Here is an 893,837-nt window from a genome sequence, read left to right as displayed (position 1 = left end):
CTAGTACAAAATAAATGATCTTGTTGGTTTACATTTTGCCCTGTCTCACTGCAGTCCATCTTCTGGAAGACAGGAGGAATGCACTTGAAGAATTATAGTACACAGTATACACAATGAGGGATTTCATTGTTGGATCACATTATTGTATGATTAGATATTGGGCAGTAAAGATAAACTCCTGATCATGGGGTTGCAGAGCCCCCTTATGGGAGAGACAAATGACAAATGACAAATCCAAGAGAATATCGAACGCAAACCCAAAACTTGCAACATTTTTGAAATGGATCCTGTTGTATCTATGCTTTAATACGTTCAATCAAGCATGTAGATACGTCGAATTAAATCAGAGTCAGGCACACAGGCTTCTAACTGTGATCTTTACTTTATTGGTAAAATGGCTGACTGCCGCTTTCCCGGGTAATTCCCATAATGCAATGCACATTACATTACCGTATTAACTGGTGTTAAACTCGCACATTACATTACCGTATTAACTGGTGTTAAACTCGCACATTACATTACCATATTGACTGGTGTCAAACTCGCAATCAATACACGACATCCCCTTTTCCTTGGAAACAAACATGCAGTTTACAAACAGTTGCTTACAATAACACTGCATAACTTATTTGATTCATAAACTTTTTACAAACTTGTGTCTTACCACGCAACTAAATAATTCCCAGGTTTAAACATTTGACATCACCCATGCAGTTCTCGCACAGTTTATGATGTGACATAATCAGACAGTCTTTGGGGTTTTCTTTTAACCCGTTGAGGTCTGGCTGTATTGGGTATGTCTGACATGTTGGTGTCAGTGGGTATTGCCTGTGTCACAGTGGTATGCGTGTCAGGCTCTACTATACTGTCCTCAGTCCCTTGTGTTTCCTCCTGTTCATGGAGTGTCTCCTTTGGTCCATTGGTTCTGTATTTCTTCACAAACGTAGTGTTTCTCGAGTAGCGTGCTCCATCTGGCGATTCTACTACTACCTGACTCCCTGTTTTACTCAAAACTTTGTGTGGTGTGGCATTAAAAGGAGTGGTGAACTTGTCCTCTTTGTTCTGCCGTACCAGCACCGTGTCGCCAACTTCCACCTCTGAGTATTGTGTTCTCCCCTCTTCATCTGCGTATAGTTTGGACTTGCCTTTTTGTTCTGCGTCCCGGTCACGTACTTCCATTTCTGCGCGCGACTCTGTGATGTCTGGCAGCTTTCCTCTCATTTTCCGTTTAAAGAGCAGCTCTGCCGGGCTCTTTCCTGTCGTGGCATGGTCAATGCTGCTGTACACAGTCACATATTTTCTAAGTTCACGTTTCCAATCCAGTCCTTCTGACTGAGCAATTCTGATTCTCTTCATCAGCAATGCATTCTGGCGCTCAACTTCTCCGTTAGCCTGAGCCCATTTTGCTGTCGTTTTCAGGTGTTTGATCCTGTTGTTTTCACAGTATTCTTTGAATAATTCATATCTGAATTGGGGACCATTATCAGATTTGCAGGTGATTGGCAAACCATGACGGCTGAAGATTGACTCTAAACTATCAATAACCTTCCCTGTTGTTGTGGAGGTCATGATGTCGTATTCATAGTAGCGACTATAATAATCAACTACCACAAGAATGGAGTGGTTGGATGGCAAGGGTCCCAGTAAGTCTATAGCTACATCTTGCTAGGGGCCCTCCGGTAATGGTGTTGGTCTCAACGGTTCAGGTGGGTCGTCGGGTCTGGCTACTATCTGACAGCCGTGGCACGCTTTACAGTGTTTTTCAGCTGCCTTGTCCATGCCAGGCCACCAAACCTTGGTTCTGAGATGTTGCTTTGTTCCAACTATTCCCAAGTGTCCTTCATGTGCTAACACCAGGGCTCGTGCATGTAACATTGTGGGTAGCACGATGCGTGTTCCCCGAAGAACTAGATATCCCACTACGCACAGCTCGTTTGCAATTGCTGCATAAGCTTTACAGTTCTCAAAATGTCCGTTTGTGATTGCCTTCCGTACCTCAATCAGCTCTGGGTCAGTAGCAGAGGCTTCCTCCACCTCTCTAGTAGTGAGTGCTTTTGGTGTCGCACTCACAGCTACAAATCTCACATATTCATCTGAGCCATGAGAATGTCTCCCCTGTTTTGCTGTCTCCCCCAGCAATCGTGACAGTGGGTCTGCAATGTTTTGCTTGCCTGGAATGTGTATCACCTTAAAATCATACGGCTGTAATCTAAGTACCCATCTCTCTATACGGGCACAAGGTTTAGAGTGTGGGCCGTATATCACTTGTAATGGCTTATCGTCAGTTACCAAGTTAAATTTTCAGCCATACACATATGGATGCAGCCTCTCACAAGCCCATACAAGAGCTAAGGCCTCTCTCTCTGTTTGAGAGTATTTCCTCTCACAGTCTGTTAAACTACGACTTACATAGCATATTGGCACCTCTTGTCCCTGTTGGTCCTGAACTAGTACTGCGCCTAAACCTACAGGACTGGCATCTGCTATCACCTTGGTTGGTGCGTCCTTATCAAAATATGTTAAAGTGCCGGCTCTGGCCAACTCTTCCTTGAGTGCACTGAATGACTGTCTCTGTTGTGATCCAAATTTAAATGGTGTGTCTTTTCTCGTCAGGCGTCGCAGTGGCTCTGATAGCGTTGCAAACTGCGGGATGAATCTGCTACTGTACCCAACGAGTCCCAAGAAACTCCTCACCTCTGTAGCATTCTCTGGTTCCCGAGCTTCTGCCACCATTCACACTGTCTCTGCTGTTGGTCCGATGCCCTTTTCAGACAACAGGATTCCCATGAAAATCAATCGGTCCATGTTGAATTGGCACTTCTCTGAGTTTAGTGTCAGTCCACTTTCCATTAGTCTGGTCATGACAGCGTGCAGGCGTCTGTTGTGCGTTTCCTGGTCGTGTGCATGCACGATAATGTCGTCTGAGATGTTTTCAACACCCTCTATTCCAGCTAAGGCATTAGCTATCTCGTGCTGATATTGCTCACTAGCTGAAGATACACCGAATATCAGCCTCTTGTACCTGTATACTCCGTTATGTACTGCAAACGTTGTGATTTCTCGTGACTCAGGGGTCAGTTCCAGCTGGTGATAACCCCATTTCAGGTCTGGCTTACTAAACACCGTCGAGCCATTCATACCTTGGAGTATCTCATCAACGGTGGGGATTGGATATCATTCCCTCACTATTGCCTGGTTTGCTCGCCTCATGTCTAGGCATAACCTTACATCCTTATCCGCTTTTGGTGCAATAACCCCAGGATTTACCCATGGGGTGGGACCAGTTACAGGTTCGATAATGTCCATGTCCCTCAATTGTTTTATTTTGGCCTCTACTGCCCCCCTTAAATTAAATGGTATACGCCTGATTGGCTGGGCCACAGGCTTCACTTGTGGGTCAATTGACAAACTGATCTGTTTTGTGTTCAGCCTTCCTACTCCCTGGAACACCTTTGGATACCGCTGTTCTAGTAGCTGTCTTACATCTACCACAGCTGAGACATCTGCGCCTATTTTTAAAACTCCCAGTTTCATGGCTGTCTCCCTTCCTAGCAACGGTTCTCCATGGCCTTTAACCACAATGAAGTCCGCCTGCTCAGTTCTCTTACCTATTGTAATCCCACATGTGAATACACCTTTAACTGACAGTGGTCGGCTAGAAGCATAAGAGAATAACTTTCTCCCTGTCTTAGGGACATATGACTGACACTTAATGTATTCTGACTTTAATCCTTCCCATGTATTCTCATCTATCACATTATTAGTTGCCCCCGAATCAATTAACATTCTCAGGTTTACACCCCCCACACAAAAGGTAAGTCTCTCTGTCACGTTATTTCCAGTAACAGCAAATGCGAAGTCATTTTGTTCCTCTACATTGTTCACACTGTGTTTCTTTATACCCTTTGTGCGGCATACTTTGGAGAAATGATCCTTTCCCTTGCACTTATGACACGTTTGTCCGCGTGCTGGGCATTTCGGACCTCTGCCCATGTGGTCTGTGTGTCCACATCTGTAACATTTCCTTTCGTTCCTATCGCCATTTCCCTTTGGTTTCTCTGTCGAGCTTTTTGCATAATACCCTCTTTTCTGTGTAACACGACGAACAGTATCTGTCTCCGCTTTCTCTGTACATGACATGGCTGACATCTGCTCCTCGACGTTTTCACATTGTGAGGCCAATTGTAACGTACGGGCGAGCGTTAGACCATGCCCTTCCTCCAGCAATTTCCTCCGCACATAGGTTGACGTGCCCCTACTCAGGATAGCGTCTCTTATTTGATTATCCGCAACCCCCCCAAAAGCACAGTCTTTAGCAGCCTGCCGCAAGCGAGTAGCAAATTGTTGCACAGTCTCACCTGTCTTCTGGGACAACTTATGAAAAGTCTGTCTAGCAAATGCTGCGTTGACCTGGGGCACAAAGTGGTGATTCAAAGCACTAACCGCCGCCATGTAGTCTGCCGGCTCTCCTATGTCCGGTAGAGTCGAAAAGATATCCTGGACATCTGGTCCTGCTAAGTGTAGAAGTAGAGCTCTTCTCCTCTGCTTTGTGGCACCTGTAGAGGTATCATCGATAATGAGTCCTTTGCCGTCAGCATAAAGCTCAAAAGATGTTAACCACCTCGTCCATCTTGGACCCAACGTGGCTGGCTCGGCGAAACATGCAAAATTTTGAATGTCGGTCTTCTCCATCCTAGCTAACTAAAATTTGGGCAACTACTTAACTAAAATGATTCCTGTTCATTATCCTCGTCGCCAATGTTGTATCTATGCTTTAAGATGTTCAATCAAGCATGTAGATACGTCGAATTAAATCAGAGTCAGGCACACAGGCTTCTAACTGTGATCTTTACTTTATTGGTAAAATGGCTGACTGCCGCTTTCCCGGGTAATTCCCATAATGCAATGCACATTACATTACCGTATTAACTGGTGTTAAACTCGCACATTACATTACTGTATTGACTGGTGTCAAACTCGCAATCAATACACGACAGATCCGGCTACTGGAACAAAATGAAGGACACGCATTGCAGTATTTCCTTTAACTAAAAGTGCTCAGTAGGCTGGAGGGGTCATTGGGTCACGCATGGGGATACCAACCCTCCAGGATTGCCCTGGAATCGCCAGGAATTAACCATTAATCTCCTGGACAATGCTGCGAGCAACCCAGGAGAAAAATCATAGGGGCATTCGAAAAAAATAGTGTGCTTCTTTTCATTATCTTTGAACATTTTTTGTTATTAGCTGCAAAAATATTGGAGATGGGAAAAAAGGCTGTTTGAGTGGTCGGGGCAGTGGGAGGTGGGAGGTCATGTGACAAAAAACCTCGAAGGATACATCCAACCAGAGTTGGCAATACTGGTTACGCCTGTTGCTTCACCTCCAGGACCAGGGTTCAAATCTGGAAGAGGCAAATGGGACTTCAGTTTAACATCTTGTCTTAAGAATGTAGTTTACATCAATGCAGCACCTCCTCAGTACTGCATGTGGCAGAATTTTAACATCAAAGATTGAGTAGATTTGGGAGCAGGTGGCTAGTAAAAAGCGCTGAAATTGACAGCGAGTTGGGTAGCCAGCTCCAAACCGCTGACTTCCACATTTCACTGGAGCGCATTCAGGAATTAAGAGGTACTTATGAGGTAGTTAACAGGTTTTGTAATGGCGGGGTGGGAGGGTTTCAACTTTAACTGTGGGTGCACAGGTTTCCCGGGCTTCCACGACCTCGGCAGTGAAAGCAAGGTGAGAGCACAGCGGCAATTGACCAGGCAAAAAATCCCAGAAATACTGAGACCTCACACCTGCTTCCATGCCTAAGTGAAAGGCTTTTGCTCACAGCACTTGCTCTGAGAGTTTGCTTTCAGTACTTTGCAGGTGATTTCTACAACTTTGGAGATGATTTCTACTACCTTGGAGGTCACTCTCACTACTTTGGAGGTTTGTGAGTCTGATCTCCACTTTAAATCTGTCATATATCCAAAGATGTGCGCGGTTAGGTTGATTGGCTATGATAAATTGACCCTTAGTGTTAGGGGGATTAAATACGTGGGGTTACAGGGATAGGGTGGGATATGTGTTGGTGTAGGGGTTACGGGGATTGGGTGAGATATGTGTCGGTGCAGGCTCGATGGGCCGAAATGGCCTCTATCTGCACTGTGGGGTTTCTGTGATTCTGTGATATATCAGGTCAGCATGGGTGCCACTTACACTGTTTCACATTGGAATTCAGACGAGGACCAAGATGAGCACCAGCATCAACAGCACCAGCAGCAGCGCACATTGCTGCCCGGGATGGATTGATCATGACAAGATTGAATTAGGTTGCTCCTCTGTACCCATCTGGCAGCCACCCCACCCCACCCCGCTCCCCCAGTGTAAAACAGTCCTGCAATCAACAAAGCATCCCTTTCACAGACACCCATTGCTCAGATTTAAATCTTGTCTTACCATTCATCAGAACCGAGAAGGCCAGTTGGCAGGCTGCAGACAAAAATGGGCAAGACTGGAAAGTGGTGCAAAGAAATAATTTTATATGTGGATCAAAACTTATACATTAACTTATCATTGTGACATGTCTAACACACCCATGTGCATACCTTGGTGCAATTACTAATCTTTCATCTTCCTTTTCCTGTAACTCCTACAAGGTGCAACCCCTGTGGCTTCAGCAGAGGTAGAGGCAGGCTGCTCACATCCCTGCTCTGACTGCTCAGATGCTCTTGGCTGATGTCCTCTGTGTGTTTAGAGCCCGTGAGGGCCCCGCCAAAGATTGCTCCACCTGTGAGGCAGCAGGTGGGGCACTGACTGGGGGGCGGGGGGAGGGTGCGTGACAATGGGTGAGAAATGGGAGCGCTTTTAGCAGAGTTCCCACCTCCATGTCCCATTTCCCCATCATCCCTCTCATGGAGCTGGAGAGCACTTTGCTGCACAGCAGTGGGGCGCTGAACGGCCAAGGCTAGGTTTTGACCCATTCTTGTTAAGGTGGTATTCAGAGTGTGCAAGCTGTTGGTGAGGGCAAGCACGCACTCGTTTGACTGCTGCGTTTGATGCTCCATGCAGGTGACCATTCTTTCCATGGACGAACACATCATAGCTAAGGCCTGCGACATCATGCCAGTCATGTTTGAGACAGACTCCTCCATTCTCTCTGCAAATGTGCACATCGCAGCTAGAAATCCTGCCAGAGTCTCACACATTTTTTGCTGCTCCTCCAGAATAATCCTCTTTGTCGACGGCCCCAGAGGTTCAGCATCTGCGTCCAGCTGTGCAGAGCTTGGAGCGTCCTGCTTCCTCCGACGAGGACTCTCCACTGCTGTCCCTGTCGCCACCATCTACTCTTGCTCACTTGTGATCTGTGAGACACCAGGTGACAACACAACTATCATCTTGATGGTCCCAGCATGTGTGTGTAGCTGAGCTGATGCATGGGGTGTGCATGCGTCCTGTGATGGTGCACCCTCAGAGTTAGCGACCTCCTCTAAGGAGTCAACTTCCTCCTCTGGCTCCACCGCCTCTGGGACACTTGATGGGCCTGGGGGAGATTAAAGACATGTATTAGCACTGTCATAGGAAGAATGTTTTAAGTTAACATCACGCACATGATCATATTTGACTGGTTGCTGACATCAAGTCAACTTGAGGGTCTGTTGTATGCCATGTGGCTGTGTGATATTTTAATTTTGTCACCAAGTAGCTGGGAGCTCCCCATCTCTCCATCTCCCACTGCCAGGCACGCCGCTTATATCAAGTGCTCCTCCTCTGCAACTGTGAGCGTGGCAATGACTGGAGGGCCACCTCCAGTTCTCTGCCTCTCCCTGGTGCTCTGTGGTCTCTTCTCCTGCAAGGAGGGAAACAAGAGAACTTTGAGTGAGAGTCATGGAATGTGTGGAACGGATGGATCGACAACATCTGTTGACAATGACTATGAGGGAGAGGTGTAACATTACATTAAAAAGAGGGTGAGTGTCAGTGGTGGATGGACAGATGGGGATGTGAGGAAGTGCACAGACAGAGAGGGATGGATGCACCTGCAAGGCACGTTGGTGTGTGGAGTGATGTGCAGGAGTAGGCTTGGGAAGGCAGAGTGAGAGGGATTGGGGTGACCTGCACATCAGGATGTAGTTGAAAGTGTCTTTGTGCTCATGTTCCCTGCCCTCATGAGGTCATTAAATCTCTTCCTGCATTGAATCCAGGACCTCACTGTAGTGTATGTGCCTTTAAGTCAGAACTACTTTTACAGCTCCTGTATACTGTAGTACCGGCAGTGACCACACCGGTATATAAGCTTTGCGCATGCCTCTGTACCCCCAGTCTAGAGACTACCCTCCTCCAGCAAAGACCTGTTATTTGTTAATATACAGCATCCGTGTGATTATTTAATAATAGCATATCCACTGAACAACGGATCCAACAGTGGCGACGAGTGTCGATTCGAATCTACCTGCAACATTAAAAAAAAAGTCGAGGCCAGAAACACGGGCATCGACCACGAGCAACCGCCCAGCAGTCAGGCAGAGATCCAGCTTCGCAGGGGAGGCTGTGGAGAGTCGGGCTTGGTTCCCCAGCCACAATGAGCAGTAAGAGACCGACGACAGGTCCAGTGCAGACCCTTCCCGAGCAGCGGCGGCTGGAGCCGACCGACGGCGGAGAGAAAGCCGAGCAGCGTCGATGGGGTAAGACAGAGGGTGAAGAGTGCAGGGCGCAGCCGGGGGTTGAACACCGAGCGGCGTCGAAAAATATAAAAAGAAGAACGCGCAGAGCACAGCCAGGGCTCACGGGCTGAACAGGGTCTGCGGGGCGAAGAAAGGGGAGACGCCATTGAGCCGTGGAGAAGAAGGAAGAGCGCGGGAGGCGCCATTTTTAAAAGCCGCAGTGGAGAAGAACAGCGAACGCGGGAAGGAAGGAAAGCACGGGAGACGCCATTTTGTGCCAGCGGAGAAGAAGGGGAAGCGCGGGAGGCACCATTTGTGATAGTTAACTCACACCCAAGGATGCTGAAGAGTGGCAGTATCTCTACGTTCGACAATGAAGTCGAAGATTGGGCGACATATGTGGAACGTATTGAGGTGTACTGCAGGGCGAATGAAGTGCCAGATGCTAATAAAGCACTGGTTCTGTTAAATTCCATGGGTGCAAAAACTTATGGGTTACTGCGAAATCTAATAACACCAGAGAGGCCGGTAAACAAGAATTTTGAAAGCATAGTAGAAATCCTACAGGACCACTTAAACCCCACACTGCTGCTGATAGCAGAATGATTTACGTTCCATAAAAGGAACCAACACAAAGACGAAAGCAATGCTGAGTACTTAACGGAACTGCGCAAGCTATCGAAACACTGCCAGTTTGGAACGGGACTAGCAGATACTTTAAGGGACAAGTTTGTGTGTGGGCTTCAAAGTGAAGGAACCCAGAAACGGCTTCTGTCAGAAAAGGATCTTACGCTGGACAAGGCTTTCAGCATGGCAGTATCACACGAAGCAGCCACACGGGGCGCTGCAGAGATACAATGGAGACCACAAGAATATGGCACAAATGAAATGTCATATGGAGCAGTGAAGTGTTATCGCTGCGGCAGAACAACACACGACCATAATGATTGTTGGTTCAAGGACCAAGTGTGCAGACAGTGTGGAAAAGTAGAATGCATAGCAAGAGTCTGCAGGTCGGGAAAGAAAACCAGCAGCAAGAAATCTCCACAGGAGAAGTACAAAAAGGTACATAAGGTGACGGAGAGTAGTTCAGACGAACAGAAAAGTGATACAGACTCCGGAAGCAAGGAGCTGGGTTGTCTGAAATTACATAATGTAATCAAAATGGAGGATCACCAAACTATCTGGGTCACGCTCAAGATAGACGGAGTCCAAGTGAAAATGGAATTGGACACAGGATCAGCCCTAACAGTCATAAACCGAAGGGACTACAAGCGGCTATTTTCACACATGCCCTTGAAAGCTACAGAGATTGTCTTGAAGACGTATACGGGGCAAAAAGTCTACCCCAAAGGAAAAATAAGGGTGAAAGTGACATATAAAGGCCAGGAAATACCTAAAATGGATATATATGTATTGCCAAATGGAGGACCACCACTACTAGGACGTGAATGGATCCGGAAGATACAATTAGATTGGCATTCCATACAGGCACTGAAGGTTGAGGCCAAAAAGGATGACGACGTCACACCTGGACGACTGTCAAAAATGCTAACTGAGGCAAAAGAAGTGTTCCAGGAGGGACTAGGAACACTAAAAGGAATACCAGCAACGATTAAAATAGAGGAAAATGCAAGCCCAAAGTTTCTGAAAGCCAGACCAGTGCCTTATGCGATCAGACCAGCTGTTGAAGCAGAGCTGGAAGGGTTGGAACGTTCAGGAGTACTGTCCAAAGTGGACTGGAGCGAGTGGGCTACACCCATCGTTCCTGTAATGAAGAGGTCGTTGAGTAATACGCCTGGGGAACCAAAGAAGGTCCACATCTGTGGGGATTTTAAGGTGACAGTGAACCCAGTCCTTCACACGGTGCAATATCCGCTTCCACGAATTGAGGATATTTTTGCCTCACTATCTGGAGGTAAACACTTCACCAAAATTGATCTAGCCCAGGCGTACTTGCAAATGGAGGTAGAAGAAGCTTTGAAACATTACCTACCGATCAACACTCATAAAGGTCTCTATCAATACAACCGGCTGGTGTTTGGAGTAGCCTCGGCTCCGGCTATCTGGCAAAGGGCGATGGCTCAGGTCCTGCAAGGGATTCCAGGGACCCAGTGTTATTTGGACGGTATCTTGGTCACGGGCGAAAATGACGGTGATCACCTCGCCAACTTGGAGAAGGTGCTCACCAGATTAAAGGAGTATGGGCTACGAGCTAATCGCCACAAGTGCGAGTTTTTCCAGAAACAGATCTCGTATTGTGGCCACGTCATCGATGAAGAGGGGTTACATAAGTCCCCTGACAAGATTGAGGCAGTAGTCAAGGCTCCAGCACCGGAAAATGTGTCACAACTGAGGTCGTTCCTCGGGCTGGTAAACTACTACAACAAGTTCTTACCAAATTTGTCTACGGTATTACACCCGCTGAACACCCTACTGCAAACAGGGGTACCATGGAAGTGGGATGATGAACGTAGACGAGCTTTCCAGAAGTGTAAAGAATTGATCACATCAAAAGAGGTGTTGGCCCATTTCAACCCAGCACTACCAATTCATTTGGCATGTGATGCATCACCCTACGATATTGGAGCGGTGCTGTCGCACAAATTCCCAGACGGGTTGGAGAGGCCAGTAGCCTTTGCGTCTCGGTCCCTAACCTCAGCCGAGCGCAACTATGCCCAGATTGACAGGGAGGCCCTCAGCCAATATGGGGAGTAAAAAAATTCAACCACTATCTGCATGGGCAGAAGTTCACCTTGCTGACTGACCACCAATCACTTGTCTCCATCTTTAATCCTAAGAAGGGCGTTCCAGTGATGACTGCACAGTGGTTACAAAGATGGTCCCTGTTTCTAGGGGCGAATCAATATGAAATAGAATATAAAGGCACGAAACAGCATGGGAACGCTGATGGGCTATCACGCCTGCCACTGCCTACTGTGGAGGAAGCACCGGCAGTGGACCCTATCGAGATATTTTATTCGTCAATAATTGAACGATTGCCAGTAACAAACGCGGATATAGAGAAGGAGACCCGCAATGATCCGACGCTGTCTCGGGTATATGATTTGACGGTGAGGGGATGGCCAACACATGGCGACTCACTGTTGCCAGCATTCTCATCCAGAAGAGAACAGCTGTCAGTATGCCAGGGGACAGTGATGTGTGGATCCAGAGTGGTGATTCCACCCAAGTTAAGGGAGAGAGTGCTAAATGAGCTACATGAAGGTCATCTGGGGGGAGTGAAAATGAAAAGCCTTGCTAGGGCTTATGTGTGGTGGCCGGGAATCGATCAACAAATCGAAGACCTAACTAAGAGCTGCTTAGGATGCCAGAAGGTCCAAAATGCACCACCACATGCCCCTCTACACCCATGGGAGTGGCCCTCCTCTCCATGGCAACGGGTGCATATTGATTTCGCTGGTCCATTCATGGACTCAATGTTCTTAATAGCAGTGGATGCTCATTCAAAGTGGCCTGAGGTGATAAAAATGTCTTCAACCACTACAGAGAAAACGATTGCAGTCCTACGGACCATATTTGCCAGAAACGGTTTGCCAGAGCAGATTTGCTCTGATAATGGACCACAGTTTGTGTCCGGCGAGTTCCAAAAATTCATGAAAAGGAATGGGGTAAGGCATTACACATCCGCCCCGTATCATCCAGCAACAAATGGATTGGCTGAGAGGTTCGTACAAACCTTTAAGAAGGCGATAAAGGCCATGTGCGATGAGGAAATTCCACTACAGCATAAGATGGACAATTTCTTATTAGCCTACCGAAACGTGACACATGCAGTTACCAACCAGACCCCGGCCATGATGTTCTTTAACCGAAGGTTGAGATCTCGTCTGGACTTGCTCAGACCAAATGTGCGAAGAAATGTTGAGGACAAACAATTCCAGCACATCAATGAGAAGCCGACAAGGAGCTTCAATGTAGGGCAACCAGTCTTGGCCCATGACTATCGAACAGAGAAATCGCAACCCGGAACGATATGTACAAGGCAGGGGCCATTAATGTACACAGTGGATGTCGGGGAGAACATTGTGAGACGTCACGTCGATCAGATCTTAGCATCACAGGAACGCGTCAACCCCATGTCTCGAGTACCTGGGGGTGAACCCGACATACCGGTAGCATCTACTTCAGACCCAGTAGCAGTGGAACCCGATGAACTACCTGATGAAAAGGGGTCAGAATCGCCTCTGCACCAAGAACAAGAACTTCCGGAAAGGCGCTATCCCGAAAGGGTCAGGAAGCCGCCCCAACGACTGAATCTATAAATGGACTTTTGTTGTTTAATGTACATGTTGAAATGTTAATTGTTATTTGAATATTAGGGGTATTACTAATCTAAAAGGGGAGGAATTGTAGTGTATGTGCCTTTAAGTCAGAACTACTTTTACAGCTCCTGTATACTGTTGTACCGGCAGTGACCACACCGGTATATAAGCTTTGCGCATGCCTCTGTACCCCCAGTCTAGAGACTACCCTCCTCCAGTAAAGACCTGTTATTTGTTAATATACAGCATCCATGTGATTATTTAATAATAGCATATCCACTGAACCACGGATCCAACACTCACCACCACACTGCTGCTGCTCACCTCTACCGCAATCTCCAGCCATGCCTTCTTCATCTCTGAGGCTGACTTCTTCCTCCCTTCAGCAAGGAATTAAACCTCTCTGCGAGCCCTTACACCTCGCAGCATGAGGTCCAGGGAGGCATCACTAAAGCGGGAGGCAGCTTTGGAACATTGAGACTCCATTGTATACAGCTAGCTATCTTTCTCCCACCTCCACAATCCTTCAACTGTCATCTTTGCTGTGTTCCTTTAAATACCTCAGCTGAAATAGACCCATGCGTGTTGTCATCATGTTAACTGGTCGGGAAACCAGGAAGTCAGTGACAGACACGCTGCAGCTACTTCCGGGTTTCCAGCGCGCTATCGGGACCGCACCCCCGTCCCCCCCACCCCCGCTCCCAGCGCATTGCCAGGTAAATATTCCGGCCAACGACAGAGTAGCCAGAGAGAGAGAGCGAATACACAGAGCAAGTGAGGATAGACAAATAGAGGTAGACAGTGGACAGACTGAGAAAGCATACAGATAAAGTGAGTAGACAGCGAGATAGAAAACTGACAGCATGAGAAAATGTACATCAGGGTGAGAGAGAGTGACACAGACAGAGCAATACAATCCACTCTTGATTATTCAAAGTTCTTTTTTGCACATTTTTAAATGATCTAATAATTTGAATTAAGCAATGTAAATAACACAGCAAAACTGGAATTTAATGCTAAAAAAAAGTCAGGTTATCAGATAATTTGAACGAAGTGACTTTAAATTAAGATGAGTAGACTGTAGTGAACAAGTGAGACAGTGAGGAGAGAGATACACAGGAGAGAGCAATGTTCTCGTTAAGCTGCGTGGCCACTCACCGGCTCTTAAATGGAAAAATCGCGCATGCGTGGCAATTTGAATGGGCTGCACAGCCCCTAAAAGGGGCTCTGCTCCCCAAACAAATTAGAGGGAACATTGGAAGGGAGATGTAGCAAGAAAGAGAGGGACACGTACATATTTTGATGCAGTGAGAAAGATAGAGCTACATACAGAGAGAGAGGAACATCAGTTTAACATCACTAACAAAACTGGAGAATAGTGCACAAAAGGTCACCTCGAACAGCAGTCAGGGTCGAGAAATGATTCAATTTGCTTAAAAGCTTTGCTTGATTTTTTCCCCACTCAGAATGGAAGAGGAATGTCGGCCAGCTTTAGGAATATTAAAGCTGGATGATTTTTCAATAAAAATTCAGTCTCTTGAAGCTTTCTGTAAGTGCTAATGGTGAGTAGTGAATGAAGAATGTATTGGAACAGAACAAGACTTATCTTTGGACAGCATAATTGCTAAAAGCAATTAAAATGTTGGCATTATGAAGATTCATGGGATATTGTGAAATAGTTGACATCGCCAAACACAGCATTTAGAAAATCAATAGATTTCTGATTGCACAAATGCTTTTTAAATGATTATTCATTGCTAATGCCCGCTTCAGTATTTTTATACAAAATGGCCCATCATTTATTGAGCTTGTTGGAACCTGTCCCAATCATTATTCTTGCATTACAAATCAAAAGTTAAATTAAATTACACTGAATTCCTTTTAATTTTAGTCAATAAGTTCAGCAGAAGAGCCAAGATGCCGTTCAGCAGCCTTCACATTGTGATGGTTGCCAACAGGACTTTGTTGCATATCCCTCCTTAACCCTTAGAAGTGAGTCTTAAAAGCAGTGAGGCCCAGGCCTTTCACCAACCTTAACAATCTTAACTACAGACCCTCACTAGTGAGGTGAGGAGGGGGGTCCCTTTGTCCAACTGATGCCATTAATAGCCTGAGGCCACAGATCTTTTATCAAGAGAAACTTGCTTTGTTAATAATAGTTCTCTAATAATCGTTATAGCCAGCAAGTCTCATAGAAATGGGTCTTGTGGTTTTTCAGTTCTCTATGAATAGCCACTTTAGTTGTAAAAAGAGAATGAACCCAAATTAAAACATGGATGGCCAGTTTCTTGCAATGGCTGTGTTTTTACGGCTTTTAGTTGTTTGCTTCAGTGTGAATTACATAGAATTACACAGAATGTACAGCACAGAAACAGGCCATTCGACCCAACTGCTCTGTGCCAATGTTTATGCTCCACATGAGTCTCCTCCCACCTTACTTCATCTCAATCCATCAGCATATCCTTCTGTTCTTTTCTCCATCATATACTTAGCTAGCTTCTTATTAAATGCATCTATGCTATTCGCCTCAACTACTCCTTGTGGGAGCGAGTTCCACATTCGAACCACTCTCTGGGTAAAGAAGTTTCTCCAGAAGCAATGCCTTGTGTTGGAGGTGGACGCATGACTAAAAAAGAACAAGATTTCCCCAGTACTGACAGCTCTGTTTACTTATGAGGGATGCCTTTCAGTGGTGTTTTGTTTCATAACACTCTTGTGAAGTGCCTTGGGACGTTTTACTACGTTAAAGGTGCTATATGGCATAGAATTACATTACCTAGAACATACAGCGTCGAAACAGGCCATTTGGCCCAACCAGCCTGTGCTGGTGTCTTTAGGCCACACGAGTCTCCTCCCATTCCACCTGCCTCATCTCAGCCTTTCAGTATATCTTTCTATTCTCTTTTCTCTCATGTACTCATCTAGTTTCCTTTAGAGAGCATCTAAGCGATTTGCCTCACTCACTTCCTGTGGCAGCATGTTCCACATTCTAACCACTCTCTGAGTAAAGAAATGTCTCCGTATTTCCCGATTGGATTTATTAGTAACTACCTTGTATTTATGACCCCAAGTGTTGCTTTCTCCCACAAGTGGAAACACTGGGCTCGAGCTGGGAGCGAGTGGGGCCGGGGGGGCGGATGCGGTGGCGATAGCGCATGGGAAACCCAGAAGTAAGTGCAGCGCATCTGTCAGTGGTTTTTTAACTCAGCCACCATCCAATTAGCATCAGTGGGCATGATGACAATGTGCATGTGTCAGGGGGCCGTGCATTCACGGGGCCGTTTTGGTAGTGGTGGACCCAAGTGCAGGAAGCCTATCCGAGGACTCGAGACCAGGTAAAACTTGAAAGATGCTTCCTTGAGACTCGAGAACATAGAAACAGGGTAACACTCAAAAGGAGATTCCTTGAACCTCAAAAACACAGAAAGACTCAAGAGAGCTGCTACCTGCAGGCAGGCAAACCCAGGACTGAGCAAAGAGAACAGGAAACAGGAAGCTTAAATACAGGCCAGAGTGGTCACGTGACATAATTAATCAAATGAGACAGGAGACAAATACTACTGGAGTGCATAATTAATCTGGACGACCAAATTTTAATTTGATTGGTGGAGGGCTGGTTAAAAGGGTTATTGGGTATTTGTGAACTTGTTTTTTGTTTTTGGTCGAATGAAAAGAGAGGAGACAAATACTTTAACAACACACAGGTGAGGCCAGAGGCAAAACAGGGACAACTTTATTAACTAGCCTGATTGCTCTGATGAGATCAATTACTCGAGAAACAGGTGAGGAGAGGGGCCCAGAAGGCACGGCAGCAGTGCACCGAAGCCTGACCTCATTCTGTTCCAGCTCTGAGAGGAGCAGGTTGTGCTTTTGAGCTGCTCCTGCTGCTGAGAGAGTGTGGTTGCCTTGGCCTGGGTGTGGAAGGAGGGAGTGACCCCAGGCCGCCACCACTACAACCAACATCATCTACAGAGGTGCCTGGAGAGGGAGGAGGAGAGGGCAGAGGAGGAGGCCAGCTTCCAGTTTTCACAGAGGCCTTTACGTCACTGCCTCCAACTTGGCCCCCAGCCTGGGAGAGGGAGAGAGGATACAACTAAACAGCTCCACTTGGAAGGAGGGGAGGAGCTGCAACTTGACTAACTGCAGGTGGGTGTCTCTGTGTACTCCTCTAAAGACTTTACATTCTAGGCGGGGGGGGGAAAGAAGACGGGCCGAAAGCCTGGCCTGGGTTGGCTGGAGCCTGCCCAGGTGAAGCTTGTTCCCCTACATTAAGAAGACCTGGTGTGGGCTGAGCCTGGGCTTTTTCCAGCCTGCCCAGGTGAAGACATCTTCTCCCCCTGCCCGAAGAACATCTTAAGACTTTGTTATACCATCGGGGGAGTACACCCTGCCGACACCCACCCACCGAACAACACCCTGAGTGGGGACCCTGCCTTTTCGGCTCCCCCCTCCTTCCCGTCCCCCTCTCTCTCTCTCTCTCTTTGTCCTCTCTCTGCCTCTCCGATAGGCACCTCCCTTCATCTTATTTATTATTTTCCAATTGAGCAGAGGGAAGAAAGGGCCCCCTCCCAATTCATACCATCAAGGGGAGAGGTGGCCCAGTACATTTACGCTCCCTCTGCTCAGGGAAGATCTTATTATCGTACCGAGGCCATTTTTGACACCTTCGGGCCTGTGACTTTTGGGGTGTGTGTAGCTCTTTTTTGAGATCCACCCCACTATGGCATCTACATCTGCGGCGGCGACGGGGCTGGCGAGAACTTATGCGGCAGTGGCGGCCAAAGCTGCGGCCGCTTCCGCTGCTGCCCCGTCGCCGTTCCGCCTGCTGACCGAAAAACTTGGGGTGAAGAGCTACACCCACCCCAACATGACAATCGAGGCGTGCGTTAAGGCTATGGCCGGGGTTGTCGGCCCTCCGGCCATAGTCGCCGCCTCGAAAATGTACGGGAAGGCTGTCTTTTTCCTGGAGTCCGAGCGGGCGGTGGCCCTGGCCATCGCCCAGGGGCTCACCGTGGGCGGCACCTTTCTGCCGGTGGACCCGCTGGAGGCCACCGCGCAGAGGGTGGTCTTGTCCAACGTCCCACCCTATATCACTGGTGAGCTCCTCCTCCCCCACCTACGTCAACTCGGGGAGGTGAGGTCGGGGATTTCCCCGATCCCGCTCGGACTCCGGGAAAGCAGCCTTCGCCATGTCTTCTCCTTCCGGCGCCAGGCTTTTGTCCAGCTGGCGCGGGAGGGGGAGACGGACGGGGCTTTCACGGTCCTCCACGGGGGGACCCCGCACCGCGTCTTCTGGACGTCGGATGGCGTGCGGTGCCATGCCTGTAGGGAGGTGGGGCACGTGCGCAAAAACTGCCCCGCCTCCAAGGCCGCCAAGTCATCTGGCATGGCCAAGGCTGGCACCGCCGCCGCTCCTCCTTCCGGCTCTAGCCGCGCCCCCGCTCAATCCAATGCTACCGGGGCGCGGTCGTCGTCGGAGGTCGATGCCATCCTGGCCTCCGGCGGGGGGGAGGAGGGAGGTCCGGTCAGAAAGAAGGCGCGGGACAAGACACGAAACCGTAGGGTGGGTCCCCCCGCGGAGGGCGTCCCCCTGAATTTGGAGGCCCTGACGCCCGAGCGCGTAATCGCGATAATCGCGGAGTGCGGAGGTGGGGGGGACCTCGTGCCCGAGCCTGTGGCCGCGACCGCCGAGGCGGTCACGCCAGAACCTGCGGCCGGGCTCGGGCCCGGGGGACCCAAAGAACTCGCTCCACCAGAGGGAGCAGGGGAGGCCCCTGAAGAAATGGAGGCCTCCCTTTACCCCTCCGCGCTCAAAAGAAGGCGCGACTCCCTGGACGAGGAGGAGGACCGGGAGGTGGAAGGTCCCTCCGGTCGGGGGGAGTCGTCGCCCGCCGCGGGCGCTGCGCCCCACCCCACCGCTAACACCATCGGCGAACGGCAGGGGTCGCCTGTCCCTGGAGAGGCTGAGGCAGAAGCGTCTGCCCAGCTCGTGCCTCCCGGGGATGGGGACGAGACCCTGCCCGTGGGGGGGGTCGCGGAACAACCCGCGGCGGTTATAGAGCCATTGCTGGTGGCATTGCCCCTCGACGGGTCGGGCGGCCAGGGGACCGGGTCGGGCGAGTCGTCTGAGGACGAGCGCGCCCAGAACGACCCGGATTTTTCTCAGGTGCTGCTCGACCTCGTCGAGGTATGTAAAAATTTCACCCCGTCTGCTGGGTCGGAGGCCGGTGGTGTCGCAGAGGAGGGCCCTCGGTCTGTGTCTCCGGCGCCGGGCGACTTGGAGGAGGCCCGGTTTTCGTATTCTCCGGTCTCTCCGGCCTCTCCGGTCGTTCCGGCGCCTGGGGCGGAGGGGGTCTCCGAACCGCCGCCGTCTTCTGGCCCGGCCCCCCTAGAGGAGCCCAGGGAGAAATCCTCCGCTACCGATCCTGGGGGTGGGATCCAGGCGGAGGCGGGGCCGGCCGTCACGGCCGAGCCGCCCGATGCGCACTGCGTGGCGGACGGTTTGGCCGACGGTGGCGACCCCCCGGAGGAGGACGGGGACTCGGTGGTAGGGGCGGAGGAGGATCTGGATGCCGTCGCCGAGGAGGCGATGGATGACCTCGCGCCCCTCGCCGGGACCCCCCTCGATCTCATTCCCGTCAGGGACCTCCGGGACTTTGTGGGCACGTGCCAGGGTCGCCGCACCACCCGGCGGGCCCTCGACAGATGGTCGGAGCTGGCGCTGCTCATCGGGTCGGCCCGCATCGCCTACAGGACTATGGGCGAGGACGCTGGCGCGGACCCGCTCGAGCTGCGTCGGTTCCGGCTGTTTCTCACTGGGCTGCTGAGGAAGTGGCGGTCGACTAGCGGCCGCCCTTCCTTACCCCGTTCGTCATAAGTAGGGGTTGGTTGTGCTTCTGAAATGAAGATAACCATAGCCAGCCTCAACGTCAACGGCAGCAGGGAAGCTAGCCGCAGGTTTAATAACTTTTCGGTCCTTCGGGACGGGAAGTATGCGGTGTGCTTCCTGCAAGAAACCCACACCGTTCCGGGAGACGAGGCCACGTGGCTCCTGGAGTGGCAAGGAGGGGTCAACATGAGTCACCTCTCCAGTGTTTCCAGTGGGGTGGCTATCTTGTTGGCCCCGCATTTTCAGCCGGAGATCTTGGGGGTCAAGGAGCTCGTGCCGGGCCGCTTGCTCCAGGTCACTGTTCGCCTGGAGGGCGTGCCGTTCCATCTAGTGAACGTGTACGCCCCTCAGGCTGGTGCGCAGCAAGCGCGCTTCTTTGAAGAAGTGTCCACTCTTTTGGGCTCCATCGACGCGGGCGAGTGCGTCATCCTCGGGGGGGATTTTAATTGTACCCTCGAGGCGAGGGACCGCACGGGTGCCCAGCCGTGCCCGGCGGCGATGGGGAAGCTGAGGGACCTGGTCGGGTCCCTCGACTTGGTGGACGTCTGGCGTAATCTCCATCCCGACTCCAGCGCCTTCACTTTTGTGAGGTCTGGGGGAGGAGCGTCCAGGATCGACCGCCTCTACATTTCCCGGGCATACGTCTCCTGCGTTCCGACGGCTTCCGTGCGGCCGGTGCCGTGCACGGACCACCACCTGGTGTGGGCGGAGCTCGTGCCGCTGCGCGCCTGGGGGGGGTCCGCGTACTGGCACTTTAACAACCTGCTGCTGGAGGACGCGCGGTTCCGGGATTCGTTCGGTCGGTTCTGGGCCGGCTGGAGAAGGAAGCAGGGGGGCTTCCCCTCCTTGAGGCTATGGTGGGATGTGGGCAAGGCTCACATCCGTCTCTTCTGTCAGGAGTACGCGAAGGGGTCGACCAAGAGGCGGGAGGCCCGGGTCGGGCAGTTGGAGAAGGAGGTGCTCGACCTGGAGTCCCGTCTCGGTCAAGTCGCCGAGGACCCGGCCCTGCGGCTGGCGTACGAAGAGAAGAAGGGCGCGCTGAAGGACCTGCAGCTCGTCGGGTCCCGAGGCGCGTACGTGAGGTCGCGGATCCAGTTCCTGCGGGACCTGGACCGCGGCTTCCCCTTCTTCTACTCGCTGGAAGAAAGACGGGGGGTCCGTAAGCAGCTTTTGGAGCTGCTGGCCGACGACGGATCTCCGGTCTCGGATCCGGAGGGAATCCGCGCGGAGACCCGCGCCTATTACGGGGCTCTGTTCTCTCCGGATCCGTCCAGCGAGGAAGCGCGCAGAGTTTTGTGGGAGGACCTGCCGAAGGTCGGCCTGGAGGGCGCCGAAAAATTGGACGCTCCTCTGAGTTTGGAGGAGCTGTCCGGCGCCCTCCGCCAGCTCTCTAGGGGGAAGTCCCCGGGGCTGGACGGGCTGACCGTGGAGTTCCACAGGGCGTTCTGGGGCGTCCTGGGGGGCGACTACGTGCGGGTCCTGGGGGAATGTTTGGCGACCGGGGAGATGCCCCTCTCGTGGCGCAGGGCGGTGATCGTCCTGCTGCCTAAGAGGGGTGATCTCCGCCTCCTTAAGAACTGGCGCCCGGTCTCCCTCCTCAGCACGGATTACAAAATTTTTGCCAGGGCCATGTCCGTTCGCCTTGGCACCGTGCTGGCCCACATGATCCATCCCGACCAGTCCTACACGGTCCCGGGCCGGACCATTCACGATAACATCCATCTGGTCCGGGACCTGGTCCACCATTCCCAGAGGGCTGGTCTGTCGGTCGCCTTCCTTTCCCTGGATCAGGAGAAGGCGTTCGACAGGGTGGATCACGAGTATCTTTTCGGGACTCTGCGCGCATTCGGGTTCGGGACGCATTTCGTCGCCCGGATCCGACTTCTGTACGCTGCCGCGGAGTGTCTGATTAAAGTTAACGGGTCCTTGACGGCGCCCCTTCGCTTCGGGAGGGGGGTGCGTCAGGGATGCCCCATGTCCGGCCAGTTATATGCCATTTGCGTGGAGCCTTTCCTGCGCCTCTTGCGGAAGAGGTTGGCGGGATTGGCTCTGCAAGGGCCGGGCGTGGAGGTGGTCCTCTCGGCTTACGCCGATGACGTGCTCCTCATGGTCACGGATCCCGTTGACTTGCGGAGGATGCGGGAATGCCAGCAGATTTACTCGGACGCATCCTCCGCCAGGATCAACTGGGGGAAATGTTCTGGACTCCTGGTGGGTCAGTGGCAGGTGGACTCTCTGCCGGAGGAGTTCAGGCCCTTCGCCTGGAGTACGACGCACCTCCTCTACTTGGGAGTCTACCTCAGCCCGGCCGAGGACGCCTGGCCGGCGAACTGGCACGAGCTGGAGGCCAAAGTCACCGCTCGCTTAGGACGCTGGACAGGATTGCTCCGAGTGTTGTCCTACAGGGGTCGGGCGTTGGTCATAAACCAACTGGTGGCCGCCATGTTGTGGTACCGGTTGGTTACTCTGATCCCCCCCCCCCGCGTTTGTCGCCAAGATACAGAAGAAGCTCGTCGACTTCTTCTGGAACAACAGGATACACTGGGTCGCTGCCGCGGTTCTGAGTCTCCCGCTTAGGGAGGGCGGTCAGGCGCTGGTGTGCCTTCGCACCCAGGCTGCGACTTTCCGTCTTCAGACGCTGCAGAGTAACCTGTACGTCGAGAATCCTCCCAGATGGTGTGCGCTGGCGACGTATTTCTTCCGCCAGCTGCACGGCCTCAATTACGACATGCAGCTCCTGTTTCTGGAAGTGGGCAGCAGGCGTGCCAGCCTGCAGGAGCTGCCTGTCTTTTACCAGGAACTGCTATGGGTTTGGAACTCCGTCGCCTCCAGGCGGAGCTCTCCCCCGTCAGGAATGGCGGCTGTCCTTCGAGAGCCGCTGTTCAGGAATCCGCACCTCCGCGTCCGTGAGTTCGGGTGGCTGGCGGAGTGGAGGGCTGTGCCTGGCAGGGTGACTAGAGTCGGGGACCTACTCGATGGCGGAGGAGCGGGCTGGATGGCGCCGGAGGAGTTGGCGCGGCGTATGTCGTGGGGCAACGTCCGGCTCGCGGTCGATGCCATCGAGGCGGTGAAGGCGAGGTTGCGACCCGGCGCCACGAGGTGTATCGAGGCGGCTCAAGCGCGTGGGGCGATCCCGCCCGGGCTTACTCCCGTTCGGACGGAATTCCTTATCGGCGGCCTGCCCCAAAGCTCCCCTAGGGGTTTGGTGCCTCACAACTTGAGCCGTCTCGAGGAGATGCCCTCCGTGCCTTTCCATTCTGCGCGGAGGGGTTTCCTGTACGGGCTGCTCTTGCACACCTTCCACTTTGCCATCTTCGCCTGCCGTCCGGACACGCCGTGGCGTGCCGTTTTACCTTGAGGCGGAGGTCCCCAATGGGGGGCTCTCTATGCGGGAGTCTTCCCTTGTTCTATTGGGGACTTGGCCTGGAGGGTGTTGCACAGAGCAGTCCCGTGCAATAGGTTTTTAAGTAGGTTCACGGACTCCCGGGCCGCCTGCTTGTTCTGCGGTCTGGAGGAGTCCGTGTTCCATGTTTATGTCGAGTGTGGGAGGTTGCAGCCCCTCTTTCACTATTTGAAGGGGCTGCTCCTCAAATTTTGGTTGCACTTCAGTCCCACGCTCTTGATCTACGGTCACCCGGTGCGGAGGGGAGCGGGCAGGTCGGAGGACCTCCTCGTGGGCCTGCTCCTGGGCCTGGCCAAGAAAGCCATTAATTGGTCCAGGCAGCGGGCGGCCGAGGGGGCCGTCCGGCCGGATTGCCTCCCTCTCTTCCGCGGCCATGTTCGCGGCCGGGTGGCCCTGGAGATGGAGCACGCGGTGTCCGCCGGCGAGCTCGAGCTCTTTCGTGACCGGTGGGCGCCACGGGGACTGGAGTGCATAATCGATTTAAGGGGTCAAATTTTAATTTGATTTATCGGGTTTATTTAAAGGGTTTATTTGTTTAAGGGTTTTTTTTTTGGGTCTAAAAAAAAAGAGGACAACTTTATTAACTAGCCTGATTGCTCTGATGAGATCAATTACTCGAGAAACAGGTGAGGAGAGGGGCCCAGAAGGCACAGCAGCAGCGCACCGAGGCCTCAAAAACCACCCTCAGGCGGCGAGCAGAGGGAAGTGCCGCTGCAGCCGTTGCAGCATGACGCGATTTCAACTCTAGTATTTAAAGGGACACGCCAAACATGCAAGTTGAAGGAGCTTGGAGTTGTCATGGAGAGCCACAGGTCTCTTGAGTCAGTGGGTTGTGGGTTCAAGTCCCACTCCAGAGACTTGAGCACAAAAATCTAGGCTGATACTCCAGTGTAGTACTGAGGGAGTGCTGCGCTGTCGGAGGTGCCATCTTTCAGATGAGATGTGAAAACGAGAGCCCATCTGCCCTCTCAGGTGGACGGAAAAGATCCTATGGCACTACACTGAAGAAGAGCAGGGGAGTTATCCCCAGTGTCCGAGCCAATATTTATCCCTCAATCAACACCAGTAACAGATTATCTGGTCATTGGCACGTTGCTGTTTGTGGGAGCTTGCTGTGCGCAAATTGGCTGCCGCGTTGCCTACATTACAACAGTGACTACACTTCAAAAAGTACTTCATTGACTGTAAAGCACTTTGGGACATCCAGTAGTTGTTAAAGGCACTATATAAATGCAAGTCTTTCTTTCTTGCTATGGAGTCGAAACAGGCAAAGGCTGCGCACTGCTTCAGTGACACCTCCCTGGATGTGCTGTTGGGGGTGTAAGGTCCTGGAGGGAGATATTCTTCACTAGTGATGGAAGGAAGAAGCCTGCTGCTGACACAGAGAGGGGGCAGTACTGGACCTGATTCTAGGGAATGTAGCCGGGCAAGTGGTAGATGTGTCAGTAGGAGAGCATTTTGGTGACATTGACCATAATTCGGTGAGATTTAAGGTAGTCATGGAAAAGGACAAAGATGGACCGGAAGTAAAGGTTCTAAATTGGGGGAAGGCCGATTTTAATATGATAATACAGGATCTGGCCAAAGTGGACTGGATCAGCTACTTATAGGAAAATCCACATCAGAGCAATGGAAGTCTTTCAGAAAGGACATAGAGAGAGTACAGCGCCAACATTTTCCCGTAAAGGTCAAGGTTGGACCAACAAGCCCAGGGAATGCTGGATATCAAGGGATATACAAGAATGGATTAGGAAAAAATGGGAGGCTTTTGGCAGATACAAAGGACTAAAAACAGTGGAAGCCCTAGAGGAGTATAGAAAGTGCAGGGGGGTTCTTAAAAAAAGAAATTAAGAGAGCAAAGAGGGGGCATGAAAAAACATTGGCGGGCAAAATAAAGGAAAATCCCAAGGTGTTTTATAAGTATATTAAGGGGAAGAAGATAACCAGGGAAAGAGTAGGACCCATTAGGGACCAAAGTGGCAATCTGTGTGTAGAGCCGGAAGATGTAGGTGAGGTTTTAAATGAATATTTTGCATCTGTGTTCACTATGGAGAAGGACGATGTAGGCATAGAAATCAGGCAGGGGGATTGTGATATACTTGAACAAATTACTATTGAGAGGGAGGAGGTACTAACGGTTTTAGTGGGCATACAAGTGGATAAATCCCCAGGCCCAGACGAGATGTATCCCAGGCTGCTGTGTGAGGCAAGGGAGGAGATTGCAGGGGCTCTGACACAAATTTTCAGAACCTCTCTGGCCACAGGGGAGGTGCCAGAGGACTGGAGGGCAGCTAACGTAGTACCATTATTCAAGAAGGGTAGTAGGGATAAACCAGGGAATTACAGGCCAGTGAGCCTAACATCAGTGGTAGGGAAATTATTGCAAAAAATTCTGCGGGACAGAATTAGTCCCCACTTGGAGAGGCAAGGATTAATCAAGAATAGTCAGCATGGCTTTGTCAGGGGGAGATCATGTCTAACCAATTTGATTGAATTTTTCGAGGGGGTGACTAGGTGTGTGGATGAGGGTTGTGCAGTTAATGTAGTCTACATGGACTTCAGTAAGGCTTTTGACAAAGTCCCGCATGGGAGACTGGTCAAGAAGGTAAGAGCCCATGGGATCCAGGGCAATTTGGCACATTGGATCCAAAATTGGCTTAGTGGCAGGAGGCAGAGGGTGATGGTCAAAGCTTGTTTTTGTGAATGGAAGCCTGTGTCCAGTGGTGTACCGCAGGGATCGGTGCTGGGCCCTTTGCTGTTTGTAGTGTACATTAAAGGACATTTCAGCAAAGTCTGCAGAGGGAACCCCGCCTCCAACTTCGCCACCGCCGCGTGTGCGCCGTGGGGGCGGCCATCTTGGACGCCATCTGGTGGCCTCGATCACAGTGGATCAATCCAGGCCGCATCTGTTGTCTAGATCGATGATGGACATAGAGGTAAACGGGAACAAGGTTAAATGCTTGATTGACTGCGGGAGCACCGAAAGCTTTATTCATCCTAGCCTGGTAAAACGACTTTCACTAACGATAGTCCCCACACAGGGCAAAAGCGCCATGGCTGATAAGACTCATACCTCAAAAATTACAGGTTTCTGCGCGGTTATGTTGTCGGTAAAAGGCACTGATTACAGAGATTTTAAACTATTGATAATGCCAGATCTCTGTGTGAGCGTGATCTTGGGTCTGGACTTCCAGTAACACCACCAAAGTATCACGCTTACCTACGGTGGGTCCCAGCCGCCCCTCACAGTGTGCGGTCTGGCTACCCTGAAGGTCAAGCCGCCCTCTCTGTTCGCCAACCTCGCACCCAACTGTCGACCCATAGCGACCAAGAGTAGGCAGTACAGCTGGGAGGCCAGACGGTTCATTGCGTCGGAAGTAGAAAGACTCAAGCGGGAGGGTATCATCGAATGCAGTACCAGCCCGTGGCGCACCCAGGTAGTAGTAGTTAAGGGTAGCGAAAAGAAGCGGATGGTGATAGATTATAGCCAGACGGTTAATCTATACACCCAGCTAGACGCCTACCCTCTGCCCCACATAGCGGATATGGTTAACCAAATTGCACAATACCAGGTGTTTTCCACCATCGACCTAAAATCGGCATACCACCAGCTCCCCATTAGGCCAGAGGACCGTCCATACACCGCCTTCGAGGCGAACGGATGCCTCTACCACTTCCTCAGAGTCCCCTTTGGGGTAACGAATGGGGTCTCGGTCTTCCAGCGGGAGATGGACCGCATGGTCGATGAGAACCAGTTAACAGCCACCTACCCATACCTAGACAACGTCACCATCTACGGCCACGACCAGCAAGACCATGACTCGAACCTCGCGAGATTTCTGAAAACCACCCTCAGACTCAATCTCACCTACAACAAGGATAAGTGTGTCTTTAGCACCACGTGCCTCTGTATCCTGGGCTGCGTGGTGGAAAACAGGGAAATCGGTCCGGACCCCGACCAATTGCGCCCCCTACGAGAGCTACCCCTACCAAACACTCCCAAGGCCCTGAAAAGGTGCCTGGGGTTCTTCTCCTATTACGCCCAATGGGTCCCCAATTATTCCGACAAGGCCCGTCCCCTCCTGAAATCAACGTCCTTCCTGCTCACGGCCGAGGCCCACGCCACCTTCAACAGCATTAAACACGACATTGAGAAGGCCGCGCTGCAGGCAGTGGACAAAAACATCCCTTTCCAGGTTGAAAGCGATGCGTCCGACTTCGCTTTAGCAGCCACCCTCAACCAGGATGGGCGGCCCGTAGCCTTTTTCTCAAGAACCCTCCAAGGGCCCGAGATCAGGCATTCCTTGGTAGAGAAGGAGGCCCAGGCCATAGTGGAGGCAGTGCGGCACTGGAGGCACTACCTAGCCGGCAAACGCTTCACCCTGCTTACCGACCAGCGGTCGGTAGCCTTCATGTTTAACAACAAACAGATGGGGAAGATCAAGAACGACAAAATTCTCAGGTGGCGGATCGAACTCTCCACGTTTGAGTACGACATAATATATAGGCCAGGGGCCCTCAACGAATCCCCCGACGCCCTATCACGAGGGATGTGTGCCAGCATCCAGGGGGACAGGCTACAGGGCCTCCACAATGGCCTCTGCCACCCGGGGGTCACCCGGCTATTTCACTTTATAAAATCCCGTAACCTCCCCTATTCCATCGAGGAGGTCCGGTCGATGACCAGGGACTGCCGCACCTGTGCGGAATGCAAGCCCCGTTTTTTCAGGCCCGACCGAGCCCACCTGATCAAAGCTACACGGCCATTCGAGTGCCTGAGCTTAGATTTCAAGGGACCACTCCCCCCCACCGACCGCAATGTGTACTTTCTCAACATTGTGGACGAGTACTCCCGCTTCCCATTCGCCTACCCCTGCCCAGACATGACCAGTGCCACAGTCATCAAGTGCCTCGGCAGCCTGTTTTGCACATTCGGCATGCCTAACTACATCCACACTGACAGGGGGGCGTCGTTCATGAGCGACGAACTGCGCCAATACCTGCTGTCGAAGGGGATAGCCACAAGTCGGACCACTAGTTATAACCCCCGGGGTAATGGGCAAGTGGAGAGGGAGAACGCGACAGTGTGGAAGGCAGTCACCTTAGCACCAAGGTCTAAAGGCCTCCCCACCTCCCGCTGGCAGGAGGTCCTCCCAGACGTACTCCACTCGATAAGGTTGCTACTGTGTACTGCTACTAACGCCACTCCTCACGAGAAGATGTTTGTTTTTCCCCACAAATCAACCTCAGGAGTGTCCCTACCCTCGTGGCTCTCCACCCCAGGGACAGTCCTATTACGGAAGCATGTGAGGGGCCACAAAACGGATCCCCTCGTGGAGGCAGTACACCTACTCCACGCAAACCCACAGTACGCGTACGTCAAGCACGCCGACGGGCGTGAGGACACCGTGTCCATAAAGGACCTCGCCTTGGCAGGAAGCGACGATGACCCATCACCACCACCCCAGAAGAACCTCCACCATCCCCAGGCTCACCACCCCCAGAAGTACCTGCAACACCCCCAATACATGGGTATGCCCAGGAGAGCACCACGGACTCCCGGTCGGAACCCGAGGTACTGTTGCGACATTCAGGAAGGACTATCACACCCCCAGACAGACTAAATCTGTAGAAGGGGTGAATGTGATGAAATATATGCCTTCATCAGCGCCTGTGTTTTACCTGCTTTGTATTGTGTGTACCGCCCCCTTTTTCCTATTGTGTGTATTGGCTACGCCCCTGTCTTTTGTCATATAAAGGTCTCAAGAGCTGTATGAGTCATTCTATCAGACGAACCCGATGTGGAAAGACCTGCAATGTTCTTAGTGATTAAAAGCCTTCAGTTGAATCCTTTAAACTCCTTGTCTTTGAGTTATTGATGGCACATCAATATGAATGTAGGATGTATGATCAGTAAGTTCACAGATGACACAAAAATTCGTTGAGTGGTAAATAGCGAGGAGGGAAGTCTCAGGCTACAGGACGATATAGATGGGTTGGTTGGATGGGCAGAACAGTGGCAAATGGAATTTAACCCTGAAAAGTGTGAGCTGATGCATTTTGGGAGGACTAACAAGGCAAGGGAATACACAATGAATGGTAGGACCCTAGGAAGGACAGAGGATCAGAGGGACCTTGGTGTGCATGTACATAGTTCCTTGAAGGCAGCAAGACAGTTAGATAAGGTGGTTAAAAAGGCATATGGGATACTTGCCTTCATTAGCTGAGGCATAGAATTTAAGAGCAGGGAGGTTATAATGGAGCTCTACAAAATGCTAGTTAGGCCACAGTTGGAACACTGTGTGCAGTTCTGGTCGCCACACGATAGGAGGGATGTGATTGCATTGGAGAGGGTGCAGAGGAGATTCACCAGGATGTTACCTGGGCTGGAGCGCTTCAGCTATGAAGAGAGACTGGACAGGCTGGGGTTGTTTTCCTTAGAGCAGAGAAGGCTGAGGGGGGACCTGATTGAGGTGTGCAAAATTATGAGGGGCATAGATAGGGTAGATAGAAAGGAACTTTTCCCCTTAGTAGAGGGGTCAATAACCAGGGGGCATAGTTTCAAGGTAAGGGGCATGAGGTTTAGCGGGGATTTGAGGAGAAACATTTTCACCCAGAGAGTGGTTGGAATCTGGAACTCACTGCCTGAAAGGGTGGTAGAGGCAGGAACCCTCACAACATTCAAGAAGCATTTAGATGAGCACTTGAAACGCCATAGCATACAAGGCTACGGACCAAGTGCTGGAAAATGGGATTAGAATAGACAGGGCTTGATGGCCGGCGTGGACACGATGGGCCGAAGGGCCTCTTTCTGTGCTGTATAACTCGATGACCCTATGACTCTATGACAAAGAAGATATGGTTGGGGATCACTGGGGAGGTCAGCAGGAGGAGTGTGGTGCCACGCTCCTGGAGCCAATGCAGGAAGCGATTCAATTACCTCAGCAGGGCAGGAAAGGTGAGAGCAATGGTGCATTGCCCCACATCCGTGCGTATCACCCTAACTCCCTCACTCTGCCTTCTCAAGCCTACTCCAGCACATCACTCCTCACACCAACTTACCTTGCAGGTGCACCCACCCCTCTCTGTCTATGCACTTACTCACATCCCCATCTACCCATCCACCACTGACACTCACACTCATCCTTATGTAATGTCATGCTTCTCCCTCATAGTCACTCTCAACAAATGCACTCCATCCATCTGGTGAACAAATCCCATTACTCTTACTCATAGGACACTTCTTTCCTTACTTGCAGGAGAAGAGAGCACAGAACACCAGGGAATATTGCTCTAATTGAGCGATTAACATATCCCAATTGACATCCCGCCTCTCCCAAGGGGCTTGCGCGTATGCAGCCTAATGCGCTGGAGTGAAATGTGGAAGTCGGCGGGTTAGAGCTGGCTTCCTGATGTCCTCATATTTTTGCCGGATTTAACCCCCCACCTGCACCCAACCCCATGTGCTCCTCCAGGTTAAAATTCCCCCATTGTTTCCACATCTACCTTGTCTAACCCTTTCATAATTTTAAAGACCTCTATCAGGTGACCTCGAAGTTTTCGCTATTCTAAAGAAAAAAGTCCCAATCTGTCCAATCTTTCCCGTTACCTGTAATCTCCCAGTTCTGGTATCATCCTTGTAAATCTTTTTTACACTTTCTCTAGTGCTTCTATGTCCCTGTTATAGTAAGAAGACCAGAACTGTGCACAGTACTCCAAGTCCAGCCTAACCAGGGCCCTATACAAGTTTTACTTCACTACTTTTTAATTCTATACCCCTAGAAATAAATCCCAGTGCTTTGTTAGCATTTTCAATTGCTTTGCTGCCCTGTGATGTTGCTTTTAATGGTTTGTTCACCTGTATCCCTAGATCCCTTTATTCTTCTAGCCCATTCAATTTTTTTATTTTCTAAGGTATAAGATGTTTCTATTTTTCCTACCAAAGTGCAGAACCTCACATTTATATATAAGAACATAAGAATTAGGAGCAGGAGTAGGCCATACGGCCCCTCGAGCCTGCTCCACCATTCAATAAGATCATGGTTGATCTTCGACCTCAACTCCACTTTCCCACCCGATCTCCATATCCCTTGATTTCGCTGGAGTCCAAAAATGTATCTATCTCAGCCTTGAATATATTCAAGCACTTTGGGGCAGAGAATTCCAAAGATTCCCAACCCTCTGAGTGAAGAAATTCTTCCTCATCTCAGTCTCAAAAGGCCGTCCCCTTATCCTGAGACTATGCCGCCTAGTTCTAGAATCTCCAGCTAGGGGAAACAATCTCCCAGCATTTATCCTGCCAATCCCCCTCAGAATCTCTCAATCTTCTAAACTCCAGAGAGTAGAGGCCCAATCTACAAAATCACTCTTCATAGGGCAATCCTCTCATCCCAGGGATCAATCTAGTGATCAATCTGTTAAAGTTAATTTGTCACTTCACTGCCCAGTCTGCAAGTTTTCTAATGTCTTCTTGTATTATGTTGTATTCTTCCTCAGTGTTAGCTGTACCCCCCAGTTTGGTATCATCCACAAATTTTGACATTGAGTTACTTGTTCCCAAGTTAAAATCATTAATGTAAATTATGAATAACAGTGGTCCCAGCACTGATCCTTGTGGACACCTCTTTCTACCTTTCGTCAATCTGAACAACTAACCTTTACTCCTACTCTCTGCTTTCTATTTTTTAGTCAATTTGCTATCCATTCACCTATTTGTACCCTGACTCCACATGCCCTAACCTTTGTCATGAGCCTATCATGTGGTATCTTATCAAAGGTTTTTTGAAAATCATAGTATATGGCATCTACAGCATGACTCTTGTCTACTCTTTCTGTTACCGCTTCAAAGAATGTTATTAGGCTAGTTAAGCATAACTCAGCCTTTTGGAATCTTTGACTACTTTTTATTATATTTTCTGTCTCTAGATTCTCTTCGATCACTTCTTTTAGTCTAGATTCCAGTATCTTTCCTATCACTGATGTTAAGCTGACTGGTCTATAGGTCCCAGATATTGTTCTAGCTCCCTTTTTGTATATTATATATATATATGAACAACATTAGCTGTCTGCCAGTCCTCTGGAACTATCCCCTCTTCTATGGAACTTTTATATATATAAAAACTAGCGCCTCTGCTATCTCCTCCCTATATCCCTTGAGTATGTATGGGGTTTTATCCTCTTTTAGTTTTGCTAGTTTGTCAATTATTTTCTCCCTTTCTATCCCAACTGTATTAATATTCTTTTTAAGCTCATCCTCCAGTGAAGTGTCTAATCCATTATCTTCTTTTGTAAAAACGGAGGTGAAGTGGTTATTCAACACTTCTGCCATTTCTCTGCCATTACCTGTGAGTTTATCTTGCTCATCCTTTAGTGGTGCTATCCCTAATTTAATTTTCCTTTTGTTATTTATGTGCTTATAGAACTCTTTATTATTTCTTTTTAGATTCCTTGATAATTTGATTTTGTAATTTCTCTTTGCCTTCCTGATAGATATTTTAAATTTCTCTTCCAAGTTTCTTATACTCCCTTTTGTCCTCCTGCCCTTTAGTATCTAAGTACTTCTTATATGTCTTTTTCTTTCATTCAATTTTCCCTTTAGTTCTTTATTCATCCACATGCTTATAAATGTACGTTGTTGTTGTTGTAGTATTACAAGGCCAAAATTATTAAATGTGACACTCTGGGATTAATTCAAAAAACATTTTCTTGTAGGTAGTTTACTTTTTCTTTCGATTTTTGGTCACCTTTTTAAAAGTTAATTCTCAGAACTGTAGGAGTCGCTGGCAAGTCTAGCATTTATTGCCCATTCCTAGTTGTCCTGAGAAGATGGGGGATGGTCCTTCTTGAACCGCTGCAGTCCGTGTGGTGAAGGTGCTCCCACAATGCCGTTAGGGAGGGAGTTCCAGGATTTTGACACAGCGACGATGAAGGAGCGGCGATATACAGGAAACTCTCGATTTACTGGCACCTAAATAACCAGAAATCTCTGTTAACCGGCAAAATTCAGGAGTAGGTTCAGGTAAGTTTTACTTCATATTAGTGGCCTGTTCCTGGATCTGTGGCTGGGTTCCTGCACCTGTTGCTAAGCAACAGGGATGCTTGGATCTTGTGGTCGGGTTCCTGCACCAGTTGCTAAGCAACAGGGACACTTGGATCTTGTGGTCGGAGTTCCTGCACCTATTGCTAAGCAACAGGGACGCTTGGATCTTGTGGTCGGAGTTCCTGCACCTGTTGCTAAGCAATAGGGAAGCCTGGATTTGTTGCTGTGTACGGAGCTCTCGTATCTTTACTACACCTCTCTGTAATCCGGACTTTTTGATAAACCGGCACCATGCCGGTCCCGTTGGTGCCGGATAAAAAAGAGTTTCCTGTATGTCCAAGTCAGGATGGTGTGTGACTTGGAGAGGAACTTGGAGGTGATGGTGATCCCATGCATCTGTTGCCCTTGTCCCTCTCGGTGGTGGAGGTACTGTCGTACCTACCTACTGTAGATAGTAAACACTGCAGCCTCGGTACATTGGTGCTGGAGAGGGTGGATGTCTCGGCTAGTGGATAAAGTGCTGATCTAGTGGCTGGCTTTGTCCTGGATGGTGTTGAGTTCCTTGAGTATTGTTGCAGCTGCACCCATCACACCCCTGACTCGTGCCTTGTAGGTGGTGGAGAGGCTTTGGGGAGACAAGAATTGCGCCTTTTGCCACAAAATACCCAGCCTCTGACCTGCTCATGTGATTGGTCCAGTTGAGTTTCTGGTCAATGGCAACTCCCAGGATGTTGTTGTGGGGGACTCGTTAATGGTAATGCCATTGAATATCAAGGGAAAGTGGTTAGGCTCTCTCTTGCAGGAGATGGTCATCACTGGGCCCTTGTGTGGTGCGAATGTTACTTGCTACTTACCAGCTCAAGCCTTTACGTTGTCCAGATCTTGTTGTATGCGGGCATGGATTGCTTCATTATCTGTGAACTAAACACTAAGCAATCTTTAGTGAACAGCCTCACTTCTGACCTTATGATGGAGCCATGGTCACTAATGAAGCAGCTGTAGATGGTTGGGCCTAGGACACTGCCCTGAGGACCTTCTGCAGCAACATCCGTGGGCTGAGATGATCGGCCTCCAACAACCACAAGCACCTTCCTTTGTATCAGGTATGACAAGCTACTGGAGAGTTTTCACCCTGATCCTCATTCACTTCAGTTTTACTAGGGCATTTGGTGCCACACTCAGTTGAATGCTGCCTTGGTGTCAACGCAGTCACTTTCACCTCACCTCTGGAATTCAGGTCTTGTGTTCATGTTTGGGCCAAGGCTGTAATGAGGTCTGGAGCCGAGTGGTCCTGGTGGAACCTAAACCGAGCATCGGTGAGCAAGTTATTGGGAGTGGGACTAGCTGAAGGGCTCTCACAGAGTGCCGGCACGAGCATGACGGGCTGAATGGCCTTCTTCCATGCTGTAACCTTTCTATGATTCAAAGTGCCACTAGATAGCGCTGTTGCCAACTCCTTCCATCACTTTTCTGATGATTGAGAGTAGGCTGATGGGGCAGAATTGGCCGGGTTGGATTTGACCTGCTTTTTGCGGACAGGGCATACTTGAGCAATTTTCAAGTATAGATGGTAGATGGTAGTGTTGTAGCTGTACTGGAATAGCTTAGCTAGGGCTGTGTCTAGTTCCTGTTACAACATCCCTTTCTGATTCATCAATAGAATTGTGTCATAAAAGTGTCAATGCGCGTTATTCTGATCTTGATGCATGTGATGCCATAAACGTGTAACTGCTATGGTAATGCTTAGCTGTTCAAGCAATGGTTAAGGAGAGCGCTAATGCAGTTTGTAACCCAAAGTAATGACGTGTTCTCTTTAAGTGTCAGATTGACAACAAACCCTTGTATTTACAACAAGCAAAGAAACTTTTAGATCACGATTGAAAGGTGGTTACGAAATACAGGGTATGCATGTTTTCAGTGCATCAGCACAAGGCCTGCGCAAATATCTAGGAAACAGACAAATCAAGCTGGTGGAATATTCTAACTTACAGGGGAATATCTCACCCTGTCCCACCATAGAATCATAGAAACGTGGAAGATAGGAGCAGGAGCAGGTCATTCAGCCCCTCAAGCCTGCTCTGCCATTCAATGAGATCATGGCTGATCATCCAAATTCAGTACCCTGTTCCTGCCTTCTCTCCATATCCCTTGATCCCTTTAGCCTTAAGAAATATAGCCAACTCCTTCTTGAATATATTTAATGAATTGACCTCTACTGCCTTCTTTGGTAGAGAATTCCACAGGTTCACCACTCTCTGGGTGAAGAAATTCCTCCTCATCTCTGTCCTAAATGGCTTACCCCTTATCCTTAGACTGTGACCCCTGGTTCTGGACTCCCCAACCATTGGGAACATCCTTCCAGCATCTAGTCTGTCTAGTCCTGTTAGAATTTTATAAGTTTCGATGCGATCCCCTCTCATTCTTCTAAACTCCAGCGAGTATAAGCCCAATCGGCCCAATCTCTCCTCGTACGTCATTCCTGCCATCCCAGGTATCAGCCTGGTGAATCTTCGCTGCACTCCTTCCATGGCAAGAACATCCTTCCTCAGATAAGGTGACCAAAACTGCACACAATACTCAAGATGTGGTCTCACCAAGACCCTGTACAACTGCAGCAAGACACCCTTGTTCCTGTACTCAAACCCTCTCGCTACAAAGGCCAACATACCATTTGCCTTCTTAACCGCCTGCTGCACTTGCATGCTTACTTTCAGCGACTGGTGCACAAGGACGCCCAGGTCTCGTTGCACTTCCCCTTCTCCCAATCTATTGCCATTCAGATAATACTCTGCCTGCCTGTTTTTGACATCAAAGTGGATAACCTCGCATTTATCCACGTTATATTGCATCTGCCATGCTTCTGCCCAATCACCCAACCTGTCCAAATCATACATGATCTCCTTGCTCTTGTCCTGAATTTCACAGGTGCTCTGATTAGAGTTGGAGGCAATGAAGTATTCATGAGCTCAACCCCATCCAAAAAGTGTTTGATATACAGCAACTTGTACTTTATAACACCCCTCATTTTGGGATGACACTGAGTGGGGGCAGTAAAGATTAAGAGGAAAGGACTGACGGTACAGTTAGAGAGATAGGTTTTTAAGAATCTTTTGCTGGAAGGGAGTGAGGAAGTGAGGTGAGAGCCAAAGAGTAGGGTTGTAGTGAGTCAAGGTACATCCTTTTATTTAGAGCAGTGGAGGCCAAGCAGTAACCAAGAGTTGAAGGATATGAAGCTGGAGAAGATCACTCAGATAGGTTAGAAAGAGAGACCATGGAAGGAATTGAATAAAGAGGACAACAATCATTAAGTCAATGTAACATAGTCAGTAATAACACTTTACTAGCACCTATCCCAAAATGAGAATAAAATGTAAAAATAAATAATGTATGAAAATATTTCAGAAGTTTTAAATGTGTAATCCTGTAATAATTCAAAAGTGCTATAAAATATAATTAGCACATTTGTTTTGTACTTCTGTACCTCAACTGAGAGTATGAATATATCCATAAATAGGACACATTTTAAGCACATAAATGTTAAAATATTTGTAGGGCCCTTTTTATCAAAATCACACCACCTAGTGGTAAAGATGTTACAGACATAGAACGCTGTGTGTAAAATCCAGGTACTTATTTCGGCAGAACTTTTAATAAAGGTTAGACATTCTCAGACACTAGTTGTGAGTCTGGATGGCCTGTATGCAATCTGTGGCTGCATGTATTATTGTAATACTGCAGCGAGCCTCTAATGTTGTTGATTGGGTAATGCTAACCAAAAAGTAACTTTGTCTTTCCTGCACTTCCAATGGGGAGCTGTGCATGAACGAAGCATTGGTTGGAGAATCAGCCATACAATGATGGAGCCCTATCTTCAAACCATGCTCCTTTCAATTGTGGCTCTCTTTGGGAACGTGCGATTGGTGAACTCACCCTCATATGATAACCAGGACCAATCAGATTTCAACAGGTTTCAGTCATCATGAAAGTTCCCTATTTCCCCCATTATTAGCACACTGCCCTGGTCATCTGACTCACACTCTGCTCCCTTCCAGGCCCAGATTGAGCATTCTGGCTCTGCTCCATCCCTCCCAGCCATGCAAGATCCCAGTGTTCCAGCTTATATCCATTCCTTCCCACTCTTGCTCACAGTAATTTTAGGAGAGAAAGTGCACGACAGCCTTGCAGACGAAACCAAGAGTGAAAGAAAAACAGAAAGAATTGGAGAATGTGAAAAATACAGAGACAAGTTATAGAACGAGCTGCTTAACTTTTATTTTTATTTTTGTCTATAAGCAACATCTTAGGAGATCAACTAGTACAAAATAAAAATGACTGATAAGTGCGTGCCACTGCCCCTTTAAACAAAGCACACATAGCAGAGGATGTTGGGATACAGAGTGCATTATTACAGAAAAAAAATCAACCTAATCTCTTGATGCAAAGAGGCCCATAATGACACATTTTTACCACAAACCGACATCCATTCTACTTATAAGTTATATAAAATAATGACTTCAAAAAACTGAAAGCTAATATGCTGAATTTAATTTGTGGCTGTATGAATGGTAAACCAATCTTGGAATACGAACAAAAGGCACTGCCCACTAAACGCTTAATTCCACTGTCCAGGGGATCGCACTGACTTTCCTTCCACAGTGAGTGCACAGCCAGCCAAAGCTCAGCATCTAAGACCTGCTCACTTTACGTCTTCTCTCCTGTCACACCGTCATCGGCATCTTGCGTATTATTGTGCCCTCCTTACCCCAATGGATAAGCAGCAATTGTCACCACTTCAATAAGTAACACAAGAAAAAGATGTGCTTCCGTGATGGGGAGGAATAAAAGACCAAGTGATGTATAATAGAGGGGCTGTAGCAAGACAGCTGGCTCACTTCCATGCATTTCTCTGCAGCAAGTTAACAATTTAACAGGAAATAATTAGAGGGGCCATTTCATTCAGAAAAAGAAATCCGAGGAATGTATTGGGACGCTTGGGCACATTATAGGGAAAGAGGGTGGATATTTACTTATTGGAACACAATAAAGCAAGCTATTTAAAAAAAAGAACATTACATCAGTAAGGGAGAATAATGTCTTAAGAATAATGCATTGTTCTATCCCTGTGGTTTCAATGTCTAGGGCAACAATAATAATTAGCAGAAGCCCCAATGAAAAATAACCGGCCAACCAATTTTTTTGCATCGCAGATGTTGCAGTGTGGGGAAATCTGCTCCTAATTTAAAGGGAAGCTTTTAATGTGTACCAGACGTAAAATGGCAGCAATCGACAGCAAGCCCTTCAGGCTGAACCTACAGTGCATTTAACATGCAAGCAAACGGGGAAATGTGCAATCATAATCTTAGACAAGAAGGATAAATACTCTGTTAAATATATTTAATTTAACATGTCTACTTTTCGAAGGGACTGAAGCTTGCTTGCCAGCCTGAGCACTTTAAAAGATTCCATGTGTTTCTTTAGTGAGCAATTGAGGAGCAGCTTACATCAGGGTTGCTGTCCATACGCATGCAACTCAACGCTAATGAGGCTGAACTTCAACGAAGTGTTACACTAAATCACTGCAGATCATTTTCTTCCCCTGAAAACTTTAAAGTTAAGAATATTTTCAATTTAACACTTTGTGATGGTTCGCCACCTTATTTTCCTCTCTTCTCTGGAGGTGCTGGCTCCTGCTGGGGTACTGGTTCCATGGGTGCTGGCAGCTCTTCACATCCTTATTCATTCCTCCTTTCAGAAAAGGACAAAAGAAGACATAAGGGAAAAGAGGATAAGGGAGAGGAGAAACAATATCTCAATGCTATGTTAATACTACATGAAAGTATAGAATAATGTGTCCAGTTTTAGACACACTGCTTTATCAAGGATGTCAAGGCCAGGAAGAGGTTCACTAAGTTGATCCCAGGGATAGGCTTTAGTTATGAGGAGACAATAGAGTAACTAGGGCTCTTTTCATTAGAGTAGAAAAGGTTAAGTGGAGCTCTCATTGAGGTGTTCAAAATGATAAGGTAATTATCAACTATTTCCATTTGTTGATGAGTTGATAACTGGAGGGCATAAATTTAAGATTATCACCAGAACAATAAAGGGAGAGGTTAGGCGAATATTTTTAAGGAGAAGGTTGTTCAAATATGGAATGCTCGACCAGAAACAGTGGTGGAAGCAGAATCTTTAGAAGCTTTTAAATAGGAGGTAGATAAATATATGAAAAATAAAAATAAAAAAGGGCATGGAGAATGGGACTAAGTGGAGAGCTCTTTCAGAGAGCTGGCACAGGCACAGTGGGCCAAATGGTCTCCTTCTGTGCTTTTTAATTCCATCATAATATCTTGTTTCTATTTCATAGTGGTGCAAGAAGAGCCATGTTTTATTGCCTACTCATATTGTGAGGTTGGGGAGGATAATGATCCAATGTGTGGCACCCAATCGCAGGCAGGTGTCTCCTCACCAGCCTCCCATTTGCAACGTCATTGTTGATGAAACTGACAAGTCAATATGTTCTTTTTTAGCTATTAAATTGTGAATGATGTTGGGCAAGCTACTAGAGTTTGTTTTAACTTTAAAAGCTTACCTTTTCTTCACTGGATATTGCATACTTTTATACGCCAGTCAGTGCCCAACATTCCCTGCATGAGATCTCCTCTCTCTGGTGATTTCTGTCCGGTCAGCCGATCAGTTGCTAAAATCTATGGAGGAACATCGGCCCTAAAAGGACAGTGAGCTCAGATGAAAGGATGATTTACTGCTACAAGCTGTTTAATGGATCCAGCTTGCTGCTTTTAGCTATGTTTGCTTTGGCCATGATGCAATGCCTCAGGCATGATGCTGACTCACACATGAAAATCTCACAACTAGGATTTGCTCAGTGTTGACAGTCTGGCTTTATGATGCTAAATTTGATGAGGGACTGTTCAGTGCTTCCATGTGCTGATCAGATGGTCACTAGATAAATACAGTGATTATCTGATCAGCGCGTGGAATATACTACACTCAATAAATATTGGTCCATTTTAGCTCATCTGTCCAGAGGAACAGGCCTACATTCCTCCCATCATGTCATCTGTTTATAAAATGATACCAGTGGTGCAAGAAATGGGCTGAAATTTGTGCTAATTGGCATCTCCAAAATGATTGGTCTTCACAGTCCATTACTGCTGGGTTAACAGCAGTTTCCAGGCTTTAATCTCCTGAGCAAGATGGATAACTCACCAGTAAAACATGCAAGAAGTTAATGCTTTGAGAAATCTCTCTGACTCCTGAAGGTAAAATTAATGAAATTCCAGGACATTGATCCACCCTTACAGTCTAATCTATTCAAATCCAACTGCCTGCTTCTGACATGACATCCTCATGGCCTCATTAGGACTGGAATTACAGTATGCCTCAGTGAATCTTATCATTTGTGACTGTACTTAAACCTTGGGGTGTTTGAGAAGGAGAAGCACTTCTAATACTAAGGCAGTTGAAGCCTTGAAAGAGTCTTGGGTGGTGCAGGACCCTGGTCCCCACAGTGCACACAGGTATCAGAACTTTTAGCACATAACCAATGACCACACACCGAACACTGTCTCAATTGGCAGATGGAACCAGGTGAGGGCAGCAAGCAGTGAAGCCGATGAGTGTGGATACCCACCCTTCAGACATGAAGACAAAGTGCGGCAGAGAAGTTCTCCAGTTGGTCAGTGGTAGCAAAGTTGGAGACAGTGAAGTGGCACATAGGGGCATGACTTTGGTGTGAAGTAGCTTGCAGCTGACTAAAGCAGAAGCATTTTAAGGGAACCTGGCATGCGTATTTCCTCTGTAAACCAGAGCATTTAGAGTGCACTGGTCACTAACCTCCAGAGCGGAGAAGCAAATAGAGAGAGGGAGAGAGGTGGGGTGGATCTATCCCCTAGAACTTTGTTCTTAGCTAGATATTCATCCAGCTACTTTAAGGAGTTAATCAATGCAACACTAAATGGACTGATTCACATAGCCATTGCTCGGTGGGGGTGGGGAACTCTTCTGATCTGTAGCCTGGCTTGAGGCTTGCCAATTTTGTACTGGTGTTTTCCAGCTCTGCGATTACAGTTTAAGTTAAATAACTTGCTTCCGTCTACATCAGCATTTAGTGACCTGGCAATTGTTTATAATCCAGTGGAAGCAAACTCAATTCTGCGAGGCTCCCCTGATTAAACGTCATTCCCAATCCTTTTCTCTGAGCTGTGTCCAATGTATTAAGATCCCTTTGAAAGTGGGGTAGCTAATATGCACACAGTCTAATGTGGCCATGTAAATAAATTAAACAAGGTTAAAATAACATGCTTCAACTCAAAGTAAATGCTGATGAGGTACAATTGATTACTGTTGTAGATAAAGGTCTCATAGTTGGTTAGAATTTCCTCTCTGTGCAAAATCTATATAGGTAAAAGTTTTCAGTCTGTCCGTTACACTTTCGACTTCACACATCAAATGGTCATAAGTATTAAAAAACATTTTTTTTAAAAGCTAATCATTTCATGCTGGTTTCTTCTGACCTGTAGCCAGAAATTTACAAGCACCTATTAATTTGCAAAACTTCCTCATCAACACCAATTAATCCAAAATGTACCAAAGGATGTTTACAACAATGAGACTTTGTGATCTTAAATGGACAGGCAAGATGAAATACAGCTCCACCTTATAATAGAGTCATAGGCCTAGAAATTGGGTATAGCCCCCGCTTGGGGCGTTAGAATTGGCGGAGCGCAAATTTTATAGCCAGGCGCAACTTATCGACACCTCGTGCGATATTGGGTTGCAGTGCCCCAAAGGTGATTGAGGCGCGAAATCAGGCGCTACACAGGGCACCTAAGGCGCTAACATGCCGGCGCAACCCAATATCGGGGCGTCCAGCCACAGCGCAGGTGCTCTCAATTACCGATGACCACGAGATTTCCCGGCGCCGGCCAGCTCTTAAAGGGATGGGTCAGGCAGCTCCAGCAAATCGGCGCAGGCCCTTCTCTGGTGCAACAAACTTGGATCCTATGGAGAGGGTGAGGCAGAGAGCAGAGCGCTTCAGCACTGAGTCTCTGGAGGAATTGGTGTCCGCAGTGGAGCGCCGGCGAGATGTCCTCTACCCAGACAATGGCAGGAGGCCTAATCATAAGGACTACCGACGAGCTTGGAGGGATGTTTCTCTGAGGGTCAACTCCAGCAGCATGGCGACCAAGAGCCCTGTCCAGTGCCGGAAGAAATTCAACGACCTCACTCGGGTCGTCAGGGTGAGTGGAGTTAATGTAAACTTATGCATCCCTCCATGAGCACCTGACTTTATGGCTACAGGGTGCGCGATACCCCAGTGGCCATCTGTCAGCAAGCACCCATGGCCCTTTCTGGTCACACACATCCACATTTGACTCAGGGCATCATGTAAGGGCTCTTCCACCATGGGGGGCATGAGAACATCACTCAGGGCATCATGTAAGGGCTCTTCCACCATGGGGGGCATGAGAACATCACTCAGGGCATCATGTAAGGGCTCTTCCACCATGGGGGGCATGAGAACATCACTCAGGGCATCATGTAACATCACTTCCCGTCCTTTGCCCTGGCGCGGAATCGAAAGGAGCAGCTTCGCACCGGAGGAGGCCGCCCTCAAGTGGAGCCTCTGACGGATCTCGAGGAGAGGGTCCACCAGATTGTGGGAGGACGTCTGAGTGGTCCCGTCACCACTGCAGCTGCCGACCCCATTGTCCACAGTGATGGTAAGTTTCTCAACTATTACAGCTCTCACCTTTCAGTTGTTTCCCCCGCCAGCATGCTTTCTCAATGTGGACCCATGTCATAGCATTGCCGCACTGTTGCATCCCTTGCTGCCAAACTGTCCTTTTGCTAAAGCCACTCTTCAACCTCCCTGCTTTCAGATGCTGCATCACCAGCTCAGGAGCCGGCCCCTCAAGCTGCCAGTGCAATTGCCTCCGGAGGCGACGACCAGGAGGAAGCCGGACCATCCGTGCCAGCCTCAGGGGAGCCACCGCATGTGGAGACTGGGGATAGTAGTTCCCTTGAGGGGAGGGGGGGGGCTCTGATGAGCCAGTTGCAGGAACCAGCGGCCTGCAGCAACGCGCGGGGGGTAGGGACGCTCGGGGGCCATCTCCCCAGAGGGCGAGGCAGGCCACCATGACTGCTGCACAGAGTGCAGAGGAGGTGCGTAGCCTTGCGGAAATTAGCGCCCAGGCCCGGCTCAGGCACACTGAGCTTATGGCTGCAGTGGGGAGGATGCCTGAGTCCATCGACACTCTGGCAAAGAGTGTGGTGGACTTTGGGGCAGCAATGGAAAGGACTGTCCAGGGCTTCGGGGCAGCAATGGAAAGGTCTGTCCAGGGCTTCGGGGCAGCAATGGAAAGGTCTGTCCAGGGCTTGTCCGAAGCAGTGGAAAGGACTGTTCCGGCCTTGTCCGAAGCAGTGGAAAGGACTGTTCCAGCCTTGTCCGAAGCAGTGGAAAGGACTGTTCATGGCTTCTCCGAAGCACTGGCACCTGCCATGCAGGTCCTCACTGCTGCCACGCAGTCACTTGCTGGCCTCGTCCACACGCAGATTGAGGCCACGCGAACACTCACTGCTGCCACCGTAGCTGCATCAGGCAGGATCACCCCAGGCCCTTGCAGCACCACAGCAGGCCATGAATCCGTGGAGCATTCGATAGCGGCGGATGATCCGGTGCGGCACCGTCAGAGTGCCAGTGTGTCGGCCGACCACGGTGCAGGTGTCCTCTCTCTGCATGTGACCAGTCCTGATGCCAACGCTGGCACGTCAGCAGAGCAGCTGCCACCACCTGCGCGGCACACTGCTAGCAGACATGCCCAGTTGGAGCAGCCCGCTTGCGGGACCTCCAAGCCCAGAGGTCGGCCAGGCCGTCCCTCAGGGGCTTCAGTGCCTCCAGACACTCAGCAGGCGTCCCCCAGCCTTGACCCAGCCACTGGGGTACAATTACGGAGGAGTTGCAGGGAGGGAGGGAAGGGGCCAACCTCGTAAGAGGAGTCGGTCTCCATCAAGGGGTCACCAGTAGAGGGAGGTGCTAAGACGTCTCTTTTTCCGGTTTTAAGGCAGTCCACACCTGTTGTGTTTGTTTGTTATGGTTTGGTTAGTTTCGCTGGGTTGCCACACAGTTATCTGTTAGTTTGTTAGTTATGATTTCTGTTGCCATTACGTTGTCATGCTGGAAGGAAGCACTTGTTTGAAAATAAAGAAAACTTTTTATTTACAATCGAGCTGTACACTATTTACAATCATCGATGCCTTCATAGGCTTACAGCAAACCAGAGGGCGCTGTTCGATTCACAGCCACCATTCCGTCCGAGGGGCCTAGAACCGAGTCCTTATGAGCCTCTGACGAACGGCCCTTCCAGTTTCTGGAGCCCTCCCATCTTCCTCCTCCTCCTCCTCCTCCTGATCCTCCTCACCCGCATGCTCCTCCTCCTCCACCTCCTCGTCCGCCTGCTCTGCTGGACCTTGACAGTCGGCTGGCATTGGCTGGGTGCGCCGAAGGGCCAGGTTGTGGAGCATGCAGCAGACAACAACGATGCACGCCACACGCTCCGGCGAGTACTGTAGGGCGCCCCCCGAATGGTCTAGACAGCGGAAACGCTGCTTCAGCACACCAATTGTGTGCTCCACAATGTTCCTGGTGGCCTGATGGCTGCTGTTGTAATGCTCTTCTGCCGGGGTGGTGGGAAAACGGAGCGGGGTCATGAGCCATGGGCAGAGAGGATAGCCCTTGTCGCCCAGAAGCCAGCCTCGTGGGTGATCCAGGGCCTCAATAAGGTCAGCCACTGAGGTCTGCCGCAGGATGAAGGCATCATGGCTGCTACCAGGGAATTGTGCGTTCACCGCCATGATCATCTGCCGGTGATCACAGACCAGCTGCACATTAAGGGAGTGGAAGCCCTTTCGGTTACGGAACTCCTCCGGATTCTGCAATGGCGCCCGCAAAGCCACGTGTGTACAATCAATGGCCCCCTGCACCATGGGGAAGTCTGCAATAGCCGCGAAGCCCTATGCGCGCTCCCCCTGCTTCTCCAGGGTCACAGGGAAGGTGATGAAATCGCACCTCCTTTTGTAGAGGGCAGCTGTAACTTGCCGGATGCAGCAATGCACCGCAAATTGAGAGATATTTGATATGTCCCCAGCTGCTGCCTGAAACGATCCGCTGGCGTAAAAGTTGAGCGCAACAGTCACTTTCACGGCCACCGACAGAGAGGTCCTGCACCATATCCACGGCTGCAAATCCCCAGCAAGCAGGTGGCACAGCTCAGAGACAACATCCTTACCAAATTTCAGGCGTCGCAGACACTGCTCCTCCGACATGGCAAGGTAGGAGACCTGCTGCCTGAAAACCCTGGCAGCGTATGGTCAGATTTGGCGACATCCATTGGCCCTCCTCCTCCTGGCCAATCCCGGCCCTCTCTCCCTCCGTCTCTGTGCCCCTGTCAGCTGTTCAGCAAGGATAACGTGTCCCTCCAAAGCAGCTCCCATTATTCTGTCCGACGAATAAGACGCAGTCAGCTTCTGGATCCAACTGCTCTGAACAGGGCTGAAGGTCCCAAGGCTCCTCTGGCTCAATAACAACAAGTCCTTGCCACTGAAGGTCTGCAACTCTCTCTAGCAGCGAGCAGAATGGCCAGGCCAAATGGCTGCCGGTTTTATAGTAGTGCTGTCCCCTTTAAAGAGCGCCCCCCGAGTTCGAGATGGACCTGGTAACGTTCCATCCAACTGTCACTAATAGCGCCAGGCGAAATGGAGGGGGGCGCCACTGAATTTCCGGTACGGGGCGCCAAAAAGGCGTTGCACAATGAAATGACGTCATGATCTGGCTGCGCCCGCGAGCAGGCGCAAAGACTTAGCGCTGGCGCGAACAGGTTACTCAATATGGCCGGATGCGCTAGGATCACTGCGCACGTCCGAAAATTGGGTAACGCCCCAAATCTCGGGCTCTTTAGGAGCTAATCGCTGGCGCAACCAACCGAATTTCTAGGCCATAGAGTCATACGGCACAGAAGGAGGCCATTCGGCCCATCGAGTCCATGCCAGCTCTCTATCGAGCAATCCAGTCAGTCCCATTCCCCCGCTCTATCCCGTTGGCCTGCAAGTTTATTCCCCTCAAGTGCCTATCCAGTCTCCCCTTGAAAACATTGAGTGTCGCCGCTTCCACCACTTCCGTCGGCAGTGAGTTCCAGGTCCTCACCACTCGCTGCGTAAAAATGCTTTTCCTCACGGACCCCCTGTATCTCTTGCCCAAAACCTTAAATCTGTGTCCCCTAGTCCTTGTACCATCAACTAGTGGGAACAGCTTTTCCCCGTCTAGCCTATCCAAACCCGTCGTAATCTTGTACACCTCTATCAAATCACCCCTCAACCTCCTTTGCTCTAATGAAAACAAGTCCAGCTTCTCCAACCTGTCCTTGTAGCTAAGATCCCCCATCCTAGGAACCATTCTGGTAAATCTCCTCTGCACCCTCTCAAGTGCCTTCACATCCTTCCTAAAGTATGATGACCAGAACTGGATGCAATACTCCAGTTGTGGCCTAACTAGCGCTTTATAAAGGTTCAGCATAACTTCTCTGCTTTTGTACTCAATACCTCTATTTATGAAACCCAAGATCCCATATGCTTTGCTAACCACTCTCTCAATATGTCCTGCCACCTTCAGGGATCTATGCACATTAACTCCCAGGTCCCTCTGTCCCTGCACACTCTTTAAAACTGTGCCATTAAGTGTATATTGCCTCTCCCCGATTCTTCTGCCAAAATGCATCACCTCACACTTCTCTGTATTAAATTCCATCTGCCACTGGTCTGCCCATTCTGCTAGCCTTTCTATGTCCTGTTGCAGTCGATTGGTATCATCCTCACTGTTTGCCACACCCCCAAGTTTGGTGTCATTGGCAAATTTAGAAATTCTACTCTGTATTCCAATATCCAGGTCATTTATTTATATCAAAAAAAGCAGTGGCCCCAGCACTGACCCTTGGGGAACACCACTGTCTACCATCCTCCAGTCTGAAAAAAAGCCACAACTCGCTGCTTCCTGTCCTTAAGCCAATTCCTATCCAAGCTGCCACTGATCCACCTATTCCATGAGCCTTAATTTTGTTAACCAGCCTTCAATGTGGTACTTTGTCAAACGCTTTCCGAAAATCCATGTAGACAACATCCATTGCATTCCCTTCATCAATCCTCTCTGTTACTTCATCAAAAAATTCAATTAGATTAGTCAAACACGCTCTGCCTTTTACAAATCCGTGTTGGCTCTCCTTAATTAACTTAAACCTCTCCAAGTGCCCGTTAATTTTTTCCTTGACTTTTGTTTCTAAAACTTTACCTACCACTGATGTTAAACTGACCGGCCTGTAGTTACTAGGATTGTCCTTACACTTTTTCTTGAACAATGGTGTCACATTTACCACTTTCCAATCCTCAGGCACCTCCCCCGCATCACCAGATCAATAATGCCTTGTGCATTACGTAGTGTAACTTACTATCGTTATAAAATGTATATCTTACTGTGAGCAATACCTTGGGAGATTTGCTAATTTAGATAAGCAGTGGGTTACTTTTGATGTCCACGAGCTACATCCTGTAATGCATTATTTTCTACTCAGGGATTCGAGGGAGTTTGAAAGTGCTATAAAGGATGCGCGCAACTGAATGGCCTAATGTTGCGCCTGCAGGAATATTCCTGAGCCACTTGTTAAGCTGTTAATGATGCATTTAATGAGCTGAAGTCTGCAAACTTTGCTAATGCTGCTGTGCATTGCTGCTTTTTCGTTTCATTGGTTTAGCTGAATGTGTGGGAAACCCAGTGTGGTGAATTTTTCTGGTTTAGCTCTGCCAGCACGGCGCTTCGTGTGATAATGAGAATTCCAGTGCACAGGTCAGTGCATCCTATTTGCGGCCTGCTATTTTCTGTCCATTTTTCACCTGAGAATTTCCTGTACTTTAAACTTCACTTTGCCTAAAAGTCATAGTTACCCACGGGTGGGACTTTAATGCAATTGACTGAATACTTTCTGTGAATGCTAAATAATCATGTCTAAATGCTATTTCTGTTCCATCTTCCAATGTAGACCATTCTGCCTGTTAATTTAATAGTGTCACTGCTATAAGGGGTGGGGGCGAACTTGATTGTGCCCTTTTGAGCTAGGCTTGCTTGTCCCTGCACTTAAATTGACCTACTTCAAAATAGGACTTCAATGTATGCCATCCCTCCCTGGAATTTTAGTGGTGTTGGTCTCTTAAAGGGAGTGATTTGATAGTGTCCCAGTGGGGTTAAACTCTTACCTGGCCCTGCATTTAAACTAGACTATCACAAAATAGGAGCCTTCCAATATAAGCCACCCCTCCCTGTAATTCTAGTGCTGTTGCCCCTTAGGGATGGCATCTGATGAATCGCAGTGGGGTTGGGCTTCACATGATTCCACAGTCCCACCGGCATAACTAAAATAGAGCCCTTCCGATGTACACATGTTTCATGTTTCCTGTACCAATGTGCATTACATTACATTTATGTCTACATTAAGTTCCATCTGCCACTCCTTAACCCATCCACTTAATCTGTCCAGAACTCTTTGAATTTTATCAATTTGCCTATCATACTGTTTGTGAATAAAATAGGTAGCAGAGGACTTGATACAGAGCCCTGTGGGGCTCCACTGCTTACTGCTCCCCAAATGCAGTCTGGTCCACTTTTCATCACCTTCTGTTTTCTACCGGCAAGCTAATTTGTCATTAATTCTATGAGACTTTTACTTCTTCTAAAAATCCAAGTAAATTATAATCATTGGGTATTGCTATTCCACTCTTCAAAGAATTCCAGTAAGTTTGAAGCATAAACTATTGTTTTTAAAGAATGCTGACTATTCTGTATGGTCTATGGATAAAGGCATACATTAAAGCAGTGGTTCTCAAACTTTTTTGGCTGAAGGACCCCTTTTCGAATGGATTAGTAATCACCGACCCCCTCCCATCTAAATTGTAACACTATATAATACTCATATGAAAGTGCTGCATCTAAAGGATGTTTTAATAATGCTTTTAAGAAAACATGTATTTACTTACATGCAAGTAAGATGAGTGAGATGAGTATGCCTGCTTCTCACTGCAGAGCCTGTCTATCCTTGGTTTGATGTTTGACAATGACCCACTTCCAGATGGGACCTGTACTTTGTCTTCATTGCTGCCATAGCAGAAAATGATGTTTCACAAATGTTGGGAAAGGTAGCAACACTTTCATTGCTTCTTTTACGAATTCTGGGAACTCTGCAGCAATAGATGGCCAAAACTGGGAAGGTGTTTATTCCTGAAACTTAATTTTCAGCGAGCGGACCCAGGACAGTGCCACCAGCTCCACAGTATTTTGCTTATAAACTCCCCACTCTTGAACAAGACTGAACTCGCCTGGTGCCCACCACCAGCCTTGGTAACTGCAGACCTACTGCCGATCTTCATGCCATTCTCAGCGCTCCTCCATGCACACTCCCCTCCTATGTGAGACAGCCAGCCCACTCTGCACTACACATGTGGCAGCCACACACTGCTCCCGCCTCCCGCCTCCCGGCTCCCACCAAGCCTGCCTCTAGCCGCCACTCACATTATTTTGCGGACCCCTGGAAAGTCTCTACAGACCCCCAGTGGTCCGTGGAGCCCAGTTTGAGAATCACTGAATTAAAGTATCTCAGAACTACTTTCACTTTGTATTTTCCAACAATAGGATTCATGCTTTCAATAATTTTACAAATCATGATTTTCAAATAGCAGTACTTATAATATTAAGGGATATTTGATATTCAGATCTCCCTCACCATACATCTTCTATGTTGGTACATCTGCCCCCACCCCATTTCCCTCCTGATCATACAACAGCCTACTCTCACATGTGTTCCATTGGCATTCTGTAACTGGCCAGAGATTGTGTAAGAAAATGGAGTGAGAATTCCTCTAGGTTGCCATGTATTGCAACATCATAAGTTAATTTGTGAAGATCTTCTCCATCCTTTTAGAAAATGTTTATGATTTTGCTACAAATACTGAACAAAAGAAATCTTCACAAACATATTTACAGCGTCATTACACAATGACTATTGTGGGTTGGCTTGTTCTTTGACATATTATTCAATTTGCTGACGCCCTCCATCGATTGCAGCATAAGGAATCGCTCCCCTTCTATTTCCCATCACTGGCCAGAAGTACAGTTTTTCTGGCTTCTGATTTGGAGTTGGACCACTGAAGTTTAAAGGAAGTCTTAATCCAGTCCAGTATAAAATCCAAGGGTTCATCTGTATTGTTCCATATGGCAAATGACTCCAAACCTTTACATCTTTTATTCTGAACAGCCTACATGGAGGGCTAGTCTTAACAGTCTGGTAAAAATCAACTGAAGCCTCACTGATATTTCTGCCAGAATTTCACTATGTACACCAGAAAGTGAAAAAGACAAATATGCTATTGTCTTGTCGAACAGTTCTTAAAAACAGCTTTGCAGGAAATTAGTTTTGCCCAGTAAAATTTTTTTTTTTAAACATTTCAGAAATGGTAATACTCACCAACAATACAGAAAGCTCCAACAGTAATCTGCAGGAATGCTGCCTGAGGGGGACCAAGTTCTAAAGGAAAATTGTCTATGTTTCCTTCTTTAAGCCTCAACAGACTGAGGCTCTTGAAATTTCATTCTACTGGTTTGTTTTCAGCAGAGCTATGTGATGTGTTACTGCTTAGAATCATGTTTGTCAGTACTGTTATTGAGCATAATGTAAGAACATATGAAATAGGAGCAGGAGTAGGCCATGTAGCCCCTTGAGCCTGCTCCACCATTCAATAAGATCATGGCTAAACTCCTACATCAACTCTCCTTTCCCGCCCTATCCCCATATCCTTTGATCCCCTTAGTGCCCAAACACCTATTGATCTCAGTATTGAATATACTCATCAACTGAGCATCCACAGCCCTCTGGGGTGTAGAATTCCAAAGATTCACAACCCTCTGAATGAAGAAATCTTTCCTCATCACAGTCCTAAATGGCCAACAATTTATCCTGAGACTATGGGCTGGATTTTGATACTGGAGGCGTGTAGGGTTCCTTTCATGGTTGTAGTCCCGCCTCCATCGAGTTGTGGCCAACCCACGCGATTTTCACTTGATTGACCTTGTAGAGCCCGCCCAGTGGGCTCAGCAGGCCAATTAAGGGCCACCCAGCAACAGGTGATGCCACAGATTGACATTTCATCTGTCAAGCGCTTTTGACAGATGAAATATCAGCATTTGACAGCTCTTTGAAACTGTCAAACACTGACAATCTGTACTCTAAGTTAATTCCTTCCTCTCAGGCTGATTTAGAGATCTCTCCAGAACAGAAAGCAGAATGCTGCAACTTTTGACAGCTCGTGGCCATTCTGCTTTCTGTGCCGGTGAGATGAGAGACTCCCGAGACCTGAAGGAAGGAAGGCTGTAAAGGTAAGTAAAGGTATGTAAAACTTCTTTAAACACTTTACACACACCACACTTACCTCTGCACTCATGCACCCATCACTCACCTGAACACCGGTCATCTCGATACCTCCAAGCCCTTCAGCCCGACGGTCCGCCTCGTTAACTTGGCATGGTTTGGAGCCATCGGGAATCCCACACTTCAGGAATAAAAATAGGGATTAGGCTAAAAACTGCCCGTTAACTACCTGTTAGCAGGCAGTTAATTGGCACTAATCCCCTTCCTGCCTCGGGGAGGCGGCTCCCAGCACAGGTCAGGTATCCGCCTCCTTTGAAACTGGCATGGAGGTGGGTTGGGGGCGGGATGGGTTTGTGCCCCCCAATTTCGAGATTTTAACCCCCCACACGCCTCCAATCCCGCCTCCACGGCCCAATGAAAATCCTGCCCTCTGACCCCTAATTCTAGACTCCCCAGCCAGGGGAAACAGCCTCTCAGCATCTACCCTCTCAAGTCTTCTAAGAATTCTATACATTTCAATGAGATCACCTCTCAGTCTTCTAAACTCCAGAGAATATAGGTCCATTTTACTCAATCTCTCCTCATAGGACAACCCTCTCATCCCGGGAATCAATCTAGTGAAGGTTCATTGCACCCCCTCTAAGGCAAGTATATCCTTCCTTAGGTAAGATCAAAACTGTACCCAGTACTCCAGGTGTGGTCTCACCAAAGCCCTATATAATTGCAGCAAGACTTCCTCACTCTTGTACTCCAACCCCTTTGCAATAAAGGCTAACATACCATTTGCCTTCCTAATTGCTTGCTGTACCTGCAGGTTAACTTTCTGTGATTTGTGTACAAGGGCACCCAGGTCCCTCTGACCACCAACATAACCAATGACCTAACCAGAGTTAACAACCAAAACCTCACAACTAGATGTATTTTCATTATGCTTGATCTTTGGCTGTTATACAGGGGTTCCCACCTATTCATTTCTTCCCTAGGGACTGCATATTGATGTGATGGGAAGGCTTTCTTGCTCCTATGACTGTGTGAGTGTTGCTGGTGGGAGTATAACTCCTTGTAGAGCCACCCAAACCAGACAGATCAAAAGGCAGGAGCCAGACTAAAGGCCAGCCCACCAATCCTCCTGGTTGGGGTTGTGAGACGGGCTAATGACCTATCCGTGTAAAAATGGTTTTCATTACAGAAACAAACGAGAGATGAGATGAGTTTGTCACTGACTTGCAAATGTAAATATCAACTGTGGACACCCACAATCTGCTGGATGAAAGGCAAGATGATACTCTGATCAGAGTCAAATATCTTGCTCTGAACAGACAGCGGTGGGAAAAATGGGTTGCCTCATGTGCTGCTAGACACAGGAAACTCCAACTAACTAACCTACCCATTGATCTCTGTCTGTTATACAGGATTCCACTTACTCATTACATAGGGTTCCCATCTGCTTATGGATCTCTGTCTATTATATAGGGGTTTGCACCAACTCATTGATCACAGTCCAATTCATAGGATTTCACATTTATTCATTAATCCATTACAGTGTCCCACTTTCACTTAAATATCCTTTTAAATCATAGATCATTAAATTTTACAACTCTTTCCCCATACCCTTGTATTCTTTTTCTTTTTTCAAATATTTATCCACTACCCTCCCATTAGACATATTAAGGGAAGCATTTTTATTTGAATCTTCATGGGTCATCTGCAGATGATGGCTTCCCTTCCATATCCAGCAATGAACAATGGTCCCCTCATGCTTTTGCCAATATTCCTGGCTGTTCTTGATGATTACTCTTGATAACTGGAGTCAAGTAGAGTGGCCAAGTGGCACAGTGCATTGATGGTTTCCACTGAGTGACAGGATGCTAGCTGGAGCCGATGATTTTCTGCCACTTGTGGTGAGTTCCTGATCGACTGGGAGAGGTGTCAAGGTACAAATGCAGCTGGTCACTGAGCATCACGGTTTGTCTGCCTGCCCTTTGGGTTCTGGAAATGCTGTCCCACAAAGGCAGAAATAAAGAGGGCTAGAAAGGAGAATGGCAAAGATAATGAAGGGGTCAATTCAGCTGGATAATTGCACCAGAATATTTGTGTTTACTAAGTTTATATCTGTATTTTGATAAAAGAATCCCAATAATTCGTGTTTCTTTTCTCAGTTTTTTCCCAATAATTCGTGTTTCCTTTCCTAGTTTTTTCCCAATAATTCGTGTTTCCTTTCCTAGTTTTTTTCCCCTTACCTCTCTTCTCCTGAGGGCATTGCCTCTTGCTGGGGTATAGTTCCATGGATGCCGAGATCCCTATAGGACCTCACCCAAGTAACAATGTTTTTTGTGAATAGGTGCAGTGAGTTAATCAGTGAGATAGTCAATGACAGAAAAGGGCATCATATGCAAGCCTGACCCTATCCTCCTCTGATGGCCATCTGGACACACTTTCTAGCGGTGGGAAACCGTTATCAGCGGGAAGGTCGGCCAGTTTTTCTGCTATCCAGCCCAGGGAGCACTGAGGGTAATGGCAGTGGACCTAGTTTCACCAACCTGGCAGAAATTGGATAACTCAGCACAGACCAGGGGCCGGACCAGAGCCCTTCCTGGATTTATATGTCTCAGCCTCAGACAGCGCTGACACAACTCTCTCAGTCCGGCACAAACCCTCGAAATTGCTCCTGCGGAACGAAGTCTCAATCTGAATGAAAACAAATGCTGTGGCTGGGAGGAAGTCGCAGGGGTGAGTCCAGCAGGGGGCAATGCAGTTGTGGTGGAGTTGAAGATGACACTTCGGTGCAGAAAATTCCAAACAGAAGAAAGGAAACAAAGCATTGCCTGATTTCTCCCTCTCCCACCTTGCATACCTTTCCTTTGTTGAAAGCCAGTCAGACATCGCGACTGTTATTTGCAGAGGTATTTGTTTTAATCCACGTCAAATTAAATAGCATCTGTGCAGAAGTCATGGGGGAAATCCTCACTTCATCATTTAGCCATTATAATAATAGGAAAGCTTAACATGTCGCACACAAGTTGGACTGGGGGACAGATGAATGTAACATGGAGCTTTATCAAATCAATAAACTGACAGTAGACAGATTTTTAAATGAATTGGAAAATCTGCACGTGTCTTTATATGCGCCCCCCCCCCCCGCAGATTTTCTGTCTACCTGGGGTAGGCTTGGAGCAATTCCAGCATCCTCCCCTCCCTCCCTGATACCTCGCTATTCCTCCCCTCCCTCCCTGATACCTCGCTATTTATTTCCAGCAGCGGTCTCTGCATAGATGTCTGGAGCGGGAATCCCAGCGGATTTTTCCCTTTCCCCAATCCCAGGGGCGCTTAGACAAACACATTGCACCCTGCCTGGGACCTCCCGGTCTGTACCATTTAGCTCGACACCAGCCAAGCATCCTTTCATTAAAGTGAGTGAGCATTTCTGTTTGAGTGTTTCCTCCATAGCCCCTATCATGTGGGAACTCTTATCAATAGTTCCTCACACTGTGGAATCATGTGAGAGGGAAAGAAGGTTCGGTGGAAAACCTGCGCAGTTCTCCAGAGAGAGTATTTAAAGGGGGGAAATATCCTGTCCGTTTATCTGGATTCTTGTTCTATTGCATACATTATAGCCATGTAAATCAATATTTTATTAGAAAATCGCAAGTTTCAATCGACATAAAGCCAGCTCACATTAGGGGGAAGATTTCCCCCAGTTTCTGTACATTAACACCATCATAAACATGGCGTAAAGATTTCTTACGTTGGATATTTTTTAGCAAAATCAGGTAGGGTAGTGCAGTGGTTATGTTACTGGACTAGTAATCCAAAGACATGAACTAATATTCCAGAAAACGTGAATTCAAATCCCCAATGAGAATTTAAATTCCGTTTTTAAAAATATCTGAAGATAAAACGCTAATGTCAGTGAAACTGACCATGAAGCTGTGGCTTGTGGTAAAAATCCAACTGGTTCACTAATGACCTTTAGGGAAGGAAACCTGTCAACCTTAGCCGGTCTGGCCTGTGTGTGACTCCAGTCCCACACTGATGTGATTAACTCTTAACTGCCCCCTTAAGTGGCCTAGCAAGCCTCTCAGTTCTATCAAAACCACGACAATGGTTGAAGAAGGTGGCTCACCACCAACTTCTCAGGAAAACTAGGGATGGGCAATAAATGCCGGCCTTGCCAGCGATGTCCACATCATAGGAATTCATTAAAAAACATAAGCATCTCAAAGAATGTATTTACAATTTTGCAAGAAACAGGGATCTGGTGAAATAACAACAGAAAATGCTGGAAAAACTCAGCAGGTCAGGCAACATCCGTGGAGAGAAATTTGAGTTGACGTTTCGGGTCGAACCCTTCTTCAAAACTGGAAAGAAAAGAAACTAGATCGAAGGCAGGGCTGCGATCGGACAAAAGAATAAAAGAAACAAAAGCAGTAAAAGAGATTAGAAGCTAGACGAGATGGTAATAGGCTGAGATTAGGTTTATTGTGTCCCGAAACACATAGCGGGAATCTCTCCGCAACCCATTTCTTATTTTGAGTATTGCTTTGTCAAATTCTTTTTCACAGTTATATTTAAAGAAGCTGCTGTCATCATTAGTGGAAAGGGAGCTCAGCAGCATCAGTTGCACGGCACTTCCTCTGTGAAGGCATCACATACAGCTCAGTGGTGATCCTGTGATACCGTGGCTAGCCAATCAAGATGGTGCTGCTTTAAATTGGGACAGCCAGGGTTTTACATACAGGATAAAAACCCTTCAATAAGCTTTAATGAAAATTCTTCTTGTAATTGAAATGACTACCTATACACCTTATATATAAATATCATTAAATCCAATGCATGGAGTTAGTGGATGTGGTTTCCTGCCTCACTTAGAATGTCTCCCATTCTCAAACCACATCTTCCTACTGAGCTTCAGAAACAAGGGGCAACTCAGAGTCGATCCTCCCTAAACAGGGCTGTTTAACAGAATGAGATTAGGGGAGGTGTGGGAGATCAGCCCAGGCCTCCCGCTCAACAGGAGTGACGAGAAGTGGTTGGCATGGGAGACCACGAGAGAGGAAGGGAATTTTTCTTTAAAAGACTCAAAAGAAATGTCTCTCTTTGCCGCAACAGTTTACAGCATTCCACTGGACAATTCCGTCTGCATTCCACGGCTGTACCGAGGGAGCGCTGCACTATTGGAAATACCATCTTTCAGATGAGACGTTAAACCGAGACTCCCACCTTCCTGTTCAGGTGGAGGTAAATGATTCCATGGTACTCTACCATGTACTGTTCCCACATTATAACAGTGACTCCACTTCAAAGAGGACTTCATTGGCTGTAAAGTGCTTTGAGATGTCTGGTGGTCATGAAAGGCGCTATATAAATGCAAGTCTTTCTTTCTTTACTACTGGAAGAGCAGAAAGAAGAGTTCTCCTAGTCACCCAATATTTATCCCTCAACCAGCACCACCAAAAACAAAATAACCGGTCATTATCTTACTTTGTGGGATCCTGCTGTGTGCAAATTGGCTGGCGCATTTGTCTACATTACAACAGTAGTTCTTCAAAAGTACTTCATTGGTTGTGAAGCCCTTTGGGATGCCCTGAGGTTGTGAAAGGTGCTAATTAAATACACATTTTTTCTTTATAAAGAACCTACAAGCTTCTAATTTTAAGTAAAAAAGTACTTTTGTTTCTTTCTATATATATAATATATAAATTAGAGATAGTGTGAGAGGAGGAGAGAGTGTGTAAGAGTGTGTATAACTGTATGTAAGAAAAAGAGAGACAATGAATGATGGAGATTATGGGGTTGAATATCCTCAGGAATTCTCCCGATCATCCACCATAACTGGGACAAACCCTGGAGCAACGTCGTTAACACAGAAATTCAACCCCAAGATATGAGAGAGGAGGAGTGTGTATATGAGAGAGTATGTCATCTGTGTGTACCGATAGAGAGAGAAGGACTGGGAGTGATTGGTGTGTATGTGTGTGAGAGGTGAGTTTATACATGTGCATATTTGAAATGGTGTGTATGAGAGAGAGAGAACGACAGGCAATGAGAGAGAGTATGTGAATGATAGAGAAGACAGTGGGGCCAAAAATCCCAATCCCAGCAGTTACGTTAGGATCACGCCACCTGGTGCCGTCCAGTTCTGGCCCTGCCAGAGTTATGGGGTCAGTGTGAAGCCACCTTATTAGTATGGGACAGATGGACACAAGTCCCACTATGGGCGCATCTGTGACACCATGGCAGTCAGAAGGTCTGGTGCCCACCCATCCTTAGAGGGAGGGATTTCCAAGGCCCGTCCGCTCCTCCAGCCATGGTCCCTTCAGCGCTCCGGTAAGAGAGCCGATCTGTCAAAAGATTTTTAAAAAGTTGTCTTCTTTAGGGGTCCGACCTTCTTCCTTGGCCTAGCCCCTACTGGTGGGGCTCACATCTGCCTTGTGGAGGCTGGGATACCTCACTTATTGTATCCGCCTCCAAGTTAGATCCCAACTGAAGCTGAGGAACAGAAATTCCCCCTGCCCTGGCACTGCCCTCTTGCTGTCATTTGCCTTGTAAAGAGCGCTATATGGAGAAGTTCTACCAATCTCCTACCAAAGTTACAGCAGGAGACGGACAGAATCCCTGAGGAATTTCAGGGCTGCTTTGAATAAGTGTGCATATGTGAGTGTATGTATGGGTGACAGAGAGAGAGCATAATAGAGTGTGAGAGGGACAGTATGTATGTCAGTGTGTGTGTGTGTGAGAGAGAGAGACAGACAAAGTAATAGCGAGATTGAGAGGACAGAATATGCCAAAACGTGTGTATGCATTTGTGAAAATATGCATGTGTGTATGAGAGTGAGGGAGTAATAGAGAGAGGAGAGTATGCTTGTGCATGTGTGAGAGAGAATATGGAAGTGTGTACGAGAGAGGGGGTAAGAGAGAGAGAGAGGAGTAATAGAGTTGGAGAGGAGAGAGTGTGCTTATATGTGTGAGTGTGTGTGTGTGTGAGAGGAGTGGGAGAGTGTGCCTATAAGTGTGTGTGTGTGAGTGACAGAGAAAGAAGAGTAATAGAGAGTGTGAGAGAACAGAGTGTGCCTACCTGTGTACATGTGTGTGTGTGTGAGAGAGGAGTAATAGTGTGAGAGGAGAGAGTGTGTTTATAAGTGTGTGCATGTGTGTGTGTGTGAGAGAGAGAACTCTTTCATTCTAACATGTTGGGTGACATCAGCAAGGAGGGAACCAGTAGAAACTTCAGCTGGGAATTTAGGGCGAGGATAAGAGAACTTCTATCGCAACTAAAAACACACACACTCCAGAGTGCAGAGCTGGGAAATGAAAGGAGCAACTCCAGGATTTTACAACAATCACATCCACAGCAACATCAGGAATGAGAACAATTTGTGAGAGGCTTTAGCATAGGCAAGAGAAAACAAAACAAAGATCCAAGCAGAGGCAGGCCACCCACTAAAGTGTGTGGATAAAGAATTTGTGCAGAAATCTGTGCGAGTTGGAGGTATTGATCACCTAGGATTTGGTGACAGGAGTGTGGGATTTGTGCTGAGCGATTTGATGAATGTTTAGCCCATCAGGAGAGGCTGCTCTGGCTTTGCCTGGAGCTCTTGGTCGTTTTTTTTTCCCTCTTCTAATCAAGAGTTGTTTTTTTAAAGGCTGAGGAGAGAGATCAGGAATACTGCTCAGTAAGAAAAAGCCTGCCAGCTGGAGTTTTTTCCCTCCTGCTTTTCTGAAGGATCTATAAGTGCACGCTGTTCTGAGTCTCCTCTCTCTGAAAGTCAGGAGTTTTAAAGTGAAAGAAAGTTGGGGGGGAAATATTGAGGATTGTAGGCTGGAATCTGTCGTGACATTAGTTTGCAGGATAAATTGGAGTTTCAGAATATAGGCTAGCAAGAGACTGGTGATTCCGCTGTGTAACAGAGTCTCCTTTAAATTGGATGTTTGAGGAATAAGATCTATCTCACCGGGGGCCAGCAGAGCTGAGGGCTGTGAGCTGTACCGACTGCCTGAGCTTGTGGAAAACTTTTTAAGCTGATTAGCGGAGAGGAAGCTGAACTCTGTCGGAGCTGTTCCTGTCCCCCAGTCTTTGAACTCTCGTGCTCTCTCTCTCTCTCTCCCCCTCTCTCTTTCAATCATTTCTTCTTTCTTCACCCTCCTTAATGGCTAGATTTAAAGGCAATTTTCCAGGATTTGTCCTGCTCACTCTGGTATTTTGTGGAGTTTGCATCCATGCATGTCCCAGTCGTTGTATCTGCTCTGGATCCAATGTGGATTGCCATCATTTGGGATTAAAGGCTGTTCCGAGGGGAATACCCAGGAATACAGAGAGACTGTAAGTAAAGCCGAATTATAATACGTAATGACATATATTTCATTTATATTAATGCAGTTTAAGTCCCAACATGAAACTTAAATGTACTTCAACAAATCTGTTTAAAAAATGATTTTTATTACCATCATTTTTATTACCATCTCCATTTTAAATGGAAAGCGTCGGGTTTTCAATCACAGCGAAGCCCATGCTTTAAACTTGCGGTATCATTTGCCTTGCTGGGAGGATAACAAGGTGAATTGATGTAATTACAGTTCCGGCCATCTAAGCGTTTGCCATCAGCAACGCGTCCACTTAGTGGTGTTGGACAGAGTGATGGGACAGCGACCCCACTGTAGCCAGTTCAATAACACGGCTCCTTAGAGGACGGGACAGGGAGGAAGGTTGGTGTTTCAGTGATGGTCAGAGCCCAGCAGATCGGCGCATGGCACAGTGACATCATGTGCAAGTGGTGCCGTGATGGATATTGTCATCTGTTTGGGTATTGACAAGCGAAATAAAATGGCACACAGAGCATGCTGTCGGAGAATGTCCCTTTTCACGGAGTACTTTACGTTTTCAGTATTGAAGTCGCTTTTTATAAAAATAACCAGGGGTTGAATATAAGGCTTTAGTCTTATCAAAGAGGGTTCAAGCTGCATCATAAAGTTCAAGAATGAAGCGTGAATGGTTTATTACGTGCACTGGATACCCAAGCTGCTTGAATCACAGCCATATAACGTTACATTTTAGTACTAGAAACATACTGTGGTTTATTCTGGGGGTGCTTTGAATCCCACTGCCTTGCAGCATTGAGCAAGTGCGCTCTCTGCAGTAAATGCCTCATGACACCCATACAGAAGAATTGACGATTACAGTGTAACCAAAAAAAGTTTATTGAGTGATATCCGCAGCTAATTGTGGGTGGGGTGGGGGCGCGGGGGGGGAATATCGTGTCTATACGTATCATACTCTTTTGGACTTGACATAACCGATAATTTCATGGTCTACTCGAAGTCTGTCACCATCTTTGCATGGGCCCTAATTATTTTATAGCCAGGAGTTTCTGGGTTTGCGGACCAAGGATTCACTGAGTAGATGTGTTGAGCAGGGACAGTGAGGTACCCGAGTCCTCCATGAGTGCAGAAAGAAAGTCGCTTAAATTCAGTGTTGTAATTGAGATTGTTTCTCCAGCTTTCTCTCCTCCTGTGCTGAAGGTGCCGGGCGATGATTCCGCGAACACCAACAGTTTTCCAACACCTCAGCCAAGCAGCTATTCTCCATGAATAAGCCTGGACAGTCAGTATTGGTAGGCTAGTTGATCTTTAGTATGTTACAGCTAAACCCAATTCTGCCCCCATCAAAAACAGCTACATGCATTGACCTTCCAGCAGGGGTCAGTGAATAGTGATCAGCAGCAGCAACTGTAGCAAGCCCACTCATACCCCAGCTAACTTAACCCAAACTAGGGGCTGAACCTGGTCTGTATGATCCAGTTGCACAACATGCAGTGCATTTAAACACTGGAAATTTGATATGAGTAAAAGATCGCTGCAATACCAGCATGTTTTATCCGTACTAGAATCCTCCCGGTACTTCCACAGAAGGTCACACAAATAAGGTTACTCCATTTGTTTTACATTGTTGTGAATTATTAGTGTGTGTTGTGGGTTACTTTACATTGTTAAGAAAGATAAATAAAGTGCTTTGAAGTGTAGTCACTTGTTGTAATGTATGAAACGCGGCAGCCAATTTGCGCTCAGCAAGGTCCCACAAACAGCAATGAGATACTGACCAGATAATCTGTTTTAGTGATGTTGGTTGAAAGATAAATATGGGCCAGGACACTGGGGAGAACTCCCCTGCTCATCTTTGAAATAGTGCCTCAGCACCGCACTGTAGTGTCAGCCTGTGGAGTGAGGCTTAAATCAACAACTTTCTGACTCAGCAGCAAGAGTGCTACCATTGGCACATCAGAAAGGCAAGGCTGGGATGTGAGCCTTCAGAGGTACCTTTGCCTCGGCTTTGTCAGTTTTTGAGTGTGCTGAGGGAACAGCCCCATGTGCACCTCTGCATGGGTAGGGCGGAGGCTGATTTCCCTCACGCAAGGCTACAAATATAACACCTGTGAGGCAGAAGCACACCAGGAGTCTGTGTTAATTCTGATTTCAACATTAGGATGTTGTGACTGATTAATGCAGCATTGCACCAATTAAATCCTGTTTGACATTCAAGGTTGATTAGTTGCTAACGACGCCACAAGTAAGAGAATAGAAACTCTAGCCCCCTGTGTGTAGGGTGGTGTGGTATTAGAACAGAAGTGTAGAAATTCCAATTGGCACACTTCACTTAGAAATGCTTACTGTACTTGTACTACGTGCCTATCTGCGCTGTTTTTATGTGAACATTAAAACATTTATTCTAAACAGGTCAATGCCTGCATAAAAATAATACACACAGGAAAGTAGTACAAGTGCGTTAAGCATCTGTTCATGAGGTTTGCCAATTGGAATTTCTACCCTATGGTATTTAAATAAGAAACCCTGAATGGCAGCAACATGTCACAGAACAGTATAAACAGGTAAATCAGCTCGCGACTGGAAATCCTTTTAATGAACTGCTGGGACATACCTTGGTGTGACAAAGCATTTTTGTCTGTGATCGATTATTTATTGGTCTCTTGCTTGCTGGTCTCAGCGCACACAGGGTTAAAGTTGGACACTGCTAACAGTTTCTGCAAGCTTTGCAAATTATATATTACAGTCCAGCTGATATTTTCACCTCAGGATGAGGCACAGGCAGGTATAGTCAGGGAAGGCCTTATTCTGCGAGGTTTGATTGCTGCCATTGAGGACCCTCAGATGAGTGAGTGGGGCCATTCAATTCAATTCAAACATTTGCATAAATGATAATTGTGAATCGCTGACCACTTAAAGTATCTATGAGATATGCAGTATTTAATCTCCTTTGTTCTGATGCATCTTTAAAAAGGTTTTGAATGGTATATCTGAGGCTGAACTTCTCACAGTCAGCATACTCCACCATGGATGGTCCGACTAGTGTTATATCCATTACGGGGTATAAAACTACTCAAAGGCTGCATAGCAGCGCTTCTGCAGGTAAGAAGTGAGCAACAGAGTTTCAAGGATCAGTTGTATGTTGAGAGAAGCACCTTCGTTGTTTTGTCATTTTGGGGTAGATTAGTAAAGTTTGTAATTATTGGAAGCATACTAGGGAGGAATTTCTGCTGGAGTTACACTTCTTTGACCAAGCTTTTGGTCAGTCATTCTTTTATCACCTTCTTTGGTGTTGTGCCATTTTTTTCCCCTTACGTCACTGTGAAGCATCTTGGGACACTTCTCTATTTTAAAGACGTGATGTGGCGGATCGCCACCTAAACGGGCGCAATCCACTTTTCCGTCTGTGGACAATAAATCGGGCACCTTGCCTTTAAGAAGCATGCTACCTTTAAGGCATGACAAAGGAGCGGGCGTCGCCCTCAGTGTGTACTCAAAAGCACGGGTGTCGCCCTCAGTCTGTTTTCGGGTTTAGCAGAGAGAGGAGCTGGGGCAGCCACCTCTCAAGAGAATGTAATAAAAGCCATGTGTTCCTCAGATCGGTTCGGCCTCCATTCGTGTTCCGCGGCAGCCGCAACATTGGTGACCCCAACGCTCAGAACGTATTCCGAGCACTGCAATGGCGGACACGAACGCAGTTTCCGTGAAACTGCCGGAGTTTTGGGAAAACCAGCCCGAAGCCTGGTTCCTCCAAGCGGAGTCTCGATTCCGGCTGCGACACATCACCACAGATGGGACGAAGTATGACTACCTCGTCGCATCACTCGGTAGCTCCACAGTCACGAAGGTCTGGATAGCGCTGCAGAACTCACCAGAGGAGGGCAAGTATGCACATCTTAAGGCCGCGCTCCTTAAAAAATTTACGACCTCGACATACCAGCGAAACTGCCGCCTCCTCGACCTTCCAGGCCTCGGTGACGCCTCACCGTCAGACCTCCTCTCCCACATGCTCTCACTCACCGACGAGAGCCCAACCTGTTCCCTCTTCCGCACGCTGTTCATCCGCCAGCTACCTCCCAGCATCCGCCCAGCGATCGTGGCGTCCAGCCTCACGGACCTAGAAGCCCTGGCCGACGAGGCCGACAAGCTGCTGTCCGCTCACTCCAGCCGCGACGTCGCTCCGGACCTGGCAGCCACAGCCTGGGTGCGCCCCTCACCGGCCACCACGCGGCCACAAGGCCCAGCCACGGGGCCCACGGGGCCTTCGTGCCCCACAAACCCGGGCTACTGTTACTACCACGCGCGGTTCGGCGCCAGGGCACAACGGTGCACACCTCCCTGCTCCTTCAAGTCCGCCCCCGTACCAGCCCCCACGATGGCCGTGGGCCACGCGGGCTCCCTGCTGTACGTCACGGATGACAAAACCGGCCGCCGGTTCCTGTGCGACACTGGAGCTCAGCACAGCATCATCCCGGCCTCCGCCCTCGACATCCAAAAGGGCGAACGAGGACAGGCGCTGGCTGCCGCTAACGGCTCGGACATCCGGACGTACGGCACCCGCACAGTCACCCTCGACCTCGCTGGTCGCCGCTACCGATGGGAGTTCATCACTGCCAAGGTACTCTCCCCTCTCATCGGCGCAGACTTCCTGTGCGCCCACGGCCTACTGGTAGACATCCCTCGACACCGCCTCGTGGACATGAACACCATGTCCCCCATCCTGGGCGCCATGGCCCCCCGTCAACCCGCCGACATGGCGTCACAGTGCCACGCCCGGGCCACGGATGACTACTCGGCAATCCTGGCCGAATTCCCGGCCCTCACCAACCCGACCTTCTCCGCGGAGGTCGCCAAACACGGGGTGGAACACTTCATCCCCACCACAGGCCCCCCAGTGTACGCCCACGCCCGCAGGCTGGACCCGGCCAAACTGGAGATCGCGCGGACCGAGTTTGCCACTATGGAACAGCTCGGCATCATCCGCCGCTCCAACAGTCCCTGGGCCTCCCCACTCCACATCGCCCCCAAACCAGGTGGGGGTTGGCGCCCCTGCGGGGATTACCGCCGCCTCAACGATGCCACCACCCCTGATCGGTACCCCGTGCCGCACATTCAGGACGTCTCGGCTAGACTGGCCGGCCGCTCAGTCTTTTCCAAAGTCGACCTGGTGCGCGGCTACCACCAAGTCCCCGTCCACCCCGCGGACATCCCCAAGACGGCCGTAATCACCCCCTTCGGGCTTTTCGAGTTCCTGCGGATGCCCTTCGGCCTCAAAAATGCGGCCCAGGCATTCCAACGGCTCATGGACTCGGTCCTTCGGGACCTGAAGTTCCTGTTCGTCTACCTGGATGAAATCCTGGTAGCCAGTTCCTCCAAGCAGGAACACCTCGAACACCTTCGCATCCTGTTCAGGCGCCTCAGCAACCACGGGCTCATCCTCAGCCCAGCCAAGTGCCAGTTCGGCCTGGACAAGATCGACTTCCTCGGCCACCACATCACCCATGCTGGGGCCATTCCCCTGCCCACCAAGGTGCAGGCCGTCCAGCAATTTCCCCACCCCACCACCATCAAAGGACTCCAGGAGTTCCTCGGGATGGTGAATTTCTACAACCACTTCATCCCCAAAGCGGCGTCCCTCATGAGGCCCCTGTATGAAGCCCTCCGGGGCAGGAGCGGCAAGATGGCGGTCGAATGGACGGCAGACGTATCAGCCGCCTTCAACTCCACCAAGACCGCGCTCGCCGACGCCACCCTGCTTGCGCACCCACGGCCCAATGCCAGAGTAGCGCTCACCACGGACGCCTCCGACCACGCGGTCGGCGCCGTGTACGAGCAGTGGGTCGACGGCACCTGGCAACCACTTGCCTTCTTCAGCCGCCAACTACGCCCCCCGGAGATCAAGTACAGCACCTTCGACCGCGAGCTCCTCGCGCTGTACCTGGCGGTCCGCCATTTTTGGTTTTTGCTGGAGGGCCACCCCTTCACTGCGTTTGTCGACCACAAACCCCTGACATTCGCAATGGCAAAGGCACCCGACCCCTGGTCCGCCAGGCAGCAGCGCCAGCTCGCGGCAGTGTCCGAGTTCACCACGGACATCCAACACGTCTCCGGCCGAGACAACGTGGTAGCCGACTGCCTCTCCCGCCCCGCCATCCACGCCGCACACCTGGCAGTCGACTACGCTCAACTCGCAGCAGACCAGCTCACGGACCCTGATCTGCTCTCCGCACCTACCAACCTACCAGGGCTACGCCTGGCCGACGTCGCCTGCGGCCCGACCGCAGTCACGGTCAAGTGCGACATATCCCTATCTCAACCTCGGCCCATCGTCCCAGCGTCCTGGCGCCGCCGGGTATTCGAGATTCTCCACAACCTCTCCCACCCCGGCGCCCGCGCATCCATCAAATTGGTAGCCAACCGCTTTGTCTGGCGCGGCCTTCGCAAGGATGTGCGTACTTGGGCCAACTCCTGCCTAGCCTGCCAACGGGCCAAGGTGCAGCAACACACGAAAGCACCCCTCGAGGAGTTCACCATCCCTTCACGTAGATTCGACCACATCCACGTGGACATCGTCGGGCCCCTGCCGCCGTCGCAAGGCCACACGCACTTGCTGACGATCGTCGACCGCACCACGCGCTGGCCCGAGGCAATTCCACTGACCTCTACCACCACCACCGACATCGCCAGAGCCTTCGTCAGCACCTGGGTCGCACGGTTCGGCGTCCCCTCCGACATGACATTGGACAGAAGTCCGCAATTTACCTCTGAACTCTGGACCGCCATCGCACGCAATCTCGGGGTGGCCATTCACCGCACCACAGCGTACCACCCCCAAGCCAACGGACTGTGTGAGCGGTTCCACAGATCCTTGAAGGCATCTCTTCGAGCCAGCCTCCAGGACGGCGCCTGGACCGACCGACTCCCGTGGGTCCTCCTCGGCCTGCGCTCCGCGGTTAAAGAAGACCTCCACGCATCGGCAGCAGAGCTCGTGTACGGCCAGCCGCTGCGCATAACCCGGCGAGTTCCTGCCCACCGCCACGACACCCTGGTCAGCCGACCAGCAACGCCACGACTTCGCCTCACCGGCGCTACAGTTCGCCCCAGTGCCCATTGCCCGGCACGGCGAATCCACCTCACACGTCCCGCTAAGCCTGCACCAGGCATGGTTCATTTTCGTCCGGCACAATGCCCACCGCGGACCCCTTCAACCCCCGTACGACGGGCCCTACAAAGTGCTACAGGCTGGGGACAAATTTTTCGACCTACAAGTGGGCGACAGGACTGAAAAAGTGTCGGTTGACCGACTCAAGCCAGCACACTCGGAGCCCGGTGAGCAGGTCCCAGTAGCTCGTCCACCGCCACGCAGCCGACCTGCCCTCAAGCCAGTACACCCGGCTGCTCCACGCCCGGCCGTTCCACATCCACCGGCGTCCTACAAGAGCCGCTCCGGCCGGCCCATCAGACCGCCGCACCGTCTCGTCCACACCTCCTAAGCGGATTCTGGGGGGAGCTGTGTGGCGGATCGCCACCTAAACGGGCGCAATCCACTTTTCCGTCCGTGGACAATAAATCAGGCACCTTGCCTTTAAGAAGCATGCTGCCTTTAAGGCATGACAAAGGAGCGGGCGTCGCCCTCAGTGTGTACTCAAAAGCGCGGGTGTCGCCCTCAGTCTGTTTTCGGGTTTGGCAGAGAGGGGAGCTGGGGCAGCCACCTCTCAAGAGAATGTAATAAAAGCCATGTGTTCCTCAGATCGGTTCGGCCTCCATTCGTGTTCCGCGGCAGCCGCAACAGTGATATAAATACGAGTTGCTGTTAAGTCACACAATGTATTTTCTGTCATTCGTGCCCTAGGAACACGGGTCGCTAGGAACTCTGGTACATACCTGATGTCTAAAGTTGCTATCAATCGATCCTTTGAAACATTTTTTAAATTGAAAGGGTGCTGCAGTCCATGCAATCAATTGATTTAATGCCTGAGCCAGGGTCTGATTAGGGTTACCAATCTTCCCAGATTTCCCGGGAGTCTCCCGGAATTGGGCACGGATCTGCCGGGCTCTGTTGCCCGCAGCCCAGGAGATTTTCGCCCTTTAAAATTCCTGCCACAGCAACGCCCCCACCCCACCTTCCGCTCCATGACGCCACTGACTGCCGCTCAGAGAAGCCTCTGGCTCAGTGATGTCACAACCTGTTGCCGCAGAGAGCCGGGACTGTCTGGTGTGCCGGAAACAGTCAGATGTCGGTGAGGAGAAGGGGTCGGAGTCAGGAGGTGAAGTCGGAAGCTGAGGGGGAGGGGGGAGTTGGCAACCCTAGGTCTGACAGAATACATATTGGTCAATCTTCTAAAATTCAGGGAGATCATGTGGTAGCCTGTGATACTTTGTAGTAAGATGGAGTAGAGTAACGTGGGTTCTCTGTTTGACCCCTGGGTCTTTCTACATTTACCTAAATATTGGGTGAGTGAAGGCACACTCCTGGTCATAGGAGACATGAGGTCTGCTTATAAAGTGGCTTGTGACACTGAACCCAAGGAAATATCTGATGTAATTCCCCAACACTTAGCATTTATTTAATATTGATTTGCACAGACACCATGAAAAAGACAGTTGTCTTTTTTTTAAACAAATTCATGCATTTTTAGAAACATACATTGTTTTCACTTTCTGAGGATCCTGTAGCTCCTAAAAAATACAGTGAAAAATTTCATATAATAATTAGCTGATCATCTGTGGAGTTGCTCATGGGTAGTCTGAGGTCTGGGGCGTAGTTAGTTAGCAGCCTGCCCATTTAAGGCTACTCCTTAAGTATTCTGTGTGGTCTAAGCAGGTCCTGAGATTAATCAAAGTTTATTTGCTGTTTGGTGAGGGATATTTGCAGTTCACTAAGTGCTTGTAAGTTTCTGGCTGCAGATCAGCATGTCTTATTTTTTTAATACTTTGGGCACTTTAAAGTGTGATGTCTGGAGTGTTTGGATGTACTCCTGTAATGTTACTCATGGGTATAGGCTCTGGAACATGTTAGCAATATTCTATCTACCAACCTGACCTGTCCCTTTAAGGTTAGCGCTCAGGTACTCCCTGTGGGAATCTAGGGAATTGTAGCTACTTAAAAAAAAATTCTTGCAGTCAGTTAGAGGTCAGAAAATTGCTTGTTAAATTTCAGGCTCCAAGTCAGAAGAGCCAGAAAGAAATGACGAGCTTCCTTTGTACTTCTGCGACAAAGTGTGACATCTGCTGTAAGACATTTATGAATGTGATAGACGTACACCAAACGTGAGACGTGAGACATGTTTGGCATTTATATATGGATGGGTACTTGACATTTCAATTACTATGCGGCAGCAGATTTACCTTTCTCTTGTTGTATGTTCTGAATTTCACATCATAAGGCTGTGATGGTTTATTTTCCATAAAGCACTGGAAACTGTCTGTTTACAACTACTCTGTCCCATCCCTTCATAATTTTAAACACCTCATCAAATCACCCCTTAATTTCCCCTTATTTGAATCAGAACAGCCCCATTATTTTTTCCAGGATTGAAAGTGAGGTTGAGGATTTTGAAATGGATTCCCATTCAGACACAGGCAGCCTTTTAGAGCTTGCATCTAACCATTGCGATACCTGACCTGAAAGTGGTCATTGCCAAAAGTGAAAAGAAAGCAGGTTCCATTCCTTGGTAGTATCATCCATCAAGCACAGAATTAAACAAACAAAAACATCTGAACTGCAAGGTTGAAATCATTCCAGGGGTGAGGCAGTGAGCAAGAGCAGAGAAATGCAGGTGGACTGAGTCCATTGGCAGGGGCTGAGGTTTGGACTGGCCAGAAGCCAGTCCTCAGGCTGTAATGGAACATTTCATGACAGGTTCATTCCATTATTAATTCAACAGGGGCCAGGGATCAAGCTTGGGCACTTCCTGGTCCATCTGGTTCAGTACTGCACTGGGCATTGCATTTACCAATTGAGTCATCAGGAACATGCTTAATATGTTCATGAAAAGTTACTGTACTTGTGTGTTTTGTAAAAGATAATCATGAAATGAGAAGTTTGCAAGAAATATGTAACTTTGCAACATTCCGAGGAGAATAAATTCTTCTGGTATTCAAGCCCATGTTCAAAAGTTCAAATCTTCAAGTTCAGATCGGAGGCACAACTGGGAAAATAACAGAAAAATTGAGGCATTAGTGAAGGAATTACACATTGGTGCTTTAATGAGTTATGCAACAGTGTGGTCAGAGATGGGTTCACAATTTGTCAGTTCCCACGGGGAAATTCCCAATCTCAGCCGTGCTGTCAAGAGGAGATGCTAAGTAAATGCCAGACACTTCCCCCATAGGGAGTATAAATCAGATGCTGAATGTCTTTGTGACTGCTCTCAACCTAACTTGGGTTTGATCCCCAGTCTGTGTTGAGTTAACAACTGGCTTCGGTGCTTGTAGATTAGGGAAGGGAAAAGCCAGGTCAGTTACTGCTTCTGATTGTGATCCAGTGATCACTGTTGAAAAGTGGGACAGATATGGACATCGGGTGAAGATAGGCCTGGACTCACATATAATGCCCCCATTATTGAATGACCTCCCATACTCACAGTTAAAGCTCACACATGTAGAATGGTCACTTGAGTGAGATACTGGAGGTTTACTGGCAACTATAGAGCGTTATCACTGAAGGAAGGGGAGCAGCTGAGTGCCTGCTCTAACGAATGGAAAATATCGGGTTAAAAAAATATTCAAATAAATTCAGATGTTATTGTTTGAAACTGGCCTAATTTCAGGGTTCAAAATGCCAATGAAATAGGATTTTTCATCTAGGCCTAACCTGACTGAAACCTCCTGGGTCCAACCCAGGTTTTATTCATACCTGTTGAAAGTCAATGGGCCAAGGGGCAGCTTTGTTCCAACTGAGCCAAATAACCAAACTCTGTCAACTCAGGTTTTCAGTGAGCCAGACGCCAAAGTCCCTACTTTCTTATGAGAGGCTTGCACTCTCTTTTTGGAGCCTGTATCTGGGAGGTTTAAGCAGCTCCAATCTGTGGGTTTGGCCGAGACCCAAGTCAGAGGAGTACATATTTCAAAAGTGTAATTGTATATGTTAGGCACATCACAACTTGAGTTTGTTAATGTACTAGATCCTGCTTTTATAAGCTAGCCTGATAGACCACAACATCTGATATAACAAACATTGCTTATGGCTTTCTCATTAATAGACATTATAAAATAAAATACCCCAGAGACAAACCTTCAAGTTTGTTCAGAGCTTGGACTGGGTTCAGCTTCAAGCCAGCCAATGTTTGAATTGTCCTAATCTAAATTCCAAATAAATAAATAAACTGAGCGAGACTTCACTCTGTCACCAATAAGGTCGGTAGTGAATCATGTGGATAACTGGTCTTCACTGGTAATTATACCCTATTAGATCACCAGCTAGGATAACTAGTTCTTCACTGCTAACTATACACCCCACTAGATTGGCAGTGAATTATGTGGAGAACCACTACTACACTGCCTGGGTGCTCAACCCATACCGATCGCCAAACTGCCCTCACAATCCTAATATTCCAAATTGAATTTGTATTCCGATTTTAACAACTAATTGGATTTTTATCAGCTTGTTGACTTTGACATCGTATTTACTTCTCATTTTGAAAACTTCCTAGTTAACATATTTCAGTACAACACTCTCTCCCTCTGGTATTTAACATGCATGTCAATGTAACATTCACGTCCCTCTGGTATTTAACACATGCCTCAATATACCATTCCCCCTCTCTGGTATTTAACACGTGTCCTACTATAACATTCCCCCCTCTCAGGTATTTAACACACATCTCAATATAATATTCCCCCGCCTACCCGGTATTTAATGCATGCCTCACTATATCACACACACTCTCGTCACATTTTGTACAGTTCCCATTCTATTACCTCCCATTTTTAAACTGTTTTTCTTAATTTTTAATTTCTAATCAATGCAGCTCCCGAGTCAGCCACATTGAAGTGCTCAAGAGTGACCCACTGTAACCTGTTCTCTGATTTCTCACCCTTACTTTGAGTAACTGCCTGGCCCTTGCTCTAGGTGCCTGGATGGCACAGTTGAGATGAGGGACTCACATGTTTTCCTTTTTACATTTATTTTAGTTTGCATAGGTTCAGCTCAAAGAATAAATTACATTTGTGTAGTGCCTTATCACTTCTCTCAGGAATATCTCAATGCGGTTCACATACAATGAACTACTTTGAATTGTTGTCACTATGTAGGCCGTAGGTTTTCAAGCTGATATTCCAGGACCCTAGAAGATCATCGAGGGGATTCCACAGGGTCCAAGAAGTCATCATATTTCTATATTTTTCTACATTTGTTGACTTAACACATTATTTCTGTTATTATTCACTAATAAAAAAACATTTTCTGCAATGATAACGCCATTTCCCTTTGGGTAACTGATATGGTTTGTGGGAAGCTAGAGGGAATGCCTCCAGGAAGTTGTCAGGGGCTCTGCCATACAGAAAAAATTGAAACTTATTAAGATAAGCAAATGAGACAGCCATCTTCTGCACAGCAAGATTCCATAAGCAATGAGATGAGTGACCAGTTAACCTATTTTTGGCAGTGTTGGTGAAAGAAGGAATGTTGGCAAGGACACGCTGGTTTATATGTTGATTTAGCTGTTGTACATTTTCCTGAAACGGGATTTAACAGGAATGTGCATTGATGCAATGAGTCTGTCGACACAGTTGTACATATTGATATAGTGTTACAGTGTTACATGCTTCAGTATCAGGGTGGCCATGGAATGGGGGAGAGTAGCTAGCCATAGATAGATGGGCGGGATTGCATACTGACTAATCTGCCTTGTCTAGGGGTGCCATGGGCTATGTAATGAAGAATAATGGGAATATTGGGTAGATGGCACAAGAGAATAGAGATGCCAGGTGAGTGACAGTATTAGCCATAAGGGCAACATGAGGAATCGTGAGCAGTCGCCTTATTGATGGTCAAACCAGTCCTTTCCCAAATCCCTTTTCCTTCCTAAAGGAATGCATTAGGGGGTTGACTTGTCCTTCTGATGCACTGCTCACCAAAGTCAAAAAGACTAAATGAAACAGAGCTTTCTCACAAGAGCAATTTTTGATTATGTTCATACAAGTCATTGCTAGCTAACTGAAACTATTAGTAAGCAGTGAGCCACCTAATTTCATTTTTGATATATAGCCAGTTAGATAGCTGTTTAAGGACGTCACCAAGCAGTCTAATGTCTATAGCTGTAGCGTGGGAAAGAGCCAGTGGCGATTACTTTGAGATTTAAAGGGAATTGTGTTCCCATATGCTAGAGCATTCAGGCTGGCTCAATTCTTGGGGAAAGTACAAAAACCCATTAAGCAACAATTTCATAAAATAATTTGCGGCTGGAGACACTTTGGGTGACATCAACCAACGCAAGCCATTGGTAAGACTTCTAGGTAGAACAAGGATCTCATTTTCTTTGTCTCAAAGAGATAGATCGGGGATCAAGTTTTACCAATGTGTTTATTATAGCCACTAAAAGGATTGCGCTGTCTGACCACAAGCTATTTTGTGAAATAGTTAGCCAATGGGTTTTGTGAACCTCTTGCAAGAACTGAGGCAGCATGAAAGCTCCTGGATTTGGGATTTGCCAATCAAGACTTTGACAAGGGTGTTTTGGTGCTGTGAGAAGGGCAGAAGCTTAACAGAACAAGAGTCCCATATTTCTGACATGAACTTGTTCTAGTAACAATGCAGCTTTTCTACTGTCAGTGCGGACTTTGTTTTTAAATAGAGGGCACCATTTTCATTAAAGAGTTTGGGCTGCTTCAAACCAGATCCTGGTGACACAACACAAAACTACACCTAATTTGGAACTAATTGGCACTAAATTATCAATATCACTCTGAGAGGGAAATGGAAAAAATGTGACATTGGTGTGTTGTAAGGTTGAGGCAGCTCACCATTTTATAGTTAACCTGGGAATGTCTGATGCTGGTACCAGGTGCTCAAAGTGTCCCATTTCCACCACGAACATTCTTTGTATTGCTGAGCACAAATTCATATAAAGAGAAGTGTTTGAGATCCTCTGACAGCTCAGTTGATAAAGCAAAAGCGTAACTGGGCCATGTAGACCAGAAAGTTCCAGGTTTCATTCCTGGAATGGAAAGGGAACTGTCATCTTACTACCCCTTTCTCAGAATACACCACAGTCAGCCCTGAGCAGAAAGAAACCCAGATGAGTAAACACAGGACAGGGACAGAAAGGAGCAGACTGTGGCCTGTACTGTGTGTGTGAGTGTGTGTGTCCGAATATAGCAAGATACAGGAATATACCATGAGCACTCCTGTAGGAGTAGGGATGAAGTAAATGTCAAGGATTATTTCACAACAGCATTCTATGTATTATTGGATTGCCTCCTATTGTTACTTGTTCTGTACCAGGACCTTAAAACTATGGAACTATTCACTTCCCCCAGTCCTTCTTTCCTGCTATAATCTGCAACCTTTTAAAATGCAAGCTTGACCTCGCGTAATCACTACTTCTTGATTTATTTATTTAGTCTTCTCTCCAGCTGCTTTTAACCTTGGTGGCATCTTACACTATGGGCCTCGGCCATTCACCTAAGCATCTCTGGGATTCTGCGTACTCCCTTGAAGCCGAAATGCCCAAGGACTGGCACACCTTAACTGCCATCATTGGCAGAGGCGATGCACTCTGAGATTTCCCTCTCAGAACCCCTTAGTCTTTCCACATCTCGTTTGACCGTCAAAAGTCTCCTCAAAAGCGAACATTTTTGTTGTGTCTTCAATTATGCCCCCAACCTTCCTCCCATAGTCCTCTTCTTAGTAAAACGCCTTGGGATAGTTTGCTACATTAAAGTGCTACATAAGTGCAAGTTGTTGCTTAAAAATCTTAAATTTCCTGTGTGGAGGAGGGTTGATGAACTCCTAGAACAAACCTTATACAATTATATTGCAAGTCTGGCAGCATTTCTCCACTTTATGAGAGGGTTGGCATGGGTATTTGCATATAAATAAAAGGGCCTGAGGCAACTGGAAAATATATTGAAGTTTATTTCTTTTGCATAGATTATCATAAATGCTGATCTCTTTGAAGGCTGAGGGTTTTTTTGAGGCTAAAATTACTGTAGATGGGCTGTGTTTCACAGTTGAAAATAATACCTTTGCAATGGCTTTTCATCTTTGTTGTCACTAATATGATGTCTAAAAGCAAAACCCACACAAATGCCCCAGAACATGTGTATTAGACGTTAGATACAATGCCTGTCACATCAGTGAGAGGTTAATGACCAAAAAAGAATGGATTATGCAAAGCTTAGCAGACCTGGTAAAAACTGAACCAGATGGCTGCGTTATTTCTTTTTAGTCCATTCCTTCATTCTTGTTTATTGTATTATACTTCCTCACAGAGAAGAGGAGGAGCAGTTTTTTCATGCTTACTGCTTGTTGGCATGCTCTGGGGAAATTGGGTGTTTTTCAAAGATTTTAATAAACCACTTTGTGTGTCTTTCAACATGTGAAGAACAAGCTGGAACCCACACTAATCACTGCAGAACATGTCATAACGTAACTGAGTGAAAGAAGGGGCTTTTTTTGGGGACTCCCAAATTAATGACAGTGAGATTTGCTTCAGGTCAATTAAAATCAGACCAAACATCAAGTCATTTTTTTATTCACTGATGTTATGGATGAGTTTATGGGTGAACATTCAGCGAGAGAGCAGAGCACAGACTGAAAAAGGTTTTGTGCACTGCTCCAAGACTTGTTTTTTTATATTTGCCCTTGGGTTGTGGGCAATACTGGAAAGGCAGCATTCATTGCCCAAACCTATTTGCCCTGAGGAGCACTAAGGGTCAACCACCTGGAGTTATCAGGTAGGGGTGACACGTTCCCTTCCCTAAAGGACATTAGGATTTTTTTAAAGAAAGCAATTCAGCAGCTTTCATTGTTCTTCCTGGGTATAGCCCACAATTTACCAGATTGAGTGAATTCAGTTCCACAACTTGCCATGGTAGGATTGGAACTTGTGAACTTGGGGTTGCTAGTCCAGTACCACTACACTATCGTACCCATAATGATCTGAGCTAAGGAAAGGCTGTGGGGTCTCCTAACGTTGAAGAGTAAATCGAGCGGAAAGTTGTGACTGGGTCGTGTCGGGTGCCTCCTCGTAGCCCGCAATAGGGCACCGGGACCACATCATGGGCTCCTTCTTGGCTCCAGGAAGCCCCCTCAAAAATTGGGATAAAAGTAGAAAAAAGGGGAAAATACTGTATCTCAAAAGCCTCCATTAAAAAATAGAGTTTAAAAATGTAATGGATCAATTGAATATGCACAGGTTCATCCTAAATGATCCAATCTGGGCTCCTGCAGATCAGAAAATTCAGTTCAGCATTCCTTCTGATTGTGTTGCAGTCCACAGGATGTGGATTTGGTGAATATTGAATTGAAATCTCGATTTGTATTTGGATCCATTATCAAAATATCAAAATTCAGCATTTTCAGATCCGATGTTTGGTTTCTGATTTGTTGAAGACCGAGTTTCACCATCAGGATTACTCTATTAAAGACAAAGGGGGTGAAATTCAACTTTGGAGGGAGGGGGTACAAAACGGGCAGTAGCAGATTGGCCACTTGTTATATACATCAATGGAAAGGAAAATCAGGCAGGTTGTATAATGAGTAGCCGATCTGTTGCCGCCCGCTTTGTGTCCCTGCCGGAGTTGAATTTCACCTTTTTGCCCCCAATTTTTACCCCTCCTGTGTTTGCAGGTGCTGAGTTTTCTTGAGGTATGGGTTCACAGGTACTGGTAGCCCCTCCACTACGTCATTTAAGTGCTCACTCTTTATTTTGTGAACCTAGACAGTGAGGGGGGGATTTTAACTGAACCGCTCATCGGGAAACTAACAGGATTGGGTGAAGCACTGGTTTTATACCACACCCGAGTCAATAGAGAGTAATAGTGGGTGGGGTGTACAACACCTGACCCCGTGGACCTGACCCCGTGGGTGGGTTTCCCTCCCCAGCAAGTTAGGCTAAAATTATCCCCGACTCGATGCCGAGGCCAATGTTAGTGCCCAACTGCCACCCAGGGCAAGAACAGCGAATCTGTTTCCGACCAGTATTTGAACCTGGGAATGTCATTGTCTGTGTGGTACCAAGTGGCAAATTGACCCCAATTGAGATCTTTTTAAATAACTAGGTGTCAATTTTCAGAGTGATGGTGGGAAACATTGCCTGCTGACAAGGCGTATCATGGGCAAGGTGCCCTCAATTTTCCGATTGCTGGCAGACAAGTGTCCTTGGCACCGGCACGCATTTCAAACTATATTTATTAGTCTCAACTCAAGGACCCTTTTTTTGTTAAAGGGGAGGGATTTCACCAGAATGACCTCTTATATAGCAATTCCACCAGAACCCTTTCCAAAACAGACATTCTTACAAAGAGTTTTGGCTAATGTCTACATTATCTTGTTTATGGCCTGTGTAATTCTGAAGATTTTTTTTAAATGAAAGCTTTTGTTTTAAACGGTGAAAGTTAAATAATATCTTTCATGGAACTGAGTGCAAAGAATATCTCAGCAACAGTATGACGAGGGTGGGGGCGGTGAATTGTAACTCACGGCCAAAATGCCATGCTCATAAAGTTTATAACCATGCAATGGAGTGTTCTACCTACTGTAACATCACTACCTTTTTAAATTTGAATGGCAGGACGGGTATTCTGTTGTTAACCCTACTACATACTCACACTTTGCATGTCAAACACTGGTGTAATGTATCTGTGCACAATGACTAAAACACTAATTAATCCAATTCCTTAAGGATGGTCCTTTCTAAAGTAAACCAAGCACTAGGTTTTGTGCATCAGATACCAACACTATTCCATTTGGTGAGGGCCCCACACTACAAGCAGATCCTCACCCTCTCTGGGTGCCGGTAGTTAAATCAGGTCCCCGATTCACGACATGCCTGATTCTACAACCCAGAATCTGGGTCCAGATGTATTCTGAATACAGCCCAGTCAATCCTCTTGTATTCTCAGCCCAATGCCTGTGTGTTGAGCCAATGGTGGTGACATTGGTGGAGAGAGAGCAGGTTAAAGGCCAGATTCCATTTAACATGTCACAGACATGGATGAGTAAAGCTTACTGTCTCTTTCTCTTTGTACAAGTGACCTCTTAGAAATATGCAAGTCCAATATAAACTTTTTGTAGGCTGAATTTTACACCACAGTAATAATAATTGGGCACACTAGACTGTTTGGGAGCTGCTCAAGTAGGCTTTTTAATGGGGGAGGTTGAGTTTTTTAATTATTTAGGGAGGTTTTATGTGCCATTTATTAGTTAGTGTTGCTGGAAAGTTTTGTTCCCTTCCTTCCGCCAGTACTTGTATTCACCATTCTTGAGTAGCATTTACTTTGACATTGCACCATTCCTTTGGGGGTTTCAGACACACTGAATACTTGAAATGAGGAAGAGGAGTTGATGAAGATGTAATAAATGAGATGTAGCAACCCCAGGACCTGTATCTGAAAAAGTCGGGGAGGTCTGTCTTCACTGGCTCCACTTCATAAGACCAGCTGCCATGTAGCTGTACCGCCTGCTGCACAGTGATCTGTGGACAGCGTCAGGACCAAGGTTTGGCTCTTCCCATAGAAGTGAAGGTTACCACAGCATGACGTTACAAGCCACCATAGTGGTGCCCACACATCTCCTTTGTGATATTGTGAACAATTAGACAACTTTTCTGTTACCACTGCAAGTTACATAGGAACATCGGGATTGCTAGATGACAAAAGATGAAGATCCGTCTAGTTCACCTTCTACCATCCTGGCAGTCGCATGATACAAGATAATATAGCTGTTGGCTAATCATAGCAATCAATCTCGATCGATTAGTCTACAACAGACCCAGACATGATGCACAGAAATGGTGGAGAGCTTTGGGAGTCATAGGTCCAAAGTCACCTGTTCCTCCCAAACATGCTACACTTACCATATGTCATGTCCCAAATTACTCCTTTACTGTCTCCCAAAATGTTATTTTCTGAAAGAAATCTATCGAATTTGCATTTGATTGAATCAATGCCAACTGCTTCCATAGTCTCCCTAGGGAGCCTGTTCCATAGATTGACCATTCGTTCACTGAATTAATAGGGGCAATTTTAATTTCACCCAACCGTCGGGAAACCCATGGGATGGGATCCAGCGCTAGTTTTACACCTTGCTCGATTTTACTCTCCATTGAAGTTACCCGATCCTGGAGGTTTCCTGAGTTAGGTTAAAATAATCTCAAATTTTTCCGGAGAGTATTTTTGAATTTTGAAGCAGAGACCGTGTCCTGTGGTCCTACTGTTCTGGACCAGGTGAAAGAGCTTGTCGTGGTTTATATTACCTAGTCCCTTTAGAATCCTAAAAACAGCAACCGTATCACCTCTCAACCTTCTCTTTTCCAGTGAGAATCTGCCCAATTCACGTAATTGCTCCTCATTCAACCCCTCCATCATTCAGGTTGCTCTCTTCTATATTCATTCAATAGCTGTAATATCCTTTTTGTACTGTGCCAACCAGAACATCCCCTTTTATGGCGAGCAGCAGCCATTTAGCTGCCAATTCTTCTCTGGATTTTGTGATCCCCAGTTAAGTGTGCCACAGACTAAGCTCTCTGGGCAAACTGTTCCTGTGCCTGTAGCAGTGGGGTTGAGGGCTTATTTTGAAAATTCAGCATGGCACTCCCCCTAAGTTATGCCTGGTAACTGGGCCAGCGCAGATGGACTTTTTCCAAATGCCACAACAGCATGAGTCAACATTGAAGTAGGATTAAGTACAATGGGCAGAGAGATTCCATCAATTTTATTAGTGTATAGTAGCAATATATTCTCTTTGTACAATGTTCCCTTTGCCCTATAGCAATGCTAGAACAGAGGAAGAAGTCAGAGAATTTGGAGGATGAGGTATCTTTCTGTCAGAAGAATTTATGGGCAAAGAACCAACTATGTGTCAGTGTTTGCATTGCTTTTATACAGCAGAGTCCTGTACTCTGCCATGTGCAATTAGATACCTGTCTGCTGCTGTATTACCAATAGCTGCGAAAATCATTATGGTGCTGAACTTCGGGTTCACATCCTTCTTCCCAGCTCCAGGGCAATGATGAGCATCATGCAGTCAATCGTATCCAACTGTATCCAGGAGGTCTGAGAAAATCGAAAAAAGATTACCCCATTGCATTAATTGTTATTGCATTTTTGCCATCACATTATCTCTATATGTGTCGAGATTTATATAGAAATAAAAATGAGTTTATGTGAAAGTCATGCTAAATGAGTGTATCTAGATTCATACATTTCCCAAAATTGAGGAGCAGCAGGAAGCTACTTAACAAAGGTTTTATGCAGTAGCTGGACTTTGAAATCTACTGGGTATATGTACATCTACTTAGGATGTTCCCAGGTAAAGAGAAAATTGTTTTATTCAGTGAATATGCAAGTGGTTTGTAAAGTGAAGATTGTTATAATACACGTTAATGGTGACTAGCCAGGATCAGCACTGCTGATTTGCCCAGTACATTTGAAAGAGATAACAAATTCTACATTTGGCTTGTGGGAGATGATGGACGTGACATTAAGTCAGAACTGATGACTCCATTACACAGTTCATAAATTCCTGCAGTTCACAGATACAGTGAACCATGAGGTCAGTGATTGAAAGAATGTTTGACATGTCCTTCGATCTGGAGTAATGGGGAGATGGTGTGTAGTGTGTCCCATAAAAGTCTGCTAAACCTTTCTGATGTGCTGCCTCTTGCATGATTTAGCCAGTCTTCAATTCTTCCTGAAGAAAAAAATACAGAGGAATGCTGAGCTACAGTCAGCTTTGCATGCAGTTGATGCACTTGTAGCAGACCAGGAAATGAGGAAATCTGGCTAGTATTGGAGTGGGGAGTTATCACAGCTGAGTCGAGCCTGGTCCAGTTTTCCCGTGACCTCCACTTTCCAGTAGCGCTAAATGGATAGACATCCGAAGTAGGAACCTGGCAGTTTTTTTTAATCCCCTCTCTAGCCCAGGGGTGCTGAGGCCAATTATAGCACTTGTATGGCGACCCTTTTCAGAGACCGTCCAGTTCATTACAGGCCATGGGCATAGGCAAGGGGGGGTGGGTGGTGTTCAAGGTGTTCAAAGACCCCCCCAGAAATATATACAATTTATTTAATTGGACCACTCCTTCTTTTGAACAAACATGTCTTCGATCACTTGAAACAATGGATGTTCTTCCAGAGCTAGTCAGTTCTGCAATTCGACCAGTGAAAAACGATTAGTTGGGCTTGCTCTTCTAAATGTTTACTGGGATATTGTAGCTAATAGTAGCGGTTATTGATAGACTAGCAACACATAACTGGCACTTTGACTTCGTGCTTTAGAGTTTATATCCACCAAGACTGTTTTTCTTTTTACTTGAATTGTTAGTTTAATGGAAGTCATAATATTTCTACTTGAACCTAATTGTGAAATTCCTATTTGAAAAATAAACTTTTTGAAGTAGTTTTGTTTGGTCTGGCAAGCTCATATCCACAAACAGCCCAGAAACAAATCCCACCTGCACCACTGGCACTTGCCAAAAATCAAACCCAAGACCCTCTTGATCTGTATGCTTCAGTACCATGACTGGTGGAGCATTTGCCCAGGTATAGAGGTGAATTTCCATGTGGATTCTCCCGCTCATCCACTGTAACTTCACCCAATTTTTCCAGGGTATCTGTGGCTCTTCTGCCAAAGTTACGGTGGACCAGTGGAAGGACCCATGTGGAAATTCACCCCCTTTCCCCCATGTTTATTGACAAACATTGTGTGTGAGCCGTTCAGTGCTTCCCCTCTGTGAGATCCATGCACTGTTGAGTAAGTACACAGTTGGTATCTTTGCATCTCTCATGGCAGAGACTCAAAGTTAACAAATGGGGAGCAAAAAATTGTTTCCCCAGAAAGTAGTGGTTATGTGGAATGAAAGTGATTGATGCTCTGTCAGCAATTCTCACAAAAATAACTGGATGAATACCGCATTAGGGAACAGGATTGAAGCTTGTTTTGGATCGGTATAGACTAAGATGCTCAAACCTTATTTGGAATGTGATTGTTCCTATGTTGTGGAGGCTGGGGAGAGGGTTCTGTGGTATCTAGAAACCAGCATTCAATAGTAGGGATTGGTAGATATAATGGTAATTCGCCATAGCTCTTGGAGTTGAAGGAGCATCCATGCAGAATCTTCCCATAGATGGACAGAGTCCATTTTAGGGTAGATTTTACAAGAGGATTGATGGGCTAAATGATCTTTCCCATCCTATGCATCTTCTCAGGGTAGGTTTTACAAATTAGTGTTCCTGACACAGAGCTTCACATGCCTGGATCACAGATCAGTAATCTGGACAGGAAGGTCAGCATTTCCCACAGGGTTTTCCATCCATTAATTTTAATTGATGGAGCATCCTGCAGTGCCCACTGATTTCCCCACCTTAATTCTTGGTGTCTACTCCTGGCGTCTGAAGTTCTATGCTGGGGGCGAGAGCGCGTAAAATCTAAAGAAAGAATGAAATTGCATTTATATAACGCCTTTCACCACCAGTACGTTCGAAATGCAGCCACTGTTGCAATATAGAGAAATGTGGCAGCCAATTTGTGCACAGCACGGTCTCACAGACAGCAATGAGGTAAATGACCAGATAATCTATTTTAGTGATGTTGTTTGAGGGGCAAATGTTGGCCAGGACACTTTCACATGAGAAGGCAGACAGGGCCTTAGTTTAACATCTTATCTGAAAGGCGACACCTCCAACAGTGCAGCACTCCCTCAGTCAGCCTAGATTATGTGCTCAAATCTCTGGAGTGGGGCTTGAATTTACTCAATATTCTTATACCAATTGCTGCCTTTGTTAATGTAGCTCCCTTGCCTGGTCAGGTTCAGAAACCTATTCAAGCCCATGTCCCTTTTGCACTCTCAGCACTCACTGTCAAGCAAAATATTCAAAATTAATTTTTCCACAGGAATTTTTGTGTTAACAGTCTGAGGCTAGATGTACACTGTGTCCTTTGGGAATTGAAATAGCTTTGGGGGAAGGGTCTCACTCCTCAGGACTTTAGACTGCTTGGTAGTCTTCTGGGTTATTCTGTTACTTTAGTCTTGGTGCCCACAGAAAACCACTTTGGAACAATGTAAAAATGGTAGGAGAAAGCAGCCTGAGCCTGCATGGGAGCTGGATTAATATCAGTAGAGATATAGCTCCTGACGAAGTTCAGTCCAGAATGGTTAAGAAGTGTAGTGTGCTGATTGGACACAACCTTTGCGGTCAGATTATTTCCATAATTATTTACAGATCCCAATGCAGCTTTGGCCTTATGGAGGGATCTAATGGGGAGTGAGCGAAAGGCCTGAGAAAATTGAAATGTAGGTAAAATTTAAAGCAATGTGACCACTTGAAAGTAAGTGGCCATATAGGGAGCAAAAAGTCCTGCATCAGGTCTTGAATACATAATCTAGGCTGACACTTCAGTCAGAGATATCAGCTCCGATATTTACGGGGAGGGAGTTGTGGGGGGGTGGGGGGTGCAGTTTAGCGGTCAGGAAATCCAGAAGTACGGGTTTCCCTCATATCTTGCCAAATTTAACGGCAGGACCTGATTACCATTTTTGGAATCCATTTCCTGGTCGCAACCAGCCAGATTGAGAGGCTGGCTGGCTGGCTGTCGGGCGGGTAGGCCCACGGCACCGAGCTGCAGCCAGGGAGCAGAGAGAAGGGAGGGAGAGATTGGGGTTGATGTGGGCGGAACATTGGTGGGAGGCCTGGAGAGATCGTGGGCTGGGGTGGGGTTGGGGCATTGATGGGGAGACCTGGAGTGATCGTGGGTTGGGGGTGGCATTGGTGTGAGGGGTGGGGGGTGCCTGGAGAGATGTAGCAGAGGGGAGAAGATTGCCAGAGGGGGGGCCATGGAGAACATCATGGGGTGAGTGGGTGGGGGAGGGGGGGTGATGCTGTGGGAAGATCGTAGGCCTGGGAGGACATGGCGGGATCCGGGAAGGAGATCGCAAGCTGGGGTTGACATCAAGAGGGCACCGGATTGCAGCGGGGAAAGGGGGGATCTGATCCCTGGGGAGGTTAACAAGGTAGTTGGTGGGCCGGGGGGAAGCACTCCTGCTCTTACTGGCCCACAAGTAGTGTTCCATCCAGCAGTCCTCGCCTCCCGGGTTTGAAATTTTAACTTCCCATCCGACCCAAACCCACCTGTTTTTTGGGAGTTAAAATTACCCCCAATGTCGTTTAGTGAGACTGATCAGGTGCATGCTAAAGGTTCTATGGCACTATTGAAAGTTCTCTCAGTGTCTTGGTCAAAATTCTTTCCTCAACCAACACTGTTAAAAACAGATTAACTGGTCATTCGTCTCATTGCCGTCTGTGGGATGTTGTGGTACAGGAGGATTGCCAAATTGAGCTCTAGTGTAAAACACCACCGACTGCACTTCGATCGTAATTAATTGTATGAAGTGCTTTGAGCCATTTTGACACAGAAAGGTGCTGTATAATTAATCTCCCTGTTGTCTGTATTCACTGTCCAAACAGAGCAAATGTAAACAGAAACAAAATTCATAAATGCTAACCATATTTATTTTTGTAAGCTTGATTTTTTTATGAGAGTTGTGAGGTTGAGATTCCCTCATTAACAATATAACCTTCAATGGGCCGTGTGCCCAGACACCATAAGGCACACTGTTCCTGTGTGAGACATGCATGTTCCTTTCACTGTTTTCCTTACTGTACATACCCAATGGAACATCTCCCTCCTGCTATGAGCTAGCACATGTACCAGCATCTCCTCTGAGCTTGCATGCCACAACACTTGATGATATACCCATTATTGGCCCGTATTTTCCAATGCCTACGGGTGCGAATGAGCTGTGTACACACCCATAGGAACATCGGAAATGCCGGTTTCAGGCATGCGAAGTGCATGCGCTGAAAACCAGCATTTCCAATCTGTCAAGAATGCTCTTGACAGATCGCATGCCTGCCCTGGAGAAGGGCCTCTGCGGATGGAGAGTTCCGCTTTCTGCAGAACCTCCACCTGCTGAAAACTCCATGAAATCTTACGCCTGGTAAAAGCAGGCATAAGGCCGGCTTTCACCAGCATAAGAGTTTAAAAAAGTTTAAAAAAAAATTTTTTTAATTCACTCATTTACAATTTAAAATACTTTTAAAAAAGGTAAGTTTATTTTTAGCCCTGTAAAAAACTAATTATTTTTTTCAAAAAATTAAATTTTTCTTTAAAATATTAAATTTAATGTAATTTTAACTCATTTTAAAAACGTGATGGTTTTTTAAAAATGTATTTAATGTTTTGATGTATTTTATCAGTGATCCCCATTCATACTTTTGACAGGTCTATCTGTCAAAAGTATGAAGGGAGATTCCCTTCTCCCATTGGCTGGCCTGGCCCACGTGATCCCAGGGACGCTTGCGAACCGCATGTGCCCCTGGGATACCTGGGCCCTGCAAGTTTCGTCTTGGGGAGGCCCAGGAGCAAAGATGGCTGGGCCTCGGGAGCCCTCAGGTAAGGACATAGATTTTTTCCCGATAGGAGGCATCCGCACACAGGAAATTACGGGTCATTATTAACTTTCAGTGATGGACATTAGGGCCAGATTTTCTGCCCATTCAAATCTAATGGATGAAGATGTTAAGTCCGTGAATGATTGAGACACGGACCAGCAGGAGTGAAAACAAACAAGTCTTTACTGGTGGAAGTCAGCAGTGAAAACTAATAAACAGAGGCTCTCTAGCGCCTTTTATACAGGGGTGGTCACTGCCGGTACTGCAGTCTGAGACCAGTTATTCTCTTAAAGGTACATATACAACAATTCCTCCCCTTTTAGATAAACAGTACATAACATTCATTTAACAACTAAATGATAACGAATTACAATCACAATTACTGTTGCTAGATACATTGGTTAAGTTTAAGCAATTATAAGTTCAGTCTTTGAGGAGGCTTCCTGATTCTGTCTGGATAACGCCTCTTTGGGGTATCAGGTTCTTCTGGCAATGTTGCGTCGGGATCAATGTCTTTGTTTGGTTCATCTGCTTCCAATATTACCGGTTCTGCGGTAGCTGCAATTAGAACGTCAATTTCATTACCAGGTGTATCAAATCGTGGTGTGGAGTTGACGTTTTCCAGTGACTCTAGAATCTGGTCAGCATGGCGTCTTACAATGCTCTCCCCAACATCCATGGTATACATGAGAGGTCCTTGTCGTGTACAAATCGTTCCTGGCTGCCATTTCTCAGTGCGGTAGTCCCGGGCCAAAACTGGTTGACCTATCTTAAAACTCCTGGTCGGCCTTTCATTCATATTCTGAAACTGCCTGTTCTCCACATCGCTTCGGACGCTTGGCTTAACCAAATCCAAGCGGCATCGTAGTCTTCGATTGAAGAACATCATGGCTGGAGTTTGGTTGGTAACCGCATGTGTCGCATTCCGGTAGGCAAACAAGAAGTTGTCCACCTTGTGTTGTAGGGGTATATCTTCATTACACATTGCCTTGATAGCCTTCTTGAATGTTTGGACAAACCTCTCGGCCAATCCATTAGTGGCTGGATGATATGGGGCAGATGTGTAATGCTTAACGCCATTGTTCTTTAAGAACCTCCGGAACTCTTCAGACACAAACTGTGGTCCATTGTCAGAGCAAATCTGTTCAGGCAGCCCATTCCTGGCGAATATGGTTCGCAAAACTGTGATAGTTTTTTCCGTGGTGGTTGAGGACATTTTTATTACCTCTGGCCACTTTGAATGTGCATCCACCGCAATTAAAAACATCGAGTCCATGAAGGGACCAGCAAAATCAATGTGCACCCGTTGCCATGGAGATGAGGGCCACTCCCATGGATGCAGAGGAGCTTGTGGTGGGGCGTTTTGGACCTTCTGGCATCCTGCACAGTTCTTGGTCATCTCTTCGATTTCTCTATCGATTCCCGACCACCACACAAACGCTCTGGCTAAGTTCTTCATTTTTACCCCACCCAGATGACCCTCGTGAAGCTCATTGAGTACTCTATCCATCAACTTAGGTGGAATTACTACTCTGGATCCACACATCAAGGTTCCTCTGCACACTGACAGCTGTTCTCTTCTCGGCGAGAATGCTGGCAGCAGTGGTTCGCCATGTGCTGGCCATCCCTTCACCGTTAAATCATAGACCCGTGATAGTGTCGGGTCATTCCGTGTTTCCTTTTCTATGTTTGCATTCGTCACAGGGAGACATTCGGCTATGGTCGAGTGGAATAACTCCATTGGATCCACTGCAAGGTCGTCTTCTTCCACCGTCGGCAACGGTAGGCGTGACAATCCATCAGCATTTCCATGCTGTTTAGTTCCTTTGTACTCGATGTCATATTGGTGTGCCCCTAGGAAAAGGGACCATCTCTGCAGCCGTTGTGCTGTCATTATCGGTACACCCTTCTGAGGGTTGAAAATGGAGACAGGAGGTTGGTGATCGGTTAGTAGAGTAAATTTTTGACCGTGCAGATAGTGATTGAACTTCTTCACCCCCCACACTAGGCTGAGGGCCTCTCTCTCAATCTGGGCGTAGTTACGCTCGGCAGAAGTTAACGAGCGTGACGCAAAAGCTATTGGCCTCTCTAAACCATCAAGGAATTTATGTGACAGTACCGCCCCAATGCCGTAGGGAGACGCATCACACGCCAGCCTGATTGGCAGTGCTGGGTTGTAGTGAGCCAATACTTCCCTTGAAGTGATTAAGTCCTTACTCTTCTGAAAAGCACGCTTACAATCATCGTTCCATTTCCATGCTACCCCCGTTCGTAGCAGGGCGTTCAGTGGGTGCAGAATTGTCGACAAATTCGGCAAAAACTTATTGTGATAAAAATAATAACTTCCGGGAAGTTATGCCATCACTTCCTGTGAACTGTGAACTGTGAACTATGAACTATGAACTGTGTACATACCTCACTTCCTGTCATGTGTCACTTCCTGTTGGACTGGTATAAATACTGGTCTGTTCAGTATTGTAAGAGGCTTCTACCAGAGGCATGGTAAAGACCTCTCTTGTATATAGTGTGTTTATAAGTTACTTAAAGCTTACTTTAAAGTTACTTGATGGTAAGCCTCCTTTTTCTTACATCAATTTAAGTAACTTAGTATTTACACTCACGAATACTAGACCTTCGGACAAACTCGGAATTAAGGATCCAGGGAACCACCCATCATGGAGAAAATCCTTAGACCTATTCGTCTGGACTTGGACCCGAATGCACCAGCAGCTGGCAGGGTATGGAAGCATTGGTACCGTACTTTTGAGAATTTTCTGGATGAATGTGAAGCGGATGCTCCTGCTAGATTGAAGATACTTATCAATTATGTGACCCCAAAAGTGTTCGAATATGTTGATGAATGGGATAATTACGATGAGGTGATTCGGGCACTTAAGAAACTGTATGCCAAGACCCCAAATGAGGTCTATGCTAGACATCTACTGGCCACAGCCCGACAAGGGCCAGGGGAATCAATTGACGAATTCCTGCAAGAACTTCGCAGGCTCAGCGTAGATTGTAACTTTCAGGCAGCCTCAGCTGAGCTGTACCGCCAAGAAATGATTCGTGATGCTTTCATCTGCGGGATTGCCTCTCCATTTATACGCCAGCGTCTACTAGAAAGTAAAACACTTGAGCTACAAAAAGCTTTTGACCTAGCTTGTTCACTGGATTTGGCAAAGAGAAATGCAGACCTCTATCAGCTGCCCAGATCTCGATCTGCTGCTGTAGCTGCAACCAGACAATTCAAGCGGTCTCAGGTGAACCCTATCATGGGGGAATCTAATTCTGATAATTCTGATGAAGAAGAGGAGGACGACCCCACTTTAGCAGCCTCTTGGCAATCTAGGAAGGAATGCTTCTTTTGTGGAGATGCTTTTCACCCTAGGAAAACCTGCCCTGCTCGCAATGCAATCTGCAGTTATTGCGGGAAAAAAGGACACTTTGCTAAAGTTTGCCTATCAAGGGCCTCTACGAGGGCCAATCCAGCTAAGGCCTACCGAACTGCCCCAATTAGGGCCTATCAAGATGCTCCAGCTAGGACCTATCAAGCTTCCTCTCGAGCTCTCTCCCGAAGAAGCACACCGAGAGTTTTAGCCACTCTCTGTGCAACGACACCAATTACAGCTGCTTGCCCACAGAACCTGTCTCATGCTGCCACAAAAATTTCAATTAAAGGGCATACCTTAGATGCCTTAATTGACTCAGGAAGTACTGATAGTTTCATTAAGGAACAGATTGTTGCGAAATTGAAACTACATGTCTTCCCATCGGACCAGGCAATTGCGATGGCCCAGTCATCACTTAATACCAGAATCTCCGGCTTTTGTGTTGTTGATATGACACTTCATGGTCGTATGTATCCCTCCACCCGACTTTCGGTGCTCAAGGACTTATGTAGTGATCTCCTCTTAGGACTGGACTTCCAAAAACAGCATAAGAAACTCACCATTGAGTTTGGTGGATCCAAACCCGGACTTACTATTTCTAATATACCGTCTAAATTACCATTTTGTGCATTATCAGCAGCTTCACTTGATGAACCCTCATTATTTGCCAGTATTCCGCCTCAATGCCAACCGATAATAACGAAATCGCGGCGCTTTAATCAGGAAGACCAATCTTTTATTGCGGCTGAAATCTCTCGACTTCTAGCAGAGGATATCATTGAACCATGTTCGTCGCCCTGGCGGGCTCAAGTCGTCATTGTCAAGAACCCTCTAAAACCTCACAAACAGCGACTATGCATCGATTATTCGCAAACCATCAATCAATATACCGACTTGGACGCCTACCCATTGCCACGCATTGATGATATGGTTAATAAACTGGCCGAATACAAAGTGTTCTCAACTTACGATTTAAAAAAGTGCCTATCATCAGTTACCCTTGAAGGTCTCAGATAAGCAGTGCACAGCCTTTGAGGCTAATGGACGGCTGTACCAATTTCGTCGCCTCCCATTCGGGGTTACTAATGGAGTGGCTGTCTTTCAACGGGCAATGGATGGCCTGGTTAAGCAGGAAAACCTAAGGGACACTTTTCCCTATCTTGATAACATTACCATTGCAGGTCACGATCAACAGGAACACGACTCCAACCTCCAAAAATTTCGGGATGCCCTCCATCGCCGTAATTTGACCCTGAATGAATCCAAATCTGTTGAGTCGCAACCGACCATCAACATCCTTGGCTACTGCGTAGGCAATGGTATCATTAAGCCAGACCCAGAAAGACTTCGCCCGCTCCAAGAGCTCCCGTCACCTAAGAATCCGGCTTCTTTACGTCGGGCTCTCGGTCTGTTTGCATACTACGCTAAATGGATTCCTCATTTTTCGGACAAAATCCAACCCTTGCTGCATGCTAGATCATTTCCACTGGGAACAGCGGCTGTTGCAGCCTTTAACCTTCTCAAAAAACAGTTGGAGAAAGCGGCTCTTCACTCCATTGATGAGAATCTCCCTTTCGTGGTTGAATGTGATGCCTCGGAGGTGGCGATCTCGGCTACTCCGAATCAGGAAGGTCGTCCTGTAGCATTTATGTCCAGGACCTTACAAGGTGCCGAGCTACATTATCCTCCGGTTGAGAAAGAAGCCACAGCCATCATAGAGGCAGTACGGAAGTGGAACCATTTTCTAGCTCGCCAGCACTTTACATTGATCACGGACCAACGATCAGTCGCCTTCATGCTCGATAATCGAAAACGAACCAAAATTAAGAATAATAAAATACAACTTTGGAGGATGGAACTGGCCTCTTTTGGTTATACCATTCTCTATCGGCCTGGCAAGGAGAATGTGGCCCCGGACACCCTCACACGGGCATTCTGCTCCACTCTGTCATCCTCCACCCTCATGGATGTCCACAATGGTTTGTGCCATCCTGGCGTTACGCGCATGCTACATTTCGTACGATCACGGAATCTCCCTTTTTCCACTGGAGATGTAAAGAAAATATGCTCAGAATGCCGGCTTTGTGCGGAATTAAAACCTCAGTTCTTCCGCCCCTCAGATGGTATACTCATACATGCAACCCAACCGATGCAACGACTTAGCATCGATTTTAAGGGCCCAGTGCCCTCTTCAACTCAGAACACATATTTGCTCGCCATGATCGACGAATATTCACGTTTTCCGTTTGCCTTCCCCTGCTCCAATATGCTGGCGTCCACAGTAATCTGCTGCCTTGAGCAGGTATTTTCTCTCTGTGGCATGCCGGCTTATATTCACTCAGATCGGGGTCCATCCTTTATGTCGAGGGAACTCAAGGACTACCTCTCAGAACGGGGAATTGCTACAAGCAAAACAACACCATACCATCCCATCGGAAATGGGCAGGTAGAGAGGTATAATGGTATCATCTGGAATTCCGTACATCTCGCTTTAAGATCTCGGGGCCTACCAGACCAGCAATGGGAAACGGTGCTTCCGGATGCATTGCACTCTATACGGTCCCTGCTTTCTACAGCCACAAATACTACACCTCATGAGCGGTTCTTTGGATTCCAGCGTCGCTCATCTCATGGGACATCACTCCCGTCATGGCTAACTACTCCTGGACCTGTATTACTCCGAAGATACGTTCGGACGTCTAAAAATGACCCTCTTGTAGACGAGGTCGAACTAACCGATGCCAACCCCACCTATGCAAACATACGATATTCCGACGGCCGAGAATCTACCGTATCATTACGGGATCTGGCTCCCTGCCCACCAGGACCTAGTGGGACATCGGGTGATGGCATTTCACCAGGAAACTCTTGGGACCTATCGGGTACCCCTCTCCAGGATCCTGATCGGACACCAACTAGCTTGGTGCCGGTAGAACCCCGTGCTCAAGGTTGCGACCCTCCCAGTACCACGCATGAAAGTACTGGTCTGCCACAGACCAGCTCTGCACCTCCCTCTGAACAGAGGCAGCCTGACTTTGAACCTATTGGGGCTCGTACTCGAAGCCATGATCTCCCCGACCCTTCACAGGGCAATCCAGGCCACACGGACTCTGGCCAATGGCCAACCGCATGTAAGCGGACCAGCGACCCTCTACGATGGGAATCCAAACGGGTGCGACTCTTCCTTGTTCGGCGGCTGCGGACCAAAAGGTAGACCACAGCCTCCTAAACCTGCAGGAGGGAAGAATGTGATAAAAATAATAACTTCCGGGAAGTTATGTCATCACTTCCTGTGAACTGTGAACTATGAACTATGAACTGTGTACATACCTCACTTCCTGTCATGTGTCACTTCCTGTTGGACTGGTATAAATACTGGTCTGTTCAGTATTGTAAGAGGCTTCTACCAGAGGCATGGTAAAGACCTCTCTTGTATATAGTGTGTTTATAAGTTACTTAAAGCTTACTTTAAAGTTACTTGATGGTAAGCCTCCTTTTTCTTACATCACTTATGATAGTAATTCACCAACCCGAGGAATGACCTCAGTTGCGACACATTTTCAGGCGCTGGGGCCTTAACAACCACTTCAATTTTGTCAGGGGACTTATGTAACCCCTCTTCATCAATCACGTGGCCACAATACGATATCTGTTTCTTAAAAAATTCGCACTTGTGGCGGTTGGCTCGCAGCCCATGTTCCCGTAGTCTAGTGAGCACCTGTTCTAGGTTGTTAAGGTGTTCACTGTCATCTTCACCTGTTACAAGGATGTCGTCCAAGTAACACTGAGTCCCCGGAATCCCTTGCAGGACTTGTTCCATCGCTCTTTGCCATATCGCCGGAGCCGATGCTACTCCGAATACCAATCGATGATACTGGTAAAGACCTTTGTGAGTGTTTATCGTGAGATACTTCCTAGAGGACTCTTCAACCTCCATCTGCAAATATGCTTGTGCTTGGTCAATTTTTGTAAAACGCTTCCCTCCAGACAGTGAGGCGAAGATGTCTTCTATCCTTGGAAGAGGATATTGTACTGTGTGAAGGACAGGGTTCACTGTCACCTTGAAATCCCCACAGATGCGAATCTTCCTTGGCTCTCCGGACTTATTGCTTAACATTTTCTTCATGACAGGAACGATGAATGTCGCCCACTCGCTCCAGTCGACCTTAGACAACACGCCCGCCTTCTCCAGATTCTCCAGCTCTGCCTCGACGGCTGGGCGAATTGCATATGGTACCGGTCTTGCTTTGAAAAACTTGGGAACTGCATTCTCTTCTATTTTTATCGAGGCGGTTACGCCTTTAAGCGTGCCCAGTTCTTGTTGAAATACCTCTTTGGCGTTAGCTAAGATTGTTGACAATCGTCCAGGAGTGACGTCTTCATCTTTTTTACCGTCCACCGTCATTGCATGAATGGAATGCCAATCTAAGTTTATCTTCCTGATCCATTCCCGTCCCAATAACGGTGGTCCACCATTTGGCAGTATGTAGAGATACAATTTCCGTATTTTCTTGCCATTGTATTCGACAGGCACCCTTATTTTTCCTCTGGGGTATACTTTTTGCCCCGTATATGTCGTCAAGACGATGGATGTCTCTCTCAAGGGTATGTGTGAAAATAGCCGCTCGTAGTCTCGTCGATTCATGACGGTTAGCGCTGATCCTGTATCCAATTCCATTTTAACTTGGGACCCTGCTATCGTGAGGGTGACCCAAATGGTTTGGTGATCCTCTTTTGCGATTACATTGTGAAGTTTGAGACAGCTTAGTCTCCTGTTTCCGGATTCACTATCGCTCATCTGGTCTTCGGAACTACTGTCCGTCATCTTTTGTACTTTCTTGTATGGTTCCTTAGTAGCCTTTTTGTTGTCGCTGGTCTTCTTCCCAGACCTGCAAACTCGTGCAATGTGTCCAATCTTCCCGCATTGTCTGCATATTTTGTCTTTGGACCAGCAGTCCTTCTGGTCATGGTTAGTTCTGCCACAGCGATAACATTTTGCAAATCCCCGTGTCATTTCGTGGGTGCCGTATTCCTGTGGTTTTTGTTGAATTTCTGCAGCTCCCCTGGCTGCTGCTTCATACGATACTGCCACGCTGAAAGCCTTATCTAGCGTCAGCTCTTTTTCTGAGAGTAACTTCTGTGTTCCTTCACTCAGGAGTCCACAGACAAATTTGTCCCGTAGGGTATCTGCCAGTCCTGCTCCGAACTGGCAGTGCTTTGATAGCTTGCGTAGTTCCGTAAGATACTCAGCATTGCTCTCATCTTTGTGCTGAGTTCTCCTGTGGAATTTAAATCTTTCTGCTATCAACAGCGGTGCAGGGTTTAAGTGTTCCTGTAGGACAGCAACAATTTCGTTAAAACTCTTCGCCTTTGGTTTGGCTGGAGTAATCAGGTCCCGCAATAGGCCGTACGTTCTAGCGCCCATTAAGTTTAGCAATATCGATGCCTTTTTCCCCTCCGCTATTTCGTTTGCCTCGAAATATACCTCGACTCTTTCCACATACGTGGTCCAGTCCTCTAATGTATTATCAAAAGCAGTGATACAGCCAGTCTTCGGCATCTTGCAAATCTAAAATGGCGCCTCCTGCGCTTTGCCTTCTTCCCCGATTTAACAAAATGTCGCCTCCCGCGCTTTGCCTTCTTCCCCGCTGTTGTTAGCGCTGCTTTCCACGGTTTCTTGCACGTTAAATATTGATTCTTTTTCTTTTATTATTTTCCCGTCGTGGAGCGGACCCTCTGGGACACTTCCCTCCCTCTTCTTAGGTCCGAACGCTGCCCGGCTTCGAAGCACCGGCCGCGCCCTGTGTGCTCCACCCTCTCTCCCTCTCTTTGCTTCCCGACTCGCTGCCCGGCCCCGTTGAAAAGCCACCCGATCGAGCTTCAGCCCGCCGCAGCCCAGGAAGGATCAGAGCACTACCTGCCACCAGCCCGATTAGCTGGGAAACCACAGACCGAGGAACCCAGCCTGGCTCTCGAAAGTCTCTCCTGCAAGTTTTCAAACCGATGATTGACGGTCGACGCCCGTTTCTCGAGTTTCTTTGGAATCTATTTTTTTTTCTCTTTCTTCTGGCTCCGACCTTCAACAAAGTCGTCTGAGGTGCTGCCGAGTTGCAGGTAAGTTCGTTTCTTACTCGTCGCCAGTGTTAAGTCCGTGAATGATTGAGACACGGACCAGCAGGAGTGAAAACAAATAAGTCTTTACTGGTGGAAGTCAATAGTGAAAACTAACAAACAGAGGCTCTCTAGCGCCTTTTATACAGGGGTGGTCACTGCCGGTACTGCAGTCTGAGACCAGTTATTCTCTTAAAGGTACATACACAACAGAAGAGTCTAACTCTATTGATATAAAGGTGCCTCACATCTCGCTGGGTGGTGTGGAAGAAGAGAAGGACAACACAACGATGTTATTTCTCCATGATAGGGGACTACCTGAATGCATTAGGACTTTAGTTTATGTTTCTGATAATTGTGATTTTTTTTATCTTGGAGTAATGTTGATTTTTTTGAAGTAATATATTGGCTCAGAGATTAGGGTCCAGATGCTCCTTCATTTTTATCCCCTTCCGGTTTCGGGGAGGAAGGGAGTGGAAATTGTGGCGGGGCAGCTGGCATCTTCTGCCACTTCTGGCAGCTTAAATTGGAAAGGATGCCTAGCTCAGTGCAATTGATCACACAGCGATCAATCTCAGTCGGCGTATATTTGGAGCAAAAACTTATTTTTACATGGCAGCTCTCAGGACTGCCAGACACAGCAGCCACAGCAAGTTCTGTCCCCCCTTCCCACTGTCCCTCCATCCGGATCCCCTAGCAACACAGCAGGACCAGAAGTACCACCACGAATCTGCCACCAAAATTCAATGAAGGCTTGATAGTGGAAGATCTACTGGGGTCAGGACAGTGGGAGACAGGCAAAGATGGCAATGTCACCGATCCCGTTGGATCAGAAAATCCACATCACAGTGTTTTTCTCCGAACCATACATATCAGGGAGAGTATCAGGCATGATTTCCCCAACTGTGCTGAGTTAGCTGATCTCAGTCAGAAGCAGCGCCCCAGCGCAGAGTAGCGAAATCCAGGCCAGTGTTATTGCTCCTGATCGCTAGATGGCGCTTGCCCGCCTGGATGTTTATGTGCCTGGACACCTGCTGAGGACAGGGATTAGGTGCAGGTGTGATGCCCTCCACAGCTCAAAAGCTTATCAGCACTGGCTATCATGTGAATTGTGACCAATTGAGTGAGGTGATGGAGGGTGACCAGCAGCTGTGGACTTGCACCCCAACAAGAGATTCAATGCCTAGAGGAGGCAACTGAAGAAAATTGGGAAAATATTTACGGGGTGAATTTCCACGGGGGTTCCTCCTGCTCCTGAACCGTAACCTTGGTGAACGAGGCGCGGAATCACTGTAAAAAAAGCGACATTTAAGGTGATTTCCCAGGGTTTCCACAGCTCTTCTGCCAAGGTTAGGGTGCATGAGTGGGAGAGCTCACTGTGGAAATCCACCCCATTAAAACTTAAAACATGTTATGGCTGTCGCTGTGATGTGACACAGTAGAACCCCTTTGTTCGAGTGTGATGATGGAGTTATTGGCAATGGCCGAACCTGGAAATGGGTGGTCATAGCAGTGCCCTGTTTCAGGCAGACGCCTCATTAACGTATGCAAATCAGGGGTCCTATCACATATGTAGGACCCTGACACGGTTTACAGGTATCAAAAGAGCACAGCGTGCAACATCCATGTTCCAGCCATTGGTACTAGGTGTGGGCAGACTAACCAGCGGTCCTTAAAAGGGACTGCTGCAGGGCACTGCCGAGCCAAGTTTTCAGAATCATTTTTGTGGGGCCAGGAGGGGCATGAAAGAGTTAATAGATGTTTGCACATGTTATGTCAAGCAGAAATAGAGAGTGCCACACAATACCAATAATCCTTAATCGAAGATGTCATAGAAAAATATTTAGAAACTGAAAATATAAGTAAGAGTAGTCAGCACGGATTCCAAAAGGGAAGGCCATGCTTCACCAAACTTATTGAATTCTTTGAAGAAGTAACAGAAAGGGTAGATAAAGGTAATGCAATAGATGTAATATATTTGGATTTCCAAAAAGCCTTTGATAAGGTACTGCATAGTAGATTCATGACTAAGGTCAGAACATGTGGAGCAAGCTGGCTACAAAACAGAAAACAGAGAGTAGGGGTTAAGGGTAATTACTCAGATTGGCAAATGGTGGGAAGTGGTGTTCCACAAGGATTGGTGCTGGGACCATTGTTTACATTCACCATTTACATGTACGATTTGGACTCGGGAATCGGAAGGACAATTTCAAAATTTGTGGATGACACCAAATTGTGGGGTGTAGTTAATACAAAATACAGGAAGACTATGGCCCAGAAACTAGGTTCGGGGGCTTGCCGCGCGTGCAAGCCCCCGATGTGCACTTACCCGGCACGCCGACAGCTGAAGCCTGGGCCTGCTTGGAATTCCTGTCACTGGCCCGGTTCAGCTGTCGGCGCGCTGTGCTTGCCTGATCCAGCGGCATAGTTAGTTCGATGTGCCAGCTGGGATCAGGTGAGCACTGGGCAGCCAATCAGGGGAGGGAAAACTTCATTCATGAGTTTGATAGTAAGAACTGTCAAACTCATGAAAACTACGGGCGCCCAAAACACTACTTAAACTTTAAATAAAATTTTAAAAAACATCCCACTAATTAAACGAACTATAAATAACTTTAAAAAACTATTTTAAACAATTAATCAAATTTTTGGAAAAATAACTTTTTAAGAAATTGGGTCTAAAAATACACTTACCTTACTGTAAAGTCCTTAAAAACAATAAAGCTGTGGGAAAAATCTTATAATTTTAAATAATAGACCACTTACCTTAAAGAATCAAGTCCTTATGTCTCCTTTTTACATTTCTAAAAAGTTGAGGCCCTTACACACGGGCAAACCTGTCAAAAAGAAGGAAGTTCAACGCGTGCGCGCAGAGTCCTGCGCGCACGCGTTGGACCTCTGAACCCCTTGGAGGAAATGTCGGTTTCCCGCGCATGCGCTGTGCATGCTGAAATCCGGCACTTCCAACGGGCCCACACGTGAGTACTCGGTCCGTACTCACGCGTTGGGACCGGAATTACTGGCCCATTAATAAACTTGCAGAATGGGTGTGTAATTGGCAAATTAACATCAATGTAGATAAGTGCGAGGTAAAGATTAAGGAGGCCACATACGCCTTGGAAAATAAGTGAATAAATGGGGTAGAGGAAATGGGGGGATCTGGGGGTACAGATACACAGATCACTAAAAGTAGCGACACAGGTTAATAAAACTACTAAAAAAGCAAACAAAGCACTGGGGTTCATTTCTAGAGCAATAGAATTGAAAAGCAGAGAAGTTATGTTAAACTTGTATAGAACCTTGGTTAGACCACACTTGGAGTGCTGTGAATGGTTCTAGTCTGCATATTATAAAAAGGATATAGAGGCACTGGAGAATGTACAAAAAAGATTTACAGGAATGATGCCAGAACTGAGAGGTTATTCCTATTGGGAAAGTTTGAACTGGCTGGGGCTCTTTTCTCTAGAAAAGGGAAGACTGAGGGGTGACCTGATCGAGGTCTTCAAGATTATGAAAGGGTTTGATAGGGTAGACATAGAGAAGATGTTTCTAGTTGCGGACGAGACCAGAACTAGGAGCCATAAATATAAGATAGTCATGAATAAGTCCAATAGGGAATTCAGGACAAACTTCTTTACCCAGAGAGTAGTTAGAATGTGGAACTCACTACCACAGAAGTAGTTGAGGTGAATAGCATAGATGCATTTACAGGGAAACTGGATAAGCACATGAGGGAGAAAGGAATAGAAGGATATGTTGGTTGGGTTATATGAAGAGGCTCGTGTGGAGCATAAACACCGGCATGGACCTGTTGGGCCTAATGGCCTGTTTCTGTGCTGTAAATACTTTGTAATACCTTGTAATAATTAAGTTGGAAGGAAAGCCAAAAATATAAAGTTTTGGGCCATATTTAATTGGCTCTGATCTTACAGAAAGGGCTGCTTTTTAGGATGTGTCAGTCTTGGTACAGCCAGGAATCATGTGGTTTGAAAATGTTTCGAAACCACTGCCAAATTTTATGGTTTATACAGATGTTATATTTGAGGCTGTGGAAACATCTGTGATGGTGGTAATAGTTATTTGTTCCCATTTTTCATGAAGAGTGCAATGAGTGATATATCACTGATCACAGGCCTTTTTACAAACTGAGCAAAGTGCCTTGCAAGTGTGCTTTAAGTTGTTTGTGTGACAACAACAATTAGCATTTATATAGCACCTTTAACATAGAAAAACGTTCCAAGATGGTTTACGGAGGCATAAGGAAAATGGATGCTGAGCCAAAGAAGGAGAAATTAGATGGGATGGCCAAAAGCTTGGGAAAAGAGTTGGGTTTTAAGGAGGCTTTAAAGGAGAAAAGGGAGATGGGGAGGCAGAGAGGTTTAGGGATGGAATTCCAGAGAGTGAAACCTAGGCAGCTGAAGACATGGACACCAATGGTCAAAGTCAGAAGAACAGAGGTATTGGGTTGGAGTTGTTGTAGAAGTCGAAGAGGTTACAGAGATAGGGATGGGCGAAGCCATGGAGGGATTTAAACACAAAGGTAAGAATTTTAAATTTCAATAGTTATGACTCCAGAAGCCAATGTAGATCAGCGAGGATGGGAGTGATGGGTGAATGGGACTTGGTACAGGTAAAATATGGGTTATGAACAGCAAAGTTTTGAATCAGTTGAAGTTTACTGAGGGTGGAGAATGGGAGGCTGGCCAGAAAAGCATTGGAGTAATTGCGTCTGGAGGTGGCAAGTAGGCTGTCTTTGCCATATAGAGGATATGAGGTTGGAAGCTCAATTTGGGGTTGAATAGGATGCTGAAATTGCAAACAGTCTGGTCCAGCCTGAGACAATGGTTGAGGAGGGGGATAGAATCAGAGGCAAGATTACATAATTTGATGGAGGCTGAGGTGGGGACTGGGGAAGAGGATGACTTCGGTCTTCCAAATGCTTTAAATTGGTTGGATTTGGATCTTGTGACAAACATTGAGTGTTTCTGCTCCACAGTATCATGCTTTCAAGCTTGTCAATGCCTCCAATGGCTGAGCAGCTGGTGGAGACTTACTGTCTGAGCTCACATGTGAACAATGACTCCTTGGACGAGATAGAGAGAGCAACAGCAACAACAACAACAACTTGTATTTATATTGTGCCGTTAACATAGTAAAACGTCACAAGGCTCTGCACAGGAGTATTTTAAGACAACAAATTTGACACCGATCTACATAAGGATAAATTAGGGCAGGTGACCAAAAGCTTGGTCAAAGAGTTAGGTTTTAAGGAGTGTCTTAAAGGAGGAAAGAGAGGCAGAGAGGTTTAGGGAGTGAATTCCAGAGCTTAGGGCCTAGGCAACAGAAGGCACGACCACAAAAGGTTGAACAATTATAATCAGGGATGCTCAAGAGGGCAGAATTAGAGGAGCGCAGATATCTCGGGGGGGGGTGGGGGTTATGGGGCTGAAGGAGATTACAGAGATGTGGGAGGGCTGTCAAAACTTTGGTTAGGAACAAGATTGCTAGCTAGAAGTTTGGATAGAGATGACCAATACGCCATGATTACTGTGCTGCTCCGTAATATCACCCACTTTCGCTGCTGCCCCTGCCCATCTGCTGCTGAAACTCTCATTGATGCCTTTGTCACTTCCAGATCCAACTATTCCAATGCACTCCTGGCTGGCCTCCCATCCTCCACACTCTGTAAACTTCAGCTCATCCAAAGCTCTGCTGCCTGAATCCTATCCCGCACCAAAGCCCGCTCACTCCTCACTCCTGTCCTTGCTGATCCATATTGGCTCCTGGTCCCCCAACTCTTCCAATTTAAAATTATCATCCTCTTGTTTAAATCCTTTAATGGTCTAGCCTTATCTCTGTAACCTCCTTCACCCTAAAATCCCCCCAATAATTCTCTATCCCTCCAATTCTAGCTTCTTGTGTACCCTTCTCGGTTACCATTGGTGGCCGTGTCGTCAGCTGTCTAAGCCCCATGCCCTGGAATTCCCTCCCTAAATCTCACAGCCTCTTCACCTCCCTCTCCTCCTTTAAGTCTCTCTTTAAAGTCCCACCTCTTCGATCAAACTTTTGGTCACTTCTCTTAATATCCTCCTTCTTTGGCTTGGTGTCCACTTTTAAAATCTGATTATGCCACAGTGAAGCACTTTGGGACATTCTTCTTTGTGAAAGGCGCTATATAAATGCAAGTTGTTGTTGCAGTTGTTAATATTAGCAGTGAAGCCAGACTTGGGAATGTGTCTAATTCTTTTCACTGTAATTACAGGAATACAAGGTGGTTCTTGGCCTAAATCACTGAGCCAGAAAGACGGACTTAGGAGACACAAAATTATCTCGACAGGGGAACAAAGCAATTAGAGGAGGAAAGACACAGTCTGAGTCTTAAAATCATGACTAACTCCACAACACAGTTCAGAGCAATTGGCAAATGATTGTTCTTATGGTCTAACCACCGAAATTATGATTATTATTATGGTCTATTGAAACAGGATGAAGTGCCTCTTTAAATTAAATTATAGGGTGGCAACACCAGACTGGATTAACATTTGCAATTCCCATTATTTTTTTTTAAATTGCAAATGGTTGAACATAATTCAGCTAATGGGTTTACTCAATCCAAGATGGGTGGACCCAGGTATTTTCTCTCTGTCTTTTGGCATGCCGCATATATTAAATCCCTTACCCCATCTCTTTTGAAGATTGAGACTCTGGCTAGGATATATTTCAATGGGGTCAGCGGCTCCTCCCCCACCTTGCCCAGGTTTCCATTTTACGTGTGTGCCTGGGCTTTGAGCATTGGTCAACTATTCCACTGCCGAGACATTACAGCCGAGTCTGTGTCTCTCCCCGTTAGATGTTGATACTTACAGAAGAAGTTGCTGGGTAGTGAGCGGGAGCAGGAAACTTAAGCTGATTCATTTTTTTTCCTCCTAGCTAGGGAACATTGACTCCAATTCTAACGTCTCTGCCACTGCTCTGGCAGAGAGCTGCCAACTTAGTATTGACTAGGAATTGAACCTTGGAGCTCCTTATCTCTGTGCCTCAGTATCATGCTGCACACTGAATTTAGCAATATTGGATTCCTTACGTGAGAAACTAGGTGTGTAGAGATTTCCATGGATCTTTATCCATGTGCAGTCTTGAAGTAAAAGGATTGTTTTCTTTGTTTATCGCTAACCTATAATTTTCCTTTTGTTGAGCTTATGCTGTTTCGGAGGTTTTGTTAGGTCACTTGTTGTCTTATTTTCTTTTAAAGTATTTTCAGTAGTCATCAAACTCTCGGGCAAGTCTTAACAACGATGGAGTTAGGGACAGCGTCTTCCCACTGGGATGTTGACTAATCCTAGTTCATAACATCAGATTGGAATGGCAAGTTGTTACCCATGGCAACAAAACAAGATGGCAGTAATTTGAAGAGTTTTAAAAAGAGAGGGAAAATCATGATTAGCACTTTTTGTTAAGTTTGAACTTTTTGGTGTTCATTAATGTAAGGGAGTCGTGCGGGGGAGGGGAATGATATTCTACTTTTTGCATTTGGTTAACAGCATCAAGTATTCCTGGGTCAAGTATAGAATGGGTTACGTACAGGGAAAGTGACCTCTACCCAGCAGTGTGCTTCAATGATTCATTTTCGGGAAAAAATAATAAAGCCTCAAATCCGTGGGCTACAATTTCAGCTACAAATGACAAATAAAACCCCAATCTTCTCAGATTCTGGCTGCTACGAGTTACTTTAACCACAGTGCTTCGTTGCTGCAGCTGAACTTAATTCAGGATAATTCTAGCCTGATCATGTCCATCTGCCTTCTTGGCCTGTGGATACCAGGAAGAGCAGTTTGGAAGATATGTTAACAGTAAGAACATTTCACTGAGCGATCTTATACACACACACACGCACAAAGAGCCGAGTGAAACATGATGAATACTTGAGATGTGAACCATCCCGACCAAAGTGCAGCAAGGCCACTTTCCTCCCCATCCTGAGGAATCAACACGATGGTGATTTAGAAATACATTTTCTAAAAATTTTTTTTAGGATCCTTTGTAGTGCATCTCGTGTGTTTACCCAAGAAAGGGTTGACCTGTGCCCAGGAGATGGAGCAATTCATGTAATTACACTGATCACTGCGGTTAATCAGGAATGCCAGATTTCAAACGCTTCATTCTGCATGACTGAAGTTTCAAAGTGCTGCCTGCCCATCTGTTTAAACACTCTGGAGGTTCAGAGTTGCTCGGACATTGGTGGGGAGGGGCACGTGGCCGTGTGAAGCCGTGCCCTGGGATCCACTTAAACGATTCTCTACTGCTCCACAAAGTGCACAGAATCCTTGCTACAACAGAGAATTTTGTCTACTTAGAAACAACCAGCAAGAAAAAAAGAACTTGCATTTCTACAGCACCGATCATGACCTCAGGTCGTCCTAAAGCGCTTTACAGCCAATTAAGTATTTTTGAAGTGTTGTAATGCAGGAAGCATAGCAGCTAAGTTGCACACAGCAAGGTCCCATAGACAGCAATGTGATAATGACCAGATAATCTGTTTTAGTGATGTTGTTTGAGGGAAAGATGTTGGCCAGGACATCGGGGTGAAGTCCCAGCTCTTCTTCGAATAGTGCCATGAGATCTTTTTACGTCTACTTGAGAGGACAGATGGGGCCTCAGTTTAACATCCCATCTGAAAGGTGGCACCTCTGACAGTGCAGCACTCCCTCATTACTGTACTGAAGTGTCAGCCTAATTTATATGCTCAAGTCTCTGGGGTTGGACTTGAACCCACAACCATCTGACTCAGAGATGAGAGCGCTGCCACTGAGCCAAGGCAGTTAAAGCAAGATCTGCTAAAAGAATCCGTTTATGATTCATTTTGGAAAAAGAATAATAAGGCCTAAAATCCGTGGGCCACGATGCTGACATTTAAGCTGGTACCCCCCCCCCCGGCAGTGCCCTCCAGTGCTGACCCCTACAGGAGGGCACCTCATTTGCACGGGGCTGGTGAGTGCCTGTTCCACTGTGCATGCGCCTCAGGTGCCTGCCATCTGAGGAATTCCTCTGTGTGAAACTTTTTCCTGCCTCCTTAGGCCCTTTTACCAAGAGGATCGATAGACAATTTTAAAAAATCCTCTTTTTTGGGGGTACAGGCTGCTTTCTTAAATATTGAGTTCCCAATCCCAGCCTTGCCAAGGTGGGGAAGCATCAGCATCCTTCCTACAATGGTGTGGGGGATGGAGGGGAGGGTGGTGTGGAGTGAAAAACATGAGGATTTTACCTTTGGGAATCATGGATGTAAACACAAAGGAGCTGCATAGTAATAGGAGCAAGAGATCACTAAAATGACATGGCAATAGCAGCACACTTTAATCAGCTCGACCTTCTTCATTCCAGATCGAACCCGCACTCCCTACGTTGCTACCATTACTTGCAGGATAATAGATGGCTGGTAACGAGTTGCCAGGCAGTAATTGAACTCTGCAATTCATAACCTGAGAGCAAAGCTTGATTGCTGTATGGACAGCAACTGAGCTTCAGGATTGATTATACTGTCATAAGCACGTTTGCCAGTTGTTCGTTCTTTGTAATATGCAGCACATTGAACACTTTAAATATGTTGTTACTGTTACGTTGAGTCTGGTAGAGGTGGAATGATACAGGTACAGATGCAATAGGGGTTCATGTCATTACCTGGAGGTATACTATTAAAAACCATTTGAAGGGTCAAAGACTTTATGAAAAATGTCAGGCAAACCTTCTATTGTTTGGCAAAGGGAGAAGCACTATATGGCATATTTGTCATGGCTCAATGATGCATTTTGATGTGATTTATATCATCCGTGGCCCTGTAAGAAAGCATGCCCCATTTCTTATAAACCCGTCTGTCTTTTTTTGCAGTGATCTGGACAAGAACAACATCACACGGATCTCCAAGACCGACTTTGTTGGGCTGAAGAACCTTAGAGTTTTGTAAGTGAAATCCAGCTCAGGTTTGACCCCCCCCCCCCCCCCCCACAAAACAAAAACCTGTTTTCTTTCCTGTCTTTTTTTTCCAAAGATGTGTGTGCTGACTAATGGTGCTCCCAGGAGCTGTGCTATGAAGGCTGAAACTTATATCACTTCGTATCTTTATCAGTCATCAAAGAGAGGCCTTTGTATCTTCTGTCTGGGCTGGTTAGAAGCCAAGGTCCCAGAGATGAATGAACAGCATGGCAACCTACTGTACTACCAAGTCTCTGTCAGAGAGACCCCAACACCGCTTCTTCCTTTGATCCTAGAGGCAAGCATAACAACTGGGGAGCAATGTGCTGTGACTCCTGGAAGAATGGTGGAGTTTTTTTTCAGTACAGTTTCTCAATACACCCGAATTGATCAATCCAAACCAGCTGGACCCCCCAGCATGCCTTATGTATATCATTATTTCATCATGCCACATATCAGTTTGTGTGCTGAATTAATATTATTTAATAGAGTACAATCTTTGGAAATCATTTGCAATGAGCTATCTGAATTTTTCACTTATTACAACCTGCATTTCCCAAACAGTTTGGCTTAAAGGCATCCCAGTGTCTACTTAAACTGTGAACAATACCTGACAAAGTAGCACTGTAGTTGCAACATGTTCACACTTTTTTCCAGTCTGCATTTAGTTTGCTTTAAAGTGTACAGCAAAAACAAAGAGGAAAGAATTAGGTAAAGGATGTCCTTGAACTGGTGGCCCTGGATTTCTGACCCACTTTAGTGCCAAGCATCACAGGCACTTAAGATAATGAGGTCAAACTACATATGCAGTCGGATGAGTGTGAGTGAGGTATAGAGCTGGGAGCTGCACTACTACACCACGGCTCCAGCTACTTCTGTACATTGTAGTGGAGGTGGCTTTTCTCTCCTTCCGAGGCAACGAATAAACCTTGCTAAACTTAATTTTTGTCCTTCAATTGTGTCCTTCCCAATTTTAATCAGCATTTTCCGATCGGATTCTGCGAAGTCCCTTGGATCACTTTATTATGTTAAGGGCTGTTGTTTTGTTCTTACCCAACAACCATGCGAGCACAATTTCCAGCAGAAGTCGGTGGATAGAATTTTGGAACGGGAACTCTGCTAATTCTGCTCCTCCCTCACACAAGGACACAGAAGCTAATTGTAGTGCCCTACCTCTCATAAAAGATAAGTTAAACAAGAATACATCATATACAACATCACTGTGGCAGCAGCTATGCCCAGAAGCTCTATAATGGCTAGTACCATATATACATTAATAGGTGCAGGTCACGGCTCAGCCTATACATCAGATGGTGCTGTTCCCGGAATGTATTACTAAGCCAGCTTTTACCTGCTTCAGCGCAGCAACATCCCTTCAAACCTAGACCAGCTAACTCAGCGCAGAGCAGGAATCAAACCTGTGACCTTCTGATCTGTATGGCTTGATGCTCCTCCATGCAATGCCATTAAGGCTATCAAATGAACATTGTCAAGAGTTAAAAAAAATAGTTTTAAACATGTAAGTCAAAATCAAGCTGTGTTAATGATGGTTACTCCCATTGTAAAAAGAAACGAGGCCACCTTAAGTCAGTGCTGCCGCTTACATCAGTATCGCACCAGACGGGCAGCTCGGCACTGTGCTTCTGGCATTGATACACTAAGAACGTGTGACACACGCATTAAAAATATTGGACAAGTTATTCCTTTCAAAATAGCCATTAAGGTTAGGATTTGGCATTTGTCTGAGAGGACGGGGTGGTGGAATGGTTTCGAATATTGTCCTTTAAGTTCTGGTTGTTGAATACAGCCCATACTAATAGGATGAATGTCTCATGTCCCTGCTAATCCCGCATGGAATGAATTTGACAGTCTCAGCGATGTCCGTATCAATTTAATTGCATTTGTACTACTGTTTTAATATACATATAATTGCAGAGATAGAAGGGAGAGAGGGAGTTAATTTTTCTCTCTCTCCTGTCCTTTGAATCGCAAGCGTTATAAATTCCTGAATGTTAGCAACACTGCAGTCTTAATTCAGCTCCTGGTAGCCATTGGGCCCCTGGCACAATTCAGCACAAACTTGCACCAACTTGACAGTGAGGTTACAAGTTGGAGTTAAAACACAGTCTGTGCTGTACCTGACGTGTCAGCGTTTGATGTCAATACCAGGAGCAGAAAAAGGAAAATGTACCTCTGTCCAGCACTCTTCACATCAGAATAAAAAAAATCTTTCTTACAACACGAGTATAATCTCTCAGTATTTTCGTCAAAATACTGTCCAGAGTTGCACATGTAAAAGTCTGATATAACTGGAATTTACCTTCTTGGAAGCAAATAACTCCTTGTGGTTACCAAAGATGTTAATTGGGTTGTTGGAAGATGGCAATGGAAATACAGGTTTGGCCTCAACAACATTTTTGAGTGCCATTGAAAAGGTTTCCCATGAAGATCAAAACTGTTTTTTGTTTAAAGGGTTGTGGCATGGTCATATCAGTATTGCTGCCATTTTTGATTAGAACATGCTGAGTCCAGTGGAAATGGTTATGGTAGGGCTGTTATACTAGAGGCATTGCCCTGTCACACCACGATGACATAGATTACTTAAATAGTGAATCATTTCATCCTTACTTTGGGGACAAGAGCAGAAAGAGAAAAAAAATCCAAATTCTGATTGTTTCATTTATTTTGTTGCAGGCACCTTGAGGAGAACCAAATCATCGTAATAGAAAGAGGAGCCTTTCAGGATCTGAAGCAATTAGAAAGACTGTGAGTTACTTTGCACACCCTCACTGATGAATTACGCTTGTGGCGTACTCCATGGCTTGCATCCCTCATTCCTCTATATGTTCACTGAGTTACATCAAACTTTGCAGCTTCTTGAATGTTCTAGAGCATTCTTTTCTTGTATAGGGAAGGTGCCATGAGAAGCTGTGGCGAGCCTGGGGAATGAAGTGCGAGCTAGAGGATGCAACTAGACTAAGATCCTCCCATGTCATGACACTCTCAGAACCACCATTGACCTGCCCCATTCTCTGCTATCTGTTTGGTTCTTCTTGTGTGATTGACATTGTGCTTATTGCCTACTCCACAGCACAGTGTGAATCTTCACTCTTTTCCTGTATCCTCCTGATATGGTAGGCATTCTGTTTGACACCTCTCCCTGTCCTTTTGGCACTATCTTACCAAATAGTCCACTTCTTCCTCTTGACCATTTCACTGATTGATTTTCAGTTGTCTGTTACCAACATTTTCTTGTAAGGTTTGTTATCAAATATACTCAGAAGCTTTAGGTTAGGTGCGAAATTGGTCTTAAAGTGGAAGTTCAGCTGTGTCTCTGGTGAAGATTCCACTTTCTTTGATCTCCTGCTGATAATCAGATCTGTGTATCACTTAAATGATAAACAGATCTGATTATCAGAAAGGAATCTCTTCTCTTTCACTTCTCTTTGTTTCTCATGGAGCATTGGCAACAGAAGTCATGAAGAGTTCCAAGATTACAAGTGATTAGTGCCATCACAATGTCTTTTCTTCATTGGGTGAAGTGAACAATGGGTCTGGGCACAAAAGTGAAAGAGAGAAACTCATGACTGCATTCTTGAACGAAACTGGTCTGCTTTTGGTGCCTGAGATTGAAGCTTCGATCGATTGCTGTACTTGGTAAGCTTTCTCCTGTGCAGCAGTATGCTCAGGATTTCTCACTGGAAATGACTCACTTCTTTCCAGAATGAAGTTCCAACACCACATTAATGAGCCATTGAGTTCCAGTGACCTCATCTAATGTCAGAACAGCCATTAACGGGGCAGCGGAAGAGACCAATTTACTGCTTAATAGTTACGCCACTATCACTCTGCTAATGGTGATGATGAGTAATCCAGTGTTTTTTTTGCTGGAATACAGGACCTTTGGTTGATTAAAACACTTCTGTTTCCAGTCCTCAATGCAAAATCAAACAAGTTGGCATGTCCATTGTAATCAGATCACATTAAGTGAAAGCCTCACTCATGTTTTGTATGGAACAGCTTGTTCATGTTGCAATGTCAACCATTGTGCATCTAGAATGTGTGGTAAAATGGGAAAACCTATGTGCCCATCAAAGCAGAGCCGGGAGTGATTACGAGCTGTGCTGATGACGAACAGAACTGGCATTCTTTTATCGTCTCCGCTAAGTTACTGCTGCCAACCATATAAATGGTGCACATTTTCTACAAATGGTGTATGTCTCTGGTAAATATGGGGGTGAAAAGTTCTGCTTGTGCACCCGCCAGCCCATGATGTCCCACCCATTCTCTTTAATGCATGCAGTTGTGGATTGGCAAGTGCCAAAGTGGAATTCTTTCCCCGTGGTGTACAATGACTATACAAAGTATTTACAGCACAAAAACAGGTCATTCGGTCCAACATGTCCATGCCAGTGTTTATGCTCCACACAAGCCTCCTCCACCTTACTTCATCTAACCCTATCAACATATTCTTTTGACCCTTTTGTGCTATCTAGCTTCCCCTTAAATGCATCTATGCTATCTGCCTCAACTACTCCCTGTGGTAGCGAGTTCCACATTCTCACCACTCTCTAGGTAAAGATGTTTCTCCCGAATTCCCTGTTGGATATTTTAGTAACTAACTTATATTTATGGCCCCTAGTTCTGGTCTGCCTGCAAGTGAAAACATCTTCTCTACGTCTACCCTATCAAACCCTTTCATAATCTTAAAGATCCCTATTAGGTCACCCCTTAATCGTTTCTTTTCTACAGAAAAGAGCCCCAGCAAGCATGATATAAACTTAGCAGCATTGCTGTGTGAGCTCTGTGTCCTTTACACCACTGTATCGTTGCTCTGTCACTCAGATACAAAGATGTTAAGGAATCTAGGAATAGTTTGGAGCCTTGGAGAGTTGGGCCTTAGAGAGGGTGCAGAGGAGATTTACTAGAATGATACCAGCGATGCGGGACTTCAGTTATGTGCAGAGACTAGCTGGGATGGTTCTCTTTAGAGCAGAGAAGGTTGATGGGAGATTTAATAGAGGTGCTCAAAATTCTGAGGGGTTTTGATAAGGAGAAACTGTTTCCACTGGTAAGAGGGCCGATAACCTGAGGACACAGATTTAAGGTAATTGGTAAAGGGACCAGAGGGAAGAGGAGGATAATTTTTTTTTACACAGTGAGTTGTTATGATCTGGAATGCACTGCCTGAAAGGGTGGTGGAGCAGATTCAGTAACAAATTTCAAAAGGGAATTGGATAAATACTTGAAGTGGAAAAAATTGCCGGGCTATGGGGAAAAAGCAGGAGAGGATAATTGGATAGCTCTTTCAAAGGGCTGGCGGGCACGATGGGCCGAATAACCTTCTGTGCCGTATCATTCTATGATTCTAGTTTTTGAAAGTAATCTTTTTTTTAAAATTACATCTTCAAAATGAGACAGGTTTGGGGGAGATTCTGACAGCACTGTGAAGATTTGCTGATTAATTCAAGAATGGATTCTTATATTTGTGTCAGACTGGATAAATAGTTTTACAGACTGAATAGTGTTTCCTGCATCTCCCAGTCCTACTGACCAAAATTAAATACAGGATAATAGGCAGCTGGTGGGAGATTATGTGGCAGTAATGCAATGTAACCGATTGAATCACTCCCAGCCATTTGTTATCAATTCTAATATATAATGTCAATTTAACAGGGGAACCTCTATTATCTGCCATAATGGAACAGGCCGCCTCCTGATGGATCATGTAAATTGGCAGATAATTGAGTCCCCTATACTTAGCCTGACACGGTGAGTTTTTTAGTTTCTAATTGTTCCGTTTAGAATACTTAATCAAGTTCTCAGTATCGTTTTCCATTTTAAAAATTCTTGGGGAAGAGAAGTACTGGCAATCCAAGTCCCCTCGGTCTCCCAGACCCGAGGCCAGGACTCCCGCTGGTCTCTTGACTTAACACCAGATATCAGAGGTGCAAGGTTAATAAATTCTATCAAGTACTGGACATCCAGATAGCAACTTCTTATCCCGTGGGATCAAGAACCCAGAGTCTGTGAAAATCAATTCAAAACGCTCAATTGCAAAACTAAGCCCGGACTCCGACTAGTCTCACAACTCCCACTGAAACCCTTGCAGATAATTGAAAGTGTGGATAATTGAAGTTCCACTGCCCTTATTTCCTTAATATGCACTTGATTTCATAATGTGCTTTCTTTCCTTCTATCTAGCGGGCATGCCAGAGATGGAAGGATATAAGTAATAGGATAATAAATATTAATATTAGCAGAGAAGCTGAAGGTGTATGGCAAAATTTCATCAGCACTAGAGTCATTTAGGAGAATCGCAGAATACTGTAGATGATAATCAAGATTATAATTATACTATATTGTAATATACTGCACATTGTGCACAATGTATTATATATGATACATGTTAACATACAGATTATGGGATAATCTATGCTATACAGCATAGTACAAACAGAAGGTGCTACTTACTAAGTACATGCTTTAAGGTATCCCAGTCTGTGACACACAGATTTAAATGTCCTGAATTATTGGAATATGCTATTGTACGTAAATCAAGCATTATTAAATTACCAAATTTCTATAAAACCCTGTATACAATTTAAACTATTTTCCCTTTATTGACTTTGTTAACATTCAAATTATTCCAAACAATTCTACAATACAACCAATTACCCTCTAATTCCCCACAAGGTGTGGTTATTTACTATAATTGACCTTGTCTCCTTAAAAAGACAGACCAAGTTACACACATCACAGACCAATCACATGCACACATTGGCCCAGTAATTCCGGTCCCAACGCGTGAGTACGGACGGGGCACTCACGCGTGGGCCCGTTGGAAGTGCCGGATTTCAGCATGCGCTGCGCATGCACGGAAAACCGTCATTTCCTCTCCTCTGAACCAAGAGGTTAAGAGGCGGTTCCCCAGCGACGTTTGAGGCAGCACGTACGCGTTGAACTTCGGTTTTTTTGACAGGTTTGTCCGTGCGTGAAGGCCTCCACTTTTTACGAATGTAAAAAGCAGACGTAAGGACTTAGTTTTATAAGGTAAGTGGTCTAATAATTAAAGTTAGACATTTTTTTCCACAGGTTTATTATTTTTAAAGAATTTACAGTAAGGTAAGTGTATTTTTGGACCCGATTTCTTGAAAAAGATTTTTTGGCAGAAATTTGAATAATTGTTTAAATTAGTTTTTTAAAGTTATTAATAGTTAATTTAATTATTGGAATGTTTTTTTAACTTTTATTTAAAGTTTAAGTAGTGTTTTGGGCACCCGTACTTTTCATGAGTTTGACAGGTCTTATGTCTAACTCATGAATGGACTTTTGTAAACTCCCATTGGTTGCCCAGTGCTCGCGTGATCCCAGCCGGCTCATCGCACTAAGTACGCCGCTGGATCACGCACGCACAGCACGCTGGGAGCTGAACCGGGCCACAGACTGGAAATCCAAGCAGGCCCAGTCTTCAAATGTCAGCGCGATATGTAAGTGTAGGTCGGGGGCTTGCACCCGCGGGAAGCCCCCGACCCGAATTTCTGGGCCATTGTTTTTAAAGTGCAGCAGTTGCAAAGTGAACTTTTCTGTCCCGTTTTCACTGATTAAAACTGACTGCCACACCCAGAAACTGGACTGCCCAGTTCAAAACCGGGCCATTGATCACCCTAGTTTGGAAACTCGCATAAGTGCACAATCATGCATGTACTTTTCACTGAGCAGCCCTGGGGTTCTGTTTATTTAATGATGGTAACTCTCTCTGTCTCTCTGTCTCTGTCTCTGTGGGGCTGGAATTTCACAGCTTCTAACTCCACCCCACATGCTCATTCATTCTTCCTCACTGTTTATACAAAGCATTCAGCAGATTGATCTGGAAGTGTAAACTGTCACCGCTGAGCCTGCTGGAGCAGCAGACCTGCCTGGCTGTGTTAAACTCTGAATTAGTCAGGCCGTAACGTAGTGCTAGGGCTGGAACTTTCTGCACATTGTTTATAGGAATCTTATCTGGTAAAAATGAAAAGAGATGCCATTGTGGCTGTATGTCGGCCGTGGCCTCACATTGAAAATGTTCAAAATCCAATTCCTTTTGGAAAAGACACATTTATTTTAATTAAAACCACCGATTGTTGTCCAGATCCTGCCTGAGCATTCAAGGTTAAAATGCAAAGGCCCCACGTTCAAACCTCATTCTCAAATAAGGCGGCAGTTTGGGGCATTACAATCAGTGCCCCTGGGTTAAGGAGGGGATAAATCAGCCAACGTTTCAGTACCTGATTGCCATCCAGTGTCCTTGCTGGAGGGTATGTGTACCCATTGACCTTGAGTCAGGATAATTCGTGACACCCCCTCCCATGACTGCTTGCTGTTCTTCCTCTCCATTTTAGATGACTCAGTGTTTTTATACCTCCATCTCCGAACTCTCATCATTTCTTGGCCTGCCTTTCCGTTTCATTTTATTGTACAATCTGGTGTATAACTTGCATCTTCTGGTGTGTTTTTATATCCTAATACAGGTGAACATTTATGAATTGAGTCTACAACTTGGTGTGGGTAGATATATCAATGTAGAAAGGAATATTACGCACATTAAAATGAGATTAATGCCAGGTCCCCTGATAGTTCTGTGTAAAAGTGCACTATGTGGTTTAGAACTGAACCATACAGACAAGGAAAGCTTTAACTTCTGCCCCTGTACAGTGCTGAGTTAGCTGATCTCAGCTGAGAGAGTTGGGGGGTGGGGGGCAGCGGGGGTGGAGGCTGAGTATCATCTAACGAAAGACGATGAAATTCAGTTGAGAGTTCCTGCTCCTGATTGTCATTTAGTACAATGAGGGTGGATGTGAGGTGAAGACAGGATTGGGCTCAGCCTTGAAGCCCCTGCGATCAAATAGCATGTTGATTTTCTAGGTTCCCCCACAATAATGGCTACTTGGACTGCTAGCACCTGTGCAACTGTACCTTAGTATGAGCCAGTGCATTCAAGGAGGGGGAGAAATTGCAAAAACCACAGGAGTGGGAACAGGGCAGGGAATTTATTGTCAGTTAGGAAGGTGGGATGATTTAAGAATCTCATTGCAGCCCTTTTCCTGCCATAAGCCAGGAAAATAGAAAAATATGGGCCACTGATCACAACCCATCTTTTCTAACTTGCCAACTTTATATGGACAATAGAGGGACAGTGACAGTGGTCAAACTAGAACTCACACCCCTTGGATAGAGGAGGACATGCAGATCAACAGTTTCCTGGTGGGGAATACAGGGGAAATAGAAGTAAGCAAATAGATATCACCATGTGTTCTTAGCCTTGAGATAGTACAGAAGCAAGTAATAAAGATGAATTTGGGTATGAGAAAAATATATTCTGAGGGAAGATTAAGAAAGCTAGGCTTGTTTTCTCTGGAAAAGAAGACTTAGATGTGATCTAAGATTTTGAAGAGAGTTGATAAACTGATCCAGGCTATAACAAAAATAAACTCCACCATGTCAGTGATGCATATTCTATATATAAATTGTGGTAATCTCAAAATTGAGTCCAAATGCTTGCTTGGAAAACTGAAAAGGCTGATAGGAGACAATTTTCTAGAGACACCAGTAAGCTTTGATCCAGAATCAATCAAATTACAAAAGGTAATTTATATGTTAATTCTATGATCATCCACACAGATTAAGTTATAATTTCTTGTTATAATTAGGTGAGAGACCCAGTCTCGGGGAATGAGTGAAGGAAGTCAACAATCTCAAGCTATTACCATTTTGTCAAGATATAAAGGTCACCCTGATAATCCAGATACCTGTCGGTCTTCAGTTCCCTATTCATCTTACTGCTAATATTAGCCAGAAGGAGCTTTGTGAGGAATCATCCCATGTAATTTGCCATTAGAGACTGGAGTTTCAAAGAATTGGTAAAGAAAAACTGCAATGATTTTGCACACTGTCCTTTTATTATTTTAATCAGTCAGAGCAGTTCATATATTATGTAAGCTTGGTTATTGTATTAAAACAGAAAATGCTGGAGAAACTCAGCGGGTCAGGCAGCATCTGTGAAGAGAGAAACAGAGTTAACGTTTCAAGTCGATGACCTTTCGTCAGAACTGGAAAAAAGCAGGAAATGGAACAGATTTTTAAGCAAGTGAAGAGACTGGGAAAGGGGGAGAGGCTGTTCTTTCATCCCCTCCCCCCTTTCCCAGCTCCTACACTTGCTTAAAAATCTGTTCCATTTCCTGCTTTTTTCCAGTTATGACAAAAGGTCATTGACCTGAAACGTTAACTCTGTTTCTCTCTTCACAGATGCTGCCTGACCTGCTGAGTTTCTCCAGCATTTTCTGTTTTTATTTCAGATTTCCAGCATCTGCAGTACTTTCTTTTTGGTTATTGTATTACTTCATCTGCAAATAAATTTGACCCAACTCATTCAGCCTGTAGCCTTGTGTTATTTGTCCACCTTCTGTGTGACAGGAGAAAGTGGTGGACATCTCACTTAGCCTCTAGTCGTGATTTACTGCTGTTCAAGGTTAATTGCTAAATGTGGGCATGCTAACCCATACATGGCAGAGAATAATTACAGAAGTTTTGGTTCACAAGGGACTCGTTTCTGTAGTCTAACTGTGAACACAAGAAAAATGTTGGGGAAAAGCCCGAAATGTAACAGTTAAGTAATCTAAGATTATGAAGGCATTTCAAAAAGCTGATAGGAACATAGAAATTACCAGATGAAAAAAGACCAAAGTCCTGGATTATTGTCCCCATGTGAAGCACTTTGCAGTTCTTTACATTGAATTTCATCTGGCACCTATCTGCCCAATTCCCAAATGCATTCAAATCCAAGTGTAGCTTACCTTGTTCAGGTTTGGTGTCTACCACTTTCATTGGCTTTGTATCATCTGTAAATTTAGCCATTGTGCTTGTGACTCCTAGCTCCAGATCATTTGTAAAGGCTTTAAACAAAAGAGGTCCCAAACAGACCCCTTTGGGACCCCACTGGTAACAATCTCCCAGGCTGATGGCACTCCCTGTACCATTCCCTTCTGGGTTCTATCAGTCAACCAATCACATAATCCATTGTAAAATATTTCCACTGATCCTGGCAACCAGTTGACTATGGGTGAAAGGTTTGATTTCCAGGGGACATAAGTTAACATATAAGAAGTAAAAAGGGAAGTCTAGCAGAACTTTTTCACTTATGAAGTATCGGAGTTATGGAATAAATCGGATTGGAACGCCATTGTCACTGACATTACATGCAGATTTATGAGGCAATTAGGTGTGTTTCTGGAGATAGAAGAGGTGACATGGTGGGTAGGTAGGGTCGATCTATCAAATAAAATTGGGTTTGTTGAGCCTAAAATTTCTTCTGCTGAAACATTCAAGGTGTTGTGGAGTATTTTAAACCAACACTCAACACAAGGTTTTAGATCGATAGTCAAGTTGTCTTTATTGCACCGGTGGGGAAACAGTCTGCTCTGTCTTAGCCAGACCTTTCCAAATTGGTACAGCAAACACTACATTTTTATACATTACAATACACATGTCAAAATTCATTCCTGCCACCTGATTGGACCTTGGCCCGTATGCATCTTCAATGATTGGTTGCCTATGCCGTGTTACATTAAAGTACCGCCTTTATTATCGGCTCAAGCCGTTGTTGCACCTATGACCTCTGTTTATGCCAAATGGGTCTCATCAACATTGTACTTCTGGTTCATTGTCCTCCTTTCCTGCCCCTCTAGGCCTCTTTTACCTCCAACTCATTGTTTTACTTTCCTGCTAGAACAGAACTTACATCCTCTTAGGCCTCTTATGGTTCCATGTCCGGCTATGTTATCTCCACTGCCAATTCAGCAACTTAGAAAAAGATGGTCTTTATTACACCATTCAGTGAAACTGCCAGCAATGTCAGTTTAACTCTTTCCCCACTGCAATCCCCCCTTTTGGTACTTGGCCCTTGCCCAAGTTAAACCACATGTATAAGCATCGCTGTGCCTCCTGCCCCGTGCAGTAATCAGGCGCTGGTTCGGGAGGCCCTGCATACCCATTATGTTTAGAGCAAACTTGTGTTTTCCAACACTTTCCGACTCGTTTTAGCTCTTTGTTTGGTCCGTTTCTTTTTACAAGCGGTGCATGCTGCTATTCACCATCCTATAGCCATGACTAACTGTACTATCACTAATATATGTGAGAAATTATGTGGATCCATGGGTGTATGTTGACATTCATTTCCCAATCCCACAGCTTCTCATACCACAGGACTTCCTGTAGCTCTACCTCTAATTCCCCAAGATTCCTTTGCAACACTATGTATTGTTTCACCATCTTACATAAATCCTCTTTCATTTCTTGCAGATCCTCTTGCAGGCGGGGTATTGGGGCCCCTACCGGATCTTCATAATTAACCAACTCGTCCTTTAGATTATCTGGCACATTTAGTTTTATCTCTTCCCTTGAATGTACATACACCAATCTGGTGTGTCCAATTGTCACAGGGATCTTTGGCGTAAAGCAGAAGTTAGGCATTGTGATTACACATACAAGGTTACTATATTGGTACTCAGTCTCTGTGGTGGCTATACAATACTCCCCTTCGCCTCTATATCCTGAGCAGGTGTGATGATGATCAACATGTGATAATTCCAACATGCACCCCTCTGTCTTATTATAGCCGCACTCATCCTTAGGGCCTTCTCCTACCGGATGTGGACATATTGTAAGCGTGCCTTTCCTGTGGCATCCGTTTAGGGAGACTCCTCTCATAGTACCATTCTTCCTGATGGCATAGGTATCAATTGGATAGTATTGGAGGTATGTCTCACCCCTCACTATGCCTATGTTTGTTACCTGGTACTGTGGGTATGGAGTCATGTCTAGTCCCACCACTGGTATCAGGAGTACCATACCTATCATTGCTGTCACTTCTGTTTTACATTTTTGTATCACTGGATATACTCTGGTCATCCCTTTGAGGGTACAAGCACTCAGAGGGCCTGGATTATGGCTCAGGCCATAGAGCTGTGTGCTGTTAATCCAGTCTGATACCTCGCCTTGCTGTATCTGTGCCAGATTATGTTTTAACTGTCCGGTGATCCATAGGCATGACTCAAGCCTCTCTCTACCCCATCTTTTGCCTGTTCCTCATCTCTATGGTTTAGTTTGTTGATAATGCTAGCATGGTCCTCGATAACCTTGATTCCCTCGAGTAATTTCCTTATCATATGTCTTCCCAACTCTGATCCTTGCCGAACCAAACCAGTTTCCTTCTCTAAAATCTGTTGTATTACCCTTTGTAGTCGTTCCACACTACTTTGGACTCCTTGTATATCTAGGGCATTAATGAATGATGTCCCCATGTTTATTCCCATGAGTATATCGGTTCCTAAGCTCCTCTTAATCCTTTGGTGGAATGCAGCATGTCCCCTAAAATTAGTAGCCCCTGTCACATCAGCAGCTTGGTTAATTACATTCTTTATCATATATGCATACAATTCTCTAGTTTTAGTAAACCTTTCACAATATCCTGGCCATTGTAACATGGTTAAGTTCATTAGTACTGGTACAATTTCGTGTCTCATGTTATCATACAATTGTTCTCCCTTGGTAAATAATATTAGTCCATTCATGGGTTCAGGTTTCATATCTGGACATTGTAGCATCCTCGGTTCGCTTGTCGCTTCTTTCTGTGTATTGGGAGCCGTGGATGAGACTCCGAATGTGATTGTTCCATTAAAACATGGTGCTTCTTCATGTACTTGTCGTGTAATGTGGGATGTCCCTTTGCTTATTTCGTGCCCCAGCAGTAATCCCACCTTCATGGTGAAGTTTCCCTGTAAATTAAGCAGAAGCCTGGTTGTCACCAGAGGTTAGTTTATCTCCGGTGTTTATTCCATTGTTCCTGTGGGATTTAAGATCAGATGGGTTATTGCTACATTGTTTTAATTGAGTCCAATGTTTCCATCTACCCTTTCCCCTCATACCTATACATGCGCATGTATCGCTGGTCATGATAACCTGAAATGGTCCGGTCCATCAAGGTGAAAATCCCAATCTCTCTGGCAATATTTTAACAAATACCTGCTCGCCCACCTTGGGTAGGGGCTTTTGTGTATTTTTTATCTCTGATGTCTTGTTGTGCTTTAACTTCTTGTTTGAGCTCTTTGAATTGATTATCCAATGTTTGTACGTATTTCCTAATTTTATCTTTTAAGGGTCCTAGTCCCTCGCTACCAGATGCTACTCCTTCCGGCAGACACATTGCTCCTCCAGTCATGAGTTCATATGGTGTCAGTCCGATCACCCTGTTTGGGGTGGCTCTCGGCCTCATCAGGATACACGGAAGGACATCCACCTATCCATGTCTATGGCCTTGCTTAAGGCTGTTTTCAGGGTTCTGTTCATTCGCTCTACCATGCTTGAGCTTTGCGGGTGATATGGAATATGAAACTTCTGTCTTACTCCCAGTAACTTACAAGCTTCTTTCATTACCTTTCCCATAAAGTGGGTACCTTGATCTGAATCTATTTGCAACGGGACCCCCCATCTTGGTATCACGTCGTATGCAAATATTCGGGCCATAGTCTGAACAGTATTTCTTCCCTCTGCTGTTATTCTACCTACTGCTATTGGTGTAGGCATCTCTGTGTCTGCTGCTGCTCTTGCTGCCTGATCAGCTAGCATATTTCCTTTTTGTTGCTCGCTCACTATCTTGCGGTGTGCCTTTATTTTAATCACTGCTATCTCTTCTGCTCCTTTTACCGCTTCTACTAGGTCTCTCACTACCTCCTCATGCTGTATTTGTCCTCCTCCGGAAGTTACATATCCTCTCCTATTCCATGCTATCCATATCTCCTATTCCATATAATCATGCACTACCCCAAATGCATATCTACTGTCTGTATATACTGTATATTTACTCGTATTCCCGTTGCCAATTTCAATGCTTCTGTGAGAGCCACTAATTCTGCTACCTTCGCTGATGTTGTGTCCGTCAGTAGTAAGACACAGACTGCAGGAGAACGGTACAACAGGTGTTTACTCAATGTGGCTCACTCTGGAACTGCCTGTACAGATTACTACTCAGTGCTATATACAGGTGTGGTCACTGCCGGTACTACAGTACACATGAGCTGTAAAAAGTAGTTCCTCCCCTTTTAGATTAACAGTACCATAACACTCATTTAACAATTAAATATCAAACTAATTACAATTAACACTTTTAACATACAACGTTAGCTGAAAATAGTCCATTTATATATTCAGGCCTAGAAATTCACTAGCCTTAGCGCCGCTTTTGAGGCGCTAGAGGGACTAGCGCCAGAGTTATGGCCAGTTTAAAAATTCCCTGGGGCCCTAAATCGGCGTTGCACCGGTAGCGCTGCGCCGGCACCGATGACGTCATCGGTGTGCGCAGCGTCCCGGTTGCCGTGGTAACCCGCCCGAACTCCGAAATTGAGTTGCGGCCGCCTCGCCCGTGGCAGCCGCAAGCAACGTTCTGGCAGAGGTGCCTTACTCCAGTTTGCGCCGGCGCATTAAAGGCCCCGCGGCGGCCGGCCACTTTCCCGCCGGCCGCCTGCCCGCAGCTCCCTCCCCGGACTTCTCCCCCACCCCCCCCGGAACAGATGCAAGCCCGGCACTTGTCCGAGGTGCCGGGCTCATTTTTAAGCTGATTTGCGCGGGCCGCGGCCGGGTGCAGGCAGCTCCTCCTTAATGGGAGGAGGAGGCCTGCACGTCCCCAGCCTGCCGCACCACATCGGGTGCCGCAGCGCCGGAATTGCGGCGCGAAACGGCAGTTAGCGCCGATGTACCGCCGCAAAGACCCTTCAGTAGCGCCGGCAGCCGTTTGGGCGCGGCGCCACTGAATTTTTGGCGCGCGCAGGGGACTTAGCGCCGGCACTAACTTCCGGCGCTAAAGCCCTGGCTAAGCCAAAACCCAATTTCTAGGCCTCAGTCTTTGGGGAGGCTTCCTGATCCTTTCTGGATAGCGCCTTTCCCGAGTGTCTCGCTCTTGGTGCGGAGGCGATTCTGGCATCCTGTCGTCAGTTGGGTCATCAGCTTCCGATGCTACTGTTTCTGGGGTAGATACATAGATACATAGAAGATAGGAGCAGGAGTAGGCCATTCAGCCCTTCGAGCCTGCTCCGCCATTCAATGAGATCATGGCTGATCATCCAAATTCAGTACCCGGTCCCTGCCTTCTCCCCATATCCCTTGATCCCTTTAGCCTTAAGAAATATATCCAACTCTTTCTTGAATATACTTAATGAACTGGCCTCCACCGCCCTCTGTGGCAGAGAATTCCACAGGTTCACCACTCTCTGGGTGAAGAAATTCCTCCTCATTTCAGTCCTAAATGGCTTACCCCTTATCCTTAGACTATGACCCCTGGTTCTGGACTCCCCGGCCATCAGAAACATTCTTCCTGCATCTAGTCTGTTCAGGCCTGACAGAATTTTATAGGTTTCGATGAGATCCCCTCTCAATCTTCTAAACTCTAGTGAGTATAAGCCCAATCAACACAATCTCTCCTCATACGTCATTCCTGCCATCCCAGGTACCAGCCTGGTGAATCTTCGCTGCACTCTTTCCATGGCAAGAACGCCCTTCCTCGGGTAAGGCGACCAAAACTGCACACAATACTCAAGGTGTGGTCTCACCAAGGCCCTGTACAACTGCAGCAAGACATCCTTGTTCTTGTACTCGAACCCTCTTGCTACGAAGGCCAACATACCATTTGCCTTCTTAACCGCCTGCTGCACCTGCATGCTTACCTTCAGCGACTGGTGTACAAGAACACCCAGGTCTCTTTGCACTTCCCCTTCTCCCAATCTATTACCATTCAAATAATAATCTGCGACCTGTACGTCGGGTTCCTCACCAGGTACGTATGGGCGAGGCATGGGGTTGACTTGTTCCTGTGACTCTAGGATCTGATCAGCATGGCGTCTCACGATGTTCTCCCCAACGTCCACTGTGTACATTAGTGGGCCCTGCCGTGTGCATATCGTTCCTGGCTGCCATTTTTCTGTTCGGTAGTCGCGGGCCAAGACTGGTTGCCCTACATTGAAGCTCCTTGTTGGCTTCTCATGGATGTGCTGGAATTGCTTACTCTCAACATCTCTTCGTACGTTTGGTCTGAGCAAATCCAGGCGAGATCTTAACCTTTGGTTAAAGAACATCATGGCCGGGGCCTGGTTGGTGACTGCATGTGTCGCATTCCGGTAGGCGAACAGGAAATTGTCCACCTTATGCTGCAGCGGAATGTTGTCATTGTACATAGCCTTTATTGCCTTCTTAAAGGTTTGTACGAACCTCTCAGCCAATCCATTTATGGCTGGATGATACAGGGCGGATGTGTAATGCCTTACCCCATTCTTCTGCATAAACCTCCGGAACTCTTCGGACACAAACTGTGGTCCGTTATCGGAGCAAATCTGTTCTGGCAAGCCGTTCCTGGCAAAAATGGTCCGTAGGACTGCAATAGTTTTCTCCGTGGTGGTGGAGGACATTTTGACGACCTCAGGCCATTTCGAGTGCGCAGCCACAGCTATTAAAAACATTGAGTCCATGAATGGACCAGCAAAATCAATATGCACCCGTTGCCATGGAGATGAGGGCCACTCCCATGGGTGTAGAGGGGCATGTGGTGGTGCATTTTGGACTTTCTGACATCCTGAGCAGCTCTTGGTCAGGTCCTCGATTTCTTTATCGATTCCCGGCCACCACACATAAGCCCTGGCAAGGCTTTTCATTTTTACCCCTCCCAGATGACCCTCATGAAGCTCATTGAGCACTCTATCCCTTAACTTGGGTGGAATTACCACTCGGGATCCACACATCAAGGTCCCCTGGCATACTGACAGCTGTTCTCTTCTTGTCAAGAATGCTGGCAACAGTGAGTCGCCATGTGCTGGCCATCCCTTCACCGTCAAATCATATACCCGAGACAGTGTCGGGTCATTTCGGGTCTCCTTTTCTATACGAGCGTTAGTTACCGGTAGGTATTCAACTGTGGTCGAATGAAATATTTCGACAGGATCCACTGCTGGTGCTTCCTCCGCAGTAGGCAGTGGCAGGCGTGATAGCCCATCAGCGTTTCCATGCTGTTTCGTGCCCTTATATTCAATCTCATATTGGTGCGCCCCTAGAAAGAGTGACCATCTTTGTAGTCGTTGCGCAGTCATCACCGGAACGCCCTTCTTCGGATTAAAGATGGAGACAAGAGGCTGGTGGTCAGTCAGCAAGGTGAATTTCTGCCCGTGCAGATAGTGATTGAACTTTTTCACTCCCCACACTAGGCTGAGGGCCTCCCTGTCAATCTGGGCGTAGTTACGCTCAGCTGAGGTTAGTGATCGTGACGCAAAGGCTATTGGCCTCTCTGAACCATCCGAGAATTTGTGCGACAGCACCGCTCCAATGCCGTAGGGTGACGCATCACATGCCAACCGAATTGGTAGTGCTGGGTTGAAATGGGCCAATACCTCTTTCGATGCGATTAGTGTTTTGCTCTTCTGGAAAGCTCATTAACATTCATCACTCCACTTCCATGGCACTCCAGTTTGCAGTAGGGTGTTCAGTGGGTGTAGTATTGTAGACAAATTTGGCAAGAACTTATGGTAGTAGTTTACCAGCCCGAGAAACGACCTCAGTTGTGACACGTTTTCCAGTGCTGGAGCCTTGACTACTGCCTCAATCTTTTCTAAGAAATCACACAACACCAGGTTATAGTCCAACAGCTTTATTTGAAATCGCAAGCTTTCGGAGTGCTGCTCCTTCGTCAGGTGGAGAGATGCATAAAAACACAGCTTATATAGTCAGAGAATAATGTCAGATGCTTACAGGTAATCTTTCTAGTGTTCCGAGTCCTTGCTGGAACACTTCTTGCGCATCAGTTAGGATCTTTGACAGTCGCCCAGGTGTGATGTCGTCATTCTTTTTGGCAGCCACAGTCAGTGCTTGTATGGAATGCCAATCCAGCTGTATTTTCCGGATCCATTCACGTCCCAGTAATGGTGGTCCTCCATCTTGCAATACATACAGGTCTAGTTTTGGTGTTTCCTTACCGTTATATATAACGGTCACCCTTATTTTTCCTTTGGGATAGACTTTTTGCCCCGTGTACATCTTCAAAATAATTTTTGTGTCTCTCAGGGGTATGTGTGAGAATAGCCGCTCGTAGTCCCGTCGGTTTATGACTGTTAGGGCTGATCCTGTGTCCAATTCCATTTTTACCTGGACTCCTGCTATCTTGAGAGTGACCCAAATGGTTCAGTGATCCTCCGTTTTTATCTCATTATGTAGTTTCAGACAACTCAGCTCCCTGTTTTCAGAGTCGGTATCACTCTTTTGTTCATCTGAACTATTCTCCGTCACCTTATGTACCTTGTTGTACTTTTCTTTTGGAGATTTCTTATTGCTGGTTTTCTTTCCCGACCTGCAGACTCGTGCTATGTATCCTACTTTTCCACAGTGTCTGCACACTTTGTCTTTGAACCAGCAATCATTGTGGTCGTGTGTTGTTCTGCCGCAGCGATAGCACTTCTCTGTTCTGTATGACATTTCGTTTGTGCCATATTCTTGCGGTCTCTGTTGTATCTCTGCAGCGCCCTGTGCTGCTGCTTCATATGATACCGCAATGCTGAAAGCCTTGTCCAGCATAAGGTCCTTTTCAGATAAAAGCCGTTTCTGGGTTCCTTCACTTTGAAGCCCACACACAAACTTGTCCCTTAAGGTATCTGCCAGTCCCGTTCCAAACTGGCAGTGTTTTGATAGTTTGCGCAGTTCTGTTAAATATTCAGCATTGCTTTCATCCTTATGCTGGTTCCGTTTGTGAAACTTGAATCTTTCTGCTATCAGCAGCGGTGTGGGGTTTAAATGTTCCTTTAGTATTGTCACTATGTCTCCAAAACTCTCTTCCACTGGCTTCGCTGGGGCTACTAGATTTCGTAATAAGCCATACGTCTTTGCACCCATTAAATTTAACAATACCGGCGCTTTCTTTTTATCTGACACCTCATTTGCCTTGCAGTATACCTCTATTCGTTCGACATATGTAGTCCAATCTTCGACTTCATTGTCAAATGCGGTGATACTGCCACTCTTCGGCATTTTGGGTGTGGTTTACAATGGCTTAAAATGGCATCTCCCGCGCTTTCCTTCCTCCCCCGCTGCTGCCAACGCCGCTCTCGGCGGTCCTCGTGGCAATGGCGGTGCCCTGTAGGTTTCGCGCGCTTCTCCTGCGCTGCTGCCAACGCCGCTCTCGGCGGTCCTCGTGGCAATGGCGGCGCCTCGCGGGTTTCTGTGCGTCTCTCTCCCTCTCCTCAACGCTGCTCGGCCCCTGAACACCGGCTGCGCCCTGTGCGCTCTGCCCTCTCTCTCTCCCGTCGACGCTGCTCGGCCCTTTGCTGTGCCGCTCGGTCGGGCTCTAGCCCGCCGCTGTCCGGGAAGGGTCTGCGCACTGCCTGTTGCCAGCCCGTTTCGCTGGACCACCGCGACTGGAAAGCCAAGCCTGGCTCTCAACAGCCTCCCCCGCAATTCTCAAGTCTCTGCTGGATGACTGGACGGTTGCCCGTGGTCGACTCCCATGTCTCTGGCCTTGACCTCCAATCTACTGGTCTCCAGGAACGAATCCCTGGGAGGTGATGCAGAGTTGCAGGTAGGATCGAATTTGCCTCGTCGCCAATGTTGTGTCCGTCAGTAGTAAGACACAGACTGCAGGAGAACGGTACAACAGGTGCTTACTCAACGTGGCTCACTCTGGAGCTGCCTGTACAGATTACTACTCAGTGCTATATACAGGTGTGGTCACTGCCGGTACTACAGTATATATGAGCTGTAAAAAGTAGTTCCTCCCCTTTTAGATTAACAGTACCATAACACTCATTTAACAATTAAATATCAAACTAAGTACAATTAACACTTTTAACATACAACGTTAGCTGAAAATAGTCCATTTATATATTCAGTCTTTGGGGAGGCTTCCTGATCCTTTCTGGATAGCGCCTTTCCCAAGTGTCTCGCTCTTGGTGCGGAGGCGATTCTGGCACCCTGTCGTCGGTTGGGTCTTCAGCTTCCGATGCTACTGTTTCTGGGGTAGATGCGACCTGTACATCGGGTTCCTTACCAGGTACGTATGGGCGAGGCATGGGGTTGACTTGTTCCTGTGACTCTAGGATCTGATCAGCATGGCGTCTCACGATGTGCTCCCCAACGTCCACTGTGTACATTAGTGGGCCCTGACGTGTGCATATCGTTCCTGGCTGCCATTTTTCTGTTCGGTAGTTGCGGGCCAAGACTGGTTGCCCTACATTGAAGCTCCTTGTTGGCTTCTCATGGATGTGCTGGAATTGCTTACTCTCAACATCTCTTCGTACGTTTGGTCTGAACAAATCCAGGCGAGATCTTAACCTTCAGTTAAAGAACATCATGGCCGGGGCCTGGTTGGTGACTGCATGTGTCGCATTCCGGTAGGCGAACAGGAAATTGTCCACCTTATGCTGCAGCGGAATGTTGTCATTGTACATAGCCTTTATTGCCTTCTTAAAGGTTTGTACGAACCTCTCAGCCAATCCATTTGTGGCTGGATGATACGGGGCGGATGTGTAATGCCTTACCCCATTCTTCTGCATAAACCTTCGGGATTTTCAAGGGGCGATTCTGATACGGTTCCTCTGACCCCTTCTTCGATTACTAACTGACACTCGTGTGCCTCGCCCTCTGATAGCATTCCCTCTGCGGGGTTGACTCTACGTTCCCTTATAATCTGGACTGATCTGTCCTTGGATATCAATACTGCTTCCCAAGCTGCCCTCCTTTTGTCTGATACAACCTTCATTTTGCCTGTGTTTAGCAGGTCCACACTGTGTTTTGCGTGTGTAATATCAGCTGTCCTGACATAGTGTTGGGCTCGCATATCCACACCGCCCATGCGGCACAGTCGAGGGCTGCCACGCATCTTGCCATTCCTTTAGCCACGGGGGTTTGTTGGGTGGAGTAATAGTCAATTGGCCTCATATCTCCCCCGTACTCTTGGGTGACTACAGCATTATAGAAGTTCCCATCTATACTATAGTGTATGTGGAATGGTTTGACTATATTTGGCAATCCTAGTGCAGGTGCGGACGTCAGAGCTGCTTTTAATTTTGCATAAGCCTCGTCCTGCTCCGATTCCCATTCTATCTTATCCGTGGCGGGTCTCCCCCCTTCAACTAACCGTTGAATCGGCTCTGCTTTTCCTGCATAGTTTGATATAAAATTCCTGCAGTAGTTAAATAGTCCCAACACTTTCCTCACTCCCCGGATGGTCACTGGCCTTGACATATCTTTTATGGCTGCTTTTCGTTCCTGTGGGAGTGCCTTATACCCCTGGCTAATTTCATGCCCTAGATACTTTACTTTGGACAGTCCAACCTGTGCCTTTTTGGAGTTCAATTTAAAGCCAGCCTTCTTAAGTGTCTGGAGGGTGGCTAGTACTGCTCCCATGTGTCCTTTGGCATCCTCTGATGCAATCATTATGTCATCGATATATTGGAGTAGGGCGCTCTGGTACTTTGATAGGTCTAACTCATCTAAGGCTTGGCTCAGTACACGGTGGAATATATTTGGACTATTGTGGAACCCCTGTGGGACCCTGGTCCATGTATACTGTCTATCCCCAACAGTAAAGGCGAATTTCCCTTGTGATTCCTCTGCCAATGGTATGGACCAGAACCCGTTCGCTATATCCAAGACTACATATTTTAAAGTCTGGTTTCAGACCACCAAATATCTTATTCAACGCGGTCTACACAAATTTACACCAACCAGAATTTCACCGTGGCCACAATAAAAGTCTGGTTTTAATAGGTTAATTAACCTCATAACTCCAATCCAATCCAGATCAATTTTTTTTTAACTAACCAGTATCACTTTGAAAAAGAAAGAAACTATAGCTTCATTTTCTTCCAGGCACATTGGCAACTGTGACTTCAAGACTGAAGCTTATCTTTTGTAAAACAATTAACAAACTTAAAACGACACACGCTTGTCCATCATTCAAGACAAGTCTTCAAAGGATTAAACAGCTTTTAGCTCTCTGTACAAAAGAGTGGGTGGAGCTAAAGCAAACACAGCAGACATTTTCTTTCAAAGACATTTTCTTTTCAAAGACAGAAAACTTCCACACTTTTAACACACACATTCCCACAAACTGAGATTCCAGCAATCCTTTTAAGATTCCTTTTACTCAGCAAATCCTGGATTTTACTTGTTTTGGACAGAAACTTATATCATCTGTGTCGATAAAACTTCAATTTTTTCCTTATTCCCTTTCTTAAATTATTGGTACTCGGGTACAATTTTGGCACCCGTTTTTGGCCCAAATTCGAGTACGTCTACTCAACTCATAATATGCGCGAGCCACTAAAATGATGGCCTTTTCTTCCTTTAATTTTGTTTCTTTAGCCCACCATTCTCTTTGCTTGGCCGGTGGGTCATTCGGTTGCCAATCGTTTTTAACAATTTTATCAATTAATCTTTTATTTTTGTCTGCTAAATAGTGTATCAGACCCCACTCGAGTTTTTCACTTCCCATGGTTAATTGTTGTCAGCGGTACATCCCTTACTTTACTCTCGCAGAGTGAGACGGTACTTGTAACCGCAGTTGTCAGCGGTACGTCCCTTACTTTACTCTCGCAGAGTGAGACGGTACTTGTAACCGCAGTTGTCAGCGGTACGTCCCTTACTTTACTCTCGCAGAGTGAGATGGTACTTGTAACCACAGTTGTCAGCGGTACGTCCCTTACTTTACTCTCGCAGAGTGAGACCGTACTTGCAACAATTTTGTTCTGGTGAATTGTTGTCAGCGGTATGCTTAGCACTACTTGCAACTTCGAATTGTCAGAGGTATGCTTTAGACTTTTTCTCCAAAGTTAATGCACTACTTGCAACTCATACCCCACCTGTACTTCCGCGCGTTTCATCCTAACCCCAAGACCGCTTGACTTATTGATTCAAACCTTTTAGTTCTTTGATTCCAAAGGGGGCGGTGGACATGAGAAGGTGTTGCCTTGTCCTAACTGTACGTGGTATTTAAAAGTACTCATGTTTTTGGCTCAGTTTCACTCGCCCGTGCCTCCCATCCATGTGGATCCTGTTCGTGACGCCAATTGTTGTGGAGTATTTTAAACCAACACTCGACACAAGGTTTTAGATCGATAGTCAAGTTGTCTTTATTGCACCGGTGGGGAAACAGTCTGCTCTGTCTTAGCCAGACCTTTCCAAATTGGTACAGCAAACACTACATTTTTATACATTACAATACACATGTCAAAATTCATTCCGGCCACCTGATTGGACCTTGGCCTGCATGCATCTTCACTGATTGGTTGCCTATGCCGCGTTACATTAAAGTACCGCCTTTATTATTGGCTCAAGCTGTTGTTGCACCTATGACCTCTGTTTATGCCAAATGGGGGTCATCAACATTGTACTTCTGGTTCATTGTCCTCCTTTCCTGCCCCTCTAGGCCTCTTTTACTTCCAACTCATTGTTTTACTTTCCTGCCAGAACAGAACTTATACCCTCTTAAGCCTCTTATGGTTCCATGTCCGGCTATGTTATCTCCACTGCCAATTCAGCAACTTAGAAAAAGACGGTCTTTATTACACCATTCAGTGAAACTGCCAGCAATGTCAGTTTAACTCTTTTCCCACTGCAAAGGAAAGTTCCAAGAACATAGTGCTATGCTATATGGAAGATACTCAATCCAGTTAGTTCATGTTCTTGAAATCCTTTAGAAAGTAATGAAGAGTGGCACACTTAATTGCAGGTTTGATTGTATTGACCAACAGTAGACAGTAGAATTAGTGGGGAGGTTGAGAACAATTTTGAGATGTAGTTTGATTTAATTACACCATAGAAAAAGTTAAGTATGGGAAGGACTCCAGTTACAATAAAAGTAGCACATTGTGCAGTACAACTAAATGGCTTTAGAGAGAATGCAAATGGAACTATTCTGGCTTTTAACAAAATCATTATTTACTGATGGTTGTACTTCAGGGCAGCAGAATCCTGTTCATTGCAGTTCAACATAAGATAGTGTGGGAGGGGAAGTTGCTGAATCTTCCAAAGATCAAAGAATTATTTCTTCCAAAGGTTTCATGGGTAGGTTATATTTTCCTTTGTTTTCTAGTTTTAGCAAAAAAAGATGCAAGTAAAAAGCGGGATTTCTGAATACTTTTATTCAGGAAGACAGGATCATCTCTTAGAAACATAGAAACATAGAAAAATAGGAGCTGGAGTCGGCCATTCAGCCCTTCGAGCCTGCTCCGCCATTCAATATGATCATGACTGATCCTCTATCTCAATACCATATTCCCGCTCTCTCCCCATACCCCTTAATGCCTTTTGTGTCTAGAAATCTATCTATCATCTTCTTAAATATACTCAGTGACTTGGCCTCCACAGCCTTCTGTGGTAGAGAATTCCACAGGTTCACCACCCTCTGAGTGAAGAGCTTTCTCCTCATCTCAGTCCTAAATGTTCTGCCCCGTATCCTGAGACTGTGACCCCTCGTTCTTGGCCCCCCAGCCAGGGGAAACATCCTCCCTGTGTTTCTATGTTTTGCTCTTCAGGCTCACACATCCACTGCAATGACATACTGGAAAGCTACTTCTGCTCAGGGCAGCGGGGATGGTGCATGTGGAGAAAATTGAGGGAGGAGGGTGGATGAAATAGCAATGACACCAGTCGAAGGGAAATAAATCTGTCAACATTGGTCCGGAATAAAATGTGCAAGCCATGTAATTTTACAGTAATCTAACCAGGGGTGTGGATGGTGTGGGAGATCTGCTCTTATTATTGTAGAAAGCATCGATAGGACCTCTGCGCAGCATCGACAGACATGTCACACTTCACCTCTCGGAGCACATGCCCTGTAAGACGGATTTCCAATAACTGGAACAAATCGAATATGGAGCCAGCCTTTTAGGGGAGAGGGAGCAGGGAGACAAGCATGGTTACAAAGCTGTAAGAAAGTCAAATGATTTAGATGGCATTACACACCATGAGAGTTACTTACACGTGAGAGTTTTCTTAAAGTTACACAAATCCTGAGATTGCATTATAGACGGGCAACACATTCCAGGTTTTCACGTGACTTCCATATTACATTGGCATAAGTATTTTAGAAAATATTCATTGAATGGGATGTTATTTTTAACAAAAAGTATTTTTCTTTCTCATTCTTCCTTGGCATCCCTCTGTCACACACTGACCATGACAGACAAGAGTAGTAGGTCTGAGTCATGGCCTTTGGCAATACTGTATATTCTAAAATTTAAATAAATGGAATGCCATTTCTCCCAGGTTAGACTGCTAGGGCTGTTGGAGCTTCTAAGAGGTGCATTTATTTATTTGCTGTTTGCGTTACCTTGCTCTGCACAAATTGGCTGCTGCGTTTCCTACATTACAATAGTAAGCAGTGGCTAGCTTTTAAAGAAATATTTCATAATTCTCAACAAAAATACATTCCATTGAGAAACAAAAACTCCACGGGAAAAGTGATCCAACCGTGGCTAACTAAAGAAGTTAAGGATAGCATTAGATTGAAAGAAGAAGCTTATAATGTTGTAAAGAATAATAGTAAGCCTGAGGATTGGGAGAGTTTCAGAAACCAGGAAAGGTTGACCAAAAATTTGATAAAAAGGGAAAAAATAGAATATGAGAGAAAACTAGCAAGAAATATAAAAGCAGATTGTAAGAGCTTCTACAAGTATGTAAAAAGGAAGAGAGTAGCAAAAGTAAACGTTGGTCCCTTAGAGGCTGAGACAGGAGAAATTATGGGGAATAAGGAAATGGCAGAAATGTTAAACAAATATTTTGTATCTGTCTTCACAGTAGAAGACACAAAAAGCATACCAAAAATAGTGGGGAACCAAGGGTCTAATGAGGATGAGGAACTTAACGTAATTAATATAAGTAGAGAAAAAGTACTAGCGAAACTAATGGGACTAAAAGCTGACAAATCCCCTGGATCTGATGGCTTACATCCTCGGGTTCTGAAAGAGGTGGCTGAAGAGATAGTGGATGCATTGGTTTTGATCTTCCAAAATTCCCTAGATTCTAGAATGGTCCCAGTGGATTGGAAGGTCACAAATGTAACACCGCTATTCAAGAAAGGAGGGAAAGAAAAAACAGGGAACTACAGGCCAATTAGCCTGACATCAGTCATTGGGAAAGTGCTGGAATCCATTTTAAGGAAGTGGTATTAGGGCACTTAGAAAATCATAACATGATTAGGCAAAGTCAACATGGTTTTATGAAAGGGAAATCGTGTTTGACAAATTTATTAGAGTTTTTTGATGATGTAACTAGCAGGATAGATAAAGGGGAACCAGTGGATTTCCAAAAGGCATTCAAAAAGGTGCCACATAAAAGATTATTACACAAGATTAGGGCTCACGGGGTTCGGGGTAATATAGTAGCATGGATAGAGGATTGGTTAACAGACAGAAAACAGAGAGTAGGGATAAACCGATCTTTTTCAGGTTGGCAGGCTGTAACTAGTGTGGTGCCGCAAGGATCACTGATGGGGCCTCAGTTTTTTACAATCTATACTAATGACCTAGGTGAAGGGACTGAGTGTAATGTATCCGAGTTTGCTGGTGATACAAAGCTAGGTGGGACAGTAAGCTGTGAGGAGAACATGAAGTATCTGCAAAGGGATACAGATAGACTAAATGAGTGGGCAGTAAGGTGGCAGATGGAGTATAATGTAGGGAAATGTGAGGTAATTCACTTTGGTAGGAAGAATAGAAAAACAATATTTTTTAAATGGTGAGAAAGTATCAAATGTTGCTGTTCAGAGAGATTTGGGTGTCCTCGTGTAAGAAACACAGAAAGCTAGCATGCAGGTACAGCAAGCAATAAGGAAGGCAAAAGGCATGTTGGCCTTTATTGCAAGGGGGTTGGAGTATAAGAGTAAGGAAGTCTTGCTACAATTGTACAGGGCCTTGGTGAGACCACACCTGGAGTACAGTGCACAGTGTTGGTCTCCTTATCTAAGGAAGGATATACTTGCCTTGGAGGTGGTGCAACGAAGGTTCACTAGATTGATTCCTGGGCTGAGAGGGCTGTCCTATGATGAGAGATTGTGTAGAATGGGCCGATACTCTGGAGTTTAGAAGAATGAGAGGTGATCTCATTGAAACATACAAGATTCTGAAGGGGATTGACAGGGTAGATGCTGAGAGGTTGTTTCGCCTGGCTGGAGTATCTAGAACTAGGGGGTATAGTCTCAGGATAAGGGGTAGGCCATTTAAGACTGAGATGAGGAGGAATTTCTTCACTCAGAGAGTTGTGAATCTTTGGAATTCTCTGCCCCAGAGGGCTGTGAATGCTGAGTCTTTGAGTATATTCAAAGCTGAGATAGATGGATTTTTGGACTCTAGGGGAATCAAGGGGTATGGAGATCGGGCGGGAAAGTGGAGTTCAGGTCGATGATCATCCATGATCTTATTTAATGGCAGAGCAGGCTTGAGGGGCCGTATGGCCTACTCCTGCTCTTATTTCTTATGTTCTTATGTTCTTAACAGTGACTTTTTTTATTCGTTCTTTGGCTGTGGGCGTCACTGGCAAGGCCAGCATTTATTGCCCATCCCTAATAGAAACATAGAAACATAGAAGATAGGAACAGGAGTAGGCCATTCGGCCCCTCGAGCCTGCTCCGCCATTCGATGAGATCATGGCTGATCATCCAAACTCAGTACCCCGTACCTGCCTTCTCCCCATATCCCTTGATACCTTTAGCTCTAAGAAATATATCTAACTCCTTCTTGAATATATTTAAAGACTTGGCCTCAACCGCCTTCTGTGGTAGAGAATTCCACAGGTTCACCACTCTCTGGGTGAAGAAATTCTTCCTAATCTCTGTCCTAAATGGCTTACCCCTTATCCTTAGACTATGACCCCTGGTTCTGGACTCTCCAACCATCGGGAACATTCTACCTGCATCTAGTCTGTCCAGACCTGTCAGAATTTTATAAGTTTTGATGAGATCCCCTCTCATTCTTCTAAACTCCAGCGAGTATAAGCCCAATCGACCCAATCTCTCCTCATACGTCATTCCTGCCATCCCAGGGATCAGCCTTGTGAATCTTCGCTGAACTCCTTCCATGGCAAGAACATCCTTCCTCAGATAAGGCGACCAAAACTGCACACAGTACTCAAGGTGTGGTCTCACCAAGGCCCTGTACAACTGCAGCAGGACATCCTTGCTCCTGTACTCAAACCCTTTCGCTATGAAGGCCAACATACCATTTGCCTTCTTCACCGTCTGCTGCACCTGCATGCTTACCTTCAACGACTGGTGCACAAGGACACCCAGGTCTCGTTGCACTTCCCCTTCTCCCAATCTATTGCCATTCAGATAATAGTCTGTGTTGTGTCGGTACCTTTCTACCTAGACACAATTTAGGACTCCGAACTCAGAGATTCAAACATGAAGTGCTTTATTGGAAGGAAAGGAAGTTCTGGAAAGTTCCGAACAAAGAGAGCTAAACTTAACAGAGAACACCCAACCATTTATCTCCTGTGACAGCGCCACCACAGGTGGGAGGAGAACACACAATAGAACACACAATACATAACATTTCCTCCCCTCTTAAATGGAAGGTCCACATTATTCCTCAACAGGTAAGTTACTTTCAATGCACTCAACGAACTTAGGGTAGAGGTAGACTGCCTCAACCCCTGACTTTACCCTGGGGTTTATTCTGCCCCAGTCTTGTGGGTAAGTCACTAAGCCCAAGCATCTTGGAGGCCGCCGCTCACTGACAGGATACCGGCGGTCATCGCTGGCTTCCACAACAGTAGGCATTGACACAGGCCTGGAAGGAGAAGGTGCCTGTGTCAGTCGAAAGTCAGGAGTTTGCACAGGTGGAACAGTCTCTTTGACTTCCTGTGTTGGAGAAGAGCACTGTGGCAAAGGATGCTGGTTTGCGGTATCATCCGGAAACAGTTCAGGCCAACCAGCCGTTGGAGCCTCTGTGGCTGTCTCTGCTCCTAGCAACAGTTGATCTGTGTGTCTTCTCCAGACGACGCCCTCAGCAGTCTCAACCGTGTAAAACACAGGGCCCGTCTGCGCGATCACCGTAGCAGGAACCCATTTCGGCCCAGTGTTGTAGTTTCGAGCTAGGACGTGCTCTCCCGGATGAAACCGTCTCTCCTTGGCTCTTTTCTCTCTCTTTTCAACTTGAGCTTGTTGTTGACGATGGACAACCTGTTCTGCCCTTGTAGGTTTGAGTAAGTCAAAACTTGTCCGCAACTGCCTCTTCATCATGAGCGAAGCGGGGGAAGTTTTGGTTGTGGCATGCGGCTCGTTCCTGTAGGACAACAGGAAGCTGTTCAGACGCTGGTGGATTGAGCCCTGACCTTGCGATGCCTTCAAGGCGTGCTTCAAAGTTTGCACAAACCTTTCTGCCTGGCCATTAGTAGAGGGATGATAGGGCGCAGACCTGATGTGTTGGACACCATTCACATGCAGGAAGGTTGCAAACTCCTGTGATACAAATTGTGGACCATTGTCACTTACGAGTTGTTCCGGTGAGCCATAACAGCTGAACATCTCACCAAGTTCCTCAATTGTTTTCTCTGCCATGGTAGACCTCATCACAGCGACCTCCGGCCACTTGCTACGAGCGTCTACAACCACCATAAACATCTTCTCTTCGAAAGGACCGGCGAAGTCCACATGTACTCGCTGCCACACTTCTGCAGGCCAATCCCAGGGGTGTAGGGTTGCCAGCTGTGGAACATTCCGGACCCTTTGACATGGGGAACATGTTTTGGCTTTCTCCTCAATATTCCCATCGAGACCTGGCCACCAGAAGTAGCTTCTTGCCATTTCCTTCATCCGAACCATCCCACTGTGGCCTGTATGAAATTGTTGCAGTATAGGTTCCCTCAGAGGTGGCGGAATGATGACACGGCATCCCCAAAGAAGACAACCTGCCTGGACGGAGAGCTCATTTCTTTTTGAAACGTAAGGTTTCAAACTAGGAGAATCTCCTATAGCTCTCCCTCGAATGACATCGTCCATTACCTCAGACAGGACTGGATCGTTGCGGGTGTACCTTCGCACCTGAACTGCAGTGACAGGTGCTCCCTCCACTTGTCTAAAGTAGAAGATGTCTATCTGACGAGGCTCTGGGGGAGTAATAGGCAAGGGTAACCTCGAGAGACCGTCTGCGTTGCCGTGCAAGTCTGATTTGCGATATTTGATGTCGTATGTGTGTCCTGACAACAGTAAAGCCCACCTTTGCATCCTGCTTGCAGCGAGAGACGGAATTCCGGTGTGGGGCCCGAAGATTGAAGTCAATGGACGGAGGTCCGTCAGGAGTGTGAACCTTCTCCCAAAGAAGTACTGATGAAATTTTCGAATTCCAAAAACGATTCCCAAGGCCTCGCGCTCGATCTGCGCATAGTTACTCTCGGCCTTGTTCAAGGTGCGTGATGCGAGGTCGATAGGTTTCTCTTCACCCGAAGGCATGATGTGGGATATGACTGCTCCCACACCATATGGTAATGCATCACATGCTAGCTGTACGGGTAGCTTTGGGTCGAAGTGTGTCAGGGCCTCCGATTTCAGCAATGCTTTCTTTGCTTGGGCGAAAGCTTCGTTGCACAGTTCAGTCCATTTCCATGTTTTGCCTTGACATAGCAACTGATGTAACGGCTTCAGCAATGTTGCTAAGTCTGGAATAAACTTCCCATAGTAGTTAAGTAGCCCCAGAAATGAACGTAACTGGCTCACATTCTGGGGTGCTGGGGCCTCCACGATCGCCTTGACCTTTGACGGCGCCTTATGCAGGCCAGTAGCGTCAATCACATGCCCCAGGTACTCAACTGAAGACTGAAATAATTCACATTTGTCTTTACGAACTCTGAGTCCGTACTCTTTCAGTCGTTGTAGTGTTGCATCCAAGTTCAGAAGATGATCCAACTCATTTGTCCCAGTGACAAGGATGTCATCCAGGTAGCACTGGACTCCTGGCAGTCCACTCAAAATCTGATCCATTGCCCTTTGGAATAGAACAGGGGCCGACGTAATTCCAAACGGATGGCGGCAGTACCTGTATAGCCCCTTGTGTGTCACAATTGTCAGCAGCTCCTTTGATTTGTCATCGACATGCATTTGTAGGTAAGCCTGGCATAAGTCTATTTTGCTGAACTTTTGCCCTCCGGCCAGGCCCGTAAAAAGATCATCAATGAGGGGAAGAGGGTACTGTTCCGCAGACAGCACCGGGTTAATAGTCACTTTAAAATCCCCGCAGATTTGAACAGATCCGTCCTTTTTCAGGATAGGAACAATGGGTGTGGCCCATTTGATCATGCTGACAGGCTCCAGGACTCCATTCTCGACTAAGGCCTCCAAGTTAGCCTCAACTTTTAGCCTAATTGCATAGGGTACAGGTCGGGCTTTGTGAAACTTCGGCTTGCTGTCAGGTTTAATGTCCAGTCTCACGCTGATCTTTTTCATGCTCCCAAGTTCCCCATTGAAGAGTTCTGCATGTTTGTTTAACACTGCAGTCAGACCTGACTCCCCTTTTGACATCATGCGGACTGCAGGCCAGTCCAGCGTGATTTTCTCTAGCCACGCACGTCCCAGTAGCGATGGGTAATTTCCCTTTACCACAATAAGTGGCAGTTTTGCAGTCTGTCCATTCAATTTAACGGTCACCTCAATGACGCCTCTCATGGCCACAGGTTCGCCGGTATACGTCTTTAGCACAATGCTTGTTGGCTGAAGGGTAAGATGCTTTAGCATTTTGTTGTAGACAGTGTCTGAAACAAGGGACACAGCCGCGCCTGTGTCCACCTCCATCCGCACTGATTGTCCCTCCACCAGTGGTGACACCCAGTAGCCATTTGAATCACCTGCAACCGTCAGTATGTGCACCTCTTCCTCCTCAGAGGTGTCGCTCCCCTCTGTTTTGCTTGTTCCATCATACTGCACTGAATGAACACTCTTTTTCCTCTCTTGTCCAAATACAGACATTTTGCTTCCATGCTTCCCAGCTCTGTCTGTTCTTTTTTTACCTCTACAGACGCGTTCAATGTGACCCTTTTTGTCACAATTTCGGCATTCCAGCTCCGTACACCAGCAGTCATTAGCGTGATGGCCCGTTTTCCCACAACGGTAACATGTGCCGTTCCGCGCACCTTTAGGCTCAGACGACACCTTGTGAGCTCTCCCTGTTGAACTCAACTGGTGAGCCTCCTTTTCCGCCATCTCCATGGAGACACTAACTTCAATGGCCTTTTCAAGAGTAAGGTTGTCCTCAGTAAGAAGGCACTTCTGTGTGGCTGCATTTTGCAGACCACACACAAGTCTGTCTCTAATGGTGTCCTTCAGCACCTCCTTGAACTGGCAGTGTTCCGACAACCTTTTTAAAGCAGCAATAAACATCGTCACTGATTCCCCTTCCTCTTGATTCCGTTTGTGAAATCTAAATCTCTCAGCAATAACCAGAGGTTTTGGTGAAAAATGTGCTCCAAGAATTTCCACTAGTTGCTTATATGTTTTAGTTCCTGGCTTATCTGGCTGCACGAGGCTGCGAAGTAAATTCAATGTCTTCGGCCCGATTACACTCAAAAAGGTAGGCACGACCTTTTCATTTGCCATCGTATTCGCCAATACAAAATAGTCAAAACGTTCCGTATATGCGCTCCATTGCTGCACATTTTCATCAAAATCACCGATGTTTCCTAATATAGTAGCCATCTCACGTTTCAAATTAAAATTTCTGTTTACTCACTGCACCCGTAATGTACGCAGATTCATCCGCTCCTCGTTGCCACTTGTGTTGGTACCTTTCTACCTAGACACAATTTAGGACTCCGAACTCAGAGATTCAAACATGAAGTGCTTTATTGGAAGGAAAGGAAGTTCTGGAAAGTTCCGAACAAAGAGAGCTAAACTTAACAGAGAACACCCAACCATTTATCTCCTGTGACAGCGCCACCACAGGTGGGAGGAGAACACACAATAGAACACACAATACATAACAGTCTGCCTTTCTGTTTTTGACACCAAAGTGGATAACCTCGCATTTATCCACGTTATATTGCATTTGCCACGCTTCTGCCCAATCACCCAATTGCCCTTGAAAGGTGGTGGTGAGCTGCCTTCTTGAACCGCTGCAGTCCGCATGGGGAAGGTACTCCCAAAGTACTGTTAGGGAGGGAGTTCCAGGATTTTGACCCAGCAACTATGATGGAACGGTGATATATTTCCAGATCTGGATGGTGTGTGACTTGTCGGGGACCTTGGAGGTGATGGTTTTCCCATGTGCCTGCTGCCCTTGTCTTTCTAGGTGTTAGAGGTGGGTTTGGGAGGTGCTGTCGAAGAAGCCTTGATGAGTTGCTGCAGTGTATCTTGTAGATGGTACACACTGCAGCCACGGTGCACCGGTGGTGGAGGGAGTGAATGTTTAAGGTGGTGGATGGGGTGCCAATCAAGCGGGATGCTTTGTCCTGGATGGTATGGAGCTTCTTGAGTTTTGTTGGAGTTGCACTCATCCAGGACTACACTTCAAAGGTACTGTCAAGCACTTTGGAGCATCGTGAGGTCGTGAAAGGAGCAATATAAATGCAAATTATTTGTTTCTTGCTTCATTAAGAGTGGCCCTAGTGATGACTATCCCATTCCTTTTTTACCCCCTTTCTCTCCGTGAGAGGCACCTGGCTTCTTCCTGGTATGATTGCGTGACTGAGATTGGTAACCTTATATGTGGGTGATCTTGGGCACAAGCTGGCATCCCACCACGCCAATGCACACCACAGCAGTGGACCAGGGTGGTGCAATACCAAGAAACTCAGGTGAGCTAAGTTTTAAAACATTCAGATAAGTAGAGAGAATTTTATTTAAACTCCATCTCTGAAGCTTTGCCAATGGCTTAGTGGGTAAATGCATTAACGTAAGAAAACTACTAGGCACTTGGCCTAAGCGTTAAACAAAGCTTTAATCAACTGTTTTACAACATGGAGGTCTAGTTGTGTCCTTCACTAGTTCCTGTTAAGAATGTCCTGCGCAAGCTGGGCCCGTTCCCGAGTATTTATACTCTCCCTGGACAGCGCCACCCGCAGGCCACGCAGTTGATTCATGTCATGCATTACATTTAAGACCAAGTAATTTAAATCGGGCCGAAGGCCCCAGATTCATTTCCCGGTCTGTGTGAGTTAGCCAATTCCAGCTAAAGCTCTGGAGGGGTAGAGAAACTTGTATTAGTGCCACTGTGGTAGGGAGAGGAAAGTGCAGTTAAGCATCCCACACCTGATTGCTATCAAGTGAACCTGCTGGAAAGTATGCAGACGAAAGGTGATGGCTGGCGAGGTGCAGTACTGCGAGGCCTGTGATGACCTAACACCATGCTGACACTTGTGGTCAAGGATAAAGCATAAGAGTGGCCAACAGGCTACGGAAATACAGAACTTGCATTTATGTAGCATCTGAGCACGTCTCTCCAAAAAGTCGCAATGCTTCAGATGCCATTGAAGGCAAACTTGGCAGCCATTTTGTACACAGCAGAATCCCACAAACAGCCATAAGATGAATGCCTGGTTAATCCGTCTTTGGTGGTGCTGGTTGAAGCAAAAATATTGGCCAGGGCACCGGGAGAAAAATCAGTTCCTTTGGAGGAAGAAAAGAAAAAACTGGGGACTTAAAAAAAAAAATCCAATCCACATAGCTCAAAGCTGATAACTAAATCTGACAGAGCACCCCAAAGCCCAGAGTCATGTCTCCATTTCAGAGAGCTAGTATAAGGTGAGCATGAATTTTTATTTTTGCCCTGATTATTCCCTGCTGTGCAGTAGCTGTTCCATTCCAGTCCATGGCTGCTGTCATTGCAAATTCCCTATGCTGTGTGTAGATGAATGCATTTAGTGCCAGCGCCTTGGGAATGTGCAGTAATGAAAGCGTGTCTGATCACATTACTGTACTGTGTCTGTGTCCAATCGTGCCTGTCTGTACCTCTCCTTTAATCAGCTGCCTGGGTGGACATTCCTTTGCAGTCTGATGTGGTGCAGTGGAACTAAACCAAGAGCCGATAGTGGGAAGCAGTGGGGATACTCTATGTTTCACTAATGAGAAATACCTTGTATCTCACACATGCCAAGGACAGGGCAGAGTTCTGCCACTTCTTATAGGTGGAATCAAGTCAGTTGGTACTATTCTCCATTGTGCAATTTCCTTCAATTACATTAAAAATTGTAAATGTGGACAGTGCAGCAGTAACCTTATGAAGGACATCTCCCTTCCCCGAGAACAATCAATATTTCCCCATTTATCTGACTATTTCTGTTAAGTTAAATGTAATAAGAATATGAGTTGTTTCAAAATGTGCTCCAAATTGTAGAATGGAGATATACCTGTGATTCCCTCCCCTTTTTCTTGGCCATGTACTGGAGAGGAGGTGAAGAAATGCAAACCAACACCCAAATCCTTCTGCTCATGGAGGGAGAGAAAGCGAATAATCTCGTTTACAAGTTTACCCCCCATCCCACCCTGCTCCCAAATGGCTCACCCCTACCACCACCCACCCCCCATGCTCTGCAACATTCTCCAGCCCTATATCCCAGCATAAGCTCTACCCTTTTCTGACTCTGGCCACCTTTGCATCCCCCTGACTTCCACCTGAAACCAGTGGAAATGACGACATCGCCAGTGGACAGGAGTCAAAATCTGTCACGGAGGGGTCAGGCTGCTGACGTGACATGAACTGTCCCCGGCAAGGTAAGTAAGGATTTGGGCTGGGGTTTGAAAGCCTGTGATCAGGGGAATGGGGGAGTTCCCGGGTAGGGGAGGCCCAAGGCCCTGTGGGACAAGGAACCTTTAAAAAAGTTAAAGACTCACTTACTTATCTGGGCCTCCTTTGGCCAGTACCTTGCTGCCTCTTGCTTCTGCTTGCAGGTTTGAGAAAATGTGGATCTTAGCCAGGCCCACGGTTAAAATGGCATGCGCACCGCGATGACATAATTGGGACGCAATTTTCCCTTTGAAATACCTTGTATCTCACACTTTGAAATACCTTGTATCGCTCCTCTGGGGCGAGTGATTTTTCCGTTCCTGAATTCAGGAAAGTTAAAGGTTAAGGGGGGGCGGGGGGGGGGGGGAGGTGCGTGGGGAAGTCCCCTTGCCATCTTAACCATTCTCCGACCAGCACTTTTCCCACCGGGCAGCTTGGGTTAAATTGACATTTGTATGATAGGAAGCACTCCTGATATATATAATATATATATCAATGATGATCTTGGCTTGAATATAGGGGGTATGATTAAGAAGTTTGCAGATGATATTAAAATCGGCTGTGTGGTTGATACTGAAGAAGGAAGCTGTAGACTGCAGGAAGGTATCAATAAATTGGTCAGGTGGGCAGAACAGTGGCAAATGGAATTCAATCTGGAGCAGTGTAAGGTAATGCATTTGGGGAGGGCTAAAAAGGAAAGGGAAGACACATTAAATGGTAGGACACTGAGTAGTGTAGAGGAACAAAGGGACCTTGGAGTGCATGTCCACAGATCCCTGAAGGTAGGAGGCCAAGTAGATAAGGTGGTTAAGAAGGCATACGGAATGCTTGCCTTTATGAGCCGTGGCATAGAATACAAGAGCAGGGGGGTTATGCTTTAACTGTATAAAACCCTAGTTAGGCCTCAGCTAGAGTACTGCGTGCAGTTCTGGTCACCACATTACAGGAAAGATGTGATAGCACTAGAGAGGCTACAGAGGAGATTTACAAGGATGTTGCCGGGAGTAGAGAATCTTAGCTATGAGGAAAGACTGGATAGGCTGGGTCTGTTTTCCTTGGAACAGAGGAGGCTGAGGGGAGACCTTATTGAGGTGTATAAAATTATGAGGGGCATAGATAAAGTGGATACAGAGGATCTATTTCCCTTAGCAGAGGAGTCAAAAACCAGGGGGCACAGAATTAAAGTAATTGGGGGAAGGTTTAGAGGGGATTTGAGGGGAAATTTCTTCACCCAGAGGGTTGTGGGGGTCTGGAACTCACTGCCTGAAAGGGTGGTAGAGGCAGGAACCCTAACCACATTTAAAAAGTACTTGGATGTGCACTTGGGATGCTCTAACCTGCAGGGCTACGGACCAAGAGCTGGGAAGTGGGATTAGGCTGGATAGCTCTTTGTTGGCCGGCGTGGACACGATGGGCCGAAATGGCCTCCTTCCGTGCTGTAACTTTCTATGATTCTATGATTCCCAATCAGTACCCTGTATTACTGACTATCTCTACTGATGCTAATCCAGCTCCCTCACACTGTCAGATTCAATAGTTCCTCCCAGCCTAGCATTTTGTGTTACTGACTCTATCTCTACTGATGTTAATCCATTTTTGACAGGCGCAGTAACTCTACTCAGCTAATTTCCCCCAATGATGTCATCAGCACTGGTTGTTTAACTAGAAAAGCCTCAACAGCAATTAAAAAAATAATGTTCGTCGTAATTCTTAATTGTTTTTGAGAGCAGAGGTAATGGTGAGTCTCTATTTTTCAGGTCAGGCCTTTACGCTTGATATATATCCGACATAAAACAGGACCAGTTTAAAACATGGCCTACTGAAAAGACACCAAAGAAATGTTGAGACATTTATTTTTGTTCACAACGTTTCTGGTATCTCAACAGAGGCTGAAAGGTCAGTTCATACTCCCTTTGAAAACACTGAGAGCATTAATTGACTCTTTCTCTGTGTTTGTCAGATGATCCTGTGTTTTCTTTGTATAAAGATGTGTAGATTACTGCGAGTGATGCTTGATTTATCTCTGTTAGCGAGTAATTTTGACAGTCTAGTGACCTCCCTCCTCTTCCCTCCCCCTTCCCCCAATTAAAGACCATCAAAGGCTGGTCCGAATTGATATTGGTTTGCTGCCTTTAGCTTCTGAAGAAAGTCTTTGCCTCTCTGACTTGTCAATTCCTGGCTCCATTTCCCATGCCTTGCACATTATGCAGGGAAGATCAACACTCCAAGCAAGCCACTGGATCACAGTGAATGTGATGTTTGGTGTAGATTTTATCTTCTGCTTTAGCTCAGGAGACGTAAAGCTGCTTCAACACATATGTGGTGTCTTGTGTGTGTTGTAATGGCACTAATCTGGAGTGTTTGTCCCCACCCATCTAGTCTGTACTGCAATCACATTAGGCTGCCAGTGATCTCATTTGGGTTTGTGTTGTATAGACTTCCTGGAGTCTGCACAGGGACCAGAAAGCATAACACTTTCACTCAGGGAAGAGAAGCTTCTTGTCAAAATTACTTGTGGCTGTTTCTGGCATCTGGTTCTTGCTCTTTAGACTTTCTGGAGTCTATGTGATGCAAAATAAAAACACAGATGCCATGGACAGCCACAAGTATTTTTTTATATTAGTTTTGCTTGTTTACTTCCTATTTATCCTCCTCCCATGTTATTCCCCATCGAGCGAGTCTGGTCTATATTACTGCAATTAATGCCATTGCTAATCTATACTTTGTGGTGGGAGATGGGGTGAATTTCCATGTGCTCAAGATCATAGCCCTTGCCTCTGACCTGGTGGACACATTACTGCAAGGTGCATTCGACTTAGTTATATAATATTTACGAGTTTTCGCGAGAATTAATAAAGCAAAACTTACCTGATCACATCTCTCAGAAACATCGCAAAGTACCTCATGTAAAGTAAATTACATTAAAAGTGCAAAATCTTTTGTTATGTAGACAAGGAAGAGCATTGACCAGGACACCGAGATTATTCCTTGCTCTTTAATAGTGCCAAGAGATCTTTAAAGTGCATTTGATCCACCAGAATGGACAAATGGGGCCTGAGTTTAATGTCTGATCCAAAGAATGATCCAAAAATCTCCAACAATGCAGTACCTCCTCAATATTGCCCTTGAGTGGCAGATTAGGTTAGATAGAGCTCAAACCCCTGCTGTGGGGCTCTGAAGCAGAACGTTACCAGCTGAACCAAGCTACTACTATCAGTTGATTGGAAAATTCTTTGCAATGCTATTCCACATGAGGTAAACTGAGTCAGGTAGAGTCCATGATCGAGCCTTCGAAGGATTGGGCAGGACTTTCTCAAGGTCCATAGATTGCTATGGTCTTATTCCTGGACCTTAACTGAGCAGACAGAGCTGAACAGTGCAGAATAGGTCATTCACATTGAGCACTGGAGCCAATCCTTCCTTAAGAACTGGGTGAATGAAAGCTTAAATTGTTTTAAAGTACTGGTAATTTCCTCTCCCCTGCCCCCAAAGTTCCACCTAGATGTGGCATTTCATACTTTCCTGATAAGCATTTCCTGACATCCCCTTTAACTATAGGGAAGTTTGTGTACCTGCATAATCCAGAAACAATAGACCTGTCATCACCTCGTCCAGCTCTATACAAAGCTGGCACAGAATCTCTGCTTACTGCAGGCTTTAGACATTATCAGCTCTGACCTTTTAAACCTTGTTCTGACTGGAGCTTTACACAGAGATTCCAGTGTGCTCTGCACAGAACCATTGGAGCCAGGATCTCCTGCAAAATAATTCAAGGCTAAACAGAGCAGGCAGGGCCAGATTGGAATTCATCTGTGAAGTTGATTTTAATTGGTTTTAAAATGCGTTTAGGATGGGTGGGTGGCTTTCATTATCCCACTTGGAGAGGCGAGCATTCAGTTTATTGGATGAACTAAGCTTTATTTACAATTCTCCATGCATCCGGTGCCATCTTTATGTGTGTGTACTTCCTGTCTAGTGCATTCTCTTTTAATTTTAAAAACCCTGTTTATGTCCCATTTTTTTTGACCGGCCCCAGAAACAAATGGCTGCAAGGGAAGTGAGAAGTGGCCAGGGCAGTCACTTCCTTCCTGTAGCTGTCACTCACTGCACAAGCACAATTAGGCTAGGTTTTCTCCTCTCTTATGTGAATAGAAAACCTGTGTTTGCACCCATTATTTTCCATGGAAGCTCCGTAATGCCCACTGCCTTTTACGGAGGGAGAATTGGGAGGTTGGCACTGAGCGCTGAAATATCAGCATCGATTTTCCGCTTGGGTCCTCTCGCTTTGCAGGCAAAAATTGGGAGGACTCGATTGGAAAATTAGATGGAGTTCTGCGATGTTGGATCTCTGCCGACCTTTTCGCCCCACACCATTATTTCCAGCAGTTGTAGCAAGCGCCCACCTATCTCATTTTCTGCCATTTCCTCCCCATTTGCCTTCCCCCCCCCTTTGCCCGTGTAAACCGGATGCCCAAGGTTGTTTGTCACTCGGCAGCAATGTTCCCGTTAAGCTGCGTGGCCACCTGGAGGTCCCGCACAGGCCGATCACCAGCTTTTGTACGGAAAAGCCGCGCAGGAGTGAAAATTTGAATGAGGCGCGCAGCCCGTTAAAGGGGCCGCGCACCCAAAAATAAATTGGAGGGACCATTGCTTAGCAGATGGCAGAAAAGAATGTAAAGAACCCAGCATCAAAGTCGTAGCTTCAGTTCCAAGCTGTGGATTTCTGGCTCATATTTGTTCTGCTGCGACCAGTTACTTTGGGATCTGCCTCTGTGCCAGTTTCGGTGGGGCTGCAGGGTCAGCGCTCGTGATGTCGGGTGGACATAGTTTTAGCTCGGCCCAACTTTTGGTTAGGATCTGGGCTGCCATGTCTTATTGTCCAATCTTGGAAGCTGCATGAAAATCTGCAACCAAGAAAGTGTAGGCAGGCTTTGAACATGCTCCCATACCTCCACCATGCTCCCATACCTAATTCATGCTAACATAAAAAGGAATCCAAAAGTCTCCCATAGGCATATAAATAGCCAGCGGGTAGTAAGAGGGTGGGTGGAGCCGATTAGGGACCAAAAAGGAGACCTACGCATGGGGGCAGAGGGCATGGCTGAGGTACTAAATGACTACTTTGCATCTGTCTTTACCAAGGAAGAAGATGCTGCCAAAGTCATAGTGAAAGAAGAGGTAGTGGAGATACTGGATGAGATAAAAATTGATAAAGAGGAGGTACTAGAAAGGCTGTCTGTACTTAAAGTTGATAAGTCATCAGGACTGGATGAGATGCATCCTAGGATGCGGAGGGAAGTTAAGGAGGAAATCGTAGAGGTACTGACCATAATCTTCCAATCCTCCTTAGATATGGGGGTGGTGCTAGAGGACTGGAGAATTGCACATGTTACACCCTTGTTCAAAAAAGGGTGTAAGGATAAACCCAGCAACTACACGCCAGTCAGTTTAACCTTGGTAGTGGGGAAACTTTTGGAGATGATAATCAGGGACAAAGTTAACAGTCACTTGGACAAGTATGGGTTAATTAAGGAAAGCCAGCATGGCTTTGTTAAAGGCAAATCGTGTTTCATTAACTTGATTGAATTATGATTGAGTAACAGAGAGGGTTGATGAAGGTAATGCGGTTGACGTGGTGTACATGGACTTCCAAAAGGCGTTTGATAAAGTGCCACATAATAGGCTTGCCAGCAAAATTGAAGCCCATGGAATAAATTGGACAGTGGCAGCATGCATACGAAATTGACTAAGTGACAGGAAACAGAGAGTAGTGGTGAACTGTTGTTTTTCAGACTGGAGGAAGGTACACAGTGGTGTTCCCCAGGGGTCGGTACTAGGACTGTAATGATATCAGCAAATAGAGATGGTATTTGCCTGTTCGATTATGATGCCTTAGCAGCATGATTGCAGGTATTGATTGCTTGTGCCTGACCAGCAGAGGTCATGTGACCGAGACAAGCAAGGCAGTGGAGTTTAGTTTCAGTTTCGTTCTAGATGCATCACAGCATCGTGTCTCCTGTAAAAGCTGTATAAAAGAGTTGAACAGACTTTAGATTAAAACTCATTCTCTTTCATAAATGTCTCGTCATTGAACCCACAAAGAAATCAATACATGGTGTCAGAAGTGGCTGAAAGAGATGAAGAGAAAAATTCTGAAGTTAAATCAGCTCTCCACAGATTAGCAAGCCAAAAGAGAACATCGTTGCTTACCATTAGAGAATAGCTAACGAAGTGAAAAAATGGAAGGTTTACACCCACCGGCAATGCTTCAGTTAACAGGTAATGTGGCTGAAAATTGGAGGAGATTCAAACAACGTGTGGGGTTGTATTTATCAGCAATCGGAGCTGACGAGAAAAGTAATGAAAGGAAATCGTCACTGTTCTTACATGTCGTGGGTGATGAAGCGCTGGAGGTGTATAATAATTTCACATTCGCTGTTGATGGAGACAAAATGAAACTAGATAAAATAATGGAACAGTTTGAGGCCTACTGCATACCTAAACGTAATGTGATGTTTGAGAGGCACAGATTTTTCACATGTGTACAGAAAATGGGTGATACTATTGATCAGTATGTGACTGAACTGAGAAACAGAAGCAAATCGTGTGAATTTGGGGGACTGACAGACTCGCTGATAAAAGACAGACTGGTGTGTGGTATTCCAGATAATGGTCTAAGGGAAAGACTGCTAAGAGAGCAAGATCTAGACCTGGGAAAAGCCATAGCACTGTGTAGGGCTACAGAGACTGTGAAGTTGCAGGCAAAGGAGCTGTTCAGTGACAGTAGCTGCAACATGGATGCAGTGAGTAAGAACGGACACAAACCGTTTAACAAAAAGAGCGCCAATGTGAAAAAAGAGGCGTGGCCAGCGAACGAAAATGAAAGGGACAATCGAAAGACATGTAGTCGATGCGGTACACAGCATACACCAAAAAAGTGTCCAGCATATGGTAAAACATGCAATAGTTGCAACAAAAACAACCATTATGCCCGTTGCTGTAAGAACCAAGTGCAACAAAGCAAGGTCCATACAGTAGATGAAAGCGAGATAGAGGAGTTCTATGTAGATGTTGTGTCTGAAAACAAAAAAGAAGATAGAGACTGGATGTTGACACTAAAGTGAATGACATACATATTCCATTTAAATTGGATACTGGAGCACAAGTTAATGTGATATCAGAGACTGATTTTAAGAAAATTAGACCCAGACCAAAGATACATGGAATAAAAGTGAAAGTGACAGGATACTCAGGATACTCAGGAAGATGCATTGTCAAAGTAACACACAAGGACAGAGAGCACATGCTAGCATTAATCGTGGTGCCAAAGGATGTGCAAGCCATACTAGGTTTAAAAGCCTGTGAGAGACTGAACCTGGTAAAGAGAGTCCTCATTGTGGAAAGCGAAGGAGAGACAGTCTATGATGAACTGAATGTTGCGTACACACCGGGTAAGCTGATGTATACAGCAGACACGTTGTCCAGAGCTGTTGACCCAGGAGAGCCCGCAAACACAGTGAAAAGACTGAAGTACAAGGCAAAAGACAGTGGAACTGACTTCTACCAGAGCATGCTTGTATACCGCACAACGCCGCTCGAGTGTGGTAAGTCACCAGCCCAACTCCTGATGGGACGTCGGCTAAGGTCAAACCTACCCATCCCGGAGAACCTCCTGAAAACAAAAGAGGGGGAGAAAGTGAGGAAGTTCAAAGAGCAGCAGAAAGAAAAGCAAAAGTACTACTATGATAGAGGAACACAAAACCTACCTGAACTCTACACTGGTGACCAAGTAAGGTTGAAAGACAAAACAAACACATGGACTCAGAAGGGAACTGTCCTGAGTGAAGTTCAACCAAGATGATACACCATTCAGACAGATGAGGGTGCTGTTCTGAGAAGAAATCATCGAGATCTTCTCATGGGACCAGCCACAGCAGGTCAAGAGACTGATACTGTTGAACAACCTGATCACACAGCTGAGAACCAATCATCTGAGGCAACAACTCAGATTCAAGGACAGTCAATCAGAAAATCCTCAAGACACGTGAAGCCTCCTGAGAGACTCATTGAGCAAATTTAAGGACTATTGTTATAGAAGGAAGTAATGTTATCTTATTCTTTCTTCAAGTTCTAGTGTATTGACATATTTCATGTGAACACACAAAGCAAGATTAATAAACCTTGATCATGATAATGATAATGTAAGTTCATTAAGTGTTACAGTTAAAATGCAGATTAATACAAAGTAAACATGTTGTTAGTTAAAAGTAAAATACTTTTGTTTTAAGGAAAGGTGATGTAATGATATCAGCAAATAGAGATGGTATTTGCCTGTTCGATTATGATGCCTTAGCAGCATGATTGCAGGTATTGATTGCTTGTGCCTGACCAGCAGAGGTCATGTGACCGAGACAAGCAAGGCAGTGGAGTTTAGTTTCAGTTTCGTTCTAGATGCATCACAGCACTGTGTCTCCTGTAAAAGCTGTATAAAAGAGTTGAACAGACTTTAGATTAAAACTCATTCTCTTTCATAAATGTCTCGTCATTGAACCCACAAAGAAATCAATACAAGGACTACTGCTTTTCTTGGCATATATTAATGACTCGGACTTGGGTGTACAGGGCACAATTTCAAAATTTGCAGATGACACAAAACTTGGAAGTATAGTGAACAATGAGGAGCAGAGTGATAGACTTCAAGAGGACATAGACAGGCTGGTGAAATGGGCAGACACGTGGCAGATGAAATTTAATGCAGAAAAGTGTGAAGTGATATATTGTGTAGGAAGAATGAGGAGAGAAAATATGAACTAAAGGGTACACTCCTAAAGGGGGTGCATGAACAGAGAGACCTGGGGGTATATGTACACAAATTGTTGAAGGTGGCAGGGCAGGTTGAGAAAGCGGTTAAAAAAGCATACGGGATCCTGGGCTGCATAAATAGAGGCATAGAGTGCAAAAACAAGGAAGTTATGATGAACTTTTATAAAACACTGGTTCGGCCTCATCTGGAGTATTGTGTCCAATTCTGGGCACTGCACTTTAAGAAGGATATGAAGGCCTTAGCGAGGGTGCAGAATGATTCCAGGGAGGAGGGACTTCAGTTATGTGGATGGACTGGAGAAGCTGGGGTTGTTCTCCTTAGAGCAGAGAAGGTTGAGAGGAGATTTGATAGAGGTGTTCAAAATCATGGGAGGCCTAGACAGAGTAGATCGAGAGAAACTGTTCCCATTGGTGGAAGGGTTGAGAACCAGAGGACACAGATTTAAGGTGATTGACCAAAGAACCAAAGGCGACATGAGGAAAACTTTTTTACGCAGTGAGTGGTTAGGATCTGGAATGCAGTACCTGAAAGGGTGGTGGAAGGATAAAAATTTGCAGAGGTTTTGGGGAAAGGGCGGGTGAGTGGGACTAGCTGAAGTTCTCTTGCAGAGAGCCGACACAGGCTCAATGGGCCGAATGGCCTCCTTCTGTGCTGTAATCATTCTATGATTCTACCATTGGCACACTGGAAGGCACGTCAGAGTGACCCTGGAATCACTTTTGCCTTGCTTGTGGGGAAATGTATGGCTTCCTAGGTTTGATTCCTGGTCTGTTGATCTCTGCTGGGACAACAATTGGATTCCTATATTTGGCCTTGGGTGGGGGAGGAATCAACCTGGATTCCTGCTCCTAATCACAATTTAGTGACCGCTGCTTGGAACTGCATGTGGCAGAATGTTAGGTGAAGACAAGGTTGAGGTTGGCTATGATACTCTCCTAAGGTTCACACATAAAGAAATGCCACTTGGCTGAAGTAGCAGAGGGAGCTTGTCTATACTCGAGATGGAGCTGGTACCTACAAGAGCGGAGGAAATGAGGTGATTCATATTTGTGAAATAAACCCAGTCATACAGCCCTGGTAGTGCAATATCCTTAATTTCAATGATGAACAGTGATTAGAAACTCTTCCAAACCTGCTCTGGGATAGTAATGGCATTGTAGGTCCTTCCTCATCAATATAGCTTCCTACCCATATGGGCCCACCTCTGCGGGGCAGTTTTAGTCTGGTCTAATCCTGTTAACATCATTGCATCAACTGCCCTTAATTCCAAACAGCTACAAATTCACAACAACTGCGTATGTACGTACAGCTGTAGTAGTACACTGCACTGCGAATGAAAGGGCTTTGAAATGCTCCTGCATTGCCTGCAGTCACTGAGATCTGGGGCATACTGCAGCAGAGAAAACAACATTCTAATAGGTAATTCTTCATGTAAATACTAACACTCCAGTGCTTGTTATGGGGGTTGGGCAGGGTGGGGACTGTGGATTTGTACTAATCACTGAAATTACATTAACGTCAGCAAAATGAGGTACGCATAAGGCAATTGGGTAGACTCTTTGATGGGCTCAGAAGGTCCACTGCTGTGCAGCTGTGTTGATACATGGCTAGGCCTGGATGCTATGTGTGATTTGTCTTTGATCTTGTGTTTGTATTCAAAAGAGAAACAGAGCTTCCATCACCTCGTGCCTCCCAGCACCAGAACCCGTCAACCCCTTAAAGACCTAGCGGGGACCACATTACATAGCGTGTGACCAAAATATGTGGCAACAATTGTTCATGACGCATGTGGTGTCCAACTTCATTATGAGGATAATGTTAATGAAATAAAGTTACTGCGTCTCTTGGTGAGCCTCATTGCCAAGTGATGACAGGAAGAATGATAGAAAGCAGTGATTGTGCTGTCTGAGTTCACTGCTTTCTTTAAAAAAAATCAAGTTTATAAATAAGCTGATGATAGAGATTCAATCCAAGAACCACCATTTTAGGATAAAAAATGTGGTTGACAAGAGACAGTGTTGAAGATTCAGGGAATGATGGGGCAGGGGATAAACTCAAGAGCTGGAGATATGCAGCACTGTGTAAAACATGAGAAGCAGATGCCCTCGCCCCATGTGTCATCTGAATCAGCAAGCGAAACTTCAGTGCAAATGATAGTTCAGTCCTGCCTCCTTCAGTAATCCACTGGGTTTCCTAATGAGTCCATAAAAGCAGAGGTTACGATCTTGTATCGTCTGAATTTGAACTTATCCAAATTCTTATGTTTAGCCTCTTGCTCTTGTGGATGCTCCTTCTCTGATGGTGGGAGCACAGGAACAGGAGCAGGCTATTTAACCTTCGAGTCTGCTCCACTATTCAATTAGATCATGGCTAACTTGTACCTCAACTCCATTTCCTGCCTTTGCTCCATATCCCTTGTTAGCCTTTCCAAAGAAAATCTATCGATCTCAGTCTTGAAAGCTCCAACTGACCCCCAGCATCCATGGCCTTTTTTGGGGAGAGAGTTCCAGATTTCTACTACCCTTTCTGTGAAAAGGTACTTCCTAATTTCACTCCTGAATGACCTAGCTCTAATTTTAAGATTGTGTCCCTTTGTTTTTGGTACCCCTCCATCAGAGGAAATAGTTTCTCCGTATCTACCCTGTCAAATCCTTTTAACATTTTAAACCCTCGAACAGATCACCCCTCAATCTCCTATACTCAAGGGAATAAAAGGCAAGTTTATGCGAGCTGTCCTCATAATTGAACTCTCTAAGCCCCTGATGTGTTCTGATTTGGCATGGTGCGCCAACTGCTTCCTCCACCTACGTTTCCCTCACTGAAATATCTTTTTGGTTATTTCATGGGCCTGTTTAGGCCAACGTGCACCATTCATCCGGCTGGGGGGGGTGGGGAGCGAAGGTTAACAAGCAGTTGTTTGCCCACAGGGCTCTCCTTGGCCAACAGCTCAAGACTTGCACTAGAATGGCATGGGATGGCTCATGTTTTTTTAATTATAAACCATATTTTCCTGCCCCATCTTGTCCCTCCGCAGTGGCTCAGATGGTTAAGGCAGCAAAACGTTGAGCCATAAAAAACTGGGAAAGCCCCAGTTCGGTGATCTCAGTCAGATAGGAGGGATCAATTGAGGGGCAACAATTGGCTTCAGTGCCCCGGGTTAAAAAATGCCCGAGTTCCCAATTTAGATTGCTGTCCAGCAACCCACACCAGCTGTGTGCTTAGTGACGATGGGATGAGACTTAGCTGAGATGGCACCCAAGTTGAATAGCCTGACAACACTTACTGCCGAGGTCCCCATATGAAAGATGGCCACTTGGGGTGAGATCCTAGAGCCCCAATTTTAACTTAACCCACCCGGCAAGAACCCAGTGGATTCCATGGGCAGCTCTCTGATACCTCACCATCTGGACTTTCTTCACTTGTGAGCCTGGACAGTGACTATCTGCTGGCTGCTGACCCGGGCAGAGTGGGGAGGGGGGTGGTGCGCCTCACAGTTGAGCCTGATCCTGCCCTCACCTGATGTTCATAACTGTGCATTTTCCAGCAGATGATCACTGGATCGCAATCGAGAGCAGGTACCTTGCTTAATTTTTTCCCCCACCTCAGTAGCGCAGGGACACTGAAACCAATTGTAGTGCTCCCGCTCCCACCCTAGCTGGAGCTGCGAAACCAGTACAGGCTAAGGATTACACCTGCGACCTTTCTCTGTGTTTCAAAACCACAACGACCATAGAATCATAGAATGGTTACAGCACAGAAGGAGGCCATTTGGCCTGTCGAGCCCATGCCGGTTCAATGCAAGAGCACTTCAGCTAGTCCCACTCCCCCAGCCTTTCCCCATAGCCCTGCAAAATATTTTCCTTCAGGTACTTATCCAATTCCTTTTTGAAAGCCATGATTGAGTCTGCCTCCACCACCCTTTCCGGCAGTGCATTCCAGATCCTAACCACTCGCTGCGTAAAAAAGTTTTTCCTCATGTCGCCTTCGGTTCTTTTGCCAATCACCTTAAATCTGTGTCCTCTGGTTCTCGACCCTTCTGCCAATGGGAACAGTTTCTCTCTATCTACTCTTTCTAGACCCCTCTTGATTTTGAACACCTCTATCAAATCTCCTCTCAACCTTCTCTGCTCTAAGGAGAACAATCCCAGCTTCTCCAATCTATTCAGGTAACTGAAGTCTCTCATCCCTGGAATCATTCTTGTAAATCTTTTCTGCACCCTCTCTAAGGCTTTCACATCCTTCCTAAAGTGCAGTGCCCAGAATTGGATACAATATTCCAGTTGAGGCCGAACCAGTGTTTTATAAAGGTTCATCATAACTTCCTTGCTTTTGCACTCTATGCCTCTATTTATGAAGCCCAGGATCCCGTATGCTTTTTTAACCGCTTTCTCAACCTACCCTGCCACCTTCAACGATTGGTGCACATATACCCTCAGGTCTCTCTGTTCATGCACCCCCTTTGGGATTGTACCCTTTAGCTTATATTGCCTCTCCTTGTTCTTCCTACCAAAATGTATCACTTAGCACATTTCTGCGTAAAATTTCATCTGCCACGTGTCCGTCCATTTCACCAGCCTGTCTATGTCCTCTTGAAGTCTATCACTATCCGCCTCACTGTTCACTATACTTCAAAGTTTTGTGTCATCTGCAAATTTTGAAATTGTGGCCTGTACTCCCAAGTCCGAGTCATTAATATATATCAAGAAAAGCAGTGGTCCTGGTACCAACCCCTGGGGAACACCACTTCCTCCAGTCCGAAATCAACCGTTCACCACTACTCTCTGTTTCCTGTCACTTAGCCAATTTCATATCCATGCTACCACTGTCCCTTTTATTCCATGGGCTTCAACTTTGCTGGCAAGCCTATTATGTGGCACTTTATCAAACGCCTTTTGGAAGTTCATATACACGTCAACCGCATTGCCCTCATCAACCCTCTGTTACCTCATCAAAAAACTTGATCAAGTTAGTTAAACACGATTTGCCTTTAAGAAATCCGTGCTAGCTTTCCTTAATTAATCCACACTTGTCCAAGTGACTATTAACTTTGTCCCTGATTATCATTTCCAAAAGCTTCCCCATTACTGAGGTTTATCCTTACACCCTTTTTTAAACAAGGGTGTAACATTTGCAATTCTCCAGTACTCTGGCACCAGCCCTGTATCTAAGGAGGATTGGAAGATTATGGCGAGTACCTCCGTGATTTCCTCCTTCACCTCCCTCAGCATCCTAGGATGCAGCCCATCTGGTGACTTCTCAACTTTAAGTTCAGCCAGCCTTTCTATCAACCTCCTCGTTATCAATTTTTATCTCATCCAGTATCTCCACCACCTCCTCTTTCACTATGACTTTGGCAGCATCTTCTTCCTTGGTGAAGACAGATGCAAAGTACTCATTTAGTACCTCAGCCAAGCCCTCTGCCTCCATGCATGGGCCTCCTTTTTGGTTCCTAATCGGCCCCACCCCTTCTCCTACTAACCATTTATTATTTATATGCCTATAGAAGACTTTTGCATTCCCTTTTATGTTAGCTGCCAATCTATTCTCATACTCTCTCTTTGCCCCTCTTATTTTCTTTTTCACTTCCCCTCTGAACTTTCTATATTCATCCTGATTCTCACTTGTATTCTCAACCTGACATCTGTCATACATGCTCTTTTTCTCCTTCATCTTACTCTCTATCTCTTTTGTCATCCAGGGAGCTCTAGCTTTGGTTGCCCTACCTTTCCCCCTTGTGGGAATATACCTCAACTGTACCCAAACCATCTCCTCTTTAAAGGAAGCTGATTGTTCGATTACAGTTTTGCCTACCAATCTTTGATTCCAATTTACCCGGGCCAGATCCGTTCTCAACTCACTGAAATTTGCCTTCCTCCAATTAAGTATTTTTACTCTAGATTTCTCCCTGTCCTTTTCCATAGCCAATCTAAACCTTATAATTCTATGATCACTGTTCCCTAAATGTTCCCCTACTGACACTTGCTCCACGTGACCCACCTCATTCCCCAGAACCAGATCCAGCAGTGCCTCCTTCCTTGTTGGGCCAGAAACGTACTGATAAAGAAAGTTCTCCTGAACACACTTCAGAAATTCTTCCCCATCTCTGCCCTTTACACTATTATTACCCCAGTCTATATTAAGATAATTGAAGTCCCCCATTATCAGTACTCTATAGTTCTTGCACCTTTCTGTAATTTCCCTGCAAATTTGCTCCTCTATATCTTTCCCAGTAGCTGGTGGCTTATAGAATACACCTAGTAGTATAATGGCACCTCTTTTTTTTTAATTGAACCAAATAGCTTCTGTCCTTTACCCCTCCAGGACATCCTCTCTCTCCAGCACTGTACCATTCTCGTTAATTAATACTGCCACCCCACCTCCGTTCTTTCCTTCCCTATCTTTCCTGAACACCTTGGGGGAAAAATTCAGTTGTTTGCGCCTCCCGTTGGTGCCTTAAGAGGGCACTAATGGGGCAATGTTTGCGCTGCTCGCGAAATTAACTAGACATTTTGCGGCGGCGCAAAACACTGCCACCATGATCTCTTGCGCCGGCAGATCATGACGTCAGTCGAGTGCGCAACGCCCCGGTAGCGTCCTGGACCGGATATTGAGTGGCGCCCCCTGCCTTACTGCCTACCACTAGCAACGACAGGTTGAGGGGAGCGTTTTGCAGTCAGAAAGGGACTGGGGGAGCGCTATTTAAAGGCAACCGCTTCCTGCCTTTTTTTGTTGGTGACATTTGTGCACCACGCATTCTGAGAGAGAGAGAGAGAGACTTCTGGAGAGATTCAACACTGTGTGAAGGAGTTTTGCATACTGAGCAGCACTTTGCAGGTTCATTTTGATTTGCCCTTCCTTGTATCGATTGAGAAGAGACTGTGGGGGCTGCACTCGGAACTCTTTCCCTGGGCCTCTCCATTGTTCTTTCCAGCAGATTTGATGTACAAGTCTCTCCAGGCTGAGATTCAGGCCGAGATTCAAGGCTGCAATGAGCAGGATGTGGATGGAGAGCAAGATCAACCCTCCCCTTTAAGATAAAAACAGAAAATGCTGGAGAAACTCAGCAGGTCAAGCAGCATCTGTGAAGAGAGAAACAGAGTTAACGTTTCAGGTCGATGACCATTCGTCAGATCTCCCCTTTAAGAATTGGCCGGCGCCAGTGTGCCTGTGTTCCATTGCTGACTGACATCACATGAGCTTCGCCAGCGCTGTGAGGTAGCGCCTCGCTCCTTGGCCTTTGCGCCTTAAGACAGATGTGAAGCGCCTGATTTAGCACTCCAATCACCTCCAGGGGCAATAAAAGCCAAGTTTGCTGTCGGAGGCGATAATTAGCGCCAGGCGCTAAACTTTGCGCACGGCTGATAATGGCGCCCCAAACAGGGCGATACCGAATTTTTCCCCCCTTATATCCAGGAATATTTACAACCAATCCTGCCCTTTTTGAGCCAGGTCTCCATTATTGCCATGACATCATATTCCCATGTGGCTATTTGCGCCTGCAGCTCACCAACCTTATTTACCACGCTTCGTGCATTTACATACATGGGCTGAAAACCTGTCTTAGACCTTCTTGTATTCTCTCTTAATCTGACCCCACCTAATATCTTACTATTTCTTACTCTAGTGCGATCTGTTGCTCCCCATCCTTTGTGCACTTTGTTTCTCCTTTCTAATGCTACATCCTGGTGCCCATCTCCCAGCCAAATTAGTTTAAACCCTCCCCAACAGCACTAGCAACCGCCTCCCTGTGAGGAGATTGTTTCCGGCTCTGTTGAGGTGCAACCCGTCCGGCCTTTACAGGTCCCACCTCCCCCGGAACTGGTCCCAATGCCCCAGGAATCTAAAGCCCTCCCTCCTGCACCATCTCTCCAGCCACACATTCATCTGCTCTATCTTCCTATTTCTATACTCACTAGCTCATGGCACAGGGAGTAATCCGGAGATTACTACCTTTGAGGTCCTGCTTTTTAATCTCCTTCCGAGCTCCCTAAAATCTGCCTGGAAGACCTCATCCCTTTTTCTACCTATGTCGTTGATACTGATATGGACCACGACCTCTGGCTGTTCACCCTCCCCCCTCAGAATGTTCTGCAGCCGCTCAGTGACATCTTTGACCCTGGCACCAGGGAGGCAACATACCATCCTGGAATCACATCTGCAGCTGCAGAAACGCTTGTCTGCTCCCCTAACTATCGAATCCCCTATCACTATTGCCTTCCCGATCTCCCTCTTCCCCCCCTGTACAGCTGAACTATTTGTGGTGCCACGGACTTGGCTCTGGCTGTACTTCCCAAAGGAACCATTGCCCTCACCAGAATACTGGTTGGAGAGAGAGATGCACTCAGGGGACTCCTGCACTACCTGCCTGGTCCTCCTTGTCTGTCTGACGGTCACCCATTCCCTCTCTGCCTGCACACTCTTACGGTGCGGGGCGACCTGTAAAGGTCAAGGGTGGGACCAACAAGCAAAGGGAACCTTGGATGACAAGGGATATACAAAAATGCATTCGGAATAAAAGGGGGGCTTTTGGCAGTTACAAAAGACTAAAGACGGAAGAAGCCCTAGAGGAGTATAAAAAGTGCAGGGGCGTACTTAAAAAAGAAATTAGGAGGGCGAGGAGGGGCCATGAAATAACACTGGCGAGCAAAATAAAGGAAAATCCTAAGATGTTTTATAAGTATATTAAGGGCAAGAGGATAACCAGGGAAAGGGTAGGGCCCATTAGGGACCAAAGTGGCAATCTGTGTGTAGAGCCAGGTGAGGTAGGCGGAGTTTTAAATGAATTTTTTGCATCTGTGTTCACTATGGAGAAAGACGATGCAGACATAGAAATCGGGCAAGGGGACTGTGACATACTTGAACATATTAGCATCGAGAGGGAGGAGGTGCTAGCGGTTTTAGCAGGCCAAAAAGTGGATAAATCCCCAGGCCCGGACGAGATGTATCCCAGGCTGCTGTGGGAGGCAAAGGAGGAGATTGCAGGGGCTCTGACACAAATTTTCAGAACCTCTCTGGCCACAGGGGATGTACCAGAGGACTGGAGAACAGTTAACGTAGTACCATTATTCAAGAAGGGTAGCAGGGATGAACCAGGGAATTACAGGCCAGTGAGCCTAACATCTGTGGTAGGGAAATTATTGGAAAAAATTCTGAGGGACAAAATTAGTCTCCACTTGGAGAGGCAAGGATTAATCGGGGATAGTCAGCATGGCTTTGTCAAGGGTAAATCATGTCTGACAAATCTGATTGAATTTTTTGAGGGGGTGACTAGGGGGGTGGATGAGGGAAATGCTGTGGATGTGGTTTACATGGACTTCAGTAAAGCTTTTGACAAAGTCCCGCATAGGAGACTGGTCAAGAAGGTAAGAGCCCATGGGATCCAGGGTGCCTTGGCGCGTTGGATCCTAAACTGGCTGAGTGGCAGGAGGCAGAGGGTGATGGTCGAAGGTTGCTTTTGTGACTGGAAGCCTGTGTCCAGTGGGGTACCTCAGGGATCGGTGCTGGGTCCCTTGTTGTTTGTGATCTACATAAATGATTTGGATGAGAATGTAAAAGGTATGATCAGTAAGTTCGCAGATGACACGAAAATTGGTGGGGTGGTAAATTGCGAGGAGGAAAGCCTCAGGCTACAGGACGATATAAACGGGTTGGTCAGATGGGCGGAAAAGTGGCAAATGGAATTTAACCCTGAAAAGTGCGAGGTGATACATTTTGGACGGACAAATAAGGCAAGGGAATACACGAGTGGTAGGACCCTAGGAAGTACAGAGGGTCAGAGGGACCTTGGTGTACATGTACATAGATCCCTGAAGGCAGCGGAACAGGTAGATAAGGTGGTTAAAAAGGCATATGGGATACTTGCCTTCATTAGCCGAGGCATAGAATATAAGAGCAGGGAGGTTATGTTGGAGCTGTACAAAACGCTGGTGAGGCCACAGCTGGAGTACTGTGTGCAGTTCTGGTCGCCTCACTATAGGAAGGATGTGATTGCTTTGGAGAGGGTGCAGAGAAGATTCACCAGGATGTTACCTGGGATGGAGCACCTCAGCTATGAAGAGAGGCTGGACAGGCTGGGGTTGTTTTCCTTGGAGCAAAGAAGGCTGAGGGGGGACCTGATTGAGGCGTACAAAATGATGAGGGGCATAGATAGGGTAGATAAAGAGGAACTTTTCCCCTTAGTAGGGGGGTCAATAACAAGGGGGCATAGATTCAGGGTAAGGGGCAGGAGATTTAGAGGGGATTTGAGGAGGAACTTCTTCACCCAGAGGGTGGTTGGAATGTGGAACTCAATGCCTGAAAGGGTGGTAGAGGCAGGAACCCTCACAACATTCAAGAAGCATTTGGATGAGCACTTGAAATGCCATTGCATACAAGGCTATGGACCAAATGCTGGAAAATGGGATTAGACTGGACAGGGATGGATGGGCGGCGCGGACACGATGAGCCGAAGGGCCTCTTTCTGTGCTGTAAAACTCTATGACTCTATGACCACCTCATGAAACGTGCTATCTACATAGCTCTCAGCCTCGCGGATGCACCGCAGTGATGCCAGCTACTGCTCAAGCTCCGAAACACAGAGCTTGAGCTCCTCCAGCCGATGACACTTCCTGCACATGTGGTTGTCCAGGACACGGGAAGCGTCCTGGATTTCCCACATGGCACAGGATGTGACCAACGTACTTACCAATCTGACCCGCTTTTTACACTAAAAATTACGCTTAATCATTCTCTCCTTGTATGGACCAGCACTTATTCTCAGCACAACTGTGTGGAGTCCCATCAAACAATAAGTTGGATAGCAAAATACTGCAGATGTTGGAAATCCGAAATAACAACAGAAAATGCTAGAAAAACTCAGCAAGTCAGGCAACATCCGTGGAGAGAAATTTGAGTTGACGTTTCGGGTTTGACCCTTCTTCAAAACAATAAGTTGGTATTGAATCACCTTGCTTGAAAAGAAATTTGGACTGAACACCACCAATCTCGTAGACCAGGGATACAACTTTTAGGAATTCCGAACAATGTTTTTTTAAATGAGGAGCGAAATTGAAAGAGCTGCTGTTGCCTTTTGAAGCTTGCTAATCAACTTGCAGAGAAAAGATAAAGGGGCCAGTTTTCCACTGGGGGACATTAAAAGGACCAGATAGAAGTTAACTCCAATGTTGACCTTGAGCTAAGTCAGCGGATGAGCAGCTGAAGCCTTTCGCAGGTTGTGTGTCCAATGAGCATTTTGTTACAGTAACTGGTTCAGTGTTATTGATTGATTGAACTATAATTTTCAATTTAAGCTACACCTGCAAACAACTTTTAAAACGTGAATTGTAATTAATCATATGATGGTGAATAGGTTAGTTCAGATGCCATAGATCCACAAATCAGTCTTGGGCTGCGTCAGTGAGCTGGCCTGTAGAGATAGGTGGCTTTGCCTAATTTCCTGCAGTTTCCCACTCTCTGGAAATAGATTAACATCCTTGGCTGTTATTTGAAATGAGCAGGTGGGTCCCGATTGGCCAGGCTTCTGCTGGTATGGCCAACAAAATTCAACACAACAAACTCACCCAATGGAAAAACTAAAATCAGAGGTGCAGGCAGCAAATTTATAATTGTACCCACTTTCCCCTGGCCCCCATGGCTATCAGTGCTCTTCATTAGCCACATCTTTCTCCCTCTCTCGCCTCCTTCAGTTCACATCAACCCTCTCCTCCCCCTTCCAGCTCATATTGGCACTATTCCCCATCAGTTGACTTTGGTACCCCTCTCTTTTTATGCTGGCACCTTTCAACCTCTCATTTCCACCTGGAACACCCCTTCCCCCTCCTCAGTTCCACCTGGAACACCCCTTCCCTCTCCTCAGTTCCACCTGGAACACCCCTTCCCCCTCCTCAGTTCCACCTGGAACACCCCTTCCCTCTCCTCAGTTCCACCTGGAACACCCCTTCCCTCTCCTCAGTTCCACCTGGAACACCCCTTCCCTCTCCTCAGTTCCACCTGGAACACCCCTTCCCTCTCCTCAGTTCCACCTGGAACACCCCTTCCCTCTCCTCAGTTCCACCTGGAACACCCCTTCCCCCTCCTCAGTGCCACCTGGAACACCCCTTCCCTCTCCTCAGTTCCACCTGGAACACCCCTTCCCTCTCCTCAGTTCCACCTGGAACACCCCTTCCCTCTCCTCAGTTCCACCTGGAACACCCCTTCCCTCTCCTCAGTTCCACCTGGAACACTCCTTCCCTCTCCTCAATTCCACCTGGAACACCCCTTCCCTCTCCTCAGTTCCACCTGGAACACCCCTTCCCTCTCCTCAGTTCCACCTGGAACACCCCTTCCCTCTCCTCAGTTCCACCTGGAACACTCCTTCCCTCTCCTCAGTTCCACCTGGAACACCCCTTCCCTCTCCTCAGTTCCACCTGGAACACTCCTTCCCTCTCCTCAGTTCCACCTGGAACACCCCTTCCCTCTCCTCAGTTCCACCTGGAACACCCCTTCCCTCTCCTCAGTTCCACCTGGAACACTCCTTCCCTCTCCTCAGTTCCACCTGGAACACCCCTTCCCTCTCCTCAGTTCCACCTGGAACACCCCTTCCCTCTCCTCAGTTCCACCTGGAACACCCCTTCCCTCTCCTCAGTTCCACCTGGAACACTCCTTCCCTCTCCTCAGTTCCACCTGGAACACCCCTTCCCTCTCCTCCGTTCCACCTGGAACACCCCTTCCCCCTCCTCAGTTCCACCTGGAACACCCCTTCCCTCTCCTCAGTTCCACCTGGAACACCCCTTCCCACCCTTCAGTTCCACCTGGAACACCCCTTCCCTCTCCTCAGTTCCACCTGGAACACCCCTTCCCTCTCCTCAGCTCCACCTGGAACACCCCTTCCCTCTCCTCAGTTCCACCTGGAACACTCCTTCCCTCTCCTCAGTTCCACCTGGAACACCCCTTCCCTCTCCTCAGTTCCACCTGGAACACCCCTTCCCTCTCCTCAGTTCCACCTGGAACACCCCTTCCCTCTCCTCAGTTCCACCTGGAACACCCCTTCCCTCTCCTCAGTTCCACCTGGAACACTCCTTCCCTCTCCTCAGTTCCACCTGGAACACCCCTTCCCTCTCCTCAGTTCCACCTGGAACACCCCTTCCCTCTCCTCAGTTCCACCTGGAACACCCCTTCCCTCTCCTCAGTTCCACCTGGAACACTCCTTCCCTCTCCTCAGTTCCACCTGGAACACCCCTTCCCACCCTTCAGTTCCACCTGGAACACCCCTTCCCTCTCCTCAGTTCCACCTGGAACACCCCTTCCCTCTCCTCAGTTCCACCTGGAACACCCCTTCCCTCTCCTCAGTTCCACCTGGAACACCCCTTCCCTCTCCTCAGTTCCACCTGGAACACCCCTTCCCCCTCCTCAGTTCCACCTGGAACACCCCTTCCCTCTCCTCAGTTCCACCTGGAACACCCCTTCCCTCTCCTCAGTTCCACCTGGAACACCCCTTCCCTCTCCTCAGCTCCACCTGGAACACCCCTTCCCTCTCCTCAGTTCCACCTGGAACACTCCTTCCCTCTCCTCAGTTCCACCTGGAACACCCCTTCCCTCTCCTCAGTTCCACCTGGAACACCCCTTCCCTCTCCTCAGTTCCACCTGGAACACCCCTTCCCTCTCCTCAGTTCCACCTGGAACACCCCTTCCCTCTCCTCAGTTCCACCTGGAACACCCCTTCCCTCTCCTCAGTTCCACCTGGAATACCCCTTCCCTCTCCTCAGTTCCACCTGGAACACCCCTTCCCTCTCCTCAGTTCCACCTGGAACACTCCTTCCCTTTCCTCAGTTCCACCTGGAACACCCCTTCCCACCCTTCAGTTCCACCTGGAACACCCCTTCCCTCTCCTCAGTTCCACCCGGAACACCCCTTCCCTCTCCTCAGTTCCACCTGGAACACTCCTTCCCTCTCCTCAGTTCCACCCGGAACATCCCTTCCCTCTCCTCAGTTCCACCTGGAACACCCCTTCCCTCTCCTCAGTTCCACCTGGAACACCCCTTCCCTCTCCTCAGTTCCACCTGGAACACCCCTTCCCTCTCCTCAGTTCCACCTGGAACACCCCTTCCCTCTCCTCAGTTCCACCTGGAACACCCCTTCCCACTCCTCAGTTCCACCTGGAACACTCCTTCCCTCTCCTCAGTTCCACCTGGAACACTCCTTCCCTCTCCTCAGTTCCACCTGGAACACCCCTTCCCTCTCCTCAGTTCCACCTGGAACACTCCTTCCCTCTCCTCAGTTCCACCCGGAACATCCCTTCCCTCTCCTCAGTTCCACCTGGAACACCCCTTCCCTCTCCTCAGTTCCACCTGGAACACCCCTTCCCTCTCCTCAGTTCCACCTGGAACACCCCTTCCCTCTCCTCAGTTCCACCTGGAACACCCCTTCCCTCTCCTCAGTTCCACCTGGAACACCCCTTCCCTCTCCTCAGTTCCACCTGGAACACTCCTTCCCTCTCCTCAGTTCCACCTGGAACACTCCTTCCCTCTCCTCAGTTCCACCTGGAACACCCCTTCCCTCTCCTCAGTTCCACCTGGAACACTCCTTCCCTCTCCTCAGCTCCACCTGGAACACTCCTTCCCTCTCCTCAGCTCCACCTGGAACACTCCTTCCCTCTCCTCAGTTCCACCTGGAACACCCCTTCCCTCTCCTCAGTTCCACCTGTAAGAAGTCACACAACACCAGGTTATAGTCCAACAGCTTTATTTGAAATCACAAGCTTTCGGAGCGCTGCTCCTTCTTCAGGTGAAGTGGAGAAATGCATAAAGACACAGCTTATATAGTCAGAGATATTCCTTCAACATTAGAGTTCCACCTGGCATGCTGTTTTCCCCCTTTGCCCCAATCTCACAATATTATTGCAGGAAATTTTGACCACAGCAGTGTTTCATTGCACAGACTAACAGGAGGGCCAGGGCCACTGCCATTAATTTCACAGCTCCGTGTGTGCACCACCTGACTGAAGTAATTACCATTTCTATTCGGTGCTGTTGAAAAACGAAATGATGATATTATCACATTTGTTTTCAAAAAGTGGAAAATGTCTCTCAAGAAAGTAATTAATGTTTGGGTAAACAGAGTAACTGGAGAATGTTCAACAGAATATACAAACATTTCCATTTCATTCTATTAAATATGTTACAGAGAAAGGCAAATTTAACCGAATTGAAGGATTTATCACATGGATCGTTTATAACTCAGTGACAAGTGCCAATAAAATTAACTGGGAAAATTTTAACTTTTGGATATTATGCTCTAATATTGAAGGAATATTCTGGACTTTGGATGGAGGATGGAGGGGGAGGAAGCGGGGAGGTGTATGCTGGAGTGTCAACAGGTGCCATAGAGTTGAGGTTGAATGGCTGAATTCATAGCCTCGGTCTTGAGGAGGTGGCAAGTGGGCAGCCGGAATCTCCATGAAAGGGGAAGGGAAAATTGGAGAGCCAATCATCTCAAGCCACTTTTGTCCAACTTTCTAACAGCTGGTGAAAGAAAGGCATTGGTGAAGGTCCAGGAGCAGACTGGATGAGCAGACAGCTCATTCTCTTGTCCACTTTTGATGTGTGCCCGAGTGAGACCTAAGCAGAGTGGGAGAAAAAATAAACTTTTTAAGCTATAGAGATGTACGTAGCCTTAGCAAGGAGAAAGAAAAGTTGCAGATCCCCATGATATATGAAGGCATTAATGAGTGTACTGTAATGTAGCCATTCCTTTAATTAAAGGTAAATGTTCCTTCAGCTGACGTCAGAGATGATGGCTTGGTCTTCTGCAGACGCAGGGAAGCAGACTGGATTCAATTCTGTGTAATTACGTGTCACCTCATTAGTGCACAGAAGCCTGAAGCAAAAACAAATCTATTCTCTGCCCAGGTCTCAAAGGGGCTCTTGTCTTTGTGCAAATATACTCAGTAACCTTTCACAGTGATGAGAGAAGGCATGCACATGAAGCAGTATTGCACTCTGAGTTGAAAGCAGTTTGGGGCATCGTAAGATGTGTTAACAAATAAGTAGAAAAAGATTTCCCAGAGACTACATGAGAGGATAGTAACTCTTTGATATGTTAAGGACATTGTTTAACACTGATTTTATCAGGGACAGCGTTAGAAGAGAAATTCTTTCTGCAGCTCAGCTTCCAATAACAAAGTATGTGTCTAATATAAACATCAACTGACTGGAATTCATTTGGATGGAATTATGATTGGAAACCACAGAAAATGAACCCAACTGTGCTCAATTTTTAAAAAAAAGTTAGGGAGAGCAAACCCCCAGGAATTGGAGGAACTCAAAATATTTTCCAATCCAATTATTTTTAAATATGTGGTTCTTATCAATGCAGTCTGCAACTTCAGAAGCACAGTCTGTGGTGATTCATTTACAGGGTTGTCACTATTAGCATCCCTTTTAAGAGTTGCAAAGAACTATCACTGCAACTGTTATCTTTTCTGTCAAATGGTTGAATATTTTTCCTCAAATGGTAATGTTGACATCATTGGGAAGAGTTTTGGGTCTGTTATTGGGCCTGACAGTGTGAGGGAGCTGGATTAACATCATTAGAGATGCAGTCAGAAACACACTGCTGTGTGGTTTGGTTTCTGCTGCTGATAATAATCCAGCTGCCTCACACTGTCAGGCTCAGTTACTCCTCCCTGTCAGCACCCTGTGCTACTGACTGTATTCCTACTGATGTTAATCCAGCTATAGTGTGAACATGTATGTTCAGTGTATTTTATGGTACAGAATATGCTATACTGCGACCTTGTGGGAGTTCAACGTGTCAGCTAGGATCGGTAAGTAGCACTCACACCATTGCAGCTAAGATTGTGGTTCCAAGCCTCGCACAGTGACACCGTTTAAGCCATTGGTGGGCAAGATATGGCCCACGGGCTGTACCCAGCCTGTTGGAGCTCCAGCTGCACAGTCATCTGAGTCTTGTGAGGGGGGGCCCGAGGAGAGCTTGTACAGGGTTACTGCGGCCTGGGGGTAGGCTACGATCCTGAACCGGGGCAATTAAAATAAAATATATGTCTGAGGCAGATCTGCTTCTCTTTTGTGTCTCGCAGCCGGCCTAACGTTTGTCTGTGCCTCTCTCCTGCTCTGGCTCCGTGAACCACTTTTCTATAACTCGCCGAATCCGCCGCTCATCGCTGGCTGGTGGGGGTGTTGCTGCATGTGCTCACTGGAAGCTCCTCCTCCGTTGAGTCAAGGCTGCTCAGCCCGATGACTCTTAGCTTTTCCGAAGATAGACACTGATGCTGCATCTTTCCTCGACCGGAACGCAGCCCACTCACCTCTAACTCCGAGCTCTGAACTCACCCCACACTCCGAGCCCTGAACTCACCCCACACTACGAGCCCTGAACTCACCACACACTCCAAGCCCTGAACTCACCCCACACTCCCAGACCTGAACTCACCTCACACTCCAAGCCCTGAACTCACCCCACACTCCAAGCCCTGAACTCACCCCACACTCCCAGACCTGAACTCACCCCACACTCCAAGCCCTGAACTCACCCCACACTCCGAGCCCTGGACTCACCTCACACTCCGAGCCCTGAACACACCCCACACTCCGAGCCCTGAACTCACACCAGACTCCGAGCCCTGAATCCTTCCCTCACTCCGAGCGCTGAACTCACCTCACTCCAGACTCCGAGCCCTGAACTCAACCCACATTATTAGCTCTGAACTCACCCCTCACTCCGAGCGATGAATTCACCCCACACTCCGAGCCCTGAACTCAACCCACACTCCCAGCCCTGAACTCACCCCACATTATAAGCTCTGAACTCACCCCAGACTCCGAGCGATGAATTCACCCCTCACTCCGAGCCCTCAACTCACGCCACACTCCGGGCACTGAATTCAACCCACACTTCGAGCGCAGAACTCACCTCACACTCCGAGCCCTCAACTCACCCCTCACTCCCAGCTCTGAACTCACCACAGACTCTGAGCGATGAATTCACCCCTCACTTCGAGACCTGAACTCACCCCTCACTTCGAGACCTGAACTCACCCCACACTCCGAGCCCTGAACTCATCCCACACTCCAAGCCCTGAACTCACCCCTCACACCGAGCCCTGAACTCACCCCTCACTCCGAGCCCTGAACTCATCCCACAATCCGAGCCCTGAACTCACCCCACACTTTGATCTCAGAACTCACTCCACACTCCAAGCCATGAACTCACCCCACACTCCGAGCCTTGAACTCACCCCACACCCTGAACCCTGAACTCTGAACTCACCTCACAGTCCCAGCCCTGAACTCACCCCACACACCCCAAACTCCGAGCCCCGAATTCACCCCACACTCCAAGCCCTGAACTCACCCCAGACTCCTAGCCCTGAACTCACCCCACACTCCGAGCACTGAACTCACCTCACACTCCAAGCCATGAATTCACCCCACACTCCGAGCCCTAAACTCATCCCACAATCCGAGCCCTGAACTCACCCCACACTTTGACCTCAGAACTCACCCCACACTCCAAGCCATGAACTCACCCCACACTCCGAGCCTTGAACTCACCCCACACCCTGAACCCACCTCACAGTCCCAGCCCTGAACTCACCCCACACACCCCAAACTCCGAGCCCCGAATTCACCCCACACTCCGAGCCCTGAACTCACCCCAGACTCCTAGCCCTGAACTCACCCCACCCTCCGAGCCTTGAACTCACCTCACACTCCGAGCCCTGAACTCACCCCAGACTCCTAGCCCTGAACTCACCCCACACTCCGAGCCGTGAACTCACCCCACACTCCGAGGCCTGAACTCACCCCACACTCCGAGCCCTGAACTCACCCCAGACTCCTAGCCCTGAACTCACCCCACACTCCAAGCCATGAACTCACCCCACACTCCGAGCCCTGAACTCACCCCTCACTCCAAGCGCTGAACTCACCCCACACTCCAAGCCATGAACTCACCCCACACTCCGAGCCCTAAACTCATCCCACAATCCGAGCCCTGAACTAACCCCACACTTCCGGCCCTGAACTCACGACACTCTCCCCGCCCTGAACTCACCCCAGACTCCGAGCACTGAACTCACCCCACACTCCGAGCCCTGAACTCACCCCAGACTCCTAGCCCTGAACTCACCCAACCCTCCGAGCCTTGAACTCACCTCACACTCCGAGCCCTGAACTCACCCCACACTCCGAGCCCTGAACTCATCCCAGACTCCGAGCCCTGAACTCACCTCACACTCCGAGCCCTGAACTCATCCCACACTCCGAGCCCTCAACTCACCTCACACTCCGAACCCTGAACTCACCCCAGACTCCGAGCCCTGAACTCACCTCACACTCCGAGCCCTGAACTCACCCCACACTCCCAGCCCTGAACTGACCCCACACTCCCAGCCCTGAACTCACCCCACACTCCGAGCCCACAGCTCACCCCACACTCCGAGCCCTGAACTCACCCCACACTCCGAGCCCTGAACTCACCCCACACTCCGAGCCCAGAGCTCACCCCACACTCCGAGCCCTGAACTCACCCCAGACTCCGAGCCCTGAACTCACCCCACACTCCAGCCCTGAACTCACACTACACTCCGAGCCCTGAACTCATCCCACTCTCCCAGCCCTGATCCCACCGCACATTCCGAGCCCTGAACTTACCCCGCAACCTGAGCTCTGACCTCACCCCACACTATGAGACCTGAACTCACCCCACACTCCAAGCCTTGAACTCACCCCACACCCTGAGCTCTGAACTCACCTCACACTCCCAGTCCTGAACTCACCTCACACACCCAATCCTGACCTCACCTCACACTCCCAGCCCTGAACACACACTACACTCCGAGCCCTGAACTCATCCCACACTCCCAGCCCTGATCCCACCCCTCACTCCGAGCCCTGAACTCACTCCAACCTCCCAGCTCTGACCTCACTCCAGACACCGAGCCCTGAACTCACCCCACAATCCAAGCCCTGAGATCACACCGGACCCCGAGCCCTGAAGTCACCCCACATTCTGAGCTCTGAACTCAACCCACACTCCGAGCCCTGAACTCACCCCACACTCCGAACCCTGAACTCACCTCACACTCCGAGCCCGAACTCTCCCCACACTCCGAACCCTGAACTCACCACACACTCTCAGCCCTGACCTCACCTCACACTCCGAGCCCTGAACTCACCTCACACTCCGAGCCCTGAACTCACCTCACACTCCGAGCCCTGAACTCACCCCAGACTCCGAGCCCTGAACACACGCCACACTCCGAGCCCTGAACTCACCCCACATTTCGAGCCCTGAACTCGCCCCTCACTCCCAGCGCTGAACTCACCCCACACTCCGAGGCCTGAACTCACCTCACACTCCGAGCCCTGAACTCACTCCAGACTCCGAGCCCAGAACTCACCCCACACTCCGAGCCCTGAAATCACCCAACACTCCGAGACCTGAACTCACTCCACACTCCAGCCCTGAACTCACCACACACTCCGAGACCTGAACTCACCCCACACTCCGAGCACTGAACTCACCCCGCACTCCCAGCCCTGAACTCACCCCACATTCAGAGCCCTGAAATCACCCCTCACTCCCAGCCCTGACCTCCACCCACACTCCGAGCCCTGACCTCACTCCAGACTCCGAGCCCTGAACTCACCCCACACTCCCAGCCCTGAACTCTCCCCACACTCCCAGCCCTGAACTCACCCCACACTCGAGCCCTGATCTCACCCCACACTCCGATCCCTGAACTCACCCCTCACTCCGAGCCCTGAACTCACCCCACACTCCCAGCCCTGAACGCACCCCACACTCGAGCCCCGAACTCGTCCCACACTCCCAGCCCTGAACTCACCCACACTCACAGCCCTGAACTCAACCCACACTCCCAGCCCTGAACTCACCCCAGACTCCGAGCCCTGAACTCACCTCACACTCCGAGCCCTGAACTCATCCCACACTCCGAGCCCTCAACTCACCCCACACTCCGAGCCTTGAACTCATCCCACAATCCGAGCCCTGAACTCACCCCACACTACGAGGCCTGAACTCACCCCACACTCCGAGCCTTGAACTCACCCCACACCGTGAGCTCTGAATTCACCTCACACTCCCAGTCCTGAACTCACCTCACACTCCCAGCCCTCAACTAACCCCACACTTCCGGCCCTGAACTCACGACACTCTCCCCACCCTGAACTCACCCCAGACTCCGAGCACTGAACTCACCTCACACTCCCAGCCCTGACCTCACTCCAGACTCTGAGCCCTGAACTCACCCCTTACTCCGAGCTCTGAATTCACCCCGGACTCCGAGCCCTGAACTCACCCCACACTCCGAGCCCTGGACTCACCTCGCACTCCGAGCCCTGAACTCACCCAACAATCCCAGCCCTGAACTGACCCCACACTTCCAGCCCTGAACTCACCCCACACTCCGAGCCCAGAGCTCACCCCACAATCCGAGCCCTGAACTTACCCCACACTCCGAGCCCTGGACTCACCTCGCACTCCGAGCCCTGAACTCACCCAACAATCCCAGCCCTGAACTGACCCCACACTTCCAGCCCTGAACTCACCCCACACTCCGAGCCCAGAGCTCACCCCACAATCCGAGCCCTGAACTTACCCCACACTCCGAGCCCTGAACTCAACCCACACTCCGAGCCCTGAACTCACCCCACACTCCCAGCCCTGAACTCACACTACACTCCGAGCCCTGAACTCATCCCACACTCCGAGCCCTGACCTCACTCCAGACTCTGAGCCCTGAACTCACCCCTTACTCCGAGCTCTGAATTCACCCCGGACTCCGAGCCCTGAACTCACCCCACACTCCGAGCCCTGGACTCACCTCGCACTCCGAGCCCTGAACTCACCCAACAATCCCAGCCCTGAACTGACCCCACACTTCCAGCCCTGAACTCACCCCACACTCCCAGCCCTGAACTCACCCCAGACTCCGCGCCCTGAACTCACCCCACACTCGGAGCACTGAACTCACCTCACACTCCGAGCCCTGAACTCATCCCACAATCCGAGCCCTGAACTCACCCCACACTCCCAGCCCTGAACTCACACTACACTCCGAGCCCTGAACTCATCCCACACTCCCAGCCCTGATCCCACCGCACATTCCGAGCCCTGAACTCACCCCGCACCCTGAGCTCTGACCTCACCCCACACTGAGACCTGAACTCACCCCACACTCCAAGCCTTGAACTCACCCCACACCCTGAGCTCTGAACTCACCTCACACTCCCAGTCCTGAACTCACCTCACACACCCAATCCTGAACTCACCTCACACTCCCAGCCCTGAACTCACTCCAACCTCCCAGCCCTGACCTCACCTCACACTCCGAGCCCTGAACTCACCTCACACTCCGAGCTCTGAACTCACCCCACACTCCCAGCCCTGAACTCGCCCCACACTCGCAGCCCTGAACTCACCCCACACTCCGAGCCCTCACCTCACTCCAGACTCCGAGCCCTCACCTCACTCCAGACTCCAAGCCCTGAACTCACTCCAGACTCCGAGCCCTGAACTCACCCCACACTCCCAGCCCTGAACTCACCCCACACTCCCAGCCCTGAACTCACCCCACACTCCCAGCCCTGAACTAACCCCACACTCCGAGCACTGACCTCTCCCCAGTCTCCGAGCCCTGAACTCACCCCACACCCCGAGCCTGGAACTCACCCCACAGTCCGAGCCCTGACGTCACCCCGCACTCCTGAACTAACCCCTCACTCCGAGCCCTGACCTCACTCTGTACTCCGAAGTCACCCCACGCTCCGAGTCCTGAATTCAGCCCACACTCCCAGCCCTGAACTCATCCCTCACTCCGAGCCCTGAGCTCTCCGCACACTCTGAGCCCTGAATTCACCCCTCACTCCGAGCCCTGAAAGCACCCCACACTCCCAGCCCTGAAATCACCCCACACTCGCAGCTCTGAACTCACACCAGACTCCGAGCCTTGAACTCACCTCACACTCCGAGCCCTGAACTCACCCCAGATTCCGAGGCCTGAACACAACCCACACTTCGAGCACTGACCTCACCCCACACTATCAGCCCTGAATTCACCCCACACTCCCAGCCCTGAACTCACCCAACAATCCCAGACCTGAACTGACCCCACACTCCCAGCCCTGAACTCACCCCACACTCCGAGCCCAGAGCTCACCCCACACTCCGAGCCCTGAACTCACCCCACACTTCGACCCCTGAACTCAACCCACACTCCGAGCCCAGAGCTCACCCCACACTCCGAGCCCTGAACTCACACTACACTCCGAGCCCTGAACTCATCCCATACTCCCAGCCCTGATCCCACCGCACATTCCGATCCCTGAACTCACCCCGCACCCTGAGCTCTGACCTCACCCCACACTATGAGACCTGAACTCACCCCACACTCCAAGCCTTGAACTCACCCCACACCCTGAGCTCTGAACTCACCTCACACTCCCAGCCTTGAACTCACTCCAACCTCCCAGCCCTGACCTCACCTCACACTCCGAGCCCTGACCTCACCTCACACTCCGAGCCCTGAACTCACATCACACTCCGAGCTCTGAACTCACCCCACACTCCCAGCCTTGAACTCACTCCACACTCGCAGCCCTGAACTCACCCCACACTCCCAGCCCTGAACTCACCCCACACTCCCAGCCCTCACCTCACTACAGACTCCGAGCCCTCACCTCACTCCAGACTCCGAGCCCTGAACTCACTCCAGACTCCGAGCCCTGAACTCACCCCACACTCCCAGCCCTGAACTCACCCCACACTCCCAGCCCTGAACTCACCCCACACTCCCAGCCCTGAACTCACCCCACACTCCCAGCCCTGAACTCACCCCACATTCAGAGCCCTGAACTCACCCCACACTCCCAGCCCTGAACTCTCCCCACACTCCCAGCCCTGAACTCTCCCCACACTCCCAGCCCTGAACTCTCCCCACACTCCCAGCCCTGAACTCACCCCACACTCGAGCCCTGATCTCACCCCACACTCCGATCCCTGAACTCGTCCCACACTCCCAGCCCTGAACTCACCCACACTCACAGCCCTGAACTCACCCCACACTCCCAGCCCTGAACTCACCCCACACTCCCAGCCCTGAACTCAACCCACACTCCCAGCCCTGAACTCACCCCAGCCTCCGAGCCCTGAACTCACCTCACACTCCGAGCCCTGAACTCATCCCACACTCTGAGCCCTGAACTCACCCCACACTCTGAGCCTTGAACTCATCCCACAATCCGAGCCCTGAACTCACCCCACACTACGAGGCCTGAACTCACCCCACTCTCCGAGCCTTGAACTCACTCCACACCCTGAGCTCTGAATTCACCTCACACTCCCAGTCCTGAACTCACCTCACACTCCCTGCCCTGAACTAACCCCACACTTCCGGCCCTGAACTCACGACACTCTCCCCGCCCTGAACTCACCCCAGACTCCGAGCACTGAGCTCACCTCACACTCCCAGCCCTGACCTCACTCCAGACTCTGAGCCCTGAACTCACCCCTTACTCAGAGCTCTGAATTCACCCCGGACTCCGAGCCCTGAACTCACCCAACAATCCTAGCCCTGAACTGACCCCACACTTCCAGCCCTGAACTCACCCCACACTCCGAGCCCAGAGCTCACCCCACACTCCGAGCCCTGAACTCAACCCACACTCCGAGCCCTGAACTCACCCCACACTCCCAGCCCTGAACTCACCCCACACTCCGAGCCCAGAGCTCACCCCACACTCCCAGCCCTGAACTCACACTACACTCCGAGCCCTGAACTCATCCCACACTCCCAGCCCTGATCCCACCGCACATTCCGAGCCCTGAACTCACCCCGCACCCTGAGCTCTGACCTCACCCCACACTATGAGACCTGAACTCACCCCACACTCCCAGCCCTGAACTCACCCAACAATCCCAGCCCTGGACTGACCCCACACTCCCAGCCCTGAACTCACCCCACACTCCGAGCCCAGAGCTCACCCCACACTCCGAGCCCTGAACTCACCCCACACTCCGAGCCCTGAACTCACCCCACACTCCCAGCCCTGAACTCACACTACACTCCCAGCCCTGATCCCACCGCACATTCCGAGCCCTGAACTCACCCCGCACCCTGAGCTCTGACCTCACCCCACACTATGAGACCTGAACTCACCCCACACTCCAAGCCTTGAACTCACCCCACACCCTGAGCTCTGAACTCACCTCACACTCCCAGTCCTGAACTCACCTCACACACCCAATCCTGAACTCACCTCACACTCCCAGCCCTGAACTCACCCCTCACTCCGAGCCCTGAACTCACCCCAACCGCCCAGCCCTGACCTCACCTCACACTCCGAGCCCTGAACTCACCTCACACTCCGAGCTCTGAACTCACCCCGCACCCTGAGCTCTGACCTCACCCCACACTATGAGACCTGAACTCACCCCACACTCCCAGCCCTGAACTCACCCAACAATCCCAGCCCTGGACTGACCCCACACTCCCAGCCCTGAACTCACCCCACACTCCGAGCCCAGAGCTCACCCCACACTCCGAGCCCTGAACTCACCCCACACTCCGAGCCCTGAACTCACCCCACACTCCCAGCCCTGAACTCACACTACACTCCCAGCCCTGATCCCACCGCACATTCCGAGCCCTGAACTCACCCCGCACCCTGAGCTCTGACCTCACCCCACACTATGAGACCTGAACTCACCCCACACTCCAAGCCTTGAACTCACCCCACACCCTGAGCTCTGAACTCACCTCACACTCCCAGTCCTGAACTCACCTCACACACCCAATCCTGAACTCACCTCACACTCCCAGCCCTGAACTCACCCCTCACTCCGAGCCCTGAACTCACCCCAACCGCCCAGCCCTGACCTCACCTCACACTCCGAGCCCTGAACTCACCTCACACTCCGAGCTCTGAACTCACCCCACACTCCCAGCCCTGAACTCACCCCACACTCCGAGCCCTCACCTCACTCCAGACTCCGAGCCCTCACCTCACTCCAGACTCCAAGCCCTGAACTCACTCCAGACTCCGAGCCCTGAACTCACCCCACACTCCCAGCCCTGAACTCAACCCACACTCCCAGCCCTGAACTCACCCCACACTCCCAGCCCTGAACTCACCCCACACTCCCAGCCCTGAACTCACCCCACACTCCCAGCCCTGAACTCACCCCACACTGCGAGCACTGACCTCTCCCCAGTCTCCGAGCCCTGAACTCACCCCACACTCCCAGCCCTGAACTCACCCCACACCCCGAGCCTGGAACTCACCCCACAGTCCGAGCCCTGACGTCACCCCGCACTCCTGAACTAACCCCTCACTCCGAGCCCTGACCTCACTCCGTACTCCGAAGTCACCCCACACTCCGAGTCCTGAATTCAGCCCACACTCCCAGCCCTGAACTCATCCCTCACTCCGAGCCCTGAGCTCTCCGCACACTCTGAGCCCTGAATTCACCCCTCACTCCGAGCCTTGAAAGCACCCCACACTCCCAGCCCTGAAATCACCCCACACTCGCAGCTCTGAACTCACACCAGACTCCGAGCCCTAAATTCACACCTCACTTCGAGTCCTGAACTCACCTCACACTCCGAGCCCCGAACTCACCCCACACTCCGAGCCCTGAACTCACCCCAGACTCCTAGCCCTGAACTCACCCCACACTCCGAGCCTTGAACTCACCTCACACTCCGAGCCCTGAACTCACCCCACATTCCGAAGCCTGAACACAACCCACACTTCGAGCACTGACCTCACCCCACACTATCAGCCCTGAATTCACCCCACACTCCCAGCCCTGAACTCACCCCAGACTCCGCGCCCTGAACTCACCCCACACTCCGAGCCCTGAACTCATCCCACAATCCGAGCCCTGAACTCACCCCTCACTCCAAGCCATGAACTCACCCCACTCTCCGAGTTTGAACTCACCCCACACCCTGAGCTCTGAACTCACCTCACACTCCCAGTCCTGAACTAACCCCACGCTCCCGGCCCTGAACTCATGACACACTCCCTGCCCTGAACTCAACCCTGACTCCGAGCTCTGAATTCACCCCGGACTCCGAGCCCTGAACTCACCCCACACTCCGAGCCCTGGACTCACCTCACACTCCAAGCCCTGAACACACCCCACACTCCGAGCCCTGAACTCACACCAGACTCCGAGCCCTGAACTCAACCCACATGATTAGCTCTGAACTCACCCCTCACTCCGAGCGATGAATTCACCCCACACTCCGAGCCCTGAACTCAACCCACACTCCCAGCCCTGAACTCACCCCACATTATGAGCTCTGAACTCACCCCAGACTCCGAGCGACGAATTCACCCCTCACTCCGAGCCCTCAACTCACGCCACACTCCGAGCACTGAATTCAACCCACACTTCGAGCGCTGAACTCACCTCACACTCCGAGCCCTCAACTCACCCCTCACTCCCAGCTCTGAACTCACCACAGACTCTGAGCGATGAATTCACCTCTCACTTCGAGACCTGAACTCACCCCTCACACCGAGCCCTGAACTCACCCCACACTCCAAGCCCTGAACTCACCCCTCACACCGAGCCCTGAACTCACCCCTCACTCCGAGCCCTGAACTCATCCCACAATCCGAGCCCTGAACTCACCCCACACTTTGACCTCAGAACTCACCCCACACTCCAAGCCATGAACTCACCCCACACTCCGAGCCTTGAACTCACCCCACACCCTGAACCCACCTCACAGTCCCAGCCCTGAACTCACCCCACACACCCCAAACTCCGAGCCCCGAATTCACCCCACACTCCGAGCCCTGAACTCACCCCAGACTCCTAGCCCTGAACTCACCCCACCCTCCGAGCCTTGAACTCACCTCACACTCCGAGCCCTGAACTCACCCCAGACTCCTAGCCCTGAACTCACCCCACCCTCCGAGCCTTGAACTCACCTCACACTCCGAGCCCTGAACTCACCCCAGACTCCTAGCCCTGAACTCACCCCACCCTCCGAGCCCTGAACTCACCCCACACTCCGAGGCCTGAACTCACCCCACACTCCGAGCCCTGGACTCACCCCACACTCCGAGCCCTGGACTCACCTCACACTCCGAGCCCTGAACTCACCCAACAATCCCAGTCCTGAACTGACCCCACACTTCCAGCCCTGAACTCACCCCACACTCCGAGCCCAGAGCTCACCCCACACTCCGAGCCCAGAGCTCACCCCACACTCCGAGCCCAGAGCTCACCCCACACTCCGAGCCCAGAGCTCACCCCACACTCCGAGCCCTGAACTCACCCCACACTCCGAGCCCTGAACTCACCCCACACTCCCAGCCCTGAACTCACACTACACTCCGAGCCCTGAACTCATCCCACACTCCCAGCCCTGATCCCACCGCACATTCCGAGCCCTGAACTCACCCCGCACCCTGAGCTCTGACCTCACCCCACACTATGAGACCTGAACTCACCCCACACTCCAAGCCTTGAACTCACCCCACACCCTAAGCTCTGAACTCACCTCACACTCCCAGTCCTGAACTCACCTCACACACCCAATCCTGAACTCACCTCACACTCCCAGCCCTGAACTCACCCCAACCTCCCAGCCCTGACCTGACCTCACACTCCGAGCCCTGACCTCACCTCACACTCCGAGCCCTGAACTCACCTCACACTCCGAGCTCTGAACTCACCCCACACTCCCAGCCCTGAACTCACCCCACACTCCCAGCCCTGAACTCACCCCACATTCCGAGCCCTCACCTCACTCCAGACTCCGAGCCCTCACCTCACTCCAGACTCCGAGCCCTGAACTCACTCCAGACTCCGAGCCCTGAACTCACTCCACACTCCCAGCCGTGAACTCACCCCACACTCCCAGCCCTGAACTCACTCCAGACTCCGAGCCCTGAACTCACCCCACACTCCCAGCCCTGAACTCACCCCACACTCCCAGCCCTGAACTCACCCCACACTCCCAGCCCTGAACTCACCCCACACTCCCAGCCCTGAACTCACCCCACACTCCCAGCCCTGAACTCACCCCACACTCCCAGCCCTGAACTCACCCCACACTCCGAGCACTGAACTCACTCCAGACTCCGAGCCCTGAACTCACCCCACACTCCCAGCCCTGAACTCACTCCACACTCCCAGCCGTGAACTCACCCCACACTCCCAGCCCTGAACTCACTCCAGACTCCGAGCCCTGAACTCACCCCACACTCCCAGCCCTGAACTCACCCCACACTCCCAGCCCTGAACTCACCCCACACTCCCAGCCCTGAACTCACCCCACACTCCCAGCCCTGAACTCACCCCACACTCCCAGCCCTGAACTCACCCCACACTCCCAGCCCTGAACTCACCCCACACTCCGAGCACTGACCTCTCCCCAGTCTCCAAGCCCTGAACTCACCCCACACTCCCAGCCCTGAACTCACCCCACACTCCGAGCACTGACCTCTCCCCAGTCTCCAAGCCCTGAACTCACCCCACACTCCCAGCCCTGAACTCACCCCACACTCCGAGCACTGACCTCTCCCCAGTCTCCAAGCCCTGAACTCACCCCACACTCCCAGCCCTGAACTCACCCCACACCCCGAGCCTGGAACTCACCCCACAGTCCGAGCCCTGACATCACCCCGCATTCCTGAACTAACCCCTCACTCCGAGCCCTGACCTCACTCCGTACTCCGAAGTCACCCCACACTCCGAGTCCTGAATTCAGCCCACACTCCCAGCCCTGACCTCACTCCATACTCCGAGCCCTGAACTGACCCCACACTCCGAGCCCTGAACTCATCCCACACTCCGAGCCCTGAACTCACCCCACACTCCGAGCCCTGAACTCACCACACACTCCCAGACCTGAACTCTCCCCACACTCCCAGCCCTGAACTCACCCCACACTCCCAGACCTGAACTCTCCCCACACTCCCAGCCCTGAACTCACCCCACACTCCCAGACCTGAACTCTCCCCACACTCCCAGCCCTGAACTCACCCCAGACTCTGAGCTCTGAACTCCCCCCTCACTCCGAGCACTGAACTCACCCCACACTCCGAGCCCTGAACTCACCCCACACTCCGAGCCCTAAACTCACCCCACATTCCGTGCCCTGAACTCACCCCACACCCAGAGCCCTGAACTCACCCCACACTCCCAGCCATGAACAAACCCAACCCCAGACCCTGACGACTGTTATCTATATCGAAGTAAGAGACTGACGCTGCACAGTGTATGCATACTGCAGTGTATAGCACACTACAGCTTGTGTAGTTCTGTGTGTTAAACGATATATGGTGAGCCTGTCTGGGGTGATTGTATTACATTGTACATAATGCACTAGTAAGCTTGTGTGTGTTTGGTGTAGTGTACTGTGTACACCACATGTTGATCTGTTGGTACAATACGGGCTACACTAAAGCACTGGATTAGTACAAGTCAGATCTGGATACCCAACAGCATTAATGGAGGAGGTTGGGAAGTTCAGTATTTTAAATACAAAGCAATGAAGGGATTAGGAGTTGTCTCTGGTACTCTCTCTCTTAGGCAGTCCCTCGGGACTGAGGATGACTTGCTTCCACATTAAAAATGAGCTCGCAGGTGACTGATTAGTCCAAAGCGGGTCACAGGTGGGCAGACGGTGGTTGAAGGGGTGGGTGGGTGGGGTGCTTGGGTTGACGTGCGCTCCTTGCGCTGCTTGCGCTTGGCTTCTGCTTGCTCCCGGCCAAGAGACTCAAGGTGTTCGGCACCTTCCCGGATGCTTCTCCTCCACTTTGTGCGGTCTTGGGCCAGGGATTCCCAGGTGTCGATGGGGATGTTACACTTTTTCAAGGAGGCTTTGAGGGTGTCCTTGAAGCGTTTCCTCTGCCCACCTGGGGCTCTCATGCTGTGCCGGAGCTCCGAGTAGAGTGCTTGTTTTGGGAGTCTCGTATCGGGCATGCGGACAATGTGACCCGTCCATCAGAGCTGATTGAGCGTGGTCAGAGCTTCGATGCTGGGGATGTTGGCCTGAACAAGAACACTGACGTTGGTGCGCCTATCCTGCCAATGGATTTGCAGGATCCTGCGGAGGCAGCGTTGGTGGTACCTCTGCAGTGCTTTGAGGTGCCTGCTGTACATGGTCCATGTCTCTGAGGCATACAGCAAGGCAGGTATCACTGCTGCCCTGTAGACCATGAGCTTAGTGCCGGGTTTGAGGTCCTGGTCTTCAAACATTCTCTTCCTCAGGCGACCGAAGGCTGCACTGGCACACTGAAGGCAGTGTTGGACTTCGTCGTCGACGTCTGCCCTTGTTGACAGTAGGCTCCCGAGGTATGGAAAGTGGTCCACGTTGTCCAAGGTCTTGTCATGGATTTTGATAATCTGGGGGCAGCAGTGTATGGCGGGGGCAGGTTGGTAGAGGACCTTTGTCTTATGGATGTTTAGTGTAAGGCCCGTGCTCTCGTATGCTTCGGTGAAGGTGTTTATGATGGTTTGGAGTTCGACCTCCGAGTGAGCGCAGACGCAAGCATCGTCTGCATACTGTAATTCGACGACAGAGGATGGGACGACCTTGGATCAGGACTACACCAGGTCTACATACACCTACATAGGAGGGGTGACCACAAGCTTGGTCGAACAGGTTTAGGATTTTTTTAGAAATACTGAATGTGCACAAGAAATCTAAAGAGAAAGGTCAAGGCAATAGAGCAGTGTAGCGATTTGGAGAAAAATAAGCAGAGTGTGACAGAAAGGGACAGAAAGTTTAATATTAGCAGTGCAGCAGAGAATAAGGTCAAAGCAGGGAATAATGGTAAAGCATTTAAATTAAAGGTTCTTTATCTGAATGCATGAAGCATTCGTAACAAGATAGACAAACTAGTGGCACAAATAGAGATAAATGGGTTTGATCTAATAGCCATTACAGATATGTGGTTGCGAGGTGACCAAGGTTGGGAACTAAATGTTCCAGTGTACTTGACATTTCGAAAAGACAGGCAGAATGGAAAAGGAGGGTGGGGTGAGTAGCCCTGATAATAAAGGATGACATAAGGACAGTAGAGAGGAAGGATCTCGGCTCGGAAGATCAGGGAGTAGAATCAGTATGGGCATAACAAGGGGCAGCAATCATTGGTGGGGGTAGTATATAGGTCCCCTAACAGTAGCTATACCGTTGGACAGAATATTAATCAAGAAGTAGTAGGAGCTTGTAACAAAGGTAATGCAATAATCATGGGGGACTTTAATTTTCATAAAGACTGGACAAATCAAATTGGCAAAGGTAGTCTGGAGGACGAGTTCATGGAATGCATTCGGGGCATTTTCCTAGAACAATACATCATGGAACCAACCAGGGAACAGGTTATTTTAGATCTTGTATTGTGTAATGAGACAGGGTTAATTAGCAATCTGATAGTAAAGGATCCTCTGGGGCAGATTGATCATAATATGATAGAATTTCACATTAAGTTTGGGATGACTTACCTAAGTCCGAAACTAGAGTCTTAAACTTAAATAAGGCCAATTACATAGGTATGAGGGGCGAGTTGGCTAAGGTAGATTGGAAAAATAGATTAAAAGGTATGGCGATAGATAAGCAGTGGCTAGCATTTAAAGAAATATTTCATAATTCTCAACAAAAATACATTCCATTGAGAACCAAAACCTCCACAGGAAAAGTGATCCATCCGTGGCTAACTAAAGAAGTTAAGGATAGCATTAGATTGAAAGAAGATGCTTATAATGCTGCGAAGAATAGTAGTAAGCCTGAGGATTGGGAGAGTTTCAGAAACCAGCAAAGGATGACCAAAAATTGATAAAAGGGGAAAAAATAGAATATGAGAGAAAACTAGCAAGAAATATAAAAATGGATTGTAAGAGATTCTACAAGTATGTAAAAAGGAAGAGAGTAGCAAAAGTAAACGTTGGTCCCTTAGAAGCTGAGACAGGAGAAATTATTATGGGGGTAAGGAAATGGCAGAAACATTAAACAAATATTTTGTATCTGTCTTCACAGTAGAAGACACAAAAAGCATACCAAAAATGGTGGGGAACCAAGGGTCTAATGAGGGTGAGGAATTTAACGTAATTAATATAAGTAGAGAAAAAGTACTAGAGAAAGTAATGGGACTAAAAGCCGATAAATCCCCTGGATCTGATGGTCTACATCTTTGGGTTCTAAAAGAGGTGGCTGCAGAAATAGTGAATGCATTGGTTTTGATCTTCCAAAATTCCCTAGATTCTAGAATGGTCCCAGCGGATTGGAAGGTAGCAAATGTAACACCGCTATTCAAGAAAGGAGCGAGAGAGAAAACAGGGAACTACAGGGCAGTTAGTTTGACATCAGCCATTGGGAAAATGCTGGAATTCATTGTTAAGGAAGTGGTATCATGGCACTTAGAAAATCATAACATGATTAGGCAGAGTCAACATGGTTTTATGAAAGGGAAATCATGCTTGACAAATTTATTACAGTTTCTTGAGGATGTAACTAGCAGGGTAGTTAAAGGGGAACCAGTGGATGTAGTATATTTGGATTTCCAAAAGGCAATTGATAAGGTGCCACATAAAAGGTTATTACACAAGATAAGGGCTCATGCGATTGGGGTACTATAGTAGCAAGGATAAAGGATTAGTTAATGGACAGAAAGCAGAGAGTAGGGATAAACGTTTTTTTTTCAGGTTGGCAGGCTGTGACTAGTGGGGTGCCGCAAGGATCAGTGTTGGGGCCTCAGCTATTTGCAATCTATATTAATGACCTAGATGAAGGGACTGAGTGTAATGTATCCAAGTTTGCTGATGATATAAAGCTAGGTGGGACAGTAAACTGTGAGGAGAACACACAGGGCTGGATTTTACCTTAGATCCGGAGGTCGAGGCGGGACTGCTGGTTTTCGGGTATCAGTCCCGCCACAAGCGACGTCTGATGAACAGACGCTATTTTCCCTTGATTGGCCTTGTTAAACCCGCCCTGTGGGCTTGCCAGCCAATTAAGAGAAATCCGGTGTCAGATGATGTCAGTGCATGACACTTCATCTGCTGGGTTTGTTAAAGTGACAGGCACCATCATTTTTTGACAGATGAATTATCAGTGTTTGACAGCATTGAGGTGCTGTCAAACACTGACAATCACTGTTCAAAGGTGAGTGCTTGCACCTAGGCTCTCCAATGACTCTCTCCTTAGGATGAAACAGATGGCAGCTGCATGTGAGATTGCAGAAGTCATCTGTCACTTCTCCCGATGAGATAAGACTGCACAAACACATCACAGCTTGTCACCTGCAGAAGCATCAAACCAGAGTAAAAAAAATGTCCCCAACATTCTCTCACCTGTCATACTTACCAGTGTCCCATTGCAGCCTTCACACTACCTCTGCAGCTGTCATTTCTACAGTTACAGTACAACAGAGCCACAGCTCATCTCACCGCATGCAACAAGACCTGGATGACATTCAGGCTGATAAGTGGCAGGTAACATTCGTGCCACAGAAGTGCCAGGCAATGACTATCTCCAACAAGCGAGAGTTTAACCACCTCTCCTTGACATTCAATGGCATTACCATCGCCAAATCCCCCACTATCAACATCCTGGGGGTCACCATTAACCAGAAACTTAACTGGACCAGCCACATAAATATTGTGGCAACAAGAGCAGGTCAGAGGCTAGGTATTCTGCGGCGAGTGTCTCACCTCCTGACTCCCCAAAGCCTTTCTACCATCTACAAGGCACAAGTAAGGAGTGTGATGGAATACTCTCCACTTGCCTGGCTGAATGCAGATCCAACAACACTCAAGAAGCTCGACACCATCCAGGACAACGCAGCCCGCTTGATTGACACCCATTCACCACCTTAAACATTCACTCCCTCCACCACCGGCGCACCGTGGCTGCAGTGTGTACCATCTACAAGGTGCACTGCAGGAACTCACCAAGGCTTCTTCGGCAGCAGCTCCCAAACCCGCGACCTCTTCCACCTAGAAGGACAAGGGCATCAGGTGCATGGGAGCACCACCACCTCCAAGTTCCCCTCCAAGTCACACACCATCCTGACTTAGAAGTATATCGCCGATCCTTCATCGTCGCTGGCTCAAAATCCTGGAACTCCCTCCCTAACAACACTGTGGGAGTACCTTCACCACATGGAGTGCAGCGGTTCAAGAAGGCGGCTCACCACCACCTTCTCAATGGCAACTAGGGATGGACAATAAATACTGGCATTGCCAGCGACGCCCTGATCCCATAAACAAATTTTAAAAAACTTACCCCGGCGGGGTTTCCAGACATCGGGAAGCCCGCAGCAGTAGATGCAAAATGGGAAAAAGCCTCTTAACTGCCTGTTAACTAGCTGCTAACAGGCAGTTAATTGGCTCTAATCCCCTTGCCGCTGCTAGGAGACGGTTACCTGCGCGAATCGAGGACCCGCCTCCCGGGAAGATCATTCGGAGATGGGTTGGGAGCGGGTTTGGGACCCGCTCCCATTTTTTACCATTTTGCCACCGGTCCCACCTCCAAACCCGCCCCCTGAGCGCTGGCAAAATTACCCCCCCCCCCCCCAAAGAGTTTGCAAAGGGATATAGATAGACTAGGTGAGTGGGCAGTAAGGTGGCAGATGGAGTATAATCTAGGGAAATGTGAGGTTATTCACTTTGTTAGGAAGAATAGAAAAACAGAGTATTCTTTAAATGATGAGAAACTTTTAAATGTTGGTGTTCAGAGAGTTTTGGGTGTCCTCGTGCAAGAAACACAGAAAGCTAGCATGCAGGTACAGCAAGCAATAAGGAAGGCAAATAGCATGTTGGCCTTTATTACAAGGGGGTTGGAGTATAAGAGTAAGGAAGCCTTGCTACAATTGTACAGGGCCTTGGTGGGACCATACCTGGAGTACAGTGCACAGTTTTGGTCTTCTTATCTAAGGAAGGATATACTTACCTTGGAGGCGGTGCAACGTAGGTTCACTAGATTGATTTCTGGGCTGAGAGGGCTGTCCTATGATGAGAGATTGTGTAGAATGGGTCTATACTCTCTGGAATTTAGAAGAATGAGAGGTGATCTCATTGAAACATACAAGATTCTGAAGGGGATTGACAGGGTAGATGCTGAGAGGTTGTTTCCCCTGGCTGGAGTGTCTAGGACTAGGGCATAGTCTTAGGATAAGGGGTAGGCCATTTAAGACTGAGAGGAGGAGGAATCTCTTCACTCAGAGGGTTGTGAATCTTTGGAATTCTCTGCCCCAGATGGCTGTGGATGCTGAGTCTTTGAGTATATTCAAGGCTGAGATAGATAGATTTTTGGACTCTAGGGGAATCAAGGGATATAGAGATCGGGCGGGAAAGTGGAGTTGAGGTGAACGATCAGCCATGATCTTATTGAATGGCGGAGCAGGCTCGAGGGGCTGTATGGCCTACTCCTGCTCCTATTTCTTATGTTCTTTATGTTCTTAACACATTTACCATGTTGTTACACCATGTTTGATTGCTTTGATTCTCCATTTTCTTATCAGGCGACTCAACAAGAATAAACTTCAGGTCCTTCCTGAGCTGCTCTTCCAGGGTACCCCGAAGCTCTCCCGACTGTGAGTAACCGAAAGATTATGTTTCCCTATGTCTTTTCCCTCCACTTTTAAAGCGAATTGTCTTTTTGAGGCAACTTAACTTACAAAATGGATGTGTGGTGGGGAAAAAAATGTTTTCGCTCAACTGATCAATCAATGTCTTGTTTGTTTGAGTTGGTTGGTCCGCCAGCTAATTAGAAAAGTGCTTACTCAAGTTGTTTGAATCATTGGCCAATCAAGAAATAGCTTGTGTGAGCTATTGAGCCGACCAGGATGTTTCAGAAAAGTAACTTAGATATTTTTTTTATCAGAAGCTTACGTTCGGTCTTTTTCTATGCTGAGTGTAAGGGTGTATTAGTATTATAAATACAAAATCAACCATCCTCTCAAACAGTGCCCTGCTGCATGCTGGGAGTGAGCATTTTGTGAGTAATTAAGATGTGTTTCCGTGAACTAGGCTAAACAACCCTTTCTCCTTCACCCCTATGTACAATAATGTTTCACAGATTTATTATTTTCTGTCTTTGTTCTTTACTAATTTAAGTCTTTTTAACTCAAAGCTGCAATAATTACGAGTGCCTATTTTAGGATCATTGTTCAGCAAGTGACAATCATTTGGCTCAGAAGTTTTTTGGTTGAATAACTGCAGTTTTCCTATAAGAAAATATATGTGTATAAGCCCTCAGGAGGCCCATGAGTGGCTCTTTGTTTTATTTGGATTTTTGTTTTTTTACTGATTTATATACTAATGTAGATTACAGCCGCTACATGTGGAGAGAGCTTTTACTAGCTGGCGTGTTGTCAATGGTTTTACTTCTTGGCAGAGTCCCATTGGTTGGACTGGACAATGTGCGGTACCAGGACTGCTGTTTGGTTGCTGTTTTCTGTAACTACCTTTAAAATGGATCGACCTTTCATTGTCATGGGGATGTTAAAAGCTTTACCTGATCAGCAGCTTGATGCAAATTCCTTTTTACAAATTCTCTCATGCGCTGATATTATTGTAGAATGACCTAGCCAAGCCTTTAAAAAAAAAAATCCATTTAATTTACTCTGTAATATTCATTCCCTCGGTGTCCGTGATTTTCCTGATTGAGTGGCCAGGTCAGGTGATCTGGCATGAAAGTTTACAATCCTTGACAGTACCTTGAGGTGAGGTACAGTCACATCATCACTGATTGCGTTATTGTGCGCATATTCTGTTTTTAAAATTGGTTAACTGACACTGATGGGTTAAGCGGAAAAGAAAATATTTTTTAATAAGGTGTTAATATGGAAAGGGCGGGAGAGTGGGACTAGCTGAAGTGCTCTTGCAGAGAGTCGACACGGGCTCGACGGGCTGAATGGCCTCCGACTGTGCTGTAATCATTCTATGATTCTATGTGTAGCAACATGATAAATGTGTGGTGAACGTTCAGTATTTCTAAAAAAAATTCCTAAACCTGTTCGACCAAGCTTGTGGTCACCCCTCCTAATATCTCCTCTTTTAACTTGGCGCCCAAAGATCTGATTACGCTCCTGTGAAGCGCCTTGGGACATTTTTCGACATTAAAGGTGCTGTTTAAATGCAAGTTGCTGTTGAAAAGAAATGCTGAACAGAGAAATTCTTTACAACTGTATTGCAATGTCACTATCATTAGTGGCTAGATTATTTGTATTGCCCATTAGAGCGGAAAGCTGTGGCAACAGCATGTCGGTCAACGCCTGCAATTTTCCCCTCTCTTGATTTTGATCGTGCTGCTTGCTGTGGAGAGGTGGCAAGGTGCCGAGCGGAGGCCCAAGTTTCTCCATAGGAGAGGAAATAAAAATTAGAGCGTGAGTTACTACCTGGCCCCTCTTGCAAGCCTCCTGGTAGTTGGTGGAAGAGTGGTGCTGGCAGAAGTCTGTCAGGCCACCCATGTGTCTACTTGGCTGAAGTTGCTACTTGATCCAGGGATTACAGGGAAAAATAAAGGGGAGGGGAGACAATAACTCAAAGGAGCGAATTCATACACTTCCAATTAGTCTATTTTCTGACTGAACAATCTGTAATGGTTCTGGCATTTTATTACACTGTAAATCCAAGAAGTTTTGCCCGAATACAAAATTCTTTTATTTTGAATCTGCTCAAAGCAAGACTTAATCTGGGTCTGAATATTTTCTCCCATTGTGGATGTTCTGGGCTTGAAACAACTGAGAAAATGGAGACCGTGTGTTTTTAGAAACACTCCTGGCCTACATCCAAATTGTTGTGATTGATCTCTGGGACTGATCAGAGGGAAGCATTGAAGGGAAACTCCCTGACAGGAAGAGGGGGAAGTTCAGACACCCCGACCTGCTCTCTCCCAACTCCCTGTGGCTGGATACATGCTGACATTGGTAGAGGCCTGGCAATACGTTGCTTGACTGACCTCTTGGCCCAGGAATGGTAGGAGAGTTTACTACTTGTTCGTTTTTGAGGGTGCTGTTAACAAATTTGCTAAAATGTAAATGTCTTCCTTTTTCTGCACCGGAGGATTCCCCTCTACCGTGGTTGACACGGCCCTCGACCGTGTCCATTCTATCTCCCGCACTTCTGCCCTCACCCCTGCCCCTCCCTCCCGGAACCACGATAGGGTTCCCCTTGTCCTCACCTTTCACCCCACCAGCCTCCACATTCAATGGATCATCCTCCGACATTTCCGCTACCTCCAAAGTGATCCCACCACCAAACGCATCTTCCCCTCCCCTTTCAGCATTCCGTAGGGACCACTCCCTCCGAGACACCCTAGTCCACTCCTCTATCACCCCCAACAGCCCTTCCCCTTCGCCTGGCACCTTCCCGTGCAAGCGCAGGAGATGTAACACCTGCCCCTATACCTCCCCCCTTCCCACTGTCCAGGGCCCCAAACACCCCTTCCAGGTGAAACAGCGATTTACTTGTACTTCTCGCAATCTAGTATACTGTATTCGCTGCTCACGATGCGGTCTCCTCTACATTGGGGAGACCAAACGCAGATTGGGTGACCGCTTTGCGGAACACCTCTGTTCAGTCCATAAGGGTGACCCCGAGCTTCCGGTCGCCTGTCATTTTAATTCACCACTCCATTCCCACTCAGACCTCACCATCTGCGGCCTCTTGCATTGTTCCACGGAAGCTCAACGTAAACTTGAGGAACAGCACCTCATCTTCCGATTAGGCACTTTGCAGCCTTCCGGACTCAATATTGAGTTCAACAATTTCAGATCATAACCTCGGCCCCTATTACATTTTTACTTATATTTTTTTCCACCCCTTTGTTTTGGGTCTTCCCTCCTCCCCCCCTTTCCTTTTTTTTCTCTCTCCCACATGGCAGCTGTCTCTTATCCTGCCAGTACACTTCACACCTAATCTCAGCCGTCTTTTGTCTCCACTGTCCTATTACCATCTCGTCTGGTTTTGAATACCTCTTAATGTCTCTTTTACTTCTTTTGTTCTATCGCAGCCCTGCCTTCGATCTATTTTATTTCCTTTCCAGTTTTGAAGAAGGATTTCGACCCGAAACGTCGACTCTAATTTCTCTCCACGGATGTTGCCTGGCCTGCTGAGTTTTTCCAGCATTTTCTGTTGTTATTATTGATAAAATATAAACTGTTCATCAAAACAAAAAAAAGCCAATTTGTTCCCATTATTTTTGTGCCTTATAATGTGGAGCATTAGACATCAATGTTTTGGCTTCCAATGATTTTTAAAAATCAAAACCTAACATCAGAACTCAAGCACTCTGTTCCACCCAAGCTTGCTCTCAGTTTTGACAAATGCTATCAACCCAGAAGGGTGTCCTAGTCATCAATATTTATAATCCACTACATAAAAGTTTTGATGTCCTGTCTCTGCAGTTTATTACTGGGTGAAATGTTTTAGAGAGGTAGTCGTGTTGGTTAGTTGCAGTGATGTAGGAGCCCCTCTGATCTCGGTGTGCATTGAGGGAACTGCAGGCAATTCTACTACTGAAGTGGGATATAGAGAGCACTTCACTGCACCTGAAGGGCATGTGGATCACATACTTCCTAAGATCAGAAGTTAGGTTACTTTCTCGCACCCCACCACTTTCTATTTATGCCATGTGTTAATAAAACATAGTGGAATGTCATCTTGAGGTATCAACATTATTTCCAGTTACAAAATGCCCAACTGCAAATATCTGGCCATCTCTTAGTCCCCATGTTGTTTAGAAATCAGCAATGTATATAATCCAAGCTGAAAACCATAGGGGTAGATTTTATAAATTGGCACAAGGCTTCACACAGTGGGAACACATAATGGGAATTCTTGAACAGAAGGCAGTGCACCCAACACGATTCCCCATCCATTTATTTTGATGGGCAGAAAGACATGTGGGGCCCAGAGATCTCTGCCCAAATTCCCGACCCATGTTCCCGTCACTTGAAGCTCTGCACTAGGACCACTAATTCATAAAATAGGTGCAGTAGGGGTGCTCCCCTAAGGTTGAAGGTTAAATTATGTAAGAGCAGGGTAAAGGGAATTACGCTGGCAATGCTTGATGTTGATATATAGGGTACATTTCCCAATTTGTGAAATTCATGCAGGAGCATTTAACGCTCTCATACTATTTCCCTCTCTGCACTATTGTTAGACAAGAGTTAACACCCGCCTGGAAATGGTGAACAGAGGATTGTATGAAGAGTACATTAAGCGATTATATGGGTACCTCGCCAAGCAGAATATATACCACTGAGTGTAAAAACTGGGGGAAAAAAGATATCTCCCATCTTGAAAAGTATAAAAATAATCCAAAGATTTGGTGGTTATAATTATCCTACAGAAGGTGTGACAGCATCAAATGCAGGTAATACTTGTACAGCACATCAGTGACACTGTTTGAAGGTGTAGCGTTCTCAATGGAACAAGGCCAACTTAGCACCTCTTGTCAGATGTCATGCCATGTGTTTCTGCATCACACCCTTATGAAATTATGACTTGCTTCATCCCATAAATAGTAATGGTTTTTGTTCCCCCCCACCCCCACCCCCATCATTTGTTACTACACAGAATCACAGAATCACAGAAACCCCACAGTGCAGATAGAGGCCATTTCGGCCCATCGAGCCTGCACCGACACATATCCCACCCGATCCCCGTAACCCCTACACCAACACATATCCCACCCTATCCCTGTAACCCCACGTATTTAATCCCCCTAACACTAAGGGTCAATTTATCATAGCCAATCAACCTAACCCGCACATTTTTGGAGTGTGGGAGGAAACCGGAGCACCCGGAGAAAACCCACGCAAACACGGGGAGAATGTGCAAACTCCACACAGACAGTCGCCCGAGGCCGGATTCGAACCCGGGTCCCTGGTGCTGTGAGGCAACAGTGCTAACCACTATGCCACAGTGTGTGCTTTTTAAAAATTCTTCAGTAAAGAACTTCAAAAGAATTTTACAAAGTTGATAGATTGAAAAAACACCTCCCAAAAGGAGGCCGTGGTAACCTCAAGTTGCAACTCCATCTTTCATCCTGAGGTGTACTTGTCAACATAGTGATTGAAAACAAAGCTGCGTGGTTGTCGGCAACAATCTGCTTCTGATCTGAACTCAGGCATATCTTTGCTCATTTCAGAACCTATTTTTCCTCCTTTTGTTTTTAATGAAAAAACGAAGCCTCTAAAGGATCGGATTGTCCAATCATCTTTTACCATCTGGATCTGTTAAAAATTAGAGATTGCTGAACCTCATCTATATCCGTGTGTCAGAATAATTTCAATTGATAGGCCGCTCTTGGAATCTCATCTCTTGGGTATTGAATCCCTGGATATCATTACCCTTTCACTGGATAATTTACTCTAACCAGGGCTCTAGGCCTTCATTTGATTAATCACCTTCAATGTAAGTTCAGTGATTGCTTAGAAACCTGGAATAGTTATGGGCTTGTTGATGAGACAGCATTTGGTTTGCATTCTGACATCTACTTCCTTTTACAGTCTTTTCATGGTTCAGGAGATGAGAGCGGTTATTTTACTTTCAGAAATGCAGGGCCTGATTTATTTATTTATTTATTACAAGGTTGCTGACAAACCCTTGGATTGCAGCGTACATGGCAGCCAAATTTGGTCAGTCAGAGTTTCTATTACTGTTTCTTTTCTCGAGAGGCTGCGTTAAGCGTCGCATACTTGCAGTACCTGCAGGGAGTCATTTGTTGAGGTCTTTCCCAATCATTGACTGCGCAAAGATTGACACAAAGTCAAAACAAAGATTATGAGAAGAAGGCTTAGCTGAGTGGTTTCATTCACTATTTATTGATCAAGACTAAGCAATTTGTTGAGAAGTTTCCCAATCTAGTAGCCAAGTTGTTGTCATTTAAAAAAAAATCTCTCCTTGTGTTTTGATCATGTTGATTAAATTAGTTTCTGAATTGAACAAGTGATGAGTCAGTGGTTAAAGCTTGACTACAGGCTTTCTAGCTTTGTCGACAGGCTCGACTTTAACCCTGCCTGCCCGGGGAGGAAGGGGACGGCTGAACCATCGGCAGCATTTTACCTTCCGGGTTTTCAGCAGCATTGAGGCCACCCACCGCAGGCAGATGGGGCTTTATTAATATATAAATGTCAGTACAATCTAAACTGCTGATCGCGGCAGTGACTGCCAGTGCCTGGCCCACCAGTGAAACCTGGCGACTGGCAGGCATGCTCCCACGGACCCCACAAAGAAACCTTGGGCCGCCCATGCCCTTGGTCTGCCTTCTCCTTCCCCTGACCGCAATCTCCCCATCCTCTTACACACTTACCTTATGTCGAGACCTCGCCCTTTGACCTCCGGAAGTGGTCTCTTGCCACCCAACTTCCTTGCCATTCCCGCCGGGCTTGGGCGGGAGTCAGACTTGCAGCATTTTTTTTTATTCGTTCATGGGATGTGGGCATTGCTGGCAAGGCCAGCATTTATTGCTCATCCCTAGTTGCCCTTGAGAAGGTGGTGGTGAGCAGCTTTCTTGAACCACTGCAGTCCTTGTGGTGAAGGTACTCCCACAGTACTGTTAGGGAGGGAGTTCCAGGATTTTGATCCAGCGACAATGAAGGATCGGCGATATACTTCCAAGTCAGGATGGTGTGTGCGGGTTTGGGCGGTGCTGCTGAAGAAGCCTTGGCAAGTTACTGCAGTGCATCTTGTAGATGGTACACACTGCAGCCACAGTATGCCGGTGGTGGAGGGAGTGAATGTTTAAGGTGGTGGATGGGTGCCAATCAAGCAGGCTTCTTTGGATTGGATGGAGTCGAGTTTAAATAGGGTCGGGGTGTAAAATGGCATAGGCCTCGTGCCAAAAGCAACATAGGGGCTTCCCGCCCACCCATCCCTCGCACACTCGATTCACCTCCCGCGTTAAAGTCAAGGGTTGTGTCACATGCTCTCTAAAGTAGACACTACCCTGACATTTGTTGCGCTGAGAAATCCAATGTCATGGTGCAAATATTAGATTTATGTAAACGGGTAATATGGGCTTATTTTATAAGTCCCTGCCAAAGAATCCTTATTAATGGAGTAGGCTGGAGAGGGCAAGATTATTTTCAGCCTAAATACTCTCCCCTCTCCCATAGCAAGAATGATGTAAAATCCTTAAACTTCTGTAGATAATGTTCGAACATATCGCACTAAGGCAACTCCGGGGCACAAACCGTCAGTCCTGGTAGGTTGCTCAGCAACGAATGATGTTTCTGGATTCGGGAGGCTTCGGCTCACTATTCAGGCTGATCCCGAGTGTTGATTTTTGGGTCACTCTGTGAAGCTGCTCCTTGATGCATCTATAATCTCAAAGAGGCTCCCTAACACCAGGGGATGCTGAGATTGGCAGGTCTCCATTCAATATTGAAAATTAGCTACATTACAGAAGGTGGGAGATGAACATTTTGGTATTGCATCGATGGAGGGAGTACTTCATACTAAAAATATCCTCTTAGCTGTCCTCCTCCTTTAACGTGCTTGGCGTGGGGGAGAAAAAGAAGAGGCCCACAATGAGCGAGCTGAAGAACAGAGTTTAGGCAGGGTCACATTTGAAGGAATGATAGAGGAGCAGAATTACAGCAGTATCAGCCAATTGGAGGAAACTTCATTTCAAGACCAGCAGCTGTTTATTTTTCTTTAGACGCGACTGCTGCCAACGAACTGTGTAGATGTGTTCTGCGCATGCACGCTTCCGGCTCCTTACGGGAGCAGGCTCGTTAAAAAACATTTTTAAATTTCCGCAGTGGTGGGGTGGCAGCTGGTTGGAGTGGGCTCTGGGGAGAAAAAAACCAAACATCATGCTCCCAGATCCAGATTAATGTGCAGTACGCTTCTGTACAGCTTCCGGTCGTTGGCAGCAGTCACTTTGTTTTGCTTTAAGTGCACAGCTCACGAGACAGCAGTGCGACACAACAGTATCAGCAGGTGTCCAGTCCGTACTCTAATATGTGCATGCCTTGGGGAAAATTAACCCCCCCCCCCACCAAAAATGACAGGCAGGAGAAGATGGGGGGTGGGGGTTGGGTGTTAAATCGGCAAATATGTGAAACCAGACTTCAACCCGTCCCAAACTTCTGGTTTAGTGTTAGCCATGGCTCAGTGGGTAGCACTCTCACCTCTGAGTCAGAAGGTTGTGAGTTCAAGTCCTACTCCAGATGCTTGAGCACAGAAACCTAGGCAGACACTCCAGTGAAATACTCAGGGAATGCTGCACTGTCGGAGGTGCCGTTTTTCAGATGAGACATTAAACCGAGGCCCTGTCTGCTCTCTCAGGTGGTAAATGATCCCATGGCACTATTCCGAAGAAGAGCAGGGGAGTTGTCCTCTGTGTCCTGGCCAATATTTATCCCTCAACCAACATCGCTAAAACAGATTACCTGGTCATTATCACATTGCTGTTTGTGGGAGTTTACTGTGCGCAAATTGGCCGCTGACGCATTTCCTACATTACAACAGTGACTACACTTCAAAAAGTACTTCATTGTCTGAAAAGTGCTTTGGAACTTCCTGAGGTCATGAAAGGCGAGATATAAATGCAAGCCTTTCTTTCTTGTTTTTATACTCGGCGGGTTTGGGGGCATCCAAGTAACCCGCTCCGGAGAGGCGGCCCCTGATTATAATAGGTAAATGAGGCTCTGTTCCGCAGCCGTTTGAATTTAATGCTCGCCGGCCACGTTTCCCAGGGCATGGGAAACCCGGCAGCTAAAATGGAATGGAAGATTGCCTCTGTGAACTTAGAGGGGAGCATGAGAGGAAGAAAGGGAGGGAAATTCCTGTTAGCGCCTGGCGGGGCCACTAATGGGGTGTTAAGGGGTTAGCACCTGAGCGTGGTGAATGCAGCGATGTCTGTGAACTTCAGTGCCAATTTAGCGCCTAGGCCTCTTGGGCCTCGCAGATCATGATGTCATAAAGTGCACAGCGTCCCGTTATCGCCCAGGATGGAAAATTGACTCTCGCCCCCTGCTTTATCGCCTCGCGCCAACAACGTCAGCAAGAGGAGGCGTTGTGAATTCGGCTGGCTGCCCTAAGAGAAGCGTTTAGCGTGTGATTTAGCGCTCCACTTCCCTCTTGGAGGGCTAAAACTGAATTTCGCAGGGTGCAAGAATGATTAGCGCCTGGTGCTAATTTTTCAACTTGTAAAGTTTAAGCGTCCCAAACAGGGCTAAACCGAATTTCTATCTCTTTGCAGGGGATGATATCTCGGAGTAGGTAAGAGTGCCTCTGTGAAATGGCATGGGGCTGGGGCGGCGGGTGGGGAAACTAACTGCACAGGCAGCTTTTGGAGAAATGTTTGTCTGGCTGGTCAATTGAATATGGAAGATTCCAAATATCATTTATTTTTCCTATAACTCTCTTTTTAGATTCAAAATCTTATAAAGTGTGAAGTCAGAAAGGCATCTTAAAATTAACCAGAATACACCATTTGAATATATAAGTTAAAAATGCGGCAGAGAAGCATGCCAGACCGTCCTGGAATTGCCTGTACCAGTGGGCGGAGGAGGGCTGGAGGTAGTGTTTTCGAGGAGTGCGAGAAATGTTAAATTTGCCTCCTACACCCTTGACATGACCTAAGGGAACTGGGACAAAAGAGAAGAAAAATGGAGCCTCCCTGAGGGAGCCGGCAGGCATGTGTGTCGTGTTAATGGGGAATCATGGTTCCATGACTGATGTGAGGCCCCTGTGCTACAAGGCTGGCCATTTGTGGTCAGTGACTTTTCATCTGACACTGTTTGAGGAGAACTGTGGGTTTGGCTTCAAGAGCATTTGCAAGAAATAGCAGCAGCTATGCATCAGCACGTAGCCTGCAGCCTCCATACCCTCTTTATTGTGGCTTCACCACCAAGAATGTGTGAGCTAAAAAGACATCATGCACACTGGAGATGGCTAATCTGGGGGCTGCTGCATACTGTCCAGCAATTTGGAGTGCAGATGGGGTGAGGTAGGGGGAGGGGGAACTCACTGGGACTGTTAAATGTTAAGAAATCAACCCTTTTGAAAACCATAGCAATCAACTTGTGTTTTTGGAAGTTGTGAGGTTGGATTTTGGAAATACAGTCCTGACCCTTGGTACTGCATGCCACTTGGGACTCAGCCAAGTAATGCGGTATAACAAGCTTCTATTAACAGCACGGCGCACACTGTAGGATCACTGTGCAGCCTGTGTCAGCACCTACTGAAGCTTCGAGTCTGCTTCCACTTTTCTTCAAGATGTTTGAATTACATTACTTCCTTCTCTCCAGAAACAAGTCAATCTTTGCACAAAGTTGCTTGTTCTAAAGTATTGGATTCCCGTATGGAGAGACCCTTGTTCACGTCGGGGGTGAGGGTGGGGTGGGGGGGGGGGTGGTGTGGGTGGCAGTGCAGGGGCGGAGGGAGAGGGAAAGGAATGCTTTCAAGATCTCACGTGGACCAGGGAAGCTCCTATCCTACTCTGTAGTATTGGCAACAAGCTTTGGAAAGACCTGGGCTTTTTTTCTCCCCTCCCCTCTACTGGAGGCATCTGCTTCTTGTTAGGGTATAGTTCAATGGTCATAGGTTCCTCTGTTTTTCTATCCGATTGTAGGGAGCAGCAGAGCATAGCTGGATTCTGCCCTCGCCTGACAACCACACAATAACTTCCAGTGGGGGGGGGGCGGGGGGGGTGGGGGGAGTGCGGGGACGTTCAGGGATGGGAGTTCCAGCTGATTTTCCTCTCTGTAACCCAGAGTGTCTGAGATCAATTATATCAGCCCTAATGCTGCCCCAACTGAGATCAGTTAACTTAGCACAGACTAGGGATGGAAAAGAAAGGAGTTGTATTTATATAGCGTCTTTCATGACCTCAGGTCACCCCAATGTGCTTTACAGCCAAAGAAATACTTTTTGAAGTGTAGTCACTGTTGTAATGTAGGAAACGTGGCAGCCAATTTGCACACAGTAAGGTTCCACAACAGTAACATGATAATGCCCAGATAATCTGTTTCAGTGATGTTGGTTGGGAGATTAAAAATTGGCCAGGACACCAGGGAGAACTCCACTGCTCTTCTTCGAGCAGTACCATGGGATCTTTCACATCCACTTGAGAGGCCAAACGGGGCCTCCATAAGATGGCACCTCTGACAATGCAGCACGCCCTCAGTACTGCACTGGAGCGTTAGTCTGGATTATGTGCTCAAGTCTCTGGCGTGGGACTTGAACCAACAACCTTCTGGCTCCAAGGTGAGAATCCTACTAACTGAGGCTGACGCCATGGAGCCTGCGACCTTCCTGACCTGTATGACTCAGCCACTCACTGGATGATCTCACTGGGGGTGGGGATGAAGTTCAACTGTGGCGGGGACATAAAACGGGCGGGAGTAGATCAGCCACCCATTGTGCATCCCACCCGATTTTCTTTGCCATCGAATCGGGCGAAGTGTGTAACGGGTGACCGATCCGCTCCCGCCTATTTTGCATCCGTGCCGAAGTTAAATTTCATCCCCACTGTGTCGCTGAGGGAGTCCATTACCTAAATTTCCAAAAGGGCTCAGTAGGTGCAGACTGATGAAACGTGAAGGGACACCATTCAGACGTAATGGGGAGATGGTTCCAGTGGACTCCAGGTTTCATACAGTTTTAGTGGCCTGATTTTAAAGTCAATAACCTCCCAAATTTCCAAACCCTATCAATCCACCCTCCCATTATCCAACAAATAAGCTTTCCTTCACAAACAGCTGTGTGGAGAGCATTTCCCAACCCTCTGTTACTGTTGTATTCCATTGGTAAAACTCCAGGGTTCAATCTGCCGCTGTTCTTATTACCTGAATTTCTGCTACCTCAGGCTCAGTGAAACATAGAAACATAGAAGATAGGAGCAGGAGTAGGCCATTCGGCCCCTCGAGCCTACTCCGCCATTCAATGAGATCATGGCTGATCATCCAAATTCAGTACCTGTCCCTGCTTTCTCCCCATAACCCTTGATCCCTTTAGCCTAAAGAAATATATCCAACTCCTTCTTGAATATATTTAATGAATTGGCCTCTACTGCCTTCTGTGGTAGAGAATTCCACAGGTTCACCACTCTCTGGGTGAAGAAATTCCTCCTCATCTCTGTCCTAAATGGCTTAGCCCTTATCCTTAGACTGTGACCCCTGGTTCTGGACTCCCCGACCATCGGGAACATCCTTCCTGCATCTAGTCTGTCCAGTCCTGTCAGAATTTTATAAGTTTCAATGAGATCCCCTCTCATTCTTCTAAACTCCAGCGAGTATAAGCCCAATCGACCCAAGATTCCCCAAGACTCTCGGCAGCCATTCTTGTAGTGTCCGTGGCCATTGATTGACCTTGTCAGTTGGTCAGTCTAGGGATTCCTTGTCATGACTCCATGTTCCCGTCCTGTTTTTAATTTTTTTTAAAAAGGAATCTCAATGAGGACGTAAGCAGAATGAAGTGGAAATGAGTGCTGGCCAGCCGCTTGTCTGACCCAGCCTGCGATCTTGTTCCTTATCAGCCAAGGTTGCCTCGACACCCTAATGTAGTATGCGTGCTACCACGCCATTGTTGAGATTGCGCCAGTAGCAGTAGGAAACGGAGGGCAGTTACATATCTGAGTGTATCAGGGTTTCTTTTGAGTTGGTTCTATGTTAAATGCAAGCCGCTTTGTATGTTTTTTTTAATCCTTTTCCCAGTCCGCACATTTTCCACTCGTTCCATTGCTGACAAAATGCTGCAACAAGGCCAAAAACTGACAAGTAAATTGTTGGCAAAGGTTTCTCAGAGGTTTTAATCCCAGAAAGCAAATTATCAGATCTGTGCTGTCTTGCATCTTGCAGTGCGGAGATAAACGAGCGAGGGAGGGAAGGAAAAAAAGCCCCATTTATTTGTTTGGCTGTGCTGTCTCCTCGTGAAGTCTGGAGTTGGCAGAATTAATCTTGGTTCAAAGTGTGTGAATGTAATTGCTGTGTGTGTGCTGTAGAACAACTTATCAGACAATCCTTGTTACACGCTTGTCTGGTAATTGAAAAGTTTTAGTGCTGGGTTAAAGCACTGAGAATCTCAAGCACACAGCCTTGCACTGGGTTGATGGAAGTTGTTCTTCTCCGACTAATTATAGAGGAATTGTTGTAATTATTTTTGCGCATTTTTGTTTTCTTTTCCTCCTTGTTTTTTTTAATTTGTGAGATGCTACCTGCCAGCAGGGCGCTGTGCAATGGGTTGCTCGGAGAATCTGTTATAAATCATGCAGCGTGTTAAATGGACTCTGAAGTCTGATTGCTGATCACTGAGATACACCCGCACTGGTTAATTTCCACATCAGTCAGTAAGGCTTTCTGTCTTGATCGTTATGTTTTGGACAAGAGAAGGCCATTGGTCAATCTAGCTGACTCTCCCAAATGTCCCATCAGGTTCCTTACTGTGACTGTAGAACTAATGGCCCTATCTCCCCTTTACTAACTGGAAATCTTTCAGTCCGATTTTAAGACCTGCTATGGTTTTCTTTCCCACCAGCCTCACTGGTAATTTATTTCATGGTTATGTCACCACCTTAGCCAAAAGAATATTTGTCTTTTTCTTTAAACCTGTGCCCAACAGAACTTTCCTGGATCCAAATCTTAAAGTCATGTATCAAGAACCTCCTCCTCTTCAGAGACTAAACTACCAGGGTAGACAATCTTTCCGGCACAGGCACGATTGGCTGAATGGCCTCCTTCTGTGCTGTATCATTCTATGATTCTATAACTCATCATAGATTCAGTATCAGAAATAATGTTGTTGCACAATAGCAAAATACTGCAGATGCTGGAATCTGAAATAAAAACAGAAAATGCTGGAAATACTCAGCAGGTCAGGCAGCATCTGTGAAGAAAGAAACAGAGTTAACGTTTCAGGTCAATGACCTTGCGTCAGAACTGGAAACAATTAGAGATGTAACAGGTTTTAAGCAGGTGCAGAGGCAGGGAAAGGGGGAGGGGAGGAAAGAACAAACGGGACGGTCTGTGATAGGGTGGAAGGCAGGAGTGGTTACATGTCACAAATGGGGATGGCAGAATCATCAACAGTTGCCGCCTGAAAAAATAGGGGTAGGGGTTATAGTCTGAAATTGTTGAACTCAATGTTGAGTCCAGAAGGCTGTGAAGTGCCTAATCGAAAGATGAGGTGTTCCTTGAGCTTCCGTTTAGCTTCGTTGGAACAGTGTAAGAGGCCAAAGACAGAGGTCAGACTGGGAGTGGAGTAGAAAATTAAAGTGACAGGCGACCAGAAGCTCGGGGTCACTCTTACGGACTGAACGGAGGTGTTCCGCAAAGCGGTCACCCAATCTGCTTTGATCTTCCCAATGTAGAGGAGACCACATCATGAGCAAATGGTTTGTTGAGAATTTCCATTGCCCATTTCTCCCCACCTCCTCCTCGTGTTAAGATGCTAATTTTGCTGGACTATAGGAGTCAGCTCCCCTTTTATGCTTCAGCCAGGTGCCCATTCTTCACGTGTGGGCACGGGTGGTGACTGTCACCAGGCCCTTCGCCCATGGAGATGAGCATTACAGCTGAGCCCAGTCCTGTCCTTGCCCTACTTCCGTACAAGCACATTTACCTGCAGGGGTCATTGTACAATCATCAGGGATAGGATCGTTAGCTGATTTCCCCCTCACTTAATCTGAGATGCTGAGTCCAATTATTAGCACCCCTGGTGCTGCTTTGCTGAGATCACCTAACTCTGCATAGACCAGAGATTAAACCTGGGCCTTGCTGGTCTGGATTGGATCAAATTTACAACATATCGCTCCCGACACAGAGCTTCATGTGTCAGGAGTGCAGATCGGGAATTTGGTGTGGAGGTCAGCGAGCCTTGCCATCCATTAAAATTAAACCCTGTGCTGGGGGCACTAAATGGTAATATTTACACCCTTGGCTCAGTTATTCATTGACTCAGTCACTCAACAGGACCCGTCCCCTATTTTGAGTTAGTTCTCTCTCTTATGGGGATACAATTGTTTGAAGGTCCCCACCACTGGTACTCTAAGTGTCAGCATGGAGGTGTGTGACAGAAACCGGGCGGCTCCCACTCTGGTTTTCTCATCACTTTCAAGAACATTGCCTGGCATGGTTGAGATGGGTGATTCTGGGTGCATGTCTTGCTATTTATTCTACTAATGCTTCCTTGTACTTTGGAACTCCAACCCCCAAGTCCTTTGGCCTTGCCATCTCTTAACTGTCTTCTGTCTCTACTACTATGCATTTAAGGGGTGGCTGGACAAGCATATGAGGGAGAATGGAATAGAGGGTTACGCTGATAGATTTAGATGAGGAAAGACGGGAGGAGGCTCAAGTGGAGTATAAACCCCGGCATAGACTGGTTAGGCTGAATGGCCTGTTTCTGTGCCATATAGCCTATGTAATCCTATGTAATCTTGCTACTCCATGAGAAATTGTGTCAGTGCTCCAGGCACCCTACATATCCATTCCCCTCTCCCCTTCTCTTGCTGTTTCTGTAACTTATTCTCAGGAAGTGAGCAGTGTTGGCAAGGCCACATTTATTGCCTGTCCTTAGGTAGGCCTGCTTCCTCAGAGCAATTGTTTTGACAATTTTAACAATTCAGAGGGCATTGAGAGTCAACCACTTAGTGTGGGGATGAGGTCATGTATAGGCCAGACCAGGTAGGGGTAGCAGGTTCCCTTCTTTGTAGGAACCCTGTTGGGTTGTTTTTTTGGTGGCAGCCCACAAATGACCAAATTGCACCTGTAATCGCTGCCTGGCAGCCCATCTCTTTACTGGTGTATTTTTTTTTACAGCAATGTATCTGGGAAAGCATGAATCTACTGGTGAATATGGAACTTATCCACAATGCAATAACTCATGTTCTCACATGCACTCCATTAACCCTGCTCTTTTCAAACTCCATTGCCTCCCTGTGCTAATTATTTTAAGTTCCTTGTTCTTGCTTTCAAATGCCTCATGACCTTGCCCTATCCTAGCTCCGCAATCTCCTCCAGCCATGCTTCCTCATCTGCACCCTTCACTCCTCCAATACCCACCTGCTGCTCATCCTGTTTCCTCCACTCCACCATCAGCAGCTATTTATTCTACGAATGCTTCCTTGTACTTTGGAACTCCAACCCCAAGTCCTTTGGCCTTGCCATCTCCTCCCTGCCTTAAAAAAAAAACCTCCTCTTTGATGTCCCTTTCAGGTTCCTGTTTTTCCCTCTCTCCCTTCTGCATAGCATCCCCTCTGTATCTTTCTGTACATGACGAGCACTATAAAAATGTAAATTGAATACCTGGAGTTGCACCAGGAGTCTATGGAATAGATATTCAATTCCATATTCAGCCAGACATTTATCCATAGAGGTTGGGGAAGGGCCTCATACCTTCAACTGGCCATTCTAGATATTTGAGGACTGAACAGCTTGCTCTTTCAATGTAAATTCCTCTAAAACTAAGATCCCAATTGTTACATCCATGATTCTGAGGGTATGCTGTTATTGAATAACCACACGGATGCTGTAACTTAACAACAAACAGGTATTTACTGGAGGAGGGTAGTCTCAAGACTGGGGGTACAGAGGCATGCGCAAAGCTTATATACAGGTGTGGTCACAGCCGGTACTACAGTATACAGGAGCTGTAAAAGTAGTTCTGTCTTAAAGGCACATACACTACAATTCCTCCCCTTTTAGATTAGTAGTACCCCTAATATTCAAATAACAATTAACACTTTAACATGTACATTAAACAACAATAGTCCATTTATAGATTCAGTCTTTGGGGCGGCTTCCTGACCCTTTCGGGATAGCGCCTTTCTGGAGGTTCTTGTTCTTGGTGCAGAGGCGATTCTGACCCCTTTTCATCGGGTAGTTCATCGGGTTCCACTGCTACTGGTTCTGAGGCAGATGCTACCGGTATGTCGGGTTCATCCCCAGGTACTCGAGACATGGGGTTGACGCGTTCCTGTGACGCTAAGATCTGATCGACGTGGCGTCTCACAATGTTCTCCCCGACATCCACTGTGTACATTAATGGCCCCTGCCTTGTGCATATCGTTCCGGGTTGCCATTTCTCTGTTCGATAGTCACGGGCCAAAACTGGTTGCCCTACATTGAAGCTCCTTGTCGGCTTCTCATTGATGTGCTGGAATTGTTTGTCCTCAACATTTCTTCGCACATTTGGTCTGAGCAAGTCCAGACGAGATCTCAACCTTCTGTTAAAGAACATCATGGCCGGGGTCTGGTTGGTAACTGCATGTGTCACGTTTCGGTAGGCTAATAAGAAATTGTCCATCTTATGCTGTAGTGGAATTTCATCGTCGCCCATGGCCTTTATCACCTTCTTAAAGGTTTGTACGAACCTCTCAGCCAATCCATTTGTGGCTGGATGATACGGGGCGGATGTGGAATGCCTTACCCCATTCCTTCTCATAAATTTTTGAAACTCGTCGGACACAAACTGTGGTCCATTATCAGAGCAAATCTGCTCTGGCAAACCGTTTCTGGCAAATATGGTCCGTAGGACTGCAATCGTTTTCTCTGTAGTGGTTGAAGACATTTTTATCACCTCAGGCCACTTTGAATGAGCATCCACTGCTATTAAGAACATTGAGTCCATGAATGGACCAGCGAAATCAATATGCACCCGTTGCCATGGAGAGGAGGGCCACTCCCATGGGTGTAGAGGGGCATGTGGTGGTGCATTTTGGACCTTCTGGCATCCTAAGCAGCTCTTAGTTAGGTCTTCGATTTGTTGATCGATTCCCGGCCACCACACATAAGCCCTAGCAAGGCTTTTCATTTTCACTCCCCCCAGATGACCTTCATGTAGCTCATTTAGCACTCTCTCCCTTAACTTGGGTGGAATCACCACTCTGGATCCACACATCACTGTCCCCTGGCATACTGACAGCTGTTCTCTTCTGGATGAGAATGCTGGCAACAGTGAGTCGCCATGTGTTGGCCATCCCCTCACCGTCAAATCATATACCCGAGACAGCGTCGGATCATTGCGGGTCTCCTTCTCTATATCCGCGTTTGTTACTGGCAATCGTTCAATTATTGACGAATAAAATATCTCGATAGGGTCCACTGCTGGTGCTTCCTCCACAGTAGGCAGTGGCAGGCGCGATAGCCCATCAGCGTTCCCATGCTGTTTCGTGCCTTTATATTCTATTTCATATTGATTCGCCCCTAGAAACAGGGACCATCTTTGTAACCGTTGTGCAGTCATCACTGGAACGCCCTTCTTAGGATTAAAGATGGAGACAAGTGGTTGGTGGTCAGTCAGCAAGGTGAACTTCTGTCCATGCAGATAGTGGTTGAATTTTTTTACTCCCCATACTAGGCTGAGGGCCTCCCTGCCAATCTGGGCGTAGTTGCGCTCGGCTGAGGTTAGTGACCAGGACGCAAAGGCTACTGGCCTCTCCAACCCGTCTGGGAATTTGTGCGACAGCACCGCTCCAATACCATAGGGTGATGCATCACATGCCAAACGAATTGGTAGTGCTGGGTTGAAATGGGCCAACACCTCTTTTGATGTGATCAATTCTTTACACTTCTGGAAAGCTCGTCTACGTTCGTCATCCCACTTCCATGGTACCCCTGTTTGCAGTAGGGTGTTCAGTGGGTGTAATACCGTGGACAAATTTGGTAAGAACTTGTGGTAGTAGTTTACCAGCCCGAGGAACGACCTCAGTTGTGACACATTTTCCGGTGCTGGAGCCTTGACTACTGCCTCAATCTTGTCAGGGGACTTATGTAACCCCTCTTCATCGATGACGTGGCCACAGTACGAGATCTGTTTCTGGAAAAACTCGCACTTGTGGCAATTAGCTCGTAGCCCATACTCCTTTAATCTGGTGAGCGCCTTCTCCAAGTTAGCGAGGCGATCACTGTCATTTTCGCCCGTGACCAAGATGTCGTCCAAATAACACTGGGTCCCTGGAATCCCTTGCAGGACCTGATCCATCGCCCTTTGCTAGATAGCCGGAGCCGAGGCTACTCCGAACACCAGCCGGTTGTATTGATAGAGACCTTTATGAGTGTTAATCGTAAGGTATTGTTTCGAAGCTTCTTCTGCCTCCATTTACAAGTACGCCTGAGCTAGATCAATTTTGGTGAAGTGTTTACTTCCAGATAGCGAGGCGAAAATATCCTCAATTCGTGGAAGCGGATATTGTACCGTGTGAAGGACTGGGTTCACTGTCACCTTAAAATCCCCACAGATGCGGACCTTCTTTGGTTCCCCAGGCGTATTACTCAACGACCTCTTCATTACAGGAACGATGGGTGTAGCCCACTCGCTCCAGTCTCCTTTGGACAGTACTCCTGAACGTTCCAACCCTTCCAGCTCTGCTTCAACAGCTGGTCTGATCGCATAAGGCACTGGTCTGGCCTTAAGAAACTTTGGGCTTGCATTTTCCTCTATTTTAATCGTTGCTGTTATGCCTTTCAGTGTTCCTAGTCCCTCCTGGAACACTTCTTTTGCGTCAGTTAGCATTTTTGACAGTCGTCCAGGTGTGACGTCGTCATCCTTTTTGGACTCAACCTTCAGTGCCTGTATGGAATGCCAATCTAATTGTATCTTCCGGATCCATTCACGTCCTAGCAGTGGTGGTCCTCCATCTGGCAATACATATATATCCATTTTAGGTATTTCCTGGCCTTTATATATCACTTTCACCCTTATTTTTCCTTTGGGGTAGACGTTTTGCCCCGTATACGTCTTCAAGACAATCTCTGTAGCTTTCAAGGGTATATGTGAAAATAGCCGCTTGTAGTCCCTTTGATTTATGACTGTTAGGGCTGATCCTGTGTCCAATTCCATTTTCACTTGGACTCCGTCTATCTTGAGTGTAACCCAGATAGTCTGGTGATCCTCCATTTCGGTTACCTTATGTAGTTTCAGACAACCCAGCTCCTTGCTTCCGGAGTCTGTGTCACTTTTCTGTTCGTCTGAACCACTGTCCATCACCTGGTGTACCTTGTTGCACTTCTCCTGTGGAGATTTCTTACTGTTGGTTTTCTTCCCAGACCTGCAGAATCTTGCTATGTGTCCTGCTTTCCCACACTGTCTGCACACTTGGTCCTTGAATCAACAGTCCTTCTGGTCATGTGTTGTTCTGCCGCAGCGATAGCACTTCCCTGTTCCATAGGACATTTCATTGGTGCCATATTCTTGCGGTCTCCGTTGTATCTCTGCAGCGCCCCTTGCGGCTGCTTCGTGTGATACTGCCATACTGAAAGCTTTGTCCAGCGTAAGATCCTTTTCTGATAGAAGCCGTTTCTGGGTTCCTTCACTTTGTAGCCCACACACAAACTTGTCCCTTAACGCATCTGCTAGTCCCGCTCCAAACTGGCAGTGTTTCGATAGCTTGCGCAGTTCCGTTAGGTACTCAGCATTGCTTTCATCTTTGTGTTGGTTCCTTTTATGGAACTTAAATCATTCTGCTATCAGCAGCGGTGTGGAGTTTAAGTGGTCCTGTAGGATTTCTACTATGCTTTCGAAATTCTTGTTCACCGGCTTCTCTGGGGTTATTAGATTTCGCAGTAACCCATAAGTTTTTGCACCCATGGAATTTAACAAAACCAGTGCTTTATTAGCATCTGGCACTTCATTCGCCCTGCAGTACACCTCAATACGTTCCACATATGTCGCCCAATCTTTGACTTCATTGTCGAACGTAGAGATACTGCCACTCTTCGGCATCCCTGGGTGTGAGTTAACTGTCAAAATTGGCGTCTCCCGCACTTCCCCTTCTTCTTCGCTGGCACAAAATGGCGTCTCCCGCGCTTTCCTTCCTTCCCGCGCTCGCCCTTCTTCTCCGCTGTGGCTTCTAAAAATGGCGTCTCCCGCGCTCTTCCTTCTTCTCCGCGGCTCAATGGCGTCTCCCATGCTCTCCCTTCTTCTCCCCATGGATCCTGTTCAGCCCGTGAGCCCTGGCTGTGCCCTGCGCGTTCTTTTTTTTTATTCGACGCCGCTCGGTCTTGAACCCGGCTGTTTCTTTACCCTCTCTCTCTCCGGTTTGTTTTCTTTTTCTCGACGCTGCTCGTTGTGCAACCCCCGGCTGCGCCCTGTGCGCTTCACCCTCTGTCTTACCCCGCCGACGCTGCTCGGCTTTCCGCCATTGGTCGGCTCCAACCGCCGCTGTCTGAGAAGGGTCTGCGCTGGACCTGTCGTCAGTCTCTTGCTGATCGTCGTGGCTGGGGAACCAAGCCCGGCTCTCCACAGCCTCCCCTGCGATGTTCACTCTCTGCCTGATGGCTGGGCGGTTGCTCGTGGTCGACGCCCGTGTTCCTGGCCGCGACTTTTTTTTTCTCTTTTTTTACAGGTAGATTCGAATCGACACTCGTCGCCACTGTTAGATCCGTGATTCTGAGGGTATGCTGTTACTGAATAACCACACGGATGCTGTAACTTAACAACAAACAGGTATTTACTGGAGGAGGGTAGTCTCAAGACTGGGGGTACAGAGGCATGCGCAAAGCTTATATACAGGTGTGGTCACTGCCGGTACTACAGTATACAGGAGCTGTAAAAGTAGTTCTGTCTTAAAGGCACATACACTACACCAATAATGAAATGATTTTGTTGGAAGCAGGTTATTGACTTGACAGGAAGGAAGTTGGTTAGTAATTGCCAATGCTTGAAGCCAGACTCCACCTGCATCTGAAGCATAAACGGAAGGCAATTCTTTCACCAAATCGGTCGACCAGGCCCACCAACCTCTCGTGTGAGATGTCCTCCTCCAAGTGGATCATCAGTTCACACTTGCATGTGTCAGTAGGTCAAGGTAGTTCTCTCGTTTCCTTTCACTGGACAGTGAGGAAAAGCCAAAGATTACTATGGAAGTGGGGCTATCCCAACATCCACAACAGTAGTGAAAATCCTCTGCTAAAACTGCAAGGTCTAGTAGGGAGGAAAAGGAATGACGTATAACCTGTGTGAAAATGTGTATCTTGATGTGGTCATATACGTTTTATATCACCCTGTTGTGTGTTTGTTTATAAGGGAATGACAGGTTTGCCCAAATCCTTTTCTGTGAAGGGGATGCCCCTTTAATTTACTTTGAATTCTGCTCTTCAATTTTTATTTAATTGATTTAATTAGGAATGATTTTCTTCTTTTCTCTGGATCAATCCGGTGAAATTTGTATTTGGCCAAATCCCAGGAAACGCCAGGGAGTTTGAATTTATTTTGTCTTGCCTGTGGCAGCTTTTAACACACTGGCATCAGCATAGAGAGGACCTTATTTTTTCCAGTCCTATATCCACATTTCCCGAAGGTGCTGACTTTTCTTGGGGTGCAGTTCCATTAGCTCTGGCTCCCCAACAGTACCTCAGCCAAGTGGCCGTTCTTTGTCTATGGGGCTGGACAGTGACTGTCGGTAGCCTATTAAATCAGAGAAGGCATCACAATCAAGTCCAATCCTGTCATCACCCATTCCCCACACATGCCTTTCCCACCAGGGATTACTGGATAATTATCATAGAAAAATAGAATCTTACAGCACCGAAGGAAACCATTCAGCCCATCGTGCCTTAGGTTGCTCTTTTTCAATTAGTCCCGCACCCCCACTCTTTCTCCATAGCCCTGCAAATGTTTCCAATTCTCTTTTAAAAGTTATTATTTAATCTGCTTCCACCAGCCTTTCAGGCAGTGCATTCCAAATCGCAACAACTCGCTACGTAAAAAAAAATTCTCCTCATTTCTTCGCTTGTTCTTTTGCCAATGATCTTAAATCCATGTCCTCTGGTTACCGACTCTCTCGCCAGTGGAAACAGTTTCTCCTTATTTACTTTATCAAAACTCTTACCTTCAACCTTTCAATCAGGAATGGAAGCCTTGGACGATTTCCATTGCTGCCCCCCCCCCCCCCCCGCCTAGCCCAAGGGCACTAAGGCCAATTATTATGCCCCAACTGCTGCCCGAGCTGAAACTGGCTAACTTAGCACAGGCCAAGAGCTCAAACCTGGGACCTTCTGGTCTGCGTGCCTCAGTTACTCAGCACATGATGTCTTTACCCACTAATCTATTCAGGGAGCACTCAGATCTTTTTTTAGAAGTTGAATTGATGAGGCTTCTCTCTGCAGACTTGCTGCTCTGACACATCTGGTGAGTTTGTTAATTAGTGCATGTGAGTGTTCTTGAGGAACGTGACATGTACCTCGGGTGAATGTGAATCCCCAGATCCTAACTGGAATGCTGACAGAAAGAAACCAGGATGAACCAATAGGGAAAATGTCGTGCCTTTGGGAATTATATACGTGATCATTGGAAGCTGTGCCTCCAGCTGTCTAGGCCCCATGCTCTGGAGATCCCTCCCTAAAGCCCTCCGCCTCTGCACTCTGCTCTCCTCCTTTAAGACCTTCCTTAAAACTCACCCCTTTGACCAAGCTTTTGCTCATTCCTCATAATATCACCTTTGATTCAGCATCCATTTTTTGGGTTACATCTCTGTGAAGTGTCTTGGGACTTTTTTCAACGTTAAAGGCACTATATGAATACAAGTATTTGTTGGATTCCATGTCAGCATGACACCATGGCAACCAGCCTATTTGAAATTGGCCAGCGATTGCGCTGCTATGGGAGGAGCTGGGATCCGTTCTTTCTGTCCACGATTTTTCTTGCACTATCCATTTTTCTCCCTCCTTGTGCTAACCTTTCTGTAACTTGCCAATCGGCTGGTAAATTTGTGCTGGCTGTCCGTACTATTGGGACTAGCCCCTTCTCACCCTGAGCATTTAAAGAATTGTTGGTATTTTCAGTGACGAGTCACAGCTCTATGTGCTGCTTTGGCTTATGAAGCTTGTATGTACACAACTGTTTTCCACTTGTAATTAAACGAATGGTCTATCAGTGCAGCGCAAGCTGTGTGTGGGTATGGTATCGGGGAAGGGGGAGGTATGTGCGTGTATCAGGAGAAGTATATGGGCTTGGGCGAAGGGTAGGTATCTGTGGGTATCAGGAGAAATACGTGGGTATGGGGACTGGGGATGTGTGTGGGTATTGGGGCAGCGCAAGGCATGGCGGGAGAAGAAATGGAACAGGGAGAGTCGTATAGGAACAGTATTATATGGGACATGTTGGGTGAGGAGGGTGATGGGTGTGGCAGGGGCCAAAGCAGAGGGACCGTGAATCGAAGAGGGTAAAGGTATGTCACATGCGATGATATAGGAGGGCAGGGCAAGCCACATAATGGTGGTATCAGGAAATTTTAAGCAGTATCAGGAGAGTGAGCACCCTGGGGTGGCATAGAGGGTGGGTGTGGGTTGAGCCACGTGGGGTGGGAATCGGAAGTGGGCAAGCGTTTGGGGGCGGTATACTGTGTGGGTATTGCTACAGTGGTTTAATGTGCTGGATCCATTCCCATCCTGTGTTGAGTGAGCTCCAATGTATTAATTGCTGCATTTCAGTCTTTTGCTTTTGTCTAAATAAACAGATCCGCTTAAGGTTGGCAAACGCCCAATTACTTATATAATCATTGGCAATCAGATTTGTTTCTCTTTCTCTTTCCTGAGGACAGGAATAGAAAATCCAACAAGCCTGGAGTGAGATTCGAGATTTGAATATTCCTGCTCTTCTTGCCAGGTGTGCAGAGTTGTAAATGATCAAAATAAACCATCAGAATCATTTAATGATGCCGGGCAATAATAGCTCTACCCAACATTGGGACTCCAGTGCTGTGGGGATCACCCACAGACAGATTAACTGGGCATTCAATTCATTGCTGTTTGTGGGATCTTGCTGTGCGCAACATGGTCGCTTCATTTACCTACGCAATAATAGTCACTACACTTCAAAGTAACTCGTTGTACATGAAGCACTTTGAGGCATTTCTAAGAGATGTAGTAAGACGTTGTATAAACAAAAATAGTTTTTTTTCTCTCCCCCTCGCTCATTCCCTCCCTCGGTCTCTACTCTTTCCCCTTCAAACAACTTTGCATACGGCAGCATTTAGTCGCTCGCTGTTGGATTACAAATTCCATCTTGCAGACTAATTTCTCCAGTCTGGATTTCGCTGCTTGCTTAAATTATAACATTGGTGCTGTAGAATCATAGAAACTGTAGCCTAAAGTAGACCATTTGGCTCATCATACCTGTGCTGGTGCTAGCCCTTGAATTGGACCATCTACTCCAATCCCCTTTTCCTGCCTTTTCCACATATCCTTTATATTCACCCTTTTTGGATACTTATCCAATTTCCTTTATAAATTAAGTTATAGTCTGCTTCAATAGCCACTTTTGATAAAGTATTCCATGTTCTAATAACCCTAAGCATGAACAAAAGTCTTCTAACATCTCCTTCATTCTTCCAGAGATTATCCTCAGTCTATGCCCTTTTGTTACTGATTCACCAACCACTGGAAACACCCTTCCCCTACATACCCTGTTAAAGGCTTTCATTGGGAACGTCCATTGGATGCTCCCTTAACTGTGTCTGTTCCAGTGAATAATACCCCATTTTTTAGTCTTTCTTGTGTCATTATAGGGAATCATTACTGTACCTTTTCCATGGCACTTGTATCTTCCTGTAATGAGGTGCCCAGAACTGTGTGCCATACTCCCAACTGGCCTAACCAATGTCTTGTACAAATTCAATATCACTTAGTTGTTTTTATATTCAATGCCCCAATGTATAAAACCCAGAATCTGTTTTGCCTTTGGATGTTTTTTTTGTATCTGCACTCTCACCATTAAAGATCTACAGGCCTAGATCTCCCTCTTCCTCCACTCTTTTGGGCTAGGCTTCCTGTTGCTGTTTTTTCCCCCAGATTATACTGCAGCACATTTCTCCGCTGCCTCTACTCCCTATCAGCCAAGATTCCTGTTCCTAATTGCTATCAAGCTACCCCAGCTGGAACATGCTGAGAGTGGGTGGTGGGTGAAGACAGAATCAGCCTCGGCTGTGAATCCATTTTTGACAAAAAGTCTTCAGACACTCGCTGCCAAGACTCCACACGTGAGGAACGGCCACTTGATTGAGATAATGAAGTGTCACCTATGCACTTGCAGCAAAACCCAGTAAGAATTAGCGGCTTCAGGAGAGGAGAAAAATGAAAAAAATAATGATTAATAGGTAAAAAATCTTTTGTTGCATTGTGGACCTTCCTGGAGGCCACGACTGAATCTCCAAACTGGGGTTCATAGTCACCCCAGAAACAAAATGAGCTCCAAAACATTTCTAGAAGGGTGAACATTGTTCTTAAATTCTATATCATATTTTGTTTTAAATTGTATGCTTTTTTTCAATCCTACCCCCTCCAACTCCCAGTCTGTTGCCCACAGGAATTTCCAGAAAACCTAAGATTTAGACCTCTCTCTGGTCCAAAACTGCAAAGCTCCTAGCAGAATGTATGATTTAAGCCTGCCTGACTGGGCAGGGACGGAATGCAACAGTGTGAACACTCAAAGATCCACTGTAATTCATGCAGGAGTCTTCTACCGTGGGTGAGTGAGATCAAGCTTCCGCTTCCTGGTCAAGATGATAAGCTCAACACAATTTATGCCGCCCGGATTAACCATAGACTCCACGGTCTGAGAACAGGGGGAAATGTTATCAAAGTAAAGGGGTGGGTGCGGCGGGGGTTGGGGGGTTGGGGCGGGGTGGGTGGTGGAGAAGAGTCAGTGACCTCTGAACTCCTGTTCTGGCTGGAATTTTAAACAACCTTACTCCCACTTTATTTACTGCTACCATCAGATTGCAAATGAACAGCTCGTCAGGTCTGTTTTTTTCCACTTTGAAATTCTGCAACTCTGAAATCTGAATTCTACGTCTAATTGCTAATTGATTCCACATGTTCACCCCTCACCCCCTCACCCCCGCCCCGATTCTCATCGTGTGGGCGAGGAAAGCATATGGGCTTTTTATGCTTTCCCAAGAGTATGCAGCACATTCAGAACTGCGTGCTACTCATTGGGTGCACCTTGTCTAGTGCGCCGTGTACTGCTATATTGGGGGATGATTAATCTCTAGATCGGAAAGCTATGTATTTTAAAGAAGGGCACTTTCCTGACGCTCGCCTATGAGTTGTATAGACCAGTAGGTCCCAGGTTCAATCCCTGGTATGTACTGAGATAGTTGATAACAGCCCTGGCAGCATTTGGGGACTTTCCTCTTGGGAAGGAAAAAAATCAGCCAGGGTTCCAGCTCCTAATTGCCATGTAATGATTCCTACTGAAAGTGTATATGTTGGGTGAGAGTAGGATTGGCCTTGACTGTGCTGCCCTCTGTTCCCTAGCTACCGACACCCCTGATCACTGTCTGAGGCTGAACCAGATCATTTGCAACCTTGGCTTCCTATTTGACCCCGAGATGAGCTTCCACCTCCGTAATAACGTCCGTCTCCGCCACTGCCTCAGCTCATCTGCTGCTGAAACCTCATCCATGCCTTTGTTACCTCTAGATTTAACTATTCTAATGTTCCTCTGGCCAGCCTCCTATCTCCCACCCTTCAACTTGAACTCATCCAAAACTCTGCTGCCCGTTTCTTAACTCGTACCAAGTCCCGTTCATCCATCACCCCTGTGCTCGCTGACCTACATTGGCTCCTGATCCGGCAACACCTCTATTTTAAAATTCTCATCCTTGTTTTCAATTCCCTTTATGGCCTCGCTGCTCTCTATCTCTGTAACATCCTCCAGCCCTACAACCCTCAGAGATCTCTGCACGCTTCCAATTCTGGCCTCTTGTGCATTCCCGATTTAAATCAGTCCACCATTGGCAGCCGTGCCTTCAGCTGCCTAGGCCCTAAGCTCATGAATTCCCTCCGTACAGCTCTCCGCTTCTCTACCTCTCCTCCTTTAAGATGCTGCTTAAAACCTACCTCTTTGACCAAGCTTTTGGTCACCTGTCCTAATATCTCCTTATGTGGCTCGGTGTCCAATTTTGTTTGATAACGCTCCTCTGAAGCGCCTGGGGATGTTTTACTAAATTAAAGGCATTATACAAATGCAAGTTGTTGTTGAATATCCTGATGATGTTCACTGTCTCAGCTGACCTATGAAGAATGGCCAAGTGGGTGAGATATCAGAGGGCTGCTGGCACCCATGGAATCAATACCTCAGCAAGAGTCAGTACCTTCAGAGAGGAGAGGAGGAAATTGGAAAATTATTAAAGAAAAATGCTCATATGAAGTTGATTAAAATTAGACTGATTAACATTGCATATGGACATGAGCAAAGCACTGGAAAGATTTTATAACCTTTCACTGACTAGTCACTTGGATGTACTTTCTGAACAGCACAGTGTAGCGGTTGTCTGGTTACCCACTCCAGAGACTTGAGCACATCATTCAGTCTGACACTTCAGCACAGTGCTGAAGGAATCTCTCAGATGAGACGTTAAACCGAGGCTCCATCCGCCCTCTCAGGTGGATGTAAAAGATCCCATGGCGCTATTTTGAAGAAGAACAGGGAAGTTCTCTCTGGTGTCCTGGCCAATACTTATACCTCAATCAACACCACCAAAAAACACGATCCGGTTATTAATATCATCGCTGTTTTGGGACCTTGCTGTGAGCAAATTCACTGCCGCATTTCCTATGTTATGACAGTGGCTACACTTCAAAAATACTTAATTGGCTGTAAAGCGCTTTGGGACGTCCTGAGGTTGTGAAAGGCACTATATAAATGCAAGTCTTTCTTTCTTATCACTGAGTGTTTTGTTAATCAGAAACTGTCAGTAAGCTTTCTCTTTGAGCTGCAGTCTATATTGATATATATAAATGACCTGGATATTGAAATACAGAGTAGAATTTCTAAATTTGCCGATGACACCAAACCTGGGGGTGTGGCAAACAGTGAGGATGATACCAATTGACTGCAACAGGACATAGAAAGGCTAGCAGAATGGGCAGACAAGTGGCAGATGGAATTTAATACAGAGAAGAGTGAGGTGATGCATTTTGGCAGAAGGAACAGGGAGAGGCAATATACACTTAATGGCACAGTTTTAAAGAGTGTGCAGGGACAGAGGGACCTGGGAGTTAATGTACATAGGTCCCTGAAGGTGGCAGGACATATTGAGAGAGTGGTTAGCAAAGCATATGGGATCTTGGGCTTCATAAATAGAGGTATTGGACAGGATTTTCATTCAGGAGTCGGGTTGGAGGCGGGACTACAACTTTTGGGGTTGTAGTCCCGCCTCCATCGAGATGCGGCCAATCCACGTGATTTTAACTTGATTGACCTTGTTGAGCCCGCCCAGCGGGCTCAGCAGGCCAATTAAGGGCCAGCCGGCAACAGGTGACGACACAGATTGAAATTTCATCTGTCAGGAGGTTTTGACTGATGAAATATCAGTGTTTGAAAGCTGTTTGAAGCTGTCAAACACTGACAGTCTTACTTCTAAACCGAGTCCTTCTCCACAGACTCAGTTAGAAATCTCTCCTGCACAGTAAGCTGAAGGCTGTCACTTTTGACAGTTCACAGCCATTCTGCTTTCTGTGCCGGTAAGATGAGGGACTCCCGGGACCTAAAGGAAGGAAGGCTAAAAAGGTCATTTAAACTTCTTTAATCACTTTAGACACACCAAACACACTTACCTTTGCACTCATGCACACATCACTCACCTGAACACCGACATCTTGACCCCTCCAAGCCCTTCAAACCGACAGCCCGCCTCCTCTAACTTGGCATGGTTTGGAGCCGTCGGGAATCCCACACTTCAACCTTAAAAATAGGGATTAGACTAAAAACTGCCTGTTAACTACCTGTTAACTGGCAGTTAATTGGCACTAATCCCTTCCCGCCTCGGGTAGGCGGGTCCCAGTGCGGGGCGGGTACCCGCCTCCTTTGAAACTGGCATGGAGGCAGGTTTGGGTACGGGATGGGGTCAGGACCCCTGATTTCGGGATTTTAACCCCCCACACGCCTCCAATCCCGACTCCATGGCCCAATGAAAATCCTGCCCATTGAGTACAAAAGTAGAGAAGATATGCTGAACCTTTATAAAGCGCTGGTTAGGCAACAACTGCAGTATTGCATCCAGTTCCGGTCACCACTGTTAGATCCGTGTATCTTGATGTTGTGTGTCCTTCAATAACTAGACAAGAGACTGCAGGGAACAATCAACACGTGTTTACTGGATGAGGGTTACTCTAAAACTATCTGTACAGATCCCTACTCAGGGTTTATATACAGGTGTGGTCACTGCCGGTACTGCAGTATACAGGAGCTGTAAAAAATAGTTCTCCCCTTAAAGGTACATACACTACAATTCCTCCCCTTTTAGATTAACAGTACCATAACATTCATTTAACAATTAAATATCAACTAATTACAATTAACACTTTTAACATGCAACATTAACTGAAAATAGTCTATTTATAAATTCAGTCTTTGGGGCGGCTTCCTGATCCTTTCTGGATAGCGCCTTTCCTGAGTGTCTTGCTCTTGGTGCGAAGGCGATTCTGGCCCCCTGTCGTCGGTTGGTTCATCAGCTTCCGATGCTACTGTTTCTGGGGTAGATGCTATCTGTATGTCGGGTTCATCACCAGGTACGTATGGGCGAGACATGGGGTTGACTCGTTCCTGTGACTCTAGGATCTGGTCAACATGGCGTCTCACAATGTTTTCCCCAACATCCACTGTGTACATTAGTGGCCCCAGCCGTGTGCATATCGTTCCTGGTTGCCATTTCTCTGTTCGGTAGTCGCGGGCCAAGACTGGTTGCCCTACATTGAAGCTCCTTGTCGGCTTCTCATTGATGTGCTGGAATTGCTTATTCTCAACATCTCTTCGTACATTTGGTCTGAGCAAATTCATACGAGATCTCAACCTTCGGTTAAAGAACATCATGGCCGGGGTCTGGTTGGTGACTGCATGTGTCGCATTTCTGTAGGCTAACAGGAAATTGTCCACCTTATGCTGCAGTGGAATGTCGTCATCGCACATGGCCCTTACTGCTTTTTTAAAGGTTTGTACGAACCTCTCAGCCAATCCATTTGTGGCTGGGTGATACGGGGCGGATGTGTAATGCCTTACCCCATTCCTTTTCATAAATCTTCGAAACTCCTCGGACACAAACTGTGGTCCGTTATCAGAGCAAATCTGCTCTGGCAAGCCGTTCCTGGCAAATATGGTCCGTAGGACTGCAATAGTTTTCTCCGTGGTGGTGGAGGACATTTTGATCACCTCAGGCCATTTCGAGTGCGCATCCACGGCTATTAGAAACATTGAGTCCATGAATGGACCAGCAAAATCAATATGCACCCGTTGCCATGGAGATGAGGGCCACTCCCATGGGTGTACAGGGGCATGTGGTAGTGCATTTTGGACCTTCTGGCATCCTGAGCAGCTCTTTGTCAGGCCCTCGATTTGCTGATCGATCCCTGGCCACCACACATAAGCCCTAGCAAGGCTTTTCATTTTCACCCCTCCCAGATGGCCTTCGTGAAGCTCATTGAGCACTCTCTCCCTTAACTTGGGTGGAATTACCACTCGGGATCCACACATCAAGGTCCCCTGGCATACTGACAGCTGTTCTCTTCTGGATGAGAATGCTGGCAACAGTGAGTCGCCATGTGTTGGCCATCCCTTCACCGTCAAGTCATATACCTGAGACAGTGTCGGGTCATTTCGGGTCTCCTTCTCTATATCAGCGTTAGTTACTGGCAAGCGTTCAATTATAGTCGAATGAAATATTTCGACAGGGTCCACTGCTGGTGCTTCCTCCGCAGTAGGCAGTGGCAGGCGTGATAGCCCATCAGCGTTTCCATGCTGTTTCGTGCCCTTATACTCGATTTCTTATTGGTTCGCCCCTAGAAAAAGGGACCATCTTTGTAGCCATTGCGCAGTCATCACCGGAACGCCCTTCTTTGGATTAAAGATGGAGACAAGTGGTTGCTGGTCAGTCAGCAAGGTGAACTTCTGCCCGTGCAGATAGTGGTTGAACTTTTTCACTCCCCACACTAGGCTGAGGGCCTCCCTGTCAATCTGGGCATAGTTACGCTCGGCTGAGGTTAGTGATCGTGACGCAAAGTCTATTGGCCTCTCCGAGCCGCCCGGGAATTTGTGCGACAGCACCGCTCCAATGCCATAGGGTGATGCATCACACGCCAACCGAATTGGTAGTGCTGGGTTGAAATGAGCCAACACCTCTTTTGATGTGATCAATTCTTTGCTCTTCTGGAAAGCTCATTTACATTCGTCATTCCACTTCCATGGTACCCCCGGTAGGGTGTTCAGTGGGTGTAGTACGGTAGACAAATTCGGCAAGAACTTATGGTAGTAGCTCACCAGCCCGAGGAACAACCTCAGTTGTGACACATTTTCCGGTGCTGGAGCCTTGACTACTGCCTCAATCTTCTCAGGGGACTTATGTAACCCCTCTTCATCAATAACGTGGCCACAATACGAGATCTGCTTCTGGAAAAACTCGCATTTGTGGCGATTAGCTCGGAGCCCATATTCCTTCAATCTAGTGAGCACCTGCTCCAGGTTGGCGAGGTGATCACTGTTATTTTCGCCCGTGACCAGGATGTCATCCAAATAACACTGGGTCCCTGGAATCCCTTGCAGGACTTGATCCATTGCCCTTTGCCAAATAGCCGGAGCTGATGCTACCCCGAACACCAACCGGTTGTATTGGTAGAGACCTTTATGAGTGTTGATCGTGAGGTACTGTTTCGAGGCTTCTTCTACCTCCATTTGCAGGTACGCCTGGGCCAGATCAATCTTAGTGAAGCGTTTCCCTCCAGATAGCGAGGCAAAAATATCTTCAATCCGCGGAAGCGGATATTGTACAGTGTGAAGGACTGGGTTCACTGTCACCTTAAAGTCCCCACAGATGCGAACCTTCTTTGGTTTCCCAGGCGTATTACTCAACGACCTCTTCATTACAGGAACGATGGGTGTAGCCCACTTGCTCCAGTCCACTTTGGACAGTAATCCTGAACGTTCCAAACCTTCCAGCTCTGCTTCGACGGCTGGGCGGATCGCATAAGGTCTGGCCTTAAAAAACTTTGGGCTTGCATTTTCCTCTATTTTGATCATCGCTGTTATGCCTTTTAGTGGTCCGAGTTCCTCCTGGAACACTTCTTGTGCGTCAGTTAGCATTTTTGACAGTCGTCCAGGTGTGACGTCGTCATCCTTTTTGCATCTACGGTCAGTGCTTGTATGGAATGCCAATCTAGCTGTATCTTCCGGATCCATTCACGTCGTAGTAGTGGTGGTCCTCCCTCTGGCAATACATATAGGTCCATTTTTGGTGTTTCCTTGCCGTTATATATAACGTTCACCCTTATTTTTCCTTTGGGGTAGACTTTTTGCCCCGTGTACGTCTTCAAGACGATCTCTGTATCTCTCAAGGGTATATGTGAGAATAGCCGCTTGTAGTCCCTTCGGTTTATGACTGTTAGGGCTGATCCTGTGTCCAATTCCATTTTCACTTGGACTCCAGCTATCTTGAGCGTGACCCAGATAGTTTGGTGATCCTCCGTTTTGATCACATTATATAGTTTCAGACAACCCAGCTCCTTGCTTCCGGAGTCTGTATCACTTTTCTGTTCATCTGAACTACTCTCCGTCACCTTATGTACCTTCTTGTACTTCTCCTGTGGAGATTTCTTGCTGCCGGTTTTCTTTTCCGACCTGCAGACTCTTGCTATGTGTCCTACTTTTCTACACTGTCTGCACACTTGGTCCTTGAACCAGCAATCATTATGGTCGTGTGTTGTTCTGCCGCAGCGATAGCACTTCACTGTTCCGTATGACATTTCCTTTGTGCCATATTCTTGCGGTTTCTGTTGTATCTCTGCCACGCCCCGTGCTGCTGCTTCGTGTGATACTGCCATGCTGAAAGCCTTGTCCAGCGTAAGATCCTTTTCTGATAGAAGCCGTTTCTGTGTTCCTTCACTTTGAAGCCCACACACAAACTTGTCCCTTAAAGTATCTGCTAGTCCCGTTCCAAACTGGCAGTGCTTCGATAGCTTGCGCAGTTCCGTTAAATACTCAGCATTACTTTCATCTTTATGCTGGTTCCTTTTGTGAAACTTAAATCTTTCTGCTATCAGCAGTGGTGTGGGGTTTAAGTGGTCCTGTAGGATTGACACTATGTTTTCAAAATCCTTTTCCACTGGCTTCTCTGGGGTTTCTAGGTTTCGCAGTAAGCCATACGTTTTTGCACCCATTGAATTCAACAATACCAGCACTTTCCTGCCATCTGGCACTTCATTCGCCTTGCAGTACACCTCTATGCGTTCGACATATGTCGTCCAATCTTCGACTTCATTGTCGAACGCTGTGATACTGCCACTCTTCGGCATTTTTGGGTGTGGTTAGACTGGCTCAAAATGGCATCTCCCGCGCTCTCCCTTCTTCTCCGCTGCGGCTCAAAATGGCGTCACCCGCGCTCTCCCTTCTTCCCCGCTGACGCTGTTCGGCCCTTGAACACCGGCTGCGCTCTGCGCGTTTTCCTGCGCGCCTCTCTCTCTCTCGTTGACGCTGCTCGGCCCTTGAACACCGGCTGCGCTCTGCTCTCTCTCGTTGACGCTGCTCGGTCCTGAACACCGGCTGCGCCCTGTGCGCTCTACCCTCTCTCTTCTCCCGTCGACGCCGCTCGGTCCTGAACACCGGCTGCGCCCTGTGCGCTCTACCCTCTCTCTTCTCCCATCGACGCTGCTTGGCCTTTTTCTGTGCCGTCGGTCGGCTCTAGCCGCCGCTGTCCGGGGAGGGTCTGCGCCGTACCTGTTGCCAGCCCGTTTCGCTGGACCACCGTGACTGGAGAATCAAGCCCAGCTCTCAACAGCCTCCCCTGCGATGCTCAAGTCTCCGCTGGATGGTCGACGCCCGTGCTTCTGGACTCGGCCTTCTTCTTTCACTGTTCTCCAGGAGCGAATCCCTGGGAGGTGATGCAGAGTTGCAGGTAGGTTTGAATCTTCTCGTCGCCAATGTTAGATCCGTGTATCTTGATGTTGTGTGTCCTTCAATAACTAGACAAGAGACTGCAGGGAACAATCAACAGGTGTTTACTGGATGAGGGTTACTCTAAAACTAACGGTACAGATCCCTACTCAGCGTTTATATACAGGTGTGGTCACTGCCGGTACTACAGTATACATGAGCTGTAAAAAGTAGTTCTCCCCTTAAAGGTACATACACTACAACCACACCTTAGGAAGGATATGAAGGGCCCTTGAGAGGGTACAGAGGAGGTTTACCAGAATGGTTCTGGGGATGGGGGATCTTAGCTACAAGGACAGGTTGGAGAAGCTGGATTTATTTTCATTAGAGCAAAGGAGGTTGAGGGGTGATTTGATAGAGGTGTACAAGATTATGATGGATTTGTATAGGCTAGATGGGGAAAGGCTGTTCCCACTAGTTGATGGTACAAGGACTAGGGGACACAGATTTAAGGTTTTTGGCAAGAGATACAGGGGGGACTTTTTACGCAGCGAGTGGTGAGGACCTGGAATTCGCTGCCGACAGGAGTGGTGGAAGCAGACACACTCAATGTTTTCAAGGGGAGACTGGATAGGCACTTAAGGGAAATAAACTTGCAGGGCTACGGGGATAGAGCGGGGGAATGGGACTGACTGGATTGCTCTACAGAGAACCGGCACGGACTAGATGGGCCGAATGGCCTCCTTCTGTGCCGTATGACTCTATGGCTATGACTCATGACTCATGACTCTATGAATCTCACCTGCTTTACCAAAGAATGCCACTTAGTTGTGAAATGTTGTCATTGAAAGGGAGATGGAAATTGGAAAGTGCATTAACAGCTTCCTAAACCTGTTCTGTTTAAAATATATCGATTTGTGTTGATTAAGCTATTACCAGAAGGACATTATTGTGAGGGGAATTGAATACAAAAGTAGGGAGGTTATGCTTCAGTTATACAGGGCATTGGTGAGACCACATCTGGAGTACTGTGTGCAGTATTGGTCTCCTTATTTAAGGAAAGATGTAAATGCATTGGAAGCAGTTCAGAGAAGGTTTACTAGACTAATACCTGGAATGGGCAGGTTGTCTTATGAGGAAAGGTTTATTTGTGAGTGGTGTCACCATGGCGAAGATGGCAGTGCCCCTATGAAACTGGACACTCAATATGGTTTATGTTAAGGACACTGGTTTCCAATTATTGCGGCAAAATAGACAGAATCGCAAATTAGAATCCCAAAAAGCCGGTTTAAAAAAATCGCAGAACCCTATGTAATAACAATGGGAGTTTGATTAGTGGCCCTGTTTATACAGAATAGCAACAGTATTCTATATTATACACAAGGTCACTGGTTTTCGTGATGGTATTGTGTGGATGATATTTCAGAATGTGATTCCCAAAACACTGGTAAAAATATTAGCATCCTTAACAATAAAAATGGAATTTGATTAATTCAGTCATCATCAGTCAGTGTCTCGGCTTAAGCATAACCTCATGATGTGTCTGGAAAGTCACGCAATCATTTCTTCCTTTCCTCCCTCCACCCGCCCGATTTGTGATCGTTCCTTTGTTTCTCACTCTACTGTGAGTGTTGGGATCTTGCTCAATCCCACGACAGTTGTGTTCTCCACAGCTGCATTCATCGCAAGCGAATGTGGTGTAGGGGCTGAGGCCCTGGAGACAGAAAATGGCTTCAGTATGGCCTGGTAACTTGAGGAGTTTAAAGGATCGGGGCGGGGGAGAGGATTTCAGCAGTGTCATGGGAACTGGTCAGACCAAGGAGGTTGATTAGAGGGAGACTGGGTCAGTGCCAGAGTTCAAGAGAACATAAGATTATCAGCACACAGCGGGCTTGGCAGTATTTCACTCCTAAAGAGTCATTTCCTCCTGTGCCAGCCTACCCTGACCCTGGTCCTGGTCCTGGCTCCAGCTCAGTCTTTGAAAGATGTTCTGTGCCAATTTATTTTTCAGTCAGATTTAGTTTTCAGATAATTTCACAGTAGAGCGTAAAGACTTATCATTAAATGCAAAGGAAAACATGTTAGCACTAAATCACCCGAGGAAAGTTATGGGAACTCACACTGCCCAGATCAGGGAAGCACAATCTTTTTTTTATTTTTGAAGATTTTCTATTTTTTTTCTCCTCCTCTACATTTCCCCCCTCTCCTCTGTTGAAGGTACTGGTTCCATAGGTCCTGTAAGCCAGCTGATACTTTGCCCAAGTGGTCATTTTTCAGACGTAGGCCACAGAAGGTTGAATTTCAATGAACTATTCAACCATGAGGGCATTACAGTCAAGCTCAATTCAGCCACACACTTTCCATTTTAAAATTTTCTCTCCAGTTTTCCCTCTCTCACCTCTTCCATTTCCTACTCGAGCCATCCTGTGGCCTCTTGCAGTGAGATTGCTAATTTAGTGCTAAATTCAACAGCTCCTCCCTTCCTGTGCTACCTCAGTTGCTGAGAAGGACAAGGGCAGCAGGTGAAAGCCAGCAACATCAACTCCAAGTTCCCCTCCCAGTTGCTCCCCATCTTGAATTGGACACATATCGCTGCCGTTGCTTCATTGTCGCTGGTTCAGTATCCTGGAATTCCCTACCTAGCACCATTGTGGGAGTACCATCACCACAAGGACTGCAGTGGTTCAAAGAGAAAACCCACCACCACCTTCTCAGGGCAATTAAGGATGGGTAATATGGCCTTGTCAGCGCCACCCACAACCAGAGAATAAATTTAAAAGGGGGTGAGTTTTGTTCTGTGGGCCCTGGGTTGAGACTGGGTAAATACGTTTCACATAGGATCGGCAGACAGGGAAGAGTTGTACTTCTCCACAACCATCTACTGTGGACTGAGTATGTAGTATGCTGTCTCGCATTTCATCCCTTTAAAATCTGGTTGATCTGGTGTCACAGGAATTAGACTGCACGGCATAGCAATTTAGAATTGAAGAGAGTAACCTGCAGAATGATGGGTCTGTTCCAGTCCTCTAGGTTCCAGTGCAGACTCCAGTGAACAGTGATTGAACCTTTTTGATCCCTCACAACCTCGGTTGGAGAAGGAATGAAACAACTGGGATGTACAAAACTGGGGAAACTAACCAGCTGCTCTCCATTTACATTGGACATGGTGAGTTCCAGAAGACAGCCATGCCATCAGAGGGACAGTGATGAATGAAGCCCATATGTTTCCCTTAGCTATGCTCATGCACCCCATTCTAATGGGCAGCGATACAGCCCCTGGAAAAGACCAAAGAACTGGTGTCCTGCCCACCCACGTAACTCCCTTCGCACCGGAGACTTCAGAGGAGAACTGAGAGAAAACAAGTTTTGATTTCCTTTTTACGTGGACTTTCACACGTTTGACAAATGGGTTCTTTTGGAACAAAAGAAAGAATTGCAGCAAGGTTCTACTTCCATCGTAGCCATGTGGAGTGTCCAGTGAAGACATGCTGCCTTGTGAGAGTGAGAATGAAAAATGGAGTGAGGTCATTATTTTACTTAGAAAGAGGGAAAATGAACTGGGGAGAAAGAGATCAGGGCAGGAAATTGGGTAACTGGAGAGAGAGAGAGCAGTTTTAAGCTCCTTATTGAACAGAAATTGCAGACTAATGGATAAAATGGACCATTTATGTGTGAGGGAATAAAAAGAGTCTGGTTTTGTTTAAATGAAAAACCCTCAAGTTATTTCAGTAATTGTGGCCTGTGTCTGCTATACCTCTCCTACCCCCTCCCACATTCCTAGGAGATCTTTTCTTGTTTTAATTCCATTCTTACCGATCCCACATGTGGGGATTGATTTTTGCATTGCAGAATAGAACACATATCCCATTTTTTAAATACTTCTCTCTTCTTGAAGAACCTGAGAGAAGGCTGATTGGGTACAGTTGTTCAGTCAGTGTCCATTGTTTCCTGTTTGGGGCACAGAGAGCTTGGCCTAGAAATTCACTTTGGGCCCGCCAGCTGGCGTGCGCCCAAAAGTTAGCGCTGAGCGCGGAGCCAGTTGCGAACGTCAGATATTCAGTTTTTGCGCCCCAAGTCGGAACCGGGCGCTATTCCAGGGTGTGCCCGCCCCCGCTTGGGGCGCTGAAACTGAATTTCAGCGCTCTAGGCGCCGCTGCGCCACCCGCTGCGGAGCGGCAGGCTGCGGTACTGCAGGCCTCCTCCTTCTCTTAAGGGGGAGGTGCCTGCAACGGGGAGATCGCCGCTGGATAGTGCCGGCAAATGAGCCCGGCACCACGGAGAAGTGCCGGGTTCGCGGAAGGCAGCCGGCAATGCCGCGGGGGGGGGGTGGAGGAGGCCGGGGAAGGAGGTGCGGGCAGGCGGCCGCCGAAAAAGCGGCCGGCCGCACCTCCACCTTAAAGCGCCCCACTAAGGCTACAGTACGGCCCCGTTTTCTGATCGCTGTTTGCGGCCGCTGCGGAAGAGGCGGCCGCAACTCAATATGGGGGTCGGGCCGGTAGCGGGCGGTAGCGGGGCACTGCGCACACCGATGACGTCATCGGTGCCGGCGCAGCGCTAACGGCTACCGCCGCCATTACCGCTGCGCTGAATATCAGCGCAAACTCCTCTATTGGCGCAGAAGCCCTCTTTGGGCGGTAACTGGCCGCAAAGCTGGCAGCGCCTTACTGAATTTCTAGGCCCTTGTTTCTAGCCCTGGAGCATTCTATGAATCTGCCTGAATCTAGCAGCACTCCATTTTTAGCCTGCATCCTCACCATTCTTTTACACACTAGTGCAAACTGCTTTCGAGTGCAGGGAATGTTTGGAATATTGGCACATCCTGGTGGCATCATGAATGTACTGCCCTGTTGCCCTGTTGCCTGTGACATCCTACTTTGTGCAGGGTGTTAAGAGGTGACCTCAGATAAGATGGGGGGGAAGTATCTGTGATCTCTAGTCTCTGAGTATTTGCAATTCAGCAAACAGCATAGGCAGTTTTTTTCTGGATCATTTTATTTAGATTCTGAGTACAGTTTCCATTAGTTTGTGGCCAACCACTGCCAAAGATGTGGTTGTCTGGGCAGCCATTTTAATAACTTTTCCTTCAAGTGATCATTTTGTATATAGCTCAATCCTCATTACTAAAGAAACATATGGGATCAAACTGGAGATGGCCCAACTCCAATCCAACAGTTGGGCTGGCAGTTCAAGGTCCTGTTACTTTGTCTGGTAATCTGCAATGTCTTTTTGGCAATGTTGTGTTTTTAAAAAAATATTTTCTAGTGTGTTGCTGCTATTACAGGCTTGGAACTATTTACTGGATGTTATAAATCTCATCATTCATTAAGAAACTCCTCGTGAAATAACGCTGGACGGCCAGCTGGGGGCACTGTCCAAGGAGTATAAATACTCGGGCGTCGGCCCCAGCATGCCAGGGACATTTTGTAAGACAAGGAACTAGTGAAGTACAACTAGACCTCCATGTTCTGAAACAAGTTGATTAAAGCCTTGCTTTATGCTCAAACCAAGTGCGTAGTGAGTTTTATTACGTCACTGGGTATAGCAAATTTGAAAGCATTGAGTTTAGTTTGTATCCTGAAGTAATTAGAGCCTAGCCCATTCTGGAGCTGTGGTGGTGACTATCCCATTGCTGGTATCTTAAATGTCCAGTTCCCATCAGTTGCATCCAAACCACGGAATGGTGGAGCGAGGAATGTATTTTGGAGATCTTGAGGAAGCCAGGTGCATTATTATTGCTGATGGTCCAATCAGTTTTATGTTGAGTCAGAAGAGCCTCTTAGCTCAGGTGTCAATCTTGGCTCCGGGTTGGAATCTTGCCCCTGAGTCAGAAGGTTGTGCATTCAAACCTCACTGCAGGACTTGAGCACATAATCTAGGCTGACATGTGAACAGGGGACTTCTCCTAGTGTCCTGGCCAACATTTATCCCTCATTTAACATCGCTGAACCAGATTATCTGGTCATTTATCTCATTGCCGTTCGTGAGACCTCGCTGCGTAAAAATCAGCTGCCACGTTTCCCTACACAGCAGGTGTGACTACACTTCAAAAGTAGTTGATTGGCTGTGAAGTGCTTTGAGACATCCTGAAGTTGTGAAAGGTGCTATATAAATTTTTTCTTACCCATGTGTCACGGTGGAATTGATGAACCACGTGTGACTCCTATCCATTCTCCTGGAGGATTGCTGGCATCTGCTGGAGACTGAGGGCAGGATTTTCATTGGGCCATGGAGGTGGGATTGGAGGCATGTGGGGGGTTAAAATCCCGAAATCGGGGGGCACGAACCCATCCCGCACCCAACCCACCTCCATGCCAGTTTCAAAGGAGGCGGGTACCCGACCCGCACTGGGACCCGCCTCCCTGAGGCGGGAAGGGGATTAGTGCCAATTTACTGCCTGTTATCAGGTAGTTAACAGGCAGTTTTTAGCCTAATCCCTATTTTTAATGTTGAAGTGTGGGATTCCCGATGGCTCCAAACCACGGCAAGTTAAAGGAGGCGGGATGAAGGGCTTGGAGGGGTCGAGATGGGTGCACGAGTGCAAAGTTAAGTGTGTTTGGTGTGTGTAAACTGTTTAAATAAGTTTTACATACCTTTACTTGCCTTTACAGCCTTCCTTCCTTCAGGTCTCGGGAGTCCCTCATCTCACCGGCACGGAAAGCAGAATGACTGCGAGCTGTCAAAAATTGCAGCATTCAGCTTTCTGTTCTGGGGAGAGCTCTAAATCATCCTGACAGGAAGGAATTAACTTGGAGTACAGATTGTCAGTGTTTGACAGCTTCAAACAGCTGTGAAACACTGATATTTCATCTGTCAAATGGTCTTGATAGATGAAATATCAATCTGTGACGTCACCTGTTGCTGGGTGGCCCTTAATTGGCCTGCTGAGCCCGCTGGGCGGGCTCAACAAGGTCAATCAAGTCAAAATTGTGTTGGTTGGCTAGAACTCGATGGAGGTGGGACTACAACCCCGAAAGTTGTAGTCCCGCCTCCTACCCGACTCCTCAATGATAATCCAACCCTGAGTCTCCGTTTAGTGAAATAGCTTTTTACACATTCACTGAAATGCAGAGGCAAAGAATAATGGCCCAGAAATTCGGGTCGGGGGCTTCCCGCGGTTGCAAGCCCCCGACCTGCACTTACCTAATGCGCCGGCCATTGAGCTGTGGGCCCGCGTGGGATCCCGATCCTGGGCCTCCTCCAACTGCCGGCGCACAGTGCTTGTGTATCCCAGGGGCGCAGTTCGTTCGATGCGTCCCCTGGGATCACATGGGCCATGGAGAGCCAATGGTAGCAGGGAATGCTTCATTCATAAGTTTGACAGGAAGAGCTGTCAAACCTATAAATGCTATAAGCCCCAAAACATCACTAAAACTTCAAATAAATTTTTTTTTAAATCACATTTTTAAAATAACTATAAATTACAGGAAACTTTGTGCTATCCGGCACCGACGGGACCGAGCTGTTGCCGTTCCCTCAAAACTGCCGGACAAACCAGCGCTAATGTTGAAAGATACGGAAGCTTTTGAGCTCCGTATCTGTCAACAAACCCTGTTGCTTAGCAACAGCTTCTAAACAGTCCAAGAGTCTCTGTAGCGTCTCTGTAGCTTAGCAACAGCTTCAGCAGACCTTGCAGAGCTTGACTGTTGAGAAAAAAGCAACGAGAAGAAAAAAGAACTAACGAAAACGGCTCCTGATTTTTGCCGGTGGCTCGAGCATTCCGGACAGTTAGCCTCCGGATAACACAAAGTTTCCTGTACATGAAATAACTATTTCAAACAATAATTAAAATTTTTTTTAAAATTAATTACATTTTCTAACAGGGCTAAAAATAAACTTACCTTTCTTTAAAGTATTTAAAAATAATAAACCTGTGGAAAAAATGTTTTAATTTTAATTAATTCACCACTTACCTTGTTAAAAGCAGGCCTTGCGCCTGCTTTTTAAAAGTGTAACTGCTGGAGACATACCCTCCCGGAGAAACCAGCAAAAAAAATGTAAGTTCGATGCGCACGCGCCGCCGCTCTGGCGCATGCGTCCACCTCTCAACCCCTTCTTTCAGGGGAACGGAAGTGCCGGTTTCCCGCGCATGCGCAGTGCATGCACGAAACCGGCACTTTCGTTGGGCCTACGGGTGAGTACCCCATGCGTACTCACACGTTGGGACCCGAATTTCTGGGCCAATATAAATGTGGGAAAGCAGCACACGGATGGTAGTATGGTGCCACTCTCCCGCAACCAGAGCAAACTATAAAAGGGCCTCGACTGTTCCCAGCAATTCGTTTTATAGTTCTTTCCTGATGGTAGGACAATTGACTGCTCTTTAGCTCTGGATCCCAGATGTAAAGAGACAATATCAAAAGGCAGCTTTGAATGTGAAATGAATAACTTCAGGCAAGTTTTAATAACAATAAGTTAATGGAGTGTTTCGAATCACTGAACACTGTGTCGGTTTCCATTGATTTGCATTTTAGATGGATTGTAAATCACAGGACTCTTTCCATTGTCTATAATTGTAGCTCTTCTAATTATTGCACTGTTTCACAGAGTAGCAATTCATTTTGTAATTCTTGGTTGGTAATATGCTAATTACAGCCTTGAAACAGAAAGCTGAGATTTTGTTTAAACACACCAAGCCCAGTCGAAAATCTGTCTTTGACTGTTCTCATAGACTTAGCGCAGTGTAGAACTCTGAATTCTGTTTGTATAGCAGTAATTGTAGGGTTTCTCAAAGTGCCTGAAGTGGTTTTAGGCTGGTTTTAAAAACTAGTTTCTTAAAGAGACCCCCCCCCCGCCCCCCCCTCCCCCCCCAGGAGCGTAGTGGAGGGTAAATTGAGTATATCCATTTAGGCTAAGGCCCTGCCTTCCAACAGTACTAGATGGAAAATGACTCTCGGTCAAGGTGAGATGGACAGCCATCTTCCGATGAAGCTCATAGGGCTTTGTAGCAGTCATTGTAATGAGCTATATTTTATGCACTACTATTATGCAAACATCTGAGCAATGACGGACAGGAAAAGGCCCTCTGGTCCATCCAGCCTGCCCCACACAACTGCAACAATTCATTTTGAGACCAAACCCTAGAAATTATTAAATAAAAAATAACAACCGAAAATGCTGGAAATACTCAGCAGGCCAGGCAGCATCCATGGAGAGAGAAACAGAGTTAACGTTTCAGGTCCGTGACCATTCGTCAGAACTGGAAAAAGTTAGAGATGCAACAGGTTTTATGCAGGTGCAGAGGCAGGGAAAGGCGGGAGGGGAGGAAACAACAAAAGGGACGGTCTATGATAGGGTGGAAGGCAGGAGTGGTTACATGCTGCAAATGGGGACGGCAGAATCATCAACAGCTGCCGTCTGAAAGAGTAGGGGCCGAGGTTATGGTCTGAAATTGTTGAACTCAATGTTGAGACCAGAAGGCTGTAAAGTGCCTAATCGAAAGATAAGGTGCTGTTCCTCAAGCTTACGTTGAGCTTCATTGGAACAGTGTAAGAGGCCGAGGACGGTGAGGTCTGAGTGGGAGTAGAGCGGAGAATTAAAGTGACAGGCGACCGGAAGCTCAGGGTCCCCCTTACGGACTGAACGGAGGTGTTCTGCAAAGCGGTCACCCAATCTGCGTTTGGTCTCCCCAATGTAGAGGAGACCGCATCATGAGCAGCGAATACAGTATACTAAATTGTAAGAAGTACAAGTCAGTCGCTGTTTCACCTGGAAGGGGTGTTTGGGGCCCTGAACAGTGGGAAGGGAGGAGATAAAAGGGCAGGTGTTGCATCTTCTGCGCTTGCACGGGAAGGTACCGTGGGGAGGGGAAGGGCTTTTGGGGGTGATAGAGGAGTGGACCAGGGTGTTGCGGAGGGAGCGGTCCCTTCAGAAAGCTGAAAGGGGAGGTGAGGGGAAGGTGTGTTTGGTGGTGGGATCACGCTGGAGGTGGCGGAAATGGCGGAGGATGATCCGTTGAATGTGGAGGCTGGTGGGGTGAAAGGCGAGGACAAGGGGAACCCTATCGTGGTTCTGGGAGGGAGGGGAAGGGGTGAGAGCAGAAGTGCGGGAAATGGAATGGACACAGTCGAGGGCCACAGTGGAGGGGAATCCTCGGTTGAGGGAAAAGGAAGACATATCGGAAGCACTAGTGTGGAAGGTGACATCGTCAGAACAGATGCGGCGGAGACGGAGAAACTGGGAGAATGGAATAGATCCTTACAGGAAGCAGGGTTGGAGGAAGTGTAGTCCAGGTAGCTGTGGGTGTCAGTGGGCTTATAGTGGATGTCTGTTAATAGCCTATCCCCAGAAATGGAGTCAGAGAAATTATTGGCCCAGAACTTGGTGTCGGGGGCTTGCCGCGCGTGCAAGCCCCCGATGTGCACTTACCCGGCGCGCCGACATCTGAAACCTGGCCCGCAGTGGATTTCCTTTCAGTGGCCCGGTTCTGATGTCGGCGCGCTGTGCTAACCTGACCCAGTGGCGTAGTTAGTGTGATGTGCCGGCTGGGATCAGGTGAGCACTGTGCAGCCAATCAGGGGAGGGGAAACTTCATTCATAAGTTTGAGAGTAAGAACTGTCAAACCCATGAAAAGTACTGCACCCCAAAACACTACTTAAACTTTAAATAACATTTTAAAAAAATCCCAATCATTAAATTAAGTATAAATAAGTTTAAAAAAATAATTTAAACAATAATTTTTTTTTTTGTTGAAAAAAATAAATTTTTAATAAAAAGGGTCTAAAACTAAACTTACCTTATTGTAGATACTTTAAAATAATAAACCTGTGGGAAAAAAAATTCTAAATTGCACTAAAACACCACTTACCTGTAAAAAATAAATATTTACGTGTGCTTTTTACAAGCGTAAAGACCGGAGGCCTTTGCACATGCGCAAATCCCCCAAAACAGAGGAAATCCAAGACGCACGCGCTGCCCCCTACAGTGCACGCGCTAGCCTCTTCACCTCTTGGGTTAGAGGAGAGGAAATGCCGGTTTTCAGCGCATGCGCTGTGCATGCTGAAAACCGGCATTTCCTCCAGCCAGACGCGTGAGTACCCCTTCCGTACTGCCCCATTGTCACTCTGTCAGCAGATTCCATGCCTATTATGTTCTGAGTTGACTCACATTGGCCAATATCTACTTGTACAATAGCAGAGCCCAGGGGCTGTAAAGTTGCATGTTCCTCCGCATGCATTTCTCCAATTTTTCGACAGGTGGAACTGATGAAATCTCTGGTAAGATGAGGTAGATGACAAATCAAGACGCTGGTTTATTTTGCGAAATACATATGACTGAACAAAATCAGCAATTCCAGACTTTTTAACACTTCTCCAACAAATGCCTCCCATAGCAACACAAAACAGCAAAAGCAGGTTACATTATCCCAAATAATAGATGGAATATTCACTTTTTGTTTAATTTCCTTTCAGACCAGCTTCTAGCTGGGGAATTCAACTTAATTCCCAGCTCAGACCAAGTCCTGCCTTCTTCCAGTCTTTGTTACACCTGACTAACCCTGAACATGAGTTTTTCTCTCTTTGTTAATTCTTATCCCAGGAAGTAGAATCTCACCAGACAATCCTTGAGCCTGCTGACCTCAAACGATTGAGTCGTCACAACCAGAGGTGCAAACAATTGCAGAAATGTTCAAACTAACTTTCATAGTCTGAAGCATGTTGGCTTCGAAGCCCTGTGTGAAATCTAATCTATATCTTCCAGCCCTGCTGTGGCATGAATTTAACTTCTTGGGAGCTCTGTTTAACTCAATAGTAGCATTTTTAACACATGTAGAAAGAAAGAATGTGCATTTATACATTACTTTTGAAATGTCGTCACTAATATAATGTGGGCAAATGTGGCAGCAAATTTGCACACAGCAAGGTCCCACAAACATCATTGACATAATCTATTTCAGTGATGTTGGTTGAGGGATAAATGTTGGCCAGGACTAGGAGAAGCTAGCTCCATGCTCTGCTTCCAATAGTGACATGGGATCTTTTCTGTCCACCAGTTTAACATCTCAGCTGAAAGACAGCACTTCCAACGGTCCTGCACTCCCTCAGTACTGCCCTGGAGTGCCAGAATAGATTATGTGCTCAAATCTTTGGAGTAGGACTTGAACCCACGACCTATCTGACTCAGAGGCGAGAGTGCTACCACTGAGCCAAGGCTGATACCTTAGAAACATAGAAACATAGAAAAATAGGAGCAGGAGTAGGCCATTCGGCCCTTCGAACCTGCTCCGCCATTCAATATGATCATGGCTGATCCTCTATCTCAATACCATATTCCTGCTCTCTCCCCATACCCCTTGATGCCTTTTGTGTCTAGAAATCTATCGACAGTATCTCCTTCTTAAATATATTCAGTGACTTGGCCTCCACAGCCTTCGGTGGTAGAGAATTCCACAGGTTCACCACCCTCTGAGTGAAGAAATTTCTCCTCATCTCAGTCCTAAATGTCCTACCCCGTATCCTGAGACTGTGACTCCTCGTTCTAGACCCCCCAGCCAGAGGAAACATCCTCCCTGCATCCAGTCTGTCTAGCCCTGTCAGAATTTTATACGTTGCAATGAGATCCCCTCTCATTCTTCTAAACTCTCGTGAATAAAGGTCTAGTCGACCCAATTTCTCCTCATATCACAGTCCAGCCATCCGAGAAATCAGTCTGGTGAACCTTCGCTGCACTCCCTCTATGGCAAGTACATATCCTTTCTTAGGTAAGGAGACCAAAACTGAACACAGTACTCCAGGTGTGGTCTCACCAAGGCTCTTAAATTACCCTAAGGCCCCCTGTGGCAGCATAGTCAGTAATCCCCAAACGTGACGCATTCGTATAACAGTCCTTTGCTCGTTATTTTAACTGAGGTGTTCACCCATTTTAAAAAGATGGGATAACACCTGTGTTAAAACAGCAGTTCGAGGATTACCGAATTACTAATATCGCCAAAGGTCATTCCTAGGCTGAAAAAGTAAAGTGGGATAGCAAGAATCAGAGTCAAGAAACAAATAGATTATTTTGTAACAATAGATGACCACAGCGTACATGATTCAGTATTATAGTTTTCAGTACACCTCGGTGGGTATATATTGTCATGAATTTGTAAAGGCATCAAAAAACATTTACATCTATATAAAAAGTCTACTCCAAAATTCTGGAATCCATACTGAATACCGGAAACTCTTTTTTATCCGGCACCGACGGGACCGGCGTGTTGCCAGTTTATCAAAATTTCCGGATGACGGAGAGGGTTATCTACCGAGGCTATTTTTAACAAAGAAAAATAAAAAAATCAAGAAAGGTGCAGTATACAGTAATTGGGTACTCACCTACAGAATGCTGTGTTAAATGGATGGTGGAAGATGCTTGATTAAGTACAGTACTGCCTGTTGAAGGTAATCCATAACTCTTTAATTACTTAACAGTAAAATAAAACTTATAAATGACTGTACAGTACAGTATAAAGTACTGTGGTTGACTGTACACTTATTCCAAGTCAACTGGTTCATCAGGAATATCCATGTCAGCTGGGTCATCAGGATCATGCACTTCAACAGATTCTTCAGGCACTTCCACTGCTTCAACTCTTTTGGAAGCTTTCTTAAACATGTCCCGGATGTCTGCTTGCTTAGTGGACTCTTGCCTTTTTTGTAGAAAGGTGGAATGCAGAATATGGAGGTGCATAACTTCTTGGGCAGAATAGCAAGAATGGCTTTTAGCAAATTTGAGGAATGAAGCAAAATCTTCTGCAGCTTTAGCCCAAGAAATCTTCTTCTCTTCAGAAATCTCATCCTCTTCACTTTCCATCTCACTTTCCCTTTTTTTCTTTGGATTCAAAACATTCTCCATTATTTCATCATCACTTAACATATGCACAACAGCAACTTCTCTATCTGCATCAACCCACTGCTCAATATCACTTTCACTGAGGTGATGTAGAGGGTTTGCTGGGCCTACATTTTTCACCATGCCAGCCATTTCCATTATTGTACTCCTCTTGGGACGGACATTGAACCCATGAAATTCCTCCTCTGAAGAAGAACCTTCAGCAAACATTACAGAAGGCCACAATTTGCACCAGGCTTGTCTCAAAGTGTGACCTTTCACCAAGTTCCAGGAACATGCAACATTAAAGATGGCATCTTTAAGATTGTATTCCTTCTGAAATGCGTGAACATTGTCATCTTGGCTTATCAGTTTATGTAGGAAGTCTTTCTTGTAATGACACTTGAGATTTTGGATAACGCCCTGGTCCATGGGTTGTATGAGAGAAGTTACATTTGGTGGCAAATAAATGATGAAAATATTTCCCGAAACCAACTCGAATTCATGCGGATAGGCTCCACAATTATCAAGCAATAAAATGCATTTGCTATCTTCAGGTTTCCCTATTCTACGGAAATGTTCCCTCACAGATGGAACAAAAATATGATGGAACCAATTCGAAAAGATTTCCTTATCCATCCAAGCATTTCTTTGAGCTTTGTACTCAACAGGTAAGTGCCTCACATTTTTAAATGCATGGGGATTTTTATACTTCCCAATGACAAGAAGTTTAACCCGGTGTGATCCAGCAGCATTCGCACATGTTAACATGGTTACACGATCTTTATTTTTCTTGTAACCTGAAGCATTAGCCTCACTAGCCCCAGCAAGTGTTGATTCTGGCAAAAATCTCCAAAATAAGCCAGTTTCATCGGCATTGTATAGCTGTGCTGGCGACAAATCATGTTGCTGCACAATCCGATTGAAATAATCGCAGTATTCTTCTGCAGCGTCGTGATCAGCTGATTTCTTCTCCCCGGAAATATCAAGTCGTCGTATCCTGTGCCATACCTTGAAACACGTTAGCCATCCCTCGGAGAAAGCACACTTGTCAGTGAGCTCCATCTTTGCGTAGAAATCCTTCACTTTTTTGATTAGCATGGGTCCGGAAATCGGAACACCCTCTGAACGCTTAAGAGAAAACCACTCATAAAGCACGGTATCCAGCTCTTCAAGCTTAGGCTTATGAAGCGTACGCCGTTTCTCTACACTCTTAGATGTGTCCGAGCTTGAATAAAACTTGAGCAGCTTATCCTTCTGCGATTTGATGTCGTAGATTGTTGACGAACCGATTTTGAATTCATTCATAATGTTGATATGCTTCTCTCCCCTTTCTAATCGTTAGCATTTGCCGATTTTCTGTTTTAAAGTTAACACCACTCTCTTCCTTTTGCTTGGACCAACTTTTGGGATTTCCATAATGCAATGCAATGACTACCAGCATTGGAGACACACAGTACCCCTGTAAAATGGCGGATCATAAGAGACTACCGGCAGCGCAGGAGAGTTAGACTCCTGTTACAGGGGTTTTGAGGTGTTCCGACTTCTGACAGCGCCAAGAAGCCGAGTAGTGGCAGTTTGGAGAACTACCCCCACTGACTAACTTGACCACCGCTGGAGACTCGGACTTGGCAACATTGCCGGTTATTGAGGTGTTGTTTTCAGAGCGAGAATTTTGCCGGTTAATAGAGATTTCTGGATAGTTAGGTACCATTTAAACGAGAGTTTCCTGTAGTGTCAAAAATCAAAAGGTTCTGGAGGCATCTTAAAAAATAAACACTGTATATGATGTATAATGACCTCACTTTCAAAATCGCCACTCTGCCAGTTGTGACCCCTAAGGGGGTGGTGGGGGGGAGCTGTAGTGGAGCTATACATTGTAGCACCAATTGTTGGTGCCAAACTGGGTGTGTTCGGGTCTTTATATGCCTCTGAGGTGTTGATCTCAGCTGTACTGCTACATTGATTAGTGGGGGAAAATCATCTAGTCCATTTTTACACACCTACTGGCTCAGCGTAACAATGGTGGAGGCTTGACTCCAACAGTGAGGGACAGCTGAGTTTATATCAGGAGAGTTACTGTTATTAAACCATGCAGAGGTGGGAGCTGATGTTCATTCTGGTCACTCGTATTCTTTGAGTGTATAGCAACTCCTCCAGATAGGTTCCGCTGTAGTGAATTAAGCACTTACTGTTTAAGGAACTCGATGCACTGGTCTGACATTGTTCATCGAATCTGCAGTATTACAATCTGTACATATCTACTTGGTGCTTTGTTGATTAAATCTCCCACTTGAGAGGAGAAAGCCCAACTTTTCCAAGTGAGTAACTTGTCTGCTGGAGACCCAACCACTAACTATAGGCATCGGGAACACCAGGATTGTCAACCACAACCATAAAGTCTCTCAATACCCACTTGATATAATGAGAGTCAGGTCCTTAAAATTCCTATTACATGATCTGGCAAACCTTCTCTCAATTGTCTAAATCCATTGAAGAATGGATTTTATGTACACAATGCAATCAAATAAAACATTCCACAGTAATTGGTTAGTTGAATCTTCTACAGGAAGTGTCTATAAGAACTTCCTGTTCATTATTAAATCATCATCTCTTCAAGAAAAATTGCATGTGAGCCTTGACCTAACACACAAAAGCCCAGCCGGGATTGCAAGTACTGCAGTCTCTTGCATGAATAATGTTGCTCATTAGGACTGAGTGCCAGAAGCAGAATGCAATCTTTCAATTCACTCAGAAGGGGTAATTTTGCGCTGCAAGCAGAGCCTCCCAAAACTACCCCTATAATTCAAACTTCTGTTGTGTTGTCCACTGGACGGTAAGTTCAAACTTACAGGGTTCCTCCAGATGGTAGATAATTTGTGCTGAAAAGAAAAACACTAAGAGCTGCTCTCTGGGAATCTTGACAGCCCTAACAGTTTGTTTATAGACTTTCTCTGGCCCGCGCTTCATTTATTTTCGCAACTCCCTCCCCTGTCCCAAGGTCTGTGGCTACAAACAGCTTTTAGTTTATCTAGTAAGTGATTGGCAGCTACTGGGTCCAGTTCGGTAGTCCAGTCCATTTCATACTGATATTTGACTTCAAAGTAAACCCATCCATGTTCCTGTTGGGTGAGATTCTTGTTTGGTTGGGCCATTTTCCTTATGCATATATTTCTTAGTTTGTAATGATATCAGCAAATAGTGATGATATTTGTCTGTGTTTGATTACTTATGCCTTACAGCATATTTGTCTGTGTTTTTGATTACTTGTGCCTGACCAGCAGAGGTCATGTGAGAGACAAGCAGTCCAGAGGAGTTTTACTTTCAGTTTCATTCTAGATGCATCACAGCATAGTGTGTTCTGTAAAAAGCTGTAGAAAGTCTTGAACAAGACTTTAGATTAAACAACATTCTCTTTCAGAAATGAGTCTTTATTGAACCCAAAAAGAAATCAACACATGGTGTCAGAAGTGGCTGAAAGAGAAAAAATCTGAAGTTAGCAACTTGATGGGACAGTGAAAGCAGTTGTGGCAAGTAAGCGAAATCAGCTCTCCACATATTAGCAAGCCAGAAGAGAACATCGTTGCTTACCATTAGAGAATAGCTAACGAAGTGAAAAAAGGGAAGGTTTACTCCCACCGGCGACGCTTCAATTAACAGGTAAGGCTGAAAATTGGAGAAGGTTCAAACAACGTTTAGAGTTGTATTTAGCGGCAATCGGAGCTGACAAGAAAAGTAATAAACAGAAATCGTCACTGTTCTTGCATGTCGTGGGTGATGAAGCGCTGGAGGTGTATAATAACTTCACATTCGCTGTTGATGGAGACAAAATGAAGCTAGATAAAATAATGGAACAGTTTGAGGCCTACTGCATACCTAAACGCAACGTGACCTTTGAGAGGCACAAATTTTTCACCTGTGTACAGAAAATCGGTGAGACTATTGATCAGTATGTGACTGAACTGAGAAACCGGAGCAAATCGTGTGAATTTGGGGGACTCACAGACTCGCTGATAAAAGACAGACTGGTGTGTGGTATTCGAGATAATGGTCTAAGGGAAAGACTGCTAAGAGAGCAAGATCTAGACCTGGGAAAAGCCATAGCACTGTGTAGGGTTACAGAGACTGTGAAGTTGCAGGCAAAGGAGCTGTTCAGTGACAGTAGCTGCAGCGTGGATGCAGTGAGAAAGAACGGATACAAACCGTTTAACAAAGAGAGCGCCAATGTGAAAAAAGAGACGTGGCCAGCAAACGAAAATGAAAGAGACAATCGGAAGTCATGTAGTCGATGCGGTACACAGCATCCACCAAGAAAGTGTCCAGCATATGGTAAAACATGCAATAGATGCAACAAAAACAACCATTATGCCCATTGCTGTAAGAACCAAGCGCAACAAAGCAAGGTCCATACAGTAGATGAAAGCGAGATAGAGGAATTCTATGTAGATGTGGTGTCTGAAAACAAAAAAGAAAGAGACTGGATGTTGACACTAAAAGTGAATGACATACACATTCCATTTAAATTGGATACTGGAGCACAAGTTAATGTGATATCAGAGACCGATTTTAAGAGAATTAGACCCAGACCAAAGTTACATGGAATACAAGTGAAAATGACCGGATACTCAGGTACTGATATACCAGTGAAAGGAAAATGCATTGTCAAAGTAACACACAAGGACAGAGAGCACACGCTAGCATTAATCGTGGTGCCAAAGGATGTGCAAGCCATACTAGGTTTAAAAGCCTGTGAGAGACTGAACCTGGTAAAGAGAGTCCTCGTTGTGGAAAGCGAAGGAGAGACAGTCTATGATGAACTCATGAAAGAGTACAAAGACCTATTTAGGGGTCTAGGCTGCATTCCAGGAGAACACACGATCAGAGTAGATAAAAGTATGACACCGATCATACATCCATGCAGAAAAGTTCCGTTTGCTCTTCAAAAGCAACTGAAGGCAGAGTTGGACAGGATGGAAAGCCTGAACGTGATTCAGAAGATAGATGAGCCAACTGAGTGGATGAGTTCCCTCGTCGTAGTGGACAAAAAGAATGGAAAGCTCAGAATTTGCCTGGATCCAAGAGATCTAAACAGAGCAATAAAGAGAGAGCACTTCAAGCTTCCTACACGTGAGGAAATCATGGCACAGTTTGCAAATGCAAAATATTTCAGCAAGTTAGATGCGTCCTCAGGATTTTGGCAGATGAAGCTGGACGAAGCAAGTTCAAGACTGTGCACGTTCAACACTCCATTTGGCAGATACAGATTCCTAAGGTTACCATTTGGCATTGCCTCAGCTCCTGAAGTGTATCACAAGACTATCCATATGATCTATGAGCACCTGGAGGGAGTTGATACATCAATGGATGACATCATAGTATGGGGAACCACGAGAACTGAGCATGACGAGAGACTGAAAAAAGTGCTGGAAGCAACAAGGAAAACAAACCTGAAGCTGAATAGAGAGAAATGCCAGCTCGGGGTGACAGAACTGACATTCGTGGGAGATATCCTTAGCAGTGAGGGCATCAGACCAGATCCCAGAAAGATGTCCGCCATTGAGAATATGCCAAGGCCACAATGCAAAAAGGACGTGCAGAGGTTTAATGGAATGATCAACTACATGGGTAAATTCATATCCAACCTCTCAGAAAAAATAGCGCCACTGAGAAGACTAACTGAAAAGAACATAGAATGGGAATGGAATCATGAGCATGAGAAGTCATGGCGCGATCTAAAGAAACTGCTCACAGAGGAACCAGTTCTGAGGTTTTATGACCCAGCGAGACCCATCAAGATATCATCAGATGCATCACGGAGTGGGCTCGGTGCCGTTCTTCTGCAACAATATGACTACTGGCAACCTATTGCATATGCATCGCGCTCAATGACAGACGCGGAGACGCGATATGCTCAAATAGAAAAGGAGCTGCTCAGCATCACATACGCCTGTGAAAGATTTCACCAGTTTGTGGCAGGACAAGCAATCAGTGTAGAGACTGACCATAAGCCCTTGATTGCATTGTTCCAAAAGCCACTGAATAGCTGTCCGCTTAGAATACAAAGAATGATGATCAGGCTGCAACGCTATACACTGAATGTTGCGTACACACCGGGTAAGCTGATGTATACAGCAGACACGTTGTCCAGAGCTGTTGACCCAAGTGAGCCCGCAAACACCACAATGGATGAAAAAGTGAACGCCTACGTGGACATGATCACAAGTGCACTGCCCATAGCAGATGCAAAAATGGAGCTCATAAAGACTGAGACAAACAAAGATGAAACAATGAGACGACTGAGAAAAAGCATCTTGGATGGATGGCCCAACATGAAGCAAGACTGCTCACCTGATATAGCAGAGTACTGGAACTGCAGGGCGGAACTATCAGTGGTCGAAGACATCATCTACAAAGGAAGTAAAATAGTTATCCCAAAGAGTCTGAGAAGAGAGATGCTAAAAAAGATCCATGGAGGACATCTGGGAATCGAAAAGTGTAAGAAAAGAGCACGAGAGGTGATGTACTGGCCACGAATCAACCAAGATGTGACAAATGAGGTGTCAAACTGCACAATATGCCTGAAATATCGAGCAAGCAATCCGGTAGAACCACTAAAGCCACACCCAACACCAGACAGACCTTACCAGAAGGTAGGCGCTGACCTATTCGTATGTCAAGGGAAGGACTATCTTGTCGTCACAGACTATTACTCCCTGTATCCAGAGGTTTGTAGACTGTACACCACCACTGCAGAAGCTGTGATAAGAAGTATGAAAGCCATATTCTCCAGACATGGCGTGGCAAGCGAGGTCTTCACAGACAACGGACCCCAGTTTAACAATGCAAATTTCCGACACTTTGCCAAAGAGTGGGACTTTGTCCACACAACGTCAAGTCCTCACTATCCACAGTCCAATGGACTAGTGGAAAAATCGGTCCAGACAGTGAAAAGACTGATGTACAAGGCAAAAGACAGTGGAACTGACTTCTACCAAAGCATGCTTGTATACCGCACAACGCCGCTCGAGTGTGGTATGTCACCAGCCCAACTCCTGATGGGACGTCGGCTAAGGTCAAACCTACCCATCCCGGAGAACCTCCTGAAAACAAAAGAGGGGGAGAAAGTGAGGAAGTTCAAAGAGCAACAGAAAGAAAAGCAAAAGTACTACTATGACAGAGGAACACAAAACCTACCTGAACTCCACACTGGTGACCAAGTAAGGTTGAAAGACAAAACAAACACATGGACTCAGAAGGGAACTGTCCTGAGTGAAGTTCAACCAAGATCATACACCATTCAGACAGATGAGGGTGCTGTTCTGAGAAGAAATCGTCGAGATCTTCTCATGGGACCAGCCACAGCAGGTCAAGAGACTGATACTGGTGAACAACCTGATCACACAGCTGAGAACCAATCATCTGAGGCAACAACTCAGATTCAAGGACAATCAATCAGAAAATCCTCAAGACACGTGAAGACTCCTGAGAGACTCATTGAGCAAATTTAAGGACTATTGTTAAAGAAGGAAGTAATGTTATCTTATTCTTTCTTCAAGTTCTAGTGTATTGACATATTTCATGTGAACACACAAAGCAAGGGTAAAAAACCTTGATCATGATAATGATAATGTAAGTTCATTAAATGTTGTTAGTTAAAAGTAAAATACTTTTGTTTTAAGAAAGGGAGATGTAATGATATCAGCAAATAGTGATGATATTTGTCTGTGTTTGATTACTTATGCCTTACAGCATATTTGTCTGTGTTTTTGATTACTTGTGCCTGACCAGCAGAGGTCATGTGAGAGACAAGCAGTCCAGAGGAGTTTTACTTTCAGTTTCATTCTAGATGCATCACAGCATAGTGTGTTCTGTAAAAAGCTGTAGAAAGTCTTGAACAAGACTTTAGATTAAACAACATTCTCTTTCAGAAATGAGTCTTTATTGAACCCAAAAAGAAATCAACACATAGTTGACTGGATTATTTTCCAATTACATGGGTTTCACAGCAAGCTATTTCATTTTTGTGCTGGATGGCCGTCTTGGTAAATATTGAGACTACAGGTGTACATAGATGTAGTCAACTGCCATTTGAAGTTGTAATAATTGATCCTTCTCTGTGTATCTGATGTCCTTTGCATTTGTTTCACCTGAGTACAGTGGGATGGAATGGAATTGACATACCTTTTTCTAACCCTTGAACATACTCCCTTGTTACAAAAACAGGGTAATTTACACTGGATTGTGTGTTTGTGTAGGTTTGCCTAGTCCTCTGTGCGACGGACTCCCTTGCAACTCCCCTCTTGCTTGCTCCCAGCTCTCTCTGTCGCGCTGCAATGTGCCACTAGTTGGTTTCTCCCATTACAGACTCTTGACTCCACCAGGTATGTGAGGAAGGATGTTCTTGCCATGGAAGGAGTTCAGCGAAGATTCACCAGGCTGATACCTGGGATGGCAGGAATGACGTATGAGGAGAGATTGGGTCGATTGGGCTTATACTCGCTGGAGTTTAGAAGAATAAGAGGGGATCTCATTGAAACTTATAAAATTCTGACAGGACTGGGCAGACTAGATGCAGGAAGGATGTTCCCGATGGTCGGGGAGTCCAGAACCAGGGGTCACAGTCTAAGGATAAGGGCTAAGCCATTTAGGACAGAAATGAGGAGGAATTTCTTCACCCAGAGAGTGGTGAACCTGTGGAATTCTCTGCCACAGAAGGCAGTAGAGGGCAATTCATTAAATATATTCAAGAAGGAGTTGGATATATTTCTTAAGGCTAAAGGGATCAAGGGGTATGGGGAGAAAGCAGGGACAGGGTACTGAGTTTGGATAATCAGCCATGATCACATTGAATGGTGGAGCAGGCTCGAGGGGCCGAATGGCCTACTCCTGCTCCTATCTTCTATGTTTCTATGTTACTACATGTATTTATACAGTGCTGCTCATGTATAAATAGCCTAAAACAATGGATTACTTTCTGAAGTGCAGTGACTGCTCTCATGAAGATGTCCTGGGAGAATGAATGTGCGATCTTTGGGCTTTGATGTTGATCTTAACGCCTAGAAATTACTGTTGGCCATCACAGTGGATGGATGGATGCTTAATGCTTTGGATAACATTCCTCTGTCCACTATTTTAACATGCTTATTTTAAATGGGTTAATATCTCCATTAAAATAGAGTTGGAGGCATGTCACACAGAATCACAGAATCACAGAAACCCCACAGTGCAGATAGAGGCCATTTCGGCCCATCGAGCCTGCACCGACACATATCCCACCCGATCCCCGTAACCCCTACACCAACACATATCCCACCCTATCCTTGTAACCCCACGTATTTAATCCCCCTAACACTAAGGGTCAATTTATCATAGCCAATCAACCTAACCCGCACATCTTTGGACTTTGTCATATAATTCAGTTCAGTATTTGCTCAATAATATTGTCAGCGGTTATGCCTAGGCTCATAATTGTTCAGTAACAAATGTCCACATGCTGACCTGACCATCCCATCAGCGCGTATATCAATTTATACACACGTTCAGTCAGTGTAGATAAATACCCCAAAGCATATACATGTGTATGTGAGAACAAAGACAAAAATAGAAACAAAAATCAAATAGAAATACTTGGTTTTATTTATAACACCTTATCGCATCAACATAATGGGGCGTAATTTACGTACGAGGTGTGTACGCGCCCATAAGGGCCGCGCAAATTCCGGGTTTAGGCATACGCTGCGCATGCGCTAAAACCCGGAACTTGCGATCAATCAAGAATTTTCTTGACAGATGATCCGCATCCCCGGGAAAAGGGCCTCCGCTGGCGGAGAGTTGGGCTATCTGCCAAACTTCTGCCCAGCAAATGCCTGTGAAATTATTATGCCTGGTAATAGCAGGCGTAAGGCCTGCTTTTGCCAGCGTAAAAGGTTTAAAAACAGAAAAATAAAATTTTATCAATAATTTATACATTTAAAAACCTGTGAAATAAGATAAGTTTATTTTTAGCCCCTTTAAAACATGTAAATTTATTTTTCAAAAAATTACATTTTTGTTTTAAATATTTAATTAAATGCCATTTTAATTCATTTTAAATATGTGATTTTTGTTTACATAGAAACATAGAAACATAGAAGATAGGAGCAGGAGTAGGCCATTCGGCCCTTCGAGCCTGCTCCGCCATTCAATGAGATCATGGCTGATCATCCAAATTCAGTACCCTGTCCCTGCCTTCTCCCCATATCCCTTGATCCCTTTAGCCTTAAGAAATATATCCAGCTCGCTCTTGAATATATTTAATGAACTGGCCTCCACTGCCCTCTGTGGCAGAGAATTCCACAGGTTCACCACTCTCTGGGTGAAGAAATTCCTCCTCGTTTCAGTCCTAAATGGCTTACCCCTTATCCTTAGACTATGACCCCTGGTTCTGGACTCCCCGGCCATCAGAAACATCCTTCCTGCATCTAGTCTGTCCAGGCCTGACAGAATTTTATAGGTTTCGATGAGATCCCCTCTCAATCTTCTATACTCCAGTGAGTATAAGCCCAATCGACACAATCTCTCCTCATACGTCATTCCTGCAATCCCAGGTATCAGCCTGGTAAATCTTCGCTGCACTCCTTCCATGGCAAGTACATCCTTCCTCAGGTAAGGCGACCAAAACTGCACACAATACTCAAGGTGTGGTCCCACCAAGGCCCTGTACAACTGTAGCAAGACATCCTTGTTCCTGTACTCGAACCCTCTTGCTACGAAGGTCAACATACCATTTGCCTTCTTAACCGCCTGCTGCACCTGCATGCTTACCTTCAGCGACTGGTGCACAAGAACACCCAGGTCTCTTTGCACTTCCCCTTCTCCCAATCTATTGCCATTCAAATAATAATCTGCCTTCCTGTTTTTGCCACCAAAGTGGATAACCTCACATTTATCCACATTATAGTGCATTTGCCATGTTTCTGCCCAATCACCCAACCTGTCCAAATCGTACTGGAGTTTCATGGCATCCTCCTCACAGCATACCCTCCCACCCAGCTTTGTGTCGTCTGCAAATTTGGAGATATTACATCCAATTCCCTCGTCCAGATCATTAATATATATTGTGAACAGCTGGGGTCCTAGGACCAATCCCTGCGGTACACAATAGTCACTGCCTGCCACTCGGAAAATGACCGGTTTATTCCAACTCTTTGCTTTCTGTCTGCCAACCAGTTCTCTATCCAAGTCAATACCTTGCCCCCAATCCCATGTGCCTTAATTTTGCATGCTAATCTCTTATGCGGGACCTTATCGAAAGCCTTCTGAAAGTCCAAATACACCACATCCACTGGTTCTCCCTTATCTATTTTACCAATTACATCCTCAAAAAATTCCAGTAGATTAGTCAAGCACGATTTACCTTTTGTAAATCCATGTTGACTTTGTCCGATCCTGTCACTGCTTTCCAAGTGCTCTGCAATTACATCTTTTATAATGGACTCGAGCATTTTCCCCACTACCGATGTCAGGCTTACCGGTCTATAATTCCCCGCTTTTTCTCTACCACCTTTTTTGAATAGTGGGGTAACATTAGCTACCCTCCAATGGGTACTGTTCCAGAGTCTATCGAGTTCTGAATTGTAGAGGTATTTTTGGTGGTATTCCCATTCATGCTTATGGGATTTTCGGACATATGGGGCTCGATTTTCATTGTGCTGTGAAGTCGGGATTGGAGGCGTGCGGGGGGTTAAAATCCCGAAATCGGGGGTCCCGACCCCATCCCGCCCCCAACCTGCCTCCATGCCAGTTTCAAAGGAGGCGGGTACCCGCCCCGCACTGGGACCCACCTACCCGAGGTGGGAAGGGATTAGTGCCAAATAACTGCCTGTTAACAGGAAGTTAACAGGCAGTTTTTAGCCTAATCCCTATTTTTAAGGTTGAAGTGTGGGATTCCCGACGGCTCCAAACCACGCCAAGTTAGAGGAGTCGGGCCGTCGGGTTGAAGGGCTTGGAGTGGTCAAGATGTCGGTGTTCAGGTGAGTGATGTGTGCATGAGTGCAAAGGTAAGTGTGTTTGGTGTGTCTAAAGTGATTAAAGAAGTGTAAATTACCTTTTCTTACCTTTTCGGCCTTCCTTCCTTTAGGTTCCGGGAGTCACTCATCTCACCGGCACAGAAAGCAGAATGGCTGCGAACTGTCAAAAGTGATAGCCTGCAGCTTTCTGCGCAGGAGAGATTTCTAACTGAATCTGTGGAGAAGGACTCAGGTTAGAAGTTAGACTGTCAGTGTTTGACAGTTTCAAGCAGCTTTCAAACATTGATATTTCTTCTGTCAAAACCTCTTGACAGATGAAATTTCAGTCTGTGACGTCACCTGTTGCCAGGTGACCCTTAATTGGCCTGCTGAGCCCGCTGGATGGACTCAACAAGGTCAATCAAGTTAAAATCACGTGGATTAGCCGCATCTCGATGGAGGCGGGACTACAACCCCGAAAGTTGTAGTCCCACCTCCAACCCGACTCCTGAATGAAAATCCTGCCCATGGAATCCCCATAAGTATGAATGGGGATTTCCTTTTGTCATTCATTGGGCCGATCCATGTGATCCCAGGGGTGCTTGTGAACTGCCTGCGTCCCTGAGATACATGGGCCTCTTTCCACGGGTACCCGGAGAGTCCCAGGACTGCGAGTCTCCGTACCTCCCAGACAACCAGGTAGGTTTATTTGCGGATCGGATGCATTTCCCCGCGGGAAGCCTCCGACCGCAAATTCTGGGCCCTTGATTCAATGCACTTCACACGATGAATACCTGTCAGCATGTAATGACTTATTACGCCTGCAAACTTGGCAGTAATTCTACACCAGCAATGGCTCACACACAGTACTGAATGACCAGCTAATTTTATTTGGTGGTGTTAGCTGAGGGAGACATATTTGCCAGGACAACCTCTGACCCAGAGGCTGGTAAGTTGAGCCAAGCTGACAAAATGAATCCCAATCCATACGTATCTGTGTCTACACACACCAAATACACACAAATAACCCATCATCCGTACAAATGCACACACACTAACACCAACATATTTGCACACTAAATACAAATACCCCAATGTGTACACATGTACACAGAAATATACCAATGCACACTAACATGCACAAAACACACCAACTCCTAGATGTATTTATACTTGGCTCCTCAAGTGACACATTCTACTGTTGGAGTATATTGCCAAGTTGCCTGTACAACGATAGGCAAATTTCTCATGGGAATCTGCACAATTTATCCTGGGGCTGCTGTGGGTCCATGAGATTAGAGTGCCAGATTCAGCCTGGTTGTTGTAGTTTGTTTAAGAAAACACACAACGTGCCTCTGCCACCTGTCTCCTTTAGTGGATCCTTCAAGTGTTGCCACGACGTCCATGTGTGGAGATGTCACCTTAAGAGATGACTACAGATACAGTTAACAACAGAAAGCAAAGAAAAATATTAAAGAATGAAGCTCATGTCTGAAGCATTTGAAAAATTCCCTTTCGGAAATGTGGGTACTCTTGAAGGAAAGGAGTCCCATTTTGTAATGTGAGTGCGTTTATTTTAATATCTGTTTCCTGCTGTGCTTCTTGATTGTGGCTTGAAGCGTTTGTTGAGTAAGAGTAATTTGCTGCAGGCTTTGATGTTTGTGTTTTTTATTCCCTTCAACTTTTCCCTGGAGTTTACTTTTTATAAATGTTAGCAATCTGAAGCATTGGTAGGACGTCTCTGTGACTGAGGATGAATTTGAAAAAGGAAAGGGTAATTCTCAAAATGTGAGATATTTGTAGCTGTGCAAAGTCCAAAAGTGCTGCTCCAGTCCTCAAAAGGTTTTGAAAGAAATTTTGCCAACCTCTATCAATTGCGTTGAATGTAGAAATATACACATTGGGGGCTTCCTTGATTGTTCGAGCATGCTCGTTTGCCCAGTGTGGTTTTGAGCTGTACAGACCAGTCTTTGGCCATGCTGAGTTAACTGATATGTCTGGGTGGCTATAATTGGCCACAGCATCCCCTGGTCTAGACAAGGGGAAAAAAATAAGGATTTGTGTGCGTTTGTGAGACTTTGGGTGAGAAAAACAATTGGGCTTAGCTAGGATGCATAGTCATATAGCTTTATGACACCCACTGCCATGGCTCATACATGAAGAATGCCACTTGCGTAAGGCATTGGAGGACAAGTTACGCAAGTGAACAAGAGCAAAGTTGACCATGGGAGTATTACAGCTGTGTCTAATCCTGTCCTCACCTCACATTTCATTACAACTTCCTTCCTATATTTAGTTGAGTAGAATCTCTCACATTCATAACTCTGTAAAAAGTTGAAAGAATGCTAATAAAGTTTATTGATTGACAGGATGAGGCCTGGAGATTATCCTTTGGATTTAATTGTTTCATCAGCTGCCTGAGCACTGTAGGCCTTTTAGACACCTCCCAATCAGCATGCTCGTTTGCTCTGTCAATCAGGAAAAGCATCCTGGCCCTTCAGTGACTCCCAAGAGCACCGATGCTTCAAAAGCCGAGCTGTTAATCCTCAAATCCATTAGTTAATGGTGCCTAGAAAAACTATCTCTGGGGTTTTCTATGGCAGCAGCTGGGTGTTGTTTAGGAACAGAATACCTCACACTAGACTCGATCCATTTAGTACATGGAGAAGAGATAAGAGACATGGAGCTACTTCCCACAGTTGGAGGAGTTCATAATCAAAGTCTTCGCTACAGGACAAAACTGATTCATATGGTAACGGTCGGGGTAAACATTGCTCTCTACAGGGTTATTGCCTGATAATAAACTACATTCCCTTTTTTAATTATATTAAAGGGGCATTCAGCTATGTTCCCCTCTGTAAGGGTTCAGAGGGATACTGCTGCCTCCTGGGTAAGATTTGAGGCAATGCATGACAGTGAGCTTGACCATTCAGCCGCATGAACTTTTCTGATACAGTTAGGCCTCGAAATTCGCCTCGGGCAGTGGCGTAAAGCGGGCGGTATCGGATCGGCCGCCTGTTATACACAGCGCCTGATATACTATTTTTTGCATCACCGCCCGAGATGAATTTCTAGGCCCTACTGTTTTAAGTAAAAACAAATTGGCCCTTTACACGAGTTCGGTTATCTATGTAAGGCAGACAGTCAAATGGTAAATATTTTAATTAATAGTCAGAATTATGTTTTGCACTGAATTGTTAGTGGCACTGTTGTATTTTAACCACTAATCATTCCACTTTGGCATCTGCCTAAGGCTTCCTCATTCCACTTGTCACGGTTACAGTGAAATGCCAATTTATAGCAACAATGCCAATCAATGAACAAACTTTGCTTGATGTGCATGATCATGATCCTGGCAATTACAAGCAAGCTGTATTGAATCACCAATTGACTGGAGAGCTAATATGGAGACAGATAGATCTGCAGTAAGAGTGGCCTCCCAGCAAAGAGAGCCATTGTGCCTTTGGGACTGGACTTTGAGGAAGTACCGCAAGGAAGTCATTAAGATGTGTGCTGTCGATACTTAGATCAAAGAGATTCTCCCTTTCGTTCTGCTCTGATTTAGAAACTGCTGTAGAAGTGGAAGAATTCTGGAAATGTCCTTTCTCTCTTACTGGACAGAGATGAGAATGTCAGGCGTGTCCACTCATCAGCATGTTCTCTCCAGATTCCATGCCGACTATTCCTGCCCATTTGGCTAAAGTGGGGATACGTCTCTTTGAAAAGCTGAGTGGCCTGAAAGCCTGTTGGGAATTCTTTCAGACATTGTTGAAGCAGCATTCCTTTGTACATGGATCACAGATAAAAAAGGAAGAACTTGCGTTTTTATATCTCGATAATCAAACTGTGAGGCATTAATACCTTTTAAAGGCATGATCAGCGTGAAGAAATGTTGGCTTAATCCCACAGACTCACCAGCCCCCACCCCCTCCCCAACACTGCCAAGCCGCTCATTTCAGGATGTGCTGCTATGGAGGGCCACTGATTAGATGTTGTTCCCCAAAGGGACAGAGGGAAAATCAGAGGGAGAGTCTGGCTGCTCTGCTGACCATGCAGCATCTGGTTTCGGAGGGCATTGATGGAGGCTGGGAATAGAAGGCATACTGTCTCTCTGGGTTGAACATGGTGTTTGGCAGGGGAGGGTCCATGCAACTATTACAATAGCAGTATGGCAGCCACTCCAGCAGAACCCAACAGCTTCCATCTTTCTGTAACAGCTAACACATTTGCAACAATGCAAGAATCACGTTGCCTGACCTCCTTTGGAGCAAGTCAGTACAGAGTCAGGGGCAGCTTGCCCAATGCATTGCCCACACAATGTACATCATCATCACTTACATCAGGCTTAATAACAGTCTAATAAAATGGTGAATTTGCCTACTCGCTGAATCTTTCTCATCAGCTAAACGCCCAGATGTCCACACAGTGGCTTTTACAGAGCCTGCTCTGTGGGGAATATTGTGTAGCATTTAATTATTATTTGTCGTCCTTGACAGAACCATGAGGAAATATTTCTCTTTATATTCCCAAAATACTCATTCATCCCTTCAGCAGTACACCTTGTCTCCTCCTGGAAAAAAGCTCCCTCATTACTGTTGTGTATGTAATATGTGTGCTACTTTGAACCTATGGACAGGACTGCACTACTTGTTGGGCGTAGTGATACGCAGTACCACTCCTGGCCATAGGGGTATAAATAGTACTGTGGGTACTGATTCCCCTCAGTTCCCGCCTGTGGGCATGAAGTAAAGACCTATGTATAGTCCCTACCTCCAACCAGTAAAGACCTGTTTGAGTTATACGTTTAAGTCTTTGTGTTAATTGTTCAATACAATACACATACTTAACACTGGCGACGAGTCAGGCTCTTACCCTGCGGCAGTTATTCCAGGCGGCTTCGTCCAAAGACAGGACGTTGAAGAGAGGTTTCAATCCTCAACACCCCACTCAAAACTGAAGGGCAGCAGAAAACCTGACAGCTTCCAGCGACTGGAAGTGACAGGCATTAGGACCCTGAAGCCTCCATCAGCTTGTGAACCGGAGTAAAGACAGGACTGGGGAAGAGAGAGAGGTAGGGCGATAGCGATCGGCAGATAAGGGCCGGGCCGCTTTGAAGTGAGGGGCGCAGCCGGGCCAGCGATCGGGACCAAAGATAAAAGCCGCACTCGGACTGAAAGGCGCGGCGGCTGCAGAAGCTCAAGGTGCGAGAGTCGCGGTGCACAGCGCGGGCTATCGATCGCGGCGAAGATAAGGGCCGCACTCGAGGGCTGAAGGGAGACGGCGTCGGGGGACGGGTGAAGACCGCCAAGCGCGGGAAAACCGCCATTTTGTGGGCGGAGGACGACGGCAAGAGCGGGAAGCCGCCATCTTTGATAACAAGTAAAGAAAATAAAATCTGAGAAATTGCAAATCTACAATGCCTAAACACGGGAATATTAGCACCTTTGATAGTGACCTCGAAGATTGGGCCATATATGTTGAAAGAGTAAAAAATTATTGTAAGGCCAATAAAATTCGTGACCAAGATAAAGCTCTAACATTATTAAATTTAATGGGTGCGAAGACGTACGGGCAATTGAAACACCTGTTATCACCAGATGAACCGGCGGATAAGACGTTCGATGAGATTGTTACTGTCCTGAAAGATCATCTAAACCCCACGCCGCTGATGCTAGCGGAACGATTTAAATTTTACGACAGAAGGCAGCTACAGCATGAAAGCAATGCTGAATATTTGCTGGAATTGCGTAAATTAGCGAAATATTGCCAGTTTGGAACGGGATTGACAGATGCACTACGAGACAAATTTGTGTGTGGTTTATTTAAACAGGATACACAAAAGCGACTGCTCGAGGAGAATGAGCTGACGCTTGAGAAGGCGGTCACTATGGCAGCAGCACACGAAGCCGCAGCGAGAGGCACGGCAGTAATGCAGCTACGGTCACCGGAGCTCAGTGCACACAAATTGGGTGTGAGTTCTGGCAAATGTTATCGTTGTGGAAAGACAACGCATGATCAGAACCAGTGTTGGTTTAAAAACCAAGAATGTAGAACTTGTGGTAGGCTTGGACATATAGCTAGAGTATGCAGGTCAGGGAAGAAGACCAGCAGCAAGAAGTCACCGCAAGGAAAATACGCAAAGGTACACAAGGTGACCGAACAGGAGTCCGATTCAGACGCTAGCAGTAATGAACTGGCTAGCTTAAGCTGTAATGAACTGGCTAGCTTAAGAGTACTCAACGCTGGTAAGGGTGCAGACCTCCAGACAATTTGGGTCACTCTTCAGATAGAAGGAGTCCAAGTAAAACTGGAATTGGACACTGGATCGGCATTGACGGTCATAAATAAGAAAGATTACGGAAAGTTATTCCAACATATTCCCCTACAGGATACGGGGATTATATTGAAAACATACACGGGGCAAAGAGTGTACCCCATCGGGAAAATAGAGGTTGCAGTGGCCCACAAGGGCGAAGACAGTCAAATAATGGACTTATATGTGATATCTGAAGGAGGTCCTCCACTACTAGGACGGGAGTGGATTAGGAAAATGAATATGGACTGGCATTTCCTACAAACAATAACGAGTGAGAACTCGGTGAAGATAGTCGGCCCAGACTCTGGAACGGATGATGGTAAGCCCAACTCAGGTGCAAAAGACAAAGTTTCAGCACAGAATTCCACTGAGCAACAACAACATAGTTTAACTGTGGATTCTGAGTCTGGCAAGTCTACTGATGTGCCCATTTCTGAGGGACACCGGGCTCGAACTCAACTCCATTTCAAACTACAACAGCAATTAGAACAAATGCTTCGCCGTTTTGAGCAAGAGTTGAATGCAACGAAAGAGTTCTTTGATATAGAGTTGGAGAATCTGGAAAGACAACAGAAGCAGCTGATGGAGAAAATGGAGCAGGAGCACACAAAACGTCTGATGTCAGAGGAGTTAACGGTCAGCCAACTCCTGCATATGCTGAAGGACAGGACTCTGAAATGGGAAAAACTTGAACATGAACTTCAATATTCAAACGAAAGGGGTTCGGAGCTCTCAAAGGTTATTGGAAGAGCTGAGGTGGCAACACAGACTGAGATGACTGCAACAGAGCAGCCCTTGGATGCCAAAAGTACGCTGACTCACGTCAACGTAGAACAACAGACCGCTGAAACAGCTGCTCCGGTAGAGGGATTGCATAGTCCGATCAATCAATCTCCAAAGGAAGTTGAAGTATTAAAATCACAAATGAGGTCACTAGTAAACGACTTGCTGAAAGCCCAGAAAAAGCTGGATGCAGAGGTACACATGAAGAAGTCTCTTCAGGAAAGATGTCTGGATTTGGAACAAGAGCTGGCTAACGTCCAGCTAGGTATGGAGGAAATAGACGACCCTCTCACTGGTCTAGCTCAGGACGACACCGAATATTACGATGTCCTGTCCTGCCCAGCTTGTAACTTCGACTCCCAAAGTGCAGAAATCATGGAGGAGCACCAAAAGTCTACGGAACATCGGGAGAAGCTGGCTCTACGACGGAAACAGGAGGAAGAGAAGGAGGAACTGCGCATGCAGCTGGCAGCTGTGGCAGCTGACAATGGAGCCCAGAGAGTCTCCAAGAAGCAGAAAAGGAAAAGTAAAAACAGAAGATGACCCATCTGAACCATTATCACCTCTACCAGATCACACACGTGGTCCCTCCGAACGGAGCCAATTCAGTTCGGAAGTTCAAACTGTTAAATCCATGGAAGGACTATTGAATGAGTCACTCTAGCAACGTGAACCGACTACACCACAGAGATTGAATCTGTGAACTGTTTTCCGCAGAGACTGAATCTGTGATCTGTTTTTGACATGAAGTTATCTATGTATCTATGTTATTCTGTTATGTAAACCTGAAGTTATATATGTATATATGTTATTACGTTATGTTAAATGGGGAGATGACTGTAAAGCTAGGAAGGGAGGAATGTTGTGTATGTAATATGTGTGCTACTTTGAACCTATGGACAGGACTGCACTACTTGTTGGGCGTAGTGATACGCAGTACCACTCCTGGCCATAGGGGTATAAATAGTACTGTGGGTACTGATTCCCCTCAGTTCCCGCCTGTGGGCATGAAGTAAAGACCTATGTATAGTCCCTACCTCCAACCAGTAAAGACCTGTTTGAGTTATACGTTTAAGTCTTTGTGTTAATTGTTCAATACAATACACATACTTAACAATTACAGCCCAGAATTAATGTGAAATCCCTGACAGTTGGAATATAATTTATATGTTTTGCAAACTGCAGTACACCAGAGGATACATGTTGTGGATGTATTATGACAGGCCTGCTCATTGGATAATCGTCAACGGATCCTGTCACTTTTAAACTATATCTTTATTTACTTAAGTAAAATGTTAACCTTTGCAGGATGTGGATACAGATGATGTGACAATCAATGACATCATGGCGTTATAGTCTATATGCCGCTAAAGGACACACCAGATGTACACTACTCCATCAAGCACTCCCATCACATTATCTCAGCATGAATGCTGAGTACAGCTATCTGTGCACTGTTCCATCCGGCACTCCCAGATCAGGTATATCATAGGCTGAATGCTGAGTACAACTATCTGTACACTGTTCCATCCAGCACTCCCAGATCAGATATTGCACAGGACTGATGCAGATAGAGGTTCCTGTAAGTTGGCCAAGTAGTCAGCCTATACCCCAACTTCAGTCCGTAAGGGGGACCCCGAGCTCCCGGTGGCCTGTCACTTTAATTCACCGCTCCATTGCCACTCAGACCTCACCTTCCTCGGCCTCTTGCATTGTTCCACAGAAGCTCAGCGTAAGCTCAAGAAACAGCACCTCATCTTTCGATTAGGCACTCTACAGCCCTCTGGACTCAACATACAGTTCAACAATTTCAGATCATAACCTCGGCCTCTATCGCATATATATACATTTTTTATTTTTTTATCCACAAATTTGTTTGGCCTTTTTTCTTCCCTCCCACATGGCAGCTGTCCTTCATTCTGCCAGCGCAATTCACACCTCAACTACAGCCATCCTTTGTTCCTTAAGCTGTCCCATTACCACCTCCACTTGCCTTGAATACCTCTTAGGGCTCAAATTTCACAGGGCCGTGGAGGCAGGAATGGAGGCGTGTGGGGTGTTAAAATTGCAAAAATTGGTGAGCGCGCCCAACCCCGCCTCCATCCCGCCTCCAAGCAATTTTCAAGAAATCGTGTTTACTGTTCCCGTCTCCATCCTGCCTCCAAGAGGTGGGATAGGCCCTTAAGGCCCTTAACAAGCACTAAATTGCCTCTATTATCCCATTTTGAAAGGCCTTGGTGATTTTAACCCTTTTCCGACGTGAAGCACGCCTACTCTGAAACACGACGTGAAACCTGGCGGGAGCACAATTGGATTGCTGACTATCAGCTGCAGGTCAACCATTAAAGAGGAGATTTGATCAGCCATCATTTGCAGGTGGCAGGACTTTGTTGTCTCAGGTCTGGGGGAACTTTTAGAAGGCATAACCACAGCTGTGGAAGTTTGGAGCCTGATATCCATCTCCAGTGTGACCTCCTGGGAAACCCCTCTCGCCACCTTCACTGGGCGCTTCCTCAACTGAGGCATATACCAAGTAACCCTAAGCCCTCAATGTGGAAGTCCCATTAGTGAAATGACACACGCCACAACTGCAGCAGTAGCCATCAGATTTCTATTTACAGTAGCCACCTGATGGCTTTTTAATATTAAGCATCAAATTTCACCCAAGTGACAACCCTTGTGACTATTTGTGCAGTATCTTTCTCTTACACGTGCTCCTACGTGGTGCTTCCCCTGTGACTTCAGCAGATGTGGAGGCCCCTTGCTCAGTTTCTTGCTGTTCCTGTCTCGACACCTTTGGCGGGCATCCTCTGGGGTTGCGAGCCTGTGAGGGCTCACCAACAGTCTGCTGCTCCTGCGGCTGTGCAGGGGTTGAGACGCCGATCTCAGTTGGGTGTGGACTCTGGTGGGGCTTTGACCGAGGGCTCTGCAGTGGCATGGAAGTGTGAGCGCTTGGAGAGGAGCCCCCACTTCCTTGATGTCTGCCACCAACTTCTCTCTCATGGGTCAGGTCCCCCTCAGCGCTTGCAAGTGGCTTGAGAGCACCTTGCTGCACATCAGGGGGGCCATGGGGACCCGTATCTGCACTGGCAGTCCTACTCAGAAGGACTTCCATGAAGGTCTGGTTTCTCTGTTCACTAGCTGACCATCGCTTCTCCAGAGATGTCATTCTATTCAGAACACTCACCATGTTTTCTGCACTCTGGCGACTTATCACCTCCATGGAGGTTGCCATCCTTTCCATGGTGATGCGTTCATGCACCAATGACTCCACAAAGGCTCTGCTCATGTTCGCAATGGACTCCTCCATTCGCTCCACACTCGCAGCGACCCTGGAGACAAAACCTGCCAGAAACTCCTGCATCTGTTCCTGGAGTTCCAGCACCGCTGATCTTGTGGAGTCAGAGATGTGATGCCAAGGTTACATGCACATTGCATATTGCATAAGTCCATCTGTTAGAGCTTCAGAATCATTATCAGTGACTCATGCAATGTCAATGAGAGAGATGAAAAACTATTCTGTCACCAGCTTGCTGTGATGCGCCCGTCTGTCCGTCCCCCACTTGCGCATCGTCCTCCACTCCCACAATCTCCAGGACCGCCTCCTCCCAGGGGGTGAGCTGGGCTACTGAGGGTGGCCCTCCTCCTGTCCTCGCTCTTTCCCTCTTATTGTGAGCTCTCTTTTCCTGCAATGAGGGAGACAAGTGGAGTTTGAGTGAGAATGAAGGAGTGAGTGTAGAGAATCCATAGCATAGATGCTTAGAAGGAAACAAAGATGGAGTGAGGTGGCAAGACCAAGGGCCCTCCCTGTGTTTTGTAACTTGTTTTCATAGCATCACAGTGATAGGGAGTGTGAGGGCTGCATAGTCGAATAGTTAGGTGAATGTGACCATAGAGAGAGAGAGGGAATGGGTAAGGGTGCATGGATGCCAGTGTCAAGTGGGATGTGGAGGAAGAGATTGCTAAAGCTGAGTGCTGGTGAGGAGAGGCAATGGGGATCAGATTGAGGGTGATGGGAAAGTGATACTCACTTTTCCAGTGCGCAGAAGATCATGAAACCTCTTCCTGCACTGAAGCCATGTTCTGCAGGTTACCGACAAAGAGTTGACCTCCTGGGCCACCTGGACCCACACAGCCTTGGTTTGCTGGGGAGGCTTCTTCCTCCCTGAAAAAAGGAAGAGCACCTCCTTACTAGCTCTTGCTCTCTCCACCAAAGCTTGCAGGGCAACGTCATCAAACCTGGGAGCAGACCTAGGTCTCCCGCTGGTCATTCTGCCTCCAGGTCCCTCTAACATGAAAGGCCAAAAGGTTGGCAGTCTGCAGAAGAAGCAAGGCTTGTTGCAGACCTTAAATGCAGCAGCAATGATGACATCATCGGAGGCGAGTTTCAGACTGAAAAAACTAATTGGGCCATGGGTTCCCACACGCTGGAACTCAATTGCCCACTTACGTTAAAATCGCATCATTCTCCCACATCGATTTAGAATCGGGTGGCTAACACAAAAAGCGGATTACACGACCCCAGCCCGCCCCAGTAACAAAATCGAGCCCTTAATGTCTCAATGTCTCTTAATCTCTCCTGCTTTCTATCCTATCACTGACCTTCCCTTTTGTTCTTTCATCCCCTCCCCCTTTTCCCAGCCCCTAATTTGCTTCACAATCTGTTCCTTTTCCTGCTTTTTTCCAGTTCTGACAAAAGGTCATCGACCTGAAACGTTGGCCCCGATTTTCGGGCAGCCGTTGGGCGGCTTTTCATGCGGCCGTGGTCCGAAAATCGCGGAAAAGATGGGTCGGGACCCCCCGCCTGATTCCCCGCCCCGTCCGACTTTCGGACTGCCGTTTTCACGCGCCCCGCTTCAGTCCCGCCCGCCGCTGGCCGTCAGAGCACTAACAAGCAATTATCTGCTTGTTGAAGTGGATTTTCCCGTGCCGTTGCGACTTTGGGGCTTTCCCCACCTGAAACCCGCCTGCGGAGAACCCCGCCGATGAGAGCTGGCGTGAAAACAGCTGGCTTGCTTGCTTGCAGCAGCAGGTCGCTGAGGGCTGAAGATATTTAAAGAGGCAGCATTTGCAGGCTGCAGGACCTTGTTGATCAAGGCTTGGGGGAACTTTTTGCAGCCTTAGGAGCAGCTGCAGAAAGTTGGAGCCTCACACACTTCTCCAGTGTGAGCTCCTGGGAAGCCCCTCTCACCACCCTAACTCAGGACCTCCTCAACCGAGGCATCTGCTAGAAGCATGGGAGACCTTTGGCACCTTCCCTTCCTGGCATTAGAGGATCTCCAACAGCAGAGGTGGCAGCAGCAGAACCAGGAACAGCAGGATGATTACCAGGAGCACCAGGCTGCTGCTCACTCACCTGAAGCTGCACAAGCCAGAAGGGGCCAGCGCTTGGAAGTGGCTTGAGAGCACCTTGCTGCGCTTTAGGGGGCCAGTGGAACCCGTTTCTGCACTGGCAGTCCTACTCAGAAGGACTTCCATGAAGATCTGGTTTCTGTGTTCAACAGATGGCCAACGCTCCTCAAGAGATGTCATTCTCTTATGAGCACTCACCATGTTTTCCGTACCCTGGCGAGTTATCTCCTCCATGGAGGTTGCCAACCTTTCCATGGTGCTGCGTTCATGCACCAATGACTCCACAAAGGCTCTGCTCATGGTCGCTATGGACGACTCCATTCGCTCCACACTCGCAGCGACCCTGGAGACAAAACCTGCCAGAGACTCCTGCATCTGTGCATGGAGATCCATCACCTCTTCTCTTGCGGATGGACCCAGAGGCAGAGGGTCGAGATGCAGCGCAGCTGAGCTGAGCTGGCAGAGCCCTGCGCCCTCCGACGAGGACTCTCCACTGCTGTCCCTGTCTCCAGAATCTGCTGAGGCTCACTTGTCAGCTGTGAAACACCAGGTGACAACGCTACTCTATGTCCCAAAGTTCCCCCCGAGGTGTGAGTGTCTGCGCTGGTGCTGGGTGCGCTTACTTCTGCTGACGCTGTGCCCTCAGAGGTTGGAGCTTCCTCTGAGGAGTCTGGCTGCACAGCCTCTTCCTCCTCCACAGTGAGGACGGGGGCTCTGGATGGTACTGTGGGGGAGTAAAGGAAGGAGATAGAGATGTAATGCCAAGGTTCTTCTGGTGACTCCCAGCGAGTTGGCATCTGCTGACACCTGCATCCATGCAGCCTTGGTCTCAGTGGGAGGCCTCTTCCTGCCTGACCTAGGGAAGAGGACCTCCCTGTGGGCCCTAACCCCATCCAATAATGCCTGCAGTGAAGCTTTGTCGAATTTGAAGGCAGCTCGGGGTCTGGCACTGGCCACAGCTGCTGCAGGCTCCTCTGCCATCCTGTATGGTTCGTTTGGAAGCCTTCAGAGGATGCAGTGCTTGCTATGGACTTTGAAAGCACAATGAATGATGACATCATACTGTGGGGATTTCTGACTCGATTTAGACAATTAGCAAGGCTTCCCACATGCTGGGAATTAATTGGCCAATTGAGGGAAAATTGCGTGGGGCTGGCTGACACTTTTTTATGTGTGTCAGAAACCCCACATTCGGGGAAATCCGACCATTTCCCACACAAGCCGAAAATCGGGGCCGTTAACTCTGTTTCCCTCTCCACGGATGCTGCCCTGGCCTGCTGAGTTTTTCCAGTGTTTTCTATTGTTATTTCAGAAGTTCAGCACCTGTTGCACCAGTGTGGGATTTTCAGTTCCTACACCAGCCATTCTTGTGAATGTTCTCAATAAGACTACTAATGCTGTCTCAATTTGTGTTTTCCTGCCCCTCACTCTTGCCCTCATCTTACCTCCTCCCACTTCCCGCTGCACCCTTCCCTGGCCATCTCCTCCCACTTCAGATTGCACCCTTCCCTGGCCATCTCCTCCCACTTCAGATTGCACCCTTCCCTGGCCATCTCCTCCCACTTCCCGCTGCACCCTTCCCTGGCCATCTCCTCCCACTTCAGATTGCACCCTTCCCTGGCCATCTCCTCCCACACCCCACCTGTGGGCCACAGCTCAAAAGGCATCAACAACTTACTGGCCGGCACCACTAGCTAGATGGCTCCCTCTGTCAGCCCCCACTACAAAATGCTGCTTTCCCTCTAACCAACCACCCCACACCCAACTAGACAGAGAGACAGAAAACCTGAGAAAGACATACAGAACAGAAAAATGACAAAGAAAGGAAAGAGCAGAGAGAACCAGAAGAGAAAGGGCAAGAGGACCAGAAGAGGAAGGGAAAGAGAACCAATAGAGAGACAGAACCAGAAAACCAGAGACATGGGGTGTAATTTTAACTTCACCCACCCGGTGAGAAACTGATGGGATCAGGTCGGCCGCACATTTTACACCATGCCTGATTTTATTCTCCATAAAGTCAACAGAGAGTGAAATCGGGCGGGGTGTAAATAGGGCGGCCGACCCAAGCTTCCCGCCAGGTGGATTGGGTTAAAATGACCCCTCACACAATCAGAATAGAGGACAAGAGAAGCTGCAATACATAGACATGTCAGAGAGAGAAAGTGCACCCTTTGACTTACCACAAGCAATTCCACATGAGATCCACCTTCACTGACATTTGGACATGAGTGAGTAGTGCTCCATACAAGTCTTTGCGCACAATTGTGTGGGACTCTATCTTTCCCAGCTTCATAGTGACAGAAACAGGCAGAGGGTTTGAGTACAGGAACAAGGATGCAGTTGTACAGGGCCTTGGTGAGACCACATCTTGAGTATTGTGTGCAGTTGTGGTCGCCTTATCTGAGGAAGGATGTTCTTGCCATGGAAGGAGTTCAGCGAAGATTCACCAGGCTGATACCTGGGATGGCAGGAATGATGTATGAGGAGAGATTGGGTCAATTGGGCTTGTACTCGCTGGAGTTTAGAAGAATGAGAGGGGATCTCATTGAAACTTATTAAATTCTGACAGGACTGGACAGACTAGATGCAGGAAGGATGTTCCCGATGGCCGGGGAGTCCAGAACCAGGGGTCACAGTCTAAGGATAAGGGGTAGGCCATTTAGGACAGAAATTAGGAGGAATTTCTTCACCCAGAGAGTGGTGAACCTGTGGAATTCTCTACCACAGAAGGCAGTAGAGGCCAATTCATTAAATATATTCAAGAAGGAGCTGGATATATTTCTTAAGGCTAAAGGGATCAAGGGGTATGGGGAGAAAGCAGGGACAGGTACTGAATTTGGATGATCAGCCATGATCGCATTGAATGGCGGAGCAGGCTCAAGGGGCCGAATGGCCTACTCCTGCTCCTATCTTCTATGTTTCTATGTTTCTATAAAATGAGCTACCTGCTCACATTATTGAAGGGTAAAAGGGGCGTATCCGATTATTGTCTGCAGACTCTGGTGACACTAGTTGGGGTGAGGAGAGATGACTCTTGCTGTAGAAAAAGAGCCATTACTTTGAAGTAAATAACCCCTGCCATAGTTATTAGGCCACCTAAATTGTGTACAAAGTTTGTAAAAATTCCTTGCTTGGAATGACTCACAATTAGGACAGGGACTGATAGAAAGAGTTCAAATCGAGAGTTCGTCAAGAATTTATGCCGATGGAGCCAGCCAGGAGTCTATAAAATGATTATAGCCTCTAGATCTTCTTTCTACTGAACTTGTTAAGTGAGATTAAAACAACCTTACTGACAAACAGATGAATCAATTGCCTTGAGGCAATGTGTGCAGTAAATGGTTAAGTGTTTACTGTCCAGGAGATGTGGAGTTGCTTGGTCAGCAAGTCACTGGTGCCAATTGCTGCATTCCTTCCAAGAGCTGAGCAGGCCTCTTTTTTCTGAATGATGCAGGGAAATAGCTGGAAGCTATTGTGAAGCTCTGCTAATGACATGTTCCGGTGCTGCACTAGAAAACAAAGCCACTAATGAGCCACTTAATCCAACAGAACCTTTAATTTAATTCAAAGCAACCCAGGGTGCAAAACGTGTATTTAAACATTTAATTGAAAGAAGCTGGAAGATGACGGCTGGAACCGTTGTCATCTTGCTCTCTGTCGAGAGAGCTCGAAGAGTCAGTTGCCATGTTGCTGGTTTGATGATGTTGGGTGCTGCTGACTTGCTTCTGGTCGCTGGTCTGGTGTGAATCTACTCTTCTGGCTGAACCACCAGTGAGTTTAACTGAGTTATTGCTGGCCCTAGAAATAATAGATGCATTGCTGGTCATCTTCCAAAATTCTATAGACTCTGGCACAGTTCCCATGGATTGGAGGGTAGCTAATGTAACCCCACTATTTAAAAAAAGTGGTAGAGAGAAAATGGGGAATTATAGACTGGTAAGCCTGACATCAGTAGTGGGGAAAATGCTAGAGTCCATTATAAAAGATGTAATAGCAGAGCACTTGGAAATCAGTGACAGGATCGGACAAAGTCAACATGGATTTACAAAAGGTAAATCGTGCTTGACTATTCTACTGGAATTTTTTGAGGATGTAACTGGTAGAATAGATAAGGGAGAACCAGTGGATGTGGTGTATTTGGACTTTCAGAAGGCTTTCGATAAGGTCCCACATAAGAGATTAGCGTGTAAAGTTAAAGCACATGGGATTGGGGTTAAGGTACTGACTTGGATAGAGAACTGGTTGGCAGACAGGAAGCAAAGAGTTGGAATAAACGGGTCTTTTTCCGAGTGGCAGGCAGTGACTAGTGGGATACCGCAGGGATCGGTGCTAGGACCCCAGCTATTCACAATATATTAATGATCTGGACGAGGAAGCTAGATGTAATATCTCCAAGTTTGCAGACAACACAAAGCTGGGTGGGCATGTGTGCTGTGAGGAGGATGCCGAGAAACTCCAGTATGATTTGGACAGGTTGGGTGATTGGGCAGATGCATGGCAGATGCAGTATAATGTGGATAAATGCAAGGTTATCCACTTTGGTGGCAGAAACAGGAAGGCAGATTATTATCTGAACGGCAATAGATTGGGAGAAGGGGAAGTGCAACGAGACCTGGGTGTCCTTGTGCACCAGTCGCTGAAGGTAAGCATGCAGATGCAGCAGGCGGTTAAGAAGGCAAATGGTATGTTGGCCTTCATAGCGAGAAGATTCAAGTACAGGAGCAAGTATGTCTTGCTGCAGTTGTACAGGGCCTTGGTGAGACCACACCTTGAGTATTGTGTGCAGTTTTGGTCGCCTTATCTGAGGAAGGATGTTCTTGCCATGGAGGGAGTGCAACGAAGATTCACCAGACTGACACCTTGGATGGCAGGAATGACGTATGAGGAGAGGTTGGATCTCATTGAAACTTATAAAATTCTAACAGGACTAGACAGACTAGATGCAGGAAGAATGTTCCCAATGGTCGGGGAGTCCAGAACCAAGAGTCACAGTCTAAAGATAAGGGGTAAGCCATTTAGGACAGAGATGAGGAGGAATTTCTTCACCCAGAGAGTGGTGAACCTGTGGAATTCTCTACCACAAAAGGCAGTTTAGGCCAATTCATTAAATATATTCAAGAAGGAGTTAGATATATTTCTTAAGGCTAAAGGGATCAAGGGATATGGGGAGAAAGCAGGGACAGGGTACTGAGTTTGGATGATCAGCCATGATCTCATTAAATGGCGGAGCAGGCTCAAGGGGCCGAATGGCCTACTCTTGCTCCTATCTTCTATGTTTCTATGCCTCAATCCAGCTCTGGTTTCTGGATTGTAACGGCAGTAATGGTCAGGCAGAGAACTGTGATTGATTTGCGCAAAGCCATGTCTCATTTTCTGCCACCTTTTTTGTGACTAGGTTGACGAGCCCAGTCTCTGGTGGTGACGAAGTTGCTAATGTTTCATATCCAAGGGAGATTTTCAACTCTGAGAACTTGCAGTGAAGGGCACTCTTTATCCTTTTTTCATTGGGTTTCCACATTGAAACAAACTACAACACCAAGCACTCTTAGCTACGGTTCAGTAGGAGTTTAGTCTGTTACTACATTGTCCTGACAATCCAGTTGGTATAAACCCAGAGAAATCTACATTGCCATGGCATTTTCATATTTGTGTGTGTGTGTGTTTTAGCCATTTATCTCTTCAAACACCCATTTCCAAACACACCCTTCCCATTTATAAGTTATTTTGACCTATGTCATTAGGCCTCAGGCTCACACGCGGCACTTTGCTGTTTCCCAGGCCTCTGTATATGCTGCTGAAACCTCCCTCTGCTTAATTTACTCATTTTATTTCTGCTATTTCTCTTTGGGGAATTATATTACTATGCTGGAGCCATCAGAGTTGGAGGGACATGAATGGAACAAAAATGAGTAAGTCTTACTCCAGATAAGTGAGGCATGACAAGCCTGTCCTGTTCCTATGTCACCCAAGCAATCCAGCTGGGCCAGGGAATTCATCACTTTATGAGCCATGGCACATAACTGGTGTCCAACGCACTTCCCCCAACAAGTCACTGTTGTGCCACTGAGTCACCCTATAAATTACTTTGAAGTCTATGTGAGGTGTTCTTGCCTTCTGATGGAAGTTGCAGAGAGCAATGTGTTAAACACAAGTGCCTGGCCAGGAAACGCCTGCTGGCAAGTTAACTGCGGCGACATTTCAGTCTAATGCAGTCACATAGAACATCAACAGCAAACTGGTGCATTGTAATAATGGGCATTCAATTATGTTGCTTCTGAAATCTTTTCGCTTCTGTGCCAAACTGAGTTAGCAGTATTGATCTTTAAGAACCCTTCTGACTAATTGCATCTCAAAAAAAGCATTTAGAAACTGCGTTAATTGCTGATTTGAATCTAGAATGATTGCTTTGCCATTTCAGCTACTGTTGATGACAATAAAGAATTGGCCGTCTGGAGAATGTACCTTGCGATGTAGCACAGTTGGCGCTCCTCAGAAAAATGAAACTTTTTTCCCTTGAGCAGAAGAGAAATTGTTTCTGAAATAGCATGCTTGCCTATCGACGTAGCAAGAGAGCAGTTTGTAAGATAAACCTGACATGGTGGCAGGCATATATATTCAGCTTTTTAAAATAATGGGTTTTACAGAAAAGCATTCAATTAATTCATGAAACATGATGAACAACCTTGCCTTCTCCATGAACATGCGTGCATATGCAAACGAGCAAACACACATGTAAACAAGCACACGTCAATGTTCAAATGTGTCCACGCATGCACATACGTGTTCTCAAGATACAAACCCAGAGGAATGAAACTGCTCAGTGAATTTTATTAAGTGGATTCACTTATGGCAAGAAGGATGAGTAACACGGGCTGCCAATTAACTGTGTGATCAGAGCCCATGTGAGCTGCGACATGATAGTGTGTGTGTGTGTGTGTGATTCAGGCTGGATGATATAGGTTTTTAGAATACTGAAAGGAATGGATAATGTAAATCAAGGGTATCTAACTTCAGCTGTGAGCGCAGCACTAGCATGCATGGATCCAAAATTAATGAGCCCTGAGCAATATTTCAGATTAAATGGAATTATTTTGCCCAGAGAATAATTCATGTGTGGAGTAGACTCCCAACTAAAGCAGTTATTTCTGTCAATTAACACAATTTTAAAAGAAAAAATTGGATGAATATTTAGAAACGGGAATGAGGGACTTGTACAGATAGAAATAGTTAGATGCTTTGTACAACATGATGGCTACTGAGCTACTGGGGTCTTGTAAATGTCAAAACAAGAAAGGCAACTAGTCAAAAATGTGTAGTGTAGGATGTAAGGTTTAAAAGAAACTCTGGAGCTGTGCCTGATTCATGTTTGAGGGACAAGGATCTTTTTTTATTGGGATTCAACAGAGTGGGTAAGGTCAGTGGTGGGACAAGTGATAGCTATGGGGTTTATGGGCCAGTTGGTCATCTTTTATGATCGAATTGTGGTCATATCACAAGAGGCCTAGCTGTTGCCTCCAAATGTTATCATTAAACTAGTATCTGTCACAATAATCTATGTATTTCTTATGCTGTGGTAACCTAATGCCTGAGGAAAGGTTGCAGTATATTTCATATCCCAGCATAGTTTTGTCATTCGATTGGATGATTGATTCAATCCCTCTTAGTATTGGTACTTGAAGTGTCTCTCAGTTTATTTCAACTGATTCAGTTTTGATCTATATAAATTGAAAATTATTGACACGTGGACTTGGTGTTGGTAGCGAACAAAAGGTGCACAGTGGGGTGATTTTTATGAATTGGCTTCACGCAACAGAAGCACATCTCTGGAAGCTGGTGTGAGGGCATGGTGAGCTCCACACACGAACTTCCATTCTGTGCTCCCATCTCACGAAGCTCTCCTCTAGGAGGTGTAATCCTTTAAATCTACTCCACAATCTAGTCAGACTGCACCTGAGCTGGGATTCCTCCGTGCTGCTCTTTTGGGTGCAAAGGGGAGGAAAGATATATTTCATTCTCTGTGAAGACCATCTTTCAAAGCATGTATTTCATTTTGAAGTAAATATTTAATATATATTCAGCTTTTTAAAATAATGGGTTTTACAGAAAAGCATTCAATTAATTCATGAAACATGATGAACAACCTTGCCTTCTCCATGAACATGCATGCATATGCAAACGAGCAAACACACATGTAAACAAGCACACGCCAATGTTCAAATGTGTCCACGCATGCACGTACGTGTTCTCAAGACACAAACCATGAAAGCTCCATTTAAAAAAAAATTCCATCTCCATCACTGATCCATGCTTTCATCTAAGAAGTGAAGCACAATCAGTCACACATTCCTGATCTAACATTCTTGGTTGCTACGCACTGGCGTTCCTGTACTTGACCCTTGACCTCAAGGGGGGCAGCGGAGTGGGTCCACCTGCATAGTGATGCAGGTGTGCTGCTTTTTTCTCTCCATGCTTGACTGAAATGCTGTCATCAAGAAGAGATCCCGATCGAACAAATTCCTTCCGTCTCTGCACAAAGGCTGTGTCTGTTTGAGGCTGCAATCCTGTGCATTTGCTGAGAGTATTGGTTACTGTCGAGTGTGCCTTGTTAATGACGGTGCTAACAGCAGGGGTCAAGAAAGCTGGAGAACATGAAGAAGGGTAGGAAAGGACAAAGGAAGAAAATGAAGAGCGAAACAAAAAGATGAGGGATAGTGAGGCAGTATGTTACTGGGAAGACTAAGAAAGAGACAAATGGCAGCTAAGGAGATGGATTATTACCACTAAATCACCTATCTGGCTTTTGATTCTTTCTGTGCTCCTCTTTACACCACCCCCACCAACCCGCCCCGCATCACAGTAAACATCAAATCTTAGTTGTCAGACAGTTCCAATAGCTGTCACTCAGCAACAAAAACAAACACTAATGTGGTGCCAGTTGATGGTCTGGTTGAGAAACTGCAGCCGCCATAAGCAGGAGCCTCCTCTGAGAAACCTCAAACCAAGGCCTGACAAAAATCTCACTGCATATAGACTTTGAAGTCTCATATTAGCACAAAGACCACTGAAGTTCAATAGACGGGGGGCTCAAAATTAATGAGTGAAAGGTTTGAGGCAGTGTCAAGTAGGCAATAGGAGCTTAGGCATGACTGTGATGTTCGTATACGAATATTTAATTCCTTTCTATGACATTCCTCTGCCCGCTGGTTTAACAGCGATATTAAATCATGTAAAACAAGCAGGCCAATAATACCTCTTATAATGATGCCAAGAGAAATGTCATGTGAATGCATTAAGCAGCTGTTCACTAAAGTCACACAGTAATTTCTAGGCTATGATTAGCGAATACATTTTGAATGCAAAAATCTAGCATTTGCTGTATTGTATTTAAATTCACTTCTGAAACTAGAGTCATTAGTAAACAGAACTAACAAGTCCAAAGGACAGCTTTGTGCCAACCCTGTCTCAAAATGTCGATTGTGAGAAGTACTTACAACTTATTTGGGGACAGCTTACAATTACCCCCTCATCCTCTCACAGCCTGACCACTTCTCAACTGCCTGCACTTACAGATTGAAAATAACTTGAGCATTGACCAGAGAATGGCCTCTATAAAACCCCTTGCACATGAACTGCTCTTCTCTTCCCCTCCATTAATCCTGACGGCGGCCCATTAGAGCAGACAGCTCCAGATACCAGGCACTTCACATGGAGCTCGTCACATGACCACAGAGATGGAAACAAAGGTTTTTTTTGCCTGCTGTAGTCTCCAGCCAGTTTTGGGCTACCCAGAATGTGTGTTTGGGCCTGGCAGTCTCCAGAGATAAGAATGGCGAAAGAAAGCAAGGAGTTATAAGATATCGGCCACTTTTATTTTGCTTGTTAGATGCCGGGCTCCGGTAGCGTGGGTCGTCCGCAGCGAGCGGTTGCAGCCTGCTGGATTTGTATAGATGAGCAGTGTGGGCAGTGAGGGCCTGTTTTTTCAGTTGGTTTTCCTGGTCGCCACCAGTCTTTCTGGGGCTAATAAAACCTTCTGCTGTCTGTGTGGCAATACATTTTAGTGGTGAGACCCTGATGTGTGTCACACTATCATCTCGATGAACTTTGACGTTATCTTTGCAGTGACAGCATGAAGCAACACCTCGGCCAACCCTACACAGAACAGGGCTCCCATAGTGCTGCCAGTTTACAGGAAAATCATCTTCACAACACAAAAGGCCTTCAATAAGGTACCCCATAATAGACTGATGAACAAGGTCAGAGAATGTGGAGTCAAGGGACAAGTAGCAGAATGGATAGCTGGCTGGCTTCAAGACAGAATGCAGAGAGTAGGGGTAAAAGGTAGCTATTCACAGTGGCAGAAGGTGGGTAGTGGTGTTCCACAAGGATCAGTGCTGGGACCACTGTTGTTCACAATTTATATTACCGATTTAGACTTTGGAATCAAAAACACAATTTCTAAATTTGTGGATGACACCAAATTGGGGGGGATAGTCAATTCTGAGGAGGAATGCAACAAATTACAGGAGGACATTAATAAACTTGCATTATGGGCATATAATTGGCAAATAAAGTTCAACACAGATAAATGTGAGGTATTACATTTTGGTAGGAATAATAGGGAGGTCACTTATTACTTGGAGGGTGCGAGTCTAGGTGGGGTAGAGGAACAAAGGAATCTCAGAGTACAAATACACAAATCACTAAAAGTTGCGACACAGATTAGCAAGGCCATAAAAAAGCAAACCAAGCACTAAGGTATATTTCTAGAGGTATAGAATTGAAAAGTAGGGAAGTTATGCTAAACCTGTATCGAACCTTGGTTAGACCACACTTAGAGTACTGCGAACAGTTCTGCTCGCCATATTATAAAAAGGATATAGAGGCACTGGAGAGGGTGCAGAGAAGACTTACAAGGATGATACTAGAAATGCGAGGGTATACATATCAGGAAAGGATGAACAGGCTGGGTCTCTATTCTCCTGAAAAAATAAGGCTGAGAGGTGACCTAATGGTCTTTGGAAAAAGCGCCATTGCCCCATAAAAGGCAGCCAGACCCTCTCCTGCATGTTTGTAAATGTGCAATGTGATGACATCATTGTGGTGCAATGATGCTATTTGCCTGCAGAAACATTGCCACATCTCACTTCAAAATCATAGAATAGTACAGCACAGAAGGAGGCCATCGAGTCTGCGCCGGCTCTTTCGAAGAGCAATCCAGTTCCACTCCCCTGCTCTTTCACCGTAGCCCTGCAAAAATGGCAGCAATCTCCTTTCATGGACACATCAAAAGGGAAAGAAAATGGATAAACCTTTCTCTTTCAGGGAGAAGAGCCAGGAAATATTTTTCTCATGTTGTGATGCTCAAGTGAATAACTGCATTTTAATAGAGTTTATTTCATTGTAGATTTATGAAAAATTTACCAACATGAAGATAGTGCCCCTTTTATAAAAGAAATTCAGTGATCCAGACTAGTGCGGAGAAGCGGGGATGAATTTTATATTGTGTGCTTTGACTTTGAGTTGTAATAAGAATATATAGTGCACAATGGGGACAAAGAGACTTTCAAAACCTAAGGGAAATACACAGATCAGTTCAGTTATTACAACACCTCCATATTTTTTTTAAATGGGCGACTTTTCAGTTAGCTGAGTGTTGTTGAAATGTGCTGTTGAAGCATTATGTTAAAACCAATAAAGAATAGCTAAGGAGATTTATGGAGTGCTAGGTCTCTGCCTTTGGTAGTTAACACTCAGATTGCTGAAGCCTCTGTTTTGCATGATACCCCTAGACCAGCATGTTTGTGTCTGCCACAGGGCTGCCTCAACACTCCCATTATAAACACTTTGAACGTCTACTTCTGAACGTTACTGCTTTTTGATGCTAGTCTTTATCTGTATGGGAATCTTATTACTGTTGGAATTTGTACAACACTGCTGTGACTCAGGGGGTCAGAGAATGAAGTTGGCTTCTACTGCAGTCAGAAATGGTTGCTTTCTGCACTGCTGCCTCATTGTTGGTTCTGGAGTCTTGGGTGTCACGTTTGCAAACATAACAGCTGTTATTATACTTCAAAGTTATTCAATCTACATGACATGCTTTAAGATGTTTATGAGAGATGTAATAAGGTGCTATATAAACTTTATTTTCCATTATTTTTTTGCCCAGAAATAATCTAGGAATTATGGAATAATAAAGCTCATCTTCATTTGCTCATGCCTAACGTCTTTTTCTTTTTAGCCTATCACAATGAAATTTATTAGGTTCTGGTATGAGTGTGGCAAGTCAGGTTGCACTGACATTGTTTAACTGATCCGCAAAGGTGGGAGTTGCTCAGAATACTGTTGATCATGTCCAGGTTGTATGTTTTATGTAAACAGATGACTTGAATTAAATTCAGAGGAGTTGATGTAATAAAATAATAATGGACAATATGCTGAACCAGGCATTTGAGGATAATTTGACGGGTGACTGCAGAGGTAAAGCCCCTCAATCACGATCTCTTCAATTTTCTGGTACAGTCCAGGTGAAGTATCCACTGTTAACTGTTCATTTTGGAAAAACAAGCTCCCCAATTTTCTCCCTTCCCTCTCTAAGGGTGCTGACTGCTGCTGGGTTACAACTTGATGGGTGCCAGCTGCCCTCTGGTACCTTGCTGAAAGGGCTATTCTTCACAGTGAGTGCTGCCAGGCTTAAGGGATGAATGGTTGATGGCCCATCATGTTTTAGGATTGCATTCATTGGACTTGCATGTCCCCATTCGAGTTTGAAGATCTACGGGCTAAGTGCCCTACCAGTGTAGATCCTTGCCTGCTGGGAAATCATTGGCGCACTCCCCAGGAATTTCTCAATGTGCACTACTGTAGAGTGAGGCTCCCTACTGGGAGCACACATACAGAAAAGCAGTGTTAAGCCTATTGTTTTCAAACTCTGTGATTGAATATTCCTATGTCTCCAGCCCTACTTGTCGTGTGATAAGACATACTTGGTGGTGGTTGTTAGGGCTTTGTTCCTACACCCTTTTCTTTGTTTGATAAGCCTGAGTCTCATCTAAACCAAAACCTGCATCTTTATTTTCTGCCGTAAATGGGTTTAACATTGATCCTGATTATAGTAAATCGCTCATGTAAAAATACGTGAGATTCCCATCATCATCTCCTATCACCTCTGAAGGCAGTAGATAACTGTATACAGGCTAAAAGTACTGTCCAGTGTTATTGAAAGATAACATAATACGCAGAAGCAGGAACATAGACAAGGTACTTTACAGCACAACAATTTAACTTACACCACACAGAAGCTTGAATCATTGTTTTAAACAACCCCTTTCATTTATAGAAATGTAGTGAGTAGAAAATGATAAAGAAGAACATTTCTGGTCCTAAAAGGGTATTTTTTTCCTTTAAAGTTCAAAACTTTTCTTTGTAGCAATCAATCAATATGTTAACAATTTTTTACTCCAAGTTAACATCTTAGTCAACAATGGGAGAATGTGTTCCATCAGTTGTATTTCATATAGATTGCATTCATGCATCAAGCTTAACAGAAATTACATCTCCACCTGGCAAGCTGCACACATTTAAACCTGCGGCCCCGGCCATTGGGGAAATCCTTTTATCAGCTATCTGTCTCTCACAGAGTACGTGGCTCAGTCGGCCATTTTGTATGACTGAAGAGAGAGCAGCTTCCATTTTAACTCTTTAAACTATATAAAATAAGACAAATTCCCATTTTCGACACTATGGCCTAGAAATTCAGTTGGGCCCCGTTTGGGGCGCCAAGCTCGCCTGGGCGCCGGAATTACCGCTGCGAGCGGAGCCACTAGCGCCATCCCGATATTCAGTTTCAGCGCCCCAAACGGAAGCGGGCCGCTAATCGATGCTCCCCGCATCCCGCTTGGGGCGCTGAAACTGATTATCACAGCGCCACACGCTGCGGCACGGCACGCTGCGGTACTGCAGGCCTTGCTCCCACTGTTAAGGGGGAGGTGCCTGCAACAGCGCGAGCCCCGCTCGCGAGTGCCGGCAAATGAGCCCGGCACCAAGGAGAAGTGCCGGGCTCTCGGGAAACAGCCGGCAATGCCGTGGGGGGGGGGGGGGTTTAGGAGGCCGGGGACGGAGGTGCTGGCAGGCGGCCGCCGAAAAAGCGGCCGCCCCGCACCGCCACCTTAATTTGCGCCACTACCGCCACAGGTAGGCCCTGTGAATCGGTCGCGATTTGCGACCGGCGTTAAAGAGGCGGGCGCGACCAAATATGGTGATCGGTGCGGGAGCGGGGCGCTGCACGCACCGATGACGTCATCGGTGGCGGCACAGCGCTACAGGCTAACGCCGCCATTAGCGCCCCGCTAAATATCGCGGGAGGTGTGGCCAGTGGCGCTAAAGCCACTGAGTGCCCTCTTTGGGCGCTAACTGGTGGCGCAGCCCACTGAATTTCTAGGCCTATGGGTTTGTAACAACCTCTGTTGGACAACCTTAAATGCTGTTGTGTGATGTAACCATTGCCACCCTTAGAAGACTTTAACGGAGGAGAACAGTGGACCCCACAGGTTCAGTAAACTCTCCAGTACTTTATTCACTCCTGATTACAAAATAATGTAGTCAATTTATAGTATAGTCATATTGGGGTGGATTACAGGTACATCACCGTTGAGAGGTTTAGACTGTGCTCTTAAACCGATCTCACTGTTTCGCTGTGGTTTCATTCTGGCAGGTTTCTTTTGGGTGTGTACTGGTCATCGATGTTGAATACAGTAGAGGAAATATGTACCCGCCAAACCTAAACTAATAGGCACTCTTCATGAGGTTTCAATTCATCTGATGGCTGTAACGGAACTTGTGCTGTGAATGGGGCGGAGGGAGCTGGTTATAATGGGAGGGTTGCAGTGAGACTCTGTGCACAGATGCACCATGTGCTGCAGTACTGTGCAATACAGACCAGTGAGGTTCCGGTTCAATCCTCAGCTTATGGTCAGCAGCCCAATCTCATTCAGGCCAGCAGTGGGGAACTAAAATTAAAATCAGCACCCCAGTCTATGGAGGGGGAAAATCAGTTTCATTTCTGCTCATATAAAAATAATTGTCACTTAGGGCAAATTACCAGAGGGCTGCCCTTGGAACTGTAGCCCAACGCGCGTCACTGCTTTCAGGAGACAGGAGGTCGGAGGAATAGAAGTTTCTAATAACGTGTTCACTATGGATAACCTGCCTGCAACCTAAGGTTCCTATAGGATTCAAAATTAATTATCAATTTGTTCCATAGAAGACACAGCTGCATATATGAAACAGTCTTGCCTGTAATAAAACTGGCATCATATGAAGTTCATGCAGAGTAAATCTTTCCAGTTATCTCTTTGCTAAAACAAAGAGACAATTGTATGTAGTCAACCAAAGTCTAAATTGGTGTAAAATTTGGGTGACCCATGGGGCAAATTCAGAGCGTCTTTGCACAGTTAGTTCCCAGGATTTTTGAAGGAAATGTTTCTACTCTGTACATTGTGTGCTGCGGCCTACCCAGGATTCTTCCAATAGATGGCTGTGCCCTGTCTGTAACTGGAATGTCTCTCCTTGTTGCTGACTGTTTTAGTGAAATTTGAGTCTGTAGATCAGTGATAAATTATAATGCTGCCTTTGGGCCATTTTCATCCTCACCCCGCTTTAACTGGGAGACATTCTGTTCCATGTGTCTTTGGGCCTACATTCATGGTTACGGAATGATGCCTGAGCTGGGATTTCTTGCTCTCCAATAAAGGTGGGACAGTCAGGGAATAATTTTAAAAAGCAGGTTAATCCCAGTTTTCACATAATAAGTGAAAGGGCTGGCCACCATTTGGAAACAATGGGGAATTATTGAAATTACTGTGTCAGAAATTGCAGGTACAGACCTGCATCCTGTAATTTCATAGTGCAGCACGTTGCTGAATTCCTGAGAGTGCCCCTCAAGCAAGACTATGGATGGGATTGTGGCTTTCAACAAGAGGTTAGTAAGTAACACTACTGTAGATTGACTCCTACTGTTCAGTTGGGGCCTACATCTATCTGTATGAAGATACTAAGGCTTGATGTGGTTTCACAGGCACAGCACCCTTGTGTATGAACCAAGATCGTGAGTATTAGCTGACTATTTGATTGTAGGCGATATCACACTTGAATCCGATCCTGTCCTCGCCCAGTGTTGATAAATCCAGTTATCAACAGGGGACACTGAATAGCAATCGAGAGTGGCAACCATGGCCTGGCACAGGGCAGCTGAGGCCAATTGTTGCACCCCAACGTGTTGGGCTGAGTTCAGCAGATTTAACAATTCTTTAACTCTTTGAGCTAATGAAGTTTTCTGCTGTGGGTCATAATTGGCCCTGTGAATGGCATTGGTTTGGTTACCTCAGTGCACTCTTAAAATCTGTCTGTACTACATAACAAATTGTAACCTAACCCGCCCCACAGGATCAGATTGGCTGCCTAATTTTACACCCCACCCATTGACGTCAAAGGAAAGTGAAATTGGGCAGCAGATCCAAACCCACCAGTCTCCCGCCAAATGGGTTAGATTAAATGACCCCCCTTGAGTCACAGCCTGAACATTCCTCTTATCAACTAAACACTCAGGCTGCTCTTTCAGTGATTAGGAGAGCTTTATTTTTGCCCTTTTTGTGGGACCCGCGATGGCCAGACTAGAGTAGGCCTGTTTGAATGAGACGTGTCCCTTTTGCCTGGAGTTAGAAGCTGGGTTTCTGTATTACAATGCGGCTTGCCATCCTTACCCCACAGCATGCAGCCACACTTCAGGCCCTTCTAGCATTGCCTGAAGTCCTTCTGGCCAATCGGCTGTGAGTGCATCTATCACTGAAACACAACCAGACCTGCAGATTTCACTCTCTCTCTATCTGAGTTTGTCTCTCCCTCAATTTATAGAGTTACTTGTTGCTATTGGATTCAGGATAAGAAGTAATCTTTTGAACATAGTACTTTACATGGATGGGATAATTAATGTACCCATAAAAAAGGGCGTATAATTGTTCTACTCATAAAAGTTTTATGTTCAAGACACGCTGTCAATTTTAAGCACTACATAAATCACTTTTATGTCTATAACCTCGTTCCCACCTAAATGTTCTGATGTGAGCTATTTTAATATTTCATGTACGTAACATTGATACAAAATCTTAGGCACTATCAGAGTCTGAAATTATTGTGATGTCCCATTAGATGCCTTTCATTAACTGTCACGAGGGATGAGTCACCGACTTTGGCTAAATGGAACTGGCCCAGTTCTGTGAAGTCCAATTCATAAATTCCAGTGAGACCAGTTGAAACCCAATTGGGCTAGTCTGATACACTCAGATCGTACTCAAACTGAGTGTCGGCAAGCAGGTTATTGGTGAGTAGGTGTCACTTGCCAACACTATTGCTGATACTCAATTTGAGTGGTCAGAGCCATATGGATCCAAACCTCATCACAGTCTCAATCCAGAAATGGAGACAAGAACCTGAATCTCAGAGGACATGTGAGGGTGGCTACCCGCGACATCAAGGTTACATTCGACCAATTATACATATGTTGTGTCTGTGGGAGGCCAATGATCACAGTCCCAGGATATTATTACAGGAGTTCCTCAGGGCAGAGTCCTGGGCCAATCCATCTTTAGCTGTTTCATCAATGAAAGGTTATATTTACAAAGACAGGCTTGAAATATTGTGTGACTTTTTTCCACTGTAACAGAGAAGCTTAAGGGGGGATCTAATCGAGATTTTCAAAATTATGAATGGTTTTGCAAGAGTAAATTTTGAAAGATAATTTTCACTGGTTGGCAAACCAATAACAAGGGAGCAGAGATTCCGGATTATCAATAGAAGAATGAAGGGGAAGTTCGATTTTTTTTCATACAGAAGGTTATTAGAGTATGGAATGGTTTGTTAAAAGTAGCTATCGTGACAGTGACTATATAATTTAAAATTGAATTGGATAAATATTGATGAAGTCAAATGTAAAAAGAAATATAATGTAAAACTGATGTAATTGTTTCTTTTCATGCTGTTTATATCATTGAGTCATGCCTTTGTCAACCATGGATTCCTAAGCATTCCTTCGTAATGACAGTGTCCCTTTAAATCTCAGCACCTCAAACATTCTTAAAAGCTAAATTAATATATGACACCTAGAAATTAAGTATTTATTATTGGTGCCTGGCTTTTGTCCTTTTCCTTTTTATATATTTTTTCTTTTTTTCTCTCCTTTTCTCTTTCTGTCTCTTTTTCTCTTTCTTTCTTTCTCTCTTTTGCTTTTTTCTCTCTCAATAACAACAACAACTTGTATTTATATAGCGCCTTTAACGTAGTAAAACATCCCAAGGCGCTGCACAGGAGTGTAATAAGACAAAGAATTTGACACCGAGCCACATAAGGAGAAATTAGGGCAGGTGACCAAAAGCCTGGTCAAAGAGGTAGGTTGTAAAGAGCGTCTTAAAGGAGGAAAGACAGGTAGCGAGGCGGACAAGTTTACGGAGGGAATTCCAGAGCTTAGGGCCTCGGCAACAGAAGGCACGGCCACCAATGGTTGAGCAATTATAATCAGGGATGCTCAAGAGGGCAGAATTGGAGGAGCGCAGATATCTCAGGGGGCTGTGGGGCTGGAGGAGATTACAGAGATTGCTTTTTTCACAATCAGATGACCTGTGATGACTTCCTATCACCGTTTGTGTTGGCCCAGCGCAAACACAAAATCTTGCAGATTGTGGTGTGCTCATTTGAAAGTTGAAAATAAATCAGCAGCTGTGGCTCGGTGCCAGACTTGGACATGGGAATACTTCTACTGGCTTCATTAAGGAACTATTTGGAAAAATCCACAATGGTATTGGATCTCACGATATAACTATACGTCACAGACTGTAGCGAGTCTCAGCTGGGTAATGGAGAAGGGGCGTTTAGTTCAGGATGGTTTGGTTGCTCACTGAATGTGTAGGTCAATACAGCCTTTTCTCCTCCTCCACTGAACAGAGCCCTCCTATCCACCAGTTCCACTCTTCCCCCAGTGTCCTCTCAATCACTGCTGTGGACAGAGCACTCGCCCCATTGATACAATCCTCCCTCCCAACCTTGGCGAGAAGCCTCGGTGGGTAAATGCACTGTGTTACATGGCACCGGAGCATCTAGACCAGGAAGATTCCAGCTTCAGTCCTTGGGTCTGTGAGTTAGAAAATCTCAGTCAAGGCAACAGTGAGGGACCTGCAATGGGATCCAGTGTATGTGGACTAGTGAACATGATCCATGCTGAAATGTTCACTTGTGCGGGTTTTGGGTAAGGACCTGAATAGATTGAGCCGTTGTGATTTTCCTCATCCCTCGCCCCTGACATTGTTGAACAGCCTGCCAGCAAAAACTAACTGGGCTCATATTAGAGGACTGACCACTTGGGTGAAGTATTGGAGGGTGGACGGAGGTCACTGAATTCTATTTCAACGCAAGTCACCACCTTGATGAGAGCAGACGATTGGGGAAGGAGAGAACCAAGGCATGTGCACACAGACACACTGCACTCTTGCATTTACACTCACACACACTCACTCCCCTCCTCCCTCTCCCTTTCCCTCTCTTTAAAATCAAGCAGAATTTTTACCCCCACGTTGTTTCCTTGTTACTTTCGTGCCAGCATCCATCACTTACACACTGTCCTGGCTGGATATGTAAGCAATAGCAATTCAATTTGTCTATATTGATGAATGAATTCAAAGGCGGTATCGATAGAAAGGTTATAATATTGCAACAGTATGACACACAGACTTATTTGGAGAGTGTATTGAATGTAATGTCTGCATTTCAGTATTGGATGAACAGCTTATTCTCTCAGTTAGTGATTTCCCCCCTGGAGAGTCCTGTCACTATTTGTTTTAGATACTTTCAATGAAGCATGTACAACACAGTAAATAAACAAGTCTCTCACTGATGACCTATAACCTTATAATCCCTACCCCTAGTCACGTGATTAATATCATCCAGGTTCAGAGCTTCAAGTCTGTTAAGTATGTGTATTGTATTGAACAATTAACACAAAGACTTAAACGTATAACTCAAACAGGTCTTTACTGGTTGGAGGTAGGGACTATACATAGGTCTTTACTTCATGCCCACAGGCGGGAACTGAGGGGGATCAGTACCCACAGTACTATTTATACCCCTATGGCCAGGAGTGGTACTGCGTATCACTACGCCCAACAAGTAGTGCAGTCCTGTCCATAGGTTCAAAGTAGCACACATATTACATACACAACATTCCTCCCTTCCTAGCTTTACAGTCATCTCCCCATTTAACATAACGTAATAACATATATACATATATAACTTCAGGTTTACATAACAGAATAACATAGATACATAGATAACTTCATGTCAAAACAGATCACAGATTCAGTCTCTGCGGAAAACAGTTCACAGATTCAATCTCTGTGGCGGAGTCGGTTCACGTTGCTGGAGTGACTCATTCAATAGTCCTTCCATGGATTTAACAGTTTGAACTTCCGAACTGAATTGGCTCCGTTCGGAGGGACCACGTGTGTGATCTGGTAGAGGTAATAATGGTTCAGATGGGTCATCTTCTGTTTCGACTTTTCCTTTTCTGCTTCTTGGAGACTCTCTGGGCTCCACTGTCAGCTGCCAGCTGCATGCGCAGTTCCTCCTTCTCTCCCTCCTTTTTCCGTAGTAGAGCCACCTTCTCCCGATGTTCCGTAGACTTTCGGTGCTCCTCCATGATTTCTGTATGGTGGGAGTCGAAGTTACAAGTTGGGCAGGACAGGACATAGTAATATTCGGTGTCGTCCTGATCTAGGCCAGCGAGAGGGTCTTCTATTTCCTCCATACCCAGCTGGGCGTTAGCCAGCTTTTGTTCCAAGTCCAGACATCTTTCCTGAAGAGACTTCTTCATGCGTACCTCTTCATCCAGCTTTTTCTGGGCTTTCAGCAAGTCGTTTACTAATGACCTCATTTGAGATTTTACTACTTCAACTTCTTTTGGAGATTGATTGATCGGACTATTCAATCCCTCTACCGGAGCAGCTGTTTCAGCGGTCTGTTGTTCTACGTTGACGTGAGTCAGCGTACTTTTGGCATCCAAGGGCTGCTCTGTTGCAGTCATCTCAGTCTGTGTTGCCACCTCAGCTCTTCCAATAACCTTTGAGAGCTCCGAACCCCTTTCGTTTGAATATTGAAGTTCGTGTTCAAGTTTTTCCCATTTCAGAGTCCTGTCCTTCAGCATATGCAGGAGTTGGCTGACCGTTAACTCCTCTGACATCAGACGTTTTGTGTGCTCCTGCTCCATTTTCTCCATCAGCTGCTTCTGTTGTCTTTCCAGATTCTCCAACTCTATATCAAAGAACTCTTTCGTTGCATTCAACTCTTGCTCACAACGGCGAAGCATTTGTTCTAATTGCTGTTGTAGTTTGAAATGGAGTTGAGTTCGAGCCCGGTGTCCCTCAGAAATGGGCACATCAGTAGACTTGCCAGACTCAGAATCCACAGTTAAACTATGTTGTTGTTGCTCAGTGGAATTCTGTGCTGAAACTTTGTCTTTTGCACCTGAGTTGGGCTTACCATCATCCGTTCCAGAGTCTGGGCCGACTATCTTCACCGAGTTCTCACTCGTTATTGTTTGTAGGAAATGCCAGTCCATATTCATTTTCCTAATCCACTCCCGTCCTAGTAGTGGAGAACCTCCTTCAGATATCACATATAAGTCCATTATTTGACTGTCTTCGCCCTTGTGGACCACTGCAACCTCTATTTTCCCGATGGGGTACACTCTTTGCCCCGTGTATGTTTTCAATATAATCCCCGTATCCTGTAGGGGAATATGTTGGAATAACTTTCCGTAATCTTTCTTATTTATGACCGTCAATGCCGATCCAGTGTCCAATTCCAGTTTTACTTGAACTCCTTCTATCTGAAGAGTGACCCAAATTGTCTGGAGGTCTGCACCCTTACCAGCGTTGAGTACTCTTAAGCTAGCCAGTTCATTACAGCTTAAGCTAGCCAGTTCATTACTGCTAGCGTCTGAATCGGACTCCTGTTCGGTCACCTTGTGTACCTTTGCGTATTTTCCTTGCGGTGACTTCTTGTTGCTGGTCTTCTTCCCTGACCTGCATACTCTAGCTATATGTCCAAGCCTACCACAAGTTCTACATTCTTGGTTTTTAAACCAACACTGGTTCTGATCATGCGTTGTCTTTCCACAACGATAACATTTGCCAGAACTCACACCCAATTTGTGTGCACTGAGCTCCGGTGACCGTAGCTGCATTACTGCCGTGCCTCTCGCTGCGGCTTCGTGTGCTGCTGCCATAGTGACCGCCTTCTCAAGCGTCAGCTCATTCTCCTCGAGCAGTCGCTTTTGTGTATCCTGTTTAAATAAACCACACACAAATTTGTCTCGAAGTGCCTCTGTCAGTCCCGTTCCAAACTGGCAATATTTCGCTAATTTACGCAATTCCAGCAAATAATCAGCATTGCTTTCATGCTGTAGCTGCCTTCTGTCGTAAAATTTAAATCGTTCCGCTAGCATCAGCGGCGTGGGGTTTAGATGATCTTTCAGGACAGTAACAATCTCATCGAACGTCTTATCCACCGGTTCATCTGGTGATAACAGGTGTTTCAATTGCCCGTATGTCTTCGCACCCATTAAATTTAATAATGTTAGAGCTTTATCTTGGTCATGAATTTTATTGGCCTTACAATAATTTTTTACTCTTTCAACATATATGGCCCAATCTTCGAGGTCACTATCAAAGGTGCTAATATTCCCGTGTTTAGGCATTGTAGATTTGCAATTTCTCAGATTTTATTTTGTTTACTTGTTATCAAAGATGGCGGCTTCCCGCTCTTGCCGTCGTCCTCCGCCGACAAAATGGCGGTTTTCCCGCACTTGGCGGTCTTCACCCGTCCCCCGACGCCGTCTCCCTTCAGCCCCCGAGTGCGGCCCTTATCTTTGGTTCCGATCGCTGGCCCGCGCTGCGCCTCGCACTTGAAGCGGCTCCCGGCCTCTGGCTCACCCGCTCGCGCGGCTCACCGCGGCTCTTATCAGGGATTGCGATCGCCCTTATCTTCTCCAACTTCCCCAGCCCTGTCTTTGCAGCCAACACTGCACGGCTTACCCCACCACCTAGGTTGAACAAGGAAACTGCAGAAAGACTTCTGTCAGTCGCTGGAAGCTGTCAGGATGTTTGCTGCACTCCAGTGCTCAGTCGCTGATGGAGGCTTCAGAGTCCTAAAGCCTGTCGCTTCTAGTGGGGTGGTGATGTTTGAAACCTCTCTTCAACTGCCGCAGGGTAAGAACCTGACTCGTCGCCAGTGTTAAGTATGTGTATTGTATTGAACAATTAACACAAAGACTTAAACGTATAACTCAAACAGGTCTTTACTGGTTGGAGGTAAGGACTATACATAGGTCTTTACTTCATGCCCACAGGCGGGAACTGAGGGGGATCAGTACCCACAGTACTATTTATACCCCTATGGCCAGGAGTGGTACTGCGTATCACTACGCCCAACAAGTAGTGCAGTCCTGTCCATAGGTTCAAAGTAGCACACATATTACATACACAACAAAGTCCTATATATAGTTGACTCCAGATAAGCACACAATTCCAATGAACCAAAGCACTTTCCATCCACTTGCATTGCAGCAGAATGCTTGATCCAAACACAACACTCGAGCACTAACTCCTGATCCAGGCATATGATGTTCCCCAATTTTCCAGCTATATATAAGGCTCTTTATAGTGAATGCATCCACTGCCAAGTTTTATTCACACATGACAGGCATACTAGTCACTCTTGTGTAAAACCAGTATTCAGTGTTTCATATCCTGATTGAAGTGCTGGTTAACCACTAACTCACCTGTGGGAAAAGGATTTGCCAATTTTTAATGTTGATCTGCAGTTACATAGAGCAGCAGCCCTGTTCCTATATTTAGAAACCCTATTACACTTACAGTTAAAGCCTGTACTGACAGACTTATCATTCGCAGTCACTTTGGCCTGAAGATGTCACCCATGTTGACATGCTTCATTTTTAGAAATAAGCACAAATTGTGTGTTTAAGTGGCGCCTATCTCATTCTTTTTGACCATAAATCTAATCCTAATATTTCCCTGATGGGCCGCTCTCCCCTTTTGTTGTTAACGGGAGGGACATATTCCCCTTCCTCACCCCTGAGCCCAAGATATATAATTTCACAATATTCATTAAAAGTGTGGTGTGAGTTCTGTGTTTTCCATTCCACCTGCTGACACTGATAAAGCCTTGCCACTAGTGGCTCCGCCATCTCCATGACTAGCGGTCTACAATTTCTTCGATATTACTAGAAGCAGTATTACATCTAGCTGTCTGTTGAAGTGCTCAGTGGATAATTGGATGTCCCAACCATCGAAAGAGCCAACATTGGGCATTGCATTAGTATCCAATACTGTTCTGACAAATCAAAAAAGCGTGACGGGGAAAGTGTTACGAGAGTAAGTATGACACCCGCAGGAAGTGCATGCTTGTCCAAGACTTGATATATTAATTGATAGATTGCATTGCTCACCTAGAGGAGGAGTAATGTCACTGAGCCAGCTTCTTCTTCACTTTTGACACCTGAACCTTGATGTGGAATTCTTCGGACGTTGGCCATTGGGACACTCAATGGACTTCTTGTTTCAGAGTCCTAAGCATATTGGTGAGTAGAGGTGTCATTTTCATAGAATTATAGAAATTTATGGCACAGAGGAAACCCATTCGACCCATCGTGCCTGTGTAATATAAAATAAAATGATATATTATTGTGTATGAGTCTAGTTCTACATCAGTCTCTGTAATGTAAAGTTTTTTCCCCTTGTATCCATAATTTTCTCTCTCTCCATCCCACCCAGGTCTTCACAGCAGTAAAGTTTCTTGGAAATCATTCGGCCATCCAGTTGGCCAAGTGGTCATCTTTTTATTCATGTAGAGCTTTAACTATGAGTTTCAACAGGCTATTCAGCCATGGGGAATATTGCAGCCAAGTTTGATCCTGTCCTCATTCCAATGTTCACACATGCAAATTTCCAGCAGGGTTTGCTAGATAACAATCAGGAGTTGGGAATCCTGGCCAAATTCCCTCTCCCTAGATCAGGGCGACTAAGACTGATTGTAGCACTCCAATCACCGGCTCAGCTGAGATCTGCTAATTCAGTACAGACAGGATATTGTGTTCTTAGGCCATTGGGGGAGAGGTAGTACAATTCATTTTACTTTGTCTTCACTAAGTATCTGTCTGGTAGTGAGCGTGTTCTTAATTTATGGCCTCACATTTATGTTCACACTGTTGCAGCAATCTTTCCCTTGGCAGGCAAATTGTACTCTTAATGGGTAATATTTTATTGGCTGAGTATGAAATTCACATAGAAGGAGCTTTTGAACCCCTTCCACTGGGGATTTGTGGTGTATGTAATAGAGCCACCTGGTGGACTACTGATATATATAATAATAAAGCCATATGCAGTACAGTTCTTACCGGAAGCCATGTTGTGCTGTTGTGTATATATATGCTGTGTCTAAAGATATGACAGAATTGGCGATGAGCATGCGATTGTGGATTCCCTAGCTGAAATTTTTGTTGGAGGATAATCCTGCTAACCGATGGAGCGACTGTTAGAGGTTCTTCGTTTTGCAGAAAAACTTAAAAATCCGAGGTAAATTTCAAACACACGTGGCTGAATTGTCATTGCCAGAGTCCAGATGGCCGCACCTATGGGAATAACAGAGCACTTGGGTGAGTTCCATCGCAACCGAGAGCGTATGTGGAGCAGCTAGAAATGTTTTTCACCGCAAATAGTATCGTCGAAGTCCCCGATGATGTAAACTGTAACATCGCGGTTTTAGGAATGAACCAGACTATTTTTTTGACTGAAGCAGGCCCTGAGGTATATGAAACTCTGAAAAATTTGCTTGTTCCCGCAAAGCCGAAGGACATGCCATTGAAGGAGATCTTAACCAAGTTAGAACAGCACTACAGTCCTGAGCCCCTGGAAATTGCTGAAAGTTATCGTTTTGAAACACGTGATCAATTAAATGACAAGGGTATCAGTGAGTACATTGAAGCTTTAAAAAAGCTATCCATTAACTGTCATTTCGGAAACTTTCAGGACCGAGCTTTGCATGACCGCTTTGCTTGTGGGTTGAAAAATGAACATATCAGAAGTAAATTGCTGACAACCCCTAACTTGACTTATGACTTAGCTTGTCAGACAGCTATGTCGATGGATATGGCCGACCGATACTCCAGAGAGTTCCGCGCCATTTCCAGTCATCGGGACAACCGAGGTGAATCAGCTGCAGGCTAAAAGTAAAAGGCAGTTGAACCCCAAGGCCTCAGCAACTGGCCAAGGTAACAGTGCATTGAAGTCGTGCTATTGGTGCCTGGGACAACACATCGCTCAAAGCTGTCCATATGTGAAGGCAGAGTGTTTCTACTGCAAGAAAACTGGGCATTATGCGAAGGCGTTCTGACAGAAGAGTAAACCGACTGGTAATGCTAGAAGTAGAAATCAGCAGACACTACATACTGTTGAAGAGCAGCAGCAGGAGGAGTTGTTTCTGGAGATTCACGTCATCAGGAGCACGAAAGTATCTAACAGCAATTCGCGAGGTATTGTCATCCAAGTAGATGTCGCAGGAACCAGGATACCCATGGAAATCGACACTGGTGCATCCGTGAGTGTAGTACCGGAATCACTATATCGCAACAAGTTGTGTGATTATCGACTAGAGAAATCGAAGGTAGAGCTATGAGGCTACTCAGGAGAGCAAATCCCTGTAGTAGGAAGTGTCACCATACCAGTGAAATACAAGGATTAGTGTCAGAGCTTGCCTCTCATAGTAATGGCAGGAGACAAGCCTGTCTTGATAGGTAGAAATTGGTTGGAATCACTGAAGCTGGACTGGAATGAGATTTTTCGTGTGGAAGCGAAATTTGCATCGACAGATGATGTCACCAAGCAGTATCCGAAGGTGTTCAGAGAAATGGGCAGCCCGATCCAAGACTTCAAGGCAAGTGTCAGAGTGCAGAAGGCCACAAGACCAGTTTACTGCAAGCCACGCCCGTACCATACAAGGAGAAAGTTGAGCAAGAACTCAAAAGACTAGAAACTGAGAACTTTATCTCTAAGGTAGATCTGAGTAATTGGGCTACACCCATTGTTGATGTACCTAAGTCAGATGGTAAGGTAAGGTTGTGTGGTGATTATAAGGTAGCCGTAAACCAGGTTCTAGAGTGTAATCTACCCAATAGGTTGCCAAATGCGGAAGATTTGTTCACAATGCTGACAGGTGGCCAGATCTTTTCGAAGTTAAATCTAACAAACGCCTATCTACAACTTGAATTAGATGAAGAGTCCAAGTCCTGCTTGACTATAAATACTCACCAAGGTCTATATCAGTTCAATAGGCTACCATTTGGAGTGTCTTCTGCCCCCGACATATTCCAGGGGGTGATGAACGAAATTTTGCAAGGGATTAAAGGGGTAGTGTATTATTTGGATGGCATACTCATTTCAGCTCCATACAGGCAAATCCATGATGAGGTGTTGAATGAAGTGCTCAAACGGCTAGAGAAGCACGGAGTACGAGTGACAGCTCACAAGTGTGAGTTATTTCAAAACTCAGTGGAGTACTTAGGGCACAGAGTAGACAAAGATGGTTTACATCCAACCAAGGGAAAGCTGGATGCAATCAGAAATGCACCCACTCCCAAGAATATCTCTGAACTTCGATCATTTTTGGGTCTTTTGAATTATTACGGAAAGTTCCTCTCAAATTTGGCTACATTGTTACATCCACTGAGTGAGCTGTTGAGAAAACAGGTTCCTTGGAAGTGTTCAAAAGAATGCGACACAGCATTCAAAGAGTGTAAAAGCCAGTTAGTAGAGAGTACCATGTTAGTTCACTATGATGTATCTAAGGAGATCAAGCTAGTGTGTGACGCCTCTCCTTATGGAGTTGGGGCAGTGATCTCTCATGTACTAGATAGTGGGGAGGAGAGACCAATTGCTTTTGCTTCACGCACTCTCAGTGCCAATGAGCGGAATTATACGCAGATTGAAAGGGAAGCTTTGTCATTGATTTTTGGGGTCAAGAACTTTCACAAATACTTATTTGGTCATAAGTTTACCACAGTTACTGACCATAAACCCCTGACAGCAATCCTCCATCCAAAGTCCCCAGTTCTAACCTTAGCTGCAGCCCGAATGCAGAGATGGGCTTTAATTTTGTCAGCGTATACATATGACATTGAGTACAGACGATCAGCTGATCACAGTACTGCTGATGCTACGTCCAGGTTGCCACCCCATCACAAGTTACACCCAATAAGGAAGAAGTGTTCTATTTCTCATACATTGATGAGCTGCCAGTCACAGCTGAAGAGATTGGTAGGGCAACCAAACGTGACCCAATTATGTCAAAGGTGTATGATTACATAGCAATTGGATGGCCAAACCAGGTAGTAGAGGAAGATATCCATCTATACTTCGTTCGTAGGAATGAATTGTCAGTGGATAAAGATTGTATAATGTGGGGAGCAAGAGTGGTTATCCCAAATAGGTTCAAGTCTAAATTGTTAGGAGATCTTCATGACCAGCACCTGGGAATGTGCTTGACCAAGAGCTTTGCACGCAGTTACTTATGGTGGCCAGGTTTAGATAAAGAGATCGAGTACATAGTCAGTCAGTGTACAACATGTCAATCGGCGAGTATGAAACCACCATCAGTACCATTACAGCCATGGAAATGGCCTCCCAGGGTGTGGCAAAGGTTGCATGTAGATTTTGCTGCGCTAGAAGGACAGTAATTGTCCATAGTGATAGATAGTCACTCGAAGTGGGTAAAGGTGTTTCCGATGCAGATAATAACAACAAGCAAAACACTAGACAATTTGCGAAGATTGTTTTCTTCATACGGCCTCCCAGAAGAAATTGGCCTCGATTTTCATTGAGCCGTGGAGTCGGGATTGGAGGTAGTTAACAGGCAGTTTTTAGCCTAATCCCTATTTTTAAGCTTGAACTGTGGGAATCCCGACGGCTCCAAACCACGCCAAGTTGGAGGAGTCGGGCCGTCGGGTTGAAGGGCTTGGAGGGGTCGAGATGTTGGTGTTCAGGTGAGTGATGTGTGCATGAGTGCAAAGGTAAGTGTGTTTGGTGTGTCTAAAGTGATTAAATAAGTTTTACATACATTTTCTTACCTTTTCAGCCTTCCTTCCTTTAGGTTCGGGGAGTCCCTCATCTCACCGGTACAGAAAGCAGAATGGCTGCGAACTGTCAAAAGTGACAGCCTTCAGCTTTCTGTGCAGGAAAGATTTCTAACTGAGTCTGTGGAGAAGGACTCATGTTAGAAGTAAGACTGTCAGTGTTTGACAGCTTCAAACAGCTGTGAAACACTGATATTTCATCTGTCAAAAACTCTTGACAGATGAAATTTCAGTCTGTGATGTCACCTGTTGCTGGGTGGCCCTTTATTGGCCTGCTGAGCCCGCTGGGCGGGCTCAACAAGGTCAATCAAGTTAAAATCGCGTGGATTGGCCGCATCTCGATGGTGGCGGGACTACAACCCCGAAAGTTATAGTCCCGCCTCCTTCCCGACTTCTGAATGAAAATCACCCCCATTGTGTCTGATAATGGGCCGCAATTTTGTTCAGAAGAGTTCACACAGTTCATGAGCAGAAACGGTGTGAAACATACCAAAGTTACACCGTACCACCCTGCTTCAAATGGTGCAGCACAACGCACAGTATAAATTGTCAAACGTGCCCTCATCAAGCAAATGTTGGCTCCAAATCCAAAGAAACGTCAGTTGTCGTTGGACAACAAAACTGACAAATTTTCTGATTACCTATCAGAATACTCCTTATAAGTGTAGAGAGTCTAAATGTAGATCAAGGTCAGCCTTTGGAGAAAAATTCTCTGCAGGCTCAACCTGGAATGAGTCAAAATCCTATAACAAGATCTGAATGTTCTGTCCAAGAAAGAAGGTATCCTCTTTGAAACAGAAAACCAGTGGTTAAATTTAATCAGTAAATATGAAAAATAAATTCATATCTTTTGTTTCTGTTACAAAATTCTATAGAAGAATTTGGAAACATAAAATGGGTTCCATTTGGGAAATGTATATCAAGAGTTGTGTATATCATGCAAGTCACGTACAATGATTATTTGCTATGATTAACTTCTTCAATTAGGAGGGGGAAGTGTAATAGAGCCACCTGGACTACTGATGTATATAATAATAAAGCCATATGCGGTACAGTTCTTACCGGAAGCCATGTTGTGCTGTTGTGTATATATATATATGCTGTGTCTCAAGATATCACAGTGTAAGACTGTAATTATAACCAAGCTTTTGCTCAAAGATGTTTTTGAGAGGTCAGATCATGGCACAGAGGGAAAAACTGCATCACATTGAAAATCATTAGATATTCAGAGCACCAAACATTTCTCCATTTTGTTTTTCATTCTCCTCTCCATCTGTCTCCTTAGATACAAGGAGACTCGGGCACAGGTACAATCCCTCTTAAAGGGCCATAACCATAGAGAATGGAATGGCTAAGCAGTAATTCACAACTCGTATTTGAGTATCATCACTCCACTGGCACTCCTAATGGTTAATAATGCACTTTAGACTAAAATAGAGTTTCTGGACTCTCCACTGTCATGCCTGGTTTAATCAGCTTCCAGTCCATTGTTGCTCCTATAAAACCCGCTCAGTCAAAAATGATAGTCTCGTGGGCAAGTCAGCCTGAAAAAAAAAGTACTTTAGGCCGAGAAGTAAATTTTAAAGCTTTGATTTTTATCTTCCACAAAATGAGTTTTCTCACTTGAATGAGACTTGGTGGCTGTACAACCCAGTGTGGATGATGGCAATTCTCAATTCAGCATAAAAGAAAAAACGTGAATTTATAGAAGTTTTACAGCTGCACAAGGAATTAATTCTTCCAGTTCAACCAACTGGATATTTTTTACCTAGACGCTTCAGCAGTTTGTAATGTGTTAATTAACACAGCCCATAAAATAACTGACTTGTTTCAACTCACAGATGGGAATCAGAATTTTTAAATGAAACACCTTGTTATTTGGAGTGGGAAAAAATTACTTGCTCCAAACTGTTACATAGGATTACATAGTATATACGGCACAGAAACAGGCCATTCGGCCCCATCAGTCCATGCCGGCGTTTATGCTCCACTCGAGCCTCCTCCCATCCTTACTCATCTAAATCTATCAGCATAACCCTCTATTCCCTTCTCCCTCATATGCTTATCTAGCTTCCCCTTAAATGCATCTATACTATTCACCTCAACTACTCCCTGTGGTAGCGAGTTCCACATTCTCACCACTCTCTGAGTAAAGGAGATTCTTCTGAGTTCCTTATTTGATTTCTTGGTGACCATCTTATACTGGTGGCCTTAGTTTTGCTCTTCCCCACAAGTGGAAACATTCTCTCTGTGTCTTCTCTATCAAAACATTTCATAGTTTTAAAGACCTCTATTAGGTCACCCCTCAGCCTTCTCTTTTCAAGAGAAAAGAGACCCAGCCTGTTCATCCTTTCCTAATAGGTTTAACCTCACAGTTCTGGTATCATCCTTGTAAATCCTTTGTGCACCCTCTCCAGTGCCTCTATATCCTTTTTATAATACGGCGACCAGAACTGTACATAATACTCCAAATGTGGTGTAATAATGGTTCACTACAAGTTTAGCGTAACTTCTCTATTTTTCAATTCTATCCCTCTAGAAATAAACCCCAGTACTTTGTTTAATTTTTTATGGCTTTTTTTTGTTGGAACACTGAATTAGATGGTGGAGAAAGAAAGTGTTTGTATTTATATAGCACCTTTCACATCCTTGGGACATCCCAAAGTGCTTCACAACCTATAAATTACTTTTAAAGTGTAGTCACTGTTGTCATATAGGCACATGTGGCAGTCAATGTGCAAACAGCAGTGAGATAAATGACCATTTCACCTATTTTTGGTGGGGTTGGTTAAAGGATAAATGCAATGTTCTAAAGTTGATATTTAATATACTGTGGCCTAGAAATTGAGTGCCCTTAGCGCCGATTTTGCGGCGCTAGAGGGCCTAGCGCTGCAATTGGCGCCGGCGCCGAAATTGCCTGGGGCCCTTCCGCCGCGGTAGACCGGTAGCGCTGCGCCGGCACCGATGACGTCATCGGTGTGCGCAGCGTCCCGGTTGCCATGCCGACGGGCCCCAGCGCCGAAATTCAGTTGCGGCCGCCTCGCCCGTGGCAGCCGCAACTAAGACTCTGGCAACAGAGTCTTACAAGTCTTTGCGCCGGCGCATTAAAGGCCCCGCGGCGGCCGGCCGCTTTCCCGCCGGCCGCCTGGCCGCAGCTCCCTCCCCGGACTTCCCCCCCCCCCCCCGGAACAGAAGCAAGCCCGGCACTTGTCCGAGGTGCCGGGCTCATTTTTAAAAAGATTTTCGCGGGCCGCGGCCGGGTGCAGGCAGCTCCTCCTTAAGGGAAGGAGGAGGCCTGCACTTCCCGAGCCTGCCGCACCGCATCGGGTGCCGCAGCGCCGGAATTGCGGCGCGAAACGGCAGTTAGCGCCGATTTACCGCCGCAAAGACCCTTCAGTAGCGCCGGCAGCCGTTTGGGCGCGGCCCTGCTGAATTTTTGGCGCGCGCAGGGGGACTTAGCGCCGGCACTAACTTCCGGCGCTAAAGCCCTGGCTAAGCCAAAACTCAATTTCTAGGCCTGTATACTTTAATTCTGTTGGAGGATAAGGGGGCTACTTTCAAAATATTCTCTCATCTCTCATTTCATGCTGCTTATCAATTGGTGATCAGCCAACGATTTTCAACGGCCCTTCCAGATATGTCCCTAACCCAGTCCAAAGCACTGGTTCCTGTTGAAATCAGGGAGCTTCTACAGAGGACCTGTGAGGATCCCTAGTATCACCAGAGTAACTCAGAAAATCTGAAATAGGTTTCCAGGAGACAGAAAGTACAAAAATGAGGATGTATAAAAAGATTATTTTTATAGAGAGGCAGAGATAGAGAGCTCTTTCCTTCTCCTTGGCCCTTTATTTCTATCCCTCCCACCTCTTAGTTGACTATTCCATTAATAATGTGATATGCCTCTTGCAGTGCCTCGTCAGCCTATAACATCATCCAGTGGAACAGTTTGCTGGTTGAGAGGGAGACATCACAACGAGTAAGGCAATTCAGTATTTTTAACTTTATAACTTTTTTTTAAGTCGTGGTTTGAAAATAGTCTTGGGGTATAGCAGAACACTGGCGATAGGGAATCGGCAGCCCGTTTTACACTCCGCCCCAGGATGTATAACGGGCTGCTGATTCACTATCGCCTGCTTTGCACGAGCGATCAAGACGACTTTCACCCCGGAGACCTGTTAGTTGTCAGGATGCACAAAATGTGGTGTTCACATTCTCCTTCAATTCCCCCTCACCTGCTGCATCACTTCGGTGTCTGGTGGGTTTCCGAAGGGAGGGCTGTCACTTTTCCCGTAACACTTTATGCTGTTTGCTCTTTTATCTTACTATTGGGTGTCACATTGACCAATCCTTTGTTCCTCCGGTTTTCTGTTTTTTAAATCACTTTATATGTGTACGTTTGTTCTTTCCTGCAATCCATATTCTGTTGCTTGAGTACTGTGTTGCTAATTTTTTAAATATAGTTTAAAAATAGAGATTGTCTAATTATGAACGACAATTGTGCTGATGAATGGACTGAAGCAGTAACCCTACTGAGGGGCATCAATAGAGCTGAAAAAAACATGTTTACGCTAACCAGGAGGGCTCAGTTCCCATGGAGAAAGTTATTAACTGACTTGAAAGCTTTCCTTTTCCCTCAGCGGTGTAGAGCAAATGTTAACGTTCTGTTGCGATTAATCTATGTGGCCTGTTGATTTTTAACAGTGGAATCTTGTTTCACGGTGTGTTCTGGTGCCATGTGGTGACACACATGCCTTTTTGTATCTGTTTCGTTTTCATTTCCTCCAGTCATAGCCCGTTTTACATCACCTTTTCTCTAACTCCACGAATGCCAAGGCCATCCGATCTCTCGCCCGGGAACTGTCACGTGCACGTTCAGGTAGCGAGCGCCAGTGGGCTGTTTGACCACGGAGAGTGTCACAACAAGCCCGATCCTGCCATCTGTTAACATCCACCACACACACATGTGTTTTCCAGCATTGGTCAGCCACTGGCTAGTGATTAAGAGCAGGGATTAGCTGGATGTTTTTCCTCTGTTCCCCAGCCTGGAGACACAGAAGTCAATGTTGTTTCACCACTGCTGTCCCACCTTCAATGTGCTAACTCAGCACAAAGCTGGTTCATTTGCTTACTGAGTCACTAAGGAAGCCCTGTCAGCCTGTGTTAGTTATGCTAAGATTTGAGTGAAGTTGTCTCTAAGATGTGAGATCTTAATTGCTGCACCTTGTAGATTTCCAGTTCTTCACTATATTGGACCCTTTGACCTTTGATTTTCTCCTATTTTCGGAATCTTGACCACCAGAAGAGTACGGTAGCATTGGGGGAAGTCTTGATCTGTAGAAATTTGATCACCATCAAGGCTGCTAATAGATGATGAGGTGCAATTGAAGGCAGGATGTCAATAGAAGAAGTGGGAATGAGGTTAGACTAATACTCAAATCGGAATTGGAGCGGCCTAAATTTGAAGTTATTTGCAATTTGTACTGGTGACAGGGAAGTTGTACATTCATGGTGTGTGTAACCCAGTATACAGGGGTAAGAAGAACCTGTGTCTACACGAATGTCTGATTGGATATGGATGTCTACAGGGGACAAGCATGCAGTTACAGGAATTTCGTTTTAAAGAGCACCTTCTTTATGCAGAACCATTTCGGCAGACCTTTTTTATTGGTTTTTAAAAAGCACAATGGAAAGACATACCACTATTGTCAAAACACATCACTTGCATCATTGGGTGTAATTCCATTGTGAGTGAAATGATGTTGGGCTTTGCTGATGATTCTCGCTCAGAGTTTGCTGAATATGTTTTCACAAAGCACCCTTTAAATTGATTATTTTATCAGGCAAACAAAATAAAATAATGCACAACAGTTAAAGGGGCTCGCAAAAAAAAAAGGTTTGGGAAGGGAAATAACCATAAGAGTTGATATCATTTTCAGTGCAATGATGTCACGTGCAAGTGACATGGGATTTACCTCACCATGATACGTATGGATGATAGTTAAAATAAAGTTTGCTCGACACCTCCCCTTTAAATTGAACTGCATTTTAATTTTTTTTTGCTCAGATTTATTTTGCCTGCAGCTATATCTTGTAACAAATGTATAACGTCTGAAAACCAGCAGGAAAACGCTTTCGGCATCCGAAATCCATAAAAATATGAACTTTGATATTAATTTTCTGTGTGAGTGATGGACACACACAGATGTGTGCTGTTTGAAGTTGTCTCTTGATTTATCAGAGTATTGATGGGTCGACCGCAGACTTGCTCAGTGACTCTTGCTGTCTCTTCATTGCTGTGTTTTGACTGGTGCTCCTTGCTGAGGGCGCTGGTACTTGTCAGCGCTGTAGTCAGCTCCATGCTAGAGAGGCTGTGGATTAGGAATTAAATGAAATTAAACGCATCAAGCCTCATTAAGCTCCCTTCTCCTGGGCTGTGGGGAAAATTTGGTCTTTTTAACTGTGCAAATCCCTTGTAAGTAGTGCATGGGTTTTAGCTTCTGTAAGTAATTGGACTTGAGCTGACAGAGCTGTACGGTGCTCCTGTTAACCCCAGGTGTACTGGAAGACTTTCTGAATTTTACAAATCTGAATCTCTTTTTGCTCTGATGTAACCCCTGCACAAACTATTTGCTGTATTTCTTATGATGATAACATAAAGTAGAATTAAATAGGGGTCAGAGGGAGAATATAGGCACCTGGGGATTGGGGGGAAGAGCAAAATTCACCTTTGGCAGGGGAGCAAAACAGGAGGGAACGGATCGGCAGCCCCATTATGCGCCCCACCTGATATTCCTTCTCATTCATGTTTGGGGGTGTAGCAGTCTATATTAGAGATCAACACGCATCAACTGTGGATAGGATAGGGTTTGATAGGCTGAACAGTCATTTCTCATTCTAAGCTTTCTTAAGCTTTTGTAGTGGAACTGACTGCTCAGTAGATTTACCTTGGAGGTGTGGGTGGAAATCTAACTCAGGCTGACAGGATAGAAGTCTCCTCTCCCAGCTGGCTGCGGGGGCCCTGTAATGAAACCAGTTTGGCCAGACTGCACCCAAGCGGTCGTGGGCCAAAAGTACCAAAAATACCGATAAATTGGCAGTCTCACTCAGAGAAGCCGTGAAGGTGGCCGGTGTGATCAGTGGTCTGAAATTGAGGTTCAGGCCCATTGGGCCATCTTATCAGTTCTTGAGTCTGTTTAATAGTGAATGAGAAACAAATTTTTACTCTGATAATGCTAAGTGAGGACGTGGACAAACGTAGATAGAATTTTTTTAAATAGGACTTACTGAGAAAAAAGAGGAATTAAAGAGGTTTGGGAAATGAACTGACTTGAATCATTATTGTTTGCATTTCCCTTCATCAAATTCCTAATCCATTATCAGATTCCTGTTTTTCCTTGTACTTCAGAGCATTACCTCATTAAGGATCATTAATGTTGTTTATTATTGGTGATTTAAAGACCTGTGCTTTCTAGATTCTGTATTTGGTGTCAAAAACTGGGAGAAAATGTGGGTGAAAAAGTAGATCCCAAAAAACTTGGGTAAATTCTGAGAAAATCAGCAAAAAACAGTTTTTATTCAGAATATTATATAATGGAAGAAAACAAACAAGGGGCATCTCATGTAAAAGAGGCTGCCGATTCACTATCACCCGTTTTACACTATCGCACAAAGTCAAAATTACCCCCAGTTAATTTAGACGACAACCCAGAATCATTTTCACAAAGACCAGTTGTGGAGCTGACTGGCAGTTCTGGCATACTGACACCAAGACCTAGAGATAGATGTAGCTGTAACATTGAAAGCCTACTCAGCTGTATATATTTCAGAATCAAGCGGTCAGTAACCATGAATCTTAAAGATGTGGTTTATTTCATAACAGGATAAAATATGCCTGACATTCGCAGTTGACCTAAAGCAGAAAAAACAGAGAAAACCAGGGCTGCACACTGTGATTTGTGCATCTGATCAGTATAATGGTGGCAAATACAAGTAGAGTAGAAAATACATAGGTAATTGAGACTATCAGTCATGGACTGAATCGACCCTCTTATATACTTACCGCCTGTTTTGTCATGTCATGAACAGGCTGGTGCTCTTTTCTCTGGAAAAGAGAAGACAAAGAAGATACATGATCAAGGTCTTTAAAATTATGAAGAGGTTCAATAAGGTGGGCGTGGAGAAAATATGTCCACTTGAGGGTGAATCCAGAATAAAGGGGCATAACTATATACGATAGCCACTAAGAGATCAAATAAAGAATTTAGGAGGAATTTCTTTACACAGGGAATGGTGAGAATGCAGCTCTCACTGCTACATGGGGCGATTGAGGCAGATAGCACTGATGCATTTAAGGAGAGGCGTGCATGAGGGAGAATGGGATAGAGGGATACAGGGGCCGGGTGGAAAGAGGTCATTAGAGTGGGAGGAGGCTCATGTGGAGTATAAACACTGGCATAGACCAGTTGGGCCAAATGGCCTGTTTCTGTGCTGTAGATGCAGTGCAATGGGTGCAATGTATGTGCATTGCTGGATTAGGAAGCCAAACAATGGGAAATTTCAGGGATGGTGGGGTTAGCCAAATCCAGGAGGAAATGCTTTACTGCTCCAGCACCCCTGAAAACAGGGAATTTTTAATGGTCCTGATTCATCATTCATGTTGCAAAGTATTTCAGTCACTCTCTTGCTCTGTCACACCCCCACAAGAATAATGTAAAAGAAAAGGTCTGTTTTCGTTGGGTAATCCAAAGTCAAGCAACAACCACTTGGTGACTTTAATGGATTACTAGGAACTTTGTAGTGTCTTGGTACCACCGGAGTAATCATCAAACATTTATAAAAGGAACATACACTTTATTTTTCAACCTCAACACACACAGCAATCACACGGAACAACTAACATGGTGGAACTGGCCATAAACTTTTACACATCACTACTTCTTTTCCCAGAACCCCCACCCAACTCATACTCATTAAGTAAGGTTCCCTATAGTACTCCACAGACTTAAACAGGGTAATTGCCCACATACCATGTGTGCGAGAGTCAGTCCCAGCTTTCCACGCTTAGTTCTCTTGAGCCCAAATTTCCACTACTTGGCAAAAGGATGTCAATGATTGGGAGGGGGTAATAACTGCGGTTGGATGTTTGAAGTGTCCATTTTCAATTCTGGAAACATTTAGTAATCTGGTCGAAAACAACAGAATATCAAAGCCCTGTTATATTGGTTTTAGGTTGTTTTCAGCTCAGACATTTTTTTTCTCTCTCTCTGCAAATAGCCAGGGAAGTGCATAGATGTTAGTATATTGCACATACACCTAAGGCTAACTTATTGAATGCTCGATAACTCATCAACTCAGTTTGTGGTCTGGCAAATAAATGGAAACAAAACTTTGACAGGTGTTCACTTAAGTAGGTGGTAGTGCCTAATAGCACCTTTTAGTGGCATTCTGCTAACCACACATCTGGCCCCAGGGAGAAACGGCTGTTGTAACCTCCCAAACCTTTCCAGTTTGACAAACCAACTGAACGTTTACAGTACGGAGCCCTCTGAGAGTTTCTTACTAGTCTGTGCTTGTTCTGATGAGAAATCAAACATCTGAGAAGCAGGTGTGCAACATGGGTTTGTGTGAGCTTTTTTTTATTCGCTTATGAGATCTGGGCTTCGCTGGCAAGGCCAGCAGTTATTGCCCATTCCTAGTTGCCCTTGAGAAGGTGGTGGTGAGCTGCCTTCTTGAAATGCTGCAGTCCGTGTGGTGAAGGTACTCCCACAGTGCTGTTAGGGAGGGAGTTCCAGGATTTTGACCCAGCGACGATGAAGGATCAGCGATATACTTCTAAGTCAGGATGGTGTGTGAATTGGAGGGGAACTTGGAGGTGGTGGTGTTCCCATGCACCTGCTGCCCAAACGGGGCGATACCGAATTTCTCCCCCTAGGTATTCTGCAGCGAGTGTCTCACCTCCTGACTCCCCAAAGCCTTTCCACCATCTACAAGGCACATGTAAGGAGTGTGATGGAATACTCTCCACTTGCCTGGATGAGTGCAGCTGCAATAACACTCAAGAAGCTCGACACCATCCAGGACAAAGCAGCCCATTTGATTGGCACCCCATCCACCACCTTAAACATTCACTCCCTCCACCACCGGCGTACTGTGGCTGCAGTGTGTACCATCTACAAGATGCACTGCAGCAACTCGCCAAGGCTTCTTCGGCAGCACCTCCCAAACCCGTGACCTCTGCCACCTAATTTTAGCGCCCTGAAAAAGTTAGCTCCCCTATCCCGTAAATTCAGTAGTAGCGCCCCAAGAAGGAGGGAGGCACTGCTACTCAATGTCGCGGTGCTACGTGCCATCGCACCACGCGCGGCAACACATAGCGTCGCAACATTGCAGGCCTCCTCCCCTGATTAAAGGGGAGTGGCCTAGCACAGCGTGCACTGGGGCCCTGTCGGTCAACCGGGGAGCAGGGCACGTGGAAATAGCCCGGCACGCCTCTTGAACGATCATGGCCGGCACCCCTCATACAAATGTGAAAGGGGGCAGGTGCTGGCAGTCAGCCAAAATAAAAATGGCCGCCCGACACCTGCCCTTTAAATTGCGCCGCTGCCCGCTACCTCCGCTGCAAAACTGCCCCAGATCCTGTCGCACATATCGCCTAGTGATAGGACAGGGGGCGCAAGGGAATTTTGTGGCCGGGTCGCAAACGGGGCGCTGCTCACAGTGATGATGTCATAATCGCCGGCACAGCGGAGCGGGGCGCTACCGACTACTGCTGCCGCTAACCTCCCACTGAATTTTGCGAGAGGTGTTAGCGGCGCCCAGGCATTAGGGCATTTGCGCCCAGTTAGCGCCCCGGGGGCTAACGAGAGGCGAAAATGCAATTCAATTTCTCGCCCATAGATCTTTAAAGGTAGAAAAAAACAAATGTGATTCTGCGTTTATACATTGGCATACTAAATATAATAGCAAGGAGGTCATGCTGCATTTGTATCAAATGTTATTTAAGCTACAATTGGAGTATTGCTTGCAGTTATGGGCACCCAATTATGCAAAGGATATTAGTCATGGAAAGGGTAAAGCAAATATTCACCGGAATGACTCTAGGAAGTTACCGCTATGAAAGGCGACTAAAATAACTGGGGCTTTTCTGATTGGAACAGAGAGAATTAAATAGGTGTCTAATAAATTAGCTGTTGTTGAAGAGCTAGCAGCAACATGGAAGAATTAGGCCAGATAGCCTCCCCATCTGCTGTAATTTCTATAATTGCTGTAGCCAGTGGTATAAAGATATTGTCCAGGTGACTATGTTTGGTAAGAAGATGGCCTGACTGATAAGCAACAGATAGAGAGGAATTACTGATTTGTGACGGTAACCTTTAGATTTGGGTGATAGAATGTTTGGAACAACGCTCTAAGGTAGAGTGAAAAAGATGGAAAGTGGCTCTTTGGCAATTTCTTTTCCTTCGCTCACTCCAAGATACTGTAGTTGGGAGATTGAGCTCTAACTGTCCCACATCATTGATCAAGATTATGAAAGGTTGACAGAAGATGGAGAGATTTTCACATTGTGCTGAGAATTCCAAACTTGCTACAGTATCTGGACTGCCAAGCAACTGCTTTAGCTATATCACAATTATGATTCTGGAGAACATTCGGCCTTTCTGTCCTAATTTGTTTCATGCATTTCCAAAATAATCACACAAGATCAGCTCAATGTTCGAGCCCTTATTACTCTTGCTCTTAAACTCTGAATTCATGGAGTCAACCCTTGGATCCCTTGACGTTTCAATCAGTCACTCATAACAATGATGGCGGCAACAAGATTGGCATTGGTGATAGTAATGGGCTACCCCACCCCTAATTATTCACATTTGTTGTCCTCCTTACATTTTAACTTGTGTTTTTTCTCATCCTGCTTAAGAAAGAAAGAATTTGAATGTATATATCACCTTTAACGACCTCAGGATGTCCCAAAGCGCTTCACTGCAGAAATGCAGTCACTTTTGTAATGTAGGGAGATGCAGCAGCCCATTTGTACACAGCAAGGTCCCACATTCAGCATCGAGATAAATGGCCAGTTAATCTGTTTTAGTGATGTTGATTGAGGGATAAATGTTGGAACTCGCATGCTCTTCTTTGAAAAGTGCCTTGGGATCTTTTAAGTCAATTTGAGACGGCAGACGGGGCCTCAGTTTAACGTCGCATCTAAAAGATGGAAGTTTTTGAAGTCAAAGCAAGTTATTTTAACCTTGCTGACCACATTGATAAGGTCATATTTGGAATATCAGAGTAAATTCACCAACCCTGCACACTCAACGGGGCACCACACCCAATGGGAGCTAGGGTCAGAGATGAGGTTACAATACTGTCGTGCTTATTCTGCAGCTGACAACTCCCCACTGGGAGTGTGGGATTAGTGAATATATACTACCTTCAAAAGCAAATTGATGATTTGGAGAGTTCAGAGAAGAGCAACTGGGTTGATTCAGATCTTAAACTTTCAAATTATGAACGGAGTCTCACAGAACTGAATTTGTTTTCATTGGAAGTTAGATGAATTAGAGGGGACATGATCCAGATCTTTCAAGTGTTGAGAGACACAGTTACTGCAGATATAAACAAGCTATTTAACTTGGACTGCAATAACAGAATTAGAGGGCAGGAGTATAACATTAATGAGACTCAAATGAGTCGAGGGATTCTTAAGTTTTTTAAAAATCTCCCACAGGGCTGTGGAACTGTGGAACAGACCCCCATCAAGTGTAATTAATGCTGTGTTGATTATGCAGCTCTTTTTAAATATCTGGATAGGAATGGAATTGAATGTTCTAGGAATGTGTAGATACAGATGATCAAATACTATGGAATGTGCAGCTGGTCCCATGGGAACGTCATCTGCAGATTGCAACTGGGCAGGCTTCAATAATGTAATGTTAAATTGAGATCCTAGCATTTTGCTAATTACCTTTATGAGGGTCAGGAAAAAATCTTCATTTTACCTGTGCTTGCTTACTTACCTCCCTTAGGGCAATAAGTAAGTTGAGTAGAATCTATGATGGTGCCGATTATAGAGGGTCTGAAGGAGCTGGGCCCAAAAGGTGTTCTTATGTTCTTTACATACTCTTTCATAATCTTTTCTTTTTGGCTAATTTCCTACTCTTACTTTTGTGTCATTCTGTTTCCTTTCATTCCATTCCACATTTTTTCATTCTGTCCATTTTCCTTATTTTCTATTTCTAGTTTTGCTTTTAATTTTTATTTTGCCCCGATTCCCTCCATTTCAATCCTTATCTTGTCTCCTCTACGTTCCTTACGCAGGGCAATGGCCCAGAGTCCAGTTTTAGATTTGAGTAAACCGCACTTAATTGGAGGAGTGTGCCAAATCGTCCATGGGATTGGTTCTACGTAAGAGGTATGCCCAACTAAAGTGCAGAGCAATATTGGCAGAATCCAACTTTCCACCTTTTCCCTCCTACCCTCCGACACTGGATCTGTGGAATAGGCCGGTGACACAGGAATGACAGAGGGACAATGGGAAATGGGCGGCCTATAGGAGGGAGAAATTACTTGAAAATGAGGAAACATTTTATTTTCTCCCCACCCAATTGGGTACAACAGGAGACGGAATTAATAAAATCACATATTACTTTCATCTAGCCCGTCCCTCGGGATTGTCTAACGCATTACTTTCTGAGTCGGTGCCCTGGCACACCTAGGTAACCTACATTATCACAGGGCTACCTGAAGGAAGGCAATTCCCAAGATGCCAGATCATCACGGGAGGGAACTTCATTCATAAAGATATCTCCTGTGGGAGATTCTCACCCTTTATCCTTCAAAGTGACATAGAGGGGAGAAGTACTTTATATTGAAAGTTCCCCCGTCTTCTCTCTCCAGGCGTTGCTTTAAGTATTTGTCAGTGTCAATAAGTCATGGCCCTTTGTTCCAATAGAATATTTAAAAATCTGTAGTTAATTTCTCATTGGCCTTGCCTGGTCCTGTATCCTATTGATTACTGGGTGAATCATGAATGGTAATAGTTTATTGCTGGTGTGGACATATTTTGTTGTGTTATTGGGGATGGGGAGAGGGTGGAAGCCCGGTGATACCACTGATCATTCCCAATTCACTGCTTTAAAAACTTACAACTAGTAAAGAGTAAGAAACAAATCACCAACCAGCATAATAAGCACTTTTTAAACAATGTTCTGTGACAGCCGAACCCATTTCTGGAATAGTCTGGGACTATCTTCGAGTGAAGTGACAATAATTAAAAAGCAACTAAAATATAACTGCACTTGACCCACGCTGAACTGCTGAGCCAGATGTTCCATTGTTATGTCGCTGCTGAAGTTGTTCCAGAACTAAAAGTCTGCTAAACTGCAGCTGCGAAAAATGTTAATATTAAGGTAAGTTTTGAACAATTGCATATAAAAGAGGAAGAAATCGTTTTCCCAATGTTTCTAGTAGACTTGTAAAGATCTTGTGAAAGATTTAGCTTAACAGAGGAAACCATCACAAACACATTTACAATGCCACTTACACACACAGGAACTTGAACTCCCTGCAAAGCGCTGAACCGATGGGGAGATCTTGCACACTACAGGTTTTATTTTGTGTTGGGGGTGAACTTTCTACAAATGTTCAAGTTGAAGATTTATTACCAATGAAGCTTTTGAGGACGAAAACCTTGCTGACCCATTGCTTGCAAAAATCGGAAGTTTAGACCTGAAACTTGATGAAAAATGCTGTTACATATTCTATTGGGGATGCAGTTTTGCTTTGGTAGCATTGGGATGATGGACGCATCCTCGAGTGGTCTCTTTTATCTCTTAACTATTGGTGAGGGTGCGAGCAGGGAGAGACACCAAGGCTGCGGAATGGTTTCTCATGTTTCTCTTCCTGGATGGGGTTAACTGTTCTCAGCAGGAAACTTGACAGAAATTTCCTCTCTCGAAGGACACCACTGACATTTGAAGAATCCTACTGTGTCTAACCAGCCTTGACAGGCACATTCTGTGAACCCTGAGGCAACACAACAAGCAATTGCAATGCAACACAACTGGCCGGGCCTGGGGTGTGTTAAACATATTGACGATCAAACAGGAAGATTAAAGATTTTACTTTAACTCATTGTTTGACCCTTGGCCTTTCCCTTCCTTCCCCTCCCTCCTTTAGGGCAAAGGATGAATACATTTACTTCTGTGATGTGTCAGGGAGATATTTATGCCAGTTGTGTTTGAGTCTGCAAATTGAAGGAGTGATCTCTGGGCTTTGTAGAGCTCATTTGCAAATGTCGGAATTAACTCCTCGCACCCAACCCCCCAACTAAATATCTAATAGATTGTCTTTATAAGAATTACAAAAATGTAGCCTCAAGGCTTTGAAAATAGCACTGCTTTAAGTTGGTATTTATCATGAACTAAAGGCTTTCTTTATTGGGCTTGGAGTTACATAAACTGTGCAACTCTAATGAAATTTAGATCATCAAATTTTATGCAAATTTGACAAAGGTAGTTTCAAAATACTGCATATAGATTAACAGATACCTGAGTGATTTGCGTACTGGAATCTAATCAAAGAGTTCAGATGGTTTATTTATACTGAATAATGGATATCTGGGACTTAGTTACACAAGGGATTCAGATGGTTTATGTGTTGGATAAAATCAAAATCAATTTCTGTCCATATTTATCTCTACAACCTTTAATCCTCTTCCTAACCAGATATTTATCCACATGTTTAAAGTGGAGTTAATCAGCTCATCATTGACTGTGTTTTCTGGGTGATATACTCGTATGGAGGAGGAAGGGGAATTCTGCTCATATCTCAAGTCTTGTTAATTTTGTACTAATTTTGCACTTGTGTTGCTTAGCTCGACACTCAGTTCAAGTCACATAACCTGCTTATAACGGGCACTATATAGATATGTAATCATTTCAAAGAGTTGGTTCATGGCCCTCCTCATTCCCTTTTCTTCAAGGAAAAGTTAAGCTGTGTGAGTCTTCATCAGTTAGAGCCCAAAATCCTGCTTGTAACTCCATGAACTATCTCTAATGGATCAATGTCCTTTTTGTGAAGGCCAGAACCACAAACATATTCCAAACAATGCCTTACTGATGGTCTATACAGTCAGAGTAATTTTTTGACTTGCAGCCAAGTGCCCTCAGGATGCATCCCATCACAGGTTCACTGCAGCGCTACAGACTGTCAAACTTTGAAAGTAAACTTTCAGTGAATGATCATTTTTCAAACCTGAATCAATTTCTTTTCTACCTTTGTTGAGGGGCCGTTCTTTACCACATGCACGTGTTTCATGTTTCCTGTTTCATTACACATTGCCTGACATTGCCATCATTAAAATCCATCTGTCATCCCTTAGCTCATTCACTGAATTCTTTGGAAGTGTCACTATTCCCTATCAGAACAATTTCCCTCTTCATGAATCAGTCACTTCGATACTACTTTTCAGATTACATAATACCAAGTCTTATCCAATTTATAATGTGCATTCTCACAGTAATACTCTCCTATATACCAGGCCTTACAATGCAACCCATCACTATAACATTCCCTGACATGCCCAACCTTCAGTATAACATGTATTATGGTTCCCTCAGTGATGAATCTTTTTTCTTCAATGGAATGTCTCTTCGGATGTCCCGAAGCACCTTTCAGCCAATGGATTTATTTTTTGAAGTGCAGTTACTGTTGTTATGTGGGTAAATGTGGCAGTCAATTTGTGCACAGCAAGATTCTACAAAGAGCAAATGAGATAAACGTCCAACTAATCTGATTTTTTGGTGGTGTTGGTTGAGGGAGGAATGTTAACCAGGACACTAAGAGAATTTTTGCTGTTGTTCAAATGGTGCCATGGAATCTTGTATTTCCACTGGGACAGGCAGATGAGGCCTCAGTTTAATGTTTCATCTGAAGAAATCTCTTGTAGAGTGGGCAGGGGCCTTTGGGGGGTAGAGGTGATACTTCTGCCCATCCCATGGACAGGCCCATGCCCCCATCCCAAATCTTGATGCCAGGTGTATTGCCATATTTTAGGCAGGTACCCACGCCATTTCCAGCACCTGCCTCAGCGAGGGAGAGGGGTATAGCTGTGCCACCGTACTGCTGTGTTCTTGGAGCTGCTGTACTGACCTGGAAGATTAGCAATGGTGAGCTATCTCTGAATTGAAGATTGAAAAGGCTGGGTTGCCTAATATCCGTGGAATGCTTGTTCTGCTGACTTGCAGCTATTCTGTCTCTTCGGAGTGGAAAATAAGGGGGATGGGGAGGCAAGAATATGAAGAAGCAATTTATCAAAATAATCACTTTCAATTGACACATTTCATGAATGGTTAGAAAATCATAAATGGGGTGGGGGGGTGGTGGTGGAGGTGGAGGTGGGGGGGTTGGTGTCGTGAGGGTGCAGGGCCTCAGGGCCCAGCATGTTGCACCACCAAGCAAAGAGCGGCTTCCACGCATTGCTGAGTTTCTGATGCTCATGGAGGTAGCCAGCAGAAGCTATTCACTTCTTTATAGAGATGGGAGGAAGGAAAATTGGCACGCGCTTGCTCACCTCAAGCTGACTGCTCAATAACAGTTCTGGCAAAGGCTTTGGAACTGCCCACAGGCTCCTCCTGTCTGCCCTACTAGTAATAGTTGGCACATGCTTGGGAGACCTTTTGAGCTGGGAGCAAATGACTTGAGGAACATGCAGGACTGCCTTGCCTTCCAAAAAAAACCCAATGCAGATATCCTGAGTTATTGAGGAATGAGTTCTCATTAGTTTGTCTGGAACAGTTTTTCAAAACCCAACATTTCCAGTGCTGGTCTGGGCTCATTGGTCTGCCCCTGGTTACCACATACACAGAAGGCAGCCAAACCGACGCAGGATATGCCAAGATACTTTCTTCAAAAGTTCATGACTAAGTCAAACCACAAGCTTGCTGTTTGAAAAGAAAATCAACTACACACATAATTTCAGCAGAATGAGGGTGATGGTTTTTGAAATTACTTTTTAATAAAAGCCATTTCTATTGCATCATGGTTTTTCCATCTTTCTCTCCCCTTTGGGCATCAGGCACAATATTCAGGTGTATCTTATGGGGAGGAGGAGAGGGTGTTGCTGAGTTGTATGGATTAATTTTCCGAAGCTTTACCGCAAAGCGGATATTCAGTTGCTGCCCCAGAGGGTTGTTCCCCACCCATACCTCGCAGTAAACTACTGCTTTTACCCCAGAGTCAGTCTAATCCAATCATTTCCATATAGTATAATGGAGGGAGTTATAAAACAGGAGCACAGCTATGCAATTTAAGTGATATTTTACATGACTTGTACCTATGTAATCAAGTAACCAAAACCTGACTCGAACATGTTCATGTGCTTAACTCCATCCAACCTCAATGTCTTTCTATAGTCACTATTTCCCCTCTTTTAGGCTAGAAGTTTCTGTACCTGGGCGCTGGGCGGGTCAGGTGCGGGCGGTCGCCGTGGCGGGTTGCGACCCCGCTCCTCATTCCATCCCGCTCCTGAGATCGACTTTCCATTAATGGCACCTATTAAGGCAGCCCTGCCCGTTACCCGGCCCTCTTAAATGGTGCGGGTCTGGTGGCGTCATCGATGATGCATTTTTAGCTGGGATATATAAAGGAGCCATGGCTACATTGCATTTGAAGGTTCATCTGGGATTGTGCAGGCATTGTACTGCACCATTGGAGTGCTCCAAACACTTGGAAACATGACCTCACAGAGGCAGAGGGCTGCACCCAGGTTCCCAGATGACTCCCTCCATATGCTTGTGGAGCGAGTGAGAGCACGCAGGGAGGTCCTCTTCCCTTCAGATGGGCAGGAAAAACCTCCCCAGCAGACCAAAGGAGACTGGTTGGAGATTACAGAGGAGGTCAACTGCTGGAATGTGATGAGGCGGACCTGGGTGCGGTGCCAGAAGCGCTTCAATGATCTTATTAGATCAGGAAAGGTGAGTGCAAAGCCACACTCAACTTCATCCTGCTGTGCCTCTCATCACACCCCCATCACGCTGCCTTCCCAACCCTACTCCTGCACATCCTTATTCACACTAACATACCTTGCACCTCCACCCATCCCTCTCTCTCTATCTACATTATCACATCCCCGTCTGACTAGCCACCCCTCACACTCACCCTCATCGTAATGCAATCATACCAACTAACCACACACAAGGCCACTTGACATTGCCACCCCACTCCATCATAGTCACCCTCTAAAGATGTAACCCATCCATTCCTTACACTCATTCCATCACTCTCACTCAACCTTCTCTTCTTTCCCTCCATGTAGGAGAGCCCACAATAAGAAGGAGAGGGAGAGAACTGGAGATGGTCCTCCATCATTGGCCACCTTAACTGCAGCAGTGGAGGTCGCCCAGGAAGTCTCAGGAGTCGCAGAGCAGTTGGAGGTGGGAGACGGAGAGAGGGGATCATCTCAGAATTACATCTGATACAACCACATGACATACAGCAGACACTCATATGGGACTGATGTCAGCAGCCAGTGAATGTTCATCATGTGCATAATGGTATTGTTACCCAATCTTGACATGACACTTCTAACTCCTTTACTCTCCCACAGGTCCATCAAGCGCACCCCCCCACTGGCCAGGAGGAAGAGGAAGACAACTCCTCAGAGGAGCCTCCAGCCTCTGAGGGTGCATCATCACCAGACATAAGTGCACCCAGCACCAGCGCAGATACGCACAACTCGGTGGGTGCCATGTGAGATAGAGTAGTGTTGTCACCTGGTGTCTCACAAGTCACAAGTGATGGTGGAGACAACAGTGGAGACTCCTTGCCGGAGGGCACAGGATGCTCCCAGCTCTGCTCAGTTGCATGCAGACGCTGAACCTCGGGGGCCATCCAGAAAGAGGGCAATCCTGGAGGTGCAGCAAGAAGTGCAGGAGGCTTTGACAAGTTTTGCGACTGCGATGTCTGCAAATGTGCAGAGAATAGAGGAGTCCATCTCCAACATGAGCAGCACTGTGTCGCAGACGATGGCGACCGTATGCTCTTCCATGGAAAGGATGGCCACCTGCATGGAGCAGCTAATGCGTCACTCACAGGAGCACATGATCTCTATGGAAAATAGATGGCTATCTATGGAGAATAGATGGCAGATGCTCATAGACCTCCTCTCTAGGAGGGATGAAAACGTAGACTTGGGTCCTCATGGCCCCACTGCTGTGCAGCAAGGTGCTCTCCACCTCCTTGCTAGCAGGGAAGTGCAGGTGGCCCATGAGAGGGATGATGGTGAGAGGGGACATGGAAGTGGGGGCTCCTCTCAAAGCACTCACACTTCTCCCCTGTTGCCACCTCCTCAGTCAGAGCCCCACATGCCTCCTGCGATCGCGATGGCCGAGTCTGCCCCTGCACAGTTGGTGGAGGAGCAGACACAGGCTCCAAGACCCAGAAGACATCCACCAAAGTGTCTATGCAGCCGCAGCAGGGAAATGAGCAGGCTGCCTCTATCTCTGCTGAAGCCACCTCGTAGAAGCACGCGTAAGAGAAAGATTAAACACAAGTAGATGCACAAGGGTAAGCACTTGGGTGTTTTAATAACTGTGTGAAGTTTCAATTAATCTGATGTAACAGATAAAAATTATTATTTTCATCACTCTCCGGTCATAGCCAATTCTGTCTGCAACTTTGGAAGTGCTTTAGTGAGTTGGAGCAAATGATGAGACATAACGTTACCTTCAGCATTGGTGGTCAGTGTAAAAGGAATGGCTTGGTCATTGTAGCTAAGCTTTATGGTGTTGCTGTGGGGTGGTGCCATCCTGGCACAGCATGTAGCAGCCATATGGGTGTATTGTGTTTAGTTAAGTAAATTTGGCCATGATGATGCCATATTGATATTGTACCTGTTGATCTCCCATGATATTGCACATGGGGAGTTGAAACCAAGTCTAGTCTTCAGTTGTAGTGGGGTTAGAGGCTGGGGATATTTAGGCAGGGCATGCAGACATAATTAAATCCTCATTTTAAAATCATGGGGGTTATTTTGGTGAAAGGGTGAAAACAGGTGCTAATAGGGTGCTGTGCTAATAAGCCAGGCCAGTTTGAAAGTCTCGTTTTAGCACAACATTTTGGTCCTAATTGCTGATTTCCATCATTTGAACATGCCTGGAGGTGGTAAAACAGAGACGCCTGCAGGTTTAGCACTCAAGCGCTGGTTAGATGCAATTTTCATGGAGCAGTATATGTGGGCTCCTCGCACCCACTTCCACTGAAGGTGTGGAGTGGGCTTGTTGACACACAGTGGCATGTTGCAGCCTGGCTCAGCGACTGAGTGAGAGGGTGCACAGGTTCTCGGACGTGCCACTGGTGGAGGAGGTCCAAAGGAGGAGGGATATACTGTACCCTCAGGGGGGGAAGGAGTCCACCTCACCTTCCTGTCCTTCGTATCCCTCTAGCCTGCTCAACTTCCTCCCCCTGCTCTTCCGCCTCCTCCTCTTGTGACTCCTAAGCTTTACTCGCTGGCACAATTGCTGGTAGGAATGGCTGGTCTCTCATGATTGCCAGATTGTGGAGTATGCAGCGAGTCACCACGAATCTGGAGACCTTCTCGCCCTTCTGTCCCTTTCTCCTCCAGCAGCTGGTGCTGGTCTGCCTGGCCTCATCTCCTCCTCCCATTCTTCCTCCAGACCAAAGGGGACCCCCTAACAAGATGCCGATGACCAAGCAGTCCCTTTCTCCTGGTGACTCCTATAAGGTGTGGAATAAGGTGGAGTAGCACAGCACTTACTCTTTTTAGGTGCAGTCCTCAGAGCACTTCCACAGAGAAATAAATGTTGATAGAGTGTTGGTGACATCTTGACAAAGTGTCCCGATGTGTTTCAGAAGTTCTCTTCAAACCTCCAGCAGCAAGTGAACAGTAAAACATGTTAGACCTTTAAGTAGTGCTCAAAATCCTCTGCAATGACTAGTTTACTCCCAATCAGCTGGTCACTGTTAGAAGAGGGCGTTAGGTCAAGCTCTAGCCACCAAAATGCCATGCAGCCTCATTAATGAATGTTAGCAGGCAAGTTAAGTGGCAATCAGCCCTTAACAATCCTCCAGGCGGCCGGTCCTAGCGCAAGCTTCAACTCCTTTACCAAGATGGCATCTTGCGCTAAACGTGGGCTAATCTGACGTTTTAGCGTAAGATCTTGGCCACCTTGGAGAGGCTCTTTAGCACCTAAAGTATCCGGGGAAAATTGCCCCCCCCCCTTATATTCTATCCTTATTTTTATATTTCCATTTATAAATTCCTATGTCCACATTTATAATAGAAATTTCCTATGTAAAGTTGTTATGCTATCAGTATGCCGTTCCATCAGTGGGGACACTGTTCCCTCATTCTCTCCTCCCTCCCAACTCTGTTTGACCGGACCGCTACACTTGGCTCACACTCCCCATGTGCAATGGCACAGGAGATCAGCTAGTACTATTGTTGTTTCTAAAGCTTTCACATGCTAGATGTCTCAAAAATGTTTTAAATTAATGAAGACAAAACAGTGGACCCCAAGCAGAAGGGAAAAATAGAGAGGGTGGGGCAGGGGACTGAAGGCACGTGAATATCAGGGTAGATTTTATGAGTTAGTGCCCCCAGTGCAGAGCTTTGATTGACGGGAGTGCATATCGAAAATGCAGACACAGAGGAGGCACGCCCAAATTTGCCCCATCAGTTTTCCTTCTGACTTGCATACAAACTCAATACAGAATAGAATATTGGAGTCAAAGTCTTCCCACTTCAGTGTTGAATCTGAGAGACACAATTTAAAATCTAAACAGAAATAACAAGGTTTTGAATACTCGTATACAAACTGTTAGCAGAGGCATATTTCAAGGGTGTTCAGAAACTTGTGTGATGGTTTCCACATTGCTGTGGAACTTCTGTTTTTTCTCATTGACTATAAGTGCGATTCAGGTCAGGCAGTGCCTTGTCCTCTGAGATTTTTAATACGACATTGTCATGTTTCTCTGTGTACATCAATAAAACCTGTCCCGTTGGGGAATCGAAGGGAAATTGATTGAGAGGCAGCTGGGAGCCAGATGTAGCAGCGCCTGTGAAATATTGGCAGAATTGGACTCTTGTTTTACTCGCACCAGCTTGCCCGCCCTGTGTTGAGAGAGAATGAATGTGCACGGAAATGAATCTGTCAGTCAGAGTCTCATGTGTACCTATAAACAGGGCTGTAGAATATTGAAGGTTAAGGGTCACAAGGGGTCAGACATACTTGACCTATGACATGCAAGTATGAAAGATTCAGGGGTTTGGACTAATTTCTGAGGAATTTCACAGCATTCTTGAAGGCTTTGCCACTGATTGCAACATGTTTCCTAATTCAGGTTTAAAGGAGTGCTGGTCCCTACCTGGGGCTCATTCAACCAACAGAAAGGGATTAGCTTGAACATATAACGAGTTGGATGTTATAAGTCCTTCTTTGCAATGTTGGTAACAGTGTCTTTCCCTCTTTCTCCCCAGCCTTCCGTAGCATAAGAGATCTCTGATAGCACAGGGAAGCTGAAGTAATATCAGTAGAGATTCAGTCAGTCATTCAGTTGTCAGTGCTTCAGCTCCATCTGTGGATATTACTGCTACTCCCTAGCACTATAGGCTCAGCGGGAGTGAAATCTGACTTGGGCGGGAGCACAAAATGGGCAGTAGCGCATCGACATCCCATTTTACCTTCCACCCGATTTCCTTTTCCATTTAAGTTACTGCCCAAAATAAATTTCACCCATAGCAGCTCCTGCCAACTGGTTCCACTAGTGATGTTTGTAGTGTATGTGCCTTTAAGAGCCCCATGTGTACTGTAATGCCGGTAATGGCCACTCGGGCTATATAAGCCTGTATATTGTGTTGTATCAGTTAGTTCCCCTCCAGACTTTGTTTAGTAAACACCTATGAAACCAACTCCTGTCTTCAGTGTCTCTATCAACACACAGACACAACAGTGGCGACGAATTGGAAACGGACTTACCTGCAATTCGACAGCACCTCAAGGACATCGATTCCTCTGGCGTCCAAAGTTGAAGAAAAATCAAGAAAAAGAAAAAGCTGTGGTTTCACCAGCTAGCCAAGCTGGTGGCAGGTACTGCAATAATCCTTCCTGGGCATCGGGCTGGGGCTCCAGCGGCTGGCTCTACAGCTAGGCCAAGCAGCGAAAGCGGAGGCAAGCAGTAACAGACGGGGAGGGAGCACTCGGGAGACGGCCGGCGCTGCAAGCAGGTCGGCGTTCAGACCTAGAGAGAGAGTCCAGCGGGAACGAGTCTCCAACTGTAAATAAATAAATTAAAAGAACGGAAACCGCGGGAAACAGCGTTGTCATCGGCAGCAGCGGCGGGGAAGCGCGGGAAGCGCCATATCTTTTCTGCAGAAAAGAAAGAAAAGCGCGGGAAGCGCCATTTTATTTCTAGGATGCCTAAGTCTGGCAATATTGATGCTTTTGATAACGAGATAGAGGATTGGACCACATATGTGGAAAGAGTGGAGGTATATTGCACCGCAAATGGAATAGAAGATGAAAAAAAAGCTTCAGTACTGCTAAATCTAATGGGCGCAAACACATACGGGCTGTTACGAAATTTAATCACTCCAGCCAAACCAAAGGACAAGAATTTTAAAGAAATTGTTGATACCCTACAGGAGCACTTAAACCCAACACCGCTGCTAATAGCGGAACGATTCAAATTCTTCAAGAGAAATCAACACAAGAATGAAAGTAACGCTGATTACCTCACCGAATTAAGAAAGCTATCAAAACACTGCCAATTCGGGGCAGGACTAGCAGATTATCTTCGAGACAAATTTGTCTGCGGTCTCTGAAGTGAAGGAACACAAAAAAGGCTGCTTTCTGAAAAAGATTTAACACTGGACAAGGCTTTCAGTATGGCTGTATCATACGAAGCAGCCGCAAGAGGAGCTGCAGAGATACAACAAAAGACACAGGACTTCAGCACCCATGAAATGACACAGGGTTTCGAGAGATGTTATCGCTGCGGCAGATCCACCCATGACCAGAGGGACTGCTGGTTCAAGGACAAAGCATGCAGGCAATGCGGAAAGATTGGACACATTGCACGGGTATGCCGCTCTGGACAAAAAAAATCCACAGACAGGAAAAAAAAAATCAATAAAGAAAAGTACAGAAAGGTACAAATGATGACGGACAGTAGCTCCGAAGACCAGAAGAGCGATAGCGACTCCGAAAACAAGAGACTAAGCTGTCTCAAATTACATAATGTAATTGCCAAAGATGATTACCAGACCATTTGGGTTACCCTCACGATAGCAGGGTCCCCAGTTAAAATGGAGCTAGATACAGGATCAGCTCTGACCGTCATAAATCAACGGGATTACGAGCGGCTATTTCCGCATATACCTTTAAAAGACACATCCATTATCTTGAAAACATATACGGGGCAGAAAGTATACCCCAAAGGAAAAATAAGAGTGCCTGTTGTATACAACGGCAAGGAAATAGAAAAGTTGTATTTATACATTCTACAAGATGGTGGTCCACTGCTGTTGGGACGTGAATGGATCAGGAAAATACGTTTAGACTGGCACTCCATTCAGGCACTGACGGTGACCAGTAAGAAAAAAAACGATGATAACGTCATACCTGAACGATTAAAAGACATCTTGGCCAACGCCAAAGAAGTGTTTCAAGAGAAACTAGGAACCTTGAAAGGCATCACCGCCTCAATAAAAGTGGAAGATGCAGCAATTCCCAAGTTTTTTAAGGCAAGACCGGTGCCATACGCAATTCGTCCAGCAGTCGAGGCAGAGCTGGAGAATTTGGAAAAGGCAGGCGTATTATCCAAAATAGATTGGAGCGAGTGGGCAACACCCATCGTTCCAGTCATCAAAAAAGCATTGAATAATGATAAATCTGAAGAACAGAGAAAAATTTGCATCTGTGGAGACTTCAAGGTGACTGTAAACCCGGTCCTTCACACGGTACAGTATCCTCTTCTGAGGATAGAAGATATTTTCGCCTCACTATCTGGAGGGAAACGTTTCACCAAAATTGACTTGGCACAGGCATATCTACAGATGGAGGTTGAAGAGGCCTCTAAAAAATATCTCACAATAAATACACACAAAGGTCTGTACCAGTACAATCAACTGGTTTTCGGAGTAGCATCCGCTCCAGCTATCTGGCAAAGAGTTATGGAGCAAGTCCTCCAAGGGATTCCGGGTACTCAATGGCACCTAGACAACATCCTTGTAACAGGAGAAAACGACAACGAGCACCTTGCCAATTTGGAGCAGGTGCTCACTAGGCTGAGAGAACGGGGCCTACGAGCAAATCGCCCAAGTGCGAATTTTTCCAAAATCAAATATCATATTGTGGCCACATAATTAATAAGGAAGGGTTGCATAAGTCACCTGAAAAAATTGAAGCGGTCATAAAAGCCCCAGCACCTGAAAATGTTTCACAATTAAGGTCGTTCCTGGGATTAATAAATTACTATCATAAATTTTTACCGAACTTATCAACTCTTCTACACCCTCTTAATGAACTGCTACAAACAGGAGTAATTTGGAAATGGAGCGAAGACTGTAAACGTGCCTTCCATAAATGCAAAGACTTAACCACATCCAAAGAAGTTTTGGCTCATTACAACCCATCACTGCCAATCAGACTGGCGTGCGATGCATCCTCTTACGGCGTGGGAGCAGTATTATCGCATAAATTCCCTGATGGCTCGGAACGGCCGATAGCTTTTGCGCCACGCTCATTGAACTCAGCTGAGTGTAACTATGCCCAAATCGACAGGGAAGCACTCAGCCTGGTATGGGGAGTGAAGAAATTCAACCATTACCTACATGGACAAAAATTTACCTTGTTGACTGACCATCAACCCCTCATCTCCATATTCAACCCTAAAAAGGGTGTTCCCATTATGACAGCGCAAAGGCTACAGAGGTGGTCCCTTTTTCTAGGGGCACACCAATACAACATAGAATACAAAGGATCAAAACAGCATGGGAATGCTGACGGGTTATCGCGCCTACCATTGCCAACGGTAGAAGAAGCACCTACCGTAGACCCAGTGGAGATTTTCCACTCTACCATAGTGGAATGTCTACCAGTAACAAATTCTGCCATTGAAAGGGAAACTAGAAATGACCCGACTCTCTCACGAGTCTACGATTTAACAGTGAAGGGATGGCCAGCACATGGCGAACCACTGTTGCCAGCATTCTCGCAAAGAAGAGAACAGCTGTCAGTGTGCCGAGGAACCTTGATGTGTGGATCCAGAGTGGTGATTCCACCCAAACTCCATGATAAAGTTCTAAAGGAGCTTCACGAGGGGCATCTGGGTGGAGTGAAAATGAAGAACCTAGCCAGGGCATTTGTATGGTGGCCAGGTATCGATGGAGACATCGAAGAAATGACCAAGAGCTGCCTAGGATGCCAGAAGGTCCAAAACGCTCCACCCCAAGCCCCTCTACATCCATGGGAGTGGCCCTCATCTCCCTGGCAAAGGGTACACATCGACTTTGCTGGTCCATTTATGGACTCAATGTTCTTAATCGCGGTTGATGCACACTCCAAGTGGCCGGAGGTAATAAAGATGTCCTCCACCACCACGGAAAAAAACATCACAGTATTAAGGACCATATTTGCCAGGAATGGGCTGCTGGAACAGATCTGTTCTGATAATGGACCGCAATTCGTGTCCGAAGAATTCAGGAAGTTCTTAAAAAACAATGGGGTTAAGCACTACACGTCTGTCCCATACCATTCCGCCACCAATGGATTGGCTAAAAGGTTTGTCCAGACCTTCAAGAAGGCCATAAAGGCCATGGATAATGAAGACATAAAACTTCAGCACAAGGTGGATAACTTCTTGTTGGCATACAGGAATGCAATACATATGGTTACAAACCAAACTCCCGCCATGATGTTCTTCAATAGAAGCCTAAGATGTCGGCTGGATTTGATCAAGCCCAACATCAGAAGGGACGTGGAGAACCGGCAATTTCAAGGCATGAATGAAAGGCCAACTAGAACCTTCCAGATAGGTCAACAAGTTTTGGCCCGGGACTACCGTACCGAGAAATGGCAGCCTGGAACTATCTGCACACGACTAGGACCGCTGATGTATACCGTGGACATCGGAGAAAGCATAATAAGGCGCCATGCTGACCAAATCATAGAGTCATCCAAAAAGGGACAACCTACACCACAACTCTATACGCCTAATGATGAAGTAGAGATACCCATATCTACCTCCGATCCAGGGATACTGGAACCCGATGAACCCGACACTGGCATTCAAGCCGAATCAGCCTTGCCAAAAGAACCTACTACACCACCAGAAACTACTACACCACCGAGGCGTTATCCGGACCGAGTCAGGAAGCCTCCAGAGAGACTGACTTATAATTAATTAACTGCAGCAATGTGTAGATTATTTTTCTTGTAACATGTAATTAATAATTACTTAAAATATTATGTACTGGTTGGCTAAAAGGGGAGGAATTGTAGTGTATGTGCCTTTAAGAGCCCCATGTGTACTGTAATGCCCGTAATGGCCACTCGGGCTATATAAGCCTGTATATTGTGTTGTATCAGTTAGTTCCCCTCCAGACTTTGTTTAGTAAACACCTATGAAACCAACTCCTGTCTTCAGTGTCTCTATCAACACACAGACACAACAATGTTGTAGGTATTCGGGTTCACCAATTGTAGGTGTTGGACGAATGCCTAGCAATATAATCGAGGTCGACTCCAGGAGAACAATCAAATAGTTCTTTAATGCAAGAATAATCGAATTCCAACAGCTGGCTGAGATCAGTACAGGAGAGCCATTAAGTAGGTCTTAACCAGACGGAGACGCCACAAGGACTGACTAGTCAGTCCCGGGGATTGCGTCATCGCGTTTTCCCGTGCTTGGGGCAGTCACGTGATGTGCGGCGTGATGTCATCGCGTTTGCCCGCGCTTGGGGCGGTCACATGATGTGCGACGTGACGTCATCGCGTTTGCCCACATCATCGCGTTTACCCGCGTCATCGCGTTCACCCGCGCTCCCAAAGGGGGAACGCCCCGCACAGGCAAACCGCATATTTACATCGTTACGTTAAAGGGAATTATGTACGGTAAGTAGTGGACACTCGGTGGTACCGCTACAATGTCATAATTGTCTAACATTTATCCCAATAAGCCAGATGTAAAAAAAACCCTGCATATTAATGTTCATGGCCCTTTGTAACTGTTTACAAATGACTGATAGTGAGTCCCTTGTTTCAAGGTAATTGTTGCCATCATAATGCATCTCACACAAAGGAGGGTAGAATGATCATTTTATTGGCATGCACATTTGGTAGAAATCATTTTTATCGAAGCATTAATAATAACTCAAGCCTACATTAAAAATGGTTGCATTGTCTCAGGTATGATGCCTGCTACAATGCTCGCTTGATGCAGCTCAGTACCTGAGTTACCAAATGACTTGCTCCCTGCATGGTTTCTGGCTAAAATCTCCCATTCTATGATGGTGTTACAAATTTTGGGTCTGCATTAGATATTCTCTCAGTTCAGCATCACTGGTCACACCTATAAGTGGACTCAGTGTCCCCTAAAATCAGGAGTATACTTTAATATCTAGTTAATATGTAATATCTAGTTAAATAATAGCAGATTTTGGGCAATATAACATTAAGGCCTAGAAATTCAGTTGTTTGCGCCAGCCGCTAGCGCCTTAGGAGGAGGAGATGTGGGGCGCTAAGCGGCTAGCGCCCGGGCGCAGCGCGATCTGCGCGTCTCGCCAACTTCAGTTAAGATTTAGCGGCGGCGCAAAGCCTTTGCGCGCGCTCAGCTGCGCGCGCAGATCCTGACGTCATTTCATCGTGCAACGCCCTTTGTGCGCCCCAAACCGGAAATTCAGTGGCGCCGGCCTATTGTGCGCCTGGCACCCCTAGCGACTGGTAGAGGGGAACGGTTCCCAGTCGCTGCGGGGGGCGCAAATTAAAGGGCACCCCTCCTGCAGTAGAAATGGCAGCCATTTTGCAACACTCCTTCTTTGAGAGAGACGGATCTTTGGAGAGAGACAAAGGTAGAGAGCTTTCTGGTTTGGCTCAACACTCGCACAGGTACTTGTAGCTTCAGGCCACAGCTTTGCACTTGTCTTTAACTTCAGAGCCATAGCATTGATTGGAAACATATAATGGGGGCTGCAATGGGTGGAAACGTTGGGCTTCTCCATTGCATTCAAAGGGCTCAGAGGCGCCGTGAGAGAGTGCCAGTCATGGCCAGATGGAGAAGGGGCAACAGGCGTCGGCAAAGGAGGCCTTACCCACCCAGGGTATACCGCCAGCAGTTCTCATATCTGAACATGTCTGATGAGCAGTGTGTTCGGAGGCTGCGATTCCGAAGGGCGGTGGTCACTGAGATCTGCCACCTGCTTCGCGGAGATCTGCAGCCGCAGCTGAGGAGCAGGGCGTCTCTGTCGGTGGCAGTGAAGGTGACGGTGTCATTCAACTTCTATGCCACCGGCTCCTTCCAATCCGCTACTGGGGACATTTCCAACATCTCCCAGTTTGCGGTACATTGCTGCATCCGCCAGGTGACCAATGCCCTTTTCAGAAGGAGACGTCAGTTCATCTCCTTCTCCATGGCCGTTGACAAGCAGCAACAGCGTGCAATGGGCTTTGCAGCAATAGCGGGCTTCCCCATGGTGCAGGGCGCCATTGACTGCATGCATGTGGCTTTGCGGGCACCTCTAGAGAATGCCGAGGATTACCGCAACCGGAAGGGCTACCATTCGCTCAACGTGCAGTTGGTGTGTGACCACAGGCAGCTAATCCTAGCTGTCAATGCCCGCTTTCCAGGCAGCAGCCACGATGCCTTCATCCTGCGCCAGACTTCTGTGGCAGACATGTTCCAGGCCCAGCCTCACCCACGAGGATGGCTTCTCGGGGACAAAGGCTATCCTTTGTGCACCTGGCTGATGACCCCGCTCCGTGCGCCCAGCACCCCTGCTGAAGAGGGATACAATGACAGCCATCAAGCAACCAGGAACATCATTGAGCAAACAGTCGGCGTCCTGAAGCAACGGTTCCGCTGTCTGGATCGTTCCGGAGCAGCCCTACAGTACTCGCCTGAGCGAGTCTCCCATTTCGTTGTTGTGTGCTGCATGTTGCACAACCTGGCTATCCGCAGGACTCAGCCACTGCCACCAGACATTGGAGGACCACCAGAGGAGGAGGAGGAGGAGGACCAGCACAGGAGGGAGGCAGAAAGTGCAAGGGCCGCCCGTTGGCGGCTTATTGCACGTCGGTTCTAGGCCCCCTCTCAGGGAATGGCTTGTGCCAATGGAACAAGATGAATGTAGCCGCTCCACAAGCCCTCAGCCGAGCAGGGCAACCAGGACTTCCAAAAGAAAGCATGGACAGTGCGATTTAAGAACATTTATTACTTTGATACCTCTGTGCCCTTCCCACATAACAAACTAATGGAGAGAAGCCCCCCCCAAAAACACAAATAGACCAGTCTCGGCCTTTACAGAAACACAAATACACCAGTATCGGCCTTTCCAAAAAAACAAATACACCAGAATCGGCCTTTACTAGTGAAACAAAACATTTGGCCACACCTTCTACTTTTTCCCCTGCGAGGGTGATGCGTTTCGCATCCGTGACTAGCCCCTGCCCGCCCTGCAGCTCCTCCTCAATGGGACCCCAGTGGCTGCAGCAAGGCTGGGGGAAGGCTGCTGAGGGTCAGATGGCGAGACGGCAGATGTCCTTGGGGGTCGGCCTGGACCAGCTCTGGGCCTGGAGGGGCCGGCTGCTGACTACTCCAACTCTGCTTGGGCGGCAGCAGTCTGTCCAGCGGCTGGTGGCAGCTGCAATGGAGGAGTGGCAGTTTCGGCTGCAGGAATGCTGCCAACCTGACAGATCGCAGCTACTCCCTGGTCGCCTGAGACATTGGCACTCGCACGGGCCAGCACTGCAGCATGCGCAGCAATCTGCTGAAGCACAGACTGCTGGGCTGCTGCGGCGCGGCGAGTGCCCTGGCGATGCCTGGCCGATCCAGCGAGGGTGGCAGCAGTTAGTGCCCATGTGGCCCTGGTCTGTGTCCGCATGACACCAGCCAGTGAATGCACGGCACGACTGAGCACTTGGCTAGAAGCCGCCTGTGCTGCCGCGAAGTCCTGTCCTGTGCTGCACTGAATTGTTGCAGACTCCTGGCCTGTGCTGCCCCGAATTCCTGCACACTCCTTGCCAGTGACTCTATGGAGTCATGCATCCTTGCCACTGCAGCCATGAGCTCAGTGTGCCTGCGCTCAGCCTGGGCGGCCATTTCCGCTAGGAGCCGCACCTCCTCTGCGCTCACCGTAGCAGGACTGGAGGCCGCACTCACCCTCCGGGGAGAAGGCCGCCGAGCTTCCCCACCCCTCCCGCGTTGCTGCAGCCCGCTGGGCCCCGGAGCTTCACTCTCCTCCGACCCTTCCCCCCTGCTCCCCTCCAGGGAAGACGTGTCCCCATCATCGCCATGGGCTGCCTTGGCTGAGGGTGGCACTGATGGTCCGGCTTCCTCTTCCTCTTCCTCCTCCTCGCCCTCCGATTCACTCACAGTGCCAGCTTGAGGGCCCGCCTCCTCACCTGGCGATTCACCATCTGAAAGCAGGGAGGCACAAGAGTTGCTTTAGAGTGAGGACAGGGCGGCAGCGAGGGAGGCATGAGTGCTGCTATGCACTGCATTGGTCCGACAGTGGCAAAGGATGCTATTCTGAGGCGCAAGTGGAAAGAGAGAGGTCAAAAAGGTGATGCCCTTACCATTGGGGCCCACAACAGGGTCGGCATCTCCACTGGCGACGGGGCCAATCAGCCGGCCTGACATAATGCGCTCCACACGCTGCTCCAGGTCGGAGAGCTGTTTGAGGTCAGGATGGCCTCCCCCGGTCTCACGCTGCTGCCTTCGGTTGTGCGCCACCTTGCCCTGCAAGAGAAAGGACGGCCTCTAAGTACAGTGTGGAGCCCTGATCTTGTCTGCACTGCCTCCCATGGTGGAATAGCCCTGACAGTGTGAAGCCCTGATCTTGTCTGCACTGCCTCCCATGGTGGAATAGCCCTGACAGTGTGAAGCCCTGATCTTGTCTGCACTGCCTCCCATGGTGGAATAGCCCTGACAGTGTGTAAAGTCCTGAATGTGCAAGTGATTTTCATGACAGTCCCATAGCTGCTGGATGAGGGCTGGGCATTAGGGCTTTCAGGTCCCTTTGCCCATAAACTGAGGTGCACATGCAGGGATGAGGAGGACACTGGAAAGGGTACTCACCCTGACAACCCGAGTGAGGTCGTTGAACTTTTTCCGGCATTGCACAGCCTGGCAACCACGCTGTTGGAGGTCACCCTGTTTGACACCTCCCTCCAGGCTTTCCAATAGGCGCTGGGCAGCGGCCTCCTGCCACCTTCAGGGAACAGAACATGGCGCCTGCGTTCCACTGCGCCAACCAGCACCCTCAGGTCACCGTCGCTGAAGCGCTGCGCTCTCTCCCTGGCCTTCTCCATTGTCCTGGGCGTTGTACAGATCAAGCAGCAGTGGTCAGGCCTTGCTTCAGGGCTGCAGTGTGCAGGGCATGGCAGCCAAACAAATCCACCCTCCCCCTTTAAGAGCTCACCGGCGCCAGAGTGTCTGCCTTCAATCAGCAACTCGCCGCACCTGCACTGCGCCCGCCCTCGGGGGTATCGCCCCGGGCCGCCGGCTTAGCGCCTAATGATAGTCGTGCATCGCCTGTTTTAGCGCAGCAGCAACCTTTTGGGGCGATGCAACTGAATATCAGCAAAGGTGGCGCTGAGTTGCGCCGGGCGCAAACTTTAGCGGCCGCCCGGCTGTAGCGCCCCAAACGTGGCTATACTGAATTTCTAGGCCTAAGACCCCACATATACTGAATACCTTGATCTCTCACATGCCCTCATGTATGTTTCTCATCTCTTTTGGAAGGTGGACTGACAGGTGTTCCAGTGAAATGAAGTAAATTTGTAAACTAACGAACTAGTTTATTTTACACAAAATACATGAATGAAGAGTGTCTTACCTATTTTCTATTGTTCCTCGCAACATCAAAAATAATAATTTATACAAATGTTTCCCTTGATATGGACCTACTTCACTTTACAAGTCTGTAATGCTACACTGAATGACACTTGGGAAATGAGACTTCGCTGCCTTTCTCTGTATGCCTGTTGGGACTGACTTGCCAAGTTGTTGATCAAAACTACCACCTTGAATGAGGTCCCCCCCCTTCCCCTCAGTGTGGAAACTGCATTGTATGTTTAGCTAAGCCTCCTGCTGTACTAAGTGAATGAAATCAATCAGTAATAGATGTGAGCCTGTTTGGAATGTGCTAACCATCCTGCATATTGTCTCAGACTGATATGGTATTGTGAGTATACATAGATCTGTTAATTACTTTGCTTAGTACTCCAGCTAATGGACTTAATCAACAGCCTGGATAACTTATGTGTTTCTAGCAATGTCATAATATAAACATGTTCCAAAAATCCCTTCTAGGCCAGATAGGTAATTATCTATAAATCTGGAAGATGTCCTCGGGCCTTTAACCTATCTAATAATTAATGTAACAGTGTACGAGCATTCTGTAAGATAGATGATGATCCCACCTCCTTGTTGAATATCAGTGGGAGCTGATCTATTTTTTTCTGGTTCTCTCTCCTCACATTTTAGGTGTTTTTAAAGATGATATTTTAAATTGAGGAAGATATTTGTTCTTAAAAATGAAAAGATTTGTTGGACACGGCACTTCAGAGCAGTGTAGGCCTCAATCAGGGACACTGATTGACATGCTGCACTTAAACCATGGTGCAATGCTTCATAGATGAAAGGGGCTCGGAGGGTATTAGCACATGACTCCACAGTGTCTCATTCCACCTACAAGAAAGTGAGTTTCTCAACCATGTCAATTGTATAAATGACATTGTTAAAATACCTTCATGACTGGTGAGTGTTCTGACATGCTGCTTTTCTCTTCTATGCTCGGATCCCTGCTTTCTGTCGAACATCATTATCTACCTTGTTGACCTCCATTTCAGTACTCTTGGGTTTTCTTTCCACAGTTGAACATTACTGCATCAGCTCCTTCGATGGCTTAGTGGGTGAATGCAACATCTGGTGCCGTGCACAGACCAAGATAATCCAGGTTCAGACCCCAGATTGTGCTGAATTAACTGATCTTAGCTGAGCACCAGTAGGGCATGATATCTGGCATCAGTGTCCCTGGGCTAGGGAGTACAAAAAAAACAGCCAGCTTTCTGGCTCCTGATCTCTATTCTCTAAACACCACTGCAAAAATGTGCACGTGCGAACATTGCGTGTGGACAGAATCTGGGTCTTTGTTGCTCTTTTCACTATTCAAGCAGCCAGCTGACCATCACTGTTTAGACTCACACATGAAGAATGGGCAGTTACAGGAGGTACTGGAGGTCAGCCACTGCCCATGGACCCATACCCCAGCAAGGCTACGCAGCTTTGGATGGAGGAGGAAAGATAACACAAAACCTGAGCATAGTCCAATTGAGCAAAGATTTGTTGACAATTTCCAGAGATCCAAGAGTTTCCAGTGGCAAAACTATGTCTCCTTCTTATTATTTGGAGGTTTTGCAGTGGGGCTTGCTATGCTAATTGTGAAACAGTGAGTTGGTGATACATCATTAATACTTATTAATCAGTTTTAGATTCTTTTATTGTGGTTCATCAACAAACATCTACACATAATAATTAAACCATCACACGCCTCTGTGTGACACTTCAGGACATGTATGGTCGGGGTTCTTTTTCTGTTTTTAGGTTCACTGCCAAGAGATTGTAACAGACAGATCACAAGGCGGTGGAATGATATTACTGTAAAGTACAGTACTGGTTTTATTGTCTATCTTTTAATACACTCATGAATGCTAACGTCATCACAGGTAAGCTTAGAATTAATAATCTAAGCATGTGGCAGAACCATTTAATTTTGATTAAAATCAAAACATTTCTAAAGCTGAAATTCATCATAAACAGTTTTTGTGACTTTCAATATGAAGGCTAGGGTGTTGCAAATGTTAGCTGGTAGTTCAGACAAATGGGCAGTGCCAGCTTGGAGCACAATCTTCTGGCGGCTTGTTTTGATGCCTGCTGAGGTGATTGTCTCCACGTCTCTTTGTCGCTTATCAGGCTGTTAGTGATGTGGGCTCCATGTCCTCGGCCTGCTCACAGCTCACTGCTCACACACCGCAGGGCCTGTTGGTGATGTGGGCTCCATGTCCTCGGCCTGCTCACAGCTCACTGCTCACACACCGCAGGGCCTGTTAGTGATGTGGGCTCCATGTCCTCGGCCTGCTCACAGCTCACTGCTCACACACCGCAGGGCCTGTTAGTGATGTGGGCTCCATGTCCTCGGCCTGCTCACAGCTCACTGCTCACACACCGCAGGGCCTGTTAGTGATGTGGGCTCCATGTCCTCGGCCTGCTCACAGCTCACTGCTCACACACCACAGGGCCTGTTAGTGATGTGGGCTCCATGTCCTCGGCCTGCTCACAGCTCACTGCTCACACACCGCAGGGCCTGTTAGTGATGTGGGCTCCATGTCCTCGGCCTGCTCACAGCTCACTGCTCACACACCGCAAGGCCTGTTAGTGATGTGGGCTCCATGTCCTCGGCCTGCTCACAGCTCACTGCTCACACACCGCAGGGCCTGTTAGTGATGTGGGCTCCATGTCCTCGGCCTGCTCACAGCTCACTGCTCACACACCGCAGGGCCTGTTAGTGATGTGGGCTCCATGTCCTCGGCCTGCTCACAGCTCACTGCTCACACACCGCAGGGCCTGTTAGTGATGTGGGCTCCATGTCCTCGGCCTGCTCACAGCTCACTGCTCACACACCGCAGGGCCTGTTGGTGATGTGGGCTCCATGTCCTCGGCCTGCTCATAGCTCACTGCTCACACACCGCAGGGCCTGTTAGTGATGTGGGCTCCATGTCCTCGGCCTGCTCACAGCTCACTGCTCACACACCACAGGGCCTGTTAGTGATGTGGGCTCCATGTCCTCGGCCTGCTCACAGCTCACTGCTCACACACCACAGGGCCTGTTAGTGATGTGGGCTCCATGTCCTCGGCCTGCTCACAGCTCACTGCTCACACACCGCAAGGCCTGTTGGTGATGTGGGCTCCATGTCCTCGGCCTGCTCACAGCTCACTGCTCACACACCGCAAGGCCTGTTGGTGATGTGGGCTCCATGTCCTCGGCCTGCTCACAGCTCACTGCTCACACACCGTAGGGCCTGTTAGTGATGTGGGCTCCATGTCCTCAGCCTGCTCACAGCTCACTGCTCACACACCGCAGGGCCTGTTAGTGATGTGGGCTCCATGTCCTCGGCCTGCTCACAGCTCACTGCTCACACACCGCAGGGCCTGTTAGTGATGTGGGCTCCATGTCCTCGGCCTGCTCACAGCTCACTGCTCACACACCGCAAGGCCTGTTGGTGATGTGGGCTCCATGTCCTCGGCCTGCTCACAGCTCACTGCTCACACACCGCAGGGCCTGTTAGTGATGTGGGCTCCATGTCCTCGGCCTGCTCATAGCTCACTGCTCACACACCGTAGGGCCTGTTAGTGAAACATCAAGAGGCTGCTGTCTGTGTAACTCAATCCTCAAAGCTGGCTGTAGATTACTCAACAGCTATGGCAAAATCTTTGAAAGCTGAGTCTGCAGGTCATGGCCAGGGGAGGTCAGGTCATGCTCCATTGCTTCGTTCTACTCAGGAGTTGGCCCCTACACATGTTCAGCCTGTGGTAATTAAATTAAAGACTGTCTGCTGTCCCATGGGAGAGTGGGAGGAAGCAAAGTTGCGGGCGACCACTTTGAAAGCCTTAAAAGTCTCACCATAAAACTCAGCACAAAGGTGGCAGCTGAAGCTCTCAGAGTCCCCCGCTGGTCATTACCTCATTGCTGTTTGTGGGACCTTGCTGTGTGCAAATTGGCTGCTGCATTTCCTACGTTACCACATTGACTGCACTTCAAAAAGTACTTCATTGGATGTGGAGTCCTTTGGGACGCCCTGAAGTCGTGAAAGGCACTATATAAATACAAGTTCTTTCTTTCTTTCGAAAACTAGGGGTCTCCCAATTTGGAACTTTTTTCCCCTCTGCCCCATAAATAGCCTGGAATCTCGCAGAGAACATGAGCATGTCTCTCCGTGGGCAGACTTGCCAACCTAGAAAATTAGCAAAAGCTCATAAGTGGCTTAAAAAAAGTTGGCAATTCTGAAAATTATCCTATGACCAGGGCCACAGGTTTGCAGTAATTGTCATTTAAAAAAAATTTTATTACGAGATTCCAGGATTTATGCTGCTTGTTTTCAGAATTGCAATCCAAGATTCCGTACGTCCATGAAAACGAAAAGACATTTGTTAATTAAGCAGCAAATATCCCCAACGTTCAATCGCTTGTGTTAGAGTCTACTCCTTTTATTTCAAAGCCACTCAATTCAAATTATTGCATAATTCCATTTTATAATGCAACAAGTGACTGAACTAGCAGGAATAGACTGTATTACAAAGTACTTACAGCACAGAAACAGGCCATTCAGCCCAACAAGTCCATGCCGGTGTTTATACTCCACATGAGCCTCCTCCCACCCCTCTTCAGCTAACCCTGTCAAATTACAGCAGGTAGTAAACGAGTGGATTTTTGCAGTGGTGGGTTTAGAAATCCCTGTGGGGAGGGGCGATGTCAATACTGAAGGGTTGCATTTATTTTAAGGAGACCTGGGGATAAGCCTCTAACCTCCTTCCATCCCCAAAAGTTTGGATGTTTGACACTCTGGTGCATTTTGGAGTTTCTGCATTTCAAGCCAGAAACAACTTATCCCTGGACAGGATCCAAAAATGTTTAAATATTAAAAAGTAAATCATTGTACAGAATTCAATACAATTTTAATGGATCCAGTTCCTTGCAAGGGTAACTGAACCCATACATGGCAACTGTTTGCATTTTACATTTTGGACCCAGTGTGTGCTCTGGTTTAAAACTCAGCAAGATTTAAACTTCACACGGTCCTCCAAGGTTGCCCCATACAGGACATTCAAAAAGTTAAAGGAGTTAAAAACAAATGAACAGTGAACAACTAAATCGAAACCTGTTTCTATCCCCCTGAAGTGTGAATGACAGCATGGGAAGGACAGTGGTGTCTTAAGAAGTGGAAGGACAGAACCGTATGGGACAGATGGGATAGGCTGGCATGAGCTGGGACAATATAGGACTCTGGCACAATGTAACAATGCTGGGGGAAGAATCTAACGGTTGTATACAAGGGGAAACTATAAGATTTGAGATACTGGAACTATTTCCAATGCAGCTAAGAGGAGACTTAATAGAGGTTTTTATGAAGGGTTTTGATCAAGTGAATAAGGAAAGACTATGGGGAAGAAATTGATTATTGCCGCATTTGGGGCGATAACCTTAGCGGTAACAAAAAAGTAGCGCCGGGCGATACGCCAGTGAATCCGACGTGAACTTCGTGTTTAGTGCTCCAGGAAGGAAGTGGAGCGCTAAATCAAGCGCTACCACTTCCCTTGGAACGTTAAAGTTCGGCAAGAGGGGTGGTAGCGGTGCAGCGCTGCCCAATGTTGAGGGCAGCGCTGCCGGGAACGGAGGCTCCTTCCCTCCCTTAAAGGGGTGGGCCATTGCTGCAGTCTGTGCATTAAATCGATGTCCCTCATTGCCGATGGCAGCCACGATCCGCAACAAGCAGCCTCAAGCACTCTAACAGAGTGCAGGGCTGATCATTCGCGGCACAGGAAACAGTTGATAAAACAACCTAAGGGGTGAAAACAAATTTTTCATTGACACAAGCGGCCTTACCTTTAAATGCCACTCCCCAAGTGGCCGGCCTCTCTAACAACGCCTCCTGCAGCTGTCGGTGTTGTCGCCTGGTGATGCTTCAGGGGGCGGAACTGAAGTTCGGTTCCAGGGCGCTACGCCGCCGGATGACATCACGATCTCCGGGCGCAGGAGATCGTGGCGCTAGTGGTTCCCGCCGCCGCAAACCTCCACCTCAATTTCACGGGCGTCAGTACTATCGCCGCGCCCGGTTGCAAAGCCGGTAACGCCCCATTAACGCCCCCCCGAGGCGCTAACGGGAGGTGCAAAGGAGGCCAATTTCTCCCCCACTATTTCTTCTGGTTGGGGAGTCAATGAGCGGTCATCAATTTAAAATTGTCACCTAGAGGGTAAAGAGAGAGGTGAGCAGAAATGCCCTTGTGCATTTAAGCATGGAAAGCTTTGCCATGGGGAATAGTTGAGCTAGAGACCACTGCACCTTTTTAAGAACCACATGCATAAATATTTGAAGCAGAGGAAGATACGGGGCTATACGGAGAGAACGGAGCAGTGAGATTAATTTTGGAGTAAAGATCTAGTTAAGATCCAGGTACAGACATGATGGGACGAATGGCCTCCTTCTGTGTTGCAAACTCTTGCAAGAAAAAGACTGGCAAAAGGCATAAGAGACAATATTTTAATTTAGAAAAAATTCAATTCAGATCCAGCAGAGGATGAATGATCCAAACTGCTGGGAAGCCAGCAGTCCACCTTCCCAGACCCTGCAACACCCTCTCCTGTGTACTGATTATTACTTCTTAAAATGCTGCTCAGGACAGGAATCCCATCAATCACAGAAACTGGGCTAGCATGCCTGTCACACACACCATTTAATCATGTGATGTTGAGTGAGAGTGAAAAATAACTGAGTATCACAATAAAATAATAATCCCTTGTGTTTCAACCCACTCCTGAGATTGCAGCATCCCACTGCAACATTTTATATTTTATTTTTGCAAAACTTGAAGGCGCGTAAAAGACGATTATCCATTCCTGAGCTACCCTCGCCCGAAGGATCTATGAGTGTCCGAAGTTGGAGATGACCTGGATTGGGTACTGCATTGGTTTTTATCTTACTAATTGATTTCCATGGTGCGGAGTGATGATCACTCTTTCTCTCATGCACACACGCACAAGCACTTCCTGAGTCCCCAACCACTGATCTATCCCATCAAAAATGGGAAAACCAGTACAGCCCCCACCAAGCACAACAACAATAACTTGCCGTTATATAGCACCTTTAAAGTAGTAAAATGTCCCAAGGCGCTTCACAGGAGCATAATCAAACAAAAATTTGACACCGAGCCACATAAGGAGATATTAGGGGAGCAAAAGCTTGTTCAAAGAGGTAGATTTTAAGGAGTGTATTAAAGGAGGAGAGGTGGAGAGGTTTGGGCAGGGAATTCTAGAGCTTAGGGCCTCAGTAGCTAAAGGCATGGCCGCCAATGGTGGAGCAATGAAAATTGGATGCGCAAAAGGCAGATATCTCAGAGGGTTGTAGGACTGGAGGAGGTTACAGAGATAGGGAAGGGTGAGGCCATGGAGGGATTTGAAAACAAGAATGAGAATTTTAAAACTGAGGTGTTACTGGACTGGGAACCAGTCAGAGAGCACAGGGGTGATGGGTGATGGGTGAACGGGGCTTGGTGCGAGTTAGAATATGGGCAGCAGAGTTTTGGATAAGCTCAAGTTTATGGAGAGTGCGAGGTGGGAGGCTGGCCAGAGAGAGCATTGGAATAGTCGAGTCTAAAGGTAGCAAAGGCATGGATGAGGGTTTTAGCAGCAAATGAGCTGAGGCAGGGGTGGAGACAGGTGATATTATGGAGCTGGATGTAGGCGGTCTTGGTGATGGAGAGGATATGGGATCGCAATCTCAGCTCAGAGTCAGATAGCTCCAGTGGAGGAGCAAGTCCCAATACTGGCTCGATAGATTGCACGGCCTCCTTATATGGCTTCTTTCATTCCACGGTTAAAGAACAGATTTGTTCATGGAACACATTTTGTTTTGTTACGATAGCAGACATAAAATGACCACTTTTAATAGGGGTAGTCGCTTATGTCGGCCAAAAAGCAATAACCCTTAGCCATTTGCATTAGTGTCAATTTCAAAGTTGCTGGTATAGCACCTTAAGCACCCTTGCTGTCCCCTAAAAAATGTTCCGGCCCACTGCCGGTCCCTGGGATTGCCTCCCCACTCCCTCAGGTCTGCAGGAGCTGGCCGATTTCCTGCCATCCTCGTTCGGCGAGCTGTTTAGGAGCGCTCATGCTAATGAGGCCTGAACACCAAGTTGGTTTGGGCGGGCAGCACAATCGCAACTCCCGATTACTGCAGCAGAACCAAAATCGTCTGCCTCTAATCTGGGGCTATCATAACTAAACAAAACATATTCTATGAGGAAACTTGAGGGGGAAAGATTCGGTACCTTAGCGCCTCCCGTTAGCACCAGCAGATGGTGCTAACGGGGTGCCAGAACATTATCGCCGGGGCGAGGCGAATCCAACACTGCATGCCAAATCCCATCCCTCGCAGCGCCACCACTAGCACTTATCACCGAGAGCCTCAACGCCAAGTGGATCATGACGTCAGTGAGTGTGCAATGCTCACTGAGCGCCTGATCTGCGAAACTGATTGTCGTCACCTACCTTAGCGCCTGGAGTAAACAGCAACAGGGAGAGCTGGCATGAAGCAGCAGGAAGCCGGCTCCAGAGATGTTATTTAAAGGGGTCATCAGTAATGACACACAGCTGTCAGGTTAGTGGAGTTTCAGTGGTTTCTCGTCAGTTTCACATAGTGCAACAGTTTAATTCAGTAATTTCAAAGTTATTTTGTATGAAGAGTGTTCTGACAACTAAAAAGTAGTTACATTTATTCTTTAAAAAATGAAGCTGCTACACTTGATTACATTAATGGGGGCAGTACAGGCAGTCGACCTCACCCTCCAGGATCTACGGCAGAGGGTAGAGGCAACGAGAAAGACTGGAACATGTGCCCAGAGGGAGGAGGAGGGCCATCAGGGCTCTCAGCAGGAGGCCTTACCCTCCAAGGGTATTCCGAGAGCACTTCTCCTACCTACAATTAAGCGAGGAGCACTGTATTAGAAGGCTGCGCTTCACCAAGGAGGTGGTCACAGAACTCTGCCACCTCCTGCAACCAGGCCTCCAGCCTCAGATCAGGGTGACCACGGCTCTCACAGTAGCAGTCAAGGTCACTGTCAGCCTCAATTTCTTTGCCAGCTGATCCTTCCAGTCTGCAACAGGAGACATAGCTAACATCTCGCAGTTCACCGTCCATCACTGCATCCGCGAGGTCACAGAGGCTCTCTACAGTAGGAAAAGGGACTACATTTCCTTTCCCATCACCAGAGAGAAGCAGGATGAGCGTGCCTGTGGTTTTGCCAGGATAGTGGAATTCCCCATGGCGCAGAGCGCCATTGACTTCACCTACGTGGCTTTGCAGGTACCGCAAAACAATCCTGAGAACTTACATAACCGCAAAGGCTACCACTCAATTAATGTGCAGTTAGTGTGCAACCACAGACAGTGAAATCTCAATGTCAATGCCCGCTATCCTGGCAGCAGCCACGATGCCTTCACCCAGTACCAGACTGGTGTACCAACACTCTTCCAGCCACCACATCAAGTTTACAGCTGGCTGGTCATAGACAAGGGCTATCCACTCTCCACCTGGCTCATGACTCCCCTCTGCAACCCCAGCACTCTTGCTCAGCACTCATATAATGAGAGCCATGCTGCCACCAGGAACATCATCGAGCAGACTGCTCGGGAGGAGCCCTCCAGTACTCGGCTGAGCGGGTGTCCCATTTAGTGGTGGTCTGCTGCATGCTCCACAACTTGGCCATCATGAGGGCCCTGCCCTTGTCACCAGGGATTGCAGGACCACCTCAGGAGGAGGAAGAGAGAAAGGAGGAGGACGAGGAGGAAGAGGAAGATGAGGAGGATGAGGAGGAGGAATAGGAGCGAGGGAAGAGGCAGCCACTCAATCGGCCTTCCAGAAGAGTGGTCCATGATCGCCTCATCAGACTGCAGTTTGAATGAATTAAACCCCAGATCCCTGTTGATCACCACATCCCCATCATTCCATCCCTGTCACAGGCCATATCATAGCGCAAAGCAGAAATGAGGCACACCACAAAAGAATCCAAACTGAATTAATAAATTTATCAAAAAACAGTGAACACATATTTACAACAAAAATATTAACTATTCACCCTTGTGCAATCCCTTAGTGCCCCTCGTTACTATGCCTTTGCTTACTCTAGTGCTCCTACGAAGTGTTGGCCCAATGGCTGCAGCACAGCTGGTGGAAGGCTGCTGAGTGTCCGTGAAGGAGACTTCAGATGTCCTTGCAGGACCGCCCCCAACCAGCTGTGAGCCTGGAAGGCCCGGCTGTAGACTGCACCACCTCAGCATGTGCGGCAGTAGTCTGGGCTGGCTGGATGATAGGCAGCGACAAGGGCAATGGTGGAGTGGCAGTGATGGGAGCAGGAATGCTGTCATCCTGAGAAAGGACAGCAGCTTCCTGCTTCACTGACCCACTGCCACTCCCCCGGGGCAGCACCTCAGCACCCCTAGCAACATGTTGGAGCACAGATGGTTGGCCTGCTGCGACACCGCGAAAGCCCCGGTCGATGGTGGTAGACCCAGCCACAATGGCAGCAGTCAGAGCTTGCGTGGCATCAAGCTGAGACTGCATGAGAGCAGACTGAGATTGGATGCCACCAAGCATAGACTGCATTACAGCACTAAGGCGTTGCGTGCTTCTGCATGTGCTGCAATGGAAGCTGCCAGATCGCCCATCACATGCAGCATCAATTCTGGGTCGCCATGGTCTCTCTGAGAGTCAACCATCCTTTGCAGACTGGAAATGATGGGCTCCATGGTGTGCACAGAGCCTTGTGCAATGTTGGAGGTGGACTCCTTCCACGCTCCTTACCATTGCCGAGAGACTCTCGGGCACCCTTGCCATTACACCTATCATCTCCGTGTGTATGCCCATCACCCTTCTTCTAAAGGCCTCCCCATCAAGGTCCTCATCTGGGTCTTGTGCAGCAGAACTCACGCGTGAACTTGCCCTCAGGGGAACTGGCTCCTGAGCTACCCTTTCCCCTGGCCTTGCTGCAGCCCACTCGATCCCGGTGCCTCACCCTGTGTAGATCCCGCTACTATACTAGCCTCTAAAGAACACGTAGTGCCAGTATCTGAACTGGTGCCCGCAGGTGAGACGTGCAGTGATGTGATGTGTTCTTTCTCCTCTTCTCCCACCTCACTCTCTATGGTGCCCTCATGGACAGGCTGCTCAGGTGCTTGCTGATTGTCTGAAAGCATAAAGGCACAAGAGTCAGGTTAAGGTGAGGGGAGGGGGACAGGAAGGGAGAAATGCTGCACACGGCATGATTAGCTGAAAATGTGAAACACTTGTGGGGTGAGGGGGAAGTGGGATGTGAGGAGTAGGGATGAACATACTGTTGTTGTCCTCAAGGGGGTCAATGTTGCTGGTGGCCACGGAGCCCACCACCTGGTGCCCAATAATCTGCAGCACTCGATTCTCCAGCACAGACAGTGGTTGGGTGTTGGCTTGTCCACCGCCTGTGTGCTCCTGATCCCTCCTGAGTGAGCCACCTTGGCCTGCAAAAGAAAGGAATGTGTGTGAGTGAGTGTGGAGCAATGTGTTTGAGTGATGTGCCTGCCATAGTTGAATAGCTGTCACTGTGTTCAAGGTGCGAGACGTAGGTGTGAATGTTGGTAGGTAGAGATTGTTGGTGCGTGTGTGCTGGGGGTGTGGTGCTTTGGGCACTGTGTGAAGATTGTGGTACAGATGGTGGTATGTAGCATTTGTTGAAGCATTCACTCACCCTGACCACCCGAGTGAGGTCGCTAAATGTCTTCCTGCGCTGTGTGTGGGTCCTGGGGACCACAATGCTGCCCGAGACATGCTGCGCTACCTCCCTCCACATGGTTCAGAAGACTTGCGGCGAGGGTCTCCTGCCACTTGTCAGGTAGAGCACTGCCCTCCGTCTCTCTACAGCGAACACCAACGCCTCCAATGCCTTCAATGCAGAATCTGCAGGCTCTCTCCCTGGGGCGTGGATCTGCCATGAGTACAGCGGCTTCAGTCCTCCGGCTCCTTCTTCTTGTCCCGCTTCTGCTTTCTGAGGCAGCTGCACAGCCAGCAATGCTGAGAATGAGATGCTGCAGCATCAATGAACCTCCCCTTTAAGTAGTGAAAAAAGCCTGTGGCAATCATGACTTGCGATTAGATTGCCCCCAATATTGGTCCCCCCTTTGGGTGTAACGCCAATGAGCTTGGGCTTTAAGACTTGAATTAGACTCCAATCATTTCTTTGAGCAGTGAGCATGTATTTTGCGTGGAGTCTAAAGCATTAGCGCCTGGCGCTAGTTCTCCAACTTTTCTAATGATACCGCCCATTCCTGGGTTATAATGAATTTCTAGCCCTTGGTCTTTAATCCCCATATGTAGCATGGAAAGAAAGAAGTCCCGTAAGGAGGCCAGGCAATCTATTGTTCCTGTGTTGGCGCTTGCTACCCCACTAGAGCTGTCTCATCTAATCCTATTTCCTTGCTCTTTCCCTGTACCCTTTAGTAACTTTCTTCTTCAAGTGTTTATCTGGTTCCCTTTTAAATGCTGTGATTAACTTTGCTTCAATAGCCACTTGGCGTAATGCATTCCGTATCGTAATAACTCTTTGTGTGAAAAAATTCCTTCTCACCTCTTTTATGCTTCCAGCACTAATCCTGAATTTCTGCCACTTTGTTACCAATCCTCTCAAAACTCTTTGCACTCTTCCCGAAGCCTTTCACTAAATATAGAAAGTTTTATTATGGAGCCAAAACTTGGGTGTGAATTGAGATACGTCAGTATTGTAAGGTCTCTATTCAAAGCTTCTGTCACAGGCCACAGTGTAAAATAATTGCTGCAGCCCCTATCAATGAATAGGATTCTCAATCTTGTAGGACATGTTAAAAATATCCTATGTGGGGCTGAATCAGGAGAATTTAAAACAAATCTGATCCCTGTCTGCTACTGATGACTGGCCAGTACAGCAACAACACTTCCTATAAAGTTACGGTGGCACAACCAAAACCCACCAGGCTGTAGACCAGTGCAACAGAGTACCCTAACACCAACAACAGCCCCCTCACCCCCAGAGACTGTCTTTAAGCTAATCCGCAGGCTGGGCCACACTGCAGAGCTTGCTGACTGACTCTCGCACTGTATCATGTATGCTGAGCTTTATATGCTGTGCATTATTAATGTAACAGCATAATATAGGGCAACGTATTATAACCAGAGAACAACTGCGTTAATAAAAATGGTTAAATGATATTAATCGTAACTAACTCTTAAGAAATCCTAGACCAGGATAGCACTCTCTCTCAAGTGTCTTGCAACACTCCATTCTTAGACAGAATTTTCAGTTTAGATTGTTTATATTAGCCTCTGTGTGCAGTTCACTGCTGTACAAGATTTATTGGACTTTAGTAAACCAAAAAGCACTGGGGTTACCAGTAAAAAATGTCAGTCTGTTGCCTGGTACGGTGCAGCTTGTGTCCATAGCCGTGAGTGCAAGCCAAGTTTAAAAAAACAGCAGGTTATTCCCATCTGTAGCTGTGGGGTTCATGCTTGTGTCAAGTGTCTGTTTTAAGCCAAAACTTAACAAACTGCTACTTAGAACAATCTCTATTTCTGGGTAATTTTCCATGTTCAACAAGGACACTTTTCCACTTTTGGCACAAACTGGGCACTTCAGTCTCTGTCAAGTCAGGTATAGCACAGGTTAGATGTGGAGTAGAGCTCCCTCTGCACTGACCCGTCAAGCACTGTCCCAGGTTCAGGTACAGCACCAGTTAGATTCAAGGTAAAGCCCCTCCTTTTCTGCTCGAATTGGCTGAGAATTTTCTCGGCTCTCCGCCGCATTTCTGGTGAAGCCACAGCGCCGAGGAAGTTCCTAGCCAGTATGCCTGAACTGTAAACTTGAGCGCATCCAAAACTCTGCTGCCTGTGTCCTAACACGCACCAAGTCACGTTTACCCATTGCCCCTATGCTCACTGACCCACATTGGCTCCCAGTTCAGCAAAGCTTTGATTTTAAAATTCTCATCCTTGTTTTCAAATCCAACCCTGGCCTCGCCCCTCCCAATCTCTGTAATCTCCTCCAACCCCACAACCCTCCGAGATATCTGCACTGCTCCATTTCTGGCCTCTTGCGTATCCCCGATTTTCATTGCCCCATCAGCCTTCAGCTGCCTAAGCTCTAGAATTCCTTCCCTAAACCTCCCCGCCTCTCTACCCCTCTCTCCTCCTTTTAAGGCACTCCTATGGACACCTATCTCTTTAACCAAGTTTTTGGTCACCTGCCCTAATAGCTCCTTACATATCTCATTGTCAAATTCTGTTTGATAATACTCCAGTGAAGCGCCTTGGGACATTTAATTACATTAAAAATGCTATATAAATGCACGTTCAATAAACCGGAACGTCAATGGAGCACCCCCTACTGTATTAGTGTGACATTTCGGGGGAGCTGGTATTGATATGTCCACCCACCTCTTGCACAGCAAGAGCGCTCCTGTACGGCTGCAGGTAACTCATGGGATGTGAAGTGCTTGGGATGTTTCCGAGAGAGACATGTCAAGGTGCTATCTAAATAGAGTTCTTTTGTTCTGCTTATAGCTGTCATGCTTCCATGCCCAGTGATAAGGTATAATTTACAATTTCCGAACAGTTAGCTGGTAAGAGATTTGACAAACAATGAAGACTGTGTTTGTCTGACAAGGTGATCATTATTATATATAGAAACCAACAAGCCTGTTGAAATGGGAGCCAGACCATGTGGCGCTGATATATTTGCGAGTAGGTTCCACTAAAAACTTAAAATGAGTTTGTTTTAATCGTTGCGAATGAGATCTATATTTCTATGATGGTTATTTTATAAAATAAAGGGGTCGAAGGCAATTTTGTTTCAGTTGCAGTAAGTAACCTGTTGCTATCTGCCTCACTCTTTGTACTCGTATCTCTTGCCAGGTGAGTCGCTGCAGTATTCCAAAGAGTAGAATGGAGTCAAGCCTATCAACATGTGACATAAAAGGCAATGTGCACAGGCTGGAGCAAGTGACATGTAAGGCAATGGCTCCAGGCTGGAGCATGTGATATTTATGAAGTTGCTTGGAGGCTTGGAGCGGGTGGGGTACAGAGCAATGCACAAGAGTTGGACGTGTGGCAAATAGGGGAGTGCATGCAGGCTGCAGGGTGTAATGCACCGGGCGACATCTCAGGACTGGAGTGCATGCAATTCAGGGTAACACACGCAGATTGAAGCGTGTGATGTACCGGGCAATGTGTGCAGACTGAGCAAATGATGATTAGGGTAACGTATGCAATCTTAGAATATGTGATGAAAAAAGGGTGTTGTATTCAAGCTTGCAATGGGTAAAGTGGAGAGCAATGTGAGGGCTGCCTCATAAAACATACGGAGCAATGAGCACAACTTGAGTGGGGTGATTTGATAGTGGTGTTTAAAAGTATGAAGGGATGCGATAGAGTGGATAGTGATTGAGGGGACATATTCGTCCTTGAGCCATTTACATTAGGGAAGAGTAGCTAAGGTGACTTCCTGTTGTCTTCCTCATGGCTTTTATTTTCAATGCACCTTCTTCTAGGTATGCAGCAACCAAGGCTGAAGAGCCCTGTAATGTATGTACCTTTAAGGGGAGAACTACTTTTTACAGCTCCTGTATACTGTAGTACCGGCAGTGACCACACCTGTATATAAACCCTGAGTAGTGATCTGTACAGTTAGTTCTAGAGTAACCCTCATTTAGTAAACACCTGTTGATCGTTCTCTGCAGTCTCCTGTCTAATTATTGAAGGACACAACATCAAGATAGACGGATCTAACATTGGCGACGAGCAGATTCAAACCTACCTGCAACTCTGCATCACCTCCCAGGGATTCGCTCCTGGAGAACAGTGGAAGAAGGCCGAGTCCAGAAGCATGGGTGTCGACCACGGGAAACCCCCCAGTCATCCAGCGGAGATTTGAGCATCGCAGGGGAGGCTGTCGAGAGCCAGGCTTGGCTTTCCAGTCACGGTGGTCCAGCGAAACGGGCTGGCAACAGGTACTGCGCAGACCCTTCCCGGACAGCGGCGGCTAGAGCCGACCGACGGCACAGAAAAAGGCCGAGCAGCGTCGACGGGGGAGAGAGAGAGGGTAGAGCGCACAGGGCGCAGCCGGTGTTCAGTACCGAGCGGCGTCAACGGGGGAGAGAGGCGAGAGAGAGCAGAGCGCAGCCGGTGTTCAAGGGCCGAGCAGCGTCAACGGGGGAGAGAGGCGCGCAGGAAAACGCGCAGAGCGCAGCCGGTGTTCAAGGGACGAGCAGCGTCAGCGGTGAAGAAAGGAAAGCGCGGGAGACGCCATTTTAAGCCGCAGCGGGGAAGAAAGGAAAGCGCGAGAGACGCCATTATAAGCCAGTCTAACCACACCCAAAAATGCCGAAGAGTGGCAGTATCACAGCGTTCGACAATGAAGTCGAAGATTGGACGACATATGTCGAACGCATAGAAGTATACTGCAAGGCGAATGAAGTGCCAGATGACAAGAAAGCGCTGGTATTGTTGAATTCAATCGGTGCAAAAACGTATGGCTTACTACGAAACCTAGTAACCCCAGAGAAGCCAGTAAAAAAGGATTTTGAAAACAGTGTCAATCCTACAGGACCACTTAAACTCCACACCGCTGCTGATAGCAGAAAGATTTAAGTTTCACAAAAGGAACCAGCATAAAGATGAAAGTAATGCTGAGTATTTAACGGAACTGCGCAAGCTATCGAAACACTGCCAGTTTGGAATGGGACTAGCAGATACTTTAAGGGACAAGTTTGTGTGTGGGCTTCAAAGTGAAGGAACCCAGAAACGGCTTGTATCAGAAAAGGATCTTACGCTGGACAAGGCTTTCAGCATTGCAGTATCACACGAAGCAGCAGCACGGGGCGCGGCAGAGATACAACGGAGACCGCAAGAATATGGCACAAATGAAATGTCATACGGAACAGTGAAGTGCTATCGCTGCGGCAGAACAACACATGACCATAATGATTGCTGGTTCAAGGACAAAGTGTGCAGACAGTGTGGAAAAGTAGGACACATAGCACGAGTCTGCAGGTCGGGAAAGAAAATCAGCAGCAAGAAATCTCCACAGGAGAAGTACAAGAAGGTACATAAGGTGACGGAGAGTAGTTCAGATGAACAGAAAAGTGATATAGACTCCGGAAGCAAGGAGCTGGGTTGTCTGAAACTACATAATGTGATCAAAATGGGGGATCACCAAACTATCTGGGTCACACTCAAGATAGCAGGGGTCCAAGTGAAAATCGAATTGGACACAGGATCAGCCCTAACAGTCATAAACCGAAGGGACTACAAGCGGCTATTCTCACATATACCCCTGAGAGATACAAAGATTGTCTTGAAGACGTACACGGGGCAAAAAGTCTACCCCAAAGGAAAAATAAGGGTGAACGTTCTATATAACGGCAAGGAAACACCAAAAATGGACCTATATGTATTGCCAGATGGAGGAGCACCACTACTAGGACGTGAATGGATCCGGAAGATACAGCTAGATTGGCATTCCATACAAGCACTGACTGTAGATGCCAAAAAGGATGACGACGTCACACCTGGACGACTGTCAAATATGCTAACTGACGCACAAGAAGTGTTCCAGCAGGGACTCGGAACACTAAAAGGCATAACAGCGACGATCAAAATAGAGGAAAATGCAAGCCCAAAGTTTTTTAAGGCCAGACCGGTACCTTATGCGATACGCCCAGCCGTCGATGCAGAGATGGAAGGTTTGGAACGTTCAGGAGTACTGTCCAAAGTGGACTGGAGCGAGTGGGCTACACCCATCGTTCCTGTAATGAAGAGGTCGTTGAGTAATACGCCTGGGGAACCAAAGAAGGTTCGCATCTGTGGGGACTTTAAGGTGACAGTGAACCCAGTCCTTCACACTATACAATATCTGCTTCCGCGGATTGAAGATATTTTCGCCTCGCTATCTGGAGGGAAACGCTTCACTAAGATTGATCTGGCCCAGGCGTACCTGCAAATGGAGGTAGAAGAAGCCTCGAAACAGTACCTCACGATCAACACTCATAAAGGTCTCTACCAATACAACCGGCTGGTGTTCGGGGTAGCATCAGCTCCGGCTATTTGGCAAAGGGCAATGGAACAAGTCCTGCAAGGGATTCCAGGGACCCAGTGTTATTTGGACGACATCCTGGTCACGGGCAAAAATGACAGTGATCACCTCGCCAACCTGGAGCAGGTGCTCACTAGATTGAAGGAATATGGGCTCCGAGCTAATCGCCACAAATGTGAGTTTTTCCAGAAGCAGATCTCGTATTGTGGCCACGTTATTGATAAAGAGGGGTTACATAAGTCCCCTGAAAAGATTGAGGCAGTCGTCAAGGCTCCAGCACCGGAAAATGTGTCACAACTGAGGTCGTTCCTCGGGCTGGTGAACTACTACCATAAGTTCTTGCCAAATTTGTCTACAGTACTACACCCACTGAACACCCTACTGCAAACGGGGGTACCATGGAAGTGGAGTGACGAATGTAAACGAGCTTTCCAGAAGAGCAAAGCATTGATTACATCAAAAGAGGTGTTGGCTCATTTCAACCCAGCACTACCAATTCGGTTGGCGTGTGATGCATCACCCTATGGCATTGGAGCGGTACTGTCGCACAAATTCCTGGACGGCTCGGAGAGGCCAGTAGCCTTTGCGTCTCGGTCACTAACCTCAGCCGAGCATAACTACGCCCAGATTGACAGGGAGGCCCTCAGCCTAGTGTGGGGAGTGAAAAAGTTCAATCACTATCTGCACGGGCAGAAGTTCACCTTGCTGACTGACCACCAACCACTTGTCTCCATCTTTAATCCAAAGAAGGGCGTTCCGGTGATGACTGCGCAACGGCTACAAAGATGGTCCCTTTTTCTAGGGGCGCACCAATATGAAATCGAGTATAAGGGCACGAAACAGCATGGAAACGCTGATGGGCTATCACGCCTGCCACTGCCTACTGCGGAGGAAGCACCAGCAGTGGATCCTGTCGAAATATTTCATTCGACTGTAATTGAATGCTTGCCAGTAACTAACGCTGGTATAGAGAAGGAGACCCGAAATGACCCGACACTGTCTCGGGTATATGATTTGACGGTGAAGGGATGGCCAGCACATGGCGACTCACTGTTGCCAGCATTCTCATCCAGAAGAGAACAGCTGTCAGTATGCCAGGGGATCTTGATGTGTGGATCCCGAGTAATAATTCCACCCAAGTTAAGGGAGAGAGTGCTCAATGAGCTTCACGAAGGTCATCTGGGAGGGGTGAAAATGAAAAGCCTTGCTCGGGCTTATGTGTGGTGGCCGGGGATCGATCAGCAAATCGAGGACCTGACAAAGAGCTGCTCAGGATGCCAGAAGGTCCAAAATGCACCACCACATGCCCCTCTACACCCATGGGCGTGGACCTCATCTCCATGGCAACGGGTGCATATTGATTTTGCCGTGCCATTCATGGACTCAATGTTTTTAATAGCCGTGGATGCGCACTCGAAATGGCCTGAGGTGATCAAAATGTCCTCCACCACCATGGAGAAAACTATTGCAGTCCTACGGACCATTTTTGCCAGGAACGGCTTGCCAGAGCAGATTTGCTCTGATAACGGACCACAGTTTGTGTCCGAAGAGTTTCGAAGATTTATGAAAAGGAATGGGGTAAGGCATTACACATCCGCCCCGTATCATCCAGCCACAAATGGATTGGCTGAGAGGTTCGTACAAACCTTTAAAAAAGCAGTAAGGGCCATGTGCGATGACGACATTCCACTGGAGCATAAGGTGGACAATTTCCTGTTGGACTACAGAAATGCGACACATGCAGTCACCAACCAGGCCCCGGCCATGATGTTCTTTAACCGAAGGTTGAGATCTCGTCTGAATTTGCTCAGACAAATGTACGAAGAGATGTTGAGAATAAGCAATTCCAGCGCATCAATGAGAAGCCGACAAGGAGCTTCAATGTAGGGCAACCAGTCTTGGCCTGCGACTACTGAACAGAGAAATGGCAACCAGGAACGATATGCACACGGCAGGGGCCACTAATGTACACAGTGGATGTTGGGGAGAACATTGTGAGACGCCATGCTGACCAGATCCTAGAGTCACAGGAACGGGTCAACCCCATGTCTCGCCCATACGTACCTGGTGATGAACCCGACGTACAGGTAGCATCTACCCCAGAAACAGTAGCATCGGAAGCGGATGAACCAACCGACGACAGGGGGCCAGAATCGCCTCGGCACCAAGAGCAAGACACTCGGGAAAGGCGCTATCCAGAAAGGATCAGGAAGCTTCCCCAAAGACTGAATTTATAAATAGACTATTTTCAGCTAATGTTGCATGTTAAAAGTGTTAATTGTAATTAGTTTGATATTTAATTTTTAAATGAGTGCTATGGTACTGTTAATCTCAAAGGGGTGGAATTGTAATGTATGTACCTTTAAGGGGAGAACTACTTTTTATAGCTCCTGTATACTGTAGTACCGGCAGTGACCACACCTGTATATAAACCCTGAGTAGTGATCTGTAAAGTTAGTTCTAGAGTAACCCTCATTCAGTAAACACCTGTTGATCGTTCCCTGCAGTCTCTTGTCTAATTATTGAAGGACGCAACATCAAGATACACGGATCTAACAAGCCCCACCTACTCTTAAAGATGGGGGGCGGTGGTGGCTACCCATCCCATCAGATGCTGGACGTCAATCAGTATTCTGAACCAGTGCTCATAAGGGCTGTCTGGAGTGGGGTCTGAACCCAATTTTTCTGACTCACTAAGCTCACTCCCAATGGGACATAGATATAATATGTAAGAGATTTAATACGGGGAGCAGAGGAAACTTTGTTACACAGCAGATTGTGAGACTGTGGAATGCACGACCCGCGTTACCTCAGAGTCCTACCTGTCAGTCACTTACATTGCTCCCAGCCCGGAGGGCTGTTCCTGCATCCCTGTGGTCGGCAGGAATTACTGTAGGACTCCTGGGTGAACAGAAATCAGTTTGTACCAGATAAACACATTCACATCTTAGTGATTGAAGCAGAGACCATGTCAATATTTAAGAATAGGTTAGATAGATGGTTGAAGGAAAGGGGAATAAAGAGATATGGAACAGGGCAGGCACATGGAATTAGGACCACTGCTTATGTGGCGGATAAATGCCTGCAATTGCTGATAGGACCAAACACCCTGTTTCTGTGTCATAATTTCTATGTAAATCAATGTAACTTAAGTGCAGTATATAATTGGTTGGTTAAGACTGATGATACTGACTTGAATTTGACAAGCAGATACTTATGGACAGGATGGCCCAGCTGAAGAGGGGTTTCCTGATTACTTCAGTGGAATTGCAACTGAATTGAGTTCAGTTTTCGCTCGTAACAAACAGGTGTTTTGATTTTGATTTCAAGAGAAAGGCGCCAACATGGGCTGAATAACCTTCCTCCTCTAAGTATCTGGTAATACAGACCAGAAGATCACAAGTTCAGTTTCTAACCCATGCTCAGTTAGATGTTTTCAGGCTGAGGTGGGGGTGGGGCGAAGGGCAGGGGGAGCAGGAGGCGGAAGGGGGATGGATCAGGTGGGCTGGTCGGATTGACCTCAGTACCGCTGGCCTGGAAGGGGATAAATGACCCCGAGCTCCTGATGCTGATTGCTGTCTGGTGGGTGCCACTGAGAAGAAAGCGTGTGAGGATGTCCGGTGAGGAAAGATCTCCAGGGTTGCAACTCCTCCTGTTACTGCATGCAGCGATTTCGCAAACGGGATCGCATTTGGGTAGCAGGGTATCTTTGGGGGAGGGGGGGGGCATGCAGCCAGCGCACTTCAGAAAATTTACTGCTTGCAGAATAGTTGTTCAAAGAGCTCAAGCACAGCCAGCAGCTCCGGGCCAACAAACCATCTCTCTCTGCTCCTTAACTTAAAACACACACTTCATTTCCATTCCATACTGGGGGGAGAAACAAACATTCCGCTCAGTCAGTTTTATTGATGCAAAAACTCCTAAATTAGTGTTGTCGGCCCCATAATTCCCCAGCTGTGTGTCATATGTTTAAGTAAACAAAGCTCCAACGTTGTGTTTTCCACATTAGTCTGTCTGCAATGTTTAAACTTTCCTTTTCTTGAAGTGCTAATTTACAATAATTAGCAGGCCCCTGCAATGAGAAGTAATTACGATGAGTCCATGTGTTGAATCAGCATCTTGCTTCTTAAAAGAAACAGTTTCTCTTTGCCATTCTTTATTTCAAACATTTTGCTCTTCTCTTAAAGGGGCTGATCCCTATTTTTTGAAGGTGATGACTGCTGAGGTCTGTCTTGCATGTCCTCTCATAGTGTTCCTGCTCTCAGTTGAAAACCTGTTTCACTGATTTGTCACATATTTGAAATACAATTCCTCCACTTTGGCATGAATCTGTCTAGATACAGTTAGCTGCAGTCTCCAGTCTCAACATCAATCACCCTCACGTCAGGTACAGCAGAAGTCAGATGCCGAATAACATTCTCTCAGCACTGCCCAGCAAGCACTTCCAGGTCCGGTCTAGCACAGATTAGAGGCAGCGTTGAACCCTGCCCCCTACCTTCAGCATTGTCCCATCAAATACTTCAATGCAGTTTAAAGCACCTTGTACACTGCTCCATCATGCGCTTCCTGATCAGGTAAGCAAGGTAGTATAGAGGAAGCTTCGCCCTGCAATACCTTGGAGTCCTTGATGATGTAGAGTAGAGGAAGTTTTGCTCCCCATCTGACTTGCGCTGTACCTGATGTGGGAGTACTTGGTGTTACAGCATCTGATCCGCGCTGTTGCTGACCCGGGAGCGTTAGACGCCGACACCGATAACCCAAGTCTAACCGTGTTCCTTTCCCCCACCACTGAAATTGATCAGAAATAGTGTCCTACTTCTGGCAACCCGCTGACTCCAGTGGTCTGAGACTCCGACCGAGCTTGCATTTGCCTGACACAAGCCCAACGTGTGTGACCAGAAAGCACTGTCTGTGGCTGGAGCAGTGATCTGCGCTACAGACATGAGCAGGATTCAGAGGGCCAGCTGGGAGAAATGTTGGCAGGACACTGAACTGTTTCCTCCTCTTTTCTTTTTTTTTAAAAAACCCTCAGGTTTAAGCCCTGTTTGTACAGCTGGTTTGATGTCTTTTATTTTTCTTCACGATTTTCTCTCAAAGCATGTCAGCGGGTGAAGAAACACAGACAATTTCTTCTCAAACTAATTCAATCCATCAGCTTGCCTTTGTTTGTCTTTTCTGTTATTAGCCGTCTGCGGTGATTCAACATTACCCTAACCATCGCTCAGTGGGCCTCGGCCCATTGCTTCAACTGACAATCACATGATCAATCAATTCTGAACAGGACACTGGAGGGATTTGACAGTGAATCCAGCCCTCAGTGTAATGTTCCGACATCCCTCAACTTCCAGCGCTGTGTGTGTGGCTCTTTCACCTGCAAAGCCCCCTTTCTATAGGGAGACTGATGCGCTATCAATTACTCAAAAGACTGAGGTTAAGCGAGTAACTAACAGGCTTTTATTAACAAGAGAATGAAGGTGTGCCTCGAGTGGTCAACCAGTCCAGAATACAGAGGGACTGTGGAGCAGTCACCTTTATACCTGGACTCGTGGGAGGAGTCAGCCGAGGCATGTACAGACATGTACACAGTGGAATACAAACACCCACACAGGCAGGTATAACAGTGGTTTACCACATTCACCCCTTGTTTAAAAATGAGTCCGGCGGGGTGAAGTGTATTAAAAGTTTGTGTATTGGAGTCTCTCCGGAGGTCTTGTCTGCCGCTGTGATCGACGTGGCGACGGCAGGGGTAGTGAAGCTTCCGGCGTCGAGTCCCGCGTAGGCTGGGGCACTGGTGTGTAGTCCTCGTGGGTGTCGAGCGGGTCGCGGGGCCCAGGCGTGCCGTCTGCTAGGGTTGGATATTGGATTGTGGGGTGGGGTGGTAGTGGGTAGTGGGTTACTGGGGCCCCCGAGGGTGCGAGGTCTCGTATGGAGACTGTGTCCTCCCGCCCGTCCGGGTACGCAATGTAAGCATACTGGGGGTTGGCGTGGAGGAGGTCGACCCTCTCGTTTTATGGGTCCTCACGTGTCTTCTCAGTAGGACCGGCCCTGGGGACGTCAGCCATGGCGGTAGCGATGTCCCCGATGTGGACTTCCTTGGGAAGACAAACATTTTCTCATGAGGGGTGGCATTAGTGGCAGTGCAGAGCAGTGACCGAATAGAGTGGAGCGCATTGGGGAGCACATCCTGCCAGCGGGAGGTCGGAAGGCCCCTAGACTTTAAGGCTAGCAGGGCGGCCTTCCAAACTGTCGCATTCTCTCTTTCCACCTGTCCGTTCCCCCGGGGGTTGTAACTGGTGGTCCTGCTTGTGGCAATACCCCTAGCGAGCAGGTATTGGCGGAGTTCATCGCTCATAAACGATGAGCCCCGGTCGCTATGGATATAGCTGGGGAAACCGAATAGGGTGAAGAGGTCGTTCAGACATTTAATGACCGTGGCACTGGTCATGTCCGGGCAGGGGATGGCGAACGGGAAACGAGAGTACTCATCAATAATGTTGAGGAAGTGCACATTGCGGTCGGAGGAGGGGAGAGGCCCTTTAAAATCAACGCTCAGGCGCTCGAAGGGGCGAGTGGCTTTTATCAGGTGAGCCCTGTCTGGTCAATAAAAGTGCGGTTTGCACTCAGCGCAGACTTGGCCATGGTCCTGACTCCTCAATGGAGTAAGGCAGGTTGCGGGCCTTGATGAAGTGGAAGAACCTGGTGACCCCCGGGTGGCAGAGGTCATTGTGGAGGGCCCGCAGTCTATCGATCTGCGTGCTGGCGCAGGTGCCACGCGATAGAGCATCCGGGGGTTCATTGAGCTTCCCAGGCCGGTACAAGATCTCGTAATTGTAGGTGGAAAGTTCGATTCTCCACCTCAAGATCTTGTCGTTTTTGATTTTGCCCCTCTGCTTGTTGTTAAACATAAAAGCAACTGAACGCTGGTCAGTGAGCAGGGTAAATCGTTTTCCGGCCAGGTAGTGCCTCCAATGACGCACAGCCTCCACAATAGCCTGGGCCTCCTTCTCAACAGCGGAGTGTCTGGTCTCCGGGCCCTGGAGGGTTCGTGAAAAGAAGGCCACGGGTCTCCCCGCCTGATTAAGGGTAGCGGCCAGGGCAAAGTCGGACGCGTCGCTTTCCACCTGGAAGGGGATGGATTCGTCCACTGCGTGCATGGTGGCTTTGGCAATGTCTTCCTTGATACGGTGGAAGGCTAAGCGGGCCTCTGCCGTCAAGGGAAAAGAGGTGGACTTGATCAGCGGACGGGCCTTGTCCGCATAGTAGGGGACCCACTGGGCATAATAGGAGAAAAACCCTAGGCACCTCTTCAGGGCCTTGAGGCAGTGGGGCAGTGGGAGTTCCATAAGGGGACGCATCCGGTCGGGGTCGGGACCGATAACTCCGTGTTCCACAACACAGCCAAGGATGGCGAGGCGGGTTGTGCGGAATATGCACTTCTCCTTGTTATACGTCAGGTTCAGGAGTTGGGCGGTGCAGAGGAATTTTTCGAGGTTTGCGTCATGGTCCTGCAAGTCATGGCCGCAGATGGTCACATTGTCCAGATATGGGAAAGTGGCCTGCAACGCATTTTGTTCGACCATCCGGTCCATCTCCCTTTGGAAGACGGAGACCCCGTTGGTGACGCCAAAGGGAACCCTAAAGAAGTGATAGAGGCGGCCGTTTGCCTCAAAGGCAGTATACTGGCGGTCCTCAGGGCGGATAGGGAGCTGGTGGTACGCTGATTTCAGGTCAATGGTCGAGAAGACGCGGTACTGCGCGATCTGGTTGACCATATCAGCTATGCGGGGGAGTGGGTAAGCGTCCAGCAGGGTGTAGCGATTTATTGTCTGGCTGTAGTCGATGACCAGGCGCTGCTTCTCGCCGGTCTTAACGACCACAACCTGGGCTCGCCAGGGGCTGGTGCTGCCCTCAATAATCCCCTCCTTCGGGAGCCGCTCCACTTCGGTTTTAATGAAAACCCCGTCCCCGGCACTGTATCGCCTGCTCTTTGTGGCGATGGGCTTACAGTCGGGGGTGAGGTTAGCAAACAGTGGGGGGGGGGGTGACTCTGAGTGTGGAGAGGGTGCACCTGGTGCGCGGCGGGCAGTTTGGAAGCTGCTGGCTGCGGACTGTGAGTGGGGGGAGGGGTCCACCGTACGCCATCGTAACACTTTTAAGGTGGCACTGAAAATCTAACCCCAGTAGAACGGCAGCGCAGAGGTGGGGCAGGACCAGAAGTTTAAAATTATCGTACACAGTCCCGTCTACTAAGAGTGTCACCACGCAGTAGCCTCCAATGTCCGCCGACTGGGACTCGGAGGCCATAGAAATCCGCTGGTGCGCAGGCAGGACTGGGAGAGAGCAACGCCGCACCGTGTCGGGGTGGATGAAGCTCTCCGTGCTCCCAGAGTCAAAAAGGCAGGTTGTTTCGTGACCATTTACCTTAATGTCCATTGTGGACCGGGCCAGTTGGTGCGGTCTCGCTTGGTCCAGCGTAACGGAGGCCAGCGTAGGGGTCGGTGTGTCGCTGCGGGTATCAGATGAGGCGGTGTTGGGGGCCTGCTGCATCCCGGCTGGCATCCAAGATGGCGGCGTCCATGATCCCCATGTGGCTGGAGGCGTCCAAAATGGCTGCTGTTCCGGTGGTTTGCACATGGCTGGGGAGGCCCAAGATGGCGGCCCGCACGGCCCACATGCGGCGCTGCTGGGGTTCGGGGTGGCTTTGGCCCTGCAGACGCTGGCGTAGTGTCCCTTCTTCCCGCAGCCCGAGCAGATCACATTTTTCGCCGGGCAGCGCGCTCTGGGGTGTTTGGCCTGGCCACAGAAGTAGCATTTCTGGCCTTGGGACACTGCTGCGGTAGTTGGGCCATTGCTGGGATGTGGCTGGGGTGGCACGGCGCTATGAGACGGTCCTACCGTGTCCCAGGCTGTCGTTCCCCACGGCGTCCACGGTGCAGAGGAGTAGGCATCCATGCCCCGGTAGGCTGCGCCCAATGATAGTGCGAGTTCAGAGGCCTTGTTGAGGTCGAGGTCACTCTGCTCCAACAGTCGCTGTCGGGTGTAATTGGACCTGTGGCCCGCTACAAAAGCATCCCGGATAAGTTCCTCTGTGTACACGGCGGCCTTTACATCCTTACAACCACAGGCCCGGCCAAGCACAGACAGTGCCTGAAGGTATTCCTCGGTCGATTCCCCAGGTTGTTGTTTACGACTCCCCAGGAGGTGCCTGGCGTACACCTCGTTCACTGGGCGCGTGTACTGGTCCTTGAGGAGCTTGAGAGCAGCCGTGTACGAGGTCGCGTCCTGGATGACCGAGTACGCTCGGTGGTTCACTTTGGAGGTCAGGACATCCAATTTGTCCTCATCCGATTTGACCGTTGCAGCGGAGGCGATCAGGAATCTTTCAAAGCACCTAAGCCAGTGAGCAAACTTGGTGGATGCGTCCGCCTCCCGATGGTCTAAGTCCAGGCATGCTGGTGTGAGGATCTTCTCCATTATAAAAAAATCTTGTTAATAAAATTGATGCGCTATCAATTACTCAAAAGACTGAGGTTAAGCGAGTAACTAACAGGCTTTTATTAACAAGAGAATGAAGGTGTGCCTCGAGTGGTCGACCAGTCCAGAATACAGAGGGACTGTGGAGCAGTCACCTTTATACCTGGACTCGTGGGAGGAGTCAGCCGAGGCATGTACAGACATGTACACAGTGGAATACAAACACCCACACAGGCAGGTATAACAGTGGTTTACCACAGAGACCTGCTTTATAACACTGCCTAATAAACCACAACCTGTTCTGTGATACAACTTGCTTAAAACTCCCTTATCAGTAACCTATATCAGATACTCTGTAACCCAAGTTCCCCCTCCCCTTTATTGTAACAGTCTTGTAACATTGTATTGCCTCTGAGTCAGATGGTTGTGGGTTCAAGTCCCACTCCAGAGACATGCACAAACACTGGGGCTGACACTCCAGTGCTGCACTGACGGAGTGCTGCACTGCTGGAGGTGCCATCTTTCGGATGAGACGTTAAACTCTCTCAGGTGGATGTAAAAGATCCCAAGGCACTATTTCGAAGCAGAGCAGGGGTGTTCTTCTTGGTGCTCTGGCCAATATTTATTCCTCAACCAACACCCCTAAAGCAGATTCTCTGGTCATTATCACATTGCTGTTTGTGGGAGCTTGCTGTGCTTAAATTGGCTGCTGCATTTCCTACATTACAGTGTCCACAATTCAAAAAGTATTTCATTAGCCGTAGAGTGCTTTGGGACATCCTGAGGCCATGGAAGACACCATATAAATACAAATCTTTCCGTTTTACCCAACACATCTCACTGTATCAGTGTCCATTTTAAAGAAGGCAGCATCCAGATAAGAGAGTTCTATACACAAGGTAGCAGAGCAGGTTGGATAGTACTATATACAAGGTAACACAGACTGGAGAGTGCTGCACACAGGGTAAGAGGGCTATACACAGACTAAAGCACAGGTTGGGGAGGGCTATACACAGACTAAAGCGCAGGTTGGAGAGGGCTATACACAGACTAAAGCGCAGGATGGCGAGGACTACACACAGACTAATGCGCAGGTTGGAGAGGGCTATACACAGGCTAAAGCGCAGGTTGGAAAGGGCTATACACAGACTAAAGCACAGGTTGGAAAGGGCTATACACAGACTAAAGCACAAGTTGGAGACGGCTATACACAGACTAAAGCACAGGTTGGAGAGAGCTATACACAGACTAAAGCGCAGGTTGGAGAGGGCTACACACAGACTAAAGCGCAGGATGGAGAGGGCTACACACAGACTAAAGCACAGGTTAGAGAGGGCTATACACAGACTAAAGCGCAGGTTGGAGAAGGCTAAACACAGACTAAAGCACAGGTTGGAGAGGGCTATACACAGACTAAAGCACAGGTTGGAGAGAGCTACACACAGACTAAAGCGCAGGATGGCGAGGACTACACACAGACTAAAGCGCAGGTTGGATAGGGCTACATACAGACTAAAGCGCAGGTTGGAGAGGGCTATACACAGACTAAAGCGCAGGTTGGAAACGGCTATACACAGACGAAAGCACAGTTGGAAAGGGCTATATACAGACTGAAGCACAGGTTGGCGAGGGCTACACACAGACTAAAGCGCAGGTTGGGGAGGGCTATACACAGATTAAAGCACAGGTTGGGGAGGGCTACACACAGACCACAGACTAAAGCACAGGTTGGAGAGGGCTATACACAGACTAAAGCGCAGGTTGGAGAGGGCTACACACAGACTAAAGCGCAGGTTGAGGAGGGCTGTACACAGACTAAAGCACAGGTTGGGGAGGGCTATACACAAACTAAAGCGCAGGTTGGGGAGGGCTATACACAACTAAAGCGCAGGTTGGGGAGGGCTATACACAGACTAAAGCACAAGTTGGGGAGGGCTATACACAGACTAAAGCACAGGTTGGAGAGGGCTATACACAGACTAAAGCGCAGGTTGGAGAGTGCTACACACAGACTAAAGCACAGGTTGGAGAGGGCTACACACAGACTAAAGCACAGGTTGGAGAGGGCTACACACAGACAAAAGCACAGGTTGGAGAGGGCTATACACAGACTAAAGCACAGGTTGGGGAGGGCTATACACAGACTAAAGCACAGGTTGGAGAGGGCTATACACAGACTAAGGCACAGGTTGGAGAGGGCGAAACACAGACTAAAGCACAGGTTGGAGAGGGCTATACACAGACTAAAGCACAGGTTGGAGAGGGCTATACACAGACTAAAGCACAGGTTGGAGAGGGCTATACACAGACTAAAGCACAGGTTGGAGAGGGCTATACACAGACTAAAGCACAGGTTGGAGAGGGCTACACACAGACTAAAGCGCAGGTTGGGGAGGGCTATACACAGACTAAAGCACAGGTTGGAGAGGGCTATACACAGACAAAAGCACAGGTTGGAGAGGGCTATACACAGACTAAAGCACAGGTTGGAGAGGGCTACACAGAGACTAAAGCGCAGGTTGGAGAGGGCTATACACAGACTAAAGCGCAGGATGGAGTGGGCTACACACAGACTAAAGCGCAGGTTGGAGAGGGCTATACACAGACTAAAGCGCAGGTTGGAGAGGGCTACACACAGACTAAAGCACAGGTTGGAGAGGGCTATACACAGACTAAAGTGCAGGTTGGAGAGGTCTATACACAGACTAAAGCACAGGTTGGAGAGGGCTACACACAGACTAAAGCGCAGGTTGGAGAGGGCTATACACAGACTAAAGCGCAGGTTGGAGAGGGCAATACACAGACTAAAGCGCAGGTTGGAGAGGGCTACACACAGACTAAAGCGCAGGTTGGAGAGGGCTATACACAGACTAAAGCGCAGGTTGGGGAGGGCTATACACAGACTAAAGCGCAGGTTGGGGAGGGCTATACACAGACTAAAGCACAGGTTGGAGAGGGCTATACACAGACTAAAGCGCAGGATGGCGAGGACTACACACAGACTAAAGCGCAGGCTGGATAGGGCGACATACAGACTAAAGCGCAGGTTGGAGAGGGCTATACACAGACTAAAGCGCAGGTTGGAAACGGCTATACACAGACTAAAGCACAGTTGGAAAGGGCTATATACAACCGGAAGCACAGGTTGGCGAGGGCTACACACAGACGAAAGCGCAGGTTGGGGAGGGCTATACACAGACTAAAGCACAGGTTGGGGAGGGCTGCACACAGACCACAGACTAAAGCACAGGTTGGCGAGTGCTACACACAGACTAAAGCGCAGGTTGAGGAGGGCTATACACAGACTAAAGCACAGGTTGGGGAGGGCTATACACAAACTAAAGCGCAGGTTGGGGAGGGCTATACACAACTAAAGCGCAGGTTGGGGAGCGCTATACACAGACTAAAGCACAGGTTGGGGAGGGCTATACACAGACTAAAGCACAGGTTGGCGAGTGCTACACACAGATTAAAGCACAGGTTGGAGAGGGCTACACACAGACTAAAGCGCAGGTTGGAGAGGGCTACACACAGACTAAAGCGGAGGTTGGAGAGGGCTATACACAGACCAAAGCGCAGGTTGGAGAGGGCTACACACAGACTAAAGCACAGGTTGGAGAGAGCTACACACAGACTAAAGCACAGGTTGGGGAGGGCTATACACAGACTAAAGCACAGGTTGGGGAGGGCTATACACAGACTAAAGCACAGGTTGGAGAGGGCTATACACAGACTAAAGCACATGTTGGAGAGGGCTATACACAGACTAAAGCACAGGTTGGGGAGGGCTATACACAGACTAAAGCACAGGTTGGAGAGAGCTATACACAGACTAAAGCACAGGTTGGAGAGGGCTATACACAGACTAAAGCACAGGTTGGAGAGGGCAATACACAGACTAAAGCACAGGTTGGAGAGGGCTACACACAGACTAAAGCGCAGGTTGGGGAGGGCTATACACAGACTAAAGCACAGGTTGGAGAGGGCTATACACAGACTAAAGCACAGGTTGGAGAGGGCTATACACAGACTAAAGCACAGGTTGGAGAGGGCTACACACAGACTAAAGCACAGGTTGGAGAGGGCTATACACAGGCTAAATTACAGGTTGGAGAGGGCTACACACAGACTAAAGCACAGGTTGGAGAGGGCTATACACAGACTAAAGCACAGGTTGGAGAGGGCTACACACAGACTAACGCGCAGGTTGGAGAGGGCTATACACAGACTAAAGTGCAGGTTGGAGAGGGCTATACACAGACTAAAGCACAGGTTGGAGAGGGCTATACACAGACTAAAGCGCAGGTTGGAGAGGGCTATACACAGACTAAAGTGCAGGTTGGAGAGGGCTATACACAGACTAAAGCACAGGTTGGAGAGGGCTATACACAGACTAAAGCGCAGGTTGGAGAGGGCTATACACAGACTAAAGCACAGGTTGGAGAGGGCTATACACAGACTAAGGCACAGGTTGGAGAGGGCTATACACAGACTAAAGCGCAGGTTGGAGAGGGCTATACACAGACTAAAGCGCAGGTTGGAGAGGGCTATACACAGACCAAAGCATAGGTTGGAGAGGGCTATACATAGACTAATGCGCAGGTTGGAGAGGGCTACAAACAGACTAAAGCACAGGTTGGAGAGGGCTATACACAGACTAAAGCGCAGGTTGGAGAGGGCTACACACAGACTAAAGCGCAGGTTGGAGAGGGCTATACACAGACTAAAGCGCAGGTTGGAGAGGGCTACACACAGACTAAAGCGCAGGTTGGAGAGGGCTATACACAGACTAAAGCACAGGTTGGAGAGAGCTACACACAGACTAAAGCGCAGGTTGGAGTGGGCTATACACAGACTAAAGCGCAGGTTGGAGAGGGCTATACACAGACTAAAGCGCAGGTTGGAGAGGGCTATACACAGACTAAAGCGCAGGTTGGAGAGGGCTATACACAGACTAAAGCGCAGGTTGGAGTGGGCTATACACAGACTAAAGCGCAGGTTGGAGAGGGCTATACACAGACTAAAGCACAGGTTGGGGAGGGCTACACACAGACTAAAGCGCAGGTTGGAGAGGGCTATACACAGACTAAAGCACAGGTTGGAGAGGGCTATACACAGACTAAAGCACAGGTTGGAGAGGGCTATACAGAGACTAAAGCGCAGGTTGGAGAGGGCTATACACAGACTAAAGCGCAGGTTGGGGACAGCTATTCACAGACTAAAGTGCAGGTTGGAGAGGGCTATACACAGACTGAAGCACAGGTTGGAGAGGGCTATACAGAGACTAAAGCGCAGGTTGGGGAGGGCTACAAACAGACTAAAGCACAGGTTGGAGAGGGCTATACACAGAATAAAGTGCAGGTTGGAGAGGGCTATACACAGACTAAAGCGCAGGTTGGAGAGGGCTATACACAGACTAAAGCACAGGTTGGAGAGAGCTACCCACAGACTAAAGCGCAGGTTGGAGTGGGTTATACACAGACTAAAGCACTGGTTGGAGAGGGCTATACAGAGACTAAAGCGCAGGTTGGAGAGGGCTACACACAGACTAAAGCGCAGGTTGGAGAGGGCTATACACAGACTAAAGCGCAGGTTGGAGAGGGCTATACACAGACTAAAGCACAGGTTGGAGAGAGCTACACACAGACTAAAGCGCAGGTTGGAGTGGGTTATACACAGACTAAAGCACTGGTTGGAGAGGGCTATACAGAGACTAAAGCGCAGGTTGGAGAGGGCTATACACAGACTAAAGCGCAGGTTGGGGACAGCTATACACAGACTAAAGCACAGGTTGGAGAGGGCTATACAGAGACTAAAGCGCAGGTTGGGGATGGCTACAAACAGACTAAAGCACAGGTTGGAGAGGGCTATACACAGACTAAAGCGCAGGTTGGAGAGGGCTATACACAAACTAAAGCGCAGGTTGGAGAGGGCTATACACAGACTAAAGCGCAGGTTGGAGAGGGCTATACACAAACTAAAGCGCAGGTTGGAGAGGGCTATACACAGAATAAAGTGCAGGTTGGAGAGGGCTATACACAGACTAAAGCACAGGTTGGAGAGGGCTACACACAGGCTATATGTCACAAAGCGCTAACACATGGAGGAGAAAGGCTGCGATGAACCACAAATGTTACGCTGTGTGGTATGAACAGCAATACATGTTCCTCTCCCTATCCACTCCTACATATGTATTTTAAGTCGAAATTGAAGTCACTCTTCCAGAAAAATTTGTAGCACCGTTTGAAATGGGTCACAGGCTCCCACAACTGCAACACAGAGTTCAGGCTGCTGTGCGGTGGAGTTGTGTTTTACCTGCGGTTGCAGAGTAATTACATATTTATAAAATATATCTCAAAGATTGTTATCTGAACCTGTAACTATGACGTTAGAATTGTGTGCGTGTTTGGCTTTTTCACAGCTGAGCAAACTTGTATGGTTCAGGATTTGATCACTGTTGATTCAGGTCTGTTTTGTTTGGCTTGACACTGAAGGCCTGGACTGAGTGCAGAACTGGATCGAAGTTTGGGGAGGGGGCGGACAATGTTTAATTTTATTTAAAGACTCTTCTGGTTTGATGTCCTCCTCCATTTTGGAAAAATTGTATTGAAACTGGAGCTACAGGTTGGATACAAGTGACTGATTCTCAAAGCCTGTTGATCGTGAGGGGCAAGAGGGTACTGGAGGGGAGGAGATGGGGCGGGGAGGGAGCCATCTTATACTCAGGCTATATCGTCCTCAGATTTCCCTCATTGTAGAGCAATTCCTCCAAAGTTGATAAGCCCAGCAGCACCATTCCTGCCAGCTGTTTCTCCAACACTATGATGTTTAAGTGGCAACTTTTCCCCTCTGATATCAACGCAGGCTCCCGCTGCAGGGTTTACATTGGAGACAGCCCATCAGGATAGACACAGGGACAGGAGATTTAAAATTCGCAGTGGAAGCTGGCCCTACAGTTGGAGAGGGAGAGTTTAAATAGTACAGCAGTGGAGTGGTGGAGTCACTGTGGATGGAAATGTGCTTTTTAAGTGAGGAAGAACAAAGGTAAATGTGGACATAGGTGGACATGAAAGTGAGAAAGAACCTCCGTAATCTTGAACCTCATCTAATAAGTGAGTTGTTTGGAAAGTAAGGAGGGGGGCGGTTAATTTTATACCTGCTCGTCAGTAACTAGACTGAGATTGTTTTAGGTGCCTTCACACTGCAGCGACCAGTATCCCATTCATACTGACTGAAATTCTCCCAACCTTGAGAAGGTTTTGTACAGCGAAGGCTTGCAGGTGTACGCAGGCCTGCCTTCCATGTTTTGAGAGTGTGGCTGGATCCCTTGAGCCTTTTTTCCACCAGGTTTAACTCTGCACTGAAGTTGTACTCCATGTGGTGACAAACCCAAATGGATTTACAACAACAAGAAGCTGCATTTATATAGCACCTTTATCATAGTAAAAAGTCCCAGGGCACTTCACAGGAGCGTAATCAGACAAAAATTGAAACGAGCCACAAAGAAGGAGACATTGGGACAGGTGACCAAAAGCTTGGTCAAATAGGTAGGTTTTAAGGAGGAGTTTAAAGGAGGAGAGAGAGATGGAGAGGTGGAGAGGTTTAGGAAGCAAATTCCAGAGCCTAGAGCCTAAGCACCTGAAGGCACGGCTACCAATTGTGGGGTGAAGAATGTGGGCTATTGGATAAGAAGCCAAAGTTGGAGGAACGCAGAGTTCTTGGAGAGTTGTAGGGCTGGTGGAGATTACAGAGATAGGGAGGGGTGAGGCCACGGAGGGATTTGAACATGAGGATGTAAATTTTAAAATCAAGGCATTGCTGGACCGGGAGCCAATGTAGGGCAGCGAGCACAGGGGTGATGGGCGAACGGGACTAGGTGTGAATTAGAGCAGCAGACTATCTCCTCCAGGGGGTCTCTCAGACTTCACTCTGGAGTCAGGCTGGGACCCACACTGAAATTATACTGCAACTTTAGTACCTCTGCAAAGTGGAAATCACTTCAGAGCAACAGTAAAGTTGAGGTATAAATTGACCCTTATAGCTTCATGCTGGGTGCCCAATAACATAAAAACATAAGAACATAAGAAGTAGGAACAGGAGTAGACCATACGGCCCCTCGAGCCTGCTCCGCCATTCAGTAAGATCATGGCTGATCTTTGACCTCAACTCCACTTTCCCGCCCAATCCCCATATCCCTTGGTTCCCTATTAGTCCAAAAATCTATCTATCTCAGCCTTAAATGTACTCAACGACTCAGCATCCACAGCCCTTTGGGTTAGAGAATTCCAAAGATTCACAATCCTCTGAGTGAAGAAATTCCTCCTCATCTCAGTGTTAAAAGGCCGACCCCTTATCCTCAGACTATGCCCCTTAGTTCTAGACTGTCCAGCCAGGGGAAACAAGCTCTCAGCATCTAGCCTGTCAATCCCCTTCAGAATCTTATATGTTTCAATGAGATCACCTCTCATTCTTCTAAACTCCAGAGAGTACCGGCCTATTCTAAGCAATTTCTCATCATAGGACAGCCCTCTCATCCCAGAGATCAATCTAGTGAACCTTCGTTGCACCACCTCTAAGGCATGTATGTCCTTTCTCAGATAAGGAGACCAAAACTGCACACTTAACTTGCCTGTCAAATCCAATATTATTTCAAACAACCAGATTAACGTCGGGTTTTATCTGAAGATTTGTTTCCCGGAATAGCTCAACCTGCAGCAATAGTACAAGAGCAAGTGAAGAGGAGTCACTAGCGTGTGGGGGTGGGGGAGGTGTGACAGTTACTAGGAAAATTTACTTTTGCAGTTTATGACATGATCAGAATGATTTGATTGAGTGACCACCTTGTAACTTACTGCAGGCCGTTATAATTACCTTATTTGTTTTGGCAAAAGGAGCCCAGATTCTTGTGGAAATCAATTCTCCCTTTGCTGCTCTAAATGATCCAACCTCTGTTTGTGATTGCTGCACTTTCGCCTCCTGAGTCTGAAGGTTGTGGGTTCAAGCCTCACCCCAGGATCTGCATACATAATCCAGGCTGACCCTCTGCAGTGTAGTTCTGAGTGCTGCATTGTTGAAGGTATCGCCCTTCAGAAGAGACTTTAAACTAAGACCCCATCTGCCTGTCGCAGTGGTTCATTGCACATAGAATTGTAGCATCATAGAATTCAGCCCATTTCATCATTGGTTCCGCTCCCCTGACCTTTCCTCATACGCTTTTTAATTTTTTTTCCTCAAATATTTATCGGCTTTCCCATTTAAAAGCTATTATGGATTCTGCTTCCATCACTATTTCTGGTAGGACATTCCAGTGGCGATTTTCAACTGCCAGCCACCCATTTCTTGCCTCAAAATCGGGGGTGTGGGAGGGTGGTGTGGGGGGAATTATTCGGAAGGGCACTTCCGCCACTCCAGTGACACCTTGTAAATGAAAGAGCAGTACACCCTCCTGTTTCCAGCTTCAGTATGCAAATCGGGGTCCTACACTGATTGCAGGACCCCGATTTTCAATTTTCAGGTACACAATCCATTAAGCAGCCTTGCCAGCAGTCCTTAAAGGCCGAAGGAATATTTCAGTTTTATTTTGCGCTGCCACTGTTAACTTCTCCATCCATTCTTCTGGTGATAATTTTAACTAGTGGAAATGATTCTTCCCTATTTACCTTGTCACCGCCCCTTATAATTTTGAACACCTTTAGTGGTTCTTACATAATTTTCAACACATTTACCAATTCTTACGTCTAATAACATAGAAATGACAGCGCAGGCCATTTGGCCTAAAGCAGCCTGTATTGGCGTTTATCTTCTGATTGAGCAGTAGTCCTTATCCCATGTGTCCATTCTGTTCCCAGATCCCTTTATCCGCCTTTCCTTCAACCACCTATCCCACTTATTTGGAAATGTTGACATGGTCTCTGCTTCAATCACTAACATCAGTAGTAAATTCCACAGCCTCACAGCCATCTGGGCTAGAAATTCGTCTCGGGCGGTGGCCCAAAACGGCGGTATCGGATCGGCCGCCCGTTATACGCAATGCCTGACATTCAGTTCCATCGAAGGCCAGTTTTGATAATGTGGCTCCTATGTGAATTGGTGATTCACCGCATCGGTGTTTGTGGGATCTTGCTGTGCCACAGTTGCCTACCTAACAACAGCCACTGCTTTTCAAAGTAATTCATTGTACTTGAAGCACTTTGAGGCATTTCTGAGTGACATGATGAGATGTTATATAAATGCAAGGTGTTTTTTTTTCTTTTAGATGCACAATGGGAAAGAGGGACTAGGTGTAGTAGATCATCCTGGGCCCCATTTGGATTAATTCCAGTTCCATCCAACGTAAACTGCCTGTCCTCCTGCCACCACTCTCGTGTCCTGTGCTGACTTACTATAATTAACATAAAAGCACTTAAAAAAAAACTCTGCACATACGGACCGAACTGTATATGTGTGTGTGTTATAGCAAGGCAGAAACAAGACAGACAATTTGGTAGGATCCTGCACAGAAATTTATGGCATTCAATTGATTAAAGTTCCTAGAGTGAGGCCGGGCTCTGTGTTGCTGGTGCTGGTTGGATAAGATCAGAAGTGGCCCAGTTTATATTACAGTGCAGCAGCTTCCAGTGCCGATAAGACTGTGGGTGACCCTCAGGAAGGAGGAAGATGCTTTCATTAGGAACAGCATGTCATTACCATGGTAACAGCTAGGTCACTGGAATACCAATATTGGCTTCAAACATTGTGAAGCGCCAGTACTCCATAATTATTAAAACATTAAATTCTCAGCGAATTCCAGGGTCTGCTTAAATGAGTGCAATGTTTTCTTTAAAAAAATGTGGTTAAGAATGCCAGTATTAAAAGAGCAAAAGAAGTTAACGTGCGGCACTTTTAATTTCCTTAACAGTTTCATTACCCGTTTAGGAACGGGATGGTTGGATTAAATGAACTTTCAAGTAGGCAGCAAGTGGCGGATTTTGCAAGGTTGATGCAGACCGTGAAATCATGGAGTGAGGTGGCGCGTCCGATTCGCTGAACGTCCAAGAAACCGCACATTCCCTCCACTCAAACAGAACTGACATGTTCCAGCCCTGTCCCAGCACTTATAGCCATTCCACCGCCCCATCCAATGAGCAATGATCATCCAAATGGGGAATATATATATATATAAATAAATAATAGTGTTGTAATCTGTGATTCCCTTTAGTGACTGGATGTGGTTTATTTGTTGTTCTTACTCTCAGGCTGTGTCCTGGTGCTTCCCGACGGAAGGTGCCACTGTGGTGCAGAGAGAGGTTGGGTGCTGCGTGCCTCTTGGGTTGGTTCTGCTCGTCATCTTCTATGTTCGGAGGCAACAGCTTGAACGACCTGCGGTAACGCTTTGGCCGCCGGCGCTTGCCCGCTCTCGGGTGACACTTGCTCAGTTCTTTGCGGGGGGCCTTTCTGAAGCAGGAGGATGTGAGGTCACTTTGAGAGGACAGGACATCACCTCACTGCACTTTACGGCAGCCAGTGTGTTGCATGAGAGCAATCTGTAAGGGGCTTCTAGTGTGGGTACAGCCTGCCATCACTGATCTTGTCCAACAATTCCCCAGTATTTCCACGAGGGTCATGTAAGTAGGTGCCCATGGTCACACCATTTGGGGCAACTGCTGCAGCCTACTCACGGTGTACATGGATACAACAAATGCCTGTGCTCCTGGATTAACCGCTGTCTGAAGGCAGGACTAGTTTGATATTAATTCCCTGCCCGCAGAGTACACAAGCAGCAGGGTCTGCCCATATCTTTTTTTCTTCTTCTTCTGCCAGCCCCACATGCCCCTCCTCACTTGTGAGTTGTGCTTCATCCCGTGCCCTTTCCTCTGACTCACTAACTACATGCTGTTATGTGTGCTGCTGCAAGGGGCAGGGGCAGTGCTTGACGCAATGGACTGTGATGTGTGATATCACTGTGCTGTCACTTGGTCCGGCCCCATCATTTTGGGAGGAATCTACAGCTGGAAAAAAGAGACGTCATTTACAATGCATCCCCAAGACGATGCCTTCAAAGAGAAGTTAGATCATAAGGCATTTCATGCATCTTATGCTTTTGTAACCCTAGAGAAGGAGGAAAACAGAGTATGAGAAAAGGATCGTAATAAATGGAGGTTAATTTCTGGACGATGGCACCATGCCTCCAAAGTCAGCTTGCCAATTTCTTCGATAGCAAAATACTGTGGATGCTGGAAATCCGAAATAACAACAGAAAATGCTGTAAAAACTCAGCAGGCCAGGCAACATCCGTAGAGAGAAATTAGAGTCAACATTTCGGGTCGAAACCCTTCTACAGAACTGAGAGAAAAGGCAGGAAATGAAACAAAAGGCAGTTTGGGGGCTGGGAAATGGGGGAGGGGATGAAAGAAGAGACATTAAGAGATATTCAAGGTGAGACGAGATAGTAATAGGACAGGTAAAGAAACAGACAATGGTTCTAGATGAAGTGTGAAATGCGCTGGCAGAGTGAAAGACAGCTGCCATGTGGGAGAGAAAAAAAAACAAGGAAAAGGCACAAACCAAAAATATGGGTAAAAAATATAATAGGGGCCGAGGTTATGATGTGAAGTTGTTGAACTCGATATTGAGTCCGGAAGGCTGTAAAGTGCCTAATCGGAAGATGAGGTGCTGTTCCTCAAGTTTATGGTGAGCTTCCATGGAACAATGCAAGAGGCCGCAGACGGTGAGGTCCGAGTGGGAATGGGGCGGTGAATTGAAATGACAGGCGACTGGAAGCTCGGGGTCACCCTTACGGACTGAACGGAGGTGTTCCGCAAAGCGGTCACCCAATTTGTGTTTGGTCTCCCCAATGTAGAGGAGACCACATCGTGAGCAGCGAATACAGTATACTAGATTGCAAGAAGTACAAGTAAATCGCTGTTTCACCTGGAAGGGGTGTTTGGGGCCCTGGACAGTGGGAAGGGGGGAGGTATATGGGCAGGTGTTGCATCTCCTGCGCTTGCATGGGAAGGTGCCGGGCGAAGGGGAAGGGGTGCTGGGGGTGATAGAGGAGTGGACTAGGGTGTCTCGGAGGGAGAGGTCCCTACGGAATGCTGAAAGGGGAGGGGAGGGGAAGATGCATTTGGTGGTGGGATCACGTTGGAGGTAGCGGAAATGGCGGAGGATGATCCGTTGAATGTGGAGGCTGGTGGGGTGAAAGGTGAGGACAAGGGGAACCCTATCGTGGTTCCGGGAGGGAGGGGCAGGGGTGAGGGCTGAAGTGCGGGAGATAGAACGGACCCGGTCGAGGGCCATGTCAACCACTGTACAGGGGAATACCTGTCCTATTACTATCTCGTCTCACCTTGAATATCTCTTAATGTCTCTTCTTTCATCCTCTCCCCCATTTCCCAGCCCCCAAACTGCCTTTTGTTTCATTTCTTGCCTTTTCTCTCAGTTCTGTAGAAGGGTTTCGACTGGAAACGTTGACTCTATTTCTCTCTCCACGGATGTTGCCTGGCCTGCTGAGTTTTTACAGCATTTTCTGTTGTTATTGCCAATTCCTTCTATAGTTTATAACCCTGGCAATTGGATGAGACATTCTCCTCATGTGGTGTCAGATGTATTAGGATTCCTGTCCTTTCCCACTCCCTGCATTTGCACCCTGTCTTGGCCTGCAAGAATACAGTAAAGAAAATTGTAGGAACTCCCTGAGCACCTGAAACAGTACATTCCTGTGACCAAAGTACCTTCTGTTGTGTATGTACCTTTAAGGGAATAACTGGTCTTAGACTGCAGTACCGGCAGTGACCACCCCTGTATAAAAGGCCCTAGCAGGCTTCTGTAGTTTCAGTTTCAAGCTGCCTCTTGTTCAGTAAAGTAGCTGTTAAACTGTTCTCCCGAAGTCCATGTATTATTGAGGCGCGGACTTTGCAGTGGCGACGAGTAAGTTCGAACTCACCTGCAGTGTGGCATCATCTCACGGGGATCTCGCCTGAAAGGAAGGTCCTGGAAGGTCGTAGTCTGAGCAACGGGCGTCGACCGAGGGCAACCGCCTGAAGAATCCATCGGTGTTTGGAGAATTGCGGGAGAGACTGTGGTTCCAGCGAATCGTGCTGGTAGCAGGTAGCGCGCTGACCCTTCCGGACTGCGGCGGGCTCAAGCTCGATTGAGCGGCTCTACAAATCGGGCCGCGCAGCGTCGCCGGGAAAAGAAAACAAGAAAGAGAGGGTGGAGCGCACAGGGCGCGGTCGGTGCTCGAGAACAGGACAGCAGAGAGAAACTAAACGGGGGGGAAGGCAAGCGAGACGCGCCGAAGCTGTGGGTCGCCGCCATTACCCCATAGAACGCTAGGAGCAGCGTGGCAGTAAGGGGAAGAAGCAAAAGCGTGGGAGGCGCCATTTTATCCCGTTGGGGAAGAAGCAAAAGCGCGGGAGGTGCCATTTTATTCCATTGGGGAAGAAGCAAAAGCGCGGGAGGCGCCATTTTAAATCGCCCAAGATGCCGAAAAGTGGCAGTATCACTGCTTTCGACAACGAGGTAGAAGACTGGACCACGTATGTGGAAATAATTTAAGTGTACTGCAAGGCAAATGAGGTGGCTGATGGAAAGAGGGCGTCGGTATTATTAAATCTGATGGGTGCGAGTACGTACGGCCTATTGCGGAATTTAATTACCCCAGCTAAACCAATGGAGAAAAGTTTTGAGATTGTTCATATCTTACTGGAACATCTAAGCCCTACACCACTGCTGATAGCAGAAAGATTCAAGTTCCATAAAAGAAACCAGCACAAAGATGAGAGCAATGCTGACTATCTTACGGAACTACGCAAGTTATCGAAGCACTGCCAGTTTGGAGCAGGACTGGCAGACACCTTACGGGATAAGTTTGTCTGCGGGCTCCAGAGTGAGGGAACCCAGAAATGACTACTTTCAAAAAAGGACCTGACGCTAGAACAGGCTTTCAGCGTGGCAGTATCCTACGAAGCAGCAGCACGGGGAGCTGCGGAAATACAACAGAAACCACAAGAATACAGCACTAACGAAATGGCATATGGAGCCGAAAAGTGCTATCGCTGCGGCAGAACAACCCATGAGCAGAAGGACTGCTGGTTTAAAGACAAAATATGCAGGCAATGCGGGAAAATGGGACATATAGCAAGAGTCTGCAGGTCGGGAAAGAAGACCAACACGACAAGAACTACTAAGGAACAGTACAGGAAAGTAAAGAAACTGACAGATAGTAGGTCAGAAGATCAGGAGAGTGATAAGGACTCCGGGAGCAGGCGACTAAGTTGTTTAAAGTTACACAACGTGATCGCAAAGGAAGATCACCGAACCATTTGGGTCACCCTCATGATAGCAGGGTCCCCAGTGAAGATGGAATTGGACACAGGATCAGCCCTAACTGACATGAATCGACGAGACTATGAGCGGCTATTCTCACACATACCCTTAAAGGACACGTCCATTGTATTGAAGACATACACGGGGCAAAAGGTCTACCCCAGAGGAAAAATAAGGGTGTCAGTTGAATATAACGGAAAGGAAACACAGAAGCTATACATGTATATACTACGAGATGGAGGACCACCATTATTGGGACGTGAATGGATCCGAAGACTACAATTGGATTGGCATTCCATTCTGGCACTAACTGTGACTGACAAAAAAGATGATGACGTCGTACCTGGACGTCTGTCACAAATTCTATCTGACGCGGAAGAGGTGTTCCAACAAGGACTTGGGACTCTAAAAGGAGTAAAGGCAACCATAAAGATTGAGGATAATGCAACCCCAAAATTTTTCAAGGCCAGACTGGTGCCATACGCGATACGCCCAGCTGTGGAAGCTGGTCTGGAGCGTTCGGGGGTGCTGTCTAAGGTGGACTGGAGCGAGTGGGCCACACCCATCGTTCCTGTAATGAAGAAAGCATTGAGCAGCACGCCTGGGGAGCCAAGGAAGGTTCGCATCTGTGGGGACTTCAAGGTGACTGTGAACCCAGTCCTGCACACAGTACAGTATCCGCTTCCGCGGATAGAAGATATTTTCGCCTCACTATCTGGAGGGAAACGTTTTACAAAGATTGACCTGGCTCAAGCGTATCTACAAATGGAGGTGGAAGAAGCATCTCGGAAATACCTCACGATAAACACTCACAAAGGCCTTTACCAGTACAATCAACTGGTATTTGGGGTAGCATCATAAGAACATAAGAACATAAGAAACAGGAGCAGGAGTAGGCCAATCGGCCCCTCGAGCCTGCTCCGCCATTCAATAAGATCGTGGCTGATCTGATCCTAACCGCCAATCTACTATCACAGAACCATCTCCTGAATCTAACAGAATTAGACACACGAAATAGGAGCAGGATCAGGCTACACGGCCCCTGGGCCCGCTCCGCTACCCACAGGGCCATGACCGATCCGAACCTAGACTCATGTGCAAATTCCTGCCCGCTCCCCGTAACCCTTAATTCCCTTTACTTCTAGGAAACTGTCTATTTCTGTTTTAAATTTATGTAATGATGTAGCTTCTACAGCTTTTTGGGGCAGCATATTCCATGGACCTACCACCCTCTGAGTGAAGTAGTTCCTCCTCATCTCAGTTTTGAAAGAGCAGCCCCTTATTCTAAGACTATGCCCCCTAGTTCTAGTTTCACCCATCATTGGGAACATTCTCCCCGCATCCACCCGATCCAACCCCATCACAATCTTATATGTTTCAATAAGATCGCCTCTCATTCTTCTGAACTCCAATGAGTAGAGTCCCAATCTACTCAACCTCTCCTCATATGTCCATCCCCTCATCCCCGGGATTAACCGAGTGAACCTTCTTTGTACTGACTCGAGAGCAAGTATGTCTTTTCTTAAGTATGGACACCAAAACTGTATGCAATATTCCAGGTGCGGTCTCACCAATACCTTGTACAACTGAAGCAATACCTCCCTATTTTTATATTCTATCCCCCTAGCAATGAAAGCCAACATTCCATTGGCCTTCTTAATCACTTGCTGCACCTGCATACTAACCTTTTGAGTTTCGTGCACCAGGACCCCCAGATCCCTTTGTACTTCAGTACTTTCCAGTTTCTTGCCATTAAGATAATAACTTGCTCTACGATTTTTCCTGCCAAAGTGCATAACATCACACTTTCCAGTATTGTATTCCATCTGCCAAATCTCTGCCCACTTACTTAGCCTGTCTATGTCCCCTTGCAGGTTTTTTATGTCCTCCTCACTCACTACTTTCCCCCCCCATCTTAGTATCATCTGCAAACTTTGATATGTTACACTCGGTCCCCTCCTCCAAATCGTTAATACAGATTGTAAAGAGTTGGGGACCCAGAACCGACCCCTGCGGAACACCACTAGTTACTGATTGCCAGTCTGAGAATGAACCATTTATCCCAACTCTCTGCCTTCTGTTAGATAGCCAATCCTCTATCCATGCCAGAATATTACCCCCAATCCCGTGATTTTTTTTATCTTAAGCAATAATCTTTTGTGTAGCACCTTGTCAAATGCCTTTTGGAAATCTAAATACACTACATCCACTGGTTCCCCTTTATCCACCCTATATGTTACTTCCTCAAAGAACTCCAGCAAATTTGTCAAACATGACTTCCCCTTCATAAAACCATGCTGACTTTGTCCTATTAAATTATGATTATCCAAATGTCCTGTTACTGTCTCCTTCATAATGGACTCCAAAATTTTACCTACCACAGATGTTAGGCTAACCGGTCTATAGTTTCCAGCCTTCTGTCTACTGCCCTTTTTAAATAAGGGTGTTACATTAGCAGTTTTCCAGTCTGCCGGGACCTTTGCCGAGTCCAGGGAGTTTTGGAAAATTATTGCCAATGCATCCAAAATCCCTACCGCCACTTCCCTCAAGACCCTAGGATGTAAGCCATCCGGTCCAGGTGATTTATCCGCCTTGAGTCCCATTATTTTACCGAGTACCACTTCCTTAGTGATTTTGATCGTGTTTAGCTCCTCCCCCCCATAGCCCCCTGTTTGTCCAGTGTTGGGATATTCTTAGTGTCCTCTACTGTAAAGACTGATACAAAATATTCATTCAGTGTTTTTGCCATCTCCATATTTCCCACCATTAATTTCCCGGTCTCATCCTCTAAGGGACCAACATTTACTTTAGCCACCCTTTTTCTTTTTATATAACTATAAAAACTCTTACTATCTGTTTTTATATTTTTTGCTAATTTACTTTCATAATCTATCTTCCCTTTCTTAATTAATCTTTTTGTTATTTTTTGCTGTCTTTTAAAGTTTTCCCAATCCTCTATCCTCCCACTAGATTTGGCTACCTTATATGCCCTTGTTTTTAGTCGAATACTATCCTTAATTTCTTTACTTAGCCACGGATGGCTGTCTTTTCTTTTACACCCTTTTCTTCTCAGTGGAATATATATTTTTTGGAAGTTGTAAAATAGCTCCTTAAATGTACACCACTGATCATGTATCGTCTTGCCCTTTAATCTATTTTCCCAATCCATTCTACTCAATTCCGCTCTCATACCTTCATAGTCTCCTTTATTCAAGCTTAGCACGCTTGTTTGAGATCCAACCTTCTCACCCTCTAATTGAATATGGAATTCAACCATGTTATGGTCACTCACTCCAAGGGGATCCTTTACTAAGACATTTTTAATTAATCCTGTCTCGTTACACAGGACCAGATCTAAGGTTGCTTGCCCCCTGGTCGGTTCAGTTACATACTGCTCAAGAAACCCATCCCTAATACACTCAATGAACTCATCCTCAAGGCAGCCCTGCCCAATTTGATTTGTCCAATTAATATGATAGTTAAAATCCCCCATAATTATAGATGTTCCCTTATTACAAGCCTCAACTATTTCCTGATTGATACTCCGTCCAACAGAGTTGCAACTGTTCGGAGGCCTATAGTCTACGCCCACTAGTGTTTTTTTCCCCTTATATTCCTTATCTCCACCCAAACTGTTTCATTATCCTGATCTTTTGACCCAATATCATTTCTCTGTATTACAGTGATTCCTTCCTTTATTAACATAGCCACCCCACCTCCCCTTCCATCCTGCCTGTCCTTCCTGATCGTTAAATAACCTGGTATGTTTAATTCCCAGGCATTGTCACCCTGCAGCCATGTTTCTGTAATGGCCACAAGATCATACCCATATGTAGTTATTTGTGCCATTAACTCGTCTATTTTGTTACGAATGCTATGTGCATTCAGATAGAGAACTTTCAAATATGTTTTGTGACACTTAGTTCCTGCTTTTGCCCTTTTTATTACTTTGCCTTTTACTCCATACCTTCTGCCCCTTCCTGACACGCTCTGGTTTTTAATTTCCCCACTGCTACCTAAGTCTATGACCTTCTCTGTTGTCATTTTTATTATTTGCTCTCTAGGAACCTCCCCCCGACTAGTTAGTTTAAAGCCCTCTCTACAGCCCTAGTTATATGATCCGCCAGGACTCTAGTCCCAGCACTGGCCAAGTGAAGCCCGTCCCAATGGAACAGCTCCCTCCTGCCCCAGTACTGGTGCCAGTGTCCCAGGAAGCAAAACCCATTTCTCCCACACCAGTCTTTGAGCCACGCATTTAACTCTCTAATTTTATTTGTCCTAGCCAAATTCGCTCGTGGCTCAGGTAATAATCCAGAGATTATTACCCTTGAGGTTCTGTCTTTTAATTTGACCCCTAGCTGCTCATACTCCTTCAACAGAACCGGCTTCCTAGTCCTATCTATATCGTTTGTACCAACATGGACCACGACAACTGGATCCACCCCCTCCCACTGCAAGTTTCTTTCCAGCCCAGAGGAGATGTCCTTAACCCTGGCACCGGGTAGGCAACACAACCTAAGGGACTCTCGCTCTCGGCTGCAGAGAACTCTATCTATCCCCCTAATAATACTATCCCCTACCACTACAACATTTCTATTTACTCCCCCCTCTTGAATGGCCCCCCGTTCCACGGTGCTGTGGCCAGCTTGCTCATCCTCCCTGCAGTCCCTGCTCCTGTCCCCACAGGGAGTAAGAACCTCGAACCTGTTGGACAAGAGCAAGGGCTGCGGCTCCTCCAACACTACCTCCTGGATCCCCGTACCTGCCTCACTCGTAGTCACACCGTCCTGTCCCTGACCATGGGCTACATCTGAATTAATTAACTTCATAGGTGTGACCATCTCCTGAAACACAGAGTCCAGGAACTTCTCCCCCTCCCTAATGTGTCGCAGTGTCTGAAGCTCAGACTCCAGCTCATCAACACAGAGCTGGAGTTCCTGTAGCAGCAGACACTTGTCACATCGGCCCCGGCTATGTGGCAGAGGGCAATGGAACAAGCCCTGCAAGGGATCCCGGGGACCCAGTGTTATTTGGACGACATCCTGGTTACGGGCGAAAATGACAATGAACACCTTGCCAACCTGGAACAGGTGCTCACGAGATTGCAGGAATATGGGTTACGAGCCAACCATCCCAAATGCGAGTTCTTCAGGAGACAAATCTCGTATTGTGGCCACATGATTGATGAGGAAGGGTTGCATAAGTCGCCGGACAAGATTGAGGCTGTAGTCAAGGCTCCAGCACCAGAAAATGTGTCGCAACTGAGGTCGTTCCTCGGGTTGGTGAACTACTACCATAAGTTCTTGCCGAATTTATCTACAATTCTGCACCCACTGAACGCCCTCCTTCAAACTGGTGTAACATGGAAATGGAGTGATGAGTGTAAATGCCAATGTAAATTGTAAAATGTAAATGCCAAATCACTTCAAAAGAAGTATTGGCCCACTACAACCCAACACTACCGATTCGGTTGGCATGTGATGCGTCACCTTACGGCATTGGAGCGGTGCTGTCACACAAATTCCGTGACGGTTCAGAGAGGCCAATAGCCTTTGCATCGCGCTCGCTAACCTCAGCCGAGCGTAACTACGCCCAGATTGACAGGGAGGCTCTCAGCCTGGTGTGGGGGGTGAAGAAGTTCAATCACTATCTGCACGGGCAGAAATTCACCCTACTGACTGATCATCAACCCCTGGTCTCAATTTTTAACCCAAAGAAGGGCGTTCCGGTGATGACGGCGCAACGGCTGCAAAGATGGTCACTTTTTCTAGGGGCACATCAGTATGACATAGAGTACAAAGGTACGAAACAACATGGAAACGCTGATGGGCTGTCGTGCCTACCGTTGCCCACGGCGGAAGAAGCACCTGCAGTGGACCCGGTGGAGATATTCCATGCGACCATAGTCGAATGTTTGCCTGTTACAAATGCAAGTATTGAGAAGGAAACCCGAAATGACCCGACACTCTCTCGGGTCTATGATTTGACGGTGAAGGGATGGCCAGCATATGGCGACTCACTGTTGCCAGCATTCTCGCCAAGGAGGGAACAGCTGTCAGTGTGCCGGGGAACCTTGATGTGTGGATCCCGAGTGGTAATTCCACCCAAGTTGAGAGATAGAGTACTCAATGAGCTTCACGAGGGTCATCTGGGAGGGATAAAAATGAAGAGCCTAGCCAGGGCGTTTGTGTGGTGGCCGGGAATCGATAAAGAAATCGAGGATATGACCAAGAGATGCACAGGATGCCAGAAGGTCCAAAACGCTCCACCACAAGCCCCGCTACATCCATGGGAGTGGCCCTCATCTCCATGGCAACGGGTACACATTGATTTCGCTGGTCCATTTATGGACTCAATGTTTCTAATTGCTGTGGACGCCCATTCGAAATGGCCAGAGGTCATTAAAATGTCCTCCACCACCACGGAGAAAACTATTGCAGTCCTAAGGACCATCTTCGCCAGGAATGGGTTGCCAGAACAGATCTGTTCCGACAATGGCCCACAGTTTGTGTCTGAGGATTTCCGGAGGTTCCTGAAGAATAATGGGGTGGAACATTACACATCTGCCCCATATCATCCAGACACAAATGGATTGGCTGAGAGGTTTGTTCAGACCTTTAAAAAGGCCATAAAGGCAATGTATAATGACGACACACCACTGCAACACAAGGTGGATAACTTCCTGTTTGCTTGTTGGTTACTGCATGCGACACATGCAGTAACCAACCAAACTCCAGCCGTACTGTTTTTCAACCGGAGACTAAGATGTCGCTTGGATTTGCTCAAACCAAACATAAGACGAGATGTTGAGGATAAGCAGTTCCAGCACATAAACGAGAAGCAACCAGGAGCTTCAAGATAGGGCAACCAGTCTTGGCCCGCGACTACCGAACAGAAAAATGGCAGCCAGGCACGATATGCACACAGCAGGGACCACTAATGTACACAGTGGACGTTGGAGAAAGCATCGTGAGACGCCATGCTGACCAGATTCTAGAGTCACAGGAACAAGCCTGTGCACCTGGTAATGAGCCCGAAGTACAGATTGCGTCTACCTCAGAAGCAGGGGTATTGGAAGCTGACGAACCAACCAATGACAATGAGCCAGAATTGACTCCACCACCAGAACAGGATACTCGAGAAAGGCGCTATCCAGTCTGGATCAGGAAGCCTCCTCAAAGACTGAACTTATAAATGACTATTTCAGTTGATGTATATATTACTGAGAAAATTGTAATTGTAATTAGTTATTATTTAGTTGTTAAATGAATGTTATGTACTGTTTATCTAAAAGGGGAGGAATTGTTGTGTATGTACCTTTAAGGGAATAACTGGTCTTAGACTGCAGTACCGGCAGTGACCACCCCTGTATAAAAGGCCCTAGCAGGCTTCTGTAGTTTCAGTTTCAAGCTGCCTCTTGTTCAGTAAAGTACCTGTTAAACTGTTCTCCCGAAGTCCGTGTATTATTGAGGCGCGGACTTTACACCTTCCTCCCCAGGTTCAGGACCTTGCAAGTGAGCGAGCATGGTGGTGACATTCCATGTGAATAGAATCATAAAAATTTACAGCACAGAAGGAGGTCATTCGGCCCATTTTGTCCATACCGGCCGACAAAGAGTTATCCAGCCTAATCTCACTTTCCAGCACTTGGTCCATAGCCTTGTAGGTTATGGCACTTCAAATGCATATCCAAGTGCTTTTTAAATGTGATGAGGGTCTCTGCCTCTACCACCCTTTCAGGCAGTGAGTTCCAGACCCCCACCACCTTCTGGGTGAAAAAATTTCTCCTCAAATCCCCTCTAAACCTCCGCCAATTACTTTAAATCTATTCCCCCTGGTTATTGATCCTTCTGCTAAGGGAAATAGATCCTTCCTATCCACTCTATCTAGGCCCTTGCAATCAGAACTTGCAATTGTATTCTTCAGGGTACTAATCTTTGTCCACCACATTCTGTTATATTCAAGAGTGCTGTAGAAAAGGGTAAATGTTCCCTGTACAGTTTTGTCCCTGAAGGAGCAGGGAAGAAACAAATCCTGTGGGACCATGCCTTCTGTGGGCAAAGAGCAAGACTGTGTACAAAAGAGGATGCACTCACCACATTTCTAGCTCCTCAAAAACTTTTTCCTCATCTCCCAGATGCGGTTGACCTGGGAGGACTGTAGTTATTTACTTGGCTACCTCACTCCAGGCAGCTTGGGTCCCCGCTCACCTGAAAAGGAGAGAGGCACCAAAAGGAGCCAGCCAATACTGGGGGAGTACTGCACTGCCATCTTTTAGATGAGATGTTCAACCGAGACCCCGTCTGCCCTCTCTGGTGGACGTAAAAGATTCCATGGTACTATTCTAAGAGCAGCAGGCGGTCCCCCCTGGTATACTGGCCAATATTTATCCCTTAACCAACACCATTAAAACAGATTATCTGGTCATTTACGTTGTTGCTGTTTGTGGGAGCTTGCTGTGCGCAAATTGGCTGCTGCATTTCTCTATATTACAAAAGCGACAACACTTCAAAAGTAATTTATTGGCTGCAAAGTGCTTTGGGACGTCCTGGGGTGGTGAAAGGTGGAATAGAAATATATGTTCTTTCTTTATTAACTCTTGGACATTATGTTATTGATACAGGTGCTGCAAAGAGCTAAGCATCTGCTACCCAGCACTAGATACATATTTAAAAAAAGAAAGACTTGCATTTATATAGCACCTTTCACGACCACCGGACGTCTCAAAGCACTTTACAGCCAATGAAGTACTTTTTTTTTGGAGTGTAGTCACTGTTGTAATGTGTGCACCTCCGACAGTGCATCACTCCCTCAGCACTGTACTGGAGTGTTAGCCTAGCTTTATGTGCTCAACCTTCTAACTCAGAGGTGAATGTGCTACCAACTGAGCCACAGCTGACACCTCTGTGTTCAGGAACAGCAGCAACAACAACTTGCATTTATATAGCATCGTTAATGTAGTGAGACATCCCATCGCTTCACAGGAGCGATTATCAAACAAAATTTGACACTAAATCACGTAAGGAGATATTAGGACCTGCGACCGAAAGCTTGGTCAAAGAGGTAGATTTTAAGGAGTGTCTTAAAGGAGGAAAGAGATGTAGAGAGGCAGAGAGGTTTAGGGAGAGCTTAGGGCCTAGGCAACTGAAGACATGGCTGCTAATGATAGAATGAAGAAAATCAGGGTTGGCAAGAAGCCAGAATTGGAGGAGCGCAGAGATCTTGGAGGGTTTTAGGGCTGGAAAAGGTTACAGAGATAAGGAGGGGTGAGGCCATGGAGGGATTTGAAAACAAGCTTGAAAATTTTAAAATTGAGGCATTGCCAGACGGGGAGTCAATGTCGATCAGTGAGCACAGGGGTGATGGGTGAACGGGATTTGGTGCGAATTAGGATATGGCAGCAGAGTTTTGGATGACCTCGTGTTTATGGAGGGTGCAAGGTGGGAAGCTGGCTCGGACAGCATTGGAATAGGCGAGTCTGGAGGTAACAAAGGCATGGAACAGGAAATTTGCTTTAGCCCTGGAACCCTCACTGCTGCCAGTGTAAGCACAGTCACACCAAGGTACCAGAGGGCTGATCTTGCCCATAGAACTGTATTCTGGCTTGGTTATCACCATCAAGAGAAATTCCAGGGATACGGGGAAAGAGCAGGGAGAGTGGAACTAACTGGATTGCTCTTCGAAAGTGCTGGAGCAGACCAACGTTCCCTTTCATTTTTTGTAAGGTATGTGGCCCATTCAAAATACTGCACATGCACGGTTTTTCCCATTGAAAAGCCGGTAAGCCGGCTGCTAGAGAGATGCAGAGCGCGGCCATGAGGCTTAAAGGGAACATTGGCGCAGACTCGATGCTGTACTATTCTATGATTCTATCTATTTACACAGAATTAACCTCTTAAAAAATATATGCAAGTTTAAAATATACCTCAGCAAACAACGCATAATCAAAATACATCACGTCTTCCACATGTATATTGCTGAAAATGCAATAAAAAATAGCTACTAATATAAAATAAAAACAGAAAATGCTGGCAAACACTCAGCAGGTCAGGCAGCATATGCGGAGAGAGAAACAAAGTTAACGTTTCAGCTTGATGGCCTTTCACCAGAACTGGAAGAAGTTAGAGATTTAAGTTTTTACGTAAGTGTAGCGCCAGGGGGAGGAAAGAACGAAGAAGTGAAGGTCTGTAATAGGGTGGAGGGCAGAAGTGATTAAATGACAAAAGGGGTAATGGTGCAAGGCAAAAGAGGGTGGGCTACTCATGGACTTGAATTACAAATTTAAAGTTTGCTTATATCAACACCACAAGAGAGATTCTCAGAGCAGTCAAGTGAGTGACACTTAATTGAACACTGAATCACAATCAGTTAGGAGCTGCATGTTTCAATCTGCACAAGTGTAATTGAGACTGGAAGCTCTGTTAATATACCCATCCATACAAAAAGATTGAGTTTGTTTTTCATGAGATCCACGGAGAGGAGAACATTCTGTAGCCGTGGATTCATTGGGCTTCCAAGGGCCATGCTTACAGTTGTGCCATTTGTATTAGGTGGATCTACTCTGCATTGTCTGGGTAATGTGTAGTAGGGACAACATGACTGATGACAGTCCTGAGGCACTGGCTTCTAAGTTCAGCCTGTGTGTGTTTTGTGAGGTGTTTATTTGGCCTGTTACTTGGAAAGGGAGAGATGTAAGTGCAAAATGAACCAAACAATCCATGGCAAAACTTGACGTAAATTGATTTCCATAGTAATGCTCCAGCCTACAGCTCTTTAGAATTCTTTTATTAGAAGTGTGTCAATACTTCAAACCTCTGAATAAAATCCCTGATGTGAGTAATTATAAACCACCTCTATACTATAATTATAATAATTAAAATGGCTTGTTTGCTGACCAGACCTGCCTGTACAACCTACGTGTAAAGTATTGCTTTTTACTTACCGTAATTCTTTTAAAACAAAACCTATTTTACTGACCTGATCTTAGGTAGACACTGAAAGTGCGCCGTTTTGGGATCTGGTCGCCAAACAGCAGATACATATGTCATACCACTGGGTCAGAGGGTGCTATTGAGAGGGAGAAAGAAATAAACTGGACAGCATCAATATTGAGTGGTGGAGGGTGTGCTTGGGGGCGCAGAAAAGTCAGAGTAATTGGTTTAGGATTCCAGTCCTATTGTATCACAGTTGGGGAGGAGTTTTCTCAAATTCAGAAACATTGGCCCTGAATTTGTGGTCGGTATGGCGGTGTACTCTGAGAGTCACACCGCTTTTGAAACTGATCGCAAGTTTGGGATCTTGCATGCGCTAAATCCCGAACTTGCGATCTGTCAAGTTTCGACTACACATAGGCTTCGCTGTGTCTTTCATCCCCTCATACAAATCAACATGCTGGTGAAAAGTTGGGCTAATTGCCCACCTACTGTGAGGTAATTACACTGAAAATTTTTAAGTCTTCTGCAAACAGGTATAGGAAGCCTGTTGCACAGTGTAAGCGGGCTGGATGAGAAAATTATAATAACAAAAATATCTGTAATAAGACAATGCTATAATGGGAGATTTGTTTTAAGAGGTTATCATAATGAAGTGTTTGTAAGCACACTGAATAAAGCATTAAATGAGTGGTTAGTAACCATTTTTTAAATGAGAAGTTAATAATCAGAGTGTAAAGTAATGCAAGACTTGTATTGCCAGTATGTGTTATAAGAGGTTTGTAACAACTGATGTTTGTGAATTTTAAATAAACATACTTTGTTCTAATAAGAGATTTACAATAACAGATTGTTACCATGAGAAGATTGCAGTTACAGAATTTATTATATGGCAGCCTTTTAGTGTTCGATTTTTTTTACAATGCATTTGTGACAATGAAATTTTACATAACAAGTAGTTTGTAACGACAGTTTATTTTGATGAGTGATCTGCACTGATTATAATGAGAAGTTTGTAATAGTAAAAATTGGCACAATGAAAGTTTTGCAATACTTTGTTTTAAAAGGTTAATAATAAATGTTTATTGTTATGAAAGAACGATACAATTTTGTTCGGAGTCATGTGTATATCTGTATAAAGGAGAGACAAGGAAAGGTCCCCGGTATTCCCGTTGAGTTTACCCAGAATTTCAGTTTGGGAGTATTGGATTGGATTGGCAATTGGCTAAGAGTCAGGAAGTGAAAGGAGCACCATCCCAAGTGATCCCAGTTCGTGTTCACACAGCGGTGCACTCCTGGGCTCCGTGGGGGAGTACGCTGCGTGGAACTCTGCAGCGTTTGAGAAAAAGTTCTCGCAGGGTGGACCCACACAAGGTAGGTGTGGATTTCCTCGTGATGTCAGCGGCGTACTCGTTAACTATGCCGCCGACCACAAATTCAGGCCCATTGTTTGTTGGGGAGGAGGGGCAGGAGGAAGTAATCTGGAAAAAACAGGGTGAAATCAGTGCTTGGGACAGTTAGGAAGTGCTGAGAAGATCCCTTCCTGAGAATCCTGGGAATGTCCCAGGATTCCCCTGCTGGGACAATGGGTTCGATTTTGCCAGGCCCGAGGAGGCGGGTTTGGAGGTGTGTGAGGTGTTAAAATCACAAAAAAATGGTGGGCGGATCCCAGCCCACCTCTGAGCAATTTTCCCAAAATCGGGGTTTCAGACCCCGTTTCCATCCTGTCCTTAAGGCCCTTAACAACCAGTTAAGTGCCTCTATAATCCCATTTTGAGAGGCCTTTGTGAATTTAACACATTTCTCCCGTGCTGCATGTCTCCTCTAGAACACGCCAGGTAATCCTGGCGGCCTCACAAGTGGATGGCTTACTACCAGCTGCAGCTCCGGCATTAAAAAGGAGTTTACAGCAATGATCATTTGCAGGTGGCAGAACTTTGTTGTCTCAGGTCTGGGAGACCTTTTAGCAGGCCTACTCACTGTTGTGGAAGTTTGGAGCCTGACACCCATCTCCAGTGTGACCTCCTGGGAAACCCCTCTCCCCACATTGACTGAGCGCTTCCTCAACTGAGGTATAAAGCAGAAGCATGGGAACCATTTATTTCCTTTCCTCCTGGACCTCAGATTAGGACGAAGACCAGCTGCGGCAGCAGCACCTGGAGCAACAGCAGCACCAACAGCAGGAGCAACAAGAGCGCCAAGCTGCTGCTCACCCACCTGAAGCTGCACAGGTCAGAAGGCACCAGCACATGGAAGCACGTCGCCGCAGGAGATACTCCCAAAACAGGGTTTGCAGACAGAGGATGAGCTACCTCAACATGACTGAGCAGCAGTGCCAAAGGAGACTCAGACTTTTGCGAGAGGTAGTGGGTGACATCTGCGCAATGCAGCAGCAAGACCTGGAGCTCTGGGGTTGCGAGCCTGTGAGAGCTCGGCAACAGTCTGCTGCTCCTGCAGCTGTGCAGGCGCTGAGACGCCCATCCCAGTTGGGTGAGGACTCCGGTGGGGCTCTGACCGAGGGCTCTGCAGTGGCATGGTCGTGTGAGTGCTTGGAAAGGAGCCCCCACTTTCTTGTTCTCTGCCACCAACATCCCACTCATGGGTCAGCCCCACTTCAGAGCTAGCAAGTGGCTTGACAGCACCTTGCTGCACTTCAAGGGGGCCATGAGGACCCATTTCTGCACTGGAAGTCCTACTCCAGAGGACTTCCATGAAGGTCTGGTTTCTCTGCTCAATAGCTGACCATCGCTCCTCAAGAGATATCAGTCTATTCTGAACAATGACCATGTTTTCAAGACCCTGGCGACTAAGCTCCTCCATGGCCGTAGCCATCCTCTCCTCTACAGTAGCCAGCCTTACCATGGAGGTAGCCATCCTTTCCACGGAGGTTGCTATCCTTTCGTAGTGATGCGTTCATGCGCCAACGCCTCCACAAAGGCCCTGCTCATGTCAACGATGGACTCCTCCATTCGCTCCACACTCGCAGCGACCCTGGAGACAAAACCTGCCAGAGACTCCTGCACCTGTTCCTGGAGTTCCAGCACCGCTCTCCTTCTGGATGAACCCGGAGGCACAGGGTCAACATGCAGCGGAGCCGAGCTGGGAGAGTCATGCGCCCTCCGACGAGGACTCTCCACTGCTACCCCTGTCTCCACCATCTGCTGATGCTCACCAGGTGACAACATTACTGTATCTCGCGAAGGTCCCACCGAGGTGTGAGTGTCTGCGCTGGTGCAGGATGCGCTTAATTCTACTGACGCTGCGCCCTCAGAGGTTGCAGCTTCCTCTGAGGAGCCTGGGGGCTCAGGCTGTTCCTCCTGGACAGTGGGGAAGGGGCGCTGTTGATGGTCCTGTGGGGGAGTAAAGGAAAGAGTTAGACATGTGAGAGAAACGGTGCATGCACATTGAATTGTGCAGATTATCATAAGTCAATCTGTTAGAGCATCAGAATCAATATCAGTTACTCATGCAATGTCAATGAGAGAGATGAAAAACTATTCTGTCACCAGCTTGCTCTGATGCGTCCATCTGCCCGTCCCCCACTTGCGCATCCTCCTCCACTCCCACGATCTCCAGGGCCACCTTCTCTGCAGTGGTGAGCTGGGCTATTGAGGGTGGCCCTCCTCCTGTCCTCGCCCTCTCCCTCTTATTGTGGGCTCTCTTTTCCTGCAATGAGGGACACAAGTGGAGTTTGAGTGAGAATGAAGGAGTGATTGTAGAGAATCCATAGCATAGATGCTTAGAAGGACACAAAGATGGAGTGAGGTGCCAAGACCAAGGGCCCTCCCTATGTGTTGTAAATTGTTGTCATTGCATCACAGTGACAGGGAGTGTGAGGGCTGCATAGTTGAATTGTTAAGTGAATGTGAGCATAGAGAGAGAGGGAATGGGTAAGGGTGCAGGGATATAAGGGCCAAGTGGGATGTGAAGGAAGAGGTTGACAAAGCAGAGTGCTGGTGAGGAGAGGCATTGGGGATCAGATTGAGGGTCATGGGGATGGAATACTCACTTTTCCTGTGCAGAGAAGGTCATGAAACCTCTTTCTGCACTGTAGCCAGGTTCTGCTGCACATTGATATCGCATTCACCTCCTGTGCCACTTGCAGCCACACAGCTTTGGTCTGTTGTAGAGGCTTTTTCCTCCCTGAAGAAGGAAACAGCACTTCCTTATTTGTTCTTGCTCCCTCCACCAGAGCTTGGAGGGAGTTCTCATCGAAGCGGAGCGCACACTTTGGTCTGGTGCCTGACATGGTTTTTGCACGAATCCCTCAGAAGTAAATAGCAAAAGTTGTAAGGCAAAAAATGAACCAAGGCCGTTTGCAGGCCTTAAATGCAACTGCATAAATGACATCATCAGAGGCGAGTTTCAGGACCAAAAGACTCATTGGCCCAGGGGTTCCTACACGCTGGGAATCAAGTGCCCAATTCGGGCAAAATGGTTCAATTGTCCTGCCTCACATCGGAGGCGGGATCTGGTCCAGCCGACCACCTGACCCACCCCCAACCCGCCTCCACTGACAAAATCCAGCCCAATGAGTCCTGAATTTCCTCCTCTGTCCATCTCTGTTTTCTCCGCAGTGTAGAATCGGAGCTTTGAAATTGCCCTGTATAAAAGTTGAATGTGTTCGCATGAAATTCCTTTGGTTGCTATTGTAATGAAGGCTTTTTTGGATATAGGAATTTTGCACGAATGCATTGAACCATCATACACTAGTATTCACACAACAACATTGGAAGGCCAAGAGTCTCTTTCCCCAGCACATGCAGTTATCTTTATTTCAAGTGTACATGGATGGGCCGCTCACTGGGTAAATGGACTTCTCGGTGTGGTACTGGGGCACACAGACCAGGAATGTGAAGGTTCCCGGTTCAGTCCTGGTCTATGCTGAGTTAGATCATTTCAGCTGGGAGAGGGAGCATTTTAATTGTCCTCAGTGAATCTCTTTAGTAGAGAAGGAAAAAAAATAGGCAGGGTTCTTAGTCCTGATTGTTGTCTTCAATGTATACGGGGTGATTTCTCCCCCACCCTCACCTTCTAGCCTTGCCCTTCCCTATCTCTGTAATCTCCTCCAGCTCCACAACCCTCTGAGATATCTGCGCTCCTCTAATTCTGGGCCCTTGAGCCCCAATTTTAATCACTCCTCCACTGGTGGCTGTGCCTTCAGCTTCCAAGGCCCTGAGCTCTGAAATTTATCCCTAAACCTCTCTGCCTCTCCTTCCTCCTTTAAGACGTTCCTTAAAAGCTACCTCTTTGACCAAGTCGGCCCTAATATCTCCTTATTTGGCTCGTGTGAAGTTTTGTTTTATAACGCTCCTGTGAAGCACCTTTTGATGTTTTACTATGTTAAGGGTGCTGTATCAATACAAGTTGTTGTTGGGAGGCTGAGGACAACTGTAGTGCTGGCTTAGATCAGTTAACTCAGCTCTATCTGGGCATTGAAACTGGGATCTCCCGGTTCAGTGTCACGTCACATGGTGCATTTAACACCTGAGCCATGAGGTAATCAGTTCGGAGTATTTTTAAACAAAAATGGCCCAGATTTGTTCCCTCTAAATTTTATTTTGTGCGCGGTCCCTTTAAATTGCTGCGCGACCCATTAAAATTTTGTGCGTACGCGGTTTTTACAATGCAAAAGCTGGTGAGCGGCCTGCGCGGGACCTCACAGACACTGCGCAGCTTCCAAGGAACATTGAGCGGGGCATCTTGCAGTGTGCCCTGTTAGTTAGACTTTTCCCCTCACCCTTCAGCTCAGATAATTTTTGTGCTGCAAGTTGCTGGAAGTGCAAGCTGATAATGGAGCAGCGAGGGCTACAGGGCCTCTGGGACCTCAGTGAATGACGGAAGCAACAGTCTGTCTCCTTAACCAATGAGATTTAAGGATTGAGCAAGAAACAGAGGAATGGCTGAGAAGGAGGATGAATTAGAGTCAAATTAGGTACAGAAAAAGAAATAGAGGGAAAGAAAGGTTGGATTAAGAGAGAGAGAGGGAGAGGAAAGAGACCAAAAGGAAAAATAAGAAAAACATTTAAAAAGTTAAAATTTGAAATTTTTAAAATCTTTAAGAAGAATTTACTACATGCAGGAATGAGATTCAACAGTTTAAATGGTTCCCTTTCTAGGCCAGAGAGATTGATTGGAATTGCATTAACAATTATTGTGTCGTTAAAAGGGTACTTACGCTGTTAATTACCCGCCCTAACTTTCTGTGGTGAGTTTAATGGGCAATTAGTGTGCAAATCCAGCAAGTTCTTAAAAATAACGTGGAGGTTGAGGGCTGATTTTGTGAGGGAAATGGCGGAGCAATGTAAATCGAGCAGCAAGTTATAGCATTTCGCAAATCACAGCAAATCTCTTCTTCACATTAATAAAGGAGTATGTTGTGAACTCGCCATCATTTTTCCAGCAAGATTTGGGCCAATATCTTTTCTTGAGAGTGTATTTAACCAGGAAGAGCTGCAGAACTGGAGTGGCACAGGGCTGTTTGTCCCATCAAGCCCCCTCCATTCTGGATCTGTGTATGATTAGTCTATCATGAATGAACTCCATCCGCCTCCACTACAAAGTTCCTTTCCCTCATTCTCCTTTAAAAAAAAACTAATTTAAACATGAAATTGTGAGACAGAAAATCTGATGTTCTGTTAAATTGAATTGTGTGTTGATTTGTACTATCGATGGATGTTAGGGTATCACAGAAGCACTGTCTTCAGTGTCCTGTGACACTCTCAAGATCACTTTCTAACTGTGGTTTACATTACGATGTTTGCTTTTTTTTGTGCAGTTTTGTTTTTGCTATCAAAGGGGAAATTAGCAACCTCTGTCTCCAAGCCAACCCCTACATCACAGCCAAACGTAAGTCTGTCCAGTGCATTAAATTGCTTAGGTTGTTCCATGTTGCTTATTGTAACAGGGCTCCTTCCACCTTTTCCTGCATTCTTCAACCCTTTCTGTCTTTTCTTCAGCCTTTTCCATCCTTCCTTCCATCCATTCTGTTTTTTTCTTTCACTCCTTCGTTCCTCCTTTTCTGACTTGAGATCTTTCTGACTGATCAATGTTCCTGCGTTCTTCAGTAAATCAGAAGCGAGAACACCAGGATTCCTGTAGTGTCTGCCTTCACCAACCCCTAACACAATTCTTCGTAACTGTGATAAACTTGTAATTTGATATTTTTGACTGCTTGGTACAGCAGAGCTAAGAGGAAATGAATGGATGCCCTGTATGTTTGTAATGCAATAAGCACAGCGTGCAGGAGAAATAATTAGGTAGTACTGCGTTCTGCTTGACAGCCTTGTCTGCTGAACTGCTTCCAATCTGTCCTTTCCTTTCAGCCTGCCCCTCCGAATTTTCATATTCTCATGTCAGGAGACCTGAAGATATCTCTATATTCACTCCAGTGTGAATCTGGCTAGGAAGCAACCACTGTGTGGCAATTTGTGAAATATGGATTTAGCAAAGCTGGTTCATAATATGAATAATTTCCACTTCAATTGCCCCCTCACGTGGGAGCCAATTGCACAAATGCTGACAGAATGAGAGCTACAGAGAGCACATCCAGTTTAGCAAACCATGTAGATTTTAGCTCCATGTAGATTCTGCCTCCTTCAAAAAGTCAAGTGTAGTGGTCCATAGGGTAGGAGGTAAGATGGTCCCAATGCATTTCATGACTGTGTACATTCAAGATCCCCCTCCTTGGAGGCTGACTGTCACCTGTCAGTGGGGTGAGCGTGTTGATCATTGTAGACATTGGGCAGGATTTTCATTGGGCCGTGGAGGTGGGATTGGAGGCATGCGGGGGGTTAAAATTGCTAAATCGGGGGGCACAAACCCATCCCGCCCCCAACCCGCCTCCATGCCAGTTTCAAAGGAGGCGGGTACCCGACCTGTGTTGGGAGCCGCCTCCCCGAGGCGGGAAGGGGATTAGTGCCAATTAGCTGCCTGTTAACAGGTAGTTAGCAGGCAGTTTTTAGCCTAATCCCTATTTTTATTCCTGAAGTGTGGGATTCCCAACGGCTCCAAACCACGCCAAGTTAGCGAGGCGGATCGTCGGGCTGAAGAGCTTGGAGGGTTTGAGATGTCCGGTGTTCAGGTGAGTGATGGGTGCATGAGTGCAGAAGTAAGTGTGTTTGGTGTGTGTAAAGTGTTTAAATAAGTTTCATTAGCTTTACCTACCTTTACAGCCTTCCTTCCTTCAGGTCTCGGGAGTCCCTCATCTCACCGGCACAGAAAGCAGACTGGCCGTGAGCTGTCAAAAGTTGCAGCATTCAGCTTTCTGTTCTGGAGAGATCTCTAAATCAGCCTGAGAGGAAGGAATTAACTTGGAGTACAGATTGTCAGTGTTTGACAGCTTCAAAGAGCTGTTAAACGCTGATATTTCATCTGTCAAAAGCTCTTGACAGATGAAATGTCAATCTGTGATGTCACCTGTTGCCGGGTGGCCCTTAATTGGCCTGCTGGGCGAGCTCAACAAGGTCAATCAAGTGAAAGTCGTGTGGGTTGGCCACAACTCGATGGAGGCGGAACTACCACCCCAAAAGTTGTAGTCCTGCCTCCTACATGCCTCCAGTATCAAAATCCAGCCCATTGAGTTGAGTTAAAGACATGGCTTTCATTTAAGGAAAACCTCTCACCACATTTAAGTATAACCTTCTTCTGATTTTTGTAACAAGAACAGTATTCTGTACAAGTGTGGTCAGTGAGATGGCCTCGGCCTTGCCCTCGCATGTTTCTCTGAAAGAGATTATGGCATTTTGATGGTGTGATAAAATGCTGAGTCAACATTGCTTAGTTCGTCATCATTGCGCCCATTTTGTGAATGCAAAAGAGATGCACGATGTTGAATTTCTCCCCCAATATGTAACTGCAGGAGCACCTAACACCAATGGATTAAATATATACAGAGGACAAAAATGCATCATGTCTGGAGCACTGCGTCACTCAAACGTCTGGGTTGTGAGGAGTGCACAATACATGCTATCATCCTCATAGATAAAGGTAGTCATAGAATCATAGAAATTTACAGCACAGAAGGGGGCCATTCGGCCCATCAGTCAGCAAGGGGATTCAGCCAAGTCAGTGAAATATTTTGAGTTTCCAAGTTTGTCTAAATTAACCCATTTCAGTTTGAATTCAAAGTGTTTTTGGAACTGTAGGTGTTGTGTATGTCTGTTATAAACAGGTAGGAGTCTCAAACTCTGATAATGCCGATTATACAAAGGTAAGGAACAGCAGAAAAACTGGTCAAAAACTGTGTGAAAACTAGCTCCCAGATTAATTATAGCACAAGCCCGATACAGAGTAATGCTTCCTCTACCCTGCCTCTACAATATGTCCTACAATCAACTCCCTTTTCACCTTTGAGAGTGAGATTGCCAATTTAATGCCAAATTTCAGCCTGAAACTCACTTCCAGGTCTTCATTATTTTTATAACTATCTAAAGTCTTCAATTAGTTTGCAGTCTGCAACACATTCCCAGGTCTCTCCACTATCCCATATTTCACTTCAGCAATATTGCCTTATTTTACTGTTTCCATGGACGTCCAAGTGGCTGTTGCAGAGTAGGAAAGCATAAGTCCCATGTCAAAGGCCAATTTACAGAGCCCCCCTGATGGCTTAGTGGATAAACACTGCCCAGTGTAGTACTAAGCCAACAAAGCAGAAAGGTCCCAGGTTCAAACCGACGTGGAGCTAGCTGATGTGAGCTCTGGACAGGAGTGGGGCTGCTACAATGCCCTCCTGGGAATAGGGAGAGAACAAATCAGCCAGGATTCCTGCTCCCGATTCCCATTCAGTGAGCCCTACTGGAAAGTGTACGTGTTTGGATGAGTGAGGACAGGACTAGGCTCAGCTGTGATTCTCTTGACATCAAATAGCTTCACTGTCGAGGCTGACACATGGAAACCCGGAGGACACAGTCGGTGCTGCTTTTGTGCAGCTCCTCGTGGAGTGACACTGGTCAGTACTAACAAGATTCTGGGTGAGCAGAGGCCTCCTGTACACCCTATCACCCCAAACAGGATGCAATGTGCATGGTATGCCAAAAAATGGGGGAATGTGAGGACACATGAATTGCAATTGGTTTGTCAAGTGCAGGTTGGAAGCACTCAGGTCTGTTCGGGTAGGGGTTGACATTCTGTACATTAAAAGTGCTTTTTTTAATATATATTTATATTTGTTTTTAGGATGTGGGTAATGATGGCAAGGTCACAGATTGGAGTCACAGTTCTTGGCCGTCCCTGGTGATGGAATTACCACTGTTTTTACAATTGAATGACTTAACAGGCCACTTCAAAAGGCATTAAGAGTCAACCATTTTTAGTGTAGGATTGGAGTCACATGTTGGCCAGACCAGGTAGGAAGGGCTCGCTGGCCTGATGGAGGTCAGTGAACTGGTTGGGATTTCACAACAATCCAGCAGCTTTCATGGTCATTTGATTTCACAAATTACCAGATTTGTTGAATTCAGTTTCACAGCTTCCCACGGTGGGATTTTAACCCATGACTATCTGTGTTGGTAGTCCAGCACCATAGCCACTACACTACCGATGAAGCAGCTGAATGCAGTGTGGTGGAGCTATCTGTCTAAGCTAGAATGGGTGAGAAGGTATTCCAGTCTGAGCTGTCCATGGCTGATTTTGCTTTTTTCGTCTAGTTATTGCGACAGAAAATATTCTGCCAACCATCAGATGTTGTATCAAGACATGTCCAGCAAATTCAGCAAAGGCTTTAATCTGAAACAGCGCATGTATATTTTAAAGTTTGATTGTTAATCATCCCACATTAGGCTGAAATTTTCTGAGTTTAACAGACGATCAGCAGATCTGACAAATGCAAGCTCGTTCTATTTTAATAATAAAATGCATACTTTTGCTCTCAGAAGTATTCAACGACAGAGAATTAAAAGAGATGAAAAATAGCTCAGTGGCAGAGCAGTCATATGTTTCAAATTTCCTCTCGACTGAATCAAGTATCAAAACTGTGGACGCAAATTAGAAACAGACTTCTTTTATAAAATGACTCTGACCTGTTTGGAAAGGCGCTCTGAATTGTTTGGGGGGGGGGGGCGGCGGGGGGGGGATGGGATGGTTGGGGGTAGGTGGTAGGAAGGGAGCACGAAGGTGACTTTGAGAGAATGGGGAAGGAGGGAGGTGTTTGAATGCATTAAGTAACCGCATGGCGTTATGAGCTATTATAAATGTCCATGTGTTGCGTTAAGTGGTCATAAGTTAATAGCTGCGAGCTCGCACCAAGTGCTGCTTCCATGTACCACTGCCAGAAGGCGCAATAAATTATAACTTGACTGTCTCTCCCCATCAGCCTCCCCCCACCCCCGCTGCCCTATCATATGCACAGAGAGATTGTCCTTAAATTGTTTGCTCGGACAGGCTTTCATCTCGATGACCAACAAAGTAATAAGAGAACTCTGTTAATGTCAGGTTAAACAGTAGGGCCATGAAAAATTAATTCAGAGTCCTCCAGACAGTTCGGTAATTACAGGAGTGGTTACTGCAGGAGAAGCAAAATATATAGTGCTGACTTTGTAACTTGTGGCGCAGTTTAATTGCTGCACACTTACTCTATAAGGCAACGGGATTCTGCCTGTGGTGTGGCAAATAATCCTGCACAGTGCCTGAGTGCAGAGCCTGTGGAATTAAATATCTAATACAGTTGTGTTCTGATAAATGCATATCACTATTCTTACAAACATACGAAGGCCGAGATTTTCTGGGGGGGTCAGCAGGCACGATCTGTTGCGGGCTTGGTGGGAAAATGGTTTTTTTCCCCCCCATCGGGTCAGGACCCTGCTGTGAACCCGCCGCAAAGTGCCTTTCCCCGATGTCGGGTCTGTCAGCGCTGAGCAGACCCAACACGCAGCGGCAGGGGACCCAATTCAGGTAATTATGACCTTGTTTAAAGATCATTAAGAATACATTTGAGCTCACCTTTTGATTTTACGTGCTTGCCCACGGGGTCCTCGCTGCTCGGGGATCACATCTATTAAGCTGAGGTGGGAGATGAATGGTCATTGAATCAGCTGATTAATTGACAGCTTGAAATGTGCTATAAAAGCTCCCATCACACAGCTGTTCATTTTCAAAGCTCAAAAGTTGTTGTTTACTGCATTTGGAAGGCAAATTGAACTTTATACAGGTTGCAAGTGTTTGGAGCAAACTCTCTATCCAGTGTCACCTCATTGGAACAACCTCTCTCACCATTGACAGATTGTTTCTGTCATCTCTACTTCACCTGCCATCTATTACATCAGTATGGGTACCGTTTATACTTTCTCACCTTGGTCCTCAGAATCTGCCCATGATCAGCCCCAACACCAGCACCACCAGGCACACCAGCAGCACCAACAACAACATCAACCTCTCCGCAATCAACTGATGCTGCACAGGACACAGGGCATCAGCACCCGAGCACATTGCTGGCTGGGAGGCCAGGGATGGCCTCACCATAGCAAGATTTACTTCACTTGACGCTGTACAGCCTGGCTGCCACATGATGCACCAGGTTGGCACCACCCCACACCAACACCATAAAGCATCCCTACAATGCCCAAGCCATTCCTTTCACACTCATGACCATTGCGGGGGGTACCGTTATGTCTCACCATTCACTGCAACTCACTAAGCCACTTCCAAAGGTGCATACATTTCTGTCCAAGAACACAAAGTGTTGAAAATAAAGGTTTCAATGTTTGACACCACATTAACAGAAATTTTACATGAACATTGCATAAAACACCCAAGTGCCTACCCTTGTGTGTTGTCAGTTATGATTGGACTAGGATGAGGGTGAGTGTGAGGGTTGGCTACTGAGATGGGGAAGTGATAATATAGATAGAGAGGGATGGGTGGAGGTGCAAGGTTGGTGTGAGTAAGGATGTGCAGGAGCAGGGTAGGGAAGGCAGAGTGATGGGGATGTGATGAGAGGCAGAGCAGGATGAGGTTGAGTGTGGCTTGGCAGTAACGTTTCGTGATCTACTGAGTTCATTGAAACATTTGCGGCACTGCAGCCAGGTCCTCCTGACCACATCCCTGCTTGTGACCTCCTCTGCAATGTGCAACCAGGCTGTGTTGATCTCCTGGGGCGGTCTCTTCCGCCCACGGAAAGGGAAGAGAACCTCCCTGCGTGCTGTGACACCCTCCATAAGCATATGGAGGGAGTGATGGGAGTGCCTGAGTGCAGCCCTGTGCCTTTATGCAGTGATTGTCAGTGTTTGCAGCTCCTCAATGCTGTAGAACACTGGCAGCACAAATGTCAAAATAAATTTGGCCCCGGTCCTTTTAAGGAAACCGGCTGATGACGCGTCACCAGACCCGCTTCCTCTAATTGGCTGGGAAACGCGCTGGGCGGGCTTAACAAGCCCCATCAAGGGAAATTCATTTCAGACAGCGGGATGGAGCCAGCAGCGGGGTCGGAACCCGCCACCGACATCGCCCGCCACGGACCCGCCGAGGTCAGCAAAATCACGGACAAAATATGTACAGCACAGAAACGGGACATTCGGCCCAACATGTCCATGCCAGTGTTAATTCTCTACACGAGCCTCCTTCCACACCTCTTCATTTAACCCCATTAATCTATCCTTCTATTCCTTTCTCACTCGTGTGTTTGTCCAGCTTCCCCTTGAATGCATCTATGCTATGTGCCTCAACTACTCTCTGTGGTAGTGAGTTCCACATTCTAACCACTCTCTGGGTAAATTAGTTTTTACTGAATTCCCTATTGGATTTATTAATGACTATCTTATATTTATGGCCCCTAGTTCTGGTCTCACCTGCAAGTGGAAACATCTTCTCTACGTCTACCCTATCAAACCCTTTCATAATCTTAAAGATCTCTATCAGGTCACCCCTTAATCTTTTCTTATCTAGAGAAAAGAGTCCCAGCCTGTTCAATCTTTCCTGATAGGTAGAACCTCTCAGTTCTGGTATCATTCCAGTATATCTTTTTTGCACCTTCTCCAGTGCCTCTATATCCTTTTTATAATACAAGTATGCAGACCAGAACTGTGCACAGTACTCCAAGTGTGAGCTAGCCAAGGCTCTAAACAAGTTTAACATAACTTCTCTGCTTTTCAATTCTATCCCTCTAGAAATGAACTCCAGTGTTTTGTTTGCCTTTTTTATGGCCTTATTAACCTGTATCGCTACTGTTAATGATCTGTGTGTCTGTGTATTCTGTCAGGGAATGCTGCACTCGGCTCTGCCCTGTGCTTAGATCATTATAGCTGACAGCAGTCGGTTTGCAGCCTTTACCTGCAGCTCATTCTCTGATTGCTGAAGTCTGTCAATCCGCTTGAACAATTTTATTTGACGCAAATATAACCAAACGTCTAAAATGTACGCTGCCTGTCTTTTCGCGGCAGAGTGGATGTGGATTACATAGAATTACAGGCCATTTGACCCAACTGGTTGATGCTGGTGTTTATACTCCCCACGAGCCTCCTCCCACCCTACTTCATCGAACCCTGTCAGCATATCATGCTGGTGGTGTTGCAGGAGCATTGTCACCTCCTTGGGAGTTTTCCTCGGCAGCTTTCTGTGCTGTAATTCTATGTAATCCACAGCCACCCTGCTGCCAAAAGACAGGCAGCGTACATTTTAGACATTCGGTCATATTTGCGTCAAATAAATGGGATTGTTCCACGTGGATTGACAGACGTCAGCAAGGTTAAAGGCTGCAAACCAGCTGCTGTCATCTATAATGATCTAAACTCCAGAAGCTGCCGAGTCGGAGAGCTCCTGCTGAAATGCTGTCATTTTGGCTGTTTTTGTGATGAGGGTTTCACCATGGAACCAATAGTATCAGCTCATAAGAGACTTATCTCACAGTGCAAGCCCTTGTTAAAAAACCTTTGGATAATTGAGGGATACCTTACACTTGTATCAGACTTTTTGTGTTTAAGCATTACACTTGGTCAAGTCTGTGTATGTAAATAGTGAATGGGAAGGCAGTTTGTGCATTGGAACTACGTTGGAGTGGCGCTGACCCAGTGGGCTGAATGGCCTCCTTCCATGCTGCATTAATCAGTGATTCTATGTACAGTGGGAGTGATTGGGAAGGAGTTTCATTTTAGTCCTTTGGCATTCTGTATAACGAGAGTGAATGGGAAGTGGTTTGATTCAGTTGACTCCTTACTTAGATTAAGTATGGACTTGGGAGTACAGGACAAAGTAGCACTCTCATAGGTTATAAGATTGGAGAGCAATCCTCCAGCTCAGAATCAGTACAGAGTATTAGTGGATCAATAGACAGCTGAAATAAAATAAATTGACAGAAATATATGTGCTTGTTCTTGCTGTTTTTTGGTTTTGTTGTCCCGTCCTTACTTTTCACTCACCTTTCTATGTTCTCTTGATCCCCATGCTTTTTTATGTCTTTCAAAGATTCCACGATTGAGAGGTGCACAGAATTACAGTGGGGAGGACTATTTAATTTACTAACATGGGAATGGAGATTCATTTCAGCGCATGGCTCAGGAAACCATTCAGTTCATCCAACTCATTTAGATGCACACAGAGAACCCTCTTGAACCATTTTCATCTCCTTCCTGCCTTGGCACCAACACTGTATCCCTCTATCTGTATTCAATGAAGATTTTTTGTTACTGAAAGCTTCAAATGACTCAATATTCATTGCAATAAGTGACCAATTTCCATGTACTAATAACTAATGCTTCTTAAGGTATGTTGGCAGGTCTTCTTTGGCCGTACACACAGTAAGTTAAATGTTAATGCTGTTTTATAATTCCAGGAGCATTACATCATGTAACTGCAATGTATTATCTTGCTGCTAAGGTGGAACTGTGTTTAAAGTGACCTGTCCCTTGAGGGCCCCAAAGTCTGATAAATACAGGCCAAGGCCAGTCAAATTTGAATTGCTGTTTAAGGAGGAAAGCTTGCAGATTGTAAATTTCCAGCTGTAGGTCAGGAAAACCCACCTGAAATGACTGTCATTCCTTTGAAGTGTGACATCTAAAACATGAAGGTAAACTCATAGCTTTTAAATTGGTACATCAATACATACATAGATTATTCAGAAAGAAAGAAGTCACATTTAGATCAGCACCTTTCATTTCTTTAGAACGTCCAAAGCTCAAATTACTTTTGAAGTGTAGTCATTGTTATTTACTAGGCAAATAGAGCAGCCAATTTGCACAAAGCGAGGTCCTCACACACAACAATTGAATGAATGACCAGATAATCTGTTTGTCATGACCATGGTTGAGAGGGGACAGTTGGCCAGGACATCAGGGGAACTCCATTTGATACAAGGGGAACTTTTTTCAATAATGGCATTGACCGGATCATTCACATCCAGCAACAACTTCATAGAGGTGTAATCAGAAAAATGGACACTAAGCCAAAGATGGAGACAGTAGGCGAGATGGCCAAAAGCTTGGTCAGAAATGGGTCTTAAACGAGGGGAGGGAAATGGAAAGGGGTTCAGTCAGGGAATTTCAGAGTGTGGACTCTAGGCAGCTGAAGGCATGGCTGCCAGTGTTAGGGTAAAGAGAGGGGAAATGTATGAGGGGCCAGAGTCAGAGGAATGGAGAGTTTGGGGTGGGTGGGGGAGTGCAGTTGCAGATGGCAGTATAAGGCTGGAGGAGATTACAGAGATAAGGGGGGTAAGGCTATGGAGAGGTGTGGGATAGGACACTAGCTGCAGAGTTTTGGATGAATTGAATCTTGAGAGTGGAGAAAATGAGGCCAGCAAGGGGAGCTTTGGAATAATCAAGTCTAGAGGTGACAAAGGCATGGATGAGGGGTTCAGCAGCAGATGAGCTGAGGCTGTGGCATATGTGGGTAATGTTCTGGAGGTGGAAGTAAGTGATCTTTGTGATGGAGAGGATATGGGGTCAGAAGCTCAGCTTGGTATTGAATATAATGTTAAGGTCGTGAGCAGTTTGGTTCAGGCTGACAAATGGCTGAGGAGAGTATTGGAGTGAGTGGCCTGGGTAAGGAGTTTATGGCAGGGACCAAAGACAATAGCCCCAACTTTCGCAATGTTTAACTGAAGGAAATTGCGGCTCATCCAAGACTAGATGTCCGGCAAATGGTCTGACAACACAGAAGCAGTGGAGAGGTAGTGGTGGGTATCATCAGCAGACATGACCCTGGTAAGGGGCAGCACGTAGATGAGGAACAAGACGGTGTCAAGGATCGACCTTTGGGGGACTGCAGAGATAATGGTGCGGGAATAGGAAGAGAAGCCATTGCTAGAGATGCTCTAGGTAAGAGTGGAACCAAGTGAGGGCATTGCTACCAAGGAAGAGATGCATTGGGGGAGGATGGTGTGGCTGACCCTGCCGAAGGCTGAAGAGAGGACAAGGAGGGATAATACATAAGGACCGTTTTGGTGCTGTGGAAGGTACAGAACCCTGAAATCTACTCTTCAGCAGACAGACAGGGCTTCAGATTAACATCTCATCTGAAAGCCAGCACCTCCGAAAATGCAGTACTCCCTCAGCACTGTACTGAAGTGTCAGTCTAGATTATGCACTCAATTCTGTAGTGGAGCTTGAACCCACAACCTTCTGACTCAGAGGCAAAAGTGCAACCAACTGAGCCAAACTGACATTGAGTTCAAGGTTTCCTTAGTTTGTAATCATATCTCCCAGATCGTTTTCCTCACCTCATGGCTAGATCTGTTGTAGACATTCATAGATAGAGATTCATTGCCATGATTAGTCAACAACTCCATTATCATTGTATCGTGCGACTACCAGGATGGTAGAAGGCAAACTAGATGGACCGTTGGTCTTGTTTCTTCTAGCAATTCATATGTTCCTATGTTTTTGCCTGGTTCAGCACAAAGAACTTCTCTTCACTACCTGTCCTCAGCCACCCACCCACCCAATATTGGAGACGATCTGTAATTTATTGACAATGTGATGAATACTGGATTTAAAGGGGAAGGAAAGTTTTGGGAGGAGTGGTGTTTACTCAAAATATTTGACTTAAAAAAAAAAAGACAATGGCTTAGAAATTGTGGTCGGAGGCGTACCTCCAGAGTATGCCTCCGACCCGCGGAATAATTCCGAAAGTACCTCCTGGCGTCCAGGCTGAGAAGATTTGCGGTTTCAGGCCTCCAGGAGGACGGCAGCGTAAAGGCCCACGGATCCCAGGGATCACGTGGGCCAGGTCCTCCAATCACAAAGGAGGATTCCATTGCAATCATTTACAAAGGGAATCCCCTAATGATATGCAATGAAATCCTCAAATAATCATACAATGTACAGAATTCTAATAATTATACAATGTACTGAATTGCAATTTTATTCATAAGTTCCCTCATTGCACCAACCTCAATAAAAATTTAATTTTTTGATAAATAATTTTAAACATCTTAATCCAGGTCAATGTTTGCATAAACTCATTTAAAGTGTATGTGCATAATGTTGGATTTTTAAATGTTTTATTTAAGCCTTATATATACCCTTACGCTGATTCAAGCAGGCCCTGCACCTGCTTTTACCAGCCGTAAGAGTTGCATGGGCAATTTCTGGGCAGTTGTTGGGCAAATAGCCCAACTCTGCACCAGCAATACTAATTTTTCAGGTGGTTTGGATGATCTGTCAAGGCACACCTTGACAGATCGCAAGTTCTGGATTTCGTAAGCGTTTGCGAAAATCCGGAATTTTGGGGCCTTTCAAAGGGAATACAGCGGCGTACTCTGAGAATACTCTGAGTGTACGCCGAGAGTACGCCATTGCAGACACCACAATTTCAGGGCCATTAGTTTTCTAGCTCCAACGACAATCCATGAGGTCAGATCTCCTCACATTCAGGCTGATCTGTGGTATCCCACAACATCGGTATTATCACAACTTCAGACTGACCCGAGAGCCATGGCATAACACACTGGGCTATGGCAACTGTAATTTCAAAGAGACTGAGCAAGTCATTGATTACATTAAATGATCAGCAGTAAGTGCCTCTCTCAGAGAACCTCTGCTGTTGCTGTAGAGGAGATTTGTGTTTTGGGGGAGGCAAGGAGGCTGGTTGGAGTCTGAGAACTTGAGTAAGTGAAAAGGTGCGCCATTTGAAGACAAACACTGAAAGCATGTCGAGTATTTGCAAATGTATTTAACTGTTGCCAGAGTCTTTGAGCAAGCCTTGAATGGTTGGAATTTATGAGAGAATGCGTGCTTGTTATTTTTCTGGAGAGTGCGCGCTCAACTGCTCGCTTGCTGAGCCTTATCTGATCAGTTTCTTAAAATGGTTTGTATTCTTCATCCTCATTAGCAGGGTACAGATCGGACCGGAGGGGTGAGGGGGGAAAATCACAAGAAATAGGAAAGAAGCAATTACTGTTCACAAAGTGATTCTGCTGTGTACGGTGTCATCCAATAAGTAAAACGTTTGCCTCTGCTGGCCTTCCCTCTCCCTTCCCCCTTGCACAGAAAAGAAAGAAGGTCTTTAAAGGGACATGTTCTCTTCAGTTGGGAGTAGCTTAAAAAAGCCTCAGCTGTTACCAGTGGCGGCACCATTGTCCATCATGTCAACAAGCCACGTGCCATATGAAGCATTTCTTGTGTGAGATTGGTACTTTTAAATAGAGATGGCGTGACAGATGGGATCACAGTGTGCGCCGTTTACTGCTCTCTTACGGTTCATCAACCTGATGCTGTCTTTAACTAATTCTGGCTGTTAAAGAACTTGAATGCAGCTCTGTAATATCTGCTGGCCCTAATGGTGCTAAGTCTGGCCCATTCACATGCTGCGGCATTAGTTTGACTCCACAGAACAATTACACGTGTGAGACTTGGTTGTATGCATTTACTCACAAAAAGATATTTGCACCTTTTTCTATTCTGACCTCCGAGAACCCTGGTTTTAGGGAAAGGACTACACAGGCCAGCAATGGCCAAAGTGCATTGTTGGCCTGTAAGGGAGGGTTGAGAGTTCAGTCCACCATTGGACAGAACCAAAATGGCTGATCCAACGCAAATGATACGTGACACCAAGTTACCGGTGGCAACTGTTACATCTGACAACACACACTTGCCAGTTGTTTTTGTTACAAGCTAAAATATTCCTAAATATTAAATAAATTAAACTTTAGTTATATCATGGAAATGTAATTTTAATTGAAATTTAAAAAATTCTGTTTTCTTTTTCCTCTTCCACTCCAGTGCTGTTAGCTTTTCTTATTTATAGCTTCTATATTTAAAAAAAACTTTTTTTATTGAACATATATATAGTGAATGGCATTGCGTTATGTATTTGTAGACGTGGACAGATGGGTATGTTGAACAAAGTTTGTTTTCAAGCAATGACAGGCTTGCAGCTTTTTTTAAAAAAAAATCAGAAAAATATTGTCAAAGGGCTAAAACAGATTTGACAGGAATAAGGGGACAGCTCAGAACTGAGGAGCGTCCACCTGAGGAGTGAGGGTCAGTGGAAAACATGTTCCAATATGCTGCAGAGCAGGAAGGATTGGAGAGGGAGCACTTTCAGACAGAGATGGATGGCTATACACTGCTGAATAGCCCCTCCTTGTGGTGTATGGTCTGGGCAATATTAGAGAAGCCAAAGCAGTCAGCTTAAAGGGACACTGTCTCTTTGGAATGAAAAATGTTCGGCAAAGCTTTCCTGATTTTGGAGAGGAAGAGCTGAAAGAGCCAGGACCATGTTTGTGGCAATAATGTCATGTGTGAGTGCTGTAATGATTTGCTTCATTGTCTGTTTATTTGTAAACAAGTGGAAGCAATTGTTCAAACATTTATTTGTGAATATAATGGCCCTTTAAGATGTGCAAAGAATAATTTCAGTGCTTTAGGAGATAAGGATTGTGCAGTGAATGTTATGATTTTTTTACTAATTTATTTCTCAAAATTTAAAACCAATACTTTACTGCTTTGTGATATACCATGTTTTAACCTTTCCTCTGTGATACACAATGGAAGGAGCCTTGCCGTTCAGAGCACTTTTTTAAAAGGTCAAGCCGTACTAAAGCATTATTAATATTAAGATTCTGTTATTTGTATTTTTTTAATGATACTGTTGATGACAATAGAAGCAGTTTGGGAGGAGTTACTGAGCCTGAGAGCTTCATTAGCATCAACAGAAATACAGTCATTAACACAAGACACTCCACTGGGAGGAGTTATTCAGCAAAGATGGTGTGAGAGAGCTGCATTAACATCAGGATACAGTCAGAAACACAGGCTGCTGGCTGGGAGGAGTGACTGAGCTTGACTGTTTTATGTAAACATGATAGAGATATGAAATATACCCACACACTGACTGATTTACCATGTGTATTTATTGATGCTGACCATGATAGATCCAGTTGGTTACCTGGTGTAGAGGGAGGAGATAGCTTAAAAAAATTAGCTGAAGCTGCCTTGTGACATCAATCTGTCGAAATGTGATTTTATTTCTGCCCAACAAGCTGAGCAATGTTAACTTCTTCCTTCTCAGGGCCTTGCATTCTCCTCAAACACTCCCACACCAAGTACAGCACTGCCAGCTGCAGCCCCCTCCACTGTTACCTAACAATGTACCTGTTCTCAATTCAGATCTGCCGCAGGTATCTACTCGAGTTCAGTGGTGTCAGAAGCTGGGCTGGTTGCCTGCCCTTTTTACAGGAGTTGACTCCCACAGCCCCTAATCTGCTGGTGCAGTATCGAGACCTGGGAGTGGTACAAAGAAACGCCCTTGTGATCTGGACCTTATCTCCGTGTCGTAAGCGCATGTACTCCTTTAAGCTCTCCAAAGGCAGTGCAAGTTAAAACTAGGCCAGGAGTCATTCGGTGAGGTTTGTAAGCCCCAGCAAATAAAACATACAGAACACTGAGAGTGATGTAAGTTGCTTGGTATATAGTTCAATTACTGTTCTTGTACCATTACAAAAATAAAGAACAGACGTGTACTACTTGGGGGAGGGGAAAATATAGAAAGATAAGGCTGAGTTTTAACTCCCAGGTGATCAGCCAGTGGATCACGGGGCAGACCATCCGGCAACTGCAGCGAGAGGCCTGGTGTATATTAGATTCATAGATTCATAGAAACTTACAGCACAGGAGGAGGCCATTCGGCCCATCGTGCCTATGTTAGCTCTTTGAAAGAGCAGTCATGCTTAGTCCCACTTCCCTGCTTTTTGTCTGCCCTATAAGCTAATCCTCAAGTACCTGTCCAATGCTGTTTTAAAATTATTTATGGAATGAGCTTCCAGCACCTTTTCAGGTCGAGCGTCCCAGATCCTGACAACTCTCTGAGTGAAAAAATTTCTCCTCATCTCCCCTCTGGATCTTTTTCCAATGATTTTGAATCTACGACCTCCAGTTATTGACCCACTCGCAGAGGGAATATTGGGGGTGTCAGCCTAGATATTGTGTTCAGGACTCTGGAGTGGGACTTGAGCCCACAACCTACTGACTCAGACACGAGAGTGCTACCACTGAGCCACGGCTAACACCTAGCCCTGAACTGTCTAAGGGAATGTAGTAAAAAGATGAACTTAAAAAAAAAGATAAAGCAGAAGAGTGCTTTGCTCACTCAATTTCCCCATGACAGTGATTTCTGACCTGGTGTGGTTCTGTACCTCAACTACGCAGTTTCCTTATTTCCTCAGCAGGACGGTGAGGATTTCCAGCTGTGATAGGCTTAGCTAGCCTACCCGACCCTGGAACAATTGTGGCCTTTGACTTCTTCAAGGGCTGCAGTTCAAATGGTAATCTGCCCAGAGCTGGAAGGGTCAGTATTAATTTTTATTTAAACAATATAAAGTTAAGATGTACCGCTTTCCTTTAAAAATCCAAGAGCAGTGTTATAAATTGAGAGTATCCCCACTTTTCCTGAGAGCTTCCTTTTGGAAAGAGCAATGCTGTGCTCAATTATGACACATTCCCATCTCATTTATTAATCTGTCAGGCATTAAATTGACTGTCAAAGGGGAGGTAAAGGAAAGGACCATTTTGAAATCAAGTGAAGGCTTTTTAAGGATTGTTCATTCCATGCTGTCACTGGATTTATAGTGTGTAATGAATGACATGTCAGCATTAATGGACAAGAATAAATGACTATGCTAATTCTGAAATTTGCTTTAGTTTAACCCTGTGTTTACCACAATATTTTGTACCATGTAGTCAGTGCTACAGGCCCTCTGTAGTCATAATATTCACAAAGTATGAAATGAAAAAAGGCCATCAGTCCGATCAAATCCTTCATTAGATCATGTACTCTGCCCAAATCCCTCATCCCTCGTCACGCTGTTAAGGGAATAAAAAGCCACAGGTAACATCTTCAGGGTGAGAATGTCCCCTTGCCCTCTGCCAAAGTTATTTAAGCTTGTGGTCTGCATGAATTAGCCTTTGTCTCTGTTTGTTCATTGGTCGGCCCTCTTTATTCAGAGCATGTATGTGTATATATAAAAAATATATACACACATCTAAAGATAGAAAGAACTTTCACTTATACAGTGCCTTTCACGACCTCAGGACATCCCAAAGCGCTTTACAGCCAATAAAGAATAATGGATACAAAAGCAAAATACTGCGGATGCTGGAAATCTGAAATAAAAACAGAAAATGCTGGAAATACTCAGCAGGTCAGGCAGCATCTGTGGAGAGAGAAACAGAGTTCACGTTTCAGGTCGATGACCCTGCATCAGAACTGGAAAAAGCTGGAGATGGAACATGTTTGTAAGCAAGTGTAGGGGCAGGGAGAGGGGGGAGGGGAGGAAAGAACAAAAGGGAAGGTCTGTGAGAGGATGGAAGGCAGGAGAGATTAAGAGACAAAAGTGATGATGGTACAAGGCAAAAGGAGATGGTAATGGGACAAGTTAAGAAACAAAAGGTGGCTCTAGAGGAAGTGTAAATGGCGATGGTAGAATGAAAGACAGCTGCCATGTGAGAGAGAGAAAAAAATGGGAAAAAACGATAGGGACAGAGATTATGGCCTGAAATTATTGAACTCTATGTTGAGTCCAGAAGGCTGTGAAGTGCCTAATCGAAAGATGAGGTGCTGTTCCTCGAGCTTACGTTGAGCTTCATTAGAACAGTGTAAGAGGCCAAGGACAGTGAGGTCTGAGTGGGAGTGGAGCAGAGAATTAAAGGGCCTATAGTACCGGCAAATTAAAGTTTCCCTGCCCCTACACTTGCTTAAAAACCTGTTCCATCTCCAGCTTTTTCCAGTTCTGTCGAAGGGTCATTGACCTGAAAAGAGTAATGGATATCTGGGTCTTGACAAAGGGTTTCGACCCGAAACGTTGACTCTATTTCTCTCTCCACGGATGTTGCCTGGCCTGCTGAGTTTTTCCAGCATTTTCTGTTGTTATAATGGATATCTGGGAGTGAGTTATAGACTGGAATCTAATTGAGGGATTCAGAGAACAGAATCATAGAGTCATAGAAATTTACAGCACAGAAGGAGGCCATTCGGCCCATCTTGTCCATGCCGGTCGACAAAGAGCTATCCATCCTAATCCCACTTTTCTGCGCTTGGTCTGTAGCTTTGTAGGTTATGGCACTTCATGTGCATATCCAAGTGAAGCTTAAGTGGTTTATAACTATTATCGAATGCCTGAGTTTAGATTGATGCTGATGATAGAATCACAGAATGATAGAATCATAGAAATTTGTGGCACAGAAGGAGGCCATTTGGCCCATTGTGTCTGTGCTGGCTGAAAAAGAGCTATCCAGCCTAATCCCACTTTCCAGCTCTTGGACCGTAGCTTTGTAGATTATGACACTTCAAGTGCATAACCCATACTTTTTAAATATGGTGAGGGTTTCTAACTCTACCACCCCTTCAGGCAGTGAGTTCCAGACTCCCGTCACCTGCTGGGTGAAAAAAATTCTCCTCAACTCCCCTCTAATCCTCTACCAATTACTTAAAATCTATGCCCCCTGGTTATTTTGACCTCTCTGCTAAGGGAAATAGGTCCTTCCTATCAGCCCAGATTCCTTTTATAATATTGGGATTTGAATATTCAGTGGAATCTGTTCCTTTAAGGGTTTCCCACCCAATCCACATTTTCCTTGCATGTCAACAGCAATCTCAAAAAAGCAAAACTGCTCCCATTGCCACACCTTACTTTTCTATTTCTCACGTACTCTGCTTACGTTTCTGAGTGAGTTTGCTCAGTGAATAATCACTGCAGCCTTTTGTATACTGGACACATCCCTGCTTGGAACTGGACTGAGATAATTTAACTACGAGCTTTTAACTGGCACAAGAAATGAGACATGGGTCTCCTTTATGTGTGCTGGATTTAAATGCGCAATACACGAAGGTGACAATCCAGAGTTCGATAATATGATGCTCTGTATTTTGCTTCCCAGTGCTTAGCGGGAGTTTCCTGTTGCTGATACTTATCTCTGAAAATCTTGCATGGGTGGACTTAAGAACATAGGCCATTCAGCCCATCAAGCTTGCTGTTGGCTAGGACAGCGTTTGATTGGAGGTCCAGCAAACCTTCAACTCAAGATTTTCTGTCCATTAAAATGATTGGGTGGCAAATCACGGGCTGCAGATACGCAATGTGTTGGGAATGCTGAAGTGGACGCTCTCCTCCTTTACCTCCTTTTTAGTGTTAAATGCCTGCCTCTTTCTCCATATCCCATAATATCCTCACTATCAAGTGAATATCCATCTCCCTCAATTAATGCTGCATCAAGTGTTAGCATTCTCGCCTCTGAGTCAGATGGTTGTGGATTCAAGCCCCACTCCAAGGCTATAGCACATAATCTAGGATGATACTCTAGTGCAGTACTAAGGGAGTGCTGCCCTTCACACGAGACATTAAGCCAAGGCCTGTAAAGGTGGATGTAAAAGATCCCATAGGACTGTTCAAAGAAGAGTAGGGAGTTCTCCTAGTACCCTGACCAACATTCCTCCCTCAACCAATATCACTAAAAACAGATTAACTGATCATTTGCTGCTTGTGGGATCTTGCTATGTGCAAACTGACTGTTGCATTTGCCTATATTAGAACAGTTACTGCATTTCAAAAAGTAATTCTTAGTTGTGAAGCACTTTGGGATGTGATAAGGTGCTTTATATAATGGGACAGTGCAGTGCACAACCCTTTTTGTATGAAGACATTTTTCCTGGATTTGCTTTTAACCAGTTTAGTTTAAATTCTAAGATTCATTTGAAGATGTGGCTGGAATGAAAGTGAATGTCCACAGGGAAGAAAGTCATGTTTTTCAGTTTAGTTAATAGTAACATCTGATCAGTTTCCTCTGCCCCTTAGTTTACAAGGCCCTTTTTGACTCGAACAGAAGCAGAGGTGACACGCGAGCAGCATGTGAGGGACATTAATAAACGTATGCTGCAGATACAATCGCCTCCTCACCTGGGGGTGGCTCTTACAAGTGCTTCACATTCTCTCCCTTTGCTCCTGGCGGCAATTTTGTTTTCCAAATAGATAAGATGGGGCTTTCGCATCTGCTTTGTGGTTTCTGCATTTTAGCTTTTCCTCTTATAGAAACTAATAACAGCCGATGGTAATCTAATCTGAAAATCAAGAGCAAAAGCAGAGTTTTAGGCTGTTTCTTTTTGATGGCGGGTTCCCTTGCACTAACGCCTGGATGAAACACATGGAGTGCCTCTTTTGAGAAATGTTGAAGTCTGCTGTGTTCTCTCCCCTTCCCTCCCCACTTTCAGCTGAAAGTGTAACTCCGTGCTAACAAGGAATCCAGTAGATCCAGCTTTCGTATATGGCCACCTGTCTGAGAGGAGTACTCAGTGGGTCTCCTTTGTGGAGGGAGCCAAAAGTGATGGAGTCGGAGTGTCTGTCTTAAAAGGACAATGTCAACATGGCACTGATCACATCTAGTGATACGAACCACTGAAGGGCTTTAATAACAAAGATAAAAGTGGGAGGGTTCAAGCATGACTACTCCCCAGTGGACAATGCAATGACATTGCAATGGAGATATGCTGAGCAGACAGTTTCTGGCAGAGCTGTGCAAAGGCACCCTGATATTGTGACACTGTTAGTGTCTGGAATATAGGATGTGATTCTGTGGGTAATTCTTACAAAGATTGGATTTGATGTTTGGTGAGGAACAAGATTGCTATTTGTTTCTGAAAGGCATTCCATCAGCAAATTCTGAGAGAAATTTTCAAGGGATCTTATTGGGCTGATGTGTTTAAATTCATCTTCTGCACCTTCCAAAACTGCTCTATTTATACTGTTCAACACTTGCTACTGTAAATAACTACAATCATGAATAAACTCGTTTAATAATTCCAAGAATTCTCCATCCCTCCAACCCTCTCCAATTCTGGCCTCTTGTGCATTCCCCAGTTCCTTCGCCCCATCATTGGTGGCTGTGCCTTCAGCCATCTAGGCCCAAGGCTCTGGAATTCCCTTCCTAAACCTCGCCGCCTCTCTACCTCTCTCTCTTCCTTAAAGACACTCCTTCAAACCTACCTCATTCTGTCCTAATGTCTCCTTCTTTGGGTCGGTGTCAGATTTTGTCTCATTACGCTCCTGTGAAGCGCCTCGGGACGTTTCACTACGTTAAAGGCACCACATACAGTAAATACAAGTTGTTGTAGCGTGTTACTAAAAGTATCCGTTGTGTTTGGAATCCTACTTACTATCCACATACTATCGGGTAGCTCTGTAGGGATTGGGGCTCAGTTTTCTGCAGTGAAAGCAAGAGAAAGGTTGGGAAGTAGCCCGAAGCATAACAAAAATGATTTTTAAGACTAAGACGACAGTCATCAGTGGCTCACATCTTTTGAAACCGATGTTGGAAATTGATTTGGATGAATAAAGTCTCAATTGTCTTTCACGTCTTGTTTATTATTTCTCAACGTTTCTTGGAGTCTTGTGAGAAGTAAAATAACAACTGAGATTTTTTGAAACATAAATTTTCAAGAAATCCTGCAAAGATGAGAACAGAAATATGGAAAGCACAAACTAATTTTTTTTTACAAGATTAAAAGTCAGACCTGATTTTAAAATATGGAGGATGGGGAGAGAGGATTAAAATCTGAGCTAAATTTCTTCCAAAGTCTGTAAATAAAAGACTAAAACTCCAGAGAAAAGACTAAAATTAAAATTAAAATTATTTCTGGGAATAAAATAGCACGGCGAGAGGCTGGGAGAAAGATGCAGAGCGTTTCCCCCACTCCCTCAGGGAGGTTAGATGGATTGGCCGGAGGCCAAGATAGACCTGATTATGGTCTGTGGAAGCAATGGGCTTGATGTGCTGATTGGCTTTCTCTCATTCAATGCTTACATTTTGAACCTCACAGTTTTTCTCTCTGGGCTATATGTGTTTGACATTTTATTTAGATGTCTGGCTTCAGCTGCAGAAGAAGCCACGATGAGGTTCTCTAGAGGAAGTGGCCATGAGCTAACACTACGATGGAAGCATTCTTGATTACCAGGGAGTCCTTTGCGCAGGTCTTGCTTGTCAAACGATTATCAACCACAGCTGTTCAGAATTGAAATTAGTTTTCCACATTCATTGTTTACCTTGGCTTCTTAGTGCAGAGCTTGGGTTGTGCAACTTTAATAGCTTAAACAGATACCAGACCATAATATAGAATGCCAACTAAGGACTTATAAAACCCTGGTGTTTCTTTTTAACTGCAATGGTATATTATTTTCATAACAAATTAGACATATGTTGATTCCCCCAATGGCTCATGTGTTAAGGCACTGGATAGCAGAGCAGGAAGATCCCAGGTTCAGTCACCAGTCTGTGCGGAGGCAGATGATCTCAGTTGGGGACCTGTGGTTCGGTGTCAATTTTGTCTGATTACAACTGTGAATCACCTTGGGACATTTTTCTACGTTAATATACGCTATATAAATGCAAGTTGTTGTTGTCCAGTCTTTGACAGATAACCCTTTGATTGGCCTTATGAAGCACTGGCCTGTGTGGGTGCATTGGTCAAACATTGAGATGTATTTGCTTCTCTTGCCAATGGTTCAGTGGTCCTGAAAACTTTTCTCCCCAAACTTTTAAAAGTACTTGCCATCGACAAGCATCCAAACATGTCAGAGAGTTATGAACCCTTGGATTTATCTGGGAATGTTAACTGACTGCATGAGGTGAGATATGGCCTGGCAGTGGGGGGAGGGGGGGGGAGGAGGTGTCATTGATCATCAGGCAATGTTCATTTACTGCAGACTGGCAAAAAAGGTACCCAGGACCTTGGGTAAGGTGCAGGCCAAATACCCATACAGATACTGGTGGAATAAATCTTCCAGTACTCCTGGGGAGTCTCCTAGTTTTATTGTCAAGGAATAGGTTGCAGGCTCCAGGTTTGCTGGTAAGATAGTCACCGGGTGGTGGGCCTCCTCCTTGAACTGCTATGGTCCATGTGGTGAAGGAACTTCCGCAGTGCTGTTAGGTAGGGACTCAGTTACAGGATTTTGCCCCAGATACCATGAAGGAATGGCGATTATATGTCCAAGTACCTGGAAGAATGAGCTTCCTGGTTGCTCTACCAAAGATCAGGCTGTAGGTTCAAAATGCTTGGACTAGGCTTCCAAATTCTATAATACTAAAGGTATTCACTCAGCAAGTATAATAAAAAAAAAAAAAAATTTGTCTTTATAAAATGTGATACTGTATATAAGAACATAAGAAATAGGAACAGGAGTAGGCTATTTGGTCCTTCGAGCCTGCTCCGCCATTCAATAAGATCATGGCTGATCTTCTACCTCATCTCCACTTTCCTCCACTATTCCCATATCCCTTGATTCCCTTAATATCCAAAAATCTATTGCTCTCAGTCTTGAATATATTCAACGACTGAACCCCCACAGCCCTCTGGGTAGAGAATTCCAAAGATTCACCACCCTCTGAGTGAAGAAATTTCTCTTCATCTCAGCCCTAAATGGCCGACCCATTATTCTGAGACTGTGACCCCTGGTTCTAGACTCCCCAGCCAGGGAAAACATCCTTCCTGCATCTACCCTGTCAAGCCTGTAAGAATTTTGTATGTTTCAATGAGATCATCTCTCATTCTTCTAAACTCTGGAGAATATAGGCCTAGTCTACTCAACCTCTCCTCATAGGACAATCCCCCCATCCCAGGACTCAGTCTGGTGAACCTTCGTTGCACTCCCTCTACGGCAAGTATATCCTTCCTGAGGTAAGGAGGCCAAAACTGTACACAATACTCTAGGTGTGGTCTCACCAGGGCCCTATATAATTGCAGTAAGACGTCTTTACTCTTATACTCAAATCCTCTTGTAATAAAGGCCAACATACCATTTGCTTTCCTAATTGCTTGCTGTACCTGCATGTTAACTTGCAGTGGTTCGCGTATAAGGACACCCAAGTTCCTCTGAACACCAACATTTCCCAATCTCGCACCATTTAAAAAATATTCTGCTTTTCTGTTTTTCTACCAAAGTGGATAACTTCACATTCCTCCACATTATATTCCACTTCCATGTTTATGCACACTCACTTAGCCTATCTATAAGCTAGAGATTTTTAAAAATGCATTCACGGGATATGGGCGTCGCTGGCAAGGCCAGCATTTATTGCACATCCCTTGTCACCATTGAGAAGGTGGTGGTGGGCCGCCTTCTCGAACTGCTGCAGTCCATGTAGCGAAGGTATTCCCACAGTGCTGTTAAGTAGGGAGTTACAGGATTTTGACCCAGATACCATGAAGGAATGGCGATATATTTCCAAGTCAGGATGGTGTGTGACTTGAAGGGGACCTTGGATGATGTTTCCATGCGCCTGCTGCCCTTGTCCTTCTTGGTGGAAGAGGTCGTGAGTTTGGGAGGCGCTGTTGAAGAACCCTTGGCGAGTTGCTGCAGTGCATCCTGTAAATGGTACACACTGCTGTTAGATCCGGGTATCTTAATGCTGTGTCCTTCAATAATCAGACAAAAGACTGCAGGGAACGATCAACAGGTGTTTACTGAATGAGGGTTCAAACTGCAACTGACTGTACAGATCACTACTCAGGGTTTATATACAGGTGTGGTCACTGCCGGTACTACAGGATACAGGAGCTGTAAAAAGTAGTTCTCCCCCTTAAAGGTACATACATTACAATTCCTCCCCTTTTAGATTAACAGTACCATAACACTCATTTAACATTTTTAACATGCAACATTAACTGAAAATAGTCTATTTATAAATTCAGTCTTTGGGGAGGCGTCCTGATTCTTTCTGGATAACGCCTTTCCCGAGTGTCTCGCTCTTGGTGCGGAGGCGATTCTGACACCCTGTCGTCAGTTGATTCATCAGCTTCCAATGCTATTGTTTCTGAGGTAGATGCGACCTGTACGTCGGGTTCCTCACCAGGTACGTATGGCCGAGACATGGGGTTGACTCGTTCCTGTGACTCTAGGATCTGGTCAGCATGGCGTCTCACAATGTTCTCCCCAACATCCACTGTGTACATTAGTGGACCCTGCCGTGTGCATATCGTTCCTGGTTGCCATTTCTCTGTTCAGTAGTCGCGGGCCAAGACTGGTTGCCCTACATTAAAGCTCCTTGTCGGCTTCTCATTGATGTGCTGGAATTGCTTATTCTCAACATCTCTTCGTACATTTGGTCTGAGCAAATCCAGACGAGATCTCAACCTTCGGTTAAAGAACATCATGGCCGGGGCCTGGTTGGTGACTGCATGTGTCACATTTCTGTAGGCTAACAGGAAATTGGCCACCTTATGCTGCAGTGGAATGTCGTCATCGCACATGGCCTTTACTGCTTTTTTAAAGGTTTGTATGAACCTCTCAGCCAATCCATTTGTGGCTGGATGATACGGGGCGGATGTGTAATGCCTTACCCCATTCCTTTTCATAAATCTTCGAAACTCTTCGGACACAAACTGTGGTCCGTTATCAGAGCAAATCTGCTCTGGCAAGCCGTTCCTGGCAAAAATGGTCCGTAGGACTGCAATAGTTTTCTCCGTGGTGGTGGAGGACATTTTGATCACCTCAGGCCATTTCGAGTGCGCATCCACGGCTATTAAAAACATTGAGTCCATGAATGGACCAGCAAAATCAATATGCACCCGTTGCCATGGAGATGAGGGCCACTCCCATGGGTGTAAAGGGGCATGTGGTGGTGCATTTTGGACCTTCTGGCATCCTGAGCAGCTCTTTGTCAGGTCCTCGATTTGCTGATCGATCCCCGGCCACCACACATAAGCCCTAGCAAGGCTTTTTATTTTCACCCCTCCCAGATGACCTTCGTGAAGCTCATTGAGCACTCTCTCCCTTAACTTGGGTGGAATTAACACTCGGGATCCACACATCAAGGTCCCCTGGCATACTGACAGCTGTTCTCTTCTGGATGAGAATGCTGGCAACAGTGAGTTGCCATGTGCTGGCCATCCCTTCACCGTCAAATCATATACCCGAGACAGTGTCGGGTCGTTTCGGGTCTCCTTCTCTATACCAGCATTAGTTACTGGCAAGCATTCAATTATAGTCGAATGAAATATTTCGACAGGATCCACTGCTGGTGCTTCCTCCGCAGTAGGCAGTGGCAGGCGTGATAGCCCATCAGCGTTTCCATGCTGTTTCGTGCCCTTATACTCGATTTCATACTGGTGCGCCCCTAGAAAAAGGAACCATCTTTGTAGCCATTGCGCAGTCATCACCGGAACGCCCTTCTTTGGATTAAAGATGGAGACAAGTGGTTGGTGGTCAGTCAGCAAGGTGAACTTCTGCCCGTGCAGATAGTGATTGAACTTTTTCACTCCCCACACTAGGCTGAGGGCCTCCCTGTCAATCTGGGTGTAGTTACGCTCGGCTGAGGTTAGTGACCGAGACGCAAAGGCTACTGGCCTCTCCGAGCCGTCCGGGAATTTGTGCGACAGCTCCGCTCCAATGCCATAGGGTGATGCATCACACGCCAACCGAATTGGTAGTGCTGGGTTGAAATGAGCCAACACCTCTTTTGATGTGATCAATGCTTTGCTCTTCTGGAAAGCTCGTCTACATTTGTCACTCCACTTCCATGGTACCACCGTTTGCAGTAGGGTGTTCAGTGGGTGTAGTACGGTAGACAAATTCGGCAAGAACTTATGGTAGTAGTTCACCAGCCCGAGGAACGACCTCAGTTGTGACACATTTTCCGGTGCTGGAGCCTTGACTACTGCCTCAATCTTTTCAGGGGACTTATGTAACCCCTCTGTATCAATAACGTGGGCACAATACGAGATCTGCTTCTGGAAAAACTCGCATTTGTGGCGATTAGCTCGGAGCCCATATTCCTTCAATCTAGTGAGCACCTGCTCCAGGTTGGCGAGGTGATCACTGTCATTTTCGCCCGTGACCAGGATGTCGTCCAAATAACACTGGGTCCCTGGAATCCCTTGCAGGACTTGTTCCATTGCCCTTTGCCAAATAGCCGGAGCTGATGCTACCCCGAACACCAGCCGGTTGTATTGGTAGAGACCTTTATGAGTGTTGATCGTGAGGTACTGTTTCGAGGCTTCTTCTACCTCCATTTGCAGGTACGCCTGGGTCAGATCAATCTTAGTGAAGCGTTTCCCTCCAGATAGCGAGGCGAAAATATCTTCAATCCGTGGAAGCGGATATTGTACAGTGTGAAGGACTGGGTTCACTGTCACCTTAAAGTCCCCACAGATGCGAACCTTCTTTGGTTCCCCAGGCGTATTACTCAACGACCTCTTCATTACAGGAACGATGGGTGTAGCCCACTCGCTCCAGTCCACTTTGGACAGTACTCCTGAATGTTCCAAACCTTCCAGCTCTGCTTCAACGGCTGGGCGGATCGCATAAGGTAGCGGTCTGGCCTTAAAAAAGCTTTGGGCTTGCATTTTCCTCTATTGTGATCATCGCTGTTATGCCTTTTAGTGTTCCGAGTCCCTGCTGGAACACTTCTTGTGCGTCAGTTAGCATTTTTGACAGTCGTCCAGGTGTGACGTCGTCATCCTTTTTGGCATCTACAGTCAGTGCTTGTATGGAATGCCAATCTAGCTGTATCTTCCGGATCCATTCACGTCCTAGTAGTGGTGGTCCTCCATCTGGCAATACATATGGGTCCATTTTTGGTGTTTCCTTGCCGTTATATATAACGTTCACCCTTATTTTTCCTTTGGGGTAGACTTTTTGCCCGTGTACGTCTTCAAGACAATCTTTGTATCTCTCAGGGGTATATGTGAGAATAGCCGCTTGTAGTCCCTTCGGTTTATGACTGTTAGGGCTGATCCTGGGTCCAATTCCATATTCACTTGGACTCCTGCTATCTTGAGCGTGACCCAGATAGTTTGGTGATCCTCCGTTTTGATCACATTATGTAGTTTCAGACAACCCAGCTCCTTGCTTCCGGAGTCTGTATCACTCTTCTGGCCGTCTGAACTACTCCGTCACCTTATGTACCTTCTTGTACTTCTCCTGTGGAGATTTCTTATTGCTGGTTTTCTTTCCCGACCTGCAGACTCTTGCTATGTGTCCTACTTTTCCACACTGTCTGCACACTTTGTCCTTGAACCAGCAATCATTATGGTCATGTGTTGTTCTGCCGCAGCGATAGCATTTCACTGTTCCGTATGACATTTCATTTGTGCCATATTCTTGCGGTCTCCGTTGTATCTCTGCAGCGCCCCGTGCGGCTGCTTCGTGTGATACTGCAATGCTGAAAGCCTTGTCCAGCGTAAGATCCTTTTCTGATAGAAGCTGCTTCTGGGTTCCTTCACTTTGAAGCCCACACACAAACTTGTCCCTTAAAGTATCTGCTGGTCCCGTTCCAAACTGGCAGTGTTTCGATAGCTTGCGCAGTTCCGTTAAATACTCAACATTATTTTCATCTTTATGCTGGTTCCTTTTGTGAAACTTAAATCTTTCTGCTATCAGCAGCAGTGTGGGGTTTAAGTGGTCCTGTAGGATTGACACTATGTTTTCAAAATCCTTTTCTACTGGCTTCTCTGGGGTTACTAGGTTTCGTAGTAAGCCATACGTTTTTGCACCCATTGAATTCAACAATATCAGCGCTTTCTAGTCATCTGGCACTTCATTCGCCTTGCAGTATACTTCTATGCGTTCGACATATGTCGTCCAATCTTCGACTTCATTGTCGAACGCTGTGATACTGCCACTCTTCGGCATTTTTGGGTGTGGTTAGACTGGCTTAAAATGGCGTTTCCCGCGCTTTCCTTTCTTCCCCGCTGCGGCTTAAAATGGCGTCTCCCGCGCTGCTGCCAACGCCGCTCTCGGCGGGCCTCGTGGCAAATGGCGATGCCCTGTGGGTTTCGTGCGCTGCTCCTGCACTGTTGCCAATGCCGCTCTCTGCGGTCCTCGTGGCAATGGCAGCGCCTCGCGTTTTCCTGCGCGCCTCTCTCCCCTGTTGACGCTGCTCGGCCCTTGAACACCGGCTGCGCTCTGCTCTCTCTCGCCTCTCTCCACCGTTGACGCTGCTCGGCCCTTGAACACCGGCTGTGCCCTGTGCGCTCTGCCCTCTCTCTCTCCCCCGTCGACGCTGCTCGGCCTTTTTCTGTGCCGCTCGGTCGGCTCTAGCCGCCGCTGTCCGGGAAGGGTCTGCGCAGTACCTGTTGCCAGCCCGTTTTGCTGGACCACCAGAGTTGCAGGTAGTTTCGAATCTGCATCGTCGCCAATGTTAGATCCGGGTATCTTAATGTTGTGTCCTTCAATAATCAGACAAAAGACTGCAGGGAACGATCAACAGGTGTTTACTGAATGAGGGTTCAAACTGCAACTGACTGTACAGATCACTACTCGGGGTTTATATACAGGTGTGGTCACTGCCGGTATGACAGGATACAGGAGCTGTAAAAAGTAGTTCTCCCCCTTAAAGGTACATACATTACAACTGCAACCACGGTGCGCCAGTGGTGGAGGGAGTGGATGTAAGGTGAACTAGTGTTGTGATATTTATGTGGTCACTTTGCCTCCTGATTGCCAAGCACTGCAGCACAGAATCCTGTGGCAGGTTTAAAATCAGAGACTACCCTGCTGATTGATACAGGCAAGGGAGGTTTAAAGTTGGTAGCAGGACTGGAGTCAGGAGGGAGAGTTTCCATTTAATTACCACCCAACTGGAGGAACAGGGCTACAGCTAACAGGAGTAGATTGGTTGAAATGAGGAAGAAAATGGAGAGAAAGGGGGACGTTCAGGTAGGACATAAGAAAGCATCACTTTATGGAGAGGGTAGTCAGTGTTTGGAATAACCCATAGGGGCAGGTAGCTTAAATCTCTTCACGGTCAAATTGAGCAAAAGTCTTGAAGAGATACACACTGCCAGTTACAACCCCTAGCGCTAGCAGGGAGCTTTCGGCCTTTTCAACCTTGAGATTTTCTGCATTTTCCAAAATGTATTTGTGGACACCAGATGACTTGAAGATTAATGTTTTGGGGTGGATAGACACTTTGTAGTGTCTGATGTGGATTTTTTTGGGGATGACATTTTATGGGGAGGGTCACCTTCTACATGGATCACTTTTTATGTAAGTATATACAGTAGCTTCTTTTGCACCTTGTTTATGGCCCTGCTGCAGAGCAGCTGCAATAACTGCTCCAACACCAACAGTGAGCGATCACTCGGTCAGCTCGGATTTCAGAGTCGGAGGTCCTCGCTCTTCCCACTGGAACTGTATGAGGTCCTGAAGCACCTGATGCAAAACACTCCTGTGGAGTTCAAGGGAAAAGAAAACAGATAGAATGTGCATTGAGAAGACAATTAAATTATTCACGGCAAGCACAGAAAATGACCTCACTGAAGCGGTGTTGCTAAATAATACTGACCCTTATCGTACCACCTTCTGGTGAACCTAGTTCAGAATAAGTTCTCTTGGGCTAGGGTTAGGTTAACTTTATTTCCGACAGGAAGGTTACCTTATGTCATTCAGGGGAGAGTTTATTTTGGGGGGGAGTAGATTATAGATTCACTGAGAAGAGAGTGTACTGGGATGGATTCACTGGGGGAGACGGTGAACTGGAGACTCTGTATGGAAATGGATTTTGTGTGGCGACTGCTTGTGGAAATTAAATTTCCGGGTAAGGGCGGGTGTGCGAGGGCAAGTACACTCTGTACTACATCCTATTCACTGGGGGTAGACTCCGGACCCAGGCGGAAATGCTGGGAGGGTTGCAGATTAGTCTCTTGTCAAAGGTTTGAAAAGTCGGCTGATAAACAAGCATGAGGTTGTGATACCGAAAGGATTACACTGGGAATTTCTATTGCTGGCTCAAAGAGCTGTGGCACAAAGCCACCCCGCTGAGCGTTAATCTGTAACTAATATTTTCCTACATTAGTGCCCTTAGGATGCATGGAGGGCTGATGGTGTGTAATTCATCACAGAACGTGCTATGAAATAGGTTAAATCAGTGGTGGTCCCAGCCCCGCTGATCTCCCAAGTTGTATATAGCTCAATTGCCTTCCTCATTCTGCTTGTAACCAGCAGGCAGCTGCTCCTGTGATAGGAGACAAATGAACGCTAACAGGAGATTGCAGTGCTCTTTTCCCATAGATCAAATCTCATTATCTCTCTCTCACTTAACTCTGTTCTTTGTGCCATATTGGAACAGCATGGTTACCACTGGCAACTGCGACCATCGCTCTGCTATTCCTCATGGATGTCACAAGAACATTGAAAATGGAGAGCTGCGGAATATGTATGTGGGGGAGGAAGGTAGGGTGATTCAGCCCAATGAGCAGGTGCCATCAGTCCTAACTGTCAGTCACAGTCAGTAACTGCAATGAGGGCAACAACAACAACAATTTACATTTATGTAGCACCTTTAACGTAGGAAAGCATCCCATGGCACGTCATAGGAGCGTAATCAGACAACATTTGACACCAAGCCACACAAGGAAATATTAGGACAGGAAACTTGGTAAAAGAGGTAGGTTTTAATGAGCATTTTAAAGGAGGATATAGAGGTGGAGCAGTTTGGGGAGGGAATTCCAGAGCCTAGGGCCTAGGCAGCTGAAGGCACAGCCGCCAGTGGTGGGGCGAAGGAAGCGGGGGATGCACAAGAGGCCAGAATTGAAGGAGATCCTGTCAGAGGTTATGTCAACCCAGTGTCAGCTTCATAGCTGACCATTAAAGTTGGGAATGAGGTTCTCTCATGTTTCAGAATTATTTTGACAAATTTTCCACAGAAAGGGTTTGGAAAGGTTTAGTTCCATTTGGTACTGAAGGGGTTAGTCCCACTTGGTGCTGAAGGGCGAAGTCCCACTTTGTACTGAAGGGGTTAGTCCCACTTTGTACTGAAGGGTTTAGTCCCACTTGGTACTGAAGGGTGAAGTCCCACTTGGTACTGAAGGGCGAAGTCCCACTTGGTACTGAAGGGGTTAGTCCCACTTGGTATTGAAGGGCGAAGTCCCACTTGGTACTGAAGGGGTTAGTCCCACTTGGTACTGAAGGGTGAAGTCCCACTTGGTACTGAAGGGCGAAGTCCCACTTGGTACTGAAGGGGTTAGTCCCACTTGGTATTGAAGGGCGAAGTCCCACTTTGTACTGAAGGAGTTAGTCCCACTTGGTTTTGAAGGGGTTAGTCCCACTTGGTATTGAAGGGCGAAGTCCCACTTTGTACTGAAGAAGTTAGTCCTGTGGTAAACCACTTTTATCGTTCACTATCGTTACACTATGGTTATCACTGTTTATATCGTTACACTATGGTTATCACTGTTTACACTGTTGTATCACTACACAAGGTCACCTCTTGTCACGCTGCTATACCTGAGCTGACCACAGCTGACTCCGCCCATGGCTCCGCCTGCTTGCCCAGGTATAAAGGTGGTCGACTGGCTGGTATTCCTCCTTGTTGGACCCGATCACCCACGAGTGTGGGCTCTGTTATTTAGCCAATAAAAACCTATAGTTACTATCTTAACTCGTCGCTTTTCATTGGATGAATTGATAGGTATATCAAATCCCACTTGGTACTGAAGGGCGAAGTCCCACTTGGTACTGAAGGGCAAAGTCCCACTTGGTACTGAAGGGCGACGTCCCACTTGGTACTGAAGGGCGACGTCCCACTTGGTACTGAAGGGCGAAGTCCCACTTCGTACTGAAGGGGTTAGTCCCACTTGGTATTGAAGGGGTTAGTCCCACCTGGTACTGAAGGGGTTAGTCCCACTTGGTACTGAAGGGCGAAGTCCCACTTGGTACTGAAGGGCGAAGTCCCACTTGGTACTGAAGGGCGAAGTCCCACTTGGTACTGAAGGGCGAAGTCCCACTTGGTACTGAAGGGCGAAGTCCCACTTGGTACTGAAGGGCGAAGTCCCACTTGGTACTGAAGGGCGAAGTCCCACTTGGTACTGAAGGGCGAAGTCCCACTTGGTACTGAAGGGCGAAGTCCTACTTGGTACTGAAGGGCGAAGTCCCACTTGGTACTGAAGGGCGAAGTCCCACTTGGTACTGAAGGGCGAAGTCCCACTTGGTACTGAAGGGCGAAGTCCCACTTGGTACTGAAGGGCGAAGTCCCACTTGGTACTGAAGGGCGAAGTCCCACTTGGTACTGAAGGGCGAAGTCCCACTTGGTACTGAAGGGCGAAGTCCCACTTGGTACTGAAGGGCGAAGTCCCACTTGGTACTGAAGGGCGAAGTCCCACTTGGTACTGAAGGGCGAAGTCCCACTTGGTACTGAAGGGCGAAGTCCCACTTGGTACTGAAGGGCGAAGTCCCACTTGGTACTGAAGGGCGAAGTCCCACTTGATACTGAAGGGGTTAGTTCCACTTGGTATTGAAGGGCGAAGTACCACCTGGGATTGAAGGGGTTCGTCCCACTTGGTACTGAAGGGTGAAGTCGCACTTGGTATTGAAGGGGTTAGTTCCACTTGGTACTGAAGGGGTTAGTCCCACTTGGTACTGAAGGGCGAAGTCGCACTTGGTACTGAAGGGGTTAGTTCCACTTGGTACTGAAGGGGTTAGTCCCACTTGGTACTGAAGGGTGAAGTCCCACTTGGCACTGAAGGGGTTAGTCCCACCTGGTACTGAAGGGGTTAATCCCACTTGGTACTGAAGGGGTTAGTCCCACCTGGTACTGAAGGGTTTCGTCCCACCTGGTACTGAAGGGGTTAATCCCACTTGGTACTGAAGGGGTTAGTCCCACCTGGTACTGAAGGGTTTCGTCCCACCTGGTACTGAAGGGGTTAATCCCACTTGGTACTGAAGGGGTTAGTCCCACCTGGTACTGAAGGGTTTCGTCCCACCTGGTACTGAAGGGGTTAGTCCCACCTGGTACTGAAGGGTTTCGTCCCACCTGGTACTGAAGGGGTTAGTCCCACTTGGTACGGAAGGGGTTAGTCCCACCTGGTACTGAAGGGGTTAATCCCACTTGGTACTGAAGGGGTTAGTCCCACCTGGTACTGAAGGGGTTAGCTTCTTGCTTGTTTTGCAATGTGTTGAGTATGACACCAGAGAGTAGATTGATTTTGTTGAGAGATTGAGTTTGCTCTATGACAGATTGTCACTCAGTTTCATTCTCCGCATTCCGAGAGCCTGTCTGCCAGCATGATTGACATCCTGAGGAGTGACAACTTGTATTTGCTTTTCTAGTGTACGATTCTCGGAGATGGTGGGGAAAGGAAAGAGGAACAGTTTACATTTTATAGTTTGAATAAAATCCTATTAATTTTTATGATATCATAGCTAATTAAAAATCATTTTTTACCTTGCTATGATCTATACTTTAAAAGGCAGCATTGTCATGGTAATGTGTCTTGTGAGGAAGGTGCAATGATGTAATCACATCCAGTATGATAAATTTATGCAGAAAATAGTGGTTGCAAGAAGCAAGAGTTTAGCCTTTAACCCCCAAACTGAAATTAGTTTACATTGTATGCATTTCTGCTCACCCTTATTCTCTTTCTTTCCCTCTAGTTTTCTTTGTTTTTTCTCCGTTCCTCATTCAAAGGCACAGGCTCATGCTATGGCATTGTTCCACCCCAGCGATGGCCTTCAACTGCCTGTCCCAAGTGGCCATTTTCCCTGAGTGAGCCTTGAGAGCGAGTGTGTTTAGGCCTTTCAACCATGGGGAGGCATTAGAACTGAGCCCAAATATGCTGTCAATGAAAGCTGACATGGCCCCCAAAAATCTGACAACTCAAAAACGGTCTTGATTAGAAGACTATGTCATGCACAAATGGGGTTTGTAGTTTTAGCTGTAGGTTTACCCAACATCCCTTCGTTTGATTGGAGGGAGCAAAACATAAGTACATGAAAGCCTAAAGGGAAAATCGGAATGTTGAAGGTACAAAATTAGTGGTGCGTTTTTAGAGGCACTGGCAAGATGCTCTCCCAGGAAATTTTTAATTGTCACATTACAAAGGATGCATTTTGCTTCATTTTTAAGTACGCTTACACTTAACGATTGATAGATTTTTAATCTTAAAAAAGAAGACAAAACTAGCTGACATTTGGATTTTCAACGGATCAACCAAACCATCAAAAAAAGTCTCCAAAAGTTACCTCAACAGTCACGTGCTCACATTCAATCCCCTGGCCCAGTTCACAAATGCACTCTTACCTGCTTCAGACTCAGTTCACAGAGACACTCCTCTCCATTCAACTCCCTCCACTTTCTCAGAGATTCTCTCTCCTCCCCCAATTCTTTCAGTTCATACTGGTGCGCATCTCCATCTCTACTCCTGCTAAAGCTAGTACTCTTCATCCTCAGACACCCTCTCCAGTTAAAGCTCGTACTACTCTTCATCCTCAGACACCCTCTCCTGTTAAAGCTCGTACTACTTTTCATCCTCAGACACCCTCTCCTGTTAAAGCTCGTACTACTCTTCATCCTCAGACACCCTCTCCTGTTAAAGCTCATACTACTCTTCATCCTCAGACACCCTCTCCTGTTAAAGCTCGTACTACTTTTCATCCTCAGACACCCTCTCCAGTTAAAGCTCGTACTACTTTTCATCCTCAGACACCCTCTCCTGTTAAAGCTAGTACTCTTCATCCTCAGACACCCTCTCCTGTTAAAGCTAGTACTCTTCATCCTCAGACACCCTCTCCTGTTAAAGCTCGTACTCTTCATCCTCAGACACCCTCTCCAGTTAAAGCTCGTACTACTCTTCATCCTCAGACACCCTCTCCTGTTAAAGCTCGTACTACTTTTCATCCTCAGACACCCTCTCCTGTTAAAGCTCGTACTACTCTTCATCCTCAGACACCCTCTCCTGTTAAAGCTCATACTACTCTTCATCCTCAGACACCCTCTCCTGTTAAAGCTCGTACTACTTTTCATCCTCAGACACCCTCTCCAGTTAAAGCTCGTACTACTTTTCATCCTCAGACACCCTCTCCTGTTAAAGCTAGTACTCTTCATCCTCAGACACCCTCTCCTGTTAAAGCTAGTACTCTTCATCCTCAGACACCCTCTCCTGTTAAAGCTCGTACTCTTCATCCTCAGATGCCCTCTCCAGTTAAAGCTCGTATTCTTCATCCTCAGACACCCTCTCCTGCTAAAGCTAGTACTCTTCATCCTCAGACACCCTCTCCTGTTAAAGCTTGTACTCGTCATCCTCAGACACCCTCTCCAGTTAAAGCTCGTACTACTCTTCATCCTCAGACACCCTCTCCAGTTAAAACTAGTACTCTTCATCCTCAGACACCCTCTCCAGTTAAAACTAGTACTCTTCATCCTCAGACACCCTCTCCAGTTAAAACTAGTACTCGTCATCCTCAGACACCCTCTCCTGTTAAAGCTCGTACTCTTCATCCTCAGACACCCTCTCCTGTTAAAGCTCATACTCTTCATCCTCAGACACCCTCTCCTGTTAAAACTAGTACTCTTCATCCTCAGACACCCTCTCCAGTTAAAACTAGTACTCTTCATCCTCAGACACCCTCTCTAGTTAAAACTAGTACTCTTCATCCTCAGACACCCTCTCCAGTTAAAACTACTACTCTTCATCCTCAGACACCCTCTCCAGTTAAAACTAGTACTCTTCATCCTCAGACACCCTCTCCTGTTAAAGCTCGTACTACTCTTCATCCTCAGACACCCTCTCCAGTTAAAACTAGTACTCTTCATCCTCAGACACCCTCTCCTGTTAAAGCTAGTACTCTTCATCCTCAGACACCCTCTCCTGTTAAAACTAGTACTCTTCATCCTCAGACACCCTCTCCAGTTAAAGCTCGTATTCTTCATCCTCAGACACCCTCTCCAGTTAAAACTAGTACTCGTCATCCTCAGACACCCTCTCCAGTTAAAGCTCGTACTACTCTTCATCCTCAGACACCCTCTCCAGTTAAAACTAGTACTCTTCATCCTCAGACACCCTCTCCTGTTAAAGCTCGTACTCTTCATCCTCAGACACCCTCTCCAGTTAAAACTAGTACTCTTCATCCTCAGACACCCTCTCCAGTTAAAACTAGTACTCTTCATCCTCAGACACCCTCTCCAGTTAAAACTAGTACTCTTCATCCTCAGACACCCTCTCCAGTTAAAACTAGTACTCTTCATCCTCAGACACCCTCTCCTGTTAAAGCTCGTACTCTTCATCCTCAGACACCCTCTCCTGTTAAAACGAGTACTCTTCATCCTCAGACACCCTCTCCAGTTAAAACTAGTACTCTTCATCCTCAGACACCCTCTCCTGTTAAAGCTCGTACTCTTCATCCTCAGACACCCTCTCCAGTTAAAACTAGTACTCTTCATCCTCAGACACCCTCTCCAGTTAAAACTAGTACCCTTCCTCTGAACCCCCCATTAAAGCTGATAATCTTCATCCTCCGAACCCCCCAGTTAAAGCTAGTACTCTTCATTCTCAGAGTACCCTCTCCAGTTAAAGCTAGTACTCTTCCTCCAAACCCGTCGTTAATGTAAATGTTTCCTGTTCTGACAAAATTTCCCACCTACAGTATATCAGCAGCTGGAACTACTTCTATTAATGCTGGGAGAGGCACCCAGTACAGTCCATTAGTATTAGACCTGAGTGGGAATGGAATTAAGGGGTGGGATTTTATCAACTATTGACTGGGCCTAAAAAAAACTGCCTATCCGCATGAAACACTGATTGCTTGGTATTTGAGCAGATGAGAGCAGTTAATTCAACACCAACTAGCGAACGATCCTGGGATTCTCCTGCTCGCACGCATGAAGATATCTGAGATTAGGCTTTCAACTACGAGGAAAGCCAACAGAAATTGGAAATGTTTGAGAAGACAAAGCTCTGAGGAACTTCCAAGGATTTGGCTCTGTTTACCATACTTGAATAAATTATACAAAGCACACACTTGAATAACCCATTTGTGGTTTCCATATGAGTAAAATAATTTATTTTGTACACTTAGCGTATTAAAAATTATACTTCTCAATGGGCAATATAATAGACAATGCACTATATAGTATATTCCATATTATTATACTATAAAACAGGTGGCATACATTGAGTTGTAAGTTACTGTACACTGCGTGGTGCATTCTTTGAATTAATGCTCATGGAGCAGAGTTCTGTACAATGGGGGTGTATGTTGGGGATCTGAGCAGAAGGGTTAGCGATCGGCACAAATTTCCATCCAGAGTTAACAAATATAAATTTGGGTGGGGTGTGCTGACCATCCCATCTGAATTCCCTGTGCAGCCCTGCGGTGCGGAGCTCTGCCCTGAGAGTGCTAGTTTCCATAATCTAACCTGATATATCACAGTGCTAGGATTCCTAATGGTCTACTGCAATCTTTCCTGCACTTTGCTTGATCTTGTAACAATGCGCCCCTTTAACCCGCACTTAAATTTCAGTTGATCTTCCAGTGTGAAAGGGGTGCATTACATATACAATACATATTGTGCATTACGCAGCAGTAGGGGATGTCCTGTGGTGTTGCTGCACAGGTGGTTTAGGGTCGAAACATGGTTGAAAAAAAAGAAAGACTTGCATTTCTATAGCACATTTCATGACCACCAGACGTCCCAAATTGCTTTACAGCCAATGAAGCAGTTTTGAAGTGGAGTCACTGTTGTAATGTGGGAAACGCAGCAGCCAATTTGCGCACAGCAAGCTCCCACTAACAGCAATTTGATAATGACCAGATAATCTGTTTCAGTGATGTTGATTGAGGGGTAAATATTGGCCAGGACACCGGGGATAGCTCCCCTGCTCTTCTTCGAAATAGTATAATGGGATCTCTTACGTCCACCTGAGAAACTGAGGCCCCGTCTACTCTAACGTTTCATTTGAAAGACGGCACTACCAATAGTGAAGCACTCCCTCAGTACTGCACTGGAGTGTCAGCCCAGATTTTTTGTGCTTAAGTTCCTGGAGTGGGACTATGAACCCACCACCTTCTGACCCAGAGGCAAAGGTGCTATCAACTGAGCTACAGCTGATAAAGTTGCGATGTTTATCTGCTAAGCTGAGCTGTCCCCCTTAAGACAACTGCTCTTAACTGATGAATCCAGATAGATAGATTTGATATAATGGCCCAGAAATTTGGGTCGAGGGCTTCCCGCGGGTGTAAACCCCCGACCTGCACTTACCTTGCGTGCCGGCTGTTGAGCTGTGGGCCCCCATGGGATTCCGATCCTGGGCCTCCTCCAACTGCCGGCGCGCAATGCTTGCATATCCCAGGGGCGCAGTTAGTTCGATGCATCCCCTGGGATCACGTGGGCCATGGGGAGCCAATCGGAGCAGGGAAATGCCCATTCATAAGTTTGACAGGAAGGGCTGTCAAACTTAATAAATACTACAAGCCCCAAAACATCACTAAATCTTCAAATAAATTTTAAAAATAATCACATTTTTTAAATAAACTATAAATTACATGAAATAACTATTTTAAACAATAATTTATATTTTTGAAAAAAATAATTTTATTTTCTAACAGGGCTAAAAATAAACTTACCTTTCTTTAAAGTATTTAAAAATAATAAACCTGTGGAAAAAATGTTTAAATTTTAATTAATTCACCACTTACCTTGTAAAAAGCAGGCCTTGCGACTGCTTTTTATGTGTAACTTCTGGAGACTTAACCTCCCGGGAAAACCTGCAAAAAAAAGTAAGTTCGATGCGCACACGCAGCCTCTCCTGCGCACGTGTTCGAACTCTGAACCCCTTCCTTCAGGGGAACGGAAGTGCTGATTTCCCACGCATGCGCAGTGCATGCAGGAAACCGACACTTCCATTGGGCTTACGGGTGAGTACCCCATGCGTACTCACCCGTGGAGACCCAAATTTCTGGGCCAATGTGTTGTAGGCAACCAGATATTTACCCCATATACTAACTATCATCATGTTATATACACTGTGGGGGTGGGGAATCTTTGCCCTGCTCTTACAAAGCAGGTGTTTGTGTCAGAGGCACTGTGGCTGTATGCGATGCTTATTTGGTTATTTCTTGCATGGAGATTTAACAAGTGAGAAGACGCGAGCTTCGGAAACCTACCAGAGCATCCACACATGTGAAGAATGGAGACACGTTTCAATCGTTCGTCATCTTCAGGAATCCTGGCTTACTGAGAATAAGGGCAAGACAGCAGGAGCTTGCCTGCTAATGAAGGTCTGGCTCAGAAAGTGGCTCCCATGGGATGCTAATGATACCAGATCAACTGTCTTATGCAGCTCAGATGCCATTTACCCATTTTCCCTCACTAACTGGATTAAAGTCATTACAGAATAGATTAGCCCTCCGTATAGACCACAGCCTAATGAGCCAGCTTGCCTCAGACAGGACTTCGATAAAAGGCCAAAGGACAGGTTGGCAGTTGGAAGAATCGTTTATTGTACCTCCTCAGAATGTTCGACTGCTGGCCCAGAATGGAGTTCTTTAATATAACCAGAATCGAGCCGTAGGCTCAGCTCACAGACTGCCGACAGAACCCTTGCCATGCTATCTAACAAGACAATATTTTTGTTTGTTAGGATCTGATTTAGCAAAAATTAAAAGCAAATCTAAACAGCAGGCTATTATGTAACAAGGCTTCAGTCTTTAAAAATTAAGGCCGGATTCTGGAAATCTCTTTGGCGCCTGAAATTCTATTCATTTCTTTAGAATCAGAGCTTTGCTGCCTTTCATATCTTCCTCATGGATTAGAATTTATAATGTTTTAACCACAAAAATATGCCTGCTGATAGGTTTTAGTTCCAGGAGTCTGTAATGTATTCCAACTGAGCTGAGCTTAGAAAATCGGAGCTATTGCTGAGCGAGAGCGGCAATATGGGTGAGTGAGTGAGGAGTTGGCACCAGGATTCCTGGGATAGCTTGTTCTTTTTGTCGTACGGTCTGACCTTGCTGATTCATCATCCAATTCCTCAGACGGTGAGGTAGGAGCAGCAGGGTGGATTGCGTCTGGAGCTTCTGGGTTCCAGGGCCAGTGTCGGTGGGTTAAAATGGCTGAAGTTGATTGTCGCCTGAATTTATTGACCAAGCTCTGCTGGCAAGTCGCTGAGGAACTGCGGACCGACATGAAAGCATCTCTTCTGAGAAGGTAAATGGAAGGGAGGTGAAGCAAGGAAGAATTGGCCAAGCCAAGCGTCTCATGACAGCGAGTCATGGTGCAGCATTGATGGAGAGGCTCACCGACCAGACTATTCAGTTCCATTCTCTCAGTATGTTGGGAAAGTGGGAAGGAAGAATATCATAGGATAAAGCCTGATCTACTAAATTCCTCATCAGAGGGTGATGGGGCGCTTAAATTCGGGAGCACCCCTGCGCACAAATGGTGAGGCCCGGGGAGCTTTGGGCCACAGACCTCATCATAATGTAGATGGCACTGTGGTAGGGGGCAGCATAGGTAAGTAGTCGGGTCAGATCCCGGGTTCAGGGGGAAATCAGGTGGACCATGGAGGCCATGATCAAATGCAAAGGGCCGAACGCCTGCTTCAGGCATGGGTAAAGAACGCCTCTTGTTTGTCCTTTCTCAATATGGCGGGTGGCGCACTTCTAGTCAGAATAATGCGTGCACGTCCTGCCCGCCATTTTGGTTCCTTGGGAGGCTACGTAGTACCTAAAAGAATGGGCATTACTTGGCGCAATTTAACCCCCAGGGTCTTTAAAATAAAAAATGAACGAATACAAATTTAAGAAAAAAGATAGCCACAACGTTTTCCAATCAGACTCTGAGTTGACAAGTTTGGGGTAATTTAGGGCCAGGCTCCCCCAATAGCCTATTGGATAAATATGCTGCCTGATGTAGCACTAACTAGAAGGTTTGGGATTCAATACCTGATCTGTGCTCAGTTAGCTGATCTCAGGTAGGCAGCAGTTGGGCCAGGAAAGGAAAATTTCAGGCTGGGTTCCTGATCCTGACCCCTATTGGAAAACTTCACGTGTGGGCCTCAGTTGAGGACAGATTGTGGCTAAGCGGCGATGCTCATCTTGGTCAAATTGCCTGTAGACACACACTGTCTGGGCTCACATATAGCTACCTGAGTGAGGTATTGGAAGATTAATGGTGCCCATAGAATCATATTGTAGGAAAAGTTGCCTCCCTCAGGAGAGGAGGGGAGAAGATTGGGCAGGCAAAGGATGGCTGGGAGCAGGGTTCAAACCACAGCTCTATAATCAGCAATGGAGTGGGATAACTATTTATTTTGTTATATAAAGTGCCAAGTATTCATGCAACAACATAAATAAAATGAAAGCACACACACAGAAGAAAAGCTGCAAAGAGTCAAATTCCAGCCACATGTTTCAGATCCAGTAAAATTTCAAGCGTACAGCCCAGTCAAGGTTTCACCTTTCGGATCAATTCCCTGTCAAATCTCTGCCTCCCCCCACCCCTGTCCCCAACCTCATTCTTCACCTTTGACTGGAAGGAGTTGACGTTATCTGTTTTTTCAAGAGATAGTGTTGGTATGCGCAGCATTTAACAGCTGAACTATTACTGTGACAGACACAATTTCCCGGGGGGCTGTAACGGTCAGATTGCATGGCTAACAGTCTCGCCAGACCCCCAGATATCGCACAATTGTACTCTGCAGAGTCAGTGACACAAACCAGACCCTCCTTATTCTGGATTTGGTGGTGGAAGGGAGTCATATTCCATCACTGCATTAATGAAAGCAGCGCTAGCGGGAGGGACAAGTAGGGGATTGGGGAAACCCCTTCCTCCCTTGACAGCTAGTGCTGTGTCATCACAAGCTACTGTGCTGGCTGGGAATGATGTGAATGGAAAGGTACGATATCCTGGGATTCAGGCCGACAGCACCTGTAAGGATGGGGAATCGCTATACTGTATCCTGTTTGGAGCAGGAGTTCCTTATGCAGACTGCATGGATAGTGCTTGGTGACTTCCTGCAACATCTGCACAATACACTAGTACAGGTAGACTACCTTTTATCCGAACTTCCGAAAACCGAAACCCTCTAAAAACCGAAGGTTTTTTCGTTCAGCGTAAGTCGTGTGCACGACATGACCAGAGTGGCGCACGACCCCGACCCCCGCCGACGACCCCCCGCGGACCCCTGCGGACCCCCCCCGACCCCCCCGCCGACCCCGACTCCCGCCGACCCCCCTGCCGACCCCGACTCCCGCCGACCCCCCCGCCGACCCCGACTCCCGCCGACCCCCCCGCCGACCCCCACCGCCGACCCCGACGCGGACCCCCGCCGACCAACCCCCGACAAATTTCCCAGTCTTATAAAATACCTTCCGAAATCCGAAATTTTCCGAAAACCGAAACACGGCTGGTCCCGAGGTTTTCGGATAAAGGATAGTCTACCTGTATAGGGATTTTGGAATAAATACACGTGTTGAACTGTCTCAACAAGAGGTTCGTTATAATGTTGCAGCAGTTTCTGTGCAGCTGAGGCCATTAGAATTGGTGCAACTCATTAAAATATATTACACTGGATCTGTCAAATATTTAATATATTAGACAGGCTGCCTGCCCGGCACAAAGTCAGCTGTGCTATGAGCAGAACCCAGGTGCTTCCCAGCGTGCAGGGTGAATCACATTGGAAGGTGGGGGCAGGTGGGCGGGGAGATGGTGGAGAAAACCTTTCTTGCATTTCTCCCAGCAACTGCTACAGAGAGGCCTTGGCACAGGCTAGTAGCAGCTTGCCTGCCTGTGGTTCCGGGATCAGGGTACAGAGTGTGGGGAGATGTACAGCAGACCAAAGAAAGTCTTGATGACGTTAAATATTGAAACAGTCTAGTCATTAAAATTGATCAAGTCCCTTTACATGGAGCTGATGCCTATTCCTGTGGTGTTGAGATTTTGAGTTGGAAATGTTGTTTGGAATTTCCTGCCATCTGGTGCAGAGTGAAGACAGGGACCCCCGATAACTACTTTATGCGCTGACACCATGTGAGGCCAGGCCGCCATCTTGTCCTGCTGGTTTTGATGGTTGAACAAGTAGATCAACCTCTTTGCTTGCAATACGTAATCTAGTGAACTAGTCTTTAAAAAGGCAGACAGAGACAACAGCCAATTTGTTTATCGAATACCTCTGCTACAAAATCACAATTGGGATGTTAAAATCATCTTCCAACACTTCTGTACCCCTCAACAACTCTTAACTGTCTATGAACATGATTATCACCATCAGGAAGTGTTGTCATTAAGAAAGGTTAGACAGAAAACTTGTTTAAACATATGAAGCTACCATCCGGAGCTGAATTATGTCTCAAACTGAGATATATTGAACTAAGTTACAAGTTTAAGCCAAAATAAGTGACATTTGAGAGCTCTGGCCTAGAAATTCGGTAGGCTTAGCGCCGCTTTTGAGGCGCTAGAGGGCCTAGCGCCGGAGTTATGGCCAGTTTGGAAATTGAGTGGGTCCCTAAATCGGCGTTAGGCCGTTAGCGCTGCGCCGGCACCGATGACGTCATCGGTGTGCGCAGCGTCCCGGTTGCCATGGTAACCCGCCCGAACTCCGAAATTGACTTGCGGCCGCCTCGCCCGTGGCAGCCGCAAGCAACGTTCTGGCAGAGGTGCCTTACTGGACTTTGCGCCGGCGCATTAAAGGCCCCGCGGCGGCCGGCCGCTTTCCCGCCGGCCGCCTGGCCGCAGCTCCCTCCCCGGACTTCTCCCCCACCCCCCCCCCCCGGGACAGATGCAAGCCCGGCACTTGTCCGAGGTGCCGGGCTCATTTTTACAATGATTTTCGCGGGCCGCGGCCGGGTGCAGGCAGCTCCTCCTTAAGGGAAGGAGGAGGCCTGCACTTCCCGAACCTGCCACACCGCAGCGGGCGCCACAGCGCCGGAATAGCGCCGCAATTCAGCGCGTAGCGCCAGTTTTCAGGCGCAAACAGCTTTCAGCAGCGCCGGCAGCCGTTTGGGCGCAGAACTAGTGAATTTTTGGCCCGCCCAGCGCGACTTAGCTCCGGCACTAACTTCCGGCGCTAAAGCCGTCGCTGCGCCAAAACCCAATTTCTAGGCCTCTGTCTTTAAAGCCTAAATCCTTCCAAGACTTGAATAATGCTACCATATCTGGGAAGCTCTCTAATCCCACTCTCATACTCCTTACCATGATGTGAGACAAAGCTTGTTGTCTCACCTCTAGTCTCCAACTCCTCGCTCCATTGCAACCTTCCATTGTCTAACATTATTACTCCTATGGTCACTGCCCCTCTGTACTTTCTTCCCTTGTTCTTCCCAAATTCCAAAAATGCTGCCTTGCAGGCTTTTCCTCCTCCCTCTATCCTTGGTGTTGCAATCGATACTCATCGCACAGTTTCCTACTCAAACTCATTCTTTGCCAGTGTCTCAAAACTGTGGAAATCTTTCGCTCTCTCAGTCTTTCTTTCCTCTTACAATCTACTAGCTTTTGAGAAGTAGAGAATTATGAGGAACAGGGAATCACATTGGGAGCAATAAGCCTGTCTCTTTTTTTAACCTGTAAATTTCAACCTCATCTATCTGTTCGGTTATGATAAGCCCTGGTACCTTCTCTCCTCAAAGGCATATAGTTTCCTCTTGAAACTGTTTATACTTTCCATTTTAATGACCTTCTGAGGTAAGTTGCTCCACAAAGTGCCTTACCCTTTGCGTAAACAAAAAATTGCCCTACTTACACCAAACTTCTATTAGCCTGCTACAAAGTTTAATCTTTTCCAAAGAAAATAAACTAAAGTTTCTTAATTTTCCTCATACTTAAATTCCTGGAACCTGGAATCATCTTTGTTGCTTGCCTTATACTCCCTCAAAAGCAATAAAATACTTCCTGTGATTATGTGTACTGTGTGGTGGGGGCGCGAAGAAAGAGAGAGAGAGAGAAGAGATGGGATAAGGTTATGAGGAGTGTGAGGGGGAAGATAGACAAGAGAAAGAGCGCACAGACAGGATTGGGTCACGACAAAAGCAGGGTTCAGAGTGCAATGGAAAATGATTTACACGTTCTAGAACACGGCAGTGTCGATGAGTTGTGAAGTAATTTCTCACAGGATGTGAGTCTGTCGAAACCATCATCAAACAATCAGAGCACTGCAGGATGACCGGGAAACTTGGGACACAGGCTGAAAACAGGAACAGTCCCAAATATATTAAGGAAAACATAGGATTTGGCAAGTCTGCAATGTTTGAATGGCTTGTCTAACTGCAGTCCTGAAAGGGTTAAAGGTTGTTAAAAGGCTGTGCCAGAAGGGAAAGGCAAGCATTGATATTTTAATCTGATATATTACAACTTTAATCTGCATTTTCATTCACTGCCTGCATCTCATTATATTTGTAATGCTCAGTATGTGGTCTCCTTTAATTAAATCGAACAGTGACTTTTACTTTTATTGCAGTGACATGCAGTTTAAAATCTCCCAGGAGCCCTTGTAAAAAGATACAATCATCTATTCTACTGCTTGCACTAAATCGGACTTGCCCCCACCTTCCCACTTGGATCCTGCTTTTTGTTAAAAGAAAATCCCATTGAAATGACTTTCAATCTCTTAACTGTTTTAAAGAGGACCCTGAGTAAAATGACAACATGACAGTCTGAAGTGCAATTGTGATTCCCTTCTCTACTTTAAAATATTTTCAGGAGATAAAGGACGCGGCAGCCTGATGCTTTGCAATGTTATGACAATGTGACAAGCAATAGCAGCCTTGTCAGTGATAAAATATTAGTGAGTAACCTCGCCGAGGCAGTGGTGGTGGATTGGAAGGAAAGTAAAAACGATAATACATTCTGCATCAGTGGCGCTTTCTATAACTGGTGGCCAATCCTCAACGCCATTTTACACCCGCTTAGTGCAAGTTGAAAATCCACCCCTCAGCATCCACCTCTGAGACCTGAGTTCCAATCCAGCCTATCCAGGTGGGATGAAAGTCTCCTCTCACTGCTGTTGGCAAGGGCGTGAGTTTGGGACAGCCTCAATCCTGTTCAGCAAACTAGCAAGCTCACTCAGCGGTTGCAGTGGGGAACTGACCTATCATGGTGCAGCAGGTGGGTACGTACAGAGGTTGGGGTTAATACATATTGTTGGGGTAAAGTTGAATTTTTCTCCTGCCTCTAACCTATGCTGCGTAAAACTTTACCAAAAGCGAATAGGGTGTCGTGCTGCTATCTATTTCGTTCACTTCTGTGTCACCCTCGGCTTAGTGGGTAGCACTCTTGCCTCTGAGTCAGAAGGTTGCGAATTCAAGCTCCACTAGCATTGCCAACACTGGTTGGACATATTCCGGAAGATTTCATCATCTGACTTCCAACCGCCCCGCTCGAACAGACTCTTTGTTACCTGATTGGATGATTCATGACTGTCAATCAAACAGCCTTTCCCCCCTCCCCCACCGAGAGTATTTTTAAAACTAATAAACAAAACATTAAACCGCGGCCCACGTCTACCTGCTTGGGTGAATGTAAAAGGTCCTCTAGCATTATTTGGAGAAGAGCAGGGGAATTCTCCCAGTGCCCTGCCCGACATGTAATCCTCCAACACCATTAAAACAGAATATTTCTCCTTCGCTGCTGTTTGGAACCTTGTGTGCTGCATTTCTCAGCATTACAACAGTGACACTTCAAAGGTACTTTGTTGACTGTAAAGCAATTTGGGGCATCCTGAGGATGTGAAAAGAGCTATAAAAATGTAACTTGTGTAGGTCTGTGGTGTTTTCAGGTAATCATTAATATACATGGCTAGAGGAGCGGCATGTCATCTCGGACCTCTGCCACTGGGGGCGGGCAGAGAAGGGAGGTTTGACGCGACAAGGCTCAAAACTTGCAGTCTGAACCTTTCACAACACATGTTACACGTGACAAATAGGATGAGACTTTCCGAAGTATAATCTATTCAGTAACAGAGAGGTCAACAGAGGTGTCAGCCGTGGCTCAGTTGGTAGCACTCAGCCTCTGAGTCAGAAGGTTATGAGTTCAAATCCCACTCCAGAGACTTAAGCACAAAATCTAGACTGACACTCCCGAGGTGCCTTCAGATGAGATGGGGGATGTAAAGAATCCCATGGCTCAATTTTGAAGAAGAGCAGGGGATATCTCCCTGGTGTCCTGGCCAATATTTATCCCTCATCTAACATCACTAAAACAGATATCACGTTGCTGTTTGTGGGAGCTTGCTGTGCGCAAATTGGCTGCCGACATTACAACAGTGACTACTTCAAAGGTACTTCATTGGCTGTAAAGCACTTTGGGGCGTCCTAAGGTCATGAAAGGCACTATATAAATGCAAGTCTTTCTGTCTAACGCAATCTGTCACCAGTTTAACCCTATAGATTTTAAATTGTCGACATGTGCCCTATTTAGATATGTGAAGAGAAAAAGATTGGTAAAGTCAAGCGTAGTCCCTTGCAGTCAGAATCAGGGGAATTTATAATGGGGAACAAAGAGATGACAGACCAATTAAATACATGCTTTGGTTCTGTCTTCACAAAGGAGGACACAAATAAACTCCCAGAGATGTCGGGGAACAAAGGGTCTAATGAAAGGGAGGAACTGAATGAAATCAGTATTTGTAGGGAAATGGTGTTAGGGAAATTGACGGGATTGAAGACCGATAAATCCCCAGGGCCTGATAATCTACATCCTAGGGTACTTAAGGAAGTGGCCCTAGAAATAGTAGATGCATTGCTGGTCATCTTCCAAAATTCTATAGACTCTGGAACAGTTCCCATGCATTGGAGGGTAGCAAATGTAACCCCACTATTTAAAAAAGGTGGTAGAGAGAAAACGGGGAATTATAGATCGGTAAGCCTGACATCGGTAGTGGGGAAAATGCTAGGGTCCATTTAAAAGATGTAATAGCAGAGCACTTGGAAAACAGTGACAGGATCGGGCAAAGTCAACATGGATTTACAAAAGGTAAATCATGCGTGACTAATCTACTGGAATTTTTTGAGGATGTAACTGGTAGAATAGATAAGGGAGAACCAGTGGGTGTGGTGTATTTGGACTTTCAGAAGGCTTTCGATAAGGCCCCGCATAAGAGACTAGCGTGCAAAGTTAAAGCACATGGGATTGGGGGTAAGGTACTGACTTGGATAGAAAACTGGTTGGCAGACAGGAAGCAAAGAATAAACGGGTCTTTTTCCGAGTGGAAGGCAGTGATGAGTGGGGTACCGCAGGGATCAGTGCTAGGACCTCAGTTATTCACACTATATATTAATGATCTAGACGAGGGCACTAGATGTAATATCTCTAAGTTTGCAGATGACACAAAGCTGGGTGTGTGCTGTGAGGAGGATGCAGAAACTCCAGTACGATTTGGACAGGTTGGGCGATTGGGCAGATGCATGGCAGATGCAGTATAATGTGGATAAATGCGAGGTTATCCACTTTGGTGGCAAAAACAGGAAGGCAGATTATTATCTGAATGGCAATAGATTGGGAAAAGGGGAAGTGCAACGAGACCTGGGTGTCCTTGTGCACCAGTCGCTGAAGGTAAGGAAGCAGGTGCAGCAGGCGGTTAAGAAGGCAAATGGTATGTTGGCCTTCGTAGCGAGAGGATTCGCGTACAGGAGCAAGGATGTCTTGCTGCAGTTGTACAGGGCCTTGGTGAGACCACACCTTGAGTATTGTGTGCAGTTTTGGTCGCCTTATCTGAGGAAGGATGTTCTTGCCATGGAGGGAGTGCAGCGAAGATTCACCAGACTGATACCTGGGATGGCAGGAATGACGTATGAAGAGAGATTGGGTCGATTAGGCTTATATTCACTGGAGTTTATAAGAATGAGAGGGGATCTCATTGAAACTTATAAAATTCTAACAGGACTAGACAGACTAGATGCAGGAAGGCTGTTCCTGATGGCGGTGGAGTCCAGACCCAGGGGTCACAGTCTAAGGATAAGGGGTAAGTCATAGAGTCATAGAGTTATACAGCACAGAAAGAGGCCCTTCGGCCCATCGTGTCTGCGCCGTCCATCAAGCCCTGTCCAATCTAATCCCATTTTCCAGCATTTGGTCCATAGCCTTGTATGCAATGGCATTTCAAGTGCTCATCCAAATGCTTCTTGAATGTTGTGAGGGTTCCTGCCTCTACCACCCTTTCAGGCAGTGAGTTCCAGACGCCAACCACCCTCTGGGTGAAAAAGTTCCTCCTCAAATCCCCTCTAAACCTCCTGCCCCTTACCTTGAATCTATGCCCCCTTGTTATTGACCCCCTTACTAAGGGGAAAAGTTCTTCTTTATCTACCCTATCTATGCCCCTCATCATTTTGTACACCTCAATCAGGTCCCCCCTCAGCCTTCTTTGCTCCAAGGAAAACAACCCCAGCCTGTTTAGTCTTTCTTCATAGCTGAGGCGCTCCATCCCAGGTAACATCCTGGTGAATCTTCTCTGCACCCTCTCCAAAGCAATCATATCCTTCCTATAGTGAGGTGACCAGAACTGCACACAGTACTCCAGCTGTGGCCTTACCAGCGTTTTGTACAGCTCCATCATAACCTCCCTGCTCTTATATTCTATGCCTCGGCTAATGAAGGCAAGTATCCCATATGCCTTTTTAACCACCTTATCTACCTGTTCCGCTGCCTTCAGGGATCTATATACATGTACACCAAGGTCCCTCTGACCCTCTGTACTTCCTTGGGTCCTACCGCTCATTGTGTATTCCCTTGCCTTATTTGTCCGTCCAAAATGAATCACCTCGCACTTTTCAGGGTTAAATTCCATTTGCCACTTTTCCGCCCATCTGACCAACCCGTTTATATCGTCCTGTAGCCTGAGGCTTTCCTCCTCGCAATTTACCACCCCACCAATTTTCGTGTCATCTGCGAACTTACTGATCATACCTTTTACATTCTCATCCAAATCATTTATGTAGGTCACAAACAGCAAGGGACCCAGCACCGATCCCTGAGGTACCCCACTGGACACAGGCTTCCAGTCACAAAAGCAACCTTCGACCATCACCCTCTGCCTCCTGCCACTCAGCCAGTTTAGGATCCAACGTGCCAAGGCACCCTGGATCCCATGGGCTCTTACCTTCTTGACCAGTCTCCTATGCGGAACTTTGTCAAAAGCCTTACTGAAGTCCATGTATACCACATCCACAGCATTTCCCTCATCCACCCCCCTAGTCACCCCCTCGAAAAATTCAATCAGATTGGTCAGACATGATTTACCCTTGACAAAGCCATGCTGACTATCCCCGATTAATCCTTGCCTCTCCAAGTGGAGACTAATTTTGTCCCTCAGAATTTTTTCCAATAATTTCCCTACCACAGATGTTAGGCTCACTGGCCTGTAATTCCCTGGTTTATCCCTGCTACCCTTCTTGAATAATGGTACTACATTAGCTGTTCTCCAGTCCTCTGGTACATCCCCTGTGGCCAGAGAGGTTCTGAAAATTTGTGTCAGAGCCCCTGCAATCTCCTCCTTTGCCTCACACAGCAGCCTGGGATACATCTCGTCCGGGCCTGGGGATTTATCCACTTTTTGGCCTGCTAAAACCGCTAGTACCTCCTCCCTCTCGATGCTAATATGTTCAAGTATATCACAGTCCCCTTGCCCGATTTCTATGTCTACATCGTCTTTCTCCATAGTGAACACAGATGCAAAAAATTCATTTAAAACCCCGCCTACATCATCTGGCTCTACACACAGATTGCCACTTTGGTCCCTAATGGGCCCTACCCTTTCCCTGGTTATCCTCTTGCCCTTAATATACTTATAAAACATCTTAGGATTTTCCTTTATTTTGCTCGCCAGTGTTATTTCATGGCCCCTCCTCGCTCTCCTAATTTCTTTTTTAAGTATGCCCCTGCACTTTTTATACTCCTCTAGGGCTTCCTCCGTCTTTAGTCTTTTGTAACTGCCAAAAGCACCCCTTTTTTTCCTAATGCATTTTTGTATATCCCTTGTCATCCAAGGTTCCCTTTGCTTGTTGGTCCCACCCTTGACCTTTACGGGAACATGTTGGCGTTGTACTCTCTCTATTTCCCTTCTGAAAGTCTCCCACTGCTTTGATGTGGATTTTCCTATAAGTAGCTGCTCCCAGTCCACTTTGGCCAGATCCTGCCTTATCATATTAAAATCGGCCTTCCCCCAATTTAGAACCCTTATTTCCGGGCCGTCTTTGTCTTTTTCCATGACCACCTTAAATCTCACCGAATTATGGTAACTGTCGCCAAAATGCTCTCCTACTGACACTTCCACCACTTGCCCGGCTACATTCCCTAGAATTAGGTCCAGTACCGCCCCCTCTCTTGTAGGACTTTCTACATGTTGGCTCAAAAAGCTCTCCTGGATGCACTTTAAGAATTCTACACCCTCTAAGCCTTTCACACTCTGACTATCCCAATTAATATTGGGGAAGTTGAAATCCCCCACTATTATTACCCTATTATTTTCGCACTTTTCTGAGATTTGCCTACATATCTGTTCCTCTATCTCCCCCTGACTGTTTGGGGGCCTATAGTACACTCCCAGCAAAGTGCTTGCCCCCTTTTTGTTTTTAAGTTCTACCCATATGGCCTCATTAGAGGAAGCCGCTAATATATCATCCCTCCTTACAGCAGTAATTGACTCCTTAATTAATATTGCAACACCCCCTCCCCTTTTACACCCCCCTCTGTCTCGCCTGAAGATTCTATACCCCGGAATATTGAGCTGCCAGTCCTGACCCTCCCTCAACCATGTCTCCGTGATAGCAACAATATCGTACTCCCATGTGTTCAACAACAACTTCAGTTCATCCACCTTATTTGCAAGACTCCTTGCATTAAAATAAATGCCTTCCAGCCTTGCCATATTCCCTTTTGCCTTCACATATTTGCTCTGCCTTCCCAGCTGACTTGTTTTTTCCTCCGTATTTGGCTGTAAATCACCCCCTACTATAGCTCCACTCTGTATCCCATCCCCCTGCCAAGTTAGTTTAAACCCCCCCAACAGTGCTAGCAAACCTCCCCGCAAGGATATTGGTCCCCCTCTGGTTCAGGTGTAAACCGTCCGACTTGTACAAGTCCCACCTTTCCCAGAAGCAGACCCAGTGATCCAGGAAACTAAAGCCCTCCCTCCTGCACCATCCCTTTAGCCACGCATTCATCTGTTCTATCTTCCTATTCCTATACTCACTAGCACGTGGCACCGGGAGTAATCCAGAGATTACAACCTTTGAGGTCCTGCTCTTTAATCTTCTATCTAGCTCCCTAAATTCTTGCTGCAGGACCTCATCCCTCTTTTTACCTATGTCGTTGGTACCAATGTGGACCACGACCTCTGGCTGTTCGCCCTCCCCCTCCAGAATGCCCTGCAGCCGCTCAGTGACATCCTTGACCCTGGCACCAGGGAGGCAACAAACCATCCTGGATTCACGCCTACGGCCACAGAAACACCTATCTGTTCCCCTTACTATAGAATCCCCTACCACTATTGCTCTCACACTCTTTTTCCTCCCTTCCTGGGCAGCAGGAGCACCCCCAGTGCCAGGAACTGAGATGAGGAGGAATTTCTTCACCCAGAGAGTGGTGAACCTGTGGAATTCTCTACCACAGAAGACAGTTGAGGCCAATTCATTAAATATATTCAAGAAGGAGTTAGATATATTTCTTAAGGCCAAGGGGATCAAGGGATATGGGGAGAAAGCAGGGACAGGGTACTGAATTTGGATCATCAGCCATGATCGCATTGAATGGCAGAGTAGGCTCGAGGGACCGAATGGCCTACTCCTGCTCCTATCTTCTATGTTTCTATGTTAAAGGATTCTAGAGAGGCTGAGGGCTATAATCCCCACTCCTATTGTGTCCCATCATGATTCTCTTGTATGCTTTTTACATTAAATAAGGTGGCTTGGGTGAGCGATGCTAGAATAGTGACCCGTAGCCTCTTGTGCATCACTCTGTCTCATTCCCTTTTCTTCCAGAAGCTTCTGTTAGGAGACCTGTGATTTCCGTGGTTAAAATGGAGGGAATTAGCATCGTGCTTTTAGCTTTAGCTAGAGAACAGACAGCAGCTCAAGAGACCCATGGAACTGTGGCTCTCTGATATTTACGTCCACCTGAGAGGGCAGACAGGGTTTAATGTCTCGATCGAAAGACGGCACCTCCGACAATGCAGCACTCCCTCAGCACTGCACTGTAGTATCAGCCTAGATTATGTGCTCAAGTCTCTGGGGTTTGAAGCCATGACTGTCTGAGTCAGAGGTGAGAGTGCTACCACTGAACATCGGCTGACACCAAGGGAATGCCCAGACCTCAGGCATGTCACAGCTGCCGAGACGCACGTGAGAATGAACTTAAAGTTACCCTCTGATTTTTGTCTTTATTCAGCCCGGATCGTGCATTTAGTCCCATTTGCCCCTTGACCCCAACAATCTCGGGCAACAGCTCCATAGAATACGGAAACGTCTTTAATTTATCACGGCCTAGAGGTTTTAAATTACAGAGAATAGTCTATTGGCGAGATGAAAAGAGTCCTGTATCTTTTCCAGCAGGCCCGTCTTTAGATTTATTTATTTATTTATGAACCAGCCATCTGCAATCGCATTCCATTAGCGTTAATGCAGAGACAGAAAGTGCTTCAGTGCCGGCCCAGCGCCTCAAACGGCAAGAGAATAAATCATCGTAGAGCAATATCCATTCTACCTCTGTAGGTGACTCATTGATTACGCTATTAGCTTCATGTGCTGTATAATGTCAAACTTAAACACTGCACATTCATTCTGATTGTTCCTCCTGCAGTAATATCAGCTTATTAGCCATGACGTGAGAAGCATTCTGTTTCCCAGGCCCTTGCCTCCTGTGTGAATACTGTACCTTGTTAGCTGTGGAATTGCGTTTATTTATCAAGCATTCTCGGCTGACAGGAACTCACACTGAAGCATTGGCACACACCGCCAGTCATTGTTTCACAGATTGCGGCTTTTAACCCTTTATGCAGGAGGAAACCATTTTTTTGTGTGCTGTTGTCCGGCCCTGTGTTGGAGCAAGGAGTAAAAGGGAGTTTTTTGTGCCTGTATGAGGGGCATGCGCATTTATTTATTTTTGGTGAGAGGAGGATTATAGAACCTCAAATCTATATATTTTTTTTAAATTGTAAGATAGTAGTGTAAGTGGCCTCGTGGTAGCACAGTGCCTCATTGCTCTGTCGCAGCCGGCTGCAGAGTGTCATGGCGCCGGCTCGCAGCCCATTCTTTCCCAGGCTCGGCAAGACTTTGGGGAATGGGGTGAAGTGATGGCTGAGTTGAGAGAAGGTGGGTGAACAAACAGGATAAGCATCCAGTCTGCACATTCTTGCATCATCACAATATACAGGTAGAGAGTGACATTGGGATAGGGGCTGCCAGGTTGACTGACTGCTCACTGGGGTGAGGGTCAATGCATGGAGCATGTGCAACAGGTGGTGGGGCATCTAAGAATCTTATAACAAAATGACAGGATCATTTAGCACTTTAATAGCCATCCTGAGTAGAGGCAGAGACCGGAAGATATACTCATCTATTTACATTGCGGGCACAAGCGAGTCTTGATAGTTGACAACACGTGTCATGTTGTACATGTTGCATTGATAATCTCCATTGGAAAGCTAAGTCAGTAACTGTCTAATGTCAACAGTGTCCCTATAAATAGGAAATAAATAACGGATGGAATGAAGGAACAGTGCAAAAATTCAGAGGCCAAATGGTGTGTCAAAAGGGATTGAAATATGCAGATCCTTCTGTTTATTGTCACTGTTGTCGACTGCTGAGAAAGGGAGGCAAAGCCCCACACTGTGCACCGGAGTTACAAGCAATTCCCAGTACTATAAAGGCATCTCTGGTCCACGCACAGAATCCCAGCACACTGAATCACTTCCCATTCTGTCCCATTGTACAGAATGCCTGATCCAAGCATAACACTTAATACAGAGGCCTGGGCCAAGGCAGTAAATATTCCCCATTATGTAGCTTTTATTCCTGGGTGGATTAAATATACCCAGAATAGTGCCAAATGTCACTGGAGAGAGCAGTATATTTTTGAGATCTAATCACTTTTGTGTAAATTATAGGTTTTTGTTGAGCGTTTCTGAGGGGGTTTATTTGTTGTTGAGAGGGAATTTCTAAATGAATGATTAAATGGATTGTACTTCAAAGATTTGTCTACTGGCCACGCTTACCTGCAATTTTACAAAGATCCTGAATCCAGAAATAAAATAGTTCAGCTGCATAATTAATGCATTTTCTGTCTGATTTGGTTTTAAAAAAATGTTTACAAAGTGGATACAGCCGTTCGTTTAGGCTAAATTGTACTGATAATTACAAAATGAGATGTTTAGAATCGAAGTGAGTCCACCACAGTGCCTGTAATGGTGGTGTGTACGAAGAACCTGGAAAGTTCATGTTGTTTGCATAGAAGATGTGTGCTGAAGGCACTGCGCATTGGGAACTTTGAACCACTCCCCAGTTTTATGCCATAATGAAGTCGGCATATGTCTAGTGGGGGAGGGGGAGGGTAAGGGGGTCGGCACAATGATGTTCGTGTTGGCATGGAGATTGACTCTTTTTGTTGAGGACAAAAATCAGTAGGTGTTGTGGATCCATGCTTCTTGATGTTGAAAACTTATCAGCAAGCCACAATAACCTCAATAGTTAAAGCCTCTGCATAATACGGCAAAGAGGGGTAAGTGGGGAAAATGGATGATTTTTTTTAAAAAGGACTTCTGTTGTCCACTTTATGTTTTAAAATTTCTGGACAGCCTGAGCCAAAAGCCAAGTAGGTGGTAACTCTGATTGGCGCAAGGTGATGCTAAGATTGGACAGTAAATGTCAACCGACATGTCGACACACCTCCGCCACTTTAACAGTTTCCAGTTTCCTGGCCCCAACCGCTTCCTTTTCACCATGGACGTACAATCCCTCTACACCTCCATCCCCCACCCGGATGGCCTGAGGGCGCTCCGCTTCTTCCTTGAACAGAGGCCCGACCAGTCCCCATCCACCACGACCCTCCTCTGCCTGGCTGAACTTGTTCTCACATTGAACAACTTCTCCTTTAACTCCACTCATTTCCTCCAAATCAAAGGTGTTGCCATGGGTACCCGCATGGGTCCTAGCTATGCCTGCCTTTTCGTGGGCTATGTGGAACAATCTTTGTTCCAGTCCTACTCGGGTCCCCTCCCTCACCTCTTTTTCCAATACATTGATGACTGTATCGGTGACGTTTCCTGCTCTCGCCCCGAACTTGACAATTTCATTCACTTTGCCTCCAATTTCCACCCTTCCCTCACCTTCACATGGTCCATCTCTGACTCTTCCCTTCCCTTCCTCGACTTCTCCGTCTCCATCTCTGGGGATAGGTTATCGACCAATATTCACTACAAGCCCACTGACTCCCACAGCTACCTGGACTACACTTCCTCCCACCCCGCTTCCTGTAAGGACTCTATTCCATTCTCCCAGTTTCTCCGTCTCCGCCGTATCTGCTCCGACGATGCCACCTTCCACACCAGTGCTTCAGACATATCTTCCTTTTTCCGCAACCGAGGATTCCCCTCTACCATGGTTGACACTGCCCTCGACCGTGTCAGTTCTATCTCCCGCACTTCTGCCCTCACCCCTGCCCCTCCCTCCCAGAACCACGATAGGGTTCCCCTTGTCCTCACCTTTCACCCCACCAGCCTCCACATTCAACGGATCATCCTCTGGCATTTCCGCTACCTCCAAAGTGATCCCACCACCAAACGTATCTTCCCCTCCCCTCCCCTTTCAGCATTCCGCAGGGACCGCTCCCTCCGAGACACCCTAGTCCACTCCTCTATCACCCCAAACAGCCCTTCCCCTTCGCCTGGCACCTTCCCGTGCAAGCGGAGGAGATGTAACACCTGCCCCTATACCTCCCCCCTTCCCACTGTCCAGGGCCCCAAACACCCCTTCCAGGTGAAACAGCGATTTACTTGTACTTCTCGCAATCTAGTATACTGTATTCGCTGCTCACGATGCGGTCTCCTCTACATTGGGGAGACCAAACGCAGATTGGGTGACCGCTTTGCGGAACACCTCCGTTCAGTCCGTAAGGGTGACCCCGAGCTTCCGGTCGCCTGTCATTTTAATTCACCGCTCCATTCCCACTCGGACCTCACCGTCCTTGGCCTCTTGTATTGTTCCACGGAAGCTCAACGTAAACTCGAGGAACAGCACCTCATCTTCCGATTAGGCACTCTGCAGCCTTCCGGACTCAATATCGAGTTCAACAATTTCAGATCATAAGCTCGGCCCCCATTTCATTTTTTCTTGTAATTGTTCCACTCCTTTCCCCCCCCCCTTTCCTTTTGTTTCTCTCTCACACCTGGCAGCTATCTTTTGCCCTGCCAGTACACTTTACACCTAATCTCAGCCTATTACCATCTCGTCTAGCTTCTAATCTCTTTTACTTCTTTTGTTTCTTTTATTCTTTTGTCCAATCGCAGCCCTGCCTTTGATCTAGTTTCTTTTCTTTCCAGTTTTGAAGAAGGGTTCGACCCGAAACGTCAACTCAAATTTCTCTCCACAGATGTTGCCTGACCTGCTGAGTTTTTCCAGCATTTTCTGTTGTTGTCGACACACCTATTGGGTTGTAGCTACATTTTCAATACAATACACACACACAATCTTCCAAGCTTTTACGATGGGTGGGAGGGTTAAACAATCTTCACCAAAGGCTCTGGTTATACCACTCGGTAATTCCACTTTGTAATATATCTTACATGAGCTGTCCAGGGTGACTGGCACTTCCTGCCCCACAGGAAGCACTTTGTGGCTTCCACTGTGCACTTCTCCCACTTCAGCCAAGGCAATGGCCCAAGTTGGAACCTTGCTATATGTGAAATCATTAGCAAGAAACTGTGCCCTACCACTCCATGGCATGAGCTGCAACACCTTACTACTATTTTTCAACAAGTCCGTGTTAGTTGGGGTAGAGGAACAAAGGGATCTCGGAGTACAAATACACAAATCACTAAAAGTTGCGACACAGGTTAACAAGGCCATAAAAATGCAAACCAAGCACTAGAGTTTATTTCTAAAGGGATAGAATTGAAAAGTAGGGAAGTTATGCTAAACCTGTATTGAACCTTGGTTAGACCACACTTGGAGTACTGTGTACAGTTCTGGTCGCCATATTATGAAAAGGATATAGAGGCACTGGAGAGGGTGCAGAGAAGATTTACAAGGATGATACTAGAAATGCGAGGGTATACCTATCAGGAAAGGATGAACAGGCTGGGCCTCTTTTCTCTTGAAAAAAGAATGCTGAGGGGTGACCTAATAGAGGTCTTTAAAATTATGAAAGGTTTTGATAGAGTAGATACAGAGAGAGTGTTTCCACTTGTGGGGAAGAGCATAACTGGAGGCCATCAATATAAGATAGTCACCAAGAAATCCAATAGGGAATTCAGAAGAAACTTCTTTACCCAAAGAACGGTGAGAATGTGGAACTCGCTACCACCGGGAGTGATTGAAGCAAATATTATAGATGCATTTAAGGGGAGGCTAGACAAGCATGAGGAAAAAGGGAATAGAGGGTTATGCTGATAGATTTAGATGAGGAAAGACGGGAGGAGGCTCGAGTGGAGCACAAACACCGGCATGGACTGGTTGGGCTGAACGGCCTGTTTCTGTGCCGTATATCTTATGTAATCCTATGTAGTTCTCCTTTTGATGTCTGATTCTCTTGAATTAACAAAAGCAACTCTGAGGCTGAATGAATTTGTGAGAGAGTATACCTTAAGAGTCTTAGAAATGGTTCTCAGCAACATAGAACACTTCCTTTATCTCCAATAGTAATCTGACGCAAAGATTGGAGCACACTCAGATTTGGGCACTACTTCTTGAATTAGCCTAAACTGACACTATCGCCATGGTGACAGTTTAGGCTGTTGGAAGGTATCACAATTGTGCTGCTCCCCCCTTTCCTCACGGGATGATTTCAGATACACATTGAGAGAAAAGAAGGCAGGATCACTGGCTAATCCTGCCTTGTAAACTGGCATGTACTGAATAAATACTTTGTGCTTGGTAACTATTATCATGTAACCAATTAGGCCCACTGTGCTAATTAGGTCCAGTTCCATGAGGCCTAAAGTAACCATGGCAATGAATGGGCATAAAAGAGATGGATTAGCTATAGAAAATGAGCTTCTTGTTTTCCTGATACAGAGGAAAATGTCTTTAGTTATGGTGTAGTGGTAATGACATGTTTAATTAAGAAATGCCACCACAATTACATCATTATCTATTGTCACTTAGAGCCCTTGTAACTTTAAGAAGAACTTGTCTGAATCCCGCAGCCTTTCAGTAGAGTGACAGCAGAAATTCTACATCCAATTTATTCTGTTGATTGGAGGTTCTTTTCAGTCCGGCAGCACTCTCTCACTGGGAAGTGTACATTAGTTTTGTTTGAACATTATTAGCGGGCACTGCATTGAAGCATCAGCATGCTATACCATGGAGCATTGGAATATAGATTCATCCTAGTGATTCCCCCACATCCTGAATTCCCAATCTCAGTCATTCTGCCATGGCAAGATGCCAAAAGGAGACCTTGGGGCAGAGTTTGCACTCGAAATTGCGCTGGTTCGGTCACAGTTCAAGCTTCCAATAAAATTAATTTGCATACTCACCAACATAAAATCTTCAATGAACCAGTGTAATCGGAATGGCGTAATAGGTTTTATTTTCATTAAAATGTATTCCTTGATGTATTTAAGAGTGGTAACCTGGTTTTGACCTGTGGCTGAGGCCAATTTTGGGCGGGGCCTGATCCAGGCAAATTGAATCTTAAACCAATGGAAAAGATGGCGGAAAACACGAAGGTAAGTGATTTTGGGCGTAACTCAGTTACGTTTAATATTCCCCGATCTTTTGCGCTGGTTCTGCCGATTCTGCACGGATTGCGCTGATATTACTGGTGCAAGTTAGCGTAAACTGCAGCCCAGGTTTTTCCTCAAAGGAAGAAGGGATAGATCTACAAATAGTCATCCCCAGACAGCTCTCGTGCTCTTCTACTCAAGTGCGTTCACAAGCATTGTAGGGAAGCCTGGGCCCGGCGGGGGATCGGATCGGATGTTCGGTGCATGATAATCAGGAAGTGGAAATAATGAAAAAACTATCTTAACATGGAATCTGGGCCTCACTGAAAAATAAAATGAATCAGAAGTGGCAAATCTCCTTTTGTAAAATAATCGGAGGAAAACCAGGGAGGATCTCAGAAATAGAGGAGTAGTTAAAATAATAACAACAACTATTTGCATTTATGTAGTTCCATTAACATAGACTAATATCCCAAGGTGCTTTTGGATCAGCTGAATGATTATGGAGGGTGGAGAATGGTAATGTCTGGAGGTGACAAAGGCATAGAGGTGGGTTTTGGCAACAAATGGGCTAAGGCAGGTGTTGAGACGGGCAATGTTACGGAGGTGGAAGTAGGCAGTCTTTGTGGTGGAGAGGATCTGGGGTTGCAAGCTCAGCTCAGGGTCAGATAGGATGCCAAGGTTGCGAGCAGTCTGGTTCAACCTGAGACATTGGCTGGTGAGAGTTTGTTCCAGGGGCCGAAGCTGATGGCTTCAGTCGTCCCAATGTCTAATTGAAGGAATTTGTGGCTCATCCAGGACTGGATGTTGGGCAAGCAGTCTGACAACACAGTCACTGGAGGAGTCGAGAGAGGTGGTGGAGAGGTAGAGCTGGGCGTTGTCAGCGTACATATGGAACCTGACCACATGTCTTTGGACGATTTTGCCAAGGGGCAGCATTTAGAAGAGGAAGAGAAGGTGACCAAGGATAAATCATTGGGGGAACTCCAGAGGTAACAGTGCGGAGGCAGGAAGAGAAGCCATTACTAGAGATGCTCTGGCTGCGATTGTATAGGCAAGAGTAGAACCAAGCAAAGGCAGTTCCACTGAGCTGGACAACAGAGGAGAGGCATTGGAGGAGAATAGTGTGGTTGACCATGTCAAAGGCCGCAGAGAGGTCGAGAAGAAGGAGGAAGGATCATGGACCATGGTGACTTTGTGACTTTGAGTGAGCTATGGCAGGGGAAGACACCTGATTGGAGAGATTCAAACATGGAGTTGCAGAAAAGATAGGCAAAGATTTGGGAGGCAACAGCATATTCAAGAGCTTTGGAGAGGGAATGGAGGTTGGAGATGGGTGATAACTTGCAAGGATAAAGGGGACCTAATTAGGACCTCTGATGTAGATAATAAGAGCATAAGATACTGCTACTATGAAAAGAAAAAGTTTGGATTACAACAGTGTAGGTTTTTGAGTGGCTGTGCAGAAGTTATTACAATATAAGCTGGTTACCAAAAGTCCAGTTTTTAAGATAGAGCTTTGATTTTTCTGTTTCTGCATTTTATAACATGGAGGCTTTAGTCATTAAGGGTTTTGATGAAATTTTATCAGCAACTTAAAAACACCAGGGAGTGATTCTTATTTCCATTATGTCCCATGTGCATCAATTTATGGGGTGTAATAGAATGGGAAATTTGGTGGCGATCCGTTCCCCCGACCTCTGCCAAGCTTGTGCTGTATGCACGTTTCTGGTTGAAAAATAATTGGAGGCAGGAAGCTCCTGCTTGAAACAGGTGGGTGTTTTATAGTGATATAATTGGGGGAGGGTGACGTAATTTCGTCCTTCAATATTTCGACTGTTCCAATGCCTCTCCCAGCCGTCTTCCATCCTCCAACTACCGTAAACATCAGCTGATCCAGAATTCTGCTGGCCATATCCTATCCTGCACTAGCTCCCGCTCAGCCAGTACCCTTGTCCTTGCTGACTTGCGGTTCCCCATCACTTCTAAATTAAAAATTCGCCTCCTCGTGTTTAAATCCCTTCATGGTCTTGCCCTTCTCTATCTTTGTAACTTCATCCAGGCCTATACACGCGCGACATAAATTCTGTTCCTCTGACTCTGGCCTCTTGTGCATCCCCCCTTCACCTCACCATTGGCTGCCGTGACTTTAGCCAACTCCCTCCACTGCTGGTGCACCATGGCTGCAGTGTGTACTGTCTACAGGGTGCACTGCAGCAACTCGTCAAGGCTTCTTCGAAAGCACCTCTAAACCTGCGACCTCCACCACCTAGAAGGACAAGGGCAGCAGGTGCATGGGAACACCATCACCTCCAAGTTCCCCTCCAAGTCACATACCATCCCAACTTGTACCATTCCTTCATTATCATTAGTCAAAATCCTGGAACTCCCCACCTAACAGCACTGTGGGAGCACCTTCACCACACGGACTGCAGCAGTTCAAGTAGGAGGCCCACCAGCATCTTCTGAAAGGTGACTGGGGATGGGCAATAAATGCTGGCCTTGCCAGAGCCGCTCACAGCCTCAGAATGAATTTTTAAAAAAGGAAGAGAAGAAGAGTTGCACGGTAGCACGATGAATTTCTGGCAGATTTTGAATGCAGAGCTCCCCAATGGAGAGTTCCTGATCACAGCCAGGCTAAGGGTGGAGTGTTGGCAGGAAGCAGGTGAGGTGCTGCCTCACACAAAGGAAGGAAATATTGGAGAGCATGTTCTCCCTTCCCTCCCGCCCCGCTCCCTGTCACTGTCTGCTGGGCTGCTTTTGTTCATTTTATAAAGATTACTACAGGATTATCAAACATCTGAGGGCATGTTGGCCACTTGCCTCAGTGACCAAGGTACTGTGAATGACAAAACAGTGGGAACTTAGCAAGGAGCAGAATAATAACTGAAGCTAAATAAAAAGCAGAGTCCTTGAACCACTCAGTGCCATTTTCACATATGAACACTTAATGCATTTCTTAAAAAATTCTTTGATTCAATATTATAAAGGAGGTGGTAATCCCTTTATTTTAAATGGGTTATTGTTTCTTTTAAAACAATAAAGGAATTTCACAACAAACGCATCAAGTATGCATCTGCTAATACTGCGTAGTGTAACTTCAAGGCCAAGGAGACTCATTAAATTCTACTCTTGTTTTTCAATTTTTGACCAGTTTTATGAATTCATGAATGAGCTAGAGAACTAGGCTAGCAGCACACTGCCTTTTGACCTCCAAGGCTTGAGTTTGAAACGAGCCTGGATGATTAGCTGAAACCTTCCCCTCTCTGCTGGCTATAAGGGTTCTGAGTGGAATGGGTTATGGGAACTCTCATTCCAGTTTCAATGGCACTACTTGTAAATCAATGTAAATGCGACTTAATTAACAATTTCACTGTGATGTAAATAAGAATCAGTGGTATAGGAAATGGAAGTGCCAAACTCATGCAGTCGGGATGCTCAAAGGAGGTTGCAGTTACCAAATCCGCTTTCCAAATCCGTGCCCACCTTTCCCGCAACTCCATGTTTGAATCCCTCCAATCAAGTTTCCGCCCCTGCCACAGTACCGAAAAGGCTCTCATCAAAGTCACAAATGACATCCTTTGTGACTGTGATAAAGGTAAACTATCCCTCCTCGTCCTTCTTGACTTGTCTGCAGCCTTTGACACAGTTGACCTTCTTCGGCAGTCTTCTTAGGCAGTCCCTCGGAACCGAGGATGACTTGCTTCCATATTAAAAATGAGTTCGCAGGTGACTGAGTCCAATGCGGGACCTACAGTCTCTGTCACAGGTGGGGCAGATGGTGGTTGAAGGGGCGGGTGGGTGGGGTGCTTGGGTTGAAGTGCGCTCCTTGCGCTGCCTATGCTTGGACAACTCCATCCTTCTCCAACGCCTCTCCACCGTCGTCCAGCTGGGTGGGACTGCACTCGCCTGGTTCCATTCTTATCTATCTAATCGTAGCCAGAGAATCACCTGCAATAGCTTCTCTTCCTTCTCCTGCATCGTTACCTCTGGTGTCCCCCAAGGATCTATCCTTGGCCACCTCCTAGTTCTCATCTGCATTCTGCCCCTAGGTGACATCATTAGAAAACACAGCATCAGTTTCCACATGTACGCTAACAACACCCAGCTTTACCTCACCACCACTTCTCCCGACCCATCCATGGTCTCTAAATTGTCAGACTGCTTGTCCGACATTTTTTCTCCAATTAATTATTGGGAAGCCATTGTTTTCGGTCCCCGCCACAAACTCCATTCCCTAGCCACTGTCTCCATCCCTCTCCCTAACATCTGTCTGAGGCTGGACCACACTCTTCGCAACCTTGGTGTCATATTTGACCCTGAAATGAGCTTCCGACCACATATCCATAACTAAGACCACCTATTTCCACCTCCGTAACATCGCCTATCTCCACCCTTGCCTCAGCTCATCCGCTGCTGAAACCCTCATCCAGCCTTTGTTACCTCTAGACTTGACTATTCCAAAGCACTCCTGGCTGGCCTCTCACGTTCTACCCTACGTAAACTTGAGATCATCCAAAACCCTGCTGCCCGTGTCCTAACACACACCAAGTCCCGTTCACCCATCACCCCTGTGCTCGCTGACCTACATTGCCTCCCGGTTATAGCAACGCCTCGATTTCAAAATTCTCATTCTTGTTTTCAAATCCCTCCATGACCTCGCCCCTCCCTATCTTTGTAATCTCTTTCAGTCCCACAACCGCCCCCCCCCCCCGAGATATCTGCGCTCCTCTAATTCTGCCCTCTTGAGCATCCCTGATTATAATCGCTCAACCGTTGGTGGCCATGCCTTCTGTTGCCTAGGCCCTCAGCCCTGGAATTTCCTGCCTAAACCTCTCCGTCTCTCTTCCTTTAAGATGCTCCTTAAAACCTACCTCTTTGACCAAGCTTCTGGTCGCCTGCCCTCATTTCTCATGTGGCTCGGTATCAAATTTTTTTGTCTTATAATACTCCTGTGAAGCACCTTGGGGCGTTTTACTACATTAAAGGTGCTATATAAATACAATACAAGTTAAATTAGTTAGGGCACCTTGGTTGAAGTACAGGGATCTTAGCTTTACATAGTGCATCCAACACTGGAAGGTTTCCTGAAGAATAATATCAGGAGTTCTGCTCTGAGCCTGTTCTGTATCTGACCAGGGAATGCTCATTGTACTTATTGGGTGCTAGCCAAAGTCATGAACAACATCCTCTTGTTAATGTGACGGTGGTGCATTAACCCTTCTTGTCCGCCTAGATCTTTCAACAGTATTTGATATGGTTGATCCTCCTCCATCATCCAACTCCACGGGACGGTCTTTACATTGTCCCATTCCTATTAGTAATGCATCTCCAGCATTGGTTCCTCTTCTCTCTCCCACACAGTCACTTCTTGGGACCCCACAAGGATCAATCCTTGGCCGCCTCTTTTTCATCGGCATTCTGCCCATCGGTGACATCATCTTCCGGCATGTGGAGCTGTGGTGATTATCTTGAACAATGGCCATAGGCTTTTTTTTTCATTTTGCTTAAGCTGGAAAGTATGGAATTTATTTTATTCATGTGCGGCAGTGGTTTTTTAAACATTTCAACATGTGGGATTCTTTGCAAATATTGACACTTTCCTGGAGACCCCCTGCAAATTGTCATTTACCCAAAGGAAAGCATTCCAAGAAGATGCTTTTTCTTATTATTATTTGTGCAGCCACAGAAATAATGGGCTCAATTTTAACCCTATCCACCCAGCGGAAACCGGGCCGAGCGGGTAGTTAAAATCGAGCAGTTTACTTACCCGCTCAGATTCCGACCATTTTCAATATTGATTTGCAGGGTTTTGCAGGCAAATCGGGGTCCTACGGGACTCCAATACAGTTTTAACCTGGGCCGGAGCGACTTTCCTACTAGGCAGAAGAGTGGTTCTGCAGCTGGTCTGAAGACGGAATAGACCCTTCAGGTAAATCCAAACTTTTTCTTTGTGGGGGCAGGAGGGCACCCCCAGACTCCACAAAAAAGCTCACCGACTCTCCTGCCTCGGAGTCCTGCTTCCCGGAAGCCAGCGGGTAGCCAAAAGGCCACCCGTGCTTTGGCCGCCAGCAACCACTCTACGCCCTATTCTACATGTCTGGAAGAGGACAGGTGACACACAACTGAGACTCAGAGCTTAAACCCGCTGCAGCCTGCCTCTGCTGAGTGGGAAATCAACTCACCAGAAAGCCGCTCCAAGTTAAACCCCCACCCCCTCCAATTGTTCCAGTAAGTGAAAAAATACACATATCATGTGACCTCAGGGACCCCCTGAGATCGTCTCACGGACCCTGTAGGGTCTAAGGATCCCTGTTCAAAAGCCTAAGTTATATGCAAGTATATACAGTAGGTGAGTTCACCAACATCATTGATTTGTCCCAGTCATTTCACAGAACTTTTGCTGAAAGAATAGATAGGCCACAGGTTCAGCAGTGACCTTTGTGCGTGTGCTGCAAATATCAACCTTCATACATGCTCCAGTGTCCTGAGGATCAAATGAGTGACTACCAAAGGTTAACATAGCAGTGTGCGCAGGGGCAGAGTACTGGACAGTGTGAGCACTGAGCTCCCCCTTTTCTCCCCAGTTCTCCTGATTCCAGTCCCAACCAGTATGTGTTATTTACATTACGGAATATTGAAATCAAAGAATATCAAAGAAAAAAGACGTTGTGAGGAAACAGATTTTAAATCTATTGATGCGACTAAAGGCATTAAATAAATCCTGTATTCTCATTACCTAGTATAGGGTTTCAGTATAGGTGCACCTCTCAATAATAAAGGGGAATGCATGAGCAGGAATTAAACACAGTACAGGGGGGCAATGGGTGGGTAAAAACTTGCAGCACATCCCTTGACCAATGTGGCAGCTCAGCTTTGCATCCTCTCTGTGATCTGTTTTTTCACCGTGTCACGGGTCATTCAGCACCTGCCTCATGTTGCAGAACATTAGACTGCCAAGGATCGCAGCCTAACAATGGGGTATGTTAAATCCAGGGGCAGAAGCCTGGAAGGGGAGTGGGGAGGGCTGATGAAAGTGGACATGCCTCCCTGTAAAACTTTATAGATCCTGCCCCCACCTCTCCCCAAGGGTCACCAACTCTCTGCTTTCACGCATTCCTAAAGGTGTCATCAAAAGACTTGCAACGTCCAACTGCCCTGCCTGGTCAAAGAGCCTTTTTGTCCCATCTCCAATATTTTTATAACTACTAAACAAAAGTGTTAGAAGAAAACAGACAATTTATCTCACGGCCCTATGGGTTTTCTCCGCGGGGTTGCTCGCAGCAGTGTCTGGGAGGTTAACCTTTAATTCCTGGAGACACCAAGGCAATCCTGGAATTGCCCCTAATGTCCTCCCAGGCTCTTTTGTATGTGGTTGTACTTCTGGTTAAATGTATCGCTTTTGGGCTGAAGAATGGGTTTGTATGTCTGATGATTGAGATTGTAACTGTCCCAGCTTCCCACCGCCCAGCAAATTGTTGGAGGTTCATTCCTGTCATCCCAGTAGGTCATTTTTTATTGTTAAAATTGATCTAATAGTGAAGAGCAAACGCAGCACCGTTAAGTGGCTCTGATTTATGACTGAGTCATGAATGCGTCATCTCCAGCAATCAATATGGGAATATTTATATTAATAAAACTCTGGGTTAATTAAATCAGATTGACTCGTGGGTAAATCAGGCAGGATGGAGTAGGAGCAGGATTCCCAAACCCCTTTGTTACAAGACTAGTTAACTCGCTTGCTTTTTACTGTCAATATTTTAAAGAGATTTTTAACAGCACTCTGGAAATATCTGTCAGAAAATAAAATGACATCACCCCCATAGAAGTTTCCAGAACACTAAAATAACCTTTCATCTTGTCCTTTGTTTTCAATATTCTCTGCCAGTTGTCTCCCCTCCCTTCTCTCCTGAAGGAAGAAAGAGTCGCATTTATACAGCGCTGTTCACAACACCAAGATGTCCCAAATTGCTTTACGGCCAATTAAGTATTTTTGAAGCATAGTCACTGTTGTAATGTAGGAAATGCGGCAGCCAATTTGCACACAGCAAGCTCCCACAAACAGCAATGAAATAAATGACCAGATTATGGGGGAGAAATTCAGTTGTTAGCGCCACCCGTTAGCGCCTTAAGAGGGCGATAAGTGGGGCGCGAGGCGGCTAGCGCCCCGGCGCGCCGAGACCTGCACCTCTCACGAAATTGAGCGGGCATTTAGCGGCGGCGCAAAACCGTAACGCCCGCTCAGCTGCGCGCGCAGATCCTGACGTCATTTCATGGTGCAACGCCCTTGGGGCGCCCCGAACCGGAACTTCAGTGGTGCCCCCCTCCTTTCTGCCTGGCGCTCCCAGCGACTGGTTGACTGGAACGGTTCCCAGTCGTTGTGGGGCTGGGGCGGCGCTATTTAAAGGGGGCTCTTCCTGGCTTCTTTGTGGTAGCCATTTTTGGACCGCTCCTGTGCGAGAGAGAGAGATTTGCAGAGAGACAAAGGGAGAGAGCTTTCTGCATTGAGTCAGCGCTCGCACAGGTACTTCTGGCTTCGGCCCAGAACTTTGTAGTTGGTTTGATTTTTCACTGGCATAACCTTGAGTGGCCACATACTATGGGGGCTGCAATGGGTGGAAACGTTGCGTTTCTCCATTGCATTGAGAGGGCTCAGAGACGCTGAGAGAGAGTGCCAATCATGGCCAGATGGAGGAGGGTCAACAGGCGTTGGCACAGGAGGCCTTACCCTCCCTGGGTATTCCGCCAACAGTTCTCATACCTCAACATGTCTGAGGAGCAGTGTTTGCGGAGGCTTCGATTCAGCAGGGAGGTGGTCACTGAGCTCTGCCACATGCTTCAGCCAGATCTGCAGCCTCAACTGAGGAGCAGGACGTCTCTGTCGGTGGCAGTGAAGATGACAGTGGCTCTCAACTTCTATGCCACCGGCTCCTTCCAATCCGCTACTGGTGACATTGCCAATGTCTCCCAGTTCGCGGTGCATTTCTGCATCCGCCAAGTCACGAATGCCCTCTTTAAAAGGAGACGTCAGTACATTTCCTTCCCCATGACCCTGGACAAGCAGCAAGAGCACGCAATGGGATTTGCAAGAATAGCAGGCTTCCCCATGGTCCAGGGCGCCATTGACTGCACGCATGTGGCTTTGCGGGTGCCGCAAGAGAATGCCGAGGATTACCGCAACCGGAAGGGGTTCCATTCGTTGAACGTCCAGTTGGTGTGTGACCACAGACAGCTGATACTAGCTGTCAATGTCTGCTTTCCAGGCAGCAGCCACGATGCCTTCATCCTGCGCCAGACTTCTGTGGCAGACCTTTTCGAAGCCCCGGCTCACCCAGAAGGCTGGCTTCTCGGGGACAAGGGCTATCCTCTGAGCACCTGGCTGATGACCCCGCTCCGTGCGCCCAGCATCCCTGCTGAAGAACAATACAACGAGAGCCATCAAGCGACCAGGAACATCATTAAGCACACAATCGGCATGCTAAAGCAACGGTTCCGCTGTCTGGACCATTCCGGGGGAGCCCTTCAGTACTCACCTGAGCGAGTCTCCCATTTCGTTGTAGTGTGCTGCGTGCTGCATAACCTGGCAATCCTCAGGACTCAGCCACTGCCACCAGACATTGGAGCACCAGCAGAGGAGGAGGAGGAGGAGGAGCACCAAGATGGGAGGGAGGCACAAAGTGCAAGGGCCGTCCGTCAGCAGCTTATAGCAAGTCGGTTCTAGGCCCCCTCTGAGGGAATGGCTTGTGCCATTGAAAGAACATGAAGGGAACCGTTCCGCAACCCCTGAGCCGGTCAAGGCAACAAATAGTTCAAAGAGCAAACATGCACAATCTGAATAAAGACACTTCTTTATTTAACAAACTGTGTGCCCTTCCCGCATGACAAAGTAATAGAGAGAAACCCCCCAAAAAGCAGTCAGACACATAACTGACTCTCACAACCTGGAGACAATGAACAAACGAGTAAACAAAAAATGACCACGATCCTTGGCCTTCACTAAAAAAAATTAACAGCATTTTGCCACACCTCCTAATTTTTGCCCTTCGAGGGTGATCTGCTTCGCTTGCAAGATTGGCCCCTTCCCACCCTGCAGCTCCTCCGCAATGGGACCCCAGTGGCTGCAGCAAGGCTGGGGGAAGGCTGCTGAGTGTCAGAAACGGAGTCGGCAGATGCCCTTGAGGTATGGCCTGGGCCAGCTCTGGGCCTGGAGGGCCCAGCTGCTGACTGCTCCAACTCTGCATGGGCGGCAGCAGTCTGTCCTACAGGTGGTGGCAGCTGCAGTGGAGAAGTGACAGTGTTGGCAGCAGGAATGCTGCCATCCTGACAGAGGACAGCCACTCCCTGGTCGGACGACACACTGGCACTCCCACGGGGCAGCACTGCAGCATGCGGAGCAATCTGCTGAAGTACAGACTGCAGGCCTGCTGCGGCATGGCGAGGGCCCCAGCGATTCGTGCCCGATCCAGCGAGGGTGGCAGCATTGAGTGCTCGTGTGGCCTCAATCTGCGTCTGCATCAGACCAGCCACTGACTGCATTGCACCACTAAGCACTTGCGTGGAAGCTGCCTGTGCTGCACCGAAGTCCTGCAGACTCCTTGGCTGTGCTGCACCGAAGTCCTGCAGACTCCTTGGCTGTGCTGCACCGAAGTCCTGCAGACTCCTTGGCTGTGCTGCACCGAAGTCCTGGACACTCTTTGCCAGTGACTCAATGGATTTGGGCATCCTTGTCACTACAGCCATGAGCTCAGTGTGCCTCTGCTCCGCCTGGGCGCCCATTTCAGCGAGGAGCCGCACCTCTTCTGCGCTCACTGTAGCAAGACTGGAGGTCAGACTCTCCCTCCGGGGATAAGGCCGCCGAGCTTCCCTAACCGCCCCCCCCCCCCCCACGTTGCTGCAGCCCGCTGGGCCCCGGAGCTTCACCCTCCTCAGACCCTTCGCCTCTGCTCCCCTCCAGGGAAGACGTGTCCCCATTATGGCCATGGGCTGCCTCGGCTGAGGGTGGTACTGATGGTCCGGCTTCCTCTTCCTCCTCACCTTCAGAATCACTCACAGTGGCAGCTTGAAGGCCCACCTCCTCACCTGGCGAATCAGCATCTGAAAGCAGGGAGGTACAAGAGTTGCTTTAGCGTGAGGACAGGGTGGCAGCGAGGGAGGCATGAGTGCTGCAATGCACTGTATTGGTTCGATAGTGGCAAAGGATGCTGGTGTGAGGCACAAGTGGAAGGAGAGAGGTCAAAAAGGTGATGACCTTACCATTGCTGTCCAGAACGGGGTCGGCATCTCCAGTGGCAACGGGGCCAATCATCCGGCCTGCCATAATCCGCTGGACTCGCTGCTCCAGATCGCCGAGGTCTTGAAGGTGGGGCCGGCCTCCCCCGGTCCGTTGCTGCTGCCTCCTGTTATGGGCCAACTTGTCCTGCAAGAGAAAGGACGGGCTTTGAGTACAGTGTGAAGCCCTGATCTTGGCTGCACTGCCTCCCATGGTGGAATAGCCCTTAGTGTGTAAAGTGCTGAATGTGCATGTGAGTTTCATGAAAGGCCCATAGGTGTTGGATGAGGGCTGGGCATTGGGGCTTTCAGGACCCTTTGGCCATAAAGTGAGGTGCACATGCAGGGATGAAGAGGATACTGAAAAGGGTACTCACCCTGACGACCCGAGTGAGGTCGTTGAACTTCTTCCTGCATTGCACAGGGGTCCTAGGCACCATGCTGCTGGAGGTCACTCTGTGAGCCACCTCCCTCCAAGCTTTGCGATAGTCGTTGGGCAGCGGCCTCCTGCCACTGTCCGGAAACAGGATAGATCGCCTGCGCTCCACTGCGCCAACCAGAACCTGCAGAGCCCCCTCACTGAACTGCTGCGCTCGCTCCCTGGCCCTCTCCATGGTCCTAGGCATTAGAATGTGGCAGCAGGTCTGTCCAGGCCGAGAATCAGGGCTCCGATGTGCAGGATGTGGCTGCAATCCAAGATCGAACCTCTCCTTTAAGAGCTGACCGGCGCCAGTGTGTCTCCGTACAATCGCTAACTGGCCGCACCTGCACTGCGCCCGCCCTTGGTGGTAGCGCCTTGCTTCTCCGGTTTAGTGCCTTAGGACAGTCGTGCAGCACCTGTTTTAGCGCTCCAAGCACCTCCTGGGGCGAAGCAGGTCAATTTAGCAGTAGGTGGCGATAATTTGCGCCAGGCGCTAAATTTTGCACCCGCTCGAGTATAACGCCCCAAACATGGCGATACTGAATTTCTTCCCCTATATGTTTTAATGATGTTGGTTGAGGGATAAACATTGGCCGGGACACCAGGAAGAACTTCCTTGTTGTTCTTTGAAAGAGTGCCACGGCATCTTCTGCATCCATCAGCGAGGTTAGACGAACCTTGGTTTAACGTCTCGGCCGAAAGACAGCACCTCTGACAGTGTAGTACTCCTTCAGTACTGCACTGGAGTGTCAGCCTAGATCATGTGCTCATGTCTTTGGAGGGGGCTTGAACCCGTAACCATCTGACTCAGAGGCGAGAGCTCTAACACTGAGCCACTGCTAACACCTAAAGGTACCAACTCCTGCCTGGGGTGTGGATCCATGGACAATAGTTCCCAAGCAGTACCCAAAGTGGCCATTTTTCGTGTCTGGTCCTTCACAGTGAGTGTCGATGTGCTACCCATCACATGAGAAATCACAGCCAAGTCCAATCTGGTGAGCGGCATGCGCTCATTTTAAAAGATGAATATCCTTTCTGTTCTATTATACTTTGTGAAGAAAATATTTTAAGATTAAGAGGAAGGAATGTCCAGGGTGCAATACTTTTTGATTGGAGCACTGTGTCATTTTTTCAGAAGAGAAGAACCTTACAGCTTAGAAAAACAAGTTTAAAAACAAAAATGTCAGCTTTCCACCTTTCAGGCAGGGTCTTGTTGCTGCTAGTTCAGGTCAAGATGTCACCGGGACAGGTACTATGATTCCCAGAGCGGCTCCCCAGAGCAACTCCTTTTAAATCAATAGGCGCAGCAACTTTGAACTGACCTGATTGCTGGTGTGGAGGCGTCCAACCCCAGGGAAACACGCTGCCTGCTAGTATACTGCGGACACATCTCACTGGTTCCGCTGGGAGGCAAGAGGAACACCGACTGTGGGAGATGAGAAGCAGCAGCTAGGAGCTTTCTCTAAAGAGTGGGAGGTGGCGAAAGAGGAAGACAGAGAGAGAGTCATCCTGAGCTGGTTGGGCAGCACCAACACAGTTGGTTCTCGAGCAGTGTTGGCAGAACTTTGAGATCCTGTCTTGCCTCAGCTAGGAAATGGCATGTAAAGAAAAATCCAATACTGTAGTCCTGTGCTGTGATTTCTCATTCTACTGCATGATGTCAGAAGGCCAATGTTGCAGCTTCTTGCACATTGATAAATATTGAGTCCTCATAAAGACTGCAGTCCTCCCACCAGCGAAAGAACACATCCTCAACAGCTGCTGCCAGTAATTGTGCCTCTCCCATGCTTAAACATGCTTCCTTCGCTCACAAAAGACAACATTTCCCCTGCCTACCCCACCGGCTATGAGAGACTCTGTTAGGAACATAGAAACAGGTGAAGGCCATTCAGTCCCTCAAGCCTGCTCCGCCATTCAATTAGATTATGGCTGATCTGTACCGCAAGAGCATGTTCTTGTACCCGCTCCCATCTTCTAACTCCTGATGTCACTACCTCTTTTTAACAGCTCCGTAAAAAGGTCGGATATCATCAAGAATTTCCAGCTTGCATGCCAGAAATTTGTATTTACTGAAAGAGCAGCCAATTTGGGTGATCGTGGACAGTGGTACAAACTCAACCCAGCTACAATTTATGACACAAAAGAGGAGTTTGGCAAACGGGTTCAGAAAGTACAATTTTTCATCTTAAGCTATGTTAGTCTGCAAAGATTACAGTTCTGGAAGAATTTGATTGTAGGGTGAAGATTTTCCAATGTCCACATCCCCTTGTCGGTCTTACTGAGCCAATCCCATTGCTATGCAAACATATCACCATCTGCAAGGTTGCCTGTTTTCCTGATGCTGTGTGGTCTTCTCGTTCAAGGGATGAGTCACATTGTCATGAAGAAAACGGTGGAGCTTTTAAAATCTGCTGTGCAAGACTGTGCCAATGTTGTAGTTAAGTAAACAGAAATGAGCATAACCCCTAGAATAAGCGCTCTCAGGAAACTCGGAAGCATGTGTGGCTTCAAAGGTGAGAGTTTCCATCTCAACCAGTATTGTCTTCATCTTTCTTTGATGAAGATTGTTTTTGGGGTTGTCGTGTGAATTCCCTCTGGCTCCTACTCATTTGCAACATTTTGCAAGTTTTTTAACTTGGTGCTTAATTCTGGTGTTTTGTGTTTTTGCTCCCCCCTCTCTCTTGCTTGTTGGCGGGGGGGCAGGTGGCGGGGGGCGGTGGGGTTAATATTTCCTCCGTTCACAATGTGTTAATGGCATCATCGATGTAAGCCTAGAAATTGCAGTTGCCAATATTAGTAAACGGCGGCTTAACACGTTCATAGAATCGCGGAATGTTACAGCCCAGAAAGAGACCAGCCCAGAAAGAGACCAATCGGTCCATCAAGTCTGCACCAGTGTTTTTCTCTAGCTGAACCGCCTAGTATAATGCTACTCTTCTGCTTGTTCCCTGCACCCTGTAATATTCTTCCTTTTCAATTAACTTTCAAAGTCCCTTTGAAGAGAATTTTTGAACTCCTCTTCAGACAAATATTAAGTACTACACATAGGAACAAAAATACAAGTGAGACGTACTCCATGGGTGGTGTTGAAATAGCTAAGAGTAAAGCCGAACGAGAACTTGGCGTCTTAGTAGACTCAATGCTCAACATGTGCAACCAAGGCAGGGCAACAATCAATAAACCAATGGAACTATGGGGGGCGATTTTGCCAATGGGGGCGTGTTAGAGGCGGGACTGCTGCTTGTCGGGTCGTTGTCCTGTCTCCATCGACATGTGGCCAACCCATGCTATTTTCCCTTGATTGACCTTGTTAAGCCCGCCCAGCGGGCTCAGCAGGCCAATTAAAGGGAAGCCAGTTACAGAGAATGTCAGCATATGACGCTTCATCTGTCAAAATTGTCATTATTTGCCAGCTCTGTGAAGCTGTCAAACACTGACATTCTCTGTTGTTTGATGAGTCCTAGTAGTCAAGACTCATCAAACCTCTTTCTTTAACAGAAATCAGATGGTTGTTGCATCGGAGAATGCAGCAGCCATCTGTCATCTCTGCCGGTGAGATGTGAGACTCTTCGGTTCCCCAACTGTTGAAGCCTGCAGGAAGAAACAAAGGTAAGTAAGAATTTTCTATCACTTTCCACTCACCTCATATACTTACCTCTCCACACTTGCACCCATCACTTACCTTCACAGTGCACTTTTGCACCCCGCAGACCTCCTGCTTGCCTCGGTGACCCTGGTGGGGTCCCGCGCCTCTATCGGAAAAATGGGGATAATCCTCTTAACTGCCTGTTAACAGGCAGTTGAGTGGCTGTAATCCCCTTCCCACCTCCAGGAGATGGGACCCAGCGCGTGTCGGGTACCTGCCTCCTGGCAAGATGGCACGGAGGCGGGTTAGGGGCAGGATGGGCATCCGCCCCCAGATTCTGTCATTTTCCCGGCAGTCCCGCCTCCAAACCCGCCTCCCCAGGGCTGGCAAGATCGCGCCCATGTAGCCAAAAAAGTAGAATTCAAGTCAGAAGAATTAGTGATCAAATTGTACAGAGCTCTGGTCAGACCACACCTTGAATATTGTATTCATGTCTGGCCGCCAAAGTAACAAGGGTGACATTCAAATGCGGGAGGCTGTGCTGAGAAAAGTTACAAGGTTGATCCTGCGTGTTGGAGATCTGAGTTATGAAGAAAGACCTTAGAGAAGTGGGCTTTGCAACCTGGAAAGGGGGCATCTGAAAAGTGACCTTGCAGAGTATGTAAGATAATAAATCATATGAGATTTTAATTTAAATTAAAGAGTGAGAGTAAGACAAGGGGGTCTAGATTCAAACTGGTAAGAGGTAAATTTAAGAATGATGTCACGAAAATCTTCCTTACACAAAGAGTGATCACTGTATAGAATAGACTTCAAGGAATATTGGTGTAGGTGAAAACTGTAAAATCTTTTGAGAAACAATTGGATGCTGAAGTGGGGGATTTTTGAGATCTTTCTCGATGGATGAACTAAGAGGGGCGAAATAGCTTTCCTTGTCCATAACTATCTTGTGATCTTGAGCAGTGGTTTGTGGCAGAGAATTATACATTCGAACCACCCTGTGCGCAAAGATATTTTTCTAACCTTCACTTTAATTATATTTAAAGTTTGTGCTCTGCCGTTGACATTTCTCGGTCCACTATTTAATGCAGGCGCTAACCCACGTATTTCAAGTGGGTTAACACCTTTTAAAAGAGAAGGTTAGAAAAGCCATCTGTACACAGAGCACGGTTAGGATATGGAATTCTCTACTGCAAACCATCGCTGAATAAGAGTCCATAAATACTTCAAAAGGCAATTAGATATTGAGCAAAGGAATGTGATAAGAATGCATTTGGTGTTGATCCATTACCTTGGCAACAGTAATTTCGAAGCTGTACTGAGATTTCCAATGCTTACCATTTCTATTTCTTAAAGATATAGGTTTACTATCTCACTAGAGATGGTGATCAGAGGAAATGTCTCTATCCGGGAGAAGGATATTACTACAGGAGCATGAAACACTTTTCAATTTAGCTGTCCAGCGTCACGATCGGGCATTCCCAGGTCAGGTCTGACATGGAGTAATGCTCCCTCTGGGGCTATCATTTCTGATGTATGGTAATTTTTCGAGGAAAAAGTCAATACAAGTATAAATGCTCAGGCCTACCATTTCACTAAAATTAGCCAGCCATTGGAAATGTGCTCCCTACACTCTGTCACTCGATATCAAGCATGGTAACTCGGGTTAAATGCTTGGCAAACCTCCCTCTGCACTACAGAATGGATAAAAATATCCAGAGAGAAATGTTTGTGGCTTAAAAATCAGTTTTAGTCGTGACAAGTTGCTTCCCCGACCCTTCATAATTTTCTTTCACTTCATTTATGAACCTAGACACAGAGCCCAGATGATCTGACTGGTGTTATAGTTCTGAGTGTCGGGAGGCTGTGCCAACGTGGGGAATATCAAATTTGAGCTTGACACCGTCGTCACCTGAAATCCACAAGCACGCACTTTCCTGCTGGGAGAATAATAATAACAATAAGGAGTAGGAACTAAGACTCCTCCCTTTTCCAACCTAGCCCAGGGCAATTGCAGAGCTGAGCTTGCTCAGCACAGCCTGGAGATGGCACTGGGTATGTTCCTGGTCTGCATGGCTCAGTTGCAGATCACACAGTGTATTTCTCCACTGACCTGCCATCTTATTTTATGACACCTGACATTTAGAAAAGGGCATACTGTGCATCACCGGCAAAAGGGCCATCAGACTGCGTACCTCCGACGTCAACTCCTCCCTTTCCCCAGTCCACTAAAGGGATTTACGGGATCAGTAATTTTTGGTGGAGCTTTATAGCTATGCACATCTGACTCAGAGCAACCTGCCTCAAAGGAAAATTAATTGAATCAAATTAGCCTAAGCAGACTGTCATAGGAAGCAAGACTCATTTAACGTGCACTTGGAGACCAAGAAGGCCTGGCTTGTCAGGGCAAGGGTGGGAGGAGGGATGTGGGGGCAAGGGCAGTCTAATGATTAAGGCCCTTTTGAAGCATCTGCCACTCTAATGGCCCAGAAATTCGGGTCAGGGGCTTCCCGTGGGTGCAAGCCCCCGATCTGCACTTACCTACCGTGCCGGCCGTTGAGCTGTGGGCCCCCGTGGAATTCCGATCATGGGCCTGCTCCAATTGCCGGCGCGCAGTGCTTGCGTATCCCAGGGGCGCAGTTAGTTCGATGCGTCCCCTGGGATCACGTGGGCCATAGAGAGCCGATTGGAGCAGGGAATGCTTCATTCATAAGTTTGACAGGAAGGGCTGTCAAAATTTATAAATACTACGGGCCCCAAAACATCACTAAATCTTCAAATAAATTTTTTTTTAAATCACATTTTTTAAATAAACTATAAATTACATGAAATAACTATTTTAAACAATAATTTAAATTTTTGTAAAAAATAATTTTATTTTCTAACGGGGCTAAAAATAAACTTACCTTTCTTTAAAGTATTTAAAAATAAACCTGTGGAAAAAATGTTTTAATTTTAATTAATTCACCACTTACCTTGTAAAAAGCAGGCCTTGCGACTGCTTTTTAAATGGCCCAGAACTACGGGTCTTCGCAGGTGAGTACGCACGGGGTACTCACCCGTAGGCCTAATGGAAGTGCCGGTTTCGTGCATTCACTGCGCATGCGCGGGAAACCGGCACTTCCGTTCCCCTGAAAGAAGGGGTTCAGAGTTCGAACGCGTGCGCAGGAGAGGCTGCATGTGCGCATCGAACTTATGTTTTTTTTCCAGGTTTTCCCAGGAGGGTAAGTCTCCAGAAGTTAGACATATAAAAAGCAGTCGCAAGGCTTTTTATTTTTAAATACTTTAAAGAAAAGTAAGTTTATTTTTAGCCCTGTTAGAAAATAAAATTAATTTTTCAAAAATTTAAATTATTGTTTAAAATAGTTATTTCATGTAATTTATAGTTTATTTAAAAAATGTGATTTTTCTTTAATTTATTTGAAGATTTAGTGATGTTTTGGGGCCCGTAGTATTTATAAGTTTTGACAGCCCTTCCTGTCAGACTTATGAATGAAGCATTCCCTGCTCCGATTGGCTCTCGATGGCCCACGTGATCCCAGGGGACGCATTGAATGAACTGTGCCCCTGGGATACGCAAGCACTGCGTGCCAGCAGTTGGAGCAGGCCCAGGATCGGAATTCCACGGGGGCCCACAGCACAACGGCCGGCGCGCAAGGTAAGTGCAGGTCGGGGCTCACACCCGCGGGAAGCCTCCGACCCGAATTTCTGGGCCAATTCCTGCAGACTTACCCTCCCGGGAAAACCTGCAAAAAAAACCTAAGTTTGATGCACACGCGCAGCCTCTCCCGCGCACGTGTTCGACCGCTGAACCCCTTCCTTTAGGGGAACGGAAGTGCCGGTTTCCCGCGCATGCGCAGTGCATGCAGGAAACCGGCGCTTCCATTGGGCCTACGGGTGAGTACCCCGTGCATACTCACCCTTGGAGACCCAAAGTTCTGGGCCAATAGTTTCTGTTGTACTGTCTAAACAATGAAGTCCTGGTCTTGATTTTCCACAGCTGGGCATCTGTTCTTGTGGTGTAAAAGGGACAGTCAGTAGCTGTAAGTGAGCAGCTTCGGCACACTGCGACTCTGCCCAACGTTCTTCCTAGAGATGCGACCAGTTTCAGTGAAAGTATCCCCCCTCAAACCGGTAGCCACTTCATTTAAATATCCATCTGGAGGCCTGTCCATCCTACATACAATTTCCCGCTGTTCTGATGTGCAGAATGTCAGACTTAAATAACGCCCGTACAGCAACATTAAATAAGTGGCAGGTCAAGGAAAGGACAGAGCAAAGTTCATAGTATTCCAGCCATTTTCTAACTTTTTTCCTGCTAGCATTCAGGTTTTCTTGAGCCTTTTGCAAGTTTTGGGTCTGCTTTAGATATTCCTTGGGTACAGCAGACAGCGCAGATCACTCTTGTAAACGGTCCAACCATCTTGCGTTCAGCAGCGTGCCCGTATTGCTGAACATCGGATTATATATTTGTGTAAGCCAGGGGTGTCATAATTGGCTCTTTGTGATCTGAAGTAGATCACATGGGGGAAAAATTCGGTTGCTTTGCACCTCCCATTAGCGCCCCGGCCGCGATCTTCGGTAGCGCTCCCTGACCTTACCGCCGGACACTATGTCCGACGGGGTCAGGGGAGCCTACCTGTGGCCGGGGCGGCGCTAATTAAAGGTGAGGTGCCGGGCGGCCATTTTTGTTGCTGGCCGCCTGCCAGCACCTGCCTCCGTTGCAGTCCCTGGCCTCCTGAGCACCCCCCCCCCCACCACGGAGTGCCGGCTGCACTCCATGAGCTCAGCACTTCTCTTGAGAGCCGGGCTCTTTTGCCGGCACTCTGATCCCGGTAGCCCAGCTGGGCCCCGGGTCGTGCTGCGCAAGGCCACTCCCCTTTAAGAAGGGGAGGAAGGCTTGCAATACCGTGGCACGTATCGCCGCGATATTCCCTCGCAGCGCCCCAAGAGGGAATATCACGTGCCCTTGTGTGGACTGAAACACTCAGTGAGGCAAGGGCAGACTTGAATCGTTAAACTACTTTATTTTACAGACAACAAATGTACAGAGTAATGGATGTAATCGAATCACTCCTTGGTTCAACTAATTACAGACCCCTCCTCAAGAACAAGAGCAATAATAACATTTCTTACGTTTGCAATATTTCAGTGATCTTGTCTAAATTCCATGGATTATATTTTACATGAAACAGGGGCTTTGTGTCATAGTTTCCTGTTGCACTTACATCAGGACAGGTTTGAAGGGAATTGTTGGTGCAGCATGGAGGAGGAGAGCTGCCTGTCGCAGGGATGTTGTCGGTAAGCATTGTAGATGATGTTTTGTAGTGCAATTGATCTCACTGCACAACAAATCAAGATGCTCCTTTATCTGTGAGTACAAAATAAACTAATTTTCACAAGCTTCTATTATTTCAAAAACCATGTTGCTGATGATACAGATGGGTGCCTGAGAATGAGTGATTACCGGAACATCCTGAAACACCCAGAGGGAACCAGTGGCCCAGTTTGTTGGGGCACCAAGGCGTGTCACTATAGAGTGGTCGCATCGCATGGCGATCTGGTGCCCAACATCGCCCTTGTCTGCTGTTCCCCATCTCCACAAACACATCCCCCAGGGAGGTGGGTGCAGGAACAGCATGGGCAGAAATGTGGCGATTTTCCGTCCTCCACCGGGGAGTGATGGGGCATGAGAAGACATAGAAAGAACAGCCAATTGTTCTTGGCAAATGAGGTCTGAATATATGGGCCCCTCCACCCCCCAGGCAGTAATACTCTAAAATGTCTAGTTATATTTTGCACATGTGGGTGAATCTTGCACTGTGTTGCATTGCTGTTACCACTCACCTTCTGTCTGGCCTGTTCATAAAAAGTAAAAGGATGCACCAGGAACATGAATTGGGTTTCAAGCCCATTTTTGCATCCACTCTCCCTCCTCCTTCCAGTTTTCTGCCCAACTCTCCTGCAGAGGCTGAATCACACCGCAACACGGTTTTCTTGGGCACCTGCCATCCTCCAAGAAGATCACCTAAGAGATCATCCTTCTTCACATGTAAACCAAGCACTGCTGACAAGCTGTTCAACCAAGGGAGGCATCAGTGGCTGAGAGCAGTCCTCACCCATTGTCTATATGTGTACTTTCAACCAGGATAGGTAGCAAATCAGGAGTGGGAAACCTGCCTAGCTTTTCCCTCCCTAGCAATGTGTGGTGCCCTTTCCAGCTACGTTTGGCTCCCTTTTTAATAAGCCTCTTTTCAAGGGTTTTCATGAGGGTGGGGAGGCTTCGTTAGTAGGAACCCTTTTGAAAATGAAACCTATAAACAAATAATTGTTTATTTTAATATCCTTTTGTTTATTTGTTCATTTTTCTTTTCTCTAATTAGTTTTCCTTTCAAACGTTTGCTGCTGGTAATATGTTTGGAAATTGGCCCAGAGGAATGGTTGAGATAATAGAGTTAAACAGTTTTATGATTTGGTATTTTGAAGGCAGTGACCTGTGTGGTTTATGTAGCTCAGCCATGCACCGGAGTGCATTTACCTATAGAACCATTGTGACTCCCATCTATCAAACCATATGATCCTAAAATAAAGATCTCGACAAAATTCTTCCAAAATGTGCTGATTGAAAAGTCTGCGGAAGATTTTGCTCTCAACCTTTGTGTTGGATGCTGCTGAGCAGAAAGTAATGCACATTGGGAATCTATGGCTTCTAAGCTAGAATTTAAATAACTTTAAGTGGAATTACCCTTATATAAAACAGTTTGCAGGTCTCCAGGTGGCTTAGCTGGTCAAGACAGCAAGTTACTATCTATATAGGCTTGAAGACTCCAGGTTCAATACCCAATCTGTTCTGAGTTAACCATCTTAAGCTGGGGCACTGGTGAGGATGACCTAGTTGAAATTAGTATTCCTGATTAGGCAGGGGAAAAATAAGCCAAGATTCTTGCTCCTAATCACTATCCATTGATCCTAGTTGAGGATGCATGTGCATGTGGGCAACAGGTACCCTGCCGACATTCACTGTCTGGGTTCACAATGAAGAAGGTCACTTGCTCGTGAAACTACCCTTCAGGGGAGGGGAGAGAAATTTGGCGGGGAAAAGTAAACCAGCAGTTTTATCTTTGTATGTAGCAGCCAGCACTTGGGAGTGCATCACTATCGAGAGAAACTGTCTGCCACCTGGCATACTATATATAATATGAATTGCAGGGGACAGCGTCACATATTGTAAGTGTTGATAGTATGTGGGGGGAGTGGCATCAATGTTTTAGAGTGACAGAAGTCAAAAATTGTTACATTGTTCCTTGGTACTTTGATCCAGTCGATTATTCAGGTTGCACTCAAAGGCCTCGAAATTGGAGATCGCTAAAAACCTGCTGGCCGGAGTTAACAGCCACTGAAATTGATGGCGCCGACAGGACTGGTAAATTGGCGCTGGTTGCTAATTAACATTAGCCCAGCGCTAAACTTACTGTACAAGGCCATTTTCGTGGGGCTAGTCCTGGCAGAAGGCCCTAATGTAGCATGGCCATAGCATCATTGCAGCAAGAACAGCCTTCTCTTAAAACAAGGCTGTCATTTCAGAAAGCAGTTCAGTTCCTTGAAGGAGAACTGCCTTCTAAAATGAAAAAAACAAAAATCATGAAAAAATAGGCAGTTTTTAGCCCTTACAGCTCAACTGCCTTCTGGAAAAAAAAATTAACATGGAAAAGAATTTTCAAATAGGAGTCTTCAGCTCTTAAAGCTGAATTGCCATCTGCACCTAAAAAAATGGGAAAAGTGCTTCAGCGCTAACATAAGAAATAGGAGCAGGAGTAGGCCATATGGCCCTTCGAGCCTGCTCCGCCATTCAATAAGATCATGGCTGATCTTTGACCTCAACTCCACTTTCCCGCCCGATCCCCATATCTCTTGATTCCCCTAGAGTCCAAGAGCAGGATTTTCATTGGGCCGTGGAGTCGGGATTGGAGGCGTTTGGGGGGTTAAAATCTCAAAATCGGGGGCACGAACCCATCCCGCCCCCAACCCGCCTCCATGCCAGTTTCAAAGGCGGCGGATACCTAACCTGTGCTGGGACCCGCCTCCCCGAGGTGGGAAGGGGATTAGTGCCAATTAACTGCCTGTTAACAGGCAGTTTTTAGCCTAATCCCTATTTTTATTGCTGAAGTGTGGGATTCCCGACAGCTCCAAACCACGCCAAGTTAGCGAGGCGGGCCGTCGGGCTGAAGGACTTGGAAGGTTCGAGATGTCCGGTGTTCAGGTGAGTGATGTGTGCATGAGTGAAGAGGTAAGTGTGTTTGGTGTGTGTAAAGTGCTTAAAGAAGTTTTAATTACCTTTACTTACCTTTACAGCCTTCCTTCCTTCAGGTCTCGGGAGTCTCTCATCTCACCGGCACAGAAAGCAGAATGGCCACGAGCAGTCAAAAGTTGCAGCATTCAGTTTTCTGTTCTGGAGAGATCTCTAAATCAGCCTGAGAGGAAGGAATTAACTTGGAGTACAGATTGTCAGTGTTTGACAGCTTCAAAGAGCTCTCAAACGCTGATATTTCATCTGTCAAAAGTTCTTGACAGATGAAATGTCAATCTGTGACGTCACCTGTTGCCGGGTGGCCCTTAATTGGCCTGCTGAGTCCGCTGGGCAGGCTTAACAAGGTCAATCAAGTGAAAATCACGTGGGTTGGCCACAACTCGATGGAGGCGGGACTACAACCCCGAAAGTTGTAGTCCCGCCTCCTACATGCCTCCAGAATCAAAATCTAGCCCCAAAAATCTATTTATCTCAGCCTTGAATATCCCAGAAATTCAGGTCGGGGGCTTCCCGTGGGTGCAAGCCCCTGACCTGCACTTACCTAGCGCGCCAGCCGTTGAGCTGTGGGCAGGCGTGGGATTCTGATCCTGGGCCTGCTCCAACTGCCGGCGCACAGTGCTTGCGTATCCCAGGGGCGCAGTTAGTTCAATGCGTCCCCTGGGATCACGTGGGCCATGGAGAGCCAATGGTAGCAAGGAATGCTTCATTCATAAGTTTGAGAGGAACCTATAAATACTATAAGCCCCAAAACATCACTAAAACTTCAAATAAATTTTTTTTTTTAAATCACATTTTTAAAATAAAAATAAATTACATGAAATAACTATTTTAAACAATTTAAATTTTTAAAAAATTAATTACATTTTCTAATGGGGCTAAAAATAAACTTACCTTTCTTTAAAGTATTTAAAAATAATAAACCTGTGGAAATTTTTTTAAAATTTTAATTAATTCACCACTTACCTTGTAAAAAGCAGGCCTTGTGCCAGCTTTTTTAAAGTGTAACTGCTGGAGATTTACCCTCCCGGAAAAGCCTGGAAAAAAGACGTAAGTTCGATGCTCACGCGCCGCCTCTCCGGCGTATGCGTTCCACCTCTCAACCCTTTCTTTCAGGGGAACGGAAGTGCCGGTTTCCCGCGCATGCGCAGTGCATGCACGAAACCGGCACTTCCATTGGGCCTACGGGTGAGTACCCCATGTGTACTCACCCGTGGAGACCCGAAGTTCTGGGCCATTGACTCAGCCACAGCCCTTTGGGTTAGAGAATTCCAAAGATTCACAACCCTCTGAGTGAAGAAATTCCTCCTCATCTCAGTCTTAAATGGCCGACCCCTTATCCTGAGACAATGCCCCTAGTTCCAGACTCTCCAGCCAGGGGAAACAATATCATAGCATCTACCCTGTCAATCCCCCTCAGAATCTTATATGTTTCAATGAGATCATCTCTCATTCTTCTATACTCCAGAGAGTATAGGCTCAATCTCTCCTCATAGGACAATCCTCTCATCCCAGGGATCAATCTAGTGAACCTTTGTTGCGTCGCCTCTAAGGCAATTATGTCCTTCCTCAGATTAGGAAACCAAAACTGTGCACAGTACTCCAGGTGTGGTCTCACCAAAGCCCTGTACAATTGTAGTAAGGCTTCCTTACTCTTGTACTCCAACGCCCTTGCAATAAAAGCCATTTGCCTTCCTAATTGCTTGCTGTACCTTCATGCTAACTTTCTGTGCTCCCTATATGAGGGCGCCTAAATCTCTCTGATCACCAACATTTAATTGTTTCTCACCATTTAAAAAAATATTCTGTGGCTCATAATCACAGATGGCTCAGCAAGCCAAGGAAGGGGCACCCAGGGTCTCGCAAGCAGCACTCCAGCTTTGTGCAGGGGGTCAACACTGCGAGAGAGGTCCTCTACCCACAGGGGCCAGGAGGCTCTCCATAAAGTACAGTGTGGGACCAGATCACGAAGCCGTTACTGCCAGCAGTGTCACCCCTATGGCTTGGCTCCAGTGCCCAAAGAATCTTCATGACCTCAGACCAGTTGTCAAGGTCAGTGAATACATCTTCAAAAGCCGTCTCCTACCAACTGCACCATTAGCCTCACACACTTCTCAAAGCACGACTCCGCCACCCCCACCCCCGCCCCCAGTCACTCACCTACCAACATCTGTCCAAACACGAGTCACACCTCCCATTCCTAGCTTCACCTCACCCCCTTGTAGCAGACGGAGCTGGCCATTCTTGGCAGGGGCATGACTGAGCCCTTGGCCAGTGGTGGGGCTGAAAGGATACAAGATGCTGGTATGTTACCCTCCTTCTCGCATGCACTTCTTACTTTCCCGCCCTCCCCTTATCACAATTCCACCCTTGTACCTTCCTCATTTCACACACCCAAGAAGAGGGAGAGGAGAGTGAAGAAGAAGAAACACCGTCAGTCAATTTCACACTCCCAGTCACCAGCTCCTCAAGGTCGACCTGCAAGGCCAACTGCAGTATCCTCCACTGAAAGTCAGCAGTTTGCCACCAGCCATGCTGCAGCCACTGGGGTAGCACTACGTGATATCAGTAGGATAGGCAAAGGCAAACACAAGACAGTCACTAAGGGAATGCATAAGGGTGATTAGTTGATTTCTTAATGTCATATTGGATGGATAGATGTATAATATGATAGATGGATTGGAAAGTTTGCTTTGTGGTGGTTTTTATTTCAGCATTGTGGTCAAGGGGACGCTGTGATGGTCAGTAACAGAGGGAAGGTAAGGTGTGGGACAAATGTTGAAAGGAGAATTAGGGTTATGGTCACTGATACTGCAGGCGGATGATTCCATCACGGATATCCTGGCCAGAAAGAGACTGTCTGGGTTGCATCCTTCCTTTTGCTTCCTCCTCTTCTGCGAGCAGATGCTGTAAATCTGAAATAAAAGCGTAAAATGCTGGAAATACTCAACAGGTCAGGCAGCATCTCGACCCGAGACGTGAACTCTGTTTCTCTCTCCACGGATGCTGCCTGACCTGCTGAGTATTTCCAGCATTTTTTGTTTTCTCAGAGGCCTTCCTTTACCATCTGAGGCCTTGCAAGCATCCAGAAGCATCCCCTGCACACTTCAACTTTTAGCATGTATTGCATCAAGCTACTACTTCAATAAAATTTTAAAAAATTCAGTCCAAAAGCTTAAATGCAAACTTAAGATGTGTGTGTCCCTTTAAGAAGTGCTGACAGTGTCTCTGTCAGTCTGCTGAATGTTCGCGTTTCAGAGCGAGCTTAAGACTCAGCATTAAACTCAGCGCTAAGGTCCAAGCTTGCAGAGCATGATGTTAATGGGCGTTGCACACCGACTGATGTCACGCTCTCCATATTTGCATCTCCAGGGCCACCGCTGCTATCGGCAGTGCTAAGGCACTCACCAAATGGCGGCTGCCGAGTCCTGCGCCAGAGTGGCATTAGAGTGTCGGCCACCATTTTTCACCAGGATAGCGTCGATAACTTGTGGCGGTAAGGTAGGGAATTTCTGGCCCAAAGTTCTTAACATGCGCACGTGAATCAGGGCTTAAAGACTTGCTCTACTCAAAAACATTGAATCATTTTGGTGCATTGTTGCGTCCCTCTGCTCCACAGGGCCATCAGCCTATAAAAAGAAAGACTTGCCTTTATATAGTGCCTTTCAGAACCGCAGGGCATCTCAGTCAATGAAGTACTTTTGAAGTATAATCGCTGCTTAATGTAGGAAATGCGACAGCTAATTTGCACACACAGCAAGCTCCCACAAACAGCAATGTGATAAGGACCAGATAATCTGTTTTAGGGATGTTGGTTGAGGGATAAATATTGGCCAGGACACTGGTGATAACTAACCCTCCCCCTCTCACATTTACATGAGAGGGTAGACAGGGCCTTGGTTTAACATTTCATCTGAAAGAAAGCACCGCCAGCAGTGCAGCACTCCCTCAGTACTGGCACTAGAGTGTCAGCCTATGTTTTGTGCTCAGGTTTCGATGGGGTGGGATTTGAACCCACAACCTTCTGACTCAGAGGCGAGAGTGCTACCCACTGAGCCAAGGTTGACACATAAAGCTGTCTTTATGAACTGTATAGTGATTTAAAACACACTGGCCTAGAAATTCAGTATCGCCACGTTTGGGGCGCTACAGCCGGGCGTTCGCTAAATTTAGCGCCCAGCGCAACTTAGCGCCACCTTCGCCGAAATTGAGTTGCATCACCCCAAGAGGTTGCTGCTGCACTAAAGCAGGCAATGCATGACTATCATAAGTGTTATGTATTGCGTGTTCTCCTCCCACCTGTGGTGGCGCTGTCACAGCAGATAAATGGTTGGGTGTTCTCTTGGTTAAGTTTAGCTTTCTTTGTTTGGAACCCTCTAGAACTTTCCTTCTTCCCTGAATAAAGCACTTCATGTTTGAATCTCTGAGTTCTGAGTCCTAATTGTGTCTAGGTCAAAAGGTACCGACACGACAAAGTGGCGACGAGGATCGGATGAATCTGCGTTGTGAGAACTTTCTTGTTTTCGGCTCCAAAACACTCGGAACAGAGATTGCAGCATTACATTAACGTTACGGGTGCAGTGAGTAAACAGAAATTTAAATTTGAAACGTGGGATGGCTACTATATTAGGAAACATCGGTGATTTTGATGAAAATGTGGAGCAATGGAGCGCTTATATGGAACGTTTTGACTATTTTGCCTTGGCGAATGCGGTGGCAAACGAAAGGGTCGTGCCTCCCTTTTTGAGTGTAATGGGGCTGAAGACATTCAATTTACTTCGCACCCTTGAGCAGCCAGATAAGCCAGGAACTAAGACATATAAGCAACTGGTGGAAATTCTTGGAGCACATTTTTCACCAAAACCTCTGGTGATTGCTGAGAGATTTAGATTTCACAAATGGAATCAAGAGGAGGGGGAATCAGTGACGATGTTTATTGCTGCTTTAAAAAGGTTGTCGGAACATTGCCAGTTCAAGGAGGTGCTGAATGACACCATTAGAGACAGACTTGTGTGTGGTCTGCAAATTGCAGCCACACAGAAGCGCCTTCTTACTGAGGACAACCTTACTCTTGAAAAGGCCATTGAAGTTAGTGTCTCCATGGAGATGGCGGAAAAGGAGGCTCACCAGTTGAGTTCAACAGGGAGAGTTCACAAGGTGTCGTCTGAGCCTAGAGGTGTGCGGAACGGCACATGTTACCGTTGTGGGAAAACGGGCCATCACGCTAATGACTGCTGGTGTATGGAGCTGGAATGCTGAAATTGTGGCAAAAAGAGTCACATTGAACGCGCCTGCAGAGGTAAAAAAAAGAACAGACAGAGCTGGGAAGCATGGAAGCAAAATGTCTGTATTTGGACAAGAGAGGAAAAAGAGTGTTCATTCAGTGCAGTATGATGGAACAAGCAAAACAGAGGGGAGCGACACCTCTGAGGAGGAAGAGGTGCACATACTGACGGTTGCAGGTGGTTCAAATGGCTACTGGGTGTCACCACTGGTGGAGGGACAATCAGTGCGGATGGAGGTGGACACAGGCGCGGCTGTGTCCCTGGTTTCAGACACTGTCTACAACAAAATGCTAAAGCATCTTACCCTTCAGCCAACAAACATTGTGCTAAAGACGTATGCCGGCGAACCTGTGGCCATGAGAGGTGCCATTGAGGTGACAGTTAAATTGAACGGACAGACTGTGAAACTGCCACTATATGTGGTAAAGGGAAATTACCCATCACTACTGGGACGTGCGTGGCTAGAGAAAATCACGCTGGACTGGCCTGCAGTCCGCATGATGTCAAAAGGGGAGTCAGGTCTGACTGCAGTGTTAAACAAACATGCAGAACTCTTCAATGGGGAACTTGGGAGCATGAAAAAGATCAGCGTGAGACTGGACATTAAACCTGACAGCAAGCCAAAGTTTCACAAAGCCCGACCTGTACCCTATGCAATTAGGCTAAAAGTTGAGGCTAACCTGGAGGCCTTAGTCGAGAATGGAGTCCTGGAGCCTGTGAGCGTGAGCAAATGGGCCACACCCATTGTTCCTGTCCTGAAAAAGGATGGATCTGTTCGAATCTGCGGGGATTGAAAAGTGACTATTAACCCGGTGCTGTCTGCGGAACAGTACCCTCTTCCCCTCATTGATGATCTTTTTACGGGCCTGGCCGGAGGGCAAAAGTTCAGCAAAATAGACTTATGCCAGGCTTATCTACAAATGCATGTCGATGACAAATCAAAGGAGCTGCTGACAATTGTGACACACAAGGGGCTATACAGGTACTGCCGCCATCCGTTTGGAATTACGTCGGCCCCTGCTCTATTCCAAAGGGCAATGGATCAGATTTTGAGTGGACTGCCAGGAGTCCAGTGCTACCTGGATGACATCCTTGTCACTGGGACAAATGAGGAGGATCATCTTCTGAACTTGGATGCGACACTACAACGACTGAAAGAGTACGGACTCAGAGTTCGTAAAGACAAATGTGAATTATTTCAGTCTTCAGTTGAGTACCTGGGGCATGTGATTGACGCTACTGGTCTGCATAAGGCGCCGTCAAAGGTCAAGGCGATCGTGGAGGCCCCAGCACCCCAGAATGTGAGCCAGTTACGTTCATTTCTGGGGCTACTTAACTACTATGAGAAGTTTATTCCAGACTTAGCAACATTGCTGAAGCCGTTACATCAGTTGCTATGTCAAGGCAAAACATGGAAATGGACTGAACTGTGCAACGAAGCTTTCACCCAAGCAAAGAAAGCATTGTTGAAGTCGGAGGTCCTGACACACTTCGACCCAAAGCTACCCGTGCAGCTAGCATGTGATGCATCACCATATGGTGTGGGAGCAGTCATATTCTACATCATGCCTTCGGGTGAAGAGAAACCTATCGCCTTCGCATCACGTACCTTGAACAAGGCCGAGAGTAACTATGCGCAGATCGAGCGCGAGGCCTTGGGAATTGTTTTTGGAATTCAAAAATTTCATCAGTACCTGTTTGGGAGAAGGTTCACACTCCTGACGGACCACCGTCCATTGACTTCAATCTTCGGGCCCCACACCGGAATTCCGTCTCTCGCTGCAAGCAGGATGCAAAGGTGGGCTTTACTGTTGTCAGGACACACATACGACATCAAATATCGCAAATCAGACTTGCACGGCAACGCAGACGGTCTCTCGAGGCTACCCTTGCCTGTTACTCCCCCAGAGCCTCGTCAGATAGACATCTTCTACTTTAGACAAGTGGAGGGAGCACCTGTCACTGCAGTTCAGGTGCGAAGGTACACCCGCAACGATCCAGTCCTGTCTGAGGTAATGGACGATGTCATTCGAGGGAGAGCTATAGGAGATTCTCCTAGTTTGAAACCTTACGTTTCAAAAAGAAATGAGCTCTCTGTCCAGGCAGGTTGTCTTCTTTGGGGACGCCGTGTCATCATTCCGCCACCTCTGAGGGAACCTATACTGCAACAACTTCATACAGGCCACAGTGGGATGGTTCGGATGAAGGAAATGGCAAGAAGCTACTTCTGGTGGCCAGGTCTCGATGGGAATATTGAGGAGAAAGCCAAAACATGTTCCCCATGTCAAAGGGTCCGGAATGTTCCACAGCTGGCAACCCTACAGCCCTGGGAAGTGTGGCAGCGAGTACATGTGGACTTTGCCGGTCCTTTCGAAGAGAAGATGTTTATGGTGGTTGTGGACGCTCGTAGCAAGTGGCTGGAGGTCACTGTGATGAGGTCTACCACGGCAGAGAAAACAATTGAGAAACTTGGTGAGATGTTCAGCCGTTATGGCTCACCAGAACAACTCGTAAGTGACAATGGTCCACAATTTGTATCACAGGAGTTTGCAACCTTCCTGCATGTGAATGGTGTCCAACACATCAGGTCTGCGCCCTATCATCCCTCTACTAACGGCCAGGCAGAAAGGTTCGTGCAAACTTTGAAGCACGCCTTGAAGGCATCGCAAGGTCAGGGCTCAATCCACCAACGTCTTAACAGCTTCCTGTTGTCCTACAGGAACGAGCCGCATGCCACAACCAAAACTTCCCTCGCTGCGCTCATGGTGAAGAGGCAGTTGCGGACAAGTTTTGACTTACTCAAGCCTCCAAGGGCAGAGCAGGTTGTCCATCATCAACAACAAGCTCAAGTTGAAAAGAGAGAGAAAAGAGCCAAGGAGAGACGGTTTCATCCGGGAGAGCACGTCCTAGCTCGAAACTACAACACTGGACCGAAATGGGTTCCTGCTACGGTGATCGCGCAGACGGGTCCTGTGTCTTACACGGTTGAGACTGCTGAGGACGTCGTCTGGAGAAGACACACAGATCAACTGTTGCTAGGAGCAGAGACAGCCACAGAAGCTCCAACGGCTGGTTGGCCTGAACTGTTTCCGGATGATACCACAACCAGCATCCTTTGCCACCGTGCTCTTCTCCAACACAGGAAGTCAAAGAGACTGTTCCACCTGTGCAAACTCCTGACTTTCGACTGACACAGGCACATTCTCCATCCAGGCCTGTGTCAATGCCTACTGCTGTGGAAGCCAGCGATGACCACCGGTATCCTGTCAGAGAGTGGCGGCCTCCAAGACGCTTGGATCTGTAGGCTTAGCGACTTACCCACAAGACTGGGGCAGAATAAACCCCAGGGTAAAGTCAGGGTTTGAGGCAGTCTACCTCTACCCTAGGTCAGTTGAGTGCATTGAAAGTAACTTACCTGTTGAGGAATAATGTGGACCTTTCATTTAAGAGGGGAGGAATATGTTATGTATTGCGTGTTCTCCTCCCACCTGTGGTGGCACTGTCACAGCAGATAAATGGTTGGGTGTTCCCTTGGTTAAGTTTAGCTCTCTTTGTTCGGAACCCTCCAGAACTTTCCTTCTTCCCTGAATAAAGCACTTCATGTTTGAATCTCTGAGTTCTGAGTCCTACTTGTGTCTAGGTTGAAAGGTACCAACACAACAATAAGGCGCTAAGCCGGCGAGCCGAGGCGCTAACACCTAGGGCGGGCGCAGCGCAGGTACGGCAAGTTGCTGATCGAAGGCAGACACGCTGGCGCCGGTCAGCTCTTAAAGGGGGAGGGTCGATTTGTTTGGCTGGCACGCCCTGCACACTGCAGCCCTGAAGCAAGGCCTGACCATTGCTGGTTCATCAGTTCTACACCCAGGACCATGGAGAAGGCCGCTATTCTTCCAAATCCCATTGCACGCTCTTGCTGCTTGTCCAGGGTCATGAGGAAGGAGATGTACTGACGTCTCCTTCTGAAAAGGGCATTGGTCACCTGGCGGATGCAGCAATGTACCGCAAACTGGGAGGTGTTGGCAATGTCCCCAGTAGCGGATTGGAAGGAGCCGGTGGCATAGAAGTTGAGAGCCACCGTCACTTTCACTGCCACCGACAGAGACGTCCTGCTCCTCAGCTGTGGCTACAGATCTCTGCGAAGCAGGTGGCAGATCTCAGTGACCACCTCCCTTCTGAATCGCAGCCTCCGAACACACTGCTCCTCAGACATGTTCAGATATGAGAACTGCTGGCGGTATACCCTGGATGGGTAAGGCCTCCTGTGCCGACGCCTGTTGGCCCTTCTCCATCTGGCCATGACTGGCACTCTCTCACGGCGTCTGAGCCCTTTGAATGCAATGCAGTAAGCCAACGTTTCCACCCATTGCAGCCCCCATTATATGTGGCGACTCAAGGCTATGGCACTGAAAGTTAAATCCAAGTGCAAAGCTCTGGCCTGAAGCCAGAAGTACCTGTGCGAGCGCTGAGTCAAAGCAGAAAGCTCTCTCCCTTTGTCTCTCTCCAAATATCCGTCTCTCACACAGAAGGATTGCCACAAAATGGCTGCCACTTATAATGCAGGAGGAGTCCCCTTTAAATAGCGCGCCCCGCAGCGACTGGGAACCGTTCCCCTCTACCAGTCGCTGGGGGCGCCAGCTGCACAGAAGGGCGGCGCCACTGAAGTTCCGGTTCGTGGCGCACCAAGGGCGTTGCACCATGAAATGACGTCCGGATCTGCGCGCGCAGCTGAGCGGGCGCTGCGGTTTTGTGCCACCGCTAAATCTTGAGTGAAGTTCGCGAGAGGCGCAGATCGCGCCGGGCGCTAGCCGCTAGCCACTTAGCGCCCCACTTCTCCTCCTAAGGCGCTAGCGGCTGGCGCTAACAACTGAATTTCTAGGCCACTATTCCTGTGGAGGTCCATGTCCAGTATTTCCCCAATTATTAGAAGCATATTGAGACAAAAGCTCTCAAATATATTTTACCATGGTACGCAATTTACTTTTAAAGCTGTGGTTTCTGACTGGAAACACGTTGGTATCGACACGATCAGCCACGACTGTGATAGTTTGCCGATATTCATGCCTACCTCTTGGCCAAGATTTCAGAGACCTGCCCGTGCCCATAGAACCGTATCTAACATGGACTGTTACCTTCAGGGAATGGACGAGTGAGGGGAGAAAATTGGAGCAGGAAAATAAATATAGGGGGAGATCGATCAGGGGCAGGAACCTGCGAAAAAAACTGCAACAAGAAAGGTAAGTTTTTTTTTTACTTACCTCGGCCACCTCACCTTTAATCATCGCCCCAGAAGCAGCCAGCTGCCTGATGCACGCTTTCTGCAGCTGTCGGTGTTTTCGACCGGCGCTGCTGTAGGGGGCCGAAGTCAATTTTGGGTCTGGGACGATGCGCATGGCGATGACATCACGATCTCCGGATGAAGGAGATCAGGGTGGAACGCCGTAGTGGCACTGCAAATCTCCCGCCAAATATGGCGGGAGTCGATGTCAGCGCGTGCCCAGTCGGAATGCCATTTGTGCCCCGTCAGTGGCCCGAGGCATAAAGGCACCCAATTTTTCTCCCATAGTTTAGGGCAACTGAGCTGGTAAAGAGTTCAAAATAGCAATGTTGGAAAGAGAGTAAGTCAATAACATAGATTGTTTGTCTAAAAAAGCACAGATTGCTCAGGCAGGGTCTGGGCATCAAATCACTTCAATTTTAGTGAGGCTAATTACGGCTTGGTGATCTGTTTAAATGGAGTTGGTATTTTGCATTCCTATTTTAAGTGCCATTGCATTAATCTACACAGTTCTTTGGAGCATTTCTCATCGGCTTTGTTTTTATCTGCTTCTCAGTCTGAGGAATGTTAGTCTCTTTTAGGCAGTCCCTTGGAACCGAGGATGACTTGCTTCCACATTAAAATGAGTTCTCAGGTGACCGATGAGCCCAATGCAGGACCTACAGTCTCTGTCACAGGTGGGGCAGGTGGTGGTTGAAGGGGCGGGTGGGTGGGGTGCTTGGGTTGACGTGCACTCCTTCCGCTGTTTGCGCTTGGCTTCCGCTTGCTCCCAGTGAAGAGACTTGAGGTGTTCGGTGCCTTCCCGAATGCTTCTCCTCCACTTTGTGTGGCCTTGGGCCAGGGATTCCCAGGTGTTGGTGGGGATGTTGCACTTTTTCAAGGAGGCTTTGAAGCGTTTCCTCTGCCCACCTAGGGCGCTCTTGCCGTGTCGGAGCTCCGAGTAGAGCGCTTGTTTTGGGAGTCTCGTATCGGGTATGCGGACAATGTGACCCGTCCATCGGAGCTGATCGAGTGTGGTCAAAGCTTCGATGCTGGGGATGTTGGAATGTTAGTGCTCATATTAAGACGGTGCCTCTTGCCTTGAGCACAGCAACAGTTCTCAGTGTCAGGCCAGTTGATCATTACATTGTTTGTCACCTCAGCAGTGTACCCGAGTGCCTCCCGCAAAAGGCTTCAGAGATTGATCACCAGGGGAACAGTTCCCCTCTTCTCATACTCTTAATATGGCTTCTTCGTGTAAAGTTGCTTAATGAATCCAAATTGGTATCAATTTTGATGGCATATTAATTAAGTTGTGGATCTGTGTCCTTGGAGAAATGGCTTAAGACCAGCCAAACCTGTAGTGTCCGTGTGTAGATAAAGACACTGAAGACAGGAGTTGGTTCATAGGTATTTACTAAGCAAGTCTGGGGGGGTGGTTTCTAAAGGATATACACAATACACAGGCTTATATAGCCCAAGTGGCAATTACCGGCATTACGCACACCTGGGGCTCTTAAAGGCACATACACCATAATTGCTCTTAAAGGCACATACACCACAATTCCTCCCCTTCTAGCTAACTAGTACATCATATTTTAAGTAATTATTAATTACATGTTATATGCAAAATAATATACATTGCTGTATTAATTAATTATAAGTTAGTCTCTCAGGAGGCTTCCTGACTCGGTCCGGATAACGCCTCGGGGGCGTAGTAGTTTCTGGTGGTGTAGTAGGTTCTTCTGGCAAGGCTGATTCGGCTTGAAGGCCAGTGTTGGGTTCATCGGGCTCCAGTATCACCGGATCGGAGGTAGATATGGGTATCTCTACTTCATCGTTAGACGTACAGAGTGGTGGTGTAGGTTGTCCCTTTTCGGATGACTTGATGATTTGGTCAGCATGGCGCCTTATTATGCTGTCTCCGATGTCCACGGTATACATCAGTGGTCCTAATCGTGTGCAGATAGTTCCAGGCTGCCATTTCTCGGTACGGTAGTCCCGGGCCAAAACCGGTTGGCCTATCTGGAAGGCCCTAGTTGGCCTTTCATTCATGCCCTGAAACTGCCGGTTCTCCACGTCCCTTCGGATGTTGGGCTTGACCAAATCCAGCCGGCATCTTAGGTTTCTATTGTAGAACATCATGGCGGGAGTTTGGTTAGTAACCATATGCGTTGCATTCCTATATGCAAATAAGAAGTTATCCACCTTGTGCTGAAGTTTTATGTCTTCATTACCCATGGCCTTGATGGCCTTCTTGAAGGTCTGGACCAACCATTCAGCCAATCCATTGGTGGCGGGATGGTATGGGGCGGACGTGTAGTGCTTTACCCCATTGTTCTTTAAGAACTTTCTGAATTCTTCGGACACAAATTGCGGTCCATTATCAGAACATATCTGCTACGGCAGCCCATTCCTGGCAAATATGGTCCTTAATACTGTGATGGTTTTTTCCGTGGTGGTGGAGGACATCTTTATTACCTCTGGCCACTTGGAGTGTGCATCAACTGCGATTAAGAACATTGAGTCCATAAATGGGCCAGCAAAGTCAATGTGCACCCTTTGCCAGGGAGATGAGGGCCACTCCCATGGATGTAGAGGGGCCTGTGGCGGAGCATTTTGGACCTTCTGGCATCCTAGGCAGCTCTTGGTCATGTCTTCGATGTCTCCATCGATACCTGGCCACCATACAAACGCCCTAGCTAGGTTCTTCATTTTCACTCCACCCAGATGCCCCTCGTGAAGCTCCTTTAGCACTTTATCCTGGAGTTTGGGTGGAATCACCACTCTGGATCCACACATCAAGGTTCCTCGGCACACTGACAGCTGTTCTCTTCTTTGCGAGAATGCTGGCAACAGTGGTTCGCCATGTGCTGGCCATCCCTTCACTGTTAAATCGTAGACCCGTGAGAGAGTAGGGTCATTTCTTGTCTCCCTTTCAATGGCAGAATTTGTCACCGGTAGACATTCCACTATGGTAGAGTGGAATATCTCTACTGGGTCTACTGTAGGTGCCTCTTCTATCGTTGGCAACGGTAGGCGTGATAAACCGTCAGCATTCCCATGCTGTTTTGACCCTTTGTATTCAATGTTGTATTGGTGTGCCCCTAGAAAAAGGGACCACCTCTGTAGTCTTTGTGCCGTCATAATGGGGACACCTTTTTTAGGGTTGAATATGGAGATGAGTGGTTGATGGTCAGTCAGCAAGGTAAATTTTTGTCCGTGTAGGTAATGGTTGAATTTCTTCATTCCCCATACCAGGCTGAGTGCTTCCCTGTCTATCTGGGCATAGATACGCTCAGCTGAGTTCAATGAGCGTGACGCAAAAGCTATCGGCCGTTCCGAGCCATCAGGGAATCTATGGGACAATACCGCTCCTATGCCATAAGGGGATGCATCGCACGCCAGTCTGATTGGTAGTGATGGGTTGTAATGAGCCAAAATTTTCTCGGATGCGATTAAGTCTTTACATTTATGGAAGGCACGTTTACAGTCTTCGTTCCATTTCCAAATCACTCCTGTCTGTAGAAGATCATTAAGAGGGTGTAGAATAGTTGATAAGTTCGGTAAAAATTTATGATAGTAATTTATTAATCCCAGGAATGACCTTAATTGTGAAACATTTTCAAGGGCTGGGGCTTTTATAACTGCTTCAATTTTTTCAGGTGACTTATGCAACCCTTCCTTATTAATTATGTGGCCACAATATGATATCTGATTTTGGAAAAATTCGCACTTGGGGCGATTTGCTCGTAGGCCCCGTTCTTTCAGCCTAGTGAGCACCTGCTCCAAATTGGCAAGGTGCTCGTTGTCGTTTTCTCCTGTTATAAGGATGTCGTCTAGGTAGCATTGAGTTCCTGGAATCCCTTGCAGGACTTGCTCCATAGCTCTTTGCCAGATCGCTGGAGCTGATGCTATTCCAAAAACCAGTCGATTGTACTGGTACAGGCCTTTGTGTGTGTTTATTGTGAGATACTTTTTAGAGGTCTCCTCACCCTCCATCTGTAGATATGCCTGTGCCAAGTCAATTTTTGTGAAACGTTTCCCTCCGCATAGTGAGGCGAAAATATCTTCTATCCTCGGAAGAGGATACTGTACCGTGTGAAGGACCGGGGTTACAGTCACCTTAAAGTCCCCACAGATGCGAATTTTTTTTCTGTTCCTCAGAGTTAATTTTCAATGTTTTTTTCATGACTGGAACGATGGGTGTTGCCCATTCGCTCCAATCTATTTTGGATAATACGCCTGCCTTTTCCAAATTCTTCAGCTCTGCCTCGACTGCCGGACGTATTGCGTATGGCACCGGTCTTGCCTTAAATAATTTTGGAATTGCTGTATCTTCCACTTTTATTGAGGCGGTGATGCCTTTCAAGGTTCCTAGTTTCTCTTGAAACACTTCTTTGGCGTTGGCCAAGATGTCTTTTAATCGTTCAGGTATGATGTCATCATTGTTTTTTTCCTTACTGGTCACCGTCAGTGCCTGAATGGAGTGCCAGTCTAAACGTATCTTCCTTATCCATTCACGTCCCAACAACGGTGGACCACCATCTTGTAGAATGTATAAATACAACTTTTGTATTTCTTTGCCGTTGTATACCACAGGCACCCTTATTTTTCCTTTGGGGTAGACTTTCTGCCCCGTATATGTTTTTAAGATAATGGATGTGTCTTTTAGAGGTATATGCGAAAATAGCCTCTCGTAATCTCGTCGATTTATTACGGTTAGAGCTGATCCTGCATCTAGCTCCATTTTAACTGGGGACCCTGCTATTGTGAGGGTAACCCAAATGGTTTGGTAATCCTCTTTGGCAAGTACATTATGTAATTTGAGACAGCTTAGTCTCTTGTTTCCGGAGTCGCTATCGCTATTCTGGTCTTCGGAGCTATTGTCCGTCATCATTTGTACCTTCCTGTACTTTTCTTTATTGATTTTTTGTTTTCTGTCAGTGGATTTATTTTGTCCAGATTGGCATACCCGTGCAATGTGTCCAATCTTACCACATTGCCTGCATGCTTTGCCCTTGAACCAGCAGTCCCTCTGGTTATGGGTGGATCTGCCGCAGCGATAACATCTTCCGAACTCCTGTGTCATTTTATGGGTGCCGAAGTCCTGTGTCTCTTGTATCTCTGCAGCTCCTTTTGCTGCTGCTTCGTATGATACAGCCATACTGAAAGCTTTGTCCAATGTTAAATCTTTTTCAGAAAGCAGCCTTTTTTGTGTTCCTTCACTTAAGAGACCGCAAACAAATTTGTCTCGAAGATAATCCGATAGTCCTGCTCCGAATTGGCAGTACTTTGATAGCTTTCTTAATTCGGTTAGGTAATCAGCGTTACTTTCATTCTTGTGTTGATTTCTCTTGAAGAACTTGAATCGTTCCGCTATCAGCAGCGGTGTTGGGTTTAAATGCTCCTGCAGGGTATCAACAATTTCTTTAAAATTCTTGTCCTTTGGTTTGGCTGGAGTGATTAAATTTCGTAACAGCCCGTATGTCTTCGCGCCCATTAAGTTCAGAAGTACTGAAGCTTTTTTTTCATCTGTTATTCCATTTGCAGTGCAATAAACCTCTACTCTTTCCACGTATGTGGTCCAATCTTCTATTTCGCCATCAAAAGCCTCAATATTACCAGATTTAGGCATTTCAGAAAAGATATGGCGCTTCCCACGCTTTTTTTTTTCTCTCTGTAGCAACGATATGGCGCTTCCTGCGCTTTCCCGCCGCTGCTACTGATAACAACGCTGTTTTACTGTGGTTTCCGTTTATTCACTGTTGGAGACTCGTTCCCGACGGAGGTCTAAACGCTGACCTGCTTGCCGCGCCGGCCGTCTCTCGAGTGCACCCTCCCAGTCCATTATTGCTTGCCTCCGATTTCGCTGCCTGTCTCAGCTGTAGAGCCCGCCGCTGGAGCTCCAGCCTGATGCCCAGGAAGGATTAGCGCAGTACCTGTCACCAGCTTGGCCAGCTGGTGAAACCACAGTTTCTCTTACTTCCTTGAGTCTTCTGGACGCTGGAGGAATCGATGTCCTTGAGGTGCTGCCGAATTGCAGGTAAGTCCGTTTCCACTTCGTCGCCACTGTAGTGTCCGTGTGTAGATAAAGACACTGAAGACAGGAGTTGGTTCATAGGTATTTACTAAGCAAGTCTGGGGGGGGGGTTTCTAAAGGATATACACAATACACAGGCTTATATAGCCCAAGTGGCAATTACCGGCATTACGCACACCTGGGGCTCTTAAAGGCACATACACCATAATTGCTCTTAAAGGCACATACACCACAAAACCTATTTCACTGTATATACCTAGAGAGCAAGAGAGACAGAAAGAAAGAAGACGGTCAGCAAGCTGATTCACCTGCTCTTGACTGAGAGCTTGCTGAAAAAAGCACAAATCTCGTTCAGTTATACAAAGCGGCCTGCTTGACTGAAATCCCTGCCTTCTCAGCATCGATTCAAAGATTGATTCAAAGACTTTTTAATGCAAAAAAGTGCTGCATACTTCGCTTCTTCAGTTTATACGTTTGATTTGAGATTGACTGAAATTCCACGGGAGGTTAGTGGCGGCGCTACCGGGTATTGCCCCGATCTTCTGCGCCCGGAAATCATGGCGCCATCTCCGGGCGCAGCGTCCCAATAGCGCCTCAGGAGAAAAATTTCCCCTCGCGCCCCGCAGCAGCGCCGGGCGATGTTACTGACTGCTGCAGGGGTCGCGAACAGTGAGGTCAGCCGCTCACGGGGCGCCACTTAAAAGCGTGATGGCCAGCCGACATGAAAAAAGTCGCTGATTTAAAAAAAAAAAAATTCTGTGCACCGGACACAGGCTGAGTGCTGTGATCAATCAGCCCGGCACTCGGCCTGATCGCGCAGCCAAAAAAAACGTAGAGCTCGCAGCGGGGAGCCCTTCCCTTTAATTGAGGGAAGAGCCCCTGCAACGTGGCGTGGCCACACGTGGCACTGAGCACATCACCCCAGATCGGGACATTCCCCACCTCTTGGGTTTTGTGCCCACACATCACCCACATGCTAAGTTCTCAATACCACTGTGGAAATGACAAATGGAGAATTGGACCTTGCACACATGGATGGAAAATTAGAGGTCAAGTCAACTTGAAATGTATGGAGAAATACCTGCCTACCAACCAGTTTAAGAGTTTGCATAGGTCTGGAAACGTGTTGTTTCTGCGTTAACTTATTTAAAAAAAAAATACAATTCTGTTCTGTCTGCTCCCAGCACTGTTTCTGTCTGTGGGGAAAAGAGGGGGAGGGGAAGTGCCCATGGCCACCAGCAAAAATGAAGGAGCAGCCAAAATTAGACGAGGCAGGATTAATCAGTCCATAGGCCAAGGCTCAGCTGCTGCCATGAATTCTAACAGAGAACAGACAAAGGTTCTGAGGTGACACAGACTGACCCCAAGATATCAATGTGTGTTTCTGTGGAATGCTTTCTTCACTGAGGCCAAAGCAGTTTTGAACAAGAAAGCCAATCTGATGGGATTGACGAGCCCATGCGCGTGGAAACCCAAATCAGTGACACATCTGTCACTGTGTCTTCCAAAGGAGGAACGGCAGCTGATCATTATCAGCTCCACTGCGGGGGGGAAAGAAAACCAATAACATTCCAGGAAAAGTGCTTTCATCTTTCTGGATGTCGGAGAGAAAGAAAGACTTGCATTTATATAGCGCCTTTCACGACCACCGGACGTCTCAAAGCGGTTTACAGCCAATAAAGTACTTTTTTTTTAAAGTGGAGTCACTGTTGTAATGTGGGAAACGCAGTAGCCAATTTTGCGCTCAGCAAGCTCCCACAAACAGCGACGTGATAATGACCAGATAATCTGTTTTTGTTATGTTGGTTGAGGGATAAATATTGGCCAATACACCGGGGATAACTCCCCTGCTCTTCTTCGAATAGTGCCATGGGATCTTTTACGCCCACCTGAGAGAGCAGATGGGGCCTCGGTTTAACGTCTCATCCGGAAGACGGCTCCTCCGACTCCCTCAGCACTGCACTGGAGTGTCAGCCTAGCTTTATGTGCTCAAGTCCCTGGAGTGGGCCTTGAACCCACAACCTTCTGACTCAGGTGAGTGTGCTACCCACTGAGCCACAGCTGACACAAGGGGCTGGATTTTCTCAGCCCCGAGGAGGTGGGTATGGAGCCGGGACTGCCGGGAAAGTTGCAGAATTTGGGGGCGGGTGGCAAACCCACCCCCAACCCGCCTCCGTGTCCTCTTGCCAGGAGGTGGGAAGCCGCCCTGCCCCGGGTCCCGTCTCCTTGGAGGCAGGAAGGGATTAAAGCTTATTAACTGCCTGTTAACAGGTAGTTAACAGGCAGAAAATAGGATTATCCCCATTTTTCGTGCTGAAGTGCGCGCTTCCCGACCTGGGGGAACCCGCCGGGGTGTAGGAGGTGAGTAGGACGTCTGCATGGGGTGGAGGGGTCTTAAAGTGCGATGTAGTGCAAATGTGGAGTGGTAAGTATGTGAGGTGAGTGTAAGGTGATAGAAAATGTTAACTTACCTTTGTTTCTACTTACAGCCTTCAGCCGCTGTGGAGCAGTAGACCCCAACACCTCCATTTTAGAGATCACAGACTGGCTGTTGCGTCCTCCGATACAACAGCCAGCTGATTTCTGCAAAATAGAAAGATTTGATGAGTCCTGAACATAAGGTCTCATCAAACTACACAGAATGTCAGAGTTTGACAGCTTCACAGAGCTGTCAAACGATAACATTTCTTCTTTCAAAAGTTCTTGACAGATGACACATCATATGTTGACGTGCTCTGTCACTGACTTCCCCCAATTGGCCTGCTGAACCCGCCGGGCGGGCTTAACAAGGTCAATCAGGGGAAATTCCCACTGGTTGGCCAGAAGCTGATAGAGGCGGGACTGAGAACCGGCAAGCAGCAATCCCGCCTCCAAAAGCTTCCCATTCAGAAAATCCAGCCCAAGAAGTTTGGGAGGTAGGTTGGGGGAAACAAAACTGTCCATTGTCAAATCTTCCTCTTGCTAATAAAGCTGCTGATGCCTGAACATTTCTGCGGTTTCTAATCTGATGCATAGTGAACAACAGACACCCAGGAGTGATTACATTGAGGATGGATGAGACCATGGAGTGGCGAGACACTTATCTCATCAAAGATTCTGATCATGTCATAAACCATGAGAGCAAAATTCAAGCAGTTTGTGCCTGTCACCTCAACCTTATGTTGATATTATTGGCTTACAATCACTTTCTGTATATGAAGTTCATGAGGATGGTTTTATTTGATTCAGCCTCGGTTTATGTCCTGACAATTGCTGTCGTGGTTGATGATGACTGTCAGTGTGCACCATATTGATTATATATGCCAACATCCAGACTGAAGGATTAAGGATTGTAGAATGATATCAATAAGTGTATCAAGTGATAATGAACAGTTAATTATTGAGAAATGCCTGGTCAGTGGTTACCTATTCACCAAAACAAAATGACGCTAACTGGCTTTAATAACCAAATCAGCCCGTGTAATCTTGCATCTCCGGAGCCCATTGGGGAATTAGCCAGATGTTGAGTTCTGGAAGCTGTGTTGCACCACTTAATTAATTCCCCATTTAGAAAGGCACTTGTCACCCTTCAGAGAAAGTCAGAAAGGCTGCATGATTATGGGAACAGTCCAGGTTAACCATCAGGGTTACCATAGCGACAGTCCTTTAGAGGCGGACAATTAAAGAGAGTGGTGGAAATGTGCTATTCCTTCTAAAGCATTTCAAAAGGGCAACCTTCATATAAAAAGTGTTTATATCAAACAGTCAAAACGTTTATTCTTTTGTAAATTGCATTTTTTTTTAAAGTTTCTTAAAAATTTACATTTTAATTAAAATGAATAAATTTGACACTGCACAAAATTAAAATGAGTTTTTCAGGGCCATAACCTTTGTTTAGCAGTCAATATGCTGTTAAAACCCCAGTTACACCTAATCCCTGTGGGTCTAATGGGGTATTTAACAGAGTGTTTACTGCGGAAGAGTCAAAGTTTCCTGATTTGAGAGATTTCACTGATTGCCGGCTCTGTGGGGTGGGGTGGGTGAGTAGGGGGGGTGGGTGAGTGGGGGGGTGGTCACAGCGCGGCCAGTGTCGGAGCAGTGAATGACAGACCGCAACTTCAGGATTTCCACATTAGGCTGTGCTTGCGTTAAATCCTGAAGTTGCGGTCGGTTTCAAAGGTGAAATGGCGGCGAATGCTGCCACTTCACCGTCATCAGGACTGCAAATTCCGGGCCAAGGTTTAAGAGCGGTGTAAATATTTAAATGAATATTTAATTGTACCAAACCCAGCCTGCACTTTGTATCTGGTGCAGACTGAGAGGAATAAGGACTCTCCTGAGGCCTATTTCTGGCCTTGTCTGTATCTGTGGCTCAGAAGAATGCGTTAAATTGGAATCAGAGCTTCAGATCAAATGAATATCAATGAAGTACTTGGAAAGAGGATGCCTCATTGCCACAAACTACTGAACAATGGATATTATAGATGTGATTTACATGGAAGATGGAGTGTGGAATATTCATGGTAGATTCAAGGGAAATCAAAATTAAAAGGTATAGGGACCTCCAAGAGTTTTCTTTTTCTTTTGCATATTTCCTCTTCTCTTCTGAAAGCCTGGATTCTTACTGGAGCACAGCTCCATTTGTACTTTCAGCCCTCTAGTACCTCAACAAGTGGCATTCTTCTTATGAGCTTGGACACTGAGTATTAGTAACCTATTCAATGCCCAGTTCTACCTCTCCACCACCTTGCTCGACCCCCTCCACTGCCTCTGTGCTATTAGACTGCTGCTGCCCGTATCCTAACTCGCACCATTCACCCATCACCACTGACCTACATTGGCTCCTGGTTCACCAATTCGTGGATTTTAAAGTTCTCATCCTCGTGTTCAAATCACTCCATGGTCTCACCCCTCCCTAGCTCTGTAACCTCCTCCAGCCCTACAACACTCTGCAAACTCTACATTTCTCCAACTCTGACCTCTTGTGCATCCCCAACTTCCTTTCCTCTGCCGTTGGTGGTCCTGCCTTCAACCGTCTAGGACCTAAGTTCTGGAATTCCCTTCCCAAACCTTATCGCCACTCCACCTCTCTCTCCTCCTTTAAGACTCTGTTTAAAACCTACCTCTTGAACCAAGTGTTTGGTCACCTGTTCTAATGTCTTTGGCTCATGTCAGTTTTTGCCTGATAACACTTCTGTGAAGCGCCTTGGGACGTTTTACTACGTTAAAGGTGCTATATAAATGCAAATTGTTGTCCGACATTTAGCCTTGGATAAGCCACAATTTCCTCCAGTTAAACATCGGAATACCAAAGCCATCACCTTATCCCCTACCACAAATTCCACAGCCTTGCCACCAATTCCATCCCCATCCCTGGCCATTGTCCCAATTGTAGGGGGTTTTGGTTTGGGGTTTTGTGTCTGGCCAGTCAGACGTATCTGAGCTGCTCCAGCCCCGTGCGGTTTGAATCGCTTCCCCTTTGGTTCTGACCACCGGACTTATTACAAGTAGCGATATAGAAAAACGAGACCAGTGGTTCGGTGCAAAGAAAACCAATGTTTATTAAAATAGAGAAAACAGTTACTATACAGAGAAAAATCACTATGGATGCAACACAATTACACTTAACTGGGGAGGAGAAATGGACACATCGAGGGAAAATGACTAAAATGACACTTTAGCAATTCCCCTTAACTCCCACCCTTTACACCTATCTAGGTTGTTTTGTGATGGGCCAGAAAATTGATGCTCACCAGTCTAGGATGTTGAAATGCCTGCTCCGTGCCCTGTTGCCTGTCGATGTTTTTAGGTTTTCACCACCCCAGAGCAGAGATACCCCAGTAATTCAAACGTAACTGCGGGTATCCTACTCCCCTGGACGGGCTCTTCGTCGACGATCCTCTCACTGGGTTGATGATACGGCAGGGCACTGGAGGCGAGGCGAGAGAGAGAGATGGCTTCCCAAGGGACTAGTTATACCCTTCCCAGTAGCCTTTATCTCCCGCCAGATCAGCTCATTTCTTTTGTCTGACCTGGACGTGTTGAAGCTCATACAAAGGGTACCAATCTGGGCCCATCGACCTGAATGGCCAGCTAATCGGTTTTAAACATCTCATCAGTGTTCCCCTTTGTCCAACTGGTTTCGTGATGGGGCCATTCCAGTCTGAATGCCCTGTTGATCGTTTGCAAACAGTGTTGATGTTCTCGAACGAAGGTCTGAATGCAGCTATTACATATTGAATAGGCCTAGCCTGCTCTTGATTGTCTGTGCAAACAACCTTGATGGGTTTTAATCAGAGGCCCGAATGCCACTGGGTTTGCTTCTCATGCATAAATGCAGACGGTCTGTCTGCATTCTAAATTCTGGAAAGTTCCTTCCCACAGTCATTGGAATACAAGTTTGTCAGTCCAAACTGAAACTTACAGGCCTTGGCCATGAGGCTGACCGCAGCCATCTTGTTAAGCCCTGGATTTTAAACTCAGTCCAACCAGGGTTTCTTTAATAAACCAAAAAGTAAATCTTCGCGGGGGGGGAAGACATGAAATTTGTGAATCCTTTCACAATTTAAAACACTGTTGACAACCTATTCAACCTCGAGCTGAGCTTCTGACCACATATTCTCTCCATCACAAAGACCACTTATTTCCACTGCCATAACATCGCCCGCCTCTGCTCTATCTCAACCCATCTGCTACTGAAGTTTTCATCCATGCCTTTGTCACCTCCAGACTCGACTATTCCAATGGTCTCCTGGTTGGCCTTCCAACCTCCACAGTCTATAAACTTCAGCTTATCCAAAAGGTTTCTGGCTGTTTTCTAACCCACACCAAATCCCATACACATATCACTTCTGTCACTGACCTACATCAGCTCCCGGCCTGCCAACACTCTCAATTTTAATTCTCATCATTGTGTTTAAATCGCTTCATGGCCTTGCCCCATTCTATCTCTGTAACCACCTTCAGCCCTAAACCTCTGCCCCCAAAGAACTCTCCATTCCTCCACCTCTGGCCTTTTGTGCATCCCCCTTCACCCCGCCATTGGTGGTCATGCTTTCAGTCACCTAGGCCTCACACTCTGGAATTCCCTCCCTAAACTCCTCTGCCTTGGCATTCCTTTTCCTCCTTTAAGGCCCTCCTTAAGGCCCTCCTTAAAGCCCACCTCTTTGACCAAGCTTTTGGCCACCTTTCCTAATAGCTCCTTCTTTGGCTCGCTGTCCATTTTTTGCCTGTGAAGCATCTGGGGAGGTTTAAAGGTGCTATATAAATGCAAGTTATTATTCAACCAAAGAGGACATCACAGCTGATCCTGATTTTGTTCTCACCTAATGTCCACACCAGCCACTGGATAGAAACCCTGGTGTGGGAAGCCTGATTTTTTCCAATAACTGAGGTCAGTTTTAGGGCCGCAACTGCTGTTGCCCGGGACTGAATTTGACTAACTCAGTACAGAGTGAAAATCAAACCTTGGATCTTCTAGTCTGTATGGTTTTAGTACTACACCAGGTGGTGCCTTCATCTACTAGGCTGTAAGGAATTCAAATAAAAGTTTGAACAGAGATTCCTACAGTCTCCTGTTTCCACTTGTTCTTCATTATCATTATATCTCCTCATGTTCTTTTGACCAAGGATCTTGGCATCGCCACAGAGTACAGAATCGTCTGTAAATATCATAGTCCCTTGCTAGATTTTGCCATCCAGTTCTTCAGGATTGATGGTTGTAAGAATAGATTTAGATACATGATGAAATTATCTATAGAACATGGTAGTTCTAGTCCTCCTGGGACCGTGGAATGTTATGTGGAGAATGCAACAGGACAGGGTTGAGTAATGTAGATTGTAATGTTACACTGACATCCTGGAGTTTGCTTGATTACTGTTAACAATCAAAGAGAAATTTTGCAGAATTTATCTTCATGGTAGTTTAACCTGAAGCTACTCACCTTCCTGAGGGGATTAAATGAATTAAATAGAGTTGATTATAAAGTACATTGTACATGGTCTGTAGGATGCAGCAGGCTTGGGCCTAGAAATTCGGTGGGGTTAGCGCCCAATTAGAGGCGTTAGAGGGCCTTGCGCCGGAATTATAGCCGCGATCGAAATTGCGTTGGGCCCTACCATCGGCGTTAGCCAGTAGCGCTGCGCCGGCACCGATGACGTCATCGGTGTGCGCAGCGTCCCGGTTGCCGTGGTAACGCGGCCGGACGCCCAAATTCAGTTGCGGCCGCCTCGCCCGTGGCAGCCGCAACCAACGATTGTTCAACGGGATGTTGCAGCACGTAGCGCCGGCGCATTAAGGTGGAGCGGCGGCCGGCCGCTTTCCCGGTGGCCGCCTGCCCGCACCTCCCTCCCCGGACTCCTCCACCACCCCCCCGCGGCACTGATGTGTGTGGCCCGCGAGCCCGGCACTTCTCCGAGGTGCCGGGCTCATTTGTCGGGCGAATCGACCGGTCAGCGGTCGGCTGCAGGCAGCTCCTCCTTAACAGAAGGAGGAGGCCTGCAGTACCCCAGCCTGCCGCACCGCATCGGGTGCCGCAGCGGGGGATTAGCACCGCAAACCTGCATTCAGCGCCCATAGCGAGGCGCTGAAACCCTCCATTAGCGCCCGCAGCCGTCTGGGCGCGGGGCAGCTGAATTTTTGGCGGGCGCAGCGGCAATTATCGCGGGCGCAAAATTTCGGGCGCAAAAGCCCTGGCGGAGGCAAACCTAATTTCTAGGCCTTGATGTTTGAGCTTACAAGTCACCCGGAACATCTCTGAATCGGTTGTGCTGCCTCTTCATTCCCAATGTTGTGGGCAAACCTCCTGACTGCACTGCTACAGGCAGGATATTACAGCAGAGCGAGCTGGTGATATGGGAGCTTTCTGGATAGGACAGGAGACTGGTAAAATGGAACAAATGACTTCTTTGGTGTAAGCCGTGGCTCAGTGGTAGCACACACACCTGTGAGTCAGAAAGGTGTTGGTTTAAATGCCACTGCAGGGACTTGAGTGTACTGGAGTGGAGTAGTAAAGGAGTGCTGCACTATCAGAGGTGCCATCTTTTAGATGAGATGTTAAATCAAGGTCCCATCTTCCCTCTCAGGTGAACATAAAAGATCCCATGACGCTATTTGGAAGAAGGGCAGGGGAGTTCTCCCTGGTCAATATTTATCCCTCAACCAACATTACTAAAACAAATGATCTGATCATTATCTTGTTGCTGTATGTGGGACCTTGCTGTGCGCAAATTGGCTGCCCACATTACAACAGTGACTACATTTCAAAAGTACTTCATTGGCTGTAAATCTCTTTGGGACATCCTGAGGTCATGGGAAAGGCGCTATATAAATGCAAGTTCTTTCCTTCTTTCTTTTTATTTCCTACCTTATTATGTGAACATACGAAAATGACGAGCAGGAAAAGAAGAGCTGGTTCATCACGGCTGATCACTTCTTCCCTCCTCCAACCTCCCCCCCACAAACCCCAATCTCAGACCCACCCCCACAACCATGTCATCTCCTGGGAGAGGCAAAAATAACCCCAGAGAAAAACCCAGGACCAATAAGGGAAAAAATACTAGGAAAAATTCCCTCCGACCCCCTCAGGTGATCAAAACCAGTCCAGGAGCTCACATGGACAAAGGGACAAGTGTTCGAACGACATTTACCTTCTATATGATGCAATCTCTGCCTCAGTCAGGAACCGGTCTAGCTTCCTCTTAAAGGTCAGTAGAGATTCAGCACCCTCCGCACCAGCCGGCAATGCATTGCAGAGGCTCACAATACTCTGGGAAAAGAAGGACCACCCAGCATCCAGTCTATTCTTAATCTTCCATAGTTTAAGCTTGTGTTCTCTGGTCCTCCTCAATCTGTCAAACTGGAATAATCTATCAATAGGCATGCAATTCAGCCCGATCATTGGAGGTGGGGGCACTGTGCGGTCTGCAGCAAGTGAGCCAAGATTATTGACCCACTTTCGAAGTGGCCTGCACCTATCCCTTAAGGACTGCTGGTGAGGCCGCTCTACAACCGGTAACATTTCCAGGCTTGCTCGAAAAAATCGAGTCAAGTGGGCTTCAGGTGATCAACGTTTTAAAAAAAATCTGTGTTTACCATCCAACCAACTTACATGTCAGACTTTATTTTATTCATCTTGCTCTCTCAACCAAGGCGGAGTGCCTTTCCTTAACAAAGGATCACTTCCTAGAGGTCTAGGAGAACATCTCCAACTGTGGCAGGGAGATTGTCACTGGAACTTGAACCTGTGATCAAGCATTAAACATAGCTGATATAAGCTGGAGCACTTCAGATATATGATCATGGAGATGCTTTTTGGAGAAGTTCTTCTCTATTGAGTTTACATCAGGCTCTTTTCAGAACATGGTTTTATCAAAGCGTTAACATTTCCCTGTTTGAGGGTGGCTGCAGCTGGGGCAGTTAAAGAACTGAAGTCAAAAGTTTGAAAAGTAAAAATGCTGGAACTCTGGTTAACTTATATAAGTTTGAAAACCAAATGAAGAGCTTTCTGTTAAATCCATTGAACCGGTCTTTCTCTCTCTCTGTCTCATACACACTAAACTGTTGAAAGGAAGCATCAGTCATTGAAAGCAAAGATGAGATCTGTCACTTTAAATTACATCAGCCACACAATGGGCGAAGAATCAGAAAAGAGTTATTCAATGTGGCTGAAAGGACTGATGCAGTTAAATTTTCTTGTAAAAATCCTTTTTCTTGCCTCTCACTCTCCATCTCTCCCCTATTTCTAACTCGCATTATCTTTGTCTCCTCTTCTCTTTCTTGCCCTCCCTCTCTGTTCCTCTCTCACTTTCTTCCCCTCTCCCTGCCCTCTGCTCTGTCCTCTCCCATATATTCTTCTCCCCCTCCTCCCCCTCTCTTGGTCACTCTCTATTCCCATCTTGCTCTGTCTCTTTTCCTCATCTGTCCCTCTCTCTCCATCACTCACTTTCCTTCTCTCACTTTCTCCCTGCTCCCTCTAGCTCTTTTCCTTACTTTTTGTCTCTCCCTCTCTCTGTCTCCCTCTTTGTCTCTCTCTCTCTCTGTCTCCCTCTTTGTCTCTCTCTCTCTCTGTCTCTCTCTCTCTCTGTCTCCCTCTTTGTCTCTCCCTCTCTCTGTCTCCCTCTTTGTCTCTCCCTCTCTCTGTCTCCCTCTTTGTCTCTCTCTCTCTCTGTCTCTCTCTCTGTCTCCCTCTTTGTCTCTCCCTCTCTCTGTCTCCCTCTTTGTCTCTCCCTCTCTCTGTCTCCCTCTTTGTCTCTCCCTCTCTCTGTCTCCCTCTTTGTCTCTCCCTCTCTCTGTCTCCCTCTTTGTCTCTCCCTCTCTCTGTCTCCCTCTTTGTCTCTCCCTCTCTCTGTCTCCCTCTTTGTCTCTCTCTCTCTCTGTCTCTCTCTCTCTCTGTCTCCCTCTTTGTCTCTCCCTCTCTCTGTCTCCCTCTTTGTCTCTCCCTCTCTCTGTCTCCCTCTTTGTCTCTCCCTCTCTCTGTCTCCCTCTTTGTCTCTCCCTCTCTCTGTCTCCCTCTTTGTCTCTCCCTCTCTCTGTCTCCCTCTTTGTCTCTCCCTCTCTCTGTCTCCCTCTTTGTCTCTCCCTCTCTCTGTCTCCCTCTTTGTCTCTCCCTCTCTCTGTCTCCCTCTTTGTCTCTCCCTCTCTCTGTCTCCCTCTTTGTCTCTCCCTCTCTCTGTCTCCCTCTTTGTCTCTCCCTCTCTCTGTCTCCCTCTTTGTCTCTCTCTCTCTCTGTCTCTCTTTCTCTCTGTCTCCCTCTTTGTCTCTCCCTCTCTCTGTCTCCCTCTTTGTCTCTCCCTCTCTCTGTCTCCCTCTTTGTCTCTCCCTCTCTCTGTCTCCCTCTTTGTCTCTCCCTCTCTCTGTCTCCCTCTTTGTCTCTCTCTCTCTCTGTCTCCCTCTTTGTCTCTCCCTCTCTCTGTCTCCCTCTTTGTCTCTCCCTCTCTCTATCTCCCTCTTTGTCTCTCCCTCTCTCTGTCTCCCTCTTTGTCTCTCCCTCTCTCTGTCTCCCTCTTTGTCTCTCCCTCTCTCTGTCTCCCTCTTTGTCTCTCACTTTCTCTGTTCATGGGGTTATTAGATTATGTGCAGTTAAAAAATCTCCATGTCTCTGTCTATCTCTCCCTTATTCTCTTCAGTTTGTTAGTATGTATGTCTCTGCTCTTCTCTTATGTGTTTTTCTTCCCCTTCCTGCTCATCTCTGTCTTTGTCTCCCTCTCTCTGCCTTGTCTGTATGTGTATGTCTCTGTCTGTAAGCGCATTTTCTCTCTCCCTGGCTCTCAGTTTCATGGAGTTTTGCCCATTTCTGTTCAGTTTGGTAGACAGAAATGCCATCACATTTAACATTGATCGACTTTTTTTTGCTTGAAAGAATGTTGCCAAAATTAATTTAGCAGCGACTGATTAACTCAATTTAAAAGGATTGGGAACATGAAAATCATTTTTTTTTTAATTTGCATGTAATCTTTAAGCAAAATGCATAGATAAATAATTGCAAACGTTGTGCTATTTTAAAGCCATTCTGCTAATGTATTTTAAACTAGATTGACTATGGGTTTAGTCAATCAGAGTGGATGAAATTCTGAAAGAGCTAAATGTGCATGAAAATGGGAAATTCCTGTCAGTGCATCAAATAATTATACTTTGTCTTAAAAAGTTTGGCCAGCCAGTTGCCAATATGGTGAAGGGAGCCCTTTGATTTAACAAACACTGTCTCTTTTTACTGGCTCAAATTCCTCAATTGTAAATATAGTGTTTCTTATTTACAGTGACCTCAGTGAGAACCGAATTCAAGCTCTTCCCAGAAAAGCTTTCCGTGGGATTGTCGACATCAAAAACCTGTGAGTAATAATCTACTTTTTTTTTACACACTGAGGCCTCCCAGCATTCCTTGATACAACCCTGACAAGCCTTAACCAGGTGACCCAAAACTATAATAGTTTTCCACTGCCTCAATGTGGCATGTGCAGTGAAACCTTTAATCATTTTTATAAAGAACCAATTTAGCAATCTCACTCCGAGAGGCCACGACTTTAAAATCTCACAGTCTCCTGAGTTTAAACGTAAGGCTCATGCTTTGGGGAGTTGTGTAAAGTGGCCTTTATCCCTTTTTCTAACTCATTCTATACCTGACCTGGGAGAGCACAAAGGAGTTTACACCACATCTAACTGGTAGCTGACCTGGAAGGTTTTGATGTTGAATTCAGGTGTGAAATTAAAGAGCAATCCATTCCCCTCCACTAACATCCATCACCTTAACAAAACTGAAAAAAAGAAATCAGAAATATAAACTTGGCGGGCGCTTTTGGGTGTCAATTTGAAGAATTTGGAGTCGTTTTTCAAGCTACAGTGGATTCGGTTTCAGTCATTACTGCCTGTAGTGATCACTCGCTTGTAATGTTTGAACCTGTAACCCATGTGTTACTGTATTTACAATGATCAGTTGGGCTCAGTTGCATTGATCAGATTAGTGGTACTGTACCTCAAACCATAATGTGTGAACAACCTCTGAAATTCTTTCCAATCCTGAAAAAACAGACCAATAATGCAGTACCACTAATCTGTGGCACAAAACAACAGGCTTCACTTTATCGATATGAAATGTACAAATCAAAGACTGGCATTTATTTAATCGAAACTCCGAGGTGATCTTTGGTCAGATCTGAAAATTCACTGAAAGAAAAGAAAGTGCTGTGACTGCACATACAGGTCCCCGAATCCCAGTCCTGCTGTCACACACCCTCCCTACCTCAGTCCCATCATCACAGCCCCTCCCCCTCCCCCTCCCTACCTCAGTCCCATCACAGCCCCATCCCCTCCCTCCCCCAGTGCCATTGCCGCTGCCCCTCCCTCACGCCAGTGCCGCTGCCCCTCCCCAACCCAGTGCCAGTGCCGCTGCCCCTCCCTCACCTCAGTGCCAGTGCCGCTGCCGCTCCCCAACCCAGTGCCAGTGCCACTGCCCCTCCCCAACCCAGGGCCAGTGCCACTGCCCCTCCCCCACCCCAGTGCCAGTGCCGCTGCCCCTCCCCATCCCAGTGCCAGTGCCGCTGCCCTTCCCCCACCCCAGTGCCAGTGCCGCTGCCCCTCCCCCAACCCAGTGCCGCTGCCCCTCCCCAACCCAGTGCCAGTGCCGCTGCCCCTCCCCCAACCCAGTGCTGCTGCCCCTCCCCACCCCAGTGCCACTGCCCCTCCCATGGCTCTCTAACTGAGCACTGATGCTCTCCCTCTTCCTGTCTCCTCGTGTGCTTCCCAATGCTCTGCATTTCCCTACCTGCCCATTTCAGTCCCGATGCTCTAATCCTGTCTGCTCCCTGGAACCCCAGCTCTATGCCTTTCCCTACCAGTCCATCTGAGTTCTGGTACTGCTGCTTCCCCTTGTCACCTGTAGTGGCCGAGAATAAATATAAGGCAGAAGAATAAAGTAAATAGTGTAAAGCAAAGTGAAAAGAAGAGAATTTGGAAAGTCGGACATTATATCCTTTTACAATATTGTGGTTTTTGGTTGAACTGGCCCAGTAATTTAAAGACATGGGTGATGGATGCTGTTAGGAAGGCTACTGTTTTATGCCAGAACCAGAATTCCTTTATTCATTCTTTAATGGGATCAGAGGAATTCTAAGACTTGGAAAGCAATGGACTGAACAAAATCCATGTATCCAAGCGTGCTTCATTTGTAATAATTAAACTTGGACCTATCCAAATCAGTCCTTATAACCGAAGCCCAAGATGTGATGGAATTGGTGCATCAGATTCTATCCCATATATTCGGTTATTTGTTATTTCTGAAACCAAAACCTGTTGTGACTTAGAGTCCTGCAATAAATCAAACTCACTAGCGTAAGCTAAAAAAAAGGAAGAAGCCTAAGATGGTTGCAAGATCACGTATTGCTTTTCTATACAAGGCTAAGTAAAATGGTTGCAGTGATTTATATTTATTGAGTAAATGTTTCAAGAAATCTACCCTGTTAGGCACGAGAGAGCTAATTTATCATAAAATATATTGTAATTCTTAATTACTCTTTCAAGCAGCTTTATTGGAGCCATGAACCCTGAATACGTCATTCTGACAATGTCCCCCTTTCACATCCATTTTATTATTCGGTTACTTCCAAACATTTTGACGGTTGCATGTTTCCCCCCCACCCTCCCAGCTTTTCAACTGAATTGTTTTCTACTGTAAAAGAATTTCAGATAAGGATTCCCTGTTGCCCATGTCGTGTGCTAGACGTCTAGGAGTGGGTGATGAAGTGACCTTTCACCTTTGTGACCTGAGTAAATCAATTTAAGCCCATACGGAGAGGATGGAAGTCTCCTGTCTCTGCTGGCTGCAATTCTCTGAAGTAAAATTGGAGTTTGGGCACCCACGTTGCCAGTGGGAATATTTTACTGCTGTAAACTACCCATAAATCTACACTAATTGACACTCCATTGAGCAATGTCATTTTTCTGAAGAAGGTTAGAGAGTTCTCCCAGTCTCCTGGCCAGCACTCTTCACTCAAGCAACATCACCAAAACCAGATTAACTGGTCATTCATCTCATTGCAGTTTGTGGGATCTTGCTGTGTGTAAATTGGCTGAACATTTACCCACAAAACTACAGCGACTAAACTTCAAAAAGTAATTAATTGGCTATGTAGCACCTTGGGACTTCCGAAGCTTGTGAAAGTGCAAGTTATTTTTTTCTGCTGCATAAACCCGATGCTTTTATCAGCTCACAGCTAGATTTGTCCAGCACTCTCTTTCTAGACCTTCTGACTTCAACCCTCCATAAACTGCAACCCTCCATAAACTGCAAGTCATCTAGAACCCACAGTCTGTTTTCTTATCTGCACTAAGGCCTGCATTGCCCTCGCCATCACGTCTTGCCAAACTCTACTGTCTCCTTGTGCCCCAGAGAATTGACTTTTAGATGTTCCTCTTCACCTTCAAGTATCATTCTAGCTCTCTTTGCCTTTGCAATCTCTTCCAGCTCTCTGTCCCTGCCATCACCCTCCAGCCCTCCAACATGTGCCTACTTTTCTTCCCCTCCACTCCATTACTGGCAGCTGCTCCTTCAGCCCCTAAAATCCCACCCTTTGGAACTTCTTCCCTCAGAACCTCCATCTTGTCACCTCTTTTCCAACTTTCAAAGGCCTCCTTAAGATTTTTTTTGTGAATGAGCTTTCACCTCTTCTTAACATCTCTTTTACCTCCTGCATGGTGACTACTCATTGCCCAAACAACAGCAACAACTTGCATTTATATAGCGCCTTTAACATAGTAAAATTCTCAAGATGCTTCACAGGAGCATTATCAAACAAAATTTGACACCGAGCCACATTAAGAGATATTAGGACACAAAGAGCTAGATTTTAAGGAGTGACTTAAAGGAGGAGGGAGAGGTAGAAGTAGAGAGGATAAGGGAGGATAGTCTAGAGTTTATGGCGTGGACAACTGAAGGCACAGCCGCCAATGGTGGAGTGATGGAAATCGGGGATAAGAACATAAGAAATAAGAGAAGGAGCAGGCCATTCGGCCCTTCGAGCCTGCTCCGCCATTTAATGAGATCATGGCTGATCTTCTGCCTCAACACCATTCACCGGCCCTATCGCCATATCCCTTGATGCCCTTACTAGTCAGAAATCTAGTGACTTCTGTTTTGAATATACCCAATGACTGAGCCGCCACAGCCCTCTGGGGTAGAGAATTCCAAAGATTCACCACCCCGTGTGAAGAAATTTCTTCTCATCTCAGTCCTGAATGGCCTACCCTTTATCTTGAGGCTGTGGCCCCTGGTTCTAGACTCCCCAGCCAAGGGAAACATTCTCCCAGCATCCATCCTATCAAGCCCTGTAATAATTTTGTATGCTTCAATGAAATCCCCTCTCATTCTTCTGAATTCAAGAGAATACAGGCCTAGTTTACTCAATCTCTTCTCATGCGACAGTCCCGCCATCCCAGGAATCAATATTGTGAACCTTCATTGCACTCCCTCTATGGCAAGTATATCCTTCCTTAGGTAAGGATACCAAAATTGTACACAGTACTCCAGGTGTGGTCTCACCAAGGCCCTATATAATTGGAGTAAGACTTCTTTACTCCTGTACTCAAATCCTCTTGTAATGAAGTCCAGCATACCATTTGCCTTCCTAATGGCTTGCTGCACCTGCACATTCACTTTCAGTGACTCATATACAAGGACACCCAGGTCCCTTTGAGCATCTGTATTCCCTAATCTTTCACCATTTAGGTAATACTCTGCCTTTCTGTTTTTTCTACCAAAGTGGATAACTTCACATTTATCCACATTATATTCCATCTGCCATGTTCTCGCCCACTCACTGAGTTTGTCGAGATCCCCTTGAAGCCTCTTCACATCCTCTTCGCAACTGACACTGCCACCTAGCTTTGTATCATCAGCAAATTTGGAAATGTTACATTTAGTCCCCTCATCCAAATCATTGATATAGATTGTGAATAGCTGGGGCCCAAGCACCGATCCTTGCGGTACCCCACTAGGGATGCGAAAGAGGCCAGAGTTGGAGGAACGAAGAGATCTCGGAGGGTTGTAGGGCTAGAGGAGGTCGCAGAGATTGGGAGGGGCGAGGCTGCTCTGTAAAGTATTTTCAGGACGTGAAGGGCTCTATAGTAAGGTATGTTGTTGTTAATGGGCACAAAAACAGCAACATCGACAGATGCATGGAAGCAGCTCACCTGCCTGCTGTCTTGCTGTCTGGAATGGAGGTGCTTTCCTGGAATATGCGCTCAACAACCAGTCGAGGGAGCAGCTGGGTGCCTCGGGTTTTTAGATAAGGAGATGGAGAACTTGATGGATCAAGATCATGACAGGTTGTTTCCCTCAGATGGATACTGTGTCTCATGGATAGTTGGAGATATGGGTAGAATTTTAGTGGGGTTTCCCTGATCTCTTAGCCTAACTTCGGCAGAAGAGCAACAGAAACCCCAGAGAAAGAAATTAAGCACTAAAGCGCACTAGTCAAACTCTAAGGCTGGGAATGAATAGCTGAGCAGCCATATCAGGAAAAAATGAATTGGCACTTCATTGGCGCTGTGTCCAAAGAGTGCTCTTGTAGATTGAAATCTGAGGTGAGTTAAATGGCCTGTTTAACAGCTGTGCAGTAGGTGTTGTTGGCGGGATGGATGTAACAGACTAGAACATTTTTGTGAGGCCATGCTTGCAAGAGGCCTATCTTTTGTTCAGTGGATGTCCATCTTCAATACCACCATATTTGGCCTACTTGGAGGGGGAGGAGGAAGGAAATAGGCGTGCTGCCCGAGGGACAGGAGGTGGGAAGAGGACTGCTCACACCAACCATTAGTCTTCCCACCAATTGTACAGGCCGTGTTGAACATTCCTGCAATTAAATGATGAGCATGGCAACCTTGAACTTTTTTTTATCTCTGGTTCCTTCCAAGGGAAATCAGCAATATCAACCGATCAGCAGTCAATGCAGGTATCAACTACGTGGCTAACACCTTCATTACTTTCCCTGTGCATATTTGGAAACAGCAAAAGTGCTAAAAACAACCCTTTCCAAACCTTCAGCAAAATTTACACTGGACAAACCAGAAAATAAAATATGTAAACACAAATAGGCCGAGTTGCCTTCGCTTCAAGGACTGGATTGCCAGGACTCAGCAGCCGAATGTGGCCCCTTCATAAATCCATGCTGACTTCCCATTACCTACCTGACCATTTAATTATCTTTTCTTTTAAGATACCCTCTAATAGTGCCACGGGATCTCCTACATTCACCCACACTGGGCCTCAGTTTAACATCTCATCCAAAAGGCAGCACTTCCAGCAATACGGTGCTCTCTCATCATTGCACTGGAGTGTCAGCCTAGATTATGAGCTCAAGTTCTAGAGTGGGGCTACCATGAATCCACGTAGACTCCCTCTTATCATACCTATCTGGTTGTTTCGTTATCCCTTCTTTCAGGACACCTTTTAATACTTTAACTATAGCAGATGTTAGGTTCCCTGGCCTGTAGTTTCCTAGGGTATCTCAGTGGATCTTTTTAAAGTTTGGTCTTGTGTTAGTTTCTTTCCAATCCTCAGGCACAACTCCCATTTCTCATGACTCTCTAAAGATAGTGATAAGGGCATGATGATTTTGCCAGCCATTTCTTTAAGTACTCTTGTTATGAAGTTCATCTGAGCCTGGTGTCTTGCCTTCCTTTAACTTCCTCAACCAATCAATGACTGTCTTATCTGAATGTTCACACAAGCTATCCTGGCAGAATGGGGAGGGATACGCTCTGTGGTGCAGTCAACTCGTGGGGACTATTTGCACATCTGTTTACTGTCATGATCACATGCCTATTTATTGGCTTCAGACTGTTCCAGCTAGGATGTAATAAAGCAAACGGTATTCATACCCACTACAAACCCAGGGCTAAAATGATCCCCAAATTGTGATTTTCATAGCTTGGGCCAATTGAAAATATGTATTTTTTTAATCGTTTATGGGATGTGGGCATCGCTGGCAAGGCCAGCATTTATTGCCCATCCCTAATTGCCCTTGAGAAGTTGGTGGTGAGCTGCCTTCTTGAACTGCTTCCATCCATGTGGTGAAGGTACTCCCACAGTGCTGTTAGGTAGGGAGTTCCAGGATTTTGACCCAGCGACAATGAAGGATCGGCGATATATTTCCAAGTCAGGATGGTGTGTGACTTGAAGGGGAACTTGGTGTTCCCATGTGCCTGCTGCCCTTGTCCTAGGTGGAAGAGGTCACAGGTTTGGGAGGTGCTGCCGAAGAAGCCTGATGAATTGCTGCAGTGCATCTTGTAGATGGTACACACTGCAGCCACGGTACGCCGGTGGTGGAGGGAGTGAATGTTTAAGGTTGTGGATGGGGTGCCAATCAAGTGGGCTGCTTTGTTCTGGATTTCTGGATGGTGTCGAGCTTCTTGAGTGTTGTTGGAGCTGCACTCATCCAGGCAAGTGGACAGTATTCTTTCACACTCCTTACTTGTGCCTTGTAGATGGTGGAAAGGCTTTGGGGAGTCAGGAGATGAGACACTTGCTGCAGAATACCTAGCTTCTGACCTGCTCTTGTTGCCACAGTATTTATGTGGCTGGTCCAGTTAAGTTTCTGGTCACTGGTGACCCCCCAGGATGTTGATGGTGAGGGATTTGGCGATGATAATGCAGTTGAATGTCAAGGGGCGGTGGCTAGACTCTCGCTTGTTGGAGATAGTCATTGCCTGGCACTTCTGTGGCGCGAATGTTACTTGCCACTTATCAGCCCAAGCCTGAACGTCGTCTAGGTCTTGTTGCATGTGGGCATGGACTGCTTCATTATTTGAGGAGCTGTAAATGGTGCTGAACACTGTGCAATCATCAGTGAACATCCCTACTTCTGACCTTATGTTGGAGGGAAGGTCGTTGATGAAGCAGCTGAAGTTGGTTGGGCCTAGGACACTGCCCTGAGGAACTCCTGCAGCGATGTCCTAGGGCTGTGATAATTGACCTTCAACCACCATAACCATCATGTAGCAGATGTGAAAATGTTCAAATCAATTCCAATGAACGTGATGTGGAGACACCAACATTTATTTGAGTGACATAGTTTGCCGGGGATGTTGGATGAATTACTTTTATTTTGTTGCAAATTGTTATGCAATTCCAGTTGCTACAATCCCTGAAACCTCACCCATCATCGCTGTCAGAAAATGAATGCATTACGCTGACCAGGATAATGGCTGTGCTTACTAATAGGGTGGCAGCAAATGTGAAAACCTTACAAAAAACTGTCAATCAGAGGCTGCTGTCAGAGACACGGAGGTTCAGATGTGATGCCGTTCATGTGCATGACGAGATCAGATTTCAGTTGTCAGTCCCTCCGATTCCCACAATCCACAAGCATGCTGAGCCAGCGGAGAACAATCACTTCAGTATCAGGGACTCTCGAATGTGTTGCTTTGTTGGACCAGGAGCCCATCAATCGGTGATTCGTCGCCTTGTTGATGGTATTGGCCGTGCTGGAGCACTTAGCAAAGAAGACCACATGAAGGTTGCCATTTTCCTCTTCTCTCTGTTGTCATTCACAATGGTCTCCGGGTTCCCCTCATCACATCACTACCAAAGCCACGTTGGAACTTTAGCTGGAATGAAACAGTGGAAAAAGTGGTTCAACAAATTCCTGTGAATGCAGAAAACGATGACAAATTTATCAACCTCCTTAAGGTGGCCGGGTAAAAGAATATCTCTCGTGGGTGCAGCAAAGCCCACACTCTCTACTGGTCAGCCGACAGTGAGGCCATACTGGAGGACTACAGGTAACCTTGCTGCTGCTACCGCATTCTTGGGATCACTGAATTCTGCTAGACGAGAGCCACGGGGAATAGTCATGCAGACAGTAGATTTCACCCACTCGAGCAGGAGAGCCTGGAGACTTCTCCATGACCTTGGTGGTGCTAACCCATTCCAAAGTAGGGCCTCGCATGTCACAGCTGACACCATTACCACCCAAATACTCCTGAATTCCAAGATCCACATAGCTCGCCATCAAAAAAGAAAAGTAAAAAACAGAGCTGCTTCGCGCCTTTTCTGACTGCCCACTAGCATCGTATTTATAGAAGGCCTTTCACCAGAGCAGAAGTGGACAAGGCTCTGGCACTTGCCAAATCTGGCAAAACTGCGGGCTCAGACAACGTCTTCCCAGCACGGTGGCATAGTGGTTAGCACTGTTGCCTCACAGCACCAGAGACCCGTGTTTCCTCCGGGTGCTCCGGTTTCCTCCCACAGTCCAAAGATGTGCGGGTTAGGTTGATTGGCTATGATAAATTGACCCTTAGTGTTAGGGGGATTAAATACGTGGGGTTACGGGGATTGGGTGGGATATGTGTCGGTGCAGGCTCGATGGGCCGAAATGGCCTCTATCTGCACTGTGGGGTTTCTGTGATTCTGTGATTCTGTGAATTCCTGAAGAACCTCGGTCAACATGCCTGGAACTGACTGCCGTGCTTCTTTACCAATGTGCATGCCTCTGGTCAGATGCACAAGTTACGGCAACATGCAAAGGTCATCACCATCCTGAAACCGGGGTGAGCAGCCAAAAAAAAGAGACCAGCCGATATCATGGCTGTGCATTGTGTACAAGCTCCTGGAAAGGATGTTACTCCAATGACTGGTGTCACTCTTTAGGGATTACATCCCTAAGGAGCAATGTGGGTTTAGACCGGGATGGAACACCTATGACCAGTTAATTGAACTCACAACCCACATCAAAGCTGGTTATCAGTGTGGGCTTAAAACAGCAGTGGCTTGTGTGAACTTGTCTGCAGCAGGGTGTGGAGGGACGATCTACTGCTGAAAATGTCTAGAATAGTATGCTGCACACCAACATTGCGCCACGAACAGCCACCAACCGCAAGTTCCAGGTACATCTCATGGTGCAGATTAGCAGACCTCAACTACTGAACATCGGGCTCCCACGGAGCTCAGCCTTGACACCATCACTTTTTAATATTTCCATCAGTGATATCTGTCGTCCCAGTCAAAGAAAATTGGATATGCAGGTGGCCTTGCGATAGCCATCCAAGCGAAAACTCTTGCCCAAGTGGAGCGCACGCTTGTAGCAGACTTGAAAATACTTGAGGACTATTGTAAACCGTGGCGGCTTCGTCCGAATGCTCAGAAAATGCTCGTCTCTGCAATTCATTTGAACAACCGGCGTGCAAAGATGCGCCTGTGGTACTGAACTCAAGCACGAGAACTTCCCAAATGATCTCGGACTGGTTCTGCATTGTCGTCTCACATACCGGCAACATCTGACAAAAACTGCTGCTAAGATCGACTAAATCCACAAATTAGCTGGGACCAGCTGGGGAGCAGATAGTCGCACCCTGCGACAGTAACCTTGGCCCTTGTTTACTCAGCGGCTGAATACTGCATACCACAATGGGCAGGAAGTGTATGTACAAATCTTGTTGACGTGCAACTGAATAGCGCACGTCACAGGAGTGCAGAAACTAGCACCGACAGTCTGGCTCCCTGTCCTCGCAAGTATCTTGCCATCACCTCTCAGAAGAGAAGCAGCAATAATCAGAGAATATAACTGGGCCCCACTGGGCCGAAACTTTAAAGCCTCGGAACTCTCACCTAAAGACAAATGGCGGAGGATTTGGGAACCCAGCAGAGCTAAGAATCAAGACCTGATCATGGACCTCACAGATCAACAAGCGGCTTCACCGTGCTGCGTAAAATACGGGTCACCATGGACCACATCAGAACTTCATATGGGCACTGCAACCACCTGCTACTTAAATGGAAGATGAAGGGTAGCCCAGTATGACTGTGAGAGACTCCAAACCATGGAGAATCTTGTGAACCATTGCTTGCTAGGATCATTCACTCAAGGAATAGCTTCTAGCACCAGGGCCCATGGAGAGGTTGACCAACAAAGACATCAATACTAAATGTTCCTTTACAAACTGACATACGAAAGAAGAAGTATCAGAGAAAACAGAATTTTTTACTATTCAATAGTCCGTGCAGGAATCGTTCTACAGTTAGAGGCTGAACACGTTCAGGTGCAGAACTGTGTATATGTACTGACAATACAAAGCAATCCCTAAGTTACATGGCCTGAGTATCTGAACCATTCACACTAACCATGAAGATACAACTCTGACTACCCAATCTATAAACACTAATCCTGAAGAGATGTCCATGACGAGTCAACCCATTCATACTAACCCTAGTCACATGGCGCTGACTACATAACCAGATTGCACTAAATGTTGATGATGCTAACCACAATCATTCAATTAGACTAAGCTTAGTTACAGAATGGTCGGTAACCAGAGCACATAGATTTAAGGTAGTTAGCAAAAGAACCAAAGGCGAGATGAGAATTTTTTTATGATCTGAAATGCACTGCCTGAAAGGGTGCCGGAAGCAGATTCAATAATAACTTTCAAAAGAGAATTTGATAAATACTTGAAGGGGAAAATTTGCTGGGCAATGAGGAACGAGCAGGAGAGTGGGACTAATTGCTCTTGCAACGGACCGGCACAGGTACGATGGACCGAATGGCCTCCTTCTGTGCTGTAAGATTCTGTGATTCTATGATTTATACACTATGCATGTCATAATAGCTTTTATTACACTAATCCTCATCATAGCAGCTGCAATATACTGTCCATTCATACTAAGTTCAATTGCTCCCTGTGACATTTTGTGCCCAACAAGGTGATAAAATGGTAATGCAATACTTTCCTACTTTTGAGCCCAGTGCTGGTATCGAGCAGTTTCAGGTCAATTTTCCACAGGCTAGAAGAGAGTAAAGCTCATTCCATACTGCTCCGTCAAGCATTACCTGTGGAACATGCAAAGCTTAAACTGCCGCACTGAGACACCCAGCATTCAGCACTATGAGGGGAACCCTTTTGAACAAGTCAAATGAGCCCAGCAAATGGCTTGAAAATGATGTTCTTCTGCATTACATTTTGCTAAACTTTTTGAAAATAAAGGGCTGGATTTTCATTCAGCAGTCGGGAAGGAGGCGGGACTACAACTTTCGGGTTGTAGTCCTGCCTCCATCGAGATGCGGCCAATCCACGCGATTTTCACTTGATTGATCTTGTTGAGCCCGCCCAGCAGGCCAATTAAGGGCCACCCGGCAACAGGTGACGTCACAGACTGAAAATTCATCTGTCAAGACGTGTTGACAGATGAAATATCAGTGTTTCACAGCTGTTTGAAGCTGTCAAACACTGACAGTCTTACTTCTAACCTGAGTCCTTCACGCAGACTCAGTTAGAAATCTCGCCGGCACTGAAAGCTGCAGGCTGTCACTTTTGACAGCTTGCGGCCATTCTGCTTTCTGTGCCGGCTGAATGATGGACTCCCGAAGCCTAGAGGAAGGAAGGCTGTAAAGGTAAGTACAGGTAATTTAAACTTCTTTACACACTTTAGACACACCAAACACACTTACCTTTGCACTCATGCACCCATCACTCACCTGAACACCGACATCTCGACCCCTCCAAGTCCTTCAACCCGACGGCCCGACTCCTCTAACCTGGCGTGGTTTGGTGCCGTCGGGAATCCCACATGACACCCTTCAAAATAGGGATTAGGCTAAAAACTGCCTGTTAACTACCTGTTAACAGGCAGTTAATTGGCATTAATCCCTTCCCGCCTCGGGTCGGTGAGCTCTAGTGCGGGGCGGGCACCCGCCTCCTTCGAAACTTACATGGAGGCAGGTTTTGGGCGGGATGGTGTCGGGACCCCCGAATTCGGGATTTTAGCCCCCCGCATGCCTAAAAGCCCGCCTCACGGCACACTGAAAATCAACCCCAAAATATTTGCTTGTGAATTTCCTGCCTGTTTCTTAACCTCCCTCAACAATCATTCAGTGCTATCTGTTCTGTTGCAAGCCAGCAGCACCTGATTAGCAAAGGGAGCAGGAAAGGCCAGGAGTAGGGCATCTACTGTCAATTTTACTAATAACCATGTCATAGTTTGTTGATGAACCAATCGAATCACTCAAGCAGATTTTTGAAAAAAGTTTTGGCTGCACTTCAGTAATGGACATTTGTAATATTCCTTATAAGGCCGTAGATAAAATTCAAACATCAAAAATTGCACATTTTATAAAAACATGACTAAATTTACCCATTAAATTATCTTTTGTGGCTTTTAATACCTTAGTTACAATTTTTTAATTCAAGGCCTCAGCCTATCCCAAAAGCCTGAGCTTCAACTGGATTTTCTTACATCACAACAGTTGGAAAGAGGGTTCAACCATACCTGTGCTTTCTGAGCACGTGCAGTTTGGATCATTTCCGAGTATGCAATCTATGCGCAAACAGATGTAGAAGGGTGGATGCCAAGAGTTTAAGAGCTAGTTTGTATTCCCTTCTCCAGGGCCCTCCTCTACCCAGAAAGCTGATAGACCCTCCTCCCCTCCAATAATTCCAGCAACTCTCCCAATAATAGCAGACTCTGTCTCCCTGTAGACTGTATTTGCAATGCTCTCTGAACCCAGAACCGCCTCCAATGCTCCCAGGTCCTCAAATGCCCTTCCCTAAATTCTCCCATATTTGAAGATCCTAGAATGTGCAAGTGTTCCCAAAATCTCCCCGCCTAGTATTCTTGCAATGCCCCTTCTCAATGCTCACAGGCCCTGGGCCCTATTAAAGTACTGCTATGCCCTCAGACGTTATCCAGTACTACTGGGCCCCCTTCTCATTCCAGATCCCAGGACTGCCCCAATGCTGATAAAACAGTGCATCTGGTAATACTATTGGACATAACACCAGTGTTCTTAGAAAACTTCTGAATCACTTTGTACAGTGCAAATCTACTACTCCATTAAAAGAACGCTCTTACAGTTTCACTGCTAATCCCCCTCCCCCTCCACCCCCTGATTGACACCACGCACAAGTGATGTGATGGTGCATTTTGACATGATTTACATCATTGAGCTGCGTGTTGGCAAACCTTTTCATTTGTTTACAAAGGACTTTTTCATGTTGATGGTGCTCCTTTAAAACAGGGGCTGCTTGCCCCCAAAATTTCATTTTTTTTTCTTTTGGGTGGCAAACCCCTGACAGAGAGGAAGGAGTTGATGGTTCACTGTCAGGGCAATGTGGTAAGCTTTTGGCGCACAGCATAATTAGTGAATATCAAATGAGATTTGTTGTGCTTAATTTGGAGTGCGGTGTACTCTGTGTGCACCCTGACAGATCAGCGCAGTGATTGAGCACTCAGCATTGTGTCAGGGACTTGTCAGGCAGACTTTGAGACAGCCTCCGAAACCAGGAGAAAAGAAGGGATATAAAAAAAATTCTGGTAGGTCGTCGAGGGCAACTGTGTGACCTCGAGTGATTTAGAAGCCTTTACTTTTAATGAAATGGTTTCAATGACAGGACAGTAAAAGCCTGTAATGGATTAGGCCACCTAATGTAATGAAATTACTCCCTCTGCCTTTAAAAAACTGCGCAATTAATATTTACGGAGAGCTGATAGGCTTCTGTGCTCAGTGCGAGGCTTCTCATTCGGTGAAGGGGAAAGGCAGTGTGGTGTGCAAGGCCAGAGGAAGCCCGATGTTACTGGGTGACAGGCTCAGTTTTACTAGTGAAGGGGATGTAACAGTGACGAGGATGTCCGGGACCCCTGCCTGCTGAGAAAGGGGGCTTTGTCTTCTCGCTGCCCCCTCTGATGTGTTCTTTGTTTTTTATTTGTCTAACAGGCAGCTGGACAACAACCATATAAGTTGTATCGAGGATGGAACCTTCAGAGCCCTGCGCGACTTGGAGATCCTGTAAGTGGACCTGGTCTCTTTTTTTCCTCCTCCTCCTCCTTTCCCGGAGCCTGCAGTTTGTCTCTAATCTTGCCACGTGTTAACCCATTCCTAGTTGCTAAGCTTCCTGCGTGTGCTGGAGCTGAACCCCGTCCACCAGGCAGGGACCCATCACTGGGATTGCTGATGCGATGCTCACTTCCCTCTTCACTTGTATTTAATAAAGCCTCACGGTGTGTAGCAATCCAGCAAAGAGGCACGTGCGAGATAAGGTAACTCAGTAAAGAAAAATACTCAAGAATTTGTTGTAAAGTGGATCAAATAAAAGCAGAGGGTTAAATTCACAAAAAATAAAAGTTGTATGCAAGCAGAAAAATGATAAGAAAAAAAATCTGCCCAAAAGTGAAGGGTGAGGATGGAGGTGGGGGAGAGTTAAAACATTGGCATCCAGTGTCAATTTTATTAATAATTAAGTCTTGACTCTATGTGAATGAATTTTCCCCAAATCCTGTTCTAACTTTGAATAGTGTATGTGTTATGTGTGAAAGTTTTTTCATGAGGGAGGGGGAGGGCAAAGTTTATTGTTTTTTTGACCCTTCAGACTTGTGTAATTGAACAAACTCTTTGTGCGTGTTAGAAATCATTAAAATCTTGCAGTAAGACAGCAGAGAGAATTCTGTTGGTCACCGCATGTCAGTTCTGATTGCTAATATTTGAAATGTTAGGGTTTCAGGAGGCACCCCTCTCCCATCCCGTGCACAAGATCTAGAGTGGGGATTCTGGGTGCTCACTGACTCCCTGGGATTTTACATGTTGGGCACATATGGGACTGACTGGGACATTTGTATGGTTAATGGAATGCCTACGTTTTAAAAAATGATTTAGTGTTTTTTTAAATCTCTGCTGTGATTACTGGAAAGGAAGTGCAATGATGTCACATGCAGGTGATATTTTTCACTCGGATGGCAAGATGTTTCTGGATTTCACTTGCTGTCGTAGTATATAATGCAAAGCTTAAACTGAGGCACTGAGATACCCAGCATTCAGTGCTATGAGGGGAACCCTTTTGAACAAATGAAATGAGCCCAGCAAATGGCTTGAAAATGATGTTATCCAGCATTACGTTTTGCCTAATGTGTTTTTCAAAAATAAAATATTTGCTTGTGAATTTCCACCAGTTTCTTAATCCCCCTCAACCCATCCCCACCCAAAGCAATCATTCAGTGCTATCTGTTCTGTTGCAAGCCAGCAGCTCCTGGTTAGCAAAGGGAGCAGGAAAGGCCAGGAGTAGGGCATCCAATGTCATTTTTACTAATAATCATTTTATTATCAGCCTTAAAGCTATGGTCTACTTCTGTCCCTCTTCCCATTGTTAATGGGAATTAGTCCAGAACTTCTGATGACTGTGTTATCCATTTTAAGTTAGCCATTTTGCACGGAATCATGGGAGTGTGTGTGCTAACTGTTGTTACAATGGGATTGCTTTCCTTTAATGAGCCACCTGATTTGGTGATCACATTACCCCTGAAATTATTCCAAAAAATCAATTCAATGCTTGGAGTCTCTTAAGTGTGCACGGTCCTCAATAGAAAGCACTTGGTAAAGCTCTTTCTATTTCTTGGTTTGAGAGGTTCTAACTATCAGGAAACACTGAACAAGCTGGGGCTCTTTCCTGTAGAAAAGAGAAGGCTGAGGGGTGACCTGATAGAGGTCTTTAAACTTATGAAGGGGTTTCTTTAAACTTATGAAGGGGTTTGTTTAGGGTAGATTTAGAGAAGGTGTTTTCACTTGTGGGGAATCCAAAACTAGAGATCATAAATATAAGATGGTCACTAATAAATCCAATAAGGTATTCAGGAGAAACTTCTTTATCGAGAGAGTGGTTAGAATATGGAACCCACTACCACATGGAATAGTTAAGGTAAATAGTATAGATGTATTTAAGGGGAAGCTAGATAAGTACATGAGGGCGAAAGGAACAGAAGGATATACTGATAGGGTTTGATGAAGTAAGGAGGGAGGAGGCTCGTGTGGAGCATAAGCACCAGCATGGACCAGTTGGGTCGAATGGCCTGTTTCTGTGCTGTACATTCTATGTAATTCTATGTAAGAAAAGAGAGATCAGGAAGCTGTGTGCCATTTCAATCTTGGCTGCAATGACACTTCATAGCTGATGCATTGATACATTTTAATGTGGCTTAGCCCATCACATCTCGCGACTGCAAACAAGGAACCGTTTATCAGACATTTTGCCTTGATGGTAGTTTTCCATAGATGTATAAGCTTCAGAAATACATAAATACAAGTTCAGATGCAAGTTGGGCGTGGGTAATGTGGACCCCATAAAGGCGGCAGGGTATTATCATTTTTAGTTGTAAAAGACCTCTTTAGGAAGTGTATCACATACACAAGCTACAGCATCCTTAGTTCTTGCAGAATAATGTTCCTCTGGTGATGTTAAATTTTGAAGTCCTCCGTTAGTAAAAAAAAAAAAAAAATTCTTCCTGGAGTTTTCTCTTCTGAAGATTTTGGAAGTTTCTTCGCAGTGATGGTAATTTTAGGTGTGCGTATTTGTGCTTCTGATCACCTCTAATCACCCCACCTGCTAATCCTGTCGAACGCAGGAATGAAAGGCGGCGGCCAGCAAGACAAACATAACAAGTGCGCAAATTCCAGAAAATTAACCTTCCTTCCCAGCCTCGCCAGGCCGTTGCGAAAGTGTACACAGCAAGGAGGAAGGAATGTTGAAATGGACTTCTGGGGAAGTACCAAGGTTGTAGAATTGGCATCTTTAGCTCACCAGCTAATTGTTGACAATAAATGCAGCTAATGGGGGGACTGCAGTGGCTTCAGTTGAGATAAATGCTCACTTAAAGAGGGCAGCGGCTGATCCGCTGACAAACGCTTCTTAAACCCCGCAGTGTTTGTTTCAGGGAATCAGCTGAGTAACATTAATCCCATTAACTGTGCAATGCTTTTAGATACTGACTTATTAATGTAAGGGATTGACCACATTTTTGTAGTACAAAGTGCTCCCTTTTAGCTTTGCTCTCTCCATGCCACATGCAGACAGCAGAAATTGTCATTTTTGTTTTTTTGCTATGGATCAATAAGCCCCTTTATCATTCTTCTTAATGCTTTTATGAAAGTATTACTGCTAACTCCTTAGTCCATTTTATTGTTTGATAGAGAAAAGATAAGTTGTTTCCTTGGCAACGCCAAAGCTACAGAAGCAACCAGTGGAGTGAGGTGACCCTAATCTCAGTGGCAGCAAAGCTAGCTGTTTCCAAGCACGTTAGCCCAACACAGGCACCACACAGGCCTCTCCCCCCCCACCTGCCCCAATCCTGATCCGCAGTGCATGACACACCCCAACAGCAGTCTCTACGGATGTCATTGTTCCACTATTACTCTGAGTCAGTGCCACTCGCTAAGCGGGAGAAAAGTGATGGGCTGAAGTCTTGGGATTGGGCTGCGGACATTGAGTTATCCGCATAATCATGCTGTTGCTTCCTCCTCCTGTCCACGTTCTGTTGAGTCCATTGAGTGCTGGTATTGGCAAAGCCGTTGTGAACCAGGCGAGCCGTGTGCAATACATGGCGCGGCACGCCCCCACCCCCCCCCAAATTGCTGCGGTAAAATAAAGATCTTTTTACCGCAGTGATAAATCAGTAACGATCCCCCTGATGTCAGCATGCTCGGACTAGCATAAATCTCCGCAGTCAGGAGATGGGAGGGGAAAACGCAGAGCGACCAAAGGGAACGCGGCTGCATGGAGCGCAACGCACTGATGCAGCCCCAAAAAATAACCGTGATGTTCAGGTCTACCGCATCATCTTTAGCTACTCACATCCAGCAATGCGCATTCACCAGGAACCCTTTGACCAGGAGAGGTACGTTGCTCCAGGAATTTTAGGCCGGTCCTTATCTGCGAGGTCTTAAAGAAGCCTCGCGGGTGCATGTTCCATTTATGCTGCTTGTGCGGTTGAGCTAACATAAGGAATTAACCAAGATGTGATTTATTTATTGTATAGTCCTTCTAAGAGTTAAGAGCTCATAGGTGAGGGACGTAGACTTCTGTCTGCAGACCCCACATTATTTAAATTGGTTCAGTTAGGTTATATACTCTCTCCGCCTTCAATTTTGTTGTAATTTTCCTTTGGGTGACATGTTCCAAGAAGCAAATTGGTAATTGGCTCAGCTATTTGAGCACAGACATATGCTAATATATAATACTAATATTAATTATACATAATGCATAATATAAGTAATAGAAGGATAATGAGTTTTTTTTATCATTTGTATTGAGAACATTTTGTTCAAGGCCTTTCAAAATCTTACTGCCACTGATATTGAGGGGCTGCCTGTGTACTCTTGTTATTCTTTTACTGTAGGCGTGAGCAGCCATTGTACTGCCTAGTAACACAGTGATCCTGCAATCGTTTCATTTTCATTAACTCATTTTTAAAACTGGGCAAAATGAGTCTTGGTTGATTTTAAAAAACCTTTTTTTTTGGTCTCTATTGGATGTTGTGTAATTTGTACAAGTTTTGGCACTCTATCTCTTCCCAGATGTCCTGGTCCCTGTTAAGCAGTATAGACCAGATTTTCACTCTGTGCCGAGGTAGCTGATCGCAGCTGGACCAGCGGAAGGGGTGCTGTAGTCGGTCTCAATGTGCCTGGGGTAAGGAGGGGAGTAATCAGCCATTATGCCCTGCCCTGTGTGTTATCCAATGATCCCTGCTGGAAGTGCGTACGTGTGAACATCGGCTGTAAACGGAATCAGGACCGGCTTTGGATTAGATAGACGGCCATGCTCGTGGTCCAGGCTCATTCATGACGAATGGCATCGGGGGGCGAGGTGCCAGTGGGCTGCCAGTGTCTGTTCAACTGTACCCCAGTATGGGGCAGGAGGGGGGGGGGGTGGAATGGAGAAAATTGGAAAAAAAGTTCTGCAATTGGTGTTTTTCAAATCACTTGATTTAATTGCAGGCACCTGTAGTCTATTTGGAGATTGCCATCAACAAAATGCAGTAATCGCTATGAAATACTTAAATCTTTTCATATTTTATAAGCAGTAACAAACTTGTAATATGTTCCAATTTGGGTTGAGATTACATTGATTAAATACTTCCAGAGTTTATGATTCATCTCTACCACTCAATGTGTTACTGCATTGTAGCACACTGGGGACGATGTGATATTCAATTTAAACAGTGAGTGCTCATGACATAGCTGGTGGAATTAGCTGGGAGTTGTTTTTGAGCCCATTGCTGCAACAGAGCTAAAGTAGTGTGCATGATACAATCCTAAATTGATATGTATTTCTCTTCTGATGTTAATCCATCTCCCTCACACTGTCAGGCTCAGTAACTCCTCCCAACCAACACCCTTTGTTACTGGCTGTATCGCTACTGATGTTAATAACTGCATTCTACTGATGTCAAAGTGCATTGCAGTCCTAAATTAAAACTCTTGTGTACTCATATCACTGTGACCAATTAATTTACCTCTGACCAAGTATTGAGTGATTAAAAAGTAGGAGTTACCTTTTTATGGAGATGGTGGGGGCAGGTTTTGGGGGGGAGGGGCTCTGGGGTGTTGGTGGTTGAGCACCTTCTCATAGAAATAATGGTGGTTTGTTGCAAACCCTATTATCTGTTAGATATTAAGTGACCTACATCCTTAGTAACCTGCTCCAAAATGTGGCTCAGCCCTGCAGCTGACTGAGGAACTTCCAAATTGAGAAGATGGTCAGCTTCATTGAATCCTCTGGATGTCCTTTCCTCTTTTAAAGAGCCATTTATGCCTTCTCTATTGATCTATTCTGCTGTATATAAACAGATTGGAAAATCAAGTGAGTGATATGGTAGGAGTGTCACCTTTGTTCGTGCAGGGTGACTGATCCCAGTGGCTTCCTTGCACGTTGCATCTTCTGTCTGGTGTCCTCACTCCTGTCTGTGTGGAGTTTGCACATTCTCCCCGTGTTTGCGTGGGTTTCCTCCGGGTGCTCCGGTTTCCTCCCACAGTCCAAAGATGTGCGGGTTAGGTTGATTGGCCATGATAAAAAAAATTGGCCCTTAGTGTTAGGGGGGATTAAATACGTGGTGTTACGGGGTTACGGGGATAGGGCTTGGGTGGGATGGCTGCCGGTGTAGGGACCGGGTGCTAGGGTTTGGATGATCAGCCATGATCTCGTTGAATGGCGGAGCAGGCTTGAAGGGCCGAATGGCCTACTCCTGCTCCTATCTTCTATGTTTCTATGTTTTTTCTATGTTTCTGTGCTGGTGCGCTGGCATATTCGAGTCCAGAATGTTCCATCGCTTGGGCATCGGGGATGACTTTTTCTGCCTCCTTTCTACACTGCATTTTGGGTAGGGTGATGCCACTGTGGACCAGTTGGTATTCTCTTACTGTGCCACCCTGCTGCTCACAGAAATTAAATCAAGTCACATTATGAACAGAAGACTATGAAGGACAATATATATTTAGAATCGGGGCTGCAATCCCCACAGAAAGGTGACGGCCATCAACTGCTGGGTGACACTTCGGGTCATATTTGGAGCAATTAATTGGAAATTTATGAAGTTGAAAAGATTAAAACAGAATGTCATTTAGGCTTGATTTTGATATTCTGAAGCCCCTTTTTTGCAAATTCCCTTTTTCCAGTGAGTGTGAATGTTGGCTTCTGATATGAAGACTGACAGTAGTTGGGAATGAAAAGTTTCTCCTTTGTGGTTCAATATCTGTTCAAAGATATTCCTTTATCTTTTCAAACTGAAATTTCTTTTGATCTTACTAGTTTGATATTTTTAAATTGAAATATTTTTTCAGTTTAATTTTAAAGCCGCCTATTTACTGTGTTAACTTTTAACACTCACACACTCAGCTCACACCATCAAAGACTCCTCCTGTACACACGCAACTAACACTGCCACACTCCCTTCCTCACTCACACACATTTACACTCCCAGACTCTCATGATTTCAAACTCATACATGTGGACGGGTGCACACCCACACCCTCACTCACGCTCGCATGTTCTCAGGCTAAAACTATTTCACTCCTCATGATGCCTCGCCCCCTCGTGCACACTCAAAGTCTCGCATGTTCACGCTCATTATCGCACTTGCGCAAAAGCAAAATACTGCGGATGCTGGAAATGTGAAATAAAAACAGGAAATGCTGGAAACCTGCTGAGTATTTCTAGCATTTTCTGTTTTTCTATCACACTTGCTCACCTCACTATCCTCCTCTTCCTTCACATTCTCACTACACGGGCTGGATTTTCATTGAGGAGTCTGGTTGGAGGCGGGACTACAACTTTCAACGGGTTGTAGTCCTGCCTCCATCAAGTTCTAGCCAACCCACGTGATTTTGACTTGAATGATCTTGTTGAGCCCACCCAGCGGGCTCAGCAGGCCAATTAAGGGCCACCCGGCAACAGGTGTTGTCACAGATTGAAATTTCATCTGTCAAGATCTTTTGACAGATGAAATATCAGCGTTTCACAGCTGTTTGAAGCTGCCAAACACTGACAATCTGTACTCCAAGTTAATTCCTTCCTGTCAGGATGATTTAGAGATCTCCCCGGAACAGAAAGCTGAATGCTGCAATTTTTGACAGCTCGCAGCCATTCTGCTTCTGTGCCGGTGAGATGAGGGACTCCCGAGACCTGAAGGAAGGCTGTAAAAGTAAGTAAAGGCATGTAAAACTTCTTTAAACACTTTATACACACCAAACACACTTACCTTTGCACTCATGCACCCATCACTCACCTGAACACCAGACTTCTCGACCCCTCCAAGCCCTTCATCCCGACGGTCCGCCTCCTCTAACTTGGCGTGGTTTGGAGCCATCGGGAATCCCACACTTCAACGTTAAAAATAGGGATTAGGCTAAAAACTGCCTGTTAACTACCTGAAGGGCACTAATCCCCTTCCCGCCTCGGAGAGGCGGGTCCCAGTGCGGGGCGAGTACCCGCATCCTTTGAAACTGGTATGGAGGCGGGTTGGGGGCGGGATGTTGTCGGGACCCCCGAATTCGGGATTTTAACCCCCCACACGCCTCCAATCCCGCCTTCATGGCCCAATGAAAATCCTGCCCGTCTCTCTTCACTTTCATGTTCTTTTTCTGATTGTCATTGTCACTGTGTCTCATTTGCTTGCATTATTTCACACTCGGCCATTTCTAAGTATTTCAGATCAATTACCCCAGCTCTTATTCTGCACTCGAGTGAATTTGAAGCGTTGAGAAGAGGCTTGGGTGACCCCTTTGCTTGACTGGCACGGAGACTGGTTCAAGCAGCAAAGTGAGCTCTCGGCAGCAGCACTATAGAAAAGGGCCAGTGTGTCCAAACAAGGGAGGATAGAACAAAGGACATGTAGGATACATTTTAGGATTGATTTCAGCAGATAATCTGAAAGCCTTTTGTGATTAAATGAGGAGCACTGACAGTACATGCTGTGAGGTCGGACTAAGCCCATCTTATTCTTAGTGTTTTGCTGTGAACTACAGTTTCGCTGTGATTTGAATATTTCGAATAAGGAAACAATGACTATTGAAACAATTGTGCGGGCTTGTACAGTTCCTGAAGGCCCACTAAGTGGTAGCACTCACTCACACCTCTGAGTCAGAAGTTTGTGGGTTCAAACCCCACTCCAGAAACAAAATCTAGGCTGATGCTCCAGGGCAGTTCTGAGGGAGTGCTGCACTGTCTTTCGGATGAGATGTTAAACCGCGGCCCATCTGCTCTCTCAGGTGGACATAAAAGATCCCATGGTATTATTTCGAAGAAGTGCAGGGGAGTTATTCATGGTGTCCTGGTCAATATTTATCCCTCAACCTACATCACTTTAAAAAAAACAGATAATCTGGTCATTATTGCATTGCTGTTTGTGGGAGCTTGCTGTGCACAAATTGTCTGCTGCATTTTTTACATTACTACAGTGGCTACACTTCAAAATGTAGTTCATTAGTTCATTGGCTGTAAAGTGCTTTGGGATGTCATGAAAGGCGCTATATAATTACAAGATTTTTCTTTTATTATACAAGCCCCCTGCCACCACTCAACCTCCCATCTTGCAGGTGGGGTTTAGACCAGCAGCAAGGGTCCACACTAACCAGGCAAAGATGTGACCCCCATCCATCAGGATCAACAGCTAGGCAAAACCGACTGTTTTTTCTTGCCCCAGCCCTTTTCACTAATTAAATTACATTATCTGTCAAACATACACTGTTCCTAGTGTAGTCACAGCATAATGTATCATTGTGATCCTTCAGCAAGCACCATGCAATCAATATTCACTGGCTATACAAAAATATGATCTGTATTTAAACATCTGAAAATCAATTGAAAAATAATTGCACAGCACAGTGTGGTTCTGATATTGAGTCCAGTGACAGGGGCACCAGTCAAGTGGATTGCTGGATGATGTTGAGCTCCTTGGCTGTTGTTGCAGCTGCACTCATGCAGACAAATGGTGAATATTCCATCACGCTCCTGATTTGAGATTTGTTGAAGAGGCTTTGGAAGGTCAGGCGATGATCCACTCCTTGCAGAGTAGCGAGCTTCTGCCCAGCTCTTGTAGCCACAACGAAGACATGGCCGGTCCAATTAAGCTTCTCGTCAATGGTGACCCTTAGGAAGTTGATGGTGGAGGACTCAGTGATGGTGATGCAATTGAAGATCAGCAGGAGGTGGTTGGCCTTTTCTTGCTGGTGATGATCATTGCTGGGCATTGATATGGAATGAATGTTACTTGCCACTTGTCAGCCCAAGCCTGTGGATGTTGTCCAGGTCCTGTTGCAGGCTGACATGAGCTGCTTCATTCTTGAGGAAATCAAAATGAATGGCATGGCATGTATTTGGCCACTATATAATAACACATCGGGTAGGACTGGTTGTACATGCACAACATTATACATTTAATTGAAAGAGATGTCTGGGAATGGGATGCTCATCTTCGTCCTGCAAGTCTCCTTCATCCACTTCTTCCTCAGCATGTCCTGTGGTACTGGTTGGCCCTGAGCTGCCTCCACCCTATTGCTGCATGGTAACTCCCCTTTGTACTGCAAAGCTGTGCAAAATGATGTGGATTGGAGACCCTGGTCTATACAGCGGGACTTCCCCCTCCCCCACCCCACCCCAAGTCTAAGCAATGGGATCCTTTGCTTCAACATACTTCTGCTATATTCATTCTGATCTATAGATGCATAGTATTGTATGTACACTTGTCTGGTGTTTTGGGGTTTCTTAGGTAGGTCACCAGTCAGAGCACAAGAGGGTGGCCAGACATCCAATTTCCATATTCCTTCAAATAAATATGGCATGCTAGATTGTCTCAAAATGAAGGCATCATAGATGCTTCCAAGTTATTGGGTATTAATTTGCATGATCAGGTTCCTAATATCCAACACCATCTCGACCTTAATAGAAAGCTTTACAGACCACATAGGCCACAGGGTTGGTGTGAGAGGCTCAGATGATTATATGGTTGCAATTTATGATGCTCTGCACCCTTGAGATCCATGCCACCAGGGAACAGTTGTGTGGCCTGTTGCGCTGATCCCTGCTTTCCACCGACGGTATTGCTCCTTGCAAACAAGGCTGCTGTCACTTGCTTAATGCATCTGTGCACAACCATCTGATTCGGCGTATGTCACCAGTAATGGCTTGGAAGGATCCAATAGCTTAAAAGTTCAATGAGAAGTGATGTCTCTGTGGTAGAAGTTGTTTGCAGGTTGGACTCTAGCGTAGCTCCGTGACCGCATCCCTTGTGAGGCAAAGGTGCTGCAGACATTTCTCCTCTGACCTGCCCAGGAAGGATTGTCTGATCAGTAGATGTGGGTCCTGGGGTAAGAATGGGTACCCGAGCTGTAGCTGCTGGTCGTACTCTACCTGTGGAGTCAATGGCTTCAGGAGAGAAGCAGAGAAAGTCGGAATAAAATTGTTGCTCGGAGCCATGCCTTTTCATCTGGAATCGACCAGTAGGTAGCTCAGTCTGCAAAGTTGTCCCCTCAAGAATTGCTCTTCCTCCTTGAAATAAAGGTCTTGCAATGCAAAAAATGCAATGCATAAAATTGGGCAATAAAATGTAATGTGCCAATGAAAATGGAGATAAAGAAATACAATAAGCAAGCAGAATGCAAGCTTTGAAACCAATATTGAAACGTGCTAACCACTTTTATGAAGCCAGCTTATGCCATGCAGGCTGTCTCACACCTGTTTCATGTGGGTGGTCTCACAATGGGAAAGGAGACCTCTCTCAAATGATAAGATTCAGTGTAGGACCCATCGCCATACAGTTGCACGGTATTTGAGGAGGTGATGAGGCTCATGTTGGATGGCAAATCCAGAGTTCAAAAAGTTGGGGGCAGAGACCTCCGATCCAAGCCCGCATCCACGCCTCACCTCTCGGTACCCTACGTAAACTTGAGGTCATCCAAAGCTCAGTTGCTCGTGTCCTAACTCGCACCAAGTCCTGTTTGCCCATCACCTGTGTTCGCCGACCTAAATTGGCTCCCGGTTAAGCAGTGCCTCGATTTCAAAAGTCTCATCCTTGTTTTCAAATCCCTCCATGGCCTCACCCATCCCTATCTCTGTAATCTCCTTCAGCCCCACACCGCCCCCCCCTGAGATATCTGCGCTCCTCTAATTCTGCCCTCTTGAGCATCCCTGATTATAATCGCTCAACCATTGATGGACGTGCCTTCTGTTGCCTAGGCCCCAAGCTCTGGAATTCCCTGCCTAAACCTCGCCTCCTCTCTACCTCGCTTTCCTCCTTTAAGTCGCTGCTTAAAACCTACCTCTTTGACCAAGCTTTTGGTCACCTGCCCTAATTTCTCCTTATGTGGCTCGGTGTCAAATTTTTTGTCTTATAATACTCCTGTGAAGCACCTTGGGACGTTTTACTACATTAAAGGTGCTATATAAATACAAGTTGTTGTTGTTGTATTGGCCCATCGGAGTAATTGAGCAGAGCACGGTTCCCCTTTTAAGAAATGTTGCAGCTTTGATTATATCAGAGGGGTAGAAAAGTAGTATTTTGCTTTTTGAATGCAACAACAAATGAACATAAAAGTGATCATAATTGTAAAATTGTCTTTAAAGATAGAAGCAGACAGGGTTACATTAAACAGTTTGTTAAGGCCTGACTGTGGTAATTTTCCCTCGGAATTTTTGAAGCGGTTGTGTAGTCAGGAGATGCCTGATGTCCGTAATTGGCTTTTGCATGCTAAATGCAATATCATTATGTTAAAGCAATTACATGCTGCCGTGGACACACAATGTAGATTACATGCACTGAGACGCACTGAGGATTGATGAATCAGTCAGCTGACTGCAGGAGATAGAGGGAAATGTCAGGATTATTAGAGCAACAGTGCAGGCTGAGCTACTTCTCCGGCCAATTTCAGATGAAATTGTGCGACTCCGAGCACCAACTTTAAAAAAACATTTCTCTGCTTGTGTTCACACTTAGAGTTCCACCCACACCAGGCACCCTCTGGTACCTTGTTAAAGTATCTATGATTTAGAAGTGAGCAGTAACACCGAATGTTGGCAAAGTATTCAATCGTAAAACCACTGGAGTTTGTGGAGCAGAAGGAGGCCATTTGGCCCATTTTGTCTAAACTTGCTCCTATCTGGAATAATGCAAAACTGATCCCACTGCATTGCAGTATACTGTGTCTGGTGCAGTGGGAGGGGCTGTGTCTGGTGCAGTGGGAGGGGCTGTGTCTGGTGCAGTGGGAGGGGCTGTGTCTGGTGCAGTAGGAGGGGCTGTGTCTTGTGCAGTAAAGTAATGTATTAGAACTTGAGGGGATCTTCCCTTTAAATGGACTTTGTTTTACCTCTCTGATTCTTTACATCATCCAGGAAAGATCAGACTGTATTTCCAAACATAAATATATTTAGGGACAGGTAGTTACTCAACGAGCACACAAGATAGTGCCATTCTAGAATTTATGGCCCCGATTTTAACCCTGGGCGTGTGGAGGTGAGTAGAGAGGTGAGTTTGCCCACTGTTCCAGAAATGAGCCCTGGGTTATTTTAACTCATTTATATCGTGCTGGCCAACTTCTCGCTCATCTGGGGGGGTATGTCGGTGGGAAACAACCAAAAATTATGCGTTCCAAATGCCGTCCGCTGACACCAGATAGATGGCGAGTTTGGCTTCGGAAGGGCCTTGTGTTCAGTAAGGTGGGGGGGGGGGCTATGGCAGAGGAGGCCTAACTTTTATTTTTAGGGCCCCCAAGGAGCACTGCTGCTCCTCCAGATCCCACACGAAAGGGCTCTTCTGGCCCCTGCTCCTCTTCCCGCTGTCTTCACCTGGCGGAAAAGCTACAGCAGCTTCCCCGCTCAGGCCACCAGTTAAAATTGTAGTGAGGTGACAATGACATCATCAGGACTTGACAGGTATATATGTAAAGAAAGGACCCTGCCAGCTTTGGGTAGGGTTAGTAGCATCCCCTATATCTAAATTAGCTGTTAACTTCTTCAGTGTAACAACTCACTTTGTTAGGGATATATGCAGTGCTCAGAGTATTGCTAGAATACTGTGGTCCTATACATGTGGCTAATTGGGAATCCAGATGTGGCTAATAGCATTTCTAATTAGTGAATAAACAATGAGTAATAGACACTGTCGTTGGGCCTGTGATCTCAATACTCATATTCACACAGCGTATGCATGTGAAATTTAACATTTTTGTGCCTTTGTTGGTAAAATGGTAAGACATAAAGCAGAGTGAGTATTTTTTAAATGTGCTTTACTTCCTTGGCTACTGAATGGTGGTAGATATTTGTTAAATAAATATATATATGAAGTACTTTTACTCAGAGTGTGTGTGTGTAAAGCATTTTCCACTAAAATTAGTGCATGGAACTAAAACAATGTCGCCGTAAGGCTAGTCAGCAATTTCTATTGGATAACATTGTGCTAGAATATAGATTCTTGACCCTGCTTGCCAAAGTCATGATCTCAATTCAGTGACTGAGGAAGGTACAGGACAAGGGCTGCTCACTTCCCACAGTGATGGATGGAGGCCCATTTCACTCCAGGCTCCTCTAGCACACCACCTAGTTACCCATTGCAGAATAGCATAGGCTGAAGCTCAGCAATATGTCAGCTGTTTGGTTTCTTGGCCAAAGGACGATGCATGGCTAAGGGAAGTGGGTGTCTGGTAATTTAAAAAGGGAGGTCAAACCCCCAGATATCAACATTAACTATACAGTGCTTTTTTTTCCCTTTTGGTATGATTGACCTGAAATAAATTTGAATTTGTTCCTTTGTCTTTCAGCACCCTCAACAATAACAACATCAGCCTCATCCCGTTGACCAGTTTCAATCACATGCCAAAGCTGAGGACGCTGTAAGTATTTGCGACATACACTACAACTCTTCAAAAGCTAAAGAGTCAAATTTGAGTGTTGTGAACTGGACGTGATATATATATATAATATATATATAGACTCAATATTCTGAGTCAATGGGCTCCAACATTTGACCGTTCACAAGCAAATAGATTGGAAGAAAATAGAGGTTAGGAGAATCTTATTGTGCAGAGGATTGTTAGAACATGGAATGCCCAACCAGAAATAGTGGTGGCAACAGAATCCACAACAGCTTTTAAAAGGGAAGTAGATAAATATTTGAAGTATATCTTTTTTTGAAGTATGGGGAAAAGCCAAGAAAATGGGAGTAAGTGAAAAGCTCTTTCAAAGAGCTGGCACGGACGATATGGGCCGAATGGCCTCCTGTGCTGTGAAATTCTTTGATTCTAGTTGTAATCAATTTTGTGTATGTACAGGAACGCACCAGTATGCTGAGTGCCTGATGTTGACTGTCAGGATTCTGGATTCATGGCATTACTATTTCTAGATTGATAAACCTAGATGAAGAACCCAGAGCACCAGCCAGGTTGTAGAGAGTATGAGTGGCGATGAGGTAAATCAAGAAGCGATGATTAGATGTCATCAATTGTGAGATTTAAAAACCTCCCTACTATAGAAAGAAGGAAATCTTGAGCGAGCTAAAGGATTACTCAGTTTTGAAATCCTGGGGAAAATAGTTTATAGTAACAAAAGAATTAGGGGGTGGGGGAACTTAATTTTACCTGTTCCTTCCGCATATCTACCACTTCTAACCTTTCTCTTGCTACTTTTCAATGAATCTACAATGCCAGCAGTAGTCAACAATAGTATTTTACCATCTCCTGCCAAATCCTGAAGCAGACGGGGTGGGGTTAGATAGGGTGGCAGATGGTGTGGATGGCTCAGGTTCTGATATTTGCTTTGCTGTTGATGAAAGTCCGTTGAAAAGATTAACTAATTTTGAATGGTTCCACATCATGAGACACAAAAGTAAATGAAAATTTTTGACTCGTGTTTTAAAATTCTGAGGATTTACTGTCAGATTTTCTTCGACATATTGCTGGACACATTAGTCAAAAACTGGTGCTGTCCAGTCCAAAATTGGATGGGTGACACCTGCTAGCTGGCCTCAAAATGTGACTCTTGCATGTAGCATAATGTTTTGTTAGGTAAGGGTGTCAAGGGATATGGAGCAAAGGCGGGCAAATGGAATTGAGGTGCAGATCAGCCAGGATCTAATTGAATGGGGGAGTGGGCATGAGGGGCTGAATGGCCTGCTCCCGTTTCCTATGTTCCTACAATGTTTGGCAGGTCAACAGAGATTTAGGGTGCAAGAAAATTAAGCTTGTTATCTGAAATGAGTAGAATTTAAGCACAGTTTGCTGGCAAAAAAGAAATGTGCACTGGCAATAATTGGGGGAGAAATGACAAGTGAAATGAAGGGATGGTGACAATTCCTAGGATTGACAGCAGCTCAGGTTTGTCCTTGGATTTGAAAACATTAATGTTAGTGCAGGCTAATTTACCTGATTAAGTAGAGATTTTATTGCTACTCTATAGTCTGCTGGCTGTTTGCAATCGATCTGCCCCTGCTCGCTATCGATCTCCTCCGGGCAGGTCAGCAGAATCCCATTCTTCCCTGTTTTTTTTTAAATTTCAGAGGTTGTTTAACATCTTGACTCTCAAGGGAGCAGTGCTGACTAATCTCCTTTCTGTAATTAAATGTGGAAAGGAAGGAAATCATAAAAGGGGATTAGAATGGGCCATTTCAGATTGAATACTCCTGCCATGTTCAGTACAAAGTGGTGACCTCGGCCTAAAAAAGAGTTTGCTGGAGATTTAATTCAATGCTGGCCAATAATGGCACTCTTGGTAAAGACTCCGCTGTCAGTCCTCCGTCGACTGGCTTGACTTTGTACGGGTGCTTTTATACTTCTGCTTTCCCTCCTTGTCTAATCTCAGTGATTCAATGTGATTGAACACTTGCTTGCACAAACCAGCATTTGTGACGGAAAGAAAAGATATAATGACTGCTCAGGGAGCATGTTTGTATCTATAAATATCTTCCTGGACATTTTAGATTCTATTTATCCGTGACTTTATTCATCTCGTTTGTTTTCTGGTGGGAGTGGGAGTGGTAGCCATCCTCCGTAAGGTCTCCTTTCTTTAGTAAGGTAACTTAAACAACTGACTTTCAGCTTCAGAGTGAGTCATGTATAAATAAACTGGAACTCCGTGCAGTTAGATGTGGTGATGCACATTTCAGTGTCACCGTCACAATCCTCTGACGACAACTCAAAACCATAGATTAAAGTTCATTTTAACATTCCTTCAATTTTTTCCATTTCTTTTTCATTTTGAAAGCTATTGTTTAAATGTTAAATTAATCGGAGGAACTAAGTAGTGGGACTTTCTAATTCCAATAGTGTGTAAGGTGGCTGGGCTAACATAAGCTGAGATGTAACTAGGTTTGTTAATCCAGCTCAGGCGTATTAATTGCTCTCGACCAGCATTCTATTTTAATGACTCTGGTAATGTTAATCCAGCTCCTTTACATTACAATACAGTTTAGTTGCTCCTCCTAGTCAACAGTCTGTGTCATTGACTACATCTTCGCTGATACACTTATAGCAGGCATGTTGGTAGCAATGCAATTTTCCCTCTTGGGAAAACCCAGCAGCTTAATGGAGGCAGGAGGTGTCGGATCCAGCAGGTAAGTGCCTTTACAGCACTGCTTGTGGACCTGGAGCGGCTAATGTAACCCCACTATTTAAAAAAGGTGATAGAGAGAAAATGGGGAATTATAGACCGGTAAGCCTGACATCGGTAGTGGGGAAAATGCTAGTCCATTATAAAAGATGTAATAGCAGAGCACTTGGAAAACAGTGACATGATTGGACAAAGTCAACATGGATTTACAAAAGGTAAATCGTGCTTAACTAATCTACTGGAACTTTTTCAGGATGTAACTGGTAGAATAGATAAGGGAGAAACAGTGGATGTGGTGTATTTGGACTTTCAGAAGGCTTTCGATAAGGTCCCGCATAAGAGATTAGCGTGCAAAGTTAAAGCACATGGGATTGGGGGTAAGGTATTGACTTGGATAGAGAACCGGTTGGCAGACAGGAAGCAAAGAGTTGGAATAAACGGGTCTTTTTCCGAGTGGCAGGCAGTGATTAGTGGGGTACCGCAGGGATTGGTGCTAGGACCCCAGCTATTCACAATATATATTAATGATCTAGACGAGGGAACCAGATATAATATCTCCAAGTTTGCAGATGACACAAAGCTGGGTGGGCGTGTGTGCTGTGAGGAGGATGCAGCGAAACTCCAGTATGATTTGGACAGGTTGGGTGATTGGGCAGATGCATGGCAGATGCAGTATAATAATGTGGATAAATGTGAGGTTATCCACTTTGGTGGCAAAAACAGGAAGAAAGATTATTATCTGAACGGCAATAGATTGGGAGAAGGGGAAGTGCAACGAGACCTGGGTGTCCTTGTGCACCAGTCGCTGAAGGTAAGCATGCAGGTGCAGCAGGCAGTTAAGAAGGCAAATGGTATGTTGGCCTTCATAGCGAGAGGATTTGAGTACAGGAGCAAGGATGTCTTGCTGCAGTTGTACAGGGCCTTGGTGAGACCACACCTTGAGTATTGTGTGCAGTTTTGGTCGCCTTATCTGAGGAAGGATGTTCCTGCCGTGGAGGGAGTGCAGTGAAGATTCACCAGACTGAAACCTGGGATGGCAGAATGACGTATAGAGAAATTGGGTTGATTAGGCTTATATTTGCTAGAGTTTATAAGAATGAGAGGGGATCTCATTGAAACTTATAAAATTCTAACACGACTAGGCAGACTAGATGCAGGAAGGATGTTCCCGATGGCGGGAGAGTCCAGAACCAGGGGTCACAGTCTAAGGATAAGGAGTAAGCCATTTAGGACTGAGATGAGGAGGAATTTCTTCACCCAGAGAGTGGTGAACCTGTGGAATTCTACCACAGAAGGCCGTTGAGACCAATTCATTAAATTTATTCAAGAAGGAGTTAGATATATTTCTTAAGGCTAAAGGGATCAAGGGATATGGAGAGAAAGCAGGGACAGGGTACTGAATCTGGATGATCAGCCATGATCTCATTAAATGGCGGAACAGGCTCGAGGGGCCGAATGGCCTACTCCTGCTCCTATCTTCTATGTTTCTATCCCTCTCCGTGATCCGAACATCAGCCCCACCTGTGATCTGAACTTCAATCCCTCCAGCGATGCAATGCCAACCTGCGATCTCCCCCCGCCCCCCCCCGACCGTGATCTCCGCTCCCCCCCACCCACCCCCCCCCCCCCCCCACCCCCGCGATCTCTCTCCTCCTCACTCCCTGCCTCCCCATAAATATTAGGGCAAAAGTTTAACACTTTGACAATTCCAAAATGGAAACCACTTCTGACAACATTCATTTAAGCACAATGTGGGAAGATTTCCTCTATATCCAGCCTTTGAATGTAGGCCTGTAACATATGAAAACAAATAGTTACACTGAGAGTGCAGTGGGACAGAGGCTTCTCATAATTTACAGGAGCAGCTAATATTCCATCAGCTGTCTTGCAGGAATTATATCTAAGGTAGATGAAAGCATGGTTTGCAACTGTGGCAGATTGAGACACTTCTAAAGCAAGCTAGGCTACAAGTGCTGAAGGAATAAGAATGATTTTCTAAGGTAATCTGGGGATATGATTCATGAGGAAAATGTTGATTTTTAACACCTTATTTGGTGCATAGACTAGCATTTTGAGCTCTGCTGTAACTCTGCCCATCAAACCAAAAATAGTTTAGCTAGATGGAGGTGCAGATATTTTAAATGTAAAAATGAAGTAGTTGTATAAAGAACATAAGAAATAGGAGCAGGAGTAGGCCTATCGGCCCCTCGAGCCTGCTCTGCCATTCAATAAGATCATGGCTGATCTTCTATCTCATCTCCACTTTCCTGCACTATCCCCATATCCCTTGATTCCCTTAATATCCAAAAATCTATCAATCTCTGTCTTAAATATACTCAACAACTGAGCCTCCACAGCCCTCTGTGGTAGCGAATTCCAAATATTCACCACCCTCTGAGTGAAGAAATTTCTCCTCATCTCAGTCCTAAATAGCCGACCCCTTATTCTGAGACTGACCCCTGGTTCTAGACTCCCCAGCCTGGGGAAACATGGCCTTCCCTGCATCTACCCTGTCAAGCCCTGTAAGAATTTTGTATGTTTCAAAATATGTCTATTGAGTGTCTCTTGCTTGAAAGTGCACAATGTTAAGCAACCTCCTTTCTCCTCTGGTTCACAACAACATGTTTCGAGTATTCTAAACTCTAGAGAATATAGGCCTAGTCTACTCAACCTCTTCTCATAGGACAATCCCCCCACCCCAGGAACCAGTCTGGTGAACCTTCGCTGCACTCTCTCTATGGCAAGTATATCCTGCCTTAGGTAAGGAGACCAAAACTGTACACAATACTCCAGGTGTGGTCTCACCAGGGCCCTATATAATTGCAGTAAGACGTCTTTACTCTTATACTCAAATCCTCTTGTAATAAAAGCCAACATACCATTTGCTTTCCTAATTGCTTGCTGTACCTGCATGTTAACTTTCAGTGATTCGTGTACAAGGACACCCAGGTCCCTCTGAACTCCAAAAGTTTCCCTATCTCTCACCATTTAAAATATACTCTGCTTTTCTATTTTTCCTACCAAAGTGGATAACTTCACATTTCTCCACATTATATTCCATTTGCCATGTTTTTGCCCATTCACTTAGCTTGTCTATATCTCCTTGAAGCCTTTTAGCATCCTCCTCACAACTTACATTCCCACCCAGCTTTGTATCGTCAGCAAACTTGGATATATTACATTTGGTCCCCTCATCCAAATCATTGATATAGATTGTGAATAGCTGAGGCCCAAGCACTGATCCTTGCGGTACCCCACCAGTTAAGGCCTGCCAACCCGAGAATTACCCATTTATTCCTACTCTGTTTTCTGTCCATTAACCAATCCTCAATCCCTGCTAGTATATTATCCCCAATCCCATGAACCCTAATTTTGTTTAATAACCTCTTGTGTGGCACCTTATCGAATGCCTTCTTTAATCCAAATACACCACAACCACTGGTTCCCCCTTATCTGTTCTGTTAGTTACAACCTCAAAAAACTCTAACCGATTCGTCAAACACGATTTCCCTTTCATAAATCCGAGTTGACTCTGCCCAATCCTCTTATTATTTTCTAAGTGCCCTGGTACCACATCCTTAAGAATAGATTCTAGCATGTTCCCTAATACTGATGTCAGACTAACAGGTCTGTAGTTCCCCATTTTCTCTCTCCCTCCTTTCTTAAATGCTTCTTTCACAGCACCGCGCAAAACCTTGACCTCCACCACCTAGAAGGACAAGGGCAACAGGTGCATGGGAACACCATCACCTCCAAATCACATACCATCCTGACTTGGACAAATATCGTTGTTCCTTCATAATTGCTGGATCAAAATCCTGGTACTCACTACCTAACAACACTCTGGGAACACTTTAAAGTTGAAGCTCATGGAATTGAGGGCAAATTATTGGCCTGATTAGAAGATTGGCTGAGCGGCCGGAAACAGAGAGTCGGGATAATGGGCAGGTACTCTAATTGGCAGGATGTGACTAGTGGCATCCCACAGAGGGCCTCAACTATTCAGTGTATTTATTAATGACTTAGATGATGGGACAGAGAGCCACATATCCAAGTTTGCTAATGACACAAAGATAGGTGGTAACTATAGTAACTTTTTCTTAGGCAGTCCCTCGGAACTGAGGATGACTTATATAGTAAGCAGTGCAGATGGCAGCATAAAATTACAAAGAGATATTAATAGATTAAGTGATTGGGCAAAACTGTGGTAAATGGATTTCAATCCAGGCAAGTGTGAGGTCATCCACTTTGGACCTAAAAAGGATAGATCAGAGTACTTTCTAAATGGTAAAAATCTAGAATAAGTGGAGGTCCAAAGAGCCTTGTACATAGATCATTAAAATGTCATGAACAGGTACAAAAAAAATTTAAAAGGTTAATGGAATGCTGGCCTTTATATCTGGAGGACTAGAATACAAGGGATTAGAAGGCATGCTACAGTTATACAAAGCCCTAGATCACATCTGGAGTACTGAGTTCAATTCTGGGCACCACACCTTAGGAAAGATATATTGGCCTTGGAGAGAGTGCAGTGTAGATTTACTAGAATGATACCTGGACGTCATGGGTTAAATTACAAGGAGAGATTACAGAACTATGGTTGTATTGCCTGGAATTTAGAAGGTTAAGGGGCAATTTGATTGACGCTTTCAAGATTTTAAGGGGAACTGATAGGGTAGATAGAGAGAAACTATTTCCTCTGGTTGGGGATTCTAGGACTAGGAGGCATAGTCTAAAAATTAGAGCCAGGCCTTTCAGCAGTGAAGTTAGGAAACACTTCTACACACAAAGGGTGGTAGAAGTTTGGAATTCTCTTCCGTAAACGGCAATTGAGCTAGATCAATTGTTAATTTTAAATCTGAGATTGATAGCTTTTTGTTAACCAAAGGTATTAAGGGGTATGGGGGAAAGGCAGGTATATGGAGTTAGGTCACAGATCAGCCATAATCTCAATGGCCCAGAAATTCGGCTCTCCCCGGGTGAGTACGCACGGGGTACTCACCCGTAGGCCGAATGGAATTGCCGGTTTCCTGCATGCACTGCGCATGCGCGGTAAACCGGCACTTCCGATCCTCTGAACGAAGAGGTTCAGAGGTCGAACGCGTGCGCAGGGGAGGCTGCGCATGCGCTTTGAACTTAGTTTTTTTTTTGCAGGTTTTCCCGGGAGGGTAAGCCTGCAGGATTTACACATTTAAAAAGCAGGCGTAAGGCCTGCTTTTTGCAAGGTAATTGGTCAATTAATTAAAATGAAAACATTTTTTCCACAGGTTTATTATTTTTAAATACTTTAAAGCAAGGTAAGTTTATTTTTAGCCCCGTTATAATATAAAATTATTTTTTTCAAAAATTTAAATTATTATTTAAAATAGTTATTTAATGTAATTTATAGTTTATTTAAAAAGTGTGATTTAAAAAAAAAATTATTTGAAGGTTTACTGCTATTTTGGGCCCGTAGTATTTATAAGTTTTGACAGGTCTACCTGTCAATCTTATGAATGGGCTTTTCCCTCCTCCGGTTGGCTGCCCATGGCTCACGTGATCCCAGGGGACGCATCGCACTAACTACGCTCCTGGAACACAGAAGCACAGCGCGCCGGCAGCTGGGCCAGGCCCCGGAGCGGAATTCCACGGGGCCCTACAGCTCAACTGCCGGCACACAAGTTAAGTGCAGATCGGGGGCTTACACCCGCAGGAAGCCCCCGACCCGAATTTCTGGGCCATTAAATGGCGGAGCAGGCTCGAGGAGCTAAATGGCCTACTCCTGTTCCTATGTTCCTAGAAAGTCGAGTTAATATAACTATATGTCCCTTAGTGTCAGTCTAAGGCTGTGACCCATCCCTCCCTTTGCTGATGGTAACTGGGTCCATTCACAGCTATTATTAAGCTAACTCAATTAATAAGCCTATAAACCTGTATCTTCCACTAGACAATACTCATATCGGTCAGAAGCTTTGCACGGCAGGGTTGAAATACCCATATCTCTTTTCTCTCCATCCTGATTCCAATCCTTAAAGCCTATGTCCTAAATTGGGTAAAGCCATATTTATGCCAATATCTTGAATAGTCACTAAATCCAGCCCACTAGATGTAATTTGTTTCTTCAGCAAATGAACAGCATCTCAGACGAGAATTCTAAAGTCACTGAGGTACACAGAGGCAAGACTGGCTTTGCTAAAACTTGCAATTCTCAGAGGAAGTCCAGACATAGCAGCCTGAAGACTTGCTTGGAGTCACCCTTGAGAATTGGGAAAGTTAGCAATACTGCAAGACAAATCTCAGATGTTTATTTTAACCTAGGATACAAAGAAATTGTACATTCCCAGCCTCAGCACAAGTGTAATATAGTTTATTTCACTTATTAACTAAAGATCATGTAATCAAAATTAATGTAATATCTTATTTATGTATATTGATTGAATTTGTTGGTGTGTAATTCTTCTGTCTGTGGTGTTGGTTTTGGTTGTCTCTAATATTACCTCAGGGCCGCTGTGAATTTGTGCTCAGAAGTTTTAATGAGTTTACAGTATTGTCAAGAGGTTCCTTTTGCTACCTGATCAGCTGATCAGTGCAGTCCTCCCTCTGCACCATACAGACACATTATGGGGGCGATTTCCATTGCTTGTGATTTACTGGGATATCGTAAACTATTCTTCAGGCTTCTTTGATTATGCTCTAAATAGCAAGCAGCAAAAATCTTTGACAATGCAAACGCTGACTGATTGGATTTCTTTTGTGGATGCATAAATGCCATTCAGGGGAGTTAAGATCTATTTAAAAGTCCAATTGCATGCCCTGTCTTTGGAAGTTAGTGGATGGGATTATTGTAAAACAATCCATCATTCCCAAACAGCCATTTGATAAATACCATGGGGGAGACTTTCAACTGCCGGTTGCCTGTTTCTTGCCTGAGAAACGATGACCAGCAGTTGAAAATCTGGTGGAAACCTTGTGCATCCATTTTCCCGCCTGAATCAACTTTTAGGCAAGCCTTTAAATGGGTGCCCAGCATTCCCACCTAAAACAGGCGGGAGTCTGTTTAAATATGCAAATTGGGTCCTACATCTATTGTAGGACCCTGATGGCGAGTTTCAGGAGAAATGAGCGAAGCTTGCACGGTGTATGGCTGTCGCAGTTTTTCCAGGCGTCGAGAGGCCTATCTTTAAAGGGATCGCTACAGGCCTCTCCCAAAAGGTAAGTATTTGTTTTTTTTTTTTAAAAGGTCTTTGTGGGGCCAAGAGGAGTAGGAGTTCCTGGCATCAGCTCCTCCCTTGACAGGCCTTACCTGCCAGCCGGCTACGTGCAATTAGGTTTCTCTCTCCACAGATGCTGCCTGGCCTGCTGAGTTTTTCCAGCGTTTTCTGTTGTTATTACGTGCAATTAGGTGGCTGGTTTTCCTCCCCACCAGACTGGTGAGCAGCAGCTAGGGGGCATGGCAGTTCCCCAAGAAAATGTTAATGAGGGGCGCACCTGGAAGTGGTGTGGACCTCCCGACTGACGTGTTGGGCAGGCTCCACAGCACACCGCTGATATCGCGCCCAACCCGAAGCCTCCTGCTGTGTGTGCATGGTGTAACCAAGTTATGCAACGCGGAGTGATAATACCTGATTTGACCTTAAGTTCCGGAAGATCAGAAGCATCAAGCAATAACTCTGGACTTTATACACCTTTAGTTCCATTTTGCACAGCTTTAAATTTGTTCCTGTTGCAAATTCACTACTCTTTGCAGCAAATTCTTCAAGTAAATATTGCCAAATTATTTGTTGTAATCTTAGCTTGGAGTTAAAGGCACCTGCCTCTTAAAAGCACATTTGATGTGAGCTGCAGATTTGAGCTAGTGCCAACAGTGAATAAAAATGTAGCTGTAACGACTAAAACCATCGTACCTGTACCTCTCCCTCTCCGCTACTCCAGTCCTGTCCCCACCGAGGCATGGCAGCCACATGGCACGGCAGGGCGTGTGCAGTGAGCGGATGGGGGAACTACAGCTGATTTTCAACTTCAAACACAGACAACAACAGCAACTTGCATTTATATAGTGCCTTAAACGTAGTGAAACATCCCAAGGCACTTCACAGGAGCGTTATCAAAGAAAATTTGACACCGAGCCACATGAGATACTAGGACAGGTGACCAAAAGTTTGGTGAAAGAGGATAATGGAGACAGATTTCAATCGATGAATGTCCACTTAAAATATGGATGGTTGGCAAGTCTTGTTATTGCAAACTTTATATCAATAAAGAAATTCATATTGTACAGAGTTGAGCTGATTTTGACCGGATTGGTGGTTGGGTCACTACAATTGGCCTCAGTACCCTGAGTTAGGAAGATGAAAATAAATAAGCCAGGGCTCTTGCTCCTAATTGCTATATAGTGAGCACTGCTAGAACGTGCTTATGTGTGGATGTCAGGACAGGACAGAATCGGGCTTACCGGTGATGCCCCCCTTGAGCAAACAGCCTTCTGACGCTCATATGCAATTCTTACTTGGGTGAGGAACCCCAGCAAAAAGTAAACACCTTCAGGAGACGAAGTGGAGGTGGAGGTGGCTGTAGGCAAAATAGGCAACACATTTTTAAAAAACAATGTGAAAGAGAAACTGGAGTTCTTTGTTGCTTTTTTTTGTAAAGTAAGAAGAGTTCTGAAAAATACTTGGGGGGAAAAATTCGGTTGATTTGCGCCTGGGCGCGGCGCCACTAACGCCTCCCGCGAAATTCAGCGGGGGGTTAGCGGCGGCAGTAACCATTAGCGCACCGTGGCACTGCGCCGCCGGCCATGACATCATCGCCGTGTGCAGCATCCCGCTCACACCCCAGCTGCAATCTTCGGTAGCACCCCCTGACTTACTGCCAAACGCTGTGTCCAACAGGGTCAGGGGGGCCTACCTGTGGCCGGGGAGCCGCAAATTAAAGGGAAGGTGCCGGGCGGCCATTTTTGTTGCTGGCCGCCTGCCAGCACCTGCCCGCTTTGCCTTCTGTGCAGCCCCCCCACGGGGTGCCGGCTATGCTCCGTGAGCCCGGCACTTCTCTTGAGTGCCGGGCTCTTTTGCCAGCACTCCGATCCCTGGTGGCCCAGCTGGGCCCCGGGTCACGCTGCGCTAGGCCCCTCCCCTTTAATAAGGGGAGGAAGGCCTGCGACACGTGGTGCCACAAGATTCACTCGCAGCGCCCCAGGAGGGAGGCAGGGCGCTTCCAGTAGCACGACGCCTCCCTCTTGGGGCGGCACTGCTGAATTTCGGGTGCAGGGGTGCTAAATTTTTCGGGGCGCTAAAAGTAGCGCCCCGGCGAAGTTAGCGCCTCAAAGGGGGCGCGACCCAATTTTTCCCCTTTGCTCTTTAAAGGCTGCAAAGCAGGCAATCCAGCATGAAGCGTAGTGGGCAGGCTGACAGATCGAGCAGGATAAACCAGTGTTTAGAAAGATGTGCGAGAAATACAATAGAGCACAGTCACGGGGGAATGCACAGAAGTTTGGATTGTCCTGTACCTGTCTGAAGCAGCCGGCTTTCTGAATTGATTATTTAAAAAGAAAATTATTTTCTTTGACGCTCATCCCCATGTAACAAAGTCGTTTCATTTTTCAACCTTTGCAGTAAGGTAGCTGCAAAAATGCAAATTATATTTTATATAAATGTACATCGGTTATGCTTGCAACATAAATAAGTGAGAAGAAAGGAAAATACCATTTAGATGAATGAGAGGGCCTGCAGAGGTAAGTAATAGCAGTTTTTACAAAGGAAATGCGTCTGTTTATAGGTTGGCATGACAACAGCCACTTGACTTCAGTCATTATCATCACCCCCTCCCCTCACCCCCCCCAACCGCATCCAGTAAACAACGTCTGACTGTAGAACAGAAAGGTTGAGCATTTTGAATGGAGCATTCAACACTCAGAACACAAGGGAAAGTGAAAAAGAAAAACATGTGTCGTTATCAGAGGATTTCTGTGTCAGATATTTCCTATCGGATGCAAAAGGAACAAATTTCAGCTGTCTCTCGAGTAATAAGAGTGAGGGGAATTGCTTATTCTACACGGTGCAGCCTGAAGAGAAAGATCTGATCTGTTGCTCTGTACGTCCTCTAATACTCAGCACTGTGGTTTGGTAACGCCTACTTACTTATTATGTTGTGGGAGATGCAATTAAAAGCAAGTATGTAACTCATTAATTAAAAAATATTCTTCAGATAGCACAGGGTTAGAGTTCGCCTGCACCACGCGACTGGCTGGAATATTTTGTGTATGTGTGTAATCACAGGTCTGCACTTCAGTTTGTTAACTTTTCCTTACCTCGTCTTCTCATCCTTCTGCAGGCGGGTTCACTCCAACAGCCTGATATGCAACTGCCACTTGGCCTGGCTTTCTGACTGGCTGCGCCAGCGACGTCCCATCGGCCAGTACGCCCAGTGCACGGGTCCTGTTCACCTGAGGGGCCTCTATATCGCCGATGTTCCGAAGAAGGAATTTGCCTGCAGTGGTAAGAAATCTTATCACCAGCGTTAAGAAGCTTCCCTTTTTTTTTTAACTGATTTAATATTTTTTTTACTATTGAACATCGTTCATTCCCACTGTGGGTTACAGAGAATTACCTAATTCAGACTTTCATTTTAATCAATACATTTTAGCCCAAAGCAGCAATAGCTGCTTTGAAATTGTCCCGGGAATTGGAGGATTTATTTACGAATTTCTGTACCTGTGGAAAATTTTCAGGGTTACAGTTGTTAAACTTTTGTGCTTTTCAAGTTCCGGGGCATTTGTGCTGGGAAATGGAGCATTTTCCTATTTCGGGAACCCAATGTCAGCACCATAAAGACACAAAATAAAGCTCGCTCTGCTCTGCCCTAACAATGTGCCTTACTCCCTCACCGAAGGAGAGCACCCCCGACTGACCCAGCATCAGCCTGCCTGGTGCCAAATAAGGAGTAGTTTTGTGGCCTTGGAATCTGGTGGGAACTGGGCTGAGGCTCCCCAAATTCAACTTAGAGGACTCTTAAGGCCAGCAGAGGGTGGCATTTTGTCAGTCTGGGCTACATTCAAACCCAGGTTCAAGCCATCGAAGTTAAATGCCAGTGTATAAACCTACTGCACCATTATGTCCCCAAAGAGAATTATTGCAGTTGTTCTCTTCAGGGACTGAGCCATCTCAACACCTCTGGAGTCTGGATTTGAATCCAGCTCCATGTTAGTGTCTGCTCTCTGCTCGCTGTAGTTGCCTTATGTGAAATGAGTTTGAGCAGCCTCAATCTAGTTCTTAATTCACGTGGGTCACAGCACAAAACCAGCCATAAAGTCCCCCTCCAAGTCATGCACCATCCCGACTTAGACATATTTTGCCATTTCTTCATGGTCGCTGGGTCAAAATCCTGGAACTTCCTACCTAACAGCACTGTAGAATTACCTACAAGACATAGACTGCAGCAGTTCAGGAAGGCAGCTCACCATCACCACCTTCTTAAGGGCAACTAGGGATGGGCAATAAATGCTGGCCTTGCTAGTGACGCCCACATCCTAAGAATTTTTTTTTTTAATTCAGCACAATTGGCCAGTAAATTATTAATGTGCCACAAAGAGGTCATAAGGATGGCTAGAAGGGCAAATGGGAGGATTCACAGTGGTGAGGTAGGAGGTATTGAGCAGAGTTTGGGGTTACGACATGCTCATACCTGCGTGCACAAGGTGGGAATAAGTCCATTACCCTTTCACAAACATCCCTCATGTTGATGAGCACACCTGTTCATCAGTACTGGAAAAAAACTGCAGGAATGTCTAATGCATTGATATGGTTTATGGGGGGTGTCTGAGGAACCTTTAGGGTTACTCTCTTTGCTGTTGGTTTGTATAGCAAACTGTAAGATTTACCATGAAGCTGTTGATTTCAACAGGAACCTGTAACGTCTCATTTTGAGCCATTGCAGGATTGTTCAAATTGGCCACATGTAGTTCCCATTCTGCTCTTGAAGCCCAGACAGCTCAGTTCTACTTGTGCTCATATTTCTTATTCACTGATTTGATATTTGAATTTTGTGGGCTTGAACATTTCGATAGATCTGTTTTTAGGGCTGTTGCATTATTGGTGGATAAATTCTAAATCAGAACACCAAGATCTGTTCATGTCAGCAACTTGAGAGTTGTTTTCTTTGTTTCTGGGATGTAGGCGACACACTGGCAAGGCAATATTTATTGTCCATCCCCGGTTGACCTGAGGGCATTAAGAGTCATCCATGGAGTGTGGAACAAGCGATATGTAGACCAGGTCCTGAAGGACTCTGGTGACCCAGTTGGGTTTTTACAACAGTCTAGCAGCTCTCATGGTTAATCTCTGGTGGTAACTGTCGGGTTTCACTGTGATGTTTTGAAGAAGGGTTCGACCCGAAACGTCAACTCAAATTTCTCTCCACGGATGTTGCCTGACCTGCTGAATTTTTCCAGCATTTTCTGTTGTTATTTCGGATTTCCAACATCTGCAGTATTTTGCTGTCGTTCACTGTGATGCTGTTAGTTTGGACTGGTAAATGTTGGGTTTCACTGTGATGCTGTTAGTTTGGACTGGAAACTGAAGGGTTTCATTGTGATGCTTTTGGTTTGGACTGGTAGCTGAAGGGTTTCACTGTGATGCTGTTGGTTTGGACTGGAAGCTGTCGGGTTTCACTGTGATGCTGTTGGTTAGGACTGGTAATTGTAGGGTTTCACTGTGATGCTGTTGGTTTGGACTGGAAGCTGTAGGGTTTCACTGTGATGCTGTTGGTTTGGACTGGAAGCTGTAGGGTTTCACTGTGATGCTGTTGGTTTGGACTGGAAGCTGTAGGGTTTCACTGTGATGCTGTTGGTTTGGACTGGAAGCTGAAGGGTTTCCCAATGACCCTTTTGTTGAAGGGTCATCGACCTGAACCGTTAACTCTGTTTCTCTCTCTCCAGATGCTGGCTGACCTGCTGAGTATTTCCAGCATTTTCTGTTTTTATTCCCTATAATACTGTTGGGTCAGATGTAACGCTCTTGGTTCAAAAGCAGAAAAGTGAAATCATTGGGTTTTGGAGATTAAACTATTTAGTGAAGAGGGAACCACCAGCTGTTGGGAAAATAGGCTGTGCTAATCCCTCCTATTGCAACCATTGTGTAAGATGAACTACAGGGTTTCATGGCCATTGACAGCCATAGAGGAAGTCATGTGAACTCATGTGGCTCTTCCCCCCCCCCCCCCAAACCCCCCTAAAAACGATTGAAGCGGAATGTCATAGTCTAAAATAGCGCCAAAACAAATTTCTGACAATTATGAAAAATAACTCATTAGAAAACATAATTTTTTCAATCTATCACAGGGGCTATATACAGAAATTTCAATGAAGTAGACCTTCTTGTGACAGAAAGAATGTAATTAAATAGGAGCATTGTCTACATATATCCCACGCGGCTTGAAACACATAGTCACAAATAGGAACTGGCGAAACTATAAAAACAATTAATTCACTGGAGCCATGTTTGAGTCGGATATCCGCAGTGTGCTTTTAATTAGGATAAATAATTACAGATTCCCGGGATGAAGTTGGATTTGCCCTGTTTCAATTATTGAGGAAGTAATTGGATTTTTAATTGCTGTCTGTTTTCTGCCCCACTTTCTATTTTTTAAACCCGTGTTTAAGCTGTAAACCTGGCGAGGCCGTTCATTTGTATTCTTTCCATCTGTTTTTGGTCTCCCAGCTGTAAACAAGATAAAGTGTAGCTGTAGCATTAAATTATTTACTCGTTTCTGTGGTAACCTGCAGACTGAGGATCACATTTCGCACAGTTTGTGCTGCGCACCAGCTGGTCACAAAGATTCTGGCTTGTGCAATCAGTCAGGGTAGGTTTTAGTGCATCTTCTGGTGGACAATGTGGTTCCATTGTTATCATTGGCGCATCACTCCATTATGTCACAGTGGCAGGACTCGAGTTCCTGGCTTCCATCGGCCCTTTTCATTCTTCGTGAGGGTAACGCTTCCTTTAAAAAAAAATAATAATAATTTCCTCGCCGTTCTTGCAATGAGTCTGACATCAATCGGGTAGGGTGTGAGGCTTGCAGGTAGGCGTGAGCTGCTTACAGTACAGCATCAATACAGCAGAGTTAGTGCCCTTCATAAGGAAGGAAGGAAAACCCTTCGGCTGCCATAAGACAGGCTGGAAGAGGTCTGAGAGCAGGATGGCTGGTTGCTACTCAGTCTGGGAATGGTAACTGGTATGGGATGTACACAGAGGGGAGGAAATAAATAATGGAATTCTTTTTTTCATTTATATTTTCTTTGGGTGAAGTTGTTGCTCAACAGGTTGAGGTAGGTGAGGCCCACCCACCATGATAATAGTGCTAATCTCCTGCACAACAGGTGGAGGCATCCTACATAAATGGTGGGAGGCTCTAATCTTTGTCTAATTACCAGTGTCATCTTTTAGCTGGTCCATATTGTACTGGAATTGTTCAACTGAAGAACAGATGTTTGTAAAAGGATACATAGAAAGGTCAGGGCAATGGAATTGGGGTCAGACATGTAGTGGGAGGTATATACAGGTATCATTGAAAATAGTGGCACAGGCTTCTCCCCTCAGCATCGTTCCCTGAGTGTGGCTGCTGATAATGGAAGGGATCTGCAGCTCTGTATACTGGAAGTGATAACTCTTGCCTACAGTATGCAGAACTGCAGCTCGTTTCCATTAGTGGCAACACTGGGGAAGCAGTGCTGAGGGGAGCGAGGCCTGCTCCTACCCGGTAGCGGCAGTACAGGGTCGGTATGGCCCCGAGGGTAAAGGGCCTGGGGGAAAATGGCCGGCAGGGAAGGGGGGAAGTGGATGGCAATGAAGAGGAGAAGCAGAGGTCAGTGAAGGAGAGAGGGAAAGGAACAGAAGCTTGGAGCGGTGCTTGGGAGGGGGAAGAGGGAAGAAGGTAGGAGTACAAAATGAAAATGACTCAGGTTCTTTACTATGAATTGCAGTAGCCTGCGACTGCATATGGCCACAAATTGGAAATGTCCCAATCTAATCTAGGGGTCACTGTTTGCTGGTGAATTATATCTAATGACTTTCTTTTTTACTTCCTTTATTCTCCAGCTACCCAATATCTCTGACACAAGGATTTTCCCTAGACAGTACAACAGTAAATAGGCCATGGCTGGCTTGCATTAAATAAAATTCATGGAGCATCAAGGGTAATGAGACTATGGATGATCCATTGTCAAGGGACCTGATTCTAATCAGTCCTCAGCTGCCTTAAATTGACATATCCCAGTGAAAATGCAAAAGATACAGTAATGGGACTATGAGTGAATCTGCAGTCTTCGGGCCTGATTATAATCAGTCCTCAGCTGCCTCAGTTAGCATATTCTATATGAAACAACACAAAAACACAACTAGGCAAACCTTGGAATCCGACCATGTCAATGAGTTGCAAGATTTCTGCTTTTTAACTTATCTCCCTACCTCACCGCTAAGTTCAAAAACTTTGCAGTTCAACGCGATTACAGTTTGTTCAACTTGTATATGTAAAAAGCAAGAAGTGGGTAGGTTAAGTACTGGTGTAATTGATACACTGGTCTAATTGACATAGTGTTATGTGGCGATGCTCGCAATTGTAATAAATTGCTGCTGCCTCCCCACATTAACGCAGTTCAGATCCAATAAGAGTTGTATAGAGGAATCTAAGGAATGCGTTCCTCCCATCACCACTCTGTGATACCGATCTTCCATTTCTGTCCCCTTTTTTCATTTTTTTTCTTCAAACAATGACACTACATCACAAATGTGGCATTTCATGAAGAATATGAACACAAGAAAGAAGAAAGACTTGCATTTATATAGCGCCTTTCACGACCTCAGGATGTCCCAAAGCACTTTACATGAACTACTTCTGAAGTGTGGCCATTGTTGTAATGTAGGACACGTGGCAGCCAATTTACGCACAGCAAGCTCCCACAAACAGCAATGTGATAATGACCAGATAATCAGTTTTATTTTAGTAGTGTCAATTGAGGGATAAATATTGGCCAGGACACCAGGGATAACTCCCCTGCTCTTCTCCAAAATAGTGCCGTGGGATCTTTTACGTCCACCTGAGAGAGCAGATGGGCTCTCGGTTTAAGGTCTCATCCAAAATACGGCACCTCCGATAGTGCAGCACTCCCTCGTTCCTATTAGATGTCAGCCTTGATTCAATGGTAGCATCTTGGTTTGGAGCCAGAAGATTGTGGATTCACGCCCCACTCGAGAGACATGAGTGCATAATCTAGGCTGACAATTCAGTGCAGTACTGAGGGAGTGCTGCCTGTTAGAGGAAACATTAAACTGAGGCCCTCTCGGGTAGATGTAAAAAAATCCCATGTCACTATTTAGAAAAGAGTTCTCTTGTTGTTCTGGCCAATATTTATTCCTCAACCAACACCACGAAAACAGATTATTTATCTCATTGCTGTTTGTTGGACCCTGTGCAAATTGGCTGCCATAGTTGCCTATATTACAACAGTAACTAATTTCGGTGCAAGATCAGTGAAACTCATGCCGTTTCTCCAGAGTTTTCACCGACCCGTCCCCAGAAGTTACAGCGGGACATCAGGAGAACCCCTGGGGAAATTCTATCGCAGGTGTTTAGTGTAGATGAAGAATCAGTCGGGGGATTGGGTGGGGGGCAGGAACAGGTTGAGGATAAGGAGCCAAGAGATGAATGTTTTGATTTACACATAAATTGGTAAATGCTTATGGACTCGCCAAAGCTCATGAGCAAACCGCCCATGGTTAGTTGTTGAGTGAACCCTGAAGTAATTTGTAGGCACCACCTAAATTTATGCTAAAGGTCCAAAATAATAACCTTAGTTCATGATTTTATCTTGTTCATTGCCACCATATTTAACCAAACTGAAAAATATATATTGGATGAATCTGGTGATAAATTTCATTGGTTTTTTGATGGGTTGTTGGGTGTGATTTCTTGTACTAATGGACAATCACACTTTGGAGTATAAAAGAAATCAGGCACACCATCAAGTACCATTCCACGTTTGCTGAGAATTAAGTGGAAACACTGTCCAAACCGAACACAGAACACAAGGTTTTCTTACCTGTCCCATGCTAAAGAAAACCGTATGGAGGCAAGAAGCAAAAAGGATGGAAAGAAATAGGGAAAAGTCAAGGGGATAAAAAGGATAATCCATCAGTTACTTTATGGAGTTTTGCTAATCCCACAAGAATAATCCCAAAAGCCCAATGGAACAGCTGTTGGTGATAGATTGATATGTGCTGGAAAGGACAAGTCATAGTCAAGCATTTCTGCAGGGAGTCATGTCTTCGGTTAATGAAATGTCAACAAAACTCCAGAGAATTATAAGCCGTGCGTTTGTAAATGTTGTAGCCACTGTGACAGATGGAGCAGGAAAGCTGGTGCTTGTTTCCTTCAATCCCTCTCCATTCAGTGACGTGCAAATAAAACAAAGACACGCAGAATGAACGTGCTTGTAGAGATGGAGAGCTCAGAGTGCAGTTGAGAAGTGTAGTATTGCTAACTTATGCAGTTAGCAGTTAATGTGCTCCATTCCTTTAAAATTGCAGTCTCAACTTTTCCAAATGTTCCTATTAGGATTGGACCTAGTTCTTAGTTAGGTTGTTAAGGGATGGTCTCACATAGAATGCAACTGATTTTGTCCATCTTTGTTCGCAATGAGGAAACCTTCTGTCAAGTGTACACTGGTGTCTCCAGTTCTGGGGCTGATAGGATCTCATTGGGGATGGGGGAAGAGAGGAAGGGAAACATTCATTTTAAGATACCATTTTTCCCAGCCTCAAAGAAGAAACCACACCTGTAATTTTCCTTTTCAAAAACAGCTGTAAAGAAATGTAATTAAATTTAACTTTCTTTCATTTTATTTGTCTTTCTGATCATTTTGTTTTGATTGGTTTTGTTTAACAACTTACAATTATATCGTGCGTTTAATGTACAAAATGCCCCAAAGCAACTTTACGAGCGAGGATTGTAAATGTTAAGCCAAGGGAGAGAGTGAAGGAGGCACAACTGAAAACTTGGATGAAAAGATGTGTTTTGAGAGAATTTTTAAATGAAGAGAGAGACACAGGTGTCTAGGGAGGGGATTCCAGACAACACGGTCCAAGTGGCTGAATGCTCTGTCACCTTTTGGTTGCATGTTTCATGGGGTGGGGAAGGGGAGTGTGGCGGGGGAGGGGGATGCACAGGAGACCAACGTTCGAAGATTGAAAGGTGTGGGAGGGAGATTGCACAGGAAAGGTAGAGTGAGGCCATAGACATTGGCTTTATAGGCATCTGTTTCAGAAGGCGATCTGTTCATTTTCAAATTCTAACATTTTTAATATTGTATCTTTTTACCTGATTGTTTACGTAGACCTAGGCCATGGGATTTTTAAAACGGAGCCATGGTTGTTGCTGTGCCTGTTGAGAATTCTCTTGTCATAAGAACCTGAGTGTACTCTACATATGCCTGTCTGAAATGTATTTAGAAATTCAAGGAGGACATCTCGGCTTTGTTTGTATTGATTGCTTATAGACAGCTCTCTGTTAGCAAAAAATGAGTTTGGTTGTTTCCTCAAACAGTGTATGTAAGTTTGTCTGTGAGGAAAGCTGGTAATTAATCAGATAATCAGGGGCTCCGTTGGCAAACATGTCACACTGGCACAATAGGAGGTCTCTTGAGCTTGGAGTGGAGGCATACTATTGTGGTGAAGAAAGAAGAAGCTTCACTCTGCATTAACTTGTACCATCGTTGATCCGAGAGTGCTTTTTTGGGCAATTTATCCTGCATTTAGTTTATCCTCTGATCTGGGAGTGCTTCATGGGGCAGAGCAGAAGGAACTCGTTTTTGGCCGGAATCTTCACCCATTGAAAACGCAGAGCAGAAATTCACTCGCCTGCTGTGAATGATTTTCTGCTGATTAATTTTAAATGGTCAGATAAAAGTGGGCAGTCTGCATCTGAATTTCCGATGCGCGTTTTTATAGAATTACACAGAATTTTACAGCACAGACACAGGCAATTCGTCCCAAGTGGTCCATGCCCAACTGGTTTATGCTCCACACGAGCTTCTTTCCACCTTAGTTCATCTCACCCTATCAGCATAACCATCTATTCCTTTCTCTCTCATTACATAGAATATGCAGCACAGAAACAGGCCATTCGGCCCAACCAGTCCATGCCGACGTTTATGCTCCACACAAGCCTCCTCCCATCCTTTCTCATCTAACTCTACCAGCATAACCCTCTATTCCCTTCTCCCTCATATGCTTATCTAGCTTCCCCTTCAATGTATCTATACTATTTGCCTCAACTACTCCCTGTGGTAACGAGTTCCACATTCTCACCACTCTCTGGGTAAAGAGTTTCTTCTGAATTCCCTATTTGATTTCTTGGTGACGATCTTTTGATGGCCTTTAGTTTTGCTCTTCCCCACAAGTGGAAACATCTCATGTACTTATCTAGCTTTCCCTTAAATGCATTTCGGCAAGCAAGGGCTCTTACACTGAGTGCAAAGCTAGAAAACTGTAATGAAGCCAGTTTGTGCAAGAGTGTGTTAAATGGTTTGCTTCACTCGTGTAGTCCTCACAATGAGTTACTAAGGTAGTGGGGTGGGAGGAATGTAGACGGTTCGACTGAGTCAGCAACTAACCTCACAAACACCAATAAAAGAGATGCTTCCTGCAGTTGTCAGGATTTTATAGGGAAGCTTCATTGTCAATAAAAAAATCTAGTCTGCAGAGATTAATTTTGTTTCAGATGGAGGCAGACAGCCTGTAGAAAGTGTGAAAAGTCAAACACTATCCAACACACATCACAGTTTGAGTAATGGTTTCGTGCCAAAACACCACCGCCAAAAAGAGCCAGAGACAAGATTTCTGTTGGAGTCTCTGTGCTTGGAGCTAAACGACCGAGAGAACCAAATGACCATTTAGCGTCACGCGGGGCCTAAGCCGGCAGTGGTGGGAGTTGTTTCTGATTTGCTGTTTGAACTAGTTGGCACCCAATGTGTATTTGAATGTGACATCATTCGGTGCTGCCGAAGGAGCAATTAAATAGCTGCAGGTTTTCACCTTCCCCTGTCCCCCTGGACGGATTTCATTGCAACAGATCTGAAAACTTTGAGCCCGCCATGTTGGTTGCTGGGAAAAGCTCTGATTGTTGTGTTATAAATATTGCCAAGGTTTGTAAAAATAATTTACAAGTTTAGAGGGCGATGTAATCAGCTCCAGGGTGAAGTTTAATTTTCTTTCAAACCATTGTATGTTAAAAAAAATTAGCCCTTACATTGCCAAGTATGGAATGCACACATCACTATGTTGACAGGGCTCAGATGCTTATCCCTCCCTACAATGAAATTGTACAGTTCCTCAGGATGCTGGGGACCGGCTTCTCCTCACTAGAGCAGCAGGCCGATATCAAAGCACCACTGCTTTCATTGCAGTGGCTCCTTCCAGCCACAAACAGCAGATGTCACAGAATGGAAATCTTTAGGTTAATAAAGATACAATGCACCATGGAAAATGGCAGCCTTCAGGTGCAGATACCCAATACCTTTTTAAAAAAAAAAAAAAAAAAATAGGGGCAGGTATATATATAAACCAAAAATGATACAAATTGAGCAATTATGTCTATTCACAAATAAACACAAATTGGCTTAATTACAGTCAGGTTGAAATTTGGTTGGCCATTCCTGGCTAAAACATGCTGCAAGAATCTTTACCTCGGCACTGTAAATACATGGGACACTAGCTTTGTGTTGCTTGTAAGCATCTCACGCAGGAACTGTTTCCTTTAGAAAAGAATCTCAGTTAACAGAGGAGAGCACTTCTCAGTTGCTCCATCAGTGTTGTATGTGACTGTTTTGTTGTTCTGAGTAAGTGTGCTCTTGTGTCCTCCCAGGTCCTCAGTCCTCAGAGCTTCAGTCTTGCAGTGCCCATGCTACATCATGCCCGCCAGCGTGTGTGTGCAGCAACAACATTGTGGATTGTCGCGGGAAAGGGCTGACTGAAATCCCAGTCAACCTTCCAGAAAACATCGTGGAAATGTGAGTGATACACTTTCCCAACCCAGATTTTGAAGGGCAGGAGGGGCGGGAAGGGTGACATCAAAAATATCAGCTTCTAAGTTAGTTCCAGAACTGCCAAAGCCGTCACTTAACAGCAAATCATATTGGCCAATAATTGTGGGCAATCTACACTTGATAGGATCAAGTGCAGCATTCCAATAAAGGAAAGCCCGAAGAGGTGAGCTGGCTAGGTGTCTACTGACAGATGCATTGTCACGGCCTGGTGGTGACTGCTTCCTCCAAATACAGGATCAACAGCCACTAGATTCTGTGGAGGAGCCTATGGTTTGAGCACAATGGACCTGCATGAATCTTGGCCACAAAAAAACCTTCAAACAAATCTGAATTGGGCTAACCTTCAATTTGGCTGTAAGTTTAATGGGTTTGGCTTGTTCTGAAACAAACGTAGCCCATTGTTTAAATCAAGGCCGAGGTTTGCTCTTCCCCACCAAACATCAGTTTTAGTGACTAAATATGGATGTATGTGGTCCTGAGTGCAAAATGGAAAAGCAAACACTGTCGACGTTGTATAAACAAAGATCTACCACCCACTAAAGCTTCACAATATTAAAGAAACTGGGTGAGTTCAAAACAAGAGGCCTCCAAACCACAGCCAAGGTTGTCACAGTTTAAATATTTTAGGGAACCACATCATGAAGCTCTTAAATTGCAAATATAGTCAGTCCCCATTAAATATTGCGGCCAGATTTGCCCGGACCTCCTGTTCACGCATAGTTGCATCCGGCGATGTGGTGGGATTGCAGGCGGAGCCTCAACAGTTCCAGATGGCATTCCTGACCACCGCCCACTGCGCTGCAAAATTAAAAAAACAAACAAACCCATCACAAAAACAACAACAACTTGCATTTATATAGCGCATTTAACGTAGTAAAATATCACAAGGCACGTCACAGGAGCGTTATCAAACAAAATTTGACCCCAAGCCACATAAGGAGATATTAGGACAGATGACCAAAAGCTTGGTCAAAGAGGTAGGCTTTGAGGAGCATCTTAAAAGAGGAGAGGCAGGTAGAGGGAATTCCAGAACTTAGGGTCTAGACAGCTGAAGGCACGGCCACCAATGGTGGAGCGATGAAAATTGGGGATGTGCAAAAGGCCAGAATTGGAAGAACGCAAAGATCTGAGGGTTGTAGGACTGGAGGAGGTTATAGAGATAGGAAAGGGCGAGACCATGGAGGGATTTGAAAATAAGGATGAGAATTTTAAAATGGAGGCGTTGCTAGACCGGAAACCAATGTAGGTCAGCGAGCACAGTGTGGTGGGCGAAAGGGACTTAGTGTGAGGGAGGTTACGGGTAGCAGAGTTTTTGATGAGTTTTTGCAGAACACTGTATATTTACAAAAACTTCCTTTGCTGACTATGACAACACTGTACATGATAACAGTGCCCAATGTGACCCAGGATTTAGACATGCAAACTGCTCATGGCTCCCTACAGGCTGAAGGAGAAAAATCAGAAACAACAGGTACATTGCCCAGTTGAACCAGAGTTGAGGGACCGTCTCGTCCCCCCTCCTCCACAATCATTTTGCCCAGTCATATATGTGTATATACACAAGTTAAATAGCTTGGGTCATGTTGAGTCTAAAATTTTGGGCGTTCAGAACTAGCGTAAATTAAGGAAATTCGCATGAGCTTTATTTTTGTAATGGGGCGGGGCCATGTTAATTAGCAACAGAGGGTTTTGACGGAGCATTTGCAGAATTGGCGTAAAAGATTAAGGAAGCTCTGCCACAGGGTAAAAACAGGCGCAAGTCAAGCGTCCGAATTTCCTCACTCTTTTGGCGCTGACAATTGACATTACTCCTCCGAAGATTTCTGCCCTTAAGTAAATAGGAGTGGGGTAGGGTGTGTCTACAAGGAGAGAGTGTGCACATTATGCCAGCTAAATAAAAACTCTGTGTAGATTTCTCACCTGCTTGGTTGGGAGGCTCTTAAACATTTGGTTGGGTTTTCATCCTTGTGAGGTACCCCGCTGACCAACGAAAAAAAGTGTCAACCTAGTTAGTGAGTGCCTGGGCTATTCGACAATGAGATCATCACAACCAAGCCCACACTTGTCCTGATTAGGCAACCACATACTTTCCAGCAGAGGTCGGTGCTCAGGAGCAGAAAACCTAAGCCAGAAACAACAAGGTTATAACAACTTTACAGTTAACCCAGCCCAGTCTTGGAATCTTCTTGGCCCGTAGGTCTCAGTGCCATAGCACATGGCACTTTTACCCATTCATCCATCAACATGTATTCAGGGTAGTTGATACATTTATGGGAAGTGCTGAACCTGAGATCCTTTGGTAGATGATTTTCCTGCTCCATTAACTAGGGGTCCATCTTTTCAAAATGAAAATGTTGTTACTAATTATTTTTTCTCTTCAATACACAAAACGTCCTCACTTGTGCAGGAACATGGCACTACACATTGTGGAATAAAGTGAAAACTGGATTTTGTTACAGTGCAATCCCTTGCAAGCCGTAGTCACAGCCTGTCTGGGTTTGGTTGTCTGTGAATGCATGCCCTTGCTGTGCAATTCTTTTGCAGCAATTGTGGTTGTGCTAATTTTCAGAGGCATCTCCAGCAAAAGCCTGCTCATTGCCAGGCTCTGTGATTAGGCTCGAGGTTTACTCCGCCACACCCTTGGTGCAGACAAGATTCATTTAGAAGAACATAAGAAACAGGAGCGGGAGTAAGCCAATCGGTCTGCTCCGCCATTCAATAAGATCATGGCTGATCCAATCTTGGCCTCAACACCACTTTCCCGCTCTCTCCCCATACCCCTGGACTCCCTTGTAGTTCAAATGTCTGTCAATCTCCGCCTTGAATATATTCAATGACTCCGCCTCCACAGCTCTCTGGGGTAGAGAATTCCAAAGATTCACGACCCTCTGAGAGAAGAAATTTCTCCTCATCTCCGTCTTAAATGGGAGACCCCTTATTCTGAAACTATGCCCCATAGTTCTAGATACCCCCACTAGGGGAAACATCCTCTCAGCATCCACCCTGTCAATCCCCCTCAGAATCTGAACTAAAGAAATTTGAGTAAAATTCCAGCAGAACAGCAAGACTTCTGAATTAAACCGCATCTGAACTGCAGTGACTTTTTCTGTAAATGCAGCATCAAATTAGCGTTAGCTATAATGAAGCCATTGGAAAATAACGTAGCTTGTAATTGGTGTGAGGAAGCCTGAGAGACTTGCATATGAACAACCTGGCTGTCTTTAGATACAGCCTCCTGTTAAAAATAAGTGTCTAAAACCTGGTTTTTGGTGCAGACCAGTCATTCTGAAAGCAGACTCTGATCCAAGCTTTGAATTCCCCCGGTTGGTTAGACTCTCTGAGCTATCAGCATAGCTCAACTAGTCATCTTTGACCACCCGAAAGATGTTTATCCATTTCTCTTGTATAACCACGTCTGTTTATTGCGTTTGGATTGTAGTGTGCAGATGCTCAGTTCTCTAAATTTAAGGGAAGATCTAGCAAATGTTATGCTGTTTGGACTTTCCCTCCTGCACCCATATTGTTCCTGTCCCTGGCATTGTGCGCAGTCTTGTCACTTGGTCGTATGTGAGTAGAGAATGGTGTTAAGTGTAGTGTGATAAAAGGAAAGGAAGAGGTGAGTGTGTTTGGAATGAGCAAGAGAGATGTTTTAACAATACGCTCCTGGCTGGCCTCCCACCTTGCACCCTCCGTCATCCTGAGTTCATTCAAAGCTCTGCTACCCGTATCCTAACTGAGCATCAAGTCTTGTGCACCCATCACCCCTGTGCTCGCTTACTTACATTGCCTCCCAATCCGGCAACACCTCGATTTTAAAATTCTCGTCCTTGTTTTCAAATCCTTCCATGGCCTCGCCCCTCCCCATCTCTATAACCTCCTCTAGCCCAACAACCCTCCGCGATCTCTCAGTCCCCTCCCACACTGCACTCATATTGGACAAGTCTAATGCCTACCCAATCCAACTGGTCCACTGATCCGAAAGCGTTGATCGAGAAATCTGATTTCCCTAAAGATTTGTTGCACTGGTGGGTTCTAGAGTTAACCTAGAGTCCCTGAGCTGGGGATGAGGAAAAATCCAACAGGGTTCCTGCTCCGAGTCACTATCCAGTGACTTCTATTGGAAAAACACACATGTGCCGAGATTAAAATTGGGGTTGCCTGTGATACACCGATGGAGTAGACAGTCTACACTCGCTGTTTAGGCGCACACATGAGGAGTGGCCATTTGGACGAAGTACCAGAGTGTTGCTGGAACCCATAAAATTGTAGCCCAGTGTAAAGCAGTATCTCCAGCAGAAGAGCAGGAAAAAGTAGAGGAAAAAACAAGTGTAATTGTTTCAGAAAGATTATTGCTGTGCCCCAAGTTGGAAGTTGTCCTTCTTCCCTTCACCTTAGATTTATTAACAGGAAGTAATGCACATCTAATTTATGGTAGACTGTTTGTGCTTGTGCTGTCTAATGCCAGGTTTATAAAACAAAGTCAATCTCCGATATCTCTCTGCTGTCAGTGGTATATGTTTTCTTAGTGGGGAAGCAAAGGAATCAATTCTAAATGGATTTACACTGGGTGAGGGACTTGTGGAAGCATTCTCTCAATCTGAAGCTGGGTGCAGCCTTGGCATGACTCCATTTGCTTGTCTTCTACTATCCACTCCACCCCCAGTTTCAGTAATTGAATTACACTATCTGTCAGGAATGGTTCAAGACAGCATTGATTGAATGAGACAGAAAAAACACACCGGCAGGATAAAGGAAGCACTTTTATTAGAGATGTGGAGAAAAGTCTGTGCCGTTTAATCTCAAACTGATGTTGAGTGAACAGTTCAAAAAGAAAGGAGACTGAAAGGTTGTATTTTAATTTCTATTGATTGGTTCAGTGTAGGTCTTGCATTAACCGAGAATTATTAAACAATCAAGATTTAAAGTACTTTGTTCATTTTGTTTAGCCTCCCTTAGCAGTTTTATATAAGAAATGTAATTGCACTGATCTTGAATTCATTTCTGAAATAGCGTAATATCTTTAAATCATTAACATTCCTTCAAATATTGAAGATAGTCAGTGGTTATTGTAAACATGTGTTACCTACAGTAACATTCCTGTACAGGATAAACTTGGAGGGCAGGAGGGACATGTGCAGCATCAACATGTGGTACCAAGGCAGCAGCAGGATGTTGATCCAATCTCCCCTCTCCATTCAGTTCCCGAGCAAAGAAGTGACATTGAACGGCTGTGTGTCTTCCATTACGGGATGGATGAAGGAAGCTGCCACGCTGTTCCCTCATCCTGCCCTAGTTGCCAGCCAGAGGGCGAATAGACTGAGGTCTGGGAGCAGCCTGTCCTTCGTCTGGTTAGCAGAGATGGAAATGAGAAGGGGAGTAAGCGTGTATTGGAAAGGGAATGAGAGTGTGCAAGTGTCATGCTTTGAGAGTAAAGGGACAATTTTAACCCTGCCCATCCAGCATAAAATCAGTTAAAATCTCCCATGGGACACACCTGCTGGTATCCTGCACCGGTCTCGCAGGCTAGGATTTTAACCTGCTCTTCTGAGCAAGCGAGGAGGACACCCGCCAGAAACGGCAGGGTCCTTTCTTTAAATATGCAGATCGGGCTCCAATGACATCATCGGGGCCCAACTTCTATTCATGGGCCTAAGCAGTTGTAAAGAAAGAAAGAACTTGCATTTACATAGCACCTTTCACAACCTCAGGAAGCCCCAAAGCAATTTACAGCCAACAAAGTACATTGAAGTTTAGTCACAGTTGCAATGTGGGGAAACGTGGCAGCCAATTTGCAAACAGCAAGCTCCCACAAACAGCAATGAGATAATCTGCTTTTTAGTGATGTTGGTTGAGGGATAAATATTGGAGGACTGCACTGCTCATCTTTGAATAGTGCCATGGGATCTTTTACATCCATCTGGCAGACAGGGCCTTGGTTTGACATCTCATCTGAAAGATGGCACATCTGACTGTGCAGCACTCCTTCAGTACTGCACTGAAGTGTCAGCCTAGAATAAGTGCTCAAGTAGCTGGAGTGAGACTTGAATCCACAACCTTCTGACTCAGAGGCGAGAGTGCTACCACTGAACTGAGGCTGCCACTTAAATGCATCAATTAAGTTGTGGCTTTCTTGCCAGGCCAACCTAGCGTAAAAAGGAGTTGGGGCCAGAATGGGTCCAAAATAGTAAGTATTTTAGCTTTGTGTGGGCCTCCTCCCAGCCCGACAAGGAAAGTTTATACCTCCCCTGCCCCAGGCTCTCCTCTTTCCCTGCCCCCCTCACCTCAATTGTGAGGCCCTCCTGAAACTACCTCCCCCTCCCCACATGACGTAACTAAGTCCTGGAGACTGTTCCTTGGCTTCCTGCCTGCTCACTTGTCCGCCAGCCAGATGGCGATCTCCACCGGTTCTGGGCAGGAAACTGGCCGGGGCCTAGGCAGATGAGGCCCAGGAGTTAAAATGTCCCGGGTCTCTCTCTGCTGAGGTCGGGAGGGTTTGCTGCCCGCCTCGGCCCTCACCCGCCCGATCCCCACTCCGAGTTGACATCAGGGCGGAAGTGAGGGTGGATAAATAACACTCAGCTTTTGCTATGTTTGATGTTCATTAACAGGTTGTAATTTCCAATTAACAGGTTACCAGTTTTACAAGCTACACATCCCATCAGTGGCACTGGTTGAGGGGGGAGAGTGTCAGAAGGAGAGATTACTGTAGTATAAATATGAGGAGCACACAAATACCATTTACCGCTATTAGGAGGGAAATGTGGCCTCCAAAGCCTTCAATCAATGTTGGTTCAGCTGGGCCTGTGAATCTTGGTTAAGTTGCAGGTGATTGCAGACAGAAAAAATGGGGTACAAATGGAGTCATGCCCCCTTTGGGGCGTTAATGAAATAATTAGCACGCCCGCGGCCAAAATTGAATGGTAGTGCCCCAAGAGGGAAGCGGGGCACTACTGGAAGTGCCCTGCCACCCTCTTGGGGCGCTACGAGGGAACATCGTGGCGTTACGTGCCACAGTGCCATGCGCTGCAGGTTTTCCTCCCCTTCTTAAAGGAGAGGGGCCTAGCGCAGCACGACCCAGGGCCCAGCTGGGCCACCGGGGATCGGAGTGCCGGCAAAAGAGCCTGGCAGTCGAGAAGTGCTGGGCTCACGGAGCGCAGCCGGCACGCCACAGGGGGTCTTCACAGAAGGCCGGGGACGGCAAAACGGGCAGGTGCTGGCAGGCGACCAGCAACAAAAATGGCCGTCCGGCACCTCGCCTTTAATTAGCGCCACCCCAGCCGCAGGTAGGCCCCCCTGACCCTGTCGGACATGGCGTCTGGGGCAAGTCAGGGGGCGCAACCAAAGATTGCGAGCGGGGCGCTGCGCACAGCGATGAGTCATCGCCGGTGGCGCAGCGCCATAGGGCGCTAACGGTTACCACCGCCGCTAACTTCCTGCTGAATTTCGCGGGAGCCTTTGGCGGCCCCACGCCCGGGCGCTAGTTGATTTGTGCCCCATTAGCGCCCTCTTAGAGCAACTGAATTTTTCCCCCAATAGGACCAGATCAATGAGTAAATGCACCACTTAATGTGGTGCCAAGCAATACACATCAGGAAGCTTCCAGGTAAGATCCTTGGTCTGTGCTGAATTAACACATCTCTAGATTCCTGGATATCAGGCGAGGACAGGATGGGACTTGTTGTATCCGTGTGTTAATGGAGACACGGAATGCAGGAGTTGGTTTAAGAGGTGTTTACTGAACAAAGTCTGGAGGTGAACTAAAAGATACAAGACGCTATACAGGCTTATATACCCGAGTGGTCACTACCGGTATTACAGTACACAGGGGCTCTTAAAGGTACATACACTACAATTCCTCCCCTTTTAGATAATTAGTACATAACATTTTAAGTAATCATTAATTAACATGTTTACAAGAACAATAATCTACACATTTGCTGCAGCTGATCAATTATAAGTCAGTCTCTCTGGAGGCTTCCTGACTCGGTCCGGATAACGCCTCGGTGGTGTAGTAGTTTTCGGTGGTGTAGTAGGTTCTTTTGGCAAGGTCGATTCGGCTTGAATGCCAGTGTTGGGTTCATCTGGTTCCAGTATCACCGGATCGGAGGTAGATACTATGGGTATCTCTGCTTCATCATTAGGCGTATAGAGTTGTGGTGTACGTTGTCCCTTTTCGGATGACTCTATGATCTGGTCAGCATGGCGCCTTATTATGCTTTCTCCAATGTCCACGGTATACATCAGCGGTCCTAGTCGTGTGCAAATAGTTCCAGGCTGCCATTTCTCGGTACGGTAGTCCCGGGCCAAAACTTGTTGGCCTATCTGGAAGGTTCTAGTTGGCCTTTCATTCATGCCTTGAAATTGCCGGTTCTCTACGTCCCTTCTGATGTTTGGCTTGATCAAATCCAGCCGGCATCTTAGTCTTCTATTGAAAAACATCATGGCGGGAGTTTGGTTTGTAACCATATGTGTTGCATTCCTGTATGCAAACAAGAAGTTATCTACCTTATGTTGTAGATTTATGTCTTCATTACCCATGGCCTTTATGGCCTTCTTGAAGGTCTGGACAACCCTTTCAGCTAATCCATTGGTGGCGGGATGGTATGGGGCGGACGTGTAGTGCTTAACCCCTTTGTTTTTTTAAGAACTTCCTGAATTCTTCGGACACAAATTGTGGTCCATTATCAGAACAGATCTGTTCAGGCAGCCCATTCCTGGCAAATATGGTCCTTAATACTGTGATGGTTTTTTCCGTGGTGGTGGAGGACATCTTTATTACCTCCGGCCACTTGGAGTGTGCATCAACCGCGATTAAGAACATTGAGTCCATAAATGGACCAGCAAAGTCGATGTGTACCCTTTGCCATGGAGATGAGGGCCACTCCCATGGATGTAGAGGGGCTTGTGGTGGGGCGTTTTGGACCTTCTGGCATCCTAGACAGCTCTTGGTCATTTCTTCGATGTCTCCATCGATACCTGGCCACCACACAAACGCTCTGGCTAGGTTCTTCATTTTCACTCCACCCAGATGCCCCTCGTGAAGCTCCTTTAGCACTTTATCCTGGAGTTTGGGTGGAATCACCACTCTGGATCCACACATCAAGGTTCCTCGGCACACTGACAGCTGTTCTCTTCTTTGCGAGAATGCTGGCAACAGTGGTTCGCCATGTGCTGGCCATCCCTTCACTGTTAAATCGTAGACTTGTGAGAATCGGGTCATTTCTCGTTTCCTTATCAATGGTAGAATTTGTTACTGGTAGACATTCTACTATGGTTGAGTGGAACATCTCCACTGGGTCCACTGTAGGTGCCTCTTAGAGTCATAGAGTCATAGAGTAATACAGCACAGATAGAGGCCCTTCGGCCCATCGTGTCCATGCCGGCCATCAAGCCCTGTCTAATCTAATCCCATATTCCAGCATTTGGCCCGTAGCCTTGTATGCTATGGCATTTCAAATGCTCATCCAAATGCTTCTTAAATGTTGTGAGGGTTTCTGCCTCCACAACCCTTTCAGGCAGTGAGTTCCAGACTCCAACCACCCTCTGGGTGAAAAAGTTCTTTCTCAAATCCCCTCTAAACCTCCCTCCCTTTACCTTGAATCTATGCCCCCTAGTTATTGACCCCTCTACTAAGGGGAAAAGCTCCTCAGCATCCATCCTATCTATGCCCCTCACAATTTTGTACACCTCAATCATGTCCCCCCTCAGCCTCCTCTGCTCCAAGGAAAACAAACCCAATCTGCCCAGTCTCTCTTCATAGCTGAAGCGCTCCAGCCCTGGTAACATCCTGGTGAACCTCCTCTGCACCCTCTCTAACGCGATCACATCTTTCCTGTAGTGTGGCGACCAGAACTGCACACAGTATTCCAGCTGTGGCCTAACCAGTGTTTTATACAGCTCCATCATAACCTCCTTGCTCTTATATTCTATGCCTCGGCTAATGAAGGCAAGTATCCCATATGCCTTTTTTACCACCTTATCCACCTGTTCCGCCGCCTTCAGGGATCTGTGTACCTGCACACCCAGATCCCTCTGACCCTCCGTCTTGCCTAGGGTCTTACCATTCATTGTGTATTCCCTTGCCTTGTTAGACCCCCCAAAGTGCATCACCTCGCACTTTTCCGGGTTAAATTCCATTTGCCACTGTTCCGCCCATCTGACCAACCCATCTATATCGTTCTGCAGACTGAGGCTACCCTCCTCGCTATTTACCACCCTACCAATTTTAGTATCATCCGCGAATTTACTGATCATACCCTTTACATTCATATCCAAGTCATTAATGTAGACCACAAACAGCAAGGGACCCAGCACCGATCCCTGTGGTACCCCACTGGCCACAGGTTTCCAGTCACAAAAACAACCTTCGACCATCACCCTCTGCCTTCTGCCACTAAGCCAGTTTTGTATCCAATGTGCCAAGGCACCCTGGATTCCATGGGCTCTTACCTTCTTGACCAGTCTCCTGTGCGGGACTTTATCGAAGGCCTTACTGAAATCCATGTATACCACATCCACTGCGTTACCCTCATCCACACACCTAGTCACCCCCTCAAAAAATTCAATCAAATTAGTCAGACATGATCTTCCCTTGACAAAGCCATGTTGACTATCCCTGATTAATCCTTGCCTCTCCAAGTGGAGACAAATTTTGTCCCTCAGGATTTTTTCCAGTAATTTTCCTACCACTGATGTTAGGCTCACTGGCCTGTAGTTCCCCGGTTTTTCCCTACTACCCTTCTTGAATAATGGTACTACATTAGCGGTTCTCCAGTCCTCTGGCACATCCCCTGTGGCCAGAGAGGTCCTGAATATATGTGTTAGAGCCCCCGCAATCTCCTCCTTTGCCTCACACAGCAGCCTGGGGTACATTTCATCGGGGCCTGGGGATTTATCCATTTTTAGGCCAGCTAAAACCGCCAATACCTCCTCCCTCTCGATGTTAATATGTTCGAGCATATCACAGTCCCCCCGCCCTATTTCTATGTCTACATCGTCCTTCTCCATAGTGAAAACAGATGCAAAAAATTCATTTAGAACCCCTCCTACATCTTCCGGCTCCACACACAGATTGCCACTTTTGTCCCTAATGGGCCCTATTTTTTCCCTAGTTATCCTTTTACCCTTAATATACTTATAAAACATCTTCGGATTTTCCTTTATTTTGCTCGCCAGTGTTATTTCATGGCCCCTCCTTGATCTCCTAATTTCTTTTTTAAGTATCCCCCTGCACTTTTTGTACTCCTCTAGGGCTTCCTCCGTCTTTAGCCTTTTGTATCTACCAAAAGCCCTCCTTTTTTTCCTAATCCATTCCCGTATATCCCCTGACATCCACGGTTCCCTGTGGTTTTTGGAACCACTCTTGACCTTTATGGGAACATGTTGCCCTTGTATGATCTCAATCTCCCTTCTGAAAGCCTCCCATTGCTCCGATGCGGATTTTCCTACAAGTAGCTGATCCCAGTCCATTTTGGCCAGATCCTGCCTTATCCTATTAAAATCGGCCTTCCCCCAATTTAGAACCTTTATTTCCGGCCCATCCCTGTCCTTTTCCATGACCACCTTAAATCTTACCATATTATGGTCACTATCACCAAAGTGCTCACCTACTAGCACTTTTTCCACTTGGCCGGCCACATTCCCTAGAATTAGGTCCAGTACCGCCCCCTCTCTTGTAGGACTTTCTACATGCTGGCTCAAAAAGCTCTCCTGGATGCACTTTAAGAATTCTACACCCTCTGAGCCTTTCACACTTTGACTATCCCAGTTAATATTGGGGAAGTTGAAATCCCTCTTCTACCGTTGGCAACGGTAGGCGCGATAAACCGTCAGCATTCCCATGCTGTTTTGATCCTTTGTATTCTATGTCATATTGGTGTACCCCTAGGAAAAGGGACCACCTCTGTAGCCTTTGCGCTGTCATAATGGGAACGCCCTTTTTAGGGTTGAATATGGAGACGAGGGGTTGATGGTCAGTCAACAAGGTAAATTTTTGTCCGTGTAGGTAATGGTTGAATTTCTTCAATCCCCACACCAGGCTGAGTGCTTCCCTGTCAATCTGGGCATAGTTACGCTCAGCTGAGTTCAATGAGCGTGACGCAAAAGCTATCGGCCGCTCCGAGCCATCGGGGAATCTATGCGATAATACCGCTCCTATGCCGTAAGGGGATGCATCGCACGCCAGTCTGATTGGCAGTGATGGGTTGTAATGAGCCAACACTTCCTTGGACGTGATCAAGCCTTTGCATTTATGGAAGGCACGTTTACAGTCTTCGCTCCATTTCCAAATTACTCCCGTTTGTAGCAGTGCGTTAAGAGGGTGCAGAACAGTTGATAAGTTCGGTAAAAATTTATGATAGTAATTTATCAATCCCAGGAACGACCTTAATTGTGAGACATTTTCAGGTGCTGGGGCTTTTATGACCGCTTCAATTTTTTCAGGTGACTTATGCAACCCTTCTTCGTTAATTATATGGCCACAATATGATATTTGTTTCTGGAAAAATTCGCACTTGGGGCGATTTGCTCGTAGGCCCCGTTCTCTCAGCCTAGTGAGCACCTGCTCCAAATTGGCAAAGTGCTCGTTGTCGTTTTCTCCTGTTACAAGGATGTCGTCTAGGTAGCATTGAGTCCCCGGAATCCCTTGCAGGACTTGCTCCATAGCTCTTTGCCAGATAGCTGGAGCTGATGCTACTCCGAAAACCAGTCGATTGTACTGGTACAGGCCTTTGTGTGTGTTTATCGTGAGATACTTTTTAGAGGCCTCCTCAACCTCCATCTGTAGATATGCCTGTGCCAAGTCAATTTTGGTGAAATGTTTCCCTCCGGATAGTGAGGCGAAAATACCTTCTATCCTTGGAAGAGGATACTGTATCGTGTGAAGGACCGGGTTTACAGTCACCTTGAAGTCCCCACAGATGCGAATTTTTCTCTGTTCTTCAGATTTATCATTATTCAACGTTTTCTTCATGACCGGGACGATGGGTGTTGCCCACTCGCTCCAATCTACCTTGGATAACACGCCTGCTTTTTCCAAATTCTCCAGCTCTGCCTCGACTGCTGGACGAATTGCGTATGGCACCGGCCTTGCCTTAAAAAACTTGGGAATTGCCGCATCTTCCACTTTTATTGAGGCGGTGACGCCTTTCAAGGTTCCTAGTTCCTGTTGAAACACTTCTTTGGCGTTAGCCAAGATGTCTTTTAATCGTTCAGGTATGACGTCATCATCATTTTTTTTCTTACTGGTCACCGTCAGTGCCTGAATGGAGTGCCAGTCTAAACGTATCTTCCTGATCCATTCACGTCCCAACAACGGTGGACCACCATCTTGCAGAACGTATAAATACAACTTCTGTATTTCCTTGCCATTGTATACAACAGGCACCTTTATTTTCCCTCTGGGGTATACTTTCTGCCCCGTATATGTCTTCAAGATAATGGATGTGTCTTTCAAAGGTATATGCGGAAATAGCCGCTCGTAATCCCGTCGACTTTTGACGGTCAGAGCTGATCCTGTATCTAGCTCCATTTTAACTGGGGACCCCACTATCGTGAGGGTAACCCAAATGGTCTGGTAATCTTCTTTGGCAATTACATTATGTAATTTGAGACAGCTTAGTCTCTTGTTTCCGGAGTCGCTATCGCTCTTCTGGTCTTCGGAGCTACTGTCCGTCATCATTTGTACCTTTCTGTACTTTTCCTTATTGATTTTTTTTCTGTCAGTGGATTTTTTGTTTCCAGATCGGCATACACGTGCAATGTGTCCCATCTTTCCGCATTGCCTGCATGCTTTGTCCTTGAACCAGCAGTCCCTCTGGTCATGGGTGGATCTGCCGCAGCGATAACATCTCTCCAAACCCCGTGTCATTTCATGGGTGCCGAAGTCCTGTGGCTTTTGCTGTATCTCTGCAGCTCCTCTTGCTGCTGCTTCGTATGATACAGCCACACTGAAAGCCTTGTCCAGTGTCAAATCTTTCTCAGAAAGTAGCCTTTTCTGTGTTCCTTCACTTAGGAGACCGCAGACGAATTTGTCTCGTAGAGAATCTGCCAGTCCTGCCCCGAATTGGCAGTGCTTTGTCAGCTTTCTTAATTCGGTGAGGTAATCAGCATTACTTTCATTCTTGTGCTGATTCCTCCTGAAGAATTTGAATCGTTCCGCTATCAGCAGCGGTGTTGGGTTTAAGTGCTCCTGTAGGGTATCAACAATCTCCTTAAAATTCTTGTCCATCGGTTTGGCTGGAGTGATTAAGTTTCGTAACAGCCCGTATGTCCTTGCGCCCATCAGATTTAGAAGTACCGATGCCTTTTTATCATCCTCTACTTCATTCGCTGTGCAATATACCTCCACTCTTTCCACATATGTGGTCCAATCCTCTATATCACTATCGAAAGTAGTAATATTGCCAGTCTTAGGCATCCTGAAAATCAAAAATGGCGCCTCCCGCGCTTTCCTTTCTTCCCTGCCGAGAAAAAATGGCGCCTCCCGCGCTTTCCCGCCGCTGACAACGCTGTTCTCTGCGGTTTTTATTTACACAGACATTTTTAATAGTTGGAGACTCGTTCCCGCCGGACTCTCTGGGACTTTTCCCTCCCTCTGCTTGGTCCGAATGCCGACCTGCTTTGCAGCGCCGGCCGTCTCCCGAGTGCTCCACCCTCCGTCTCTGTTTGCCTCCGCCTTCCGACTCGCTGCTCGGCCCCGCTGCAGAGCCACCCGATCGAGCCCCAGCCCACCGCCCAGGAAGGATTAGTGCAGTACCTGCCACCAGCCCGGCTAGCTGGTGAAACCACAGTTTTTTTTCCTTTTTTTTTTCTTCGACCTTCGTCTGAGGAATCGATCTCCTTGAGGTGCTGCCGAATTGCAGGTAAGTCCGTTTCCAATTCGTCGCCACTGTTGTATCCGTGTGTTAATGGAGACACGGAATGCAGGAGTTGGTTTAAGAGGTGTTTACTGAACAAAGTCTGGAGGTGAACTAAAAGATACAAGACGCTATACAGGCTTATATACCCGAGTGGTCACTACCGGTATTACAGTACACAGGGGCTCTTAAAGGTACATACACTACAGGACTCAACGGTTGAATTACCTGGAAATATTCAGTCTAGACGTTCCTCAGATAATGAAGCAGTCCATGCCTGCATGCAGAAAGACCTGGACGACATTCAGGATTGTGCTGATAAGTGGCAGGTAACATTCGCACCACACAAGTGCCAGGCAATGAATATCTCCAACAAGCGGGTGTCTAACCACCATCCCTTGACAATTAATGGCATTGTAGGAACGGAGGTTCCTATCAAAAAGACTGAGTTCGACTCAGGCAATTAAAATAATGAACTTTAATGAAACCAAACGAGTTTAAACTGGAAACTGCTAGAACACATCAATAACAGGTCTACTCTCCTTGAGGGCTCCACGAGGACTGATCCTCTGGTCAGAAGACTGACGTCATCACGTCACCACGTTCTTCTCGCCATTGGGGCATCATGTGACTAACGGCATGACGTCATCACGTTGAAACCGTGCTGTAAAGGTAACTAGACATTGTACAGTCAAACAGTGTAATTAAAGGTACAGGCACAGACAGTAACTACATTGCTGTTAAAGGAATTATGTACAACCACTCTGAGTCCTTTGGTGGCTCCGCCACAGCATTACCATCGCCGAATCCCCCGCCATCAATATCCTGGGGGTCACCATTGACCAGAAACTTAACTGGACCAGCCACATAAATACTGTGGCAACAAAAGCAGGTCAGAGGCTGGGTATTCTACGGCAAGTGTCTCACCTCGTGACTCCCCAAAGCCTTTCCACCATCTACAAGGCACAAGTCAGGAGGGTGATGAAATACTGTCCACTTGCCTGGATGAGTGCAGCTCCAACAACACTCAAGAAGCTCGACACCATCCAAGACAAAGCAGCCCACTTAATTGGCACCCCATCTACCACCTTAAACATTCACTCCCTCCACCACCGGCGTACCGTGGCTGCAGTGTGTACCATCTACAGGATGCACTGCAGCAACTCGCCAAGGCATCTTTGGCAGCACCTCCCAAACCCGCGACCTCTTCCACATAGAAGGACAAGGGCAGCAGGCGCATGGGAACACCACCACCTCCAAGTTCCCCTCCAAGTCGCACACCATCCTGACTTGGAAATATATCGCCGATCTTGGTTGAGGGTTAAATGTTGGCCAGGACACTGGGAAGAACTCCTCTGCTCTTCTTCAAAATAGTCCCATAGGATTTTTTATATCCACCTGAGAGGGCAGACAGGGCCTCCTCGGTTTAACATCTCATCCTGAAAATACAGCAGCCCCTCAGTACTATCCTGAAAATACAGCAGCCCCTCAGTACTATACTGAAAATACAGCAGCCCCTCAGTACTATACTGAAAATACAGCAGCCCCTCAGTACTATACTGAAAATACAGCAGCCCCTCAGTACTATCCTGAAAATACAGCAGCCCCTCAGTACTATACTGAAAATACAGCAGCCCCTCAGTACTATCCTGAAAATACAGCAGCCCCTCAGTACTATACTGAAAATACAGCAGCCCCTCAGTACTATCCTGAAAATACAGCAGCCCCTCAGTACTATACTGAAAATACAGCAGCCCCTCAGTACTATACTGAAAATACAGCTGTCCCTCAGTACTATACTGAAAATACAGCAGTCCCTCAGTACTATACTGAAAATACAGCAGTCCCTCAGTACTATACTGAAAATACAGCAGTCCCTCAGTACTATACTGAAAATACAGCAGCCCCTCAGTACTATACTGAAAATACAGCAGTCCCTCAGTACTATACTGAAAATACAGCAGTCCCTCAGTACTATACTGAAAATACAGCAGTCCCTCAGTACTATACTGAAAATACAGCAGCCCCTCAGTACTATCCTGAAAATACAGCAGTCCCTCAGTACTATACTGAAAATACAGCAGCCCCTCAGTACTATACTTAAAATACAGCAGCCCCTCAGTACTATACTGAAAATACAGCAGCCCCTCAGTACTATCCTGAAAATACAGCAGCCCCTCAGTACTATACTGAAAATACAGCTGTCCCTCAGTACTATACTGAAAATACAGCAGCCCCTTAGTACTATACTGAAAATACAGCAGCCCCTCAGTACTATCCTGAAAATACAGCAGCCCCTCAGTACTATACTGAAAATACAGCAGTCCCTCAGTACTATCCTGAAAATACAGCAGCCCCTCAGTACTATACTGAAAATACAGCAGCCCCTTAGTACTATACTGAAAATACAGCAGCCCCTCAGTACTATCCTGAAAATACAGCAGTCCCTCAGTACTATACTGAAAATACAGCAGTCCCTCAGTACTATACTGAAAATACAGCAGTCCCTCAGTACTATACTGAAAATACAGCAGTCCCTCAGTACTATACTGAAAATACAGCAGTCCCTCAGTACTATACTGAAAATACAGCAGCCCCTCAGTACTATCCTGAAAATACAGCAGCCCCTCAGTACTATCCTGAAAATACAGCAGCCCCTCAGTACTATACTGAAAATACAGCAGCCCCTCAGTACTATCCTGAAAATACAGCAGCCCCTCAGTACTATCCTGAAAATACAGCAGTCCCTCAGTACTATACTGAAAATACAGCAGTCCCTCAGTACTATACTGAAAATACAGCAGCCCCTCAGTACTATCCTGAAAATACAGCAGCCCCTCAGTACTATCCTGAAAATACAGCAGCCCCTCAGTACTATACTGAAAATACAGCAGCCCCTTAGTACTATACTGAAAATACAGCAGCCCCTCAGTACTATCCTGAAAATACAGCAGTCCCTCAGTACTATACTGAAAATACAGCAGTCCCTCAGTACTATACTGAAAATACAGCAGTCCCTCAGTACTATACTGAAAATACAGCAGCCCCTCAGTACTATCCTGAAAATACAGCAGCCCCTCAGTACTATCCTGAAAATACAGCAGCCCCTCAGTACTATACTGAAAATACAGCAGCCCCTCAGTACTATACTGAAAATACAGCAGCCCCTCAGTACTATACTGAAAATACAGCAGTCCCTCAGTACTATACTGAAAATACAGCAGTCCCTCAGTACTATCCTGAAAATACAGCAGCCCCTCAGTACTATCCTGAAAATACAGCAGCCCCTCAGTACTATCCTGAAAATACAGCAGCCCCTCAGTACTATCCTGAAAATACAGCAGCCCCTCAGTACTATCCTGATGTGTTAGCTGAGATTTTATGCTCAAGTTTCCAGAGTAGGGCTTGAACCCACAATCTGCCAAGGCTGCAAACTTTATTGGCTAAAGTTCCATTTCACTGCCAACAATTCATTTGGCACTTGGCACACATTGTGAGAGTAATTTGTTGACATCTTCATATGAGGCCAAAATTATTGATTTCCTTTTCCAAAAATGATGCAACTTTGTAATAAGAATTTAAAAATGAATCTATTTAAGTTGGCACTTTTCAAGTCACATCTTGTAGTCATCCAGCTAAGGCCTGGTTAAACACCTGCCAGCTGTACCCCCTGAGGCTCTTCCAGGTTGGGTTGGGGGATAAAATTGGCACTGCCCAGCCTCTCCCTTGGTAGGATGCTTGCCGTTAGCCAATCACAAAGTAGCATTGCCAATGATAGCAGAGACAGCCATACACATCCTCTTATGTTCAACCCTTGAGGTTAATGTTTTCAGCACTGTGACAAGAATGGAGTAGAAATAAGCTAAAGACAGATGTTGTCTACTCCCACTGGGCAACACACTCCAACTAGACTTCGAGTGAATATACACCCTGCTCACACAGCATCAGGGGAATATGGGTGCAATGCAGGCCTATAGATGACTAATGAACATTGCTGACCATCGTGGCAGTTAGAACCATTTGTTAAGTTATAGAAAATGACAGAACATATGCACAGAGAACGTACTCTACCACTGCCTGTGTCCACAAATCATCATCATTTTATTTTCTTATCACAGCAAAGCCAAAAGCAAATGAAACCGTATGTTTTCCAAATGGACTCAGCCTAATGTGGATCATATCCAGATTTGCAACTCCACAGCTCAGCTTATTTCAGTGAGGGTCTGCAGACAGAATGTCAGAATAAGCAGTGTATAGGGTCTTAACAAACTGTATACATCTCTGTCTAAACTTCGTGAGAGGCCGGAGTCGATTCAGATGAATTTATCTGAAATTGAATGTTGCCTCTCGGTGTTTCTGTCCAACTGGCCCCCAACCCCCTACTACAATAATAAACTTTGATGAGTGTTCTCTCCCAACAGGCAAAGCCCTCCATTAATAAATTAACATTTACAGTATGAATATGAGGATGTAGCAATGAGAAAAGGCTGTAGCCCAGTTTGGTCTGTTATGCAGGTCCATGTACATGACCCAATTGCACTGAGAGAGGTTGATTTAAATATGTTAACGAAGTATCACGCCCCTCCACGGGGGACACACGGGCATCTCGCAACCGCGTCACCTTAAAAACAGCAACGGCACGTAGGTGGAGGGCTGGGGTCGCGTTCCCCTTTTTAAATTTTAAAGCCCCCCCCCCACACCACCCCCCCCCCGACCCTCTCCGGCCCATCGTGGGGGAGTTAATATCCAGGTCATTGTTCTTCATGTGAGCAGCATTGTAAAATTGTTCAATCTTTGTGTTGCCTCAACAGCAGCTCACAGGTCAGGTCCTGGACCTCACATGGACTGTGTCTCCTCTATATTGATGGGGGTAGTAGAGGGGTATTGCGTGCTTCCTGTTAAAGCTCATTATCAAAGACAAACCTCCTGTACCTCGTACTCACAGCAGTAATTCAGAAATCCCATGCATGTTCTCCGATGCAATAGCTTCAACCAATCTACATGTGTGTTGGTTGTAGACATAGTTACAGATTGACTAAAACAAATGCACAGAGGAAAATAACAGCCTGTGTTATCTAATTGACCTTAAAAAACAGGATTCAATAATACTTTTTCAACTCAAACAGCAAGCATTCATTTCAAGATACCCTCCTGAGTCTCTCCCGGTAATCAGTCAGTTGATGTGATAGAAACCCAGAGGGGTGCTAATGTGTATACTTAACCTCCTAACTGTAAGATTGTGTTTTATGGGTGGAAATAGTTGGAAAATATCCCAAGCAGAATATTAGCAGAGTATAACAACCTCATTTAGAGAGTGAATGGAAGCTGAGAACAGTAAGCATTCATCCAGAGTTTCACAGCTGAATCAGCGAGGAGTTTGATGAAGGATTGGAGGACTTTGAGAACAAGGGGAAGGAGGTGGAGAAAATTTGTAATGAAATGTTCCATTAGACAAATGTACAGTCATTTTATTTTCCTAGTAAAGGGCAGGCCTATGGCACAGATTAAATGTGTTTTATTCACTGGGGCAGCAGTGCACAACTTCTTAAAGATGAATTGCTCTGTCATCTTGGTGGGCACAGATTTCATTGACTGAGGGTAAAGCACGCTGCGTACCTGATGTTTAAACGCCATCCTGGCCTGAATTGGAGCCTGATGAACAGGAACATGTGTGTGGGTGTGAATGAGAGGAGAGACACACAAAGACAGAGGATTTGTTGCTGATTCTGAATGGATTTCTGCAATTACCAGCTGACAGGAGATCATTTTAAACACCTGCTTTATTTTCACAAGATGTCTGTGGATCACTGCAAAACACACTTGATTCAAATACGGTACAATAGAAACAGATTAGTGCAGAGTGACGGGTCCGAGTGTACAGAGTGACTGGGTCTAGGCACTGCTCCCATACCTTGTGTACCTTCCCCGTGTGCTCCTCTCCCTTCCCAGAGCCACTGGACCTGCCCTTGACGTCGCTATGATCCAGTTGCCAACCTTGCATGAACTGCCCCTGAGTCACTGATTGTATTTTTTGCTCTAGGCACTGCCGGGGGAAGTATTAACATTTTGCAGCTCTTAGCTGAAATGTTATTAAGTTGATTTTGCTTTTCTTGCTCTGCAGACGATTGGAACAAAATTTGATCAAGACTGTGGGAGCCGGAGCCTTCACACAATACAAGAAACTCAAGCGGGTGTAAGTAAACCAGGGATTTATTAAAATCAGGATTGCAGGAACGTTGATTCACTGAATAATCACAGCACATGCAGGCATCACTTAGTAGCTTCCCCCCTTTTACCCTTTCAAGTATCCAGCAGTGAGCGGAGCTTGACTCACCTACATCGCAAGCTCCAGGAAAGTGAGTGTACTGGAGGGAGAACAGACAGAGCTAGGAGTGAGAAAGCTGCGGGAGTGTGCTTACAGGTGTGATGTTTGCCACACAGTGCCCTGGTCTTTAGGGTAGGGATTTCGATCAGGGAGTTTTTTAAAATTTGTTTATGGGATCAGGGCGTCCCTGGCAATGCCAGCATTTATTGCCCATCCCCAGTTGTCCTTGAGAAGGTGGCGGTGAGCCGCCTTCTTGAACTGCTGCAGTCCGTGTGGTGTTGGTACTCCCACAGTGCTGTTAGGTAGGGAGTTCCAGGATTTTGACCCAGCGACGATGAAGGATCGGCGATATACTTCTAAGTCAGGATGGTGTGTGACTTGGAGGGGAACTTGGAGGTGGTGGTGTTCCCATGTGCCTGCTGCCCTTGTCCTTCTAGGTGAAATAGGTCACAGGTTTGGGAGGTGCTGCCGAAGAAGCCTTGGCAAGTTGCTGCAGTGCATCTTGTAGATGGTACACACTGCAGCCACGGTACGCCAGTGGTGGAGGGAGTGAATGTTTAAGGTGGTGGATGGGGTGCCAATCAAGTGGGCTGCTTTGTCTTGGATGGTGTCGAGCTTCTTGAGTGTTGTTGGAGCTGCATTCATCCAGGCAAGTGGAGAGTATTCCATCACACTCCTTACTTGTGCCTTGTAGATGGTGGAAAGGCTTTGGGGAGTCAGGAGGTGAGACACTCGCCGCAGAATACCTAGCCTCTAACCTGCTCTTGTTGCCACAGTATTTATGTGGCTGGCCCAGTTAAGTTTCTGGTTAATGATGACCTCCAGGATGTTGTTAGTGGGGGATTCGGCGATGGTAATGCCATTGAATGTCAAGGGGAGGTGGTTAGGCTCTCACTTGTTGGAGATAGTCATTGCCTGACAAATCTTTGGCACGAATATTGCCACTTATCAGCTCAAGCCTGAACGTCGTCCAGGTCTTGTTGCATGCGGGCATGGACTGCTTCATTATCTGTTGAGTTGCAAATGGCGCTGAACGCTGCAGTCATCAGTGAACATCCCCATTTCTGACCTTATGTTGGAGGGAAGGGCATTGATGCATTGAAGGAGTAGGAATGTTCATCCAAGTTGACTCAAGATAAAGATCAAAAAGTTCTGATTTTTTTTTAGTTTTCACGTTTTATTTTATAACTACTATACATCAAGGCACAGTACTACAAAAGACCAATACTCAGGATCTTTTCATGACCAGCATCTGAGGTGCCTCTAAATTGGTCTTGGCAGAACATGTACAAGCAGAAGTGTCCAGAGTCCATTTGCCATGTAAGATTCAGCAAAGCCTGTTCAGCATTGCATCTTCAGCAGTAGTTCACCTGGACCTCTGCTTCATCTTTCGTCCTTTACACTTCAGCCTGTGCATAAGCTTCCTCCGCCACTTAGCTCTCATGTCGACAAGGATCTCATAATCCCAGAACCGAAAGCTCTGATGGGTTGTGCTGTTCCCCACGCCACTTGTGAGGAGCTCCCTGTACCTGCTGTCTGCTTCACAAGGGCTCAAATCCATGCTTGCCAGTTGTCTATGTAATGATCAGTAACCTGTCATTCTAGAATGGTATACTACGTGGAGCTTTATGTTGCTGTATGTTTAGCTGTATATATAAGAGTGGACTACCCACGATGCACTAGGCTACCCATAAGGCAGTAGTCAAGATGGATGCCATACAGAAGTCCACATGGCATGAATAAAGTGACTAGCTCTAAGCTAGCTGTTCATAATGAAAACGACTAGTTATTAATGAACATAACATGGTACCAGGAGTGGGGTGCTGGAACTCTCCGTGGAGCATGTACCACTGGCTGAGCATCTTCCTTTAGCTGGATCTTGTAAGTGAATGGTAGAACTCCAAATCCTTTGAACACATCCTGGAAATTACTCACTACAGAATCCACCGAGTCATCTGGTCTGCTTATGGCACAGTTTATACGGTAGACTCTCCTGACCAGTTCTAAGTCCTCACAAGCTTTGTCACCTAGTAGTGAATCAAGTCCTTCAGCCACAACAGAAAACGTGAGATGATGCACTTTGTCTTTGACTGTCACTTTAAGTCTGCATACACCTAAGCTATCTATTTTCTGTCCATTATAGTTCTTCAGTAGTACTGACTTTTTCTGTATTTTGGGCTTTTCTTTCATATTTTTAATGTCACTCATACTGATTAAGTTTGCTTTTGCCCCAGTGTCTAGTTTCAATGTAACTAATGCTCCATTTACCTGCAGTGGGATCATCCATTTGTCCTCTTTTACTGCATTAACTTTATGTTCAGCATTGTCCATTCCTGAGGGCTGCACATTTTCTGTATCCTTTTTGATATTGTCACATGACACCATTCCTACAGAAAATGTCTCACTTAAATCGGTGTCCTCAATCACATTAACTCATTGCCCTTTCTTAGTTTTTACTTTTGAAAAGCATTGTTTGGCAAAGTGATTCTTTCCATGACATTTTGTGCACATTTTTCCAAACGTTGGGCATTGTTGTGACTGGTGTTTGTAACCACAGCGTTTACAATTAAAAATTCCTTCCTCCGATTGCTTTGCATTTCTGTTCTGCCCATGTTTCTTCCCTTTGTAGGACACAGCACCGACAGCAGCACTATCACTTACTACAATCGCATTATTATTAATTTCACTGAAAGTCTTCATGTGCTTTTGAGCTAGCTCACTGGCTTGGCATATTTTTACAGCATTTTCCAATGTTAGTTCGGTTTCTCTCAACAGATGTTCCCTGACCTTTTTTATCATGAATATCAAACACAATCTGGTCACGAATCATGGATAATTTCAGTTCAGAGAAATTATATGTCTGTGCTTTCAGTTTCAGATCGGTCACAAAGCTATCAAAAGTCTCATTTTGCTGCTGTGTCCTTGAACGGAACACGTACCTCTCATAGGTTTCGTTCTTTTTGGGAGAACAATGTGTATCAAATTTTTTTAGCACATCGTCCAATTTTTTTCTGTCCTGCTCTTGATTAAATACAAATGTATTAAATACCTCTATCGACTGTGGGCCTGCAACCATGAGCAGCAACGCTATTTTCCTTGCATCTGGCATCGTACCGAATCCGATGGCAGCAATGTAGAGTTCGAATTGTTGTTTGAAAGTCCGCCAATTGCAGTCGACATTCCCCATGAGTTTCAAACCCTCCGGTGGCTTCAAAGTCTCCATGTCGCGTTTCACAATATTCAGCAGATTTTACCACTTCTGGTACCATGTTATGTTCATTAATAACTAGTCGTTTTCATAATGAACAGCTAGCTTAGAGCTAGTCACTTTATTCATGCCATGTGGACTTCTGTACAGCATCCATCTTGACTACTGCCTTGTGAAATGACTGTTCTGTTTTAGTAATAGTCCACTTGCGACACTCAATTCTGACCTTACGTGAAAGTACTTTGGACAGGAACCTTTTGGCCAACCATGATGAATGTTCTCTATTACTGTTTGTAACACTGTATCTTTTACTGATTCTTCTGCTATTTGCTTTGATTTTGTGTCTGACACGGGCAGCGCAGCAGTGACCATACTCACATGAACATCCACGTCTTCTTCAGTAGAGCTCACATGACTCATTGTGGGTGCTCGGGATAGTGCATCTGCTAACACTATGTGTTTGCCTGGTGTGTAGATCAGTTCAAAGTCATATCTTTGCAGCTTCATCATGAGTCGTTGAATCCTTGGAGACATGTCATTCAGGTTCTTTTTTATGATGGCAACCAGTGGGCAGTGGTCTGTCTCAACTGAAGGTGGGAAGTCCATATATGTAGCCATGGAACTTTTCTAGTCCGACTACCAAGCCTAGGCATTCCTTTTCAATTTGGGCGTATCGACACTCAGAATCAGTCATAGACCTGGAGGCATAGGCAACAGGCTTCCAATCTTCACCCTCTGCTTGTAGCAAGACCGTGCCTGGGCCATCTTTTGATGCATCCGTTGACACTTTGATTCTCTTTGTTGGGTCAAAGAAGGTGAGTACAGATGTGGTTGTCAGCACTGTTTTGAGGTTCATCAACTCTTGTTCATGTCTTTCTGTCCATGCAAACTCATTTGTTTTATGTAGCAGGTCTCGCAGACAGGCTGTCTTGGCTGACAAGTTAGGAATGAACTTTCCAATGAAGTTTATTATCCCCATGATGCGTAGCACTCCTTTTTTGTCAGTGGGTCGGGGCATGTTGAGTATGGCGTTTACTTTTTCCATATCTGGCTCTATTCCTTTACCAGATAGATTATCTCCTAGGAAAGTGACTTCCTGGACGCCAAACTGACACTTGGCATGGCATGAATAAAGTGACTAGCTCTAAGCTAGCTGTTCATAATGAAAATGACTAGTTATTAATGAACATAACAGTCTAAAGAGCAATTAGTGACTACCCTCCCTGTGGGGGAGGTACGTGGATCTCCTTGAAGATGAGGTGGCTACAAAACAGTGATGGAAGTTAGAAGCCATTTCAACCATTCATGCCACATTTGATAAATCGATACCTGAGCCAAACAAATCTGCAGTACCCCAGGGCATTGTTGATGACTGACTAATCAGTCTGGCTTGCAAATGGAACCTGGAGAGATAGACATGTCACTCGGAGCTAGGATTCTTTCCATTTGGCTCCAGATAACACTGCAAGACAATGCCTAACAAGTAAGATGGTCAAAGCTGGCAAGCAGTGAGAAGTTTACCAGTGGTCTGTGCTGGTTAAACTGCAGCCCCTCTCTATATCTGCTCCTCTCTTTCTCTATTATCCCAGTTATTTTTCTATCTGCCCCTTCTCTTTATCTGCACTTTCTCTTTTTCTATCTGTCCCTTCTCTCCCTGTCTGTCCCCTCTGTTTCTCTGTCTCCCACTTCTCGTTATCTCTTTTCTTTCTGCTTTTTTTGATCTGCCTTTTCGCTTCTAAATGCCCTTTCTGTTTCCCCAATCTATCCCCTCTCTTTTAGAAATACTCGTAGCTGCACAAATTCTGGGCATTTTTTTGTCCTCTTGGCAGAAGCGGCAACCAAATAGCCTCCACCCCTTCAATGCAGCCCTTCTGTATTGAAGAATGGGAAAGATACTTAACTGAGGTAAGAGCCAGATGCCCCATTTCCACAATCTCCCCTCTGAAGTGGCATCTCAGGTTTCACCAGTGGGGCTCTTTCTACCCATCAGAATCTCCAGAAAATGATGCAGAAGGAACTATGATGTAATTCCCGCATGCTGCTTAAGAGTTTGCAGCCCATGCCAGATATACCCAGGGAAATGGGTGTCAGTGCAAACGAGACGAGACCCAGAGTTATAGAAACCCACTCTTATTATCCTCCAACCAATGCACATAGAGGCCAGGGAGAGGAAAATCAACCATTGAACGTTTAGAATAATAGTCACTTGGGTACAGCAGCGAGGGACTGTGGAATCGTACCCCAGCAGGGGCCACTAGTTCGAGTAGAGGAGGGTAAAATATTGGAAGCAGGAGGAAGCTGTGGGTGGGAAAGTTGGAACCATAATAAAATGGCATCGGTGAAAAGCCAAGCATTCTTCATTGTGGCGCAATGGGGTTGAATGTCTGCAGAGGGCTCTCTCGATCGTCTGCTGTGACTGCGGTAGATGATCTACAGAAACCCGGGTTTAAACGGTGCAAATCCCCTGTCGAACCCCGCGGAAATTCTGCGCCAATATGTTTGCCTCCAACTGCCAGAGACATTGTTGTTTTTTGTCATCTCAGTGAAGTGCAAATATTTTTAGACGCAACTGACTTGAAATTCCTCGATGCGAATAATAGTGTACAAACACTAATGAAATTAGTTTAATTCTTATTTAATAATTTCATTATTAAAAATGAGCACATGCGTGAAATTCCTTTATTTTTAACTGAGGCTCGAGCCCACTTATTTTAAAAAAGCGAGCAACTCCAGTAAGAAGCCTCCAGCAGCCTGAGGAGTTTCATATGAACCATTTGTACAGTAATATCTGTACAGCAAAAATTCAAGGCCGGCACTGTCTCCAAAAATGTCCAGATGCTAAATAAATGGGCTAGATTGATATACTTGACATGGCAGTTTATACCTGATGTGTGAGGGTACAAGACTGCATGTTGGGTACAACACACAGGTCTGACAACAGACATCGATCACGCAGTCAGTAATTGGCATCATTTTTTAAGCATTTCATTCAGAATGTCAATGAACAGATTGAGAAAAAGGAGTGTGGGACACTGGGAAGAGAAAATAATCTTGGAGCTGTGGAATTTTGAATTTATTCCTCTGTTGGTTTCTTTAGAATAACTCTCCCATGGCTTCACCAGCCGGTAATGATCAGGTCTTTCGCACTCCTGGAGTAATTTCTTAATTAAGTGTCTTCTTAACACATCTGATAAAATAGCAATAATAAAAAATAATAATAATTAAGGTCCTAAGTATAATTAATCTAAGCAGCTGGCATCTTGCGCCCAGTGGGCACACACCCACAGCATTTGACTGCTTTCAGGTTCAGTGCTTATTAATATTCTCACCCACAGAAAGCCTGGCGCTTTCCTTTGGCTGTGACTGAGATCAGGCCAGGGATGCCAGGGTAGCTGAAGGAGGAAACCCTACAATACATCTGGCCTGCAGCATGCCTGAAGTGCGAGTTTGCAATGACATTACCTCGGGTGTAATGTTTGCCTTCGCGGCCTGGCGATAATCTGACGGAGTGGGTTGCCTGCCCGTTATAGAACCTGCATAATTTATATCCGATGAAACCAATGAGAAGAAAATCAGACGGGTTTTATAATGGGCGGGTGATCCACTCCACCAGATTACCATCACGCAGTGAAAATGAAAATTTACTCCATTTGTTTTTTTGCCATTTTTTCTATCCTCTTCCACTTGGGCGAGATCTTGACTTTGCACGATGGTGTTAAATGGGTGATAGCGAGTCGGCAGCTCGTTTTACATCTCTCCCCATTTTTATTCCCATTGAAATTTTTATTCCCGTTGAAGCCAATGGAAACGGGCTGCCAACTTGCTACTACCTGTTTCACACCATTGCACAAAGTCAGGATCTACCCCCTTGACTCCTAACCGCTGTAAGACTTTCTGGGCACTGGAAGCTGTACAATACCTCAACCAGGTCTGTGGAATGAATGGCCTTTCCTCAATCTGTGCTTTCTTATGTCCCCATAAACTCAGATATCATCATATGGGAAGCTTTCATCATATGATTATGTTTACCCCTTTTCTAATCAATTGTCTTCAGCTGTTCCCCTGCAGGTGTGATTCCCAATGAGGATACAGTTCGATGGTTGCTGGGTGCTCATCTGTAACTCACTCAAGTATCAGTGATTCATAAATAAACCCAGATTTTTTATTTGTTCATTCATGGGTGTTGCTTGCCTACCCCTAGTTGGCCTGAGGTAGTGGAGGGCCTTCTTCTTGAACTGCTGGTAACGGTTTACTACAACTGAGTGGCTTGCTAGGCCACTTCAGAGGGCGGCTAAGAATCAACCACATTGGTGATGGATTGGAGTCACATATAGGCCAGGTTGGGTAAAGACAGCAGGATTCCTTCCCTAAAGGACATTAGTGAACCAGTTGGGTTTTTACAACAATCTGACAGCTACTGTATATGGTCACTTTTACTGATAAACTGAATTTAAATTCTCAAAGTGCCATGGTGGGATTTGAACTCGCATTCTTTGAATTACTCGTCCAGTAACATAACCACTACACTACCGTACCCTTCTTAGTGAACTTTTGACTGTGGACGGCATGTTTGTCAAGCCTGATCCGGTCCTCATTGGGCATTCACTTGTGCATACTCTCCTTGTTTATTTTCCTTCCTTTCCATAAGCTCTCCCGCCCCCCCCCCCCAACCAATCTTTCCTTAAATTTAAATGGTTAAGGAGGTGGACCGTTGGACTCGACGCTCATGAGGTCTCAGATGCCTCGTTGACATTGCATTATCAATTCGCATTTCAAGCAATTTGTGGTGCAAAAATAATACAGCTTGAAGGGTGAAGAAAAAAAATCTATTCAGTGCTCACCGTGAGATGTCCCGCTCCAGCAATTTCTGGGCCATAGTTTTATTAGAATTGAAATTTGCTCCTTATGCCTCTTATTTTTTTCCCTACAGCGACCTGAGTAAGAACCAGATCTCAGAGATTGCTGCCAATGCATTTCAAGGACTGCGATCGCTCACCTCCCTGTAAGTATGGAGCTTAACAAGGAGATTCTTCATTGCTTTTAGTGTGTAATGTGTTGAGGGTGTTTTTTTTCTCGTCATTAGAAATTAAAAGAAACAGTTAATGGCCCTTGTGCCAATCTCCCTTTTGTTCTGGATTTCTTTCTCTCTTGTGCTTTATTTTTCTGTTCCTTTCAGTCAATTTTTAAAAACGTTTTTGATGACATACAAATTTTTGATGACAAAATTGGGTGTATTGGTTTTGGAAGGCTTATTGAGCCTGACAGTGTGAAGAAGTTAAAGTAACACATACAACTGATATTGAACAATCAAGAGTGAATGCCTACTAATGTTGATCCAGCTCCCTCACATTGTCAGGTATTGTAACTCCTCCCAGACAGCACCCTGTGTTACTGGCTCTATCTTTTACTAATGTTAATCCAGCTCCCCCACAGTGTCAAGTATAGTAACTCCTCCCAGTCAGTTTCAGTTCACCTGTTTGAAAGTGTTGATTCTGCTCGAGAAGAACTGCAGCGTTCCCTGTGGGATTTGCAATTTACTGAGTCATTAATCAGTTAAGTAGTAGGACTGCTGAGTTTGCACCTTGCCCATAAGAAGACTCTGGTCTCTAAATTAGTGGATCAGCTAATATTGTGTAGAATTAGAGTCAGTCTCTTCTTAAAATAACCTGATGCTCACCGGTACCTTCAAAGCTTTTTAGGTGCATTACACAGGCTAATAAAACTCTTATTGATGTGCCTCTAGTATTCGTGGCATTGAAGGGCCGCATCAGATAGGGAATCCGGTTAACCCAATAAATTTACTTTTAAGCTTTAAACCAAATACAGGCTTTGAAATAAGTGATCAATGTTAACTCAGTTGTATTGATGCTTGCGGTGCAAGTTATCATTTTTGGTATATCTTTCCATTACATGCTTGAGTCCTTTTTGTGAATGCTCTTCTCATGTTACAGTTTTTCAATCCCCTTTCATTCCTCATCTCTCAGTTTCTGTGTGGTATCCCTCCCCCGCCTCCCCAGTGCTAAATCCTCCTTTTCCTTTTCCAATCAAACACAGCAGCAATTTGAACTAGTTGGGCCCTCCAGTATTGAAACCAGACGGCTGGAAGCGTCGCCGCGGTTTGGGTTGAAATGGGCATCACATTGCACAAATCAGCCAATTGCATTGTTAGAAGTTAGTTTCCCTTTCCAAAAATAATAGATTCTGCTTTTGTATTGCAGATATCTGTGGAGATCTACTTCACAATTTATCACACTGAGCCGCTTGGTTTGTGAAAACAGCTGCTAAGCAAAAAAAGCTGTTGAACTTCATGACCCATGCAAGGCTTCCAGATTCAGAGATAACTGACAGGATTTCCAAGGAGGCAGTTTTCAATGTTCTTTCAGCACTTCAATATTGGCTTTCACAGCCAACTGAATAAGGCATCAAGTGAACAGCTCAGTAAAGTACTCTCTACAGGAAAGGTCTATAGAATGAACAGTGCAGTAGATCAGAGAGTGCTATAGAATGGACAGCACATCATACAGGAGAGCTCTATAGAACGGACAGTACAACACACAGGAGAGCGCTATAGAATGGACAGTACAACACACAGGAGAGCACTATAGAATGGACAGTACATCACACAGGAGAGCTCTATAGAATGGACAGTACACCACACAGGAGAGCTCTATAGAATGGACAGTACATCACAGGAGAGCTCTATAGAATGGACAGTACATCACAGGAGAGCTCTATAGAATGGACAGCACATCATACAGGAGAGCTCTATAGAATGGACAGTACAACACACAGGAGAGCGCTATAGAATGGACAGTACACCACACAGGAGAGCGCTATAGAATGGACAGTACATCACAGGAGAGCTCTATAGAATGGACAGTACATCACACAGGAGAGCTCTATAGAATGGACAGTACAACACACAGGAGAGCGCTATAGAATGGACAGTACATCACAGGAGAGCTCTATAGAATGGACAGTACAACACACAGGAGAGCTCTATAGAATGGACAGTACATCACAGGAGAGCTCTATAGAATGGACAGTACATCACACAGGAGAGCTCTATAGAATGGACAGTACACCACACAGGAGAGCTCTATAGAATGGACAGTACAACACACAGGAGAGCTCTATAGAATGAACAGTACACCACACAGGAGAGCTCTATAGAATGGACAGTACATCACACAGGAGAGCTCTATAGAATGGACAGTACATCACACAGGAGAGCTCTATAGAATGGACAGTACATCACACAGGAGAGCTCTATAGAATGGACAGTACAACACACAGGAGAGCGCTATAGAATGGACAGTACATCACAGGAGAGCTCTATAGAATCGACAGTACATCACAGGAGAGCTCTATAGAATGGACAGTACAACACACAGGAGAGCACTATAGAATGGACAGTACAACACACAGGAGAGCACTATAGAATGGACAGTACAACACACAGGAGAGCACTATAGAATGGACAGTACAACACACAGGAGAGCACTATAGAATGGACAGTACAACACACAGGAGAGCTCTATAGAATGGACAGTACATCACACAGGAGAGCTCTATAGAATGGACAGTACAACACACAGGAGAGCACTATAGAATGGACAGTACATCACAGGAGAGCTCTATAGAATGGACAGTACATCACAGGAGAGCTCTATAGAATGGACAGTACAACACACAGGAGAGCACTATAGAATGGACAGTACAACACACAGGAGAGCACTATAGAATGGACAGTACAACACACAGGAGAGCACTATAGAATGGACAGTACAACACACAGGAGAGCTCTATAGAATGGACAGTACATCACACAGGAGAGCTCTATAGAATGGACAGTACAACACACAGGAGAGCACTATAGAATGGACAGTACAACACACAGGAGAGCACTATAGAATGGACAGTACATCACACAGGAGAGCTCTATAGAATGGACAGTACAACACACAGGAGAGCACTATAGAATGGACAGTACAACACACAGGAGAGCACTATAGAATGGACAGTACATCACACAGGAGAGCTCTATAGAATGGACAGTACAACACACAGGAGAGCTCTATAGAATGGACAGTACATCACACAGGAGAGCTCTATAGAATGGACAGTACATCACACAGGAGAGCTCTATAGAATGGACAGTACATCACACAGGAGAGCTCTATAGAATGGACAGTACATCACAGGAGAGCTGTATAGAATGGACAGTACATTACACAGGAGAGCTCTATAGAATGGACAGTACATCACACAGGAGAGCTCTATGGAATGGACAGTACATCACACAGGAGAGCTCGATAGAATGGACAGTACATCACACAGGAGAGCTCTATAGAATAGAAAGTACATCACACAGGAGAGCTCTATAGAATGAACAGTACATCATACAGGAGAGCTCTATAGAATGAACAGTACATCACACAGGAGAGCACTATAGAATGAACAGTACATCACACAGGAGAGCACTATAGAATGGACAGTACAACACACAGGAGAGCTCTATAGAATGAACAGTACATCACACAGGAGAGCTCTATAGAATGGACAGTACATCACACAGGAGAGCTCTATAGAATGGACAGTACATCACACAGGAGAGCACTATAGAATGAACAGTACATCACACAGGAGAGCTCTATAGAATGAACAGTACATCACACAGGAGAGCTCTATAGATTGGACAGTACATCACACAGGAGAGCTCTATAGAATGGACAGTACATCACACAGGAGAGCTCTATAGAATGGACAGTACAACACACAGGAGAGCTCTATAGAATGGACAGTACATCACACAGGAGAGCTCTATAGAATAGACAGTACATCACACAGGAGAGCTCTATAGAATGAACAGTACAGTAGATCAGAGAGCTCTATAGAATGGACAGTACATCACACAGGAGAGCTCTATAGAATGGACAGTACAACACACAGGAGAGCTCTATAGAATGGACAGTACATCACACAGGAGAGCTCTATAGAATGAACAGTACAGTAGATCAGAGAGCTCTATAGAATGGACAGTACATCACACAGGAGAGCTCTATAGAATGGACAGTACATCACACAGGAGAGCTCTATAGAATGAACAGTACAGTAGATCAGAGAGCTCTATAGAATGGACAGTACAACACACAGGAGAGCTCTATAGAATGGACAGTACATCACACAGGAGAGCTCTATAGAATGAACAGTACAGTAGATCAGAGAGCTCTATAGAATGGACAGTACAACACACAGGAGAGCTCTATAGAATGGACAGTACATCACACAGGAGAGCTCTATAGAATGAACAGTACAGTAGATCAGAGAGCTCTATAGAATGGACAGTACATCACACAGGAGAGCTCTATAGAATGAACAGTACATCACACAGGAGAGCTCTATAGAATGGACAGTACATCACACAGGAGAGCTCTATAGAATGAACAGTACATCACACAGGAGAGCTCTATAGAATGAACAGTACATCACACAGGAGAGCTCTATAGAATGGACAGTACATCACACAGGAGAGCTTTATAGAATGAACAGTACAGTAGATCAGAGAGCTCTATAGAATGAACAGCACATCACACAGGAGAGCTCTATAGAATGGACAGTACATCACACAGGGGAGCTCTATAGAATGAACAGTACACTACAAAGAAGAACTCTATACATTGAATGATAGCAAAATACTGCAGATGCTGGAAATCCAAAATAACAACAAAAAATGCTGGAAAAACACAGCAAGTCAGGCAACATCCGTGGAGAGAAATTTGAGTTGACGTTTCGGGTCGAAACGTCAACTCAAATTTCTATACATTGAATGTTGTGTACTGGAAGGTGCACAAAATATCTAGAACCTTGTACTGGGAAATGTAGAAACTCACCAGACCCTTGTACTGGGAGTGCAGAGAATGTAGAACGTGGTACTGGGAGGTGCAGAGACTGTAGAACGTGGTACTGGGAGGTGCAGAGACTGTAGAACGTGGTACTGGGAGGTGCAGTGACTGTAGTATGTGGTACTGGGAGGTGCAGAGAATGTAGAACGTGGTACTGGGAGGTGCAGAGAATGTAGAACGTGGTACTGGGAGGTGCAGAGACTGTAGAACGTGGTACTGGGAGGTGCAGAGAATGTAGAACGTGGTACTGGGAGGTGCAGAGACTAGAACGTGGTACTGGGAGGTGCAGAGAATGTAGAACGTGGTACTGGGAGGTGCAGTGACTGTAAAACGTGGTACTGGGAGGTGCAGTGACTGTAAAACGTGATACTGGGAGGTGCAGAGACTAGAACGTGGTACTGGGAGGTGCAGAGACTGTAGAACGTGGTACTGGGAGGTGCAGAGACTAGAACGTGGTACTGGGAGGTGCAGAGAATGTAGAACGTGGTACTGGGAGGTGCAGAGGCTGTAGAACGTGGTACTGGGAGGTGCAGAGGCTGTAGAACGTGGTACTGGGAGGTGCAGAGACTAGAACGTGGTACTGGGAGGTGCAGAGAATGTAGAACGTGGTACTGGGAGGTGCAGAGACTAGAACGTGGTACTGGGAGGTGCAGAGACTGTATAACGTGGTACTGGGAGGTGCAGAGAATGTAGAACGTGGTACTGGGAGGTGCAGAGAATGTAGAACGTGGTACTGGGAGGTGCAGAGGCTGTAGAACGTGGTACTGGGAGGTGCAGAGGCTGTAGAACGTGGTACTGGGAGGTGCAGAGAATGTAGAACGTGGTACTGGGAGGTGCAGAGACTGTAGAATGTGGTACTGGGAGCTGCAGAGACTGTAGAACGTTGTACTGGGAGGTGCAGAGACTGTAGAACGTGGTACTGGGAGGTGCAAGGTCAGATCAGCACCTTGCAGTGGAAGCCGCAGGGACCAGTGTGTGCCTTACATCGGGTTACATACATAGGATATACGGCACAGAAATGGGTTATTCAGCCCAACCAGTCCATGCCGGCATTTGTGCTCCACTCGAGCCTTGTCCCGTTTTTCCTCATCTAACTCTATCAGCATAACCCTCTATTCCCTTCTATCTCATGTGCCTGTCTAGCCTTCCTTTAAATGCATCTATACTAATCGCTTCATCCACTCCCTGTGGTAGACCCTGTGGTAGTCTTGTACTTGCAGCTGTACTCCACTCAAACCTACAGTTTAAACTGATATTATGTCTACCTCAACTAGCATAGTGCACTCTTTTCAAGCTTCTAACTGGTGGGGCAGCAGTTGTAAGTCATTGGACTGAGATCCTATGGCAATCTTGGGTATGACATTTGGTGCAAGTTGCATTTAATGGTGGTACCCACTACAGACTGCACACAGCACACCGAAGAAGTAATGTCTTAAATATCAAAGAAAAATCTAAACTGACAGGGATTTAGCAGCGATGCGGCTATCACGGCTGTTTAGTTAAAGAGCAAGGATAACCTGCTAGATTGCCCACTAATCATTAATCTTATAGTGGGAGATATTTGTACACTTACTAATGTTTTGTAGTCACCTCACATAACATAGCAAAGCACAGGAATGGAAAAGACTCCACAGTCCATCTGGCCTGTCCCAAAAACGAATACCTCTTAAGCACACAATCCCTCAAATACCAATCTAATTCTCCCTTATGTTTTTCCACACTATTTATCTGTGCTCGCTTGCGTGGCAGTCTGTTCCATACGTTCACCACCCTTTGTATTAAGTACTTAAATCATATCTGTCTATGCACCTTCCCTCTTCTAAACTTGAGCCTGTGTCCTTTGGTTCTGGAGTTTGTGGCAATCTATTCCCTTAAGAATCTTGAATAATATCTTTCCTGCACCTTCTCCTCTTCAGAGCAATCAACCCCAGGCTCTTCAACCTCTTCTCATAGCTCAGATGCCTTAAACTCTTCATTTTGATTGTTCTTTTCTTCACTACCTTCACTGCCCCTTTTTTTTAGTTTTCAGCTCACACACAGTAATACTGAAACAAACACTATTACAGTAATAAAGATGTAATAAATAACATATTCCTGTAATATAGTGACCCAAAAACTAATATAAATATTTAATTGAGCTCATCGTCTTCCCATTTTATCATCAATTTTTTCAATTTTTATTATTTTAGCTTTATTCTTACATAATTTGTATCTGATGTATCCTGTTCTGACTACTCTAGCTTTTTAAGTTTAAAAAGCAATATGTTCTCCTGAGTCCAACTCTCTCCTTTAGAAGTAGAAAAGTTGCCCTCTTATTGGCTAAACTTGAGTTCCAACTGAATATAACAAACTCTGAAGATTGACATAGTTGTTACATAGACTTCAGCGAGTCAATGTTTAATGAGTTTTTACAACTCAAGCCAGGGAGGGCTGCTGCAAGATAAATTACTTGTCTAGTATCTGCAGCTTGATCACACCTAGACATGACATGATTAGGATTAAAATAATTGCAGCCTGTCAGAGAACAGAGACTTTGGCTGGAATTTTGCCGGCGCTCAGCAGACGGGATGGGTGGCAGGTCAGCAGTTAAATTTAAAATGATTGACAGCGGGTTGGGAACCCGCTGTCAAAACATGTCACTGGGCTTTCCCGATGTCAGGTCTGCCAGAGCTGAGAAGACCCAACAGGCAGCAGTGGGGAAGGCAGTTAAAATCATTAGTGGCTTGTTTACAGCCACTTATCAATGGCTTTTTCTCAGCTTTTTGGATTTGACAGGTCGCCCACTGGTTTCCCGCTGTGCCTAGACCTCATCTGTGAAGCTGAGGCAGGAGGTCAGTGGCCATTGAATCAGCTGATGAGTTGACTGCTTCAAATGACAAGTCAAAGCTCCCAGCTGATTGAGACATATTCCCTTAACCACTAGCTTATCTAAAATGCATTTCCACTACAGATTCAGGATGCTGCAAGTCTTTACACAAGTCTCCATCCAGTCTGACCTCATTATCTCTCCCACCATTGATGGATCGCTTCTGTCATCCCAACTTCACCTGCCATCTATTCCATCAGCATGGGTGCCCCTGAAACTCTTTCACCTTGATTCTCAGAATCCCACCATGATCAGCCCCAACACCCACATCACCAGGCACACCAGCAGCACCAACAATAATACCAACCTTCTCCACAATCACCTGATGCTGCACAGGACACAGGGCATCAGCACCCAACCACATTGCTGCCCGGGAGGCCAGGAATGGCCTCACAATGGCCAGATTTGCTTCACTTGACGCTGTACAGCCTGGCTGCCACATGATGCGCCAGGTTGGCACCATCCCACACCAACAACATAAAGCATCCCCGCAATGCCCAAGCCATTCCTTTCACACTCATCAGCATTGTGGAAGGTACCGTTATGTCTCACCATTCACTGCAACTCACTAAGCCACTTCCAAAGGTGCACACAAATCTGTCCAAGAACACAAAGTGTTGAAATTAAAGATTTCAATGTTTGACTCCACATTAACAGAAACTTTACATGAACATTGGCTAAAACACCCAAGTACCTACCCTTGTGTGTTGTTAGTTGGTATGATTGCACTAGGATGAGGGTGAGTGTGAGGGGTGGCAAGTGAGATGGGGATGTGATAATGTAGATAGAGAGGGATGGGTGGAGGTACAAGGTAAGTTGGTGTGAGTAAGGATGTGCAGGAGTAGGGTAAGGAAGGCAGAATGATGGGGATGTGATGAGTGGCACAGCAGGATGAGGTTGAGTGTGGCTTTGCAGTAATGTTTTGTGATCATCTGAGATCATTGAAAGGTTTGCGCCACTGCAGCCTGGTCCTCCTGACGACATCCCTGCTTGTGCCCTCCTGTGCAATGTGCAACCAGGCTGCGTTGGTGTCCTGGGGAGGTCTCTTCCGCCCATGGGAAGGGAAGAGGACCTCCTTGTGTGCTGTGACTCCCTCCAAATGCATATGGAAGGAGTTATGGGACAACCTGGGTGCAGCCGTGCACCTCTATGCAGTGCTTGTCCGTGTTTGCAGCTCCTCAATGCTGTAGAACACTGACAGCACAACTGTCAAAATAAATTTGGGCATGGTCCCTTTAAAGAAACCGGCTGATGACACGTCATAAATGATGTCCTCAGACCCACTTCCTCTAATTAGCCGGGAAACTCGCTGGGCGGGCTTAACAAGCGCAATCATCGGAAAGTCATTTCGGAGGCCAGGATGGAACCAGCAGCGGGGCCGAGACCCGCCACCGACATCCCCCGCCATGGTAGCGTAAATCGTGGTCTTTGTGTTCTTTTCCCATGACAAATGGGGAGTGGAATTTGTTTAGATGGAAAGTGAGTACTGAGCTATGTGGGCACCTCCCAATGGAAGCCAGTCATAGATCCTGTCCTCGAGGCCCCAGGGAGGTGTGTGGCCTAGGTGGGACACTGAGTTGAGTTTCCAATCCTATAGTCTCTCTGTTACAAAGATTCCAAAGCTGTTACATCACCTACCTCCACCCCTACCTCAACCCATCAGCCACTGGAACATGCATTCATACCTTTGTCACCTCCAGACCCAATTACTCCAATGATCTCCTGGGCAGCCTCCCACCAATATCCCCTCTAATTTTTATTTTAGTTGCGCGGTCCCTTTAAATTTGCAGGGCAGTATCTTTTCCAACGTTACAGCAGGTGAGTGGCCGGCATGGGACCTTCTGATTGCTGTGCGGCCGCGCAGCTTAGGGGGAACATTGCCTCCCACCCTCCATAAACCAACCGAAGCCCCTTACTCTGGAATTCCCTCTCTAAACCTTCCTGCTTCTCCATCTCCCTCTCCTCTTTTAAGACCCCCCCTTAAAACCCACCTCTTTGACCAAACTCTTGGTCACTCCTCCAATCTTTCCTTCTTGGCTTGGGTTCCATTTTTCCTTACGTCTCTTGAATATTTTTCTATCTTGGAATGTATTTCTGTATTAAGGGCATTATATGAATGCAAGCTGTTATAAAAATGTAAGTTGTTATTGTAAATGTGTCATCCATAATTTTGGTGGCTAGTCAGGAATAAATCAGTTCAGTTCTGAAGTGAAGCCTTGCTGCCTAACAGATATGTTTTCTTGTGCTTTTTAGTGTCCTCTATGGAAACAAGATTACCGAACTCCCCAAGGGCCTCTTCGATGGGCTGATATCGATCCAGCTGCTGTGAGTAGCGTTCCATATTGGTTCCATTCATAAAGTTAAATCGATCTACAGCAGTCAGTGTAACATCAGGGCTGCTGCAAATGGCTGCCTGTTCATAACGATTAAATAAATCAGGTATGGTATGTTCCGTTTAAAGCACAATTTGGCCAGCTTGTGACTCCACCTTAGCCATGAGCTTGGAAGTAACATCTTTTTAATCAACTTGAGACGTGTAAAAAGAAAGAAGTTAAGTACATTCTAGACTGAAACTCCCTGAAATAACATAGCATCAAAATACAATACTGTTGATCAGTCTGATTGAGAATATGAAAAAACAATTTAAGCACATTACCGATTTCTTTTATAGTGCAAGTCCTTTTAACTTGGGGATTTCTCCCACAAAGTGCAAGTTCAAAGTTGTAATTGAAAAACAATTTAGAACTTGAGACACTTTCAAATGGAAAAGCGGGATGTCACCTTGATGAAGTATTTTTCAAAATAATTTACCCGGTCCAGATACAGAAAGTGGGAACAGTCTACTGATGCAGCTGGTGACACAAAGCCGAGAGCAGGCGAGGCACTTCCCTACTGGGAGGTGAAGAAAGCGTGACTTGGAGGCTCTGTTATGCACATGTTGGCAGTCTGTTGCAAGGCAACATCAACAAAGGATTCTGAGCAGGTGGCTATCCATGTTCTCAGCTGGAGATCAGTGCATGGTGCAGAAAACCAGGGAGACGGGAAACTTTTCATGTAAAGCTTTATTGGGACAGTGAATGCTTTACATAGAATTTACAGCACAGAAACAGGACATTCAGCCCAACTGGTCTGTGCCGGCGTTTATTCCCCACATGAGCCTCCTCCCACACTATTTTATCTAACCCTATCAGCATGTCCTTCTATTTCTTTCTCCCTCATGTACTTAAGCTAGTTTCTCCAAGCTTTCAGTTTACCAAAATCAACTACTGAAGCAGAGTCAATTCAAAGTTCATGCGATCAGTCGGTGTTTCAAATTGTGCATCAATAACTTGGTAATCACTGGCAAGTTTTATTTAACCTGTAAGATAGAACTATTTGAAAAGCTGCAGCTGCTTGACAAATTCAGGAGAAGCAGCTGGCGAGTGAAGAGCAGAACACATGGTCTCCATTAAAAACCGAGCTCCAGTATCTTAGATGCACCAGAGGTGCCTCTGTGAACAGAAGCTTCAACTTTTGTATCAAATAGAAAATCCTTCATTCATGTCATTAACTGTGTAGGAGCAACACAATCTGAGTCACTCAAACTGAAGGTAGAATCTACAGTTTTGCAAAAATGATTGCCATCAGCGATTTGATCTTTGAGGGAGGCAGTGCAATGCAGCAAGAATGTTTTTCAAAACATCAATGGAGTCCTTGATCAAGGAGGTCTGCTGAGCTACTGAAATAACAACTCTTTCACCAGTAAAACCTTGGGCTGGAATAAAATGCCTTCTGGCCCTGGTCAAAGACCTCATTAAATTTTATTTTGTGGAGTTCAGATATACTGTGAATCCATTAAATGTAGTTTGGAAGAAGCAAGATTCAAAATAATAGAAGATTGCCCTATACTCGAGAGGAGGAGTTAATTGGGCCCTTTCTAATGTTGCTCAACAAAGCCTAACTTTACACCTGGTACCAGGATGAGGGAACTGACTGAGGAGATGGCTTGAACTCCAATCATAAAGTTTATGCTGATCTGCTGAAAGGCAATTCACCATGATTTACCTGATTGTAAAAATTCCAAATTTTCCAGGGCAGCGTGCCCTTGGGGTCCCCTAGAAATGCACCACCAATCTGTACAGGTGATTGGACAGCACAGGTCTGATAGTGATATAGTACAGCACTGAGTTTAGTGTCTATGCAGGTATGGTTAACTTCATACTGAAATGAATAGAATCTAATTGGGGCCGTTTCTCTCCTCACTCTACAGGCTCCTAAATGCCAACAAGATTAACTGTTTGCGTGTGAACACCTTCCAGGACTTGCAGAACCTCAATCTCCTTTCACTGTATGACAACAAGCTACAGACCATCGCTAAGGGACTGTTTACACCGCTCCGATCCATTCAGACACTGTATGTATTCTGTTTTAGTGGTAATTCAACTGCCACTTTCTGCACTTTGTTAGAGAAGGAGACAGATTGGGCACAGCTATATGATGAGGGGAACAGTGTGGTCGTAGAAGAGACTCAGCAGGGACCAAAGGCACTATGGATGAGATCCAATACGGAACAATTAAGATTGCAGAAGAGAGAGTATGATGGGATTATAAAGGAGACCCAATCTGAGAATGGTGGGATGGGAGAGTAGTGGATGCCCAGATGGGGAATGACCCCATAATAGAATGTTTTAATGCTGCATTGGACTTGGCCATTGGACAGGTAAGGATGATCAGAGGCATGGTTTGCTTTGTGTGCAAAGTAAAACAAAACTTTTCTTGCTGAACTGATGACTCACAGTATTAGCAGGCTGTAGTTCTCTGTGGCAGGAAGCCACAGCATACGCCTGCACCAATGTGTAGCACCACGGAGCCCTGGCACATCGCTTTGCAGCTGCAAATCTTCCTCCTCCACGCAGTTCCCAGCCTCAGCCATGATTGTGTGGTGAGGTGCTGATCAGAGGCCCAATAGGGGAGGGGTGGGGTGGGGGGTCGGAATTTACACTGGGGTGATAATAAGAACATAACATAAGAAATAGGAGCAGGAGTAGGCCAATCGGCCCCTCAAGCCTGCTCCGCCATTCAATAAGATCATGGCTGATCTGATCCTAACTGCCAATCCACTATCACAGAACCATCTCCTGCATCTAACAGAATTAGACACACGAAATAGGAGCAGGATCAGGCTACACGGCCCCTGGGCCCGCTCCGCTACCCACAGGGCCATGACCGATCCGAACCTAGACTCCTGTCCAAATTCCTGCCTGCTCCCCGTAACCCTTAATTCCCTTTACTTCTAGGAAACTGTCTATTTCTGTTTTAAATTTATGTAATGATGTAGCTTCTACAGTTTTTTGGGGCAGCATATTCCATGGACCTACCACCCTCTGAGTGAAGTAGTTCCTCCTCATCTCAGTTTTGAAAGAGCAGCCCCTTATTCTAAGACTATGCCCCCTAGTTCTAGTTTCACCCATCATCGGGAACATCTTCCCCGCATCCACCCGATCCAACCCCTTCACAATCTTATATGTTTCAATAAGATTGCCTCTCATTCTTCTGAACTCCAATGAGTAGAGTCCCAATCTACTCAACCTCTCCTCATATGTCCATCCCCTCATCCCCGGGATTAACCGAGTGAACCTTCTTTGTACTGACTCGAGAGCAAGTATGTCCTTTCTTAAGTATGGACACCAAAACTGTACGCAGTATTCCCGTTGCGGTCTCACCAATACCTTGTACAACTGAAGCAATACCTCCCTATTTTTATATTCTATCCCCCTAGCAATGAAAGCCAACATTCCATTGGCCTTCTTAATCACTTGCTGCACCTGCATACTAACCTTTTGAGTTTCGTGCACCAGGACCCCCAGATCCCTTTGTACTTCAGTACTTTCCAGTTTCTTGCCATTAAGACAATAACTTGCTCTATGATTTTTCCTGCCAAAGTGCATAACCTCACACTTTCCAGTATTGTATTCCATTTGCCAAATCTCTGCCCACTTACTTAGCCTGTCTATGTCCCCTTGCAGATTTTTTATGTCCTCCTCACTCACTACTTTCCCCCCCATCTTAGTATCATCTGCAAACTTTGATATGTTACACTCGGTCCCCTCCTCCAAATCGTTAATATTCCCACACAGCTCTTAGCAGCTGGTTCCAGGTGGACATTGGTGGTGTCTGAAAGAAGGTCAAGTACAGAAGATGCATTTGAGGGGCAAGACAACCAATTAGGTGGAAGGGAAGAAAATAAGTTTAAAACTGGCAATAGTTGCCGTTATTAAAAAAAAATCTTTCCCTCCCCCCCCCCCCCCCACCCAAAACACATTGTTGCAATATGATTCAGTAGTCAAAGGGTTACTGCATACCCCTGGATAAATTACCAGACAGCAATCCAATTGAGGGTTTCAGAGGAACCAAGACAGTAAGGCTGGAGTCATTTTTGCTTGTAATCTGACCTCTCCGAGTGGATCACTGAAATTCACCACGTAGTACTGCACTGACTGTTGTTTGAAACACCCATGCCTATGAACTTTCTTAGCAGCTAATCCTCTTACCAGTCCGATATTACGTTTCAATTGCAAGTTTGGGATGCAGGGACGCTAAAAGCCTTGACAAAATGTCGTTGTTGTGCTGTGGGCGTTAAGGCATGCTGAATTTGTATGACACAGGGTAGATATAGTGTTAACATCAGGCCAGTGAAATTCACTACCCTACATATTATACACTAGCTGGGGGAGCCCGGCTTTGCCAGGGCTATTTTGGGCCGGGCGGTTTAAATCGAGTCCCAGGCTTTGGGGCCTGTCTGTCTGTCCCTGTGTGAATCTGCTGCCGGGCAACATTTCTACCTTTTAATAGCTTCAAAGATGAAAGTGAAAGTACTTATAAAACGTTTTTGGTAAATGTTATGTAATTTTTAAAAGAGATACTAACTTTTTCGAAACTGGATTAGCAGAGTTTGAGCTGGAAGTAGTGAAGCAATGGCTGCCCGATGCCCGAGTTGAAAAGCATTAGTCCTGCCCACAGACGCAGCGATTGGCCAACCATCAGGCGACTGAACTGTAGGATTGGTCAATCGTGCCGGCACAGGATTGGTCGACCTTGACGTCAGTCAATCAATGCTACTTAGCAGATAATGAGTTTAATTTTGAAGGCTTTTTGCATAACGCGCGAACAATTTTTGTCCGGCCGAAACGTAAATACGCTTAGGACGGTTCTGGAATCGTCAGCTTTCTTTCGACGTAACGCACGTGTAGGTACGCTCTATAACTTTCGAGTTAATTCAAGACAGACAGACGGAATGACAGACAGAAGTACCCTAGTCTCAATTTGACTATTTATTTTGCCTCCCAACTGCAAATGAACTCCCTGGTATCATTCTCTGTGAGTCACATCATCGTGTTCAGTCCTGATTCTATCACACTGGCCTCTCTCAGCAGTTAATGACATCACCTGTCTCCCAAGATTCCTATAGGAACATAGGCACATGAGGAGGCCATTCAGCCCCTCGAGCCTGTTCCACCATTTAATGAGATAATGGCTGATCCGCATCTTAACTCCATTTAACCACCTTGGTTCCGTAATTCTTAATACCCTTACCTAAGAAAAGCCTAACTGTAATGTATACAACATTGAAGGGACTACTTTGTTTTGCGGATGTACATCCTTAGTTGCGAGCGTATATAACAGACGCGTATCGATTTGTACAGTCAGTGCCAAAGTTCCAGTTACCCAGTAAAGATCACTTGAAGTTACTCTCAGTCTCTGCTGCTTTATTATTTTGTGTAGTTGTGTATAGCGGTACAAACACAATAAATTGGCGACGAGAATTATGAACCTACGTCTTCCTATTCTGGCATCGCATCCAGAGGACACTGAAATTTGGAAGAAAGGAGTGAGAAGGTAGAGAAAACGGAGCACGCTTGCTAAGCTAGGCAGGGGATACGTAAGTCAAGTGAAAAGTGCACAGGACTTGCATGACGCTAGCTAACTAGTAAAGAAAGAAAAACGGGTTTGGAAGAACAAAATGGTGATGATTGGCACGATTGCAGCATTTGATAGCAGCATTGAAGACTGGGCAACTTACATTGAAAGAGTGGAGTTGTACTGTGTGGCTAACGGAGTGGAGGTAGAAAAGAAAGCCACTGTTTTGCTGAGTGTTATGGGCGCAAAGACATACGGGCTGCTACGTAGTTTATTAACCCCTGAAAAGCCAGCAAACAAAACATTCAAACAAATAGTGGACACACTCCAAGACCATTTAAGCCCCAAACCACTGCTCATAGCCGAAAGATTTAAATTCCATAAATGGAATCAGCAAAAATGAAAGCATTTCTGAATATTTGGCAAAGTTGCGCAAATTATCAGAACATTGCCAATTTGGAGTGGACTTATCAGACGCATTAAGGGACAGAATTGTGTGTGGCATGCAAAGTGAAAGCACACAAAAGAAGCTCCTGTCTGAAAAAGACCTTACATTGGGGAAGGCTCTGAGTATCGCAATATTAATGGAAGCAGCAGCACGTGGTGCTTTAGAAATTCAACAAAAATCCCTGGAATATTCAACTAATAAAATGTCACTGAAACAAGAAAAGAAGTGCTATCGCTGTGGCAAAATGTCACATGACCACAATGACTGTTGGTTTAAAGATAAAGACTGCAGACAATGTGGCAGACGAGGGCACATTGAAAGAGTCTGCAAAGCAAATAAGAAGCCGAAAACTGATAACAATACAGAGTAACAAAAAGGTACATCAAGTGACTGAAAACAAGAAACCTTTCAAAGATAGATACAAGAAGGTACACCACGTGACTGAAGACAGTTCAGATAAAGAAAAAAGTGACGCAGACTCAGAGGAAGAGGATCTGGCTTGTCTAAAACTACACTGTGTGAAAGAGACAGGGGATCACAGAATAATATGGGTTACTCCAGAAGTGGCAGGAGTTAGGCTGAAAATGGAGTTGGACACAGGCTCAGCTTTAACAGTGATCTCTGTACATGACTACAAACGACTGTTTTCACACATACCGCTAAGGCCAACTAAAGTACTGTTAAAGACATACACAGGACAAAGAGTGTGCCCCAAAGGTAAAATAAAAGTGACAGTGACATACAAAGAAAAAAAAATACCGCAATTGAACCTCTATGTAGTGGAAAATGGAGGACCACCATTACTGGGACGCGAATGGCTCAGGAAAATACAGTTGGATTGGCACACCATCCAAGCACTGTTTGTGTCAGCAAAGGAGGACAGCAACACCACTCCTGAGAGACTGTCACAAATACTCTCTGACTCTCAGGAAGTGTTCAAGAAGGGAATAGGAACACTTAAGGGCATGAAAGCAAAAATTAAGATTGAGGAGAATGCAAATCCAAAGTTCCACAAGGCCAAACCAGTGCCTTATGCAATTCACCCTTCAGTAGAAGCAGAGCTGGAGAACTTGGAGCAGTTAGGGGTCCTGTCCAAGGTGGATTGGAGTGAATGGGCCACACCTATAGTTCCAGTGATGAAGAAAACCTCCAGCACAAAACCAGGAAAGCCAAGAAAAGTGCGCATCTGTGGAGACTTTAAAGTGACTGTTAACCCAGTCCTCCACACAGTACAGTACCCATTGCCTCGCATTGAGGACATCTTTGCTTCTCTGTCAAGAGGGGAACGCTTCACAAAGATTGACTTGGCCCAGGCCTATCTCCAAATGGAAATTGATGATGCATCAAAGAAGCACCTGACAATAAATACGCACAAAGGCCTTTACCAGTACAATCGGCTGGTATTCGGAATAGCATCAGCTCCTGCAATCTTGCCAAGGGCAATGGACCAAGTCCTGCAGGGGATCCCAGGTACTCAGTGTTATCTTGATGACATCATCATTACTGGCAAGAATGACAACGACCACCTTTCCAACCTTGAACAGGTGCTCATCAGGTTACGGGAGTATGGGCTCCGAGCGAACCGAGACAAGTGTGAGTTTTTCAAAAAGGAAATCTCATACTGTGGACATGTGATTGACAAGGACGGTTTACACAAGTCTCCAGACAAGATTGAAGCTGTGATTAATGCACCAACACCTGAAAATGTGTCTCAGTTGAGATCATATCTTGGACTGGTGAACTACTATCACAAGTTCTTGCCCAACCTATCCACAGTGTTACATCCACTAAATGCACTGCTACAGACAGGGTCACAATGGAAGTGGAGTGACAGCTGTGAACAAGCTTTTCAAGAGAGTAAAAGACTCATTACTTCAGAAGAGGTGCTAGCTCACTTTGACCCATCCTTACCTATTCGACTGGCATGTGATGCTTCACCCCATGGCATTGGTGCCGTGTTGTCACATAAGTTCCCAGACGGCTCAGAAAGACCAATAGCCTTTGCTTCAAGATCATTGACTACAGCTGAACGCAATTATGCACAGATTGACCAAGAGGCCCTCAGCCTTGTGTGGGGAGTCAAGAAATTCAACCACTACTTGTATGGTCAACAGTTTACACTGTTAACTGACCACCAGCCTCTCGTCTCAATCTTCAACCCAAGGAAGGGCGTTCCAGTGATGACGGCACAACGGCTACAGCGATGGTCACTCTTCCTAGGGGCTCCCCTGTTTGACATTGAATACAAGGGACCAAGCAACATGGCAACGCCGATGGTTTGTCACGTTTACCACTGCCAACCTCAGAGAGAACTACAACAGTTGACTCAGCAGAGGTATTTCACACGACAATTGTTGAGCAGCTACCAGTGACAAACTCCCTCATTGAAAGAGAAACACGCAATGACCCTACATTGTCAAAAGTTTATGACATCACTGTGAAGGGATGGCCAGCGCATGGTGACTCATTGTTTCCAGCATTCTCAGCTAGGAGGGAGCAATTATCAGTGTGTCGGGGAACACTGATGTGCGGCTCACGAGTTGTGATTCCTCCCAAGCTTCGTAACCGAGTGCTAGATGAACTGCATGAAGGACACTTAGGTATGGTAAAGATGAAAAGCCTTGCTCGTGGATACGTGTGGTGGCCGGAAATTGACAAACAGATCGAGGACCTGACAAAGAGCTGCTCAGGATGTCAAAAGGTCCAGAACGCACCACCACAAGCCCCTCTCCATCCATGGGAATGGCCCTCATCACCATCGCAATGTGTGCACATCGACTTTGCTGGACCGTTCATGGACTCCATGTTCTTGATTGCAGTCGATGCACATTCCAAATGGCCCGAGGTCATTAAAATGAAATTAACCACATCTGAAAAGACCATTTCAGTTCTGAGGACCATGTTCGCTAGAAATGGCCTACCAGAACAAATCTGCACAGACAATGGACGACAATTTGTCTCTGACGAATTCCAAGGTTTCATGAGGAAAAATGGAATCAAGCACTACACATCTGCCCCGTACCATCCAACTACAAATGGCTTGGCAGAAAGATTCGTACAGACTTTCAAGAAGGCCATCAAAGCAATGTACAGCGAGAATCTACCACTGCAACACAAGATAGACAATTTCTTCTTTGCTTATTGGAACGCAGTACATGCAGCCACTAATCAGACTCCAGCGATGATGTTTCTGAACAGGAACCTGAGATCTCGCATGGACCTTCTTAAACCGAATGTACGTCGTGATGTAGAGAACAAACAGTTCAAACATTTGAATGCTAAGCCAACAAGAAGCTTCAGTGTGGGACAGTCAGTTCTTGCTCGTGATTTCTGGATGGAAAAGTGGCAACCAGGGATAATATCCACAAGAGAGGGACCACTGATGTATACTGTGGATGTGGGAAGAGAACGTTTTGAGATGTCATGTGGACCAAATTCTGGATGTTCAGGTGAAAAACACCCCTATACCTCGCCCAGACTCATCTGACATGGAAACGGACACTCCTGATTCATCAGCATCAGCACCAGCCTCATCCACAGCTGAGAGCTCTACCTGTGCTGATAGCTCATCTGATGCACCTGTACCTGTACAGTCTCATTCCCCAAAACAAAAGAGTCTGGAGAGACGTTACCCAGAGAGGCAGAGGAGGCCTCCCCAGAGACTTGACTTGTAAAAGGGCTGTTGACAAAATTAAAATGTTATGTTGGAATTTGAATTTTGTTACTTTTAAGAAAACCAAAAGGTTACTGTAAAAACAGGCTCTGTCTGTTAATTATAGAAATTTTGTGTTAATCTACTATTAAACTAAAGGGGGAGGAAGTGTAATGTATACAACATTGATGGGACTACTTTGTTTTGCGGATGTACATCCTTTGTTGCGAGCGTATATAACAGATGCGTATCGATTTGTATAGTCAGTGCCGAAGTTCCAGTTACCCAGTAAAGATCACTTGAAGTTACTCTCAGTCTCTGCTGCTTTATTATTTTATGTAGTTGTGTATAGCGGTACAAACACAACACTAACAAAAATCTATCAATCTCAGTTTTGAAATTTCAATTGACCCTCAGCCTCAACAGCTTTTTGGGGAAGAGATCACAGTCTCATTACGTATTGTCTTTGACTCTGCGCCTGCGCGACTAATCGGCAAAGTCAACCTGGCCGAACGACGGGCTGTGTATCAAGTTCGCCAGCGCTGTATGACAGCACTGATGCACAGCCTATCTCCTGCTCATGCAGCCTTGCTGGCTTCACTACGCCATTGGTCGACTCTACAGTACAGTCTGGCTGGATTCAGTCTTTTCAAAGTCTTTATTTGCTTTCTTCTGCTGGCAATAAATCTGAATCCAGGCAGCAGACTAACTTTTAAGACACAGCATCATTACCTAGGAATCAGGATCTGTCCCTGATTTAAAAAAAAAAAAAATATGTTTAATTTACAAATCAGTTCATAAACCTGTTCATTCCAGGGTTTTATTATACAGTACATTTTTATTTCTCTAACCTCTATAATACCTGACCTGAGTGCTACATACACAAGACTTAAGCCTTTTGATGAGCACAAAAGTCTTCATTTTTCATACTGAAGTCAGCTTCAATAACACCTCGCAGTCAGCAACCCTGTGTTACTATCCCTACTGATGTTAATCCAGCTCCCTCACACTGTCGGGCTCAGTAACTCTTCCAAGACAACGCCCTATGTTACTGACTGTATTTCTGCTGATGTTAATCCAGCTCCCTCACACTGTCAAAAACTTGAAATAAAAATGTCAGAGAAATAATAATAGTAAACTTTTGAAGCTGATTTTCGCACGTGATAGTAAGACCCCCCTTTTTAAAAGGAGAGACTTTGCTTGCGATCTAGTAACAATTGAAAAAAAATATGTAGAGCTTTGAGACATCTTACTTTTTTGGTTTTAGAATTATTGGTCTCACTCTCAAAAAATTATCTTTTTAAATGCAGCCACTTGGCCCAGAATCCGTTTGTGTGTGACTGCCATCTGAGGTGGCTGGCCGACTATCTCCACAACAACCCAATTGAAACCAGCGGTGCTCGCTGCACCAACCCACGCCGCTTGGCCAACAAACGCATCAATCAGATCAAGGGGAAGAAGTTCCGCTGCTCAGGTAAAGCCCGATTCGAAAAATTAGCTGCGTATCCAAATCAGCCCGATAAATGGGGGCCTGTCCTTCAGAAATCAAATCTTCTCTGTGGGTCGGAGGTCAGTGTGGAATACGGGTCTGTCCATCACTCTAGCCAGCTAGTCAGAAACAGGGATAAGTGGAATTTACTGAGAGGTAAGTTCCAATGATCTTTGGCAAAGTCATCTTTCTCACGGTGTATTTTTGTTTTCACTGACAGTGCCTATTGTGTGTTTGAAATACATATTTATTTAAAAAAAGAATGACAGAGGCTGTCAAATTAAATTTGACTGTCTGAGACAGCAGTAATTAGGAAACAGCATCATCTTTGCAAATTAAATCCAGAAAATGTTATTAAGTTAGAGAAAGAAAGGCAGGAAGGGTGGAGGCTGGTGAACAAGGTTAACTGCTTTATTATAACAGACAGATTTTAAAGTGACATCGCTGCTTTTTCTCGTTTACGATCAGGACTCTTTTGGTAAATAAAACTGCATCAAAGAGTGATGATTAAAATAAAACTTTTTGTTGATTCTCTGTTTATTTTGATCACTTAGCAATTTTGTTGGTTAAATAGTGCACAGTAATGGTATCACTGATTATTTCTATTGGAAAATAAAATTAGCTGAAGCAAAAGTCAAAAAGTGCAGACAGATAAATCACATTGTCCCTTACTTAAATTAAGAGAATGTCCCTTACTTAAATTAAGAGAATCTGCTACAAAACAATAAAATGTCTTGAAGCCCTCATAGATCAAAAGCAATGCTCTTAGTTAGGACGAATGTACATGATGTGTTTATCCATTAAATCAAAAATTCATGGGCGTGTTCTACCAGCCAGCCCCAGCTTGTTTGCTGCCTGACAAAGAGAAGAAAGACTTGCATTTATATAGCGCCTTTCACAACCTCCAAGATGTTCCAAAGCGATTTACAGCCAATTAAATACTTTTGAAGTGTAGTCACTGTTGAAATGTGGCAGCTGAGATTCATTGAGGAAACCTTGATATCAGGCAACAATTATGCTTCAGGTTTCCTTTTGAAGTCCAAGCTGAGTCAAAAGGCAGCAGATAGCACAAAGGTAACCGGTTCAATTACACAACATTGCCAATTAAAAAGGTGTCCAGAAGCACAGAAACTGCCTGACAGGTTTTCCCGGTGTGATGTTTATACCTGTGAAACAAAGCAACCCTAGTACAGCGAGTGATAGCCTTCTCCCTTGGTGGGCTGGTCAGCACAGATACTTATTAAGCAATCTATTTCTTCAAGGCTGGGCAACATCCTTTGAAGTGACATTAAAACTTCAGTCAAGATGGCTATTTCCTCCGATACAGAGAAACAGACCTTCTGGAAATTAAAGAGACATTTTAAACTTATCACAGCGCTGCTAAGTCATTTTTTTTTTATGATTGAAAACAAAACAGATCTCCAGTTCGTTACAGTCACTATAACCAACTTAAAACGAAGCAGAAGGCTTTTGTGCCACGACCCTTCAGTTTCCCGCAATCTCCACTAAGTTGTCAGTTCATTCATAAAATTTGTGTAAAAATATACACATTTAGTTGTTTAAAAGCCTGGGCTAGATTTCCACATGAAAAGGTGGCCCATTTACAAGTTTAGTAAAAGTTTTTAAAAAGTGCCTCCTTGACATGGTGAATCATTAATCAGATCAGGTGAGTTAGAAAGAGAGACTCACATTTCTGTAGTGGCTTTCATGAGCTCAGGGCGTCCCAAAGCGCTTTACAACCAATCAAGTACTTTAGCAGTGTTGTCACTCTTGTAATGTAGGAAACACGGCAGTCAATTTGTGCACAGCTGGTATGACTCTTGGTTTCATTTTGTCGTGAAGGTGTGAAAATTACTTGAGGCTGGTATCCTGGAGTCATCTTTCAAATCCCCCTTGATTAACTTCTCTATAGCCAGAGGTTACCTGAATCTGGGGATAATATGGCAAGATTGCCCTAATTTAATTCAGTAAATTTAGTTTCATCACAGGTATAGGTTGCTGCCTGAATTTATGTTTTTTTAAAAAGTAAATCAAAAGAGCTTTATTATTTTGGTTTGAGAAAAACAGATGTAGCATTATGGTGAGAGTTAAGGAATGCATTCTGTTTTGTAACAATCTGACAATATATTCCTGCTTCAGTGTAATTTTGCTTCTGAATAAAAACAAGTTGGATTTTAGCCTGATCGATATGGTCTGTTAGCACAGTAGTTTCTGCACATGCAGAGAGTTCTGAACACACAGTGGGTAGACCGTATTATTTCCAAAATGTCCTCTTAACAGTAAAAGAGTTCATTGTTCTTCTGGTGGTATTGCTATCCCAGATATTTTGTGGATAAGAAAGAAAGAAAGAAAGACTTGCATTTATATAGCGCTTTTCACAACCTCAGGATGCCCCAAAGTACTTCACAGCCAATTAATTACTTTTTTTATTGAAGTTTAGTCACTGTTGTAATGTAGGAATAGGAAATGCAGCAGCCAATTTGCACACAGCAAGCTCCCACAAACAGCAATGTGATAACAACCAGATAATCTTTTTTTTGTTACATTGATGGATAAATATTGGCCAGGACACCGGGGATAACTCCCTTGCTCTTCTTCAAAATACTGCCATGAAATCTTTTACATCCACCTGAGCGATTTACATCCACCTGAGCGATTTATCGGTTTAACGTCTCATCCGAAAGATGGCACTTCCGACCGTACAGCACTCCCTCAGCACTGCACTGGAGTGTCAACCTGGATTTTTGTGCTCAAGTCTCTGGAGTGGGACTATGAATCCACAACCTTCTGACTCAGAGGCGAAAGTACTACAAACTGAGCCACGGCTGACAATAAGAAGGAAAGAAAGAAAGACTTTTTTAAAAATTCATTGTTGGGATGTGGGCGTCGCTGGCTGGCTAGGTCTGCATTTAGTACCCATCCCTAATTGCCCTTGAGAAGATGGTGGTGAGCCGCCTTCTTGAACTGCTGCAGTCCATATGGTGTAGGTACACCCACAATGCTGGTAGGAAGGGAGTTCCAGGATTTTGGCTCAGCGACAGTGAAGGAACGGCGATACAGGTCCAAGTCAGGATGGTGTGTGGCTTGGAGGGGAACTTGTAGGTGGCGATGTTCCCATGCGTCTGCTGCCCTTGTCCTTCTAAGTGGTAGAGGTCGCGGGTTTGGAAGGTGCTGTTGAAGGAGCTTTGGCGAGTTGCTGCAGTGCATCTTGTAGATGGTGCACACTGCAGCCACAGTGCGCCGGTGGTGGAGGGAGCGAATGTTGAAGGTGGTGGATGGAGTGCCAATCAAGCGGGCTGCTTTATCCTGAATGGTGTCGAGCTTCTTGAGTGTTGTTGGAGCTGCACTCATCCAGGCAAGTGGAGAGTATTCCATCACACTCCTGACTTGTGCCTTGTAGATGGTGGAAAGGCTTTGGGGAGTCAGGAGGTGAGACACTCGCCGCAGAATTCCCAGCCTCTGGCCTGCTCTTGTAGCCACAGTATTTATATGGCTGGTCCAGTTCAGCTTCTGATCAATGGTAACCCCCAGGATGTTGATAGTGGGGGATTCAGCGATGGTAATACCATTGAATGTCAAGGGGAGATGGTTAGAGTCTCGCTTGTTGGAGATGGTCATTGCCTGGCACTTGTGTGGTGCGAATGTTACTTGCCACTTGTCAGCCCAAGTCTGAATGTTGTCCAGGTCTTGCTGCATATGGACATGGACTGCGTCAGTATCTGACGAGTCTCGAATGGTGCTGAACAGTGTGCAATCATCAGCGAACATCCCCACTTCTGACCTTATGATGGAGGGAAGGTCATTGATGAAACAGCTGAAGATGGTTGGGCCTAGGACACTGCCCTGAGGAACTCCTGCAGTGATGTCATGTGATTGAGATGAATGACCTCCAACAACCACAGCCAACTTCCTTTGTGCTAGGTATGATTCCAACCAATGGAGAGTTTTCCCCTTGATTCCCATTGACTTCAGTTTTGCTAGGGCTCCTTGATGCCACACTCGATCAAATGCTGCCTTGATGTCAAGGGCAGTCACTTTCACCTCACCTCTTGAGTTCAGCTCTTTTGTCCATGTTTGGACCAAGGCTGTAATGAGGTCAGGAGCTGAGTGGCCCTGGCGGAACCCAAACTGGGCGTCAGTTAGCAGGTTATTGCTGAGTAAGTGCCGCTTGATAGCACTGTCGACGACACCTTCCATCACTTTGCTGATGATTGAGAGTAGACTGATGGGACGGTAATTGGCCGGGCCGGATTTGTCCTGCTTTTTGTAGACAGGACATACTTGGGCAATTTTCCACATTGCCGGGTAGATGCCAGTGTTGTAGCTGTACTGGAACAGCTTGGCTAGGGGCGCAGCTAGTTCTGGAGCACAAGTCTTCAGTACTATTGCTGGAATGTTGTCAGGGCCCATAGCCTTTGCAGTATCCAGTGTCTTCAGCCGTTTCTTGACATCACGTGGAGTGAATTGAATGGGCTGAAGACTGGCATCTGTGATGCTGGGGACCTCAGGAGGAGGCCGAGATGGATCATCCACTCGGCACTTCTGGCTGAAGATAGTTGCAAATGCTTCAGCCTTGTCTTTTGCACTCACGTGCTGGGCTCCACCATCATTGAGGATGGGGATATTTTTGGAGCCTCCTCCTCCTGTTAACTGTTTAATTGTCCACCACCACTCACGACTGCATTTATAGGATCGAGTTTCAGTTCATAGGAAGTGCAAATGTGGTAATGGAAGCTGCTTTTTGTGGTGAGCATGAGTAAAAGTACTGGGAGTTATCCTGAATTATAACAACAGCAATAACTAAAATTAGGTTCCACTGTACTTGCATATAAAGGATGAGAGCTGTACACCATTGTACAGGCTGTACAATATTTTTTAACCAGAAGTGAATATGGTTGATATGACAGCTGCACCTGCTTGAGACACGTATTTTCTTCATCACCAATGCAGCTTGTACTGCTCTTAGTCGGTTTCTCTAGCATGGTGAATATTACTCAATGTCATTCATAGTTCACAGTTGTTTTGTTTGCTACATCTGAATAATAAGCAGGAGCAGGAGCACTGGCCACAGCAGTTGGCTGAAGTAATAAAGGATGGTGGTACTGTACCCAGCAATAAGCTGTGACTCTAGCGAGAAGTGAGAGCAGTGTGGAATAAGTGATGAATTGCTTACATATTACCCAGTTTGCACTGTGTTCTGAGGATCCATGTTGTCAGTGGGAATTTAGAAAGTTAACTCCTTTGGTAGAGAAGATTGTGGCTCATGTTGGCAACTTGTTACATAACAGCTGTTGTAGAATTTTCTCTTCCCTGATTAAGCATCCAAGCAGTGTGAGTACTGTTTTATACCCTTACCTATATAACAATTATTAAGGACTCCGGGGTGGAGAGTTTAGTTAACGACCATTTTATTTACAATGTGCTTCTTCACTCAATGCACTACATTTCCCATAGTGCATTGCAAATCGCCACTACGGTATCCCAAGTGGGACATTTCTGATACACATTCAAAATACACAACATATTTCCTCCCCCTTAAAATAGAATGTCCACAAAATAGAATAACTGAAAATGACTATAACTTTGGAAGAGAGGGTAGACTGCCTCTACATTCCGCTAACCCTGGGGATTATTCTGCCCCATGTACACAGGTTAGCACTAACTGTAACTAAGGCGCTCTGAAGGCTGCCTTTCTCTTTGGGGGTAATGCCTAGTCTCAGGAGCAGGCTCTGGCTGGCTCTCCCGTGACCCTGCAGGCGTGGCTTCCTCCCTCGATGGCACAAGAGTGGATGGTGCCACCGTCTCAGGGTCGGACGACCAGTCCCTGCTGGAGCCCCCAGCAGGTGCTTGATCCTCTGTTTCTTGGGTTACCTGTGGCGACTGTCCTGGCAGTAACTGGTCTACATGCCGTCTCCATGTTCGGTCGTCTCCGGTGCAGACTCAGTATGAAACGGGGCCCGTCTTTTGAATGACCGTAGCCGGGACCCACCGCTCCGGGGTGGTGTAGTTATGCACGAGGACTTTGCCCCCCACCACAAAGTGTCATTCTTTGGACCTCTGAGCTCGTCTGCTGACTTGATCCTGCTGATTGGCGTGCACCACTGCTTCTGTGGACGTTGGCCTCAGCAAGTCAAGGCGTGTCCGTAGCTGCCTTCCCATGAGTAGGTAAGCAGGAGATGCTCCAGTCGTAGCATGAGGCGTGTTTCGGCATTTCAGCAAGAAAGCATTCAGGCGCTGCTTTAGAGGAGCATCACTTCTTGCCGCTTTCAACGCGCGTTTCAGCATTCTGACAAATCTCTCCGCCAATCCATTCGTGGATGGATGATAAGGCGCAGAGAACGTGTGCTGGATTCCATTGCTCTTGAGGAACTCCTCCATCTCCTGGGATGTGAACTGTGTTCCATTGTCGGTTACGATCTGCTCCGGCAGACCAAATCGCCTGAACATCTCTCTGAGTCTCGATGGTTTTCTCCGTAGTGGTAGTGGACATTACTGCAACCTCCGGCCGTTTGGAATGGGAGTCCACCGCGACCAGGAACATCGCTCCTTCCACTGGTCCCGCGAAGTCCAGATGGATCCGTTGCCACGGTGTCGCCGGCCATTCCCATGGATGCAGTGGCGCTGCTCTTGGCGTATCCCTGGTTGTCTCGCATGATGGGCATGATTTCGCTTCAACTTCAATTTCATGATCCAGACCGGGCCACCAGAAGTAGCTTCGTGCCAGCTCCTTCATCCGGACAATACCACAATGTCCTGAGTGCAGCTCATTGAGGACATGTTTCTGCAGCTTTGGTGGTATGATCACTCGCATGCCCCAAAGGAGGCATCCTGATGTGACAGACAACTCCTTCCCTCTTGACAGGTAAGGTAGGCGCTCATGTGGTGCGTCTGACACCCATGATCCGTCTCCTCGCATCACCCGATCCAGCACCTTGGATAGCGTAGGGTCCACTCTGGTCTCTTTCTTGACCGGCCGGGCCGTGACAGGGGCATTGCTCACCCTGTCAAAGTAGAAAATCTTCTGCTCACAGCCTTCAGAGGGCACAGGCAGCGGAAGTCTTGACAATCCGTCGCATTGCCATGTGCTGCTGACCTCCGGTATTTGATGTTGTAATTGTGAGCGCTTAACATCAGCGCCCAGCGCTGCATCCTGCACGCTGCCAGGGAGGGTATTCCTGTGTGTGGATGAAAGATCGATGTCAGAGGACGATGATCCGTCAGCAAGGTGAATTTCTTTCCGAACAAGTAGTGATGGAACTTTTTGATTCCAAAGATGATGCCCAAAGCCTCTTTTTCGATCTGCGGGTATTTCACCTCCGCCTTGCTCAGGGACCTTGACGCGAATGCAATCGGCTTCTCTTCGCCTGAGGGAAAGATGTGGGACACGACCGCTCCGACGCCATAAGGCGACGCGTCACAGGCCAGCTGAATCTGCAACGACGGGTCAAAGTGCGTCAACACTCTGGGGTCAGTCAAAGCTGCTTTGGCTTTCTTGAATGCAGCTTCGCACTCCTTCGTCCACGCCCAGGCCTTGCCCTGACACAGCAACTCATGTAATGGCTTCAACAGTGATGCCAGCTGTGGAATAAACTTTCCGTAATAGTTCAGGAGACCTAAGAATGACCGCAGCTGGCCGACATTTGTAGGTGCAGGAGCGTCGGCAATGGCTTTCACTTTCGACAGTGCTGTGTGTAGGCTGTCCGCGTCGATGACATGGCCTAGGTACTCCACTGATGGCTTGAAAAATTCGCATTTGTCCTTTTGAACGCGTAAGCCATATTCTTCAAGTCTTCCCAGTGTCTTCGTCAGGTTCTGCAGATGCTCGTTGTCGTCCTTTCCTGTGACAAGGATATCGTCGAGATAACATTGTACCCCTGGAATGCCGCTTAAGATCTGGCCCATAGCCCGCTGAAACAATGCTGGTGCTGACGTTATACCAAAGGGTAGGCGGCAGTACCTGTAGAGGCCCTTGTGGGTGGTGATGGTGATGTACTTTTGTGAGCCCTCTTCTACATGCATCTGCAAGTAGGCTTGGCATAGATCAGTCTTGCTAAACTTCTGACCGCCTGCTAGACCCGCGAAAAGATCTTCAATGATGGGGAGGGGGTACTGTTCAGCTGAGAGCACAGGATTCACTGTTACTTTGAAATCTCCACATAAGCGAACCACGTGGTCACTCTTCATCACTGGTACCACGGGCGTGGCCCACTCACTGTGCGAAACCGGCACCAGGACCCCTATCTTGACCAGACGCTCCAGGTCAGCCTCCACCTTTGGTCTGAGGGCGTAGGGAACGTTCCTGGCCTTCAGGAATCATGGCTGGCTGTCAGGCTTCACCTTGAGTTTGACCATAATCCCCTTCATACTCCCCAATTCTCCGTCAAAGACAGCCGCATGCTTTGTCAACACTGCTGCTAGCCCCGCCTCTTCGACTGACACCGCATTCACTTTTTTCCAATCCAGATGAATTTTCTCCAACCATGGCCTGCCCATCAGGGATGGATCATCACCCTTGACCACGTAAACTGGCAGCATCACGGTTTGTCCATTAAGCTCCACCTTGACCTCCGTCTTACCCAGCATTGGGACTGTTTCCCCAGTGTAGGTCTTTAAGATGAGCTTGGCCGGCGTCAGTGATAGGTGGTTCAGTTTTTCTTTGAATAGCTTCTCTGAAATCAAGGAGACAGTGGCCCCCGTATCCCGCTCCATTTGACCGGTATTCCCTCTAGTAGTGGAGTGACTCCATAGCCTGAGGAGCCTCCATTCACCGTTAACACATGGAGATTCCGCTCCCCATCAGAGTCTGCGTCACTGTCTTCCTGTTTTTGTTTCACCATGTGTAGGTTTTTCTTTTTAGAATGCCAGTTGGATGTGTTTCCTTGTTTGTTTTTGTGTGTCTCTGTGTAGGATTGTTTGCTTTGCCCTTTACACACACGTTCAATGTGTCCTTTCCTTTCACATTTCCGACAGGTCAGGTCTTTACACCAGCAGTCAGATGGCTGATGACCTGACCTTCCACACCTGTAACACTCTCTGGCACCCCTTGCATGCTTATCCGGTGTAGCTGCTACCCTGTGCACTCTTGTTGCAGCCCCCAACAGCTGTGCATCTTTAGCTGCTAACTCCATAGACACAGCGAGTTCCACTGCTGATTTAAGCGTCAGTTTGTCAGTCGTGAGCAAGCGCTTCTGTGTTGCTTCACATCTTAATCCACACACAAACCTATCACGGACAGTGTCATTTAGAGTTTTACCAAACTCACAATGCTCAGTTAGCTTCTTTAGCACTGCAACATATTCGGCTATGGACTCACCCTCCCCTTGGTTTCGTTTGTGAAACCTGAACCTCTTGGCAATCAGCAGCGGCTTGTGTGCGAAATGTGTTTCTAAAACTTCCACAATCTGATCATATGTCTTAGCTCCGGGTGCATCAAACTCCGTAACAAGCCAAATGTTTTTGCTCCGATCACACTGAGGAACATCGCCGCTTTCACGTCATCTTTAATGCCATTTGCAGTCACGAAAAATCAGAAATGCTCTTTATAAGCACTCCATTGCTCCGCCGTTTCATCAAATGGTCCAAACGCTCCGGTTAGCATAGCCATTTTGTTTTCTTTTTAAAAAATCTTTACAGTCCTTTTCCTCCACTTTTTTATTTTTACAGTCCTTTTCCTCCACTTCGTTTCACTGTATCGTTACTCTCCCCCTTCTTATTTGTGTAACACACGAACCGCCACCTTTACGAGGCGATTGCATCAGCACTAAACTGCGGGCGCGCCATTAAGAAAAGACAGGAACTTCTTACTTTAAACATCGCCGATTCCAGTGCAAAGTGATGCGCAAGTCCGTCGTACTCGTCGCCAGTTTTGTTGTGTCTCAAGGGGTTTTATACCCTTACCTATATAACAATTAAGAAGGACTCCGGAGTGGAGAGTTTAGTTAATGGCCATTTTATTTACAATGTGCTTCTTCACTCAATGCACTACATTTCCCATAGCGCATTGCAAATCACCACTACGGTATCCCATGTGGGACAATTCTAATACACATTCAAAATACACAAGTACCAACATAAGGCAAATGTTGCCTGACTGTTCCTCTGTTGTCCTGTACTGTACCTTACATCCCTAGGATTTGAAAGAATCATACAGGACACTAGGGACTGGGGCAAGGCTAGAGGGAGTTTCAGACACACCAGTGAAATCACCTGAGGTTAGACAACACAGACCCATTCAGAATTTTGAGGTGGAGTCCATAGTTTGGCAATGGAGATGGAATTAGAAGACTCTTAAGGCTGAACTCTTACTAAGACTTGAAAGGCTGCTCAGTTGCTTATATTAAGTTATAATTTGACAGTGTGGGCTCAGGAAGAGAAAGGTGAACCAATGAAGGAAACAAATATTCAAACATGTTTGGGGGGGGAAGAAAAAAATGCAGTGCCAATAGGATTGAGGCCAAAGAGATAGAATGTGGACATGCAACCAGATGTTGTTCTTGGTCTCAAATGAGCATCTGTCCATTTCAATGAGTTGTATATTGGAGCTGGATTAGCACTAGTTGCAGGTAGCCATCCAGTTTCCCCTGATTTTGCTCTTCGAATCCCTCCTTTCCTGAAAGCTCATGCTAGGTATTGTTTCACTGGTGCTGTCAGCCCTTCAGCCCCTCACTAAAGGGCTGTTCTTCATGCGTGAGCCTAGGCAGTGAGGGTTTGCAGGCTATTCAACTGGGATGAGTCATCATAACTGAACCCTATCCTGTCCTCACTTTGCATCTATGCACATGTATATTTGTCAGGGATCTGTGAAAAGCAATCGAGAGCAGGAATCATGGGGAACATTTCCCATTCCCTAGCCCAGAAACATTTGACACCACCAAATGACATTAATTTAAGTGAATAGAGAGCAGGGACCCTTCTGATTTTTAGGGTTCAGTAGCATGCCACACAGCATATTTACTCACTGAACTATTGTGAAGTTAGTTTGTGCAGAAGCACGTTCCTGGTCTATTTTACAGGATTCCAGTGTCTTTAAATCCCTCCAGGGGCCCATCCTCCAGACCTATAACACTTCTCTGAGCACTCTGTTCTTCTGATTCCAGCCTCTAGTGCATTCACCCCTCCCTTTGCTTCACCTTTGGTGGCTGTGTTGAGCCAAATAGGTACCACTTTCTAGAATTGCCTTCTTTAAACCCCTTTGCCTTTCCACCTTCCTCTCCTCCTTTAAGACTATCCTTAAAACCCAGCTTTTTGACCAAGCTTTTGGTCATCCAACTTAATCTCTCCTCCTTTGGGTGGTGTCCATTTTTCCCATGCCTCTGAATGCCTTGAGACTTTTTTTTACATTAAAGGGACTATATAAATGTAAGTTGTTCTTATAGGTGGAAGATAAACCACCATAATACTGGTAATAGTTGAGAATCTTCTAACTATGATGCCACTTCATCAAGTTCTGCTATCCTACTAAAACAAAACCAGGATGCTACAACCCCTTTGCACTGTGCCTTGTTCCAGTGGTTATTCACAAAACAGAAGTATAAAGAAACTGATAAACAACTCATGGATTGACACGTTGTACCATTAAATGTTGCCATAAGGCACTGAGTACAAAAGCAAGGAAGTTATGTTAAACAGTTATAAATCGCTGGTTAGGCCACGGCTGAAGTATTGTGTCCAATTCTGGGCACCACACTTTAGGATGGATGTCAAGGCCTTGGAGAGGATGCAGAGGTGATTTATCAGAATGATACCAGGGATGAGGGATTTCAGTTATGTGGAGCGACTGGAGTGAAATGTAAAGCCACAGTGATTAAAACTGAACCATGTGGAGTTTATTATCAAATACTCAACTTTGGCCCAATTTGGATCACTTTGGGTACTCCACAGCTGTCCCTTTTTTATATATTAAAAAATGCACGTACAGAGTGTTTTCAGTCAGGTGCCATTTTCCCTGTCCCACCCTAAAAGCATAGTAAATAGCTGATGCTTGGTGGTCCATGGCAACAGGTTTCTGGGATTTTCATTTGCACAAAATGTTTTGGTTATAACAGCCGGAATGAATATTGGTGAAACTTGTCCACTGAGAGCAGTTGAGTTGAAATGCAAGTCAAGGCTGAAATTTGAATTCGGGCCCACCTGACGGGAAGTCCAGAACTCTAATTGGAATTCAAGTGGGCCTCTTTGAATGGGAGTCCAGCACTTTACAACTCATGCTGTCAAACCTGGGATTGGAGCGGGGCTGCTCCAAATGAAGGTTCAGCTCTCTACAATTTAAGCTGTCAAAGCCCTGAGCCTGGGGTCGTCTGAATGGGACTCCACCATTACTAGAGCTCAAGACTTGAAAGTAAGCTGAATCCCTCTGAAGAGAGCACATCACTCCCCAACTACTGTGCCACCTTAAATGTGGAATTACATTTAACTGTTTCTGAATGCAAATTTGCCTGAAAAATTGGCCCTTTTATATTTTATTGATCTTAACATTTGCCAGATGTCTTCTGTGCAGGTGAGATCTTCTAGGTATTAGTCTTAAATGCAAACAGTGATACAGACACAAACAGATGGACAGGGCACGGTAGTTTATTTTAGAATTTATGATAACATTTTTTTCCAATGGCGACGGTCTAGCCGCCGATCACATGATCATCCCAGCTGTTTTGTAGCATTAATTTTCAACATTTACCTAATTAAACAGTCCCCAAAGTATTGTTCCTGAACAGATTGTACTCCCACATTCTGTGCTTAAAAACAACAATCCATTTATAAACCTCCAAGGGTATCTTGGCACAATCCAATTGCACTGTTGTTCGTCTTTCTATCATGTGGCAACTTTGGGTTATTTTGAGCACAAAATCACTCACAGCAGAGCAGCAATGAATGCATGGTCATGCTGTTGTTTAAAGATACTTATTATTGCTGATGAATACGTAACTAATTGAGATATTGCTGTCTGTATGAATTTGGATTTTTGGAGACGGCAAATTGAGTTAACCTTCTATAATACAGGAGACTTTGGTTTATCCAGAGGTTGTATGTCCGGAAACCTCGATCTACCGGCAGAAATCAGGAGCCGTTTTGTTAGGTTTTTTTCCTTCTCGTGGCTTTTTTTCAACAGTCGGGCTCTGGAAAGTCTCTCTGAAGCTGTTGCTAAGCTACAGAGACGCTTCCAAGGTACGGGCCGACTGTTTAGAAGCTGTTGCTAAGCAACAGTGTTTGTTGTTAGATACGGAGATGAAAACCTCCGTATGCTTCAACATTAACGCTGGTATGTCCGGCAGTTTTGATAGATCGGCAACAGCTCGGTCCCGGATATCACAAAGTTTCCTGTAACATCTTTAACCAAAGCCTGTTACAGTATATAAGGAGGCTACTTTGTGTGGCTACTTTATTAATGAGGTAACCATGAACAATTAGCACATTTGTCACTTTATCACTATCTTAATATAAAATTCTCAGTGTTACAGCAAGGAGTGTGTTATATCAGGGAGTGTTACAGTAAAGGTGTATTGTACCAGATTGTTACGGTGAGGGCTGTGATACTGAACTGTACACACTTGTCTACATACCCTTCTGCATGGATTTCTGAACTCACCATGACCTTTACAAGCACTCTAACTTTTCCATGTATGTCAGCAATGAAAGTACAATTTATTTTTCAAAGAAGGCCAATTTGACGACAACACAAAGTAAAATTTGTTGCTGGTGTCCTACCTTACTTGAACAACAGGCAAGTGGATTCAAATAAGGGATTTCCTCAGCTTCACAACAGATTCTCTTACCAACGATGGGCACTTTCCATTTAACTCCTCTCATTTCCATCACCTCGTTTCTAACCTGCTAATTCAGAAAGAGTGACAACATAGAATTGAACATAGCCAGGTTAATAGTTCGGACAAGTCGGAGCTGTCAGCAGTGGACAGGTTTTAGTGCTTCCATTTGCGAGCCGCACACCAAAAGCATCCATTTGTATCAATGAGAAAAAGCAAGAGAAATGACAGGGACTATTGACAAGTGGAGCAGTGAGATCATGATCATGAGGTGGGGGGGGACGGGATGGTGGCAGGGAGTAGGAGATTACAATCTCCCGCATGAGATTCCACCCCCACCCTGAATTAGGGTTGCCACCTCTGGTTGGACATATTCCTGGAGACCTCATCACATGACCTCTCCCTTCCAGCTGCCTCGCTGCAACATTCCCACCTTTGGCCACCCAACAGATCCACCCTCACGGGGCACCACCTTCTCGCACCAATTGGAAAGAAACAGACTCTTAGGCCGCAATTCTGCCGGCGCTCAGAGGGCGGGTTTGGAGGCGGGTCAGAGGTTAAAGTCATTTTGATTGCCCGCTGTCAACCCGACTCCATGCAACTGTGCAAAGTGTCGGGTCTGGGAGTCCCGATCAGACCCATCAGCAAGCGACAGGAGAGGCACTTAAGGTGGTTAACAGCTTGTTAACTGTCTACATAATCCCATTTTAGCAGGCTCTTCACACTTTAGGACATTTTCAGCATGTTCCACGTCGTTCGCAAAACATGCCAGCTGATTGTGTCGGGTTCAGCAACTACGTGAATTCTTGACAGCTGCTCCTGCAGCATAAAAGCGGACCTGTAACATGGCTGACTCTCAGATGGCAGAACTTTGTTTTTTGTGGTGTTGGAACACATTTTGCAGGTTGTTTGAGCTTGTAAGTGGTTAAGCTGAGATCCATATGCACTGTGACCTCCTTGGAAAACCCTCTCCCCACATTTATAACATCTATTCCTCAACTGACATATATATCAGCGGAATGGGAACCACTTATACTCTCTCATCCTGGTCCTCAGAATCGGAGGAAGAGCAGCCGCGGCAGCAGCAAAACCAGGCACAACAGCTGCAGCAACAACAGGAGCGCCAACCTCCTCCTCACCCGCCTGATGCTGCACAGGGCAGAGGACGTCAGCACAGGGCTGCACCTCGCCGGCGGAGATACTCCCAACACAGGGTTTACAGGCCAAGGATGAGTTTCCTCAATATGACTGAGCAGCAGTGCCAAAGGAGGCTGAGACTTTCGCGAGATGTAGTCACTGACATCTGCACAATGCTGCACCAACACCTGGAGCCCAGAGGAGCGGGTGGACACCCCTTACCAGTGGCTGCCAAAGTCACCACCGCCCTCAATTATTTTGCTTCAGGGTCCTTCCAGGGATCATCAGCGGCATCTCCCAGTCAGCCGCACACACTTGCATCACGCAGGTTACCGATGTCCTTTTTACATCCACTTCTCCACGGATGAAGCAAGTGTAATCGCGCATGCGGTTGGATTTGCAAATATGGCAGGCTTGCCAAGGGTGCAGGGCGTCATAGACTGCACACGTGGCCATTAGGGCATCCCATCACAACCCAGCTGTATTTGTGAACCGCAAGGGCTACTACCCCCTTATCATCCAGCTGGTGTGTAACCACAGGAAGAACATTATACATGTTTGCGCCAAGTTCCCTGGCAGTTGCCATGACTTGTTCATCCTGCAGCAGTCTACTGTGCCTCAGCTCTTCAATCCACCAACCCAACTTTCTGGATGGCTACTTGGAGACAAGGGCTGTCCCCTGAAGACGCGGTTAATGACACCGATGAGGAGGCCATCAAACAAGCTGAGGAGCGTTACTATGCCGGCCACATTTCCACCAGCGCTATCATCGAGCAAACCATCGGCTTGCTCAAAATGCGATTCAGATGCCTCGACAGATCAGGTGGAGCCCTACAGTACTCGCCAGCCAGGGTCTCCAGAATCATCGTGGTCTGCTGTGCACAGTGTAACATCACACAGCAGCGTGGCTTACCGCTGCCTGAGGAACAAGTGGCTCAGCACACAGCCTCCTCAGATGAGGAGGAGGAGGAGGAGGAAGACCTTGCAGAGGCGGATGTGCTAGTTCCACCAGCACGCGAGCACATTGCTGGCCGTGATACAAGGGATGCTCTAATCCATGCCAGATTCGCTTAAGTTTATAAAGCAACACATGTGGCTGCCACCTTCTTAACACACCATACACCATCTGTACAATAAACTGTGGGTTCCTGTCACTCTCACCACCATCATTACAGATGAAAGGCACCCTGACACCTCTCTGTGACACTTCCATTTCTGGGCACACATAGGCCAACTCTTTGAATGTTTGCCATCACATTTCTTTATTACAATTGAAATGACGATGATAATCTTCAATTTGTATTACGTCAAAACGCCCAAGTGACTACCCTTGTGACTACTTGTGTGTTAACTTTCTCTTACGCGTGCTTCTATGTGGTGCTTCCCCTGTGGCTTCAGCAGATGTTGAGGCACCTTGCTTACTTTCATGCTGCTCCTGCTTTCGACACCTTTGGCGGGCGTCCTCTGGGTTTGGGAGCCTGGGAGGGCTCGGCAACAGTCTGCTCCTTCTACGGCTGTGCAGGGGCTGAGACGGCCATCTCAGTTAGGTGAGGGATCTGGGGTGCTGACCGCGGGCTCCGCAGTGGCATGGGAGTGTGAGTGCTTGGAGAGGAGCTCACACTTCCTTGTTGTCGACAACTAATATCCCTCTCATGGGTCGCCCGCACTTCACTGCTAGCAAGTAGCTGGAGAGCACCTAGCTGCACATCAGTGGGGCCATGAGGAGGACGTCCAGGTACCTCTGGTGTCTCTCCTCAATAGCTGACCATCTATCCTCCATAGCAGACCATCTATTTAGAAGAGTCACCATGCTCTGTTGAGTCTAGCAACTTACGTCCTCCAAGGAGGTTGCCACCCTCTCCACGGTGGCACGTTCATGCGCCATTGCATCCACCATGGCATTGCTTATGTTTGAGATGGACTCCTCCATTCTCTGCACACTCACAGTTACCGTGGATGCAAAACCTGTCAGACTCCTGCACTTGTTGCTGAAGTTCCAGCACCGCTCTCTTTCTGGATGGCCCCAGAGGCACAGGGTCCACATGCAGCTGAGCAGAGCTAGAAGTGCCCTGCGGCCTCCGACGAGGACTCTCCACTGCTGTCCCTGTCTCCACAATCTGCTGATGCTCACTTGTGAGCTGTGATACACCAGGTGACAACACTAATCTATCTCGTGAATGACCCACCGAGGTGTGCGTTTCTGCGCTGGTGCTGGGTGCGCTCAATTCTGCTGACATTGCGCCCTCAGAGGTTGCAGCTTCCTCTGAGGAGTCTTCCGGCTCTTCCTCCTAGACAGTGGGGAGGGGGGCTCTCGATGGTCCTGTGGGGGAGTAAAGGCATGAGTTAGACTATTAACGTAGCAGGCACATCGAATTGTGCAGATAATCAGAACTCAATCTGTATGAACATCAGATGCCATATCAGTCACTCATGCAATCTAAATGAGAGGGTTGCAAATCTATTCTGTCACCAGCTTGCTCTACTGCGCCCGTCTCACCGTCCCCCACTTCCAGCTCCTCAGCACCTCCGACAATGTCGCGAGCAACCTCCTCAGCAGTGGTCAAGTGGGCAATTGAAGGTGGCCCTCCTCCTGTCCTGCCCCTCTCCCTCTTATTGTGGGATCTCTTTTCCTGCACTGAGGGACACAAGTGGAGTTTGAGTGAGAATGTTGGTGTGAGTGTAGAGAATCCATAGCATAGATGCTTAAGAGGGAGACAAAGATGGAGTGAGGTGCCAATACCAAGGGCCCTCCCTGTGCGTTGTTAGTTCTTGTCATTGCATAACAGTGATAGCGAGTGTGAGGGGTGCATGGTAGAATGGTGAGGTGATTCTGTACATAGAGAGAGAGGGATGGTTAAGGGTGCAAGGGATGTAAGGGTAAAGTGGTATGTGCAGGAGTAGGTTGATAATGCAGAGTGCTGGTGATGAGTGGAGATGGGTAGCAGATTGAAGGTAAGTGTGATGTTATACTCACTTTTGCTGTACATGGCAGGTCATTGAACCTTTTCCTGCACTGAACCCAGATGCGACCACACAAAGACCTGGCGCTCACCTCCTCAGCAATTTGCGGCCAGGCTGCCTTGGTTTTCTGAAGAGGCTTCCTCCGTCTATTTGAAGGGAACAGTACCTCTTGGCACCCTCTCACTCCCTCCACAAGAGCATGGAGGGACTCCTCATCAAATCTGGGAGTTGCCTTGGGTCTTGAAGCAGTCATCTTCAGAAGTGCCACACTGAGAAGCAGCAGAATAGGAATGATCAACAACAAGGCTGCATGGGCCCCTTAAATGCAGCTGGCTGAAAGACGTCAGCAGAGGCGAGCAGCAGACCCGAACCTACTGATTGGGCCGGGTAGCGCGCATGACAGGCTTAATCAGCCCACTTAAGGCAAAATCATTATTTCAGAGCGGATTAAACCGGCAGCGGGACCGGAACCCACCAAACATCGAACCCGACTCCAACCCGCCGCCACTCGGAAAATCGCGGCCTTAGTTACCCGATTGGGTGATTCAGTCTTTTTCTGCACCTCCAATGTTTTTATAACTAATAAACAAAAGTGTTCAAAGAAAATGAAAAAAACACGTTTTTTAATGCCGCTATGATTTTTCTCCCGGGTTGCTCGCAATAGTGTCCAGGAGATTAATTTTCAGTTCCTGGAGACCCCCAGACAATCCTGGAGAGTTGACAACCATACCCTGAAGGAGGACAATTGACAGGCCTGGAGAAGGACCTCTAAGCTCTGTAAACCCAGTGACACGGTGTGATCAGTGTAAGATGCTACGGGCTGGATTTTGATACTGGGGCGGGCTGGGGTCGTGTAATCCGCATTTTGTGTTAGCCACCCGATTCTAAATCAATGTGGGAGAATGATGCGATTTTAACTTAATTGGCCAATTGAGTTCCAACGTGTGGGAACCCATGGCCAATGAGTTTTTCCAGTCTGAATGTCGCCTCCGATGATGTCATCATTGCTGCTGCATTTAAGGTCTGCAAAAAGCCTTGCTTCTTCTGCAGACTGCCAACCTTTTGGCCTTTGCAGTGAGAGGCACCTGCAGGAAGAGTGGCCAGCCAGAGACCTAGGTCTGCACCCCGCTTCGATGAAGTTGCTCTGCAGGCTTTAGTGGAGGGAGCAAGAGCACATAAAGAGGTGCTCTTCCCTTCTTCAGGGAGGAAGAAGCCTCCCCAGCAAACCAAGGCTGTGTGGGCCCAGGAGGTGAACTCGCCAGTAACCCACAGAATCTGGCTTCAAGCAAGAAGAGATTTCATGACTTTCTGCGCACTGGAAAAGTGAGTGAATTTCCCATCACCCTCAATCTGATCCCCATTGCCTCTCCTCACCAGCACTCAGCTTTAGCAATCTCGTCCTCCACATCCCACTTGACACTGCACCCTTACCCATTCCCTCTCTCTCTGTGGTCACATTCACCTAACTATTCGACTATGCGGCCCTCACAATCCCTATCACTGTGATGCTATGAAAACATCTGACAACAAACAGGGAGGGCCCTTGGTCTTGCCACCTCATACCATCTTTGTCTCCTTCTGAGCATTTATGCTATGGATTCTCTACACTCACTCCTTCATTCTCGCTCAACGTCCACTTGTCTCCCTCATTGCAGGAAAAGAGAGCTCACAATAAGAGAGAAAGGAGGAGGGCCACCCTCAGTAGCCCAACTCACCCCCTGGGAGGAGGCGATCCTGGAGATCGTGGGAGTGGAGGACGATGCGCAAGTGGGGGACGGACAGACGGGTGCATCACAACAAGCTGGTGACAGAATAGTTTTCCATCTCTGACATTGCATGAGTCGCTGATAATGATTCTGAAGCTCTAACAGATGGACTTATCATCTGCAATATGCAATGTGCATGTAACCTTGGCATCACATCTCTGACTCCTTCCTTTACTCCCCCACAGGAACATCGCAAGCACCCGTCCCCACTAGCCAGGAGGAAGAGCCTGAGCATCCAGACTCCTCAGAGGAAGCTGCAACCTCTGAGGGCGCAGCGTCAGCAGAATTCAGCGCACCCAGCACCAGCGCAGACACTCACACCTCGGTGGGACCATCGCGAGATAGAGTAGTGTTGTCACCTGGTGTATCACAGCTCACAAGTGAGCATCAGCAGATTGTGGAGACAGGGACAGCAATGGAGAGTCCTAGTCGGAGGGCGCAGGACTCTGCCAGCTCGGCTCAGCTGCATGTCGACCCTCTGCCTCTGGGTCCATCCATAAGATCAGCGGTGCTGGAACTCCAGGAACAGATGCAGGAGTGTCTGGCAGGTTTTGTCTCCAGGGTCGCTGCGAGTGTGGAGCGAATGGAGGAGTCCATTGCGAACATGAGCGGAGACTTTGTGGAGTCATTGGCGCATGAACGCATCACCATGGAATGGATGGCAACCTCCATGGAGGTGATAAGTCGCCAGTGTGCAGAAAACATGGTGAGTGTTCTGAATAGAATGACATCTCTGGAGGAGCGATGGTCATCTATTGAACAGATAAACCAGACCTTCATGGAAGTCCTTCTGAGTAGGACTGCCAGTGCAGATACGGGTCCCCATAGCCCCCCTGATGTGCAGCAAGGTGCTCTCAAGCCACTTGCAAGCGCTGAGGGGGACCTGACCCATGAGAGGGAAGTTGGTGGCAGACATCAAGGAAGTGGGGGTTCCTCTCCAAGCGCTCACACTTCCATGCCACTGCAGAGCCCTCGGTCAGAGCCCCACCAGAGTCCACACCCATCTGAGATCGGCGTTTCAACCCCTGCACAGCCGCAGGAGCAGCAGACCGTTGACGAGCCCTCACAGGTTCGCAACCCCAGAGGATGCCCGCCACAGGACCAGCAAGAAGGTGAGCACGGGCCCTCCACATCTGCTGAAGCCACAGGGGAAGCATCATGTAGGAGCATGCGTAAGAGAAAGATACTACACAAATAGTCACAAGGGTAGTCACTTGGGTGAAATTTGATGTTTTATGTTAAAAAGCCATCAGATGATTATTGTAAATGAAAAATCTGATGGCTACTGCTGTAGTTGTGGCGTGTGTCATTTCGCGAATGGGACTTCCACATTGAGGGCTTAGGATTACTTGGTATATGTCTCAGTTGAGAAAGCGCTCAGTGAAGGTGGCGAGAGGGGTTTCCCAGGAGGTCACACTGGAGATGGGTGTCAGGCTCCAAACTTCCACAGCTGTGGTTATGCCTTCTATAAGTTCCCCCAGACCTGAGACAACAAAGTCCTGCCACCTGCAAATGATGGCCCGCTTGATTGGCACTCCATCCACCACCTTCAACATTCACTCCCTCCACCACCTGCGCACTGTGGCTGCAGTGTGTACCATCTACAAGATGCACTGCAGCAACTCGCCAAAGCTCCTTCAACAGCACCTTCCAAACCCGCGACCTCTACCACTTAGAAGGACAAGGGCAGCAGACGCATGGGAACATCACCACCTCCCTGACTTGGACCTGTATTGCCGTTCCTTCACTGTCGCTGGGCCAAAATCCTGGAACTCCCTTCCTAACAGCATTGTGGGTGTACCTACACCATATGGACTGCAGCGGTTCAAGAAGGCGGCTCCCCACCATCTTCTCAAGGGCAATTAGGGATGGGCACTAAATGTAGGCCTAGCCAGCGACGCCCACATCCCATCAATGAATTAAAAAAAAAATCTATTTAACGGTAGAGCTGCAGCTAATAGTCAGCAATCCAATTGTGCTACCGACAGGTTTCACCGTCATGCTTCAGAACAGGTGTGCTTCACATCGGAAAAGGATTAAAATCACCAAGGCCTATCAAAATGGCATCATAGAGGCAATTTAGTGCTTGTTACGGTCCTTAACGGCCTATCCCGCCTCGGAGACGGGACCAGTAGACACGATTTAATGAAAATTGCTTGGAGGCGGGGTTGGGCCCGTCCGCCAGTTTTTGCAATTTTAACCCCCCACACGCCTCCAATCCCGCCTCAACGGCCCGATGAAAATCGAGCCCTACATGTCTGCAGGGGGAACAACAGAGGTTCTGCTGTGTACTGCTTTGTATTCTTAACACATTACCCGTGAGGTGAAAGCTTCAAAAAATACCCTGAGCCTGTGACTTCATGCCATCAAATCCAATAAGTTCCAATTGTCTTCCACAAATCAGTTGGTGCTTGCCTCTGGGCAAGAGCAGGTGGTCTTCATAATGTCATGATTATAGGAGGACATGACGCATTAAAACATTAAGGCATCTTTAATGTTTTGTCGTGTGTCAAGCTTTAGTGAAGCCTGTAGCAGCTTGTAGTTTGTTGGTAATGTCAATCTCTTGTTAAGGATAGGTGTTACTTCTCTACGCTATCTAACACAAGGGAACATCTAACACAAGCACTTACCAGGAGAAGGTGTAGGTGATCAGCAGCTGTCACTGGCGGGGTGGGGGGTGGGGAGGGAGTTCTGAGTTAACGGGGGGATGAACAACTGCAAAATACCGTTTGTTGTAATTGCAGCAGAACAGCATCAGGCCCTGTAAGTTACTGTCTTTTAAATTCTACAGTAGGATCTTGGGAACCCCGTGAGTCCTGATTTGGGATCTTGAGATCCTATGCAATGAAGAGAGATGAGACGGCGAATGGGCTAGCTGCTAAGAGCCAATGGCCCAGAAATTCGGGTCTCCACAGGTGAGTACACATGGGGTACTCACCCGTAAGCCCAATGGAAGTGCCGGTTTCGTGCATGCACTGCGCATGTGCGGGAAACCGACACTTCCGTTCCCTTGAAAGAAGGGGTTGAGAGGTGGAATGCGTGCACCGGAGAGGCAGCATGTGTGTGTGGTAAACCACTGTTTGTATTCCACTGTGTACATGCCTGGACATGCCTCGGCTGACTCCTCCCACAAGTCCTAGTATAAAGGTGACTGCTCCCCAGCCCTTTGTATTTCTGGACCGGTCGACCACTCGAGGCAGACCTTCATTCTTTTGTTAATAAAAGCCTTTAGTTACTCTCTTAACTCTCAGTCTTTTATGAGTAATTGATAGCGCATCAATTTTATTAACAAAATTTTTATAATGGAGAAGATCCTCACACCAGCATGCCTGGACTTAGATCATCGGGAGGCGGACTCATCCACCAAGTTTACTCACTGGCTTAAGTGTTTCGAAAAATTCCTGACCGCCTCCGCAGCAATCAAATCGGACGAGGACAAACTGGATGTCCTGACCTCCAAAGTGAACCACCGAGTGTACTCGGTCATCCAAGACGCGACCTCGTACGCGGACGCTATCAAGCCCCTCAAGGACCAGTACACGCGCCCAGTGAACGATGTGTACGCCAGGCACCTCCTGGGGAGTCGTAAACAACAACCTGGGGAATCGACCGTGGAATACCTTCAGGCACTGTCTGTGCTTGGCCGGGCCTGTGGTTGTAAGGATGTAAAGGCCGCCGTGTACACAGAGGAACTTATCCGGGACGCTTTTGTAGCGGGCCACAGATCCAATTACACCCGACAGCGACTGTTGGAGCAGAGTGACCTCGACCTCAACAAGGCCTCTGAACTCGCACTATCATTGGATGCAGCCTACCGGGGCATGGATGCCTACTCCTCTGCACCGTGGACACCGCGGGGAATGACAGCCTGGGACACGGTAGGACCGCCTCATAGCGCCGTGCCACCCCAGCCACACCCCAGCAACGGCCCAACTACCGCAGCAGTGTCCCAAGGCCAGACAGCAGTGCCCCAAGGCCAGAAATGCTACTTCTGTGGCCAGGCAAAACACCCCAGAGCGCGCTGCCCGGCGAAAAACGCGATCTGCTCGGGCTGCGGGAAGAAGGGACACTACACTAACGTCGGCAGGGCCAAAGCCACCCCGAACCCCAGCAGCGCCACGTGTGGGCCATGCGGGCCGCCATCTTGGGCCTCCCCGGGCATGTGCGAACCACCGGTACAGCAGCCATTTTGGACGCCTCCAGCCACATGGGGATCATGGACGCCGCCATCTTGGACGACAGCCGGAACGCAGCAGGCCCCCAACACCGCCTCATCTGATACCCGCAGCGACACACCGACCCCTACGCTGGCATCCGTTACACTGAACCAAGCGAGACCGCACCAGCTGGCCAGCTCCACAATGGACATTAAGGTAAATGGCCACGATACAATCTGCCTTTTTGACTCTGGGAGCACGGAGAGCTTCATCCACCCCGACACGGTGCGGCGTTGCTCTCTCCCAGTCCTGCCTGCGCACCAGCGGATTTCTATGGCCTCCGAGTCCCAGTCGGCGGACATCGGCGGCTACTGCGTAGTGACACTCGTAGTAGACGGGACCGTGTACGATCATTTTAAACTTCTGGTCCTGCCCGACCTCTGCGCTGCCGTCCTGCTGGGGTTAGATTTTCAGTGCCACCTTAAAAGTGTTACGATGGCGTACGGTGGACCCCTACCCCCACTCACAGTCCGCAGCCAGCAGCTCCCAAATTGCCCGCCGCGCACCAGGTGCACCCTCTCCACACTCAGAGTCACCCCCCCCGCCCACTGTTTGCTAACCTCACCCCCGACTGTAAGCCCATCGCCACAAAGAGCAGGCGATACAGTGCCGGGGACAGGGTTTTCATTAAAACCGAAGTGGAGCGGCTCCTGAAGGAAGGGATTATTGAGGGCAGCACCAGCCCCTGGCGAGCCCAGGTTGTGGTCGTTAGGACCGGCGAGAAGCAGCGCCTGGTCATCGACTACAGCCAGACAATAAATCGCTACACCCTGCTGGACGCCTACCCACTCCCCCGCATAGCTGATATGGTCAACCAGATCGCGCAGTACTGCGTCTTCTCGACCATTGACCTGAAATCAGTGTACCACCAGCTCCCTATCCGCCCTGAGGACCGCCAGTATACTGCCTTTGAGGCAAACGGCCGCCTCTACCACTTCCTTAGGGTTCCCTTTGGCGTCACCAACGGGGTCTCCGTCTTCCAAAGGGAGATGGACCGGATGGTAGATCAAAATGCGTTGCAGGCCACTTTCCCATATCTGGACAATGTGACCATCTGCGGCCGTGACTTGCAGGACCATGACGCAAACCTCGAAAAATTCCTCCGCACCGCCCAACTCCTGAACCTGACGTATAACAAGGAGAAGTGCATATTCCGCACAAACCGCCTCGCCATCCTTGGCTGTGTTGTGGAACACGGAGTCATCGGCCCCAACCCCGACCGGATGCTTCCCCTTATGGAACTCCCACTGCCCCACTGCCTCAAGGCCCTGAAGAGGTGCCTAGGGTTTTTCTCTTATTATGCCCAGTGGGTCCCCTACTATGCGGACAAGGCCCATCCGCTGATCAAGTCCACCTCTTTTCCCTTGACGGCAGAGGCCCGCTTAGCCTTCCACCGTATCAAGGAAGACATTGCCAAAGCCACCATGCACGCAGTGGACGAATCCATCCCCTTCCAGGTGGAAAGCGACGCGTCCGACTTTGCCCTGGCCGCTACCCTCAATCAGGCGGGGAGACCCGTGGCCTTCTTTTCACGAACCCTCCAAGGCCCGGAGACCAGACACTCCGCTGTTGAGAAGGAGGCCCAGGCGATTGTGGAGGCTGTGCGTCATTGGAGGCACTACCTGGCCGGAAAACGATTTACCCTGCTCACTGACCAACGTTCAGTTGCTTTCATGTTTAACAACAAGCAGAGGGGCAAAATCAAAAATGACAAGATCTTGAGGTGGAGAATCGAACTTTCCACCTACAATTACGAGATCTTGTACCGGCCCGGGAAGCTCAATGAACCCCCGGATGCGCTATCGCGTGGCACCTGCGCCAGCGCGCAGATCGATAGACTGCGGGCCCTCCACAATGACCTCTGCCACCCGGGGGTCACCAGGTTCTTCCACTTCATCAAGGCCCGCAACCTGCCTTACTCTATTGAGGTGGTCAGGACCATGACCAGGAACTGCCAAATCTGCGCTGAGTGCAAACCGCACTTTTATAGACCAGACAGGGCCCACCTGATAAAAGCCACTCGCCCCTTTGAGCGCCTGAGCGTTGATTTTAAAGGGCCTCTCCCCTCCTCCGACCGCAATGTGTACTTCCTCAATATTATTGATGAGTACTCCCGTTTCCCGTTCGCCATCCCCTGCCCGGACATGACCAGTGCCACGGTCATTAAATGTCTGAACGACCTCTTCACCCTGTTCGGTTTCCCCAGCTATATCCATAGCGACCGGGGCTCATCGTTTATGAGCGACGAACTCCGTCAGTACCTGCTAACTAGGGGTATTGCCACAAGCAGGACCACCAGTTACAACCCCCGGGGGAACGGACAGGTGGAAAGAGAAAATGCGACAGTTTGGAAGGCCGCCCTGCTAGCCTTAAAGCCTAGGGGCCTTCCAACCTCCCGCTGGCAGGATGTGCTCCCCGATGCGCTCCACTCTATTCGGTCACTGCTCTGCACTGCCACTAACGCCACCCCTCATGAGAAAATGTTTGTCTTCCCAAGGAAGTCCACATCGGGGACATCGCTACCGCCATGGCTGACGTCCCCAGGGCCGGTCCTACTGAGAAGGCACGTGAGGACCCATAAAACGGACCCCCTGGTCGAGAGGGTCGACCTCCTCCACGCCAACCCCCAGTATGCTTACATTGCATACCCGGACGGGCGGGAGGACACAGTCTCCATAAGAGACCTTGCACCCTCGGGGGCCGCAGTCACCCACTACTCACTACCACCCCCCCCCCCCCACGATCCGATATCCAGCCCCAGCAGACGGCAGGCCTGGGCCCCGCGACCCGCTCGACATCTACGAGGACGACACGCCTGTGCCACAGCCCACGCAGGACTCGACGCCGGAAGCTCCACTACCCCTGCCGTCGCCACGCCGATCACAGCGGCAGACAAGACCTCCGGAGAGACTCCAATACACTAACTTTTAATACACTTCACCCCGCCGGACTCAATTTTAAACAAGGGGTGAATGTGGTAAACCACTGTTTGTATTCCACTGTGTACATGCCTGGACATGCCTCGGCTGACTCCTCCCACAGGTCCTAGTATAAAGGTGACTGCTCCCCAGCCCTTTGTATTTCTGGACCGGTCGACCACTCGAGGCAGACCTTCATTCTTTTGTTAATAAAAGCCTTTAGTTACTCTCTTAACTCTCAGTCTTTTATGAGTAATTGATAGCGCATCATGAACTTGCGTTGTTTTTCCGGGAGGGTAAGTCTCCAGCAGTTACACTTTTAAAAAGCAAGCGCAAGGCCTGCTTTTAAAAGGTAAGTGGTGAATTAATTTAAATTAAAACATTTTTTCCACAGGTTTATTATTTTTATATACTTTAAAGAAAGGTAAGTTTATTTTTAGCCCCATTAGAAAATGTAATTAATTTTTTGAAAAATTTAAATTATTGTTTAAAATAGTTATTTTATGTAATTTATAGTTATTTTAAAAATGTGATGTTTTTTTTAACATTTATTTGAGGTTTTAGTGATGTTTTGGGGCTTATAGTATTTATAGGTTTGACAGCTCTTCCTGTCAAACTTATGAATGAAGTATTCCCTGCTACCATTGGCTCTCCATGACCCACGTGATCCCAGGGGACTCATCGAACTAACTGCGCCCCTGGGATACGCAAGCACTGCGTGCCGGCAGTTGGAGGAGGCCCAGGATCGGAATCCCACGCGGGCCCACAGCTCAACGGCCGGCGCACAAGGTAAGTGCAGGTCGGGGGCTTGCACCCGCGGGAAGCCCCCGACCCAAATTTCTGGGCCAATGTTGTTGATGGTCACTTGGGTGAAGTACAATTGACCAAGTTTTTGGTCACTTGTCCTAATGTCGTCGTCTTTGGTTCAGTGTCAACTATTTTGTCTGATTACGCTGCTGTGAAACGCCTTGGAACATTTTACTACATTAAAGGCGCTATATGAATGCAACTTTTTTTTTCTTTTTTAATCATTCATGGGATGTGGGCATCACTGGCAAGGCCAGCATTTATTAACCATCCCTAATTGACCTTGAGAAGGTGTTGGTGAGCCACCGTCTTGAACCGCTGCAGTCCGTGAGGTAAAGGTGCCTCCACAGTGCTGTTAGGGGGGCGTTAATTGGCCAGATTGGATGTGTCCTGATTTTTGTGGACAGGACATACCTGGGCAAATTTCCACATGGTCGGGTAGGTGCCAGTGTTGTAGCTGTACTGAAACTGTTGTTATTATATTTACTGGATTCCTGAAAGCAGCTCTGTTTAAAGTGGCTACGTGTTGCACTTACAAACTCATGGCCATCAATAAAATGGTTCTTCTCATCAGTACGGGCCGGGGTGGGGCGCGGTAGACGTGGGGTGAGGTTGTGGTGGGGGGTGATGCTTCATAGTACTCGGTATCATAGGCTGTTAATTAATTACTTTGCCTGAACCTTGTATTTAGCTTGTAACAGCTGCGTATGAATCAATGAATTCCTGCAGCACATACATTGCCTGATTTTTGTAAATCAGGACTGATTCGTTTAGGCTGATAACATGAAATATCCAGACATGGAAACGTGTCTGCAGCCAGGCTCCTCTGAGCTTTAGAGTTTATGGATAGTTTTCTCAGTCTTTTCTATCTACTAACTGGTTATGAATTTCATCACTGAACCAGGTAATCTGTAATCTCTACCTGGGTTTATATCGACAGTGGAGTCCTCCTGCCTGGTGTTGCTAGTTAACAGCTTGATCTAATTGGATGATTTGGCATTATAATGTTTTTTTTTGCATGGATAAATCATTGACTGCCAGCCGAGCTTCCAGATTGTGCTCACCAGCCTTCTTCGTTCTCTCTTGCCTTTCTGCTCTCCTTGGCGTTGCCTAACACTGGCTCTGATTCTAAGCGAGGTGTTCTGTTGTGCTTGATCTAACCATGTGGTTCCAAGCTATGATTAAAACATGGTTTCGTCAAGCACCATGGTACGCCTCGTGTCTTTCTGCAGCATGACAAGCCCCTCCTCCCTCACTTCAACAAGCTGGGGACGCTAATGACGTTTACTGAGGGAAGGGCAAAAATTCAAAGATCTGAGGTGTGACTCAAAGCTGCCCAAGCAGTTCAAAGAATTCTCAATGCTTGTCTTTTCTCTAACTCCTCTGCACCATAGCAACAGTTGCTATGGTTTTATCATAAGCACGCTTAATGGTGGTATTAATGGAAATGTGGGGAGGGTCAAAGAACTCAGAACCCAAACAATACTGGATAAGTCATGTAAAAATAAGTTATATAAAAATAAGTAATGGAACATTTTGACGTCAATTTTTCTCTTCATTTTTTCCTCATGCAAGTGAACTGCATCCATCTGTTCTGATGCAGTCACACTGCAGTAATGAGGGCTGTGGGCATTTCTATGATGGTCACCACTGCCACTCAAGGTTGGGCTGAAGGAAGCAGAGTTTGGGACAGGCAAGTTGGGAGATGTTAGTTTTTCATGCAAACAAATTAATGTACGAAAAAGAATGGGAAAAGACCAACTGGTCCATCAAGCCTACCCAATCCAGATGGTGCAGCCTCATGCACCGTCAACCTGCCCCTCCCTCTCCCAGTCATGCAATCTCCTGGGAGTGGCGAAAAAACCTGTGGCCAATTTGGGGAAAAAAATCTTCTGGGAAATTCATTTCCAAGTCCCCAAGCCAATCAAGTAAGATAACCTTGGTAACTAATAAGATTCCCCATTTCCAGTTCCCTACAACCGACCTTTTATAACTTGAAATGTTCTCCGCTCTCAGGAGCTTGCCCAGTTTTGTTTTGAAGGACTGCAGGGAATCCCTAACCACTGCAGACCTCCAGAGGGTGATAACTCCCCGTGAAAAGAAATACTTCCCAGGTAGAAATAATTCCTCAGATAGAATCATCTAACTCTTTGCTTAGGTATTTTATAATCATGCCCCCAAGTTCCTCCATCCCTATCCATTTCAAATAACCTATCCAACTTTAAATCTTTCCAGTATTGTGGAGTATTATGTCCATTTCTTTAGTAAGGATGTCAAGGCATTGGAGAGGGTGCAGAGGAGATTTACTAGAATGGTACCAGGGATACAGGACTTCCATTATGCCATTATGTGGAGAGACTGGGGTTGTTCTACTTAGAGCAGAAAAGGTTAAGGAGAGATTTAATAGAAGTGTTCAAAATTATGAGGCGTTTTGATGGAGTAGATAAGGAGAAACTTTCCGCTGGCAGGAGGACCATTAAACAGAGGGCACAGATTTAAGGTAATTGGCAAAAGAACCAGAGGGGAGAGGAGGAGAATTTTTTTATTATATGCAGAGAATTGTTATGATCTGCTTGCCTGTGCTAGATCAGATGTCCTTGTATCTGTACTAGATCAGAGCTGATTGTACTTGCATTAGATCAAAGCTGACTTTATCCAAACCAGATGCGAGTTTGTTATTTGTGCACCAGATCAGAACTGCTTGTACCTGTACTAGATCAGAGTTGGTTATTCCTGCACTAGATCAGAGTTGGTTATTCCTGCACTAGATCAGAGTTGGTTATTCCTGCACTAGATCAGAGGTGCTTGTACTTGTGCTGGATCACCAGTTGGTTATTTCTGCTCTACTTCTGAGGTGTTTTACAACCTTAAACATTTGATGTGCCTTTTCCCCACCCAAAAATGTGGGGGTTATGTAAAGTCTGTGGGTTGTTTAGTTAATTAATACACAGACTACCAGAGTAACTTAAAACAGGACTTTACTGTTCGAAGGTCAGGGCGAATCTGCCCAATAATTCCTGACACAGCACTTATATACCGGTGTGGTCACCGTCGGTATTACAGTATACAGAAGCCAACAAAGTAGTGCAACACCTAAAGTAGTTCTCTTAAAGGTGGACGGTTACATACAATAGTTCTCTTAAAGGTAGACGGGTACATACACTACAATCCTCCCTTTTTAGCTTACAACATACTGATTCTCCATTAAACATACATTATAACATATATACAACTTTATGCAAGACAGTTCACAGATTCAGTCTCTCTGGAGGTTTCCGGACTCTGTCCGGATAATGCCTCGGTGGTGTCGTAACTCCCGGTGGGGTAGCAGGTGCTTCTGGCAAGGTCGATTCGGCTTGAAGGACAGTGTCAGGTTCATCTGATTCCAGTATTACCAGATCGGAGGTAGGTGTTCTGGGTATCTCTGTCTCAACATTAACCGTGTAAGGTGGTGGAGTAGGTTGGCCATTTGTGGCTGACCCTATGATCTGGTCAACATGGCACCTTATTATACTGTCCCCAATGTCCACCGTATACATCAACGGCCCTAGCCTTTTTCCAATAGTTCCAGGCTGCCATTTCTCGGTACGGTAGTCCCGGGCCAAAACTTGTTGACCTATCTGAAAAGATCTAGTTGGCCTTTCATTCATGCCCTGGAATTGCCGGTTCTCTACGTCCCTTCTGACGTTTGGCTTAAGCAAATCCAGCCGGCATCTTAGTCGTCTATTAAAAAACATCATGGCGGGAGTTTGATTTGTGACCGCATGTGTTGCATTCCTGTACGCCAACAAGAAGCTATCCACCTTATGTTGTAAGTTAATGGCTTCATTACCCATGGCCTTTATGGCCTTCTTGAAGGTCTGGACAAACCTTTCAGCCAATCCATTGGAGGCGGGATGGTATGGGGCTGACGTGTAGTGCTTAACCCCATTGCTCTTTAAGAATTTCTTGAATTCTTCGGACACAAATTGCGGTCCATTATCAGAACAGATCTGTTCCGGCAGCCCATTCCTAGCAAACATGGTCCTTAACACTGTGATGGTTTTTTCCGTGGTGGTGGTGGACATCTTTATTACCTCCGGCCACTTGGAGTGTGCATCCACCGCTATTAGAAACATTGAGTCCATAAATGGACCAGCAAAGTCGATGTGTACCATTTGCCAAGGAGATGAGGGCCACTCCCATGGATGCAGAGGAGCCTGTGGTGGCGCGTTTTGGACCTTCTGGCATCCTAGACAGCTCTTAGTGATTTCTTCGATGTCCCCATCAATGTCTGGCCACCACACGAACGCTCTTGCTAGGTTCTTCATTTTCACTCCACCCAGATGTCCCTCGTGCAGCTCCTTTAACACCTTCTGTTGAAGTTTGGGTGGAATCACCACTCTAGATCCACACATCCGGGTTCCTCGACACACTGACAGCTGTTCTTTTCTCTGCGAAAATGCTGGCAGCGTTGGTTCGCCCTGTGCTGGCCATCCCTCCACCGTTAAATCATAGACTCGTGAGAGAGTCGGGTCATTTCTTGTTTCATTTTCGATCATCGAATTTGTTACTGGTAGACATTCCACTATGGATGAGTGGAACATCTCTACCGGGTCCACTGTAGTCGCTTCTTCTACTATCGGCAATGGCAAACGCGATAACCCATCAGCATTTCCATGCTGTTTGGACCTTTTGTATTCGATGTCATATTGGTGTGCCCCAAGTAACACGGACCACCTCTGTAACCTTTGCGCTGTCATGGTGGAAACGGCCTTGTTAGGGTTGAATATGGACACCAACGGCTGGTGGTCTGTCAGTAATGTGAACTTCTTGCCCTGCAGGTAATGATTGAATTTCTTTACGCCCCACACAAGGCTGAGGGCCTCCCTATCTATTTGAGCATAATTTCGCTCCGCGGAGGTCAATGATCGGGACGCGAATGCCACTGGCCTTTCCGAGCCATTTGGTAACTTGTGTGAAAGTACTGCTCCAATTCCATAGGGGGAAGCATCACAAGCTAGACGAAGAGGTAACGTTGGGTTGAAATGAGCCAACACTTCTTCAGAAGTAATCAACGCCTTGCTTCTGCGAAAGGCCATATTTACATTCCTCACTCCACTTCCATGGTACTTCTTTCCGCAACAGAGCATTCAGCGGATGCAGCACCGTGGATAGATTCGGCAGAAACTTGTGATAATAATTAATCAACCCCAAGAATGATCTTAACTGTGATACGTTTTCCGGAGCGGGGGCCTTCACGACAGCTTCTATCTTGTCAGGTGACTTGTGCAGCCCCTCTCGGTCAATGACATGACCGCAGTACGAGATCCGTTTTTGGAAGAACTCACATTTCTTCCGATTAACTCGAAGGCCATATTCCTTCAACCTAGTGAGCACCAGTTTCAAATTTGTGAGGTGTTCTTCCTCGTCTTCTCCCGTAATCAGGATATCGTCTAAGTAACACTGCGTGCTTGGAATTCCTTGTAATACCTGCTCCATGGCCCTCTGCCAAATTGCTGGAGCCGAAGCTACCCCAAAAACCAGTCTATTATAACGATACAAGCCTCTGTGTGTATTGATGGTGAGGTACTGACGCGACTCTTCCTCGACTTCCATTTGTAAGTATGCCTGTGCCAGGTCTATCTTGGTGAAGTGTTTCCCTCCAGCCAACGAAGCAAAGATATCTTCAATCCGCGGAAGCGGGTATTGTACCGTGTGAAGCACCGGATTCACTGTGATCTTGAAGTCTCCGCAGATGCGGACCTTCCCCGGTCCCCCTGGCTTGTTACTTGGTGAAGACTTCATGACGGGAACAATGGGCATGGCCCACTCACTCCAGTCCACTTTTGACAGTACCCCTGATCGTTCAAGTTCTTCCAGTTCTGCCTCCACAGCAGGTCGTATCGCGTAAGGTACCAACCTGGCTTTGAAAAATTTTGGGCTTGCATGTTCTGCAATCTTAACCTTTGCTTTAATTCCTCGCAGTGTTCCCAGACCTTGCTGGAATACCTCTTTAGCTTCGTCCAATATTCTGGACAACCGTTCAGGTTTGACATCTTCCTTTCCGGAATCTACCGTCATGGTGTTTAGTGAATGCCAGTCTATCTTTATTTTCCTGATCCACTCCCGTCCCAGAAGTGGTGGACCTCCCTCAGGCAACACATACAGGTCCATCCTTTGGTGATCTTTGTCCTTGTATCTCACCTTGACTTCTATCTTTCCGATGGGGTATACTTTGTGCCCCATGTATGTCTGCAATACTAGCTCCGTATCCCGTAGGGGAATATGCTTGAATAACTTTTTATAATCATGCTTATTCATGACCGTCAACGCCGATCCGGTGTCCACTTCCATTTTCACTTGGACTTTTGCAATCTGTAGTGTGATCCAGATAGCTTGTCGGTCAGCTTCATTACTCACATTGTGAATTCTCAGACTATCCAGTTCCTTGCAGTTGGAGTGTGAGTCCGAATTCTGTTCTTCCGGACTCTTCCTAGTCACCTCATGTACCTTTCTGTACCTCTTTTGTGGTGACTCATTATTGTTGGTCTTCTTTCCTGACCGGCATACCTTAGCTATGTGACCGAGCTTGCCACATTTCCTACATTCCTGGTTTTTAAACCAGCATTGGTTCTGGTCGTGTGTTGTCTTCCCACAACGATAGCATTTCGTTGTACCCGAAGTAATTTGTTGCACACTGAGTGCCGCTGCCTTTAGCTGCATTTCCGCCGTTCCTTTCGCTGCGGCTTCGTTCGATGCAGCAATAAGGACAGCCTTATCAAGTGTAAGATCGTTCTCTTCGAGCAGTCGTTTTTGTGTTTCTTCCTTCGACATTCCGCACACGAATTTGTCTCTGAGTGCCTCTGCCAGATTTTCCCTAAACTGACAATGTTTCGCTAGCCTACGCAGTTCAATCAGGTACTCCGCGTTGCTTTCCTCTTTCCGTTGCGTTCTCGCATAAAATTTGGATCGTTCCACTAACATCAGTGGTGCGGGGTTAAAATGATCCTTCAGGACAGCAACAATATCATCGAAAGTCTGATCCGCCGGTTTAGCTGGTGCTAGTAGATGCTTCAAGAGCCCGTATGTCTTCGCGCCCATCGAGTTTAGCAAGGTTATAGCTTTGTCATCTTCTTCTATTTTATTGGCCTCACCATAGATCTCAATGCGTTCCACATACGTGGCCCAGTCTTCTACCTCGGAATTAAAATCGTTGATGTTACCACGCTTAGGCATCTTCCTCTCTTCCTGATAACACCACGGATTATTTCTTTAAATTTTCTTTTTTTTTTTCTTCAAGATGGCGGTTCCCGCGAAAATGGCGGTTTCCCGCACTTATCTTCTCTCCCCGCCCACTTCAATGGCGGTTCCCCGCTTCTGTCTTCTTCTCCGCCTAATGGCGGCTTCCCGCGTTTCTTCCCCTGGCGGGAGGGGTACACTTTCCCCACGGGCGACGGCCGCTGGCTTTCAGGTTCACAGCCTACGCGTCGGCTTCAGTGCTTTCCCTTTTCTCGGCAGGGCAACCGGCGCTGGGTACACCCCGTTGACGGCGAACAGTTTCAGCCGCTGGGCTGGCTCTCGCTCAGTTCCCCTTGCTCGGGCTCTGTCTCTCTCCCACTCGCTCGGCTCTACCGGCGCTGGGTACACCCCGTTGACGGCGAACAGTTTCAGCCGCTGGACTGGCTCTCGCTCAGTCTCCCTTGGTTGGCTCTGCCTCTCCCGCTCGCTCGCTCGGCTCCCAATCGCGCCTCCCAGCCCTCTCGCAGTCCGGTGCTTCCCTCCCCGGCTGCGGCTGAGTTTTTATATCTTCCCGCGCCTACACTCCCGGTCGCAGCGCTTCGTGGCTTCGGTCGCTGCCCGGCCTTTTTCGCCGGTCGCGGTCTAGCTGTCTCACGACGCCGTTGCGTCCCCAGCCTGTCTGTACTGCGGCTTCCTTGCTCCACGCTGCCCCAGTCTCAGCGCCTCTGGGCCCGACTTCTGTCCGGCTCCTTTCCCCCTCGACCGTGGTCGAGTGCACCGCCCTTATCCTCCGGTTATTCTTTTTACTTTTCCCTTACTCACAGTCACCGTGGCCGGCTTGCTTCTCGTGCTGATCGGCTCACTCCTCACCATGGCAGAAGGGACAGTCAGTGCCTGTTGCTGATGGAAGTCTTTGACTCTGAATTCTTCCTCCTTTCCAGCTCTGCAGACTCGAGTTTTCTCCCAGCAGAATGACGAGGGCGGTTGCCTCTTCTCGACGCTCGCTAACTGCTTCGGAAGTATTGTTGCCGCAGGCTACGATCGGACTCGTCGCCACTGTAAAGTCTGTGGGTTGTTTAGTTAATTAATACACAGACTACCAGAGTAACTTAAAACAGGACTTTACTATTCGAAGGTCAGGGCGAATCTGCCCAATAATTCCTGACACAGCACTTATATACCGGTGTGGTCACCGTCGGTATTACAGTATACAGAAGCCAACAAAGTAGTGCAACACCTAAAGTAGTTCTCTTAAAGGTGGATGGTTACATACAATAGTTCTCTTAAAGGTAGACGGGTACATACACTACAGGTTAGACTTTACCTCTAGAACCTGGGTTCAATTTGAGCCCAGACTGACGGGATCAAAGCCTCCTTTAACTGCTGGCTGTAAATGTTTGAGCAGTCTCAATCCAGTTAATAGTAGGCCTGGGCTTACATCAAAACTGTCCCTAATTTGACACTAATTGACAATGTTATGAAGAGAGGCCACAAGATGGCTGGTGTGGGGAATGGTAGAAATGTCACACTGGTGTTCTTTTGAGGTTGGGACTGAGGCAGAGCAGAGGGAGCTTTGCTCTGCATTTAGCTCTGGGCCTGAACTGGTTTTATGCTGACACTGAGCACCTGAATTTAGCAGAGTTCCATTCCCCAGCACTAACATCCCTCATCCAATGAGCATAACAAATAATGACTCAGATTAATTCTGTCTTGCAGTTCTGACCAGCCAACATAACAGACACCACTGGGTGTAGCATTACTACACCTGCAGTCTATACCATGCATGGATTGAGAGAGCAATGACCTCATGCTATCCAAATCTCCAAAATGTAACAACTGGGGTGTAAAAAAATTCAGCTTCTGCACTCCAGGCTTGTGCCACGAGTGCATAACATGTAATTGTATAGTCCCAGCCTTCGCTCTCTTTCTTCTGGGAGCACAGAAGCAGAGTTTTTTCCCTTCGTATTTCCTGAGCCAGTAGCCTGCTGATTCTTTCCATGTTGGCTGTATTTGTAAGCCATTTTTTCTCTCTGGTTCAAGTTGGTCAATTTGGACTAAGTGAGTGGGCAAAACTATGGCAGGTGAAGTTCAATGTGGGGAAGTGTGAGGTCATCCATTCTGGATCTGAGAAAGACAAATCGGAATATTTTCTTAATGGTCAGCTAAGAAGGAACAAAGGGATTTAGATGTCCATGTGCACAAATCACTAAATGTTAGTGCACAGGTACAAAATGTTGAGGGCAGCACGGTGGCATAGTGGTTAGCACTGTTGCCTCACAGCGCCAGGGACCCGGGTTCGAATCCGGCCTCGGGTGACTGTCTGTGTGGAGTTTGCACATTCTCCCCGTGTTTGCATGGGTTTCCTCCGGGTGCTCCGGTTTCCTCCCACAGTCCAAAGATGTGCGGGTTAGGTTGATTGGCCATGATAAAAAAAAATTGGCCCTTAGTGTTATGGGGGATTAAATACGTGGGGTTACGGGGATAGGGCTTGGGTGGGATGGCTGTCGGTGTAGGGACCGGCTGCTAGGGTTTGGATGATCAGCCATGATCTCGTTGAATGGCGGAGCAGGCTCGAATGGCCTACTCCTGCTCCTATTTTCTATGTTTCTATGTAAAACTTAATCAGAAATGCTGATGTAATGTTGGCTTTTATCTCAAGGGGGTTGGAATACAAAAATGAGGAACTGACGCTTCAGTTGTACAGTGTCTTGATCAGACTCCATCTGGAGGGACTGTTAATCAGTTTTGGGCACCTAATCTTAGGAAGGATATATTGGCCTTGGACCTGCAGCGCAGATTCACCAGAACAATAACAGGGCTTAAAGGGTTAAATTATGAGCACAGGTTGCATATGTGCTCTATTAAGGAACACAAAAAAATAATTAAAAGTTGAAAAATGATAAATAATATTGAGTTTCTGAATGAAAGGACCATGGTGGCCGGAGGGACAAGTATTACCAGATGAATGAATGTTGATTAAAATAGTGACAACGAGAAACAATTTGGATGATTACTCACTTGTGTAAAAACCATTCATTTTCTTTCTTTCAGGAGAGTCAGAATTTGTGAAGCAATAAGCTTAGTGTATTTATATATTATTTTATGTTTACTTATATTCCAATTAAGTCCCAAGGCACTTCACAGGAGCATTATCAAATAAAGTTTGACACCGAGCCACATAAGCAGATGTTAGGACAGATGACTAAATGCTTGGCCAAAGAGGTAGGTTGGTTTTAAGGAACGTCTTATAGGAGGTGAGAGAGGTAGAGAGATGGAGAAGTTTAGGGAAGAAATTCTAGAGCCTAGGGCCTAAGCAGCCGAAGGCACGTCTGCCAATGGTGGAGCGATTAAAATTGGGGCTATGCAAGAGGCCAAAATTGGAGGAGTGCAGAGATCTCGGAGGGTTGTAGGGCTGGAGGAGGTTACAGAGATAGGGAGGGGTGAGGCCATGGAGGAATTTGAAAACAAGGATGAGAATTTTGAAATTAAGTTGTGCCGAGCCGATAGCTAATGTAGGTCAGCAAGCACGGGGGTGAGGGGTGAACGGGACTTGGTGCAAGTTAAGATACGGGCAGCAGAGTTGTGAATGAGCTTAACTTTATGTAGGATGGGAGGCTGGCCAGGAGAGCCTTGGAATAGTCAAGCCTAGAGGCAACAAAGGCATGGATGGGGGTTTCCAAGGCAGAGGAGGTGGGGTGGAGTCAGGTGAAGTTATCGCAAAACCACTATGTAATTAGCTACCAGGATATTTTGGATAGTGGCCATGGGTATGTCTCCCTCCCTGTGAAGAGGCACTTCGCCTTCACTGGTAACCTCCTCATAGTGTCTCTGTTGAGACCAGGAGCTCCTCAGTTGCAGAGTAGAACTCTCCTCTTTCCAATGTGTAGCACATCCTGTTAGAATTCGAACAGAAACACCTCCACGCTGACCTCCTCCTCCATTTTGAAACAATGGTTGGAAGCTCTGCATCACCAAATGTCAGTCAGCTACAATTCACAACTATCCTTCCAGACACTAAAATGAGAACTTTTTACAGTGGCATTGGAAAGCACTTCTGTGTTTTTGTTTAATCTCTGCTCCACAAAGTTATTTATGAGGTAGTGCAGTATTGCAGTGTATTGATGGCCTTTTACACTGTTGCACCATGACTAGCAGCATATGGGTTTGCTCCCAAGAGTCACCACACAGTGGACTCCTGACCTCAGCCAGGATGTTCAGGGAAACTGCTTCGTGGAGGCCCCAGTGTTATCTCAGAGGGAAAGTCGTGCACCTCCCAAAAACCACCTTAAATGTGGAATTGGTGGAAACCTGGCAAAATGTCTCTCAGCCCTATTAGCTAGGGAATGCGAGCAACACAGGAGCCAGGGTTTTCTGCCTCTCTGCTCACTGGCCTTTAATTTTCCACCCATTAAAACAAATGGCTTGTCAAGCACTTAAGTGGAAAACCCTGGTTAACTGACAAAATGGAAAGAAAATTTTATTCAAATTCATCAGTTTTGGAGGTAAAGGATATCAGTTTTATCAGGGCCCAACGAACACACTTAGGGCAATGGACAGTGTGAATATGCATCAGAGGGTTGGGCTGCAAACTGCTATGGCAGGTGTAAGTGTGAGTAAAGTTGACAATGTGCCGGTGCTGGAGCATCTGGACAAGGTCTCCTGTCGCTAGCCTCTCGACCTTACAATTTTTATCCCCGATATATTTTATCAAGTGCGTCCCCTAATGTCAGAAGCATTTTATTAAATGCTTGCCTTGTACCCATAAAAGTCACGTTGAACAGGTTTATATTATTGCAGACTCAGTGGGTCACAAAATGAATGATGAGGCTGCAGTCATGGGCTCAGGTAATGTTGTGGGGACAGCCTGTCACTAGTGATCAAATTGGGATTTGCTAAGATGTGGCATTTATCCTTGGCCCTGCATAACCATTGGCTCTTCCCCAATACCCTTGAATCCCACCCTATAACCTTTTGTATTGCCAACTCAAACCGTACGCAGAGAGACATGAAGGCTATAAGCAGATAGATGCGCAGACACTACTGCCAGATGTAGGGGGTGCACAGCTAGCTGATTTCTGAACAGTATTTCAGCACTGCACTAAGTACTTTCACTGCAATAAATTGCACAATTGATGTTCAATACAAAAAAAAAACAAAAGAAACCCTTCCTTAATATAAATGCCATGGAAACAAGATCACCAATGTCACAGGTGCCAGACTGTTGAAGCACCTCAACGCTGATTTTTCAGTGTGCCGTGAGCTTAAGTTTTAAAGATTAAAAAAATGCTTCACCACGGTGTATGTTACTAAAATTATATAAAAGTATTTAGAATTAAAACATAAAATTAAATGTATATGAGTAAAGCATGAGAATAATTGTGTTGCAAAGTGATCGGAGCAATTGGAGGTGTGGTGCAAGGACCCACAGCAAAACAGAATAGCAGGTGCTGGGGGACAGTTTTATTTAATGATTCAAAATATATTTCCAGTAAATGAACATAAGCAGACCTGGCTGTGTTTTAAAAAATTGTTATGGGCGACACTGGAAAGACCGTATTTATTGCCCTTCCCCTTTGCTCTGAGTGGGTGGATAGCCGCCCTCTTGATCTAAGCGATGGTTTTTACAACTGAGCGGCTCACAGGGCAGCTTCAGAGGGTATTATGAGTCATTCACGTAATATGGGACTGGTGACACATGTAGGCCAAACAGACGGGGGGGCAGGTTCCCTTCCCTGAAGGACATCAGTTGGGTTTTTATAACAACAGCGGTCATGGTCATTTTATTTCAGGTGCCAGCACATAAATTACTAGATTTATTCAATTCAATTTTGTTTTCATGATATGGGAGTCACCGGCAATGCCTAGTTGACCTGAGAAGTGGGTGGTGGGCCTTCACCTTGCTGCTGTCCATGTGCTTATGGTGCTCCCACCATAAGGTTAGGTACGGAGCTCCAGGACATTGACCCAACACTAACGAAGGAATGGCGATAAACATTCAAGTCAAGATTGTGCGTGACTTAGAGTGGAACTTGAAGGTAATTGACGGTGTTCCCGTGATATTACTGCTCTTGCAGGAAATGAACATAAGCAGGCCTGGCTCATTTTTAGTGGTCGAGGTCACAGGGGTGGGAGATGTTGTTGATGTACGATTGGTAACTTACTGCAGTGCATCCTGTAGATTGTACAACTGCAGCCACAGTGCACTGGCGATGAAGTGGGTGGATGCTGAGTCCAGTGATGGGGTGCTGATGGTCAGTGTTCAGTTTCTCGAGTGTTGCTGCGATATTCCACTTAAACCTACCATGGTGAGATTTGAACTCTCAGCCTCTGGGTTGTTAATCCAGGATCATAGCCACTTCACACTGTACCCTATTCTAAGTACAGTTCAACGGAGCAATCCCAGGGAGAGGGGCCAGGCAGTGAGCAGAGAAGGGGAAGACTGTGCCTCCTCATGTCTTAATCATCCTTTTTTAGAGAAACCTTATCTACTGATGCGCAAGCTAAATCAGATCACAACGTTAGAGGTATCCACCAGGATTCCAGTTTATGTCTGATCACTGCCTCCTTGCAGTCATCGTGTTGAACAGCAGATGCAAAACCTTTCTAAATGCTATCCTGTAAACAGCTGCCAGGAGGCACACAAGTGCAGTTTGAGAACTGCAGCCAATTTTTTCTCCTCTTCAAAGAAGCACCAGCTGGAGTGGAGTGACAGCACAGCTGAGATGGGATCAGTCGTGGTACAGACTGGATGGACCAGTAGGTCTTTACCTGTCCGTCATTTTTCGTATGTTCGTATGCCATCTGGCCAATCATGGATGCCAATCAAGATGCATCTTGCAGCATATTGGTACTCTAACATACTGTGCTGCCATGCCAGCCTGGGTTGATGCTCTTTAACCATTTGTCTTGTGTGCAAACATAGTTAAAGGTTACATCAAATCAAATTTGAAGAGCGAAGAGGGACATTATCATTAATACTCCTAATTAGTTGTGATCGGTATTGTGCACAGGCTCAGAGGATTACCGAACCAAGCTAAGCAGTGACTGCTTCATGGATCTGGTTTGCCCTGAGAAATGTCGCTGTGAAGGCACTGTTGTGGACTGCTCCAACCAGAAGCTCACCAGAATACCCAGCCATCTCCCAGAATACACCACTGAACTGTAAGTCTGACTGCGAGGTCAACTCCCTCACTGCTAATACAAAGACAGAAGTTTCACCCTCCTAACCAGGAGATACCTGTATAACATAGTGTGCCAATTCCGACGAGTGATGCCTTGGGTTTTGTAGGTGGAAAGGAACTAAAATTGTTGAAATATTATTAGGTTAAGATGGTATAATCTCACTGCACTCTTGAAACATTGTGGACAAACACTTTTATTAAAGGTAAGTGAACTTCCCCAATGGCTTAATGGGTAAACACATTGCTTCATGCGGTACTGAGCCACGCGGACCGGCCTGAAGGTCTGTTAGCCTATCTCAGCCAGGGCAGCAGTTAGGAATGCTACAGTTTCCCTCGTATCCTCGACCTGGAGAGGGAGAAAAAACAGCCATGATTTCAGTTTCCGACTACTCTCCAGTAACCCGTCCCGGATGGTTCATGTGCATGGACACCGGGTGAAGACAGGTTGCGGACTCCGGTGTGATACCCTCATAGTAAAATAACCTGCCAATGTATGTTATCCAGGTGGCATATAAAAAGAATGACCACTTGGGCTGCCAGCGCCCCTAAAGCCATACCCCAACCTTCAGGAAAGAAAGGGGCAAAAACTGGAAGTAATTGGAAAGAATAATAAGTGAGAGCAGAGATTGAGTTTTGGGAATAGGATGAAAGAGACTCACCTCAGAAGATAAGACTAGCCCCTCTCTGCCCTGCTCCCCATTTGTTCAAGCTGAATGTAAATTGTGATGTAACTACATCACACGTAGATTGATTTGAATTATGAAGGAGACTGGCATCGAGTGCAGTGAATACAGGTTTGCTTGAAAAGGGAGTGGGACAGATTCCAGATTCAACAGGGATCAAAGGGGTACCAGTCTGAGTGCAAGTTGGAAAAGGATGAAAATGGACTGAACTAGTAGGACCAAAACATAGACCAAAACAGTACTGATGGGGCTGAATGGCTTTTTCTTGTATCTTCCCCAGGGTGCAAGGGCAAAAACTTATAGATTGTTTCCTTCGCCCATTATACACTGATGTTTGATCTATAGGTCTGTTTAGAAGTGGTGTCTCTCCCTATTGGTGTTTTCTTCACAATTCACTGGTACATCACCAAGTATTAAACCCCCTTTAATTGTCACTTTTTTTTGTGGTTCAGGCGGTTGAATGACAATGAACTGACCATCCTGGAGGCGACAGGCATCTTCAAGAAGCTGCCCAACCTGCGTAAAATGTGAGTTTGTTAGACGTGCCCCCCTCGCCCCTCTGCATCTGTCCCAAGTTCTCCACAGCGAAAAATATGGGGATGGTGTTGAGGTAATGCTGTAAATGGTAATGAAGGGTAGATGAGGCTTCCTCGCTGAATAATGCATGGTGATCATCTGATAGGGGAATTCTCAGTGTGGTGCAATGATGAGCACCATTGGAAGAAAAAAGTGGTCATTTAGCCCATCAACCCTGGTTACTGTGCACCCTAGCAATCTGGATTAACCACTCAGAGAACAATGTCAAAAGTAGCGAAGTGCATTGTGACTTGCGCCTGGAATTTCTGTTTTGCCTCTTCGATTATTCCCACCTCCCAATCTCCTGCCTGTGGCTAAGTGGTCACCCAGCACTCTTTGGTGGTATCATTTGGTCTTGGAATGCCATCGCGATCTTACACATCAGCACTCACGTTGCGCATTATAAATTTCTGTTTATATGAAAGCTTTCTGGAGAAAGAGGTGATTAGAGGTACACTGTATAATGAATAGATGAGTGAGCCTTTTCCTGTTTTCCAAAAACGTCCTATGTTCACAATGACACTGTTGGTCTTGGGTTCTTCTGCACTGTCTATTAACAGTTCCTGTGGGGACCATGTTCCCTGACAATCTGGAAGCTGTACCATTTTGATACTCCATCTGTGCAGAGATATGTACCTGAGAGGCTCTCAATTACCCAATTGCAGTAATCTGCTCACTGGAATTAACATAAACACATGCTGTGCTACCTACTCCTGTTTAAAGTCACAGATATTACCTTACAGAACAGTAGTTTAAAGACTAAAGGAATTATGGGGATTAATTTCCATGGGGTTTTTCCCTGCTCGTCCATCATAACTTTGGCAGAAGAGCAGTGGAAACCCCATAGAACCCCCACATATAAATTATCCCCATAAATCCCATATAAATTATCCCTATAAATCCTGCATAGATTATCCCCATATATTTATTTACAAAGAAATAGTGATAAGAAGCATAACAATTGGCAAATACTATAAGCATATAAATACAATATGGGAAAGTCAGTAAAAAGTCAATTACCCTTGTAAGACTGGCTTCCAACTGAATTCAAGTGTCCATTAAATAAATAAAAAACAACATTTTTCTTACAGTACAGGAAATTCAACCTCTCTTCATCCTCAGGCAGGCCTGGCTTTTCAGATCAAACCACATTTGAAAAATTCCCGTGTTGTTTCAAACTCCCTGCTTTTGATCCCTTATGTGCCAAAACTGACAGTTCTATTAACTTGTTTGATATAGAGGCTGCCAAACAAACTCAACAAGATATATATATATCCAATTAACTATATTAAACAGATGTTACAGATGTAATTAATATCCATGCCATCTGGATTTGAATATTTTGCAAATCATATCCAATATGCAAATCTTCAAAATAAAAGAAACCAATTAGATTAGCTCAAAAGAAGACTGCTGATTAAATCAAGGCACCAATTTCCTTTTAAGTTAAAGACACAATCTGATCTTTATGTAAATAAACCAAGTAATTCATTCTGTGCTACATCCAGAGTGACTCAGGATCTCATTTGCTAAGCGTCTGCAGAATGACGTGACTAGTAACTCAATAAAGTCATTGGTCAATGATTCTTTCTGAGCTAAAAAGACCTGACAATGGCACAGGAGGGTCCCCGCTCCCCTACTTCCCCGCTGTGCCTTGACACTAGTCAGATGGCGAGCACCCAAAGTGCACTCTGCCTGACATGACATGAAGCTGAAATAACAACAGAAAACGCTGGAAAAACTCAGCAGGCCAGGCACCATCCGCGGAGAGAGAAACAGAGTTAATGTTTCAGGTCGAAACTCTTCTTCAGAACTGAGAAAAAAGCAGGAAATGAAACAGATTAAAAGGACAGTTTGGGGGCTAGGAAATGGGGGAGGGGATGAAAGAACAAGAGGGAAGGTCTGAGAGGTGAAGAGACATTAAGAGATATTCGAGACGAGACGAGATGGTAATAGGACAGGTAAAGAGACAAAAGACGGCTCTAGATGAAGTGTGAAATGCGCTGGCAGAATGAGAGACAGCTGCCATGCGGGAGAGAAAAAAAGGAAAAGGCACAAACCAAAGGTGTGGATAAAAATTATATAAAAATGTAATGGGGGTCGAGGTTATGATCTGAAATTGTTGAACCCAATATTGAGTCCGGAAGGCTGTAAAGTGCCTAATCGGAAGATGAGGTGCTGTTCCTTGAGCTTACGCTGAGCTTCCATGGAACAATGCAAGAGGCCGCGGACGGTGAGGTCTGAGTGGGAATGGAGCGGTGAATTGAAATGACAGGCAACCGGAAGCTCGGGGTCACCCTTACGGACTGAACGGAGGCGTTCCGCAAAGCGGTCACCCAATCTGTGTTTGGTCTCCCCAATATAAAGGAGACCACATCGTGAGCAGCGAATACAGTATACTAGATTGCAAGAAGTACAAGTAAATCACTATTTCACCTGGAAGGGGTGTTTGGGGCCCTGGACAGTGGGAAGGGGGGAGGTATAAGGGCAGGTGTTGCATCTCCTGCGCTTGCACAGGAAGGTGCCAGGCGAAGGGGAAGGGGTGCTGGGGGTGATAGAGGAGTGGACTAGGGAGTCTCGGAGGGAGTGGTCCCTACAGAATGGTGAAAGGGGAGGGGAGGGGAAGATGTGTTTAGTGGTGGGATCGCGTTGGAGGTGGCGGAAATGGCGGAGGATGATCCGTTGAATGTGGAGGCTGGTGGGGTGAAAGGTGAGGACAAGGGGAACCTTATCGTGGTTCTGGGAGGGAGGAGCGGGGTGAGGGCAGAAGTGCGGGAGATAGAACGGACACGGTTGAGGGCCGTGTCAACCACAGTAGAGGGGAATCCTCGGTTGAGGAAAAAGGAAGACGTGTCGGAAGCACTGGTGTGGAAGGTGGCATCGTTGGAGCAGATGCGGCGGAGACGGAGAAACTGGGAGAATGGAATAGAGTCTTTGCAGGAGGCGGGGTGGGAGGAAGTGTAGTCCAGGTAGCTGTGGGAGTCAGTGGGCTTGTAGTGAATGTTGGCCAATAACCTATCCCCAGAGATGGAGACGGAGAAGTCGAGGAAGGGAAGAGTCGGAGATGGACCATGTGAAGGTGAGGAAAGGGTGGAAATTGGAGGCAAAGTGAATGAAATTGTCTAGTTCAGGACGAGAGCAGGAAACGGCACTGATACAGTCATCAATGTACCGGAAAAAGAGGTGAGGGAGGGGACCCGAGTAGGACTGGAACAAAGAGTGTTCCACATATACAAAAAGGCAGGCATAGCTAGGACCCATGCGGTTACCCATAGCAACACCTTTAATTTGGAGGAAATGAGTGGAGTCAAAGGAGAAGATGTTCAATGTGAGAACAAGTTCAGCCAGGCGGAGGAGGGTGGTGGTGGATGGGGACTGGTTGGGCCTCTGTTCAAGGAAGAAGTGGAGCGCCCTCAGGCCATCCTGGTGGGGGATGGAGGTGTAGAGGGATTGTACGTCCATGGTGAAAAGGAAGCGGTTGGGACCAGGAAACTGGAAACTGTTAAAGTGGCGGAGGGTGTCAGAAGATTCGTGGATGTAGGTGGGAAGAGACTGGACAAGGGGAGAAAAGATAGAGTCGGGATAGGAAGAGATAAGTTCCGTGGGGCAAGAACAGGCTGAATGAAGCAGCCTGGATATCTAAGTTCAGGTCATTAGCCTATGCTCAATCCTGTTCTTTGGCAGGGCCCTGAACCCAGAATTGGGGCCTGAAATCCAAACGCTTTTATGGGCCTGTGACGGCCGCTGGCTGTGTGGTCTTCAGGTGTTGTCCAAAAACAGCTGCTAATTAGCCTGCAACGCTGAGTATCCATCGGATTCCTGCCCTTGCTGACTCCCCTGCTGAAGGGTGCCAGGTGCAAGAGCTACTGCCAGCTCCTTCAGGCACTCTCCAAATGGGCACTCGCCAAGTGAACCTGGAGGAAAATGAGTCTGGAGGCTCCATTGCGGCCCTCTCCTCATTTCCATGGCTTCCTGATTCTTGCACCTACCAGCACTCCATCCTCCTCAGGAGCAATTCCAGAAATCCCCAAGAAACCCAAATGCCCGTAGACCTAGAACAACAGTTTTCTGCCCACTTATCCTAAGTTGTGCCCAAAAATGGGCTAAAGAAGACCAGCCTCAGTTTATTGCAGTTCCATGGAGTAGTGGAACACAGAGTTCCTCTTCCCTACTAAGTTCTCAATTTAAGTTCTATCACTTTTGCTGGTGGGGGTAGCATCGAGGCCAAACAATCTGTCATAAGTGGGAGCAGAAAAATCAGTGGGATACTCCCACCCTGGTTGTTCTCATGGTCTTTATTGTTGTTGGCTTCACATCAATATTGTGATTAGCAAAGTGATTAGGTTATTAGCCCTCTCTATTTAAGAGTTGAACCTGTCCTGAGAGGGTAACATTATCTCTTGATTCAGAATCTGGAATGTCTGACTGTGTGCTAAGGGGAAATAGACCTTAAATGGAAATCAAGCACACTTGTTACCCTGCTGTACCGATGGCTGAGTGGATTAAGGCACCATCCAGTGTGTTACGGAACCATGCAGATCAGAGTATTCAAGATCAATTCCCAGTCCTGCCCATCATTGTTATCCAGTGAATCTTGTTGGAAAATATACATGTATTGGGTGAGGGCAGAATTAGCTTGGCTATGGTTGAACCACTTGCCCATACTCCCTAGACTTGCACCAATGACCAGTTGGTGGTGTAGTGCAGAGCAGTTTGGCACCTGTGAAATCGTACCTCAGCAAGAGTGAGCTTCCCTCAGGAGAGATGGGGAGGGAAAACAACAAAGCGCTTGCTGACCAGATGATAATGCAGGGTCCAATCAATCTTCCGAGACCTGTGCTGGCATCGGGGGAACCTCGCTCACCGGCAGCACAGATCGGAAACTTACGGGCAGTGCACCCACCATTTAATGAGCGTGCCACCAATAGGTGGGATTCCCTGCTGCCACCGTGCTCTTGAAAAATAAGCCCCAGTGTTTGTTTCTTCTCCTGTTGGAGGAGGAGAGTAAGGAACTAATCGACCATGTTTTAGTTAAACTGAACAATGTAATAGCAGGAGCACTTTGAACAGCTTTAGATGGACACTCCACAGAGGCGCTGACCTCTCCCACACAAACAGGCAAAGACTCGCTCATGTAGCACTCCCGGATCAATGGGTCTTTAACGCCATAGCGGATATGATCAGGTAAACAGCATTGATACCATGTGCCCCCACCTACTAATCACCAGCGTTTCATGTTGCAACACTTCTGTTTACTTTTAACTGGTTGCCAGGATTCTGAGGAAATTAGAAAATCTCTGTAGCCTACAGCAGCGAGAGAGAAAAAAGGTCGAGGATGATTCATCTTAGGCCATCCTCTCAGTGAGTGGTAACAGAATGACATTGATGAATGTTTGGTGCACAGGAGAGAGCCAGAAATTAAAGAACTCAGGAAATTAATCTTCGGGGCATACCGAGGGCAGAAGATGGTTGACCAAATAATAGATCACCACATGACAATGCCAAGTAAATGAGTTGCTTCATTTATGTACTTTGTAAGATTTAGCTACTTTCTCCCTTTCTTCACACCTGACCAAGGCGAGGTATCCTCCTTCTGCCAGTGCCAGCCTTGATGCTAGGAAGCAGTGAAAGCAACTCCACTGGTTTACTTCTCATCTTCCCCTGGGGATGTGGAGAGCTGGGAATCAATGAGGTGGCCCTTGAGCTATTCGTTCATCCATTTTGTGTGCATCCTAATAAGCCATGGGAAGATTTAATGCAATCAACCCTGCTTCAAACACTTTTCCATATTGTATAATATCATGGCTGCTGTAGCAATCCTGCAGCACCCACTTCTTTGCCTTATTAACTTTAACAGTTCAATCCGTTTCTTATCCTGCCTTGCCTCAACTATCCTGGCACGATCTGGTTCTTAGCTCACTTGTCCCTGCTCTCCTGGCTCAAGCTAGTTATTACCTCACCTTCTCCCTGTTGTCCTTGCACAGTTTCTTTTTATCCCACCTTCTCCGCACTGTCCCAGCTTAATTTCCTGTTCACCTTTGCTTCTCTGCGTCACCCCCTGATGCGTCCCTTCGTTACGATCGAACATTCAGTGAATACCGATGAAACGTCAACAGCGTTAACCCTAGGGTTGATGTCGGTGGAAGATGTGGCGAGGTTCACCGTGTCATTCCAGTACTTAATCACTCAGTTGCCTGTTCAATTTTTCCAGGTGCCGTTTGTAAAGTTTGGTTGATTCCATCAGAAGAGTGTAGGAGGAAGTTCTGCTCTTTGACCAACTTCAGAACCTGCACCTGGAAAAATTAAACACGCAATCAAAAAGCAACCATCGAGGGAGCTTATTAGATTTATTTGGAGGGAGGAGGAAAAGACCTCAAGTCCAAACCAAATCAGAGCCAAGGTTCTGATTTGACTGTTTATTTGCAACACTGCAATTTTTGGTGAGCAGGATTTTGGAGTTGGGCTAAATGCTTGCTGTTAACAGAGCCAGTACAGTCCCCACCACTTGCACAGTCCACACTTGTTGTGGGCAGTCGCCTATATCGGGCAAATATGCTAACCATTGGCCAATTCCATAGGAGTCAAAGGCGCCTCTTATAACGTATTAAGCACGCTGACTCTTTGGGGCAGACTTTGTCATGAAATCCTTCTTTTAACAGATTTTCCTGCTTCAATAACTGCAGGTTCTTGCCTCTCATCCATTTCTCGTCTTCCGGTAGCTGCTCCAGAGTTTGTTTTTCTTCGTCTCTTGCTTTCCTTTGTTGCCGTGCCGCTTCAGTACCCTCCTACTCGGCTAGATAATAGGTCAGCGCTTCAGTCCCACAAAGTCACACGGATGTCCCCTGCAACACGTTTTACCATCTGGCGCCTATGGCGGTCAAATCGCGTTAACACCAATCCACCCGTTGTGGGGACTGTATCTCGAAGTACTAATAAGGTTTCAGGATTTAGTCAGTCACTAAGAGCGAGCGCACAATGCCAAGGGTCTCGCGGGTTAGAAGGGGGAGGGGGGGGAACCGGGAAAGCATAGGCCCAGAATTTCCTTGTGGGGCCCGGAGCTTTAAGACATACCTTTAAGGGCGTCTGCTTTTTCTCCGACAGGTTTTACTGAGTGGGGTGCCTGCAATGGGTGCCCCGCTTGTTGCACCATTAAAATGCTGTTATGGGACCATGATTAGCATATGTTAATGAGGCTTCCGTCTGAGCCAGGTGGGTGCCTTGGCTCCTGGTTTAAACCTGCTGTGGGACGGATATGGAGTGGCAAATAGAGCCGCTCGATTTTAACTTCCGTTCTACCCGGTTTCCGCTGGATGGGAGGGAGTTAAAATAGTCCTTCAACTGTATGAATGCTTTATCATACAAGTCTTTTTATATGCATCAGTTGCAGGCTAAATGTTGTACCCAACTTTTTTTTTATCCCAAGTGGCAGTAGATTGCTTAAAATACTGATAGACCAGATTTTACAGTACTTATACTGGAGACACTAAGGTTAAGGTTACGTTAAGGTCAGTGGTTTTCCCTCCCTTTTACATAAGCTCCATAAGTTCTGCCTAATGTCAGGAATCCCAGTGGCATAGTGGGAAAAGGCCCTGTCCAGTGTGATGCTGAGCCATTCGGATCCAAAGTTTGATCCCTGGTCTGGGCTGAGCTGGCTGACTACAAGCAGGCCAACAGTTGAGGTGTTCCAGTTGGCCTCAGGCCCCCTGGTGTTAGGGAGTATTCCTGCTCCTGATCCTTCTCCAGTGTTCCCTGCTGAAAAGATGCTCATGTGAGGATGTTGGGAGGTGTACAGGATCAGGCTTGGCTGGGGTGTCTTCCACAGTCAAATAACTTGACGACTGGACATTGAGCTGAGGTGCCTCTGCCCATTAGAACTGCCCCCAGTATGAGTCAGGAGAAGTTAGGAGGTATTTGGAGAAGAACTCACTCTACGGTGTTGCTGCAACACCGCACGCATTGTTTATGTCTCAATCATCATTAAAGTATTCATCGTAACACTGTGTACCACTCCTCGTAACAACAACAACAAGAGGTTTCAGAATCGAGGAGTACGGAGAGACGTCACTCAACCTTGTTTTGTAGATTATAAATGGATTTTCCTTTTACTGAAATTCAATTTGGAAAGCCTATGGGTTCCTGGTTCTATAATAACAGGCATCTCGTTTCAAAGCCTGCTTTCTAATCCAATCTTAACTCATCTGATCTGTTGATAAATTCCCTAATGCAATAATAGCTAAACATTATGCGTGTGCCTGCTGAGCTGTGTACCAACACATTTCCTCCTGCCTCTCTCAGTAATGTCCTTATTACTCACTTCTGGCATTTGTACCTTTCACATTAACCTATTGAGTGAAGAATCTGTGTGTGTATCTATGTATGTCTATGTGTGTCTCCCCGTGTGTCAGTGTGTGTATATCACCGTGTGTCAGTTTGGGTATATCTTCGTGTGTCAGTGTGTGTATATCACCGTGTGTCAGTTTGAGTATATCTTCGTGTGTCAGTGTGTGTATATCCCTGTGTGTATGCACGTGTGTGTGAATGTGTGTGTGTGTGTGTGTGTGTGTGTGTGTGTGTGTGTGGTCATTCACGGGGCTGAGAAATGGAACATCTTTGTCTCTATTAAGCACTCTCAGTTCCAACATAGCAGGGGTTAGATGGAGTTCAAGGCTCCCTTTATATTGCCCCAGTAACATGCTTGAAGAGCACTCCCTACTTGCATCCATGTGACATTTCCATTTCCTACACCATCTATCCTTGCAAATGTTCTGAGGTGGATTGCCCAATTAGTGCTGAATTATGGGCAGATTTGTGCTCTGGACTTGCTTCCTCTGGGAACTGTATTAAGAGACTGCCCAAACTCATTTCCCCACGGACCCTTAATAGCCATCTGAGAGAGAAGACTTCATTCCATCTGCGTGGAATGGATTGGAAGCCAGACTGCAGACCTAATAGAACAGAGTACACCAACACTGCTAAGTCACAGTGCCACCCATCTCATTAATAAAATAGATTAAAATTCTAATTAAAAAGGAGGACTATATTTTGATTGACAATATATTGTATTTTAACAGTATGGAGAATTTGGAAATGGTTTGTGGATTTGTCCATTTTTCTTCAATTTCTTGTTTGCCGCCGTTTCCATGAAACACTTTAATTTTCCAATTTAGTGCAAGGCTAATTATAAAAACAATTTATATCGGATGACTACATCAAAAATGCTTTTGGAGAGGGGGAAGGAATATTAACTGCATATTATTTCTTATGCATCATGAATTTTTTTTTGAATTAATATTCCTCGCCATCACTCATTAGAAACCTGAGCAACAACAAGATCCGAGATATCCGGGAGGGAGTGTTCGAAGGGGCTTCAGGGGTCTTGGAATTGCTGCTGACTGGAAATGAGCTGGAAATGGTCCACAGCCGAATGTTTGCTGGTCTCTCCGGGCTCAAGACACTGTAAGTACACAGCATTGATAATCTGCGGTATCTGGAGAGAGCTTGGTATCAGGACATCTGTCAGAGTAAATCTGTTTCATTTAACAAAAGCAAACCTTTATCCAGTTAATCTGTTTTCTGAGTTTAAGCTGTTTCTCAAACAGCTTACTTTTGATTTTCAGTGCACATTAAATTATAATGTACCAATGGATCTTGGGTAGTGTCGCTCACGGAACGTGGCCACATATGGGGGTAGAATTTCCGCTTTGGGCGACAAATTGCCCTCTATCTTGCCCGTCTTGGATGTCTTCCTATTGCTGGTTCTCTTCTCTCTTTCCGGTTCCCTGTCTCTCTTTCTATGCTTTCTGTGCCATCTTCTTTCTCTGACCTGTTCTTCTCTCTCTTTCCTCTCACTCTTCTATTCTTATGCCTTCTGTCACTCTCTTCTGTTCTTTTCCTGCTCTCTCTGTCTCTGTCTCTCTCTCTCAGTGGACAGTAGGAGGCGTCCAGCCAGGAGAGCAGGCCGGCTTTGGGATGATGGAAGGTGGGTCACAAGGCTGGCAGGAGAAAGCAGCGGGAAGGAGGGAATGGCATGCAATCTACTTGCTCAACGTCTGCTTTAGCCCCAACCCCCCCACCTCCCAGCTCCACACACTGGTGTCGATTTTAACTATGCGGGGGGGACAGCTGCATTCAGGCTGAAGTCTCTGGGGAGAGGCCCGAGCCATGTCGAGGGCCGGCCGTCATTTCCATAATTCTGGCAAGCTGTGAGCAGGCAATTCACCAGTTGAGGGGAGGGGATGGGTATTCCAGCAGCTCCACCGCGGAGCTGAGGCAGGAACTTTCTCCTCCGGAGTGGGGGCTGGGAGGAAGGGTGGGTCCGGCTGGAAAATTGTTGTAGCGCTAAAAGGAGCAGTTGTGTTTTTTCTGGCACCACAAAAGAGAAAACGAAACTTACCCTGGTTTTCAGAGCAACCTCTAGCGTTCCCTTTAAGGACCGCCACAGGTGGGGCTTCTCAACTCCTGGTACCGATGGGCAGAGAGCGTGCTTGGCATATGCTTTGCCCATTGATACCTAAAAATTGTGTCGTGGTCCCATGTAGGATCCCAATTACCATATTGGAATGAGGGTCTTGCCTGAAATAGCCTGGGCTGCCGATATAGAGGCCCCCAGGAAAATTATGGCGTACGGAAATGGGATGGTAAATAAAGCACAGCAGTTTTCAGACCACTGCTGCTCCATTCCTGCCTAGCGGAGCAACTTAAAATTGTACCCCTCCCCCCCCTTGCCTTCTCCCCTGTAACTGTCCGCAACCCCCAACGTCTTCCTACCCCTACCCCTTCCCGCCACTCACTCTCTGTATCCTCCTTGCCACTTCTTTGCTCTGTCGCCTCCCCTCCCCCATCCTCTCTGTCCCACACCCCATTTCCTTCCACCTCACCTACCATCCCTCCTGCTTCACCCGCCCCTCGCTCCCATCGTCTCCTCTACCCCTTCCAATGCAAACTGCCCACTCAATCCCATCTTCTCCCCAAACTTTTCCCCTTCCCACGACCCCTTCAGCCTCTTGTCTTGTCCACCACAATTCCCCAGTCATCTCCTCTCCCACAATTTCCCAGTCGTCTCCTCTCCCACCCCTTTCCCAATCCAACCTCTGTCCCAGTCCCACCCTGTCACTCCCCTTTAGCCTCCTGTCCCATCCCTTCCCCCTTCAGCCCTTGTCCTCTCCAATCCCTCAACTTCCTTTCCCCTTTCCTTCCCATCAGCCTGACCCCAACACCTACAGCCCAACACTAAGACTATAACACAAGCGCTTTAAAAGACAAATTGCTGGTTTCCCACCTGCATGCTGTGCTATTATTAGTCCAGATTACTAGTCCAGCAACATAACCACTACGCTACCATATCCCATGTAATGTGACTAGGACTGTTTGCTTGCGTGGAGGGTAAATAGTGACAGGGACTGGTTAGGTCGCGTTTGCCTGCTTCTGTGCTATAAATACAATGTATTTATTTGATTGAATTAAAATTTGGGTTGTCTGTGTGTTTTTAACCCTTTGTATGGGGTGGGGGGTGGTGGAGGTGGAGTTAGGGAGAGGGTTGAAAGAGGTTTTTTTTCTTATAAACTATGAAAGGTATTTTCTTCTTGTCTCTTTCCTTGTCTGCTCATGTCATGCACTGCCCATCTCCTGGAGAGTATGGAGGTCGATCTGCTCCTGTGCCTTTGCCAATGCCACTGCAAAGTCATCTCCTGGGAGGAGCTTGGCAGTGGTCCAGGGAGGACTGATCCCCTTGAGTATTTCTCTGTGTGAAAGAGCCTCAGCCTTTGCTCAATGCCTTCTCATGGGAACAGGACTGAAATTGGAAAAGCAGCACTGGGGGATTGCAGTGTGTGGGACACATTTAACAGGTTGCACTTGTGTACTAATTAGACAAGTATCATTGAAAAAGTGGTGCATGATATCGCCCATTTAAGATGGAGATGAGGAGGAATTTCTTCTCTCAGAAGGTCGTGCATCTTTGAAATCCTCTACCCCAGAGAGCTGTGGAAGCTGAGTCATTGAATATATTCAAGGCTGAGATCGACAGATTTTTGAGCAACAGGGGAGTCGAGGATTATGGGGAGCGGGCTGGAAAGTGGAGTTGAGGCCAAAATCGGATCAGCCATGATCTCATTAAATGGCAGAGCAGGCTTGAGGGGCCGAATGGCCTGCTCCTGCTCCTATTTCTTATGTTTATTGTAAAGGCTTTGACCAGATTGATGATGCAATATCCTCAGCAACTCCGTGAGGTCTAATTGTTCATTTATATTTTGTTTCAAATCTTTGAAATCTCAAATGATGTTGATGTGATTATTGCTCGCTGAGGATTTTCCTTTTTTTCTCCTTATTAATGTGTGTTGCAGGATGCTGCGGAATAATCTGATCAGCTGTGTCAATAATGACACCTTTACTGGCCTTAGTTCAGTTCGGCTGCTGTCACTGTACGATAACCAGGTCACCACCATCACTCCCGGAGCATTCAACACCCTTCATTCTCTCTCTACTATGTAAGATCTGCTTTCATCTCAGCACTGTATTTAAGATTTTCATCCATTGGCTCAAATTTGGCAGTTTGACAATTCTCAACACTTCAAGTTACATCACTTCCTGTTCAGTTCAGGCAATCCAAATCCATCTCCACCAGATCATTTCCTCTGCAGGTTGTCATTTCCACCCATTCGTATACAGGTTATTAAATTTAGACAGTCAGCTACAGGGCATAAGTACAGAATTAGCAGGCCTTAAATGAGACTAGATCTTAAACTTTGAACATAGGAAACTTAATTCTAATAGGGTAGATGTAGAGAAGATTTCTCCACTTGTGAAGGAGTCCAGAACTAGGGGCTATAAATATAAGATAGTCACCAATAAATCCATTCGGTAATTCAGGAGAAATGTATTTACCCAGAGAGTGGTAGGTTGGTGGAGTTCACGCCCACAAGGAGTGGTTGAGGTGAATAGCATTGATGCATTTAAGGGAAAGCTAGATAAGTACATGAGGGCGAAAGGAATAGAAGGATATGCTGATAGGGTTAGATGAAGAGGGGTTGGAGGAGGCTCATGTGGAGCATATATGCTGGCATAGATTAGTTGGGCCAAATGACCTGTTCCTGTGCTGTAACATTGATGTTATTCTATGTACTATGTAATGTAGTAGATATGTAGAATTGGGTCTGAGCACAAGCAATTATATGCTATGTTGATTAACTCCCTCCTCAAAAAACAGGATAAATATCATCTAAGAATGAAGTTTTAAGTTGTGAGGTTAGACACAGAAGATGAAGTAAGATGCTTCAAGTGCTGCTGGGGCCTGAGGTCAGAGAGTTGTAAGTGTGCATTGTATGGTTGGATTAATATTCTGGTATCTGGTTGGTTACTCTCAGACTGCAAAGATTTTCTCTGTGCAAAAGACATAGAAAAATAATCAATAGATTTATAAAGAACATTAACGATCTTACGACTTCGAGTGTGCAGAGAAAATGTTACCATGCGCACATAGGAAATCTCTTCCCCTTGGGGAGTGGGGGGTTCCTGGAACTTATTCTATGTTGGAGTAACTAGTATATTTGCAAAGAGATATCTCAGACATCATAAAGTTACTGGATCAAAGCCTGGAACAGTATTGAGAAGTTACTGAAACTTTCAGTTAAATCAAAGTTTTTTTGTAGAGTCAGTGCCCTGTATTATATGAAAGGTAATTGACAGATATAATCAGTAGTTTTTGAAATGTTATTTTTTCAATTAGTATTTTCTCAAACTTCCATAGAAATCTTCTGGCCAATCCTTTCAACTGTAACTGTCACCTGGCCTGGTTGGGAAGGTGGCTGAGGAAGAGAAGGGTCGTCAGTGGAAACCCACGCTGTCAGAAACCGTTCTTCCTGAAGGAGATCCCAATTCAGGACGTGGCTGTTCAGGATTTCACCTGTGATGGTAAGAAAAGCTGGATTTAATTCTGAAAATTCACAGACTGGGGAGAAAAAAATGGTGGAAAATGATCAAAATTTGAAGTTGGGTTTACAACCCATTCATAATAAATAGGTGGAAAATATAGCACTCGGAGTTTGAAGCCCAGTTTCTCAGCCTCCCTGTTGAGTTTCAATCCCTTTCTGAAGGAAAGTTTCAGTTCCTGCAGAGTTGTTTTTTTCAATTCCTTTCTGATGTTTGTAGCTCAGGCTAGGCTGTGGATCCATAGGTACCAGGAACCTCTTCAGTACCTTTCCAAAGTGGACAACAACAGACTGGTTCAAAAGGCGCGCACCTACAAGATAATTGTCGAAGTATTAGACTGGATTGGTGTGTGGCTGAAGGATAGACAGCAATAAGTGATGGGTGAGTGGGGATGTGTCAAAGTGGAAACTGGTTGCTGTTGGAGTCCCAGAAGGGTCAGTGATGGTGCTGCTGCTGTTTATTATTTTTATAAATGACTTGGAGGACTGAATATTGTCCAACATGCCTTATACTCCAGTTGAAGCTTAACCATTGATTTATTAAGTTTTAGAATACAATTTTAGCATAAAATTCTTGCTTTTGTACTCTGTGCTTCTATTTATAAAGCCTGTATACTTTTTTAACAGCCTTATCAACCTGTCCTGCCACCTTTTAAAGAATTGTGTATGTGAATCCCCAGGCCTCTCTTTTCCTGCAGCTCCTTAAAAATTGTACCATTTGGTTTATGTTGCCTCTCCTTGTTCTTCCTTCCAAAATGCAGCACTTCATTTTGCAATAGTCCAATGGGACCTGGACATGCCAGGTCAATGGGCAGAAAGGTCACAGATGGTGCTCAATATAGATAACTGGGGTTTTAGCAGATAAGTCGTTAAAACTGTTCGTGAATAATCAACAATGCTGGGGTGGGACTTATAAATCAAATGAGATGATATTGAAGTTGTAAGTGACCTTGGTGAAACTTCATCTGGAGGGCTGTGTTAAGTTATGGTCTCATTTTTACAGAAGGAAACAGTTATTAGAGGGAGTCCAGAGGAAGGCTTTAGGGCTGACCCTTGAACTTGGAGGGCTGTGTTATAAGGAAAGATGGTCTACCCTGGGACTTTACTGTCTAGAGAAGAGGAGGACGAGGGGAAACAAATGAGTTAGTCCAGGGAGATGGGAAATTCCCTCCAATGACACCAATCTAAAAGTTGATTAATGCACAATGAATTTTCTTTGTTTAATATTTCACACAAGGAGTTTCTCTAAAGTGGATAAAGGTACCTGCTGTAATATTAAGCCAAATAGACTGGAGGATTTCAGATTCCATTGTTGGGTTATGCTGAGTTGCTGATCTCAGTATGGTCGTTAGTTGGTACAGCACAGTTGTCCCTGGGTTATAGAGGGGCTATCCATTGACACCACTATTGGAAAGTGCAAATGCATGGATGTCAGGTTAGGACAGGATTTAGTTTGGTTGTGATGCTTTCCACAGTCAAATAGCTTGACTAGGCTCATACATGAAGAATAGCCAGCTGGGCAAGTTAGCAAGGGGCTGCCAATACCTATGGAATTGTATTCTGGGTAAGACAGCAAGAGAAAAATGGGAAGTAAAAGAATTGATACAATTAAATAAAATTATAAAAGTAAGGGTTAAATGATGGTGGCAGTTCTCCAGCTCCTTGCCACAGACGGTGGGAGCAGCAACATTCCATGCCACTGTGCCAATTCAGACTGGTAAATACCAGCTTACCAGGGTCACTTCTCTAGCAAATAATCTATCATTTTCTTTGGACTCCCAGTAACGGTCCAGTCCGATAATCAAATCAGCATGTGTGCCCTGTTGTAATTCATTACTTTTAATTTAAGAGATAAATAGACCGATTTTATCATCAGAAAAAATATTTTGTATAATTGTGTTATGCTATACCTTAGCAGATTGCAAATGGTGTTTTTCTTTAAAAATTCAGTTAACATACTCATGCCTCTGATGTATTCTTTCATCTCAATTCTCAGCACAGTATGAGTAACCAGATTTGTATCTCCCAACTGTTTATAGAAATTAAGGCATATTATAAAAGCATCTTACCCCCACTTCCACCTCCTACGCACTCACTTATTGTTTAAATTATATTCTTTGATGCATTTTTCCGGATATTATCAAGAGGTTAAAGGTTGTCGCTCTTTGATTTTTTCCCCCTTTGCTTGCAGAGCAGTTATTAGATGTTAAAATGCGTTTGATCAATTTTGTCCCCCTGTTTCTGTGCAGTGCTACTGCTGTTTATTATCGGATTGTGTTTAACTGAGGGGTTTAAAAACTAGCAGCGAAAAAATCTCCTCACAATCCCCTTGACGCAATGTGATGGAGAGTTGAAAGGGGCACTGTATTCATAGAAAAAGTGTTTGACAAACCTGTTTATTTGTTCTGTTTTGCTATGGGGAGGGAGACAAAGCTGCAATTCTGAAATAAAATGTTAAAATTTCAGGTGGAGACCCTTCATCAGAATAGGCCCAAAGCTTGTGTTTTCTCCTGATGCTGACAGGTTTGATGTGTGTTTAAGCGCTTTGGGACTTTTTTCTACATTAAAAGCGCTATATAAATGCAAGCTGTTGCTGTTTCCAGCATTTAAAAAAATATTTTGGAGAAGCTATGTGTTATCTTTGTTCTGAGGATGTCAACTGCAAACGATGATGTGTTCAAACACAATACACATCCTTATGTTGTGTGTTTCTAATCTAACATACAGGTAGTAGGGTTTGCCCAACGCTTTTTCATAATGTCAGTGTTCCTTTAACACCCAATGTATTTTTGTTCTGTTCTGCTTATTTTTTTAAGCTCCCATTATGGTTCAATTGGTAAATGCACCACCAGTTGTGGCACTGTGCCACGGAGACCACGAAGGATCCAGATTCAGTCCACGGTTGATTTCAACCAGGGCAGCATTTGGCCCCTCAAGGGGTAAAAAAAAAATCAGCCAGGGCGCCTATTGCTGATTGTTATTGTGTGACCTGTGCTGGAAACTATGCATGTGTAGGGTGAAGCTGGGATCATGCTCAGCTGCTGTGTCCTCCATGGGGGAATAGTGTTCCAGCACTCACTGTATAAGCAGGCACACGAAGTGTGGCCAGTTGGCTGGGATACTGGCGGGCGGCTGACACATATGAGGGCCAAAGCCCAGTGTGAGTCATTGTCGTCAGGAGAGGGGAGAAAACCTCAGCAACATAAAAAGCACACATGCACACTGAATCTATTCCTCATCAGAAATCGTGCTGCTTATTTGTGGGGGCTCTCTGAATACCATTGCCATTTTGGCCTTTCCATGGCCTACTCGGCCTCTCCTGGCTGTGCGCACTTTTTCCTTATGTGATGTGTTAACATTCCAGGTGAAGTTTTCCCTCGCTCATGACACAAGGCTCAGGTGGTTTACATTCTTTAATTGCCAGTTTCTTCCTCTCCTTCTCTTCCAAAGACGTTAACTCATGCAGGGGCTCAGTGGTACAGGTGCCCTGTGACCTCGTCCATGCGTGAACCTAGAGAGTGAGTGGTGGTCTGGGGTTTACAGCTGAGCCCAATCCTGTCGACGTCTGCACACCTTCCAGAAGAGGTCGCTGGATGGCTTATCGGAGCGGGTACCCTGTCTGATTAGCTCCACCATAGCTCGGGGGCATTGAGAGGCCTCCCCTCCTGGCAGGCCAGGTGATACCAGCTTATTCAGCACACGCCAGGCATTGAAGCTGGGAGATTCTGCTCTGTATGGCTCGGCTGCATGTTGCTTTTACCAACCGGCCTGGTAGGAGAGCTATGCTTCTCCTTTTTATAAGATTAATGAGACGCAATCCTTGCCACTATTCATTGAACAACTAGAACAATCAGGGGCGAAAGGCCGACCAGTAACAAATTGGAGCAAGGATCCATATCAACTAGGAGGACACTCAATAGTGACTGGAGTTTCTGGAAAACCACACCAAGGGTACAAGTTTAGGAATGATCAGAAGAATCACAAGAAAATATACTAAATTATACTAATTTTTTATAGCCTGAAATTACATCGAGCAATATTACCTTACAAACACTTGTCTTGTCTTTGTATCAAATACCCATCTCCACCATTTTAATGGAGGTGGTAACCCATTGAAGTAAGTGAGTTATCACTTCAGGTCGGTGGGAATTAAATGTGAGCGTGCTGCATTCAGAGAGTAATATCACAGGGTTCAATTTCTAGGCTCCCATATTGTTATCACTATTTGCAGCAGTGTTGCCACCGCTGTTATATTAATTGTACGATTGTGCCCCAGCGCAGTGCAGCACTGGGCAGGAAACTGTGTCACAGCCACGCTGCCCTCCTGTGTTGAATATATGTCTCAGTGGAATTGTAGGTGGGGGACAGCAGGGCGCTGCCCCCTAGGATAAGGCAGAAATGGGTGGGAGCATACGCCTGTCCCGGTGGATGAACAGGGACCCAGTCTGCTGGTTGTTGTAATTCATCCTCTCTACCTTTCAGTGGATAACAACGAGAGCAGCTGCCTACCAGGCCCTCGCTGTCCTGAACTCTGCAACTGTGTTGACATGGTGGTACGGTGCAGTAACAGAGGCTTCCGCACCTTACCCAAAGGCATTCCCAAAGATGCAACCGAGATGTGAGTACGAGCGTCGTGCGGTGCTTTTTTCTTCGCAGTACCTCTGTGGGTTTTTTTTAATCACTTATACTTTTTCATAATCTTAAATTTATAATTTTGGGTGTTCATTTGTTTGTACTCTGGAAAGGTGAGTGTTGTCGTTAGTGGAGAACGGAACACATTTTTATTTACTGTCTCTTCACCCCATCATTGTCAGCACTATGTCAGTCGTGGCCCAGTGGTAGCACTCTTACCTCTGAGTCAGAAGGTCATGGGTTCAAGTCCCACTCCAGAGGCTTAGCACAAAATCCAGGCTGACACTCCAGTGCAATACTGAGGGAGTGCTGCACTGTTGGAGATGCTGTCGTTCAGATATCTCCCCAATGTCCTGGTCAATATTTATCCTCAACCAACATCACTGAAACAGATTACCAGGTCATTATCTCATTGCTGTTTATGGGACCTTGCTGTGTGTTTCCTAAATTGGCTGCTGTGTTTCCTATATTACAACAGTGTGTACAATTCAAAAGTACTTAACTGGCTGTAAAGCACTTTGGAATGACCTGAGGTCGTGAAAGGTGATATAGAAATATTAGTCTTTCTTCCAGGTTAGGTAAAGCTTGTGTTAAACGCAGAGTAGAGCCCCAACATACATTCCCAGGTTAGGGCCAAGAATTGGTTAGATCAGAGCTGTCCAAACTGCGTGCAGCCCCAAGTCCTGACATCCCTGTACTTGAAGCTCAAACTGTTCAACCCTATTTACACTTACAATTGCTGGTTTGTCCTGTTTGAATTTAGTGAGCCTGGAGGTTTGGAAAGGGCTGTTCTTAGTGCTGCTGCCTCATTGCTGGATGAATCCCAAATCAGAACACTTTGATCTGCTCGTGCCTGCTGCTTGAGATCTTCAAATTAATGGGCACATGGATTTGAACTTTATATGCGGCTCTGAGCTCCATGGTACACATCTGTGCAAAGGCAAATGGAATTGGTCACCCTCAGTTTCGACACAGGTTAAAGCTCCCTTCACCTCCCTTCCTCAGTTTGGTGGGTAAATACACTGACGAGGACGGTACTGAGTCAGGCTGACCAGAAAGACCCAAGTTCAATCTCTGGTCCATGCTGAGTTATCTGTCGTTAGCCTGGGTCAGCGGGAAAAAAACAACAGCCGGAGTTCCTGCTCTGATCACTATCCAGTGATCCAGCTGGAACGTGCAAACGTGTGGATATCAGGTGCGAACAGGAGTGCCTATGATGCCTCCATGGGTAGATAGCCTACCATCACATCCTGTCAGGATAACATATGAAGAGCAACCATCTCTAACACTCTACCAGTGAGATATTTACAGTTCTCACACCAGCTATCCTTATCTCTGCACCACTCCGCAGCTCTTATGTTTCCATTGTCACTCCCCTCAACTTCCTGAGTCACCCAAGATGGTCATCAACTAAACCTCAAACACACCTCCACCTTACAAGTATGGAGCTCCTAATCACTGAAGGTGTGAATATCTTGTCCATGCATTCTTTTTCCCTTCTGAATTGTTATCTTCTCCTGTTTAAAGCAGATATGAATACTTTAGGATATTCAATGTGAACTTGTCATCTTCAGCTCCGTGCGTGGGCTTTAAATCTTGTCCTGATCGATTCGTCACCAGTTCTTTGGTTATGCAAGTTGTGTGCCGAATTATTTTGATGAATGCTCATTTTTAGGCTTAACAAACTGATGTTGAAGATTGTATTTCGGTTCCTGGTAAGGCTCTCGGGAGAATAAATTTGGTTGCTTTGCGCCTCCCATTATAATGGGGCGCAAAGCAACAAGCGTCTGGGTGCAGCGATGTTTGCACCGCTCGCGAAATTAACCAGACATTTTGCGGCAGCGCTAAACACTACCGCCACGATCTCCTGCGCCCGCAGATCGTGACGTCAGTCGAGTGTGCAATGCCCCGTAGCGCCCCGGACCGGATATTGAGTGGCGCTCCCTGCATTACCACCTGCCGCTAGCAATGACAGGTTAAAGGGAGCGTTTTGCAGTCTGGAAGGGACTGGGGGAGCACTATTTAAAGGTGACCGCTTCCTGCCTTTTTGTCGGCGACATTTTTGCACCACGCATTCTGAGAGAGAGAGAAACTTCTGGAGAGATTTAATGCTGTGTGAAGGAGTTTTGGGTACTGAGCAGCACTTTGCAGGTTCATTTTGATTTGACCTTCCTTGCATCGATTGAGAAGAGACTATGGGGGCTGCACTCTGAGCTCTTTCCCTGGGCCTCTCCATTGTTCTTTCCAGCAGATTTGATGTACAGGTCTCTCCAGGCCAAGATTCAAGGCTATAATGAGCAGGAGAGCAAGATCGACCCTCCCCTTTAAGAACTGGCGGTGCCAGTGTGTCTATGTTCCATTGCTGACTGACATCACATGAGCTTCACCAGCGCTCTGAGTTAGCGCCTCGCTCCTCGGCGTTAGCACCTTAAGAGAGGTGTGTAGCACCTGATTTAACGCTCCAATCACCTCCAGGGGCGATAGAAGCCAAGTTTGCAGTCGGAGGAAATAATTAGCGCCAGGCACTAAAATTTGCGCCTGGCCGATAATTGCGTCCCAAACGGGGCAATACCGAATTTCTCCCACTCACTGTCACGCTCATGTTCAGCATTGCCCTTCCACCTCTGGGAGTTGGATTTGAATCCATTACGGAGAGATGAAAGGAAAGGGCAGTGTTACTGAATCAAATAACTTTACATGAGTTATGGAATCATTCTGAAGGCTGAAACATAGAAACATAGAAGATAGGAGCAGGAGTAGGCCATTCGGCCCCTCGAGCCCGCTCCGCCATTTAATGAGATCATGGCTGATCATCCAAATTCAGTACCCTGTCCCTGCCTTCTCCCCATATCCCTTGATCCCTTTAGCCTCAAGAAACATATCCAACTCCTTCTTGAATATATTTAATGAATTGGCCTCAACTGCCCTGTGTGGCAGAGAATTCCACAGGTTCACCACTCTCTGAGTGAAGAAATTCCTCCTCATCTCAGTCCTAAATGGCTTACCCCTTATCCTTAGACTGTGACCCCTGGTTCTGGACTCCACCGCCACCGGGAACATCCTGCATCTAGTCTGTCTAGTCCTGTTAGAATTTTATTAGTTTCAATGAGATCCCCTCTCAATCTTCTAAACTCTAGCGAATATAAGCCTAATCGACCCAATCTCTCCTCATACGTCATTCCTGCCATCCCAGGTATCAGTCTGGTGAATCTTCACTGCACTCTCTCCATGGCAAGAACATCCTTCCTCAGATAAGACGACCAAAACTGCACACAATACTCAAGGTGTGGTCTCACCAAGGCCCTGTACAACTGCAGCAAGACATCCTTGCTCCTGTACTCGAATCCTCTCGCTATGAAGGCCAACATACAATTTGCCTTCTTAACCGCCTGCTGCACCTGCATGCTTACCTTCAGCGATTGGTGCAGAAGAACACCCAGGTCTCGTTGCACTTCCCCTTTTCCCAATCTATTGCCATTCAGATAATAATCTGTCTCCCGGTTTTTGCCACCAAAGTGGATAACCTTGCATTTATCCACATTATACTGCATTTGCCATGCATCTGCCCAACCTGTCCAAATCATACTGGAGTTTCTCTGCATCCTCCTCATAGCACACACGCCCACCCAGCTTTGTGTCGTCTGCAAACTTGGAGATATTACATCTCGTTCCCTTGTCTAGATCATTTATATATATTGTGAATAGCTGGGGTCCATGGACCGATCCCTGCGGTACCCTACTAGTCACTGCCTGCCACTCAGAAAAAGACCCGTTTATTCCAACTCTTTGCTTCCTGTCTGCCTGTCTGAAATTTCAGAAAAGTAAACCGTTTACACGATGAAGGGTTACAGCTAGCTTAGAAATAATAGAGATTCTGGATTTTGGACTCTCATGCAATGAGTGGGAACCATTGAAAGAGGTTTCCAAAGGATGTAAGTCCTCAGATAAAAGATCACTTAGTGATATTCTGCTAAGTGGCTCCAGTAACCTGGAGCCTTTTAGAAACTGCAATGCCTCACTGATACAGCAAATATCCTTTTCCTAAGTTCTACTTGAAAAAATACTGCAAGGATGGATCACTAAAAAGTATATTTTCAGTACTGTGTCAGCACGTGGCAATTCTCCACCCCCGTTCCATCCATTCTTCTCCCCCCCCCCACCACACACACTAATTCAATGGCTGTCCTCGCCACAAATATCTGGATAGTCGCAACTTCCTAAAGGGCAGCACTTTTACTCATTTGTATTGCTCCCTGTGCACCTCCTCTACATCATGAGGGGGTGAGGTGGCAAGGGGGGTAATTGCTGCGATCCTCCAGATCGGTGGACCTGAACTTGCCTCTTAAAAATAATTCACAAAAGGGTCTGTTCAAATTTCTAATTTAAGCTACTGCAAATTACCATGGGAAGGCAACAAATGTTCTGTTCGTTGTATGGAGTGTTTCTCTCTCTGTTTAATAGTTTTGTTACAAAAGCATTGAACACCTCTCCTAATGGAGGTAACAATTCTGTTCTATTAGGGAGAGCTTATCTCACTTGTGCATGCTCCCAGCACCATTGACTGCTTTTGTTGTTTTACAGATACTTGGAAGGGAACCAGCTGACAACAATCCCCAAAGAACTGTCTAACTACAAACAGTTATCACTCATGTAGGTGACTCATTAAATTGCCATTATTATTCCTGCATCATTCTGACAAATGATGCATAATATAATAATAAATCTAGTTATTCTTCATATAATAGGTAGAATCATGTATAACAGGAAGTGAGTTGCAGTACACTAATTCAATTTTAAGGTGTCCCTGATGTCTAGAAAGTCGGTTTGGTTTGCTAATTCTGACAGAGGATTACTCCCATCATTCACACACAGTGCACATCCTACTGCATAATCAATACTGTCTGTGTTGTTCAGTAAGGTAGGAAAATACAGTGCTGCTGTTGGTGTCTGAGTGGGCTCAGTGCTGGGGATCAGGTGCTCTGCTGCATTAATGGGATGTTACATTGAAGCAACTTTGTGTAACAGTGATTGTTAACTTCAGAAATAACAGCAGTGCCACAGTGGGTTGGTGCTCTCTGCTTCCATCTCTGTGACCTGGTTTCAAATTCAGCCAAGATTGAGTCAGTCTCTCTCTTCAGACACGCCTGGCTGCTTGGCAATGGAAAGGAGAATCAGCACCATATCCAGACAGACTAAATGTGTGTCTGAAGGAAAATAACGCCATGTGTTAACTTCTCTCAAGGCTGTTATTAGGGTCCTCTGTGAATTGAAGTTGGAATATGATCCCCCGCCCCATCTCCCCCCTCCACTCCCCGGAATTCTCCGGTCCTCTGATTCTGTCCTCACGGACGTCCCTCCTCCCTTCGCTCAACCATTGCAACCATGCCTTCAGCCACATCAGCTCCAGCTCATGAATTCCTATCCTAAACCCCTCACCCTTTTCACTTCCCTTTTGTTCTTTAAGACCCTCCTTGCAACCCACCACTTCGGCCAAGCTTTTGGTCGCCCCTCCTAATATTTGCCTCTTTGGCTTGGTGTTCATTTTCTTTTAATAATGTTTCTCTGAAGCATGTGCGGAAGTTTTTCTATATTAAAGGTGCTATATGAATGCAAGAAATTTTTGTTGTTGTTGTAATAACCTTATCCCAGTTAATGGTAGACCTGGGTACACAACGTAAAACTACTTCTAACTCAGACCGAATGGATAATCTAACAGTGTGGCTATAAGAGCAGTTGTATATGGAATAGAAAACTCACACCGATACAGTAGTGGGTGTTGTTCTGAGATTGGGATTGACACACATTGTTGGGACAGAGTGGAAGAGCTTTACATGGCATCTAACACATCATACCTGGAGGGTGGGGGAATGAGGAGACAGCTTTACCCTGCACCTATGCTACACCAGACACTCTGGAGTGCTGAATGAGGCAGTGTTGGAGGAGATCCACACTGCAGTTAGTCAAAGCTGCATCTGACCAGGGAACACTGGATGCTGACAATTGGAGGAAGTGGAAAAGTGTCCCATTCCACAGCACTGACATCCCTCACATTGAAGAGCATTAATAAAAAATCACCAGGTTACAAAATAACAGCATCAGCTGCAGGCAGAGACCTGGAGGGCAATGTGCCCAGTGTGAATTATAAAATCAGTCGTCGACATAACACTTGATTATAATCCTGTTAGTATTTTTAACTAAAACTTTAATCCAGGATTACAGGGATTAAGGCTCTTTCTATTTTCACTCTTTTTTGTAAATTATTCATGTTAAGATCAAAGACATCCTCCAGCTCAGGTTGGGGAAGATTTTCATCTGTGCACTGCATGTAACAGAATCATAAACACATCTATAACGAGGCAGGTTTATGATTTTGTTGCACAGCACACAGAGGAACTCTTCCACCCTGGTGATGTAATGGTGAATATGTAGTGAGGCGTAATAATATCTGTTGGCCTAATATTGAGTATTGTTCCAATACCTAGCTGTGTAGTAGAAGGATAAGGTTGATTTGTATCACCCATTAGTCTGCATTTCCGCCCCCCTCCTTAATTAGCGGGAAACAGATGAACATTTGCCCTTGCAAGGCTCTCAAGCTTCTGTCCCCTGTGGCTGCTTTTTTTCCTTGAGCCTCACATTCTTGATCGCCTCTACCAGAGCCTTGGAATCTTATACAGGAAGTAATGAATAACAAGGTCTGCTGTTCTTTTCTACTTGAGCAGTGTTTAAGGCGAATGCATTCCTGGGATGCTGTAAGGCGTATTGGCCTTCAGGGCTTTAGTACCTAATAACATCTGAGAATTTGAATCAGGACTTGTTTGCCGTTACATATAGTTGTAAAAAATTGGCCCAAATCTTGCTGGAGCAGGGCATCTTGCAGCGTGCACCATTAGTTAGACTTTTTCCTGCACCCTCCAGCTCGAAAAATGTTTGTCCTGGAAGTTGTTGGAAGTGTGAGCTGATAACGGGGCATCTGCGACCTTAGTGAACAATGTGACCAACAGTCTATTTTCTTAACCAATGAGGGAAGAATTGGGAAAGGATTGGGAAAGAAACAAGAATGACGGAGATGGAAATAAAGTGAATTAGAGTCAAATTTGGTGCATGAAAGGGAAATCGAGAGGGAAAAAACGATTGGATTAAGAGAGAGATAAAAACAAAAGGGAAAATTAAGAAAAAAATGTAAAAATTTGAAATGTTTTAAATCTCCAAGAATTTATTACATGCAGGAATGAGACTCAACAGTTTAAATTGTTCCATTTCTGGGTCGGAGAGGTTGATTAACATTTCATTAACAATGATCACGTTGTTTAAAAAGGTACTTATGCTGTTAAATACGAGCCCTAACTAATGAATTTAATGAGCAAATACCGTAAGTTCTTAAAATAACGGGGAGCTTGAGTTGGCCATTTGTGTGAGATAAACAGCGGAGCAGCATATAGCAACCAGCAAGTTATGGCCATCTGCAACTTATGGTGTATCTCTTCTTCCCCTGAACATATTGGCCAATTTGTGCATTAAAAATGGCGTGCATTGTGAACTTGCTGTTATTTTTCCAGCAAGATTTGTGCCAATGTTTAGAATAAAAATGTATATTAAAGATTGCTTTTCTCCCCTTGTTTTATGATTAACTGCCAGGGCCATTATTGTCTCTAAGAGGACATAGAGTGCTGAGCAATTCGACGTTACTTTCCTGTCACAGGGCTTGCTTTAGCTGGACAATTGACCCAGTTGATTGCATGTGTTGTGTTTCCATTTTGCAGAGATTTGAGCAACAACAGTATCAGCATGCTCAGCAATTCCAGCTTCAGCAACATGTCCCAACTCTCAACACTGTGAGTATAGGATCCAGCCTCTTAATACTCTCTGTATTACTTGTTACCACTTTGTGTGTGTATATTCGTATTTATGTCACTCGTGTGTTGCTAGTGTGTGCATCTGTGCTATTACTGATACTAGTAGTGTGTGTTCATGTTACTAATAGTGTGCATGTTACCATTATCATTAGTGTGTGCCTTCCTACTGATATCACTAGTTTGTGTTACTACAAACAGCTCTAAAGTGTGGGTGTGTTACTATTGATAGTGTTGTTACCACAAGTCTTTGCTTGTATTGCTACTGATATCAGGATGTGTTACCGCTAATAATTGTGGATGAATGTACTCAATTAGTTTGGGTGCTGTAGTGTGCAAGATAAAATGTTTGTCTCAACTTTTTTTAAATTATTTTTCAAGAACTCAGCGGTGCACTGAGTTAGCGCACTGGCCTTTTTTTTCTGGGGCTCAGGCTTGGCGTCTAGCCCAGACTGAGGCGGTTGTAGGTCTCTTCTCTTTGGCTGACTGTAAAGTGAGCTTGCTTCCCCAGTAGAGTAAGAGGAGAGCAGGTTAACACTGCGGAAGTCCAGTTGCCCATCCTCTCGACTGCAGGTGGTAACTGGGGCCAGGCCAGGCCACCAGGGGAAAATAGAGGGATTTCAGACCCCAAATAAGAACATAAGAACATAAGAAATAGGAGCAGGAGTAGACCATTCGGCCCTTCGAGCCTGCTCCGCCATTCAATGAGATCATGGCTGATCTTCTGCCTCAGTTCCATTCACCGGCCTTATCGCCATATCTCACCAGCCTTATCACCATATCAGAATCCCATTAATCATTAGTGAGAGATGAAAAATGATACCTCAGAGTAAAATTGTGCTTGGCTTTTCAGAACCCCCACTCCGGTCCATAATCATCATTTAAATCCTTCTTAATGTATATTTTCTCAGGATTTTGAGCTACAATCGGTTGAGGTGCATTCCAATTCATGCTTTCGATGGTCTGAAGTCTCTGAGATTGTTGTAAGTATTGAACAAGACGTTAATTGGAACGAGCTTTGTTTCATTGGGAATGACTAGGAACTGCCAGTGTGGATTTTACCCTGTTTTATGGGACTTGAGTGCCACTGGTGAATGACCCTACCTCTTGACGCCCGTTCTCCCCATCACAAGCCTCGCTCCCTATCTCTCCCTTTCTTTCTGCCCTCAACCCACCCCCCGCAATCCTTCTCTTGCTCCCTCCAGGCTACTTTTCATCTCGTGAAACCTCATGGCCAACTGGTATTTTTTTTAAAAGTTTGCTCTTACGTGATACTGGCAAATGTTTCCTATCCTTACTTGCCATGAGGGCATTAAGTCAGCCATATAGTCCAGACCAGGTTGCTGGCATGGACCAAATAGTCTGTTACTGTGCTGTATATTCTATGTAATTTAGGTAAGGATGTAGGTTCTCTTCCCTGAAGGACATTAGTGAACCAATTAGGTTTATACAACACTCCAGCATCAGATTCTGGTACTATTGAATTCAGTTCCTTAACTTACCATGATGGGATTTGAACTCACTGCCTCTGTGTTATTAGTCCTGTACCAGAATCACTAGGCTACTGTGATCCAGCTGAAAAAATACAGAAACCCGTTCACCCTGTGACAAACTGCACTGCTATATCATTCAGTAAAAAAAATAATAAAAGCACGCTTTCCACAGTATAAACAAAGCATAAACCTAGGAGGAGTGGGTGATGGAACACAATCCACTTGTAACATGATTGCCTAACACACTCTCCAAGTGTGGCGCGAATGAGATAGCTGACTGATGACTCTCTTGCTGATGTGTAATGTCCATGAAACCTCCTCAGTGTGTCTCAAAGACAGGAGTGAACCCTGAGCCTGGGATTAGTTATGTAGAATGCACGAGGTTCACTTTGCTTTGAATAGCAAATACAAAGGGGTAATATCAGGAAGGACACATTATTTATTGATTTCTTACAGAACAGTATCTAATGCCTGAAATAACAGCAGAAAGTGCTGACGAAGGGTTCGACCCGAAACGTTGACTCTGTTTCTCTCTCCTCAATGCTGCCTGACCAGCTGAGTGTTTCCAGCACTTTCTGTTGTTATTTCAGATTTCCAGCATCCACGGTATTTTGCTATTGTATTAGCACCTAATGCCTGCTGGGTAATAGTACCCCAATCATCTCAGTGCCCCTGCGTTAGGAAAGGGAAACATCAGCCATGGCTGCTACTCCTGATGCCATCCTGTGGATGGTGCATGTGTTTGAATGTCAGGCAAGGGCAGGCTCATGCTCAGCAGTGCAGTCCCCCATGGTTGAATATCCTGTCAATGCTCACTTTTGGGCTCCCACATGGAAAATGGTCACTTGGATGCGACACCTCAGCATGAATCAACTCTCAGGAGAAAACTGGTATGGGTAGGTTGGGGGCTGAGATGGGTAGAGGAAAAATTAATACTAACCTTCCCTGTTTAAGTCTTCCGTCTTACAGCTTTTCTTCCCAAAGGAATCCATTCAAAACCAGCAGAGCAGGGACACTGGGAGCCTGCAAGACAACAGTGTCAACTTCCAGTGTCCCTGCATCCCATCATTCACTAACTGAAACCTCTCCAGGTCGTGTCACCTCACAGTGACAGTATGCAATCTGTTTGTGTTGCTTATATATTGCTTGGATACGCCAGAGGATTGAGCGAGAAAAGTACAGGCAGGATTTTTAAAGCCTCTCCTCTCGCTGGAGGCGCAGTACTTTAGTCAATAACTAATTTGCTGCCAATTTCAGACACGTCCCTAAACCTGAATAGAATCCCCAATGAGTAGCAATATGTATTGTTAAGTATTTTCTATCTTTCAAACACAGCATGTCAGGAAATTGTACCTTTCCCACTTCATCTGAGCATTAATTGGCATTGTCAGTGGAGTCACTGATATTCGATCCTACCACTAGAAATCTGTCAGTTAAGAATTTATAGTTAAAATAATAGTTTGCAATTAAAAGCTAACTGCCCGCTGCCTCTCTCCACTGACCCCCTTTTTTCATTGTGTCGTTGCCAATTTCATCCACCCCTCCCATTTCTCAGGTAGCCTGCAATGGGCCGGTCACTTCTGTCAGCCCAGCTGATCTGAAGGGTGGAAGGACTGGGCAGACCAATGTAGATAAGGTCTGGACAGCAATAAAAAATGATTAAAAAGGCTAATGGAATGTTGGCCTTTATCTCGACAGGGCTGGAATACAAAGGGGTAGAAGTTATGTTTCAGTTGTATAAAGCTCCGGTTAGATGCCATCTGGAGTGCTGCGTTCAGTTCTGGGTGCCGCACCTCAGGAAGGATATGCTGGCCTTGGAGGGGGTGCAGGGCAGATTCACCAGAATGATACCGGGGCTAATAGGGTTGAATTATGAGGACAGGTTGCATAGTCTAGGCTTGTATTCCCTTGAGTATAGACGATTAAGAGGTGATCTAATTGAGGTGTTTAAGACGAATAAAGGGTTTGATAGGGTAGATAGAGAGAAAATATTTCCTCTGGTGGGGGAGCCCAGAACAAGGGGCATAATCTTAAAATTGGAGCTAGGCCGTTCAGAGGTGATGTCAGGAAACACTTCTTCACACAAAGGCTAGTGGAAATCTGGAACACTTTCCCCCAAAAAGCTGTTGAGGCTGAGGGTCAATTGAAAATTTCAAAACTGAGATTGATAGATTTTTGTTAGGCAAGGGTATTAAGGGATATGGAACCAAGGCGGGTAATTGGAGTTAAGATACAGATCAGCCATGACCTCATTTAATGGCGGAATAGGCTCAAGGGGGTTGAATGGCCTACTCCTGTTCATATGCTATTGCTCTCTTGGTACGAGGTCATTTTAACTCCATGATGTGTTAGTGCCTTGTAGCACACTGCAGCCTGTGTGCTACCCCATCTGATAAATATATTGGACCATTTCTTACCCTTTGTGTAGTACTCTGCACACTAACCTTTATCCTGTACCATTGCCCTTGGCTATTTTGTGTGTTACACACCTATGTGTTATTCTCTGTGTAGCACACTGTAGTCTGTGTGTTATCCTGTGTGTGACACTCTGCGGCCTGTGCATTATCCTGTGTATGACACAGCCTGAGCTATGTGTGATCCTGCATGTAACAAACACTGGCCAAGTAGACTTAGCCGGAGAGTTGCCCTCTGTACTTTTGCTGTTCTCCTGCACTGTTACGTATAAACAAAACAAAGATATCACCCCACACCTTTTCATAGAATGTGATTGATATTCTGCTAACTGTGGCAAACTGACACTTTCCAGAGAGAACAGTCCATCTTCAGAAATGTATTAATACTGCAAATGCATAACACTGCTCCATGTTGTATTTTACATAGAACCATTGCTTATTGCTATTGATGTAATTTTAACATCTTTTTTTAAAAATAGGACTTTACATGGTAACGACATCTCCACCATTCCCAACGGAGCATTCAATGGCCTCACATCACTCTCTCACCTGTAAGTAAACAAGGCGGAGTTTCCCATACAAAGAAAACCGCTTCTGAAAAGATTCCTTAAAAATCTGAATGCAGTTCGTGTTTCTGGTAGATTTTAATGTGGCTTTAGTTTCTGAAAGGACACTTCATAGAAACATAGAAGATAGGAGCAGGAGTAGGCCATTCGGCCCCTCGAGCCTGCTCCGCCATTCAATGCGATCATGGCTGATCATCCAAATTCAGTACCCGGTCCCTGCTTTCTCCCCATACCCCTTGATCCCTTTAGCCTTAAGAAATATATCCAACTCCTTCTTGAATATATTTAATGAACTGGCCTCCACCGCCTTCTGTGGTAGAGAGTTCCACAGGTTCACCACTCTCTGGGTGAAGAAATTCCTCCTCATTTCTGTCCTAAATGGCCTACCCTTTATCCCTAGACTGTGTCCCCTGGTTCTGGACTCCCTGACCATCGAGAACATCCTTCCTGCATCTAGTCTGTCCAGTCCTGTCAGAATTTTATATGTTTCAATGAGATCACCTCTCATTCTTCTAAACTTCAGTGAGTACAAGCCCAATCGACCCAATCTCTCCTCATACGTCATTCCTGCCATCCCAGGTATCAGCCTGGTGAATCTTCGCTGAACTCCTTCCATGGCAAGAACATCCTTCCTCAGATAAGGCGACCAAAACTGCACACAATACTCAAGATGTGGTCTCACCAAAGCCCTGTACAACTGTAGCAAGACATCCTTGTTCCTGTACTCAAACCCTCTCGCTACGAAGGCCAGCATACCATTTGCCTTCTTAACCGCTTGCTGCACCTGCATGCTTACCTTCAGCGACTGGTGCACAAGGACACCCAGGTCTCGTTGCACTTCCCCCTTCTCCCAATCTATTGCCATTTAGATAATAATCTGCCTTCCTGTTTTTGCCACCAAAGTGGACAACCTCACATTTATCCACATTATATTGCATCTGCCATGTTTCTGCCCAATCACCCAACATGTCCAAATTCCAGTAGATTAGTCAAGCACGATTTACATTTTGTGAATCCATGTTGACTTTGTCCGATCCTGTCACTGTTTTCCAAGTGCTCTGCTATTACATCTTTTATAATGGACTCTAGCATTTTCCCCACTACCAATGTCAGGCTTACCGTTCTGTAATTCCCCGTTTTCTCTCTACCACCTTTTTTGAATAGTGGGGTAACATTAGCTACCCTCCAATCCATGGGTACTGTTCCAGATTCCATCGAATGTTGGAAGATGATCAGCAATGCATCTACTATTTCTAGGGCCACTTCCTTAAGTACCCTAGGATGTAGATTATCAGGCCCTGGGGATTTATCGGCCTTCAATCCCATCAATTTTCCTAACACCATTTCCCTACAAATACTGATTTCTTTCAGTTCCTCCCTTTCATCAGACCCTATGTTCCCCGGCATCTCTGGGAGGTTATTTGTGTCCTCCTTTGTGAAGACAGAACCAAAATATGTATTTAGTTGGTCTGCCATTTCTTTGTTCCCCATTATAAATTCCCCTGATTCTGACTGCAAGGGACCTACGCTTGACTTCACCAATCTTTTTCTCTTCACATATCTATAAAAGCTTTTACAGTCAGTTTTTATATTCCCTGCAAGCCTACTCTCATATTCTATTTTCCCCATCTTAATTAATCCCTTTGTCCTCCTTTGTTGAATCCTAAATTGCTCCCAATCCTCAGGATTATTGCTTTTTCTGGCCAATTTATATGTCCTCTCCTTGGATCTTATGTTATCCCTAATTTCCCTTGTTAGCCACGGTTGAGTCACCTTTTTTGTTTTATTTTTGTGCCAAACTGGGATGAACATTTTCTGTAGTTCATCCATGCGGTCTTTCAATGTCAACCCTTTGAGTGACATTCCCCAATCAATCCTACCCAACTCGCTCTTCAGACCATCGTAGTTTCCTTTATTTAAATTTAGGACCCTAGGCTCTGAGTCAACTACTTCATTCTCCATCTTAATGAAGAATTCGATCATATTATGATCGCTCCGACCCAAGGGGCCTCGTACAACAAGATTGCTAATTAATCCTTTCTCGTTACATAATACCCAGTCTAAGATGGCCTGATCTCTGGTTGGTTCCTCGACATACTGGTCCAGGAAACCATCCCATAAACACTCCAGGAATTCCTCCTCCACAGTATTGTTACTAATTTGGTTAGCCCAATCTATATGTAGTTTAAAGTCACCCATGATGACTGCTGTGCCCTTATTGCATGCTTCTTTCATTTCCCATTTAATGCCACCCCCAACCTCCGCCTTACTGTTTGGAGGTCTATATACCACACCCACTAACGTTTTCTGCCCCTTGGTATTTCTCAGTTCTACCCATACAGATTCCACATCATCAGAGCTAATATCCTTCCTTACAATTGTGTTAATCCCTTCTTTAACCAGTAATGCTACCCCACCTCCCTTTCCTTTTTGCCTATCTTTCCTGAATATCGAATACCCCTGGATGTTGAGTTCCCAGCCTTGGCCATCCTTGAGCCACGTTTCCGTAATCCCAACCAAATCATATTCGTTTACCTCCTATTTGCACAGCCAATTCATCCACCTTATTATGAATGCTCCTCGCATTAAGACACAAGGCCTTCAGGCTTGTTTTTTTAACGCTCTTAGACCTATTAGAATTATTATTTACTGTGGCCATGTTTGATTTAAACCGTTGATTTCTCTGACTGCTTCTTTTGTTTTTCCCCTTCCTTTCTTTTGCTTTTATCCTTGTTTCCCTTTCCTCTGTCCCCCTGCTCAGGTTCCCAACCCCCTGCCATCTTAGTTTAAACCCTCCCCCAGAGCACTAGCAAACACACCCCCTAGGACATCGGTTCCAGCCCTGCCCTGGTGCAAACCGTCCGGTTTGAACTGGTCCCACCTCCCCCAGAACCGGTTCCAATGTCCCAGGAACTTGAATCCCTCCCCCTGGCACCATTCCTCTAGCTACGTATTCATCTGAAATATCCTTCCATTTCTACTCTGACTAGCACGTGACACTGGTAGCAATCCTGAGATTACTACCTTTGAGGTCCTATTTTTTAATTTACCTCCTAACTCCCTATATTCAGCTTTCAGGACCTCATCCCGGTTTTTACCTATATCGTTGGTACCTATATGCACCACGACAATTGGCTGTTCACCCTCCCCTTCCAAAATGTTCTGCAGCCACTCTGAGACATCCTTAACCCTTGCACCAGGGAGGCAACACACCATCCTGGAGTCTCATTTGCGGCCGCAGAAACACGTATCTATTCCCCTTACAATAGAATCCCCTATTACTATAGCTCTCCCCCTCTTTTTCCTCCCGTCCTGTGCAGCAGAGCCACCCCTGGTGCCAGGAAGTTGGCTGCTGCTGCCTTCCTCTGATAAGCCATCCCCCCCAACAGTACTCAAAGTGGTGTATCTGTTTGAGAGTGGGATGTCCACAGGGGACCCCTGCACTACCTGCCTGCACCTAGTACTCTGCCTGTTGGTCACCCGTTCCCTTCCTGCCTGTCCAACCTCTACCTGCGGTGTGTCCAACTCTCTAAACATGCTATTCACGACGTCCTCAGCATAGTGAACACTCCAGTATGCATCCAATCGCAGCTCCAGCGCCGCAATGCGGTCTGTCAGTAGCTGCAGCTGGATACACTTCCTGCACACGTAGTTGTCAGGGACACAGGAAGTGTCCATGAGTTCCCACATAGTGCAGGAGGAGCATACCACCTGGCCGGGCTGTCCTACCATGACTTGGCCTTTAATTAATTGAAATTAAATTAAATCTATCAATCCCACCAATTACACTACAGTTAAATGGTTTGCCAATAGTCCCCGTTACACCAGAGAGACCTTAGTACTGTAAACCACAGAGTTAAAGTTTAAAAAGAGAGAAATACTCACCAACCAATCACCTACCTGCTTTCTGGTGACATCACACTTGGGAATTCCATTGGAATGTTGTACAAGTAATGCCACAGCCTCAACTGAAGGTTTGTGAAGTTGAGTCTTCAAGTGAATTTTCACTCTTTCGGATTTAAACGCAGGCTCTTCTAAACTCCATTTCTGCGCATGCTGAGACTTTCTATGTTGCAGCAGGTGTGATTTCCACAGCAGTGCAAGCTACCATAATGAGATTGCATAGAGAATGTGTAATTCTTTCTTAAATTGACTTTCTCTGGTGAATTTTTTGGTAAGCGTTGTTATTGTTTAGAGCACGACAGATTTCCTTTTTCACCTCGTATTTATTGGCTCCTCGCTGTAATCTGGTTGCACAGGCACCGTATTGGTGGTTTCCATTCAGTTTGCTGGGGTACACGCCCTCTCAATGTATCTCCTGGTAGCGATAGATGTCATTTGCATCTTTTGCCTCCTTTGGTCGTACTTGAGTTGATGTGAACAGTTTTTGGTTTGAGCAGTCATTTCATTCTGGAATGGAAAATGTTTCTGTTGGCGGCCTATAGAACAATCATGCTGGTGGCGCTTTACCACCTAGCAGGACTGGATATATTTCTTAACCATCTTTCTTTCTTCATTTCAGTTTTATTCCATTTGAACATCTTTCTCAGCTTGCCCATTGGACAGTGGTGACAAGGCTAATGTTGTGTCTGGAAATCCTTCCAAAGTCAGGGATTTAAGTTTTTGATGGCCTTTCTCCATTTATGTTATCGTGGGGAGACAGGATGTGGTGCACACTGTTGTTTGATCAGCTCTGTCACCTGTGCTGTCGGTTTCAGTTAGGTAGTTTCTGGTCAATGTATCAACTGCATACAGTTCTGTACGTTTCTTGTATTCTACTGTCAAGCTATACTTTGACTTGCTCTTGATCCTATTCAGCTTCCCAATTCCTCTCTTTTTCCACTGTGGAACTTTTTCCCACCTTTGTTCATGTTCTACCTGTCCCGTCCCCAAATCCCCTATAATAACTCCCACTCCTTCAATGACATCTTTGTGTCTGTGGCATAATGTGTTGGAATGTGTTTGGAGCTGTGGTGATTACCAAATGGCATCCTGGTGTATAAATATCTGCTAAAAGGACGATTAAATGTGCACAGTTTTAACGAGTCTTCATCCAATTGTACTCGCCAGTAGTCACAATTTGCATCAAGCATGCTGAAGATTTAGGGCTTTGATAACCGTGACACTACTTCATCTATAGTGTACATTTAGTGTCCGTCGTGGCTCAGTGGTAGCACTCTCACATTTGAGTTAGAAGGTTGTGGGTTCAGGTCCCACTGCAGAGGCCTGAGCACAAAATCTATGCTGACACTCCAGTCCTGAGAGAGTGCTGCACTGTTGGCAGGTGCTGTCTTCCAGATGAAACATTAAACATTAAGCCCCGTTTGCCCTCTCAGGTAGGCATTAAAATTCCATTGGCACTATTTTGAAGAAGAGCAGGGGAGTTTTCCCAGTTTACTAGTCAATATTTATCCCTCAACCAATATCACTAAAACAGAGCATCTGGTCATTATCTCATTGTTGTTTGTGGCAGCTTGCTCTGTGCAAATTGACTGCCACGTTTCCCACATTACAGCAGTGACTACACTTTAAAAGTACTTCATTGGCTGTAAAGTGCTTTGGGACGTCCTGAGGTCATGACAGGCCCTAAATTTCTTTCTTTATTGGATAATGTTCTCAAGCTATCTTGACATAGGCCCCTTACAACCAGCAGAGAGAGGAGACTTTCATTCCATCAGTCTGAACTAGATTCATACCCTGGCCCCAGAGTTGGAGGGCAAATTGGATATGTTTTCCTCAGAGTTTAAAGTTAAACAAATATTATTTTACTAAACTCTCTCACTAGTTTATAATGACAGTTAAGTTAAATAATTTTTCTTTAATGTTGCACAGTATAAAATATACCTCAATCTGCTAATTGATTGTGCCATTAGTTTCCTCTGGGTGACTGTACTTAGCTGGACAAGGATTGTTATTAGTGAGCTGAATTTTTTGGCTGCCTATTCACTTAACAGATTTTGCTGAAGTTGCTGCCTCCTTTACAATATTAAAAAGCTTCAGGTCTGGCAGCAGAGAAAACTATTGGTTTTTCAACTGTCATTGTCCATTGTGAGGATAAAACGCTCTGCAATGTTCCTTGAACAGAATAAGAAAATTGCCAGACGTTCATGGATTTAATTAAGTAGACAATACAATTTACACATTAAGTTAACCAACATGAAATAAACCAAAGTAACTGGGCTGTGATGAACAGAGGAGTTGACCCTTAATATAAATATAAGAAACAAATTCGGAAACAATCATAAGTTTCTTTCAAGTTAGCTACAAGTAAAACTGAACTGTGGCGAACAGCTGCATAGGTTATAAAAAGGATTAAGGGATGAGGTGACTGGTCAAAGTTAATGTATTCATAAGGGATTATTGCACTAATGTGCTGTACTTGCAGGTTTAACGGTTGTAGTTAAGAGGATTTATAACACATGCCCTGCATTATCATTTGCTTATTAAACGAGAGTGCTGAGTTATTTCTGATGCAGTGTACATGGTTTATAGCACCATCGGTAATGAAGAACCCACATTACGCATTTTATAAACTTTCCTTTTCCATAATCTGCTTTCTGTATTGTTCTGAGAGACCGTTTTATGAAAGGAGGGAAAACTGGCTGGTGCAGTGGGATACTGCTGTCTCACCTCTGGAACTTCTGTTTTGAATCAAGCTCAGAATGAGATAATGAAAGTCTCCTCCACTTTCCAACTATAAGGATCCAATATGAAATTCCCAGTGAGCATATATTGTCAGTAAACTGAGACTGTTTTATTTCTGTCCCCACTTCCAATTGGGTTGTATCCTGGCATGCCTGGAGAATTGTCTTAATTCAAGAATGGTTATAAATACAGTGTAGGGCCAGGGGCTGGATGGAACATTTGGTTAGAATATCATCCTTTCATTTCTGGAACCTGGGGGCCAATCCAGTTGAGCTCAGACTCGAGTTGAAAGTTTTTTGTCTCTCTGAATTTAAATGGATGGAAAATCAGGCGGAATAAATACTTGAAGGGAAAAAATTTACAGGGCTATGGGGAAAGAGCAGGGGAATGGCATTAATTGGATAGCTCTACCAAAGAGCCGGCACAGACACGATGAGCCAAATGGCGGCCTCCTGTGCTGTATCATTCTATGATTCTATGAATACTCTGACCACTAAGCCCAAATTCCTGGTGTCATCTCCCGGGAGCGCTAGTTCCTAAATCTACCCCAGAGTGTCGTGCGAGTTGAACTTTTGAGATCAGACAGGTGGACTAAAAAGAAAATAAAGATTTGTATTTATATAGCGCCTTTCACGACCACCGGATGTCCCAAAGTATTTACAGCCAATGAAGTACTTTTTGAAGTGTTGTCACTGTTGTAGGAAACGCAGCAGCCAATTTGCACACAGCAAGCTCCCACAAACAGCAGTGTGATAATGACCAGATAACCTGTTTTAGTTATGTTGATTGAGGATAAATATTAGCCAGAACACCAGGGATAACTACCCTGCTCTTCAAAATAGTACCATGGAATCTTTAACATCCACCTGAGAGAGCAGACAGGGCCACAGATTAACACCTCACCTGAAAGGCAGCACCTCTGACAGTGCAGCACTCCCTCAGTATTGCAGTGGAGTGTCAGCCTAGATTTTTGTGCTCAAATCTCTGAAGTGGGACTTGAACCTACCACCTTCTGATTCAGAGGCAAGAATGCTCCCAACTGAGCCACAGCTGATACTACAATGATTGTGTCTGGTCCTGCACATTTCCAGCTCCCTAAGTGATATTCTGATTGATGGTGTGGCTTGTCTTTAAGGAAGGCTTTGGTATGGGTGGTTACTGGGATCGGTAAGTTAACATCCCATAAAAGCAGACTGTTTAAAAATGAAATGAAAGTGTGCTTAGTACATAATTATTGGAAATGAGTGAATTTGCATCGTGTCACCACCACTTATGATCCCCATGCAGGTTTTTTTTTAATGCTAGCAGTTCATTGGACAACTTAAATACATCGGAATTTGGGTTTAAATTTCCTGCATGATTTGCACATTTCGCAAATGCTGGCCATGCTGTTTACCTTAAATGTTACCTGTCCCTATGCACCAGAGTGACCGTGACCTTTGATTCTGTGCGGGCAATTTTAACATAACCCACCTGTCGGGCAACTGACGAGGTCGGGGGCAACGTTGGTTTCGCACTCCGCCTGATATTGCTTTTCATTAGTGTCAAGGGACAGTAATATCAGGCGGGATGTAAAACCAGCCTACCATCCGAACACGTGGCTTTCCATAAGAACATAAGAAATAGGAGCAGGAGTAGGCCATTTGGCCCCTCGAGCCTGCTCCACCATTCAATAAGATCATGGCTGATCTGGTCTTGGCCTCAACTCCACTTTCCTGCCCGCTCCCCATAATCCTCGACTCCCTTATCGTTCAAAAATCTGTCTATCTCCACCTTAAATATATTCAATGACTCCGCCTCCACAGCTCCCTGGGGCAGAGAATTCCAAAGATTCACGACCCTCTGAGAGAAGAAATTCCTCCTCATCTCCGTTTTAAATGGGCGACCCCTTATTCTGAAACTATACCCCCTAGTTCTAGATTCCCCCACGAGGGGAAACATCCCCTCTACATCTACTCTGTCAACCCTTCTGGCCTGGCAAAATAGGTTAAAATGACCCACTATGTGTCTGTCAGGCTTTTCACTCACTCTCTCTGTCACTAGTGCCCTCGGGGCTAATCCTCTCTACTGTGACTGTAACCTGCGCTGGCTGTCCGAATGGGTGAAGACAGGCTACAAGGAGCCAGGCATTGCTCGCTGCACAGGACCAGAGGATATGAACGAGAAACTTCTCCTAACAACACCCACAAACAAGTTCCACTGCAAAGGTATGTGGAGTTGGACCACACAAAGGATGGTACAAAACCGCCCCATTCATCATGGTGCTGAAATCAGTCATTAAAGAGGAACATTACCGAAGAGAAAGGAGTCAGTTTTGTAAGGCGCCACTCCCAGCACAGATTGAAGAATCAGGCACAGAGATCGATCAATCCAATTTGCACATTTCCAATTTCCAGTTATTAAAATGAATGATCGGAAAGTCAGAAGTGCGGGGAATCAAACACGCTGACTTCTGTGTCTAATTCTCCGATTTGTGGTCCCATCCAACAAGATTCCACACCGGCCACAGACTTCCCTATAATTGTGTAAAAATACAGCTGTACATGCCAATCAAGAAGCATGCAAGATTGTGTAACTCGAGCATTTCAAAACTACTGTTCATGAAGAGATCATGAGGGGCTTGTCTGCTGCCATTTTGGAGAAGCTGATTGGCTTGTGTTGGAAAATGTCTTTTTTTGTTGTTGTTTGCCAATTTTCTCTTCTCCTCAAGGATGTTGTGCACTCTCTAGTATGACTCTTTCATGATTGCATTGTATGAACACTATGGACTTGCTGTCCTCTCAGCCTCTTGTTATCGACAGCAGGGGTAATCTAGTATGTGCTTGGGCTACAGTAACATCTTTCCCTTTTCCTTTTTCAGATCCACTGAATATTGCTATCATAGCCAAGTGCAACCCATGTCTGTCCAACCCTTGCAGAAACAATGGAACCTGTAACAATGACCCAATTGAATTCTACAGATGTACCTGTCCCTATGGGTTCAAGGTAAGAATGTCGTTGGAAGGATACCAAATTGCTCACCAAGGTGGTAAGAGTCCTCCAGTTGCTAGTATTACTAAAAACATTGGCGTGAGTACAAAATGGAGCTTAATTTCTGGACGGGAGGAATTTCACCCCGAAAAACTCTTTAATGTGCTCAGATATTTGCCACATGGAAAGTAATATCTTCTAATACGTTTCTACTCCAGGGACCAAAATCAACAACAGTACCGGAATGTTTCTCCAGTAATCAGAAAAGGGCATCTCTCTACATCTGCTATCCATTTCCTAACCTTTTATGATTTGCTTCAATTTGATCCTCAAAGCTTTTGTTTTTTCTGTTTTGATGTAGACTTTGAGAAAATCTTGTTTGGAGTACAGTGTAATTGAAAGAAATTGTGTTTTGAGTGGGCATGCCACATGCAATTGAATTATAATACGCTTTGTCATTTGGTTACGCAAATAAAATGTTATTTGTCCGTTTGTAAGAGAAGCTCTCTTTGCACGAGCAGGATGACTTTTTTACTTTCTTGTCAATTTGCCCACCCTTCCTGAGGGTATTGTTTGCTGAGGCTTTGTTTCCTTCATGGAGGGTGATTCCACGAGCGCCAATCACTGTCTGTTACCTCGCTCAAGTAGCCATTATTCATGTGTGACCCTTGATAGTGACCGTCAGCAGATTGTTTAACAACAGGGGAGGGAGCTGAGACATGAACAAGTGATGACTTGTTCCCACTCCTCCCTCGGACATCCACACAATAGTACATCCAGCAGGGGTCAATGGATAGCATTTAGAAGCCGAAAGCTAGCTGAAATCGGTTAACTCAGGGATTGATCCTAGGACCGTCCTGCTCTGTATGGCTTAGCTACTCAATGGACAAGCTTACTGAGCCATGGATGGTTACAATCTTCAATGAACTCCACTGCCACCCTCGCCCCCTCCCCCTCCACCACCTCCCATGTTCTAGCCTAGAAGCAATCAAAATGTCCATAATCTCCGACCTGTGCTGACAATGAAAGATAATTTTCTACCTGTTACTCAAAGTGCAACAGGTTGTCAATCTTTATCTCTTCCTAAATTGGTAATCTGTCCTCAGCCATTGGATTTCTCCTTTACAGCAATATCAACTTGTATTAGCACCTTTTAATATAGTGAGTGTCCCAAAGCATTTCACAGAGGAGAAATAATGGCAACAAATAGAAAGATTTTAATTTATAAAGTGCTTTACCACGTGCATATGTAGACAAAAAGGGTAGCCAATATTTATGCACAGCAAGGTCCCACAAACAACAATGAGACAATTGTCCTTTTAACCTGTTTTTGGTAATGTTGGTTGAGGGAGGACATTGGGAGAACGCCCTGTTCTTCTTTGAAAAAATACCCCAGGATCATCAACGCCATCTAAGTAGGTAGATGAGGCTTTGATTGAATGCCTCAACCAAAGGATGGTATTTCCAGCAACGCAGCATTCCCTCAGTACTGTGCTGGAGTATCTGCCCATATTATGAGGTCAAGTCCAGCAGTGGGGCTTGAACCCACAAGCTGTTGATTCAGAGGTGAGAGTGTTACCAATAGAGCTAAGCTGAAGCATTTGTGGAGGTGACCAAAGGCTTGGTCAGAGATTTGTTTGAGGAGGCTTGTAAAGATTGGGAGAGAAATAGCAAGGCTGAAGGGTTTGGGGTGAAAGTTCCAGTGATTAGGGCCAAGATGGCTCAATCTCTTTCCCAATTAGCACTAGTCCTATTTCAAATGGAACAATTTGCTTTAACCACAAGTACATAACCGCACTGCCTATATGAGCATGAATCCCATTTATTACACCAACTGCCATTGTGAGCGCTTCATGTGATTTGCTAATTAGTGCTGAACTTCAACCCCCCATCTGCTGGGGAATTGGGTTGAGATAACTCAGTCTTAGCTGAAAGAATCCTGAACAGTCATCAGAGACAAAAGATCTTTATCCTCCATCTAGGGTGGATTTCCTCCATGAGGAGAAAGGACACTGTTCTCAGCCACTCTTCAATCTAATTTTCATTGGCTATCTTGTGCTAGAATCCCACACTTGGCACTATAAAGTCATAGTAAAAATGTTTTCCCTCCTGTCTAATGTTTTCCTTCCTCTCCTGAAGATGCTGGCTTGTGCTTCCAAGGGCACTAGTCATCCCCTGGTACTTCACCCAGATGGCTGTTCTTCTTGTGTGGGCCTCAGTAGCGTTGGCAGGGTATTGAGCCACAAGGGGCATTACAGCTGAGGCTGATCCTGTTCTCATCCAACATCCATACAGGGGCACCTTGCTGTAGGGTAACAATCAAGAGTGGAAACCAAAGCTGATGCCCCAAGCCCTCCCCAACAGGTCCAACTGCACCTCTGCTGCCACCCTGGTTGAGGTCAGCTAACTCAGCACATCACTGAGCCTAGGACCTTTCTTATCAGTTCAGTAACACATCCCATGATGTATTTACAATTGCTCGTGATTACTATGCAGTGATTCCTATAATATAATGCATGTTCGTACACTTTGGTTGAGAACCTGATTGGGTTCCCCGTGATAGAATAACCTACTGACATTCAGTTTCTAGGGCTGTTGCTGACTTTAAGGAAACTATTCACTCCCATCTGGTACTCTAGCGCTCCTGTGTATCTCCCGGTCAGCTAATGTGTACGTCAATTAATAGAGAACGATTCACTCCCATCAGCTACAATCTGGCTCATGAATGCCTCAGTGTCAACTGTTGTACATAAATGATACTCACTGTTGTCTGGTACTATATAGGTCGTCTATGGCAGCTCCTGTGCTGTGGCCTGCACACAGGGCAAAAGGGACCCATGCAAGTGTCAATTCTTGTACCCATACACTGTAAATTGGGTGAGTTACATGTGCATTACAGTAAAAGAGCTGATATTTGACAGCAAGTTCAACTGCGTTCATGGTGGAGGAGATGATATTTAATCTGGGATCTTGGACAAGATCATTAACCATTTAAATTGCCCCTACCACCAGGTGTGATATTAAGCCACATGAACTAGTAAATCCCACAGTCACGCCTTAATCTGTGTTGAGCTAGTAGGTCTCAGCTTGGGCATCATTGGGGTGTGGAAGTTGGCATCAGCTACCATGGGCTAGGGAAAGGAAAAATCATCCAGGGATCCTGATCCTGATCCCGATCACTTTCGAGTAACTCCTGGTGGAAAATGCAGGTGTGCAGAGATTGAGTGAAGACAGCATAGAGCTTGGCTATGGAGTATCACATACTCCAATAGCTTGCCAATACTGTCCAGGCTCGGAAATGAAGAACAACCACTTGGGCACAGCACCAAAGGATAGTAGCTGCTTGTGGAATCATATCCCAACATAAGCCACCATCTTCAGAACAGGAAGGGAGAACATTGGAGGGGGTTGTGAGAAACTCTGGAGGGAAGCACACACATTACTCTACTGATGGTGTCTTGTGCTCCCTTTGAGGGAACATCACTAACTCGTCTGGTCCTTTCATTCTCACAGGGCCAGGACTGTGCTGTTCCCATCAACGCCTGCATCAACAACCTGTGCCAAAATGGAGGGACCTGCCGCCTCAATGATGGAGAGAAACATGGATTCAGGTGTTCATTTAAATCATTTGGATAAGAGAAATGGACCAAAATAAAAGCAAATTTTAGTTCATCTGAACACAAACTCACAGATTAGGCTTCATAACTGAGACTTTCATTGTAATTGTAAAATTGTTGCTTTTTGCTATTATAAAAAAGTATAGTAGATAACTTGAGAGGAAAACCTGTATGACACACTATTCACTTGCAAAGAAGAGATTTTCAGTGAGTATTACTGGCGTATCTCACTTATCACAGAGTTGCTGGGGAGGTGAGGAGTTGGAGATCTTGAGGGGTTAAAAAGTTGAAAAGTTTACAATGGGACACTAAGGTGAATATAGTGGGGTCAGGGTACAGCGAAGAGCAGATAAATTGATACCTTGGATTCGGCACTTGAGCTATGAGGGGGGCTACAGAAACTGGGAATGTTTATACACTGGAGAAAAGAAGGCTGTGGGGGGAGGGGATCTTATTGGAATATCAAAGATTCTAAGGAGCACCAACAAATTGAACTTTAATAATATCTTTGAGGTGATCACAAGCCCCACAACTAGTGGGCACGAGCTGAGTGAGAAAGTGAAGAGTTTAGATTTACTGAGAGGGTGGTGAATATATGAAACAAAATGCCCAGAGAGGCAGTGAAAGTGTTGGCAAATTCAGAAGGCAACTGGTGAGGTATTTGGCAGAGAAAGTGAGCCAAAGATCCCTGGGACTTTCCTAGACTGTATAATGTAAGTAGCACACATGTGATTATCCACTGATCAATCAGTCCTATTTTGCATTTCTAAAGGGAATTATGGAATAATTAAGAGCCTGATATATTATTTATATATAGGAAAATGTTATTTGGAAATCGCTCTTGAACAAACTCCTGGGCCTAGAAATTCAGTATAGCCACGTTTGGGGCGCTACAGCCGGGCGGCCGCTAAAGTTTGCGCCCGGTGCAACTTCGCGCCACCTTCGCCGATATTCAGTGGCATCGCCCCAAGAGGTTGTTGCTGCGCTAAAACAGGTGATGCACGACTATCATTAGGTGCTAAGCCGGCGGCCCGGGGCGAAACCCCCGAGGGTGGGCGCAGCGCAGGTGCGGCGAGCTGCTGATTGACGGCAGACACTCTGGCGCCGGTGAGCTCTTAAAGGGGGAGGGTGGATTTGTTTTTTTGAAAGGCCGAGACTGGTGTATTTGTGTTTTTTGAAAGGCCGAGACTGGTCGATTTGTGTTTTTTGGGGGGGCTTCTCTCCATTAGTTTGTAATGTGGGAAGGGCAGAGGTTTCAAAGAAATAAATGTTCTTAAATCGCACTGTCCATGCTTTCTTTTGGAAGTCCTGGTTGCCCTGCTCGGCTGAGGGCTTGTGGAGCGGCTACATTCTTCTTGTGCCAAGCCATTCCCTGAGAGGGGGCCTAGAACCGACGTTCAATAAGCCGCCGATGGGCAGCCCTTGCACTTTCTTCCTCCCTCCTGTGCTGGTCCTCCTCCTCCTCCTCTGGTGGTCCTCCAATGTCTGGTGGCAGTGGCTGAGTCCTGCGGATAGCCAGGTTGTGCAGCATGCAGCACACGACCACGAAATGGGAGACTCGCTCAGGCGAATACTGTAGGGCTCCTCCGGAACGATCCAGACAGCGGAACCGTTGCTTCAGGACGCCGAATGTTTGCTCAATGATGTTCCTGGTTGCTTGATGGCTGTCATTGTATCCCTCTTCAGCAGGGGTGCTGGGCGCACGGAGCGGGGTCATCAGCCATGTGCACAAAGGATAGCCTTTGTCCCCGAGAAGCCATCCTCATGGGTGAGGCTGGGCCTGGAACATGTCTGCCACAGAAGTCTGGCGCAGGATGAAGGCATTGTGGCTGCTGCCTGGAAAGCGGGCATTGACAGCTAGGATGAGCTGCCTGTGGTCACACACCAACTGCACGTTGAGCGAATGGTAGCCCTTCCGGTTGCGGTAATCCTTGGCATTCTCCAGAGGTGCCCGCAAAGCCACATGCGTGCAGTCAATGGCGCCCTGCACCATGGGGAAGCCCGCTAATGCTGCAAAGCCCATTGCACGCTGTTGCTGCTTGACAAGGGCCATGGAGAAGGAGATGAACTGACGTCTCCTTCTGAAAAGGGCATTGGTCACCTGGCGGATGCAGCAATGCACGGCAAACTGGGAGATGTTGGAAATGTCCCCAGTAGCGGATTGGAAGGAGCCGGTGGCATAGAAGTTGAGAGACACCGTCACCTTCACTGCCACTGACAGAGACGTCCTGCTCCTCAGATGTGGCTGCAGATCTCCGCGAAGCAGGTGGCAGATCTCAGTGACCACCGCCCTTCGGAATCGCAGCCTCCGAACACACTGCTCGTCAGACATGTTCAGATATGAGAACTGCTGGCGGTATACCCTGGGTGGGTAAGGCCTCCTTTGCCGACGCCTGTTGCCCCCTCTCCGTCTGGCCATGTCTGCCACTCTCTCACTGCGTCTGTGAGCCCTTTGAATGCAATGGAGAAGGCCAACGTTTGCATCCATTGCAGCCCCCATTATATGTTTCCAATCAATGATATGGCTCTGAAGTTAAAGACAAGTGGAAAGCTGTGGCCTGAAGCCACAAGTACCTGTGCGAGTGTTGAGCCAAACCAGAAAGCTCTCTACCTTTGTCTCTCTGCAAAGATCCGTCTCTCACAAAGAAGGAGTGTTGCAAAATGGCTGCCTTTTCTACTGCAGGAGGAGTGCCCTTTAATTTGCGCCCCCCGCGCCCCGCAGCGACTGAGAACCGTTCCCCTCTACCAGTCGCTAGGGGCGCCAGGCGCACAATAGGCCGGCGCCACTGAATTTCTGGTTTGGGGCAAACAAAGGGCGTTGCACGATGAAATGACGTCAGGATCTGCGCGCACAGCTGAGCGCGTGCAACGGCTTTGCGCCGCCGCTAAATCTTTACTGAAGTTGGGGAGAGGCGCAGATCGCGCTGCGCCCGGCCGCTAGCCGCCTAGCGCCCCACATCTCCTCCTCCTAAGGCGCTAGCGGCTGGCGCAAACAACTGAATTTCTAGGCCCCGGTGTTTAAAAAAAGTGAATGTTCAGCAAAAGGGAGATTGGTTGGTTGTTAGCTTTGATGCGATGAGAAACAAGGTTTTCGTGATCGTTCATAATAATTCATTTGGGAGGATGGTTAAAATTGCATTATATTAACCTAAAAAGGTTGAGCAGCAATCAAACTTTCAGTTTCAAAATACTCCAAAGTAGAGTCATGGTTGGAAAGATGGTGATAGATTCATGTGTTTTGCTGTCGTGTTAGATTTTACAGATCTGTTATCTTTGAAAATGCTTTCCTCATCGCCTGGGGCAAAAATGAAAACCTCTTACTCTGAAAGTTGATAGTATCTGGAAATCTCCCTGGAAATGAATTTGATTTTGTTGGGAGTATGTTATGGTTGAGCGATTGCGCCTTTTTGAAGTGTTATTTCTGGGTAGAGTATATGACCAAGCATCCATGAACTTTCTACAGTCTCATACATAAGTTCAGAAATAAAAATGTCACTCTCAAGCCTGATCTGCTCCATCAGTAACCCTAGCCTGAGACTGCTTTATTTACTCTGGATAGGGTCCAGTGACCCAATGTAATAATAAATATAATCTGCAAATGCCCAATAAAATTCATATTTCTGACCTTCGTGCGTCTGTAACAGTTTAGCTTGTCTTTACCACAAAGCTTTGATCTCACTGAAGGTCCGCTAAAGGAGAGTGGGGGTAAGGAGCTACAATTTGCTGTCAGCAGCTCATGATCCTTCTCTCTCTTGGTCAAAGTCAGTAAAACTTGATGACATTTTGTCCTGAGCACCAGATGGAGTATGGTTGGGTCCTCTTATCTGCTGCATTGAGATGTATATTAGTGGCACAAGTAAAGAAGTTCAGCGGGAATTCCTAGAGTGTTTGATCGAACAAGCACGACAAATTATATTGTCAGGAGTTCATTTTCATCTTAATGGGAACTGTGAAAAAATTTGCTAAAAGAAAATGTTCCTTTGCAATTCAGGTCAATGCTTAAAAGCTGCAGTCATTGTCCAAAATTGGAGGGAATGAGTTTTATTCGGCAGGGTCAGAGTCTTTCACAGCAAGTGGCACGATCAAAAATAAATTTGTTCCAGAGATTTGATTTTAAATTGAGAGGGAACTACACCGTAATACTAATGATGTCACTGGCAGATCAAAAACCTGCAGTCAGCATAACCGATAGGATACTCTATTTTGGGGTAAAGATTGGGAACTCTTCTCCCTCCCTTGCTGTGTTTTTCCCAATGGCTGTGGAGTTGTGAATTTGGCGATAATGTCCTTCGATGCATTTACATTTTCACTTGCAATATACCGCAGTTAACTCAGTGCAAAAATGCTAGAATGGAGGAACTAAATCAAACTCAAATTTGGTTGCTCCAGCACCAATAAAAGTCACCCAAGTAGGTAGTCTTGTGTTTGAGTAATACTGTACCAGCTCTAATTTAGCGGCTGGAGTTTGTGGATGATCCCACAAACCAAACCTCCAGGACTTTTGTTCCAAAACTATTTTGGATCTTCATTTTCAAGAAAGGTAGTGAGTGGATAGTGTTGGGGCCTTTAAAGTAAACTTATTCTGCAGTTGAAGTTTTGGATGTTTCAGTAATTCTTTATTTTATTAGGAGAGTAGGGAATCAACTTTAAAGTTGTAAAGTGACTGGGAGGAAGAGTGAGTTAGCACGCACTCCATTTCTTCTCTGGGACTTTAATTCCTCTGCTGGAGAGCTGTAAGGACCCTATGGAAATTGAGTTTGTACAACCTGAACCCAGGTCCTAAAGGGTGTAAGCTACCCATAATTCAGCACATGCTGGCATTAGATTGCCAACAGTGGCTAACCAAGGAAATTAGGGATAGCATAAGATCCAAGGAGAGGACATATAAATTGGCCAGAAAAAGCAGCAAACCTGAGAATTGGGAGCAGTTTAGGATTCAGCAAAGGAGGACAAAGGGATTCATTAAGAGGGGAAAAATAGAGTATGAGAGTAAGCTTTCAGGGAACATAAAAACTGACTGTAAAAGCTTCTAGAGATATGTGAAGAGAAAAAGATTGGTGATGTCAAGCGTACGTCCCTTGCAGTCAGAACCATGGGAATTTATAATGGGGAACAAAGAAATGGCAGAGCAATTTAAATACATACTTTTGGTTCTGTCTTCACAAAGGAGGACACAAATAACCTCCCAGAGATGTCGGGGAACATAGGGTCTAATGAGAGGGAGGAATTGAATGAAATCAGTATTTGTAGGGAAATGGTGTTAGGGAAATTGACGGGATTGAAGGCCGATAAATCCCCAGGGCCTGATGATCTACATCCTAGGGTACTTAAGGAAGTGGCCCTAGAAATAGTAGATGCATTGCTGGTCATCTTCCAAAATTCTATAGACGCTGGAACAGTTCCCATGGATTGGAGGGTAGCTAATGTAACCCCACTATTCAAAAAAGGTGGTAGAGAGAAAACAGGGAATTATAGACCGGTAAGCCTGACATCGGTAGTGGGGAAAATGCTAGTGTCCATTATAAAAGATGTAATAGCAGAGCACTTGGAAAACAGTGACTGGATTGGACAAAGTCAACGTGGATTTACAAAAGGTAAATCGTGCTTGACTGATCTACTGGAATTTTTTGAGGATGTAACTGGTAGAATAGATAAGGGAGAACCAGTGGATGTGGTGTATTTGGACTTTCAGAAGGCTTTCGATAAGGTCCTGCATAAGAGATTAGCGTGTAAAATTAAAGCACATGGGATTGGGGGTAAGGTACTGACTTGGATAGAGAACTGGTTGGCAGACAGGAAGCAAAGAGTTGGAATAAATGGGTCTTTTTCCGAGTGACAGGCAGTGACTAGTGGGGTACCGCAGGGATCGGTGCTAGGACCCCAGCTATTCACAATATATATTAATGATCTAGATGAGGGAACTAGATGTAATATCTCCAAGTTTGCAGACGACACAAAGCTGGGTGGGCGTGTGTGCTGTGAGGAGGATGCCGAGAAACTTCAGTATGATTTGGACAGGTTGGGTGATTGGACAGATGCATGGCAGATGCAGTATAATGTGGATAAATGTGAGGTTATCCACTTTGGTGGCAAAAACAGAAAGACAGATTATTATCTGAACGGCAATAGATTGGGAGAAGGGGAAGTGCAACGAGACCTGGGTGTCCTTGTGCACCAGTCGCTGAAGGTAAGCATGCAGGTGCAGCAGGCGGTTAAGAAGGCAAATGGTATGTTGGCCTTCATAGCGAGAGGATTCGAGTACAGGAGCAAGGATGTCTTGCTGCAGTTGTACAGGGCCTTGGTGAGACCACATCTTGAGTATTGTGTGCAGTTGTGGTTGCCTTATCTGAGGAAGGATGTTCTTGCCATGGAGGGAGTACAGCGAAGATTCACCAGACTGATACCTGGGATGGCAGGAATGACGTATGAGGAGAGATTGGGTCGATTGGGCTTATATTCGCTGGAGTTTAGAAGAATGAGAGGGGATCTCATTGAAACTTATAAAATTCTAACAGGACTAGACAGACTAGATACAGGAAGGATGTTCCCGATGGCGGGGGAGTCCAGAACCAGGGGTCACAGTCTAAGGATAAGGGGTAAGCCATTTAAGACAGAGATGAGGAGGAATTTCTTCACCCAGAGAGTGGTGAACCTGTGAAATTCTCTACCACAAAAGGCAGTTGAGGCCAATTCATTAAATATATTCAGGAAGGAGTTAGATATATTTCTTGAGGCTAAAGGGATCAAGGGATATGGGGAGAAAGCAGGGACAGGGTACTGAATTTGGATGATCAGCCATGATCTTATTAAATGGCGGAGCAGGCTCGAGGGGCCGAATGGCCTACTCCTGCTCCTATCTTCTATGTTTCTATCTCACTCAGACTCCATGGGATGACTTTTGTTGAAAATGGAAATGACACCCTGTTGGAAGTACTCATCAAAACATATAAATCTTTACTCTGCACCTAACCTGTGTTATACCTTGACCATGGGACTGTGTAGAAGGAGTTTTACTTTGCATCTGACTAAAGAGATGTATATTAAAGCCAGGCAGACTGATCTGCGTTTCTTCTGCTAAAGGAATGAGGGCCGTTAAGTCTTTCCTGTGAACAAACCATGCTTATTGAGTTGGGATAATCCTTTTCATTTTGGAAACAGCTGGAGTTAGTTGTCAGGTGCCTCCACCCGGGGGGAGGGGGGCAACGGTTTGAATGGCAACCCTATGGCCTAGTCCCTGGACAGAGGACGGATTAGAGATCAAGCCCTCAACTTCTTGTCCAGAGAGGAACAGGAGAACACAGGTGCTGTGTCAGTTGGCAAGTTCTACTGAAAGAGGCAGTCAAGAGCCTAAGCCAGAGTATCTTAAGAGAGCCAACCATCAGAGTTTACAGTAACCAGTTTATAATACAAGGACATTCAATTATTACACCCCATGTCACACCATTGTACGACTAGATGTTGAGCAGTAAAGATAAACTCCTGATTATAGGGGACGCAGGGTTGCTTACAGGAGAGATCATTGATGCTGAAGCTGAGAAAATATCTAGGGCTAACCTGAAATCTTTCTCTCCTGCCTCTGATCTAAATTTATATCCAAATCCAAGATGAAGAGAATAACTGAGAGGAGTATCTTACCCAGCGACAGTATCAGTGGCTCAATTGGCCAACTGGGTCGAGACAGAGAAATAATGTGGAGCTTGTAGACTGAGAGAAGACGAAGGGAAAGGTGATAGGGATATATTTATAATCACATTCTCGCAGGTCCCCAATCCCATTTCTTACTGCTACTCGGTACTTATTCCATAGAACCTTTAATTTCATAACGTATTTTGTTATTCTTTTTCCTCCTTTTGTTCCAGATGTCTATGTCCAGCGGGCTTTGAGGGACAGTTGTGCGAGGTAAATCCTGATGACTGCGAAGATAATGACTGTGAAAATAACTCCACATGTGTAGATGGAATCAACAACTACGCCTGTCTTTGTCCACCCAATTACACAGGTATTGATTGTAAAGCATCTCAGAAACAGGGTCTCCAGCACATCAGATTGTTACTTGTTTAGAAACTTAAGGCCTATTCTCCTCCAGTGTCCATCCATGCAAGCCACACAAACGAGAAGGTCCCACGATAGGTTGATCGCAGCAGCCCTGAGCTTGGGAGGGGGGAGTATCAGCCAGGTTCCTATCATAAGAACATAAGAAATAGGAGCAGGAGTAGGCCATTCGGCCCTTCGAGCCTGCACCACCATTCATAGAAACATAGAAAACATAGAAGATAGGTGCAGGAGTAGGCCATTCAGCCCTTCGAGCCTGCTCCGCCATTCAATGAGATCATGGCTGATCATCCAAATTCAGTACCCTATCCCTGCCTTCTCCCCATATCCCTTGATCCCTTTAGCCTTAAGAAATATATCCAACTCTTTCTTGAATATATTTAGTGAACTGGCCTCCACCACCCTCTGTGGCAGAGAAATCCACAGGTTCACCACTCTCTGGGTGAAGAAATTCCTCCTCATTTCAGTCCTAAATGGCTTACCCCTTATCCTTAGACTATGACCCCTGGTTCTGGACTCCCCGGCCATCAGAAACATCCTTCCTGCATCTAGTCTGTCCAGTCCTGACAGAATTTTATAGGTTTCGATGAGATCCCCTCTCAATCTTCTAAACTCCAGTGAGTATAAGCCCAATCGACACAATCTCTCCTCATACGTCATTCCTGCCATCCAAGGTATCAGCCTGGTGAATCTTCGCTGCACTCCTTCCATGGCAAGAACGTCCTTCCTCGGGTAAGGTGACCAAAACTGCACACAATACTCAAGGTGCGGTCTCACCAAGGCCCTGTACAACTGTAGCAAGACATCCTTGTTCCTGTACTCGAACCCTCTTGCTACGAAGGCCAACATACCATTTGCCTTCTTAACTGCCTGCTACACCTGTATGCTTACCTTCAGCGACTGGTGCACAAGAACACCAAGGTCTCTTTGCACTTCCCCTTCTCCCAATCAATTGCCATGCAAATAATAATCTGCCTTCCTGTTTTTGCCACCAAAGTGGATAACCTCACATTTATCCACATTATAGTGCATTTGCCATGTTTCTGCCCAATCACCCAACCTGTCCAAATCGTACTGGAGTTTCACGACATCCTCCTCACAGCATACCCTCCCACCTAGCTTTGTGTCGTCTGCAAATTTGGAGATATTACATCCAATTCCCTCGTCCAGATCATTAATATATATTGTGAACAGCTGGGGTCCTAGGACCTATCCTTGCGGTATCCCACTAGTCACTGCCTGCCACTCGGAAAACGACCCGTTTATTCCAACTCTTTGCTTTCTGTCCGCCAACCAGTTCTCTATCCAAGTCAATACCTTGCCCCCAATCCCATGTGCCTTAATTTTGCATGCTAATCTCTTATGTGGGACCTTATCGAAAGCCTTCTGAAAGCCCAAATACACCACATCCACTGGTTCTCCCTTATCTATTTTACCAGTTACATCCTCAAAAAACTCCAGTAGATTAGTCAAGCATGATTTACCTTTTGTAAATCCATGTTGACTTTGTCCGATCCTGTCACTGCTTTCCAAGTGCTCTGCTATTACATCTTTTATAATGGACTCTAGCATTTTCCCCACTACCGATGTCAGGCTTACCGGTCTATAATTCCCCGCTTTTTCTCCACCACCTTTTTTGAATAGTGGGGTAACATTAGCTACCCTCCAATCCATGGGTACTGTTCCAGAGTCTATCGAGTTCTGGAAGATGACCAGCAATGCATCTACTATTTCTAGGGCCACTTCCTTAAGTACCCTGGGATGTAGATTATCAGGCCCTGGGGATTTATCGGCCTTCAGTCCCATCAATTTTCCTAACACCATTTCCCTACAAACACTGATTTCTTTCAGTTCCACCCTTTCATCAGACCCTATGTTCCCCGGCATCTCTGGAAGGTTATTTGTGTCCTCCTCTGTGAAGACAGAACCAAAATATGTATTTAGTTGGTTTGCTATTTCTTTGTTCCCCATTATAAATCCCCCTGATTCTGACTGCAAGGGACCTACGCTTGACTTCACCAATCTTTTTCTCTTCACATATATATAAAAGCTTTTACAGTCAGTTTTTATGTTCCCAGCAAGCTTACTCTCATATTCTATTTTCCCTTTCTTAATTAATTCCTTTGTCCTCCTTTGTTGAATCCTAAACTGCTCCCAACCTTCAGGATTATTGCTTTTTCTGGCCAATTTATATGTCCTCTCCTTGGATCTTATGCTATCCCTAATTTCCCTTGTTAGCCACGGTTGAGTCACCTTTTTTGTTTTATTTTTATGCCAAACTGGGATGAACAAATTCTGTAGTTCATCCATGCGGTCTTGGAATGTTTGCCATTGCTTATCCACCGTCAACCCTTTGAGTGCCATTCCCCAATCAATCCTACCCAACTCGCTCCTCAGACCATCGTAGTTTCCTTTATTTAAATTGAGGACCCTAGTCTCTGAGTCAACTACTTCATTCTCCATCTTAATGAAGAATTCGATCATATTATGATCGCTCCGACCCAAGGGACCTTGTACAACAAGATTGCTAATTAATCCTTTCTCGTTACATAATACCCAGTCTAAGATGGCCCGATCTCTGGTTGGTTCCTCGACATATTGGTCCAGGAAACCATCCCGTAAACACTCCAGGAATTCCTCCTCCACAGTATTGTTACTAATTTGGTTGGCCCAATCTATATGGGCCAATATTCAATAAGATCATGGCTGATCTACCTCAATTCCACCTTTCTGCACTATCCCCATTTCCCTTAATATCCAAAAATCTATCAGTCTCTGTCTTGAATATACTCAACGACTGAGCCTCCACAGACCTCTGGGGTAGAGAATTCCAAAGATTCACCACCCTCTGAGTGAAGAAATTTCTCCTCATCTCAGTCCTAAATGGCCGACCCCTTATTCTGAGACTGTGACCCTGATGCGCCATCAATTACTCAAAAGACTGAAGTTGAGCGAGTAACAATCAGGCTTTTATTAACTAAAGAATGAAGGTCTTGTCTCGAGTGGTCGACCCGTCCAGAATACTAAGGGACTGGGAGGTAGTCACTTATATACCTGGAATAGTGGGAGGAGTCAGCCGAGGCATGTCCAGACCTGTACCTAGTGGAATACACATACAGACACAGACAGGTATGACAGTGGTTTACCACATTCACCCCTTGTTTAAAAATGAGTCCGGCGGGGTGAAGTGTATTTAAAAGTTTGTGTATTGGAGTCTCTCCGGAGGTCTTGTCTGCCGCTGTGATCGACGTGGCGACGGCAGGGTTGGTGGAGCTTCCGGCGTCGCGTCCCGTGTAGGCTGGGGCCCTGGAGTGTAGTCCTCATGGGTGACGGTCCAAGGCGAGCCGGCTGCTGGGGTTGGATATCGGGTCGTGGGGGGGGGTGGTAATGGGTAGTGGGTTACAGCGGTCCCCGAGGGTGCGAGGTCTCGTATGGAGACTGTGTCCTCCCGCCCGTCCGGGTACGCAATGTAAGCGTACTGGGGGTTGGCGTGGAGGAGGTCGACCCTCTCGACCAGGGGGTCCGTTTTATTGGCCCTCACGTGTCTTCTCAGTAGTACCGGCCCTGGGGACGTCAGCCATGGCGGTAACGATGTCCCCGATGTGGACTTCCTTGGGAAGACAAACATTTTCTCGTGAGGGGTGGCATTGGTGGCAGTGCAGAGAAGTGACCGAATCGAGTGGAGCGCATCGGGGAGCACCTCCTGCCAGCGGGAGGTCGGAAGGCCCCTAGACTTTAAGGCTAGTAGGGCAGCCTTCCAAACAGTTGCATTCTCTCTTTCCACCTGTCCGTTCCCCCGGGGGTTGTAACTGGTGGTCCTGCTTGTGGCTATACCCCTAGCGAGCAGGTACTGGCGGAGTTCGTCGCTCATAAACGATGAGCCCCGGTCGCTATGGATATAGCTGGGGAAACCGAACAGGGTGAAGAGGCTGTTCAGACATTTAATGACCGTGGCACTGGTCATGTCCGGGCAGGGGATAGCGAACGGGAACCGGGAGTACTCGTCAATGATGTTGAGGAAGTACACATTGCGGTCGGAGGAGGGGAGAGGCCCTTTAAAATCGACGCTCAGGCGTTCGAAAGGGCGAGTGGCTTTTATCAGGTGGGCTCTGTCTGGTCTATAAAAGTGCGGTTTGCACTCAGCGCAGACTTGGCAGTTCTTGGTCATGGTCCTGACCTCCTCAATGGAGTAAGGCAGGTTGCGGGCCTTGATGAAGTGGAAGAACCTGGTGACCCCCGGGTGGCAGAGGTCATTGTGGAGGGCCCTCAGCCTATCGATCTGCGCGCTGGCGCAGGTGCCACGCGATAGGGCATCTGGGGGTTCATTGAGCTTCCCAGGCCGGTACAAGATCTCGTAATTGTAGGTGGAAAGTTCGATTCTCCACCTCAAGATCTTGTCATTTTTGATTTTGCCCCTCTGCTTGTTGTTGAACATAAAAGCAACTGAACGCTGGTCAGTGAGCAGGGTAAATCGTTTTCCGGCCAGGTAGTGCCTCCAATGACGCACAGCCTCCACGATAGCCTGGGCCTCCTTCTCGACCGCGGAGTGTCTGGTCTCCGGGCCCTGGAGGGTTCGTGAGAAGAATGCCACAGGTCTCCCCGCCTGATTAAGGGTGGCGGCCAGAGCGAAGTCGGACGCATCGCTTTCCACCTGGAAGGGGATGGATTCGTCCACTGCGTGCATGGTGGCTTTGGCAATGTCTTCCTTGATACGGTGGAAGGCTAAGCGGGCCTCTGCCGTCACGGGAAAAGAGGTGGACTTGATCAGCGGACGGGCTTTGTCTGCATAGTAGGGGACCCACTGAGCGTAGTAGGAAAAAAACCCTAGGCACCTCTTCAGAGCTTTTAGGCAGTGGGGCAGTGGGAGTTCCATAAGGGGACGCATCCGGTCCGGGTCGGGACCGATGACCCCGTGTTCTACAACACAGCCAAGGATGGCGAGGCGGTCTGTGCGGAATATGCACTTCTCCTTGTTATATGTCAGGTTCAGGAGTTGGGCGGTGCGGAGGAATTTCTCGAGGTTTGCGTCATGGTCCTGCAAGTCATGGCCGCAGATGGTCACATTATCTAGGTAAGGGAAAGTGGCCTGCAGCTCGTTTTGATCGACCATCCGGTCCATCTCCCTTTGGAAGACGGAGACCCCGTTGGTAACGCCGAAGGGAACCCTAAGGAAGTGATAGAGGCGGCCGTTTGCCTCAAAAGCAGTATACTGGCGGTCTTCAGGGCTGATGGGGAGCTGGTGGTACGCTGATTTCAGGTCAATGGTCGAAAAGACGCGGTACTGCGCGATCTGGTTGACCATGTCAGCTATGCGGGGGAGTGGGTAGGCGTCCAGCAGGGTGTAGCGGTTTATTGTTTGGCTGTAGTCGATGACCAGGCGTTGTTTCTCGCCGGTCTTAACGACCACAACCTGGGCTCGCCAGGGGCTGGAGCTGCCCTCAATAATCCCCTCCTTCAGGAGCCGTTCCACTTCGGTTTTGATGAAAACCCTGTCCCCGGCACTGTATCGCCTGCTCTTTGTGGCGATGGGCTTACAGTCGGGGGTGAGGTTAGCAAACAGTGGGGGGGGTGGGACTCTGAGTGTGGAGAGGTTGCATCTAGTGCGCGGCGGGCAATTTGGAGGCTGCTGGCTGCGGACTGTGAGTGGGGGGAGGGGGCCACCGTACGCCATCGTAACGCTTTTGAGGTGGCACTGGAAATCCAACCCCAGTAGAACGGCAGCGCAGAGGTCGGGCAGGACCAGGAGTTTAAAATTATTGAACACAGTCCCGTCTACTACTAGTGTCACCATGCAGTAGCCGCCAATGTCCGCTGACTGGGACTCGGAGGCCATAGAAATCCGCTGGTGCGCAGGCAGGACTGGGAGAGAGCAACGCCGCACCGTGTCGGGGTGGATGAAGCTCTCTGTGCTCCCGGAGTCAAAAAGGCAGTTTATTGCATGGCCGTTTACCTTAACGTCCATTTTGGACCGAGCTAGCTGGTGCGGTCTCGTTTGGTCCAGCGTCACAGAGGCCAGCGTAGGGGTCGGTGTGTCGCTGCGAGTATCAGATGGGGGGGGGTTGGCGGTCTGCTGCGTCCCGGCTGGTGTCCAAGATGGCGGCGCCCATGATTCCCATGTGGCTGGAGTCGTCCAAGATGGCTGCTGCTGCGGTGGTTCGCACATGGCTGGGGAGGCCCAAGATGGCGGCTCGCACGGCCCACACGCGGCGCTGCTGGCGTTCGGGGTGGCTTTGGCCTTGCAGACGCTGGCGTAGTGTCCCTTTTTCCCGCAGCCCGAGCAGGTTGCATTCTTCGCCGGGCAGCGCGCTCTGGGGTGTTTGGCCTGGCCACAGAAGTAGCATTTCTGGCCTTGGGATACTGCTGTCTGGCTTTGGGACACTGCTGCGGTAGTTGGGCCGTTGTTGGGCTGTGGCTGGGGTGGCACGGTGCTATGGGGCTGTCCTACCGTGTCCCAGGTTGTCGTTCCCCGCGGCGTCCACGGTGCAGAGGAGTAGGCATCCATGCCCCGGAAGGCTGCGTCCAGCGTTAGTGCGATGTCGGAGGCTTTGTCGAGGGTGAGGTCACTCTGCTCCAGCAGTCGCTGTCTGGTGTAGTTGGACCTGTGGCCCGCTACGAAGGCATCCCGGATCAGTTCCTCCGTGTACTTAGTGGGCGTTACCGCCTTACACCCACAGGCCCGGCCAAGCACGGACAGTGCTTGGAGGTATTCCTCAGTCGATTCCCCAGGTTGTTGCTTGCGACTCCCCAGAAGGTGCCTAGCGTATACTTCGTTCACAGGGCGCGTGTACTGGGTCTTGAGGAGCTGGAGGGCGGCTGTGTACGAGGTCGCATCCCGGATGACTGAGTACACTCGGTGGTTCACCTTGGAGAACAGGACAGACAGTTTGTCCGCATCCGTTTCGACCGCAGTGGAGGCAGTCAGGAATGTCTCGAAGCACGTGAGCCAGTGAGCAAACTTGGTGGAAGCGTCCGCTTCCCGACTGTCCAGGTCCAGGCATGCTGGTGTGAGGATCTTCTCCATTATAAAAAATTTAGTTAATAAAATTGATGCGCCATCAATTACTCAAAAGACTGAAGTTGAGCGAGTAACAATCAGGCTTTTATTAACTAAAGAATGAAGGTCTTGTCTCGAGTGGTCGACCCGTCCAGAATACTAAGGGACTGGGAGGTAGTCACTTATATACCTGGAATAGTGGGAGGAGTCAGCCGAGGCATGTCCAGACCTGTACCTAGTGGAATACACATACAGACACAGACAGGTATGACAGTGGTTTACCACATTACCCCCCCCCCAGTTCGAGACTACCCTGCCTGGGGAAACATCCTCCCAGGATCTACCCTGTCAAACCCTGTAAGAATTTTATATGTTTCAAAATATGTCTATCGAGTGTCTGTTGCTTGAAAGTGCACAATGTTAAGCAACCTCCTTTCTCCTCTGGTTCACAACAACATGTTTTGAGTAAGCTCGAAACTTCATAGTGGAGTATACGGAACAGACTTTATTGATGCACAGAAAGGTGATCAGCCTTTAACTGTATACAAAGAGTGACTTTACCAGTTTCTGTATCTTTCGAGTACACTCGAGATACTATTGAAAAGCATGATCCTTTGTACATCATATTTTAACTACATCAAAGGACAATGGCCTAGAAATTCGGTTGTTTGCGCCAGCGGTTAGCGCCTAAAGAGACCGAGAATTGGGGCGTAACCTAATGTTGGGGCGGGCTCAATGAAGATAGCGACAACTCCCATATTGACTATACATTTAACGCCTGCGCTAAGTGTTTGTGCGCGCCCGTGAGCGCAAGCAGATCATGACGTCATTTCATTGTGCAACGCCTTTTAGGGGCGCCTGAGCGGATATTGGGTGGTGCCCGGAGCCTTTACGCCTAGCGCTATTAGTGACAGTTCGAAGGAGCGTTAGCAGGCCCTTCTCGGAGTCGGGGGGCGCTATTTAAAGGGGACAGCTCTAGTACAGAAGCTTCAGCCACTTGGCCTGTTCATTGCGATCGTTGGTGGAGAGAGTTGGTGAGCTACTGTGGAGCAGAGTTTTTGGAATTTAGCATTAGAGTACTTGGGCCCCTCAAACCTGTCCGGAGCAGTTGGAGCACTAGACCTAACAGCCTTTTGACCAACTGGCATCGGAATGGGAGATGCTTTGGAGGGCCACGGCCTCATGGCCGAACACTATGAAGGGGCAGAGAGACGGTGGGAGAGAGGGTCGGGATTGGCCAGAAGGAGGAGGGGCAATGGAGGTCGGCCAATCCGAGGGCATGCTGTAAGGGTCTTTAGGCAGCAGGTGTCATACCTTGACATGTCGGAGGAGCAGTGTGTGCGAAGGCTCCGATTCGGGATGGACGTTTTTACTGAGCTGTGCCACCTGCTTGCTGAGGATCTGCAGCCGCATCTATGGTGCATGACCTCTCTGTCGGTGGCCGCTAAACTGACTGTTGGCCTCAATTTTTATGGCAACGGATCCTTTCAGTGAGCCATTGGGGACATCACGAATATGTCTCAGGTTGCAGTCCACTGCTGCATCCGGCAAGTTACAGCTGCCCTTTGTAGGCGAAGGTGTCAATTCACCACCTTCCCTCCGACCCTGGAGAAGCAGGCGGAGGAGGAGGAGGAGGAAGATGGAAGGGCTCCTGAAAGTGGAAGGGCCATCCGTCACAGGCTCATGAGGACTCGTATCGAGGCCCCTCTGGCGGAATGATGAGTGTCTTAACTGCTGCGCACTTTGGATGTTTCAAAGCCTCTGAAGGCCAGCATCACTGTAATTAGTCACGTACTCCATAGCACATTTAAACTTCTCTTTATTGTCACAAAAGTCTTTCATTACAGCAAAACAACGTCATGTCAACAGAAACCATAACTAACAAAATAACAGTTAACTCTTCGGCAAAGCCGCCAAACTAAACAAACTATTTCCAACAATTCCAACAGGTGAGGGTCTCCTTGATTTTGGCCAAAGAAATGTCTCAGCACCTCCCTCTACTGCTGGCCCCTTGATGGAGAACGACTTCTCTTTCGCGCTCGGCCCCTTCCCTCCCTGCTGCTCCTACGTAATTGAACCCCAGTGGCGGGGTGAAGGCTGGGGGACGCCTGCTGACTGTCTGGAAGCGCAGAAGCCCCTGAGGGACGGCCTGGCCGACCTCTGGGCTTGGAGGGTGCGGACACAGGATGCTTGATCTGAGCATGGCTGGAAGCAGTGTGCACTGCAGGTGGTGGCAGCTGCACTGCAGACGTGCCAGCGCTGGCATGTGGAATGGTCACCTGCCGAGAGAGGACACCTGCACCATTGTCGGACGACACACTGGCTCTCTGAGGTGACCGGCTCGGCTCATCCGCCACAATCGCATGCTCCACTGATTCCTGGCCTTGTATGGGACTGGAAGGGCCCGGGGTGATCCTAGCTGATGCAGATAGGGTGGCTGCAGTGAGAGTTCGCGTTGCCTCAATCTGGGTGTGGACGAGTGTGGTAAACCACTGTTTGTATTCCTGTTTGTCCTGTTTGTATTCCACTGTGTGCATGCCTGGACATGCCTCGGCTGACTCCTCCCACAGGTCCTAGTATAAAGGTGACTGCTCCCCAGCCCTTAGTATCATGGACCGGTCGACCACGCGAGGCAGACCTCCATTCTGTTGTTAATAAAAGCCTTTAGTTACTCTTCTAACTCTCAGTCTTTTATGAGTAATTGATAGCGCATCAATTTTATTAACAACATTTTTATAATGGAGAAGATCCTCACACCAGCATGCCTGGACTTAGATCATCGGGAGGCGGACTCATCCACCAAGTTTACTCACTGGCTTAAGTGTTTCGAAAAATTCCTGACCACCTCCGAAGCAATCAAATCGGACGAGGACAAACTGGATGTCCTGACCTCCAAAGTGAACCACCGAGTGTACTCGGTCATCCAAGACGCGACCTCGTACGCGGACGCTATCAAGCTCCTCAAGGACCAGTACACGCGCCCAGTGAACGAAGTGTACGCCAGGCACCTCCTGGGGAGTCGTAAACAACAACCTGGGGAATCGACCGTGGAATACCTTCAGGCACTGTCTGTGCTTGGCCGGGCCTGTGGTTGTAAGGATGTAAAGGCCGCCGTGTACACAGAGGAACTTATCCGGGACGCTTTTGTAGCGGGCCACAGATCCAATTACACCCGACAGCGACTGTTGGAGCAGAGTAACCTCGACCTCAGCAAGGCCTCTGAACTCGCACTATCGTTGGATGCAGCCTACCAGGGCATGGATGCCTACTCCTCTGCACCGTGGACGCCGCGGGGAATGACAGCCTGGGACACGGTAGGACCGCCTCATAGCGCCGTGCCACCCCAGCCACACCCCAACAACGGCCCAACTACCGCAGCAGTGTCCCAAGGCCAGACAGCAGTGCCCCAAGGCCAGAAATGCTACTTCTGTGGCCAGGCAAAACACCCCAGAGCGCGCTGCCCGGCGAAAAACGCGATCTGCTCGGGCTGCGGGAAGAAGGGACACTACGCTAGCGTCTGCAGGGCCAAAGCCACCCCGAACCCCAGCAGCGCCGCGTGTGGGCCATGCGGGCCGCCATCTTGGACCTCCCCGGCCATGTGCGAATCACCGGTACAGCAGCCATTTTGGACGCCTCCAGCCACATGGGGATCATGGACGCCGCCATCTTGGACGACAGCCGGGACGCAGCAGGCCCCCGACACCGCCTCATCTGATACCCGCAGCGACACACCGACCCCTACGCTGGCATCCGTTACACTGGACCAAGCGAGACCGCACCAACTGGCCAGTTCCACAATGGACATTAAGGTAAATGGTCACGATACAATCTGCCTTTTTGACTCTGGGAGCACGGAGAGCTTCATCCACCCCGACACGGTGCGGCGTTGCTCTCTCCCAGTCCTGCCTGCGCAACAGCGGATTTCTATGGCCTCCGAGTCCCAGTCGGCGGACATCGGCGGCTACTGCGTGGTGACACTCGTAGTAGATGGGACCGTGTACGATCATTTTAAACTTCTGGTCCTGCCTGACCTCTGCGCTGCCGTCCTGCTGGGGTTAGATTTTCAGTGCCACCTTAAAAGTGTTACGATGGCATACGGTGGACCCCTACCCCCACTCAAAGTCCGCAGCCAGCAGCTTCCAAACTGCCCGCCGCGCACCAGGTGCAACCTCTCCACACTCAGAGTCACCCCCCCCCAACTGTTTGCTAACCTCACCCCCGACTGTAAGCCCATCGCCACAAAGAGCAGGCGATACAGTGCCGGGGACAGGGTTTTCATTAAAACCGAAGTGGAGCGGCTCCTGAAAGAAGGGATTATTGAGGGCAGCACCAGCCCCTGGCGAGCCCAGGTTGTGGTCGTTAAGACCGGCGAGAAGCAGCGCCTGGTCATCGACTACAGCCAGACAATAAATCGCTACACCCTGCTGGACGCCTACCCACTCCCCCGTATAGCTGATATGGTCAACCAGATCGCGCAGTACCGCGTCTTCTCAACCATTGACCTGAAATCAGCGTACCACCAGCTCCCCATCCGCCCTGAGGACTGCCAGTACACTGCCTTTGAGGCAAACGGCCGCCTCTATCACTTCCTTAGGGTTCCCTTTGGCGTCACCAACGGGGTCTCCGTCTTCCAAAGGGAGATGGACCGGATGGTAGATCAAAATGCGTTGCAGGCCACTTTCCCATATCTGGACAATGTGACCATCTGCGGCCGTGACTTGCAGGACCATGACGCAAACCTCGAAAAATTCCTCCGCACCGCCCAACTCCTAAACCTGACATATAACAAGGAGAAGTGCATATTCCGCACAAACCGCCTCGCCATCCTTGGCTGTGTTGTGGAACACGGAGTCATCGGCCCCGACCCCGACCGGATGCTTCCCCTTATGGAACTTCCACTGCCCCACTGCCTCAAGGCCCTGAAGAGGTGCCTAGGGTTTTTCTCCTATTACGCCCAGTGGGTCCCCTACTATGCGGACAAGGCCCGTCCGCTGATCAAGTCCACCTCTTTTCCCTTGACGGCAGAGGCCCGCTTAGCCTTCCACCGTATCAAGGAGGACATTGCCAAAGCCACCATGCACGCAGTGGACGAATCCATCCCCTTCCAGGTGGAAAGCGACGCGTCTGACTTTGCCCTGGCCGCTACCCTCAATCAGGCGGGGAGACCCGTGGCCTTCTTTTCACGAACCCTCCAAGGCCCGGAGACCAGACACTCCGCTGTTGAGAAGGAGGCCCAGGCGATTGTGGAGGCTGTGCGTCATTGGAGGCACTACCTGGCCGGAAAACGATTTACCCTGCTCACTGACCAGCGTTCAGTTGCTTTTATGTTTAACAACAAGCAGAGGGGCAAAATCAAAAATGACAAGATCTTGAGGTGGAGAATCGAACTTTCCACCTACAACTACGAGATCTTGTACCCGCCCGGGAAGCTAAATGAACCCCCGGATGCGCTATCGCGTGGCCCCTGCGCCAGCGCGCAGATCGATAGACTGCGGGCCCTCCACAATGACCTCTGCCACCCGGGGGTCACCAGGTTCTTCCACTTCATCAAGGCCCGCAACCTGCCTTACTCTATTGAGGAGGTCAGGACCATGACCAGGAACTGCCAAGTCTGCGCTGAGTGCAAACCGCACTTTTATAGACCAGACAGGGCCCACCTGATAAAAGCCACTCGCCCCTTCGAGCGCCTGAGCGTTGATTTTAAAGGGCCTCTCCCCTCCTCCGACCGCAATGTGTACTTCCTCAATATTATTGATGAGTACCCCCGTTTCCCGTTCGCCATCCCCTGCCCGGACATGACCAGTGCCACGGTCATTAAATGTCTGAACAACCTCTTCACCCTGTTCAGCTTCCCCAGCTATATCCATAGCGACCGGGGCTCATCGTTTATGAGCGACGAACTCCGTCAGTACCTGCTAACTAGGGGTATTGCCACAAGCAGGACCACCAGTTACAACCCCCGGGGGAACGGACAGGTGGAAAGAGAAAATGCGACAGTTTGGAAGGCCGTCCTGCTAGCCTTAAAGTCTAGGGGCCTTCCAACCTCCCGCTGGCAGGATGTGCTCCCCGATGCGCTCCACTCTATTCGGTCACTGCTCTGCACTGCCACTAACGCCACCCCTCATGAGAAAATGTTTGTCTTCCCAAGGAAGTCCACATCGGGGACATCGCTACCGCCATGGCTGACGTCCCCAGGGCCGGTCCTACTGAGAAGACACGTGAGGACCCATAAAACGGACCCCCTGGTCGAGAGGGTCGACCTCCTCCACGCCAACCCCCAGTATGCTTACATCGCATACCCGGACGGGCGGGAGGACACAGTCTCCATAAGAGACCTTGCACCCTCGGGGGCCGCAGTAACCCACTACCCACTACCACCCCCCCCCACGATCCGATATCCAGCCCCAGCAGACGGCAGGCCTGGGCCCCGCGACCCGCTCGACATCTACGAGGACGACACGCCTGTGCCACAGCCTACGCTGGACTCGACGCCGGAAACTTCACTACCCCTGCCGTCGCCACGCAGATCACAGCGGCAGACAAGACCTCCGGAGAGACTCCAATACACTAACTTTTAATACACTTCACCCCGCCGGACTCAATTTTAAACAAGGGGTGAATGTGGTAAACCACTGTTTGTATTCCTGTTTGTCCTGTTTGTATTCCACTGTGTACATGCCTGGACATGCCTCGGCTGACTCCTCCCACAGGTCCTAGTATAAAGGTGACTGCTCCCCAGCCCTTAGTATCATGGACCGGTCGACCACGCGAGGCAGACCTCCATTCTGTTGTTAATAAAAGCCTTTAGTTACTCTTCTAACTCTCAGTCTTTTATGAGTAATTGATAGCGCATCAACGAGGCCGGCAAGTGACTGCGTGGCAGCAGTGAGGACCTGTGAGCCAGGTGCCAGTGCTTCGGAGAAGCCCTTGACAGTTCTTTCCATTGCTTCGGACAAGGCCAGTGCTGACCGCTCCACTGCCTCGGACAAGCCCTGCACAGACCTTTCCAGGGATTGTCCGAAGCCCTGAACAGTCCTTTCCATAGCGGCCTCGAAGCCCTGGACAGTCTTCTCCATTGTTGGCCCAAAGCCCTCGACAGACCTCTCCATTGTTGCCCCAAAGCTCTGGAGAGTCCTGTCCATTGTTGCCCCGAAGCCCTGGAGAGTCCTCTCCATTGCTGGCCCGAAGCCCTCGACAGACCTCTCCATTGTTGCCCCGAAGCCCTGGAGAGTCCTGCCCATTGTTGCCCCGAAGCCCTGGAGAGTCCTCTCCATTGTTGCCCTGAAGTCCAACACACTCTTTGCCAGTCTATCTATTGACTGAGGCATCCTCCCCACTGCAGCCATCAGCTCAGTGTGCCTGAGCCGGGCCTGGGTGCTCATTTCAGCCAGGCGACGCACCTCCTCTGCACTCTGTGCAGCAGTCATCACTACCTGCCTTTCCCTCCGGGGAGACGGTGGCCGAACTTGCCTACCCCCCTTGCGTTGCTGCATGCCGCTTGGTCCGGCAACTGCCTGATCCTCAGAGCCCCCACCCCTCCCCTCCAGGGAACTACTATCCCCAGTCTGTACATGTGTATGCTCCCCTGAGATTGGAACGGATGGTCCGGCTTCCTCCTGATCCTCGCCTCCGGAGGCACTGGCACTGGCAGCTTCAGGGCGTGGAGCCCCAGTTGGTGATGCATCACCTGAAAGCAGGGAGGTGGAAGAGTGGCTTTAGCAAAAGGACAGGTTGGCGGAAAGGCATGGCACATTGCGGCACACTGAGGAAGCATGCTGGCGGGGGGACCAAGTGGAAGGAGACAGCTGCAAAAGGTGAGAGCCTTACCCTCGCAGTCGAGAATGGGGTCGGCAGCTGCAGTGGTAACAGGACCAGACAGACGTCCTCCAAGAATCTGGTGCACTCTCTCCTCGAGATCCATGAGAGTGACCACTTGTGGAGGTCCGCCACCGGTTCGACGCTGCTCCTTTCGCATCGTCGCCAGCTTGGACTGCAGGGGAAAGAAGGGGAAGTTCTGTAACATGATGCCTTGAGAGATCATCTGATGCCCCCATGGTGCAAGAGCCCTTACATGATGCCTTGAGAGATCATCTCATGCCCCCCATGGTGCAAGAGCCCTTACATGATGCCTTGAGAGATCATCTTATGCCCCCCATGGTGCAAGGGCCCTTACATGTGGCCTTGAGTGAAATGTCCATGTGTGTGCCCAGAAAGGGCCATGGGTGCTTGCTGACAGATGGCCATTGGGGCATCATGGCAACAGGATCCTCGAAGTTAGGTGCAGATGGAGGGAATCAGAAGTTTGCATAACCAACACTCACCCTAACGACCCGAGTGAGGTCGTTGAATTTCTTCCTGCACTGAACAGGGGTCCTGGTCGCCATGCTGTTGGAGTTGACCCTCTGAGAAACCTCCCTCCAAGATCGCCGGTAAGCCTTTTGATTCGGCCTCTTGCCATTGTCAGGATACAGAACACCTCGACGGCGCTCAACTGCAGACACCAACTGGTCCAGAGCCTCAGTGCTGAAGCGCTCTGCTCTCTGTCTCACCTTCTCCATCCTCACCAAGTTTCCTGCGCCAGAGAAGGGCGAGCGCCGATTCTGAGGCCTACAGGGCGTTGAGTGTAGCAGCTCAGGCTGACTGACCCACCCCTTTAAGAGCCGGCCGGCGCTTAGAAGTCTCGTGGTCTCCGGTAATTGAGATCACCTGCGCTGCGCCCGTCCGCGCCGATATTGGGTAGCGCCTGAACTTTTGCGCCTTAGGAGCCCCGTGCAACGTCTGAGTTAGCGCCTCAATCCCCTTTGGGGGCGATGCAACCCAATATCTCGCCAGGCAGCGATAAGTTTCGTCTGGCTATAAACTTTGCGCAGTGCCAGTTCTAACGCCTCAAGCGGGGCTATACCCAATTTCTAGGCCAATATGTCAAAATGAGGTATCTATTTCCCAAATCCTCTGAAAACAGACTATTTATGAAAACAGTTTGCAATTGTTTACCTCAGAGCCATTTCCCTTAAACTAGACTTCCTTTACCTACTGTTATCTTTAGCAAAAGGATTCGCTACCCCTGTTTTATTACCCTGAAACTAAACCATTCATGGGTGTCGCCATTACTAACACTCATTCCCTTACACAAGCACTTTACATTTCAGAAAACAGGCAATGCCTTCTTCGCACAACACTTCATAGTCATCCTGTTTATATCGGAAAGCCTGACAATGCATTCCTTTTCCAACACTTCCAAGCATTGTAGACGCTTATAAGGCCATTCCCTGCCCCCACCTTGGGAAGTCTGACCACCTCTCCCTGTTTCTAGCCCCGGCATACAAACCGCTCATCAAAAGAGGGAGAACATCAGTGAGAGCAGTGAAAGTATGGCCACAGGGGGCAGTATCGGAGCTTCAGGATTGCTTCGAACGCACTGATTGGGGCATGTTTGCCCATAATGACATCGAGGAATACGCATCCACAGTGCTATTCTACATTAACAGCTGCGTCGAGGTCGTCATGGCCCATAAAAATATCAGGACATACCCCAACCAGAAACCCTGGATGAACGGAGAGGTCCGCTCACTGTTGAAAGCACGCGACGCAGCATTTAAATCTGGCGACGCGGCGGCTTACAGTGCAGCTAGGACCAACCTAAAAAAGGGGATCAGGACTGCCTAAAGGAAACAGACACTGCGGATAAAGGATCATTTCCGCAACAACTCGGACCCCCGGCGCATGTGGCAAGGCATCCAGTCCATCACTGACTACAAGGGCAAAAACACCAGCCCCCCGGTTAGCGATGCCTCCCTTCCGGAGGAGCTTAACAACTTCTACGCTCGCTTCGACAGGGACAACAGGGAGCCGGCTACCAAAGCCTTGCCACCCCCGGAAGACCAGGTGCTCACTCTGTCGACCTCCGACGTAAGGGGTGTTCTACGCGGAGTGAACACACGAAAGGCTGCTGGACCGGATAGCATCCCTGGACGGGTACTCAAGGAATGTGCTGATCAGCTGGCTGATGTCTTCACCGCCATCTTCAATCTGTCATTGGCCCAGGCAGTAGTCCCTACATGCTTCAAGACCGCTACCATTATTCCTATGCCAAAACAAACGGCTGTGACGTGCCTGAACGACTATCGACCTGTCGCACTCACACCCATCATAATGAAATGTTTCGAGAGACTGGTCCTGGCTCACATCAAAGCCAGTGTTCCCGCCTCTCTTGACCAACACCAGTTTGCCTATCGTGCAAACAGATCAACGGAGGATGCAATCACAACTGCTCTCCACTCGGCACTGAATCACTTAGATGGTAAGGAGACCTACATCAGAATGCTGTTCATAGACTACAGCTCAGCATTCAACACTATTGTCCCCAACAAGCTGGCCACCAAACTCCAAACTCTTGGCCTGAACACTTCCCTCTGCAACTGGACCCTGGACTTCCTAACAAACAGACCCCAGTCTGTCAAATTAGGTAACCACACCTCCCCCCTCCCCTGACCCTGAACACGGGGGCCCCACAAGGATGTGTGCTGAGCCCCCTCCTCTACTCCCTCTTCACCCACGACTGTGTGGCTGTTCATGGTTCCAACACCATCATCAAGTTTGCGGATGATACCACGGTAGTAGGCCAGGTCACCAACAACGATGAGTCAGCCTACAGGGAGGAGGTCCAGCATCTCGTGAAGTCGTGCGCCGATAACAACCTGGCCCTTAACATCAAGAAAACCAAAGAAATCATTGTGGACTTCAGGAAGTCTAAAGGCGGAAGTCACACCCCCATCCACATCAATGGGGCTGTGGTGGAAAGGGTGGACAGCTTTAAGTTCCTCGGAGTCCACATCACGGAAGACCTCTCCTGGTCCCTCAATACCTCCTCTCTGGTGAAGAAGGCCCAGCAGCGCCTATATTTCCTAAGGAGGCTGAAGGGATGTAACCTGTCACCCCTGATCCTCTCTAACTTTTACCGCTGCACAATAGAGAGCATCCTGACAAACTGTATCACAGTATGGTATGGCAGCTGTAGCTACTATGACTGGAAAGCCCTGCAGCGGGTAGTCAAAACTGCCCAACGCATTACCAGCACCCGGCTACCGACCATAGAGCACATATACCACAAATGCTGTTTACGGAGATCACGGTCCATCATCAAAGACCCTACCCACCCCAGCCACAGTCTGTTCGCCCTCCTGCCATCTGGGAGACACTACAGATGCATTCGCACCCGTACGACCAGATTTAGGAACAGCTTCTTTCCCAGGGCTGTCATCCTACTGAACTCCACAAATAAACTCTAAAGCCTGCACATCTGCCAATGCACTTTATTATGGTTATGTTTATGTTAATGTATTACAAGCCAAATGTATGTTGAATGTTTAAAGGTCTTAATCTAAATGTACACTCTCGGGAGCCGCAAGCCTACATTTCGTTGTACTGCACTTGTGCACTAACAATGACAATAAAAGTTGATTTGATTTTGATTTGAAAACCTGTTTCTTTAAGATACAAAGAAGTTCAACTGTTAAAAGTTAACTTTCACCATGTCCAACACACACGTGTGGCCACGTGAAAACAGGAGTGGGAGCAGGCTTAGCTTTGATGCCCTCTCTAATTGAATAGCCTGCAGAAACTCACTGTCTCGCTCCACACATGAGGAGTAGGCACTTGGGAAAGGTACTAGAGTACAGCTGGTTCCCATGGATCATTACGTTAGCAAGATTCCATGCCTTGAAGAGAGGAGGGGAAAAATTAAGACACTGTGGCGTACCGATCACAGAAAGGACACAATCCGCTTTCCGGTCCGTAGACTATAAATCAGGCGTCATGCCTTTAAGAAGGATCACACCTTTAAGAAACTCGATCTGCAACATAGTTAAGCCCAGAGCGGGGGAGGAGCAGTCGAAGCTGTGCACTGATGAAAGGCAGTCGTACTTTGTGTAGCCTCTGACTCCATTTTGTGTTCAGCATGCAGCCTCAACAATTAAACCTTTTCTGTTGAACCTCTCCAAGTTCAGTATTTTTTGCGAGGAGTACGTAGACTCCTACATTGGTGACCCCGACGCTCAGGACGACTCCTAAGCGTAACCATGGCTGACACAAACGCAGTTTCTGTGAAGCTGCCGGAGTTCTGGGAGAACCTGGCCACCGCCTGGTTCCTTCAAGCCGAATCGCAATTCCGACTCTGCGGCATCACCGCCGACACAATGATGTACGACTACCTCCTCGCCTCCCTGGGCAGCTCCACAATCACGAAAGTCTGGACAACACTACAAAACCCTCCGGAGGAAGGCAAGTACGCACATCTCAAGGCCGCGCTCATTAAAAAATTCACAGCCTCCCAATTCTTGCGCAACTGCCACCTCCTCGACCTCCCGGGCCTCGGTGACTCCACGCCGTCAGACTTGCTCTCACCCATGCTTGCTCTGACCAACGAGAAACCGCCCGGCTCCCTCTTCCGCACGCTCTTTATCCGCCAACTACCTCCCAGCATCTGCCTGGCGATCATGGCGTCCAGCCTCACGGACCTCGAGGCCCTGGCCGATGAAGCCGATAAGCTCCTGTCTGCCAGCTCCAACCACGCTGTCACCCCCGACCTGGCCTCCGCAGCGTCGGCGCGCGCTCCACCCTCTATCGCGCAGCCACACAGCTCGGCCACGAGGCCCCCCAGGCCCCCACGTCCCCCAAGCCCTCCGACCCAGGGCTACTGCTACTTCCATACCCGGTTCGGCGCACGGTCACGCCGCTGCAGCCATCCCTGCACGTTTCCAACCGCCCCCACACCGGCCTACACGATGGCCGTGGGGCAAGCAGGCGCGCTGCTGTACGTTACGGACAGCGCCTCCGGACGCCGTTTCCTATGCGTCACGGGCGCGCAGCGCAGCATCATCCCCGCGTCCGCCCTCAAGATCCAGCGAGGCGGCCGCGGCCCTGCGCTGGCTGCCGCCAACGGCACCGACATCCAGACGTACGGCACCCGCACAGTCACCATCGACCTCGCAGGCCGCCGCTACCACTGGGAGTTTATCACCGCCAAGGTGCTCTCCCCGCTCCTCGGTGCGGATTTTCTGTGCGCCCACGGCCTGTTGGTCGACATGCCTCGGCGCCGCCTCGTGGACATGAACACCATGTCACCTATCCCGGGCGCCATGGCCCCCCCCCCCAACCCGCCAAAATGGCGTGGCAGTGCCGCGCCCGCTCAACAGACGACTACTCAGCACTCCTGGCTGAGTTCCCAGCCCTCACCAACCCGACCTTCTCCGCGAAGGTTGCTAAGCACGGGGTAGAACACTTCATCCCCACCACAGGCCCACCGGTGTATGCCCACGCCCGCAGGCTGGACCAGGCCAAGCTGGAGATCGCGTGGGCTGAGTTCGCCACAATGGAACAGCTCGGCATCATCCGCCGCTCCAACAGCCCCTGGGCCTCCCCACTCCACATCGTCACCAAACCCGACGGGGGATGGCGCCCCTGCGGGGACTACCAGCGCCTAAACGACGCCACCACGCCGGATCGGTAGCCCATACCGCACATTCAAGACTTCTCGGCTAGACTGGCCGGCCGCTCAGTCTTCTCCAAAGTCGACCTGGTGTGCGGTTACCATCAGGTGCCAGTCCACCCCACGGACGTTCCCAAGACGGCCATAATCACCCCTTTTGGGCTATTCGAGTTCCTCCGAATGCGCTTCGGCCTCAAAAACGCGGCCCAGGCCTTCCAGCGGCTCATGGACTCAGTCCTCCGGGACCTGAAGTTCCTCTTTGTCTACCTGGATGACATCCTGGTAGCTGGTTCCTCCAAGCAGGAACACATCGAGCACCTCCGCACCCTGTTTCAGCGGCTCTGAGCATGGGCTCATCATCAGCCCAGCCAAGTGCCAATTCGGCCTCAGCAGGATCGAATTCCTCGGCCACCACATCACGCAGGACGAAGCCATTCCCCTGCCCGCCAAGGTGCAAGCCGTCCAGCAGTTCCCCCGGCCTACCACCATCAAAGGCCTCCAGGAGTTCTTGGGGATGATCAACTTTTACAACCGCTTCATTCCCGGAGCGGCCTCCCTCATGCGGCCCCTATACGAAGCCCTCCGGGGTAAGAAAGACAGAATGGCGATCGAGTGGTCGGCAGACATGTTGACCGCTTTCGACTCGACCAAAAAGGCGCTCGCCGACGCCACCATGCTCGCTCACCCACAGCCCAACGCCAGGGTGGCCCTCACCACGGACGCCTCCGACCACGCGATCGGCGCCGTGTACGAACAGTGGGTCGACGGGGCCTGGCAACCGCTGGCCTTTTTCAGCCGCCAACTGCGCCCCCCCCGGAGGCCAAATACAGCGCCTTTGACCGCGAGCTCCTCGCACTGTACCTGGCAGTCCGCCATTTTAGATTTCTTCTGGAGGGCCGCCCCTTCACCGCGTTTGTCGACCACAAACCCCTGACATTCGCGATGGCGAAATCTGCGGACCCGCGGTCAGCCAGGCAACAACGCCAGCTCGCCGCGGTGTCCGAATTCACCACGGACATCCGGCACGTCTCCGGTCGAGACAACGTGGTGGCCGACTGCCTATCCCGCCCCGCCATCCACGGCGCCCACCTGGCAGTGGACTATGCTCAACTGGCAGTGGAGCAACGCACCGACCCCGATCTGCTCTCCGCGCCCACAACCATCCCAGGGCTGCGACTGACCGATGTCGCCTGCGGCCCGTCCACCGTCACAGTCAAAAGCGACACCTCCTTGGCGCAACCCCGCCCCGTAGTCCCGGCGTCCTGGCGAAAACGGGTGTTCGACATCGTCCACGGCCTCTCACACCCCGGCACCCGCGCGTCCATTAGGCTGGTGGCCAACCGATTTGTCTGGCGCGGCCTGCGCAAAGATGTGCGCGTCTGGTCCAGATCCTGCATAGCTTGCCAGCGTGCCAAAATCCACCAGCACGTCAAAGCCCCATTCGAGGAGTTCACCGTGCCAGAAAGAAGGTTCGACCATGTCCACATCGACCTCGTCGGCCCCCTGCCGCCATCACAAGGTCACACGCACCTGCTGACAATCGTGGACCGTACCACCCGCTGGCCCGAGGCCATTCCACTGACGTCCACCACCACCGCCGACATCGCGAGGGCGTTCATCGGTACCTGGGTCGCTCAGTTCGGCATCCCCTCCGACATGACGTCGGATAGAGGCCCGCAGTTCACCTCTGATCTGTGGGCCGCCATCGCCCGAAACCTCGGGGTGGCCGTTCACCGCACCACGGCTTACCACCCCCAAGCCAACGGACTGTGCGAGCGATTCCACAGGTCCATGAAGGCGTCCCTCCACGTCAGCCTCGAGGACGAGGCTTGGATCGACCGCCTCCCGTGGGTGCTACTCGGCCTACGCTCTGCGGTCAAGGAAGACCTGCAAGCCTCGGCGGCGGAACTCGTGTACGGCCAGCCGCTGCGCGTACCCGGAGAGTTCCTGCCCACTGCCACGACCCCCTGGTCGGCTGACCAGCAACGCCGCGCTTTCGCCAACCGAGCACAACAGTTCGCTCCGGTACCCACCGGCCGGCACGGCGAACCAGCAACCCGCGTACCACCTAGCCTGCACATGGCCAAATTTGTTTTCGTGCGCCATGACGCCCACCAAGGACCTCTACGGCCCCCATACGACGGACCCTACAAGGTACTCCAGACGGGGAACAAGTTCTTCCTCCTCGAAGTGGGCGGCAGAACTGACAAGGTGTCGGTCGACCGGCTCAAGCTGGCGCACCTAGAGCCCGACGAACCCGTTCAAGTGGGCCAACCCCCACCGCGGGGCAGACCACCTAAGAGCCCGACGCGTCCGACCACCCCGCTCCCGACGCCAAGAGCCGTTCCGGCCGTGCCATCAAGCCGCCACGCCGGTTCGTTCACTCCCTACTAGCGGATTCTGGGGGGAGCTGTGTGGCGTACCGATCACAGAAAGGACACAATCCGCTTTCCGGTCCGTAGACTATAAATCAGGCGTCATGCCTTTAAGAAGGATCACACCTTTAAGAAACTCGATCTGCAACATAGTTAAGCCCAGAGCGGGGGAGGAGCAGTCGAAGCTGTGCACTGATGAAAGGCAGTCGTACTTTGTGTAGTCTCTGACTCCATTTTGTGTTCAGCATGCAGCCTCAACAATTAAACCTTTTCTGTTGAACCTCTCCGAGTTCAGTATTTTTTGCTAGGAGTACGTAGACTCCTACAACACGACCTTTGATTCAATCGTTGATTCTTTTTCCCTTCAGAGAAATTTCCTGTCCATTCTTTCTCTACCCATGACCAACCCACAGTACAGAACATCTCTTTTGATCTGAAGTTATGGTTTTGCCTTACAACTGTTTAGTTTGAGGTATAAATGCAAGTATGTGACTTGTAGTAAAATGAATGGTGTGCTTTGCTAAATATAAACATTACCAACTGACATCCCAGTTGGACACCACAGAAGGACTCAAAAGACTTCCAGACTATTTTATGAGCTGATAGCCTGCTGATTCTTTCCATGTTGGCCATATTTGTAAGCATCTTTTCTCGCTGGTTCAAGGTGGTCAATTGGGAATCGAGGGGCACACTAGGTTAGTACAGTACCCTTTCAGCTGTGGAACCTGGGTTAAAACACTGATGGGATGAAAGTCTCCTCGCTGTACTGCCTCTATTTCTAAAATGAATTTTGACATTCAGAACGTCCTATCCAGCTGGTGTGAGTCCACAATATTAAATTGTCCATAGTTCACCACTAATTGGAACTAAATTGGTGATCTCGCTCAGAGATGCTATAAGGTGTGGTGGTGTTGGAAATGGAAAAATCACTGCATATTGGCTGCTCTGCTAAGGTGGGTGTAAGGAACATTGCGAGGGTAAATTACATCTCTCTGCTCTGCCTCGGGCCCATATTACACTTGACGCTAACACTAGTGGAAAAAGTGTTGCATTTGCCAGCACTAACACCCTTCACGTCTTTATGCAGTATTTCACCAAGTTCTTAATTCATGAGCATGGGCAGTGAGCATCAGCTAGTGGCTTGACTGTAGAAAAAAGTGATCCTGTTTTCACCCAGTAGGAGTTACTTAATAGTGAGCAGAGACGGGTACTCCTTTATATGGTTTTTTTCCTGCACCTCCCCCCCCCCCCCCCCCTCACTTGCCTGATGATGCTGAGGCCAATTGCAGCACACAGTGTTTCCCCAACTGACTTCTGCTAATTCAGCACAGATCAGGGACCTTGCTGGTCGCTATGAAGGGGATGGGGCATATATTTGAGAGGCACATTTACCTAGTGGGCCATCAGGGTGGTTGGAAATAAAAATCTTTTTTTTAAATCCTGTGATTTTCTACTAAGTTAGGTAGGCCTGAAAGACTGACACCATCACCTCCCTATGCTGATATCTGTATCTTGTAGAAAGGCCTCAGAAGCAGGTAAGAAAAGGTTGTAATAAAATACACAATCAAAGAAAGCAGAGGAAGTTTCAAGGCAGCTCTTTAAAATTCTCTCTGGAGTGTTCTGTGATTTCTAAGCTTTCACAATGCGCCCCACATGTGTGGATCCTTTTCATCCTTGAGAGATGGCATGTGGTTCCCAGGCAAGGATCAGCTCCAATCTAAACCACAAAGGATGGAGTCTATAAAACGGATTAAAATCAGAGGTCAAATGATTGGGGTTTTCCTAATTCTAACCAGATCAGACACAACCCAAACTCCACAGGGAGTCTTATCACTTCAGCCTATGAACACACACACACGTGAAATCCACTCCCCTGGTAAGTTGATGTAGATTCCCTGATAAGGAGCCCAAAGCCTCTGAATATTGCCTCTTTTCATGGTGACATGGATATTAAAATGATTGCTTCGCAATCCTGTGTGTGCCTATCCTTGAACTTCTAGGAATGTCCTCTATTCCGAACTGGTCCAGTTCTGTCCTGATTGAAACTAGCTAAGACATAAAACTGCCATTAATTTGTAATGATGAATATTGCCCCTCGTTCAGAACACCCTTCCCTACGTGTGCACATATATACCTTCAATCTCCAACATGAATGAGGTAAATGGGGGTGAGCAGCAGATCCTGTGGTGCAGCCCTGTAATGTCTATGAAAGCTGGGACACTTGCCCTTTAACATTTCTGATACAGTCTCATGATGGTTAAAGAAAATAAGAGCGTGTAGTTACTTGGTGCCCATATTATACCCTTTAGGACATCTAAAAGCGCTTCACATCCATGAATTGCTTCTGAAGTGCAGCCAATGTTGTCATGTAGGCAAACACAGCAGCCAATTTGCTCACAGCAATGTACCACAAACAACAAATGAGATAAATGACCAGTTAATCTGGTTTTTTTTGGGGGGGGGGTGTTGATTGAGGGAGGAATACTGATCATCTTCAAATAGTGTCATAGGATCTTATACATCCACCTTAACAGACAGATGGAGCCTCAGATTAATATCTCACCTGAAAGACGGCGGAGTAGAGATTTGTGTTGGGCAGTAGCGCAAAATGGATGGTGTGGCATTGGTCGCCTGTTATACGCCCCGCCCGATATTTCAAATCACTGGAACTGAATATCGGTGGGGCGTCTAACGGGCGGCCAGTGCTCTGAGAGTGCAGCACGCCCTCAGTAGTGCACTGGAGTGTCAGCCCAGATAATGGGTTCAAGTCCTGGTGTGGTACTTGAATCAATGACTGTCTGACCTAGAGGTAAGAGTGCTACCAACTGAGCTAAGATGATACTTAATTGAGCTGATTTATGTACACTATCAAAATATCTCATACATGCCTTTGCACTCAGCAAAAGATTTGTGATTCAACAGCTGCAGAACCATAAAAGGCAGCTCTCTAGAATGTCCTTGTGGAGCTAGGGATAAGTGGGAAGACAGTGTTGGTTTGGAAAGTATGACTGCCATGTGTGATTTTGTGTCAGACAATCCAGTTTTTCAGAAGGCTCTCTGGAAATTTCTAAAATGTTAACCAAACAGCCAAACGCTGTTTTAAAAAAAAGCAGAAGTCTAATTTTCCCACTTCACTTGGCTTACAGTGTGGAGACTCGGGCCGCGATTTTGCCGGCGCTTGGAGGCGGGTCAAAGGTTAAAATTGTTTTGATTGACGATGGGTTGTGATCCTGCCGTCAACCCGCCTCCAAACAGCTTTCTCAAGTGTCAGGTCCCTGATTTGCGAATGGACCCAACACTTAGCGGCGGGAAGAGGATTAAAGGCAATTACCTGCCTATTAATAGGTAGTTGCCAGTAGTTGACAGCCTATTTCTGGCTCGGGTTTCCCCGACGTCTATACACCACGCCATGCAAGTGTGGCGTGTTGTGAGTCTGCTGTAATGTTTCTGGATTGATGACAGCTGCAGAAGTGGTGTGAAGGATCCAGTGTTGCACAGGGTGAGTCTCAGAGGATTTTTAATACATTTTCTTTAGGTTACAAGTTTTTAAATCCATGTCCAGTGCCACCACCACCTTCTCAAGGGCAACTAGGGATGGGCAATAAATGCATAAGCAAATAAATTTTTAAAAACTCACTGGGAGAACCTCTTCTGCCACCTCACCTGCAGCTGCCATCTATTCCAGCCTATGGAGGGAGTCATTGAAGAGCCAGGGTGCAAGAGGTCACCTTTGTGCAGTGATTGTCGGTGTTTTCAGCACCTCAATGCTGTCAAACACGGAGAAATCAACTGTCACAATAAAATTGTGCGTGGTCCCTTTAAGGAAACCGGCAGATGATGCGTCATCAAATGACGTCATCTGACCCACTTCCTCTTAATTGGCTGGCAAGCCCGCAGGGCAGGCTTAACAAGGTTAATCAACGTAAAATCATGTCTGTGGGCCAGATGCAGCTGGGGGCGGGACTGGAAACCGGAAACCACCTGACCCGCACCCAACCCGCCTCCATTAATAAAATCGCGGCCTTAGTATCTAATGAAGTTACTTGGGTTTTCAATGAGATTCCATCAGTAAAAAAGAAAATATCAGAACTCAAGTCATGATCTCACCCCGCTGTAGCCCTTATCCTGCTCCCTGGCTAATTTTGAATAATAAACCAAACAAAAAAAAATGACAAGCAGTGTGTTGGTGGGAAAGAAGCCAAAGGACAAGAGATGATATTTCTTCATAGCTGTTGACTTTTCAAAACTAGCAAGTCTGAATTATTGGGAGAGACTATTTGGTATTTGAGTGGCATTGCAGGAACATAAGTCTCATCATTAAAAGGTTCCTGACGCTGTTAAGTACCAGCCCTAACTTTCTGTGTCGAGTTTAATTTGTAATTAATGTACAACTGCAGCAATTTCTTGAAACTCACGGGGAGGTTGACGGTGAGCTGCCATTTTCACGAGACAAATCGTCCAGCAACTTGTGGCAATTCACAACTTGCAGCGTATCTCTTCCTCACCAGAAATTACTGGGTAGTTTACACACTAGTAATGGCGTTCACATTAAACTCGTTGTTGCTTTCCCAGCAAATTCTGGCCCATTATGACATCTCGCTGACATGCTGCTTCTTTCTCCCTAGGAGAGCTATGTGAAGACGTTGTCGATTACTGTGTCCCAAAGCTTAACCCCTGCCAGCACGGCTCCAAATGTATCTCAAAGGACAGAAAGTACAAGTGAGTACAGGGTTCTATCATTAAATCAAACTGATTTGGGTCATGTGAATCAATTCATCAATTTGATAACGTTAAAAAAAATATGTAAAGATCTTCATTACTTTTTTCCATCTCCTATTTTCTTTGCCAGCCTCAAAAAAAGAACTTATATTTACATAGCACCTTTTAGATCTGCAGGACATGCCAAAGTGCTTCACTGCCAGTGAAGTACTATTGAAGTGTAAGCAAACATGGCAGCCAATTTGTCTACAGTTAGATCCCACAAACAACGAATGAGATGAATAACCAGAAAACCTGTTTTACGGTGGTGGTGTTTGAGGAATAAACATTGGCCAGAGCACCAGGAAACTCCCTGCTCTTTAAATAGTGCCATGGGATCTTGAATTGGCAGACAGGACCTCAATTTAACATCTCTGCCAAAAGACGGCACTTCTGACACCTCCCTCAGTCCTGTACTGAAGTGTCAGCCTAGATGATATGCCCATGCACCATCATCAATCGAGAAAGGCCTGCTCCTAAACCTCTGACAATGCTACTCTGTTACTAGACTGTTACACACACACACACACACACACACACACACAATGTGTAACAGATCTGTGCAGCGCAACCAAGGGTGATTTTCACTCTGATTTCTCTTCTCCCTCCTTGGGGATGTATCCTTCCCCTACTCTACATGTCCCCATGACTGAGATCAGGAACGTCACTGTTCCTGTATAATAGGCAGCTAAAGCAATTCTGCCGGTTTTACATTCCTGGCCAAGTCTAATTTCACCCCCAATGTTTTTAACTTAAGGGTACACATCCCCTCCTCATCACCTAGAGACCATTATAAAAGATGTAATAGCAGAGCACTTGGAAAACAGTGACCGGATCGGACAAAGTCAACATGGATTTACAAAAGGTAAATCATGCTTGACTAATCTACTGGAATTTTTTGAGTATGTAACTGGTAGAATAGATAAGGGAGAACCAGTGGATGTGGTGTATTTGGACTTTCAGAAAGCTTTCGATAAGGTCCTGCATAACAGACTAGCGTGCAAAGTTAAAGCACATGGGATTGGGGTTAAGGTACTGACTTGGATAGAAAACTGGTTGGCAGACAGGAAGGAAAGAGTTGGAATAAATGGGTCTTTTTCCGAGTGGAAGGCAGTGACTAGTGGGGCACCGCAGGGATTGGTGCTAGGACCCCAGTTATTCACAATATATATTAATGATCTAGACGAGGGAACTAGATGTAATGGGCTGGATATTAACTCGGGTGCGGGCTGTTGCCGTGTTATCTGAATTTTGTGTTTCCCACACGAATCTAAATGGATGTGGGAGGTTGATGCAATTTTAACTCAATTGGCCAATTGATTTCCAACGTGTGGGAAGCCTTTGCAAATGGGTTTTTCATGACTGAAAGTCCCCTCCGATGACGTTGTTAAGTCTGTGTGTCCCAGTTATGCTTATTATAAATCACTGGACACAGACCACAAGAATAACTTTAACAGGTCTTTACTATTCGGAGGTCAGGGCTGAACTGCCCAGTAAATCACTACACAACGCTTATATACCGGTGTGGTCACCACCGGTACTACAGTATACAGCAGCCAAGAGAAAGTAGTACATCTCTTAAGGTAGTTCTCTTAAGGTGGAACAGGTTACATACACCACAATCCTCCCTTTTTAGCTTAACAGTTATATCCCCATTTAACATAACATAATAACATATAGATATATATATATATATACAACTTCATGCAAAACAGTTCAAAGATTCAGTCTCTGAGGAGGCCTCCTGATTCGAGTTGGATAACGCCTTCCAGCGGTCTCTGATTCTCGTTGCTGGGGTGACTCATCTAGTTGATCTCTTATGGATTGGACATCATCATCAGGTACATTCACTTCTGAGGTAGATGCTTCAGGTTCACTAACTTCTTCCACGGTTGTCTCTGCCGTAACCCTGGGTTCGACCCTTGTTCTCGATTCTACCAGTTGGTCAGCATGACGCCGTATTACATTTTCACCAATATCTGCCGTGTACATCAGGGGTCCTTGTCTGGCCCGAATTGTTCCAGATTGCCATTTCTCGTTTTTATAGTCCCGGGCTAACACTGGTTGTCCTATTTCGAAACTCCGAGTGGTCTTGTTATTTATATGCTGGAACTGTTTGTTTTCAACTTCCCTCCGCACATTTGGTTTTAACAAGTCCAACCTGGACCGCAACCTCCTGTTATAGAACATCATGGCAGGACTTTGGTTTGTCACTGCATGAGTGGCGTTTCGATATGCCAGTAGGAATTTGTCCACCTTGTGTTGTAGTGGAATCTGATCTTCGCTCATGGCCTTTATTGCTTTTTTGAACGTTTGTACAAATCTCTCGGCCAACCCGTTTGTAGCCGGATGATATGGGGCAGAGGTATAATGTTTCACCCCATTCTTCTTCATGAATTTCTGGAATTCTTCTGACACGAACTGCGGTCCGTTGTCTGAACATATTTGTTCTGGCAATCCATTTCTTGCAAATATCGTTCTTAGCACCGCAATCGTCTTTTCCGAGGTAGTGGTAGTCATCTTAATCACTTCTGGCCATTTAGAATGTGCGTCCACCGCAATTAAAAACATGGAGTCCATGAATGGACCAGCAAAGTCAATATGTACACGTTGCCATGGGGTTGAAGGCCATTCCCATGGATGCAGCGGTGCAATCGGAGGTGCATTTTGCACTTTTAAGCACCCTGAGCAGCTTTTCGTCAGATCCTCTATCTGTTGGTCGATACCCGGCCACCACACATACGCCCTAGCAAGGCTTTTCATCTTGACTCCCCCCAGATGACCTTCATGCAGTTCCTTTAGAACTCTCTCTCTTAACTTAGGAGGAATAATCACCCTTGTTCCATACATCAATGTTCCTTGACAGACGGACAGCTGTTCTCGTCTTGCTGAGAATGCCGGTAACAGTGGATCACCATGTGCTGGCCATCCCTTCACTGTCACTTCGTAGACCCGGGACAGTGTCGGGTCGTTCCTGGTTTCTCTTTCAATACTTGCATTGGTGACTGGTAAACATTCAATGATGGTCGAGTGAAATAACTCAACAAGGTCAACCGTCGGTGCCTCCTCCTCTGTAGGTAGTGGCAGGCGCGACAGCCCATCAGCATTACCATGCTGCTTTGTACCTTTGAATTCGATCTGATATTGATGTGCCCCTAGGAAAAGGGACCATCTCTGGAGTCTCTGTGCTGTCATCACCGAAACACCCTTCTTAGGGTTAAAAATGGATACCAACGGCTGGTGGTCCGTCAGAAGCGTAAACTTTTGGCCCTGCAGGTAATGATTAAACTTCTTTACTCCCCACACAAGGCTGAGAGCCTCCCTATCTATCTGAGCATAGTTGCGCTCAGCGGAGGTCAATGATCTGGATGCGAACGCAACTGGCCTCTCCAGGCCATTTGGCAACTTGTGTGAGAGTACTGCCCCAGTACCATATGGAGAAGCATCACAAGCCAAACGAATAGGCAGCGTTGGGTTGAAGTGAGCCAACGCTTCCTCTGAGGTGATCAATGCCTTGCTTTTGCGAAAGGCCCTCTTACAGTCCTCGCTCCACTTCCATGGTACTCCCTTCTGCAAAAGAGCGTTCAGCGGGTGCAGCACCGTGGATAAATTTGGCAGAAACTTATGGTAATAGTTAATCAACCCTAGGAACGACCTCAACGGGATACATTATCCGGAGCGGGAGCCTTCACAAGCTTCGATCTTGTCAGGAGACTTATGAAGCCCCTCCTGGTCAATGACATGACCACAGTACGAGATCCGCTTCTGAAAGAACTCACATTTCTGGCGATTAACTCGAAGTCCATATTCTTTCAATCTGGTGAGCACCAGTTCCAAATTTGCAAGGTGTTCCTCGTCATCATCTCCTGTAATCAGAATATCGCCCAGGTAACATTGTGTGCCTGGAATTCCCTGTAATACCTGCTCCATGGCCCTCTGCCAAATTGCTGGAGCCGATGCCACTCCAAAAACCAGTCTATTATACCGGTACAAGCCTCTATGCGTGTTGATCGTGAGATACTGGCGTGACTCTTCCTCAACTTCCATCTGTAAGTACGCCTGCGCCAGGTCTATCTTGGTGAAGTGTTTCCCGCCAGACAACGAAGCGAAGATACCCTCAATCCGCGGAAGCGGATACTGCACCGTGTGAAGCACCGGATTAACAGTGATCTTGAAATCTCCACAGATGCGAACCTTCCCCGGTTCCCCCGGCTTGTTGCTCAATGAACGCTTCATGACGGGGACAATGGGCGTGGCCCACTCACTCCAGTCTACCTTAGACAGTACTCCTGAACGTTCTAACCCTTCCAGCTCAGCTCCCACAGCAGGTCGTATCGCATAAGGTACCGGTCTGGCTTTGAAAAATTTCGGGTTTGCATGTTCTTCAACCTTGATGTTTTCCGTAATTCCTCTGTGTTCCCAGTCCCTGTTGGAACACCTCTTTAGCATCGTCCAATATTCTGGACAATCGTTTAGGTTTGACATCTTTTTTACCGGAATCTACCGTTAGTGCTTTTAAGGAATGCCAGTCCATATTTATTTTCCTAATCCACTCCCGTCCCAGTAGTGGTGGACCTCCCTCAGGTAGCACATATAAGTCCATTCCTCGGCTTTCTTTGCCCTTGTGGACCACCTTTACCTCTATCTTCCCGATGGGGTATACTCTTTGCCCCGTGTATGTTTTCAATACAATCTCCGTATCCCGTAGGGGAATATGTGGGAATAACCTTTTGTAATCATGCTTATTCATGACCGTCAATGCCGATCCAGTGTCCAATTCCATCTTCACTTGGACTCCTGCTATCTGAAGTGTGACCCAGATTGTTTGAAGGTCTGCTTCATTACCAACATTGTGTACTCTTAGACTACCCAGTTCATTACTGCTGGAGTCTGAATTTGACTTCTGTTCGTTCGAACTGTTCTCTGTCACCTTGTGTACCTTTCTGTACTTTTCCTGCGGTGACTTTTTGTTGCTGGTCTTCTTTCCTGACCGGCATACTTTAGCTATGTGACCAAGCCTGCCACATTTTCTGCATTCCTGATTTTTGAACCAGCACTGTTCTGATCGTGCGTTGTCTTTCCACAACGATAACATTTTACTGTACCCAAGACCATTTGATTGGTGCTGAGTTCCGGTGACCATAGCTGCATTTCCGCAGTGCCTCTCGCTGCGGCTTCGTGCGATGCTGCAATAGTGACAGCTTTATCAAGCGTAAGATCATTCTCCTCAAGCAGTCGCTTTTGTGTTCCTTCTTTTAACAATCCACACACAAATTTATCTCTCAGCGCATCTGCTAGTCCTGTTCCAAACTGACAGTACTTTGATAGCTTACGCAGTTCAATTAAAAATTCAGCTTTGCTTTCGTCTTTCAGCTGCGTTCTTCTGTAAAATTTAAATCGTTCCGCTATCATCAGCGGCGTGGGGTTTAAATGATTTTTCAGGACAGTAACAATATTCACGAAAGTCTGATCCGCCGGTTTATCTGGTGATAGAAGGTGCTTCAATAGCCCGTATGTCTTCGCACCCATTGAGCTTAATGAGGTTAGTGCTTTCTCATCATCTGGTACCTTATTTGCTTTACAATAAACTTCCATGCGTTCTACATATGTGGTCCAATCTTCGATATCGCTATCAAAGGTATTAATGTTCCCATGTTTAGGCATCCTTGCAAGTTTTTAATTTTTCTTTTTCTCAAAGTGGCGGCTTCCCGCGCTTGTCTTCTTCCCCCGCCTACTAAAATGGCGGCTTCCCGTGCTTGGCGGTCTTTCCCGCGCTCGTCTTCTTCCCCCGCCGACTACAATGGCGGATTCCCGCGTTTGCCTTCTTCCCCCGCTGGCTGCAATGGCGATTGCCGTGCTGCTGCCGTTCTCGCCTCCCCAGCGGTTCTCAATTCCCCGACGCTGCTTTTACTCCCCCGTGGTTCCCGTGGGCATTCACGCTTCCCCTGCTGTTGCGCCTCTCAGCCCCGCATGCAGCCCGGCCCTTTACACCGGCTGCGTTTGAGTTCTCCACGGCTCTCATGCCTTAAGCTACCCCAGTCGCTGCGCCTTTCGGCCTCGATTGCAGCCCGGCCCTTTTCACCGGCCGTGGTCGAGTTCTCCACCCTTTTTCCTCCGTTTTCCCTCCCCCACTCCACAGTCAACGCGGCCGACTTTCTGCTCGTGTCGCTGATCGGCTTACCCACCACCGTGGTAGAAGGGATGATCACTGCCTGTCGCTGATGGAGGGCTTCGTGGTCAGAATTTTTCTTTTTAACCCGGGTTCTCGATGCCTCCCGTGCGATGGTGCTCAGCAGGATGATGAGGGCGGATGCCTCTTCTCGACGCCCATTCTGAGGACGAAGCTGCCTTGGATGTAAAACTGCCGCAGGGTAAGATCAGACTCGTCGCCACTGTTAAGTCTGTGTGTCCCAGTTATGCTTATTATAAATCACTGGACACAGACCACAAGAATAACTTTAACAGGTCTTTACTATTCGGAGGTCAGGGCTGAACTGCCCAGTTAATCACTACACAATGCTTATATACCGGTGTGGTCACCACCGGTACTGCAGTATACAGCAGCCAAGAGAAAGTAGTACATCTCTTAAGGTAGTTCTCTTAAGGTGGAACAGGTTACATACACCACAGACGTCATCATTGTTGCTGCATTTAAGGTCCACAGCAAGCCTTGCTTCTTCTGCAGGCTTCCAAGCTTTCTCCATTTGGTGTCAGAGGGACCTGCAGGAGAGATGACAAGTGGGAGGGCAAGATGAGCTCCTCGCTTTGACGAGGCGGCACTGCAGGCATTAGTCAATGGGGCTAGGGCCAACAGGGAAGTGCTGTTCCCTTCATCAGGGAGGAAGAGGCCTCCCACTCAGACCAAGGCAGTGTGGATGCAGATGGCTGAGGAGGCCAACTCCTTGGGAGTCACCCGCAGAACCTGGATACAGTGCAGGAAAAGATTTCATGACCTTCAGCGCACTGGAAAAGTGAGTATATATTTCCCATCACCCTCAATCTGATCCCCATTGCCTTTCCTCACCAGCACTCAGCTTTAGCAATCTCTTCCTCCACATCCCACTTGACACTGACATCCATGCACCCTCACCCATTCCCTCTCTCTCTATGCTCACATTCACATAACTATTCCACCATGCAGCCCTCACACTCCCTTTCACTCTGATGTTTTGAACACAACTGACAAGACACAGGGAGGGCCCTTGGTCTTGCAACCTCACTCCATTTTTGTCTCCTTCTAAGTATCTATGCTATGCAATCTCTACACTCACTCCTTCATTCTCACTCAACCTCCACTTGTCTCCCTCATTGCAGGAAAAGAGAGTTCACAACAAAAGAGAGCGAGCCAGGACAGGAGGAGGGACAGCCTCATTAGCCCACCTGACCCCCTGGGAGGAGGCCATCCTGGAAATCATGGGCATTGAGGATGATTCGCGTGAGGGGGACGGACAGACGGGTGCAACACAGCAAGCTGGAGACAGAAAAGTTTCCCATTTCTCTCTTTGACATTGCATGAGTCGCTGATAATGATTGTGAAGCTGTAACAGATGGACTTATGAGCATCTGCAAAAAGCTATGTGCATGTAGCCTTTGCATCACATCTCCGACTCTTTCCTTTACTCCCCCAAAGGACCATCACAAGCATCCATGCCCCCTAGCCAGGAAGAAGAGGCTGAGCAGCCAGACTCCTCAGAGGAAGCTGCAACCTCTGAGGGCGCAGCGTCAGCAGAATTCAGTGCACCCAGCACCAGCGCAGAAATTCACACCTCGGTGGGACCTTCGGGACATAGAGTAGTGTTGTCACCTGGTGTATCACAGCTCACAAGTGAGCATCAGATTGTGGAGACAGGGACAGCAGTGGAGAGTCCTAGCCGGAGGGCACAGGACTCTGCCAGCTCGGCTCAGCAGCATGTTGACCCTCTGCCTCTGGGTCCATCCATAAGATCAGAGGTGATGGAACTCCAGGCACAGATGCAGAAGTCTCTGGCAAGTTTTGTTTCTAGGGTCGCTGCGAGTGTGGAGAGAATGGAGGAGTCCATAGCGAACATGAGCAGAGCCTTTGTGCAGTCATTGGCGCATGAACGCATCACCATGGAAAGGATGGCTACCTCCTTGGAAACGATTGCTACCTCCGTGGTAAGGCTGGCTACCGTACAGGAGAGGATGGCTACGGTAGAGGAGAGGAGGGCTTCGGCCATGGAGGAGCTTAGTCGCCAGGGTATGGAAAACATGGTCATTGTTCAGAATAGAATGACATCTGTTGAGCGATGGACATCCATTGAACAGAGAAACCAGACCTTAATGGAAGTCTTTCTGAGTAGGACTGCCAGTGCAGATATAGGTCCCCATGGCCCCCCTGATGTGCAGCAAGATGCTCTCCAGCCACTTGCAGGCGCTGAGGGGGACCTGACCCATGGGAGGGAGGTTGGTGGCATACCTCAAGAAGTGGGGGCTCCTCTCCAAGCGCTCACACTTCCATGCCACTGCAGAGCCCTCGGTCAGAGCCCCACCGGAGTCCACACCCAAGTGAGATAGGCGTCTCAACCCCTGCACAGCCGCAGGAGCAGCAGACTGTTGATGAGCCCTCACAGGCTCGCAACCCCAGAGGACGCCCGCCAAAGGTGTCGAGACAGGAGCAGCAGGAAAGTGAGCAAGGGGCCTCCACATCTGCTGAAGCCACAGGGGAAACACTACATAGGAGCACGCGTAAGAGGAAGATAAAGCACAAGTAGTCACAAGGGTAGTCACTTGGATGGAATTTTGTGTTTAGTGTAAAAATGCCATCACGTCGTAATTGTACATAAATATTCTGATGGCAAATGTTGCAGTTGTGGCGTCTGTCATTTCGCTATTGGGAATTCCACATTGAGGCCTTAGGAATACTTGCAACTGTCAGTATGGTGGTCGGAGTGCTAGGAATCATCATCATTATCATCCTCCTCTTCCCCTTCCTCTTCCTCTTCCCCTTCCTCTTCCCCTTCCTCTTCCCCTTCCTCTTCCCCTTCCTCTTCCTCTTCCTCTTCCTCCTTCCTCCTCATTCCTTCTTCTTCTTCCTCCTCCTTCTTTTCTTCCTCCGCCTTCTTCCCATCTTCTTCTTCTTCCCATCTTCTTCTTCTTCCCATCTTCTTCTTCTTCCCATCTTCTTCTTCCCATCTTCTTCTTCTTCCCATCCTCCTCTTCTTCCCTTCTTCTTCCTTCTTCTTCTTCCTTTTCCTTCTTCCGTCTTCTTCCTCCTTCTTCTCTTCTTCCTCCTTCTTTTCTTCCTCCTTCTTCTTCCCATTGTCGTCTTCTTCCTATCGTCTTCTTCCCATCTTCTTCTTCCCTTCTTCTTCTTTTTCTTCCTCCTCCTTCTTCTACTTCCTCCTCCTTTTCTTCCTCCTCCTTCTTTTCTTCCTCCCTTTTCTTCCTCCTTCTTCTTCCCATCTTCTTCTTCTTCCCATCTTCTTCTTCCTCCTCCTTCTTCCTCTTCTTCCTTTTCTTCCTCCTTCTCTTCTTCCTCCTTTTCATCCTTCTTCTTCCTCCTCTATCTTCTTCCCCCTCCTTCTTCTTCTTCCCATCTTCTTATACCTTCTTCTGCTTCCTTCTTCTCCCTCCTTCTTCTTCTTCCTCCTTCTTCCTCTTCTTGCTTCTTCTGCTTCCTCCTTCTTCTTCTTCCTCCTCTTTCTTCTTCTTCCCATCTTCTTCTTCCCATCTTCTTCTTCCCATCTTCTTCTTCCCATCTTCTTCTTTTTCCTTCTTCATCTTCTTCTTCCTCCTTCTCTTCTTCCTCCTTCTCTTCCTCCTCCTTCTTTTCTTCCTTCTTCTTCTTCCTCCTCCGTCTTCTTCTTCCTCCTCCTTTTCTTCCTTCTTCTTCTTCCTCCTTCTCTTCTTCCTCCTTCTTCTCTTCTTCCTCCCATCTTCTTCTTCCCATCTTCTTCTTCTTCCCATCTTCTTCTTCCTTCTTCTTCTTCCTCCTCCTTCTTTTCTTCCTTCTTCTTCTTCCCCCTCCTCTTCCTCCTTCCCTTCTTCCTCCTTCTTTCCTTCTTCCTCCTTCTTTCCTTCTTCTCTTCTTCTTCCGTCTTCTTCCTCCTCCTCCTCCTTCTTCTTCCTCCTCTTTCTTCTTCTTCCCATCTTCTTCTTCCCATCTTCTTCTTCCCATCTTCTTCTTCCCATCTTCTTCTTGTTCCTTCTTCATCTTCTTCTTCCTCCTTCTCTTCTTCCTCCTTCTCTTCCTCCTCCTTCTTTTCTTCCTTCTTCTTCTTCCTCCTCCGTCTTCTTCTTCTTCCTCCTCCTTTTCTTCCTTCTTCTTCTTCCTCCTTCTCTTCTTCCTCCTTCTTCTCTTCTTCCTCCCATCTTCTTCTTCCCATCTTCTTCTTCTTCCCATCTTCTTCTTCCTTCTTCTTCTTCCTCCTCCTTCTTTTCTTCCTTCTTCCTCTTCCCCCTCCTCTTCCTCCTTCCCTTCTTCCTCCTTCTTTCCTTCTTCCTCCTTCTTTCCTTCTTCTCTTCTTCTTCCGTCTTCTTCCTCCTCCTCCTCCTTCTTCTTCTGATCTTCTTCCTCCTTCTTCTTCTTCTTCCATCTTTTTCTTCCTCCTTCTTCTTCCTCCTTCTTCTTCTTGCCGTCTTCTTCCTGGCTGCTGAGTACAGTAGGGCTCCACCTGATCTATCCAGGCATCAGCGCAACTTCAGCAAACCAATTATGGCTCTGGTGCACATGTGGCTGGAGTTGTAGCTCTCCTCAGCTTCATTGGATGGGCTCCTCAACAGCGTCATCAGCCACGTCCTCAGGGGATAGCCCTTGTCTCCAAGTAGCCATCCGTTAAGTTGGTCTGGCGGTCTGAATAGCGGAGGCACACTAGACTGGCGCAGTATGAAGGAGTCATGGCAACTGCCAGGGTACATGGCACAAACATGCAAAATTTCCTTCTTGTGGTCACACACTAGCTGAACATTAAGGGAGTGGAAGTCCTTGCGGTTGACAAAAATACCTGGATTGCGATGGGGTGCCATAAGGGTCACATGTGTGCAGTCAACGACGTCCTACACCCTTGGAAGGCCTGCCAGATGAGCTAATCCAACCGCTCGTGCCGTGGCACTTGCTCGATCCTTGGTGAAATGGATGTGATTGTGCGCGAGGGCATCGGTTACCTGCGTGATGCAAGTGTGTGCGGCCGACTGGGTGATGCCGCTGATGTCTGCTGCTGATCCCTGGAATGAGCCTGAGGCAAAAAAGTTGAGTGCGGTGGTGACTTTGACGGCCACCGGTAATGCTTGTCCACCTGGTCCTCTGGGCAGCAGGTCTTGCTGTAGCATTGCGCAGATGTCAGTCACTACCTCTCACGAAAGTCGGAGCCGCCTTTGGCGTTGCTGCTCAGACATGTTGAGATAGGTGACCCTGCGTCTGTAGACCCTGTTTGGGGGGTATCTCCTGCGCCGACGGGCTTCCAGGCGCTGGCCCCTTCTGGCCTGTGCAGCCTCAGGTGGGTGAGCAGCAGCCTGGCGCTCCTGCTGCTGTTGCTGGTGCTGCTGTTGTTCCTGGTTCTGCTGGTGCCGCGGCTGGTGCTCGAGCTCCTCTAATGCCCAGATGGGAAGGAAATAAATGGCTCCCATGCTTCTGGTATATGCCTGCATTGAGGAAGCGCTGAGTGAAGGTGGCGAGAGGGGTTTCCCAGGAGACCACACTGGAGACGGATGTGAGGCTCCAACCTTCCATAGGTGTGGTTAAGCCTTCTAAAAGTTGCCCCAGACCTGAGACCACTATGTCCTGCCACCTGCAAATGATGGCTGATCAAATCTCCTCTTTAATGGTTGACCTGCAGTTAATAGTCAGCAATCCAATAGTGCTCCCACCAGGTTTCACATTCGTGTTTCCCACCAGGCGTGTTTTACGTGGGAAAAGGGTTAAATTTGCAAGGGCCTGTTAAAATAGGATTATAGGGGCCATTTAGTGGTTATTAAGGGCCTTAAAGACCAGTCCTGCCTGTTGGATGCGGGACGGAGTTGGGACCATCAGACACGCCTGAGTTAAAATTGTTCAGAGTCGGGAACTGAGAGGCCAAGCCACACGTGTTGCCAGGACACTGCCATCTGACAAGAGGCACAAAAAGGAACTCAATGAGCCTTCCCATCAAATCTCCTCCCTCCTGTACCCCAGAGAACACAATCTTTCTGCTTGGGAATTGGTTGGGAATGGGAAGTCTGCAGAGTGATGGATCAAACTAATGTTCCAGTTTTCGGTGATGCTATATTCTGGCCCAACAATGCATAACCTTTCTCCAGTTTTCTCCCTTCCTCTCCTTGCTTACAGGCCTCCATAAATGCTGCTTTGTTTTGAGCCACTTAGAAGCATGCAAGAGCAGCCCAGGATGATTCTCCCTCCATTTTCCCTTCTCGCTCAATGGGGAATGTCTTGTTGGGCTGTGGTTCAGTACGTACTGCCAGTCCTCCAATACCTCATCCAAGTGGCCATTCTTCATGTATGGTCCTGGACAGCAAGCATTGGGGGGTTATTTGCTATGGAGCTGACCCTGATCCTATTCCTCCTCCGTGCCCACACAGGAGCTTTCCAGCAGGAGATCAGTTGATTAGAATTCAGCATGGCCTTGTGGTGGTTGCAGCATGCAGTGTACTTTCCCTTTGTAGCTAATTCTCCAACCTTTCCCATTTCCAACAGATGTGAGTGCTTGCCTGGCTTCACTGGTGAAAAGTGCCAAACTAACTATGACGACTGCGTGGAAAATAAGTGCAGGCATGGTGCACAGTGTGTTGATGCCATTAATGGTTACACATGTGTCTGCCCCACCGGCTTCAGGTAAGCAAAGAGTTTTTCTGTTGGGGAAAGGCTGGGAGAGCAAAAAGTTGGACTTCAAGTCATATCAGCTTTCTGTTGTATTTAATTCTTTTTTTCTGATGTCCTCGCTCCAATTGAATTCTTGGCAGCTAAACTATAATGCTCAGGTTTCTATCCTTGACAATCGTAACTACAACAACCAAGCCTTTATTAGCTGCGTGTGTCAATACATGTATGTGTCTGTAATTGTGTATGAGTGTGTTTGTGTGAGTATTTTGTGTGTGTGTATGCGTGTGAGTATTGTGTTTTTTCCCAAAAGGTACTGTTTTCGGGGCACGGGCCGCAGTACCTCATTTACCTCACTCAAATGATCATTCTTCATAAGGACAGGGTCTTAACATTGAGCATTGACAAAAATCTGAGCCTGGAGAGCATCAAAACCAGGCCTGAGGGATGATGAGGACACCTTTAGTGGTCCATCTCACTGGATCAACACAGATTTGGGTTTGAATGTGGGACCTTCCTGATCTTTCTGTCTCAGTACCATGCTGTGATAGGCTGCATGTTCACTAATTTCTTTTTTCAATTGAGTTCTTTTTTAGGCAAAAGTTTGCTTCTCTGCTTTTTCTCTAAATTAATTCAATGCATTTCGCTGGCCTGACTAGGGACATGTCCAAATCCCAGATAGCTACAATACCCTCCCCGCTCCCCTCCACACCACTCCACACCACCACCCCCCCCAACCATTTTCAGTTACCAGGAGCCACCAGGGATCAGTCAGACCCAATTCTTCTTTCCTTGCCGCCTGCTGGCAAATTTTGTAAACTCTCTTCAGCAGCTCAACATGAGTAGGTGGCGCAGGACTTGAATCAGTGTCCGCCGGCACTCCATGCCACTAAGCAGCACAGCACCTCATGTATTCACTGATCTTTAATGTAGCTCATTTGCTATCCAGAGAGTAAGGAGGTAAGCACCTCTGATAAAACCTCAGAATCAATGGCAGTACTTCCAGCCTGTGCTCAAGAGTACCAGAAGTAAAACCAAACTGCGAGCCTGCCGTTATCTTTAGAAGCACGCTATCTTTGTGTTCTAAATGGTATTATCTTATATAGAAACTGTTGTGTATGTACCTTTAAGGGAATAACTGGTCTCAGACTGCAGTACTGGCAGTGACCACCTCTGTATAAAAGGCCCTAGCAGGCTTCTGTAGTTTCAGTTTCCAGGTTGTCTCCATTCAGTAAAGACTTGTTATAATCAACTCCTGCAGTCCGTGTCTCAATTACACACGGACATAATACTGGCGACGAGTAAGAAACGAACTTACCTGCAACTCGGCAGCACCTCAGACGACGTTATTGAAGGTCGAAGCCAGAAGAAAGAAAAAAAAAAATCCAAAGGAACTCGAGAAACGGGCGTCGACCGTGGGCAACCGCCCTCCAAATCATTGAATTGAAAAGTTGCAAGAGAGACTGTCGAGAGCCAGGCTTGGTTCTCCAGTCTGTGGTTTCCCAGCTAATCGGGCTGGTGGCAGGTAGTGCACTGATCCTTCCTGGGCTGCGGTGGGCTAGAGCTCGATCGGGTGGCTCTGCAACGGGGCTGGGCAGCGAGTCGGGAAGCAAAGAGAGAGAGAGAGGGTGGAGCACACAGGGCGCGGCCAGTGCTTCGAAGCCGGGCAGCGTTCGGACCTAAGAAGAGGGAGGGAAGTGTCCCAGAGGGTCCGCTCCACGACGGGAACGGTTCTTCAATTAACGGAGCAAATATTGAAGCGCGATAGAAAAATAAAAATACCGCGGAGAACAGCGTTGGCAGCAGCGGGAAAGCGCGGGAGGCGCCATCTTAACTCGGCGGGGAAGAAGGAAAAGCGCGGGAGGCGCCATTTTGATCTATCGGGGACGAAGGAAAAGCGCGGGAGGCGCCATCTTAGATTTTCAAGATGCCAAAGACTGGCGATATCACTGCCTTCGATAATGCAATAGAAGACTGGACCACGTATGTGGAAAGAGTCGAGGTATATTGCGAGGCAAACGAAATAGCCGATGAGAAAAAGGCATCGGTATTGCTAAATTTAATGGGCGCAAGAACGTACGGCCTATTGCGGGACCTGATTACTCCAGCCAAACCGAAGGCAAAGAGTTTTAACGAAATTGTTGCTATCCTACAGGAACACCTAAATCCTACACCGCTGCTGATAGCAGAAAGATTTAAATTCCACAGGAGAAATCAGCATAAAAATGAGAGCAATGCTGATTACCTTACGGAACTACGCAAGCTATCAAAGCACTGCCAGTTCGGAGCAGGACTGGCAGATACCTTACGGGACAAATTTGTCTGTGGACTCCTGAGTGAAGGAACCCAGAAGAGGTTACTCTCAGAGAAAGAGCTGACGCTAGATAAGGCTTTCAGCGTGGCAGTATCGTACGAAGCAGCAGCTAGGGAAGCTGCGGAAATACAACAAAAGCCACAGGAATACGGCACCCACGAAATGACACGGGGATTTGCAAAATGTTATTGCTGCGGCAGAACAAACCATGACCAGAAGGACTGCTGGTCCAAGGACAAAATATGCAGGCAATGCGGAAAGATGGGACACATTGCACGAGTTTGCAGGTCTGGGAAGAAGACCAACGACAACAAAAAGGCTACTAAGGAACCGTACAGGAAAGTACAAAAGATGACGGACAGTAGTTCCGAAGACCAGATGAGCGATAGTGAATCCAGGAACAAGAGACTAAGCTGTCTCAAACTTCACAACATAATCGCAAAAGAGGATCACCGAACCATTTGGGTCACCCTCACGATAGCAGGGTCCCAAGTCAAAATGGAATTGGATACAGGATCAGCGCTAACCGTCATGAATCGACGAGACTACGAGCGGCTATTCTCACACATACACTTGAGACAGACATCCATTGTCTTGAGGACGTATACGGGGCAAAAAGTATACCCCAGAGGAAAAATAAGGCTGCCTGTCGAATACAACGGCAAGAAAATACGGAAATTGTATCTCTACATTCTGCAAGATGGTGGACCACCGTATTGGGACGTGAATGGATCAGAAAGATAAGTTTAGGCTGGCACTCCATTCAGGCACTGACGGTGGCTGGTAAAAAGGATGACGACGTCACTCCTGGACGATTGTCAACAATCTTAGCTGACGCCAAAGAGGTATTTCAACAAGAACTGGGCACTCTTAAAGGCGTAACCGCCTCGATAAAAATAGAGGAGAATGCAATTCCCAAGTTTTTCAAAGCAAGACCGGTACCAAATGCAATTCGCCCAGCCGTCGAGGCAGAGCTGGAGAATCTGGAGAATGCAGGCGTGTTATCTAAGGTAGACTGGAGCGAGTGGGCGACACCCATCGTTCCTGTCATGAAGAAAACGTTAAACAATAAGTCTGAGGAGCCAAGGAAGGTTCGCATCTGTGGGGACTTCAAGGTGACGGTGAACCCAGTCCTTCACACAGTACAATATCCTCTTCCAAGGATAGAAGATATCTTCGCCTCACTATCTGGAGGGAAGCGTTTTACAAAAATTGACCTAGCACAAGCATTGTACTGGCCGCGCTAGACGTGCTCCTATCTAGCTATCCAGCAAGTTAAACACTCATTCAAAAATAATTCTTCTGAAGCGGTTGCTGTTTTGAAGCTTTTACTTGAACAAATTTGTGAAACTGTAAACAAAGACAAAGTATGTTTTGTACATAAACAAATTTGTGAAACTGTAAACAAAGACAAAGTATGTTTTGTACATAAACTGAGTACTACACATTCGATATTACACAAGATATAAACATATTTACAACAGTAGAATAGACTAATTGTATAACTAACTAACATTTGAACTAACTTCTGTAACTATTAAATATTAACCTTTTATAAACACAGTATTATCAAAATATTACTCTGACAACATTGCTATTATGCTAAGAACCAAAGATACTCACAGATATTGCGCTTGGCCTAAGATATGAAATCAGATTACATTGGATTATAAATGGAACCTCTCATGGCAGATTCTCCATTACTCAAGTCAGGTTCTTCCTGGCAAAGCTGCTTCCTGGGGTCAACAGGAAGAAAGGTAGGAAGGTCAAATGACCTCTCACAGGAAGAAAGGAACAAAGATCAAATGACCTCACACAGGAAGAAAGATCAGATGACCTTTCCAGCATACAAACTGTTAACACAATAACCGCCACCAGAGGGTGCTATTGCATGTAAAAATGTCCAGAATGTCACATAATGTCCATCGGTCCAGAACACTCCCCGTCTGGGGTCATTAACAACTCCACATAGTCCGAACTCTACTTGTCACTGGAGTCCTCTGGCGACAAAAGAAGAACCACCTCAGAGACGGTCCGTCGATGTCGATGATAGGATGCAGCTTCCGTAGACTGCTGTGAGGGGGTAGGTTGCGTTCTGCTACGCACGGTTCCAACCTGGGTATGGTGAGGTCTGGCTGGGGCGCCAACTAGCCTCTATCAAAGACGAAGCCGATTTTGCTTTGTCCTTCTTGAGTGGTGACCTTCAGATAAGCCACACTTGCAATGGCCTTAGCGGATGCGTCTGCAAAGACACAAAGCTCTTTGAATTGGGCATTTAAGGGAGAGAAAGACGAATAGCAGCGAGGTATTCGGATCTCCTGTAAGTCTTGGAGTGAGTCTCTCCATCTGTCCCACTCTGCTTCCATCTCTTCAGGGAGAGGTGAATCCCACTCTTCAGCGCGTGTGGAGAGTTCCCTGAGGAGCAGCCTGCCTTGTATGGTGACAGGGGCTAAGAAGCCAAGAGGGTTGTATAGGCTGTTGACTGTAGAGAGCACTCCTCTACGTGTGAAGGGTTTCTTGGCATCTAGGACTTGGAATGTGAACGTGTCTTGCTATGTTCCACGACACCCCTAGGCTACGCTGTAGGGGGAGGTCATCAGTGAAGAGGTCTAGGTCCTTGACGTCCTTAGCACGATCTTCAGGGGGGAATGCCTCCATCACTGCTGGTCTGTTAGAGGCTATCTTGTGCAGCCTGAGGTTGGATAGTGCAAGTAGTTCCTGGGCTCGTCCGAGGGTACTGATGGCCTCTGCTTCGGTCGGGAATGACTTCAGTGCGTCGTCGACATAGAACTCTCGTTCGATGAACCCTCTCACATCACTGCCAAAGTCGTCGTCTTCTTCCTTGGCAGCCCTCCTTAGTCCGTATATGGCGACAGCAGGGGATGGGCTATTCCCAATGACATGGACACGCATTCTGTAGTCCACAATGTCTCTATTAGGGTCATTGTCCCGATACCACAGGAAGCGGAGGAAGTCTCTGTGGTCTTCTCTCACCACGAAGCAATGAAACATGTGCTGGATATCGGCAGTGATGGCGACGGGCTCTTTCCTGAATCTCATGAGTACCCCCAAGCGGCTGTTGTTAAGATCGGGCCCTGTGAGGTGTACGTCGTTGAGAGAGACTCCCTGATATGGTGCACTGGAGTCAAACACCACGCGGATCTGTCTACTGCATGGGGTAAGGTAGCTTGGACGACCATTCTCCAAGATGGAAGTCTTGAGTGTGCTCACCTGAGATGGCTTGTTCTCCAGTGTGCGACGTCCTACAGGGTACACATTAACGAGGCATATCTTGGAGCATGCTCTTGCGCTCACTCCTTCTCCACACACCTCGGTGCACCTGGATGTAATCTCCGTACCAGCAGCTCCCTCTCTCTCCCCGCCGTGCTCTGATGCAGGAGGAGGCGTCTCTGACTTCCAAGGAGCTGGGCCTGGGTGTAGTGCTGAAATGTGCCGATCATTTTCACATTCAGTGCATTTTGCATCCACCTTGCAGTCCTTGGCGAGATGGCTCATGGACGAGCAGCACCTGAAACATATAGAGTTCTCTTTAAGATATTGTTTCCGATCTTCCAGGGACATCTCCCTGAAGCCTCTGCACTTCTTTAAAGGATGGGGCTTGTTGTGGATAGGGCATTGTTTGCTCATATCCTCAGGTTTCTCCTGAATCTTTGTGTGCTCAGTTGAGGACACTTGCATTCTGTGGACAGATATTGGTGTCTTTCCATGTCTGTCGAACTTGTCTCTTCTGGCAAGTGCTGGGTGGGAGGAGAAGAAGTTGAAGCTGGGGTCGTTCCTGGCTTTGGCTTCTTTGATAAGGAGGCCGCGCTCTTCTCCTGCGACAGGTCTAAGCCCGATATGGCATCGTGGAAGCAGGACTTCCAAGCCCGATAATTCTCTGGCCTGTCATCAAACTTGATTAACCCCGAAGTCACCAGCTGGGTGCGTGCAAGATATTTGGCGAGGTCGTAGGTGCTGGGACCTGTGCCAGGGTTGCCTTGGCTGGAGGCTCTGTTGGGGGTCTCAAGGGACCGAGAGGGGATTTGCCTCTGACTTTCTCTATTCGGCGTCCTATCCCTTTGCACCGTGTCTTCCGTTCTGCTGGCGGAGACTCTGCGGCTTGAGGCACGCCGTCTGCTTTGACCTTGGTTGGCAACTTGTAGCATGTTATACGAAGTGTTTGCGTCTGTAGAGATGTGCGGGCCTCCATCCCTTTCTCCTGTAAACTGTATGTCAGCATGGTCACTCACGTAATCTATGGTGCGCTGTCATGGACTCTGCCACGGAACGGGAATTAAAGGTTTGTAAGCTGTCTCGGGATCAGCTCCCTCCAAAATTGCCTCGAATACTTGTGTCTCGGCTAATGCAGCATCTATCTCTTTTTGTTGCTGCAGAGCCTCTAATGTGGCTTGGAGACGGGCCTGTTCAGCCTGGCGTTCCACTTGGTGATGGGCCTGTTCCGCTTGGAATTCAGCTTGGAGTCGGGCCTGTTCTGCTTGGAGCCGGGCCTGTTCTGCTTGGGATTCCGCTTGGAGTCGGACCTGTTCTGCTTGGGATTCAGCTTGGAGTCGGGCCTGTTCTGCTTGGAGCCGGGCCTGTTCTGCTTGGGGTTCAGCTTGGAGACGGGCCTGTCTTACTTTTATTTCTATTTCACTCTCCGTATGCGCAGCTCTGGCTTGAGCTGCTACTAGTTTAGCCCATGCTTTGGCGATGGCTATGCTTACTCTAGAACCACCCGATGACCGTGAACCAACTTGCGATCTGTAGTAACCGGTGCTTATAGACCGATTGTCACATTCTACAGTTTCGTCTGCCTGTTTAAGGTCTTCTACTTGCTGCAAAGCATTTTCGTTATTATCTTCTGACATGTTGATGGGAGGTAGATGTGCTCTACGAGGTTAAGGCTTACTCTGGGTTCCTCCTGTTCCGCTCTTCACAGCTAGCGGTATTGCTATCTTTTCAGTGTACTGGCCGCGCTAGACGTGCTCCTATCTAGCTATCCAGCAAGTTAAACACTCATTCAAAAATAATTCTTCTGAAGCGGTTGCTGTTTTGAAGCTTTTACTTGAACAAATTTGTGAAACTGTAAACAAAGACAAAGTATGTTTTGTACATAAACTGAGTACTACACATTCGATATTACACAAGATATAAACATATTTACAACAGTAGAATAGACTAATTGTATAACTAACATTTGAACTAACTTCTGTAACTATTAAATATTAACCTTTTATAAACATAGTATTATCAAAATATTACTCTGCCAACATTGCTATTATGCTAAGAACCAAAGATACTCACAGATATTACGCTTGGCCTAACATATGAAATCAGATTACATTGGATTGTAAATGGAACCTCTCATGGCAGATTCTCCATTACTCAAGTCAGGTTCTTCCTGGCAAAACTGCTTCCTGGGGTCAACAGGAAGAAAGGTAGGAAGGTCAAATGACCTCTCACAGGAAGAAAGGAACAAAGATCAAATGACCTCACACAGGAAGAAAGATCAGATGACCTTTCCAGCATACAAACTGTTAACACAATAACCGCCACCAGAGGGTGCTATTGCATGTAAAAATGTCCAGAATGTCACATAATGTCCATCGGTCCAGAACAAGCATATTTGCAGATGGAGGTTGAAGAATCCTCTAGGAAGTATCTCACGATAAACACTCACAAAGGTCTTTACCAGTATAATCGACTGGTATTCGGAGTAGCATCAGCTCTGGCGATATGGCAAAGAGCGATGGAACAAGTCCTGCAAGGGATTCCGGGGACTCAGTGTTACTTGGACGACATCCTAGTGACAGGTGAAGATGACAGTGAACACCTTGCCAACCTAGAGCAGGTGCTCACTAGACTACGTGAACATGGGCTACGAGCCAATTGCCCCAAGTGCGAGTTTTTTAAGAAACGGATATCGTATTGTGGCCACGTGATTGATGAAGAGGGGTTGCATAAGTCCCCTGACAAAATTGAAGCGGTAGTTAAGGCTCCAGCGCCTGAAAATGTGTCGCAACGTCATTCCTCGGATTGGTGAATTACTACCATAAGTTTTTGCCGAATTTGTCCACAATTCTGCATCCACTGAACGCCCTACTACGCACGGGAGTACCATGGAAATGGAGCGATGAATGTAAGCGGGCCTTTCAGAAGAGTAAGGACCTAATCACTTCAAGAGAAGTATTGGCTCACTACAACCCATCACTACCGATAAGACTGGCGTGTGATGCGTCTCCCTACGGCATTGTGGCGGTACTGTCACTTAAATTCCTTGATGGTTCAGAGAGGCCGATAGCTTTTGCGTCACGCTCGTTAACTTCAGCCGAGCGTAACTATGCCCAGATTGTCAGAGAGGCGCTCAGCCTGGTGTGGGGGGTGAAGAAGTTCAATCACTACCTGCACGGTCAGAAATTTACTCTACTAACTGATCATCAACCTCTCGTCTCCATTTTCAACCCTCAGAAGGGCGTACCGATAATGACGGCACAACGGCTACAGAGGTGGTCCCTTTTCCTAGGGGCACACCAATATGACATCGAGTACAAAGGAACTAAACAGCATGGGAATGCTGATGGATTGTCGCGCCTACTGTTGCCGACGGTGGAAGAAGAACTGGCAGTGGGTCCAGTGGAGTTATTCCACTCGACTATAGTCGAATGTCTCCCTGTGACGAATGCAAACATAGAAAAGGAAACACGGAATGACCCGACACTCTCCTGGGTCTATGATTTAACGGTGAAGGGATGGCCAGCACATGGCGAACCATTGCTGCCAGCATTCTCGCCGAGAAGAGAACAGCTGTCAGTGTGCAGAGGAACCTTGATGTGTGGATCCAGAGTAGTAATTCCACCCAAATTGAAGGATAGAGTGCTCAATGAGCTTCATGAGGGTCATCTGGGAGGGGTAAAAATGAAGAACTTAGCCAGAGCGTTTGTGTGGTGGCCGGTAATCGATAGAGAAATCGAAGAGATGACCAAGAGCTGTACAGGATGCCAGAAGGTCCAAAACGCCCCACCACAAGCCCCTCTACATCCATGGGAGTGGCCCTCATCTCCATGGCAAAGGGTGCACATTGATTTTGCTGGTCCCTTTATGGACTCGATGTTTTTAATTGCGGTGGATGCACATTCAAAGTGGCCAGAGGTAATAAAAATGTCCTCAACCACCACAGAAAAAACTATCACAGTCTTACGAACCATATTCACCAGGAATGGGCTGCCTGAACGGATTTGCTCTGACAATGGACCACAGTTTGTGTCTGAAGATTTCCGGAGGTTCTTAAAGAACAATGGTGTTAAGCATTACACATCTGCCCCATATCATCCAGCCACTAATGGATTGGCCGAGAGGTTTGTTCAAACATTCAAGAAGGCTATCAAGGCAATGTGTAATGAAGATATACCCCTACAACACAAGGTGGATAACTTCTTGTTTGCCTAGCGGAATGCGACACATGCGGTTACCAACCAAACTCCAGCCATGATGTTCTTCAATCGAAGACTACGATGCCGCTTGGATTTGGTTAAGCCAAACATCAGAAGAGATGTGGAGAACAGGCAGTTTCAGAATATGAATGAAAGGCCGACCAGGAGTTTTAAGATAGGTCAACCAGTTTTGGCTCGGGACTACCGCACAGAGAAATGGCAGCCAGGAACGATCTGTACACGGCAAGGACCTCTAATGTATACCGTGGACGTTGGAGAGAGCATTGTAAGACGCCATGCTGACCAGATTCTAGAGTCACTGGAAAACGTCAACTCCACACCACGATCTGATACACCTGGCGATGAAACCCAAGTACCAATTGCATCTACCGCAGAATCGGTGATATTGGAAGCAGACGAACCAAACAACGACATTGATCCCGACTCAACCTTGCCAGAAGAACCTGATATCCCAAAGAGGCGTTATCCAGACAGAATCAGGAAGCCTCCTCAAAGACTGAACTTATAATTGCTTAACTTCAACCAATGTATCTAGCAACCGTAATTGTAATTGTAATTAGTTATTATTTAGTTGTTAAATGAATGTTACGTACTGTTTATCTAAAAGGGGAGGAATTGTTGTGTATGTACCTTTAAGGGAATAACTGGTCTCAGGCTGCAGTACCGGCAGTGACCACCCCTGTATAAAAGGCCCTAGCAGGCTTCTGTAGTTTCAGTTTCCAGGTTGTCTCCATTCAGTAAAGACTTGTTATAATCAACTCCTGCAGTCCGTGTCTCAATTATACACGGACATAATAGAAACTTCAACCAGTTCATGTGAAAGGATCAACGTTGGCCACATTGGACCGTCACAAGGACTGATTGTTCTGATTTACTTTTAAATTGATAGTTTTGCTGACATGATTAATCGGCCCAGAAATTTGGGTTGGGGGCTTCCCGGGGGTGCAAGCCCCTGATCTGCACTTACCTAGCGCGCCGGCCGTTGAGCTGTGGGCCCGCGTGGAATTCCGATCCTGGGCCTGCTCCAGCTGCCGGCGCGCAGTGCTTGCGTATCCCAGGGGCGTAGTTAGTTCGATGCGTCCCCTGGGATCACGTGGGCCATGGGCAGCCAATCGGAGCTGCTGTCAAGACTTATAAATACTACGGCTCCAAAATAGCACTAAATCTTCAAATAAATGTTTTTTTAAATCACATTTTTTAAATAAACTATAAATTACATGAAATAACTTTTAAACAATAATTTAAATTTTTGAAAAAGATAATTTTATTTTCTAACGGGGCTAAAAATCAACTTACCTTGCTTTAAAGTATTTAAAAATAATAAACCTGTGGAAAAAATGTTTTAATTTTAATTAATTCACCACTTACCTTGTAAAAAGCAGGCCTTACGCCTGCTTTTTATATTTCTAAATTCTGCAGGCTTACGTTCCCGGGAAAACCTGTAAAAAAAAATTTAAAAAACAAAAAAAACAAAGTTCGATGCGCACGCGTTCGACCTCTGAACCCCTTCGTTCAGAGGAACGGAAGTGCTGGTTTCCCACGCATGCGCAGTGCATGCAGGAAAGCAGCACTTCCATTGGGCTTACAGGTGAGTACCCCGTGCGTACTCACCCGTGGAGACCCGAATTTCTGGGCCATTAATTATTTCACATTTTCTTGTGTATGTGAAGTGAGGAATCCCACTGCCAAGCCAAGCGATGCTTACATGGTCACAGCCTGAGGCCGTGGATGATATTACAAGATGATTTCATACACACGTAGCCTTTGTACCCATTTCTGTCATGGGTGGGTGTCCTTCACGAAGATCGATAACACCTGTGAAGAACACATTGATTACTCAGGCACTGTCCTACTTCAAAGAACGGAGCATTTTACAACTTTTTTTTGTCTGAAGTCAAACACATGACTGGTGATGGTAATACTCTCTTTACATGCTAAAGCATTATTCAACTCCATACATATAAGAACACCATTTGTACAGACCAAACTGTGGATTCTTTTAACAGTTAGATTGACCTCCTGTACATAGTAAACAGTAACCGTCCCAGTATTGATGCCTGTGGCATCCCACTAGTTACCTCCTTCTATGCCCATGCCACCCTCTCAGCTACTCAACATCAGAACAACAAGCAGCTTGTTGCTTGGCACCTGTGTGTAAATGGTTTCATTGTATAATGACCACGGGATGTTAGCTAGCCGACTTCATTATTGATCCTAAAATACAGAACTTATGTTGCTTTCTCCAATTAGCTCCTTTTGATTATCATCATGTTTTTACTCCGACTCATACTGGGCATTTGTGCCTTTTTGTTTCTCCAGTGGACTATTCTGTGAGAGCCACCCTCCCATGGTCCTGCCCCGCACCAGTCCCTGCGACAACTACGACTGCCAGAACGGCGCTCAGTGCATCGAGATACAGAATGAGCCCGTCTGCCAGTGCTTAGCTGGCTTCGCAGGACAGAGGTGCGAGAAACTTGTCACTGTCAACTTCGTCGGGAAGGACTCTTACATGATGCTGTCGGCCTCCCAGGTCCGGCCACAAGCAAATATCTCGCTCCAGGTAGGAATTTCGTCAGCGTGATTTTCACCTCCCACCGGGATGTAGGGGGCCGATTAAATGTGGAACACCGGTCCCTGCACCTGGATCCTGAGATGCTGGTCATGCTTGTGTCTGTATGAGGATACCATACTCCATTATGCAGATTCAGTTCATTTGCATAATTTGACGGTGCCTCTGGCACATCGCGCATGACCCAGCAGCAATGTTCTGCCCCGCCCACTCACCACAAACCTCCCCTGAAACGCCCATTGCAAATGGGTGCTTAGTGTCTGGAGCACTGCTCAGGAGCTTAGGTTGCATTATGGGATAGCCCTCTAATTTACATGATTTCTGGGGCGTTAATGAGCCTTGTTCACAGTTTTGCTTGCTGGCCGGCCACAGTGCATGTGTTAGGGTCATCGAGTGTGGTGTAGGCCTCAGGCCTCTGTGCCCAGTAATGCAGGGATCCCATGCCTGACGTAAATCAGTGCAACAGATGTTAAACACAGATTCATTGGCCTTGTAGTGTTTAGGCATTGTGTTCATCTGAAAGGCTGCAGTGACATCAGTAACAGGAATAGTAGTGTGTGGGCCATTGAGTGAAAATCAGATAGAATTTCACAATGCCAGTTGACACAAAAAAAAAATTGTGTACAAAGGTAGTCAGTTTAGAATTTATTTTGGTAATTGTTTTGTGTTTTGCTCATCATGGGATGGGAATAAAATATTTTGCACTAAAGTGTTTAGACATTCAGGGGGAGAAATTGAGTGAGTAGCGCCACCTGTTAGCGCCTAAAGAGGCAGGCAGTGGCTGTAGCGCCACTGGCTGCGCCTCCCGCGATATTCAGGAGGGGCGCTAATGGTGGCATTAGCCTGTTGCACTGCGCCGCCACCGATGACGTCATCGGTGTGCGCAGCGCCCCATTCATGCCCCGTTCGCGATATTTGGTAGCGAACGCCGCAGTTGCGCCGTTCGCTACCTGCGCCCGGTTCACGGGGCCTTACTGTGCCGGCAGCGGCGCAAGTTAAGGTGGAGGTGCGGGGCGGACGCTTTTTCGGCGGCCGCCTGCCAGCACCTCCATCCCCGGCCTCCTAACCCCCCCCCCCCCCCGCCCCACCGCGGCATTGCCGGCTGTTTCCCGAGAGCCCGGCACTTCTCCTTGGTGCCGGGCTCATTTGCCGGCACTCGTGAGCGGGGATCGCGCTGTTGCAGGCACCTCCCCCTTAACAGTGGGAGGAAGGCCTGCAGTACCGCAGCGTGCCGTGCCGCAGCGTGTGGCGCTGTGGCACGTTGCGCTGCGATAATCAGTTTCAGCGCCCTAAGGGGGACGCGGAGCGCCTCGAGCCTCGCCCCGTGTCCCTCGAGGGGCACTGAAACTGAATTTCTGGCGATCGGTATTACTCCGATTGCTGCGCTAAATCCAGCGCTCAGGCGACTTTTGCGCCGCTTTGGCGCCCCAACCCAATTTCTAGGCCTCAGTGTTGGCAGCAAGCACTTTCTCTCTGGTATAGCGTGGTCCAAATGTAGACCAATGCTCCCTCTAGACTGACCCAGGCCAGGTACACAATAGGATAGATGTGCAGTAAGGCACCCTCCTATAATATCCCATCAGGCACTCCCAGGTCAGTTACAATATGAGTTAGATATTGAATAAAGCTCCCTTTACATGGTCCCACTGTGGACTCCCAGGCCAAGTAGGCTATGGTTTAGATGCTGTACACCAGCAATAACAACCAAAGTTGCTGCCCATCCTTTCCTCGAGTAATGATGTGTGATCTTAGGGAGGAGGTGACTCGGGGGCATAAACTGGGAAGAAATAAACAGGCTAAAAATTGGGATAGAGATTCAAATAAAAGAGTAAATTTCAGGCGATTGTATTAAATATTGTCTCTCTCTGTGTGGTTAGGTTGCGACTGACAAGGACAACGGCTTATTACTGTACAAAGGTGACAATGACCCTCTAGCTCTAGAACTCTATCAGGGACATGTTCGGCTCATATACGATGCATCAAGCTATCCCCCTACCACCGTGTACAGGTGAGTTGTTTCCTGCCCAGTTTGTGTAAGTTGACTTCAGGTTGCCAATCACCGTTTGCCTGGAAAGGGTAGAATTACTTCCAAGAAGCTTCTAACTGGCGGTTTTAAGGCACAAAACAAGAAGTGGTTTAGAGCGTTGAAGGGCATTTTAGTTGGCCGGGTTGAAGCTGTGTTATTCTCCTTCCATCATCCGAGCCCCTGAGTGTGAACGGCAGGACCTGCTGGGAGCTGCAGCCAACGTACAGCCACCGGATCATGGGTCCACGAATGTGCCGTCGAGTTCAGGCGGCCTGCTCCATAACAGTAAATGCAGGGAGCTAGTCCAACACGTTTGTACTCTGGGTTCTCCATGCTACCCTGTGGAGCTGAGGGTGCAGCTGAGAACAAGACATGGTGCAGAATGCATCACTGGGCTCTCCCAGGCAGAAGAAATACAACCTGCTGATGTTAAAATGCCTGCAGATAAGTGTGCAGATTGTGGGATTAAGCACCAATTTCATAGAATAAACTTTACCTTTAAAATGTCTCCAAGTTTGTAGCTGTTAAACTGAATGAATTAATATATATATATAGTGTGTGTGTATATACACTGTGTATATATACTGTATATATACTGTATATGAAGTATGTTATGTGTAAAAGCAGTGCTTTGTATAACACTATGCAAGCATGCCATTAATACTAATTACCATACACTCCAGCTCATTATACAGGAGCTGTCTCAAAGGTGACAGTTTGGGCGGACACCTGCCCTCATCTGTCGATTAGTAAATGTCACAATGACAGCCATCTGCTCCCCCATCAGATGACTTTTATAGATTGTCCACATCCGTAAAGGCTCAGAGCAGGACAAAAACAGCGTGAGCTCTAATTATATTATATTGATAAAGAAGGAGGTCGTCACTCACGGTGACGTCTCATTAACATAAGATTAATGGCTTCATACCTGTGCTGAGCCCTCGCCACTAAAATTAATTCCATTGGTTAATGCGTTACCCTTTTATTAAATGTCATGCTGTTATCTTGTTAGCTCAGTGAGGGAGATGGAGCAAGATTTAAATATCTGAGTCAAATTAAATCAGAACTGTAAGAAAAGCAATCAGACAGCAGATTCCCCCGAGCTAGGGAATAGGCCTTAAACACGTAGCTCCCAAAAGGTGGTCCGAGAAAGCTTTTCATTATATTAGGACACCCAGTTTCATGCCAAAAGGTTGTTTTTGAATTCAGTTATTTTTGCGTACATTCTTGGAGAACAGATTACATTGCATAATTACTTGCAGGTGCATACAGAAAAAGAAAGACTTGCATTTATATCACACCTTTCATGACCACCGGACGTCTCAATGCACTTTACAGCCAATGAAGTACTTTTGGAGTGTAGTCACTGTTGTAATGTGGGAAACAGGGTCCCACAGTGTTCTGCACATTTCCTCAGTAGTAGGGTGACTCTTGCATAGCCTTTGATATTGTTCGTCGCTCCATTCTCTCCCAACTCGCCTTCATGTTCCATCCTTAAGGCACCGTTCTCTTCCCTCAGGTGGCATGTTAAGGGGACTGTACCCTCCTTCTGCCAGCATACTTTCAACTTCAAATCAGTTCTTATCCATTCAAAATCTAGCAGTTGTTAAACCTTGCATGCTGTCAGGTCAGGGAGTTCTCCCAACAGTTCCCCCACTACTATAAACAGCAAGCTGCCTGATAAAGTAAAATATTCAACAATTCCATAGAAATAAGCAGGGGGAACAAGTCAACCATAGTTCTTAGGACCAAAGATTGAGGTGGGAAAGCGTCCTCTTTCAGAAGTGATCTAGATGTGGAGACTCCGTCTTTTATAAGAGGGCCTGGATGGCGAGAGACTCTCTTTAAAATGAGCATTCTTGGTGAGACTCCCCAGTTTTAAAGGGGTGCTGAAGGCAACAGTAACTCTTTGAAGAATTGGATTATCAAAGTAAATGATGAATATGTTCCGTGTTGGGATGGAATACCCTTACTGTAATGACCTGAGATATTCAGTGTAGGTCTGGTATACCCTGGTATAACCTTACTCTGTAATGATCTGAGATGTTCCATGTTAGACTGGTATAACCTTACTCAATAATGCTACCTCCACATTTATTAGGGAGAAGTGACGAGTCCAAGTAAGAATGCCAGCTGTTTTGAATTGGTCCACGTCTGATTAATTATGAGAAATCCTAATTTGCCTGAATTCCAACGGGTTATGTACGGATGTGGCTGTTCCTCAACAGAAAAGAGAGCCATGTTGTTTTGATAGCTGTGGCTGGAAGTGACTGTCCGTGGTGGCTGAGTGGGTACATTTGCCCATTGTGGTGGTTTAGTTGGTATGTGTTTGTTTTACTTGTGGTTCCAGTGAGTATGTGATCATTTTTCCCTATTGGCTGTGCATTTGTGAGCCAGTGCTTGGCGCAGTTTGTAGCAGGAGGGAAGGGAATGCATGTGATCCCTTGTGCTGTTGTTGGGCAGGGTGGTGCAGTGATCAATGCCTATTTTGTCCCTGGTGTGGTTTACATGCCTGATGTTTGGTGGTCTTCCAATGGATATTCAACTGGTCGCTGGCAGTTGGACGCAGTGGGTGGGTGTTGTGCCTCCTATCCACAGTAATTCCTTTGGTATGCATGCATCTGATTCCTGGCCATCTAGCTGAGGAAGGGGAAATTATGTACTCAATCCCTGCTGGTCTCAGGGCATTAAACGCCTACCCCAGCTAGTCTTGTACAGCCACCTTCTCAGTTTACCTGTTGACCCTTATAAATAGCAAATTGTGGACCCTCGAAATATTAACTGTATACATGGCCTTTTATAAAAGAAAGACTTGCTTTTATATGGTACCTTTCATGACCTCAGGATGTCACAAAGTGCTTTACAGCCAAAGAAGTACTTTTGAAGTGGAGTCACTGTTGTAATGTAGGAAACAGGACAGCCAATTTGTGCACAGCAAGGTCCCTAAACAGTAATGTGATAATGACCAAATAATCTTTTTTAGCAATGTTTGTTGAGGGATAAATATTGACCAGGACACAGGGAAAACTCACCTGCTCTTCTTCAAAGAGTGTGATGGGATCTTTTACGTACACCTGAAAGGGCAGACAGGGCTTCAGTTTACTGTCTCATCTGAAAGTCAGAACCAGAGACAATGCAGCACTCCCTCAGTACTGCACTGGAGTGTCAGTCTAGATTTTGTGCCCAAGTCTCTGGAATGGGGCTTGTACCCACAACCTTCTGACTCAGACACGAGAGTGCTACCCACTGAGCCATGGCTGACCCCTTTTCTGAGTATTCATCTCTGCACAAGATCTGTGGTGGAGCTTGGTTAACAAAGAATAAACCACTACTCGAAAGGGAGGCTGCTGACATTTGAATGTGATTCTGCTGGTAGCACCCTTACCTCTGAGTCAGATAGTTGGAAGTTCAAGCTCACACCAGGGCCGGGATTTTCCTTGCCGGGTCCAGGGCAGGCGATGTCGGTGGCGGGTTGCGGCCCCGCTGCTGGCTCCATCCCGCTGTCTAAAATCAATTTACGTTGATGGGGCTTGTTAAGCCCGCCCCACGTGTTACCCAGCCCAATTAGGAGAAACGGGTCTGGTGACGTCATTCACGATGCGTCATGAGCCGGTTTCCTTAAAGGGACCATGGCCAACTTTCTTTTTACATTTGTGCTGTCAGTGTTCTACAGCATTGAAGTGCTGCAAACGCTGACAATGACTGCACAGAGGCAGAGGGCTGCACCCAGGCTCTCCCATCACAGGGAGATCCTCTTCCCTTCCGTTGAGCAGAAGAGACCTCCCCAGGAGACCAAAACAGCCTGGTTACACCTTGCAGAGGAGGGCACAAGCAGGGATGTGGTCAGGAGGACCTGGGTGCAGTGGCGCAAACATTTCAATGATCTCCTTAGATCACAAAATGTTATTACAAAGCCACACTCAACCTCATCCTGCTGTGCCTCTCATCACATCCCCATCACTCTGCCTTCCCTACCCTACTCCTGCACATCCTTACACCAACTTACCTTGCACCTCCACCCATCCCTCTCTATCTACATCATCACATCCCCATCTCACTAGCCACCCCTCACACTCCTCATCCTAGTGCAATCATACCAACTAACAACACACAAGGGTAGGCACTTGGGTGTTTTATCCAATGTTTATGTAAAGTTTCTGTTAATGTGGTGTCAAACATAAAAATCTTTATTTTCAACACTTTCCGGTCTTGGAAAGGTTTGTGTGCACCTTTGGAAGTGGCTTAGTGTGTTGCAGTAAATGGTGAGACATAACGGTACCCCTTGCAATGGTGGTCAGTGTGAAAGGAATGGCTTGGTCATTGTAGGAATGCTTTATGGTGTTGGTGTGGGGTGGTGCCAACCTGGCGCATCATGTGGCAGCCATATGGGTGTACAGCGTAAAGTTAACTAAATCTGGTCATGATGAGGCCATCCCTGGCCTCCCGGGCAGCAATGTGATCGGATGCTGGTGCCCTCTGTCCTGTGCAGCATCAGGTGATTGCGGAGAAGGTTGGTGTTATTGTTGGTGCTGCTGGTGTGCCTGGTGCTGCTGGTGTTGGGGCTCATCGTGGTCCAATTCTGAGGACCAAGGTGAGACAGTATAAACGGCACCCATGCTGATGGAATAGATGGCAGGTGAAGTACAGATGACAGAAGCGATCTGTCAATGGTGAGAGAGGTATTGAGGTGAGACGAGATGGAGACTTGTAGAAAGACTTGCAGCATGCTGAATCTGTTGTGGAAATGCAGTGAGGAACAGCTTGTGGCTAAGGAAAGTGATCATCTGTCAGGTGGGAGCTTTTACTGTACATTTGAAGGTGTCAAGTAATCAGCTGGAGCCACGGGACTCCCGCCTCAGGTTGACAGACATGGTCACCGAACAGCGTGGTTCCCGTAGCCATGAAGTTAAAGTTAAAAAGCAGGGTAAAAAAGCCTGTTAGGTGTCTGGTAAGTGCATTATAATGAGTTTAATTGGGTCACCCACCGCTGCCTGTTGGGTCTGCTCAGCACTGACAGACCCGACATTGGGAAAGGCGTGCTGTGGCGGGTTGACAGCGGGTTCCCGACCCGCTGTCAAAAAAAAACACTTTCTTGCCTGATCCGCCACCCATCCCGCCCACTGACACCCCAGAAAATTCCAGCCCAGGACATGCGCACACACCCATACAGTAGTGAAGGAATGCTGCACTGTCAGAGGTGTAATCCTTCAGATGAGATGAGATCTGCCTGTTCTGGAAGCTCAGGTAGACTTAAAGATCCCATGGCACTATTCAAAGACGAGCAGGGAATTCTCCTGCTATCCTGGCCAACATTGCTCCCTCAACCAACACCACCAAAAGCAGATTCGCTAGTCTTTTGTCTAATTGCTCTTTGTGGAATCTTGCTCTGTGCAGAAAAGCTGCCTCATTTCTTACATAACTAAAGTCGCATCACTTACAAGGAATTCATTTTATGTGAAGCACGTTGAGGTATTTCTGATGGCTACAATAAGGTGCTATATTAATGTAAGTCTTAGAGTCTGTCTAAATCACCATCAATTTAGGCAGTTTATTCTTTTTAAAGTGGAGCTTTCTGAAAAATCTTCACTGAAGGCAGAAATCTAACAAATAAATGCACAATAAACTGGCCATAAGTTAAATTAGTGTGGCCACAATGTTTGATAGAAGCCTGTTGTTGTAGTAGTGGCGGGAACAGTTAATCCTCTGCTGACATAACCTGGACATGCTACATTGATGGTAAATGACAGTATTGTGTGGCCACATAATAATTCTGCGGCATTGAAAACTGCCATTGAGGCGTAAAATAGGTCAAAAGCCATACTGGCTTCAACGTGAAAAGAGCATGTACGTCTGGCTGATGAAAGATTATAATTTCGTTAAAGGGGCAGTGTCTTCATGAAAAAGTGTTTGGCAAATTTTCTTTTTTTCTGGTGAGGGAGGGAGAAGAGCCATACATTATTTTCACAATGATGGTGTTGCATGAATGTGACTCGACGTCATACAAAGGTGACTCAGTGATTTAATTTGAAAATGATTCACAGATGTCATATGACAGTGACACGATAGTGTCCCTGGAGATGACTCGATAATGTTGCATGAAAGTTGTCCCCTAAAAGCGGCTCGATTTGTGTCATCAAATTGTGTGCTGGTAAACTAATGGAGGGAAGTGGAAAGAAATTTACCAAATGCTTTTTATTGAAAAAGTTGCCCCTTTTGTTCTCTTTTCCCCCCCCCCACCTTGCGGCTCTCCTAAAGGCACTGACTCAGCGGGTAGTCCCATGGGATCGGCCAGTCCTCCAGTACCTCAGCCTAGTGACCGTTCTTCATGTGTGAGCCTACGCAGTAAAGGCAAACCCATTAGTTGATCGTGGAGCTGAGAATGATCCTGAAGTGCCCTAAATGATGTGTACTGAGATTAATTAACTCAGCATAAACTAGGAATTGAACCTGCTCAGTATGATTTATTGCAACGCTATAAAATACCTTTACCCATTAGGCCAAGGAGTTACTGGGAGCCACTGATCGTGTCCTTCAGTAATATTTGAAAAACTCACCTCCGAGGTAGTTTGTTGCAGCTGAAGAGCAGAAAAACAAACACAGACCACAACTTGAAAGCAAACAATTTTTTTAATTTAATCCAAAACCAATGACTGGTTTGGTTGGTGTTTGATCTAATTTAGCTGTATATTCTGTGAAAAGCCAGTCACTTGAAAGGCTTAAGCAGCAGGTTTAACTGCTTAGCTGAGCGGGATATGCTATTTGGCATCTGTGGCTGTCATTATGTCAGGGTGAATGCCATGAAATAAAGACAGAAATATTGGTTGCCTCCCCTTCATCCAGTGCCAAGCCACTGTCTCCATCTGTCTGAGTACATGGTGATTTATCATCAATTCCTACAACGGACTCCGTCTTAACAAGACAGTGGAACCTTTAAACTATCCGTGGGAATTGGAAATATTCACATTAAAAAGCGGGGAGCTTCTGTCAGAATTCTCACGTTAAAAATAGGAGGCTCTTCAAAACAATTCTTGTGTCTCTCCCCGGGGCTCTTTGCCCACTCACTTTGTATCGACTGTTTCGACAGAGAGGTGTAGACTTATCTGAGACTTCTAGTTTGTTGATGTCGGTTAACTTAGCTGTCTTTCCTGTTGTTCTGCCTCCCACATCTGTGTAAGATCATGACACACAAATAGCACTGCAGTCAAACAGCAAAGTTATAAGACACTGTGCTGCAGTTAAGCTGGAAATCTCCAACTCTCCAAGGGTTTTGCTTTTTGCTGGGTGTTAGAAGTTTCGGGTCTGCTTTAGATAGTCTCTTGGGTCCAGTGGCGCTGGTCACTGCCGTAAAGGGTCCTAGCGCCTTACATTAATGAGTGCAAATACTGCCCAACATCTGACAATGCGACAGCATAACCTGAGAGAGCAACAATAGGACCCCCTTGTGATCGGAACTGGATTTTGTGTCTTTCTCACATACCCTCATCTGCATTCTCCAATCTTTAAAAGGCAGACTGAAACACTTGGTGAGATGAGGCCAGATTTGAATCGTTAAGCTGATTCTTTTCACACGCAGCACACAGTTGCATTGCAGCAACTCGCCAAGGCTTCTTCAGCACCTCCCAAACCCGCGACCTCCACCACCTAGAAGGACAAGGGCAGCAGGTTTCCCTCTAAGTCACACGCCATCCCGATTTGAACATATATTGGCCCAGATATTCCGATCCCTACGGGTGGGTATGCGCTGTGTACACACCCATAGGGACATCGGAAATGCCGGTTTCAGGCATGCATTGCATGCGCTGAAAACCGGCATCTCCGATCTGTTAAGAATGCTCTTGACAGATCGGACGCCTGCCCTGGAGAAGGGCCTCTGCGGGCGGATAGTTCTGCTTTTTGGAGACACTCCGCCCGCAGAAAACCCTTACAATTCTTACGCCTGGTAAAGAGTTCAAAAAAGTTAAAAAAAAAAAATTTCACTGATTTATCATTTAAAAATACTTCAAAAAAGGTGTTTATTTTTAGCCCCGTAATTTAATTCTTTTTTTCAAAAAAATAAAATTTTTGTTTAAAATACTTAATTTATTGTAATTTCATGTCATTTAAAAAATGTGATTTAAAATTTTTTTTATTTGAAGTTTTACTATGTTCCTTCATTGATCTTCATTCATATATTTGACAGGTCTTCCTGCCAAATGTTTGAAGGGAGATTCCCTTCTTTGATTGGCTCCCCATGACCCACGTGATCCCAGGGAGGCTGCGAACTACATGCGCCCCTGGGATACGTGCACCCTGCGCACTTCAAGTTCGGTGAGGCCCAGGAGCGGAAGCGTGTGCGTCCCGGGAGTCCTCGGGTAAGGGTGCAGATTTTTCCAGATCGCAGGTCTCCGCCCGCAGGAGGCCTGCGATCGGAAAATACGGGCCATTACCTTTCCTTCATCGTCGCTGGGTCAAAATCCTGGAACTCCATCCCTAACAGCGCTGTGGGAGTACCTTCACCACACGGACTGCAGCAGTTCAAGAAGGAGGCTCATCACCACCTTCTCAAGGGCAATTAGAGATGGGCAATAAATGCTGGCCTTGCCAGCGATGTCCATATGCAGAATAACAGTCAAAATAAACTCCCCTTAATCTCACTTCTCTCCATAGGGAAAAAAATAATAAGCCATGTGTCCTGTCCATTTTGTGGCCTGTCTTGTGTGTTTTGTTGGCATCATCTGAAAAATGGAGGCTCTTCAACTGCAAATCCTGCTTTTAGCTGCAGGGCCCAGGCCTACATCTTGCACTCTCTTGTTTAAAACCCAACTGCGCATGTGTCCCTTCTATGCGCTGTGACGCTGACACCCCCCCTGGTAGTGACTCGCCAGCTGGCTTATGACTACCTCTCCTTCCCCCCCCCCCCCACTTTGGGATGTGAGTTTATTGAGGACATCTGCTGCCATTCTCAAGTTGCTGTCCTGGTTATTGGGCCTGGGTAGGGGTGAGACAGTTAGCTCTCATTGCATCGGTTGCCTGTTTGGTTTTAATGCACATGCTCGATGCAGACAGCCTTTTCAAACCTGTGTGAATTCATTTTGTTTTAAAATACAACCTTAATCCCTGAATTATTTCCTGTGAAGAAATGTTTTTACTAAAATACTAACATCCTGGTACCTTTCCCAATTAACCCTTCTCCGTTGGTGTTCTACCTCAGGGGTAGGTTTTACAGATTAGCGCTTTACGTGATAGGAGTGAACATCAGGAATTCAGTCGTGGATGTCAGCACAGCCCCATATCCGCTCGTCTTGTGTGAAGCTCTGCTCTGGGAGCACTGATTGATGAAAGCTATCCCGGCTCTCTCCATTGCCTGCATTCCATAGTGTAACAGATTTGTGAGCCTGCGATTCCACTGTAAAGGAGCTGGGTTTAGCAGGGAACAGGCCCCCCACGCATTTGCTTTCTGTGGGACTCTGTAAAAAGGGGGCCCCAGCCCACCTACAGACACTGGTTCTGCAGTCTGAATAAAGAGGGAAAGCCCAAGACGAGATGCATTATAACCATGCAAGCGTAAGATGGTGAGTGCCGGCAGTGAGTCGGACCGTGGACAGCAAACAGCTGAGCCCAATCCCATCCTCACCAAACTGTCCGCCCTTCTGCGGTGATCGCTGGCGGGCAATATTTGAACGATGCCACATGCAAGACGTCATTAAACATTTCACTGCCATTTGTGACCTCATGTTGCCAAGCCGTCTGTGGCCAGTTCTCCTGCCGACACTCACCCATGAAGTGGAACCATCTGGCAGAATAAAAGACAGAATAGGGCTCAACATGAGCTGTGTTTGCACTCTGCCCAGCACCTTGCGACTGACTGTATATCATCTGCGTAGGATCACTCCACGTAAATAGTATTACAGTCAAGCAACAAGGAGATAAAGGCACTGCATTGCAATGATATAGAAACTGGCAGCTGCCTCATGGGGTGTGCTGCTTCAGTCTCTCATTCCTCACTGTTGTTGTCATTAGGTGTTGGAATTTGAACTGATGATATGTATTTTGAGGTCCTGCTTTCTTGGAGAATTGTTATGGAAAAGGCTAATAGAGTTTACTGACCTTTGGCGAGTTTGTGTGTGCGTGCCTGATATTTAGCTTGCCTGGTCCAAACAGAAACAGCTCACTCTAACTTCAAAGGGAGAAACTCCTGGCGTGTGCAGTAATGCAATAGCGTGAAGCAGTTACCTGTGCACCTGCCTCTTCCCACTCACCATATAGCCCTGCTCCCAGCTCTGGGGTTTAATCCTTACCCCAGCCTCTTCCCAGCTGTTCCCAGCAGGCAGGATTAATCCTCTTCTAGACCTCGCCATGCAGCCACTGAAAGGCTCTTTGCCATTGGCACCGAGCCAAAGCGAGAGCGATGTCAGTTTGTAAAATGAAACAACATAGTTGCCACTTACTGAGGGCGGAGCAGAAACAATCAGCGTGGCTTCCATTCCCCCACTTTATCCTGACCAACAAGTACACTGAAAGAAAGGAAAACCTTACATTTATGTAACACCTTTCCCGACCTCAGGACATCCCAAAGCACTATAGAAATTTACAGCACAGAAGGAGGCCATTCGGCCCGTTGTATCTGTGCCGGCCAACAAAGAGCGATCCACCCTAATCCCACTTTCCAGCTCTTGGTCCGTATCCTTGTAGGTTACAGCACTTCAAGTGCATATCCAAGAACTTTTTAAATGCAATGAGGTTTTCTGTCTCTACCACCCTGTCAGGCAGTGAGTTCCAGACCCCCACCACCCTCTGGGTGAAAAAAATTCTCCTCAACTCCCCTCTAATCCTTCTACCAATTACCTTAAATCTATGTCCCCTGGTTATTGACCTCTCTGCTAAGGGAAGTAGGTGCTTCCCATCCACTCTCACGAGGCCCCTCATAATTTTATACACCTCAATCAAGTCTCCCCTCAGCCTCCTCTGTTCCAAAGAAAACAACCCCAGCCTATCCAATCTTTCCTCATAGCTAAAATTCTCCAGTCCTGGCAACATCCTCATAAATCCCTTTTGTACCCTCTCTAGTGCAATCACATCTTTCCTGTAATGTGGTGACCAGAACTGCACGCAGTATTCTAGCTGTGGCTAACTTGTGTTTTATACAATTCAAGCATAATCTCCCAGCTCTTATATTCTATGCATCGGCTAATAAAGGCAAGTATCCCATATGCCTTCTTAACCACCTTAACTACCTGTCCTGCTACCTTCAGGGATCTGTGGACATACACTCCAAGGTCTATCTATTCCTCTACACTTCTCAGTATCCTACCACTTATTGTGTATTCCCTTACCTTGGGAGTTACAGCCAATTTTTGAAGTGTAGCCACTGTTGTAGGAAATGTCAGTTTGCGCACAGCAAGGTCCGACAAATAGCAATGAGATAATGACCTAATCATCTGTTTTTAGTGATGTTGCTGGCCTATCTGCCTCTTCCTCCTCACCAGTCACCCAGCGCTGTGTAGATGTTTCTGTAAGGTGCTTCATTCTGGTTTTTTTCCCTTCCTGTGTTCAGTGTGGAGACGATCAATGATGGGCACTTTCACACCATCGAGCTGATGATGATGAACCAATCACTGAGTCTGGTGGTGGACAAAGGAACGCCCAGGAGTCTCGGGAAGCTGCACAAACAACCAACTCTGAGCCTGAACTCCCCGCTGTATATTGGAGGTGGGTTTCTTTGTCATTTTCTCTGTCTTTTTATCTCCTACAGCCACAAGGGGTAGCAGTTGAGCACAGAGCCGCTAACTGTCAGTCACTCAGTTTGGTTTCAAACAGCAATCCATTTAGATGCCCGTTCGCACTTTAATGATATAGCACAGCTCTATCGATCCCGCTGATAGCGAAGTGGTAATTGGCCATCCAGTGTGGAACTCAGCTATATAGAGCGGGAAGGTACTGAGTTCAGTTCCTAAGCTGTGTTGTTTTAAGTGGTTCTCGGCTGGGACAGTGGTAGGGCACAGCAATGGGCGCCTGTGCCCTGGATTGGGGAGGTGAGAAATCCGGCAGGGTTCCTTCTTCTGAGCGCTGTGCAGTGACCCCTGCTGGAAGATGCACCCGCGTGGATCTCTGGTGAGGGCAGGGTGGGGTTCAGGGATCGAATAGGCTGCTGACACCCCACTATCTAGACTCCCACATGGACAATGGTGATTTACGCAAAGTGGTCGAGGAAGGTGCCCGTGGAGCACCATCATCAAACACAAAAGCCACGCCTATTAATCCTTTGGCGCTGTGAGCAGCAGACTTTCCAACTTGGGCAACACAGGTTTCACCCTTTACTGAACAAAGCCATGGGAGTTCTCTAATCCTGTCAAGGGATCAGAAACAGACCTGGTTCTCAGCAGTCGGTGCACAGGTCCTTTCCTGTAGTTCTTTGCTGTTGTTTCTGTATGTGCGAGATTGAACGAGGTAGAATGAATCTCATTCATTGCTCTCAGTATGTTCTCATTTGCTTCTGTTCAGAGAATGTTTAAACCAAGGTCGCAATATTTATAACTTCCTGTTTCTGATATTTTGCTTTCATCCTCTTCTCTCATTCTTTGCACACAATCTACAGCACAGAAACAACTGGTCTGTGCTGGTGTTTCTTCCTTTGCATGGCTCATTTTTCGCTTTCGCTTTGCTTTTTCTGTGTTTTTTCCCCTTCAGTTTTCCTTCTTTACCATTCATGTGATCATAATGGAGTTGATACTGCTCCGGGAAAGCAGCCAACTTTTTGCACGTAGCCATCCTGTTGTGCAGTGTAGAATAACCTGTTCGCGTGACCAAGCATGACAAGGGCTCATTTCACGTTCACATGTGTGTGAGTAGACTGTTTTGCACTCGTGCAATTGGCCACTCATTCCCACCTGCAGGATTTTGCCCATTAGCCTTTTTTACAGACGTGCTTAAAATGTCAGACTTTCCCAGCCCGTTTTTCAAATTGCCCAATTATCATCTGCTCTCCTCCAAACTCGACAGTCTGCTTCAAGAAAGCAAGAACTTACATTTATATTAACGCCTTTCATGACCTCAGGACGTCCCAAAGAGCTTTACAGCCAATGAACTACTTTTGAAGTGTAGTCACTGTCGTAGTGTAGCAAATGAGGTAATGACCAGATAATCTGTTTTTAATGATGATGGTATGAAGGATAAATATTGGCCAGGAGACCGGGGAGAACTCCCCTTCTGTTCTTTGAAATAGTTCACCTGAGAGGGTAGATGGGGCCTCGGTTTAACGTCTCATTCAAAAGACAGCACCTCCGACAGTGCAGCACTCCCTCAGCACTGCACTGGAGTGTCAGCCTGGATTATGTGCTCAAGTCTCTGGAGTGGGGCTGGAACCTAAAACCTGCTGACTCAGAGGCAACTGAGCCAAGCCCGACATCTAAACTAAGCCGATAGCAAAATACTGCAGATGCTGGAAATCCGAAATAACAACAGAAAGTGCTGGAAAAACTCAGCAGGCCAGGCAACATCCGTGGAGAGAAATTAGAGTCAACGTTTCGGGTCTAACCCTTTTTCAAAACTGGAAAGGAAATGAAATAGATCGAAAGGCCGGGCTGGGAGAGAACAAAAGAGAAGAGACATTAAGAGGTATTCAAAACGAGACGAGATGGTGATAGGACTAGTGGAGACAAAAGATGGCTCAGATTAGGTGTGAAATGTTCTGGTAGAATGAGAGACAGCTGCCATGTGGGAGAGAGAAAAAAAGGAAAGGCGGGGGGAGGGAAAAACCAAAACAAAGGGGTGGATAAAAAATATAAGTAAAAATGTAATAGGGGCCGAGGTTATGATCTGAAATTGTTGAACTCGATATTGAGTCCGGAAGGCTGTAAAGTACCTAATCGGAAGATGAGGTGCTGTTCCTCGAGTTTACGTTGAGCTTCCATGGAACAATGCAAGAGGCCAAGGACAGTGAGGTCTGAGTGGGAATGGGGCGGTGAATTAAAATGACAGGCGACCGGAAGCTCGGGGTCACCCTTACGGACTGAACGGAGGTGTTCTGCAAAGTGGTCACCCAACCTGTGTTTGGCCTCCCCAATGTAGAGGAGACCACATCGTGAGCAGCGAGTACAGTATACTAGATTGCAAGAAGTACAAGTAAATCGCTGTTTCACCTGGAAGGGGTGTTTGGGGCCCTGGACAGTAGGAAGGGGGGAGGTATAGGGGCAGGTGTTACATCTCCTGCGCTTGCACGGGAAGGTGCCAGGCGAAGGGGAAGGGGTGCTGGGGGTGATAGAGGAGTGGACTAGGGTGTCTCGGAGGGAGCGGTCCCTACGGAATGCTGAAAGGGGAGGGAAGGGGAAGATGTGTTTGGTGGTGGGATCACTTTGGAGGTGGCGGAAATGGCGGAGGATGATCCGTTTAATGTGGAGGCTGGTGGGGTGAAAGGCGAGGACAAGGGGAACCCTATCGTGGTTCCGGGAGGGAGGGGCAGGGGTGAGGGCAGAAGTGCGGGAGATAGAACAGATACGGTCGAGGGCCATGTAATTTCTCTCCACGGATGTTGCCTGGCCTGCTGAGTTTTTCCAGCATTTTCTGTTGTTATCTAAACTAAGCCGTCTGGTTCAAAAAGCGGACGGATGGTGACTTCAGTTCCTCCTCTTTGATTGTGCCAATTGTTTGTCGTTAAAGGAATCCCCCCAGTCTCGGGGGTCGCGGGACTCCGCCAGGGACCCGAACGGAATCTCAACGGCTTCCACGGCTGCATTCACAACGTGAGAATCAATAACGAGCTGCAGGACTTCAAGAGCTTGCCACAGATGCCCCTTGGCGTCTCTCCAGGGTGTAGGTCGTGCAATATCTGCAGACACGGTGTGTGTCGCTCCGTCGATCAGTCCAGCATAACGTGCAGCTGCCATGCTGGCTGGACAGGGCCTCTGTGTGATCAGGAAATCAGTGACCTCTGTACCAACAACAAGTAAGTAAAGCGTTTTATGGGCCCACCACAAGCATGCAAAGAGATGAATTTTCACAAGTGGCGTGGGATACTAGCATACAAACACAATGGTTCGGTTAATTCCTCATTAAAATAGTGAAGAAATGAATTTGTACGCTTGTTCCCCACTTCAAGTTCTTTATCTCACTTTAGCTAGAAGCATGTTTTTAAAAATTATGCAGTCCTACCATTTGGCCAACAGATGGGGATGTTGCCGTCTGTACGTCAATTTTTTTTTGAACGAGCAGGTTGATAGACAACAGCGCCATCTGCTGTGAGCACACTGCTGCCCCCTTTAAAGAGGAAAATCACACAATCTACCAGAGAAAAGGGCCCCAGCCTGCTCAATATTTCCTGATAGTTGCATTCTCTTAGTTCTGGTAACATTCTTTTACATTTTTTCTGCACTTTCTTCAATGCTTTCAATATCTTTTAGTAGTATGGAGACCAGAACTGCAGACAATGTCAACCCAAGAACCCCACCCACCCGCCCCTTCAACCACCATCTGCCCCACCTGTGACAGAGACTGTAGGTCCTGCATTGGACTCATCAGTCACCTGCAAACTCATTTTTAATGTGGAAGCAAGTCATCCTCGGTTCCGAGGGACTGCCTAAGAGAGAGAGACAATGCTCCAAGTGTGGTCTAACAGATTAACATTACTTCCCTGCTTTTGTATTCTGTTCCTCTAGAATACAAAGTACTTTGTTTGCATTATTTATGGCCTTATCAACTTGTGTTGCTACTTGAAGAGATTTGTTTATCTGTATTCCCAGAACTATTTTCTCCTCCATCCCATTTCATTTCTTACCTTCCAAGTAATAAGTGGTCGCCTTATTCCTGCTACCAAAATAAACCACCTCATACTTCACTACTGTATATTGAATTTCATTTGCCATTTATCCACCCACTCTGAAAGCTTGCTTATAGCTTCCTCCACATTATTAGCTATACCTGTCAATTTGGTATCATCTGCAAATTTTGACACCATACCTCCAATGTCTGAATCCAAATCATTTATGTTATTGGAGGACAGTAGTGATCCCAGCATGGATCTTTGCAAGACACCACTTCTCACTTTATATACCAGTCTGCGAAACTTCACTTATCTCCTACCCTCCATTTTGTAGCCATTTGTCAATCCACATTTTATGCCAGTTGAATAACATTGTGGTCTCCTCATTTCTCAATTAGATCAGTTTTAGTAGGGTGCGAGAATGCTGTCAGATATTTTTTGCAGGGACCCTTGCTTTCCAGATCACAATTGGCATCTTTCGTTGTGTCCCTTCCCAGGTGTGTTCATGGGACGTGCGTAGCATCTGACTTCATGTACCACTGCGTGTGCAACGAAGGTTACATCGGCAGGCTCTGTGACAAGGACCAGCTGATGGACAGCTGCCAGAATCTGAAGTGTGATCACGGTCGCTGTAAAATCTCTGGCCAAGGGGAGCCTTACTGCGAGTGTGATAACAACTTCACGGGAGAAACCTGCGAAACAGGTAAGGAAAGAAATTATTTTCTGAATTGACCTGAACACCACTTTATGTTAATGACAACTTTTTATTGCTAACATTAGCAAAACAGCAGTAAACATATAGAACCTGTGGAATTCTCTACCACAGAAGGCAGTGGAGGCCAATTCATTAAATATATTCAAGAAGGAGTTGGATATATTTCTTAAGGCTAAAGGGATCAAGGGATATGGGGAGAGGCCGGAACGGGGTACTGAATTTGGATGATCAGCCATGATCTCATTGAATGGCGGAGCAGGCTCGAGGGGCCAAATGGCCTACTCCTGCTCCTATCTTCTATGTTTCTATGAATCATAGATTCATAGAAATTTACAGCACAGAAGGAGGCCATTTGGCCCATCATGTCTGTGCCAGCCTAATCCAACTTTCCAGCTCTTGGTCCATAGCCTTGTAGGTTACAGTACTTCAAGTGCATATCCACATACTTTTTAAATGCGATGAGGGTTTCTACCTCTACCACCCTTTCAGGCAGTGAGTTCCAGACCCCCACCACCCTCTGGGTGAAAAAAGTTCTCCTCAACTCCCCTCTAATCCTTCTACCAATTACTTTAAATCTGTGTCCCCTGGTTATTGATCTCTCTAAGGGAAATAGGTCCTTCCTATCCACTCTATCTAGGCCCCTCATAATTTTATACACCTCAATTAAATCTCCCCTCAACCTCCTCTGTTCCAAAGAAAACAACCCCAGCCTATCCAATCTTTCCTTATAACTAAAATTCTCCAGTCCTGGCAACATCCTCATAAATCTCCTCTGTACCCTCTCTAGTGCAATCACATCGTCCCTGTAATGTGTTGACCAGAACTGTACGCAGTACTCCAGCTGTGGTCTAACTAGTGTTTCATACAGTTCTGGCATAAACCTCCCTGCTCTTGCCTTTATTAGCTGAGGCACAGAATACAAGTATTCCGTGTGCCTTCTTAACCACCTTATCTACCTGTCCTGCTACCTTCAGGGATCTGTGGACATGCACTCCAAGGTCCCTCTGATCTTCTGCACTTCTCAGTATCCTACCATTTAATGTGTATTTCCTTTCCTTGTTAGCCCTCCCCAAATGCATTACCTCACACTTCTCCGAATTGAATTCCATTTGCCACCTTTCTGCCTACCTGACCAGTCTACAGCTTTCTTCCTCACTGTCAACTACACGACCAATTTTTGTAACATCTGCAAACTTCTTAATCATGGCCTCTACATTGAAATCTAAATCATTGATATATACCACAAAAAGCAAGTGACCTAGTACTGAGCCCTGTGGAACCCCACTGGAAATAGTCTTCCAGTCACAATAACACCCGTTAACCATTACCCTTTGCTTCCTTCCACTGTGCCAATTTTGGATCCAACCTGCCACTTTCCTTGGATCCCATGGGCTTTTGCTTTTCTGACCAACCTGCCATGTGGGACCTTGTCAAAGTTCTTGCTAAAGTCCATGTAGACTACATCAAATGCGCTACCCTTATCGATCCTCCTTGTTACCTCCTTTAAAAAATGCAATCAAGTTAGACATGACCTTCCCTTAATAAATCCATGCTGACTGTCCTTGATAAATCCACGCCTTTCTAAATGACGATTTATACTGTCCCTCAGAATTTTTTCCAATAATTTGCCCACCACTGAGGTTAGGCTAACTGGCCTGTAATTACTCGGTCTATTGCTTTCTCCCAACAAAATACCACAAAACCATAACTTTTCTGAATGAACTGTAAACTGGGTTGGTAATTAAGGGAAGAGGATAATGGTAAATAGGTCTAATAATTGGTGGGGTAATACTTGGGTACATTGCCTGAGCCCCACTCACAGTGGGGAGCTTCAGTGAAGGGGAGCCCCAGTCCTGTAACCCACACTCCCTTTGAGGATGATAGCCCATCGAGAGTGCGGGGTCAGTGGATTCACATTGTGTGTTGCCCAGTTCTTAATGGCCTTTTCCACCTTTGCTGACAGACACCCATTGTTCCACATGCTTTGCCTTGTATTTATTGATGTATAAAAATTCACCTGCCATTCATCTTTATTTGCCCAGATCCCTTTAGATGTATCTAAATATAAAATGTACAAGAATGATAACAGAACTGAGAGGTTATAACTATCAGGAAAGACTGAACAGGCCGGGGCTCGTTTCTCTCGGAAAGAGAAGACTGAGGGGTGACCTGATAGAGGTCTTCAAAATGATGACTGGGTTTGATAGGGTGGACGCTGTGGGGGAGTCCAAAACTAGGGGTTATATATAGGATAGTCACTAATAAATCCAATAAGGAATTCTGGAAAAACTTCTTTCCCAAAGGGTAGTTAGAATGTGGAACTTGCTACCACATGGAATAGCTGAGGTGAATAGCATAGATCCATTTAAGGGGAAGATGGATAAGTACATTAGGGAGAAAGGAAAAAAAGGATATGCTGATAGGGTGAGATGAAGTAGGGTGGGAGAAGGCTCGTGTGGAGCATAAACACCGGCATACACCTGTTGGGCCGAATGGCCACTTTCTGTGCTGTAAATTCTATATAATAAAGGTATCATTCTAAATGAGGGTGACCACCCTTAAGCCTGTGCAGTCCAGTCTATGAAGCCCAGGATTGTATCCAGGCTCATAATTCTTACCCATTGATTGGTTCTGTTTGAATCCCATGGGCTTGCAGGTTTGGAAAGAGCTGTGTGGTATATTTACCAATGTTGTCTCAGTAGTGGATAAATTCTAAACCCAGATCAAGCTCAGTTAGCATCCGCAACCTGAGATGGATGCAAATGAATAGAAATGCAGATTTAAACTTTAAATATGACTCGCAAGGCTCTGTGGTGTAAACCTAAGTAGCCCTTCAAAGGCAAAAAGGTAGGAGAGTGCAACTGGGATTTTGCACTCCAGCAGAATCATGGTGCATGCTCACAGGACAGGAGTCGAGCCATTCCAGACCCTGGCCCGTTTTCCTGTCATAGTGTGGTGTAGCCAACAACCTCTCGGGCAGACAAAGAGGGTGAGGGTTATTTTTCTCCCCCATATTGTGGGCTTGGGGATTAAATTTAAATGCCGCCTTCACTGTGCTTAGCAACTCTTGTGTCCGGCATCACTAAGGTGCAAGCGGCATACGCTGGCCTATTTTTGGTAATTGGCGCCTGTTGTCAATTCTGGTGGAAGATGTCAGAAGTCATGGCAGGGGTGCGGAGAGCCAGCAGAGCGGCTCCTGAAGAATTTCCTAGCCCTTCCTACCAAGTTAGGCCAGGGAACTGACATACCTCGAGCGTGAAACCCTGACCTGCTGCACTGAAGCAACTATAAGATGTCTGTCAGGAGCAGTGGAATCCTGCCGCAGTATTTGGTCTTTTGGTTCCATCACCACTGCAGTTGGGACAGGGGTGGTTGTGAGCTGTGCATCCAATTGGAAATGCCGTCATAACCGAAGCTGACTAAAAAGTACTAGAATTGGAACAAGCCGTTCAAATACTAAAACATGTGAACAACAACATACAGGAGAAGGCCCACTGGTCCATCCAGCCTGTTCCAGACAACTGCCATGCCTTGTGCATCACAATATATACACTCCCCACCCCAAAACCCTGTGATCTCCTGGGAGAGGCGAAAAACCAGATAAAAACCCAGGCCAATTAGCAAGAAAAAAAATTTGAAAAATTTCTCTCCGACCTCCTTGGGTGATTAAAACTAGGAGATCACTCTGGCAGCATATGCATTCTATGCAGTACCTCCCCTTATGTATGAGGTGATCTCCACCCCAGCCAGAAATGAGTCCAGCTCCCGCTTGAGAATTCAGCGAATCAGCGTTCACCGCATGAGTCGGCAGCCTGTTCCACAGGTCCGCTATTCTCTGGGAAAGGAACCATCTCCTAACAACTAACCTAGTTCTTCCCTTTACATAGCTTAAGATTATGACCCCTGTTCTTCCCTAACCTACTTAGTTGAAACAAACCGTCTACACAAACACAATATAGATGCGGACTTCTCTTTTGTTTTGCAGAGCTCCTTTGTCAAAAGGAAATGGTCCGGGATGTCTACCGCAAGCAGCAAGGCTACGCCTCGTGTCAGACCACGGTTAAAGTGCCCCGACTGGAATGCAAGGGGAGCTGCGGCAATGGTGAGTGCTGCGTGCCACTGCGTAGCAAGCGACGGAAATATGTCTTCCAGTGTACGGATGGCTCCTCGTTCGTGGAAGACGTGGAACGGGTTGTTGACTGCGGCTGCGGGAGTTGTTCCTCGTAGGGACCTGAAGCGTGAAGTGAAGACTTAACAACAGCATGCGCCTGCGACATGTGTTGGACCCTTTAACTCTCATAGTGGACCAAAAGAAATGGAAATATATTGTAAGATAACAAATAGAACCTATTTTTATTATTAAAAAAGGACTATTTTCTTCAGTTATTACTAAATATATCACATCGCCTGGGTATATATATCATACTGTGTTCTCTTTGCAAGAATTTTTTTAAACCATTTTATTAACCTAACAGAGGAATTCTGGGAAAGCTTGCCCAATTGGTTGTTGTGAAAGTGTTTGAAGGGCCTGTTATATTACTTTCCAAATTGACTGTCAAAGGCTGCCCTGCATTTCTAGCTTAGGAAGTTCTGAGCTTTTGAAGAAGTTGAAACATTGCAGCATTCAAAACGTAAAGAGGAACATCGCTAAACACCGGTTGACTCTTGATTTTACTGCGGCCTCGATTACCAGTGCTGGTCTCTGTGTTAAAGCACCAAATGGACTGATCCACTTTTGTGTTACAATCAATACAGTGTAATCCATACTCTTCAGATACCCAATGTTAACAATAACAGTGTAGCGTACACTGCAGATACCCAATGACACACCAATAACATGAACATGTTGTAAAGTACACTGCAGATACCCAATAACATGAACACAATGTAGCATGCATTGCAGATTCCCAACAACACACCAATAGCATTGGCACAGTGTAAAATACAATACAGGTACCCAATTCCACACCATCGTGAACACAGTGTAGAGCATATTGTAGATACCCAATACCATATTCCTACTGTGTTTATTCCACTTCTAAGATCCAGTACTATTGTTGCAGTGTAGAGCACAATGCAGCTATCCAGTATCTTATTTGGTCTCAGAACACCAGAGTTTATGCTGAAAATCTCCAGGACCATATATTCAAAGCAGGACTAACCAGGAAATAAGGAACATAAACACAAATAGGACTGTATTGGCAGCGTATATGGCCCGTAGGCTACAGTTTGCACACTCCTGTATTAGGGTCCATCTCTGTACAAGCTCAAACACCACCTGAGAGATGTTTACTAGCTCTCCCAATACCGTTTAATCATCAGCTTTTTATCTCTGACATGCGTGATTAAATGTCTAGACCTCGAGCCTCCTGTCACATCTCAGATGGTCCTTAAGCAGATGGTAATGCTCTTTTATCCATTAGACAGTGTTACCAGACATTAGATCACACCATTGGGGAAACATATAAAACTCTTAATTCTGATAACCATAATGCACACACTACACAATATCCGCAGATAAATTGGGTTTGAATTCTTCAACACTACACACTGAAGCAATGTAGAACTGGACTATACTGTGTGATGTCTGAGGTATTTATTGATTTTTTTTGTCTGACATTGCCCTTCCCCCAAGGTGTCTAGTATCTAAAATGTCTCCCATGTGCCAACCCCTCTTCCTATTATCTGCTCTTGAGAATTTGGGTATCTGACATTTAAGCTTTCAGGAGATGAAGATTTATTTTTTGTCCATTACAATTCGACTGTTTGAGCCAATGATTTAGAAAACATTGAGCATAAATATTTAAGGAGGAAGAGGTGCACTCTGGGAAGCACATTGAATAATGTGGTTTGATGTATGTACACAGGAAGTGATGGATGACAAACAGGTGTTGAATGTTATTTTTTTTAAGAGTTTGATAAGAAAATAGATGACCAGTTAGGTACAAGAAAGAATGATTAAAGTGGGAAAAATTCCTTTTCTGTTTCCCCCATGTATTTTTGTTCTCTTACTGGATTCCGGTTTATACATAACCTTCCTGTAAATGGAAGAACAAACCAGTTGACTGAATTCTAGACTTCTCCATGGCTTTGATTGCAGTGGTGGTCCATGATCAGCCAACGGGGAGATCATTACTTTCAGGGCCCGAAGCTCTGTCAGTTGATTACCACTGACATGAGGTAAGACATCACAACCCTCCTACCGCCGATTATTACTCACGTGGAGTGCCAGCTGTCACGGGGAGAGTTGAGCGAGTGGAACTGTGGATTTCTCCACTCCCCTCATGATAATGATAAAGAAATATAAGGGAGCAGGGAAATGCCTGCTGCATTGACCTGACAATCAGTTCCGTACCTGCTGTACTTATCTCAGTGCCTTACATTTAGCCCATTAACTGCAACGTTTACCTAAGTGCCTAACAATTTGTCCACTTTTGCTGCATTGACCCAAGTGCCTTACAGTCAACCCAACGCCTTATACATTAACCCAAAGGCCTTACAGTCAACCCAATGCCTTATACATTAACCCGAAGGCCTTATAGTCAACCCAATGCCTTATACATTAACCCGAAGGCCTTATAGTCAACCCAATGCCTTATACATTAACCCGAAGGCCTTACAGTCAACCCAATGCCTTATACATTAACCCGAAGGCCTTACAGTCAACCCAACGCCTTATACATTAACCTGAGTACCTTCACACAAAGCGTCTAGAATACTCTGAGGGAGGTCTATGGGTCATGTTACACTGGTTCTGCACCATTGAAGGGCGCAGATGGCAGCGTACTACTCTCAGTAAACCCCAATACCTATTGCATTAAACTGATTGCCAATTGGATTAGCAATGAATCCTTCACAAGCCAACCCAGTACTTGTAGCTGCTGGTCACAATTGGCAAACCGGTGTGAAAAGAATCAAAAAGTTCAATGGTACATGACAAATGCACACCTTTCCATCACTTCTGTAAACTGAATATTGCCTTATATGGTTTATACACCAAAGGGAATTGATGTGGGGTTTGGCGCATTTCTTAATGGCAGCCAAACAACAAGATGGTTACAGGCTTCATACAGAATATCTTCCATTCTATACTTTATATGGAAGTCTGGTTAAAATATAGTGCAAAAACATGAAAGCACAACTATATTGGATGGAAAACAATTCTTCCTGTTTCCCTCAACTGTGCCTACTGTATATTATCTGTGTGCAGTGACATGCAAAAGAAACCTGCAGCGGCAGAGGTACTGCAGAAAGTCTCTCAGAAGTCCTGACTCCGACTCTCTCTGATAATGTATACAAGGAAATAAGCCTCTGACCAGTTTACAATTTACAGGTGCTTAACCCTTTATTCTTTGTTTTACAAAAATATGTACATTTTTATGTTATATATTTTGTGAAATGCTACGTCTTGTACAAAACAATAAATGAAAGTGTTTGCACCAAAAAAAAGGACAAAATCATTTTATTTCACTAGGTCAGCTTTAAACCAGAACAATTTGAAGTTTGCCTATAATCGGTATTGATTTAGTATTGAAGCTGTCCTCAGTCCCTATTAAGCCTGTAATTTACCTCCATTGAGCTTGTACTGGTTCAGTAATGATTCTGCATTAAGCCTTACTATACCTGCATTGACCCTGCACTGATTTTACTGTTGAGCCTGCACTATTACTGTACAGCATTGACCCCATAAAGATTCAATATTGAACCTATATTCATTCAGTTATGAGCTTCTATGGATTCAGCTTTGAGCCTGTACTGATTCAGCTTTGAGCTTGTAATGTGTCGGTTTTGAGGCTCTGCTGATTCAATATTGAGCCTGTGCTGATTCAACTTTGAGCCTGTGCTGATTCAGCTTTGAGCCTGTGCTGATTCAGCTTTGAGCCTGTGCTGATTCAGCTTTGAGCCTGTGCTGATTCAGCTTTGAGCTTGTACTGATTCAGCTTTGAGCTTGTAATGTGTCAGTTTTGAGGCTCTGCTGATTCAATATTGAGCCTGTGCTGATTCAACTTTGAGCCTGTGCTGATTCAGCTTTGAGCCTGTGCTGATTCAGCTTTGAGCCTGTGCTGATTCAACTTTGAGCCTGTGCTGATTCAGCTTTGAGTCTGTGCTGATTCAACTTTGAGCCTGTGCTGATTCAGCTTTGAGCCTGTACTGATTCAGCTTTGAGCTTGTAATGCGTCAGTTTTGAGGCTCTGCTGATTCAATATTGAGCCTGTACTGATAGTGGTGAGCCTGTACTCATTTAACATTGATCCTGTACTGACCGTGGTTAGTCTGTAGTTATTAATATTGATCCTGTACTGACTGTGGTGAGCCTGTAGTTATTAATATTGATCCTGTACTGACAGTCTGTAGTTATTAATATTGATTCTGTACTGACCGTGGTTAGCCTGTAGTTATTAATATTGATCCTGTACTGATGGTGTTAGCCTGTAGTCATTAATATTGATCCTGTACTGATGGTGTTAGCCTGTAGTCATTAATATTGATTTCCTGTACTGACGGTGTTAGCCTGTAGTCATTAATATTGATCCTGTACCGACAGTGGTTAGCCTGTAGTTATTAATATTGATCCTGTACTGACGGTGTTAGCCTGTAGTCATTAATATTGATCCTATACTGATGGTGTTAGCCTGTAGTCATTAATATTGATCCTGTACTGATGGTGTTAGCCTATAGTTATTAATATTGATCCTGTACTGACAGTGGTTAGCCTGAGCCTCTCAACTGTTCCATTTTAATCTGATTACCCTGAGGTTAAACAGCACCACTGAGCAAAGCAGCAGAAACAGGCTAGGCTCCCAGGATGTTACAAACAGCTGTCTCCACAGAAGACTCCTGTCCCAAGAACTGACCCAGATCCCACCCTTTCAACAGGTTGTAAGATGAGGAGTATTACTGCACCTGTACTGATTAGGTGCTGCGTCTGTACTGAATCTATATTGTTGAAGTATTACTGTAATTCCAACAGGTTCAGTGCTAATTTCATAAGTACTGACTCTCCACTAAATTATTCAAGCTTTGGACCAAACCGTGGAGGCAAATAGTGAATGCTCACCTGAAATTAAAGACAAACTGATGTACCAAATCTGCATTGATTCACTACCGAATTTGTGTAGAACTGATTGACTTTGGTTTTGGTTCAGTATTAACTCATATGTTGGTTCAGGTGGGAATACGTCATGAGACCTGGCAAAGAAAGGTGAGAGCCCCTTTATAGAACAGATCGAAACAAAGAGCGGATAAGGGAACAAGTGAAGGTCACTAGTACAGAAACACTAACTACTGAGTCTAAAGAGACAGTGAATGGGTTTAATAGCCTGTGAACAGATTATTTTTTCCAAAACCCAGAAAGAGGTATAAGAAAGGAAAGGGACAACATGGAAGGTGAACAAATTGAAGGAGATAAATCACAAGGAGAGGAACAGAAGTCTGACAATAGTAGTATCTGTGTTTGAGATACATGAGCTGAGCGTTTATTTTTTGCCTCCCACTGTTTGGAATTTGGCTTTGGACCAACTGAATCTGATTGAAGCCAAATCTGTGGTTTTCTCAGTTGGTTCAACTCAATAAAGTCCTTTAAGTTTGAAGTCACTCATCCCAAATGAATGATCATTCTTCAGCTTGTAGTCAATCTCAATTTGTCACGTGTAAATACAGTAGGGTTCCAGATATCAGTGTAAAAGCATTAGGGCATCAAAGAACATAACTATCGAGGGTGAGAAAAAGTCAATTGGCATTGAAGCTCATCTGTCTAGTACACTCATCTTTTCCAGCCTTTCATCCAAAAACATTTTAAACAACTCTAAGGGGGTTATTTTGGCCAAAGGGTGAAAACAGGTGCTAAATGGGTGCTGTGCTAATAAGACAGGCCAGTTTGAAAGTCTGGATTTAGCACACAATTTTGGTCCCAATTGCTGATTACCATAATTTGAACTTGCCTGGAGGAACTAAACCAGAAACCTGCAGCTTTAGCACTCAAACGCTGATTAGATGCAATTTCTGTGGAGCAGTACATGTGGGCTCCTCGCACCCACTCCCACTGAAGGTGTGGAGCCCGCTGGCTGGCACACAGCCGCACGTTGCAGGATGGCTCGGGCCACGGGAGAGGGCGCACCAATTCTCAGACGCGGCACTAGAAGTCCTGGTGGAGGAGGTCCAGAGGAGGAGGGATGTCTTGTACTCCCAAGGGGAGAAGGACACCATCTCACCCTTCTGTCCCTCTCTCCTGCAGCAGCTGGTGCTGCTCTGTCTGGCCTTATGTCCTCCTCCCATTCCTTGTCCAGACCAAGGGGGACCCCTAGCAAGATGCTCATGACCAAGGACTCCCTTTCTCCTGGTGACTCCTATAAGATAGAGTAGCACAGCACTTATTCTTTTTAGGTGAAGTCCTCAGAGAATTTCCAGAATAAATGTTGCTAGTGTTGATGAAGTTTTGACAAAGTGTCCCAAGAAAGTCTCCCGATGTGCTTCAGAGGTCCTCTTCACATCTCCAGCAGCAAGTGAACATGAAAAGTATCCTTTTAAGTAGCGCTTGAAATTGACATCAACACCATCTTTAGTCCCAAACAGCTGGTCATTGTTGGGAGAGGGCATTAGATCAAGCGTTAGCGACCAAAATGCCGTGCAGCCTCTTTAATGAACGTTAGCAGACATTTTAATTGCCAATCAGCCCCTTAACAAGCCTCCGGGCAGCCCTGCATACCACAGGCTTCAACTCCTTTACCAAGATGGCGTCTGTAATGTATATACCTTTAAGGGGGGAACTACTTTTTACAGCTCATGTATACTGTAGTACCGGCAGTGACCACACCTGTATATAGCACTGAGTAGTAATCTGTACAGTTCAGTTCCAGAGTGAGCCACGTTGAGTAAACACCTGTTGTACCGTTCTCCTGCAGTCTGTGTCTTACTACTGACGGACACAACATTGGCGACGAGGCAAATTCGATCCTACCTGCAACTCTGCATCACCTCCCAGGGATTCGTTCCTGGAGACCAGTAGATTGGAGGTCAAGGCCAGAGACACGGGCGTCGACCACGGGCAACCGCCCAGTCATCCAGCAGAGACTCGAGAATTGCGGGGGAGGCTGTTGAGAGCCAGGCTTGGCTTTCCAGTCGTGGTGGTCCAGCGAAATGGGCTGGCAACAGGTGGTGCGCAGACCCTTCCTGGAAAGCGGCGGGCTAGAGCCCGACCGAGCGGCACAGCAAAGGGCCGAGCAGCGTCGACGGGAGAGAGAGAGAGAGGGCAGAGCGCACAGGGCACAGCCGGTGTTCAGGGGCCGAGCAGCGTTGAGGAGAGGGAGAGAGAAGCGCAGAAACCCGCGAGGCGCCGCCATTGCCACGAGGACCGCCGAGAGCGGCGTTGGCAGCAGCACAGGAGAAGCGCGCGAAACCTACAGGGCGCCGCCATTGCCACGAGGACCGCCGAGAGCGGTGTTGGCAGCCGCGGGGGAGGAAGGAAAACGCGGGAGACACCATTTTAAGCCATTTTAAACCACACCCAAAATGCCGAAGAGTGGCAGTATCACCGCATTTGACAATGAAGTCGAAGATTGGACTACATATGTCGAACTAATAGAGGTATACTGCAAGGCAAATGAGGTGTCAGATGACAAGAAAGCGCCGGTATTGTTAAATTTAATGGGTACAAAGACGTATGGCTTATTACAAAATCTAGTAACCCCAGCGAAGCCAGTGGAAAAGAGTTTTGGAGACATAGTGACGATACTACAGGAACATTTAAACCCCACACCGCTGCTGATAGCAGAAAGATTCAAGTTTCACAAACGGAACCAGCATAAGGATGAAAGCAATGCTGAATATTTAACAGAACTGCGCAAACTATCGAAACACTGCCAGTTTGGAGCGGGACTGGCAGATACCTTAAGGGACAAGTTTGTGTGTGGGCTTCAAAGTGAAGGAACCCAGAAACGGCTTTTATCTGAAAAGGACCTTACGCTGGAAAAGGCTTTCAGCATTGCGGTATCATATGAAGCAGCAGCACGGGGCACTGCAGAGACACAACAGAGACCGCAAGAATATGGCACAAATGAAATGTCATACAGAACAGAGGAGTGCTATCGTTGCGGCAGAACAACACACGACCACAATGATTGCTGGTTCAAAGACAAAGTGTACAGACAGTGTGGAAAAGTAGGACACATAGCACGAGTCTGCAGGTCGGGAAAGAAAACCAGCAATAAGAAATCTCCAAAAGAAAAGTACAAGAAGGTACATAAGGTGACGGAGAATAGTTCAGATGAACAAAAGAGTGATACCGACTCCGAAAGCAGGGAGCTGAGTTGTCTGAAACTATATAATGTGATCAAAACGGAGGATCACCGAACCATTTGGGTCACTTTCAAGATAGCAGGAGTCCAGGTAAAAATAGAATTGGACACAGGATCAGCCCTAACAGTCATAAACCAATGGGACTATGAGCGGCTATTCTCACACATACCCTTGAGAGACACAAAAATTATTTTGAAGACGTACACGGGGCAAAAAGTCTACCCCAAAGGAAAAATAAGGGTGACCGTTATATATAACGGTAAGGAAACACCAAAACTAGACCTGTATGTATTGCAAGATGGAGGACCACCATTACTGGGACGTGAATGGATCCGGAAAATACAGCTGGATTGGCATTCCATACAAGCACTGACTGTGGCTGCCAAAAAGGATGATGACGTCACACCTGGGCGACTGTCAAAGATCCTAACCGACGCGCAAGAAGTGTTCCAGCAAGGACTCGGAACACTAAAAGGCATGATAGCAACAATTAAAATCGAAGAAAACGCAAGCCCAAAATTTTTTAAGGCCAGACCGGTACCTTATGCGATCCGCTCAGCTGTCGAAGCAGAGCTGGAGAGTTTGGAATGTTCAGGAGTACTGTCCAAGGTAGACTGGAGCGAGTGGGCTACACCCATCATCCTTGTGATGAAAAAGTCATTGAGCAGCACGCCTGGGGAACCAAGGAAGGTTCGCATCTGTGGGGACTTTAAGGTAACAGTGAACCCAGTCCTTCACACTGTGCAATATCCATTTCCGCAGATTGAAGATATTTTCACCTCGCTATCTGGAGGGAAACGCTTCACTAAGATTGATCTGGTCCAGGCGTATCTGCAAATGGAGGTAGAAGAAGCATCAAAAAAATACCTCACAATCAACACCCATAAAGGTCTCTACCAATACAACCGGCTGGTATTCGGGGTAGCATCAGCTCTGGCTATTTGGCAAAGGGCAATGGAACAAGTCCTGCAAGGGATCCCAGGGACCCAGTGTTATTTGGACGACACCCTGGTCACGGGCGAAAATGGCAGCGATCACCTCACCAACCTGGAGCAGGTGCTCACTAGATTGAAGGAATATGGGCTCCGAGCCAACCGCCCCAAATGCGAGTTTTTAAAGAAACAGATCTCATATTTGTAGTGATCAATAACATGTCATTGTGTGGTGGACACTAGATGGAGCAGCAGAGCTGTATATAGCTGTATGCATAAGACTACACTACCCAGCTATATATTATATTAAGACTACATTACCCATGAGGCAGCAGTCAAGATGGAAGCCTCTACAGATACTGTACCGGTCCACATGTGCTCAATGAAAGTAACTAGCAAAAGCTAGCTGTGTTCAAAATAAGAATGTCTATTTATTAATGAGCATAACATGGTACCAGGGTGGTGAAGATCTGCTGAAAATTGTGAAAAGCGACATGGAGAATTTAAAGCCACCAGAGTGTTTGAATCTCACAGAAAAAATCGACTACAACTGGCAGACTTTTAAACAGCAATTCGAACTCTACATTGCAGCCATCGGATTCGGTACGAAGCCAGACGCAAGGAAGATAGCGTTGCTGCTTACGGTTGCAGGCCCACAGGCGATAGAGGTATTTAATACATTTGTATTTAATCCAGTGGAGAACAGAGAAAAATTAGAAGATGTGCTAAAAAAATTTGATGCACATTGCTCTCCCAAAAAGAATGAGACCTATGAAAGATACATCTTCTGTTCTCGGACACAGCAGCAAAATGAGACTTTTGATAGCTTTATAACTGATCTGAAACTGAAAGCACAGACATGTAATTTCTCTGAGCTCAAAGCATCCATGATTCGTGACCAGGTTGTGTTTGGTATTCATGATAAAAAAGTCAGGGAACGTCTGTTGAGAGAAACCAAACTAAATATGGAAAATGCGGTGAAAATATGTCAAGCCAGCGAGCTAGCTCGAAATCACGCAAAGACTTTCAGTGAAATCAATAATGATGTGAATGTAATGAGTGATAATGCTGCTGTCGGTGCTGTGTCCTACAAGGGGAAGAAACGTGGGCAGAACAGAAATGAAAAGCAATCGGAGGATGAAATTTTTAATTGTAAGCGCTGTGGTTACAAACACCAGTTAAGACAATGCCCAGCATTTGGAAAAATGTGCACAAAGTGTAATGGAAAGAATCACTTTGCCAAACAATACTTTTCAAAAGTAAAAACAACGAAAGGGCAACAAGTTAATGTGATTGAGGACACTGATTTAAGTGAGACATTTTTTGTAGGAATGGTGTCATGTGACGATATCAAAAAAGATACAGAAAATGTGCAGCCCTCAGAAATGGACAATGCTGAACATAAAGTTAATGCAGTAAAAGAGGACAAATGGATGATCCCACTGCAGATAAATGGAGCATTAGTTACATTGAAACTGGACACTGGGGCAAAAGCAAACTTAATCAGTATGAGTGACATTAACAATATGAAAGAAAAGCCCAAAATACAGAAAAAGTCAGTACTACTGAAGGACTATAATGGACAGAAAATAGATAGCTTAGGTGTATGCAGACTTAAAGTGACAGTCAAAGACAAAGTGCATCATCTCATGTTTTCTGTTGTGGCTGAAAGGCTTGATTCACTACTGGGTGACAAAGCTTGTGAGGACTTAGAACTGGTCAAGAGAGTCTACCATATAAACTGTGCCATAAGCAGACCAGATGACTCAGGTGATGAAGCAGAGAGCCCATCAAGGATGAAAAGGCCAAAGGGTATCCATGTCTTCAAAAAGCCTAGTTTCTCCAAGAAGAAAGAAAAAGACTTTAAGGTCAAAGAGAAGCCAAAGGAAGAAAAGCACAAAGAGGAAAAACACAAGGAGAAAAAGTCCAAAGATATAACCGCAGCAGATGTTGTTAAGCAGTGGAAAGAGAAAAAGAAAAAGAAGAAGCCTGCACCAGAGCAGGAAGCAGTTCCGGTGGATACTCCTTCTTTCCTCAGGCCAATCTTTGGTGTTCCATTAGCCAAGGCTGCTGAGAGGACCATGCTCTATGATGGGATCCAGCTGCCAGCAGTTTTTTGAGAGTGCATTGACTACATTGAGAGTTATGGCATGAAGAGTGAAGGAAACACTGAAACCCTCTCCAAGCAAAGATCGCAAGGAGACCTCAATCTATACAAGAGCAGATTGATGACAATGCCGCAACTGCATCTTGTCATTCACCGCCAGAACAATCTCATGAAGACACATCAGACTTACCCGTGTTGAGAAGATCCACATGTGAAGTAAAAGAGCCTGATAGACTTAATCTTTAAGTACAATGTAAAGCTTTGAAAATGTGTTGACTGTTTTGAAAATGTTTATGTTTATAGAGCACTAACAAAAGTGTTACTGATATTATCTTTATTGTTTTCTTGAAAGTTGATTGATATTGATTTTGTTAAACCTCAAAGAAAGGAGGATGTAGTGATCAATAACATGTCATTCTGTGGTGGACACTAGGTGGAGCAGTAGAGCTGTATATAGCTGTATGTATAAGACTACACTACCCAGCTATATATTATATTAAGACTACATTACCCATGAGGCTAGGCTACCCACAAGGCAGCAGTTAAGATGGAAGCCTCTACAGATACTGTACCGGTCCACATGTGCTCAATAAAAGTAACTAGCAAAAGCTAGCTGTGTTCATAACAAGAATGTTTATTTATTAATGAACATAACAGTATTGTGGCCACGTTATCGATAAAGAGGGGTTACATAAGTCCCCAGAAAAGATTGAGGCAGTAGTCAAGGCTCCAGCACCGGAAAACGTGTCACAACTGAGGTTGTTCCTCGGGCTGGTAAACTACTATCATAAGTTCTTGCCAAATTTGTCTACAAGGCTACACCCACTGAACACCCTACTGCAAACTGGAGTGCCATGGAAGTGGAGTGACGAATGTAAACGAGCTTTCCAGAAGAGCAAATCGAAAGAGGTATTGGCCCATTTCAACCCAGCACTACCAATTCGGTTGGCGTGTGATGCGTCACCCTACGGCATTGGAGCGGTGCTGTCGCACAAATTCTCGGACGGCTCAGAGAGGCCAATAGCCTGTGCGTCACGAACACTAACCTCAGCCGAGCGTAACTACGCCCAGATTGACAGGGAGGCCCTCAGCCTAGTGTGGGGAGTGAAAAAGTTCAATCACTATCTGCACAGGCAGAAATTCACCTTGCTGACTGACCACCAGCCTCTTGTCTCCATTTTTAATCCGAAGAAGGGCGTTCCGGTGATGACTGCGCAACGACTACAAAGATGGTCACTCTTTCTAGGGGCGCACCACTATGAGATTGAATATAAGGGCACGAAACAGCATGGAAATGCTGATGGGCTATCACGCCTGCCACTGCCTACTGCGGAGGAAGCACCAGCAGTGGATCCTGTCGAAATATTTCATTCGACTACAGTTGAATACCTACCGGTAACTAACGCTCGTATAGAAAAGGAGACCCGAAATGACCCGACACTATCTCGGGTATATGATTTGACGGTGAAGGGATGGCCAGCACATGGCGACTCACTGTTGCCAGCATTCTCGACAAGAAGAGAACAGCTGTCAGTGTGCCGGGGGACCTTGATGTGTGGATCCCGAGTGGTAATTCCACCCAAGTTAAGGGATAGAGTGCTCAATGAGCTTCATGAGGGTCATCTGGGAGGGGTAAAAATGAAAAGCCTTGCCAGGGCTTATGTGTGGTGGCCGGGAATCGATAAAGAAATCGAGGACCTGACCAAGAGCTGCTCAGGATGCCAGAAAGTCCAAAATGCACCACCACATGCCCCTCTACACCCATGGGAGTGGCCTTCATCTCCATGGCAACGGGTGCATATTGATTTTGCTGGTCCATTCATGGACTCAATGTTTTTAATAGCCGTGGATGCGCACTCGAAATGGCCTGAGGTCATCAAAATGTCCTCCACCACCACGGAGAAAACTATTGCAGTCCTACGGACCATTTTTGCCAGGAACAGCTTGCCAGAACAGATTTGCTCCGACAACGGACCACAGTTTGTGTCCGAAGAGTTCCGGAGGTTTATGCAGAAGAATGGGGTAAGGCATTATACATCCGCCCCGTATCATCCAGCCACAAATGGATTGGCTGAGAGGTTCGTACAAACCTTTAAGAAGGCAATAAAGGCTATGTACAATGACAACATTCCGCTGCAGCATAAGGTGGACAATTTCCTGTTCGCCTACTGGAATGCGACACATGCAGTCACCAACCAGGCCCCGGCCATGATTTTCTTTAACCGAAGGGTAAGATTTCGCCTGGATTTGCTCAGACCAAACGTATGAAGAGATGTTGAGAGTAAGCAATTCCAGCACATCCATGAGAAGCCAACAAGGAGCTTCAATGTAGGGCAACCAGTCTTGGCCCGCGACTACCGAACAGAAAAATGGCAACCAGGAACGATATGCACACGGCAGGGCCCACTAATGTACACAGTGGACGTTGGGGAGAACATCGTGAGATGCCATGCTGACCAGATCCTAGAGTCACAGGAACAAGTCAACCCCATGCCTCGCCCATACGTACCTGGTGAGGAACCCGACGTACAGGTCGCATCTACCCCAGAAACAGTAGCATCGGAAGCTGATGACCCAACCGACGACAGGGTGCCAGAATCGCCTCCGCACCAAGAGCGAGACACTCGGGAAAGGCGCTATCCAGAAAGGATCAGAAAGCCTCCCCAAAGACTGAATATATAAATGGACTATTTTCAGCTAACGTTGTATGTTAAAAGTGTTAATTGTAATTAGTTTGATATTTAATTGTTAAATGAGTGTTATGGTACTGTTAATCTAAAAGGGGAGGAATTGTAATGTATACCTTTAAGGGGGGAACTACTTTTTACAGCTCATGTATACTGTAGTACCGGCAGTGACCACACCTGTATATAGCACTGAGTAGTAATCTGTACAGTTCAGTTCCAGAGTGAGCCACGTTGAGTAAACACCTGTTGTACCGTTCTCCTGCAGTCTGTGTCTTACTACTGACGGACACAACAGCGTCTTGCCCTAAACATGGGCTAAACCGATGTTTCTGCTCAAGAACTCATCTTGGCCACCTCAGAAGATCATTAGCACCTGAACACACTGCTGAAAATCGTCCCTTTTTCTTTATCTCCAATGCCTTGACTGACAGATTATTCCATGATTGTATACAGGCTTGAGAACAACATAACATCATATTCCCTCTAGAGTGCATTCCTGTAAGAAACACTTCTTAAAACACAGTACGAGTACAAGCACTGACCTAGAAATTAGATAATGGTGCATCCATTCTACAGGCGCACAATATGACAGGCAGCTTATGCACACACATTCGGAGCTGGTAACGCACTGACCACAATATTGGTTTACAACAACAACAACACCAACAACTTCTATTTATACAGCGCCTTTAAGGTAGTTAAACATCCCATGGCGCTTCACAGGAGTGTTTTAAAACAAAATTTGACACCAAGACACATGGGGGTAAAAATTGGGTAGTGCCTGGGGCGCTAATTTTAGCACCCCGAAAAGGTTAGTGCCCCCGCGTTCAATTTTCCCAAGTAGCGCCCCGAGAGGGAGGAGGGGCGCTACTGGATGCGCCCTGCGTCCCTCTTAGGGCGCTGCGAGCCAATATCACGGTGCTACGTGCCGCAGTACTGTAGACCTTCCCTTATTAAAGGGGAGGGCACTGGCGCAGCATGTCCCGGCACCCAGCTGGGCCACCAGGGATCGGGAGTGCCGGCAAATGAGTCCAGAACTCAAGAGGAGTGCCGGGCTCACTGAGAGCAGCTGACACCTCGCGGGGGGCTTCACGGGGAGGGGAAGCAACGGGGGTAGGTGCTGGCAGGCGGCCAGCAACAAAAATGGCCACCCGTCACCTCCCCTTTAACTAGCGCCGCCCCGGCTGCAGGTAGGCCCCCCTGACCCCATCGGACATAGCGTCTGGCAGTAAGTCAGGGGGCGCCACCCAAGATTACAGCTGTGGCGCAGTGCTGCGCGACGCTAACGGTTAGCTGAATTTCGTGGGAGACGTTAGCGGCACCGCACCCAGGCGCTAGTTGATTTGCGCCCCGTTAGCACAAATGAGGCGCAAATCAACCGAATTTAGCCCCCATGAGATATTAGGGCAGAAAAGAGGTAGGTTTTAAGGAGCGTCTTAAAGGAGGAAAGAGAGGTAGAGAGGCGGAAAGGTTCAGGGAGGGAATTTCAGAGCTTAGGGCCTTGGCAGCTAATGGCACACCCACCAATGGTGGAGTGATTACATTCGGGGATACACAAGAGGCCAGAATTAGAAGAGCACAGAGATCTCAGAGGGTTGTGGGGCTGGAGGAGATTACAGAGATTGAGAGGGGCGAGGCCATGGAGCGATTTGAAAGCAAGGATGAGTATTTTATAGGCATCAAAAGATGTGTGAAAGGCCCATGTCTGAAACATATGCAAATATGGATCCTAACGGCTGTTTGAGGCCCCCTTTGTTAAATTGGGCTATTCTGAATGCAGCCGGCACCAAGCTGACTGTGTTCAGGAAAGCCAGTGATATAGGTTGCCCAACCAGCTGTCCTTAAAGGGATCACTATAGGCCGCCACCAAAATGGTATGTTTTGTACCAAAAAAAATGCCTGAATGTGGCGTCAGGAGGTACAGGAGTGCTCCTCCCAGCTCCACATTAAAACCACAGGCCTTTTTCCGGCCTCCGCTTACTCCCTTCCAATTGCCTCCCCTCTTCTCCTGGGTGCATCGCTCCACTCCCTGCAGATCAAGTCCCCACCTCCCCCACTCCTGGAACCCCTCATGGGCCTACCCATCCTGGCACAAGGAATGTTCCCAGCACCCAGCTTGCCTGCTATTTCTAGGCCACTACGTTTGGATAGAGATATTTCTAGTGGGACAAGAGTGATATGCCATCAATGACTCAAAGACAAGGATTCAACTGAAGGCTTTTAATCACTACGAACATAGCAGGTCTTCCCACATCGGGTTCGTCTGGTAGTGAATGACTCATACAGCTCCTGAGACCTTTATATGGCAAAAGACAGGGGCGTAGCCAATACACATAATAGGAACAAAAGGGTGTGGTTCACACAATACAAGCAGGTAAAATACAAGCAGGTCTGATGAAGGCATATTTCATCACATTCACCCCTTCTACAGATTTAGTCTGTCCGGGGTGTGATAGTCCTTCCTGAACGTCGCAACAGTACCCCGGGTTCCGACCGGGAGTCCGTGGTGCCCTCCTGGGCATACCCATGTGCTGGGGGTGTTGCAGGTACTTCTGGGGGTGGTGAGGATACCTCGGAGTGGTGGAGGTTCTTCTGGGGGTGGTGGTGATGGGTCGTCGTCGTCGCTTCCTGCCGAGGCGAGGTCCTTTATGGACACGGTGTCTTCACGCCCATCGGCGTGCTTGACGTACACGTACTGTGGGTTTGTGTGGAGTAGGCGTACTGCCTCCACGAGGGGATCCATTTTGTGGCCCCTCACATGCTTCCGTAACAGGACTGTCCCTGGGGTGGAGAGCCACGAGGGTAGGGATACTCCTGAGGTTGATTTGCGGGGAAAAACAAACATCTTCTCGTGAGGAGTGGCGTTAGTAGCAGTACACAGTAGTGACCTTATCGAGTGGAGTATGTCTGGGAGGACCTCCTGCCAGCGGGAGGTGGGGAGGCCTTTAGACCTTAGTGCTAAGGTGACCGCCTTCCACACTGTCGCGTTCTCCCTCTCCACTTGCCCATTACCCCGGGGGTTATAACTAGTGGTCCGACTCGTGGCTATCCCCTTCGACAGCAGGCATTGGCGCAGTTCATCGCTCATGAACGACGCCCCCCTGTCAGTGTGGATGTAGTTAGGCATGCCAAACGTGCAAAACAGGTTGCCGAGGCACTTGATGACCGTGGCACTGGTCATATCTGGGCAGGGGTAGGCGAATGGGAAGCGGGAGTACTTGTCCACAATGTTGAGAAAGTACACATTGCGGTCGGTGGAGGGGAGTGGTCCCTTGAAATCTAAGCTCAGGCGCTCGAATGGCCGTGTAGCTTTGATCAGGTGGGCTCGGTTGGGTCTGAAAAAACGGGGCTTGCATTCCGCACAGGTGCGGCAGTCCCTGGTCATAGACCGGACCTCCTCGATGGAATAGGGCAGGTTACGGGATTTTATAAAGTGGAATAGCCGGGTGACCCCCGGGTGGCAGAGGCCATTATGGAGGCCCTGTAGCCTGTCCCCCTGGATGCTGGCACACATCCCTCGTGATAGGGCGTCGGGGGATTCGTTGAGGGCCCCCGGCCTATATATTATGTCGTACTCAAACGTGGAGAGTTCGATCCGCCACCTGAGAATTTTGTCGTTCTTGATCTTCCCCCTCTGTTTGTTGTTAAACATGAAGGCTACCGACCGCTGGTCGGTAAGCAGGGTGAAGCGTTTGCCGGCTAGGTAGTGCCTCCAGTGCTGCACTGCCTCCACTATGGCCTGGGCCTCCTTCTCTACCGAGGAGTGCCTGATCTCGGGCCCTTGGAGGGTTCTTGAGAAAAAGGCTACGGGCCGCCCATCCTGGTTGAGGGTGGCTGCTAAAGCGAAGTCGGACGCATCGCTTTCAACCTGGAAAGGGATGTTTTCATCCACTGCCCGCAGCGCGGCCTTCTCAATGTCGTGTTTAATGCTGTTGAAGGCGGCGTGGGCCTTGGCTGTGAGCAGGAAGGACGTTGATTTCAGGAGGGGACGGGCCTTGTCGGAATAATTGGGGACCCATTGGGCGTAATAGGAGAAGAACCCCAGGCACCTTTTCAGGGCCTTGGGAGTGTTTGGTAGGGGTAGCTCCCGTAGGGGGCGCAATCGGTCGGGGTCCGGACCGATTTCCCACCACGCAGCCCAGGATACAGAGGCGCGTGGTGCTAAAGACACACTTATCCTCATTGTAGGTGAGATTGAGTCTGAGGGCGGTTTTCAGAAATCTCGTGAGGTTCGAGTCGTGGTCTTGCTGGTCGTGGCCGCAGATGGTGACGTTGTCTAGGTATGGGTAGGTGGCTGTTAACTGGTTCTCATCGACCATGCGGTCCATCTCCCGCTGGAAGACCGAGACCCCGTTCGTTACCCCAAAGGGGACTCTGAGGAAGTGGTAGAGACGTCCGTTCGCCTCGAAGGCGGTGTATGGACGGTCCTCCAGCCTAATGGGGAGCTGGTGGTATGCCAATTTTAGGTCGATGGTGGAAAACACCCGGTATTGCGCGATTTGGTTAACCATATCCGCTATGCGGGCAGAGGGTAGGCGTCTAGCTGGGTGTATAGATTAACCGTCTGGCTATAATCTATCACCATCTGCTTCTTTTCGCTACCCTTAACTACTACTACCTGGGCGCGCCACGGGCTGGTACTGCATTCGATGATACCCTCCCGCTTGAGTCTTTCTACTTCCGATGCAATGAACCGTCTATCCTCCCAGCTGTACCGTCTACTCTTGGTCGCTATGGGTCGACAGTTGGGTGCGAGGTTGGCGAACAGAGAGGGCGGCTTGACCTTCAGGGTAGCCAGACCGCACACTGTGAGGGGCGGCTGGGACCCACCGTAGGTAAGCGTGATACTTTGGTGGTGGCACTGGAAGTCCAGACCCAAGATCACGCTCACACAGAGATCTGGCATTATCAATAGTTTAAAATCTCTGTAATCATTGCCTTTTACCGACAACATAACCGCGCAGAAACCTGTAATTTTTGAGGTATGAGTCTTATCGGCCATGGCGATTTTGCCCTGTGTGGGGACTATCGTTAGAGAAAGTCGTTTTACCAGGCTAGGATGAATAAAGCTTTCGGTGCTCCCACAGTCAATCAAGCATTTAACCTTGTTCCCGTTTACCTCTATGTCCATCATCGATTTAGACAACGGATGTGGCCTGGATTGATCCACTGTGATCGAGGCCACCAGTGGGTCCTGGAGGTCCGTGTAGTCGGGGCAAGATGGTGGACTCCATGAGGGTGGACAAGATGGCTTCCAAGATGGCCGCTCCCACGGCGCGCACGCGGCGGTGGTGGAGTTGGAGGCGGGGTTCCCTCTGCAGACTTTGCTGAAATGTCCTTTCTTCCCGCATTTAAAACAGGTGGTGCCCTTCGCTGGGCACAGATGCCTGGAGTGTTTGTCCTGACCGCAGAAGTAGCATTTCGGGCCCCGATGCATCGCGGCAGTAGTGGGGCTCCTGGGTGGAGGCTGGGGCTCCGATGGTGCTGGGCTGGCCTGAGACCTGGGAGGTGAAGATGGCTTCCAAGATGGCGGCCCCCACGGCGCGCATGAGGCGGAGTGGGCCGCGTGGCCTGGGGAACAGGATTCAGAGTTCCTCTGGGCCATATCCAGCGATCGCGCTATATCTATAGCCTGTTTTAAGTCCAGTCCCTCCTTTTCAAACAGTTTCTGCCGAATATAATTTGAACTGAGGCCCGCAATAAGGGAGTCTCGAATCAGCTCCTCCGTGTACACGATGGCAGACACGGCCTTACAGTTACAGTCTCTGCCCAGTACTTTTAGGTTTAGTATAAAGTCCTCTAGTGACTCACCATGCCGCTGCGTGCGAGTAGTCAGAAGATGCCTGGCGTACACCACGTTTATTGGCCGTGCGTAGTGGGCCTTCAGGATGGTGCAGGCACCCTCATAGCTGGTGGCATCTTGGATGAGAGGGGAGACCCGATGGCTCACCCAGTTTCGCAGGATTCCCAGTTTCATGTCTCCGGTAGCGGTTTCGGCTGCAGCTATGGCAGTGGATGAGTTTGCAATGAAAAATTCGAAGCATTGGAACCAGTGTCCGAACTGTGTGGCTGCGTCTGAGGCATGGGGGTCCAGATCCAAGCGCTCTGGTTTCAGGAGTCGATCCATCTTGGTGTTTTAGTGATTAAAATTGATATGCCATCAATGACTCAAAGACAAGGATTCAACTGAAGGCTTTTAATCACTAAGAACATAGCAGCATAGCATGTCTTCCCACATCGGGTTCATCTGGTAGTGAATGACTCATACAGCTCCTGAGACCTTTATATGGCAAAAGACAGGGGCGTAGCCAATACACACAATAGGAACAAAAGGGTGTGGTTCACACAATACAAGCAGGTAAAATACAAGCAGGTCTGATGAAGGCATATTTCATCACAAAGAGTATTAAGATTAGATATGCATTCATTCAGAGTGCATTCCTGTAAGTCTATGTAGAGGTCAGGTTGTGCTCTTTATTTTATTTTTTCTCAATTTCATTTCTCTCCCTTTTTCTCAATCTCTATCCTGTGCACCGCACCAAAACACAATGTTACTTCCATATAACATGCAACAATAGTGTGGACTCTAAATATATATATAGATACAGCACATCACAAAGAGCTCTCAAAGAACTTGCTCCTTTACACTTGTTTCCTCTCTGTAATTTTCTCCCCCTCCTCTGTCAGGGATTGGCCCCTGGCCTGCCTTTCCTATGTAATCTGTGCCTTGTTCTCCTAATTAACATTAGGTGAGGGCAAGCATCTGAAGGCTATGACCCAGATGACAGCTGACAGCTGACATGACAGGGAGAGCAAGGCCGGAATTTTCTGTACCTGGGCGGGTCGGGTACGGGTGGTCGCCGTGGCAGGTCGCGACCCCGCTCCTCATTCCATCCCGCTCCTGAGATCGACTTTCCGTTAATGGCACCTATTAAGGCAGCCCTGCCCGTTACCCGGCCCTATTAAATGGTGCGGGTCTGATGACATCATCGGTGACACGTCTTCAGCCAGGATATTTAAAGGAGCCACGGCCACATTGCATTTGAAGTTTCATCTAGGAGTGTGCAGCCACTACACTGCACCATTGGAGTGTTACAAACAGGGCCAGACATGACTGCACAGAGTCAGAGGGCGGCACCCAGGTTCCCAGATGACTCCCTCCATATGCTTGTGGAGCGAGTGAGAGCACGCAGGGAGGACCTCTTCCCTTCGGATGGGCAGGAAAAGCCTCCCCAAAGGAGCCTGGCTCCAAATAGCAGAGGAGGTCAACAGCAGGGATGTGTTCGGGAGGATCTGGGTGAATGATCTCATTAGATCAGGGAAGGTGAGTGCAAAGTCACACTCAACTTCATCCTGCTGTGCCTCTCACCACATCCCCATCACTCTGTCTTCCCAAGCCTACTCCTGCACATCATTACTCACACCAACTTACCTTGCACCTCCACCCATCCCTCTCTATCTACAGTATCACATTCCCATCTGACTAAGCACCCCTCACACTCACCCTCATCCTAATGCAATCATACCAACTAACAACACACAAGGAGGCCATTTGGCATTGCCACCCCTCTCCATCATAGTCACCCTTTAACGATGTAACCCATCCATTCCTTACACTCATTCCATCACTCTCACTCAACCTTCTCTTCTTTCCCTCCTTGCAGGAAAAGAGAGCCCACAATAAGAGGAAGAGAGAGAGAACCAGAAGTGGCCACCTCACAGCAGCAGAGGACATTGCCTTTAAATGTATGAAGTCGCAGACCAGCTGGAGGTGGGAGACGGAGAGAGGGGGACATCTCAGCAACCTGGTAACAGAATTACATCTCATACAGCCACATGGCATATATCAGTCACTCATATGGGGACTGATGAAAGCAGCCAGTAAATGTTCATCATGTGCATGATGGTATCTGTACCCATTCTTGATATGACATATGTAACTCAACACTTTACTCTCCGACAGGTCCATCAAAAGCCCCCCAACACTGTCCAGGAGGAAGAGCGACGACTACTCAGAGGAGCCTCCAGCCTCTGAGGACGCACCGTCACCAGACATAAGCGCACCCAGCACCAGTGCAAATACGTACTCCTCGCTGGGTGCAATGCGAGATAGAGTAGTGTTGTCACCTGGTGTCTCACAATGCACAAGTGAGCAAGAGCAGATGGTGGAAACAGGGACAGCAGTGAAGACTCCTCACTGGAGGGCACAGGACACTCCCAGCTCAGCTCAGCTGCATGCAGATGCTGAGCTTCGGGGGCCATCCAGAAAGAGGGCGATCCTGGAGGTGCAGGAGGCTTTAACAGGTTTTGCGACCATGATGTCTGCAAATGTGCATAGAATGGAGGAGTCCATCTCCAATATGAGCACCACCGTGTCGCAGGTGATGGCGACTGTAGGCTCTTCCATGGAAACGATGGCCACCTGCATGGAGCAGCTAATGCACCACTCACAGGAGCACATGGTCTCTATGGAAAATAGATGGCAGAGGCTCATAGATCTCCTATCTAGGAGGGATGTCAACGTAGATGTGGGTCCTTGTGGCCCCTCTGCTGTGCAGCAAGGTGCTCTCCAGCTCCTTGCCAGCGCTCGGGTGCAGGTAATCGGGGTTCTTTCAGAGGGGGAGGCAAAACCGGAGGAGTGGGTAACAGTGCTGGAATAGCTTGGGTCGCCTGACTGGCTCTGATGGAAAGCAATGACGAGGGCCTCCAGCTGTTTCTGGCTTCGGGAGAATGACGTGGCGAGGCACCGCAGTTCGTCCAAGACCAGTTGTAGCTGTTCAAAGACTTGTCGTAGCCATTGGTCCTTCTCTGCTGGGTCCACGTTTGGCTCAGTCTTGCTGTGATGAATGGAACTTGGTGAACCCAACTGCAGGAAGGCAAACTGAGGCAGAGGTTAGGTTGCAAAAACAAAGATAGACTTTACTTGAAATAAACAAAATAACAACAGCACAGATACAGGCCAGCAAGATGATCACAAGGCAGTGAAACTCAAGACTGAGCAATGAACATAAACTAAGCACCACTTAAATAGTAGGCATATAACCATGCACAGGTGAGTACAATTAGGAATAAAGAAGGAAACAATTAAGAGTTCATGGTGCCCTCTGGTGGCGAGGCGAGGCAGAACCTGGGTCATTCCTGACAGAATGCCCCTATGATTTTTCTCTTCTGGGTTTTTGCACAGGAGATTAATCTTCAATTCCTAAAGACTCCAGGGCCATCCTGGAGGGCTGGCTAGCCTCGTTACTGTCGGGACAATCTTTGTGTGTGCATACAGGATGCTTCCGGCCTTTGAACTAGGCCCAAGCAAAAAAAGTGAAGTAAAGCAGCTTGTCACCACTGGAGGGTGCACAGTCCCACTGAAATCAGTGTCAAGCCAACATACAAATTCAGTGCAACCCAATTCATAGCCACAAGGCGGCACTGAACATAACTCAACATCTTCAGTACTAAATTATCTTTGAGTCAGAAATATTTTCAATGCTTCAGCTCCCCGAACAATACATAAGGTTTTCAGTAAGGTTGCCAACCCTTCAGGACTGGCCTGGAATCTCCCGCAATTAAAGACTAGTCTCCGAGACAATGCTGTGGGCAACCCAGGGAGAAAAGTCATAGGCTTAACAAAAAATTGTATGTTGTTTTAATTTTCTTTGAGCCCTTTCATGTATTAGATGTAATAAAAGTGGCTGTTTGATTGACAATCAAGAATCCAATCGAGTAACAAAGTGATCACTTCACACTAGGTATGGGAAGGCGGTGCGTCACAGGGATAGACGTGTTGGGCGACCATTGGCAGGGGTGAGGGGGTGGGTATTTGGAGGCGAGAGATCATGTGATGAAAGCCCCCAGGAATACGTCCAACCAGAGTTCACACCCCTTGTTATGAGAGGTTGAAGAAAGAAAGACTTGCATTTATATAGCGCCTTTCACGACCACCGGACATCTCAAAGCGCTTTACAGCCAATGAAGTGGAGTCACTGTTGTAATTTGGGAAACGTGCCAGCCAATTTGCGCACAGCAAGCTCCCACAAACAGCAATGTGATAATGACCAGATAATCTGTTTTTCTTATGTTGGTTGAGGGATAAATATTGACCAGGAATATGGGATTAGATTAGACAGGGCGTGATGGCCGGCACGGACACGATGGGCCGAAGGGCCTCTATCCGTGCTGTATAACTCTATGACTCTATGACTCTAGGACACTGGGGATAACTCTCCTGCTCTTCTTCGAAATAGTGTCATGGGATCTTTTACATCCACCTGGGAGAGCAGATGGGGCCTCGGTTTAACGTCTCATCCAAAAGACGGCACCTCCAACAGTGCAGCACTCCCTCAGCACTGCACTGGAGTGTCAACCTAGCTTTATGTGCTCAAGTCCCTGGAGTGGGACTTAAACCCACAACCTTCTGACTCAGAGGCGAGGGTGCTACCAACTGAGCCACAGCTGAGAGTCAAAGGTTGTTGTCACTGGTTGTCGAATAGATAAGAAGGGGGCATAGACTGAGGATCACCAAAAGAATGAAGGGGGGAGTTAGAATAATTATTATTGCACAGCGGGTTATGAGAACATGGAATAGCTTTACCACGAGTGACTAGCTAGGGTTCCCAACCCTCCCGTTTTGGGCGGGAGTCTACTGGAATGGGCGATAGGTCTCCCAATTGCTGCTGTGATACGCTTATCAATTAATCCATAAAAAGCGATGAATTAGGATAGTAATGAAAAGGTTTTTATTAACTAAAGGACAGAGCATGCCTCTCGTGGACGACTGGTTCCAAGAAGGAAGTGGGTTGCTGAGCAGCCACCTTTATACCAGGTCATGTAGGCGGAGCCATGGGTGGAGCCAGCTGAGGCATGCATCGGTACACAGTGAGTAGCAAGAGGTAACAATGTGCAATAACGATAACAGTAGTGAACAACAATGAAAACGATAACAGTGGTTTACCACATTCACCCTTGTTTAAAATTGAGTCCGGCGGGGTGAAGTGTACTAAAAGTTCGTGTAGGTAAGTCTATCAGGAGGCCTTGTATGCCGTCCTAATCGTCGTAGCAGCGGCGGCGGTGGTGTGGCATCCAACGTCGAATCTGGTGTCTGAGTGGTCAACGAAGGGTCCTGGGGCTCCGGCATGCCGTCTACAGGGGTTGGGTTGGGAGAAGTGGTGGAGAATAACGGTGGTGATTCAGGGGCGCCCGAGGGTGCGAGGTCTCGTATGGAGACCGTGTCCTCCCGCCCGTCTGGGTATGCCACGTAGGCATACTGGGGGTTGGCGTGTAGGAGGTTCACCCTCTCGACCAGGGGGTCCATTTTATGGGTCCTCACATGCCTCCGCAGTAGGATGGGCCCAGGAGAAGTCAGCCATGTCGGTAGCGAGGTTCCCGATGTGGACTTCCTGGGGAAAACGAACATTTGCTCATGAGGGGTGGCATTAGTGGCAGTACAAAGCAGTGACCGGATGGAGTGGAGCGCCGCAGGGAGGACCTCCTGCCAGCGAGAGGTCGGAAGGCCCTTAGATTTTAAGGCTAAGAGGACGGCCTTCCAAACCGTTGCGTTCTCTCTTTCCACCTGGCCGTTCCTCCGGGGGTTGTAGCTGATGGTCCTGCTCGTAGCAATACCTCTCGCGAGCAGGTACTGACGAAGTTCGTCGCTCATGAAAGATGAGCCCCGGTCGCTATGTATATAGCTAGGGAACCCGAACAAGGCGAAGAGGTCATTCAGACATTTGATGACCGTGGTACTGGTCATGTCTGGGCAAGGGATGGCAAAAGGGAAACGGGAGTACACATCGACTATGTTGAGGAAGTACACGTTGCGGTCAGAGGAAGGGAGAGGCCCCTTAAAGTCCATGCTCAAGCGCTCGAAGGGGCGAGTGGCCTTGATCAGGCGTGCTCTGTCTGGCCTATAAAAATGCGGTTTGCATTCGGCACAGATTTGGCAGTTCCTGGTCATAGTCCTGACCTCCTCGATGGAGTAGGGCAGGTTGCGGGCCTTAATGAAGTGGCAGAATCTGGTGACCCCGGGGTGGCAGAGGTCATTGTGGAGGGTCCGCAGTCTATCAACTGGCGCGTTGGCGCATGTACCTCGTGATAGAGCATCTGGGGGCTCATTGAGTTTCCCGGGCCGGTACAAGATATCGTAATTGTAGGTGGAGAGTTCAATTCTCCACCTTAAGATCTTGTCGTTCTTGATTTTGCCCCTCTGCTTATTATTGAACATAAAAGCAACTGAACGCTGGTCAGTGAGAAGGGTAAATCATTTTCCGGCCAGGTAATGCCTCCAGTGTCGCACCGCTTCCACAATAGCCTGGGCCTCCTTTTCGACAGAGGAGTGTCGAATCTCGGGGCCCTGGAGGGTACTTGAGAAAAAGGCTACGGGTCTCCCCGCCTGGTTAAGGGTTGCAGCTAGGGCGAAGTCGGATGCATCGCTCTCCACTTGGAAAGGGATGGACTCATCCACTGCGTGCATTGTGGCCATCGCAATATCACTCTTAATAAGAGTGAAGGCTGCACACGCCTCTGATGTCAGGGGGAAGGAGGTGGACTTGATGAGGGGTCTGGCTTTGTCCGCATAGTTGGGCACCCACTGAGCATAGTAAGAGAAAAACCCCAGGCATCTCTTCAGTGCTTTTTGGCAGTGGGGGAGGGGGAGCTCAATAAGAGGGCGCATTCTGTCGGGGTCGGGGCCGATGACTCCGTTCTCCACTACGCAGCCGAGAATGGCAAGGCGCGTGGTGCGAAACATACATTTCTCCTTATTGTATGTTAGATTCAGCCACTGGGCCGTACGGAGGAATTTCTCTAGATTAACGTCATGGTCCTGCTGGTCGTGGCCGCAGATGGTGACGTTATCCAGATAGGGAAAGGTGGCCTGCAGCGCGTTCTGGTCAACCATCCGGTCCATCTCCCTTTGGAAGACCGAAACCCCGTTGGTGACGCCGAAGGGAACCCTAAGGAAGTGGTAGAGGCGGCCGTTTGCCTCGAAGGCAGTATACTGGCGGTCCTCAGGGCGGATAGGGAGTTGGTGGTATGCTGACTTAAGGTCAATGGTGGAGAATACCCTGTATTGCGCAATCTGATTGACCATATCAGATATGCGGGGAAGGGGGTAAGCGTCCAGCTGAGTGTACCGGTTTATGGTTTGGCTGTAGTCAATGACCAGGCGGTGTTTATTGCCGGTCTTAACGACTACAACCTGGGCTCGCCAGGGGCTGGTGCTCCCTTCGATAATGCCCTCCTTCAGGAGCCGCTCCACCTCAGAGCTAATAAAAGCTCTGTCCCCGGCGCTGTACCGCCTGCTCTTGGTAGCGATGGGTTTACAGTCGCGGGTGAGGTTAGCGAACAAGGGAGGGGGGGAGACTTTGAGTGTGGAAAGACTGCAAATGGTGCGCGGCGGGCGATTTAAAAGCTGTTGGTTGCAGACGTGAGTGGGGGGAGGGGTCCACCGTATGCCAATGTGACACTTTTAAGGTGGCACTGAAAATCCAACCCTAGCAGAACGGCAGCGCAAAGACGGGGCAGGACAAGAAGTTTAAAATTTTTATATTCTGTGCCCCTAACTAAAAGGGTCACCACACAGTAGCCGCCGACGTCCGTTGAATGGGACTTGGACGCCATAGAAATCCTATGGCGCGTTGGCAGGACCGTGAGGGAGTGGCTACGCACCGTGTCGGGGTGAATAAAACTCTCCGTGCTCCCGCTGTCAAACAGGCAAGTAGTGGCGCGGCCGTTTACCGTAATGTCCATCATGGACCTGGACAGATGATGAGGGAGAGCTTGATCCAGCGTAACAGAGGCCAGTGTATGGCTGAGTGAGCCGATATGGTTGTCAGACGAGACGGTGGTCGAGTCCGGAGACAAAATGGCGGTTGAGTGCGGCGGACAAAATGGTAGCGGCCATGATTCCGATCCCCACGCGGCCGGAGGTGCACAAAATGGCGGATAAGATGGCTGCCCCCACGGTTCACACGCGGCGCTGCTGGCGTTCGCGGGTTTCCCTCTGCAGGCGTTGGCGTAATGGCCTTTCTTCCCACAGCCAGAGCAGGTAGCGGTCTTCGCCGGGCAGCGCGCTCTAGGGTGTTTTAACTGGCCACAGAAATAGCATTTTTGGGCCTGGTTACGGGACATCGCTGCAGTAGTTGGTACCGGGGGCGGCGGTCCCAGTTGATTTCGGGACATCGCTGCAGTAGTTGGTACCGGGGGCGGCGGTCCCATGTCCCAAGGTCGCGATGACCATGGCGCGGCACCGTTACGTGAGTATGCTTCGAGGTTTCGGTGGGCCGCATCTAATGAGAGCGCGAGGGCTACGGCCGTCTTCAGGTCGAGCTCCCTGCTTTCGAGCAGTCTCTGCCGGGAGTAGTCGGACTGGAGGCCCTTAACGAAGGCATCACAGATAAGTCCCTCCGCGTGCGCCGCAGCCGATACCGCCTTACAGTCGCAGTCCCTGCAGAGTGTCTGTAACGCCCATAAAAATGCCTCTACCGATTCCCCCGGTTGCTGCCTGCGGGATCCCAGGAGGTGTCTGGCGTAAATCGTATTCACTGGGCGCGTGTATTGCCCTTTTAGCAGGTCGAGAGCCGCCGTGTACGTAGTAGCGTCCCGGATGAGTGTATATACTTGAGGGCTCACCTGGGCGGTCAGAACTTTTAATTTGTTCTCCTCCGATATCACGGCGGAGGCTTCTAGGAAGGATTCAAAGCAGCTCAGCCAGTGTTCGAAATTGGTAGATGAACCCGCCGCTTGAGGGTCGAGGTCCAGGCATGCTGGTCTGAGGGCTCGCAGCAACGCCTGCTGTTGTTGCTGTTGTTGCTGCTCAGGTGCCGACATTTTAACTTTAGTTAATAAAATTGATACGCTTATCAATTAATCCATAAAAAGCAATGAATTAGGATAGTAATGAAAAGGTTTTTATTAACTAAAGAACAGAGCATGCCTCTCGTTGTCGACTGGTTCCAAGAAGGAAGTGGGTTGCCGAGCAGCTACCTTTATACCAGGTCATGTAGGCGGAGCCATGGGTGGAGCCAGCTGAGGCATGCATTGGTACACAGTGAGTAGCAAGAGGTAACAATGTGCAATAATGATAACAGTAGTGAACAACAGTGAACAACAATGAAAACGATAACAGTGGTTTACCACATGCTGTAAGGGAATAAGCCATATTTCAGAAAGATACACCATAATATGAACAGAATTCTGTTATTTATTAATACATGACATACTGGGTTTAAAAATCTAAAGCCTCAGAGATACAAGCTGTAAAACCTCAGAGACACAAGCTGTAAAACCTCAGAGACACAAGCTGTAAAACCTCAGAGACACAAGCTGTAAAACCTCAGAGACACAAGCTGTAAAACCTCAGAGACACAAGCTGTAAAACCTCAGAGACACAAGCTGTAAAACCTCAGAGATACAAGCTGTAAAACCTCAGAGACACAAGCTGTAAAACCTCAGAGACACAAGCTGTAAAACCTCAGAGACATAAGCTGTAAACAGAAAAACAGGCTTCTGAGATAAAGATCAGTTGTTACACAAAAGTTGTAAAACACCACAAGCTTTGAAATGGGAATTAGTTAAATATACTAAAACAATGCCCCTATTGAAGCAAACCATTGGTGCTTCCTAAAGGTCTACGGTTTGCAACCAACACAATAAAAATGCCCAGTTTAAGGTGTTATAAGCTAACACGTTGAACAAAAACACAAACATTAAAAGAGGCATGTACCTTTGAAAAGATGGCAACAAGTAAAAGAAACACCTGCTGGTCAAATAGTTTTTATGTTAAACTTGGAAGACAGGAAACACGATTAAATATGCAACCAATTGAGATAGCTAGAAATGCATGAAACATTCAGTTAAAGTGGTTTTGATTTATATATAGTAAAACCATACTGTAAGGGGTGGTGTGTGTGTAGTCAGCTTTACCTCTGACTCCCTGAGCGGTTCGAATCGCTCCCACTCCTTTGGTTCTAGACATTGGACTCATTTGGGTGTTGTAATGAAATTGCAACAGACATCTGGGTTGGTCAAAAGAATTGAGATCTTTATTTTGAGACAGGAAAATATACAATACAATAAAACTTATACACTAAAAGGGTGGGGAACACTTGGAATATGCAAGAGAGAATTACAATAGACAAAATCCCTTACCCTCCCAACCCCACTATCCTAACTAGGTTGAAATCCAGAGGACCAGGAAATGCTCACCAAACGACTTTCTTGACAGATTGTAGAGGTTCGCAATTTCGGGGTTCTCTTTAGTTGTGGCGGTTGGGGCCTGCCATACCCCGGACGTGGTAGAAGACTGCACCTGCGTTGGGTCTTCAGTCTGGGTTTTTCCGCTGATGCGGTTAGCTGCGTAGTTGGATTTATCGGGTAAGTACACAGTTTTCTTTGGTTAGGTAAAGTTTTTAGGGTCTTTTGTGTCAAATCTTACCCAAGGGTAAGTCAGACTAGCCTGTAGAGTGGAAACAAGTTTGTGACTTTTGAATTTTCGGTGGTTGGTTTCTTGTTGGTCGCGGTGGCCCAATATTACCTGGTTGGTGGTAATATTGGTAGTTGTTGGCTTCTTGAGGCCTTTGGTTGCCGTGACTTTCCTTTTCCTTCTGTTTCTTCTTCCTTCTTCAAGTCTCCGGTTCTCCTGTACTGTCGCAACGGTGATGTTGGTCTTTCCTGAATGTTACCGTGCTGTTGAACTTGAACGTGCTGACTGTACTGAACGTGTGCTCTGATCTTACTGTTTCACTGAACAAGCAGGCCTCAATTATACTGGTTTGAGGCCTGGCTTATCTGACCACCAAATCTCTGGTGCCTTTGTTAATTTTGGCGGGTTCATTATTTTTAATATGTTTTTAATCTTTACCGAGCTTCGGGGATAGTCCATCTATTTTTAATTGGCTTGTAACTGGTTTCGGGATTGCCTTGAAACCAATTTAAAATGTGTAAAGCGTTTTGGAAATCTTTCTGATTGGTTTTAAACTGCTGTTTGATTGTTGTTTCCTGCTGGGGCCATGTTCTTTCTTTTGTTGACTGTTGGCATGTACTGTTTTATTCATGTTCTTGGTGGCTCTGTGAGTTTCGGTGGGAACAGTTTTTATTGTCTTTATGTAAAGGTTGGGGTGGCCCAGGACATTCCCAGACGGCCCAATACTCAAACTGTCTGTGTTTAGGGGGCCCATCCCACCTCCCCTTTGTCACAGTTTTCCACAAGCCTGAACATGCCTTTTCAGCCAAATCTTCCTGGGGTCTTGATTTTTAAATCCCTTTGGCCCAATATTAATTCAAACAGTCCAATATCTCTTCTTTCTTTACTCTGGGGGAATCTGTGTAATTTTGCGAGCCTTACACAACCCCCTGTGATACTTTATTACTATAGTATCATGCAGTTGTGAGCAAAATGTTCTGATCCTCGGGAGCCAACCTTCCCCTGTATTATCTAAACTAAAACCCAAAAACAAAACACTCTCTCCGGTTCCCTTTAGGTGTAGTGTTTAACAAAATATACAAGGTACAAAACTTTTCTTACATTCACATCCAAGCACAGAGGGGGTCCAACACCCCTGCACCACTTGGAAAAAGTTACATACACATCGGAAACAATAAAATGACACACACACTCATCAAACTTTATTTTTAATAATGGTCAAGGTTGGTTTTATACCTGGTCATAGACTTTATTTTTGTTCCATGCGCCCTCATGTTGAGAGCAGAGCATTTGGTCCCTTCCTTTGCACTTTGTACACAACAGGTAGAAAACTATGCCCAGCTGGCAACCCACTAAAATGTGTGAAGCCAGCCTAATCCAAGAGGGGACCTCTATATTTTCAAAAATGTCCCACCAAGGTGGAACTACAATATCCAAGATTTTGGCCCCTATCTCGACTGTCTTCTGTTCTAATGTACAGAAAAGTTTCTGCGAGATGACCACTGCTTTCAATAGGGCGGTAAGATGTTCTGGTAGAGGGGGAATCTCATAGCCGAAATGTGTTACATAATTTTGCAGGTTGGTAATGTTTTCCCTGACAGTGGGGTGAACAGTTGAAGGTTCAGGGATGTGTACAATCCGTTCCTGGGCCACTTGAACTTCTGCCTCGGGTTTAAAACAGAAACTGCTGTCACTCACTGGACACCAGATGTGCTGTCCATGCCGGTAGTGGGGCGCACTTGTGGTGACACAATGGGGTAGATTTTGCCGAACCTGTCGGGAAGAAGGCGGGGCTTCCCCTTTCGGGTTTTTGACCCGCCTACTTTGACGTCCGGCCAATCCGCGCGATTTTCCCTCGATTGACCTTGTTGAGCCCGCCCAGCGGGCTCAGCAGGCCAATTAAGGGCCACCCGGCAACAGGTGACGTCACAGACTGAAATTTCATCTGTCAAGAGTTCTTGACAGATGAAATGTCAGTGTCTCACAGCTGTTTGAAGCTGTGAAACACTGACACTCTGAGTTCTAAGCTGAGTCATTCTGCACAGACTCAGTTAGAACTCTTACCGGCACTCAAAGCTGAAGGCTGTCACTTTTGACAGATTGCAGCCGTTTAGCTTTCAGTTCCGGCTGAGTGATGCACTCCCGATGGCTACAGGAAGAAAAGCTGTTAAGGTAAGTACAGGTAAGTAAAAGTTCTTTACACACTTTAAACACACCAAACACACTTACCTTTGCACTCATGCACCCATCATTCACCTGAGGGCCGACATCACGACCCCTCCAACTCCTTCAACCCGACGGCCTGCCTGCTCTACCTGGCGTGGTTTGGAGCCGTCGGGAAACCCACACAAAACCCCTCAAAATAAGGATTAGGCTAAAAACTGCCTGTTAACTACCTGAAACTTACGTGGGGCGGGGTTTTGGGCGGGATGGTGTCGGGACCCCCAAATTTGGGATTTCCCCCCCGCACACGCCTGAAACCCTGCCTGATGGCTCCCCAAAAATCTAGCCCAATATCTCCCACCCCCTATGAATGCTACCTGTGGGGAAACATGGGGCTAGATTTTCAGTTGCTTGCGCCAGCAGTTAGCGCCTTAAGAGAAGTGATTTTCAGGCGCTATGCGTGTAGCGCCTGGGCGCAGCGCAGTTTGCGCCCCGCCCCAAATTAAGTTGCCCGTTAGCGCCGGCGCAAAGTTTAGCGGCCGCCCGGATGCGTGCGCAGAAAATGACGTCACATCCTCGTGCAACGCCCTTTGGCCGCCCCGAATCCAAACTTCAGTCGGACCGCCCCATTGTGCGGCTGGCGTCCAGAGCGTTTGTAAAATGGAACGCAACACACCCTGGGGAGCGCAAATTAAAGGGCACTCCTCCTGCACTATAAAAGGCAGTCTGCATGTGTTGTGTGGAAGGATCCAGTGTGTTGTTGTGAACGGTGTATTTATGTTTCCGGCCACCACCACCACCACCTCCACCACCACCACCTCCTCCTCCTCCTCCTCCTCCTCCTCATCCTCCTCATCCTCATCCTCCTCCTCCTCCTCCTCCTCCTCCTCATCCTCATCCTCCCAGACTCTGCCTTTGAAAAAAACACATGCACCCTTCCCCTTTAAGAGCTCACTGGCACCAGAGTGTCTGCCGTGCGCTGCGCCCGAGCTCGGGTGTTGCGCTCTGCACCGCTGGCTTAGCGCCTAAAGATAGTAGTGGAACGCCTCTTTTAGCGCTCCACCAACCTCTTAGGGCGAAGCCACTGAATTTCCGGCAATGGGGCGCTACTTTGGGGCGGGCGCTAACTTCGGGCGGGCGCTAAGGTTAGCGCCCCAAAACTGTCTATACTGAAAATCTAGCCCATGGTCTTGTGCCATTACCTCCATGGTACAGTTCACAGGTTGTGCGCCAGCAGCTTTAAACCCGCACTGTGGTCTCAAATAGGCATTCAAGTGCTGGGGACACAGTATTATGTGTGCTCCCCGGCTCCGGCACCCGGAGAGGTCTGTACCTGTCACAGCATGCTCCCACTTTATGACATAAGGTGGGACCTCTGTAAAACGGACGTGTGCACCCCCTTGAATGATCCCAATGTTCTCCACCCTGTATACCGGTGCAGGTCGGGCTGTCCCACCCATGACCGGCATCCTCACTACTATCCCCATGATAATGTGATTGGAACGTCCACAATCCACTGGGACAGGGTAGGCTTCAGAGGCTAGGCGGAGCTGACACGGGCTCAGCGAATTACTAAATGGGTGGAGGGCTGCGAGGTGCTTGTTGCTAATCCAGGAGGGGACTAAACCTTGTTTTAAATCCTCCAGGTTGTTGCGGCCCTCGCCCAGCAACCATGCCCCGTATAGCACGCACACCTCATTCTGTGCAGCTTGATCCGAAGCATTCCTGTCCTCCCGTATAAGTGCATTTACTGTTTTGGCATGTCTCTCCAGCTCAGTTATTATCTCCTTTAAATGGACCGTCATGACTTGGTCCTCATGTAGCTCTGAGCCGACCACTGTGTTCTCCTCTGTTAGGAGTTTTCTTAACTGGGTCTTTAAACCATTTATCTGAGTTTGTAACTCTATATCATCTAGGCTGTTTATCACTAAGGACCCTGTACTGTAAGCTGTAAAAATATAATTCCAGGTCCCCCTTCTTTGTCTCCCTGCGCCCATATTATGCTCAGGATGTAAACTGTACAGTTTTGCTTTGGCAAAGTCGAATTCATAAAAAATTCTAAACATTTCCTTCAACAGGGCCTGGTACAACTGTTCTGTCTCTTTAGGGCACCACTCAGGTACGTGCACCTCGGTTAGGTTCAGGATCACTGAGGCCACTGCATAGTGTACCCCCTGGTACAGTAGCTTATCGGTTGGTACTAGGACTAAACCATTCCCTGGTCCCTTGGTGGTGGTAGGACACCTCTCTACTATAGTCCATGATGTTGTGGTCATGGGCAGGGGCTTTCAGGGGCGGGTCACAAGTTCAGTGGCGTTGACTGGAATCGGGGAGTGTGGGACCGTGCATGCATGCAGGCTGGAATCCCACTCCATCCCCTCCCCGGCATCTTGCCATTGCCGGTGGAAGATGATGGATATGCCTGTGGGGCAGACCTTCTCTGAACCCCACATACAGACATAAATCCCCTGATCCGGAACCCACCACTTGTCCCAGCACACGCTCAATCCCCCTCGGGTCCCCGTAATCGTCCGATCGGTATTGTTCCCCAATCGTTCCCAATCGACTGCGGGGTTTCCTGTATCCTTGCTCAGCTTTCTGAGCCACCACCACCGATCCAAAGGAATCTGTCCCTTGCTTGTCAAACACACACGTTTCCCCTCGGTGACACTGATCCTTGTGGCAATGACCTGTGTATTGATTTCTTTGTGGGTTCAATGACAAGACATTTATGAAAGAGAATGGGCTAGATTTTCAGTATAGGCAGTTTTGGGGCGCTAACCTTAGTGCCCGCCCGAAGTTAGCGCCCGTCCCAAAGTAGCGCCCCGTTGCCGGGAATTCAGTGGCTTCGCCCTAAGAGGTTGGTGGAGCGCTAAAAGAGGCGTTCCACTACTATCTTTAGGCGCTAAGCCGGCGGTCCAGAGGGATAGCGCCCAGGCGGGGCACAGCGCGGGTGCGGTCATTTTTGGACTGACAGCAGACCCCGTGGCGCCGACCAGCTCTTAAAGGGGGAAGGGACGAATTGGTCTGCTGCCACGCCCTGCACACTGCAGCCTTGCAAAGAGGCCTCAACACTGCTGCTCAGCCCCAGGGAGTCATGGCAACGCCAGAGAAGGCCCGTCAGCGTGCCCTGCGCTTCTCAGAGGGTGATCTGGACATAATGGTCACAGCTCTGGAGGTGAGGCGCAAGATCTTGTTCCCAGAGAGTGGGAGGAATCCAACCCACCACGACTACACCAAAGCCTGGAAGCAGATCGCCCAGAGGGTGACGTTCACCGGCGATGCCCTCAGGACCCACAAACAATGTCGTAAAAAATACAACGACCTGACCAGGATTGTCAAGGTGCGTAGCCTTTCCAGTCTCCTCCTCATTCTTGCATGTACACCTGACATGATGGGCAAAGGGAGCTGAAAGTCCTATTGGCCAGCCCTCAGCCAGCAGCATTGGGACAGTCATGAGCATCAAATGGCCATTCGGCACTCTACACTTTGGCCAAGCTATTCCACCATGGGAGGCTGTGCACACTACATCAGGGCTTCACTCTGGCCAAGCTATTCCACCATGGGAGGCAGTGCACACTACATCAGGGCTTCACTCTGGCCAAGCTATTCCACCATGGGAGGCAGTGCACACTACATCAGGGCTTCACTCTGGCCAAGCTATTCCACCATGGGAGGCAGTGCACACTACATCAGGGCTTCACTCTGGCCAAGCTATTCCACCATGGGAGGCAGTGCACACTACATCAGGGCTTCACTCTGGCCAAGCTATTCCACCATGGGAGGCAGTGCACACTACATCAGGGCTTCACTCTGGCCAAGCTATTCCACCATGGGAGGCAGTGCACACTATATCAGGGCTACACTGCGCACTTACAGCCCGTCCTTTCTCTTGCAGGCTAAAGTAGCCTTTAATCACCAGGCCCGTGCCAGGGGTGGCCGCGCCAAGCTGCAGAAGCTCACTCGGCTGGAGGAGCGCGTGTGTGTGCTCATGGGAGCCCGTGTGATCATCCCCACAGCGTGCGGAGTATCCGACCCTCCACTGCCCGGCAATGGTAAGGACCTCGCCTTTTGGCCCTCTCGCGTCGCACTGGCCCATCCGAGCTACCTCCTTTGCCACTGTCCCACCAATGCGCTGAATGCCACCAGTCCTAACTCCCTCGCTGACGCCGTCTCCTCACTCTGAAGCTACTCTTGTGCATTCCTGCTTTCAGCTGGTGACGACCAGGACCCTGAAGCTGCCAGTGACAGCACCTCCGAGCAGGAGGAGGAGGAGGAGCAAGCCGGACCATCGGGGGAACAGTCACGTCCCGCAGGAGAGGAGGAAATGCTTGACACCTCCTCACTGGACGAGTGCCTGGAGGAACTGTCGCAGGGCAATGCAGCTTCTGGGACCAGTGGCGTCCAGCCACCCAGGAGCCGTGCGCGTGGCCCGCGGCCTTCCCCCCAAAGGGGGGAAGGATCAGAGGGGAGTGCTGCTGATCGGCACACTCGCCGCCACCAACGTGGCAAGGGTCCCTTAGTTCGGCCCCCTCCTCCCCAGCGGGAGAGTCGCGACTCCAGTCCGGACACCTTCACCTCGGAGGAGGTGCGGAAGCTGGATAAGATGGCCGAGGATTCGGACCGGCGCCACACGGAGCTCATGAGCGTGGTGGGGTGCATGCCTGAGGCCATCGAGTCGCTGGCGACCAGTGTGCGCGAGTTCGGGGCAGCAACTGCCGCGAGTGGCCGCATGCTGACTGATGCCGTCAAGACCCTGGCGGATGTGATGCGCGCGCACACCAGGACAACAGGGGCACTCACTGCTGCCACACGCGCTGTCTCAGGCAGGCATCGCCAGGGCAGCCGCCGCGCTGGACCATCCCAGCAAGCCGCCCCTCGGCTGATTGTTGCGGATCCTGCAGTGCGGGCCCGGCCGAGTGCCACCGTGCCACAGCACCAGCCAGCGCATCCCAGACGCCAGCTGGCCCACATTGCGCCATCCGTCGCCGCCATTCCCCCACTGGGGCGTCAAGGGCAAGCGGCTGCAGCTGATGGTGGCCAGGCTCAGGTGCGCCACTCAGCAGACTGCCCCTCGAGGCCCAAACGCCGTGTAGGCCGCCCCCCAGCGGCATCTGGCGGAAGGGCATCTGAGCCTCAGGCACCTTCCCCCAGCCTCGCAGCAGCCACTGGGCAGAGCTTGCGAAGGAGCAGCAGGCCGGGCAGGGGAGGCAAAAGGCTGGGCAAGGTCTTGCCCTCGCGGGCCACTCAGTAGAGGGTGTGGCCAGCTTTCCTTTTATATGGCGGTGGCCATCTTTATTTTGCCCATGGTTGTGTTGTTGGAGGGCTTATTTTTTGCGTTAGGCCGACGTTGAGGCCCGGTTTGAAGAAAGGTGGAGTGACTCCTCCCCAGTTTGTGGGAGTGAGTCGTTTGTTGGGCTTTTTGTGGGGCCCGTTTATTGTTTTTGGGGATTCATGTGGGAAGGGCTTTTCATTTTTGTGTAATAAAAAATTATCTTTATTCATGCAGTCTCCATGGTTGTTCTTGTTAGTGTTTGTTGGCTTCGCCGACTGAGGGCTTGTGGAGCGGCTGCATTCATCTTCCCTCATGGCCCCTGGCCATTCCCTGACAGGGGGCTTAGAAGTACCGTGTAATAAGGTGGCGTCGTGCGGCCCTTGGCCCTGGTCGCTCCCTCCTGGGAACGTACTCCTGCTCCTCCTCCTCCTCCTCCTCCTCCTCCTCATGCTCCTCCTGCTCCTCCTCCTGAGGTGCTGGTCCAACGTCAGGTGGCAGTGCCTGAGTCCTGCGGATAGCCAGGTTGTGTAGCATGCAGCAAACCACCACAAATTGGGAGACCCGGTCCGGCGAATACTGGAGAGCTCCTCCGGAGCGATCAAGGCAGCGGAACCGCTGCTTGAGGACCCCAATAGTTAGCTCGATGATGTTGCGGGTGGTTTGATGGCTCTCGTTGTAGGCCTCTTCAGCAGCGGTCCTGGGCGCGTGGAGCGGGGTCATGAGCCAGGTGCACAAAGGATAGCCTTTGTCCCCGAGTAGCCATCCTCTTGGGGGAGGCTGTGCCTGGAACATGTCATGCACAGTACTCTGCCGCAGGATAAAGGCATCGTGGCTGCTGCCTGGGAAGCTGGCATTGACTGCCATGATGCGCTGCTTGTGGTCACAGACCAGCTGCACATTCAGAGAATGGTAGCCCTTCCTGTTGCGATACTGCTCGCCATGCTCCAGAGGGGCCCGCAAAGCCACATGCGTACAGTCAATGGCGCCCTGCACCAAGGGGAATTCCCCGAGTCTGGAAAATCCCAATGCGTGCTGATGCTGGCTCTCCAGGGCCATGGGGAAGGAGATGAATTGGCTTCTCCTTCTGAACAGTGCTTCGGTCACCTGGCGGATGCAGCGATGCGCGCCGTACTGGGAGATGTTTGCTATGTCCCCAGCAGCGTATTGGAAGGAGCCAGTGGCATAGAAGTTCAATGCCACCGTCACTTTCACTTCCACCGACAGAGACGTCCTGCACCTGAGCTTTGGCCGCAGATCTCGGCGAAGCAGGTGGCAGATCTCTGCAATCACCTCCTTTCGGAATCGGAGCCTTTTAACACATCGCGCGGCACTCATGTTTAGGTAGGAGCGCTGCTGGCGGTATAGCCTGACTGGGTAAGGCCTACGTGGCCGACGCCTGTAGCCCCCTCTGCCTCTAGCCAGGGCTGCCCCTCTCACAATGCGTCTGCGAGCCCTACGGACATGGAGCTGCAGCTCCGCGTTGGCACCCCATGCAACCCCCATCAAATCCTGGCAAACACTCCAATTTCCAAAAGGCCACTTGCAGCGCTCTGGCCTGAGTCCAAAAATACCTGAGCTCTTGCTGCTTGAAACCAGTTAGCTATCCTCCTTGTTGTGTCTCCAGAAATGCGTTGCACAAGAGTGTTTTCTGAAAAAAGGCTGGCCTTTATACTGGAGAGCACGTCCCCTTTAATTTGCGCCCCCCGGGGCCCGCGCTGGTTGTGTTGCGTTCCTTTTTCCAAACGCTCCGGCCACCAGCCGCACAATGGGGCGGTCCGACTGAAGTTTGGAATCAGGGCGCACAAAGGGCGTTGCACGAGGATGTGACGTCATTTTCTGCGCGCGCATCCAGGCGGGCGCTAAGCTTTGCGCCGGCGCTAACGGGCAACTTAATTTGGGGCGGGGCGCAAACTGCGCTGCGCACGGGCGCTACACGAATAGCGCCCGAAAATCACTTCTCTTAAGGCGCTAACTGCTGGCGCTATCAACTGAAAATCTAGCTCAATGTCTTTTAATCTAAAGCCTGTTCAACTCTTTATACAGCATTTCAGGAGACACCATGCTAGTGATGCATCTAGAACGAAACTGAAACTAAACTAGACTGCCTTGCTTGTCTCGGTCACATGCCCTCTGCTGGTCAGGCACAAGCAATCAATACATGCAAACATGCTGATAAGGCATCATAATCAAACAGGCAAATACCATCTCTATTTGCTGATATCATTACATCTCCTTTTCTTAAAACAAAAGTATTTTACTTTTAACTAACAACATGTTTTCTTTGTATTAATCTGCATTTTAACTGTAACACTTAATGAACTTACATTATCATTATCATGATCAAGGTTTTTTAACCTTGCTTTGTGTGTTCACATGAAAAATGTCAATACACTCGAACTTGAAGAAAGAATAAGATAACATTACTTCCTTCTATAACAATAGTCCTTAAATTTGCTCAATGAGTCTCTCAGGAGGCTTCACGTGTCTTGAGGATTTTCTGATTGATTGTCCTTGAATCTGAGTTGTTGCCTCAGATGATTGGTTCTCAGCTGTGTGATCAGGTTGTTCAACAGTATCAGTCTCTTGACCTGCTGTGGCTGGTCCCATGAGAAGATCTCGACGATTTCTTCTCAGAACAGCACCCTCATCTGTCTGAATGGTGTATGATCTTGGTTGAACTTCACTCAGGACAGTTCCCTTCTGAGTCCATGTGTTTGTTTTGTCTTTCAACCTTACTTGGTCACCAGTGTGGAGTTCAGATAGGTTTTGTGTTCCTCTGTCATAGTAGTACTTTTGCTTTTCTTTCTGTTGTTCTTTGAACTTCCTCACTTTCTCCCCCTCTTTTGTTTTCAGGAGGTTCTCCGGGGTGGGTAGGTTTGACCTTCGCCAACGTCCCATCAGGAGTTGGGCTGGTGACTTACCACACTCGAGCGGCGTTGTGCGGTATACAAGCATGCTTTGGTAGAAGTCAGTTCCACTGTCTTTTGCCTTGTACATCAGTCTTTTCACTGTCTGGACCGATTTTTCCACTAGTCCATTGGACTGTGGATAGTGAGGACTTGACGTTGTGTGGACAAAGTCCCACTCTTTGGCAAAGTGTCGGAAACTTGCATTGTAAAACTGGGGTCCGTTGTCTGTGAAGACCTCACTTGCCACGCCATGTCTAGAGAATATGGCTTTCATACGTGTTATCACAGCATCTGCAGTGGTGGTGTACAGTCTACAAACCTCTGGGTACAGGGAGTAATAGTCTGTGACTACAAGATAGTCCTTCCCTTGACATACGAATAGGTCAGCGCCTACCTTCTGGTAATGTCTGTCTGGTGCTGGGTGTGGCTTTAGTGGTTCTACCGGATTGCTTGCTCGATATTTCAGGCATATTGTGCAGTTTGACACCTCATTTGTCACATCTTGGTTGATTCGTGGCCAGTACATCACCTCTCGTGCTCTTTTCTTACACTTTTCGATTCCCAGATGTCCTCCATGGATCTTTTTTAACATCTCTTTTCTCAGACTCTTTGGGATAACTATTTTACTTCCTTTGTAGATGATGTCTTCGACCACTGATAGTTCCGCCCTGCAGTTCCAGTACTCTGCCATGTCAGGTGAGCAGTCTTGCTTCATGTTGGGCCATCCATCCAAGATGCTTTTCCTCAGTCGTCTCATTGTTTCATCTTTGTTTGTCTCAGTCTTTATGAGCTCCATTTTTGCATCTGCTATGGGCAGTGCACTTGTGATCATGTCCACGTAGGCGTTCACTTTTTCATCCATTGTGGTGTTTGCGGGCTCACTTGGGTCAACAGCGCTGGACAACGTGTCTGCTGTATACATCAGCTTACCCGGTGTGTATGCAACATTCAGTGTATAGCGTTGCAGCCTGATCATCATTCTTTGTATTCGAAGAGGACAGCTATTTAGTGGCTTTTGGAACAATGCAATCAAGGGCTTATGGTAAGTCTCTACACTGATTGCTTGTCCTGCCACAAACTGGTGAAATCTTTCACAGGCGTATGTGATGCTGAGCAGCTCCTTTTCTATTTGAGCATATCGCGTCTCCGCGTCTGTCATTGAGCGTGATGCATATGCAATAGGTTGCCAGTAGTCATATTTTTGCACCGAGCCCACTCTGTGATGCATCTGATGATATCTTGATGGGTCTCGCTGGGTCATAAAACCTCAGAACTGGTTCCTCTGTGAGCAGTTTCTTTAGATCGCTCCATGACTTCTCATGCTCATGATTCCATTCCCATTCTATGTTCTTTTCAGTTAGTCTTCTCAGTGGCGCCATCTTTTCTGAGATGTTGGATATGAATTTCCCCATGTAGTTGATCATTCCATTAAACCTCTGCACGTCCTTTTTGCATTGTGGCTTTGGCATATTCTCAATGGCGGACACCTTTCTGGGATCTGGTCTGATGCCCTCACTGCTAAGGATATCTCCCACGAATGTCAGTTCTGTCACCCCGAGTTGGCATTTCTCTCTATTCAGCTTCAGGTTTGTTTTCCTTGTTGCTTCCAGCACTTTTTTCAGTCTCTCGTCATGCTCAGTTCTCGTGGTTCCCCATACTATGATGTCATCCATTGATGTATCAACTCCCTCCAGGTGCTCATAGATCATATGGATAGTCTTGTGATACACTTCAGGAGCTGAGGCAATGCCAAATGGTAACCTTAGGAATCTGTATCTGCCAAATGGACTGTTTGAATGTGCACAGTCTTGAACTTGCTTCGTCCAGTTTCATCTGCCAAAATCCTGATGATGCATCTAACTTGCTGAAATATTTTGCATTTGCAAACTGTGCCATGATTTCCTCACGTGTAGGAAGCTTGAAGTGCTCTCTCTTTATTGCTCTGTTTAGATCTCTTGGATCCAGGCAAATTCTGAGCTTTCCATTCTTTTTGTCCACTACGACGAGGGAACTCACCCACTCAGTTGATTCATCTATCTTCTGAATCATGTTCAGGCTTTCCATCCTGTCCAACTCTGCCTTCAGTTGCTTTTGAAGAGCAAACAGAACTTTTCTGCATGGATGTATGACCGGTGTCATACTTTTATCTACTCTGATCGTGTGTTCTCCTGGAATGCAGCCTAGACCCTTAAATAGGTCTTTGTACTCTTTCATGAGTTCATCATAGACTGTCTCTCCTTCGCTTTCCACAACGAGGACTCTCTTTACCAGGTTCAGTCTCTCACAGGCTTTTAAACCTAGTATGGCTTGCACCTCCTTTGGCACCACGATTAATGCTAATGTGTGCTCTCTGTCCTTGTGTGTCACTTTGACAATGCATCTTCCTTTCACTGGTATTTCAGTATCTGAGTATCCTGTCACTTTCACTTTGATTCCATGTATCTTTGGTCTGGGTCTAATTTTCTTAAAATCAGTCTCTGATATCACATTAACTTGTGCTCCAGTATCCAATTTAAATGGAATGTGTATGTCATTCACTTTTAGTGTCAACATCCAGTCTCTTTTTTCTTCTTTGTTTTCAGACACTACATCCACATAGAACTCCTCTATGTCGCTTTCATCTACTGCATGGACCTTGCTTTGTTGCACTTGGTTCTTGCAGCAACGGGCATAATGGCTGTTTTTGTTGCAACTATTGCATGTTTTACCATATGCTGGACACTTTTTTGGTGGATGCTGTGTACCGCATCGACTACATGTCTTTCGATTGTCCCTTTCATTTTCGTTCGCTGGCCACGCCTCTTTTTTCACATTGGCACTCTTTTTGTTAAACGGTTTATGTCCGTTCATTCTCACTGCATCCACGTTGCAGCTATTGTCACTGAACAGCTCCTTTGCCTGCAACTTCACAGTCTCTGTAGCCCTACACAGTGCTATGGCTTTTCCCAGGTCTAGATCTTGCTCTCTTAGCAGTCTTTCCCTTAGACCATTATTCGGAATACCACACACCAGTCTGTCCTTTATCAGCGAGTCTGTCAGTCCCCCAAATTCACACGATTTGCTTCTGTTTCTCAGTTCAGTCACATACTGATCAATAGTCTCACCTGTTTTTTGAACACATGTGAAAAATCTGTGCCTCTCAAACGTCACGTTACGTTTAGGTATGCAGTAGGCCTCAAACTGTTCCATTATTTTATCTAGCTTCATTTTGTCTCCATTAGCAGCGAATGTGAAGTTATTATACACCTCCAGCGCTTCATCACCCACGACATGTAAGAACAATGACGATTTCTTTTTATTACTTTTCTCGTCAGCTCCGATTGCTGCTAAATACAACTCTAAACGTTGTTTGAATCTCCTCCAATTTTCAGCCACATTACCTGTCAACTGAAGCGTCGCCGGTGGGAGTAAACCTTCCATTTTTCACTTTGTTAGCTATTCTCTAATGGTAAGTAACGATGTTCTCTTTTGGCTTGCTAATATGTGGAGAGCTGATTTAACTTCAGATTTTTCCTCTTCATCTCTTTCAATCCTCTTCTGACACCATGTATTGATTTCTTTGTGGGTTCAATGACGAGACATTTATGAAAGAGAATGTCTTTTAATCTAAAGTCTGTTCAACTCTTTATACAGCATTTCAGGAGACACCATGCTAGTGATGCATCTAGAACGAAACTGAAACTAAACTAAACTGCCTTGCTTGTCTCGGTCACATGCCCTCTGCTGGTCAGGCACAAGCAGTCAATACATGCAAACATGCTGATAAGGCATCATAATCAAACAGGCAAATACCATCTCTATTTGCTGATATCATTACAACCTGTACCCTGGGGCACGGGATGGAGGCCTCCCCGTACGTGAACCCGGTCTGGCTGGAGTAATGAGTCGAGTTAGACCCCAGCCACCCTGACCACCTTCCCTCATGGAAGTAGAGGGCGAGCTCCTCCACACCCTGTTTGCCACCCCCTGCGGTAACGATCGGTGCTCTCTCTCCCGAGCACCCATAGATGTGGGAGTTCTCCACGTCTCCTCGGTCACTGATGCTCACCCCTACCAGGGCGAGCAGGAGCAGAACCTTTCTCATGCCGATTTCCTTTCTGTAGGGACACACAAAACAGATAGCCATGTCCCGAGAAGGTTCTCTGGCCTGACACAGTTATCAAAATTTCCAAAACTTAAACTTATCCTATACTAAAATTAAACTGCTAAAATTCCAAACTACCAAACTGTAACAATACACTTAAAATACTTCAGAAAGCTATATACATCCGCCGCCTGTCTCCGGACGGCCAGGCTAATTCCTGTTAGGCCTGTACCTTTTGTGGAATCTGGGCAGCTTGTACGCCTGGGCGTAAGGTGACCTGTGCCACCGGACTCGGAGGGTCCTCCTCAGAACACCTGGGAGTTTCCCTGAATCCCAGTTAATCAGGGGAGTGTGCCCTCCTGTGCTGCAACACACTGCCCCTTTCTGTGTGGCTGCCGAGTCCTTGTCCTGTCCTGTGGGTTCCCCGCAGCCTGATGCCGCAGGCTGGGGACCCTTCTCTCTCTCTCTGCCCAATGCTACCTCTCCTGTGAGTCACTCACCTTTGGAGGCGGCAGGCTGGGGATCTGTGTCCTTAGACTTGTCCCTGACCTTGGGTTTTCCCCTTTTGTTAAGTGTTCTCCTGGGGCTGGACCGTTTAAAGTGATACTCGGGTGAGCAAGGTAGTCTAGGCTGTGGTATGCGAGGAGACCTTCTTAAGGCTCCGGCTACTGGGGGTGTACCTGAGTCCCACTTAATTGGTGGGAGGGCCTCTCCAGTCACACACGTCACTGCCTCCACCTTTGCAGTCTGTGAGTCTGCCACAGCTGCAGGCTGCTGCTCTCTAGCTTTAGTGCGGTTAACCCTTGCTGGCCGTTCTCCACTCTCAGTCCTGAACAGCTTGCATTGATTAATGTGGAACCATTTTGTGCGGCGGGGCATCTTGATGGCATACACCATGGGGCTTGCCTTGTCCACAATGCTGTACGGCCCCATATACGATGGTTCGAAACTTCCCAACCGGGCAAAGTTCCTTACCATGACCTGATCCCCTATCTCCCACTCGTGGTGCCTGTTGGGTTCCAGCAGCAATCGGTTATTCCGATGCTGCTTTCCCATGTTACTAGAAGCCTGCCAGTGAATCTGTTTAAGGTGTTCAAACAGATTCCTGACGAAGCTGTCCCGGTTCACCTCTCTGAGCTGACCTTCTGTCAGCACCGGTGCTAGCACATGGGTGGGGGTCCGCATAACCCTGCCAGTCATCAGCTCGTGCGGGGAATACCCCGTGCTTTTTGACTGGCTGGCTCGGATCCCCATTAGGACCAACCGTAAGACTTCCACCCACTTCTTGGGTGAGTCTCCTGTCTCCTTGCGCAGCGTTTCTTTTATGGTACGGTTTAAACGCTCTACAGGACCCAATGACTGCGGGTTGTAGGCGACGTGCCATTTCCCCTCAATGCCGAGTACCATGAGGGTCTCTTGCATGACCTGTCCGGTAAAGTGACTCCCTTGGTCGGACTCCACATACTGTAGGAGTCCCCATTGTGAGAACACTTCCCTGACCAGGATCTTAGCTGTACCCAATGCGCTAGCTGTACGGCAGGGAAAGCTTTCTACCCACTTTGAGAACACATCCACCAGGACTAGGAAATACTTGTAGCCTCCCTGGGCGGTGGGTAGGGGCCCGATGTAATTGATCTGGATTGACTGCCATGGTCCCTCTACCCTCCTGGTGTGTCCCAAAGATGCCTTCCTTTTCTGGGGGTCAGAGTTATTGGCAGCACACACCAGACAGCTGGCACAGAACTCGCGGACCTGTTCCCTCAGTTCTGGCCACCATCCTGCCTGTTCCACCCGCTGCCAGGTGGCCTCAGGCCCGGGATGCCCCGCTCCTGGACCCTCATGGGCCAGTTGGAGGAATTCCCTTCGGTGCTGCTGCGGCACTACCCATTGCTCCCCCCTGAACAGCATGCCTTCCTTGACGGTGATGGCTGCTGTACCATATGGGCCCTCTACTTTCTCCCCTTTTGTGAGCGCGTTCAAGACAGCTCTGAGGATGGGATCCCGTACCCGGGCCTGCTTTAGGTCCGGGACCAAGGCTACACCTTGTGTACCTCCCTTGTCCCGGATTGCGGCTACCGAACCTGTCTGGTAGGTGTCCCAAAACTCTCCTTCCCTAGCTCCCTGCTTGGCCACCTCGTTGGTCTTTTGGTTACCCTCCCACGTGGTATGGAGGGATCCTAAATCTATGACCAAATGTTTGGACATTTCCCCAGCCTGCTCGTTCCCTGTGAATCCCATTAGGCTAAATGGGACCTTGTTAGACCTGGGTGAATTGGTCGGGTCTTCCGAACGGCCCACTGTGCTGGAAGCTCCAGTGTCCGTCAAATATCTCCCCTGCACCATCTCCAACCCCATCTTAACACAGGGCCTGCCCCCCTCATCGTATTCAAAGGGACACAAGTCGACAGGCTGCGCTGGTTCTAGTCATAGGTCTGGGTTGTATGGGGCAGATGTGGTTAAAGCACCCGTGGCTGTGGCTACCTTCCCTGGGCCAGCCAACAAAACCTGGAGCGCAGCCACTAATGAATCAAGCGTGGGGGGAGAGATCGGTGTCTCTGTTTTTAAAGGGGCAGGAGCTGGGGAGTTCTTCCCCACACTATCCTTCCAAGGATTTCTACAATCCCGTCTCCAGTGCCCACTATTCCCGCACCCGAAGCAGATACGCCTCGTATCGGAAGGGTTACCCCCTTCCTGGTGCCATTCCTTCTTACTCTGGCTGGGTTTTAACTCATGAACCTTCCCTTTAGCCTGTGGTTCTTCTACCCCTCCACCGTTGCGGTAAGCCAGGGTCAGTTGTCTGACCACTGTCTCCTCGGTGACTTGGGGGCCCTTTTGGTCGAACCACAGCTCGGCCTTGGCTCTGATCCGTGGCAAGCTGTTTGCCACCAGACTTCGGAGCCAGTGAGCCAGCTCATCCTGGTTCAAGTTAGTCCGGTCGCGATCCCCATTACAGGCACTCCTATACACAGGCCACAGCCTGTCGGCAAAAGCCTGTGGGGTCTCCCCGGCTAACTGGGTAGTCTTCTCCACCCGGGAGAAAGGACTACCATCGTTCATTCCCATTGCCTCCAGAACTTGCTCCCGGATGGCAGCGTACCCTCCCTGTCCCTTCTTGCTCTCAGCAGAGAGGGACTGGTACAGCTTGCCATCTAAGTTGAACAGAAGCACCTTGGCCATTTCTGAGTCGTCGCACTCATTGATGCCTGCTGCTTGTTCCACTTCCATGAAGTGGCCTGAGGGGCCTCCCTTGTGGGTGAGTTTGCTCAGGTGGCTTACCATAGCCCTAAGCTGTTGGGTCCCATGGGGAATCACGAATTGGCTTTCAAGGGGCCCCTGGCCCCCACCACCCCCGGGTGGGCCAAACTTTTGCTGTCGAGCCGGGCAGATCAGCCCCGGCTCCGACCTTTCCTGCATTGGTTTGCCCACTTCTCCCTGCTGCCAAACCGAGTCAAAACCCGAAGCCACAGGTGGTGGTTGTGTGCACTCCTCCCTGTCCTCCCCACAGATTGCTTGTCCCTCCTGCTGCCCAACCGGGTTGTTCCCCGGCGCCACAGGTGACGTCTGAACAGTTTCCCCTTCTACTTCCAGGTCCACCCGGGCCGCACTTGGGCTCACTAGGCATACCATGCCTTTTGCCCTGGACAGAGCAAGTTTTAAACTGTCTATCTGCTTTTGACAGGGGCCGTGATCTCCCGCTTCAAAATCCCTAGTGCTTGCTACTTTATAAGCTGCCTTCACATCTCTGAACTTTTCCTCCTGTTCTTTTAACTGTCTGGTTAGGCGAGTGTTCTCCTCTCTTAACACTAACTCATTGCTTTTAGCCTCGGTGACTTGGCACCGAAAATATTCCTGTTTGTTCCTATGTTTCTCTACTATCTGTAGTCTTTCCTGATTTTGGGTGTTTAATTCCTCCAATAATTCTTCCCCTGCCATAGCTCTTGCCTGAGACAGTTTGGCTGCCTCCTGCAGCTCTGCTGTCAAAGCTTTAACATGCTGATCCAAAAGCTGGATCTGTCGTAGGGTGCAGACCAACAAGATGGCCTTTTCTACCGACTTCCTATGATCCTTGCTCTCAGTCCATTTGGCTGCAGCGTCCATGGGATGCCTAGCACGCAACAGACTTGTCACCCATTTCTTGGTGATATTCATCTTCTCAAAAACATAATAGGAAAACCTTTCTTCCATCTTCGTTCTTTCATCAAACACAGGGTCTATTGCATTACATCCCTTTTGCCAAAGTCCTGCTGCGGTTGCCATTCTGTAAGGGGTGGTGTGTGTGTAGTCAGCTTTACCTCTGACTCCCTGAGCAGTTCAAATCGCTCCCACTCCTTTGGTTCTAGACTTTGGACTCATCTGGGTGTTGTAATGAAATTGCAACAGACACCTGGGTTGGTCAAAAGAATTGAGATCTTTATTTTGAGACAGGAAAATATACAATACAATAAAGCTTATACACTAAAAGGGTGGGGAACACTCAGAATATGCAAGGGAGAATTACAATATACAAAATCCCTTACCCTCCCAACCCCACTATCCTAACTAGGTTGAAATCCAGAGGACCAGGAAATGCTCACCAAACGACTTTCTTGACAGATTGTAGAGGTTCGCGATTTCAGGGTTCTCTTTAGTTGTGGCGGTTGGGGCCTGCCGTACCCAAGATGTGGTAGAAGACTGCACCTGCGTTGGGTCTTCAGTCTGGGTTTTTCCGCTGATGCGGTTAGCTGCGTCGTTGGATTTATCGGGTAAGTACCCAATTTTCTTTGGTTAGGTAAAGTTTTTAGGGCCTTTTGTGTCAAATCTTACCCAGTGGTAAGTCAGACTAGCCTGTAGAGTGGAAACATGTTTGTGACTTTCGAATTTTCGGTGGTTGGTTTCTTGTTGGTCGCGGTGGCCCAATATTACCTGGTTGGTGGTAATATTGGTAGCTGTTGGCTTCTTGAGGCCTTTGGTTGCTGCAACTTTCCTTTTCCTTCTGTTTCTTCAAGTCTCCGGTTCTCCCATACTGTCGCAATGATGATGTTGGTATCTCCTGAATGTTACCGTGCTGTTGAACTTGAACGTGCTAGCTGTACTGAACGCATGCTCTGATCTTACTGTTTCACTGAACAAGCAGGCCTCAATTATACTGGTTTGAGGCCTGGCTTATCTGACCGCCAAATCTCTGGTTCCTTTGTTAATTTTGGTGGGCTCATTATTTTTAATATGTTTTAAATCTTTAACGAGCTTCGGGATGGTCAATCTATTTTTAATTGGCTTGTAACTGGTTTTGGGATTGCCTTGAAACCAGTTTAAAATGTGTAAAGTGTTTTGGAAATCTTTCTGATTGGTTTTAAACTGCTGTTTGATTGTTGTTTCCTGCTGGGGCCATGTTCTTTCTTTTGTTGACTGTTGGCATGTACTGTTTTATTCATGTTCTTGGTGGCTCTGTGAGTTTCGGCGGGAACAGTTTTTATTGTCTTTATGTAAAGGTTGGGGTGGCCCAGAACATTCCCAGACGGCCCAATACTCAAACTGTCTGTGTTTCGGGGGCCCATCCCACCTCCCCTTTGTCACAATTTTCCACAAACCTGAACTTGCCTTTTAAACCAGCCAAATCTTCCTGGGGTCTTGATTTATAAATCCCTTTGGCCCAATATTAATTCAAACAGTCCAATATCTCTTCTTTCTTAAAAACCATACCAACAAGAAGACTTTGAAGATATGACTTCAATAGATGACACCAAGTGTTAGATCCGTGGTTCAGTGGATAAAGAATTACACGGATGCTGTATATAAACAAACAACAGGTCTTTCCTGGAGGAGGGTCATCTCTAGCCTGGAGTACAGAGGCATGCGCACAGCTTATATACCGGTGTGGTTACTGCCGGTACTACAGTATATAGGAGCTGTAAAAAGTAGTTCTGACTTAAAGCACATACACTACAATTCCTCCCTTTTTAGATTAATAATACCCCCTTAATATTCAAATAACAATTACATTTTTACATGTACATTCAATAACAAAAAGTCCATTTATAGATTCAGTCTTTGGGGCGGCTTCCTGACCCTTTTGGGGTAGCGCCTTTCCGAAGGTTCTTGTTCTTGGTGCAGAGGCGATTCTGACCCCTTTTCATCGGGTAGTTCATCGGGTTCCACTGCTACTGGGTCTGAAGTAGATGCTACCGGTATGTCGGGTTCATCCCCAGGTACTCGAGACATGGGGTTGACGCCTTCCTGTGACGCTAAGATCTGATCAACGTGGCGTCTCACAATGTTCTCCCCGACATCCACTGTGTACATTAATGGCCCCTGCCTTGTACATATCGTTCCGGGTTGCCACTTCTCTGTTCGATAGTCATGGGCCAAGACTGGTTGCCCTACATTGAAGCTCCTTGTCAGCTTCTCGTTGATGTGCTGGAATTGTTTGTCCTCAACATTTCTTCGCACATTTGGTCTGAGCAAGTCCAGACGAGATCTCAACCTTCGGTTAAAGAACATCATGGCCGGGGTCTGGTTGGTAACTGCATGTGTCGCGTTTCGGTAGGCTAATAAGAAATTGTCCATCTTATGCTGTAGTGGAATTTCCTCATCGCACATGGCCTTTATCGCCTTCTTAAAGGTTTGTACGAACCTCTCAGCCAATTCATTGGTGGCTGGATGATACGGGGCGGATGTGTAATGCCTTACCCCATTCCTTTTCATGAATTTTTGGAACTCGTCGGACACAAACTGTGGTCCATTATCAGAGCAGATCTGCTCTGGCAAACTGTTTCTGGCAAATATGGTCCGTAGGACTGCAATCGTTTTCTCTGTAGTGGTTGAAGACATCTTTATCACCTCAGGCCACTTGGAATGAGCATCCACTGCTATTAAGAACATTGAGTCCATGAATGGACCAGCGAAATCAATGTGCACCCATTGCCATGGAGAGGAGGGCCACTCCCATGGGTGTAGAGGGGCATGTGGTGGTGCATTTTGGACCTTCTGGCATCCTAAGCAGCTCTTAGTTAGGTCTTCGATTTGTTGATCGATTCCCGGCCACCACACATAAGCCCTAGCAAGGCTTTTCATTTTCACTCCCCCCAGATGACCTTCATGTAGCTCCTTTAGCACTCTCTCCCTTAACTTGGGTGGAATCACCACTCTGGATCCACACATCACTGTCCCCTGGCATACTGACAGCTGTTCTCTTCTGGATGAGAATGCTGGCAACAGTGAGTCGCCATGTGTTGGCCATCCCCTCACCGTCAATTCATATACCCGTGACAGCGTCGGATCATTGCGGGTCTCCTTCTCTATATCCACGTTTGTTACTGGCAATCGTTCAATTATCGATGAATAAAATATCTCGATAGGGTCCACTGCTGATGCTTCCTCCACCGTAGGCAATGGCAGGCGCGATAGCCCATCAGCATTCCCATGCTGTTTTGTGCCTTTATATTCTATTTCATATTGATTTGCACCTAGAAACAGGGACCACCTTTGTAACCGCTGTGCAGTCATTACTGGCATGCCCTTCTTAGGATTAAAGATGGAGACAAATGGTTGGTGGTCAGTCAGCAAGGTGAACTTCTGCCCATGCAGATAATGATTGAATATTTTTACTCCTCATACTAGGCTGAGGGCCTGTGGTAAACCATTGTTTGTATTCCTGTTTGTCCTGTTTGTATTCCACTGTGTACATGCCTGGACATGCCTCGGCTGACTCCTCCCACAGGTCCTAGTATAAAGGTGACTGCTCCCCAGCCCTTTGTATCCTGGACCGGTCGACCACGTGAGGCAGACCTCCATTCTGTTGTTAATAAAAGCCTTTAGTTACTCTTCTAACTCTCAGTCTTTTATGAGTAATTGATAGCGCATCAATTTTATTAACAACATTTTTATAATGGAGAAGATCCTCACACCAGCATGCCTGGACTTAGATCATCGGGAGGCGGACTCATCCATCAAGTTTACTCACTGGCTTAAGTGTTTCGAAAAATTCCTGACCGCCTCCGAAGCAATCAAATCGGACAAGGACAAACTGGATGTCCTGACCTCCAAAGTGAACCACCGAGTGTACTCGGTCATCCAAGACGCGACCTCGTACGCGGACGCTATCAAGCTCCTCAAGGACCAGTACACGCGCCCAGTGAACGAAGTGTACGCCAGGCACCTCCTGGGGAGTCGTAAACAACAACCTGGGGAATCGACCGTGGAATACCTTCAGGCACTGTCTGTGCTTGGCCGGGCCTGTGGTTGTAAGGATGTAAAGGCCGCCGTGTACACAGAGGAACTTATCCGGGACGCTTTTGTAGCGGGCCACAGATCCAATTACACCCGACAGCGACTGTTGGAGCAGAGTAACCTCGACCTCAACAAGGCCTCTGAACTCGCACTATCGTTGGATGCAGCCTACCAGGGCATGGATGCCTACTCCTCTGCACCGTGGACGCCGCGGGGAATGACAGCCTGGGACACGGTAGGACCGCCTCATAGCGCCGTGCCACCCCAGCCACACCCCAACAACGGCCGAACTACCGCAGCAGTGTCCCAAGGCCAGACAGCAGTGCCCCAAGGCCAGAAATGCTACTTCTGTGGCCAGGCAAAACACCCCAGAGCGCGCTGCCCGGCGAAAAACGCGATCTGCTCGGGCTGCGGGAAGAAGGGACACTACGCTAGCGTCTGCAGGGCCAAAGCCACCCCGAACCCCAGCAGCGCCGCATGTGGGCCATGCGGGCCGCCATCTTGGACCTCCCCGGCCATGTGCGAATCACCGGTACAGCAGCCATTTTGGACGCCTCCAGCCACATGGGGATCATGGACGCCGCCATCTTGGACGACAGCCGGGACGCAGCAGGCCCCCGACACCACCTCATCTGATACCCGCAGCGACACACCGACCCCTACGCTGGCATCCGTTACACTGGACCAAGCGAGACCGCACCAACTGGCCAGTTCCACAATGGACATTAAGGTAAATGGTCACGATACAATCTGCCTTTTTGACTCTGGGAGCACGGAGAGCTTCATCCACCCCGACACGGTGCGGCGTTGCTCTCTCCCAGTCCTGCCTGCGCAACAGCGGATTTCTATGGCCTCCGAGTCCCAGTCGGCGGACATCAGCAGCTACTGCGTGGTGACACTCGTAGTAGATGGGACCGTGTACGATCATTTTAAACTTCTGGTCCTGCCTGACCTCTGCGCTGCCGTCCTGCTGGGGTTAGATTTTCAGTGCCACCTTAAAAGTGTTACGATGGCATACGGTGGACCCCTACCCCCACTCACAGTCCGCAGCCAGCAGCTTCCAAATTGCCCGCCGCGCACCAGGTGCAACCTCTCCACACTCAGAGTCACCCCCCCCACCACTGTTTGCTAACCTCACCCCCGACTGTAAGCCCATCGCCACAAAGAGCAGGCGATACAGTGCCGGGGACAGGGTTTTCATTAAAACCGAAGTGGAGCGGCTCCTGAAAGAAGGGATTATTGAGGGCAGCACCAGCCCCTGGCGAGCCCAGGTTGTGGTCGTTAAGACCGGCGAGAAGCAGCGCCTGGTCATCGACTACAGCCAGACAATAAATCGCTACACCCTGCTGGACGCCTACCCACTCCCCCGTATAGCTGATATGGTCAACCAGATCGCGCAGTACCGCGTCTTCTCGACCATTGACCTGAAATCAGCGTACCACCAGCTCCCCATCCACCCTGAGGACCACCAGTACACTGCCTTTGAGGCAAACGGCCGCCTCTATCACTTCCTTAGGGTTCCCTTTGGCGTCACCAACGGGGTCTCCGTCTTCCAAAGGGAGATGGACCGGATGGTAGATCAAAATGCGTTGCAGGCCACTTTCCCATATCTGGACAATGTGACCATCTGCGGCCGTGACTTGCAGGACCATGACGCAAACCTCGAAAAATTCCTCCGCTCCGCCCAACTCCTAAACCTGACATATAACAAGGAGAAGTGCATATTCCGCACAAACCGCCTCGCCATCCTTGGCTGTGTTGTGGAACACGGAGTCATCGGCCCCGACCCCGACCGGATGCGTCCCTTATGGAACTTCCACTGCCCCACTGCCTCAAGGCCCTGAAGAGGTGCCTAGGGTTTTTCTCCTATTACGCCCAGTGGGTCCCCTACTATGCGGACAAGGCCCGTCCGCTGATCAAGTCCACCTCTTTTCCCTTGACGGCAGAGGCCCGCTTAGCCTTCCACCGTATCAAGGAGGACATTGCCAAAGCCACCATGCACGCAGTGGACGAATCCATCCCCTTCCAGGTGGAAAGCGACGCGTCCGACTTTGCCCTGGCCGCTACCCTCAATCAGGCGGGGAGACCCGTGGCCTTCTTTTCACGAACCCTCCAAGGCCCGGAGACCAGGCACTCTGCTGTTGAGAAGGAGGCCCAGGCAATTGTGGAGGCTGTGCGTCATTGGAGGCACTACCTGGCCGGAAAACGATTTACCCTGCTCACTGACCAGCGTTCATTTGCTTTTATGTTTAACAACAAGCAGAGGGGCAAAATCAAAAATGACAAGATCTTGAGGTGGAGAATCGAACTTTCCACCTACAACTACGAGATCTTGTACCGGCCCGGGAAGCTAAATGAACCCCCGGATGCGCTATCGCGTGGCACCTGCGCCAGCGCGCAGATCGATAGACTGCGGGCCCTCCACAATGACCTCTGCCACCCGGGGGTCACCAGGTTCTTCCACCTCATCAAGGCCCGCAACCTGCCTTACTCTATTGAGGAGGTCAGGACCATGACCAGGAACTGCCAAGTCTGCGCTGAGTGCAAACTGCACTTTTATAGACCAGACAGGGCCCACCTGATAAAAGCCACTTGCCCCTTCGAGCGCCTGAGCGTTGATTTTAAAGGGCCTCTCCCCTCCTCCGACCGCAATGTGTACTTCCTCAATATTATTAATGAGTACTCCCGTTTCCCGTTCGCCTTCCCCTGCCCGGACATGACCAGTGCCAGGGTCATTAAATGTCTGAACAACCTCTTCACCCTGTTCGGCTTCCCCAGCTATATCCATAGCGACCGGGGCTCATCGTTTATGAGCGACGAACTCCGTCAGTACCTGCTAACTAGGGGTATTGCCACAAGCAGGACCACCAGTTACAACCCCCGGGGGAACGGACAGGTGGAAAGAGAAAATGCGACAGTTTGGAAGGCCGTCCTGCTAGTCTTAAAGTCTAGGGGCCTTCCAACCTCCCGCTGGCAGGATGTGCTCCCCGATGCGCTCCACTCTATTCGGTCACTGCTCTGCACTGCCACTAACGCCACCCCTCATGAGAAAATGTTTGTCTTCCCAAGGAAGTCCACATCGGGGACATCGCTACCGCCATGGCTGACGTCCCCAGGGCCGGTCCTACTGAGAAGACACGTGAGGACCCATAAAACGGACCCCCTGGTCGAGAGGGTCAACCTCCTCCACGCCAACCCCCAGTATGCTTACATCGCATACCCGGACGGGCGGGAGGACACAGTCTCCATAAGAGACCTTACACCCTCGGGGGCCGCAGTAACCCACTACCCACTACCACCCCCCCCCCACGAACCGATATCCAGCCCCAGCAGACGGCAGGCCTGGGCCCCGTGACCCGCTCGACATCTACGAGGACGACACGCCTGTGCCACAGCCTACGCTGGACTCGACGCCGGAAGCTTCACTACCCCTGCCGTCGCCACGCCGATCACAGCGGCAGACAAGACCTCCGGAGAGACTCCAATACACTAACTTTTAATACACTTCACCCCGCCGGACTCAATTTTAAACAAGGGGTGAATGTGGTAAACCACTGTTTGTATTCCTGTTTGTCCTGTTTGTATTCCACTGTGTACATGCCTGGACATGCCTCGGCTGACTCCTCCCACAGGTCCTAGTATAAAGGTGACTGCTCCCCAGCACTTTGTATCCTGGACCGGTCGACCACGTGAGGCAGACCTCCATTCTGTTGTTAATAAAAGCCTTTAGTTACTCTTCTAACTCTCAGTCTTTTATGAGTAATTGATAGCGCATCAGGGCCTCCCTGTCAATCTGGGCATAGTTGCGCTCGGCTGAGGTTAGTGACTGAGACGCAAAGGCCACTGGCCTCTCCAACCCGCCTGGGAATTTGTGCGACAGCACCGCTCCAATGATGTAGGGTGATGCATCACATGCCAAACGAATTGGTAGTGCTGGGTTGAAGTTGGCCAACACCTCCTTTGATGTGATCAATTCTTTACACTTCTGGAAAGCTCGTCTACGTTCGTCATCCCACTCCCATGGTACCCCTGTTTGCAGTAGGGTGTTCAGCGGGTGTAGTACCGTAGACAAATTTGGTAAGAACTTGTGGTAATAGTTTACCAGCCCAAGGAACGACCTCAGTTGTGACACATTTTCCGGTGCTGGAGCCTTGACTACTGCCTCAATCTTGTCAGGGGACTTATGTAACCCCTCTTCATCGATGACGTGGCCGCAATACGAGATCTGTTTCTGGAAAAACTCGCACTTGTGGCGATTAGCTCATAGCCCATATTCCTTTAATCTGGCGAGCACCTTCTCCAAGTTAGCGAGGTGATCACCGTCATTTTCGCCCGTGACCAAGATGTCGTCCAAATAACACTGGGGCCTAGAAATTCAGTTGCTTGCGCCAGCCGTTGCGCCTTAGGAGGAGGAGATGTTGGGTGCTAGGCGGCTAGCGGCCGGGCGCAGCGCGATCTGCGCCTCTCCCCAACTTCACTAGAGATTTAGCGTTGGCGCAAAGTCTTTGCGCGCGCTCAGATGCGCGCGCAGATCCTGACGTAATTTCCTCATGCAACGCCCTTCAGTGGCGCCGCCCTTCTTTGCGCCTGGCGCCCCCAGCGACTGGTAGAGGGGAACGGTTCCCAGTCGCTGTGGGGTGCGGGGGGCGCTATTTAAAGGGGACTCCTCCTGCATTATAAGTGACAGCCATTTTGTGCCAATCCTTCTGTGTGAGAGACAAAGGCAGAGAGCTTTCTGCTTTGACTCAGCGCTCGCACAGGTACTTCTGGCTTCAGGCCAGAGCTTTGCACTTGGATTTCACTTTCAGTGCCATAGCCTTGAGTCGCCACATATACTGTAATGGGGGCTACAATGGGTGGAAACGTTGGCTTTCTGCATTGCATTCAAAGGGATCAGAGACGCCGTGAGAGAGTGCCAGTCATGGCCAGACGGAGAAGGGCCAACAGGTGTCGGCACAGGAGGCCTTACCCACCCAGGGTATACCGCCAGCAGTTCTCATATCTGAACATGTCTGAGGAGCAGTGTGTTCGGAGGCTGTGATTCAGAAGGGAGGTGGTCACTGAGATCTGCCACCTGCTTCGCAGAGATCTGCAGCCACAGCTGAGGAGCAGGACGTCTCTGTCGGTGGCAGTGAAGGTGACAGTGGCTCTCAACTTTTATGCCACCGGCTCCTTCCAATCCGCTGCTGGGGACATTGCCAACATCTCCCAGTTCACGGTACATTGCTGCATCCGACAGGTGAACAATGCCCTTTTCAGAAGGAGACGTCAGTACATCTCCTTCCCCATGACCCTGGACAAGCAGCAAGAGCGTACAATGGGATTTGGAAGAATAGCGGGCTTCACCATGGTCCAGGGCGTAGAACTGATGAACCAGCATTGGTCAGGCCTTGCTTCAGGGCTGCAGTGCGCAGGGCATGGCAGCCAGACAAGTCCACCCTCCCCCTTTAAGAGCTGACCGGCGCCAGAGTGTCTGCCGTCAATCAGCAACTCGCCGCACCTGCGCTGTGCCCGCCCTCGGGGGTATCGCCCCGGACCGCCGGCTTAGCGCCTAATGATAGTCATGCATCGCCTGTTTTAGCGCAGCAGCAACCTCTTGGGGCGATGCGACTGAATATCGGCGAAGGTGGCGCGAACTTGCGCCGGGCGCAAACTTTAGCGGCCACCCGACTGTAGCGCCCCGAACGTGGCTATACTGAATTTCTAGGCCTGGGTCCCTGGAATCCCTTGCAGGACCTGATCCTTTGCCAGATAGCCGGAGCCGAGGCTACTCCAAACACCAGTCGGTTGTATTGATAGAGACCTTTATGGGTGTTGATCGTAAGGTAATGTTTCGAAGCTTCTTCTTCTTCCATTTGCAAGTACGCCTGGGCTAGATCAATTTTGGTGAAGCGTTTACCACCAGATAGTGAGGCAAAAATATCCTCAATTCGTGGAAGCGGATATTGCACCGTGTGAAGGACTGGGTTCACTGTCACCTTAAAATCCCCACAGATGCGGACCTTCTTTGGTTCCCCAGGCGTATTACTCAACGACCTCTTCATTACAGGGACGATGGGTGTAGCCCACTCGCTCCAGTCCACTTTGGACAGTACTCCTGAACATTCCAACCCTTCCAGCTCTGCTTCAACCGCTGGTCTGATCGCATAAGGCACTGGTCTGGCCTTCAGAAACTTTGGGCTTGCATTATCCTCTATTTTAATTGTGGCTGTTATTCCTTTTAGTGTTCCTAGTCCCTCCTGGAACACTTCTTTTGCATCAGTTAGCATTTTTGACAGTCGTCCAGGTGTGACGTCGTCATCCTTTTTGGCCTCCACCTTCAGTGCCTGTATGGAATGCCAATCTAAATGTATCTTCCGGATCCACTCACATCCTAGCAGTGGTGGTCCTCCATTTGGCAATACATATATATCCATTTTAGGTATTTCCTGACCTTTATATGTCACTTTCACCCTTATTTTTCCTTTGGGGTAGACTTTTTGCCCCGTATACGTTTTCAAGACAATCTCTGTAGCTTTCAAGGGTATGTGTGAAAATAGCCGCTTGTAGTCTCTTTGATTTATGACTGTTAGAGCTGACCCTGTGTCCAATTCCATTTCCACTTGGACTTCGTCTATCTTGAGTGTAACCCAGATAGTCTGGTGATCCTCTATTTCGGTTACATTATGTAGTTTCAGACAACCCAGCTCCTTGCTTCCGGAGTCTGTGTCACTTTTCTGTTCGTCTGAACCACTGTCCATCACCTGGTGTACCTTTTTGTACTTCTCCTGTGGAGACTTCTTACTGTTGGTTTTCTTCCCAGACCTGCAGACTCTTGCTATGTGCCCTGCTTTCCCACACTGTCTGCACACTTGGTCCTTGAACCAATAATCTTTCTGGTCATGTGTTGTTCTGCCGCAGCGATAGCACTTCCCTGTTCCATAGGTCATTTCGTTGGTGCCGTATTCTTGCAGTCTCCGTTGTATCTCTGCAGCGCCCCTTGCGGCTGCTTCGTGTGATACTGCCATATTGAAAGCTTTGTCCAGCGTAAGGTCCTTTTCTGATAGAAGCCATTTCTGGGTTCCTTCACTTTGTAGCCCACACATAAACTTGTCCCTTAACGTGTCTGCTAGTCCCGCTCCAAACTGGCAGTATTTCGATAGCTTGTGCAGTTCCGTTAGGTACTCAGCATTGCTTTCGTCTTTGTGTTGGTTCCTTTTATGGAACTTAAATCATTCTGCTATCAGCAGCGGTGTGGGGCTTAAGTGGTCCTGTAGGATTTCTACTATGCTTCCAAAATCCTTGTTTACCGGCTTCTCTGGGGTTATTAGATTTTGCAATAACCCATAAGTTTTTGCACCCATGGAATTTAACAGAACCAGTGCTTTATTAGCATCTGGCACTTCATTCGCCCTGCAGTACACCTCAATACGTTCCACATATGTCGCCCAATCTTTGACTTCATTGTCAAACGTAGAGATACTGCCACTCTTCGGCATCCTTGGTTGTGCGTTAACTATCCCCAATGGCGCCTCCCGCGCTTCCCCTTCTTCTCCGCTGGCACAAAATGGCGTCTCCCGCGCTTTCCTTCCTTCCCGCGCTCGCCCGTCTTCTCCGCTGCGGCTTCGCAAAATGGCATCTCCCGCACTCTTCCTTCTTCTCCGTGGCTCAATGGCGCTTCCCGTGCTCTCCCTGCTTCTCCGCGGCTCAATGGCGTCTCCCCTTGCTTCGCCCCGCGGACCCTGATCAGCCCGTGATCCCTGGCTGTGCTCTGCGCGTTCTTCTCTTGATATTTGTCGACGCCGCTCAATCTAGAACCCGGCTGTTTCTTACCCTCTCTCTCTCCGGTTTGCAGTATTTTTCCTCGACGCCGCTCGGTGATCAATCCCCGGCTGCGCCCTGCTCTCTTCACCCTCTTTCTTACCCCGTTGACGCTGTCTGGCTCTCTCTCTCTGCCGTCGGTTGGCTCCAGCCGCCGCTGCTCGGGAAGGGTCTGCTCTGGACCTGTCGTCAGTCTCTTACTGCTTGTTGTGGCTGGGGAACCAAGCCCGGCTCTCCACAGCCTCCCCAGCGAAGTTGGATCTCTGCCTGACTGCTGGGCAGTTGCTCGCGGTCGACGCCCGTGTTCCTGGACTCGACTTTTTTTTGTTGTTGTTTTTTTTTTGTTTAATGTTGCAGGTAGATTCGCATCAACACTCGTCGCCACTGTTAGATCCGTGGTTCAGTGGATAAAGAATTACACGGATGCTGTATATAAACAAACAACAGGTCTTTACTGGAGGAGGGTCATCTCTAGACTGGAGTACAGAGGCATGCGCACAGCTTATATACCAGTGTGGTTACTGCCGGTACTACAGTATACAGGAGCTGTAAAAAGTAGTTCTGACTTAAAGCACATAGGCCTAGAAATTGAGTGGGCTTAGCGCCCATTTTGTGGCGCTAGAGGGCATTGCGCTGGACTTACAGCCGGTTTTGAAATTGACTAGGGCCCAACATCGGCGTTACACCGGTAGCGCTGCGCCGGCACCGATGACGTCATCGGTGTGCGCAGCATCCCGGTTGCCGTGGTGACGGGCCCCAGCGCTGAAATTCAGTTGCGGCCGCCTCGCCCGTGGCAGCCGCAACTAAGACTCTGGCAACAGAGTCTTACACGACTTTGCGCCGGCGCATAAAGGTGGAGCGGCGGCCGGCCGCTTTCCCGCCGGCCGCCTGCCCGCACCTCCCTCCCCGGACTCCCCCACCACCCCCCCCGCGGAACAGATGCTTCTCGGCTGCGAGCCCGGCACTTCCCCGATGTGCCGGGCTCATTTTTGTGGCGGTTTAACCGGCCAGCGGGCGGGTGCAGGCAGCTCCTCCTTAACTGAAGGAGGAGGCCTGCACTTCCCGAGCCTGCCGCACCGCATCGGGCGCCGCAGCGCCGGAATAGCACCGCAATGCGGCGCGTAGCGCCAGTTTTCAGGCGCAAACAGCCTTCAGTAGCGCCAGCAGCCGTTTGGGCGCGGCGCTACTGAATTTTTGGCGCGCGCAGCGCGACTTAGCACCGGCGCTAAATTTCCGGCGTTAAGCCCCGGCGCAGCGCAAACTCAATTTCTAGGCCATACACTACACCAAGCAATTACATTGTGTTTGTATTAAACTTGGAACACCACGGAGTCACAATATCTGCTAAAAACCAATTAAGCCAATATTAAGAATTGAATGAAAGAATTTTGTAAGAATGGCATCAAACAGAAACTATAGCTGTCATATTGTTTTTATGATGGTTTTTGGAACACCTAAAGGTAGAGACATAATTATGCATGCAATAGTTGAATTGACAGTAAGATAGAAAGCATTCAAAAGAGCGAATCAATAAAGACAATTAGCTGACATTAGCAGAGAACTTCAAAGAATCCAACCACTGCAAAAAGAGTATAAAAAGAAGACAATTTCAACAGAAAGGCAGATGTCGCTGAACGGGCAAAGCATTTCTCAACTCTTCAGAGGCATCTCTGTAAGTCTTTAACTTTGAGTCTCGTGTGATCAAAGAGGTACTATTATTTGATTTTGGTGGATGTTCTGGATTTAGAGATAAGTAAGAAAAGTGGAAATGTAACGAAGTTAAGACTTGAAAATAAGGATCTCTGAGAAAGAAGGAATGTAAGTTATTTGTTTTTGGACTGTAATGTTGCGAAGGACTCACCAGCTGTTAATTACATGTCGGTTCTTTAATAAATTTAAATGTTTTTAGAATTGTCTCAATTTAATATTTCTGTATAAAACTCGCAAACTCAAATCTCTGTGCATTCTTTGGTGAAGAGTTGCAGAGTTCTGGGGGGTATTCCGCACCCTTATAATATCCGGAAGGTTACAGTCTAGTTAAACTTATTAAAAATGCTATGTGGAGGATGGTAACATCTTCAGTCGTTCCTTTCCTTTAGGGAGAGATAGCCTGAACCTTTAGACCTATTTAAGCATCTTGTAGAATTCGGCTATCTCTAACTTTAGTTGAAGGTGAACGTCTGGGGAATACGTCTGATCTGGGATAGTCCGAAAGGGCTAGGACTTGTAATTATCCCTTCACTGCTGCTGGGGACTCGGGAGAAATGGTCCTTGTGTGCGCAGTTTGCCCATGCACAGTAACCCGGCTGTCGTGGCTTGCAATCAAACCACATTGTCGCCTGGAAACTCCGTGAGTCCAGAGACAGCAACTGAGGGAGGGAGAGAGAGAAAAACACAAACTGGGGGAGAGAGAGACCGCAACACAAACTGGGGGAGAGGGACCGCAACACAAACTGGGGAAGAGAGAGACCACAACACAAACTGGGGGAGAGAGACCGCAACACAAACTGGGGGAGAGAGAGACCGCAACACAAACTGGGGTAGAGAGAGACCGCAACACAAACTGGGGAGAGAGAGACCACACGAAAAACTGGGGGAGAGAGAGAGAAACAAACTGGAAGGAGGGAGAGAGAGAAACACAAACTGTGGGAGGGAGAGAGCGAGAAACGCAAACTGGGGGAGGGAGAGAGAGAAACACAAACTGAAGGAGGGAGAGAGAGAAACACAAACGGGGGAGGGAGAGAGAGAAACACGAACTGGGGGAGGGAGATAGAGAGAAACACAAACTGGGGAGGGAGAGAGAGAGAAACGCAAACTGGGGGAGGGCGAGAGAGAGAACCACAAACTGGGGGAGAGAGAGACTGCAACACAAACTGGGGGAGAGAGAGAGAGAAACAAACTGGAAGGAGGGAGAGAGAGAAACACAAACTGCGGGAGGAAGAGAGCGAGAAACACAAACTGGGGGAGGGAGAGAGAGAAACACAAACTGAGGGAGGGAGAGAGAGAAACACAAACTGGGGGAGGGAGAGAGAGAAACACAAACTGAGGGAGGGAGAGAGAGAGAAACACAAACTGGGGGAGGGAGAGAGAGAAACACAAACTGAGGGAGAGAGAGAGAGAAACACAAACGGGGGAGGGAGAGAGAGAGACACAAACTGAGGGAGGGAGAGAGAGAAACACAAACGGGGGAGGGAGAGAGAGAAACACAAACTGAGGGAGGGAGAGAGAGAGAAACACAAACTGGGGGAGGGAGAGAGAGAAACACAAACTGAGGGAGGGAGAGAGAGAAACACAAACGGGGGAGGGAGAGAGAGAAACACAAACTGGGGAGGGAGAGAGAGAAACACAAACTGGGGGAGGGAGAGAGAGAAAAACACAAACTGGGGAGGGAGAGAGAGAGAAACACAAACTGAGGGAGAGAGAGACTGCAACACAAACTGGGGGAGAGAGAGAGAGAAACAAACTGGAAGGAGGGAGAGAGAGAAACACAAACTGCGGGAGGACGAGAGAGAAACACAAACTGCGGGAGGACGAGAGAGAAACACAAACTGCGGGAGGGAGAGAGCGAGAAACACAAACTGGGGGAGGGAGAGAGAGAAACACAAACTGGGGGAGAGAGAGAGAGAAACACGAACTGGGGGAGGGAGAGAGAGAAACACAAACGGGGGAGGGAGAGAGAGAAACACAAACTGGGGGAGGGAGAGAGAGAGAAACACAAACTGGGGGAGGGAGAGAGAGAGAAACACGAACTGGGGAGGGAGAGAGAGAGAAACACAAACTGGGGGAGGGAGAGAGAGAGAAACACGAACTTGGGGAGAGAGAGAGAGAAACACGAACTGGGGGAGAGAGAGAGAGAAACACGAACTGGGGGAGGGAGAGAGAGAGAAACATGAACTGGGGAGGGAGAGAGAGAGAAACACAAACTGGGGGAGGGAGAGAGAGAAACACGAACTGGGGGAGAGAGAGAGAGAAACACGAACTGGGGAGGGAGAGAGAGAGAAACACGAACTGGGGAGGGAGAGAGAGAGAAACACAAACTGAGGGAGGGAGAGAGAGAAACACAAACTGGGGGAGGGAGAGAGAGAAACACAAACTGGGGGAGGGAGAGAGAGAGAAACACAAATGGGGGAGGGAGAGAGAGAGACACAAACTGGGGAGGGAGAGAGAGAGAAACACAAGCTGGGGGAGAGAGAGAGAGAGAAACACAAGCTGGGGGAGGGAGAGAGAGAAACACAAACTGAGGGAGGGAGAGAGAGAAACACAAACAGGGGAGGGAGAGAGAGAAACACAAACTGGGGAGGGAGAGAGAGAAAGACAAACGGGGAGGGAGAGAGCGAAAAACACAAACTGGGGGAGGGAGAGAGAGAGAAACACAAACTGGGGAGGGAGAGAGAGAAACACAAACTGGGGAGGGAGAGAGAGAAACACAAACGGGGGAGGGAGAGAGAGAGAAACACAAACTGGGGAGGGAGAGAGAGAGAAACACAAACTGGGGGAGGGAGAGAGAGAAACACAAACTGGGGGAGAGAGAGAGAGAAACACAAACTGGGGAGGGAGAGAGAGAGAAACACAAACTGGGGGAGGGAGAGAGAGAAACACAAACTGGGGGAGGGAGAGAGAGAAACACAAACGGGGGAGGGAGAGAGAGAAACACAAACTGGGGAGGGAGAGAGAGAGAAACACAAACTGGGGGAGGGAGAGAGAGAAACACAAACGGGGGAGGGAGAGAGAGAAACACAAACTGGGGAGGGAGAGAGAGAGAAACACAAGCTGGGGGAGGGAGAGAGAGAGAAACACAAACTGGGGGAGGGAGAGAGAGAAACACAAACTGGGGGAGAGAGAGAAACACAAACTGGGGAGGGAGAGAGAGAGAAACACAAACGGGGAGGGAGAGAGAGAAACACAAACTGGGGAGGGAGAGAGAGAGAAACACAAGCTGGGGGAGGGAGAGAGAGAGAAACACAAACTGGGGGAGGGAGAGAGAGAAACACAAACTGGGGGAGAGAGAGAAACACAAACTGGGGAGGGAGAGAGAGAGAAACACAAACGGGGGAGGGAGAGAGAGAAACACAAACTGAGGGAGGGATAGAGAGAGACACAAGCTGGGGGAGGGAGAGAGAGAGAAACACAAACTGGGGAGGGAGAGAGAGAAACACAAACTGAGGGAGGGATAGAGAGAGACACAAGCTGGGGGAGGGAGAGAGAGAAACACAAACGGGGGAGGGAGAGAGAGAAACACAAACTGGGGGAGGGAGAGAGAGAGACACAAGCTGGGGGAGGGAGAGAGAGAGAAACACAAACTGGGGAGGGAGAGAAAGAGAAACGCAAACTGGGGGAGGGCGAGAGAGAGAAGCACAAACTGGGGGAGAGAGAGACTGCAACACAAACTGGGGGAGAGAGAGAGAGAAACACAAACTGGAAGGAGGGAGAGAGAGAAACACAAACTGAGGGAGGGAGAGAGAGAGAACCACAAACTGAGGGAGGGAGAGAGAGAAACACAAGCTGGGGGAGGGAGAGAGAGAGAAACACAAACTGAGGGAGGGAGAGAGAGAAACACAAACGGGGGAGGGAGAGAGAGAAACACAAACTGGGGAGGGAGAGAGAGAGAAACACAAACTGAGGGAGGGAGAGAGAGAAACACAAGCTGGGGGAGGGAGAGAGAGAGAAGCACAAACTGGGGGAGAGAGAGACTGCAACACAAACTGGGGGGGAGAGAGAGAGAAACAAACTGGAAGGAGGGAGAGAGAGAAACACAAACAGGGGAGGGAGAGAGAGAAACACAAGCTGGGGGAGGGAGAGAGAGAAACACAAATGGGGGAGGGAGAGAGAGAGACACAAACTGGGGAGGGAGAGAGAGAGAAACACAAGCTGGGGGAGAGAGAGAGAGAGAAACACAAGCTGGGGGAGGGAGAGAGAGAAACACAAACTGAGGGAGGGAGAGAGAGAAACACAAACTGGGGAGGGAGAGAGAGAAACACAAACTGGAAGGAGGGAGAGAGAGAAACACAAATGGGGAGGGAGAGAGAGAGAAACACAAACTGGGGAGGGAGAGAGAGAAACACAAACTGGGGGAGGGAGAGAGAGAGAAACACGAACTGGGGAGGGAGAGAGAGAGAAACACAAACTGGGGAGGGAGAGAGAGAAACACAAACTGAGGGAGGGAGAGAGAGAAACACAAACGGGGGGAGAGAGAGAGAGAAACACAAACGGGGGGAGAGAGAGAGAGAAACACAAACTGGGGGAGAGAGAGAGAGAAACACAAACTGGGGGAGGGAGAGAGAGAGAAACACAAATGGGGGGAGAGAGAGAGAGAAACACAAACTGGGGAGGGAGAGAGAGAGAAACACAAACTGGGGGAGGGAGAGAGAGAGAAACACAAACTGGGGGAGAGAGAGAGAGAAACACAAACTGGGGAGGGCGAGAGAGAGAAACACAAACTGAGGGAGGGAGAGAGAGAGAAACACAAACTGGGGGAGGGAGAGAGAGAGAAACACAAACTGGGGGAGAGAGAGAGAGAAACACAAACTGGGGGAGAGAGAGAGAGAGAAGCACAAACTGGGGGAGGGAGAGAGAGAGAAACACAAACTGGGGGAGGGCGAGAGAGAGAAACACAAACTGGGGGAGAGAGAGAGAGAAACACAAACTGAGGGAGGGAGAGAGAGAGAAACACAAACTGGGGGAGGGAGAGAGAGAAACACAAACTGGGGGAGAGAGAGAGAGAGAAACACAAACTGGGGAGGGAGAGAGAGAGAAACACAAACTGGGGAGAGAGAGAGAGAGAAACACAAACTGGGGGAGAGAGAGAGAGAAACACAAACTGGGGGAGGGCGAGAGAGAGAAGCACAAACTGGGGGAGAGAGAGAGAGAAACACAAACTGGGGGAGGGCGAGAGAGAGAAGCACAAACTGGGGGAGAGAGAGAGAGAAACAAACTGGAAGGAGGGAGAGAGAGAGAAACACAAACTGGGGGAGAGAGAGAGAGAAACAAACTGGAAGGAGGGAGAGAGAGAGAAACACAAACTGGGGGAGAGAGAGAGAGAAACAAACTGGAAGGAGGGAGAGCGAGAAACACAAACTGGGGGAGGACGAGAGAGAAACACAAACTGCAGCGGTTCAAGAAGGTGGCTCACCACCACCTTCTCAAGGGCAATTAGGGATGGGCAATAAATGCTGGTCTTCCCAGCGATGCACACATCCTGTGAATGAATAAAAAAAAGTTCAACTTAAAGAAGCACAGAATAAGTGGCAGAGAGGAAACAGACACACAGACAAAGGGGGAGAGAAAACAAACACACAACAATAACACCAACAACAACTTACATTTATATAGCACCTTTAACATAGTAAAACATTCCAATGTGCTTCACAGCAGCATTTTAAAATAAAATTTGACACCAAGCCAGATAAGGAGATATTAGATCAAAAGCAAAATACTGCGGATGCTGGAAATCTGAAATAAAAACAGAAAATGCTAGAAATACTCAGCAGGTCAGGCAGCATCTGTGGAGAGAGTAACAGAGTTAACATTTCAGGTTGATGACCTTTCATCAGAACTCAAATGATGCAAGGTCATTGACATGAAACAGTGTGAAGGAATGAGCCATAAAACCTATTCAGAAAAAGACACCATTCTACGAAAGAATTCTGGCTTTATTGAAACATGACAAACTGGGTCTGGAAATCTAGAAACCGAACTATGGAGAAGCTGTATTGTTAACAGCATTCTGACTATGGGGATGGGATGGTTGTTGACACTGAATCAATAGTCTTCTTGAAGCGGAAGGTTGAAGGCTCCCGACGGTCTGAATCTTTGGGAGCAGACAATGGTACATCCTGGTTATGGTGTTCTAAATTACACTTTGTAAAGAAGCAGAAACATATGCCTTTGTAAAAATGACATCAAGTAAAAGAAACACCTGCCGTCACATTGTTTTTGTGTTAAGCTTAAGACACCTACACAGGAGACATAATTCTGTATTGCAACCAGCTGAGGTGACTAAGAATTGCATAGATCACCCTGGTTGGGGTGTTCTAATTTACACTTCATAAAGAGACACAAACAGAAGGACTTAGTAAAAATGACATCAAATGAAATGCACCTGCTGTTACACCATTTTTTATGGTAAGCTTCGAACACCTAGGGTAGAGACATGATTCTTAATGCTACCAGCTGAGATGAGCAAGAATTGCAGGGGTCAGCAGAAAAATTACTAGAGATAATTAGCTTACATCAGCAGAAAACCTTAAAGGAATACCACTGGAAAAGGGTATAAATATTGAACTCTCAAATAGGATACTAGATTTGCTGTAAAGGGGCAAAGCGATTCTCAGGCTTCAGAGGTGGCTCTGTAAGTCTACAACTCTTTGTATCTTGGGGTTCAAAGGTATTGTACTGTATTTGATTTTGGTGGATATCCTGAATAAACTAAGAACTGTAAAACTGCAGCGAAGTTAAGATTTGAGAATATGGATCTCTGATAAGATTGTAAAGTTTTCTCTTTTTGGAACTATTAATGTTGCGATTGAATCACCAACTGTAAAATACATGTTGGTTCTTTAATAAATCTATATATTTTTAGAATTGCCTCACATAATACTTCTGTATCAAACTCGCGAACTCAATCTCTGTACACTCTTTGGTGAGGAGTTGCAGAATTCTGGGGGAGTTTTCCGGACCCTCATAATATACGGAATGTTATAGTCTAGCTAAACTTATTAAAAGTGCTGTCTGGAGGACGGTAACATTTTCAGGTTGTTCCTTTCCTTTAGGGAGAGATAGTCCGGACCTTTAGACCCAATTAAGCGTCTTTAGGATTCGGCTACCTCAAACTTTAGTTGAAAGTGAACGTCTGAGGAATGCGCCTGATCCGGGGTAGCCCTAAAGGGGCTAGGACTAGTAATTAGCCCTTCAACAGTAACTCTGTTTCTCTCTCCACAGATGCTGCCTGACTTGCTGAACATTTTCTGTGTTTTCTGTTTTTATTAAAGAAAGAAAGACTTATATTTATATAGCACCTTTCATGACCACCGGACGTCCCAAAGTGCTTTACAGCCAATGAAGTACTGTTTGAAGTGTAGTCGCTGTTGTAATGTAGGAAATGCGGCAGCCAATTTGCGCACAGCATGCTCCCACAATCCGCAATGTGATAATGACCAGATAATCTGTTTTGGTGATGTTGGTTGAGGGATAAATATTGGCCAAGACACCAACGATAACGCCCCTGCACTTCTTCAAAATAGTGCCATGGGATCTTTTATGTCCACATGAGAGAACAGAAGGCACCTTGGTTTAACGTCTCATCCGGAAGACGGATTATTAAGGAGATATTAGGAGATAAGGTGATCAAAAGCTTGGTCAAGAAGTTAGGTTTTAAGAAGCATCTTAAAGGAGGAGAGAGAGGTAGAGATGTGGAGAGGTTTAGGGAGAGAATTCCAGAGCTTAGGGCCTAGGCAGCTGAAGGCACGGCCGCCAATGGTGGAGCGATTAAAATCGGGGATGCGCGAGAGGTCAGAATTGGAGGAGCGCAGAGATCTCGGAGGATTGTAGGGCTGGAGGAGGTTACAGAGATAGGGAGAGGTGAGGCCCTGGAGGGATTTGAAAACAAGGATGAGAATTTTAAAATCAAGGCATTGCCGGACTGGGAGCCAATGTAGATCAGCAAGCACAGGGGTGATGGGTGAACGAGACTTGGTGTGAATTAGGACACGGGCAGCAGAGTTTTGGATGAGCTTTTGTTCACAGAGGATGCAAGGTGGGAGGCCGGTCAAGAGAGCAATGGAACAGTCAAGTCTACAGGTAACAAACACATGGATGAGGGTTTCAGCAGCAGATGAGCCGAGGCAGGGGCAGAGTCAGGCGATATTATGGAGGTGGAAGTAGGCTGTCTTGGTGATGGAGCAAATATGTGGTTGGAAGCTCATCTCAGGTCAAATACGATACCAAGGTTGCGAACGGTTTGGTTCAGCTATAGACAGCAGCCAGGGAGAGGGGATGAAGTTGGTGGCTAGGGAACAAACAAAGGGTGAGAGAAAACACACAAACACACAGAAAGAGAGAGAGAATAATAAAGGAGAGTCAGCATGGATTTGTTAAGGGCAAATCGTGTTTGACTAACAGAGAAGGTGGATGAGGGCAGTGCAGTTGATGTTATGTATGAGGATTTTCAAAAGGTGTTTGATAAAGTACCACATACTAGGCTTGTCAACAAAATTGAAGCCCATGGGATAAAAGGGGGCAGTGGCAGCATTGATACAAAGTGGGCTAAGGGATAGAAAACAGAGGGAGAAAAATTGGGTCGCACCCCCTTTGGGGCGCTAACTTTTAGCGCCATGAAGAAATTAGCGACCCCGCGCCCGAAATTCACTGGTAGCACCCCAAGAGGGAGGCAGGGCACTACTGGAAACGCCCCGCCTCCCTCTTGGGGCGCTGCGACTGAATATTGTGGCGCTACGTGCAGTAGCGCCATACTCTGCGGCATGTCGTGCCGCGGTACTGCAGGCCTTCCTCCCCTTATTAAAGGGGAGGGGCCTAGTGCAGTGTCACCCAGAGCCCAGCTGGGCCACCAGGGATCGGATTGACGGCAAAAGAGCCTGGCACTCAAGAGAAGTGCTGGGCTCATGGAGCGCAACTGGCACTCCGCGGGGGGTGGGGGGGGGGGGTGGGGGGGGTGCTGCTCAGAACGCCGGGGACAGCAATGGGGGCAAGTGCTGGCATGTGGCCAGCAACAAAAATGGCTGCCCGGCACCTCCCCTTTAATTTGCGCTGTCCCGGCCGCAGGTAGGCTCCCCTGACCCTGTCGGACATAGCGTCCGGCGGTAAGTCAGGGGGCGCTACCGAAGATCACAGCCTAGGCGTGAGCAGGGTGCTGTGCACGGCGATGATGTCATCGCCAGAGGCACAGCGCCGCAGGGCGCTAATGGTTACCGCTGCTGCTAACCTCCCGCTGAATTTCGCGGGAGACATTGTCGGTGCCGTGCCCAGGCGCTAGTTGCTTTGTGCCCCGTTAGCGCCCTCTTAGGGCACTAACGGGAGGTGCAAATCAACTGAATTTTTCCCCCAGAGAGTTGTGGTGCAATGGCTGTTTTTCGGAGGTATACAATGGTGTTCCCCAAGGTTCAGTGCTAGGACCACTGCTGATTTTGATAAACATTAATGACTTGTACTTGGGGGTACAGGGCACAATTTCTAAATTTGCAGATGACTCAAAACTTGGAAGTGTAGTAAACAGTGAGGAAGATAGTAATAGACTTCAAGAAGACATAGACAGGCTGGTGGAATGGGCGGACGCATTGCAGATGGAATTCAACACAGAAGTGTGAGGTGATACATTTTGGTAGGAAGAATGAGTAGAAACCATACATACTAAACGGTACAATTTTAAAGGGGGTGCAAGAACAGGGAGACCTGTGGGTGCTTGTGCACAAATCTTTGAAGGGGCAGGTCTGGTTAACAAAGCAGGATCCTGAACTTTATAAATAGAGGCACAGAGTACGTGTATTCAAGAAGGTGGCAATTAGGGATGGGCAAAAAAATTAAATAAATAAATGCTGGCCTTGCTGGCGATGCCCACATCCCGTTAATGAATTTTTTAAAAAGCCAGGAAGTTATGCTAAACCTATATAAAACACTAGTTTGGCCCCAGCTGGAGTATTGTGTCCAATTCTGGGCACCACACTTAAGGAAGGATGTGAAGGCTTTGGAGAGGGTACAGAAGAGATTTACAAGGATGGTTCCAGGCTGAGGGATTATAGTTATGTGGATAAACTGGAGAAGCTGGGGTTGTTCTCCTTGGAGCAGAGAAGGCTAAGAGAAGATTTGATAAAGGTGTTTAAAATCATGAAGGGTTTAGATAGAGTAAATAAAGAGAAACTATTTCCAATGGCTGAAGGGTCGATAACCAGAGGGCACAGATTTAAGGTGATTGGCAAAAGAACCAGAGGCGACATGAGGAAAAAATTTTTTACACAACGTGTGGTTCGGATTTGGAATGCACTGCCTGATAGGGTGGCAGATACAGGTTCAATAGTAGACTTCAAAAGGGGATTGGATAAATACTCAACGGAGAAGAAATTGCAGGGATATGGGGAAAGAGCGGGGGAGTGGGACTAACTGAATTGCTCATCAAAAGAGTCGGCACAGACTTGATGGGTCGTGTTAAGTCTGTGTGTTATAGTGATAATTACTACACAGACTACAAGAGTAAATTCAACAGGTCTTTACTGGTTGGAGGTAGGGACTATACTGAATACAATATTACTACACAGTGCTTATATACCGGTGTGGTCACCACCGGTATTACGTATACAGCAGCCAGAGAAAGTAGTACATCTCTTAAGGTGGAACAGGCTTAAGTTCTCTTAAGGTGGAACAGGTTACATACACCACAATCCTCCCTTTTTAGCTTAACAGTCATATCCCCATTTAACATAACATAATAACATATATACATATATAACTTCAGGTATAACAGTTCAAAGGTTCAGTCTCTCAGGAGGCTTTCTGATGCGGCTTGGATAACGCCTCTCAGTAGTCTCTGATTCTTGTTGTTGAGGTGCCTCCTCTATTTGGTTTCCAATGTATTGGGTGTCATCATCATCAAGTACATTCCCTGCCGAGGTAGATGCTTCAGGTTCATTAACGTCTTCCACAGTTGTCTCTGTCACAACCATGGGTTCGACCCTCGCTCTCGACTCTACCAGTTGATCCGCATGACGCCTTATCACATTATGACCAATATCTACTGTGTACATCAGAGGTCCTTGTCTGGCCCGAATTGTTCCGGACTGCCATTTTTAATTTCCATAGTCCCTTGCCAACACTGGTTGTCCTACATCGAAAGTTCGAGTGGTCTTGTTGTTAATATGCCGCAACTGTTTGTTTTCCACTTCCCTCCGTACATTTGGTTTTAACAAGTCCAACTTGGACTGCAACCTCCTGTTATAAAACATCATGGCAGGACTTTGGTTAGTCACTGCATGATCGGCGTTTCGATATGACATCAGGAACTTGTCGACCTTGTGTTGCAGTGGAATCTGATCATCGTTCATGGCCTTAATTGCCTTTTTGAATGTCTGGACAAATCTTTCAGCCAACCCGTTTGTCGCCGGATGATATGGGGCAGAGGTATAATGTTTTACTCCATTCTTCTTTAAGAATTGTCGGAATTCTTCCGATACAAACTGTGGTCCGTTGTCCGAACAGATCTGTTCTGGCAATCCGTTCCTTGCGAATATTGTTCTTAACACCGCAATTGTCTTTTCTGAAGTAGTGGTATTCATCTTGATGACTTCTGGCCATTTGGAATGTGCGTCCACCGCGATTAGGAACATGGAGTCCATGAATGGACCAGCAAAGTCAATGTGTACGCGTTGCCATGGGGCTGAAGGCCATTCCCATGGGTGTAGCGGTGCTATTGGAGGTGCATTTTGCACTTTTTGGCACCCAGCGCAGCTTTTCGTTAACTCCTCAATCTGTTGGTCAATACCCGGCCACCATACATAAGCCCTAGCAAGACTTTTCATTTTAACTCCCCCCAGATGACCTTCATGCAGTTCGTTTAAAACTCTTTCCCTTAACTTGGGAGGAATAATCACTCTTGTCCCGTACATCAAGGTACCATGGCAGATGGACAGCTGGTCTCGCCTTGCCGAAAATGCCGGTAACAGAGGATCACCCCGTGTTGGCCATCCTTTCACTGTCACCTCGTAGACTCTGGACAGTGTCGGGTCGTTCCTGGTTTCTCTTTCAATACTTGCATTGGTGACTGGTAAACACTCGATGATGGTCGAATGAAATAACTCAACAGGGTCAACTTTCGTCGTGTCTTCTTCTTCAGGTAGTGGCAGGCGCGACAGCCCATCAGCATTGCCATGCTGTTTCGTACCTTTGAATTCTATTTGATATTGATGTGCCCCTAGGAAAAGAGACCATCTCTGGAGACGCTGCGCTGTCATCACCGAAACACCCTTCTTAGGGTTAAAAATGGATACCAACGGTTGATGGTCTGTCAGAAGTGTGAATTTTTGGCCCTGCAGGTAATGATTAAACTTCTTCACTCCCCATACAAGGCTAAGAGCCTCCCTATCGATCTGCGCATAGTTGCGCTCAGCGGAGGTCAATGATCTGGATGCAAACGCGACTGGCCTTTCCGTGCCATTTGGCAACTTGTGTGAGAGTACTGCCCCAATACCATATGGAGAAGCATCACAAGGCAACCGAATAGGCAGTGTCGGGTTGAAGTGAGCCAGCGCTTCCTCTGAGGTGATCAATTCTTTGCTTTTGCGAAATGCCTTCTTACAGTTTTCGCCCCATTCCCATGGTACCCCTTTCTGTAAAAGAGCGTTTAACGGGTGCAGTACCGTGGATAGATTTGGCAGAAATTTATGGTAATAGTTAATTAATCCTAGAAACGACCTCAACTGAGAGACATTCTCCGGAGCGGGAGCCTTTACAACTGCCTCAATCTTGTCAGGAGACTTATGAAGCCCCTCCCGGTCAATGACATGGCCACAGTACGAGATCCGCTTCTGGAAGAACTCACATTTCTGCCGATTTACTCTAAGTCCATACTCTTTCAGTCTGTTGCGCACCAGTTCCAAGTTTGCGAGATGTTGTTCATCACCATCACCTGTGATCAGAATATCGTCCAGGTAACATTGTGTGCCTGGAATTCCCTGTAATACCTGCTCCATGGCCCTCTGCCAAATTGCTGGAGCCGATGCCACTCCAAAAACCAGCCTATTGTACCGGTACAACCCTCGATGCGTGTTGATCGTGAGGTATTGGCGTGACTCTTCCTCAACCTCCATCTGCAAGTACGCCTGCGCCAGGTCTATCTTGGTGAAGTGTTTCCCGCCAGACAATGAAGCGAAAATATCCTCAATCCGTGGAAGCGGATACTACACCGTGTGAAGCACCGGATTAACGGTGATTTTGAAATCTCCACAGATGCGAACCTTCCCTGGATCTCCTGGCTTGTTGCTCGCAGGACGTTTCATAACGGGAACAATGGGCGTAGCCCACTCACTCCAATCTACCTTAGACAGTACACCTGAACGTTCTAGTGCTTCCAGTTCCACTTCAACAGTAGGTCGTATTGCATAGGGTACCGGTCTGGCTTTAAAAATTTTTGGTTGTGCATGTTCATCAATCTTGATGTTTGCCGTAATTCCTCTCAGTGTTCCCAGTCCCTGCTGGAACACCTCTTTAGCATCATCCAATATTCTGGACAATCGTTTAGGTTTGACATCTGTTTCCCCGGAATCTACCGTTAGTGCCTTCAAGGAGTGCCAGTCCATATTCATTTTCCTAATCCACTCCCGTCCTAGTAGCGGTGGACCTCCTTCAGGTAGCACATATAAGTCCATTACTTGGCTTTCTTCGCCCTTGTGGACCACTTCTACCTCTATTTTTCCGATGGGGTACACTCTTTGCCCCGTGTATGTTTTCAATATAATCTCCGTATCCTGTAGGGGAATATGTTGGAATAACCTTCTGTAATCTTTCTTATTCATGACCGTCAATGCCGATCCAGTGTCCAATTCCATTTTTACTTGGACTCCTGCTATCTGAAGAGTGACCCACATTGTCTGGAGATCTGCATCCTTACCAACGTTGTGTACTCTTAAGCTATCCAGTTCATTACTGCTAGCGTCTGAATCTGACTTCTGTTCAGTCAAACTGTTCTTTGTCACCTTGTGTACCTTTGCGTATTTTCCTTGCGGTGACTTTTTGTTGCTGGTCTTCTTTCCTGACCGGCATACTTTAGCTATGTGGCCAAGCCTGCCACACGTTCTGCATTCTTGGTTTTTAAACCAACACTGGTTCTGATCGTGCGTTGTCTTTCCACAACGATAACATTTGACAGAACTCAAACCCAATTTGTTTGTACCGAGTTCCGGTGACCGTAGCTGCATTACTGCCGTGCCTCTCGCTGCGGCTTCGTGTGCTGCTGCCATAGTGACCGCCTTCTCAAGCGTCAGCTCATTCTCCTCGAGCAGTCGCTTTTGTGTATCCTGTTTAAATAAACCACACACAAATTTATCTCGTAGTGCCTCTGTCAGTCCCGTTCCAAACTGACAATATTTTGCTAGCTTACGTAATTCCATCAAATATTCAGCATTGCTTTCATTCTGCAGCTGCCTTCTGTCGTAAAATTTAAATCGTTCCGCTAGCATCAGCGGCGTGGGGTTTAGATGATTTTTCAAGACAGTAACAATCTCCTCGAACGTCTTATCCGCCGGTTCATCTGGTGATACAAGGTATTTCAATTGCCCGTATGTCTTCGCACCCATTAAATTTAATAATGTTAGTGCTTTATCTGCATCAGGAATTTTATTTGCCTTACAATAATTTTGTATGCGTTCTACATACATGGCCCAATCTTCGATGTCGCTATCAAAGGTATTAATGTTCCCATGTTTAGGCATCGTTGCAATTTATTGTATTTTTATGTTATCCAAGATGGCGGCTTCCCGCTCTTGTCGTTGTCCTCCGCCCACAAAATGGCGGTTTTCCCGCGCTTGGCGGTCTTCAACCGTCCCCCGACGCTGTCTCCGCTTCACCGCGGCTCTCGCGCCTTCAGTTTCCCCAGACGCTGCGCCTTTTAGCCCGAATGCGGCCCTTATCTCTGGTCGCGATTGATGTCCCCGCGCTGCGCCTCTCGCTCGAAAGCGGCCCGGCCCTTATCTCCGGTCGCGATCGATCTCACTGCCCTTATTCCTCCGTCTTCCCAGCCCATCTGTACAGCCAACGCGGTTGACTTTCTGTCGCGTCGCTGCCCGGCTTACCCACCACCGAGGTAGAAAGAAGAAGCTGACAGTCGCTGATGGAGGCTTCGAGGTCAGGATGTCTTCTGCACTCCGGTTTCTCGATGCCTGCCGCTCGACGTGTCTTCCAGTAGGGTGATGAGGGTGGAAACCTCTCTTCGACGTCCTGTCTGCGGACGAAGCCGCCGTGGAAATAACTGCCGCAGGGTAAGAATCGGACTCGTCGCCACTGTTAAGTCTGTGTGTTATAGTGATAATTACTACACAGACTACAAGAGTAAATTCAACAGGTCTTTACTGGTTGGAGGTAGGGACTATACTGAATAAAATATTACTACACAGTGCTTATATACCAGTGTGGTCACCACCGGTATTACGTATACAGCAGCCAGAGAAAGTAGTACATCTCTTAAGGTGGAACAGGCTTAAGTTCTCTTAAGGTGGAACAGGTTACATACACCACAGGTCGAATGGACTCCTTCTGTGCTGTGCTATTCTATGGTTCTATGAACAGACACACACGGACAAAGTGAGAAAGCCACCGACAGGGACAGACAGACAGACAGTCAGAGAACCGCAGGCGCACAGGAAGAGAGAGAACACAGACACACAGGGAAAGAGAACCACAGAGAGAGAGAGAACCACAGAGAGAGAGAGAGAGAGAGAACCACAGACACAGAGAGCGAGAGAGAACCATAGAGAGAGAGAGAGAGAGAACCACAGAGAGAGAGAGAGAGAGAACCACAGACACAGAGAGCGAGAGAGAACCATAGAGAGAGAGAGAGAGAGAACCACAGAGAGAGAGAGAGAGAACCACAGAGAGAGAGAGAGAGAGAGAGAGAACCACAGACACAGAGAGCGAGAGAGAACCATAGAGAGAGAGAGAGAGAGAGAACCAGAGAGAGAGAGAGAGAGAACCACAGACACAGAGAGCGAGAGAGAACCATAGAGAGAGAGAGAGAGAGTACCACAGAGAGAGAGAGAGAGAGAACCACAGACACAGAGAGCGAGAGAGAACCATAGAGAGAGAGAGAGAGAGAACCACAGAGAGAGAGAGAACCACAGAGAGAGAGAGAGAGAGAGAACCACAGACACAGAGAGCGAGAGAGAACCATAGAGAGAGAGAGAGAACCATTGAGAGAGAGAGAGAACCACAGAGAGAGAGAGAGAGAGAGAGAGAACCACAGACACAGAGAGCGAGAGAGAACCATAGAGAGCGAGAGAGCGAGCCATTGAGAGAGAGAGAGAGAGAACCACAGAGAGAGAGAGAACCACAGAGAGAGAGAGAGAGAGAACCATATAGAGAGAGAGAGAGAGAGAACCACAGAGAGAGAGAGAGAGAGAACCACAGACACAGAGAGCGAGAGAGAACCATAGAGAGAGAGAGAGAGAGAGGATCACAGAGAGAGAGAACCATTGAGAGAGAGAGAGAGAGAGAGAACCATTGAGAGAGAGAGAGAGAACCACAGAGAGAGAGAGAGAGAGAACCACAGAGAGAGAGAGCGAGAGAGAACCATAGAGAGAGAGAGAGAGGATCACAGAGAGAGAGAACCATTGAGAGAGAGAGAGAACCACAGAGAGAGAGAGAGAGAGAACCACAGACACAGAGAGCGAGAGAGAACCATAGAGAGAGAGAGAGAGAGAGGATCACAGAGAGAGAGAACCATTGAGAGAGAGAGAGAGAGAGAGAGAGAACCATTGAGAGAGAGAGAGAGAACCACAGAGAGAGAGAGAGAGAGAACCACAGAGAGAGAGAGAGAGAGAGAACCACTGAGGCGCGGATCGTGATCTCCACACTACTGCCCAGAAAGGACACCCCAGCCTATGTAATCCACAACACCAACAGGGAGATCGACACGAGATGTACTGCCCTCCCCAACGTCTACCTGGCCCATCACCCAAACATCAACACAAGGGACCTCTATGACGAAATACATCTACTCAAACAGCGGATGTGGGTCTTCGCAAAAAACCTCATAAACACTGCCAAAAGACGCACCCCTCCCACCCCCTCTACCATTGGGAGCCATAACCCAAACAGGACCACCACTGTCCCCCACCCCCCTACCCCACCCCCCTATACAAAACCAACAACAGAACCGTGCTTTTGTACCTGACCCCAGACCCCCCTCTAGACCACAGACTGTTGACGAAGAACTGAGAAAGATCAGGACGATGTTAAGCACCCTGATTGGAAAGCCGGAGAGGAATGCACTAAATTATTAATATTGTTATTTTATCATTGCTATTACTATTATTAGATAGCAGTATGTGCATGCCTCATGAAATTTATACTAAATCGTCATTTAGCATTATAGAAACTAGTGTTTTCACACTCGTCCCACAAAATAGGTCCATTTGATTTCGTTTTTGAACTATATAAATGCGTTCTTTCCACATAAGCTGCTGGAATATCCAGGGTCTCCGCTCCTCAACTTTTGGGATGAAGAGTACAGACCCTGAATTCCTAAAAGCTATAAAAGACATTGATATAATTGTGTTAACAGAAACATGGTGCCAAAAGGACGTGCCCACCCACTGTCCTCCAATGTACCATGAAATCATTGTGCCCTCAGTAAAGAACACTAAGACACGCAAGGGCAGAACCTCCGGGGGAATCTTGGTGTGGTATAAAGGAGAACTGGACAAACACATCTCACCAATAAAACAGGGAAAATCACATGTATGGCTAAAATTAGTTAAAAATATAGGAATAACAAAAAAAGATGTCTACTTATGTGCGATCTACATACCTCCAATAGAATCGCCATATTTTGAAGAGGAGTTATTTGATACTCTCCACATGGAAATCAGCCATTTCCAGGCCAAAGGAAAGGTGTTACTATGTGGGGACCTAAATGCAAGGACCGGATGTGAACCCGACTTCATAGACCCACAGGGCAACAACCATGTGTTTGGCCAGACCCCTTTATATGTCACACCAGCCATCGCAAATCGGAACAACCTTGACTGTGAAATAAATAAAAGCGGTAGGGAGGTAGTGCAACTCTGCCGAGCCTTAGGCCTGTACATAGTTAACGGTAGGTTCAGAGGGGACTCCTTAGGGAGACTCACATATTCCTCAACTCTTGGGTCTAGTGTGGTGGATTATACAATCACTGACCTGGACCCCTGCGATATCAACGCATTCACTGTCAGGCAGCAATCCCCCCTCTCAGACCACAACCAAATAAATGTGTACCTTAAACTTTCTGCCCAAACTACAGACACAAAAAAGGAACCCAGTAAGCTCCATAAAATAAACCAGACATACAGATGGGCCCCAGACAGTGGAGATAAATTCATCACAGCACTAAATTCACCTGATCTCACAAGTAAAATATCAAAATTTAAAGAAAATCTATATGAGATCACCAGAGATGGTGTAAACATGGCCATAGATGATATAAATATGATCTTCCATGAGGCAGCTGTAAAAGCCGACCTTGTGAAACAGAAGAGGAAACGTTACAAAAGACAAAATAAAAATGAGAAATGGTTTGACCACGAATGCAAAAATGCCAGAAAAGACCTGAGAAAAATATCAAACCAAAAGCATCGCCAACCAAACAATCCAGACCTACGTATTAGATACAATGAGACCCTCAAAAGATATAAACACACCATCAGGAACAAAACACAAAATTATACCCACAAAATACTCGAAGAAATTGAAAACTCCATTAATCCAAATCAATTCTGGGATATGTGGAATAACCTGAGTACAACACAATTGCAAGCATTACCAATCCAAGATGGCAACATCTGGAGAACACATTTGAAAACCTCTACAAGACATCCCAATAAACGAAACAAACCCAAGTCAACATCATGTCACAGAAAAACTCCACACATTAGAAGCAACAATTAAAGACAACCAAAACCCTCTAGACTCCCCAATCACATGGAAAGAACTAGCCACAAAAACAAAATCTCTCCACCTAAAGAAAGCCTGTGGTCCAGACAACATCAAAAATGAAATGCTCAAGTTCAGCAATATGGAGATGCAGGGTGCTGTACTCAAGTTATTCAACATCATATTACGTTCAGGCTGTTATCCTGATATCTGGTGCCAAGGACTCATCTCTCCCATATATAAAAGTGGAAACAAATCAGACCCAAATAACTACCACGGCATCTGTGTCAACAGTTGTCTAGGGAAGTTATTCTGCAGTATTCTAAATAGTAGATTACTGGATTTTCTTAACAAACATAATATCCTTAGAAAAAAATCAAATAGGCTTTCTTCCAAAACACCGCACCACCGACCATATCTATACCCTTCACACTCTCATTGAAAAACATATACACCAAACAAAAAATGGGAAAATATTCGCTTGTTTCATTGACTTCAAGAAAGCCTTTGACTCTATCTGGCACGAAGGGCTCTATTATAAACTTCTTCAGTGTGGAATAGGGGGCAAAGTCTATGACCTTATTAAATCGATGTATCTGAAAAATAAATGCGGTGTCAAAATTGGAGACAAACGCACCGGTTTCTTCACCCAGAGAAGAGGCGTCCGGCAGGGCTGCAATTTGAGCCCGACCCTGTTCAACATATACATAAATGAATTAGCAGACATGCTGGAGCAAAGCGAGTCACCGGGTCTCTGTCTCCTGGACGGAGAAGTGAAATCCCTGTTCTATGCAGATGACCTGGTTCTGCTGTCTCCCACAGAACAGGGATTACAGCAACAACTAGACCTACTCGACAAATACTGCCAAAATTGGGCCCTAACAGTAAATCTAAAGAAAACCAACATCATGATTTTTCAAAAAAGGCCCAGGTGTCAGGAAAACAAATACCAGTTTACTCTCAGTGATACCATCATAGGACACACTATGAGCTACACTTACCTTGGTCTAACCATTACAGCATCAGGGAGCTTCAGCATAGCAGTGAATGCACTAAAAGAAAAAGCCTGAAGAGCCCTATATGCAATAAAAAGAAAATTCTACAACATCCAAATCCCAATCAAAATCTGGCTCAAAATATTTGACAGCATAATCCTGCCCATTGCGCTGTACGGTAGTGAAGTATGGGGCCCGCTCAATCACCATAGCTACACTAAATGGGAAAAACACACAATAGAAGCCCTACATGCAGAATTTTGCCGAAGCATTCTTCGCACCCAAAGGAAAACACCAACAAATGCATGCAGAGCCGAACTAGGCAGATACCCACTGATAATAAACATCCACAAACGAGCACTAAACTTCCTAAATCACCTCAAATCTAGCTCCCCAGACACCCTTCATTTTAAAGCCTTCCAGACCCAAGAGCTAAACCCAGAAAAGAGTCCCCTGAGTCAGCTGCTACTGAAACTAAGTACTCCTACTCAGCCAGACCCTGACCAGTCCCAGACCAACACTGCCGTCCAAACACCAATCCGAGTGAACCAAATCATTAAACAATGCAAAGAAACCTACCTGGAACATTGGAACAATGTAACCAAAAGCCAAAGCAGATTAGAATGTTACTGGGCCCTAAAAAGAGAATATAAACTGGCAGACTATCTCTCGACCATCAGAGACACAAAACAGAGACAGACCCTCACCAGGTACAGACTAAGCGACCACCAACTGGCAATTGAAAAAGGAAGATACAAGAAATCCTGGCAGCCTAGAGAGAATAGAATATGTGATCAATGTCTGGCCGGCGAGGTTGAGACAGAGATGCATTTCCTCCTAAAATGCGAAAAATTCAACACAACAAGAAACATATTATTTGACAAGCTCAGCCAAACAACCCCAGATTTCAAAGAATTGGATGACCTGTCAAAATTAAGATTAGTCCTGGGAGAAGGAGACAGACCATACCTTGGTGCCAAATATGTAACAACATGTCACAACCTGAGGACTGTTTAAAATTAATACTGAATGTACCCAACGATGTTCAACGACTTTAAATTAATACTGTTTAAACTAATATTGTATGTACCCAACGAAGGTCAAAATTGTTTGACACCTACAGAATGTTGGAAAACTGTACTTTTTGTTATGTAAGCTTTGGCAATATGGTTCCCTGTAAACTTTCATGCCAATAAAGCATTTGAATTGAATTGAATTGAATTGAATTGAGAGAGAGAGAGAACCATTGAGAGAGAGAGAGAGAGAACCACAGAGAGAGAGAGAGGGAGAACCATTGAGAGAGAGAGAGAGAACCACAGAGAGAGAGAGAGAGAGAGAACCAGAGAGAGAGAGAGAGAGAGAGAACCATAGAGAGAGAGAGAGAGAGAACCACAGAGAGAGAGAGAGAGAGATGTTTACTTATGTGCGATCTACATACCTCCAATAGAATCGCCATATTTCGAAGAGGAGTTATTTGATACTCTCCACATGGAAATCAGCCATTTCCAGGCCCAAGGAAAGGTGATAATATGTGGTGACCTAAATGCAAGGACCGGTTGTGAACCTGACTTCATAGACCCACAGGGAAACAACCATGTGTTTGGCCAGACCCCTTTAGATGTCACACCAGCCATCGCAAATCGGAACAACCTTGATCGTGAAATAAATAAAAGCGGAAGGGAGGTAGTGCAACTCTGCCGAGCCTTAGGCCTGTACATAGTTAACGGTAGGTTCAGAGGGGACTCCTTAGGGAGACTCACATACTCCTCAACTCTTGGGTCTAGTGTGGTGGACTATACAATCACTGACCTGGACCCCTGCGATATCAACTCATTCACTGTCAGGCAGCAATCCCCCCTCTCAGACCATAACCAAATAAATATGTACCTTAAACTTTCTGCCCAAACTACAGACACAAAAAAAGGAACCCAGTAAGCTCCATAAAATAAACCAGACATACAGATGGGCCCCAGACAGTGGAGAAAAATTCATCACAGCACTAAAGTCACCTGATCTCACAAGTAAAATATCAAAATTTAAAGAAAACCCATACGTGATCACCTGAGATGGTGTAAACATGGCCATAGAAGATATAAATATGATCTTCCATGAGGCAGCTGTAAAAGCTGACCTTGTGAAACAGAAGAGGAAGCGTCACAAAGACAAAATAAAAATAAGAAATGGTTTGACCACGAATGCAAAAATGCCAGAAAAGACCTGAGAAAAATATCAAACCAAAAGCATCGCCAACCAAACAATCCGGACCTACGTACTAGATACAATGAAACCCTCAAAAGATATAAACACACCATTAGGAACAAAACACAAAACTATACCCACAAAATACTCGAAGAAATTGAAAACTCCACCAATCCAAAACAATTCTGGGAAATGTGGAATAACCTGAGTACAACACAATTGCAAGCATTACCAATCCAAGATGGCAACATCTGGAGAACACATTTTGAAAACCTCTACAAAGACATCCCAATAAACGAAACAAACCCAAGTCAACATCAGGTCACAGAAAAACTCCACACATTAGAAGCAACAATTAAAGACAACCAAAACCCTCTAGACTCCCCAATCACATGGAAAGAACTGGCCACAAAAACAAAATCTCTCCACCTAAAGAAAGCCTGTGGCCCAGACAACATCAAAAATGAAATGCTCAAGTTCAGCAATATGGAGATGCAGGGTGCTGTACTCAAATTATTCAACATCATATTACGTTCAGGCTGTTTTCCCGATATCTGGTGCCAAGGACTAATCTCCCCCATATATAAAAGTGGAAACAAATCAGACCCAAATAACTACCGCGGCATCTGTGTCAACAGTTGTCTAGGGAAGTTATTCTGCAGTATTCTAAATAGTAGATTACTTGATTTTCTTAACAAACATAATATCCTCAGAAAAAACCAAACAGGCTTTCTTCCAAAACACCGCACCGCCGACCATATCTATACCCTTCACACCCTCATTGAAAAACATATACACCAAACAAAAAATGGGAAAATATTCGCCTGTTTCATCGACTTCAAGAAAGCCTTTGACTCTATGTGGCACGAAGGGCTCTATTATAAACTTCTTCAGTGTGGAATAGGGGGCAAAGTCTATGACCTTATTAAATCAATGTATCTGAAAAACAAATGCGGGGTCAAAATTGGAGACAAACGCACCGATTTCTTCACCCAGAGAAGAGGCGTCCGGCAGGGCTGCAATTTGAGCCCGACCCTGTTCAACATATACATAAATGAATTAGCAGACATGCTGGAGCAAAGCGAGTCACCAGGTCTCCGTCTCCTGGATGAAGAAGTGAAATCCCTGTTCTATGCGGACGACCTGGTTCTGCTGTCTCCCACAGAACAGGGATTACAGCAACAACTAGACCTACTCGACAAATACTGCCAAAATTGGGCTCTAACAGTAAATCTAAAGAAAACCAACATCATGATTTTTCAAAAAAGGCCCAGATGTCGGGAAAACAAATACCAGTTTACCCTCAGTGATACCACTATAGGACACACTATGAGCTACACCTACCTTGGTCTAACTATTACAGCATCAGGGAGCTTCAGCATAGCAGTGAATGCACTAAAAGAAAAAGCCCGAAGAGCCCTATATGCAATAAAAAGAAAATTCTACAACATCCAAATCCCAATCAAAATCTGGCTCAAAATATTTGACAGCATAATCCTGCCCATTGCACTGTACGGTAGTGAAGTATGGGGCCCGCTAAATCACCAAAGCTACACTAAATGGGAAAAACACACAATAGAAGCCCTACATGCAGAATTCTGCCGAAGCATCCTTCGCATCCAAAGAAAAACGCCAACAAATGCATGCAGAGCCGAACTAGGCAGATACCCACTGATAATAAACATCCAAAAACGAGCACTAAACTTCCTAAATCACCTCAAATCTAGCTCCCCAGACACCCTTCATTTCAAAGCCTTTCAGACCCAAGAGCTAAACCCAGAAAAGAGTCCCCTGAGTCAGCTGCTACTGAAACTAAGTACTCAGCCGGACCCTGACCAGCCCCAGACCAACACAGCCGTCCAAACACCAATCCGAGTGAACCAAATCATTAAACAATGCAAAGAAACCTACCTGGAACATTGGAACAAAATAACCGAAAGCCAAAGCAGATTAGAATGTTACCGGGCCCTAAAAAGAGAATATAAACTGGCAGACTACCTCACGACCATCAGAGACACAAAACAGAGACAGACCCTCACCAGGTACAGACTAAGCGACCACCAACTGGAAATTGAAAAAGGCAGATACAAGAAATCCTGGCAGCCTAGAGAGAATAGAATATGCGATCAATGTCTGGCCGGCGAGGTTGAAACAGAAATGCATTTCCTCCTAAAATGCGAAAAATTCAACACATCAAGAAACATATTATTCAACAAGCTAAGCCAAACAACCCCAGATTTCAAGGAATTGGATGACCTGTCCAAATTGAGATTAGTCCTGGGAGAAGGAGACAGACCATACCTTGGTGCCAAATATGTAACAACATGTCACAACCTGAGGACTGTTTAAAATTAAGACTGTTTAAAATTAATATTGAACGTACCAAATGAAGTACAAAGACTGTTTAAAATTAATATTGTTTAAAAGTAATATTGTATGTACCCAACAAATGTCAAATCGATTGACACCTACAGACTGTTGGAAAACTGTACCTTTTTGCTATGTAAGCTTTGGCAATATGGTTCTCTGTAAACTTTCATGCCAATAAAGCATTTGAATTGAATTGAATTGAGAGAGAACCACAGACACAGAAAGTGAGAGAGAACCATAGAGAGAAAGAGAGAGAGAACCACAGAGAGAGAGAGAGAGAGAGAGAACCACAGACACAGAGAGCGAGAGAGAACCATAGAGAGAGAGAGAGAGAGAGAGAACCACAGACACACAGGGAGAGAAAACCACAGAGAGAGAGAGCGAGAGAGAACCACAGAGAGAGAGAGAGAGAGAACCACAGACACAGAGAGCGAGAGAGAACCATAGAGAGAGAGAGAGAGAGAGAATAGAATATGCGATCAATGTCTGGCTGGCGAGGTTGAAACAGAAATGCATTTCCTCCTAAAATGCGAAAAATTCAACACATCAAGAAACATATTATTCAACAAGCTAAGCCAAACAACCCCAGATTTCAAGGAATTGGATGATCTGTCAAAATTGAGATTAGTCCTAGGAGAAGGAGACAGACCATACCTTGGGGCTAAATATGTAACAACATGTCACAACCTGAGGACTGTTTAAAAGTAAGACTGTTTAAAATTAATATTGAACATACCAAATGAAGTAGAAAGACTGTTTAAAATTAATATTGTTTAAAAGTAATATTGTATATACCCAACAAATGTCAAATCGATTGACACCTACAGAATGTTGGAAAACTGTACCTTTTTGCTATGTAAGCTTTGGCAATATGGTTCTCTGTAAACTTTCATGCCAATAAAGCATTTGAACTGAACTGAACTGAACTGAGAGAGAACCACAGAGAGAGAGAGAGAGAGAACCACAGACACAGAGAGCGAGAGAGAACCATAGAGAGAGAGAGAGAGAGAACCACAGAGAGAGAGAGAGAGAACCACAGAGAGAGAGAGAGAGAGAGAACCATAGAGAGAGAGAGAGAGAACCATTGAGAGAGAGAGAGAGAGAGAGAGAACCATAGAGAGAGAGAGAGAGAACCATTGAGAGAGAGAGAGAGAGAGAGAGAGAACCACAGAGAGAGAGAGAGAGAGAGAGAGAACCATAGAGAGAGAGAGAGAGAGAACCACAGACACAGAGAGCGAGAGAGAACCATAGAGAGAGAGAGAGAGAACCACAGAGAGAGAGAGAGAGAGAGAGAGAACCACAGAGAGAGAGAGAGAGAGAGAGAGAGAACCACAGAGAGAGAGAACCACAGAGAGAGAGAGAGAGAGAGAGAACCATAGAGAGAGAGAGAGAGAACCACAGAGAGAGAGAGAGAAAGAGAGAGAGAGAGAACCACAGAGAGAGAGAGAGAACCACAGAGAGAGAGAGAGAGAACCACACAGAGAGAGAGAGAGAGAGAACCACAGAGAGAGAGAGAGAGAGAACCACAGAGAGAGAGAGAGAGAGAACCAGAGAGAGAGAGAGAGAGAGAGAACCACAGAGAGAGAGAGAGAGAGAGAACCACAGAGAGAGAGAGAGAGAGAGAGAACCACAGAGAGAGAGAGAGAGAGAACCAGAGAGAGAGAGAGAGAGAGAACCATTGAGAGAGAGAGAGAGAGAACCACAGAGAGAGAGAACCACAGAGAGAGAGAGAGAGAGAGAGAGAACCACAGACACAGAGAGCGAGAGAGAACCACAGAGAGAGAGAACCATAGAGAGAGAGAGAGAGAGAACCACAGAGAGAGAGAGAGAGAGAGAGAACCACAGAGAGAGAGAGAGAGAGAGAACCACAGACACAGAGAGTGAGAGAGAACCACAGAGAGAGAGAGAGAGAGAGAGAGAACCACAGACACAGAGAGCGAGAGAGAACCATAGAGAGAGAGAGAGAGAGAGAACCACAGAGAGAGAGAGAGAGAGAGAGAGAGAACCACAGAGAGAGAGAGAGAGAACCACAGACACAGAGAGCGAGAGAGAACCATAGAGAGAGAGAGAGAGAGAGAGAGAGAGAACCACAGACACACAGGGAGAGAGAACCACAGACTCAGTGAAAGGTTTTGCAAATTTCATGTCTCCCCCGAAGATTTACTTTTGATTTATTAAAGAAACCCTGGTTGGACTGAATTTAAAACCCAGGGCTCAACAAGATGGCTACGGTGAGCCTCATGGCAAAAGCCTGTAAGTTTCAGTTTGGACTGACAAAGAAGGAATTTTCTAGAAACCCGAATGCAGACAGACCTTCTGCATTTATGCATGAGAAGCAAACCCAGTGGCATTTGGGCCTCTGATTAAAACCCATCAAGGTTGTTTGCACAGACAATCAAGGGCAGGCAAAGCCTATTCAATATGTAATAGCTGCATTCAGACCTTCGTTAGAGAACATCAACGGGGCATTCAAACTGGAATGGCCCCATCATGAAACCAGTTGGACAAAGGGGAACACTGATGAGACATTTAAAACCGATTAACTGGCCATTCAGGTCGATGGGCCCAGATCGGTACCCTTTGTATGAGCTTCAACACGTCCAGGTCAGACAAAAGAAATAAGCTGATCTGGCGAGAGATAAGGGCTACCAGGAAGGTTATAACTAGTCCCTCGGGAAGCCATCTCCTCTCTCTCTCGCCTCACCTCCAGTGCCCTGCCGTATCATCAACCCAGCGAGAGGATTGTCGACGAAGAGCCCGTCCAGGGAAGTAGGACACCCACAGTTACGTTTGAATTACTGGGGTATCTCTGCTCTGGGACGGTGAAAACCTAAAAACATCAACAGGCAACAGGGCACAGAGCAGGCGTTTCAACATCCTAGACTGGTGAGCATCAATTTTCTGGCCCATCACAAGACAACCTAGATAGGTGTAAAGGGTGGGAGTTAAGGGGAATTGCTAAAGTGACATTTTAGTAATTTTCCCTCGATGTGTCCATTTCTCCTTCCCGCTAAGTGTAGTTTTGTTGCATCCATAGTGATTTTCTCTGTATAGTAATTATTTCTCTATTTTAATAAACATTGGTTTTCTTTGCACCGAACCACTGGTCTCGTTTGTCTATATCGCTACTCGTAAATAAGTCCGGTGCTCAGAACTAAAAAGGGGGAAGCAATTCGAACCGCACAGGGCTGGGGCAGCTCAGGCACACGACTGACTGACCAGACAAAAACCCCAAACCAAAACCCCCTACAACAGAGAGAGCCACAGACACCCTGGGGGTGAGAACCACAGACACACAGAGGTGAGAACCACAGACACACAGAGGTGAGAACCACAGACACACAGAGAGAGAACCACAGACACACAGGGAGAGTGAACTACAGTAGTAAAGGCACAGAAAGAGAGAGAGGCAGAGAGGTTTAGGGAGGGAATTCCAGAGCTTTGGGCCTGAACGGCTGAATGCACAGCCGTTAATGGTGGGGCAAAGGAAGTGGGGGATGCACAAGATGCCAGAGCTTGATGAACACAGAGATTCACTGAGGGTTGTAGGGCTGGAGGAGGTTACAGAGATAGGGAGGGGTGAGGTCATGGAGGAACTTAAAACAAGCATGAGAATCTTAAAGTTGAGGCTGAGAGCCAATGTAAGTCAGTGTGTGCAGAGATGATTGGTGAATGGGATTTAGTGTGAATTAGGAGACGGGCAGCAGAATTTTGGATGAGCCCAAGTTTATGGAAGATGGTAGAGGGGAGGCCGGCCAGGGGAGCATTGGAATAGTTGAGACTGGAGATAACTAAAGCATAGATGAGGTTTTTAGTAGCTGATGGGCTGAGGCAGGGCAGAGTCAGACGATATTATGGAGGTGGATGGAGGCGGTCTTTGTGATGGAGAACATATGAGGTTGGAAGCTCAGCTCAAGGTCAAATAGGACGCCAAGGTTATGAACAGTTTGGTTCAGGTTGAGACAGTGACCAGGGGGAGGGATGGAATCAGTGACTAGGGAATGGAGTTTGTGGTGGCGACCAAAGAGAATGGCTTTGGTCTTCCCGAAATTTTGGCTCATACAGGACTGGATGTCGGACAGGCAGTTTGACAACACAGAGGCAGTGGAGAGGCCGAGAGAAGTGCTGGAGAGCTGGGTTTTGTCAGCATATATGTTCCTGAGGGGCAATATGTAGATAACCATCTTCCATTTTGTCAGTCATGACTCCAGCCACTGGATGGTTTTCCCATTGACCCCTATTGACTTCAGTGTTTCTAGGGCTCCTTGGTGCCATTGTTTGTTGAATGCTTCCTTGATGTAGCATTCAGCTCTTGCACCACGTCAAGGGGTCGACCCATTTTTCAGGTATTTGGTGACCTAAAATAGACATTAGGCCCCTTAATTATGCTAATGAGGGGCCTTCTGCCTGTATTTGGACCCTTTTCCAGAAATTGGGCTGCGCTGAGTGGGTTTACCCTTTTTGTCTTATTTTAAGATAGTTGTTAACTTGTTTTAATATCTTTAATTGTGTTAAAAGGATGTTCAGAGGAATTTTTCGTCAACCTACTAACCTGTACACAGGAAATTAAGAAGGTCTTGCATTTATATAGCGCCTTTTATGATCACCAGACGTCCCAAAGTGCTTGACAGCCAATGAAGTGCTTTTTGATGTGTAGTCACTGTTATAATGTAGGCAACGCGGCAGCCAATTTGCGCACAGCAAGCTCCCACAAACAACAATGTGATAATGACCAGATAGTCTGTTTTTGTTACGTTGTATTGTTATATTGGCCAAGACACCAGGGATAACTCCTCTGCTCTTCTTCAAAATAGTGCCATGGGATCTTTTAATTCTACCTGAGAAAGCAAACAGAGCCTCAGTTTAACGACTCATCTGAAAGACGGCACCTCCGACAGTACAGCATTCCCTGAGTACTGCCCTGGAGTGACAGCCTAGATTTTTGTGCTCAAGTCCCTGGAGTAGGACTTGAACCCACAACCTTCTGACTCAGAGGCCCTGATTAAAGCCCAAGGTTGTTTTTTTCAAGCAAATTTTCCAGGATAAAGCCACTGAACGCAGGGCCAGTGTTTCAGGTGACTGAATGAGTCAAATTCTGTTTTCCTTAAATAGGATCCTGTGGCGGAGCCACCAAAGGACTCAGAGCGGTTGTACATAATTCCTTTAACAGCAATGTAGTTACTGCCTGTGTCTGTACCTTTAATTACACTGTTTAACTGTACTATGTCTAGTTACCTTTACAGCACGGTTTCAACGTGATGATGTCATGCTGTTAGTCACGTGATTCCCCAATGGCGGGAAGAACGTGATGACATCATGACATCAGCTTTCAGACCAGAGGATCAGTCCTCGTGGAGCCTTCAAAGAGAGCAGACCTGTATTCGATGTATTCCAGCAGCTCCAGTTAAAACCTGTTTTGTTCCATTAAAGTTCATTATTTTGATTGCCTGAGTCAAACTCAGTCTTTTAGTTAGGAACCTCCGTTCCTACATTGGTGACCCTGACTTCTATGAACAGTTTTCATGGAAGATTCATCATGGCCACAGTTCTGGGAGCAACAACCAGACGCCTGGTTTATCCAGGCTGAAGCCCAGTTCGCCATCAGGAACATCGTCGTGGATCAGACCCGTTACTACTACGTGGTCTCCGCCCTCGACAGCGCAACTGCCTCACGGATCATCAGCCTCCTCGGTAGTCCTCCTACTGACAGCAAGTATGATACGATAAAGGCGCGGTTGCTACAGGTCTTCGGGCTCTCGAAGTCCGAGCGCGCTCACCGGCTCATCACGATGCCTGGCCTCGGGGACTCCAAACCGTCCGAGCTCATGAGCCAAATGCTCACGCTCTTGGGTGCCGAACCAGAATGCTTCTGCTTCCGGGAGCTTTTCCTCTACCAAATGCCGGAGCAGGTACAGGTTGCCCTAGCCAGATCCGACATTACAGGCTGCGCCGAGCTTGCTGCTGAAGCCGATAAGATTTTCACTGTAACCCAGCAGTGCTGCGCGGCCACGAGGCGCCCATCCCCCGCAGACGCGGTTCCAGCTCCTCCTGCAGCGGGCTGGTGCTCCTACCACGCCCGTTTTGGCGCAAAAGCACGATGCTGCCACTCCCCCTGCAGTTTTTCGCCCAAAAAAAACCCAAAGCTCCTGCAGCGTTCCTGGCGAAGGAGGACCGGGTCTAACGGGCGCTCCGCGGTTGCGATGGCCATCAGATCTACGGGGAAACTTCTTTATATCACCGATTCCCTATCGGGTCGACGTTTCCTTTGTGACACCGGGGCGCAGTGTAGCATTCTACCTGCGTCGAAGCTCGATATGCAGGCTGGGAACCACGGTTTTTCCCTCGTAGCGGCTAATGGTGCAGCAATTCAAACTTTCCGAAAGCGGCGGGTCCAAGTCTGTTTCGGCGGTCAGCGCTTCTGTTGGGAATTCATCATGGCCACAGTCTCACAGGCCATCCTAGGGGTGGATTTTCTGTGTGCCAGCAGCCTCCTCGTCGATGTCCGGCACCGCCGGTTGATCAACGCGGCCACCTTCCACTCGATTCCGTGCGACCACGGTACCACCGTGGCACGCTCTATTGCCTGCACTTTCCCTCCTCCGGATGACTTCACTCGGCTCCTCGGAGAGTTTCCAGAGCTGACAAGGCCCACTTTCTCTTCCTTGGCCACGAAGCATGGTGTTGAACATCATATCACCACTACTGGCTCCCCGGTTTATGCGCGGGCTAGAAGGCTCGAACCCGGCAAGCTCACGGCTGCGAAAGCAGAGTTCGACACGATGGAGCGGCTCGGGATCATTCGCCGATCCAATAGTCCCTGGTCTTCGCCTCTCCACATTGTTCCAAAACCGGGCGGCGGCTGAACGATGCCACCACTCCTGATCGGAACCTGATTCCGCATATTCAGGATTTCTCGGCCCATTTGGCGGGAAATTCTATCTTTTCTAAAGTTGACCTCATCCAGGGGTATCACCAGGTTCCCGTGCACCCGCAAGACATCCCAAAAACCGCAGTCATCACCCCTTTCGGCCTCTTTGAGTTCCTGTTGATGCCGTTTGGCTTGAAGAACGCGGCACAGGCGTTCCAGCGCTTAATGGACTCCGTGCTCCAAGACCTAAGCTTCATCTTCATCTACCTTGACGACATTCTCATCGCCAGTGCTAGCAAGGAAGAGCACATCTCCCATTTGCATACCCTCTTTACGCGCCTCAGCCAGCACGGTTTAATCATCAACCCGGCCAAGTGCCAGTTCGGACTGCAGCAGATTGATTGCTTGGGACACCGCATAACATCGGATGGCACCGTCCCCTTAATGACGAAGGTGGAAGCGGTTACCTCTTTCCCGCGCCCGCCAACCATCAAGGCTTGCAAGAGTTCCTGGGGATGGTCAACTTCTATCACCGTTTCATCCCTAAGGCGGCTCAGCTTATGCAACCCTTGTACGGGGCCCTCAAGGGCAAGTCCGGTAAGGATCCAATCAGCTGGACAGCCGAGATGGGCCAGGTGTTCCTCAACACCAAGAGTGCTTTGGCCAACGCAACCATGCTGGCGCACCCACTTCCAGGTGCTACCATCGCCCTTACCACGGACGTGTCAGACTACGCCATCGGCGCAGTGCAAGAGCAGTGGGTCAACGGCACGTGGCAACCGCTGGTGTTTTTCAGCCGTCAACTACGGAAAAATTAAAAAAAATAAAGCACCTTCAATCGGGAGTTACTGGCCCTTTTCCTAGCCATTCGCCATTTCCGGTTCTTGTTGGAAGGACGTCCCTTCACGGCTTTTGTCGACCACAAGCCTCTAAAGTTCGCCATGGCCAAGACCGCCGAACCGTAGTCCGCTCGTCAACAACGTCACTTGACGTTTATTTCCGAATTTACCACGGACATTCAACATGTGTCTGGTAAGGACAACCGGGTGGCGGATTGCCTCTCCCGTGCGATGGTCCACGCGGTTCACCTGGGGATCGACTACGCCCTCATGGCTGCAGATCAGGCCTCGGACTCTGAGGTTCAATCATACAGAACCGTCCCCTCTAGTTTCCAAGCGACCGATGTCACTTTCCAGGCCACAGGCGCCACACTCCTTTGCGACGTCTCCATGGGCGTTCCCCGACCTATCGTGCCGGTCGCATGGTGCCGGAAGGTGTTTGATGCCATACACGGGTTGTCGCACCCTGGGATGAAGGCTTCACAACGGCTTATGTCGGCGAAGTTCGTCTGGAAAGGTATGCACCTCGATGTCCGTGACTGGGCTAATACCTGCGTAGTCTGCCAGAAGGCCAAGGTCCAGCGTCATGTTAAAGCTCCAGTGGCTACGTTCGCTGTTCCGGAGCATCGTTTTGACCACGTGCGTGTGGACCTTGTGGGGCCGCTTCCGCCTTCTCAGGGTTATACTCATCTCCTCACCATGGTGGACCGCACCACTAGGTGGCCAGAGGCAATTCCTTTGGTTTCCACCACTTCGGCAGATGTCGCTAGAGCTTTCATCTCATGTTGGGTTGCCCGTTTCGGGGTACTGGCGGACATCTCTTCCGACCGTGGACCACAATTTTCCTCGGAGCTTTGGAACGCTGTAGCTCAGGGGCTCGGCACTAAACTTCATCGCACCACCGCCTATCATCCACAGGTGAACGGCCTTTGCGAGCGATTCCACAGGTCGCTTAAAGCCGCCCTTCGGGCCAGTCTTCAAGGTGCAGGATGGGTGGACAGACTTCCATCGGTCCTTTTGGGTCTTTGTACGGCGCCCAAAGACCTGCAATCGTCCTCAGCTGAACTCGTCTATGGCCAGCCTCTCCGAGTACCAGGGGATTTCCTCCCTTCTCCCACAGAGCCATGGTCCGCCTCCCAGCAACTCGTTAGCCACCAGGAAGTGGCCAGATGCTTTCCTCTGCCAGGTTATCGAAGTCGATCAGACAGACTTGTCAGACCTCCCCCTCATCTCACTTTTTCTGTTAAAGACAATTCTGGGGGGCGCATGTGGCGGAGCCACCAAAGGACTCAGAGCGGTTGTACATAATTCCTTTAACAGCAATGTAGTTACTGCCTGTGTCTGTACCTTTAATTACACTGTTTAACTGTACTATGCCTAGTTACCTTTACAGCGCGGTTTCAACGTGATGACGTCATGCCGTTAGTCACGTGATTCCCCAATGGCGGGAAGAACGTGATGACGTGATGACGTGAGCTTTCAGCCCAGAGGATCAGTCCTCGTGGAGCCTTCAAAGAGAGTAGACCTGTATTCGATGTATTCCAGCAGTTTCCAGTTAAAACCTGTTTTGTTCCATTAAAGTTCGTTATTTTGATTGCCTGAGTCGAACTCAGTCTTTTCGTTAGGAACCTCCGTTCCTACAATCCCAGAATTTTATTGCCGTTTTGGGGCCACATTTCAGTTTACTCCATTATTCCTTGAAATCTGCAAACAGTGGCCTTCATTATAGGAATAAAGTAATCTAGATTGTTAGTTTAAATAAAACACGATTAAATAGAATAGAAAGCATCTTTGGAGCGAGGCTGTGGCCCGGGAAATCTGCCCATTAAATGGTGTTTGCAAACAGGGCGCTGTGTCTTTAAATTATTGCATCAGCGGGCGGAAAGTGCTGTGATTGGCTCAGTGGTAATGCGTTACGTGAGAGGACGTGGCTGTTCCAGAGGAAGCCAAGTCAGCAGCAGGAACCGGTGCAAGTGTACAGCGAGGGAGGAGCAGCTACTGTGAGAGAGACGGTGAGCGCACAGAGCACACAGCTGGAGAGCAGCCTGGAGAGAGAGAGAGAAAGAGAAAGAGAAAACCTCAGCTCCGCTTCAGAGACAGGCAGAGAGCTGAGCTCGGGTGAGAGACAGGGAGCTGTGGGGTTAGAAGCAGGGAGCTGAACTCTGGGGCTGGAGGCAGGGCTCTGGGGCTGGAGGCAGCGTGAACCAGCTGTAGCTGTAGAGGGGATCGAGAGACCGATTCTCACATTCACATTGGACACTGAGTCTATTCGGAGTGGCAGTTTTACTCCAGAATCCTGTTTGTGTGTATGTATGGCTATCTGCCCCGTCTCTATCCTTCCTCAAAAGTGACAGTACATGTGGGAAATGAGTCCTAGGCCGTGTTCACTGCTAGTTGAAGAGTCTGAGCAGTAAGCTTTATATATTGTGTATTAAACTTCTCCATAGTGCGATCCTGCTCTTAGTCAAATGGACAATTTGAAACTTACTCGCCTGCAATGGGCAAATAAACTCTGAGCTAATGTAACCCTCCAATTCCTCATGCTTTTGAACTACCCAGACATTGCATCTATATCAATTTTGGCAAAATTGAACCTTAAATCAAGAATGAAAAGTGTCAAAAGAAGAAAGTAAAGTTACAAAGGAGGGTGGCTCACTGGTCGGGTGTTGATTTGGGAGATACTTTTGTTGGATTGCAACAGGCTAATAAACTGGCCTAGGCTTAGTTTGAGCATGTGGGCATGTCACTTTTTTTTAAGGAAGTTGTATCCTGAGGAGTTGTATAGCTTCTAGGTGTATATTTTTCTTTTGTAGCGAGATGGGCATTCCTGCCAGTCATGGGATCTTTTACTCTCACCTGAGAGGACAGGCCGGGCCTCAGTTTAATGTCCGAAAGACGGCATCCTCGACAGTGCAGCACTCCGTCAGCCTAAATAATGTGCTCAAATTGCTGAAATGGGACTTGAACCCACAACCTTCTAACTAAAAGAAGGATAGCAACTCCCGACCAGTGTACGATAGATTTTGTGATTCCTGTTGCTATCAATTTGCAGTGCTTTAAAATGAAATTGAAAGTTTTGTTTACACTGAGTAAGATGTAATTGAACAAGTTGTCTCTGATAGGAGATGGCATTGTACTCTAAACTGCCCAGGCTTGAGTAACCTTGAGTTTAGCAGTGTTGTAGCTGGGATATTGGTAATATATAACGGTGGACATGTGAAATTTTGGCTAATGATTAAACTCTCGCTTTTCACACACGTCTCCTAGCCCATTGTTAAGATCATTCATTGTCACCTAAATATAAAGCACCAAGAGGATACAGTGGTTACTGGAGCAGCAATCCAGAGGCCTGGACTAATAATCTATAGAACATGAGTTCCAATCCCATTTATTAAAAAATTTAAAAAAAAAAAATCCAGAAATAATTTAAAAACTAAAAAGCTGGTATCCGTAAAAGTGACCATGAAGCTGTTGGATTGTTGTAAAATTCCATCTGGTTCACTGATATCCTTTAAGTTCACTGCCACCCTTATCTTGTCTGGCCTATATGTGACTCCAGTCCCACACCAACATGGTTGACCTTTTTAACTATCCTCTGACGTGGCCTACCGAGTCACTCAGTTATATCACTACCTTCTCGGGCAACGAGGGATGGGCAACAAATGCCGGCCTTGCCAGTGAGAATGAGGGGGAAAAAATGGCTTGCAGTAGGAATACAAGTGAGGCAGCTGAATGCAGACGGTGTGATGTGAGTTAATGGTTTGATAACTGTGTTAATGTCATTCTGTATTTGCACCTTTTCACAACACTGCACTATTTGCATCATAGGTTGTGGAAATTCTCACAATGAGGCTTGATTGTCTGAACCTGATCTTGCTACTGATTTCTGTGCACTGTTTCAATTACTGCTGGAGCGAGAACAGCCAGCAGCAGGTAAGAAAGATCAGGGGAGTTGCTGGGGATTGTGCAGGAGGGAATAAAACGAGACTGGAGCAATGGCAGTGGAGCTTTATCTAAATGAAATTCTCCACTTGTGTAGAAAAATGTAAACGTTGGAAAGTTTATAGAAACACAAGTCTGTCTTTATTGTGCTTTTTATGTGTCTCGAACATCTTGGTGCTACATATACAACAAATTGCTTTGGACTGTGGTGACTGTTATATAGGCCAAACATGGCTGCTATTTTAACACCCAGTAAGGGCCCATGAAAGGAATGAATGGTTAATCTGCTTCGGGTGATGGTGGAACAAAGAAAGTTTGACTAGGACACCAGGAAAACTTCCTGCTCTTCAGAGTGCAGTGGAATTTCTTAAAATGGGCGGACGGTTTAAAGCCTTGTCTGAAGTACAACCCCTTTTACAATGCAACACTCCCTCAGTACTGCACTGGACTGTCGGCCTAGATTATGTGCTCAAATCCTGGTGTGTGGGTTGAACCCACAACTTTCTGATTGAGATGAGTGTGTTATCAATAAAGCCAAACTGGCACTGGAAACGAGAAGAAAGGGGGGGGAAACAAATCTATTTCTCAGCATGTCCCAAACTGCTTAACATTCAATTGAGATGTAGTCACTGTCAAAGTTGACCCGTGTCATTGTTGGCGAGTTGTTGTAGAGTTTCAACTAAAAGGTGTCCATTTTCAAGGTGTGGGTGATGTACTCTTTAAAATTTTGCTGTTGTAGCTTCCCACTGGAACCTCACAATTAGTTTGCTTATGAGAACATAAGCAAAAGTCAACAAGGAAAGCCATTAAGTCCATCAAGTTTGTCCCTGTAGTATTCTAAAACTGTACATATACATTCGCTTCTGTTTTATATGTTGATTTATATTTGTTTTCTGTGGTCGTCCAGACTGTTCTTGGAGGTGGTGGATCTTCCTCTGTTGAAGTGCAGTGCCTTTGCCTGGCATTGACTACTTTGTAAGCTACCCTTTTACTCTCTGAATTGAGATGTGACTCTGAGAGAGGTCTTCAACAGGATCAGAATGCAGGGCGTGCATGCAAATTTGAACGAGTTTGGAGTCTGTAGTGTATGTACTTTGCAGAAGGAACTATATTCTGCAGCCCCTGTATACTGCAGCACCAGTAGTGACCGCCCCTGTATATAAGCCTGTGTAGTAACTTTGCATAGTAGTTCCAGTTTTGTCTCCACTCAGTAAACCCCTGTTGTAACCAACTCGTGCAGTCCGTGTCTCAATTACACACGGACATAATACTGGCGACGAGCAGATCCGAACTTACCTACAGTCTGCACCACCTCATGGGGATCCATCCCTGAAGCGAAGTTGTCAGAGGTCGAGGCCAGAAGGAAGAAAGAAAAAAAAACAAACACAAGAAATGGGCGTCGACCGTGGGCAACCGCCTCTGATTCATCGGAGTTGAAGATTTGCAGGAGAGGCTGTTGAGAGCGGGGCTTGGTTATCCTGTCTATGGTGTTCCAGCTAATCAGGCTGGTGGCAGGCTAGAGCTCGATCGGGTGGCTTTTCAACGGGGCCGAGCAGCGTTGTCGGGAAGAAGAGAGAGGGTGGAGCACACAGGGCGCGGCCGGTACTATGAAGCCGGGCAGTGTACAGACCCGAGAAGAGGGAGGAAAGTGTCCCGTAGGGTTTGCTCTGACGACGGGAAAATAAAAGAAATTAGAAGCGCAGAAAGCCGCGAGGAGCTGCAGTTTGCCATGGGGACCGGGGAGAGCGGCGTTAGCAGCAGCACGGGGGGGGGGGGGGGGGGGGAAAGTGTGCGAAGACCATAGGGTGTCGCCATCAAGGCATAAAAATGCCAGCAACAGCGCTAGCAGCAGCGGAGAAGACAGCGCGGGAGGCGCCATCTTAATCCAGCGGGGAAGAAGGCAAAGCGCGGGAGGCGCCATCTTAGATTTCCAAGATGCCGAAGACTGGCAATATCACTGCCTTCGATAATGCAATAGAAGACTGGACCACGTATGTGGAAAGAGTCGAAGTATATTGCAAAGCAAACGAAGTAGCCGATGAGAAATAGGCATCGGTACTACTAAACTTAATGTGCGCAAGAACGTACGGCCTATTGCGGAACCTGATCACTCCAGCCAAACCGATGGCGAAGAGTTTTAACGAAATTGTTGATATCCTACAGGAACACCTAAATCCTACACCGCTGCTGATAGCAGAAAGATTTAAATTCCACAGGAGAAATCAGCATAAAGATGAGAGCAATGCTGATTACCTTACGGAACTACGCAAGCTATCAAAGCACTGCCAGTTCGGAGCAGGACTGACAGATACTCTACGGGACAAATTTGTCTGTGGACTCGAGTGAAGGAATCCAGAAGAGGTTACTCTCAGAGCTGATGCTGGATAAGGCTTTCAGCTTGGCAGTATCGTACGAAGCAGCAGCAAGGGGAGCTGCAGAAATACAGCAAAAGCCACAGGAATACGGCACCCATGAAATGACACGGGGATTTGCAAAATGTTATCGCTGCGGCAGAACAACCCATGACCAGAAGGACTGCTGGTCCAAGGACAAAATATGCAGGCAATGCGGAAAGATGGGACACATTGCACGAGTTTGCAGGTCTGGAAAGACTAACGACAACAAAAAGGCTACTAAGGAACAGTACAGGAAAGTACAAAAGATGACGGACAGTAGTTCCGAAGACCAGAAGAACGATAGTGAATCAGGGAACAAGAGACTAAGCTGTCTCAAACTTCACAACGTAATCGCGAAAGAGGATCACCGAACCATTTGGGTCACCCTCACGATAGCAGGGTCCCAAGTCAAAATGGAATTGGATACAGGATCAGACCTGACCGTCATGAATCGACGAGACTACGAACGGCTATTCTCACACATACCCTTGAAAGAGACATCCATTGTCTTGAAGACTTATATGGGGCAGAAAGTATACCCCAGAGGGAAAATAAGGGTGCCTGTCGAATACAACGGCAAAGAAATACAGAAATTGTATCTACATACTGCAAGATGGTGGACCACCGTTATTGGGACGTGAATGGATCAGAAAGATAAGTTTAGACTGGCACGCCATTCAGGCACTGACTGGCTGGTAAAAAGGATGACGATGTCACAAATCTTGGCTAACGCTAAAGAGGTAATTCAACAAGAACTGGGAACTCTTAAAGGCGTAACCGCCTCGATAAAAATAGAAGAGAATGCAATTCCCAAGTTTTTCAAAGCAAGACCGGTACCGTATGCAATTCGCCCAGCCATCGAGGCAGAGCTGGAGAATCTGGAGAATGCAGGCGTGTTATCTAAGGTAGACTGGAGCGAGTGGGCGACACCCATCGTTCCTGTCATGAAGAAAACGTTAAACAATAAGTCTGAGGAGCCAAGGAAGGTTCGCATTTGTGGGGACTTCAAGGTGACGGTGAACCCAGTCCTTCACACAGTACAGTATCCTCTTCCGAGGATAGAAGATATTTTCGCCTCACTATCTGGAGGGAAGCGTTTTACAAAAGTTGATCTAGCACAAGCACATTTGCAGATGGAGGTTGAAGAATCCTCTAGGAAGTATCTCACGATAAACACTCACAAAGGTCTTTACCAGTATAATCGACTGGTATTCGGAGTAGCATCAGCTCCGGCGATATGGCAAAGAGCGATGGAACAAGTCCTGCAAGGGATTCCGGGGACCCAGTGTTACTTGGACGACATCCTAGTGACAGGTGAAGATGACAGTGAACACCTTGCCAACCTAGAGCAGGTGCTCACTAGACTAAGAGAACACGGGCTACGAGCCAATCGCCCCAAGTGCTAGTTTTTTAAGAAACAGATATCGTATTGTGGCCACGTGATTGATGAAGAGGGGTTACATAAGTCCCCTGACAAAATTGAAGCGGTAGTTAAGGCTCCAGCGCCTGAAAATGTGTCGCAACTGAGGTCATTCCTCGGATTGGTGAATTACTACCATAAGTTTTTGCCGAATTTGTCCACAATTCTGCATCCACTGAATGCCCTACTACAAACTGGAGTAGCATAGAAATGGAGCGATGAATGTAAGCGGGCTTTTCAGAAGAGTAAAGACCTAATCACTTCAAGAGACGTATTGGCTCACTACAACCCATCACTACCGATAAGACTGGCGTGTGATGCGTCTCCCTATGGCATTGGAGCGGTGCTGTCACAAACTCCTTGATGGTTCAGAGAGGCCGATAGCTTTTGCGTCACGCTCGTTAACTTCAGCTGAGCGTAACTACGCCCAGATTGACAGAGAGGCCCTCAGCCTAGTGTGGGGGGTGAGGAAGTTCAATCACTACCTGCACGGTCAGAAATTTACTCTACTAACTGATCATCAACCTCTTGTCTCCATTTTCAACCCTCAGAAGGGCGTCCCGATAATCACAGCACAACGGCTACAGAGGTGGTCCCTTTTCCTAGGGGCACACCAATATGACATCGAGTACAAAGGAACTAAACAGCATGAGAATGCTGATGGATTGTCGCGCCTACCGTTGCCGACGGTGGAAGAAGCACCTGCAGTGGATCCTGTGGAGATATTCCACTCGACCATAGTCGAATGTCTACCTGTGACGAATGCAAACATAGAAAAGGAAACACGAAATGACCCGACACTCTCCAGGGTCTATGATTTAACGGTGAAGGGATGGCCAGCACATGGCGAACCACTGTTGCCAGCATTCTCGCCGAGAAGAGAACAGCTGTCAGTGTGCAGAGGAACCTTGATGTGTGGATCCAGAGTAGTAATTCCACCCAAATTGAAGGATAGAGTGCTCAATGAGCTTCATGAGGGTCATCTGGGAGGGGTAAAAATGAAGAACTTAGGCAGAGCGTTTGTGTGGTGGCCGGGAATCGATAGAGAAATCGAAGAGATGACCAAGAGCTGTACAGGATGCCAGAAGGTCCAAAACGCCCCACCACAAGCCCCTCTACATCCATGGGAGTGGCCCTCGTCTCCATGGCAAAGGGTGCACATTGATTTTGCTGGTCCATTTATGGACTCGATGTTTTTAATTGCGGTGGATGCACATTCAAAGTGGCCAGAGGTAATAAAAATGTCCTCAACCACCACAGAAATAACTATCACAGTCTTACGAACCATATTCGCCAGGAATGGGCTGCCTGAACAGATTTGCTCCGACAATGGACCACAGTTTGTGTCTGAAGAGTTCCTGAGGTTCTTAAAGAACAATGGTGTTAAGCGTTAAGCATTACACATCCGCCCCATATCATCCAGCCACCAATGGATTGGCTGAGAGGTTCGTTCAAACATTCAAGAAGGCTATCGAGGCAATGTGTAATGAAGACATACCCCTACAACACAAGGTGGATAACTTCTTGTTTGCCTACCAGAATGCGACACATGCGGTTACCAACCAAACTCCAGCCATGATGTTCTTCAATTGAAGACTACGATGCCGCTTGGATTTGGTTAAGCCAAACATCAGAAGAGATGTGGAGAACAGGCAGTTTCAGAATATGAATGAAAGGCCGACCCAGGAGTTTCAAGATAGGTCAACCAGTTTTGGCCCGGGACTACCGCACAGAGAAATGGCAGCCAGCAAGGATCTGTACGCGGCAAGGACCTCTAATGTATACCGTGGACGTTGGAGAGAGCATTGTAAGACGCCATGCTGACCAGATTCTAGAGTCACTGGAAAACGTCAAATCCACACCACGATCCGATACACCTGGTGATGAAACCGAAGTACCAATTGCATCGACCTCAGAATCGGTGATATTGGAAGCAGACGAACCAAACAACGACGTTGATCCCGACTCAACTTTGCCAGAAGAACCTGATACCCCAAAGAGGCGTTATCCAGACAGAATCAGGAAGCCTCCTCAAAGACTGAACTTATAATTGCGTAACTTCAGCTAATGTATCTAGCAACTGTAATTGTAAGTAAGTTATTTCATTGTTAATCGAATGTTATGTACTGTTTAGCTAAAAGGGGAGGAATTGTAGTGTATGTACTTTGCAGAAGGAACTATATTCTGCAGCCCCTGTATACTGCAGTACCAGTAGTGACCACCCCTGTATATAAGCATGTGAAGTAACTTTGCATAGTAGTTCCAGTTTTGTCTCCACTCAGTAAACACCTGTTGTAACCAACTCCTGCAGTCCGTGTCTCAATTACACACGGACATAATAGAGTCTCTATGAAAGTTTCAGTTCATAGTGAAACCCAGTGTTTCTAGCCTTAGTTTTAAGTCATGGTATCCTGCCACTTGCCAACCAATCCTTGTACAATTGAAGAAAGACTTGCTTTTATATAGTTCCTCAGAAACCCATTCTGTCTCTCTATCTAGAAAGTGTCTGCTCTTACTGTGCTGGAACAGACTGAAGAAAATATTGGAAAGCTGGAGGAAGAGACAGTGGAGGATGATCTGGACCCTGAGGACATGGAGGTCTTTTACCCAACTAATCAATGGCAAATAGTTAAACCAGGTGACTTCTCTACCTCCTTGTGCCTCTCTTCCTTGCTCTCCCACTTGAGTCCAGCTTTCTTTTTGCTTTTTTTTTTCCTCGGGAGCTGTTGTGAACAACATTTTGCCACCTCCTCAGTAACATCTGACTACTTTGGGCAGCTCATTACTGTTGCTCAATGTTAGGCATCTCATTGGCTGATTGTCCTTTTGCGGTTTAACCTTGTCTGATGATGTCATTTACCTTATTATTTAAATGTGGAGTTTGCAGAGGAGGAGGAGCTTCAGTTGCTTATATTAAATAAACCAATCTGGGTGATGCTGGGTTGCCCGAACGTCATTAACAGAAAGGCAACTGCACAAGTGCGCCCTCAAAATGAGGAGGCACCACTAATGTAATTAAAAATTAAACATAAAATCTAATTAAACCAAAATAAACTCTCATTACTATCTGTGTCGATAAGACACTCTGCCTTACCAGGTAAGAAGCTATACTTGTTGGGGTTGCCTAATAAAGCTACTGAGTTAGAAATGTGAATGTTTCAGTATAATCTCAAAGTCTAGAGGGTAATTTGACCAGTCAGCTGTGGCAGCGGGGTCCTTCTCTGCAGTCCGTGTATATCAGAAACACTGGCAATTTGCCCGTGATTTTCCAACATGCACTGGCAATGGACATACCTGCCCATGTATACTCCAATTACGCCTATATTCCAGAATGGTGCACTGTATAATGACATAGCTTGGAATTCCCAAGGGCCTTGCCCTCCTCCCATGATTCACTGACTTTTAAAACTCCATATTGGTGTCACCTAACCAGTACTTCTTGATCTACCATCTTTTTTTTCTCACTGGCGGTAGAGTCCTGCACTGAGGAAGGAACTGGGAACAAAGTGGAATAATTAGTAACTTTCAAAAGGTAATTGGATATATACTTGAAAAGGAAAAAATGACAGGTCCATGGGGAAAGAACAAGGGAGTGGGACTAATTGGATAGTTCTTTCAAAGAGCCGGCACAGGAACGATGGTCCGAATGGTGGCCTCCTGTGCTGTATGATTCTAATTTTCAGCTGTACAGCAGTATCATAGTTCTTGGAGTGTAGGGATAATGCCTGTGTGCTGCAGTATAAATCCTGCCCACCCCTTCTCTCTCTCCTCCACCTTCAACTCGCATGTAACCAGGCTTCCGTGATTCTATTTGTGCAGGTCAGGCAATTCCCGCAGGGCTGCATGTTCGGTTAAACTTGGAGACTGGAACAAATGAGGCGAAAATTCCAGATGATGAGAGTGAGAAGAGTGGACTGAAGTACTGGAAACAAGGAAGCAGGTACTGTAGGAATGTTGCACCGATAGAAAGATCTTGTTCTACAGTGAACAGATAGAAAGATTTGAGGATTTTTAACTTTTTTTCAAATCTGTCTCAAAGCAACTGAAGTCTGAGCCCCGATTTTTAACTCTGGGTGCATTTGGGGCAGGCAGGTTGTGGGGAGAGAGGGAACCCTGCCCCGTGGTGAGGGAGGGAGAGAGGGAACCCTGCCCCGTGGTGAGGGAGAGAGGGAACCCTGCCCCGTGGGGAGAGAGGGAACCCTGCCCCGTAGGGAGAGAGGGAGAGAGGGAACCCTGCCCCGTAGGGAGGGAGGGAGAGAGGGAACCCTGCCCCGTGGTGAGGGAGGGAGAGAGGGAACCCTGCCCCGTGGTGAGGGAGAGAGGGAACCCTGCCCCGTGGTGAGGGAGGGAGAGAGGGAACCCTGCCCCGTAGGGAGGGAGGGAGAGAGGGAACCCTGCCCCGTAGGGAGGGAGGGAGAGAGGGAACCCTGCCCCGTAGGGAGGGAGGGAGAGAGGGAACCCTGCCCCGTAGGGAGAGAGGGAACCCTGCCCCGTAGGGAGGGAGGGAGAGAGGGAACCCTGCCCCGTAGGGAGGGAGGGAGAGAGGGAACCCTGCCCCGTAGGGAGGGAGGGAGAGAGGGAACCCTGCCCCGTAGGGAGGGAGGGAGAGAGGGAACCCTGCCCCGTAGGGAGGGAGGGAGAGAGGGAACCCTGCCCCGTGGTGAGGGAGGGAGAGAGGGAACCCTGCCCCGTGGGGAGGGAGGGAGAGAGGGAACCCTGCCCCGTGGTGAGGGAGGGAGAGAGGGAACCCTGCCCCGTGGTGAGGGAGGGAGAGAGGGAACCCTGCCCCGTAGGGAGGGAGAGAGGGAACCCTGCCCCGTGGTGAGGGAGGGAGAGAGGGAACCCTGCCCCGTGGTGAGGGAGGGAGAGAGGGAACCCTGCCCCGTGGTGAGGGAGAGAGGGAACCCTGCCCCGTGGTGAGGGAGGGAGAGAGGGAACCCTGCCCCGTGGTAAGGGAGAGAGGGAACCCTGCCCTGTGGTGAGGGAGGGAGGGAGAGAGGGAACCCTGCCCCATGGTGAGGGAGGGAGAGAGGGAACCCTGCCCCGTGGTGAGGGATGGAGAGAGGGAACCCTGCCCCGTGGTGAGGGAGGGAGAGAGGGAACCCTGCCCCGTGGTGAGGGAGGGAGAGAGGGAACCCTGCCCCGTGGTGAGGGAGGGAGGGAGAGAAGGAACCCTGCCCCGTGGTGAGGGAGGGAGGGAGAGAGGGAACCCTGCCCCTTGGTGAGGGAGAGAGGGAACCCTGCCCCGTGGTGAGGGAGGGAGGGAGAGAGGGAACCCTGCCCCGTGGTGAGGGAGGGAGGGAGAGAGGGAACCCTGCCCCGTGGTGAGGGAGGGAGGGAGAGAGGGAACCCTGCCCCATGGTGAGGGAGAGAGGGAACCCTGCCCCGTGGTGAGGGAGGGAGAGAGGGAACTGTGAAGTCTGTGGGTTGTGCAGTTAATAAATACACAGACTTCAGAAGTAACAAACAAACAGGTCTTTACTATTCGAAGGTCCGGGCGAATCTGCCCCAGCAATCCTGCCACAACACTTATATACTGGTGTGGTCACTATCGGTATTACAGTATACAGAAGCCAAACAAATAGTGCCACACCTAAAGTAGTTCTCTTAAAGGTGAACGGTTGCATTCAATAGTTCCCTTAAAGGTAGACGGGTACATACACTACAATCCTCCTTTTTTAGCTTATTACTTAGAGTCCCCGTTAAACATACATAACTTCAACTTCCTATAAAACAAATTACAGATATATCTCGGTGGAGTCAATGTCATATAAAACAATTTACAGATATAATCTTGGTGGGAACAGTTCACAGGTTCAGTCTCTGTGGAAACAGTTCATAGAGTCAGTCTCTGATCTTGACTCGTTCCAAACAACATCTCTTTGGTGTAGCCGGTTCCCATGGCTAGAGTGACTCCTCCATAGCCTTTTTCTTGACGTAACAGCTTGAACTTTCGTCCTGTTGAACCAGCAGTGCGGACTTTTACAACCAACTGGCTGTCTTGACATTTTCCAGTTTTTCAACTAATTTAGCTCCTCGTAGTGTCCCGCCTGAGATGGTAGAAGTGCTAATATTTTAGACAGTTATTATCTTCTTCTTCTTTTTCTTTTCTGCCTTTTTGAAACTCTCGGAGCTCCTTTCTCGGCTGCCAGCTGTAGCGCCACCAACTCTCTATGTTCCTTAGACCTTAAGTGCTTCATCCGGATTTCAGCACTTCGGGAGTTTTCATCACAAGCTGGGCAGACCACATCCTCGTAATATTCAGTGTCACTCAACAGGTCATGGTAATATTCGGGTTCGTCCTGAGTTAGGCCAGCGAGAGAGCCGCCTTCTTCCTCCTCACCCGTCTGGACGTTAGCTGACGGTGGTTCCTTCCCTAGACATCTTTCTTGAAAAGACTTCTTCATGCATTCATATTCATCCCGCTCTTCCTGGGTTATCTGCCATTCCTTCACGACGGACCTCCTTTGTGAGTTCAATACCTTCCCTTCCATCGGGAATTGCGTTATCAGGCTATTTAATCCTTCTACTGAAGTAACGGTTTCCACATTCTTCTGTTCACCTTGACGTGATTCAACGTACTTTTGGCATCCTTGTACAATTTGTGTTGCCACCTCAGCTATCTCCGTGACTTTTGAGAGCTCCGAACTCGTTCCCCCTGAAGATTGAAGCTCGTGTTCAGATTGTTCCCCTTGCAGAGTCTTGTCCTTCAGCATATGAAGGAGTTGGCTGACCGTTAACTCTTCCCTGGGAACACGGTGGATCAGAGTCTTCTCCATTTCATCCACCTTTTCCTCCAATACTTCCACCTTCTGTTCCTCTTGAACTTTGGCTTTCAGCGCTCGGAAAAGTTGCGCCCTGATGCTCTCTAGTTCATGTTCAGGGACCATTCTTACAGTCTCTGAGTTTCTTACAGTTTCCTTTTCTTCCACTGAAAGGATTCCCAGTTGAATCTGTTCTTCAAGTTGTTGAACCTCGGTCATTGCCGCCTCATATTTGTCTTGGGTGTCCTTCAATGTTTTTATGAGTTCTTGGACATCCTGTCTTTCATGCTCTGCCATGTTTTTCCCCTCTAATTTCTCATCTATGGATGGAACTTCTACCGATGAGTCTGTCTTGGCCTTGAGCTCATCAAGAATTTCCTGCAGCCTTTGGACTTCTTGCTCATGTTCAACCTTTAGTTGTTCATATGCTTCTACTGAAACTAGCTTTTCGGAGGTTGCCGAGTTAACCCCCTCCAGAATTGTAGCCTGAGCCTGTTCATACTGTTCTTTCAACTTCTCACACTCTGCTTGTAAGGAGTCGTAGAGAAGAACTGGGATAAAATCCTGGCTTCCTGAAGATTCCTCTTCCTTTGGTTCATTCTGTAAATATTCTAGTTCCTGAACAGCATCAGGGGAATGTGATTGGTATTTGGCCACGATGGCTCTATGGTCGCTCTCTGCTTGAGCTAGCTGTCTCTGTTGTCTTTCCAGGTTCTCCCATTCGGTGTCCCAGAACTTTTCCATATTTTTCATCTCTTGTACGAGACGGTCACTCAACTGTTCTAATTGTTGTCGTACTTTGACATAAGTTTGAGTCCGAACTCGGTGTTCTTCCGTCGTGGATGAATCCTTTGCTTGAACAGGCTCAGAATTCTCTGTCAACCTGGAGTTCTGCTCTGCAGCTTTATTCTTCTTGGTAACATAAGTCCTTCTGCATGTCTTCGTTTTCTTCCCCATCGTCGGCAAGTCCCTTTTTGCCTTGTCTTCCATATTCGAATTGGTCTTATCATCATCCATTTCAGAATCTGAGCTAATAGCTTGCACCGAGTCCTCCCTCATTATGGCTTTTAGGTAATGCCCTTCCATGTCTATTTTCTTAATCCACTCCCGTCCTAGAAGTGGTGGTCATCCCTCAGGTAATACGTACAAGTTCATTCTTGGGTGTTCTTTACCCCTATCTCTCACCTTGACTCTTATTTTCCCCACGGGGTATACGTTATGCCCCGTGTATGTCTGTAGTACGAACTTGGTATTTCTTAAAGGTATGTGAGAGAATAGCCGGTGGTAGTCCCTTCGGTTGATGACTTATAGAGCTGATCCAGTGTCCAGCTCCATTCTTACTTGGACTCCAGCTATTTTTAGTATGACCCAGATGGTCTGTAGATCTGTTTCTTTACCCACATTGTGGATTCTCAGACTACCCAGCTCCTGGTTGTTTGGGTCTGAGTCTGAATTCTGTTCGTCTGAACTCTTCTCAGCCACCTTGTGTACCTTCTTGTACTTTTCTTGTGGTGGCTTCCTTTGATTGTTGGTCTTTTTCCCGGACCGGCATACCTTCGCGATGTGACCCAGTTTGCCACATTTCCTACACTCTTGGTTCTTAAACCAGCATTGATTCTGATCATGCGTTGCCTTCCCACAACGGTAGCATTTTGTTGTGCTTGAAGTAATTTGGTCCACCCCGAGTGCCGCCGCCTTTAGTTGCATTTCCGCCGTTCCTTTCGCTGCGGCTTCGTGCGATGCAGCTATAAGAACAGCCCTGTCCAGTGTGAGGTCATTCTCTTCCAGTAGTCGCTTCTGCGTCCCTTCTTTGGACAATCCGCATACGAACTTGTCCCGCAGCGCTTCTGTTAGATTCCCTCCGAACTGGCAGTATTTCGCTAGCCTACGCAGTTCGACCAAGTACTCCGCATTGCTTTCGTCTTTCCTCTGCGTTCTTGCGTAGAATTTGAATCGTTCAGCCAGCATCAACGGTGTGGGGTTCAAGTGGTCCTTCAGCACAGCCACAATCTCTTCGAACGTCTGATCCGCTGGTTTATTTGGTGCTATTAGATGCTTCAAGAGCCCGTATGTTTTTGCCCTCATCGAGTTTAGCAATGTTATCGCCTTGTCGTCTTCCTCTATTTTGTTGGCTTCGCAATAGATCTCTATGCGTTCCACGTACGTGGCCCAGTCTTCTATTTCAGAATTAGTCGTTAATATTCCCTCGCTTCGGCATCTTTCTTCCCTTGGGAGCAGCACCAGTATTTCTTTAAGTATTCTTATTTATTTGTTTGTTTCTAAGATGGCGGTTTTCCCGCGAAATCGGCGGTTTCCCGCTCTTCCTTTCTCGCCCCGCCCACTTCAATGGCGGTTTCCCGCTTCTGGCGTCTTCTCCGCCTAATGGCGGCTTCCCGCGTTTCTTCCCGGTGGAAGGGGTACGCTTCCCCCACAGCGGACAGGTTCAGCCGCTGGCTGGCTTCCGCACAGCTCCCCTTACTCGGCTATGTCTTTTCCTCCCGCCCGCACGGCTCTACCGGCGCTGGGTACACCCCGTTAACGGAGGACAGTTCAGCCGCTGGACTGGCTCTCGCGCAGTCTCTCTCTCCGTACCCGGCTCTGTCGCTCTCTCACCCGCACGTTCGGTGCTACCGGCCCTGGGTACCCCGTTGGTGGAGAACAGTTCAGCCGCTGGACTGGCTCTCGCACAGTCTCTCTCCCCTTGCTCGGCTCTGTCTCTCCCCCTCCCGCACGTTCGGTTCTACCGGCTCTGGGTACCCCGCTGGTGGAGGACAGCTCAGCCGCTGGACTGGCTCTCGCGCAGTCTCTCTCCCCTTGCTCGGCTCTGTCTCTCTCCCACCCGCACGGTTCCTGTTCGCCTCCCAGCCCTCTCGCAGACCGGTGTTTCCCTCCCCGGCTGCGGCTGGGTTTCTCTTCCCGCGCCTACTCACAGTCTCAGCGCTTCGTGGCTGCGGTCGCTGCCCGGTTTTCCCGCCGATCGAGGTCCGACTGTCTCACGACGCCGTTGGACCCGACTTTCTGACCGGCTCTGTTCCCCCTCGACCGTGGTCGAGTGCTCTGCCCTTATCCTCCGGATACTTCTACACCTTCCCCTACTCACAGTCTCTTCGGCCGCCTTGTTCCCTGCTGATCGGCTCACTCCGTACCGTGGTAGAAGGGTAGTCAGTGCCTGTTGCAGACAGAAGCTTTTGTTGCTAAAGTCTTCCACCTTTCTCCTGCTGCAGCCTCGTGTTTTCTTCCAGCAGCACGACGAGGGCGGTTGCCTCGCTTCGACGCTGTTCTTGCTTTGGTAGTCTTGCCGCAGGGTACGACCGGACTCGTCGCCACTGTGAAGTCTGTGGGTTGTGCAGTTAATAAATACACAGACTTCAGAAGTAACAAACAAACAGGTCTTTACTATTCGAAGGTCCGGGCGAATCTGCCCCAGCAATCCTGCCACAACACTTATATACTGGTGTGGTCACTATCGGTATTACAGTATACAGAAGCCAAACAAATAGTGCCACACCTAAAGTAGTTCTCTTAAAGGTGAACGGTTGCATTCAATAGTTCCCTTAAAGGTAGACGGGTACATACACTACAATCCTCCTTTTTTAGCTTATTACTTAGAGTCCCCGTTAAACATACATAACTTCAACTTCCTATAAAACAAATTACAGATATATCTCGGTGGAGTCAATGTCATATAAAACAATTTACAGATATAATCTTGGTGGGAACAGTTCACAGGTTCAGTCTCTGTGGAAACAGTTCATAGAGTCAGTCTCTGATCTTGACTCGTTCCAAACAACATCTCTTTGGTGTAGCCGGTTCCCATGGCTAGAGTGACTCCTCCATAGCCTTTTTCTTGACGTAACAGCTTGAACTTTCGTCCTGTTGAACCAGCAGTGCGGACTTTTACAACCAACTGGCTGTCTTGACATTTTCCAGTTTTTCAACTAATTTAGCTCCTCGTAGTGTCCCGCCTGAGATGGTAGAAGTGCTAATATTTTAGACAGTTATTATCTTCTTCTTCTTTTTCTTTTCTGCCTTTTTGAAACTCTCGGAGCTCCTTTCTCGGCTGCCAGCTGTAGCGCCACCAACTCTCTATGTTCCTTAGACCTTAAGTGCTTCATCCGGATTTCAGCACTTCGGGAGTTTTCATCACAAGCTGGGCAGACCACATCCTCGTAATATTCAGTGTCACTCAACAGGTCATGGTAATATTCGGGTTCGTCCTGAGTTAGGCCAGCGAGAGAGCCGCCTTCTTCCTCCTCACCCGTCTGGACGTTAGCTGACGGTGGTTCCTTCCCTAGACATCTTTCTTGAAAAGACTTCTTCATGCATTCATATTCATCCCGCTCTTCCTGGGTTATCTGCCATTCCTTCACGACGGACCTCCTTTGTGAGTTCAATACCTTCCCTTCCATCGGGAATTGCGTTATCAGGCTATTTAATCCTTCTACTGAAGTAACGGTTTCCACATTCTTCTGTTCACCTTGACGTGATTCAACGTACTTTTGGCATCCTTGTACAATTTGTGTTGCCACCTCAGCTATCTCCGTGACTTTTGAGAGCTCCGAACTCGTTCCCCCTGAAGATTGAAGCTCGTGTTCAGATTGTTCCCCTTGCAGAGTCTTGTCCTTCAGCATATGAAGGAGTTGGCTGACCGTTAACTCTTCCCTGGGAACACGGTGGATCAGAGTCTTCTCCATTTCATCCACCTTTTCCTCCAATACTTCCACCTTCTGTTCCTCTTGAACTTTGGCTTTCAGCGCTCGGAAAAGTTGCGCCCTGATGCTCTCTAGTTCATGTTCAGGGACCATTCTTACAGTCTCTGAGTTTCTTACAGTTTCCTTTTCTTCCACTGAAAGGATTCCCAGTTGAATCTGTTCTTCAAGTTGTTGAACCTCGGTCATTGCCGCCTCATATTTGTCTTGGGTGTCCTTCAATGTTTTTATGAGTTCTTGGACATCCTGTCTTTCATGCTCTGCCATGTTTTTCCCCTCTAATTTCTCATCTATGGATGGAACTTCTACCGATGAGTCTGTCTTGGCCTTGAGCTCATCAAGAATTTCCTGCAGCCTTTGGACTTCTTGCTCATGTTCAACCTTTAGTTGTTCATATGCTTCTACTGAAACTAGCTTTTCGGAGGTTGCCGAGTTAACCCCCTCCAGAATTGTAGCCTGAGCCTGTTCATACTGTTCTTTCAACTTCTCACACTCTGCTTGTAAGGAGTCGTAGAGAAGAACTGGGATAAAATCCTGGCTTCCTGAAGATTCCTCTTCCTTTGGTTCATTCTGTAAATATTCTAGTTCCTGAACAGCATCAGGGGAATGTGATTGGTATTTGGCCACGATGGCTCTATGGTCGCTCTCTGCTTGAGCTAGCTGTCTCTGTTGTCTTTCCAGGTTCTCCCATTCGGTGTCCCAGAACTTTTCCATATTTTTCATCTCTTGTACGAGACGGTCACTCAACTGTTCTAATTGTTGTCGTACTTTGACATAAGTTTGAGTCCGAACTCGGTGTTCTTCCGTCGTGGATGAATCCTTTGCTTGAACAGGCTCAGAATTCTCTGTCAACCTGGAGTTCTGCTCTGCAGCTTTATTCTTCTTGGTAACATAAGTCCTTCTGCATGTCTTCGTTTTCTTCCCCATCGTCGGCAAGTCCCTTTTTGCCTTGTCTTCCATATTCGAATTGGTCTTATCATCATCCATTTCAGAATCTGAGCTAATAGCTTGCACCGAGTCCTCCCTCATTATGGCTTTTAGGTAATGCCCTTCCATGTCTATTTTCTTAATCCACTCCCGTCCTAGAAGTGGTGGTCATCCCTCAGGTAATACGTACAAGTTCATTCTTGGGTGTTCTTTACCCCTATCTCTCACCTTGACTCTTATTTTCCCCACGGGGTATACGTTATGCCCCGTGTATGTCTGTAGTACGAACTTGGTATTTCTTAAAGGTATGTGAGAGAATAGCCGGTGGTAGTCCCTTCGGTTGATGACTTATAGAGCTGATCCAGTGTCCAGCTCCATTCTTACTTGGACTCCAGCTATTTTTAGTATGACCCAGATGGTCTGTAGATCTGTTTCTTTACCCACATTGTGGATTCTCAGACTACCCAGCTCCTGGTTGTTTGGGTCTGAGTCTGAATTCTGTTCGTCTGAACTCTTCTCAGCCACCTTGTGTACCTTCTTGTACTTTTCTTGTGGTGGCTTCCTTTGATTGTTGGTCTTTTTCCCGGACCGGCATACCTTCGCGATGTGACCCAGTTTGCCACATTTCCTACACTCTTGGTTCTTAAACCAGCATTGATTCTGATCATGCGTTGCCTTCCCACAACGGTAGCATTTTGTTGTGCTTGAAGTAATTTGGTCCACCCCGAGTGCCGCCGCCTTTAGTTGCATTTCCGCCGTTCCTTTCGCTGCGGCTTCGTGCGATGCAGCTATAAGAACAGCCCTGTCCAGTGTGAGGTCATTCTCTTCCAGTAGTCGCTTCTGCGTCCCTTCTTTGGACAATCCGCATACGAACTTGTCCCGCAGCGCTTCTGTTAGATTCCCTCCGAACTGGCAGTATTTCGCTAGCCTACGCAGTTCGACCAAGTACTCCGCATTGCTTTCGTCTTTCCTCTGCGTTCTTGCGTAGAATTTGAATCGTTCAGCCAGCATCAACGGTGTGGGGTTCAAGTGGTCCTTCAGCACAGCCACAATCTCTTCGAACGTCTGATCCGCTGGTTTATTTGGTGCTATTAGATGCTTCAAGAGCCCGTATGTTTTTGCCCTCATCGAGTTTAGCAATGTTATCGCCTTGTCGTCTTCCTCTATTTTGTTGGCTTCGCAATAGATCTCTATGCGTTCCACGTACGTGGCCCAGTCTTCTATTTCAGAATTAGTCGTTAATATTCCCTCGCTTCGGCATCTTTCTTCCCTTGGGAGCAGCACCAGTATTTCTTTAAGTATTCTTATTTATTTGTTTGTTTCTAAGATGGCGGTTTTCCCGCGAAATCGGCGGTTTCCCGCTCTTCCTTTCTCGCCCCGCCCACTTCAATGGCGGTTTCCCGCTTCTGGCGTCTTCTCCGCCTAATGGCGGCTTCCCGCGTTTCTTCCCGGTGGAAGGGGTACGCTTCCCCCACAGCGGACAGGTTCAGCCGCTGGCTGGCTTCCGCACAGCTCCCCTTACTCGGCTATGTCTTTTCCTCCCGCCCGCACGGCTCTACCGGCGCTGGGTACACCCCGTTAACGGAGGACAGTTCAGCCGCTGGACTGGCTCTCGCGCAGTCTCTCTCTCCGTACCCGGCTCTGTCGCTCTCTCACCCGCACGTTCGGTGCTACCGGCCCTGGGTACCCCGTTGGTGGAGAACAGTTCAGCCGCTGGACTGGCTCTCGCACAGTCTCTCTCCCCTTGCTCGGCTCTGTCTCTCCCCCTCCCGCACGTTCGGTTCTACCGGCTCTGGGTACCCCGCTGGTGGAGGACAGCTCAGCCGCTGGACTGGCTCTCGCGCAGTCTCTCTCCCCTTGCTCGGCTCTGTCTCTCTCCCACCCGCACGGTTCCTGTTCGCCTCCCAGCCCTCTCGCAGACCGGTGTTTCCCTCCCCGGCTGCGGCTGGGTTTCTCTTCCCGCGCCTACTCACAGTCTCAGCGCTTCGTGGCTGCGGTCGCTGCCCGGTTTTCCCGCCGATCGAGGTCCGACTGTCTCACGACGCCGTTGGACCCGACTTTCTGACCGGCTCTGTTCCCCCTCGACCGTGGTCGAGTGCTCTGCCCTTATCCTCCGGATACTTCTACACCTTCCCCTACTCACAGTCTCTTCGGCCGCCTTGTTCCCTGCTGATCGGCTCACTCCGTACCGTGGTAGAAGGGTAGTCAGTGCCTGTTGCAGACGGAAGCTTTTGTTGCTAAAGTCTTCCACCTTTCTCCTGCTGCAGCCTCGTGTTTTCTTCCAGCAGCACGACGAGGGCGGTTGCCTCTCTTCGACGCTGTTCTTGCTTTGGTAGTCTTGCCGCAGGGTACGACCGGACTCGTCGCCACTGTGAAGTCTGTGGGTTGTGCAGTTAATAAATACACAGACTTCAGAAGTAACAAACAAACAGGTCTTTACTATTCGAAGGTCCGGGCGAATCTGCCCCAGCAATCCTGCCACAACACTTATATACTGGTGTGGTCACCATCGGTATTACAGTATACAGAAGCCAAACAAATAGTGCCACACCTAAAGTAGTTCTCTTAAAGGTGAACGGTTGCATTCAATAGTTCCCTTAAAGGTAGACGGGTACATACACTACAGGAACCCTGCCCCGTGGTGACGGAGGGAGGGAGAGAGGGAACCTTGCCCCGTGGTGAGGGAGGGAGGGAGAGAGGGAACCCTGCCCCGTGGTGAGGGAGGGAGGGAGAGAGAGAGGGAACCCTGCCCCGTGGTGAGGGAGGGAGGGAGAGAGGGAACCCTGCCCCGTGGTGAGGGAGGGAGAGAGAGAGGGAACCCTGCCCCGTGGTGAGGGAGGGAGGGAGAGAGAGAGGGAACCCTGCCCCGTGGTGAGGGAGAGAGGGAACCCTGCCCCGTGGTGAGGGAGGGAGGGAACCCTGCCCCGTGGTGAGGGAGGGAGGGAGAGAGGGAACCCTGCCCCGTGGTGAGGGAGGGAGGGAGAGAGGGAACCCTGCCCCGTGGTGAGGGAGAGAGGGAACCGTGGCGAGGGAGGGAGGGAGGGAACCCTGCCCCGTGGTGAGGGAGGGAGGGAACCCTGCCCCGTGGTGAGGGAGGGAGGGAGGGAACCCTGCCCCGTGGTGAGGGAGGGAGGGAGGGGAACCCTGCCCCGTGGTGAGGGAGGGAGGGAACCCTGCCCCGTGGTGAGGGAGGGAGGGAGGGAACCCTGCCCCGTGGGGAGGGAGGGAGGGATCCCTGCCCCGTGGGGAGGGATCCCTGCCCCGTGGGGAGGGATCCCTGCCCCGTGGGGAGGGATCCCTGCCCCGTGGGGAGGGATCCCTGCCCCGTGGGGAGGGATCCCTGCCCCGTGGCGAGGGAGGGAGGGAACCCTGCCCCGTGGCGAGGGAGGGAGGGAGGGAACCCTGCCCCGTGGCGAGGGAGGGAGCCCTGCCCCGTGGCGAGGGAGGGAGGGAGGGAACCCTGCCCCGTGGCGAGGGAGGGAGGGAGGGAACCCTGCCCCGTGGCGAGGGAGGGAGGGAGGGAACCCTGCCCCGTGGCGAGGGAGGGAGGGAACCCTGCCCCGTGGCGAGGGAGGGAGGGAGGGAACCCTGCCCCGTGGCGAGGGAGGGAACCCTGCCCCGTGGCGAGGGAGGGAGGGAGGGAACCCTGCCCCGTGGCGAGGGAGGGAGGGAGGGAACCCTGCCCCGTGGCGAGGGAGGGAGGGAGGGAACCCTGCCCCGTGGCGAGGGAGGGAACCCTGCCCCGTGGCGAGGGAGGGAACCCTGCCCCGTGGCGAGGGAGGGAACCCTGCCCCGTGGCGAGGGAGGGAACCCTGCCCCGTGGCGAGGGAGGGAACCCTGCCCCGTGGCGAGGGAGGGAACCCTGCCCCGTGGCGAGGGAGGGAACCCTGCCCCGTGGCGAGGGAGGGAACCCTGCCCCGTGGCGAGGGAGGGAACCCTGCCCCGTGGCGAGGGAGGGAACCCTGCCCCGTGGCGAGGGAGGGAGGGAACCCTGCCCCGTGGCGAGGGAGGGAGGGAACCCTGCCCCGTGGCGAGGGAGGGAGGGAACCCTGCCCCGTGGCGAGGGAGGGAGGGAACCCTGCCCCGTGGCGAGGGAGGGAGGGAACCCTGCCCCGTGGCGAGGGAGGGAGGGAACCCTGCCCCGTGGCGAGGGAGGGAACCCTGCCTCGTGGCGAGGGAGGGAGGGAGGGAGGGAACCCTGCCCCGTGGCGAGGGAGGGAGGGAGGGAACCCTGCCCCGTGGGGAGGGAGGGAGGGAGGGAACCCTGCCCCGTGGCGAGGGAGGGAGGGAGGGAACCCTGCCCCGTGGCGAGGGAGGGAGGGAGGGAACCCTGCCCCGGAGGGAGGGAACCCTGCCCCGGAGGGAGGGAACCCTGCCCCGGAGGGAGGGAACCCTGCCCCGTGGCGAGGGAGGGAGGGAACCCTGCCCCGTGGCGAGGGAGGGAGGGAACCCTGCCCCGTGGCGAGGGAGGGAGGGAACCCTGCCCCGTGGCGAGGGAGGGAGGGAACCCTGCCCCGTGGCGAGGGAGGGAGGGAGGGAACCCTGCCCCGTGGCGAGGGAGGGAGGGAACCCTGCCCCGTGGCGAGGGAGGGAGGGAACCCTGCCCCGTGGCGAGGGAGGGAGGGAACCCTGCCCCGTGGCGAGGGAGGGAGGGAGGGAACCCTGCCCCGTGGCGAGGGAGGGAGGGAGGGAACCCTGCCCCGTGGCGAGGGAGGGAGGGAGGGAACCCTGCCCCGTGGCGAGGGAGGGAGGGAGGGAACCCTGCCCCGTGGCGAGGGAGGGAGGGAGGGAACCCTGCCCCGTGGCGAGGGAGGGAACCCTGCCCCGTGGCGAGGGAGGGAGGGAGGGAACCCTGCCCCGTGGCGAGAGAGGGAGGGAGGGAACCCTGCCCCGTGGCGAGGGAGGGAACCCTGCCCCGTGGCGAGGGAGGGAACCCTGCCCCGTGGCGAGGGAGGGAGGGAGGGAACCCTGCCCCGTAGGGAGGGAGGGAGGGAACCCTGCCCCGTGGCGAGGGAGGGAGGGAACCCTGCCCCGTGGCGAGGAAGGGAGGGAGGGAACCCTGCCCCGTGGCGAGGGAGGGAGGGAGGGAACCCTGCCCCGTGGCGAGGGAGGGAGGGAACCCTGCCCCGTGGCGAGGGAGGGAGGGAACCCTGCCCCGTGGCGAGGGAGGGAGGGAACCCTGCCCCGTGGCGAGGGAGGGAGGGAACCCTGCCCCGTGGCGAGGGAGGGAGGGAACCCTGCCCCGTGGCGAGGGAGGGAACCCTGCCCCGTGGCGAGGGAGGGAGGGAACCCTGCCCCGTGGCGAGGGAGGGAGGGAACCCTGCCCCGTGGCGAGGGAGCGAGGGAACCCTGCCCCGTGGCGAGGGAGCGAGGGAACCCTGCCCCGTGGCGAGGGAGCGAGGGAACCCTGCCCCGTGGCGAGGGAGGGAGGGAGCGAGGGAACCCTGCCCCGTGGCGAGGGAGGGAGGGAACCCTGCCCCGTGGCGAGGGAGGGAGGGGAACCCTGCCCCGTGGCGAGGGAGGGAGGGAACCCTGCCCCGTGGCGAGGGAGGGAGGGAACCCTGCCCCGTGGCGAGGGAGGGAACCCTGCCCCGTGGCGAGGGAGGGAGGGAACCCTGCCCCGTGGCGAGGGAGGGAGGGAACCCTGCCCCGTGGCGAGGGAGGGAGGGAGGGAACCCTGCCCCGTGGCGAGGGAGGGAGGGAACCCTGCCCCGTGGCGAGGGAGGGAGGGAACCCTGCCCCGTGGCGAGGGAGGGAGGGAGGGAACCCTGCCCCGTGGCGAGGGAGGGAGGGAGGGAACCCTGCCCTGTGGCGAGGGAGGGAACCCTGCCCTGTGGCGAGGGAGGGAACCCTGCCCCGTGGCGAGGGAGGGAGGGAGGGAACCCTGCCCCGTGGCGAGGGAGGGAGGGAACCCTGCCCCGTGGCGAGGGAGGGAGGGAACCCTGCCCCGTGGCGAGGGAGGGAGGGAACCCTGCCCCGTGGCGAGGGAGGGAGGGAGCGAGGGAACCCTGCCCCGTGGCGAGGGAGGGAGGGAGGGAACCCTGCCCCGTGGCGAGGGAGGGAGGGAACCCTGCTCCGTGGCGAGGGAGGGAGGGAACCCTGCTCCGTGGCGAGGGAGGGAGCCCTGCCCCGTCGCGAGCGAGGGAACCCTGCCCCGTGGCGAGGGAGGGAGGGAGGGAGGGAGGGAGGGAACCCTGCCCCGTAGGGAGGGAGGGAACCCTGCCCCGTGGCGAGGGAGGGAGGGAACCCTGCCCCGTGGCGAGGGAGGGAGGGAGCGAGGGAACCCTGCCCCGTGGCGAGGGAGGGAGGGAGCGAGGGAACCCTGCCCCGTGGCGAGGGAGGGAGGGAACCCTGCCCCGTGGCGAGGGAGGGAGGGAACCCTGCCCCGTGGCGAGCGAGGGAGGGAGGGAGGGAACCCTGCCCCGTGGCGAGGGAGGGAGGGAACCGTGGCGAGGGAGGGAGGGAACCCTGCCCCGTGGCGAGGGGAGGGAGGGAACCCTGCCCCGTGGCGAGGGAGGGAGGGAACCCTGCCCCGTGGCGAGGGAGGGAGGGAACCCTGCCCCGTGGCGAGGGAGGGAGGGAACCCTGCCCCGTGGCGAGGGAGGGAGGGAACCCTGCCCCGTGGCGAGGGAGGGAGGGAACCCTGCCCCGTGGCGAGGGAGGGAGGGAACCCTGCCCCGTGGCGAGGGAGGGAGGGAACCCTGCCCCGTGGCGAGGGAGGGAGGGAACCCTGCCCCGTGGCGAGGGAGGGAGGGAACCCTGCCCCGTGGCGAGGGAGGGAGGGAACCCTGCCCCGTGGCGAGGGAGGGAGCCCTGCCCCGTGGCGAGGGAGGGAGCCCTGCCCCGTGGCGAGGGAGGGAGGGAGCCCTGCCCCGTGGCGAGGGAGGGAGGGAGCCCTGCCCCGTGGCGAGGGAGGGAGGGAGGGAACCCCGCCCCGTGGCGAGGGAGGGAGGGAACCCTGCCCCGTGGCCAGGGAGGGAGGGAGGGAACCCTGCCCCGTGGCCAGGGAGGGAACCCTGCCCCGTGGCCAGGGAGGGAGGGAGGGAACCCTGCCCCGTGGCCAGGGAGGGAGGGAGGGAACCCTGCCCCGTGGCCAGGGAGGGAGGGAGGGAACCCTGCCCCGTGGCCAGGGAGGGAGGGAGGGAACCCTGCCCCGTGGCCAGGGAGGGAGGGAGGGAACCCTGCCCCGTGGCCAGGGAGGGAGGGAGGGAACCCTGCCCCGTGGCCAGGGAGGGAGGGAGGGAACCCTGCCCCGTGGCCAGGGAGGGAGGGAGG

General features: G+C 47.1%; 2 protein-coding genes across 3 annotated transcripts in view; both read left to right on the top strand.

The window, feature by feature from the left end:
• Nucleotides 1–59,014: 59,014 nt before the first annotated feature.
• Nucleotides 59,015–773,617, top strand: LOC147113814 (slit homolog 3 protein-like). Its single transcript, XM_085995157.1, has 36 exons — nt 59,015–60,064; nt 105,060–105,131; nt 107,838–107,909; nt 187,247–187,318; nt 497,777–497,848; nt 512,216–512,287; nt 526,568–526,639; nt 539,655–539,818; nt 550,236–550,380; nt 571,393–571,464; nt 579,735–579,806; nt 589,829–589,900; nt 591,825–591,968; nt 600,882–601,045; nt 642,855–643,005; nt 644,161–644,235; nt 653,597–653,740; nt 656,626–656,769; nt 658,029–658,192; nt 662,692–662,827; nt 667,423–667,491; nt 670,602–670,673; nt 671,603–671,674; nt 675,078–675,149; nt 683,853–684,016; nt 684,670–684,794; nt 688,293–688,390; nt 696,256–696,395; nt 723,929–724,022; nt 736,711–736,848; nt 748,918–749,158; nt 751,045–751,175; nt 762,727–762,881; nt 765,828–766,113; nt 767,424–767,629; nt 771,627–773,617. The coding sequence occupies exons 1-36, from the start codon at nt 59,892–59,894 to the stop codon at nt 771,866–771,868; spliced, it is 4,557 nt and encodes a 1,518-aa protein (XP_085851283.1). The 5' UTR covers nt 59,015–59,891; the 3' UTR covers nt 771,869–773,617.
• Nucleotides 773,618–868,309: 94,692 nt separating this feature from the next.
• The window catches only part of sil1 (SIL1 nucleotide exchange factor), a 40,549-nt gene continuing 15,021 nt past the window's right edge, over nt 868,310–893,837 (top strand). The window contains exons 1-4 of one of the 2 annotated variants that reach the window (XM_085995155.1): nt 868,310–868,416; nt 870,233–870,337; nt 876,662–876,800; nt 877,982–878,102. In XM_085995155.1, the coding sequence (XP_085851281.1) occupies nt 870,251–870,337; nt 876,662–876,800; nt 877,982–878,102 (347 nt within the window). In that variant the 5' untranslated portion in view covers nt 868,310–868,416; nt 870,233–870,250. Of the gene's footprint in view, nt 868,523–870,232; nt 870,338–876,661; nt 876,801–877,981; nt 878,103–893,837 lie in introns of both variants that reach the window. The other variant, XM_085995156.1, reaches the window with a different exon arrangement.

The sequence above is a fragment of the Somniosus microcephalus genome, chromosome 8, assembly GCF_052327205.1.
Source record: "Somniosus microcephalus isolate GS21.2 chromosome 8, FLI_Smic_1.0, whole genome shotgun sequence".
NCBI lineage: Eukaryota > Metazoa > Chordata > Chondrichthyes > Squaliformes > Somniosidae > Somniosus > Somniosus microcephalus.
The sequence above is the reverse complement of the archived record's forward strand: the minus strand, read 5'-3'. Positions and strand labels throughout refer to the sequence as shown.

Bases quoted from the DNA above. Each gene is read 5' to 3' on its own strand.
- LOC147113814 (XM_085995157.1), top strand. From the start codon at position 59,892: ATGGCTAGATTTAAAGGCAATTTTCCAGGATTTGTCCTGCTCACTCTG. The intron at 526,640-539,654 runs GTAAGTATTTGC...ATCCTTCTGCAG, and splicing joins ATGCCAAAGCTGAGGACGCT to GCGGGTTCACTCCAACAGCC. The intron at 667,492-670,601 runs GTAGGTGACTCA...TCCATTTTGCAG, and splicing joins TACAAACAGTTATCACTCAT to AGATTTGAGCAACAACAGTA.